General features: G+C 45.0%; 4 protein-coding genes, 3 long non-coding RNA genes, 1 other non-coding gene and 2 pseudogenes across 17 annotated transcripts; 5 read left to right on the top strand and 5 right to left on the bottom strand.

Annotated features, from left to right (window-relative positions):
- The first annotated feature begins 22,576 nt into the window (after nt 1-22,576).
- Nucleotides 22,577-26,770, top strand: SIX3 (SIX homeobox 3). The gene is made up of 2 exons (XM_004753070.3): nt 22,577-23,457; nt 25,296-26,770. Exons 1-2 carry the CDS (start codon nt 22,661-22,663, stop codon nt 25,486-25,488), a joined length of 990 nt encoding a protein of 329 aa, XP_004753127.2. The 5' UTR covers nt 22,577-22,660; the 3' UTR covers nt 25,489-26,770.
- Nucleotides 26,771-75,177: 48,407 nt separating this feature from the next.
- SIX2 (SIX homeobox 2) lies at nt 75,178-79,234 on the bottom strand. 2 transcript variants are annotated; one of them, XM_004752990.3, is made up of 2 exons: nt 78,577-79,234; nt 75,178-76,434 (listed from the first exon to the last, which is right to left on the bottom strand). In XM_004752990.3, exons 1-2 carry the CDS (start codon nt 79,140-79,142, stop codon nt 76,104-76,106), a joined length of 897 nt encoding a protein of 298 aa, XP_004753047.1. In that variant the 5' UTR covers nt 79,143-79,234; the 3' UTR covers nt 75,178-76,103. The 2 variants fall into 2 exon arrangements, with proteins under 2 accessions (XP_004753047.1, XP_004753048.1); XM_004752991.3 differs by having other exon boundaries at nt 78,583-79,234.
- Nucleotides 79,235-89,859: 10,625 nt separating this feature from the next.
- LOC101676997 lies at nt 89,860-91,960 on the top strand. Its single transcript, XR_199448.2, has 3 exons — nt 89,860-90,245; nt 91,096-91,170; nt 91,689-91,960. It is a non-coding gene; the product is annotated as an uncharacterized LOC101676997 (long non-coding RNA).
- A 68,786-nt stretch (nt 91,961-160,746) lies between these two features.
- On the bottom strand, nt 160,747-160,865 carry LOC123391409 (annotated as a pseudogene).
- Nucleotides 160,866-274,136: 113,271 nt separating this feature from the next.
- On the top strand, nt 274,137-354,088 carry LOC101676699 (annotated as a pseudogene).
- A 44,819-nt stretch (nt 354,089-398,907) lies between these two features.
- SRBD1 (S1 RNA binding domain 1) lies at nt 398,908-596,691 on the bottom strand. Of its 2 annotated transcripts, none has more exons than XM_004752992.3 (21): nt 596,635-596,691; nt 591,419-591,498; nt 587,620-587,797; nt 580,179-580,544; nt 570,906-571,072; nt 567,389-567,506; nt 565,753-565,891; nt 561,452-561,548; nt 559,912-560,047; nt 553,020-553,123; nt 548,117-548,224; nt 544,064-544,221; nt 540,283-540,373; nt 539,431-539,538; nt 490,133-490,224; nt 480,387-480,469; nt 427,895-428,001; nt 426,200-426,376; nt 422,709-422,891; nt 403,459-403,643; nt 398,908-399,798 (listed from the first exon to the last, which is right to left on the bottom strand). In XM_004752992.3, exons 1-21 carry the CDS (start codon nt 596,683-596,685, stop codon nt 399,509-399,511), a joined length of 3,018 nt encoding a protein of 1,005 aa, XP_004753049.1. In that variant the 5' UTR covers nt 596,686-596,691; the 3' UTR covers nt 398,908-399,508. The 2 variants fall into 2 exon arrangements, with proteins under 2 accessions (XP_004753049.1, XP_004753050.1); XM_004752993.3 differs by having other exon boundaries at nt 422,709-422,888.
- A 33-nt stretch (nt 596,692-596,724) lies between these two features.
- On the top strand, nt 596,725-1,114,419 carry PRKCE (protein kinase C epsilon). Of its 7 annotated transcripts, XM_013056349.2 has the most exons (18): nt 612,550-612,653; nt 612,767-612,831; nt 622,165-622,343; nt 625,104-625,323; nt 814,390-814,453; nt 938,908-939,067; nt 941,279-941,313; nt 942,491-942,576; nt 945,949-946,078; nt 962,262-962,404; nt 964,800-964,896; nt 967,550-967,746; nt 970,592-970,765; nt 1,030,254-1,030,408; nt 1,078,903-1,079,041; nt 1,084,398-1,084,586; nt 1,088,246-1,088,392; nt 1,111,217-1,114,419. In XM_013056349.2, exons 4-18 carry the CDS (start codon nt 625,129-625,131, stop codon nt 1,111,361-1,111,363), a joined length of 2,058 nt encoding a protein of 685 aa, XP_012911803.1. In that variant the 5' UTR covers nt 612,550-612,653; nt 612,767-612,831; nt 622,165-622,343; nt 625,104-625,128; the 3' UTR covers nt 1,111,364-1,114,419. The 7 variants fall into 7 exon arrangements, with proteins under 7 accessions (XP_012911802.1, XP_012911803.1, XP_012911804.1 ...); XM_013056348.2 differs by lacking the exons at nt 612,767-612,831; nt 622,165-622,343 and adding an exon at nt 596,725-596,836; XM_013056350.2 differs by lacking the exon at nt 622,165-622,343.
- LOC101677861 lies at nt 634,340-635,174 on the bottom strand. The gene is made up of 2 exons (XR_199450.3): nt 634,776-635,174; nt 634,340-634,468 (listed from the first exon to the last, which is right to left on the bottom strand). It is a non-coding gene; the product is annotated as an uncharacterized LOC101677861 (long non-coding RNA).
- Nucleotides 1,021,316-1,030,256, bottom strand: LOC123391384. 2 transcript variants are annotated; one of them, XR_006606077.1, is made up of 3 exons: nt 1,030,074-1,030,256; nt 1,028,111-1,028,222; nt 1,021,316-1,021,761 (listed from the first exon to the last, which is right to left on the bottom strand). It is a non-coding gene; the product is annotated as an uncharacterized LOC123391384 (long non-coding RNA). The 2 variants fall into 2 exon arrangements; XR_006606078.1 differs by lacking the exon at nt 1,021,316-1,021,761 and adding an exon at nt 1,024,354-1,027,848.
- LOC123391414 lies at nt 1,056,583-1,056,689 on the top strand. Its single transcript, XR_006606097.1, has one exon. It is a non-coding gene; the product is annotated as a U6 spliceosomal RNA (small nuclear RNA).
- Nucleotides 1,114,420-1,153,433: the final 39,014 nt, after the last annotated feature.

The following is a 1,153,433-nucleotide window of genomic DNA, read 5'->3' as shown; positions in this document are numbered from 1 at the left end:
ACCTGTCCCCGGCCCAGTAGATGACAGGGCTCAAATCTCATGAGGAATTATTTCTGTCTCTTTCAAAGACCCTAACAATGTCTGAGGCAGAACCAGACCCCCTGTCTGGGTGTTTGATTCCCTGACCAATAACCTCAGCTCAGCTGGTGAGCAGGGAGAATGAAGTTGAGGTTGAATTTATGCAAAAGGGGATTTCTAAGAAGAGGATGCTACAGAGGTGGGCCCTTCAGATTAAATTAGTGGCCCCTGTGAAGCCAAAAAATAAAGGTCCTAGTCCTCAAAATCTCTGATTCTGTCCCTGGGGAGACCCGTTTCCTGGATCTGAATGACCTACTCCTCTTCACTCCCTTGATCCCCCAGGCCTCCCCTGCTGACCTTCTAGGAAATGAGAAGAAGAGAAAGGCAAACAGTGTCCATAGGTTTTCAAACAGACAAACAAGGGAATCTCCCAGGGCCATGAGAGAGGGTGCCTGTTTCCTTAATCCTGTTAAATTCTTCTATGAACCATCTAAGCAACCAAAATACCAAGCCATGTGGATTTAGTCACTCAAGGAGCTTATGTTCTTCTAACCTCAAGTTCAAATGGCTTTCATGACACAGCTTCCCAAATCCCTTGCCCCTGCTTGTCTACATGTCTCACGGAGCCCTGGGAAGGAGAGTGCAATCTTTTCAACAACTCACAGTGTCCTCCCTACAGTCCCTTGAGTTCTCAATGTTTTCCCAGTTATTTCCAAATGTCCCTGAGACCTCAGGGAAGAACACAATAAATTCATTTACTTATGTGTGACAGCAACTAATAAGAGCTATCGCCTCCATCCTGTAAAACATTTTTTTTAATTAATTAATTTATTTATTTATGACAGAGAGAGATCACAAGTACGCAGAGAGGCAGGCAGAGAGAGAGGGGGAAGCAGGGGCCCCTCTGAGCAGAGAGACCAATGTGGGGCTCCATCTCAGGACCCTGAGATCGTGACCAGAGCTGAAGGCAGAGGCTTAACTTACTGAGCCACCCAGGTATCCCATATCCCGTAGAAGATTTAACCTAAAGATTCTATACCCCAGTGTGGCTCTTGTTCTTAGTTCCTAATTAGTTAGGAAATAAGGTTAGATCGTTAGACAATGTAACGTACAACATTGTCTTCTGAGGACAAGTCCCCACCCACATAAGGACTCACTCCGTCCTCTCAGTTGACTTCCAACCCAACAGAACATACAGACTCTCTCTAGGGAATTTGGACTTGGCCATTACAAAACTGAGTTGGTGGGGTCTGCTAGTCACCTTACGTGAGAATATAAAAGCTCTAGAACGGAAAGGGCCGTGGTCCACTATCCACACAAAGAAGTAGAGAATGTCAATCAGCAGAGAGGCATGAACTAAACAGAGGCAAGAGTGAATGAGGGTGAGAATGGCCACTTCCCTTCTAGTCCCAGACCTTTATGAAGCAAATACTCCTGCCATTTCGCTCTGAGTCGTCCTTAACTGAACATCACCCATCATTTTAATAATCCTATTTTGACTGGGTTTCCCGTGCTTCTCTTACTTACCAGGACACTGTGTTCTTCACAGGGCTGGGTCCTACAGAGGTGCCCAGTGATTCTTTGTGCAACATATGAGTGATGTCAGTTCATACAAATACAGAAACGGAGGCATTTGCAGATTTTTGATTGTTAGTCGATTTGATTGTTGAGCCTCTATGTGGCCAAAGACCTATACTTGTTGCAAGGGTCCCTGGGGCCTAGGAGCCAGATAAGATAGTTACTCAACCCAAGAGACAGGAGGTCAAACCAAAAGGAGAAGAAAAGCCAAGGATGATATTAAGGAAACAAAACAAAACAAAACAGGAGAGCTCAGGAGATGCTCAAACCAAGGAATCTAGAAGCAGATATCAGGCTTAAAGCTTGGATGGGGCTTTAAGGAACAGGAGTAAATCCAAAACATCTTAGTCTTTAGCAGCTGGCCAAAGATTAACTTGGCTGGCACAGTGGGTGGCAGAAGTCATTCTCCGTGGCTTCAGTTACCGCTTTCTCAATGCCTTTGACCTTCCAACATTGATTGTAAAATCCGTTGAACTGTGGACGATGTCTTCATTGGAACACATCTCAAACACATGCAAATCAACAAATTCTCCACTGACTACAGTGGGCAAAGGCCGATTCCTCCTTGCAGCACATTCCAGGGACTAGGAAAAGGTAGAACTCGAGTGAGGGAGCCACAATCAGGGGTGAGTGAGTGCCTACAGGCTACTCCCCCCGCCCCCAGAGCGGCATGGTGGTGGTGGACAGGTATGCACCCGGGGGAGGAAAATGGTGGGCTTCTTTGGTGGTGAGCTGAAGGATGACCATATACTCTGAAAAGGGATGGCTACGGAGGCAGGAGAAAGGGCTCTTCCAGCCTGATGCTTCAGACACTCTGAACCACCCCATTAGGGCCAACATTAGGAGCCAGGATTTATGATTCAGAATCAGGTGGGGGTTTTTTGTTTATTTGTTGATTTGGGAGTTTTGTTGTCATTGTTTTGTTTTGGAGGGGCATGGAGGTAGGGAGAAGTCCTGGTGATTTCAAGTCTTGGAGGAGAAGAGTAAAAGCCGTCATGGAGGAGAACGCTGAGTGTACAACTGGATTCTAAGCCTGCATGGGGCAGGGGTTGGGGGGCTGGTGTGGGGGGCACTCTATCCCACTTAATTAGAGTAACAAATTGCTCATACCTGGCATACTCTCTGAGTAGGAATGGAAGTAGCAAAAAAAAAAAAAAAAAAAAAAGGAAGAAGAATGAGAATAAAAAAAAGAATTAGCCGATATCAGATGTTTTCTGCTTGGTGTCTGCTTGCCCCGGTCTGACTGGTGTAGCTTATAATTAGTCTCTGCTTGCAGATGTGTGGTTCCAAAGACTTGTGGATTAAGGAGAAACTCTAGAATTTCTCAGGACCTGACAAGTTGTAACGTGAAGAGCTACACTTAGTCCATTAAAGATTTTTCACAGTGACATTTGAGTGCAGCCGGAGAGATCTGCCTCCTTGCCATTTATCATTTTCAGGCCACGGGTGTCGGCAAGGAGGTTACTATGAAGAACAAAACAAAATGGACTGCGTGTGTAGAGGTGAGCTGGCGAGTACTGATAAATGTGCTCCACTGAATGTCAGCAAATGTCACTTGAGAAGCCATTTGCCGCTACCATAACAGCCTCCCAAACCCAACAAAGAGTAGCAAAACCAGGCCAAACGAATGGAGCGTCTTGCTTCCGCATGAATAAGCAATCAGCCTCTCAGAAGTTACACCAGAAAGTTGTTAAACTTGATCGAAGAAGCGTTTCCACCCATACTGACGCACGCTGGAGAGTGCTACTGAGGGTTGGAGACCTCGTGAGGACATCAGCCGGTGGCTCAGGGAAGGACCCCATGACCTCTCTGTCCCAGGTGGGTGCCTTCCTTTAGTGTACAGAGAAACTTCCTTGTCTCCTGGGCCCCCCGGCGGGGTGTTTCTTGTCCCCTCCTCTTGCTGCTTCCACTGATTCCGTGGACCCCTCCCCGGCTCCTGGTCTACCCTCCCTTGCATGTGACCCAGGAGTGGCTGAAGATGTGATCTGGGTTCCAGGACGTGAGGGTGCTGTCCTCACGCCCCATGTCAAGAGAAGACCCAATGTGCCACCCTTGAGCCAGACTGTCCATTTCTTACTCAAGAAAGGGCTTTTCAGTGTGTCCTCTGGTTAGTTTGAAAATTCGAGTAATGGATTCAGGTTCTGTTTGATACTTGGTCACGGGGCCAAAACTTTACCTGCGTGTGATTTGGGATTTGGGGAAGCTAAGACCAAGTTTTCTTCAGAATGCAGCTGGGGTCGAGGCGGTCCCCTCTTCCTCCTCAGCTTGGTGAATCTCCAAGGTTGACTACGGGGAGGCAAATGGGAAAGAAGATCATATTCTCCGAAAAGCTCTCCAGGGAAATGTGAGACTAATTAAAATAAAATTCCAGTCCCTGTTCTGTTTTTAATCTCTGGGGGTTCCTCCTCCTCAGCACATACACACAGGGTCATCCAATACTTTTTTCCTCCTTTAGACCAAGAGTCTCACACAGGAGCTGGAATTTGTCTGGCCTCGTAAATACACCACACGCGCGCCCAAGCACATCGTCTGCACCAGCCGAGGTCAGTTCAGCTTTCACTGGAGGGAATCCTACAATATAGGGCTCCCGTACAAGAATCCCTTTATCGAACGTGCCTCCCAGTTTCTGCCGCTTGGTGCGCCAGTGGACAAACTTCCCACACTTCCCTCTTCACACTGTTTAGCCTGTATATGGTGGAGTTGAATACACTTTACATCCCGGACAAAAACGGGCTCTTGGAAGGGCAAGCTTCCCTCTGATGAATTTGGGGAGATGGCACATAGAGGAGAGGTGGGAGGCTGGCTCTTCTTCAGCTGCACACATCACAGAATGTTCTGGAACCCTTAGTGTTTCCCCCTTTTCAATGTGGTGCCTCCCATGGAAGGGCCTTTCTTTAGGTCTTGAGAACTCAAAAGATATCTGTTTATGAAGACTGATTTGCCCTCAACTTGTTGACTTTCCTGCTTTGTTTAGGAAGGAACAGTGGTTTGTTTTGGGGGAAAAAGGGGGAGGGACGTGGAGAAGCAGTAAAAGAAAGGCAGATTTCTGGAGCAGAAGTGGAGGTGAGGGCCAAGTGGAGGGGGAGGGAGACACAGTATGTTTTGCTCCAGACAGGAGCTCAGACTGCTTTCCCAGCTGAAACACTTTCCGAAGACCTCTCTGCTGTGCCCTCATGGGACTTGCATGTCCCAGACCCAAAGACCTCATAAAACATGAAACATAGGGGTGCCTGGGTGGCTCAGTGGGTTAAACATCTGCCTTCTGCTCAGGTCATGATCCCAGGGTCCTGGGATCAAGCTGAGCCCCGCATCAAGCTCTCTGCTCAGCAGGGAGCCTGCTTTCCCTCCTCTCTCTCTGCCTGCCTCTCTACCTACTTGTGATCTCTCTCTCTGTCAAATAAATAAGTAAAATCTTAAAAAAAAAAAATGAAACATATTCTGAAGAAAAGATAATATGGATGTCGATTTCCCCCTTTGCCAGGATTATTTATTTTTCTGGTTGTGGTAGTTTAAAATTTGTATCTTCAAGCTCCAACTATAATAAGCATCTGTTTCCAGGAGAAAAAGAAAAAAGAAAGAAAAAAAAAAACCCTGTTCATTGCTGATTAATATCACCCAAATCCTGCGATAGCTGGGGTCCAGAGCTATATGAAAACTTACCTTCCTATTGTATCTTTAAGGAACAAAACAACAAGTCCTACAGATGAGGGTAGCCATCATTGGCTCTCTCAGATGAGAAAAAGCAAAGCTAGGTTGGGTGAACCACTTTACCCATCCACTAATTAGTAACACCACCAGGTTTCCTTGTTTCTAATCCACATGCCATTTTCAGTGGACTCTGCTCCGCTCTGCATTTAAAAACCCAGCGAGCTCCCTTTCACCATTTTGCATTCCAGTATGTTTGGAAAAAATCATTAAATTGGTTCCACGAGAGAAAGGTTTGTTAAAAATAGGAGACCTCTTAGAATTTCAGGAATCCCCTCCTTGCAAGACTGTGAACAAGACTTCAGTAGAGGGAACGTTTGCCTGTAGAGAGATGTCCTCTAAGTAAGAATACTCACTCTGCTCTCAACAGGCATCATTGTAAGAGCCCTAGACCCATCCTAACTTCAGAATAAGCTCCCTCAGCCTAACTGAGGAAAAGATTCAACATTAATGGGGGAGAAAAATAAGAGAGGTTCAAGTTAACACAGCAGGCAGGCCACCCTAAAAAAGAAATGTTTTGAGGAATTTATTATCAGGCTTCTAAATAATGTCTTTCATTTAAGGAAGCACTTTTTAATGCCTATGTTATATCAGACCTGTCACTATACCTTAACTGGAAACCAATTTTGCTTATATGTCATTCTCCTCACCATTTCAAATCATCCTCAGCTTTCAAGGCTCAACTTAAGCCCCACCATTTCCAGGAAGCCGTCTGAGATTTCTCCCATGCTTCCCTCCAGTGTGCTCCCAGCCAGGACACCCATAAAACAGCATTGTTCTATGCTGTTGACCTGTGTATGTTCCTCTCCCCCAACAAGTACCAGCTCGCTGAGAAAATGGCCTCTATCTTACTTATCTCAGAGATGGTCTTCCCTAATACGCTCCTTAAAAGGGGATTTAGAGCAACTGAAAACAAGGTTATCTTTCACACACTTGAGATTTAAACCAACTTGGTTTAAATATATGAGAAACAGCGTTCTCCTCCTTGGCTATTGGTAGTAGTCAGCATTCAATGAAGGGGAAGGAGGTGGATGAGGGAGAGGTAAGAGGGTGTCCAGTTGAGATTATAGGGGCCCTTTCAGCAGTGGAGGCAAAATCAGACTGGTTAATTTGGGCTCAAAGGAGATGGTAATTGTGGAAATCTGGTGTTTGAAGGCAGGTGTCACCACCCTTTTTGATACACTTCTAAAACCGTTTTCCCCACTCTGTGTCAAATATGGCTTTAGAAACTTAAGGTTATACTCTTCATCCACATATATTGGGCTAGAAATGGGGAGAGTTCACATTTCCTTTTCTAGAACTGTCAGCACTCAGGAACCCAAGCTTCTTAGTACACGAATTTTCGTTATTTCCCTGAAGGAAAAGTAGAAATCATTGCACTATCCTTCCTTTATCAATGCTCAAGTAATCAGCGGGGAGAGAATACCCACCGCTTCCCCCAAAACAGCACAGCAAATTTTACTGTTGAAAACGAAGATTTTGCGTGGGGTTGCAAATGTTAATAAATTTTGATGGAGAGACTTTTTAAAATCAGGAATTCAGAGATGCCCTTCCTGCCTTCTAACACCTGTTGTTTTCATATAGACCTTTCAGGGAAGAACCTTTCTTAACATTTTTCTGTCTTCTTAAAGCAAAAAGTCCCCCAAAGCGGGCAGAATGCATCGCGTCCGAATTGAAAGTGAGGGTAGGAAAAGCCGGGCTGTCAGTCCCTTGGTAAGTGGGCAGAGTCCAACAATCTAGTGTGACTCTTATTTTTTTTTTCCTGTTGGGCCCTTCCAAAAAGCCTCACCTACCATAATTCGAAATAACATTTCTTATCATGCCAAATGTTTCCTTTCAGTTCCTGTAATATTTACTTGTTTCCCTACACAAGTGGGGAGGGGGGGATCTGCCTCGATTTTAAGAAGAAAAAGATCTTTAAGGTTTCTAAGTGTAACAATTGTTCAAAAGTTCTTTCCCTCTCAAATTGGCATTCAGAAAAATATATTTACATATTCACTTCCGCCGGTGTGAGAGCAGAATTGCCGCTTTTGCTCAAAAGGAAAAAAGTTTTTGAAATGACACAAATCAATATGTGCGTATTTTTAGAATTAAGACGCTTGTATTCACTGTCATGATGGGATTTCCTTCCAGGGGAATCTTCCACGGGGAAAGTACCCCGTCTAGGGAGCATTTAAAGAAATTTTAATATCCAAACAAAAGCAGTATTACCATGGCCATCCACTCCCTGGCCCAGAGGAAAAACAATTAATAATTTGCATATGCTTCTGACACAAATTAAAGACAAAGGGCCCATCACAGACTGCAATTACCACGCAGCCCTAGCCTGCATTGCCCCAGCCTGCACTCTTCTTGCTTTCAAATGAATAGCATTAAGCTCGATAACTAAAAATAGTGGTTCTGGGCCCTCTGGCCTAGTCCCACCTTAGAATTGTGTGTCCCCAGTCAGAAACATCTCTCAATCTCTCCACCAGCTTCCAGGCAAAAAGAATGTATAGTTCCAAGGGGAAAAAATATGTATATACTTTGCCCTTTTTATTTTAATGGCCAAACATTGTAATGGTAGCTAAATAGAAATTCTTGTCTGTTAATAGGTTCCTTTAGTTTGTAATAAATAGGAATGCTAATGACTAAAATTTGGTATTTGGTATGCATTAGCTTTTGTGAGCTTTTCTTTACAGTCCTCATTGACATGCAATATGGCAAGCTTCCTTTGAAACATATTTATAAAATAACTACAGTATAATTAAACCAACAAAGCCATCTTTTAAGTAAGCTTAATAGCTTGGGGTTTTTTTCACCTCAGTAAAAATTTATTTTTAAAAGAAAAATAGTTATGCCTCAATCCCACTGTATATTTTATTCTGTGCATCTAATATTTCCTTTGCATCTACAATCTATGCATATCTAATTCTTTTTGACAACTATGATTACTAATAAAGTTCTCATGAAAGATATGCTTCATAGCTTCTTCAACAAGAATAATGTTTTTTTGTTAATGGAAATTGTAACATATCTTGACAGATACAATATAGAAGATGTGCTTTTTTTCTTAATTGTTAATATTGCTGTGCTGAACACACAGGAGCAGATCAACAGATATGGCAGGTAATAATCAGAGTGGATGCTATTTTGAACAAAGTAACTAAAAATATTTTAATGATATTAAAGCAATAGATAAATAAAAGCAATTATGTTTAATTTTGCTTTCTGTGTGCGAACAATTTTTGGTTGCTGCTGCTGCTGCTGCTGCTGTTGCTGCTGCTGCTGCTGCTGCCGCCGCCGCCGCCGCCGGCAGTGTGTTGAACAGAGGAAGCTCCGGAGCGGCTCAGCCTTCTTGCAGCCGAAGGGTCCTGCGAGCCGCCCTTTCTCCACTCTAGGCGGCTTCAGCCTCCCAGGGGCGCGCAGGGCTCGGCAGCATGCTAATTCGCAAAGCGCAGTGGCTCAAGTTCACCAAGTTTTCCCCAATTTTGCAAACCATTGCTCTATCTCCAAGCCTCACGGTTTAAGACCACAAGATTTCCAAAAAGGGGAAACTCAAAAAGATCCCAGGCGCAGGACGGAAGCAACCGGAACGGGCTCTGGCCGCTTCTGCGCCTCCCGGACCCCTGCCCGCTCGCACCTGCCCCACGCGCCTCGCTCCCGTCCTTCTCTCCGAAACTCTGTCCTCTCCGCCAAGGGGCTGCCAGGCCCCCAACCCACCCACCCACCCCCCCGCGCGGAGAATAAACACAGTCGACATCACTGTTATAATCATTATTTAAAACTGTTTCCAAGGTTACAAATTACCATGCCTCGTATGCAACAGGTTCCTCCGAAGCGGTATCATTACAGATTAACTGTAATGTGCAGGATTAGAATAAAAGCATAAGGGATTAGGTAAAAGGAGGGACGCTGGAGAAAGAACGCCCGAACCCATCCCGACGAGCTGGCGGTGGAAACCGCGAAGAAGCTCGGTGTCCGGGCGCCGGGGCTCGCCGAGCTGGAGCCCGCTCCTCAGCTCCTGGGCCCCGGAGCGGTCAGGGGTGGAGGCGAGGGAAGGGCCAGGGCGGCCGGAGGCTGCGGGGCGATGCTTCCTGGGCGCCAGGGACTAGGGACGGGGCCCCTGGACTCAGGGAGGCTAGGGGCCCGGAGGCCGCAGAGGCGGAGGCGCGGGCATGCCTACGGCCCGGCGGGGGCCGCGGGCAGTGCCGCGCCCGAGACACGGTTCCACCGCCGTGCGACGCAGCCGGAGAGCAACGACGGGGACAGCACGCCCACACGGGGGTCAGCGGGCTTATCGTGTGGCTGACCCGGCCTTCAAGGTCCAGGCCTGGTGGGGCCCCTTCCGGCGTTCTCGTCTAGCCCCCACACGGCCGTCGCGCTGCTGCCGGCCTCGGGGTGGGGCCGGGGCCCGCCGGCCGCTTCGGGGCCCGGGACTTGGGCCTGGGCCGCCCGCCAAGGCCGTGCACTCCATTAGGCCACGTCCCCGATCCGCCCGCCCCCTGCCCCGGAGCTCCAGAAAGGCCCCAGAGTCCCTCGCCCCCTCGCTCTGCTTGCTGTGGGGCTGGAGCTCGCCGTGCAGCAGGACTCGGGCCGGCCTTGGGCCACGGCCTCGGGAAGCGGACGCGGCCCCGAGGGCTGTTTGCGTGTCCGCGCGGAGGGCACGGAGCTGGAAAAACAAACAGGGCGGGCGCGGAGGCTGGGGGGCTACGGGCTGGGGGCTGGAAGGAAGTGCGCAGTGTGGCAGGAGAGCCGAACAAAGCCCTCACGGGAGCCCCGTCACCCCGCGGTGACCTCGGGCCCGCCCCGCTGAGCCACCGAGCCCCAGACCCTAGCCGCCGAGCAGGCCGCGCAGCTCCACCGCCGCACGCCAGGCCTCCGGACCTCCGGGCCTCCACCGCCGCCCGAGCCCGGGCTCTCCTTGGGTCTCGCCTGCCGAGCCCGGGACCCGCCCAAGGCCTCCGAAAATCGCTGGGGCGGTGGTTAAGCCTCACCCACACCAAAGCCAAAAGTGCGTGGCATGGTGTGTGGGGGGGGGTGACTCCATACCGAGGCCCTCCATAAGGAAACGGGGTGATTCCGGGGCCTCAGGAGCCACAGCTCTGCCAGCAGCCCCAGAGGGGAGGAGCGGGCTCCCAAGTGGACCACCAAATTCGCCGAGGTTCCTGCTTCCAGTAGAAGGGCCCCGGCTGAGGAGGCTGCGGGAGGGGACTGTCGCAAACAGCTGTTCCTCATACATATTTCATTACACAATCAGATAATGCGTCCCACCACCTTCTCAATTATTCACAGATAAACATTTTCAAGACGTTTTGACATCTGTCTTAGTGCCTGCTATTAATTTAGTAATCACTGTAGTTAAAAATGTATGGGATTTTTGCCGTCGGAGCACCTCCTCTCGGGCGCGCGGGCCCAGTGTTGGGCTGCGCCTGGAAGCCTGGGCCCTCCGGGGGCGAAGACACCTTTGGAGGTGAGACGGCCTCTCTAGCGCATTGACATTGTTAATGGAAGGGATTAAAGGGGTATCTAGTTATTTTATTTTATTGCCGAAGGTGGTGGTTGTCCCCTCCCCAACCCGCATACATCACCCCCACCTTTCCCGCCCTAGACTAAGACCGGACTGCGACGTTCGGCCCTTTGCCCCGGGCAGCGGAAATGGTTAGCTTCTATCTAGACAGCGGGTTTCTGCAGAGGAAGAGGCGAGCAACTCTACTGGGCTCCCTGGGAGAGAGAGAGACAGGGAGAGAGAGAGAGAGAGAGAGAGAGAAACAGAGACGGGGTGGGGTTGGGGAGGGAGAAAAAGACAGAAACTCACACCATCACCAAGAATTGCTTACAACAACAACAACAGCAAAAAAACCCTAAAAACGCAGTGCTATCCTCTCAAGGGGTCACAAACCTAGGCGGTTTTGCCCTGAGTCCCGGGGCTCCGGCCGAACTGACCGGGGCTTTTAGGAAACACAGAGAATAAATTCGCTCCAGCGACTGTACGTGGGGCATGAGAAACCTAGCTGCTTTCCTGCTTGATTGATGAATGTTGCAATGACATTAGCTACCTACAGGCAATTTTATAAATCATACTAGCCAAGTTTGGAGGATTTTGTAGAATTAATTGGTAAGTAAGAGCAAACATCTTTAATTCTAAAATGCTGTTTGTTGTGTACTATTAGGAAGGCTCTAAAGAAACTACCCAAAGAGGGGAGAGATGCCCCCAAGGTAAAGGAGTCTGCTTCTTTGTGCCATGAATCTCAGCTACAGGGAATGGCAGTCATTCTGGGTTTGGGAAGAACTGTCTCCTCCTTATTCATTTCTCTCTCTCTGTCTTGGTCTCTCCCTGAGGTGCGTCAGCAGGTGGACTCTTACCAGGGAATAGGAAAAACAAACCTGGGGAAAGAAAAAGGTCTTGGAAGAAACTGCCCTTCCAAGGAAGATTGAGTCTAAAATAATTTCGTGATATTCACTCTTTATTATTTATAACAGCTACAAGAACAAACTCTAACTACAATTTCCAGGAATCGAGTGTATCTTTGGGAAAAATTCAAAGGACACAGTGTTTGTCCCCCAAAAGAAAGTTCTTCCCTACTCACACTCCCAAACCCCCTCCATTTCTAGGGTAACTACATTTGTTTAAAAGTGTCCTCCTGCCGTGTTTTCCAGATGGTTCATCTCTTCTTCAGGTGACAGACCTTCCTTGGCCCCTTGGAGGGTGTTCATCCGACTTGCTGGCCCAGAACGTCCTCTTTCTTCTTCTTCTTTCTTCTTTCTTTCTTCTTCTTCTTTTTTTTTTTTTTTTTTTTTTTTTTTTTTTTTTTTTTTTTTTTTTTTTGTCTAAAACAATCTTCCCAAACTTACCCTCTACTTTCAGAGACAGAGAAAGAGAGTCAGGGAGGGAAGTGAAGTGAAACGAAGGGCACCACTGCATCCAGTGCAGGAAAACCATGGTGGCTACTGTCTGGAAGGTTCACCCACACTAGGCAGGCAAACGGAGATGGAACCAAAAACAAATCTGTGCACTTGCTTGGGCCTTTCTAGGAGAGCTACTCTAGGAATCACTCCCTCCTCTTAAATCCTAACCCCCACGGACGGGGGTCCTGCCTGGGACAGGGGAGGAGGAGGTTTGAACTGCCCAATATCTCACAAAGAAAACTAGTTTAATAAAAATAATTCAGTGTTCTTTGGAGCCTTCTTTTGCAGACTTATTTTATACAAAGGGACTGGGCTGGAAGTGAACGCAGGGAAGTGTGGAGTTGAGCTAGCCTTCTTTTTAAAGACTGAATTTAGCATAAGAGTAGTGGTGGCGGGGGCAAAATCAGGGCCCTCCCAACTCAAGAACCCGATTAGGGTGCACACTGAGTGAGGTCCCTATGCTCTCTCATCCTCCCACAGCATGCAATCTCCTAAACCAATAATAATAACAACAAATAAACCATCCTGGTCCAAATCAACCTTTCCTGGATTGCCCTCTTCTGTGTGTTTCCAGACCAGCCGGGAGCAAGGGAAAAGGGTCAGCTTTGGGATGGGGGAGGTGCTCTTTATAGTCTCCTGGACTTGACCTCAAACATTTCACCCAGTCCGCTCAACAAAATCTTTCCCATGGGAGGCAACATCCCTGTAGGAGGAACCCCTTGGTTTCGAAGACTGCATCCTCCATGGGCCCTCAATATCCCCATGTGGGGCTTCCTGTGCGTATGCTCCCATGTGCCTGGGGTCACTCTCCTACGACACCGTGGCTTTTGTCAGCATCTGGACAACTGGGACATGCGCTGGAAAGATTCTGCCAGTGGACACTTCTTTTATCCTCAAATTCTGTTCTTAGTGCTCCTCTAATTCTAGCATGTGTTTTCAGGTAGGACTGCTTGTACAGTTCTTGTACAGTCAGGTGACTCAGCTTAAGCCTGGCACGTGCGACCCACTGGATCTGCATGGGACAGAGGTGTGCAAATGCAAACTCGGGGCTTTGGGTGGGATGCAAGGTTAATATGGCTTCCTAGCCCGGGGCCCTCTAGGCTTCTCTTGCATCTTCATCTGCCCAACTTCTTCACATTCCAGGAAGAGGCAGACCCTCTGACGATCCTGCACCTTGCTCCCTTCTAGAAGGGTCGAAACTTGTCTCAGTGAATTTTGGCGGAGCCACGCCAAATGGGGGTAGGGGTGGAGACGGGGTCACTAGGTCGCCTGGTGGCTCCGGGCCACACCCCACCTCCAGGCCACCAAACAGATTAAGGAGCCCCAGGATCCTGGGAAAAGTGTAGGACCCAACAGTGGAAGTCACGGGCGCCTTGTGGGAGGCAATAGGCGTGTTTGGGGGCGAAGTTCTCCAGCTAGGCCTCCCAAGAACAGCAGTATTTGTAACTGGGAACTTGCCTGGGCCCGCCCCCTCGGGCCCCTCCTCCCGCCCCCACCTCGGCGTCCTGAGCTCAGAGGGCTGCGGGAGAGCGGCCCTGCCACCCCCTAACGCTTTGGGACGACGCCATCTCTTGGAGCCCTTGGAGTGGCCTAGAGGGTTGGAGCGGGGAGAAGGGTGGCCAAGGCCGTCCTGCAACAGTCCAGCGACATACACCTCTTCTGGGAGCCACCTTGTGAGCACGCTGGCCTTCTAGTCTCGGGGGCAGGAGAAGCGCTGGCCTGGGGCAAGAGGAGATGGGGATGGGGGTGTGTGCGTGCTTGCCTGCCGCTGCAAGCGATTCTCAGATGGATTGTGCGAGGACTTGTGCCTTCCTGGAATCCTGTTGATGTATTTTCTCTTGAGCATGAGGGAGAAAGATGCGGACTTGTGTGTAACTTCAGGTCAGTTTGTTCATAAAAGGCCATTGTCAGTCCATCGTTTGGTGGATCTTTCTCTCATGCCCAGTCGCATAAAGTGAGGCCGCCTCTTCCCCACCTTCCACGCAGCCTCCCAGGCGCGGCCAAAGGTTTATGGCCCTGGGGCCCTGAGGCCTGGCGACGTGAGGCACTGAATGTGTACCCCGCGTTTTGATCCTAAAGCCCAAGGTGCCCAGGTGTTCCCTCAGGGTGAAGCTACAAAACCTAAGCGGGAAAGGGGGACTCAGAGAGCTATCCCCACACCCAGTGCAGATTGAAGTTCCAATCTCGGCAGGAGGGTTGGACCTGCAGACCTGGCATCTCACTACGGACCCAGCCGAGGATCCAGATTGGTGGCGGCGAGGGAACGGGGGATGGGGGACTTAGGTTGATCTAGGATGGAGGTGGAGATGGCAGGAGGGGAAAAAAGAAGACTGGGTGGGGTTGTAGGGTGGGCATGTGAAGTGGGGATGGAGTTGGGGCAGACTCAGATCGCGCCAGCTTTTCGCCCCGCTTTGGGGAAATGCGCCTGGCTGCGCCTCTACCACCCCCTACCCCTGGAAAATAAAGCTAATGATGTAGTAATTTAGGAGGGGTGAGGGGCTGGGCGAAGGGAGGGAGGGAGGATGGGGATCGCGCGCCCCAAGAGCGAAGGAAAGCAGCTGTGGAGGCGCTGCCCGGGGCTCAGGCTTCCCAACAGGTTAGCTAGACGGGGAATCACCCGGCATTTCGCAGGAAAGGGGGGGGAGGCTGAGCAAGAGAGGGAGAGAGCCTCAGAAGAGGACAGAGGGAGGGAGGGAAAGAGAGAGAGGAGCGAGAGCGCGCGCCGCGCGGTTTAAAAGGAGACACTTACACTTCCTAATGAATATTTATCCGCCGCTGCTTCCTGCTCCCGGCTTCCCTTACCTTTTCGCAGGTAAGATCTTCCCTGAGCCCCAGACCTGGGGGCCCTCCCAGCTCCCCCAGTCATTCTCGGGGGACGGGTGGCCGGGCGGAAGGGCTCTTGACAGCCTGGGAGGTGGGGGAGCAGGAGGGCGGCTCCGCTCGCGGCTCGGCTTGGGAGATGAGACTCGAGACCCCGCGCTTGCAAGGACTGCGTGCGTGGGCAACCTGTGTGGAGTGGGTGTGAGTGCGTGTGTGAGTGGGTAACAGAGAGAGGATGTGCGCCCGCGAGCGCGCGCGCCTCTGTTTCCCGCGCGCTCCGAGGACATTTTCCGACTTTTCACTCGGACGCCCGGAATTTCTTGCCTTTGCCTTTCTCCGCTTCCCCCTCCTCCCTTCGCTCGCCCCCTCCAACTCCCCCACCCGAGGCTGCCAAGAAGCTCTTCTTCGGGCTATTGTACAGCTGGCGCAGGCTCTCCCGGACCCGATCCCGGGTCTCCCATAAAAGAGGGTGTATAGTTGGTTTTCTGCTGAAACCCCCCACACAAAGGCCGCCGGGCCACGGGGTCCCCCGCCCCCTCCTGTCGGCCCTGCTCTTGAGATGCTCCGGCGCGTCCTCCCCTATCCAGCCTCCCCCATCCCTCCTCCCCGCTCCCGGCGCGCGCGCGCGCGCGCGCGCACGCACACACACACACACACACACACCTTGGGGTATCAGGGCCCACAACAGAGCTAAGGATGATTGGGACCTAGGGGTACTGGGTGGAGCTTCACGGGACCCGCCAGCCAGCAGTCCTGGGCTGGAACTGGGAGCCGGCGGACCCTCAAGGAGAGCGCGTCTCTCACCACCGCCGCCACCACCACCACCACCACCACCTTCCCTTCCTTCACCTGAGGAAGGAGCACAGGGAATTCGGAGGGAGAAGGGCAGGGGGAATGTGGTAGGGGAAAAGGAAGGAAGCCCGGGAGGAGGTGATGGAGGAGCAAAATTTTTAAATGGACTTACCCGGCCACCTGTTGGGAATCCATTTGGGGTCAGCCGGCTCCGCAGCTTCTCGAAGTGGACACACAAAATCAAAAGCCGAAGTTGGAAAAGGAAAATTTTTGCTCTGGCCATCCCCTGGCGCTGCCAGTCAGGCTAGTAGCCCTTGAGCTAGGGTCAGGTGGCTGTAGAGCCAAAAGCAGCTTTGCCACGTCCCCTGCCACCCCAGTTCCGCCTCATCTCTCCGCTCCGAGGTCGGGGGCTCTGAGTCCGCGGACTCGGCGCTCAGGGTCCAGCGCGGGCAGTATGGCTTAAGCCGAGACAAGCTTTCTAAGCCCTGCTCAGAAGTCAAGAGCGGCAGCGCCGCCGCTTTGGCGCGGCCTTTCATGACGCGGTCGCTCGGTATTCTTGTGCCTCGGCCTCTCTGGTCGCCCCCGGACAAAGCCACCGGAGCCCGGCCGCTCCCTTCCCGCTAAATCCCCTTCGGGGTCAATGCGCTACCAGCACCAGGCCGCGCGCTTCTCCTGCCAGCCATGTGGCTCTTAAAGAGCCGTACCACCGCCCCCTCCGTCCTGCGCGCTCCCCAGACCCCCGCCTCCCCGCCCCTCTCCTCTGGATCTAGCCCCCCACGCCGACGCCTTAGGTCCCTGCTGCCCCGACCGATGCCTGCGGACTCCTAGCCCCCTCCCTTCACCTCCTCCCCTGAGCAGTTGGTGGGCCTGGCCTTAGGGCCATAGGGCTGAGTTTTACCCCTACTTCAGGTCCCCTTTCTCTCCAACATCGTTCATTCTTCGCTTGCCGGTTCCTACCTTTGCCCTTTGCACGGATCAAGGCCCAAGGCACCGTCCTGCCCAGGGCAGAGGTGATTCCCTAAAGATCCTCAGTTTGGGCTTGAATTAGGGGGTCCTGGGATGGGAAATGGGGCGGGGCATGCCCGTTGAGCTGGGGGAAAGAAACGGACCAGGACTTAGAAGGCTCCGCTACCCCAGAGCCTCACTGGCCTTTTGGCAGAGGGTGAGGGCTGGCTGGGTGCCACTCATTCTTAGAGGTGGCCATGCTGGAATAGGGTCCTGAAGTTACCAAGCTGGCCAGCCAGCTGTGTATCTAAGGGATTGTGAGTTTGTAGTGGGGCGCATCTCCAGAAGGCCCAGAGTGTGGATCTGAGAGAAGACCGCTTCCCAAGCCCCAAAAGTAACCCTTAAAAGCCCAAGTGCTGGGTGTGTAAGGAAGGATCTTGAGGGACAACTGTCCAGTGAACTGGGCATGGGAGGAGAGAAGGAACAGAGAGGGAGTCTACTCCTTTTTCAGCCCAACTTTTAACTGTGCTCCTTAGATTTGCTGACCAATCATGTGACTTGTCCCACTGAGAAAACAGGAGGTAGCTGGTGGCTTTGGTCCCACTACCTTACATAGTCCTCCCTCCGGCCTGTTTTAGTCCCATCTTGCCCTAGCAGCCAGTGGTCCTGTACAGGGAAAGCCTGCTTAAATGTTTTTCTTTAAGCTTCCCAAGGACTGGAAGCATGATTAAAGGAGACCAGAGAAGGCTTGGTTTTCTGGGGCAGGGGACGTGGGACAAGGTAGGCGATAACACATCACTTTCCTAGTGCCAGCTGTGTTTGTTTGGGGTCTGAGATGGAGGGGCAACGATAGTTTGAGGAGTTGAGTGTGCCTACCCTTCTCAAATTCAAGCCTTAGCACACCAGTTCTGGAACTCTCAAGAGATCTCTGCAGAGAAGTAGCCCGTCTCCTAGGCTTTGGAACCCAAAGGAACTTGGGTACGGAGGAAGATGGGAAACTGAGCCTCCCCTGGACATCTGCCTCCTGCCACCCCAGCACTAGTTCAGATGCATCTTTAAGGAAATAGGGTAAATGATTTGAAATTAGCCCTCTTGGGAGAGATTGGTAGTACACTCCCTGGACTAGAACCTGAGGCCACAGGCGTCCTCCCCAGCCCCTATCACTCACAACTCCCAAGTCTCCCATCTCTCTCTCTCTCTCTCTCTCTCTCAGGGCTGGGTCTACACAGCCAACTGGGAAGCGATTGTGCCCTCTCTCCTGAGCCTGGCAGTGGGAGGTGCGGTGGCCCAAGAGAGAGCCAAACTTGTCTTGTTTGAGGATGTGGGGGGTGGAGGGGCCTACAGCGGGCGGTGGGGCTCATTAGGCAGAGTGGGGTGCCGAGAGGTGCGCAGCGCCCGCCCCGGAGGCCGCCTTTGAGCCGTCGGGGCAGCTTCATTAAGCGGCGCTAACAAGGCATACAAATGCCGGGCCCAGCAGCTTTTTTGCGATGCCGGGGCCTTAGCAGGGCGCCAAGCTAATGAGGGTCATTCAAAGGGGCTGATCAAATATTCAAATTTCTCCGCACGCCAGGAACTTTTATGTGCGGTGAAAGTTGAGGCAACTGAGCTGTGTTTACTGTCCCAGGCGACAATCGCTCGGAGCGCGGGTCCCGGGAGGCTAAGGCTGGGGGGGGGGGCAGGGAGGGAGCAGTTGTTGTTGTTGTTGTTGTTTTTCATTCAAAGGAAAGTAATCGGGGTCCTTGAAGGGCTTCGAGGCCTCCCCGCCTACGTGCTGCACTCCCCTGCGCCCTCATCGGCCGCCCACGCCAAGCGCCTCGGTTTGCAGCTTGCGGGGAGGCCCAAACCGCGAGCCCCGGGACCAGCCCCTGCCTCTTGACATCCTGGGGGCCGGAAGGGCCGTTACTTCCCCCGCCCCCCCCCCAGTACAAACCGGCCCTCCACAGCTGAGCAAGGCCCAGTGGGTGTAGCTGCTCCCGTCGGCAGGTTTGCGGACCTCTTGGCTTTCCGCATAACGCCAAGGAAGGAGTGGGTCTCTCAGGCACCTCTCGCGGCGGAGTTAGACTGCTGGGCTTGGGGCTAATTTGTAAATAAATGTCCCGTAGGTCCTAGTACGAGAAAGACACTCGCCGGCTCAAACGCCCTTTCTCCCCGCCCCACCTGTACGCAGTTCTGCCGGTTGCCCGGCCCAGGATTAAAGCAGAGACGGTGGTGGCAATTTTGTGACCTCTGCCAGTACGGGCTCCAAGTTCCAGATCCGGGAGTCTGAGCGGCCAGAGGGCAGGGGAGACTTACAGGCCCCTCGGGCTGACACGTTCATCCCAATCTCTACACTCTGAGAGACCCTAGGTGCTGGCGCCCCCCTGCGCGCTACCCCTCCAGATGTCCTGCCGGCTCAGCTCTCTGCCTACTGCCTCGGGCCCCCAGAGCGGCGGGAAAGGCTCCTGGGCCCCAGAATCCGAGGTTCTTGGGCTCCTACGCCCCTCCCCAAAGCCCAGCGCCTGGGAATTTGGGAGGGGAAGCTCTAGTGCTCCATAGCCCCCTCCCCCACACCATCAGCACTCCCAGACCCGGACCCCTCGGAGCCTGCGCTCCCAGCTCCACCAGCCATCCGCGCCGAGGACCGGCCATCCCGCCTACCCCCTCAGCCCCCCAGCTCTCGCGACTCTCAACTTACAGGCTCCCGGCGGCGGGCGTCGTGCTTCGGGCCAGAGCGGAGAAGCGCTGGCGGCCGCCGGGCCGTGAGGTGGGCTCCGTGGGCGGCGCGGGGCTCGGTTCTGCTGGAAGTGTCTTTACAGCCCGGGTCTGACCGCCCGACCCGTGGCGCCGGGCCCTGTCCCAGCGCACAAAGCTGCGCGCCTCGAAGCCGCCCTCCGTCCGGCTCTGCACTCTCGAGTCGCGGCTGCCACCCTAGCCGGCGGGGTGCGGCGTATCGGCAGGCGCCCAGGCCAAGGCTGGGGACAGGGGTGTCGCCGAGCTGAGTCGCAGCCCCACTTGCCTCAGTTCTCCTTGAGTGGTGACGGTTTTCGATTTCAGCACTTTCGGCAGAGCCCGCGGCACCTGCCCAGGCTCCCTCCGGGGCTAGCTAGGCAGCGGCGGGGAGCGGCCGAGTCGCCCCCACCCGGAGGCGGGGGTTGTGGGGACGGGGAGGGGACTGGCTGGGTTCACCCGCCCGCCCGGCGCCTGGGTCCTCGGCTCCAGGGGATGCAGTTTCGGGGTCACGAGCTGCTTTCAAAAAGTTGAACACAATATTCGGAAACCCACCCGTAGGAATTCTCCCCCCACACGCGGCACAATACCCACTCCCTCCCCTTTTTCATTCCTTCCTCCCCCGCTTCCTCCTCCTGCCCCTTCCCCCTCCCACCCTTCAGCCTATAATCCTTCCCCTACCAGAGAAAGGGATCGGGAAGAAAAGATGAAGCGTCTGTTTTTGTGTCCCAACCTTAGGGCTCTTTCTGGGCCCGCTGTGAACGACCGCCCAGAGCTTCGAAGCTGAACGGAAAAGGACCCATGGTCGGGAGCAAGCTACTTGGAGGGGAGAGATCACCCAAAGTGGGCCTTGGCGGGTCTTCCTTTTGAGCGAATATTTCCCTGCCTCAGTCATTGGGTTTCGGACCAGCGACCCTCGGCTGCCAAGGGCGGAGCAGGCGGGTAGCGGGCCTCCTCTCCCAGCCCAGAGCCTCCCGGCCAGAGTAGAGCCTCCGCGGTAGCTCGCCCTTCTCTGCACAGGAGGCAGGGCTCTGCGGGAGTCAAGGCCTAGCAGGACCTGAGCTGGGGTTTAGGAGTGGGACACTCACAGCCCCAGTCACGTTAAGTTTCCTATTTAAATTCTTTCTCAATCTCTTTCTCTCCTCCCTCATTGAGATCTCCAAAGTGGTGTGGACTCGGTGCCTCGCCCCCAGATCTGCATCGGAATGTAGAAAAGATCTTTTTTTTTTTTTTTAAAGAGTTTTGAATTCCTCAATGATTTTTCTTCTGGAAAGGCAGCTTAGGATAATTATTTCAGCTTTATTGAGGGCAGATTAGTTGAAGTCTGGACGCTGCGTTTCAATACACGTTGTACACGGGCCGACAATGTGGGCATTGTTGGCTACTGTGTGTGAACTCATTCAAAATATACACTTTTTAACACCAAACCGAGTCTTGTCTAAATATACACAGTGCTCAGGGGAAAGACGTCTCTGACCCTGACAAATCTGCGTAAATCACACTTCCATAGTTACAGAAGCCTCACAAAGGGAGGCCCGGCTAAAGATGCTGATTACATCTTCTTAAAAGCAACATACCTTAGAATAAATACCCATACCGGCCCTGGATCCGGGGGATGGTTGCAGTGGCCAGAGGGAGGGAGGGCTCTCTCTATTCTATGGGCCCTTTTGGGGTTTGTTTTAGGTTTGTCATGTTACTGTGCTTAGATAAAATAGGTTTTGTTTTTCTTTACAATATGAGCAAACACACAGTGTTCAGGCCTATCTACTTCTTTGAGGAATCCTCCAAAGTTTGAGTGTCCTTCTGGGGCTTGTAGGCAGGTCCAGAGTTCCTTGGAGGAGTAGGAGTCATGGGCTTGTCAGGGGGCTCCAGAGGGTTCCAGACTTCTCAGCTCCATGGGGGACACAGTTAAAGTCTGGGGTGGGGAACAAAGAAGTGGCTTGCTTTTTAAGATAAAAAGAAGTGTACTGTTATTTTTACTGGTATTTAAAAATACAGAGCAATAGGGGAAATCAAGGCTCCTTGACCAGGGGTAGAGTAAAGGGAAGTGGGTGAAATCCAATGCAGATGAATTGGGATAAATGTAGCCAATGGTCACACACGGAAAAGACCAGAGCAGCTTCTGACACCCTGAGTCCTGAGCTCGGGCTCTCAGGTGTTAGATGCCCCCCAAAATCCGGAATCACAGGAGCAGCAGAAAGGGTCAGCTTGTGGTGGGCCCCATGATCTCATCTCTTCTTTCTTCCTCGCCACTATTAGTGCTCACATAGGCAGAAAGAGGTAGCCCGACGTGCACACCATGTGCAAACTGTGCCTGCTTAGCCAGCCCTTGGCCTCTCCTTGAGGGCTGGCCCTCGGCCTTCCTGCCTCATGGGGAGCCTCTTACTTCCCAAGAAAATCCCCCCTTTAATTGCTCATCCCATTCACAACTCTCTGTCCATGGCCTTTTGAATTTCTGGATCAACTTCTTTGGGGAAGAGGGAAGAAGGGAGCTCAGAGACATAGAAAGAGAGGGGGGAGAGAGAGAGAAAAAAAGAAGAGAGAGATAAAGAGGGGGAAGTGCCGAGATTAAGAGTTGCAAAGATTAAAAAAAAAAATCTCTTTCTCCCCCTTCTCCCTCTCTCCTCCTCTCCCCCTCCCCCCCACTCTGGCTAAGTGGTAAAACCGTCCTTACGTTCTCGGTATTGATTGGCAGGGCTGACAGTGATTGGCAGCGGTTGCCGTGGCAACGCCACAACGACACGCCGCAGACCAATAGAAAAGCGAAACAAAATGTTTCAATGCTGCACTCACTGTGGATTTAGGGGAGATATTATGAGGCTGTTGTCATTAGGGCGATTGCTGTGGAATCGCTGAATCTTGACTCGGCGGTGGTTGGCTCTCGCTCTTCTCTCTCTCTCTCTCTCTCTCCCTCACCCTCTCCCTCTCTGTCTCGGGTTCTCTCTCTGCGCGCGCGCACCGGGCCGCTCTCCTTCCTCCCTCTCTATGTGGCTGCGCGGGTGTGTGTGTGTGTGGATGTGTGTGGGGTGTGGGTGTCCCTTACGCCCTTCCTCCTCCCCCTCCTCCTCCTCCTCCTGCTCCCCCCTCCTTTCCTTCTCCTCCTCCCCCCTCTCCTCTCCCTCCTCCTGGTCCTCATCGCCCCTCTCCTCCTCTTCCTCCCCTCTCTCTTCCTCTCCCTGAATTTTCTCCTCTCCTCTCAGGTCAGTCCATGGTATTCCGCTCCCCCCTAGACCTCTATTCCTCCCACTTCTTGTTGCCAAACTTCGCCGATCCTCATCACCGCTCCCTACTTCTGGCGAGTAGCGGCGGCGGGAACGGTGCGGGCGGCGGCGGCGGCGGCGGCGGCGGGAACTGTGCGGGAGGCGGCGGTGCTGGCGGAGCAGGCGGCGGCGGCAGCGGCGGCGGCTCCAGGGCCCCCCCGGAAGAGTTGTCCATGTTCCAGCTGCCCACCCTCAACTTCTCGCCGGAGCAGGTGGCCAGCGTCTGCGAGACGCTGGAGGAGACGGGCGACATCGAGCGGCTGGGCCGCTTCCTCTGGTCGCTGCCCGTGGCCCCCGGGGCGTGCGAGGCCATCAACAAGCACGAGTCGATCCTGCGCGCGCGCGCCGTGGTCGCCTTCCACACGGGCAACTTCCGCGACCTCTACCACATCCTGGAGAACCACAAGTTCACCAAGGAGTCCCACGGCAAGCTGCAGGCTATGTGGCTCGAGGCGCACTACCAGGAGGCCGAGAAGCTGCGCGGCCGCCCGCTTGGCCCGGTGGACAAGTACCGCGTGCGCAAGAAGTTCCCGCTGCCGCGCACCATCTGGGACGGCGAGCAGAAGACGCATTGCTTCAAGGAGCGGACTCGGAGCCTGCTGCGGGAGTGGTACCTGCAGGACCCCTACCCCAACCCCAGCAAGAAACGCGAACTGGCGCAGGCCACCGGCCTCACTCCCACACAAGTAGGCAACTGGTTTAAGAACCGGAGGCAGCGCGACCGCGCCGCGGCGGCCAAGAACAGGTCAGTGGCGGGCCCGCGGCCTGGCTGCCGTTTCTGGGGCCCGGGAGGGAGACAGGGGTTGAAATAGGGGCGAATGGGGCAGGGTGTCGATGGCTGCCGGGCGCGCGAGAAGCCGCGACCCCCTGGCCAGTTGGAGAAAGTTTCCGCTTGCCCAAACGCGCAGAAGAGGTACGGGGCAGTGGGATTCTTGACGACTTTGTCCGAGAAGGGCTTCGGGCAGGATGGAGAGAGAGAGAGAGAGAGAGAGAGTATGTGTGTGTGTGTGTGTGTTTGAGGTCCTGAGTGCCCACAGTCCCGGTCCCAGCCCTGGGAGCCCTAGCCCTGACCTGCACCCGTGCCACCTGCTCAGCCCGTCCCCAGCTCCGCAATCCTCTGGAGCCTACAGACAGGGAAGGAAGGAAAGCCGCCCTTGCCATCTGGTTCTTATTTCTATGCACTGCAAAAACCCGGGGAGGAATCCACAATGTCATGGAAAGGAAACTGAACCTGGGTCTCTGCCACAAAAGGAAAAAGGTCGGCGACCGCAGTGGAGCAGGCCTCGCCTTCAGCATTGCAAATGGGCTGCCCAGGAGCTGGACAACCAGGCTGGGAGTGGAGAGGCCTTGTGTGTGTGTGTGTGTGTGTGTGTGTACACGTGCACACAGGTGCCAGCCCTCCTGCCCCAGTCAAGGAGCACCGCCTTGGCCCACTAATTTGGGAAGCCACCAGGAGCAGGAAGAGCCTCACTGCCAGCACGTTGGCCACAAAGTCACAAAGTTGCCTGGGCTTGGCCAGTCAGCCCACTTGGGCCTGTTGGAGGTAGGGAGAAAAATAACTAGAGGAAAAGAGGAGGCAAGGGGGAAGGGAGAAAGTGGGGTGAAAGCCCTGGTAAGAAGCCTGCGTCCCTATCTGGCCTCTGAAGGCCCTGAGCCCGGTGTACCACAGGGAGCAGGGCCCCAACTGCTGACAGCTGCTAGGGGCTGGAGGTCAGGGCTGAGTTCCTGGAGTGAATGAGTGTTTGTGTTTAGGTGGTCCAGGCCTGAGCCCTGGGCCCTCTCACCTTTGCGAGCAGAGCCAGTTTTTCGCCTGAGACGGGGGAGTGCCCGGGACAGGGGGAAGCCTCCTTGTAGGAACTCAGAGACTCTAGGCCCCAGGCCGCTGATGCCTGCTGCGGCAAAGGGGCAGACGGAGACTGCTCTGCACCCCTTTCCTGCTGCTTTCTCTCCTTTCTCTGTTGCACCTCTTCCCTACTTTTTCCGCTTCCGGCTTCTACATTCTCTCTGCCCCTGCTCCTGTGCTCAGCACGGGGATCCAGAGAGCAAACCCAGAAAGCGGGTCCTACTCCGCTTGCTCACCCGCAGCTCTCGGTGTGTTCGGGGGAGCTGGGGCAGGAGCCACTGCGGAGACCGGCCTCTCCCGGGCAGCCGGTTCAGTCTGAAGAGTCCCAAGGGGCTGGGGAGGAAGGAGCACCCTGTCCCTCGCGGACTTGTGCTGTTTCGGGATGCGGCGTCCCGCGCTGTGCTCCCAGGCCTCCCCAGGCGGCCGGCCACGGGTCCTACCTCTCCTCGGCGGCCGGCTCCGAACTGGGAAGCCTTGGGAAGCTCCAGAGAGCCCCGGGGAGGAGAGACGCGAGTCAAGCGCCGCGCTGGGGGGCTCTGTGGCGTTCAATGAGCAGTCGGGGGCTTGGAGGCAGGGGAGGGGAAGGGAATGAGCGCCGGGATCCGAGTCGCGGGTGGTGGCCAAGGGCGCGCTGTGGAGGCTGGGGAGCACCGGCGGCCGCGGGCGCGGGGAGGCGGCTTGACTGAGCGGGATGGCGGAGCCGCTGTGTCAGGGCTGGTGCCGCACTCTGTCTCCCGCAGGCTTCAACACCAGGCCATCGGGCCGAGCGGCATGCGTTCGCTGGCCGAGCCCGGCTGTCCCACGCACGGCTCCGCAGAGTCGCCGTCCACGGCAGCCAGCCCCACCACCAGCGTGTCCAGCCTGACGGAGCGCGCGGACACCGGCACCTCCATCCTCTCGGTAACCTCCAGCGACTCGGAATGTGATGTATGATAGCCAAGGCCGCCCTCCTCCCCCTCCCCCTCCTTCCCCTCCTCCTCCTCCTCCTCACCCTCCTCCTCTTCCTCTTCTTCCTCCTCCATCCCCAGAACAAACCGAAATCAGGATACACAATCATACACACACACACACACACACACACACACAAGTAAACACACACTTCCACCCCAGCCAAAAATATATAAAAACCAAGAAAAATAACAAATTAAACGCAAACTATCAACAACCCCAACCACCATCTACCACCACGGCCACCCCAAAGGACCGCGACGCCAACAGACAGTTACAAACGCTGATGTTGCGGGCAGAAAACATAAAAGAGGTGACAATTGTATACTTTCTAGGACAAGCACGGCTTCTCCTTTCGGTTCCCACGGACCCGGCACCCCACCTGCATGACGATTTATTTGTATCTGGGAAAATATTCTCTCTAGTTTAAACGATTTAAAAAGAGTCGACTATACAAAAACCGACCACCACCACGACGACAAGACGACAAAAGCAAAACAGACAAAAAAGAGAAAAAATAAAATAAAACCGCCATCTCCGTTAAGAATTTGTTTAAAAAAAAAAAAAAAAGAACTCCTTGAGAGGGAAATAGCAAATGTTTCTCGCCTTTTGTTGATCGCTCTCTTTTTTCCTCTCTCGCTCTTCTTTCTTTCTCTGTTTTTAAGTCCAAGTATTGGTCAAACAAAATGCAATCTTCTGTTTTTTGTTCAGCAGACAATCATTTTCTTCGTAAGCACCTTTTTCTCTCCACTCTGTCACTGCCTGTGTGGGTACTGGTTATAAATGTGGAAAAAGAATAGTTATGACTGTAACAGATTTTTATTTTTATTTCAAAATTTTATATGAATTATGTATATCTTAATGATCGGTCATTTTCCCAGTTTGTAATATATGTGTAGAAATTGCCTGTATATGATATTTGCTTTTTCTCCTCTTCCTTTTGCATTCTCCTCCCCACCCCTTCCTGCCTCCCCACTCACCTGTCTCTTTCCTTTTCGGGGTTCCCCTCCCACTCGGTGTTCCTGGCGTCGACTTGGCAGTCAAGGCGTGGCGTGGCGGGCTGGGTTAGGAAGAGGGACCCCGTCGCTAGCGGAAGCGGAGAGTGAGACCGTAGTATTCTTATGCAAAAGCTATTTCAAGTATTTCTTAGCTGCTTTGGAGAAATCTCTCACTCCCCGTAGGGCGCTTTTACTGTTATCTTAACTGCGTGTTTATCTATATGTAAAAACTTTCTAAAGCAAATACAGTATTCTCCATTTTCTTATCACTCCCGGAGACTGGTGTTTTTGTCCGCCCCGGGGCACAGCCCGGGGTGCAGCGCCGGGCCTTCACTTCCCCTCCAACTATGCCACTGGAGCTGGGGCAGAATTTTAAGGCTGAGTAGAAGCTTTTTCCTGGAGGTGGTGAGGGTTGGGGGTGGGGGGTGGGAAGATGGGAACAGGCCCTTCGGAGGAGAACCGAAGCCAAGTCCGGAACGAAAGGCTCAGAGGGCACAGGGGGAGGGGGGCTCTGGCTGGTTTCTTCAGAAGGAGATGCCAGGCCGAGAGCTGCAGGAATTAGAGCCTGCGGCAGTCCTCGTGGGTCCTTGGGGTGTGTTTGGCATCTTCCAGTTGCTGTTGTTGTGTGTCTGTGTGACTTTTTTTTTAACAGTAAACACACAAGGTCACCAAACCAACCATCCACCTACCCAGAGCACAGCCGACAGGTTTTGTCTTCTTTTTGCAGGGTGGAGTTGGGGGCAACCGTACTCAGGGCAGGGAGGGCAGAGAGAGCAAAGGAGGAGGTAGTCTGAGGAGTTTAGGGCCCGCAGTTGGGATGAACCTTCTCCTCGCCACCGGTGTTCGCGTCTGTGTGACTCTATGACTTGCCTTATGGATCTCAATCTCTCTCCTTGAAATTTCTTCCCGACTTTTGGAATCAACAGGAATCTCTCCAGCCCCTAAGACATTTTCAGAGCTGGTTGACACTTGAAAACAAAAGCCAAAAAAAAAATCACCTTCTTTTGCTAGCCAGGTTCTCACTGGCCTCAGGCCTCCTTGTCCTGCCCAATAGCCCGCCAGTTCCCTGCGATGGTGTGACTGACCGTGCCTCTGCCACTCTGGGCCAGGCCAGCCGGAGCCCGAGGAGCCAAAGAGCTAATTTCAGAAAACTTGCCTTCACTTGAAAGTCCAATTTCCAGAGGCAGGCGGATTAGGGAGAAACGTGCATGGAATTTCACACTGGTTCCAAACTAAATTTGACTTCCGATTTCCTTTTGTCCCCATCTCCAGTCTCGCCATGGGGTTTACACAGGGCCTGGCCCGGGCGGAAAAGCCGACAGGCCCAGAGGTGCCCTGTGCGTGCAGATGGGGCCTTCTGCACCCAGGGTGAGCTTGCCTGGAGGGGAAGGTTTCTGTGTGCATCCTGCCTTAGACCCAGGGCTTTCCATGGCCTTAAGAGCTTCCAAGTTCTAAGGCCTGGCGCACAGTGTCAGATTCTGCCTGCATTCACCATCTTGGGAAACATTCCTTATGATGCCACAGTTCAGGCAACATTGACCTGGGTGGCAGGAATATGGGGAGGATGCTGCTGGCTTCTTCCCAGAAGGGGCCTCTGTTCTAGTGCACAGAATGATGCCTGGGATGACAGGCTCTGTCCCTCACCTGCATTTTAAAATATATGTTTCAGACTTGCCCCAGAACTTGGGCCTGAAATCCAAAGAAGGGGCGGCCTCAGACAGCGCTGAGGCTCCGGATGGACCTACCCAGCTGACTAACTAGAATGGATTAGGGGAAGGACAGGGTGGCCTTGCTGGCTGGTGACTCCTGGAGGGGCTTTGACTGGTGAACCAGGGAGCAGATGCCTTTTTGTCTGGGGACAGAGGACAAACTTGTGGACTTAAAAAACCTCTTTCTCACAACATACCCGAGAAAGCAAGCAAGATCGGAGTATCCAGTACCCACTCCTACCTCTCCACTGCAAAAGACAAGCCATTCAACTCCATAACAGCCTTCAGCTTTGGGAAACTAGGTTCTGCTACCTGCCTGTCTCGCTGTCACCTATCACTCTCCCTCATCTCCTGTGTTTCTGCTCGGGTCTGTACAAACATCCAAACTCAGCTCCAGGGTACTTGAAGGAGAGGTATGAGTACTTGTAATGAGTGGTGTGGATGTGCACAATTCCGAATGCTGGGTTCCCCCCATGCAGTTGAGGTCTGCATATAAAGGCATGTGTGTGTGCGTGTGTGTGTGTGTATGTGTGTGTGTGTGTGATGTTTTATATACATGGGTATATAGTGTATCAGTGTGTGTCCAGTATGTGTGCTCTTTTATATTGCCTATACGGTAGGTATTTGTGTGTGATTTGGGCAGTTGATATTTACCTAGTTCGGCAAGAAGTGGATCATGTTCAGCTATAGCGTGCTGTGTGTACAGGGCCTTTCCGTGCCGTGGACATGTGTTTTGTGGGTCTCCATTCTGGTGGGTTCCCTTGTTCTACTCAACCCACAGATACGACTCCCAGGCTACACAGCCCTAACTGACCGTTCTCTGCCTTTAAGGAATGGGGACCAGGGGGTCACAGTCCTTATTCTTTGACCAGAGGCACAGGAGAGTTGGCTCTTTGGCTTCCCCAATTCATCCTTTACCCTGATCACTGAGGATATTACATTGGATTTGACATCCGTCCCTTTAAACATGGAAGTGAGAGAAAAGAGGCCCCTTTCCAGCCCAATCTCTCCTTTTATGGGCTGCCTGCCCATTCTCTTTCTGGGTCCCTCAAAGCTCTGGCCAAGACAGTCAACATCCCAGGGGCAGTCAGGACAGAGCTCAAGGGTGAGACCTGATGGAAGTTCCTGCTGGCAGAGAAGCCAGCTCAGCCACTGAATGCTGCGGGCTGTGTCTTGGGAGAGTGTGTTCACTGGTATGTTCATTCTCATGAGCCATGTCAGGCTGGGTGATCAGGCCTCAACATTAAGCATCCACCCTCTCTGTCCAGCCCCAGGGCAGCCCATGGGTCAGCTCTCCTCCTTCTGGTGCTGCCCTGCTCTGGCACACACTACCATTCTCTGCACCCCTGCTGCACACACTCATGCCCCAGCAGGAGTGCTTGAAGTCTTCCCCTGTGTGTAGGCCTCTGTGTACCTGGACTGCCTACTCTAGGGATAAAGAGCTTGAAGAAGAGTAGCCGAACTGGGGTAGTGTCTTCATTTCTGCCTCCCTCAAAGAAAAACAATGGCAATCCAGAATTTGCATGGGAAAACTGAAGCCACGGAAAGGGAAGCAAAGCTGGAAAAATCTGTGCCAAAGTCGCTGGCGCCTAGAAGCTGCCTGCCTGAGGTTAGAAAGACCAATCTACCCCTTCTGGCCTACTCACCTCTTCTTCCTTGCACCCCTCCCCCCACTGGGAATTCTGCCCCCCCACCCCGCCCCTCTTCTTGCCCTCTTCCAATCCTGCAGAATTGACTGCCCAGCACCAACACAGTTAATTATCCCAAGTGAGACATACAGCTGATTAAAATGAAATGACCTGGAAGCTGCCGTGACATGGGGTGGGGATTGCTGGTGGATAGTAGGAGTGAAGGCAACAACAGGAGCCTGGCTGTTTCGGGGTGGGACTCAGGTTGGAGGTGGTGGGAACAGCCAGGGATGGCCAGACTTTGGATGTGAGGAGGGCTACCAGGGAGGCGAGAGGGCCAGGCCCAGGCCTAGGTGGGTCAAGTTGAGGTGGACCGTGAACCCTACTGTGGGCTGTGGCAAAGAGAGGGACTCTCTCAGCTTCTTTGGAAAGGAGAACCGACCAGCCTGGCACATTTGAGACCTAGCCCATCGCTAGGGTCACTGGAGCTCGAAGCCCAGGCTCCAACCTGTGGCGCACATTGGGTGCACTTGGCCTCCCCCAACAGGGAATGACCCCCATGTCTTCTCTGTCACCCTTTTTGTGCCTCCATGGCCATCCAGGTCCCCACCTAGGTCTTTGTTTGGCTGTCCCCTGGAGAACCAGCTGCTGCTTCGGGTTCTTTTCCAGGTCCCTCACCAATCCCCAGCCCTCCCAGGCACTGTGGATGAGATGCTGAGCCCTCTGGGGTGCGCGGGCCCCCAGGTCCTAAGGCCTGCCCAACTCCCCACCGCCCCAAGGCCTTCCAGCCCCAGCTGAGTGGAGCCTCCCCTGTCTCAGTGTGTAAGCCCGGCAGCCCTCTGGCCCAAGGAAGGGCAGGAGGAAGGCCAGGAGGAGGGGAGCAGTGCTAGCCAGCTCCAATTTCTCCGGTCAGCTGAGCACAACTTTCCATTCGAGTGTATTCATGCAGCGACTGATTGAGCTCTGCAGTAGCGGGCGGGGCTCTTCGGGGGCAGGCAGGCAGGCCCAGGCTACACCATACACTCACACCCACTCAGTCATACACAACTACATCCCTCCACTCACAGGTGATGCACACACCTCACCCCAGGCCATTTCACCGTAAACCCAATATAGGCTTTCCCTTATATACCCACTGGCCCCCAGAGCATTTTCCCAGTGCCCGCAGACCTCCTTCCTGACACAACAGAGGACCCCTTTCAGATTTCCTCTGTGCTGATTCTACATCGGTCCTCAGACGCCAACACAAGAACACACCATCCTCCCTTTCCCAGTCTCTAGGGCCGTACTCTCCAAATGCACAGATGCACATGCAAACATGCTCCATCTCACAACTGCACCCTCGACAGAGCTGTGCACACCGGACAAGAAACACAGGTCTGCATAAGACGGCATTAGCACCAATCGACATTTAGTGTGTCATCTGCTACATGTAATGGCTGGGACTCGCCAAAAGTTCGCATACAAGGAAGGGAGCAGATAAGCAATAAATACAGTCAGAGAATACAGCCACTGCCTACCCACCAAAACAAATTCAGGAGGGTACGCAGAGGAAGCCTTCAGACACATGGCATGTGAGAGCCAACCCAAAGATATAATGGAAATGTTCCCCAAAGGCTCTTCAACTCCGAAACCGCATTGCCTGACTCTAGGCACTTGGAGGCCACCCATTAGCCCAACCTCTACTCACTCTGGCACTTGTGCATGCACACACACACACACACACACACACACAAGCATGCGCACCAGGAGGCTGGGGCTCCAAAGAAGATGGGCGGAGAACTAGATAAGCACCTTCAGGGAAACATGGCTAATCTTGGAAGCAGTCAGGAAATGTGGAGGGGGGTCCTCCATTTTATAATCCACCCCCAAATGCTCAGGGACATTCTTTTTGCTGAGCAAGAAAGTAAGGGAGGATATAGAAAAGGGAAAGAAATCACAGAGAAGGGATAAAAGCAAAAGGAGAAGGAAGAGAGAAGAGAGAAGGAAGGCAGGGTTGAGACCCAAAGCAGGAAGAAAAGGAATAGGAAGGGTGGGCGAACATGGGGAGCAGCTACTTCCCGGCGTCAAACGGGGAGGACCAAGCCCAGGGACAAATTGGTCTTCCAAAAAATTGCCCCTAGGGAGCTCACTAACTGATGGAAGGTTTAGTAACCCGGAAAGTGAGCTGAGGGCTGCAAGTGTGCGAGGTGGGGGCAGAACGGCCACTCCCCTGGGGGCTTGGGGGGCACCGGCAACTTCCTCTGCCCAAAAGAGGCCAACCCAGAACGCACCCCACCCGCACTCATCAACAGCATCCCCCACCTCCCCACCCCTGCACTCCCAGAGACCCCCACAGGCGACTTCGCTCACAGGACACACACAGCCTCCCCTCCTCACAAGCACACAACGCCCCGCGCAGTAGACACTAGTCCAGCGTCCCTCTGATCAGAAAAGAGGCCGGTCTGCCCGCCTGGTGATCTCTCTCCACTTTTACAAATAAGCCATGACTCTCGCCGATTTATATACGCACTCTTTTTGGAAAAGGAAAGGGCCTTAAGCGGCAGGAGTGTAACCCTTCAGACACTGAGAACTTTACCGAGTGCGCTGGCAAGAAAGGAAGGCACAGGGAAATCTACATCTGCCTGCCTTGCCCCGCCCGGGGTTGGGTGGGGGACGTCTCTCTGCGGGAGGACGGAGATGGTAGTGGGGCTGGGGTCGTTGTAGATCTGGTAATACCGGCTCCCCTTCTCCCCTTGGAAAAGGTGAGGCTTGGGGCCAGGGAGGAGTTCTTGGATCTCTGGAGGTGAAGGCAGGAAGAGTGTGGGCGGTCCGGGAACCCAAACATGTCTCAAGCGCGGCGGCGAGGCCCAGAGGTGAGCGAGAGCCCGGGCTGCATGTGTGGGAGGCAGGCCCCTGGGGCGGGGGTCTGCGAGGATGCCGACTCGGCTCGCTGGGTGTGCGCTTCCCGCGTCCCGGCTCCGCCCCCTCTGCCTCCGCGGCGCTCTGGCGCTGGGCCTTTGTCCCCGCTTCCCTAGCTCGGACTCCGTCTTTCTTCTTTCAGGCCGCTGGGAGGCGCTGTGGCCCAAACCCCAGCCTCCCCCGGGCCGGATTCCCCGCTCCTCCGGCCGCGCGGCCTTTCCCCACCAGGGTCCCCCGCGGTGCTGGGCCGACCCGGGCGAGAGCCGGGCTGGTGCCTGGGGACGGCCTGGAGCCCTTCCAGGACAGCAATGCCTTTAGCTTGTTGGATTTTGAGATGACTATTTACCATTATAACTAATTTGCGACCATTATTAAACAGAAATTCTTAATGACTGATCGCTCTGCTAATTACGGGCGTGCGCGCCTCCTGCCTGCCCCCACCTCGTCCGGGAGGCACTGGCTCTGCGGGGCCGGGCCGGACTGCGAGAAGGACGGACCGAAGAGGATGGAATCCAGACCCCCCACTGACGTCTCTGAGCTGGCGGCCGCCCTGATGACACGCGAAGGGGAAAGCGAAGCTCAGAGAGGGCCATGACTTGGCTCCTGTCACACAGCCACACTCCCTACCTTCATACACTCGGCTACACCCGTCTGTCCGGTGCCCCCCTCCCATCTTTCTCGCTCGTGTGCTCCATGTAAGCTGCGCAAATACTTTACAAAGATCCTGTTTTTGAGCGCGCAAGATAAGGCAAATTCGAGAGAAGGGAATGGGAGGGGGCGGGAAGCGGCCGCCTCGGGCTCTGCCTGTCCGGGCCCACATTCTCGCTCGCTCGCTCCTCCACTTGCGGCTTCGCTAGCATTTGGCCCCGACCAAAACGCACCTCCCACAGGGACTGGACCCAAGGGCCGCCCTGGGCAAGGAGCCGCAGTACACGCTGGCAGGCCTCTGAAGGCTAGAAGATGAGCAGAGATTTCAGCGGGCTCTTCTCCCAGACTGGACTAAGCCCCACGTGCACTGGCAACTCTTACCAGTGCTTGGGACTCCACGGTGTGTATGTGAGAGTGAAGTGTATGTATACGTGAGCTTTGTTGAGTGTGCGGAGACTGCTGTCCGGATTCCTATGAGATACAGGAGAAATACTGACTTCATGACCTCGGACACATCCACCTGCACCTGTGCCTGAGGAGGGAGGGGACAGGGTCCAGACCAGATAGGTGCTTGGGAATAACAATACATTCAACCTAGTCCAAAAATAAGAACATAGGGAGCAGGTTAAGCCTCCCCTTCAAGTTATTCATAGTCTAGTGAACAGTCCAAGTCATCACTGAAAAACAAATCCATTGTAGTTGCATATAGAGTGTTTCTGAGAGTGGGAACTTCAAGATTCCTGTAGGAACAGGAAGGGCTTCTCAGAATGATGAACTGGATTGCCTGGAGGAGGTTCCAGGCTGGCACAGAGGGAACAAAGGCATGGAGAAGGATTGGATTCCAGAGCAGTGCAGTGTGTTAGTGCCTGGTGTCTAAGTAGGCTGGTAATGGGATCTGGGAGAGTGGGGGACTGCTCCAAGGTCAGGCAAGTTGTGTGGCCTGGAACCCATGGACACTGGGGAGCCAGATGTGGCTTTATGGAGAGGTAAAGTGGTTATATCCATGCCTCTGCTTCAGAACTTTGGGTGGAAGTTGCAGACAGGAAGGTGGGTTACAAGGCTATTTCCAAAGAGCAGGCAAGAAGTGAGGGGGGATTGAGCTAAGGCTGCAAAACCAGTTAAAGACATTCCCAAGGGGAAATGGGGAAGAACTTGACCAGCTGAAGACTTATGGGCCCCCTGATGACGTGATTTCAGAGTTTGCCTGCTTTTCATGGATCTGTGACTTGATCCCAGATCTCATCCCCTGACCCCCAGTTCCTCCAGAAGCACCATGCCCTTCAGGGTCTTCTAAGGTTCACACCTGCTCCTTGGAGGGGTCTGTCAGTGGACCCCAAGAACCAATCAGACCAGTGCACCTTCTTGGGAAACCCAGCATAGCCATGTCTCCTCCCATGTCCCCTACATTCTACTTTAGTTCCCCTGGCTGCCCAGTGACACCCTTTCTGAGTGGGCGCTGGGAGAAGGGGGGAGGGAGGGAAGTTTGAGTCTTAGGTCCCAGGCCTGAAGGGTCCTAGAGGAGTGGCGGGAGTGACCGGATGGGGATCAGCACCCTGGGTGAATGGGAGTGTGACACGCGCGAGGGGTCCCTGAGGGTCAGAGATAAAACAAGGGACCCAGGACCCGCGCGCCCCTGGCCACTGCTGGAGAGTCTTCGTCTTAGCGCGACTGGCTCTGTGCAACTTCCATGCACGCAGCCTCCTGCAAACTGTTTCTGCGTCCTCCTCGTCGCGGCCTCCCGGGAAGGGAGGCAGCCCAGCGCTGGGGTGTTCCGTTTGAGCCTTTGGGACATTAAGGAAGGCTTTTCAGGCTGCAGCAGGCAATTCCACAACGGAGGAGGCTTCGGCTCCAGAGCATCCAGGCAGCTTAGCCGTCTCGTTATTGGACGCAAACTCGGGTTTAGAAACCCGGAGAAATGGGGTGAGTTTAAGTCCAACTCGGGTTTCTCCGCGCCGAGTTCCGAGGTTCTTCCATTGCACCTCCCGGCCTTTCAGGTCTGCTCCTCGCGACCCCGGCAAGTCTGCGCGATTGGGTGTCGGCGCCCGCGCGTGTCTACTGAGGGTGTGTGGCTGGATGTGACAGGTGTCAGGGAGCAAGACCGGGAAGTCTCAGCCTCCAGACTCGCTCTCACGTCCTCGCCTGAGCTGTGAGTGGGAAAGCTCTGTTCCTGGACTTGACCCTGTCTGCAGCTGCAGAGCGAGCAGGAATGGGGGAGGGAGATCTGGATCCATTCTCCCAGGGGGTGGCACGGTAGGGGTAATGCAGAGAGGGGAGCGGGTCCGGGGATCGAGGCTCCCAGTCCCTCGAGAAGTTTCCAGACACCACGTTAGAAGCTTTTATGAGCAGGACACCAGAGAAAGGCTCCTCTTCCGCCTCCGGGAGAGCCTGGCCGAGGCACTCAGCCCTCCACGGCGTCGGAAGGGTTACCCTTCGGCTCTCTAGCTGAGCGCCCAGGCGAGAGTAAAACCAGGTCCGCGGCGGGAAGCGGCGCGCTGTGCGCCATTGGCGGGTTTTTGCTGCCACCTCGCGGCGGCGACGCGCAGCGGCCCAGTTCTCTGCGCCCCGGGCTCTGGATGTGCAGGCCGCATGCCACAGGGATTCACCCTAGGGCCCTTTCCTTTCCTGTTGGGTTTTCCCCAGCACCTCTTACCCAGGGTAGCCTCTTTCTGCTCTTAAAGGGACCTTCGATGGACCAAGCCCTGTTTTATGTTTTATACCAAAATCCACGGTCTTGCGTCTGTAGGACTTTCCATCTTGACTTGAGGGATTTGGGTTCACCTGTCTAGCTTCTACGGTTCTCTTAAACGATTTGATGCCACAGCCAACGCTTTCTTTCTCCTGCAGATGCCTCCCGGTCTCCTACAGATGGCGTGTGGGGCTCTGCTTCCACCATGGTGACCTGTGTTGGAGAAGCCATACCCACTTGGCACCTACTCTTCCCTTCCACTTAGGTGGGAAGGGGTGCTGGGTGCTGAGCTGTTTTCTTGGGCTGCTCCTGATGGTAGAGCCTTTCTCTGAACAGCATGGCCAACTTTGGCTAATGTATTGAGTAGCATGGCAAAAGGTCAGACATAAAAGGAGGCTTTGGAATCATTTTCTTTCCCATTCCGAGAGATCAGGAACCTAAGACTTAGGGTGGCTCCATCTCTGGCCTTAAGCACACAGCTAGTTAGGTGGCCTGTAACTCAGCAGAGTTCTGGACACTGATTCAAGGAGGCAGGGCTCCAATGCCAGGTGATCCCAGAAGGGTGGGTGGTGGAAGGGTGTGGGCAGGAGGAGCCTTTTCCTTTTATTCTCATAAGGGTAATTTGCGTGCCCTGTTCTCCCTTATGCAGTGTAAATACAGATCCCCACTCTCTTCTCTACAAGCCCGGAATTCTGAAAGGTTTGTTTGGGCTTGTTTGTTTGTTATACTTGCTGCCAAAACTATTTGGCAGCGAAACCTGAGCTAAACTGATGTGAAGCTATTTATAGCCCTCATTGACCCCACTTGGCAGGGATATCAGATGTTTCACTGTAGAAATATTAATGGATTACAGGTACAGCTCTGTCCCCTCTGGGGTAGTACTGAATAATGTGTACTATAAGTAGGATTGTATGTACTTCCCCTAAATCTCCAGAATTCTGAATTCCCGAACACTTCTCACCCCAAGGTTTTGGGAAAGCAAGTGGGGTCCATTGGGTTGAATGTGTATATTCTCAGGATAAAGAGAGTCATGGTGGGAGAGGAAATTGGAAGAGTTGCAATGTGAATCATGGAAGTGGAGAAACCATGAAGGGTCAAGTCCACAGGAAGGCTTCGACCAGAGTCACGGGGCCAGTGCGGCAAAGCTGGTGGCATCCCGGACAACCCAAGGGCCTGGAGTCTTGATTTCTACACACGCTGGAGAAGACAGATACATCTTGGCTCCTGGCATTAGGGGTGAGAGGAGCCTCAGAGGCATCTGGGAAAATGTATCTTTCTGGATGTCTTCCTGCCATCTACCTGGAGGACTACCCAGGCCCAGGCCCCTGTCTCCAAACGCCCTTTCTCTTCCCTGGCACATCCAAGCCGCGTGTCAGTTTCTCCTGGACATTCCATGGTGGTTTGGGCGGCTGGCTCCTAGACCAAGTTTGGTCCACCACAAACTGAGTGTGCTGTCTCATGAAGTTCCAGGTTATCTCCACCGAGGGAGGAGATCCAGGCCTCCTGCGGCGATCTGTGCCAACTCCAGCACAGCTTGGAGGGGGCTTGGAGGGGACTTGGAAGGGGCTGGGTGATGTCCATACCAGCACTGTGGTCTTATAGGTGACCCTCCAGATAGCTGTCGAATGGCTTGAGCCTGGACTCCATCCTGCCTACCCTTCTGCAACAGGAGTCAGACTTTCCAGAAGAAGATGGGCTTAAGACAGGGTAGATCCGGGGCTCCTGGGTGGCTCTGTTGTTAAGTGCCTGACTTCAGCTAAGGTCATGACTCCACGGTCCTGGGATCAAGCCCTATATCTGGCCTCCCTGCTCAGCAGGGAGCCTGCTTCTCCCTCTCTAGCTCCCCCATGGCTCCTGTTCCCCCTCTTGCTATCTCTCTCTGTCATAAATACATAAAATCTTTAAAAAGCAAAAGGGGGGGCACCTGGGTGGCTCAGTGGGTTAAGCTTCTGCCTTCTGCTCAGGTCATGATCTCAGGGTCCCGGAATCGAGCCCTGCATCGGGCTCTCTGGAGCCTGCTTCCTCCTCTCTCTCTGCCTGCCTCTCTGCCTACTTGTGATCGATCTCTCTCTTTCTCTCTCTCTCAGTCAAATAAATAAATAAACAATCTAAAAAAAAAAAAAAAAAAAAAGAAGGAAGGCATGGCAGATCAGCCTTCTCTGCTCCCTGGTTGGGGACCACCCAGGAAGCTCAGTGCTGATAGGCTGGGTGAAGACGAAGGCCTGGGATGGACAAGAGGCTGCGTCTTTCTTCTTCTCGTTCTTAGTCTTGGATGATTGGTCTGAGGGTAATACTCACAGCCTAGTCAAGGCCCTGTGGGACTATCCTTTGGCCAGTGGACAGCCCCCCACCAATAATAACAGGAACATAAAATTTTCTTTTTCACTCAAGTGGGAACTACTCCTCCGGAACTACTACTACTCCTCCTCTCCTCCTCCTCCTCCTCTTCCTCCTTCTTCTTCTTTTTAGATTTTATTTATTTATTTGATAGAGAGAGATCACAAGTAGGCAGAGAGGCAAGCAGAGAGAGAGGGAGAAGTAGGCTCCAGAGAGCCTGATGCGGGGCTCGATCCCAGGACCCTGAGATCATGACCTGAGCAGAAGGCAGAAGCTTAACCCACTGAGCCACCAGGCTCCCCCACCCCCAATTTTTAAAAAAAGATTTTATTCATTTATTTGAAAGAGAGAGAGGGCATGAGAGGGGTGAGGGTCAGAGGGAGAAGCGGACTCCCGTCTAGACGGGGAGCCCAACACAGGGCTCGATCCTGGGACTCTGGGATCATGACCTCAGCCTAAGGCAGATGCTCAAACAACTGAGCCACCCAGGCGCCCCTGGAACCCTTCTTAGATGAGGGAACAGTCAGAAGGATTGAACTGAAGGAAGAAATATTCAAGGCCTGAAAACATTTTATTTCTTAGAAAGTTGTGGCAGAAAGACGCATAACATAAAATCTACCATTTAAACCATTTTAAGTGTACAGTTAGTCTGCCATATTTAATACATTCATGATGTGCAGGCATCTCCACTGTCTAGTTCTAGAATATTCTCTTCACCCCAAAAAGAAACCTGTACCCATTAAACCCCATACACAATTGTTCCCGTGGTCCCCTTGCTCTCTCCCCCGAGCCCCTGTTAACCAGTCAGCTACTGTCTGTCTCTATAGATGAACATATTCTGGACATTCCAGACAATGAGACTCCTACTCTATGTGGCCTTAGGTATGTGACTTCTTTCACTTCGCATAGTGTTTTCAAGATTCATCCACTTTATGGCATGTCTCACACTTCATTCTTTTTATGGCCGAAAAATATCCCGTATATGAATATACCACATGTTATTTATTCATCAGTTGATGAAAGGGGGTTTCACCTCTTCTCAGGGGGTTGTTGAGATAAGGGGGGAGGACTTGCAGGTACCCCCACCTCATGCATGGGGCCACCCCAGCCTGCAGATAACCTGTATTTTAGCCTTAGAAAGAGAAGTCATCTGGGCTGAGTATACTCAGTTGTTGTAGTTTTCAGGGTCCTCCTCCCTAACACACATCCTGCACCCCTCCTTATTTCCCAGTATGTCCATTCAGGATGGTTCTAACTTGATGCTGGATGGAAAGAAGAAATTAGGATCGAACACTGCTAGGACGGGAGACAGGGTATCTGCAGGCACTTGGAGCCAGGGAGCTGGTGACTGACCGGGCTGGGGGGCGTGTTTGCTGCAGGGTCTGCCTGGAGTGGGGGAATGCTGGCTGGATGAGAGCAGGAGGTTGCATGTCCTCCTCTGTCCCGGGGCTCCCGGTGCCTTTTCCCTCTTCCATTTATCACGCGGCCAAGGGGAAGATGCAGGCTTCTTCTTCTGAGGAAAGAAGAGACTTGGTTCAAGATGCTCCAAACTTCAAAAACCAAAAAAGGTCTTTTTCAAGGACGTCTGTAATTCTGCAGAGATTAGATCTCTGACTCAGGTGCTCAACTGACCCGTAGGTTAGGGCCAGGTCTCATTCTTATTTTTTTTTTCAGGATTTATTTACATATCTGAGAGAGAGAGAAGGAGACAGTGGGGGGGTGCAGAGAAAGAGGGATAAGCAGACTCCCGCTGAGCAGGGAGTCTGACACAGGGCTTGATCCCTTGACTGCTAAGACCATGACATGAACCAAAATCAAGTGTTGGATCCTTAACCAACTGAGCCACCCAAGTTCCCCTCCTCATGATTTTTTATTGAAATACAACTGACAGATGACATTATATTAGCTTCAGGTGTACAACATGATTCAATATCTGTGCACATTGCGAAATGATCACAATACCTCTAGATAGCATCCATCGCCATGCACAGTTACAAATTGTTTTTTCTTGTGATGAGGACTTCCAGCTCTCAGTTTTTAAAAAAGATTTTGTTTATTTATTTGACAAAGAGACACAGCAAGAGAGGGAACACAGCAGGGGAAGGGATGAGCAAGGAGCCCAATGTGGGGCTGGATCCCAGGACCCCAGGGATCATGACCTGATCCAAAGTCAGACACTTAATGACTGAGCCACCCAGGTGCCCCTGCCTTATTTCTTTTAAGCATCCCAGCATCCTGGCCATATCATCTTTATCCCCATTTTACAGGTGAGGACATTGAGGGGCTGAGAGAACTGGAGAGCTTGCTGGTCTTCTCCATTGTCTGAAGTCACCTTGCAGGGGGTGGGGTGAGGAGTTCCATCACAGGCACCCGTCTCGTCCTTCTTCAGAGTCTGCTGGTGGTGGAGGCCATGGCAGGGTGTGGGGGGGTGCTCTGAGTTCTGGGGGAAAAGGGTTCTCCCTGAAGGCCTGGCTTAAGGATAATCCCATGGAACTAGCTCCTTTCCCAGAGGCTCCGTCAGAGACAAATCGTAAGAATGATGACACATCCCCTCATCCCTCCAGGGAAGGCTGGGTTCAGCGCCTGTCTGGGGCAGAACTCGCCCCTTGGCCCTGGCGCTCCCTGAGAACCCGGGCTGTGTGGTCTGCGATGTTTGCATAAGGTGTTAGAACACCACAACTTGAGTGAGGAGAGTCTGGAACTGCCCTGTTCAGGAACATCTGGGCCCCTGAGTCACAGGATTCCAGCTCAGGGACAGGGTGGGGTGGTAAGCTGAGCCCCCGAGTCATCCTGGTGGGTCTGGAGGCAGAGGCCATAGGAACTCAGCAGTTGACCCCAGGGGAGATGTGGTTTCTCAAACAGCAGCAGGAGGGACTCACTCAGGCTGCGGGAGTTACACATGGTGCAGAAAGTGCTAGACAAACATAGTGCCCTCACTGAGCTACCTTGGTCTCCAAGGAGCCATAGCCACATTCTCCCTGGCCTTCCAGGGATTTGGGTGCATGGCTTAGTTCCCCAACCACACTGCAGGCAAGGTGGTGTCGAAGGCCCCTTGGATTGCCCACAGCACCTAACACAGAGCCTGGCATGTATTGGTTGAATCAGTGAGCGAGCGAGTGAGTGAATGAGTGAGTGAGTGACAAGGTTTGGGAACCCAGGTGTTACTGGTGGGCCACAGAATTTGCCAAGAGAAACCAATAGGCCATTAGGCCCCCAGGTAGGACATGCTGAACCTGGAGATAACCCCCAAAAAGCGTGGAGGCAAGGACTCCCTGGGCAGGGCAGGATAGCCTGGAGCCAACAAGAGGATTCTCTGGAGTCAGCAACCAGACAGCCTGCAGGAGGAAGTGTTGACAGACCAGGGTGAGTGAGAGCACGGGGGGGGGGGGGGGGGGGGGTTGGGCGGGGGGGAATTGTGGGGCACCCCTGGATGGGCCGTGAAACAAGGCTTCTCTGAGGGTGCCGTGGGAGCTGGGAAGGAGAGTGGTCTGGACGTGATGGGCACTGAATTTCCCAGCCCATCTGCGCTCCGCTGCACCCAGCACGACAAAGGTTTCCTCTCCTTGCCCTTTCTGCTGTTTGCCCCTCTCCACCCACCTCTGTCCTCCTCGCAAGACGGACACTGCTTCGTCCCTGGCTGCTCTGCCAGCAACCCCCTTGAAGAGGGGTGTCCCGGGACTGGGGTGCCACCGGCTGAGACCCTTTTCCTTTTCCTCAGGGCACAAGCTGGATTCTCCTTTCAGGAGCCGGACACTTTTCCCAGGGCGCTCCTGGCAATGGCTGCCTTCCTCCCCTCTCTTTCTCCTTCTTTTCTTTTTCCCAGTCCCCACCCTCTTCATCTTCCTCTTTCCCCTTTCCCTGCCCTTCCCTCACGCGTCTTTTTGGAGAGCCCTGCCCAGCGCCCCCTCTTTCTGGGGCCTGAGTTCCCGGGGAAGGACCCCTGCAGGCAGGAGGCCCAGCGCCCTGCGCGCGTCCCTGTCCCCGTCTGCTCCCGGCCTGGCTCTGCCGCAGATGCAGACACCTCCTGCTTTGTTTCCCCGTCCTGAAGACGAGCAGCTGCGGCTCTAAGTGCCACCAGCAGGGGGTCGGGGCTGGGCTCGGCTGGGCCTGGGCGGCGGGGGGGGGGGGGGGGGAGGGGGTGGGGGTGGGGGGGCAGGTTTTCAGGAGCCGAATGAGCTAAGCCAGTGTTGCGCATTATTCCAGGAATTTTAAACACTCGTTAAAGGCTTTGCCGTGTCTCACTTCAGTACACATCATGCTCCAGTTACTGCGGGCGACTGCGGGCCATCAGCCTGGGCAGCATTTATCAATATTTTAGCACGAGAGAGGCAAATGATGTTGAAACATTGAACTATATTTCCATCTGTTCAAACCAAAATGGGACAAGCGCAGCTCAGGAAATGGAATACCTCCTCCCCAGATGCCTCGGAAGCAGCCATACCGGCCAGCCTGGCCTCTGCCCTGGCCTCAGTTTCTTCCTTACCTCTTTTCTTCCTCCGTGCCCAGGATTCATAGTTCGTGGGCAAACCTGAAGGAGCCGGGTGTTGACTAGGGGCTAGGTTTGTCCTTAGGGTGGGGATGGTGTCACCTCAAAGGACCCAAGAGTGAGACCCCTCTGGTTGGACAGGGGAGAACAAAGTGAAATGTGAGCTGTCTCTTCTGGTGTCAGGGGACATCATCTCCATCCCCTGCACTGGCTTGGCTCTGTGCAAGCAGACTCTCCCTTCTGCAGCCAGACCTGGGGATGGCGGTTAGACAGGAGAGGGAATGCACGGATCTTAGCAGGTGTATAGCCGCCGCAGAGATAATTGTTAGGCTCTCACTGTCCCTGGAATAAGATAGAATTTATTGACAGGGAAGAACCTTGAGAACTACGTGTGTTCTATTGGCTCAAAGGACCTGAGAAGTTACTCAGGTATGGAAAGCAGAGGGCGTTGTCATGGGCCCTGAGACCAAAGTCATCTCCGATTTAGTGGTTCCATGAGAGTCCATGGAGAATCTCTACCAGCTGGTCCCCCAAGAGATCGGAGATTGACAAGATTCAGGGAGTAGGGGAATTTTGACCTTTTTGTCCCTAGCCCTAAACAGATGAGGGACTGACATCCCCCCTGCTCCATTTTCCCTCACACTGTGTTTTTGCAACTTCTTCTTTTGAGGCTGTTCTTTTGAATTTGATTTTGACTGCAGAGAACTAGGAATGGGGTTGGGAAGGGCGTAGTGAGAGGTGGGTTCAGAACCTACATGCCCCAGGATTCCCTCTGCTAAGGAAGGTATTGTGGAGTGGTCTCAAACTTTAGGGCACCTACAGGAGACTCATTTAACATCTTCTTCCCCCTGGTTCCCCTGCCAGCAGCCAGGCCGATGGTAACTTGCCAGGCGGGAAAAAAGTTTCCACCTTTGTGGCCACATTAATAGAGGAGAGAGGCCTGTGTCTATCATGGGAGCTTATGGACTGCAAAAGCCAGAGAACTCATCAAGTTTATCTCTACTTCTGCTTGCAGACAGGGCGGCCCACATCCCAAAGCAGCTGGAGATGGAGAGCTTCAGAAATGGGGTCCTCTTCCTCAGTCAAGACAGGGACAGTGTGGGAAATAATCTAGTAGCATCTGAACCAAATATGCAAGTGGTAAATGGCATCACAACGTCATCCCAGAAACCTGACATCAGAGAAATCTGACATCAGAATCAGAGGCCAAGGTCATTGCTGACATTCCTGGAGAAGAAAGTCCTTTGCAGGCATTTGTGTCTCTATGAGGCCTGTGGGGAGACAGCAAAAGGCCTGGTGTTGCAGGAATCTTGGGGGCTGCCTGAATGGTATAAAGAGGTGGTCCTATTTGTATAGAAAAATGTCATGTGTTTACTCCTGTCAAGAAGTAGAGATTTTTTTTTTTTTAAAGATTTTATTTATTTGTCAGAGAGAGGGAAAGAGAGCGAGCACAGGCAGACAGAATGGCAGGCAGAGGCAGAGGGAGAAGCAGGCTCCCTGCCAAGCAAGGAGCCCGATGTGGGACTTGATCCCAGGACGCTGGGATCATGACCTGAGCCGAAGGCAGCTGCTTAACCAACTGAGCCACCCAGGCGTCCCAAGAAGTAGAGATTTTTAACCTCACTGTCTGTAAGACTCAGAATTAATGACAGCTGTGGGAAAGTCACAACCTCTCACCTTTCCCTCTCTTTCCACAGAAGATGGGGCTAGTGAGGAGGAGAGAGAAGAGGGCATTTTTAAAGATCTGTGAAGCAAGCAGGGTCATGGTGAACCCTGGTCCCAGAGGGGTCCATTCTAGTATCGTCTCACACATTGTCCTACTGAGGAACTTGGCAGGACTCTAAGGAGGATTGGTGAAAGACAGAAGGTAGAAGGAATCTGTCTGTGCACTGGCTGTGGATGACATATGTTGAGCCCAAGTTTGAAGAATTAAGACTGACGCCAAGACCTCATCCTTTTAAAAAAGCGCTTGCAGATACTAGACAGAGGGCAGAAAGTCAAGGCCAGGGGAAGACTCCCCTTAAGTGAGCACTTACTCTGCCCTGAGCACTGTCCAAGGTACTTTTTATTAATTATTTCTCACAAAGCCTCTAAGATAACTATTGTTAATCCTATCCAACTAACGAAAAAAAAAAAAAAAAAAGAAGGTCAGAGAGGTTAAATGACATGCCAGATGGCACATGCAAGGTCCCTGAGATCGTAAGTGGCACATTCCAAATTGGAACCTGAATCTGTGCCCTTCCAAGGCTCATGTTCCTTTTATACCACATGGCTCATGTAGCTTCAGTGTCAACAGCTAGGAGGGAGGGAAAAGGAGCAGACAGACGGCAGGACGGGGCTTCCTGGAAGCCAGAGGGAAGAGAGCATCACCGTGTCGGAAAATTGTGCCTGCAAGTTCCTGAGATGTGGCTGGTCCACAGCTCCGGGAGTCTGGAGTTACAGAAGAAATGACAAGAAACCAGGAGGATTTCCAAGAGGGGGAGGACAGCTGCAGAGTGAGTGTGGGTTAGCCAGAAATTAGAGGTGCCAGTTCAGAGGCCTAACCAAAAGACCATCACAGAGAGCCGAGATGGGGGATTGGTGGGCCGCCAACAGGCCTGGGGCTCAGTATGAGTGTGTGTCGGTGGCACCAACAGGGGATGAGAACACATGGTAAGGGCTGGGAAGCCACTTCCTTACTTGGTGAGACGGGCTAATGCTGTTGGATGCCAAGGTGTTTACCATCGGGACAGTGAACAAACACAAAGATTCTTTTTTTTAAATAAAGATTTTTTTTTTTTAAGTAATCTCTACACCCAACATGGAGCTTGAACTCCTACCCCCAGCTTAAGAGTCATATGCTCTACTGACTGAGCCAGCCAGTTGCTCCCGACACAAAGATTCTATAAACAGTGACTTTGCAGAACCTCATACATACATTTTTGTGTGCTTTGCTTATTGTGTGCATATCCTGCACCTGAAGGGATCCCAGGCCAGACGGTAATGAGGGATACCAGGGTTATTCCAACAACCCAATCCGCAGAAAGGACAGATAAAATGGGAACTGGAGTTTGGAGAGAGGGTTGATGGGGTTCTTTTGACTCAGAGTAGAGAGTCATGTTCTCTAGCCAGAAACCCTGGCTCACAGTGCGGATGTACGTGGAAATGAAGAAGAGGGTCTTCACTATGAGTCTGGGCCTCTGAGAACCCAAGGAAAGCTGCATGGAGGGCCCCACAGAGACTGAAAAGTGAGCTGTTCAGGTATCAGAAGTGTTGTTCAGGATTGCAGGCATCTCTAGAATCAAGGTGACATGGCTGTCCCCTTAGCAGGTAGGATTGGCCCCCTCTTTAGTTCTCTCACGAACTTCAATCATCAGGCTCTTTGTTCCTCAAGGACCAGGGTCACATGACCTGGACTTGTGACAATGTTTCAGACCTCAGAAATACATTCTGGCTCCAAAATATGAAAGGAGAAATGCCAAGTCACAATAAACACATATTTTGTTACTATTTCTGAAGTTCATTCATATTCATGAAAGATTTGAGACCGAATTTTAAACTAGAATCTCACACTTCCCAGAATTTTTCCAAATATGCCCCACACATGAATTACATGTGTGAGCGTTCCATAGACAAAATATTTTAAGCAGGAAATGATGTGAGATCGGTAACATTGTGGGTGTGTTATCATCATGTTTGTTCTGCAGCCTGGGAAGTTCTTCCAACTGGCCTGGAGGAGATTCAGCTGACGACAATGATCCCACAGTGTTCACGGAGTATCTATTATGTAGGAGACATCGTTCTAGGAACTTGGGCTGTATCAGGGGACAAAGACAGGCGAGTGTCTTTGCGTCCTCACGTTAAGGAAGATGGACCAAGAAAATAAATATTTTTATGTATGTATTAGTAACATATAGTGTGTTTGAAGGTAACAGGTCTATGGGAACAATAAAAAGTAGAACGAGGGAAGAAGAGACCCAGGAAGAGTGTGGTGGGGGCAAGTCCTGGCCAAAAGCTGGGTTGTCAGCTTAGTCTTCAGAGAGAGTGAGATGTAGGCTGACTTGCAGGAGGTGAGACAAGTAAACATCTGGAAGAAGCATGTTCCAAGAAGAGAGAAGAGCTAGACTTGAGGCCTGGAGGCATGTCGGCGGTTTCTGAGGACCCGCGAGGAGGCCACTGTGATTTGAGCAGGGAGCCTTGGGAGAGGTGGTCACAGAAGCGAGCCTGGGTGCCGTACTGGTCCGGCCAGGCCATACAGCTGTTGTGGGGAACAGTGGGAGCTCTGGGATGGTTCTGAGTAATTGGAAGGTGAGAGGTGCCATTGACTGAAACTGACAAGGCTAAAAGTGGAGCATGTTTGGGGCAGGGAAGGGGGCAGGAGCTCAGGTTAGACGTGCTGAGTCTGAGTGTTTATGACCAAGTAGAAGTTCAAGAGTGGTCTGGGGGTGGGGGCTTGGAGTTGTTGTCATATTCCATATAGCTGTTTAAGGCCATGGGGTGGGATGACCTCACCAAGAGAGAGAATGGATGGAGAAAAAGAAAGAAACAAGATGCCTTGCCCTAAGCTTTCCAACTGTTACCGCGTCAAGGATAAGAGAAAGAACCAGCCCAAGAGGCGGAGAGGGAACGAACGTGGAGATTGGAAGAAAACCAAGAGGGGGTTGTCCTGGAAATTAAAGAAGTGAATCTGGGAAGGGGGCTGTCAGAGAAGAGTATCCGGGAACATCAGGTAACACACAGGCGGGGTTCGGCAGAGATAGGCACAGTGTAAGAACTCAGCAAATGAGAGATCATTGAATTATTGTATGCGCAGTAGGATGTGAGCCCTGAAAAACAGGAGGAAGGTAGAAGGCCAGGTTGAGAAACGAGCTCTTGGTGAATCAGATCATCATTAAGAAGAGTCTACACTCGGGGCGCCTGGGTGGCTCAGTTGGTTAAGCAGCTGCCTTCGGCTCAGGTCATGATCCCAGCGTCCTGGGATCGAGTCCCACATTGGGCTCCTTGCTTGGTAGGGAGCCTGCTTCTCCCTCTGCCCTTTGCCTGCCATTCTGTCTGCCTGTGCTCGCTCTCTCTCCCTCTCTCTCTAATAAATAAATAAAATCTTTAAAAAAAAAAAAAAAAAAAGAAGAGTCTACACTCCACCAGGATCTGATGGAGATGGGTTGTTGATAAACAATCACCAGATTAAAGCAATTCTGAGAAAAATGCCCCAGGCTTGGGGATGGGGCCCTTCTGTTATCTCCAACTCCCTGCCGCTCCCCACGGTGGGGAAGAGGACACAATCCTGCTTCACATGTGGGCTCTCGAAATGATTCAAGGGACCTCTTTCGACCTTCACCACTGGCCGGGGAATTGGGTCCTCTGGCAAGCCTGCCACAGAGGTGCGAGCGAGACAGCCCTGCCCACGCTCAGATGTGACATCTTGCCAGCTGCCTGCTCCTGGCGGGCAGAGAACCCTGCTGGTTTCTCTAAACACTCAGCAGCTGGGCCAGTAACTCAGCCACAGATGCCCAGACTGGTGCCGACATGGAGGGACTGCCGAAGAAATGCAGGGCTGAGGTTCTGGGGGAGGATGGAGAAGGGTCCCGGGAGACCCACTGACTCCCCACCGAGGTCATCCCTTGAGCTCGGCTTCTGTGTTGGTCCCAGGAGCAGTGGCGCACGGGGCCATCTCAGGGACCCAGACAACTGGATACATCATCAGCCAGTTTGCTGACTGTTTCGTGAAGCTGTGTGCAGTGCCTCTCCCGTCCCCAGCTCCTAGCTAGCACGGTGGCTAGCACGGTGCCCAGTGCATGTCCCACGTGGGATGCCCACGGCCCTGGGATGCAGAATCCACTCACTGCCACCTGATCCTTAACTCTGTTGGGCAAATCTCAGTCTGATTTCCCTTCCTGGCTCTCATTCCTGAGTTCATCCGTTTGCGATGGAATCCTGTGTTTTTATTAGAGACGATTCTCAGAGGCACCTTGACAGAAAAGAGCCTAGGAGGTGATTCTGATGCGTGGCTCCATCTGGGACCCTCAGGTGTACCCACACCTTCCTGCCCACGAGTACTGATAGGTGCTTGTGCTGTGGGACAGAGGGGTTTCCCAGGAAGGACAGGCAGAGGGCTGGGGTAGAAAAAGACCAGGAAACTCCCTCTGCTCAAAAAGATCCCCTTGCCCATCTCCTCTTCAGTCTCACCATGGTCTATCATCCAAGTCTTCAGCTACCCATTGTCCTCTTAAAAAGTTCCTAAAAACAGCACTCCCTGTAGAGTTCATCCCTCCGTCCCAAAGTTGGAGGCTGTGGGAAGCAAAAATTGTCATCTTGTGCTGGCGAGGGCCGTCCTTTGGCGTCACGGGCTGCTCCCCTGCATCTGCTGAATCCCAGGAGCCGAGTCCCCTCCTTCCACCCGCGGCTCCGAAGCAATCCTCAAGACGGTGAGGGTCACATCTCCTCCTCTGCGCCATCCTCCTGCCCTGTCCCCTCCCTACTCCGGAATTAAGGGCAAAGGCACAGGGAGCCAGACTGTCTGCCCCTGCCCCACACTGTTGCCAGGAAGCGTTGAAAGCGCTCTGCAGCCCTGCCCCTTGTGCCAGGCACCAGGATGAAAGCAAACCCCAGAATGGCAGTTTGGGATTATCGAGTGCCCTGGGCCAGATAGGCTCCCTGCAAGGATTAGTGGCTTCCTGTGAAAAAGCCGCAGCCACTCCTTCAGACGAAACCTCCTCTGCTGGGGATCTCCTGCCCCCTTCCTTAATCAAGAAGCTCAGCATACAGAGGGCTACAAATCGGCAGAGGACAGCTTATCGTGGAGCACCTCTGACGATGGGGACCTTCACTACCTCCCGAGGTTCTACTGTAGGCTATCTCCTGTAAGTGGACTCCTACAGTATATGTTCTTCTGGGTCTTCTTCTGTCTGATTTCACTGAGCGTAATTTGCTCAAGGTCATCTGTGTCATAACATGGATCTGAGTTCATTCCTTTTTAAGGCCGAATAATATTCCATTGTGGGCATGCGTAGACCATGTTTTGTTTCTCCACTCACCCACCGATGAACTTGGATCATTTCCACCTTTCAGCTGTTGTGAATAATGCTGCTGTGAAAAGGGTCCTACGGCATCCGTTCAAGTCTGGAGTGTGAATTTCCATGTCGTCCAAAGAGCTTTTCACTCCGCCCCGGGATAACACACGCTATGTTCCAGTCAAATGGAGGACTGCCCCCAAAACACCATAACTTGTACTGTTTTGTATTATGTCAATCCTATCTAGGGGGTTAAAACGCATGGTGTTTTTAAGAATACCAAGTATAAGGTGAAAGAATGTTTTCACATGTGGTACTTTCACTTTGTGTGGGGTCATTGTTCTAGATTGGACTCTTGGCTACTGTGTTTGAGGCTGGGCTGTCATTTTTAGAACTGCCTTGGTGTTCTATTGCCATTTCTTATTACATTTATAGAACAATAAGAAGATACATTTAAATATATGTGCCTTGTTTTTAATTGAATAAGAACCGAAAACATGAATCCAGAAAACGGATTAAAATGGGAAAGAAAATGTGCCGTGTGCATAGCCAGTCCGGCCATGGGCTTATCCTTGATATTCTTTAAAAACACAGGAGGGTTTTTTAACTCCTTAAGGATTGACGTAATACAAATGTGCCTCACCCTCCTCTTCCTACCTCCCCCATCGGAACCTTGTCCAGGGCTCTGATGAATCACCTGACACCAGCCACGGGGTCTGGCATTTTGCAAGGGACAGTAGCTTAGCCCCAAGTGGCAAATCTGCAGGGAAGGAACTGCAGGCATCAACAATGGACACAGAGAGCTTTGGGGTGAAAAGTCTTCTCCGTGCCATGCCTTTTAGCAGCCACCGATTTTAATAGACGCAGAAGAGACAGACGAGAGGAAACGTAAGGTCTCTTACTCCGTTCTCTCTTCCCTCTTGACCTCACCAGGCTCTATGGAAGCCAGCCCGCAGCATCCCTGGACCCACCTCTGGAGACCTCTTCCTTCTCAAGTCACCTACACTGTCCCCCCAGAGCACCCTCGAAGGGGTCCACCAGCGACCCCTTGGGACTCCTCAGGACAGAGGCAGCTCCCTTTTCTCCCAGGGCAGCACCCTTTAAATATCAGAGGCCAGTACCTGGTCACCCTGAGGGTGAACATCCTGGATTTTGAAACTCTTTGTTCTAGAACTGCTGTGCCACCCCCCCACCCCCCAGCCCAGCAGCCACCAAAGGGGCCCAGTTTGCTTGGGGCTCCTCTCCTAGTCCCAGGGGCAAGTGCAGTGCTGAGGGAGGGGGAAGGAGGGCTGGAAAGACACTGTGGCTGCTGAGCACCACCTAGGTTGGGCTCTTCACCTGTATTAACCCTTTTGATCTTAGTCCCACTTCACGGATGGGGAAACTGAGGCCGGGAGAAGTTAAGGTGTTAGGACTCCGGATGGAAATCTGGGGTGAGCCCGAGCCGCTGCAATCTCACCTTTCAATGGCAGTGGCAAGGAAAGCAGCAGCAGCTCCCCATCCCCGCAATGGGGGGGGGCGGGGTATGGGGAGCAAGGGGTAGGGAAAAAGTGGTCCTTATAAACTCAGAGTTGCCCTCTGAGCTGGGCTTTGTGAGCTGGGGTGCCAGTAGGGGGAGTCGCAGGGCTTCAGAGAGAAGCTACTGGCTGTGGGGACCCTGGCCTGTGCAACCTCCACAACCTTCAGCCCTGGCTGGACTAGCCGGTCTCCCAGGCCCTTGGGGCGTTGGCTCCTCAGTGTGGCCCCTCAGGGACGCTGGAGCCAGCCGTCCTGTTTGATGCCTGGCATTTAGCTCTGTATCCGGCATGTCTGGCGTTTGTCCCTCTGAACTGGCGTGTGGCCAGGGGAGCGCCGACAAAGTCCGAGGTAAGTTCTGCACACCCGCTGAAGGAGTCCTGCCTGGGTGTGGAGGCGGAGTGGACGTCAGTGTCGTGGCCTTGGCTACCGAACCCACTAGTCAGCGGCAGAAAGGCAGAAAGAGGGGATGTGGTGGATCCCCCGGCTTCCCTTCCCTCTCCCTCCTCCCCACCCCCCCACTGATGAGTTGGGTTCCCAGGAGGACATGGAACTCCCCAATTGAGTGAAGAGGATCTGAATAAGCAGAATTGAGGCCAAAGTTTCCAGCTCAGCTCCAGTGGGCTGAAGCCGCCTCCAGTGCTCTCTGCCCCCCTCCCTTCCTTCCTGTCCTGCTTGTGGGCGGCTCCGACCTGCTGGGCCCCCTGAGGTGGGTGTGGGCCTAGGGCATGGGCCTGCAGGCCAGCCCACCCTGTTTCCCAGACTGAGATGTTCCTATGGTTGCTTTTGATTCTTTCCTACTAGACGGTCTTTTTCTCACTGACGGACCCCACCAGGGCTCAAAGCCAGTTTGGGAGGGGACCGCAAAGGGGCCACTCAGCCCAGTGTGTTTTTGGCCCCACGGCCAGTAGCTGGAGTTAAAGGACTCTTCTGAGGGGTCCCACAGGTGCTCACCAGGCCCCACAGCAGGGCTTGGGCACACTGGGGAGGGGGGTGATCAGAGTCTTGGTGGACAGTCCCTTACAGCTTTGGTTTCCTCCCTGGAGAATGAGAGCAATGATACCCACCTTGTGGGTATGACCTGAGGGCTAAATGAAAAGCAGAACACTGAGCCAGTTCTTAGTACTTAGTAGGTGCTCAATAAATAACGGTCATCATTATTGCCTTGTCTCTTATCTTCTAGCACATTCTTCTCTCAGGAGTGCCTTGGGTTTGCGGGGGAGCTGGGGTTCAAGCGCTGAGCCCCAGCTGTGGGTTCAGCTCTGATTTCTGATTTCCAATACCTGGCATGCCTATACACACACATGCATTTTTATTTATTTGTTTTTTATTTTAGTTTGTTTTTCCTCTAATCCTTTGCTGCAAGCCTGCTTCTCTCAAACAGCCCAGTTTGTTGAGTTGAACACCATCCCCCAGTGTATCTCCCCACACCCCCAGATCTCCTTTCCTTCAGCCCACCACATGCAGCTAGGGTGCGACCCATGGCTGTCCGGCTCCGGGAAGAACTAGTCACCTGCTCATCTGTACCTGGAGGGTTTTTACAGTCTTCTGAGACAGCACTGATCCCAGTAATGCTGTCTTTTTTTATGTGTAAGTCTGTCTCTCCTGTACTGAAGGCCTAGGGGTCCTGTTCTCTGTTTCTTTTTAAGGTGGGGATCAAGGATGGACGGATGGATGGGAAAGAAGCTGTGGAAGAGCTCCGTGAATCCGGGGTGTAGCAACAAACCTCCTTCTCTCAAACTTTACGAGAATCCTCCATCCTCCCCTTCTAGAACATTCAGGAAAATGGAGCATCCATCTCTCCCGCCTCCACTGAAGTGTCGATCCCAGGCACAGAAAGGAAAGGGGACTTGCTTAAGGAATCAGAGCAAATACAAGGATGAACGTGCCTGAATGCAGGACTTTGAGATGTTAATGTTACCAGTTCCTTCCAGTTCTTGAACAAAGCTCCAGTGTGTGTTTCCCTGAAGCCAGAAAGAGTGGGTGGTTTGAGACACGGGATGACGCAGAAGTAGGGGGCTTTGCTCAAAACCACAGGTTTGGGAGATTTGTCTCAACACACAAGGGAGAGGGGGAGAAACAAAACAAAACAAAACAAAACAATCAAAGCAAGTCCCAGGCAACTTCTGGCTAATAAATATGCTGGAAAGTTTTGAATTCTAGGGAAGATTAGCCACGTGAATTTTGCTTTTTGCTTTCGCAGCCAGTAAGCTGCCCTCTTCTCCAGGCCCCTGCCTCTACACCACCTCCCCCTGCACACCCACCTCTCTCCCCATGCAAACACCAACGTCACTTCTTTCGAACTTTGCCTTTGACAGGAGCTCTGAATTCTCCTTGAGGATTCCTTTCACACCACAAGAACAAAGTTTTTACTCTTTTTTCTTTTCTTTTGTCTGCCTCCCTCCCTTCCTTCATTCATTCCTTTCTCTTTTTTGGTGCTGCGGGCCCCGCCTCCCTTCCCTCTCCTCCCTGGGCAGCCTGAGTAACATTTTCAGATGTGGCGTCAAAGAGAAAAGTACAGAGGACCTCAAAGGAAATTGATCTTTTCGAAACACAGTTATCAAAATATTTTTTAACCTAGCGATATAGTAATATATGTGCTTCTCCAGTAATGGATTACATAATAAAATCTACTGGCGGGACAGAAAAACCAACCATTGGTGTTTTGAAGGAGGGATGCACACAGATGATCTTTGCAGATACTGCTAAGGCTTTAATAATTAGGATTGGAGCATATCTGATTGATCGCTTGTATTCAAAATGTAAGAAACAGCCAACTTTCAGGTAGACGTTAGTGAAGATGAAGATGTCATTTACACACACACACACACACACACACACACACACACCCTCCCGCCCCCAAAGTCAAGTAGCCCTTTCTCATCCCACCTGTTAATTTCTTGCAGGGAGGGTAGCTGCGGACTGCCCGTTTCAGAGTGGTGTTTTTCACTGGTGATGTAAATTCCCACTCCCTTCCCCAGATCCAGCAAGTCAGAGCCTCCAGGATGGGGTCAGCAAGCCTCCAAGTGGTTCCGATGTGGGCTCTGGTTGGAGAACCCTTGCCTGAGAGCTACATGGGACCTGAAGCAGAATGCACAGCCAAGATAGCCCCTTATCCCAAAGTCCTAGAGAAAGAGAGATCGCCTCTGTTTTCTCCCTCTGCTTCCTTCAGACCAAATGTTTGTGGAGGTGGACTGGTGGGATGGAGTCCGAAAACCCAGGACTCTTGTCCAGGCATAATGAACATTGTAGAGAAGCTTCCGAGACAAGGGCAGAACAAAACTCAGTTGTAGAGATTACAGCGAGGTTCCCACTCCTTTATGTACATAAAAAAATAATTGCCTTCTAATTATCTCCACAAAAGTGAGAAAACTTGCCCAGCTCATTAGCACCTTTATTAGCATTTGGAAATAATTAGATACCCTTAATAGCTTTCTAATGATCCCTAAAGGAGGGAGCCACTTTTAAGGCGTCTGCTGGCCATTACTGAGTTATTACAGAGCCTTTTAGAGCCAGTCCACACAGAAAGAGGCCTTGACAAATTCAGCCACATTGGAATGGGCTTTGGATTGCTGTGGGCTCAATTGTGTGCTGGAAAAAAGTGTGCCTTCTCTTACTGCCCATGCCTCTTCCCTCAGACTCACAGCAGCGCCCTTCCAGAAAGCTCTGGGAAGAGGCTTCTCACCACGGTGGGCTGGAAGGGAGCGCTGCTGATTTGCAGGCAGGACAATGTCAGGGGACTCCATCTTGCCTCTGGCCCCGAACTTAAAGTGACTCAGAGCATGTCCATCCATCCTAGTCTGCTTTGGGAAAGAGTGCTAGGTTTATCACGTTCTGATTCTCCAGCCCGAAAAGCACAGGGTTTGCAAAGCTGAAGGCGTTTTGATAAGCAGGGCAGTGATTTCCCATCTGGCTGGGCTGGGGCTCTCCTGCAAGTGTAGGGTCTCTGGAGGGTTGAGCTTGAGCAAAGATGTTAGGGAGAAACAGAACCGGCTCCAGGAGAGAATCTAGCCTCTGTTTCTCCAGCAGGTGGCGCCATAACTTTACCTTCGAGCCTCGAGTGCCTGGGGATCCAGCTCCGAGTTTGCAAGCCTGGGATGTGAATCACCACCTGGGACTGCCCTTTTCGGTATTTGGGGCTTTGCAGACTAAGTCCAGCGAAACTTCTTCATCCCACTGTCCCTGCAACACCCCCGATATTTCTGATTCTTTAATTGAGCCCCATAAACACACTTGTCAGAAATACTGATTGGCCTTCTAGACCAAGGGCACTGGAGGAATTTGGGCAAGCCATAATTATGCTATCACCCTCAAGTTCTGGGACTTTCCCCAAACACTTCCAGCCTCCTTCTAGAGAGATCCATTTCTAGAGCTTCTAAAATCGACTTCTATTTTCAACCTAATAAAGAGCTCTCTTGTTGGGCTGGCATATCACAGAGACTGGGGAAACAGTGAGGAGAACTTGGGCTTTAACTGCGAGCAGTCTTGGAGAAGATGAAATCCTGACCTATAAGTCATACATGGGAGCTTATATTTTTACACGTGTTTATGCCTTCTGCATGAAGTAGGGCTTCTTCTCTTTTTATAGAATCTTGGAGTTAATTCACCTAATCCAACTGCTCAGCCAATGCAGGATTCCCTCCTACAATTTAAAAACCGGCAGGGGGGGAGGATGTTTGTCGGGGAGAGAGCACTGTCCGTCTTAGTTTGCACAAGGCAGATTTCACATCCATTTCGACGCGTGGTCTGGTCCTGTGAGATGCAGAGTAAAATGACTTGCCCACGGCCTCACAGTTCCTTAGGGGAGCGATCTAGCTGGGTCACCTCCCAATCACCACTGGGCAACACCTTTCCAGCCCTCCCTGACTACTGCAGACAAGCATTCCCTCCAAGGATTGTCTGCCCTGCTCTTCCGTAGCTCTGATTTTTGAGCAACACTTCCCTTATTGCCTGGCTATCCTCTGCCGCATGACAACTGCCTCCAAATCTAGTGATTTAAAACAACCATATTTCATGTTCTTGTACCTCACAACTTTGTGTGTCAGGAATTCGCTTTGTCTGGCTGATTCTTCTGGTTCTCTGTGGCATTGACAAAGTTCAGGCGGTAGCATTTAGCTGGCTGATGAGCTGCTCAGGGGGCCTGGGGCATCTTCTCTTGTATGTCTGGCTCATTGGCAGGGGTGGCTGGAAGGCTGGTGTGGGCAATGCCTCCGTGTGCTCTAGCATGAGGCCCCTGGCCCCCAGGCAGCTGGGTTTCTTAAGTGAAGGCCCCGAGCTCCAGAAGCGAGTACTCAGTGACCAAGGTGGAAGCTTCCCGACCTTGCCTGATTAACCTCAGAAGTCACAGAATGCCCTTTCTACCATATCTGGCTGGTCAAAGTAGTCAGAGGTTTGCCAGGGGCCCTAAGGGAAGGAATTCTGCCTCTTGATGGAAGAGGTGGAAAAAAATCTGCCCCAGTGTTTTGAAACCACCACACTTACTGAATTAAATTACCGTTTCTATATCTGCCTCTCGCTCCGTGCTTACTAAATCTACTCCTTCTCTATCCAAAACCTCTTTTTTTTTTTGAGTTTCAAGTCAGCCTCCCTTGTTTGGGGAGAGACAAGGAAATAACTTTCATGTTTTTATCTATAAATTTTAAAATGATTCTATACTAATATTTCATATGTAGATTGAGGCTGGCACTCCTCTTCGGGTCAAGTTCCAGGTGAAAATATGTTACCTGATGATTATAAGGAACTCCAAGAGAAGATCAGATGGTCCCCAAAAGGAATAAAAGCCCCCCAATCATTTGTATTCCTCGTGTAACAGAAGGACTTGAATGCCAGGATGATCAGATTTAGTTTATAAAACATTAACCGGTCGGTTAAGCATCTGACTCTTGGTTTCAGTTCAGGTCATGATCTCATAGGTCATGAGACCAAGCCCCACATGGGGCTCCGTGCTCAGTGGGGAGTCTGCTTGAGCTTCTCTCCCTCTGCCCCTCCTCCCATTCACTCACTCTCTCTCTCTCTCTCTCTCAAATAAATAAATGAATATTAAAAAAAGATCCTTCCCCAAATGGTTAGGAGGTACAAAAAGATTTTGCAAATAATCGTTAGATTGAAAAACTAAACAAATAATACAAGCAGAACAATGTCTCAGAAAGCAAGGAAGGAGCCTCTTTCCAGATCTCTTCCTGGTGACCCTAGGAACTAGACTCACCCCATGAAGGCAAGGCCCATATCTTCCATGTATTTGCAAACCAGTGCTGGATATGATGACTGACACATTGTAGACTCTTTTTTTCCTTTTTTTCAAGATTTTCAAAAATCTGTTTGACAGAGAGACCGCGAGAGCAGGAACACAAGCAGGGGGAGTGGGAGAGGGAGAAGCAGGCTTCTCACGGATCAGGGAGCCCAATGTGGGGCTTGGTCCCAGGACTCTGGGATCATGACCTGAGCCAAAGGCAGATGCTTAACAACTGAGCCACCCAGGCACCCCAAAAGGGTTCCTTAGTCTTTTTTTTTTTTTTTTTAAAGATTCTATTTATTTGAAAGACAGAGGGAGCAAGAGTACAGGAGAAGGGGCAGAGGGTGAGAGGGAGAAGCAGACAACCCCACTGAGCAGGGAGCCTGACGTGGGGCTGGATCCCAGGACCCTGAGACCATGATCTGAACTGAGGGCAGACACTTAACCCATTAAGTCCCACAGGTGCCCCTGACATTGTAGACTCTTGACCGATATCGTGCAACCGAACTGCATTGAAGTCTGCACTATGCCGGTTATGGGTTAATGTCTTTGAAGAGTAATTGCCAATAAACCCCATGCTTTCGCCTTCAGCGTCCCAGCCCACAAGTTTAGGTTATTTACTTCCAGACTCCTGGTTGCTTACTTCAGTTTACGCTCCATTGCTCTGTCCACACATGCGTCTTTATGAGATCTCCCTGAACTTGTCCTTCACTCCCTAGGAGAGCAGACTGTGATCTGTCTGTCTGGAGACTTCACCGTGATCCTCCAGAGTTTTTATACAAATGAGGTAAAATACTTCGGGTACCGATCCTACAGGCCAGGAAGGGAAAAAAGTCAATTCTCTCTGGCTTCCGCTAGCTCATTACCCCACATAGTTGCTACAAAACCCTTCCAGATCTTTCCCTCTCTGCCTCTGGACTCTTCCTGAGGGCACCAGCCTGAGAAAAGCCTGACTAAAAGTAGAAACGTCTCTGGTGGCTTCCTGAGTCCCGACAAATTTATCTAGGGGTCTGAGTGGCTGAGAACTTTCTCAGCATCATTTCAATGTCAGCATGGCTCCTGCCAAAAGCAAGCATGGGGAACTTCTGCATTTGGGTGCCCAGGCTGAGTCACGACAGACCTTGTCACAGTACCCTCTGGTGGGGTCGGCACGTGCCGGGGAACTAGGAGGTGCCACTTCTCAGCTCGGTTGCCCTGGGCAACTCTGTAAATGGAAGTATGCGACTTTACTATACCTTTGTGAACCAGGAATGGTCAGACTTAATGCCACGTGTCAGAGAAATACTGAGAGGATAAATGCAAATTATATACATAGAAGGGCCATAGAGTAGATTCCAGGCAGGAAGATTATACTCTGAATTTGGAAGGGTTGTTGAAATTAGTGAGATACAACTGCATGTGCCAGAAAACCCAAGGGTTTTAAATAAAATAGGTGTTTATTTTTCTTTTACATTAATGAAGTCAAGAGTAGGAAGTCTAGGGCTGAAATAGCTTCTCTAAAGTCATATAAAATTCAGGCTTCTTTTGCTTGGCTTTTTTTTTTCTTTGAGATTTTATTTATTTATTTGTCACAGAGAGAGAGAGAGAGAGAGAGAGAGTGTGTGTGTGTGTGTGTGTGTGTGTGCAAGCAGGGGGAACAGCAGGCAGAGGGAGAAGCAGGCTCCCTACTGAACAAGGAACCTGATTCAGGACTCGATCCCAGGACCCCAGGGGTCATGACCTGAGCTGAAGGCAGACGCTTAACTGACTGAGCCACCCAGGCATCCCTTTAGCTTGACTTTCCACCGACTTTAGCATGCTGTCTCATGGTCCACGGTGGTCGGAGGGAGAAAAAGGACTCCTCTTCCTTTAAGAACACGTCCAGAAATTTGCAGAAAATACTTCCAATTGTATTGGAAGTCAGAACTCAGTCGCCCAGTACACCTGTCTGCAAGGGAGGCTGGATCATGTCATCTTTATTTTGGACAGCCATGTGACCAACCACAGATCGCAGGTTCTATTATTATGGGAAACGTGGAGACCGAATTAAGGGGGCCTTTATTGTGCTGCGGTGGGCTGGTAGAGTCCATTACCAGAAAGCAAAGGACACTTATTATCCTGCCAAGCATACAAAGCTCTAACGAGTGTGAAAAGTAACTCCTTCTTTATTTTTTCCCAGACATACTCTTGCCTCCCTCCATTGTAGAGCATAGTCCAGTTTCCCCTTGGTGGTCAGGGCAAATCGCCCAGCCGGCACAGTCATGTCTTTCTGTGCCTTTTGACTCAGAGGCATGAGAAGCCCAAAGTGGGCAGGTGGCTGTGTCAACTCCAGGTTCAACGGAATCATCACCGTGTCTCCTGGCGGAAGCCTTTCTCCTTCTGGAACTAGGACCTCTAGGCCAGCAAAGTATACTGTCATGGGAACAGGGAGCAAAATTTGTGCCTAGTGGGTCACCTGGGAGAATAGGGAGTGGTGTTCCTCTCATTTCTACCTCTTGATTCCTGGACCTTTGAATTCTGGTGATGGGAGAAACAGCACCATATATTGGAGGCTAATTCAGAGCATATGCAGCTTTCTGGAGAACCTCACTCGAGCCTTGCAAGGTATTGTCATCTAACTGGGGCTTTAACTAAATCTTCAAAAGACCATTCCACCTTTCTATCAAGCCAGCTGTCTCAGGATGGTGGGCAACCCAGTAAAACTAGTGGGTTCTTTGAGCACGGGCATGTTGCTGCACTTCTTTTGCTGTGGGGTGATTTTCTGGCTCATGGGATCTCCTCAGTTTTCTTCATTTTTTTCTTCTTTGTGTTTCTCAGATTGGATAATTTCAATTAACCTACCTTTGAGTTGGCTGATGTTTTCTTCTCCCAGCTCAAAAAATTACTTCTTGTTTAAATAAACATATTCATTTAATTATTCTTCTCAAAACGTAATTTCTATACCCAATGTGGGGCTCGAACTCACAACCCCAAGATCAAGAGCGGCGCGCTCTACCAACTGAGCCAGTCAGGTGCATCTCTTTGGTTCTTTAGGCTTGGCTTCCTTGATTACCTTGATCACATTTAAATTAGCTGACTTAAAGTTTTTGTCTAGTAAACTCAATGTCTAGGTTTTTTTCAGGGACAATTTCTTTTTTTTTTTTAAAGACTTTTTTTTTTTTTTAAGATTTTATTTATTTATTTGACAGACAGAGATCATAAGTAGGCAGAGAGGCAGGCAGAGAGAGAGAGAGAGGAGGAAGCAGGCTCCCCGCGGAGCAGAGAGCCCGACGCGGGGCTCGATCCCAGGACCCCGGGATTATGACCCGAGCCGAAGGCAGAGGCTTTAACCCACTGAGCCACCCAGGTGCCCCTTCAGGGACAATTTCTATTAACTGTTTTGTTTTGTTTTTTCCCCCCTGTGTTCAGGCTATCATTTCTTGCTTCTTTGTGTGCCCTGTAATTTTTTCTTTTTCTTTTTTTTTATTATGGCAAGATATACATAAAATTCACAATTTTAATCATTTAAAAAATTTTTAAAGATTTTATTTATTTATTCGAGAGAGAATGAGAGAGAGAGAGAGAGAGATCGTGAGAAGAGGGAGGGTCAGTGGGAGAAGCAGACTCCCTGCCAGGCAGGGAGCCCAATACGACACTCAATCCCAGGACTCCAGGATCATAAGCCAAGTCAAAGGCAGTTGCTTAACCAACTGAGCCACCCAGGTGCCCTGTAATCATTTTAAAGTGAACAATTCAGGGGCAATAAGTACATTCATAGGGTTGGGCAACAATCATCACTTTCTATGCCCAGAACTTTTATCTTCCCAAGCAGAAATTCTGTACCATCATTATTATTATTTTTTTAAAAGATTTATTTATTTATTTATTTGACAGAGAGAGATCACAAGCAGACGGAGAGGCAGGCAGAGAGGGAGAGAGAGGGAAGCAGGCTCCCTGCTGAGCAGAGAGCCCGATGCGGGACTCGATCCCAGGATCCTGAGACCATGACCTGAGCCGAAGGCAGCGGCTTAACCCACGGAGCCACCCAGGCGCCCCACCATCATTATTATTAAATGATAATTCCTCACATCCCTTTTCCACAGCCTAGTAACCTCTATTCTACTTCCTATATCTTATGAAGGTGCTTGTTCTAGACACTTACATAAGTGGAATCACACAATATTTGTCCTTTTGTGACTGTCCTTATTTCACTTAATGTAATGTTTCCAAGGTTCATCCATGCCATGGCATATATGAGAATTTCATTCTTTTTTTTTTTAAGATTTTATTTATTTATTTGACAGAGATTACAAGTAGGCAGAGAGGGAAACAGAGAGAGAAGGGGAAGCAGACTCCCCTGAGCAGAGAGCCTGACGTGGGGCTTGATCCCAGGACTCCGGAATCATGACCTAAGCCGAAGGCAGAGGCTTTAACCCACTGAGCCACCCAGTTGCCATGAGAATTTCATCCCTTTTTATGTCTTTTTAAAAAAATATTTTATCTATTTATTTGTCAGAGAGAGAGTGCATGTACATAAGCAGGGGAAGCTGCAGGCAGAGGGAGGAGCAGGCTCCAGACTGAACAAGGATCCCAATGTGGGACTCTATTCCAGGACCCTGGGATCACGACCTGAGCCGAAGGCAGCTGCTTAATTGTCTGAGCCACCCAGGCATCCTGCTTCTTATGGCTTTTTTTTTTTTTTTAAGATTTTATTTATTTGATACAGAGAGAGAGAGATCACAAGTAGGCAGAGAGAGGCAGGCAGAGAGAGAGGAGGAAGCAGGCTCTCTGCCGACAGAGAGCCTGATGCGGGGCTCGATCCCAGGATCCTGGGATTATGACCTGAGCCGAAGGCAGAGACTTTAAACCCACTGAGCCACCCAGGTGTTCCTTCTTACAGCTTTTTGAAAATGAGTACTCCATTGTACGGATATACCACATTTTTTTTTTTTTTATCTCTTCATCTATTGATGGACACCTGGATTGTTTCCCCCTTTTGGCTATTGTGAGTAATGCCACTGTGAACGTTGGTATAAAAGTATCTGTTTGAGTCTCTACTTTAAATTCTTTGGGGTCTATACTTAGGAGTAGAATGGCTGGAATACATGGTAATTCTATGTTGAATTTTTTTGAGGGACGGCCACACTGTTTTCCACAGCTGGTACACCATTGTACTCAAATGCACTCATTTCCTCATTTTACATTTTAAACTCAAACCCACCAGCAATGCACAAGGCTTCCAATTTCCCCACATCCCCACTAGGACTGCTATTTTCTGCTTGTTTGATGACAGCCATTTTAATGGGTGTGAACCTTGTAGTTTTTCATTGTTATTGTTCAAAAGTAAACATTTTAAATATTATAATATGGCAACTCTGGAAATCAGATTTTACTCCGTCTCCTGGGTTTGGTATTATTACTGTTTATTGTCCTTGTTTGCTTAGTAACTGTACCAAACAAATTTAGTAAAATCTGTATTCTTCATCATGTACAGTCACTGAAGTCTCTACTCTATTAGCTTAGTGGTGAGCTAATTTTTGGACAGGGCTTAAAAGCCCGGAACCACCAAAAAGAACCTCCTAGTCTTGGGGAGCTTGCTGGGTCAGACAGTATGCAGGAACATGCAACTCTTGATCTTGGGGTCATAAGTTCGAGCCCCATGTTAGGTGTAGAGATTACTTAAAAAAAAAAAAAAAAAAAAAACACAACTCCCAGTCTTTATGGAGACATTCAGTGTGCATGCTGGCTTGGGGCTCCAACACTCATCCAGGAAATCTGCAATTCTATCTTTTGCCTCTTGCTTATGCAGAGTCTCAGGTCAGCCAGAGGCAAATGCTTAGGGCCTTTTGGGGTCTTTCCTGAGTATGTGCATAACCCTCAGCATGGATGTACCTTTCTGGAATGCCAGGGATAGGTTGGAGCTTCTCAAAGCCCTCATTCTCCAAAGCACCTCACTCCTCAACCTTTCCTGTCAAGCTTTTGGGATGGCCAGTTCTTTGCCCCACTGTTAACCATTGGCTCAGGCAGCAGAAATTGAAACCTTTGTCTATAAATGTTTTTGGAAAAATAGATCTTGGTTGGTGGCTATAGCAGAGGGTGAGTTCCAATTAGGCGGTCAAGACGAAGACAATGTTTGAGTAGGTTTTCGAGAGAGCCACCATACAGACTAACTAAGATCAGTTTGTAAGTGGGGTCCCTTCTTTTCCCCCCTGTACTGGTACTGGAAATGCAGACTGTTAATTCCGACGCTACTGATGAGCTGAGAACTGAGGGGTGGGACCTGGGTAAGTTCAAAAAAGCCACAAAGCTTGATGTTCTTACCAAGGTTCAGTGATATTCTCGAAAGAGGGCTCCCAGGGCTGCTTCAACTTTTAGTTAGTTTTCAGAATTCTAAAAAAAATGTGCTGCTGAGGGGCGCCTGGGTGGCCTAGTTGGTTGAGTGTCTGACTCTTGGTTTTGGCTGGGGTCCTGATCTCAGGGTCACGAGACTGAACCCCACGTTGGGCCCTGTGCTCAGCTGAAGTCTGTTTGAGACTCTCTCTCCTGCTACTGCTGCCCCTTCCCCCTCTCAAATAAATAGATACATCTTTAAAATAAAAAAAAAAATGTGCTGCAGACAGCTCCTGCCAATTCTTTATGGTGTTGCTTTTCTGTAGGGGGTGGGCTGTTGGAGTTCTTTATTCTGCTATTTTCTCTGGAGACTTTTTTTTTTCCCCCTTCTAAAGCTTACTTGAAAACCCCCAGCACCCCAGCTCAGGGACAGAAGGTTCAATAACCGATCTCTAACCCGTTGTTCAGTGGAACAGTGTGAGTGCCTTCAAAGATCGATTGCCTTCTGAAGGAGCAATGCTCCTCTCCCTGCCTCCTTTCCCAATGCCTGTCTGCCAAAGATTTGAGGCTGCTCTCCACACTGACTAGATTTCCTCTGTCCCATCTATCGAGTGAGAGTCTATGGAGAGTCCTCTCTCCCTGTACTGTCAGGGAACCTGAAGTTCAGAAAGTCTTACTGACTTGCTCAAGGTTGCACAGGAAGGTGACAATAGAGGTAGACCCCCAATCTCCTGTCTCCCCACCTAGTACTCTCTCTAAGGGATGAAGCTAGAGACATGTGTGCAGGTTTCTCTGTGGGGGTGAAGCAAAATCTCATTTTCTCCTTTGTGGTTAAGTGTTGGCCTCAAATGATCTCTCCCTATTCTCCCTTCCCCTCCCCATTACCCTATTCCCACACGTCATGAAGAAAGGATTTTTTCAGGAGAGGCTGTTACTTCTCCTGACTTCCAGGGGGTAAACATTTTCACCCAAAGCACTGCTTCCAGAAAAGTCCACTCTTTTAGAGTTCTCTACTGCCTGCTGTGGTATGTCCCAGAGAATCACGTGTGTTGGACTTGGAGAGGGTGACCTTTCATTTCACAAGTGAGGACACAGATCCAGTCATCTGTCTACACTGGAGATGCCCGGTCTGGCACACCCATCACACTTATCTGGTTTGCTAATTAGGCTGTTGTGTTCCAGAGGCACCTAAAATATAGTGTGGATGGTGCTCGCCGGGGTTGGTGATGCTCTAGAACCAAGTTACACGAACTTGCAGTAACCAATAAATACCATGTTGGATCAAACACACACAAACACACACACACACACACACACACACACACACACCTCTTATTTAGTCCAGGGCATTTGCTCCAGGTTAGGGTGTGTGTGTGTATGTACAGTGCTCTCTACTCCATGTAGTCATTTTGGGACAGAGGCTAGCAATGACTGCCATCTTCAGTGCATGACTTCTAAGGTGACTCTAGTTATTGCCATTCTAGCACGTGGAAGGGGAGCATAGAGAAATACAGGTGGGAGATTTTACAGGCCAGCCCTCCAGGTGGCCCACATCATGTCTATTTATATCTCTTTGGGGAGGACCTGTTCACAAGGCCAAGCCTAATAAAAGAGGTTGATGATAAAGGCCATGTAGTGGGTCAACCAGATGTCAGGCTACAGTCCTGTTATCAATGAAGATGGATAAAAAACAATGTTCACATCCCCACTTCTAGTACTCAGCCAATGGTGGTACTCAGGAAATACTTACTGAATTAGGACAGATGAATGAGTGAATGAATAGAAAGTTGAAGGAAGGAATGAAGTAGTTCTTTTAATACATGATTACAGAAATGTTTTTGTGGCCCTCAGTATTCTGTTAGCAGTGAAAAGAGGTTGCAGCCCCGCCAGTGTTTCTCCCACGGTGCACCCTCAATCCTCACATCTCAGTGAATGCATGGGGAAATAATTTTAAATGACCCGTTATTATCAATTTCAGTCAGTGGAATTCTGGAACTACATTATATATTCGTGGGGAGGGAGGATGAAGATTACAGCTATTGGTATGAGTTTTAACTTTAAAATGAATTAGCCTCAAGTTTTAGATAACAAATTTCTTTTGTTTTTTAAAAATAACTTTTTTGTTTATACTTTGCTGCTTTTGGTTTGTTTGTTTCTTTCTTTTGCTTTTTAATTGCTTTTATAGAAACACAGAACCTCTGTAAGGGACCTTGGAGATTACTGTGTCTAATCCTTTATGAATTCAGATGCAGCGTCCCTTAATATCCGTTCTCCCATTCTTTCTCAGTAATAGAAGGACCAAATTTTAGTTGCACAATGCTGTTCTGAGCAAAATTACATTTCATATCTTTCAGACAGTACAGTGTGATCGTGTAACTAGGTTATGGCCAATGGAATGCTGTATAGCAGCTTTTAAAAATCTTTCTTAACAGACAGTGGGCAGGGGTACCTGGGGGGCTCAGTTGGTTAAGTGTCTGCCTTCGGCTCAGGTCATGATTTCAGGGTCCTGGGACAGAGCCCCACATCAGGTTCCTGTTCAGTGGGGAGTCTGCTTCTCCCTCTCCCTTTGCCTGCCTCCCCAACTAGTGCTCCTTCTGTCATAAATAAAAAGATCTATTTTTAAAAAGATTTTATTTATTTATTTAGAATGGGAGAAAGACAGAGAGCATGATCAAGGGGGCAGGGAGTGGAGAAGCAGAGGGAGAAGAAGCAGGCTCTCCACTCTCCACTGAGCAAGGAGCCCGATGTGGGGCTCAATCTCAGAACCCTGGGATCATGACCTGAGCTGAAGGCAGCTGCTTAACTAACTGAGCCACCCAGATGACCTCATAAATAAAAAATCTTTAAGAAAAAAAGAGACAGTGGGCACATGGCTTGTACCTTCTTCATTCTTTCCTCCATATTGCTGCCATCTTGGGCATGAAATTGAGGTCATGCGCAATGAAGCAACAACGTAGGAAGAGCTTGGCTTACACCAATCCTCGACTGCCTACCTAGATGCTGATGTGTGGGAGAAAGAATCTTCTTTCTTTCTTTCTTTCTTTCTTTCTTTCTTTCTTTCTTTCTTTCTTAATTTTATTTATTTATTTGACAGAGAGAGAGAGAGATCACAAGTAGGCAGAGCAGTAAGCTAAGGCAGAGAGAGAGGAAGAAGCAGGCTCCCCTGATATCATGACCTGAGCCGAAGGCAGAGGCTTAACCTACTGAGCCACCCAGGTGCCCTGAGAAAGAATCTTCTGTTATGCTTAACCACTCACGTTTTGTGTTTTTCCCCCCAATCACTTCCAGCTGAACCTTACCCTGACTAATGCACTGCACACCCGATGAGGAAACTGAGACCCAGAGAAGTGAAGTGATCTGTGGTCTGTAATAGAGGAGCCGTGTCTCCACAGGTAGTCTTCACCACAGAAAAACCAAGAAAAGCAAGACAAAAACAAAACAAAACCCCCAATCCATAACAGCAAAAGCAGCAAAAATAATACATACAGGTCCACAGAAAAAAGAAAATTTTGCGGAACACAGATCCCTCTGTTCTAAAATCACTGGGGATTGACTAACTCTTCATACAGACTCCGTGAATCATGTTCCTCGGCTTTCTTTCTGGTTGCACAGGGAGCTCCCTTCCCTGGTTTCCCCTGCAGCTGGGCTGGTCACGGGACTAAGCTCCATCCAGTGCGGTATGAGTGGAAGGGACAGATACCACTCCAGACCCGCCTCCACCCCACATGTCCCATGCCCGTCCTCCAGGCTCCTTACCCCACCAGCAACCGCATACAAAGGACTCTGAGGTTCCAAGGGAGGGTGGAACCACTCAGCAGGGGAGCCTGGGTTTATGAATCACCAGGGGAGGCCACCTGCTGTCAGTGTGTGTGTGGGTGAGAAATAATTTCACGTTTGGGCATGTATTAGTTACATCCATGCACAATACAGTCTCATCCCCCCTCTTTGCCTCACATTGGTTTGAGTTGGAAGCTACCTGTGTTGGGTAGATTTTGAGTGTGAGGCAGACTTCTGCTGACATAGCCACCAGGTACGGTGGGATTTTCAGTCTTTTATGGTCTCAAGTTTGGCGTCCAACCCATCCCAGCTGAGTGTTGTGACCCTGCCTGTTTGTGCCTCCCTGAGCCCTCCTGATTCCTGGTCTTGAGAGAGAGAGAGCACTGCCGGCCGCCCTTCCCTGAGACCCTGCCTCGGCTCCAGCCATCCTGGGCTTTTATCCTTTCTCTGAAGTCTTGTCTTTGCTTTTATTTTGTCCCTAACCCCCGCTCCACATCTCTGCTATGTAATATTATTTGCCTTCAGGCTGACTGCTTAACCTACTTCTTTAAAAAATAATAAGTAAATGATAAAGTGACTTCTTCCTGACTTCTTCATTTACACCTCTGAACTGACACGGAGGGCTAGTCTTTCAGAATAAACAGAAGTCTGGAGTCTCTTCCATGTTCTCCAGTTAAAAAGCTTACAGCCCTTTGGGGATCACCCACAAAATTCTTACATTCTGAGAAAATTTCTGGCTCAGAAATTTTAATCAAATTAACCTGTTGGTTAATTCCCTTAACCGACAGGTGCTGAGCCCAGGGAAAAAGCAAAGCTCTAGCTCTCGGCTCTGCCCACTTCCTTAGGCTTCTCTTGTGTGGAAGTTGCCTTTCCAGAGAGACCTGTTTCCAGGCATTCCTGTTAGTTCTGATTTTGAGGTACACTTGCTTTAAGTCTCTGCAGCAGCCTCTTGATCTCCATGATACATGATGGCTGCCATCTCTCTGCATCCTTCCCCCAATCCCTGGGCAACAATGGTCAGTCACCCTTTGGCCAGTTTGGTACCTGCTATCCGCCCCCCACCCAAACTAAACAAGAATCACCTCAACAAGGGAGTGTAGAGGAAAGAGCTTCTACTAATCCCGGGGCCTCAGGAAAGCACACAGAACACCTTCCTTAATCTCATGTCCTCATCTGTCAAGTGGGGATAAGAATTACTTTTGTGCCTATGTTATATAATTGAGAATATTAAATGAGAGGAAGTTTGTGGAACCAGAGACACCCTGCAGAGTGCCACATACATGCTAGGACTATCCAGACTTTTTTGCTTTTGTTTATTTTTTTAAAAAAGATTTTACTTATTTATTTGACACGAAGATCACAAGTAGGCAGAGAGAGGGGGGGAAGCAGGCTCGGCCTGAGCAGAGAACCCGATGCAGGCTCGATCCTAGGACCCTGAGATCATGACCTGAGCTGAAGGCAGAGGCTTAACGCACTGAGCCACCCAGGCGCCCCTGTTTTGCTTTTAGAACCCGTTCAGCTTCACCTTTTCTAATTCCCTCCAACCTTCCGCCTCCAGCCTACTGGGCTGAGGATCTTTCCTGGAGAGGAAAAGGGAGGAAGACATCACACTTCCGGTTCGCCTCCTTTGCTGGACTTAGCTCCACCCTCCGCGTACTCCCTTGGTCTGGCTTGGACGGCTCACCTCCCTCCTCGGTTCAGGTGTCTCTGGGTGGCCTTCCAGGGTCACCCGTGGGTCTGCCTCTCAGAAATAGTCAGTTTCATACACCCTATCTTGAAATTAACTGAATTACCGAGCTCAGGTGGAATCAGAGTGCGGACAGAGAAGGAGATGGGGGCTTCCGTGGGCCTCAGCCCCGTGGGGGAAGAGCAGGATGGGCTTGATCAGTTCTGGCCCTGAAAGGCAGTCTGGGTTCTCTGTCCCTTCTGACCTCCTCCCATCCCACCGGTAAAACCATGTTGATAAAGTGACACCTTAATACAGTACTACTGCCCCCCAGATGGAGAGCCCTGTCCCCATCAAGGGGCTAATGGGGGGGGGGATGGAAAAAGAGAAGGGCGTCCCACCCAAAACTCACGTCTCAGCCCTTAGGGTCCCCCAAACAGCTTCGCCATCCCGAGCAGAATGGCAGAGACGGGGCCAGTGTCTCAGGAGGGCAAAGAAGGAGGTAGGTAGCGGGCTGATCCCAGGGTCCCAAAGTCCCATTTTTACTACGGAGTAGCCCGCACCGGTGGAAACCCCCTCCGTGGTACGTGGTGCGCCCTATCTAGCAGACCGCAAGCGGGGGAACCTGCGCAATTATCCCCATTCTCGCGGAGAAAAACTCTCACCCGACCGCAGCAGGGCACGAGGCTGCGATCTCCCGCTGCCGCAGCTCAGTCTGGAGCCAGTCCTCGCTGTAGCTTTCTCGTCTGCCTGGCGCTGCTCGGATCCCCGCGGAGTCCCTTGCGCTTGCCTCGGCCGCCCCGGGCCCGCGCTCACCCGCAGCGGCTACCCCCGGAAGACCGTACGCTGCGGACTCGCAGACAGCAGGCTCAGATGCCAGTCCCGCCGCGGTAAGGTGCGCGACTCTGGTCAAGTTCCCGAACACGGCGTCTCAGTTTCATCTTCCAGTAATAATAGCTTCTTTGGGTGGCCGCTGGGGGAATTCAACAGAAACCCCGTGTGCAAAGTTCCTGGCGCATACTAAGCGTTCAAGAAATGGCAGTTACGACCTGTTACTCTGGGGACCACCGAGTCACCGCAGGGCTGCGTTTCCATGGCCCAGGGCAAGTTACCTGGTTAATTCTGCCTGCAGTGAGCTTTCCAGCTAGTGAGAGCGCCTGGCTGGGCACAGCAACACATGCCCTTGGGAAAGACCCCGAACGAAGGGATGGAGGGCCGTTAGCCCGGTAAGGTCCGCCACACCTGCTGCTCTTGCCTTCCGGTCTGACCTGTCCTTCTCTTCATCGGAACTCGGCCGGCTCTTATCTGACTCCCAGGCCGCAGGAGCCCGGGTGCGGTCTCGTCGGGCCTGGGTGCCCGGGACAGACAGAGGATGGCTACTGGAGATGGCACGGTAGCGCATGGTTTTGTCGCCCGCGGCGCGTCCCAAAGGTCCTGGCTCCCAGGCCTCTGCCTCACGCCCGACCGCCAGCTCAAAGGGCCAGAGGAACGCGGCTGCCCAGCCCCGCGGTCCCCAGTTCCCCTGCCCGAAGGCGCCAGAGCTTTACGTGACCCGGGACAGCGCGCGGGCTACTCGTTCCGAGAGCCGGCCGCGCGGTGCCTGGCATCCAGCGCTCTGGTGGGACTTCGGAGGCCGCGGGGCAGGCGGAGTGGCGGGAGTTTTATCCGTAGCGCACCTGTGTTGGACGCGTACACACTGCTCCGCGAGTGAAGACGCGCTAGGCGCTCTGGCTGGGCTGGGCTGCTGAGAGCTGTCGATTTAGCTTTGCCTAAAGTCTGGGCCACTAACATCCTTAAGAAGGGCTCCCTCTACGTGTCCTCCCTGTGCAAGCCTGTTGCGTTTGTGGGTCTTCCAAGCACGGGAGACTTTGGGGGCAATTAGAGGCACCTGTCGGGCTTCAGGAGGGGGCTTTCTTCAGGGACATCCGCGGGTGTTACTTCGCCTCCCTCTGTGGCTGGCGTGGCCAGAAGCAGAATTTACCTAGAAGGGGAGAAACCTCGTGGCTGGGATTGTGGGAGAACTGTAAAACTCTTCCCTTCCAGACACCCAATCTGACCCTCTCCCCTGCGATTCATCCCTGCCACCGAGAAGCCATTTCTGAGTTCCAGTTGCACAGACACCCATAAGGTTTCAAGAAGAGACTCCTGCAAGGTGGGGATGGACGCCTTGACCCCAACACCAAGACTCAAGATATTTGGGGCCCAGGCTCAGCTTCACTGTGTGGCCCCTGGCAGCAGCAACGGAGGGAACCTCCGTCCCTTCCGTACCACCCACCACCCAGCCGGCACTGACTTCACGAATCAGAACAAACTTGTGCCTGGTTGGCTTCTGCCGGGGTGAGAGGAGAGGCTGGTCCTCCTCCAACCCCAGGAGCCTTCCCTTTACCAGAGGGAGTGCACAGGCGGAAGCCTCACTGTCAGTTCCCGGGAGAGTTCTGGGGTGTGCTGCTTCACCCACCCATCTAGGTACTCAGAAACAGCCAGACTCCTGGGGCACACGTCGGCCCCATCAATGAACATCAGAGCATTTTTTTTCACCCTATTGCACCTACACACTGTCTCAGGCCTTCTTATATGTCCCAGTACACCCTCACGCACTGGGTCTCTGCTGTTTCCAGATGCCCTAGACAGCTTTGCACCCGGAAGGTACGGATGCTCCTGAACCATTGGGATGGGCAACATGAAAAAAGGAGGGGCCTCAGTCAGGAGCCGAAACCTCCTCCACCCTTCTCCACCTGCTGCTCAACACAAAAACATTCACACTGTCCTCAGCAGTATCCCAGCAAGAGGTCCCTGCGTCCTGACTCCCGAGCCCCAACTTGGTTGGTCTCTGCTTTCCCAGACACCAAAATGGTGTTTCCTACGGGGACTGGGCAAAATCCAGCCCTGTGATCCCCCTCAGATCTCCCTGGCTCTGTTTAACTTTTGCTTTCCTGGCTCGTCTTCGCCACCTTGTCCCCATATATACCCACCACTTCCTTGAGATGCACTTTTAGTGGTGGGAACAACAGGGTCTGAGCTGGGACCATGTCCCAGCCAGGACTGCTGCTGGGCGTGAGGTGAGAGGGGAAGACTGCCCAGGAGGCACAGCGAACCCTCTGGCACCCCCTTTGCGCTCAGCAGCCCTTGACTTTTATGCCCCCAAGTGGGTGAGTCAGCCAGCTGCGCAGGAAGGCTGGATGCTACCTTCTTCATTCATTTTCACCTTCCAGGGTTGCATGGGTATGGAACCTTGTGGGAACAAATGAAAGGTGGACACAGTCAGGGGAACAGGAAGGGAGGGAGACTCGTGCTTCCAGAGCTGTCCTTTATGGTCCCCAGAGCAAAACTTTTGGCTTCCAGCTGCCACTGGGGAAGGGGTGACAGGCCATTAGGAACTGTGTTTGGTGGATGCCTAGAGGGAGCAGTTGTATTCATCTGACAGCATCTGTGCAAAAGTTATGTTCAGTTGGCACACTCTGGTGGGGCCCATAGCCTCTCGCTGGGTCTAGAGGAGTGTGGAATGGAGGACTGGATTGGTATGGTTTCTGCAGTGGGTGAGTAGCTGCTAGGGTTTATTTTCAGAGCTTCTGCATAGTTTCCCGTTTAAGTAAATATTTTCGGGGTTAGCTTTCCAAGGGGGAGGGAAAGAGGGAAATTGCAACAAGTAGCCAGACTGTGCTCGAATAAAGCTCCAGGGCAGGAACCCTGCCCCCTACCGGCCAGTGAAAGCTCCTGGCAACCTCCCTCGATCCCCCTCCGGCCCCTGGAAAGAAGGTGCCACAGGTGGGATCTCTGACACTCCTCTGGCTAGAACCATCTCTTTCCCTGGGGCACAGCCGCTAAGACCTTCAAGTCCAGCTTCACCGCAAGACCATGCCCTGGCACAGCAGATCGATGGACTAGGACTGGCTGCTGGCAGGGGCACGGGTGTGAGTGTGGGTCTGCATACTACTGGGGAGAAGCATGATGTATATTTGTGTGTGTGTGTGTGTGTGTGTGAGTTTACGTGTGGAGAGGCCCATTCGGGTATGTATCTCATATATATTGGAACAACAGTGTGTTTAGGTTTTTCCTGAAGACATGTTTGTGTCTCTGAGAATGGGTTGAGAGTCTGCATGCTTGTTTTTCTCTGTGTGTGAACATATGTGTGACAGTCAGTGTGTTTCCCTGTGTGGTCACAATGTGAAAGGGTGTGTGTTTCCGGTGCTATCAGGTGCCAACAGGGCCTGGCACATAACAGCCTTTCTGTCTCAGTGACTCGAATGATGATTGCGTATGGTGGTGTCTTTGTGAAAGTTCGCACAAAGCCTGTTTCCCTGGGAGTGGGAGTGTGGAAAATAGGAGGCAGGTAAGGGTATGTGGGCTCCAGAGTCTAAGCCTGGGACTGGTGGCTCAGCTCTGGGGACTCAAGGTGATGTTTCTGGTCTCTTGAGCCTCTGCGGACCCTCAGGCAATAGACGGTTCTTCACTCTGCCGCTCAGTGAAGGTCAGACAGCTGGGGCCATGTAAGCATAGACCTGCCCCGGGGGAAGCCAAGTTACACCGGAGAGAGCAGAGCCTCCCGAAGATGAGGAGTGCGCTGCCAGGGTTGGAGTTCTTCTTGTGGTGCCCGGTGGGGCCCATGCAGAGCAGTCTGAGCCTACTGGCGATTCCCTCGACCTTCAGGCCTGCACAGAGTAAAGGCAGAGGCATAGCTCCCCAGCCCAGTGAGCCCGCCCAGCTGTCCGCGGCTGCCCGCATCTTGGCCAGAACGACTCCGCAGTACTCAGAAAAGAGGCGCTAAAGGGTCTTCAGCGAACGCTGATTTCATCAGGGAGGGAAGTCTCCAAAGAGGTCCCAGCACTCTAGGATCTCGCTGTTCGAAGAGCGCCTCATTCCCTCTTTCCCGTGGATTCCAGGAGGCATGCCTGCACCGAAACATCCTGGGCGCAGAGGAGGAACGTGTTCGGTGCCCACAGCCCGGTCATGACCCGGAGACGCTAAAGCCACAACTTCCTCCTCGAGGAGTCCTGCACAGCTTGGAATCTGGCAGGATAGGCTTCCGAGCACCGCTTAATGTGGAGGGTGAAAGGTGGACCGGGGCCCCAAAAGGGAGAGGCTGCTACAGGTTAATGTACCCATACTAGGGACCGACTGAGCACGGTGTGCGGAGGTGCCCCGTGCTCCTATTAAAAACATGCGCCCACCGGCCAGGCCTCCCCAGTCTCCTCAGGCTTCCCTTCTTGCCCCCTCCTTTCATCACAGTCCCAAAACGACCGATTTCAGAGCCTGGAGACCTTTCCTCTACATCCACACGCACCACCCGGGCTTTGCGCGGGCTCCGCAGCACTCCTTGGGGCCTGCGAACCTGCCCAGGGCATGCCATCAGGTTCTGCGGACTGCTGCCACCGCTGAGGAAGCCTACGTGGTCCGGTTTGTTCCCCAGCTCTGGCATCTCCAAACATGCATCCCTTCCTTGTTCAGCACACAGCTTCTCTTTTCTTACTCTCCTCCCGAAATGAAGAAAGAGGAGAGCGAGGGCCCTGCTCTGGTAATGGCGGGGAGAAGAGTCCCCAAGAGGAGATCACCCACCCCCTTCGTGCTTTTGAGGGAGTTTTCCCGACAGGAAAGTGGGAGGCAGGGCTTTGGGAGGGTGGGAGGAGGTTTCAGAGTTTTCGGTCCCTTCACCTTAAGGGCTGTTATGCGCCCGTGAATGGGGGAAGGCGGCTCCTGATATCTGGGGCTCCTGGGACATCGCTGCCCAGAACGGTCCACCGGGGTGTCGAGTCCCTGTAGGGAAATCAGACACTGCTGCACTCCCGGATCACGGGCCTTGTGGTATATATCCATATATATATTTATGATTTCTAATTTTATTATAAAATAAAAGCAGAAATATTTCCCGAAGAACATTCACATGAGGGCGTAACAGGGAGACGGCAAGTCCGCGGCTCGGGAGGCACACTCTGCCGGAGCACTGTGGCCCCAGCCCCGGGAGGAAGAGGAGAGAACGCGGCCGGCCTCACTGGAGAGAAACAGAGGGGCAAGCGGCAAGGGCGCCGCTCCGAGTCCCCAGCACCCCAGTCCTTTCTCTTTCGCTTAAGTTATTAGGCGCGGAGCGGACACCTGCAGCCCCACTGAACCTTGGGGAGGGCCTCTGGAGAAGGCCTGGTTCCTCTGCTCTTCCCCTGCCACGTCCACCCGGGAAAGCGAGTTAGGAGGATGCAAATAGACGTCCCGGAAGGAGGAGAAAGGCTCGGGGGTACAGATCTTGGGGCCAGGAGAGCAAGGGGCCGGCCAGAGGAGAGACAGAAAAACAGAAATAGAGAAACAAAAACATACTGAGGGGTGACAAGCCAGAAATATGGAGGGATCGGGACCAGGGAAAGCAAGAAGGGGACGGAGAGAGGACAAGAGAGAAGGAAGGGAAAGGAACTGGAAGAAAGAGCAGGGAAGGGAAAAGGATAAAAGGGATGAGAAGGTCTGGAGAGAGAATATGAGAATGTGTATAATTTATTCCCTTCCCAGGTTCAAGGCCAGATCCCAGGCCTCCAAAACGATCTCAGAAGCAACTTGTTGAAAACAAATCCCAGACGAAGGCCAAACCGAAGAGCCATCCACCCTGCCCCCGCCGGCAGTTCTGCCGGCAGTTCTGCCCGCTCAGCGAGTGGGACTTTCAGTACCTGATGGGGTCGCCGGCACAGGGCGCCCTCCCGACATTGTCTCTGCGGTCCCCAGCGCCAAGCCTGGAAGGCGAGCGCGTCGAGGCAGGCGGGGCTCTAGGAGCCCAGGTCCACGAGGTTGGCCGACATGGGGTTGAGGATGGAGTCCTGCAGGCCGTGGTGGTGCTGCAGCGGGTCCGCGCCGCCTCCGCCCGGCACGGGCACGGGTACGGCGCTGGGGCCGGGAGGGTGGCCCAGGCTGTGCAGGGACGGCAGCCCAGGGGGCGGCGGCGGGCTGAGCAGCAGAGCGGGGCTCGACGACGAGTGGTCTGGCGTCCCCGACGGCGTCTTCTCGTCCTCCGAGCTGCCTAGCACCGACTTGCCGCTGCCATTCAGCGACGCAGCCAGCGGGTTGTGGCTGTTGGAGTTGGAGTTCTCGCTGTTCTCCCTGCAAGTGCAGGAGCAAAGCGGCCGGGTCAGCGGGGAAACCGAGGCCGCTCGGCGCCACCGCGTCGCCCGGAGCCAGAGCCCGCCGCTCGCCTCCGCGCCCGAGCCGCCGGGCGCTGCCCGCGGGTGTTTTCGGTTTCTACCATTTTCTCCGCCTGGCCTGGGGCTCTCGAGCTTTCTGCCGATTCTCTTACTCGTTCAGTACAAGATTTTCTCTCTCTTGTCCTTTTCTCTGTGCCATCTCTATCCCTTCGCGTCTCTTGTTCTTAACCTCTTGAATATCTTTCCTGTTCTTTGTAGATTGCGGCCCTACCGCTCCCCCCCCCCCCCCCTTGCACTGAGTTGCTAACATTTCTTTGCCAGAGGAGAGGGGCCGCAGAGCAGGGCTCAGTAGAGTTGGGGGAGAAGGAGACAGGAAGGAAGGGAAGATGCCTGGATTTTCAGACGCTTGGCTCCCCAAACCAGAGTTGTTGAGTGGAGGTGGGGCTGGGAGAGCCAGGTGAAGTTAGAGCTCTCAAAGGCCTTCACCACTTAAGGGAAATCTCTGATTGGGGGTCAGGCTCCTGGAGCTAAGGGTCCTTTCTTTCTAGGTCCAAACTGGCAGATCTTGTGAGGGCTCTCCTTGCTGGGCCCAAGGACAGGACAAAGCCCTCAGGTTGTAGCCTTCTCCCTGGTGGCACAGTGCAAACTTCCGCTGGAAGACTGGAAGCTGGGGGCTTGGAGAGCAGCCCTTGGTGGGGGGATTGCTAATCCAGGCCTAGACTTTTCCAGCATATAGAAACTGGAGGGTTCTGCCACTCTCACCTGGGGCCTGGCCTGAGAACCTGAGTTCTTCAGGAGTCTGGATGCATGCCAGGCTGGGTAGAGGGGGACCCCAGCAAGGAGAACCCACCTCCTGCTCTGCCTTTGACTGTCAGCCCGGACCAGATCGGGAGATTTGGAATCTTGGGTCACTTTTCTCTTCACTGGCTTCCCAAGACCTTTCTTTCTGTTTTCCTGGAGGGGAACTTCCTACATGGCTGGCAATGGAGAACTTCCAACTGTACATACCCTGACCTCATTGTCTGGGAGGCCAGGATCGGCCTGAAGCTCCCCCTTCCACTTTCAGAGATCTAGTTCCGCTGTTCATCAACACCCCGCCACCCAACCCGGACCCTAATCATTTACTCTGGGCTGCACCACGCCCTATACCCCCAACCCCAGGTGTCTTGTTTTGCTGTTACACTCAGGCTGGATTTCTGTTCCCACAACCGGTTTTTCTCCCATTTCCTCCTTCGTATTTGGGGTTCACAAGAGCCACAGGCTGGCAGTCACTAGGGCCTAATGGTCAACTGTTAGGCTGGTTCAGGAAGTCCTGGTTTCCTTGAGGACAAGGCAACTCCCAGCCCTTCTTCGGCTCTCAGCTCACCCCAGAACTACCAACCTCCCGCACTGTAGGGCCTGAGGGGAGAAGAGTCAAGAGCTGGACAGGCCAGGGAAGGACTGCTGGGTCCAAGAAGGCAAGAAAAAGGGCATGTGTTTCTCTTTGCTCTCCTACAGCTGACAATTCCTCCCAGTCTTGTTCCTCTTGGTCCTTCCTATAAAGGATAAAGTCTCCCTATCAACTTCCATATCCAGACAAGGACTATTCTTGCCCAGGCCCCTCCACGTGCAGGTCACACCAGGAAAGTATTAATCCCAGTCCTGACCCCTAATCTCACTTGGGCCTAGAGCCGAGTAAGACGAACAGGAAGTGCGCAGAAGTGCCCGTGAATTCGCACAGACAGCCCCAAATCTGCAGCCCTGAGAGAGTCCCCTCTGTCCTTCTGAAGACTGTCACACCCTGCCTGCTGTGTCCCCCATTGCACAGGATCCAGCCACTGTCTTGCTTTTGCCCCAAAGTTCGCTGCCTCTCCACTTTTCTTTGCAAGCGACCAGGGAGTGAGCTGACAACCTCCCCGATCGCTTTGCCCGCTTTAGACAAATTTCTGACCTCTCGGTCTCCCACCACAAGATCTGAAGGCCGGCAGGGTCAGTCGAGGCTGCAGCTGGGAAGTGGCAGGGACCGAGTATCCCGTTTAGGCCTCTTCCCAGGGGCTGCGCAGACGCCCCGCGACCCCCACCCTGGAGCCCCGGGGGGAACTGGCGCCGAAGTTCTACTTACTCGTACCTTTCTTTGGCCTCCGCTGCCCGGTCGCGCTGCCGCCGGTTCTTGAACCAGTTGCTGACCTGCGTGGTGGTGAGGCCAGTGGCCTCGGCCAGCTCGCGCTTCTCGCGCGGTGAGGGGTAGGGGTTATGCGCGTACCACTCGCGCAGCACGCTGCGACTCTTTTCCTTGAAGCAGTAGCTGGTCTCCTCGCCGTCCCAGATGGAGCGCGGCAGCGGAAACTTGCGGCGCACGCGGTATTTGCCCACGGCGCCCAGAGGCCGGCCGCGCAGCTTCTCCGCCTCGATGTAGTGCGCCTTGAGCCACAGCTGCTGCAGCTTGGCGTGGTTGTGCGGCGAGAACTGGTGGCTCTCCAGGATCTTGTAGAGCTCGCGGAAGTTGCCGCGGTGGAAGGCCACCACCGCCTTGGCCTTGAGCACACTCTCATTCTTGTGGAGGTGCTCGCAGGCGGGCAGCGACCACAGGAAGCGGCCCAGCCGCTCGATGTTGCCGCCCTGCTGCAGCACCTCGCACACGCACGCCACTTGCTCCTGCGTGAAGCCGAAGGTTGGCAGCATGGACATGGTGCCGGCTGCGCCCCCGCCCGCCCGCGCGCGCCCTCACCGCGCTGCGCTGTCCGGCATGGGCGCCTCCCCGCCGGGCCGTCCGCGCCGAGAGGCGGGCGGGGCTGCCCCCCCCGGCCCCGCGCGGTCTCCCGGCGAACTCCGAGTCACTGCAGCCCGTCCCGGCGCCGGCCGCAGCTGCCGCGCTCCTCCGCGCCCCCGCCGCCTTCGCGCCTCGCCTGCGCCCTCGTCCAAGCCCGGGGGTAGCCCGGGGCGCCGCTCCGCATGCTCCGCGCCCGCCCGCCGCTCCCTCGCTCGTTTCTCGCTCGCTCTCCCTCCCGTCTAGCTCGCTCGCTGCTTTTTTAATAATATTATTCTAAGCGGGCATGAGGCGCGGCGGCCCGCGCCCTGATTGGTCTGGTTATCTGACCCGGGGCCTGCCCGCGCCAGACAATAGTCGGAGTCAAATTATTCGCCATGGAGACGCTGTCAGTCACTGGTAACCCGAGCCCCGGCGGGTCGGGCGGCTCCCCCCGGCCGGCTCCGCTGACAGATCGCCGGGCTCAGCGCAAAGCCGAGGGCGGCCCGAGACGCGAGCGGGAGGTGCTCCAAGAACCTGGGAGGAGGAGAGGACCGGGCGGGGGCCGGCGGCGGTGGTGATTGACGGGGCGGACGCCCAAAGAGCAAGGGAGAGGACGGGCACGGGAAGGGGGAGGCGGAGTGGAAACGCTAGGAGAAGAAAAGGGGAGGATCGAGGTGGGGAGGGAAGACGGGAGAGGAGAAGGCGGGGAACTGTTTAAGGGGGTGCTGGGAGGAAGAGGAGTGAGAAGGGTGGAGGGTACCTCGAGGGGGAAGAAACTTAGAACAGCTTTCTCGAGGCCCCACCGGGTGCCCTACCCCCACTCCAGGTCTTCAGCCTCCTCCCGGGCCTGCGTTTTGGGGATAGATTCTGCCCTGGAGCGGACCAGTAGGATGGGAGAGTTTGGACGTGCTTGGGCGCCTCTCAAAGATTTGGTTTTTCCTCCTGACAGCGCCCCGCCCCCATCCTAGGAACTCCGGACCTGGGCGGTCTTCGAGGGAAAGGGGGAGGGAGTAGGAGACAGAAGTGGAGAAGATTTGGCAGTGGCCGCAGGCGGACGCCTGAGAATCAACTTCTTGGAGGATCCCGCCTTTCCTCTTTCTCCTAACGCGGCCGGCTGCCCCGAGGTCGGTACCGCCCCAGCTCTGTGCTTTCTGCTCTTTGCCGGGCAGGGACTCACACTTAACCCTACGGGTACCACGGCCCAGGAAACGCCAGGCACTAACTTGGGGCCTTTAAGAAAAGTGACTCCTGTCTGCTGCGCCAGCAGTCTGCTCACGGGGAGGCGAGGGCATAGAGTCTAGGACGCCCGTGGCCTTCGCCGGTGGGTGGTCCGGGAGGGCAGAGTAGGCGCAAGACTTGTGTCCCACCCTCTGGCCTCTGAGCTCGGACTTGGCTTCGGGCATCTCCAGCCTGGGAACCAGATCTCCGAGCTCCGGAATAAGGGTCTTAAAAGGGGAATCCTGGTTTTTTCGTTTGTGTCTCTATAAGGGAGTGCATGGAAGCAGTGGTGCTGGTTCTCCTGGAGGAGGACATGGAAAAGTAGGTGGAAGATCTGGAATTGGAAGGCGGGGGAGAGGGGTGCTGCTGCTGTTTCTACGGTTTTGAAAAACCCGGGGCTTAGCTTCTTCCTGGACTGGTCCTTTTCATTTCGGTTTCCTGGTCTTTGCTCTGAGCTGTTGGGAGGCCGGAGTCAACTCTGCTTCCAGTTCCAGGACCCAGGCCAGCACAGAGCCTGGACTCTGCCCTCAGCTTAGAACTGTGGAACCTTTGTCTAGGCCACAAATCTCCCCCACCCCATCCTTTAAAATTTTCTCTGGAGGTTGTGCTAGGAGCACCAGATGGGCGTCCAGAACCTTGGGTTCAAGTTTTTGCTTTGCTTGGTGTCTAGGAGAAAAGTCTGAGTTTATTTCATCTCCTTAGTGAGATTTCCAGAAGTTTCCCCCTGCTTTATCAGTCTAGAAGTCCTCTGGGGGAGTTGCAGGCATGAAAGAGTGGAACCCTGGGACTCACGCTAAGACTTGCTTTTGGAGGCCTCCTGGGTGTGTGTTATGAGATCAGGGCTGTAAAAGTAGGTTCCAAGCCAGTGCTAGGGACAGCTCCCTGTAGACGTGCAGGTAGCATCTTCCGAGTGTGTCTATTGGGTGGGAGGAGCTCTGCTGCATCCAGGCCACTCTATCCCCAGTCCTGTGTGCTGCTACCCGGGATTCACACAACAGTCAGTCTTAGAGGCCTCTGGAAGACATGGCGAAGTATTTCTCCCTGGCTGCACTAATGTTCACAGTCTACCTTGCTGACCCCCAAGAATGGGCAGCCTACTCTTTCCAAGACCTCATCTTCAGCCACATGGTTAATGATAAGAAGTTGGTCCAAGCTCTCAACCATGGCCATCTTACATCTTGGCAAGGTCAGGCTGGGCTGAGGGGGAGTGGGGACCACTCACCATGTGAGTGGGCTTAGGCAGTAGATTCTTGATATAAGACTGGGCTTATGATCTGTTCCACTTCACTTTCACCCACTAGTAGATGAGGCTTGTGTGATCTTTCTTGTGTCCCTGCTGATTCTGGGGAGGGCTGGGTCTGAGAATCCTCAGCTTGAAAAGGCAAGTGAATTTTGCATCTTTAGCCCGAACTTCCACCATGAATCTACCCCTCCCTGGTCTGTTGGAACTTCAGGATTGAACTTCCCCCAGAGCTGGGTTCTGCCCTGGTCAGCTAAGGCATGTTTTCTGAAACTTCAGACTCACTGTTCTTTCCAGCTTTGCCTTTTTTGGGACCCCTGGCTGCCAAGCCCCAGAGTCACCCGTGCCAACAGCATAGCCGTGGACCTGGATAATATCATGTGCACCATGTGAAAAGTCATCACAGAGCAAGCATGGAAAACCTGGAACACCATGACCCAATGTCTGGGTGTATGTGCCTATGCCACCAGCTCTCCCCTTCCCTCCATATCGTAGGAAACTGGCTCTAGCAGGTCTGGGCTAGAACCTCTTGTTAGCAGGGACAGCTGAGTGCCTGCCCTATAAAGGTTACAAGCTCAGCTAGACTCTCCACCATCTGAAGCCCCCTCCGTGCCTTGCCCCCTTGCTGGTAGTATTTGCCACAGGACAGAGCACCTGGCAGTATTTGGGTGAGGTGAGTTAAGGCAACCTTGGCTCCAGGTTCCAGTGCTCAGAGCAGCTGCTGGAGAAGCCTTGGTTCTAACCCACCCCAATCTATCCAATCCCATATTCCTTCCATCTGAAGACATGCTGGGGAGGTCTGCACTGGTCACTTCATCAGGCACAAATAAGACAGGCTCTATGGTGGGGAAGGGGAAAACTTGTAGGTAGGTGGAAATTTGGCACTCACTGAAATGTGTTCTTTCGCCTCCAAGGTGTGCTGGAGGTCCCATGGGATCACACTTTCTGGAAGGCAGCAGTGCAGGTACATAGGTGAACTCACTGACAGACTGTCCCTGCCCCTTGCTCAGGAACAGTCTGGGGGCTTTTGTGTCTGGAACTCCCCAGAGCAAGGCCCCAGCAACCACCCCGCCCCCCCTCCCCGCCCCCACAGATGGCACCTGATGCCCAGTCCAGTGCTAGCATATTGCCCACTAACAGAACTTCTTCAGAAAGGAGAATGCAACCTCACCAGCCTCCTAGGGGCTTCCCTGACTTTGGGTTGAGGCCATTTGGGAAAGAACTGGGTGATGTAAGGAGGAGCTGCTTGAAGGCTATTTCCAACGCTAGCAGAGGAAGGAGCGAGGGGGCGGGGTGCTCGGTGTCAAAACGGAAGGCCAGAAAGGGTTTTTTAAATCTTTACTTTTTCCAGTCTTTGAAGGCTGCAGACCACCCCCCCACCCCCACCCCTTACCCTGAGTCAGGACATACTATGGCTTTGGAGCCGCCAATCCCTGGGGACCTCCCCATAGCGCAGGTCGCACCAGGTTGCGACATCTGGGACATCGCTGCCAGGGGTGGGGGTGGAGGTGGTGAGCGTCAGCGCCCCCTATTCCCGCAGCACCCTAGCTGAGACCTGGCCTCCCACATCCGCCTAGACCGCTGCGCGTTTCGTTGCAAGCGGGCAAGTGGCGCAGGGCCGGTGTGCGCTGAGGCTCCCGCGGCCTCCCTGCGGCGGGGCCCTGGGCCCTGGGGCCCCTCAGGTTGCATGGCGGCCCCGGGGTGGGGGGAGGGACCAGAGTAGTATTTGCAAAACCCGGCACTCCACGGTTTTCTGTGTTGCCCAACGTTTGGGGGCAGTCAAGGCGCAGGCATTCCACTCACATAAATCTCCATTTCAGAAAGTCACCCCCAAGGCATCCCAACCCCGGGAAAGGTTTCGCGCTGGACTCCCAGCGTTAGCCCTCCGGAAAAAGCGCGACTCGGGGCGTCACCGACGCCGCATGTGCCTGGCACAGTCACAAGCCCCCCAGGGCCGGAGTAGCAGGGTCCCTCTCTGGGCCTTTTGTTCCACACCCACGAGGCGGCCTAGAAGGCCCTCCCGAGACAACGGTTCGGAGGTCGCGGGCTCACAGGGATTCTTGTTCCAACGAAAAGAGTGAGAACTAGGGCTGGGGTCCCGTTTGGAGGCCGGCAAATCGGTGACTCAGCCCGAGAAGGCACCAGCACCGAGAAAGACCAAGCGGGACCTGAGGCGGGTACCCAGGCCCAGGGCGCTGTCCGCCCTCGGATGGCGCCCCGCCTGGCTCTCTCTGCCTTCTCTCCCCGCCCGCGGTCACGGTCAGGGCTGGAGTCCGTCCCTTCCTGCCTGCGCCACGCTCCCTCCCGGGCTGGCAGGGGAACTGGCAGGGTACGCTGGGCCCCTTCGCCGGCGGAGAGGTTGGGGTGTGGGCACGGCGGGCCGGGCATCCGGGTGGGGCGGCCAGGCTCTCGGTTTTGGGTTAAGGAAGCAGCCTAAGTCCGCCGCCTGATTTTTGTTCTTGGTTTTTTGTTTGTTTGTTTGTTTGTTTTTCTTCTTTCTTTTGTGTGGGCCCCAGAGGGCCTTTGCGTCCTTAAACCTGCCTTGGCCAAGTTTGCCCGATAGAGCCCCCAAGTGGCAGGTCCCAGAGTCAGGGTCGTTGGGTGGGTGCGCAGTAGTCCCCAGGCCTCTAGTGGAGGAGGGAGAGGGCGCCAGGAGGGCCAGTTGGTGCCTCAGTATCCACCGGCCGCCAGCACTAGCTGAACGTTTGCGCTGGCAGAGAGGCCACTAGAAGTAGGGCGCATTGGGGATGTGCGCTCCCTTGGGGTGCACTAGTTTGCCAGGGTCTGATCGCAGGACCTCTGGGGAACAGTCACTGGCTTTTAACCCTGGTATCTCCACCACTTCTACCCACCTGCGTGTCCCCCCTCCTCCGGGAATCCGGATCTGCCTTGCACACAGTGGGTGCCCAGGAAATGTTTGAATGGATGCCTGAATGACCAGTGGAATTTGACTGACAGCTGCAACTGCGGAGTACCAGGCCAGTAGAAAAAACGGCCTTTTTCCTCTTCTTTTCTCCTGTTCTTCCCTCCCAGCTCTCCTCCTCTTTGTAGGGGAAGTCTCAGAGACATTTGCGCGCTTCCTCCAACCAGAAGCACTAGGAGCCAGAGAGTCTCTGTAGGGCCACATAGAAACTGCAGACTGTACTCGCGGCTGTTAGAAATTCTTTCTAACTGCCTGTAGCATTACCAGGTTCCCTTGGGTTGCAGGAAAGAAAGTTTTCTAAGTCGAGCTGGTCTAATTTTTCTGGGGCTGCTGTCTTTAGTTGCATTTCCTTAGTTACTTTACAGAAATCCTCTGTAGGCAACGTGTAGATCAGGTTTCCTATAAGAAGTGACTGTTTTTTTTTCTTCTTTCCATTACCTGTGAGAAATTCTATCCGGGAGTAGGGATTCCTGGCTTGGCACTTCTCTCTCCTGCAGTATCTATTTTGATTAGCATTAATTACAATGCATCAACCCCACTCATCAGTGATACCCCCGCCCCCTGGCTAGTGACTGCTGTTGGCTCTCCCGATTTGGGTGGCACCTAGGCAAGAGGGCACTCTTCCCCAACCATTGGAAGCAGCCACACAGGGCTTTCCACCAAGTTCTGCATCTTTTAAAGGGAAGCTGAAAAAAGCCAGATTGTTCTTAACTTGGAAATCTAATACTTTATTTTGTTGTCTCTGTGAATTAAGGCTAAAATCCTGGGGCTGTTTCTGATCGAAGAATGTGTGCTAATTAATTTATGCACCGTGCTGTGAAAACGCTCTAATAAAGTCAGTAGAAACAAGATATAGCCCTGCTGGGGAGGGCACAGAGCTTAGGAAAACCTGTGTGCGAGGCTGTTGCAGAAGGACCAGGACAATGTCAACCTCAAATAGATGTCCTGGTAGCACTGTGGCATCGAGTTTTTGATGACAGGTGTGGCTGGCCCTCTGGCAATTACCATCTTTGTTCCAATCATTCTAGTATAGTTGCACTGTTAGTAAATGCTCACCGTTGGGGACAGTGGTGTGGGTGGAACAGAGGGCATGGGCTTTGTTGTCAGACAGAACTGGGTCCTTGGTCCAGACCCATCACTGTAGTAAATTACTCACTCTTGGAGCCTGTTTTGCTCATTTGGAAAATGAGAATAATGACCCAGGGCTTGGTGCACAATAAGCATTCAACAACAATTTCTTGTTGAATTGAATACAGTTGCATTTGGGATTAGGGATAAAGTTTACACAACATCTGGTTCACAATAGGTGCTTAATAACTAAGGCTTCTGTTACCGGGATGTGATGGGTTAGTGTGTTTGCATAATTACATACAATCGATGTTATTTCAGAAAGCACTTGTCTTAAGTGTCAAAAGGCAGATTTAATTTCCAGGTGACAAATATTATCAGACCTCTGTGGAATGGACAGAACTGGGCTAAGCACTGTGGGAAATGTTCAGAGATGTGGCTGGAGGCCCTGGAGCAGTTGGAATCCTGGAACTTGCACACAGGAGACTACCTGGATCTCTGCAGCTCACCACCTGCAGCAGCTTTGCTCGAGGGCAGGGTTTGGAGTCAGGCTATCTACTTAAACACTGCCTCCGCCCCTTAGTAACAGTGTGACCCAGTGTGACCAAAGGTAAGTCACTTAATCTTATGGAGTCAGTTTGCCAGTCCAGGGAGAATTAAAAAGTTGGTGTAACGGGGAGCCTGGGTGGCTCAGTGAGTTAAGCCTCTGCCTTTGGCTCAGGTCATGATCTCAGGGTCCTGGAATTAAGACCCACATCAGGCTCTGCTCAGCGGGGAGCCTGCTTCCTTCCTCTCTCTATGCCTGCCTCTCTGCCTACTTGTGATTTCTCTGTCAAATAAATAAAAATAAAATCTTAAAAAAAAAAAAAGTTGGCGTAAGAAACACGTTGCTCCCAGGGTTTGGGGAAGACAAGATGAACTAACTAATGTATGTGAAAAGGCTGGGTCCCTGTTTGGAGATGGACAGGAGAACTTCAGCTGCCATAATGTTTTGCATTATCTTATGATGTTTCCAGGATTTTGGTCTCATTAAGACAAGTCTCAGAAATCAAACGACAGCTGCATGCAAGTGTGACATAGCATGTTCCTATGGGGTCGAGACCAAGGCTGCTGCTTCTGTTGTTTTGTTCTCACAAAGCCTCATGAGAGCTCCACAGGCAAGTGTGGATTTTGTGTTGTGACCTTGAGTAAATGCCCACCCCTCAACTCCTTCCTCATCAGTCTTCCGGGCCCCAAGATGGAGCCTGTTATGGCTTAAAATGAAAAATAGCTTCCGCTAAGAGAGTATCCTTTATGCACAGAGCAGTATACTAGTGTATAATGGGTACCATAATCCTATGAAATGGGTATTATCAGCATTTATGGAGGAGAAGACAGGCTCAGAGGCTAAGCAACTTGACCAACTTACCATACAGATGGTAAAGAGCCTATGAAATTTCAGTCCTGGATGCCAAAACCCATAGTAAAAACCAAAACTAATTGCCGTTAGTTCCTCTCTAATGGCAACAGGATCATAATAATAGGAAGAATTTGCTGAATGCCTATTATGTGCCAGGAACTGTGGTATCTCACATAACCTCGAAACACCTCCATGAGCTAGGCGTAACTCCTAGCTCTGTTTCACAGGTGGTGACACTGAGGGGCAGCTATCAGAAAACCCGAGTACTTCCATCTGGGTCGTTTGGCTCTGACCCACTTGACTGGGACAGCTTTTTACCAAGCGCTCTCCCTTCACCCCTTAAGCCTTTCCACTCCAAGCTCAGGTTCCCTGGGCACTTCCAGCTCCCACTGGTTGAGAGGTCCTTGCAGGTGTCAGGAAGATGGTTCTAGGTTCCAGGAAGAGCCATCTCTGCCCAACTCAGATTCCAGCCCCCAGGCCATGGGGTTTGTGGCCTTCAGTCTTTGTTAGCCCTAGCGGGGCAGGAGCCCACTGTGACCAGAGCAAGCTGGATGGCAGCCTCAGTCCGCAGCTAGTAAAGTTGGGATGGACTCAGGGTCCCATTGTGCCTGGGGTGAGCTTGGGGGACTCTGGGAATTGTTTAAGTCAAGGTATTTTGGGATACAAGCCACGGAAATCCACTCAGACTAACAAGAGAAACAAAAGAATAAATTTATTATAAGGATTCAGGAGTAGCATGTGGCTTCAAGGGCAGGGAACACCACTGTCCTTAACAGGGTGAAGCCAGAAGCTGGACAGTAGTTAGAAATCAAGGCTCTTCCTCCCCCCCAGTGGCAGAGGGGTCTCTCCTCTGCTCCCCTCTGAGCATCCTTGTTTTCTCTCTGAAGAGCAGCTTGCCCTGATGCCACTCCGTTTAATACTTCCCCAGCTTTTCATTGAGCCCCTGATTCAGCCACTCAGGAGGCACTCTAAACTCTCTGTTGGAGGTTCAGAATTTGGGGTGGGGGGGGAATGGAGAGAAGGAGAGGAAGTTGGAGGGGAGAGGGAGAGAGAGAAGTGGGGAAGAGGGAGAGAGAGAGGGAAAGGCAGGGGGTGGGGGAGAGGGAATCTTATAGGCTTATCTTGGGCCCAGTGATTCCCACTGCAGTCAGGGATGTTGGGTGGGTGGGTGGGACTCTGGCCCCCTACCCAATCTGCAGGGACTGTGAACCCAGACCCGGCAGAATGAGGCGATGAGTGGACTACTGTTCTAGTCTGCTATGGAATGTAGACGTCTAGCACTTAGTACATAAGAGCCATCAAGCAGATGTTGGTTCCTTTGCTTCTCCTTCTTCCAAACTTCCCAGCGTGATGTTTTTTCAGTCCTTCAATCAAGAATCATCCAGAGCCACCAACTTAGAGCACAGATGTGACTGGGCCACTCTGTGCTTAAATTCCTCTAATGCCACCCATTCACCTCAGGATGAATTCCAGACCCCTTAGCTTGGTTTCTGAGGCCCCTTGTCATCAGACTCTGTGCCCGTATCCAGCTCATCTCGCCACACTGCCCACTTCCTACTCAAGGCTTCAGCCATCTGGAGTGATTTCCACGGACTCTTCCACTTCTGTGATATGTGTCTATCATCACCCACTTATTCCTTTATGGGAGAAGCCTAAGTCTCTGCCTCATTGAGCCTGGGCTTGGCCGCATGACCAACTTGACCAACGAAATGGGAGTGGATGAACAGAAGCCCTTAGAGACATTGCAAGTTGCCGCCAGGGCTCTCTCTTCTTCTGCCCTCATTCCCCCAGACAGGTGCCACTCTAGCTTGTGTGACAGGGTGAAAAAGAAGAGGGAGCAGAGCCCCAATTCAAAGCCGAGTCACATGTGGCCTGCTGCCTCATACTCACATGAGAACTTAATTTCTGAATTCACAGGGACAATTTCACCCTTGGTGGGTTGGTGAATATACCTCTGGTCATCCCCAAACCAGTTCTGTCTGAGAATTTAGTCATAATTGGGGGCTTGGGGGAAAAAGATTTAGCTGGTAAGAGGTAGAAGCTGGAATTGGAAAGGGCAAATACATCCAGTGACTGAGGTTTTCCCTTTCTGAATAGCAGGCGTTCTTCATTAGAAAAATTTGTATGCTCAACATGCTGCAGACTTTGTGGCTACTTAGAACGGGGCTGGAATAAGGCCATTCTTTTTTTTTTTTTTTTTTTAAGATTTTATTTGTTAATTTGACAACAGAGATCGCAAGTAGGCAGAGAAGGAGGCAGAGAGAGAGGAGGATGCAGGCCCCCTGCTGAGCAGAGAGCCCCATGTGGGGTTCGATCCCAGGACCCCGAGATCATGACCTGAGCTGAAGGCAGAGGCTTTAACCCACTGAGCCACCCAGGCGCCCCAAGGCCATTCTTAAGAAATCTGTAGTTTCTATTTTTTTTTTTTAAGATTTTATTTATTTATTTGACAGACAGAGATCACAAGTAGGCAGAGAGGCAGGCAGAGAGTGAGGAGGACACAGGCTCCCTCCTGAGCAGAGAGCCTGAGGTGGGGCTTGATCCCAGGACCCTGAGATCATGACCTGAGCCGAACCAGAGGCTATTAACCCACTGAGCCATGCACGTGCCCCTGTGGTTTCTATTTTTTTTTAATATTTTATTTGCTTATTTATTTGTTTGACAGAGACACAGCGAGAGAGGGAACACAAGCAGGGGGAGTGTGAGAGGGAGAAGCTGGCCTCCCGCTGAGCAGAGAACCCGATGTGGGGCTCGATCTCAGGACCCCGGGATCATGATCTGAGCCAAAGGCAGATACTTAACAACTGAGCCATCTAAGGGCCCTGGAATCTGTAATTTCTACTAGATTTTCCCCCCTTAGCTCATATTTAACCTGAGACTTTTCTGGAAGGTCAAATATCATCCAGATCAATACTAACAAAGCCCACCAGCAATTCAGTTCAATTCAATGTTATCCCATTCTGGCCAATGAAACAAATATACTTTTTTCCCTAAAGTACCAGTCTAAGGAGTATTCGAATTGCTTCTACTCATGTCTGACTCTGTGCTAGGCTCTGTGAGGGCGAGAAGAGAAGAGGACGCCATACTGTCTTCTAGAAGTTAATGGCCTGGTTGGGCAACAGAACCGGGCTCTGAGAAGCGATTGAAAACGGCCGGGCACAGAGGCGGAGAGAGAGAAAATATTGTATGTCCAGGTGAGCAAGGAAACCTTCTTTGAAAAGGTGGTCTTGAGAGGGGTTGGAACAACAGGGAAAAATAAGATAGAGGGCGCAAGACATGGGTGAGACAGACTAAAGTCTGGCTGAACCTTCTTGACCTACCTGGGCTCTGCCCGGGCAGGCCCCCGCGGGTTTGCGTTCATCACCTTTCTCCCTCCAGCTCCCCAAAGTGAGACAGTGAGATTTCTGGGAAAAGTCAAAATATGTAGGAATATTCAGGATCCACTGATGCACGTTTATTCTGGGTCCATCGGGTTACAGCCGGGGATGGCAAATGCAGTCTTAGGGCAGAGAAAGGACTCATGTTTGCAGTGGAGCTTGAGAACCATACAAGATGCTGAAACTATTCTGAAGAGCCGTAGCTCCCTAGCTCCAGGGCTCAGAGATCCCATTGGAAATTCGAGGAAAGCCCTCTTCCCGAGAAAATGCCCATATGCACATGCACACAGAAGGCGGCATTCTCTTGCAGGAATTCAGACCCCAGGCCTCCAGCCTTGAGCTCCCACTGGATCTGTGATGTGGGCAGCTGGAAAGACTTCTGGGCCACAGCCCAAAGCTGGGGGCCTGGTGCTTCCTGGGAGTTTCCAGCAACCCTTTTTGTGGGTCAAGGACAGAGCCTTTGTCTCCCTTCACAGCCACTAGCCTGACAAACACAAGTGGATAGAAAAATCTTTGCACTCATCCACCCAATGCCACAGCACCAGGGGCAGTGACCATGATCAAGGGCAGGTACCGTTTTAGGTAACATGGTCGATTTTCTTAAACACCAAATATTTCCCCTTTCCTATAGCTGTTCAAAATTAACTGAGTAATTTCTCCCTCACAGCCCTTGTCCATCCTTGAACACGGAAATGGCCCAGCATGCCGAAGGTGCCATATCCCAACAGGAGCTCAAAAACAGGTCTTTTTTTAAATTTATAAGTAATCGCTTTTATTGCACATTTTACTATGTTTTACTATGTGCTGACACCGAGCAAGGGGCTTTAGACTCAGCATTTCACTGATTTCCCTGACAACCCTCTGAAGCAGATACCATTATTAGGCCCATATTACAGATGGGGAGGCCAGTGCTTGGGGTTAAGTTACGGGAGGTTGAGTTACCAAAGTGGTAGAACAAGGAGTTGAACCGAGGTCGGCTGGCAAAGTCTGAGCCTGTAACCACTGGCCTGTATTGCTCCTCTGAGCAGTAGAACTCTTCAGTTAAGGTTGAGTACATTGGCTATGACTGGGTGGGAGCAGAGGGGAGGAGGGGGTCCTAAAGCCCACCCAGATGCCAGGAGGGCTAATGGGTGCCTGTTCGATGGAGCGTTGCTGTCAGGCTGGGGCCCTCTGCCCCCTCCGGGCCATTCCCCGGGACAACCTGAACCCGGCTGTGAGGCCAAGCCAGTGCAACACCACCTCACTGGTATTTTCTTTCAGCCAGGGCAGGGGCAGGAGGGAAGCCGTCCTGTTGAAGTAATTGGCTCATTCTGGAATGGAGATTCATTTCCGACTGCGCAGCAACACCCCACCCCCCTCCGCCGGGCCGACCAAGCTGGCTGATGTGTCAGAGGGAGGATATTTTCCTAAGGATGAACTGTTCTTGAATGTTTCCTGCTGCTGCACAGGTCTCCCTTTTGCAGACCCGGGACACCTCCCTCGACTGCCAAATACGTCTAAATGAAAATAAAGCCCCTCGATGCAAAACCCCAGACTTTCAGGAATGAGCTGGACATGGGGGCAGGCGTAGTGTGCTCTCCATGCCTCGCCCATGGTGGGAGCTGAGAAGTATTTAATTTGATCCGAGCTCATTTCCTTCAGGGTCTGGAGGTGTGCTGGGGACTTGGTCTGGGGTAGGAGGTCCTCAGGCTTTTGCTCACGATCCCGCCTTAAACAGTCAGTCACTCCGTGATGATGCTGACTGAGGGGGTCGGCGGGCAGCGTCCAAGTTAGCCGTGAATTTGGGAGGGAAAAAAATTGAATCTGCGTTTTCAGCAATCCCTCACTGAAATTTAGCTGTTTTTTAAAAGAATGTACGCTTCCACCAAAGCAGTGTTAGGCAATATTGATGACTTGCCCCCCAGCAGAAACCATGGATATTCTCATAGCACGTTAACATTGGTGCAGCCGTCTTGAAGCTATGGTGCTCATCTCGCCCCTGAAATTTCGGTACTTATCAGACCTGCTGCCAGATCTTGCCATTTATTTATTTATTTTTAAAGTTTTTATTTATTTATTTGTCAGAGAGAGAGCGTGCGCAAGTAGGGGGAATGACAGGCAGAGGGAGGAGCAGTTTCCCCGCTGAGCAAGGAGGCTGACTCAGAGCTCAATCCCAGAACCCCAGGATCATGACCCGGGCTGAAGACAAAGCTTAACCGACTAAGCCACCCAGGCGCCCCTAGATCTTGCCATTTAAAATGTTCCTAACGAAGCATGTATGTTACTCTATCACTTCAAAAAATTACTCTTCTAACTTTACTTCAACATAATTTGTTTTCTTTGCAATCATGCTTTATTTTATGCATTAGAAAATAGTATTCTCAGAAGGGGTGCATTTTTACGAATTCACCAGATGCCAAAGGCACAAAAACTGGTTTAAGGACCCCTGTGAAATCCGTATGTGTTAAGGGGTTTTCCTCCAGTGCAGAATTGCAGCCGTTTTGAGTAAGAGTTAACCAACCCTTTCTCTTTCACCTGCTCAGAGAAGCCCCGCCCAAACATCAGGGAGAAAGAGGAACCACCTGGGGAACCTAAGAGGTTTTATGTTTAGATCTCGACCTTTCCTTCTGTAAAATGGGGTGGCAAACCCACCAGTAGGAGGTGTTCTTTCCCCATCCCTGACTGGTCACGAGGTTGGCAGAGCTGTCCACACTTTAGGAGCTGGAATCCTCTGCATTTCCCGTGTGCCACGATGAAAATAGCTTTTTTTTTTTTTTAATTTATTTGGGATCCAAGAGGCTGAGTCACCGCTCAGCTCAGAAGAGTAGTTTTTGTTGTACAACAGCCCAAGAGGCCCATCTCCCATCCCTGCCCAGCATTCTGGGCCTCAACCCTATTCTGATTCCAAGGGGATGCCCCCAGGAAGGAGGTAGAGGAGGTGGGGCTGTAGGAAGCAGGTATGAGGAGGACAGCCCAGGTTTCAGACTTTCCTAGGGATAAGCCAAGCCAGGCACCTGCCCTGGGGCCCTCCTCCGTTTACTTTGCCCGGAGTGGGTATTACTCCTAGAGTCTCTACACATCATCTCTTGTGTGTCCAGCCACATGCTCCACTTGGTGGGACCCTGCAGGGGAAGACAGCTGCTGTCCTTGGTGACCTGGCAATGGAGCAGGAGCTGGGGGAGACGAGTCCAGCTTGCCAGATACAGCACACATCCTGCAAGAGTTTAGGCAGGTGGCGCAGGCAGGGCAGGAGGAGACGCCTGGAGTGAGAAGAGGTGCTGAAGAGAAGGGGAGGGCATTCCAGGAGGGGCTGTCTGCCCCAGCCCAGGGGCAGGAGGGGCTTTTAGTAGTAGTTGGGGTCGGGTGGGGCGCTGTGATGACATCAACCGGGATTGCAGCGAAAGACAAAAATCAGAGCGCCAGCAATGGGAGATAGGGATGAATTATAGAGGACTGGGTGACCCTTAAGTTGTTCTGAGCAGGAGAGGGGATTCTGGCTTAGATGCGGGCTTGCAGGGTGGGGCCAGACTCCAGGCCCAACTTATTCCTGCGTTATTGCTCTCCTAGCTTTCTAAGAGTAGCAACCAACCAACCGTCTGTCCATTGACCTATTAACCATCTCGCCATCCATCCATTAACTACCCATCCATCCATTTATCCATGCACTTGTTCCCTTCTCCTCTCTGCCTACCTCTTCACCTCCTCCAGGGTAGACTCCCTCACTAGGCTTGAGATCGTGCTCTCTGCTGTATTCCTGGTTTCTAGCGTAGTTCTGGGCACCTAATAGGCCCTCCATGTGTATTTTTGAACGTATTTTCTCACAGAGCATTCATCTAGCCATTTACCCTTGCACAGGATAGTTCTCCTGCAATATTGAGTCATTTGGAGAGTCCAGAATGTCCCCTCACCATTCCAACAGAGCCTCCCAGAGTCCTTTCCCCCTCTAGTTTAGCCAAGGGGCTTGACAAGCAAGAAGGGAGACTGGGTATTCGTCCCAGATCTGCAAAGGAGAGGTGGATGGCTTTGGGCACTGTCCTGCTTTGTGTTTCCTCAGCAGAGAGATGGCAAGTGTAGGCAAGGAGAGCTTTGAGATTCTTTACACTCTGACGGGCTGTGACTCTCTGACCTTAGCCCGTCCCACTGTTGGGCCAGTGAAACCACGTTAACAACTGCTCACATTCCATCCAGGGAAAGTTTTCCCGGAGTCAGTGGTTTAAGTACGTTTCTCAGCAACACAGAGCTCCCCTAGCTGAGCAGCTAGCCTTTCCTCGGCCCCAGGAAGCGGTTTTCTTCTGAATGTCCCATCATGAACACATTACCCTCCTTGTAATCGGGAGCATCCAGGAGTGCCCAGAAAGGGATTTAATTGCTCTGAGATTGCGTTACTTTCCTGATTAAGTTACTTAATAAATGACTGCATCGAGTAGCCCCAAGGAAAGCATTTCCTGAGAGGACGTAAGTCACTTTTAATTTTCAGGGCTGTGTGCTTTCCTTTTGCAGCCTGGAGTGGCTGTGCCCAGCCTGCCATCTGAGAAACATTTCTTCAAGGTGTCAAAAGGATGTGTCATGCATTTGGAATGAGGGCTAAATTAAAAGGCCACACAACCCATAGTTAGAGAAATAGTGAGATATTCCGGGCTGTTTCCAGGATAAACTATCCAGCTGGCAGTCTTTTCTTGAGCAAAAACAATGGCTAGTGGGACACTTGCCCGACATTTATATCACATAAGCACAGACACGCACACACGTCGACAAAAGCTCATACATGCAGTCAGGAAGGGACATGTAGGTCCCCCGAATTGGACATCCCAATTAGCCACATCAGTTTTGTGGCTCCACAAAGTGGGAGGATTGGTGACATGTAACTTGGTTCCTCTAGTTGTACTGAAATGGCCCTGGGACCCTTGTCTCTTTGCCTTTTGAGAGACAGAAAGGGGCTTGAGCTCTGTGATGGACCCACATAACATGTTTTATTTCTTAATTCAGGGCTGAGAGGAGAATTCAAGTGATTTAATTCAACTGCTTCCATTTCAAGATGAGGAAACCAGTGCCCGGGGAGGTCTGGGGACTTGCCCAAAGACACACAGCTAGAGAAAACCAGAGCCAGTCCAAGGACCCGGGTTTCTTGGTTTTTGTGCCATAGAACCCTGTGCTCCGAGGTTTGGGGGTATCGTTTACATCAGTGAGCAAACTGGCTGTCCCTGTCCCTTCAGCCTCCGCTCTGCCTGGAAACTGGGCTGATAGGCAACCCGTCCTCCGCCAGCCGGTGTCCTACCCTAGCCCCAGCCACACAGAAACGACACTTGTAGCTCATTCCCCTCAGATGGCCCCCCATGAACGCTGCCCCCAGAGTGCACACACCGTGTGTAGCCTCTCAGGCTCCGAAGCCGGGCTAGCCCTTTTAGCCACTGCTGTGGAAGTAGCACTGTGTGACTTCTGAGACTGGTTCGTAGATGGCCTTGGCCTCCGGGAACACACAATCTGGAGAAAGTCGCTACGGTTTGAGAAGCCTAACACTATGAGCCCGCCATGCCGTGAGGAAGCCTCGCTAGTGCCACCGGCGGGGGGGGGGCTGCATGGACACCGTTTCCCCAGCTCTTCCTACCGTCTGAGAGCCCAGGCACCAGGCACACGTATGAACAAGTGCTTTCGAACAGACGCCCAGGCTGGAGGGGGCTTCGGCTGACTACAGCTCCTGCTGCCATGGGAAGCCCACCGCAAGACAGACCACAAGGGAGCACCGTCCAGCCAAGCCGGGTCAACCCACAGAAACCACGAGAAATGAAGACACATGGTTGTTTGAAGCCATTGCATTTTGGGGGTGGTTTGTGACCCGGCCATAGATAACAGGAATGGGCACAGACGTGTTGTGGTTTCCTCCAGCTCTGCCCGGCTGCTGGTCGGGGCCGCCTTCTCTCCTTTCCCTCTGTCCCCAGTCCTCGTCTCCCTCACGCTGAAGTTCTCCCACCTCAGATAAGCCACAAGGCAAATAATTGAGAGCAGACTGCCTTGGCTACTGATTTTACCTCAGGGAGAAAACGAGTGCTTGCTGCCAACTGAGAAGTCCCAGCTGCTCACAGCGTGTTCTGAAGCTGTGGGCTCTGGAGGAGCCGCTGGCCTTGCTTCGACTTCATGCCATTAAGAGACCACTTCTAGTACCTGCCAGGAACCTTCTGGTATTTTGCAGTTCCCACTTTTGCTCTTTATCTAGCCTGGAGGGTGGTTTTTGCTTTTTATTAAAAAAATGCCACCCTTTTTTCTAATTAAGCTCTCACTGGGTGGGATAGCCCTAGGCCAGCCCTTCTAAGACAAATGAGGTGACAGGGCCAAACCCAGCTCCGGTACCAGCCCAGGAATGAGCAAACTTCCGGGAAAAGAGAAAACCACCAAGCCTTCCTGGGTCCTTTCCCAGACGCAGTAACATGCTCTGTCAACCTTTTCCTGGCCCTGTGGAGCTAAGGGGCCATCTGGGATAAACAGACCAGAAGTTGGCCTTCAGAAAGCTTGGCGGGAGGGTGGGCAAGGCTGTGTTCCAGAAAACTGGACCCAAACAAAACACAGTTTCTGGGCACCCACTGCCACCAGGTGCTGGGCAGGACACTCTCTCATTGGATATTTTAGTGAGAATTCTCTGTGATCTTAGGGCTCCTGGCCTGGTTTTTACCTCAGGCTGACTCTGGAATGTGGTGATCACTCATTCTTCCCACGGAGATCCATCACTATCTCTCTGTGATAACTTCCTCCAGAGAAATGGAGGTTCAGAGAGGCCGCTGGGCAGGAGAGCCTCGGAAGACTGAAAAGTGCCTCCCCCTGCTCCCATAGGCTGCAGGATTAGCAAACAAAAGACCAGACTCCCAGTTAAATTTGAATTTCAGATAAACCATAATACTTCATTTATCAAAGATTTTTAAAAAAATTTATTTATTTGACAGATAGAGATCACAAGTAGGCAGAGAGGCAGGCAGAGAGAGAGGAGGAAACAGGCAGGGCTCAATCCCAGGTCCTGGGATCATGACCTGAGCCGAAGGCAGAGGCTTTAACCCACTGAGCCACCCAGGCACCCCCATGAATACTTCTCTGGTATGAAGATGTCCCATGCAATATTTGGGATATAACTATGTTTTAAAAAAATTATTCATTGTTTCCTGGAAATTCATACTTAACAGAATGTTCTGTCTTTTGTCTGGGAATCTTAATCTATAGGGTTTGGGGTATTCCTCATTTGACTAAAGGAGTCTGCGCAGCGGGGAAAAATGGGGGCAAGTTACTGATTTAGGTTAGCCCGCTTGTTTGATTATTTTCCAGGCAAACCCAGGAGGAAAGTGACTCTCCAGCTCCCCAAGGAGCCAACGGTGAGAGTCAGGATTGAAATTCACCTGTGTCTTTGATCCAATGTGACCTTCTCAGTGGGACTGTTCTGATCACCTGTTAAAAACTGCACACTCTCCATTCCTGGGGATCTTCCCTGTTTGATTTTTCTCCATATTCTGTACTTCAGCTACTTTTTCTTTTATGGTCTCTCCTGGCCTGCTGGAATGTAAATGCCACAGGTTGGCAGGCATCTTACCTGTTTTGTTCACGTACATCTAGAAGCCCAGGGTCTAGAAGAGTGCCTGGCATTTAGTCGGCCCTCAGTAACTTTTGTTGAATAGATGAACAAAAGAATTCAGGACCCGTGGCTCTCGGTCAGAAGCTCTTTTCCCTGTAGCACTCGCTTTCCCAGTCATCTCTCTGTGGCCCACCAGCCCCTCCGGAGCCAGCGAATTTATGGAACATTTGCCTTTGGGGTAGTACATGTCGAGGGTGGCCTCGGGGAGGACAGCTCTGGGAGTTTTGCCTTTAAATCCCCACCACTCCCACCATCATGCTGGGTGTCAACAGCTGCTGGTGCCAGGTGGGAGGATGAGGGGACAGACCCCCAGGAGGGGAGAATGGTGGGGCTAGTGTGCAGAGGGGGCTTTCTCTGCAACGATGAGAAATTAGTCGCCTGCAGTTGCTTCCTTCTAAAAGTGCCGCCTTCTGCTGAGCCTATAGAGGCCAGAGGTTCCTGGAAAAAGGTGCGAACTAGATTAACCCAGTGTGGCAGGGTGCTTCCCTCCTCTCTGCTTGTTGCCCCCCACTGAGGGCTGGAACGGCCTTTCCCATCTCATGCTTGCAAGTCTGCTGGCCTGACAACCTCCCAGATGGAGGGCTGATCCCCACTCCAAGCCTCCTTGGCCAGATCGCCCGCCCCACGCTGCCATCTACCCCGTGGGAACTCAGTGGGCAGGGAAGCTCAATGAGAAATCAAAGAGAGATTCGTGGTCCTGTGGGGTGGCAGGGTCAGGGAAAGAAGCCCACCCCATTACGGGAGACCTATCAAAGCTCCAGTCCTTCCTTCCTGAACAGAAGGAAGAAACATTCCTTCTTTTTAGAAAAGGAATGTTAAACGGCTCTGCTGAGGCTTGGACTTTGTGAAAATAGTAGAATAGATTCGGAAGGAGATAAGAAAGAATAACAAAAGAATGTAGAACTGGGGAGCACAGGGGACCTTGGAGTTCCTCTAATCAGCCCCATTTCCGGATGAGGACATGAAGGCTGGGAGGTTGGGACGAGCCAAGTTCATTTAGAGACTTGGGAGAGTATCGGTAGGGGTGGGCCTGAGCTGGGGTCAGGTTCCTTTCCCCCTGTCTTGCCACCTGCACACATCCAGAAGTTAATGTTACTGGACAACTCTGAAAATGGGTTTCAAGGGGTCAGGTCTATTGTTTGGGGAGTTCAACTGCCCAAGAGGGGCTTAGGGTCTGCAAAATGGGGGATCTCTAAGGTTTATGGTAAAGATGTCTCAGACAGGAAGTGAAAGCAGAGCCTTGTCACAAAGGCAGCTATAGGGTGAGGGATTTACTTGCTTTTTTGCCATGACCTTGGACAGACCTTGTAAATGGATGAGATCCTTGACTTTCCAGAGATTCCATACATTACCTTGGTGAGTATGGGGCCTTGGGTGAGTTCCCAGCATGTGTGAGGGAGCTGGCATCTCACCCCATCACACTGGGGGAGAGGTAACAGAGGGCCACCCAGAAGCCCATGGATGGGGCTGGAGGATAAGAAAGGAGAAGGGACTTGTCCACGTTCCCGCAGCTAGAGATTCCTCAACGGACACAGAGCATCTCCCTTTTACTGAGTTCTGACTAATGCCAGCCACAGCGCTGAGCACATTCCATATACCAGTTCATGTACAATTCTAACAGCAATAGGAGATTGATACAATTTATTTACATGTAACAAATGAGGAAACAATGACTCAGAGAGGTCAAGTCTCTTGCCCAGAGTCACACAGCTCAGAAGCAGTAGAGGAAACATGAAAAATCTTTGCATATTCAGCTTCTGTGTACCTCTGGGGGCAGGCCAGAGAATGCCATGGTGTTTTTTCTTCAGCTGCTTAAGGACCCAGCTGTGCCTTTGCACCAGCTTTCCCAAAGTCTAGTGTCGTTGGCTTAACATGAAAACACATGTCACCTCAGATTTGCAGCCAGGGGTCCTGATTTATTTTTTTAGTGATTATGTTTATCAGTAGCTGTATTAATGTGTTCTCTGAGTGTCCAGATTACAAAGTTTATAAAGAATTGTTTCCTTAATTGAAACATGTCAGGAGACTGCAGGTGCGAGTCCGCTTATTATCTTTCCTTTCCAAATGGAAATTGACCTTAATCATGAAATCTTGATCTACATCATATTTTATGCATTACACAGAACCCCCATTTTTGACATGAAGAGCTAGGAAGGCAGGTCTGCGGTTACATAATTGTTTTTAATGTAAGGGAATCAGTTAATTAATACTTGCAAGAAAACCCAAGGTTTTTCAGGAAACTTATAATTACAATCAATTTAAGTGTACAGCTACATTAATATGGTGACAAGTCCAATAATAAAACTTAAGTGATTGCAGGCAAGTGCTGAGCAGATGTGTGAATAAGCACGCAGACTGGGTGAGTATAGGACCATATTGGAAAGTGGAGTAGAGACCGTCCACTTCTGTGCCACAACCTCCAGCCCCCAGTCTTAGTCCCCAACCTCAGCCCCCGGCCCTTAGCCTCCAGCTCCAACCCCCAGCCTCCAGCTCAGACCTCAGCCCCAGCCTCTTTTGCAGGATCCCATAGCTAGATCTTGAAATAGGCCACAGACAGATTTGCTCCCTATACGTTGATCAATACACAACACACATATTTGGAAGGGGTCTCCTTATTTTATTTATTTCCTAGCTATCAGTGAGTTATTTCTCAGCACAGAGAACATGGGCACCTCTCAAAGTGGTTAGAGTCCAAAATAGTTGGTGGGATCCCAGGACCCCACCGGAGCGGAGAAGACCACTGATCCCACCCCATTCTTCTTGGCCCTGCTGGCACCTTCCCAAGATTTTCCGAGAAATGTATCGCCTGTCAGGTGCCAGACAGGAGGAGGACACATGTTCAGGGAGCGGGGGGTGACTTTGACTCTGCTATTTTCTCATCAGTTGCATGACCTTGAGCAAGCTCACTCACCCTTTCTAATTGCCCAGTGGGGAACTGTGGCAATTTTAAAACACGTTGAGCAAACTCTTTGACACTACTGCCATTGGGAAGGGGGGGGGGGGTCTGTGTCCTTTACCCTTGCATCTGGGCCAATCTTAGTGACTCACTTGTAACCAGTAGAGTGTAGTAGAAAGTGACCTGGCATGACTTTGGAGACTCAATCAGAAAAAGCCATATAACTCTTGCCTCGTTCTTCTGGGATGCTCGCTTTGGAGCCCTGGGCCACCACGTAAGAAGTTCAACTACCCTAAGGTGGCAATAGAGTGAGGAAGAAGGCACATGTAGGTGCTCTGGCTGGCAGCCCCAGCTGAGTCTCAGTGGCCGGCCAGCACCAACCACCAGGTGATTCTAGCCTCTGGCCATGGCCCCAGACATCACGTGGCCAAGTCAGGAGTATGTTATCCTCCTTTCCTAATCTGCAGACTTGCTGGGATGGGCAAATGGAATAATATGCCAAAAAAGCCTTTTGAAAGGCTGTATAAAGAGAGCTATTATTTTTGTGGGTATTTTTATTACAGTGTTAAGTCCTATGCTAAGTTATACAGAGAGAAAATGAGGTCTCTTCTCTCAGTCTCTTCTAATGGGCAGAGAGAAGAACAAGAAACAGAAAAGAACAACAAATAATATAGAATAGGGCTAAAGAGTGAGGTGTAAGGTACAGATGAGGTGATATGGGTGTCTATAGGAGGCAGGAAAATGGTGGGGGTAAGGGAGACAAGGGCCAAGAAAGGCTTCTTGGAGGATGGGGGACTCACCTTGAAGGATGGAGAAAGTTTGGGTTGCTAGAGAGGAGGGAGGGAGGATCCGTTAGGCATGGGGAAAGCGACTGAGCAAAGACATTGATAAGGTAGTCTTGTCAAGGGGAGGGAAGGACTGGAGGCAGAGGGAACCTACCAGGAAGGACGGGATGGGGTCCAACAGGTCCACTTCATGAGGGCCTGAATCCCAGCCAGCACTCAGATTTTTGTGTTTGCTGAATCCCTCGATGTAGGAAGATGTCATGGTCCCTCTTGGTCACCTTTTCTGATATCATCATTGACCTTCTTGGCTCACAATGACCCTCCTTCTGTAAGAACTGCCTATTCTACTCCTGGGATCCTTTGTGTCTGCTCCTGCCTCTGGCCCATTGGCCACAGCTGATTGGTCTGGGGTATGCCTGACCAGGCTGAGATCTCTGATTCCTTTTCTCTAAGAGTTTTTAAGCTTTGACCAACCAAAGATGAGAGTTGGCACCAAGTGCCTTGGACAGAAGGGCCCACCAATTCCAATGCTCAGGACTCCAGCTGCCCTGCTTCCTTCCTGCCTGGGTTTCAGTCTCCATTGGATTCTGAGAGCCTTCTAGAAATCGTCTAGTAAATGCTAAGCCCTCTCCTTACTCCTGTATTTATTTACTTCTTTATTTAGCCAGCCCCGGTTGGTGTCTGGTACCAGTGACCACAAAAAACAACCCACATGAGCCGCTCCGGAAGTGTGGGCAGTAGAAAAGAGTCCAAGGCCACACAGATGACAAAGGGGGTTACGCTGATCTTTAAGTGGCCTTTTGACATCCAATGGAAGGCACTTGACCCCTGATGGCAAATTAATTTCTGGAACAGGGTCCCAGCCTTGGTGTTTGTTCATAATTTATCCAGCTCTTTACATCACTAAAGGGAGTGACGGGGCCTGGTTTGCCATATTGACTGGATCCAAGTCTGAGGGATGATGAGGTCATCCTTGGAGCCCCTAGAAGCCAGAGAAGGATGTTTCCAGACCACAGGCTGCAGCTTTACCTTAGCCATCCAGTACACGTGCTGGGCCCTCCTGTGGCGTGGGAGAGAGTGCCGATGGCTCCAGGCAACACTTCACCACAGCAGGAAATGGTTCAGGGTGTTGGATCCCAGCTGAGCATGAAGCTGGGGTTGTTGGCTCACTTGGGCATCAGGGACTGGGGTGTCTGGGAAGCGAGACTCAGAAAGAGGGTGTAATAAAATAAACCTCATGATAGATTCACCTCCCGAGGTGGGAGGACCAGGCTGGAGCAGAAGGCCCTGGTCCGTCAGCCTGAGTCATCCCTGGGCTATGCCACCCTGATCCCCCCTGTTCCTGCCTAGGTGGCCCTGGGAGCAGGGGCTGTGTTTTGAGTGCCTGAGCCCAGTAGGGCACAAACCCTTCCTCTTAACTGCCCTGGTATTTCTCAAAAGGATTTTGTAAATCTTCAGGGAGGACAAAAGGGAAGTGCACCCAGGAAATAAAAGAAACTTGGCTGGCTTCAAGAAGGCAGGGACCTTCAGCCCTGTGTCATTCCCTGGGGGATCCCAAAGGGGTATTTACTCCTTTATCCTCATCGCAAGGGTCAGGACACCCCTGCAGGCCCCTCGATGGCTTTCTTCAGCACCAGATCCCCATCCCCACCCAGAAGGGCCCTCCTGGATATTTTCGTTCTGGCCGGAACTCCCAAGGCTCCCAGAGGGACCCAGCAGGAACTGTGGCTCCTCAGGGGAAGGTCCCATCTTGCCCAACAGGAAGCAGCTCTGGTCCTGTTGGCTTTTGTTGGCCACCGTGGCAGGAGCATCTACACAACTCTTACCCATCAACAGGTCTGAAGGAGAGCATTCTCGCACAGGTTTTTACATACGCACTTTCTCAACAGGCGAGAATACTAAAATTCAAAGGAGGGGAAATGACACGCCCAGGGTCACCCGATCCATGCTGCCACCAGGATTCAATTCATGTTGCCTGGGGCCAAGGCACTGGCTCTTCATACACACAGCCCGCTGCCTCATTGTTCCAAGCCTTCTTCCTTCCTCAGATTGGCTCTCTCTGCCCCACCCCCAGAATTCACTGTCTCAAGACCGCATGACTGAAGTCACTGAGACTGCTTTGATTTACAGATGGAGGAAATGTTTACAGAAAGTGAGTGGACACTCAGTAAGTCTTGGTTCAGTTACGACAGAAAGAGTTGTTGATAATTGTAGTGATAATAATGAAACTAAATGATCCATTTTAAAGGCGGGGGGGGGAACATTTGCTGAAAGGGGATGAACAGAGCAGTGACTTAAAATTCAATGACTTTGCAGAGCCAGGGTAATCCCCCCACCCCCTTCCTGGGGTGGCCTCTCAGCTCCCATGTGAGCTCTGGCAGGAGGGATATACCTGTTCACAAGAGTGTCAGGGACAACGGGATAATTACCATGAAACATTTTTCTTCGAAGGTTCTGCAACTGAATAACTAGAAACAGGAAAGTTTTAGTGTGAGAAGCCAGGGAAACGTGGCTATAGGAATAACATTCATATTTAATTGATTTAAATGACAGCCTCAAATACAATGCGATTAAAAAAAATACAACAAACATGTGGTGGGTTTTAGAGCATCTGGGTCTGTTTAAATTGCTCTTGTTTTGCAAGATCAAGGGTATTATTGATAAAAACAAAAATCTTTGTAATCACTAAATTTAATCCAACTAACGATGATGAGAAGACCGTTGTAAACATGAAACATAACTTGGGAACTGAATCTTACATATTTTCCTCGTGGGGAAAGGCATGTTTTTGGTCATTTGCATTGGGGAAAGCAGGAGAACCAGCCAGACAGGGCCTGTGGATGCCATCAGCTGCCAGAGAGCTCCCCACAGCAGTCAGCATTCCAGAAGGATGGACCGGTCAGTCACAGCAACCCTGAGCAGCAGCGGCAGTGCCTTTCTTTGGCCTTACACAACTCTAGAAGGGAGAGAAGGAATTGTGCATTGGGTGAGGAAGCCATTGAAAATTGGTAGAAGAGGGACGTCTGGGTGGCTCTGTTGGCTGAGTGTCTGCCTTCTGCTCCGGTCAGGTCGTGATCTCAGGATTCCCTGAGATCCCTGCTCCCTGCTCATCAGGGGGTCTGCTTCTCCCTCTGCCTCCCTGACCCCTCGCTCATGCTCATTGCACTCTCTCTCTCTCAAATAAATAAATGAAATCTTTAAAAAATGGTAGAAGGAAAAAACTGTCCCCTGGGGAGAAACAATGCCCAAGAACAAAATAAAAATGAACCCGTCTATGCTTGGCTTTAGCAGTTCAAGTGTTGAGTCTAGTTTTAAGCTTTTATCCCTTCTTGATTCCTTGGGGGTACTTGTCCCACCAAGATTTCAATCTAACTAACAAATGTTTATTGACTGTGTGGTCTAGGACACCACAGTGGTCAGAAGATGACCCCTTCACCCATTTGTGTAAGGGGTGGTACATTCACATAGGAAGAGGTACTGCCCCGGAACCATCTGGGAATCTTTTCTGTCTACTCTGGGTATCAACATGGTGACAGCGACTGTTGGTCATTGCTATTGCTGCCTCACTCCTGCCTCCCATTTCACACATGCATTTTTGCCCTCACTCACGTATCAGCCCTTAATAAGACATGAACGGGATGCTTGAGACTTTACAAGCACAACAAAAGATTGAGTAGATCCAAACTTACACAGCAGAATAAACAAATACCCAGTTTATTAAACTGGTAACCCAAATACATCAACAGAAACAATAAATTCCATATCATGGACATGCACCACAGCAGCCACACTCTGATGGATAATACTATCTCCTCCAAACTTGGAACTGGTATAACTCTCGGGGGGTGGGGGATGTCTAGGCAACATTCTCCCTGGTTTTGTGTCATCCTTCAATCTGCCTCTGTGTCACAAGCTGGGGTCCATGTTGAACTGATCCTTCCTTGAATCCAAGGTAATATGTTTATTGCAAAATTTGCATATCATTGATATCCCTAATGTTCAAGTTCAGTCTTTTAGACAATATTAACTGTGCTTCTTCTGCTTGAGCTGTCTACCTTGCCACCATGAGTATCCATGAAGCACTCACTGTGGAAGGTGGCATGGCTTTCTGGATACACAAAACAGTTTAGAAATGTTTCCTAGCACAGACCTCTGTGTATCTCTTTTAAAATGTTGTCTTCTTGGGGTGCTTGGGTGGCTCAATTGGTTAGGCATATGACTCTTGGTTTCGGCACAGGTCATGATCTCAGGGTCCTGGGGTTTAGCCCCGAGTGGGCTCAGCACAGAGTCCGCTTGAGGCTCTCTCTCTCCCTCTGCACCTCCCCCTGCCTGTATGCACGCACGCTCTCTCAAATAAATAAATTTAAAAAATTAAAAACAAGAAAAATAATAAAATGTTGTCTTATGAGTAGGGGAAAAAAATCCATCAACTCCTTAGAAAAACAGAAAAAGAATATTTACAGAAATTCACAGAATAGAAGGCAAATTACAAATGTTCAAGTCTAATGAAAAGACATTTAGTCTCTCCAGTTATAAACAAGGCAAATAAAAAACAACGGCAGTTTTTACATTTTCCTCCTAGAGTAGCAAAGATGACAGAGACTGCTACTACCCCATTTGGCAAGGGGGCGGAGACACCAGACACTTCCATGCTGGGAACAGAAGAGTAAATTGACACAACATTTTGGGAAGGCAATCTGGCATTTCTATAAAAATGAGAATGTCCATACCCTTTCAACCAGAAATTACACAGATCGGAGTTTATTCTATGGAAATACACAAAGGTAGAAGCAATAGATACATTCAGTACACTATTTATAGTAGCATGAAGTTGGAAACCACTAACTGTCCATCAGTAAGGAACTGTTTAGATAAATTATGGTAGTCCAGTAACCCTCATAACGGATCACCGTGTGATAGTGTGAAAAGATCGAGTGGTCGGGAACAGCTGCATGAGATGCTGAACTGAGAAAAACAAGTTGCCCATCAGTATATACATATACTTACATCTTTTTTTCTCTTGAAAGAGAGAGTTCAAGGTGTTTTTGTATGCACAGACTGTTCTGGAAAAAAAATAGGGAGTGTTTATCTTTCAGGAGGGAGGATTTATGGCATACTTTCACTTTTTTGCTATATAGATTTTTGCCTTATTCGAATTCTTTTTTTAAACCTTTTTTTTATTTAAAGCGAGGAACGTGTTTAATTCGTAACATTAGAAAATCCGCAAATAGTGATTTTTTTTTCGCAAATACTGATTTTTTAAAAAGACTTATTTATTTATTTATTTATTTGACAGACAGAGATCACAAGCAGGCAGAGAGGCAGGCAGAGACAGAGGAAGGGAAGCAGGCTCCCTGCCAAGCAGAGAGCCCCATGCAGGGCTTGATCCCAGGACCCTGGGATCATGATCTGAGCCGAAGGCAGAGGCATTAGTCCACTGAGCCACCCAGGTGCCCCTCAGATAGTGATTTTTAAATGAAAGCCTATGGTGGCTGCAAGGAGACAAGTTTAGAGAATATTCCATCTTGGTGGGAAACGGTGGCTCCCAGCCGCTCTCACTGCCCGGAAGCCGTCTCACCTTCTCTTCCCCATCACCCCGTGGCTCCCCATCTGCTCCAAATTCATGGCACGAGATGAGATTAGTTGGTACATGCCTGCTGCCCCTGGGGTTCAGTTGCTTGAGTTCCACTATACATGAGCCTCCCTGCACGTTCCCGCCTTCCTCTGTCCCAGCTCCTTCCAACTCATCTGCTCATGTCTTCCCCTTCCTTCCCTCCCCGCCACTCCAGAGGGCAGCCCCCAGCACTCTGTCCACCCCTTCTCATTTGAGATGAGAGATGAGCCCTCTCTGAAGCTCTTATTCCCATGCTCTCCTCACCTGCACACTCTCTCCCTCCCGGCAGCCCCATGGCTCCCTCCCTGTGTTTCCCTTCCTCTCATCTCCCAGGTCCGTCCTCTTCAGCCACAGAACACTCCTATTGTCTTCCTCAGCTCTGCTTTCCTTCTCCACATTCCTAAATCTATTCTATTCCTAAATCTATTCCCTCTCCTAAGTCCCAGACCCACATTTCTTGTCGCCTGCTGGATCTCCCCTCTGTGACGTCCTCCGCTGGCCAGTGTCACATATTCGGTGTACCAGCGATGGAGCTCACTGGCTTCTCCCGACTCCCCAGGGCAGGGGAGATGAAGGCTTTCCTCCATCCTCCTAGGGTCCCTAAAATTCAACAGACAGAAACAAGTGAACAGGGGAAAAGCATACAAATTTCCTTAAATTTTAATGTGTACATGGAAACCTTTAGAAGAGAATGAATAAGTGGCCAGAGCAGGAAGTTTTTATACCTTTTAGACCAAGAAACAATGCATTTGTAAAGAATCAACAAGACAGAGGGGTTTTCTGGGGGTAGTGAAGTAACTAGGAAGGTAAGAGTTGGTTTAACGAGATGTGTTTGAACAGATTTTTTTGGCCTCAAATTCCCTGTCTCTGGAGGTAAGAACGTCTTCCTTCCTCCTGGCGCAGGGAGGGAACCTTAAATAGGAGAGTTTTGTGATCTGTTTCAGCGAAGAAGGATGAGGAGGGAGGTCAGAGTGACCTTCCTGCTTCCACCATTTTTTTTTTCAAGGTTTTCTGGCTTAAGATATTCAATACACCATGGGGCCATGTTTTGGGGTAGGTTGTCCCAAACCCACCAACGACATCTTTTTTCTTTTTTTAATTTTATTTATTCCTTTGACAGAGACAGATCAGAAGTAGGCAGAGAGGAAGGCAGAGAGAGTAGGAAGCAGGCTCCCTGCCAAGCAGAGAACCCGATGCGGGACTCGATCCCAGGACCCCGGGATCATGACCTGAGCTGAAGGCAGAGGCTTTAACTCACTGAGCCACCCAGGTGCCCCACGACATCTTTTTTCTTATGTTGATGATGTCACCCAGAATCCCAGTTTCATCGCCTGCCTTCCTCACTCCTCATATCTCTCCAGTTGTCAAGTTCTGTAAGAGCAACTTGCATATTTCTTACATTCCTCCTCTGTATCCCCAGCAAAAGAGAGCAGCCTTTCCTTAACCCGACACCTTAACCTGACCCCAACTTCCCCCAAACTCCAGAGCATTATTTTCCTTCTCTGATACACAATGCTGTGGTGTTTCGTATTGATTTAGTTTTCTGTGTTTCTCCCACCCTATGGATCACAAGCTCCTTCCAGGCCTGAGCTTTCTTTCTTTCTTTCTTTTTAAGATTTTATTTATTTATTTGACAGATGGAAATCACAGAGAAGTAGGCAGAGAGAGGAGGAAGCAGGCTCCCTGCTGAGCAGAGAGCCCGATGCGGGGCTCGATCCCAGGACCTGGGATCATGACCCAAGCTGAAGGCAGAGGCTTTAACCAACTGAGCCACCCAGGCACCCCCAGGCCTGAGCTTTCTTACTCACTTGTACCTCTGCCAGTATGGCACCTCTCACAGGGGCAGATGGTCTGTTTATATACTTGGTGGATTAACTTGAATCCCAGCCCCCAAATGCAGGGCATTGACTTTGGTTAAAGTGGTGCCTGCTATCGTCTGTGGTCTGGGGTACCCCACTAGTCCTGACTCCCAGTCTCAGGAGAGGTCTGAGGAGCAGGAAGGTGCTACTTAGTTTCCGGGCGTTGTAAGAAATGGAGACTTACTCAAGTCATCTCAAGAGAAGAAGAGATTTATCTTCAGGATGTCCATGACCTGGACCACAATGTGGTCTAGAACAGAGGGAGCTGGCACTACGTTCTTTCCCACAAGTGACCTAGTTGTCTTGTCTTACTGTGTTTTTACATCTTTGGGTGTATGTTTTCCATTCTCTGATTCTGACTCCTAATTTCTGTTCCCATGTAACTCTGGCTCATACTAGATTATCACAGCTTCTCTGATTTCTCCTTACATCATATACCTCTGTCTTAGCTTTATTGCTATTAGTATTTATGCACATCTCTTTTATACAAGACATATACACCCTTCACTTGGCATTTCTTGGTTCAAACGCCTTAGAGAGTTGGATAGGGATGGCTTACCTTTTGGGTCGGCTGTCCTTGATCAGATGTCCACCCTGTTGATTCCAATAAGCTCTTCCAGTGCTAGAAAAGTGAGAAGGGTGGGTTATTAAGGTCCAAATACACTGCTTACAGGTGACCTATAACACAGCTATCTTTTCCCAGGATAGCACAGAGTGTGTGGCAGGCTTCTGAGGCTGGGTCTGTGTGGTTTAGGGACGCCGTCCAGTGCTATCTCCAGCTGCTGCAGGGGGAATGAGAAGCTAAATGTAGGAAGGGTCAGAAAGAAGAGCTTCCTGGTTGTCCAGGACCTCAGCCCTGTTACATCACCTTCTCCTAACACATTCCCTCACCAGACATAGAGAGCGCTTCCTGGCCTGAGATGCACGAGGGTACCCAGGCTAGAAGGAAACCCACAGACAAAGCAGTCCTCCCGCTGATGTGAGGAAATGCTGTGAATTACAAGTGAGAACATCGATCTTCACTAGGAAGATCACAAGGAGAGAAAAAGGAGATAAACCCAACAGAGAACTTGATACTCAGCCAATTCAGGGGATGAAATAAGCCAGGCCCTCAGGATGCTGGAATGAGAATCTAATAAAATGGCAATTGATGTAATCAAGGGTAACTGCAGGTTTAGATGTGAGAATGAATTTAAAAGGATTGAGTATTGATTCCCCAACACTGGTACAGGGTTGACCAACAAAGAGGACACATCCTAGCCATTCGGTTTGCAGCTTGAAGTGAATTTCATAAATTCCCAATGGATTTGTCTTCTCGGCACTGCAGGAATTTTTCTCTTGCTGCGTATATGAAGATGTTGTAAAAGAAAAAAGACGACGTCACTACAGATCAACCTTTGTTCTATATTTAGAAGCCACTATAAATTCCTTTTTATGCCTTTTTTCTTTTCCCCCATTCCTTTTTCCTTTCTTCCTCCAGTATTTATGCACATCTCTTTTATACAACACATGGTATACCCAAATAGAATTGTTGTTTTCGTTTTTTTTTTCCCTCGACAGCATGAGAAAAACAAAATACAATACAAACAATGTCCGTCGTGGACAGAATGCTTACCCTGTGACAGAAACTGTTCTCTGAGCTTCACACATATCAATTCATCCTCTCAATAGCCTTAAAAGGTAGGTATTAATATTATCCTCCCTGGTAAAATGTGGAAACTGAGGCACATGTGGTTCAATAGTTTTCCAGAGATCACAGTCAGAAGGTTGGACAACAAAGCATTTGGCCTGGTTGCTAGAAGATGACAGACAAAGTTAGTGGATCACTCGAGCTGTCTCAGGATGTGGCAAGAGAGAAACTCAGTGAGCGAGGGTGGGGGCAAAAGAAAAGGAAGAGTCTGCTTGTCAGGTCGCAGGTGACCCCCTGTCCCCCGGGATAGGGGAGAATGTTTGAGGGGAAAAGAAGGACAGTGGGATAGTCTCCCACAAATGCAGCCTTAATCATTAATGTGGAGGCAGTCACTGGGGAAAGTACTAGAATGGATGTCCTGAATTTCAACCCTGTCTTTATCACTTCCTACCTGTGTCACCTTGCTCAAGTCTTTGACCCTTCCTTTCTGTAGTTTTGATCAACGGACGAGGGATTGTTTTATAATGTGAAGGACCATTCAAATATTTGATATGAAACAGCCATGGCCAGGAGGGACATATTTTGAGCAAAGGTAATTTCCATGGCAATGACCAGCCCTTGTTCTGTAGTGGATCTTGTCCTTAACCAGATCGTGTTCCCTGATCTGTCCCTTCAGGAAAGCTGAGTCCCAACCAGAATGTGGGGCGTAGAGGAGCTGCTCTGAAGAACATGCAAGAAGAGAACAACCAATGGCTTTTCTCAGCAGAATTTGCTCCAAGAACGTTACTCTCTTCCTCAGACTAGCAACTTCTAGCCCTTCACAAGAAATTAAGACAAGTCGGCTTGTGGCAAGGTAAAAGAAGCCACATATTGTAAGATCCCATATGTATGAAATGTCCAGAATAGGAAAATCCAGAGACAGAAAACAGATTAGCAATTGGGGAAGAGGATGGGGTTGCTGAGGGCGGAGGAGCAAATGGGGAGTGGGTGCTCAAGGGTATGGGGTTTCTTTCTGAGGTGATAAAAATGTTCTGGAATTAGATAGTGATGATGACACAAGCTTGTGAATATACTAAAAACCACTGAATAGTACACTTGAAAAGGGTGGGTTTTGTGGTATATGAATTAAATCCCAATTGAAAAAAGAATATGAAGGGAGGAAGCTCCCAGCAAGGTTCCCATTGCCAGGGAAGACTTCCTCTTTGCTGAAGTCTCTTTGAGTGGAAGGGAAGCCATAGGGACCCAGGGGTTCAGAGAAAGTAGCCCACTGAGGGGCCTGACTGGGGCCCATCCCAAGAGCAGAGCAGATCTCATAGACAGCAACCCCCCCCCCCCAACAGCCAGACTGAGGAGAGAGAGGCCGATGGGCCCCCGGGCTATTCCTCAATGGGCACCAGTCCCCAGAAGAAGCAACGTCAACTACCACAGAGGGGACCCAGGTGGAATTTCTGCCTTTAAAAGTGTGCCCCAGGCACTTCAGGATGGTTGCTGGGAGAGGAAGCTATATGACCCAGACTTGGTGCATATTTTGTGGTTTGGTGGGAGGGGGGCACTGTGCTCTACGTCAATGTCAGTCTGAAGTTGAAGAGTTGAAAGGCTCCCTTGACTTTCACTTGTGGCTTACCTCAAGCACATGCACACTCTCTCCTCCCTTTGGAGGAGGCCTTGGGAGAATTCTCTCTCTCTCTCTCTCTTTTTTTAAAGAAAATACAGCAAGTATTCATCTTGGTCTACAAGACCAAGGCATAGGTGCGCATGTGTGTGCGTGCACACACACACACACACACACACGGAGACAGATCACTTTATATATTTTCTTTAAGTCAGCTTAATTCCAACTCTAAGCTCCCATTTGGTGGGCTGGTAGGAAATTCAGTCACTGCTGGCTCTACCAACCACGTGGGCCTGGACAGCATCGGATCTGGGTTTATGTGGTAGCTGGAGTAGGGGAAGAGTCTCCAAAGCTTGGTGAATCAAACTCCAGGCCCCAGTGTTCCCTTGAAGTCTGGTGGCACAGGGCAGGGGTCTTGGACTCGCTTGTCTTCCCTGCTCAGGTCTTCCTAACTCCCCAGGAAGCTGCCCTGGGTTATGTGGGGTTCCCTGCTCTTGCAAGACCCACCATAGCTGGGCTTATACATCAGGTACTAAAGCCCAAGAACTTTTCAAGGGCTTGGAAAAATGTCTGATCTTTGGAAGAATGTCCATGGGCTCCAAAATACTAAAAAAGAGAAGGGCAAAATGGAAATAAAATACTTTATGTTCACAAAAATCTATTACCTTCTTCATTCATTGTTAAACTTAATATTCATGAACATTTCACTTTAATTGAAAACAGCTTATTAGGGGTGCCTGGGTGGCTCAGTGGGTTAAGCATCTGCCTTTGGCTCGGGTCATGATCTCAGGGTCCTGGGATGGAGCCCTGCATCAGGATCCTGGATCAGTGGGGAGCCTACTTCTTCCTCTCCCTCTGCCCCTCCCCCAACTCATGCACTCACTCTCTCTCAAATAAATAAAATCTTTTAAAAAAAACAAAACAGCTTTTTAGTTAGCTTCCCTCACTTTGGAAGAATTTCTGAGTACAGTAATGTTTGCTAAGTCATCCTTGGTCAGGAAAGAAGTTAACAGCACCAGGGAATAACTCAGGAATAACCAAGAAGTGGCATTCACATTATGCTAGGTTTCTTAAAGCAGGGCTTCTCTAATGTTAATGTGCCTGAGAGTCACCTTTGGGTCTAGTTAAAATGCAATTCTGGGGCACCTGGGTGGCTCAGTTGGTTAAACATCTGTCTTCGGCTCAGGTCATGATCCCGGGGTCCTGCGAGTGAATCTCTCACCGGGCTCCTTGCTCAGCGGGGAGCCTGCTTCTCCCTCTGCCTCTGTCTGCTGTTCCCTCTGTTTGTGCTCTCTCTCTCTCTCTCTCTCACAAATAAATAAATAAAATCTTAAAAAACTAAAATGTAGTTTCAATTCAGAAGGTCTAGGATGGGACCAAAATTGGGTTTTTCTAGAAAAGCTCCCATGTGGGGTAATGTATTAAGGGCTTGCAAACCACATTTTGTGCGCAAAGCTCAAAAGGCACTTTCATGGATTGCCTCTTCGAGAACTTCCAATACCCTCTGCTGACCTCAGGGTTAAGTCCCAAGTCCTTTGCCTCCATCAAGTATTGATAGGCAGAGACCGGCCCCTTTCTCCCACTGGGTCCCACTGAATTTCTGTGCAGGCGACGCTTATTCCCGTCCTTGGAAATAGCCTTTGCTCGGGCTATTTCTCTGCCTATAATGCCCTCCCTTGAGATCTCTGCTAAGCAAGATCTTTTTTTACCCTTTCGCATCCCACTCAAAGGCTGCTTCCTCCATGAAATTTGTCCCAAACTTGCCAGCCAGTATCGTTTCCTTCCTCCCCTGAATTCAGTTTTTATAATCCTCGGTTTGGCTCTGGTTATGTGCTCTCTCCTGTTATTAGCTAACTCTTTTGAAGATGTCTGTCTTCCTTCTCCGACGAGGCTGTAAGGGCCTGGCGGACGTTCCCACTTTTTCTGCAGTCTAGACTTGGCTCTGCCACTAATTAGCCACATGATCTTGGAAAAAAAAAATCACTTTATTTCTCTGGGCCTCGGGTCCCTCATTTGTAAAACGAGGAGTAAAACTAACTCAGAGACTGCTGAAAGCCTGTCTGCCTCAGACATTCCTTGTTTCCATATGGTTCTGACTGCTTTACGTTGCCTAGGACGTGGTTGACATCCAAGAACACACCTAGTGGATTTAATTAAATTGAAATTTTAAGCAACGAAAGGCTATATGTCCCCAGAGAGGTCGTGGATAAATGGCCCCAGGGCAATGCAACAAATCATGGTCGTAGGGGAGATTCCTTCTTCCTGTGCCTCCCCCACTTCTGGGAGGCCTCTCCTCTCTGTCTGGAATTTGCCATCTCTCTCAGCTCTAGGTGCTTCCCTCCTTCCATTCTTTACCAAGACCACAGAGAGAACAAAATACAGTAAGGGATGTGCCTAGGGGCATGAGATGGGGGAGGTGGAGGAGGAGGAGGAGAAGAGCAGAACATGAGGTCATAATCTGGAGGGACCAGACTTTTCAGAAATCATCTGTCACAGCAACCTAGCCACCAGAAGATGTAAATAAATTAAGATGGTAATTCCATCTCAGATTTGTGGTGCTGTGAGCAGCCCTTCTAAGCTCGGCTCTCACGGTGTGTGATGTCACCCACATGCCTTGATGGAATTAGAGCCCTAATTTATTTATGGTTGGGGATATGCTATTCCTTATGGCATTGCAATTGTTTTTATTTTATAGGCTGCTTGAAGCAATTTAATATGGTTGGGTCCCGCAGAGGATGCATACCAACAGAAACTCAACAAGTGAGAGCTGGCTGGCTAGAGACATCGAAGTCCCGGCTCCTCGTCGACAGCCCACAGCCCAGAGCCATGGAGGGCCTGCCAGAAAATGAGGCTTCAAATTTTTCATCTTCCTTGGGTGCATCTCCCTCAGGAAGCAGGAACCTCTTCGGTGTGAGAATCAGAAGCAGTCACAGTAGGGGTATTCTTCTCAGAGACCGACCTATGCCACTGTGGAAACAAAGTCCCCACGGGATCAAACAGGGTCAGAGTTTAAGAGAACAACTGCTCCACACTTGGAGAGGAAGCAGACTTGGTTTAATCTACTCCACACCAGGTATGGGGCCGTCTAGACCATCGAACAGTGTGGAATAGCGTAAGCGCTTGGAGTCAGAATCCCCGGATGCAAGTCTTGGCTTTGACGCTATCTGTGTTGTCCTGGATGAATCACTTAACTAAATCTCAGTCCTTACAGGTGAAATGGAATTATTATTTTCTGCCTCAAAAGATTGCTGAGATGACCAAATGCCAATGTAGGCAATAGGCTTGCATAGATCGTAGACAAGTGTTGCATTGATGGCAACTCCAACTTGAGGAGTGACCTAATTTGTGGCACAATCTCTCCTCTGGGAGCTCTTGAACTTTCAAGGGATCCATATCTAAGGACAAAAATGCACCTAATAATATCCTGCATCCCCTACCCTCTGACCAACAGTTTCACGGATCCTGACTGAGTCTTCTCTTGGTGGAGTATCAGGCATCAGACTTCCCCAGGCTATAATGCTGTCAGGCTTTAGATTCTCATGGGCCAGGGGTTCCTTCTTTCTTCGAACTTCTTCTCTCATTCTTCTATAGGAGTGATACATAATTATGACATAGGCTTTATTTACTTGATGGTTTTATACATTGATTTGTTCTCTTTGAGTGTATTGTAAACACTCACTGTGTCATGGAGCAAAATATTTCTTCTTTTTAGGTTCCAAGTTTCTACAATGTTCTGAAGTCTCACTTGAGGAGGAAACAGCTAGGTAGAAAAAGGAACAGTAGTTTACAGCTATATAACTTAGATAAGTATTTTTATAGTATTTAAATTCAAATTATATATTTTTTATAGTATTCAAATTCCTGTGGAACATAGCTATATCTATGTAAAGAAATAGTTTAGTGATGGACGGATGGACGGGTGGATGGAAGGAAGGAGAAGGAATGAAGGAATTTTATTCAACTGTGTGTCTGAGCACATACGGTAGTTTCTTTCTGTCTTCCTGTTTTTTTAAAAAGATTTTATTCATTTATTTGAAAGAGTGAGAGAGCGAGAGAGAGCATGAGCAGGAGTCAGGGAGAGGGAGAAATAGACTCCCCACTGATCAGGGAGCCCCACACAGTGCTTGATCCCAGGATCCTGAGATCATGACCTGAGCAGAAGGCAGACACTTAACCGACTGAGCTACCTGGGAGCCCCTGTAGTTTCTTTAACCTTTGAAATGAGGAGTTTTGACCAAATGTTTCTGGCAGTTATGTTCAGTAAGTCATATCTTATAAATCTATAGTTTATTCCATCATTGGTGAATACACAACATAGAGTTCACTGCCCATAGCAGACACTATTAATTAACCACAGTGCCATTCTTCTGTGCTCTGAACAATACCTTCCCAAATGATGTCACCGCATGAGATGAAATGCACTAGCCTCCTGGGTTTACTCATTCAATCATCAAGCTGTTGTTGAATAACCTTCATTTATTTCTACTGAAAAATTTTTATTTTCCCACTTTCCCTATCCCTTAGCTCCCTCAGTGACCATTGTCATGAGAAAAATTCTATAAGGAAAATGCAATGGATAAAATGATTTTTGGCTGAAGCCGTGAGGAGTAACATCATGGAGAAGGTATCCCTTGAAAAATTATTAAAGCAAAACACTAATAACCACTACCATTTAGCAGAGGGTCTGTTCTGTGACAAGCATTGAGTCTGTCCTTGATCTTATCAATCCTAACAATACTTCAAGTTACTTGTTATTTCAACAATCTTACAGGTGAGGAAACTGAGGGTCAGAGAAGTTAAATCACTTGCCCAGGAAGACCCAGCATTCAAGTGCCAGAGCTAGGATTCACCTTTGAAATCCATGGTTTGTAGGATTTTCATAGATAGAAATAGAGAAGACAGAGAAGGTCGCTATCAGCATCCCCCACCGTGAAAATATTTAGGTATAAATCTAACAAAGAATGTACAAGAAAACTACAAAACTCTGATGAAAGCCATCAAAGAAAGGTATCAAAGATGTCAAACCATGATGAGAGATACCTCCATCAAATAAATGGAGAGAGATTCCACGTCCATAGGAAAACACAACGGGCAACATCCCAGTTCTTCCCAACTTCATCTATAGATTTAATGCAGTCCTAATCAAAATCCCACCAAGTCATTTTGTATTTATCTACAAACTAAGTTTATATGCAGAGGCAAAAGACCCAGACTAGCCTGCACAATATTGAAAGAGATCAAAATTGAAGACTGACACTACCTGATGCCAAAACTTACTATACGGCTACAGTAACTGAGACAATGCGGTCTTGGTGAAACAGATCAATGAAGCAGAAATAGACCTACATAAAAATAGTCAACTGATCTTTGACAAAAAAGCAAAGGCAATATAATAGAGCAAAGAGAGAAAAACCAATGGTGTTGGAACAACTGGATGTCTACGTGGAAAAAAATTAATCTAGACACAGACCTTATACCTTCCATAGGTAGAAATAGAGGGGAGGGCCCAGAAGAGGGCCCCAGGAAAAAGGAGTTGGATAACTGTTTAAAACATACTGAAGCTAATATGCAGACGGGACCTGCATAATGAGATCAGTGTAAGATGAGCACACAAGGCAAATCGGCTCATTTGAAAGCAGACCCATGCATCTCAGAGCAGAGAGGGCTGCCTAAGGTCACTGAGCACTTACTTGGCCAAGGGAAAGAAGCAATGAATCCATAGGGAAACTTCTGCAGACAGGAGATTCTTGTGCTTCAATTCCTATAATCTTGCTATAGAAGGGGGCGGGCCTCAGTGCTAGGTTCATGTGCTGTGTCCTTGGGAGTGCTTGGAGGACCAGCAATGTCTGGAAGAGCAGGTTTCACGATGGGAAGAAGGGACCCTCTGCTTCATGGTTCATCGTAGAAAATACAGAGTGCAGAGGGGGTGGTGGTGGTATTTCAGTTTTAGTAATGTCATTCTCCGATCTCTGTGTTGGAGAGACAGGGGTGGGTCATGTAAGGGTCCCTGTAAAGTCCAGCTACCAAGAGGAGCAAGGGTGAGTTGGGGATGACTACGACAGGCTGAGCCAAGTCAGTGGTGGTATGGATTGTGTTCTGGAACAGAATTTCTGGAGGCAGCTGAGAACGTAGGATGGGGGTGGGGGTGGGGGAGGAATGGCAGTGCGAGACTTTGAGTGGGAACTGACTGAGGAGGACATCCCTGTTATGTCTTCTTCCAGTAGTCTGAGCAGTTAGGGAGTACTGGGAGGAGGGACTGGAGAAGTTGGAGGCCAGTTCTAAACCCAATGTTAACAGAATTTCAGGGCCTCTGGGTGAGGGGACAGAGTGAAGGGAAGGTTCACAAATGGCTTGCCACTTTGGGCATGGTGCCCTTCTTTGGGGTAGACGTGATGGCTGGTGACCTTCTTTGGGGTAGCTGAGGGTAGATAGGCTTATGTCACAATGAGAAGACTTGAGAGGATACTCGGTGAATGTGCGTTCTCACATGCAGGGTGTTCTCTCAATCCCTTACCATCCCTGGGCTTCAGTTTCTTTGTTTTTGTTTGTTTGTTTCTGTTTTTAAAAGTAGGTTGCAGGCTAGGTGGGGCTTGAACTCATGACCCTGATAACAAGACCTGAACTGAGACCAAGAGTCAGATGCTCAACCAACTAGCCACCCCGGTCCCCCGAGTTTCCTCATTTTTAATTGAGACTCTTGGAGTAGATGACTCCTTATCGTGCCTTCAAGCTATAAACCTGGTTCTTCGATGAGAAGACTCTGAAAACCCTGGCCTTCAAGGAACTTAGGGTCTAACTAAGGTGGGGCAGACGGAGTGTGCCAGTGTGAAAGGAGCCGCCTGGCAAAGGTGGAGAGGAGGGGTGGGCTCAGGCAGCCGGGCAGTGCTCGGGGTAGCTCAGAGCCGGGGGCTTGGGGCCAGGACTGAGCTAACCCAAAAGCCTCTGACTGGCTTGCGGATCAGGAACTGGTTGTGGGTGAGAATGCTTCCCATTCTCCCCATTCTCCCAGTGGGACAACCGGCCAAGGTCAGGAGCTGCCATCTCAGACCCTGTTCTTTCTCGGCTTGGTGGCTCCCCTGCCTCTTTGGGCCATGGAGATGCTAACCTGAAGGCCCTGAGAGGCAGCTCAGCCCGCATCTTGAACTCATTTTCCTGCACGAGGGGGTCTGGTTTTATGTCACAGTCCAAGGCACGTGTTTACTCAGCTTCTCGGCTCCCCAGCCCAAGGAAAGATAACTGAACTTGATGGATAACCACTAATTGGATCATTACCTTCATTTCGAAATGATTGCCCCTAGCCACCGGGGGCATTAGTGCCAAGGGGGGGCCAGGGCATGGGGCCCAATCCGGCCCACAGCAGGCTGTGGAGCAGAGGACGGCTCCATCAGCTCAGACCCCAGCAGGACCGTGACCTCGAAAGGGCTCACAGCTGTGCTCTTGCCAAACTATAACCTCCAACCATCCTCTTCCACATATCCTCCCAGACTCCTTGTGCCCAGCCGCTCAGGGTGAACCTTACTCCCATGGACGCCTCCCCTAGAGTGTGCTCCCGTCATTGTTCCCAGTGCTCCCAGGGAGCACCCATTCCCACCACCCCACCTCTCTACCCTGAGCAGCCCCTGCCCCCCACCCCAGTTCTTCCTGCGTACAACTTACCTCCCCAGATGGAGCAGAGTCCTTGAAGGCAGGTCAGCCCCTCTTCTCTCAGGCAGCCCTGGTGCTGCTGACATGGCGCTGGGCACCCAGTGGTGGCTCGTTGGCTGACAGATGTGATGGGGCAGGAGGGATGGGCCAGAAGGGAGGGCAATTGGTTCCAGCTGAGGAACGAGGGCGGCAGGCCCAGGCTGAGGGTAGCATGCCTCGATGGTGTGGGTAGGAGGGTCAGTAGCTCTGAGGGCACCCCACCCCTCTGTCCTGGTGGCTCCAACTTGGGAGCCAGGGTTTAAAAAAAAAACAAAAAACAAACAGTTTACAGAAGTAATCCCTCTGAGAATGATGAAATAAATCACCACAACTCCTGAGATGAGATACGACAGCCGTTAAAACGGCTTTGAAAAATCTGTAATGCCATAGGGAAATGTTCATACTAAATGAGTGAAGAAAACCCGACCAAGTTACAAAAGATAATGTACAAGATGATTCCATTGAAAAACTGTTGTTTAGGGGGCACCTGGGTGGCTCAGTCGTTAAGTGTCTGCCTTCGGCTCAGCTCATGATCCCAAGGTGCTGGGATCGAGCCCCGCATCAGGCTCCCTGCTTGGTGGGAAGCCTGCTTCTCCCTCTCTCACTCCCCCTGCTTGTGTTCCCTCTCTCGCTGTGTCTCTCTGTCAAATAAATAAATAAATTATATATATATATATATATATATATATATATATATATAAAGACCTGTCTTAAAAAAAAACTGTTCCGACATCCATGTAGGAGAATGGTAGTGGATGGGTGTCCTGGACCCTTCCAATGTGCCCTGCACTGTGCTGGGGGCCTCCTGGGTGCTATCTATCAACCCCGGGAGCTAGGCTCTGTTCTTCTCCCCACTGCCTATGTGGAAACGGAGGTACAGAGGGCGAGTAACTTCCTCAGCTTCCTTTCTGGGAAGCCGTTAGAACTCAGAATCTCTTAGGCTGCCTGGAGGGCCCTCACACAGGGGTCTCGGGGCCAAACGACAGCCATGCACTAGGGAGAGAAGCCGGGGGGGAAACAGCTCAGCTGTTTTCCCTGTGTCCCCACAAAAGGGGAGCTGGGGACGGGGAGGTGGACCATGGCTGCCTGGAAGGAAGAAGGGCTTCCTGATAGGTACTGGGCAGGGAGGAAGCCTGTGTCCCTGGAAGTGATTAAGAATGAGCCAGGAACCGGCTTCCTTGGACACTGGAGAGGGGACTTCATGTTGGAATGACCTCAGACACCTCGAATCCTCAGAGCCCATGAGGAGGGCCAGCCTGAGGATGGAATCCAGGGCAGTCTCTTGTCAGGTGACTGGGCAGAGAATCCAGGAGCTTGGGAGCTGCTCTTTTGCCCTTATTATGGACTAAATGTTTGTGTCTCCCCCACCTGCCAAGTTAATATGTTAAAACCTTCCCCATCAAATGGGATGGTATTAGGGGATAAGGCCTTGGGGAGGGGATTAGAACTCACTGAGGCCCTGAGGTCAAGGACCTCATTGGTGTCCTTCTTCAAGTCATGAGAGAGCTTGCTTTCTCCTTCACCTTCTCTGCTTTATGAGGAGACAAGAAAACAGCTCTGCATTCCAGAAGAGGGCCCTCTCCAAGAACCCCGCCATGCCGGCCTCCGCATCTTGGACCTCCAGCTTCCATAACTGTGAGGAAGAAATTTCTGTTGCTAAAGCCACCTGGTCTCTGGCATTTTGTCACCCACAGCAGCTGCAGCTGCCTGAGGTCCCCCTTGGGGCAGTCCCCCGTGTCCAGGCCCTCTTGCAGATTTCCCTCCGAGAGTACAGACCATGGCCTCTCCTCCTCGCTCTGTCACTGAAGCATGCATGAGCTCTGCAGACTCAAGGCCCTGGAGCCCAAGATCCAGTTTTCCAATATTCCCTACACAGGGTACCAGGGTGAGCATGGGCGGTGGAACTGAACCTTCTGGAGAAAGGCCATGGTCAGGAACAGTGTCGTCCTGCAGAGGAAGGCTGGAGGTGGGGAGACGGTATCTCTTCTTGCTTTCTGGGGTCTTCTGAGCGATTGTGTAAATCTGGACAACTCGGGCCTGGGAGGTCTGAGCCGTGTGTGAGTGGGGTAGGTGGGGGGACGCGTCACCTGACTGAGATCTTAAGAATCCACTTAGTTTTCCAGTGTCCTGACCTTTGGAAAGGACACTGGGCTGGGAAATTCAAGCTGACTTCGCCTCGTTATTTCAGAGTGGCCACTGGTGTGGATCATGGTGTTTTGCTCATCAGTCAACTCTCTTTATGGCCTGTTAATCGTGCGGGCAGCCTTGTGCACGCGGGCCTGAGTGGGTACATGTGGATGTGGGTGGGTGTGTGTTTGAGGGGCGAGCCACAAAGAGAAGGCATGGCCCTGCTGTGGGACTCAGACAGACCCAGGGGGAAACCGTTCTCAGTGAATCCAGCAGTCTGGACGCTGCTCTGCCTGGAGCCAAGGGAGATAGGGCTTGTCTGCTGGAAGAGCTGAGCATGAAGGCTTTGGACTGAAAAATCTCCAGGTCTAGCTCTCTTTTACCCTGTGTCTTAAAAAGAGGCCTTCTTTTGCATGCTCTCAGGTGTGGAAGGGTTTGCTGTGAGAACTCCTATGCCTGCTGGAGCCCTGAGCACCTGCCCCTCACCCAGCCGAGTCTCCTTCTCCAGCCCTCTTCTCTGCTTCTGTCTCCCCACTCCTCCTCATTTCATCCTATGAGGAAGACATCTCCCTTATCCCGACCTGTAAGCAGCTTTGATTTTCTTCCTGAGGGGAGGGCTTAAGGCAATAGTGCGCAGGGTCTCAGGGAGAGGGCAAGTCAGGGATGGCCCCAGAGCTCCATGCCTGGGTGGCTGTGGGTGCTGTGGGCACTGTGGGCAGGGGTAAGGGGGGGTGAGGTGAGGAGAAGGAGGAGTGATGTGCAGAGGAAGGTGAGTCAGTGTTTGCCCAGCCTGACTTTTGGCAAATTTCAATAGAACGGGTGGCAGTAAAAACCACAGTCCAAGTTCCCAGGATGCTTGACCTTTGTCACCCACCCTGGCACATCTGTCTGCACAGGTGGGTATGTGGTCTGACATCTGACTCATTCTCTATGCTTTCATGCCCCATCCTTCCCAGAAATCTGACCTCCTCCGCTGGACTTCTCTGGTTATTTTCTATTGGGCTCTGCGGGAAGCATCAGAATGTGAACGTACTCTGGGCTGTCTCGCCCAGCTGTGCTGAAAGCAGCAGAGTGAGGCTCTGGGGCCTGGCCTAGCCTCAGTTCTCTCTTCCCACTGAACACTCGCCCCCAGGTGTACATAGGACTTGTCTGGAATGCCCCCACCAGACCGGGGCTGATTCTGATGCATTCAATTGTGAGCCAGTGCTGGGCAGCACCACTTTCCAGTCGCCAGGCTGGACGCAGCCTTCCGGTGCTCTCAGCAATGCACTTAGGCCTGCCTTCCTCTGTTACAACCAAGAGAGGAACAAAACATCAGATCCAGGGGCGCCTGGGTGGCTCAGTGGGTTAAGCCTCTGCCTTCGGCTCAGGTCATGATCCCGGGGTCCTGGGATCGAGCCCCACATTGGGCTCTCTGCTCAGCAGGGAGCCTGCTTCCTCCTTTCTCTGCCTATTTGTGATCTCCGTCTGTCAAATAAATAAATAAAATCTTAAAAACAAAAACAAAAAACAAACATCAGATCCGGAGCAGCAGGCCCGCGGGAACAACCCGCAGAACTCTGTAGCTGATTCCACTGGGCCCATTGCCTCCTTGCTAGCCCAAGGCAGCTGCCCTCAAACAGGGGTTGGGGGGGGGCAGGATGCGGGGCGCGGGAGCGGGGAAAAGAGAGGACAAAAGTTCTTTCTATTTTGGGCTTAACACCTGGGACTGCAGACAATGCCAAGTGGATGGAGAAGATTTAGGAGTCATTTTGTAGGAAGCCAGTGTGTAATAAGCTTTAGATCAATGATTCAATATGCTGGAAGTCCTTGCCCACCGCCCGAGAGAGGCTTCCTAGTACACTGTAACCTGCGTCTTCCCCCTGAAACATCTTAGCTCCATGAAGCAATAAAACAGTCTGGCCTAAGTTACCGAACTTCTTTGAAGTCCTGGAGAGGCCCATAAATAAGGCAGGTACTTTGGAAGGGGGCATTCATTTGGACGGATCCCCATACAACTTTCTGAGAGCTGCCTTGATTTGTAGCTGCCTCTAAGTCAATTTCCTGGAGTTCGTAAATCTTCATTCGAGCAAAACCAACATGTCATCAATATTTATTTGATGCATTTCTTACCACTCCATAGGAAAGGAAGGAAAACAACAACAACAACAACACGTCAGCATTCTCACCCGCCACCCCGGAGCACGCCAGGGATGCGGCCGTTCCCGGGTCCTCCCAGACCATCTCATCCTGAACCATAAACGCCAGTAACAAATGTACCATTTCATGGTCCGCAAGAGTGGTAACTGTCACTGGAGAAATAAAACTGAGTTATTGTTTCCAGTTTCAAAAGAACAGCAACAAGTATTAAAAAAAAAAAAAAAAGCCCGTATGTGATCCTGTCCTCTTCCCCTCAGACACCTGCAAACATCTAATGTTTCACTGAACCCTGCCACATAAATGCATAGCTTCACTCACTAATCCATATGGCTCCAGAGACCACGGTTACATGAGAACTTAAACTGATGGGGCCAGGCAGCCCAGGGCAGCTTAATCTTTTTTAATTCAAATCGACTGAGTCCCATGTGGCCCGGAGATGATACTCTATATGCTGCAATCAGACTGACCTAGACTTCTCGTGCTCTAAATGATTAATGAAACTGCCTCGAGTTTGTTTCTATGGTGATTGGAAACCCGACCCGGACAGAGGAATCTGCCATTCACAGCGAACGGAACCGAAAGGGGCGGGGGGCATGGGGGACCCTGGCCACTGGTGGGGAAGAGAAGATGCCCGAATGTTTCACAGTCCCCTCCCTAGGCCTGCTGCTGGGCTCGGAGAGTGCAGTGAGGAAGAAAATGGCCCCATTTTCGGGGAGTTTTAACTCATCTGAACTGCAGAATTATGTACCCCTCAAAGAATTTAGGAATTCTTAAGTATTCCAAAGGCAAATGAGTGAAAAGTTGAAGAGTTGAGGGAAGATAGCATTTACCTCAACTTTGGTTTCCTAAAATCAATACATGAATCAAGACCATGAAATAAAACCATGAACTCTTCTCTCTTTTTTTTTAGATTTATTTATCCATTTGAGGGGTGGTAGGAACAGAGAGAGGGAGAGAGAGAGAGAGAGAGAGAGAATCTCAAGCAGACTCCCTGTTGGACATGAAGCCTGATGCGGGGCTCGATCCCCTGACCCCGAGACCATGACTGGAGCTGAAATCAAGAGTCTGTTGCCCAGCTGACTGAGCCCCCTAGGGGCCCCCAAATCATGAAATCTTTTGATTCTTTTCAGTGTTTTTGCCTGTGAGAGTGTTGTAAAGCCAGATGAGCAGCCTACCTCACCTGTGTATCCTCTGGTCATGCTGTTTTCCGTCTTCATTTGAAATAGGTCATAATATAAGCTTCATGCGGCGAGACTTTGCTGTCAGAACTGGCAGAGACAGGCAGGATGAGACTTTGAGGGAACTGGATGCTGCTGAAGGAGAAGTGGTGGGTCTGAATGTCCGTACCAAAGGTCCCCTGCTGCCATCCGCCCGGAAGGGCATTTTGGCCCTGCTTCAGCATGAAGTCCATCCTAGCTTTCCCACGAGAGCCCCAAACCCTGCTCAGGTGCCCCAGCCTCATGACATCCTGCGCTTTTGGAGAGGTCACATGGGAATACCAAACAGCACACCTTGCCATTTAAAAATCCAATGTTGAAATGCAGTGTGGCCATTGAGTGAGAAATAATGAGTATGAAAGTTGGTGGGGACATCATGCCCTTCTTTCTTTCTTCCCCTACTTCCCACCTACCTTTCTCCTCATGGTCCCCAGACACCAACTTAAACAGTCCCCTCCTGTAAACCTTTGATGCCCCACGTTCCCTGGCTGTTTTCCCGAATCTTCCTATTTTCTGCCATTGCTTTGCAGTTCCCTCCATTAACCCCATCTGTTGAGACCACCCTCTTTGTTGAAACCATCCCAAGCCCCAGTTCAAAAGCCATCCCAGCACATGGGCACCCTACTTCCTCAGTCGCAGGGGCTCCCTCCTTCATGCTGTGCCTTCCAGAATAGTGGTCCCAGGCTCTGCCTTGCATTTTGGGACATCTTGCTCCTGGCCGGAAAGCTTGGTGCATAGTGTGTGTTCAATCCATGTTTGTTTAATTGAATTTCGTCTTCTAAACTTACCTCTTGATCCCTGCTTCCGCTGACCACTAGCTGGGAAATTCACCCAGCCACCATGTCTATCGTCCCCCTCATGGTCCCCATTAGCTACTCCCGGATCACCAAAGGCTTTGGGGCTTTGGGGCTCTGCAAACACCCAGGAATGCTTCTGGGAAAGTAACCAAGTAACTGCTTAGATTGGTTCTGAGTCACTCTTAGGACAAGAAGCTGGAGCCGAAGTTTCTCCAAATGAAAACCTTCCCTATTGTAGGCCTGAGCCTGGTCCCACCGAGGCCGAGTGCTGTTTGAAGGTCTGTCTACCCCCTTCTGATGGTGACTCAGCCATGCTGGGGTGCACCTGTCTGGCAGTGCCCTCTTTCTGTCCTTGGCAGGGGAAGGAGAATCTGAGTGAGAATGGGCCTCAGCCATCCTCTTGCCCATGCAATTTGATGTTTTCACAGACAACCTGCTGGAGAGCAAGCCCCTGGCCTTATCTGACTCCCCTATGCGGGGGTGGGATGGGTGGGTATCAAGTGTGTCTGTTTTGTTCTCTCAAGACACAGGCGGCAACACTTGGGCACGGGGTCCTGGTGAGAAGGGAGTGGTGGGTATCCTGATGCCCAGGAACAGATATTTGGGTGAGCAGAGACAGGTGACTGCTTCTCCTGGCAAGTGAGAAACCAACCTGAATGAGTTATGTCCCGAGCCTCGCCTCCATTTCAGCAGATTGGAGATCCCACCCCAGAACTGTCCCCTGGAGTGCCCCAGCACAAAGCTCACAAAACACTGCTCTGCCATTTGTCCCTGCCTCTGCTTCATTTGTTAAATGAATGAGCTCTTAATCCCCGAGTCTATAACACTTTGCAAGGGGTAATGAAGACCTCTTCCCTGTTCCTCTTACCTCCCCTTGCCCATCGCCCTGTCTAACCAAAATGCTACTTGTTAGGGCTATGCCTATTTTTAAACCACACTTTATTTAGAAGGGTCCAGAAAAGCTCCATTGCCTCTCTTCAGAAGGCTCTTGCCTCGATGCTCCAAGCACACGGCCAGAGCCAGGCAGATGGGGTGGCCGGCCAGGCAGGAGAACCTGGGGACCGCGTCAGCCCCAGGGTGAGGAATGTGAGACGCGCAGGAGACGTGGCAAGAGGGAAGTGAAGCCATGAATATTTAGTTGAGGGAGAGAGTGGAATTCAACCCGACACCGATACATGGGAGGATTGGACTGATAGCAAAATCTAAAATTAGAAGCAGTCTATCTTGGGAGTTCAGAGCGCTGGCTCTAGAGGCAAGCTGGATTTAAAACTGAATCTCCCACTTACCAGCGGAGTGATCTTGGGCAAGTGACTTAACCTCTCTGTTGCCCCAGCTTCCTTAATCTGCGAAGTGGAGATGATAAAGTATTTCCTCCAGGGGATTGTTGTGATGAGTAAGTGAGTTCCTGCATCAGTGCCTAGCACATATACGTACTAGCTTTGGTTATGATCGAATAAAGATTGACATTATGTCCTTCCAGAGCCTGTCAGCTTCTTTCTCCTAGAGTTCCTTCTGCTGCTCTGCAAAATCCTTTTCCCTCCTTTTATTTATATATATATTTATTTACTTTTTTTTTTTTTTTTGAGGGAAGGAGGATTTATGCCATCACTCTCTAAAAAAACAAAATGCAAGACAGATATGAAATTTAAAAATTTCTGGAAGCCATGCTAAAAAGCAAACACACAAAAAATCAGGTTAAATTAATTTTACTAATATATCTCATTTAACCCAGTACATCTAAAATATTACCCTTTCAACATGTAATCAAAAAAGAAATTGTGAAAGAGACACAAATTTCCCCTCTTTTTGCGTATGAATCTCACAAATCTAATGTGTATTTTACATTTACATTACAATTCAGGCACCGGGTTGCCATCTAGAATACTTCGTTATACTTAGATGCCCATAAGCTGACAGGTGAAAAAGTAGCTTTCCACTTGCCCATGTTGCTCCAAACAGCTGGATACATTTCCAATGACTGAATTCAGTATCCATTGTTAAATTGTAGTACATTAAAATGAGATAAGGAATCCATTTTTCAGATGCACTAGTCACATTTCAAGTGTGCAAGAGGTTACAGTCCTGTAGCTACATGTGGCTGTAGCACAGTTCTAGAAGTTTCCAGAAGGAATCAAGCTTGAAGTGGTGTCTGGCTGTGTGCACCTCAGGCACAAGGAACTGAATGGGAACACAGACCGCGACATCTGAGCTTATTCCCAAGGGGAGGCGGTCGGGTGGTGTGAGGACATGGGTGTCTTAGCAATTCTGCTGATTCCTTTGAGAACCAGCACCCAATCGCTTCTCAGCCTTTTGGCTAAGATCAAGTAGAGAACCAGTACCCACCATCTACCAGCGGTGCCCTCAGTGCCATAGATGGTAAGCGCGACCTCATCAGTACGGCACATGGAAATTTACGTGTGAAATAAATGAGTGGAGAAGTTCAGTGTCCACAAGGACCCCAGCTTCTCTGTCTACAGTCCTAAGAAGACCATCTAATGCTCCAACCGCCCAGGGCCTTCCATAATGGGTGGCCCTCCACACATCCCACTGGCCAGGCCGGGTCTCTAAGCCAGGCAAGCCCTCTGCCCCTTTGCTTTCAAAATGTCTGGCTCCAGTTTCCCCACTGACTTTAGGCCTGGCCTTTCCTCCTAACTGAGTGGACAGCAAAGGCCTCCTTTGGTCTCTCTGGCTTGGGAGTTCACTTGAGAAGAAGCCACAGGGCCATGAGCTGACTCAGGGAACACATAGCAAGGCTGGGAGTTGGAGACTGGTTCATAGCTAGTTGGACCCTGAATAGGCTGTGTGACTCTGGGCAAGTCAGACTGCCTCTCTGGGCCTCTGTTTATTTATCTATCAAAAGAGCACACTAATGTTTGTACTAGCCACCTCACAGGGCTGTTGTGAGGGCTGAATGAGATAATATATAAGAAAATACCATCAAGAGTAGAAGAATGTCTTATGCAAGCACAGTGAGGTATTATTTTAAGATTTTATTAGTAAACACATACCTGTTCCGTCAGACTGTTTCAAAGAAGGAAAATGTGTTACTTGAGCACAATGTAGTATTAGTTGAACATCTTGTTAATAAGTTCAACCATCTCTGTTATTTTGTGTGATGTTCTTGAAAGATTTTTTTATCAAAAAAAGAAAAGAAAAGAAAGGAAAAGAGAATGACACATTTCACAGAATAAAACAAAGTTGGAGTTTGGGGAATCTAGCCAGACATGTTCTACCCCAGGAACAGAGGGTTCTGGAAGGGAGGACACATGAGAAGTGTTTAGAATGTGTAAAGGGATATTATGCCAGACCAGGACAGTCTATTTTTGGGGGGTCAAGGTTAGGGTGGCAGCAAGGCTGGGGCTCAAGTCAAGCCACAGCGTGGACACATGTAGGGTAAGGCTGTTGGAGATGTCCCCGAGCCCTCTGAGGGGATGAAGCAGAGGTTTTAATCCTGAGGGCTTCCATACCCAGCCCCAACTAGCTCACCCAGGCGTGAGGTACCAGAAAGAGCTAGAAGGTAACCTAGAAGGAAAGGCTGGCAGTGGGGAAGGAGCAAAAACCACCCACGAGACCAGGTAGAGGGAAGCCTCTTCCTCTCAGGGTCCTTTGTCACGCGAGGGCTGGAGTGTGCCAGGGTGTGGAGTGGGGACCTAGTGAAGTTAGATTCATGAAAATGGAATATGTCTCAAGTGGTGCCCAGAATGTCAGATGCTGCCTCTTGCACTAGCCCCTAGTTCAAGGTTATCCCCAGAGAGAACTGAGAGCACAAGGTTTGAAGTGAAGTCCTGCCTCAGGTTTGCTCAACCACCCATAAGGAGGTGGGGCAGGGGGCTCCATTCCTATCGTCTGTCTGCTCTTTTAAAGGAAAGCTGAGAGCCCCATCCCGAGGACATTCTGCATTGGGAGAGCATTCACAGTGAGCTCACCATTCACAGTGAGCAACAGATGGGCAGGACCGAAGGAAACTACCTTTGTCTTTTGGGAGTTAAGCATGTTGATTAAGGAGCCAGCTGTCTCATGTCTAAGTCCTGCCTTGCCACTTTAGTTATAGAACTAATTAACTTTGTTCTTCAGTTTCTCCATCTGTAGAATGGGATAATAGTAATACCTACCTCAAAGGCTGTTAATAAGGGAAAAATAAGTGAGTTTTGCAGAGCACTTAGAATGGTACCCATTCTGTGTTTGTCATGTAGATACTGCCTTTCTGAAGGACTACTGACAATGTGATTCGCTTTGCAGTGTCTTCAGCCTCTAGTGGGCACTCAGTAAATATCCACGGAATCAAGTAAGTGCTCTGAAGGGGAGCTCAGGAAACAGCAATACTTTGCTAAGCCATAGAGGGCGCTCCTGGAGGGGTGACGGAAGAAGTGAGCCGTGGGCAGCATGGGGAGCTCTGCAGAACCTTTGCTTTGTGAAGGGGACGCAAGACTGGGCAGTCTTCCTTGGCTCTTCTCCCACTTCTCTTATTGTTTCCCCCATGTGCTTAACGGATGTTTAAAGGTGACCAGTTTCAAGGGTTGCCCAATGATGGGCCTCTCCAGGATACTCCTGGCTGTGCGCATTGGCTCCGTCCACCTCTGGATGAATGCTGGAGAGTGGCAAAGACTGGCTGGCCAATTAGACAAAAGCTCCCTGTAGATAAGAGTCCAGAAGAACAGTCCAAAAACAGGCCAGTTCTCCCAAGGACGTGGGATTCGACGCCACACTGAGTATCTTCCCCTGCCCCTTCCCCCACCATATCTGGGGGCGTCATTGGCAACGATAGAGGGTGGGGTTAAGTAGAGGGAATGAGGGTAAACTCTCTCTGCCATCTTCCTGTGTCTAGTTAGAGCTGCCTCTAACTTCCAAGGGGCAGGGGACTCTGAAACGTCCCCTCCCCTGGCCATGCCTGCCGAGACCAACCTTCACCCCCAAGCCTGGCTCAGTGATCTGAGCTTTATTTTGATAACATGACTGGGGAGCATCGGCTCTGGGCCAGGCACTGCGCGCTTAACTCCCAGCATGCAGCATAAGGGAGCGGGGGAGGAATCTTCCAGCTCCCTAATGTCTCTGGCTGTGTGGGGAGCCATACAGGTTCCCCCCTGCCCAGTGCACCACTGGCATTCCCCTGTCCACTTGTCTCCCCAATTTCTGCCCCATTCTCCTCTTCCCTATCCTTAGCATAAGCTCTGTGATGTATTTTGGCACTGGATCTTCGCTGATTCCATTCTCCCTTCCTGGAATGACCTTCCTATGTGTATTGCTTGATATCTACCCAGATCCTACCTGTCTGTCAAGGTGCTCCTTCTCCAAGCAAACTTCCAGCCCGTGAAGTCTCATTTTCCTTACAGTCCTGGCTCTCAACGTCTGTCACCTCGGTTGGTGGTCAGCTGGGGGCTGCAGGCCCAGCGGGCAGCCAGCTGTACCTGACTTCTCACATTCATGCTTTGTCTCCCGGTGCCCCCGAGAGCCAGAGCATCTGTCTGCCATGCTTCTGTGGGTGCCCCACAGCTGCCATTTCACCCTCCCCTCCCAGCTCCCTCCAGCACCTGGGCACACAGTGGATGGTCAGGAAATACCGATAAGGGACTGATGTTGTATCCAGGAGTTCAGACTCTATTAGAAAGCTTGGGAGCCCATTCTTCGAGGCAATAATGTATCCACTCTGGGTTAGCCTTGCCTGCAGTTCAGTCCCTACATTAATGCAGGCCATCGCTGACATATCTGTGGGAAAATTAATTGCCCTGAAAGCAGCCTCAACTGAGTTTTCAGATACCCGCCTGCTCTTTCTCCTGATCTGATTGGACAAAAGGAAGGGCTTTCCTCCCTCAGTTAAGTCTTTATTCACCTATGGAACAATTTCGTTATGGAGAAAATGAATGACAATGGTCGTAATCGTAGAGAGTATCACTAACATTCGGGGATCACTTACTGTGCGCCCGACACTGTGCCAAATGTTTCCCACGTAACATTGCATTTCATTGCTACAACCCAAGCGAGCTTGACACCGGTGGGAAGCTCAAGTTCAAGGGCTCCAGTACCCCCGCTTTGGTCATGGGCGACCTGTCCACTGTTGCCAGCTGTGTGATTTTTGGCAAGTGTATTAACCAGCTATAAAACAGGGGTAATAAGAGGACCTGTCACAGGATTCTTGCCGGTGTTGGAGAGATGTGTATGCAAAGTGCTTTAAAGCACATACTCTACACTTTGAAGATCTTTTAGTGGTTATTGTTATCAGTGTCCATTTTATAGGTGGGGAAAATGAATTACAAGGTAACGAACTAGGTTGCTCCAAGTCACAGGGTTTATAAGTGATACATTAAGATTTGAGCTCCATTTAGTTTCATAATCCTAGCTTGCAATCACTATAGCCTACAATAATTACAAATGCTTTCATCATCTTTGACCCAGGCCCTGCTCTGGCCAGGTGGCAATTAGCTCACGTAAGCTTCCAAACAATTCTGTGAAAAGAACTTCTCTCTCTCTCTCTTTTTAAAAGATTTTATTTATTTATTTGCCAGAGAGAGAGAGAACAAGCGAGCACAGGTAGGCAGAGTGGCCTGCAGAGGAGAAGAGAAGCAGTCTCTCCGCCAAGCAGGGAATCCAGTGTAGGGCTCGATCCCAGGACCTTGGGATCATGACCGGAGCCAAAAGCGTCTCGCTTAACCCACTGAACCACCTAGGCGCCCCACGAATTTCTCTCTTGGGCAGAGAGAGGTCTGGGAAGAGCCGCCAGCCGGGCCAATATGTGAGGACAAGGTCTCAGAGCTTACAGAGAAGGGGGTCTTGACACCACTCAAGAGGTCAGGAAAGTCTTCCTAGAATGGAGGCTTCCCCTAAAACAGCTGTAAACTTGAAAAAAAAAACAGGATTTCTTCTTTGTTTTGTTCGCCCCTATATGCCAGCTCTCACACCATGCCTGATATACAGTAGGTGCTTAATGAGTATTTGTTGAATAGCTAGAAAGTGAGCTCTCAATTACATTCCAGGCAGAGAAAACAGGCTGTGCAAAGGCCCAGAGGTTTGAAAGAGGCAGGGGGGCGGGGAGGTGGAGGGGGAGCAGCTAAATTAGTTGAGCCTCTTCTAAACCACCGGAAGTGCTGCTATAAGGCAGGTAAAGTTCCTGCTGGGCGGGGCAGGACCAAAAGGCTTACCTGAACCCACTCCTGCTAAGCAAGGAAACAGTACTTACCCTCGGCAGGAAACACTTGGGAGTAATGAAGATAACTGTCCCTGTGCCTCTCAGGCACAGGTGGGTTGGGAACAAGGGGCCGACAGACAGGGGAGAGCCATGGGTAGGTGACAAATGAAAAACCTGTGAGTGCCCCCAGTCCCTGAGCTGAATCCTGGCTCAGCCTTCAAGGCTGCAGAGAAGGAGAAATGCACAGCTGAGACAGCCTAGGAGCCTGAATGACATCCTAGGGGTACAGCTTGAAGCAGCCCTGCATCTCTTAGTGGCCAAAAAAGCCTGGAAACCAATTTGGGTAAATAGTACTGAGTAATCAATCAGTTCATTAAAAGCACAGAACGTTTTCTAGCACCTTCTGACGTGCAAAGGCCTTTCACCTTCCTCTCTGAGCTGGGAAGGACCTCTGGGAGCCATCTTGACCTTCTCCATTTTGTAGATAAATCAGTTCTTTGTGAGAAAGCTCAAGGGCAGGGTGGGAGACTCATGTTTGCCAAACATCTTATATAGTGTGGGTGTTCTTTTTTTTTTTTTTTTTTAAGATTTTATTTATTTATCTGACAGAAAGAGAGAGAGAGAGAGAGCACAAGCAGGGGGAGGGAGAAGCAGGCTTTCCATGGAGCAGAGAACCCAATGCGGGGATCGATCCCAGGACCCTGGGACCAGGACCTGAGCCAAAGACAGATGCTTAAATCACTGAGCCATCTCCTCCTCTGACTCTTAAAGATGCAGCCCATACAACAAGAACCACCACCACTCACCACCGCCACCACCTCCAAGGGGAAGAGCCCTCTGTAAACTAACTTGGCAGGTGGTCTTAGACACACTACCTGAAACTCCCTAGGGCTCTGTTTCTTTATTTGCAAAATGGAGAAAATGGAGATGGCCCCTAAGGTCCCTTCCAGCTCCAGCTTCCTATGGTGGGTGGGGGAAGCCTAGTTAAAGAAGGTATTACCTGTTAATTATCAAATTTTTAAATTTTTTTAATCAAATTATCAAAATTATCAAATTATCAAAATTTTTTTTATTTCTTAAAATCTTTATTATACATGCTGTATTCATGGAAAACCAAGACCTCTGAAGGGACTCGGACTGGAGATACAGCACGTCTAGCTGAGCTGGCTGTCAATCTGAGTATGGGAACTGTTACACGGACACCTTCTTCCCCTTATAGGTGGCTATCATTTTCTTGATTTCAGCAATAGCTTTGCCTGGATTCAGCCCCTTGGGGCAGGTCCTGGTACAGTTCATGATGGTGTGGCAACTGTAGCTTGGCCAGGCGCTCCTCCGTGAAGTCGTCCCTCAAATCCCTCGAGGGCAATATAAAATACACTGCATAACCCAGCAATGGTGGGGACAGTTCAGAGGTGTCTCTGAAAACTGGAAAGCTCACTAGGGCAGGTGGCTTTAGAACATGACAAGGATGTGGATGTTGAGGGTCCTTGGGCTGCTCTAGCAAATCTGGGTGTCCATTTGTTTGGCCAGTATACTAAAGACAATATCTGGAAAGCACCGAGTTCCTAAAGCTGGTTTCCTACCCACTGCCAACACTCGGGATTTAGTTCTATGGACTGTGCGGCGCAGCCCCTCAGTGGGCTCCCGAACCAGCCGGGTCCGGCCGCTGGTGGACATGTGGGCTGCATTCGCTCCCCCACACTGCAGACACTTTCGGTTCCTCTAAGTAGCTTTGACAGAGCTCAGTGGTATTCCCGGATGAAAGCTGTTTTCTTTTAAAAAACAGATGTTGATGACAATAAAGTCTGAAGAGAGGACGGCAATATAAGTGGATTTTTAAATCACTTCTACTTAGAGGAATTTACAGGACATGTTTTAAAAAATATAGCCCCCTACATGATTCCTATTACTAGCTCCATTGATGAAAAGGCTGAACCATATTTGGTTCAACATCCTTAATACAAAGGGGCACCTCAAAACACATTTCCAGATGAAAAATGATGTAGATTTTTTTCCTTTTCAATTAGACTCTACTTTCTGTCAGTGGGGCTCCTCTATTACCCTTTTCTTCCTTTTTAAAAATTAAAAATATAATGCAAGTAGTCTCTTTCCATTTATGAGACAATAAAAACAGAGAAGCAAAAAGGTAAACCGATGATTATATGGTTTGTTTATTTATTTATTTAACTCTTCAAATAAATATTCATTAACATTTATTTAACTCTTTAATGTTTAACATTTATATAACTCTTGTGAAAATAGGGAACACATCAATATTAAAATTAAAAATTTAAAAGGAACAAAAAGAGAGCAAAACCTTCCCTCCCACTCTACCCTAGCCACCCTGTTCCCCTCCCCAAAGGCAGCCAGCATTAATCATTTTTTGGGTGCGTGTTACCCTTCCAGAGCTATGTTACTCATAAACAAACACACACCTGCTTATTATTTCCCCATACTCTTATACTGTTCTGTCTTTTGTTTTTTCATTTTAGTAATATATTCTGGAGATCATTCCTTTTTGTTATAGAAAGACTCTTCTTGTTCTTTTTTCAGCTGTATAGTATTTCTTCCCAATTTACTTAGTAAGTCCCCTTTGGATAGGTAGTTGGATTGTTTCCAATGTGTTGCTATTACAAAAAGTCTGGAAAAGAGTGCCTTGCTTGTATATGCATAATTTCTCACATATGCTCATATATCCATAGGATAAATTCCAAGAAATGGAAGTTGAAGGTCACAAGATAGGGACATTTGTAACTTTGATGGATTAAACTTTCAGTTTAAAATCACCTATAATCCTTTCTCCAGTGTTAGTCATGCTAACATTTTTAGGTCTATTTTTCCAGAGTCGCTCATTAAACAAGCATAGGGGTTAAGTGTTTTGCTAGCTGCTGGACATACAACACTGAACAAAACTGATTTAGAGAGCGGGGGCAGGGAGTTGGGTTAGGGGATGCACACACGTGAGGCCAAGCGACTGGTATGAATTGCTCCCTGACACTTGGGTGTGAAAGAAAGATTCTCCCCAATTCCCATCAAATCTGACTCTCAGCGCTAGCTATGCCAAGGTCTGTGCTGAGTTCAACATTAGTTGTTGGGGTCATTTCCTTTCCCATGAATTGTACCAAAATCCTGGGGTTTTTGTGGCCAGAAAATCGGAGGCGGCTCTCAAAATGCCCGGCCCACCGTCACAGTCCCTGCGGGTATCCTGCGCTGCCTGCTCCCTGCGCTGTTCCCAGCAACCCCCGTGTGGGTTCCCACCAGCCCTGGTTGCTTCAGAGCTGAGGCACCGGCTTTCCAACCTCAGAGGAAATCCTCGCCCCCACCGCATCCCGCCTCTGGGAGTTTACTCAGTTTCCTGGTGCAACCCCCTCTGCCTTGTTTTCAAAACACTAGCTTCCATTCCTTCCTTCCCTTGCCCCGTGCCCGCTGCCTCCTCAGAAACCCGCCAGCACCTGGGAGATGCGACCTTCCCAGAAGAGCCGAGACATTGGACCATGAAGGTTAAGCTGCTTTTGAGAACTGGGTAAAGGGAATCACATTTTCCTTCATGGGTTGTCTGTAACCATGGGAATAAAAACTCATATGTAAATGAGTAATCGCACTGCACAAATAAATTAATGAAAATAGAATTGCAACTATGGTGAGCTCTGTCTGGTTCCCTCCTGTATTCCCTGCATCTAGAATAGTGTCCGACACATAGTAGGTGCTCAATAAATGTTTGTTGGCTGAAAGAACTAAGTATTATGAAGCATGGGACTGGACTAAGGGATAACTCAGAGAGAGCGTTGGGGCTAGCGGTCACTGAGCTGGCCTGGGGGTCAGGGACAGTTTATCGGAGCTGGCATTTCTACCGATCCTCGAGGTTCCACGACCTGGATGGGGAGAAGACGTCCAGACCTATGGAGTAAAAGAGCATTTTCCTGGAAGTGAGCACAGAAGGAAGCCTAGAAGCCTGGGGCAGAGGTGGTACTGGAGATGACAAAGGAGGGCGGAGATCAGCCATGAAGGATCTTGTAGGATGTGGTAAGGGGTGTGGAATGAATGCCAACCGGCCCTGTGAAAGCTCTTGGAGATTTTAAGGTGGGGAATCAAGGGGTTTTTAAGAATCTCTTCACATTTTGAAGGATCTTGCATGAGTGGCTTGGAGTGGAGGTATTTAAACGGGATGGCAATCCTCCCAGCCCCACAAGAAGACATGAGTGGGGGTGCCTGGGGGCTCCGTGGGTTAAGCCTCTGCCTTCGGCTCAGGTCAAGGTCTCAGGGTCCTGGGATCAAGCCCCACACCCAGCTCTCTGCTTGGTGGGGAGCCTGCTTCCCCCCACCCCGCCCCCGCCTGCCTCTCTGCCGGCTTGTGGTCTCTTTCTCTCTCTTCTCTCTTGGTCAAATAAATAAATAAAATCTTTTTTTTAAAAAAAAGAAAACACGAGTGATGCAGGAAGGGTGGACAAGGGCGTGCAGATTTAAGATGCTGTTTAGAGATAGATTTTATAAGACACCATTATGGATAGAATGTAGGAGACGAGAGAAAGAGGAAGAGTTTAAGAAGATTCCGATGTTTTCAGCTGGGAAGTATGGTGGGCTGTGAACAATGGTGAGGAACAAGAGGATGTCTTGTGGGAAGAGACAGTGAGCCAGGCTGGATGGAATGCACACAAAGGGTTCTGTGTAGGGCTAAGAGCAGTGTCCTGGGTCTAGTCCTGTCTCTGCCAGCTCAGCTAAAGGCTCCTGGGTTTCCTCTACACTGTGCCTCCATTTCCTCATCAGGAAGGAAATAATAATAGTACCTTCCTACATTTTTACAGGGGTAAAATTGACATCATCTCTATGAAATGCTTCTAATAGCATCATCTCTATGAAATGCTTCTAATAGCATCTTTTACACGGTAAAACACCTAATAAAATTTCGCTATCTTTATCATCAACTTCTACATTGGCATTTAAAACTGATGGACAGTATTGCACTTTAGGAATAAGTCCCTTACCCAAATCTCTAGTTGGATTGTCATTCTTTTAAAAAAAAAAAATTTAGGCAGAACTTCTGGTTCTGGACTAAGATGGAAATTGGCGAACCCTCCTCCCGAAAAACTATGAAGCCGGACAAAATTGACAAAAATAACCACTTTGGTCCCCTGGAAACTCGGTAAAGGAATAACAATTTTAGAAGCTGTTATGCTTGAAAACTGCTGGTTTTAGGGTAAGGATAGTGGAAATCTGCAGTCTTCTAGCCCCGAACTGCTCCCTTCCTGCAGCTCAGTTTAAGAGAGATTTCCAGCCAGGGTGGATCAGGGATGCCAGCAGCTTCTCTATCCTGGTCGGGGACACTTCCCTGTGGGGCAGTAGGTGAAGCCACCCCCAGTGACGCTGTTGTTGGAAGAAACCCTTTCAGCCGCAGATTAGCTGAGGCGCCCGTGGTTCCACTGGCTTGAGATCGTGGGACTCGGCAAGTCTATTCCTGGCTGAGGTTGGTATCAAAAAGGGTGCCAGATCACTAGTTGTCCTGTCTCCTTTGTCATCTTCATTCTGGGACAGTTCTTCAATTTTCCCCCCAACCATGATCTTGACACCTTTGAAGAGCAATTTGTAGGATACCCTGCAATTTGGGATCAGACGAGGAATAACTACTATAAAGATGTTAAAAATTTTACAGGAAAAGATGGATACAATGAGTAAAGAATTATTTAGGGGTATTTTGGAAAAGAAATAGAAACTCTAGAACCCAATAAAAATTCTAGGACTGAGAAATAATTATCTGAAACCATTTCCTCAGATAGGATGACAAGCAGATGGGGCCTTAGGGTCTTTTAGGCGGAAGGAGCCAGATCTTTGAGGTGGGTCAATGTCAATGACTCAAACGCAAGCAGAGTGAGAAAAAAATATCTATACAAACAAATAAAACAAATCTTCAGTGACATACAGAATAATAGTCTAATGTATATGTACTGGAGTCATAGAAGAGAGACTAGGATAGAAATGTTTTAAGGAAACAATGGCCCAAATTTCTCCAATTTGATGAAAAATGTTGATATGCAGATCTAAGAAACTTACCAAAATTCAGATGGGATAAACATTGACACCCAGACACATCATGGTCAAATTGCTCAAAAATATTAAAAGAAGGTGCTCCTGGGTGGCTCAGTCGGTTAAGCGACCAACTTTTAATTTCTGCTCAGGTCATGATCTCAGGGTCATGAGATCGAGGCCTGCCTGCATTGGGTTCTGCACTGAGTGTGGAGCCTGCTTGTGATTCTCTCTCTCCTTCTCTCTCTGCCCTTCTCCCTGCTCCTGTGCGTGCACTCTCTTTCTCAAATAAATAAATAAGTAAATAAATAATTTTAAAAGGCAGAGCAAAAAAGAAAGGTCACACACATGGTTACATGAATATGAATTAGGTTTTTAAAAAATTAGAAACAAGGAAAGCCAGAAGAAAATGGAACAACATCCTTAAAGAGCTGAAAGGGGAAAAAAAAAAAAAACACCCTGTCAACCTAAATAAAGTCTTAGAGCTAGTGAAATGATGCATTCTTCAGAAATTAAGGCAAAATAAAGATATTTTCAGAGAAGCAGAAGTTGAATTTATGGCCAGCAGTCTCTCGCTATAAGTGCTTGCTAGGGGCGCCTGGGTGGCTCAGTGGGTTAAAGCTTCTGCCTTTGGCTCAGGTCATGATCCCGGGGTCCTGGTATCGAGGTTCTCTGGGATCGAGGAACCTGCATCGGGTTCTCGGCTCGGCAGGGAGCCTGCTTCCCTTCCTCTCTCTCTGCCTGCCTCTCTGCCTACTTGTGATCTCTGTCTGTCAAATTTAAAAAAAAAAAAAAAGTGCTTGCTACAAGGAGTTGCTGATATGGAAAGAAAACCGAGCCAGAGAGAAACACAAATGAACAGAAAGAAATAGAGATGACAAGCATGTGGTAAGTGGGGAAAAAAAGGACTTTTCTCCCTTTCTTTAATTTCTTTAGAATTCAGTTGACAGTTTAGAGCAAAAATAACAACAATGTATCATAGGGTTTATAACTACATACGATCTGTGGCTACAATAGTACAAAGCACAGAAGGAGCTAAAGGCAAGTATATTGTGTAGTTTTTTTACTACAGATGAAGGAACATGATGTTTGGTCTGTAAAAAGTTCAAGCTGCAGATGGCAATCCCTAGAGTAAAAACTAAAAACAGGTACAACTAAAAATCCACTGAAGGAGAGAAAATGAAATACTAAAATGTAATTTTTAAAAAGTTAGGAAACGAGGGAAAAAGGAATGAAAATGGGACAAATAGAAACAACCTATTTGGAATGGAACCTAACCTTTTAAGATAGTCATTTATCCACAATTACCTACATGCCAACAGGATCGACACCTCAGTTAAAACCCAAGTGCCTTGGGCGTGTATCTGGTTCCAATAACACTATGGTCCTTTGGTTTCTTACTCCCTTTTGCTGTTCTGATTTTAACTTTCTTTGTCCATTTGCTGGTGCTTGTGGGTTTCTTTTTCTTATTTTTGAGATAGGCCAGGTATGAATTATATTTAACTCAGAGATTCTGCACGTTTGAAAGCAAGGTAGAGAATCTGGTCCTCCGTGTGGGCAGTTTTCTTCTTAAAATTAAAAAATTTAATTCATCCTGAATTTTTTTTAAGCTAACAGGTAAGTTTCTAGTTTTAGAAATTATTATGAATCCATTGCCCTTATTTGTTAAATAATCCAGCTTTCCTCCACCGATTTGAGTAGTACCTTGATCAGAGTCTACATTATTTTTATATGTTTGGGTACATCACTGAAATTCTGTGCTGGTACCATGTCGTCTGTTTCTGTGACAGTAGTAGAGGCTAAAAATTATTTCTGCTTTACATTATTTCAGTTGTAGGGTCTGATAGGTGAAGGCTCCTATCATCACCTTTATTTTATTTTATTTTTAAAGATTTTATTTGTTTGTGTGAGACAGAGTGCACAAGCAGGGGTAGGAGAAGGCTAGGAGGGAGAGCCTGAAGTGCGTTCAATGTCATGACCCTGAGATCATGACCTGAGCTGAAATCAAGAGCTGGACACTTAACCGACTGAGCCATCCAGGAGCCCCATCATTATCTTTATTTTAACACACCTTAACTGTTCTATTTATATAAACTATAGAATAATTTTGCCAAGTTTAAATATTTTGTTTGATTTTATTTGGAATAACATTAAAGATGTAACACAATTTGTGGGAAGAACTGTTATTGAAGTGGTATTAGAATTCCCTGCACCCCGCCCCGAAACATGACAAGTTTTCCCATTTATTCAATTTATCACATTACTAACTGTAGGTAAATTTTGGAATTTTCTTTGGATGGATTCTGTATGTTTTGTCATAAGAATAATCTTCATTCACATTTAATAACTTGTTTTGCTGTAGTGAGTGAGATCTTTGTATCATATATATTTATGTACATTTACAGTTTTTCTTGTCCTGAATCTGTGTTTAATGAAATAAAATATTAAAAGCAAGTTTTGGGGATGCCTGGGGGAGGTCTAGTCGGTTAAGTGTCTGCCTTTGGCTCAGGTTATGATCTCAGGTCAAGCGCTGCGTCCAGCCTGCTTCTCCCTCTCCCTCTTCCCCGTCCCCTGCTCGTGTTTGCACTCTCTCTCTCTCAAAGAAATAAAATCTTTAAAAAAAAAAAAGTTTTTTGTTTTAAAAAGCTCATTAATGTGGTGCTGTATTCAAGTTCTTTCTCTTTTCCTTTTTCCTTCCTTCCTTCCTTCCTTCTTTCTTTTAGTGTTTTATTGGTGTATGACATACATATAGTAAAGTATATAAGTGTATTGACCTTAAGTGTTTGTCTTGATGAATTTTTATATGTATATACATATACCCAGGTGAAGATATAGAATCTTCCAGTACCCCAAAAGATTCCCTCATGTTCCTTCTCCATCAAAAAAAACCCCGAAGTAACTGCTGTTCATGTTTCTATGAACAAAGAACAGCTTAGCCTGCTTGTGAATTTAATATAAATGAAATCATGCAGTATGCACTTTATTTGGTGTCTGGGTTTTTCCACTAACATAATTCTCAAGGTTTATCACTTCGTTGTACTTGTCAGCAGTTTGTACATTTTTTTTTAAAGATTTTATTTATTTGCCAGAGATAGAGAGAGAGAGTACACACAAGCAGGCAGAGAGGCTGGCAGAGGCAGGGAGAGAAGCAGGCTCCCTGCCGAGCAAGGAGCCTGATGTGGGACTCGATCCCAGGACCTTGGGATCATCAAAGGCAGCGGCTTAACCAACTGAACCACCCAGGCATCCCAGTTTGTACATTTTTATTGCTTTGGAGTATTCCCTTCTGTATGCGTGTATGTGTACATCTATATGTGTGTATACATACACACAGATATTTATGGATACACACATATACACCACGATTTATTTATCCATTCTCCTATTGACTGGTCTTTGGGTTGTTTTTAATTTTTGGCTATTATGAAGAAGGCTATTAGGAACATTCTTGTACATGTCTTTTTGTGAACATATGTACATCTTTCTGTTGGGTGTACATCAGGTGTGGATTTGCTGAGTCATAGGATATATACTTGTGTAATTTACTAGGCACTATCAAATAATATTCAACAGTGGTTATACCATTTCACATTTCCGTCACCAATTCTCCTATGTTTTCTTCTAGAATGTCAGGGTTTTACCTTTCATATTTAAATCTGTGATCCATCTTAAATTTTTTTCCCCATTATGGCTATTCAAAGTTTCAGCACCACTTGTTGTAAAGATCATTCTTTCCCCCAACAAAGCATTGGTGCTTCCTTGTGAATCAGGTGAGCCTGTAAGAGGGTCTGTTTCTGCACTTGATTTTGTAACATCGGTCTACTTTTCTATCCTGTCACCAATGCCATTCTGTCTTAATCACTATGGCTATCCATTTCTCTAAGACTTGAAATCTGTACGGTAAATTCTCTAATTTTGTTCTTTAAGGTCGTCTGATCTATTCTAGCTCTCTGACATTTCCTTGTAAAATATAGAATCAAACTGTCAGTTTCAACAACTAATAACTTTCTGGGATTTTGAATGGGATTTCATTGAATTGATGTATCAGTTCAGGGAAAATTTATGCCTTAACAATTTTGAGTCATTCAATCTGTGAGCATGTTTTTGAAATTAACTAACTAATTGATTAATTATTTGGCCCTTTTTCAATTTCTCCCAACAATCAGTTGTGTGTTTTCAGTGTAATGGTCTTGCACAGATTTTCTTATATTTGTTTCTAAATATTTCATATTTTAATGCTTTTGTAAAGCTATAGGGTTTTAAATTTTTCCTTTTCCAATTTTTTGTGGCTCTTTTATAGAAAACATAATTTTATAAGTTGACCTTGTATTAATTCACTTATTACTTCTATTGGTTTGTTGTAGGTTCTTTTGGAATTTCTACACAGCAAATCATAACATCCGCAAATAAAGAGTTCTACTTCTTTCCCTCCACTTTTTATTTATGGACTTTTGTTTGTTTTTCCTTTCGCAAAGACTTCCAAATAATCTCTCTGTAGACTGATGGCCCTAATTCAAGTTGTAGGTCAAATGAGCCATAAAAAAGTGTCAGGACGAGGAAGACTTATTTAGAAAGGATATTGACTAATTGAATTGAAACAATGATGTGAATGCGATTTCTCTCAGACTGCTTCCGTTGATATAAAATGTTTGCATGCACAAAAATGTATGACACCCACACACAAAAAAGTCCCACATCAACAGCCACAGGTGAAATATTCATAGAAAATACAAGACAATCTTAGCTGAAGGAACATTTTTGTTAAATCACCATAAAACGTTCACGAACTGGAAAGCAGAGTTCCCAAACAAACCTTGCTTATGTCCCACTTGACCCCTTGGTCTTTTGGGACTTTTTGGAAAGCAATCTTCTCTGTATTTATCCACCAAAGGACACACAAGATAAAGGCAGGATTTCTATTTTCTGACCCTACTCTGTGCTTTGTCACTTAGGTGTTCCATAGATGTTCTTGAATGAGTGAAGGGTTAAAGCAATAAAAGAATGAATGAGTGGAATTATGGACGAGAAAAGTCAGCTCCCATCTTCAGTTATCTTTGACAATGCATCCTGGTTCAACTTTGAATTTATTTGCTATTTCGTTTGATGTTCAAATAATCTGGTTTTCCGCTTACAGTTTGGTTCCATTCAAGGAATAGTTCATCCTCAGTAGACTGTTTTCAAAGATGGCCCCAACAATCTCTCTCCCCACCACAATCCAAGGCCACTTCTCAGAGGCCGCCACTGCTCACAGTCAAAAGGTAAAGTAGGAGAAGTGGATGTTGGACTGAATTTGACTTTTTAAAAAAAACTGATTTGGGTTGTACCCTTTCGTGTGTCAACACTGCATAGTTACAGTGGTGGAAGAAATATCCCAAGTGTCGTCCAGCTTTAGTGAGCTTCAACTGGCAGCACTGGCAGAGTAAGCGAAAGCGGCTCCCCTCCAGTGATCTTCCGGCAAGTGCTTTCGCCCTCAGTCCATACCCAGTGCTCCCAGAAGTGTCTGCCTGCCCTTCACCTCTTCCTCAAACAGTTCGTTCATCTACTCGTGTCCATGTCCTCTCCATGTACAACTTCCTTAGTCCCTGGGCGACTGGGTGGCTTAGTCGGTTAAGCATCTGCCTTCAGCTGAGATCATGATCTCAGGGTCCTAGGGTCGAGCCCCACATCAGGCTCTCTGATCAGCAGGAAGTCTGCTTCTCCCTCTCCCTCTGCCCCTCCACCTGCTTGTGCACATGCACGTTCTCTCTCTCTTTCTCTGACAAATAAATAAATAAAATCTTTAAAAAACAAAAACAAAAACAAAACCAACAACTTCTTTAGTCCCTAAGTGCTTTGCAGAAAGTGGACCCTTGGAACGATATCTGCTAGACGCACAAAATAAAAGAGGAAATGAGGAGAGGGATAGACATCAAAGAGGCAACGAATGCATACTGAAGTCACAATCCTCAAGGCACAGGGTACATACGTTAAGTTACATTGGATCGCTTTCTAGTAATTATGGTTCTGGGCTTAAAATGGTTTTTAGAGAGGCATTAGAAATTCCTACTTTCGCTTAATCACTATGTTTAGTTTTCTCTCGGAAGGCACCTTATTTATTTAATGTCACAATACTAAAATCATTCCATTCTGCAATGTTCAATAAACAGAAAAAAACCCCAACATCTATATTAAATTGTTACTAACAAAGTAAACATTTCTCCCCCTGGTTTTTTTCTGAGTTGATTAAGCCCCAGTCTATTTAAAAACTGTTCCCCGAGCCTGAGAAAAGGCTCCCCTCTGAATACACAACTATTCATGGAGAATGTTTTTCCTACCACTTGATTACAATTTGGCAGTAGTTTCTGAATAATTTACAAATTTTAAATTTCTGTGCCCCAAACACACATGTGTTTGCAGCTAAACAGACTTGAAAGAATATGCAAATTGTACTTTTATGTCAAAAATGAGTGAATGCAGCTTCATGCAGGAAAAAGCTTAACTGTCACCTCATGTTTTTGTTTAGACTAATCTGTGTGCTGTCACCCCCACATCAGACTGCATCAACATTTTCTTTGGGATATTAGACGTAAATGTTTATGGCTGCAGATAGCTAGGAGGGATTGGCACTTATTAAAAACGACCCCGGGGTATTTTTTTGGGTTTCCACATAAATATCCCAGGGAAACGTTCAATCAAACAGGGTTGCCAGGTAGAGCGAAATGAGCATTGCAGCAGAGTGCTGGGGTCTCCTGGGCACCGTCAAGTGGGAGTCCCATCCAAGAATGTGGTAAGGCTGAGCCCCGAGAACCGGCTAGAGCTGGCTGCTTCTCAGTGTGGAAGATAATGCTACCGCTGACTGGAAATGTCTCTCCCTGAGGCCAGGAATCCATCCCTTCCCACAAAAAAAGCTTCACATTTTAAAGAGTCATCAAAAAACTAGATACCATATGTGGGTTTCATCCCATCTTTCGCTGTGGGGGGCCAAGCCTGGGTGTGTTCCCAAGACAGGACCGCTGCTCACAGCGCAGCTGGCTTCCTTCATGCGTTGAGGCAGGTGTCAGTCCACTGTGCCTTCAGGAAGGGCTGGAGCTGGTTTCCCAAGCTGAGGTCTGGAAACATCCATGCTTGACTCTAGAAAAAGCTGAGAACATTATTCCAGCATCTCAGACACTGAGACTGAGGGGACACGCGCCTGGTCTTCCTTGCTCGGCCAAAATGTGTCCCAAATCCACAGTGTAAAAGCTCAGTAAGTTCCCCAGATACTAACTAATGACTTGAATGGAATCACTGCCTTCCAGCTTTCCCTGAAATCTAGGGGATAACATCCGGCTCTGAACGGTCTCTTCACATCCCACACCAACAGCTGTTACCAAGGTGGAAAACAACCAGCAGACCCAATCACATTGAGCTGTTTTCAGTTCCCCTCTTACCACAGCTCTCAACAGGACTGACAGTCTTGGCCACTCCCTCCTGGAAACCCTATCTGCGGTGGGCTCCAGTGACACCACAGTCACTTGGTTTCCCCTCTATGGCTGGCTACTTGGGTCTCCTCTGCAGGTTCCTCTCTTTCTGCACCGTCTGTTGCAGCCGGCAGACCCAAAGCCACATAAAGTTCTCGGGAGGTGCCGAGGAAGCCTTTGACAAAATCCAACCCCCTTTCATGTTAAAAACACTCAACAGGGGTTCCTGGGTGGTTCAGTAGGTTAAAGCCTCTGCCTTTGGCTCAGGTTGTGATCCCAGGGTCCTGGGATAGAGCCCCACATTGGGCTCTCTGCTCAGCGGGGAGCCTGCTTCCTCCTCTCTCTCTGCCTGCCTCTCTGCCTACTTGTGATCTCTGTCTGTCAAATCAATCAATCAATCAATCAATCAATCTTAAAAAAAAAAAAAAAAACCACTCAACAGACTAGGAATAGAAGGGAACTTCCCAACACGATAAAATACTAACAGAAAGTGAACACTGATGCTGGTACCTAGAAGAGGGATGCTACCATGGCAGACACCTGAAATGAGGAAGTGGTGGAATCAGGAGATGAGCCAAGGCTGGGGGGATGTTGAAGAACGTGAAAGAAGCAGCCTAGATTGCCTAGAACAGATGGTTAGGAGGAATAGAGATGTTGATAGCCCTGCTAATGAGGACTCAAGAGGAGAGGAGAAGCAGCAGAGACAGCAAATTGCCTTAGAGGATGCCTAAATCAACACAAACAAATATGTGGGTGTTAAAGGATCCACTGTGGAAGGCTCAGAGGGAAATGAGGAATATGTTATTGCAAACTGCAAACAAAGGATTCTTGCTAGAGAGAACAGAAATTTGAGCAGAATTTTGTCCTGCAGTCATGTGGAGGGCAGGACTGGTGAATGAGGGAACTCAACCCTTAGCTCGAAATTTCCAGGCAAAGGGTTGAAGGTGTGACCTCATTTTTCTTCTGCTTATAATACAATGCAAGAGAAAAGAGATGAATGGAAGAAAGAATGGTTTTTTGTTTTGTTTCGTTTTTTTGGTTTTGGGTCTTTTGTTTTTTTGTTGTCCTAGTTGTTCTTGCTTTGAGAAAGAATTCAAGACTTAATGACTTGGGAAATTCTCCACTTACCCAGATTGCAAGACTGAAATCAAGAGATCGCTGTCAGGGAAGTGTATAATAGGGGGAAAAAAAAAAGTGGATATCTCAGCAAATAAGACAGAGTATATAATCACACAAAAGGCTCTTAGCAGTTACACGTATGACACAGATTCCTCACCCACCCACCCCAAATCATCCTGCAAAAAACAAAAATAGAGATGAGTTTATTTAGGAACAATCTGTGGTAATACCTCTTGTCTAATGAGAGAACGATAGATTCTTGATAATTTTACACCAGCACACAAACACCGCCAGCTTGGACCAAGGGGAACAGAGAGAAAACAAAATACAAGAAAGCTGTAAGATACCCCACCCCACGCTCCAAATTCTGCAGGCAGAAACAGGCTGAAGAAGCAAACCACTGAGCTGCAAACACATGTCACTTATCACAAGAAAAGAAGGTAATCTCAGGCCCAGACAGTGGAGCCATGACTCAGAGACTGGAATGGAGGACCCCAGAAAATGATTTCTAGTCCTTGAAACCCAGTGGGATTTGCCTGGCTGGATTTCTACCTATTGAGGGAACAGTGTTTCTTTTTCTTTTCCTTCTTCTCTCTTTTTGAACCAGAGTGTCTGTGTCTGTCTTACCTTTATATTTGGGGAGCATGTAACTTATATCTTTGGTTTCACTGGTCCACATGGAGAGGAACTGTGCTCCAGGATAAGTCATACTGAGTCTCACTCATACTGATGATTTAGACAATGACACTTGGAACCTTTGAACTGATGGATATAGGTGAGGTTTTGAACTTGTTGAGGGGTTGAGAATTTAAAGGATCTTAGGATGGGGTGAATGGATTCTGTGTATGGGACAGACGTGAATCTCTGTAGGTCAGATGGTAGAATGTGGTGGGCAGAATAATGGCCTCCCAAAGATATTCACATCCTATTCCATGGAATATGTGAATATGGTGCCTTATGTGGTAAGGTGACTAATGTTAAGGACCTTTAAATGGGACCTGTATATTCACGTGTATCTATAAAGTTGAGTATCTTTGCTATTGCAGTTATCCAGAGGAAGATAGGACTATGGGAAAAAGGTGAGAGATGCCATGTTGTTGGCTTTGAAAATAGAGGAAGTGGGCCATGAGCCAAGACATGTGGGTAGTCTTCAGAAGCTGGAAAAGGCAAGAAAGTCCCCCCTAGAATCTCCAGAAAGGAACACAACTCTCCGTCACCTTGGTTTTATCCCAGTGAAGCCCATATTGGACTTCTAAAGTACAAACCTGGCAGATAATAAATTTATTTTAAGCCATCAGGTTTGCCATAATTAGTTATAACAGCCATATAAAGTGAATATGGTCATCTACAAAAGGCCCCCAGCTAACATCACCTTAATGGTGAAAGACTGAATGCTTTCTTCTTAAAGTCAAGAACAAGGCAAGGATATGTACTCATGCCACTTCTACTCAACATTGTACTGGAGGTTCTAGCCTGGACAACTAGGCAGGAAAAAGAAATAAAAGGCAGCAAGATTGGAATGGAAAAAGTAAAACTAGCTTTACTCACATCTGAAATGATCTTATCAGAAATCCCAAGAAGTCCGTTAAAAAAATTATTAGCACAAATGAATACTTTAGCATGGCTTCAGTATACAAGATCAATATGCACGAATCTATTATATTCCTATAGCACTGGCAATGAGTCACCAGAAAACAAAATCAAGAAGAACAGAAGGAATAGCATGGAGGACGATAGGAGGAGGAAGGGAAAAATGAAGGGGGGAAATCAGGGGGGGAGAAGAACCATGACAAACTATGGACTCTAGGAATCAAACTGAGGGTTTCAGGGGGGAGGGGTGGAGGGTGGGTGAGCCCGACGATGGGTACTAAGGAAGGCATGGTTTGCATGGAACACCGGATGTTAAATGCAAACAATGAATCATGGAACACTACATCAAAAACTAATGATGGGGTGTTTGGTGACTAACATAATAAAAAAATTATTTAAAACCAAAACATAACAAAACACCCCAAAATTCCTTTTATTTTTTATTTTTTATTGAAGTCTAGATGACATATGATGTTTATTAGTCTCAGGTGTACAACATAGTGATTAGACAACTCTATACATTGCACAGTGCTCATCACAATAGGTGTAGTTATGACCTGTCACCATACAAAATTGTTACAATATTACTGACTATATTCCCTATGCTGTACTTCAACAATTCCATTTATAACAGCATCACAAAGAATAGAGTAATTAAGAACAAATCTAACAAATCAAGTGCCAAGACATTCACTGAAAACTACAAAGCATTGCTGAGAACAATTTGAGAAGACTTAACTAAATGGAAAGCCATCCCATTCTCATGGATTGCAAGAGTTAATACTGTTAAGAAAACAGTATTTCCCAAATGAATCTACAAAGTCAATGCAAACCCTACCCAGATCCCAGGTGCTTCTTTGCAGGTATTAATTAGTTTATCTTAAAATCCACATGGAAATTCAAGGGATCCCAACTAACTAAAAACATCTTGAAAAAGAACAAAGTTGGAGGACTCACACCTTCTAATTTCAAAACTTAACTACAAAGCTACACTAATCATGACTGTGTAGTATTGGCATAAAGATAGAAATATATATCAATGGAATAGAAATGAGAATCTGTAAATAAGCCCTTATGTTTTGGGTCAGTTGATTTTTGACAAGGGCATCAATGGGGAATGTAATCTTTTCAAGGAGCGGTGCTGAGGCAACTGTATATTCACATATAAAGGAATGAATTTGGACCCCTGCCTTCAAAACATATACAGAAGTTTACTAAAATGGATCAGAGATCTACATGGAAATGGTTTCTTAGATATGACACCCAAACCACAAATTATAAAAGAACAGCTATAAAAGAACAGGTATGTGAAGTCGAACTTCATCACAACTAGAATATTTATGCTTCCAAGAACATAACTGATAAACTGAAAAGATAATCCACACAGAATAGGAAAAAACTTTTGTACAACATATGTCTGATGAGGGACTTGTATCCAGAATTTAAAAAAATAACCAAACTCATATAACTCAATAACAAAAAGACAACCCGGTTTTAAAGTGGGCAAAATGCTAGAACAGACATTTCCCCAATGATCTACAATAGTAAATAAGCACATGAAAGAAGGTGCAAGCTTATCAGAAAAACACAAGTCAAAACCATAACGAGATGTCAGTTCAGACACGTGGTTTGGCTACAGTCTAAAAGACAGAAAATCACTGGTGAGGTTGAGGATGTGGAGAAATCAGCTTCCCTACATTGCTGGTGGAAATGTAAAATGATGTAGCTGCTTCATTTTTTTCATAAAAGCCTTTTGGCAGTTCCTCAAAAAGTTAAACAGAGGATGACCATATGACCCAGCAATTTTACACAATTCTAGGTATATAAGAGAATTGAAAACATGTTCATACAGGAACTTTTTCACACCTGCCTTATTCTTATTCATAGTAGCTAAAAAAAGGGAAACACTCCACAAGTCCATTAATTGATTAATGGAGAAACAAAATGTGGTGTATCTATTCAATGAAATATTCTTCAGCTATAAAAAGGAATAAAGTACAGATACACACTACAGCATGAGATAACCTCAAAATCATTAACCTAAGTGAAAGAAGCCAAGCACAAATAAAATGTTCGAGTAAGCAAATTCATAGAGACACAGAATGGATGGGTGGCTGTCCGTTACTGGGGGCAGGTCTGAATGGAAAATGGAGAGTCCTACTAATAAGGACAGGATTTCTTGTAATTTCTGGAATTACATAGTAGTGATGGTTGCACAACTCTGTGAAAGTATTAAAATACTGAACGGTAAACACTTTTTAAAAGTTCAATTTTAGGCATATTAATTATGTCTCAATAAAGCTCTTCTGTATTAGAAAAAAACAGCTGATGAACTTTAAGCCTTGGTCCTAAATCCTGTTCTTTTCTCTATTCATTCTAGGTGAGCTCTTCAACCACTCTGGCTTTAAATGCAGTTGAGGAATCTGTCAATCTCAAGTGTCTATCTTTGTCATGGCCCCCTCCTCGGCATTCCTCTGAATTGTCCACTTGGAAGTTTCAACAGCATCTCTAGTTTACCATGACCAAGGATCAAGTTTTGGATTCCTCTTCATCACCAATTCCTTTCTTCAGTGGTCTTTCTTCAGTGTTACCTCTTCAGAAGATGGTGCCCACAGTTACTGAGTTGGAAACAGAATTGACCTAGCTTTTCCTCCATGCCTAGCTGGTGAAGAGGAGGTCCGGTAGATGCCAGACCTTTTTTCTCAGCTCGGATCGATATTCTGTGACATTGGGTTAATATGGATGAAGACTTCAGTGTCAGCTTTATGGCTGTTAGAGTCAATAATAGAAAATGTGGCTTAATTGCACAGAGTCAGGTGATTCCCCAACATGGAACTGGAGAGACAGGTGGACTGAACATTCGTAAGCAGAACCAATTTCTGCAGTGCCCTGCTTCTGTAAAACTTAGTTCAAAGAGAAAAAGGCAAGGAGGCAGTTTCGGTGGACAGGAACCCAGAGGAGGGATTTGCCTAAGAGCGATAAACTTTGGAGTTCGTGGGTACCTTGAACATAACTGAGCCACAGAAGCAGAAGAGATTGTGAGAGGACAGCATAGAGAAAGAATAGGATTTGGGGTGAAGGTGTGAGGCCATCCACTTTTAAAGGCTGTGGAAAGGGAAACAAGCCTGTGAAGAAGACTGAGTAGCTACCAGACATAGGGTAAAGCCACTGTGGTGTCGTGGAGTCAAGGAAAGAGAGGGTTCCAGAGAGAGAGAGTTCTGTACCAATCCTCCTTGACACAGGACATTTGCATACATTGTTTTCTGTTGGAATGTTCTTCCCTACCTCTTTTTTTTTTTTAAGATTTTATTTATTTATTATATATAGAGAGAAAGAGCATGAGAACGAGCAGGAGCAGAAGGAAAAGCATAAGCAGACTGAACAGGGAGCCCGATGTGGGGCTCGATCCCAGGACCCTGAAATCATGACCTGAGCTGAAATAAAGAGTTGGGCACTCAACTGACTGAGCCACCCAGGTGCCCTTTCCCCACTTCTTTATCTGCTTAACTTTGACTCTTCTTTGGAGTCTTTATCAACACAGAATTCTCCCAGAGACGCCTTCCCCAACCCCTGATCGTTAGCCCCCAGCAAGTCTCCTCTTCCTTTATGTGTTCTCAAGGCAGGCAAGTGTCCTGTGTGACTTTTCACAATTGAGTTAGTTGAAATGGGACTAATATAAGTGTAATTGTATTAACTGAAATGTAATTAAATGCCTAGGCATCATTTCATGTCTCCATTTCCCATCCTTCCATGTTATTTCCATGACAGTCTGTTCTAGTCACCTCTCTAACCCTTTGCTCAAAAATATTGATGAATATATGGGTGAGTTAAGGAACTGAACCATTGTAAGAGTTCCATGTGGTAAGAGAGGTTTCCGGCTCACTAATGTACGGGTGTCACCTTTGGAAATAGCGGCTCTCGGTAGGAAATGCGCTGGCTTAGTACTCACATTTCCTACTACAGAAAGGTAGGGAAGAAAATGTATTTAGACTTGGAGCCTGAACTTGACTGAGTGCTCCTTCCAAGAGATTATACTGCTATGACTGTTGACCTTCCTGGAAGATTCTGAAAACCCACACCTGCACGAGGGAAGGCCTTTCATGCCTCATGAGTGCTCGGTGAATGACACTGATTACTTGGCAGTGGGGAGGTCTGTGTGCTCTTCTATAAAGATTTTATGGTGGTGACAGTACAGATGGGAGCCTTTCTCACATGTGGCAGAACAGAGGTCACCTCATGCAGCTCCCTGTCACTTGCAGCAGTAAACATTTTATGACGGTCCTGCTATCTTCCTCCACATACACCTTCTTGGCTCATTTCGGTCTCATTCTGTTCTCCCTAAAGGAGGGACCCAAAGGGAGACTGATGTCACAACCACGTATGGGGTCCTAAAAGCCCTCTTGCGTTTTGAAGTTTCCTCCTTCTCCTGGCAGAGTCCAGATTTAAATTACATGAGCCCAGTCACTCATCGGGTGTGTGCTAGGCTCCTGCCCAGACCCCATCTGGAATATCCTATATGTACTCAGTATTGGGAAGTAACAAACCTTTGAATTGGGCCACCCTCAACCATCTGTGCTCTAACGTGCCTCTGCTCATTGTTAGAATTTAACCCAATGGCCGCATAAAACCTACCGAGCCTTACAGACACATTAAAAGGTATGCTGCCAGACTCACAATTTTGTCCCCCTTCCCAAAGTTTGGTCGGGGAGGCCTGAGATGAGGGGGAGAGGCTTAGAGGAAGGTATCTTAGAGAAGGATCATTTTCTCCTCCATCAACAAGGATTGCTGGGTGTCTGGTTGGGCATGCTGTATCCTATGCATTCTGACCTTGACCTTTGCCCTTTCCCACTCTTCCAGAGCCTTGGTCATCCCACCATAGCTAACTACACGCTCTGAGTCCCATGCATTCTATGTGGTCCAACTTGCACTACTGGCGACCAATAAAAACAAGCTTAGGGGTGAGAGCACAGACACAGAGGTGAGACAGATGTGGGTCTGAGTACTGTGTGACCATGGGCAAGGTACTTAGCTTTTCTGAATTTCTGTTTCTTCACCTGGAAAACTGGAATAATAATAGTAAGCCCCTCAAGAGGTAGGTGGAGGAATCGGTTAGCTCACAAAGGCAAAGCGAGTGCCTGGAACGCGCAGGTGGACAAGTAAACATTAGCCGCCACCTCCACCAACGCCAATGCCAGCACCAGCCTCATCCTCATACTCAATATGACCATACTCATCAGTCTTATTTGCAAGGAGCAGAAGCCCATATCCAATGAGCTTAAGCCAAGAAGGAAAATAGTTTAGTTCAGTTCATTGAAAATTCTAGGCACATGCTGGATTGAATTTGCACAATGTTTTCCACACTTGATCTCTATCTCAGCCTTACCTGACTTTCCTCCATGTTGGCCTCATCCTCTGGCAGGTGGTCCAGAAGGCAACCAGGGGACTCAAGTATGCAGAGGCCCACCCTCTTCTCTTCCCACCAAAGGGCCTGTGCATATGCATGCAGACACCCCAGCCCACAGGCCCAAGCTCCATCCACAAGCCCACCTCCTGGAAAACAGCCCCTCCTTGGTGACCCCTTGACCACTGATCTGGATTCTATTTCATGGGCCCTGGAAATAGATTCAGAGCCTAGAATTCTAGAGTCCTGACTGTCAGGAGCATAGTCAAAATGTGGGGAGTGGAAAGGATATAGACCGAAGAGGAGTGTGTTCACTTGGTCCCCAGAACCATCGTCATCCCATGGGAAAGGGTGGCCTGGAGGGGTTTAAGCGGGGCTTCTGATGTGCAGGGGTCCTGGCTGATAGGTCCAAGGGAGGTATTTATTATTTATTTTTATTTTACTTATTTATTTATTATTTACTATATAGCAGATTTGTGCATGCAGTGATGGTCATGAAACAGTCTAAGAACAATTCAAGACAGGACCTGGCTGAGTGCTGCGGAGTTTCAGGGAGGAGAGACCCTGCCAGCAGGGAAAATTTCTTCCAGAAGCCGGCCTTGCGGGGTAGAAGATGAGGCTAGGACAGGACATAGGTCAGAGCTTTCCCAATGAGGACAGCAGTGTGAAGAAAGACATGGGGCCACAGCACACCATGGGTTGTGACAACAGGGTGCTTAATCTAGGGAGACAGAGAGTATGTGTATGGAGAAAAAGGGGATGGCCGATGGGGCCTGGAGGGGGCATTTACAAGAGCTAAGGGGGCTTCAGGTCCAAATCTGCTACAGTACAAGCGGGGGAGTATCTGAAGTTTTGTGAATGAGGAGGATGGTTGAAAGTGGTGCTTGAGGGGTGCCTGGGTGGCTCAGACAGTTAAGCTTCTGCCTTCAGCTCAGGACATGCCCAGGGTCCTGGGACTGAGTCCTGCATTGCAGGGGGTGGGGGGGCTGGCTCAGCGGGGAGTCTGCTTCTCCCTCTCCCTCTGCCCCTCCCCCTACACATGAACTCTCTTTCTCAAATAAATAAAATAAAATCTTTAAAAAAGAAAGGAAGGAAGGAAAGAAAGAAGGAAGGGGAAGGAAGGAAAGAAAAGAAAGGAAAAGAAAAGAAAATAGAAGAGAAGAGAGAAAAAAAGAAAAGAAGTTTGGGGCGCCTGGGTGGCTCAGAGGTTTAAGCCTCTGCCTTCGGCTCAGGTCATCCATCCTGGGATCGAGTCCCACATCCGGCTCTCTGCTCAGCGGGGAGCCTGCTTCCCCCTCTCCTTCTCTGCCTGCCTCTCTGCCTACTTATAATCTCTCTCTCTGTGTCAAATAAATTTTAAAAAGTCCTTAAAAAAAAAAAGGAAAGAAAAGAAGCTTGAGAAAGCTGGGCCTGGCAGCACTGTGCTGGTGAACCAAGGGGTCCCCCAGGGTTGAGATCCAGGCTAATGCCTGAGGAACTGGACCAGGCTTCCTGCCAGGAGGATGACCTGCCGGGAGGTGGGGGAAGAAGGGGGAAGAAGGGGAAAGGAGGGAGCTCTGATGCGTGGTCAGTGGCAGAGGCAAAGCTGGCAGAGCGACCGAGTCCTGAGTCCAGAGCTGACGTCACCAGAAGGACCAATGCCGAGGCCCGAGGGAGCCACTCACAAGCACTTCCCTAAACTGAGCTGTCGGGCCGGATCAGGTGGACGCACGTCCAGTCTTACTTGTGGTCAGGATGACCAACTTAACAGCACCAGGTGTTTGCTTTTCGATTTTGCTCCAGTTCCCTGCTGGACCAATTAAACTCCATGAGTCCGTGCGACCTGGCCTGGCTGGGGTCACTGCTTCTGGGTGTCCTGTGGGCAGAGCTGGCGCCTCAGGCTCAGGCTGACGCGTTGGTGAAGTTCCTGTGGCCAGAATTGAGGGCTTTTTCCTGGCTGCCTCTGCCGGGCGGTTTATAGGGCCCCGTCTGTGGGCCAGGAGTGAATGTGAACTGGAATGTGTTTGTAAAGGGGGCTTCCAGGCCTGGCCTGGGCCTGCCGGCTTCGCCTATGAGGAAACGGAACCGCAGGCGCCTGGCTGCCACATGACTGCAACCTTGAGCCAACAGGTCCAGGCGGGTCCTCTGGGGCCTTGGATCCCGGAGTGTGGGGCACTCGAAGGGGCCCAGGGGTGTTCCTGAGTGAGAAAAAAAAGTCAGGCAGGGCCATTTGAACCCACTCCAGCCTTTAAGTCAGGCACTGGATAATGATGAGGTATCTATCCATCAACCCCCAACTATGTATCAATCACCTGTTCCGGACCTACATTGTGATCAGTGCCACAGTGAGGTGAAGAAGAGATCCAGAGGACTTCTCAAGAGCCTAGGGGTTTGAGCTGAAGGACTTTGGTTCAAGTCCCAGTGCTACCTTTTACTGTTTATGTGGGCTTAGGAAGTCTTCTAACTGCTCTTGTCCTCAGTTTCCACATCTGTAAAATGGGCATAGAAATACAATCCATCTAAGAACATTGATATGAAAAAAAAACGAGATCACCTATAATGATATCTAATTAACTGAGAGGTATTTATTCTGATCTAATAAGTAGAGATTAATAAAAATTTCTAATTTTACAATTTAAAAAAATTTTGAAATTTAGTGAGTTGTGTGAAACATTTTCTTGCTCCTAAAGAACATGTAATTTGATTGGGGAAGTAAAAACACACACATGTGTAACAAGAATAAATATATGACACAGAGAAAATATACCACATTTTGTGAAATAGAGGGTAAGAGCCATTTTTTATTTTCTCAACTTTGGCCCAAATAAATTTGGTCGTTTTCTTCCTTTCTTGTTGCCTTGTCTCTGGAACCATTTGGTTTCCCCAGAGGCTCTTGAAGGTAGAAAATGTCTATGGTTAGAAGCCACTGTTCTCTCAGGTGAGGGGAGCTTTGTACTACAAGTTATGCATTTCAGAAGCCGTAGGGCTGGGCCTTGACCTCAGGGCTTCCAGCTCTTTCCAATCCCCTCTGCTGCCCTCCAAGCTGGCCCTCATTCCTAGCGCTGAAGATCTGGGCTCCGGCTCCTCACCCACTTCACGGCAGCCCACACCTTGCTTTCCTCCCCTGGGGGTGTCCTCGCACAGCACCACAGGGGCAGAAAACACTGTCTTTGAAAACATTAATTTTGGAGGAGAAAAAAAAGCAACTCAAAACAGTAAACCAGAGTAATGGAAATTTTCAAAAGGCAGCTGGGTGGAGGGACAGGTGAAACAGTGTTCCCCTCCTGAAGCAGGGGACCACTCCTGTCTGACCTTCGACTTTCCTGAGCCTCTGGGCTCAGCGCAAGGAGAGCTCACCACAGGCTTGGGGCTGCTCTCTGAGCAGAGTCTGACCAAAAGAGACTGGGCTGGCCCTGGGCTGGAGAGGCTGAGGCGGGCTGTGGGTGAATGTCCCATCCTGTGCTTCGGGGGAGGTGCTGGGGTCTGGGTTGGGAGCAGCAGCCCCCAGCCTCTCTTGAGCTGAGTGCTGGTGCCTGCGTCAGGCGGCCAAGAGTTCTCCTCGGTTCTGCCCCGTCCCTGTCTTGGCCGCTGCTGTGAATCCTTCATTACCCAAAATGACTTCTTTATCCAGGACCCAATCGCTGTGAAAGCTCCTATCATGAGGATGCTATTTCCACCACCCCGATTGGTAACTGGTTTTCCTAATGATGTCCCCGAGGCCCTGAAGCACCCTGGAATGCTTTCTGAATCCTCAAGGGAGGATGCGATTGTGGTCAGTCTCGTTTTTATGGGAACTGATTCTCGCTGTGTTTTTCCAAAGCATGGAGTCAAAGGCGACTCTCAGGGGAGCTGCCCAAATGTCACAGAGAAACAAAAGTCACCTGTATGCGGAAAGGCAGCAGGTCCTGGTCATGTCAGCTGCTTCTGGGCATCCCCGCCTTCATGTTGATCCACGCGTATCCGCTCTGCTCTGGTCAGACCCACGGCGCCTGTGTTTGTGGAAGGGGTCTGCAGCCCCGCCTTTGGGGTGTATCCTGCTTCCCTCCTTTGATGGTAAGGTCCTCAAGGGTGAGGACCAGCTGTCTTCCTTTATCTTCCAAACACATTCTGCTGATGACTGTGGTCACCCAGGAGCGGAGTGCGTGGGGCCACTGAGCTCCCAGTGGGGCCCGCTCTGGCCAGACCATTGCCTGTTGCCTACAGACGCCTATCATCGGCAGAAAGGCAAACCTGCCTCTCCAGCATGATGGATCCTTCCCAAATACTTTGGCCCTTTCCCTTGGAACTCGTCTGCTAGAAGGTTCTCCCTGGGAGCGGTATCCACTCCATAGTTTCTGCCTGTCCTCCTCACATGCTGCCTTAATTACCCTCTGTGCCTCCAGGGAGAGCAGTGGGTGCAGGGAATGAAGGGAATGGCAGGGCGGAGGCAGTAAGGAACCCTCTCGGTGATTCGATAGGAAGGACAGATGTGTGTGCTGCTTTCTGTAACAGATGGCCCTCAGGGGCAAGAATCCGATGTGTCCGCTTCACCTTTATATTCCCAGCACTGAGGAACGTGCTCTGCTTCCATTCAGTAAATATTTGCTGAGGGAATGAGACACAGGCTTCCCACGAGCTCAGCCCTTCCTGAGCTCTGGGGGCCTTTCAGCTTTTTTTCTCTCTATTGTTGTAGCTCTTCGGTTGTGTTCTGTTCCACCGGATACATCGCAGAAGCGTAACATCGAATGGGAGAGAAAAGTCAGTAGTAGGCGACGATGTTCCATATTAATCTATCATTTTTCCAAGTTCCAAAACAAGCCAAAATAAAGTATGCTGTTCAGAGATGGCTTGTATAGTAGCAGCCACTGCCACAATAAAGGTCAGGACAAACTTAGTGGCTTACAGACCTCCACATAGTCTTACTAAGGTATCTGAATTGCGTGGGAGCTGGCCGGTCTGGTCTGGGCTCAGTCAGGCTTGGTTCCGAGTTCAGAAGGGGTCCGGCTCTGCTCCACACATCTCTCATCCTCCTGGGACAGGTGACCCAGAGCTCTCTTCTTTTCATGGCAGAAGGCAGAGATACAAAAGGGAAAAATGGAGATGTAATGTTTCTGAAGGTTTAAGCTCAGAACTGGCATCCATCACTACCTGCAACATTCTACTGGCAAATCTAACATCATAGGGCAGGGCAATATATCCCACCTCTAATGGGGGGAACCATGAAGTTATATATCAGAGGGTATGTACAGGACCCAGAATGATAATGCAACCTACCACAAGATGTAACTAATTGGCCAAACTATTAAAAAAAAAATCAAGAGGACAATGAGCACAAATTTCTGAATAGTGATTAATTTTGGTGGGGGAGGTGGGAGCAAAGAAAGGGAGGGCATGTATTATAACCACCTCGTTGTACGATGGGGTGGTGGCTTTGCAGGCTTTATGACTACTATGTTTTATAATTTACATGCATATTATTCTGTACGTGTCCTATGTTACCTAATAAAAAAAGCAAGTTTAAACACATAAATAAAGGGTGTGGTCCACTGATAGGAGAGTTTCTGTGCTAACCTTGTATGTTGTACAATTCTAAGGTAAACAGAAGCTGAGAGCTCTCCTTGGGAAAGCGTCTGAACATTTAGGAGTAATCCTGGCAACACGGCACACAGCTTCTGTAAGAGAAATCAGCCCATGCTCATTCCGGCTGGCCCCAGCCCTATACTAGGTTCAACGGAGAAGATGAAAAGAAATGGTCTTTGCGCTTAGGGCTCTAGGAAAATTCTATTAGCAATAATCGGGCCTTGGATAAACCTCATTGGCTACGATACTGCCACTGCGCAAAGCTGACTCTAGGAAAATTCTAGAAAATAATTTGCGTTGCACTTGTGAGGTAGCACTGAGATCCCAGGCTTTGCCTCCAATCTCATTGGCCTCAAAACCCAACTGAGACACTCAGCACCTGTGTGATGTTGGGAAAGTTACTTAGTCTCCCTGACCCTGTTTCTTTACCCATGAAGGAGACAACTCTACCTCAGAGCGTTGCTATGCATCCTTGAATAAATGAGTTTTATTTGCTTTTGGATGTTAAGCAGAGAGCCTGTGTGGCACCATGAGTTGAGCAGTGGAATTCACTTTTCCAAACCTCTATCGTCTTCTATAATACGGTGATTACTCACATTTTTCTTCAAAAGGTAAGTTGGGTGATTTAAAATTAAATCTAATGAACCTGACACATACAAGGGGGATCAATAAATCCCTCCTGCTTCCAGCCTCTACTCAGGTTCTTTCTGGATTTGGCACAAAGAAGGCGGGGGAAAGAGGTCAAGTTCACAGCCAGGTGTCTTAGGAAGATTGGGTGTGGATATTAAATCCTGGTCTCCTTGGATGGAATGGGAGGGGTGTCTCAGGTGCGGGTACTGGGAGGGAGTTTGGGCCCAGGGAGGGATTATGTTTTCCATTACCCAAACATCTCTGATTTCAGCCTCCAATTTTGGGAAGCAAAATAATTTTGGCCCCCCACACAGTATCTGTCTCTGGAACTGATTATCTGCTTTGTTAAGTTCAGAGGCATTCTGATAAGGGTAATTGAATTAGGCTTCTCAGGGCTCCTAGAAGCAGGCTCGCTGCCACAGTAGGGGGTCTCTCTGTCCGGGCCCCCTCAGCTGCAGGCTGTGGTCACGGAGCGTGCTCTCCTGGGGTGCCCAGTGCCTTTGGCTTTGCCTTTGAAGATCTTTCCAGAGATGCCTCTCCACCCTGTCCATCCTCCCAAGACCCTCCATGCTTCCCTGGGGTTCTGCCCTGAATCTGTTCCCAGCCCACTTAGGAGGCCTCTGGAGGGCTGGGGAGCCTTCCCTTGAGGCAGAGGAATTTCTGGAGGTCAAGGAAAAATGTCTGCCAGGGCACAAAGGGGCAGGAGGTTAAGGTTCAAAAGAGGTTGACCTAAATTTTTCCCACTCCTTGTCCCCACAATCTTGTCAGGACTCAGCCCACCTGAAAGGACGAAAGTCCAGTTGTTTGGAAATATTGCTATGACAGCAGCCATTCAGGGTTTCAAGAATCAGCAAGCTGCAAAAGAAAATTTTATCTGAACCCCCCCAAATATGATTCAGCCCCCCACTTCTCACACTTCTCCATGGTCTCTACTCCCCTCCCCCAGGCCCTTTTTCTGACCAGACTGAGAAAATCACAGGGGTTGTCCTTCTTTCTCTCACCAGACAAGGTCCTTTGGAAACTCAGCACAGAGAGGGAGACAACGGGCCGATAGGCTGTGGAGTGAGCCCTCAGGTCTCCGATCCATGATCTGTCAGTTCCACCCCACTCCCTCAACTTCTGCCCCGACAGGCCAGCCTACCTCTCCATCTCCTCATGAGCCCATGGAGTGCCCAGAATTAGTATAAGCAAAAGGGATGCATTTTCGAGACCACTGGAAGAGATTCCAGTTCAAATGCTTACTCTGAAACTTATCATCTGTGTGATCTTTGGCAAATTAGTAACCTGGAAGGATTGGCAATAACACAGAGGTTCCTGAACTAATGAGGAACTAATGAGTTCGTACCTCAGTAATTTTTTCATAGTGTCTCTAGGCTTTAAGACACACTGAAAAGTCTCATTTCTTAAGAAGTTAGAACCAAACAACTTAAGAGGGACTTATGTCCTGACAAAGTAATAGGTATATATTGAAAGAAAAAATAATAGTTTTATTTCATTCTTAAGTAGCAACAAGTACTTATTAATGAGATGTATGCTCCTTTTGGGCACTGCCTGACTTTTCAAAACTTGGAGTCTGATTGGACCCCGTTGCCTTCATCTCCTTTTCCATGTTGATTTTCATATGGTTCTTGTTTATTTATCACAGCTGCCACCAAAGACCCAGGTATGATGTCATCCAAAGGTATGGGGCATGATCTCATGTGAAACCCGTGAACTACCTCGAGCTTATAGTTTGCACGGTGTCTAGCAGATGTTGAGTATCATTACCTTTCTCCCAAAATTTAGAATAACTCACGGTGCCCCTGAGAGTTTGCTACAGTACCCCAGAGTGGGAACCAAGGCAGTGAAGTTTGAAAAGCACCTAACATATTACAGATGCGTAAAAAAATGGTAGCTATCCTTACTTCTCTTTGAAGTTTTAAAGTGACTTTTGGTTGACTTCTGATTGTGCTGCCATGCCAGCAGACTAGATTACAATCTCACTGAAGGCTATTGTGTCCATCTAAGTATCTCCTATGACTGGTACAGAGAGTAAATGTTCAATAAGTGTTTCTTGAATAAATAGATGGATGGATGTTTTCTGGATCATCCATCTATTGGTTCAACTATACTTCCTTCCATCCATCCATCCATCCATCCATCCATTCACCTGTCTATCCATCCATCCATCTATCCATTCATTCATCCATCCATTCACCTGTCTATCCATCCATCCATCTATCCATTCATCCATCCATCCATTCACCTGTCTATCCATCCATCCATCCATCTATCCATTCATCCATCTATCCATCAATCCATCCATCCATTCACCCATTCATCTATCCATCCATCCATCTATCCATTCACCGTCTATCTATCCATCCATCCATCCATCCATCCAACCACTGAACAGTGGAAACTTGACTTTGCTGTCAGCTGAAACTGCCTCCGAACCCCTGCCTCACTCAAATGGATCATGTTGTCTCTTTTTTCCCTTCTTATCTACTTTATATTGCCTTGAAGAGCCATCATACTTTGGTCTCCAGTAATGGGATTGAGTTGTCTCTTTTTACCCTTCTTATCTACCTTATATTGCCTTGAAGAGCCATCATACTTTGGTCTCCAGTAATGGGATTATTCCTACATGTGTTTGGCCAGTTTGCTCAAAGGTCTCTGCAAATGGCTGAAGAACAGAAACAGGTCGTACAAATTCTCAGAAATTTTCTGACAAAGAATGTTTTCCACAGGGCTGAACATGAGGTAGTTGCTCAGTAAATACTTGCTAAGTGAATTATTTGTTTGATGCTATGGACCTATGCATAAACCAATGTCAACATGTTGATCAAGTTGTCCAGTGATTCATTAATTCCAAAATGGGCAGCTAGTGACCAGCCCATACATAGAAGGAAAGAAGAATTGGAGTCCGTGAGGATTTCATTGAAAAGTGGTGGACAGGATACAGAGAAGCTGAAGCAAGGAGACATTCAGGGTGGGATAGTGAAGCATAGCATTAGAAGTGACCTGAAGAAGGAAATGGGCTTGGTTCGTGAGGAGGCCAGTGAAGTAAAAGGCTTAACTGGCCGGAGAGGGCATGAGATGGAATCACACAGAATAACCATGGATAAGAAACTTCAAGGATCTGAAAGCTAGGAAGAACCATTTTAAAAGGTGAACATTTGTAGTTAAGTGAAAGATATAGAGTTGGTTGTGAGAAGGTGGTTGTCTCATATTGAATCACTTTACCTAGGAAAGAGGACGAGGGGTGGAGGGAAATTAAAATAATATGCCTTATTACAGGAGAGGTCGAAATGAAAACATTTTGCTGGGGTCTAACTGGCCATAGGTCTGATGGTTTTCTATCCACCACACAAGTAAATAGCTCAAGGGCAGGCTGCCCGCCAGCATAAACCTTTGTGTGGAAAATACTGCCAGTGTGGGTACGGAAAATGCCCTCTTGCTGACCATAATTATACAGAATGTGTGCAAATAAAAGCTGAAAGAAAACACTTTTGCAGAGGTGTATTTTTTCTGTTCTTATTTTGACAGAGTGGAAGCGAAATTCACAGACCATTTTCTCATTCTCCCGGTTGGGGTAGAATGAGCTCATGCTGTGTGGCTGGGCTGGGGGTTGGATTTCAGTGAAAGCCCCCAAACGAGTTTCTACACACAGACCTACATTTATGGGTCTTTCTGTCCTTGAGCCAGCCAGGGTTGCCTTGTTTGGCTCTGACCCACCAACAGGTTTTGTCTTATTCAGTCCAAGGAAGACAAGGGAAGTTGGGGTGCTCAAAGTGTTATCCCCACCTTTCTTTTTTTTTTTAAGCAGGCTCCAACATGGGGTTTGAACTCACAACCCTGAGATCAAGACCTGAGCTGAGATCAAGAGTCAGACACACAACCAATGGAGTCACCCAGGCACCCCCCAAGTTTTTTAAGTGATCTCTATACCCAACGTGGCGCTCGAACTCACAACTGCAAGATCAAGAGTGACACACTCTATTGACTGAGCCAGCCAGGCACCGCATCCCCATCTTTCCAGATTTACTTCAGTGGAAGTTTGACTCTTTGACTTTTTCAGGGGGCTCCCATCAGAGACGACCCCTAACTCTGAAGAGGCCCAGAGCATAACAGATACCTCCTAGAGAAACTTCTCCAAGCAGCAAGATGGCAGATTTATTTTCTCCACATTTTATATCTCCCTTCCAGAAAGTTGCCCTTTCTCTTCTTCTCTTTGATATTCTTAGGAATACTTGAGTGAAAAATCCCTCAGCGAAGAGTGGTGCTTGCCTGGTTCCATCAGAACTGGGCTCCGAAGTGTGAAGGGGCAAAGGATAGACCATGAAGAAGAGACACATTGTAGGTTTGCTGCAGAGACCCAGAAATGGATCAGGAACAGGAATGCTAGAAGGAACCAAGGCAGCTCCAGAGACCAGCCCTTTCTCTCAACATTTCTTATTCTGTCTGCCTGGCTGTTCCATTCTCCTCTCTGCTTACTCATTGTTTCTGTTACTTCACTTTGCATATGGCCCTTTGTGACTGCCAGCCACTTTCATTTGTGGCTGTTCTCTATAGGACTTCTCGTTTCTGTCCTCGATGCTAACGGGCAGTTTCTCTATGTCTTAAGAGAAATATAAATGGCCCAACTGGCCTTGATTATTTTTTTAGAGGCAGGGCCTAGGGCCCTGGACATCCCGTGGCTTGGCTGGAGATCAGACACCCACCCAGAGCTCAGTCAGCTGATGGTGGCCAATGTGACACTTAAAAGCAGAGGTTATGAGTCAGGATGGGGACAAGGCAGGCAATGATTGTCATCTCTAACAGAACAGCACTGGTGGGTAAGACTGTGGCAGGAGCTACAGGCAAAGCTTTTATCAGTTTAGCTAACATTTGTTTTACACACACAAAAAAAATTTTATGGGGAAAAAAAAGGCTATGAATACCATAGGACTGTGCTCCAGTCTAAACCATACATGTGTATTTTATCCAAGAATATCCAAATAATCTGTTAAAGAATAGAAACAGCCCACTTCAACTCTTTGGTGTCATGTTGGAAAAACAAAACAAAACAAAACAAAACATATTCCATCAGAAACAAAGAAAAATTACTCAGGGGGCACCTGGGTGGTTCAGTCAGTTAAGTGTCTGCCTTCAGCTCAGGTCATGATCCCTGGGTTCCTGGGATTGATCCCCGAGTCAGGCTCCCTCCTCAGTAAGGTATCTGCTTCTTCTGCCTCTCTCTCTCTTTCCCTGCTTGTGTTCTCTCTCTCAAAAACAAACAAACAAACAAACAAAAAACAAAAATAAACCTTAACATCTTTTTAAAAGGAGAGAAAAAGAAAACTACTCCGATATGATTTTATGAGTTGTTTGAAGAATGTTTGTCTTTTCATCAAAATCTCTTCTATCTGAGGGAGATAGGAAGAATTGGAATGTTTAGGTTATAATTCCCATTTCTCTTGAAACACAACTTCATGGTAAGACAACACTCCTCCGTCCCAACCATCCCTTGGGATGGAAAAATTCCGCCATGGCCTGTGCACACGTATTCGGTGTACTCTGGACTCTGGCAGACCCTCATGGTTACAGCAGAGGTTCTGCTCAGAGCCAAGGGATGTAGGAAAAGTTGGGTATGTCATTTAGGATTGGGTTTTGCTACCGGTCACAGACATCCAAAATACCAGTGGATCAGAAAAAGAAGTGAATTTTTCCCTCACATTAAAGTTCAGAACAACATGGTGGTTTTGTCCCACAAAATCCTTAGGAACCCTGATTCATTCTGGGTTCTCACCAGCTTTGGAGACCCCCAAGTCAATGAGTAGAGAGGATGAAAATGAGCTGGAACCAGAGATGAGAACAGTGTCAGCAAATGATTTCCATAAAAGCCTGGAAAGTAATTATTTTCAGCCTTGTGGGTCTCTGGCCCAAGTCTTCAATAAGTTGTAGGTGAAAGCAGCCACAGAAAATATGTAAATAAATGGGAGTGATCTGATTTGATCCATGGGCAGTACTATGCCAGCCCTTGGACAGTAATGGTGGAGCTGGGAAGTCTTACAGAAAACTGCACTTGGTCAAGTTTACACATGGGTCAGTGACCTCAGAACCAGGAACAGATCATAGGTCTCTTAAGTCCTAGTTCAGTGCGTAAGCCCTACCATTCAGAAATTAATTTCTGAGGGTCAACAATGTAGAAGAGAAAGCTCCTGATCCTTACTCTATGTCACAGACACTGGAAGAACAGATGTGCATATGTGGGGAGGTAGGTGTGCATGTGTGTGTATTGATAACCATGGAGAAGGATCACTATCCATCCCCATGGGATGGGGTCTCAGTTAGCATTGGTGTGCTATGTGCCATCTGGCAGCCTCCCTGGATTCTTTATCCAAGTAGATAGGCTATGGAATGCCAAATCCATCCATGCCCACCACCTCCTCAAGTTGTTCCTGCCCTAAAGGGTAGGTCATAGCTGAGGTCTTGTTCTCTCCATTAGTAGTCAGGCTGAACAGGGTAACAAATGGAAAGAAGATGCCAGACAGGTGCATGATGGGAAAGAGCAAGCCTAGCCCACTTCCCAGACTCTGAGACTCTAACCAGCCAAGCTTCTGCCACCATGCTTTTCATGATTTCTTTATGGCTGAGCCATCCAGTATGGTAGCCAGGAGCCATGTGTGGCTACTGGGCACTTAAAATGTGGCTAGCATGGCTGAAGAACTTTATTTTAAATGTATTTCATTTTGGTTCATTGAGGTTATCACTAAAAAATGGATACATAAGTTGTTAGAAAATTTTAAATCTGTTTGGAAGAGCCTACAAATGTGAACCTACCTTTTCAACTATTTTGTGAAATCTAGATACAGATAAGTATTACTGATGAAAATTTAGGATTTGAATAGGGCTTTGACATCACATGGGTGGTGAGGGTTTCATGGGTGTATGCATATGTCCAGGCTCATTGAAATGTGTACATGCTATATGTACAATTTTTGTGCATCAATGATACCTCAATGAAGCTTTAAAAAAATAAGAATAAGATCTATGCGGGTATCTCAAAGCCTTAATACAAGACAAAACTATTTAAAACATCTTATTAATAATTTGGTATTTTGATTACAACTTGAACACCTGCTTTGAATATTTTGTGTTACCTTCACCAAATTTCATTTCACCTGTTTCTTTTTACTTTTCACAGTGCGGTGACTAAAACATATGCAATGACATGCGTGGCTCATATTGTGTTATTATGGGATGGCACTGTTGTGAGGGTGCTAGCCCTACACCCACAGGGATCTACCCACTCAGTTCCTATCACCAGTTTTGTCTACATCAGGACTGGACAGCATCTCTCTGCCTGGTCTCTGATTGTTTCACACAACCGGCTTGCTTTCTTCCTTCATGGGGTGCAAGATGCTTGGGCGGTTTCGGCAGAGCCCGGGTGACAGTAGGGATGCACTCAGGACTGAGTGGAATGAGTCCTAAGTGGGCAGTGTGAAAGCTGGGACTTAGCCTTGCCATCCAGTGAATAGGGGTCGACTTTAAGCAAGTCACCTCACTGCTTTGGGCTTCAAATTCCTCACCTATAAAGTGAGAATAAAGATCAGTGTTCTCCTCTCAGAGCTACTTGAAACCCTAAGAATTGATATCTGAGGAGAGCAGGAAGCAATGGAAGTGCAATTCGAACATTAGATCATTTGTTCTTTGATCATTCTGTTCTTTCCAGCCCTTCCTTCTCTCTCCCACCCATTTAGCAAATACTGAATGCCGAAAGTCTGCTTCAGGCCTGGTTTGCACAAGGCTCACCCGGACATCACGGAGGGTCTTGTGTACCAGGCTGCACTCCATCCCCTTTCCTGCTAGGAGAATCCTGGTCATCTCAGAGGCTCCTGCCTGCTCACCTCTGTAATCACCTGGAATCACAAACACAGCCTTGGGGTCAACAGTAGTTTCCCCAATTTGGTCTGCATCATGAACCCGGTGTGAAGCCCCAAGGAAGGAATCAGCTCACACACTGCGCTTCGGGCCCACCACTACCCCTATGATGAAATGTACACAGAAACCCTCAAAATTGGTGTTAAAAGCACATAAACCTCTTGGGTTGTTGAGATTCTAAGCCAGGCGGGGTGTGTGTGTAATATCACTAAAAGCAAGTATGATGGATAAAAATGAACGATGGCCCCTTCCCAACGTAAACCGAGCTGCTCATCCCTCAGGGTTGTTTATAAATAGAGGGGAGTCCATTTGTTCGGGATCCCGGGGACAGACCGGCACTCCATTTAGATAACGACCACATTTTGCGCCCAGCCATCACTCTCCAGCTTGTGAGGTGGCGATTAATCAAACAGTGTTTTGGTTTCTCCTGATACACATCTAGTCCTTCCGGTTTAGAGTGAGCTGAAGATGGCCTCAACAGTTTACAGAACAGTTCTGGCCAGTACATTAGAAGGCGGCGAGGACGAGGGCCCTCGGAGGGTCTATCAGGCTGGACATTCCACTCGGAATTCCGAGTTGGGAGCAGCTGCAGGGGTACGGATTCCCCAACTGGAGGCCAGTGGAGGCCTGGCCCTCTAGGGCATCACAGACTTGGTACCTTCAGTCCAAGAGAGTAAATTATACTTGTCATTAAGATAGAGATACCTGGGGTTGAAGGAACACCAAAATGGGACTAATCGGAAGGCTTTATTTTTCTGATAAGGTCATTGGACACAGACCAAGGGTAGTAGAACCTCTCCCTCATCTTTCCCCCCCATCAGTGAAGAGGAAAGAGGAGCCCCAGAGTTTAGTACACTCATGCAAGATGCTCCCACCCCAACATTCACAGCCTCATGACTTCAGTCCACCTCGCAGACCCCCAGGCTTTATTCTGTCATGCCTTTGATTCCTGTTTGTATCAATCACCTCAAGAAGCCTGGGACTCCCAGATCGTACTCTACACCCTAATTCATACCTCCAGGCAGCTCCGTGAAACCCCTAATCTCAGCCTATCTCTCACTCCCCCAGGTCCCCAAGTCTCTGGGCCTTGTCCTCCACCATACGCAAAATCCCTTTCATCCTCTGCTTCTTCCTGACACGTTCTTTTTCACCCTCTTGCTCTAACCAAATGCTGGCCCACCCACCCATCGGATGGGGTCTGCTTCCTCTCCTCCATCCTTCATGCTGCTGGGTCACACTCTGATCCTCTGTACCACTTGGGGATCACTATTCTCTTTTCTAAAATGCCTGCTTTGAAGCACACACCATCAGCAGCCTAGAGAGCTTGTAATAGACTCCTGGGGCAGTTGCCTCCCAAGCCCTGGCTCACTGCAGTTTCCCACAAGCTCCAGGTATCATTTTTGGTGATTTCAACATCCATGAAGATAATCCTTCCAGCGTCCAGACTTCTCAGTTCCTTGACAACTTCCTTTCTAATACCTTGTCCTCTACCCTATCATGGACCTTTGCACCTTAGAACCTTTCCACTACCAATGACTGCCACCTTCTCACAATTTTAATTTCATCCTCCCACTCTGGGATCACCACCTGCTGACTTGGACCCCTCCTTTTAGTACTCGGCCCCAACAATCCTTTGATTCAGGGCTGCAATGTACAGTTGTGCATTTTGTGCACTGCACAAACTCCTTGGCCAAGGGGACAAGTGAGCCCTGAAATCCAGTGTGTGCTCCAAGAATGGCACTGTGTGCCCTGGCTCCTGGCTTTATTTACTCAAAGGAACGAGCAACTTTTTGTTGCATACTTGTGCAGTTGTATTATCTGAAGGGGATGTGTTTAATTTGCTGAGGATGCTCCAGCTCCAGCTCTGATTTAGCCCCACTGGGACCCCACTGGGACCTACAAGCCTTGCTTTCCCCATTGCCCATCATGCCTTCTCCTCTTTTCCCAGCTCAGATTCCATGTTCTATGATTATATTCCCTCCTCTCAACTCTCTGGCCCCTTCCCTCCTTCATTGTATCCCCAGCAAAATTCTAAGCCTTTTGAAATTAAACCCCTCATGCCTGTGCCATGCAGCCAAATATGTGTAAACACGTACATAGTTCATATTCACATTTATGAGCACTAATGTCCAGTGGGACCCTAGCTGTGCCTGCCTGGCACTCCCTTACCTCCCCGGGAGGTCCCACCACCTCAATCTGTTGTCTGTACTCAGGGAGAACCCTGCTCCCCATTTCTCTGCAAGAACACAGTCAGAAGGGAACTCCCACGTGCTCCCACCACCATATTCACTCATCTGTTCGCATCTGTCTCCTGTACTCTGCTTTTCCCCCTGTCCTGATGTGAATTGTCCCGACTCTTCTCCAAAGCCAACCCTCTCCACTGGCTCATCAGATGCCACCCCTTTTGCCAACATGGGCTTTCTGTTATTAATTCTCTCCTGCATTGTCACCTCTTTTCTCCCTCCACTGATCACTTATGACAGCATATCAACATGTTATATCTTCCATATTTTAGAAAACTGTCCTGATTCTACAACCTCCTCCAGCTGCTACACTGTTTCTCTGTTGCCTATAGTGGATCTTCTTGTTAAGATGGGACTATACCTGCTGCCTGTCCCTCCTTCCTTCTTGAACTCACTCCGGTCGGGCTTTTGCCCTCACCATCCCACCAAAACCTTCTTGTCAAAATAACCAATGGCCACCAGGGTACCTGGGTGGCTCAGTCAGTAAAGCGTCCACCTCCAGCTCAGGTCATTCTCCCGAGGTCCTGGGATCAAACCCTGCATCAGGCTCCCTGCTCAGCTGGGAGCCTGCTTCTCCCTCTGCACCCTACCTGTTTGTGTGCTCATCCCTCTCCCTCAAATAAACAATAAATAAAATCTTTTAAAAAATTATCAATGACCCTCACATTGCTAAATGCATTGGTGAGTTCTCTCCCGGTCCTCATCTTACTTGACCTATGGGAGTTTTTGACACAGATGACCATTCTTAAAATTCTCTCCTTGGCTTCTGGGACTCTACTCTGTGGTATCTCCCTTTGTGGATTGGTCACGCCCTTTCAGACTCCTCTGTGGGTTCCTTCTGCTTGGTTTTCTTCCAGCTTTAAGCTGGTTCATTCTTACCTCCTCAAACTCTGAACACTGACGGGGCTGCACACGTCTTTGGGCCTTCTCTCTTCTCTATCTACACTCTCTTGATGATCTCATCCTCTCTCATGGCTTCAATTAGCATTTCGGATTACTCTCAAATTTCTATCTCCGGCCTGAACTCTAGACTTACATATCTAGCTGCAAACACAGTAAGTATCTGTGCTTGGGTATGGGACTCAAACTTCACGTGCCCAAAGCAGAGCTCCAGATTCCACCATCCGCTTCAACATGCACACTCTCCAGGCTTTACCTCAGGTCATGGCAACCCCATCCTTCCAGTGCCTGGGCCAAAAGCCTCAGAGTCATCCTAGACCTCTGTCTCTCTTTTTCTCCACTATAAACTACCAGCAAAGTCTGTCAGCTCTGTTTTCAGAATCAGTCCAGAATCCCACCATTTTTTATCATTTCCTGTACTACCACAAAGATCCAAGTCACCATTATCCTTCACCTGATTTATTCCAGACTGATCTGAGCTTCCTCACAAAGTCATGGCTGGGTCTAAGGCGAGTGTTGGGAACCGAGATGGGGGTGGGTGTGGGGGAGATGAGAAGAAGCTGTCTCGTCTTTCACAACCTAACCCTACTGAGAGTGGGTCGTACACCAAGCACTGAGGACACGAGATGAATAAGAGTGAGTTCTTGAGCGCAAGGAGTTTACAGACCAGAAGGGGAGGCAGACAAAGGACTCCCCATGTTAGAAGCCAATGTCTATGTGCTGTCACAGAATTAAGCAGAGGGTGCAAGATGGAGTGAGACGAGGGAGGTGGACGGGGTGAACTGAGTCCGAAGGCGGAGTGGGAATTACAGTGTGGAGGAGAAAAGGGCCTGGACACCCTGAGAACTGCACGCATGCCAGGGAAAGGAGTTATGGAGGCAATTATGATGTCACCACTAACAGACCTTGGGGTGAATTCGAACTGAGTTGAAGCCCCCTCCTTGCACTTACTCGTTAAACGTGGAGGAATTACATCACCTCTCTGAACCTGTTTTGTTCTTTACAGAATGGGAATTGCTCTTCAGACTTAAGATTCCTGACAGCCAATGGCTGAAAGGCATCCAACAGATAAATATTTCAAGTAGTTAATTCAAATTGCCTCATATAGGATTTTTGAGGTACTGTGTTTTTTTTTTTTTTCAGTGTTATTCAAATAGACCCAAGCCATCTCTAGATTTTTAATAAAAGAAAAATAAAAGAAGAAATTTGGGGAGCAGGAAAGCAGGTTAATTTCCTCCACCTCTGCATAGCCTGACATCTATCTCCTCCTCATCTGTGTCTGCAATATGGAAATTCCTTGAAGCAGACCTTGAATTTGATTCTGGAGCCTAATCTGGGATTATGTCCCAGGTTATGGACTGTCCCAGGATATGGATGGGCAGGTGAGGCATATTTCCAGGTCACACTTGCTTGTACATCAGCTGGGGTGGATGGGTCCTAGAGAGAAAACAGGACGGAAATAAAGATTTCTTTTTAATTTAAAGTCTGTACCATTGAGAATAGACCATATTCACAGCTGGTTCCTGCCTTCGAGATGCTTACAACATATTCAAAGGGATAAGATTTAAACCCATGAATCTGTGAGTTTTGCCTGTGAAGTCACAGGATCTAATTAAGTATTTTGAATGCCAGGAAGGCAGGTACAGACCCCAGGAACGGGGGCCTTTGGAGGCAGGGAGGTCTCCATGGTGACTGTTGCAGTCTGAGGGGTCCCCAGTCTGCCCTCCCAATCTGACTCTGCTGGGGCAGGTGGTGTCTCCACACAATCAGCTACTTTTTTTTTTTTTTTTTTTTTTTAAAGCCATTCTAAGACTGAGACTTTCTGGAAAGGAAGTGCCAGCCAGACCCGAAAGCCATTAGGCTAGATCCACCAAAGGGCCTGCCCCACATGCTTGGAGGATTAGCGTAGGTCTTATTTAACAAGCTAATTAATGTTTTGATAATTTAACAATTTTGTATGCTTTCTGGAGGGCTTTTGAGGGGAGTGACCTTGGCAAATAAAGCCACGTTTTCTTTCGTTCTTAGAGAGATGCCTTTTCTGATCCTATTAATGAGAAACATCCTTCTGATCCGGGCTGGGCCAAGTGAGTAAGAACACGCTCTCCTGCTGTTGGGATGGGTGAGGTTCCCCAGCAGTGTGGCCAGTGCAGTGGGCAGAGAGGGCGTGGGGCGGGGCCATAGCTGTCTCCTCCACCACAGTCCCCCCTGTTTCAGCACCAGCCCTTGCTCAGGCTCGGGCTGTGTCCGCAGATGGTGTGACACTGCAAAAGGTGCCTGACGGCCTGCTGTGTGCTGTGGGGACTAGGCTCAAACTTTCTCCGGGACTCCATTTCTTCCCCTGGACGTGATCACCCTTCTCTTACCTGCCTCAGTGGGTGATAAGCCAAGTCCTGTGTCAGCAGTGTAGGAACCACTGGGAAAGCATAAATCACACCTGGGTCCAAGATTCTCTGCAAAACAAATGCAAGAAGTGTGATGAAGCAGAAGCCTTTTCTGGGATGAGGTGCCCTCCAGAGAAAGGCACAACCACCTTCCTCCTTCCAAATCTAGGCCCCGGGGTGCAGTGTGGGGAACACAGGCTCCCGAAACCCTGCTCCATCACCACCTTGTGATGGGCTCGTGAGCGTAAGTCAGGTGGCCTCCCTCTGCCACTTCCTTGATAAGTGGCCACTTTCTTACTTGCACCCTCCATAAAGCTACTGTGAGAACTGGATGATGAATCCTGGAGACAGTCCTCACTTTGTAGAATTCAAATTTCAGTTACCATCCTTGAGTTTGAGAACACCAGGCTGCAACAGCAGGGTTCATATCTCAGCTACCACACGCCCTCGCCGTGAGTAATTGCATAAAGTATAAACTTCTCTGCCAGCTCCTCAATCCACAGATCTCTGTAGAAACAGCAGAGGCACATTGTGATCAGTAGCCAACGGGATCATTTCTCTCCAAGTGTGCCAGTGACCGGTCCCTCCATACTTGTTACTCGGTTGGTGCACAGACAGCAAAGCATGTACCTGTGATGTTTCCTGTCACCCAGTGAGAAACCCATGTGATCATCAAAAGTGGGAAGTGGGCCATGAAAGATGAAAGTGCAGCCAAGAAACAAAAACAATAATGTTGGAAGTGAGATTCAAACCCAGCACAAGTGGAGTCCTAGCAAAATGGCTGGCTGTGGGAATATGGGTAGCGAAGTGAGGCGCTTCTAGACACTCAAGCAAGCAGCAGAGAATCTTAGTGAAGGCAAACTTAGTGATCCCGGTGAGGAGAGCGGTGACAACAAAAAGGATGAAGCTGTCCCAGAGGCAGTGACACCAGTAAAACACTTTATGTGAGAGGCCCTCTCGGAAACACTTCACAACACGGAAAGCATGAGAAAGAACACTGGAAGCCGATCCAAACTTGGAAAGAAGTACGACAATGTGGGAAGGCCTAGCAAAGATGCTGACCCTCTAGCATCTGTTTCATGATAATAAGAAGGCCAACACTATTGAAATTTCTCTGGATGGATAGTTTTTTTGTTTGTTTGTTTGTTTAAGATTTTTTTTTTTATTTATTTGAGAGAGAGACAGTGAGAGAGAGCATGAGAGGGGAGAAGGTCAGAGGGAGAAGCAGACTCCCCAAGGAGCCCCCATAGTGGGACTCAGATCCCAAGACTCTGGGATCATGACCTGAGCCGAAGGCAGTTGCTTAACCAACTGAGCCACCCAAGCACTCGATGGATAGGTTTTTTAAAATAAATAAAATGAGAATTCTCAAAGTTTCTAATTTAAAAAGAGAAAAAAAACATCTGATAGTGAGTGAGCCAGTGTTTGCACACACTTGGAGGAAGTGCAGAGGATGAGGGAGAAAGCAACGCAGGTAGACTCTGAGCTGGGTTTGGAGTCCAACTCAGGGCTTGATCTCACGACCGATGAGATCACAAACTGAGATGAAACCAAGAGATAGCTGCTCAACTGACTGCACCACCTAGGCACCCTAATTTTTTTTTTTTAAAGTGTGCATTGTCTCTAGAGACAATGAACCACTTTCTCTCTCTCTCTCTCTTTTTTTTTTTTTAAAGATTATTTATTTATTTATTTGACAGACAGAGATCACAAGTAGGCAGAGCAACAGGCAGAGAAAGAGAGGAGGAAGCATGCTCCCCAACGAACCGAGAATCTGATGTGGAGCTCCATCCCAGGACCCTGAGATCATGACCTGAGCCGAAGGCAGAGGCTATAGCCCACTGAGCTACCCAGTTACCCCAGTTTCTAATGTTTTAAGTGACAACGAAATGACAATGTACTAAGTAAATATCATCCTACTATTTTTTTCCACTTCAGTAAACATTTATAACTGACAATAAGAGTGTACTCATAATCTTGGGATAAATGTAAGGATCACAGAACAATGAGACTTGCTCTGGTGACTCTTCAGTTCTCTGTGCAGGGTGCCTGGGTGGCTCAGTAGGTTAAGTGTCTGACTCTTGGTTTCAGCTCAGGTCATGATCTCAGGGTTGTGAGACGGAGCCCTGCATTGAGTTCTGCACTCAGCATGGCGTCTGCTCCAGATTTTACCCCCTCCGTCTCTCTCCCTCTCTCTCTGCTCCTCTCTCTGCTCATGCTTGCATGCTCTCTCTAAAATGAATAAATAAATAAAATCTTAAGAACAAATCATTTCACAGGGCTTCAGCTTCCATTGTCCGCCTTACAATCGGCACTACTGTGCAAAGTGAGGACAGCCTCCATGTAAAGATAAATAAATGCTGATTGACGGTAGCCGCCCTTGGAATTACACCAGCTGGGGAGTTCAGGGGAGCACGGTGCTCTGACTCTTCTTCCACCCTGCAGACAGACACACCGGCTGGGGAAATTCTGAGAAAATAAGTTATAACAACCAAGAGGTAGAGGGTCCTGAGCTGGCAAACTTACCCAGAGAACTTTCTACGTGGAATAAGCAAACAACTGGTCGGTGGCCACAGGCACCATGGTTAATAAAAACAGACACATGCTCCCGGCATCTTCCAAAATACTTCTAAGATATTCGACGTTTGGTAGAATCTTCAAATCTCACACTGAATTTAACTGACATTAGGAGAGATGAAGTTTCTGGGTGGGCTCAAGAGCCTGAGCACAACTTCGCCCTCACCTATCTGTCAAGAGAAGAGGTCTGCAGTGGGAGGTAAGAGGCCCAGGGCACAGGCTGGTTCCAAACTTCCAGCTGCCTCTTGTTTCTCCAGCGAACCAGTCACTCCAAAGCCCTTTTTTACACCCAACTCCCAGCAACCTGAAGGAGTGAGGAGCGGGGTGGGGAGGCAAGGGTTGCTGATAATTTAGAAGACTGGCTCTGTGCCAGACCACCAGCGTTCAAATCTCGGATCTGCGTTCATGTATGTGAGGACTTTGGGCAAGTTACTTACCCTCTCTGTGACTCAGTTTCCTCATTTGTAAATTAAAGATAATGGTAGTGCCTTAGTCCGGGCTGCTGTGACAAAACTACCATAGTCTAGGTGGTTAAAACCACAAACACTTATTTCTTACCATTCTGGAAGCTGAGAAGTCCCAAATCCAGGCGTTAGCAGGTTCAGTGTCTGCCAAGAGCCTGCTTCTGGTTCACAGCCAGCCATTTTTGCTGTGTCCTCATAGGGTGGAAACAGGCAAGGGGCCTCTCTTCAAGCCCTTCCATGAGGGCGCTGGTCTAATCACCAGTGCTCCACCCTAATGACCATATCACCTCCCAAAGACCCCACCTCCAAATACCATCACACCGAGGGTTAGGCTTCTGCATCTGAATTTGGGGGGTGGAGGGAGACACAGACATTCAGCCCATAACGAACAGGATCTACTTCCACAGATGTCAAGTCCACAAGTGATCATCTATATTAAGTAAGCCCTTTGCACAATCTCTGGCGTCTAGTCATGGCCCTAGGAGTGTTTGTTTTATTAGAAAGCAATTAGTTAAAAGAAGAAAAGCCCCAGAAGATCCCCATTTACGCAGAAAGCTCCAGAGCGTCAGGTTTTTAGCATTATCCAAATAAAGGAATTCTATCCTTAGTTGCAATGTTCAGGGAATTTGCGTTGCTGGTATAAAGAAGTGAGTATTGAACAAATTGTCCATAACCCGGCCTCTGTGTTTCTGGAGAAACTTCGCTGTTACGCACCTCGTGGGCTGTCACTACCTCCTTGCTGAAACTGACCATTGCCCTCTGAATGAGATGCTATCGAGTAAATTCTTTATGATACGAAGGAGCTTCCCTTCATTCCTTCCCTTCATCTCCACCGACAAAGACTATAGTGGCAATTGTTTTATTTTCTAGGGGTGGCGGCGTGGAGATCCTCTCATCGGTGGCGTGTTTTTGTCAGAGGGCTGGCTGGGGTTAAGGGTTGGTCTGTGCACAGAGAAGGAGATAAGGTAATAGCATGACCTCATCTATTACATTCTGACCACCCTGTCCCCCCTGCTGAGCTCTTCCTTCTCCAATCTCTTTATTACCCCTACTCCTCTTTGGCAGTCAGCCTATAGCACAATTCTGCCCATGGTTGTCCATCCAGGTAGATGTTCCATCCCATGGGGGTAAAACGCCATCTTTCCCAGTCTTACCACTCATGCAAGGAGCTCTTGGTAGCTGTGAGTAGTGAGTACATGCCGACTAACTGAGAGCAGGGACCTCTTGTGGGAGCAGGATGGAAGCTGTTGGGCTGGGAACAAACAGTCTGGAGGGTAGGGTGAGGGCTATACACATCTGTCTCATTTTTATCCCCATCACTGGCAGTCAGGACAGTTTACTGCCTCCTGCAGGGTCTGCTGGGAGTGTGTCTTGGGTGACATAAGGGGTCTTCCAAGAAAGAAAGTTGGAAGAGGGTCTTGCATGTTCAGGACACAGTGAGAAGTGGGGGCCCCATCGCTCTGAGGACCCAGGGCAGACAGGACTGGCTTCACCATTTGCAAGGTCCAGTGCAAAATGAAAATTTGAGGCTCTTGATTCAAATATATTTTTTTAAAGATTATTTATTTATTTGACAGGCAGAGATCACAAGTAGGCAGAGAGGCAGGCAGAGGGGGAGGGGAAAGCAGGCTCCCCGCCAAGCAGAGAGCCCGATGCAGGGCTCAATCCCAGGACCCTGAGATCATGACCCAAGCCGAAGGCAGAGGCGTAATCCACTGAGCCACCCAGGCGCTCCTCTTGGTTCAAATTTTATTGAGAAAATGTTAAGACTATGGCAGCAGCGTGTTAAACTGAGTGTAGGCCGGCCCATCGAAGACCTGTACTACTCAGGTCTCATGCCACGAATCTGGCCCTATAGCAAATCCAGGAGCTCTGCCTAGTCTAGGCATGGAACATTAACTCACCGCCCCTAAACTCAATGCCCCTGGGACTTCAGGGTAAGGAAGGAAGGAACTGGACACTCCAAGCTGAGGGTAGAAATAGGGGGAAAAAAAAAAAAAAGAGGGCTGGCAAGACTAGCATATTGTGCCCTCAGGAGAGGCCCCAGCAGCCCCACAGATGGAAATGTTGAACAGAGTCTCTGTTTATCTCGCCCCGTTGTCACATAGCATGACTAAGGCCCGTCTGCAACTCTGCCCTGGCCATGCTGGGGAGGGATATGGCTGCTCCGACAATATTGACTTCTCTGTTGCCCTGGGGAGCTCTAAATTCAGAGAATGGTGGTGATTTTTTTCCAAGGGCTCCACCCTTGTGAGCGGCGTCTTTTGCCCACTGAGAGAATTCAAGAGGGGGCTGCGAGTCACCTGTGGGAGAAGACCCGGGGAGACCCACGACCTTCAACATTTTACCACGGTCGAGGACGAGGAGGAGAGGACAGTTACGCTCAGTTCGATTTGCCCTCCACCTGAGTGTTTTGTCCTTTCCCCTGAGCTCTTTCAGCTGAGGGTCCACACCTTCCCTTTCATCTCTGCCTGCTGCGTGCTTGGTCTGTGAGGACTCCGCTCGCAGAAAGGAAGGAAGCGCGTGGAAGGGCAGCGGGGCGCCCGGGCTAAGTGCACTGGCCAGCATGAGTCGGGCCAGAGTCGGGCCAGAGTCGGCCCAGGACGGAGGGTGAGGGGCTCTGCTCCTCCTGAGAGCCCTCTCATCCCCAGCTCTTCAAGGCAGAAGAGCCGACTGGAGTTCAAGTGTTGACTTTTGGCAAACACTTCAGGAGCAACGAACGCTTACTTAACAGCTTTGTGAAACTCCTCACAGAGGCACCGAGGTTTTCCTAAGGATTTAGTCTGTCGTGAGTGTGTAACACCTAAGAAAACTCTGCTTTTGAGGGTGATGTTCCAGAAAAGCCAGATAATACCAGGGAGATGGGCCTTCTGTCGGCAGCAGCCTAGCAAAGAGATGATCCTATGGCTTCATACAGATACTTCTGCTCTCTTTGCACCCGTGGCAATGCATTTCCTCCGGCATGATTTCTGTCAGATGTATCAAGCTTACATTATTGCAAAGATTGTGCAGGGTTTATATTTTATCTTAGTAAGGTGAGCCGGTATAGGTACCATAAAAGAGAAATAAAAGGAAAGTAACTTATTATAAATTAAAATATTACTATTTTGTTCTGTTTAGTACATATGTTTGTGTTATATATATTATGAAGCTACACATGTTAGGTAGGTTAATGTTGCATAATTTACGTTATGTAATTATATATTATATAGCTATAGTGTATATTCTGTTGGTTTCTTTTACTTAAAAGTAATTTAGGGCTCATTTTTTCAGTCTTCCGAATACCCAGATCCTTCTGTCCTAACTGATCTAGATACTTGATATCCTCACATGTGTGGAAGATAGTGTCTAATTCAGCTGGTGACTTCATCAGACCACTAGCCATTCTGCCTTTTTACAATGGGATGCAATCACACCACATCTTATATCAGCCAATTATCATTTGCTCTGTATCTTTGCAAATAATCTACTAATACACATTTTATTTGCAAGCAAGATCGGCTGCAAACTACTTGAAACTTTGATGAAGTTGGGCAGGTAATGGAGCACATATCTCAAAGGTGTCCATGATGATCCTTGCCTTCTCCAAGTGTCTTAACCAACTTACAGAACTGAGTAGTAAACTGAACTTCCTATAGGGCCAACCAGCATCACACTCCGCTGCTTTCTATAGCGACTTGACTTACTGATTTTCAGGCCTGGAAGAACTGGGAAATTTTCTTAAAACTAGGCATGGTATCCATGATTCCCAACTTACTCCTCTCCCTTTCTCATGACTTCCAAACTTTTTTCTCCCTGATACCTTCCTCCTCAGTTTAGAGACCTCACTTACAAGCAGATACAGTGAGATTCAGGGTGACCTCTTAAACATCAACCTTCTCTTGCTTCCTGGCTGACAGTAGCAATCCCCCGAGACAGAAACTCAAAATGGCTACCCACGCTGTGGTCATGTGACCCAGTCCTGACCAAGCAGACCCGAGCGGAAGTTGGCCGAAGGCTTCTGGGAAAGATTTTTCTCCTCAAGAGAAAAGCAAAGAGAAATGGCAGTGCCTGCCTTTGGATGTGGGGTGTGGTGAATAGGAAAATCCAGGTGTGGAAGTTCATGGAACAGAAAAATGGGGAAAGCTTATATCTTACCATCATGGCTGAGTCTCTGCGTTCACCCATCATCCTGCTTGTGTCCGACCTTTCACTTTCTTCCTATGCGAGCTAGCGAATGCCATGTTCTTAATGTTGCATCTAGTTTTGTTATGAGTTGAGAGCATCCCTTCCTAACTAATACAATTTACTAATTAACAATACATGTAATAGATGAAGAATCCTGGATCAGGTATTAGTGGGAAATTCAAAAGAAACAGAAAATGTCTTTACTTTCTTTGGAGAAATTATAATCTAGTTGACAGAAACAAAATACACCTACAAGTACAAATTGAGAATTTCTGCCCAGCACCTTGTGCCCACGTGCAAAGTACTATGGTATAAGCTAAAGGCAAATTGCAAATTTTTGCAAGATTTACTTAGATTCTCCTTTCTCAACAAAACATTTTCACACCATTAAGAGCGAACCAAAGAAAAATGGAATATAAAACATGGCTCCCCCCCGCCTTTTTTTTAAAGAATCTGCTTAGAAATTGAAATTCTGCTTAGAATTAGAAATTGCTTCCTTTGAAAGCCATATACTCTAGGGTTGTTTTGGGAACCTCTGGGACATAAAATATTTCTCAGAAACAGGAACTCACCAAAAACCCTGCAGAACGAATACTCTGCTGATGATGACTGATTTGGAATATGCAAGCAATTGCAAGCAATTTGCCTCTTTAAGAATTTATTATCAGGGGGCGCCTGGGTGGCTCAGTGGGTTAAAACCTCTGCCTTCAGCTCAGGTCATGATCCCGAGGTCCTGGGATTGAGCCCCGCATCGGGCTCTCTGCTCAGCCGGGAGCCTGCTTCCTCCTCTCTCTCTCTCTCTCTCTCTGCCTACTTGTAATCTCTGTCTGTCAAATAAATAAATAAATAAATCTTAAAAAAAAAGAAAAAGAATTTATTACCAGCAGGTTAATCTATAGCATCTAGAGGGTAAATCAGGTAGGTTTATGTTTTCTTAAGTTCGATCTGTGGCTAAGCAATTAATCTATGTTAGTGCAAATGCCAACTTGATGGTCAAAAATAATAATTGTGTGCCTTTCAGTCTTCCCAGAGGTCACTCACATCCATTAGGCATGTTTGAAGATGGTAACAGTGTGTACTTGTAGGTTTGTGTCAGGTGGCAGCAATGATGATGGCCACGGTGACTCAAACACTCAAATTTTAGTGCAAGAAGCATCCTTTGGAAGATAAGCCGGTTGGCTGGCCTTCACACATCTTCCCAGAATTACCATGAAATAAGACTACCACCTGAATCCTTCTAGAAAAGTTGTAGGGGGTCCAGCCTCTGGAGGGCACCTCTACCTCAAAGTGCCTTAGGACTTGAGAGGCCCCCCCCCCATCCTGTTGAGGAGGAAGTGAGAATAACAAGGCAAGGTTTATGGATGCTGGTACTTCTGTTGTGCTGTGCTAGAGAAACACAACTGTAAAATACAAACCAGGATGACTTCTAGAACCTTCCACAGATCTCTTTGGTGTTGCCTCAAGTGCAAGTTCCTCATCTCAACTTTCTAGCCCCTCTACCCCACCTTTAGTTCCACATGTCTCCCACAGTCCTCAGTTTCCTCTCTTTAGAGATGTCTTCTGGAGTGGGCGTGACCATTTCCGCTTCCCCACTTTTGCTGCTTGGAATGCTCTCCTGCCTCCCATTTTCCTTCTGCATCCCTCTTCTCTGCCTCTTCTTTCCTGCCTGGTACATGCCCCATCTCTTACAGGACTGTCCAGCCCACAACGAATTCTCTCTCCTTATAATAATAGTAATTCCCGTGCATTGAGCATGCAGGGTGTGCAAGAGAATTCACACTTACTATTGCTTATCCTTGCACTGCAGGTAGGTAAGTTGAGGAAATTGAGATCCTAAGTAGTTTTGAGTGTCTTTCAAGAAATGACAGAAGTCAAAAGTGGCTAAGCCTGGTTTCCTCCATCAGGGCTAGCCACATCGAGCTGTTCCCAGTCTTCCACCCTGCCCAGTTGCCTCAGCCCCAGTACCTCCCACCCATGCAGTTGTGCCTGCCGGGAGAGAGAATAAATAGAGTTTTAGCCTCCCACATGCTACATGCTCCTAGGTGATAGGCAAATACTGTGCTATGGTAGACTTTCCATGCACGGTTTCCGGGCATCCCCATCTTGGGACCTGGTACAGACTGTGCAAAGGGTATTTGGTCATGCAGCCCAAGGAGTTGGATAATTAGAGCTCTCTGCAAAGTGGTATACGGATTGTCTTGTAGATGTTCCTCGTGTCAGAGCTAAAGGACCCAGCCTACTCAGAATGGAATGAGATGAAAATCAAAGAAAGGTGGATAACATTCATCAGAGGCTGGGGAGAGGCTGCAGGACTCAAGGATTAGAGGATAAAGGGTTAAAGGGAAGAGGATTCATGGTAATCATTTGATTTCCTCAGGACAGAGAGAGGTAGCACCCCCAAAAGCTATGATCAAAGGACCTGCTGATCTTCAGTGGATCCTCAGTGATCTCTTGAAGAGCTGGGGGCCAGGTGGAATAGGCAGAAGGGGTTCATCTGTTCCCACCCTACTAGAGACTCAGAGTGAAACTCAACCTGAAAAAGAAAGGTTGTTGGGGCTTTAGTGGGTGAACTTCCCGTGAAGCAGTCTGTCTTATCCAGTGGACCATTGAGGGGTTAGCTAACTCAAAAGGAGATACACCTTTGATCAACTACTAGCAGGCTCATTAACTGGAGTAGAACTTTCATGGTAGAGAATGTACAGAGGCAAATGATTCTCATCTCTAGAGATCAAATATATTTTGTCCACTTCAGATACAATTATTTCAACTTTACTTGAACTTCTTATCTCCCTTTGTTGCCCAGGAGGGATGGCACCAACGCCTCATTCCACAGAGATATATTTTGTTCCCAGAAGAGAGGGAAGAGCTTACACAACTAATACTCCCTGAAGCTCACCAGCTGCTCCTCTAACCATTTTACCGGGTTGATTTCACTTTGTCTTCACGATGGTCCTTTGAGGTTGGCGGGGTCACTGCTGCTTTCAAATGATAGATGAGAAAACGGAAATTAAAAGGCAGTTATTTGCCCAAGATATGGCAGAGCCAGGTTCCCAAGTGGTTTAGATTCAAAAGAACATGAGTAGTTTTGTCTTATTCTTAAATTAATAGTTACTGGAAAATTTTCTAATGACCAATTTCTAATTACCATTTTTTTCCTACTTATCCAAGGTTACTGCAGAGGTATATGAAGAAAAACATAGACATCAGCCATCATGTCATTTTCACCAAGACTGGCACTGCAAAGACGTTGCCGTCTTTTCCTACAGGCCTTTATCTCTGTTGGTCTGTTTCTCTCCATCTTTACCTTGGTTTTGCTTTCCTGAGGACTAACCTGACTCTCCCCCAGAAATGCCGCTTGCAGTTTGTAGACACACTAAACTCCCTCACTGTTACTGCAGTGTCGTCTAAACCATCAGACTTAGTGTGACCTTCAGAAATGGCTGGGATTAGAAGTTACTCGGCAGGATGGGGCCCTTGTTGAGTAATATCCATGCAGGGAAATGTCCAGAGAAGTTTTTCAGGCAATGACAGTAATGCTTAGATATTTTTTAAATGTCATAGGCACTCTTTAAGTTGTAACTCAAATCCTCCCCGGCGGCTGCAGCTTGAACCCTCGGACTGCAGGGGAGACGGGACATGTGGCTTGGTTCCAGTCTGAAGGCCTCGGCTATCAACAAGAAATTCCCTCTGAGGCGGTCTCGGGCTTTTTAAGGCAGAAGCCAAGAAATGGAATCAGATGATGACATTCGATAATTTTTTTTTTTAAAGAAGCACATCCAGAACTATAACGTTCAAGACACTCTGCCTTCCCCAGGGAGTACCTTGTCCCCCCCTCCCTATGTCAGGGCCTGTAGACTTGGGGCCTAGGAGCCAAACTCTCAGGCAGAAGACGCCAGCTTTCCCTGCAGCCAATTTAATCTAGAAATGTTTGCTTGAATTACTTAGGCAGAGTTAGATTAAAGATCCTGTGACTGTTTAGTAAAAGATGCCCCATCGAGGGGCGCCTGGGTGGCTCAGTTGGTTAAGCCTCTGCCTTCAGCTCAGATCATGATCTCAAGGTCCTGGGATCAAGTTCCACATCGGGCTCTCTGCTCAGCGGGAAGCCTGCTTCCCTGCTCTCTCTCTCTGCCTGCCTCTCTGCCTACTTGTGATCTTTGTCTGTCAAATAAATAAAGTCTTTAAAAAAAAAAAAGAAAATGCCCTATCACATTAGTCATCTTTTGAGGGCTGGTGCTCAGCTCTAGATTGAGTGCTCATGGCGGCCTTCCTCCCTCACCTCACCGCGATGGCTGGCCAAGGAAGTGAGCGCACAGAAGCCGCTCCCAGTGTTTTGTTTGTTCCTGTGCTAGCTGCAGGAGGGACATTTCTGAACCCAGGTATTCCAAGGAGCTCCCTAGACAGTCTTCTCAGTGCCCTCCCTCCTGCCACAATTTACTTCATTCGATCCTTACAATTCTCTATGAGGTACTGTCACCCCATTGAGAAAGGAGGAAGCTGAACTCAGAGAGGCAGCCGAGTTTTGCCAAAGGTCCCTGAGTGAGCAAGTGGTAAAAACAGGGCTGGAAATGAGCTTTTGTGACCCCAAGCCCAGTGTGCTTGCTTGATATGACAGCTGTTTTCATTTGGCCACAATTATGGGGCTGTGGGAAAACCTGTGGCCATGCGTGTGTGTGGGAAGGGGGCCGACGGTGGCTTTGCTGGCTTCCCCCCGCGTGCCTCAGTCCCCCTGCCCACCGAGCCCGACCCAGGTGGGGCTCCACCTCATTCTTCTCTTGGAGTTCTTTTCTTCTCTCCCTGCCCCCTCACCTCCCTACCAAATACACAAAGGACCCCAGGAATAAAATGCAACAGAAAGCAAAGGTTAGAAATTGAACGCCACCCCTCCCGAAGCCAGGAAATTCCAGAGAAGGGGTTCTCATGGCAAGGGGACTTCAAGTTACATATTCTGCTGTCTGGCTAACCAGTCGTGCTATTCAGTGTGAGGCTTAAGATGGGGTCTGCCTGTGCCACGAGGCTGCCTCCGGGGCTCTCACACTCATATCGGATCGCAGGCAGGCTGTACTGCGGATTAGCTGTGAGATTTGCAAATGTATGGTTTACAATGTGGTAAGAGCCTCACAGCCCGGGAGCAGGCTCTCAGAGTGGTTCCTGCAGCCATGCTGGTGTTTGGGGGGATTTGCCCTTCAAACCTCAAGGCTGCATTAGCAGAGTTGGGGCCTACAGAGCCCTTCTCCTACAAGAAGTAGTCTAGAGTTAATTTAAAGCGATTTTCATGAGTCCTCCCTCCTCCCCACGCAACCGGATGCATTTCCCTGGGTAGAACCTTGAATGCCTCAGACGTCCAAGTAAGTTCAGAAGTCCAAATAAGGTTGTTGAATCTGAAGATTGGTCTCTATTAGAAGTGGTTTCTTAATCAGTTGTGAGCTAAGTGAGGTTCCTGTGGCCCAACTCGCTCTGGTCTGTGGGTCCCCAGTGGGTGGGCAAAGTGCCTGCTCCAAATGTTTTAGGCTGAGCCCTGACTGTCCACGGTCCTCTGGCTCCAAAGCAGGGCCTGGACCCTTCTGTAGCCCACGGCATGGCGCAGAACAGACTCTCAGTGGCCTGTAGAATGGCAGTGAGGAAACCCTAAGTGTTTCTACAAAATCCAGAGACCATGACTTCCTTCTCTGCTTCCTAAGCTGTCCCTGGTCCCAGAGACAGGCCCCAGGCCTCTACAGATCACTTCTCAAGGACCTTCCACAGTCTGTGTTTCAGCAAGGGAAGCTGAGTTCAACTCTTGAACAAAGCACCAAACTAGCTGCTTGATTTGGCCATCTATCTTGCTTTCCATCCATATCCCCTTCTCCCCTCAAGACCCCTGCCTTATTTCCTTTCTTGTCCCTTGCAGGTGCCTGGCACCCTTCCCAGGCCAGTCTGCCTTACACCGTACTCTGGGGGAGCTCTCCTCCTCCCCTCCTCTGCCCTCCTCTGAGGCCTCTCGTCAAGCTTCCTTCCAGTTAGCTGTCACTCCCAAAAAGATCTGATAAAATTGAGTAATAATGACAGACATTATTGTGTTCTCTATCCAAAAAACGTATCCAGCAAATATTCTCTCTTAACTCTCACATCAGCCTGTGATATGATTCTGTTTCCCCAGGGATGAAGGAAATAACTGTCTCTCAAGCAGGTGAAAGGATCACGCACTAAGAAGTGAAGGGATTTGAACCCAGATCTCCTCGTCCCAAATATCTGGCCCTTTCGGTTACCAGTGGCTTCTTCCTCAGCCCTGCCCTACTCGGGGTTAACGGTTGCTCGAGACTTACTCTGTTACTTCCCGCAGTAGGGTTTGTATTTTAGGGCCCAGAACATACACAAGAGGAGTAAGCCAGCATCTGAGAGAGGCTGGTGGGAGAGCCTGGGAGGGCCTTTCCGACTCCCTCCCAAGCAGACCTCAGACCCCAGAGCAGACAGCTCCCACCTGACCTGTTCGAGACAGAAATGAGTCCTGCTCATGCCAAGAGCTTCCAGGCGCTCTTTGCTGCCTAGTTCTAGAAGGCAAAGCCAGGGAAGGGAGATGTTGTCAGGGTACCATTGTGAATCATGAGCTGACACTGTAGATTCCGCAGACTCCTTTCCTCCTTTCCTCTTCTCCTTTCTGGGGATTAATTCCTTGTCCTGAGGCAGAGAGTCCGTCTTTCAAAGACTCTGGTCCTGCTGGCTGGGAGGCTCAGCCCAAACTGGGAAGCTGCTAACAACCCTATCCCAGTGCCCTGTTTCGCCTTTCCTCCCTCCCTTTCTCTGCCCCTCCCTTATTAAATATTTGTTACCTAGATTAATGAATGAATGAATGAAACTCTACCCCTCTGCTCAGGGGACTAAAGTCGTCCAGAAAACTCATTCTCACAGAGGGACTTAAGAGGTCACCTTTTGCTGAAGCAACGCACAATTTTTTAAAAAAGATTATGTATTTGAATTTGAGAGAAAGAGTAAGCATGATAGAGGGAGGAGCAGAGGGAGAGAAGCTTAAACACACTCTGCACTGAGCATGGAGCCTGACATGGGGGTGTATCTCAGAACCTTGAGATCATGACCTGAGTTGAAACCAAGAGTCAGACGTTTAACTGACTGCCTCACCCAGCCACCCCAGCAATGTGCAATTTTAAAAAAATGGATTGCCAGTGTAAACCTTAAGGCCCTATAGCTCTTGGTTGTAGAGGATAACTCACCAGAAGTCATTTTAGTTTACAAGCAAATGCGTTCAAATGAAAATTGACACAGGCTGCCTGTTGCATAATTGGACTAGATGGTTGCCCATTTGGTGCAACTGGAGAGCACTGGAAGAGCTCTTCTATCCCGAGTAGCACTCACACTGGTCTGTCTCGGTACCTGGAATTCCACCATTAGAGATGCATTACTTTGTAGTTTCAAGAGCCTTTTAGACAAGCATTGTCGACAACTTAATATGCGGTTGGTATGACACTAAAATTTCAGATACATTCATTTCTATAATGTAGTTGCATAAGATAGCATCATTATCTTAATCAAATTAAAGATCTGCACAAGATGAGATTCACATGCTTCTTATTTTCTGAAACTGGAGATACTTTGCTGACTCTGGTTCTGCCTCCCTCTTTCTCCCCATGCCCCCCTCTGCTGCCTTCGGTATTAGACATGGGCTCAGCCACACCTCCTGCTCCTTGGGGTCTTAGGCAGGTCAGAGTCTCATAGATTCCAGACCCAGAACCTAGAAGAGGAAGGGAGGTTTCCTCTTGTGTAAAAGGGGGCAAAGGTAACTTCTCTTCAGAGGGTAGCTGGGAGGACCAAGGACACAGTGTGGGCAAAGAGAATAGTTACTCGATCTGATTGTTGCCATCAGTACCGTTATTCAGGAATGAGGGACGCTCGCAAGTGTGGTGATTCTGCTCACTGCTAAAACTCTAGACCTCTACTTAGCATTCAAGAAATAGGAATGCATGGAATTTTATACACATTCGACTTCCTTCAGAAGTTACTAGCCTGACTCAAGGTACAGTTAGGTCTAGGAGCAAAGAACAGGTGTTCCCTGCCCCTGGGAGCTTTGGGTCTAATTAGGGGGAAAAAAGACTCACACTTGAGAAACACAGCAGTAACCAAAGGTGTGTGATGAAGAGTTGAAATGAGCGGAGCCCCCAACATGTTTTGCAGTTTATTCACAGATGGAAAATTCTAACACCTGGCACGGGGACTTGCCTTGGCCCCGAAAGTCTGTTTGCCCAGTGCAGTTGTTTTTAGCTCTCCAGCAGCTGCGTGCACACGGTGGGGGTGGGCGGGGGATGGGAGATGGAGCAGACCGTCCTCAGACATGGCTGCCACCATGCTCTGCCCATGCTCTGCTCCCATCCGGAGGCCTAGTTGAGCTGGGTTGGTCTTGGACCTGCTCAGAACAATAGAATGTTGTGCAGGTGACATGGAGGAACTCCCAAACGTAGGCTTTCTTAAAGGCAGGTTTTGCTTCTCCCTATCAGAAGCCGGCAGCCCTGTGAGCAGTCAGGCCATCCTAAGACCACCATGCAGGGAGAAGACCACCATGACGGGAGGAACGGCCACAGGCAGAGACAGGAAGGCCCCAGAAACAGGCATAGAGCCTTCCTTGACCTGCCAGCACAGCCCATCTAGCAGCCAAAGGCAGCCCCATGACTGACCCCAGCCCACATGACATGGAGCAGAACTGTCTGGGTGAACCCAGCTCTGCCAGAGGCATGAGACATAAGAACTTGTTGTCTTAAGTCATAGTATTTTGCAGGGGTTAGTTCCACAACGATACAAAAGTAAAAAAGGAGGGCAGGGACTGGGCAAGCGAGGCAAGAGAGGGAGAAGGGGCAGAGCCACTGCCACCAGGACTTTGCTCAAGTCTTTCCCCCTCCCTAGCTGCCTTTCTCTTTTTTGTCCAGGAAAATCCTACCATCCTTGAAGATCCCACTTAGCCCATCAACTCCAGCTGCCCTGGCCATACGCCATCCCCACCCCCCCGGCCCAATGAAGGTCCACGGCACTGGCCATTTGTCACATGCATTTTGCCACTTAGAATCCGAGCATCGCAGATGGTTAGGGCTGACTGGACTTCAGAGTGGGGTCCAGAATCGGAACCCAGAGCTCAGGGAAAGTGACTCACCCCAGCTCTCATAGTTAGCAGAGTGTGGAACATCAATACTCCAGCTCTATAGTTTTGGTTACCCAAATTTAGTAAACATCCGAGTTAAAATGGAACCAGAAGGACTCACTGAGAGTTAGCAATTGCCAAAGAGGCTTACTCCTGCTGTAAAATGAAGAGAAGGTACTCGGGCTCTGCAGCTATGAAGCTGACTTCTATAAGGCTGCAATATTGATAAGGGAAGATACTCAGAACAAGCCTCACTGGGGAGGGCAGAGTTTAAGATCAAAACAATAAAAGTTGGGGCGCCTGGGTGGCTCAGTGGGTTAAGCCTCTGCCTTCGGCTCAGGTCATGATCTCAGGGTTCTGGGATCAAGTCCCGCATTGGGCTCTCTGCTCAGCGGGGACCCTGCTTCTCCCCTCTCTCTACCTGCCTCTCTGCCTACTTGTGCTTGCTGTCAAATAAATGAATAAAATCTTAAAAAAAAACAATAAAAGTGCATCTTTGTTAGAACCTATAATCTCTGTACAGTTCTGATATCATGAATTAAGTCTCTGAATAGTAAAGTGCCTGTCTGGCCAGACCCTGACTTTGGAAAGTACACCCAAGCCCCTGCTCCCTATCCTGACTTGAGACCATTCACCTCCTTAACCTGGTTTAGAAAGTAACTCTGACTCCTTAGGGCAGTTGAGTAAAAATCATACCCGAGGCAGAGAAGAAAGAACTAAAAAGTTAACAGCGGGAATGAAACCAAAAAGAAGGATCACAAGTAAGTGTATGGTGTTAGCTTTTGTGTAACAGGTTTTAGTGTAAGTGAGCTGATGAGTTTATTATCATGAAATTATTGCCAATTTATTTTTTAAGGTGTTTAAGCAATTAGGGGAATCTGATATATTAGAATTGCAAAGACTTTAATTGCTTAAGTGTGCAAAAATGTTTACTTGCTAGGGGGAATCTAATTAGTTAAGTTGATATTCTTGACTTATTAGCTACTCGGTAGCATGTGAGTGTTTTCAAAATGTTAATTGCTTTAAAATTAGTAAATTGGATACTAAGCTAAGTATGAATCATTTATGGGATTGAAAGAAGCAAACACTTCTTCTCATCCCCCAAAGCCCCGTGGACACAGACAAGCCCTGACTTCTCCCAGAGGTTTGTGTCAGTCACGGAGCCCCCCTCCCCATCACACAGATCCTGCGTCACTCTCCGTTTCCCTCACGTGAGTTCACTCTCCATCACGGTGGTAGAGAGGCGACATCCTCTCTTCTTTCTCTTGCACCTCTCAAAGCAACCCCCAATCATCTTTACATTTTAAATTAATTGGATGGAACAGAATTGAATGGGACTTTTAATTCAATGACAGCAACCTGCCCAGTTCTGTAAAGAACTGAATTAGGCCCAGCTCTTGTCAAGAAGCCTCCCTGAGGACATGACACAAAAATGAAGGGGTTTCCAGACCCAGGGGGAAAGAGACAGAGTCAATACACCCGTTGGGAACCATTGGGAACCGACTGTGCTTCCGGATGGTGCTGGCGGGCAGGCAGGTGAGGGTAAAGCAGGATTCCTAGAAGCGGTTCTGAAAGAGGAGGTGACGGCTGGCTCCAGCCCTGTCTTAATGGATCTGTAGGAGATGAAAGATAAGACCAAGCAAAGTTGGCTAAGAAGCAAGGCTCCAACCTCTTCTTCTTGACCCCACTGCAGCCCTACCCCTTCCCTCAAGGACAGACAAGGATCAGCCCAAGGACAGCCACAGGAGGGAGACAGAGCAAAGGTCAAGGGTATAGTGAGCTTGCTTTGAAGAGCAAAACAGAGAAACTTGGGAAAGGCTGGTTTTGAAAGAAGAGATCTCAGGAGGGCTAATGCTTACAACATTCAAGGTGACAGCCAAGGGTTTATTCCAAAGACAGCAGGGAGCTGACACGAATGCTGCAGAAAGGTCTGGATGGCCAAAAGGGAAGAAAAGAGGAGTAGCGAGGACTGCACAGAGAGGACAGCTGCTGAGGGCCAAGCAGCCAGAGGCTGAGCTGGAGACGCACAGTGTCTTCAGGAGGCAGAGGCGGACCAGAAGACACACACACACACACACACACACACACACACACACGGATGGAGGAGCCCCCGTAAGAGACCGTGTGGGCAAGGGACATCTCCAGGATAAGAAGTCGATGGAGCCCCGATGGTCATCAGGGGATTCAGAGGCAGAGATGAATAAGCAAACTGCCCTCCGTGTGGGACTAGCCCGAGGTAAGGAAAAGCACTTGAGTCACTTGCATAAAGCCAGGGAAAATCTCTGTGGAAAGGTCAGGTTTTCCAGAATATTGACATTTAGAACAACACGTTGGCCCTGGGTGCCAAGGATTTCTACACCCACGGGGAGACCTTTAAAATAATCCTTTTGTGGTGGGAAAAGCTGTTCCTTTCTCTGTATAGTATGTCGCTTTGCACTTAGGGGGAAAGACAGTGAAGTGACTCACCCTAGATTTCCATCCCTGTGGAACTGGATTGTGCTGGGAGAGCCAGTAGGCATGAAAAAAGCAGCTTTCAGAAGTATTTCAAAACCATTTCCTTTGTATCTGAATGAAATCATTAGGTACTAAAGCCAACACAACCGACCGGCTGATGTGGGGAGGGCTGGGGGAGGGCAGGGACACGAATACCAAGCATGGTGGCTTGCGCTGAGCAGGGCGCAGGCGCTCAGCGTTGCTTTAAGCGTGGGGCAGACACGGTCTGCTACGTGGGCCCGTGCAGGAGATAGTGCTTTTATTTCGAGGTGAGGAACCTGGAAATGCTGGAAAAGGAACCTGGAAAGGCCCGCAGCTGTTCAGGAACTTGCCCTGCTTCCAGAAGGGCTAATGTTGTAACACAGGTCTGTCGAACCACAGCACCCCGATCACGGGATGATGGGGAGCGGTCGCCCTGGGGCCTTAGATGGGACCACAGGTGGAGGCTTCAGGCTTCAGCTAGGAATGTGACGTCCGGAACAGGAGGAAAGCGTGGCTCATCTTCATGTTGGTGGCTATTCCACTTGTTGTCTACCTGTATTTTTGTCTCCTCCCCTCTGACAGATGACAGAAGACGGGGACTGTTCTGTGAGTCTCTTGTCTCCTCCTTGGTACCTGTTAGGCTCAGAAGCTTTTCAGTGAACACGTAACTTAGGGACTAGATTTTTTTTCAGCCTGTTGCCCCACCCTCTGTAAATGAAGGGCAGTCAGACTTGCAGATTTTAAAAACGTGGTAAACAAATTTTGGAAACACCCAATGGAGCCATTTTCTAAATGCTCTACAGGTAAAGTGACTTTAATGATGCCCCCAAATTTTCTAAAACCTCTTTCAGTTTGATGTTTCGTGTGAAAGTTTAGACTAGATTTTTTTCATCAACTTTTCTGTTACATTGTCACGAATAAAATGTATATTCTGCCTATCAAAATACCTTCTGGGACTATCAGACTGTCTTCTTAGAAGTTATTTTTTGCTTTAAAGAAAAAAAAGGCTCTAGAGTTGTCCTTTAGACTTTCTATTGAAATAACATATTGACAATACAATCCTGAAAATATGTCTGAGGGGTATGAGGAGGAGAGGGACAGGAAAGAAAAGAAAAGAAAACAGACGCACACACACAGCAGCTAATCTTAATCTTCCACTGATGTGCCACTGGGGGCACAGAACTGACCCTATCGGGGTCTACAAATGGTTCAAGTACCATCAACAGGCCCATGACCTTCTGCCCAGAGTCCATTTGCTACTCTTTCCACTGTACTGACATGAATAAAGGACCACCAATCACCCTAGCTTTAACAATAACTAGAACAACATCTTCCCAGCTGAAGGAGGAACATTCTCCCGCAGGGTGCAGCCAGCTCTGAAGGCATGAGACGACAAATGTCCTCATTAGACTAGAATCGAGTCTGGGCATTGCATGGTTCAGAGGTGGGGGCGGGGGATTGGTTTCCTGAGGGAGACCGGGGTGGTGAATCAGCTATTGTCATAGGGGACTTCGGAGAAGTCCAGCATCAGGAAGGCCCCCATTTTGTGCAAACTGATCAAATGCAGATGTTTCCAAGGAGCTGACCTTATTCACCATGACTTCACTGGAGATTGAATGGCAGACAGCCGGGTAGCAGTGCAGGGAAGGCCTGTTTTGGTGAGAGCGTGTAGATGTGTATACAATCGGCAGGCTCTTGAAGACGCCGGACAAACATCTCTTCCGTTGATAAATACATGTTTTGCTTCCAAAAGGTTTTATACCAGGGAGACGTACTGAGAAAGAAATATAGTTTCGGGCTTTGCTAGGTGTCTCCCGTGTGCATCAAACTCTGGAAGAGATGAAGGGGAAAAAAGTATTAAAAATGGGTCCAACCTTCCGTCTTCCTGAAATATCAGTTTTCATATAAAACTCATCAGCTGAGCTAAGTATTAGGCTTGATCAATGGCAGGAAACTGGGGGATCAAATGCTAATAAATCAGAAACAGATACCCCCTCTTGAGCTGAAAATATATCACAAAACTGAAAACAAGGAAATCAACTGATGATTTTTTAATGCATGCACAAGGAGAAAATAAGCTTTTGGAGGGGGAGGCAGAGAGCTGCACCTTAAAAAGCAACATAGAATAAGATTCTGAAACACCCTAATCAGACTGGGACTTTCATGTAAGCAAAAGAAACAAGAAAGATCCAAATATTTAGTGAAGTCTGGATACAGAGGCGTAATCTTAAGCATTTGTGCGTGAGCAGATGGAAAGATGGCAAAGCGAACACATTAAGAACTCAGCCCACGCACCTCTGTCTTTTAAGAATGTTTCATTCTATAGTTCCATTCCCTTCTTAGTATTTTTCTCTTATTCATTTTCATTTTGTAAAGTGCGTGTTTCATTGAAACAAGGCATATATACAGGAAAACGCTCAAATCGTCAGCTCACAAATTCATGAACGGAATGAATGAATGTTCATAAAGTGAACCCACCTGTGTAACCAGTACCCAGCTTGAGAAACAGAGTGTGATCAACACCCCCAGAAGCCCCTCTTGTTTGGGGCTCCCCCGAGGGTAAATCCCAACTCTGACCTATAACATATAGATTTGGGCCGTCTGTTTTTGAGCTTTGTATTAATGGAATCGTAGAGTAGGTATTCTGCTTCTAATGCCCCACATCGTGTTTGTGTGATTCATGCACGGTGGTTAGTTCTGTATTTGTTAATATTTTAAACTGTATTGTTTTTTAACAGTACATATGTAGTCATTTCATTAATGCAGTCTTGCAGGTACAGAAACAGTTTGTTTCATTCAGTTGCCCAGTCTCCACACTCAGAAGAAAGTTCAAAAAAGTAACCAGCCCCCAGCAGAAATCACAAAGAATGCACTGCGCCGCAATAAAATTCCGAACTGACATGCCTACAATAAAAGACACATTATCACCAAAAGCTTTGAAGCCTTCATATTTGTTTTCCATATTTTTCTTAAGAAGACACATGCAATTATTTTTTTTTTCTCCTACCCACCTTAAACAAGAATCCAGAGAGTGTGGTCCTACTCTCTGAATGGAAACTGTTTGCCTCTATGAAAACAAGGAGCTAAATTAAATTAGAGGATCCTGGTATTCGGTAGGACCGAATTTCCCTTCCTTCCTACTCTCCCATTCCACAATCTATCACCTAGAGTAATTAAGACCAGGGAGGTATCATCTTCACTGGATTAACCTTAACTAAATTGTACTCATTCAACATGTGCCCTTTTGATTAGTCCGAGCAGGGCCTGCTGTCTCGGATACACCCACCTTGTAATTCTACACACTTAATTAATTTCAGATGAATAGCAGAGGGGATAAAGCTAAATTCTCTGATTAATAAACTATAAGTCCTTATGTGTGTCAGAGTAGCTCAAGGTTTTCATCTTTTCTTTATTTCTGTGCCCTGCAAAGGCGAATGGAGATTGAAACACACACACACACACACACACACACACACACAGAACTGCAATTGTGTGGGCTCGGTGAGCAGATCCCTGAACAATTTTGTCATTTTGTAAAGGGCAGACCTGAAGAGAGAAAATATTGCAGGAATTTTTTGTAAAATAGATCATTTTCTGGGAAGCAGAATTTTGAATGTCATTTTTTCATCTGAACCTAGGTCTTTAGTTTTTATTTGCACGTATTTCCTGTTTCAGGTGCATTCTCCTTTACAAAAATTCCACATAAATGCCACGCATTTTGTGTTTTTAATGCATTACTCAGAAGTAAAATACTCTGAATAGTCTAAGAACTTTTCTGAGAAATGGCTTAAAATTATGTGTTTAATCATCAAATTTAACAGCTCTCAAATATATAATAAAAATGTGTCCTCATGGGCATCTCTGATAGCAAAGAAAATTATTTTCTTATAATAAAACAGATCCTGAGGATGTTTATATGCTATAATTTATCTCATTTTAAAAGATGGCTAGAAAATTATATGATAGATTTACAGTCTAGGCTCTCCTTCAACCCAAAAATTTATATGTCTAGTTATTAGTGACTTAAACACTACTATGATTTGCATAATTATATATAAAGGGTTCTCATAAAGTAGCTTTTATGTCCTATGATTCAACTTACTGAGGTCAGTTATATTCAGGGAATTTAAATTACTAATACTTAGGGAATGTAGCCAACATAGCTGTTCGTTTCTTATACTGGTATGTAAGGAATTCTAGTTATATAAGATAAAAACACCTATCTTAGTATTCCTTATGTTATGTGTTTAATTAAGCAAGATTTTTTTTAAGGCCACTAAATTATTTTATATAAAAAATCACTTAAGAAACCATATACTCAACTCACTTATATATTCAGATGTTAGGGCTGTTCTGATTTGTTTCCTAAATTCAGTCTTTGTTCCAAAATGATTTTTAGAGAAAAAAGAAGAGAGAAAGAAACCTAAGTAATTCTGTTAGTATTTTCTACCAGTTCAGAAAATTTAACTGTCAGATTCTTATACTTCATTTTTAACTGCACCATAAATTCCTAAACTATTATATTTTCCTGCAAGTTCAAGTATTGCTCAATCATTTACCATTAAATGAGTGAGCATGGAAGATTTTACCAATCATTTTGCTAATTGTTTATTTGTGAAAATTTGCAAAATGGTGGAGCCATTTGGCTAATTGAATGGCAAATATTAAATAATTTTTGATTGATGACATGCATGCTGATAGGTACCTCCATTTTCAGGATGCGCCAGCTAAATGCCTTATCAGGTTTGTGTTATCTCCTCCATCTGAGACTGGGCACGGGGGCATTTTAACTCCTGTCAGGAAATCTTATTCTCTGCCTTCCCTAAAACCAGATCCTACATTTGACCTCTTAAAAAAAAAAAAAATAAAAATAAAAAAAATAAACAACCACAAAAGCAAGTAATTGAAGTCAGCCCACACCTGCACCATCTTCCAAAATATCCTCATATGAATGCCTAGCACATATCATTCCTGAGCATCCCGGGCGGTGGGAAAAAACAATTTATTCTCTCTAAAGAACAAAATACTGACATTGCAGTTTGTCTTCTTTGGGACCCAAGGAAAGTGGAGATATTATTCATGAAAGGGCAACTAAGCTTGGGCCTGTGATTTAGATTTGCTATACAAACAAACAACTGGTTTTGAAGGATGGCATCAGGTATTTACATAAAGGGACTTAACAGTTCTTCAGCCCGATTATGTTCTGCTGTTTATGTGACACAATCGGAAACCTTGCGAATACTGTTTTAGATGATACATCACCGGGACATTTTTACACTAGGAAAGTAACCATATTATCTGGGATTGCCAGCTGCAGGGGAAGTTGCTTAGCTACATTTTGCACTTAAAAAAAGAGAGAGAGGGAGATAAAAAGAGAGAACGTCTCCGCAAAGTATGGTATAGTGGTCACATCGCTAAAGCAATGTCATCGCTGTGTGTGTCTCGTCCTCCTGTTGGCCTCTTTGAACAGGGCTTACATCAATAAATTAAGAGTTTTTGTTTTTGCTTACAATCGGCATTTCAATGAGGACAGGTCCACAAAAAATAATTGAGGATTCGGATAGTTTTTCGATATAATTTAAAGGGATTTATCAGCCCGGCTTTGAAGAAGAGCTCCACTTTCCGCAGACCCATGGCTGTCGCCTCTCCAGCTGGTTACATGCGCCCCTGCGCCAAGCCTGGTCGCTCTGGGCCAGTTGGCGTTTCTTTGCTTCGGGGCTCGGATCGTCGTAGCCTCCTCGTCTTTTTCGTGCCTGTCTCAGAGTACGCATTTGTTTAAGGTGGTAGCATTTCTACTCGGACGGAAAGGCAAACGGAAGAGTAGGGTGCAGGTGCCGGCAAGCGACTGCGGCGGGCGGGCGGAGGCGCGGGGGGCAGCTGCGACCCGGCTGGGGCGGCGAGGCTGGGCGCACGTGGCTCTCGGGGAGACGCGGCCGGAGCGCGGTCAGTTCGTGCGCGCCGGTGCCTGCGGTACTCGCCTGGAGCCCTCGCCGCCGCGCGGGGCCCGGAGGCAGGCAGGGAAGGAGGGTCGCCCGGGGCGGGGCGGCGGCCGGCGGCCGGCGGCGGAAGGCGCGAGTGACGATCGCCGCCCCGGGGCTCCGGCGGGCGTCCTCTGCGCGGGGTCCTGCCGCGGCGGAAGGGGCGTCCAGAGGCGCGGATGGTCCGGGAGGCCCGTCGGCGGCCAGACGGGTGTCTCTCGTGTGCGGGAGGCGGTTGGGGTGTCCGGGCTGGCGGCAGGGCCGCTCGGAGGAGAAGGCCCTGCACCGGGCCTGGCGGCGCGCCCCTCCGGGCCTGCAGGTTTCCGGGGGGGGTGGGTACCGGTGCCTGCGGCGGCGGGACGCGGGGCTGACGCCTTTGGGACCCGGAGAGGTGGGAATGAGCGGGTCCCGGGGAGGTGTGGGAACCTGGCCCTGATGCCTCGTCGAGCGGCCGCCAAGAGGTCTGCTGCGGCGCCCCCGCCGCCCTCCTGGGCCGCGGGAGCGGTACCCGCCAAGACGGGCAGGAGAGGCCGGAGGGGTTTGCTCGGATCGAAAGTGCCCGGGTCGGAGAACGAGAACCGCAGGCAGGTGGCCGCGCGAACCGGGACCGGACAGAGTTTGTGGAGCCACCCCGAGTTTGGAGAGTTGGGGGCTGGTTGTGAATAAATTCGGAATCGGGCTCGGGGGCTGACCAGACACGGAAGAATGCGCCTGGCTCCGAGGTTTTTTCCCCTCGCCTTCCCCCCCCCCCCCCCTCCTCAAGCCCTTCAACTCGGAGCCTGCAGTCGGGGCTATAAGGGACACTGCGGGTCGCAGTCTGCAGAAGTGAAGCCATCCCCGCCGCCGGTCGTCCCTGGGCGGAGCCGCTCAACCTCCACCCGGACTTGGGACTGACCCCGGCTTGACCTCTCCCGCTCCAGCTCCCTCCGCCTCGGCCCGCACTCTCAGGACCGTGGCTCTCGCAGGCCCGGACGTCTCCGACTTGGCTTTTTCGTCCGGGCACCAGGCCTCCAGGCTGGGTTGGGGACGGGAAAGGTGCTTTTTCCGCGTGGGGTAAGCTGGGGAGAAGATTCATATTCTCCTTGTTGCCAGCAGGTCCGGAGCGCCTCCTGCGCGCTCGGGCCCGGCGGTGGAAGAGCGGAGCCTCCCCAGCGGGCCAAGTTCAGAATTTCCCGAGCCAGGCCCGGGAGTCGGGGCCGTTGGAGCCCCAGGCTGGCGACGAGGGTAGGTTACTCCCCAGCCACTTGAGAGAAGCAGCCAAGGAAGTTATGGACCAACGGGCTCACACCATCCCCGCACTGCCTTCAAACTCGGGGGCATCCACAGTCCCCGCGGTTACTAGGTGCGCACCCCGTTCCTCCCGGACGTGCTCCCCGCAGCCGCCGCAGGCACCCTGCGAGCTCCGCGGAGGCCCGCGGCGGTGTGCATTGGCCTGCGTGGGGAGGGCCGTGCGGGCGGAGAGGCGGCCTCGCCGGTCTCCCGCCTGTCACATCTGCACTTATTTAAAGCTCGGCTGGTGGTCCGAGATCTCTGGAATGCCAATTGCGGACCTGGCCTCCTACGGCATTTGCATTGATTAGTGAGCTGGTCATGGGGGAGGCCAAAGGCGGGGGAGGTGGGAGGCTTCGGGGAGACCGGAGGTTCACAATATTCTTCCTGACCCGGGTCCACGAGCTACCCTCCCGCCCAGCGATTCCCACCGCAGCGGATTTGCTGAGTGTTCGCGGAATAGAAAACAGAGCTTCAGGAACGTTCGATAATGTATAGAACGGGCGCTAGCCTTTTAGCACGTCCATTGGGGCCGGCCGGCATGCACCCACAACCCTACATTTCTGAAGGGCTCCAGCGCTGAATGAAGCAGAGAAGGTGGACATGTGCTGTGACCCCAGGTTCACCCCAGGCCCCACAAGTCCCTATGTGATGTCTAGGATAGGCAGCTTACTCAAAGCAGGGCTCTTAAGAAATGTTTGCGGGTACAGGTCCACAAAACCGAGATTGACCTGCCTTGCTTAAAATCCCCTACACAAAGCATAAAAAAGGCACCCTTGCCTCTGAGTCCAACACCAAGGGTATGAGGCCTGGTGCAAATTCATGGGTAAACAACAAGCTTCGTTCCAACTTTTGGGATTTCTATGGTGCTGGGGGTGGGAAAGAGGCAAGGGGAGGAAGCTTTCTAATTCTGTAAACCTAGAAAAGTTGAGTCTGATTTTGCATTTGCCTTTGGACTTGGTACAATTAAGGGTGAAAATAAGACCCCTCTGTATTTCTATTCCCCTTTGCTTTCTGTGAAGGCTTTACCCCAGAGGAAAGTTGTTTTTGTAATGTGGAAAAGAGAAACCATGTGCTGAGTCAGCAGAAGCACTGTACCAGGCTAGTTCAGTTCGATACTTCTGCTATGTGTAATGCACCCTATGTGCCTTCCTAAAAATAATGAAAAATATATTGGAATTTTCATGGTATAGAAGTGGCCACAAAACCTGTTGGCATTTCAGCGCCAGATTAAAGCTGTGTCTTCTAATACAAGAAATATGCTGGGAACACGTCTTCTAACCAAGCATTAGACCCAATCCCATTTAATGGGAGAAAACGAGAAATTTGATTCTCCAAACAACGCAAAACACCCCCCCATAGTTGTGTTGCAGAATGTTTCAACATCCCTTGCTGCTTTTGCTCTTGTGATAGACGTTCAAGGTGGCTCCAGTGGATGGAATCTGATTTTCCATTTTGAATCACTCAAAGCATTTCTCAAAAATGCATCTTTAAAAGGTCTGAAAAGCCTCCTTGCAAATCCCGTTAGAATCCCGACAAACCTGTGGATCCTGCATTCTCATTTTCGTGCAATGAGTACATGTATTTACAGAGAGTCATTTCAAATGACGCGCTCACTTCTTAAGCTGTTAGGCAACGATTTTCGACAATAATTTCTTTTAACCATCCACATCTTACCTGAATTTGCAGAACCCAAGTGTTTTTACTATTGAATGACAATCCCAATCATTGTATTTTTAGGGACAGGCTGTATTTTTGGGGATATTTCTTCATAATTTTAAAAAAAATTCTTACAGTCAAGTTGCAAAATACGTGGCTTAAAAAAAAAAAAAACTAGCAAATTGCCTCAAGAACCAGCCAAAAGCATGCCTCTTACCCTCGTCTTTTCTATCTCAAAACTTAAATGAAATTAGTGTAACTGTCACGCTTTTACTATTTAAATTCTGAAAAATATTACTGACGTCTTTTAATTGTTTCAGCGTAATGCAAAAACATCTGGATGTGAAGTGAAACCGTCAGTCTGTCACCCAGGTCCCAGATGTTTGGTGCCATGTAGACAAAACATCAGGATGAATGACTGAAAATGTTCTCCCCAATCCAGATGGTTGAGTGCCTGGTGCTTCTATAAGGAAGCATATTTTCCTTTCTCTAAACATCACATCCTACCGTATCCCACGTAAGGCATGATTTACACTCTTTCATCGGCAAAATGCTGGGCCATTTGGAGTGCATCAGAGCAATCAGTAAATGAAACTCTAAGTATATGTTTTGGGAAACACAGTCCAAGTACAAGTGTTAGTGTGTACTTGGGGTGGGGGGGGGGCGCTGGTGGCAGTGGAGCCAGAAATCGGAAGATAGGAGAGAGAGAGCCTTGTTCAATGGGATAATGACCTGACTTAAAGGACGCAGCCTCCCAAGAATCCTTCTGTGGCATCCCATAATCATAAAGAGGTGAAGCCCGGCATCCAGCAGCAGTGTGAACCAAGCTGCCTTTCGTACCATGAGATGCAGTCGGACCATGAAATGTCACTGTGTCCCTGGTGGCCCTGTCCCCCCATTATTCCTTCTCCAAGGATTATAAAGTCAAATATTATATGGCATGGCAACGTGATTAGGATTTGTGAGCATTACACAGGTGGAGATGTTCTATGTTTGAAAAGAAAGAGGTATAGTGACTATTTTAACAAGTCAAAAAACCTACCGACACGAGATTTCTCTTCCTGTGAAATATCACTACACTCTACAATTGGTAGGCATTGGAGATGGCTATGCAGAGCCACATTTTTTTCTTTGCCCCAAGTCACAGAGATTTAAAATCTTGAGCTGAGTCTGAGGTTTTCCACGACTCTTTGCCTTAACCATGTCGAGAAAGGAGAAACAGATATAGAGAGGCCTTCCACTAGAATCAGCAGATGCAATCAAACCTGGAATGAATTCCATTCTACTTATTAGCCTCACACACTCACCGGATTATAGAGGAGTGTTTAGATAATGAATGGCAATGAATGTTAAAACATCATAAAATCTGACCACTTCACAATTCCTGCAAGGAAAACATACCATTTTAAATAGACCTTCTTACAACTCAGAATCAGAGACTTGGATCATAAGACGCAGGATTCCACGCTGGCCCACGATCAGTTTTAAAAAACAGTTTACAAGGATGTTGCAGAGTTCCAGGGGTACACATATTGGGTCTTTAAGAGACTCAGGAGGCAAAAGGGAATCTTTAACACCATATAAAACAGAATCTCGGTTATTTTTCTTAATTGCTATAATTGGGATGTTTTCATGACTTTTTGGTGATTCATTTATTAGAATAATAAAATGACAGAGCAAACTGGAAGGCATTCAGAGCTCAGTCAGGCCTCCTGTCTCCCTTTATGGAGGAGAAGACTGGAGACAAAAAACAAGAAAGGACCTATCCAAGGCCACATGTTAGTCAAGGGAAGGGTCAGAACTAGAATCACCGGGCTGCAGTCATGACTCACAGAGCCCACTGCTTGTTACAGGACAAGCTGTCTTCGAAAATGCTGCCCGAACTCACAGATTTCCCGGCAGTGTCCAAGAAGCTGAAACCCCTCACTAGGGGCTGGAAACAGCTCAAGACCATTCATCGGTGTCACACAGCTAAGGACTATAAAACAAAGCCAGTTTTTTAGGCAGAGTTCTCCCATTGTCTCCATAGTAAGGCAAACTATTGCAAAAACATAGCTAATGAAACTCTGTCAACTTCAACAATCTGGCTAGTGGTCTCGATAACAACAAAGGACAGCTTAGGTTTTTAGAGAGAACTTACAACCCTCTGGAAGAATGTCGTGCACCGAATCAGCTGCCGTCTCTTTTCTTTGAAAATAACACATGCAAACAGTCAAAATAGGGAACCTTAACGGGGAGAAGGGAGGAGGAGGAGGACATGGTGGTCGTAGCCATGCCAACACCATTCCTGACCGAAGAAGACAAAGGTGTCAGTGGAAGGGTCTCCACCTGACTTACAACCGCATCAACTCACTGTTCCAGTGGTCTGTGTGACAAAATGAAAGAATGGGATGCATGGGGTAGACGGAGGGTGAGGGACGGCGGTGGGAGGGCCCCAGAAGAAATCCGCCATGTAAGGATATTTAGATAGCGACAAGAAGCATATGTCCCCAATTTTTAGGACCTGGGAATCTCACTGGTCCTTCAGGGTGTGAGCCGAGGAACTGGATTCAGAAATTAAGTAATCAAACCTCTTCCATTTTCTATTACTCAGCATCAAATGAGAACCTAAAAGCATGGCTTCTAGGAAGGGGAGACAACTCCTCTTCATGAACATTCTGGTCCAAGAAATGCTAGTAAGGATACTGATTAGGAGACAGGAGGGTCGGAGTGGGGAGTCACATGAAGACTCAGTATTGGGAGCTGTGAGAAAAGAAATAGTCATGTTTCGATTGGCCTGGAGAGAGATTCCGGTGAGCCTTCCCTACAGGCTAATCCAAGGACAGTGCCCCTGGAGAAGCAGGATCCAGCCAAAATTTGAATTGGGCAGTGGGGAAAGATAATGATGCTGGGGAGAGATGTCTGACAACCAATATTGTTCCTTTGAAATGCTTAGGGGAGCAACTAAACCAGCAAATGTTAAACCAAATAAAACCAGCATGCCCGCTTACCTCTTTAATTTACTCTCCCAAACAGATCATCATTTGGGCTATTCCCCTGAAGTCAAGCATGAAATCTATTTAGCCGGAGAGCTACCCATTTCCTCTGACCTGCGGAAGAGATGCCCTGTTCTTCCAGAATCCCCGGAATGCCAGAATCTAGAGAAAACTGCAGCCACATGCCTGGGCCCCTTGAGATCCTCCCTCCCTCACCCCCCACACCCAAGAACAGAATAACAAAGATGGAGCCGACTTTCAGCACCACCCAGCCTAGAGGCGTTGCTGCTGGTTGATCAGCATAGGTCACTGTGTGACTTGAAGTTCCTAAGGGTTTAAGAGGGTCTCTTGCCAACAAGGGTTTCTCAGCCTTTTTTTTTTTTTTTTTTGTACCTGGGACCTTTCTGGCAGTTGTGTGAAGCCTATATAGACTGCAGGTCAGAATGTTTTAAAATGCATAAACCAGGGGCACCTGGGTAGTTCAGTCAGGTGTTTGCCTTCCACTCAGGTCATAATCCCAGGATCCTGGGATCAAGCCTATACTGGGCTCCCTGCTTAGAGGGGAGTCTCCTTCTCCCTCTCCCAGTAACCCTTCCCCCTGCTCCTGCCCTCACGTGCTCTCTCTCTCTCTCAAATGGAAAAATTAAAAAAAAATGCATAAGCTATATTGAACTAAGTTTATCAGAATATTTTTTAAGAAACTAACTTGTGAGACAGTATTATATTTAACCCATTAAATGCGAGATTTACTGGTGGGTCTAATAACATCTGCCATATTGAAATAGTGATGAGTGTGACTAATCAGCTAGCATCAGCAACTCTGTGACATGAAGGTAGCTGTGATTTCTGTTGGTGACGGAGGCATGGGGAACCGCTAGTGTTGCCTTTTGTTGTCCATATTCAAAATGTAAGGAATGGTTAATTTTCACATAGAAATGAAGATGCCATTTTTTTCACGTCCGAGCTTATGGGATTCTGTTTTTACTTGATTGCGTTTCCAGATCACTTCATGTTCAAATGAAGTAGCCCTTAGAAGGAGGAAAAGGGGCAGGCTAGTAGTACATTAGAGATATGCAATATAATGGTCATTTGGCTCCATTTTGACTGAATTATATTGGGCCCCCATTTGGAGTTTAAATGTTGAGCCTATGATATTGGGTCTTGGTCTTGAGGTGAAAACTAAGTTTATAACATAATCCAGGAGAGTGGAGATCTGGAGAATTGTCCTAGAGGACACCAAAAGAAGCGTCAAAGATCACCTGCCAAAGCATTTGGGGCAGGGGTGTGACCAGAGCCAGGAAAGACTTGATGAGGATGAGTGGATCACCTCTGCTGAGGCCCAGGGTGGGGCAGTGAAATGCAGAGGGACCCAGGGAAGGAGTACTGGCTGCTGCTGGTGGGCAGAGAGACCCCAGCAGTCTGATAATCCCAACCTTCAAGACTTGTGGCTGCAGAGGAAATAAGGCCAGGCACAAGTCAGAAAAAGAGGACAATTCTGCTTATCCAACGGGGAGTAAGACTTCAGTCCCCACTGCAGGGAATCTACGGCAAGCCCGCGGAGCAGAAGGAATCTGCGGGAAGGGTAGGGGAGAGACTAGCAGATTGGGGACACAGGCCTACAACCTGAGAACTGAAGGCAGAGACAGGACCCAAAGCAGTCGGTCTGACTGCAGTCAAAGAAACAAGGGATAATGCGAACTTCATGCAATGAAAGAACTTCCATTCGTCAAAAGACATCATTAAGAGAATGAAAAGCCAAACCACAGATGAGGAGAAAAATATTCACAACATAGATCCGATGAAGGATTCATATCTAGAATACAGAAAGAATGGGGTGCCCGTGTGGCTCGGTTGTTAAGTGTCTTCCTTCGACTCAAGTTATGATCTCAGTGTCCTGGGATTGACACTAGCTCTCCCTGCTAGGCGGAGAGCCTGCTTCTTCCTCTCTCCCTCCCCTTGCCTGTGTTCCCTTTCTCACCATGTCTATCTCTGTCAAATAAATAAATAAAATCTTTTTTAAAAATAGAAGACATAAAGAATTTTTGCAAAGCAGTAAAAAAAATACCAAGCACACCAAAGTTGACAAATGTACAAAAAACTCAACAGACACTTCACAAAGGGGAATATCCAAGGGGCTAGTAAGCATGTGAAAAGATGCTCAAAGCCATTAGCCACAAAGAAAATGCAAATTAAAACTTCACTAAGAGGGCACCTGGGTGGCTCAGTGGGTTAAGCCTCTGTCTTCAGCTCAGGTCATGATCTCAGGGTCCTGGGATCAAGCCCCAAATCGGGCTCTCTGCTCAGCGGGGAGCCTGCTTCCGCCCCCCCCCCCGCCCCCCACTCTGCCTGCCTCTCTGCCTACTTGTGATCTCTGTCTGTCAAATAAATAAATAAAATCTTTAAAAAAACAAACAAACAAAAAACTCCACTAAGATACACAGACGGCAGAAGGGCCAAAATTAAAACAAAACAAAACTAACAACAAAAACTATTGACAATATCACCTGTTGGAGAGGATGTAGAACAACTAAAATCCTCATAGACAGTGGGTAGGAATGTACACTGGTTGTACCAGTTGGAAAAATTTGCAGTATTTACTAAAACAAAGCAATAATTCATACCCTAAAGACCCAGCAACTCAATTCCTAGATATAGGCCTGAGTTTGCGCGTGCCCATCAAAAGACCTCTAAGAATATAGCCTTAAGGGGTGGCCCAGTAAGTAGAACATGTGATTCTTTATCTTGGAGTCGTTAGTTCAAGCCCCATGTTGCTTGTAGAGATTACTTAAAAAATATAGCCTGGAGCACTTGGCTAGCTCAGTTAGTGGAGCGTGTGATTCTTGATCTCAGGGTTGTGGGTTCAAGCCCTGTGTTGGGTGTAGAGATTATTTAAAAATAATTTTAAAAAATCCTAAAAAAATTTGCTTTATATATTTTACATGTTTATAAATATAAATATTATATAAATTTCTATATATGTATATAGGTGTGTGTGTGCATGTGTATCAACTTCATCATAGCACCAACTTGGAAACAATTCAGACTGTAGTATATAAAATGGAATATCATAGAGCAACGAAAAAGAACCAACTATTGCTATACAGAAAGTGGCTGAATCTCACAGACACAATTAGAGCAAAAGAAGCCAGATACAAGAGAGTACACACTGCTTGATTCCATTTATGTGAAGGACAAGAACAGGCAAAACAAATCTACGGTGATAGCGGTCAGGATAGAATTTACTTTTCCGAGGGGCTATTGATTGAGAGGGGGTTGCAAGGGCACCTTCTGTGGTGCTGAATTATAAATATTATTGACTTTCTGGAAAGCGATTTGGAAATGCAATCAAGTAAAAGCAGCTGGCCATGCCATAGCTTCAGTCTTCCCAGCTCTGTGGTTTTATATTACAAAAAGATTTCACTGGGCCATATGAGCAAGAAGAGAGTGCAAGTTACAGACTGGCAGAAGATTTTTGCAATAGATACATTGACAAAGGGCTTATCTCCAGTTAAAAATGTGCAAAAGATGTGAAATGCACTGCACAAAAGAGGATAATCAAATGGCCAAGAAGTATAAGGAAAGGTGCTCAACATCATTATTCTTCAGGGAAATACACATTAAAACCACAACTTGATACTAATGTATTTCCACCAAAAGGACTGAGATTAACAAGACCGGTGGTATCAATGGTGGCCCAGGATCTCGAGCAATGGAATCTTCTATAACACCGATTGGAGCACAAAATGGGTTGACACATTTTGGAAACCAACTAGATCTACTGAAGCTTCATACATGCCTTTTAGGTTGGGGCTCTGCATGGCTGGCCCTGGGACTGAGTTAAAGAAGAACAGAAGAAGAACCGGGGATCTGGGCTAGTAAAGTCCACCGGACTTGAGAAATCCTATTCAAGTGTTTGAGTTTCTTCTTAGATTTCTAACCAAGTTCCTTACACAAAACCCCAGCATTATCATGGCTTAAATAAAGGGGAAGGGGAACTAGCAGAGCTTAGTTTGGATCAGTAAGAGAGAGGAGAGATCAGATCCACTGGTGGAAATGGTTGAGCCAGCCAGAAAACCTGGGAAGTTTCCAGGAAGCTTTAAAGAGAGTGTGTGAGTAAGGGTGGCTGCCGAGTTCTCTCTTAGGGCACCATGTGAAACGACCAAGAGAGCCACTCATCTCTTTCCACTGCTGTCCAGGAGATGGCCCTCTGCCTTCTTAGAACTCCTGCCACCTTGGGTGGTGTGGGCAACACATGCCTCCTGAGCAGAGGTCTTCCTGTCATCCTCCCTTGTGTCCCTAATAAGCCAGTGCAGTGGGAACTCAAATGAGAGTCCACATTTATTGTGAGAATCCAGCTTGGGAGGGGAGAACAAAGGGGAGGGACAATATGGGGAAGGGAACAAAGTAACCTTTGCAAAGAAGGCGACAGCCAACGGAAGCCTGAGGCCCAGCCTTCTGACTATCCTTACGTGAGCCCATCCATCAGCACACACTTCTGGCCACACACTGATGCCTCCCATGAAAACCGGTGCCAGGACGGACAGGCTCCAGAGTGACTCATAACAAATAGCAAATAGCAGGGGAAGGCCAGGGATCTAACATCTGTTCTCTGGCCCATAATTAAAACTTCTTTCCCCTAAACAATGAGGACAGTAGTTATAAGTACCAGCCTTAGTGTGTCACTGTCAGAGTGGTTTTTTTTTTCCTAGTTTGAGAATTTTCTCAGGAGACGTAACCAATGAAACAACCACCCCCAACTTCCCAGATCACATGTCGAAGTTCCAACTTATCATTACCCTTGCCCCAGCGAAATCTTTGAACAAAATATGAAGTACAAGATTACCAGCCCTCTTGCAAAAGAAGGGGTTTTTTGTTTGATTGTTTGTCTGTTTTTAGAGACACTATTAAAATGAGACCCTATTCACATGTCTTGTTCTGTTCATTTCGCTTTGAGGTTTGGGACACTGACTTTTCCAACTGTGAACTTCCATGGACATGTTTTAGACACTTACTGTATGTAGAAAGCTATTTCGCATGGAAGGGATGTGCGTAAACCCATACAATAGGATGACCTGGAAGACACTTGGTCATTAAATCTCAAGACACTATTACTCACTGATTCATTCATTCAAAGAATGATTATGGAGCCCCATCATGTGCCAGGCACCTTGTAGGTGTCAATGACGCCACGGAGAACAAAACAAGTCTCTGCCCCTCACAAGCTTATAGTCCAGTGAGGAAGGAAGGTTTTCATATTTAAAAATCGTTCCCCTCTGTATGTTTCACCCTTTCCCCAACCCCAAACTACCTGAAAAAGATAGCTGTCGAACTTAGGATCATCAGGGCTTCATAGTGGGGGGCGGGGGATCTCACTGCACCTGAGAGGGCCACTGAGCAGGGAAGAAATAAGCAAATAGTTGGAGGGGTGTGTAGTTGGCATTTCCATCCTGTTCTACGGGGCTTGGGGAGTTTGATGGACGGCAGCTATGGCATCCTCCAAACTACAAGACACGATCCTGCCAAAGAAACATAGTGTGTCTCTATGCTTCTTATTCAGTTACGAAAGGCCTTTGTCCCCCACATGGTTGAGAGTCCCCTAAGCTGAGTCCAGAGGGTAAGTGGAATCTAGGGTGAGGGGTGGGAGTTGAGGCCTCAGGATAGGCCAAGACCTTCACTGAGGTCCAGGAGAATACCATTCTAGATCTTTCTCACCTTGACTCTCTGACTGGGTCTCCATAGACAAACCAGAATTAAGAGTGAGAATTCAGCTAATATTGCTCCCTTTATTGAAAAGACAAAAAGTGATGTATTGGCTTGCTGCTGTCCAGGTTGGAAAGTATTTCCATGTGTATGATGGCATTTGTTTCTCTTAATAAGTGGGCAACACAACCCATTTTACAGATGAGAGAACTGAGGCTTCTTTCTGCAGATTAAATAATTTGCCCAATCCAGACAACTAATGAAGGGGGGTGGTGAGGATTTGAATCCATTTCTGCTGTTAGTCCTGTGTCTTTTCCACAGGCACAATATTATTATTCAAACTTGTAAAGCTGAGAGCACGGATGGGTCCTCCCTCCAAGGAACCCGAACCCCCCAAGGTGAAGGTTTGCTCCTGAACTCGGCAAATAATATCGAAGATTCTGCCAGGAAGGAATCTTGCATGTGTCAGGACACTTCCCAGGAGGGCTTGTCTCCATGTGTGCTGAAGAGAAAACAGATGTCAGGGACAGGTTCTCGGCCGCCAACGTTAACTCCATTTTATGATTCTCTTCCATGGGCCAACTGAGAAGAGAGATTCCTGCTTGCCTAACTGGGCCAGCCCAATGCACATGGAAAAGAAATCGTTATCTCCACTGGTATGGCTCAAAAGTGGTGGTCAGCAAACTTTCTGTAAAAGGCCGGAGAGTAAGTGTTTGAGGCTTTAGGGGTCACAGGTAATCGCTGTCACAACTGACAGAATGTCAAAAATGACACACACATTCACCTGTAAGCGAATGGGTGTGGCTGTGTCCCGGTCAAACTTCCAGACGCTGAAACGTGATGTTCACACGCCACAAAATATTACTCTTGTGTTGATATTTTCCAACCATTTCAAAAAGTAAACATTATTCTTAGCTTGTGGGCCATACAGAATAGAAGGTGGGCCACCTGTGGGCCAACTGTGTACCAGAACACCAAAGAGGTCTCTGGCTCCCAGCTCCCACACGTCTCAGGGATTCCAAACCGGAACTTTGTTCCTTTTGGGGTTAAACCGTACTTCTCCAGGCTTCTGTTTGAAGAAGCAGGCATTCTGACCCAGCACATTAACTTCCTAACAACCTCCTTTTCCAAGTTTATGAGCGGGGTTAGAATGTAAGCACCATGTGGGCTGGGCTTTCTGGCTTTTTTTTTTTTTTTTTTCCCGCTGCTCAGTCCATTGTTAAGAACCTAGGATGGTGAACAGCGTTGTAGAGACCCTCTGTACAAATCTTGGTTGAATGGAAGAACTTTCCCTTCCGGCCTGAGAGGTTGGGGCCACCGGAGGGACAGCAGCAGGCAGAGGGCACTGAAGGCAAAGGGGGACCTACCCACCCCTTGGGGTGACAGAGGCAGAGGTGATGAAGATAAAGCTTCAGACTTAATGATGTTCCTGCGGGCCTGGGAGGCGCCCCAGTCAGCGATGCTCCAAGAAGCCAGCAGGCTTGGAAGAGGTGGGATGCGGGGCGTGCTGGAGCCGGAGGAGCCTGGGAAGGGCGTCAGGAAAAAGCCCCAGTGGCCGCATTCGGCGCCTGGAAGAGCGGCACCAAGCCTCGGCGGCTCACTCCACCCATTCCAGTGGAGTGATGGGGTCCCTGCCAAGGAAAACATTAAGACTTGACAGATTTGGCAAGTCCCCGGGCTGTGGATTTGTGCAACGTAAAGTTAGAAGGGCCCCTTGGGAGACGGGGCAGATCTGAACAGACGGTAGGAAAGCGTGCATGGGAAGTCAGAACCTACTCCCTCGGCAGGCAAGGAAAAGGAAAGCTGAGAGAGGGAAGAAAATAAAGACCACCCCTGACACCCCCAGGAGTCACACATTTTCCTGGGTCAGACACATCATAAAGTGCTGTAGGACGGAGTGAATGCAATGGCTGTGGGGTGTGTTAGTAAAAATAACCAGAGTTCCTCACTGTGACCACAATGAAAAATATCACGCTGGAAGTTACTGGATGGAAAAGTTCTCGGAGATGAGCTGTCCCAGTGGAGGGGCTCCAGCCTTGGTTTCTCCCCTTCCGTTCTCCCCGTGTAGAGTGAATTCACAACCAGCTGTTCCCTGGCTGCCCCCAAACTGCTCTTTGTCTCTTACTTAGGGTCCACCTCGATCTGACCCGGTAATTCCCACACTTGTAACCGGGATGGACAAAATCGGTCGTTTCACCTCTGGTTAGAGAAGTCAAGCTGTGAGACCTTACAAATCACGGCACAGGAGGTGAGGTCCCCGCATCCCTAGCCCAGGAGACCCAGGATGGGGAGGAACGGATAGGACACACGGAGCTCCCCACTGGAGCTGGGGGTCTGTCCCTGCAGCTGTGGAGGTCAACATCTGGGGCCAACCAAGAATCATACAACATTAGGGAGGGCCTGTGATGAGTTGTGGGGACACATGCTGCATGTCTCTTCCTTCATGAGCCCATAGTGGCATGGAGTACTACAGAAGAGTCTGGATCGGGGTGCCTGGGTGGCTCAGTTGGTTGGACAACTGCCTTCAGCTCAGGTCATGATCCTGGAGTCCCGGGATCGAGTCCCACATCAGGCTCCCAGCTCCATGGGGAGTCTGCTTCTCCCTCTGACCTTCTCCTCGCTCATGCTCTCTCTCACTATCTCTCTCTCAAATAAATAAATAAAATCTTTAAAAAAAAAAACAAGAAGAGTCTGGATCTTATTAGCTATTTTTTAAAAAAGATTTCATTATTTATTTGAGAGAGAGAGAGAGAGCAGGAGTTAGGGGGAAGAGCAAAGGGAGGAGAAGGAGACTCCCCGCTGAGCAGGAAGCCCAACACAGGGCTAGATCCCAGGACCCTGGGATCATAACCTGAGCCAAAGGCAGATGCTTAACTGAATGAGCCACCCAGGCACCCTTGGATCTTACCAGCTTTTTGACTTGGGATGACTTACTTTACCACGTAGTAGTTTGGCTTCATCAGCTGAAAAGTGTGAGTGATACCTCCCTCAGTGCTTGTTGTGAGGATTGATTGAAATGATCTGTGTAATGTAGTTTTTCGGTATCATATACAGTATTGACTGATTTCACTTAGCACAATAACCTCTCCATCCATCCATGTTGACTCAGATGGCAAGATCTCAGTTTTTATGGCTGAGTAATATTCCATGTGTGTGTGTGTCTATGACATCTTCTTTATCCATTCATCTATCAGTGAATGCTCGGGCTGCTTCCATACCATGGCTATTGTAAATAATGCAGCAATGAACACAGGGGTGTGCGTATCATTTTGAATTAGTGTTTTTGTTTTCTTTGGCTAAATACCCAGTAGGGGAATTACTGGGTCATATGGTATTTCTATTTTTAATTTTTTTTTGAGGAGGCTTTATACTATTTTCCACTATGGCTGCACCAGTTTGCATTCCCACCAAGAGTGCACGAGGGTTCCTTTTCTTCACATCCTTGCCAATAATTGTTATTTCTTGTCTTTTTTATTCTAGCCCACTATTGTGTTTTTTTTTTTTTTCTTTTAAGTGCAGATTGGTGAAACCATGGCCAACTACGTGAAATCAGTAAAGTTTCTCCTCCCATTTTTCTGGCTTCTATGAAGAGAAGGGAGCCTCTCCAACGTCCCCTGACATCTTACTGCCTATTTCTCCAGCTCCTTTACCCATATCCCCCAGTGGAGAGGAGAGCAAGCAGGTGTCCAGTTGGGTATGGCCCAGAGTGATCCACCACCTCCATGAAATTTTCTTTAAGTCTCAGCTTTAATTTACACATTCTTGCCAATTTTATCTCTTACTCCATAACATGTTTTAGTAGATTACATCTTATTAAGTTATTCCCTCAGAATCTTTGAGTAACATTGAGCTTCCACGAAGACCAACCTTCATCCCCAACACACATCTCTGTTGGAAAATCTCAAACCAAGATCATTTCTGCCTACTGCCGGTCAGCAGGTCAGGGGAGGGAGACCCCAGGTTAGACCATCAGGGACGATTTCATGAAGCAACTCACGTGAAGCCCCGAGCTCTGACCCACTAGGAGGCAGACATGTGGAAAGAAGCAAGGTCATGAGCAGAGAGGTCTGGAGGTGAACACAAATGAAACGGTCAAGGAATCACAAAGACGTTTTGTTCCAAAACCCAGGAATTGAGCTTCTTTCTTACCTGAAAGTCACTAATCTTTGTGTCTCGTTTCAGGAAAACCTGATCCCACAGGGGCCAGATTTGCCGTCCCAAGGCCATCAGTCACCTTCAGCAAGCACGCCATTTCTTTTACTCTCCTCTCTAACTCTCTACACATTTTCCATCTGGACAGGAGGCCCCGGGCAAGCACGTTTGGCACCAGGCATTGCTCACATGCCTCCCTCAGGACTTACGGTCATTAAGAAATTTCTCATAATGAGCACTGTGGCTCCAAAGCACCCAGCTTTCCTTGCCCGTCTTTACAGTTAACCTTCAGGCTCTGCCCTCCCCCATCCCAGGTCAGGGAGCTTCTCACGGTGGGAACCGCTCTTGCTTCCCTTCCTCCTCCCCTCCTTCCTCTGGGTAACTTCCTTCCTGGAAGTGTCGATAAGGACTGCAAGCCAAGGGGAGGATGAATCATGATGTTCAATCATTCTGCTACATATAAAGCGTGAGCTGCCTCAGTGTGCTGAGCTGACTAGCATATCGCCAGAACTCTCGCATGTTTTTCTCCCAATGTTGGCTATCTTCCTCTGGGTTCAAGCGGAGACATCAAGAAGCAAAGCAAGGTACAGTTGGGGGACCTAACAATGCCTTCCTCCCACTGATGCATTTGCCACCAACTGAAGAACCCTGCTCGGGACTCACTGGTGTGGAATGGTGCTAAAGTAGGGGCCCCTTGAAGATCACCAGGTCCTTATTTTGTAATGTTGGTTCTGTATCATGGAATGACAACCCAGACCTCTGGGGCCTGGCCACAAGGAAGGCATGGCAAGAGGATATGTTTTTCTGCTTGTTTTCTTGTATTCCAAAGCAGGTAGCTGTGTCCTTACAGATGGGATCTCTCGTGGCTTCTCTTGATGAACACTCAGTGGAAGATATATTGGCTTCCAGCCAACATGTTTCGATGCTGAGCTATCTTCCAAACAGACACTGACATGGGGCATCAAAATAAGAGAACTTTTTTAATTCTACAGAGATTACTATAAGGCAGCGTGTAATGGTGTTACACACTTACCAGGGAGAAGAATTAATCCAGATATGATGCAAACTCAGCTCCCCGCCTGTAAAATGGGGATCATGCTCCTTAAATAATAGATGTGCTGTGAAACGACTTGGTAAAAGCAAACATTTGGCAAAGAGTTTAGTCCAGTGTCGATCCCGGTCATAAGCATTTACTTCTTCTCTTCGGTGCATCTTCAAATTGAAGGTGGTAAAGTGGCTTCTTGGGAGAGAAAGATGTGTACCTTTTAGGCAGTGAGGAGTCAGCTTACGAACTCCACTCTTCGTAGACGTGGCCATGGTGGGAAATACAGGGAACTCACAGGAGAACTAGGACGTGTCGTGAGAGCTGTTCCTGGCGTGCTCAGTCCACACTCTGCTTCGGAGGCTGTGGAGGAGGCCCAGTTCCCAGACTCTGCCTGGAGGTCCTTGCGGTCAGATTCTAGGCTGGAAAGAACCCGGGTACTGACACTTTCTGAGGCTCTGACTTCCTTTATCCTCCTCTGGATTGTTAACAGCAGCTCACAGTTAAAATGAGAGAAAGAGTGGCTCCAGAGGTGTCCTTAGGGCTGTGGGGAGGGACTTGGAGATGTTTAAAGAGGACGTGGGAAGAAAAGACCTCACAGAATCACTTCCCCTTGTGAGGAAGGCGGGTATCCAAAGGATGTTGCATGCATTCCTTTGGGCTTGTCCCCAGCTTGAGGCTTTCTAACACTGCCTGGGGTCCTTTCTCCACTCTGGTTAAGGCTAAGAGCCTGCCTCTCACAGAAAGAGCCAGAACTTGAAGTGGCTGTAGCCCATACCAGGATCCTGCGTCTACACGGAGGGCAAAGACCTAACCACAGCTCTGACGAGGTTTACCTTCCCAAAATGAACCGGGTAGGATTTGTTCACTATCTGTTTAGTTTTGACAAGCCGGCTGGATGTCAAGAACAAGTCGAAAGACCAATGAGGTTTCCATGAAACTGGTTTTGCTGCTTTGTTTTTGTTTTGTTTTACCACAGCAGCAAGAGGGAAGAACAACACAATTCTGTAGACTCAAAGCTCTTTGGAAGTGAGGTTACCTTCATGTAAATAGCACGTTTTTTCCAGGAAGCTAGTAAATCAATAGAATGTGTCCCAGAGGCAGGCACACAGGAGGAATGAGGTAAAAAGCCATTGGCCTGGGTCACACAGCACAAGGAGACAAGGGGAGGAGAAGTAGCTTCCACAGGAATTAGTTATCTAACCTCCAGTTCGTATTCTTTCAGGCAGCAGTGTGTATTTTTTATTTGGAACTTTTCCAAATTGGGTCTCTGAATTTCAGCCCAAGACACAGCCGTGCCAGCTTTGGAGGTCAAGCTCATGCACGTCAACTCAGGAGCTTCCTCTTGTCCAGTTCTCCTGGCCCTAGCCTTCCACTGCAGCTGTGGTGCCATGGGGACCCAGAGATGACCTGCCATGGTCTCTGCTTCTGCTCTTGCCTCCAGACTGCCAAGAAGGGCTGGAGTGCACCGCGGTGGTGCAGAGCGGCCCGGGGCCGAGCCAGGTTTCCATCTTCAGCTTGTTTCTCAGAGCTGCTCAATGCCCTATTATTCATTTCCACTTGACTTGCTCTCCCGTTTCCTGCCTGCCTCGCCTTTCCAAGCCTCACCATGCTCGCCATACCCTCCACCCCCATCCCCTGCAGTCAGCACAGGCCCCCATGGGTTCCCTCCTCAAGAGGCTGCCCGAGCTGTCGCCCAAGCTGTCACCCGCCTGGTGTTTACCTCAACATTCTCAGGTCCATCACCCCTGCTTGCTTCTGCTCTCCAAGGTCAATTCCTCCACCCCTTTCCACCTCCCCATGATCGTGCTGCCCCTGAGTTCCCTCCCAGGTCCCACTGCTGGCCCCCTACCGATTCCCCACCGAACACTGTCCGATGGCCCATCACCCAGGAAAACTTCTCACGCGTCACTGTAATGCAGCCTTAAAGCTGCTCTTGCTGCCCGGCTTCTCGCTTCCCAGCCAGACTCCCTAGACTTAGACTTTTCTCCCCAAGATAACCATTGTCTATTTATCACAAACCAAACCAGCCCACTACCTCCCACTCTGGGGTCTCCTTGAGGCCATGGAAACGTGTTCCAACTCTTGCTCTCAAGACCGTCCTCCCTGTTCTTTTCGGCGCGTCTCCTGCTTCTCTTGCTCCTCCCTCACGTTGGTGTCATTGGCATCTCTCCGTGTGAGGGGACCTCCCAGTTCTGCCTTTCTCCTGTTTTGGTCCCTCTACTGGCTCCCGGACATTGTCTCCTGAAAGTCACCACCAGGAACTCCAGTTCCACATATCCAGTTGGGACTGGAGTTTTCCTCTCTCTCTTCTCCCAGAACACTTATCCCTCAGGGTTCCATGTCTCTCTCCTAGCCAGGAGCATCTTCCCAGGCACCCTGAAGGCAGCAAAACTGACTGGCTTCTACCCACACATGGGATCGGTTGCTCCTGACCTCTGCAGGGTCCCCACTCTCCACCTCCTCTCCCAGGGAGCACTGCCCCTGCTTGCCAGCCCTCTTCCCCTCAGACCTGGGTTATTGACATCACCCTTGGTCTGCCTACCTGTCTTCCCTCCTCAGCCCGCTCCTCGATGGCTCTTAGTGGCTCATCGGGTCTATTACAAATACAGAGATGGGGGTCACATTACCTCTCCCTTCCTTACCCTCATTCAAGGCTCCAACTCCTTGAAGGGATGGCTGCAGTTTGCAAAATACTGCATGGCTCCTGTAGCCTCTTGATCATGGCTCTCAAGATGGCCCATCTTACCTTCCTGCCCCGCCCCCAACATATGCGCGCGCGCGCACGCGTGTCCTTATCGTACCCATGTTCCGTCTGGGACCATTCATCATTCTCCAGATACAGCGTTCATAGCTGCACATTGTGCTGGCTCCTTACCTTGGGACATTATCCTCCCCCACTGGAAATCTCATCTTTTAAGACTTGTCTCTTCCACGAAGGTTTCTTTTATTCCTCCTTGCACAGCTCACTGCGTCCACCTCTGAAGTCACGTAGCGCTTTCTTTGCATCTCCACCGGAGGACTGACTTCCTCCTCGAGAGGGCGGACTGTGGCATCCGTGTGCCTGCACCCTGAAAGACACAGCGACCTCACTCGCACACAGTGAGGACTGCTTACTCGCCGAAGGCGCGCGTGAATGAGCACGGAACACGTTCCCCTGCCGTCCAGGAGTAGTCCGAGTAAGCGCTTCGGGAGGTAGGCTGAGTGCTAGATGACAGGGCTCTCATAATATTTATACCTTAGCTTCGTCGGGATCCCAGCTCAGACTCAGCCGAGGGTCCGGTGAGCAGCCCTCCAGCTCCACTTGCTGTCCTTCCTTTCTTCTTTCTGGCACATGGGCCTCTCCTCTACCCCTTTACCCCAGATAAAATTAAGCCTCTTTCTCTTCCATAGGTCTACCAGAACTTTTTACCCCGTCATAGGGCCGCAGTGAAGATGTCATTGGATGTGACAACAGTCCCATACACCTTTGCTCTCTCCCCCTTCAGAGAGTTGCCCTCCTGCCAGCCAGGTACCAGTTAACTCTAAGTCTTCTTCTTTCCCCCCTTGCAGGAGGGGCTTGGTCCTGCCCATCATTCACATGGTGTTGGAGAGCTAAGTCTCTAAATCTCCTTGCCAAGGACTCCTGCAGTCAAACCTCTGATGAAATGAAAGATTTCTCTCTCCTATCACTGGCAATCAGACCTATGAAAGGGCTGGGAGAGCTCTGAGAAGCTGAGATCTTCCCTCCTGCTCCCGGGAGCCCGCAGGCACTGCCTCCTCCATCTTCCACTGCAGTAAATTCAGGGAGGCCGGACCACACAGAAGCCCTTCCCTTAAACCCTGTCTGAGCACACAGCAAGAGAAGGCCGTGCTGGGGAAGGACAGTTTGTAATTCTGGCCTGCCCTGATGGGTGAGTCAGCATTCATGTGGGCAGCCACTGGCTCCTCTCCACAGCTTGGAGGGAAAATGCTGAGTCGCACACCTTGTAGGGACCCACTCAGCCAGAGACCCATTGCACTCGATCTCCCCATAACCCAGATGACTTGTGGGCTCTGTCCACGCTTCTTCGCCTCCGATGAAGGGGCCCAGAGGGCTCCAGAGCAGCCACACCTTGGAAAGCCATCCCGCTAGTGGTCAGATGGCCTTCCAGGGAAAGGACAGGGCCAAAGGTTGTATGTCCGCTGCCAGTACCTGTGTGGGCTGGAGCACGAGCTGCAGGCTTCCTCCCTGGGCAGCTGGCAGCAGGCGGAAGTGGAGCCAGCAAAGGCCACAACTCACCATCCAGGTTTGCATTCTGGAACCTTCTTCCAAGCGCCGCCTTTGCCATGGCTGGAAGGCGTTTGCTCAGACTGAGGCCGGATATGGAATAGCCGTTCTCTATTCTCTGTGAGAAGATTTATTCACAAATAAATTTAGCAAAGGGGGAAAAGTTAAACAAGAAAATAGGAAAACAGAGGGACAGATTTTCCTGTTGAGTGATTGCCAGGGATTGAAAGGTTGAGGCAGCCAGTCCCTTTGGAGGGGACAGCTGCAACATTTCATGGTGTAAAGTCAGCGAATTTCCACCAGCTTGCCTGCCAGAGACCACAAAATGGTTTCAAACAACGGCTCACTTCATGATATTTGTGTGTGTGTGTGTGTGTGTACGCGCGCGCGCGTGTGTGTGTGTGTGTGTGTGTGTGTGTTTGAGAAAAAGGCAGAGGTGGGGGTGGGTGAACAGGGAGCTAAAAAGTGTCCTCTCTCAGCCGGCCGAGTAGGCAAGGGGCGCGGTGAGCAGATTAATGAAAATGTTTCACTGGCATGAGGGGTCTGATTTGCCTCGCTGCAAAATTGCTTGCAGATTCAAAAACAGCATGTTTCATTTCAAAGTCATTCTCTTGCCATACATTAGCACTTGTCAATGTAACCATTAAGCACAGGCAGTGCAGAAATTTAATTACAAAACCATTTATTTTATTGAAAGAAAAATAAACCCAAGCTACCTCAAATGCATTAGGTAGGTTCAAAACATGTTCAGCTGATAACACCCAAGGGTAGGGAGGCTGCTGCAGGAATAAATGCGTCTTTCATGTGCGGTGGGGACTCGATATTAGAAACAGCTGCCCAGAGGTTGCTCTTTATTTAAGTTCAATTATGAATTAAAAAACAACGGGTTTAATGAAGGGACTTTTTATATCTGAAGTTACTCGGCTGGGGTGTTCATTCTTCTCTTCCCATTTTTGCCTCTCCTTTTCAGAGTTTCAATTCAGGATGCTAAGTCGGCGAGCCCAGCTTTTTACTGAATGGGTCTCCCGCGTCCCCCCACACTGCTTCCCCACCACCACCGCCACCCCCCACCACACCTCAAGCTTGTCCTTTGTTCGCCTCATGGTGGGAGAACCAAGGTCTGTTGTATGAAAGGAAGTCACAGAAATGTGCTAAACACATCAAAAAGTCTCCAATCTGTGTCTTATTTATACCTTCTCCCCCTATCCCCCGTGTGCGTCTTCCATACACTGGAAAGCAGGCAGCACAAGGCTCTCTGATGAGATAGTAGAGTTGGGTCAGGCGGTGGGCTGATGTCATGCTGGGGCCGGCTTCTCCTTAGCACGGAAGAGCTGCCAATAATGCGTCTGTTTTACTATTCTGCCGGAGAGGGAAAGGAAAGAGTTATAACCTTAGTGGTTTGGACTGATTTGTCAATTTAAAGTGCTTTTTCTCCCCCTGTCTGAGATATCAACCCACAATTTCTTACAGACATCTCCTTATGGAGTCCGCACAGAGGAGGAATCTGGAAAGGAAAGATCCTTTAAAAAAAAAAAAAAAATTTCCCTAGCGAGAATATGAATCTCTAAGATTTCAGAGAGGCACATTTGTCTGGTTGGAAGTGGGGAGCAGGAAGCAGATAGACTCGGGGAGGGGGGTTGTTCTGCTGAAAACTCCATTTTAGCTCTTATAACAAAGCTTATGCACAGTAGCAGCATCTTGTGATGTTGTCACAGGGATGAGTTTGCCTGCCTGAGACCCAAGGAGGATGTCCTGGCCTGTTTCACAAAGGCCTCCAGACCTCTGTTGTCTCTGGAGGGTCCTCAGCTGACGTTCTGGGGGAACGGGGGCACACACTTCATTGTCCAGTTGCTCTGAGACCTGCCAAGAGGGGAGCCTGAACAGCCGCATTGTCCTGGTGGCTTGGAAATTGTACCTGTTCCCGGGCCCAGAGGAGCACTTCAGCCTCTAACACAGATGGTCAGCTCTGTTCTTGACACGTGTCCTCTGCTCCAAAGACCCAGGGAACCTGAGGCAAGAAAGACATTCAGAAACAGAGAAACTCACCACTGCAGGTAGCAAACCCTTTCCTACAGAGTTGTTTGGGGAGGCGGAAGGAGGGCAGAAGGAAACAGATAAGCATGGTGGAGGTTGGGAGGGGAGGTGGGATTCATGTTTGCATCCTAATTTATTATTAAGAGAACTGGTGTCTACACTGAGCCCTGCAAGCCAAGGAAGCCCCCGAGTAGAGTGGGCCTCCATCCTGTTACCACAAGTGCACCCAACAGAGAAAATAGAAAAAGACTACAGACATTCTTTATGGGCTCAAGAAGATGACGCTCCACTCTGACCCATCCAAGGAAAGCTACTCTAGTTCCATGACTGTGCATAAGAAAGAACAAGGGAGCATGGGGGATGGTGGGAGAAGGGTTCCAGACTAGCTAATGGAACTGTTACTGAAAGAAATTCCACTTGGGGTGTGTGCTGCAGACTTTCTAAACACTGTTTCTCGCTCAATAAAAGCACACGTCAACATTATGTCCTTCTGCGATGTCTCTCTCCCCATCCAGGAGAGACTGACTTCCAATGCTTAGGTGTGCCTTCTTCAAGTACGTGATGCATCTTGGCCTGGGTTTCAGGGAGGAGAGTTTCAAAAATGTACCCCAGATTTAGAAACTACATTGGTTTTTTAAAATAAAGCAACTCAATGGAATATTCAAGAATTCTCTTATTCTTGCTGTCTTCCGGGATAAGACGTCAACCTCTAGGGAACGAAATAGGTTTCCTCTCCAAGGAGTTAGTTGAAAAAGCAGATGGAACAAGCAAGCTCCTCAAAATCATCCTGAGGCTTAGAAGCACTAAGTAGGGGAAGTGAAATGAGCTTGTCTCCGCAGTAGCCTTCGGTGGACTATGGACATCCCAGTCCCAAAGTGTGCCCCCTAGAGTGCACCCAGAGAACAAGGGAGCTCCACACCTTACCCAAAGCATCATTTTCAAGGGGAAAGCTACTCCTTCTCCCCAAGGAGCTGCAGAACCCACAGCAAGATCACCAAAGGTCCTCCTTTCAAGTAGGCTGGTGGCAACCGGAGTTGCCCCCCTTTAGGCAGGGTTTTCTCTCTCCTCTTCTGACCCTTCACCCTCCACTCATCTCCCCCTCTGTGATACACAGTTGGTAACATGACCTTTAGCCTTCAGTTATGGCTATTTATCCACACATATTTTTTGAATATCTACTACATGCTGGGCACTCTACCAAGTGCTGGGGGGTTAATGAGCAACAAGACAGCCAAGATCCTAGCCGTTGTGTCTGTATCCCAGTGGGGGAGGTAGATATTAATAGGAGAAAAAATAGGTTAATAGATAGCAAGTGGTTATTTGTGCTTTGGAAGAAATAAATTGGGCCTCGTGACAGGTTTTAATAGGGGATGCACTTGAAGTAGGGAAGGTCTTTCTGCGTTGCTGAGAATCACACTGAACCTAATGGCCAAGAAGGAGTCAGTCACATGGGGAGTTGTGGGGAAAGTGACAATAGTGACTGAGGCCACACATAGGCAGCACAAAGTCCTGATGCCCACAAGAGCTTGCTCTGAGTAGGACCAGCCAGAAGGCCACTGTGACCGAATGTGATACATGAAGGTAGGGAGGCCGGGCATGAGGCCATGGGAAGTGGTGTGGATTCAGCATTTTAAGCGCAGTGGAAGCCAGTGAGTGGCTTTAAGCAATGCATTAACCTGTTATCGTTTGTATTTTTAAAAGATGATTGGCTCCAGGTGTGGAAAGTGGGTAGGAAGCAAGCAAATGGAATAATGGGGGAGATTTATTGGAAGGGCACCACAGGCTAGTGAGAGAAAATGGAGGCTGGAGCAGAATGATGGCCATGGGGAGTCTTCCTCTTCTTTTGCATAACGGAGATTGACTCACTTCTCAACCACTCTGAGAGTTCCTTGAGGACAGAGAGCTTGCTTTCCTCTTCCTAGGATAAAGGAGGCCACCCTTTCCTACCAGTACCTTCACATGATCTGACTCAGACAACTCCCCTGCCCCTCCTTGGAGACACGACACTCAGTTTCCTCCTTCCCCCTCCTCCCCAACTGTGGCAGCGCTTTCCCAGAACCCTTCTGCCAAGGATGTTCTAGTTCTGACAAAGCCTGACTGTTCCTGCTAATTCAAATGCCTACTGAAACGCCCGCCCTCAGAAGCCCTTCCCTGTCTCCCTGGGGCTGTGGCAGCCATCGGCACCTCTGTGCTCCCATGGCACTTTGTTCACATCTGGATTTTCGCACCTCTTAACACTGTGCTGTAAGCTCTCTGTTTGGTGTCTGTCTCCTAACCAGATCCCTGGCCCCCACTCGAGTTATGAACGTATCACAAAATCTCCATTTTTCTAGAGAGAGCTGTCAACACTGAGGATGGGCTTTGAACTTCATTGTATATGAAATCATGGTATTACATAGTTAATATTAATAAATCTTAGTATTGGGGACTTCTGTTGTACTTTAAAACCTGAGCTTTCTGTTATACTTTGAAACTCAATATGTGAAATGTTTAAATAGTAAGCAGACCTGGTTAGGAAGGCACTCTCCTCATGAATGACAAGATGAGTGACCTGGAAGATCCACTGGGAGAAATTATCCAATCTGAAGACAAAAAATGAAAAAAAAAACTGAGTAGAATTTAGGGACATGTAGGACAATATCTAAAGGTTCAGTATGAAGTTAATGGGGTCTCAGAAGGAAAGGGGAGACACAATGGGGCAGAAAATATATTTGAGAAAATACTAGCTAACCCGCCCCAAATTTGTTGAAAGATCTAAAGCATAGGGAATTGCAAACAGAATAATTGTAAATAAAATTGTATCTAGACAAATCATAATTAAATTGCTTCCAATGAAAAATAAAATGGAAATCTTGCAAGCAAGCAAAGAAAAATGACACACACATACAAGGGATATGAACTTACATTGGTAGTGGTGGTTCGAGTGGCAAATGGACTTATGCTATTTCAAGGTTTTTCTATTTTACATAAAGACATTCAGTCTTAATTCTAAGTATACTGTAAAAATCTAAGGATTTTTTGTTTTTGTAATCCCTAGATCAATCATCCAAGAAATAATGCCAAATGATATAGATAAAAATTTGCTAAGTTAAAACAAAATTTGAAAATATATTCAAACAATCCAACAGAAGGCAGGGAAACAGAAGAATTTAGAAAAGAGTGGAGTGGACATCAGAAAAGAAATAAAATGGTAGACCTAGATACAATCATATCAATAATCACATTAAGTGTTAATGAACTAAATACTCCAATCAAAAGGCAGAGTTGACCAGAATAGAGCTTTTGAAAAAGCAAGACCCAACTATATGCTGACTAGAAGAGATGAACTTTCACATCCATGTTCGTTGCAACAGTATTCAAAATAGCCAAGGTATGGGAACAACCTACATGTCCTTGAATAGATAAATGAATAAAGAAAATGTGCAAGAACAGACAATGGGATATTATTCTGTCATAAAAAGGAAGGCAATTCTGTCATTTGTTACAACACGGATGAATCTGGAAGGCATTATGCTAAGTGAAATAAGCCAGACAGAGGAAGAGAAATACTATATTGTATCGCTTGTATGTGGACTCTAAAAAGTCAATAAATTTTTTAAAAGAGATACATGTTAAGTATAATGTAATGGATCAATTAATAAAGAAGACATAATGATCACTAATGCATACATGACTGAGAATAGTGCCTTAAGATACATGAAGCAAAAACTGACAGATTAAAAAAAGAAATAGAAAAATTCACAGTCACAGTAGTATTATTTTAACACCTTCCCTGCAACTGAGAGAACCACTGGACAAAAAATTCAGTAAAGTCACAGAGGCTCTAAATAACTTTATCAACCCCTTTGCCTATTTATAGATCACATACCAACAACTTTTCAGCTTTACACGTCTACCAAAGAGACCATAGCTGGGCTATAAAACAAGTCCTAATAAAATAAAAAGGATCAAAATTATAGTAGTATGTGTCTTTGAATCACAGTGTAATTACATTAAATTATAAATCAATAAAAATAAGATGGCTAGGAAAACCCCAATATTAAATTAAACCATACTTCTAAACAACTCATGAGTGAAAGAAAAATCACAGAGAAATTAGAAAAGTGTAAAACTTAATGATCATGAAAATACAATAAAATTGGTGGGTTGTGGCTAAAGTAGGGCTTAGAGGGAATTTTATGGCTTTAAATGCTTATATCAGAAAAGAAGAAAGGTCTAAAATCAGTGACTTAAGATTCTGCCTCAAACCCAAAGTAAACCAAAGTACAACAAGGAATATAATAAATATAAGAGTAGAAATGAATGTAATAAGAAACAGGCAAGCAGTAAAGAAAATTAACAAACCCCAAAGTTGTTTCTTTGTAAAGAAGAAAAAAATATGATAAACATTGTTAGACTGATGAAGAAAAAACAGAAAACACAAATTACCATTATCAGGAATGAAAAACAGATTATCACCACAGATCTCACAGTCATTAAAAATTACAAAAAGAGATATGAGGATGTTGTGAAGAACTTTATACCAAGAATTTCTACCAATAGATGAAATGAAAAAAAATTCTTTAAAAATTTAATCATTAATATTTACAAGAGTAGAGACAGAAAACCGGAATTTTAGGCACAGGTGGTTACACTGGTAAATTCCATCAACCATTCAAGGAAGAAATAACATCACACTTGCAAAACTCTTTTGAAAAAGAGAGGAAGATAGGGTATACTTCCCAACTTGCTTTATGGTATCAGTAAATGCTAACATCAAAACCTGACAAACACATATGAAAAAGAGGCCAGCATCCCTCATGAACAGATGTAGAAATTCTTAAAAAAACTATTAGCAGATTAAACCTAATAATATATAAAAAAGAATAATACCTCATGACCAACAAGGATTTATCTAGGAATGCAAGGTTGATTTGAGAGTAAAAAAAAAAAAATCAATCATGTAATGCATCAAATTAAAAGAATTGAGGAGAGGGGTGCCTGGGCGGCTCAGTTGGTTGGGCAACTGCTTTTGGCTAGGGTTGTGGTCCCAGAGTCCTGGGATCGAGCCCCACATTGGGCTCTTTGCTCAGCGGGGAGCCTGCTTCTCCTCCTCCCTCTCCCTGCTACTCTGCCTGCTTGTGCTCTCTCTCTGTCAAATAAATAAATACAGTTAAAAAAAAAAAAAAAAGAATTGAGGAGAAAAACCATACAATCATTTGATAGATGCAGAGAAAGCAGCTGACAAAATTTAACATTTATGATGAAAACTCTCAGCATCTAGGAATAGAAAGGAACTTCCTTAATCTGATAAAAAAAAAAAAAAGGTATTTTTTTCCTTAAGATCTTAAGAGAGCCAGAGAAGATGGAGAGGGACAAGCAGACTCTGCATGGGGTACAGAGCCCAGTGTGGGGTTCAATCCCCCGACCCTGAGATCATGATCTGAGCTGAAATCAAGAGTCAGAGGCTTAACCCATTGAGCCACAAAGGTATCTCAAAAAGGTATTCTTAATAATGACATATTGAACACTTTCCCAGTAAGTTTGGAAACAGGGCAATGATGTCCAGTCCTAGCTACTGCAGTAAGGCAGGGAAAAGAAATAAAGATTTTAAAGTTCAGACAACAGAATTAAAACTGCCTCTATTTGCAGATGATATGATTTCTTATGTAGAAATTTCTTTAAGAATCTACAAAACCATTATTGGACCTAATAAGTGAGTTTAGCAAAGTCATTTGTTACAAAGTTAATATATAAAAATTAATTTTATTTTATAGACTTTAAGCAAACAATTAGAAAAGGAAATTTTAAAAAGTTCATTTATAAGAGTGACAAAACATACTTAAGAATAAATTTAACTTAAAATGTGTAAGACCTATACACTTGAAACTATACAATCTTGCAGAGAGAAATGAAAGACATAAATCTATGGAAAAATATACTGTGTTCATGGATTAGAAGAATCTATGTTGTTTTCTTCAAATTTTAGACTTTATGCAAAATTCCAGCAGGCTTGGGACTCCTGGGTAGCTCAGTTAAGCATCAGCTTTCGGCTCAGGTCATGCTCCCAGGGTCTGGATCAAGTCCCACACTGGGCTCCCTGCTCAGTGGGGAGCCTGCTTCTCCCTGGGCCTGTTGTTCCCCCTGCTTGTGATCTTTCTCTCTCTTTGACAAATAAATAAATAAATAAACAAAATCTTTTAAAAAATTCTAGCAGGCTTTTTTGGGGGTAGCAATTAATGAATCGATTATAAAATTTATATGGAAATAGAACTGACCAGATTGCCAAGAATCTGTTTAAGAAGAACAATGTTGGTGGTTTTACTGTCTGGTTTCGAGGCTTGCCGTAAAGCTACTGAAATCAGTAGTGTAGTATTGGTCAAAGGACAGACATATCAATCAATACAACACAACAGACCCACAGATAAGTTGTTGGTGATTTCTTACAAAAGTGCAAGAGTAATTTAAGGGAGAAAGGGTGGCCTTTTCAATAAATGGCACTGGAACAATTACATATCCATATGTCAAAAAGAAAAGGAGAAAGGAAGACAAAGTCAGTAAAGGAAAATAGAAAAAAGAATGAACTTCTCTTTACTCTGTACTTTGCAGCATATTCAAAACTAAAAGTGGATCCTAGACCTAAATATAAAACCTTAGAACCCTAGATTATACAACTGCTAGAAGGAAACACAGGAGAACATTTTTATGCCCTTGGCAAAGATTTCTTAGATGTAACATCAAAAACACAGTCCCTAAAAGAAAAAAGAAAAAAAAAAAGATAAATTGGATTTCATCCAAATTAAGCAGGAAATAAAGTCTCACTTTATTAATGGCTAGAAAATTGAGGCTTGCACCAGGTCACACCGCTAGCAAATGGGAGAACCTGGAAGTGAACTCACGGCAATCTGACTCCAGAATCTACATTTTTGCACACAGGATTCTAAAACAACTCCCTTGCCAAGACACGAGCGGGGAGCACAGACTTCAACAGTACAGCTGTGCCTCTGGGCTACCAGGCCAGGACAGCACCCCACAACCTTCCAGACCCCCACCCTGGACCTTGGGGAAGCCTGAGTGCTTGAGCCTCGGCAACGCTGAATGAGCTTTCAACAAACCCGGCAATGCTTCATCGCAAAAGAAAAATGTTATGACGGAGGTTAGAACCGGGCTGTCTTCCCTGAAGACGTGCTAGTTCCATCTTAATGACTTGTTATTGCTGAAAATAAAGGCCATGCACGTGACTGGTCTCACCCCAGGAGCTGTGCTGTAGAGAATTCCTTGAGGTATGAGTCCACCTCTCGGAGGCTTGTACAGGGAGGGGTGGGCAGGTTTTGGGGTTGAAATCACACAGTGTGACCCCTTGCTCACAGGAACCCCCACCCCCAACTCCGCCTCTTTCTTTCCCGCAGGGCCTAACTCAGGACTAGGCACACAGCAGATTTCAACAAATGCTCATTGCTTGAGAGAAGGTTTGTAGATGCCATTTCCACATTAGAGATTTATTTCTAGTTCTAAAGTTCAGACTTAGACCAGTGAATGATTTTCTCTGTGTTCTGTAGAACAGTACATACAAATCTCTTTATAATTCAGACTTGAATTCAGTAGATCTGGGGTGGGGGCCAAGATTCTGCATTTCTTTTCTTTGCTTTTTTAAAATTTTATTTATTTATGAGAGAGAGTGGGCCTGAGCAGGGCGGTGGCGGGGGAAGGGGTGGTGGGGGCAGAGGCAGAGGAGAAAGAGAAGCAGACTCCTTGCTGAACAAGGAACCCAAGTCAGGGCTCAATCCCAGGACATTGGGATCATGACCTGAGCCAAAGGCAGATGCTTAACCACCTAAGCCACTCAGGCGTCCCAAGATTCTGCATTTCTAATAAACTTGCAAATGATACTGATGCTGTCCACAGACCCCCTAGCAAGGCCAGAGAACGTGAACTCTCTGGAGTTTCTTTCTTCCCTTTCAACCAGGAGGGTTCAACATGAACAATGCTTTAAGATCATTTTCTCCCTGGGAAGAAAATCTTGACTCGCTTATTTCAAGTCTCTTTCTGTTTTCATTTATTTGGAAAAAAGATGGACTGAGAATATACTGTCCTTGTAGTATAGCTAGCCGGCCAGAGGGACAGCCAGGGCGGGCTCACAGCACAGTGCCCTTCAAACACATTTGGGCACAGGTACTGAAAGCTCATGTCAGCTTTGCCCGGTGAAGGGGGAAAAGCAGCCCAGTCGTGCTCTGTCCTCCTGATGAGTTTAGCTCTGGTTCAAACTGGCAAACCCCTTAGAAAAAAAGTAGTAACTCTATGTTGAGTGCCCCTGAGTGTCACTAAGCCCACTTTCCTTCTTCCCATGAGACAGATCAAAGTATGCACAGTCGCCTTTTACTCTCTCTCTCTCTCCCTCTGAGAATCCAATTAATAGAAGTTTCCCACCTTTTTGTTTATAATAAACAGACATCCTCAGGGAAGGAGCCAGCCGATCCATTTACTAATGGGTGCGCCAAATTTCATTATACCTGTACTTTATACTCAACCCAGTGCTGAGAGAGCACAGTCTCTGCCTTCAGTAGGCTTTCCGTCCTCCTAAAGAAAGAAGGCTCCCAGCTAAGTTCTAAGTGCAGGTGGTAGCTCAATTCTGGGTCATGGGGTACCTGATTTGTCTGTGGGGCGGGGAGGGACCAGTCACGGTGGCCCTGGCAGAGCTTGGCTGCACAGAAAGGGCTGGGGTGGTCTAGAGGGACAGGAACAGAACGTGAATCCAGGGAGCAGAAGCCAAGGCCAGGGAGGAAAGCTTGTAGTCGGGATAGAGGCCCGCGTGACCATGCCTGCAGGTGGTCAGCACCCAGAGTCTCTGGGGGTTCCAAGCCTCCCTGGCCTCATGCTCCTCCTACCAGTGCCCAACCAGAAGTTCTGCAAACATTTCCATCCTGAAGTCAACCAGGTTGGATATTGTGTTCGGCCACAGGGATGAAACAGCACCTTGGAATGCATGCCACGAAGGTGGAAAAACAATGTTTGAATTGTAATTCAGAGAAAGGAAGCGTGTAGGAATAATCTGGAAATTTTTCATCAGGCAGCCATTGAGGACAGCAGCCGAAACAAGTCCGTGGACTAGAGAAGTGTGAGGGACCATTTTTCACACCGCGATTCGGATCCCACTCTTACTGGGACAAGCAGAGCCCGTGATGCGGCTTGGCTGTCTTGGGTTTAAAAACCCGGGTCTGCCTCCGAGATCTGATGCTATAGCCCAGCCCTGGGCCTCTTCCTCCAACACAGCACAGTAACACCGATTCTAGTGCGCTCTTGCCATTCTTCTGCCTCTAGGCAGGCTTCAGGTCAGAGCATTGGCAAGACTGGATTTGTTGGTGATGTGTTTGTAGAATCAAGTATTTTAAGTTTGGCAGAAGGAGGGAAAGACAACACCGAGAGGGCTAGAGCATGTATACCCGGTGAGTTGCTTTACGCAGGAGTGGAGAACTATGGGATAGTGGGGCAGAGGGAGGTGAGGGTCCCTTACTGTCGGCCCCCACTCCAGGCATTAGCCCAGATCCTGAGCCAGTAAGATCGCTTTGCAAGGGTGGCTGCGCAATGAGGAAGGTCCTGGGGGTTCACAGAGACTGCAAAGGGGCAGGGCACAGCTTAGACAAGCTTGCCCTCAGGGTGATTAGAGATACAGGCCACTTGCCACCTGGGGCTTCCATTGAAGAGGGCTTTGAAATAAAATTACAAAAAAAAAAAAAAAAAAAAAAAAAAAAAAAAAATAAATTATCAGGCTCATCGTTATCAGACTCAAAAAAGACAAAAGAAAAAAAAAAAGAGGGCTTTGAGTACTTGGCTATCCAGGCATTCAGATTTAGGGGAGGAAAGATGATGACAAGATCTCGACTGCATCAACCTCCCATGAGTCCCGTTGCTTATGGGCTATGTTGCAAAGCCTTGACTAGATATTCAAGGTTGAACAGGGCCACAACCTATCTACTTCACCAAGCCACTCCCCTGCACCCACCATGAGCCCCAGGGAGGCCAGTGCTCGAGTCCTTCACACCCCCTCCATTGAAGCCCATCCTTCCCCTTCCTGTCCCTTTCCTACTCCCACCCATTCTTCAAGAGCCATGCAGCTTGCTGGCTCGACAGGCCGCCCAAAGCTCTTCTTTCTCTAGAACTGGATTACGCCAACAGTAGACCACAGGAAACCGAGTAGCAGCAAAGCACTGGGCAACTGAAAGCATCATTTGGGAAGAAGTCATGACCAGAGACTTTCTTTTAAAAGCACCCAAATCAGGGGTTCCTAAGGGGCTCAGTGGGTTAAGCCTCTGCCTTCAGCTCAGATCATGATCTCAGGGTCCTGGGATTGAGCCCCACATTGGGCTCTCTGCTCGGCGGGGAGCCTGCTTCCCCCTTTCTCTCTGCCTGCCTCTCTGCCTACTTGTGATCTCTCTCTCTCTGTCAAACGAATAAATAAAATCTTAAAAAAAAAAAAGTACCCAAATCATCACAATGGGAAAAATAGGGACTTTTTCTACTATGATTTTGTTGTTTATGGTATTTTTAAAAATTACCTGGAGGGGGCACCCTGTCAACTCTCCAGGGTTTAAGTCCCTAGATCTGTACCCAGCCTGCTCCTCTCTGACCACCGTACCCACCCATAGTCTGTCCTGTACACCAGGGCACCCAGTCTGTGTCTTCTGTATGTTTTTTTTTTTTTTAAGATTTTATTCATTTATCAGAGAGAGAGAGAGAGCGAGCACAGGCAGACAGAATGGCAGGCAGAGGCAGAGGGAGAAGCAGGCTCCCTGACGAGCAAGGAGCCCGATGCGGGACTCGATCCCAGGACGCTGGGATCATGACCTGAGCCGAAGGCAGCTGCTCAACCAACTGAGCCACCCTGGTGTCCCTTCTGTATGGTTTTGTAGCTATCTCCCATCCTACTTCCCCGTTCATCAGAAACTCCTTGTGGGTGGACACCAAGGACCCCACATGGTACAGGGGGGTGGGTGCACGGAAAGCTGTTAGTGCAGCTCCTGGCACATGGTAGATATTAATCCTAATGTGATTATTATTACTTAACTTTTTGCATCACCATAGATTAGAGATTTTTTTCTCCTGCAAAGATTAGACATTGCCAACTAATAGAAGCTCAACACATACTTGTTAAACTTCTTTGCAGTGATCTAGTACCTACTAATTTAAACAGCGTTTTCAAGAACCAGCAGAGCACAGTGGCTGGGAGCCTGGCCTGTGGAGACGTCTGAGTCCAGATCCTGGCACTTCTACTTGAGTCTGATCACCAAACCTTGGGGTCTCTGTTTCCTTGTCTAGAGTGCCCACTTGGCAGGTTTGTTAGGAGAATTAATGGGTTAATATTGCAACAGTGCCATATACACTGTGTCTGGACTCTAGTAAGCCCGTTGTAAGGATCTCACATACCAATATTACCACATGGGTAATATTGGAAAAAAATGTTTTCTAAGCAGTACCAAGAAGATTGGTGCTATTTTATTAATTTGAGAGAGGGAGTTCCCCTCTTCAGGAATACGGTTTGCAGATGAGCAATTGGCATGGGAATTACATTGAACCTCAACTCCTTCAGAGCGGGTGCAACACAGTCTTTCCTTGGCAGAACTTGCCTAGTGGTTGAACCTAAATTTATATCTTTATAATAGCTTATTCAAAGCATGCTCTCCCCTAGGGTAGCCGATGCTGTGATGTACTACCCGGACCCCTCTTCAAGACCGCTTGGAGTGCTGCCAGCCAGAGGCCCTGCCCAGAAATTGGCCCTCAGCTGAAGAAGGGCCTCAAGGACAGCCATGTGCAATGACCCATCACTGTGCAGAAGAGAGGCCCACACTCCTTGTCCCAAGTTCTAATGTCTTTGAAGGTCATCCCTGGAGCTCCCCCTGGGACTGCTAAGGTCTTAGATGAGACCGTTCTGCAGTCCACGTTTTCTCTCTGCCTGAGCCTGCTTTTCTACCTTCCCTTCCACTTCCACAGGTGTGGATCCTGAGAGCACTTCCTGATAAACATCCTGTATGCTAATCTATACCTCCGAGTCCGTTTCTGGGGAGCCTGGCCTGCAACACTTGTGAGGGCACATTCGTTCCTTCTTGTGACTTTTGATAGGACCCCTGACTTACGATTACCTGGATTCCACCTGTAACTGAAATATGAGTGTATTTGTGTCTTTCATTAGTAAAAGGTCTAAGTATTTTAAAAACTTTTTATACTTTTAAAAAAAATTATTCATTTGAGACAGAGACACACAGAGAGAGAGAGAGAGAGAGAGAGAGAGCATACTCGAGCATGAACAGGGAGAGAGGCAGAGAGAAAGGGAGAAGCAGACTCCCCGCTGAGCCAGGAGCACCATGTGGGGCTCGATCCCAGGACCTGAAAATCATGCCCTGAGCTGAAGGTAGGCGCTTAACCATCTGAGCCACCCAAGCATCCCAAAGGTTTAATTATTAATAGCAATCTCTTTGACCTTAAACATATTTCCAGTGGAACAATAAATTATACAGTCACCTCATCTGTAAACAACTCTCAGGTCCCCAGGCCCCACTGCCAGTGAGGAAAAATGAGGTCATGTTAGCATAGCCTGGATTCCCCTAGCTTGGAGAGCCTCTCAAGTGTAACTCTGGAAGCTCAGCCCCTCCCCCATCCTTCCCTGCTTCCTCCTCAGAACATCTGAGGGACTCTGGAGCCCACACAGTCTCAGCACCGCAAGCTACTGCTCAGCCACTGCTCTCAACCCTCTTCTGAGGCTGCTGGTCACACCCCAGGGCTGACAGCCCCTCCCCTCCACCTAGGAGCAGTGGCTCCCCTTGGAACTGCTGCTTTGGGGCATCAGACAGCCTCTGAGTGGTCCACCATTGTCACAAAGCCCAGATGACCCAAGGAGGCCTCACCCCTGACGAGGGTTTGAGTCTCTCCTTTGACTGTAGCTTGATGCATCTGCCCTCCCATGAAGTGAGTGAAGAAACACATTCCCTGTGTCTGGTATACTTTTTTTTTTTTTTTAGCTGAACCCCAGAGCAGAATGGCATAGGTGTTAGATGGGTGTGGTTCGTCTCCTATTGTCCACAAACTCTTCCTCCCTCAGGATCACCCACAGGCCCTCACGGTGGCTGGATCAGGTTGGAGTTGGAGAACAGCCTCCAAAATGCAACAGGAAACCCTCGACTTAGCTAATCCTAATGTTCAAGTTCTCTTCCAGAAGTTTCCTCACACTCCATGCAACTGAGGTAACCCCAGCAGATGCAGAGGAATTGTAACCTAACTCTGCATGAACCAGGTTTGTCTGCTCTGCACAGTAGCACAAGATCATAAAAACGACTGTGTACACTGCAACCCTACAAAGCCATCTTGATAATCAATGGGAGAACAATTGTTTGGTGACCTTTAAATATTTTTTGTCAAAATGAAAAGCTCTCTTACTGTTGGTTACAAATGCATGGGAAATGAAAAATTAGCAAAATTAATGTTTACCTGTTACACTGTGACTCAAAACATTAGAAACACTGAGGATTAAAGTGCTTTCTTTCTTTCTAAAAAAAAAATACAAAAGTAGTTTGAATAGCACTCACCTTCTTCCCCTCATAACATAACCTGTGCAGCCAGAACCTCTTCCATGCCTTTGTGTGCCAGCCTTTATTGGCAGTAAATTGTTCTTCTTCAGTCAACTCGTGATTGACTTTCTTGTTGTTGTGGCAACTGACTTCAATCTTCTGGTCTGAATGTTAGCGAGATGAATTAGGATTTTGAAATGTTATGGTCTTCGACTGAAAGTAGAAGAAAATATTCAAGTTCAACCTTGAGTGGCTTTAGGTTTCTACTGCAACTAAAATGGAAAGATAATGGTTTGTATTACTCATTGGACTTTTCCAGGGAGGTTAGCTCCGTAGCTTCTCACAGCTCTAGGTCTCCTCTGATCTTCCCCTGCTGTTGCCATTTGCAAGTCTATCCACACCCAATTGCACTGTCGGTGTTGTCACTTTTTGTTTCTTTGCTGTACTTCCGCACTTGTCAGTTAATCCTCTATAGAGTCTCCATTTTTGTAAAATGCCGTGTGGGTTTATCACCAGGAGGCAAGGAGGCAACACAGCCACACACTTTGCTGCCTGTGTGTGAGCTGAGTACCAGAAGCATGGTGATCAGTCACGGACAGACATCGAAAGGAGTGATAGGATCGGTCGCTTCACCATTTGTGATCTGTGGTCTGAAGCAGGCAGTGGGAGATTAAGCGGGCAGTGAAATTAGTGCTTTACGCAATGACAGTCATAAACCACGGGGACAGAAATGGGAACCGTTTTGTTGGGGATTGGTATCATATAACGAAGTCACATTAATTGAAACTTGCCCATATTTTATTTTATTTATTAACATATAATGTATTATTAGCCCCAGGGGTACAGGTCTGTGAATCCCCAGGTTTACACACTTCACAGCACTCACCATAGCACATACCTTCCCCAATGGCCATAACCCAACCACCCTCTCCCTACCCTCCTCCCCCCGGCAACCCTCAGTTTGTTTTGTGAGATTAAGGGTCTCTTATGGTTTATCTCGCTTCCGATCCCATCTTGTTTCATTTATTCTTTGAAACTTGCCCATATTTGAACCACGCAATGCAAGGGCTGTTTTATGAATGTTGTATACCAAATATTTCTGAGCACATTTATGGTACTGCCCTTCAACCACCTTGTGGTTGGATAGGGGCATGTGATTACTTCTGGCCAATGAATTGAGAGCGGAAGTTACATGGGTCACTCCCGTGCCAAAGCATTTGCTTGCCGGTCGGTATTGGCACAGCCCCTGGGAATATCTGAGAAAGTAGCTACTCTGTTAGCCACAGTCCCTGAGCAACTAAGCTGAGCAGGGGCCTCTGCTAAGATGTCATAGATACGTAGCATAAGCAATAAGCAAACCTTTGTTTTAAGCTATGGAGATCTCAGGTTGTTTGTTTCTGCAACATAACAGCCTGTTCTGATTGACAGGAAATATAATTATGAGAGGGTCTGGAAAAAGGAGGATGGGAAACTGGGCAGAAGTCAGAGCCCAGAAATTGGCAGCGAATTGTCAAAAGGGCTCCAGATTCGTGAGGGGTACAGAAAGAATCAGGGGTACGTAGTTAAAACATACTACCTTTATACGGCTAAAAATAAACAGCACAAATACAAAAAATAGGTGTATAGTTCAATAAAGAACTAAAAGGCGAACATACTTATAACCTCTACCCAAATTAAGAGGCAAGAGCAGGTCAGATGCTCCTGCCTGTGCTCCGTCCCACCAGACCTAACCCTGCCCCCGTCAGCTACCGTCCCGCCCTGTTCTATGATGACCTCCTTCCTCTCCTATGGCCTCATCACCCACTCACTCATTCTTCAACATTGAGGCTTAGTTTCATTTTTGAAATATTTTTAAGTCTCTGAATATACAGATTCCCCGCCTACCCCTTTCCACTCAGGGATTTATTTGCTGTAGAATTTATTTGTTGTCTGCAGTCTCTGTGATGCTCACGATGTGGCAGGTGTCTTCACCCGCATGGAGGGGTTTCATCCTGCCTGATGTATGCTGCCTCACTTAGCGGATGCCTCCAGGTTTAGCTTTGTGCCATCTGGAGGAGGCCTTAGGAGCTGTGTAGGGGAAAAAACTGGCAAAAAGTCTTCTTGAGATATTTACAGGAGAGCTGGTGAGACCTTGTGACTGGCAGCTTTTAAATGGATCTCCTGTAAGGAAAACGAACCCCATCCTGTACCTGTGGACGATCTCCCAGCAAGGTTCACCAGCTTCCAGGGGGAAATCGGATGGCCATGAATGCCAGGCTTTGGACTTATCTGAAGCATAAGGTTTTACACGGTGTTGATATTGTTATATTTAATTTCTTAATGCATATCATAATATCTCTGTGTCTCCTCTTCAGTATGAAAAGAAGTATGAAATAAGTATGAAAATAATGTGTAGAATTTCCAAATAAAGTAAAATTTGAAGGTACAAAAAAAGGGGAGTTATCTGTCGAGTTTCCAACAGTGTGGGTTTTGCAGCTCCTATCCCCTTATTCCCCTGACCCCGTGGTTCCTCTAAATCTCTGGTTGGATATATAGGTTGATCAAAATTGGGTGGCTTTGATTAATTTTTGTAAGACAACTACATGGGCAGTGGTGTGTTTGTTCACCAAAAGGTACATAATCATCTACAACGTGATTTTTTAATGTCGTCAACAATCATTTTTGTTCAATTCCATGTCTATCTGGGCGTTCAGAATTGGCAAAATTCCAATTCAGAACTTCCCTCCTTCTACGATCTGGTTACCTGTGGTGCAGTTCACACAGGAAAGTCTGGGTACGTCCCTTATTTTCCCCCAGGGCTCAAAGCTCTAGCATATCCAGGTAATTTGCTAAGGTTTGAATTTGGCAAAACAGTCATAAAGATGGCCTCCATCCGTCCAGCCTTCTCTCACTACGCCTTCAGTCACTAAGAGTTCACCCCAGGCTCTGTGATCCCTCTGATTTCCCCCCTGCTCCCCACCTCCTTGAAGCCCACCTTCAAGGAGGTTTTCTCCCCCTTTAGAAGATAAACTGTGGACATCACTCATCGTACAGGCGTCTGGATTTTCAGCCATCCGTCTCCAATATGTGGTCACCATCCTAGTGGGACTGAAAACAGAGAGCCCCGAGCTCAAACCCAGTTTGTGATTATGTTTGTTTGGGCCAGCAACAGTGTTTTTGCTTCTTGCATTGTTTGTTTGTTTGTTTGTTTGTTTGTCTGAAGCTGAATGAGACTACATTTGGGTAGGGGGGCATTTTCTCTCTGGTTAGCTCAGAGGATGGCACCCCCTCCTACAGAACACCTGCTCTGGTTTCGTTTTTTAAAGATTTTTATTTATTTATTTGACAGTTTGACAGAGCGATACAGAGAGAGCACAAGTAGACAGAGCAGCAGGCAGAGGGAGAGGGAGAAGCAGGCTCTCAGTTGAGCTGGGAGCCCAACAGGGTCTTGATCCCAGGATCCTGGGATCATGACCTGAGCCGAAGGCAGCTGCTTAATCGACTGAGCCATCCAGGCGCCCCTGCTCTGGTTTCTAAGTCTCAAAGATAATAGGGGCACCTGCTCAGTTGTTAAACGTCTGCCTTTGGCTCAGGTTATGATCCCAGGGTCCGGGGATCAAGCCCCACATTGGGGTCCCGGCTCAACGGGAAGCCTGTTTCTCCCTCTCCCACTCCCCCTGCTTACATTCCCTCTCTCACTGTCTCTCTCTGTCAAATAAGTAAATAAAATCTTAAAAAAAAAAAAAAAAAAAACAACTCTCGGGGGTCCTGGGTGGCTCAGTGGGTTAAAGTCTCTGCCTTCAGCTCAGGTCATGATTCCAGAGTCCTGGGATTGAGCCCCACATCGGGCTCTCTGCTCGGTGGGGAGCCTGCTTCCCCCGTCCTCTCTGCCTGCCTCTCTGCCTGCTTGTGGTCTCTGTCTGTCAAATAAATAAAATCTTAAGAATAAAACAAAAAACCTCTCAAAGATACTTGTGTTGCCACTTCTGTCTTATTGAAACCTTGAAGACAGGTGTTAGTAGCCCATTTTACAGGTGAATGAATGAAGCCCAGCTAAGTAATGAGAAGAGCTGGAGCGAGGCCTGCCTGGAGACAGACAGACAGCATGCTCTCTGGAAAGCAGACAGACAGCATTGGGAGAGCCGGCGACGGGGCCCTCCCTAACCAGCACAAACTAAAACCCACATTCTTTTTTCTTCCCTTTTACAGAGACAGCTCAAGGAAGCATGATAAAATGAGGCCTAAGATAATATTTGGGGGGGAAAGTTTATTTTTTTATGGTCTGTTTGCATTAGACCGTCGGGCGAAGAGAGGCGGTTAAAGACTTGTCCCAAATGGCCGGGCTGGAGAAGCACAAATCCAATGTCAATAGTTGGAAATACAAGTGTTTGGTTTCATTAAACTTCTTTTTAAAAAACATTTCTTCTTTCCTTCTCCTGAGGCAATCCAAGGGAAGGAGATACAGAGCCGGAAAGAGACGGAGGAGGGGGTAGCCAGCTGGGGCCAGGTGAGTCCTTGTCCAGAGGGCCTCGCTCCCCGCTGAGTGTCGTCAGCCAGCCCAGGAGGGTGTTAGCCCCGACCAGGAGTGTCCCGGAGTCGTCTGCTGGCCCGGAGGACAGCTGCTAATTGAGAGCGGGGAGCCAAAGTGTCAGCTTTTGTCCAACAGCAAACTTTTAAAAAAAACAAAACAAAACAAAAAACAGAGCAATAAGGAACAAATAGTCAAATCGGGGCCAGCACTGGGAAAAGCCACTTGAATCCTGTGTTCTCCTGTGGCCCTTTTTAGCAACAGCTGCTTCCTTTCCTTCCCCAAGGTGGAGGCCACATCAAACAGAAGAGGCCGCAGGGAGAAGAGGGCAAGTTGAGAATGTAGGATCTAGTCTCCTTGAACTTTCAGGTTAAAATCCCAGCTCTGAGCCTTATTAACTGGGTCACTTTGCAAATTCTTTGTGCCTCAATTTCCTCATCTGTAAAATGGGGAAATAATAATACCTCGTGGCTGGTGAAAGGATTAAGTGAGAAAATGACTCAGCACAGTGCCTTGCACGAAGTAAGTGTTCAGTAAAAGTTTGTTGTTACTTTACTATTTTTAGAGCTCCTTCTCTCTCTACTTTTGTCCTTCTGTTACATGCCACTTCCCAGCAGTCTCCACTGGATTTGTCTAAATAGAGAAATGCAGCCAGAAGAGTGAAAACACAGGTTCTCTTCCAAGGTATTTTGTACACGGTATACCAAGACCCTCTCTCTCAGTCGGTTTCTACACAGTCCCATGGACAGCGTGCCCTTAACCTCATCCACACACCGTAGTGGATCACCCTCTTCAGCTCCAACCCCAGATCGAGGCCCACACTGTAAAAAAAAATGTTTTCTGTTTAAAAAAAAAAAAAGTCAACCCAAGTGCATATAAGAAGATGGGAGATATACTGACCACAGAGCTGAAAAGTCGAGGAGGAGGTCTATCTTCAAGCATGTCTTGATTCAGGGTCTTGCAAGAAGCCGCTAGCACTTGATGTCATCTCTCGGTCTTGTGTCCTCTATGCTGGTGCCATTCTCAGGCAGATTTGGCACTTCCAGTGGCAAGAGGTTTGCATTGCCAAGTGAACTCCAGGTTTAAGCCCAGTGAGAAAGAAAACATTCCTCTCTCCTAACAGCTCTAGCAGATCTTATGTGTGTTCCTTGGCTGTCTTTGGGTCGCGGGTCCATCCCTGGACCAATGTTGTGGTTGGGTGACAGAGGAAGAAGTGTGGCTCTCCCACTTGTAACTCAATGGACAGTTCCTGGCTTGATGAAGGGGAGAGGGGTTCTTCCCCGAAAGAGATCAGGGTGATCTCCAAAATAAGGAAGGAACTCCAAGCCCAGCGAAGGCCCATCACATACACACACATCTTCCAAAAGCCATCTCCAACAATTCTAGCAAAATCTCTCCTCTGAACTCCTGACCCGGTTCTTCAGAGTGCCTCTGATGCTGGCAATGTCTTTTGCTGGCATCTCTGGTCAGGAGTAAGTCTTGCAACATTAGCTATTCCGTGCAACACTTCTGTATGAAAACTGTTCCTGTCCTTCATTTGGCAATGAATCTGGTGCTGTATCCTTGTTCTGCATTGCTATGTCTCTCTTACTGATCGTGAACTTCGTGTTGTATGTGTATATCTTACCTGTCCTTCAGGATAGGAAGCAAGAATGTTCTTGTCTGGCGCCTTCTGTACAGTAATTGCTTGATCAATGTTGTTTAAGAACTGAAGGGCAATTCTTCTCTTATGTCTTCTATGGGTTGAATGCCAGTAGATGCTAAACAATATTGCTGGATACCTAGATTTAGAGCGAACACCGAATGTACTTTGGACTTTGATCTGAGCGTCCCTAGAGCCCCAGCCTGCCCCCCACCCCTGTCTGGGGCTGGAGGCAGGGGGTCCTGTAGAAAGACCAGCAAAGCCCAACTCAAGGGACAGTAGAGCGCTTAAAAAACAAACAAAAAGCTGTATCTCATCTTTCATCCCTCCATGAATAGAGATTAAGGCAGGGCAGGTCTTTAGCAGGTGGATGAAACAAATCCACAAAATAAGAGAAATACCTGAAGGGTGCTGAACCAGTTTGGACACTTTGTTCTAAGCCTTTGCCATTACCTGCAATGATTACCTGGCAAAGCTCCTGGACATCCGGAGATAGCTCAGTCCTAGGCTCGAGACTCCTCTCCAGGACCCAGCTGGGGCTTGACCCCAGTGCAACCCAAGCTGAGCTCTGGGCAAGGCCCGAAGGACAGAGAGTCTCCAGGGACACTGATCAGCCCTCAGCCAAGGGAGAGGAGAGCCAGAAAGGCAGGAGGCTGAAGTGTTTCCGGTTCTCCTCAATTCTCTTTACCAGAGGGAGGGGGCCCCTGCCAGGTGGGCAGGAACTAGTGACCAGGTCAACACGGCCCCTGCCCCTCAGGAGAGCTCCAGCAGTTAACTGCCACCTGCTAGCCAACACCCCTGCCATGGGGGCTTAGGCAGATGGAGCAGGGGTGCCAGGGGCAGGGACACGGTCTTATTCTCCTTGAGCGATTGCTAGGACTTCGAGAAGACTTCAGATCCGATCCCTGTTTCATTATTTTCTAGCTTGGTGACCCCAAGCAACCTCTCCAGATCTGACTGCACTCATCTTAGAAGGGGTGAGGTTAGACAAGCCCCCTGCCTGCTGTAAGTCAGGGGACAGTCAATTCTGATGCTATGCTATCACCTGCCTCCTCTCCTCACCCACAGGCCACATCCAGAGGATGTCTGGTTTCCCAGTGGCCAGTCAAGGCCATATCTGCCCTCCAGCTTGTGCTATGGAGCAGTCGGGCAGTGCTGCCCAGCAGTGAAGGGCAGGGCTCAGGAGCCACACTGGTGTGTCAGGTCCTAGCTCGACACAACAGACCTCCCTTCTGTAAAATGGAGAGAACTCCTCTCCTGCAGAATTCTTACGAGGACTCGATGAGGTGATGTAGGCAGAAGGTCTCGGCACGGTGCCTGGCACTGGGTCAGGACAGGGTGAGGGCTGGCTCTTGGTGCCCTGAGTGCTCAGGAGCCCACAAAGCTTGAAAAATCGCCATCTGAGCTAATAAAAGGTCCAGGGTGTTGCTTCCAAAAGCCTCGTCCCACTGAAAGTTGAGCCTGGTGCAGACCTGGGGCCAGGAAGGGATGGCCTTGGCCGCTGGCTCCCTCCCTCCCACCCTCTGGCAGGTGAGAATCGGTCAGCCCCAGGGCCTGGAGATGAGAGCCCTTCCCAGCCTCCAGCTCCAGAGCGTGGTTGGCAACGTGATGCCCACACTGACCGGCCGCACCCCACCTCTGCCCTGTGGGGCCTGGCAGGCCGGATGTGGCCTCCTTTCCCAGCCGGCGCATGCCAGATGGCTTGATTACCGTGGGTGCATTTCAGGCCTCCTTGCTATTATCAGCTTCTCACTTTCAGCCGCTGGATCAGGGGCAGGATCCCTCCCTTCCTCCCTGTGCCCCATCACTGGGGGTTTGTTTTCACCGCAGCCTGGTCTGCACAGGGCAGCCACGTCCGTTCCTAACCCAGGCTTCTCCAGGCGTGTCCGCGCAGACCCACCCGGATGCTGTCCTACCTCCCCTCCACTGGAGGCCCACATCTGCCTCCCAGGATCTGTCTGGAGTGAGGCTTGACAGGTGAGGAAGGGGCTCGGTCCCAACGGTCCAGTCCAGGTCGCTTCCAGGTCACTGAAGAAAGCATCTTGCCTGGGGCGGTGACCAGCACCCTGGGGAGGATAAAAGAGGAGAAAAATATAGAGAAGGAGAAAGCCAGGGTTTACACCAGAATCAAAGGTACAGGATTTACAACATTTGCACACCGCCCCCCTGCCCTTTTTTCACACAGTGCCCCCCCCTCCCCCACCGTACCCTTCACTGTCCCCCAGAGCTGCCCTATGGCAATACCTCTGGTGGGTCCTTCCCTCCTGATCATGCCTTCCCAAATGGACCCCCGCCATACTCAGGTCAGTGCAGCAACCTTATGTGGTACGAATTCCTGAAGACAGCGTGAGGGATGGGACCTCACCTTTGAATACACAAACAAACAAAACATTCTTTCATCAGAAAGCACCAGAAGAAGTCCCTCCAGGGGGGTGGGACACTTCGGCAGCCGGGCCCTTTCTCTCCCCCAACGTGTTTATCCTCATTGCCACCATGTCACCTTGGCTGCCTGGCTCTCCTGCCCAGGTGTGGGCTGCACCCCTGTCGGCCCCCCTTTTGCAGAGCTCAGACGGGCTGGAATTCTCTAAAAATAGCTTCACAGAAAATCAACAAAGTGAACAAGAGAACACAAACGGCTGAACAACAGATAATTCTTGCCCAGTGCGGGTACTTAATCCTAAAACAACCAAAGTCCTGCCACCCCTGGGCTGGCCAGATCTCGGTTCCTCCCTGCCTACTTCCTGCACCTGCCAGAAAAGACCCTCTCAGGTAAAGCTTTCTGCCCACCCCGCTCACCACTCCCTACCAGCCAGGCAGCAGTGGGTATGAGAAAAGGCAGGTGTTCACAGTGCAGCAAGCAGCTGGCCTTGGGTCTGACCTGAGCTCAAAGGGAAGGTAGGTCCCTAGGCCCCCTAAATTGGAGTGGAATCCTGCTGGGTGAAGCAGCCCCCCATTTGGTGTGACCCCTGGAGATGGGCCCTGACTGGGGGAGGGGAGCTGGTGTGATCAGAATTGGAGCCATGGCCAAGCTCTAGACATGGTGAGAGGGCCCCTGGCTCCAGCTCTATCTCTGTGACTCTGACCATACGCCATCTTTTCTGGGGTCTCAGGGCTTCCCCAGTGCTCAAAGGAGGAAGTCGGAGGAGGGAACCTCCAATGTCTCTTCCACTTCTAGCACAGTTCCATTTTGCACTCTCCGCCTTCAGCCACCAGTTCCCAGAGAAAAACTGCAGTCGGTCAAGCTGAGTTGGGTATAGTACCTCGGGAAAGGTGTCTATTCCCAACACCGGGCTGGCAGCTAACTGTCCTGAATGTTAACCAGGTACCAGAGACCATCAGAGCCACTTTGCAGGCACGGACTCATTTCCTCCTCACACAAGACCTGAGCGAAAGGGCATTGTATCCCCATTTCGCAGATGAGGAAACTGAGGCACAGAGAGGTTAAGACCATCCCAGGGTTGTAAGCAAGAAGATGGGCTTCAGGCAATATGCTCCAGGGTCTGGGCTCTGATCCCCCACTTTTTTTTTTTTTTTTTTCCTGATCTGAGCTGAAACCAAGAATTAGATGCTCAACTGACTAAGCCACCCAGGCACCCTGTTAAAAATAACTTTGAAAAATATTGCACTGAGGGGGAGGGGCGGCTGGGTGGCTCAGTCAGTTAAGTTTCTGCCTTTGTTTCAGATCATGATCCCAGGGTCCTGGGATCGAGCAGGCTCCTGCTCACCGAGAAGCCTGCTTCTCCTTCTCCCTCGCCCCTCTCTGCCCCACTCCATGCTCCCTCTCTCTTGCGCTGTCTCTCTGTCTCTCTCTCAAGTAAATAAGTAAAATCTTCCCCCAAAATATCAGTACTAGGATGGATACCATTTATTGAGCATCTACTATACCCTTACTAGGTGCTTTACATATCACCTCATTTTATCTGTACAACACGCCTGAGGGAGGCTACGGTGCCATTCCATCTAACTTATAGGCAAGGAAACTAAGATTCTGAGGATAAATAACGCGAGGACCCACAAGTGGTATTAGAGCTGATATGTAAACCCAGGTAACACCGAAACCAAACTTGGAGAAGAGGGTAGAGAAATCTGAGAAGGCTAGAACAAGCTGGGACAAACTGGGGTGTGAGGCCGTTCACACCCCTACCTGTGCTCACCAACTTCCAAATTCTGTGTTTGCATTTCGTCATACCTCTCCTTGCATTTATGTTTTCCCCCTGTTTCGCAGCCGACCAGCAGCTTTCGGCCTCACCCTTCCACTAATATCACTACCTCTGCCTCTGTTCGTCCAAGACACCTCGCCACCCTCTGCTGTACAGGAGGACGGGCTGTCAGGATTTGGGGGAGGAGGAGGGCTCGGAGTCTGCCAGCCTAATTCTGTTCTGAGGGAGAGAGAGGCCCAGATCTCTCCTAAAGTTAACTGCCAAGCAAACAGCAACTGCTGGTCCTGCCGGGGACCTGAATGTCCCCAAAAGAACCTCAGGAAGGTTGGGTAGGCAACTCCATGGGGTGCCAGGCCTCATGGATTACTAGTTTATCCCAGTCTCAGGTGACGTCCTGTGTGAGCATGTCAGGGTAGTGAGTTTCTTTTGCTTCTTAAATCACAAAGTGTCCATTGACCCAGAAACCAAGACACTCCACTTTCGGGCCACTCAGGAAAGCCAAGCACGCCCATGTCTAGGCCACTGCACTCATGGCCAGTTGTAGCCTCCCGAGACATCAGCCTAGCCCCAAAGGTCACATGCAAGTACAAAGCGTCCTTAAAACCTCACAGGGAAGGGCTTGGGCAAAGTCACCAGATGCTACAGGTTGTGACTTGGGGCAGGGCAGGGGTGCGGGTTGGATGGATTTTCTGTGTGTGTGCCCCATGACTTGCTGTCCCTACCGCATATCCCCCAAAACATTTTCCCTGTCATTCTGTTTCCCCAGGCCCTGCAGCCAGCCACTGACCACAAATACCCAGAAGATGTCTACTGCTGAGCTGTAACTCCTTTCAGGGGACCCTGAACAGCTAACACTGCCCCAAAGAGCAAAATCCATGGGCATTCCAGACCTCAGGAAAGATTTTAAAGCAGATGAGTCTTCCCAAACACATCTTTAATCATGTCCAGGAAGGGTGGCCTCTGCCTGCTGGCCTATTTAAAAGATAGGCTTTCACATTCTTGGGAAAGTCACGATGGCCCAGAATCGCCAGAGGACTTTGGTGTCAACTCTCTAGGCCCTGACTCTTGAGTCTGCCGTGACCCAGCCATGTGACCTTTATCAATTGGAGACAGTGATGGTACCAACCTTTGGTTACTGAAGAGAATTAAATGGGATGAAGAACATTGGGTACTTTGGACACTGCTTAGTAGCAAGGTCCTGTTCAAGAAATATCAGTTGTCATTACTGCACACACAGACATTGGTAGCCAACCACAGTACCTTTTCCTAAAAACCTGACTCCTCAGACCCAGTATAGAAGAATGGGTAGCCACTACCTGCCATTGGCTATTGGCCAAGGATAGCATCTAAGACAAAATCTATTTGCCATCAGTGTCCTACCTTTTTCTTAATTGGCAAGTAGTGCACATCCCCTGTGTCTGAGCTGGGCTCTTCCCCCCCATCCCCAACTTCTCCACCCTTGTCTCCTATTGTGCCAGTACTAGGCCACCCTCCTCAAAATACACACACACATGCACTTTGGATCCAAAACGGGTCCCTGATTTCCCCACACACCATTCTAATCAACTTTATTGAGATATAATATATATATGCTATACTGTTCACTATACATTTTGAAGTGTATATTTCAGTGGCTTTTAGTATATTCAGAGCTATGCATACATCACCATGATCAATTTTACCATATCTCATTACCCCTCCAAAAAATCCATATGCCTCTTAACCATCACTTTCCAAACTCTACTTCCCTCTGTCTCTCAGTCCTAGGCATCCACTTATCTACATTTTGTCTCTATCAGTTTGCCTATTCTGGACATTTCATATAAATGGAATCATACAATATGTGGTCCTTCTCACTTAGCCTGAGTTTTTCAAGTTCCATCCACTTTGTAGCATGTGTTAGTATTTCATTTCTGTTTATGGTTGAATAATACTCCATTGTATAAATATAGCACATTTTATTTATTGATCTATCAGTTGAGGGATAGACACTGGGGTTGTTTCTGCTCTTTGATTCTTGTGAATAACACTGTTATGAACATTTATGTAGAAGTCCACATTTATGTGGACATGTATTTTCACTTCTCAAATAAATATCTAGGAGTGGAATTGTTGGGTCATATGGTATATGTTTAACCACTTGAGGAACTGCCAGAATGTTTTCCAAGACAGCTGCACTATTTTAAATTTCTACCAGCAGTGTATGAGGATTTGATTTCTTCATATCCCTGCCAACACTTGTAATTATCTATGTTTTTTTATTAAAGCTATCCTAGACAATAATAATCAGGTGTGAAATGGTATCTCATTATGGTTTTGATTTGCATTTCCTGATGAGTAATGAGGTTGAACATCTTTTTATGTGCCTATAATCATCTGTACATTTTCATTAGAGAAGTGCCTATTACGATCCTTTGCCCATTTTTAAATTGGGTTGTCTTTTTATTATTGAGTTGTAAGAGTCCTTCATATATTCTAGATACAAATCCCTTAACAGATACATGATTTATTTTCTTTTTTCTTTTTAAAGATTTTATTTATTTATTTGACACACACACACACACAGAGAGAGAGAGAGGGGGGGGGTAATACAAGCAAGGAGAGTGGGAAAGGGAGAAGCAGGTTTCCTGCTGAGCATGGAGCCCGATGTGGGGCTCGATTCCAGGACGCTGGGATCATGACCTGAATTGAAGGCAGATGCTTAATGACTGAGCCACCCAGGTGCCCCAGATACATGATTTGTAAAAAAATTTCTCCCATTCTGTGAATTGTCCTTTCACTTTCTTACTGTATTCTTTGAAATACAGAAGTTTTTAATTTTGATGCCATTTTGAGTAAATTTTGTATGTGGTATGAGGTAAGGGTTCAACTTCATTCTTAAACATGTAGATAGCCAGTGGTCCCAACACTGTTTTAAAAACAATTCTTTCCCTAATTTAATTATCTGCGTAGCCTTGTCAAAAATCATGTGGCCATAAAGTTGAGAGTTTATTTCTGGACTCTCAATTCTGTTCTATTGATCCATATGTCCATCTATAGACCAGTACCACAGTGTCCTGATCACCTTTGTAGTAAGTTTTGAAATCTGGCAATATAAATCTTCCAACTTTGTTTCTTGTTTTCAAGTTTATTTTGGATAATATGGATCCCTTCCTTTTTCATATGAATTTTAGGATCAGCTTGTCAATTTCAGCAAAGAAAACAGCTGGAATTTTGATAGGGATTATGTTGAATCAGTATATCAATCTGGGAGTGTTGCCACCTTAATAATATTATGTCTTTCAATCCATGAGCGTGGGATGCCTTTCCATTTATTTAGGTGGAAATTCTTTAGTTTCCTTCCACAATATTTTGTAGTTTTCAGAGCATAAATTTTGCCCTTCTCTTGTCAAATTTATTTCTAAGTATTTTATTTCTTTGATGTTATTATAAATGGAATTTTTTCTTTTCTTTTTTTTTAACAACTGATAATCAATTTAGGAATTTTTTTTCTTAATTGAGTTTTCAGTTTACTCATTGTTACTATATAGAAATACAATTGATGTTTGTATATTTTTCACGTATCCTGAAACTTTGTTAACTCATTAGAGCTAATAGTTTTTCATGGGTTATTTAGGGTGTTCTCTATATAAATCATGTCATCTGCTTCCTTTCCAATCTTGATGCCTTTAATTTTTTTTCTTGCCTCACTTCCCTGGCTATAATGTTTCATAAAATGTTGTATATAAGTGATAAATAGATATCCTTGTCTTGTTCTTAATCTTACAGGGTTATACTCAGTCTGTTACCATGAAGTATGTTAGGTGTCAGGATTTGTAGATGCTTTTTATTAGATTGAGGAAGTTCCCTTCTATTCCTGGTTTCTTGGGTGTTTTTAACCATAAAGAAGTTTTGAATTTTGTCAAATGCTTTTTCTCTGTCTATTGAGATGATCATAAAGTTTCAGTCCTTATTCTGTTTATGTAGTGTATTACATTAATTGATTGTCAGATGTTAAGCAACCTCATATTTCTGGGGTAAATCCTACTTGGTCATATACATAATCCTTTTTACATATTGCTGGATTCAATTTGCTAATATTTTGTTGAGGATCTTTGCATCTGTATTCCTAAGAGATATTGGTCTGTAGTTATCTTTTTTGGTCATGTCTGTGTCTGGTTTTGGTATCATGGTAACACTGGCTGCATAGAATGAGCTGAGAAGTGTTTCATCCTCTTCTGTTTTTGGAAGAGTTTGCGAAGAATTGGTATTAATTAATTTAATTGTTGGTAGAATTCACCAGGAAAGTCATCTGGTCGAGGGATTATCTTTGTGAGAAGTTTTAAAATTACTAATTCAATCTCCTTACTTGTTTTAGGCGTATTCAGATTTTCCATTCTTCTTGAGCCCATTTTGGTAGTTTGTGTCTTTCTAGGGATTTATCAATTTCAGTGAAGTCATCTACTATTCTGTCATACAGTCATTCATAATGTTATTTATAGCCTTGCATTTCTGTAAAGCCCATAATATCCATTCTTCAATTTCTGGTCTTAAGTATTCTGCGTCTTCTTTTTTTCTTGATCAGTTTAGCTAAAAAGACTTGTCTATTTTATTCACCTTCTTAAGGAGCCAACTTTTAATTTTGTTGATTTTCTCTGTTGTCTTTCTATCCTCTATTTCCTTAGCTTATGTTCTAATCATAATGGTTCCTTCCTTCTGTTTGCTTTGGCCTTAGTTTGCTCTTCTTTTTCCAGTGTTTTAAGGTGCAAGTTTGGGTTATTTATTTGAGGTCTTTCCTCTTTTTCAGTGGAAGTGCTTATAGCTATAAAATTCCCTCTAAGCACTGTTTTGGTATGCTTGTTCCATTTTACTCCTCTTAGAGTATCTTCTAATTTCCCTTGTGACTTCTTTGATCCATTGGTTATTTAATAGGGTGTTATTTAATATCTGTGTTATTTGTGACTTTCCCCAATTTTTTCTTATTATTAATTTCCAATTTCATGCTATTGAGACCAGAGAATGTATTTTGTATGATTTCCATCCTTTTAAATTTACTGAGCTTTGTTTTAAGGCCTGGATACGGTCTATCCTGGAGAATGTTCCATGTATGCTTAAGAAGAATGTGTATTCTGCTCTTGTTCAGCAAAGTTTTCTGTAGATGTCTATTACCCATGCACATTTTATCTCTTCTCATTAATTCCCGTTCCCAGAATGCCTTTCCCCTTATCTCCACAGAGCTGAAGTATATCCATTACTTAAGCCCTAGAGTAAACCTTACCTCCAATGCTGTGTAAACTGCTTTGGAAAACTGAAAATAAAGAAAACGGCTGCATTCATTATCTAATGCTGCATCACAGATTACCTCAAAACTCGGTGGCTTTAAACAACAAACATTTGTTTCTGCAGTTTCTGAAGGTCAGACATCCAGGAGCAGCATGGCTAGAAGGCTCTTAATCAGCCTCTCCTGTGAGGTGAGAGTCAAATCGTCAGCCAGGGCTACAGTCATCTGAAGGCTTGTCTGAAGGATGGTCTGCTTCTGAGATCATTCGTGCGGCTGCTGCCAGTCCTGTTTCTTACTGGCTACCAGCTAGAGAATTCAGTTTCTTGACACATGAGCCTTTCTACAACATGGCAGCTGGCTTCTCCTAGAGCAAAGTAATCTAAGAGAGAGCCAGCAAACAAAAAAGAACCACCCATGACAGAAGTCATAGTCTTTTACAAGCTAGTCTCAGAAGTGAGATTCTGCCATTTGCTTGCAACTACACAGACAAATTCTGTAATAGTGTAGCAGAGGGTTATACAAAATGTGTAAGTACTAGGACCTGGGGATCGTTTCAGGCCATTCTTGAGACTGACTGCTGGAACTTGCAAATGAATTTTTCAGAGTAGCACAACACTGATACCTAAATCCAGTAAACATGGCACACAAAATATAAAACTACTGGCCAAACTTACAAATGAAGATTGAGGCAAAATTACTAAATTAATTGTTAATAAACAGATTCATGTGGTACATTTGAAGAATGATAACCACACGTAAGTGGGATTTATTCTGGGAATGCAAAGATAGTTCAATGCTAGAAAATCTATTAATATGACTCACTATACTTGAAAACTCTAAGGAGAAAAACTGATAATTTATTACAAGCTGACAAAATATTTGAATAAAATTAAACACTCATTCTAGATTAAAGAAAAACTTAATAAAAGAAGAATAGATAAATTCTTTTTTTGGCATGATAATGTGTATCTTCCCAAAAGTCAGCATCTTACCTATCAAAGGAAAACACTAAAAGCAGTTCCATTAAAGACAGACAAAAAGACAAGAATGCCCATTACCTCACTCTTTAAAGAGCTCTGCAGATACAAGACAATTTAAGTAGGCAAGAAATTAGAATTAGGAAAGAATTTAGAGGTGTAAAATACAAAACTAAGAGGCAAAATTATCACGATCTATAGAATTATCATAATTATGATGTATAATTATCATGAACACATATCCGGAAAGCCTAAGAGAATCTACTGAGTTGCAAACAAAAGATATGGGTAATGAAGTCAGTTACAAAACTCATATGTAGTTAACAATAGCCTTTTACATATAAATATCACCCAGTTAGAAGGCACAGTGGAAGGATTTCTAACAGCAACTAAAGTATAAAATAGTCTGGAATAATTCTCAAAATGTGCAAGAAATATATGAAGAAAACTTCAATATACACGTGTAGTGACAGATGGTAATTACAATTATGGTGGTGAGCATTGTGTAATGTACAGAATTATTAAATCACTCTGCTGTACACCAAAACTAATATAGTATTGTGTGTCAACAATACTTCAGTAATAATAATTTTAAACAACAAAAAAAATGTTTAAGAAGGGGGAGGTGGGGAGGAGAACACAGGGAGAGGGAGAGAGAGAGGGAGAGAGAGAATCTTAAGCCGGCTCCCTGCCCAGCAGGGAGCCAGGTGTGAGGCTAGATCTCACGACCCTGAGATAACGACCTGAGCAAAAATTAAGAGTTGGATATTTAGCCAACTGAGCCACCCAGGTGCCCTTAAAACAAACTTTTAACATACAAAAGAGACTTGAAAAAATACAGAGCTATGCCATATTCTCAGAAAGATTCATCACTGCAAAAATGTCAATTCTCTGCTCAGTTGCTTTATAAATTCAACACCATCTCAATAAAGATGCCTACAGGACATTTTTTGTGGTAGAACTAGAAAAGCTAATTCTAAAAGTGAACAACTGAGTCTACCTATGAACACTGAAAAAAAAGAATAATGAGCAAGCTTTGTGGGGAGAATTAAGAAAGCAGGGCTCCAGGCCAAACTCTGCCCTAACAAACTGAAGGACCATTCATCATTTCTGTTGGGGCTTTGGTTTTCTCATCAGCAAAGTGATGCACCCAGGCTAGAGGGGGTCTAACCTTTCTTTCAGCTCTAGAATTTTCTGACTGATTCTGTTGTAAGACTGTTCGTTCAAATACTGCAGACTTGGATGCAGCCATGTCTCCTCCGAAAGAGTCCAGGGCGCCTAAAAAAGTGTTTGGAAAGTATGTTAATTTCTGCGTACCAGGGAAGTCCTTTGCTAAAAAGTGGCTTTATTCTTACCTTTATCCCCATGTTGTCCCTGGAATTGCTTCATAGGATTTAGTCCATTGATGTGACATCTCCATTACCTGCCCTCCTGAGGAAGTAAGTACAGTATTGGGATTTTAGGGCTGCTCCCCTCTGATCTTTTCTTAGGAGCCAGTCTGAATAAAAGAAAGGAGAAGATGGGGAGAATAGAGACTCTACAGAAAGGTGAACGACCGGAGCAAAGCAAAGAGAAAGCAGAGACACGGAACATCGGTTCCTCCTAGCCCCAGAAAGTCCATACAGCAAACTCAGAAGGCACAAGAGCCATCCTGAGAGGACAGTGGAATTAAATGAATCACTATCTTCACTGCGAAACAAATGCATTATAGACCGAGTTCATATTTATCGCTTTCAACGGAGCAGAATGATTTGCACATGGAGAAAAGGAAAGCTTCCTCTTCTCTCCTCTCCCCAGTCGGGAAAGACCTTCTGGGAAAGAGAACGTTTGAAAGAGTTTCTCAAAGGAGAGGGTGGAAGATGCTTGGCAAACTTGTTAGGGTGTGCTTTCTCCAAAATCAAGAGAAGGCAGGGAAGAGGTGGGGGTAGCAGAGAGCAGTGAGGAATCCTTCCCTTGAGAAAAAAAGGCATAGACGTGCTGGGGACAGAAGATGCTAGCCCAGGAGGGCAAGGACAGTGAAAGGCTCTGTGTGGGTTACCATAGAATGGGCAGAACGGTTCTTCCTACGGAGGGTGGTCTGATTTCCCAGTAGCAGGTCTCCGCATGGGCGTTTGGGAGGGGACACGCTGGCGGACTGGTGTAGCTCCCTTTGATATCATTGCAGGCCATCGGGAGAACAGTCTGACCATGTCTAAGTGTCCCTTATCTTGCCCCAGTGGCCAGGCTTGAATTCAGGTGAACTCAGGTGTTGACCAAACTCCTGCCAGGAGTCCAGCCCTACCCCTTGGCCTGTGTTGAACAGAAGGGAAGCCAGGGGAGAGGGTCCTTGCTGGTAAGGGGTTCATAGCTGGACAAACAAGAAATTGCATATTGGAAAGTGGTATTACTCCTAGAATTAAATATAAAAATGAGTGGAATGGCAAGCAAGTTAGGAGCTGAGGGGGAACAGGGAGGGGACAGGAGGTGGGTGGCCAGGGGGGACTTGACCGAGGAGGTGGAACTTGACCCCAGTGTGCATCTAAGAGAACAAAGTCCCTCTGCTTTCCTCCATGCCCCGGGCTATGAGGGGAACAAGACAGAGGCCCCAGGGGCGGAAGAAGTAGCTATTTTCTGGAAGCTTAGAGGTGAGGCTTTAAGTGAGAACTTTCTCTGGTCCTATCTTTCTCAGGGCTGTTTGTTTGAAAAGGGAGTAGATTTTCCTGTTACAACAGCCAAAAAACCAAAATAAATCAAGAAAGGAACTGCAAGCGGGGACCTGGAAATGAAGTTAAAATATCTAGGCTTAGTGAAGACACCACAAAATGGTTTTCTCCTCAAAGTGGTGTTCAACCTAGACTAGACTGCTCTCATGGATCTGGGGACATATTCTTCTCCCTGACAACTCCACCTACCCCGCTTCCCACCCCATTTCCTCCAAAAACCTTTTGCAGATGGTGCCTCTCCATTCCCAGAACCAGTCTGGAGCAGTGATTAAAAAGATCAGAATTCCGGGAACCACTTTTTTTTTCCCCTTCTTGGCCACCTTGGCAAATGCTTAAGCTACACAAAGATGCAGTGAATCATTTAAAAGTGACAATCAAGATGCTGGAGAGAAATTAAGAATTCCACTAGGCATGGGGCCAGTCCACCAAAAAAAAAAAAAAAAGAAAGAAAAAAGTGGTTGTTTGGGAAAAAATAGGATTCTGTGAACACTTTTAGGGAACCTTCCTGACCCATAGGTGCTCAGACCTCTGTTCCCTCCCTGGTTCTCTGCATAGTACAGGGTGGGAAGTTAGACTTTAAAGTAGGAATAATGAAAGACTGGCCTGAAGAGTCCTCTGTATGACACCCCAGATTCCACTGACAGGACATCCCATTATCTTTTCCCCATTTCTGTCTTTTTCAATTTTTCCAGATGCTTGAGAGGTTCTCCCAGGATGCCGAGGGGATAGACAAGGAGATTAAGATTAAAACAAAGAGAGAGACTGTAATAGATGTAAGACACAGATAAGAGACACCATACTTCTGAATTACAGGTGATTTGAACAAGAAACTAATCAAAGTACTGACCTAAAAAACAGTTTATATAAACGGGAAAGACTCCTGCATTCCAGATGGTATTAGTTTCCCAAGGTGGCTAGAACACATCGCCATAAATTGGGTGGCTTAAAACAACAGGGATTTTTTTTTTCCTCCCACCGTTTTGGAGGCTAAAATCAACATGTCAACAGGGCTTTCCTACAGAAGGCTCTAGGGAAGAATCTTTCCTTGCTTCTTCCAGCTTCTGGCGGCCCTGGGTGAGCCTTGACTTGTGGTAGGGTCACTCCAACCTCAGTGTTCCTCACTTGGCCTTCAACTCTGTGGTGTCTGTGGGTTCTCTCTTCACAAGGACGCCAGTCATTGGCTCTAGGGTGCCTGAAATCCAGGGTGAATTCGTTTGTAGCCAGTTGTATCTTTAAAGACCATATTTCCAAGTAAGGTCTCATTCTGACGCTCCAAATAAATGTGAATTTTGAAGGGACATTATTCAATTGACTGCACAGAAAAAATCAGTGAAGAGACTGATAAGTAGACACATATTGGCAAGAATCTAGAAATAGAAGGATGGAGGGAAAAAATATTCTACAAGTCAAATGATGAAGAATCAGACAGTCTTCTTTAAGCATCTCAACAATAGCAAGAGATGATAAAGAAAAGTGACAGCGATGCCTGGGTGGCTCAGTGGGTTAAGCCTCTGCCTTCGGCTCAGGTCATGATCTCAGGGTCCTGGGATTGAGCCCCGCATTGGGTTCTCTCCTCAGTGGGGAGCCTGCTTTCTCCTCTCTCTCTGCCTGCTTCTCTGCCTACTTGTGAACTCTGTCTGTCAAATAAATAAATAAAATCTTAAAAAAAAAAAAGAAAAATGACACATTTCCAAGATTTTAAGGGAAAGACAGTTTAATTTAGCCAAATGGTAGCTTTATCATTCACTTATGAATGCTCCAGAAAAGACATTCCTAAACGTTCTCAGGAATATCTTTCCTGAGAAAATTGCTTCAATGGAGAGGTGAAGTTTTTAAATGAGCTAAAGAATGGGTTGCTCATAATATATGGGATTATTGGTAAGCATTGAAGATGTTTAAGCATACAACTAAGTTTAAATGATTACTGTAAATATAGCTTCAAAGCATGTAATCTAAACAGCAAGTAATATTTAAGGGGAACATAAATAGTGTAGAATGTCCACAATATAATAGTGATATGTTGGTTCCTCATATCCCAGATCACACAACACACACATAGAAGAAACAGATAGGAAAAGGTAGAGAACAGTAAAAGAATGTGAGTTTTTTCATATCACACATGGCTATTCAGGATTTAAAAATAATTCTCAGTTCTGGTGTTTAGAAGAAATATGGATTCAGGTATTTTATGGTAGATTTATAATTGGTAAAATGATGTGTGTGTGTGTGTGTGTGAGAGAGAGAGAGAGACAGAGACAGAAAGAGCACGCACACAGAGCAGCTAGTTCCTTCCTCTTTGTTTTATAGGAGGTCATGCCTCACCCTCCACCCCACAGCTTTATTGAGGTATAATTGTCAATAAAATTTGTGTTTAAGGTGTACAACTTGATCTGTTATATGTATACATTCTTAAATAATCACCATATTCAAGCTGATTAACAATGCCATCAACTTACATAGTTACCATGCTCTTTTCTTTTTTCTTTCTTCCCTTCCCTTCTTTATGTGTGTGTATATGTGTGATAAGTACACTTAAGATCTACCCTCTTCATTAATTTCAAGTATATGATACAGTATTACTAACTATAGTCACCATGCTGTGCATCAGATCCCCAGAACTTATTCATCTTGCACAACTGAAACTTGGTACCACTTGACAAGTGCCTCCCCAGTTCTACCAGGAGGTTACGTCTACAGAACCTGTTCTTTGTCCCCTTTGTTACTGCAGTCCTTTTTTTTTTTTTAAGATTTTATTTATTTATTTGACACACAGAGAGAGATCACAAGTAGGCAGAGAGGCAGGTAGAGAGGGCAGGGGGTGGGGAAGCAGGCTCCCCGCTGAGCAGAGAGCCCAATGCAGGACTCAATTCCAGGACCCTGAGATCAAGACCTGAGCCGAAGGCAGAGGCTTAACCCACTGAGCCACCCAGGCGCCCGGTGCTGCAGTCCTTTCACATTCCCCTAGCCCTGCAGGCCGCCCATTTCCCCTGCCTTCATATCCAGCCTCTGCACATTCCCGTGGGCAAAAGGAGAGGGGCAGGTGAAGGAGGTCCGGACGAGGCCATGGACGTTAGGCTCTGCTCTTCGTACTTCCCCCCTCCTACTTCACCACCTAAATTGGTTGGGCTGAGCAGAGGTTGGGGCAGGAACTTCCAAGACCTTTGAAGGGACATCTGTGCTGTTTCTAATTTCTTGTTATTATCAACAATGTGATAGTGAATATCTCTATACATGTGTTTTCTTTACAACTTTTATTATTTATGTTACAGCTATGGAGTAAGGCTCTTCCTCCTTCCCCAGCAAGCAACCAGGACTCACACCTGAGTCGGAAAAAGCATGAAGTACTCTAACAGGTACCTTTGGAGATGACTCCCAGTGATGTTCGCCTGCTGGTGCACACCCTCATGAGTCTCCTCCCTGAGTGTGAGCTTGGCCTAGTGACTTGCTTCTAATCAATGGACTTCTTATGGGCAGGAGTGGGGAGTGTATTTTCCCCCATAAGATCCAGTCCTGTGCCTGGTTCTCAGTAAATGTTTGGTGAGTGACATCAGATGTGAGAGGTGAGGGACAATATGGCTTTCCTGTAGGTGTGGCCACACAGTCACTCCTTGGTTAGTCCTGTGGTCTTCGAACTGGCCATGATGTGTGGCCAGGGGTAACTTAAGACTTTCCAAAAGACATGTGGACACAAGTAGTTTTAAGGAAATCTATTTCTGGATTTTCAACCTCCACGTCTACATTTCTTAAAACAGGTCAGCCTGAGAACATCTGGTTAAGTGTCCTCCCGTGGGTTCTCCACTCCCACTTCCTCCTCACAGTCTTGCTTCACAAAAGACAAGGATTCCCTTCACCCTCCCTGAGCCTTAATTCCTATGGTACATAGTTCCTAGTTGTTTAAAACCTCCAGGTTATCAAACAAAGGGACAGATGAAGATATTTTTTATTTCCTATAGGTGACAAGCTCATGGCAAGCCTCTATGCCTTATTTTCCACTCTACCAGACACAATTCATAAGTGAGACTGTCTCCACGATGCATGTCAACATATTTATTTGAAGAAATGAAGTCTGATTTTTTCAGATTGAGTCTGATTTGGCCATTTGGTTTGACAGTGAGTTTGGGCTTAACTAATTAAGTTAAAACATGGACAAATATCCATAAATTGAATATGCTAAATATGCAGCTGTGTGTGAATGTGTGTGTATGTATGACTGTTTGTGTAAGATGATTTTTTTATTTAAAAGACTTGGTATTAGCAACATAAGTTAAAATTAACAATATTTTTTTCTTTTCTGAACACTTTCAGAGTATATTGGGTTAAACAAAGCACTTTAATGTGCAAAAGTGCAGGATGCGATCAGTTGTCCTCCATAAGTAACAGTAGAGCGTTTTTGATATACTTTCTAGCAACTGAAAAACTTGAATGAGTACAATGACCAGGAATCAATTTCCCCAGGTAGCTGATTCTCCATTCTTTGCACTCAGCTAAATTGATGGAGAATCTAATTAAGTTGTCAGCTGATAGATCATTAAAAATAATTTCTGATGATAGACTACCATGTGATTTTGGCATAAAACTGGGAAGGGGTTCAAAGAATCGAGTCTCATTGCTATGACAACTCTTTCTATTCCCATAATATTTCTGTGGACATATTTTTTCAGGTGCATCTACAAGAAAGGAAAAATAACAATGGAACTGAAGCTAAACATGTCTCATTCTAATAATAAGTAACATTTATTCAAGGATAAAGGAGCGAGCATAAAAGAAATCCTTCCCATGTCATTAAAAGATGCATTTCCAACAGAAAGGGGGTTCCTCCAAAAAATTAAAAATAGAACTCCCCTTTGATCCAGTAATTCCACTACTAGGTGTTTATCCAAATAATACAAAAACACTAATTTGGAAAGATCTATGTACCCTATGTTTATTGTAGCATTATTTACAGTAGCTGAATTATGGAAGCAGCTCAGTGTCCATCAACTGATGAATGGATAAGAAGCTGTGGCCTATATAGACAGGGGACTATTACTCAGCCATAAAAAAGAATGAAATCTTGCATTTGCAACAACATGGAGGGAGCTAAAGGGTATAATGCTAAGTGAAAGAAGTCAGTCAGAGAAAGACACATACCAAACGATTTCATTCCTATGTGGAATTTAAGAAAGAAAACAAACGAACAAAGGAACAAGAGAGACAAACCAAAACACAGACTCTTAACTACAGAGAACAAAGTGATGATTACCAGAGGGGAGGTGAGTGGGGGATGGGTGAAATAGGTGATGGGGATTAAGGTACATTTATCATGATGAGCACTGAGTAATATAGAGAATTGTTGAATCATTATATTGTACACCTGACACTAATACAACACTGTCTATTAACTGTATTGAAATTCAAATTAAAAAGATCCATGAAAGACGGTGGACTCTGAGAAACAACAAAACTCTGAGGGTTTTGGAGGAGAAGGAGGTAGGGGGTTGGGTGAGCCTGGTGGTGGGTATTAAGGAGGGCACATATTGCATGGAGCACTGGGTGTGGTGCGTAAACAATGAATTTTGGAACACTGAAAAGAAATAAAATAAAATAAAATGAAAAAATTCAAAAATAAGAAAGATCCATTTCCAGTAACACTGCATTTTTGTTAAATATTTATTAAAATTCACATTATGTTTATAGTATTTTGATCAATTTTATAATGAAAACTCTTTTAATGGAACTCTAGAAACTTTTTATTAACAGCTGGAGCTTATGATCACAGGAGATTTTTAAAGTAACTTTAATATACACACATTTTTATCGCAGAATATGATAAGCATAAAAATATATTAGGATGAAAATCTCTGGAGGAATTGGAATGAAAATGCAGATTCAAGGAGAAATAGGAACAATATGGTAAAGAAGAGCTTGTTAAGTATTTTTTAAACAGCTGATGGTGAGTATCAAATTGCTATGCTATTTATATGTCATTGGATACATTTAAAAGAATAATGTCTCAGTTTTATAACTGGCAGATTTTCAATATGCAAATATTGCACCCTTTGGGATCACTACTGAAATTTGTGAGGCAAATATTTAGCTGTCAATGCACCCATGCTGCCTCTCAGACTTGGCCTAGCCCTTCTCCTTAGCGGGAAGGATCTTCCTGTTCTGGCCAGAACAGCACAGGCATGGAGGGCCTGGGAATGGGGCGGCCTGGCCAAGTACAGGGCTCAGGAGGGGGCATGCGGTGACAGTTGGGAAATCAGAAATTTCCTATGCTGTCCTGACCCCACCAGTTTCCAGAAGCCAAGAAGAAGGATGAAGTCCCACACCTTCCCTTAGGGACTGTGGCCCCTGAGCTGAGGACAGCAACAGCCTGTGGCCATGCAGACAAACATGCAGACAAAGGATCCCCCGGACTTTTAGGCCACAGACCCCTCTGGAGCCTTCTGTCTTAATTAGCGATGCTTGGCTTCCTATGGGAAAGCAGCACCCTGCCCCACACACTTTATAGCTCACCCTTCTCCCAGCAAGCCTTGGGTAAGTACTCTGGAGAGAGAGGGGATCAAAGCTCCCAGACTGATGGAGGAGACAATTCCCACACAGAGGAAGACAGGGGATGCCAGAATCTTCCTCCCCTCATCCTCAGCTTAAAAGAGGGACTTCATGCTCTGAACTTTTTCTTTACATTCATAATTCAAGAAGATTGATGCTTTAAAGGGCCCAGGGCCTGAACTATTTATAAGGTTCCTTGAGGACCAGCAACAACAGAAGAGAACCACCTATATAAACAGCTAGGCCATCATAAAGGAGCTGAAGTGTTTGGCAAACACAATCCAGGAAGACTGCCTAAAGGAAGTGAGATATTGGAACTTTTTTTTTTTTTTTTAAGATTCATTTATTCTAGAGACAGAGAGACAAGTGGAGAGGCAGAGGCAGAGGGAGAAAGAGAATCTCAAGCAGACTCGCCACAGAGCCAGGAGCCAGACATCAGGCTCTAGCCCATGATCCTGAGATCATGACCTGAGCTGAAACCAAGAGTCAGACACTCAACCGACTGAACCACCCAGGCGCCCCTTGAAACGCCTTTTTAAAGGAGATATGGAGGCTACTAAGCAACGATTCCAATGTTTACTGCCTCCCAGAATGTTCTCCCTGTGGTGAGGGGTTGTAACACTGAAAATGCCCAATGATCCGTTAGCTGTAAAAAGTATAACCCGGCACAGCACTGAGCCTAGTTGGGTTGCCCTGGCCTGAGGACCCAACCACAGCTCATGGCCTTGCCAAAGGGGATAGCCAGGCCCGCTGCTCAGTCCTTGGGTGAGAGGGCACAGAGCAGTGGAGACCCACTGAATTTCCAGCCCAGTGTGACCAGTCCCTTCCAGGCATTCTTGGTTCCAGCCTACCCAGCCTGCCTGCCATTGCCCTATGCCTCCCTGCCCTGTGTTCTCCAGCCCAGGCCACTCCCTTCCCTTAAAGGCCCTTTGTTTGCATATCCCCTTGTCTACCTTCTACCAGCCCCAGCTCTGGGGCTCCTCCTCCAACAGTCTTCTGGGATTCCCCATCAGTTGAAGCAGCCCTTGAGCTAACTGTGTCACCCTCTGTGAGGCAGACTCTGAGACCTGCAGTTCTCTCATGAAACGGATCCCTTCCTACCTTGCATCATGGTTATTTAGATGGTATGATTTTCCCTCCCAGCCTAGGGCAAGAATTATCAGCCCCCCTCACTTCAACTCCATGAACCTGAGCTGAGTACCTCGTGGATGCCAAGGAGTGTATAGGGTGCCTTCATGAGGGAGGGACACAGAACCCTGCAGTCAAGCTTTCATGCTCCAGTAGGAGAGGAGAAGTCAAGTGCAGCTCAGAGCAATCATGTTCCATGGCCAAGTGTAGTGCTCTTTCTATAGCTTTAGCCCAGAAGGTGGCTGAGTTCCAGGTGGTTGGAAATGATTTCTCTTGAGTCAAATGCAGACCAGCTTGTGATGGTCTGGGTAGCAGTGGCTGCAAGGCAGTCCAGCAAATCCTCAGCCACTGGATATGGGCTTCTGGGGAATGGTGAGCACACCCTCCACCATGATACTTCATCGATCTGGAGGCCCGGGAGGGACTCTGGAGCTAGGATCCCTCTGGGCCCTATCTGAGCACAGGGAGAACATGTAGTTCACATCCAGTAGGTGGTTCCTAAATTTCTGAGAAGCTATTGGAAGTTCTGGATGTTCCTCCCAGAGGTGGGCAGACGCATGCATGTACTCTTTGGCACATGGTTTGAGGGGATTCACCTGCTTTTGAAAAACCCTCCATGGATCCCTGAATCAACTTTGATGTAAACAGTGGGTCCATCTGTGTGGCCATACCACCCTGAACGTGCCTGATCTCGTCTGATCTCGGAAACTAAGCAGGGCCTGGTTAGTACTTGGATGGGAAACAGTGAGTCCTTCAATGGAGTTGCTATGCAACGATGGGCAAAACCTATATACCCTCAGGGAAAGGTGCTCAGAAAATATCTGTTGAATTAATGAATGATCTTGAATTTGACCACACTAAGACCCCAAATTGTATTCACTGATCACTATTTCTTCTACTTTCTAGTAGAACCAGAGCCCACCCAGTGTTCAGGTAGAAGAGGCAGCCTTCTATGTGGTGACATATATGGGGTTCAGGGAATGTCTCGGCCATGAAGAGCGTCTCTCTCCCACAAACGGTGCCATAAACACAGCCATGGACACAGCACCCTCTGAAGCAAAGGGTCAGAGTGACTGAGCATATGGAATAGTTTTCCTCCTCCTGGGAGGAGCAAGTGGTTGAAGACAGATTTGTAGGGTGTCTCCTCCTTTGAGAAAGGGGCTCAGCAGACAAAGGTCAGGTGCATCGTTCCTGCAGAGTCTTTCCAACCTCGGCTCTGCCTCCCTCAAGGGCAATATTTCAACTACGAGGGGACCTTGAGAACTACTATTTCAAAATCAAAACACCACCCGTATGATCTGACCATTCAGAAACACAAAAATATCCTGGAAAATCTTTTGTGAGTAAGTTAATGAGAACTGCCAAGAGCACTCAGCCTCTGGAAAGTTTGGACTTACCCAAGCAGGAAAGACCTTCACAGAAGAAGTGTGGAGGAATGAGGATTTATTGGGTGTCTACTATGTGCTGGGTGGTTTCCACATATCATCTTATTTAAGCCTCACCATGTTGGGAGAAGAAAGTATCATTTTCCCCATTTACAAGTGAGGAAACAGGCAAGTGAGCCCAAAGCTACCCAGTTGGTAAGAGCCCAGATCAAACTCAGGCTGTCAGTTCTCAAAGCCCATGAGCTTCCTACTGTAGAGTAGGTCGAGGGTGTTTTGTTTTGTTTCAGGACAGAATACAAATCAGGCCTGTGATCACTTAAACTCAGAAATAAGGGCCAATCTGGAGAGATCAAAGTTGCCCTGAATTATATCAACTTTAAATTTGGAGGAGGGGCCAGAATCCCCTTATTTTCCCTGGAACAAGTTCTGGGTTTGCTTCGTGACCACGAGTACTAATCATTTTTTCTTTCTCAACATAGTACCCTGCAGACCTTAGGAGCCATGTGAAACATGAACGTGGGAAGATCTTCCACAATGGCCCAAGTCCGAGCTTCCAGAGGCTGGACAGAAGCAATGACACACAACTCTACAAGATGACAGGGTCTGTGGCCCAGCAGAATCCAAGAAGACTGATCCCTGCCTACAGGTGACGATGACCAGGGACTCACCTGTCCATATATTTCACTGTGTCAGAAAATGACTAACCTGGGAAAATACTAATTGTTGACCGCATTCACTATTTCAAAAAAAAATTTTTTTCTTTGTTGAAAGTATCTGTTTATTTTACCTCGTTGGCATTTCCTGTTGTTTCTGTGAACAAGCACACCCCATAAATGTCATTATCATTATCATCATCATAATAGCCAACATCCAGGAATTCTTTTGCAGTCTAAAAAGCATTTTCCTACAAAACTTAAAATCATGAGTATGAGTCATAACCAAGACTTCCTATGTTGAGATTAAGATAATTTTTTCCTTTGGTAATAAGCAATTTCAGGCATGTTTATTAATTTTCATTCATAGGTTTTCCTCTTCTATCTATCACAGCTATATTTAATTTTGACTAGATGTTTTTGAATACATCACTGGCCCCATTAGATAGAGAAATAGGGACCAAACAGTGTATCTACATGCAAATAAATATTTTTGTACACAGATATTCACAAACTGATGACTTTTAACGTCTATATTTCTCAGACAAAAACCATTTGGATATCATTTGAAGAAAAAACAAAAAGCCTAAAACTTTTTCCACTTAATAGAGGGCTCTGCAGAAAATATTTTTGGCACCTCAAGTTGCCTTGTTGTTAGTCAACTATTATAGGGTTTTGCTCCAGAACAATGTTCTAAAAGCTCTTTACATAAGCAGAATGGCATTCCAAAATCTCATTTTTTAAAGGCATTAGTCACCAGTGTAACAAAACACATGCTCTGTACCAATAAAATTTAATGTTCAAATAAAAAATGCTTGTTTACATGCATTTTTATATGCTGGTCTATATTAAAGAGACCATGTTTTCCTTAGGTCAGCGGACACTCCCTCCTATTTCTCTGTCTAATGAGAAGCCAACCCATCCTCTTGTCATCGCCCTCAGAGAGGAGACAGAGATCCAAGAGAGGAGGAACAGATTCAGAAGTTATGACTTTGTGATTCGAAGCCGAACGGTAGCTCTGCCTCCCCAACCAGCTGACTCAGTCTGGGTTAAGAACTGTTTCCTCAGGTGGGTCACCGTTGCAAAGAGCTGTTGTCACTCAAACCCAACAGTTGTGGACCCTGCAAGAGGGTCGGTTCCTCCTCTCTTCATCAACAATACAGAATCAGACATCAGAATCTTGTACTGTACCAAAAACGATGACAAAAGGTACAGTTTTTAAAAAACATTTCCTTTTTATTCTCAAGTCTAGAGGATCCATCCATCAATATGACTTCTCCCTAAATTCATTAACCTTTGTTTCATCCAAAATAAGTAAATCCTAGGAGGTAGGGCTATGGTGCACCTTAAGTTACTATAACTCTGTTTGATATCTTCAGGCTAAAATTTTTCCTTCAGTCTAATTTAAATTTTCTAATCAAAGTTTAGGGCCTAGCAGCATCTGATCTTTCCCTGTGTTACTGGGTTTGATGTATTTCTTTTTAAAAAATATTTTATGTATTTATTTGAGAGAGAGAGAAAGGGAGAGGGAACTCACCACTGGGTGGAGAGCCCATGGTGGGGCTCGATCCCAGGATGCTGGGATCGTGACCTGAGTCCAAGGCAGATATTTAGCCACCCAGGAGCCCCAGGGTGTGATGTATTTCTTACATGCATTCAGAATCACAAAGCATGACATTGTGAATGTAACACCACGTCATCTTAGACTTCTCTTACGTGTTTTACAACGTAAACACGAGGTATCTTGGGAGAGGGTATCACAGTTAAGGATGGAATTTCTTGTAGGTAATGCCTCCCTTTCTGGTTCTATAGACAAAAATATGTGTTGTCTAAAGGAATTCTAAATGAATTCTAGCAAGAGGTTAGATTTTTTTCAATAGCAGGTAAATGATTTATTAGTCTGATTAATTAGAAATCAACTCCCTCCCTAAATAAATAAATAAATAAACTTCATAGTAACAGAGAGAGACCAGGAAAACAGAGAAATATACCCTGAAAACTATTTTTGTGTGTGTGCAAAATAGGTAACTGCTACTACTAATTCTTCCTTTTCCTCACCTGAAAGCCTTGCAAATTCTCGACAAACTACCTCTCTGTCAGAATCCAGAAAGAGAAGGAAAAACAAAACGAAGCTGACACCATTTTTTGCCCATGATGTCATTTGCTGTCTTCCAAAGCCCATGGGTCCAATTTTGATGTCAGGGTGCGTAACTCCGCAGTGACAGGCCCAAATGTATTTGAAGAGGGAAATAACCTTTCAGCTCTGTGCAGTCATTTTCCCCACAAAGACAAATATAGCCCAGGCTGAAATCACTTAGTGTCAATCAAGGTAACCAGATCAGCTCGCCGTTAATAATGAATTTGGTCATGTGCCCCCACAGTGAGCGAAGTGTGAGATAGCCAAGCACTTCTTCCATGTGATACCCACTGGCTTCTCTGTCAGGCCACAGTTCTCTCAGCCCAGCTGGGAAGCAACAGGGTAATTTAATCTGCCACCCACTCTAATTGCCTCACTGAGAGAATTATCAGGGTTGCCAGATAGGGCTTTCAGAGCCCTGGGCTCCAGCGTGGTGGCCAGGATGTAAAGCTATGGCTGGGGCTCTCATTAAGGATGGACTCAGGTTTTGCAGGGTCTAAGGCTTATGCAACTTGGGGCCTCTCTTTAGGAAAATAATACAAACATAAAAATATAAAATTAGAAGCAGGGCCTTGCTTAGAAAGGCTCTTTTAAATGAGAGGCCCTGAAGCTTATGCTTTATTGATATAATGGTAAATCCTCCAGTTGTCATGGAAACTCAAAGACCACTGACCTCCTGTCTGTGTCCTGGATTTTGGATTGATTGACTCCAAGAAAGCATATCCTTTCTACTCGTATGTGATCAGTTGCACTTTTCCATAATCTCTTACATGGAGATGAACTATACATAATGCGATCATGGGCCATGGACCATCCCTTTACCAACCACCTCAAATGTAGGGTTGTGTTTCTGACAGATGTCAGTCACCAGTTGGTATGCTCTGGTTCTCCTCTATGATGCCAATTTTAAAGGTTAAGGATATATTTCAAATATCCTTAGTTTTCCCTAAATAATCTGCAACAAAACTTTGAAGAGGATGACCACAAACTCAATCACTAGAGACAAAAATAATAGAATAGGGGACTCAGGGAGACTTTTGAGACAGGCAGTTTTCAGGCAAACCAAAGACTGCCTGTCCTATTTAAGAATTTATAAGCAAACTAAAAGCATTATTACCACAACAGGGAAAAATCAAATGGCATTTAATCCCTCAAATGCAATGTTGTTTCCACACTTCAAAATATTGTTAAGTTAGTAGACTAGAAGAGAAAAATTATATGATTATTTCAATGAAAGCAGAAAAGTTATTTCATGATTCTTAATTCTCAACCTCAGGAAACTTTTAGCAAGTTGGAAATATGAGAAAATTTTCTTTTCTTGATAATATGAACCAGAAACCTAGAGAAAATATTATACCTAATGATGAAATAGAGAATTATTCCTATAGATATTAGGAACAAGATAAAGGATCCCTGTAGCTATTTCACATTGAACTAGAGGTCTTGGCCATAAATGACTAGGAAAAAAATAAAACATAAGGATCTGAAAGGAGGAAACAAAACTGTCAGTATTTGCAAACAACATAATTGTGTATCTAAAAAATCTAAGAGAAAAAAATAAAAATAAAAAAGTAAAAAACAAAAAATTTAAGAGAATCTGAGGTAAATGATCACAATTCAGAGTTCAGTTAGGAGGCCAAGCACAATATCAACTTACGAAAACAACAGCTTGACTATATCCTACAATAACTATTACAAAATGTCATGAAAAGATCTTATACACCAAAGTCATGAAGCTACAAAATACCCAAGAATAAACAAAAAAAGTTTCAGATCCAAATAAAAACATGATAAAATTTTACTGAAAAACATTAAAGAAAACCCAAACATATATAAAGAAAATGTTCCTGTATCTGGTTGGAAAGCCTTGGCATCTAAAGATAATTGTTCCCCCCAAATTAATCTATACATTCAGTGAAATCACCATGAAACTGCCAGTGGGATATTTCAAAGAACTTATAAACTGACTCTAAAATTCTTCTATAAGAGAAAATGTGAAAGAATACCCAAGGTAATTCTGAAAGAGAGGTTCTAGAAGAGAGAGCATGCTGTTGTGAATTTCTTAAGTCTTCCAATTGAGGGTAGGTTTGAAGATGAGTAAGAAGGACCACTCAGGTACTCACAGAGTACCCAAATTGCATGTCATTGCAATGACCTGAAAAAATGAGAGCCTGCATCAGGTAGGAGAGCTTGGAGAGCACAGCTCTTTGGTTTACCTTAATCACACTATGAGAGACAGTCTGAGGGCTGGTCTGGTCAACCAGCCAGAAATAAATTGCCAGGTGATGGGAAGTCCTGAACAGTGTTTTCTGGGGCCTATATGCCCCCAGTCAAAATGCCTCAAAACTCCAGGATGGTTTTGCAAAACCACTTTTGGTAAACCACATTAGCCAGACCTATTATCAGTTTCAGTTTCTTGCTATATTGCTATCATGCCATATTGCTGCACTGCACACAGATGAAATAATAACCAGGCACCAAACATACCTGGTTGCCTTAAAACAATATGACAGGCCAGTTGTGATGGTCATGTGGTCATTATCACTACTCATCCTACAGCCCACTGTTTGCTGGGCTACTTCAGAAATGTAAAAGAGCAGGTGCTCTCTTTCAGGACTCCTTCTGCAAAATTTCAGGCAGGTGTGTTATCTATCTACTGGGAGGAGCTGAGCAGGACAAGCCTGGCCATTGGCTAGCACAATACCAAAACATAAAGCTGCAGGAAATAAAACATTGTAATGCTAATACAAAATAGCTCTGTGGGACATAAAAGGGAATACAGAAACTGAGCCATGAATATATGGGAAGGTATTTTATGGTAAATGTGGCATTTAAAATCAATATGGAAAGAACATATTGACTATTTAAAAAATTATATTGGAGCAATTTACTAACCATTTGGGAGAAATTAATTTACAATGCTACTTTTTACTACTCAAAAAATATGTTCCAGAAGGATTAAAGAGCAAACAACATACAAAACTATAAAACCTTAGAAGAAAATCTTAAAGTATAGAGGAAAAGTGATTAGATTTAATTTTGATAAAGTTTTTTGACAATTTGACAAACTGTAAAATTCTGTTAACAAAAGTCACCATAAACATACTAAAAGAAAAGTGACAGATCATGAAAAGAATTTGCTATGTATGTAACAAAGGATTGGTATTCAAAATATATAAGGAATTCCTATAAGAAAATGACAAATAGGGGTGCCTATTGGCTCAGTTGGTTAAATGTCTGCCTCGGGCTTAGGGCATGATCCCAGGGTCCTGGGATTGAGCCTCATGTCATTGGGCTCCCTGCCAGGGAGCCTGCTTCTCCTCTCCCTCTGCTGCTCCCCCTCCTTGCACTTTCTCTTTCTCTCTCTCTCTCTCTCTCTCTCATAAGTAAATGAAAACTTAAAAAAGAAAAAGACAAACAGACCAACAGAAAAATGGGTGAAAGATAGGAACTGGCAATTCATAAAAGACAAACTACAAGTCAATACTAAACACAAAGAAATCAGCTTCGCTGCTCACCAGTATAGAATTAAACAATAATGGGAAACCACTTCCACTTTTTACTTTGAATCAACAATACTTTGATTTGTCTGTGAAAGTATATATTCCCTTAATTTTTGAAAGATATTTTCACTGGGGATGAAATTCTTCTTCACAGAGATTCTACTCCTTGCCCCCTCCAGCACTTTAAAGATTGATTCCATCATCCTCTGGCTTACACAGTTTCTGATATGAAGTCTGCAATAATTTTTAAATCTTTGTACTATGAATAGAATGTCTTTTTCCTGAGTCTGAACCTATTGATTGCTTTGTTTTTTGATAGTGTATTTTCCCCCTCCTTTTTTGTATGTTTCATAAATTTTTGTTGAAATCCAGTCATCTTGTATGTGACAGTGAAAATTGATGCAAATAGTTTTAGACCTGGAAATGAGCATGCTTTTCCCTCTGCTAGGGATTTAGTATAGGGGTTTGAGTCAATATATTCAGGAGATGCTATGTGGCAGACACTGTTGGTTGCCTTTCCAAAGGTAATCTCTTCTTTTTTCCTTGCTAAAAAATTTGAATATCAAGGGGTCCCTGGGTGGCTCAGTCAGTTAAGTTCTGTCTTTAGCTCAGGTCATGATCTTGGGGTCCTGGAATCAAGCCCTGCATCACATCAGGCTCTGTTTTTCCTTCTTGCCTCTGACCTTCCCCCCTGCTCTGCTCTCACAGGCACTCTCTCTCTCAAATGAATAAATTTAAAAAATCTTCTAAAAAATCATCCATTGACAGAATGAACAGAAGGCTCAGACCTTGCCTCTGCTTACCCGCAAAACTGTCTTCACCAATTCTCCCACCTCCTCTATGCCCACCCTGATCTTTGATTTCTTCCAGTTCCATAACTTATGTATGCAGTTCTCTCTGCTGAAACAGTCTTCCCTCTACATCCTTGCCTAGCTAATTCCTGCTTATCCTTTAAGTCTTGCTAAGGGCATTGCCTTTTCTAGGAAGCCTTTCAAAACCTTCCTGAGTATGTTTAACTGGGCCCCTTGCATTCTCCCACGGCACCCAATGCTGTCCCCTAAATAGCACTTGGCATACTGAATGGTTATGATTCCTCACTAGAATGTAAGCTCCTAAGGGCAGGGACCATGTGTGTCTTAATCACTGCAGCACTCCCACGTGGGACTCGGATCCTCACACATGGTTGGGCCACAGTAAATATGTGCTAAACAAATGAATGAAATTTAACCTCTAGAAAGGAAAATAAGGCACACACATAAAAAAAAAAACAAAAATATAAGTCCAGAATCATGATGCCACCAGCTTTGGTTTTCTTCTTTTTCAATATTCCTCTGGCTATCTGGGGTCTTTACTGGTTCCATACAAATTTTAGGATTATTTATTCCAGTTCTGTGAAAAATGTCGATGGTATTTTGATATGGATTACATTGAATGTGTAGATTGCTCTGGGTAGCATAGACATTTTAACAATATTTGTTCTTCCAATTCATAAACATGGGATGTCTTTCCATTTCTTTTGTCTTCCTCAATTTCTTTCATAAGTGTTCTGTAGTTTTTAGACTACAGATCCTTTGCCTCCTTGGTTAGGATTATTCCTAGGTATCTTATGGTTTTTGGTGCAATTGTAAATGGGATCAATTCCTTAATTTCTCTTTCTTCTGTCTAATTGTTAGTATATAGAAATGCAATTGATTTCAGAAAAGACCCCAAAAAGCCAGAGGAATGGTGAAAAAGAAAACCAAAGCTGGTGGCATCACAATTCTGGACTTCAAGCTCCATTACAAAGCTGTCATGATCATGATCATTACATGATCATTACAAAGCTGTCTTGATCATCAAGACAGTATGGTACTGGCACAGAAAGAGACACATAGATCAATAGAACAGAATAAAGCCCAGAAACTGATCTCAAGTTTGTGGTCAACTAATCTTTGACAAAGCAGGAAAGAATATCCAATGGAAAAAAGACAGTCTCTTCAACAAACAGTGTTGGGAGAATTGGACATCCATGGGCAGAAGAATGAAAATGGACCATTTTCTCACACCATACACAAAGATAAACTAAAAATGGATGAAAGACCTAAATGTGAGACAGGAGTCCATCAAAATCCTAGAGGAGAACCCAGGCAGCAACCTTTCAAACTCGACCTCAGCAACTTCTTACTAGACATGTGTCCAAAGGCAAGGAAAACAAAGTAAAAAATGAACTATTGGGACTTCATCAAGATAAAAAGGTTTTGCACAGCAAAGGAAACAGTAAAAAAACTAAAAGGCAACCTATGAAATGGGAGAAGATATTTACAAATGACATGTCAGGTAAGGGATAGTATCTAAGATCTATAAAGAAATTAACCAACTCAACACCTCCAAAACAATTCAATCAAGAAATGGGCAAAAGACATAAACAGACACTTCTCCAAAGAAGACATAGAAATGGCCAATAGGCCCATGAAAAAATGCTCAACATCGCTTGGCATCAGGGAAATACAAATCAAAACCACAATGAGATATCATTTCACACCAGTCAGAATAGCTAAAATTAAGACAGGAAACAATAAATGTTGGCAAGGATGTGGAGAAAGGTGAACACTCCTACACTATTGGTGGGAAAGCAAGCTGACACAGCCACTCTGGAAACCAGTATGGAGGTTCCTCGAGAAGTTAAAAATAGAGCTACCCTACAACCCAGCAATTGTACTATTAGGTCTTTGCTCCAAAGATACAAATGTAGTGATCTGAAGGGGCACCTGCATCCCAATGTTTATAGCAGCAATGTCCACAATAGCCAAACTATGGAAATGGCTCAGATGTCCACTGGAAGATAAATGGATAAAGAAGATATGATCTATCTATCTATGACTACACACACACACACACACACACACACACACACACACACACAATGGAACATTACTCAGCCATCAAAAAGGATGAAGTCTTACCATTTATATTGATGTGGATGGAATTGTTGGGTATCATCCTGAGTGAATAAGTCAGTCAGACAAAGACAATTATCATATGGTTTCACTCATATGTGGAATATAAGAAATAGCAAAGAGAATCATAGGGGAAGGGAGAGAAAAATGAGTGGGAAAAAATCAGAGAGGGAGACAAACCATGAGAGAATTTTAACTCTAGGAAACAAACTGAGGGTGGCTCAGGTGGGTTGCTCAGGAAGGGAGGTGGGTGGGATGCTAGGGTAACTGGGTGATGGGCATTAAGGAGGGCATGTGGTGTGCTGAGCACTGGGTGTTATTTGCAACTGATGAATCACTGAACCCAACATCTATAGCTAATGATGTACTATATGTTGGCTAATTGAATTTAAATTTAAAAAGAAATAAAAATAAAAGTTAGGTTTGCTAAATTTCAAAAAATTCCCACTAAAGTTCAAGGGATCTGAACAGGCTAACTGGGGGAAGCTTCCCAGCAGAGGTGGAAGTGAGCTGGACTTTGCAGGAATCATACCGGGGGGAGGAAGACATTTCTGGAAGGATGAAAGCCAAGGTGCCAGAAATGTGTATAGAAGTAAGCAAAGCAGCCAAGGTGGATCCAAGTTTTCAAGTGAGGTGAGTGCCAGATATAACAGACTAGATTATAGAGGGTCTTGACGGCCAGGCTAAGGGGTTTGAGCTTTATTCTGTGAGCAAAAGGGAATCCCTTAAATATTTTGAGTGGAGTTGTGGCACAGACAGAGTCAAAGTTCTGACTAGGAATCTTGAGAGAGTATGGGGTGGTTGAAGCAGGTGGGTTGGAGCTGGGATCACCCTTGAAGTAGCCATTGTGATACTCGGAAGTGTAAGTAGATGGGGGTATTTGCTTGAGGAATGATCCCTCTCCCATCATTAGCCTATGCTTTTGGACTCAAAACAGAGATTCATATATAAAGCAAATACAAAAAGCAACTTAAAAAGACCTGTAGAAAGACCAAGTCAGGCACGGTGACCCTATAGACGGGAGATCAAGAAGCAGACCCAGGGAAAGAAAGAAAGAAGGTCTCCAGGCAATACCTTTACTGAAAAAAATGAGTTCTTTTGAAGTCATCCCTTTCGACTGAGGCTGTAAAGAGAATTTTGTTCATTTTTGCAAATGCCAGTGCCCTTTGTGGTTTGTAGTGTTTTCAACTACAAGACCATTTTCCTGCTGTCACTGAAAACTGTAACATTTCTTCAGACTACAAAGTAGGGTCACAACAATACTAAAGTGGGTGAGGGTGATTTTCTCCAGAAATGCCTTTTAAGATAGGACAGGAGGAAAGATACTCAAGTAAGAGTTTTTCATCCCAAGCACTTGCACTTTAATTATGATAACAGTCTGAAAATTCCTAACACCTTTCATGTGAGGTGATCAAAAGCAATTTTATTACACTCATCATTTTTATTTATATGCGGAAAACTCTTCTGATTTCAGCAGAGGCGAGATTTATTATATACTTGCATCAAAGCTACTGAATCACACACCTGACAGAAAGTCATATTTTACCGGAAAAAAATGAAGCCTTAAAATTTTACTGTCATAAGGTTTCTAGTCCCCTCCTTGTGTTTTAGCGTTCCTGCCAAACATGCCAGGAGAGAGGGTGCCTTGAACTTTTCTGACCCTATTATGTCAAACACATCTCTCATGTGCTTCATACTTCACCTCAATTCACTGACAATCCGGTCTGAGGTTTAAGAAATTCTTCACAGGAAAAACCTCAAAACACACACTGTATCTTCCACTCACATCTGGGGTCATATATCAAAATTGCCCTCACAGATCAGCTCCTGGCTTGTTCTGACGGAAGGGAAGGGATGTCTACCCTCAGGCCTAGGAGATGGCTCTCCTGAGTGCCTGCCCTTCTCTTCTTTTTCCCTCAGGTGAAACCTCACTTCCCTATTAGGAAACCTACCCCATTTCCAGTGTTCTGAGTCCTTGGACAGATGGTCTCTGAGAGCCCACGAACCCTCCAAATAGTTCCTCAGTAGTATTCAGCCAGCTGTGCTCTGCTCCTTGGGGCCCCAGTTTGTGAAGTCAAGTTCCTTTATTACTAAGAAACATGCATAGTTTAAAATAATGAGACTCCGTTGAATCTGAACGAGTCGGGGGTGAGGCCCAGACATCAGTTCAATTTTTGAAGCAGCCCAGGGAGTCTCTTTCCCGTCTCGGGGTTCAGCTCCTGGGTCTGTGATACCCGAAAATTGAGAGCTTCTTCACACTGGCACCTTGTAGCTCTGCCCCATTACCACGCCACAAAACCAATATATTGAGTTACACTGGAAGCACCATGGCCATTGTTTGGATTACCAGGAGAAAAAGAGGAAGAGGGAAGGTATGGAGACTCAAGAACATTCAAAGAAGACAAAAAGGATGATTGGTCTGAAAGGCAAGCTCTACCATTAACAGCGCCAGGCTGAGAAAATACAAACGAAAATGACTATCAGGACGCATGAAAGGAGAAGCTCCAAACAAAAGAATGATGGTGAGAGACTCCATGAGGAGAGGTGCTGCACGTCTACTGGGCAGGGAAGGACTGTCCCCAGCTCAAGTCTTTTCCAATGGGATGAAACAAAAATGCCAAGAGAAAGCGGGCAAATGGGAAGTCCCTTTGCCCCAAAGTTCATGCCCAGGGAGAAACAGAAGTATGGAAAGTGTTTCAAACAGGAAAGAGAAACAACAAAGCATGGAAGAGGTTAGTTACTAAAGTCTGCTTTCCTGAAAATGGCTTCCTTGAAAACCCCCTAAATACGAGAGATTTTGTAAGGCCAATGGGCTTACATTGCCAAATGCCCATGCAACACATTCTGAATGGAAAGCCACCTTTCACTTGCCAATAGTTGGCGTAAAAATGAATCCCTCATCCCCGCTACGTACTACTTTGGGTGTTATTACCAAAAGGTACAGTCACCAAGATGAATTTGAGGGAGTTGGGCCATGTAACACAAGGAGGCGAGAGGATCTGGGGAAAACATGCCCGGGTACCAATGATCCTGAAAGCAATAGAGGCACAAAGGCAGCCCTGCTGGTTGGCCAGCAGTTTCCAGTAAGTAATTCCTTAGAATTACCGACGACCACAGACCAATCAGGAAAACCACCATTTCTGTGTTGGTTCTGTATACCACCAAACAGCCCGATGTTTCTACAGTCACCAACAGAACTATTTATTCTATTGTTTAAAAAAAAAAAAAAAAAGACACACCAAAAAGCCAAAGAAACCCCAAATCCATGAAAATAGCCCAGTTTTACAAATTGGTTTTCATTTTTGAGTCTGTTTAGCATCTGGATGTTCCTAAGTTTGAATAATTTTGAAAAGCAATTCTAGAAATATCATGGTTTGTTTCTGCATTAAGAAATGGGTCCTCAGGGGCGCCTGGGTGGCTCAGTGGGTTGGGCTGCTGCCTTCGGCTCAGGTCATGATCTCAGGGTCCTGGGATCGAGTTCCGCATTGGGCTCTCTGCTCAGCAGGGAGCCTGCTTCCTCCTCTCTCTCTGCCTGCCTCTCTGCCTGCTTGTGATCTCTCTCTGTCAAATAAATAAAATAAAATAAAATAAAAAGAAATGGGTCCTCAGCTAGGCTGATGCAGTGTTACTGGAAAACCAAGTACGGTTCAAACCCCCTTTTATTGTAAAGGTTAGTGCACACTTAAATACAGAACTTAGGCAGGAGATTTCCTTTCTGAGATCTTACCTGAAATCTCTTCCACTTCATTTTCCTTCATTAATCCTACGAAATGTAGCATTAACACATAGTCACATTTGTTTATAAAATATTTACACTGAAAGTACAGGAGAGAAGGCACGGGACAATAAAGAGGAGGAGTTTAGAAGAATTTGGATAAATCTTTTTACTTTTGATTCTTCCAATAAGTTGGTGAATTTGTATTTGAAACATATTTTCCTCTTAATCGTGAATAGTAACACCAACTTGGAACTGTATTCTCTACTCAAAATATATGGAAAATTGTACCAAAATGTTTGTATTTTCATACTTTAAGATGAAGGTATGAAATGGCTAAAAATTCAAGTAATTCCAGCTAAAATAGTTTTAAAAAGACTGTACTAGGAGCGCCTGGGTGGCTCAGTGGGTTAAGCCTCTGCCTTTAGCTTGGGTCACAATCTGAGGGTTCTGGGATCGAGCCCCCCATCAGGCTCCAGCTCAGTGGGGAGCCTGCTTCCCCCTCATTCTCTGCCTACTTTTGATATCTCTCTCTATCAAGTAAATGAGTAAAATCTTAAAAAAAAATAAAAATAAAAAAGACTGCGCTGATGCCCTTAAAGAGACACTTCTTTGCAGTTACTTGGATAATATAAAAAAGGTCATGTTTTAGGTTTGTAAGCAGTTCAAATCACTTTTGTAATCTGATTTATGTTTGTAGCTTTGAGCTTTAAGTTGTTCATCATATTACATTAGCCTCTAATCACATTAAAGTATTTAAATTCTTTTTTTTTTTTTCAAGTCTGTCTTGAAAGTACAAAACAAAACAAACAATAAAGCAACCCCGGTAATTTTAAACTGCAGCCAGGGTTCAGAACCCGTAGATTAGAGGATCTCTAAAGTTCTGTCATCTTTAGCATTCCACGGCTCTAGAAGGTACAGTGGATTACTAGGATACACCAGTCCCCTTTCCTTTCAAAACATGATGACTAATGCTAGAACCGCTAATAGTTTCAATTCAAAGACCTACATTCCTGATTTAGTTATTGCTGTCTAGAGCTCTGTGGTGAGTTGAAGGCATTATCTGGACTAAATGGGAAAAAAATGTATCAACCAGCAGTGTCTAGCATGAGTCATAGGGAGAGAGAGGCACTCAAGATTTCTCCTGGCCTGTCCCAATCCAAAGAAGAAACCATATAGGAAGAGATCTTAGATAAGAATGTAGATCAGGGCTATCCATAGTTTTAGGGATATACTGCTGTATAACAAAACTTTCCAAATCAAAGTGATCCAAAACAACAACTGTGGGCTCCTGTTGGTATGAATTGGACAGGGTATGGGAGAGACAGCCTATCTCATTTCCAAGCAGTGTCAAGAGAAAGGAGGTTGCCTGGGGCTGGAGGGTCAAGATGGCGTCACACTCCCATGCCTCTCCTTGGTTGGAGAGGCTGGAAAGGTCTATGGGGGTTGGCTGGTCTCCCTTCTCCAGCTGGGTCCTTACATGGTGTTTCAGAACTCTAGGACAGTGAAAGTAAAAACTCTCAGGCCCCTGAAAGGCCTCTTACAAGGCTCAGACAAGCACAGCATTGTCTCTGCAGAATTCCCTTGGTCACAGTAAGTCATAAAAGGAAATAAACTCCACCTCTTGATGGGAAACACAACACAAATGTCCAAGGAGGAAAGGAATTGTTGGCAGCCATCTTAGCAGATAATTTACCATACCCCTTTCTCGGCTCATATGATGGATCCACTTGTGTGGCTACTGGCCTAGAAATCGTATCATAAAACAGGTGAAGAAAGCAGGTCAAAATTCCTGATTATCCAATCCTAACTTACATTGTTTAAATAGTATAAATAATACCACGTGTATATTCTGCATATTCTATTCTTTAGTACATACATTTACATCACTGCCTTAGCTAATATCTAAATGTTATCAGATAGCATCATTTACTAAATTATCAGCTTCACCAGTGACTATCAGAAAAAGATAACATGGTTGCATTTTAGCCTTATAAACTCTTGAAGGGACTGTATTTTGTTGTATTTAAGAATACTATTGGGGGGAAAAAGAGAGAGAGAGGGAGGCAAACCAAGGAACAGACTCTTAACTACGGAGACCAAACCGATGGCTCCCAGAGGGGAGGCAGGTGGGGGGATGAGGGAAATAGGTGATGGGGATGAAGGAGGACACTTGTGATGAGCACTAGGTGATGTATGCAAGTATTGAATTACTATATCATACAAACAAAACTAATATTACACTGTGGAAATAAAATAAAAACTTAAAAAAAAAATTCTATTGCACATAGGAAATTAAGAACACAATAGGAAGGGAGCTGTTTCCCCAGCAGCACTCGTACCTGTAACCCAAACTGGTAGAGTCTCTTGGGTGTCAGTTTCATGATATTGTGCACAGCCATGAGATTAAGAGCAGGAAGTGGAACCAGTGGCTTAAAATCCACTTCTAGGAAATTACACCCCCCACTCCACTCTAACCTCCCCCGATCATGCCCTTAGAGCATCTGTTTCCTCCTAGAGGTAGTGTTCTGCCTTCTAAGTCTTTTGTCCCCTTCACACCATACGATCCCAAAGACTTGGCAGGATTGGGGGAGTGGGGTCTTCTTTTTTCTTTCTTTTTTTTTTTTTAATTTATTTGACATGGAGATAGAGAGAGAGATCACAAGTAAGGAGAGAGGCAGGCAGAGAGAGAGAGGGAGAAGCAGGCTCCCCACTGAGCAGAGAGCCTGATACAGGAGTTGATCCCAGGACCCTGAGATCATGACCCAAGCCAAAGGCAGAGGCTTACCCCACTGAGCCACCCAGGCGCCCCGGGGTCTTCTTTTATCTTAATTACTCTTCAAATAGAATCCAGCCCTGGGTTCTCTTCTTGAAACCATGTCAAAGAGAGTGTGGCTTGGCCCACAACTCCAAGTGGAAAAACTTATTACCAATTGAGCTTCACTTGTTTCCACGTGGTAGTTCTACTGATTAAAATTTCAAAACGACTTTCTTTGTTATTTAAACAAAAATGAGACTTGGGAAAATTTTAAAACAATAAGACAATTGAAATGAGGACCACAGGAGTAGAGTTGACATACTGCCTGTCCTTTGAAGTTTACTGGAGAAAAGTGACATGAATGATGTCATAGACATGATTACATAGACCACACCCAATCACTTATCCCACAAGTGCTTATTGAGCACTTAATATGTTCCTGATATGGTGTTAAGCACTGAGCAAATAGAAAAATAGGACTCTGTTCTGGCTGTGATATTCTGAGTAGGGAAGGCAGACCAGATATATAATCCATTACATTGAATGATATCTTTTGTAGTCTAATAATAAGAATACTAAAAATATTTTTATAGCACTTACCATGAACCAGGCATGGTTCTGTGTGCTTCAATGTATACTAATTCACTTACTCCTCAGAATAGCTCTATGATCTAGATTCTCTTATTATCCCCATTTTATAGATCAGGAAACTGAGATGCAATGGTCCTATCGATGTAGCAATGCTACCATTGTAAAGGACAGGAGGAGTTGCTCAGGTGAAGAAGGGATATTTGCAAACCTGAGGACAACCTTAGGGCTGCTGAGAATGCGGGTGGGGCTGCGGAGGGTGTGAAGGGGGGCCCCGAGTGGGGTGGGGAAGGTAGGCATCGATGGTGAAGAGCAATGCATACTGTGACCAGGAGGTCCATGTGGGGCCAGCTATCTTCCCCCCCGGTCTGCTCAGAGACTCTCCCCTAATTTGAAACCATGTCCTCACAAATGACAGGCTGGAAATTTCTAAAACGGAGGTAGAAAACAATTTTGGTTTTCAGAGTCTTTTAACACACATTGTCTTAACTATGTATATCTCGTGTTTTGCCGTGAAGAAAACAAACAAGGAGATAAATGTCACCCAGTAAATAAGTCCAGAGCCAGGCCTGTGCCAGGCCCCAAGTGTCCATTTAGCTAGTCCTGTGTCCAGAGGGTCTCAGTGACACAGAAACGATAACGGGACATTTAGGATGCTGTGACCCCATTGGAGGCAAATTCACTCACTGTGAAAATGACATTAGAGTCTCATCGTTACTGTAGTCATAACATGACCCGCAGGTCTTGGTGTCATTACCTGTAAGATAAAGGAAGTGTTAAAGACGATGTCCACAGGGCCCATCCAGCTCTATTCTTCTCCACCTCCATCACTGTCCAAATGTAGCCTCATTATTTTAGTCAACTGTTGTTTTTGGCTATCGCCGAGTGTCCAGTTCCACTCACAACAGAGCTGAGTTGACGGACTGTGTTGTCAGAGCTGGAATCCCGGCACCTGGGACACAGCCTGAGGCATGTCTGTATTCCGGCTGAGTCTCTCACTTCAGTTTAAGCTAACCTGGAAGCAGCCAGCATTTCCATGTCCCACTGTGGGATCTGCTTTGTAGCCTGAAATGAGATACGTGTCTCCCTATTAATATCCTCACACTGTCTAAATGCATTTTAAAAGCTCACTGTGTCCAGCAACCTGTGGGCCTGTTTTTGTTATTGTTGGTTGGAGTCGTGCATACCTGACCCACAAGTTCACCCCCAGTGCAGCTTTATCTGATCAGGGAAGCATGACTTGGAGAAGGCATGGGCACATTTCCTTTGCAAAGCAGACACTCCTGGATGTGTTTTTCATGCTGGATATCTGTACCCACTCGAATGGATGGCCATGGTGGTTCTCACCGGGTGGAGTGTGAGTGCCAATGAGGTTGTGGAGAGAGAAGAAGGCATTGCAAAGATGACCACATGGACTGAGTCAACTGCCCCAAGGAAAGGGACATAGGGCAGTGACCACCTTCTATTTATACAGGGCTGTTCAATTGTCAATAAGTCTTTGCATCCTCCATTCATTTGATCGCCATAGTGCCAGGGAGGTGACCAGGAAATAGATAATCCTCTCCAGTGACAGGAAGCTGAGGTTTGGTGAATGGCCAAGGTTACATGGAAGGGCATGTCTAGAACCCAAGCCTCCCACCTCCTAGTGCAGTGAGCTTTGCTCTGCACCCTGCTGCTGCAACCACTGGGATCCGAACTTGAACTTCCTGAAGGCACAGATACCCTTACTCAACAACGTATGTCTCGGGATTTGACATACAAAATCAAGAAATATTTGTTGAGTTTCTCAAGTTTTAGCTTGATTAATGAGAGAGACTGAATTTACTTGAGTAGGGACAAAAAGACTCCAAGCCCTTATGGGGCCTGCAAGACCCTCCATGATGTGGTTCCTATTGTCTTTCTGACCTCAACTCTGACTTCACCTCTTCTGCTTCCCCTAGTGCTCACCTCACTCTGGTCACTTTGGCCTCCTTGCTGTTCCTTAACTGAGCAGACACAGCTCTGCCTCAGAGCCTTTGCACTGGCCGTTCCCCTTGCCTGGAACACCCTTCCTGAGTTACCTTCATAGCTAATATCCTCACTTCCCTCAGGTCTATGTTCACACCTTACATTCTCTATGAGGCCTGCCCCAAACACCCTATGTGAACATGTAACTCAGCTCCTGCTCTAGTACTTTCAATCACTCTTACCTTGCTCTTTCTTTCATCAGCATTTTTTGCCTCTGTCACAACGTATACATTTCTTATTGTTTATGATCGTTATTTATCATCTGCCTACAGCTGATAGAATACAGACTCCAGGGAGGCAGATGTTTTTAACTCACAGATGTATCCCAAGTGCCTCTAATAGCCTCTGGCACATCGCAGATCCTCAATAGATACTATTGAATGAATGAGCGAATGGGTTTGCAGAGTTACAAATGCACTTCTATTTCATAGAGAGGTCTTCCTTCTGTAAGACCCTCTGTTCAATGGTCTACAAGATGAAGCGTGATAGAACCAACTCCTTTTGGTGACAGGATTGGCAGGGAATCTGTCCCATTACTTTCATGGAGGGGGAAAGGAGCGCCGTGACCTGAATCACTGACGGAGGATCTTTTCCACTGGGCGTGGACCTCTTGACTCTAGATGGGGTTCTTCCAAAGAGGAATAAAGGAGCAGATGGAAAAACAAAACAAAAAACCAGAAAAACATCCTTCATGGTAGATTTTCAGAGGAGCTCTTACTCTCAGAAGCAGGAAGGCATAGCACCAAGAATGCTACCTATCACAATTGTAGATATTGAGGAGTGACAGAACGTGGCCCCAGACCTACCGATGTGGCAACAAATGCAGGAGCCAGCACAGGGATTCCAAGCAGGTGGGCAGGCTCAGAGTTCAATGGGCAGGACTTCCGCTAGAGCCAGGTTCCGGGAGTGCTAAGCAGTAGGTCAGTGGCTGAAGAAAGAGAGGATTTCCCCAACGTTGTGGAATCTTAGTAAGTGTGCCAAGCCTGGGTACAGGCCAGTGATAAGGCTGGCATCAAGCCCATATACAAGCTTGTATGGAATAAGCGGGAGTCTTTGCTCCGAGGGCGGGGAGGGGGAACGTTGCGGGATCCTAGGCTGGTCACCAGGGCAAGAGCCTGAGGGAGAGGAGCCGGAGTTCAGGCAGGAGGCTAGCGCTGTGCTCAGTTACCAGATGGGCAGGATGGGTGGTTGGTAGTCTGGAGACCCTCAACATCTCCCTCTTCTTATCCCAGACCTGGTTTGGAAACTGGGGACAAGCTGGGCCAAAGCAGGGAGAACCAGAAAAAGGTGGTGTCAAACAGACCCAGCTGCAAGAGAGAGAGAGACAGAGACAGAGAGATAGAGACAGAGAGAGAAGGATTCAGGGCACAGCCGACTGAAGTGCCCAAAGGCCTATTCACAGGGAGAAGTGACTAAGTCTGGCTCCTCTTTATTTAGCAAAGTACTGAGGAGAAAGACTGCACAGGCGTTCAAGAGTCAGGGTCAAAGCCCAATATCATGGCTTTAGAGCGGGCAAGTAGTTATTATATCTAAACCTTCATTTCCTCACAAGAGTGCCAAAATAGCCGAAGGAGAGAGCGCTCAGAAAGCCCACACACCTCACGCACACCCTGAGAAGGCCCTCTCTGAAAGGACCCAGCCCCTCTCTGAAAGGACCGGCAGTCTCTGACTTGTCTACCTCGGCCTTGACCTTAGCAGGTTGGAGGAAGGGAGACTGTAGCACACCCCCGCCTCACAGCCAGGTCTCTCCCCCACCCACCTCCATCTCCAGTGCCCACCCCACCGTGTGCCCAGCCAGAGCCAGTTTATTTGAACTAAGAATTTTAATGTAAATATGCAACATCCCTTCCCCTCTCCATCCACTCAAGGGGCAGGAGCGTGTGTCCGCCCCCGTCAGCTGCAGCAAGAGTGCCCTGTGTGCAGAGATCCTATCTATGCTGAAAAGAGCAGAAATATTAGATGAGGCTAAATAAGAAAACACAGATTATTGCTGGAGACCCCTAAGGCCTACTTTGTCTGGGCAATAGTTTGTTTTACTTTTCACAGAATTTATTTTGGCTACAGCCAGATTGATGGTGATTATATCTGAAATCCCTCCCACCTATCTGTCACATAAACACTTCGTTTAATTCAGGTTTGTAAAAAGCTATGGGCCAATAGGGAGCCAGTTTTTCCGATTAATTAGCAGATGCTAATGCTGGGCACCTTGTCACATGGTCCAAAGGCTCAGAGGCTGAGGGTCTGAGAGGGAATGGCAGGCGGCCTTAGTTCCTTTCACAGGAGTTTGATCCCTTGGCCCATAAAGGAACCCAAGGAAAAGCTGGAGGCGGAAAAAAAAAAAAAAAAAAAAAAAAAAAAAAAAAAGAAGGCCACTCTCTGTCTAGCCTGGCTGAGGAGAAGGATTCCAGGCTGCAGAGTGGGCCAAAGTCACCCATCCGGGCACAGGCGAGGAGGAAGGCGGTTCATACAGATTTTGAAGTGGATACAAAATAAACCCCAGGCATCCCCAGAGTTTCTGTTGATAGCATCACTGGGTCTGACACCTCCTGGGAAGGGAAGGCCCTTAGGGACCAGTGACTGGGGAGGGAGCCCCCCCCCCCAGGCAGCCATGGGCAGGGGGGTGGTTGAGAGGGGAGGGGGGATGCGGGTCCTGGAGCCTTGGCAGCAACAGCTCAGATTCCCTGAGACCCCCAGACCGCCTGCTCCCCAGTGGCCGCGCCGGCGCTGCCAGCCCCGGGCAGGATTTCCTTCTGTCTGATGGGAGTGTGCCCCTAACAGGCTGCATATGCCTGCCAGCTGCTGCTCTCCTTCTGCCCCCGCAGCCAAGACAAGAAAAGCATTATTTCCTCTTGGCCTTCTAATCTCCGGGCCTCTCTAACTTCACAGGCCGGCTTTGGGCTCCGTTAACTCAGCGCTACTCTGGGGCGAGTTCCCCTTTGCTCAGAAAGGGCTCTTTTCTTCTCCCCCATCCCATCTGCCTTTGCCTTTGATGTGGCGTTCCCCCCCTAAGGGAGTATATAGGACTTTCAAGGGGGTGTTTGGTTCTTGGAGGCTTTATTTGCATCCGTCCTTATTCAGGAGAGCCTGTTCCCACTGAAGGATTGGGACGGCCCGGGAGGAGTCCTGGCGGTCCAAGAAAGAGAACGTTTTGAGCGTCTTCGTCTCTGGTCTCATATGTACCATCTCGTTTAATTAAAAAAAAACAAAAACAAAAAACAAACAAACAAACAAAAAACAAAAAACCAGGAGAAGAGCTATGTTTGAACCCCAATTCACAGATGTGGGATCTGGATGAACAGGAGGGAACCCAGCCAAGAAGAGGCTGAACCAACCCTAAATCCTCATCTGCCTGAATCCACGTTCTATGCCAGCCAGTGCTTTCCAGAAAGGGCTCTGGAACTGGAAGGCAGCCCTTTCACCCTCGCTTATCTCTGCTGTGTCACTCACTAGGATGACCCAGGTCATGTCCCCAGCCTGCCCTGGGCCTTAGTTCCCTTCTGTGTAGAGGAGGGGAGGGTAGCATCTCCTAGGCACTGCCTTCCGGACTGCCGGCCTCTGTCCCGCCTCCAAACAACCACAAGAACTGGGCCATCCCCAACTTTGAACCTGCCCGGGGACTGCAGGCCAAAACCCAGCTCTAGCCATATCCCATTACTAACCAAACACTTGTCTTTCTTCCTGACTGAAACTGAACGTGCCTGTTGCTTGGGGCTCTTGACCAAGAGAGCTCATTTTTAACCCTTTCACAGCAGCTGGGTTTTTTCCACAGCGCATGAAACACGAGGCACAGGTCAGTCAGACATTACTCAGCCTGGACCTCACCTGGGACCTTACCTTTCGAAAGCAGCACACGCCGTTGGCTTGGCCAGTCCCAATTTTTCACTCCTATCCCTTTTTCAAAATGTTACTTTGAAAGTGTGATTCCTATTTCACTGCCCTTTTTAAAGAACAAAGTGTGCCATTGTTTGGAGGGCAGGAAAGGAGAGGCTGGTCTGGAGGGGAGAGAGGGAGGCCACGGGAATTGGGGTCAGGGGTCACTCTTTGGCACAGGCATGCACTTTCCCCTGGGGTGGGGGGAGCTGGGGAAGTCCGGGGCCCCTGGGAAATGCCCACCCAATGAGGACGCCCCAAGTCTGCAAGGGACTCCCCATCTAACTGCTTCAAAGGGTCTTTCGAACATTAACTCCTTATTCCTCATGACTCTCCTCTCAGGACAAGACTGGAATAAGAGTTTTGTTCTCCTGCACTGATCTTTATTGGCTTCCAAGATTTTTAAAGCTCCATCTTCAGAGCCAAAAACAAAGAAAACCCAAAACAGAACAAAAGGCATCCTCAGGGGACAGTACCGTGGAGACAACCAGGATCCACATTCCAAAACTCTTGGGCTCACCCCAGCCTTGAGGATGTGAAAGTCATACTCAGGAAACACACAATACAGGCCTCCGGGCTCAGAGGCCTAATTGTTAGACTGTGTTTCCAGATGCAAGGTTCCTGCCTTCGGCGTGGGCTTTTCTATAACAAACCCACGTTAGGGTCATTCATCAGTGCATAAATATACACCTGGGAGGTGGGGGACAAGCCCCCATTTTTCTGGCTTTATAAATACGAAACTCCCATTTCTCCCATTGACATTTGCAAAAGAGTGATCGATTAGAGGGCTTTGCACCATGGAACAATTTCAAATAAACGAGTGTCGTCTGGTACATGCTATAGCTCTCCACACCCTGCAGAGGAAACAGGCCTTTCTTTCTAGACTTTTCTTTTTAGGTGGCCAACAGCAGAGACCTAAGTCCGACAGGGGTTCCAGCTTCAAGTTTTCTATTCAACGTGGTAGTTGGGGGGGGAGGGTATGCCAACTCTCAGTTCCATTTGCTACTTAGCAAATGGGGGACCTGAAAGTCCGAGACACAGAGCACAGAGGCCTCCATGAACTCCTGGGGGTCAAAGAAATGTAGGTGGCTGAGACTCACTGTTGGGTGACTTCCCAAGGTCTGTTCCTAGCCAAAGAGACCTAGGGCCACCTCTGTGGGACAAGTTGGTTGTGCAAATGGAAAGATTTGAGAGAAACACTAGCATTGTTGTCTGACCCAATCAATATATTGTCTGCATCTGATACCTGGAATGACATCATTGCAGACACCTTCCTTTGGATCAACCATTTACCTGTTTGTGACATGTGAGGGTGTGCGGAGGAGGTGGAGAGGAATTCAAAGCTGAAATAGGAAAACTGCAGCAGAGTCAATAAGGACTCAGAAAAGGCCCTGGGTTTAGATCTGAACAATAAGGGTCATCTTAAAGAAGGCAGCTCCAGGCAATGTGGGAGGAGGGTTCTAAGTCAAGAAATGGGAATAGTGTGTACGGAGCCTTCTTTGTTTTACAAGTTTGGGGTTGAAGGGAAGATGAAAAATCTCAAGTTATGGCTAGTAAAACAATAGAATGAAGGTTTTGGGGGGAACCTTCTAGGTTTCTGGGGCAGCTCACATGATATACTGTCAAGGTAGTAGGGAGCCTGGTTATTAGTTGGTTATTTATTCAGGTTCCTGGCTATTAGCTGGTGGGAGTGTTGAGCCAGTTGCTGGTACCAACTGAACCTTGCCTGGTCAGCTCTCCAGTGCCCTCCACCCTCTGAACTGCCATGATTGCTTGGGGGCTCTCCAGAACTTCTGTGACTGGCTACTCGACCTTGTCCCTACCTGTCCCAGGAGATGAGGACTGGAACCTTGAGAGCCTGGGACAGAAGGTGTGAGGAAGGACCACTGAGGGGGCCGCCACCACCCCCTGTGAGACTCACTTTCCATACCACGTAGCTGCCCAGCTCTTGCTGGACTTGTTCTCGAGCTTTGGAGAGAAGACCAACATGGTGAGGGGAGGGCTAAGTGGACCCAGTGACTGACCTGGGAGGAGAATCCAATTTCCCAGAAGGGGGCTCTCTTCTTGGAACCCCCAAGAGCTCCTGTGACAGTAAGATTGAGTGGGAGGTCTCAACAGCCTGTCAGACTGCAAGCGAGCTCTGTCCCTCCTGAGGCGGAGGGTGGGTGAGCGGGGCTGGGGGTATCAGGCTGCCATCGACACAGTAATTCCAAGCATGTGCCTACTTCTGTCAGCTCCTGAGAACTGGAAATGGCGTCAACAGAGCCAGGAGCAGGTAAGGATGGCCAGGATCCAGCACAGGGCAGAGCCACCCATGGGGACTTCTGATGCCCCAGCCCTGCCTGGCCTGTGTCACTATTGCATTTGCTCCGTGGATATGGAGACTGGTGCAGCCAGGGGGCTTTGCATCCATGGCAGAGAGAGAGGTATAGAGACCAGACCAAGGGTGAGAGACCTCATCTGACTAACAAGAGACCTTACTGTTAACTCGGTGACTTAGTTTCTCTGCTTATAACTCCTCCCTGTGCACCTCCCACTCCCTCCTCCCTACCCACCCCCTCCCACATCTTTCCCTCCTAACCCCCTCCTCATCCACACCTCTCATCCCTGTCCACCTTCTTTCCCCCCAGCCCACCCTCCCTTCCCCCTGCCCCCAGTCCTCTCTCCACCCACTCCCCCTCCTCCCACTCCCCCTCCTCCCACTCCCCCTCCTCCCACTCCCCTCCTCCCACTCCCCCTCCTCCTGTCTTCCTGGTCCCTCACCACCACACAGCTGTTTCAACCTAACTCAGGCCTCCAATGCGAACCAACCTTTGATTTGAGAAACACCGCTAATAACCACCATGGCCCCTTAAACAAATGTCATTATCCACAGACAACAGACACCAACACACATATGTAGAGATAAACACATGCATGTTCTGTCTCTCAATCATTTTAAACAAACGTTACCACAACACAGCTCAGCTATGTAGACTTTTTTTTTTTTAAATCAATATTGCCTCGAGCTAGCAAATAAGGAAGGAAATCACTGGGAAATGCATTATTCATGAGCTTGCCAGAGTGCTGATGACTGGCAGTGATAAAGGTCCCAGTGTGAGAGAGCGGCAGTCTGATAGCTTCCTATCAAGTCAATCTACCCAGCCCGCTTCCTGTTTTCGGGAGCAGGGATATCGGCTCTCATCCTTTTTCTCTTCTCCCTCATTTTAGAGAGTGGGTTCTGTGCACCTGTGGGAACTGAACTTGCCTTCTGCTCGGGTCAGGACATGTGGGGAGCAGGATGGAGCGGGTGGGGAGAGAACTGAATTCCCGCAGGGGGAGACCCGGTGGGAACGAGAGCTCTGTCCTCCGCAGTCCTTCAGCTCACACCTTCTTGTGAGCCAGAAAGAATCCTTCCCTGTTGTCAAGAATTCTAACTGGCAAAGGGAAATCATCATGGCTCAGTGACCAATACAGAGCCCTTGCCTGATGGAATTCTGGGAGAGTCTCTCAGAAGCCTCAGCACCGAGTGAGTTAGGGATGGCCTGGCCACCTCGTCCCTCAGCCTTCTCACAGAGGCAGGCTTCCAAGGGGAAGGGAGAAGGAGGAGAGAGGAAGGGCTGGTGGGGCAGGGAAGCCTGGGCCTCCCTCACAGATCCCACATTGGCCCATGGAATCACCTCGAGTGAGAGGTCCACTCCGCCTGGACTTCATGTCTCCCCACTCCATCAAGTGAGAAGTCAGGAAGCCTGCAGTGCCAGGAAGAGACTGGGATTCTTCGGAAGTGTTGCACGAGCTCAAGTGGGAGAGAGAGGGAAAACTGAAAAGGGAGGAAAAACTGTCATGTTCCAATTAAATTTCAAATGATTAACAACACAGACTCATGCATAACATATATGCACCTGAGAAATGTGTTATGGAAATGAACATAAAGTTCCAGAGAGCACTAGTTCACACACCGTCACACAGGCAGGGAGTGTGACTCCCAGAACAATAAGCGCTGAGCCCGTGTAAGACACAGAGATCCCCGGAAGAGGGTCCGATTTGTCACTTCTAGTCCTGCCGAAGCAGCTACCACCATTTTTGCTAAGCCTTTGGAGGAAAGTAAGAATCTGTTGTGTGGTACAGTTTCTTACAGGTCCCCCCACCCCACTCTCTGCCATGACTCCTAGCGGGCTGGGGGGCTGGGACTTGATAGATGTCAGGGTCCATGTCAGAAATCAATGGAAGCAGGTCCCCCAGAAGGGAGTGGGAGCAGGAACCAGGTTCAAGGTCTAGTCCCCCAGCTGCCCAGGCGGCAAGCAGAGGGAACTGGACCAGTGTCATCCTCTTTCAGTTCTGGTCAAATAGAGCTTCTGGGTGAGCAGGCCCGGTGAAGCAGCAGGAGGCCGGGCCTGAGGCAACAATTCTCAGCCATGATTCAGCTGAGGGTGAATCAGCACAAGCAGTGGAACCTCTGTTAGAAACCTCAACCCCCTCCGTGAAAAGTCTGAGTTACAGAGTCCTTTCTTTCTTAAACGTCGCTTTGATATTTTAGGTATGAAGAGGGCCTTGAATGAGGTTAACAAAAAGAGTGACAAGTAGAAATTTTGTGGTCCCACTTACCAAATAGAGACGAACAGAGCGGATTCACATGGTTGGCTGCCCACGTTCCTAAAACATGGGGACAACGGCTCTTTTAACTGAGCTATATTTCCACCTGCAATTCTATATATTCTACAATGGCAGTCACCTGAAGGAGAGACCCGGGGACTCCAAAGCACCCGGGACGACCATGGCACCCGTTGGGAAGTAGAAAGAATATCTGAAGAGCCCATAGCTTTCACAAAGCACACACACTGTACCTTTCACAAGATACATATCGTCAGCCTCTGGCCCAGCTATGGCGGCTGAGGGGCAGAGCCTGGCAGCAAGAAATACAGCAGTAACACATGATCCACTGACGGCCAAGGATGTACTATGGAAGCAGTTCCTCTGTCTGTTTTCTTTCCGGGTCATGAGTCTGGACCCGCTGAATGTGGGGACGGAGGTAACACACAACAACAAAAACAAAAATGCCCTCCTTCTTTAAGACTCCCAGGGTGTACCCCAGTGTTACAAAATAGCCTAGAATAATAGAACATAAGGACAGAACAGTTTTCCCCTCAGTATAGTCACTAACATACCAGGAATGACATGTCCAAGCTAGCCTGCTGAAGGATGAGAGGCCCTCAGTGCAGAACTGAGTCCCTCAGGTGCCCTAGATCAACCGACCTAGATCAACTGAAGGCCAGTCAACCACCAGACGTGTGTGTGAACAGCTGAAGCAACCAGTTGACTCCCACTGGACCCCAGAAGGGCGAGCAGTGCATACTTATTGTTGTATGCCTTTTAGGTTTTATGGTTGTCTGTCACGTACCATGTAGTGTTCCTGAAGCAACAGGTAGCTGGTAACATATAGTAAAAAGAATAGGGGCTTTGTAGTCTATTAGGCTTATGTTCCACTCCTACCTCTGCTCTTTTCCATCTATGCGACTCTGAGTTTGCTACACAACTTCTTCGCTTCAGCCTCCTCAACCATGGAGCAAGAGAACCTCAGAGTGTGATTATCAGGATTAAGAAAGACAGTATAGGAAAGTTCCTAAAATGTATGCGGCATGTGGTAGGTGTTGTGTAAACATTGCCTGGAGTCCTTTACCCGAATGCACTGAACCTCCATCTGAGGCTAAGCAGTCTGGTATCTTCATTTCTAGATCTGGACACTCTGGAGTCCGAGCTCACCAGGACTGCCTAGGCACAGGGGCCACCCTAATATACATATTGGTTAGTAGCACACTGCCACACTTGGTGACATAGCACAGACTTCTTTCCACTCTGCCAACGTCTGTATCAATGGTCTTCTACATCCCTTTCGAAGGTCACAGAGGAACCCATTCAGTGAGCACATCAGCATTTATTTTACCACAGGGGATTTTTCCATCATTTTTTCCTCACTGAATAAGAAGTAAATGTATATTAATACCAAGATAGATGAGGTGATAGAATTGTAAAATAGCATATAATGAACAAAAGAATAGCAAAGGGAAGACAAAGTCTTTAAAACTGACATTCAAAATAATGGCTCTGCATCATCAATGAACACTTCATGTCTCTGCAACAATTCTATTGAAGAAGCCCAGGTAATATATTCTAGAAGACTGTCTATCCTGAATGGTTAAAATAAAAGCTTCGCTGTCTACAGGAAAAAGCCACAGTTGTCTGAGAAATGTCACTTCTGAGGCGCACCAAAGCCAGACAACTCAAATTTGCCTGCAGATTCTTAAAGAGAGGGCAAAGAGGAAGCCCAGCCTTTCCAGATTTCAAGAACTCTGATTGGTGAGATCTGGTTGTTAAAAACATCAAAATCCCTGTCCCTCTAAGCCCATTTTTATTCCTGGTCCTCTCAGTCCTTAAGACAAACCGCAGCAGCTATATGGTTCCACAGGAAGGCGCCTGCCTCTCTTCAAAGGCCTCGGTGAGCTCTGGTCCCTTCCAAATGCCATTCCCCTGTCCTGTGAGCCTTCCAGTGGAAACAGTGGGTAAGTCTGCAAACAGCCGTGGCCAACTGGCCACCATTAGCAGATCCCTCGCTCCTGGAGGAAGCTATACTGGCCTTCAGCGGAAGTCCATTTCCAGTTATTACCACTAGACAAATGGCTTTTAAATTACATCCTAAAAGGCTAACAGGCCATTTGTCTTTTTAAGTAATGGCACAGAAATACCGTATTACTGCTGTTCTAGCCCTGCAAAGGGGGTCTGCCTTGCACCAGGAGTGCAGGTAGGTAGCTAGGAAAGAGGCCCAGGACACAGAAGCATTCAAGGTAGGACCGGATTTGATCCAAACAACGGGAGGCTTTTCTAGAGTCAGACGGCAGTGTGCACCCTGGCGAGACCTCGGAGGAGGCAAAGCTGAGGTGGCTTTTCCTGGAAGCTGTCCAGATAGACAGGAAGGACTGGAGCCGCACTTTGGGGATGAGAAAGGCAAGTGTTGGGACCCCTGGAGCAGAGGGAAATAAAGCTGGGCCCCAGCCGTGACCAGGCCTCCACCACTAGCCCAGTGCCTGGATTTAGCCTCACACATGCAACCTCGGGGGCCACGGACTTCTTAAAGAAGCGGCCAGGTGCCAAGACGGCCATGACAGAACCGCTCTGGCTGTAAGCTCTGCCTCTGTGCTTCCGGCCTGTCCCTCACCACACTCGGGAGATCTTAAAAACCAGGAAGCCCTACCTCCACGGGGCCAGGCGTTAACTCTGTGACATGTTATGAATAGGGAAACATTAAAGAAGGAATTCCAGCATTCCTCCCCCATGCTCTAAAGCCTTTGTTTACCTTATTAGTTGAGGCCTGTCAGTTCCCCCCGTGAGCTGACAGGTCTGGAGGGTGAAGGAAGCTGTCACCACATGGTTTCCACGCTGACAGTCTGTCTCGCCTCCGTTTCAGCACACAATCTGCCTCGAGGCACCAAGGCACGCTACATCTTTCAGACTGTGGCCTCCCCGGGGCATGGCGGGACCAGATCCCCCAGTCTGGAGCCCAGAGAGTCCCACAGAGGGGCCTCTGGGTCTGCTGAGAACAAAAAGGTTCCAGCTCTCAGGGATGAAGTTATCATCTCACACAGCCAGCCTCGCCCTGTCCCAGGGAGGAGGCACTGCTTCTGTGTGATTTCCTCCCTCCCGCTCTCACACAAGATCTCAAGTCCACTGTTTACAGTGCCCCGTGACTAACTTCATGTCCCTCAGACTGGAGCTACACACTCTTAGACACGCTCAGCATCCAATGAATAAGCATCACTCACGTTTAGGAGTGTTGATTTTACAGAGATAAAGAGTTTGAGGGGAAACCACAATTTCTGGATTGGAACAAGCACAGACACATTAAGAAATGAAAGGCAAAATTTGCATGCATTGTTTCAGATAACCCAGAAGTCCAAGATATTTAACTCTTGTGGAACGGAGCTGAGCCCTGAGGTTCTTTGGGTTTATGCTTCTACTCTGCTCTGATATTAGGGATGCTTTGGTGAAAAGTTCAAGAACAACGTAACTAGTGTAACTAACATGAAAGTTACAAAATAGTTCCCATTATCGAGTTTCCAATAAGACTAAGAAATATGTCCATGTCTCAAGTTCTTCATTTAAGCAATTATAATAAAATATTTATGTGGCAGGTTCTGTTCTAAGCATGCCATCCCTTAAATTTGGTTACCATCTAACAAAAAGAGAATCATTACTTCAGCGGCTCAAGGAGGTTAAGTAATGTGTCCAGGGTCAGGCAACTTCAAGGTCTGGAACTTCAGCGTGGTGGGACCAGGATTCAAACCCAGTTAATGCGACAACAGGCCCTTTTCTCGTAGCTATTCATCTACACCAACTACGGAATGAAAGGGTGGGATCAAGAGAACAAAGGAAAAGAAACCCTTTCTTGTGAAGACGAATCCAAGATGGCCACGTCCGCCTTAGTTTAGTCTCCTCCACTTTTTGGTAGGTGGGAATTTTGAGCTGGCTTCACTATTAGAAAGAACCAAGGTACACAAAATGGAATTCGGGAGGGATTCCTACAGTGGGCTCAGAGGACAGGAATCCCAGGGAGCTTTCTGGATCTGAAATCTACAGAAGCAATTTCTGTAGAACAGGAGTGACTTCTCAGTAGCTGCACCCACTGACCAAGAAAGCAAATGGAGGAGACAATAACCAACTGACAAACGTGGAATGTGAAAGGAGGCAGTATAGCTGGAGGGTGGACACAAGAAGAGTGCCTGCCTTCCCATGGGGTCCTCAGGGGCTCTGAGCAAAAGGGCTCTGAAGGAAGGGACACCTGGTACCAAAAGTTCATCTTCCTTCCCCATCTAAAACTATTTCTTGGCTGGAGATGCTCGCCCCAAATGCTGCCCTTTGGACCTGCTCTTACACAAAGCGTAGGAAAGGCAGGTTTGAGCCATTGAATCAAGGGAGGAAGCTGACAACCTTGCAAGAATCCAGTGGAAGAGAAGACAAAAGGTGCGGAGACTCAGTGAGAAGATGTGGGCAGCACAGGAGCGACACCTCCAAGCTCATGGGCCATCGTCTGCTATGGGTGGCAGCAAAGGCCATAGGCTAAATATCTCAGAACAGAAAGCTTTTCTTAGCATTGACCTGAAGCCTCCATTCATCCACCTGTCTCTGAATATCCCCCCACAGCCCCCCCCCCACCACCCATGGACAGTTACTGGGCTTCAGCTGCCCCGCAGCAGCTCAGGACTTGCCAAAGTATACCACTCAAGACTATGCTTCCCAAAAGACCTGCGAGGACAGGTCAAGGACGTGCAGGGGAGCTCTTCAAGATATTTAATTACTGGTATGACTTGGGCACCAACCAATCAGAGCAGGGTTTCTCACCCAAGATACCTTCATTTTGAGTCCCTTCTACTTATTAGTTTTAAATTGCAGGGTCATCACTCCGTACGGGGCAGCAGTTGCCCTTTAACTTCTTGGTGTGGATCTCCCCCACCGGTATACAGTCTCTCTCCCTGAATCCCTCCTCGCACCCCACATGCTTCTCTCAAGTCCTAGCCTCTTTCTAGAAATGGCCACCAAAGCATATGACCCACACACCACTCATTCTGACCTCTAAGTGGTCACCTAAGCTCTTCTCCCTGGGAAGTGCCCTCTCCTCCCTTCCTGGGCCACATCTCCTTGTGCTGAGCTTGGCCTGTGGGTTCCTGACTCCAATAATGCTTCCCTCTACCCCACACAGCATCTCTTCCAGCACACGTTAGTCTGGACTTGGCATGTGATGTTACGAAGCTCCACTCTTCTCTTGACACTGTCCTATGGTGTCCATTTGAGTGCTTCACCTATTAGTTCTGCCACCCCACCAGGGCTGGTTGCTCCTTGAGGGGCAGGGGGGCCAGGCTCCATGTCCATCATGTAATCCCATCATGTCCACGGGAGGACTAAACACTTTGCTGGAGTTCAACAGCCACCTAGGGAACCAAGTTCATGGGGGCCTGGATACAAGGTCTGGGCCTGACAGGGGCAGTCACCTCTATCTTAGGACCTCAGCTTCCTTATCTGTAAAAATGGGAGGTTGGACTGTGGTTCTCAATCCTAGCTTCATATTAGAGTTACATGGGAACTTAGAAAAAGGCTCAATAGCTAGGGCCTACCCCAGGGCTTCTGCTTGAACAGAGTTGGGTGGGATTGGACATCAGTTTTTGTTCCCTTTCTTAAAGCATTCCAGCTGATTCCGATGTGCAGCCAAGATGGAGAACCACTGGATTCGATCAACCAAATGGTCCCGTGCAACTCTATGGTTCCATGAACTGCAATGAATTCAATGTTATTCCAAGTGCGGTCACCTCTGAGAGAGGGTCAGGTTTAAAACTCCTGCTGACTCACAGCAGGGAGAGGCCACCAGGGGGGCTGTGGCAATAGCCACTGTCAGAGCTCAAAGCTGGTTATCTCCTGTCCCCATGGCAGGTCCTCCTCTGGGGCTGTTCTTAGGTGATACTTATGCCGAAGGACCCTTAGATGCTGAGTGAAAGGGTTAAGGCCTCCCCCAAATCCAACCCCCTTGACATATTACGTGCTCTTCAAAGTGTCAAGAAAAGTTCAGGATTGCTGTTGGCAGTTTGTGCCAAAGTTCTTGTCTGAACATATTGGATTATAAAATATGTGGCTATGACAAGCATATCTGACAGATCAGTTTGCCTCATGTTGAGATGATGTTTAGAAGAAAAGACATGTTTTTTCACTGTTGTGGTTTAGAGTTTTTTGGTTGTTTTGTGTGTTTCCTAAGTGTTTTCATTCTTTCCTCCTTCTGGAAATACGGTCCTGACTTTGAGTTGTGACATCGATTAAAAACTAAGCTAATGAAAAAGCAAAACCCACGGGAGCACATTAAATGCCACTTAGGAAAGTTGGTTCCGGCTCCTTTTCCGAGCCGCGTCTTGGACACCAAATCATCCTCAGTTACAGACCTTCACATTCTCTGGTATATAAAAGTCTTTTTGTAACTCCCCTTCATTGTAGGGCTGCATAAATGGGGCATATTCATATCCTTTCTCCCTCTCTTTCTCTCCCTCCCCCTCTCTCCCTTGCTTGTTGAAACAAGCATAGTAATTGCATTACCAGATTTCCAGGATTAACTTTGAGTTCAAGGAAAAGAGCTCAGTTTGAGCGTGTATCTGTAATTAGAGGTGGTAGAGTAATTAGCTGCACACAACTCGACTGTCTGCAAGGGGCCTAGAAGACAGGTCTATTTGTTCTGTTTCATCAAACAATTTAATCAAACAGTGAGTGCTTTGCTCACAGGCCTCACAGAACAAATATTTGCTGATTGATTGATTCATCAAACAACTGGTCAATTCAGTTAAACCAGCTTTGCTGTCCAGTAAGCCAAGGAAAGAAAAATAATTGACCTAAGTCTTTCACTTTTCAAATGGCTGCTTTGCTGCCTTACAGGAACAACGACAGCCGGGCACCCAGTGAAGGTGCTGAAACCTGCTTCTTTCTCTTCTTTTCACGTCTTTCCAAAATAAATGGCATTTAAAAATTAATAGGCTTCAAAAATAAAGCTCCGTCAGAAAACATACAAAAGACATGCATCACTTCGTCTATGCCAAGGCCCACTTCTCCCAGCAGCCTGTCTCCTTGGGGTCAAGGTGCCTCCCATCGCTGGGAGGACATGCTGCCAACATTTAGATGCAACAGGAACAACACAGGCCAGATGCTGGTGTCATCCCCATGGCCCAGAGAAACTCTGCTTTCTTTGTCACTCACTACCAGACTGTCCCGAAGGCCTAGAAACCCTGCTCTGCCCTGCTTGGCTCTACTCTGTGGGTAGAAATTCCCCGTGGGGAGTGAAGTGTTTCCACACACTTTATTTTCCATCCTGGAGCCACTGACCAGAGGAGATTCGTCTCTGTTGGGCCCAGAAGAAAGAAGTTTGCCCCACAGCAAGGCCAGGCTCCAGCTGTGCACAGAAATGCCTGCCTGGAGGCTCTGTGTGGAGGCTGAGGAAAGGCAGAGAGGCAGTTTTCCATGAAAAGCAATTTAAAGTGACATGACGTTAAAGGCCCGGAGTCCAAAAAAACGGCAAACAGCCCATCACCTGTGAGTGATCTCCTGAGCCGGGTCACATTTTTAAAAAATCCATCTCACAAATCGCCCAGTGTTTAACTTGAAGTCCATTTGTTAATTTGGTAAACACTGACATGATATTGACAAGACCCCTCTAATCCAGGCAGGAAGGAAGTATCCTGTGTCAGGCAGCTTCAGCACCCCCTCCCCCCAGTCCCTCCTCACCTGAGGGTCTGGAGGGGGTAGTGACAGTTCAGAGAGCAGGTGGAAAGCCAGTGGAGGCAGGGCTCCTTAACCCTTCATGTGCCAGGACACTGGCTTATGGGTTGAGGAGGATCTCTCAGAGCTCCCTGCTCTCTCAGCGGATAAAGCAGTTCACCATTCACAAGACACGTCTTATACTTCCTGACAAAATCTCCAGGCCTGTCCTATGAGGCGAGAAACAATCGTTAATTTTTTGGTGTCAACTTTACTGGGCCATGGTTCTCAGATATTGGGTCAAAGATTATTCTGGATGTTTCTGTGCAGGTGTCTTTTGGATGAGATTAACAATTACATCAGCAGACTTTGAGTAAACAGAGTACCCTCCATTACGCAGGTGGGCCTTGCCCAATCAGTGGAAAGACTTAATAGAGCAAACAGTGACCTCTTCTGAGCAAGAAGGAATTGTACCAGCAGAACTTCTTTGGGCTGCAACTCTTCCCTGGGTCTCCAGCCTGCAGGCCTACTCTCCAGATTTTGGATTTGAACCTGCACTAGCACATGAGCCAATTCCCTTATAACTAACAGAACTAACAGAACAGTTAGTTCTGTTTTTCTGAGGAACCCTGACTCATATATGGCAGTGTTATCAACCCCATTTTATGGATTAGGAAATAGCTTCAGTGAGAACAGGAACCAGAACTGGGCCACTGCCGTGTAAACTGGTGCCCCAGAGATAGTGTGTCAGGGCTGTGTCCTCACCTGATCTCTTCGCCAGTTAGAAATACGAAAACCCAAGGCTGGGAAAGAACCTCAGAGTCAGGGCTTTAGCCTCTGCCATCAGACAAGCATGTATCTTTATCATATCATTTCTGTTCTTGAAGATTTCTGGGTACATAATCCCACCCCCTTACCCATCTGTTCTTCCTTCATTGCTAATTAGAGCTACCTACTCTTGTAATTTAAACCCATTTCCCTTAGGGCTATCATATCATCCACATGGAGAAAATGCTGACTGTGAAGTTTAAAGCAGGAGCCCTCCGTGAACCAAAGGACAATTTAAAATAGCACATAGTGGGTGGGGCACCTGGGTGGCTCAGTCAGTTGAGTGTCCAATTCTTGGTTTCAGCTCAGGCCCTGATCTTGGCGTCGTGGGACTGAGCCCTGTGTGGGGGCTCTGCGCTCAGCAGAGTCTGCTTGTCCCTCTCCCTCTGCTCTTCCCTCCACTCTCTCTCACACACACTCTCTCAAATAGATAAAGAAATAGAGGAGAACATAGGTACTAACCTCTTTGACATCAGTCACAGCAACTTCTTTCAAGACATGTCTCCAAGGGCAAAGGAAACAAAAGTGAAAATGAACTTTTGGGACTTCATCAAGATCAAAAGTTTCTGCACAGCAAAGGAAACAGTCAACAAACCAAAGAGGCAAGCCACGGATATGGGAGAAGATATTCGCGAATGACACTACAGACAAAGGGCTGATATCCAAGACCTATAAAGAAGTCCTGAAACTCAACACACACAAAATAGATAATCACATCAAAAAAATGGGCAGAAGACATGACTTCTCCAAAGAAAACATACAATTGGCTAACAGACGCATGAAAACATGTTCATCATCATTAGCCATCAGGGAGATTCAAATCAAAACCACGTTGAGATAACTTACCACCAGTCAGAATGGCCAAAATTAACAAGACAGTAAACAAGTGTTGGAGAGGATGTGGAGAAAGGGGAACCCTCTTACACTGTTGGTGGGAATGCAAACTGGAGCAACCACTTTGGGAAACAGTATGAAGATTCTTTAAGAAACTAAAAATAGAGCTTCCTTATGACCCTGCAATTGCACTACTGGGTATTTACCCCAAAGATACAGATGGAATGAAAAGAAGGGCCATCTGTACCTCAATGTTCATAGCAGTAATGGCCACAGTCGCCAATCTGTGGAAAGAACCAAGACGGCCTTTAACAGACGAATGGATAAAGAAGATATGGTCCATATATACAATGGAATATTATGCCTCCATCAGAAAGGATGAACACCTAACTTTTGTATCAACATGGACCAGACTGGAAGAGCTTATGCTGAGTGAAATAAGTCAAGCAGAGAGAGTCAATTATCATATGGTTTCACTTACTTGTGGAGCATAAGAAATAACACGGAGGACATTGGGAGATGGAGAGAAGTGAGTTGGGGAAAATCAGAGGGGGAGACAAACCAGAGAGACTGTGGACTCTGAGAAACAAACTGAGGGTTTGGGAAGGGAAGGTAGTGGGAGGTTGGGTGAGCCTGGTGGTGGGTATTAAGGAGGGCACATACTGCATGGAGCACTGGGTGTGGTGCATAAACAATGAAAAAAATAAAATTAAATTTTTAAAAAAGAAAAAATAGGTAAATAAAATCTTCAAGAAAATAAAATAGTACATAGTTCAATGCTCAGAACACAGAAGATGCACAGAATAAACAAATCAAACAGCTGTGTTCATGGTATCCTATAAATGGGGCCTGGGCTTTGTAAACTATAGAGCACTGTGCAAATGTAAGTGACCATCCCCATGCCCAGGGCAGTGTGTGGGCCATGGTGTTGGAGAGGCCACTTGATTTCTCAGGTATAAAAGGCAGATCATGAAAACTTCAGGTCCAAGGTTGAGACCGTTCCGTGCTAAAAATTAGTTGAAGTGAGATGATATGGATCAAATACCCTGAACTTAACTACATAAATTCCAGAACCCTGACTCAAATCACTTCACCCTCCAAACCCTATTTCTTTATAGTCAATGAAATAGGCTCCCTTTCTTTTATTAATGGGAAATGTTCTGGTTGCTAGAGCCAGAAAGCAGCTCACACTAACTTAAATACACAAGGGCAGGTGCGAGGAACCTGAAGGCAAGAGCAGCGAGCCTAAGACAAGGACTGGGATCAGGAAAGGGAAAGTCATCCATAGCCTGGGCCACAGTCGTTCTTCCTCTACCAATGACTCCATTCTTGTCTCTCAGCTAACTCAGTTCATACAGTGGGGGAAAAAGCCTCCTTGTTGGTCCTAAATTTGTATTTCTTCTTTGTCCAAAAGTCTTGCCATGAAGGCCATTTCTTAATCTTCATTCCAGATTTTGGGTAAAGAATTGTAACTGTCTAGGTTTGAGCCATAGTCCTACCCACTATCCAATTAGCTGTGGCAGGGGGCCAGGGTCAGTCAGTGCGTGTCGCATGGCTGGCAGAGGATTTATGGTTCTGGACTCTGGTGACCCGTGGCTTTAGGAAAGTCACCCCCAAAACTGTCAACCACACAGTGTTCCTCCAACCACCTCAGCATCTAAATCACCTGGAAAGCTTGGAAAAAACATAGACTTCCCTACACCATAAGCTTATGTTAGCTTGGAGACCTTGGACCAGTAGTGTCCTGCTGCCAACAGCCTTGTCTGCTTTCACTAGAATGTTCCAGGAACAGGAAAGGACAATTAGTATATTCTGCAATAGGGTCTGCCCCCCTTCTATCACTACTTCCTCCCACCCCACGCAAGCAGTTCTGTGTAACTGTTTAAGGACCCTTTTTGGGAAATCACCCAAAACATTGTCAAGCAATACAGAGTAAGACACAAGGAATAACAATCTGTTATTCTGTTACAAAGCTTGTATCAGCCTTTTACTATGTATCAAATGCTTCCCCCCTTACTAAGTGCTTCCTGCCAGCGGGTCACCGGGCTAGGCTGTTTAATAAATATGACCTTCTGTCCTCACGACAATCCCATAAGGTACATGCTTTTTCTTCTCATTTGACAGATGAAGGAAGTGAAGCTCAGAGAGGTCAAGTGACATGCTCAGGGTCACTTAGCTAGCTGGTGACAGAACCACTTACTCATATGTCTGTCTCCCTCAGTTTCACTGCTAGCTGCATGAGGTCACGGAGGCCATGTACCTGCTCTCACCCTTCCCAGTATCCCCAGCACCCAACATAATGCCTGACACAGGGTGGCTGCTACATATTGTTTGGGAGGAAATGTAAAATAAATAAATGGCACCATGACTGTCTTTGATGAGGCCATTCCACGTATCCCTACCCAAGCCTCCCAACTAGACATTGTGCCTCAGCAGTCCCTGATGGCTTACAGGTAGCCTCAGCTACTGGGACAGCCAGGAATCTGGGACCGGAAGCTTCCCCTGGCTGGAAGTAGACTGTCCTTTTTGCTTAGGATGGCCAATACTTATTCTGTTCTACATGTGGTATGATTTGGGAAAATGTGCAACACAGTCTCACTTCAAGGGTGAAGATTTGTACTGCTCCTCAAAAACTTGAAAGGGACATACCCAACCCTTTCTAGTTATCCTGAGATATTTAGAGACATGTTCTGCATCTTCTGTCTGCGGGGGGGGGGGGGGTAGGGAAGGTGGGGGGGTAATCACTGGATGACAGCCCTCATGGGCCAGTCTCCTCCTCCCTTCCAGTAAGAGCACCCAGTGCTTTCTTCCCTGCTGGTGCATATCTCAGCTTAGATCCTCTTGGTGGGGGATGGGGCGGGGGAGGTGCTGACTGAAGGAAAGCCCCAGAGTGACAGTATCCTGCGTTCCTCACGTTCCTCACGCGAAACCCAGAGCCCCGAGCCTGATGCCTGGACTCTGAAACGCCTTTCCTGCCAGGGGATTATGTTCATTTGCACAGGGTCTGAGACAGAAATTCCAAAGAGATGATACTGGAAACCAAGGGCCTCTATCATAATACTATAGACAGGAAGGCTCCCGTGGCAGCCAGTAGCAAACATATTGAAGAAAGAAGGGACCCAACCCGGGTCATTTCAGATAACAAATAGAAACACTTAAACCTTGCTGGGTTTGTTAGAGACCATTGTCTCTGGTTAGCTGTTACATTTCTGCATTTATATGAAATCAAAGATCTCCCCAGATCATGTGCCCATCACAACTCAGGAGGCTGCAAAAATCAAGCGTTCCCTTTACTGGATCGCTAGTGAGCAGGAGGTTGAAGTCAGGCAAGGGCTTTCACAAAGCACAGTGGAAGGCACCTCCTTGCGTCCAGAGGCCCTGGGTTGGAGGCCTGGCTCAGCCGCTCACCGACTGAGTGACCATGGGAGAGGTGGAACCCACATTTGACCATTTTAACTGCAGTCTGTCCAAGCACCTACAGCATCCACCTTCCCCAAACCCCAATTCCAGTTCTCAGACTCCTATGCCTACCACTTCTTCAGTCAGTGAGCAAATGGGCTAAGCAGCCATCACACCTTTGAATAGTGTGGGTTCAACTGAAGACAGAAGTTCTATGAACATCTATGCCATCTATGAAATGAGCATGATAAAAACCCTGCTTGGGTTCTGAACTCATGTTGGTTCATAGTCTTGCCTGGGATTACCAGCTGTATATATTCAGCTACCTAACCTTTCTTGGCCTCAGTTTCCTCCTCCTAAAAATGGGGGTTAGCCTATGGAGAGAGTAATGAGACTGATGTTGGAATCTGTTAATTCTTGTTCTTTGTTCACTTTCCTTTTGGGACACACATTTTATTGATCTGTAAGAGCTCTTTGTATATTATAAACTTGAACCCTTCCTCATCAATGCCACATTTTTTCTTAGTCATTTGCTTGTGGCATGTAAAGGACTTAGCACAGTGACTATGATGTTGGCAGCAATTTTATTATTGAGAAGTGGCTTCTCAGTGTAATGTTCTAGAACACCATGAGCTATCATTATTTTGTTATTACCAACAGGGACAAGGCTAGATCCAAAGAAGAGAAGCTCCACCTTCCTGAAGAACTGAAACTGATTCCAGCAGGCTAGAGGGAGAGGGTAGTATGTCTAGAGCTGTGCTCAAGACCCAAAGTCTCAGGTGAGAAAGATAAATGGTGAGAGGAACCAAGAAGATCTTAAAAATGAAGAGCTCTCCTTGAATGAGATCGTTTCTCATTCCCACCCACAGCACACACACACACTACACACATGCACATACCCAAACACATATGTATGCACACATCACATGCATCTCATAGACACATGACACACAGCTCATCATATGTGCACGTACACCACCCCCCCACACACACACACGACTCTCACCTGGAGAGTCCACACTGGCTGGAATAGAAATCAGTCTGAAAAGGGCTGGGTGCTTTTGTGTGAACAAGGGTCCCACAGTGGCTTATCAAGGTGAGCCTCTGAGAACAAAAGGTAACATAAGTGCCCCCTTGAAGACATAGGACACGACATACTTTCACATCCACTCCAGGTGCCCCTTGGAGCAGCCTGTGGAGATGTTCCGGATGGGTATTTGCAGCCCCTTTCACAGAAGGAATCGAGGCTCAGAAGTTCCATGGCTTAGTAAAAGACACTTAGCAAAGGACAGAACTGGAATGAGGATCTGGGTCTCTTGATTCCTATTCATTCAACAAACATCTATTGAGACCCTACCCTGGGCCTGGCTCCAAGCTGTTGGTTAGTTCTAATACCTGGTTGCAGAAGCTTTCAGCGTTCCTCAAGCCTTTCGTGTTGACCTAATGCACCCTGAGGATCCCAGAATCAGAGTCTCGGGCTGCAGGGATCCTTGGGAAGGGTCCTGGCCAGAGTGGCACATGTCTGTGTTTTGCAAATGTACCTATGTCCTTGTGCCCAAGAAAACAGAACACTGTTGTATGAGCAACTCTTTGCTGAGAAGTTGGTCCTTGGCAATTTTAATAAAGACTGAGCTCGGGGACCACACAGAATCCTCCAGTTTATTTGATAGCAAAAAGGTTTGTGAATCTAGAAAGCACTTTTGGTTTCACTGCCCCACTTGAAAATCTTTTCACGTTTTGGGTCCTGCTAACTTGGCAAGACGGCCACGGCTTGGGTTAGGCCTAGTGGGGAGGGTGACCCAGTTCTCTGGCATGCCAAAGCAGCCAAAGCAGCGTCCCATGGCTCCATCTCACTGCCTACTTCCAGTCACCCTCCTGCCACTGGAATGGCTCAGTGACGAACGGTGATGAGGCCACAGAGGCCTGAAGTGTGCCCAGGAACCACTACAGCACAGAGCTCACAGCCCTCACAGCCTTCCCCTCCTCCTCAGCATCCTCTCCCTCTAGAACCACCCCCTTTCCCCGAAGTCTGATGAGCCTCAGCCAGAGCCATGGTAACTGAGCTCAGACACTGGATCGGATGTCTGGAGGGCCCCCGCCGTAAACTGCAGGTCACATAATTCAACTTGATCCTTTGCTCCATCCTCTACTTTATGTGCTTCGGGGGACATGGAGGCTGATGGGCAGAGAGATAAGTCCCTGCGATGGGCTGGGAGACGAGGGATTGCCCTAAAATGGAAAAGTTACTTCAAATCCAAGGAGGAGTGACTGGCTCAAGACCTTGCAGAGGGGAGAGATGGGGTGCCACCCTGGGAGCCCATCACGAGTCCCCATCAGAAAAGTTCAGCCTTTCTCTCTGCTGGCATGCCAGGCAACCTCAGAACTGTGTCAGGAGCTTTGGGACATCCCCCTTCCTCCCCCCAACAATTTTCCCATCTGTAACATGGGGAAAGTTTTCTGCCGAGAAAATATGATAAAATCCCAGTATGCATTAGTCCTTGGGAGGAAGAATCTTTGAAATGCACAAGAAGTGTATCTTCTGGGAGGCTAGAGCACCTTCAGAGAGAGGCTCAGCCGTTGGCTCTTTCTGTTTGCACAGGGAGGTCGCAGAGAGGCTCCTGATCTGGCCTAGCACTGCTGGACCCCAGGAAAGCAGGAACAAAGGGGCAGAGAGGCCAGGCCCTTCTGCCTCCCCTGCCCACACCCTCACAGCTTGGGAACCAGTCAGAGGCCCATCCTTCCAGAGGAGACCAGGAGCTTTGTGCCGCTATATGCCCTGGGGTGCCATTTGCCTGTCACACTCAAGTCTGGGCTTTTCATTTGAGCAAATCCCTCCCTCCCAGTGGTCATGGCCAGACTGGGCCGAACGGTGGGGCTGCTCTGTACCAGCATTTAGACACATTGCTAAATATTCCCAGCTGCCCAGAGGCCCCGACACTGAATTAGGTGAGACTCGGCAAAGGTTTCACCGTGCAGGTGAAGACAGCCAAAGAGCATTCCCTCGACTTTTTTCTGGTATCCACCATTTGATGAAAGACCTGTGGTTAAACCTTTATCTTCCATAAACGTTTAAAATGTGGTTACCTTGATTTCCATGTTCAATTTTCATTTTTTTTTAAAGGGGTTCCTTGTAGTAAAACATCTGATACTATGGATGTTCTGCAGAAAACAGATGTTTCTCCATGTAATAGACAGCGGCGGGCCTCTGCGTGCCCACCAGGCCTCATGCTCACACTCAGACACATGCACACGCATGTGTGTCTCATGAAAGGCTGGGCCAGGGCTGGGTCCCACTGAGGACACAAGGCCACAAGCCACAGGTCCCAGCAGCCATGGGGTCTTTGAGCCAAGAGACTAGGGAAGGAACCAAACCTGAACCATCACCAAGGGGGGGTTTCATGGTTTCTGGTTCTTCCGGGAGCATTTCCCTCCACAGTTCATTGTTCTCCCTCTCAAGGTCCTCCACACAGGCTCCCACCGAGCACCCTGGTGCTTTCCGCCTCCCCAGAGGAGAGGGGCACAATCTTTTCAAGGGCACTTGGAAGTAAGTGGGGACTCTGCGCAGTCGGCCTTTGGCAGAGTTGCCAACTAGGCTTTTCCCCATCTTTCTCCTCTTCTTTCCATATCCTAGTCTGAGCCTGCAGGAGGCCCACAGAGGCCCCAGACTCTTAGGGAAGAGCCACAGTTTTTGCTTCTTTCACCCCAAGCAAACTCCTCCCCTTGCTGGCTTGAGCCCTCAGGCATTGAGACAGCCTGGCTCACTCATTTCCCCAGGAATCGTGTTCCCTATCACCTCCTGAGACTCCCCTGGAACTAGCGGAGACACCAGAGGCTTGCTTCCTTTCCAGGGATCTCTGTGCTTTCGTTGAGACTCTGAACATTTAAGAGTTCTCAAGACCCAGAGGAATGGACTCCTTACTGTTGAATGTCTTAGGTGCTAAGAAAGCTGTTTCTGGGCAGCAGGGAACTCAGCCATGCTGGAGGGCTCCCCCTACCCCCGGGCAGTGTCTAAAGACTAGAATTTGCTGGGCATCAGGATGCCTGGCTTCCCTCAAAAGATGCCTCTCTGTCTCCTGACCCTAGAGCATCACTTCCCCTCTCTGTGCCCCAGGATCCCTGGGGGATGGTGGACTGTCCTCTCATTAAGCTCCTGTAGTTCCCATGAGTTGAAACTCTGAGCCAATGATTCTGTAAAACTATTACCCCAGAATTATCTTTACTTGTGTCCACTCCACCTCCTTCCAAATAAAGCTTGTGTAAAACATATGTAGAAATGCACGTGAGATACAAATGATATTGTAGCAAATGACTGGAAAATGAGGGGAGAAAAAGAAGACGAATCCTAGATGCTACAGAAAATCTTTGTGAAAGGGAACTGTCACTTCGCCTCTGTGTTTCCCAGATCCCAAAGCCAAGAGGATGATACCATTAGTTGCAAGACTGACAAGGTCACCAAGGTAAAAAGCAAACCATTCGTCAGAAGAATCATAGATGTTCCTGGAAGGGAGACTGCAAAGCAATTCTTGCCTGGGTTCTCCCAGGGAATCCCAAGGTATGTAGTAAACCAGAGGCTTTCATTCTGAATGACTGGGTCATTCTTTTTTTTAAACTAAAACTTAAGTCTTTTTCAAATAAAGAAATGAAACAGACAAAAAGATTTCCCTGGTTGAAGGGGAGTTCAGGGACAAGGGCTCTGTGTGGTACACAGGACGTCAAAGTAACCCATAACCTCACTCCCCAAATAGCTCTGTCAGAGGGACTGGGCACCGCGTAAGTCACTATTTCCAAACCTTGCAGATATACAAGTCCTCTGGAGGGCTTGTTAAGCACGTAAAATGGAAGGTCCTATAGCAAACCAATGACATCACAACCTCAGGGCAGGTGGGGGACAGGGTATGCTCTCCGGCCTCAGGTAATTTTAAGTCTAGGCAAGCTTTGGAAACACGGCCATAAACCAACACCACAACCATCTGGCGGAACTCGACAGTAAAAACCCATTAAAATGGCCAACCCCATCTCTGGGCACGTGGCATTTGTTTTAACCTGGGACCCCAAAAGAGAGGTCCGCTGGAAGAAAGTCAGTGTCGAGTAAGCTGTCAGCGCCCGGGGGAGCCGGGAGGGGGATGGAGAACTTCGCTGCCCTCTCTGTAGCAGCATCAGCCCTGCAGGCACACCAGCTGCCTCTTCCCACCCTACCCTCCCTGCTCCCGAGGTGAAGCAGCTCTCCTCCAGAGACACACACAAAAAAGCAGTGACAGTGCCAGGCAGGGCGGGCCACGAGGCTGTTCCCCCGTGAGACAGATGTTGGGGAAGCATGAACCTCAGGTGACCTGACGGGCCAGGGCCGTGTGCTTCATCTCCCTGGTCCCGCCCACCCTCCACATCTAAGCCAGGTCAGGCTCCCCGAAACCCTGCAGTCATCAGGTCACCTTCAGTTTGAAAAGTCCTTTCAGGACTTCCCACCAGTCATGACTTTGACTGGTGGAATCACACGACAGCTGTAAAGGCTTTGTGCTCTGGAGCCATATCAGGCTTCAAAGCCTGGTGTTCTCACTTATGACCCAAGTGCCCAGAGCAAGTCCACGAGGCAGAATATGCTAGATTGCACTGCGATAACAAACAGCCCCCAAATTTCAGTAGATTGAAACAACAGATGCTTATTCCATATTCGAGCAAAGCTGGTTACAGGTCCAGGCACCTCCCAAGGCAGTTGTCCCCCACATGGGAGCTCAACAGATCCAGGCTTTTTAAACCAGGGGCCACCCCATCTACCACAAGCTTCCTCAAACAGAACAGGGCTCTGCAGAGCCTGTACAGACTCTTCATTGCTGTGGCCCAGAAATGACACACAGCACTTCCATGCACCAAGCACTGGCCAACACTCGTAACACGGACGGGCCTCCAGTAAGAGAGTAGGGAAGGAAAATCAACCAGGTGCCAGCAGGAAACAGCCAGCTGGGTGGGAGGACTGAACATGGGTGGGGGTAATGCTGAATAGGGTGCTGGTGATGGTGGTGGGGAGCAATCCACGTAAATCTTTAGCACAGTTTCTGGCATCCAGCAAAGTGTTATTCAAGGTTGAATGTTGTAATCATTATTATCATGACCCTCCAAAGGCTGGCCTGCACCTGATCGCTTGACTTCTCTTACATTCTGGTTCTGACCAGTTTTCTTAGAAGCCAGAACCCTTTTACTAGTTTGCAACATCTTGTAGCCTCCAGGTTCAGGTTTTTATAGCTTCTCATCATGCAATTTGCATCAGTCATTGTAAGAACTCTAGATGCTTCAATGGCAGGAGGCCAAGGATGACTTATTTTCTGGTGTATGATCACACACACAACACACACTCATGCTTGTTAACGACTGCATATTCTAGATGACATTAATTCATGTTTCCTCAGTGCTGTCATCAGGGATGATGGCTCATTCAAGATCAAGGAGCAGGAGGGGACCCCTGTTGCAGAGGGAAGAGCACTCCTGGGAAATGAAAAACAACACGGGTCTAAAGCCTCAGTGTTTACATCCATAAAATGGGGCTGAGGTGTCTGCAGAGCTCACTGCGCTCTGAGAACAAGATTGGTCCCTGGGAAGGGCCATCCAGATGTAGGGCGTGATATTCTGACAGGTGCCAAGTGCTGTGGTTCGTGCCTCAGAAAATCCTCCTTAGCAGAGTCCGTGCAAATCCCAAATGCTTCTTTTCTTTCCTTCAGGTCTCTCTCTTCAGGTGTGTGTTCCTGCTAAGTCTTATTCTCTTGATTCCTGGTTCACCAACAGATTGCACAGCTCGGTATCTTCCCCCCTCCAACCTTCCTGGGGGTGGGGGTGGGGAGGGATCAGACTGTACTGGGGAGTGGGCACGGCTTCCCAGTGCTTTTCTCACTGGAGCCCCAAGCTCTGGGGAACAGCTTACTGCTGCCCTAATCATAACAAGGCTCACACCACCATTACACAACTTTAATACCAGCTTTTATGCGGGCATCTGGGGATGTGTGTGCTTATGAGCAATTTGTAATGAAAAAAAGACCGACCTGCAGCAGTCTGGGGGGAGAAGGGCCTAGAGCACCAGGCAGGGCAGGCCCCATCACAGGGGCCGCCCAGACTCTGGGGACACGGCTGCTGCCCTGGGACGTTTAAGGCACTATTTGATCTCTTGTTAAGCCCCACATGGCTTCAATTTCCATGTGTTCTGAAAGAGAATGGAATTAGAGTCAACAGATCTATTGTGTCTTTCGTAAAGATATGTTCTTAATCAGGAAGGAGATGGAGCAGGAAAGGAAACCTGTATTCACGGAAGGCCTACTATGTGCCGGGACTGGGCCAAGAACCTTGCTTCTATGCATTATCTGAAAGGATCCTCACAATATCCCCTCTGAGGTAGATTTTGTCATTATCTTTTGTAGTAAGTTGAAAAAAGAAAGAAAGAAAGAAAGAAAAAGCCACAATATTGTGCACTTTATCCCACTGAGAGGTGGATGGAAGTGAATTCTCCATCCTTCGAATCTGGAGTTGACCATCCTCTTGCCTTGGCCAGTGAGGCACTATTAGCAAACACAAAACAAGGTCTCAAAACGTACTTGCACATCAGGGCTTGCCCTCTCTCACAGCTTCGAACCATGTTACTGCTATGTGAACAAGCACAGTCAACACTCCAGGTGGGAGAGGGACCAGACAGGGCAAGACTCCAGCTATTCCGGCCACCTGGGGCCAAGGCCACAGGCCCAGGAGGGAAGTCAGCCTGTCTCTCTCAGCCACGGCAGCCCATACCTGAAGCCCAGCTAACCCAGAGAATCATGGGAAATTAGGAACTGGCTGTCTTAAGCTACCATAGTTTCAGGTAGTTTATAATTCCACAAAAGCTCCCTGACCTATCCCTCATTATGGATGCAAAGACTGAGGCTCAGAAAGGTTAAGTCATTTTTCCAATATTCCTATTTGGTAAGTGGCAGAGAGGGCTGTGAATCCCAGACTTCCATTCAGTGCCCTGAACCACCCGGGCTGCCCTGGGATCACACCAGTGTGTACAGTGACCCCTCAGAGCAGATTCTCCTGAGAAATGCTAACTTCTCCCCAACCCCCATCATTCCATTTTGAGGTGAGTTGGAAAACCTCCAGTCCAAGGGAGAATTTCTGCTTATGTGGGCTTCATTCTTCCAAAAGGCATAGCACAGACCTGAAAACTTTGCTTTCTGGGGCATTTTCATAAACAGAATCTAATTTTTCCACTGCCCCTGATTTAAGAACCATTCTATCTTTCCACCTGAAGAATATTCAAGAGGCCAGGTAGCCACTACAAGGCTCTCTCTCTATCTCATAGGCTCTGGCCTCTGGTCAGGTATCAGTGGTTTGAAAATAAACTCTTTGGTGTGTATTTTTTTATTGTGCTAAAATCTACATATCATAAAATTTACCACCTTCATCATTTCGAGTGTACAGCTCAGTGGTGTTAAATATATTCATAACGTTGTGTAACCACCTCCAGAACTCTTTTCACTGTGAAATGGGAACTCTGCCCCCATGAAACATCAACTCAGCATTCCCTCCTGCCCCCGGCCCCCCAGCAACCACCATTCTACTTTCTGACTCTACGGATGTGACTGCTCTAAGTACCTTTTAGCCGTGGAGTCATACCGTATGTCTTTTTGTGCCTGGCTTATTTCACTTAGCATAATGTCTTCAAGCATCATTCATGTTGTAGCCTGTGTCAGGATTTCCTTCCTTTTTAAGGTGGAATAATATCCTATTGTATTTCTGTATGTATCATATTCTGTGCATCCATCCATCTGTCAATGGACAATGGGGTGGCCTCTATGTTTTAGCTATTGTGAACACCAGTTTCTGTATATGGGTATACAAACATCTTGAAGATGGATCTTTGTATACATCTGGGAATCTCCTTGCACAGTGGTCCTACAAAGGGGAATCATTTTAGGTGTTTGAATCTGTCTCTTGAGCAAACTACCTTCCTATGCCAACATCATGTTCCAAGGAAGGCCTGACTGAATATGGACTTGGGGAGCCCCAGTTACAAGTCCTCTGTGCCCCAGAAGTCAGTTAACAGAACAAATCTCCCCCTGGAAGTCCTATTATGCTTGCTGGTATATTCTCAGGCTAACCCACGTACACCATTATATAGGCAAAGGATAATACACGAATTCTGGGTTCTAGGGGCAGGGCAGCCCTCTTTCCTGATGCAATATTGGTTTAAGCAGAATTACAAAACAGCCATGGTCATATTTTAGGGCTTCTGGGGACTCCTTTTCAGGTCCTGGCTTCCCCCCTTTGGCATGAGCTCTACATCCCCTCTCGCCTCCCCCACCATCAACGTTCTCCAATGCCCTAGAATTGTTCCTCTCTTCCTTCCCCAACTCCCCTCCTCCTCTCTCCTCCTTCAGCTGACCCTATTTTGTTTTTGTTTTAATGACTTCTCATCCTCCTTTTGACACCCCACGATTATCTAGAGGCACCAGCACTTTCTCACCTGTCCCTGGAAACAGCAGCAGAGAGTTTGCTGGGAGCGGCACTGACTCGTCCCTCAACAACATAATCGGATTCTAATCCCATCTGGAACTTCATATATAAGCCTTCATATCTACAATGAGGAGGGAGTTTGTGTTTTGGGGTCTTTCACTACTTAGAGGCTAAAGTCGGAACCTGTTTAAAAATAAAATGCATAAGGAGAAAGACGTCTTTTGATACAATTTATGGGAAATTGTATGGAGCTTGCAATTTATTCTTCAAAGCAACTGTGTGCCAAGAAATCAGCAGGCACTAACTGCTTTCAAGAGAAAACTGCATCTCACTGCAAACTCTTAGATTTTTAAAAACTGAGCTCCTTCCCAGCAGGGAAAACATCTAGATTCCCAGGGGCCACGGGCAATACCAGAGCCTTTTCCAGTCCAAGACAGAAGACAGGTTTTCCAGATTGCCGAGAAGCTTTAAGTGAGAAAGGATGCAGAATGGCGAGTGTGGAATGTTGCCTCTTTGTATTGCAAGGGAAATCCAGGGCCCATTAATATTAGCAAGTGATTGTTCAAAATCTCAGGTTCAAGACCACACTCAGTGTAACTTTCCAGGCCTTCTAAAATCAGGGCCTTACCAGCCTCTTTCCCCACCACTGCCCCCCTCCACACCTATTTCCAGTCCACAAAGAACTCCTCCACCTTAGAAGAACTATCTCCCCTTCCTTCACCAATTCAAACCCTCAGGCTTCAAGGACACTGCAAGGTGACTTTCTGCCTACTCCCTACAGCAGGCTCACCGGCACGGCCATGAACTCTACCCTCCAGCTGGATCTCCTCTGACTGCCTCCCTGGACTTGAAACTTTGAACAAGAGGGCTTGCCAACCACCATGACTTTTCCTTTTCCTAGCGAGTCTGGACTCCCCTATGCAAAAGACCCTGGCTTTGGGGCTCATCTGAAAGGTCAGGACTCCTCCCCAGAGGCAGCACTAATTTTGGGGGTGGCCGGCCTGGCAACTTAGTGGCCCGATCTATAAGTCCTGATAAACTGAGCAATGATGTATCAAGATGGAGAAAGATGCATTTCCTGAGCTCCCCTCGGGGCTCTGTGTCTGGGTAGCAGGAGAGGTGGAACAGGAGCCCCCAAGGGTCACTCTGAAGTCACAATGGATGGCCCTTTACTGCACTTAAAGGCATAGCAAACTCAGGGGCTCTTGTTGTACTGGAAAGCAACCTAAGTTGGAGCCGGAATGGAACTAATTTCTCAAAACCAGAGGAGAAACTGTAGCACCTGGAAGGTTCTCTGCCAGTGCCCTTTTCCACACACAGCTCCATCTCTCCTCCAAATAAAAAGGGAACGTGTATTTAAAGAGCATCCACTGGAAGCGGTTGCCAATTTTGTCAGCCTGTCTGGTGTACTTACTGTCTCTCACTGTGACCCTGCTGACACAGGAACAAGAGTCTCCCCTCCTCTTGCTCCCAATGACTGGTGGCGCACACGGTGCCAGCCCGTTCTCTTTTGCTTAGAAGACAGACACAGGCCTGCTCTCTACAGCATGACGGGGAGTCCCATCCTGGGGCGTAGTCCTCAGGAGAAGAGCAGTCACTTGGGATTTTCAAAGTGCTCATCAATGAAGGCTGATCCCGGACACCTTTGGTCAGATCCTTCTACCTACTGGCAGCTTTTAATGACCAGGTCACACCCTTACCCCCAAAAGCCCACACTTCTAGCCTCAGCCTAGGTACCGGCTCTGGGTCTTTCTGGAATTCCTCTCCACTGCAAACCTCCATAGAGAGAACCTACTGCTGAACCCAGCCTCAGGCAGGTCTGACTCCCACGGGCAGTCAAACATGAAACAGAAATGTGCATTTTTCCCTCCCAGGCACTGCCCCTGCTTCGCCTGGGGGTGAAATGGGTTGCCCTAAGGAATCTAGACCTTTAGGCTGCTCTGAGAAGGGCCACTGCAATAGACAGAAATGCCAGGTCCTGTCACTCAAACTGGTCCCAGTGCCCAGTGCCCACTGAACGGGTCTGAGCCCCAGGGAGAAGCAGCCATGCCAAGTAGGCATCAGGTTCCCAACCACATGCTTCAAATACTGAAGCTCTCCCCAAATGTGTGTGTTTCCAGGAACCTAAAAGGCCCTGGTGGGTACCTCCCTCCCTGCCCCAGATGCTAACTCCTGTCACCAAGACTGGCCTCCCCCTGACTTTCTCACCAATTCATGATCATGGGGAAATGCACAGTCTCTAGGCTACCTCAGAATAGAAAGCTTCTGTGCATCAAGGAACATAATCAACAGAAGGAAAAGGCAACCCACAGAATGGGGGAAAATATTTGCAAATCACGTATCTGATAAGCAGTTAATATCCAGAATATATAAAGAATTCCTACAACTCAACAACAACAACAAAATCCACAACCCAATTTTAAAAACAGACTAAGGATTTGAACAGATATTTCCACAAAGACAATATACAAATGGCTACTAAGCGTTTGAAAAAATGGTCAACATCGTTCATTAGGGAAAGGTAAATCAAAACCCCAAGACACTACCTCACATCCATTAGGACGGCTACTATAAACAAACCCAACCACAGAAAATAGCAAGTATTGGTGAGCATACATACAGACAGAGGGTGATAAGGATGTTTCCTCATTCCATGACTCTCCTCTTCCGCCCTCACTTCTCTCTAGTGCTATCCCCCGAGGGGTGGGAACCTGAAGCATTTCCATGCTTTCCCCTGGTGGCCCCACAGCTCCCCATTCGGAGTGTCAATTCCTAACCCCTGAGGTCCTTCCCCGTATCTTGCTAATTTCATGGTTATCCTGGGGTCCGGTGACTGTCCCGGTGCCTCTTCCCAGTCCAGCGGCAGCTGCTATAGGAGGTGAGGGAGCGTGCACTCGGGCTGAAGGTCTTCGGAAAACCGGAGGGCAGGATGGACAGTGGAGGGATCCCTCCCAGGTGCAGTTATCTCTCCTTCACCCACAACTCATCGTCTTGTGGATTAATTCCTTCAAAAACCAAAACAACAGCAAAACACCTAGGCTGGTTTTCAGGAGAGATCCATACTTCTCCTTTAACATGACTTTCACCTATTTGGGGAGAGTTAATAACCTTGGCCATGCCCAGATCTCCTGCTGGAATGCCTACCATTCTCCTTGACTGTAGACCACAGAGGGGCAGGGGTTGGGTTTGGTTACTAGTTTTGTTTTAGCTATCACTGAGAGATAAAAGCAGAGGTGGTCTGATTAAACTGGTAGGTGAGTGGGTGGTAGAAATCCCTATCCCGGAGCCCCCATTCTTTCTGGGCAGAGCCTCTAAGCAGAGTTGCCAAACTTAGCAAATGAAAATAATGGCATCCAGTTAAATTGGTATTTCAGGGCGCCTGGGTGGCTCAGTGGGTTAAGCCGCTGCCTTCGGCTCAGGTCATGATCTCAGGGTCCTGGGATCGAGTCCCGCATCGGGCTCTCTGCTCAGCAGGGAGCCTGCTTCCCCCTCTCTCTCTCTGCCTGCCTCTCCATCTACTTGTGATTTCTCTCTGTCAAATAAATAAATAAAATCTTTAAAAAAAAAATTGATATTTCAGATAAACAATGAGTGAATTTTTAGTATAATTGGTCCCAAATCTTGCACAGGACAGTCCTATTCCTGAAACCTTCCCAAGGAAGTCTGGGACTTCCCAGAGCACTGACCGAGCCCACTGTGTGGGCCATGTTGGCTTTAGGTAGGGGAATCCGCCCAGCTGACCTCTAAGATTCCTTCATCCCAAAGATTCTGTGACTTCTTATGTGCCCACACACCGAAGGGGGTGGTACGCAGAACATGGGTTGTGGTCCCTGCCTGTGAGGGGCCCCTCCTTCTCAGACCTCATCTCCCACCCAGGGCCCTGACTGTGGTATTGTCTACTCCAGCTTGGGGGCCTCAAATTCTGCACCTGGCTTCCTTTTCAGCCCCAGCACTGCCCCCCCCCCCCCAGCCAGGCATTTCCAAGTGAGCATCAATACTGGCTAATGGGTTCTGGCTTTGTCTCCTGCATCTCCACCTGCCCTCAAGTCCGGGACTTCCTCACTCATTTTCTAGAACCGTCACCTGAAACCACTGGTGAGTAGCTTGTAGCCAAGGACCTTGCTAGTCCATCAGGCTTCCGCTCGGAGTGGCACAGACCCATCTTTCCTGGCTGCAGGCAGACTTAGGCTTCCACAATGAGACTCTTCATCAGAAAAGCAAATGGGATGTCTGTTCTTAAAAGCAATGAGCCGAGATCACCACGTGAGAGAGAAAACCATGTTTAGTTTGGCTCAGGTCAGGTCTGACGGAGAGTGTGTGTGATAACCATCTCCAGGCTCCGCTGGAGGATACAGACCAAGGAGGAACGAGGAGCCAGGCAGGGGGACCCACAGAATTGGGAGATAACTGGGAGGGGAAACACAGCCTGAAATGCAGGAATGCACCCAGTCCCGGTTCCCCGGAGATGCTGAAGCAGGCTTGCAGATATAATGATAAGGAAACTGACCATAATGCTAGAGTCATCCTCCAGCCTCATCTTTTTCTTGAAAGGGAGAGAGACACCTAACAAGGAAACCATCACCATCTGTCTCTTCACAAAATGGAAGAACATAGTGCCTCATCTGTGTCGGCACAAGGCATGGTGTCCACCCAGATTGACTAAGCAATGAGGCCACAGCTAAGTAGACAAGTAAATGAAAGCAGCAGCCGTTTTAGGATCCTCTACATCTGCAGCCTCAGACTATCTAAGTTCCAAGGTCATGTCTGTTACAACCTGTGCTATGGTCTTGGACAAGTGCTTGCTTTCCTCAAAGCCCTAGTCTCCTTGTGTATACGATGGCATTAGTTAACTGTATCAGCTTCGCAGATGACAGTAAGGACTGAAGGAGATGTTAAAGGAAGGAAGTGTTAAAGGCCACGGCCTTCAGGCAGCTTACAACCCAGACCCGCACTGTCCAATATGGTAGCCACCAGCCACAGGGGGCCATGGAGCACTTGAAATGTGACTGATGAAAACTGACACAGGCTCTAAGTATGTTATAATACAATAAAAATAGTAAAAACATACTTTATGTTGAATGCATGTTGAGATAATACTATTTTGATATATTGGGACAAATAAAACATATTATTAAAATCAATTTCTTCTATTTCTTTTTACTTCTTTTAATGTGGCTACTAGAAAATCTTAAGGTGTATATGTGGCTTATATCAAATTTATTGGATAGTGCTGGTCTAAAGGGACCACAAGACATGGGCATCCACAAAATCAATGATAGTACAAGAGCCGAACAATAAAATGTCAACAAGTACAAGGCCAAGAACGGTACTCAACATTTTTGGATATTTAATTAGGCTGACAATAGCAATAATTTATTACTATGCAGATGCCAGCCAACCGTGTGTTCTGGAATGTAAACGACGTATGTGTGTGTCTCTTCTTCACATGAACATTTTGAAGTCTGAGTGTCTATCAGGACAATCCAATCCAACACCTTGTTTGTTTCCATTGAAGACTCTGAAGTCCAGAGAAAGCTGAGACTTAACCAGGATTGCATAGCCCACGAATGACCCTGTGTACCTCCCATTAGACCACAGCGGGGCTTCGGAGATTCTCAAAAACTTCTTTATAGAGATTGTCTAAACTGAGTCGCACAATAAATCTTATAAATAACAACGTATCTGCATTTGGCAGATGAGAAAACAGAGGCCCTGAGTGACTAAATGTGTATAATTAGTGGCATCTTTGAGGCCAGCACCCTGACCTTTCACCCCATGCTCCCCCCCCCCCCACATCCCCACCACCTGCCCTAGGCTCCCTCTCTAGAGCGGGAGGATGGTCTAACACGTAGCATCTGCCTTTCCTGGTGCCCCCACCACCCCTCGTTCGGGACACGCCTGTGAGCGTTCTTCAGCCTAATTCAATAAAGGAACCACACTGATCCTTTCTTCCGAAGTCCAGGGGCACTGTTTCCTCTCCACCCCAGTTCAGCTTGGGAATGTTGACTTTGGAAAACGGCACCAAGAGCACTCTGGCTGCAGTTTCCAAATCAGAAACAGCCTCCAAATCCTTACTGAGCAGAGAGTAAGAAAGCTCAGAGGGAAGAGCAGTCTGTTTAGGCTGTGAGAGCCTAGAACCTCTTCTCTGCATGGAGCCTCCAGGGATGTACGAGGTCATCACCTTTAGCTCCCATCCACAAAAACACCTTCTGTGTATTCTGGAATTTAGAGATGAATAATATAAGTCTTAGCTCCTAGTCATTCCTGGTCCAACAGAGGAGAGTCATACAAATGATCAGCTGGACCACGAGGCAGAAGGACATCCGTACAGTATGATGGGGCCCAAAATAAGGAAGCTCAGATCCAGGTAGGCTCCCTGGGGAGGTAGGGTCTAACCCAGGTCTTAGAGGATTCGAAGGACATCGTAGACAGAGAAAACAGAAATCCAAGAAAATGTCAGTGTTTGAGCACATGGGACCCTGGGGTGGCTGTTCCTTCTGGTGCTCTCCAAGGTCTCGCTGACCAAGCTTTCTCAGCACCAATAGTATCTCCATAACTCTTGGAAGCTTCATCTCCATGCCCAGTCTCATTAGATCCTCACGAGCACCCCAGAAGGTAGGCAGGGCAAATGTCATCTTATCCATCCTTCAGATCAGGGAAGGCCTGGGGAGGTTAGTGCCCTGCCTAGTATCATGCAGCAGTTAAAGGGCAGGGCCGAAGCCTTACCAAGGGTTTCCAGCTCCTCTATCTCTTTTTTGTTCCCTTCCATACAGTTCAGCAGCTGGGAACTGCAAAACTCCAAGGTTTTTCCCACCCTCCTTTGTCTTCATGGCAACTCAGTTCCTGCCAAGTTCCGCTTCTATAGCACTTTGCTTGTTTGGACCTGTCCTGCAGCTGTTTTTTCAAGGTCTTTATCCTCTCTTTCAAGGTTCTTCTTTTACGTCTTACTCTCTTTTCCTAAAGCTCTAGTAGAGTTGAGCACACAGTAATTGTTCAATGAAGACTTGCTGATTGGTTAATTGGAGGATGGGAGGATTTTCCTATAAAGGTCTTATGATACTATCATTTATAATAAAAACTCCCAACAGGTGGGACAGGAGGCATCAGAATGAAGTCTGAACAACACCACTCTCTCTACCCACACAGAGCTCCATGAGAAAGAGCCCATATACAGAAAGATTTGGTCCTTCCTGTCCACCAAGCCAATAGGACAGAGCATAAACTTAGAGGAACCCACCTTTTGTGGCCTAGAGGGTGTCCCAGTGTTCAGTCCCTGGGCTTCCCAAAGTGCCTCTTATAGTCTGAGGGTCACTGTGTGGGCCAACAGCTGAGGGTGTGGGCTGGAAGGGGAGGAGGGGTTCTTCTTCGGTAGCTATATCTGACCTCTTCCTCTTCTTGACCACAAGGCCATTCCTGCTAACTTGACTCTCTTGAATTTCCATTGAGCTACGGGTGACTTGTCCAGTGTGACACCCCAGACATGGACCAAAACCCTATTTGAGACAGGTGAGAAACTTAGATTTGGCTCACAGGTGCTCCCTGGGCCTTCTGCACACCAATGATCTGTGAAGCTGACCACAGCCCCCAAATCGGACCTAGTATTCTCTGAACTTCTTAAAGAGGCATTAGATCCCTTGCCCAGGGTCAGCAATCCTACAATCCCAAAGGCACCAGGGAGCAGTTCCCATTCCAAGCTAGACACCCCTTGTCTTTAGGTGATACCTCTCTCCAGTAATGTCTCCCAGCCAGAACTTAAATCCAGGTTCATTAAGTGCCATGGAGATGAAACTTGGCAGCTAAGAGTTCTGCCTACCCAAGTAAATTCTCTAAAGAGCCTTTGATGTAGTTTTGAGGGCTCATCCCTGACTCATTTTTAATTTTACTTGGGCCCTTAGACAACTTCCCAACATGGGTACCACCCAATTTGGAAACTTGAAGGCTGTGGCAGGCTCCAGACTTCACCTGCATTTGGGGTAGTGCTGACCCAGAAGATGGTGGAATGGCTGCTAAGGCATTCTCTGTGACAGAGGCGCCCCATTCTTACTGCCCTTCCATACTGTGAGGGAGCTGGGGCTTTGGGTTCCCCAAGAAGGCTAAGACCCTAAAGCTGCTGTGACTTCGAGATCCTTCCTAGGGGCCACCCTCTTGTGCAACTGCCAGGTCTTACAAAGCCCTGGCGTATGAAAGAGGGAGCACCAGGAGCAAAGAGAGCCAGTGCTTTTTGCCGTGGCCCGAGCCCCGTTCCCAGCAGCAAGGGGAGGGAAGAGAGAGGAGAGCCAAGCATGCTTGGTGAGAGACACCTGCTCTCCCCTCGGCAGCATACAGGTGGGCATCTCTTCTCTCCAGGGAGCTCCTGCTTCCAGGTGCCCCGGCTGGCTTTGTGGGCATACCTCTCTGCACACTGTGTACATAGTGGGTAGGCTACAGTGGCGAAGGCAGGTCTAAGCTCACCGCCTTGACTCAAAAGGGCCGCCCACATTCCAAGTTTGGCAGGACTCTGATTGGACTTCTGAATGGCTTCTGGGGCCGCTGAGGTGGGATGACAAATATGAGTGTACAACAAAACCCTGAAGGACATATGGAAACATTCTGATTTCCCCTGAACATACACGGGCCTCAGCTTGTTGGGCAGGTGGCATGATGCTTCAGAATTTCTTACAAGGGCTCAGTGCATGTGCCCCGTGAACGTAGCATGCCCCGACTTGACGACACTTGGCGCTCTGAGAGCCAAGGAGCTTATCCTGGACCTGCCACCTTCCATGGGGCCAGCTATCCCATAACTGCTCATTGAAGGCCTGCTAATGAATGCCTCCCTTGCTAAGAGGATTTGTTAGGGGCTTGCCATCCCCAGCCAGGCTCTGCTGGCCACGATGAGCACACCATGGTACCCGGGCCTGAGTCAAGGCCCTGCTCCTGTCTCCAGCAGGAAGGTGAGAGGGACATGGTGTCAAGGGTCCTATCATTTCCTTAGTAGAAGCCAAAGAACCATATTAACACCCATAAGAGAGGCGAGAGAGTACACACATCAGCTACGATGCCTTCAAGCTTCCCCCCGACAAAGCCCAGGCTGGCCCAGATGTCACACCGACCGTCTTTCTCTACAGGGCACTTGGGCTCTCCACCCACCACAGTCTGGTGTCTTCCTCAAGCCACGCCACTTCAGTCCACACTCTTCTGCATGTATGCTCTTGCATGCTCACACACACTTGCCTCCGGCGCTAGGAGAGCGAGTGTTTATATTCTTTATTGTCCTCACAGGCATTTCTGTCAAAGTTACATTTTTCTAAACTTTTATTGCAAACGAAAGAAAGGCATAAATGTGGAGTGTGGAATTACTGACACGCTCAGGATATACGAGGGACATTAAAGGCTCTGCTAGGATTTGGTGACAGCTGCCAAGAATCTTTTCTCTAATCATAAATGAGATAAGCACGAAGCAATGAAGACGACATAAAACCCCGGGCGCAGACCAGGGGCAGGTGTTTCCCCTGCCGAGGTTAATGACCCCGGGGTGAGGGGAGCTGCTGCAGACTGGGAACACGTGCAGCCCAGGACTCAGGGGGCCGGGGAGCCTCAGGGTGACTCCCTCATTCTCCACGTCCCTTCTTACCTGCAAGCCTTTTCCTGGCTGGAAGCCCTCCTTGGAAAGCATCCCCCTGGAGCTTTTTCGTCTCCTGGAATCCCTGCCAGCCTCTGAGTCTCCCAGGCTCAGCCGGACCCTCTTCCTCCTGGGACCTCTCCCCTCCACACTGTGCACCTTGCCTCCTGCTGTGCTCCTCATCTGGGTGATCTTGGAGTGCCGGGGTTGGTGGGGGGAGCTTTTCCCAGCTTCCTGGCTGGGCTTATGCTGCTATTTCACGGGGCTCTTACGAGCTACACCCTGGTGATATCTCAGTGAGCAGCGGCCACCTCCTGCCTCGAACTGTTGTTCACTTCCAAACGGGCCCTCCTTTCCTGCCAAAAGTACGCTATTTGGAAATCGGCAAGGGACATGGTATTAAGGACACACGCCACCCTGTGACTGTCCCAGTGAAGTTGCTCAGGGGAGCATAGTCAGCCTCAGAAAAGCTGTGAGGGCCACAGAGCTTAACTTAAGGCACTCAGCGCGGTGGTGCTTGTCTCCCTCCTCCCTGGCCCCACTCACTCCCATCTGCTGGTCTTCCCTTACGGCTGGAGAACCCTGGGAGGCTTGGAGAGGGGTGGGTCCAGAGGCAAGCGAGGAGGGCTGTCGTTTCCACTTCAGCCGGAAGGCAGGACAGGGAACAGACAGAGGGCTCTCGGGGGATTTGGCCCACTGCCCCTCCAAAATCAAGGGCCAGCCAGACTGAAGGGGGGTGAGCTCCTCAGCTTGCCCAGGAAGCGTGGTGGGGAACAGAGCAGCCTCTGGTCACGGAGACTGGGCGGGCTCTGTGCCCCCGTGCAGACCCACCTTAGCTGTCCTCACCTCTGCCCATGCTCCTCTGAACTCCAGCTCCAAGGTTCTCGGGGCCATCTGGACCAAGCTAAGGGTCAGGGCCCCTCATTTAAGTAGGGTTTTACGATTTGGCTGGAGCTTCCCCTAAGCTCCCAATAAACACAGGTGGAGTGTCCAAGGGTACCAATATTCAGGAGGAAGGGGCTTAATGATGGAAGCTTCTAGAAAGTGCCTGATGTCCCGGGAGCTTTCCAGGAATTGAAAAGAAGCAGAAAGGTTTCCGACAGCATTTTGCTCTATTCTCTCCAACCTCCAATGCTCTTTGGTAGGAGAAAAAAGGAGAGCAAGATTGAGGTAGATTGAGGTAGACTGAGGTAGAGTAGGCAGCCAGAGCTGAGGACATTCTGCCAAATAGTTTTTTGGTGGTTTTTTTGTTTTGTTTTGTTTTTTAGAGAGAGACAATGCATGTGTGTATGAGAGGGAGGAAGGGCAGAAGGAGAGAGAGAGAGAATCCTAAGCAGGCTCCCTGCTCAGCACAGAGCTCCACAGCAGGACTCAATCTCACAACCTGATCATGACCTAAGCTGAAATTAAGAGTCAGATGCTTAACTGACTGAGCCACCCAGGTACCCTACCAAATAGCTTTTTTTTTTTTTTAAGAAACTTTTTATTTTAGAGTAATTTTAGATTTCTAAAAGTTACAAAGATAGTAAAGTGAGTTCTTGTATCCCCTTCTCCTGATGGTAATATCTTACACAACCAGAATACCTTTGTCAAAACTAAGAAATTAACACTGGTGGGTTCCTAGTAATTAAAGTTTATGTTTCTTTTGGATTTTACCAGTTTTCCCACTAATACCATTTTTCTGTTCTAGGATACCAATGTGGCTAATAAATGTTTTTAGCAATTCAACAGATTTGTACCTCGGGTGCTGGAAAGTCATCGCTAAGAAATCATGCCTTTGAAAAGCAGAGCCTTCCTGATCTTAAGGAGCCTCGAACACAGCACACTCTGGGATGGGCCATCAGGCAGGAGTGCTCCATTATTGGTCATTTCTAGAAATCCAAAGTTCAGATAAGCAGCTGTGTCCATGGTGCGCTATGACAAGAGTCTGTGACTTCCTGGGGGAAGCTGGGTCCCCAGGGCTTCCCCCCCAAGGGAGGCACACCGCCATCCATGGGTGTGGGGTAGGGGGGCATTCCAGCCACAGTCGCCCTCCTAGGCATACACTGAGCATTGCTCTGTTTGGCCAAGGACTACATAAAGGCTGTGTGGCCCCAGATCCCCCCACCGGAATGAACCGAGAGAAGAGGACGGCACTCTGCGGTGTGAACCCATACAAGAGAGACACTTTGGGGCAGAGAAGTCCTTCTCTTTTTATTAATTTATTTTTTAAGTAGGCTCCATGCCCAGCATGGAGCCCAATGCAGGGCTTAAACTCATGACCTTGAGATCAAGACCTAAGCTGAGATCAAAGCTGGACACTTAACTGACTGAGCCACCCCAGCAAAGTGGAGTGAAGGGAGTGAAGGGAGAAGTCCTTCTTCCCTTGACTCCAGGGTTGGGCTCCTAGAGCCCCACAGGGAAAGTGCTCTCAGAGCAGTCAATGGCAGCCTCCTGGGAATAAGTATAAGGCCATCCAAGGGTCTGATGTGAAGACAGCACATGAAGCTATGTGAGCTCGAATGAGTTTTTCTTTGTTTCTGAAACAGAATGCATATGGCTCAATAACCTGGGGATAGTTTTCTTATTTATTTATTTATTTACCTTAGGCTAAAGGGTTTGGGGCTTTGTGGGCCACACTACGTTCCTACGGTTAATGAGAATCATGGACGGGTATTTACCAGTTTGTGTCAAAACCTCCCACGGACTATTTTGTTCTTTTGCAACCCCACTACAGTACCTGGTAGGGATTTCTGCCCACAGTGCATTTGAGTGAAGGGAGCTTCCCAACCGTGGTTCAACTTTAAGAGCAGGATGAGATTAGCTACTGGGAAGAAAAGGCTAAAACTCAGAGCTTTGCACCCCCCACAACCCCCGCCATCAGAGGTACAGGCACCTGTTAGATGGGGAAGCTGTGCTGGCGTCCTTGGACTGAAAGTAGGACATGAAACAGAAGGACTCAGCTACCTCTTAGATCAAGAAAATGAATTCTTGTTTGTTGTTGTTTTGATTTTGTTTTTTTCTCATCCTCCTTGAAGGAAAATGGAAAAGAGAAGGGAAAGCAAAATAAAACACCGAAAAAACAATGTTCTCTTAAACTTGAAAATAGAATGGCCAAAGCCTTTGATTCTTCAACTGCAAGTTTACAGAATGGTTCTGAGTGTTTCTCCACCTATTTGCACTGCCAGTAACAATTAATAGGGATTGTTCATAATCGCAGGACCCTTGATACTAATCCCCTCCAGTCCCTGGATGCCAGCAGGGAGGGGCTCAACTCTAAGTTTCAGACAGCATGATCCACGGAGCTGACACCCACACGGCCTCAACCTCCACACCAAATGTCCCAAGGTGGGTGGGAGACGTTCTGTACAAGTGGGCATTTGAGGCAGAGGAAATCTAAGTTTGAAGCTGGTCAAAGTCCACTCCCTACCCTGACCCCCAAGCCCAGGCTGGGCATCAGATTCACTAGGGGCCCTTTCCAAGAGGGGCAAGTCCAAGGCCCCAACCCCAGAAGTTCCTTTGGAACCCAAGGTCTGGACCCAAGGCATCTGTATATTGCAAAAGCATCTCAGTGATGGTGGTGGGTCTCCAGGGTCCCCATAGACAGCTGAACAGTAGACATCAACACCTTGCACCCCTCAGTTAGAACCACTAGATTTAACCCAGTAATGGGGTCACCTTCTACACAGAAACATATTGGTACAGGATTGAAGAAGGCTGGCAGGGTGACCCTTTGCCAGCAGGGGGACATCCTTGTCATTTTGATCCTGGGGAGGCAGGAGGGAGGATGTCAGGCCCTATCAACCAGGAGCAGCTCAAAATACTGACCTGTAGCCTATCAGTCAGTCAGCAGGGCCTTGCCCTGGAATGACTGGCCCAGAGGGTGTGGGCTCTTGAATCTTTAGAGGGAAACTAGAGATGATTTTCTTCGTTTAAAAAAAAAAAAAAATGCAAGCCTCAAAACACAATCTGCCAAAATTTAGGGAGAAAATTTTTTTAAAAAACCTTTTTGGCTTGTTCCCAATAGCCAGCCCAAAGTCTCCAACCAAGCAGCTAATTTGGTAGTGAAAGGCACCAGCCTGTTGGCCGACCGCTGGGTTCAAATCCCATGACAGCCCCTTACTGGGCGATCTCGTACAAGTCACCACTCTCTCCATCTGAGACTTGATTTCCCCATCTATAAAATGGGGGATCAAAAGAGTATGACCTTGTAGGCTCATTGTAAAGATTAAGTGAGAGAATATGTGGGAAGTGCTGAGAACAGGGCCCAGCCCTGCGGGCTGGGGAAATGTTAATTACTGTTATTACTGGGGCCATGTTCTCCCAACTGCTGCCCGTCATTCCTGGGAACCAAGCTCTGAAAAGTCAAGATCTGAGGAGCCATTTCAGAGCTCCTGAGGGCAGCATCAAAATGAAGACTCTCCCCTCTTTTAGTCCTTTGAGATTTGGGTCTTAGGGGCAGCCTGGGTTAGGAAACAGTTAGATGGGCCGGTTGAATAACTTGGGACACATTCACATGAAGGAATGTGATGTGACCATTACAAATAATGAGGGCATATGAATACATGTGGAAGGGTATGTGACATGGTGCTGAGTGAAATAAACAGGTAACAGAACAGAATGGCCCCATTTTTGCTCAAAGTATCAATGTGCAGCGTGTATGACTCACACTACACAAGTTGAGATATGTAAGAAGTATCACATGTCACTTCCTTATTTAAATCAACTCAAATCTGACTCCAAGTTTTACCCTGCTGGGCTGGCAGGAAATTCACTTTCAGGCATCCCTGGGGTTTCCTCTCCTACCCAGTGATACCTGAGAATCCAGCAGGCTAACACGGTGCCCAGAAAACAGGAGGCCGGCCTCCAGCCTCCTGTCTCTTGTGACTGTGACATCCTCATGGTCAAGCCCATAGGCCCCTCGCAGGTATGTGGTATTCACAGAAGGCGGGGGGCGGGGGTAGCTCTTCAGCAAGCCTGAGAGCTCAAGTGCCTTCAACCTTTCTCTGGGGACAGTCATTTTCCTCCAAGTGTCCTGTCCCCTCTGCAGATGCTTCCAGAACAGGTCAGGGGCTCTGCAACTTGAGGGCTATCATTCTCCGTCCCTGACCAGGGCTGGCTCTGTCTTGTTCCCTCTCCCAAGTCCCCATGCCCACCTGTCAAAATACCTACTCTTCAGGGAGCTTGGGTTTTCCTGATAGCCAGAAGGAGGGACAGCTTCTGCTTCCTCCTCCCCTGAATCTCCCCAGGCTAAGAATGCGTAGGCTTAGACTAGAGGAGGAAAGGAGCCAGAGAGAAGTCACACTGATGAACAGCACGGTAGATGACTTGACCACATGGATATGTGTGGCCAGTGTGTGCCCCAGTGTAGTTCCCTCTGGCGGGGAGGGGAGATGACGGGTGATGGGAATGCTTTCCTAATTTCTCTGTACTTGCTACAATAAATATGAATCACTGGTATGAAAAATCGTAAAGTTTGACAGAAGCATTTGGATTCATTTAGAGGCCTGGATGGCGAGTTTCTGAAACAGGAGGAAGCTAAAAGCAGGGGCAAGGGACCAGGCCCCATGAGCAAAATGAGTTTCGTCTGAGTGATTTCACCTCTCGTGCACGCTCGGAGGATTAAGTCCTTCGTGTCCACATAGAAATAGCTATATGGTGTGGGAGGCACACTCAGAGCTCTGCGGGGAGAAGTGGAGAGCTGAGCCAGCTACTCCCTGCTCCACCGCCCCCTTCCTCCTCAGGAAAGGAACCAGATTTCCCGAGAGCGTGGCCTGGGGGTGATAACTTTTGCTGTAGTGCGTAGTGCATATGGGGTGCCTGCATGTAAATTTTCCTGGCCGCCTCTCTCCCTGAGTCCCTGTTCAGTGCCCCTTCCCCGAGCTGCAGCAACCCCTCCAGATGCGTCCATGTGTTTCACTGCTTCCCCTCCCCACAAGCCTTCAGTGGGCCACAGAACAAAGAAGAGGAGCAAGAGGGGATGGGAGTCTCTCCTCCCAGTTCTGTGGATCGTAGGGTACCTGGCTTATTTGTTTTGGTGGGCTGGCCAGCTGTGAGCTGCTCAGCTTAGGGCTGTAGGATTAGGACTGTTTTCCTTTCAGGTTGGGTTCAGGGGTGAGACAAAGGATCCCAAGCTGAGGACAGCCAGGGCCTGGCTTCTGGGCTCTCATATCTCACCATTGCGGGGGATTCCAGCTCCCCCAAGTGTCGAGGAGGCTGCCTTCAGGGAGGGGCAGCTCCCTGGACAGAGGTAGCTGGTGTCACCACAGTCTGAGGACCTAAAACTCTCCCATAGCTCCTGGAGGGAAAGCCCCAAGCGCGAGGCCAAACACAGAGGAAATAGGCAGGGTGGTAGTTCCTTTCTCAGCCTCGGGCTCCCAGAACAGGCTGCTTCTTCCCTCCTCCTCCCAGCAGATTTCCTGCGTCCCCAGGACATGCAGTGTGTGGGTCCTCGAAGCCTCTTTGATCTTCAAATCCTAAAATCCACTGGAGTGCCAGGCCATAAATATATTTGCTACCACCCCTGTCACTAGCCCTCCAGAGTAACAATGTCTGTGCTTTTCATTCTGGCTTCAATAACAATGGCTAACTTCTTTTTAATGGTTCCTGTGTCTGGGCTTTTTCCCCTAACTTGATTGGAAGTTCTTTTGGGGTAGATGCCATTTTCCCACAGGACAAGGCAGAGGATAAAAAAGGACCAGGCACTCAAAACATACTCATTGTGTTAACCTGGATGGATAGGTGGATAGGTAAGTAGACAGACAGGTGGATGGATGGCAGACATCCTTCATGGAGGTTTTCCCATAACAGCAACAGTTTTTCTGCACATTCATCCAAAAATATTTACTATTCACTTACTATACATGCTAGGCATTGTTTTAGGCCCTTGGGGTTCATCAGTGAACAAAAGTAGAAAAAGAGTCTGCCTTCATAGAGCTTATATTCTATCAGGAAGAGACCTACAAACATGAAATATTAAAAAATAAGTAATTTCAGGGTATGTCAGGAAGTGATAACTACTATGGAAAATAAGTAGAACAGGATAAGGAGGGTTGGGATTTGCATGCTGGTAGGTGGTATGGAAGTCAGAGTAGGTCTCATTGAAATGGTGGGGGAGTAGGTCATGTTGCTACTTGGGAAAGGAGCATACCAGGAGAGTGAACAGACAGTGTAGTTTTACAGTGGAGGACACTTGAGGAACTGCCATATGGGCAGTGGGATGGAATGACATACATAAGAGGAAGGTAGTATGAGGTGATTTCAGAGATGTAGAGTTGAGATAGGTTGGCAGATCCTGTAGAGCCTTAGGGAAATTGGAACTATTGAAAGGTTTTGAGAAAAGAAATGGCACAATCTGATTTAAATTTTAAAGGACTTCCTCTAGCTACTATTTTGAGAATAGACTGCAGAGGCACAAAGGTGGAAGCAATTAGGAGGCTATTATAAGAATCCGGGTGAGACATTACAGAGGTTCGAAGCAGGTTGGTATCCATGGAGGTAGCAAGCCTAAGCAGTTGGAAAAATGAAGTCGCCATCAAAATGGAGATGGCTGTGCGTGGAGCAGGTTTATGAGGTATCAGTGGGCATGCGGGCAGATCAGGAGAGTATACTGAGTTGTGATATCTTTTCTAAGATATCTGCACAGAGATCCGGGTTTAAATTTGGGCATCATGAGTGATATTCAATATGCAAAGCCATGAGATCAAGTGAGATCACCAAAAGAAGCAATGTAGATAAAGAAGAGAAGGGAACCAAGGACTGAACTCCTAGGGTACATCAGCCCTAAAAGATCAAGGAGATGAGGAGGAACTACCAAAGGAGATCAAGAACGAGCAACTTGCCAGGCAGGAGGGAAACAATGCCAGTGTGCTGTTCTGAAAGTCAAGTGAAAGACATGTATCAAGGAGGAAAAAGTGGTCAACTTGCATCAAATGCAGTTGATGGACTAAATGGTCAAGACTGAGACTTGACCAGTGGGCCCCATAATATGAAAGTTGGTAAGAGCAATCTGTTGAGTAATTGGAGTGCATTTAAGAGAGAGTGAGAGGAATCCACACATTTATGGCCAATTGATCTTCAATAAGGGAGCCAAGAACACACAAGACGGAAATAAGAGTCTCTTCAATAGTTGGTGCTTGGAAAACTGGGTATCCACATGTAGAAGAATGAAATTGGGTCTTTATCTAATACCATATAGAGCAATTAACTCAAAATAAAGACTTAAATGTAAGGAAAAAATTTTTTTAAATTAAAGACTTAAATATAAGGCCTGAAACTGCAAAACTACTAGAAGAAAACATACTGGAAGACCTTCTTGGCATTGATCTTAGCAACAATGCTTTGGATCTGACACCAACGTCACGGAAAACAAAAGCAGAAATAGATAAATGCAACTACATCAAACTAATATAAATCACAAATGAGGTATCACCTCAAGCGTGTTAGAATGGCCGTCATCAAAAAGGCAAAATATAACAAGTGTTGGTGAGGATGTGGAGAAAACGAACACAGTTCGTGCACAGTTGTTGGGAATGTAAATTGGTACAGCCAATATGAAAATCATCCTCCAAAAATTAAAAGTAGAGCTACCATATGATCCAGCAATCCTATTTCTGGGTGCATATCCAAAGGAAATAAAATCAGTATCTTGAAGGGATATTTGTACTTACATGTTATTACAGCATTATTCATAAGAGTCAACATATGGGAAAACCTGTGTCTATCAAAGAATGAATTAAAGAAAATGGTATATACCAATATATATGTGTATCTCTCTACATATGTACCTCTCTCTCTCTCTCTCTGTATACACACACACACACACACACACACACACACACACGTACAATGTAATATTATTCAGCTTTAAATAGAAGGAAATCCTTCCATTTTTGACAACATGGATGAACCTGGAGGACAGTATGCTAAGTGAAATAAGCCAGACACAGAAAGAAAAATAATGCATGATCTCATTTATATGTGGAATCTACAATAGTCAAATATACATAAGTTGTGAGTAGTCTCTGATGGTTGCCAGGGGCAGGGGAAGGGGAAATGAGATATTGGTCAAAGGGTTCAAAATTTCAGTTATACAAGATGAAGAATAGATGAATGCATTGTGGAGATCTAATGCATAGCATGGTGATAATAATGAGCAGTACTGGATTGTATACTTGAAGTCTGCTGAGAGGATAGATCTTAAATCTTCTCAACACACACACAGGGACTATGTGGAGGTGATGAATCATTTACTGAACTCGACTGTGTTGATCTTTTTACAATAGATACCTATAGGAAAACATCAAGTTATATACCTTAAATAGAAACACATTTTATATCCCCATAAAGATTTGGAGGAAGTGAATTGGAGATACAAAGTTTAGACAAATTTCTGGAGAAGTTTTGCTGCAAATGGGGAGAAAATAAAAAGTTGCAGGAGAAATGGGTTCAAGAGAAGTTGTTTTTAAAATGGTTGAAAAATCAAATGCCTGGGGCGCCTGGGTGGCTCAGTGGGTTAGGCCGCTGCCTTCGGCTCAGGTCGTGATCTCAGGGTCCTGGGATCGAGTCCCGCATCGGGCTCTCTGCTCGGCAGAGAGCCTGCTTCCCTCTCTCTCTCTCTGGCTGCCTCTCTGTCTACTTGTGATTTCTCTCTGTCAAATTAATAAATAAAATCTTTAAAAAAAAAAAAGAAAAGAAAAATCAAATGCCTGTATGCATGGAAAGGATTCAGGAGAAAATGAACAATTTAGATGGAGGAGAGAAGTAGGCAATATGGCAGAACCAATGTCCTTGCATAGGCGGCAGGGATGAGATCTGGTGCACGGGGGAGAGGTTGCTCTAGAGATGTGCACAGAAAGATCATCAAGTTACAGCCAAGGAAATGGAGGACATGAGGACAGATCTAGGTCGGGGTTGGGGGAGATGTGCTGGCGGAGTCTGTGGGAGTTCTCTTCTGATTCCTTCAACTTTGTGGTAAAGAGGGAAGCAAAGTCACACTGGTGAAAGTCTTTCTGGGGCTGGAGAGAGAAGAGACAGTCACCTAGGGGAGTCAGAGAGTGAGTGGACAGGGAAGGATGGTGACCTGGCAGCAACTGAGTCCTCCCTGGAAACTGTGGGAGTGGATTTAAAGTGAGATCTGTCAGGATGGTTGTACTTTTACCTCAGACAGGCATGGAGTAAATGGGTGGGGGGGACACTTGGATTTAATTTTGGTGGTGGTTTTGCCAAGACAGTACAATGAAATGAAAGGGGCAAGGGGGTGATTATAATGATTGACCATGGAATTTAAGTTGTGTTCTAGAAAGAAGGGCTTCCTTTTAGTACGTGGAAAAGTGTGAGGTCTTTTCCTTTGCCAAGTGTGAGATATAGATGGAGAAAGTCTGAGACTCACCACTCTGGAGCCATCAGAGACTCCCTGAGGATTTAATGGAGATGACCTGCCTCCCAAACTTGCCCTCCTACTCAGCTTGCCAAGAGGTTCAAGAGAGCATGGGGGTTGGCAGCGGATCAGGGAGGTGAGGGTCCATCCTGCTTGTATGAGACTTTCTCTTAGGCTATCTGTGGGGGCACTTCAGTCACCCCCAAGACACAGCCCTCCCTGCCTCATCAGCAAGTCTTGCTTCACTGGGACCGGCCCAAACAGTCTGACCTCAGCCAGGTCTCGGCTTCTCCAACCGGACCAAAGTAGCTCCACTATCCAGATGCTTGTCCCTGTTCTCTGGCCTCCCTTCTCAAGGCTCACCTCTCCCTGCCCCATTTGTTAGCCCCAGGATGGCAGCCCCTTCTCAAGTCTTGTCCTCTGAATTCCTAGGAATTTCTGAAGCCCTGCTCCTGGTTTATAAGACCAAGTCCTCAGTTGTTCTGCCTCAGTCAGCCCCCCAACTCTTCCCTTCCCACTCTACCCAACCGGCCCCATCAAACATACAGGCGGGATCTCACTGTCCCCACCCCAACAGCCAGCCTCATTCCCACACACTCAGCCCCCGAGTTCATTGGCTCAACCTCACCAACACACCCCTGCACTGGCAGATGGTCAATCTCTAAAAATTTTATTTATTTATTTATTTATTTATTTATTTGACAGACAGAGATCACAAGTAGGCAGAGAGGCAGGCAGAGAGGGGAGAGAGGGAGAAGCAGGCTCCCGGCTAAGCAGAGAGCCTGATGTGGGGCTCGATCCCAGGACCCTGGGATCATGACCTGAGCCGAAGGCAGAGGGTTTAACCCACTGAGCCACCCAGGCGCCCCAGATGGTCAATCTCTAGTCTTGCTTCTAGAATCATGATGACAGTCGTAACAGCAGCACTACTGCCACAGTACAACTACTGAGAAAGTTTGTTTACTGCTATGTTCACATTCCCAGAAGCCAGTGCAGAGTCTCGCATATAGTAGGTACCCAGAAAATAATATCTGAGGAATAAAGAGACATATGAGTCCATGTACTAAGTGCTTACAAAGTCTTGGGGATGGCCCTGTCTTTTTTCACGTATCATCTAAGTTCCCAACAACCTCCTTCAATGCAGGACATGACAGTGTCCTAATTTAGGGATGACGAAAAGGAAGGCATTAAGGAATCACATAGTTAACAAATGGCACAAGCAGAATTAGAACCCAGTTCTGTCTTTTAAACCCACTATCTTATACAGATCAAGGCCAGTGAGTCCCCAAGGTCACCTTGTCACCCCCAAGGGCAGAATAAGATGTTACAATTGACAGCACACAGGCCAGAGCCCCTGGCATTCAATTCCCATTTCACAATGCATGGAATAAGAATGGCAGGGCCCAGGTTCCCAGAAATGCCTTGGGCTCCCCACCCCCAGCTTTGAGAATCCAGGCTGCAGCTATGACCAGCAGGCAGCCCCCTCAGGCAACTGTGCCCAGGGGTGCCTGATGACCTTCCAGAGCTCTGGCAGAGGACCCCAGAAATGATTCTTAATGGAGACCACCTTTAATCCCTTCCCTCCCATTGAGCATGTTAGACACATGGGTATGAGGTAGGATTCAGTATGAGGTAGGATATATGAGGTAGGATTCAGTATGAGGTAGGATATATGAGGTAGGATTCAGTAATTTGGCAGTCCAGATGCCAGAAATGGATGCAAAGACCACTAGTTGTTCCCAAACATTTTCTCTTTTGCTGTGTAATAGAGCTTCCAAGTTCTAGACAGGTATATTACTGCCTAGCTTGTTAGGACCATAGGATAACACCAGGTTTTTCCAGATCAGTGATTTTTAAAAACATTTTATTTATTTATTTATTTGAGAGAGAGAGAGAGAGAAAGCACCCTTGAGCAGGTGGAGGGACAGAGGGAAAGAAAGAGAGAATCTCAAAGAAACTCTGTGCTGAGTGTGGAGCCCGTCTTGGGGCTCAATCTCACAACCCTGAGATCATGACCTGAGCTGAAACCAAAAGTTGGATGCTTAACCACAAGCCACCCAGGCGCCCCTGGATCAGTGATTCTTAACCAGGGATGGTCCTAACCTCCCCACCTGAAGACATTTCTGATTGTCACAACTGGGTTATCCCACTGGCAGTGGCCCGGGGTGCTGCTAAACATCCTACAGTGCACAAAAAAGAATTACCTGGCCCAGAATGTGACGAGTGTCAAGGTTGAGACATTCTATTCTATATCATGCCCTTCAAAGGAATGTCCATGCCCTCCTCTGGTCCTTTCATCCTTTCCCCGAGGCTATAAGGTGAGCAAAACTAGCCCAACTTCCTTGGACCAAGGAATAGAAGCCAGAGGCTAGAGGGTGGGAGAGCAGGGGTCCCGGACTGCCAGCCTCCGCTATTACCATGAAAAAGAAAGAAAATCCTCTCTTGTCTAAGCCATTGTATTTGGGGTTATTTTATTATAGCAGCTGAGCCCACACCCTAACTGATGCAATGAATTTTTTTTTTTTTATTTGACAGACGGAGATCACAAGCAGGCAGAGAGGCAGGCAGAGAGAGAGAGGGAAGCAGGCTCCCCGCTGAGCAGAAAGCCCGATGTGGGGCTCGATCCCAGGACCCTGGGATCATGACCCAAGCCTAAGGCAGAGGCTTTAACCCACTGAGCCACCCAGGTGCCCCTGATGCAATGAATTTTAAGAACAGCACCTAGGCCCATGAAATAGCTCCCACTGTGACCAAGCACCAGCCTCCGCCCTTTGACTCATGCTTGTCTGAGACAGCCTCTAAGTCCAGGCTAAACAGTATTCCAACTTTGTGTAATTCCATTTAATTCCTTTTCTCCTATTCCTTCTCCCTCTCTCTGCCTCTTTCCATAACACCTTGAGGCAGGCAGAATAACGCCTCCCAAACATGTCTCCGTCCTAATCTTGTTATCTTGAATGTTGTTACATGGCAAGGGCGAGCTCAGGTTGCTAGCTTTAAGAAGGGGATCCTGGATCACCCAGGTGAGCACTGGCCCTTAGGAGTGAAAGAGGCAGTGTCAAAGTGACACGGGGAGAAAGCCCTTGAAGACAAAGGGAGGCCACAAGCCAAGGCATGTGGGTGGCCTTTAGAAGGTGGAAAGGCAAGGAAACAGATTCTCCTCTCAACCTCCAGAAGGGACACAGCCCTACTGATGCCCGATTTTAGCCCAAGGAGACCCATTTAAGGCCTTTCTAGCCTCCAGAACTATAAGATGATAAATTTACGTTGTTTCCCACACCATATGGCGATCTACTAAGCAGCCATACAAAACAAATATTCACCCTTTCTTCCCTTCTCCTTCTTCTTCACTCTGTCTCTCTTTCCAAATTGGCTTCTGGAGCTCTATTCTCTATGGAAGTTTGAGCCAGTGTGCGGCAGAGACCCAGGTCCCAGCCAGCCTGTGTCCCAGGCCTCGGAAGCTCCCACCAACAGAACAGATGGAAGGCCTGAGAGAAGAAAGGGATTGTGCTAACTGTGGCAGGGGCTGGCTTTGGCAATTCGCAGATTCAGGACTAAGTCCTTTTCCAATCCGTTTTCCAAAACATCCGTTTCATCTGCACCCAGGATCCTGCCGTAAAGCAGCCTTGCACCGCCCTTCGTGGAAGCCATGTTGTCACTAGCTTGTCCGTGTTTCCAAAGGTGCGTCTGCTTAGAGCCAAGGCGACCGCTAGGTAATAGCCACACTAACTGGGGGTGGAATTAGCCACCCTTCTAATTCCAAAGTGTTTAGCTTTGGAGCACAAAAAGTTAAACACCTTCTTGCAACACATTGTAAACATGTCAGTGTGTTTAACATGTTAACTGTCCTCTGTTCCCTTGCCCACGTGTTTAGAAAAGAAACAGGTTATGATGTTTAACTACTAAATGGATGTATGTGCTCATAGCAGCTAACACTTTTTAAACACTTGTGGATGCTTAAAATTATGATGTGTTTAAGATTTGAACACGTTTGCTTTTCTACACTCTTAATCCAATGAGTGGCTGGCTGCATTTTTTTTTTTTTTCCAAACAGCAAAGGTCTATCCACCTTGCAAAGTCCAGTCTGCAATGACGAGTTCGTAGAGCAGCCAATGGTGCTTTTTTTTTTTTTTTAAGCCTTTTCTTTCATATACAGCCCCCCTCATCAGGGGCAAAATGAAAACTAAGAGAGGGTAAATAACAGTCATTCTTTAGAGGATGTCTAGAGTCCTATTCTGTTGGGAATCTAGATGCTTCTCCTGGCAAGGACTGAGAGGCTTTACCCATTTCACTATATGGTTCTGAAAATGAAAACCAGAGAGGTTCCAGGTCCCGCCCAAGCCACACAGGGGTGTGTGGAGGAACTGACTTCTCTCCCCAGTCTGCCCAAACCAGCAGCTGGAAAAGGCACAAATTACCCCCGCACTCTTCCAAGCATGGGCTTGCCTTGTGAGAGGGCTGCTGGGGGTAGCAGCCTGCCTGCTTTCATCTGTCCCACTGGGAAGACTTTACCCCAGACATCTTGTCTGATGTCTCCAGTTTTCTTGCCACTCATCTCCCCCCCTCCGCTCGACACTGTGTGCTCACTTCTCCACACCCCACTTCTAGCCACAGCCCCTCCTGTCTGTAAGTGGCCATCAGACACCCTTTCCTAAGCAGTCTCATCTCCTGCCAATGTGTCCCTCCCTCCCTATGCTGCAGTCACCCTGGCCTTCTTTTAGTCCTTGCTGCCTTTAAATACTTTGTTCTCTCTGCATGAGAGAACATGCATTCTTTTCTTGGTCCTCTTCAACTGCCTGCTTTAGTCAACGGTACCCCAGGAAAGCTTTGCTGACTTCCCTTAGCACCTCAAGCCTGGGAACACGCCCCTTTTCAATGCTGCCCTAGCACTCTGCTTCTCCTCTCCAGCACTTGTTACCAGGCCCTGAGGTTTGCTTTCCCCACAAACCTGTGCCTCCTCCTCCTTTCCCTCCCTTCCCACTGCCATAAGCCACCGATAAGGACAGGGCCCGCTGGATCTTATTCATCCAGTACCCTCAGCACCTAACGCTAGACGTATGCTCGACTATGGTTAGCACCTAGTGAGTGTGTGCTGGGTGGCAAAATGGTCAATCTTAGAGTCAAGGGGGAAAGACTGCATCGTGAGTTGGGGGTGTAGTTTCTGACCCACTGCATCCTCTTTAATTTCTCCAACTCTCAGCCTATCTGCATATGGATGGGGAAACAGCTCCACTAAGAACTCTGCTGGGCTCCCTAGTGCCCACAGAGATGGAAACCACAAGGGGCTTGCCTTCCTTGCCTTTGAGCAGCTTGTAGTTTAGTGCACAAGATAAGACTTCTACATAAATAACCTCAATACAAGGCAAATTTGATAAAGCTTTGAGACAATTTGAAAGGACTAGGGAATACATAGAAGAACCCACTTCCATGTGAAAAGGTCTTGTGGAGGAAAGGACATGTGGGCAAACATTAGAGAGGGTAAGACTTCAATAGGCCAAAAGGTGGGGGAACCAAGAGGCAGTCTTCTCTCAGTGCAGTGACATTAGAGGCCCAGAGATGGAGAAGCCTGGAACAGACTCATGGAGGGTCCACGATCCAGCTTGGCTTCCATATAGTCCACCGAAGAGGGGATGAAACTGGAGAGGTAGACTGGAGTCGTGGCAGTCTACAACTGGGTGGCTCAGTCGGTTAAGCATCTGCCTTTGGCTCAGGTCACGATCCCAGGGTTCTGGGATTGAGTCCAGCTTCAGGCTCCCTGATCAGCGGGGAGCCTGCTTCTTCTTCTGAGCCCCCCCCCCCGCCCCCGCTTGTGTGCTCTCCCACTCTCTCTCTCTCTTTCAAATAAATAAATAAATAAAACTTTAAAAAACATTGGATTCATGGCAAGAGGACTTGCGACGTCACTCCGGAGTCTGGAATAAGCCCAAAAGGTGGCAGGGAGTTGCTGGAGGGCTGGGAGCACGGGAACACCGGTGAGAGCCACCCAAGGGGTGTGGAGCCGGCTGCCAGGCCGGGGCAGGACGATGGGCTGGGAGGCACGAATTACTTGGGAGAGCAGGCAGCGAGACAGGCGGGGAGAGGAGGAGGAGGCAGAGACCAGAGCCCAACCAGAGACAGAGCGGTGGGCTTTGGGAGCTGACTGGATGGGAGGTCGTCGAGAGGGACAGTCCGCAAGGATTTCAAGGTTTCCAGACTGGATGATCAGGAACAAGATGCCGCAATGAATAAAAAGAGAGAACGGAGGAGGGTAGGACGTGGGTGGGAGCCGGCCTTCCGCAGAATGCCACAGTTCCCTGAGCCAGGTGCCTTCTTGGGAGAGCTATTTAAGACGTTCAAAGTTTAGATAATAAAACAAACCACTCTTTTTCTGAGAACAGCGCTACCACACACGTGATTCGGTTTCTGAATCTCCGCGGATGGGGCTGCCGGCTCCAGGCACCTGTCTGCTGCTCATCTCTGGTCTGGAGGCCTGGAATTTATACCATGCAACTCGCAGATGGGAGTCACCACGGCACTTGTGAGCTCCAGGATCAGAGAGTAAAGACCGTTTTCTCAGGACTCCTGCGTGCACCGCACGATAGGCTCACTGGTGTCTGTGAATCCTCAGTTCCCCATCCCCTCGCTTGGCAGCACAAAATCTACAATTTCCAAGCCCCTTAGAGCCAGGCAGAGCCCTCTGCCCGAGGGCTGTGAGAGGAGTCACCCCTAGCCCGAGGCAGGGAAGCCCCCAGGCAAGGATTTTCCTCCTCATCTGCCTCACTGATGAAGGAGGCCGTATGGCTTGGGCATAGGTGCTCACGGACCCCTGAGCGGCTCCGTGGAGGACAAGTGCTTGGCAGAGTCGCTGGGACTAGCAACAGCAAGAAAGACCCCCAAGTGTTAAACACTGACATCTGAAAATCATGTATGGGAATGTGACCTAAACCGTATTTTTTGCTTATTTCAGTGACATTTTAGCTCTTGTGATAGACCAGGGTTGTGTTCATTTCCTACTGCTGCTGTAGCAAGTTACCACTGACTTGGTGGTTCCGCAAGGTACAAACTTATTCTCTGACAGTTCTGGAGCTCAGAAGCCCCAACACAGCTTCACTGGGTTAAAATCAACTCCTTAGCAGGACTCATTCCTTCTAAACTCTAAGGGAGAATCTTCTTCACCTTTTTAAGCTTCTAGAGGCTGCCTGCATTCCTTGGCTCATGGTCCCCTTGTCTGTCTTCAGAGTCAATGGTGTAGCATCTTTAAATCTCCCTTTCTCTCTTTTGATTTCTGCTTCTATTATCACATCTCCTTCTATAACACTGACCCTCTTGTCTCCCTCTAACTGGGACCTCTGTCCTCACACTGGCCCAGCCAGATGATTCAGAATAACTCCTATCGTAAAATTCTTAACCAACTCACATCTGCAGAATCCCTTTCACCATATAACTCGATCACAGGTTCAGGGGACTCTGTCATGGGCATCTTTGGAAGGCACATCATTCAGCCTTTGACAGTGACCCATACATAACCTGACTGATCCCTAATCCCAGTCTGGTAGGATATGGCCCACAAACAGTCTTCCCCCAGTAATATTCTTCCACATCACCTGGAGCCATGCATCTTTCCTTTTGAAACACACATAGTTCCACATATGGAAATTGATTATGGGGAAGTAATCCAAAAGAAGATAAGCTTCATGCACAACGATACTTATGAAGCATTACAGAATTTGTTATTAAAACATTGGAAACAAACAAACAAACAAAAAAAAAACATTGGAAACAGTTAAACATGCAGTATAGGGAAATGCGCCAAAAAATTCTGGAATACTTGTGTTTGAATAATGTGCAGCAATTTTAAATGTTTGTGACACATGTTGGTCACTTTGAAGCTCTTTGTAATGTTTAAAGCAAGCTGTACACTAGATAACTGTAGTTCCAAAAAAAACATGCAGGGAAGAAAATTCTGGAAATGTATATACCAAAATGTCAACTGTGGGGTTTTTTTTCTTGGAGGCCATGTATGACTTCCATTTTCTTCTTTACACCTTTTTTTTTTTTTTTTTAATTTCTTCCAAGAACAAGGACTCCTTTTGTCATCAGAAATCTATTGGTGATAACAGCAGGTCTTCGGACTGGAAAGAGCAACCTGGCAGTCGTGGAGATGACTATTAATGAGGGAAGACACTGCATCTTTTCTCTCAAGTAAGCACTAGAAGATTTGTGGCTGGATGATTCCTGATTCCGTGTGTGCTCAGACCCTACAGTGTCTCTTTTTTCTGGGTATTGGCCTTGAGAGAGCAGCTAGGATTTCTGCAGATGATACAAGGACCCACAGGGTCATCCTGAACAATGATGTACAATTTTGGAGATGTCACACCGATGGTCACCCACAGGCTTTGGTGCAGCTCAGCAAGGAGATGATCAGAAAAAAATTTACAGTGTGGATATGCAAAAGAGCCCCAAACACTCAAGCAACAGCTTTACTGCACAGGGACAGTGCTGGCCTCAGACCTCACCATCCCCAAAATAAAAGCGAGTGTTAGCCCGTATGGTAGAGCAAATGGGAAAATGGGCACATTCAGAGACAGCCGGAGGAAGCGTAAACCAGTAAAAGCCATGCTGGAAGGAGACAGGCAAACCGCAGCAAATTGCAAAAATGTCTGTGCCCTGCAGCCTGGTATTTCCATGTGAAGGAAGTGACCCTAAGGTAGAAAAAATGATCTGAATGTCCAACTTTATGAGTTCTGCATAATGGGATGTTATACAGCCATTAAATTTCATGTTTGAGACGAATAGTTAAGACAAAGAGATGATATTCATAAAATGCTAAGTTTAAAAAGTAGAATCTAAAACAGTCAATAGATAGTAATGTGATTTCTTAGCAGATGCATATATAAACAAGTAAACATATAAACAGATGCTCCTAGAAAAAAGACTGACTTGTACCAAAATCATACAATGTGATAGAATAACAGGTCATTTGCAGGGTTGGAGGGAACTTGGTATGGGGAGGTACTTATCTCGGTTTTGCAGGTTTTGTGCATTACGTGCATACTACCCTTCACATATACTTATATTCGGGGCCATCATTTCAAAGTTGATTCTACAGACGGAACCCCTGTCCTACTCCCTAGAGGAGACTCCCTTGTCCACTGGCCTTCACAGACACACCTGTGTGGACTCTCACACGGCTATGCAGTTTCTTCCAGTTCCTTCCTACTAGCACAGGACTGGTCCCCAGGGATGATTTTCAAGGCTCGGCAAGCTTTTCAAAGACGGGATTATGGTTCCTTTGGTAAAATGATGTTTTCAAATGCTTCTGAAATACGTTCACTTCTGCTCATTCCACGGACAAGAAACTACTACTACAAAAGCTCTTGCCTGTTCAAAATTTCTAAGCTCTTCCTTCACTTACAGATTGCTGGGCCTTGCCAAGAGCTCTCCGTTTAATGACAACTATCTTGAGGCCGTTTGAAACAGAGGCTTGAGTGGGAAGGCAACGTCTGTGTCCACCTAGACCACAAGGTTCCCATGGCTGTGTGGCAGAACATCTCTGGCCAGAACAATGGCTTCTCAAATGCCACTCAGCTTCTGCTTCAGTATGAGGCACAGAAGCAGCTGGCTTTTTTTCCCCTCTAAACTACCTTCCTTGGCCAGCATGGAGCCCAGTGCGGGGCCTGAACCCGTGACCCTGAGATCAAAACGGGAGCTGAGACCAAGAGTCCGGCACTCAACCAACGGAGCCTCTCAGGCACCCAGGAAGCAGTTGGCTCTTTAATGATTCTGATCCCCACTTCCACTGTGTTTTAGGGGTTTTCTTGTATTCAAGGAATTCTCTGACACCAACTTGGATGTCCTACAATTCCACTCAATTCTGACACTATCTACTGGGATAACACCAGATTTCACAGGCTGAGGGCTCAGTCCCACAAGACTGCCCCCAGTTCTGATGCCAACTGCAAGCGCAGGTTGTCCCACATGTTTCTGCCCAACTGGCTGGAAATCAGAGGTTCCCATCATCCCTCCTCGGGTTCAATTAATTTGCTAGAGCGGCTCTCGGAACTTGGGAAGCTTGTTGACTCTCTAGATCACCAGTTCGTTACAAAGGATGGCAGAAGATACAAATCAGTAGCCGGACAAAGAGACACACAGAGCAAGGTATGCAGAGAGGGCACGAAAGCTCCTCTAGGCATACCAGTCTCCCTGAGTCTCCCTGTGTTGGTTCGCCAACCTGGAACCTCTCCTGACCCTGTCCTTTCTGTGGTTGGATGAAAGTATCATTACATAGGTATGATTGATTAAATCTTAGGTCAGTGGCAATCAATTCACAGCCAGCCCCTCTCCCCTCCCCTGCGGGGAGACTGTAAATTCAACCCTCTAATCACTTGGGTGGTTCCTCTTGGGTAACCTATGGGGCATTCCCAAAGTCACCTCATTAACATAACAAAAGACACGTTATCTTTTTCAGCACCTTGGAATTCCCTGTGTCTCATGAGCTCTGCGCCAGGAACTATGATTTCTTACCATGATTCACAATATCACACTTTTTCAGCCCAGCAAGGCTCCAAAATACTGAACTCCTGGTCAGTTCCAGGCTGCAGGCAGCAGAGTGGCGCCTTATAAAGCCGTATTCCTTGCCTCTGCACACCAGCTAATGCTAGCTAGCCTGATTTGCTTTCACTCTTTGGAGATTTAGTAAAAGCAACAAGACACAACCCAACACCCATGAACAATCTGACCCCTTCTCATCCTTTCTCCTATGGCTATAGCCTCAGGCAGGACATATTCTCCCTTCTTAAGTCAGGCACAGTTTGAGCAATGGTTTTGCCACATACGGCAAGGGTCGCTCAGCAATATCCGGGTTCTCACTGACCGATACCTCAACTTCTTTTTGTGACAAGGCAGGGTCTGAAGGAAAGCATGCACATCCCAGTGAATGCTGACCTGGCTAGGTGACTCCTTCAAAGGAAGCAAGCCTTACCTGCCTGTGTACATTCTATAGACTTTGTTTTTTTTTTTTTTTTTTTAAATGCCAGCCTTCAATGTTCCTAAAGAGAGATTTTCCCCACATTTAAATGTCTTTGTCAACAGTTAGCCAGTCAAAAGTGAACGTGGGCTTAGCTGCATGAATTGTGTCACATATTAAGCTGTTTGCACACAGCAGGTAGGTCCCCCAATTCCGTGTTGGATTCTAGAGAAATGTCTGACGCTGATTTGATGGTGGGTACAGAAGCTCAACACTCAGGGTAAAGTAGAACAGTTTCCCCAGCTCCCCATTTCCCCAGTGCCTGACCAGAATGATGTTTTCCACCTATGGCTCCAAACAGGACACGGCGGTCAGGCTTGGTAACCTTGCTGGGTAACATGCTAGCTGTGTGTGTGCGTTGTCAGATCTGGGCCCACTCGCCCTTCGTCACGCCAGCCTCCCCTCACAGGTGCTGGCCCTTTCCCACTTAAGCCGCAGGGAGGAATCGGCTTGTCCAAGACAAACAAGCTTTGTGAGGCGGCAGGAGCCAGTCCCTATGACCTAAAATTCCCTTAGCACTGTTGCCTCCCTGGTCTGAGCTCGTCCCTCCTAAAAGACCAAGCGGTGGGATGGGGGAGGGGGAGGGGCAGTAAGCAAGCCACCCGTGAGGTGTGATCTGAGCAGCGACACCAAAATGCTCCCAAAGGCTCTTCAGGTGTCTCTCGCCCTTGCACACTCCACAGTCTCTTGTTCAGGTTTCTGGTCCTTTGGATGAATCTGTTACCTCCTTCAAGTACCTGTGCCCAAGCGGGAGAGCTGCTTGTGGTCTGGGGGCAGGCTGCAGCGAAGCCCCCGGCCCCTGACCCATCCTCCTCTCTCCTCCAGCCCCCTTCCCTGCTCATCCCTTTGCCCAGGTCCTACGTGTGTGGTCTCCATGTCAGCTCCTCTTTCTGGCTACACCTTCCAGATAATGGCTGTCCCTACTCAGCCCAATCCCTGCGACATTATCTGCTGTCCACTCTCGAGGAGTTAACCCGTCCATCACCAAACAGCTCCGAAGGACTGAGTGAACAGCTGCTTCCCGGAGGAAGGGGGCAGGGCGCTAGAAAACTCTGGGCGTGGATGAGGATGATGCCAGAAGTGAACTCTGCCCCCCTCACTGCGCTCTTAGCTCCAAGGGCTGCCGTGATGCTTGACCAGCTTCCCTTGCCCTTTGCCTTCTTTCTCCAGGTCCTGATCCAGAGTTCATTCTCAAGCCTGTCTCAGATTATGAGCTCCTTAAGAAGGGAGATGGGGCCACTGCCAGTGCAGGGCCAGATACAAATATCAGTTTAAAAGTGATCGAGGAAAGAAGGAGGGCCAAGGAAGAGAAAGGACAAAAGGCAAAGAGGAGGGAGAGAATTCCTTTATTCTAGCCTGTGTGCCTCTGTCCATGCTGAAACCTTGGGAGTTTGCTCTATGACCACTCTGGCCCTAGTTGCTCTCTCCCTCCCCTGGCCTCACCATCTAGCCCCCACCACCTCAGCAGAGAAGCTCCTGTGTCCCCACAATGGGGACTCACAGCTTGCTGACACTGTGGCTATTTACTGCCTGTGCATCAGCTCTGGCCGGCTAGTTGCTTCTTCTCTCAACCCCCTGTGGTGATGGACCCTTGCTGCAGTTTTGATTGATTGAGCGACAGGATGGTGAGGGGCTGAGGCACCCTGGTGGCTCCTGCAGAGGAAGGAAAAGTCCAGGGCACATTCCAACCCTGTTGGTGCCGGCTCAGCCCCTTAGTGGTGTAAAATCTCACGCCTGGAGTCCTGTGGGCTCCTGGTGCCAGCTGCAATTTTATTGGTGGTCTGTGACTTCAAAGGCCTCTCCCCCTGCACTGCTGAGATAGGGGGCTGCAGAGCAGAAGGCCTGTGCCCAGGGCACCAGGGAATTCCCCCAGATCTGGACCCATTCCCTAGCCTGCCCTGCCTTTTTCCTTTATAGTCACAAAAGTCACATTCCCGATTGACTCCATGATCATGGCAGATGGAGAGGAACTGCTCGTAGAGGAGACTGCTTTCACGGACCTGTATGCCCCAGTCTGCAGGCAAGATGCTTGTACCAAACATCTGTTCAATGGCCCAACATTCCTTCCTGCAGCAACTCCTTCAGCAATGAGCTGCGAGGCTGGGCCGTGGTCTGGGTAACCCTGGCACCCACCTGACTGTTCTGTGCCTCGTCTATCAAGGGGCAGGGCAGCGGCGGGGGTTGATACCAAGGCCTGGCTGCTTCCCCATTCTTTGGAGGCTTAGAAGAGGCCAAGTGTGGCAGAACAGGCAAAAAAGTCTCTCAGCGGCAGGGACTGCTCTGTCCACACTGCAGGTGTCCGTCTCCAGCAGTCCTGAAACTCAGTCAAGTGTTTAAGACACATGCTGGGTTTGGACCTCGACGCTGACATGTCCTGACTGTGATACCTCGGGAGAGTTATCCACCCCGTCTGTGCCTCAGTTTCCCCATAGGGATTAATTAATGCTGGTAAGACACCAGACTGGTCGCTGGCAGCTGGCGGATGGTACAACGTGCCTGCTATTCTTACTAGTGACACACAGAAGCCTCATGTGGCTTGTTTACCCCATACCAACAGGTCTGACTGTCGGTACAAGGTACAAGGTACAAGGTGGCAAGTTCCTGGTTTTCTTTCCTTCTCCCCACAACACACAAGGACACACAGACACACGCCAGCCTGGTGCAGTAGCAAGAGCAGCCCAGAGGCAATGTCCTGCTAAGTGAGGCCGGGTATAGTCCTGAAGTCCCTGCAAAGCCAGCCCCACTCATTTCTAAAGAGCGGCTAAGAATAACCTGCTTCCCGGAGTGGTAGAGAATTCACATGAAATTTAAGTAAAGCTGCCGGTCAGTGTCGGTGAAGCTCAGTGCTCGCTGCCTATGGTAGGCATGTAATGAATGTTCTAGTTCTCACAGTCGGGCTCTCGATAGCTCAAAAGACACTTGCTGGCTTGAGGCTAAAGAATCTGTTTAGACTGGGAGCTCACGGGCCCCACCCTCCACCCCAGGCCACACCTTCCAGAGTGGCCACACTTCCAAGGCACTTAGACCTTGACCAAGAGGGGTGAACCCCTTAAGGGCGAGGACTGCATCTTCTCCCTCACACTTGCCAGCAGCTGGTCCGGCTCGGTACAAACAACACAAGGTGTAAGCCCAGCAAAAGTGACCCTGGCTGTCTGAAATCCCGTTCAGGAGAAAATTATTGAGAGAAAGCTGAAGGAAGCAAAGCTGTTCTCCACCACAACCCAAGTCTTGCAGGAGATGGAAACTAACAGGGATGGAGACCTGACAGCAGAAAAATACAGACCGTTTTGAAGTCTGCCCACCTGGGAATCAAGCCACATTGAAAATCAATAAGGCACCAAGGCCGGGAGCTCGGGAGCCGACTGGATACCTGCTTGGGCCTCCTTTAAAGCAGGGAAAGCTTTGAAGTTGCAGATGACCAATAAAAATACAACTGGTATTTACAGCTTCAACTCCTCCTGCCTTTGCTTTTCACCGAGTTGCTAAAGCTGCAGCCAGTCGCGCAGGCTGGAATGTTGGCTCAGAACCACAGGGCCCATGCTGTTGACAAGGACAGTGGTTCCTGGCATGCACTGGCCAGGGATGGGTGACTAACTATAGGCACGCTGGCACCTTCCCAGGACAAACCCTGTCTTGGGTTCTGCGGAGGGAGTGGCTGAGGTCCCCGAAAACACTTTAGTAAGGTCAGCTGTGTTAGAAGCTCAGTCCTGACCAAGACCAGCCACAGGGAAGCCTTTGTTCATATGGGCTATCCACATCCCGGCTCATCTCCCGCCTCACGGTGGCCCTCTTGGGACCTCTTGTGACACCAGGAGAAGGATCCATCTGCAGAATGACTCCCTCCCTCAATGGTGGAGCCATCAAAGCAGAACAGGGTTAAGCGACTAAGACTGTTACGAAGGCAACAGAAGTCAGAGCGAAAGGGTGCTGGAGCCCTGGTTGCAGCCCAACACCGAGGCCTTCCGGTGCCGAGGCAGAGACTCTTCGTGCTGCTCTCCTTATCTGCTTGTGGCTCCCTGGAAGCTCTGCCACCCTGCTCTTCGCTCAGTACTCAGATAGCAGGTTCCCGGAGTCGGGGCTCTCGGTCTGGTCAGGGAGACAGGACTCAGAGCCGTAAAACATCCAGGAAAAAAAAGCTACGGAGCGGTCTTTGAATGGAAGATATTATATATTACAACATGGACGGGCAGCGTCAGGCCTAATGACCAAGCTGAGCTAATGTCAATAAACAGAGAACTATTAGGAAATTCATTAATCAAAGTCTTGTTTATACTCCTATTTGTCAACCCAATTATTTGTTTGACTTGTGGCCTCCCAGGTTTATTACGGTCTTTTCTGTCATCAGCAGGGCTGGGAGGCTGGAATTTCACACATAGGTAGGGACTGCACTCCTCTTAGGTATGCCGTCTTGAAGAATCAGAGCTCTCATCAGGGGCCAAGGTCTGTCTTCAGTTAACAAATAACCGTTCTTTGTAATCCAGTGGCTCACTGGACCTTAAATTAATTGATTTGCTAATCACTGTTTCCTGTTTCCAGAAGTTGACCTCTGAAGCACTCTCCTGCTGTTGGGGGAAATGTCATCAGGAAGAGAATCCAGGCTGAAAACACAAGAGCAGGGCAAACAGGAGGCAGGGTGGGGGCTCGCAGCTCTCTGAGGACACCTGGGGCTCTGCCCCACTGGATTTGGCCCTTCCAGAGCCATCTTTCACAGTCTCCCTCCCCATGCAAACCCCACCTCTATGCCTCTCCTTCCTGCTCACCTGGGTCCTACTCCCCCCTCCCGCTGCCTTTTCCTAGCCCTGGCCCAAATGTTATGCTCCTCCAAAGACCTCCCCTGACTGTCAGTGAGCTGGAAGGAGTATGCCCCACCTCTGGCTCTTGAATTCCTCAGTTCCAGAGACTGTCTCTGCTCTGTTCCCACAGCACCTTCCACATACAGCTCTGTGAGTGGTGCATTTCAGCTGGTAACCAGTGCTCAAATTCTGTAAAGACAAGCAGGCCTAATGTGTCTCACAGCTCTGCCTCCCCTCCTTGGCCCCGCCCCTTCACTAACACATAGACACACGTGCGTGTACACTCGCACATGCACACATGCAATGCTGGCCCAACAGGGGGTACTCTGCTGAGAGCAAAGGTAGCTGTTTCATTAGGGGTTTGCCTCCCCCCAGACCCTATGGTGTCACTGTGAAGGCCTTGCTCATGGGCAAACAGAGAAGGAATATCACTTTGGTAAAGAGCAACTGCCTCCCCTACTTTCATCTTCTAAGTTGAACTAATTTCTAGGGTTTCCACCTTCTCAGAGCCAGTGCTTCCTGTTTGGGAAATAAATGTCAAATGATTTCTCCATTCGAAGTGACGGATCACAGTAGGTTTCTGGGTAGCAGACAGGAGAGCCTGCCTTGTAAAAAGTAGACGTTCTTTATTACTTTGAAGGGAAAAGGGTGAAGGGGAGTGGGGAGTGGGAGGAAGGGTCGAGTTTCTCCAGAATTACTCAGAGTAATATCTGTCCTCAGCGGCCACCCTATGAATTCTGACACATCTCAAAAAGTGGGAGTCTGGAAAAAACAGTCAAAATCTCTTACCTCCGCAAAAAGCTACTGTGCAGTATGTTCCTTTGTGGTTCAGATTGTGTGTGTGTTTCAAAAAAAGAAAAACCGAACCATCTTGGAAAAATCAGAAAGCAGATGCACCCATAATTGAACTTGGCAAGGGCAACAGAAACCTTGTTATAGGTGTTACAGGCCCTCCCGTCCTAATTAATCTGGGGCGTGGAGGGGCTGTGGGTTTCTCTGCGCAGATGTGGGGGGTCAGAAACCGTGGGGGAGGCAGGAGATTTAGGAGTCCTGAGACCCTTCTGGAAACGAAGGGTCCAGGACTCTCGCCCAGCCCTGTCATGGACTCCCTTTCCTGGCTTGGGAGGCTCCTGTCCAGTCCCCCGAACTTGGCCGTCTCTGGTGGGCGCTGGGCTGTGGGGGCCACCAGCCCACCAGAGAGGGGCCGCAGCGCTGCCTGGGCCAGCCCTGCGCCGACAGCCTCGACCTGGTGGCGACTTTTACTATCCGCCATTTACCATTCTGACGGGAAAACAAATTTAAAACACCTGGAAATTTATGTCTCTGATGGGTCGAGTTGCACTGTTCCATTATATTAAATAATCCCGGCTGGGCGCTTCAAAGGCTGCTGGCCTCCGGGAGGCGGCCCCTGCGCGGGGCCTTTGTTAATAGAGCGGGCATCTTGAGCGCGCATGCACAGGCACCCGCATGGGCACCCGCACCTGAGCCCACTCCCGCACCCGCACCGCGCCCGCACCGGCTCCCGCACCTGCACCGCAACCCTGGTGGCGCCGCACCTGCGCCGGTGCCCGGACCTGTGCGGCCTGGGGCCAGAGCCACCAGCGGGGCCTGCGCTTAGCTCGCGCTTCAGAGCACCTGCCTGCGCTCGCTATTCTCGCCATCTGCACCCAACCTGGCTCTTCAAGTTGAGGATGCTTTTCTCACCCTGTGGCTCCCTAGCTCCCGGGACTCTGACCCTAGTTTCTTGCGCTGTGTAACAAGAGTTGGTGGTGGGCAGCTGTGCATGGTGACCCCCATCCTGGCTGCCGCACCCTGCCCCCAGGCATTTAACCCTCCCTGACATTTAGCAGCAAAGAGGGATTTACTCCCATAGGTCATAGAAGCTCTAAAGGTCAAGGTGGGAACGGTCCAGAGAGAAGACTGGGGGTGGGAGGAAGAACCAGAAGGCTGGCTAAGACTGGGTGGTCGGAGGGGGTCAGAAGAAGCTGTGGAAAAGGTTTAGGGGGCATATGGGACCCAACAGACCTTTTCAAGGCTGCAACAGTCAAGAGCAGCACTGATAGGGGGAGGGGAGGGTGTTTCAGCATGCTGGGACCATCCAGAAAAACGCCTTCACCTCTGATGCTGCCTGCGTGTGGGGCTCAGGGGTGAGCACTACCTGCCTAGAAGCTGGGCAGGAAGGACAGTGAGTTGTGCTCAGAGTCTGATACCAACAGATTGGCTCATGGACTTACACAAGTTCTCCCTTGGAAACTTCCAGAAAATACTAAAAAAAGGGGGGTGAAAGTGGGTTCTAAGATGTTCTTGCTTTGGGGTGAGGGCTATAAAGTTTCTCATGGTCTCTTGCTCCTTCTTCGTAGCACTACTGAGAGGACCAGAAGGGAAAGTTTCCTGAAAACACAGTTGTAACCCTAAGGGTATACAAATGAGGTCATATTATTGCAGTTGGGAACAGGGAGCTCCAGGAGGCTGGGAGCATCTTGCTGCCATAGCAGGAGAGGAACTGGGAAAAGGTACTTCCACTCCCAGCTTCTTCGCTGTCCAGTCTCCCATCCTGCAATAAGGCAGGGCCCGCTCCTTCCTTCCCAACATCCCCATATCCCTCTAGGGGTCTCTGCCAAGGCCTGGCTCCTCCCTAGCGTCCCTATTGCCATGCAGTTCGGCCACAGCACCAGGGCTTAGAGAAAATTCCAAGACTGGCTTTTCTTAGGACAGCCGAGCAGTTTACTAAAACAGGGTTGCTCACTGGTTTTCCAGCGGCTGCCACGTGGCTATAAGTCACTCATTGGCCCACATGCAGCAGAATGCTTCAAAGTTGTGAGTCCCAGACTTGGACCTGCCCTCGCCTAACTGTGGCCTCAAAGGAACATGTTCTGTCACTTCCTCAGTCTTATCACTTTGGAAATGAGGGCCCTGGGCTGCATTCTCTGCAGCTCTTATGTTCCCATCAGTGGTTCTGAACCTTGGCAGCACAGTGGAGGCATCTGAGGAACTCTGAAACCACTGCCGGGCTGCACCCTGAGAGAGTCTGATCTGATTGGGCTGGGCTGGAACCTGAGGCGAGTCTAATGTGCAGGCAAGGTTGTGAACCCCTGTGCTGGCTGCTGTGAGGATTTTATTAGGCAAACAGCAAGTCTACATGGACTGGCCCAGGGACCAGAACTCAGTAGTTCAAGAGGGAGCTCCTAGGAGGTTCATTTCCTCTCCTAGAATAAAAAGCCCTAAAGGTGATATTTTGGTCTCTTTTCAAATTATGGCACTAAAGTTTAGGCCACAGTGAGGCCACCAGTAGTTCTCTATAAGGCGGCTAAGAAGAAGTGGGCCCAATCCTGGTCTGGGTGCTGGAGGAGGTCACTGGCCACAGAAATTGTCGACTACACTCTCCCCCATGTGTCTCCTGGGCACTAGAGGATGGTAGCCAGAGAGGCTCCTCCATTGCCTTACCCAGACACCCCCCCCCATTGGAGGGGCTTCTGAACCCCCGTGCACTCAGGCAGCATCCCTGATGAGAGGTGTCACTTGTATGTGTGGTCAGTCATCCCTCGAGGCCTCGAGGGAACCTGAGAGCTTTGAACTGGTTTGTCCCACCCACAGTGCTAAGTCAGTGTTCAGAACAGGCCTGTGAGAGAATGTTGCTAGAAAGTTCCTCCTCTGTGGACCAGGAGGGGAAGGACTTGGGGAGCAGTGAAAAGTTCTCCATCAGAGGCTTTCAAAGAAATGCTATATTAACCCTTTCAAGGATACCAAATGGCAGGTGTCAGAGCTCAAAGAGGCCTCCAGGGAGCACCTGGTCCAAGCCCTCCCTACCTGCTCTTACGGCCAGGTCACCTCTGCAGGAAAAACCCACAGGAAGGGCTGGTGTGGTGTTGCCCATCAGTGCATGCTAATGAGATAGGGTCATTTCCAGTAACCCAGACTCTACAAATGGATGCAACTGATATGACTGGAAAATTTTGCTTTCTCAAGTAATAATGATAGCCTCTCCCCCTTATTGCTTGCCTTGATTCCAGTGTGGCACTGCATGGCCCCTTGAGAGAAGTAAGGCCGGTATTAATGTCCCTGTTTTCTAGGTTAGGCACCTTACATAAGCAATGCCAGGGCAAAAAAATTCTGTAAACCAGATCTCCAGAGTATCTGCCATGGTCTCATCCCCACCTCTAGCTACGATCAAGCTTACACCATTTGCTACTTCAGAAATTTTATTTGTAATTTAAATGCATATGTTGTGTTTCTAACTGTAACAGATAGAAAGTATGATCTAGAATTCTGTTTAAAGTTATGTTCCCAACATAAAAAAAAAAAAAAAGAGTGTGTGCGTCACACTCAGAATAAAGTAAGCTGCATCAAATACATCCAAATGTTAACTACAGTTATCTATGGACTGTGAGGATGTCACTGACTTTCTTTATTTTACCTTTCTATATATTTTAAGATCTTTAAAAATAAGCATGTGTTAATTTTGAATTTTAAAGCCAGATCTTTTAAAAATAGAGTTTTGTTTCCACAAACTGTGCAAGAGTAAACTTCAACCCAGCCCCCTCGCCCCCCCCCCCACTACGTCATTGTGAGTTTCAAAATGGCACCAATCCAGCTGGGAATGGCAATTACCAAGGGAGAGCCTGTGGTTTAGCACCCCAAGCAAAGCCCCACATTAATGGCTGTTAGCCATTACAATGGCCGATTTCTCAGGGATCACTCTAATTAGGATCTTCTCTATGGCTTACAACACCAGCCCTCTGACTTCAGACAAGGAGCATCTGTGGCACAGCTGGAGCAGCTGGGTTGGAAAATCAATCACTGCCCAACAACTGTGCAACTGATGGCCCATCAATCAGAAACATAAGGCGTCCGCTCCATTTATAAAACACATACATTCTCTCGCGAATCTGTAAATGTAATAAGCAGCCCCAGCACCATGGCCCTGGGAAAATGGCGGCATCCGTCCTTTCTGCCTGTAGAGAATCCCCGACGGGCACCACCAAATGAAGCACCACGACTGCAAGAGCTCCAGAAGACCCCTGTCCCAGGCCCACTACCCTTAGAGGCCCTGAGTCCTCTGGACACCCATACTCAGGGTTGGCACGGAGATTTTTATGGGCCCTGAAAGCCAGTTGTGCTAGAACTCTGCAAGAAGGCAGCATTACTTCAGGAATTTCTCAGAGGCTTTCTAAAATCGCCATTTCCTCCACCCTTTCTTTTCTGTTCTCCTTCCTCTCCTCCTTCTAACCTTCAGACGTTACAGGAGAAATGTCTTTTCCTTTGATTATGGTCAGGCGATAACCAGACCTATGGGAGTTCAACACTTAGCCACACATGAGCTGACTTCTGGGCAGAATTTACTTTCTCAGAATCCAAAAGTCTTTGCCACGAGGCCCATGTGAGACATGCCTCCCACGGTATTTCAGATTTCAGTGCTGGACTAGGAACCCCCAGAATGGCTCAGCCAGAAGTCCAAAGTTACCCCCAGGAACACTTTTCCATTATTACGATTATTTGGAGAGGAACATATTAAATGATCCTGATAGGGACGAAAGATATTGGCTGGGCTATCTTCCTACCCCGTGACACACCTCAGTGCCCTGATGCTGGAACTCGGAGATCTGGGGACCCTATTACTTGCATATGCAACATTGGGCCATTGCCTCTCAGTTCCTGGCTGGCCCTAGAAATTCCGGCCCTGACGGCTCCCAGGGCATGCTCCCTGAATCAATCCCAGGATCCTCCACCTGCTTTGGTCTAAGGAAAGGAAGGTCGAGCTGCCCTGGCCATTGCTTCAGAAGCCTTTCTTACCCTCTGCGACCAAGGGGCACATATTGGTACATGGGCAGGAGGGACCCTTTTCCCTGTTCTGAGAAACGTAATAGTGGTCTTACTACAGGGTCGGAAAACTCTGGGCAGCAGAATCAGACTGCCAAACCACATCACGCCTTGGGGTGAGCTGTGAAATGACGGGGCAAGAAGCATACAGAGAGCGGTTATTGAACATTGACATGTGCCAGATGGAAGAGTGATGGAACTTTTCTGTATGGTTCCCTGGGGAGGGATGAACCTCACTGGGAAGAAGCTAAAGGGGGACAGATTTCAGGTTGGAAAATGGGAGAACAGAGCTATGCAGAGATACAAAGGCTGCCTTGCTGGGCAGTGGCTTATCCTCTCTGGAGGTTCAAATGGGATATGGGTCTCCCTGACATTAGAGCTAGAATCACGCAGCAGGGATGCAGAGGTAAAATGTGAAGATTATTTACTTATTTATTTATTTGGGGGGCGGGGGAGAGAGAGAGAGAGAGAGAGAATGAATGAGCACAAGCGGGGGGAGGGGCAGGTGCAGAGGGAGAGGGAGAAGCAGACTCCCTGTTCAGCACAGAGCCCAACATGCGGCTCAATACCAGGACTCTGAGATCATGACCAGGCTCCACAAGATTTTTTTTTTTTTTAATTCTATTTATTTATTTGACAGAGAGATTGAGTAAGTGGGGGAAGGGGCAGAGGGAGAGAGAGAGAGAATCTGGAGCAAGCTCCATGCTCAGCATGTAGGGCTCAATCCCATGTGGAAATTGATCCCTAGGACCCTGAGATCACAGCCTGAGCCAAAATCAAGAGTCAGATGCTTAACCGACTGAGCTACCCAAGCATCCCTAGATGTGAAGTATTTTAATGATGAAGTTTCTAAAATTCTCCATGTTTTAGCCATGTTTCTCTTCTCTTACATCCTTCAAGCACTTGCTGACATGTTCCAGATCTTCTTAGCAGATGCTGTGTCCCATCCATGGGACACATGTCCCATCCGAGGACCAGAACCCACATGGAAAGACAAGAGAGTAAATAGGCAGCTCCTCAACTCTTGCAGGAGGGAGGGGCCTAAAGGTGCCCCACGGAGGCAAAAGAGCTGCATCCAGAGTCATGGTCTGAAACCAGGGGTTGGGATGGGGCTTCCCTACCTATGGAACGAGGTGGGGAAATAATTCTCAGTTCTGCTCAAGGCCCTGGTTTATTGAAGAGGCAGGGGGACCGGAGCCTCAGGACAGAAGACCTGAGCCACAGGCAACAGGTCTGGGACTAGACAGGATTCCTGGGACCCTGCTGGGAAACAAACAAACAAACAAACAAAACCCCAGCAAAATAACCTGTTAAACAAAGAGAAAGAGACAAAAAAACAAAACTCCATTCCAAACAAGCTTGCAAGCAAAATTCTAAACCCTCAGGAAAATAGAGATATAAAATAAAACTAAAATCTTGGAAATATCACTGATGAAATAAAACATTTAATAGGAGAAATTCTACATGGGATACAGTTCAAGAGAGAAGTGGGAAATTGGAAGATAGCACTAAGGTATTTGCTCAGAATTCAGCATAGACAGAAAAAAGAAAGTTTACTTAGATAAACGAAGTTTACGAGAACTTGAGGATATGCTAAGAGGTTCAAACTTGTATTTAGTAGAAGCTCCATAAAAATGGGGATTTTCGGGGCACCTGGGTGGCTCAGTGGGTTAAGCCTCTGCCTTCAGCTCAGGTCATGATCTCAGGGTCCTGGGATCAAGCCCCGCATCGGGCTCTCTGCTCAGCAGGGAGCCTCCTTCCCTTACTCTCTCTCTGCCTGCCTCTCTGCCTACTTGTGATCTCTGTCTGTCAAATAAATAAATTAAAATCTTAAAAAAAAAATGGGGATTTTCCAAAATTGAAGAGCGATGGAACGTCGTCACCGAGCACAGACCAGTGCCATCCCGCCTGCTGCACAGGAAGCAATCACATCCCTGAAGCACAGGGGAAACTGAGTCTGTCTCTTTCCTCCTGCAGGTCCCAAGTCAACAAGCGGTTTACAGAAGCTCTCAAAGAGCCATGGGAACTCTTTCTGGCATTTGCGATGACCACGGAATCCTGAACTTCTTTCTGTCACTGAAATCCCTGGTTCCCAGAGAAACGGGGCTTTGGGAGGGTACTGGGTCCCTTCTCTTGCTACTGCCAATTGTTGTTTTTCTTTACTCTGTAACCTTTGGTTGTTCCCACAGTATGTCACTCTGGAAAAAATATGGAAATGGGGCTTTCACATGTTTGAGACAGAGAGCAAGCTCCTGTTGGAAAAAATGAAATGTCCGACCTGGAGCCCCAAGGCTGAGTCAAACTTTCCACTGAATCAAGATCTCTGCTTGCAACTTAAGAGGCAAAATTAAGTTGTAATATTCCAGCAAATAGCTATAGCCATTCAGAATGCTACTCCTGGCTCCTTGGCTGGATCGCAAACCAATGCAGAGGCAAATTTAATTACCTGTCAGGAACTAAATAAAAGGTTTGCTTCATCTGATACTCCCAGTGTGTAGGACCGCTATGAAAACAAGCCTGACGCTCAATCGATTTGCTGTTTACAGAGGCCCAAAGAGGCTCCCAGACATACCAGTGGGCTGCTTGAAGCTTTTGGAAGTTCAAACATTCTTTAATGCACTTGTCCACTGTTCCCTCTTCCTAAGCTTGGCTCAAAACCACTGACCACTCCCAAGAACTCTTGCATCTATTCTTAAAAAATATCCCATAATCTTTCCTTTCAAAATGGCCCGTGAGGCAAGACCCATCCCATTATCTTGTCTACACCAGAAGGCTCATCTCTCCCAGACAGGGGCTTGTTTTCTGCAGTCGGCCTCCTATCCGTCAAGACCTCCAGGCTGCCTTTTCCTCCCAGCAGCATCGTCCATCAGTGAGTCATGGGACAAAGAGTATTTTGGCACCAAGAGACTTCGGCGAGCTGAGTTAAGTTCACATTTGTTGCTATAAACCTCAGTTTCTCCAACTACAGCATGGGGAAACCCGCCCTACAATTTCAGGGTTGTAGCAAAGCTACATGTGGGGATGGGTATTAAAAACCTGGACCAATGTATGGAGGTGTCATTTCTGACTAATACATATTGTGTTATTTTATTGCCTGGTCTTAGAGGGCCAGAGGGCAGGGAAGGAGCAATTTCTCTCTTGGTGGAAGTTGGGAATGGAGGCTGTGAGCAGCACACTGAGAACAGAAAAGGGGCTGGGCCAGACAGAGCACAGAACAGGGCCTGTGGTGTGAGCTGGGCAGGAAAGGCCACAGCTCCCCTCCAGGGCTTTGCAGAAAGACATCAACCCAAGGGCTAGTGTGACAGAGCCCACCCCATAGTGTGCTGTGCCATTATGGCTTCTGCTATTTCTTCCCCAGGAGCCTGGAGGACTTTAGGGAATGAAACGGGCTCACTGTGTCTTCCAAGGGACCTGGAAGAGAGGTGAGCCTGGAGCCACTCCAGAGAGTACAAACCTGGGTCGGGCTCCTCCACCGTGGGTCATTGGGCCAGGTGGGCAGTTTTCAGTCTAAGGGCCCCAGATTAGGTGTGAAGGCCTAGACTTAATAAGGACTGGATTAAAGCAGAAACCCGCTCTCTCCCCCCACCATCTATCCTTAAACCCTGACACCCAAGCACTTACCCCACCCAGCCCAGCTGCCAGCATCAGAGGTGCTCACGCCTCTCTCCAGACTCCTTACCACCTCTTCTCTCCCGGTCCTGTGGAGTTCCCAGACAGACCCCGGCAAGTGCGTGACACATCGTGGTTGGGACCAAAGTCTACAACACAGTCCCCTCTGCTGGCCCACCTGCCACTGGAGGGGGACGCACAGGGTTCCCCATCTTCCTGCTTTTGCCCTTGGTCTTTCACAGATCAGCTTAAAGGGCACCTCCTCTGGGAATAGCTCCTCAACCTCCCTGATTGCCAGAGAGCTCTCCCCCATCTGTCACCCTGTGCAGAGCAAATGGGCAGGCCTACCGGGCTCTCTTCAGCTGTCACACTCTACTCAGAGTAACTCCGGAGATGAGGAGGCTCAGGCCAGCTCCACAGGTCTGCAGCCGTGCCTCCCTGCCTGTCTCCACCTCCAGAGACTTACCAGCACCTGGCAGGGAATTGGGGTAGATGGATGGTGCTGGGGACCCCACTGGCCACCCAAGAAATGTCCTCCTCCCAGCACCTCAGAAGGGGCTGAGAAGAGCCTCACTCCTCACCTGGCCAGACTCGGGGAGGCCTGCTGCCCCAGCACAGCTGGCCTTTTAGCTGATGGTGGAAGAGCTAGCAGCTCTTACGGGTCATTCTACCAGGAACAGAAAAAGAAATATGCTCCCTGCCACATGTTTAATGATCTGATTATCAGGAAGGCACCACATTTCAAATTTCTCTCTGTGATGGTTTTATTTATTTATTTATTTATTATTTTTTTTTCTAGGCAGTGCTAATAAAATCTCTAACCCACGTGGCAGCCCCACTGCTCATCAACTATTAGCTGCCCTCAGGCTGCACCAGTCTGTTTATATTATAAATAAAGTCTGAAATATGCTGCTTGCTCAATGCAGGCTCCTTGGGGACCCAGCGGGGGTGGGGGGTGGGGAGTTGTGCCAGCCCCTCCCTGCTCCCTCCTACCCTTGTTGGAGGAAGGACGGCCCAACAGAGGCTTTGCCTGAGGCCAGCTCCTTTGGACGTTAACAAACCACTACAAGGATCTGCGATCCATCCCTGGAATCCCGGTTTAATTATTTAGGAAGAATGCTTTTGCTCCCCCTAAGCTCTGCGGCTCCCCAGAGCCAGCAGAATCATTGTTTAATGCTTATTATTGCCGCAGGCCCCTGGGTACGGTGTGGCAGAGACCTCATTTCAATATTTACCACTTAGATCACTTAAGGGCTGTCAGCTTTAATAACATTTTATCAATTGGATACTTATATTATTCACGGCTTCATAAAAATAACAAGACCTGCCTTGGCATTTCAATCATACCCGGGCTAATTTCAGTGACTGCTTAGGGATTTTGTTTTTATTAACACTTAGATCCAAAGTGGCTGCTTCTCTTCCTGAATGCATAGTGCCTGAGGTGGCCACTGGACAGGCTGTGGGGAGTGGGCCACACAGCTCTCTGCCCTGGGCATGTGGTCAAGGGGAGGTACATAGCCAACACACCAAGAGGCCAGGCAGAGACCCCCTCCCAGTGATGACTCACTCATGGTCAATGGGGTGGCGCAAGGCTCCATCCGTGGCAAACTGCTCTAGCCCCTCACAGTCTGGTTCCCATATCACCTCCTTCTGTCCTGCCTAGGCTGCAGCCACAGTGAATGGTCTCCTGGGCTCCACAAGGCAGCCTTCTCTTCTGCACGGCTTGGTCTGGAAAGCTTTTGCTCTGAACTTCCCAGCAGAGCTCCCTATAGCCCTCCGGGCTCACCTCCAAGGCCTCCTCTGCTTCCCAAGATCTTGGGGCGCAGGCAGTGCTTGTGGTGTATGTAGGTGACTGTGTTTCCTGGCCATACTGGTCTCCCTGCTCTGATTCCCATGTCCTTTTCTCCCACAGGGGCCAGAGTCCTGCCTTTCCTGGAACCACCAGGCTTTGCCCTTCTGGTATCTTGGAGGAGCATAGCATAAGCCTCCAGACTTTTCCTGCATTTTGTTCTCTGAGAAAAAAGTTGGCAAATCCTCCTTGTCTCAAAGGTGCTTGCTATCGCCGGTAACTGCAGGGTAACTAACTCCAGGACTCACGTTAATTGCTCACCTTGGCAACCACCCCAGAGATGTCACCCTCTGAGAGGAAATACCACTTGGGCAGTGGCTGTCCCATCTTCAGCGGCTCTTGGCTCCCATGGCTGCCTCTCCTTGCTGCTCCAGAGCCTTCTGTCCTTCTTTGGTCCCTGGTGCCCCTCAATTTTACTGCTGCGGCAGCCTCTGCCCCTTCCAGTCCATTCTCTCCACAGAGGCCACAGTCCTTTAGTGTCACTCTCCTGATTCAAGCTTGTCCGCGGAGTTTGCTGCTCTCAGAACCCGATGCAGAGTGTTCCCCTTCACATGGGCCAGTTCCTGCCCTGGCTCTCTGGCCTCCCCAGGCAACCGTTACTAGGCTCACAGTCCTCTGGCCCCTCTGGAGTTAAGAACCTCCAAGGCTTTTTCCTCGCCCAGAGCCTACAGTACACCATCAGCCCTGGAATGCCCTTCTCATTGCTCATTACATGCCTCACACGAGTCTCTGCTTTGCTGTCACCAAGAGAGACCTGCTACGATGCTCCCTCCAGCATGGGTTTCTTCTTCCAGCCCAGTCTTCCTTTCTCATGGTCCCCACTGCTACCTCCACGGAGTGATGGATCACAGCATGCAATGTTTAGTAAAACTTTTTTTTTTTAAACAAAGGTTGGTTTGATTTGCTCTATTAACTCAGAGACTATAACTAACATAGTAGCTGCTCAATAAAAATATGTTGAATCTATGGCCATTGGGGAGGGTACATACTATGGTGAATCTATGAAATGTAAAGCCTGATGATTCACAGACCTGTACCCCTGGGGCAAATAATACATTATATGTTAATGAAAATAATAAAAATATGTTGAAAGGATAGATGAATTTATCCATTCCCTTCTATCCATTCCTTTACAAGAAATTCCCCATACTTAACAACCCTCCCTCTCACATCATCTTAAGTATACAGGTAGCTAGATAAAGGGACTCTGATTCCTAGAAGCCACTCATGTTGCTGGAAAATGCCCAGACTAGTGCTCATAAGTCACAGACAGCACAGGACCAGTGGTTAGGGACACACACTCCACTTCCCAAATCTTTCTGTACCTCAGTCTGTTCATTTGTAACCTGAGGTTAATAATATCTGCCCAATATCTGGGCAATAATAAAAATGCCCAGACTAGTGCTCATGAGTCACAGACAGCACAGGACCAGTGGTTAGGGACACACACTCCACTTCCCAAATCTTTCTGTACCTCAGTCTGTTCATTTGTAACCTGAGGTTAATAATATCTGCCTCCTAGGATCACTTTGGGGGCTAAATGAATGAATATACATAAAGAGCTCAGAACAGTGCCTGGCACATAGTAAGTGCCCCATAAATGTCAACTACTCTTACTGTGAGTTCAAGGTGACCTCTATTTGCCACAGAGAAAGCTGCCTCCTCTCTCCCTTACATGTCCACACTCTTTACTGCAGCTCTCTTGGGCGACTGACTGTCATTCACTGCTGAGCCCAGCGAAGCCCATTCAGAGAAGCTCTGACTCCCTTACTTTCATAAATTGCTGTGAAAGGCCTTGGGATGAGGACAGGGTGGAGACTGGTAACTCCTTGCTGCTGGCTGACCAGGCCAATCACATTTGGGGGAACAGCCTTTCCTGCAAGAAGATGCTTTTCATTCTTGCCTACTACATACAGGTAGACTCTCTGGGTCCCCAGAGAAATGCTTATTCTTTGTGATACTCAGGGGAAGTCAGTGTCTCCCTTGGAGATAAATGGGTCAGCCAAACTACTCTCCCCATAGAAGGGCTGCCACATCTGCATGTCCCGTGGAGTGGAGGCAACTGGTGCTCCTGGAGGGATGGGAAGGGAAAGCCTGGGGCTGTTTTCTGGACATCCCATCAGGAAAATCAGAGCCTGGTCTGCCGCTCGTCTCCCACGCTGGCTAGAGTCCTCCAAACATAGGCAGCTATTCCAGAACTGCCAGGCTCCATTTGAACCCCATAAAATGTACTTGATTCCGTCAGTAAATGTGTCTATTGCTTGAAGCCTCTATTTCTTTTAGAGAGATGTTAAATGCCTCCCAGGTGGTGGAGCTGCAGGGTTCCCGTGTCTCTGGGGCGCTGTGTGTATGTGTGTGTGTGTGTGTGTGTGTGTGTTATGTGAAGTAAGACCTGTCCGTTTTGACACAGTAGGCTGTCTGGGCTCTGTCCTCCCAAATGTTCTAAATTGCAGGCGAAATTGCCCTGACAGAACCTCCCACTGGCAGACAGTGTCTTTTGTTACAGGCGGAGGTGTTGATCCTTCTCTAATCAACAGCTTAATTAGGTCTGCGGAGATGAAAGAGTCATTTTTACTTTGGGAGCTAATATTTATAGACAACCCTCTCCCCAGTCCTTGCATTGGAGGTGTTAACAACTTGAGGGCTAAATCAAATAAAAATTATAAAACTCATTTCTCCACTCTCCAGAAATCACTGGCAAACTCAGACAGAACTCTCCAGACTGTGAGCTGTCCCACAGAGCAGTTTCACTCATGGCCACGGAGCCCAGCCTAGACTTTGGCACACAGAGGGCACTCAGGAAGCATCTGTTCAATTTTGAAATGTATGACGGTGTGTGATGGTTTTCTTCTCTAGTAGGAATCTCTACAGCTTGATGGTTAAGAGCTTGGCTTTGGAGTCTGACAGACCTGGGAATAAATACGAGCAGCTGCACCACTCAGCTCTATGACCTTGAGCAAATTGTTCAACATCACTAAGCCTCAGTTTACATGGCTATAGAATGGGACAATAGGAATACCTGATTTATAGGGCTGTTACCCTTAAAGCCTAAGGCACAGTCTCAGGCACAGGGAAGCCCTTTAGTACTGGCTTCTAGGAACAGAGGTGGTGTCAGGAAAGGTAGAGGTGACAACTAGATCGCAGAGCCCCTACTTGTGCAAGAAGGTCTCCTGGTCAACTTTTAAGCTTTTAAGCTTTTAAACTTTTTAATTTTTAAGACTGTTCTATTCTGTTAAGAATGTATTAAGCTCCCTCAATAGGGAAATGAAAATCAAAACCTCAGTGAGATACCACTTAACACCCACTACAATGGTTGTAATCTTTTTTTTAAAAGGAAAATGTGTTGGCAAAGATGTAGAGAAATTGGAACACTTGTACACCGCTGGTGCGTATGTTCAACGGTACAGCCCCTGTGGAAAAGAGTTTGGCAGTTCTTCAAAAAGTTAAACATAGAGTTACCATATGATCCAGCAATTCTGTTCCTAGGTACATGCCCCAAAAAACTGAAAGCAGGGACTTGCACAGACACTTGTCTACCAGTGTTCATAGCAGCCTTATTCATAATAGTCAAAAAGTGGAAACCAGCCAAATGTCTACCACCTAACGAATGGAAAAACAAAATGAAGTAAACCTATCAATGGAATATTATTCAGCCATAAAAAAGGAACAAGATTTAGTACATGCTACAATACAGAGGAGGCTTAAAAACATTATGCTAACAAGCCAAACACAAAAAGCCATATATTGCATGATTCCATTATAGGAAATATCCAGAATAGGGATCTCTACAGAGATAGGACACAGATTAGTGTTGTTCTCGTTACTTACCTCCCCCCCACACACGTATAAGGTATAGGGAGAGACTGCTAATAGGTGTGGGTTTCTTTTTGGGTGACGGAAATGTTCCGGACTTAGTGGTGATGGTTGTATATCACAGTGAACATATAAAAGACCAGAGAACTGTACACTTTAAAATAGTGAATTTTATATTACATGAACTATATCTCAATAAACAAATGAACAAAACGATCGTATTAGGCCCCCCCGCCCATCATCACCCACTCCTGCTGCACCACATGCCAGGTCCATGTGCCCTGCGGGCAGCCACCTTCATCATCTTGTTTTCTGGGAGTAGAACCAACCAACACTTTCTAAGGTGAAGCCTCTACATTATAAAATTTTTTCTAACACTTTTAAGAATTTGCAAATCACCTTCCAACTTGTTCCCTTACACCAGCCAGGAAGACAGGTATCGTCATCACTGTTATGCAGATGTAGAAACTGACATTCAGAAATATGAGACAACTTGGCAAAGATTGCCTAGTTAGTAAATGGAACATGAGCCTACCAATTCCAACACCCTCTGTATTCCCTACCCACAATCCACAATTTGACCAACAGTGCCTTCAAATCTTCATAATAGTGAGCCACTTTCCAACAAGAATCCTGACTTCCTATGACTTCAGCCCTCCACCTTGTCTACATGGGTAGCATTCCCGACTCTGTCAGTTCCGGGCATCCATAGTGCAAACCCCACAGGTCAGAGACACAGCGTCACCCGATTCCCATTCTACCCAGGGAAGGATTTTGCCCAAAGCATGAGTCACTTATCCAGCTGCCAGGTGCTCACCCAAATGTTTTTTGACATTGACTAAGCACCTCAAAGCAACAAGCATCAGTAAGGAAATCCCTGTGTTAAGTTGCTTCTGTCTCCTTGCTGACCTGTGTAATTCCTACCCCTTTTGGAAGAAGGCTTCTTGCATAATTCCAAGTACAGAGATGAATTGGGGGTTGGGAGCATCCACACAGCGGTTCAAGAAGAAAAGGAGAGGAGTGAAGAAGTTGAGAAGAGTGAGGAAGGCTTTCTATTCCAGATTTTGGGATAGGGAGTGAGAGAAAAGGAGGGAAGAGAAACCAAGGGATAGAGTGGAGAATATGCAGAGTGTGTGGAGGGAATCCTGAAGAACCCAGGCTGCCTAGAGCGAAAAGGGCAGGATGAGGCTGGGGGAACAGAAGGGAGCCAGATTTAAAAGGCTATGGGCACCAGGGTAGGCAGGGAGGCCACAACAGCAGGCAGCAGGAGCCACTGGAACTTCTCGAATAGGGGCCTGATGAGACATCATATTAGTTTCCATGGTACACATTGTCCATATGGAAAAGCCATTAAAAGGAAAAACACCTGCTCATGGGCCTCAGCTGTAGTTTCTGTGGGTGGCCAAGAAAGGCTTTTTTAATAATCAAGTTAAAGAGTGTTTCATGAGGAATAGAGCTAAAGGAATCAAAAACTTTTGAACAAAAACCATGAGATGTTTGGGAAAGGTCATGAAATCCCAGTGCTCTCTTCTTTATTTGACTCCCCTGGCATCTCACTAGAGTAGAAGCTGACCCAGTTCAGAACTGGTCAGATTCAGTAGATACAAAGGTAATGGCCTTATCCCTCTTTGTGTAGCCACACCAAAGCATTGCTTCTTAAGGCTGAATGTGACCCTGAAGTCAGTGACGCTTACGTGTAAAGTTGAGGTTCTAAAATAGCACCCTTGCTAAACTGTTATCCAGTCTCTACTTGAATAGCCAGAGTGACAGGGCTGTCACTGAAGACTGGACAACACTCTCTGTCTTTAGAAATATCTGGCTTTTAGAAACTCTTCCCTTAGATAGAGTCAAAATCTGACTTCTTGTGAACCCCCACTCATGGAACCTATTCCACCTCTCCGGGCCACTCAGAAATACCTCATGACAGACCTTCAATGTTTTACCCACTCTTCTTTATAGTTTATAGTCTTCTCTTCTTTATAGTTCTTACATGACACCAATTTGAAGCTTGAAACCAACCTAGTCATTTTGCTCTTTTTTTTCTTACCTTTTCTTACAATTCATTTTTAGAAAAGGAAAAATTTGTTACATCCCATAGCATTGTCATGCATGGATGACAGCACCAATGGGGACCTGGGACTAGACCCCTCAAGTGGGCTCTAGCAGATTCTTGGAAGAAGTCAAGGATAACAGCAGAATGTGACATCAAATGGGTATGGAAACAGACCACACCAGCCATCAAGGAGTCAGTTCAACAGAGAGGGGCTGAAGGGAGATGTCCCCATGGGTCTAGAGATGGATGTCCAGGAACAATGATACCCTAAAAGCCAGGTAGGGAGTCAGTACTCAGGAAGCGGTATAGTGTATGGCCAAGCTTCAGGCTCAGATCCCTAGTCTTAGGAAGACTGCAGTTCTGGGAAGGCTGTCAGTACAAGGACAAAGGCACAGGGAACTGAATGCCAGATCTGGGTCTATGTGGGGGCTTGGTTTGGGCCAGGCTGCATGCCACCTGTGACTGACTGGTAGAGAGTCCAAGGATGCTGCACTGAACACGATTCTGGTTCCTTTCTGCTTGCGCAGCCTCATCTCTGCCCGTTTTGCTCTAGGCAGGCTGGGCTTCTCTGGATGCCCTCCATACGCTCTGCACCTTTTCCACTCTTCTCCTTGGGTTTTTCTCTTCCTCACTTTCTCTCACCCCCAATCCCAGCCTTCTGGAATGGAAAGATCTTCTCCCACTTCTCAGCGTCACATTCAGCCTTTACTTCTTGACCTAACCGACTGGTTGCCCCAACACCTGATTCATCTACAGTCTAAGATTCTAAGACTGCTTCCCGAAGAGTTTCATGGCTGATTACCAATGTCCCTCCAGGCACGGGAGGGAAGATTAATGACCTGAATGGCAAGGATTTCCAAACTAGCAACAAGGTCAGCTGCTAGACCTGGGGCCTGGATCAGAATGGTACTTGGGTTCTTGAGTCAAATGGTACCCAGGCTGTTGTACCAGAGCTCTTCTAACTCCTCCTGCCAAAGGGTGGGATGGACAGAGCAGACTGCGACACAGATGAACCTGTGTGGGTGTGGGTGTGGGAGAGAGAGACTGGGACAGCAGGTGGGCCTGGTCAGTCACAGCCTTCGCCACCCCCACCACCCCCGAATCAGGCCCCCTCCGAATTGTCCTGATATTCAACTTCTCAGTTTAGGTGATAAAGGTATGCAGTCAGGAAGCACTCAGCAGAAACAATTTTTATAGTGAACAGAAAGAGAATTCCATATGTTTCAGGTCAAAAAAGGGGGGGAGTGAAGTGGAGAAGGGAGATGAAATGAGGGTGAATAGTAATAGAGAGAATGACTTCTAGAAGAGTAACTGGCAACATATTTCAGACTCCTTTATGTATATTTAAAAGTCTCATATCACTACTTGGAAGGTGACCCTGCTTGAGAAGCCTGTAATAGAAACTGGTCGGGTTTTCTCTGAATGACTTAATTGTAAAAAACCCACATTCCTATGAGGCACAGGAAAGTCAGAGGAGGCCACCAGGATGGACGACGGCAAAGGAGGGCCAGTGTATCCTGAGATGTTTGGAGCCTGTCAAGACATTTGAGTAGGATTTTATGCAAATCTAATCAGCTCCAAAATCAAATCACAATTATTTAACCCATTATCACCGGCCAGAGTAATGCTGGGCACATTATTCTTACCAGCCCTCACCTTGTCAAGACAAGGAAGAAAATGCGAGTGTTTACTTTTATTATTATACATCCTGTTATGAACCCCACTGTTGTTAAGTGCATGCAGCACCTTTAACTAAAGAAACTAATTGCAAGCCACTTTCAATATCTCTTGTTTTTTAATTTAATGCCCTCAGAGAGATATAATTGGGCTGGAGGGAAGAATTTTCACTGAAGTCATGAATTTGCTATATAAATACAAACAAGAAAGAAAGCTAATACAGTAAGGGAATATGGGATTAATTTTGAAATTGTCTGATTAGTGGATTGCTGCCCATCAATAATTGCCTTATATTTTCCCAAGGCCCTCTCTTTATTAGAGTCTGGCACTGCATCTGCCCACAGCCTGTCAATCAGCCCGTGCAGCTGGGAGGGTCTGCAGAGAGACCACAATTGGAAGCCTGCTGGGGCGCCTTGTTAGACAAAGCAATATATCCCAGACGTGAAAACGCTGCCATCTTAACTCGGCTGCTAACATCTTTACACTCAATCCTCCTGTGTTGGAGTGGGACCTCGCTGTGACTAGGTCTGATTTTTTAAAAGGGAAAAGAGGAAGACACAATCGCCTCTTTACACGTTTTTTACAGGTGGGGGATCTGCTGGAGTTGGAGGTCAAACCTCCCCCCAACTCCATCCCCCACCTCACAGAGGCTGAGTTGCTCGGTAATGTCGTTAGGAAAAGCTATGCAACAGCTGGAATTTCTAAAGCAGCATCAGCGTCATGGGAGACAACTAAACACGCTTCATACACTGAAAAATTAAGAAAGATAATCAGAAGGGTTACGAGCAAGTGTGCAGATGGTAGGTTTCTAACTTAATTAATGCTTAAAATCTGGAATGTTCCTCAAGCTCCCAGAACTTTTCCTATCTATCCTCTCCAGGCCTGATGATCTCAAGCCTTAAAGACTCTTGATCAGAGAGTTGACTGAACTCACCATAAACATCTTTTCAAACCACACACACACACAAAGTTGCAGCTCTGCTAATGATATGTTTACGCCATGTCCATTTCCAGAAATATTTATGTCTCTCTATCTTGCCAGCAATCAGTCAAAATATACAAAAATGGATTTGCCTGTAAAGATGCTTCATTTGGAAGACAAAATATGATGATAATAAGACAAAGATGGCTCAGAGCAGGCTCGTTTTTGTTTTATCATCTATTGTTTTCCTTTCCTGTTTGGTAAACTGAGCATTTGTTTTAAATTGGGATTTCGTTCTTGTGAGGTAGGAGATAAAATGATCTGAAGCCAACCAAGCTCCTTGGAACACCAGGATGGGTTTATTAGCTACTGAAGTGCAATCGCCTCTCAGTGTCCAGGTCCTGGCCCTGCCCTACACCCAAGACTAATCTTGGCACTATCCTCTATTCGGCATGGTGAGCATGTGTCTGCCCCTTGGCAGGATGAGCAGCCCACTAGACACAGGTGCTGAGGTCTAAGGACAGAGCTAGACTCCATGATGCCCTGTGCACCACGAATACCAGTCCATGCTGACCATGGGAACCTTACCAAGCCATGGCTTCCCCCTCCTTCTACTTTCCATGATGGGGCTTAGTCTCAGACTTTGTCACACCTCCCTCCCTTACTTGTGTCTTCCATCCTGGGAGACCAACAGGAGCAGGGAGAGCCTGATGTTGGTGCTTGGCCTGCCCAAATCACCTGGCGTGCATACCTTGGCCCCCCAGGGCACACATTAGCAGGTGCAGAGGCTACTCTGAAAATGTATCTCTTCTTCTATTAGGTGGGAATGCAGATACAGCGTTGTGGGAATGCAGATACAGCGTTGTGGAAATTAAGGGATAGAATGTGAGTAGAAGCACTTTTGAAGCTATAGTCCCAAGCATTTTGCCAAGTAAGGGGATATTTTGTTACCAGTAACATGGAACCTTTTAATGACTCTTCATAATAGTGCTATGGAGGCAGTGGCCTTGGCCAATTGCTTTGCTTTAGAGGAGCCACCAGTTCAGGCCCCTGGAACATGATAAGCCCCCGTGGGTTTTGCTCTGCATTGTGCCATAGCAGATCCACACAAGAATGTTATACCCTGATGCCCTCCCTCGTGTTATGTTTGTGGGTTTCAATGGCCTGGCTTGAGTTTAACTTCCTGGAGGGCAAGAACCACATCTTATTCTGTATTTTGCAAATGTTCATAGTTACCTGTGAGTAAGATTAAGTGAGTGAGTGACTCAGGGATAACCAGTGGTTGGAGAGATTGCAAAGGGTGAAGTTGAATTATACAGAAAATAAGCTCTTGAAAATCAACATGTGTGAGCCCCAGCCGGACTAGCAATATCCCTTGCCCGTATTCCCCAAAGACACAGATGACAGAGAAAACTAAGAAGTCACAACATATTCATACTCTCTTGCTAAAACAACCCAAGCAGCTCTGGGTCAAATACAAAATAGAGAGATGATACTATAAGTGGGACTGAAAACCTCAGTTTGCTGCTTCTAGATCCAAACAGATGCTTGGGATCTAGAGCTCCTGCTGAAAGAAGGAGAAGGCCACCAGGGCCTGCACCAGGGGATGGGAGCCTTAGCCACCAATATATATGACTGGTTCTGGTCTGGGAGGTTCAGGAAACCAGGTGGAGGAGATGCTGCCCAAACTGCTTGACCAGGAAGGATCCACTCAGCATAGCTCTTCTTCTTCTTCTTCTTCTGCTAAGTTTATCAAGGTAGGGAGTGCTCCCTGGAGAGCTCCATGGTTCTCTCCTTGGACCTCTTCTTTTCCACATCTACACTCATTCCCTGAGTAACTCTACCCAGTCCCTTGGCCTTAATATTATCAAAGTCCTGATGACCACTGTTTACATCTCCAGACTCAACTTCTTCCTCAGCCAAATACTCACATGCCTAATAAATATCCCGCAGTTCCCATGTCCAAACACACCTCTTGATTCCTGTCTGTACCAGCTCTGCCCACACTTCTCCTCCTCTCAGTAAATAGCATGGTTCACCCAACTGCTCAGGCCCCAAATCCAGGAGTCAGCTCTGAGATCTCATTTTCCCTCATATCCCACATGCCATCCTTCAGCAAGTTCTGTGGGCTCTGTCTTCAGAAGATATCCTAAGTTTGATGACTTCTTACTACCTCAATCATTATACCAGTGTGCAAACCTGCCAACATTTGCGTGAGTTGCTACAGCCGAGTAGCGGGTCTTCTTGCTTCCATCTTGTACCCTCCACACAGCAGTCATACTGAGGTTTTAAAATCAAATCCAACCGTGTCCTCCCACCACTCAAAACCCTCTTCTGGCTTTCCCTTGTGCCTGAAAGACCCCAAATCCCTACCACAGTTGCAACGTCCTCCCTGATGCCTCATTTCCCGCCAAGCCTTCTTTGAGCTCCAGCCACTTGGGACCTCTGGCTCCGCCTTGAACCCATCACCCTGTTCTCTGCCTCCCCACCTCCTTGGTGTTCTTCTCCTGAACTTCTGCATACTGCCCTGCCTCATGTCACTCTAGCTTCCACCCAAATGTCACCTTCCAACGAGCATCTATCCTATCTAGGGATCGCGCATCCTTGTCACTTTTTTCTTCCTTTTTGCTGTGTTGGTCTTCACATTAACCACCTGTGACTCTATGTGTATCTTGTTGTTGGTATCTCCCTAAGATCCATGAGGGCAGGAATTTTGTCTCTCTTGTTTATATTCTCTCTCTAGTGCCTAAATTGTGCTTAGCACATTAAAGGTATTTAATAATATTTGCTGCATGAGTAAATCAGTGAATGGATAAATATATAAGCTATAAGCTAATGCAATGTTATTATCCTCATCATCATATGCACATTTAAATGAGACTTCACCAAAGGTCCGAGGAAACTGAAGGAAACGCTTGGTATATGGTGAGGGAACACCAGTTTTGAGGGCCGCAGAAAAGAAGGAAGAACGATCGTCAGATAAACTCATCTCACGGAGGGCCAGACTCATGCTGCAGGATGGGCCACTTTGGAAAAGGTTTGTGCGGGGGTAGGGGGTAGGAGGAAGACTTAGAAGCAGTGATGGGAATTCCCTCATTCACTTCAGTCTTCCTCACTGTTCATGCACGATGGGCACGATGGGATGTATAATTCCTATTTTTATAAGCAAACACTGCTTGGAGGCAGGAGGTAAAACCAGGTCTGTATGAAGGGAAGACCTGGTACTTTTTGGAGTATACTGGATCTCCATTCCACCCACCAACAACCATTGATCCAAGGTTCCCTTCTCCAGCTGGGGCTTACAGAATATCGCACGAGTCCACTTACATTCTGAGGTCTTTAAAAGTCTACAAACATGTGCACTAGCTTGTTTTAAAACAAATGGTATCACCCTTATTCCCCAGTGATTCTCACATCAAAATGCGGGTGGGGGCGCACAGGGGAAGGAAAGCTCTGAAGCAAAGCCACTCTCTAACCATAAGGCCAAAGCCTTGCTAGAAACATGACTGATGATGTGATAAGAGGGTGCCCATACCAAACCGAATGCAAAACAGGAATTCCAAGGTAACTGATTGTATATAGAGGACTAGGTAACTGATTGCATATTAAGAACATAGTTTCCATTTACTCACTGGGAACAGAACAATCTGTAGCATAAAAGGAGAGTAAAATTTGGCAGGGCTCACAGTGAGCCTGTGAGGAGGCATGAGTGGAGAGAATTCCTAAAGGAGATCCTAACTTAATCAATCACTTGAAGCAGGAGGCAAGAAGCTGCCTTCAGAAATAGATCAAAAGAGCTGTATTGGTCCTGGCGTGCACACACCATATCAATCTCTGGCCCCAGTGTGCAGGGCTCCAGGCATCACCTCAGAAGCGTGCCCAGAGCAGTCTGGTTTTATTTGTAAATGCACAGGAATGGCCTGAAACACAATCCCAGAGCAAAGCTGATGGGGCAGGGCCATGTGTAGTAGAAGTCAGGCCCAAATGGAAATTCCCTCAGATTTCTTTTCTTCCTGATTTCATGCCTGTGGAACATACACTAAATCCATCCTCAAACTGACAAATTAGTGGGGCCCATCTAAGAGACAGAAAAGGGCCTGAGGAAGGGAAGAGAGGCCAGGGCTGGCTTGTGCCAAGGACAGAGGACCCACCTCTCTGGCCTGTATCTGCATGAGCTGGGCTCCAGTAACCCGGGCCTGTTGCTGAGGCTCGGTGTTCACTGGGGCCACCAGCCAGCCTCTGTTCACCTAACTCTCTGCACTGAGAAGCAGATAGAGTGATCTTTTTTATTTACACAAAAGGGTCACTTTGTGGTCTACCTTGCTTTTCTCACTTTATACTACATGTTGCAGATACTTCCATGTTAACTTTGGTCCCATTAAAGAATTAAGTCCTAATACTCTGAGGTCACAGTGTATGTCACGAATTAACTTCTTTCCTTTGCATCCAGAATGATAGTAGTCATGTTCCTTAGGAGAATGGAGAAAATAGAGTCACTAGAATCACTGCATGTTTTCTGGGGTGTGGATGAGGACCCTGGCTAAGGGAGGCTAATAGAGTGTTATATTATATGGTCAACTGTAATTTAACCAGTCCCATACTGCGGGACATTTAGGTTGTCTCCCTCACTGCTCGCACTCCCCTTTTCTTCCTATTACAGGACTGCAGTGAATATCCTTTTAATGTAATTTTTTTTTTTTTTTTTGAGAGAGAGAGAGAGAGTGTGTGTGTGCACACACATAAGCAGGGAAGGGAAGATGGGTGGAGGGAGAGGGAGAATTTTTTTTTTCTTTGTTGTTGTTTTATTTTTTATAAACATATATTTTTATCCCCAGGGGTACAGGTCTGTGAATCGCCAGGTTTACATACTTCACAGCACTCACCAAAGCACATACCCTCCCCAATGTCCATAACCTCACCCCCCTTCTCCTACCACCCCCCTCCCCTCAGAAACCCTCAATTTGTTTTGTGAGATTAAGAGTCACTTATGGTTTGTCTCCCTCCCAATCCCATCTTGTTTCATTGATTCTTCTCCTACCCACTTAAGCTCCCATGTTGCATCACCACTTCCTCATATCAGGGAGATCATATGATAGTTGTCTTTCTCCACTTGACTTATTTTGCTAAGCATGATACCCTCTAGTTCCATCTACGTTGTCACAAATGGCAAGATTTCATTTCTTTTGATGGCTGCATAGTATTCCATTGTGGGAGAGGGAGAATCTTAAGCAGACTCCATGCTCAGCACAGAACCTGACATGGGGCTCCATCTTGGGTCATGACCCAAGCTGAAATCAAGAGTCAGACTGAGCCACCCAGGTGTCTCAACTTAGGGAATTCTTGTGAGTGTCTCTGTAGGATAAACTCCTAACACTCGAAGTGCTCTGCAGCTAGATTTTAAGCTCCCTAGACCAGGAAAATGTATTAATTATCTTTCTTGTTCCTTTATCTGGCATAGTCACAAAGTTGTGTGTCCAATAAGGACTTAGCAAATATTTGTTGAAATGAATTAATGAAAAGAATATGATCCATACCATGAAATTATAGAGCCCTAAGCACGAAACAGACAACAACAAAATAGTCTGCAATAAAGCAGTAAGTAAAATGGTACCGACCTGGTAGAACTGCTGCAGGAATTCCAAATGGAAGGTGGACAAACTTTGATTTTTACCCTTTTTCCTACATCTAAGTTTTCTACAGCATTGCCAACTAACGTCTCATTTTAAGGCCAGCATGGATAAGTCAGCTTTGCCTTCTTACTCCTAGAGGTAACAAACAGGAGGAAGAGAAAGATCAAAAGGTCCTGGTCAGAACTCACTCCTCTCACTGTGATTTTTGGGACACAGCTAGAACCTTGTTTCCTAGATGGGCTTGATTTGGGAACACAATTTACTAGTAATCTGACTGGCTTAATATGCTTTTGTCAAAGATGAAAGAAAATTGCTTTAATTTGGAATTTTTAGATTGTCCTCTCTAAGACAATTTGGATTGGAGCTACTTAAGGACGTACCCCACGATAACCAGAGGTTTCTAAATTCCTACTGCACCACAGTTAGGAGGATCCCAGGCTTCTCTATGGGAAGTGGGTCAAATGTTTTTGACTTTGAAGCTAGCTGGTATTTCACTAACACGATACCATCATGATCTTATTAGCATCTCAGCATAATACATAAAGGTTTATTATTGCCACTTAACAGATGGGGAAACTGAGGCATAAAGAAGTTAAGTAGGTACTTGACATCCCGTAATTCCTAAAAGGCAGATCTGGGCTTGATCCTGGGTCTTTTCATCTACCTTCTTCCTTTTGCTCTCAGGAACAGATTTGTCAGGCCCACACTTGTACTTCTCCTGGCCCTGGGAGGGGCCCTTCCATTATGTTTACATGATCATGTATTTGTGCAAAATTTGCACAAGTAAGATACTGTAGTTAAAACCAGTCTCTTCTCATTGGGACTTTCATCTCTGACTCATTCACCTAAGTGTTGGGTGGTCTTCAAGTGGTGGGGGCCATTTTTAGGAGCTGGCTAAAGGGAGTTGAATTGGGGGTATGCTTAGTTCAGTTTTGGTCAGATACATTTATATGATTCACAATAACTTTTATGTTAAGTTATTGCTGGCTGCCCTTATGCAAAATTAAACCAAACCAAACCAAATCAAACGAACAAAACCCTTAATTTTACTAAAATAATACATGCACATGGTAATAAATCAAATAATACAGGAGGCTTAGAGAAAAGTTAGATATTGCCAAAGAAGTCCTCCCCACCCATTTGAGATAAAAATTTCAATTATTTGAGGCACTCTCTTTTGATATTTATCTCCACATTTTTAAATGATATCCTAATATGCTGATTTTTTTAAGTAAGAAAACTTGTGGACTTATAAACTTTCCTTATATATTTTAAAATGACTTCTTTTTGAATAGAAAAATTTGGTTTATATATTATAAATATTAAATATCCTATTAAAATATAATTAAATATTTTATAAGACTCATCTATATCTATCTATCAAACATTATCTATTGGTTTTTAAAATTTTTATATTATTTGATAAAGCCATAGCTCTCTTAAGCCTATCCACTTCCTCTCTCCCATTTTTAAATTTTATTTATTTATTTCGGAGAGATAGAGCATGAGCAGGGAGAGGGGCAGCGGGAGACAGAGAAGCAGACTCCTCGCCGAGCAGGGAGTCTGACACCAGGCTTGAACCTGGATCATGATCTGAGCTGAAGGCAGCCACTTAACCGACTGAGCCACCCATGTGTCCCTCCCATTTTCTTTTTATAGTTATGTTTTAATTTTTGATGAAATCAAGTCAAAGTTTATATGTTACATGACAGGGATAATATTTTTGCATATTTAAGTTAATACATTTTATTTTTCCCCTTAAATAATTATTCCCAACAGAAAAGCAGGTATATGTTCACCAAAAAGACAAGTACAAGAATAAGCATAGCAAAATTATTTATAATAGCCTCCTCCTAAAGCCAACTGAAGTAAAGCCTCCTTGTAGTCAAGTGGGTACATCATGATATACTAATATAATTAAGCACTCTACATGTATGATAATGAATGGGCTACTATTACATGCAACAATGTGACTGAATCTCAGAAACACAGTGCTGAGCAAAAGAAATCAGAAACATTATAGTATATGAATCCAATTACATGACACACATGACACATGACAACAGATAAAACTAATACATTCAGTTAGAATTGAGTAGAATGGATGCCCTTGAGTGACTGTAAGAAGGTAAGAGGAGGCCTCTGAGTGCCAGTAATGTTCAATTTTTTGATTTGGGTCCTTTCAGTATGAGTATATTTGTATGTTCACTTTGGGAAATTCAATAGTTGACACACATAATTTTCTATACTTCTGTATTTTGTGTTCCATAAAAATTTGTTCTAAAAATACCATTTAAAAAGGATATTTATACCTCTATTATTAAATGATATCTTGTGTCCTCCCAACTTTTAAGGGGTTTGTTACGCTTACACTAACAACTCATGTCTTTTTCCTTCTCCTTTCAACTTTGTTACTTCATTCCCTTTTCATAATATCTTGGTTTAGATATTTACATTCTCTTCTGTAATCAAAAAACCCACATTTGTTTTAATTTTAGTTCTATAGTTAAATAAATTCAATACTTACAACCAGATTATTTTACTGTAGTTTCCTAGTTTTCTCTTAGGTAACTAAAGAATATGCCCTTATTCACACACACAGACATAGACACAGACACAGACAGACAGACACACACACACACACACAAAACAACTGTAATATTTGTTTTTATTTGGGCATATGTCTCCTCACTTCCTGATCAATTATTCTTTTTACCTGTGTTATTAGACTTATATAATTACATATTTATTTACATATATTTGTATTCTTGTTATAACTGGGATATGTTACAGATTTTAATGTAAATAATATACATAGCAACAATTATTTTAAACATTTTGTAGGTCTCCTGCTTACTGATGGTTTAATACTTTCCTTTTGCTAAGACTTTCCACAGAGTAGTTTAAATTTCATTCTTAAAAACAGAACATTTATCGAGAGAAAGAAAAGACAAGTCACAGATGGAGAAAATATTTGCAAAAGATACATCTGATAAAGGACTATTATCTAAAATAAAGAGAACATTTAAAACTCAACAATAAGAAAACAAACCACTTGATTAAAAAAAAGATCAAAGACCTTAGCAGACCTCACCAAAGAAGAAATACAGACAGCAAATAAGCACACGAAAAGATGCTCCATGTTATGTGCCATCAGGGGAATGCAGATTATAACAACGAGATACCACTACAAAACAGAAGACCAACACGACAAAAGGCTGGTCAGGACATGGAGCAACAGGAACTCTCATGTATTGCTGGTGGAAAGGTAAAATGGGATAGCACTTTGGAAGTCAGTTTGGCAGTTTCTTACCAAACTAAACGTATTCTTACCATGCAATACAGAAATCCTGCTTAGTATTTACCTAAAGGGGTTGAAAACATGTCCACATAAAAACCTGCACATGGATGTTCAGAGCAGATGTTTTTTTTTTTTTTTCTTTTGTAGTTGCCAAAACTTGGAAACAGGCAAAATGTCTTTCAGTATGAATGGATAAACTGAAACATCCAGAATGGAGTATTATTCAGCACTTAAGTGCAATGAACCATCAAGCCATGAAAAGATATGGGGGAAACTTAAATGCAAGTTACCAAGTAAAAGAAGCCAACACGAAAAGATTGCACTCCATGATTTCAACTATGTCACACTCTGGAAGAGGCAAAACTATGGAGATAGTAAAAAGATAAGTGGTTTCCAGGGATTAGAGTAGAGGGAGAGATTAATTGGTACACATAGGACTTCTAGGACAGTGAAACTACTCTGTATACCATACCAGTGTAAGCATACCAATTACACATTTGTCCAAGCCCACAGCAGGTACAGCAACACGAGTAGCTACTATAAACTATGGGCTTTGGGTGATAATAATGCATCAGAGTAGGTTCATAAGTTGTAACAAATGCACCACTCTGGTGAGGAATGTTGATAATGGGGGATGAGTGATTGCAGGAAATACATGGGAAATCTCTGTACCTTGTACTCAGTTGCACTGTGACCTAAAACTGCTCCAAAAAATAAAGTCTATAAAAAAATGGAACATCTACCTCTCTACAGGTGTAGGCTAAAATGTTCCCAAAACATCAACTAGAACATAATATCCTGAACTTTACAAAATCAACTTTATGTAATTAGGGATAATGCCTCCCTCTCAGATTTGATGTGCTTTTCTAATAATATCAAACATGTAATTATAAACATGCTCCTTTCAAGTACTAATAAATTACTAACTTATCTTTATACAACAACTGTTGAGTATCCAACTCCTTTCACCTGTCTCACTTTCCAAAGATACTTCAGGGTGTCCTACAAACAGAAATTCAGCATGATTATTCTTTGTTCCCAAAGAATGTACAAGTTTTATATTTGTATTGTTGGTTTTTAACCTCACTTTAACTGAATTAAGCTATAAAAATGGGATTTCTCTAAAAATAACAAGAATAAATCATAGTAATATTATGAGTCTTAGGCTCTTTTGTCAAAACTATTGAAAATTGAAAAATGACTTTAAAGACTAGAAACAGAACTTTTTACAAGTTGGGTGGTTTTTAATTCCTGGATTTTGATATAGTTAAGGGAGGATCAAATTACCAGTGACAGATCGCTAATAACAATTCTTGATGATTACTACACAATTTTGGCAAAAATCCTTTGAAAGGATTTCCAAGCCAGGAGTGATATTTTAGAAATAAAACTCCTTTTTCCCTCTATCAGTTACTTATGTGAGCAAGGATTCTCAGCTCTTACAGGTATAAAATCTAAAAGGAAGAAAATAATTGCTGTTAGGCCTGTCTCTGAAAATAAGTCCTACTTAAATATTTACCTGTGATTAAATGAACTAATTGAGAATCCAATTAGTATCATCCAATATCATTAAATGATAATGGGGAAGGGTCGTGGTATACATCTCAGACTTCCAGTTAAGACTCTGGAAGAGAAAGACGGAAGAACAGTATGCTCAAAAGACTGAAATCCAACTTCAAATGAGCTCATCCCAGACCAGTGTAAAGACATCTGTTCCTACTCTGCCTAGGAACAGATGACTTTACACTGGCTGCCAAATTAGGCAGGAGCCTAAAATTATATCTACTATTTCCATATATAAAATTTGGCATTCAATCAAAGGATTGCCAGACATGCCAACCAATAGAACCAATGGACCAAAACCAAGGAGTATGACAGATTTCAGAACAGACTCACAGATGATACGGATATTAGAGTTACCAGGCATGACTTTAACTATGATTAATATGTTCTAGAAAATATAGGGCAGAATGGAGACTTTCACTGAGAAGTAGAATCAATAATACTGAAAAGAGAGAGTCAGATGTAAATTCTCAAATGGAAACACATAAATTACTGAGATTAAAAGTTCAATAGGAATTAAAAACTGAATAGACATACAAGAGGATTAGTTAATTAAAAGATCATTAGAAGAGATCCAGAATAGAGGAGAAAAGGATGGTTTCATACATATATACAAATGCTAAAACTTACCAAACTGCACATAAATATGCAATTTATTGAATACCAACTATTCCTCAAGAAAGATGTATCACCTTTAATGGAGGAAAAATCAAAGTGGCATCAGATTTCTTTTCAGTAAAGTAATTTTCTAGAATAGAGCAATACTCTAAAAGTTCTCAGGGAAAAAAACTACCTTTGTTCTAGAAATCTATGCTCAACTAAGCTAGCAATCAGGTAAGCATATAGATTAATAGTTATTTTAAGACATGTAAGTCCCAAGTAATTGTATCCTATGTACACTTCCTAAAGAAAAAAATTAATAATGTATTTTAGTTAAACAAAAAAAGAAGTATGAGAAAAGGTGAAGCTTCAAGAAAGTGGAGTGTGATTTAAAAAAAAAAAAAAAAAATCCCAGGTGACAGATGAGCAGTTGACTTTGAAAACAACTACTCTCACTTGGACCCCAGCAAGGGACCTTCAAAAAGAAAGCAAATTTTTACCAAAAAAGTTAGTACAGTATACTATAGGAAAAAAGATGGACTTTTAAAAATCACAGTGAATATAATATTGCATATGTCAGAAATTATATATATACTGAAAAGGAAAAAAAGGTAATTAAAAAGCTGGAGGGGGCACTCTACAGAAAATGTGAAGCAACTAAAATATAGTATATTTTTCTCAAAGTATGAGAAAGATAATCCATTTTACATGATACCTGGAACATTCTCTTTCCAGAATTAGTGGCATAGAATTGTTTCCTTCTCTGAGGTCCCAAAGATACTATTTTACTCCACAGCTCACAGTATTGAGAGTCCATAAAAATTTAACCAATCTTTTTTTTTTCCCTAAGTTTTAGAATTGGCTTACAAACCAATAAAGCCAAAACAAAACAAAACACCCAGACACTTCATTGTAGTAACAAAGAATATAAATGCCTTAAATCTCAATGCTGTAAAAATACTGGAATGCTAACCCATGTCTGAGGGCAACAGAAAATAGAGAAAAGAAAAAATAGAGGAAAAAGGGTGAAGGAATTACAGATATCTTTTTTTTTTTACTTTACAAAGTAGCAGATCAAAATACATATAGTCTAAAGTTGGGCAAGAAATAGATGGCTGGGCGCCTGGGTGGCCCAGTGGGTTAAGCCTCTGCCTTTGGCTCAGGTCATGATCTCAGGGTCCTGGGGTAGAGCCCCACATCGGGCTCTCTGCTTGGCAGGGAGCCTGCTTCCTCTTCTATCTCTGCCTGCCTCTCTGCCTACTTGTGATCGCTCTCTCTCTCTCTCTCTCTCTCTCTCTGTCAAATAAATAAATAAATAAATCTTAAAAAAAAGAAAAGAAATAGAGGGCTTGCATATATTAAATCTTAAAAAATAATAGGAGAAGAACTAAACTAATAATAATACTATCAGCCTCACATTTCAAGATGGAAGAAATAAAGAAATCTCTGACTCTGTTATGGACTGAATGTTTGTGTCCCCCACCAAAATTCGTATGTTGACACCCATTCCTCCAGTGTGACAGAATTAGAAGGTGGGTTCTTTGGGAGGAAATAGTGTTAGTGGAGGCGCCACAAAAGGAGTAAGTGCCCTTATAAGAGTTGGAGTCTGTTTCCTCTCTCTGCTCTCTCAATGAGAAGTTGACAGTCTGCAGCCTCAAAGAGGACTCTCACCAGAACTCAATCATGATCTCAGACTTCCAGCCTCCAGAACCGTGAGAATAAACTTCTGATGTTTATAAGACACTTAGTTTATGGTATATTGTTATAGCAGCTGGAGCGAAGACAGACCCTGTCTGCTTTCTAAAACCAATCAGAAACAACAAGGGTAAAAAAATGAAATAAAAACTCTTATCTATGAGGAATCAGGCAACACTTACGATCTGAACCTTATTATTTATAAGGAAGGGCTGCCAAGTACAGTGAAAATTAGGTCAGAGAACGGGTGCCAAAAGACAATATTCATGGCTACAGATCTCAAGCAGAGGCAACCAGGCACAGTTTTCCAAGTTAGTTGTATACCCTGAGGAGCAAAAGCAATAGTTAACTTGTTTTAATGAAGGTTGACGTTTGCAAACTCATTCTAGAAATTTCCATGACTCCCTTTTGAAACTACACAGACATGACTTTCTTGCAAGAAAAATTTCTGAATGTAGGAAAACTAGGTTAATGGATGGCACTGAGGCTACCAATTCTATTCAATTAATACTGTGTAAAGTCTGAATCCATACTCACAATATACTCCACTAGACTTTATATATATGTAGGCTATTGTGAGTTAGGACTTGTTACCCTAGAAGTTGTTCAAAGCCTCTGATGTCTCTTTTGCATTTACTTTCCCCATATATGTGGTTCAGAAAGGACTGTATTTGAAAATGAGAATAACAAAAAAGGAATCAGGAATAGTTTCACAACCTTATGACTATGCTAAAAAATATCAAATTGTCCTCACAGTGGGTAGATTATAAGTGAATTATATTTCAATAAATTTTTTTTAAATTTTATTTCAATAAATTAAAAAAAAAGGAACGAGGAAACAAAACCATTGCAGGAAAAAAGACAAAAGAAGTAAGAAAACAAATTCAACATATGTCAGAAAATTGATTGTGGAATAGTTGAAAAATGTGACTGAATAACTTTTTATGGATTCAAAGAACTTAGTGAAAAAGTGGCCTCCATGAATCAAGAGTTCAAAGCACAGATACAAGGACTAAAGCAAGAAGAGATATGACAACTTTGGATAAGATAAAATTGACCTGAATGAGCTCAAGGAAAATGTAGAAAAAAAATTTATATTCTTAAACTGTTACTCAATTTCCACAGAAATGGAAATTGCAGAAAGAAGAAGAGATATTGTTGAAAACAAGCTAAAGAAATGGGATGACAAGCTTAAGAAAATCGAGTAACAGTTTAACACAGTTTAAGAATATAAATATTATTTGTAAAAAATAAAAAAAGAATTTTAAAGAATTATAGGAAAAAATCATTTATATGGAAGACAGGTAAGAAAGGGTTAATGTTCAATATGCATTCAGAAGACAAAAGAAAACACAAAAAACACTCACAGTATAATTCAAGAAAATTCTTCTGAAATAAAACAACTTGAATCTATATATTTGAATAGGCACACCATCTTCCAGGAAGAACCAACAAATATTAATCTGCACTAGAACACGCCCTAATAAAGTTACTGGACTTCAAAGATACGATGTTACAGACAGAAAATCAAATCACCTCAAGGGGAAGAGATAGAAATCAGGATGCTTCATACTTCTCTAAAGCAGTATTCAACATGAAGAAATTCGCTGTGTTCAAAATTATAAGGGATACTATGATCCAGGAATTTTATTTCCAGCCAAAGTATAGTTCAAGTATAAAGGCAACATGGAGATGATTTAAAACATACAAATACCTATAGAACACAATTCCTAGGAATCTTTCTTAAAAAAACTACTAAAAATAGCCTCAGTCAATTGAAAGACAAATGGAGAATGAAAATAATTGAGTGTCCAATTCAATAAGTTAGAAAAAGAACAACATAGCAATCTTAAGAACAAAGGCAATGAGATACTCACGAAGATAAAACAATAATTAATGAATTATAAAAGAGGAGAACTGTAGGCCAAATAAACATATCCTAGAGAATATTCCTAAAGAAAAATAAAAAGGTCAAGATTTAGTAAAGCTAGTCAAGCAATATAAATAAAAAAGGAAGAAGCACATATATAAATGTGAGGAATGACTATGGAGAAATAAGCATAGATACTTAGGAAATTAAACCGTAAAACACTATATTGTTCAGCTTTATGCAAATATATGTAATACATAATTAAGGAAATATAAATGATTAAGACTAACCCCAGAAAAGGAAGAAAATACAAATAGATTAATTTTCAGAAAATTTCACGAGTGAATTCTATCAAATCTTTAAGAAACACGTAACTCTAATATTATTTAAGTGGTTCTAGACAATTAAAATGAACATTTCCAAAATCTTTTCGTCAAGTCAGTATAACACTGAGAGTCCAATCTCTAAACATTGTAAATAAAATATTGGCCAACTGACTCTAGCACATTAATCAAATATATCATGATTAAGTAAAACTCACACCCCAAATGCAAAGATGGCTCAAATTTAAGATGACTACTATAATACAACTTAAACATATATCGAAAAAGAAATCCATATGAACATTCCTATACATGCTGAAAAGGCATCTAAAAAAATCTATCCATATAGGTAATAGATGAATAGTTTCTTAGCATGCAAAATATACATATATCATTTCAAAGGCTAGAAACCATACAGTGAAACACTGAGTCCCATTAAAATCAGAAACAAAACTAGAATGCACATTACCAGCATTATTTAACTTTGGCCAATACTAGCCAATGTTATTAGAGAAGAAAGTAAAAAATATATATATAAAATCATGAAGGAAAAGGAAGAAAACATGACTATTTGCAGATGAGATAATGCTATCGCATAAAATCCAGGAAACTCAACTTAAAAAAATCATTGTTACCAAGAGTAAGATAATTTAGGGACGCCTGGGTGGCTCAGTTGGTTAAGCAGCTGCCTTCGGCTCAGGTCATGATCCCAGCGTCCTGGGATCAAGTCCCACATTGGGCTCCTTGCTCCGCAGGGGGCCTGCTTCTCCCTCTGACTCTGCCTGCCTCTCTGTCTGCCTGTGCTCGCTCTCGCTCGCTGTCTCTCTGACAAATAAATAAATAAAATATTAAAAAAAAAAAAGAGTAAGATAATTTAGTTAGGTGGCTGAGAACTAAATTAAAACACAATTAATAGTTCTCTAATATATGAATTATTATCTAGAAAATTATTATCTAGAAAATATAACAAAAATATCCAATTCACAAAAACATAAAATACCTAGGACTAAATCGAAGAAATGTATAAGATTCACATGATGAAAATGTAGAAACACGATGAAAAGTAATTTAAAAAGATTTTAATAAACAGACATATTCTTAGTTAAGAGATGAAATATGGGGCGCCTGGGTGGCTCAGTGTGTTAAAGCCTCTGCCTTCGGCTCAGGTCATGGTCCCAGGGTCCTGGGCTCTCTGCTCAGCGGGGAGCCTGCTTCTCCGTCTCTCTCTGCCTGCCTCTCTGCCTACTTGTGATTTTTGTCTGTCAAATAAATAAATAAAATCTTAAAAAAAAAAGAGATGAAATATGATGGCAAACCTTTATAAATAAATAAGTAAATTGAACTTTCTCAAGAAAAATACCAACACCATTACTTTGGGAATAAAGCAAGGAAAGAGTAATGAAGGAGGACTAGCTCTACCCGATACTGAAAGGTATTATAAACATTATAGTAATTAAAACAGTTTGATATTTCCATCCTTCAGCCTGGAATCTCCTTGTCCCTGTCCCTCTTATCTTCCCTCAGCTCAGGCCCTTGCTCTCTCCAAAATAAATAAATAAAAATCTTTAAAAAAAAAAAAAAAAAGGGGAGTTGAGGAGCCTGGGTATCTCAGTCAGTTGAGCATCTGACTCTTGTTTTGGGCTTGGGTCGTGATCTTGGGGTCATGGGATTGAACCCAGAGTCGGCTCTGTGCTCAGTGCGGGGTCTGCCTGTCCCTCTCCCTGTGCTCCTCCCCCAGCCCATGTACTCTCTCTCTAAAAGAAATAAATGAAACCTTAAAAAAAAGAAAAAAAGTTTGGTATCAGCATATGAACAGAAAGATCTATGGAAAAAAAAATACATATACCAAAAATAGATGCAAATAAATATTGGGATTAGTTCCTGATAAAAGTTGGCATTTCAAACTAGTGGAGTAAAATGATATATTTAATGAATAGGACAAGAGGGTAGCCATCTGGAAAATATGTAATTGGATCCTCTCTTTCACTTACAACAAATTAAGCGAGATATATTAAATATTTAAAGAGAAAAATAAACATAAAGGTAAAAGGAATGATACATTTGATTTTATAAAAATTTTGATTTTATGACAAAAATTTCCAATTGTATTTTTCATTTCCAAATACCCATTTAAGTTTCTTTTATCAGACCTTCTTGATCACTTAAAAAATATTTTCTCTCCTTCTTTAAATGAATTATATTCAACCTCTTCTTTCCACACACTTATTTTGTAATCTGTGTCTAATTAATTCTAATGTGCAAAGGGTTTGAGTCATTCTGCTGTTTTTTTCCTGCTGCTTCTTACAGTGGCTTATTTCTTGTTTTATTTCCTTCTAAATTTTTGATTATGGTATCATATTCCTTGAACTTTCCTGAGAGAAATCTGCAGAGACTTGCACTCACTTCTGTAGATGCCAAGGGGCACAGTAATTTTGAACAATAGTCTCAGCTTGAGGACTTTGAGTATCACTCCAGTAGTAAGAAGCAGTTTTATTATTTTTGATAGTTTATATATTTTTTCTTCTTCTTTTTTAGTTCTAAGCATTTTCTAATTTTAACTTTGATTTCTTCTTTGATTGGTGTACTATTTAAAAGTATTCTTAAACTTACAAACATGTTTTAATTGGTTTTTGCTGCTTCAGCTACCCCTGCCAGCATACTACAAATGAATCTTCATCACTACTACCTTATTCAGGCTTGGTTACCTCTTCCTCATCCTAGAAAAACCACTATGCATGATCTGTAGCACCAATACTGTCTCTAGACTTAGGGAAGAATGCTCTCTATCCTTTGCGTATTTTTAAAAAAATTGTACGTAGAGGTGTGTCTAATCCTGATCTTAAAGAATTATTCCAGAGGAAAATTCACGGACAGAACTTAGCAAGGGTATCAGGGATGAATTCAATCACCTGGCTTCACCTGAAACAATAGAGCCCATTGAATTAGGGCAGACAAACATGCTTCCTCTGAGGACACATAATTGATTTGTTTAATTTCTGAAAGGTCATCTGCCCTGGGAACGGGAAGGGGGATTCTGCATTCCCTTCCACGGTTTGTAACCTCATCCCTGACAGCTGCAGGGACACGTGCATGGAGAAGAATCTCTCCTTCTCTTCCTTCCCCCTCCTCCCTGGCATCCACACATAACTGTGTGGCAATTTACTTTTATCACCATGTCCTACAATGAGCTTTACTTGCTAGGCATCATGTTCTCCACAGAGGCTTGGCATGGGAAAAGTCTCTCCTTCTGAGCCCCCCCAGATCAGCAGACCAGGCATTCTTCCATTTGGGGTTCATCCTTGGATTCATGTCATTTCATCAACAAGTCCTAATTAGTGTACTTATCCATATGGACTGAGTCAGTGGCTAGTCACACTGACTTAAGACATTCTCTGTTTCAGAAGGCAAAATATAAGACAACAGAGCCCAAATCAAGTCAAACCCAGATTCCCATGAACTTTACCGTAACTGCTGCAACTGCTTCCTAACTCACCTCCTAGATTTCTCTACCCCTTGCACCTCCCACAATACATATGTCTGCCAGAGTAACTGTCCTAATATTGCTTAATATGTTTAAATGTTCACCAGTCCCTTTCCCCACTTAAAATCTTCAATGGATCCTTTTTGCTTAGAAAATAAGGTACAAATGAAGAGAACCAGGAATGGTGGATAAAAAGGTTAACATAACAAACTCTATTAGATGACATTTCTTGCTTTCCTCTCTTTTATGAGGTTCTTTAATAAACATGAAATTATATAGTCATCACCATGCCAATGTATTATTGTTGGGTTTGTAACATATATAAATGTAACAATAATATAACAATAATAAGAAAAAAAAGGGGAGAGGGAATAAAGTTGTATAGGGCTAATGTCTGTATCTCACTGGGAATAATGTTAGGTAGGTTAATACCTATAATCTTATCCAGTAAGCCTACAGAATCACTAAGAAAATAATTCCAGAGACATCACAAGTAAAAAAAAAAAACAGATCAACATCTGCAATGAATACAGATGCAAAAATCCTCGACAATAAACTAGCAGACCAAATCCAGTAATATAAAAAAGGTTAATTCACTGTGCAAGTTTTCTAGAGCTTTCATGACAAAGTATCACAACATGGGTGGCTTAAACAACAAACATTTTATTATCTCACGGTTTTGGAGACTAGAAGTCTGAGATCAACGTATTGGCAGGGTTGGTGACTTCTGAGGGTGTCAAGGTAGTCTGTTCTAGGCCTCTCCTACCTTCTGGTAGTTCTTTGGTTTATGGTAGTGTAACTCCAATCTTCACATGACATTCTCCCTGTGTGCATGTCTGTGTCTAAATTTCTTCTTTTTATAAGGACATAAGTCAATTAGATTATGGGCCCATCTCAATTGAGAATGACCTAATCTTAACTACTTACATCCTCAACAGCCCTATTTGCAAATAAGATCACATTCTGAGGTACTGGGGGTTAGGACTTCAACATATGAATTTAGGGGGGACAAAACCAACCTATAACATAAAACCATGACCAAAATGAATTTACCCCAAGAATGTAAGATTGGTTTAATATTTAAAAATTAACTAATGTAGCTACCACATTAGTAGACTAAAGGACAAAACCCACACAATCATCTTAATAGATTCAGAGAAAGAATCTGAAAAAATTCAATATCCCTACTTGATGAAAATAGTAAAAAGCTAGGAATAGAAGGGAATTTCCTTAATCTGATAAGGGTCATATACAGAAAATACAAAGTTCAATCATACTAAAAAAAAAAAAAAAAAGATTTTATTCTTTGAGAGAGCGAGAGAGAGAGAGCAGGGGGAGGAGTAGAGGGAGAGGGACAAGCAGACCCTGTGCTGAGCACAGAGCCTGATGTGGGGTTTGATCCCACAGTCCTGAGATTATGACCTGAGCCAAATATCAAGAGTTGGGACACTTAATTGACTGAGCCCAGGTACCTCCTAAATCATACTCAATAATGGAAGACTAAACATAAGACAAAAATGTCCACTCTCACCACTTCCATTCAACAATGTACTGGAGGTTCTAGTCTGAAAAATTAGGCAAGAAAATTTGAGACAAGGAATTCAGAATGGAGAGAAAGTGAAACTATCCCCATGCACAGATGGCATGATCTTATATTTAGAAAATTCTAAGGAATCCACTAAAAAACTATTAAAAGTAGTAAGTGAGTTCCTTAAGTTCGCAGGATACAAATCACTACAAAATAGTCAATTGTATTTTTATACGTTGCAACAAACATTCAAAAAATGGATATAAGAAAAACAATTCCAGGGCGCCTGAGTGGCTTAGTTGGTTGAGCCTCTGCCTTCGGCTCAGGTCATGCTGTCAGGGTTCTGGGATTGAGGCCTGCGTTGGGCTCTCTGCTTGGTGGGGAGCCTGCTTCTCCTCCTTCCCCCCGCCCCCCACCACCTGCCTCTCTGCCTATTTGTGATCTCTTTCTGTCAAACAAATAAATAAAATCTTAAAAAAAAAAAAAAGAAAAGAAAAAAAAAAAGGAAAACAATTCCATTTACAACTGCATCAAAAAGAATACATACTTAGGAATAAACTCAATAAAAGAAGTATAAAATTTACACTTTGAAAACAGCAAAACACTGTTCAAAGAAATTAAAGACCTAAGTAAGTGGAAAGCCATCCCATGTTCATGGATTGGAAGCCTAAATATTGCTAAGATGGCAGTACTCCCTCAAACTAATCTACAGATTCAAAGCAATCTCTATCAAAATCTCAGCTGGCTTCTTTTCAGAAACTGGCAGGCTGATTCTAAAATCCATACACAAATGAAAGAGATCCAGAATGGCCAAAACAATCTTGAAAAATAATAGAGTTGGAAGACTCACATACCTAATTTCAAAATTATTATAAAACTACAGTATTCAAGACTGTATAGTATTGGCATAAGTACAATTATAAAGACCAATGGAATAGAATTTACCTATATATGTCTAGAGTATAGAACCCATACGTCTATGGTCAATTAATTACTGACAAAAGGAGTAAGATAATTAAATGAGGAAAGAATAGTCTTCAACAAATAATGCTAGGATGAATGACAAGCTAACTATATTAAAGCAAAATCAAATTGATCTCTACCTCATTATATATATATATACTTACTCAAAATGGATCAAAGGTATATATATAAGAGCTAAAATTATTAACTCTTAGAAGAAAACATATGTGTAAATCTTCATGACTTTGAATTAGGCAATTGTCTCTTAAATACGATACCAAAAGCACAAGAAATGAAAGAAAAAAATAAATTTGACATATATCAAAAATTTTTTCAAAGGAACTATGAAAGATGTGAAAATAAAAACCTTACAGAATGGAAGAAAGTTTTAATAAATCTTCTATCTGATAAAGGGCTTACATCAAGAATATATAAAGAACCCCTAAAACATAGAAAAACAATCTAATTAAAATGTGGTCAGAAGCTTGAACAGACATTTCTTCACAAAAGATATATAAATGCCAATATGCATATGAAAAGATGCTCAATGTTATTATCTATGAAGGAAATGCAAACTAGAACTACACTGTGAAACCATTTCACACCCACTAAGATGCTATAATAAAAAATACTGATGAACAAGTGGTGATGAGGATGTAGAACTCTGTGACAATCATTGACTTGTACCCTTTAAATGGTGAATAATATCTCAATAAAGCTGTTAGCAAAATCTAAACCCAAATAAGACCAAGGTAAAGTTTCTGAAGACAAATTTGTGATTGCAGACTATTTTCTTTGGTCTTGGCTCTATTCACTGGGGCCAACAGACTGTATTAGTGAAGAGTTGGCCAAAGCCCAAAGGAACTCTCTTCATCTCTGCCTTAAGCAATTTATTTTTAAATAACCCTTTGTCAAATTAGACATACACAGTCTGGTTTGCATATCCTCTCCTAGGGTTTTTGATGTTTTTATCTTAGGGATGGGGTGGGACATGGAGGATATGTTTTCCTCTTTGAAAGATGTGATAGGTTAAGGGCCAATTAATTGTCAGTTTTAGTTTTCTTGGCCCCTGACTCATGTCCATTTTCAACTCCAACAGCTTCCAGTATCAATCATACAGGAGCCAAACTCTCCATGAGGCACAGATTATCTCACTGTTCTGAATTTCTAATTTTCTTTCTTTAATGACAGTGCATTCTCTGGTTAGTGTTCTTAGAAGTGTAGGTGGGAGGGAAGTAATCTAAGGGAATCTTGTAAATGATGAAGAAATAGGAATTTTTTTCAGTACCTGGGTTACCCAGTGCTGCTATAAATTATGAAGCCTGCGGTGGGTAGGTGCTGGGCTGGTTTGCTTCAAAGCTGGTTAGGGATAATGGAGGTTGGGGGAAGGGACAGAGTTGTAGGCATTCACGAGCTAGTGGATCATGTAAAGAAAGTTAATCTGGAAGTACTTAGATTTTAATGCTCCAGAGGCTATACTTGTCTATGAAGCTCCCAGATTTACCCAGACTCATTGGGTGCCCCCTACCTACCATGATCCTCAGCCATTAGCTCCATAGGAAGGCTGGCTGCTACTGTGGTTACTGCTGCTTGCTGGAGAAGTAGGGATAAGGACCAGAATTCAGTGTGGCCTCTATCATATCTGTTGCAGCAGGATCCAAAGTAGCTCCAACACAAAGGTCTGACCCAACCGCATCTACTTCCTTAGTAACTATCCACAGAAGGCAACTTGGAAGCACGGGGAATCAATACCTGGTAGAATGAACTGTGACCAGTGAAAAACAGGAGACAGGAAGGAGAGAGCCGATAAACTCCTCCTTTTTCCTACCTTCCTTCTAGCCTTCCATCATCTAAGCTGCCACCATTCCATGTAGCTTCTTCAAAGACAACCTGATCACTAAGAAGTTGGCAATGTTTTCTTATGAGGCGGTAGATAACATCTTTTGCTTTCCCCCTACCTGGACTCACTGCGCCCTTTCCCTTATTCCTCCTGACCTGGGAGTGTAAACCCCAATAGAGCATGTGTACGCAAGTTTTTTCTCATGCTACTTTCTAGAGAATCTGAGCTAAGGCAGAGACCAAGGCCAAACAATGTATCTGGAAGAATCAAGGTAAATATTGGACAGCTCAGGTCTTGTGAGGATGGAGTCATAATAATATGAAGAGGTAAGGAATGAATAAAAGGGGTTGAAGTCCCAATATCATGGAGAGTGGTGGGAATGTAAAGTTGCTGTCTTTGTAGAGTTTCCAATCTGTCAAGGAAGATCTTAGTTAAATGCCGTTATCACATTTGTAAGTGTACAGTCATAAACTGTGTGTAGGAAATGAAGGAAAATTACACAGTGCAAGGAGAGCCTACAAAAGGGAATGTGATTTAGTCTGGGAGTTCAGTAAGTCTTTTCAGAGAAAATACCACCTGGGGTGACATCCAAAGGGGTGAGATGAGAGAAAAGGGAGGCTGTTCTGAGCAAAATGAATGGCACTGTGGTGAGAGGAAACATGCTCAGGTGGGGGAAGTGGGGCGGAAAGGACTTCTCCGTAGGGAAGGTGCCTCCCAGCCTCAGTTTTCGTGCTTTTAAAAAATATCTCAACCCACAATAAAGAATGTACTTTACTTCTTAACCTAGTACCAACACAAACAGACACACAGACCGATATGTGTGTGGAGCTGGAACAATACACTATGGGGTTCATCACAGAATTCTCTGCAATGATTTACATACGTATGAAGAAATGTATCAAGGTAGATATGTACGTACTAATGTGGAAAGATGTACATGCTATATTTTAAAGAGAATAGGTACAATATAAAAAATCTTATCCCGATTTATTAAAAATATTTATACATGAAGAAGTGTATGTGTAGAAACAGGTTTGAGGAAGAAGAGAAACTATAAAAGGTGGCTACTTCTCAAATTATAGGGGATTTTGTTTTCCAACTTCACTACTTCATTATTTGTACTTTTTGCAATATTTGTATTAGTTTTTCAATTGGGAAAAATAATAAAAATAAAGCTAAAAGAAAATACCTTCAGATGTTCCTTGAGGATGCCACTACAGGCCAAGTGAGGTTATTGGTTTACTCGAGATTCAGTACTCTGCTTGGGTTACCCAAGCAGCAAATTATATCAAATTTGACTCAACTGGCATATTGAGTTTTAGCTTCATGGAATTATTTTCAAATTATTATTTTGTGAAAAAAGAACTTGAACAAACTTTAGGTTTGACTTTCATTGGTGCCGCTTTCTTCTTCAATGTCAAGAGACTCAAACTTGGGAAACAGGTGGGCAAATGTTAAATGATCAAAGAACCACCACGGGGACTGGAGAAAGACATCCAAAGGAGAGTTGCTCCCTTGCAGAAAACCCCCCTAGTTACCGTGGGCCTGGCTATAAGGAGGTGAAAAGTTCCTCAGAAGCGAGAAGCTTTTAAGCTTTTGTAAGGCATTTTTTGTAAGGCTTTTGTCCACCTGCTACTTGACTGCTTTTACAAAACTCTACAACAAATCTGGAGACTTATATTTGTCCTCATTACTTAGATAAAACAAGACTCTCAAAACTTGAGACAAAATAACACTGGGCTATTCCACTGCTTTCCTTCCGTCACCCCATTTCTCCCTTCAACACTGCATCTTTAACTTCAGATCTTTCTGCTAGGATTGACCTGTCATATGAGATGGGCTATATAGCTGTGACAAATTTTCTGGTCTCCGAGAGGTTTCCCTGTAATATTTAGATTATTAATTTATTTCCATTCTTCTTGGACTAGACTTTTCTCCTTAAAAATACTGGGGTGGTGGTAGTATTATAATCCTTATTTAGATTCTTGATATGACCCAAGAGACTAGCGAATCTTTTCTGGGGGAAAGGTTTAATTACTAAAAAGGTAATTTTTGGTGCTGGCAGGATGAGAGTCTGCTTATCCTACTCTCCCTCTAAATAATAAACGCAGCCTCCACGCACAGAATCATCTTCACCATATAAAATGAGTGAGTGGGAAGAATTCTATATCTTTCTTCCTGTGGAACAGACTGCTCTGGCAATGAGCCCAGTCATTCTGAAGTTCTCCATGATCTGTTATTTAAATCCAACTCATTATGACTGATTTCGGGCAGGAAGCCAAAATGAAAAGACTGACTAAATACCTATTTTTGTTTTTTCCGTTCTGTCTCTCCTTTCCATCTCCAATTTTAGATCAAGTGCTAACTCCGAGGTCAGGGTCAGATGTATAGACACCTCAACATGAGCATTCCATTAATACAAAAGCAGGTATTCCAAAGGGTCCTGTGGCTTCAAATGATTTGGGAAGATACCATATTCTGAAGTAGATAGCAGCCGGGTTTAACTCCAAAATGCCCATGAGATTTAACATAAAATATGCTGTGTTACAGCTTAAATTCCACTCCCTGTGGCTGCAGACATCCTCAGAAGATATCATATTCATCTTTTGTCCCAGCTCCTGGCACAGGGTCTCATGCTGCGCATCCAAAAAATGTCTTCTGAATGGAACTTTGAGGGCGACAGGCCCACTGTTCTATTTTTTCTTACATTCTGCAACCATGGCTGTTCAATCACTTTGTAAAGCTCTTCTATGTTTGCTTGCAGTTCTTTGAACATTTTACTTATGTTTAAACGCATCTGGAATGTATTCTTTTGTGTAGCATGGTAATATGATTTTGCCCCACTATGAAATGCCACTTTTAATGTACATTAAACCCCCACTGATTTTGAATTCTGTTTATTCCTCCCTTCTGTTGGTCTCTTCCTGTATTAGTACCATACTGTTTAAATTATAGCAGCTTTTGACTGTACTTTAATATCTGGAAGGACAAATTCCCTCATATTTACTATTCCCTCATATTCTTCTTTTAAGGTATGTTTTGACTTTTTTCACATTATCCTTCCAAATAAGTTTAATTTTTAATTTGTGTAAATAAACATACAAATAAAAGCAAAGTTGATTAGAATGATTAGAATTATATCCAAATTAGACATATAATAATTTTTGGAAGACTGATCTTTTTACAATACCCTGTCTTCCAATCAGGAAAATGGCATACCTTAATGTTTTCTGTTTTTATTTTATATTCAGTAGTAGAGTTTCATGAATTTTCTTCATATTTATCCTATAAATTGTTTGTTTATTTCTAGATATTTTATTGTGTGTTGTTATAATAAATGGGAATCATTCATTCCATCATACTAACATGATTAAGGAAAACTGCATTTGGGGAACATTCTATATTCAACCATTCTTGTTGAACTCTTTAATATTTACTCATCGAATCAACATTTGTTGAGTACCCATTACAGGCTAGATATTTTCCTACGTACAGGGGCTTTAGTAAGGCACCACACAAATGCATATTAGGGAACACACCTTACTGTAAATCCCCCTCTGCCCCCTCAACACCTTCAATGAGTAAAGCTTTTGTTTTTCTCGCCTAATGTTAAGTCCAGAGTAGGCAATTCAGGGCTGTTGTGTGACTCTACAATGCCAAGACGGATTCAGGAACTTTCTATCTTTCTGTCCAGCAGTCACTATTCAATGTCTGTCACTGTCTGGCCCCCAACACCTCCAGCATTCTGTCCACATTCTGAGCAGGAAGGAGGGCAAGGGCAAAGGATAAAGAAAGTGTGATATCTCGGCCTGAAGTCCCCAGTGTTTCTAGTCTTTCTAAAATTGCGTCCCCTGATTTTTTACTTACACTCACTGGCCAAGACTACACCACACGGCCACAGCCATGTCCAATTAGTCATATTATGCTCTCCTCAGATCAGAATTCTTCTAGTAGAAAAGGAGGGGAGGATTCTGAATAGGCACCTGGGTAGGCCCTGCCGTAAGAGATTCCTGCCCTTCAGGAGATGTTCAAAGAATTTATACACCTTGGTAATCTTATTCAGCCTTGTGGCTGTGGGTAGTTTTATGCTGCTGACTACCGACACTTCCGGCCCAGCCCTCTCTCCGGAACATTAGGCTGAAAGAGCCTATTTGGCATCTCCACTTAGATATCTAATGAGGATCTCAAATTTAACTGGTTCTAAATCAAGTCCTTCACCAAAACCGTCCAAGACAGTCTTCTCCATCTCAGTAGATAACAATTTCATCCTTCTGGTTGCTTAGGCCCAAAACCATCCTAGACCCCTGTCTATCTCACATCTTCTATCCAATACACCAGGAAATCCTATTTGGCTCTGCCTTCATCTTCCAAATACATCCAGTATCCCACCCCATTTCATCCATTTCTACCAGTAACATTCTTGTCCTAGTCACCATTATTTTATGCCTGCATTACCGTGACAGCCTCCTAAAATCTTTACCCACATAATCATTCCTGAAGGTTCAGTTCCTTGTCTTCCTCTTTTCTAATGATCTTATCTTGGCCCACCTCTGCTACTTATTCCCGTGATCATTCCCTACTCTTTCTAATTCCCCAGCACTGCACACCAAAACCTGTCATTTCAGAGTTAAGCATCCCACTGCTGACGTCCACTTTCACCCACTGTGTCCTCTGTTATCCCCACTCTAACATTCCTCCATCAGGACCTACAATCATTAGTCCTGTACTTTTTCACTGCCTCTCATACTCCCCTTATACTCTTGCTTTTCTTCTTATGGAGTTTAAATTCCATGGTCAACAATTTCTTTGTCTACATGCCCTCAACTGCTTGCCTTTTTGTCCATTTTACTTGCTTGGCAAACCCCCAAACCTGATTAGACTCACCCTTCCAACTGTGCCCACCCAGCTGCCATGGTGGAAGAAGAATATATAAGCAAGTGCACTGATCCTATGCTTGACTGACCCTTACCCCTCAGTGGAACATTTAACACTGCCTGGAAGGCATATTCTCTTTCCCAAGGCTTTTCACTCTTTTATCCTTTCCTTTCCTTTTTCTTTCTTCTCTTACCTCCAACTTCCTTTACTCTAGATCTTTAGGCTCCTATGATGACCTTCCTTTTTATTTCAATGAGAAAAATAGAAGCGACCCGAAGAGACCCTCAATGAGCTCCCATCACATCCTCCTACCTACATCTGGGCCCATACGATCTTCTCTTGTTGACACAGACAGACTGCTTGTATTTCTATCTCAGACTAGCCACTGTGCACCAGATTCTGCCTAAACTCATTCACTCAAGGATATCATTCCAGTGACTCTTCGCTGTCTCCTGTCTCAAATTTTCCAGTTTTACTAGCTCATTTCCATTTGTATATATTATTATTTCTTCTTAAAAAATATAAGAACTCTCTCTGGACTTCATTCTCCCCTTCTAACCACTGTACTATTTCTCTTATTGCTTAACAGCCAAGCCTCTGAACAAATTGTCTATATTCGCTATCCCTAATTTAACTCCTTCCACTTTCTTTTAAACCCACTCCAAACAGGCTCTCAACCCCAACCATTCATCAGAAACAACTCTTATAAGGTCAACAAGATATCTGTCCTAGTTAACTTCTGGTTATCTTTCACATTTCAGGCAAACCCCACTGAAACATTTTCTGACATTTCTGACTAGGTAAACCTATCTACTACATGCTGTCACCATTATATTGCTCATCCTGCTTGTAATTTTATATTTGTATGTGATTTCTCGGCTAATGATTCTTTTTTCCTCAGCAGACTCTAAGTTCCATAATAGTAAGGATGATGTCTATTTTTCCATCATAATTGTATGGTCAGTACCATGCCTGGCACTCAGGAGGCCACCAGTAAATTCTGGGAGAATAAATGCTTTAATACCGTCATCCCCATTTTAAACTTGGGAAAAGGAGGCCCAGAGAAGTAAAGGCTATTAGATCAAAAGCACACTGTGGATTATCGGTAGGATAGGCACTGGGATTAATTGAACATACTGACCACCAAGCGCCATGCTACATTCTAGGGGTACAAGACGAATGAGACATGCCCCACTTTGCCCAGGCTAGACCTTATAGAGCTTCCACCATGTTTGGGCTAGAGAGGACAAAGCATACAACCTACTGCAGTATCACATTCTCCTTGTGTCTACAAGGGCTTACTACCAGGTCAACGGAGCTGCTTCCACTGCTCTGGTTCAGGTGTTCAAAGTGGCCAAGGAGAAGGCCTCTTCCCAAAGAGCATTTGTTTGACTACATATGGTGATAGATGTTAACTAGATTTATTATGGTAATTATTTTGAGATACATACAAATACTGAATCATATTGTATACCTGAAACTAATATAAAGTTACATGCCAATTATGCCTCAATTAAAAAAAAAAAAGCATTTGTTTGAAATTACATTGCAAGATTCAGAATAAGACTCTTTGGGTACATAGTACTCATCACTGATCTACATATTATGAACCAGGAAGAACACTGGAAGGAGTAGGAAGTTCAACTCCATTGTCACTTGAAGACTAGTAAGAAAGAAAGGAAAGCATTTCAGAAATGAAACTGTCAGGAAAACAAGCCTTGAGTTACACAACTCTTAAGGGAGCTACTGTATTAAAAACATCTATGTACAACCAGTTCGAAGATTCAATATTTTGAGATTAGCAAACTACCAGGCAGAACTGCTCAGTCCAATTTACCACTCTGCAAGAGACTATACTACTAAGATGATCATATGATTTATTATGAACAATGGGGCAGTTGGGGAATAAAAAGAAGTACAATACCAGGACAGTGAGTGTTTACTAGGATTGTCCCAGGCTAAAAAGCAGGACTGATCACCCTCTGTAGTAAGCATCTTCCACTCATTACACATGGAGAAAACCAGGTACTCATTTAGTCATGCAATTGACTCCATTAAGCCAATTAGCCAGAGCAGCTAGAATGGACAAGACCCAGTCCAGTGTGGGCTCTATTTAAATAGTTTTGACCCTGAATGGTCATGCTAATACTTACCATCTTCATTGAATAAAAACAGAGTTAAGAGTCACTTTATATACTTGTTTTTCTAGCCCCTTCATACCTGATCTACAGTCAATCTTTAGGAAGGCCATTTCCTTCTCCATTTGAAGTTTAGTCCTAATGCTTAAGAAAGAAAATGCCTTCTGTGCTAAGTCAAACTGAATGCCATTCTTCAAATTTCCAGAGGCTTCCCTCTTGCCCAAAGGCACAGTTGGCTTAGATGAAATTTGCATGAATATGTGCCACATCTTTAATCCTCGGTCATTCACTGAATCAACATAACAAAAACAAGGTCACTATCCACAGAACTTTATTGTAGGGATCAACATATATATACTTCTTGGAAATGTTCTGCGCCATTCACTTGATGTTTACAAAAACATCAGGACCTATCTAATTGGCATCTTTTTTATTTGCTGTCAAGAGAAAATCATGAATCAAGTCCAAAAGTCCTGATTAAAAAAATCTGTAAAAAGGGAGGGCTAACCACTGCCTGCCCTACATCAAGAAACATTGTACAATTCAAATCAAGAAAACAATTCCATACAAGTCCAGCAAGGCAAGCTGGCAAGTAGAAATCAAACGACAATCTGTTATACAAAATGCAAAAGGAGTCAAAGATGAAGTACAAAAAATAAAATTTGGGTCAGAAAATCATTACTAAATAAAACCACATGAGGATGTCTATTAGTTATTTTCTTTAAGGGGAAAAGAAATCGAGCTGTTAGTTTCCTACTTGTTCAGAAAAAAAGTAAGGAAAGTGTTTGAAATATACTTCTGATATTGAGTGAATCCTTTCTCATCTGCTACCTAGAAGTCACAAACACCTGACCTATTCTTGCCCATCTCTAGAAATGAGAAAATAAAATCAGTGTTTGAGCTTTAGTGCGACACTCATAACACCCGAATGAGGTCCAGAGTAATCCTCGATCGGGGGATGTCAATGTTGAGTACTTGGACTTCCACTCTTTCTCCAGGGCCCAGTCCAAGACTCCTTCTCTTCTTTGTTTTAGAAAGTTTTGCTTCTGTTACACTGCGTATGGGAATCAGCCCTGATTTCCCCACTCCTATATCTACAAAAATTCCAAACAGAGTAGCATTCTCGACTTTGCCTGTGAGAACTGTCCCAACCTGCAGGTCTTCCAAGCAGACTATGCTTCTCTTGAAATCAGGTTTATCAAAATCTGTAACAAAAGGGGGAAAAAAAAGACAGTGTAAATAGTAGGTACTATACTTCCTAGACACAATATACATTGGTAAATATGCTCAGACCACTAGTCAGCATTGAGAGGGGACATAAAAGGAGCTGAAATCCAGGCTTGCCTTCAGAGAAAATGATCTTAATTGGAGAAGCAGCATTCACCTGGTAGGAACAATATGAGAAAATTTACTCACTTTCTTCTCCTCAAACGCTATCTCATTAGCATGTGCAAACATTAGCACTATACATAAGGATTGAGAAGCCAAGAGTCTTATTTTCCTATTTATGAGGAGGTGATGAGAAAATATCATTGCTCAATGAATATATAAAGCCAAATCACAAACAATGAGATAGTTAAGACCTTCAAAGACAGAAAATTGGGATTTTTTTCTTCTAGTACCTGAATTCTTAAACTGTTTAAAGGTGGCAGAAAGTACATCAACATTTAGTCAAATGTAGATGAAATTAAAATGTTCTCTTCCATTTCCCCCCATGAATTTGGAATTCAGGAATCAATTTCTATCCATTTTGAATATACATGGCCAATCAAAACTCAATACATTCTTGATTATCTACGGCTCAGAAACCCAGATCAGCCAGTTCCTAATTTTCTTTCTCCTTTTTCAGTTTAATTCATTAAACATTTATTAGCTCCTGATGATCTCCTATACGGGCAATCCACTGGTGCTAGAGATACAAAGATGAAGTCACACAGATCCCTGCTCTCAAGTTCCTTACAATCCTATTTTCTTATTGGCCACAGTGTACATTTCCCTGTTCATTAACCCCAGCTTCCCCCCGCCTCAAAGTGGGTATAAAGCATACCAAGGAATCATGGCTCTAGTAAAAACAAAACAAAAATAACAACAAAAGTTTTATGAGGGGCGCCTGGGTGGTTCAGTGGGTTAAAGCCTCTGCCTTCGGCTCAGGTCATGATCCCAGGGTCCTGGGATTGAGCCCCACATCGGGCTCTCTGCTCAGTGGGGAGCCTGTTTCCCTTCCTCTCTCTGCCTGCCTCTCTGCCTACTTGTGATCTCTGTCAAATAAATAAATAAAATCTTAAAAAAAAATGTTTTATGAGGGAGAAGGGTAGTACTAACAGTCCAAATGGGGCTTTTGGGTTATCTGTGGATTCCATTTTCTCATGCTCTTCTTGGCCCCCTTTCCTAGGATTACTGAATGTTGATTCTAATAACAAAGAACATTCTATGCTTGGATCTCCTTTTACTAAGGCCTCATTTTCCCTCCACCCATCCCACTTCCTTTTCCTCCACAGCTGTTGGCTTGATCCTGATTACTTGTTAAAGCTATCCTTTACAGTTGTATTAACAACTGGCCACCTCTTGGTTCCCCTCCCCCAGTCCACCTATTCTGAAATCAAGTCCCCCCCCCCCCCCCGCAATTCACCCTTTTCCCATAAAACAAACAAACAAACAAACCCTTTTTAAATCTCAAATCTCATTTTCCTCATAAAAAAAGGAACACGCAAAAACTGGAATTGATTCTATACAATTTTCCCTGACACCAAAGTAGTAGATTCCAAAAGCAAAAAACCTGTTGTAATATTACACTAGGCAGACACTGTGTCAAAGCAAGGTGAAACTAAGTCATTGATCAGGGCAGAGGTAGATGGTCCCTGAGGTCTCACAGGCATTGTTTTTATGCTTGGAAATTCTTTTCTTTTATAGAGGTCCAGCTGCTACAGATTCCCCAAGGGTTCCTGATCAGCTGCTTAGTTTAATTTTGCATGGAAAATCAGAGTCAGGAACTACTTAACATGTTCCTGAAGACAGCCTGGGCCACTGAGAAATCAGAAAATCCTCCATGTACCAGGCAAACTTTAACACTTTGATTGCCAAGGCTACATAATCAGTCAGCTGTCACTAGGCTGCTTCTGATGAATTCAAATATAGAAACTAATAGGCAACCAGAGTGCTAATAAAATAGAATCAATTTTGTCAGAAGACAGGATGAGTTCAGTGAAAGAAAGAGGCATCAAGGAAGGAAATACTTTTGAGAAAATGAAGAAAAGGAAAGATGTAACATTTATAAATAGTAATTAAGAAACATCCAAAATACTATCTGCCTCTTCAAAAATATGACTGTTTGCCTTCCCCCTTAGGGATAGTTTTAGTATTAAAATAAAAGCTTTCAGACAGTCCAATTTTGAAAATTGTGACTTACACTAGGGCAAAGGTCAATTCCAAAGTGAGTTTAAAGAGACTTATTTGAAATTTCACTTGTCACAATGATAAACACTGCAGTAACTGGTAAGCTCAGTCCAGAGCCCAGGTGCATCTGTGTTTCTGCTCACTAAGGGCATGACAAGGTGAGGACCTCTACTTAGCAGTTGGTTGTTTAATTGAACCGTATAATCTGAATGTTGATTTTCGCTCTGAGTCTGCATTGTAACCGGGATAACGGAGCAATCAACACCAAGACAGAAAAATGATCAAGGAAACCCAGTACAGGAGGCCTGCAGCTAGATAGAGCACACTCACTCATCTTCTAATGGTATCCTAGGCATACCAGACTTATAGCCCACCCTGTTTGAGAATCATTGCTAAACAATACCCAGGGAATTCACACACAAGGGCATCAGGACCCTAAACAGAGATGGACTTGTCTACTGAAACATCCATTTTGGGTGGACCATCCTGGAGGCTCCTGTTCCCACATTTTTGTCATAGATCTTATTACACATTTTTTTCCAACTTAAAAAAAATAATTTCTGACTTACAGAAAAGTTGATAGAATAGTATAATGAACTTACTGGGTATTTGTGTTTTTTTTTTTTAACTTTATTTATTTTTTAGTAATCTCTAGCCCCATTGTGGGGCTCGAATTTACAACCCAGAGATGAAGAGTTGACTAAGCTAGCCAAGCGTCCCTTACTGGGTGTATTTTTAAACTCCTTTAAATCTTTTCACAAAGAAGCATGCCTAACCCACTCAACAGAGCCTAACTCAGCCTAAACATGGTATTCTAAAACTGACTGTGAGACTGAGACAAGTGCAGATTCATTTAAAACTCAGAGCTTCCTATTTAAATTTCCTTAGTAAATGGGTCACTTAATACCTTAAGTTCTTTTTTATTGGGCCATTGCTCTCAACAACTATGTCTGTTACACTTCCCTCATCATCTACCTACACTGAAAGCTGAGAGCTCTTTTAATTAGAAGGAAAATCAACAGAGAGATAGTATCTTATTTGTTGAATGTGTTCACTGACATAGAATCTAGGAACTTCGAAATTTGCAATTTAGGAAGAAGATTCACTTTTCAGTTTATGAACTGCATACCTTACCTTGGACTTCCGGCTCCTACAAAATAAGAAGAGCTTACAAAAGGATTATGAAAAGTGTGTGCCTCCGTGAACACAACAGCAATGTGTGAGGCATTTAGTCTAGTGTGATGGAAAATAAGCATGGGACAAGGAGTCGGGAAACCTGGCTTCTTCTATTGGCTCTGGATACTAACCAACTGCAATGACTTTGAAGACAGGGCACGATGCTTCAATTTCTGCATGTACAGAATGGATAATAATTTCAGTTTTGCCTGCAGCAGAGGTTTGTTGTGAGGGTCTCAGAAGACAATGTGGCATATGTAAATGAAAGGTGCTATTATTCAAATTTAATTATTTACCTGTTCGAAAGTCAAAGCTTTCAGGCTGGCTGAGACCATCTATGATGACTTGTAAGGTGTGAACTGTTGTTTGCAAACTTTCTGCAATTTTCTCTATTCCTTCCTTTTCAAGGAATGAATTTATTTTTTGTTCCATTTCAGGCTTTCCGATATCATGCAGTGTCCCTTTGATGAATGACAAAAACCTGCAGGGACAAAAAAACCCCAGCACTTATTAATAATAATACTACTTATTTTCCAAACTCTCTATATAGGTCACCCTAAAATTCATTAATCTCAGATCCATATATCATCAATCAACTGATCAATCAGTCTTAATTAAAAATCTACTATGTCTCATGGCATAATGAATGACCTGTCTTAGAAAAAAAGGAGGGGGATGGACTTAGGTTCTTGGGCTCTTTTCCAAAAAAGCACCTTCTCAAAATCAACATCAGAAATGCTTTACAGTGGAATGTTCATTAGAGTTTAGCATCAAACATATTTTCTAAATAAGGATACCTATGTTTATCTCATGTTTCCTAAATTTGAGTTAGGAGTATTCAAATACTTAAATTAGCTAAGATGCAAACAGTGAACTGATGATTTCAAAGTCCCGAAAAATATCCAGTAAGCACTGCCAGCTTTTTGACAAATGAAAATCTGTTATTCATGTGCCATATCACTGTTTTTTACTTTTGAATACCTATGATGACAGTTACCTGTGCAAGCATACTGTCAGCCTACTAATTCTCAAATTCCATTGACAGTCAAGCTTCACTGTGGATTAAACTTTATCAGGTATATTAAGTATTCAGAGTCCACAGGAAAAATATGGGAGGGGATATCAAAAAGAAAAAGTAACTTGCTTATAAAAATGGAAGGTGTGGAAGCAAGTAAGACCTTAATTACATAATCTTGAGATGAGTATTATTTTTATATACTATATAAATTATTGCTGCAATATTCACAAAGTAAAAAATATCTGTCTTTCTCCATTTCCCTTTGCAATGTTTACCATTTCCCTTGCTTGCTGCCTCTGAATTACTTAGCTTTGGAATTCAGTAATAAGTTAATTAAGGAAAAAAAAAGAAAGGGTTAAGCCATTTCCCCCTTCAATTTCATCTGAATATTGGGCTGTAGCTTACTTTCTTGATAGTTCTTGGCTGGGTATTTTTTGACATCATTAAGTTCCATTTCCTATGATTAATGGCACTTTAAACATGTCAACACAGTAATCAGACAGATAGTGATACTAATGCCCTCAAATCCTTTCCTCTAAGGATGTCTCTGGCACACAAGAAGGGAAAAAGGAAACTGTTGGAGGCTTGTCTGTCATCAGAACTGGGATGTATCCCATTTGGCAGGTTGCTACATTATCACAAAAGGAATGCTTTCATTTCCAGTCTTTAAGTTGTGTTCAACCAGAAGAGCCTCTTCAGTGATCATGCAGTCCTCGTCTGGCATCTGGTGGAGAATGCACTCTCATCTCTCACTCAGGGCATCCTTTTGGGTTCAAATGGACAATCTTCCTACATTTCCAACCATATATTTAGTCAAAAACCTAGATTCTCCAAAATCCCAACTAACTCTCTTGAGAATATATTTTGGTTAGTAGTCTAACAGAAGACCAAAGAATTAGTTCTTGATATCTCTTTTTATAAATGAGCTTCCGTTCAAATTGGTGGCCAGTAAGACATACAATGTATGTGTGTCCATGGCTTCCACAGCCCAACGGAGAGGCAGCCAGTGTCTGTTAGTGCTATTGGACAACCAGTAGCACATAAGGGCCCTGGTGACAGGGAACAGCTGCTGAAGCTCTGACGGGACAGATGACACATGACAACTTCTGCCACAGCCAACTTCTCTGCACAACTTTCTCAATAATGCATGCCCTGCTGAGCAGGCTGCCCTGGTATTTATCCTCTTGGCTTGATCAGTCTGCAACTAGCTATTCAACAGAATATCTTTCAAATCCTCAAGATTCTGGCTTACAATCAACTGTTAAAATGCCAAAGCATATTCATGGGCTGTAAATCTATAACTCTGCATTTCATAATTAATGAAAGTTAACTAAATGGCAGAAAATTCCCAAATCACTGTGTAAGTCTTGGCCTCAGTAACAAAAACACTGGCTCAAGAGGCTGTTTGGAGTCTTAAGGTTGTGTGTGTGTGTGTGTATGTGTGTGTGAGAGAGGGAGAGAAAGAGAGAGAGAGAGACACTAACTGCTACCAAAGTCACTTCCATATAAAGAATTCTGTTTATAGTGGTTGCAGATGTAAGAAGAAAATTGGTCTGTTTAACACGGGTGCCTATTTCATATATCATTTTCATTCTCACATACAGAAGCCTGAGGGCACTGGTAACTGAAATCGATAAAAAAGTACCAAATTGTGCTCCTAGCTAACGCTTCATATTGATCAACCCTATTTTTAAATGACTATGGAACAAAGTCAAATGCTACTTTATTTTGAAAACTTTCTTCAAGTTACAACGGGCTTACAGAAAAAGGAAAATAGCAAAAACCAAAGCGGGGTGGGACTATAAATGAATGAATTTATGTATGTATACATAAAATATGTATAAAATGAACTGGGAACAGAATTCAGATCAACCTCTACCTTCCTGGATTTCAAATATATTCAACCGTAAATGACAGGAAACAATGCTTTATACCTGGTAATCACTCAAGAAACATGCAATCTGTAAAGAGCCTAAGAAAAATTTATGCTGCATTTTCTGAATTTTGGCCCTGGAATTAAGGTTGATAAGTAACATGCAATACAGAGTTTTTTAGAATTGGGTACGTTAAATCACACTCAATATAAAATGCTTTCTGCCTCGAAAATACCATATAAAAATAAACTGCATTTTATTAAGCTTGGAACCCAGTACCTACAAGTAAGTGCTAGGCATTAGGCGAGTGCTTGACAGAGGTGTTCATTCAATCCTAACAAGAATCCTAAAAGCTGGGTGTCCTATCACACAGAAAAGGAAAATTGAGGTTCAGGGAAGTTAAATAATTGGCCCAAGGCTGCACAGCTATTTTCACGGACTACAGTTTCATGCCATACACATCAGTGTGTGTCTGTTTATAACTGCAGTTACGTCAAAATAAGTGATATGTTAGATTAAGATATAAAACACAATACTTCTGCCAACATTTCACCAACACGATTTAATGGCAGATTAGTTTTAAACAGGAGACAGCTAATACCGATAAATTCCAAAGAAATGACTATATAAATGCGTTTATGTAGACAATTCTCTCAAAAGTTGATGCATTGTTAAAGTCATAGCATCATTTTCTCCAATGTCTCTGCAGGGCTTTTTCAGCTTGCTAAGGACTGCGGCCTGAACTTCTGTTTTTATTTAATATGTAATTTCATCCATCTTACTTAAAGTTCCAAAAGTAGCATAAATGCAACAAATAAGCACATCATGTCCTTTTAGCACACATCTGCACAAAGTTAAAATACAGAACTTGCAGCAGAGATAATGCCTGTTTTTCAAGCAGAATGCTTATATAACCTAAAATCTCTGATATTTTCTACAGAAACTTGTTACTAATGCAATGCTTTTCCCCTTCGGAGAAAGTCTTTGTAAGATCCTTTCCAAAGAATATGAAATTCTCAAGCTTTGTAAGACTTCAGATATACCTATTCAGTATGGGAGCCCAGGACCGGGTTCTCTACATTAAAGTACTGTGGGACCCCACAGAGCACAGAAGAACCATAGTAATGCAAGCCCATCACTTTAAGAACAACTTACTATTAGCACGTACTTGGGCGGGGGGAGGTGCGCCCAACACACAGCAGAAAGAACCATGTTGTAAGGGCAAGGTGCCTATGGCTGGCTACCCATTCTCAACAGTTCCAAGAGAGACTTTCATACTGGCTTACTTTTATCCATTAGTTTTACTCAGTTGTAATTATATCAATAAACAAAACATTCAATGCAAGAGCAGTCATTTTATAAATAAGCAGGTACAGACAAAGCAGGTCATAATTTGTAATTCAGGGAGATGCTCAATGATCTAAAAAGAGAGCTTGTACTCTAGCGAGGAAACCCGGCCCTCTTAACTGAGAGTATAGAGTAAGTGGTGGGACACAAATGAAAGTTAATAATAATCTGTTAACACCAAAACCACAGATTCAATATGTATTTTTAAAATCTACTAGGTCTTAATATTAAAGACTAAATATAAATTCCAATGTGGCAAAAAAAGAGAGACCCATTGCTCCTTTCACACCACCTACAGGGAGCTGAATTTACACACAGGAACACACAGCAGCGCACATTTAGTTCAACTTAAAGAGAGAGTGCCGGCTTTACCACATCTGCTGTCTCAGCAGCCAAGGCAAAGGGCAGCAACGTGATTTGCACTTTAATCATCAAAGAATCTTTTCAAACTTTTAACCTCTTTGTGAAACCAAGACACTGAACTGGGCCAAAATCCTTAAAAAAAAATCTTTGCTTGTGCAAAATCTACAAGTACTGGTAAATCCATGTAGAATGCAAGGACATTTTGGAACAATGTACCATATTGCAGAAGCTGGTAGATCAGTGAAGGCAATATTTAAATGGCTTTCCTGAGAATGTAATCTACCACAGAAATTGACAGCAAGCAATTTTTCACAAGAACTTACAGCTAACTGGCTTTTGAAAACTGCAGATAAACTTTTAACAACGCAACCCTTTCAGAAAGGATAAAGGAATTTTTCTGAAAGCCTTTACAGACTTTAATGTGAGAGGGTAATTTTAAATGGGGTGCAGCTATCCAGGCAGCAGCCAGGGACATCTTTACCCACATTGGCGTGGTATCACGTGGAGGGTCTTTGGAGCCCTTCCTGCATCTGAGCACTTCCTGCATCTAAATACACCCCTGGCATCTATATATATATATATTTTTAAAGATTTTATTTATTTATTTGACAGAGACTACAAGTAGACAGACAGGCAGGCAGAGAGAGAGGAGGAAGCAGGCTCTCTGAGGAGCAGAGAGCTCAATGCGGGGCTCGATCCCAGGATCCTGAGATCATGACCTGAACCAAAGGCAGAGGCTTTAACCCACTGAGCCACCCAGGCACCCCGACTCCCCTGGCATCTAAACACACTCTTGCATTTATGAGTAGCAGGAAAACAAAACAAAACAAAACAAAAACAAAAACAAGAGGAATTGAAAGGAAGAAGCTGTCATAGATTAGGAAATGCAGTTTGTCTTCCAAAAGACTTGGTTTATAAGCATCAGACTGTTACCTGCTTCTAACTTCTGAATAACTTACTAAATGTTTCCTTCTTTTTCAAAGATCTGGTGTACATGCATAGAAACTGGATACAGCATGCATGCTGTATTAGTTGTACATAGGAGAACATACCCTTACAAAGCTGTTTTATTTTAGCAATTTAGTATAGGGAATTGGCTTTATTAAAAAAAAAAAAAAGCCAGTTACAATGTGCTTATATATTTGTACCACACAAAACATCTAAGATCAGTGAAATAATAAGCAGTGCCACAAAAAGTAAGCAGCAATGATTTAAAGAAGATTTATCCATTTATTTGGGAGAGAGAGAGAGAGAGAGAGAGAGAGCGAGCATGAGCAGGGTGAGGGGCAGAGTCAGAGAATCCTCAAACAGACCCACTGTTGAGTGCGGGGCCTGACACAAGGCTGGATCCCAGGACCCCGAGTCATGACTTGATCCAAAATCAAGAGTCAGTTACTCCCCAGGCACGCTGTAGTATTGATTTTTATGTAGTTTTTCCTATTTCAGACCCACTTGCTAGGTTATGGTACACTATGTGATGATAATTAAAACTATAATTAAAAAACCCAGGGGCATCTGGGCAGCTCAGTGGGTTAAGCCTCTGCCTTCAGCTCAGGTCAGGATCTCGAGGTCCTGGGATTGAGCCCCGCATTGGGCTCTCTGCTCAGTGGGGAGCCTGCTTCCCTCCCTCTCTCTGCCTGTCTCTCTGCCTACTTGTGATCTCTATCTCTGTCAAATAAATAAATAAAAAATATTTTTAAAAAAAACACCCCAAAAGTGTATATATATACATCGAAATGAGTATGATACATAAAAATCAGAAAACATCATGTATTGAAATGATGTGATTACTACCCTAAAAATTTCTAAAATCCTGTTTTAGGAACAGCTTTAGAAATAAATTTCTAAGCAACAAAGAAAAATATTAATTTTCTTACATTTTTAAAACAACAATACCCCCCTCCAATAAAAAGAACCAGAGAAAACCCAACAACCCTATATACTTGGCTTGGTCACCCCCCTTCCATTGAGTCTGGTTGTTTTAAACACACACATACACATACCCTTAAATGATAAAAATCTGCTAAAATATCAAGGCTCTTTCAAGGAATGTGACAAAATTGAAGCATTCTGAAGCATCTGAAAAAATAATTTAGAAAAGCATACTCAGCTTTCTTCATTAAGCATTTACTGTGGAAGAAGACTATGGAAGATGGTAACAGAGCCTGTGCCTTGAATGAGCTTATGGAGTCTTATTTTAAGCAACGACAGTATGTCAGAATAAATATTCTTCCACTTAAATCTGTTCTTTTAAGAGGTAGGATTTTATATGCAGATAAGCATACTCTCAAAGTGCTCAATGAAGATGATTTCATGTAATTATCTCAAAAATTTATTGTGGAGATATATTTGCAGATCAAGGAATCAAAACTCTGATAGATTAAATGATCTGCCCAAAGTCACACAGCTGAGACCACAAGGTTGGAGATAAGGTAAAAGCTGTCATAGATCATCTCTTCATTAACACTCCTTAACCCTTTACTTTGGGGAATATTCAGTACAGACAGAAGATTTCGATCCTAGATAAAATTTGGCACCCAGAACCACTGCCTGGGAACAATTTATTATTATTTTTCAAACCAAATTCAAAAGGAAAAAGTTTGGCTCTTTTTAAGTTACTCAGTAAGAGTTGGACAAAATTAAGTTAGTGGTTTCAAAGGCTGTAGACTCACACAGCTCAAAAACACTGTGTTTAGAATTCATATAATTTAATTTACTGGCTGTAAAGCCATAACGTGGATTAGTGCTTGTGAGTATTTGAAAGAAGAGGGCAAATAAAAAAGTGGTACTCAAAACCACTAGGCTAGATGGCAGAGCTGGAATTAAAACAACTCTGGCGCTACTAGGCTATAAAGCCTATGTATCAGAGTAAGGACTATTTTCCTTGGGAAAACAGCCTTTCTACAATGAGTTTCGTCCTGTCAAAGAATCCCCCTTTCAAGGAATTTGAAAATGCTTAACATCTGTCATTTCCATAAAACCCCTGGTTGCCTCTGAATGGGCAGAGACATTTTTATTCCATTTAAAGACTATGCAATTGAGGTCAAAGTAATTTGCCTATGGTCACACAGAAAGTTAGAAGACAGGCTAACGTTAAAATCCATAGTGAGACAGGACAGGAAAGGGAGGAGGGAGATAATGGGACACTAGATCAATACCCTACTGAGTTTCAGGCTCCAGACTGAGTGATCTAAGCCTGAAGAAGAGGAGAGAAGGAGAGGGCCAATACTCTGGAGATAAAAGAGACTGAAGCAAGCACATTGCTGTGGCTGGCTGGTAACTCCTGGCCACTCCTCCACTGGTGCTAATAGGCTGCTCCACATACGAAGCAGAGAAACCACAACATTTTCTCTAGTCCCAAGACCCTAGTGTTAATGTAATTAACAATGTTCAATGACCCAAATTATAGCCGATCACATGGTAAAACAATTTTTCTCTGGGAGACCAACAGTTGTAAACCACACCCCCCTTTTCTTTAATGGCTCAGTTTGACAGCTTCTCTGTAATCACAACAAAAATAACAGCAATAAGGGGGGCATCTGGTTGGCTCAGCTGGAAGAGCATGTGACTCTTGATCTCAGGGTCATGGGTACGAGCCCCATGTTGGGTGTAGAGATTACCTAAATAAATAAATAAATAAATAAATGAACTTGACAACACATCAGTAAGAATAATTACAGCAACAACAACAGGTTACTTTCTCCCAGGTGCTAAGAATTCTAGATACATTAATTCATGTCATCTCATGAAGTAGGTACTATTATTATCCTCACTTAACAGACAAGGAAACTGTGGTACAGAGAGGTTAAATCACTTTCCCAGCTCAAACAGGCATGATTTGAACCCAGGCAGTCTGGTATTATACTGCTTCCAGAATGAGCAAAGGGAAAGTCAGGCAGTACCTAGAATTCTTCAACTTCCTAGTTTTCTCTACCAGCCTTGCCTTGAACTTCATGGCAGGGTAGTGGGGGTTGGAACAGCATGTAAGACACGAGACATGACAGTCAGTTGCTAAGAACCCCACAGCTTAGTCAAGTGGCTAGATTCTCTTTCATCATTTTTCTCTTTTGTGAAGGCAGTTTTGAAAATATGATAAATGCTACTTCCTGGGAATTACAGTATGATGTTTTTAGGCTTTACGAATAAGAAGAAAAAAATCACCTTTATAATTTGCCCTTTTATCATCTTTATAGTTTAGGTTTGGCTTCCTTTTCATGATGCTGGGCCTCTTCCTAAAAGGCCGTCTATGGCTGTCTAATCATAGCTCTATAGGAGCTACGGAGGGGGGTAACTGACTGATAAACATGCTAAGACATCACTTACCAAAAGTCAGCAATGATTCTGCCTTAATTTTCACGTCCGAATGCTGCCAACTCTTGTGGGCAAGTCCAGAAAAATGTAAGAACTTTCAAATTTGCAAATAATTTCTTACATCTGTTTACCTAATCTTCACTTATTATATAGAATTTGTAGTTGGGTTTCTTTTCAGGCAAGCTTCCCACAAAGAAACATGTTTTTATCATTGTAGAAGTTAGCTGGCGTGCGAATGCAGAAGAAAACCGAGGTGAATTTTAGATGTGCGGAGGTGTGCTAGGTATATTCAGTAGGCTAAGTGACTTACTGCTCAGAAAAATTACAAATCACTTCAAGTCATGTGCCTTCTGGGTTGCTCCCGGTCAAAACTACGAATATCAAATCTGCGAATGTCACTGCTGTACTGCTGCTGCTGTGTTTTTCTTTTTGCTTTTTAAAAGAACAATCTAAACTCCCTGTGGTACAGCTGTTTATTAGCTGAAAGACTTCCTTCCTTGCTGGGCAGAAAGCTAAGTTTGGAAAGAGTATGACAAAACCCTGAGTACAATTCTTTTTTTTTTTTTTTTAAGATTTTATTTATTTATTTCACAGAGAGAGAGAACACAAGTAGACAGAGAGGCAGGCAGAGAGAGAGATAGAGAGAGAAGCAGACTCCCTGCTGAGCAGAGACCCCCCCCCGATGTGGGGCTCGATCCCAGGACCCTGAGATCATGACCCGAGCTGAAGGCAGAGGCTTAACCCACTGAGCCACCCAAGTGCCCCCTGAGTGCAATTCTAAAAGAAGAGTTCTGAGATGCTAAATCCTTGAACAGGAATGGGAAAGAAACAGAGGTTAAGATGTGCTCACTCATTAAAGGTCTTCAGCATGGGGCACCTGTCACTCTCTGGCTTGACTTATTGTAGCTCTATGGCAGGGAGCAAGGCAGGACCTCTACAGAGCCTCCCCAAACCCCAGCCCCAACTACTTTTAGACTATGATAGGCTGGGATCCATTTAACCATTTATCTCATCACAGAATTCTGTGTATCTATTGGCTTAATTTTACTCTTGTTTGTTTCTCTTTTTCCCAGCTTTACTGAGACACAGTTGATATATAACATTGTATAAGTTTAAGGTATACAACTAGTTGATTCCATATACTTACATAACAGCAAAATGATTACCACCATGGCAACTCATCCATCCTGTCACATAATTAGCATTTCTTTTATGTGGTGAGAACATCTAACATCTAGTCATGAACTGTCAAGTACACAGTATGTATTATAACACAGCTATAATTACCATACTGTACATGAGATCTCCAGAACTTAATGTGTAACTGAAAGTTTGTGCCCACTGACCAACTTCTGTTCTTAAAAATCTGATATGAGTTTTTAGTAAATTAAGACTAAATATTACTGGGCCTTTGTATAGACGACTCCCCCCTCCTCAAGTAAATATTTTGTCCAGTTGTATGATTATTCCTATCTTAGACCTCAATTTTAAATTCATGGCTGTTTCTGCTCTGAAAACATACTTTTCAGCATTGACTGTAAGGGTCGGAAATGGGTACATCCACAGTAATAAAGGAGACGAGAGTGCAGATACTGCCCTGTACAGCTACTGATACAAAGCATTCTTGGAACACAACTGCTTAATCCATGTCACAGTCCTGCTATACAGGCTACTAACCACTCACAGAAACTAGTCTTTTCAGTGCCTCCATAATGGCCAAAATGGAAATAACAATTAAATCCTAGTAAATGCTTTATCAAAGCGAGTGCTGGCATTTTTCAAGTTAAATCAAGAATATAACAACCTTCAAGCTTAACTATCCGAAGTGAACCAAATTCTAAATGCAGGATATTCTTTGGGACAATGCCAGGCCTCACTGTGACATGTGCAAACCTGCATTACCTGCAGCACAACACACTACCTCCTAGCACCTTAGTCAAGAGAAAGGAAAAATCACATACTTGTCTTTGACTCTCTGGATCAACCAAAATGGAATACATAGGCATGGGGGAGCAGCAACCCTTAAACTGGTTGTTTCTGGACTTCATTCTGCTGATAATATAGCATCAATTTTCCTCATAGCCCATATCATCCTACATAATGAAATCACTCACACATGAGGACATTGTGACAATTTCTAAATGATAACAGAAAATGTAAGTAATCCTCTTTCATGTTCTATCTCTGTTTTCTAGTCTGTAAAGTCTGGACACACATGTTCTGGGAAGACATAGAATTCAGTTTGGGGAGGTCTGAAAATGTCTTCAATCCCCAAGGGATTCTGAAGTACTTTTTCAACTTGTTGGATAGGAAACAGCAGAAAGGACAATCTAGATGGTCTACCAACAATTCTGCTTACGCAATTGCATTGATCTCAGCTTGTTTAGACTAAAGAAAAAAATACCTAGATTGAAATTAAGCTAGACATTTCATTTTGTGCCAAAATAGGATAAAACTTACAAATAACCATAACACAGGGCAATAATTAGTAAGTGGCCTTTGTGAAGCACAGAAGTTGTATACAGAAGAACTCATTTCCAGATGGGGTATCTTTGTAAGATTTCATGCAGGAGGTGATATTTAGGCTAGGTCTTTGAGAAGATTTTAACCAGTAGAAACAGGAAAAGAGATGTTTAAAGGGTCAGAAACAGGAAAATATGGTTCAGGTCAGGTTTGGGGAATAGTCAATAGTCCAATAAAAACAACAAACATTCATTGAGTATCTCATTATTGCCAGGCATGTTAGAAACATCATCTACTTGACCTTATAGCAATCTTTTGAGGCTGGTATATTACTATTCCCAATTTTAAGGTAAACTGAGTCTCAGATGCATAAAGTAAATTACCTAAAATAATTCAGCTGATAGAACCAATATATGAACCAGATCTATGGCACTCTAAATCTTAAGCTCTTAACTAACTCCAAAGCCTGATCTTTTAACTAGTCACAATTTAAAAAACTAGTTTGGAGCCAGATTTAAATTTAATCACAATAATCTTTCAGATTAAGGATATCATACCCTTAAAGATGGTATGTTAGCACAGAAAAGTAATAAGTTGTGTTATGTGTGCTTCCTAAGAGGAAAAAAAAAAAAAGAGTATCAGAATATGTTAGATTTGACTGTTATTCTCTATCATCACATGGCTGAAATCAGACTCTTCCCTTCCTCTGGAGAAAACATTACCTCCTCCATTAAAGGAAACTTTGCCTATTTATTTTATTAAGGGATCTGTAGGAAATGAATTCTTCACATAGAGTGTGTAGAATTTTATGCTGTTCTGCTGCAGATGTATTTCCTGAATATTGCATTAAAAGAATTTCCTTCTGTTGTTTTTCAGAATAAGGGCATGTGCATTTCAAATGAAGCAACTTGATAGTGACTACATTTGGTATCTTCTCATTTTAGAAGAGGAACTGGGTATAGGGCAGGAGTATCATATTCATCCTAGAGATGTACCCACCACTGCCAGCAGATATTTTTAAGTGAGAGAGGGTAAGGAAGAATGCAAGGCTTTTAGGAAATGTCAATGAAAACAACATACAGAATCCATATTTCAGGAGATTTGAGTGGAACATGGGATTAAGAAACCTACTATTGCTACAGATAGATTTTCCTTCAGTAATCCTTTGAAGCCATTCTGTTCCAAATCTTTTTTTTTTTTTTTTAATTTTTTTTTTTTAAAGATTTTATTTATTTATTTGTCAGAGAGAGAGCGAGCGAGAGCGAGCACAGGCAGACAGAGTGGAAGGCAGAGTCAGAGGGAGAAGCAGGCTCCCCGCGGAGCAAGGAGCCCGATGTGGGACTCGATCCCAGGACGCTGGGATCATGACCTGAGCCGAAGGCAGCTGCTTAACCAACTGAGCCACCCAGGCGTCCCTGTTCCAAATCTTTTACTTGATTACTGCCTACTTCTCTGAAAAATTCAAAGCTACCCTAAAAGCCCCTTCCTTAGATGTCTTAATATCTTTACTCATCTTGCCCCAAACTTCCCTAAGCTATTCCTCCATCCCTTGATTCTGTTTCTCTCCCCACCCTTGCTCCTCATAGGTTGCTATTAAGGACTCTTGACCTTGGCATTCTTTTGGTCTTTCTGCGTCCTACTTGCCTCACCTCTAAATGTAGCAGGTGAGAGTGAGGAGTGAAAGCTAAATGAACAAGGTCTTTTAGCTTTATAATGTTATGAATGTCTCTAGTATCTTTCATGTCTCTACTACTTCCTCCTCTGATTTTGGCCACAGAGGTATTTATTATTGCTATGGTCTCCACATTCTGTGCTTCTTCTAAGCTAAAAGCAACAACCACCCTTTATCTTCCTGGACTTCCATCACATGGCTCCTTCTTTTCACTACCAAAGTTCTCAGAAGAATTATCAGCCTCTAATTCTTATTGCTTGCTTTCCTTGTCTCTTACAGATTGGCTTCTATTTCTGCCACTCTTTTGAAATTACTCTCAGTTAATGACCCCCTGAATGTCAATGCATCTTTTAACCACTTACCCATTCTGCCATATTTGACACCATCAACTTACTGGCCTTCTTTCATAACTTTTGTTTTCATATTCTATTTTCTCTCACGTCTCTTCCTCCTCTGGCCCTCTAAATGTAGGTATCTTCAAGTTTTTGACCTTAGCCACATCTCCTCTTGTTATACATGCTTCCTTGGATGAGTGCATCCACTCACATGACTCCTTATTTCTCGCCTCCCACTGATAAGTCCAATCCTACATATCAACATGTTTAGACCAGGCCTCCCTCCTTAGTCCTAGGTCTGCCTTTCCTTTTGCCTGCAAGAGATGTTCTCATGAACATCTTAGCAACTCAAACTTCATATATCTAAAACTGAAACCTGTATGATCTTTTCTCCCTCACCTCGTAACTCCCTCTTCTCCCATCATGCTCACCAGCCCTGCACAAAAACAACAAATGAATAGAAAGGCTTGGTCTTCCTCTCTTGTCTCATAATGAATGGTTAATGGAACTACTGTTTTTCACTAACTGAGGCCAGTATTGAAAGAATTATTCACTCATATATTCACTAAACATATACCTTCACAGTGCCTGCTGTGTTCCAGGTACTCTTCCGCAACCTTGGGATACATTCGAAGATCCCTGCTCTCAGGGAGACCGACAAGATACGACCAGCTTACTATAATACATAGGTTGTAAAGTTTGATAAAGATAGTTAAGTGCTGAGGGAAAAAGAGAAAGAGCAGAGAGAGTAACGGGGATCAGAATTACCAGGCTTATTATAGGTAAGGGCATGCAAATTTCAGTAGGTTAGGCAGTGTAGACCTTGCTGACAAGGTGACACCTGAGCAGTCTTGAGGAGGTAAAGGAGGTAAAGGAGCTGGCTGAGCAGATATCTGCAGGGAAAGTGTTCCAGGAAGGGGGACCAGACAGTGTAAAGACCCTAATATGGGAGCAGGCTTGGCATGTTCACAGATGTTCAAGGAAGCCAGCATGGCTAGAGTAGAATGAAAAAGGGAGGGAAAAACAGGAGATCAGGTCAAAAGGGCATTGGAAGCTCTTACCAGGATTTGGTCTCAATTCTGAGTGAAACTGGAAGTGATAGCAGGGTTTTAGGACAAATCAAGACAACACCTGATTTATATGTTAAAAGGATCTAGTTGTCTGTTGTGCTAAGAACAGACTATCTGGCTGGGCAGTGGTAGGAGCAGGGAGACCTGTCAGACTAATTGCAGTAGTCATGATCCAGGCAGAGATGATGGTGACTGAGACTAAGAGGAATGCACAAGAGTTGAGAAGTGGGTATATTATAAAAGGGTATATTTTAAAAGGACATTCAATACAGTTCACTAAAGATTGGATGAAGGGTGTAAAAGATACTTACTGGCTATGAATGGCAAAAATAACATGAATACTAGAGACACTGTTAATGGAGGGAAGAGGGAAAAGAAAAGTTGAAAAACTAAACTTTGGTTTCTTCTATGGTAACTTCTTCCCATCCATGGCTTTGAGGACCTGCATAAGCACAAGACTCTCCAATTTATATCCTTAGCCTAGTCACTCTTCCAAACTCCAGACTCATGTACCCAACGGCCTACTTGATGGCTCAAACCTAACAGGCCTTCAGCTCGACTCCAGGTTTCTCCCCCAAACCTTGCTACAAGCATAGCCTTCCTCATCTCAGATGATGGCAGTTCATCCTTTCAGTTTCTCAGTCTAAACACTGTAAGTCATTCTTGCCCTTTCTTGACAACCCCATTGGGAAATGATGCCTCTGTCATTTGTGTTTCATGAAGGGCACCGACTACTGATTTCTATTACGGTTTTTTGAAAGTAATAGTTTCAGCCTACTTTGGTAGATTCTTTGAGAGCATGAAGTGCCTCTATTCATTTTTATATTCTTCAGGCCCTACCACAGTGTTCTATATATTCTAAGTAATAAATATAACCATTAACTATAAAATTTACAGAGTAAAAATCAAAACCATAAAGAATAGGAAAGAAGTATGGGAAATACTGAGTTGACCTCAGAGATTAGTTATCATAACAGAAGACTAATTTGCATAAAAACAAAAACAGGTGTACTTCATAAAAACTAAATATTCATATTTCAAAAACAAAATAGCATTACAAGGAGATAAAAAAGGTAAACAAGTGAGAAAAAATTCCAGCTCACACAACAAAGCACTTTAATAGTTAATAGAGAATCCTTACATGTAAATAAAACTGGTAAAATAAAACTTCAAAAAAGTAATAAAAATAGTTTAAAAAGGTAGACTTTTTAAAGAACACTAAATAACTAACTCAGGTTAAAAAATATGCCTTCAATTTTCTAAAATAGTATGTGAGGGAGAATACCATAAATACAAAAGTATAAAAACTTAATGGCTTCACATCTTGGTGTATTTCTGAGAGTGACATTATGGTAGGGGAGCATGAAAACCATTACATTCCTACTGGTTTTCTGATGTAATTAAAAGTGAACTTAACTGCAATCAGACTTCCTTTTACAGAACTGAGGTCAGACTAATGATGACCTAATCATAACCTTAATGAGCTTTACTTCCCCAGGAAGACACTTGTGTAAGACTGTATGAAATGAACTACCTATTTTGAGTGATATTGATGATGCCCATACTGAGTATGCTTTAAAGCCAGAAATGACTATCACAGCTCCAAGATAGATAATGGGGATGGTAAGTTTAATTAGATAAACTACTAGTTCTGTTGCCAGATTTAAAGGTTGGGAGTTGAACTTCATATAGACAAAATTTCCCATGAAATTGTCCATAAGCACCCTCTTTCTAAGAGACAAGGCTGCTCCAAAAGGAAAGCACAGAGAAGGGTGAAGTTATTGTAGGGCTTTTATGCCCCAAACACAGAAAGTGGCCTATGTAAAAATGGGCAGAAAAGTCCTGCTTAACAGGAGAAATTAAAGATCTCTCAAGCTCCAACACAGCTGGTGGTAATTATGAATTAGTATGTTACTTCACAATGTAGATCAAGAGCCACAAAAACTCTCAAACCCTTTGGCAGAGTAACTCCTCTTCTAGGAATCCACCATAAGGAACCACTACTAGTACTGCTATTAATAAATTACAGTTCAATCATGTGATGGCGTATTATTCAGCTTTTTAAAAAGAGATATGCAGAGGGGCGCCTGGGTGGCTCAGTGGGTTAAGCTGCTGCCTTCGGCTCAGGTCATGATCTCAGGGTCCTGGGATCGAGTCCCGCATCGGGCTCTCTGCTTAGCAGGGAGCCTGCTTCCCTCTCTCTCTCTCTCTTTGTCTGCCTCTCCATCTACTTGTGATTTCTCTCTGTCAAATAAATAAATAAAATCTTTAAAAAAAAAAAAGGAGATATGCAGAAATAAAAAATTTGTGCCTACATTAGAGAGTAAGTTGAAAAATTTATGAACTATATTAGAATATCATGAAAGCAAACAAAATGTACACTAAAAAAGACATTGAAAAAAAGGACACTGATTTGCATGTAACAAAATGCTGATTTAGTACCCAAGGAGATGTCAGTTTTTTTAAGAAGTGTATAAAATCTCTTACATGTGCAGCACATATTCATCTTCTTAAATAACTAACACTAAAAATATAATTACTATAATATGAGACCGTAATTTTTTTATATTAAAAGAATGAGAACCATGTGCTAAGACTGAGAAGAGGACAAGGATGCCCACTTTCACCACTCTTCAAAACAGTACTGAAGGTCCTAGACATTGCAATGAGTGAGAAAAAGAAATAAAAAGCATTAAGATTAAAAAAAGAAGAAGTAAAGCTTTCATCTATTTGCTGATAACTTGTTTATACAGGAAAACTTAAAGAATCTACAAACACTAGAACTAGTTAGTGAACTTAGCAAGGCTGCAAGATACAAGGTTACTATGCAAAATAAATTGTATTTTTATATATTAGAAACAAATTTTTTAAAATTCCATTTATAATAGTGTTGAAAAATATAAAATACATTTAATAAGAGATATACAAGCCCATACAGTGGAAATTCTGAAATACTTCTGAGAGAAATGAAGGACTAAAATAAGCGAAAAGATAGAAGTTCATGGTCAAAAGACTCAATAGATATTATGAAGACATCTGCTGCTTCTACAATCACTTACAGACTCAATGTAATCCCAATCATAACTCCACCAGGTTTTGTTTTTTAATGAAAATTGATAAGCTCTAAAATGCATAGGAAAATGCAAATCATCTAGAATAGAGCAATACTAAAAAAGAAACAGAGTTGGAGGACTTACACTGTTTCAAAACTTAGTGTAAGGCTACAGTAATCAAGACAGTATGAAATTGATAAACAGATGAAACAGAGCCAGAAATGGACCCACATATAGTCCCTTGATTTTCAATCATCTCCAGAGCAATGGATAGAGAAAAAAAAAAAAAAGTTGTGTTGTTTTTTAACATGGTGTCAAAAATAAGTAAATGTTCATAATGGAAAAAGAAAATGAACTTTGACCCCCTACTTCAAATCATACATGAAATGTAGCCTCACATGTAACACAGACCTTTGTAAAAGCTGATAGCATCAAGCTTTTGGGAAAAAACACTAAAAAATATATTCACGATTCGAGGTAGGCAAAAGTTTCTTAGCACAGGGAAAACAATAACTATAAAAGGAAAATATTGATAAAGTAGACACTGTCAAAATTCAAAACTTCTGCTCCTGAAAAGACACCAAATGAGAAAATAGAGAAGTAAAGAACAACTTGGGACAAAATATTTGTGAAACATACACTGACAAAAAACTAGTACCCAGAATACATTAAAAAAAAAATGCCCACAACCCAATAATAAAAAGGTAAACAACTCAATGGCTAAATGATATGAACAGAATTCATAAAAGAGGGTATATCAATGGCCAATAAGTCCATGAGAAAGTGCTCAGTGTTACCACAGAAATGCAAATTAAAGCCACAAAGAGATATTACCACAGATACACAAGAATGGCTAAAGTTAAAAAGACTAACATCAAATAATGGTGAAGATGTGAAGTAACCAGAACTCATATATTGTTGGTGAACAATATATTGTTGGTGTAAAATAGTACCACTATATTGGAGTGAAGTCTAGAAATTTATAAGAAAACTAAAACATTCACCTACCTTATGACCCAGCAAATCCTCTCCTAAGTATTTTTCCAAGAAAAATGAAAGCAAATGTCAACAACAAAAACCGTACAAGAATGTTCATAGCAGCTTTATTCATAAAAGGCAAAAATTGGAAAGAGTATAAAGGTAGTTCACTAAGGAGAATAAATTGTGGTATATTCATGCAATGAAATATTAGCCAATAAAAAGAAACAAGCTACTTATACTTGTTACAATATGGATAAAAATCTCTACACTTTATGCTAAAAGAAGTCTTACACAAGAGTACAACTGTATGGTATCATTCATATAAAGTCCTAGAAGAGGCAAACTGCTTTTGGCATAAAAAATTAGAACACACGGTTAGCTGTAGGAGGCTGGGGCAGGAATCATCTAGGCTGAGGCACAGGGGAAGTTAAAATATTCACTATTTTTAAACCCACTGTCATTTAACTCACTAAAAGTCTTAAAATATTTAGTGATGTAGCAAGATACTGTTTTTGAACTAATCAAAAAGTTTTTAATTAAATGTGGTATTAAATTTTTTAATGCCTTACATTAAATGTTTCCTTGTATGCAAAAAACCTCCCCCATGTCATTTTGTGTAATGTATGCTCATTAAAAGTACATCATTTCTTAGAGTCTAATAACTGTGCAAAGCCATATTTCTTAAGAAATCAGAGTCGGCTGTTTACTTTCAAAAGGGCTTTATCTTTAGATAAGCACAAGCTTTAAGCCAGGTGCTAGTCATTTGTGTCTCGTTAATTTCCAAAACAAACAGAGGAGAGTGCCATGCAATTTCCATTACACACACTTCACCATTAATACCAGGGTTTATTAGCTTGACACTGCTCCAGGAATAATGGTTTCATTCCTCACTGAAATAAAATAATGTGTCACATAACTCAGCAATGCGGAACTTCTGAAAAATGTTGTCATGTTAAACATGGTCATATTTTTTAAGTTTTCATTTTGCCAAAACAAAGGCCATTTGCTGTAGGGAACTCACTCTGGGCATGGAGAATTCTCACGTGGCCTCAGACTTACCTCATCGCTATGTCATACGATTCCGGGTGAATACAAGTTTGGTCCAAAGGATTTGGCTTCAGCACAACATTTACTGCAGTTTTGCACTTCTTCTTGCCCTGTTTCTCATCTGTGACCTCAACACCTGCTGAAGATGTCACAGCAACTCCCTGAACTTGACCAGCAGATTCAGCTTGCTGACTACTGTAACCATGTAAAGAGGCAAGGAGTGGGAAGGGAGGGAAGGTTGGGAAGAAAAGAAATCTTTAAAATGTGCTTATTTCTCTGACATACAACTATACACAAACAGCACCCACATCTGACCATTCGCCCCATAGAAATTATCACGTATTTATTTAAACACTGTTAATAGCGTTTCTTGTTACTTAAAGCCAAAAACATTCCTAAATGATTCAGCTGGTATAACTGGCATTCTAGGAGAGAAGAGAGAAAAACAAGGGGATGTAAATTAAATAAAAAGAAAAAGGAGAAGGAGAAAGAGAAGACGATTTCCCAGAACTGAAGAGAATTACAAGTTCTTAAATTAAAAGAACCTACTGAGTACAAAATAGGATGAATGGAAAAAGACTAAAGTTAGACACACTGTGGGACAACATTAGAATATGATTTAAGAATTAAGAGAAAAATATAAAACAGATTACTTCAAATAGAACTAGAATCAGACTGGCATAAGATTTCTCATTGTTAAACATAGATGCCAGAACACAGTGAACAGGTATCTTAAACGTTCTGAGAGAAAATGATTTTGAATCTAGAATCATATACCTCACCAAACTAGCATTCAAATAGGAGAGGAAAATTAAAATCATTTTCAGACATGGAGGACTAAAGTACAACCCATAAAATATACCCTCTCTGAAAAGAATTTCTTAAGGATATACTCCAGCAAAAACAAGTTAAAGAAAAGTGATAATGTGGGCTAAAAGAAACAGTGATGAGCCTGGAAATGATAAAAACTTATTACTGACTCATTAATTATGGAAATATATATAAAGGACAGTCTGAAACTCAAATTAAAATCCCAGGTCATCTCCTCATGGATAGAGTTGAAGGGCAGAAGGCTGGGACAAGGCCTACAGTGCTGATCTTCTCCAGGACAGAGACACCTATTAACTACAGAAGCCACTCTAAATGACACTTAAGGATAATCACCAGAAAAAGACATACAATTTGAAATCACGAAGGGGAGATTAAAAATGAGGTGGGAAAACTTGTTAGCTGAGAAATGTAACAAACAGCATAAAAGGAAATCAGAAAGCATGATGATGATTAAATATATAATAGATAAAAGATTAAGTCTAAAACCTATCAATAAATGTAATAAATGTGAAGGCACAAATATAAAATTGAACAAAACCATGAAATCCACTTGTCTATAAGAGTCATATAAAAAATTAAATGTCATAGAAAGTTTGAAAATTAAAAAAATACCAAGCATACTGAAAAGGCAAATGTAGCAACACTGCTTAAAAACAAAACAGATTTCAAAGCAAAAAACACTCAATGAGATAGCAGTAGTCCATTCTGAGTAAAGGTATGATCTATCAAGAAGATGTAACAGTCATGAATTTTCAAGTACTTCGTTATCAGTTGAAAAAACACAAGGCTTTAAAAAGAACCCAAATGTTCATCAATAGGGCACTGATTACACTAGGTTAAGGTCCATCCATAAAATAATTATTATGCAAACACTATATATAATGACATATACCTATATGTAATATGTGAAAAGAAATCTGAGATATAATACTGAAACAAATAAAGTAAGTTCCCAATAGTTGGATAGCACAATCCCTTCTGTATGCATTTTTAAATAATAAACATCCAAGTTGATCTAAGTGTCAATTTACTTTCAGAAAGCCATATATAAGAAACTATTTAGAGTGAGAGGTTGAGGTGCCCTTTACTTTTTATTTTATTCTTTTTTATACTGTGTGAATTTTCTAATCAAGTAGTCAAAAAACGTAAACTAAGAAACATGGAATTATTTTATCCTCAATTGTTTTTCATTTCTGGCATCCAGGTTTTGTTGTCTACTTAGTAAAGGCCTTCTCCCCTCCAATGTTCTGCAAAATTTATCCATGTTTTCTTCTGGTACTTTTATAGTTTCACTTCTTCTATTTAAGTCTATAATTCATTGGGGTTTTATTTAGGTATAAGATATGAAGCAGAAGTAGAGCTTCCCCTATGCATATCAAATTCCTGCCAGGTGCCATAAGGTTACTTGTTGGATAGTTAATTTTCCTCACTGTTTGAAACTTTTCCATTATCATAAACTAAATTCTGTCTATGTTTTGGTAAATTTTAGACTCTATTTTCTTCCATTTCTACATCAAAACTAAATGGTAATTTTATATTATTATTATTATCCAGCAGGGCTGGTTTTCTCTTATTAGTCTTTTGCACAATAAATATTATTTTTTCTTATTACCTTTATTATAATTTTGTAAAAAAAAAATAATATGAATGAAACAGTCCCAAAGCAAATACAAAAAAAACTATTCTTTCTAGATGCTTGAGTGGCTCAGTTGTTTAAGCAGCCAACTCCTGATTTTGGCTTAGGTCATGATCTTAGGGTCCTGGGACTGAGCTCTACATCAGGCTCTGCACTCAGAGGGGAGTCTGCTTGAGATTCTCTCTCTCTCTCCCTCTCATTCTCTCTCTCCCCCTCTGCCCTTACCTCTTCTCACTCTCTCTCTCTCTCACAGAAGTAAATAAATCATAAACAAACAAACAAACAAACAAAAACCCACACTACTCTTTCATGATGTTAAATGCTAAGAAGTTTACCCAAGTTCTTTGGTTTTGTGCTACCAGGATTAGAAATGAGAGCAAGAACTCAGTTCTTAATCTACACAAGTGATAATTATCCTTTGGTCAGTTTTCAGGGAGGAGGGATTGAGGAGGTCCAACTACACTTAGGGAAACAGCTGTCAATACAAAACAGCCACTGCAAAGTCCTCTCCTCTTGCGCAAATCCTTCCCACGTGGGATGCTCCAGTCACACAGTTTCATTTCCTGAATACACCACATTTGGTCATGCTTGGGACCCTGCACTTGTACTGTACACTCTGCCTACGATGCTTTCCTTCCATTCCCTCTGTGACGAGCTCCTTCATGTCATTCAAAATTTGGCTCAAATAACGTTTCAGTGAGTAACTTATGTAAAGCGTAATAAACTCATACTGTTCCCCAAGACAGTGTCACATCTTTCTGTTTTAATTTGTATAATTTACGACATCTGCAACTATTTATTTTACTAGTTTATTTATTGTTGGTCTCACATACTAAAATTTAACTTCATGAGAGCAGGGAATTTGTTGATTTGTTCACTGCTGGATTCCCAGTGCCTAACAAAGATCAGAGAATCAACACATGTTGAAGGAAGGAATGAACAGGCGGACACCTAGGACTGAGGACAGTGAGCAGGAGGGGCAACAGTAAGAGAGGAGGTTGATAACAGAATCCAGAGCAGACAGTTTACTAATCACCTGCAAAATGTTCGAATATAATCCTGGTTGATTCTGATGAAGCCAGCACACTGTTGGAAAGATTTTGGACCCAGACCTTTCACTTTCTTCAGCTGTTCTCGATTGATGAAGGGCCCATTTTTCTCTCGCCATTCAATAATATTTTTGGCTCGGTTGGCATTGAGTCCTGCAATGTGCCTAGAAAAAATAAATAAAACGAGTAATGTGGCAGACACAACAGTTCCAATAGTATTCAAAGAAAAGACCTCACTTGAAAAGCCAATGATATAAAACATCTGCATTACAAAAACAATTGCAATTACATACTGTCATGTGGCTCTAAGTTGTTAACCAAAAGGGAGTTAAATAATAGAGACAAAGGGGGACAGAGTTGTCCAAGGGAGACAAGGACAAGAGAGTACAGAATAATGATAAAACAGTAGCTGTCATAAAGATGCTGGTATACTAGTTAACACTGGTACAAGAAAAAGAACTGCTCCTGACAGTTCTATACTATTCACATTCCTTCTACTTCTGAATCAAGTAATAATTATGCCTATTCTTTCATTTACAAAGTGAGTTAGCAGCAAAAGTTACAATTGCTACAGTTGCATTTTACTACCCTATTTTTTTTTTTTTTAAATCAGCCTGTTCTCATTAACGTAAAGACTTGAACTACAGAAAAGTACTTCTCCATGAAGGTCATGGTTAGTATAAAAATATAAAAATTGTATTATTAGGAAGTGTGCTTGGTGTCAATTTAAAAAACTACAATTTAGGAGATTTTTAATTCTATTATTGAATTCCATATGTGAAATTATGGAATGTTGGTAGCTGTGGTAGAAAAGCAACACCTTAAAATGTAAAAGGTAGGGGCGCCTGGGTGGCTCAGTGGGTTAAAGCCTCTGTCTTCGGCTCAAGTCATGATCTCAGGGTCCTGGGATCCAGCACCCCTCCCCCCCCTCCAATAGGGCTCTTTGCTCAGCAGGGAGCCTGCTTCCTCCTCTCTCTCTGCCTGCCTCTCTGCCTACTTGTCAAGTCTGTCTGTCAAATAAATAAATAAAATTTAAAAAAAATGTAAGGGGTATTTTCTGCTATACTAGTTTCAAAGCTGAAGAGTCCAGATCTTTTTACATAGTTCCAGAATTTCATGCTGCGTCAGCAGACTTGTGTAATAATTGCAAACCTTATGAATGAAGAAAGCAGCTCTTCTATAACCACAGTAAAACAGGACTGAGTATATAAGACGTGATTATAGTATGATAAGGATTTTGATATGTGACTTGCAGAATCAAGGTAAAAATACGGTAACTACACCTTGAACCCTCAGAATTTATCTTTTGGTTCCTGCCAGCTTTGACAGAAGTGTGCATAAGACTGAACTAGTGAAAAAAACCTACTCTCATGTGGTGGGAAACAGCTCTTTTCCATGTTAACCTTATTTAAATTCTATTAGCAACACTAACGCACTCAATGGTTACCATATGTTTTTCACTTTAGATTTGTAGTATTAAAAATGATAATGTGAATTGTTACAATTCTTTTCTTAAATGATGTCTTCCCCTCAAACTGATTAGCTCAAGCAAGGTATGAACTCAAAGATTTTTTGTACTTGACAACTTTACACACGTGTCTCCTTATTTTAGCTAAATTTAAACTGAACAGTCAGTTAAACATAAGGTTCTATCATCTTCAGCCACAGAGCCCTTGTCTCACCTTAACAAAACTTCTGAACAGATGTTAATATCCACTCCCACAAAGCTGACACATTCTTCTACAACACTGTCCAGTGTTGCCTTGAGTAAAGTCTGAGATACATCGTGCTAAAAAGATAAAGATCAAATGTCAACCCATAATGAAGGACATGTAGTTTTTGGACTATTTCATTACATACCTATATTTCTGGTACCTGGCTGAGACACAGCATGGTAAATTTTTTCATTTATTCTTAAACGTATAGTTAGTATGTACTTGAGCTGAACTTAGGCAATCTGTTTTCTTACTCTCTAAATCACTCACACACCTAACTTCATTCAATACAACAGCACCAGTAATTTTTACTTTCCTAGAACTCTACGAGAGCAGTGGTTCTCAAACCTGAGCTTGCCCTCAGAATCACCTGTAGGGTTTAAAACACAGGCTGCCAGGCGCCATATCCAGAATTTCAGACTCAGTAGGTCCAGTGTGTGTGGACGTGGGCGGAGGAGTATAGGAAAGGCTGAGAATTTGCATTCTAATGACCTCTCAGGTGCTGCTGGTTCCAGGAGCACACTTTGAGACATACTGGTCTCCACGTTTCACACAGTGCCTGGCAGTGTTATCTTCACTTACATGTGTATATTATCCCTTAGTTATTCTTAAGAGGAGATAGAGTAAATTATAGTAGGAAGCAATACACCACTATACAATAAGTCTGACAGTAAACCAAATGTTTCATCACATTAAAGATACTATTACTTACAAGATGCACTGTTTTATGTGCCCCTGCTATTAAATCATGACACAATGCTTTAATTACTTGAAATTCTAATTTTTAAATATTGAAAGAATTCTTTTAGACTTACTTAGAAAGTTCTTAAATCATCTATCATGCAGAGATAAAAAGGAAATTATAAACAATCTAAACTGGTTAAGGTATTCCTAAAACTTCTTCAAATTCAGCATTCACTCTTCTGGTCTACTTTTTTTACTCAGAGTCTTCAATGTCCAAGTTTTTCATTCAGTTTTGTCCTTAATGTTCTTAAGGTCCTAGGCAACAAAGCACTTCCTGGAAGAGTAATATTCTATAGTCTCTGATATTCTATAAACTTTGATAGTGGTTCTATCTTAATCTTAACAGAAAGTATGAACAGAAGAGATTTTGGACAACAACAAAACTATTCTCTCTTTAAAGGTCCTTAAATATTTTATTGTTCACCAGTTTGTTGACTAAAACAGTGAAGGGTTTGCAGTTCAGTCATGACTCCAAGATTACCAATCAAGTCCACACAGAAACTACACCATGATTTGCCATAGGGTCAACAGCAACTCTAAGATACCATTAATTGTTAAGAAGTATCCTGATTTCAGAGATGTTAAAAATGTAGGAAAATGTGCATCTTAGAATTTATAAAAAACAGTGTTTGAAAGTAAATATTTATTGGCTGAGAAGTATCTCAAAATATACTTAGTGTTATTCATAATTCTAAAATTAAAGGTTCTCTAGTTGCTGTGAAACTACAACTATCTAGTTGTTGTGAACCCAGAAGTGAAACCGTGGGTCAGCATCCGTCTCCATTTGTCTCAAGAAAACAAGGTTAAATTTGATAACCTTAAACTCCCAGAAAGGCCATAAAGAAAATAGGGTCCCTAGGTGTTATGATTATGTTGTTATCTTTTTAAAAATTAATTATTTTTATTAACATATAATGTATTATTTGCCCCAGGGGTACAGGTCTGTGAATTGGTAGGCTTACACACTTCATAGCACTCACCATATTACATACCCTCTCCAATGTCCATAACCCAACCACCCTCTTGTTATTTTCTTTTAGTAAGAGTAAAAGTTTGCTTCCGAAAGACTGAAGGGTTCAGAAGCATTTTTGTATTTCAGAGATAACTTGGTTGGTTGTCTAGGCCACAGGTAAAAACCAAAGACATAATTTTAAAAATCCTAAAAAGCAAACATAATCATGAAAAGGATCATAAAGAAAAACCCAAGACCTTGCTGAGAATCTGATTACTTTCTCTTAAAAAGATTTTACTATTGGCAGGGTCAGTGGGGTGGTGGTAGAGAGAAACCCAAGCAGACTACACTGAGCATGGAGCCTGACATGGGGCCTGATCTCACAACCCTGAGATGAGACTTGGGCCAAAACTAAAAGTTGATTACTCAACCACCTGTGTCATCCAGATGCCCCGAGAGCCTGATTTCTTTTGAGCCACATTTAAGAAGCTGGATAGTCTTTTTTTGGTGTAAGCAGGTGAGAAGCAGCAAAATGAAAAGGGTGCTTTTAAAAATTAGAGGGAAGGAGATGGTAGACAACGAAGTAGCAAACACAATGAGAAAGACAAGAAAAATACCTGAGGAAAGAGACAGAACTACGAACAAATAGGAAAAACTAAAAGTAATAGTTGGGAGCCATTAGAATGAAGACAAATAACTTCACATACGTCAAATCACACCAGATGCTTGGGACAGTTAAGTAAGTAGTAAGCAGTCCCTGTAGCTGGACAGTATTGATTGCCTGTCCTTACCTCTAGCCTCCAGCCCTCTTTTCCTCCTTCCAACAGAAACCTGACTATGTTTCATGCATCTACCCCACCTCTGGAAGGCCATAGGATTTTAGAAGGCTGGCCCCACTCTAGCAGATAATAGTAACAGTAAAATCAGTGGTTTTCAAACTGAGAGTTCTGACCAATTAGAGGGTCATAAAGTTAATACAGTGGCTTGCCACCAGCATAAAAAAGTCACAAAAGAAATAGACCACATCAAGTATGTTGCACATATTCTCAACGTGGAATCAACAGTGCAATAAATAACACAGCCAACTGAGAGTATCATGTGAGAGGAATACACAAATTGGCCAGGAACATGTGTTTTGTTCATGGAAATCTTATTGGATCTTCTGATAAACGAAGGTCACTGACTGATGGAGAGGTTAAAGAGTAACTTCACCGATATATGAAGCAAAGCATCAAAAAAAAAAGTACGAGTTTATCATCAATGGCAAAGCTCTCATTCTTACAACCAACTTTAGTTACAAACTTTGTGTCTTTTTCAGAAAGGATGTTATTGATTGTAATATCAGCATAAGTTGACCTTAAGAATCATTATAAACTTCAGGGCACCTGAGTGGCTCACTTAGTTGAGTGTCTGACTCTTGATTTTGAGTCAGGTCATGATCTCAGGATCAAGAGATCAAACCTCGTATTGGGCTCTGCACTTAGGGAAGAGTCTGCTTTATAGTCTCTCTCTCCCTCTCCCTCTGTCCCTCCCATCCTGCTCTCTCTCTAATAAATAAATAAATGTTAAAAAAAAAATCACTGTAGACTTTGAAGAATAATGAAGCAAGCTCCTTACCAGATTTGGAAGTGTTAACTGTGACAAAAAGGAGAGAAAGTGCTAACTCTATTCAGTTTGACTTAAGGCAAATAATTTCAAATTAAAAAAAAAAACTGTAAGACTTTAAAATAAAATTAATTTTAAAATGATTTACAAATACAAAAAACAATAAATATGTTCAACCCCAGATGTACTGTTGATAATAATATTCTTGTAGAAGACAGTATAAAAACTGCAAAATTAAAAATCAAACAAAAACATTTGAAGCATCCCTACCAAAATGGCTAAAATGCAAAAGACAGAAAATACCAAGTATTGGTAAGGATGTGAAGCAACTGGAATGCTCAAAATATCAACATGATAACCGTATTTTAGGTCAGATATTTGAAGCAAGAGAAGGCAGTTTTAGGACATTTATTTTGTATAGTTCAACTATAACTTCAATAAAACTGAATCACATGTATTTATACAATGTAAAAATGCATTCTTGTTCAATACAAACTGCAAAGGAATAAAAAATGGACAATTCTTAGAAACAGAGTAACTGCCAAAAATGGGCTCAAGAAGATATAAAATCTGAAGAGACTTCTAACAAGAGATTCAACAATAACCAAAAATCTCCCAACAAAGAAGAGTCTACGACCAGATAGCTTGATGAATTCTACCACACATTTAAAAAGAACTAACACCAATCCTTCTCAAATTCTTCCAGAAAATATAAGAGAAGGTGACCCTTCCTAACTCGTTTATTGAGGCCAACATTACCCTGAGGTCAAAGCCAAACAAAGACAACATCAGGAAAGAAAGCTATAGACAAATAAATATGCCTTGTGAAGATACATACAAATATCCTCAAAAAAATACTAGCAAACAAAAATCCTATACCATATTAGAAGAGTTAAATACCACGATAACCACGATATACATGTGATGCATTCAGCATAAGTGAACTTAAGAACCACATACATTTTTTTTTTCCAGGTGAAAAACACTTTCTTTTGGCATTTTTAAACTTAAAATTGAAGTAATCTCAAATTCAAAAAAAGTTTGCAGGGAATTTTCTTAGCTTTCTTTCAAGTAAATACTTCAGTGTATGTTTCCAAAGACAAAGACATTGTCTTCCATACCACTGCAGAATAATAAAAATTTATGCGGAGAAGTTGTCATCAATGTAATATTATGTAATGTAGAGCCCGTATTCAAATTTTACCAATTGTCCCAATTCTACTCTACAGCATTTTCCCCTCCCCATCCAAAATTCAACCCAGGACCACACACTGCACTTGGTTGTCTTATCTTTCTATATTCTGTGCTGGGAAGCTTCCAATATGGTGTTTTTTTTTTTTTAATTAAAGATTTTATTTATTATTGGACAGAGAGATCACAAGGAGGCAGAGAGAGAGGAGGAAGCAGGCTCCCCGCTGAGCAGAGAGCCTGACGCAGGGCTCGATCCCAGCACCCCGGGATCACGACCCGAGCTGAAGGCAGAGGCTCAACCCACTGAGCCACCCAGGCGCCCCCCAATATGGTTCTTAATGATCCCAAGCCCTGGTATGCTGGCCCTGTATATCCTATCTCCTTGAATATAAAATTCACTCAGGAGTCTTGTCTGTATGAGTTGTTACTAAAATTATTTTACCACTCACAGTGACCTACTAATATGAAAAAGTATTTTCAGTTTTGACTCAATCAAAATTTAAAAGAATAGGCTCAACAGTGTACCATAAATGCTCATAGTCTTCATGTATTCTAGACTGGAACAAATTCATGAAACCTGTAACTATACAGGTTAAATCTAATTTTTTTAATCTAACTAAATCTAATTTTTTTTGTATTTGAAGGTTAAAAATACATTTAATTATAAATAAAATAGTATTTAACTTTGTCATGTATATGGGTATTATTTTGAGAAGTCTTTATTTTGAATTATATTTAATTATGAAAGACATAGACAAATACACAAAGATATGAGTGATGGTTGTCTTAGTCAGTATAAAATGTATTTCCTACTGTGTATCATGATCAAAAGGTATGAAAAATAATGGCCTAAGCCAATCATGGTGGTCCCATTCCATGAATTCAATGATGGCAAATGAAATACAAGGGTAAATCTGCTAGGGACTTTAGAAAAAAACCTTCCTTACTGAGAGGTTAAAAGAGTAACCTAAATATAGACCCCTGTGAAGAGCTGGATCTTTTCTTCTTCTCACTCAAATATGACTACTGAAGCCAGGGTAAGCACTGTATCAGTGACCAGGCCAGGCCTGAGGACAAAGCTGACTCACTGAAGATGGCAGGTGGCACACATGACCACAATTTATTTCTTCGTAATACTCTTGAGATTTTGTATTAGTTAGTTCTGAACTCACCCCTCCTCTGACCTCCCTGTCATGAAATGACCTTACTATTCAATAATACATTTGCTTATTGTTCAAGCCACTGAGTTGGGACTGCTGATGTTTTTTCTAACTGCAGTTGTTATTTTATCAAGTGACTCAAGGTGTAGTGGGAAGACCAAGACAATAAAAACAACCAACAATAACCTTACTACCAAAAATCCTTGAGATTTTACTGTCAGGCATTGTTATAAGGCTTTTCATATTATCTAATTTAATCCTTACAATAACTGTACAAGATGTGTATATAATATAATGTCACATCTTCACATATAAGAATTTATTCTAAGGGAATGGAAAGATATGTGCAAAGGTATGACGTGTGTGTGTGTGTGTGTACATGTGCAATCTAAAAATATACCGAGGGGACTGATACAAATAAATATGAAACAGTCACCATGTGAACTATTATTATGAAGTCATTAAAATGTATTAGTTAGGAGAGCTATTTTACCAAAATGCCCTGCAAGATAAATGGCCCCAGATAACCTATGGAGTTCAAATATTTTTTATTTCTTCTAGCAGACAGACTTATATAAGAAAAAAAATTTTTTTAAAGAATTTATTTATTTAGTTGAGAGAGAGAGGGAGGGAGGGAGAGAGCATAAGTAGGTAGAGCGGCAGGCAGAGGGAGAGGGAGAGGCAGACTCCTCAGTGAGCAGGGAGCCCAACACTGGGCTTGATCTCTGGACGTGGAGATCATGACCTGAGCCAAAGGCAGACGCTTAACTGACTAAGCCACTCAGGCATCCCTGTAAGAAAAATTTCTGCAAGAACAGTTGTGATTGGGGCGCCTGGGTGGCTCAGTGGTTTGGGCTGCTGCCTTCGGCTTGGGTCATGATCTCAGGGTCCTGGGATCGAGCCCCGCATCGGGCTCTCTGCTCCGCAGGAAGCCTGCTTCTCTCTCCCTCTCTCTCTCTTTCTGCCTGCCTCTCTGCCTACTTGTGATCTCCTTCTGTCAAATAAATAAATAAAATCTTTAAAAAAAAAAAAACAAAACAGTTGTGATCTATAATTCTGAATTTTGCCTACATTTCCCCCCAACTTTTGCTTAGGAAAGTACTAAAGAGTTAAAATCACTTTCTAAAAGTACAAATTTCCTCCTCTACCTTTAGGGGAGGAAATAATGAACAAATTTCTATGTTGTCCCCATTCTAATGTTTTTGGCATTCAAGTAGAGACACTGATTTTGTCACTCCGAAAACATTTTCTAAGCAACTGTCACATACCAGCCAGGCACTGTGCTAGCTGTGTTGGGTGTTGAGAGAATGGGAAAAAGCATATGAAGTTCATGTCTTTAAGAAGCCCAGTTTACATCTGCTGAAAGCTGAGATGGCATGCACCGCCCTCCCGGCAGTTGTGAGAAGAGGCAAGAGGACCCCAGGTCTGACTGTACTAATTGTCAAGGATTTAAAAAAAGTTAGATAACTCTGAATTTTTGGACAAGTTATCTGAATTGTATAAACAGTCTGTTTCAAATTCAAAGAAATATTGCTTGGACCATTACATTTTTACCTAAAATTTATGAGATTTTTAAAAAAGGAATATAAGCACTCATTCATGCTAGTCAGCTTTTTTGAGGTCAGAATCCACATTTTTATTACTACTCTACCACAAACTTCTGAAGAATTGCTGATTCAAACTGCTCTCCTTTCTTCTTTTTTTTTTTTTTTTTTTTTGTCCCAAGCACTAAAATTATCTCACAACTATTTTTAAAAAGTCCTTCCAGATGAAACCTTGCCTGTGGACTATAGCTTCTACAGCAATGAAACTGCACATTGCATATTCCATATTAAATTTTAAATTTATTCCTAAGTGGTTTCTCCATGAAATAGTCTTGAGTATTTTCTTTAGAAATTATCATTCACTCATGGCTCTTCCTGTCATTTACTACTGTGAAAATACAAAATGCAGTTAGAATTAAAGACACAAAAAAGTTTTACAGGGAAAGTCTAGCCAACTTCAAATAATGCAAGTTGATTTCCCTATCTTGCATCTACTCTTCTTTGACATGTGACAGTTTAAGAGACATCTAGGGGAGTGTGTGTTAGATGACCCATGAAAGAGAACTGATAGAAGAATGGAAACATTTCAGAAAACAGAAATGAAGTTTTTAAAAAGTTTAAAGTTTATTACAACCCCCTCCCCCAAAAAAACACTCCTTACAAGATTCAAACTGATCTGATAGAAAATTAACTGATTGCCGCAATAAAATTCAACACTAAAAGAACACAACAAAATTTGTAATCAACAACATCACAATGTCCATTATACATTAAAAAATAACTAGGCATACAAAAAAGCAGGCAAATATGTCCCATAACAGAATGGGGGTGGAAAATCATCAATAAATAGAAACCAACCTAGGATAAACCCTATTTTCTTGTCTGAAAATAGCAGACAAGAACTTTCATGCAGCCCCAAGATGTAAAGGAAAGATGGTCATAAATGAACAGATTGGAAACAGCAGAAGATAAATGGAAACTATAATAAATAACCAAATGGAAATTCCAGACCTGAGAACATAGTATCTGAAATGAAAAATTTACTCGATAGGTTTAACAGCAGACTGGAGATGAGCAGGAAAAAAGGGTCAGTAAATATGAAGAGAGATCAACAGAAATCATCCTGTCTGAACAACAGAGATAAAATAGAGTCGGGGGAAGCAAAGCCTTCATGACCTATGTGAAAGTATCAATACATCTCAATAATCCTTAGCCAGCAGAGCAGCATTACAAAAAGATGATAAAGGGAATTTTGTAGGCTAAGGAAAATTGATACTAGATGGTAAATATAAATATATAACTGAGTATGTTCTAATTTAACATAAAAGACATATGACCACTTAAAGCAAAAATTATAGCATACTTTGGGATGTCTACATACAAAAACAATAACACAAAGAATGAAAGGTGGTGAGGTAGTGTAATATTAACTCTAAGTAGGCTCTGAAAAGAATATAAATAATAATCGCTGCAGTAACCACTAAAAACAAAAACAAAACAGAAACAAACCACAAAACAAAACAAAAAAACTCAAGAAGTACAGGTGAAAAGTCTGTAAAAGAATTAAAATAGAAAACTAAAAATTAATTGATTTTCTTTTAAAATGAGGCAGAAAAGGAAGAAGGCTAGAAAACAGAAGAGACATATAAAATACAAATAGCAAAACTGTAAACTTTAATTCAACCATATGAATACACTAAATGTTAATGAAGTAAATGCTTCTATTAAAAGGCAAAGATTGTCAATCAAGATATAATTTATGTTGTCCACGAGAGACACACAGTAAATATAAAAAAACAAAAAGGCTGGAAGTAAAAGGATAGAAAAAAATACCATTTAAAAATTAGGACTACAAAGATTAGAGTGGCTATATTAATATTATACAAGAAAGACTTCAACACAAAATGCTTATTACCTAATTACAGAGCTTCAAAATACTTGGAGCAATTCAACTGCTAAGTGTTTATCTAAGGGATAATTTTAAGTATGTTCTCCAAACCTTGTACAAGATGTTCATAGCGGTTTTATTCATTAATAGTAATAAACAAAACAAAACAAATAGTAAACAAAACAAAACAAAAACCAAAAAAACTAGGAATAGCTCAGGTGTTCATTAATAAGAGAATGTATTAAAAATATAGTAAGTTCACATTATGGAATACTACTCTGCAACAAAACGGACAAACTACCAATACACGCAAAAACATGGTTGAATTTCACAGATGTTACTCTAACTGGAAGAACTGGGTGCAATGGACTACACACTGTTATGATTCCACTTATGTTAAATTCTAGAACAGACAAAAGTAACGTGTGGCAAAAACATCTGGGTGTGTGGGAAGAGACAGGAATAAATCTTCTGGGATGACTGAAATGTTCTACATCTTGATATATGTGGGGTGCACATATGTCAAAACTTATTGTACTGTATCACTTTGTCCTTTTCTATATATGGATTAAATCCGAAAAGAAAAGAGAACTGTAAATAAATAAAAATCCAACCTAAGTTTTTGAATCATTAAGTTGGGAACAGGGATGCCTTTAACTACAGATCTGTCTCAGGAGTCACAGCTCTGGAGCAGGTGGCAGGGATACAAAATATAGACTACTCCTGATTTTTTGTTCCTTGGAATTTGATGGTAGATGTTCTCCCCAGATTTCTCACCTCCTGAACCTAAAAGAGAATTCTTTTTTGTACAAAGTAATTTGCAAATTCAGAATCATTGTCAGCACAGCTCCAGTAGACCACATTGGAGCTTAATGACAAATGCATGTAGTTAGATGGCACAAGCTTGCTAGTTAGCTATGTATCAGTTCTCATTCCATAATTATTAATATAAAATACTGATCCTGCCTTAAAGAGTTTCCCTTGATGATTAGCATTTAAACATAATACATAACACCTTTATGAATTATAAAGCTAAAAAATGAGTCTTTGTTATCATCCTAGTCCAGTGTTAAAATTTTAATCTAGTCTGGCGTTCATTTTGTCTTCTGGTAGGTGCTCTTATGTCCCCTAGTGGATACAGGTCGATATAGTAGAGGAAAGATAAGGGCAAACTGGCTAAGTAAAGGTCCATAAATCCTAAATGCCTGCCTTGCCCACATGCTTTTCCAAACCAATGCCTCATACTACCCAATTTACCATAAAAAAAGAAAAACATTAACACATCTGAACTGGACCACACCTATCTGCCCCATGTGTGGTCACATATAAGGCCTGGGCTAAAACATAATCCTGGTTTATGACATATGCACCAACAAATGCATACCAATTAGCTAGACGTTTTGACCTGACATAATACAAAGAAATCGGCATTTCTACCATAAATCTCTATTTTTAAAGATTTATAGTTTAGTCATAAAAGCAGACTTTAGAAAAATTTGGGGTGCAAAGATTTAGCCATAAGAGAGAAATTTCCCTTCTAATAAATTAAAACCGTACATAGAAAATCTGATCTGAAACTCGTGTGTGTGTATGTGTGTGTGTGTGTGTATTAGAGAAAAAGAAAAATCTCTGTGCACAGAAATTTTGACCACCTACCATTTAAATTTTAAAATTGTTAGGGGGAACAGGAGTTAGGGATAAAAGGGGGGCATAATGCAAAATAATAAAAAAGTTCTTTTTCTTCCCCAAATTATAGAAACTAGGTTTCTTGTCAATATTTCCAGTAATAAGCTCTAAGATACATTTGTCTCCCAAGATTCACATACATAGACTCATATGTGGCCAGACGTCTAGTCATATATGAATTGGCTTTCAGTCCCTTAATACTATGGACAGTAAAATTTTCCCAGTTAGACCCAAGGCTACCACCACCAGCACAGGATCCGCATTCATGTATTTCCACAGGGGTGAAGCATTAATATGGGAAGGCAAGGTTTCTTTTTGTTTGCATGTCCCCTATCTCTGTATGACTATGGTTAAGGAGCCCAGGAGTTCCAAATGATCTGAAACAACTGCTCCACACCCAGCCTTCTGAAGTGGGAGTAAAGATAGACCTCCCTAACTTCATCCTCCACACCACTTTTATCCCCATTTCCCATTTTATTTTATTTTTTAAAGATTTATTTATTTATTTATTTGACAAACGGAGATCACAAATAGGCAGAGAAGCAGGCAAAGAGAGAGGAGGAAGCAGGCTCCCCGCAGAGCAGAGAGCCTGACATGGGGCTTGATCCCAGGACTCTGGGATCATGACCTGAGGCGAAGGTAGAGACTTTAACCCACTGAGCCACCCAGGTGCCCGTCCCATTTTATTTTTATCTAAAGTATTTCTTATCATCTACTGCACACAGGTTTGGGATATGTGTGTATGTATATGTGTGTATTATATATATACATAATACACACAAAAATAGACTCAAAATGGATGAAAGACCTCAATGTGAGACAGGAATCCATCAAAATCCTTGAGAAGAACACAGGCAGCAACCTCTCTGACCTCAGCCACAGGAACTTCTTCCTAGAAACATCACCAAAGGCAAGGGCAGCGAGGGCAAAAATGAACTACTGGGACTTCATCAAGATCAGAAGCTTTTGCACAGCAAAGGAAAGAGTCAACAAAACCAAAAGACAACTGACAGAATGGAAGAAGATATTTGCAAATGACTTAACAGATAAAGGGCTAGTATCCAAAATCTATAAAGAACTTATCAAACTCAATACCCAATGAAAAATAATCCAATCAAGAAATGGGCAGAAGACATGAAAGCCATTTCTGCAAAGAAGACATCCAAATGGCCAAGAGACACATGAAAAAGTGCTCTACATCATTGGGCATCAGGGAAATACCAATCAAAACCACTGTGAGACACCACCTCACACCAGTCAGAATGGCTAAAATTAACAAGTCGGGAAACAACAGATGCTGGTGAGGATGCAGAGAAAGGAGAACCCTCCTACACTATTGATGGGAAAGCAAGATGGTGTAGCCACTCCGGAAAACAGTACGGAGGTTCCTCAAAAAGTTGAAAATAGAACTACCCTACAACCCCGCAATTGTACTACTTGGTATTTACCCCAAAGATAGAACTGTGGTGATCTGAAGGGGCACCTGCACCCCAATGTTTATAGCAGCAATGTCTACAATAGCCAAACTATGGAAAGAGCCTAAATGTCCATCAACAGATGAATGGATAAAGAAGATGTGGTACATATATACAATGGAATACTGTGCAGCCATCAATCCCTCCCTCTCCCTGAAATCCTGCCATTTGCAACGACGTGGATGGAATTAGGAGGTATTATCCTAAGCGAAATAAGTCAGTCAGAGAGGGAGAACAATCATATGATCTCACTGATTAGAGGGATTTGAGAAACAAGACAGAAGATCACAGGGGAAGGAAGGGAAAAATGAAACAAGATGAAACTAGAGAGGGAGACAAACCTTAAGAGACTCTTGGTCTCAGGGGAAAAACTGGGGGTTGCTGGAGTGGAGGCGGGTGGGAGATGGGATGGCGGGGTGGGTATATGCTATGGTGAGTGCTGTGAATTGTGTAAGACTGATGAATCACAGACCTGTAACCCTGAAACAAATAATATGTTATAATTTAATTAAAAGAACAGAAAATATATATGTATTTCATTCACCGCTGTATCCTGGCATAGTAGGTTTTCAATCCTACTACTGTTTCAGTTTGCATTTCCTTTAACATAAAGGAACAGCCAAGAGCCAATTTCTGGCAGTTTTGCTTTTGGATTCTTCTTGCTAAAGCTGGGAATTTGGTTGAAGAAGAAGAGTCACTTAAAATAAAAGGAGATACCAGCAACAAGGGATTGCTTCAGGGCATTACAGCAGGACAAATCCAAATCCAAATTCATATTAACTGTTCTAGCAGGCACCAATCAATAGCACGCTCAGAAGCTGAAATCTGAGATGCCCTACCACTGACCTGTTAAGACTGACCATGGCCACAGGGTCCCTCACTCCAAGCCACCCAATCCTCTGGTGAGGATTTCTGGTAGGTTTCTAGGTCAAAAAGAGTTCTTGTGAATTCAGACCCTAGTCATAGATGAATCCTTGAGGCTAATAATTAGAGAGGCTTAAGTCTTTCTTTTCCTGGGAACTGAATTAAACTTAAGCTTCTGTCATTTTGAACATAAGCCAAAGTACAGCATCCTGTCATATCATAAAAGGAGACCAAAGAAATGGAGAGATTTGACCCAGAAAGCAAAGAAACTCTTAGAAAGAAAGTCCTGAGTTGCCAGCTTCCAGATCAAGGTCTGTGAGACAGTCATTGGACTCCATGGTCAATCTCAAAACCAGCATGACTAAAATGTAGTTTAGGCACCTCTTCCAGAAAGGTCAAGGAGCATACCTCCATACAGGTACATACATACCTTGATACAACTAATAAGTTTGGGGGAAGAAATACTTATGATATGAAAATGTTACATTTACACATAATCTTTTCCTTAAGGCTTAGTGCAGGATAATGGCTCATTTTCCTGAAATATCTCTGTGGGTCAGGCAAAATCAAACCCATTTGACCTAAGAATAACTGGGTCATGGACAAGGGTTAGGTCACAGAGTTAAAGAAAATACAAATTGGAGAACTCTAGAATTTAGAAGAAGGATACAGATATTACCAAGGAAAGAATTCTATGACCTAAGAACTAAACATTGGTCCTTATAGGATCAGCTATGCAAGCAGGATCAGAGCACAAATCATAGTATTCATTTCTCAAACCACTAAGGGGTTTGCTCGGGTGGAGTACATCTCAGTTTAGAACTGACAGTTTATTTTAAATAAATTTGAGTTTTAAAGTGAATTAGTAACTTACTTCCATTTAATTTAACTTGATTTATTTGAGAGAGAGAGCAAGAGAGCACAAGAGGGGGTGGGGCAAAGGGAGAGGGGGAAGCAGGCTCCCCACTGGGGCTCGAGGCCAGGACTTCCGGATCATTCCCTGAGCTGAAGACAGCTGCTTGACCGACTGAGCTTTACTCATTTACCTTTACTCCCATTTAATATGAAAGTTTTTCTGCCTTCTTTAAGTCCCTCCACTTTCTTAATATTTTAACAAAACTTCTTTCCTTCTCTCTGAGTCAGGAGTGTCTCCTGGTTCATACGAGATGGTTTACAATTAATGCATACTATTTTGAATGGAAAATTTTAAAAGGCAACCATAGTCCCTCATTCCGATGCTAAATAGTAGTAAGCTTCACTCTTTTTAAAAGTCACATTGATCCAAGTCACACTTAGGGAAAGTGACAGTTTCTCTTTAATTACTGTGGCAGACAGACCCTAAGGAGACTCCCAGCGAGATTCACCTCCAGTGTTCACTCCTTCACACCTTCCCTTGAGTGTAAGCAAGGCCTGTGACTTGCTTCCAAGTAGTGGAATATGATGGAGACGACAGGATGTCACTCATAATCAGTTAGATAACAGGGGAAAGCTGATTCTCCTAATTTCTTGATGAAGTAAGGAGTCATGTTGAAGAAGCCCATGTGGAAAGGAACCACGGGTGGCCTCTAAAACTTGAAAGTGGTCTCCAGCCAGTAGCCAGCAAAAAGCTGGAACCCTCAGTCATACAGCCAGGAAATGATTTATGCCAAAAAATTGAATGAGCTTAAAAATGAAGCTTGGAAGTACCTTGAATAGAGTCAAAGCAAGAAAATAAAAAATAAACTTTCTAATGCTCATAAAAACTTATTCCTTTGTTCATTCAATGAATGTATATTATAATGATGTACTGAGTGTCTGCTTTGTACCTGGCCTTGTTCTGATTAATGGGATTATAGCAGCCAACAGACAGGATGCACAATTAAACAAACAAATGTAAATTATAATGTGATAAATGCTATAAAGGAAATAAATAGAATAACATGATAGTCACAAGGAGTGGAGGTAGCTACTTGAGTAACTGGTAACTGATTCTTTGAAGAACTACATTAAAACTGACACTTTAAAAGAAGGAGCCAGACATGCAAAGAGCAAGGGACAGAACATTTCTAGGCCAAAAAAACAAAAGCAAAAGTACTAAGAGGGGAACACGCTACTATGCTCACAAAAGTGAAAGGAGCCAAGGGTGGCCAGGACACCATGGGGAAAAGGAAAAGCACTCAGAGATAAAGCAGACAAGGATCTGACGAGTCCCATGGTAAAGAGTCTGAATTTTATTCTTACCACAGTAGGGACAGAGACAGGATCTAATACACATTTTCAAAAAGCATGCTGTAGAAAACAGATTGAAAATAGACAGAAGTGGAAACAGGGAGTCCTGATAAGAGATTTTTCAATATACCCTGAAAGAGATGACAGCTGTCTAGCTAGAGTCAGGTGGTTGGGTGGGAAAAGAAGGATCAAGGATTTTAATAATAGTAAGTTTTTAATGAGGATAGGTTTCTGAATCTACAAACTGGGTGGATGGTGATGCCATTAATCGAAATAGGAAGGATGGCAGAGAATCATTTAATGGTTTTCTTTTAAATCTGGGGGAGGCATGGAGGGTTAGGAGACAGAGGTCAAGAGTTCTTTTCTAGACAAATCTATTAGACTTCCAAATTAAAGGTCAGGTTGGCAGATGGATATATGAAGTCTGGACCTCAGAAAAGAGATGAATGGGGAAGCATTCTAGGAATGAATATAATGAACTTGTAAAACCTGCGGTGAGAGGCAGAGTGTAGGAAGAGGATGCAGCAGCATCAAGGGATGGAAGCGGAAATGTGCCACTGGAAGGAGCTACATAAATGAAGAACTCAATGTAATTCTTTTGCAATAGCTATTTGCAAATAATTCTGAAATTCACCTAAAATATGGGAGAAGGTGATAACTACTACTACCTAGCTTATACCAAGTGTTGCCTCTGGAATCCTTTTTTTTTTTTTTTAATATAATTTTTTTTATTTTTTATAAACATATATTTTTATCCCCAGGGGTACAGGTCTGTGAATCACCAGGTTTACACACTTCACAGCACTCACCAAAACACATACCCTCCCCAATGTCCATAATACCACCCCCTTCTCCCAAACCCCCTCCCCCCAGCAACCCTCAGTTTGTTTTGTGAGATTAAGAGTCACTTATGGTTTGTCTCCCTCCCAATCCCATCTTCTTTCATTTATTCTTTTTAAGAACATACAGTAATTTTCACTGGATGAGATGCTTAACCTATTTTTTTTTTAAAGATCTGTTTGACACAGAGAGAGATCACAAGCAGGCAGAGAGGCAGGCAGAGAGGGGTGGGGGAAGCAGGCTCCCTGCTGAGCAGAGAGCCCAATGTGGAGCTCAATCCCAGGATCCTGAGACCATGACCCGAGCCGAAGGCAGAGGCTTAACCCACTGAGCCACCCAGGTGCCCCGAGATGCTTAACCTTTAATGATAGATACTCCATAAGTAAATACTCCATAAGTAAATGTCTATGACAGGGCTAACTTTTCAAGTGACAATTCATAATTTGGTGCAGTTGTTATTACCATTAAGGGGCAAAATATAAATGGTTATGGAGAAGCTATACTAAGCTGCCAAAGTTCTTCAAGATCCCTGCACAAGAAAATCTATTTTTACAGTAATAACACCAGAAAACATTTATATTGAGTGCTAATAAGTATCTGGAATTTTATAGCGCTAACTTGATTTATCTTCACAATGCTGTGCTTGTAATTACTGTTATATTATTACCTCCATTTTGTATAAGAGTAAACAGGCACAGAGTGGTTTTAGTAAGTTGCCCCAGGTCATACTGCCAGCATGCTCCTGAGTACAAATGGTCTATCTCTGGAACCCAGGCTTTTAAACACGATAGATGCCCCTCTCTTTCTTTTAAGTAAAGTAGAATCGTTTAATCTAGCAATGCTAATTTTAGCTCTCTTGCTTGGGTTGCAAAGAAAATCCAAGTACTTTACCTATTTCATTTTTTAAGGGAAAGTTTTCTAACAACCAGGAGGAACGTGGTTTTGTTTGTTTGTTTGTTTATATTTTCTATTCATTCATAAGGTTTACCAGAACTAAATATGTTTTGACAAAATAGGTATGCTTTTAAAATTCTGTATTACCCTGCTCTTACTATAAATCTTAAGTAAATGGTAACAGTGTCTATGCAATGACCAAACAACACCAACAAAAAGATTTCTGAAGAAACTATCTGCTTTGACAGGGCACTAGTCTTTTCTCTTACTTGAAACTATAATTTACTTTCTCCTGTTCCCTCTCCCTCTAATTTTTCTATCCTTCTGTCATTAAGAAGGATCAATTACAGCATTTTATTTGACATGTCTAAAATAATTATGATTTTCCACCTGACCAGTTCATCTATGAATGACAGAATTTTTTCTCAAAGGAAATCCTGACTGCTTTGGGACATTTCCGTTCCTGGTTGGTTCCTTTATAACTACAGAACTATTAAGTATGGAGGTTAGGCCATAAGTGTGCACATGTAGAGTCAGAGGAAAAGGAGTATGTCCCTTCTAACTGGCAGTTTTCTTTCTTCTCCTTTTAGGTAACTCTTAGTCCTGAAGAAGTTCTTTTCTTTTCTTTCTTTCTTTCTTTTTTTTTTTTTTTAAGATTTTCTTTACTTATTTATTTGACAGAGAGAGAGAGAGAGAGAGCACAAGCAGAGGGTACAGCAGAGAGAGAGGGGAAAGCAGGCTCCCCCCCCCCCCCCCCCGCAGGGAGCTCAATCCTATGACCCTGAGATTATGACCTGAGCCAAAGGCAGACACTTAACTAACTAAGCCACTCAGGAACTCCAGTCCCGATGAAGTTTTAATTTGTATTTTAAACAACTGCATTTTTAAAAATGGAAAATGCAAAGATTTTATGGTTACTTCCCTTTTTTGGACAAATAGTATGGGAGAGAAGAATGATGCCCAAAGATCTTCAGGACCTATACCCCCATTTCTCCTCAGTAAACTGTACTCATTATAGACTACATTCCAAAATAGAAGACCTTCTATGCCAAAAAATTCTCAACATTTTAGGGCTGGAAAGGCTTCCAGGACATCATATAATATAACCTTTCAATTCACAGATGAGGAAATCTAAACATAGAGCAACTGGCTAGAGTGACTAACATTAACATAGTCTTCGTGTGCTACTGTCTCTTCCACCATGAATAAGAAATACAACTTGAGTTTCCTCAATTTGGTCTTTCTATAGTCACATTTCAAAAGACAACAACACATTTTCCTTCATTCAGCAAACACCTGAGGGCACGAAAGAAGGCAAACTTGAAAAGTGCTAACTGAAATACAGAATGATGAAGGGCGCTGGTTCCCAAATGTCAGTTCATGTCAGACTTCAGTGGTCAGTAGCAAAATGAGGAAAAGAACAATGTCAAAGTTTTTCAACAAGATAAATTTATTCAATTTAAACAACTGCCCTTTACTATATAATTATGACACTCCTACTATTTTGGTGCTAAAATAGTCCTTTTACTTTCCCCTGTGACCAAAAAATAGATAAATAAAAATCCTGGAAATAGATGGGTCTCCCTAATCCTACTATATTAGTTAACTACTGCTGTGTAACAAATTACTCTAAAACCCAGCAGCTTAAAACAACAAACATTTAATATCTCACAGAGTTTCTAAAGGTTAGGAAACCAGAAGAAGCTTAGCTGGGTGGTTCTGGCTCTCAGGAGGGTCTCTCATGAGGCCACAGTCAAGATGTCAGCAGTGGGGCTGAAATCATCTGAAGACCTGAGTGGGCTGAAAGATGTTTTTCCAAGATGGCTTGTTCATATCACTATTGGCTGATAGCCTGAGTTCCTCAAATGTTGCTGGCCATAGGCCACAGTTACTCTTCGTATGGGTCTCTCCTAGGGCCGCTCATGACATAGAAGTAGGCTTCTTCCACAGTGAGTGATGCAAGAGATTGAAAGCATCCAAGACAGAACCATAAAGTCTTATAACTTAATCTCAGATAGGATATGCCATTACTTCTGCCATATTTTACTGGTCACCAAGACCAGCAGAATATAGAATTGAGGACCATCTTTGAGACTGGTTATCATGACCACAATTAAAAAAAAATTATTTTACTAGTCCATGAAATCAAATCTGAAAACTGATGTAGTGGAAAAGATATAAAAGTTAAAAGATCACGTTCTAGTTAGTGGTAGATAAGCTATTGAATTCCTTGCCTTCAGTTTCTTTAGAAAATAGGGGGATGGATTTGATAGTCTCTCAAATACCTTTCAGTGCTAACGTACTACAATTCTATACTAGGGATGATGATGATGATGACAACAATAAAGACAAATTTGATAATCTGCCCAAGGTCACTAGGCTAATAAATGGTAAAGCCAAAATTTGAACTCAGGCAACTTGGCCATACAGCCTATACTGTATCTTACTTAACCTTTGGAAATAAATGAAAGGCAGTGAGAAAGACTAAGCAAATCAAGTAACATCTTGCTACCTTACTCTTATGCAATACAAAAGGGAGAACACAATCTCATTCCACTTCTAAGTACTTTAGAAATACTAATCAGCTGTTTTATTATTACTGACGTAGGACAATGTAATATAATGGCCCACTTCAAGAAACCTATCTTCATAACAACTTTTAATATAATAATGCTTGGCATAATGTGAAATTTCCAATGTAAAATCAACATGCTTACTATATAGTTAGGGTATCACTTCCAGATGACTTTGGTAAAGAATATCTATAGTCAGGGAAACCTGTTCAGGCTTTGAATGGAGGTAGGGATGGTGGTGATTTTTAATCTTGGTATTTTTCTCTCCTTTATTTTTCTTTCTTTTCCCTAAGAACTACTCTAAATTTCCCTGGGAAACGTAATAATAGCTTAGTTTTTAATAAATCACTTTTTGTTAATGTTTTTCAAGAAAAAAAATACCAGTTACTAGGCATATAAGCAAAACACCATACTACAATGGCTTAATGTTTTTATCCTCCTCTTTTAAAAACACACACACATATGTAGGTATATACATACTCACTGGCATCATATTCATGGTAATATCGATTGTCTTTTCTAGATATCTTCTGAATGTACTTTTCAGTCCCACAAATAATAAAACTCTTTTGTCAGAACCAGAACCCACTGGGGAACTCCTTTGGTATCAATAAGAAACAAGGAAAAGCCAAGGCCCTGTGACTGCTCAGTGTGCAATAAAGGCAATCTTCTGGCATGAAACAAGGGCAGAAGTCAGTCAGAAAGAATGATGCAAAATTTCTTAAAAACCTTGCCAGAGAATGAACATGAAAAATAAAGGGCAAAATAACATTGTCAAATTTGCTTTCCATTTCAGAACTCAAGGCAAGACAAAAGTCATCTTGGGAATAGTAGACAATGTTTCTGTTGCTCTTAACTAACATGGTAGAAAAAACACAAGGTTCAGGCATTCAAGAGTGACAACTGTCTTTTAGACAGTTGGAAAGGGGTTGAAAAAAACATTTGTTGGAATAAATGGAATGTGCCTTGGCTTCTGTGGTCAAAATTTCTGAGACTCAACTGAAACAAGATTCTGGCTTAAGACTATATGGTTTTCATCACCCTATAAACATTAACATTATTGATGTAGATCTGTCGCTTGAAATATTTTACCCATATCCTCCACTGCAAGGAATTTTCTTTTTACCCATTCATCTCTAGTGACAAATTTGTGGCACTTACAAATTTAAAAGGCTGTCAAAATCTAATAATGAAACCTTGGGGGGAGTCATATGGGGGCACAGATCAGAAAGAACCAAAATTAATTTCAGAGGATTTACTACATAGGTTAGGGGTCACAATGAGGTGAGTTTCATTCTACAGTGTGAAATCTACAGAAGCAATACCTTTCCAGAAGTAAAGAAAAAGGAGAAAAGGAATTAGAGTTAGCTAGTGAAGCCAGAGAACAAAGTTAGAAACTCATTATAGAAATCAATGCATAGAGAGCATAGAAAACCACATATTGTCAGTGACTTGAATCTATGCCATACTTGTTTCACCAATGGTTATTCCTAAAAATCAGATATGCATTTTAACTACTGATAACTCACCCAGGAAACTATCCATCTTAACAGAAACTGAATTTAAAGACTTGAGTTCTACAACTTTTCTCTAGAAAGTGAAACAAAAATGGGAATGTAATTTAAAAAGAAAAAAAGGCCTGAGTTTTCCTCCTTGCCTAAACCTCTATGATGTATCTGCTATTAGAGACAGTTCAATGGCTAGGAACATGTTTTCCTTGAGCCTTATTATTGGGTGTCTTGAGGAAGGAAAGTCAGAAGGAAGAAGTTGCAGGCTGGGGCATTCATGCAGCAGACACAAATGAGGAAGGAGCTCATGAATCAGGTAGAACCACTACAGAGGCTCTGTTTTGGGTAGGTCAGGGACCATACTGGAGCAAGACCTGGGGCATTAATTCTAAGTCAGACTATACAACAGTTGCCTTCTATGAGAGGTAAAAATTAACATGCCAGGATTCCTGGCAGGCTGACTTCATGTAGAAAGGAGATGGTTTTCAGTACAGCACGCCATGGAAAAAGCAGCCCTGTGCTTAAGACAATCAATCCTGATAGAAATCTGAAGTGGGGAATCACATTGCTACTTCATAAGGCCCCTAACGTTGGAACTGCAAGTCCTGGGATCACAATCCCTTTTATCATGCCTGAGATGGGCCGGTGGTCCCCCAACCACAAATGTTGAGTGAGCAGAACTAGAGTGCAGATAAAAGGCTCTGCCACACCCTACCAGGACTGAATCTTTCCAAACCCTACTTACACCTAGGAGAGGCTAATTCCTCCTTAATCTGTAAAGCTAAAATCTCATGAACTAAGAAGTGAAAACCCTTTATTTATGCCTGCGTTCTCCAGTCTGAGGTCTGGCCCTTTGAAATGCTTGTGTACAGAGCCCAAATGCAAAAGGCCAGGAGCCAAGAGATGCTATTCAAAAGGCCTGGTGAGTATGCTGGTCAGGTTGTTGATTTGGTTGCTACAGACCCAGTTCAGTTTCCTAGGGCTGTCGTAACAAATTACCATAAACCAGGTAGCTTAAAACAACAGAAATTTATTCTCTCACACTCATGGAGCCTAGAAGTCTGAAATCTCAGAGGAAGAATCTGTTTCATGTCACTCTCCTGGCTTCTGGTGTTGCCCGCAATCCTTGGTATTCCTTGGCTTCCAGCTATATTCACTCCAATCTCTGTCTCATCTTCACATACCACTCTTTTTTCTCTATGTATCATAAGATGAGGGCCTATGCTAACCCAGTATGACCTCATTTTTAATTAGATCTACAAAGACCCTATTTCCAAATAAGACCACATTCTGAGGATTTGGGGTAGATATGAATTTTGAGGGGACATTACTCAACCCAGTACCTCTCCAAACTCACTACAAGCATCATCTAAATTATTTATTCCAACTATATAGCTCAATATTTATCCCACCTTCCCTCACCAAAGCAAAAAAAATAATATAAGAATCCTCACTAAGGAAACTGAAAAGACCCCAGGGAAAAAGTCTTCTGTAATGTGGCATATAGACATTCCCCAGTTTAAGAAAAAACACCTCATCTCAAGAGATCATAAGATAGAAAAGCCAGCTAATGAAATAAAGTCCATGTGCATATATCAAAGCCCTATCCAGCCTCATATGGAGATATTCTTAAATAGGAAGAAATCACCAATGCTCTTTTAGAAACTGAAAAACTCTCCATTCTAAAAAAATCAAGATAACAGAAAACCACAACATAAACAAACAAACAAAAGGCAGGAGAAATGGGGAAATCCCTCCGGTCTGCATTCTTAGGAAAATAAAAGAAAATGCTGTAGCTAAAAATATTTAAAAAAAAAAAAAAAAAAAAAAAAAAAAACAAGGACACAATACCATAAGGAAAGAATTTGAGATCAAGAGACTTTTTTTTTTTAGAAATTAAAAATAAGATTACCAAAATGAAATATTCAAAATAAAATTAGAAGATAAAGTTGAGGGGTCCCCCAGAGCAACAGCAATGACAAAAATCAGAAGCTGAAAATTTCAGGAGAAAAAGACAGATTCCACCTAAGATGTCCCTTACCTACCTTAGCAGGATTAGAGAAAACACAGGATAAGAAATCAAATGTGAGGCATGATATTTTCCCAGAGCCAAAAGTCATCTTCAGATTATGGAGGTGTTCAGCCCAATGAATGAAAAAAGACAAGCATATAAAAAAGAGATGAAAAAAAACTCCAGAGATATGAAAAACAGGTCACCCTCAAAGGAATGAGAATCAGATCATCACCAATTCTACTAGATTAAAGGAGGCAATGGAAAGGATGCAACACAATCTTGGAGGAAAAATTATTTAAATTATTTCAACTTAAAATTCTACACCCTGGGAAACTATTATTCAAATGTGAAAGTCAAATACCTTTTTGACATGCACAAACTCAGAACATCTACTTCTTACACAGTTCCAAGCAATTATCCATCAGTGGTGAAGTTCTACTTATTGCTTTTTCCTCTTTTCGAACTTCCCATGTACTCCAGTGTAATAAATGCTTGTGTTTGCTGAATGAACACCTTTCTCTGAAGAGTTTAAAGCAGAGAGCACTTCTATGTTTTTCTCTTTTTCCCAAATTATTTCCCAATAATTTGAAAATGGCAAGTCACAGTTTCTGAAAGGGATTCAGATATTAAGAGTTAATGTGACTTAACCCTTATGAGATCATTAGAAACTTTGGAAAGCATATTTGTTCAATATAAACCAATTTTCTCCCTCTAATCAGAACCCCCCCCCCTTTTTGGCCAAAAGAAAAACAAAAGGTATAAACAAAAACAAAAAAACACATACTTGACATAATAAGCATTAAGTCTATAGAACTCTGAAAGTTGTATATCAAGGTATTTAGCAGAGAGCTTTGTTTTTAGATAGTTATGGCAGGGGTTATGCAGTGTTCTGAATATGTTATACAACAGGAATTGAACAGATCAAAATTACATATTTGAAGTCAACATAATTTTATGTTAACAAATAGGTATACTATTCTTTACTAATATAGAGAATAACATTTATACCAAGTTTCCACAGCAAACACCGGTGTTTCCTCTCTTTCTTAACACAATGTACAATTATAAACTAAACAAGAATAATACAGTTTATTGTTTAATAAAAGTAGAAAGAACACTATCAAAACCATTTTCTCCTTTTATTTGTGGCATGCATAAACAAGAATGGCAATTGTTGCCAAATTCTCTCTTCAATAACATTAAGCAGCATGGTTAGATTCCCAGAGATGCTCAAGTATATTAATTATGCATACAACTTAACTACTAAGAGCACAGATTTTAGCTTCAAATCTTGGCTCTACTATTAACAGATTTTTAACCTTTGTTAACCTCGATAAAATGGAGGAAATGATAGCACATAGCCTTACAGAATGGTGAAAATTAGATTACCTGATCAATCTAAGTTTTATTATAAGCCGCACATAATAAGGGCTCAACAAATGCTAACTGCTATGATCACCATGACCATTCTCATCTGCTGGGTGAGCAAAACAAACCCAAAAACTGTAATGTACCCCATTCTACTACTGAGAGAGGTATTTGGCTTAGGTACAGAGCTGTACAAACACAACAATTGCCTCTCAGAGGCCTGGGAAGGTCATACACAAAGGTATGAATCAGGCCAGGAATATGACAGAGATAGGTAGGGGCTGATGGTATACTGGAGAGGGTGTGCCCTTTCTTAAGGGCATTCAAACTTAAAAATTATTTTAAAATTCCAGTGCTAGCCAAACAAAATCCTCTGCAGTAGAATATGGCCTATAGGTAACAGTCTTTCACTTCCTGAACTAGGACCATTATTCAAGCTCTTAAGCTAAGCCTCTGAAAGAAATCAGAAAACAGGATTCTAAGATTCCAATGTGTAACTACGATTTTTTTTTTTTTTGGTTTCTCATTTTAATAAATCTTTTTCTCCCACAGAATTAAAGTTACATGTTTTAATTATAATAAATTACAAAAGTGTACAGGTGCATAAAGGAGAAGAAAATAATATATACAGTCTTATCAGTGAGGAGCAACTGATTTTAACTTTTAGGGATTTTTTTTCCTTTTAACTTTTCCAAGGCATATTTTTCCTCTTGTAATACAAATATAAATCTAGCTTTCTGATGAATATTTGGACGTTTTATTTAAGATTCTTTGGAAACTTAATATTAAATGATTGCAAATTATTCAATTATATGGACACACTTTAGTTAATTCAGTCTTTCTAGTAATTGAACATTTTCTTTTGCTTTCTCAGTATTCAATTATAGGTATAAATTTAAGAATATGTTTATGCATCAGATTTAAAAATTAACTTGCTTCCTTAGGACATAATCACCTCACCCCAAGAATTGGTTAAAACAAAAAGGGGTATTTTAGGGTCCCTTGATACATACATACCATCAATCTGTACAATGAAATAGTTACATCAGTTGATATTCCCACAGAAGGATTGAGGAATGCCTTCTGGCTACCTGTTGGCCAACTATGAGTCTATGGGTATGTTTAACACATACGCAAACTAAGATTCTAAAACTACTTCCACATCATCAAAAGAAATTAAAATCCAGGGATAATATTAAAATTATCTTTCTAGCTTATATTTTCAACCAATATCAACCCTGACTTTCTTTCTGCTTTAGAGCTATCAGAATGAAAATTAAAACATTGTATCTTACATACAGGAACATTCTCAGAGGGCCTACAGTACAGCTCTAGCTCACATTAGGATGTGATCTGGAATGTAGACCATCTGCCTAAGGGTAAAGCAGCAGCAATATGCCAGCAACAGTTAATATAAAGCATATAATCATTCTGAGTCCCTTATTTCAATTAAACTTGCAGGAGTAGGAGCTAAGAAGGGGAAGATTAGGGCTTACGCAAAAGTGATCAGGGTCTTTAGTGATTAACTGTCTCAGTTCTCTGTCTTAAGACAGGTGAAACCAGATATCAAGTTCAGGTTTAAGAGCCCAACATAACACAAAAAATAGTGCCCTAAAATCTGGAAGTGAAATCAGAGTTTTATATTTCCTGACAGATAGCATGGGACCATACACACATGCACACACAAAACAACAACAACAAAAACCCCCACAAGGACTAGGATACTAAATTTTCTTACTTGCCGCATGAGACTGTTATATGGAAATCAAGTACAAGAACAGCTAGGCATTTGAAAAACTGAACATCATTATCACTAGATGTTATAAATTGGTGCATTTTGAAGCACTACTTTTTAGTTAGTTTAATAAGAAGATACTGAATTCCAAGTTCCTAAGGGCAAGGGATCATGTTGAGATTCCCATGGTTTATAGCACATTTGCCTTGAAACTGAAGGTACAATTATTTGTTGGGTAAATGAATAAATAATATTAGTAAACCTTATTTGTATAGTATAATATGCAAAATGGTTTTCAAATATTTTCACAGAGCAAATGAATCTGTAAGTCCTAGTAGCAACATGTCCCCAAACATTTTAGATCCGTTATAGTGGAAGAAAACAATTATTAATATTCCTAAATTTTTTGTGCTCTATAACATTAATTGTGAAATAAGTTCTTCTCAGCATATCTTAAAGCACTGTCCTCATGTATTAGATGTTTAAGGGGGTAAATAAGAGAATGACTATATATGTCAATTAAAGTGGTTACAGAACAGAAAGATGTTGGGATGAATATCCATCAAGTTAGTTTTAGAACACATAAGAAGCATCAGAGTTTTGGAGAAAAAAAGGCAAAACTACCCTATCTTGGCTGAGTAGCACTATTAAATTCAGATGCAGGGTTCTATTTAGTTTGGACAGGTCCCAGCCACAGAACAAAGTCAGTCTGTCTTAGTACCATAACTGAATTCTACAAGTTAACAGCTTTTCATGAAAAGCTGCCATTTCAAAATGTCAATCAAATCTGAGCATAAGTGGGAACTCCTGCAGAAATAACCAGCTGCAGGTTTGAAAAACATTTTTCACTGAAAGTGGAAACACAAAAGATGTTTGAACGGGATCTCTTTTCATTCCTGTAACAGTAGACGGCCATTTTCACAACATCAAGGACAGAAAACAGAAGACAAAATTGCAAATAATGTCTTGAAAGGGCTATTTGCAGGGGTGATGACTGATTCAAGTTACAAATGACAGAATTATTGGCAAATGGGAACTCATTAATATGAGATTGTTTGTTTCTCATTAACTGATCACAGTCTCAGACTATTCTTTTAATTGCACTTGAATGATTGTGCAATACAGAATGAAATGTAGCCTCAAGTTTTGACATTTGTTTTCAACCTCTTTACAGAAATTGATGACGGTGTCACCTGTCTGTATGGTGGATGAGGGGCATCCACCAATTACAGTTTATGATCAAATAAAAAAACACATTATTTCACTTTTTGGAATGTCAAAGATAATAAAAATACCATGCAATTTTGCACCTTTTCCCAAGAAAAAGTCTCTTGTAAGCAATGATATAAGGTGAAACTAAATAACAGAGCAGTAAATATGATATACTATAAGCATTTATGTGGAAAGGGAGATAATATCAGAAAATAACACTCTGCAGAAGATCCACCACCATGCTAGGTCTTCAGAGGCTTAAAATAGCATAAAGATTAATGAGAAAATAGCTTTTAAAAGTTGTTCCACAACTTGAAAGTAATGCAACACAAAAGTGTGTGAAACCAGAGCATCACAATGTGGGAAGTTTCTCTTAGGCTTATAATCAACAATTCAAAGCCTTAAAATAAGCAACTAATAATATCTGCATAAAAAATCAGTAAGCAGAGATAAAATAAATCTCACAAATCTCCCTTAATTTTTCAAAAGACGCACAATTGAAGTTCAGTTACATACACCAATCACACTCTCCATTACAAAGAAATACTCTTCATCCTAATTTGAGTAAATGAATTCAGTTTTATCAAAAGTGTTTCCAAATATGGGATGGTTAAGTCTTGGCACAATGGCTTCTTTTGCTCTACTTTTAGAACTTTTTACTTAGTACTACAGCTTTCATAGATCTTCCTAAGAGAATATCCAATATTTGGTCCCAAATGCTTTTAATTCTTGCATTTATACAGCTATATGAGGGTGTAGAGCTTGTTAAAAAAAGGGGGGGGGCATGAGTTGGTTACCAGTTGTCACCCAAAGATAACAGCTACTTTTATGGGGGAATTACAAATGCAAATGGTTAATGTGGTATAAATTGTATGCTAGATTTTAGTGAGAATGTCTAAAGCTATCACACAAGGCATTCATCTGTGTTCCCTGTTTATGGGAATGAAATATGTAGTCATTTGAAGTCCACAATATGTATACTGTGTTTGTAATAACTGCAGATTTTACAAGCACATTATTCTTTCCATTAGGATTAAAACCTCACCGAATAGCAATTTGTGAAAGAATTCTAGCAGGGCCCGGAGCCCAGAACTCTGACCTCTGATGAGATGCTTGGCAGCAACAAACTCTGGGTCTAGGCAAAACATCTGGTTTGAGTTAGACTTCCTGAAAAAATAGCCCCTGTATTGGGGAAACTGGTATTCACTCAGCTTTGTATATATATACTTTGACTGACTTCAACACTGCTATAGGAAAAAAAAAGAGAAAAAGAGAAGAAAGACTCCACTAGAATACTTGTCAATCATGACAGACTCTTTGGTGGCCCCTCTAGAATGAAACTCTCTTATTAGCTGGAATAGTCTTTCTTTCCTTACTCCATGAGAATTTATTTCCACATTATATCATGTAGAATGTACAATAACTTCAAAATAAGTCCAAGTTTATTATTAGCAAAATACAATACTTTTCTTTTAATCACTCCAGGGGGGAAATCACCAGTTAATTTTAATTTCATTCTGTTTACATATATAGAGGGGAAAAAAAACATTTTGAGCATTCCTATAAATTTGAGTAAATAGTAAAACTCAAGAAAAATAATAAATAGCTTCTAATTAGGGTTCCTTCTAAAATGATACACGTAGTAGCAATGTTTATTGGTTAAAGAGGTTCTCTGAGTTTTTGCAAATTTAATAAAAATCAGAATCTAAAAATAATTCCTCAAGTGTATATTTGAGGAATTATTATATTTTTATATAATTATTATTATATATTTATATATAATTAAATATTATTATATTTGAGGAATTATTTTTAGATTCTGAAAATTTTTATATATATATAATTTTAATAAAAATCAGAATCTAAAAATAATAATATATATATTTGTTAAATATATATATTTGTTAAAAAATATATATATATACTGAAAAAATTTTCTGGGCTAATATGCAAACACGATATGACAGTTTGGAGACAGGACATTACTTAAATACTTAAAGGTTCTCCTGCCACTTTCTTCTTCTGATTTAGTTTTGTTTATTAGGACTAAATAGGTTTAGTAGGACAAATGAGGAAATCCATTCAATTAACAACTCTCTATTTCATTTAAACCCATCAAAAGGGGACCATTAAATTATTCTGCATTCTTATATATACACGAAGTTTTCTTGAAGAAGCAGCATTCTTATATATCAGATTGAAGAAAACCCAAAACTATGAGTGGTACTTACAAAAGAAAAGAGTAGTATCTAGATAAGCTGATGTATAGCCAAAAGGACATAATATAATGTTGTATATGAAATTAAAAAAAGCATAAAAGAGGATATTCTAAGGTAGTACTACTCTTTATCTTGACTACCATTTTATTTGAGTTTCTAGTAAAAGCAAAAATGTAACCCATCCTATCCTACTGTCAATAGTGTGGTATGAGGTAATGATTGGGAGCATGATTCGCTTTAAAGGACTTGGGAAAATTTCGTTAATTTCAGGTGGAGGTAAAGTGCCATTTTACTTTCCTATGTATCCCTTTAATTTAATTATTACTACTGTGAAGTACAAACTCATTTAAATTTAGTCTTTTGAAAGAACAGTGTGGTACAGAATGCAAACTAATAGTTGTGTATCTTGTTAAATACAAACTTACTTTTTACCTAGTGGTACTGCTAAGGACTCTAAGGAATAGTAATATGTTACAAAACATCAATATCATTCTCCAACAGGTATCAGCAATCTGCAAACCACACTTGCACCATACTTTAGGAACTATTCAGGAATAAGAATGATTATTTATGCTCTGCTTACAGATTAAAAATAAAATCTTATTTGCCAAAATCAAGCATCTGCTCGAAGTTCCTCAGAATCATCACACACACACACACACGTATTTGTCTACTTGTCACAAATAGCACAAATAGTTTTTAATATCTGTCACAACTATTATTCAGGAAACTATAAACTTTGTACCATCTCCACATTATATAATTTTTAAGAAGAGCATTCATATTTCTATCACAAAGTCTTGTCATTTCTATTCTAACTCAATCAACAAAATGATCATGGAAAGTAAGATTTTGCTTCTCCTAACACTATTCCTTGAATCTATAATTCTTGTATATTTTAACATACTATGCGCACTTGCTGGCTTTGAGTAAAGGACCACGTAGCTAAAATTCAGCACTTCTTTTCCCCACACGTTTGCAACCTATTTTTGTATACACACCACACATACAACCCTCTACATTTCTTAGCTTATTGAAACTTAAATGTTTCTCCAAAACTTGACACAAAATAAAAGTTAATACAAGATGTGACAAACTCATGCCATTCAAATGTAACACTTTGAGAGAGTATATTGTGAAATATAATGCAGATTTACACTAGCTAATTTCTCTGCAAGCGCACATTTACTTTTCCACCTCAAAACAAGGATAAACTAATGCTGTTGTGTTCATTTCTGAAAGAAGGCAGAGGCATTTTTAAAAAAACTGTAAGAATGCACGCAGAATTATCATACATATTTATATGTAATCATACTGTAGGTATATGATGAGACTTAGAATAAAGTTTTTAGAATAATCATGGCCTAAACTGCCTACGTAACTTATTTTGGAAAGATTGATTTCCCTTCAATCAGACCAACAATCTGTATTCGAGTCATAGTGTAAGCATAAACGTACATGACTTGACACATGCGATTTTTTCACTTTGATGATAAAAAAGAAAGTCATTATCGTAATTCTGAAAGCCGCTCAGAGAAACTCTTTAAAGCATAGGGAAGGGGACACCTCTGTCATCCTCCTTATGAAAGAAGTAGCAAGTAAAACACTTTATTTTTTTTTCCTGATGCAGCTTTGGAATGTACAGAGTTCACTCTTATGAGAACAGATTAAAAACAAAAACAAAACAAAAAATAAAAACTAACTATAACAATGAACAGTTATAAAAAATAACAGAGGTGATTTTGTATTATAGTAGTATTTTTAAACTGGAATTAAACAGCAAATTTTCTTTCCAAAAGGTATAAAGAGCATTTCACTGCTAACCCCCTGCATTTTTGAAAGCTGTGGCCACAAAGGCACCTTTATAAAATAAGCCCCCACTTGTTAAAACTGTAACATTGCCACCATCACTAGAGTTTCACCTTAGTGACTTAAATAAATATAAATAAAGTAATAAACACTATATGTTTTATAGAGTTCTATGAACCAGAAAAAAAAAATCACCTTACAAAATAACCTCCTGGCAAATGCAAAAGAAAAGCTAAATTTCGTTTGCTCGTATTTTCTGAGTTCCCAGAATACAAGAAGGAGCTAGGGGAAACCCAACTTGTTTAACCGAAAGACTTTCGCTTATTTCATTTTCCACATTAGTCTCTATGGAAAGCAAAGGGAAAAAAAGTATAAAACAGGAAAGAACTAGAGAAAGGCAGTCATTATAATAAAAAATATTTAGGGGTTTAAAACAAGATACCTTTCATATTCTATGTTTTAAGATGACCTTGATGGAAATCTTTCTACTGACTGATACGGGATACTGAAAATAAGCTCTGTAAGAATCAGATACGATGACTGCTATTCTAGGTGGTTGAAATGTCCAGTAAGTAAGTTACCTTGTTTCACTATCCTATCAAATGAGTGATGGTAAAACTGCTTACTACTGCTGTCGGATGGCTGTGGTGTAAACTGTTTTTGTTCGTAACTGAGGAATAGAAAATATTAATGGTGACAATCGTATGAACAACTTAAAAAAAAATATTGTTTCAGACTTATCTATATACTAATGGAGATTTTGTAAAATTTGAATATAATTCTTGAGTCATCACTTGGATGATAGCAATTAACAACAACACTTATTTTAAAGGATTCCAAATTATATACAGTTGAGTCAATTTTAATTTGTTTTCATTTAAGGTCTTCTAAAGTTGAGTCCAGCATGCTGAAGAAAAATATTAAACTATGTATAACCCTGTGTCAACATATGATGCTACTGGGAATGGTAAGTGAATTAATTTTCCTTGGAAAATTAATTACTTATGACTTACAGTTGTAAAAGCAAACAACGTAACTCTGGATTAGGGCACATTCAATTTCTGTTTGTAGTAGCGATTAAATTAATTTCATATAATTCATGGTATGTAATGGAAAGCAGAACAAAAATGAAATTCTAGACAATGACTGACATAGAAAAATGTATATATTTATAAACCTGATCCAAAAATAAATGCCATGGATATTAATCACTGGATAATAAAACAGCATTTTTAATGGTTCTATAATAATGGATTTTTAGCACAGTTTTTTAAGAAAACTTGTCCAAATAGAAATGTTTGACATAGAGAAACAAAGTAGAAAACTGTAATTATATCCTGTAACATCTCTAAATCTCCCTCCTCCTCCTTCCAAAAAGGTAGTTGGAATAAAGGATTTGTACATCTTCTTTTTGTAACAATAATTTTTGTCCACATAGCTAAAATTCAATATACCATTAAGTGATTTAGGAACGAAATTCTTTTTTTTTTTTTTTTAAAGATTTAATTTATTTATTTGACAGACAGAGATCACAAGTAGGCAGAGAGGCAGGCAGAGAGAGAGAGAGAGAGGGAAGCAGGCTTCCTGCGGAGCAGAGAGCCCGATGCGGGGCTCGATCCCAGGACTCTGAGATCATGACCTGAGCCGAAGGCAGCAGCCCAAACCACTGAGCCACCCAGGCGCCCCTAGGAACGAAATTCTTAAAATTACAACTAAATTATCTTCCTAACACCCAAATAGTAAAGTGTTTCTTTACTGTGGATCATCTGTGATTCATTTGACTGAATTATCCACCTGAGTACTACTAAGACAACAGATTCTGGCTAACTAATGGAGCCCTAAGAATATATGCACAGCTGCACTTAGGAAAGTATTCATCTTTTTACTCCATCACTTCCTACCTGTTCCGATTAAGCCAGACATAATCTTTTAATTTCAGACTGCAACTTCATGGCACAGCCCATGTGTTAAAATCAAGAATTAAATCTTGCCCTGATAGTAACTGTAATTAGTTTCAAGTAGCTATATGAAATGTCATTCTCATGGTATATTAAAAACACACACAAAATCAGAACATTTCATATTCTGGTAATAATCCTAAGTACAGACTGTCACCGGCCCCCTAGTGAAATCATTGTCAGTCAAATTCCCACTGACATTTAGAATCATTGGCTGTGAGAGAGCAAGCATTTTGAAGTAAAGTAAAATGCTTCTATGACTTATACTTTTAGAAAAGAGTAGATGCAGACTTCTGGTGAAAGGTACAGTTAAGAACCCATGCAAAAAATAGAAATAAACACTTTCTGCACATAAAATATACATTTCTCCTCAAACTTTTACTTTTTATAAATTTTAAAGTATTCCTTTTTCCTAGTCATACCTTTTTTCAAAGAGGATTTACTATTCCCATATTTTGTATCTTTCAAGAGAAATATATTTATAGAGAAAGTTAATTTATGTAATATCTTTGAGATCAAAGAGAGAAAATTACTAAAAAAATACTAAAAAATATAATTTCAAACCTATCAAAGGAAGAAGAAACCGTGACATTACTTTGGAGTCTATGAAAATAAAAAAATTATGACATTACTTTGGAGTCTATGAAAATAAAAATTCGTGGTACTATAGTCTTTAAAAAGTTTTTTTTTTTTTAAAGATTTTATTTTTTTATTTGACAGACAGAGATCACAAGTAGACAGAGAGGCAGGCAGAGAGAGATAGGAGGAAGCAGGCTACCCGCTGAGCAGAGAGCCCGATGCGGGGCTCGATCCCAGGACCCTGAGATCATGACCTGAGCCGAAGGCAGCGGCTTAACCCACTGAGCCACCCAGGCGCCCCTAAAAAGTTTTTTTTAAGTAACTGCATTATGAAAAGATTAATTAAGGACAGATACTTTCATTCCAAGAGAAGCTGTGACGTAGGCATGATTAGGAGATGTTTTTGCTCTATTTCGAAGAGTAAAACTAAATGGAGCAATCGAAACTTCACCTTTCTGGCTTGTTTGCCTAAAGTACAGGTTACCCTTATTTCAAAAAGGACCTCACTCAGCAGAATCCAGATTGAAAATAGGGTCTGTTTATAAAATGTCCTAGATAGGTTCTCTTTAGGGTCGGAGGCTCATTCAGCTTTGATTCAGCTAGTAAAGTGATCCAGGAGGCCGAAACATCACCTTGGACTCTCAGAGAACTTAAACTTGACTTTATTTCCTTTCATTCCTGGCTTTAACATAGGAACAGGATTTTGAGAAGACAGAAAAAAAAAAAAAAAAAAAGAAAGAAAGAACAAACGAACAGAAGAACGAAACCATGTCCTTCTGGATCAGAAGGAAATCGATCCTGCCACCCACATCTGCGCCGCTCAACTTCACTCGTGAAAAGAACACTGAATGCTTTTCCAATTGGCAACTAAGTCTACAAGATGGGCAGGAGTTACAGAGATACTCCCCTCCTTAGAAAATACATACACAACACCCTCTACATTCCCTGAAGTTTGAAATGAATTTCAGAAGTCTCTTCAGGCATCTTTCTTTTATTACAACCCACATTCATATTTCAGTAGAATGACTACAAGGGAATCACTAATTTTTTATCTAAACTATGACGTTTTGGCAAACGTTATATAACCAACTATAAATCCACAACAAGCCTCAAATACTAAAGGGTTGGTAATTACATGATGAGAAACAGCTTGATTATGGGAGCGGCAAGGCAGGCTGTCAACAAACAAACAGCTGTTTCTTATTGACAACCCATAACTAGATCGTGCATCCCAACAAACTAAGGAGTTTGTTTCTGTTGTTGCTGTTGTGTTTGTTTTTGACTATTCCACCCTCTTCCCCTCCCACCTCCAAAATACTGAGTCAATTTAAACATTAGATGCAAACCACAACAGAAGAATCGGATACACAGGGATAACAAGTAAAGTACTATAGACTTACAAAAAAAATTCTGTAGGTAATAACTAACAGAAGTTTAAAGTGTACTTTTCATTTCAACTTCAAATGCCTATCTTTCCCTGTGCAACACGTCCTGTCATTACTATTTTTAAGAGGCAGCTCAGGCAATGGGCCTGTTTCCTCATTCCTGGATTATGACCACAGCAATGCCGCCACTCTGAACCTTTGTTCTGGAAGCTTTCCCTGCAGCTTCTTCCGGAATGAACATACTTCTATCTATAGTGTGAACTCTAAGGTCTTTGTAACTTAAAATTGAATGATTCTAGGAATACCTGCTAAGTTTATCATATGAATCAATAATAGGAATAAACAGAACTTTAACATCAAAGGCTACGCCCCCCCAAAAAACACAAAAATCCACCAATGTAATTAGAACTTGTTTTTGATGGTGCCATCATTTGAAATAAACTCACTTTCACATCTGCACCTTCAGACACTTTCACATCTTTTTTGTTTTCTTTCTTTTTTCCTTCCTTCCTTTCTTTTTTTATACACATGTGCTATTTTCCTTTAACACTCAGAAAGTATACAGGTAACCTTACTTTATTTTCCAAAAAGACAGTAAGTAAAATTATGTTCCCAAAGATGTAAGAAAATGTAGCTAAACCAAGGTAAGACCATAGCTTCCTTTGCTGCCCTGGGGCTCTGCGTTCTTCCCACCACAACATACTGAAAGGAGGAGGGGGGCCAGTGAGAATGTTCATGCAACTTCTGTTTAAGGCAGGTTCCCTCTCTGTAACTCTCAGGGAACTTTTGATTAAACACACCTTGCATTATAACTCCTCAAATACAAGGAGGAGTATTTGTCAATGAACATAGTTATATGTCCCAGGTATGACTAACCAATTTTTTTTTTTTTAAGATTTTATTCATTTATTTGACAGAGAGAAAGGGAACACAAGCAGGGGGAGAGGGACAGGGAGACACAGGCTTCCCGCTGGGCAGGGAGCTGGATACAGGGCTCAATCCCAGGACCCAAGGATCATGACCTGAGCTGAAGGCAGATGTGTAATGCTGAGCAACCCAGGCACCCCATAACCAAGTGTTTTAATCTAGAATCCAAATTTCCTTTGCAAATTTAATGATAAACATGGGATTTCTCCACAAGAGGATGTCTGCTGTCTCACTCACAACCAGTGCTCCATTTTATTTAAAATCATGCTCTTACCGTCTAGCAGATTGGGCTGGCTCTCTTCTGCATTCTGCTGCCATCAATGGGTCTGTGTTCAGTTAATGCTACTGGGGTAACATGCTCATAAATTTGTATTTTGAAAAACTCAGAGTTGCTTAAATTTGTCAACACATATCTGAGTAGGGTTCAAATCGTAAACGAGGATGGAATCACTTTTTTAAAAGCCTGGTTGTATTTCACCCCATATGAAGGGAGGGGCCCCGAGTAAGGGACTAGGGAACACTACCTCTTCAAAAAGCAGCTCACAGGAGGTTGGAAGGAAGATGAAGATAGAGGCAGAGAAGTAAAAGGACTCAGCAAGAGAAAATGCTGAGGAAGGCAGAGAAAATGGAGGGCATGCTTGGGATGAAGTTTTCTCTGCTATCCATGCTTTTAAAATACCTGCTATGCTCTGCAAGCGTTTGTGAGGGACATTTGAGGGGGGTTTGGGTAACAGACTTTTTAAAGCTAATTCCCAAGAATAATTTTAAAATTTCCATCTTTCAAAAGATAACTAAACCGTTATGAAGATAAATCCACTTTGAGCGAGTGAATGCTAGCTTAGGTGGTATCAGACCTAATGTCTCTTGGAATGTCCAAAACATAGTTTCATTCTCTTAGTGAGGAGATCTCAAAAGTTTGAGAGCCCCAACCAATGTCACTAAAATGAAGTTTTGCCTGTAATCCAATTGCTTTTAAAATTAAATTTCTCTCATAGTCTGGGGCTATGGATGATCATTACTAATCGCCGTGGCTGGAACAGTCTCCAAGTGGACACATTCTCGCCAGGCCTGACTGACTGCTCATGATGACTGAGTAATCGCCTAACCAGGGGGGCCAGTGCTCCCTCCCAGTCTCCCCTGTTTACATAAACCAAAGGCCTGGACCTCCCTCCTCTATGCTCTGTCTTTAAACTACACAAATAATGTTTCTCCTGGTCTTTGCCAACTCTCTGGGGGAGTGCTATGAAGGAATGACATAATTTTTAGAGCAAACTGAGGACTCTGAGGAAATGTGGTATGCCACTCCAAAGGACCAGAGATAAAATAGAAAACCTATTGTCATCCTTTTCATGGATCCTTGTAAGTTCCCAAATATAAAATGCTCTAATGAACTCTTACCTTTTAAATGCCTTACTGATTTCTAAGACTTTCTGTTTGTGAATGGTTGGTACATAGCACATCTGTAAAATGAAGGGGGTCTTTCAGAAATACTGCCAGGAAGATGACCTATTTTCCTCTTTCTCTCTAGGCAGGTTCACATCACCACATGATGCTGGCTGTGGCATAAATCCAAAGAAAACAAACTTTTCTTGGTCTTGCAAAGGCTGTTTATGAGTATACAGCAAGTGCTTTATACCCTGTCTCCTCATTAGATGGGCAGGTATTCTTTTGATTCCATTCCATGCGTGTACTTCTTTGAGGCATTACATCCTCATAGTCAACTCCCTCTTCCAAACAAACATCTGTCAGAGACTACTTTTCACGAGAATGACTTCCTTTTGCGCTATAGTATTCTAATATAGTATGTTGATAAACACATCTTACAAAAGGGAGGAACAATAGGTTCCTCACTTTTCCTTAACTCATCTGATACAAGGTAGTCATCCTCATTAGTTGAAGGTCTGGAATATTGATTTATTTTGTGATGCCTCCTGTGAGGTTGTGTGGGCTGCTTGAAAACCATAAAGATGCTACCAACTTCCCTAATGCCCTAACACATGGATCCCTTTCTTTTATTTTTTCCCCTTAACATGCTGGCAAGGATTGTTTGGATCATTCATATTCACTAAATGCCCAAAATAAAATAAAGGAAAAAATTTCAAGTTTAAAGTCAGACAAAAACATTATAGGAAAAAAGGAGAAAGAGAGAGAGAGAGAGAGAGAACCATTCTGTAGATAAACTTCATGCTCTGGTGTTGAAAGTTATGGTCCACAAATCAAAAAACAGCCATTTCTACAGAGTGAGGCTTTTCCACCGTTCTCTCAGTGAATCACACTGTGGTTAGCTGAAAGTGCTGTTCACATAATAAATTAACCACCTCATTTCCTTCATCACCAAAATATACACAGCACCCCCATACAGATTTGTTTTAATAAACGTAATAAAGCAAGCCCAGAGGTTATAGCTGTTATGACATAATCACACCTCTGAGATTTGAAAACACTCACTTGCACATCATGCCTCAAAAAGTCTTTGCAAGCTCCCCTCCAACAAAACCTAACTGCATTCATACCGTCTGGCCCCATTTATTCCAAATAAATAATGAAACAAAAGCCTTGTATATGGCAAGAGAAAATTCTACCTTTCAATTACATATTTGAAAGGGAAATACATCTTTTTAATAATACTATACAGTAAACAGCTTGGGGGCCGGATGTGGATTATTAAAGAAACTATATCACCAGAGTTAACAGTGCACAAAGAAGGCAGACAACTAGCCTGCTATCTCACCCAAAACCAAAGATACTTTCTCAAGTTTGCTGTTCAACAAGACAAGCAATGCTGCATTTCCTTCTGTGGAACTAAGAAACAATCTCCATTCTACACAAATCCAGGCAAATTAACTTTTCTTACCTGTAATGATATTTAAAGTTATTGAGAGTAAACCCTCCCCCTAAAAGCCTCTCAACAATAGAATTTTCCCTCAATACAGACCTTTCCCCTTAGAATTCCTTTCCACACTCACCAGAAAGAAAGACAGCGTGACACAACCATCCACAGCATAAGAGCGATCTGGGGGCAGAAATGTGCCATCAGTGAACACACGCCATAATTTAATGAGACCAGCTTTCCTACCTCTGCATCGCATCATAATCAGTTTGCAGGCAGGGTTCACTCCTATAAACCTCACAGTCCCTTCTACAGGATTATGAATTTAAGGCATCCTGTCACCGTGATAATGATGATGCCTTCCTCTTGAATTGAAATGAGACTATAATCTTACAAGTAATTTACCTGTACTATTCTTTTTTTTTTTTTTAAAGATTTTATTTATTTACTTGAGAGAGAGACAGTGAGAGAGAGCATGAACGAGGAGAAGGTCAGAGAGAGAAGCAGACTCCCCATGGAGCTGGGAGTCCAATGCGGGACTCGATCCCGGGACTCCAGGATCATGACCTGAGCCGAAGGCAGTCGTCCAACCAACTGAGCCACCCAGGCGTCCCCCTGTACTATTCTTAAAGACCACAATCAATACCTACCCCAACACACATATATGTAAAAACGAGTTCATCAATATTCCTTAGTAATATCAGATAATAGATATTCAGAATACAGTTTTTAAGTTATCAGAAGTGGTTCTCCTAATATTTACACAATTATTTCCTGTTCCTGATAGCTATAATTATCTAGCATTAATTAATTCATAATTAATCAATTTTAAATTTGGGTTTTCAAGAATTCTTTCCAATATGAACATTATTATATCATACAGTTTTTGCACTAAGAATTAGATTCTAGATTCTCTTTTATTATCCACATTAATTACACATAAATACTCAGCAAAACAGAAAGTAATCTCTCTTTGAATGTCAGAATTGAACATTTTTAGAATAATCTTATTCTACTATTTTTAGCCTGTAGACTATCCATCTGCACAATCAATATGAGACCTAACCGGTATACCAAAAACTTCCTTAGGGCTTTGTGCCAAAAAAATAAAATTACTAAGAACTTTCATAAATGTACATTTTAGTAGGTAATTTCACTTTAAAGATTCTACATCAATGAATCCCCTTGCAACAAAGGTTTTTCTTTGATTAAGATTTCACATTGTATTACTTAGAGGTCCTTAGAAAGACTAATTTTGTCACAAAGAACACTCCTCTGTAAGTGCTCTCCTTGATCTGCCTCTTTGAGAATTATCTCCACCGAGAATAGAAAATGCATCATGGAGCAAGAAAGGAATGGAGCAATAGGTGTTAAACTGAGGAACTCTGGTTCCTTTGACCATAGCAACCCTTCTTCACTTTTCAGTCATCTCACTGCAATCACTTGGCTACGCTAATGCTCTCTGCTCTGAAATTCACACTTCGCTTGAAAAGAGATTCATTTAAAAAAAAAAAAAATACTAGGAACTCACATTTCAAGTATACCCCACAAAAATTTTTAGTGAGAAGCTACAAAATTTTATGGTGTGTTCACAACAGAGTTAAAAAATACAATAAAAGAGCAACTAAACCGACACTCTACTATTCATTCACTCAGCAAATACTTACTGAGTATCTACCATGTGCCAGGTTGTGGGAGCTGCGGACACACTGGTAGAAACACCCTGTCCTCACAGAAGGGTTTACATTCCATTAGAAGAGACAGGCAGTAAACAAAATAATACAATGATTTCAGAAAATAAAAAATTCTCTGTTCTTCTGGGAGAAGGGGTATAGAACAGGAAGCTCCTACTTCACAGAAAAAGATAACTATCCAGGTTAGGGGAAGCAACCCGTCCTAGTCCTGCTCTCTTCCATCGCTTTCCAGCCATCCGCCACTCTGGGAGCTTCTTTTCGGAACTCTTATCCATTTCCTTCCTTAGGCAAGCTCTAGGCATCATCTTAGCAGGCATCTAGCCTCTGCCTCTCCAGCATCTTCAACTTCTCCCTAACTACTTCTATCTCCTTCCTATCAACATTTAAGCACATTCAAATCCTGACCTCCTTAAAAACGTCTCTTCTTTAGGGATGTGTATACACTTATCTCTGAGTGCTCATCTTTCATTCAGTCTTCAATATGCTTTTACCTGACATCTGCCTCCACCACTCCAATGAAACTATTCTCATTATGGCCACCACCACCATTTTCTAAAAACTAAACATGAAAGCCCATTTTCAGTTTTTATCCTACCTTTATCTTATCTTTGTAGTGTTTCAGAATATTGATTTTTGCTTCTTCAAATTCTCATATCCTTTAGATATTGGTATTTCCCAATTTTCCTCTTAAATTGCATATACAGTAATATGCATTCAAAATACCTGGAAATCTTGTTAAAATCAGAATCTGATTCAATAGGCCTGGGCTGGGGTCCAAGAGGCTTTCAGTAGGGTTTCTTGCTGCTACTCAGGTGTAATCCTCAGACCAACAGCATTGGTATAACCTGGGAGTTTATAAGAAACACAGAATCTCATGCTCCACCCTAGACCAACAGTACCTGAACATAATCTGCATTTTTTTTTTAAGATTTTATTTATTTATTTGACAGAGATCACAAGTAGGCAGAGAGGCAGGCAGAGAGAGAGAGGAGGAAGCAGGCTCTCCACAGAGCAGACAGCCCGACGCAGGGCTCGATCCCAGGACCCTGGGATCATGACCTGAGCAGAAGGCAGAGGCTTTAACCCACTGAGCCACCCAGGCGCCCCCATAATCTGCATTTTAACAAGACTCCAAAGGGTTTTATATGCCCATTCAAGCTTGACAGCATCCCATCCCAGAATTTATGATTCTATAAACCTGGGAAATGGGTGCAAGAATATGCATTTCTAAGAAGTTCATAGGTGATATTGATGCTGCTGGTCCAGAAACCACACTTTAAGAACCAATGGTTCTCAACATGGCCTGTACATTAGAATCACCTGCAGAATTTTAATGTGCTTGTTGATGTATGGTCCACCCTCCAAACAATTAAATGAAAATCTCTAAGGATGTGGCCTAGGCTAGTTATTTTTAAAAGCTTCCCTGCTTGATCTTAAGGTTCCTAATTTAGATAATTTAGGGGTGCATTGTGGGAGTGGTTAGTCTTGAAAAGAAAACAGGATGAATGCTAGTCATATTATGATACCGTTATTATAACATTCCTTAAACATCAATTCTACCTAAATCTGCCCGGTAAATAGTCACTAGAAAGATAATCACCCACAGTTTTGTCCTAGGCCATATCTCTGAAATGACCATTTCAAATAATAGGACCAAACAAATGATACTTCACTTTTAAAACTCGCAGAAGAAAAATCTATTATTTGTCAAATGAAAAAGACAATTGAAAGATAGTGTTAGAATTTTGTGTTAAAGAGTATTTGAGGGGTACCTGGAGGGCACAGTCGATTAAGTGTCCAACTCCTGGGTTTGGTTCAGGTGGTGATCTCAGGGTCTTGAGACTGAACTCCAAGTTGGGCTCCATGCTCAAAGTGGAGTCTGCTAAAGCTTCTCTCTCCCTCAGCCCCTCCCCACCCTTTCTCTATAAAATAAATAAATAAATCTTTTAAAAAAAGTATTTAATTTGGTGCAAAATTAGGGTCTGAAAGATGAAAATTTCAAGGACTATCACAAAGAGAAATGTACTTAATATTAAATGTGTTTTTTTTCATTTTCACTAAAAATTGAAAATAGCTTTTTTCTGACTGCATAAATCCTTACTGACACATACACGCATGCACACAAGTATAAGAAATTAAAACCAACTGAAAGCCAAAGTCCCTAAGATAAAACACCTTTAGCATTTAACTAAGGTTTCCTGCATCTTTTTATAAAACTATGATTTATTTAACAAAAAGTTATAGTGTATAAGGAACACTATGTACCCACCAAACAACTTAAGAAATAAAATATTATACATATGGTTGAAACAAAATATTATAAATATAGTTGAAACTCCTGGTATATCACTCCCAGTTTCTATTCTCCCATTCCATACCCCACCCAGGGTAACCACAATCATAAATTCCAGTGCTTATTTCTATATTCATACTATACATTATATACATATAATACATACACATATACATATGTATGTATTTGTATGTTGGTATTTACAAATAGTATACATTATTTTTCATATCTTAAAATTTTATACCAATCACATAATACTGTACATATTCTGCAACTTGCTTTCTATCTTAATATATCTTATAAGGTTTATCCATATTAATACAGATAACTCTAACTGGATAATCTTCACTCTCATATAATACTCCACTGAGTATAGTACAGTTTATTTTTCCATTTTCAGGATGATGAATACTTTCCCCAAATTTTCATTGCTATAAATAGTGCTTCAATGATTCTAATACCTTCCTGTGCACATTTGAGGAAATTTTCAAGGCTATAATATATAGCAACAGAATTGTTGACTTGAAGAGAATCCCAATCTCCCAACTCTGTTAATGTACAATTGCTCTCCAAAGACTTTGCACCAGTTTATTCTCCCGTAAGTTATATACAAGATTCCCAATGTTCCACATGGTTGCTAATATCCAAATTTTCAGACTAAGTTTTGGCAACCTGAAAGGTTTCCTATACTGGCTTCAGTTTGCATTTCCCCAGGTACTGTGAAAGTGATCATTTAAAAAATATTTTTGTCCTTTTTGACTCTGCTTCTGTCAATGGCCTGTTCATATCCCTTGCCTATTTTTCTTTTTTCCTCTTGATTTGTAGATTTTTATATATTCTGAGTCTTTTATAGGTTATATGTTTTGCAAATACCTTCTCCCAGTCTGTGGATTTTCTACATATTATTTTATGATTCAGAGATGTTTTAGATTCTAATGCAGTTAATGTTTATTAATCTTTTCCTTTTATGGTAGTAATTTAAATGTCTTGGGTAATTTTTTTAATCATCCATGATAACTACTAGTTTTAAACACTGTGAAAATAGCTTAATGTTTTAGGAATCCTAGCACTTTGTGCTGCTGTATGAAAACTAAAAGATGAACATGAGTAGAAACTGAAATTGATCTAGCTTCATTGTCCAAGGTCAATGACACACAAAAAGTAAGAAAAAAAAGATAAAGGAAATTAGATATTTCATCATTAATAAATTAAGGCATTACTGGTAAAAATTTCTTCAAATCATCATTCTGTTTCTTGTAAAGATAAATATGGTGTTATACTAGAGTGTGTGTATATATATATAAAAATGGCTTATTACACTGTTGGTGATTTCTAAGAAGCTGAGAAAACTGAAGTCCATACGTCAACAGAAGAGGCACAATTCATCCTGAAGTGTGGGAAAAAAAACCCCAAACACCCAGAATAGAGATTTTAAAACTAAGTTTAAGGAATAATTAACAAATTCTAATAGATGAGTTTATTCATACTCCCAGTCAAAGTCAATTACTTGTTTTTCAGTTACAAAAATCGTTCAGTTACAGTCACAAATGAATGAAATAATTGCAAGGTTAAGTTTGATTTTCATTTATAATACTGGCAAAGCACAGTTTCAAATACAAGTCATATGCTAGGACGTACAGTTAAGGGACAAGATTGTAAAAACACTTTGGCAAGGAACTCATCTGTGTAAGTGATGCCTGATTTTTTGAACAAATTTCCTCTATGTTTTATTTTTGTGTTTTATCTATTTAAAAAAACTGCTTTAGTGTAAGGGGGCAAAAATCCAGGTAAAAGTCATCTAAGTGACCGTCCCTGGGGAAGACTCTTCCCCATTATCCCATTCTACAATAACAAATAATTAAGGGATTAAAATATCCAAAAGGATTTAGGCAAACAATATAAAACAGAGGATTCTTACTAACTTTGATTTTTACAAATACATTTCATAATCCCTCCCTGCTACCTATAAAATAGTTTTAAAAACTTTAATAATATCACCACTGAAGAGTTGATTTTTTGTTTTTACTCATAACTGATCCCACAGAGCAGGTTGGGAAATAAGATACAAATTCCCACCTTTGAGGTTTTACCATGAAAAATTCTGCTGGGAAGATCATTTTCCTTTTACAGTGACTTCTCCATTAACCATAATAATGAGGAATAAAGATGCCCGGGATATAGAAAATACACTAAGGGTTCCAAAAACTCATTTTGGAACACCATTTCGTTCTCTAAAATCATCAAATGATCTAACAGGCAGGAAAGGAGGAAGAGGACTGTTTTGTCTTTCCTACTTTACTGTGTATGCTCATTAACAAATGGAAGTATTAATGAGCACAAAAGTACCTCAAACATGGTGCAAAAAAGAAAGAGAGCAAGTAAATCCAACTTACTTAAGTTCTGCTCTCAGGATATGACAAGGCCAAGCTAAACCACACTCCCCATGTCCCACAGAACTTGACAGAGCCAACCCTGCATCATCCTACTCTCACCCTGGAGTGTTTTCGTGGGAGCAACACCAAGCCACTTTCCAGCAAAGTCTTAGGGGTCAGTTAGGGATATGTTGTCATTCGACCACATTGGCTGCCTCTCTCTCCAGAAATTATGACAGGCATGTGTTTTTAAAATCAGGTCTCCCCATTTTCTAAGACAAGAACTGGAGTGCTGCCTTTAGCATTTTGGCTGTTATTAAACCAAAAGTATTTTAGTTTCTATTGAAATAGTAATATTATAGCTTCTATTATTTCATTTAAGTATTCAACATTATTTCTTTGAATAGCTTTCATTTTTAAAATCAACAAATGTTTGTCCAGCTACTGGAAAAATCAGAATAAATACAGTATTAAATCAGAATAAATATGAGTATTAAATTTATACCAAAAGCATTTAGAGGCCCCAACTAAAAAAGAAATTCAGTCCCACTCTGGTTATATCAAAGTCTATCATATCAAGACTTAAAATTAAATAGGACATTGATCGGGATATGGCCATGGATATGTATTTTACAATTTCTTCCTAATACATATTCACTATAGAAAGTTTGAAAAAAAAAAGTAAAAAAGGAAATAAAAAGCCCCTAATCACACCAACAAAAATATAAGTATCAGTCACTAGCCAGGTTTTTTCTTCAGTGTAAATGTATTTTTAAAACAGAAATTGGGGGACGCCTGGGTGGCTCAGTTGGTTGGACGACTGCCTTCGGCTCAGGTCATGATCCTGGAGTCCCGGGATCGAGTCCCGCATCGGGCTCCCAGCTCCGTGGGGAGTCTGCTTCTCTCTCTGACCTTCTCCTCATTCATGCTCTCTCTCACTGTCTCTCTCTCAAGTAAATAAATAAAATCTTTAAAAAAAAAAAAACAGAAATTGGTTTTATTCTGTATCAATAACTTCATCGCAATTTATAAATAAAGACATGGGGGGTATGTGCTATGGTGAGTGCTGTGAAGTGTGTAAACCTGGCGATTCACAGACCTGTACCCGTGGGGCTAATAATGCACTATATGTTTATAAAAAATTTTTAAAAATTTAAAAAAATAAAAATAAAGAAATTTCTTATGTCATTAAATCCTCCCTGAAAACCTGTGTTTTTAATGGTTGTATATTTCAACTGATGGACATACTATTCTATTATAGTTGCTTCCAATAATTTTGTTCTAACAGCAAACATGTATATCAATCTTATCAATGGTTCTTAATACTGTCTTAGAAGAGATGCCTAAAGGGAGAAATACCAGGTCAATGGCACGCACTCTTTAAAAGTACATCTTGGGGCGCCTGGGTGGCTCAGTGGGTTAAGCTGCTGCCTTCGGCTCAGGTCATGATCTCAGGGTCCTGGGATCGAGTCCCGCATCGGGCTCTCTGCTCGGCAGGGAGTCTGCTTCCTCCTCTCTCTCTCTTTGCCTGCCTCTCTGCCTACTTGTGATCTCTCTCTGTCAAATAAATAAAATCTTTTTAAAAATAAATAAATAAATAAATAGATAAAAGTACATGTTGACAGGTATTGACTATTTGCTAGATATAACAATTTATACTTCCACCAGCTGTGTATGTGAATAATCATTTCACTGTATCCTCACTTGCAGAGATGTTTATCATTTTATTATAACTTTACTCAATTGTTAGATTAAAATAATATCCCTTTGCTTAATTTGGGTTTCTTTGATAAAGAAAAATTTTTATTTTGTCTATGATAAATGGTGTCTAAATGCTCTTTATAGGTCTTTTGTAAATGTTTTATTTAAACCAACATATAATCGTAAGCAAATCAACAAGAAAACACCAAAACCTTAATAATAAAATAGATAGTGGCATACATACAGATTTGTGGCAAATAGTTTCTCTAGTTCATCCTCTGGCTTTAAATTTATATGTTAAATGACCTAGCAAACATACTCCCAGGTATATAGCCAAGAGAAATGAAAACATACATCATAAAAATTTGTATAGAATGTTCATAAATAATAGCATTATTCATAATAGCCCAAAAGTGGAAATAACTCAAACTGATGAATGGATAGACAAAATGTTGTATTATATACATACAATGAAATACAATTTGCCCATAAAAAAGAATGAAGTAATGACTTGTAATGGATGAACCTTGAAAATATGCTAACGAAAGAAGCCAGTTACAAAAGACCACATATTGTGTGATTCTATTTATATGAAATACCCAGAACAGACATATCTATAGAAACAAAGTAGATGAGTAACTGCCTAGGGCTGGGAAGGAGGGGGTGGTAGTGACTGCTTATGGACTCCGGGTTTCATTTTGGGGTGATGAAAATGTTCAAATGTTCGAAACGTCTACTATAGTCTATTAAGATTTACAAAACTTGCTCTAATTTTTTTTTAAAGATTTTATTTATTTATTTGACAAAGATCATAAGTAGGCAGAGAGGCAGGAAAAGAGAGAGATAGAGAAAGAGAAAAGCAGGCTCCCCACTGAGCAAAGAGCCTGATGTGGGGCTCAATCCCAGGACCCTGAGATCATGACCTGAGCCGAAGGCAGCATCTAAACCCAGTGAGCCACCCAGGTGCCCCTGTCTCTTGCTCTAATTTTAGAATTTTTTAAACAGCATAATTTTTGAAGCTATGTTGTTAGATAACACAGAATGTTCAGGACAATTATATCTTCTTGGGAAACTGTTATTAATATAAAATAGCCCCCCTTGACCTGTTCAATGCATTTTGCCTTAAATTCTGTTTCGTCTGATATTAGCAGTATTATGACTTTCTTTTTCATTTGTGTGGAATATTTTTCTCCAAATTTCTAATTACAAGGTTGCTTTTTGCTTTAGAAACATCTTGCATACATATACAATTTAGAGCTGTATTTTATTTTTAAAAGTATGAGATTCTGCTAACTGGTGAATTTAACCCATTCATCATATATCTATCACCTATACCTATTCCTGTCATTATGTATTTTACTTATTTACTATTCTTCCTCGTTTTCTGTGCCTTTGGTTGGGATGATGAACTTTTAATTTTTTATTCTCATGATGTGCATTAAATATCCTATTTGTGATTATTCTTCATATCTTTCAGATTATGTTTTTCTAATGAAGTATAAAGTTAATCTACATCTTAATTATTTTCCTGAAAAAGAATCTTGTATAACTTTGTTTTCTTCTGCTCTCCCATGTTAAGCTGATCTGGCCCAGACTGATATATTTAAAGATTAACATCATAGATTAAAAAAAAAAAACCACTCTGAGGCTCAACTAACATTTTACTGCACATGTGTGTACTATAAAGCTCTCTACTGTTTCTTCACCTCAATACTGTGCCTTCACGACACTCCTTTCCCTTCTTTCATCCCCACTCCCGCTTTTTTGGGGTCAGGAGTATTTTCATAAATAATTTTTTCAAAGAAGATTTGTAACATTCTAAAAAGATAGATCACTGCAGATCCAAAAATGTTTTTATTTTCTTCTCACATCAAATTGCTGAGTTGTCCAAATATAGAATTATGGGTTCGAATAACATCTTTCTCACACTTCAAAACTACTGCTTCTATCTTCTATTACTTGTTTTTACCAATAATAGGACTGCTTCTTTCCTTTGTAGGTGAACTGTTTGCTCTCTAGAAGCTTTTAGTCAGTTCTTTTTTTATCACTAGCATTCTGAAATTTCATATGAAGATGTCTGAGTGTAGATCTTTAGTTATCCTTTTATTCAATACTACCAGGCCTTTTCAAAACTTGTCTGTCTTCAGCATGAAGAAATTTCTTCCTATTATTTCTGTGATTGTAACCCTCCTCCATTCTCTTTATTTGAATTTGCTATGAGTTGAATGTTGAAGCTTTAAAATGGCCTCTGTATCATATGACATTTTATTCACACTGTCCAACTTTCTCAATTTAAGACTGTATTCTAAAGAATCTCCTAGCTCAATCATTCAATTCATTAATTTGTTTTTAAGCTGTGTCCACTCTATTTAGACCATTTGGTTTTTTCCATCTTGACAAGCAGATTTTTAAATTCTAAGACAGACTTAATTCATTTTATCTAGATTTGTTTTACATATGCAATAACCTCTCTTTTCTCTCTGTGAATATTAATTTTACTTATTTCAAAGCCTGCTGCCTATTCATTGTTATTTTTTGCTCTTTGTATTTGGTGCCTCATTTTGCTGAGAAAAGTTTTCCTCAAATGTTCTTTGATTCTTAGCAGAAGATCATTTCAGAGTCCCCAATTATCTATGTATGCTGTTTTTGTTTACCAGCATTGGAATCCATTGATGTGGGATATGATGCCAGGGGTCAGGGATGTGCCAAAAGTTTGTCTTCCTGGCACGAGACTCCTTGAACTTCCTGACAACCAAAGGATACTTGAGGGATCTCCCAGCCTCCCTCTGGTCTCTGGATTATGCCTAGTGCTTGAGCTTGGATTCACAGGGTGTGGAGGGAAGGGGTCACGGTGGGCCTAGTCGTTCCACATGCACCTCCTTCTCTAACACTACAGGTCCCCTCCCCACTACTTGAACGTGATTCTGGTTTGAGAACACTATTGTTCTGTACATTTTTTAAAAAAGATTTTATTTATTTATTGATTGATTGATTGGACAGACAGAGATCACAAGTAGGCAGAGAGGCAGGCAGAGAGAGAGAGAGAAGAGGAAGCAGGCTCCCTGCTAAGCAGAGAACCCAATGCAGGGCTCGATCCCAGGACCCTGGGATCATGACCTGAGCCAAAGGCAGAGGCTTTAAACCACTAAGCCACCCAGGTGCCCCTGATCTGTGCATTTTAAGCTGCAGCTCCATCAGGTTTTATTTTTCCATGAATGTGATTCTTTATTTTTACTATCTTTCAGGGATTCCTGAAATTTCCATCCACCAACACTTTCTTTTTTTCCCAGCTTATCAATTTACTCATATGTGTTTATTATATGGATACAAATATACATGTGCACCTTCTCTGTCATCTTAAAGAAGGTGGAATCATGGATATGCCAGTAATAGTGGTGGCAGAACTAAAGGATATCATAAGCTCAGCTTACCATATTGATCACTTTCTCAGTGTCATTATTTGCAGAAAAGTCTGTACTCCAATGTTAATATGGCTCTTCCTTTGTATCTCAGACTTGCATATCCACTTCTATTTGACATCTTTTGGATTTCTTACAGGCATCTCAACTTAACATGTCCAAAACTGAATTACTGATCTTATCCCCACCAAATCTGTTCTGTCAGGCATCATCCACATAATAGGACTCCTGGAGCAAACTCCCTTTCCTCCACTTATTACCAAGTAGGCCTTATAAAACAGATTTTACTGCTTTCCATTTCTACTGCTATTAACTTTGTCCGAGCCACCACCATCTCTCACCTGAACTAGTATAACAGCCTCTGAATTGGTCTTACTGCTTCTCTTCTTCCTTTCTACGTCATTCTTCCCAGATTAGCCAGAGCCAATGTTTAAAAATACAAATCAGATCATAACATTCCCTTGCTTAAAGCTCTTCCATTTCTTCTTACTGCTGTTGGAACGATGAACTCTTTCATGTTAAATGCTGTATCTCCAAAGAATCTGGAGGCTAAGTCTCTACTATTTACTAAAGACTTCTTTGATGCCAATAGCTTATTAGCCTGCCTTGGTTCTATGAGTTTGACTTCTCCTTTTCTTTTTTTTTGTTCTACTACCTTGCTGAAGTACTCCATAACTTCGTCTTGAATTAATACAGTTATAGTTCATCTTAACTAAAATACCTATGTAATAAAACTGTTAAATTTATACTCTTTAGATACTAGGCATTTCTACCTAGCTATATAGCTAGATCTACCCCTTCAGCAACTATCCTTCCCAAATGAACGAGTCAAGTCAAAGGTCTAGGTGCCTCTTAGTCTAATTTGCTATAAAATGTGAATACTCCCAGTTAAATTCAATATGTGACAAGTTAGTCTAGGCTTTGCCAATGTGTGAATCTGGGTAAAAATCCTAACTATTCTGGGACACAGCTTCCTTTTCTGTCAAATGAAGGGGTAGGGTTATATGATTTCTAAGATCTCTTCTATTTCTAGTGGTCACAGATTCCATGCCCTAATACATTTCTTAGAGAATAGTACAGAACCTATCATTCAAGTCCCATGAAAATTATACAGAAGATAATATTTTATTTCAGATTTTAAAAAGTCTTTCATTGAAAATAAAAATAATTCAACTTGAGGTTTCTGAAGACAAGATATCATGGATTCACTTTGCCAAGATTTAATGTTGTCCTCAACTGCCCAATGAACACACACACAACCTCAAGAACTGAAAATACAGTAATGATAATAAGCGCTACTACTACTACTACTACACAGTAACAACTGAAAGATCATACTGGATAATGAGCAAAAACTCATTATAATAATCAAATAGAAATAGGAACCAGAAAAAGAAATAAGGCACAGTAGGTACCAAAGGCTTTTTCCTGAAACATCAATAAAGATCAATATTTCATACTGGCTTACACAAAGAACCAACATACCCTCCTTGCTCCATTTCCTCTCTTTTTTTACAATAATGGTAAAGGGAGAGGCTCTCTGGATTAAGTTACTAGTCTAATCTAATGTTTTAATAGTCTTTAAATATGACTACAGTCTATTCTAAATCTTAATCCAAACCATAAACACCAAAAAAGGACAAGACAAAAAAGAAAAACTCCCCCTTCTCTAATAACATAACTCCTAACTACCTTCCCATCAACTGTGTAACCTCTGAAAATGGGAAGGTATTCCCACCGACACTTAATTACTATGCCAAGTCTGCATACTATTGATGGGTTTCACAAAGTAAATGACCCGCACTGCTTTACCTGGTACATTCCAACTCCAATGTGCTTCGGCTCGATTTTCACCAGCTCAGCTAATGGGTCTTGTACACGCCTTGCTATGGAAACTGAAAAAAACAAAATAAGTATGGCTTAATGTGAAAAACAGTATCCAAATAATAATTTAATTAGGACTTCATAATTCAAGTATTTAATTCTTTCCTTCTTCTCCCACACAAAGAAACCAACAATTTGACTAAATTGCTAAGTTTCCTTTTTTCACACAAAAGACGTGAATGTAAAATTTCAGGATTACTTTTGTTACCAGAATCTGTAGGCATTCTGGAGCACAAATAGATTGAAAGGTTAATACATCTGGAAAAAGAGATATAACACTTACTTGCTATACTTAAATAATCACCTGTTCATTCTTCAATCAGAGCATATCAGCACACCTCATACTTTAACGAACAAGTCGATATTTCACTTTTAAATAATCCTGCATTATGACATATATTTGCAAATCAAGTATGTTATTAGGGCTAGGTCCTGATAGTGATGAGTAATGGATGGAATCATACTTTACTGCAACTGGAGACCAAGTCAGTTGGCTCATGAACACACTTGTATTGCTTAGATGTCATTGTAAGAGTAACTGTGAAGTGATCTGAATCTCAGCTGCTTGTCTCTGAACACACTCACTCACAGTTCTAAATCACATCTCTTTCCTGACCATAACAATCCACGGTCAAGAGGTCTGAGTTAGCTTCCAACATCCCTTTATCTGTTGTCATGTTTTTACTTGGTCATCATTTCTCATCTTTTTCTTATGAAATGGTAACAAAATTTCATACCTAATTTAACTTATATGGTAACAAAATTTCATACCTAATTTAACTTATAAGATAGATTTAGTGGGAGAAAAGAAATTTGGTACGAATATTAAGGATACTTCTAAGGGTAGCTCTTTTTTTTTTCTTTTCCCAAGTGGTACAGTTACATTGGGTCCTTACAAACAAACAGCTTTCATTTTCTAAATGCGAGAAAGCTAGTCAGTGTCATCTTCTCACACAGAAAGTTGGATGAAATATAAACCCATTCAGTGAAAACTTTAAGGCCATCAAAGGAGATCTCATGCCTGTTCTTGTGTTATTAAACTGTTCAAGGTCTGGCAACAGACGCCACCACTTGCAAGTTACTATCGGATCCTCCTGTCACTGATTTGTACAATCTCTTCATCAGAGATAAGCTCTATGCTGAACATTCAGTTCACTGCATGGACATTCAAGTCTTTTTCAGGTATTTTATTATCACTTCTCACAAACAGTGACAATGGCAGCTTGCAAAGCCAGCTTAGAAAGCAATAAGCTGGTGTCATACAATCTGCCTATTTCCTCACTGAAGAAGATGCAGACTCCTGGCTCCAAGGCCTTCACATATATTTTCTTGTCAAACCTCACAACAGGTTAATGGGTGCAAGTGCTGCAGGTTACAGGGGAGCTGCTTCCCCCAGTAATCACATGTATAATTACACAGTGAGAGTAGATGCCACCAGGGAAACATCTGATAGTCTCTGGAAGAAAAGATCATTTTTTTATTCTAATCTTCAAAAATATAATCCAATAAGACTGATTTTCACATACAAACATTGCCAAAATACTTTCAGGTTAAAAACAAAACAAAACAAAAACACAACAACCCACAACAGGTATCCAAGTGAAAGACACAGGCATCAGAACAGTCACTGTAGGAAGGTACCAAAATTTCAAAAAACAGTTATTAATAATAGGTAAATCTCAGAGGAGTCAAGATGGTGGAGAAGTAGCAGGCTGAGACTACTTCAGCTAGCAGGAGATCAGCTAGATGGGTTATCTAAAAAGATTGCAAACACCTACAAATCCATCGGCAGATCGAAGAGAAGAAGAACAGCAATTCTAGAAACAGAAAAACAACCACTTTCTGAAAGGAAAAGAATGGAATCTGGGGCCACAAACAGAAGAGAGTGACTGGTTTTCATTTCCATTTTTAACTCTATATTTTCTATTGCAAATAACATAAATAATAGTAACAAAATCATGACATACTCTATTGAATACCAAATTAGAGAACTTTTAATGCTTTCTAAAATAATAAAATCTAATTATGTTCCTAAAAAATAAAATAAAATAAAATAATAGGTAAATCTCTCAAATCTACCCCTCCAGGAAAACCCACATTACGAAAATCTAAACTTAGAAACTGGTTAGAGCAGTTGCATAATTTGTTAAGTGTGAATAGGTTTCTCTTTTAAAAATTTTTTTAAGAATATAAAAAGACTTTAACCTATTTTCTACCTGGTTCCTCCTAATAGGTTCACTGCTAGCCTCTCCTTTGTTCATACTGATTTGCTAAATGACAGTTTCTAGATGACACATTAATTCTCCAGTAAGTCCTAAGAGCCTCTGGAGTTACGAAGCCCTCAGTAAACAACCTCTACATAGACCCTAATGTTTCTAGAATTGGTATTTTGCTTTCAGATGCTACTCACTCTACAGAACATAAAAACTCAAGCAAGCAAAGAAGAGATGGGAGATAGGAGAAAGAGGAAAATGAACATTGTTCATCTGAAGGATGTTCATTGTTCACAAAGGAGGAATCTAAACACGGTTTAAAGGAAAACTGGAAAGCTGTATGTACAGGCTTTCAAGAGAAGATGGTGCTGGCAGGATAAACAAGAAAGGAATTAATTAACAGTAATAATGGACACCCATAGGTTGAGAACGATCGGGCTGACAAAAGATTCCTGAAATTAGGATACAGATAGGTAGCTCAGGTAAAAGAAGTCTTATAGAGTGCTGATAAAGAGAACAAAGACAAAGGAAGAGTCATAGCCCAAAAGTTGAGGGCATGTGCACATTGTGAGATAGAGAAGAAAAGATGGACACAGTGAAAGAGTGTGAAACTAAACAGTGAGGAAAGTAGCAACAGAAGTAAAAAAAAAATTCTAGAAATGTTTAGCATAGTAACCATATGTCCGCAAATTTTTACTACTGTGTGGTATATATTCAAGAAAAATGAAAACATATGTCCACATAAAATTTTGTACATGAATGTTCATAGCAGCATTATTTATAACAGCCAAAAAAGTGAAAACAACCCAAATGCCCATCAGCAGATAAATGGATGAACAAAATATGGTATACCCAAATAATGGAAAATTATTTGGCAATGGGAAGGGATGAAGTGCTGATACATGCTACAGTGTGAATGAACTCTGAAAACATTATGATAGTGAAAGAAGCCAGTTACAAAAGACCACATGTTGTAATGATTCCATTTATATGAAATGTCTGCAGTAGGCAAATCCATAGAGACGGGAAGTAGATCAGTATTTATCAGGGGGTAGGGGAAGAGGGCAAGGGGGACCGACTGCTAATGGGTGCTGGGTATCTATTTGGAGTGATGAAAACGTTCTAAAATTGGATGGTGGCGATGGCTGCACATTCTGACTGTACTAAAAAACACTGACTTACACACTTTAAAAGGGCAAATTTTATGCTATTAAATTATATCTCAATGAAGCTGTTATATATTTTTTCAATGTAGTATATCCAAGCATAAGCCAATACTATTTTGCCCACATGATGTCAATATATTTCTATGTCACTGTTACTATTCACCATTGTTCAGAAAATTCTAGTCAGTACAGCTGGACAAGGAAAAAAAGATGGTTATCATTACTGAAAAGATTTGATGAGTCCGTAATCAAAGGAGCAAGACTGATACAAAGCGAAGGTCAAGCAAAGCTTTATTTCGTGCCAAGCATTGAGAATCAAACTGACTGGTCGGGGCCGTCTCTTACAGAGAGGGTAACCCCTCTCTGCCTTGCCAACTAACTTTAAAAGGGCAAAGGCCATGTGGTTGAGCCTGGCCACACACATGTGGCCAATGAGATTGTAGCACACAGAGAAAGCTGTCCAGTAATGCTAGGTCACACACAAGTGACCAATTGAATCACAATTTACCCTATAGTAGATATTTGAACTAGCCTATCACCTTGGTCAGAATTGGCGCCCAAAAGGCACCCAAAAGTGGGGCCCACACTCCTCGGTAGCTAGGGAGACAGTATGCACCCCCACTGATTGGATGTCTCCACCTGGCCTGACCCACCGTTGTATTTGGGCTCTGTTACCTGGGACTGGTTTCCTGGACTTGCTTTTAAGTAAGTCCCCTGGTGGCAGGGGTGGGCAGGGTCAGTTTAAGTTTTAATGCATAAACAACAAAATCACTGTTTAACCAGATGGCATCGATGGCATCGCTCTGGCTAAATAAGTCCTTATAGACTGAAACTAGATTACTATTTACTGATGATGTTTGACTACTTTAGAAAACCCAAACAAGTCAACTGAAAAAATACCAGAACTCAGATTTCAACTGGCTGGTTTAAAAACAGCCAGCACCTGGGTGGCTCAGTGGGTTAAAGCCTCTGCCTTTGGCTCAGGTCATGATCTCAGGGTCCTGGGATTGAGCCCTGCATCGGGCTCTCTGCTCAGCAGGGAGCCTGCTTCCTCCTCTCTCTCTCTCTCTGCCTACTTGTGATCTATCGGTCAAATAAATAAAAATCTTTAATAAATAAATTAATTAATTAAAAAAAATAAAAACACCCAGGCAATAACTGATAGAGTACCATATGCCATCAACAACCAATAAGAAAATATTGTGAAGGGCAATCCATTTACTCTGTGTGTGTGTGTGTGTGTGTGTGTGTGCTGCCTGTGAGTAATAAAGTATACAGAACTTGGATTAAGGTGACAATTTAACAGAATTTCAGTTAAATGGCTCCAAAGTATATATGAAAAAAGGAAATGCATAAGAAAAATACAATTAAAATTTAAAAAGTACAAGTGACATCACAAGCCACTGTAACTGATAGTCTTGCACGGTGGCAAAGTGAGACCAAGGAAAAGAAGACTAAAAATACACATAGGAATTTCATCTTTAATATATGGTAATCTGTTAAATGGTAATAATGTAACTCAGTGGGGAAAGGGAGACAACTAAACCACTACTGAACAAAAAGTTAAGCATTAGAGGAAAAAAATAGGTTACTTACACCCAAAGGAGGGGTGAGAGACTGAGTGCTCTCATAGGTCCGTAAGCAGAGCTACCTCCTATGGTTAGGCAGGATGTCTGGTGCACAGACCTGCACAACCACATGAAGTGACCCTGAAAGCACCACCCCCCTCATTCAAAATGTATCTTCTATCCGAAGGAGTAAAAGGGTTCTATGTGTTTTGGTCTTCAGTTCTCTGAAATATCTAGAATCTAAAAGCCATTCTAAAGCAAATAAACTTAATGCTTGAAAAACTGTACTAAACTACATTCTCCTAAGAATTTACCTTATTTTGTTATCTAGGAATATCAAAGTGAAAATTTTTATTTGTAAAGTCCCATACTCCCCTCATTTTCCCCTTCTCCTTGCCATCAGACAGCAACAGAGGCAGATAAGACTTCCCAGGGTGTTTTTTCATTCAGCAATTCCAAATAAGAATTTTTTCATTATAAAACTTAGTAAAATGTTGTTTCAATAAATGATCTTGATCCCCTAATTAATGATTTCATTTTTGAACAAGAAGCAGACTAATCTATTGGCCAGATAAAAATATTCCTTATCTTAATTGTAGTGTCAGTGGTTGTGGTAACCTGATTAGTTTAAGCTTTTCAAAATTCACAGAATTCAAGAATTCACCTAAAAAGGTGACTATTATTTTATGTCAAGTTCATTTAAGTGAATAAAATACCTTTCTTTTCTCTAAGGATGTAAAAGTTTTTCTTCCATCTATATAGTCTTTACTTCCTCCTAGTGGCTTTCGCACTACCGCCACATCTGTCTTCAACAGTGTTAAGTCTCCTCACATGATAGGTGACCCTTGACTGTCCACCAGGGCCAGGGTACCAAGAAGCTGACTGTAAGTGCTTTGCCTAAATGTGAAGTTTATCAACTGTGGGCTTCGTTATATGATGATCTGGCTCATTTCTTGTGGACCTCTGATCTTTTCATTAGTTTCATTAGGTATTTTCTCTTGTGCAGGTCAGTATTCCCCTATCTCCTGCATGGAAGATTTAGTCTTAAGATCTCTACATCAGCATGTAAATAATTATTTAATATGTCTTTTTTTCAGCAGCTATCCCCATTATTATGTATAACCTGTGTCCTCCAGCAGAGAGACTTTCTGTTTAACCCTCTCCAGAGGAAAAAGTTTCCGGTCTTCTACAAAGATGAAAGAAGGAGAGTCACTCAACTGTGTGGAACAGGAAATCTAACAATTTTGGTTTTTTTAATTTGACATAACATAAAATTAACTATTTCCAAGTGTACAATTCAGTGGCATTTATTATACTTACACTGTTGTACACACCACCACTTCTACCAAGTTCCAAAATGGTTTTAGTGCCCCAGAAGAAAACCTTGTACCCATTAAAGTAGTCCCTCTTCATTTTCCCCTCTTCCCAGTGCCTGCTTTCTCCATCTATAGGTTAGGCTTATTCTAGACATTTCATATAAATGTAACCATACAGTTTGTGGCCTTTTGTGTTTGGCTTCTTTCACTTAGCATGTTTTCAATGTTCACCTACCTTATGGCACACGTCAGTACTCATTCTTTGTTATGACTAAAAATAGTACCTCGTTGTATGGATATACCACCTTTTGTTTATCCACCCTTCCAGTGATGGACATTTGGGTTGTTTCCAGCTTTTGGCTATGTGAATAGTGCTGCTACGAGCACTGTGTACACCTATTTGAGTCCTTGTTTTCAACTCTTTTGAGTATATACTGAGGAGTGGAATTGCTGGGTTAAATGGTATTCTGTGTTTAATTGCATCCAACTGCTTTCTACATAGAACTTTCAATCAATCCTCTCACTTAGGCCTACCTGCAGCCCTCCCAAGATAATTCTAAAGGTAACTTGGTGCATGCATTTCCCAAACCTATAAGGGTTCCATGAGCATTTCAGATTAGTTCTTGGTTTTCTACAATGCTGTCTTAGTATTCAACGTTCTCAAGTTGGCTAGATCACTTATTATTCAGCCACTTGCTTTCCCATTTTAAAACGATTATTGCTGTTCTTTCCTCTCCCTTCCTTGTCCTAGTAAGTTTGTGCCTTCTTTCCATCACGCTACTGTCCCTTTTACGGAAGTTTAGAAAGGTATGTAAAGGAATACTCAATCTTCTATTTTAAATCAGAAATCCATAATAAACATTTTAATATCATCTACCTACTATTCTATCCAATTTAAATGCCTCTCCAGTATAATGAACTTATTATGGGGGACTGTAAGAATATATAAGGATAACCTCTGCTCTCAGTAAGCTGAAAAACTGGTCAAGAAGATACAGTAATATGAAGGTCATCTTCTTACATATGTTTAACACTGCATGAATGTTAAGGTTCTGTTATATTCTGCTATAGTAAACCTACAGAGGGCTGAAAAGGAAAACCCACACCCATAGGTAGGATAGGTCTCATATGAATTATAAAGTCATCCCTGCCATCAATCACTAGAAATGAAGAATTGAGTAAGACATGAACTCTAGAAAACCTAGCATGGAAACTCTGAGCTTCTTTCAATAACTGCTTCCAGGATCAGTTCTTGAAGGCTCAAAATGTCTATGTGGATGTTTTGAGTTGACAGGGATCAACATAGTCATTGCCAGGTGAAAGCAAGCTGAGACATAGCAGGAAGGCATACCTGCAGTGAATCCCAAATTGAACACACAAACAGACTTTGAAATCTGAGTAATTCGGGCCATATAATAATTCTTCTTTTTATTATCGCCTATTTTCAGACAGTCTTGTTGGAATGTTACAATCTTGTCTCACCTATAACACGTTGACAGTTATGCACCCACATAGGCCAGTGGCGAAGAGGAAACAGTAGCCCCCTTAGCAGTGGGAGGTCTGAGAGACTGCCACTCCCTAGACAATATTTCTTTCAAATGTTCTTTTGGAAGATTCCCTTTCAGTGCCAACTTGAAAGGTTCTGAATTGAATTTTAATTTATTTTTTAACAGAGAGAAAGTGGGGGAGGGGCAGAGAGAGAGGAAGAGAGAGAATCTTAAACAGGCTCCACACTCAGTATGGACCCCAACGTGGAGCTCAATCTCGGAACCCTAAGATCATGACCTGAGCCAAAAATCAAGAGTTGGACACAACTGACTGAGCCACCCAGGCACCCCTGAATTTTATCTTTTAATTTAAAAAAGTATCCTTTTATTATACAAGTATACAAGTATTATATATGCACTTATTGATTATGTGGACACTTTAAGCCTTGGTTTATAAGAATAAAACAAAATAATCCTGGTAATGCATTTGTTTGCACAATGTTTCACCTATATTAAGTGCTTTAAAAGATTAGTATTAGCAGCTCCCACTATGATTACTGTATCTCCTCCTACTAGTATTATTGCTATTGTTATTATAAGGTCAGTACCAAAAGAGCACAGGCAAGGAGGCAGAGACCACACTGTGCTGTTGTGATAGGAAAAAGCTTCACAGAAGGACCAAGATTTTGAGCTGGGATCTGAGTTTGAGAAGATGATCATTTTAGACAGAGGATATCATGGAACAAAAATCAATTCGACAATTGAAGGGAAACTACAAGCTCTTTTGAATGTAAGAAATAGGTTTTTAGCCTCAGACTAATGCAAAAATTTTCAAATATGTTATCTCCAAGTATAGATTTCAAGAACAGTCAATGAAACCTGATGAGAATATTTAAGGAAGACTTTACTTTTTTAAAGGTTTTACTTATTTGAGAGAGAGAAAGTGCATAAGAACACAAGAGGGGGTAAGGGACAGAGGGAGAAGTAGACTCCCTACTGAGCAGGAAGCCCAATGTGGGGCTCTATCTCCAGACTCCAGGATCATGACCAAAGCCAAAGGCAGATGCTTAATCAATTGAGCCACCCAGACAGCCCTTAAGGAAAAATTTTAAATGAAGAAGTCCCTTCTAAAAAAGTAGTCTAAATATCCCACTATCACAGAGAGAGATGCTCAGATTTAATAATTTGATTTTAATACAAATTACTTTCACTAGATGTATGAAAGTATCTCAATTTCTTCACACACAACATTTTAACTATTCCACAAAACAGAAACCAAAGTAACTTAATACAACTAAAATCAAAGCAGGCTGTTTTAAACATTAATGACTGCCCCATTAGCAAGATAAGAGAAACTGATCATTCGACAAATAGCAAGAAGCTGTGCGTGTTTATATATATTTAGGTTAATATATTATTTTTCAATAAAAAGCTGTAATAAATATTTTGTAGTAGTAATAAGAGATTTGGAGTATTTTATTAATTTTATTATAACACTTAAGCACCTAATTTTACTAAAGATGTTTTGGACTAATTTTTTATTATACCTTTTTTTTTTTTTTAAGATTTTATTTATTTGACAGAGAGAGAAGGAACATAAGCAGGGGGAGTGGTAGAAGAAGAAGCAGGCTCTCCACTGAGCAGGGAATATAATCTAGGCTCCATCCAGGGATGCCAGGATCATGACCTAAGCCAAAGGCAGACGCTTAATGACTGAGCCACCCAGGCACCCCTTACTATTCTCTTTAAAAACAGTATTCTTCCTCTTCTTTTCCATAATTTCAACTACTATTCCAATCAACCATTTTCTTTCTAACATGCTAATTTTTATGCATATACCTTCTAAATTTTCTTGCTTGCTAAAAATAAAAGTCCTTCAAAATATCAAAACCACACACCTTTGTGATGGCCCACAGTTTCTTACCTGCACTTCTCAAATTAGGGTCCAGCCCTGGCATCTCTTTGTTAGCTTCAGGGCTGACACTGTAGATTGAGGCCCCTGCTTCACTGACGATACTGAGAAGAAAGAAAAGGGGAAATATGATTTTCCAAACTTTCTCCCTGTCAAAGAAAATTAATGAATAAGACTGGGCATTATAAGAAAGAGAACTGCAGTGAAAAGTGCTTTCTTTATATTTCAGTGGTACCTGTAGCATATAATTTTTCATAAAGTGATCAAGTAAGGTTTGTGTTCTTCACAGAGGAAAAATCCATAACAAATTCATTGAGTTGTTTCCTGTCAGTAGTAAGGACACAGTTTATAGATGAACACAATGGACCCTTTCCCCTAATGCAAATTTTGAATTTCCAGAATATACTGAGATTCTCTTCTGTTCATAATCTCTTACTAATACTTATGACCCCCAACTGAATTAATCATTCTAAAGTATCATGGAGAACACATACATGTGAGTGGATATGTGCACATGTGGATATATAAAAAATCACTGCCATGATTATTACTCAATTATAATGAACAACCACAAATGTGAATAGGAAAGGGACCAGACAGGATATTATCCCACTTCTTTTCAGGAGGGCCTGAAATCATCCTTTTAGTAAACTTGAAGCCTTTCACTTCAGGCAGGTATTAAACCGTTATTTAATCAAAACATAACACACATGATCCTCTTCTTCTTCAGCTCCAAATACTTTTCAAACCACGGTGGGAACACTCTTTTACAGTGGACATGTATACAGTGGTTGACATCACTACTTCACTCCTTCAACATTTTTTTTAATTTTAAATTTTTTAATTTTTTTAAACATATAATATATTTTTATCCCCAGGGGTACAGGTCTGTGAATCGCCAGGCTTACACACTTCACAGCACTCACCAAAGCACATACCCTCTCCAATGTCCATAACCCCACCCCCCTTCCTCCAACCCCCCTCCCCCCAGCAACCCTCAGTTTGTTTTGTGAGATTAAGAGTCACTTATGGTTTGTCTCCCTCCCAATCCCATCTTGTTTCATTGATTCTTCTCCTACCCCCTTAAGCCCCCATGTTGCATCACCACTTCCTCATATCAGGGAGATTATATGATAGTTGTCTTTCGCCGCTTGACTTATTTTGCTAAGCATGATACGCTCTAGTTGGTATATATACACAATGGAATACTATGCAGCCATCAAAAGAAATGAAATCTTGCCATTTCCTTCAACATTTTTAAATTACAGGTGTTCTTTTTTTCAGATTTTATTTATTTCTTAGAGAAAGAGACACGTGCGAGCACATAAGTGGGGGGAGGGGCAGAGCGCGAGGGAGAAGCAGACTCCCCACTGAGCAGGGATCCAGACACAGGGCTTGATCCCAGGACCCTGAGATCACCGCTTGAGCCGAAATCAGACACTTAACCAACTAAGCCACCGAGGTGCCCCTAAGTTGGAGGTATTCTTTATGACATAATATGCAAAGGAACATTATCTACCTGAAGATACCTGTGGCTTTACCATGAGACCAGCCAGGTGTCAAGACTCAAAAGCAGAAACATATTTGTGCTTTTTAATCCACTTTTAGAAACGTCTTCCTTTCTCTGTTCCTCAATATTTACTTTAATTGTGAGACAAGTTTAGTGGGTAACTTTTAACATATTGCCTCTCTGTAACAGCTGAACACTGATAAGAAAAGTGTGAAAATAGTTTGCTACCCATCTTTGAAGAATTCTTGACTGAACTTTGACAACAATTATAAGCCATCAAACTTCAGAAGATTATTTTGGGGAATATGAAGATTTATAGCTATTTTTTGCAACCAAGTCTACTGTCCAAAATTTCCTAATAGGAAAAATGAACACTCTGTAATTGTTTACCATCATCAATACTACCATCATCGTACACAAAGAGGTAACTGAGTGCGTATTACACACAAAGTACAAAATCAACCACTTTATAGACTTTATCTCATTTAATCCTTTTATGGTGATTTTTTTTAACAGATAAGTAATATGCCCAAGGTCACTTGGCTGGTAAACTACTGAGTTGAATTTGAACCCTAATCTGCTTTAAACCTTTTTTTTTTTTCCTTAAAAGATAAATTTTAATATACAGAATAAAATCCAAGATTTTGTTTTTCACCTTCCCCAAAATTTACGGGCATGACTTCTGAATCTGACCAGGAAAGTTTATATATTTGGTCCAATACATTATTACACAAGTAGTATGATCAAGTCCGGCTTGATCAAGTTAACAGAATTTACCTTCAAAATTGGTTATTCTTATAGATAAAATTTCCAATTTTTTTCTTAGCTAAGAGTTTACTCAACTTTAGCCTCAGAACCAGATTCAAAATAAGGTATCTTCTTTGACAGCTGGTCATCATTTTAGGTTTAATCTATGCAAATTATTTAATACTTTATTGAGGATCATACAAAAACTCCACAATAAATAATGAAAAGAGTCACACTCTTAACCAGCACACACAAACAACTTCTGAATAGCTTTAAACCTCTCATTAAAATGAAAACCCATACTGTTGTGCTAAACAATAAGTGTAATAATACCTTTTTACAGAAAAACCATTTTCTTCCATTCTTATGTGTCTAAGGTAGAATCTAAAGCACCTAGAAGGCCAAATATATTCTACAGTTTCAGATATACACTTTAAAATTAAAAGGTAATTGTGCTTTTTCTCCAAAATAAGATATAGATTCTGCTTAACTTCTACTACATAATGATGAAGGAGAAAACGTAATGTCAAATAAAGCTTGAAGTGAAGAAAACTCTTGATGTGGCATAATAGGATGTTAAAACCAACACTCTAGAAGGGATTTTTCAGTTCCATTATAGTGGCAGTTTCTAATCAGAGGCCCATGATCTTCTGGGTAGGGAAAAACAGGATTAACTAAAACTGCATACAAAATACAGTATCTATGCATTTTTTTCTAGGAAACGGGATTATAGTTTTCAGTGATTACTTAAAACCCATAACCCCTCAAAAAGTTAGGAAGCACCATCACAGGGTAAGAATATTTAGTCATTGGTCATGGAAAACTGGTTTCAAACACAAATCAACAGTCAGTTTAACAAAGTTTTTTTTCTTGAAAAAACCTAGAGTATCCATGAAGTACAGGCTGGACTGATTATTAAGGGAAAGAATATTTTTAAAAATTTCACCACAGATTTATTTTCTATCATTTCAAGAAGGCTTCAAAATTGCCACTGTTAAGTAAAGGGTAATGAAGTAGTAAATAAAAACTGCAGTTAACTGTGGCTTTTGGCAGTTTGGTACCTGAGAATTTGCTGGGTGATTCACTGTCTCTTGGAAGTTATAATTCTCAATAGACTAAGGGAAACTGCTGCAAAGAAAAACACTCAGATAATAAATATTCCTCCAAATACCACACTGCCACTTCTTTTAAACAGAGGAATACAAAACAGATGTGACACACTGCACCAAAATATTTTAGATTAACGTTAATATTAAATCAATACAAAACGTAGTAAATTTCATATGCTTTAGTTATTAGATAGCATGGGTCCAATAAACAGGTCACTTCTAAGCGTAGAACAGAATGCTCCAATAATCTAAATGAACAAAAAACCCTCAACACTGATTTCTTCAATATACAACATATAAGGAGCTAAGAAGTTTATGTGGCAAGAACTAAATGAAACAAATCAAGCTGGGAGTAGTAATGATTTTTTCCAGGAGAAGTTGCAAAGAATAAGTGTTTATAATGCTCCTACCCCCATTTTCTTCATTCCCATTTGGATGTCAAAGATAGACACTCAAAAAATATGTTTTCTAAGCCACTTTCTGTTTATTGCAAGTTTCCCAATAAGCTATGGAAAAGTATTCCAATTATCTCTAATATATTTTGAGAAAAGCAAAAATGAACTTCACATAAAATTCAGACAGCTCACGATTTAATAAATATTACATTCCACAAAATGAATTTCTCTCAGGTGTAAAGAAACTGGGTGCATAATCTTAGCAATTTGATTACTTTATTTATCTTTGCCATAAACCAGACAAGATTCTGAGCAGAATTTATTATTTGGGGGGAATTTAACTGACATAGTTGTAAATGAACTGAAGGTTCAATATTATTACAGTGCTCTGAAGCCCCTTCAAATTGCTAGTGCACACAAATACTTAAATATATACATACAGTACCTCAAGTGTTAAAAATATGTAAGTAAATTTCAGAAGCTACTACCAGACTTACATTTTACTTAATATATATGTTAATGTGCTAATAGTCGATAACTGAATATGTATTTCTAAAAACACTTAATCAAATTCAGCACGATTTTAGGGTCTTTTTTTAATTAAAAAAAAAATACAAACCACACAGCCAAAACTAAAAAGTAAGTGAAATGCCCAGTATATGGATGCATATACTTTTAAATTCATTTTTAAAAATTTTAATAAAAACTCTACATTAAAAATGCTAAATTGTTATATCTCAAAAGTTAAATTCAATGGCATTACATAAACTGATCATTTATCAATATAATTTTATTTTTTGAAAATATATGTTTAAATTACAGAATTTGTAAATGTCTTCTGCCAAAACAGACTATATGTTGATGAATCTTTTAAAACCCAATTTGTTGGGGCACCTGGGTGGCTCAGTGGGTTAAGCCTCTGCCTTTGGCTCAGGTCATGATCTCAGGGTCCTGGGATCAAACCCACATCAGGCTCTCTGCTTAGCAGGGAGCCTGCTTTCCCCCCTCTCTCTCTGCCTGCCTCTCTGCCTACTTGTGATCTCTCTCTCTGTCAAATAAATAAATAAAATAAAATCTTTTTTAAAAAGTAAAAAAAGTAAAACCCAGTTTGCAAGTAGTTTTCTTATAGTGACTATTTGTTCTGACAATAAAGAGAACGGCAATTTTTCTTTTTTTTTTTGAGAATGGCAATTTCTTTTACCAAATTGAGATGGGGTCGGTGAGGACTCTTTTCATGAGACAGGAAAACCAGCCATTTGTTTTTTTAAGTTATTAGGCTAATAGTTTTCACATTCATTTACAAAGTTCCATGATGTCTTCTCTCTTCTCCCCATTTCCCAAATACAAAAGTAGCTTTGGTGTTTTCTCTTATTTTAAAATAAATCACATGCTTCCTTATGTTAACAGGAGAAATTCAATTCAAAGGTAATCTATTTAAATGAAAATGCAGTTTTTTATTAAGATATCAAAATCAGCCAAGATAGAGTGCTTAAATCAATAAAAACTGATGTGTTCTTGGGGTGCCTGGGTGGTTCAATGGGTTAAGCTTCTGCCTTCAGCTCAGGTCATGATCTCAGGGTCCTGGGATCGAGACCCACATCGGGCTTTCTGCTCAGCGGGGAGTCTGCTCCTCCTGCCCCTGCCTACTTGTGATCTCTGTCAAATAAATAAAATCTTTACAAAAACAAAAACAAAAACTGATGTGTTTTTCTTTTCAAAAGTACATTAGAGGGCGCCTGGGTGGCTCAGTGGGTTGAGCTGCTGCCTTCGGCTCAGGTCATGATCTCAGGGTCCTGGGATCGAGTCCCGCATCGGGCTCTCTGCTCAGCGGGGAGCCTGCTTCCTCCTCTCTCTCTCTCTCTCTCTCTGCCTGCCTCTCTGCCTACTTGTGATCTCTCCCTGTCAAATGGATGAATAAAATCTTTAAAAAAAAAAAAAAAAAGGCCTTTCCTAAATATTTAAAAAAAAAAAAAGTACATTAGAATTCTTCAAAATTTACTATTATGTAACAAGCTTTCTTTACTTCCTTCTGCCCACCAAAAAAATGCACTAAATAGCTACTACATTAAATGCACAATTAATTTCACTAAAGTTTTTAAAAACAATTTATCTAAAAACCATTCTTCCAAATTTTCAGACTGAGAAACATTCATACGGAGAGAGTAATGGCTTGAGCTAAGTTTCCCAACAAGTAAAAGAAAGTGCTAAAACAGCCAACAGAGACCTTGATTCTATGCTTTGCACAAGAGATAACACATTCTGAAGTATGAAAGGATGGCTGTTGTACTTTTAGGGAGTAGGAGACAAAGCCAAAACCAAACCACTGTGAAAAAAAGGGGGTCTAGGATTTAATGTTTAAAGGATAAAGCTTATTTCTAAGAAAATATCAAAACAATTTTAGGTTCTAGAATTTAGTGATGAATTGCCATTTCAGGGAGTCTCAAATGAACAGTAACTAGTTGCTTTAAAAACCAGGATAACCTGGTGATAAGGAAGCAAAGAAACAAGGAAAATCATTTGCGGTTAAAGACGTTTAAACTATAGAATTCTTTCAGATAGTAGCTTGAAAATATAAATCATGTTACAAAAACATGCATTCTTTCTGAATCAGCTATTACATTTTTAAGAATTCATACTACAGAGATCTTAAAATACACAAAAAATGAAAAAGTGCTAGTCAAGCTTTTACTGAAAGAAACTGAAAATCAAAACATCTATCATTAAAGGGTTCATTAAATGAAAACCTATACTGTCGCTAAAAATTGGTTACAAAATACTAGGTGAAAAAAACTGGTTATATGACTATGATATGAAAACAACTCTGATATTTTAAAATATAGATCTAATTAAAAGAAGAAAAGAGAAGGCTTATGTATATAATGTTAATAGTATTTAAATATTAGTTATTTCTTTAACTCTAGATTTTTTGGCAATAGCCATATGATATTTGTAAACAGAAAAAGTTTAGAAATTAAGTCTAAAATAACAATTGTTAATTGCCCAGGAAATCTGATATCACATAATGCCCAACATTTTCTTTTATTCTACCAAACTGTCTTGTATAGTAATTAAAGTTATTTTGAACTTAATCTGGGTAAACATGTCACTTGTTAGTAAAAACTTCTGAACATGGCTTCTAGATCTCAAACGATAACATTTTATATTACTAGAACATAAAAGGTGGCCAAGCAGAAAAGTCAAGAGTAAGGTCTCAGTTTGTACATACAGCCCAGATAAGAAACAAATGTATGATAAAAAATTTTATAAGAAATTACATACTATATATCCTTAAGTTTTACTCAGTCCCTGGCCTCTGAACCCACCACCTAAGTTATCCTTCATGATCGCCAAGGAAAAATCAATTCACTACCTGCAACATACAAGATGTGAGGTGACACAGCAGTATGCTAGGAAAGTGGTGTATGTGGATAAAACACTAAAAACAAAGTACGGTGAAGGAGAAAGAGAGAAGGCATACAAGCTCAAAATTTCAATGCGGCCAAGTTTATCTTTAGCTATGTAACACTAGCACCATCTGGTGGAAGACCAGTTAGAAAGAATTCAATTACCAGTTTAAAAAGAAAGAAAGAAACAAGAATTCTAAACCTTCTTTCAAAAGATGAGCATTTTTCAAAGAGAATAAGCCTAGCAATAGTACAGTAATCATACAGAGGACCATAATAAGCCTGGGGGAACTTAAAATATCTCCTAAAGGTGTATGTACTCCCAGATGCACATCTTACTCTATCTTAGCCACAGAGCAAGATTGCAACAGTACAGAATTCCCTCGGCTACCTTTCCTTCAGTGCCCCACACCACATCAGATGAAAAGAATACTTTCTGGCCACAAAGGAAACCCAAAAAAGGTAGACCCAAATTAGTGACTATGCAGCAGAACTTTAATTTGGAGTTTAAGGTTCCACAGAGCACCAGCTACCTATCTGTCCATGCTAGAAATACACCAAGAGTATTCACGAGAGACTCTGATTCTGCTCTTCAGCATCAGCCATTTATGTGCACAGTGATGCCAAGCCTCTACAGCGAACCACAGTGTGGCAAAACAGTACACTGATATCACTGTTACTGCTGGCCCTGGGCCATCCAACAACAGAGAAGACAAAAATCACTGGTATCTTCAAACACTGTTATGGGGAAAGCAAATCAACACACTGAGAGACAAAGAGGATGGAGAGCTTGACTCCTATCTGGAGGTTGGGTCCCTCCACTGAGGTAGAAGCTATTTCTAACCAAGAATGGCACCAGCAGAAATGACCGCTACTTTACACAGTAAGCATCTCTTTTAGTTTCTCTTTCCCTTCCCTTCACCTGCTTTCCTTTTAAAAAATCCCTTCTTTATTCCCTCCAACCCCACCCATCTACATTTGAGACCAATAAGAAGTTGTTGCAAGTACTGCATGGTACCACTGAGGGAGCTCAAGAAAAAGCTGCCACAGGAGCAACCAATCAAAAGGTTGGGAGCCCGAATGGTGTCAGACTATAAGCAAAAGGACAGGGCCCCTGCCTCCAAGACAAGAAAATCAGGCAAAGAGAGGAACACCAATTACAGAAGAAAGTGCTGTCTGTAGAAGTACTATAGACATTCCATGTTCATGACTGAAAAGACACAAAAACTAAGAGGGCAGGGAATAAAAGACTGGCCTGATTTTACAGTGAAAATGTCCTCTGATCAACATTTTGAAATGTATTGATCTAAAGAACATGATGTCAACCTACCAGCCAACACCCCACCCCACACCAGAAAGTATGCTTCTCCTGATTCTTACGTTTAACTCCAAAACTGTCCATTTTTTACTGCCCAATTTTTACTTATTCATATAATAACCAGTTATCTGTATTTGTTTACTCTTTTTCAAATGCAGTTCTACTCAGAAACAAATTTGAGAGTTACATAGAGAATTGTGTTGAATTTTCTTACAAAGGGAAAAATTTGCCTCATTAACTCATCTTTTCACCTTTTCTAGCTTATATACATCTATGCAAGTTTATCCACTAGTAAATGTGAAGAGTGCAGATTGTTAAGCATAGACTTTATTCTTTTATTATCCATCCAATAACGGAAGTCAGAATCGGAATTACCAATTTAGGGGATTTAATATTCTCATATTTTGCTAGTAATAAGTATTCAATAATGTAATAATGTCATACTAATTATTAAGTTTTAAGAAAGAACAATAACAAAAAAGGAGAGAAGCAAAGGAAACGAGACAATTAAAAGTAAAATAATAACAATAGGAATAATTAAAAAGACAGAGGCTGAGACTTACTTTTCCAGTGAGTAGTAGCTCAACTCTTTTTAGCCACACTAGAATAAAGTTTGGGAAACAGTAATGGTTTTTAATTTGTATTTGTGTGTGTGTTCTTAAAGATTTTATTTATTTACTTATTTGTCAGAGAGAGAAAGAGAGCACAAGCAGAGTGGCAGGCAGAGGCAGAGAGAGAAGCAGGCTCCCTGCTCAGCAAGTATATCGATGCAGGACTCGATCCCAGGACCCCGAGATCATGACCTGAGCCTAAGGCAGCAGCTTAACTGACTGAGCCACCGAGACGTCCCAAAGAAACAGCAATGGTTTATATTACATTCCCTAATACTCTTCTAAATAACACCACTGATAACCTCAGCGAACTCCGCTAATAAATGATGCACATTGATCAGCTTGATCAGCTTTCATACCTTGTCACCCATTCCTACTTTTCTCCCTTCTCATATTTGTTTCATTCCTAACCCTCCACACCCCTACTTTCCTCTGAAGTGAATTTACACCTTGACAGAAGTCATCATCGGTCCCAGCTCCCCTGTCTCTGTTAATAGAGACCCCATCTACAAACTTCATCTTATACATGCACCAGGTAGAAGCCTGGAGTAGACACAACCTTCAAAATTTCCTTTGGCCACCCAGATAATGCTTGGAGGGGAGGAGGGACAAACCTAAACATACAACTCAGGCATAAGACTACTACTCTAGATCAACAAATTTTCTAATCGTGGTTTTTGGGGTTTTTTTGTGTGTGTGTGTGAGGGGGATGTCTGGGTGGCTCAGTGGGTTAAGCCGCTGCCTTCAGCTCAGGTCATGATCCCAGGGTCTGCGATCGACTCCTGCATCGGGCTCCTTGCTCAGTGGGGAGCCTGCTTCTCTCTCCACCTCTGCCTACCAGTCTGCTTGCTTGTGCTCTCTCTCCCTCTCTCTCTCTATCGCTGACAAACAAATAAATAAAATCTTTAAAAAAAAAAAAAAGGTGTTTTTTTTAAAAAAGATTTTATTTATTTATTTGACAGACAGAGATCACAAGTAGGCAGAGAGGCAGGCAAAGAGAGAGAGAAGAGGAAGCAGGCTCCCTGCCAAGCAAAGAGCCTGATGCAGACCTCCATCCCAGGACTCTGGGATCATGACCTCAGCGGAAGGCAGAGGCTTTAACCCACTGAGCCATCCAGGTGCCCCCTAATCGTGGTTTTTAAAGTTACACTGAACAGATGGAGGGAGAGAACAAATTTCAATTCAGCTGACTACTCTGTTTACATCTTTATCTATAGTCAGATCTTTACTTTCTTAGCATCACTGCACATTTCTGGCTCTGCTATATTACACTGTGTAAATATTTAGGAGAAATAATTCCTTTCAAGGATCTAAACTTCCACTGTCGTTATGGCAAATGAACCTGTTTATGCTATGTTTGTTAAATAACAGCAAGCCTAAAAGAACACAGGAATTTACTAACATATGTGGTACACAAACATCACAATCATAAAGCTTCTTGTGGGGACATAGCAAGAACATGAAAGGCCAGTTTATTTTTATTACCATTGCCCTGTAATTTTCTTTAGCTCTACTACAACATTCCTTAATTCAAACCTTTCCTGAAGCTACAGGAACAGAGTAGAGAAATGTACACAAATTATACCTCAAACTACCCCCATCTCCACGTGACCTTCCCTGTTTCTAGAACAATGGTTCTCCAACTTGATCCTGCATCACTATCTGTTGCAGGCTGTTAAATCTCAGCGAGCTGGGCCCCACCCCCAGAGTTTCTGCTTCACTGGGGCCAAGAATTTGCATTACTAACAAATTCTCTGGTTGTGCTGATGCTGCTAGTCCTGGGACCACACTTTTTGTTTTACGGTTTTATTGAGGTATAATTTATAGTTCATAAAATTCACCCAATTTAAGTATATAATTCATTGACTTTTGGTAAATGTTATATAGCCATCACCAAAATCCAATCTCAGAACATCTCCATCACCAAGATAGTGTGTGCCCATTTACAGTTCTCATTCCTACCTCCAGCCCAGGTACCCACTTTCTATTATTCTGTCTCTATACATTCACCTCAACTGGACATTTTGCATAACTATAATAATAAAATCAGTGGTCTTCTACGTCTGGCTTCTTCACTTGTGATGTTTTTAAGATTCTTCCATGTTGAGCATCACTGTTTCCTTTTTATTGCTGAAAAGTAGTCCGTTGTTCTAGATATAGCACATTTTATTTATCTGTTCATCAGTCGATGGACTCTGGGGTTCATTACAGTTTTCTGTTATTAGAAACAACGCTGCTATAAATATCCATGTACAAATCTTTATGTTGGACACACATGTCATTTCTCTTAGGTTCCCAGGAGTAGAAATGCTAAAGTATAAATTTATGCTTAATTTCAAAAGAAACTGCCTCGTTGTAGTTTATTCATTTCCATGATGATACTTGTTAGTGTCTTTTTCAATAGCTATTCTAGTAGTTACTAAGTGGTATCTTTTTACTTATAGTTTAATTTACATTTCTTTAATTAATGATGCTGAGCATTTATTCAATGTATATGTTGGCCTTTCCTAATTTTCTTTAGTGAAATACCGATCTAAATCTGTTGCCGATTTTTAATTGGCTCATTTGCTTGCTATCGAGTCATAAGTGTTCTTTATGTATTATAAATATATATTTATAAGCATATAAATATAAGTCTTTATCAGGCACGTGATTTGCATACATCTTCTCCCAAATTTTGGTTTTCCCTGTCATTTTCTTAATTGTCTTTGGTAACAAAACAGTTTTTAATTGTGATGAAGACTGGAACTATATTTTGAGAACCACTGTTCTAAAGCTTTACAAATTCAAAAGAAATAACAAATCCTTGAAAAATGTGAAAGCTTAGTGGTTTCCCTTCTGCATAAGCAAATATAAATATTACTCATATCCACTTTCCTGTTCTATTTCCTTTTAGCAAAGCCTATTACAACTATCATCCTAAATATGCTCACCATTTTCAAGAGGAAAAGAATATTTGCAACTAACTGGCTTTAATATTATTATGGAATGGATAAATTCAGCTGCAAACAGGCCTGAGGTATCAACTGAGAAAAGTGGAGAGAATGCTAGCACGAAAGAATATGAACTTCTGAGCCAGTGTTTTCAGAATCACTGATCAGGCCTATGGATTTTAAAGCCATATTTAAAGCTCCAAGAAATATGTCTACTCTATAAAATAATGGAAACAAAGATAAATAGTGCACCATAGTAGAGGATATAGAGAAAAGAGAATTCCCTGAGATATGTATGATTTATTTTGATATTTTTTATCCTGTAAAAGGGCTAGCATTTTTTTATGTTATTATGTTAGTCACCATACAGTATATCACTAGTTTTTGATGTAGTGTTCCATGATTCATTATTTGCATATAACACACAGTGCTCCATGCAATACATGCCCTTCTTAATACCCATCACTGGCCTAACCCATCTCCCCAGCCTCCCTCTTCTCTGAAACCCTCAGTTAGTTTCTCGCAGTCCGCAGTCTCTCATGGCTCATCTCCCCTCTGATATTTTTGTCTAATTTTATAGCCTTCTTCACTAAAGATTTAAAAATAATTCACGTATCATTACGGCCCTTTTTTTGTTGAAAAGTTATTGAACTTTAAATCAACTTTAAATTAAAAGAAGCCAAAGGTGGCAACCAAAGTTCTAATCTTGTCTAGGACCATAACTTGCAATGTATTAAACATACTTCAAAAAAAAAATATCAGAAAGGTTTAATTCAGGTAGAAGCAACAGTAAGATTAGTAGTTTCTAAGGTGAAACCCAAAATACTGCATGTTTACTCCTTGATAATTATCCACATCCCCAAATGAAATCTAAAATTAAGAAGCTTACTGAACATTATTTCTACAACCATGACCTGAGCCACATACTCTGTGATTTTATGGAGAAACCTTAACAATAGGAAGGATTTAAGTTAAAAGTTTAAGTTAAAAGATGAAGAAAATCCATTTAGGTCTGCAAAAAGAGCCCTTCTTTATATAAATCAAGTTATCACAGGATGTGAAGCAAAAAGCTTTGTTCACTGTAGAACTACCAGGCTTCCAGTAAATGCTTTCAAATATTTATGTTCCAATACATGGATATTGTTGATAACATAAAAGTCATTAGTTCTCACTGCCTTCTAATTGCTGGGGATGTTTTTTTTTTGTTTTATTTATTTATTTATTTATTTTTTTTTAAAGATTTTATTTATTTATTTGATAGAGAGAAATCACAAGTAGATGGAGAGGCAGACAGAGAGAGAGAGAGGAAGCAGGCTCCCTGCTGAGCAGAGAGCCTGATGCGGGACTCGACCCCAGGACCCTGAGATCATGACCTGAGCCGAAGGCAGCGGCTTAACCCACTGAGCCACCCAGGTGCCCCACTGGGGATGTTTTTTTAATTTCTACTAACTTTCATATATTACACTACAAAGAATAAGCCCATTAGCCAATATTCATCCTCCCTTTTCCATTGAGCCACTTCAAGCTACTTCAAAGGAAGCTGTCCAAAGAGAGGCCAGAAGATAAAAGAGTTTCACAGGTGACCCACAGCCTCTGAACATGGTCTGTCTCCCCATAACTTCACTTTTAGGCATCTTCTCACCCAACTCTTTTGTTTTTTTTTTTTTTGCAGTTTAAAATACCCAGAGTCAGTAGAACTTCTCTCTCAAACTCTACCAAGTGAGGGCATCACCATCTCTGTGATGTTATGGACTTGAGATCCAACATGAAGATCAAGATAAGAGAAACAGAACAAAGAGTCTACTCAGTAGCACACAGCCAATTATGACTTATCCATACAACTGAAAGTTAAGAATAAGCAAAATAGTGTTTTAAGCCTTCATTTTTGTCTGAGTTCAGTTTCTTTCCTCAGTCATTTAGATGCCAGTCCCTATATGGAACAGAATTTTCTGTTCCATGTAATTTATTACATGTTCTTTTATTCACCGATCTTTCCTCTGGGTGGCTCAAGGTAGGAAAAAAAAAAAAAAAAAAAGAACAACCAGGGACCTCAAACAGGATGTCTTACTCCTAGCCATTTAAGACTTGACAATCATTAGTGTGTGCATACATATATGGCAATATGATCATAACAGAAGCTCATCCTTGAAGATCTGCAATTTCCTAGTGAGATTCTTAATAAAAATGAGGAATGTGGAAGAGTTCTCTGGCTGACCCTCACCATTTACCCATTGAAATCCATAAAATAATCACCAAAACCTCTGCTTACACAAATAGCAAATTAGTAACACTCCAAATAAGTATAAAGGAGAGTAAGAACACGCCAAGACATATAAACTTCTACACAAACCCCATGTGCTCTCCAAAGCTAAGAGAACTGTACCATTTCAGCAATTTATCCATGGATGAATAAATGCGTTCAGTTGATTCCTGAGAAAGGGAAGAATGATCAGTTATATATGTCCTCATCTTGTCTGCTCATCTTGACATTTTTCAGCAAGTAAAAGTTCCAAATGGCAGGTGTCAGGAGGCCTTAGCCTCACATGTGGTGCTAGAAGGCAGGAAAAGCAGCAACAGCATGTGGTCATGTCAGAGACGCACAGAAGCTGCCTAGAAAGCACATTCTGAAAAGAGCAAACCTCAGACGTGGTTAAATCAATCCAGTGCCAGATGCCGCTACTAGAACAAAGCCTCGTTGCCAAAGATTAGCTGCCCAGAGAAACATTCAACTCAAGAGTCTCACAAAAGAGAAAATAGCCGAGTGCAATGGCACCTGTCCATATCCTGTCTGTCTGATAATTTGGTCAAATGAGATCTTCCATGCAGAGAAGAAAATGACCACAGAATGCTTTGCTTACTCTACAGATGGGTATTATTTTAGCAAGGCCCTTTTCAGTTATTCTAAAGTAATAGTACAAATCTCCTGCATTTGTATAATTATAGCTTTTTGAAAGTGCTTTAAGATCTACTAACTCTAACTTTCTATAAGGGAGTCAGGATCACAAGTACCTCTTCATTTCACCTATGGAGTAAGAGAGAATCAAAGAACTCAAATTAGGCCAAGATCATCTGAAACCAAGACTTAAAAAGAAAAAGTGAGCTCCAGAACTGTTCGGCCAGACTTCTTTCTGTTTAGATATCTACTCTGTCTGTTCCTCCCTCCCAGTCATCTTTTCACAGGTTTTCCCAATACTAAGAAAGTTTTGGAACCTTTTCAAAGTTGTTTGTGAAGATCAATCAATAAGCATTTCGTTCCCAGAGTTAATGTAATTTGCATGATGGTCTCTGCTTCTTCTCAGATCTAACTCTTAAAAAACAGTAATGATTTCTGAGGAATATTCAAAGCAGGAGATGCTGGAGAAGCACACAAATACATAAATTGTTTAGGGTGGAACATTCACGATCAGGTCATCTGGTTAGATACATCAGAAACTAAACAAACTAGAATTTTCAGAGAGCAGTACACAATATAATGATATAATCCCTAAAAAAGAAAATCAATTATCATTAGAATTTTATGCTCTATTTGAATATACAAAGGGATCATTGTGCCAAAGACTGATATGTCAAAACACTAATTTGCTCCCATACCTCAAAGGACAAAGCATATAGATGAATCAGGACTTCACTTGGATTCAGGTTAGAGTTTTTTTTTTTTTCCTTCAACGTTTTTCCTTACTATGGCTACACCACTGAAATTCATTTGTTTGCCATATACTTGGGGCTGTTTCCACACTAAAACAATTCACTGGAATCTTCACTATCTCATCTTGCCTTCTAAGCAACCAACAAGTACTATTTTTCAACCGTGGGCAGTTGCTCACATAATTTCTCAATTTCATATTTTTAGATCTTATTCTGATCAATATTCAGATCTTATTCTTATGTAAAGGATAAAAGTAAATATCAGCACACATCCACATTCACATAAGGACTAAGAGTACTCTCACATATATATTTACTATTTGAAATCAAGTGTGTTAAATACAATTTAAAAATAAATTAAATAAAAGTAAAATTTTCTAAATGAACTTCCTGCTCATCATTAATCTGAAGGTTTTCATTTTTGTAAAACAAGTTATTTTGATATGATTATTTTCCATGTCTGCTATCTTTCTTCCATATACTTTGCTAACTTAATCGATTCTTTTTTTAAAATTTTTTTATTTTTTATTTCTTTTCAGCATAACAGTATTCATTGTTTTTTCACCAAACTTAATTGATTCTTAAACTTCCCAGCAACTCCAATTTTCTGCTTTCCTCACTGAAATACAGGAATTTGTTTTTTTCATTTACGTAAATACCAACCAGTCCGTGTTCACATTTGAGGTACCGCAAAGATGAGAGTTGGTAAAAACAAAGTTCCTTGTCAAGGAATGATTGCTCAAAAATCATGCAAATGGTAAACAGACACATGAAATGGACACACTGCACTAGAATCAGATCTGGCACAAATTCAACTGAAATACAAGCGAACTAAGACAAGCCATATACAGGTATCTCATAATTTTCAGTGTCATGAAAACAGTCATCAATTTCACTCCCCAAAAAAGAGTGAGCACAAACTCAGGCATTTCAATGTTAGTTGGCTAATGATGCAATCTCTTCAATTAAGCAGAAAAACAAAAGAAAAGGCTTATGAAAATCACTGACTGGTCTCTGAAACTTAAAAATAAATCCATATGCAGCCAATTATCTCTTTGGATCTCTAAAATTTTCTAATACCACTGATGGTCTCCCTGTCCAGTTTAAATACTGGGCCTTCTTTTTGGCAAATGTTTTTTATCTCAACAATCCTCGATGTTAAGAAAATCATAAGCAGAGGGTGCATGGATGGCTCAGTTGGTTGAGTAACTGCCTTCGGCTCGGGCCATGATCCTGGAGTCCAAGGATCAAGTCCCACAATGGGCTCCCTACTCAGCAGGGAGTCTGCTTCTCCAGCTGACCTCTCTCCTCTCATGCTCTCTCTCTCTCAAATAAATAAATAAAATCTTAAAAAAAAAAAAAAAGAAGAAAATCATAAGCAGGAAGAAAAGGACACTAAAACCAATAAATGAATAAACACAACCTCCTGGTCTCATCTTACCTAAAAATAATGGTATCTCCCTGATACCTTCATAAAATTTCCTGCCCCCAATTTTTAAAACCTGGCCACTAGCCATTTACATAATTTAAAAAAACACAATATACTAAAGTTGGGTTCTTCAGATGTTTAGTCATACTATAAACTACAGGTATATAATATGTACTCTTCAAAATTAAAACAATCTAAAAATAACACAAAAGAGAAGAAAGCTAAAGCTGTGTTCTTGAGATTCCCAAAGCTAAGAAAGGAAAAGAAAGTTACAGCTGTCACTTAATATGTACTTAACACCATGTGTAAAGAAAATCTGAGATATAATCTGATCCTGAAGAATTTAAACTACAGACTTCCTGATTCTCCAATGCTGGCAATCACTTCCAACAGTAACTGCACAATGGCTGAAAGAGCTTTTAAAATTATTTTATTTTCCCTAAGTTTAAGTATGAAGTCTCTATTCCAAAGTAAATTTTAAATGACTGGATGTTGTTCTAAAAATATATTTTATATCAAAGGGCTCCAATGAATTTTTTCTGTTAATTTCGTTTTCTAACTCAAACTTAGGATGACTGTTAGTTAAATTACAATCACTAAAGTAATGTTAATGTAGCACACCACATACTTGGAGTCATATTCCAACATCATTTTCATTTTAAAGTTATAAAAACAAAAACAAAAATGTTAGAATAGAAACAAACCCAAGTATATGTATGTTAATGTAACTATGACTTTTTAATTCTTAGAGGAAAATTAGATAGTACTGTTCCTTTTTTATAATTATTTTATAATTATAATTATAAATACTGGATTGCTAATATAATAAATGACTTTACTAAAAACAGATACAAAAACAATTTAAATCGTAAGTCTTTAGGAAACAAAACAAATTATACACAGAGGCATTCCTACACAGTGATATGGAAGATGTTAACTTTTTCCCCATATTTAAATGTGAGGGAAAAGAAAAAAAAAAGAAAGGAGAGAAATGGAGGGAGGGAAGGCAAGAGCATTAGATAAATGTTTTCAGGAGAGAGAGAGACAAAGAGAGTGAGTACACACATACACGTACATGACTGGCAAATTCATTAAAAAAAGGGCTTTTTTTCCCCACTAAAATATGTAGGATACAAACTAATAATGGCCTGTAAAGAAGTAACAATGTAACCAATTGACCTGAAGCAGTCTACTTTGCCAAAGCATGGACAAACTCCAGTCTCAGGGGGATATACTGGTAGTAAAATGAATGCATTTCCTCACCTGGAATAAATCACTATCCTCATGAGCAAGTTTGAGAGTATCCATTTCTAACCTTATCTGGTGGTTAAAAAACAAAACCTCACATATTAGAAACACACGCACACACAAAGAAGAAACTAAAAATCACCTTTTCCTTTTCTTCCAACCTATGGTTCCCAGGCTTAGAAACCAGGCTTCTGTCAACAGATACTTTTCAAATACCCACTCCAGTTCCAATTTGGCCCTTTAAATATTCCCCAATATACTTGGAGAAATGCAGGCTTTTCAGATAATTTTTAAGAAATAATGAGCATGCACCTTGTGTGTATGCTGTGTGTGTGCATTTTATACCTGCTTCAAGCTTGAACTTCACCATTTAAAAATGTAAATCTGCCATTACACAGACAGACACAGCAGATCACTTGTATCTGTAACCACCACTTTCAGATGCCAGGAGCAAAATTTTATTTTATTTTATTTTATTTATTTTTTCAGGAGCAAAAAAAATTTTTTTTTTTTTTAAGGAGCAAAATATTAAAGCAAATACTACTTCTGAGTTGGAAAGAGGTAGGTTATAATACAATTAAAGAATAAAGAGGCATAAAATTTACACATTTTATACCTAAATTTATTGTTCTTATGGAAAGCTGTGTTTTCATCACAAAGGTTAAGAATTTATGGCATCAGTCCCCACATTTTAATATCTGTTGGGGCGGGGGAGTCTTTCAACTGTAAGAATAATTTAGGTGAGCTCCTACGAAACCACCTGCCAAGAAGCTTGAGCTATCATATTAAATGGATCACAGTGCTTACAAAGTGCTACAGATGTTCAAAGGCATGCCCGACACCAAGTATTACAACCCTAGCAAGAGAAGACTTCAATTCAGGCACATGTCTAAGTCATTTTTCTGAATCGTTTCTTGTCAAATTAAAATGTCAAAAATTATTCTATCAAATACTGTCCCTAAGGAATGTAGGCTCAACCCAAAGAACAGCTACCAATTAGTATAGCCTGGCCTTTTAATAGGGAAAACATTTCTTTTTCTAGAGATAACTGAAATTAGCAGGGTCCAAAAAGAAAAGTTTCGTTTCAGCAGTTAGTTTAAGTGCTACTGATAGCTATAATCACATGCAGGCTGCAATTCCTTTTGAAAGGCTTTTCAAATGAACAAATACAAAGAAAAAAGAGAAACACAAGTGTTTTCCTAGTGAATGACTGCCTAGGATTACTGAGTTATAAAAAGCCAAGGTTAGAGACCCAGATATACATGAGTATTGTGAACTAACAAACCAAAGTCAAATGAAATCCTTGCTCACTCTTTTGACAAGGTCAGTGCACCCATCCCTTAGCACAATAACTGATTGAATTTCAAGTTATAGAAAGTGCTTCAGGAACATAAAATCCACCACAAATCATTTAATGTTTCTCTATTGCCTTGGATGAGCAAATAAAATCCTCTAAGGAAAATATTTCCTGTTCACTCTGTTGTTTTCCAAAAGCTGCATGTCACTCAGACTGCCTTGTGGAAATGTTCATTCGTTAGGAGTGTAAGTGTACAGATGTAATTGATGTTCTCTGGCAGCCAATCATATTGTATCTTTTTTTACCTGGAAGTCCTAATGAATTTATATAGTACAATTATCTCTAATTTACTCACAGAAGTAGAAGTCATGTTTGTCCATTAGAAAGAGCTACTGCCCATCCATGAACTTCTCCCCAAAAGTTCTAAAACTTTATTTCAAAGGACAGAAATAAAAGCAACAGGACAAACAAGCTCACAGAATGGAGCTGCTTACATGAGGCACACACTTCAGTTATCTAGGCTTACAATTTGGCAATAGTCATTGCATGACCTGTGGCTACTAAAGTAATCAAAAGGTTTGATTTTAACTGTGGCAAGAGACAATGTTAGAAGCAAAAAGCCAATGGCATATATTTCTATGTATATATATGCCTTCTGCACTTTTCACCAAAAGCTTCTTTGATTTGAAATATCAAACATTTCCCAATGTTGTTGCTTTCTAAAGTCTCCATTCCCAGAGAGTAAGTTTCTTGGCTTTGTGGCTCAAGCGATGACAAACAGATCATTTCCTATTCACTCTACTTACCTCATCATCAACAAGACTGCTAGAATCCAGTTATGTTAAGAATTATTTTCAACAGCCACCTTCAATTACAAATGTTTGACATGATCACAGACTTCCAATGCTAATCCCCTTTCAAGTTGAAATACCCACACAAGGGCCCTTTGAGACACACAGCATGGCTATTTTCTTTGCTTTGCCTTATCCTGCAAAGGAGCTGAAATACACTTGAATCTTTTCTCTTCACCCCCATCACTACCATCTATCTCTTATGCAAAGTAGCATGCGGACCCACATGCTTTTGTCAAGACTCAGGTCTTGACAAAAGGGTTTTCATGGTTAAAACACTTTTTCTAAGTATGCTTCTAAACCCGAAGGCCGTTTAAAGAAAGGGAAAAAAAAAATCTTCATGTTATTGACTCTTATCTCCCCAAGTTTTCTACCTATCTTCCTTAGTTTTCATATATATGCATGACCTGAGTATACTTAATTTCCAGAGCCCTATTGCTAACCACAATTCTGGACTTAGAAACTCTCAGACTGGTTTATTCAAAGAGAATACCCATCACTTAACCCAGATGGAAAGAAAACCTGAATCCATAAAAAATAATCCTATCAACATACTAAACTACACTTATCTGCTGAAGAGATCCTTTTAAATTTCAAAGAATAACACAATACTCTGGCACATCAAATTCAGGCATTTATGCCAAGAGCATATATCGAAGTCTCTACTATTTCCAAGTGACAATCAACCGGGCTTTGAACAAAAAGATGATGATTTTGCTTTATGTGTAGGTGGATTCACGAAAATCCACTTTTAGCCTGTATTTTCCTACGTCAATATCCATTTTAAATGTAACAAGAAAGCTCACTAGATAAAGGAACAAAAAGTAAAATTTTAATAGTGCAAAAAATTAATTGGTAAAACAACTGATCATCCCCTCCATTATGAGGTTTTAACTTGTGATTTTCTGTTTAGAATTTGCATAATTGAATTATACTTTTCTTTAAGCCTGTACCATACCTATATGAATTATGGAAACATGAACCTCTGTGTTTTACTGTTAGAAGACACAAAGGTCTGTCCCCCCTTAACCTACAGCTAGTTTAGATTCCCAAGGGAAATGGGAAGAGGTTAAAAACTTCCTTTTAAGCATGACCAACCAAGAATACAATAATCACTCACAAAGTACCCTTGGAGCACACCCCCTCAGCTAAGAGGAAGCAAAATCTGAAAGTGAAGGGAATCAAGGTATGTCACCCCCAAATTTGCCACTTTGACAGAATAATTATTTTAAGCTAAAGGAATCTGAGGAACAGCAGGTACAAGAAGGAATCTCTAACCTCCCCCACCATGAATGAAGCAGGTCATAAGACTCACATCAGAGCTGTCTTCCCTGTATCTGAGGAAAGAAACATGCTTATCTCTGAAGATGGAGGGATGCCTGGAAACCCAACACATAGGTCTTGCTAAGGTTTCACGAGTTTACTATCCTAAGTCCAATACCCTTGTTGTCCTATTTCCATTTTCATCAAACTGAGTAAGACTGAGTATAAAAACATAAAAAAGCATAAAAACTCTTTCATAAGACTGAGTATAAAAACACTCAGTCTTAAAACAATTCTTTGGGTCTTCATTCCCTTATGAGAGCTCATGAGTCACGTAAAACTTATATGAAATAAACATGCACGCTTTTCTCTGTTACTCTGTCTTAGTCAGTTTAATTTTCAGACCCAGCTAGGGACTTTATTTAAGAGAATCAAGGAAAAGTTTTCTCTCCTCAACAAAGCCAAGAAATCAACTCTACCTTCCTGGTCATGCCACTATTCTTACATAATACTTAACCCATAGCCCCAGCAAGGTCATATCCACAGGACATCACACCAAAAGTGATGGAGAGATCTTATTCTTCCCTCCGTATTCTTCATCATATAAAACTATGTGAAACCAAAGGTGATCCCTCAGTGATTACTTCCTATCAGCTGCTGAGATTTCTGGACCCAAAACTGCCAAGTTATATAACATGGGCTAGTTTACCGCCAAAAGTCCAATCCTCCTGAATGCTTTCTTAAAAAAATGACCGGTTGAAATAGTTACAACTTAGCATTGAGACCACCTTAGTTCATGCTGAATTCTAAAACATTTAAAAGTGGAAAAGGATGGGAAACCCAAGAGGTTCTATTCCACTATTGCAATAAAATACTATTCAAGGGTCCACAAAGAACAAAATCCAGCTGGCTTGTTTACTGAGTCTCATGTCCCTTCTGGAACATGAGGACTTGGATGAGGTCTTTGAGGGAATCCTGACTCCAATACTGTACAATATATGATTTGGGGAAATTAATGCTAAAAAACAGATGAAAATGGATTAATCTGAATATAAACTCAGTCTTGTTCAGAAGTTTTTTGCGATTGTTTCCATCTTTTCCAAATGAATAATCAAAGATAAAAGATTAAATTAAGAGTGTTAAAAATTGGTAAGTTTATTCCCTTAAGACAAACTTTTCAGAAACACCTACCATATTTAACTATTTTATTTATTTGAGATAGAGAGTGAGAGAGAGAGAGAGCACAAGTGAAGTGAGGGACAGAGGGAGAAGCAGACTCCCCACTGAGCAGGACTCGATCCTGGGACTCCAGGATCATGTCCTAAGCCAAAGGTTGTCACTTAACCGACTGAGCCACCCAGGCGCTTCAACACCTACTAAATTTAAACAATAAAGAGATAAAAAACATGAGTCCGGGAAATAGCATGAGATTTAAGATCAGATAACCTGGTTCTATGTCTCCATTCCACTAAGTCTTTGATCCATACTGGCCTGTAGTCCAGTTTCCTCACTGGTAAAATGCAAGTAATACTTAACAACCAGGGGCTTCCTGTTAGAAATAAGTAAGAATCAGTGTAAAGGTACATGAAAGTAGTACACAGTAGTAAACCCATGGGATAGTATTACAAAAACGTCTGAATTAAAGAATTTACTAAAATCTACTTTTTTTTCACCTGTAAGAAAAGGACATCATGACTTCAGTTAGAAATACACATTATAATATAAAATGATTCACTACAAAGTAAAAATATTTTACAAATAAAACTCCTGAAGTCAGTGTTTGAAGGCAAGTTTCCTGATTTTTGACTGAAGTAACCTTTCTTCTACGACCAATTTGAAATTCTTATGGAGAATAATTCCCAGTTCATGAAATCACATTCCACAAAGCAATGACCTACTGACAAAGCAAGTAAACAGGAATACTTTGTTGTGGTGAGGTAGCATCTTGGCTAATCAGCAATACTAAATAATACAAGTATAACTTCATAAGTAAATATGTATGAATCTCAAAAAACATGTAAGTAGTAAAATTTATGTAGCACCTCACTTATGAAAGAAAAGGAAAAAGAAAAGGTTATTTTACAGCCATACATTATTTCCTAAAATGCAAAAATACCATTCAGAAACACATCCCAACACAAATAAGTAAACTATGACTTCGTTTAGCCAGCTTCTAGGCTAAAATTAGGCAGAAAAACAATTTTCTTACATGCCTACATAATTCCTGACTGGAATGAAAACAAATGCACGTCATACTTCTGGACCCTCTACAGCAAGAATAAAATGGAATAGGGGATATTGGAACTGTCTGAGACCTTCTGGCTCCATCATTATGAAAATCAATGAACAACAGTCTGACTCAGGGTTTCCAGAGGAAATGTCTATTTTCATCACAATCTCTCAAAGTGTTCCAATTTTTAAAATCACTAACAACTTCCTTATACCTTCAAATGTTATAGCACTAACAATTTTCAAAGCATTTTCAACCCAAAACTCCATGTCTGTCTTAGATTATGAATAGCTATGACAGACCATATTCTTTACCAAGTTATCTTTATTTGGTCCTTCTATAACTGGATGTCACTCTTTCATCTTAAAAGGAATTTCCGTACCTCACAAGAAAACATACTACTGAGCAAGATGACTGAGACATTTAGAAACCAACAGTGCTTTAAACTCAATAGCAAATTTGGTGAGAATCTGGGTATAAGAGTAGATGAGATGATATCCTATGGACATGAAGTGTGGAGGCACTTCAGAATGAAATGGGACTTCTTATGAGTTACTGAGTAGTAGCACTTACAGTGCTCAACACTGTTGTGCTATAATATATATTAGTTTTCTTTAATTGTCATAACAACCCTAGTGTTATCCCATACTAACAGCTGAGGAAACAGAGGTACAGAGAGGTTGGGCAATTTGCTTATGTTTATACAACTAGTCAGTGGCAAAGTTACAATAAAAACACATAGTGTGACCTAAGGGCTCATATTCTTTTTTTTTCTTTTTTTTTTTTTTTTAAAGATTTTATTTATTTGACGAATAGAGATCACAAGTAGGCAGAGAGGCAAACAGAGAGGTGGGGGAAGGAGAAGCAAGCTCCCTGCTGAACAGAGAGCCCAATGTGAGGCTCAATCCCAGGACCCTGGGATCATGACCTGAGCCGAAGGCAGAGGCTTTAACCAACTGAGCCAACCAGGCGCACCAAGAGCCCACCCATATTCTTAACCATTGTTTTGAGCTATGTCTTATATTCAGCACAATGCAGACATCATTAATCTTTGTATTCCTGAGAGGCCAATATTATTCTAATTTTTCTAATCAGAAAACTGTAGCTCAGAATAAAGAAACTTTCCCAAAGTCAGACAGCTAGCAAGGAGCAGAGCTGAGGTTCAAGCCTGAGACTGTAGGAATGTGAAGTCTACGCCCCCAGACTTAGCACTAGAGGTCTCACGCTACTAAAAAGAAGCAGATACTCCTCCACCACCACAACCTCTCACCAATTATTGTGATACTTATTCCTCTGCCTCTGGCTCTTCTATGCAATACAGACTCTTCAAGGAATCTACTGAATATTTAACTAATTACTCACAATACTTCCCGACTTCTTTGAGCACTTGCTAGGAGACTTATTTTGATGAAGTCCAATTTATCTAATTTTTTCTTCTGTTGCTCATGCTTTTGGGGGTCATATGTAAGAGTTCTCTGCCAAATTCAAAGTCAAGAAGATCTACTCCTATGTTTTTGTCGTTGCTATGTTTTCGTCTAAGAGTTTCATAGTTCTAGCTTTTATATTCAGGTCTTTGATCCATTTTAAGTTAATATGGGTACACGCCATAAGTTAAGAGTTGAAGTTCATTCTTCTGCACATAGCTATCCAGTTGTGCCACTGCCATTTGTTGAAAAGACTATTTCCCCCACACTGAATGATCTTGGCACTCTTGACATCAGTTGGTCAGAGAAATGAACATTTATCTATGGACTCTCGGCTCTACTCCATTGATTTATAGGTCTCTCCTTATGCCACTTAGCACACTGTCTTGATGATCATTCTTTCGTACCAAATTCTGAAATCAGAAAATATGAGTCTTTCTTCCACTCTGTTCTTTTTCGAGTTGTTTTGGCTATTCAGGATCCTTTGCAATCCCATATGAATTTTAGAATTGCTTGTCAATTTCTACAAAGAAGTCAGCCAAGATTCAGATTGGGATTGCACTGAATAAGTCCATCATTTTGGGGAATACTGCCATTTTAACAGTATGTCTTCCAATCCATGAACTTGTGAGGTCTTTCCATTAATTTAGACCTTCTGAATTTTCTTTCAATGTTCTGTAGTTTTCAGAATGAGTTTTATACTTCTTTTGTTAAATTCATTGCTAGGTATTTCATTCTTCTGGATGCTATTGTAAATGGAATTTTCTTACTTCATTTTTGGATTGTTCAGGTGTAGAGAAATATAATTGCCAAGTGGCATTTGGTCTTGTATCTTGCAAACCTGCTGAACATTTTCATTAGTTGAACATTTTTTTTTTAGTATATTCTTTAGTATTTTCTACAAATAAGATCATGTCATCTCTGAACAGAGATAGTTTTAGTTCCTCTTTTCCCATCTGGATATTGTTTATTTTATTTATATTTTGCCTAACTGCCCTTGCTAGAACCCAATACAATGTTGAAAAGAAGTGGTCGGAATAGAATCCTTTTCTTGTCCTGGTTTTAGGGAAAAGTATCTAGCCTTTCATCATTAACTGTGGTGTTAGCAGTGAATTTTTTCACATGCCATTCACCTGGCTGAAGAAAGTTCTCCTAATCTTTGTTTTCTTGGTATTATTATCACAAGATGTTAGATTTTGTCAAACGCTTTTTCTGTGTCTACTGAGGTAATCATATGTATTTTTTTATTCTGTTGATATTATTTATTACATTAACTGATTTTTGATGTTTCCAACCAACCTTACATTCTTGAGATAAGTCTCTCTTGGTCATGGTGTATTGCTTTTTAGGTTGCTAGATTTGGTTTGCCAATATGTTGTTCAGAATTTTTATACTCATATTCATAACTGATACCAGTCTGCAGTTTTCTTGGTCTGGTTTTGGTATCGGGGTAATACTGGTCTCAGAGAATAAGGCCTCAGAAGTGTTCCTACGGCATTTTAGAGGAGTGTGTGAGGATTCAATATGGTTGTCTGTTCATTTTAATATGTGGTAGAATTCAGTGGTAAAGCCATCTAGACCTGGACCTGATTTTCTTTGTGGTTAGTTTTTTGTTTGGCTTTTTTCACTAATTCACCATCTTTATTTGTTATAGGTCTATTCAGATAATCTCTTTTTCCTTGAGTCATTTTTAGTAGTTTGTGTCTTTTCAGGATATGTCCATTTCATCTAAGTTATCTAATTTATAGGTATACAATTTTTCTTATTATTCCTTTAAAATAATTTTTATTTTTATAAAATTAGTACTAATGTCCTCTTTTCTATTTCTGATTTTAGTCTTCTCTTTTTTTCTGAGTCTAATTAATGACTTGTCCATGCTATCGATACTTTCTAAGAACCAACTTTTGATTTCATTGTATTTGTTTTTCTTTTCTATATTTCATCAATTTATGTTCTATTCTTTATTATTTCCTTTCTTCTTCTTTCTTATCACTTTCTCTCCCCTGGTTTTTTTTTTTTAATTTTTTTTTTTTAATTTATTTATTTGTCAGAGAGAGAGGGAGAGAGAGCGAGCACAGGCAGACAGAATGGCAGGCAGAGGCAGAGGGAGAAGCAGGCTCCCTGCCAAGCAAGGAGCCCGATATGGGACTCGATCCCAGGACGCTGGGATCATGACCTGAGCCGAAGGCAGCTGCCTAACCAACTGAGCCACCCAGGCGTCCCTCTCTCCCCTGTTTTTAGTTTGTTTTTCTTTATCCACATGACTCAGTGTCATGTGGAAGGTTTAGTTTTTTTATTTGATACTTCTTTTTCAACACAGACATTTACAGTTAGTTATAAGCTTTCCTCCCAACACTGCTTTAGCTGTATCCCATAAAGATTGGTATGTTGGGGCGCCTGGGTGGCTCAGTGGTTAGGCCGCTGCCTTCAGCTCGGGTCATGGTCTCAGGGTCCTGGGATCGAGTCCCACATCGGGCTCTCTGCTCGACGGGGAGCCTGCTTCCTCCTCTCTCTCTCTCTGCCTGCCTCTCTGCCTACTTGTGATTTCTCTCTGTCAGATAAATAAATAAAATCTTAAAAAAAAAAAAAAAAAGATTGGTATGTTGTTTTCATTTTCATTCAATGTGTCTTCTAATTTTTTTATTTATTCATAATTAATGATTTAGGATTTATAAGTTAGTATTGTTTAATTTCCATATATTTGTGAATTACCCAAATTTCTTCCTATTTTCATTCCATTGTGTTTATAGAACATACTTTGTACTGTTTGTATCCTCTTATATTTTATTTGTTTATCAGCATCACTGCTTTGAATTTTGTCTTTATTGTGGAAAAGTATCCATAACGTATTTCTAATTATTTTAACCATTGATAAATGTACAATTCAGTGGCATTAAATACATTGTTAAATGTTTAATAATCACCAGTGTCTATATCCAGAACTTCTTCATCATATCCAACCAAAACTTTATGCCCATTAAATAATAACGTGCCCTACCACCTTTCCTCCCACCCCTCCTCCTGTTAGCCTTTATTCCCTTTTTGTCTTTAATAAAGATTGCCTACTTTGAGTACCTTATGTAAGTGGAATCATGCAATATTTGTCTTGTGTCTGGCTTCTTCATGTACTTACCGGTTATTTGAATCTCTTCTTGGGAGAAATGTCTTTTCAAGTTGTTTATTCATTTTTAATTAGGATGTCTGGCTTTCTGGTACAGAGTTGCAGGAGTTCTTTACATAAAATTCTTTAGGCGGCTCTCTCTTCTGCTGCTTCTCTAGATTTCTGTAGGTTTTTGGCTGCATCCTAGTGGTAAATGTGGAGATCTTCTAGCTGTCATCAAAGATGCCAAAAAACAAAGTGCTCTTTGGCAGTCTGTGTGAACAGGTGTGAATCCACTTTCTCACAAGGCATTCTAGGCTGAAGCAGTATCTCTTCCAGATGCTGTTCAGTGAAACCAGATTCAGAGCTTGAGCAGATAGATTCCTGCAGGCATATGCCTGATTCGAACCAGCAACAGCACGTAAGTACCACTGAGGCCATAGGGTCTGTTGCTGCTTCTGCATTGCTCACTGCTGACTGCTTGATGGGCCCCCTTTGACATCTGGAAATGCTTTCTTTTGACGAGTAATTGCCTGGGTTATAATTTTCCATTCTTTTACTTTAGTCATTTCTGTGACTCGTGTTTAGATATATTTTTTTAAACACAAAGAGCAACTTTACAAGGTTGCTGCAAGGATTAAATGAGTTAATGTATCAAAGTATTTAAAAGATTGCACCACCACTATATGAGAGGCAAATTCCATCCTTCCTGAAGAAAAACACATTAAATCCAGGCATCAAAGATTCTAGAGTTAAAATTCCAGGGAAAATGAATACACAATTTTTAAAAAATCACATAATGCATGTGCCTAAGTCAGCGGAAGTGACAAAACTTGCTTTTGAACCAACAAATACACAGCTGTTGGAATTATCACAAGAAGAATATAGTGTATGTATGCTGAATATATTTAAGGAAATAACAGAGTATACAATGGAGGAGATGAAGTACAAAGAAAATGTGCTTAACCAAAGATAACCTTATAAACTCCTTAAATGGTCACCTGGAAACACAACAGGCCAGATGAAAGTTTGGTTCCTCTTTTCCTTTGGTAAATAAAGGCATTCTCTTCCCTGAGCGAACAAGACCAAAGTTTAGTTTGTAAGGGGTGGGGTGTGAGGTAAGGTGGTGGTATGAGCAAAGAGGTAGCCACATTGTACAGCCAGGGACCCTTATACCATCGTTCACTGATTACATATTATGTGCCAACCCCATTCTAAGTATTTTTAAGTGTATCACTCCACTTCACCTTCACCAAATCTTCTGGTAGATAATATTATCATTCCCACTTTTAGAGACAAAGAGACCAAAAGATTAAGTGATTTGACTATACTCAATGTAGAAGTAAAGGATGCAGCTATAATTTGAACCTGGCTCCACAGACTGTTTTCTTAACTACAGAAGTAGAAAAAGAAACCCATACAAGTTCAAAGAACAAATATTCCAATTTACCTGGCATATAAGAATTTCTGATATCTGAGAATTCCTGTTCTGAGAGGAAAGGGCATATAAGTAGAACCCACTGAAAACAGGAACCACAATCTCACTACAAATACTAGAAGCAGATCAGAGGAAGAATTAAATGAGATTACTTTGAAAAATAAAACAAAATATTGAAAATGAACTTATTTTAGCTATTATTTAATAAAATATAAATGTATAAATTATAATTTGGTGTTAATTCCTATAAGGAATGTTAACTTATATGATTCCTTAATAAATGGCATCAGTGGCATAACATAAAGAACTATGCAGACTCAGATTACAAGTGCTTGAATGATGAACACCATGCCTTGGGTTGAGAAGGGAATATTAAGAGATTATCTTGGAAATGTAGATTGAGGCCAGCTCATGAAAGGCTCACACTCTCAAAGGAAGAAGAATGGCAACAGGAGACACTGAAGGAAAGAAATAGTAGAAATATTCCAGAGTGAGAATCAACAGGATTTGATAGCAATTTGAATGGGGTATATTGCCAAATAAGAAATCAAAGATTATCAATATTGTGCCCAATGGAATTGCTAGCAAAGTAGAGGCTTATAAAAGAACAGAAAAACAAGAAGAAAAAGAGTTTTAGGAGCCAAAGCACGGAGTTAAATTTGGCTGAATGTGAGGCACCAGAGGGATACTCAAATGACTGGCAGCAAGCCACTGAAACTTGAGTCCAGATCTCTGGAGAGAACTTCAAACTAATGATGTGCATTTAGAACCCAGAGATGCAAAAGATGAAGCCCCACAAGTGGATGGAGAAATTATCAAGGAAAGAATATCTACAGAGAAGAAAAAGGGAATGAAGAAATTATTTGGAGCACTAAGTTGAAGAGCAAAGAGGTGCAAGGGTGCATTAAAAAAAAGAGTTATGACAAGTTGAAAGTAGATTATTCAAAAGAGGTGGGAGAAATAGCAACATATGAGGGTGGAGGGATGAGTGAGCCTGGTGGTGCGTTATTAAGCAGGGCACATATTGCATGGGACACTGGATGTTATATGTAAACAATGAATCTTGGAAGACTATATAAAAAACTAATGGTGTACTGCATGGTGACTAATATAACACAAAAAAAATAAAGTGTACAATAAAAAAAAAAAGAAATAGCAACATATGAAATGGAAAAAGAGTCTAGATGAGCTGGACCCAATGGTAAATGAAAACGATCACTTCTGTATAAAAACAAATAAAGGATACTGTGCTTACACTGGATTTGGGGGACAAACTTTCCTCCAAGTTATTAAATTCAACAAGACAGATATATTTTACATTTTCCCACTTAACATAAACCTGTCACTTCTCACTAAGGAAAGGTAGCCAGAAGGAGAAGATGACCAAAAAAAAAAAAAAAGCCAATAAGAAAAATGAAGAGTGGAAGGAAATCAAACCTGAAAGGTCTAAGATAATTCAGAAGTCCAACAGTTACCAGATTCCCCAGGCAGCTTTCTTATGCACTTCTCATACTCCCCTGCCAAAAACCATGAATGAGAAAAATATCAAGTCTCATCTGAAAATTTAAGCAGGGGTCTCTAACATCCTTTCAGTATCTCTACACCTGACAAAATTTATTGAAACATAAAAAAGACTAATCTCCTGGTAAAAATTTTACTTATTGGGGCACCTGGGTGGCTCAGTGGATTAAGCCTCTGCCTTTCGCTTGCATCATGATCCCAGGGTCCTGGGGTTGAGCCCCACATCAGGCTCTCTGCTCGGCGGGGAGCCTGCTTCCTCCTCTCTCTCCGCCTGCCTCTCTGCCTACTTGTGATCTCTGTCAAATAAATTAAAAAAAAATTTTTTTGAAAAAAAATTTTTTTACTTATTATTTTTCCCACCAAAGTCAAAACCACCTAAAAGTAGCATTTCATATTTAGAATGAGATACAGAATCACCTAAAGAGCCTGATAGGGAAAGCCACAGCCCAAACCACCCGATAAAAAAGTGGAGGTAAGAAAGTAAAAAGTGAATTTTTTAAAAAACATTTTTAAAAAGATTTTATTTATTTATTTGAGAGAGAGAATGAGTGAATGAGAGAGAGAGAGAGGGCACAAGTTGGGGGAGGAGCAGAGGGAGAGGGAGAAGCAGACTCCCTGCTGAGCAGGGAGCCCTACTCACAGGGCTTGATCCCAGGACCCCAAGATCACAACCTGAGCCAAAGGCAGATGCTTAACCTTATGAGCCACCCTGGCGTCCCAACCAGTGAATTTTAATTCAAAATAAGCCTAGGGCCTGGAAGAGAAGGAAATCACTGATCCTTAGAAATCAGCGCATATGATCTGAAATAGAAATGCACATGTTCAAAGTATTTCTTATACACTGAAGAGACTACAGAAGCTTCTTCACGCCTGTATCCCTCTTCAAAGTTTTAGCATTTTGGCCACACCAACATCTAAATTCAGAGCCAAGAGACATCCGCAATACATTACTTAAAATATATCAAGTGGAACTTAAAATAGCAAGTACAGCATGAGTGGAACTTAAATAGCACGTAGAACATTACAACAGCAACGGTTCCAAGATGGAACCGTGGAACTGCCTGAATGAATCCAAACCTGTTGGGAGTCGGGAGGGTAGTCTATCACACGTCCTGTGGTCCCTTATATTCCTAGATTAACAAAAATCATTCTGTTGAGAGGAAAAATAAAATGCTTTGAAGAGGAAGAGGAATTTTAGATAAACGGTAACTAAGGAAACAAAAAAGTTAGTGGAAAACATACGAATCAACCATAAACTGGTGACTCATTTGCAAGCTCAACTTGCTTATCACTAATTGATAAATTCATAATCCTTGACTCTATTGATCCTTTCAGTCAAGCCTAAGACTAATTTATAGTTAATGTTCGAATGATTAAATATACAATATTAGAGCTAATTCATATGCTTTAACTACACTGACCCCAAATTAGATAGGATACACAAAACCTCAGAATTAAGGGAAAAAAACCAAAAGGGCATGCATCACTATGCCCAACAAAGGACTCCACAGTACTCTGCCTCACGAAAGCTAAAATGCTTGTAAGACAAGACTGTGATGACCTTTTAGGCAGTATACATTTCTTTGCTTCCCAATTCCCTAGCACTATGATGAGTCATATCAAATTCTTAAAGGAACATATCTTATATGCAAAAAAAGATGCTGTTAACAGTGAAAGGGGATAAGAAAACGTGGCATGAATGGAAAGATACACATCTTCCAGCCTTCATTCTACTGATTTCCTAATATCCATCCTTCTCAATCCTCAGTCACCCTTCCTAATGCCAGGGGTTAGACATATAATGGTGCACAGCAGTGGCAGCAAGAAGTTCTGCGTTTCCTATATCAGAAAATGGGCAACATGTACCTCTTCTACTACCTTCTTAATCATAGACTCAAATGCCAAGTAAACTGCATACACTGTTCACTCCCCACAAGCTATCTTCAGGAGACCTCTGTAGCACTACATTGACAGTGAGAAATGCTGTTACCAAACTCCTCTGTGTTAGTAATACTGTTGGTTTCTACACTTTACAGGTCAAAGAGTTTAGTTCAATAAACTGCAAGATAAATTGCTAGGTTGAAATTTATTTTCCTGCCATACATGAGTAAAACATTAAGCAGGTAAGTGCAAACAAAATTACCGTTATTAAGAGAATATGCTATTTTTAAAGCACTTTAATACTACACCAATACATTTTAACAAAAACCAATTACAAAAAGTTTTTATTACAATAGATTTTAAAAGACTTCTATGAGTCAAGATTAAGTAATTGGAAAAAAGTATAAATTTGAAAGCAGATTTCATTTTCTAAAACATTCTGTGATGTCTCTTTTTCACTATTTAGATTAAGATAGTTCTGTGGTAAAGATGTTAGAAATAGACCTATGGATAATCCGTATCTGAAAAGGAAAATGCTTTTAAAACATTTTTTCTTAAGCAGAGAGAAACATCCAACACATGCTTCGGAAACAAAGAAGGAATCAGTTTCAAAACTGAGCTACAAGAATTCTACCCCCAAATATTTAGCCTAGAACAAAGACAACAGCCTCTAAAATATGCATTTACAGGAAAATAAATATTCCACAATACATATGGCAAAACTTGTCTGAGTCCAGTTTCTTTAGTTCTTAAGACTCAGTTTCCCGCATTATTATGTTTAAAAGCTTTTTCTCAGAGGGGTCAGTAAAGAATGAACAGGCTGTGAAGTTAAACAGGTAAAACAAGCTGAGTAAGACCCTGACTTTGCCATTTATGGAGTCTTTCATGGAGGTTTGATGAATTTTCTCTGGCCACCCTCTTCAATCTCCTTATAACCAAAAGGAGTGTCTCCTCAACTCTAATCGTAAGCGCCACTTTGGACTAAAGATTCCCCCACCCAAAGAAAAACACAAAACCAAACCATCTTGGGAGGAGGACAACTGAAAAAGAATATGTCTGTAACTTCTCGTTTACTCCCTTCTGTAGCTAACTATTGCCACCCAACCACTACCACGCCAGCCACCACCATAACCAGTCCCCCCACAAAAGACTTGAAACAACTGCTTTAAATCTCTTTGAGTGCAGCATGCAATAGCTTGTAAAAGGATGCAAACCAGCTGAAACATTTGACAGACAGTGTTAAATACCAGGGAATTCCTACCAACCATTTTACTTTAAAAGGTACTTTGATGTTGGCTATCTTTCATGTACCTCTTTCATGGCACATTAATAAAGAAAACGGAGCTGAAGTAAATCAAGTCCCAAGGTCACATCTAGAATTACAGCACTGTAGGTACCTGATGAAATACGGATTAATGCTGCATGAGTAGTGAATAAATAAAAGCACCTCTACCCACCAATCAGGCAAGTTTTACAAGTGCTTCTGAACTTTATTCTGCAACTAGACCTGAGACATCTTTAATCCCCCATGCCCCTGAAACCTAATTATCATAATGTGAACCCAAATGTTAGGGTCCCTTCAGAATGCAAGTGCTGTGAAGCAGAAAAGTAATGGGAATTAAGCTGAGTGTAACCTTAGAAATGTACGGATGTGGGGGAACTTGAAAGTGGTATTTCAATAAGTTAGAAGAGCATAATACAAAGATTTAGCCACATAAAATACATTAGACTCAAAAGGTTCCTCCATCAAAAACAAAAACAACGACAACGACAACAACAACAAAAAACAGATAAAAGACAAACAAGTTGGATTCAAAAACTATTCGCAAGTAAAAGTTTCTGGTCCCAGAATCTTCAAGTCCCATGCAATCAAATGAAAAGGATCTTGAAAACAAAGAATTCTAGCAATTTTGCATTCTCCTAGTGCAAATGAAATGAGAGACAGCATCACAGTGTTTCAGTACAACCCAAACTTCTCTAATTAAAACAAAACAAAACAAAAAACCCTTAAATGCTCCCAAATAATCAACTGAACTTGTTTTTTAAAATTCCGACCAAGGTCCCTTTAATGCCAAAGAAAAGAGGAAAATAAGACTCAGAATGGGCCAAGAAGTTAACAATCTCAAGGTAAAATGCATCCATTAGTAATCTGTTGATAATGTAGTATTATTCTTTACATATCTAATTTATTGAGGGACTACAACTTTAGTTAAAATACATAATATAAATACATTTATCTTGTACTCACTACATGTCTGTGTTCACTGCAACAGAGAATTCAGCATGAATCCAGATCGCTCTGCACCCTAATCACAGAGACAGTTACTTAGTGTACCAAAAGATCCACAATACAACTTTATAACATAATTCATATCTTTACCAAGTAAAGCACTTATGAAAGGTCTGTAAAAATTTATTTCATCTACTTATTTATAAACATTAGAGTATTTTTTTAAAAGATTTTATTTATTTGAGGAAGGGAGCAAAAGCAGGGACAAGGGCAGAGGGACAGGGAGAAGCAGACTCCCCACTGAGCACAAAGCCCAACACAGGGCTCATCCTAGGTTCCCGAGATGATGATCCAAGCTGAAGTCAATGCTTAACCAACTCAGGCACCCCTATAAACATTAGAATCTTAAAAATTGTTCAATGCAACTGATGTCTCTATGACAGAAAATAGTATTTACCTAACATATGTATTTTAATAACAGAACTGTGAACAGATGAAAATGGCGAATTCACAGTAATATGTTAGCTTGGAGGAGGATCTTGGAGTGAAGACTGTACATACACAAACTGGGATAGAGAAAAAATGTAAAACAATAGCTTAAAATAAGGCGTTGTTCCTTCCATTTCTAAAGGTTATCAAAAGTACTTGTAAAATCCCAGAGTTCATCACTTGTTACATTAATGCAGAACATACTATTGTTTTTAATTTACATTTTAGGTTTCTGTTATAGCAAATACACTTGTCTAAACAGAACATCTGTTTTGGTTATAATACATTGTATCTTTGGCAAGAACTTGTAATAAAACTAACAAAAACAATCACGAATCTTTATTGGATCTGGCAACAAAAACAGATTTGTAACCAAAAACCTTAAAACTAGAAATGACCATCACTGGGCTCTAGGCCAGTTCTAATCTAAGTCAATAAACAAAGATCTGCAAGAAGGGTTACAGTAAAGGGGGGTTGAGGTAACTCCTGCAGATATTTAAATTGGACTTAGAGATACAGAAACACATGGGCTACAAAACTGGTAAAAAAATATTTTATTTTGATTGAAAACTGTCAAACTGAATCTGAATCCAAATAGTATTTCAAAACCACACATACATACACACACACACACACATCCATAATTATTCATTCCTTATGCCTCCTTTCCAACATACGTCATTGAAATGGTCTATTTAAATATATATTTATAAAAGCATTCTGGCCATTTCCACAAAATGAACATAAATTTATATGGGCTATAAAATAATTTTACTTTAAAATGTATTTAATTTCATAAATATCCCAGAAAGGAAGCCTTATAAACAAGTCTAGTGTTTATGATAGTCAAAGAACTGGAAAGAGAATTACCAGCCAATAGGTGAAGGACACCAAAATCCTGGAATATCCCAGTACATTTTCTCAAGCCATCAGTGCAGAAAGAAATGAGACAAATATTCTATCACCTTAACTTGTCATTAAGCATATTATTCAAACTAATAACCAAAAAAACACTCTTAGGCTGTCCCAGGTTTCAAGGTCAATTCACAGCCTTCATCACTTCTATAAAATGGAGATAGAGGAGACAGTCTTTTGAAATATAAAGAAATTGATCTTACATGAAAAGCAGAAATTATTGCACTAGTCAAAAATAAATAATGGGGGGGCACCTGGGTGGCTCAATCAGTTGAGCGGCCAACTCTTGATTTTGATTCAGGTGATGATGTTGGGGTTCTGGGACTGAGCCCTGTGTTGGGTTCCACATTCAGCCTGGAGTTTGCTTGGGATTCTCTTTCTCTCTCTGCCCCTCCCCCTGCTCGCATGAGCATGTGTGCTCTCTCAAATAAATAAATCTTTAAAATAACTAATTAAATAATTAAATAACAGCAGCCACAACTTTTCCTCCATATACAATAATTTTAACTTCACAACATAATGAGCTTTACATAGCTAGATATATCTTAAATCACACAGCTAAGCACATTTATTAGATGGGAAGTAAATTTCTTTAAAACAAAACCAAAATATTAAGTCCAGGTGGTTCAGGAGATCTGCTACATGTTACTGTGATAGAATCCTCAATGGTCAGATTTCAAGGAAACCTTAGAAATCACCCTAACAAAATCTCTACTGAAAATTCCTTTAGCATCCAGATCTTGACTACATCACTGAATAGAATGTTAACTAATTACAGCATCTGTGGCAAGCCCCTAGAGAGCTCACACCAGACCATCAATCCAGTAGCTAATCGACATCCTTTTGGGAGTCACATAACCAAATCTGTATTTCTCTAGTTTCTGCATTCAAGTATCAAGAGACTTCAAAGTTGTACTGAGATCTAGATATGCCTACCAGTTCTCGTTTTTCTAAGCAGAAAATGAAATGGAATAAAGCCAAAAATGTTTTCTTTATAGGAAGTGTGTGCTGATTTCCAGTGGGTATGTTCTATTGCCCCTTCCTAGGTGCTCATTAACCATCCTTTTCTGATTTCATAATAATCTTGCCTGATCAAGATCACACTCAACAGTCATTTGCATCTGAATTCCCTTTTGGAACATTAAATACCATCTGCCCCTCTCCAAGCTTCCATAATTTCTTAATAATTAACCCATAGTGGCACCAAAAGTTTATTCCCAAGTCTACCCAGAACTCCAGAAAATATTTTATCTGTGCCAGAAGATGAAATGAGAAATGTAAATTCTCTTACTAATGCCCTATTTTAGTTACATTCTGGTTTTCTTTAGTGATCTTTATTCTAACTTCTTAGCCCCAAATCATTCTATCTTACCAATCGAAAGAAGAGTTAAGCACTTCCACTTTCTGATAGTCCCTGGTAAGGAGGATAACATTATGTACAAGCAGTAGGATCTCTTCCCTCACTCCTTCCTAAGATAATCATCATAAATCTTTTATGCTACACTTAACATTCGTGGGGAGGCAACAGAGGGATTCAGGCCTGATGCCTTGGTCTTCCTGTACTATTTTTGGCAGACCAATGACTCTTCTTTTACACACTCTTGGTTACTTCCTTTTTTTTTTTAAAGATTTATTTATTTTTATTTATTTATTTTTATTTTTTAACATATAATGAATTATTTGTTTCAGGGGTACTTTTTATCAGCTTTGCATTTGACCTTGTAAAATATACAACTAATTGAAATTTTGCAGCCAAAACACAAACTGATTTACTTCCCAAACTTTTTCTGATGGTAGAGCCCCTGGAAGTCAAAGTGCTCCATTTAGAACATGATGGAATATGTGAATTTTAAACCATATGATTGAATATACAGGCCTAAATCAAATACTAGATACTAGCAGGTATCAAAAAATTAAGAAAAATGTATCAGTGTAAAGTAAAAATTGTTCCAAACTTGGTTTGGCAAAGAACCATTCTTGTGTAATGTAATTTACAGCCTCCTTCTGGGGGTGGTGGTGGGGGAGCATTCTTCATAAAATGTGCCAGCTATTTTCATAGACTTTAATGGGTATAAGACTTAGCAAACCAGACACCCAAACGATCTTCTTTTCTAACATAATTATACTACATTTTCATTTTCCTACAGGATTTTGTAACCAAGCATGAATCTCTGAATTGGCCTACTGGAAGACTTTTCCTTTGCAAGAAGATTACCAAAAAACTGACATATGTAAATGAGGTGTTCAGAAAGTTTTCTTTGACATGAGGAATTTTAACTGAGAAAATTCTATCCATTAACTTTTTCAGAGAATTTTGGAAAGAATCGTAGTTCAGAATTTTAGTAATGAAGCACATTAGTCCAGCTTACATTTTCTAATGTGCTGAGGACTGCTGCCTTATTTTCTTTCCTTAAGAAGATCCTTTGCAATTTTATAGGGTAATCTGAATTACATTTCTAAGAGTATCCCAACAGTATCATTAGGGACTCCTATAATCTTACCTCTTAACTTTGCCTTTTTATTTTTATAGTATACTGTGGAGCCGAACACAGGGCTTGAACTCATGACTCTGAGATCAAGTCCTAGGCTGAGATACAGAGTCTGACATTTAACTGACTGAGCCACCCAGGTGCAGTGAGCCTCTCAACTTTGCATTTTTAAAGGTTCAAATATGGGAATTCATATAGCAATATTTTTCTAACTTTTCTATTATTGACAATAAGAAATATACTTTACATCACAATCCAGGGTACGATACATGTATATACCCAAAACCTATATTCATGGAACAATACCTAGATTTAATAACATGAGATACACTCTAGTTTTTATCCTTCTTTAATTTTTTTTTTTTTAAAGTGCTGATTGGGACCCACTACATGGATGTCATCTTCCTCCAATGGATTGCAACCCACAATGTGAAACCATGGCTCTAGAGAGCTCATATGCCATGGAAAGATAAGGGTAATGAGGACATGAATGTGGATGCGGATAAATGAGGGGCATAAACTCATCATGCTTTTCTTCAGCCTTTATACCATAACACATGGAAAGAACTCCTATCACTAAGAGATAAGAAGATGTGTTGTATCTAGATCTACCTACAACTGCACTTGTTACTTTATCTTCTTACCTTGTTTTAATTCTCTGTACAGAATTCATCACTAATTAGCATAATATATATAAACAAACACATACACTTATCTTTTCATCTATTTTCCCCACTAGGTAAAAGCTTCAAGAAGTCAAGTCAAGGGGTGCTGGGTGGCTCACTTGTTAAGTATCTGCTTTTGACTCAGGTCATGAGCCCAAGGTCCTGGGATTGAGCCCTGCGTCGGGCTCCCTGCTCAGTGGGAAGCCTGCTTCTCCCTCTCTCATTCCCCCTGCTTGTGGTCCCTCTCTCGCCGTTTCTCTCTCTGACAAATAAATAAATAAAATCTTAAAAAGAGAGAGAGAGAATAGAAGTCAAATATCTCCCAGAATAGTACTTCACCTGCCACACAGTCTGAGTGCTAACAGTACTTTGCTGACCATATGAAAGAACGTGTAATTGGATGTTTTTATTCTGGCTTAAGTCCTAAAAGGCTATTGTGCCACCAGAAGCAATCACCCAACTTCATCCTATAAAAGGGGGTGTGTGTTTGAGAAGGACAGGAGGGCCTTGGAGCCGAAAGAGAACATTTCTTCAAGAAGACTGTTGGAATGCTGTGGCATTTTTCCTGCTGCCTGAACATCTCATGTGGAGGAATGTCCCACTCACCTCACCCCATGCCAGGTAAGAGGGGCTTCCCTGGGACCAATATGTGGGTGTGACATAAGAAAGAACACAGATGTAAACACAAGCATAAAGGGAGGAGGGAGAAAAAATGGGGGGTGGGGTGAGAAATAGAAATAACAAAGGGAGAGAGCCACACTAGGGATAAGTTACTAATTCCCCTGAGAAGACAAGGATGTATGAACCAACAGGCCTGCAGGAGGCAGTGTGAGGGAGCTCTAAAGAGATTCTGTCCAAGATGAATGTGTAGCAAAATGATTCAGATAAGAGTAGTCTGCCTGGGGGTGCCTGGGTGGCACAGTGGGTTGGGGCCTCTGCCTTCTGATTGGGTCATGGTCCCAGGATCCTGGGATCAGGCTGGCATCTGGCTCTCTGCTCGGTGGGGAGCCTGCTTCCCTTTCTCTCTGCCCACTTGTGATCTCTGTCTAAAAAAAAAAAATCTAAAAAAAGAGTAGCCTGCCTGAAACCCAGGACTGAAGGAGGGTCATGGTCAACCTGAGAATCTATCTGCCAAGTCACAGGAACAATTCAAGGATCCTGTTGGGGAAGATCTCAGGAAACCAAAATAAAAACCAAGTTCTTCAAAAGTTCTTCATGGAAGAATGAATCTACAATTGCATGTAGGCCACCCAAAGGACCTTATCCTCAGACTGCAACTGTCCCCAGTGTGTAATAATACTATGGCTCCTTTTCCCTCTTCTCAACTCTGAAGACTATACTTAAAGTAATCTGGAAATTCAGCTGGTGAGTTGGGCAGAAAGAGAAGAATAACAAGGAGGGAAAAGCAAGGAAGCTAACCATGACCCTGAATGTGAGTGAAGAAGTGGAGTTTTCCTGGAATGAAACAGAACTGACACGGAAGTTAATGCACAACAAATTTGGAGCCTTGATTATTAAAGAAGGCATTTCGATTGTTGAAATGAGACTGTTCTCCAGATTAAAAGGTACTGAAAGAGCAGAGACCCTTATCACAGCCAGGGATGGAAGAACTACTCCAAGCACAATCTGAATAGGAGTGGGATAGTAAAATAAGCGGTTGTCTTCTTGCACCTTACTGAGTGAGTCTACTCATTCAATGAAACATTTATACAGGAAAAATAATGTGGAATGAATGAACACATATATAAAATATGTAAAAATGTTGAGACCATTCCCTAGTGAGATTACAAATTAATTTTATTTTCCTCTTTATATTTTCCAAGATTTTTCAAGATCTCTTTTAAGCTTCAAAAAAACAAAACAAAACCAAACAAAAAACACCTAAATTGCCAGAAAACAATGTTTCATATGTTTTAGTGCACATTCATAAAGTAAATAAAAAAGTAATTCTTAATTCAAAAGTATAAATGTAGGTGATTAAAAATAATCATTTAATTTTACCTTATGTTTTGTTTTCAATATCTGAAAACACCAAATTTTAAATTTAAAGTAGTAGGAAAAAATTGAAAATCACATGGAGGGAGGGAAAGAAAAATAGAAGATAAAGTTATGACCCTGTTTGCCAGTAATATGGAAGATCAGTTACCTGGACCTAAAATGTCGATTTTATTGAAAACAACGAGAAGTCCTAGATGTAATACATCTTATTTAAGAAGTGAGTTGGCAAGAAATAAATACTCAACCGAAAAAAAGTGAAGTGAATGTGGGAACCTTGATTTCTGAAGCTGACTTTCATTTGAGGACATCTGTTGAACCAGATGAATTTTATTTTCCATCTCACAAAGCTTCACACAAATGGAAGACTAGAAGATAAAACCCAGGGTCCACCTACGATATGGGTTAATAAAAGATTTCCCCCAACTACTCTTACACATATAAAACCCTCAAGGTAGGGCTCCTGTGTGGCTTAGTAGGTTAAGCACCCGCCTTCAGCTCAGGTCATGATCTGAGGGTTCTGGGATCGAGCCCTGCATTGGACTACCTGCCCATCAGAAACCTGCTTCTTCTCTCTCTCCTCCTGCTTGTGTTCTCTGTCTCCCTGTCAAACAAATGAAATCTTAAACAAACAAACAAACAAAATACAGGGTTAAACCCCTGGTTTAGTATCCCAAAGTATATATATCCCAAGGAGTTAAAACCCCACACAGACATACCCCAAAGGGTTAAACCCCCAGTTTAAGGGTCAAAGAGAAATAAACTCACTGCACCCTATCCCAAGGATATTGTGTTGAAAATGGACTATCTCAAACCTTGTCACAGGGGGAATCTCTGATGAAAACATGGAACCATAAGCCATCTCTCTAGTGTGCAGCCTAAATTCACACTACCTGGGTGGCCAGAAAAAACCTCAAACTGAGAATTTAATTTAAGGGATTCCAAACTCAGAGTGTCTACAGGAGCCTGAGAGAAGCCTTTTTGGAGTGTCTCACAATCAACGCAGGCCTCAATGAATTCCCACAGATAAAGTTCCATGAAAATAAGGAGTTTTCAATAAAAATTAAGTAACAGAAAAGGAAATAAAGCAGCAGAACCAGCAGTAGCAACAGAGAACAGAAACAGACTTCCAAGGATTTTCAATACTAGAATTATCACACAAACTATAAAACAGCAATGGTTGGTATGGTTAAGGAAATAAAAAATAGGTGTGAAAATTTATTCGGGAAAAGTAAAAGACCATAAGAATGAACAAGTGGATATGAAAAAACACAGAGCTTCTAGAAATGAAAAATAAAACTGAAGTTAAAAATTGAAACAGATGGCAGCTACGCATGAGAATAGCATAACGTACAGTTGTTGGATTACTATACTGTGTGCCTGAAACTAATGTAACATCATGTGTCAACAACACTAAAAAAAAAAAAAATTACAAGGATGGATGTCAATTCTCCACAAAATAAACTGTAGAGCCAATTTAATCCCAATCAAAATCCCAGCAGGACCATTTGTAGAAATTGAAAGGCTGATTCTACAGTTTATGTAGAAGCATAAGAATCCTATAATAGCCAAAACAATTTTGAAAAAGAAGAATGAAATTGAAGGACTTACACTATCTAATTTAATAACTTATTAGTGTTAAGACATACAAGATCAATTAAACAGAACAGACTCCAGAAATAAATTCACATATATATGGTCAGTTGATTTTCAATAAACAAACCAAAGCAGCTCAATGGGGAAAGGAAAATCTTTCACAAATGGTAGTGGAATAATCCAGTCATAAGCAAAAAAAGAAGTTCATACCATCTATAAAAGTTAACTTTAAATGGTTTATAGACAAATCCCATACTAAATGTGCCTGCAAATAAATATTGAAATTCAGCTGATTAGTCTGTACCCTTAGGTTTAAAACTAAAGATATATCAAAGATCGAAAATAACCAGCTGTCAAACAATAGATAACTAAAATATGGTGCTACCAAACAAGAGAATTAAAGGAGAAAAAGGAGGGAAGAAAGGAGAAGAAAGATAAGGAAGGAGAAAGGGAAAGGAGAGGAAGGGTGGAAAGGGAAGATCAGGTGGCTCTGCTGTTTACAAAACGCTACAGCTGGCAATAAAGATCTTCAGAAAGAAAGGGAAAAATCAGCATCCATTCTTTCTTCAAAACTACTCTCAAAACTAATTAACAGCTTTCTATTCTGTTTCTGTTACCTAAGCTGATTAAGGTTCTCTGGTTAATTTTTGGTTTCTTGGAGAATAAAAAAGCTTCAAAGCAATCATAACTGTAACTGAGATGATAATGAGGTTTTATGGTTTTACAGAGAAAAGTGAGAAGACTTAAAGAAAAGTTAGAGAAATAAAAACTTGAGGGAAGACTGCATTTTTAAAAAAAAGAAAACAAAAAACCTTGATATTCTTGGACATATAAGAGATTCATATTTTCTACAAAAACTAATATACTTTCTAATATTCTAGACTCAAGAATAATAAGAAACTCAAAAGCCATAAAGAAAAAGACAGATAAACCTTAAAAAAATAAAATTTAGGATTCTATACAAAATAAAGCTTGAATTTAAGCACAAAATGGAGAGAACTTCTTGCATAATCTGCAAAAATTTGTTGTAACAAATGAATCAATAATTAATATAAAAACATTTACAAAACACTTTGAACCAGACAAAAACCTCCAACAGAAAAAAAATGAGCAAAGGATACAAGACAACCACAGATACACAAAGAAGTCCAGAAATGGCCAGAGGGCATACAAAAATATATTTGACTTCACTAATAATAACAGCAAGTATATGCTAAGTGCTATTCTAAGCAATTTATAGTTATTAAACTCATTTAACCTCCACAATAGTTCTCTACAATAGATACTATTATCATCCCCTTTTACAGATGAATCTAAAATACAGAGGGTTAGGTAATTTGTCCAAGGTCATACAACTAGTTAAGAAGCAGTGCTGTTGGGATATCAATATGCAATTAAAACAAAAATGATAGAACAAACATGCACTGTAATAATACTCAAAGTCCCAGAAAAAGGAGAGTTGAGACACTGTAGATAAGAGTATTAATTGGCATAGTCATTCTGGAAGACAGCACAGCAATGTACTTCAAAAGCCCTACAAATACGCAGTTTGAAAATTAATTTTCTCAAACAAGCAATAATTCATACAACCCAGGACAATGATTACATGGGGTGGAGGCATTCCAAGGAAAAAACACACAAGAAACCTAAAAGCTAGGAACAAGGACATTCATTTTATTCTTCTTCAAACTGTATATAGAGGTTTAGATCTTAGAACTAAATAGATCTATTTAGATCTATTTCAGATCTATTTAGATCTATTTCAGATCTATTTAGATCTATTTCACACTAAAAAGTGCTTTATTTTCTTCCTTTTTATTGGGACTTTTATACACACTTGTAATATAAATATTTTTAAGTAAAGACATCCCAAATTAGCCAACATGCTGATAAGAGGGAGAAATAGCATTGAAATAATCTCAGTAATCTATTGGGTTTGGTAATTAAGCGCTTTGCAGTTCAGGAGCAGTGGTAAGTTACCTCTTAAACCTACAGCCCACTTCTTGGAACGGATTCGAAGGCAATAAAGGTATGTGCAAAGATTTAAGCACAAAAACATTCATTATAGTTTTGTGGGTAATGGTGACAATTAGAAAAAGCCAGCTGTCACACAATGAGGACTGATTAAAATAAAAGATCATAGAAGAGTTTATCTGTAGTAATTTTAGACGACTTTGTGAAGTCCATCTATTGGCATGGGAATACAGTAAGTAGGGGAAATGCTGTAAAACATGTACAGCGTGAATTTCTTTTTTTATAACACACACAATCTAGAAATATGCTCCCAAATATAACTAACAATCAAGCTAACAGAAAAGCCTATCACTTGTCTGTGTTTTCTAATCTGCAACAATAATAAGTATTATTAACACCTTTAAAGAAATAATGTTTGTCTTTTAATTTTAAAGCAAAAGATTTTCATTAGCTTCATTCTTAGGCATTCTTCACAAAGGAATTATTCTTTGAGGTTCAAACAATTCAATTAAGTTAGACTCTGGAAGAGACAACTAATCTCAAGCAACAAAATCATGATTTCTTTTTTTTTTTTAAAGATTTTATTTATTTATTTGACAGAGAGAGAGCACAAGTAGGCAAAGAGGCAGGCAGAGAGAGAGAGAGGAGGAAGCAGGCTCCCTGCTGAGCAGAGAGCCCCATGCAGGACTCGATCCCAGGACCCTGAGATCATGACCTGAGCCGAAGGCAGCGCCACCCAGGCGCCCAAAATTATGATTTCTTAAATTATATTTTCTATTAAATGATTGGTACCCTTCTGGAATAAAAGAAGAGAGAGGTCTACTGTGCACTTTACAGACATCCAGCGCCAACCCCCTTTTCCTAATATGATCAAGTCATCCGCTTGTGCTTCAATGGCAAAGCCTGCTGGTCTACATCTAACCTCAAACCCACAATCCCATACCTCTCTCACAGCACCCGTTCCCTTTTCTCATTCTCCCATCACACATCACACCTCCTCAGGTCACTCTGTTATCTAATTCATTATCCTAACGAACTAGGGCATTGGGAAGCAAAATTAATTTCTTTACTCCTATTTTCTATATTTGCCTGCTCAAACTCACCGGTATACTGCAGTTTTCAGGGCAGAAGCATGAAGTGCAGGGTCTGAATTAACAGCACAAAATTTTCCTTTACATTTGCTGCTCCCAGGTTTTTATGTGGTCTCATGTAATTCTACAGAATGCCCACAATGCTGTGATTTCTAGCAATGTTTCCGCTACCGGTATAAAGTATGCCAACCATAGTTTGAAATACAAGATGGCAAATATTAAAGAGTTCTTTTAATTCTTTCACAGTTCATTAAATAAATATGTAACTCTAACCATGTAATATTTTTATTTCAGAAATTATCATTTATCTTGGGTAAAATACAGCCTCTAATCTACCAAATGCAAATTTCTCTATCATGAAAAAAGAGAGAAAACAGTAAGTCATAGATTTACCAGAGCATTAAGCAGAGGGGAAATTTTCTATAGTTGTTCCATATTGTAATTCTGGTCAACAGCTTGAAAAGATTTATCTGGTTAAAAGTAATTTAAAGCTTAATGTTTAAGAATCTAAATTAGTAAGTATCTGTTGAGATGGACCTATAAGTACAGATGTTATGTTTAATGGGAAGGAGATAGAGATAAATAAAACATGATCCCTGGCTCAGTGGTTTAAGCTGCTGCCTTCGGCTCAGGTCATGATCTCAGGGTCCTGGGATCGAGTCCCGCATCGGGCTCTCCGCTCAGCGGGGAGCCTGCTTCCTCCTCTCTCTCTGCCTGCCTCTCTGCCTACTTGTAATCTCTCTCTGTCAAATAAATAAATAAAATCTTTAAAAAAAAAATTAAAAAAGAAGGTTTCAGTTTGGGAGAAACTAGATATACCACTCATAAGCATGTCTCAAAGGAGCTAGCCATTTCTACATTTCAATAAATTTTACCACTTCTACAAAACAAAACACTATTTTTTTACAAAAGGAAAAACCAAGACAAAAGCAGAACAAAAAATCAAGTATAATAATTTAACATGAATGGAAACAAATATTTAGATATTCAAAAAATAAAATGAATGCTTACTATGCGCCAGAGGATTGAAAATAGTGAATCATACTAGCACACTAGCACATTTAATAAATTAATATCTGAAAGTTCTATTTATAAGCACTACAGATTTATATTAGATAAATATTTATAGATATTTATATTAAATTAACATGAACAAGTTAAAAAAAAATCAGACAAGTTGCCTGAAATAAACTGAATCAGCTATATAGGGTCCTTGTACCACGTTCTCAAAAGGACTGGATGCATGTGCACAGTTTCTGGAATAGGGAAGATGCACAGTACTCCCCAGACCAACCTGAACAAGAAGAGGAAGAGTGGGGGAAAAATGCTGAGGTGGATTTTTCAATCTGGTCCTTTCCTGAACCATGGCCCTGTGGTACCTACGGCTTGTCCTGACCTCCTAAACCCCTTTGGTTACCCTGCATTTGTTTTCCTGACATCTTGATTATACTCTTGGCATATGAAACACTACACTAAATACAAATCCCTCCTCTTTCGGCCTAAAAAGAATCTTAGGATTCTTCTTCCTGTGTTGGGTTTTGTTTGTTGATCCTGTTAGTCACATACTCATCAGCTGACTTCCAGCAGCGGAAGATGGTGCTTGTGCACTCTTCCCAAGATATCAGCTATCGTAATTGTCTTCTGTTGTAGAATTAAACACTTAAGAACTTAATACTACTGTAGCTTGAAAAAGGTAAGTGTGGGGGTACCTGGGTGGCTCAATGGGTTAAGCATCTGCCTTTGCCTGGGGTCATGATCCCAGGGTTCTAAGATCAAGCCCTGTGTCCTGCTCCCTGCTCAATGGGGAGCCAGCGTCTCCCTCTCCTGCTCCCCTGCTTGTGCTCGCTCTCTCTCTCTCTCTCTCTGTCGAATAAAAAAAATAAAATCTAAAAAAAAAAAGGAAAAGAAAGAAAAGAAAAAGATAACCCTGGTTACCTGACGTCCAAAGAGAAAGTAAGGAAACGATGCTGAACAAAAGCAGAACTACTACAGATCTAGGGGTAGGACTACAGAAATGGGTCAGGCTAATCCAAAACTATTCAGAAGTTAACCGGATGTCTATATAAAATGAAAGCTTGCAATGAAGACACGAACAAGAAAGGAATATCAGAAGTGCTTTTAACTGGTAATACTTACCCTTGGCTGTCAGTTCTGAAAACCAACAATTTATAGGCTTCAGAACTTTGGAAGAAAAAAAAGCTAAGTTATCCACAGTTCTATGTACTAGTTAATAATTAATTAGAGCTCTCACACAAGGTACAGCCTAGAAACACCATGAAACCAAGTAAGCCCTAGCTTGCTATTTCTGTGTGAGTTTTCAGGATACTGAAACTCAAATTTCTCTAGGAGACAGACACTTTATGTTGTCCTACAAAGTACTTGTGAACAGCAAGAGGTGGTCTGTGGGCAAAGAAGATGCATATCATAAAAAGAGAAGAGAGAATTCATCACAGAAGGAACTGGAGAAGTTCCTTTGCCTCTCAAAGAAAACAAACATTCCTAACATCCTTACCAGTAAACAACATCCAGTGGCGCAAAGTAATTTTTCATTATCAGGTCAGCAAAGTAAGCTTCTGTTTCCCGGCAGGCAGTTCCATTTCCAATCACCACTGTGCTGCAGCTTCAAGGGATAAACAAGATAAGAAATGGAATGAGCTCAAGGCATGCTTCTAAGTCAATCAGGAGAAAATGCACAAATACTATCACAGGATGATCTTATTCTCTCATATAGCCAAGCAACATCTCCACGATCTCACAATGGAGGGACAGACTTTTGTAGAATAAAGGACAATGCCCCTACATTTGGTATGAGAGGCAACAGAGAAGTACTTTACTGTCATACCATCAAGAACAGTCAGCTTTCTTCCCATCTAGAAGGAACCAAATTTACAAATAAATAAGAAACTCTGAAGCATTCTATGCCATAATAAAGACATCATGACTGAATTATGTGATACAGTGCCAAATAATCCCTGAAGCTTCAAACTACTATCACATCCACTCCTCAGATCCAACAAAAAGGAAGGAAAGAAGGGAGGGAGGAAGGGAGGGAAGGGAGGAAGAACGGGTGTGAGAGAGAGAGAGACAAAGAGAAAGAGAGAAAGCCCAAATAAAAGAATTCAATGCTCACTTTTGCTCATATTACCACCTTTTGTTTAGTGAAGGTGGCACAGGAAGGGAGAAGCATCCCTCCAGAGTCTCCAAATGTAGAGTTCTCCAGCAATTTGCCCCAGCATTGTTTTACATGATTCCTTCTCTCTCACCAAGGCACTTCCCTTAATCCCTCCCTCCAAATTAGGAGCTTCAAAGGTATCTCTGATTGGCTGAGCCAGTGAAGTACTCAAAAAGTTACTTATTTTCATACTTGAAATTCAGCAAAAGCCTCTTTATTTTCTCTGCCTCTCGGAAGCCTTGTCCACAATGCAAGTAAACCACATCGGTATGAAGTATCTGACCTTAGAGAAAATGAAAAGAATAAGCCATTTTGTAAGAAATCACAAAACACAACACAAAGATGATTTGATTAAGTAATTTATACTAGAAAAGGGAACTCATTTGTCTTAAAAATGCAGGATGAATCATTCATATTCACTAAATCAGATTCTTCCAAACACTCTGAAATTTTGTTACTTCCAAAGTTATAAGGATACTACTTTGCTACTTATCATTATTAACTAGATTATATGCCATGATACCTAAAAGAGAAATGGTTTTTAATAACACATAACATTGAGCTAACATTTACTGAATATGTACCAAATGCCAGGCAATGTTGTAATACTATTCTATTTCTTCTTTGGGTTGTAGATACCTGCATTTCTTTCCCTGCATAAGTCTTAAGCTGCATATTTATGACTTTAGTTTTTCTCTATATTGTATTTCAGTGAAAAATAAACTCAACATTTGAGGGTAACAACCTCAAGAACAGAAATAATGAGCTAAGTGACCAACTTAGGAAGCTATGAAAAGAACAAGAGAATAATCTCAAAGAGAGCAGAAAGAAGGAATTAATGAAGTTAAAAGCAGAAATTAACAAAACAGAAAAATACATATGTAATGAAGAGGACTGGTAAAGTTTAAAGTTAAAAATCACTTAAGAAAAACATACTTTTAACAATACCAATCAAGAAAAAGAAGTTATAGATAAATAAAAAAAGATAAAACTAAATCATATTAGAAATGAAAAGAGGATACAACTAGAGCTTTAGCACAGATTAAAAAGATATAAAGAGGGGCGCCTGGGTGGCTCAGTGGGTTAAGCCGCTGCCTTCAGCTCGGGTCATGATCTCAGGGTCCTGGGATCGAGTCCCGCATCGGGCTCTCTGCTCAGCGGGGAGCCTGCTTCCCTCTCTCTCTCTCTCTACCTACCTCTCCATCTACTTGTGATCTCTCTCTGTCAAATAAATAAATAAAATCCTTAAAAAAAATAAAAAAATAAAAAGATATAAAGACAAAAAATAATAAAATTTAAAAGAAGATATAAAGGCTATTATGAATTATTTCATGTTAATTTAAATGTTGGAATGGATAAATTCTTGGAAATGTCTTACCAAATAGATTGAAGATACATACATATATATGTGGGAGTGCATACAGTATTTTTAAAAAGTCATCCTGTAAGTAATACAAATAATATCAGATCCAAATACGAACATGTATGGTATCTCAACAGATGCAGGAAAAGACACTGGCAAAATATGCTTCCCATTTACTGTAAAAATGTATAGCATAATAAAAAAAGAGCAACTAGGACAGCAAAACCAATAACCCAAGGCTATCTATAGCAAAGTAGTCCACAAAACTCAAAAGATGATCAAGTGGGAACAATGCAACTACCAAGACCTACATGCACTGGCACTTTTGTGGGAGCAAGAAGAGACAAGCAATGAAGTATCTCATAGACCAGAAAATATTAAAAGGTATTTCCCTGTAGTGTGGGAAAGATCTCTGCATACTACAATTTATAAGTCAGTAGAAAGTCTGCCCATTCAGTTTTGGAAGGATTGGAAAACTTCGCTCTCTACAAATTCATGAAGCCCAGGCAGAATATCCTTTTCAAGACAAAAACCCCAATTGAGAAATTGTTGGAAATCATATCCCCCCTGAGTAAGATAAGGATAAAATGGTAAAAGGAGAAAGAAATCCAGATAAAATGGAGAAAGCATCAGGAAAACAGATTCAAGAAAGTAGAAGGCTATCTCTTTATTCATAGAGATACTACAGTGCTTCCCCCCCAACACCAGTAATTTGGGGAAAAAAAGAAGGGACAGCTCTAGAGATATACAGCTAGAAAATCTTTTCTGACCTGGTCTTCTACCCTAAAAGCTGGGGAAAATGAATTTTATGTAAACCTAAGCAACAGAAAAGGATGACGGTCAAATTCCATATAGAATGAATATTTTTTTAAAACAGTAAGTTAAAAAAAAAAGACTAGTATGTCCTTACAGAAAGATGTGTTCACAAAATGCAGAGAAAAATTGTAACTTAAAGAATGAGCTACCAAAAAAAAAGAAAGAAAGAAAGAAAGAAAGTGAGAATAACATAAATCAGAATTAGAAAACCCCAAAAATAACATGTGAGAACTCAAAACGGAATTAGACATGAGGGTTATTTCAGGAGCACCTAGGTGGCTCAGTCAGTTAAGTATCTGCCTTCAGCCCAGGTCATGATCCCAGGGTCCTGGGATCGAGTCCCCTATCAGCCTCCCTGCTCTGTGGGAAGCCTGCTTCTCTCTCTTCCTCTGCCCCTACTCCAAGCTTGTGCTCTTTCTCATGCTCCCTCTCTCTTTCAAATAAATAAATCGTTTAAAAAAAAATCAAAGTTATTTCAGAAAGTAAAATTTAAACCAAAAGAAACTATGAACAAATAAATGTAACAGTATATATTATTGTATATAATATATATGTAATACATAATAACATATAGTAATAGTCCATAATATAATAATATAAAAATAATAAATAAGAGAACTTTAAGATAAAAATAAGGAAAATATAAAAGCTCAAAAAAATTGAAAATGATAAAGTTCATTAGAGAACTGAAATCCATTTTTTGTAGGTACCAAATGGAAATTTGAAAACTTGAAAACACTGTAATTTAAATAAGAAACTCAATGGATAACTTTAATTGCAGATCAGACATAGCAGAATAGAGGCTTAATTAATATAAAGACAAATAATATAAAATAGAACAAAAGAATGAAAAACAGAAAAAGAGGAAATTGAAAGGTCTAATATATATGTAATTGGAATTCCAGAAAGAAATACCAAGCTCTACAAATCCCAAGCAGAATTCATGTAAAAAACCCTCAGAAAACCAAACACACAACACACACACACACAAAACACACAACCACACACAGAGCTAAGCACATCATAAGAAAACCTCTGAAAATCAAAACAGAAAATCTTAGCAGCCTAAAAAGAAATCATTACCTTCAAAAGAGCAATAATAAGGTTTTTGTTTGAGTTCTCATTCTCAACAAAAAGTGTAATAGCCAGAGGGGGGAAAGAACACAAACAAAAAATGAAATGACACCTATAAGATACTGAAAATAACTGCCAGTCATGAATTCTATACCCAGCAAAAATATCCTTCATAAATGAGGGCAAATCAGAAACATTTTAGGCAAAAACTAACACAATTTCTCAACAACTGACCCCATATTAAATGTAACAGGTTAGAGGGTCAAGCAGGAAAATAATCTCAAATGTACACACAGAAATGCAGCAAGAATTGAAGGGCAATAGAAAGGGTAGATAGTAAATAAGGGGAAAAATGCTAGGCAAAACAAAAATGTCTAGTAGTTAAAATACACAGAGTTAAAATGCATCATATATAATACACTATAATAAATAGAAGTTGATGGGGAATAGTTTTTCAAGCTTGAGCCTAGTTAATCTTCAACATCTCCACTGTGACACAGGGAAAGGCACGGTATAACTGATAGTAACATGTTGAGATTTTTGATCAACAATTAAGACAAATCTGAAATATGATTTTCTAGTTCCCACACTACCGTGTGTGAGAAAACCATTTTCTGAGCCTCAAAAATTAACATTATTTCAAATCCTCACAATATGTATGATGTGAAACTTAGGACCAACCAAACAACTTTTCATTGAAGAGCTGAAAGATGTACTTACTGGTAGGAGAAATTATAGCCAATTTGCAACCATGTTTGTAACCAGGATCCACTCCCATCAAGGTGCGCCCTGGAACGGGGCTTGTTAAAAGCAGTTGACGAAGGTTCCGTCCAAACATCATTACTGATTCCTTCTCTGCATCTGATGTTAGTTTGGCTCTTTAGAAACCAAAAAATAAAAGGAAAAAGAGAAAGTATTCAGTTTTTTCATTCACCTCAAGTTTCTTCCTGCAAAGAACAGAATTCTTTCCATACACTTATTCCTCACAGGAGTAACTTTTATAACAAAATAAAGGAGAAAAGATCATATATAAAATTATACATGAAACCACAAACAATTCTGAAGCAAATCTCAGTGTGTCATACCTATATTCCTTTTCTATCTGCCCTTTATATACGAAATCTATATGCATAAATATCTGTGTATGTGAGAGAAACAGAGTATATAAAGACCTGGACATCATATAATAAGTCAAGTTAAAGTTTATTAGCTGATTAAAAATATAAACACAAGATCAGTAATAAACTATTGAATCCTAAGCAGTCTCTTCCATCAGTACTTAGCTTTACACTTTTACCTATACAAATCACAATGTCATCTTCTTACTCTGTTCAGTTCTCCACATTGAGCCCCCACCTTGTCATTGTCACAGAAATGTGACATGACCAAGGATATTAGTAATCAGTCCAGAACCATGCCTCATGCATACAATTTCCCAGGTTTTCTCCAGAGAAGTTATTAGAATTCTAATTTTAAAACTTTTTTTAGGATAAAAATATATGTCTATAAAGGAATTAAAGGCATTTAAAAACTAAATTGTAACACCATTCACTTTTTTTAAAGTATTTATATATTTAAGTAATCACTACACACAATGTGGTGCTCAAACTCAAGACTCAGAGATTAAGAGTCACACACTTTTCTGACTGAGCCAGTCAGATGCCCCTTAACACCATTCATCTTCTTAACAAAAGCTCTTAACATATTATCTCCTTAAATTCTTATGAATTTTATAAGAAGACATAAAAAGTATGTCTTCTCCCTTAGAAAAGGAAAAGACATTTACACCATGGTCACAAGAAAACTGACAGTAAAAAAACCATTCAAAGCACATTTCGTATCAGTGCTGGGGTAGAATTATCTATATATCTGAAGGCACACACAGCTAACTATGTCTGCTTTTTGTGTCTGAGTCAGTTTCTTAAGGCTTTCTCTCATCTTTTCACTTCATTCTCTCACATTCAGCCAAACAACATGAAAAATATCATGATAGGTATTTCTGAATCTTCACTTTTAACTTTATTTATAAAGCGAATGTTTGCTGTCAGTCTTCTATAAAGTACCCTGATCAGTGTGAGATACAAAGCTGAAAGACAAGATCCCTGCTCTGAACATGACTGCAGAGTGGAAGAAACAGCAAAATAATCATTTAAGTATAAACAATGGTTAAGTGCGATGCTAATGAGAACATATGGGAAGGGCATTAAACCATAAAACTCTAAAAGAGACGTCTACTCAGGTGAATCAAGAAGAGTAAGTAAGAGTTAAGCCAACAAAAGCAGGGAGAATAGAATGAAGGCATAGAGAAAATGTTGCAGGCAATGGAAGAACCATACATTAATGCCTCGTGGCTCATTATAGAAAAAGCAAGTAATTTCATATGCTAAAGTAAAAAGAAATACCAAGACATAAGGCTGTAGAGCCAAAATGAAATCAGACCACAAAAGGCTATGCATGGTCTTCTAAAGAGCTTGGATTTAATTCTAAAGACAAAGAAGAGCCACTGGAGAATTTTAAGTAGAAGAATATAAAATAATCAGACGGGAGTTTAAGGATGGCGATGTGAAAGGTGTAGTATGGCAAAACAAGACAGAAATCATCTGTGACGCTAGAACAGTAATCCAGAAAAGAAATTATCATACCCTGAATTAAAACAGTAACCACAGACATCAAAAAGCTGCAAAATTCAAGGTGTAATAAAGGATGGGAAAATAGGCAGCACTTGGTAGCTGACAACACAGAACTGATGAAAGAGGTAGGTGTGAAAAGCAACACAAGGATGAATCATCTTGTTACAGAAATAAGAAATCCAAAGTAGACTGCATAGTATATAGTCAATTGAATCAAATGTCTGCAAAATAATAGAGTCTGTATGGTTGTTTTAAGTACTCTGGTTAACAGTCATTATCTTTAGGAAGTGAAATTTTTGTGGATTTTTTTCCTTAGTGTTTTACTGATTCAATTTTTCTACATTAGGACAAATTTCTTTTTAATTAGAGAATTGAAGTAATTTTCTTTAAAGAAAAATCAATTGGGAGTTTTCTCCCTCAATTGCTGTTTAGGTAATTATAAGTATTTCTATCAAGAGACACATCTGTAGATAGTATCTGCAAACTGACTTACATACTAAAATAAGATATATTTTTTTAACTAAAGGCATTTTAGAAAAAGAGAAGAAAAGTGCTCTTGTTTGCTCACTGCTAAAAGAAGTCAAAGAAGGATTAAACATTAAACAATCCCACACCAAATCGCTTACATCAAATCACAATGAAGTCATTCCAGAGGCAGTGAAGCTCCTCAAGTCAAATGTATGCAAAACTGTAAAAAGCACCACTGGACATTATATGCTCCGCGAAAAACCAAGATAAAGAAAAATGAAAGGAAACAAAATTTTGAATAAGGTAACCTTCTCTTTTCCCTTATGAACAAAACCCCTTAGTTTTAAATTTTATGCCCCAGCACTCAAAAGCAAGAGATGTTACCCTGCGCAGACTTGAAACGAAATAGGATTTGAACAGAAACAATATTGTTAAGGGACAACTGAGCTATGAAGGATGAATCAAGAGAATGAATGACTTTGATAAAAAGAAGCCTGCCAAAGAAGCTTTGTGCCTTTTTTTTTTATAGTACCTCCTGTTGTCAATACCTCCAAAGTCAGTGGCCAAGTCCAGTAAAAGAAAAATAGGCAAACATTCTAAAAGCTGCTATCAATTCTCATAGGCTTGAAGAGATGGCTAGAAATCTAGAGTTTTCAAGTAACCCTTGCTAAAATCCGTATAAGAGAAAATGAAGAAAGTCTGGAATGCATAGAAAGGAATATATCAGCGAACGGCTAGTTTGAAGATTGACTACAAAGACAAAGGCTAGAGATAAGCAGGAAAGCGGGTTTTTGCCTCCTCAAACTTCTTTCCATCTCTTACCCTACAAAAACCCACAAGCTGCCCCTCAGCTCTTTTGCAGTTCTTCTTTGTAACTCTTAAGCCTTCCAATAGTCCATTTAGATGGTCACTTTTTTTTTAAGATTTTATTTATTTATTTGACAGACAGAGATCATAAGTAGGCAGAGAGGCAGGCAGAGAGAGAGGAGGAAGCAGGCTCCCTGCGGAGCAGAGAGCCCAATGCGGGGCTCGATCCCAGGACCCTGAGATCATGACTTGGGCAGAAGGCAGAGGCTTTAACCCACTGAGCCACCCAGGCACCCCTAGATGGTCACTTTAATCATCTCCTCTAATATGTGCTCATCGCTGCTGACAGTTATCCACCTACATAACTCCCACTTAGAATTAGAAACATATATTAGCTCTCTCTCTTCCTAGGAATAAATTCATAGTAATAAATTTATCATGTGACCCACTGAGCACATGATGAATTTCTCATGCTGTTTTGGTTCTCTTACCTCCAAAAACTGCTTCCAACTAAATTCTCCTTTAACTTCTTAGTTTATTATCCCAAGCTAAACCTCTCATCAATAAAACCATTCGTTTGTCCTGGCTGTCAAACTGCAAAACTGGTACTATAGGACTGGAAGGGGTACACATTAACTGGTCAAGATTTGAAAAGTACATTGTAATTAAGACCTCTGTTTTGTGGTTTATGCATATGAATGCCTCTACAGACTGAACTCTAAGCTTAACTATATAATTGCTTTGTGATCCTGACTGAGTTCTTTGGATGGGTTAGTGGGTCAATGAATATTTACATCAGGCTTTAATGGGTCTATTACCATAAATAATAATAAACAGTGCATAAAATTAACTACTACAAGATACGTACCTGAACTCTCTACAGAGAAGAGGATAAATAAGGCGTTTGAAAGAATCATCGAGTGAATTGTGTAAGATCTTCATTAACTCTGGCCTTGCAAAGCCACGTGGTCTCCACCTGCAAAAAAGAAAAGCCTACACTAAAACCCATGTAGTAATAATAAGAGCATGAAAGGACTCCTGGAAGAGGGGAGAGGAAGTGGAACAGAAAAGGGGGAAAAACTTTATTGAAGCCAAAGTAACGTAATCTGTGAGGAAAGACTATAATGTCTGGAAATTATTACTATGACATCTGGAGTTCTTATTTTAAAAACCTGGTAACCATAGTCACATAGAAAACATAAGGGAGGAAAAACCTTTCTTCTTCTGGGAAAAGAAGTCTCCAGACCATTATTATTAAGGGTGAAAATCTTAAGACGTAAGAAAGTCACCAGAAAACAACAAACACACTGCTATTAACTAAATTATACCCCCTAAAATTAGTATGTTGAAGCCCCAACCCCCAATGACATTATATTTGGAGATGGGGCCTTTGGGAGATAATTAGGATTAGAGGTATCCTGACAGGGCCATCATGATGGGATTAGTGCCCTTAGAAGAAAATATCAGAGACCCCACCCTCTCTCTATACCCCTCTCTGCCAGCCGGGTGAGGACACAATGAGAAGGCAGCAGTCCACACACCAAGAAAAGGGTTCTCACCAGGAACCGAATCAGCATGTATCTTGACCTTGGACTTTACGACCTCCAGAACTAGGAGTTAATAAATTTCTGTTGTTTAAGCTGCTCAGTCTATGGTATTTTGTTATGACAGCAAAGCTAAGAAAACATGTAACCTTCTTTGCCTATTCCTTGATTTCTTCCTGAATTAAAGCAAACTGAATAAAGGAGGAACTCTATTTTAACCCTTGCCTCTTGCCATTCCTTAGCGAACTCATTCTACTTCTCAGGCTGCATTGCTCTGTAACGCAGTGTATCAGAATGCATGCCGATGAATATAAATGTCGGAGAATTGAATGGTAGTGGGCACTGGATAAAGAACAGTAAGAAAAACACAAGCTAAAAAGGACAAATTTAGCCCAAGCCCTTCCATGTTTCCATCCATCTATAGCATCTCTGCCCTTGCCCTTCAACGACCCTTGATAAACCATTAATAAAATATCTATTTTATAAATCACAATAAAATAAACCATTAATATACCCTTGGGACACTGTCATCTCTCTTACTTATTTTGGGTAGGAAATAAACTAAGTTTCAGTGGACAAACACTTAAGCAACGTATCATAGTAACAACTAATTGAATCCTTGCCACAGAAGGATGTTGTTTAAGCTGCTCAGTCTATGGTTATTATCTGAGTAGAACAGTTTTTTAAATTTGTTTGAAAGTGCTTTCAGGACATACATCCTTCCACTCAAATCCCTGTTACTCCCTACTGTCACCTTCTCCCAAAAGCACGATGGTAAGGAAGGAGGAGATGATTCAGACATCCATTATTAACATTACAATTAATACCACTGTTGTTACTGTTATTGCTGTTATTATTATTAATTTGGAGAGCCCAATGTCATGAAAGACGTCCCAGAAGAAACACGTGAGATGGGTTTTAAAAAATGAATTGTGCTTTACCAAATAAGACCCAGAAAAAAAAGCATACTGGTAAGAAACCACAGCACATGGAAAAACATACAGGCATGAAAGAAAATAATGAGTCCTTTCAAGTAGATCAGTAGTTAGTAATTAGTAATCTACTTTCAAGTAGATTAGTACTGCTAGAGTATAACTGTCAGGATCAGGTGGGAGGAAGATGGGGCTAGAAAATATGGCAGTGGCCAGATCATTAAAGGTCTTATAGAGCATGGTATGGAGCTTGGCAAGTTAGGAGAGAACACAGTCCTGGGTCATGGGACAATATGCCTGAAAGATAATCCTTAGAGGCCAGAAATTTTACTTTATTTATTTATTTGACAGAGATCACAAGTAGGCAGAGAGGCAGGCGGGGGGAGCGGGGGTTGGGGGGGAGCAGGCTTTCTGCTGAGTAGAGAGCCTGATGTAGAGTTCAATCCCAGGAACTCAGCCAAAGGCAGAGGCTTAACCCACTGAGCCACCCAGGCGCCCCTGGAGTGATTTTTTAAATGTATGTATTGGATATTGGCTGGGGGTCATGCCCTTGAAGACCAAACTTAGGTTCCCCCATTGCTAGTAGGAGAAACACAGAAATCCTTAATATTGTTTGCCCAATCGTCTGGAAGCTTCAATAATTTTTCCACAAACCTAGCTCCTGCCCCCATATCTACTCTGGGTTCCTTCCAAATAATTCCCTATATTGCAGCCAGAGTGATCTTAAAATACAAACTGATCATGAACAATCCTCTGTTTAAACCCTTTACTGGCTTTTCATTACTCTTAAGAATAAAATCCTTGCCCTGTCTAGAAAATTAAGTATGATCTGATCCATGCCTACAAGTCAATCCTCATTTCTTGTTGCTTCCTGTTCGTCTCCTTCTGTCTCTGACCTACACATGCACAAAACCCAGACTACATTAGGGCTCCCTGTTACAAACTCATGAAACACTGCACTTTCTCCTTATAATACTCCTTAACTATTTGCTCAGGGTCTTCTCCATTAAACTACATTGTCACCAAGGACAAGCAACATATTTGTCCGATTTATAGGTGAATCTCCAGCATCTAGCATAAACCTGAATAAATGAATACATGAGAAAGGCAGAAAGTGGAAGAAGTAGGGACAAAGAGAGTAAAACAAAAAAGAGGAGGAGGAAGAAGAAAAGATTTGAGTATCTCTAGTCATTCAAATGTGTTTAAAAAATGAAAACAATTCCTTGTGAATGGTTCTTTGGTTCCCAGCTGGCTCTTGTTGTGTTCTTTAGTTCCCATAGAAGAGTTTCTTCAATTATCTATACATGGAGAGAAACTTCTAGAATGTAACTGAAACTTATATCACTATACCATAGTAATGTATAGCATTATAGCATAAGTCACATAATATTAACGATTCAATTGGAGGAGAACTGAATGAAATAAAATATAGATGAAAAACCATTTAAATCTCTCCAAGGAAATCATTCCTTAACATTTATTTAGTGTGAAGGTAACAGTTTAAAGCCTAAATAATAAGTCCCTTAACTACAGATTCTGATACTGTGTATTACGAACATTCATAGGAAAATAAGATAGAAGTTGTCTCCAATTTACTGTGATCTATTTACAAAAGTCATTTCTAAAAAAGAGTTTTATTCAGCAATCCCACTACTTTGTAGTAACAAGATACCACTGAAGGCTACACAATTAAATGGAATATCATTTAATTCTCTTAAATCTGTGAAAAGGTATTACTCATCACTTTGACAATAAGGAAACTGAAAGAAATTAAGTAATGTGCTCATAGTCACAAGAATAAGAAGTCATATAACTGGAATTCAAACTTAGATATATCCATTTCTGGGATTTTGTTCTTTTTATGAAACTCTTGGAACTTCATCATATTTTAAATTAAAATTATCTAATTTCTTTATACAATTGTTTAAATCTACAATTTCTTTTAGGTATTTATTTCCTTTTTATTTTTAATGAAATTTGTTTGTTTACACAAGAAATAAGCTTTCATTTAAAGAAAACTCTACAGGGGGCTATACAACAGAAAATTAAAATCTCACACAAGAGCTATGAAATAGATCATCTGTATTTTTTCAAAAATTTTCTTACACATACATATAGACCTATTTTTTGCCATTAACGAGACCATTCTATAAATACTAATTATAAACTGTCTTTTAACTTAATAAGACATATTTATATCTCAATTTTAGCTCTATCTCAACTTTCTTAAGATGGTTGCATAGAATTCCACTGAATGGATATAAAATAATTGGTTTCTATGGCTTATACAATTTATGTACTGACTAATATTGACATAGTTGTTTCACTTGATGGGTCCTTGGTTAGCATTATGTGGTCATTAAACAAGATGATCTTTTATGGAATTGGGTTTTGGCAAACTGATTTCCAATCAATTGATGAAAGAATGATATTGGACAAGAGAGCTAACTTCCAAAAAATATAGCACTTATTCCTCCCAAAGAAAAATTCATCTACCTCTTCAGAGAGCTTTCCCAGCAATCTCCCTAAATTAATGTTAAACAGAACTAACTTGTGAGAGGCATACCTCAAATCTACACATCCTAACTTCTAGGCAAGCTTTTTTACCTTTGCATCAATTTTCTCATTGGTTAAATGGCAGCTACAAATCTGCTCTACTCACTGAACAGATTATTATAAGGATCAAATACACTCTGAAAAGTTAAAACTAAAAGTTAGGAGTTCTATACAAATCTGTAGTGCTATTTTAAAATGTTCCCTTAGCAAATGAAAAGGATAATAAAGAGTTATATGTTTGGACAATTCTCTGAAATATCCAATAAACTTAATGTTTGTTTCAATCATCCTTAATGTGCAAAACTTTTTAAGTAAATTGCACCTATGTTTAGAGACTTATATTGTCATATCTAATAAATCATATTCTTGTTTCAATTATCCTTAATGATCAAAAGATTACAGATATACCATATGCACTATGTTTTTGTTAATTTAGCTTTTCATAAGAGAAAACAATCTGTATAAGGTTTGAATGGTACAAAAAAGTATTAATGTAAAAGTCCCTTTCCCGAGAGATAACCACTATTAATAATTTATTTTAATATATAATATATCCTGTTTCCTACTTAAACATACACAACATTTCTACTTTTTTAATGTAAAAAGGACACATATCCATTGTCTGTCAGCATCTATTTGTTTAACAGAATGGACAATTTCCCGTATCAGTACATATAGATCTCAGTGTAGTATGTTAGAAATGGAAAACAGAAAATTCTGTAAACCTCTATAAACAGACCTGTTTTGGATGCACCACCTGCAGAATTCATTCTTTATTCCATCAGAAATGTTGACTTTGACAGTCAGTATCTTCAAATTTTCTCCACGGTTAATTGCCAGAATCTGAATGCACACATATATAGCAAAGACTGATTATCTACTAAATAGGTAAATGATCAATTTAACCAGTCAACATTGGTGAAATAAACAGAGTGGTTATCCAGCCTACAGCTGTATCAATTTTTTATTAATTTATTTACCAAACATGTATTTAAAAATAATCATTTCTTTAAACTTTTTTCAAAAAGTCTTTTTTTTTAAATAAAATACAGGTACAAAGCCTATGACATTCACAGGAAGAGACTTTGGTGATCTAAAAATCTTTTCAGATTTGATTAATCAAAAATTTTTGATCACCCAGAGTTACAAAATTTTCTTTCTATATTTGTGAGAATATATTGCTAAGATAAGGATGCATGCAAATTCCCAAGTGGAATAATAACTACTAATTGTTGTCATTAAGCATTTACTAATTGTGAGGTCTATCTCAGCCCTTTAAATACTTATCTCATTTAACTTTCAAAGTTAACAGGGGGATATATATTATCTTCACTTTACATATTAATTTTTTTTAACTAATTTATCCCAAATAACAAAGATAACAAGTGAAATAAAAATTTAAAATCAGATCAGGTTGTCTGTCTCTTAAGCAAATGTCTTAAGATACATTAAAAGCATTCCTTTAAAGAAGCGTACATAAACCCAAAGCAAGTAGAATAAAGGAAATAATAAAGGACATAGGAAAAATTAAGAATAGAAAAACAACAAAATAATGCTAGCAAAACCAAAAATTTTCTTTGAAAATATCACAAAATTGAAAAGCCTTTCACTAAACCAAGAAAAAAGGAGGGAGCTTTCCAATTACCAAAATCAAAAATATAAGGGGCCATTACTATGGAAGTTATAGAAATAAAAAGGATCATAAGAATACTACGAATAACATGTTAAATTATATCACTTAAATAAAATGGAAAAGTTCTTAAAAAGACAGTCTGCCAAAACAGAATAAAACAGAAACAGAAAAACTGAAAAGATCTACAATAAGTAAAGAAGACTAAATTAGTAATTTAAAATTTTCCCACAAGAAAATGTCCAAGCCCAGATGTCTTCACCACAAAATTCTAGCAACCATTTAAAAAATTAACATCAATTATTCCAAAATATATCAACTCTTCCAAACTCTTCTAAAATATACCATAGAAGAAAAAGGTTCTCAACTCCATTTACCCTGATACCCAAACCAGACAAGACATTGCAAAAATGAGAACCATTCTCTCTTATGAATACAAATATCAAAATCCTCAATAAAAAAAGTAAACCAAATCCATAAATATATAAAAGGGATTACACACTAGGACTAAGAAGGACTTATTCCAGGAATAAAAGGTTGGTCTAACACCCCAAAATCAATTAACATGATATATCATACCAATAATATAAAAAAGGAAAGCCATACAATCTTCTTACACAATAGATGCAGAAAGAATATTTGACAAAATTTCAGGTTTGTTCACAACAGAAACACTCAACAAACTAGAAATAGAAAACAACTTCTTCAATGTGATAAAGATCACATATAAAAACCCCACAGATAGTATCATTATTTAATGGTGAAAGACCGAATACTTTCCCTCTAAAATAACAAGGGTCTCCTCTTGCCACTTCTATTCAACATCATACTGGAGGTGATAGCCTGGGCAATTAGACAAGAAAAAGAAATAGAAGACATCTAGATTGAAAAGAAAGAAAACTATCCCAATTTGCATATAATATGACCTTATATATGGAGAACCCTAAGGAATTCACTATAGAACTATTAGAACTAATAAAGAATTTGGCAGGATTGCAGGATAATCAATTTCTATACACTAGAAATAAGCATTCTAAAAAAACGAAAAAACAAAAATAACCTCATTTACCATAGCACCAAAAGGAGTAACATACTCAGGAATAAATGTAACAAAGGATGTGGGAAACACTCTGAAAACTACAAAACACCACTAAAAGAAATTGAAAGAATGGAAAAATATCCCAAGTTTAGCAATATCTTAAATATTGCTAAAATAGAAATACTACCACAAATAATTTACAGATTCAAAGCTCTTCTACCAAATCTCAGCTAGTTTCTTTGCAGAAATTGACAAATTCTAAGAGTCATATAGAAATTCAAGGGACCCAGATTCAATCTTGAAAAAGAAGAAAAAAGTTGAAGAACTCCTACCTTCTGATTTCAAAACTTATTACAAAGCTATAGTAATCACTACTGTGTGCCACTAGCATAAGGACAGCCACATAGATCAGCAGAATAAAATTAAGAGTTCAGAAATAAATCCATACACCTACAATCAATTGATTTTCAACAAGGATGCCAAGACAATTCATTGGGAAAAACAGTCTTTTCAATAAGCGATGCTGGGATGACTGGATAGCTATGTTCAAAAGAATAAAGCTGGACTCCTCTACATCCTCATACACAAAAATTATTCAAAACTGGTCATAGACCTTAACATAAGACATAAAGCTATTAAACTGTTAGGAAAAAATATAAGAGAAATTCTTCATGACTATGAGTTAGGTAAGACCTTACATGTAGCACTACATGCACAATCAACAAAGGAAAAAATAAATAGATTAGACTTCAATAAAATTACACATCAAAGGACACCATTAAGAAAGTAAAAAAAGAATATATAGCATGGGAGAAAAGCTTTGCAAATCATTTATCACATAAAAGAATTAGATCTAGAACAGATAAGTAACTCTTACAACTAATAAGAGCAAAGGCCTTGTCACCTCCACACAAGTAGGAATGAATATATAGTAAATGTCCAAGAAAAATTTTGTGATAATTGATGACTCTTCATGTTTTACCTTAAACCAAACAAACAAATACCTTTTCACGTCTGTATATCACTGTTTAAGTTAAAAAATTAATAGTTGTAATGATGGAAAATATCACATGAAAGGTAATGCACTCTAATTTTTTTCATTATCTTTTCTTTAAACAGTAAAATACAGATGGAAAGAAAAATTAATTTTAAAAATGTCATACTGAGGACTTCCAGGCTTGGAGAACACTGGCAATCTCTTGATTCCAAATCTCCCCCTCATCTTCCTATGAAACCTTAATAAAGAAAATAAAACAACATGGACCCACATCTTTGGTATTTCTAGAGAAAAGAACTGGATTGCCATCTGATTTCTCTTAAGAACATATAAAGCAAGGCAACAACAGACCAACATATTTAAGAAAGTTAAAGAAAGAAAGTAAAAACAAAAAATATTATACTGATCTAAGGGGTTCATGCATCAAACCATTGGAAACAACTGTGAATGTGTTAAAACTCAGAGAATACTGTACACATACATCCTCCTTGAGAAATACAGAAGAGCAGGGGTCAGTAAACTATGGTCCATGGGCCAAATCCAGTCAAACATCTGCTTGCATAAATAGAATTTAATTAAAATCTATGCGCCCTTGTTTCTGTATTATCTATGACTACTATCAGCTGCAATGGCAGTTATGTAACTGCAGCAAAAGCTAGCTGTCTCAGAAAATTTAGAATTTATTCTCTGGTCCTCTACAGCAAAGCTTGGCCAACTCCCTACTGAACTGAATAATAAGCTTCATCACAACAAGACTGGAAAGTTCTGGCAAAAGGATTAAAAGCAAGCATTTCATGTAACTGTAGGGCTAAGATTAAAATAAGGGAGGAAGCGATTTCCATTAAGAAAATACAGGTTGCAATCCGGATACCAAAGTAAACCTAAACCTAAAAACCATGAAACAAGATAAAGAAAGGCAGTTTATGCTAAAGTCACATTCTGGTCTTGGAATAGAGCAAGGACTGTTAGCACACTTTAAAGATGCTGTTAGGTATGACATCACCAACATGATAAAGAAGGGAACTCCAAAAGTCTATCCCTCTACAACAGTTAGCAAACTGACCCAAACTGTCAAAATCAACCTTTTCAGAACTCTGTGACCTAATAAAAAGCTTACAATCACCAGAGGAACTTTTAAAGAAAATTAATTTACCCATTTGCCATCCTCTACTCTGCAGATGAGCAGTGGCTCATACATTCCTAGCACAGGTTGCTAGTGCCAAAGGGAGCAACATGGACTTTATTCTCAAAAATTTGTGATTGTGTGTTTTTTTTTTTTAATAAACATATATTTTTATCCCCAGGGGTACAGGTCTGTGAATCGCCACATTTACACACTTCACAGCACTCACCAAAGCAGTGATCGTGTGTTCTGATCTATCTCATGTTTCCCTGAAGGATGGACTCAAGGGCTTGCCTTTGTTTTGCCTGTCTCAGAGTTTCCCCAGGATAGAAGCCATTCTCTTCAGTGGCATTTTTCAAAACTATTTAAAGGCAAATAAATTAGTCACAGTGTTGAGGGGTAAGGGACAACAGCAGGTTGTTACAAGGATTACAGTCAAACAGACCAAAAAACCTGGATGATAAAAAAGCTTAAATATTAGATACTTGAGGGGAAAGGGGTTTTTTAAAGTTCCTCCACAAATCAGAGAATCTTGGGAGTCTGTATGCATGCTTGGGTCTAGACACATGTTCTGAAAAGACCTTAAGCTTTCACCTTTGACTAACCTTTGGGCATCATGCAAACAGGAAGTGAAGGTTAAGGGCAAAGCTGTAAACAGCCTTGCTATACTAATGTTGAAGGATTACCCCCTACAGTCAATCTGCAAGAACTAGGAGGAATTTTTTTTGTTTTGTTTTGCCTATCTAGGCATTATGAAAATCTCTGTCAAATAACTAGTGGTCCACTAAGCTAATGGAAGAGATTTCAGTGATCACACAACAAAGAATGAAGACATTTCAAAAATAGTTTACAAGGCACTAAACAAACAACAAAATGCCCAACAGCAGCAACAACAAATACTGAGGGGGAGGATCTGATTTCAGTGTTGCCAACTTATAATATTCAAAATGTCAAGTTTTTAATATAAAATTACAAGACATGCAAAGAAACAAGAAAGTATGACGCATTTACAGGAAAAAAGAAACTAACAGAAACTATCCCTGAAGAAACTTGGGCACTGGTCTTACCAGACCACTTTATTTTATTTTATTTTATTTTTAAAGATTTTATTTATTTGATACAGAGAGAGAGATCACAAGTAGGCAGAGTGGCAGGCAGAGAAAGAGGGGGAAGCAGGCTTGCTGCTGAGCAGAGAGCCTGATGTAGGGCTCAATCCCAGGACCCTGAGATCATGATCTGAGCTGAAGGCAGAGGATTAACCCACTGAGTCATCCAGGCGCCCCTACCAGACCACTTTAAATCAACTATCTTATATATGCTCAGAGTTCAAGGAAATCACAGACAGAGACTTAAAAAAAATCAGGGGACCGTGGTCTCAACAAACAGAATATCAATAAAGAGCTGAGAATTACAAAAAGAAACAAATAGAAATTCTGAGCTGAGAACTACAATGACTAAAATGAAGAATTTACTGAAAGGTTCAGTAGTTCATTTGAGCAAGGAGAAGAAAGAATCAGCAAACCTGAAGATAGGTCAATTGAGATTATACAGTCTGAGAAGAAAAAGAAAAAAGAAAGAAAGAAAGAATGAACGAGCAAGCTCAAGAAACCTGTGGGACATTATCAAGTATACCAACATATGTATAACAGGAGACCCAGGACAGAAGAAAGAGGCAGAAGGAATATTTGAAGAAATAATGATCCAAATTTCTCAGTTTTGATAAAAAATAACCAACACATTCAAGAATCAGAATGAACCCCAAGAAGGATTAAATTCAGAGAGATCTACAGTGAGACACATTATAATCAAAATGTCAAAACCTAAAGCCAGAGAATCTGGAAAGAAGTAAGAGAAGTAATTTATCATGTGTTAGGAACTTGGTAAGTTAAATAGCTGATACTTCATCAAAACCATGGAGGCCAGAAGACAATGGGATGATAAAATCAAAGAGCTGAAAGAATAAACTGTCAACCTAGAATTCTATACCCAGAAAAAGTTCTGGGGATTGGTTGCACAACAATGTAAATATACTTAACATTACTGAACTATGTACTTAAAAATGGTTAGGACGGTAAAGTTATAAGTTAAATACATTAGCATTTTACCACAATTAAAAATAAATTCAAAAAAACAAATTTTAAGACCTTACAAATAAACACTGAGGGAGTTTGTCATTAGTAGACCAGCCCTACATGAAATGTTGCAGGAAGTCCTTCAGGTAGAAATGAAAGGACAGTAGACAGTAACTCAAAAGCATACAAAGAAATAAAGAACACTGGTAAAAATAAGTAAATGTAAAGCCAGTATTATTTTATTTTCAGTTTGTAAATCATCTTTTTCCCCCATATAACATAAAAGCCACTTTCCACATTGTAGATATAACAATAAGGAAAACAATTAGTAAACTGAAAAATGATATTAAGAGACAGAAATATAATAACTATAATTTACACAACCAAGTGAGATTTCACACTTTATTCTAAATCAGATTATCTCTAATTTGTATGTCATATGGAAAAGATCCAGTATTGAGTTCAAAGCCAAGCACAGTGAGAAGCAAAGTCTACTATGAAAGATCACCAGCCAAAATGTCAAGATATCTGAAGTGGTATATTGTCAACTCTGCTAATAATACTCAGTTTTACTAACTTTTCTGGGCCTTGAGTTCTGCAATTGCGAAATGGGAAAAATGGGACATTATACGAATTTATATGAAAAAAAAAGAAAATGGTTGCCTTACAATTTTTCAATTCCTTACTTTACTACAAGTAAAGTAATAGGGAAATCCAAAGTATCATCATTATTATTACTATCAGCATGGATAAGCAGTGTCTTTATTTACCTGATGATGCTGGATGTTTCTTATGTTGCATGAAAAATTCTGGTACAGCTGAAACTTATCAACATCCTTCTCATTTACTTTTTTTGAGGACACCTTTGCCAGAGATGATTGGATACAAATATACCTATTTTGGCACCTGTCCAGATAAACAAATATTCAAATATTAATAATATTATTATGTTATTAATAATATTATTAATATTAATTATTAATTATTAATATGTGCGTTAGTAAAGAAACACATTATATGGAAATAATGTTAGCAAAAAATTTCTGCTATTACCAAATGAGTTATTAATATGTGCGTTAGTAAAGAAACACATTATATGGAAATAATGTTAGCAAAAATTTCTGCTATTACCAAATGAGATTTTTGTTTTTAATGATGCCCAAGTATAAAAACGTACTGACCCATGAAAAGAGGACTCTGCTAGCACAGGTCCTCCATATCTCTCTCTCTATATATATATCAACCCAATCCTCCTATGCAAGGCCTAAATCAGTTCATCTGCAGTCATGTAAGAGACCAAAACTACAAATACCAGATCAATAATTCTGTTCTAGAGATCAACCTTTTCTAACCACTGAATTAGGCAGTCAGAGCCAAGTAAAAGCTAAAAAGAAGGGAAACGAGGATATGGCAGAACAGCTTCCAGGGATGGTGTATAAAACTGAAACAAAGTTTGGGAGAATAATTACTTATAAACACATTTAAACCTAGGCGATTCTCTTCCTTTCACTCATTCCTACTAGGAATTACTATTACTGAGGAAATAGGAAACTTCTCTCCCTGTATTAACAAAAACCCTGAAAAGCCACTGCGGTCAACTGATTCATCTCTACCTTTCCTCTCTGCACACCTCAGAGATGTGGAGAAATAAGAGCAAACTGCTGGCAAAGCCCTGTCTTCTCTGCTGATACACAGCTGAAAAACATATTAAAATGGGTTTTAAGATAATATCTTTTTTTAATGAGGCATAAAATCCAAAAGCCCAAGTAGGGCCTAGGTCATGAGGTTTTAATCTCTTATAAATGGACCATGATACCATGGATAAGCAGCTCTCTCCATCAGCTGAAATTCATTTTGAGGTCAGCACTTTTATCTATACCTGATATTAAACATTCTCAAGTTAACTCAATCACTTATAAATACCAGAAATGAGATATTATAATACATGTAAAGTACATACATCACAGTATGTCTAAGAAGCCTGCCACCCAGTCTAAATGGATATGACTCTCTAGCATACATCGTATAGTGCAATGGTTTTTCAACTGTTCCTCAGAGCCCTCCACTGAGGTGTGTCAGCATAAGGCGGATGAGCAGGCAGAGTTCCAGGCTCCCTGCCTAGAATTCAATTAAAGCAACTTTACTTTTATCTGTTTTACATATTAGGGTTCTGTTGCTTGAACAAAGAGTTCTGCTACCAAAAAAGGAGTCTAAAAATAAAGATTTTAATGAACACTAGTGTTAGCACTAACCATATGACCCTTAACAGCATGAGTTCACAAAGCAGAAAACTCTCTAAGAGTTACTCACAATTTTCGAATGAAGTCAAGCGTGTCTTTGTCTTTAGCAATCATGTCTGCTAAAATATGCTGCACTCCTGTTTCAATATCCTGGAGTGCTGAAAGTCCTTGAGGAGAAGGGTAAGGAGGAAAACAAAGAAAGAACTACAGATTGGTTTTTTAAGTCAATAATTAAATCATAATAAATTTATTTCAGTGGAAATAAACCCTTAAATTGAAAACCTTAAGACAGAGAAGTATCATAGCAGTGACCAGCTTACCTCTGCAAAAACATAACAAGTCTCCAAAGCAGTAACACAGGACCTTTCATACCATATAAACTAGTGGCAAAAAAATGCAGCTCTGGAGCCAGCCGCCAGGTCAAATCCTAGTTTCATCAGTTACCAAATGTGTAACTTTGGACAAATTACTTGACCTCTCTGTGCCTCAGTTTCCTATAAAAATGGAATAACAGCACCTGCTTCATGAAGTGTTTATGAAGAATAAGTGTGCTATGGGAAATATGTATTAACAGAGTCATAACCTAAGGTATACTATTTCATAACAGTTACAAAAACTACTCTTTACAAGTAATTTTGTTGATATTCTTATTTTGACTTATGAGGCATTTATTCACATTTTTAATGACCCATTTGAATTTCTCAAATCTCATGAGCACCAAACAAGAGCCATTATGTCATTCATCTTCATAGTTGAATTGTCTACCAATGGCGCATTAAGTTCTTTCCAAGTGCTTCTGGTTTGCTAATTTATAGCAGTGACTCTTGAACATTATGTCCCCTGTGATGTCAACTTATATATACACTGAGAAAGATCATTTGCATTGCTTTTTTCCCACTTCTTCTTAGTTGTTCTATATCCGTTAAAGCTTTTCTTCTCATATTAACGTTTGAAATACACAAGCACTAACTCAATATGTTTTTCTGAAAGCATAGTTTTAATGAGTAATAAATATAAAAGACAAAGGGAGTAAGAAGACAGACATATGGAGTCATTAATAAAGTGGTATGCCTTGTTGGATTTTGTTATAACTAATCCTAACTATTAAAATAACTACAATTATTTTAAAGAAACTTAACCATTAAAATTACTACAAATTCTGTTTACATTTTAAGAGAGTTTCCCTATAGGGGGATTTTCAGGAGTGAATTACCTTTGAGAGATAGAAGACTGTATATGTAAAGGACCTAGAACAGCTGTGACATATAGTAAGCAGTCAATAAATGTCTATTCTTGGGTAAGTTTCTCCTTGTATCAGGCTTCATCTCAGAAAACCAGTCACTATGCACTAATTCCTGGAGTTCCAAAGCACCTTACAGCATCATTACACAAAATTTAATAAAAACACCAGGAAATAAGTCAGAAGTAAAGATGGAATGTATCTCCAATGAGAATCATTAATGATAAAGAACAGAAAAAAGAAGTTATATATTTTATTATTATAATAAGAGACCTTTAAAAAGCCCCCATCATTTTTGGCAAATACAATTTGAAAATTTTTTATAATTAATAAACCTTATCTAATTAAAATTACGGGGTGCCTGGGTGGCTCAGTGAGTTAAAGCCTCTGCCTTCGGCTCAGGTCATGATCCCGGGGTTCTGGGATCAAGCCCCGCTTCGGGCTCTCTGCTCGGCAGGGAGCCTGCTTCCTCCTCTCTCTCTGCGTGCCTCTCTGCCTACTTGTCTATCAAATAAACTAAAACAAAACAAAACAAAAACTTTTAATTAAAATTACACTAGAGCAACATTGCTAGAGCAACATTTTGTATATTTGGGGATTTTTGTTTTGCAGAGCATTCCAGATCATTCTGATACCCACTAAAGTTCAAAACAAAACAAAAAACCACTTCTGGGGAGGTACCTTGAGCTACCTCTAGAGCAGGGGTTCCTAATGGGAGGTAGAAATGATCAGAGTCACTTGGGTAACTCATCCAAATTATATTACCTCCCTCTCAGTCCCAACTAGGAAGAGAAAGGACTGGGAAGAATCTTCTATGTTTGAATAAGCATCTTTTTCCATCACACAGAATTGATCATTGGGGCTTAAGATAGCCGAAAATAATAAGAGTTCAAAAAGTTTACAACCTCAATGAAATCAGGAGAAAATAAGGATCAAAGAAGCAGAAAATCATATCTCCTTTGTTGTAGTAAAAACTTCCCAGCCAGTTTCTTCAAAGCTCCACAACTGTAATAAAAATTGAAGGGCAAACACTTCTTTTCACTTTAATTGCAGTAAGGATACCTCTTATTCCACACAACAGAGCAATCAACTACTCCTCCTTCTAAACAACATGGAGATATTCTGAAAATTCTAGGATATAGTCCATTTGTGACATGTGTATCTTTTTGATACAGACCAAGTTCTTATTGGTCTGTGGCAAGTAAGAAGTGTCCTCCACTTCACAGTGAAAGAGCTGGTTTCTTAAACATTTCTTTGAGATATGACAGGAATGATAAAAAATATTTCTTTAGAAAACTAAGAGAATTGAGGATGATCATGAGTATGTGTATAGCCCAAGCAATGAAGGGACAGAGAAAAGAAAAAACAATCCAAACAAACTTAAAAACCAGTATCTAACTTGTTTGGAATTAATTGTAATTCTTCGACATTTATGATCAGAGTAAAGGGAGGAGGGAATAAAGTAAACAGAAAGTTCAATATATGTGCTAGTACTTCCGTAACTGCACTGAGCCCTGATGGAGCCCCATTATCAGAAGTACCACCAAGTGTCCATCACCATGTAGTTCATGAACATCACCATATACAGCCATGCCTTAAAGAGGCAGAGTTATCAAACCTACTCAGTAGGAACTCAGTATGTGTGCAAACTAAGGAAAACTTTGTACCAAAGGAGGTGGAAAGGAAAGGAAATCAATCATAAAAGAGTAAAAACAGACAATAAACCTTTGTGTATCTGATATTCTGAAAACTCCAATATTTGATTCTAAGAAAACATACTATTACTGGGCAAGAAAGTCCCCACTGTGGCTGACCTTAATGCTTGGCTTTATAGTCTCAGCCACTAGTAAAACATTAAAATTGCATCATTTGAAAATCCAATTAAAAATAGACATTAAAAAATTAAACAAACTTGAGTTTTACTCATTTCAATCCATCTCTAAATTCAATACTTCTGTGCTTTTTCTTTTAATTAATGCCATTTTCAAAACAAATATTAAGATGAGTGTATTTGTATATGAACAGACATTTGTATTTTTAGACACTCATCCTTAATCTTTTAATTGCAATCTCACATTGCTGAATAGTTTAAAATAAAAGCAGGTTATAATATGCTAGCATTCTCTACAGTGTAGTACAGAATGTGGATATTCTTATCAGATACTGCCCCCTATAGACACTTAGTTCTCCTAGCCAAAAGAATAAACAGAAGGCTAAAGAAATTAGAATGAGCATAGTACTTAGGAGAGCACCAATCTCCCCATCCATCCTATCCTGTCAGAGCACTCCTATAAAAAGCCAGTCTTTCTCAAAGAGCTCTCGCTCTAGGGCTTATTTTGTCAATAAAACCAATGTATTTTGACATGTATCAGTAGTCACTTTCCATGGGTTTCTCTTAGAAATTCTCTCTCCCCTACTCTTTCCAACTCACTTTTATTCTTGTGCACACATACACAAAAGGTTAGGAAGATACATTTCAGAAAAAGGACCCTTTACTCCTGGAGAGTAGAAATGTGGAAATAGAACTTCACTTTATAATAATTATGTCAGAATTGTTGAAATTCTTTTTAAAAAGTAGATGACTTTTATAATTAAATAAATTTTTAGAAAGAATCAAAGTTTTACAAGACAACATAGGGCATTCTTTAAAACCTTGGGAAATGAAGCAATTTCTCTAAAAAGGAAAAAAAAAGCAAGTATCTTAGAGAAAAGATTAGCAAAATTAAAAAGATTAATAAACTAGTAAAATTAAGACCTATTTTCTGTTTATTTAATAGGCAGCATAAAGAAAGTGAAAAGAAGTTACATACTGGGAGAAAAGATCTGTAATACATATAACAGAAAGACTATCTTAAAAAGTACTTATAAATTAATTTAAAAAAAGAGAAACAATACAATAAAAATGGGCAAAAGACTAGAACAGGCACTTCATCAAAAGAGGAAGCTGAATGCTGAATGGTGGCAGGAGGTATATAGGGGTTTATTTTATTAGAGCTATTTATTCCTTATGTGCTATAATACTCTTTTGTATAGTCATTACGTAATGAAACAATTTTTTTTTACATAGTTTTCAAATTAAAAAAGGAAAAAGAAAAAGAAACAAGAATAATCTCTTGAAGTAAAGCTGGTACCTTTCACATTGGGTCTAATGTAAGATAGCAGATTGAGCTCCCCTGGATTCTCAAGCAGTGTCTTGGCTGCTCCTTCTAATCCCAACTGCTTAGCTCTTTGGGCTTTTGTGCCTTTGCTCCCAGTTTTATATGGAGCTGACTAGAAGGGAAAAAAAAGTCAGAAAACATACCATATCATTCAGTTTAAAAAGCAAGTCAAAATTAAAACACAAAATTAGAAGACATGTTGAGAATGCTAAAGACATCCTTTTCTCAACTCTTTCCTCTCTCTTCAGGGATGAATTAATACTAACCAGAGACTACCAGCTATACAAAGATGGTCATTCCTTATCTGATTCTTTACACTTTTCTATTCACTTCACATTAGTCATTTGTTTGTATTCACTCACCTTAAAAACTCTGCTTGGATTATAAGGACTAGAAGGTCCTCTCCTCAACCCAAGGGAGCTTCTCTAATAGCTAATAGCCACTGACACATAATGTTTCTACTTCTTAACACACATTCACTCCTCAACTTGAGCCATTCGGCTTCTTTCCTCATACCTTGCTGAAAGCAGTATCCGAAAGCGGCACAATGATCCCCTACTTACCAAATATACATTTTTCAGTCCTTATCTTGCCAAATCTCCCACTACATTTATTTACTTAACAAATGATGATTACCTTCTTCTCAGACTCTCTTCCCTATAATCTTTCATGGTGTCATTACTCCTGATTCTCCTCCTACTTCCCTAACCATTCTTTCCACGTCTCCTTCTTCAGTTCTCCCTTCCTCCACCCACGCTTCAAAAGTTAGTGTTCCTCAATGGTCTATCCTGACTTGGTTATCCACAAACTCTCTCAGAGTGAAATCTTCCATTCTCATGGTTTTAAAGACCAATTACATGCTGAAGACCCTCACAGCGAGGCCTCCAGCTGAGCACTCTCCTTTAGGATTCTCAATTCCATAACCTATACTCCTTTGTCTCCCCACTCAACTGGGAATGCCCTGGAGACAAGAAGTCTGCCTTATTTATCTTAGCAAACCATACAAAAAATCATTTGATAGATATTTATTGAATAAGCACTTTATTGAATTAAATAATGATGGCTGATGACTTTAGCTTTCTATTTTCAGATCTTATTTAACTATAAAAAGATTGAAATCATAATATAATTAGATAGGTATTATATTAAAAGATTAAAAGAGGAGCACCTGGGTGGCTCAGTGGGTTAAGCCTCTGCCTTTGGCTCAGGTCATGATCTCAGGGTCCTGGGATCGAGCCACGCCTTGGGCACTCTGCTCAGCAGCAAGCCTGCTTCCCCTTCTCTCTTCTCTCTCTCTGCCTGCCTCTCTGCCTACTTGTAATCTCTATCTCTCAAATAAATAAATAAATTATATATATATATATATATATATATATATATATATTAAAAGGGTTCCCTGGACCCTGGGTGGCTCAGTCGTTAAGCACCTGCCTTCATCTCAGGTCATGATCCCACGGTCCTGGGACTGAACCCTGCATCAGGCTCTCTGCTTAGCAGAAAGCCTGCTTCTCCCTCTCCTACTCCTCCTGCTTGCATTCCCTCTTTTTCTGTCTGTCAAATAATAAATAAAATCTTAAAAAAAAAAAAAAAGATTAAAAGAGTTCCTTACCACATGTTCTAGTTCTTCAAAAGTTTTACAGTTCAGCAAGGCTTTTAACAAGCACTCAGACATCTTCCCCTCCTTCTTAATTTTTTGGATTGTACTATGAACCTTCTTTGCAACAGCCCTGGAAATAAAAACTTTTGTAATATACAAGACTTATGTGTCAAAACTTCCTTTTTGAGCTATCTCGAACTTACAGGAATGTTGTAGGTAAGATAAAAACATTTTTTCTCCTCCTAGCCATTTAAGAATAAGTTACCATTACCCAAATATTTTAGTGTATATTTTCTATAAACAAGAATCTCCTCTTACATAATATAGCCATCAAAATGAGGTAATGAATATAGATGTATTATTATATTCTAATCTGCAGATCTCACCCAAGTTTCACCAACTGTTTCATTAATGTCCTTGACAGCAAATTCTGTTAAGAGTGGGTTGTGTGTAATTGCCATGTGTCTATGGTCTCCTTCAAGCTGAAACAGTACCTCAGTGTCCCTTTGATTTTCAAAGCTTTGATACTTCAGATGTTACAGGCCAGTTATTTTGTAGAACGTCCTAGTTTTGAGTTTCTCTGATGTTACAGAAGTAATGCCATGTTCTTATCACTGCATCCTTTAGGGGGCAAATGGTTTTCACTTGTACATTACTAATCACCTTAGATCATCTGATAGTGTCTGTGGGTTTCTCCATCATGCAGCCACTTTATTTCTTTATAATTAAGTATTTTTTGGAAAGGTACTATAAAACTATTTTTTATCCCACTCCTTATTAAACTTTCAATTTATTTGCTGATTTATTTATATTACCACAAACTCAGGGTTTTTAATTTAATGGTTATAATCCATTATGAACACTTATTTTGATGCTCAATTATTCTGAATTTGACCAGAAGTAACCCCTCCAGGCTAGTTTCTGTGTTCTTCTGACATATCCCCATCATTCTTTGAGCACTTCCTTATTCTCTGGCACCCAATATTCCAGGCTTTTACTTTCCTTGCCCCAGCCCTGGAATCAGGTGACTAGTATATAGAAACCAAGTTATGGGTGCTAGATGTGCTCATTGCTACTGGGTATCACCACTCAGGACCAGCAAACCGAGCACCCATACCTGGTTTCAAAATACCATTCTCCAATGGAGAGAGCCAAGATTTCACAAAGAAAAGCTGATTCCAGGATCAATGCATAGGCAGGAGCAAGGGCACAGTCATACCACCACTTTATGATGATTTTGTACTATGAATACAAATCCTATTGTTATATCTAATGCCTCTCATCTTATTTTGATACCTGTTACTACTTACAGCATCTGCCTAATTGGAACTGCTAAAATGATGGGAAAAAGTTAGATGAAAATATAGATTATTAGAAATGATTGATAGGAAAAAAATCTACTTACAAAAAAGAAAAAAAAAAGATTGTCAATTAAATAGGAAGCATATGCAGTACTTAGATTACAGCCTCTGTATCTTTTACATTCCTGGTAGCCCAAGACTGTTTTCAAGGGCTGAAGCCCACCAGGGTTATTTTGACAAAAGGCCAGTGTCCTACTGGATTGCACATATGGAAGAGGAAAGACATCTTTAGAGAAAATAGGAAGCTTTTCCTACTATATATAATCAACCTTTGTTATTCACATTTTTAACAGTGACCCTCAGTAAAAAATTTTTCACCTTGCAACCTACTACACATATACATATAAATAATTTTAGATAAAGTTACAGAAACATAATATAAATATATACAATAGTTAAATAAACATATGGTAAATATTTTCAGGAAACAATATTTACTTTTACTACATAAATCACACTCTTACATTTTCTAGTCTCTAATTTTTGTTAAAGTGGTAATGACCCACTACATTAGTTTCACTGCTCCTTTACAGATAGCAATTAACAGACTGAAAATCAATACTCTAGTTATAGAAAATGTTGAGCTTAAGAAAAAAAAAAAGAGACCATATCCCATTTCCAAATCTCTGCATGGTATACAAACATCTTCCAAGACCCAGTCAATGCCCCCACTTACTCAGAGAAATATCCTCCACTAATATTTGAAGTATTTCACTACTAACAGATACCCAGGGAATGAACACTTATGAAGTGTTTTTTTTTTTTAATAGGAAAAGAAGTAATAGTAATCTTGACATAAAGCTTCTATTTGTCCCCCATACAACCAAAAATTATTAGAATACCTTTAATTTTTAAAGTAAACTATCCTTGTTTGTGATACTTTCCTCAATTTCAGGTCCCCAAATTCTCAGATTTTCTTCACTATCTTGCCTTCAACCAAACAAAGTTTACCTCACAATTCATAAACTACTGGCCTTCTACATGTGGCCTGTAGACAGTTTCACCTGGCCCTGAAAATTTTTATATAAAAACTCAGATTACTAGGTTCTTGGTGGGGTGGGCGGAGGATAGGACAAGCTGGCAAACTGTGTGAAGCCCACATGTCAGTCATCAGCTGGAGTAGATTCTTCCCCTCTTAGGATCTCTAGTTTGTATCCCTTGATGCTTTATTATACTAACTTGGGCCTGGAAGACTTAAATCTGAAACCACTTGATTAGCTAGTCATTTACTTCTGGGTTGGCTAATTGATTTTGCTTTTCAAGAAAATGTAACTCTCCACCTATTAGCATTTTAATCCTCCTGGTACTAAAAGAACTTCAACAAAAGGTATAGAAATGCTAGTGACATGCAGGTTCCTCCCACCCAAGAAGATTATTAGGCTGCTTGTAAAAAATAACTTTTAGCACTTTTAGAATGGCTTGAAGGTAAGATTCTATCCAATTTTTATCAGATCCTTGTCGTAGAGTTGAAGAACACACACATTAACAACACAGTGCTGGCATGTAGGAGACAGGCAATAAATGCATGAACAGTGAAGAATGTTTAAATAAACTCTACCGAAAAATACAGTTAATCTTTTAGTCTTTGCATGCTTATTTCTGAGTCATTACAGTAAGTCCAGAAGTATAATTTTTTAAGGGATGCTTTTCATTCTACAGCTATACAAAACTTAAAACCCACTAATACCAAATTACCATGCTCTTTAAAAGATCAGAAAAAGGAAATATACATATTTACCACCAAACTCTATACTGCCAAAAAAACCTCACCATTTAGGGACTTCATAGTATTAAGAGGACAGTTTTATATAAGCTATTGAAGATTCTGTTTCTGTTTCCTTCTTTTGCCATTACACACAACTATTTCTATGAGAGAATATGAAGGTCAAACTCTTAAGCACACACTTAAGGCAAACCTCCTTCCTGCTCATGTGTGCCCAAGCTATTCATAAATGCTCCAGCAGAGGGACTCTGTACACACCTAAAGAAGTAAAATGAACCTGACGTCTTCTGTCACAAGGCGACTACATTCAATTACAATAATTCAAGAAGACAAAACAATGGGACTGTTGAAATATGCTGTCATTCACTTCCTCACTGTTTCTCCTCACTGGCTCACAAGGCCTCTTTCCACTCATAGTAGCCTCCTCCCTTCCCAGGTTTCTTACCGGAGCTCCTCCAAGGTTTGTCGAACTTCTCTCAAGGAATCAGCATCGAGGTTATTAATAAGCTCTTTTCGATACCGTATAATGAAGGGAATTGTGTTATCATCATTAAAGAGACGAATAATGTTGGCACAAACCCAAAGTTCAATATTAGTTCTCTCAGATAAAACCTGCAAATTAAGGATACTTAGTGGTTTAAACATTTATATGATAATGTATGGTTCAAATATAATCAAATAATGTTCTTCAGTCACTTAGGAACACTTGCGGTGGTCTGAAAAAACACATACATGTACTAACAATCATAAAACCATCATTTCATTAATTCAGTAAAATCCAATCAAAGCCACTCTGTAATCATTCAAATTCTACAGGACTCAGGAAGACTCATTTTTCACCTCTCAAGATTAGCAGCAAAGATCAAGGAATTGGTAACTCATTGTGTTGACATGTGTGAACACATGACACTGTGCTGTCTCACTGCTAGTGAGAAAGCGCACTGGTATAACCTCTGCAGGAAGAACAAGTTGGCAGTATTTATCAAGATTTATAATGCATAAACTCTTTGACCCAGCAATTCCACTCTGGAACTTATCCTGGTATATTCATACTCCTAGAAAATGATACTATTTATAGTGGTATCTTTTGAAGAACCTTTTCCAGCATAATAAAAGTCAGCAAAAACCTAAGTCTATACTAGGAAACTGGTAAATAAATCATGATATGATAAGAGTAGAATGAATACCATGCAACTAATCTTATGTGAAGTGATACGGAATGACTCACGAGACCTAGGAACATGGCTTACTTTCAGAAAAGTAATGGATGAGTAAGGGTAGGAAAACTTTTCTGTATCTTTCAGTTTTCATATCATACACATATACTGCATATTTAAAATAATTAATTTTTAAAAAAGCAGATCTATAGGTTTCAGGAGAACGTACACATATGCAGAAAAGTTTACAGAAGTCAGCCTGAAGAAGAGAAAGAAGGAAAGGCAATTTCAGTAACTGATCTCAAAACCTAAGCAGATTTTTCAAGTACAGCACAAAAGACATAAATTTTATTATTATTTCAATTCTGATACCCATGATCAGCCAAAATTGGAAGGGGGAAAAAACCCCAGAAAAGTCACTAAAGAATTATCAGAATCAATTAATTAACAAAATCAAGTCAATATATAATACAGGATGAATTTCAAAACTACAGATGAAATAAGAAGCTGAAATCCAGAGATTATCAAGGGAGGGTACTCATTCTCCTGGCCATCTCAAATCCTGAGGCCCACATCTTCCCACATTTTGATGCATTAATACCACCTCTCTGATGAGTGAGAACGCCAACTTGAAATCTCCAGCCCTGGCTCTCTTCCACATGAGCTCCAGACTAATTTTGACAACTACCTGCGATATTCTCTTGAAAACATAATGGGCATCTCAAACTGGGCTTTGCAAAGTGATCTCTCTCTCAGACGTATTCCTTCTCCAGTTTTCCCCCTTATTAAGTCCAAAAAGCAATTTAAGCCACAAAACTAAGAGTTAATCCTTTTGTTTCCTTCAACTCTTAATCCGTTCTACCATAAGATCTAATTAACTCTTAACTACAAAATATTTCTGTAGTCTATTACTGTTCTTCATTTCTTCCTCCCCACACCTGTCTAGTTCAAGCCAGGATTACTCAACAGCCTGTAACTATTCTTGCACCCATTCCAATCCCATCTATTCCAGTCTCCATGAATCAATAAGAATTATCTTTTTAAAATGTATATTGGGGGGTGCTTATGTGGCTCAGTGGGTTACAACCCTTGATTTCAGCTCAGGTCATGATTTAGGATCTTGGGACTGAGCTCGGGCCCCATGCTCCCTGCCCATCGGGCTCCATGCTCAGCGGTAAGTCTGCCTAAGGTTCTGTCTTTGTCCCCCTCCCTCGCTGCCCCTCCCCCCATCCCGCCTGCACGCACACGTGTGTGCATTCTCCCAAATAAATAAATCTTAAAAAAAAAGATAAAATGTATACTGAATCATGTATAAAAGTTAAAACCTTTCAATGATTTTCCATTGCACTTAGAATCTAAACTCCTTACCATGACCCAAAAGACATCAGCCTACTGCCAAACTCATCTAATCCTCCCCTCATTAGAAGGCTGACCCAGTGAGGGTGGCCTGGGTGGCTCAGTTGGTTAAGCATCTGCCTTCAGCTCAGGTCATGATCCAGGGGTCCTGGGATTGAGCCCCACACTGAACTCTGCACAGTGGGGAGCCTGATTCTCCCTCTCCCACTGCTGCTCCCCCTGCTTGTGCTGTCAGTTAAATAAATAAAATTTTAAAAAAAGAAGAAGAAGAAGCCAGTCCCAATGACTTTCTCTTAGTTCCTAGAGCAAGCCCAGTTGTTCCTCTCTTTAGAGACCTTCTGAAGTTGCTCTCTCATCCAGAAATGCTGCTCTTGCTTGTTATTTTCCCTGACCTCTACAAAATCAGACTCATTAGTATTTTCTCAAACCTGTACCTCTTCCTATTTCTTATTCCAACTAACATCGTCTTCTACAACAGAAATTCTCAGGAATATTATGGCTATCTCCTCCAACACCACCTTCCCACTATGTATTAGCTATGCACCTTGAGAGAACTTAACCTGAACTCTACCTCCACAGCATTTTTTTCAGTATCCAACTCTTTCATATATAACAGCCAGAGTGTGGCCAGAAAGATTGGTCCAGTCAGCATGAAGCTCAAGGTTTGGGTTGAAACTCTGGACCCAGGTACAGTTTCTTCTAGAGAAACATGGTTTGTACACATAGACTCTTAAAGCTGAGAATGGCAGTACTAAGAGAATCATGGAAAGACTGCTTCAGTGCACTGATCAAACTTTTCCTGTTACAGAGGTCAAGAAATCACCTTCATTGTGTAAGCTAGTTTGAGATGGGTTTTCTCTTACGGCAACCAAAAAGCATTCTAGTCGATGTCCTCAGTATCACTGTGAGTTCCCTATCATGACCATATAAATTATCATTAAAGAAGCAAACTGATTTCTAAAATGTCTGTTCTTTCCTTTCAAATTCCCTTTCTGCTAATATCATTTTTTATTAGAACCACAGAGCAGTTCTGTTTTCCATGCTTTCCACCCAGCCTCTCCGCATTACTGCTGATTATGTTTCTAAAACACAGATATAATAAATCAGGTATTTTTTCTCTTTTTCTTCTTTTGAACAGAAGCTCCAATAACTTTTATCTACATACTGGTAAAAGTTCAACCACCGTGGCATAGTTTTAAAATATCTTCCTAAGTGTGGTTCCAAATTGCAGTGTCTTACAGGAATAAACAATCTAGAAGGGAAGGTAAATGTTAATGCAAATAAATACAAATAAAACAGGATGTGCCAGTGATACACTCTTTTCAGGGAAGAGAAAGGTCCCGCAGGGGTAATCAAGGAAGGCTTCTTACAGGGGTAGCATTTCAACTGGCCCTTGAAAGACAAGCCAGATTGTAAAAGAGATATGAAAAATGAAAATGATCAAAATGCTCAACATTTTGGAACTGTGTGATTGTTATAGAAACCCATTGGTTCCCACTATCCTAAACTACCTCAGCTATTGTTAACTGAAAGGGGCTCAAACACAGCCCAAGGTCCACATCTGGGTCATACATGGTCCTAACAAATACAGAAGCATCATATATGTTAAGGGAGTGTACGCTGCTACTTATGTAGATTTGCTCCTTGAAAGTGAAGACAACAAAACCCCATATAAGCAGTCTATACTTTGGGGCCTCCAGATCATCCAATTCCTTGTCTTAATTTAGTCAAATGTTTATTTGACACATTATATGCCAATATAGATTATATTATATGCCAATAACCATACCAAGCCAGTGAAAACAAAACGTAAAATGCCAAGTCCCTCTTTCCAAGGAGCTTACAAGCTAGAAAGAAGACAGACAAGTAGCTAAATTATATTGTGATCTGTACTCTTGCAGAAGCACATAGATTGTTTCAAGAGCACATGGGAGGTATAAACATCTAATTCTGCAGCGATGAGGCAAACAACAAAGACATAACTAAAACAGTTAAAAGCAGAGATCAAACTTTAGGGATGTGTAAAAGTAAGGCAGAGAACTACTACAGTTTTCACTTTTAAATGATTTTCATTTATTACTTTAATAACATTTGCAGTTAACTGGTAAGGAATGAGAGTAAAGTAAAAAGGAAGGCAGTCTCAAGACTTTTTTCAACCCTAACACTTAAATAAGAGAGGTACTTGTTGTGACTGTTGTTTGAAGCTAACACTTGTATAGAGCTTACTGTGTTTCATACTTTCACATATTCAGTATTAACTCAAATTATATAAGCCTAGGTTATTATTACTCCCAATTTATTGATAGAAAAACTGAGGCCCCTAAAAGTTAAGTAAATTGCCCAAAGGCCCACAAGCTACATTACCTTTTCAAAAATTTGGTTTGTGTGCAAAGCAAGATGATTTTTTTTCAGGCAAAAATGTAAGTTAGACAGTAACCTCACTCTCTTTCTGAATCCCACTGCAGATGAAACATAATGCCTTCATACTGCCCTCTGGTGTCTAAAACTTGCAACAAAATGGACTTCTTCCAAAGTGTCCTGAGATTTATTCCTCTAATCTATATTCCTATTCCCTCAGTTAAAAAAAGAAAGCATCTGAGTATCAACAAACTATAGCCTTAATCATCCTGGCAGCATCTATATTTTAAAAGAACTAAAATTAAATTAAATTCGGGGCACCTGGGTGGCTCAGTGGGTTAAAGCCTCTGCCTTCTGCTCAGGTCGTGATCCCAGGGTCCTGGGATTGAGCCCCACATTGGGCTCTCTGCTCGGCAGGGAGCCTGCTTCCCTTCCTCTCTCTCTGCCTGATTCTCTGCCTACTTGTGATCTCTGTCTGTCAAATAAATAAATAAAATCTTAAAAAAAAAAAGACAGTTAAAAAAAATTAAATTCTACTCTAATGAGTAGAACTGAGAGAACTCTCTACTCAAAATCATTCCCCAATCAGCAGTTCGACACCTCCTTTCTCAAAAGTTTCTTTTTTTTTTTTTTTAAAGATTTTATTTATTTATTTGACAGACAGAGATCACAAGTAGGCAGAGAGGCAGGCAGAGAGAGAGGAGGAAGCAGGCTCCCTGCTGAGCAGAGAGCCCCATGCGGGGCTCGATCCCAGGACCCTGGGATCATGACCTGAGCCGAAGGCAGAGGCTTTAACACACTGAGCCACCCAGGCACCCCTCTCAAAAGTTTTTGACTCCTACTGTTCTCTTTACCCATGCCTATTTATTTTATTATATTACTTACCTTATCACACACAGAATCTTCCTTAAAGACTGCAAACGGAAAAACTATGCTGTTAGAAGTTAAACGAGTGGTTAAAGGAAAGGGGACAGGAGACTGGAAAACCATATAAAGGGGATTATAGGGTGCTGATCAGGTTCTGTTTTTTCACCTGGAAGCTTGTTAACTTTGAACATTAATAAGCTATATATACTCCAAAATAGTATATATACTTCAAAGTAGAAGTATGTATACTTCAAAAATAGATTTTTGGGGGCGCCTGGGTGGCTCAGTGGGTTAAGCCACTGCCTTCGGCTCAGGTCGGGACCTCAGGGTCCTGGGATCAAGCCCTGCATCAGGCTCTCTTCTCAGCGGGGAGCCTGCTTCCCACCACTCTCTGCCTGCTGCTCTGCCTACCTGGGATCTCTCTCTCTCCATCAAATAAATAAAAAAAATCTTTTAAAAAAAATAGATTTTTGGGGGGACGTCTAAGTGGCTCAGTTGGTTAAGTGTCTGCCTTAGGCTCAGGTCATGATCCCAGAGCCTTGGATTGAGTCGCACATCATGAGGCTCCCTGCTCAGCGGGGAGCCTGCTTCTCTCTCTGCCTGCCTCTCCCCCTGCTTGTGTGCTCGCTCTCTTTCTCTGACAAATAAATAAAATCATAAAAACAAAAGATGTGTTTTAAAGCCCATAACAAATACTGGCTAAATCATAAAAACAAAAAGAGCTAATGCAATTGTTTCACTTAATCCCTCCTGGAACAAACAGGTAACCTAATGGATGGTGTGTGCTTACATGTAGAGGAGCAATGAGAAAGCCAACTCAGACACACTCACCTCCTCGCAGTCCCACTTCTTTCCCTAATTTTGTCATCCCCTGGTCTTCATCACCCACACCATTTCCCATCATCTCTTGCAAGAAATATGGCTAATAAAGAGAGTTGGGCTTGCTCTTCCTCTCTAATCTGGCAAACCTTACTAACATATGTGGCTACTCCACTCCTTACTCCCAGCCCCCTCAAAATAAAGAGACTCTAATAGCAATCACCATTTTGAAGCATTTAATTTTCTCAAAAACTGGTTGTAGCTAGTCACCTCTTCAAATTCTAAAAAAGATCACAGTATTTATATCATATTTGCATAATTATATAATGTTCTTTAATGAAAATTAGTTTCTGATTGCGACCACACATTTGCAGTTTGGGGAAAAGGGCTGAAGAATAGGTTGCCTCTGCTCAAAGGGATCTGGAAATCCCCGTTTCTGAGTTAGAAATGGACACAAAGTATGTTTACACATAAAGTCTATAAGTAACTTGAGTACTTAAGTATTGGCAATGCAGTTTTCTCTCCCCAAACAAGATGGTGATGTTCCTGAAAAAGCAGTTGAATTTTCAGAGTTGAGAAACACACCGTGAAGGGAAAAAGCAAAGGATCATGATGACATGGTGGACAGGGGATATGGGGAACTGCACACAAAATGAAGGAAACAGAAATGACATCTCCCACATGATCAATCGGTAATGATTAATAATCTCTATATAATTAATTTCCATTGACTAGCTATCTAGCTATCTTTCAGTATTTCCCCAAAGAACTTGGCCACATATTTTGTTTTGTGGCAGATAATACACATATCAAAGGCATTTCAATGAATCTAATCCTCATCCAAAGGGTCAAAGCCTTCCTGACTGTCAGACTCAGCACTAGTGACTCTCACTCTTCTCAGTCTCCTCTCCCCTACCACCTGCCACTGCTGTCAACCATGTTTGGAAGCAGGAATGCAGTGCCAAGATAAAATTATTCTCTGCTGTTTATGGAAGAATGAGAAAGGAAAGAAAAAGAAATCCACATACACCACAAGAATTGTCTGAAAAAGTAACTAAATGTTGGACAATGAAGACTGCAGCTGGTTAAACAAAAAAACCCCAATGCAAATCACACCTAAAGTTTCCCAGGCAACCCCTAAAGCCATCTAGAAAATGCTGAGCTTCCTAGTTGTCAGGGTGCCCGGGGAAGGTGGCAGCTGTAGCAGCCATTTCTCCCAACTCACAAGCAAGGAGTGCCAGATCCTAAAAGCAGTCCTGTTTGAACTGTCAAAAAATCACTTCCAATAAGGAGGAGGAGGAGAAAACAATGCTTGGAACTGAAAAGAAAGAGAAAACTGAGAAATAGCCTTCCTCGAGTCCTCACGGTTTTCCTATTTCTGGTTCAAGGCCTTTGGGAGACTTGATCACACTTTGTCCCTTCCATTCTTTGAAAGACCCCATGTCCTTGGTAATAAACTCTTTCCTGCTTAGATCATTAGAAGTAGGTTTCTATCACTTATAATTAAGAGATAATGGGCTAAGGCAAGACCATTTTCATCTCTTTCTCTGTTACACAGCTTAGGGGATGGGTGTGAAGCAAAGTGTCATAGGGTAAGCAGCCCTTAACCTTGAAGAATTTATCTCTGTATTTCAAGAGATTTCGTGGTCTCTGAAACGTTCTTCCCTCCTTCCTGCTGCCTTTCCAAGATTAGAAGCAGACTTATGTCAATAGTAGAGACATCAGCTTCTAAGTCTTAGTGAAAAGAAAAGTAAATGGGAAACATCCACCTGCCCCTGTGAGTCTGGACTAGAACTAAGCAAGGGGTCTGCCTTTCAAGAAAGCCTTCAGGTGAATCTGATGCAGGTGGTCCATGACTATTCTTTTAAAATATGTCCTTGTAAGGGATGGGGATAGGGAGAAAACAAAAAAAAGTAAAACCATGTCCTTGTGAATAAAGAAAGTAAATAAAGTGAATAAGTGAATAAAGAAAACAATGGTACAGAAAGGAGACCAATGATATACTGTTTCTCCAAGAAACTTCGGACTATTTAGTTCAGGAACAAGGATGAGAAGAAAGCTCTGAGGCAACATTCTACTCCTTAGTCAGCCAGAGAAGAGAAAAATCAAAATTAAAAGTTACCGGTGATGCTCTACTAATAGGTAACAGAAGAGACACCATGGGGGGAAAAACATTCCTCTAAAGAAAAAGGTTAACACACAGCTAATCCCAGACTGAGAAGTAGCAGCTGGAACAAGCAGAGGCCCTGGGCTCTAGAGCAGTAATTCACAGAAAGGGAAGGAGTACCCATCAGATTCACCATGATACAGACAAGAGGGAGGTCATATGCATCTCCCTGAGGGGCACTACCATAATTAAGTGTGAAATGTCTCCGGAGTATGTTGGAATAGACAGAAGTTGAGAATCACCATTTAAAAGTCACTCTTCAGGTCTTCTCTGCCATCTCTAAAGCCAAACAAGAAACTGGAAGAAATCCAAGGCAGCTCAAGTTGGAATTTAGCTAGATTTTTCCCAAGAAATTTCTAGACCCTGTTTACAGTATATTACAATATTACATTAAGAATTAGAGCTGTACTAATGGTCAATGTCCTAATCACTCACACTACTTTGATCAGGAAATACGGTCCAAGTTCAAAACAAGATCTTCACAATGAACTTATGAGGGCCTGGTCTGTTGGTGCAATATCTCTATACAGTGCATGTTCACCAAAACACCATGGCAGAAGCCCACCTTGCCTGAGGTCACAGCTCTTAGTTCAAGAGCTGATGATGATGATGAGCTATAAAATGAAACAGCATACCTAGGATAAGAACCAGTGGCCAGGGGCACCTGGGTGGCTCAGTGGGTTAAAGCCTCTGCCTTTGGCTCAGGTCATGATCCCAGGGTCCTGGGATTGAGCCCCGCATTGGGCTCTCTGCTCAGCGGGGAGCCTGCTTTCTCCTTTCTCTCTCTCTGTCTGCCTCTCTGCCTACTTGTGATCTCTGTCAAATAAATAAATAAAATCTTAAAAAAAAAAAAAAAAAGAACCAGTGGCCAAATCCTCCAGAAATCACTAGAAAAACTGAAGAGACCTGAAAATTTCCAACCTTTCCTTAGCCAGTGCCATTCTTACTCTAATCAAAAAGAAAGGAACCCCACAAACTAAATGACTGCACATACCTGTACTATGTCCCAGTTCATTTCCACCTCCTCTTTAATGCTGTTGGTATTTGCTGGAAACCTCACAGGCTGCCCCTGAGGACATGCTTCGGTCTTCACTTTCTTTAAAGGGGACTGGCCAAATGTAAAGTCATCTTCATTTTCTTCCTTCTTGCACACACTTTCCCACACCGTGCTCGTGGATGGCGTCTCTGTACTATTGGCCATGGCGGTTTCTTCATCAACTTTCAGTTTTTTGGTCCTCTGACCAGAAGATGACTGAGCTGAATTCTTCAGTTTTGTCTTTGCTGTTTTCAGAGTCTTCATGCTATCCAATTTATTTTTTCTGTCTTCCAAATCAACATCAGCAATAGCCACAGAGTTATTCTATCAAACCACAAACAGAACACATGAAAATTAAAAGATAAAAACTAAATATCCTGGAATATTATTCAGGAATAAAAAAATTACTGATACACACAATTACGTGGAAGAATCTCAAGGAAATTATGTTGAATGAGGAAAAAGGCAATTGCAAAAAGTTACATACTTTAAAATTTACATAACATTAATGATTAATGCTTTATTTACATTCCCCAAAAAATTAGTGATTACTGGAGGGTCAGAGATGGGGGTAAGGGTCCAAAAGGAGGTAGGTGTGGCTACAAAAAGGCAAATACTAGGCAGTACTAGGGATGCTTGTGGTGATGGAACCATTCTGGATGGTGGATACACATATGAATACAGGTGATAAAATTGTACAGAACTAAGCATACAGAAATACACAAATAAATGAATACAAAAAAAACTGGAGAAATTTCATAAGGTCCCTAGATTTTGTCAATGTAAATACCCTGGTTATGATAGTTTACTATAGTTTTGTAAAATGTTACGGTTGGAAGAAATTAAAGGGTATACAATCTCTGTATTATATTTTACAACTGCATGTGAATCTATAATTATCTAGAAATAAAATGTCCCATTTTTTAAAAACAAGTAAAGGATAAGTTTATGGAAGCTGGAAAAAAACAAGATTTAAAACTTGCAATCAGGGGCGCCTGGGTGGCTCAGTGGGTTAAGCCGCTGCCTTCGGCTCAGGTCATGATCTCAGGGTCCTGGGATCGAGTCCCGCATCGGGCTCTCTGCTCAGCAGGGAGCCTGCTCCCCTCCCCCTCTCTCTCTGCCAGCCTCTCTACCTACCTGTGATCTCTCTCTCTCTGTCAAATAAATAAATAAATAATCTTTAAAAAAAAAAAAAAAAAAAAAACTTGCAATCAGGGGTGCCTGGGTGGCTCAGTCGTTAAGTATCTGCCTTCAGCTCAGGTCATGATCCCAGGGTCCTGGGATCGAGCCCTGCATCAGGTTCCCCACTCAGTGGGAAGCCTGCTTCTCCCTCTCCCACTTCCCTTGCTTGCATTCCCTCTTTCACTGTCTCTCTCGCTGTCAAATAAATAAATGAATAAAATATTTTAAAAATAAAAAATAAAACTTGCAACCAAAAGTCAACCCTTTGGGGGAAAAAAGTAACACTCACATACTCAGAAAACACAGCAGGCTAATCCCGCCACCAACTCATGCAGAACGCTAGGAACAGAAAACACAGCATGACAGCAGAGTGGTGTCAGGCATTTTTTTAGGAGGAATCTACACAGTAGTCCACCTAGTGTCCAGGAGCCACTCTCTCCACCACCCCCAGCCTTCGCAATAGCTCAGGTATGAAGGAATGACAGTTGGCATTCATTTTGGCACTGGAGTGATAAATAACATAACAGACCCTACCTGCATGGAGTTTACAGTTTCACAGGCTAGCCTGTTTCTGGTTACCTAAATAGATGTCGATGGCGCCAACTCAACCAAATGAAGAATTCCCAAACTATTTTTTAGTCAAAATTCAATTTTCTCTCCTATCAAGTATTTTTCCAGAATTACTGACTACTGAAAATACTTTGAACTACAACATCCCCATCCTTAAACTCACCCACCACCACCTAACCTGGAGATGATGTACATTAGAAACCCTCTGAGTATTACATGTTTAGCTGAAACATAATGGGTAAGAACAGAGATATAAAAATAGAATGACGCATAGGTTCATAAGAGTTGATAATAACTTGATGAAATGGCTTGATACAGTAAAAGAAAGGTGCTGCAACCATAGAGGGGCAGAACAAGAGGAATTGTAAAAAAGCAAATATGATCAACATTCTTCTAAACAATGTAAGAGGAAGAGGATAGCTTAGCAAACAGACTCAGAGTATTTTGGTCGCATTGGTAAGACAGCCCTCCTGAGATGAATCCATCACACTACCTTAGATTCATGCATTTAAAACATCTGATGTCCTTGTGACAAACATAAGGCCTAGACCATAGGAGGCATTCAATAAATCCAAAAGAATGGATTTATCTAATTCTCCCAATCTGGATCCATGCTCATGGAGTAAATCTCTGATTCTTATTTAAGTGCCTACTTACTTCAGCCTCTGAGGAGAGACAATACCAGTCAGAAAAATGTCATGTCCTTGTGATTATTATATCAAATCGTTAATTATTAAATCAATTCTCTGGTTTTACACACCCCTCTTACAAGCACAGCTGAGGTAAAACCACCCACGAGAGATGTTTTGATTTCTGAAATGCTGACAAAATCATGTTGCTAACTTAGAAACCCAGTTCCATCACATACTATCTATTATCCATGAGCAAATCACTTCACATTTCTTGCTGTGGCTTTCTCATCTATAAAATCAGGATGGTAATAGCACATGCCTCGAGGGGTGGTGATGAGGATTGAGTAAGTTCACACAGCCGTAGCGTGAAGCATGTTGCCTGGCTTATAGGAAGCATGAAAACATCTGCAGATCCCACCATCAGTACCACCGCTACCGTATCTAGACTATCTTCTAGGAGAGGGAGAAGGAAGTAGACAAAGAAATGAAGAAAAAGTACAATGACCGAGAGGAAAATAAGAAAAGTCAACAATCATAAAGACACTTGAAAGGTACCCCCTCTGGAGTCTTCAGGCAAGATTTACCTAGTGTTTCTCAGTGTTGTCCTCAGGGCCTTTCAGGGGCTCTGCAAGGCCGCACTCTATTCATAATAAGGCCAAGACATGATCTGCCTTCTTTTGTTGACATTTCTCTGAGAGTACAAGAGCAATGGCACCAAGCAGTACTAGCAGTCACCGTTCCCTTCACCGCCACACTCTTAGAGTAAAACTATGTGAGTTTCACTTAACAATGCAGTTAAAAATTACTCATTTAGGGGCACCTGGCTTGCTCAGTTGGTAGAGAACATGCCTCTTGACCTCAGAGTGGTGTGTTCAAGCCCTACACTGAGCGTGGAGCCTACATTAAAATAAATTAAATAAATAAATAAATAAAAAGTATTGATTTTTATAGTTTCAGTCCTTGAAAACACACCTTTTTAATACTTCATGCTGAAATGGTGAGTACACATAGAACACTTCAGCTGCATGCGAAGGCATACAGATGTGCAGTGGTCATCTCGAACAAAAGCTTGCATGCACCCATTTCAGTTGTGAACTGAACCAGCTTCTTTTTCCAGAAAGTGGCATTTTTACTTGAAATAATGACTGACAAACTATGGTTATTCAGACTTGGGATACTTTTCCAGAAATGACCTGTGACTGTCACCTGAAGAAAACACCTGACATTTGCAACCAACAATAAATTTAAAAGTGAAAATTAGAATTTTGGAAATTGTACCCACTCTGAACTTGACAGCTTTCCAACACTGTGATGAGACTGGAGGTTATACTAATAAATGTGGTTTTTTGACACCAGGTAATGGAAGATGATAAAAATCCACAAGATCTCCATAAATCAGTGAACCGGTATTTTCCAAATGATCAATATATGTCACAAAATCATGCAGGGGTAAAAGACCCATTCAAATAACATGAACCAGTGGATTTTAATGTAGTAGAGTACAAGAAGTTCATTAACATGGTTTCAGATTTCACAATGAAACAAACTTTTAAGAAACTACCACTCACTGAGTTTTGGTACTGCATCAAATAAGCTTTTAAAATGCATCTCCCTTTTGCAAAAACATATCTGGGTGGAAGCAGGTTTTGTTTATACATTTCAGTTATATTCTAGTAAGTCAAATAAGACATTAAAGACATCTGCAAAAATGTAAACAATGTCATTCTTCTCACTAATTTTTTTTGTTTTGGGGAAAATATATACTTATTTTTCATTAAAATAAGATTTAGCTACATTAACATGTAATAGGTTTTTTAAAAAATTAATCAATATTTTAATTTCTCATTTTCAATTTTTATATGGTAAATATTAATATCTTAACCCAATAACCAAAAGTTCCTTGGGTTCCTCAGGAAGTTTTAAGAGTGTAAAGGGGTTCAAAGACCAAAAGTTTGAAAAAGGTAGATCTAAACTATTGAAAACATAAGGAAATATCTCTCTATTTTATGAAGTTTCTGAGATTTTATAGCCTGTCTCAAGTTTAGTAAGCCTCCATGAGAACATTTTTCTTCCTTATGTTCAACCTGAATCTTTGGCTGACTGAAAAATCAAAGTTCATTTTCTTCTGCCCTCACTGCTTTTTTTTTTTTTTAATCAGCCTTAACACTCCACATGGTTATTATGTAGCCTATGACTAAACCCAAGACTCCAAGAAGAATTTGACTATTCTTCTTTTTGTCATCTCTGAAAGCAAGTCAACTGTCTAAAGCAAAAAAGTGGCTCACTGTGTCTTTTCCAGTCAAATCAGTCAGCAGGCCTTGGCCCTGGCTTGTGTTGTACTGTGTGAGCTCAACAGATAACTGGAGAGGGATAAGGAGTTGAAGGGAGGCTTCTTAAAAACTAGATTTAAAAGAGCATTTTTATACTCTGTAGCAATTGAGTCACTGGAAGAAAAGTTGACGAGAGAAAAGAAAGGGAATGACTAAAGACACAGACCTTGAGCAAGAGGGGACAGCAATGACAGCCCCAGTGGTGGGACTAATCCTGGACAGGGGGATGACATTTCCTACACCGTAACAGGGCAGAAAAGGAAGGCAAATTGAGCTAGCCTGGTTGTGAAATAATGAGGAGCTTCATGAATTTTTAAACATGTAAAAGGCAATGTCATCAGCTGAAAGGGAGAGAAAGGAATTTAGAATTTTAAGAAACAAGAAAAAACTGGAAAAACAAATCCACCAGAGGAAAAAAATGGGTCTACCAGGTATTTTTAGTGTAATTTTGAGGTCTGAGATTATGAATCTAAAGGAAAACCAATTAGGTCAAGGTTGTTTCAGCAAGAGTCAGCTGCTCTGTGCTGGCAGAGCAGAGGCAATGGCTCACCCAGTGTCGGGTCTGATCAGCCATGTGTGACTGAAGGAAAGAAGGGCAAAACTGGTGAGACTAATGAAAAGTGGTTTAAATGAGAGGTTATGTAGTCAAGACTAGGTAAAGTAAGAAAAGAAAAGGGCTGACTGATGGTGATCCATAAAGCAGATCTGGGGAAGCACTACAGTCCAACGACTGGGTCATAGCCCTCAGCCCTGGCTGTCCACAGAAGTCACCTGAGGAGCTTCAAGCAAACAATACAGCTGAGACCTGGGCCCATCTCTACCCTCAGAATTCTTTTCAGATTTAAATGGTCTAGTACAGGAGCATTTTTTCAAGCTCCCCGGGTTGAGAGCTACCAAGGAGATGTGACAAGGCTATAAAAGTGTGGCTGTGATGGCACCTGAACAGTGAACAAGGAGAAAAGGAAATGGTGAGATGGTGCTCCGAACACAGGATGCTTGGAAAGGAATGACAATAGCACAGTTTCTGATGATGGCAAGATTCAGGCTGAGCTCACGAGAGGAGCGGTAAAGGCAGAGAAGAAGACACGGTCCCTGGAGATGAGGAGGTCAAAGAACCAAGGCATCAGGGAGTGCATCCCAGTGGAGGAGAAATCACCAAGAACAACAGCAGAAGGTGGCAGAGAGGAGACATGAAATGGAGCTGAGCAAAAGTCTTCAGTGTCCAGAGTGGTGAGTAGGTTGGTAAATGCCAGCAACATAGAGAGGAAGAAACTAACAATTAATTTTGTCTGTGATGTTTGTTAAGGAGGCTACTGATTCTCATTCTACCCAAAATAAGGTTTTCAATTATTTTGTTCAGTGGTGGCTACAGCAGAGCAGAGCACCAAACCTAAAGGAATAAAGTCTTCTAACATGCTCAATGTGCTTTTGCTGAGGTATAAAATGTGTGAATTTTGGCAATTCTGAAAGAAATTCTAAAAACTCCCCAGAATGTTTCTTAAGTGAAAAAGTTTCTATTCTAATTCTTTTTTTTTTTAAAGATTTTATTTATTTATTTCACAGAGAGAGATCACAAGTAGACAGAGAGGCAGGCAGAGAGAGAGAGAGAGGGAAGCAGGCTCCCTGCTGAGCAGAGAGCCCAATGCGGGACTCGATCCCAGGACCCTGAGATCATGACCTGAGCCGAAGGCAGGGGCTTAACCCATTGAGCCACCCAGGCACCCTCTAATTTTTTTTTTATACACATATAACTGAGCATCACTGGAAGGATCAAGAAATCACCATGACAAGGGTTCTTAAGCTGTACCTTCTTGAGCTATATTTTAATATTTAGAAGCTAGGCATGTGCACATTCTGCTGAAGAGAGGGTTCATAACTTTTATCAGATTCTCAAAGGTTTTATGGTCCTAATGCCAAAAACCACGGAACTAAGAGATATTTCGTAGGTTAGGCAATCAAGCTACTTTTAGGTGCAACCATACCACGCTTAATGAAAAACCTCCAAATTTTAATATCTCGTAGGTTGGGCAATCAAGCTACTTTTAGGTGCAACCATACCACGCTTAATGAAAAACCTCCAAATTTTGCCAATAATATAATAGATGTCAATACTTTCTCAGCTCTAGGTAAAGCCTGCTCACCCATTCAAGTGTGTTCAGTGAAAAGCTTGTATATAAAGATGAAGAAACAGAAGTACTGGATAACAGGAGAAAGACTGATTTAAATAAGAGCAGAGCAAGGTACAATATAATGTCCTCTACTATACACAGTAAATGTGTCCCTGAAAAGTCAAGCTTCTACAGCATATTAAAAAAGTATTATTTCAAATGTACCATGGAAGCAGTTTCTTAAAGGAATACCACAGAGAATGATTTTGGAAATGCACAACTCTTTTTATAATGCAAAAAAGCCTATAATTTATTGTTGTCGTTGTTGTGTTTTAATCCAGATTTGTACACATACAGCATTTGCTTATAGAAAAATCCATCAATATGTCAGTTGACAAATATTCTTTCCCTTCGAACACAGTCTAACGATAAATACTACTAGAGCCCATGGTAGAGAATGCCACTGCCCTGTACTTTTGTCAACTACCTATTCTGTCCCACTCTCTATAAGGAGAAAGTAGCATCACCAATTAGGAAGGCACTACAGTCTTCCCTTCACCCAACAAAAAGCACCTACCAGCTCCTCCTTAACAGCCATGCCTTCTAAGCCATCATTGATCTTAGTGGTCTTCTTTACCCGTGGCACCCTCTTTGATTTGGATTCTTTGGGAACAGGCTGCTTACGACTTCTGACGACTTTCTTTCGGGGCTCCCACGCACTATCTTCCTTGTCATCTTCTTCAGAAGCAGACGATCTAGAAGTAAATTGACAGAAAAATCTCTAGGAAAAATGAAGGTAAATGTCAAAGGCAAAAGAGACATGCTTCTTGAAAGCAAAAAAGGTAGGAGGTAGGAGGTGTTTAATACAAAATGCAGTGATGTGAGCACAGGCTATGAACAGATATAGCTAAATACTAAAACAAGAGTTGATGGAGGACCAAAGTAAAAATAGCCCCTGATATACTATGAATCACAGGTCTCTCTATTCCCCTCTCACTCACCCAGCATGTGCACGTGTGCACACACACACACATACACACACACACACACACACACACACACACATTCAAAACAGAGGAAACCATTTATTACCTTAAGCAATTTACTGTGTGGTGTCCCACCATAGTCATTGTAATGTTTGCCATTATAACAGTGAAAAGTGCTTATACAATTTCCTAAGTGGTAATCAAATTTTCTTAAAGTTACTCAAACCAATGTAAGAAATGGGAAATGGTGCTAGGAAACACCCTAAATGACATAAAAAGCCAGCACTAAGGCCCTTCCAAATGCTTCAATTTTTCGTTTTTCCCTTTCATCGAATGGATTTGTTTGCTGGTTGGATGGGATCAGGTGCAGCTGCAGTACTTTCTAACAACCCATGAATCAAACTCACAGCAACAGCAGAGGAAGAATAGTCACGTGCACTCTGGTGAAGGAACATCGTGCTCCTGCCAACCCTTTTAAATCTCTTGTCTACCCCAATGTAAAAGGTCAGTGTTGGTGGGAAGGACAACCACTTCCTTCACTAAGGCTAGTAAATAGGGATATCTGGCTTTCTGAAGGGTTCAAGTTCTGCCTGGAGGCAAAAACCTGATTAAATGACTTCTTCTAAATTACGCTCTCCTAGGTCAGGCCACTGATAGTTCTCCCCCCTGCCCCCAGGGAGTTCTCTTCAGTAGCGTAAGCAAACTAAAGCCTAAGAGTAGGCAAAAACAAACGAAATCATTTAAACTCCCATAACAGATAGCAGTGGCATTGAAAGGAAGGAGAATTAGAAAACTAAGGAAACAGAAAACCAGGATTCAGCTCATACTATCTCCAAACTAAGACTTTATTCCACCTAGTTCCCATCCAACATGCATGGGCACCAGTTTCTGATACCTGAAAGCCCTTTTGTGTCTGTCATGTGACTTTTGCAATGTAGGGGACCACTGTGAAAGTCACATGACAGACACAAAAGGGCTTTCAGGTATCAGAAAGAAAAACCCAAGAACAGGTATTATTTTATTATATATGAGGCAGTTTTAAGATAGCTGGTCATCTCCCACTAATCATACCTGACCTATTACTGGCATCTGGCCCTCACTTATAACACATCCTTCAGGGGCGCCTGGGTGGCTCAGTGGGTTAAAGCCTCTGCCTTCGGCTCGGGTCATGATCCCAGGGTCCTGGGATCGAGCCCCACATCGGGCTCTCTGCTCAGCAGGGAGCCTGCTTCCTCCTCTCTCTGACTGCCTCTCTGCCTACTTGTGATCTCTGTCTGTCAAATAAAAAAAAAAAAAAAAAAAAAAAAAAAATAAAAAAAAAAAAAAAATAACACATCCTTCACACCTTCCAGGTCTTTCCAAGGTCTTCACTCCCCTGGTTTTCCTCCTACTTCCCTGGCAGCTTCTCTAGCTCCTCCTTGTCCCTTTGCTTACTGCTCTTCCTCTCCCCAACTTTTCAATGATGGGATCCTCTAAGACTCATTCCACAGCACTCTTCTAAGCTCTCCTACTAGATGACCTTGTCTTATTTGATAGTGGAATAGAGAGGAATCTCAATTTTCTATTTCCTTCTTGACCTGAGCTCAAGACTTGTATATCTACCTTCATTGGATGCCTCACATCATCTCAAAACAGAACCCCTGATTTTACTACCCTCATACCTGATCCTCTTCCAGTCTTCCCCAAATTCCTGCCTTTCCTTCACACCCCAAATCTAATCCCAGCATATCTCGTCTTCTTTATCTTCAATATATATTCCAAATTAGACTATTTTCCCCCACTTTCACTTCTAGGACCCTAGGCTTCTACAGCAATCTCCTTAACTGACCCCCTGCTTCCATTCTTGCTCCCCTATGGTCTGTTTTCCAACAAGAAACCAGAATGATCTTTTACAAATGTAAACCAGAGCATGACACATCCCTGCCCCAAGCGTTCCGATGCCTTTCCAACCTACTGTCACCAGCTAGGTCCCAACACTTGATCCTTATTGCCCATATGCTTTGTTCTCATTTTTCCTTAAGTTCTTCTTTCCAGCTTACCTCTTAATTCAGGCAGATAAAACCCAAAACCACTCTTCAGGTGATGGCAACAGCCCTGACCAGACCTCTCACTGGCCCAGACAACTCAGACCCTTTGAGCTAAACCTCTGACTTGCACCTGCACAGATGAAGCTTGGAGCGAGCGACCCCTGGAATGACTGGCAATTACCTTTACCTCATCATAATACTAAAATCTCTGCCCAAAGAGGAGACTCAGCCTTATTTACATGACATATGATGTACATACAGGCATGATTCCTTAAGGTACACACGTGATTTGGTGCCTGCCTCTACACAGATGACAAGGCTTCCCTATTAACCCTTAACAAAAGGTACCCATTCACTCTCTTTGGAAGCTTTGAAAGCTATTCCCTATGATCTCTTTATTTGCTGCAAATAAAGTTTACTTTATGTGACAACTCCACCTGGTGTACCTGTGACTCCCCAAGGAGCAAACTCATGTTGGTTCAGTTACAGCACTTCAAATAAGACCCTAATACTCTGTCATGGCCTATTAGGTCCTGCCCATACCAATCTTATTTCCAATCACTCTCTGCCTTGGTGACTCCTGTCTGGCCACTGGTCTTACTGTTCCCTGAACACACAGAGCTTGTTCATGCCATAAGGGCTTTGCATTGCTGCTCCCTCTGCTTGGAACCCCATCCCCAGATCTTTACAAGTTGTACTTCCAAATTTCATTTAGATCTCTTGCCACATCCTCCAAAAGAACTTTCCTGAATACTATATCCAAGATGTCCCCTGCCCAGAACCACTAACCATGCTTTCTCTTGCCCTGTTTTATGTTCCTTTAGAGTCACTTATTTAACAAATATCTTCAGGGCACAAACACTACAATGCTCTAAGGCAGAGGTTCTCAACTGTCAACAATTCTGCCCCCTTGAGGACTATCTGGCCATGTCTAGAAACATTTTTGGTTGTCATAACTAGGGAGATGTGACTGGCATCTAGTTGGTGGAGACCAGGGATGCTGCTAAACATTCTGCAATGCAAAGGGCAATCTCCACAGCAAAGAATTATCTGATCAGTAGTACTGAGTTTGGGAAACCCTTCTCTGAAGCAATAGAAAACTCCCTTCTTTCATGGACCTTACATGCTAATGTATATATCATGTTACATATTTAGTTAGTTACTTTCCCTCTCCTAGTTAATACTTTAACACCAACACTGAAACAGAGCCTGAGACTCAACAAGAATTCAATAAACATTGTCTCATGAATGAATGAAATAGACACAGCATTCTTCAACCCAAATAACTTACAGTAGTGACAAAACACATTCCTCCTTAAAATATACATCATTCTCCTAACCCCATCTGAAACCAAATGCTTACAATTCAGACAAGGAAGAGAATTCATCTTTGGATACTGCAGTCTGGACCTTTACTTTTGCTCTTCTTGGCAACGATGACATCTGGAAGACACAGAACATAAAATCAGAATGATGTGAATCACTTGAACGACTGATCACTTATGTTGTCTACCAAGTTATGTGCCATTCAAAACTAATGCTCCAATAGCTCTGCTGTTTAAAAATGCCACGGGGAAAAAGAAATGAGAAGCATTCAAAACTCTGAACTCTGGCTTCCCCTCCCACACACTGCCAACTATAAGAGCAGCTAAAAGCCTTCGAATAGTTTAAGAGCCTGTTGAGTATGTACCATCTTCGGAAAAATATAAGCTCCAACAGGGTGACAATTTTTAGTTTCTTTAGAGTTATATGCTTGCATATACCACCAGTGCTATTAAATGGCTCATCAGTCAGCAAATTATAAGATCCTTTAGTAAACTGTAAGAAGTATTTCCCTACTTGTACATCTTCTCACAATATAAAAGAAAGGCTTTTCTACAAAGTTGACAGTCAAATAAACAATGTTATCGGACTACATAAGCAGCCAGATTATTCCTGAAACAAGATAATCCACTTCCTTATAGTAAAAATTACAGTATTTAAGACGTTTTTTTTTTAAATAAGACATTTGAAAATAAAAAAATAAATTAATCACAACTGTCACTAGAAAATACTTACCAAATTCAAAGGCCTAGCTTTTTAAGAAATTGAGACAAATAATCAGAGGCATTCTGTAATACAGTAAGTAAGCAAATTCACTTTAGCTAATAAATTTTATTACCTAAGAGTGTATGTCAAACCACAAAAACTACATGAGACTCTGGCATGCTTGGAACCCTTTAAAAAAGTTTCTAAACAAGTCATATGTTATAATGCCTCTGGTTCTAACTTCCACTCAGAGGAGAAAGGAATTTCTCACAGAAATACCAAAGAGTTCTCAAAAAAATAGAACATGTGCCCTCAGTTCTATAGCTCAACTCCAAGAAGTATAGAACTATTAGCCAAGAGAGCACACAGAGTAAAGCAGGAGAACAAAAGGAAAAGTGTTTCCAGGAAGCAGACAGGATAATCTTCCATCTTTTCCTTCACCCCCTCTTTGCGGCATTTTATGTTTATGTAGGTTATCCTTCCTCAAATAAGTGCTTCTAAATATTGATCATAAAGGAATGGGTAATTTTTGATTTCTGTGTCACATGTACCTTACCACAATAAAACAAAAATGCAAACAGAGAAAGTTAGTGTATGATAGGGTAGCATTTCAAATCAGGGCAGAAATAAATTATTCAACAATTGGTATTAAGAGAAAAGCTATCCCTCTGGAGGAAAACAAGTATTTAAGTACTACAGCTACACCTTGAACAAAAATATATTCCACACCAACTAATGACTTAAAATGTACAAAATAAAACTATAAAAGTACTACCAAAAATAAAGATGATCGTTCTCATAATTTGGAGTAGAGGTGGGGGAATAAGTTTTCCTGGGCATAACTCAAAAATTCAGAAGCCAAAAAGACAGATTTCACTTCATGAAAATTAAAATTCCAAGTCAGCAGTGGGAGCTTTTCAGAAGCAAACGTATTTCCTCAAAAAATAATCACAAAAAGCAGTACCTAATACCTTGGAACTATGGATGAAGGGATTAAGGGCTGATGTAAGCTACCTGAGGCAAAGAAGTATCTTTACAGGCCCTACTCTACTTCATGCTATTAAGCAAGTGCCCCAGGAAAACATCTGGAGGTTTATTGGCTGGAGAGGATAAAACAAAGTTTCTAGACTAGAGGACAGCAAGTACAGTTGTGGGCATGGGAACCATACAGACTGAATGCTAAAAATAGAGGACCCTTCCCCGCCCCCCACCCCCCAGTCCTCTTCTCCCACTAAGCTCCTAGTCAAATCCTTACCCTCCAGGGAGAATGCAAAGGCTCTTCCCTGGACAATCTGACCAGCCCCAAAATAAAAATCTGTACATACTAAGCTTCCTAACAAACAACCCAACCAAATCTTCTACTCCTATCATCCCATTCTACAATATACCTGAATTCAAAACATTCCCTTACAGACCACCATGCACCAATTCTCACTCCATACTTCATCCTTAATAGAAATGGGTTTAAAATAGGAGTAGACAAAACCTTGGCAGTCTCAAAATTTTTGATTAACCACTAAAGACTTCCCTGAAACAAATACTTCCAAATGCCCCTTAATTAGGCACCCTGGAAGCATTGCTACCATTGAAAGATGAGTAACATGTCAACTTGCCTTTTGACAAGTAGATAAATATGAGTTTGAAAAGGGAGGTGGTGGGGGGAGTGCCTGGGTGGCCCAGTCAATTCAGCTTCAGACTCTGATTTTGGCTCAGATCATGATCTCAGGGTTGTGAGATCCAGCCTTGTAGTGGGTTCTGCGCTTAAGATTCTCTCTCTCCCTCTCCCGGCTGCCTCTACCCTCCCCTCATACACGTGTATGTGTGTGTTTTTGCAAAAAAAAAAAAAAAAAAAAAAAAAGGAGGTGGGAGAAGAGAATGTGCATGAGCACATAAGTCAATTTCAGACAAATCAGTTTTAGAAAGAGTATATACAGAAACTAAGGACTAGAAATTATTTCTTAAAAACTGCCTATGCCAGGTATATTCCAGTTTAAAAACCAATGTTCTTGGGAGTGGTTTCTTCATCTCTACTCCTCCCCTGTTCCCTTTCTTTATATCATAGGATTTGTTAGATTAACAAAATTCCATCCATTTCCATGGTTTTAAATATCTGTTATCACCTACTTAATAACAATCCTAATACCTCCACCCCAAATCTTGCCTAAGATACAGATTTACATAATAAACTGTCCATACTGCCTATGAAACTATGCAAATGCCTCAAAATTACCTAAAATTTAACATATCCACAATGAAATCTTGGTAACTATTTCTTGTTTTAAAACCCATTCCTATTCATCTTTCCCATCTCTGTAAACGGCACCATCATCCACCTAAATGGATGGCTAAGCCAGAACCTTAGAAAATTTTTAACAACTTCATTTAACTATAACTGATGTACAATAAATTGTACATGCTTAAAATGTACAAAGTTGGTAAGTTCTGGCATATGTATACACATCTCCATAACCGAGATACCGAATACATCTATCATCCTCTAAAGTTTCATTTGCAAACCAAAACCTTGAAATCTTTTTCTCTTTCACCTCCCACAACTAGTCTACTAGTAAATAACATAAATTTTTCCACCAAAATACAGGTTCAATTTCTATGATCTCCAGTGTGTCTTTAGTTCCCAATATCTAATAGCCTCACTAACCATTCTCCACGTATCAACCAAAAGATCATTTAGAAAATGCTTAAAAACCATTCAATGACTTCACACTCCATTCTTCACTTAGAATCAAATCATATTTTTTACCATGGCCTTTAAAATACCCTACAGGACAAACCCCTGTCTATCTTTCTAACCACATTTACCATGTGCTGCAGCTTTTCGGCCGCAGTCACGACTTTGTTTCAGTCACTGTAATAAGCATGATTCTTTGCCATCTCAGGTTCACTCTGCCTGTTCATCAATAGGCTGGCTCTTTCTCATCTCTTAGAGCTCAATATTTCAGACCTAAAATGGGTCTCCCAGATATAATATTATTATAGGACCCTATGTACTTCCTTCATACAATACTATATAAAGCACAATCTGTAATTATCCTTGTTTATTGCCTGCATCCATGTTTACTTCATGGCAGTAAATATCATGAAGAAACCACATTTGCTTTAATCACTTCTGCATAACACAGAGCTTAGCACTTAACAGCTGCTCTATAACTATTTACTAAATGAATGTAAGAATATATACAACATGGGGCACCTGGGTGGCTCAGTGGGTTAAAGCCTCTGCCTTCGGCTCGGGTCATGATCTCGGGGTCCTGGGATCGAGCCCCGCATCAGGCTCTTTGCTGGGGAGCCTGATCCCCCCTCTCTCTCTGCTTGCCTCTCTGCCTGCTTGTGATCTCTGTCTGTCAAATAAATAAATAAAATATTTTTAAAAAAAGAAAAGAATATATACAACATGGAGTATAGAGGAGTATACATTTTCCCCCAAAAACTATTATACTGCCTAAGAGTTTAGGCAATAGCACACAGGCACTCTTTTTTTCTTTTGAAAGGGTGATGGTACAAAACATTCCAATTCTTAGTGACTTGAGATTTTTCATATTCAAAGTTGTCTTTTCTCTGCGGACACATGAGTATATGCAAAATCAGTTGCTGTGATATTACTAAGGGAGGAGGCACTAAACTAGGGCAACTAAAAATCAAGCGAAGGGGGGTTGAAGAAACCTGCAGACACATAAATATTACATTAAAATTGGGAAAACCACAATTAGAAATCTTAAGGGAAAGAGGGAACAACTTTTAAGAGGCACCTAAATAAGCTTCCCTGAGTACGAAAAGGAGTGGTGGAATGTCAGCAAACATCCATCCATAATAATCCATAATAAAAATTAAAATCCATAATCCATAATAAAAATAAATCCACTTGGAAAGAGCCTCAGAAATCAGATAGGTGTTTTTTTGTTTTTTTAATGAATTAGAAGCCTGAGATTCAGCGAGGTGCAATGGTTTACTCAAAGGGGAAACCTATGTTCTAGTTATGTATCTAGAACCCAAAGCCCCAAACAGCAAGACTAGGCTTGCTTCCCATTCCACAAACATTATATTAACAACATTCTGGCGCGTGGGAGGCTCGAGGAAAGTTGCCTAGAGAGTTCCTGTTCATTCATTCCTTTCCTGAAGTTATTCAGCGCCTCCTATATGCCAGACACACTGCTGAGGATGCCGCTGATGCGGACAAGGCCATGATGTGCTAGTGAAAAGGATGCTTCCTCCCCCATCTCTGATGACTTGAGACACAGCAACAATCTAGGTTTGCCTGGGTTTTCCCAGGTCGGCCCCTACGCGCTAAGAGCTGAAATTTGACTGAGAAGATGTGCCAGGTGACACACGGCAGCTAGGAGGAGTTTTCCGGGTGTAGGTTGGAAGATAGAGACCGCAAACCGTTAAATGTAATGAAACTTCTCACTTTAAAAAGGGATGTTATTTCCCAAATGAGCGCTCCGAATTTTTTAAATGGCCCCAGAAAGACCGGAGCCCGATCTCCCGGCTCACGCGAGCACTCAGGAACTCCGCCAAGGCGGACGCTCAGCTCACCTTCCCGCCCGGCGAGTCAGAAGGCCCGGGATTCTGTGTGTGTGACCGCATCTTCCGGTTCCCGCCGGAAGTTTTTCAAACACCGGAAGTCCCGCCTCGCTTTCTCCCTTACTCGCCGCAGAGGCGCCGGGCTACCGAAGCGGGATGGAGCCGAGCGGGACGGAGGCGGGGCTAGAGCGAAGATTCCCGTGGGAGCGCTGAGGTGGGGCCTGGCTCCAGGAGCCCGGGGCGAACTCTCTCTCCCCGGATCCGGGTGGAAGTGGGGCCGGCGGTGCTACGAATTCGGACCCGCCTCCTTGTTCTTTGTCTAAACCCACTTTACTCTCTTCGCGTCCCGCGTCTTTTTTAAATTCGGTCACTAATGTTTCTTCTCGTTACATTATTTGTAATTTGCAGTAGGAAGATGAGAAAAAAAATCAAATTTTATTCCTTCTAAAGTCAATTTTGGTTTTCGTTAATGAACTTACCTCCGGGTGTTTTAAGCGTATTTTAAAGAGCGTCTCATGATTTCCTAAGCCACGAGGTAAGGGTTTTTCTCCAGTCTATGAAAATACCCGAATCTTGCGTCTTCTGAGAAGCCCTCATACAGTCCCTGAAGTATATGCTTCCTCAATGGAAGAGTTTAACCCTAGTGTCTTCGTTGTCTTACTAAGGCCTCTCAGACAGCTCGTACTGCCAAGTACATTGATTTGAAAACCTGGTTCTCTTCGAAACTTACTAGTACACTTGGGCCAATCCCTTTTGTCTTTGAACTTGTTTTCACCCCCTCCCTTCTATCTTACCCCATACCTGATAAGGTACCCCCTTACATATTAGCAGTAAATACTCACAGAATTAATTTAATCAAGGTAAACGCAGATCCCACATACCTTACCTTGGGCAAGAATGAGAAAACCCTACCCTATTTCATTTTCAGATTTTTGGAAAGTGCTGTGGTTTGAGTCCTGATAACCCAGTGTCCTAGGTGAGCCTTGCTCCTAATCCAACATTTCTGTTTCCTTTCCCACAAAACACAAAAGTAGCTCCTGCTTTTTATTTTGAGGACTCCCCACTTGCACTCCCTAAGCCCCACTTTTTTTTTCACTAAAGTTAAAAGCTATAAAGGCCTCCCTAGCAATTCTTCTTTCCCTTTTCCTTGAATGTATTTTCTCAAAAATAGGTATTTAGTAGAAATGAAAAATGACTTGTTTTTTGGTGATGTGTTTTTTGCCAAACCCTAAACTCGGAGTTAGAGTTTTTGCCAAACCCTAAACTCACAAAAACAGACAAAAAAATTAGACTGAAAAATTAGGGAAATTTGTTGGTAGTCTAGATTCAAATTTAGTAGATGAAAATCCTGTGGATTTGGGAAGCCTGGTTGGCCTAGTCAGTAGAGCATGTGACTCTTGATGTTGGGGTTGTAACTGTGAGCCCCATATTAGGCATAAAGTTTACTTAAAATTTTTTTTAATATTTGAAGTAAAAGCAAACTGAATTTTTTTTTTTTTTTTAAGATTTGTATTTATTTAGCTGATGGAGACAGCAAAAGAGGGGACACAAGCAGGGGGAGTGGGAGAGGGAAAAGCAGGCTTCCTGCTGAGTGGTAAGCCTGATTCCAAGACCCTGGGATCTTGACTCAAGCTGAAGGCAGACACTTAACTGAGCCACCCAGACGCCCCAACAAACTGATTGTTTTAGAGTATTCTGTAGAGCAGCTTTCCAAGCCAATGACTCATTTCCATGTGTTTTTGAGTACTGAAAGACCAAGCAAGATATTGAAATGTCTTATGAGTGGGCTTTGCTACAGAGTCACCCAAAGTGAGGCTAAATTTTACTTGATGTTTGAAACAGGAAGAGAACAAGACTCTTTTTGAACAAGTCTGTTCAGCTTTATCTAAGCTTCTTGGTGAGTAAGGATCAGTTTCTGAGATTGTTCAGAGATTCTGGTGGTTTTTTTTTTTTCCCTTTCCCTTCCTAATTTGTAGTCTTATGTTGCCTTTTGAAATGGTTCCAGAAGATTTGGAGCTGCCTGCTGTAATCACAGTCTGCTCCATAATTTCTAGTTATGAAAATACTAGAGAACTCATTACAGTTCAGGATTATGGAAAGGAAACCAGGTCATAATAATAATAAGAATTTACTCTTTACCATTCACCTACTTTTGATGTTGAATTGTGCTATACAGGTTTCAGGTAGGGGATGATAAAGTTAAGGTAAATCAGTATATTACGAAATCTTTTGACATAATTTCTGCTCTGGAATTTACAAACAAGATTGGAGACTACATATAATCACAAGAGGCGGAGAGCCATACAAAACAGTCTAGAATCACGGTTAGGTTGTATATCAAAGTAGCCACAGTATAAAGTGAGGGCAGGCATAGGAGTTAAGCACTATAGTGTTGGCTCCTGACTCTTCCACCAGGGATATTTGCCTTTCAACTGGGGAAGAAAAAAGATTACTAAGCAAAAGTAAATAATCTATAAGGTTTTAGACATCAGACATCTGGGAAAAATAAAAGCTGGGGCAGAGTCCTCTAAAATTAATGCAAGTGGTGACCTACTCCAAAGACAAATTTAAGACTGTCCAGAAAACATTTCTTTGTTGGAATTTTGCAAGACACTCACTCCCACTAAAAGCTGTCAAAGGAAATTTATAATCGCTAAGTATAAACCAGGCGCCACCACAAAAACTGCCTTTTCTCTCTAGGACCGTGCCCAATCTTTTGTTTACTTTTGGATATTAAGTGCTGAATTTCAAAAAATTCATGGCTTTAGTCTGGAACAATCTGGACTCTCACCTGAGATTTGTGCAATAGTGTTTGGGAGTAATGAAACATGTTTTGGATTTGCTTGCAGGTATTTTATTGCTGCAAAACATACAACTGTTCATCTGGTATTCATTGTATGTTATCACTTTCTTGTTATTACCTGTGTTTTCAAGTCCTTTCCCTATGGGTTCTATCTTTCCAGGGACACTGTAATAGTAATAATGATAATGACTTCTATTCATGGATCATCTAATTTGTGTCAGTGTTAATGTTTTTACATGTATGTGTATTTAACTCACATATTAGCTCAATGAGATGTTGTTGTTATCCTCTTTTCATAAATAAGAGGACCATCCAAAGTCACATCAGGTATTAAACTTTAGATCTGGATTTAAACCTAGTACTCTTTTTTTTTCTTTTTTTTCGATTGATTTATTTATTTGAGAGGGAGAGAGAAAGACGGGAGGGGCAGAGGGAAAGGGGAAGAAAGAATTCTCAAGCTGACTCCCTGCTGAACTTGGAACCCAATGTGGGGCTCAATCCCAGGACCACTTGATCATGACCTGAGCTGAAACCAAGAGTCTGTCATTCTTTTTTTTTTTTTTTTTTTTTTAAGATTTTATTTCTTTGACACAGATAGACAGAGAGAGAGAGAACACAAGTAGGGGGAATGGGAGGGGAAGTGCTCAGCAGGGAGCCTGCTTGACTCCATCCAGGACTTTGGGATCATGACCTGAGCTGAAGGAATATGCTTAACCAACTGAGCCACCCAGGTGCCTCTATACCCAGTTCTCTTAAAGACATCCTATAGCACCAACTCAAAGCAAAGATCTTTACTTCCCACTGTGTTGGCTGGTGCAAGACTGAATCTATGAGATTCTCAGGAACTGTTAAACCTCTAAATAGACATAATAAGGCCCTTCACCCCCCTTGACTTCAACTAATCAAAGTTCCATGGGAACAAAAATTCTAAATATAGATGCACTATATTTTGCACCCACTAAATTGTAAGGTATTTGGATCTGAGTCTTGGGACTAAGTCTTAGTCATTTTAGTCTCCCCTTCTCCAACTTCTCCTTCCTCCCACACAGTGTCTAATAATCTTGACAAATAATAGGTACTTAATAAAACTGTAGACTAACTTGTGGCCCAAAGAATGTGCTTGGAATAGGAAAAAAAAATATCCTTCCTCATACTATGAAGGCAATCTAAAGCTCCTGCCTCAATGGATTACCATTTAAAAACTCAAGTGTACTTTTGGAAGCTCCAACATTTTGTCCCTGAGAGTCAATCACCTAACAAATATAGAGGAGTCTATTCCAGATTAGAGAATGCGCAGACTGAAACTAAGGCCTGTTTCGTGAATTTCCATATTAACCTTTCCTGTCCACTTTCTCGCTCTTAGAGGCTCTCATTCCTAACACTGAGACACATTGGCTTCAAGGAACTTCTCTCAATAATTCAGCCAGGAAATTAGAGATTTCCTGCAAAAGATGAGAGATTGGTTGAGTTCCCAAACTTGGCCTTTCCTATTACTTTTTCAGCCTAACTGGGAGCAGCAACATAATTCCAAAGTGCTCGACTAGTGGACATTGTTCTAGCCCAGAGTAAGTATGTCAGTCCTTTGTATAAAAGATAAAAGATTCAAGGGATTAAAATCCTGAATTTTGATAAAAATTGAATGGATCTTGAGGAGCTATCAGTTAAGCCTGAGAAAATTAATCATAGATTTTTCTAGGAAATAGATATTCAGGCATCATTCAAAGGGATTAGATACATTTAACTTATCTTACATGAAGTATAACTGTGGGAACAACATGTTGAATTAGAATATAAGTTCTGCTTTAGCTGAAAACGGAAATTTCCAATGTTTTATCCCACCTACTTTTTTTTAAAACAAATCCTCAAGATATTTTGTAATGAATACAATTAAAAGCAAGTTTAAGGGCGTCTGGATGGCCCAGTTGGGTAAGCAATGGCCTTTGGTTCAGGTCATGGTCCCAGAGCCCAGGGATCAAGTCCCACATCAGGCTCCCTACTCAGCAGGGAATCTGCTTCCCCCTCTGACCTTCCCCCTTGCATGCTCTCTCCTTCTCTCTCTTCTCTCTCTCTCAAATAAATAAATAAAATCTTAAAACAAATAAACAAACAAGGTTAAGGGACACCTGGGTGGCTCAGTTGGTTAAGCATCTGCCTTCAGCTCAGGTCATGATCCCGCGGTGCTGGAATCGAGTTTTGACTCAGTCTCTATGCTCAACAGGGAGCCTCCTCCTCTCTGTGTGTGCTCTTTCCCCTGCTTGTGCATGTATTGCTCTCTTTCTCATACCCATAAATAAGTAAATAAAATCGTTATTTAAAAACAGGCAAGATTAAGACAAAAAAATACCTGAATAATAGATGAAATACTTTATTGCATGGTCCACTGTTCCATTCATCACCTGCCTAGCAAATTCACTGGCTAAAAGCCTCAATCAGTTCATTCATGAGCAAATATGTTGCACAATACTCTCATGATGAGTTTCTCATTCTTAAGTAGTATCCAGGGACCCTCTCAAAGGCCCAAAATATCCATTAAACAACCTGAGATCTAAGCATAGAAGCTGCACAGGGTTCATTGGGATCCTAATGATGGCTTGGCTGGTTGGGTTGCAGGAAAGGGATAAAAGGCAGCATAATGAGTCCAAATTTATTTTGTTCCTTACATAGAGAGCCATGTCTGGAGATTAAACATCAGAACTAGGTTTTGTTTCTAACACCTTTGGTCTATCTTACAGCTTAATAAGCTGGAACTATCCTGCAAAGTACTTGCTAGAAACACTCATCCAGAACGCCTACAGAGTTCTAATACTGGAAGCTTCACACACTAACTGGAATTCAAATTCAGAAAAGCATTATGTGTCAGATCAGTTTATGTCCAAGTTTGCCTTTTTTTTAATACTGTTTTTTAATGTAATTTACATAGAGTAAAACTCAGCTATTTTATTCTGACAAACACATAGTCATGTAACCACCACCTCAGTCAAGGTATAAAACATTTCCATCACCTAAAGAAAAAAAAATGCTCCTTTGTAGTCAGTCTCCTCCCTGATGCAACCACTCATCTGTTTTCTGTCTCAATAATTTTCCCTTTCCCAGATTGTCATATAAATGGAATCATACAGTAAGTAGCCATTTGAGTCTGGTTTCTTTCACTTAAGATAATGTATTTGAGATTCGTCAATGTAATTGCATGCATCAGTAGATTTTTTTTTCTTTTTATTGCCAGTTAGCAGTCCATTGTGAATATACTGCAGTTTGTTTATCCATTCAATAGATGATGGAACTAGTTTTTTCCACCTCTTGGCTATCATTAATAATGCTGCTCTGAACATTCATGTACAGATTTTTTGTGTAAGCGTATATTTCCATTTATCTTAGGTAGATAAATAACCTAGGAACAGGATTGTTGGGTCATACAGTAAGTAAGTGTTTAGTTTTATGAGACTAATAAATTGTCTTCCAAAGTAGCTGTACCATTCTGCATTCCCACCAGTAATACATGAGAGTTACAGTTGCTCCACATCCTTGCTGGAACTTGATATTGTCAATTTTGTTTCTTTCCATCTACCCTTTAATAGGTGGGTAGGAGTATCTCATTAGAGTTTTAATTTAATGACTAATGATGTTTATTACTAATGTGTATATTTGCCACCCATATATCTTTTTTGAAGTGTCTGTTATTTGAAGTGTCATTTTGAAGTGTCTGTTATTAATATTTTGACAATTTTAATTGGATTTTTTGATTTGTGTATCATAAGAGTTCTTTATATACTGTGCATACTAGTCCTTTATCAAGTATGACACTTGGTTTTAAGAGTTGTAAGTTATCACAGGCAGTTGCCAGCATAATGGCACACAGAAAAATGATTTCTTCTCTGACCACAAAGAAAACTCTGCCATTGCCAAGTGTTCTTCAAGAAGCTAGCTAATAGATGATATCAAAACCATTAACATTTTTACATACATGCCTTTTTCTGAAACCAACATCACTGCAGACAGAAAACATTCTTTGTAGAAAAGTGACCTAATTTCACAGTGAAGTATGATCACCCTAAAAGAATGCTTTAAAATTGAGAAGCTGGTACCCACAAGCTTTTGCAAACAATGTGGAAAGTTAGCTAAGCCACAGTTCATACAGCATAACTGGGTATTTTGTTTAGACTGGACCATGTTCTGAATATAAAAACATCTAAATAGCTTACCAAGAAACTTCTTATTGGAAGTAGGTATTGAATATTATATGGGCCTTTGATAACTCTGTACCATGAGTTTTTGTCAGGAGAACCAGGTCAATAATTCCTGTAACTTTCAGGCCTGTTTCTAGGAATTATTAGCTAGGGTGTCCCAAATTTCAATGCATGCAAGAATCAGCAGCAGAGCTCCTTTTAAATGCTGATTTCTGGTCCCTAGCCTCCAAGATGCCAATTTAATTAGTTAAAGGTGGTATTTACATGTGTATGACAACACCAGGTGATTCTGATTGTTCAATGTATTACAGAAAGATTGGCCTGATTCTTATTGGGCACTTGATTTAAGAAAGTTAGAGGATTGAGCTGTAGCAGTACGGTTTCTAAATGTAGTGTTTTACTTTAAACGTGCCCTTCGAAAAGGTAAACTAGGTATTCACTATTCTTACTAGCCACACTGTACCACTACTGTGGTATAGGTTATTAATTGAAAATAGCTTTTACTTACAGATTGCTTGATATTTCTAAGATACTCTGCTAAATACTTCATATAATTTTTTTGTTTGTTTTAAAAGTAACCCTTTGAGGCAAACAGGTGATATATTTATCCCCATTTTAAGATGAAACTGAAGCTTAGAAAGTTTAATTAATCCAAAATTACAGAACACAATTAAATATATGTATTACAAATCTCAAAAGCTAAAAAATAAAGTTATATAAAATAGTTATCTACTTCAACTAAACCCGTATGTTTTAGTTATCCACTGATGCATAACAAATTATCCCCAAGATATTATTTTAGTGCTGTAAATATTTTAAATAATCTGGTAAATATACCGGATGAACTGGAGTCCAGAGAGACAGAGTCTGGATAAGCAAGAGTACATGTTCAAAGATATACTGAAAATAATGTCTGGAAAAAAAATAATGTCTGCATACCATTTCATAATATAGTAAAACTTCCAATTAGAAGATAAGTAAGTTCTAGGGATATAATGCACAGCATAATGAGTTTAGTTAACAATACTATATCATGTATTTGGAATTTACTAAGTAAGATCTTAAAAGTTTTCATTACATGGAAATGTTTTATGTTGGTTGAACAGTAAATAATCTCATTAAAAAATAATTATATAAAATTAGGTCTGTCCTAATTCTAGGAAGTGTTATATCTGTACCCTAAAACACAAACCACTGAAAATTGTTCATTTCACTACTGGACCTTTAAGCTTGCTTCACCGTGCACTAGCCTTCCTGTAACAAGAAACCACAAATGCCAATAGGAATTGATAGTAATCACCTTGGATCCTGCTCGTATCCACATCCAACCAGCACTGGCTTTGATCCCTTCTCCGTCAAGTTTGAAAGCTCTGACCCTAAAAACTGTGCTTCTATGTTAGACTTCTTGAGTTCTTTTCAAAATAGGCTTGATATCTCACCGCTGGTCTGATTATCTGTTATTCTTTGCCACCCAGGATTGCCAGGATTGAGTTTGCCTACTTGAGATTTAATACTATGTTTTGTGTGTATAAAACATTCACAGTGGTCTGAGAAGTGGATCTTTGCATTTCTAAATATCATCAACAACAGGAATGAATCAGCAATGTTGTTTTTTTTTTTTTTTTAGATTTTTATTTATTTATTTGATAGACAGAGAGAGATCACAAGTAGGCAGAGAGGCAGGCAGAGAGAGAGGGGGAAGCAGGCTCCTCGCTGAGCAGGGAGCCCGACGTGGGGCTCGATCCCAGGACCCTGAGATCATGACCTGAGCTGAAGGCAGAGGCTCAAACCATTGAGCCACTCAGGCGCCCCAGCAATGTTGTTTTAATAGCATGCATAACTGCCAACATCTTAGAGTCATTCATTGCAGTTGCTTCCTGGTTTATTTAGCAAACACTGCATATGAGCTATCATGGTAACCCAGTTGTTGCCAAGTGCACTGGTGCCAATTAAACTGTTTTCTTCTCTTTCTGAAGATATTTCTCTCCTCATTCATCTAGATGCTGCTAGATGGTTCTGCTGGAGGTCAAAGTCTAACAGAAACAGAGCATCTGATATACTTACATCTTGCCTCATGGGATAGATTTATCAGGAGAAATATCAAAGAAACAATGAGGGGAACAGCTATATTGAACTTAATTTTAACCAACAAATACCTGGTTGATGATTTACAGGTGACAAAAATCCTGGGAGAAAGGGTTGATGTTAGCTGGAGTTAATGGCTGGCCAAGCACGATACTGGACTGAGGGTGAAGAGTGGCATGTACAGTGGCATAGCCCTTTCTTCACAGTGTTCATTGGCCATTAATAGGAACAAAAACAAAGTCATGTACAAATCTGAGCAAAGTAGTGGTGTCAAGAGGACTCGTGTCCAGTTGCATTTTTTAAATCTGAATTTATTTGAACATTTTATTTGTTAGCATAATTATATGATTCAAAATCCAAAATATACAAAAAAGAATATGTAGAAATTATCACCTCTGTTCCACAGCCACTTAGTACCCATCCCTATGAGCAACTTATATTACCAGATTCTTGCACATCCTCCCAGAGGAAATTATTTATATATGCAATCTAATGAAATGATATATTTTATCAAATCTAGGATGCCATCGTTGCATACATGATGCAATTATTCTGTTTATATGTACTATATATGCTTTTTATTATATATACTATATAGTATCTTATTATAATACTACAAAATAATTTTTTAAAGCCCTGCCAATTAAACCATGTCTTATTGTCAGTTATACAATGAATTCTAATTTCAGAGACATCAAAAATGTGAAAATCTGTGCATTTTATAAACAAAAATATATGATGTTTTATTTTTTTAATTTAACACAAAAGATAGCAGCCTGTGTTTTTGATTCTGTACCATGCTTACTTCACTTAACAATACCTCTTGGAGTTTATTTTGTATCTAAGGCATTTCTTTCTCCTCTTTTATGTGGGAACACTATAGAAAGTGGTGTTTAGCCAGTATGTCCTAAGTCAGAAGGTAAAAAAGGAAGGAATAAGACACTCTAGAAAAGATCATGAAAAAGCAGCAGAGGACTGGAAACAAACAAACACCAATAACCCTAATTTTGTTCCTTTCATCCCCAAGGATAAAGATCTTCAAATTGGAAAGTGTAGAACAGATACCATGAAGAAAGACTCAAGTTTGCAGTAAAAAAGAAAAATACTAAGATGATATCTAGTCAGTTTATAGGAGTTCGAGTCTCTGAGTGTGCACAAATACAAACTACAACACTAAAACACACAGATGTTACAAAATCATACATGGGAGTCACTATGAAATATGATAGAAAGAAGAGGTGACTAAAGGTTTTTGCACAAGTGGAAAATGTAGATTATAGGAAATACAGACTGGTAAAGTTTTTCATTCATTAAAAGTTCTAAAATCCATTATTAAAAAGATGGTTTATTAGCATTTAAAAATAAAAATGTCATACTATTTTTTAAATTAAAAAAATAAAAAAGAGGTAATTAAAAAGCCCCAGAATAGGTTCACTGAAAATCTTATGCCACAGCCAGGTTGTGGCTATGGTGTGGGGGAAAGAACTAAAGAGACGCTTGCTTTGCCAGCAAACTAAATTGACTGCATCTTGTCAACAATCACGACTGTTTCACCTCTGCTCCAAGTGACCTATAAAGAGCAACAAGTATGCATTGTGTATCAACTACACTTTAAAAAGATTCTCTTATTTAAAAAAAAAAAAAAAGAAAAAGGAATAACAATCGTAATTGGGTGAAAATTGGAATTGAAATTGAATTCAAATCCTGTCTCTGACACTACGTAGTGACCTTGGGCATGTCATTTCATCTTAGTTTTCTTTCTCTAAAATAAGGAGATTACATTTATTAACTGCTAAGTTTCTTCCAGTGAATTATATTTTAACTATAACCTGGTGGTAACTATATTATATATAACTGTATATATTTTAACTATAATGTGGAGAATTTGGAAGATCTAGAGTTTGTTGATGTAAGCAAAATGTCTGATGTCTCATGAAATCTGTGGAAGTGATGAAGAATTGTGGATTATATTTCTACCTGGTTCCAATCAGATTGGCATTTCTATACCATGTGTTGATTAATAAATCAAGTAAAATCATAAAATTAGGAGAAACGCTACAAAATCATCTCATACTACTTGGGGGAAAAAAAACCAATCCCTGAAATCAGTAAAAGGAAACTTAGTAATATTGTCCTTGAACTCCTCTAACCCTTGGAGGTTCCTCAAAAATTAAATACAGAGTTGCTATAGGACCTAGCATTTCCACCCTAGATATGTACCCATGAGAAATGAAAGATGTGTTCATATAAAAACTTACACATGAATGTTCATAGCACTGTTTTGTAATCGCCGGGAAGTGAAAATGACCCAACTAACCATCAGTTGGTGAAAGGATAAGATGTAGTGTATTCAAACGATGGAATATTATTTAGCTTTTAAAAGGAATGAAGTACTGATATATACTACAATATGGCTGAACCTAGAAAACATAATCCTAGATGAAAGAAGACAGACACACAGGCCACATATTGTATGGTTCCACTTACATGGAATGTCCACTATAGGCAAATTAATACAGAGAGAAAGTAGGTTGTTGGTTGGCAGGGTATTGGAGTGGGGGCAAGGGGGAATGACTGCTAATGGGTATAGAATTTCTTTTGGCAGTGATGAAAATGTTCTGAAATTAGGTAGTGGTGACAGTTATATAATCTTGTGAATAAACTAAATATTACTGAATTGCACACTTTAAAATGATGAATCTTACATCATGTGAATTGTATCTTATTAAAAAAAAAATAGGTGGCATCTGGATGATTCAGTTGGTTAAGGTCTGACTTAGGTTTGGGTCCTGATCTCAGGGTCCTAGGATCAAGCCCTGCACTGGGCTTTTCGTTCAACAGGGAATCTCCTTCTCCCTCTCCTCCTCCCCCCCCCCCTACACGTTCTCTCTATCTATCTATCAAATAAATTCTTTTAAAAAATTAATTTGAAAGGCACTTATAGAAATTCAGTGTCAGGGGCACCTGGGTGGCTCAGTGGGTTAAGCCGCTGCCTTCGGCTCAGGTCATGATCTCAGGGTCCTGGGATCGAGCCCGGCATCGGGCTCTCTGCTCAGTGGGGAGCCTGCTTCCCTCTCTCTCTCTCTCTGCCTGCCTCTCTGCTACTTGTGATCTCTGTCTGTCAAATAAATAAATAAAATCTTAAAAAAAAAAAAATTCAGTGTCAGAGACCAGACTTCATAGTTTTATATGGTAAAAAGAAAACAGATTGTGAATTGGCTCTGATATTAATTCTGATATTAGGACATAAGACATATTATAGCTTCCCTCTGTGCTCTTTCTTGGATCACTATATCTGAGTGAAGCAAGCTGCTATGTTTTGACAACACCCAAGCAGCCCTATGGAGAGATCCACATGGTGAGGAGCTCTAGACTTTAAGAACTGAGTCCTCCTGCCAGAAAACAGAAAGAGCTTATAAGTTATGTGAATGAGCCTTCTTAGGAGTAGATTCTCCCTGTCCAGTCAAGCATTCAAATGATTGATTCATTTGGGGACTTAATGGGAGACCCAGAGCCAGAACCACCCACCTAAGCCATTCCTGGATTTCTGCCTCTTTCTTTCTGGAATGATGAAAATATTCTAGAATTACATAATGCAGTAGTGATAGTTGCACAATTTTGTGAATGTGTGAAAAATCACTGAATTGTACACTCTGAAATGATGTAAAATTACATATACTTATAACTTTAAGCAACTGAGTTTTAGGATACTTTGCTTCATGGCAATAGATGACTAAGACACATTCTTTAAAGGACACTGAACAAACCTAAATGTGACACAAGAAGGACAATCAGGAGGTCACTGGGGTGTGACACCCTGTCACATGTAGACTGCACTTGAGGTGCTTTGCTTTTGTCTGGAGTAGGAAAGTCTGAGGAGGACCTGGCTTCTGAGTGCAAATATCTTCCAGTTGGATGACATCCGCGTTATGGCTAAATAAAACATCCCTTGTCATGTCCCATCCCTCAACAACAATTCAGCATCCATCCTTGGACAAAAGTGACTTTTTGGGAACTGTGCAGTCTCACACCAAACACTAAGGAGTCTGGGAGGAATACCGCCCATACTTGTGTCAGGTAATGGACATAGAAACTTCAGTCCCAGCTGTGCACTGTGAACCAACTCCAACCCTTCTTGACCATAGTCTGGGAGCCCTGGAAAACATGTCTCAGACAATCACTCATGGATGAGATAGCCTTGTGGAAGTCCAGCTTTCCAGCGGAGAGGTTCCAGGGTACCTTTGAAGCAAAATTTAAAAATGAGTTTGGATGCCATAGTTAGTAAAGATTGGAGGAGGTGATTGCTACTTCAAATACAAAGACAGCAATGGAAAGCTTCAAGAAACATGAAAAATCAAGGAAACGTGATACCACCAGAGGGTCACAATAATCTAGTAACTGACCTCAACAACATGAAGATCTGTATTTTATCAGATAAATGAATTCAAAATAGCTGTTTTAAGGAAATCAACAAAACTAAGAGCTGGGTTTTTTTAAATGATAAACATTGATAAACCTTTAGCTAAACTAAAAGAGAAGGTTCAAATAAAATTAGAAATGAAAGAAAAGACATAACTGATACCATAGAAATAGGATCAGAGAGACTACTCTAAATAATTGTAAGTTAACAAATTGGACAACCTAGATGAAAAGAATAAATTTGTGGAAACAAACAACCTACCAAGACTGAATCACAAAGAAATAGAAAATCAGATTAGACCAATAATGAGTAAGGAAACTGAATGAGTAGTCAAAAAACCTCTCAACAAAGAAAAACCCGGAACCAGATGGTTCCCCTAGTGAATTCTACCAAACATTTAAAGAATTAATACCAATCCTTTGCGAAGTCCTCCAAACAACAGAAGAGGAGAGAATGTTTCCAAACTCATTTTACATGGCCAGAATTACCCTGATACCAAAGCCAGCTAAGAACACTACAGGAAAAGAAAACTACAGGCCAATATCCCTGATGAATATAACTGCAAGAATTCACAACAAAGTATTAGCAAACCAAGTTCAGTAGGTAATTAAAGGGATCATAAATGATCAAATGGGATTCATCCCTGGGAGGCAAGCATGGTTCAAAATATGCAAATCAATGAATGTGATTCACACCAGTGATAGAATGAAGGATAAAAATCATGTGATCATCTCAATAGATGCAGGATAAACATTTGATGAAGTTTGGCCTCCTTTTTTGATGAAAAACTCTCTATAGGGTATAAAAGCAATGTGCCCCAATATAATAAAGGCCATATACGACAATCGCACAGCTAACATTACACTCAATGGTAAAAGTTTGAAAGCCTTTCTTCTAAGGTGAGGAACAAGACAGGGGTGTGTGTCTACTACCATCACTCCATTTTAGCACAGTACCGAAAATTCTAGCCAGAACAGCTAGGCGAGAAAAAGAAATAAAAGAGCCAAATTGGAAAGGAAGAAGTAAAACTCTCTGTTTTCAGATATTGTGATTTTATATGTAGAAACTCCTAAGCTTTACCAAAAAACTGTTGGAACTAATCAACAAATTCAGTAAGGTTGCAGTATATAAAACTAACATACAGAAATCAGTTACATTTCTACTTGCTAACCACAAAATATCTGAAAAAGATACAAAGCAATCGATTTTTTTCCAGTCTGTGTAGGCAGACCTTCTCTATGTAACTCCAACAGGGAAAAAAAGGAAAGAAAGAAAGAAAGAAAGAAAGAAAGAAAGAAAGAAAGAAAGAAAGAAAGAAAGAAAGAAAGAAAGAAAGAGAGAAAGAGAGGAAGGAAGGAAGAGAGAAAGAGAGAAGAAAGAAAAAAAAAGAAAAGATATGTTTGGTTTCTTATTAAACATTTGGTAAAAGCCATAATTGACCCACATGAGAAGGGGGCCCTTTAAAGGAAGTTACCAGAAGGGTCCCAGGTGAGGCTCTGATGGCACTGTTAGAAATGTGTATGTCCTAGGTGGGAACAAAGGATATCCTCTTAGGGAAATCCAAAGTTACTTCTCCTACCAGCCACCCTCATGATATAGTATCCTATTTTAGGATACTCAGTTGCAACTTAGAGCAGACCACAGCTGAGCTGTTCTTGTCAACTGATATAAACATTTGTTCTCTCTGTATCAAACTACAAGCTGTGGAGTTCAGGATCTCTGACCAGTGCTGAATGCTGAGCAGTGGTGACAGCTAACATCCTGGTTGGACAAAGATTTTCACAGTGGTATTATGTGCATCTGCACTATCAACTTCTAGTGTTTTCATTGTGGTTTCACATAACTTCTCTCTCTTGTTTGATATCAATGCTGTGAGTAGGTGGCAGCGATGACTCTCCTCTTTTATGTGGGTGAGGACACTGAGGTTCAGAGTTGTTTAGTGATTCACTCCAAATCACACAGCTGATTAGCTGGTCAGGCAAGGACTTAGAACCTGGATCCAGTCCATATTCTAAGAGAAATGTCACAAGCAAAGCTGAACTACAGGTAAATAGATCCTGCTGGGTGGCGACCAGAGGAGTTTTTGGTAAACTTCAAAGCAAATTAAAGCAAACAAGCCAGTGAAAGAAAGACTTGTCTTAATGCATACACCCCAACCATTTTCCAGAGATAGTCTTCCACCTGCCTCTTCTGTATTAAACTTATTCATGGAAGGAACAAGTGTGGGGTTGCTTGATTTGAAAATAGGACAGTTGGACAGTTTCCTTTCTTGGAAAAGGACAAATATCTTCTAAGGATAATAGGAAGTAATGAAAAGGAAGCATGATTTCCCCCAACTGTGGCGTGCAAGAGAGAAATCAGTGATAATAACCAGGAGTTTAAATTGGTTTAAAAACTGTATTCCCATGGTAAGCTTAACCTTTTTCTCTTAAAAGCTTTGCTGGTGCTCCCTGGGAAATTCATAAGGATTGGAGGGCAAGGGGTCTCTGGCTCTGTTCCTGGTTGCATCACCCTGAAAGCTAATGGCACAGTTCAAACAGTGAGTATACCTCTTCCAGGAGACTGTGTTCTGCAGACTGAGGGAGGGTGGACTGGGAGCACTGGGGAAGTAGAATAGGAAAAATCAACAGCACTGCCTCCTTTTTCAAACAGACTTTTGGCTCACACCAGTACTAGTCACCAGACCTGGACTAAAACAAGCCCCAAAGGCCAAGGAGGTAGGCAACCAGTCTTATCTTTTCATCTCCAAGAGATCCATGATTCCAGGGAAACTGAGAAGCTCAGGTCTCCAGTGAACCACATAAAAGCTCTGTGTCATTTCATATGCAGAGTGGCATTTTCCCCTTAATTAGCCTAGTCACATTTCATCAAAGAGTTGATTGCTCCTTTCCAGAGATACTGAAGATGTTCTACTGCCTGTGGTGATAGAGGGATGGAGAAACATGAATCCAATGCTTCTTTTATTCATCGTTTGTCTCAATCTTGAGCATTTTCTTACTTCCACAGGGAGACAACAGTTTCTTGTGTAGAAAACATGGGTTTGGGAGCCAAATAGACTACAGTGAGTCTTGTTTCTATCATTCACAAGCTATGTGATCATGGGCACAGTATGTCCCCTTTAAGACTCAGTTTACCCATATATGAAACATGAATACTGCCAGTACTTACCACATATAGTTCTTGTGAAAATTGAGTAAGATCATGTATGTAAATACCTAACACAGGACCAGGCTCACAGTACTTGCACAACAAACATTGGTTCCTTTTCCCCAAACTTTTATTCCTAGCTCTTTGCCAGAATCTTCAACTATGTCAGTTACTTGGTCAGAGTCACCTGGGGGAGTGAATCTACCCAAAGTGTCCTTCTTTTTACAGAAACTTGAAGGCTCTTGGGGAGACCAGGCCCTCTGAGTTGTACCCCAGGAATGAGAAAAATTTGTATTGAACAGTCTACCATACTGTTTCATCTGGTTTCCTGGGTTGAAGGCATACATCTGAAAGACATGGTCAAAGTGAGGAGTCAGGGTTGAGATAAAATGTGTGACTAAAGGTTATGAGTGTATCTTTGAGTATGGAGCAAGGCACAGGCTAACTGGCTTTCTCAGAGTTAAAGCTGGGACTCTGAAGAAAAGCTGACCTTTGTAGAGTCAATGAACTCTTCCTTATGATCTGAAGACTTCCTTTTCTTAGTCTTTTTTTCATTTAATCATTCAGCAAGCCCATACCATTTATCTTAGTTTCCAGTGGCTGTACCATAAACTAGGAGGTTTAAAGCACCAGAAATTTTCTTCTTTCACAGTTCTGGAGGCCAGAAGTCTGAAATCAAGACGTCAATAAGGCTTTACTACCTCTAGAGACTCTAGGGAATTATCCTTCCTTTCCTCTTCCAGCTTTTGGTGGTTGTCCTCATTCTTGGCTTCCTTGGCTTATGTCCTCATCATTCCAATATCTGCCTCTGTCTTCACATCACCTTCTTCTCCATGTCAGTCTCCCTCTGCTTTACTTTTAAAGGATATTTGTCATTGAATTTAGAGCCCACCTAGATAATCTAGGATGATCTCCTCATCTCAAGATCTTTAACTTAATTATATCGGCAATGACCCCTTTTCTAGGTCACAGTCACAGCTCCAAGGATTAGATTCCAGAAATTAGGAGCTTAGTGATCCTACCTTTTGAGGGTCCACCATGAAGCCTCCTTAAACCACCCAAATCTTTATAGACCAACTGATTCATGACAACATGAGCCCAAGTATAACTCCTTTCAGGCATATTTGTATTATAAATATTTTAACCTAAAAGAAAAGAGCAATTCTTAATTTAGAAGGAAAAATAATCACTAATAGTGGTATTCGAGGTACTATCAAGGAACCGTTTCTTTCTTTTCGTCATTTTCTTCCCAGAAAGCTCCCCTACTTCTACTTCTCACTTTATAGCTTTGTATTATGTGTTCAGTCCTAAACTAATCACAGGTGAGGGATGCTTTGTATTTTCACGGTTGGCTTAGTGCCTTATAGACTGATCAGGAAGTCACTCCTAGGGCTAGGGAGGTCAGGGAGGACCCAGCCTCTGAGAAACACATAACCTTCCATCAAAAGCAAAACAAAACAGTCTCAAGAAGGAAGTAGGAGTTGGTGGAAGGTTGGTGGAAGGCAGCTACCATTCCTGTATGCTACCTCCTTTCCCACCAGCTGTAGCACTGACGCCTACCATACACAGTGCTCCACCACATGGATCATACCTAGTTGGGGGCACTTGGCTGGAAGGAAGATGCAAAAAAGCATTTGGCATTTCTGCATGTGCTATCCTGATAGCTCTGAAATGCCAGAGGCAACAGGAGTAGGCTTTTTTTGTGAATATCAGCCGGATCTTTTAAAAAATGTTCTTTCAAAAGACAGCTACCTTGTCATAAGGCAAACAGCCAAACATGTCCACTCAGTATTTTTAAATTACCAAGTTTTCAAAGCACCAGGAAACAAAGCTCTTTTCAGAGCCAACAGGTTGGCAAGAAGTTACAGGAAGAAAGACCCAAGATATTTGCCTTTAAATCAGCTTAGAAAAAAGTAATAATAAATAAGCCTGTAGACTATAGGAAGATTAGCTGTATCTTACTTAGCCTGATTTGAACCTGTGACCTGCAGGTAAAGGGTAAAACTTTTCCTTCCAGAGGAAATGTCAAAATGGCAATTTTCACAGAGCAACCCCTGCCCTTGAGTTAGCTAGGAACCTCCCTTTCTCTAGCTCTGTACTCAGGGAGCTTATATTTGCTTTTGATACAAGTTATACCTTGTGAGGGAACTGTCTTGATTGTTCCTGTTTTGTTATTACTCTTACCTTTCAAATCTACCTCAAGTAGCCTCTGGGCATCTTACCCACTGAGCAGCACTAATAAGAGTTAAGTTCAGGCAGTGGAGCACTGGAGAAAAACTACTGCCTCATTATGCAATTGTACTACCATGGGATATATTTTATCTTACTCATGCTATTATGCCAAAGACCTCCAACTGGCAGCCTACTAGAAATGTCTGCCTTGCAGATTTTTTTACTTTTTAAATGAACTGCCTACATTTAAAATTATAAAAATGAAAGAGTTGGATTCAAATATTTATTCTGTCACACTCTTTCCTCTTCTAGGACTGCAGTTACATTATATATATATATTAGGCGGTTTAAAGTTGTTCCACAGCTCAGTGATGACCTTTTCATTAAAAAGATTTTTTTCCACTCTGTTTTATTTGGATAATTTTTTTTGCTATTCTTCAGATTCACTCAGTTTTTTCTTCTGTGATGTTTAATTTGCCATTAATTTAAATGCAGTTTTTCTTCTCAGATTTTGCAGTTTATATCACTAGATCTTTGATTTGGGTCTTTTTAATACTATCTGTTTCTATTTGGACATAGGGAATTCTGTTATACTTACTTTTAATATTTTTGTCTGTTAATTCTAACATCTGTGCCAATTTTTCATCATTTCAATTGTGTCAGTTTATTTTTCTCCTCATTATGGGACACATTTTTTTTTTTAGCTTCTTTGCATATTTGGTAATTTTTCTTAAGTAGGCTCCATACCCAATGTGAACCCATGACCCCAAGATCAATTGCACTCTCAACCAAGAAAGTCAGCCAAGTATCCCGTATACCTGGTGATTTTTGATTGGATGCTAGACATTGTGAATTTTAACTCATTGCACAATGGATATTTTTATTTACCCTTAAATATTCTTAAGTCTTATTCTAGGATACAGTTAAGTTAGTTGTAAATAGTTTGATCCCATTGAGTATCCTTTTAAAATTATTAGGCAAAACTGAAGTAGTGCTCAGTCTAGGACGAGTTTTCCCTACTAATAAGGCAAGATCTTTCTTAGTATTCAATGCCCTGTGAATAATGAGGTTTCCCATTCTGGCTGTGGGAAGAGGCACTACTTCAAGCACTGGGGAGGTGCTAGATCCTCTCAGGTGGTTCTTTCCCAGGCAGGGAGTTTACCCACATATATATACTATTTGTTACTTGGGTAAAAACTTGAGGAAACCCTTTCTGTATATCTTTTCTCTAGTACATCTCACCTCTCCAATACAGCGTCATGCAATTTTTAGCCACTGTGGTCTCCTAGACTGTTAGCTGTATCTCCCCAGCTCAGCAGTCCACCAGGCTATATCTGGATTTTTTCCTCACTGAACTATGTCCTGGAAACTCTCTCACTGCATTAAGCTGAGTCAATTATAGGACTTGCTTTGTTTGTTTCCCATCTCAAAGGGATCATTCTTCATTACTACCTGACATCAAGCATCTTAAAAAAAAAATCATTGCTTCTTATATTTTATCTTTTTCATGATTGCTTTGATGGATAGATAAATCCTGGCTTGTTATTTTTAGTTGGAAGTGAAAGTTTTTCTCTTCTTAAATTTCATTATTTATTTGTATTTCACATAATGAAATAATACATGTTTAAAATTCATTAAAAAGTAAATCTACAGGGGCACTTGGGTGGCTCAGTTGGTTAAACATCTGACTCCTGATTTTGGCTCAGGTCTTGATCTTGGGGTCATGGGATTGAGCCCTGCAAAGGCTCCTCCCCAGGCTTGGGCTTGGGATTCTCTCTCCCTCTCCTGCTCCTGACCCCACTGCCTACTTGCACCATCTCTCTCTCTCTCTCTCTCTCTCAAAAAAAAAAAAAAAAAAAGAAGAAGAAGAAGTAGAAGAAAAGTGTCTATAAAAGTCAGTACTTCCAGTTCAGGAAAGATATAGCAAGTAATTTAAAAACTAGACAGAAGGCTCTGAAAAGTAAATGATAGCAGACATATGTAGGAAGGAAACCAGAACTAAATGTACTAATGACCTGACCTGGTGATGAGTTCTCTTTTTTCTTTTCTGTATCTCCTGGTCTGGATTCAAAGACCAAATCCCCAAACTATACCAACTATATCCCAAAGAAAACCTCTTTCTGGCTTGAGGTGCACAAAAGGGGACAGTTCTGAATAGCACAGCAAATTCTTTGAAAGCTGAACAGACATTGAAACATAGTCCATAGAAGACAAATTGGAATTGTACCCTGAACTTAACAGGCTTATTGCCTATTAAAATAGAGAAGTAAACAAAATATATATATTCTCCATGGGATTTAACTGAGACAAAGAATCTTATAATATTCAAAATCTCAATTTAAATGTTTTGGATCCAATTCAAAATTACTTGACTTATGAAGAATCAGAAATAGATCCATAACTAACAAAGGAAAAGACAACTGATAGACACCAATCTCTAGTGATGCACATGGAATTTTCAGACTTTAAGGGACCATTTTACCCATATTCCAGTAAGTAAGTATGAATATCCTTAAAACAAATGGAAAGACCATTAAAAAAAAAAATCTCAGCAGTGGGCTCTCTGCTCAGTAGGGAGCCTGCTTCCCTCTCTCTCTCTCTGCCTGCCTCTCTGTCTACTTGTGATCTCTCTCTGTCAAGTAAATAAATAAAATCTTAAAAAAAAAAATCTCAGCAGAGAAAAAGAAGTATTGAAATCAAGAACCAAATGGAGTTTTTAGAACTGAAAAACACAATAAACAAATTTTTAATAAACAAAATCTAGAAATCACTTGAGGGGATCAGTAGCAGAATGGGAAGGACAGAAGAGAGAATCAGTCTTGAAAACAGATTAATAGAAATTATCTGATCTTGAAAATACTCAAAGAGGCAATTTCAAGGGAAATTGGAAAATATTTTGAAACATTAGAAGACATTAGAAGATATTTTGAACTAAATTAAAATTTAAATACTCCATGTTAAAGTTTATGAACTACATTTAAAGCAATGCTGAGAGAAGTCTTTAGTACTAAATGCTTAAACTAGGTGATAAGAGAAAGAAAACTACACAAGGGTATCCCTCATGATTGCAGTTGTAAGAATCCTCAATAAAATATTAACAAATGAAATACAGCAATATGTAATAATCATAATACATCACGAATCTATACCAGGAAGATAAGGCTAGTTCATCATTAAAAATCAAATCAGTGTGGCTCACCATATTAACAGACTAAAGAAAAAGAAGTGATCATATTAATTGATGCAGAAAAAAGCATTTGACAAATTCTAACATTCATTTATGACAAAAGAAAAAATCTCAGCAACCTGGGAATAGGCACATTCTTAATAAAGTGTATCTATAAAAACCCACCTCTTCCTTAAGAATAAGAAAAAGACAAGTACATCCACTTTCATGATCCCTCTTCAATATTCTACTCTAAGTCTTAGTACAATTAAGGCTGGACAAAATAAATAAAAGGTATATATGTAAGTATTGCAAAGCAAAAAATAAAAATGTCCCTATTTGCAAATGATATGATTGCTTACCTAAGAAGGCCCAAAGGATTTGTAAAAGAGCTTCTAAAACTGATAATGGACTTTAGCAAGGTTGTAGAATACGAGATCAGCATACAAAAATCAATAGCATTTCTGTATACCAGCAATGAATTAGAGAAAAGTGAATTTTTTAAAAATATCACCTATAATAGTTCCAAAATAAGTGATAGTTAGGTATAAATCTAAGAAAACATGTGCAAGATTTATATGCTAAAAACTAAAAAACACTGATGAAAGAAATCAAAGTAGCCCTAATAAATAAAGAGAAATATAGTTTTCATAAATCAGAACACTCATGTAGTTGTGTTAATTCTCCCCAAAGAGTTGCCAGATTTAGGGGGAAAAAAAAAAATTTCAGGATGCCAAATTAAATTTGAATTTTAGATAAGCAAGGAATATTTTTTAGTATAATTAAGTTCCATGCAATATTTGGGATGTTATAATGCTAAATATTCATTTGGTTTTTTTATCTTAAGTTTAAACTTAACTGGATGTCCTGTCTATTATCTGGCAACCATGCAGGGCCTACCTGATTTTTGAGAATTAATGCAATAATAGGACTTTTTGTAGATGTAGGGAGACTGATTCTAAAATGTGAAAAGGCAAAAGACCTAGAATAACCAAAATAATTTTGGAAAAGAAAATTTGAGGACTCACACTATTCAATTTTAAAACTTAATCTATTTTTTTAAAGACTATTTATTTATTTGACAGACAGAGATCACAAGTAGGCAGAGAGGCAGGTTGGGAGAGAGAGAGGAGGAAGCAGCCTTCTTACTGAGCAGAGAGCCCCATGCGGGACCCTGAGATCATGACCTGAGCCGAAGGCAGAGTCTTAACCCACTGAGCCACTCAGGTGCCCCTAAAACATAATCTAAAAATAAGTAATCAAGATAATGTTTAGACCTAAATAAAATAGATTTATGGAGTAAAATAAGAGAGTCCAGAAATAGATAATCACAAGTATGATCAGCTGACTTTTTAAGATAGTTTGTTTTATTAAGATAAAATTCACATCTATAAAATTTACTGTTTTAATCATTTAAAGTGTACAATCCATGATCAATTGATTTTTGACAAAGGTAGGAAGACAATTCAGTGGATAAAGGATAGTCTTTTCAACAAATGAAACAACTAGACATTTGTATGCAAAAAAAAAATAAATAACCAGCCTATGCCTCAGAGTATTTTATAGAAAAATTAACCTCAAATGGGTCATAGATCTATATGTAAAATCAGAAGTGTAAATTTTATATCTAAAAATCAGAGGAGAAAAAGATTGTGACCTTGAGTTTGGCTAAGAGTTCTTAGGAATAAAAAACTGACCCATTAAAGAAAAAAAAAATGATGAATTGGACTTCATCAAAATTGAAACTTTTTTCTGCAAAAGACGTTGTTAAAAGAATTATAAACGACGAGCAAATATTAACAAATCACATATCCAACAAAGGACTTGTATCCAGAATACATAAATAAACTTCAAAACTCAACAGTAAGAGAACAACCCAGTTTAAAAAATAAGCAAAAAGTCTGAACACACTTCACCGAAAAAGACATAGCATGGCTGATAAGCACTTGAAAGATGCTCAACACCGTTAGTCATTATGAAAATGCAAATTAAAACCACAGTTAAATACCTTTATACACCTATTAGAATGACAGAATGAGAGAGGAGTGAAACAGCAGCCAAAATGCTAGTGGGAATGCACAACAGCTGGAACCCTCATACACTGCCCGTGGGAATGCATAATGATAGGGACACTCTGAAAACAATTTAGCAGTGCTTTTTTAAATTTTTTTTTTTTATTTTTATATTGGTGGTGGTGGTGGTGACAGGTGGTAGCTATAGCAGTTCTTTTTTTTTTTTTAAGATTTTATTTATATTTTTTAACAGACAGAGATCACAAGTAGGCAGAGAAGCAGGCAGAGAGAGAGGGAGGAAGCAGGCTTCTTGCTGAACAGAGAGCCCGATGTGGAGCTTGATCCCAGGACCCTGGGATCATGACCTGAGCCGAAGGCAGAGGCTTAACCCACTGAGCCACGCAGGCGCCCCAGCTATAGCAGTTCTTATAAAGTTAAGTATATATTTATAATATAATCCATCAATCCCACTCCTAGATAATTATTCTTAAGAACTGAAAACTATACAGAAATGTTTATACCAGCTTTATTTGGATTCACCAAAAAACTGGGAACACCCTAAATGCCCTTCAGTGAGTGAATGGCTAAGCAAAACATAGTATACCTTTTCAATGGGTCACTAAGTGATAAAAAGGAGCAAATTGCAGCACCTGGGTGGCTCAGTCCTTAAGCCTTTGCTTCGGCTCAGGTCATGATCCCAGGGTCCTCGGAGGGAGGCCCCAGTCAGGCTCCTTGCTCAGCAGGGAGCCTGCTTCTCCCTTGCCCTCTGCCCTCCCCCTGCTTGTGTTTCCTCTCTCGCTGTCTGTCAAATAAATAAATAAAATCTTCCAAAAAAAATCTGTGAATATATAAGAAGGAGCAAATCACTGATACACTCAACAAATGAGTGAAGCTTAAAGACATTCTGCTAAGTGAAAGCAACCAGTATCAGAAGGTTACATATTGTATGGTTCCATTTACATGATATTCTGGAAAGGGCAACACTATAGAGATGAAGACCTGATCAGTAGTCGGCAGAGCTTAGGCACCGGAGGCAATTTCACCACCAGAGGTAAAGCAAGGGAGTTCAGAGCAGCTAATGGAACTGTTCTGTGTTCTTACTGGGGTGATAGTTCTACAAATCTATATGTGTGTTAAAACTCATAGAAGTGTACATGCACACACATGTATTTCATTCATTGTAAACAAAAAGGATACATATATTGCAGATGTGTGCTCAAATGTTTAAAATGTTGAAGATGCACCATCAAAAAGTTTGAAAGTAGTTTGGAGTAGAAGTATGCCCCTCATTTTACAGTTGGAGAAACTGAGGCCAGAAAGTGAAAGTATGTTCCTTTCAAAAATGCATGAAGCAACCATAAGAGTATATTTTCTCTCGGGAGCTCTCCCTACTGCCTGACTTAAATCTCAAGCATATCCAGGCAGTTTAATTTGGCTTCTTTAATTAAGGCAGTTTCTAAATTCAGAGTTTTCTGTAACAGAATGGAATCATGGTTATATATGTGCAAGTTAAAATTGGTATGAATGAAAAACATATATATCCTATTTTGCAGAGTGTGCCATCAGCATGATCCCAGCTCCTGATGGACAGTCCTATGGCTGTTAGGGAAGATGTCTATAGGATGCCAGAGACTGCAAAACAAATAAACAAACAGATAAATTGGTGGGCGCTCTATCTAGACCACTTGAATCTGAAGCCAGGCCATGCTACCTACTAGCAGTGGGACCCCAGGTTTGGTTTTTCTCTATCTCCATTGCCATATCTGTAAATTGCACCCCAATTTTATGTACTGGTTAGAGATTTAAAACATCTCACCAGCAATTATAGTATGACATAGTACTTATACTTAACATTTTAAGATGTTAAAATGTGATTTAAAAAAAAAAAAAACAGCATGTCTTAGAATTAGAGATAGTAATGCTTATCCCACTGGATTGTTTTGGTGATTTAAAAAAAAAGGTGTTAAAATTAATGCCTGACACACAGTTCTCAATGAATAGTTGTTAACTATCATTATGATTATATTGTTGTTATTATTACCATTACTTCTGTTATTATTGTAAGAAACAAATAGTGGAACTTGCATTGTAATAAATTGTAAAACGCCCCTCCCACTCCATTCTGCCTTCTGCCTCCCCTACCACTTTGCTGTTGAATTTTCAAGCTTTGGCACATGCAAACACAGAATGTGTGGACGTTACCAGAGGAAAAAACGTGAGAAACTTTTACCACTTCTCAATTCTTGTGAGAGAAAAACCACAATGACACTCTACGTGTTGTGTTGGCAAGGTCATTTCTTGCATTGGCACATACACCGGTTCCCACGAGTTGAGGGAATCAGAGAAGGAACTTGAACTAACAGAGCAGTGTGAGTGTCAACCTGGCACTGAAGGACAGGGGACAGGAAGCTGTGTGTAAGGTGGCGGAGCCTGTGTTTCTAGATTTACCGTTTGCCAGCTGTGGCATGGGGCTTAGTGCCATCTCAGTTTCACTTTCTTCTCTGTGAGACAGAGAGAAATAATGACCACTTTACAGCCACTGAGGGGTGTACATAAATTAGAGCTCCAGTTGGGTTAATGGGCTGGAAAACTCAACCATGGCTACAAAAGGAAGCTGGTTAGCCACATGATTTCTTATTATTTGTATTTTAATGCAAGTTCTTTGAATTTGTCCTGCAGTCCTCTATCTTACTGTAGGAATGAGCAGTGTATAGGGGGATACCTCAGACCTGATCCCAGGCCATTCTGTTTTACTTTTTTTCTTTTCTTTTCCTCTTTCTTTCTTTCTTTCTTCCTTTCTTTCTTCCTTTCTTCCTTTTTCCTCCTTCCTTCCTTTATTCCTTCCTTCCTTCCTTCTCCTTTCTTATTCTTATTCTTTCTTTTCCAGAGAGGGAGAGAAAGGGGGATGGGGAACAGAGGAAGAGAGAGGCTCTTCAGCAGGCTCCATGCCCAGCGAGGAGCCCAATGTGGGGCTCGATTTCACAACCCTAAGATCATGACTTGAGCCAAAATTGGGTTCTTAACTGACTGAACCACCCAGGTACCCCTCAGAGTCATTCTTACTGGGGTGCTGGACCCCGTGCAAATTCCTTTGTGTGCTTGGACCCTTCACCCAAACCTTGTTGTTCAGGAGCTACCTGGTTCAGAGGCTCTAAGTAGCCTTGGGGGAACTGTCAGTGCTAGAGATAAAAAGGATTAAAAATGAAACATTCCTTAAGGACTGAGCATGTAAAGAAACTTCCTGAGAAGTGCTCAGTGCCAGGTACTGATACGATACCCATTGTTATTCTAGAAATTAGTTGTTACAAACTCCAGGTTCAATGGAACCAGGTTCCATTGAGGCAGGCGATATGCCCAGGATCTTATAAATGAAGCCCCTGAGCTTCCAGGCTAGATTCCGCCTCACGTGGTGCTGTGCTGAAGTGACAGGCATTTAATACCACACTCAGATTGCCCCGGTGACAGTGCTGAAGGTTCCTAATGAGAACCTCCGGTCTGCTGAGTGCTAGCTAAAGATCCTTTCTTCCTTTCATTCTTTCATTTCACACCTGTCTATTGAGAGTGTTGCCTGTGCTCTAGATCTAGAAATACCCCCAGGGAATCTGACACACAACCCTGAATCCGGAAGTTCACAGAATAATGGGAAAGACCACAAGTAGACCCAGGTTTCATGTGGCCCCAAACTTAAACAATTTGAAAACAATTTCCTCTTTAGGAAAAGGGAAATAAAATTAGCAAAAGGGTCTTGGAAGGAGCAAGGGAGGGTCCTAAAGTTTAACTTGTATTAGCTTCCTTGCAATTCTGCCTTTGGGGGAAACCAATAAGCAGACTGCTCTGACAATTATATGTATTCAGGGCTGATGGGGAAGCAGAAGAGTCTCTTAGAAGAAATGCTGTCTAAGCTATGACCCCCTTCCCCGGATGGGGCAGGGAGACCTGGCAGAGGGAATAATGGGGTATAGGATCCAGGTAAGGGAAAGAAGCTGCCATAGTTTTCAGGGAGTGAGGAGAAAAAGCATCTTTCCTCCTTCCTTCACTGCACCCCAAGGCATTGAGGTCTCTCCCACAGGGCCACATTCTAGAGGTTAACTGGACTTGTTGCAGGCAGGGTTTCTGCCTTTCCTCCCAGCTGCTTGGGAGACCTCAGGTCCCAGGAGAAGGCGTCCAGGCTTGTTGTCTGCACTCCAAGAACACAAGCTTGCATTGGGCATTTGTTGAAATCAAACAATCCAGAAAAGCTTCCTTTGTCAGAAGTTAACTTGAGGTGCAACAGGCTCCAAGCAAGAAAAGATAGGGGAAGGGGGGAAGGAGAAGTGGAGAGAGATTGACTTCTAAAATAAAATCCTTCATTGAGATTAAGAACTCGAGAGACATCTGTTCTAACCCAGAGGGGGTGAAGTTAGTATCCCCTCCAAAAGCAATCAGCAGGGTGTGCTAGTAACTCTAAGTTTCAAAGGTGATGTTCTAATACCCTTATTTCCTCTCCGTGCAGCCAGTACCCTGCCTGCTCCACCGCCATGCCAATGTACCCCCACTGGGACTCCTTCAACCCTCACAAGCCCGGGCGGAGAGTGGATGGAATGACTTGTATGTTGGAGCCCATGTCTCCAATCTGTGCACAGCTGGAGCAGCAGCCTATGTCCTGCAACGCAGTGAGGACTTGGAGGTTCACTTTCCCTGGGAAGTTCCAGAACAGTCACCACACAGAAAAGGTTGGTAATGTTGGTCATCCTAGGGAAGCCCCTTCTAGGCAACCAAGTCTGGGCTCTGCTCCTGTGTGCACTTCACCTTCTTTGATTTACTTTTTCTTCTCAGTTACCCCATTTGTAAAATGGGAATAATGATACTTGTGGTTGAGAAGGGAGCAATAAGCGGGGGAGGGTTAGATCTAAAAGTTCCCTAGGTTCGGGGTACAGAATGTTACATTTGAGGCCTCTGCCTGGTGGCTCCCTCGCCACCCCCATACTTTCACCACATACTGTGCTGCAGCCTCTCCGAGATCACCTGAAGGGAGGACCCTGACCAAGTTCAGCTGTGGGTTGAGAATGGACCTTTCTCCCAGGAAATGATAAGGGATGTCTCCTGCCATGTCACACCTGCACCAAAGATGCGAGCAACCTGGCATTGTAATGGGGGGTGGTGTGGCTGGAAGAGCAAGTCCTCTCCAGACACCTGTAGCTCAGCACACTGCTGTCTTTCTCCTGCTTCATCACCCTTCTCTTGGGCCACACCTGCACATGCGTCTTTTTTCACAGCTACAGGGTCCTTGTAGTTATTTTTCACACATCAAATGGGAAAAGAATGAGGAAAATGGAGAGGGAATCTAATTTGCACTGCTACTTAACCCAAATGGGGCATCCTACTCTCCGGCAAAGGGAGAAGGGACCAAGTAGAGGCTGCTGTTCTCTGCTCACCAAAAAGCCACGCTCTCCTCTTCTTCCTGGCTCTCGAGCAAATTATGTTTCCTTGCCTCTCTTGCGGTTACATGTGGCCACATGACAAAGTCATAGCCAACAGGATGTAGGTGACCTCACCCATAAAACCTTCCAGGCTCCATGCTCCTCCATGATTTTTTTTCTTTCTGGATGGTTCCACTGGCTCCAACCTCCAAAGTGACTGTGGAAGCCTGAAGAGACAGGGCCACCTTTTGACCTGTTAACTCACTCAATGCTCTTAGGTGAATAAGAAATTACCATCCTTTGTGTTTGAGCTTTTATACATTGGGTCATACCTGTTGGAACTGTTAGCCTACCCTAATTCATACAGAACAGAATAGCTCACAGACCTTGCCACCTCCAGGAAGCCCATGCCAATGTCTTCCTTCTTTCACCCCCATTCCTTTATCAGCTGCTACCTAATATTGCTATTTCATGGAATGTTAACTAAAATTCAGACTAGGGACTCATGTCGTCTCTATTTTGTGTCATGTCTAGCAAAGAGATGCTTATAGTCATTAGATAAATCTTCCCTTTGTGCATTTAGTGGGCAGTCCTTCTCCCAAGAATGCCCCTTCAAAGTCTTTTTCTCTGCCTCTGATAATCTTCTGCCATCCCATTTGCAATTATTTGCAGTTTCCATCTCTCTCCCTTCTTGGGGTCTTCTCTTTCCACTCCACGCCACCGTGATCTTTCCCCCCTTCAATATATTGACTGCACCTCTGGTCACAGTTTCATTGAGACAACTTTTGCATTAAATGTCTTAGCATTCTGCAGTGTAAACCATAAAATAATGGTGCATTTAAGAGATGGGCAAGGACCAAGGAAAGGAGAGAAACTGGAAAGGAGAAGTTAAGGAACAGGAAGAAAATTTTGGAGAGCTTGGATGTCATGGAAACCAAGGGGAGAGAGCATTTCAAGAAGGGAGAGGAAACAGCATCAGCTGGTGTGGTTAAGTACACTGGGGACTCCACACACGGGCTTAGCAAGGTAGAAATGATGGGTTCCCTCGATGAGCAGTGAGCTCCAGTACCTGGGCTTAGATGGGATAGAGTGTAAGAAAAGGAGATAGGGAGCATACCTAACTCTTAAGGAATTTAGGGAGGAGAAGAGGTTTGAGAGGTGGCCAGAGAGAGGTGAGGCAGGGTGTGAGATGTTTTTTAGGATGGGTGAGTCTGACTGATGGGAAAGAATGGCAGACAGGGGGAGGTTGAGGAAGAGGATGAGAGGTGGCCAGCACCAGAGTTCCTGAGAAGCAGGGCTGGGTAATGGGTCCAGGACACAGGTGGGGGCCTGGGCTGAGGGGACCCACTTCCATGATAACTAGTGGGATGGAGGAAGGGCACTCATCCTTTCTTCTTTCCTACGTGGTTGTGGGGTTAGGTGGTAGAAAGTCAAGTGAGCCCTGGGCTGATGGCTTTGGTGTTTTGTCAGAAAAGGAAACCGAGTGATCTGCTGGAAAGAGGAGCAGCCTCCGGATGGCCCCAGTTCCCTTCCACTCCCAATACTATCCATTCTAGGGGTGACAGCAGGGTTCCTCAGCCATCTCTCACAGCTCTCACCTCAGCTTCAGGGGCAGACCTGCAGTCTAACACCTCGAAAAAACAGGGGTGGGTCCCTGGGGCATTTCTGGAAATAACATTCATTCAAGTTCTAGTTTCTCTAAATCCTGGACTGCTTCTCTTTCATTGTTCTTCCTGGACCCAGCATGGATTTAACTGGAAAATAGAGGGCCTATTGTTCTGATGCAGTGATAGGAATAGAATTCATTTTGAGAAACTTAGTTGTTAGAATTTTTTTTTTTTTTAAGAAATTCAGCATCGTTTTCTCATAAGGCAGATGCTCGGTGACTGCGTTTGTCCCCTGTTCATGATGGGCATGTGGATAAAGCCAGTGGTCCCATGCCACGTGGTCTGCGCCTGGACCTATCTCCATAGCTCTCCAAGTAATCCCAGTACTCCCAGTTTTTGAAGGCCGGCTGGGCGCCTTAGCGTCCGCCAGAGGGCGCCGTTGGCTCACAGAGCCGGCCGCGGTGGCCCTAGGCCTGGGGGTGCAGCGCCGACCACAGCGCTGTCCATTAGCCCAGTGACTAAATCACTTTATTACTTCATCCCGTTAAGCGAGCCAGCCATCGCCAGGGCGCTCAACTGTGCAAGCAAGAGAGGAGCTAACAAGATTTGTGACATCTTCTTATTTCGAAGTGTCATTCTTGTGACAAGTATTTATAGAGCACAGGGTTGTACCTACTGTGTCCAGGATCCTGGAGAGTAAGTATGGAGATGAGTCATACTGTCTCTCCAAACTTAAAGACCTTTCAGGGAAGTGGCAGAATTAAGAGAAGTCCCAAATTTAAAAAAAAAAAAAAAACTGTAGTTGGGCAGAGGTCAGGGCTATGAGAAGTGAGGGGAAGTGGTGGGAGAGTTCAGGGAGGGAGATCCAGAGGTTCAGCCAGGGACATAAGGACTGGGACAGGGAGGGGTTGGGCCTTAAAAGAGAGAAGGATTTGCTACCCTGAATTACATCTTGGTTGCAAGAGAACCTGTGAATTAACTAGTTCTGGTTGTACATCTGTTATACCTAAATGATTGTTATCGGTGATGAAAAGGCAATATTCCCTGCCCTGGAGATCTAGCTCCTTAATCTTGAAAGGAAATTAGAAATAGAAATGGATTGGCCAAATATCCAGAATGGGTTAGAAATATATAACATAATCCGAACACTCAGATTTAAAAAAAAAAAAAAAAAAAACCCAAAACTAAACAAAACCAAAAAACCATGTGTATGTTTTGAGGGGGGCCACGTCTGGCTGGTTCAGTTGGTCAAGCATGTGACTCTTGATCTCAGAGTCATGAGTTTGAGCCCCACGTTTGACAGGGAGGCTATTTAAAATTAAAAATTTTTTAAAAATGGTTTCACTGAACAGTAAGATCAGTCCTGCTAATTCATCATTAACCACAGGAGCCCACAGAAACAGCTGTTACATTTGGTACAGTTATAAAACCATTCACCAAAGATACATCTAATTGGTGTTACCAGACAAGACGCAGAAATAGAGAAGTTAAGGAAGAATAAAGTTTTTTTTTGTTTTAAGGACCTTGTTTACACATATCCCCAAAACCTAAGGAAGAACTCTGTGAATATCATCGTCCCCCAAGAATTATTACAAGTCTGGAATATCCAATTGCACTGAGGCCAGTTAACTTTGGAAACAGTACATTAAAACAAACCTGATTTGATTTACAGAAATTTTGTTTCCAACATATAAAGGGTAATTGGAGTTCTTATCATTAAATGGCATTGCAATGGTTCTAGTGTAATAATGCAGGAAAATCAGTAAACTGCAACTAGGAAGCATTAAGAGTTGATTGTAGACCTCTAGCTAGTGCTTTCTTTGGGTATTGTTAAAAATTCTCTTGTGTAGCAAGTCAGTGAACTTCTCTAGCTCTCAGTTTCCTCATTTAATAGAGGAATTTAATAATAAGAAAGAATATAGGCCAGTTCATCTCCCAAATCTTGCAGCGTGTAACAAACAAGTCTTAGTTCTGCTGTGTCCAAATGCCTCCTTAGTGCTGACTTGGTTCTGAAGTCTCTTGAAGGATCTGCAGGTTCTTTGACATTAAACATAACTGAGGGAAGGGGAGAGGGGCTTAGGTGGCTGCTAGTTCTGAAACGGCTGGATTCTCAGTGTCATCTGAAGTCTTCTGCACACAGTGGCCCAGGGCCATGGGGGATCGGACAGTTTCCCTCTGACTGTGACTGTCCTTACCTCTACATTTCTATTACCCTTTCCAACTGTGCCATTTATCTGTCATTTACTGTGTGCTGCCTTGAGTCATCCTTCTGCACCTGATACCTGAGGACAGGGTCTATGGCATTCTTCATTGCTCTTCACCAAACAGTCCATACTCCTCACCTCTGCACATGGGGGAACTTCCCAGCCCCTGGTGGTGGGGAGAGAGCAGCCATGTGACTGGTTCTAGCTAACAGGTAGTGAGCAGAAGTGAACGTCATTTAGTACATCCAGTGGACTATTAGTTGCCTGACCCTCTAGAGGTTCTTTTGCTTGTTGCCCATGACCAGCTAAGTTCCAGATAGTGACTTTTCTGTTGGCCTGGATGCAGGAACAAGAATGATACTGAGCTGGGGCAGAGCTCCCAGCCAACCTGCCACAGATTTAGAGCAGCGTGAGGAGAAACCTGTTATTTTAAGACCGTGGGATTCGGAGACTGTTTATTGCAGCAGCATGACCTGGCCCAGTCCGACTAATAAGGGGTCAATGTGTGTCATCAACTTTGCTTCCCCAGTGCTCCCAATGACGTGGCACTTAATACCAACTGCTAAATAAATGACTTCCTGTCTCCCCCACTGGAGTAGGAAACATCCATATATCTATTTGTCCTCCCTAGAGCACCTGCCCAGGATTGTGAACATAGCAGGTGCTTAGCAAGACCCATGGATTAATTTGTATATTTAAAAGTCCCAAGATGCAGGGCACCTGGGTGGTTCAGTCAGTTAAGTGTCTGACTTTTGTTCAGGTCATGATCTCAGGGTCCTTGGACTGAGCCCTGCACTAGGCTCCCCGCTTAGCAGGGAGTCTGCTTGTCCCCCCCCCCTCTGCCCTTCTCCTTGCTTGTGCTCATGCTTGCGTGCACGCGTGCTCTCTCTCAAATAAATAAATAAATAAATAAATTTAAGGAAAAAAAAAAGAAGTCCCAAGATGCAGCTTAACATAACAGCCAAAGACGTGGTATGTGATGTTCCTTACCATACAGTGCTTGAGTGATTGGGATGCAGGGTCAAAGGAACTGAGAAAAGATGGGCAGTAGGCCATCTGCCTGCATCTGCCTTTAAGCTCTGTGGGGTTACCTCTGATTCTTATATCTCTTTGTAGGGTGTGAGTGAAGCTTGGTCTCTGGGTCATAGCAACAGAGTTCAGAGCAGAGTCAAGGCCAACATAAGACAGGGCAGGCCAGACATAGGCCAGCAACCAGAGGGAGGAACTAGGGTGGGGTTATAAGCGGGGCTGGGACACAGGTCGGGGGTAGGCCAAGCAGGGCCAACAGAACTCTGGAAGGTTTTCAGTGTCATTTTGTTGCTGCATATTCCATCACATAGCCCAGGTGGTTGAATTTTGTTCCACAGGGCATGTGTGGAATGGATGACAGTCCCTGACCAGGCTGACCTTTGCAGAAGCCATTAACATTCTATAAATGGCATCCACTAGCACAGCAACAAGGACATGAATATTGATATGCTAGTCTAAGGTTCTGGCACCCCATCTCTGCTTCCTTTAATCCATCACAACAATATCCACAGGCTGTTTCTTTTTGACTAGAGGAAATCATCTTTAGGCATGGATCTTCTATTGCTCCAACATCCTGTTTTGGGGGTGAATTTTCTGGGGGGGGGGGGACTGCAGAAGATTAACCTATCCATCCCTGCAAAATTGCCTTTTTAAGGTATTAACTCTAGGTATGCTGTTCCCGACCTTAGAATGATCAGTGTCTCATGAGGAAAAAATTCAAACTCATTTACAGGCTCCCCAGAGTCTTAATGATCCCACTCAACCTACCTAACCTCACCTCACCTCCTCTTCCTGCCTGCCAACATGCCAGGTCCATCTGATGGCTGACTCATCCCACACAGCTGTGCTCTTACCTACTTGTGCTCTGCATACCCTGTTCCCATTGCCTCCAGTGTCCTTCCCTCTGCTCTTTGCCTACTGGAAGGTCTAAACTGATGGGTGATGCCTTCCCAGGCAAACCCAGGCAGGGGGTGAGGCTGCCTTTGTGCTGTCACTCTCAGAGAGGCTGGAGCACCCCTACATCTGTTGTAGTACTTGATCATGTGGCCTTGGGAGCTCTTGCTCAATCAGTCCTTTTCCCCAAGAGCTTAATTTTTAAAGCACCCTCTTGGTCATCTGTTCAGTTTTGAACAATTCATTCTTCCTTTCCCTCACTCAAAGCTCACAAAATAACTAGGCAGTAGTTGGAATCCAAGGGACATCTTACTCAATGTCAATGCCAGTCTCTCTGCTGTCTTTCAGAACTGCATATAGAGGCCAAGAAGAGGATCTAGTAGGCAAAGATTATTGATTGGAATTTTACTTTTTAAACTTTCCCACCGGTAAGGGCTTGTTTTTCTTTTCGTGTGAATCTGGAAACAAGCTCACATCTGGCATCTCCTTGGTGATCCTGGAGAATACAGATTTTTGTTCAGCCAAGCCGGAGAGTAAGAAGGTGAGAGATTTATTCAGAAATAAGGATGTAATAGGAGCAGGAAATTAGGAATGTTTGCAATGTAAAGTACCAGCATTCTCCCTTTTCATTTAGATATTCATTCAGTACAACACAGGCAGTTTGGCGAGAACTCTTCATCCCCCCCACCTCCCTCACCCCTTTTTAGACTTGGAATTAAAAGGCAGGCACTTGTTGTGATGAGCACGGGGTGCTGAATGGAAGTGTTGAATCACTATATTGTACACCTGAAACTAAGATTACACTGTATGCTAATTGGAATTTAAGTAAAAACTTACAAAATTGTTAAGACCCACAAAAAAAGAAGGTGAGGTTACACTGGTCACATCTGAGAATTGCAGCCTGTTTGTTCACATGGTATAACAGACAGCCTGCTAAGAGGCAGAGGCTGTTCTCCTGTAACCATAGCTGGGTCACAAGGAAGTGGTATTGGAAGTTTGTAGGTTATTGGTTTTAAGAATACCTAACCACTGAGATGGCAGTAGACCCTATTTATTTATATATATCTGGGAAGTCTTGTCTGGGGAGAGATGGAATATGGTATCATGCAAAAAGTTCAAGTTCAGCATGCCCTTAATTCTAAACGTATTTCCTATATAACACATTGAAGAGGAGGGATTTTGGTCAATGTTTTTCAGTCTTGTGTACTTCTCTGTTTGCATGGTCATCTTACCCAGGGAAAGAGTACAGCCTAAATTCATGAAGTCCTTGCCTTTCTAGACTCCTCAACAGGGCTGGGGCTAGGGTGAGGCAAATGGAGCACTCATCTCAGGTGCAGAATTTCAGAGGTGCCAATCAAGTCAGTAACATAAGTGGTGTTTTAATAAAACATTTAAAATTATTTAAATTTTGAATATGTTCATTTTACATTAATTTTGATTTTTTAAAAAATATTGCATTAAAGTATTACTCATTTTGATTACTGTGCTCATTGGTACCCCTTAAATTTTGCCTGTCAAGTATTTCAGCTCTATTAGTGGCTCTACTTCCCAAATGAATTTTCACAAGACCTAGCCCTATTTGCCATTGCCTTTCATCACATGCCCCCTGAAGGGGGAAGCAAGTTTAATAAGAATAGAATGGTGGAAAAAATTCTGATGATCAAAGACATAAAAACTGAACAGCAGTAAGATGCCCCTCCAGCACCAGCGCTTTGTCCAACTGACTGATTCCAAAACACACCTCCAGCTTGCGGGAGTGACCATGTAGGGCATTACTTTCTTATCCTGACTTTCTGCACGCGGAAGAGCTCAGTTGTTCCCAAGACTGCATTTTAGCACTCTCTACCCAGCTGTCCCATTCGAAGGGTGGGCTGGGAGAAACGATAGGATCAGGGAGAGCAGGACCAGCAGGCCTTAGGTGAGGATCACCCCGGGATGTTTTTATCCTTTTTGCGACCTGTGTGCTGCGCTTGGTATCCAGTTGTTTCAGGGGACTGCCTCCTCCTCGCCTTTAATCCGTTTTAAGCCTTTAAGCCACAGGCTGTGATAACCTTTTCCATTGAGAAAATGTAATCAAGAGGGGGTTTTAAATTTTGGTCTACACTAACCAAACTTGCCAGATAAATACTTAGTTTATCACGATTCCTACAAAGTCCTCGACTTGGCCCGGCACGCGGGGGAGTGCCGACGTTTGCTTTTTTATACTGCGTCCTGCTCGCTCGCAGGTTGCGGGACATGACCTCTTCCCAGTCCAGTTCTACAGCCGCAGCAGCCAGGGCCGCGCCCAGGGCCTCTGCGCTCTCCGCCCCGCCCTCCCAGGTTCGCGTCCCTTGGCGCGGTGCCGTCCCTCGCCGCGCAGCCTACCCCGTCCCCGGCTCCCCGCGGAGGAAATTCTTCCCCAGCAGCCCAGGGCTCGCCTCACGTGATCAGCCGCCGCGGCTTCCAGCGAGAGTTTAAAGGTTATGGAGGAAATTAGCGCGGACGCAGTCCCTCGCCCCCCAGAAGGCGCGCCCCGGTTTTCCGCAGCTCGGACGGCCGCTGTCAGCGCGCTGATCAGAACCATGTCCCCCAAAAAGGCACAGACGAGGTCCAGAGTAAATATGAAGTCACTTTGTAAAAAATAAACAAAGACAAATAGAGCCGAGGTTCTACTAAGCTTTCACTTGTCAACAAGTTCTCGCGGCCCGAGAAGTCCAGGACGTATCCCAAAGGGAGAGAATGGCCCTAAAGTAAGGGAGGAGAGAACGAGTGTTTAAAAACTCACACACCGAGGCTCGCACGCCCCTCCCTTTCTCCCCTCCCCCACCGCGGCGGAGCAGAGCGTCTCCAGACGGAATGACGGACAGACGGGCCAATACTCCCCCGGCTGCTCTCGCCGGCCTAAGTCCGAGTGGGGTTGTGGCTGGGGGAGGGTCCCGAGTCTCCTCCCGCAGGGCGGCCCCCGCCACTCCCCCACCCCCCTGTTCTACGAGACGGTTTTGGCCGCGGAGTCCCGGGGAGCTGCGCGTTCCGCGGGTCTCCCCGTGCAGACCGGAGTCGAAGTGTCCGCAGCAAACGCATTACTGCCCGCAAAGCTGCTACTCCCGGGGGTTCCGCGCAGGTCCCCGCTCGGCTCCCCCGCCTGCCGCCGCGATCCGGCAGGCTCGCCCTCTCTGCGTCGTCCTCTCCTCGGCTCACTTTTCCCGTATTGCTCCCCCAACAGGCAAAACTTTCTATTTCCCCAAACACAGGAGCGCGCGCGCGCGTGCACACACATACACACATACACACGCGCGCACACACACCACACACACACACACACACACACACACACACACTGACGTCTTTTGCGCATTTCCTGCATTAGAGGGAGGGAGACTCGCTAGCAAACCGACCGAGGGCGAAAGACCGAGGGGGAGAGCGGGCGAGCTGGCGGGCGGGCGGGCGGGTGGCGAACGAGCGGCAGCCGAGAGCGGGGACGCGGGGAGCGCGGCGGGCGGGCGCCGGCGCCCGGGAGGTGGGGCCGCGCCGAGTCGCAGTCCCGGCCCCGCCGCCGCCGCGCTGCGCACCGCCCGGTGCCGGCCTGCGCCCCGAGCCCGAGCGGCGGCCACCCCGACTCCCGAGCCCGCGCGGATGTGAGATTCCGGGCTCCTGGCGCCTCCCGATCGCCGACCGCCGCAACCGCGCGGCTTCGCCCAAGAGGAGGCGGCTGGGCTGGCTGTGTGGCTTGTGGATTTTTTAAAAAATTTGGCTCCGAGGAGGACCATTTCCTCTCGACATGCATCCCTCCGGATAGACTGAACATCCCTCGATCCATCCCCCGCCCCGCGCGGTCGGAGGCAGGCGCTGTGTGTGCGAAGAGGATCCGGGTTGAAATCTGCGCCCCCGGTTCTCGTCCGCGCCCCGTCCCCACATCCCCCTCCCCCTCCCGGAGTCGAAATTTCCCGGGGATTATGTTTCGGAAAGGTAGGTAAGCGCCGGGTGCGGCGCCCGCCTCCCCGAAGCTCGGACCGGGAGAGCCAGCGAGGTGGCGACACAGCCCCCGCGGCTTGCAGCGAAGCCGACAGCTCGTCTCCTCTTCTGGAGGTGCTGCTGGTGGAAGGGGGGGAGAGACTTGCTCCAAACACGGACGTCCCCCAGCTCTCCCCCCCTCCCTGTTTTCCGTTAGGAACCCGACGAGGAAATACATGCACTCGCTGAGAATCGCCCGCGCCAGGGCGCAACACTACAAGGTGTAGGGACAGTGTGGGGTGGGGTGAGAGGGGACCCAGGAGTCCCCGTGGCTCAGAGTGCCAGGGCGTCGGTTCTTCATTCCTGCCCTCGGGGCGGACGGAGTGACCCCGGCCCCCACTCCCCGCCCCGACCATGGTAGTGTTCAATGGCCTTCTTAAGATCAAAATCTGCGAGGCCGTGAGCTTGAAGCCCACAGCCTGGTCGCTGCGCCATGCGGTGGGACCCCGGCCGCAGACTTTCCTTCTCGACCCCTACATCGCCCTCAACGTGGACGACTCTCGCATCGGCCAAACAGCCACCAAGCAGAAGACCAACAGCCCGGCCTGGCACGATGAGTTCGTCACTGATGTGTGCAACGGGCGCAAGATCGAGCTGGCCGTCTTCCACGATGCCCCCATCGGCTACGACGACTTCGTGGCCAACTGCACCATCCAGTTTGAGGAGCTGCTGCAGAACGGGAGCCGGCACTTCGAGGACTGGGTGAGTGGGGCGACACCTGGTCTGGCAGCCCAGCCGTGGGGTCCCAGGGAAGCACGGCCTTGGCATTAGTCATGGGGCGCCGAGACTTATTGCCATCTGGGGACTCTGTGTGGTGTGTGTGTGTCTCAGTTGCCTTGGGGAAGCATTCTCCATTTCATAGTTGAGAAGTAGGCAGTGGAGCAAGATGGGACTTGGAAAGAGGGTAAGGCCTCTGCCCCCTCCAGACAACGGGTGTGACAGGGAGCTGGCAAGCTGCGAGAGCCCCCAGCCACTGGTGCTGAAGGTTGACTGAGAAGCCGGCGCCTTCCGCAGGCGCGTGGTGGGCTGGCTGTGTGTGATTGTGTGGGGGTGGGTTCCTCCATCCTTAGAGAGGCACGTGCAGCCCTAGACTGAAGGCTTCTTCCACGTCCTGGCTTTGTCCTGCCTAACCTAGTGAGGAGCTGCTTTATTTTTCCCTCTGGGAGGAAGCTAGCTTGTTTCTATTCTGTTACATGGTGGTTAGCTCATCTTCTGACACACAGGGAGAAAAATGTGTTCTCCTCCAGGATGTCTCCTCCAGGGTCCCGGCAGCATAAGCCAAGCTTGTTTTGTCCCATGCATCGCCCATGCATCTGGAAGGAGTGTTGTATCTTAAAAAAATGGTTCTGGTTGCTACAAATTGGAAGTCAGTGCTTCGAATCCTACTTAAAGTTACAATGATTTTCCTGTGTTGATTTTCAAGGTACTGTTCAATGAAATACTACTGCTAAGTCCGACATTGAGTTCATTGAGAACACTGTCAAAATATTAGGGACTTGGAAACAGGCCTTCCTTGTCGGGGTACTATAAACCAAATGCATTCAACCTTGGCACCCAAAGAAGGATGGAGAACCAATTTTCTTTTAGCTCTTTTTGGAAGGAAGGTGTTAAATTAGGGGATGGATTTTGGTGTTTTCTGATTTGCTACATGTTTCCACCAAGAGCAGGTGTGGCTTTGGGTGCATATGTTTTCAGGGTTCTTTGGTCGACACAAAAAGAGGTATCTCATGGGGAAACAGAGGAATCCTCTACTAATGGCTGAAAAGAGACCACCTCATGATCCTCCTAGGGCCAGAAGCTGCCTATGAACCACCTTGTCATGTCACCTTACATATTTTTTAAATAGGAAATGGAGTCTTAGAGAAAAGTAGGAAAAAGCCTCTTCTCTCTGTGCTTGTGCTGTGATATAGTCTGCCCAAAACCATGGTTACAGGACTGACAGGGAAGCTCCAACAAATCATACCAAGATTTGCGGCTTACACTTTGGGAAGCCAGCAAACCTTTATGGAGAACACAGCACCATTCTATTCCATTCCATTCACCAAGGCCCCTTCCTTCTGCCTGCCTCCCACCTCCAGAGTTCCCACTCACTCCCCATTTCCTTTCCACATATGGGCTCTTTGACTCAGGAAAGTAGTGTATGTCTGAGGGGGAGCTAAAGGAATAACTAATTTCAGGGCTAGAACTTAACACCAAGAACCTGTGGTTTTGAAGTTGTTTTTGAACAGGAAGAGGATGGGAAAAAAAAAAAAAAAAACATGAGTATAGTCGTGAGGCCACGGGGCCTTCACTGTGTATGCAAATGAGGGAGATGGAGTGAGGCAGAGAGTAGGTGGGATGAACGGGAAGGCTGCTGTAGCCACAGAACACACCTCTGGTGGAGGGAGAGGTGTCTGTGTTTGTCCCGTGTTGCTTTGCTGGGGCCTGACCCAGCCCTGGGTGAATCGGGGCACCTGCCCCACGTTGGAGCACTTGCAGTGAAACATGCTGTGGGTACCAGCCTTGCCTGGTCAGTATTCTCTAAAGCGCCCAAATTCATGTTGGACTTGGCCCTAGACCAAGTGCAGAGAAGGTTTTAGTGGCAGAGAAGTGGAGTGGGTACCCAAGGTCATGCGGTATGCTCAGGGTGACTGGAAGTAGGGCCCACAATTCCAGTCACCCACAGCTTGCCTGGTGGAGAGCAGAGCCCCTGGGGCCTCCCAGTCTACTCTCCATGCAGATTCCTGTGCTATGTCCCTAATGTTTTCACTACAGTGAAATAATAATTTAAATAATTTAAAGTGCTTTCAAAATCATATCTCCTTTGTCTGATAGCAAGTGTGAATTAGGTGCAACAGGTATTGGACAGATTAAAAAAAAAAAAACAAAAAAACCCAAACCAAAAAACCTCCCAAAACCTGAGCTACAAAAAGGCCAAAGTCACGAAATGAATCAAGTAGTGGAGCTGGTTCTGTTTGCTGTGCTAGCATTGGTTTCACTGGTGGATGCTGTGGCCGGTCTGGTTCCTCCAGAAGGGGAGGTTGGTAGGGGTGCATCAGCAGAGGGGGCTGGCCCTTGGAAAGAGATAGCTTCACCGGGGCTGACTAAAGTCCCCCTTCCCATTCCTGTCAATGAGCGGACACCCACAGAATCACACCTCTGGGCAGCATTTCCTAGGCTCTGGGACTCCGTGCTCTTTACCTGGCAGTGATAAAGAGATAGACTCTCTCTTGGGTGTGGCTAGGAAACTTGGCCTGAAGTAAGGAGATGGGGACGGCCTGATACGGCCACTTCTCTCATTGAGGCAGACAGTTTCATTCAACTGCACAATGAATTCGTGTGTTCTCATCCAGTTCCTGTTTGTGCTCAGGCCCAACCAGGGAAGTTCAGCACTCCAGGTAACCCCGAGGTAAAAGAGACTGTGGGTGACCCCCAGGGGGCTTCCATTTCACTAGGGAAGTAAAACTAAGTAGATACATGTTGATAGTTAAGTAGCAGTTAGGTTCTAAATGAGTGGGACCAGTACATTACATGAGTTCAAACAAAGGAAGTGTGGTGGGAAAGTTGGAATGGGCATGAGGTGAGGGTAACAGCCTTCCACGGGCGCAGACACTGGACATAAAGGCAGAGAAGACCTGTGGCTAGGAGTGGGGAAACAGAAGGATGGCCAAAAGTGAGGGTTCCTGTCAGCAAGGAACAGGCAGGATAAAATTTCCCAAATTTAAGAATTTCATCTGAGCACCACCTGTGCTTAAAATTTTTAAACATTGGTTCTCTGATTTCCCACTCAAGGCCCGGTATACATGAAGTCACCAGTTGGGATATTGTGGTTATGGTTTTTCTTCGTTTGCATTAAAATAAACATGTGGCCTCTAAAATAAAAAGGGAGGGTGTTCATCTCAGGTGCCTCTTAACACCATTAGCGATATGGGGGCCATACTTTGGAAACACTGGAATAGGAGAAGTGTTGGAAAACCGAGGTGGGTTCTAGAATGTTTAAAAGCCAGGCTGAGATAATTATTCTCCAGATAATGAGAGACGTATCAGTTGTGATGACAAAGGGGGTTGTTTTAGAGAAAGCTCATTACAGAGAGACGGGAAGATCTCACTTACACTGAAAGCAGAATCCCATTAAACACTCTTGTTGCCGCTCATTTTTCCAGGAATGAGATATTAATGCTGCTCTGACTTGAGTGTGTGGAAGAATCCCTGGGGGGGGGGCGTTAAAAATATAAATCTGCCCACCACATTCAGAGCTTTTCATTCTGAAGTTTAGGACAAGCACTAGGAATCCTTATGCGTAACAAGCACTCCTCAAGAGAATTTGATCTTGCTTCAAGAAACACTGGAGTAGGATAGAAACTGTGGGCAGGGGAGGGCTCCAGGTAATTAAGGGATGAAGACTTCTTACACAGAAATATCCTGAGATTTTATGGTAGACCTTTGTAATTCCTTCCTCCAAGATTTATAGCCTAGTTGTGTAAAGGAGAGGTATTGGGGTTTATTAGAAGCAGAGGCCCCATGAATGCTGAATGGAGCTGCTTTGCCTTTAGGACAGATGGTGGGAGCATGGTAGATGGCAGAGAGGGTACAAGGAGCTGGCACGTGACAGCTGGCTACCCTTGCACACAGCCTGGAGTTTGCTGTGTGGTCATCTCATTAGTGTGTGTGCTGAGTCCCACTCTTCCCGGTTCCACGACTCATGCCTCCGAAGACATCCTTGGTTTGGGTCACTTCCATGCTGCACTCATAATGCAGCAGTAATGACAAAAATGTAATTTTCTGAGAGGTCCCACATATAAGGGCAGAGCTGTGAAGCCAGGCTCCTTGGATTTAAATCCTGCCTCTGTCACCAACCACACTTGTGACCTTTGGAGAGCTGTTTAACCTGTGTTCCTGTTTCCCGTTTCTTTCCCTGTAAGAAGTGGGTGATGGTAACCATATCTACTTCTAACAAATGGGGCTGTTGCGAGGATAAAAGGAGTTACTACATGGAAAGCGCACGGACCAATGCCTGACTTCAGTGAGAGCTCAGTGACTGTTTTGCTCCTACAGTTACTATTACGTCCTCTAAACCTGCCGTGGGACTGGCTTTAGAGAGGGTTCTTTATTGACTTGATTATTATACAGGATCTAAAGGAGCCAAGTTTTTGGTCATCCTTAAATTTTTTCTTTTCTGTAGGGTAGTCTCGTTTGCAAGGAATGGGGCACACTAGTGTTACCATTTCCTCTTTCCCAAATACCTCATTGACAGGTTTCTCAAAATTATCCCACCCAGCTGACCCTGTGAGATAGGCCTACACTGTTTTTGCAGAGGTAAGTCTCAGGGACCGTTATTTTTTGTTGGCCCCAGTATCCCTTGGGAAGATTGTTACACCTTTAAGGCCAAGGCCAAACCCCTGCTGGTTCTGATGCTGATGCTCTGTGGAGAGCCTGAGGAGCGCTGCTGTGGTAAAACAGGCCCCTGCTGAGTCTCACACTGAGGGTGGCTAGAGTCTGTCTTGACAGACCCTGCCTGAAGGCACTTCAGGACTTCTGTAGGGAAACTTTAGAAGATCCCTGAGGAACTTTTACTATCATCTAAATGGAGTGAGGTGGGAAGGAGCTAGAAAGAGATGTGGAAAGAAGGACTGGGAATGGCCCTAGCTCCCTTTGTGTGCACCTATCCCTTGAATTTGTCCACCAATAGCTGAGGTTCCAGGTTTTTTCCATACTCCATTCTCCATACTCTGTAATACTTACCATCTAATTAAATATGACTCCCCTTGGTACGTGATTGGTTATTTAACAACTATTCTGAGGCTTAGTTCTTGCCCCATTGCTATATTAGAAAGTCACTTGCCACTGGTGCTCTGCAGTTAAAGGGTCTTGGGTCTTCTGGGCAGTCAGACCTTGTCTCTCTGTTCTGTTTCCCCTTCTCTGTGTCTTTGACCAGCAGATTTAGTGATTATTTGAGACCCTCGGTTCCCTACCTCTTCGCTGGGCCCCTCTCTGTAAGATCTGTGGGCTCTCACTACAAGATGCATCTACCTACTCTCGAGCCAGGTGACCTAGGCTCTTTATGCCTGTTTCTTCATCTGTAAAATGGGAATATAACAGTTCTTACACTAGTTTGATAACCTCTTTTGGCTGTTGCAAGAAATAAGGGAGTCTATGTAAAGTTCTTAGCAAAGGGCCAGGCTATTGTACAGTCTAACAAATTGATTAATATTTTAAGAGTTACATGTGTGTATTCATAGTTTGAGAATCTTAAATCAGAACATATGGTCCAGTGATATTTTTCTCTTTGGTTTGTGAATGTATTTATATGAAAAGTCTCACATAGCCTAAAAATAAAGTTTATTTAGTTACACTTAACAATTGCCTTTTTGAAAATATTAGAATCTCTTAAAATGAGGTTGTTTTGAGAAGTCTAGGAATTGTGTGGCCACTGTAGCCAAAGATTAATTATTTATTGAAGCATATGACCAATTGAAAATAGGGATATTTGGGAACTGCTGTTTTGGTTTTACTGTACCAGTTTCATCTAGTTTCATGGACCTAAATGCATTCTCAAATGCTGTTGCCTCCAAATTCCCAATTTCAGCCCACATTTGATTGTGCAAGTGCATCTCAAATTCTGTTATGTCAAAAACTGTATCTCTTATGTCCCTCCTCCCCAATCTAAGCCTTCCATAGTCTTCCCCATCTCAAGAAATGGCAACTGCATCCTAATGGTTGCCGAGGCCAGAAACCACGAGAAGCTATTCTTGATGCCTGTCATTCTCACACCCCCGTATCCAGTCCAGCAACAGCATCTGTTGTCTTCAAAATAGATTCCAGATCTGATCATCTTAGCGTATTTCTGCTGACATCAGTCTGGTCTAAGACCTTATCATTTCATACCTGGATTATTTCAGCAACCTCCTCAGTGGCTCCCTGTTGCCCCAACTTCATCAGCATATGCCACTCAGCTCACACATCTCTTGATAGAAACTCACGTCTTTATACTCTAGATAAGGCCCATGGTCAGGCTCCTGTTATGACCTTCATCAGCATATGCCACTCAGCTCACACATCTCTTGATAGAAACTCACGTCTTTATACTCTAGATAAGGCCCATGGTCAGGCTCCTGTTATGACCTTTCTGGCCGTACGTCACCTGTTATTCTTTCCCTTCACTCCTTTCCCAGCCATAGTGACCCACCTTCCACCCTTCAACATATTCATCAGGTTCCTACCTCAGTCTTTTTTTTTTTTTTAAAGATTTTATTTATTTATTTGACAGAGAGAAATCACAAGTAGATGGAGAGGCAGGCAGAGAGAGAGAGAGGGAAGCAGGCTCCCCACTGAGCAGAGAGCCCGATGCCGGGCTCGATCCCAGGACCCTGAGATCATGACCTGAGCTGAAGGCAGCGGCTTAACCCACTGAGCCACCCAGGCGCCCCCTACCTCAGTCTTTGCACTGGCTATCTATCTTTCCAGAATGTTCCTTTTCTAGATACGCTTCATTGTTCAAGTCTTTATGTTCTTAGGAAGGCAAGCTTATTTAAATTTTTACACTTGGGGTGCCTGGGAGGCTCCATTGGTTAAGTGTCTACTTTCAACTCAGGTCATGATCCCAGGGTTCTGGGATTGAGCCCCAGTGGGGCTCAGTGGGGAGCCTGCTTCTCCCTCTTCCTCTGCTGCTCCCCCAGCTTGTGCTATCTCCCTCTCTCTTTGTCAAATAAATAAAATCTTTAAAAATAAAATAAAATAAAATTTCACCCTTCTCCTTGATATACTTTCCTGCTTTAGTTTTACTCTTTAGCTCTTATGTCTGTCTTCTATATTTCTCTTATTTATCTTTATTATCTGTCTCTAGCACCGGAACAGAGTTTCTATAAATGCACAGGTTTCTTTCTTTCTTTCTTTCTTTCTTTCTTTCTTTCTTTCTTTCTTTCTTTCTAAGATTTTGTTTATTTATGTGACACAGAGAGGCACAGAGAGAGCAGGGACACAAGCAGGGGGAGTGGGAGTGGAGAAGCAGGGAGCCCAATGCAGGGCTTGATCCCAGGATGCTGAGATAATGACCTGAGCTGAAGGCAGATGCTTAATGACTGAGCCACCCATGCACCCCAATACATAGGTTTTTGTTCACTGTTCTGCTCTTGGGATCCCAGAGAGTTCCTGGTCCCTTGTTGAATGAGCAAATGAATTGAAGTAAACAAGTGTGTATTCCCCTAGCACATATTATGGAAAGACCAGAGTTGTATGGGGTATCATTCCTGCCTCCAAGGAGTATGAAATCTAGCTGGGAAGAACAGTAGGCTAAGCAGTTGAAGGAATTCCCTAAACAGTTTTTCTATACAGTTGAAAGAAGTGAGGACAAAGCAGAAGAAAAGGATGTTTCATAAAAATCTGTAGGATGCCTTGAAAATGTTCTTATGGGAGAATGCATATTATATCCTTGTGGCCGTTTGCAGTAAGCTGAAGCACCTCTGTCACGTCTGGGGTCTCCAAGAGTAGGAATTGTAAACGCTCTGGATACCCAGGACCTGTGGGAGGTGCTGTGGGAAGAGGAGAAGAAAAAAGACCCGCTTGTCCTCCCTTTGCAGAGTTTAAAATCAAGTTCAAATTTTCATAAGGGCCTTAGATACAGAACCATTGGTAACTGGCAGCAACGACAAATGAAATTTTAAATTCCTGTGCCTGGACTCTGGGGCTGGAGCTCATTGAAGCATATGTAGACAAAGCTTCCAGGGCTTTCACTTAGACTAAAAGAGCTCCAGAGCAGGCCTGCAGTATTTTACATAAATAAAAGCTACACTTGGCAAAACATTATATATCTCTTCAAGTTCCTCTGGGTATATATGCTCTGGTTAAGTAATTACAATCTATTATAATGCTAATCAGCAGGATTGCACCTGTTTGAAATCTAGTTTTCTGGCTGAAACCAGAAAACAAATGCCTCTACTGTGCTGGGATTGCAAAGGGGACGGGAACACACTGTTGTCATGTCAGCTTGCCTGCCACTAAACAGAATGGCAACTCCAGACAGAATATGATTGAGCCCCATAATATCATGCCTGGGAGGAAGGGGAGAAGCACTGTTTCTTCCGGAATCCAAGCACAGAAATGAGAACCTCTCCTGCCTCACACCCTTCATCCCCTCTACTTCACCTTGAAGTCTCAGAGAGCTAGATTTTTAAACTAATGAAAAAGTCAACTTTATATGCCAGCAAAAAGTAAACTCATTGAGCTAATGACCCCAAGAGGTAGATCATATTCAAAATATAATCAAGTTCAAGACGGTTTAGGAAAATCATGACAGGTGAACCTATAATGAATTATTGAGGAAAAATATAGACTTTGATTTTGCCTATGTCCTTCTTAAGTAGATTTGTTAGTTTGTTTTCAGACTATAGTATCTCCTGATGCCAGGTATGTTGCCCCAGCCAGATATAAGTATCTTGTAAGTGGAAGTATCTTCCTCCCAATGGCTCACCAAGCAAAGTAAGAGCCACTCAGGAAGTACGTGTAGCCAGTCATTCTGTTGGTTGAATAAAAGGCTGCCTTTGCGCGTGAGTCTTGTAGAAGGTCCGGTAGGCAGCACTTTTTAATCAGACTAACTTAGATTCTGCTCTTCTAAGAAGCTCACCATCCAGGACAGTGCTGAAAAGAAAGATAGCGGCATCCACAAAAGGTTCTAACCAGTGGACAAAGTGGTTTATTCATTCATTGCTCCAGCTATCCTTTCATCTGTTTAGCAAACATTGATTGAATACCTTATATCCCAGGTGCCATGCCAGGAGCTGTTCTCATGGAGCAAAAATCTGGTAGGAGACACAATACTAATCAATAAGTAACATATTCTAGTATATAAAATTAATTAAGAAGGAGAGCTCATCAGAAGGTTCTCTCAGCCCGGGGACACCTCTTTAGAGTTGGACTGGCTGATCCTTTCCCTTCCCCAATAAATTTCCCTCCCCAATAAATTTCCCTGGGGAATTCATTGACTAAGGAGTCAGGTACCTCCTATTAATCAGTGGTGTTGGACCTTAGGTTCCACATCTGTGAAAACAGGAGGAAGCATAGATCTAGATACTCTTGTGTAAGGCCTCTGTTAACCATGATTCTGGCAGACTTAGCTGTCTGCATTTTGGGCCTTGACTTCGCTCGACCTAGCACTTGATGATATTTTATCTTTATTGTTTTCCATGAAGCTGTCTTGTATCTCTGAAAAACTGTCAGTTTCTGCTTTTTTCCCTCCTTATCTTTCTTTATTACTGTGATCAAAATCACAAGGCCATTTTTGATAGCTTGCTTCTTTACCTAGTGTTTAAGGCCCACAAAAATACATTTATTTTTTATATATTGGGGGGAGGGGCAGAGGGAGAGGAAGAGAGAAAATCTTAAGTAGGCTCCACGCTGGGTGTGGCCATGGGGTAGATTCCCCAGTGAATTCCCAGTGTTGATCTTTCACTGGGCTTGATCTCACATTCCTGAGGTCATGACCTAAGCTAAAATCAAGAGCCTGACACTTAACTGACTGAGCCACCCAGGCACCCCTACATTTATTTTTTTAACTGGATCCCTCGGCCTCTATCATTGATCCACTCGAAGGATATTCCAAAAACAAACAAGCAGCACAATTTCTGGAATGTAGAGCCAATGAATCCCTCTCCTGACGTCTCAGATGGATGATTATCTAAACCATTTTGGGCAGCTGAGAGAATCATCAATCAGCCTCCAAGGATGGAACATGTAATCGACCAGTATTTGCCAGAGTATCTTTCAAAGAGTCGGAGCCTTCTAATATTCTCAGGTTGCTGTGATCAAAGAGGTTGGGAAATGTTTCAGAGCCAAATGCACATTAGTATATTAAAGACTCCAAGATGGCCAGTACCAAAGGGACTTGTACACCTCGGTATGTGTAACCACAAATTTCCCAAACTGATTCATCATAGAGTGCTCTTATTAGTGAAAAATTATTAGCACCATAGAACTAGTGTTTTGCAGACATATTTTGAAAAACATTATAATTAGGAGAAAAAAAAAAGGAATGGACCTTCCTCAAGTGGGCCATTTGGGGATTTGAGATTAACACCCTTTTAGGAAACAGTGAAGTTGAAGAACTATGAGAATTCTCTGGAGAGGAAGAATAATGTGGGTTCTACTAGTTGGCAAAGGGTTCTTCATAAGGTTTTGAGCCAGGCCTTAAGGAATATGGAATCTGAATAGACAGTAGGAAGAAGAGCATAAAAAATATCAGGCAAGCAGTTTTTAGCATTTTGGGTAATGAGGGCAGTCAGGAAATCAGTGAGATTAAAGCAGGAATGCAGGGGTGCCTGGGTGGCTTAGTGGGTTAAAACCTCTGCTTTCGGCCCAGGTCATGATCCCAGGGTTCTGGGTTCGAGCCCCATCGGGCTCTTTGCTCAGCAGGGAACCTGCTTCCTCCTCTCTCTCCCTGCCTGCCTCTCTTGCTTACTTGTAATCTCTGCCTGTCAAATAAATAAATAAAATCTTTAAAGTAGGAATGCAGTCCAAAAATAATTGCTTTATTGAAACACACACGCACACACACAAAACAATAAGCTATCCAAAGAAAGGAACAGTGGATAGAATGGATATTCAGTCATTAATCTATCCATCCATCTCACTAGGCAGCCATTTAACAAATATATAATAAACACTTTTTATGTTCTAGGAAATTTGCTTGGGGCAAGGTGTTGAACAGAATCAGTATGATCTGTTGAACTCCTGTTATCAATGGAATCTATGCTAAGGGTTAACCCCAATCTCCCATGCTGTATTTTTCAGCTACTTTTTTGTTGTTTATCTCTTGATAGGCTGATAGGAATGAAGAAAAGCTTTGTAGCATCCTTCATGTCACTAAGTGGCGGCTTGTCTAAAGATGATGTGGGCTTTGGTGTCAGTCCTGTATTGAATTCTAGTTTTATCAGTTGTGGCTGTGTGATACTGGGGAAATTCTTTAACTCACCTGTACCACTCCCCTCATCTGTAAAATGGGAGTAATAGCTACCTTGTAGAGTTATTATAATGGCCAATGAAACATGGAAAAGTGCCCAGCTTCTAGCAACTTCTCAATAAATGGTAATATATTATTGATAATTATTTGCATTTAATATTTCTTATTTGACATAGATGAAATTGTGCTTTTGTCAGAAGATTTTATTCAGTAATGGCCAACTGAGGAGTTTTAAGCGAAACCTTTTCCAGTCCCTACTTCCCTCCCTCTCTGATATAGCTAGCAACAGGAATTCTGGGTTTGCCAGATTCCAGATGTGCAGAGCTAGAACCTCACACTTGGCCCTTCTTACGTGGCCCCTGGGGTGGGAGACACAGAGAACATGGATTACCTGTCCTGGGGCAGGCTTTGGCCCAGATAGATGGACCTATGCGATACACGGCTCCCTCTGGAATTTTTTTTTAAAGATTTTGTTTATTTATTTGACAGACAGAGATCACAAGTAGGCAGAGAGGCAGGCAGAGAGAGAGAGGAGGAAGCAGGTTACCCGCTGAGCAGAGAGCCCGAGGTGGGGCTCTCGATCCCAGGGTCCTGGATCATGACCTGAGCCAAAGTCAGAAGCTTTAACCCACTGAGCCACCCAGGAGCCCCTCCCTCTGGAATTTTTAAAAAGCAGATTCAGTATTGCATTTTAACGAGAATATCACCTTTATTTGCTTGTGGACCTGAGGTAACTGAGGTTCGAGGATTTTTTTACCTCCCATTTTACCGTGGTCCAGGTGTATATCCCATTTCTCTGGGCCAAAGCATCTGCTTTTCTTTTCCAGCCATGTGTCTCTTCTGCAAGACTGGCCGCTAACAGGATGCATGCCGATTGCTCTGTTGTTCTGGCCTGAGCGTTGGCCTGAGAGGGCAGGACTTCGCTTTTGACCAGGACATCAGAATTGCTAAGGAGTCCCATGAGTTGAAGGATAGCCAGCCTTTTAAAAAGATTGCTGTATGCTTGTAAAGAACCATACATTCCTTTGTTAATTTTCTGTTAGGACCCTTGGTTTTTAAGCTCAGATTTCATTTTAGATACTTGACCTTGAAGTCCCAGAACTGAATGTAGCGGAGAGACTCTCTGACCTTCCTGAGGGATCCATTCTCAGAACCTGCCTGTTCTTCTCCTCTCCAACCATCTGAGTCCTTTTCTTCCTTCAAAACTTTCTTCACCCAAAAGCAGGGGCTCTGGTTCTTCTACTTTGTAGATCTGTGACTTTGTGACAGTTCATTTAACCTTCTCAAACTTTTCTTTCTTTGTTTATGAAAAGGGTTAGGAACAGTCACTGTTCTTGGGTTGTAGGTTTGCCAGCAGGAATGATTAAAGTCCATGTAAATGAAGGTTTTTAGGCCTGTAAGCATTAACTCTGTGTCCTGAGTGTCTGTTGAAGTAGGTAAAAAAGTTGGTTCTGGGCACCCAAGCTCTTTGTCTGTATCCTTTGCTCCTGCAGGACTCTGTCCTATTTCCATTTGGTACCCAGAGTTGCCAGATGAAGTAGAGAATGTCCAGTTAAATTTGAACTTCAGATAAACAACAAATACTTTTCTGCTATAGGTACATCATGAATATTGCACGGGACAGACTTAATCGTTTATACTTATATATTTCCACTAACAAAGTATTCATTGTCTGGAATTCAGATTTAAATGGGCATCCTGTCTTTTCATTTGCTAGAGCTGAGCCCCAGTGTCCCCCCACCCCCTTGCAACCCTAGTAACAAAGCATTCCCAGGAAAGGATATGTTTGTCATCTCTTTGTTCCACTGAAGGCAGAGGGGGGACATTTGCAGTTGCTGTAAAATGGAAGACTTAGCCCCTTGTTAAAATAATTCCAGCATTCGCCAGAAGTAGGGAACATGTTTTTCTGATGAACAACCACTTTTACGAACCTCTAGACTCATGGAGGTGGCCTCCTGCCTTAACACTTGAAGCCCGGTCCACTCCGCTGGCCTGTTATGTGTGTCACGACCCCACAGCTTCTCCTTTTTCCCACCCTGAATCAGAGTTCAGTTCACAAGAGATGCAAGTCCCTGGCCATGACCATCTAGCTGTTTAAAAAAAAAAAAAAAAAATTTTTTTTTTTTCCATTTTAGAAGAGAAGAGCTCACTGAAGTGTCAGGTGCCTGAGTACTAATTCATGATGATAGCTTTAGGGTTCATTTTCATAGCTTTATTAGCCTGGTTCTCTGCAATCCAGGGGATTTATGTAAGAGTTGTGTAATAGCCCTAAATACCCTTTCGGGGTGCTCAGAATCCATTGTCTCCCCTACCCTCACTTATAGGTTGGAGTCCAGCCTCATCACCCCACCAGACATTTCCAGCCCTGTGTAGCTTGTTTCCTTTCCCCTCCCCCATTTTTCTGTCGAGGAGATCCTGTATCCTCCATGCTGGGAATCTTATCCATGGGAGCTTGTTTCTCTCATCTGTGTCCAGTTTTTCTGGGTGCTCTAATGCCTATATGTCCATATTCCTAGAATACTAGGAATACTGACCACTTCTCCAAGTCTCCCTCCTTCTTGGGTCTTTTTCCTAGAACTCTCCAGCCTATAGCTCTTTTGGTCCTTGGAATCCTGGTAACATTTACTATTTGCGCCCTCCATTTAAAATCATTGATGTCTTGTGTTGATGGTCGGTTACTCTCTGTTCTCTTACAGAGGCAGAAGAGGTCCCAGAGAGGAAGAACTCTTGCCACTTTGTGCCAACACTTGGCATAGTGCCTTGCAAAGAATAGATGCTTGATTGCTTAAATAAATTTTAACATTAAATTATAATAGTTTCTATTTAAATAGTTAGTGTTCTGTATATATTTGTTCTGGAGTATTCTCCTTCCTTCCATGACAGAGAAGAATGTATTCTTTAAAAAAAAAAAAACACGCACACACAGGAGCACCTGGGTGGCTCAGTCAGTTGAGGGTCTGGCTCTAGATTTTGGCTCAGGTCATGATTTCAGGGCCATAAGATCAAGCCCCGGTGTGGGGCTCAGTGCTGAGCGTGGGACCTTCTTGGGATTCTCTCTCTCTCCCTCTGCTCCTCCCTCCGCTCTCTCTTTCCAAACACACACACACACACACACACACACACACACACATCTGTATGTTATTTTAAACAGGAAAAGGCAAGGTAGGGTGCCAAAGGTGGTCTTTTATCTTTTACCTTTTTTTCAGTGTTATTTTAAAAATAAACTTTGCTTTTTTAAAGTAGTTTTGGGTTTATTAAAAAATTGAGCAGAAAGTACAGAGAGTTCCCATATACCCTCTCATTCACACAATTTCCCCATTATTACAGTTGACTCATGGAAAATGAGAGGGGTCGGGGGTGCTGACCCCTGTCAGTTGAAAATCCGGGTATAACTTTTGACTTCCAAAAACTAAACTACTAGTAGCCTGTTGTTGACTGGAAGCTTTACCAATGACATAAACGTAGATGAACACGTAACTTATATGTTACATATATATTGTATACTGTATTCTTACAGTAAAGAGTTAGAGAAAAGAAACTTATGAAGAAAATCATGGGGAAGAGAAAATATGTATTGTATTTATCCAGAAAAAAAATCTGCCTATAAGTGGACCTGCACAGTTGAAACCCATGTCATTAAAAGGTGAAGTGTATGTATATATATTTGACTTTCACAAAAAGGCGAAAAAGACACCACACCAGCTACTGCATTTTGAAGCAGGTGGCATCACGGTTAGATGTGAAGGCTTTGCACTAGAGCGATGGGTTCTAATCCTGGTGGCACCACTGAACCAGCTGGACATCCTTTTGGCAAGTTGTGTAACCCCTCTGAGCCTTCATTTCATCATCTGTAAAACGAGATCCTTAATCTCCTAATTGTGTGATTTGGAATGCTTAGAAAAGTGTTTATCACATGATAAGCACACATAAAATGTCAGCTGTTATTATCATTATCATTAGACTTCTATTGTAAAAAATAAATTTTAGATTATCTGGTTTGGGACTTACCATGTTGTCAGAGTCCATTTGGTTGGATTCTGTGGGTTGCAGGGTTGCTTGGGGTTGAGGGTTGCTTTCCATCCCAAGGGCATGACTTGGAAAGATGGTGATTCTGACTGTGAAGAGTTACATAGGGAATGACTACAATTTGCTAAGTTTGTGTTTGATGCCTGCTTTCAAGCCTTTATGGGCCCTTATACATTCACAAAGGGCTGCATTCACAATGTGCTTGTTTATTCTTGACTAATTCAGCTCCACCCTAATGAGCTGTGTGACCTCGGGGAAGAAATTTAACCTCTCTGAACTATAAAATGTGAATAGTCATATTGGCTCTGCCTACCTCATGGGGTTGCAAGACTCATTTAATACCCCTCTCCAAAATGAAACATGTGACACACGTGTAAGTAGCAATGATGAATCACTTTCAGATTTGGGGAAGAGCCAGGCACTTTCCTCCAAAGTTTGCAGTTGAGAAAACCGGGGATAGCTGGTGTCTCCTGATAGGGACTAGAATAGAACTCCGGTCTTATCTCCCCCAGTACCTGATAACACTGAACAGCATTTGGGTGTCCCAGCAAGTGTGCCTGCTCTTTCACATTGTCAGGGCTAAAAATTTAAAATTGATCTGGGGGCTTTGTTTCTAGGAAACTGGAGTCTTAGGAACCCACCCTCAGGCGCAAGAGAACACGTCTCCTTCACTTTGCTTCTTTACTCCTTCTTGGCTCTTTAAATTTTTTTTTTATCACTGCTTATCATATGACTGTGCACAGACAACCGTGAAGCCAACTATTTTAAGGGGAACAGGGAGGAAGACAGATAAGACAGTGATTCAGAAACAAGCAGGAAAATGGAGTCATGTGGTTGTCCCCTTGTGGGTGGGATGTACAGCAGTTTTGTAGACTGAGAAAGCATCCTGAGTCCCTGGAGAGTAAATGAGACCCATCAGGCGTGTGTTTGAAAGCCCTTTCCTGTGTTCAGAGAAGCTTCAGAGCCCAGCCAGAGCAGCCTTCACTGGGTTCCTGTGTGTGTGCCCACATTGGAAGCATGCTTCTTAGAGCTCTCTGGTCCGTAGGCTAGGAACCCTGCTCTGTTCCCCGGAGCTGTGCTAGGGGGCATAGAGTTTCCAAAGGAGAGATCTCCTGCCTACATTCAGGAATATAAAAAGGAGAAATGCCCCTTTGAAAAAACCTGATCATGTCAGGTTTAGAGAAGGAAGTGGATCCTGTCCTTACCTATTGGTGGAAGTATAGTAACGCCACACACCGTAAGGCTGCCATGTGCCTTTACTTTTAGGATTTGGATTTTAGGCAAATAAGCATCGTTTGACACTTTCTGAATTTAAATCAGTTACGAACTTTTAGAATTTTTATTTGCTTTTGTGGAGGATCCATTCTTTTTCCTTTTGGTGGGGAGGGGAAAGAGAAAAAGGGCATATCATGAACAGTTTTTTAAACCGTGGGTCAGGACCCATGAGCTAAAGTCATGGTGGATGAGCTAAAGTCATTAGGTGGATCTGAAACAGCAACATTATTTTATTTATTTTTTTAAAAGATTTTATTCATTTATTTAACAGAGAGAGCAGAAGCAGGGGGAGCGTAACAGGGAGAGGGGAGAAGCTGGCTCCCTGCCGAGCAATGTGCCTGATATGGGGCTCCATCCCCGGACTCTGGGGCATGACCTGAGCTGAAGGCAGACACTCAACTGACTGAGCCACCCAGGCACCCCTCAAACAGCAATTTTATAAATACGGAAGTAGAGTAGACTAGTATTGAAATGATCAGAAGGCATTGCATAGGTAAGGGTAAATATGGCTTTATAAAACTTCTGTTTCAGTTTTATTTACATGAGTATTATATAAATGATCTGTGGGTCCCAGTTAAAAAAAAAATTAAGAAACATTGGCCTAGAACACGAATTTTAATTTAACAGAACTTTAATTAGTACCACTGTGATGCGGAGACGAATGTCAAGAAGACAGGGTTCCCTGCACTCAGTAAGCTTCCAATTTGTTCACCCAAACACTTCCATAAAGGCAAACGTGTTATGATTGTCCAGGGGAAGACTGAAAAGGGCTTTGTGCAGGAGATGGCTTTTAAAGACTGAGTAGAATAGACTGACCCTGAAAAATCTGTCCAGCTCCTTCTCTGTGAACAAGTCCATATCAACATAGGATGCAGAAATGACCTGTTGAACTGACATACTTTATGTTCTCCAGGAGCTCCCCCATCTCCTGACACCCCTGCCAGTAGCATTCAGGATCAGATAGCGGTGCTTCTGGGGTCTTGGCTTGAAGCATCCTAAACCCCAGGTTGGAAAGCTTGGCCCATGCCCGGCTACTGCATGGCGGGTTCCTGGTGCTCTAGTAACCCTTCAGTCTGCACAGGGTGGCTTTGCACTTCTTAATCAGGAATGGGAGGGGGTCTTTGGAAAATAATGTGTTTTGACCTTCACCCCTCATGTTAATATCTTAATCAGACATCTCTACTTATTCTCTTAATTCTACCATATAGTTGTATGGTAAGAAGTACATGTTCTCCCTCATAACTTGACATTTCAGGACAGCAAGACTCAGGGAAGTTAAAGGAGGACTTGGCAGCTGGGGCAGATGAAGGAGCACCTGGGGTTCTTGGTTTTTAGGGTGGGGCTGTTAACTGCATACGCATGGGTACTTAGTCTCCCAAACACACTGAGTCCCGGAGGCCCAGGGCATGGTCCAGAAGGCATTAATATCAATACCAGGACACATTCAATACCATTATGTGTTTTTACATTTAAACTGTTCAGAAGGCATTCAACTGAATCAAAATTCTTTCCTGCCTTCATTTTTCCTTCCTCTTCCTTTTCTTTCTCTCTCTTTTCCTCTAAGGGATGATCAAGTGGCAGAAAGGCCTATGGAGTATATTCCCTCCAACTGAAAGAATGTAAAAAACTGATACCTAGTAACAGAGATTGGTTACATCCTCATGTAGATGGAATGAGGCCAGAACTCAAGTGATTGGATCAAAGTAAAAAAAATTCAGTAGAGACACAGAAAATAGGAACAAACAGGCTCCCTGATTCCTAGAAGGTACTTGTGGAGCAAACTCTATCACACTTGTCCAAGCCTTCATCCTCCTGCCACACTCCCATCCGTCCCATCCGGATGATCAGTCACAAGTGAACGCCAATACCATGGCCTGCAACTTTCAGTAAGGGAGGCGGATTTATTTATTTATGCTTTTTATTTAGTCTTCAGCTGTTGGCTGAGGTTAAAGCACTTTATCAGCCCACCCTTTGGGCTAACAAAAGTTGAAACTTGTCTGTTTGGTTCAGATAACCATTCACCTGTCTTTTGAGGGTTGGTCTTTACCTGTCAGAAGGATAGTAAAATCCGTGACTCTTGAGTTCAGCTCAGGGTTGTAAGATCGAGCCCCGAATGGAGCTTCATGTTCAGCAGGGAACCTGTATGAGGTTCTCTCCCCCATTCAAATAAATAAATAAAAGTCTTAAAAAATAAGAAATGCCATAATCAAGTAGATTTGGAAAACAACAATAGATTAAATGAAGGTAAACATTTATTGCAGGACTTCTCAGAGTCTTTAATATGCTAATTTCCATGAATCTCCAGGATGACAATTGAGTGAGTAGTGTTGCCAAGCTCATTTGATCATGCAACACTGTTTTGGGGAGAGAAGCTGAGGTTGGACAAATGTTGTTATAAGAATATAGGGTTGCAGAGAGAGTTCACAAGCAAGATTTTCTGAATGATATTTTAGTAGTTTATCCTTGTTCTGTCTTTAGCCAATGATATTTTTAAAGCAGTAGCAGAGATAATGTTGTAGTTTCAAGGTCGTTCATATGGAATTACAGGGACTGAGGCCAGAAGCCCCTGGTTCCTCTTCCTTCCTGAATTAGGTCAGGCTGAATATTATCCAAGTGTGGTATAATTCTAGCTCCTTCTCAGAAATTCTCTCTTTCTTGGTTGTTGCTACCAATCAACTCTATTGTGAAGGCATATTTTACTGAAAGAGTAAAATATGCATTTATTCGAAAATAAATTGCATTTATTAGAAAAGATGGTGAAAAAGCTACCTTCAAAGACCTGAGTATGGTCCCTGGGGCTGACTTGCAGCAAAAAATGGGAAGGAAGCAAGGAGACAAAGATCGATTTCATGTTTTCATGCCCTCTAGAGTCCCTCTTAGCCTGGGGCAAAGTCAAGGTTCCTGGGTTCCTCTTGCTGATAAATTCATTTACACTGAGGTGTAGACACATGATAATGAGTTTTCTAGGCCAGCATTTTAGAAGAGTATTGTAGAGGATGACATCTGGGTGACAGTTGTACCTGGAATTTTCAGATGTCGGTGACAGGTGAAGATAAGTTTTTTGGTCAAGAGGAATCTTTCAAAACCGGGCACTCACTTGAACCCAGACTGTTACTGAGACCATGCTCTATGTCAAGGGCGAGGATCATCACATAAGCCTTCAAGAGTGGGTCAGGACCCAACTCACCTATGCTGACTAGACATATTTCTAGAATACCTCCTACTGGAAGCACTTGTCTTTCCCTTCTGTGAGGGATTAGTGCTTTTCCACTTGAAAGGAAAAACAGGCCATAAATTACTGAGGAATTTTATGGGACTGTCCAAAGCACAGATTGGAAGCCAAGGAAAAATCAAACTCCAGCTTCTTTATGGAAAGTTGAATGGAAAAGAGAGATTGCTTCCTGAAAAGAAGGAGCCATTGCCGGAGGGACTGGAGAGGGTGGGGAGACTTCAGTGAGTCTGCAGAAGCTTCTCTTCTGGGGCCTTTGATGAGTTTATGACCTCATTCTGGTGAACCTGAGGACTCACTTGGTATCACTCTAGCAGGTGGTTGAATGGTTTGGGGAGTGGATGGGAAATCTTACAGATCCAAAATCTTAATTGACATTTGTCCCCAACATGGCAAAGAATTCCCCAGGTCATGTGTGTACCAGATTCCAATTGGACGCTGGTTAAATGTTGAAGAAGGAATAGAAGGCATAGAGTGGGAGTTTCTGAGGCTAACTGACCAAGGGACAAAGCAGGCAGATCCTGGAGACTGGACTTCATTATAAATTACAAACAAATGGGAACAGTCCAGAAGGCCGTATGTTGGAAAGCAAAACAGGACCAGCAAGAGAAAGTACTCTGCAGACACACAAAGCGGTTCTCCTTTCCAGAAAATGTTTCCTCCGACCAGGAAGACCTAGCGAGCCCATTGTCCTCATCTTAACCCAAGGTTTCAACTCTTTCCAGCTCTTCTTTTCCTCCCGTGGATGAGCACAGAGCTGTTCTGAAGTCTGAGCTTGGATCCCTTTATCCCTTCTTTTGCTCAGGCGTGGTCGGGGTGGTACTGTGACTGGTTTGGGGAAAATAAACCCAGTCTTTGCACTGTCATCTCTCATTTCGGAATTCGAGTGAATCTAAATGAATCATAACAGTTGCATTTAATAAATTCTTCTGGGTATTGGCTAATTTTAAACCAGTTTGACGAGTTTTTAAGGTTCATGTGGTTTGGGGAAATGCAGTGGTGCATTTCCTGGTTCGGTCACCCCTTATTTCCCTCCACTCTGGCTTCTTTCACCATGCTGGTCTATTAGCCTCCTTATCTTGCTTCATCTTAGGGTAGGAGGAGGGAGAGAAGGGGAGAGGCGGGCTGGAGGTCAGGCGAGAAAAGAGGCAGGCCTCTGATTGTTAGCACACACAGCTCAGAATTCCTTCGGGGTTGTCCTTCAGCCCATGGAGGGCCCCTGGTGTGAGTCCACCATCTACCAGGAGGCTCCATCTGGCCGGCAGGAAAGGGTGGAGGCTGGGGAGGGGGCAAATTCTGGTCGTGGATAGGAAAGTGTTTCAGCATCGTGCTGTTTTTCTTGTCTGTCCCTGTCTTCACATCAGGCACTGACACAAGAAGCTTCGCCCTGTCCACGCTCATGTTCTTTCTGCCTGGCCTCTACAGTTATGGTGGTTGATGGATGCCCGTTGTTATTTTTGAGAAGTTACTACTGAAGCGGGGAGTTCTTCTAGGGCTAGGGAAACTAGGGGGGACCCAAGATCATTCCCAGAATCATTTCCCATGTCAGGATGCCCCTCCCAGCCCTGCTTCTCTGCTGGGTGTGCAGCCCTACGGATGTGTCCTATGTCACCTGTGCAGGTCGGTTCAGCAGCTTATGCTCTGATCATCATTTGCCTCACAAGGCAAGCGTTGTGATTGAAGTGTTGCCATGAAAGAGATTTTAAAAAACCAAAACAAGTACAACAAAACCATTGAAGACATTTTAATAATATCTTCATTATTCATACGGGGCCTTTTCCTTGCTTAACACGTGCAGTTGGGCATCACATCAATGAGGACTATATTTTCACATCGAGAGGAAAACGAAGTTCAAGACCGGAGTGTGGTCAGAGAGGAGGAAGGTCAGCTTGGAATTGGTTCTGACCTACACACCAAAACCAGGAAGTGGCACCAGTAGAGGCCAATACTGGGGCCATCTGGACTCTTTGCAGGACACGCACATCGTTCCACCGCGATGAAAGGAGGTCATGATGAAGAGAGTTGTGAGGAGGTAGGCTCGGATTCTGAGGAGGGTGAATCAAGGCAGCACGTGCCCCTCTTTCTGTGGTCAGTCACCGCTGCTCATCCAAGAAGGGAGGTCTCAAGCATCTCCATCCTTTCTGGTTTTCTCCGTATTCTAGATCATTGATGCGGTCACTCAGCAAATCATTAGGAAGCCCTTGCCATGTGCCAGGCATCAAGCGAGGCCCTCGGGATGTAACTAAGAACATGATAGATACGGACCCTGACCTCAGAGGACTTACACTCAAATTGGGGAGGGGCAGATAAGCAAAGATACAATTATTATATAGTATGAAAATCGCTATGATGTATGCCATGGGGGCACTTGAGAGAGGTGTCAAACTAGATGGTGGGGTTGGGGGAGGCTTTTGAGAAGCGGCATTTAAGCAGAGAGCTGAAATGGGAAACTGAAAATAGTTTACTGTGTCTAGTGTGACAGTACTGTCAAGTGGGGTGGTGGGTGGTCGTGACTTGGAAAAGGGGAAAAGTGAGATTTAGTTTGTCAGCTGACTTCCTTCCTTCTTTCCTTCCCTCCCGCCTCCCTTCTTCTCCTCCTTCCCTCTTGCCTTCCTTTCTCCCTCTCTTACTTCCTCATTTCCTTCCTCCCTTTCTTAAGATTTAATCCTGGAATCACAAGACGCTTCTTTAAGTGCATTGCAGTTTGTGATTTTGAGCTCTATTCTGAGGGTAACAGGGGAGCCAGTAAAAAATTGTCAAGCTGAGATATAGCCTGATCAGATTTGAATTTTACCTTCCTGGAGATTGAAACTGAGATTAAAAAATTAGGGATCCGTTGTAGTGAGCCAGGTAGAGATGCTGGTGGCCTGAAGAGGGAAGTTGGTCGGGCTGATTATAGAAGGTGGGGCTGGTAGTGGATGGAATGGGAGGAGTGAGGATGGCCGGGATCTGGGATGAAGTCTAGGTTTCTGACTTGAGCAATAGGGTGGCTCTGGGAGCTATTTACTGAGATGGGCAGTTCAGAGGAGCAGGTGTCTTTATGGGTGCTTTATGGGGCACCCATAAAGACTGCTGCTTTAGATCTGCTTTGGGGAATTTCATTTCAGAATAAATAGGACTGTGTAAAGTGGGAGTGATGAGGATAATTGAAATGTGAATTAAGTGATATAAACTCTGAAGAGGTACTAGGAACTGAGATGAACGATTGGTAACTCTTCCTGCCCTTTTCTCTGCCCCTGCAATGTAAATACCAACCTCCTTTTATGAGTCTGAGAAATCTTTGAGGGTCTAATTAACCAAACTGATGCACTGATCTGGGGGAAAGCTTTGTGTCTTCGTTTTTTCAAGGCAATTTTTACCTACTTGGCTCCCTTACCTATTTCTTTTTGGTTTTCTTGGGTTATATGTGTATGTGAATACTTCATAATGAAATTTGGACTTTTTTTTTTTAAAGATTTTATTTATTTATTTATTTCAGAGACAGAGATCACAAGTCAGACAGAGATCACAAGTAGACAGAGGCAGGCAGAGAGAGAGGGGGAAGCAGGCAATCCCAGGACCCTGGGATCATGACCTGAGCCAAAGGCAGAGGCTTTAACCCACTGAGCCACCCAGGCGCCCCATGAAATTTGGACTTTTTAAAAAAAATTAATATTTGAACCATGAGAGACTATGGACTCTGGGAAACAAAGTGAGGGTTTTAGAGGGGAGGAGGATGGGGGTATGGGCTCGTCTGGTGGTGGGTATGAAGGAGGGCACATATTACATGGAGCACTGGGTGTTATATGCAAACAATGGATCTTGGAACACTGCGTCAAAAATGACGTGCATGGTGACTAACAATAATAATAATAAAAGACAAAAAAATTTTTTTAATATTCTACCTATGTTCGAATGGGTTCAGAATATACAACATAGTTCTTTTGAATTATGTGATGCCAAATGTTCTTAAAGTATTTTCTTTTAAATTAAAACATAAACCAAAGTGAAGATTTTAAAATTTATTTTGGTGTTTGTTACTAACCTGTTGTATGGTTTTGGTAACATGAGTGAGGGATCAGATTTTAAAATGTCTTCCATGTTGTTTTATTCTATAGATTGCAAATGTTTTGCAACATTTACTGCCAAATAAAAAATGCATGTGCGAGTGAAGGTGACTAGCCATTTCTAAACTTCTCTGTGGCTGTAAGGGCACGGAATTGAACTCGAGTAAATCCAAGTGTTTAGACAAGTATTAAGAGAGGAAATTTTATCAGTGAGAAGTTAGAAGGCAAACAAATCTGTATTAAGGGAAATTTGGAGGGAAGTCTTCTTTCAAAGTAACTAAATTATTTACTGTCCTGAAATTTATCCTTGGATTACCTGGAAGCTTTTTTGTTTCTCAGAGCTGAAGCTCAGCCTTGGTGGATCTGGAGATGTCATAAATACAACGTGTGTTTTAAATTTCAGAAGTCATGGGAAGCAGACTGCCTGTGTAGGCCTTTCTGAAATGTAACGCAAGTGAAATGAAGAGATACGCATTTCCATTGTTTCGGTTCTATTCTTACTGCAGCTATCTCATTATCAACAAGGTTCATCCTTGATGAGGCCTAGACAAGTGGAAAGTTTCTCATTTTGAAGTTTAGTTTTTTTTTTAATTGGTCATGCCAAAGAAAGGCTTACATTGATTTGGAAAGACAAAACATGTCATTGTTTTTTTCACTAATGCCCAACTTCTACATGGCTGACTGGATATTGTTCAAATTTTCCAAAAGAAAAAAAAAAGGAGAGAGAGAGAGAGAGAGAGAGAGAGAGAGAAACACCCTTATTTTGGATCAGAAGCCGGTCATGGAAAATTTCATCCTGAAAGGATAATTTTTCATAAATATGCAGGCAGCAAACAGCAGTGTGGCCACAATAACAGTCTGCCGCCGGACTGCCACAGACAATCTCTTGCTGTGACAGTAAACTACAGACCCACGTGTTAGGTGCAAAAGAAAAACACGGTATTGGAAGCCTCTAAGTCCCATACTGGGGGAGGCAGAAGCTCCTTCTTCCTCCTTCTTCCACCTGAATTCACATATTTTTATGGTGTGTCTACTATGCAAAAGGTGGTTTTGCTAGGGAGAATTCTGCCTTCCAAGTTCACAATTCAGTTGGGCAAATCAAGTGCACATATATTAAAATCTAAGTCTGTTTGTACTAAGTGCCAAGGACATGATGCAGGCAGGAAGCACCACAGATCTAAGAAGGTCAAGCTCAGGGTGTATGGGCTGTGATAGTTGGGAAGTCCTGCTGGGAGAAGCAGACTGTGAGGGATTGATTGAAAGATGGGGAGGGCTGGGGTTCATGTGAGATACTTAAACGAAAAAGGGACATGAGGGGCTGGGGATTGCCAAGAGCTGGTGAACATGGGGCCCTGCTGTGGGTTTGTTGATTGACTTCTGTGGGCACTATGATCTTCCTTCATCTGGGTTCCTGTCAACTGGGACAGAGGGCTGGCTCGACTTAGCTCTTCCAGGTCTGATCAGAGGACTATACGACGCCTAGAGCAAAGGGTGGGAGAAGTCTATTTTCCAAATCTAGGCTCTGCTTATTTCCCACACTTTTATTCCAAGCTGTTAGTTTGGGGAAGAGATTTAGCATCTCTTTGTATAACAGGATTTTGAGAGGGATTGTAGGAACTGTTGAGAGACATCAAAAATCAAAAGTTAACAGGAGTGTGTTGGGATGGAAGGTGAGGGGGCATGTTTCAGGCTAGCTTTGACAGACTCAACTCTGGCTGTTCTAGAAACAAGAAAAGTCACCAGACCAATCATAAGGGAATGGTTCAGTATTAGGGCTACAAAGTTCTAGAAGTTGCCAACTTTGCTGAGTTTGAATGGTGAAGGCTAGTAATCTTAGGAGGCCTAGCAGCATGAATCCTTCCTTCCAAGTTAGGAGATTCTGGTGTGTTCAGGCTGATAGAAGGGGCTCTGCATGCCTCTCTCTCCCTCACCAGAAGGGAGAATGGAGAAGACCATCCTCCCAATATCCTGAATATGTGCTAATATATGGTATGGGTGCTCTTTCTTTGGTAGTTTTATAGTGCCCAGGGTTAAACATTAAAATGGGGCTGTTGACGTGCTCAGGACATAGAAAGCCAAATTGGGAAAGTAAAAGATAAAGACAATCTGATAAACACAGCCCACTTTTGCCATTGGACAAGAACTCAGTCACTCGGAGATATACACATACACACATACCTAAGGCATCCCCCTGGCAAGTGATTTTCAGGAGAGAAGAAGAACTTTTCAAGAAGTGTACACATTACAGAGACTTTCTGACACTTATATACTTTGACTTGTGAAAATGAGTAAGAAGATGTGATTGTCTTAAGATGCTTATAATGGAAACCATGCTAATCCACATAAAACAATCGGAGTCTTGTCTTAGACACTTTAAAGTTCCTATTGGATATATTTGTTCTTCATTCAACAGACATTTATGGACTAGCTACCATGTTCCAGGCACTGTGTTAAGAGGTTGGATATTGTAAAACTTTAGGAATTTAGGTATTCCAGTTTATAGTGTTTTCTTCCTGTACTTATTATAAACTCTCTTCATTAGTCTCCTGATAAGAACTAATGATGGTTGAGTGTCTGGGGCCTTGTAGTTCTCCTAAATTTTAGCCAGGTGGGTTTTTAATTGCTGTTTGGAAATTGGTCTTATTCCATTTATCTATAAACCAAGTCATAAAGTTTTCAGAGCGCCCAAGTAGGAATTTACGCACCAAAATAGAGGCCAATTGCTTTTGGTTTTAGTGTGTTGGTTTTAGTGTTTCTACCTGTGGTTAATGCCACGTTTGACTGCTGGAACCATTTCATCTGTTACTATGTTCTAAAATGTATCTACTTCTTTTGGTGCTCCCTTACTTGGCCTGTGGATGAGGCCAGGGAGACCAGAAGCCAGGGTTATTTCTTTACAGCACAAGGGCCGTGCCCCCCCCGTGGATGGACACGCATGGGTGATACCTTTGGGGCTGGGAGAGGGGTGCGTAGCCTGCATTTGCGACAGTGGAGTGACTTGGTCCCCCGGAGCGAAATCAGCCAGCAGTCACAGCTCCTGGAGCATGTGTTGTCTGAGTCACTCAGTTGGCACCTGTTACATCCTGTGTTAGGTTATTAGTAACCTTTGCGTGCACTTGTTTCTTGTCTGTAGCATTAGTGCCCCATGGTGTGGACACACGGTTTCCTTCCCATTCAGATCCTTTCCCAGTGGGCTTTATGGGAGCCAACTTGATTTGTGTTTTAAACGGGGATGCTTGAGTTAGGAAAATATAAGTATTGTTTATTCAAACAATTATGAATGAACTACCTACTTACTTGTTAAAAAACAGATTTAGGGAGGCATCAGTTGACATATAATAACATTGAAAGTGTACAGTTTGATGAATTTGGACTTGATAACTCGATGTCTTTTTTTTTTTAAACATTCAGTGAACACTGATTTTATGTAAGTTGTCTTGGAGTGTACAGTAGGAACTTTCACAGTGACATGAGTGTGGTGGTGAGGGAGTAATTTGGCACCCAGATGACTTCCACATTGTTGCTGTCTGCCTGGGGGTGGTGCACTGCTCCTGGCATGCAGTAGGCATGTGATAAATACTTGCCACTGAAGGTCATATGTGTGCATGTATGTGTGTGTTTCTCAAGTCGTCATCTTTGTGCCTTTTAAAAAGGAATACTTCACAATTTTTATTTTTTTGATGGAGAATAGTTTTTAACACATATTTTTCCCAGCTTTATTGAGGTGTAATTGACAAAAGTGTATATATTTAAAGTGCACAACTTGATGCAAGGTATGTGTGTGTGTGTGAATGCATACATAGTGAAATTATCCCCACAATTAAATTCATTGGCAGATCCATCACTTTGTTATAAACTATAATGCCTTCAACAATATCAGGCATTTTATCCTCTTGACAAATCCAGCAATTTTCTTCCCTGAGTGGAGGAATGCTGGCTGGCTAAGTCTGGGTTAGAATCTCTGTAGAATCTCTTTCTGGATCCCTCTTTGATTTTCATAAGGGCTGAACAAGTCCTGGAAGGTAATTCAGTGCCAGGGAAGGCCAGCTGGGTTTTAACTAATTCTATTTAGTACCCCCATAGGCTGTAACAGTAACACACACACACACACACACACACACACTCACGCATGCACACACCCCACCAAGCAGTCAGCTAAGCAGCATCAGGAAACGTGAGACATCTCTCTTTGGCATCATCAAAAATGCAAAACTGTTTTCAGGCTCAGTCTCTCCAAGTCCTGGCTTTCTCAGAAATAGGGAGGAAGTGAGATAAGGAAGAGAAATACCTGAGAGGCAGAGTGCCAGGAAATATTCCTTCTAAACTGGACTCTGAGCGTGGAGCAGCAGGAAGAAAATGCTGAAGGTCTTTGCTCTCAAGTCCTTGCAGCTCTGGATGGACAGAGTGAGATGGGACATAATCGAGCCTTCCTGTTTCACGGGAGCTGGGGAAATGTTTCTTGGGAGCAATATTTTTTTTTTTTTTAAAGATTTTATTTATTTATTTGACAGACAGAGATCACAAGTAGGCAGAGAGGCAGGCAGAGAGAGAGAGGGGAGGAAGCAGGCTCCCTGATGAGCAGAGAGCCCGATGTGGGGCTCGAACCCAGGACCCTGGGATCATGACCTGAGCCGAAGACAGAGGCTTTAACCCACTGAGCCACCCAGGCACCCTCTTGGGAGCAATATTAATGGCGATTTCACAAGGTATCTTCTTATCTTGAACAAATCATTAGAGCTGGAATAGTATACTAATGCCCAAAGAATAAAGTCTAAAAAACAAATAGTCCAGAGTCTTAAGCGCTTACTCCCCTGGCCACACTCAGCAGGAATCCCATGTCTGTCTTCAGTAGTTAGTGGAGCTAACTACTGAATAATAAGCTCCTATTATTTTCTGCCTTGCCTACACATACATTTTCCATTCATGGACAGCTAAATTTGCAGCCAATTCTCAATCATTTGTGGTGCTTGGGAGACAGAGATCATGTAGGAAGCTCCATTCACAAGTTGACCCAAGGCCTTATTAGTCAGGTTGCAGTGGTCCCTGCTGTCCCAACACCATAAATGATTTCAGAGTACAACTGGCTTGGTGAGAAGCGATGCTAGAGCTCGACACAGCAGTCAAGTTCAGTGGGGGATATTGTCATTCCCTTCCTCGCCATTCAGTAAGGTGATGGTCTTTTCCCACCTCATTGAAACTGGCTCTCAGGAGCATCTGCAATCAGCTATTTAGATGCTAGTGCTACTTAAGTCAGGGGGTTCCCCTTTTCAGGAAATTTGCCTTTTGAATCTGGGTCTCCTCAGTGAGCTGAAAGGCCTGGTAAAGGACTCCCGAGGAGATGAAAAGGCAGGTGTGATTCTAAGACTGTGCTCAGAAGACCACCGTGGGCCAGCTTCAGGCTGGGTTTTCAACGTCTGGAGTTGAAGCTAGTTCAACTAGCCCCTGTGTGTTGGGACGCAGGTACACACACGAGGTGTGGTGGAATACATGAGAGGCACATGATCCACTTTACTGCCCTATTATTTAATTTAAAAAATGTTGTTTGGCCCTCCTAAATTGATTTTACCACTCACACGTGGCACATTGAGCTAGAGGGCCAGTCCTAGCTCAACACAGAACTCGATTCCATCCCAAGACCCTGAAACCACGATCTGAGCCGAAGGCAGACGCTTAATCAACTGAGCCACCCAGGTGCCCCTCTCATGTCCCTTTTTGTGGTCAGAAGATCAAGAAAGTGCTGAACCAAGACAAAGAAGAAAAGAGCCTGTCTCACCGACACACTGGTCACTGCCTCTTAGGGAATCAAGGCTTCTCTGAAGAGTAGAACTGAATTTTTGTCTGTGTAGCAAAATTAGGAAAAAGAAATGAGGAAAAAAATAAATGCTGTAAAACATGAAAATAAATCATAAACTCAAAAAAATATTTGTTGAGAACATTCCCTGTACCCCAGACTGAATCAGATGCTACCTTGTGTAAATGGCTTCTTATAGCCACCGTGGATTATAATAAATTCTCTTTAAAAAAAAAAAGAGGGGCGCCTGGGTGGCTCAGTGGGTTAAGCCGCTGCCTTCGGCTCAGGTCATGATCTCAGGATCCTGGGATCGAGTCCCGCATCGGGCTCTCTGCTCAGCGGGGAGCTTGCTTCCTCCTCTCTCTCTGCCTGCCTTTCTGCCTACTTGTGTTCTCTGTCAAATAAATAAATAAGATCTTAAAAAAAAAAAAAAAAAGATATTTGCCCATCTGCATGAATGTCCTCATTTGAATTCTGTGAATTTTCTTCACTTTTAGCTAGTCACTGAGTGTAAATTTCCTGATCATAGAGGAGACCCAACTGTTATTCAAATAATGACCATTGTGCCAGGAGGGAGTGTCAGAGAATTAATTAAAGTTAACAAAACATTTGCCAGGTTTCCTAGGGTAAGAGAAAGTTTTCTTTTCTCCTCGTGTTCTTGATAACACCATGGAAAGCATGGCATTTCTTTCATGTCAGAGGTCCTCACTCAGCAAATATTTACTGAGTGTCTGCTGTGTCCCTGACACGGAGTAGGCACGTGACCTGAAGCAGAACTGAGAAGGACAGGGGCCCTCAGGGAGCAGGCTAGAGGGAAGGGTAAGGCTGACTCCTGATAAAGCATGAGAAAATATCCTGAGCCCCCCTACGGTGGTGATTAGGATAGGTTCCACTTGGTATGTACCAGTTAGGATTAAGTGTGTCTGTATGTGACAGGAAACCTACATCAACAGTGACTTAAAGACACAAGGTTTTATTTTCTCATTGACAAGAAATCTTGATCAGAGCTGTTATGTATTCCATAAAGCTATCAGAGACCCAGGCTCCACCCACCTTTTTACTTCAGCATCGCTAGAATGTGGTCCTCATTTGCATGGTCCAAGATGGCTGCCAGACCTCCATGCATCACATAGTCATTCCAGAAGAAAGGGGAGAAGAAGGGCATACGTTCTCCCTTCTAAGAAAAGTTGAGGAAATAGAACCTTCTTTCTAGGTGGTCGTCTGTATAGCTAAAATTTAGGAGGTTCATTGCTAAGAAAGAAGGGTAGAATGGATATTGTGGTAGGCAACCAGAAGTCCCTCTCCAAGGACTGGGTATAGTGGTGTAGGAAAACTTTGCAAAGGGGGTGAGATGTGATTGAGGCTTTCATGGTCTGGGCAGTATTTGGATGAGACTGCCTGATACCCTGTACACTGGAAACCAGATTCCTCTGCTGTGGCAGATACACCAGAGTTTGTAAAAGTCCTGCTCTAGCAGTTTTGTTGCTCCTTACCCATTCATTGATCCCTGACTGCCCAGTAGCTCGATGAGGGAAGTTATAGCCTAGCGGGTTTTGGTTAGTATTGTCACTGAAAACTTTAAGTACGGGAGATTGTATAGGTATAATGTAGGAAGTCACTCACAGAAGTTTTTAGGATGGGTATTAGTTCCTTCATCGACAAAACACCCACCTAGCCCTATAAAGTGTGGCACATAAAAGGGGAGGGGGAGGCAAGCAGAATCCAGGGGGCCCTAGCTTTGGGGTTTGGGAAGGAGCAGTGGGACGGTCCTAGAGAAAAGCATTTCCTTCTTCATCATTTCCCTGCTTCTGTTTCACCCAGATCCCGGAGTAGAAATCAGCAATATGATTTTCTCCTTTTTTTTTTTTTTTCTCGTTTCTTCTAAGTGTTTGCAGAATACAGAGCTAGCAGGACTGCATGGGTTTTTAGGGGTCATGCTGCCATCAAAATAAAGTTGCCCACTGCATTTATTAAATACTGTTTTGTAGGTATTAGCTCATGCTCTTGGGCAAGAGAAACAAAGAAAGAAAGTACGCATGTAGAAAGCAAGAGGTGGAGTTATTATGTGCGTATGATATACTGTGTGTGATAGCTGAATGATATGCTATTTACTGTAAACAACAAGAGACTGCAGTAAAGTGGCTTGGCATGAAATTAATGTAGAAAAATAGCTTTAGAGAAAAATAATCAGGTAGGAAATAGAATGGAAGCATCAGCTTTATTCATGGTAAGGATAAGTGAGGATAATTAAGATAAACTAGCTCTGCCAGTTAGTATACGTTTTAAACAACATTGTATATATATTTAAGTAGTATAGTTCTGATTCCTGAATAGACAGAAAGACCTGTAGGACAGAACAGAATCTGGAGTTGGGTGCCGATGTATACAAAAACTTTGTCTTCAGATCAAGGTGGCATTTTCTATCAGTAGGGAAATAATGCATTATTCAATACATCATTTGGGACAACTGGGTTGCCATCTGGGAACAAAAATTGGATCCATACCTCACTTCTTATGGCAGCATAAATGCCAGATGGATCAAAAATTTAAATATTAAAAATAGTAGAAGAAAACAGAGAAGTTTTAAAAACCTTGTGGTAGTGTGGTCTTGCTTAGGTATAACACAAACCCTGGGAACCATAAATAAATAGATGAATATGTTAAATTTCAGAAAATTAACCCAGGGTTCATCTAGGACAGCTTCATGGACCATCACAAGTAAAGTAAAAAAACAGTGAACTTGGAATCACAAATAAAACCCAATATTCTTAATTGATTAAATGCTCTACTAAATTAATAAAAGGTCCACAACATGATGGAAAACTGGGGAATGACAAGAACAGATGATTGACAGAAAAAAGAAATAAAGTGAATCTTAAATATATAAAAATATATGCAATCTACAATTAGGTTTTTTTTTTTTTTTAAGTACCAGACTGGTAAATACGTAAAAAAGAAAATTCTCATTGAGGGTAGAGGGAGGCAGAAATTCATGTATAATGGAGCTTTAATTGGAATGCCTTTCGTAGTGGGTGTTTTGATCATCTTTATTCAAATGGGTATCATTAACTCAATAATTTCACCTCTAGGAATGTTATCCTTCAGAAATATTTATGTGTAAAGATATGTAGGAGAATATTCGTAGCAGTGTCTGCAGTCTTCATTACTCTGGGTTTCATTTTGCTCACCCATGAGGGAGAAATAATGATTCGCGTTTCCTGACACTTGAAATGGCTGGTATGAGGATATCTCAGAAACAAGCGAGGCTGCCTGAAAGAAGAAGTTGTTCTCTAAATTTAGGATATTATTCTGGTGTTTCAGAAAAAGGAAGAGTCCTAATTATAAGGTAATTGCCCTTAGGTAATTGAAATGCTGGGGCAAAGTCATCCTAGTCGTGCTAGGTTTCTGCTTGCTTCTCTACTCTGGCATTGAATGCTCAGGGGAAAAATATGCTCAGGGAGGCACTGAGGATTGGGAAGCAGTTGGAAGGATTTTGGAGGCCAGTGTGCTGGGGGTGGCTGGTGGCCTTTTTGGCACTGGGCCCCAAGAGAGGGAACCCCTGGTCGATGGGCCCCTCACCCCGTGGGGACACCCATCCTGGTCTTCTGGCATGCCTTAGGGGGGAAGTTCCCCTGGGGCCATCTTCTTGGGTTCCAGAACATGGGGAGCTCTCAGATTTGACATCACATTGACACCAGCAGTAATTAACTCAGATAATGATGTAACCTGTTACATAGGCCATCAACATAATCATAGGTAAGGAAATTGCTAAGGGAGGTCCCTGAGCAGTTGGAGGCCAGAAGGAAATATTTTCAAGTAATTAATGGATGGGCAGGTAAAGAATTTTTTTAATATTAAACAACAACAAGATAGACCCAGAATAAGACGTCATAGTTATGATTTGTGCAGGAAACAGTATATAATAGTATATAATGTTATATATAATATAATATATATAACAGAATATAATATAATGAGATTCATGGAAGTGAAAGCTTTGGTTTTAAGTTCATTTCTTTTTTAAAATGTTGTTATAAAAAACACCATGTTATATTTCCTTGTGTTTTTTTTTCCCCCTCAACCCCAAAATAAAGCCTAATAAAATAACCATTCTGGGAGTTTATAAACAGCAGTGGCTACAATTTAGCAAAATGAAGGGAATTTAACTTGGATGAATACATTATGCATAAGAAACAGAGCATCAGTCTGGGCTTTGTTAATGGCAAAAGCCTAAACCACCAAATGACTGTGTTGATTTTGTGGGTTTCTTGAAAGAGCCCAAGCATTTAGAATCTCCCTGACTTATGTAACATTTCAGCTTGCATTGGTTAAGTCAAGAAAAAAGGCCTGGGGAACAAGATTTCAAATAAAGCTTCCTGAGTCAGAGGAATGTACTCTGATTATTTGTTAGGATAATTTTATAAAGTGTACCTATAAAAAATGCATCTTGGGCCTTGTGGCAAGTGCATTAGCTGAGGAGGCTGTCATATCAGAAGGCTTCTGAAGTGACTGTACGGGGCATACTTCATTAGTCGCACACCAACGGTATAAGAGAATCAGTGTCGACCTTTTGGGGAACTCTCGTTTCAAAGCAGACAGCATGGGTCTGGCCAGAACATTGGATCACGAGGGAAAATTAACAAAATGTTGCAGGCAGGAATGAGCAGAGGTGTGCTCTGTTTACAGCAAATCCCATAAAAGAAAAGCAGGGTTAAAGAAACCTAATAAACTGGGGGATCATTTCTTTGGTTTTCACAAAGGGAGTGATTTGAGCCCAACTCTTGTAGCCAATTGAGAACAGAGTTTGACTGGAAAAAGAAATCTAGATCACAGATTCCTTGCTTTTAAGTATGTAATATCAATGAAATGATTAACATTGATGCTTTATGTAACTGGAGAGTCAATTTCAGGTAACCTTGGGCAACCAGAACATGCCCATGAATAAGGAGACACTGTGAAAGGGCAGAAACAACAGAACCGAAGGGCCAGAGGTCCAGCCTCCAGCCACCCTCAGGTCATTCTTTGGACTGTGCTCTCCTCATTGGGGAAATGAGGGCATTAGATGGTCTCAAGGTCTCTCTCCTTGTTGTAAACTGAAAATGTGTAATTTGTGCTTTATTTGTGTTGATTTGTTTATTTATAATATATATACTTTTAAGAGATTGAATACATAGACCTTGAGAGGCATTCAAACAATAAAAAGGCAGATGGTGAAAAGGTAGCCCTCCTCTTACCCCAGACCCCCAGGTGCCTCTCCAGAGGCACCCCTGTACTAGTTCCTTGTATATCCTTCCAGAAATATTCTGCAGGCATTTTATGTAGATATCTTTAGAAAATGAATGAGATAATCGGTGTACGCATCGTCCTGCTTCTTCTTTTACTGAACAGTTTCGGAAATTGTTATTATAGGCTCATATAGATCTACTTTCTGCTTCTGAAAGACTTTACAGTGTAGTAATCCACAGTTCAATAATTAGTTTAACCAGTGTCTTGATGAATAGTCGCTTTATTTTCATAGACCTTCCGTTCCCTGCAGCTTTGAATTTCTATGACTTTAACATCTTGGTTAATAAGATGTCTGAGCAGGGGAAAAAAAAAAGTTGTTACCTATCACATGTGCTGCTTCTCGTGGGATATAAAAGCACGCCTTGACCACAGTTGTGTAGGTGGACGAAGGTGAGTGATGAACCCAGGCCTTCTGTCTGTGGAGGTAGGAGATGGGGGTAGCACATCGATTCACTGCAGGGTTGGGCCTCTTGCACCATTGTTTGTACCCTTGAGAACAGCTGTTCTGCTGATGGCTGGGTCACTGGTAAAAGGTTAAATCAGATTTGAGATTAAAAACCTTGCTGCCTTTTAAAATGATAGATACAGAGGCGCCTGAGTGGCTCCCTGGGTTAAGTGTCTGCCTTCGGCTCAGGTCATGATCTTGGAGTCCTGGGATCAAGGCCTGCGTGGGGTTGCCTGCTCAGCGGGGAGCCTTGCTTCTCCCTCTGTCCCTCTCCCTGCTCACGTGCAAGTTCTGTCTCTCAAATAAATTAATTTTTAAAGAACTTAAAAAAATGATAGATACAAAAACTAATAAAATGACAGATATGTATGTATTAGAGATTATTCCTTTAAGAAAACTTAAAAAAAAACCTGGGGCTCCCAAAGAACCCCTCAAACAGAGGGTTAAGCAGGGAGCTGGAAGTAAGCGAGTTAAGAGAGTCAGGGAGGTGAGGGCAGGAGTGATGTTCCCTCTGTGTGTAGGGATCCAGTGACAAGACTAAAACACCCTTGGGGGCTGTGGAATGGGGGCGAAGGACAGGCAGGTATAGCCCTCCCAGGGCTTCGGCCACCGAGGAACAACTGAGGAGCACCATGGGCCATGTCAGCCTCCCGAGGCTGACAAAGCACCCTGTACATTTATTTTGGAAAGAATTTTATGTTTCCTATTTACCAAAAAGCTTCAGATTCGTCGTCAGTAACTTTATTGAACTTCTTTCCCTTATGACTTAGTATTCATTTTATTTAAAAATAACACACTTAGGGGAGCCTGGGTGGCTCAGTGGGTTAAGTTTCTGCCTTTAGCTCAGGTCATGATCTCAGGGTCCTGGGATCGAGCCCCGCATCGGGCTCTCTGCTCAGCGGGGAGCCTGCTTCTCCCTCTCTCTCTCTCTCTCTTGGCCTGCCTCACTGCCTACTTGTGATCTCTCTCTGCCAAATAAATAAATAAAATCTTTAAAAAAAATTTAAAAAAAAATAAAAATCACACACATAGACAGCTGCAAGGTTTTAGGATTGAAAATCTAAAGGCTGGAGCCAGACCGGAGCTGGGGACCGCTGGAAATCAGTGAGCCGTGTCTGGCAGTGGCCAGACTACACAGTTCTCCTTTCCAGCCTGTTCAGGGAAGAATGGACCATTTGCATGTTTGTGGCTGGGAGAGCAGTTCTGTTACCCCCCCCCCCCAGGTTGTGATTTCCTCACAGGAGTGGGGCTGGGCACACCTGCCGCCATTCTGCTGTGTCTCCAGAGAGACTGTGGATTCTCATGGTGACTCACGGGGAGTATTTATGGCCACCATGCTGGTAGTGACAGACAGACCTAGTGACACAGGCTGGGAGAGTGTTTCCCCTCTTTCCATTCAGAGGTGTTTCTGGAATGCCCCCAATGTGTTGGTTTTCCGTGTTCGTTCAAGGGAAAGAAAAGAGAACAACTCACCCTCTGGCTCATTTTGCCACCTTTTTCCCCACCCTGTTTGTTCCTAAAAGGCATTTGGTGTGAATGTCCACCTGGTTGAACAGAAAGCATTTCGGTGTCAGCATTGACATCGTGATAATTATGCTCTGCTTCACTTTGCATGTGAGGAGAGATACTGTCGTTATCAGCCTCTTCTCCCCACTCCCTTTTAGCGAATCTAATTTCTGCTGGCTGCTATCTGAGGTCATTAGCTTAGTGGAACAGAGCCCCGTGCTAATGAGTACAAGGTCACAGCTTTGCAAGGAAGAAGGCCTCGCTTTCCCGTAGAGGACACCTGCAGGCCCGGCCAGCTGCTATGCCGATGTTTCCATGAGGTACAGGGAGGCTGGGTGAAGAGGGTACAGGTGTTTACACTCAGCCCATCTTTCTCTTTCTGGACACGAAATGCACATCTGAGCTTTTCGTGATCATAGACCAGTAATCCTGTCTTGGGAAATGATGGTTTAAGTTATGAATATACATTTAAGACTAAGAGATTTCTCTTTGTTTTAAAAATCTGCTCTCATGGTCGAAGTTCCTTTGTGTGCATGGTTCATTTTTGTCCACAAAGTCACCAAGAAGTTATCAAGTTTCAAGAATAATGTGGATACTGAGGATCCATAAAGAGGAATCAAGACAGGATCTCCTAGGGTTGCTGTACAGAAACACCACAGAATTTATCCTCTCACAGTTCTGGAAGCTGCAAATCCCAGATCAAGGTGTTGGCAGGGCTGCACTCCCTCTGAAACCTGGCGAGGAACCCTTCCTGGCCTCTTCTAGCTTCTGGGAGCCCCAGGCGTTCCTTGGCTTGTGTCAGCAGAACTCCGGGCTCTGGCTCTGTCTTTACATGGCTGTCTTCCCTCCCACTCTGTCTTCTCTCTTCTCAGGACAACCAGTCACTGGACTGGGGCCCACCCTGATGACCTCATCTTAACTTGATTGTCTCCACAAGGGCCCTATTTCCAAATAAGGTCACATGCACAGGGATGTAGGACTTTGACCCAGGTTTTTGGTATGCAAGGTTCACTCCATAATCCCGCCTGTCCTCAGGAGGCTTCCAGTTCAGTGGGGGGAAGCTGATAGTAAGGGTGGTGAAATCGGTGTTAAAAGAAGCCTGAGTGCTGCTGGGCTATAGGAGTCCTGGGGCGGGCACGTGCACGCACACATGCACGCACACACACACATGCGCACACATGCACATATACACATGTGGGCACACATACACACACCCCCCCCCAGCCAACACCAAACATCTGTAGTATGATGCAGAATTGCTAAGTTATAAAGGTTCTTTGCAGTATTCCCTGGTGTGTCGCTGAAGGATGGGTGGATTTTAGTTACAGAGAAGTGGGCAGTGAAGGGTATCTCAAGCTGAGTGTGAGTGAAGTTATGAAAGTACACTTGCTCGGACCTGGGAGTAAAAGGCTTTTGGGAGAAATTGGAGGGAGGGATTAGAGGTCTAGAGACTGGAGACCAGTTGAGAGATTCCGCTGAGGCTGGGAGGGCTTAGGAGGGCCTCAACTTGGAAATAATGGTGGGATGGGAAGTCATGGAGAGATCATGAGGCAAGGGGGGAGGGTGAGGAATTGATGGAAGGTGGCAATGGATGGGTAGCGGGAGACGGTCAGAGGACTTCTGGTGGGGTGGGCTGGGAGGATGGTGGTGCCTTTAGACAGGGCGGGGAGCTCAGGAGGAAAACACATTTGAAAGGCAAGTAATACATTTGCTTGTCAGTGTGTTGAGTTTGAGGTAACTGTAGTTTTGGGTGCAGATGTGCAGCACAAATTTAGAAACTTGAGATTGGCATTCTGGGGGGTAGTTCCTGGTTGGGGCAACAAGGCCCATGTGATAGTTGAAACCATGGGAGCAGGTGAAGTGGACCTGAAGAGTGGCTAGAGGCCATAGGGGGAAGCAGAGGAAGGCCCAAACCTTGGGGCAAGCCCAGGACAGGAGCAGGGATAGGAGATGGTGTAGGCCGGAAAGGTGTGGGGGAGAGAGTGGAGACAGTACACCCTTTAGGGCTGCGTCCTGCTCTGGGTTAGCTGAGTAGAATGGAAGATTAGGAGACTGTCAGATCTGACAGTTGATGTTCTGTCTAAAAGGCTGATTGCGAGAAAACTCTCTCCTGCAAAGCGATTGGGGGCAGAATCCAAATTGCAAGAGGTGAGGGGATGCGCGGGAGATGTGGAAATAAGGCAGCAAAGAACAGTCTGTCACTCGTGAAAAGGGGAGAGGGGGAGACTGTCACGTCTTGGCAGGGAGAAGAGAGATGGTGGCTGTAGGGGGGTAACCTGGGGAAGCAGAGTAAAAAGAAGGAATCGTTAGTTGGGAAGATAGAAAAGAGAGGATAATTACTTGGTGAACTGTGTTCTAGAAAACGTGGCAGGCTATGGATCGATCGCAGGAAGAGAAGAAGTCTAACTGAGACTCTCCAGGGAATTTTGAGAAAAATATAAATGAGTCATTGTGTGCATGAAGTCTGAATCTTATGGAGATTTTTAATCCATGAGGATCACCCATGTGATGGGGTCCACAACCCACGTGGAAGACTGAAGAATGGACTAGTTGACCCACAGACACAGAACTTCATGATTATTGACCTCTGCTTATACCTGACTGACATGGAGGTGGAGGGCTCCCACCCCAGCTCCAGGAGTTTCCCCAGAGATTGTCCAGGTTTTCATTTTATGGCTGTTTATAAAACTAAAGGATCACTTTTACGTCTCGGGGAGGCTTTTTCTGACCCAAGAACTAAGGCCAGGTAAAATGTCTCATCTGGGAAACAAAAGTGCCATAGGAGCCTGACTTGGAAATAACTATTTTCCCTCTCTCACCATCCAGAAAAACAACTCTGTTCTTCCCTTCATTCCTACCTCTCTCTAGATCTGATAACTACATCTGTATCTAGAGAATGGGGCAGAAAAGTGAGGACAGGGTCAGGAAGCCTGGAGTGTATGACCACAGCCCTTTACCATACTCCTTGGGTACCAAAGTCATCAGTCTTACTGGTTTTGTGGTTCACAAAGGCAAGGCAAGGGCAGTATTGGCTAGAGTGGTTGAAAAGCTCTTCATGGAAGATAGGAGTGGGACTCTGAATGATGGGTAGTTTACACAGATAGTAAGAAATGCAGAAGCATGTTGGGTTGATGGCTAACACGTTGGCAGCAAGGTGGCACATCCATGAGACAATGAGAAAACTGGCCAAGTCTAGAGGGGGTTGTATCTGGGAGTGGGCTGTGATCAGGTAGGATGAATCTGGACTGTGAAGGGCTTTGAGTATAAGGCTGAAGAGTGTAGACTTTCTGAGAGAGACTGGGAGCTACTGGGAATTATAGAAAAGGAGTCACATGAGGAAGCCAGTGTTTGGGCAAGAGAATGGCCTCTCCTTTCTACTTCAGCTTGGCTGTGAAGAGCTAACCGTCTCATGTGAGATGCATTGGCCGTGTTCCCTGCCCTTGTGGAACTCACACACAGGGAGGGTGCTCTTCCTTCCTGTTTTTCCTCTTTCTGTCAGGAAGCTTCCCCCAGGAGCTGGGGTTTATCCCTCCAAACGGTGCAGAATGGGGGATATTGTACACCTTTGAGAGGAAAAACCTGCTTCTCAGTTTTTTTCTTCTTTTCTTTTTCCCTCGACATTGGTCTCTTCTCCTTAGCCTCAAAGGACCTTGGTAACATTCCTCTTCAGATTTTCCCTAAATCCACAATAAGTTTTCTGAAACCATCACCACTCACGGAAGAGAACACAGTCCCAGCTGGAGGTTGAGAGGCTGACTGCCTTCCAGTGCTTCTCTCCTTTCCTGCAGGGAGATGGTGTATGTGTTAGATAAATGCACCACCACTTAACAAAATAACTGCCCATCACAGAGCTCCTTGAAGAAATCCTAAAATAACAATAGCGGAACATGTGCCATACTTGTGGGAAGCAAGGGCTTTGTGGGGAAGCGGGTGGGGAGCAGAGAAAAGAAACAGATTTTAATGTCAGGCTGACAAGAGTTTATTATACACATCAGTGGTTAAAATAATTGCTTTTTTAGATTATGAAAAAGGCTTTCTGGGGCCCTGTTAAATATCAGCCATGGTTGCTCCCGATAGATTTGCTGGGGCCACAAGAGACACACCTTGTTGTTCCAGATCCCTGTGGGAAATTTGGCACGAGGCCCCCCTCCTTGCCCTCGCGTTTTGAATTCCGCTTGAGATGCTCTGTGTGTCTTTGCTCTCCTCTTGGCTTCTCTGATATCCTCATTTCACATCTCGGATTCGCTATTATCCTCCCCACCGTGTTCCACCTCCTCATGGCTCCTGGGGAGAGAAGCCGCCGGGCCACGTGGCAGGTGAAGGCGCCCCTTGGCATCGTCTTTTAATTTCCTTTGAAAAATTGAGAGCTTCCTGAAATAAGCAAAAGGCCTGACAGGGAGCTGCCAAGAGGGGGTGGGGGTGAGCAGAGATCTGAGGACCTGGACCTTGGTTTTCCCACCCAGCTAGAATCTTCTCACAGAAAGCTGAGAATGCTGACTGTCAGATTGTTCCACACAGTGAAATCTGGACACTGTGTGGCCTTTTGTTCCAGCGTCAGGACTTTTGTTAGATTTCTAGGCTCATCACGGAGCTTGAAAAAGCTGTAGTACCCTTGATCATGTAGGTGAGGACCCAAAAATGATTGCTCAGGAGACTGCTGGGGCCCATGATCGAGCATGTGACCACACTACCCTGGTCACAGATCTCTTCTCTTGCTGGGACCCCGAACCCCACTTCCTTTTTATTCAGGAACTCCTGTCTGCCTTGGCTTCTTTACCTGTCGAAAGGGGGTATGCTTGGTGCAGAGCTCAAGGCAAACCCTTTAATGACCACTCTTCCATTCACACTCATGGTGATACCCGGGATGGTCGTGAGATCACAGATGGATTTTTGGTCTAATACTTAGGAGGATGCCTCCACGTGAAGTGAGGTGGTCTGATGTAACTGACAAATGATTTCTCATTTCATAGCCAGTGCTCTGCCTGGGAGAGCCTGGGATCACCTCCCATGGTGAGGAAGGGGTGCTCCCTTCTGGCCTTCTCCTATCCTCCTGGCTGCTCACATTCTGCTTGGCTCTGGTCCTGATGGGTTTTATTTTGGAGATCTAGAGAACTGGTCTGGCTGACATTATTGCCTTTGCGCCCCCCTAACAATGTTTGGATTCTCTATTGATCTTGGCCAAAATATGGGTGAAAACCCATTTTCTTCTTCATTTAACCAGGACAGATGTGGACTTCTACTGTCAAAGATGAAGTAGAACAATATCAGAGTAGAAATGGCAAGCAGAACCTCCCAAAAAAGCAGAGAAGTGAGGGGCCGACATAGAACAGGCTTCTGCTCTTAACTCCGTGTGCCCTGGCTGACACCATCGCCAGCCCATCTTTTTCACTCTAGACCTGGTTACCTTACACCTTCGGTGGCTTCCTACAGGGGCCAGCTTCACCTGAAGGCCCAAGGCCCTAACCCACCTCCATTCCCAGGAGCTGACTAAAATCAGAAGTTTCCTGGTTCAGAGCCCCACCCTTCCTTTGGGGTCCAGACTGGATGGTCAGAACAGCTCAGCTGACCATCCCAATTCCTGGCAAGCTTTTTCGGTTGAGCCAGCACCCAGATATTCCTACAGGGGGGTAGAGTTTTTTCCCGGGTTCTTTGCTATTGTGCATTTGTTTTCTACATTGAAAGAAATCAAGAAGATTAGGTAAGCAGAGTGCAGCCTTTTGACAAAAGAAAGAGCCCAGGTTCCAAGAGCTGTTGAGCCCGTGTCACCTTGTACCTTATTTTCCATTTCCGGGCAGTGACGATGAGAGCGGACATCAGTCTGTGCCAGCTTTATTTTCCACAGATGCTCTGTTGGGGCCCACATGCAAATGTGATGCCTGGTTGCATGTCCAGCAGCTTCTGACCAGTGGTTAATATAGGATTTTGTGTATGATTACCTACTGCACAGATGGACATTAAACTGTTCAGATCATCAGTGGGTGAATTTGATGGAATCTTTTCCTACCGGAATCCCAAATAATATTTAGAAATCCTATTGTAGTAAAGTTAATGTCATCTGGCTTGATAGAAAACATAACTCTCCGGTTGGGGGAATTAATGGGAGGGGTGGTTTGGAGGGAGTGTCCCGGGTTACACGAGGGAGCCACAGCTCCCTAGGCATGGCGGTGGGGGGGGGAGAGGCTTGCTTTTGCTGAGCATCTCTGCTAATGGTGTGGAGCTCAGTAAACAACAAGTTAATGGACTTCCCAGATATGTGAAGTTCTGCAGCTGTTGAGCACAGGAAAAAAAAAAGATTATAAAGGAAGAGAGAAAGGAAGTGGAGAGGAAGAAGAGGGGAGGGAGGTCAGCAATGTAAGCAGGAAACGAGGATGAGGTTCAGAAGACTTTCAAATCCAAATTCTTGTATCTGGGCATTATTGAGAATGCATGTATCCTAGGAACCCATCTGGAAAAACAGCCAATCTGAGAGATCCCCAAGGGTGACCGAGGGCAGGCATGTGGCTGCGAGTGGCCTGGGTTTCTTAGGGTCTGGTGTGTGTGTAGAGGTGAACAGAACAGGCGTTCTGTAGGGACGCGTATGTGGTTACACCTGCCTTGAGAGGGTTTACATCCATGAACTTAAAAATTCACCATTAGTATGAGGGCAAAACTGAGTGTACCGCCAAGGGAGTGGTAACAAATTATGCCTTTTCAGCTTTTTTTTTTTTTAAAGATTTTATTTATTTATTTGACAGAGAGAGATCACAGGTAGGTAGAGAGACTGGCAGAGAGAGAGAGAGAGAGCGGGAAGCAGGCTCCCTGCTGAGCAGAGAGCCCGACGTGGGACTCGATCCCAGGACCCTGAGATCATGACCTGAGCCGAAGGCAGCAGCTTAACCCACTGAGCCACCCAGGCGCCCCACCTTTTCAGCTTTTTACAAGACCCTTTATAAAGTGGCCCCTGGCTCTATCTTTTTAGCTTCATCAATTTCTATTTTTACTGGACACCCTATACTATAGGCAAATGGTGTGGCTTGCTGTCCCCATAACATAGTTTTCTTTCCCTTTGCTTGGACGCTTGTGCCTTATGCCCCCCGGCACCGCCCATCCTCCTCCCTGTCTTCCTGGCCCAGACATGTCATTCCCCTGCAACCCATTTATACTCAACTCTGCTGGGGCATTTACTCCACTGCCTCCTCATTTGATTTCTTGGCTGTGTCTCTCCAGAGTTCCAGTGCTAGAGTGGAGGACAGCCATTCTTCTGCACTTCTTCCTGCTCTGTCATTTCCAGGGTCTTAGATTGTTTCATTGCCACTAGAAGAACTCTGCAGAGGCTGGCTAAATGAAGAGGTGAGTGAGATTTTAGGAGTTGTAAGGTGAAGGAGTGTCCAGATGGCCTTCCTTGATGGTGCTACCCAGAGCCCCTTGGTGGGAGGGGCTGTTGCTTGGGTGTAAGGGGCCAGTCCCCATGCTGGGTAGCTCTGGTCCTTATCTATACACAGGCCAAACTTGCTTTAGCTGCAGTGACCATTTAAAGCTGATTCCAAGGAAGCCAGCCCTGGGTTTTTTTTGTGGTTCTGGAGGATTTCAGAAGCAGAGGGGGGTGTGGTGTACAGGGTTTGGTAGGGTGTTAAAGGTATGAAATTGGCTTCTTAGGACATGATGGCTTCAAGGAGGCTGTGTTGCTTCTGCCAGCTGTTGAGGAAGGGGTGAAATGAAAGCACCTCTTAGGACCCTGGAAAGCTCTAGTGCGAATGTCACCACTTGTGTCTGGTGGGAGGGGAGACACCTGTTTCCCGCATTGATGAAGGATGAATGTGGGGTAGAGGGAGAAGGGGAAATTTAGAGGAGGAGCTGAGTGATGACTCTCTGGTTCTCAGAGTTGCCAGCCATAGGCTGGGCTGTAGGTGGGAGGCAGTGGTTGGGCCCAGACTAGGAAGGTGGAAGGTATGGGTCTCAAGGCTAATGGCTGCACTTCACTAACCAGGATGCATGGGGTTGAGCACAGTATGCTTAACCTGGGTTTTCTTTCCAAGGAAGAGAGATAGAGGCTCCCACCTGCAAACCAGGGGCTATGCTGAACATTGGGGATATAGCTGTGAACAAAGCATAGGGGTCCTCACCATGGGGGGGGGCTCTCAGACTGGTGGCCGAGGCGTCTGTCAAATAATCCTGCAACAAATGGAAAATTTCAACGTTGATGAGGGTAATGAGGGAGAGAGAGATGGTGCAGAGATCCTCAAACAGGTTGACCTGGTGTGGGAGCTCAGCGAAGGCTCCCTGGGGTCAGGATGCATGAGCCAAGATGTGAAGGAAGAAAGGCAAAGTGTGGTAAAGAAGGGAGAGAAGAGGTCTGGAGCAGAGGGGACAGCAGGAACAAGCATAGCGTTGTCAACTTTGATGGAAGACATTTACTTAAGATATTCGAGCTGGTGCTTCTGCTTGACTGAGAATAATCTAGAAAATGAAACCGAACTTTGCTTTGCCCAAGACCTTGTAGGATCTTGAGGTCATCTCATAGGTGGGTGTTAGGAGTTGAATTACATGCTCCCCTACCCCACTATAAAGACACCTTGCAGTCCTCATTGCCAGAGTCTCAGGCGATGACCTTATTTGGAAGTAAGGTCTTCTCAGATGTCATCGGTTTATACTGAAGTCATTAGGGTGGGCTCCAATCTAGTATGGTTGGCATACTTATAAAAAGGGGAAATTTGGACTCAAAGACGGACACAGGGAGAAGAAGACCCCAGGAGGATGGAGGCAATGATAGCGGTTACGAAGCCACAAGTGAAGAACACCTGGGGCTGCCTGAAGTGGGGAGAGGTGAGGCAGGATCCTCTTTTGGAGGCTTTGGAGGGGGCATGGTACTGCCTACACCTTGGTGTCAGACTCCTGGCCCCTGGAGCTGCAAAAGAATGTTTCAGTTGTGTTAAGCCACAGCATATGCGGTTGTTTGTTCCAGCAGTCGTAGGGAACCACGAGAGTGAGGAAGGAAGGCTCGTGTTGGAGATGAAAGATAATATATCTACACCTAGAACAAAGCCTGGAGCATAATAGGTGTTCAATGGATGGTGACTATTATTGGCTAATTGGGGGGGCAGGGGCAGACTCCATTTTGGTTTTTGGGGTGTATGTGTACTTGTGTGTGGTGCTTTTGTTTTTGGGAAAACTGGACATATTCAAAGGTTATATTGGGCTGTCTGATATGTATATGTAACATTGGTAGCCACTCTGTAGAGAATCACTTATGCCGTCATGATAGAAAAAAAATGCCCCCATCAGTCCACTCATGATGAGACCTCCGGCCCTTCACCAGAGGACAGCTTTAAAATGCAGTTGCAGGAGCTCCTGGGTGGCTCCGCTGGTTAAGCGTCTGACTCCCGGTTTCGGCTCAGGTCGTGATCTCAGGGTCATGAGATTGAGCCCTGCCTCAGGCTCCATGCCCCAGATTGAGCTTCATGCTCAACGTGGAGTCTGCTCGAGTTTCTCTCTCCCTCTGCCCACCCTGACCTCCCACTCTTTCTCTCTCTTTCTCAAATAAATAAATAAATAAATAAATAAATAAATAAATCTTTAATAAAAAAATAAAGTGCAGGTGCACTGGGAGGTGGGTCACAGTGACCTGCAGATTCACTAACAGGTAAATGACCGATCCTCAGATCTTCTGGGGGGCAGTTTATATCTAGAGAGGGGAGAGCACAGAGCCTACTGGGGTAATGTGACATACAGAAGAGGACATTCCAGAAGGGCTAAGGCAGTGAAGAAAGCAAGTTTTTCCCACCTAGTGCATAACCCTGGTATGACCCCAGGTGAGGGCAGGATTTTTCCTATTGGTCCAGGCTGCTTTCCATCCCCACTTAAATTCCAGGCTAATGAACAACATAAAACACCTTTTACATTGCTGTTTAAAAAAAAATTTTTTTTTTGTATTCTCAGAAACATTGATGGGTCTAGATTATTTCCTTCCTTTTTCCCTTGGTATCTGAAATTTGGGAATTTGCTTGCAGATACAAAACGAGAAACCAAATTCGAAGAGTGAACCGAAAATGGGGAGTTAACACACTGAAGCAGGAAAGCGGAGATCAACCTGGTTTAGTAGCTGGCAAGGATGCTTTGGTGATGAAGAGGCTATGGTGTCCCGTGGCCTGGCATCCGAGTCCCAGCTGCTAGACAAGTTCTTTGCCTTTTCTCAGTGTCAGTTTCCTCATCTGTTAAGAAGGGGATCTAAAGCCTGCCTCCTCAGTGGCGATCACGTGAGATAGATTCTGTGAGCTGTCCAGGCCGCTTGCTGGGTGTGTTTCCCTTGAGCTGAGGGATTCATGCCTCCTGAAGGCTGATCTCTGCGATCTAGTTCACTTTTCTTTTCCAGTTTTGTTGAGGTGCAGTTGATGAGAAATACAGATATTTAGCTGTACAATGTGATTTTTTTAAAGATGTGTGATGTAATGATTTAATATACGTAGACTCTGTGATCACGGTGAATTGATTGTGAAATGATTCCCACAATCAAGGTCATAAACACACCCATCAATTCACATGCTCACCTTTTTTTATTTCTTTTCTTGCAGCGAGAACACTTAAGAGCTACTCTCTTAGCAAATACCAAGTACAATATTAACTGTAATCGCCATGCTGTACATTAGATTCCCAGAATTCATTCATCTTTTAACTGGAAGTTTGTACACTTTGACCCACGTATTCCCCTTTTCCTCATGCCTCTGGTCGCCATAGCTCTACTCTCTGGTTCTATTAGTTGTACTTCTTTAGATTCCACATATGAGTGAGATGGTACAGTATTGGTCATTCTCTGTCTGGCTTGATGCACTTAGCATAATTTTGCCAGGTTCATCCATGTCGTTACAAAAGGCGAGATTTCCTTCTTTGTGATGTCTGAGTAGTATTCTCTGTCTAAACTCATCTTAAAAATCTATATCCTTTGACAGATACATAGGTCGTTTCTGTATCTTGACTATTTAAAGCATTTGGACTTGAATGAGCTTTAGCCAATGTTCTGTAACAGTGGTATCCAAATTATTAATATTTTTTAGTAGTAGGAAATCCCCTCCCCTTTTCTTTTTCTACAGAAAACTTTAGGGAAACCCTAACACATAAAGTAAATCTAAGGAACTCTTCTTGTTGAAGGCTGGGCAAAGACTGCCTTTTTTGTCCCATTTCCTGTCCCCATTGTCCCTTGGAAAATACCCTCAAAGGAAATGTTCAAAAATCTTACATTGAGTGTAGAAGGAGCTAGAAGGGGCTTTTATTTTTTGCCTTTAAAAAGAATTTTTTTTAGTGAATTAGTCCTTATTTTTTTTTTAAGATTTTATTTATTTATTTGACAGACAGAGATCAGAAGTAGGCAGAGAGGCAGGCAGAGGGGATGGGGGAGCAGGCTTCCCACTGAGCAGAGAGCCCAACGTGGGGCTCGATCCCAGGACCCTGGGATCATGACCTGAGCCAAAGGCAGAGGCTTTAACCCACCGAGCCACCCAGGCGCCCTCGTCCTTAGTTTTAACTACAAATCTTACAATTTAGCTGCCCTAATAAAGATGGAATGTGTTGGGCCTCAGCTTCTGTGTAATTATTTTTGCATTCCTGTTATGTACCCCCCAACCTGAGTTTGAGACCACAGTGCTATGCCCTTTCTGCTTAAATTTTATTCTCTAGCCCAGAAATACACAACTCGATGAGAAGCTCCTGGAGGGCAGAGGCATTTTATTTGGAATCTCCAGATTACTTTCTAGTAGAAAGACAGACAAAGGCCATCCATTCATAGAACAGATTCCTCTTCAGATTTTCTTTTATTGTCCTAAGTGGAAAGCTCCACTTCGTCTTATAAAAATTCTTTCCTAGAACATTTATTTTGCTTTGTTTTTAAAAAGACAATAATTGGGCTTCTGTCACATTTTTCTTTTGGGAAAAATTCTCTTCAATGATGCAGTCTGTTCACTTGCAACAAAACATTCATATTTTTTTCATGCATATGCTCACAGAAGATAAAGCTCAAATAGCTTATTTTATATTACAAGTATTAAAGTGACAAATATGTCTCCAAATATGAAATGATGGAAATCATGTAGATTTTAATTCCATCTAGATTAGGAGGCATTATTACTGAAAACATTATTATTTTGCCTGTCCGTCCATCCATCCATCCATCCATCCATCCATCCAATAACCCAGCATTCATTCAGCATTTACTTGGTGCCGGCCCAGAGCCTCATGGGTGATACATACCTGTAGAAAAAGTCCAGGGAAGTCATGGCGTGGAGCAGTGTGTAGTGTTTGAGGTTATTTACATTTTACCTCCACTTAATTTCTTTCATTGTTTTTAGGATTAAACGTAGGGGGAAAAAATCTATATGTGCCTCTTTAGACCAATATATCTGAAGGTCACTAACTGGCTTACTCTGGAGGGGTTGGTTTTCTGGTTTATAGAGTTGGTTGGTTGGTTGGTTGGTTTGTATTTTTTTTTTTTTTTAATCAATCCCTTGAATATTCCATACCTTTGGACAGTGTCCTTCCCTTTTCAGAGATGGGCCATTGGAGAGGGACAGGAAAGGAGGGGTAAGCCTTTAGTATTGCTTTTTGTTAGAAAATCCTAAAGTGACTTTCCTGTACAAAGTGTGACCTGGGGTCCTTGTGTTTTCCTGAGCCTGGCACTCTGGTGTGGTGCCATGGCCTCTTGCCAGCAGACCCTGCCATTCTGGGTCTCTCGCCTCCCTACTCGGAAGAAAGGGCATCGCCAGAGCATTTTTATAACAGTCTTGTGAGAGTACCGTGCCTGATGTGGTGTCTGCATGGGTGGATGCTTGGAAAATGCCAGTGTCTTCTTCATCCTTGGAATTTGTTGAGATAGCAAACAAGACAGTGTTTTAAGAAACTTTGATAACATGCTTCAGTGCCATATTTTAAGATTTCATTGTAACTCCTGTACTTACTATTAAAGACTATAAAATTTGGCCTAAGAAGACCAGTGGTCAAGAGGGTAGGTCTTGACTTTATCAATTCTTGTATAATGTGACCTTAAGGCCTCCTTGGCCCCTCCTTTGCTCCATTTGCCATATGTCAGATGAGAGCATGGAAGGTCTCCTCCTATCCCTGTGGCAGCTATGTGGCACGGATGAGATGTGGGGGTGGGGAGTCTATTATTTTGAGAAGTCTGAAGCTGACCATTGGACCATTGCCAAATATCATCACTATTTGGATATATCGAAATTAAATTGGAGTTCCTCATTCAGTATCTTTTTGGAAGCATAACTTTTCCTACCACCTTTCATGCAAGCCTTGCCCCTGGATCTGTGGAGACTGGCTCCATATAACCCGAGGGGCCACAACTATTGTTGTACTCTGAGGACATCATTTCATGTGGGGGTAAGCGGCAACCTTGATTTCACCTGCTTCAGACTCTAGCTGCAGAAAAATTTGGCTCAGACTTTCCAAAATAAACTCACCTTTGGGTTGAGTCCAGGAGTGGAAAATTTTAGCTGGAAGCAATGCCTTTCAGAAAACATGGAAGGGACTCCAAACCAAGGCACATGTACCCATCAGAGAAGGCTGGGTAGAGCCCCTGCAATCCCATCCCCTGCCCTTCCCCGGTATAGGTCATAGGCTCCACAGAAGGAGGGAGGCAGGACAAATCTTAGGAATCGGCTGGGTTTTTTCCACTGTCACATCAACCTCAAGGCTTTGGCTTCTGGAATGACGGGTGGGCTTGCTTTCATTTTGTGGGTTTGATAGCATTTGACTGTGTAATTATTCCTCTCAGCTGAATATCCCTGACTATCCTTTGACATAATGGTTGTATAGGTGGCTTTACCAGGCATAATTCCTATAATCCGTGGAGTGTCAAAAGAAGGTGATTATTTTCAGAAGAAATGCTGCTGACCTGATTAAGCTTCTGTCTTGCCTTGGAGCTGAGGATAATGAGTCTGTCCAGGGCAGTGGCTGGTGGGACCGGGGAGCTTTTGGAAAATGGTTCTCAGGCTTGGTGCTGAGCAGGGCTTTAGAACCCTCAGATGCATCAAATTAGATGTATGCTTCTGGAGCTCAGTTCCTGGCTTTCTCTCCTCTGTTCACTCTGTCCCGCAGGTCATTCTTGCGGATCGAGGGGTCTCTGGTCCTCCTTGAATTTTCCATCATTCGCCATCCAGAAACTGTTTCTACCAGGGATTTCACCTGGATGGAAATGAGTCCAGGTGACAATTTAGGAGTGGGGTGGGAGGAGAAGGAGCAAAGCCAGGAGGACCCTGAGTTGATGCTGGGCTAGAAGTGCCCCAAGACCGACGAGAAGGATAGTGCTTCACAGCTGCAGAGGTAGTTGGCAAGAAAAGGAAGCTGTGGAGTGAAATATTGCATGGGATTGCCCTAGACTCCCCATGGAAAATTTTTTTCCCCTTTCAGCCGAGGAACTAAATGCACAGTAATGGTAATGAGAAAATGAGGCTCTAAAAGTGCCCTGTTTCTCATCATTCTTGTCTTTCCCTCCTTTTCCCTGAATGCCGCCTGCCCCATTTCAGGCCTCAGGCCTGTGGGTTCTGTCAGGTCAGTGGGACTTGAAGCAGGAGCTGCCAAACAATCGGCAAAGGTATTTGGAAACCTGGCCTCGGCCCTAGCAGGAGTCGGACTGGAATCCAGAATGATCTTTGCTCTTGCTTCTGCTTTAAATTAATAGTTTGCAGGTGTCACAAGCTCTTCTGTCTCGTTCCGGCAGTGTCTTCTCTCTTGTTTATCCCACGATAGAATTTGGTGTTGGCTGCAGGACAGTTTGGCCTCACCACATTGAATTAAATTCCAGCAGAACGAAAATGGGAACCGCTGTCTCTTGTGTGTGTGAGAATATGAGAACACTGCAGGTAATTCATGGGGAAGAAACTTGATCATCCACAGCAAGAAGTACCTTTCATTTGGGCTGTGTCTTTTTGTTACGAGTCCTTTTCCATTCAATAGCTCTCTGAACAGGAGGATGCTGGGGTACAGGGTGGACAAGTGATGTGCTGAAGAGTCCCAAACCGAATCCGTGGTGGTAGACATGAACCTGTTCTGCCTTTCACAGGTCAAGTGGGAAACTGAGTTGTTTTTCCACTTTTACTTGGAAAATAGATCATTTCCCCCAAGGACCAGGGCCCTGGCCAACTGCAGAATTCTGTGATTTTTTTTTTTTTTTTTTTACTGTATTCCTCACACTTCCAACAGAAACCACATCGGATTCTTCAAGAGCCAGCTTCCAATGAATGTGGTCGAAGTCCCTCGTGGATCACAGTTCTTTGTTTCACGTGCAAATATTCCTTGATTAAAGCACGTGTCCCGGAACATACCCGGCCTGTGTCTGGCCTAGGCTCGTGGCTCAGTCCCCACCTCTTAAATGTGGAGGCTGCTGCCTTGCTTGCATTTGTCAAGACATTGCCCTAGCCAAGATTATAACTGTTACCAAACATCCAAATTTGTTGGCGAAGTGGGAGTTGGGGGGGGGGGGTCAGTGGATAATAACACCTTACAGTCCCATGTAAAGTGTTGTACTTTCCAGAACCATTTAAACATTGATTATCTCATTTCGAACTTCAGAACAGCTTTTATTATTTCTATTTGACAGACGGGGGAAAATAGAGACGCAGAATCTGTCACTTGCTCAAGGTCACAAAGCAAACTGATAGCTGTCCTTGCTTCTTGTTCTTCCCCCTGTGGGCCTCTTCAGGGAGCCTTTGTCTGTTCCCTGAAGTTACGGGTATTCCCATGGCTACTTTCTTGGGGCTCCTGCTGTCGAGACTGCGGTGGGGGAGGGGGAGCATTTATCCTGGGGCTTCTCATGTCTGTGGGACAGAGTTCGTGATGAAGATGAAATAAAATGCAAACGGCTCCTACTTCCTTCCCACACAGACAAGCTGAGAGTCTGCCTCTGACGTGGGAGCTGGGCACAGAGCGGGAGATGGCTCTGGCTGTTCCCTTCTCCTCGTGTTACCACCCCCACCGCCCTGTAAAGTGGCCCTGGGGATCCCAGGCGAGAGGCTCCATTAGTGACCCGAGGTGTTCCTGTGACAGGCCTCATGCCCGGCACTCCTGCACTGTAATCCCCCTCTCCTTCCCATTCAGTGGACATGCATGAGCCGACTCTGTGCTGGGCCCAGCCGTGTGTATGGAGCCCTGTGCAGTTCTTGCCCTCAGTGAGTTCTGGATCTAGTACAGTCTGTCCCTGTCACTCCTCCCTGCGTGTCACACACGTGGAAGGCCATCAGATTCCCTTGAAAGTCACCTGGGCAGAGCAGGTCGCTGACTTAATCTGGAGCTCCAGACTGGGACCATTCAGTGCCATACAGCAAAAGTAAGGTGGACTGGAGCAGAGGGCCTGTGTGTCCACCAAAGCCCATTCCAGTTTCTGGGCAAACAGCTAGATGGTACCTATCAGCTTCCTATATGGCCAGGGGTGGCCATGTGGCTAAATCTGGCCAGCTGAAGGTGGATAAAAGGGATAAGCCCATGAAAAGCTCTGGGGTGACGTGCTTTCCCCTCTTTTGGCTTGGAGCAGCCAGTTGTGGTGTCTTGGGGGTCATGAGTTGAAGGTGGCAGCGTCACAAGGAGATAAGAGCCTCAGTCTCCAAATCTTTGCTTGCAGGAGAGCCCTCCCATGTGGATGGGAGAACCCAGTTTGGGCTTGGATTGTCCTGAGCCACTGAGATTTGGGCATCTACCTATTTCCTTAATATACCAGTTTCAGGAACTATTGTTGGCTTGAGTTGGGAACCTGGAATCAGTTTGGATGAAACAAGGGACGCTGTGGGACTTCTTGAACAGCTGCTTCTGGACTAGTGCCCTGGCCGGGAGCCACCTCTGGGTACAAAAGCATAGGAGGTGAGGACCCCTAACCCCTGCTTCAGAAAGAAGAAATTGGGCCTGAGGCTTCTAGGGACTGCCAGAGCTTGGTGGCAGGTGCCACTCAGGAACACCCTGCGCTGGAGACAGTGTGGCAGCGGCTTCAAGCAGGCCGAGACCTTGACGGGTCGCCTGGGGGCTCGCAGCCTTCCTGGGGTGGGGCCAGAAGATGCCTCAGCTCCAACTGCTCTTGGCTCTCGCTCTGTTCCCCACACCAGCCAGCTATGTGACCTTGGACAAGGCCCTTCTCTGGCCCTCAGCATGATCCTTTTCCTGCTCAGTGGGTTAGGTGTGGACTCCATGATTTCAGATAACTTGGAGGGTGAATTTTGAAAGCTTTAGTACAGACCACAGTATAGGATTGTAGGAGTTTCTAGAGTTCCTGGTCCACCCCCCCCACACCCTGCATTGCAAGACCTGGGCTCTGCCGTATACAGTTGCTTTGGCACCTTGCTGAATAGTCCTTCCACTTTCCTTGGGACCCTAAATCAATAACTTCCAACTTCTAAAAAATCTAAACTCTTTAAAGGGCGCCTGGGCAGCTCAGTTGGTTGAGCATCCAAATCTTGATTTTGGCTCAGGTCATGCTCTCAGGGTCCTGGGATCAAGCCATGTGTCAGGCTCCATGCTCAGCAGGGAGTCTGCTTGAGATTATCTCTCTCCCTCTCCCCCTCACCCCCCTGGCCCCCAAAGTAAATAAATAAATCTTAAAAAAATAAAAAATCTAAACTCTTCTTAAAAGTAATAGAAGTACCTCCTCCCTAGTCCCCACCTCTGTGATCCTGGTTATTATGGAATCTTACACCATGAGATAGGAGACCTCTCCTATTTCCTTCAGCCTGTTTATCTTATTTAATAAACACATATATAGCTCTCTGTATATTAATTTATTTAATTCTTGTAACAACCTGATGAGGTAGGTGCCATCTTCGTCCTCATATAACAGCCCAGGAGATATGAAAGAACATGGCCAAGGCTCTCGGCTGGTAAGTGGTCAAGTTGGGATTTGAATGGGGAGTCTGGCTTCAGAACCCATGCCCTTGACCACTGGGATATGCAGCCTGTCCTTAGTGCTCCTTCCAGGTCTACACATCCCTCAGAACCTCTACTATGCCCTCCTGGGGGTTTTGCCCTCCTTCTTCAGAATCACTGCCTTGGATGGTCTTGTCTCAGCTGAACCCTGGTGAAATCATTTTGTAGCTCTGTTTTCTTCTGTAAAATTTCCTGCATGTTTTCCTCACTAGGAAGCCTGTCCATAGATGAATGATTCCATGGCCAGGCCCCAGGCCGGGACTCCGGGTCCCAAGAGGTGGCAGAAGGCTCTAGACATTGTGGCTCTATCATGGCCCGGAGTGTGCCCAGGCCTGGGGAGCTGCTGTCACAAGGACTCACAGCTGTTGATAACTGACATCTTGTTTTTGCCAGGACCCATCAGTGAAGCCCAGGCCCGACTGAGATACCATTGTTTTCCACCCCCTATTCCCGGCACCGAGGCGGGCAGACCCTCAACCCCCAAGGGACTAGGGCGTTTTGTTGCCCAGCTGACAGGGCCTGGGCCTGGCTTGTCTGCCAGGCTGAGCAGGGGTTCTGGGACGGGCTACTGCTTGACATTGGGTGGGACACTGCAGCCAGGCAAAAACCTATTCCGTGTGCTTGCTGGCTGCCATTCATAGCTGGCCTTCCTTCCAGGTTCCTGCCCCTCCCTGTCCACATCTGATCACACCGTTGCTCTCTTTGATGCTCCACAGTGGAGGCGCATCTGTTGATGGCCTCCAGGAAAGTCTCTCCTCCTTGGCAAGGTCTATGAGGCCCTTAGCCAGCTGGCCCTGCTGATCCCACCTAACCTTTTCAGTCCTTTCACGATCTGTCACACCTCCAGGGTCTGGGTGTGCTGTTCCCTCTGCCTGGAGTGACCCATTGCTTCTTCTCCATCCCCTGAAGGCCTTCCTTAAGTTCTAGCTCAAACATTCCCTAGTCCTTGCTCCTGCGTGTGGAGTCAGGCTGTCCTCCTCTGGGCTCCCAATCGCTGGACTCTAGGGTTGCATCCCCTGGTACTGATTTGTTTAGGAGACAGTCAGCTCCTGCAGTACACATCCCTTTCCTCGATGGCCAGGGACTGTGTGTCACTTACTTTTGTATTCACCCCCACGTCTACTTCCTTGAGCCTGGAAGCACATGTGGCACACATTAAATGCTCCAAGATTTTGAATGGATGAGTAATGATGAGAGCTACAACACTGTTGCCTTGCATCTCCAATGCACATCATGATTTTAGAACTCTCTTGCTTCTGCATTTTTATCTTCTTCCCAATCTGGAGCTGACTTGTAGCATTGTCTTAAGTAAGCGAGTTCATCTCCCTGGGCCTCAGTTTGTCCACCTGTAAAAGATCTGCCATCACAGGCACCCCAAGGACCTTGTAAAGGTGAAATGGATGCTTATTAACAATGTCTTGGGAATGTAGCTTTAGACATACAGAGGGCATCATTGTTTTGCCCATTTTGCCCTTGGACTCCAAACCAGTCGCTTTGCCAGATGGGAACAGCCAGGGGAGAGCACAAGCGTGGGGGTGGCTGGTAATGTGTATTTTTCTGTGCCCTACATAGTTATACACTGCCTGCTGGAAATGGATAGCTGTAAAGACTCTTTTTGTCCTGGGTAGCAGCAGGAGTATGCGTCCTCCTCCTGTGTTACTAATCAGCAGGTCAGGCCTCCAGGGAGCCGTCTAGTGCACAGTTGAACGCTACTGCAGGAGTGCTCAGGACAGGAACATCCAAACCAACAAAAACAGCGGGCGATTATTAATGCAAACAAAAATCATTCTTCATTTGAAGGAAGAATTCATTGCCATTTCCTAAATTAGGAACTCATGAGTTTATGGCTTGAGAAATTTAAACTAGGGGCACCTGGGTGGCAAAGTCTTTTGAGCATCCGACTCTTGATTTTGGCTCAGGTCATGATCTCAGGGCCCTGAGATTGACCCCCACATCAGGCTCCAAACTCAGTGCAATGTCTACTTGTCCCTCTCCTTCTGTTTCTCCCCCACCCCAAAAAATAGATAAATAAAATCTAACAAAAAAAATTTAAACCTACATAATAAAGAACTTGGTGAAGAAAGGGGAAGGCTGTGATATTAGTGTCCACTGTTGGTGAAGGACAAATGAAGATAAAACATCTCCCAAAAAGTGAGTCTCTCTGGACTCACTTTTGTAGACATTCCATTTATAGGTACCTGTTTTATGTTTTTCACAGAGGGACCCCTGTATTATTTACAAAAGGACTTTTATTCTGTAAAGCATGTGTTTGCAAACTTTTACAGTTTTCGATATAAGAAAATGTTTCCTCTTCCCAGTACCCCCAAAAAAGAGGAGGGCACCCAAGTAGAGTTGAGCTTAAGTTTTCCAGTGAAGAATTTGAAGAATAAATTCACTAATAATTCACTAATCACCATAGTGATTTCATAGACAGAGCATTTTAATTCAATGATTGAATAATCATTTATTGAGAGCCAGTATGCCCCAAACATTGTGCTAAGTACTGGCTGTTTAATGGTATAGGCCCTGCTCTAAGGGGACTTAGAGTAGGGGAAGGGATTGGCATGAAATAAGCCAATAGATAGGTGCACATTGTCAAAAGGGCTCTAAAGAAAAAGGGGGCTGGGATGGAGGCGAGGAGAGGAAGCCTCCTCCAGTGGCAGGTTTGAAAGGCCTGTCTGTGGAAGGGACAATTAAACTGAGAGACGGAGGGAGAGAGGGAGCCGGATATGGAAAGGGAGATAAGTGTTTGAGGCAGAGGCGGCTGTGTGTGCAAAGGCCCTGAGGTGGGCAAGGGCCTCGTGCACTCAGGAGAGAAAACAGAAGAAGTAGGGAAGACATAACTCAGAATAAGCTCAGAATGAAGGATGGCTCTTTAAATTCAGCTGGGTGAAAAACTCACAACAAGATCTGTCTTTCTGTGTTCCTTCCTTCTTCCCTGCCTCCTTTTGCTGTGGCCTCGTGTATGGTTTTCTTGGCCCAGCACTGCTTCGCCTTGAGAGGTGATGTCCTTTTTGTGCACAGAGGACAGATTGTGTGGGGAAGGGGGATCATGGCTCGACTTAGCAGATGCTTTTCCTGACTCAGAGGATGGGTCCTGAGCCTGCTGACCCTGTCCTGGAATCTCTTGGTGCTCTTGCAGTCTGATTTCTATGTTCCTCACAACCAAGGCAGACCTGAGGCGCTGGCCACCGGCCTGAGAATATTAATAACTGTCATATACTTGAGTAAGCAGGTTGCAGCCTCGCGGTCTGGGTGTTTGGGCCGAGCAGACAACCACAAGGCGGCTCACCTCATGGCTTCAGGGTTTCCAGCTTTTGCAGGTCCCTCCCCAGGCTTTGTTGTTTTCCCTGGAACAGCCTGAAACAGTTCCTGGCAGAAAAGGAGACTGGGCTTCACAGAGCTCTTCCGAAGGCAAGCAACTCAAAGATGGGAATTTAATGAATAACTCATTCACTCACTTCACAGGTATTTCTCGAGCACTGACTATATTGAGGAGTGTATGTGGCACCATCAGATAATCTTGGTGGGTATTTGGTCATCTTTTGCCATGGACAGTCCCCAGTGTATTGGTCTTACAACCTCGGCCAGGCTTAGGCTCCTAGTGAGGGAAACCTCTCTCCTCCGTAGGTTCTCACCCTTTCAACACCCACTGCCCCTTGACACCCTCATTAGATGCTAGTGAATCTTAAATTATGTTATCCACTTTGGGAACCTTGGGGAAATCAGAGTCCTTAAAGATATTGGTTGGTTCTTTTCTCAGCCCAATTTCAGCTCTGTCCCAGAGGAAATCCCTCTCCTCATGCTTTTATCCATCCACTATCCCCTCATTGTCTTGGAGCTTCTAAGGAGCAAGGGAATCCTGCCATTGTTCCCAAAGACTTGGCTTCTTCTGGAATTTTCTACAATCATCAGCCCACTGTTTCCATAGAAACAGACTAGTATATTCTAAGGAGTCAAACCCTTTCAGAAATAAAGTTTGCATGCAGTGAGGGGATAAATAAGTGAGGGAGGGGAGTGCCATGTATGTATGCCATTCTGAGAGCCTCCTGCCTCACTTGCACCACCCTGGGCCTCACAACCCAGGGAGAAATGCGTTGTTGCCATCTTGCAGAGCAGATAGCTGAGTCTTGGGAAGTAAACCACCTTACCCCAGATCGGTCAGCTTCTCAGTGGGAGAACTAGGGCTTGAGTCCAGGTCTATTGGCCTCTGGAACCTGTGTGTATACCGCCACACCAAGGTGCCATGTTTTCTGTGCTAACCTAAGTGCTCTCGTTGGTTTCTAGTGCATAATGGTGTCGGGGGGGGGGGTGTGTGATTTTTTATTTTCTCCATGTGGCCCAGGTCCTCTTGTTTCTTTCACTTCGATGTTTTTGAATGCTCCTTCGATTTTTTTCTCCCCTTCTTGCCCTCTCTCGTCACCACATAAACTACCTTTCTCTGGTGACTCAGTTATTTCCTCTTGCTCCTATTTTTGGGGCAGGATGGGGTCTCATGGTTTGGGACAGGGTGAGGAGTGTTAGCCGAGGGCAAACTAAAGTCCACAAAGTGTTGATTGTCCTCTCCTTCCTGCACCTTGCGCCTGGAGCCTGTCACCTCAGAACACCTCTGAACCCTCCCTCTGGGTAGAGGCCAGAAGGTCTCCCTTCCCAGTGCTGTGCCTCACCTCGCAATCTTAGCTGAGTGCCACCTGTCAAAATCCTGCTTTCAGTCTGTTCACCTGGAAAGTGCCTTTTGAAGCTGCAAACACTCGCTTTCCCGTTTTTTCTCTCGGTGGACTTCTCTTCTTCATCTTCAGCTGTTACCTGGGGGCCCAGGCAGAACTTGAACCCTTGGGAAGGGTTGTTTCTCCAGCTTTCGAAGGTCAGAGCTAATGCCATGGAGGTAGTCCTGTTCAAGGTCGTTGAGTGAAGGGTGGGGCTCCCACTGTGTCTGCCTCTAGCAGAGGCTAGGCCCCTTTGAAGGTGAACTGCCAGGAGGAAGGCAGAGCTTAAGCCTCTCATTTGGTCCCAGAGTGCAGCTTCTCTGGCTTGCAGATTGTTGTGTGTCTGCCTTGCTGAAACTCTCCTAGGAAGGAGAGCTGGGCTTTTGAGTTAAGGAGCAGCCCTTAGATACCAGTCACTTTGTAATCGATCAATCATCTATATGCCTAACTGTCATCCATCTGGTTTCCTCTATTTATCAGACGAGATCGGGCGCGTTCAGGGTGGTATGGCCGTAGACAGGTTTCCTCTATTTATCTACACATGGGCACATGTACTTAAACACAGAGACGTGCAAATTTGGGAGAGTTTTGCTTGCACAAGGAAACCTACTTTGGGCTCCCCGCCAAAGGATAACGCATGCTTCATGGGTATCTGCAGGTCCCAAGGAAGGGAATACATCCCTTTTATCTGAGTTCTTTAATCTGCCTTGACTTCAGGACAGAATCCTGAGGCCTCTTTCCTCATGGTTTGTGTGGTTGGTCAATGGTGATGGTGACAGTCAGCCCACTGATGTAGTCTGTGGCTAAGTCATACTCTTTGGCTTTTACCCCAGTGATGGGGACTCCTAACGGGAAGGGGCAGCTGAGGGGCCCAAGTGCCCACCGGCCTGGCTCCTTCCACAAGCTGATTCCAAGTGTTTGAGCAAATGAGAGTTAAACTGTAGCTTGGCCTCAGCTGTAGGCTCTATCTCAGGGACATTAAAAGAAGGGCTCTTGGGGCACCTGGGTGGCTCAGTCAGTTAAGTACCTGCCTTCAGCTCAGGTCATGATCCCAGAGTCCTGGGATCAAGTCCTGAATCAGGCTTTCTGCTCAGTGGGGGATTCTGCTTCTCTCTCTGCCTGCTGCTCCCCCTGCTTGTGCTCTCTCTCTCTCTCTCTCTGTTTTTCTGAAAATAAATAAAATCTTTAAATGAAAAGCTCTTTCATACTTGTGAGCAAAGATGGGCTCCAGCAGAAGCTGATGGCCACCCAACAGTCCTTTCCTGGTGTCATTCATTGTTTTGGTGAATGTACCAAGATTCCCAACCTTATAGAGCGGCACTGTGACTTCATAGGTCTTCCAGCCTCCAGTGCTGTTGGCATTTTGGGCCTGAGAACTCTGTGGCCAGGGGCTGTCCTGTGCATTGTAGGATATTTAGCCGCATCTCTGGCTTTTAATAGCCTCTCTTCCCAGTTATGACCACTAAAGATGTCTCTAGACATTACCAAACATCCCCTCAGAGAGCAAAATGCCCCTAGGTGAGAACCAGTAGGTTAGAAGGTAAGAGGGGCTCCAGCTGTTGGAGAGAGCTAACAGTAACCAGGTGCTTGCAATGGATGTATAAAGTCAGGGTTCTGGTTTTTATGAAGCTACAAGGAGAATTGGGTGTTACGAACAAATGGGGTTCTGGGGTCGGTTCGCCATTCTTTTCTGTCTCTGGAGCAGGCTCTCTAGAAGGCCTGACTCTGGTGCCAGAGTCAGAGACAGAAAAGTGAGTTTTTCAGGGCTGGCTTGGTCTAATGTGGGGTTCTAAGGAACACTAGTTGTGAGGGCTATTCATGGTTGTTCCATGAAGAAAGGGTTCTCTGGGCAAGTGAGTTTGGGAAACGAGTTAAAAAGTGAAACAGGGGGGCGCCTGGGTGGCTCAGTGGGGGTAAGCCTCTGCCTTAAGCTCGGGTCATGATCTCAGGGTCCTGGGATCGAGGCCCGCATCAAGCTCTCTGCCCAGTGGGGAGCCCCTCTTTCTCTGCCTGCCTCTCTGCCTACTTGTGATCTCTCTCTATCAAATAAATAAATAAAATCTTAAAAAAAAATAAAAAATTTTAAAACGTGAAACAAGTTTCTTTACTTCAGATCTTATCAGAACCTTTCATATGCTAATGTGGATTATAATTCTTCTAGAGAGTTGATATTCAGTGTTGCCCAATTTTATTAAGATTTGCAGACGTTTATAGACTATTCTTTCAGTTCAGAATTTGGAAAAACGGTTTATTAGCTGTAGGTAGAGGAAGCCCAAGGCATCCATCCCCACCACAAGCTACCCTCGCCTACAGGCACTGGTGGGCTAGGTAGTGTCAGTACAGGTCTTGGGACTTCCTTCTTTCTTGGCTCTCTTTGTTGGTTCTCCTCACCCCACGCTGCTCTGATCCCATTTCAATCTTTGATTTTTTTTTTTTTTTTTTTGAGATTATGTTCATGTGTTTAATCTGAGATCTAGTCTAAGTAATTGACTTTGCTTATTTTTACACTGATTCCTTATTGGGGGTTCTTCCAGTTTTATTCTCAGAGGGCAAACTCTGTTTCTTATTTTGAAGTTTTTTTCTTTTTTCTTTTTTTAAGATTTTTTAAAAAATTTATTTAACACAGAGAGGATAACAGGTAAGCAGAGAGGCAGGCAGAGGTGGGGTGGGGGGGAGGGGAAGCAGGCTCCCTGCTGAGCAGAGAGCCCTATGCAGGGCTCCATTCCAGAACCCTGAGATCATGACCTGAGCCAAAGGCAGAGGCTTAACCCACTGAGTCCCCCAGTTGGGAGAGCCCCCCCAGCTCTCCCAGGTGCCCCTTGAAGTTTTTTTCTTAAGGAGAATACCAGCAGAGGCCTTTTATCCCCAGGGTGTCCTGTGGACCATGGGAAGGACTTTTTAGGCACCCGCCTGTTTTCTTTCCATTCAGCTCATTCCCACTCTTGGGAAAGCAGTGGTGGGCACTGGGCACTCAGGGAATGTGTACTGAGTGAGTGGGTGGCTAAACTGATGGTGGGTCACATTTGAAAGACAGGGCTGGGCTTTTCTTTAACAAATAGTCCAAGGTGTGGTCCATCTGAAACATATGTGCACAGTGTATCATGTATAGCTGTAACACGCCTATGGCATGTGGATATGGCTTGGGAGAAATTTTCTCCCCCTCCTTTGCAGTCTAGATCAAACAAAACTGTGACTCCCCAGAAGACAATGAAAATATTCAGATCGCCTGTCCTGAGTTCACACACAGGGCTTGTTTGCTGCAGTGCCTTCCCAGGGATCACAGACCGAGGCAGTGGAATCCACATTCACACAGAAAAAGCATTCCTTGGCTGCTTCCTGTCTCTCTCTGATGGAGCTGTGGGCTGTCTGCCAGAGAGAGAGAGTGAGTGATGGAGAGGGGCTGGAGGGATAGAAGAACTGTGGGAAGGGGCTCTAGGTGAAGGAGATCAGCCCTCCAAGCTGGGAGCAATCACTTTCATTTGCTTCTGGGGAGCTGAGATAAAGTGATAGGGATGCTTTCTCATGTCAGCCTCTTGGTCAGTAAGAAACTGACTCCTTGAGAGGTTGGAGATGCTGACATCCCTCGTAGGGATTGGGGATACCCTTCAACCCCAGGGACGGTTGGGGAGAGACACTGGGGACCCTCTTCAATGAGCAAGAAGCTTACGATACTGTGTACTCGATGAAGCACCAGGACGGGGAGATGGCAAATTTCATGTTTGAGATAGAAATCTGTGACGCTTGGGCGGATGGAGACTTAGGTATGTCCCTGCCTATGGAAGGTCAGTAATTCCTGCTCATTGCAAGCCAGTGGCCCTCTGCCCAGGCTCATTCCCAGTGTCTGTCCTCTTAGGAGGGTACACTGTACCCTGGTGAGACTCAGACTTGTGTATTGATTCGTGCATCACTCACTCACCTGGGAAGGGCAGGAGATGGTTAGTTAAGGTCACTCCTGCCCATCATCCCAGCACAGTTGGGAAGACCGGTCAGCCTCCTGCATGCCAGCATTGTGCTTGGTGCTCAAGATTGTGAACAGCAGGGATAAAAAATATATGTTTATAAAAAATAAAAAATTAAAAAAAAAAAAAGATTGTGAACAGCAGTTTGTTCTCAGAAAAATCCCCAGTTAGGCGATGTTGCAAAAGCAAGCGATTGCCTGTGGTTCACAGAAGTCTGCCTACTCTGTTTTCGAAATAAGGAGACTGAGGCTTTGTAACTTGCCCAAGGTCAGCCGGTTAGTTAATAGGCAGAGCTGAGATTTGGACCCGTTTTCACTGTTCTACATCGCCTTGGGGAAGCAGGACACACCCACGGGAAAAGTTAAATCACAACAGGCGTTACATAACCCAGGAAAATAATACCCTGGGTGTCCCGGGGTGACATTCAATGAGGTGCCAGGTGGTACAGAAAAACGAGTCGTCAGGGGAGATAAGAGGGCCGAATTTTCAGGGCTCTGGGCGATCGGGAAGATTTAGAGGACCCTGAAGGGTGAGGAGAGGGTCTGATGGGCAGAAAGGAGCAGAGTGGTTCAGATTTAGTTCCTTAAGAAACGCAGGTGGGATGTTAGCATCTTTCTTTTTTATGACCTAGTGGTTCTCAACCTTTTGGGTTTCATGACCAAAATTTAAGTTATTTAAATTTAAATATTTTTAAATTATTGAAGACTCCACAGAGAGGTTTTTGTTTCTGTGGGCAATGCCAGTCCATAGCTAACACCTCAACGTTAGAACCAAAACATGTAAAAATTAACAATAAATTCCATCATGTGTTAACGTAAGAGCATATTTTTATGAAATACCCCTACGTTTTCCAAGACAAAAACCTTGGGAACGTGACATTGTTTTATAGTTTCACACATCTCTTTCATGCTGACATAGTAGAAGTCAGCTGGATTCTCCTATCTCCTTCTGTACTCAGCCTGTTGCCAGATCCCATGTAGTCAGGTAGCCCCTGGAAACTGTGCTCTACACTCCTGACAGGGTAAGAGTGAAAGAGACAAAATAATGAACCAGAATTGTTAGGAAAATGATTCTGACTTTGCAGACCCACAGAAAAGGCCTCAGGGACCCCCCCCCCCAGGGGTCCCTGGACTACACACTAGGAACCACTGCTATGAACCAGTAGGACTTAAACATAGGCGGGAGAGGGTGCTGAACTTGGGATGTTGGTCTTGGTGGGTTTCCCTTGGGAAGGGGGTCTTCTTCCCTTGGGAAGAAGGAAGGCAGATCGGACACTCCTCTCACTTCGGGAATGATTGTGTGTTCCATCCCTTGAGTCTGAGCATCCTAACCAGGGCTGATGCGATGGTGGTGACAGACTTGGCCTCTGCATTCGGAGCTCTCATCTCACCCTGTGTAATGTAATGAGGGCACCTCATCGCTCCCTTTCTAGAAACCCAGGAGTGCACTGTAGTAGGTTAGGGGATTACAGCATGGATTCTCCGTTGCCTGACTGTTAAGTCGGGATGAGAGCAGCCCCTGCCCTCTTGGGGCATTCAGCCCATGTGGCTTACACATGTGGTTGTTCTAGCCCTTGAGCCTCTCGGTAGCAAATGCTGTGAATCCTCCCTGTTAAAATATGAAATTGGGGAAGAGAGGCCCTGTGAGCCTGAGATTCAGCTACATGCATTTCCAAGGTAGTACTCAGAGGGTTCCTCCAGTGGAGGCCTGGGAATCTTCCAGGCCCTGAGGTTTAAGCATTAATTATGCACACAGTGATGCTTCTGGGCTTCTGGGCTCCTGTTAAGTGTTTGCTGCTTGTTGCTGCTCACTGGGCAGGTCCCGTCCTTTCTCCTAACCAGTTGGCCCTGTTGATGGTCATGATTCACCATTCCCTTCTGCCCACTGTGGGTTTTCTGCTGCTCCGGACAGCTCGCTGGTTTTGAATATAACATTCCAGCACAAGTTCTTTTGAATTTCTTCATACTGCGATGACACGGCCCATTCTTTTATTCTTTTAGGAGATCCTGCTTTTAGTTCTTGTTCTTGAGCGGCTTCCACAGTCCAGAATCTCTACTTGTGCCCCTGCTTGGCTTCAGGTTCTGGACGGCACGCTGGCATCCCCACTGCACAGTTTTGATTCTCAGGATCTATTTTTCAGTAACAAAATATTGCTGATTTAAGGAACCAGGTATGTGGTGGGAGCCTTTGACCTCTGATGGTTTTGTCTGGTTCCTGTTCCCTCAGGTGGTGGAGAGGGCCTTGTGGGGAAGCTCTGTTCGGTTTAAGATCTGGCCTTAGGGTTCTTATTAGGAGAGCTACCATTCACTGAGCCAGATTTTCTGGGTGAAGTTGGACGCCTGATGTGTGCCAGCACAGTCCCTTCTCTGCCCAAAGTGAAACTGATACTGTATGACTGGGAGTGGTTCATCTTTGTGGGCCAATGGGGCCGTCTACTCCTGAGAAGAAAATTATGTGTGCACTGAGAATGGTTTGCTTGCCTGTTTGGGGCACAGCTATTTATTCAGTGTGAGCCAAATGCGAGGTGATATGGGAGATACACTCTGGAATTCTTTTCAGGAGACTGAGATGAAAAAAAAAACAAGCAACAGAATGTTCTGTGTGCCCAGTGAGTGCGGGGCAGTAAATGCAAGTGGTTATCTCTGTCTGATGGAAGCCATCGGTGGGGGTGCAGTATTATCAGTGGAGGGTTCCAAAAGAAGAGGGGTTTGAACTTTGCCTTAAAGAATAAGAGGATTTGGACCCGGAGGGAAGGCATTCCCAGTAGCTTAGAGGATTTGACTAAGCTTTTGTGTAACATCTGTCGTCCTGTCCAGATGTGCTGGCTATCCTTTGAGCCACTGATGACTCTAGTTTCTTGCTGTGGTAGTGGTCTCTGCTTCTTGGCTCCACACTTGGGGCATGCACTTTCATGCTGCACCAGAACTCTGGGAAGCGAGGAGGGACACTGCCGAAGCTAAAGCCTTGTTGGTCTAAACTAGGCTGAGGGAGGTGGTGTATTGTGTAAACACTGCCTCTCTGTGTAAGTGTATTTTTTAAACTGTGACTTCACATCCTTTCCAAAAGCCTGTTGTAGCCCATCAAGAGACTAAGGTGATGACTGGGAAGCTATTCTTCATAAATTAAAGGTATGATCAGTTTTTATTTCAAAGGGCAGAGAATCAAGGTTAGGGCAAGGAGAAATCTCTCCTTCCTGATTTTAGGGGAACTTTAAAATAAGACCCTTATCATCTGTGTGGTACCTAGGTGGCCAGAAACTTCTCTGGAGGCTGGTCTAGCAAACAAAAGAGTAACAATATGAGCAATGACAGTTGTGGTTAACCACCTCCTTTCCCACCAGTGCCCCTCCCCCCAACTCTCCCACACCCGAACCCACTCACTCCCTCTTTGCACGAACCTGCTGTGCATGTAGCTTCCTTTGATGGTGACGAAGGTTCTATTGGGTGTCATTTTATATTACAGTTGTAATACCCCATGACATTTTAGCCTTTAGCTCTTAGTCACAGACTTCTAGAATATCCGAGGTGGAAGGAACCTTCATGACAAGCCCCTTGTTTTCAAAATGGGGAACTGAGAACTTAGGTTGCCCGAGACTCGCCCAAGTTTCACCAATTCATATTTCTCTTCAGCATCGGAGAAAATAACGACATTGCCAGTCACAGATGCCCCATGCCAAGTGTTTTACAGACATCGCCTGCTTCATTTCTTGCAACAGCTGTATAAAGTAGGTATGGGTATCCCCCCTCGTTTAAGGTCAGAGAGGCCGAGTAATGTGGTTCTTGTCAGATGTTTACAGGTAGCGGGGCAGAGATTTGAAATCAGTATGCAGATGACTATAGAGCACTGGGTCTTCACTGCTGCTGTATTTCCCAAGTGAGATTTTTCTCTCTGTTCTCACTTCTACCTTCACTTCTTACTCTCCCCTTTCCCCGGTCCCACCAGGGACCTCCCTCTCTACCGCGGCATGAAGGTAGGATTCTGACCATGGCCACCATGATGACTCAGACTCTTGGGCTCCTTCCTTTGGAGCCTTTTGGATGGTTCAGAATCCTTATCCTGGGGAATTAAAGGGGCTGAGATCACATCTCTGATACCAGGAGCCCTTGGCTACTCAGTTCGGGCAGTTAGGGCCTCAGAGGCCATAATGCTGTCCTTTCTTGTGTTGGCTTATAAGACACTGAACAAGATAGAGTAGAGAGAAAGCAGGTAGAAGGCTCTGTGAAACCCAGCCCCTAATTCAAGCAGGGGTCAGTTGTAGCATCTTTATCATGAAAGAGTATGTTCCCCAAATGGATGGCCTGGGATATGCCAGTGCAGATATGCTGGCAAGCAAGCCAGGGGGCTCCTGCCTGCAGCCCCTACCATCCCTGTCTGTGTCTGCCTTCCGTTTTTTCTTCCTACAGCAGGACCCCAGAGGATATTGCCCAAAGCCCATAAGGCTCTGATCACTGACCTCTGGTTTATGTGAATTTTTTACACAGTATGGAAGGGATCCGCAGACCCAAGAATATAGCTGTTTTTGAATCTGTCCTCAAGGTTCTAAGCCATACCAAGGCTCATCCTCCATGGAGGGTATTTTTCAAGTTTGAGCAGAAAATATCCCAAAGGGCACTGGCAATCTAAGTGATCAGCTTGCATGCTGACTCTGATGCAGGCCACAGTGGGGGCGGAGGGATGCTCGGACCCTTGGGGGCGGAGGGATGCTCGGGCCCTTTAATCCAAGGGAGAGACTGGTCTCTTCACCTCAGCCCAAGGAGAGTGGACTTAGAAATAGCTTAGGCATCCACCAAATGGGAGGCAGGGTTCTAGACCCATCTGCGATCCTATGAGAGAAACAGATCACTCTGGAGAAGATCTCTGGGTCATGAGCATATCTGGCATTTTTTTTTTTATAAAGGATATAAGGTCACATGTTTATAGTTAACAGCACTGACAAGAATGGATGCTTTTGAGTCCCTTCATTAACCTTGAATTAAAAAAGAGGAAGAAAAATGGAAAAACCACACATCAGAAGAGTAGCACTGAGAGAACAGTCATGTAGCTGAGGACACTGAGCCTGAATTGTTATTTGGGTCTTAACAGAGCACAGCATTTTTTAACAGTCAGGAGCTTTCATCACTACCAGATTGGTACCAGAGATTCTTCTCTTCTCTTCTCTTCTCTTCTCTTCTCTTCTCTTTTCTTCTCTTCCCCTTCCCCTTCTCCCTTCGCCTTCCCTTCCCTTCCCTTTCTCCTTTCCTTTTCTTTTCCCTTTCCTATCCTTTCCTTTCTCCTCTCCTTCTCTTCCCTCCCCTCCCTTCCCCTCCCCTCCCCTCTCCTTTCCTTTCTTCTCCTCTCTTCTCCTTCCCCCTTCCTTTCCTTTCTCCTCTCCTCTCCTCTTAGGAGACACTTCTCCCAAGAAACAGTTCCCATGCAAAAAAGAAATCAGCTTTGTGTGGTGTCCAGCATATCATTGGAAACACTGAGCTATTATTTGTAAAATGTTTTAAAAATAAATTTTTTATTCATGGACTGTGACAATGATATTCCCCAGATTTACCTAAGAGGAAACCAAACCCCATTTGGCATGAAACAACACATAGAGACTCTTAGTGAACGTTTCGAGGGGTAGGAAATAGAAGCGTGGAAGCAGTAGAAGCTTGGGTGCTTTTGACCCAGAAAGGACTCTTAGGCAGAAGGTAGCTGCCGGGGCAGTCTGGAGCCGGGTAAGAAAGTGAGTTTTAGGGCTACTTGATTCCTGCGATTAGTTAGCACTCTGCTTTTAAAGAAGAGGATGGTTATTGCTGTGACCGTCTGCGGAGCAAGGTCTGACTTAGCTCAGGAACAGACGATCTTCGCCTGTGATTGATTGACACATGGCATTCTTCTGTGGTTTAAGGATGGAGGCCACTCACTGAAAACATAGCCCGCCTTTTCCAGCTTACCCTCTGCCCAACATCTTCATTCACTGAGAGCAGGCCCAGTCTTTGTGGTTTTTCAGCTAATATTTTAGGGCCATCAGTTCTATGGCATACATGGGTCTGATGTAGAAATATGTGGCCTGGAATTGATACCCAAAGGGGTGTCTAAAAATGGACTATCTTAAGAGTAATAGTCTTCTTTCTGGCGATGTTTCATTTACTGAGTCCCTTCCCTTAAGTTTTTTTGTTTTTGTTTTTTAATTATGGTAAGAACACTTGACATGAGATCTACCCTCTTAACAAGTTTTTTAAGTGCCCAATACAGTGTTTTTAAGTATAGACACACAGTTTCAGAGCAGGTCTTTTGAACTTACTCATCTTGCATGCTTGAGGCCCTTTACCTGTTGAACAGCATCTCCCATCCCTGCCCCCACCGCCCTCCAGCCCCTGGCATCCACCATTCTGCTCCGTCTCGATGAGTTTGACTATTTTAGAGACCTTATTCGGTGGAAGCATGCAGTATTGGTCCTTCTGTGTCTGGAATGTTTCCCTCGGCATAATGATTGCACTCACCAGGTTCATCCATGCTGTCCCACTTGGCAGAATCTGCTTCTTTTTATCTTATTTATTTATTTTTAAAGATTTTATTTATTTATTTGACAGAGATAGACACAGCGAGAGAGGGAACAGAAGCAGGGGGAGTGGGAGAAGCAGGCTTCCCGCTGATCAGGGAGCCTGATGGGAGGCTCGATCCCAGGACTCTGGGATCATGACCTGAGCCGAAGGCAGATGCTTAACAACTGAGCCACCCAGGTGCCCTTATCTGCTTCTTTTTAAAGGGCAAATAATAATCCCTTGTGTGTGTCTTACCTTCTCTTTATCTGTTCATCAGTCCTTGGACATGTAAGTTGATCCCCCATCTTGGCTATTGGGAATAATTCAGGTTTTTGGGGTCCACCTTCATTTTGTGGATGAGAGAAGGAGTATACCACGGATCAGGGAGTAAGTGGGAGACTGAAGTCTAAAAGCAGAGGTCTTCTGAACTCCTGAAGTTTCCTTCTTGATTTGCATCTAGGATGCAAATCAAGAATTAGGAATGAGCTTCCATTCTACAGAAGCCCTGTTCTGCCCTCCACCACAGCCCTTGACATTCTACCTTTAGAAAACCTTTCCTATAACTTACACCTTTTTATGTCTAGGTTAAGATACAGATGTCCTAGAGAGGGACCATACCCTGTCCTCAGTCATTTGAACATCAGTATAAATGAAATTGATAAGCATTTGACCTGGGACAGACTGTCATTGGAGGGGACGAGAGGAGATAGGGCCCTGCACATCCCAGGGCAGACTGAGGCAACACACCGGGAGGTTGTGGACAGACATGCCTCCAGAATTCAGGGTTTTTCTGTAGGTGGCCCTGAATACCATTGTAAGTACATTCTGTCCGGACTAATAATACTGAAACCTAGGATATCTTGAGGTTCTTAGTGTGCTGATATCAATTCACAAGGCAGCTGTATGCTTCGGAGTACCTGCCAGAAAACCAGAAGATGACTAAATCATCAAATAACACTCTTGATCTTGACCCCTGTTATTCAGGCTTGTTGCCTCCGGTGATACACACTTCTTTGAAAAATGGTTTCAAGTCAGTCTATATTCTGTATGTTTGACTAATAGCTGATATGGGATAGTGGTAGTGGTGGTGGGCACAACAATAATAATATTTTATATGTCGCTTCCTCTGGGAATCCTTTATGGAGACTCCCAGTCAGGCTACATGTGGCTTTCTTTGTGCCTCTGTAGTACCTGGTTGCACGTCCGCCCATCAGCAATTAACACACTACTTGGTATCTTCCTGTTTGTTTGCTTATTTGTCTCTTTCACCATCTTTCTCAGATAGGATTCCTCAAACGGACCTCTGAAGAAAAAAATGACATGAGTGACTGTTTTCTCAGTTCTCCCCAGGATGGTTCATATCTAGTACAACTATGGACGAACAGGAGAGATATTAATTCATTGTAATTAACGGGTGCCCTAGATCAGGGTTGGCAACTTTTTGCCCCAATGGTCCAGGTAGTAAATGGTTTTTTGGCTTTGTAGGCTGTACAGTTGCTCTCAAAACAACTCAGCTCTGCTGTGGTAACACAAACACAACCAGAGACCATACAAATGGATAGATGAATACATAAATGAATGGCTGTGGTTCAGTAAAATTGTATTTACAAAAACAGGCAGTAGCTGGGATTTGGCCCCGGGGGCCGTAGTTTGCACTTGCTGTGGCTTTGGGCATTAGGTTTACTTCTCTTTCAGACCCTGTTTGAGGAAGTGCTAGATTGATGGTGGGCATGGTGAGGGCAGAGAGTCTGGCTCGCTCCCCACCATTTCCCTGGTAGCTGGCCTGTCTTGGTACATAGTAGGTGCTCAAGAAATGTTTGCGCTTTTCATTCATGCATTCATTCATTCAACCAGTATTTATTTATTTATCTATTTAAAGATTTTATTTATTTATTTGACACATAGAGATCACAACTAGGCAGAGAGGCAGGTGGGGGTGTGGGGGGGCAGGCTCCCTGCTGAGCAGAGAGCCTGATGCGGGGCTCAATCCCAGAACCCTGAGACCATGACCTTAACCGAAGGCAGAGGCTTAACCCACTGAGCCACCCAGGTGCCCCTCAACCAGTATTTATTAAGGACTTTCTCTGTTCCAGGCCTTTTAGGAGTTTGGGATGCGTGTGTACAGAAAACAAAGATCCCTGGGGCCTACAGGTTAGTAAGGGAAGATAGATAATGAATAGTAAGCAGGAGTAAAAACTAATGATGCAGTGTGTGACAAGATCAGAAAGGCTATGGAAAAAGAAATAATACCAAACAGGGTGAGGGGCATTGGAATGCTCCCTGGCAGTATAGCGGTGGGCAGATGGCTCAATTAGGTAATACTTAAGATGCGGAGCGTTGGCTTCATTGAGAGGATGGGACTTGAGCTGAGTTGAAACAAGTCATGGGGTTGGCCAAGTAGCTTCTTGAAATGGCCATTTGTCCTCCCTCTCACATCCCCATGTGTCATTCTTCTCTTTCCCACAAGTTACTGTGGTAGGTGGAGCCTGGGGTTCGGGGAGTCCAGCATGATGGACGGTCACCCTGTGGTCTTTTCCCACTCTGCTGAGTAAGGAGCCCCGCTGGGCCTGCCAGTCAGTGCCTTCTGAGAACTCTGATTTCACTTCAAGCCCGTACTTCTTGAGATAGAGCATGTCACAGATGTATAGGGTGCTCTGAGCTTCTCAGAAAAGTCTTGAGGTAGGGGAAAGGTACCATCTCCTACTTTTTCTGGGTACTGTATGGCACAATGTGGGATATGCTTTCAAGGCTGAGGAATTGGGAATTGGTTCAGAGGTTCTCAGTTTAGGCTGTTTGGGTTGGAATTCCTGCCTGATGAAAATCGTGATACTCGGACATTCAGTTCCATGTCCATAGTTGAACTCGTTTTGCATAATGATTGCAATCTAGAAAGGCAGCGCGTTCCTCTGTGCGAATGTGTGGAGTGGCCTGAGCATTGGATGTGAGCAAATGTCTGTAGGAGAAGACATGCATGGTGCAGCTCAGGAGTCAGGAAAGCTAGAGGGGACATGAGGTGCCCAGGTCTGGGGCAATAGGGCTTTTGGTCTGGGCCTCGAGCGCAGCTAGATTTTCCCTGAGCCTGGGTAGACTGATGGATGGTATGGTGCACGGACTGCTTCTTCTAGGCTTGATGCATTCATTCCCCCCAACTGCTGGGACTGTAGAGCCCAGACAGCTCCCAGTCACCCGTGTCCCCTCTTGCCCAGCCTGCTGTGCTCAGCTGAAGAGAGCCTACTTGTGCAAGGTCCCACCCCATTCCTGCGGGTAACCACATGGAATGACTGGCTTATGGAGTGAAATGGCCCTGCCCCTCACCCCAATTTGGGACAACTCTGTAAGGCCATCTTCATTGCAGAGGTCCTCTTAGGATTGCCTCAGACCCTTAGGGCTGCATGACAGCCCACCCTCTCCCCTGTCCTCCCCTGCTTTCCTCACCCCTCCCACAGGGACTGATACTCTGAGCAGTCCCCAGGAACCCAACATGTGACACAGAGCCAGGCCAGCCTCTGGTGAGAACAGTAACTGTGAGCTACAGGGGACAGACTTGAGTACATCCCTGCATATGGCCCATCGCCCCTGTGGGGTAGTTCCGGTCTCTGGCAAGGCTGTCGCCAAATCTCTCATCACTAGAGATTTGGATCTTCGAGGTAAATGTTGTCCTCCGTCCTGCAGGCTCTCCTTTGTCTTTCTCTATCCCTCCGGGATTAGCATCTCAATATGAACAAATATGTCAAAGTAATTTAGTTCTGAGGAAGAGGGATCTGAAGCAGCGGTGAGATGTGAGGCCATACAGTTTGGGACTGATGGCATAGACTTTGGATCCAGATTGTTGGGGTTCACATTTTGGCTACCTCACATACTCGCTTTGGTGACCCTGGGCAAGTGCCTTAACCTCCCTCCATCATCTGCAGAACAGTGCCCTCCTGACAAGGCTGCTTTGCAGATGAAGCAAAGTAGTTAGTACCTTGAGGGCAATTCAGGGCTGCCTGGCACATGGTGTAAGCGCTGGCTCTTAGAAGGTTCATAAGAAGAGAAAGGAGCTCAGGGAGATGGGAAGTGGCAGAAAAGTAAATTGGGGGGGGGGCACCGAGGAGGAAATAGTTCTTAGCACATGAACACTTGGTACATTTTGTCCAAAGTTGCCCATGGGCATGAATGGAAAGGCAGCCTAGGCCCTTATGCTGAGGAGTACGGAAGCAAGGACAAGAGATGCTACTCATAAAGGCCAGGGCTTGGATTCTAGAGCTGGGGGATGGGGGGACTAACACTAATTGGGCCTGGTGCTGTGCCAGGTCCTACCCTATATCGTCCCATCATCCTTACCATATCCATTTGACATATGCATTTTCATTCTTGTTTCACAGATGGGAAACTGAGGTCATGAGAGATTAAGTTGCTTGTGCAAGGCCAGAGAGCTGTTACAGGATAGGCAGGGCTGGAAGGCAGGTCTGTGTGACAACAGGGCCCATATTCTTGGGGCTAGATTCACACTGCCTCAAGCATTTTGCTTCCGTGCTGTCATGTGCCAGAGCCAGAAGAACATGGGAAGAAGCTGCTTACAGACAAGTCAATCTATCAGGCAAATCAGGTAGAGAAGCCACCTCCTCCGGGAAGCCTTCCCTGAATTCCCCGGCCCTGGAGTCTGCCCCTTGCTCTGGCTTCTCTGACGAGGCTCCTCTCACTTTCTACCAGCTGTGGTGACTCCCAGTGGAGCTGTCCTCACTCCTGTTACAGTCAAGTTTTAGGGAATGGAAAAGGCTGAACCTCTTCCCTTCTGTAACCCTGCATGTTGCCCTTCTCTGAGTATCATCCAGTAAGTGTGTAGGAAGCTTTGTGGAAAGATTAAACAAATGGGAACCCTGGACAGTGGTAATAAGTCACTGGATCCTACAGCCTCAAGTGCTTAAAAATCCGGTGGAGATAAGGTTCATTTGGTGAAGGGTAGTTAGGGGAGGCTTCGCTAGGAGGTGAGGCCCAACCCCAGTCGTGGAGAATGGGAGCACGAGGGGCCGGCGAGTAGGGCAGTGGGGAGAGGGGCACAGTCTGTAGGGGAGCTGCTGTCTTTGGGGGACACACCATCGTCGGTGGTGTGTACCTCTCCCCCTGTGTGCTGTCAGGCCCAAAGCTGGTGGCCATTGTCTCTCTCGCAGCACAGGGGCTGGGACGGCTCCCCCAAGGGAGTGTGGATGTGCCAGCCTTGCCAACTTGAGACCAAATGTTCTTCCTACACAGCTGTCTTCAAAATGAAATCCGTATGGGAGGGGGCGAGCGGGCGAGCATGAATTACCCTTGGCCCACGTCTTGGCTTGCTTACAGGCTGCCTGCTTACTTGAGCTTTCTCTCATTTTTTTAGATAAATCAGGAACTCCCCAACGCTCCCCATGGAACCATCCCCCCTCCCTGCATGAGCCTGGTAGAATCAAGGCCTGCTGGGCCTGGAACCCTCCGTGCTCTTCCTTGTACACACATTACCTGTCCATTTTTCACTCGGGGAGGCTGCGAGGCAGAACTCTAAGCAGTGTGTCTGTTTACATGGCTGGAGACTGAGGCCCAAAGCAGAGGCTGGTTCATCGAAGCCTGCGGCTCCTCCTCTTAGCTGCCCAACAGAGTCGGAGTGGCTCTCTGACTTCCCGGCTCCTTTTCTGCCTCTTTCCCAGGGTCTCTCCTTTCACCCATAACGTGTAGATGTTCCCCTGTCATCGCCATTCCTGACCCTCTTCTCGTCTGAAGCCAGAAGATGTAGAAAGTCAGGGTTGGAAGAGTCAGGTCCAACCAGGCACCCTCTGCTGTTTCTGCCCACCGTCTACTCCTGAACCGTCCACACTCTGCTCTGAGACCCTCTCTGCCCCACGGTGCTCTCTTTCCTTGCTCTGGGGCTTGAGACTCACCCCACTCACTAAGCTGTGTGTTTCCAGAGCTTCTTGGGCATCTCGACTTGGAGCTGACCCCAGCATCCTGGTTCAGCAGACTCAGGAGTGAACTTACTATCCCTCCCCTAACTTCAGCTTCCCTTCCTGAAGCTGGCCACATGGCTGTGCTTCCGGTCTCACTGCTTGCCTGCTGTGTGTCATTCCTTCCCCTTGTCCCCAGCACCTGCCTGCTGTTTCCTGACAGCCTCTTGAACCAAGGTCCTGCCTTCCTCCCCCAGCAGGTGCCTTTGACCGCCTTCCTCCTACCCAGTGGTCCTCGGCCAGCGTCTCTCACCTCCAGGCCCAGCCTATATACTCTCACCAGATGTATGGTTTTAATTACATTAATGAAACTCATTTATTAACACAGTTTTAATTATGCTATGTTCCTGCTCAAATCTTCCAGGGTTTTCTTTTTTGCTTTGAAATTAAATAATGACTTCTTACATAACAATTAGAGTCTTCTGTAACATTTGCTCAGTGTCTCTGACTTTTCATTCCTTGACACCTGTAGGTAAACTATACCTTAGCCAAAGGGCTGGTTTGCTGTTTTCTGCGTAAGCTGAGTTTTTTCTTCCTCTGTGCCTGCCTCTGCTTCTGCCTTCCCCTTCCCTGAATGCCCGTCCTTCTCTTCTCCATTGTTTGAAATCCCACTCATTCTCAAATCACATGTCTTCAAGGATCTTCTGATTTTCCCAACCAGATGTGTTTTCCCTTTCCTTGGAACTGCCTTTAGGGCAGTCTCTATCTTATTAACGCTTCTATAACCACAGACCCTGGCCTTGTACCTTGTTCTCAGTAAGTGTTGACTGAACTTACTGGATGTGAGCCTCTTGGGAAGAGTCAGCTTGAGTCTCTCAGAAGACCTGACCGATGCTGAGAGGTCTTGGTGTGTTTGGCTGTCATATGTGGCATAACAAATGCTCGCCTTTGTCCTTAGAGTTATTTGCGACTTTAGATGTGCTGGCTCTTAAAGGCACAGGCTTGGGAATCGTGTTTCCAGGACGTGAACCAGATACATTTGAACATCAAACATCTGTATAGTTTACATGGCCCTGTCATGAGTACTATTTTATGAGACCTCCAACACGTCTGAGCAATGAGGTTGCTCACGTATTCTATGCATTAAGCAAATAAAGGGACTGTATTGGTTCACGTACCAGTCCAGGGATAGATGGAACTAAAGTTGGATCAGCGTGCTCGTGTGATATCATTGCGTTGCTATCTTTGTCCCTCCAGACTGATGTCTTCTGGCTGGTCATGTTCACAGATCCGTTTTTCCCGTGTGGTGGTAGAATTGGTCACCAGCAGCTCCACGCTTGAATTCAACTAATAGTATTTTAGGAACCCACAGAATGACAAGCGACAATGTCTTTCCTGATAGCTTCAGCCGAAGTCACTGGGGCGGTCTTTCCTCAGGTTCATCACTGTGGCCGAGGAGATGTGGTACTTGATTTGGCTGTGTCTGGGCTTCATTGGACATAGAAGGAAATTATCTGCCTAAGCAAGGCAAGGTGGCTTAACCCAAGGTCACACAGCAGAGTGAACTACATGTCTTTTGACCAAAGTTCATGTTCTTTGCATTACTCTAAATTGTTCCTGGACAACCAGTGTCTTTTTATGTCTGTGTGTGTGTGAGCCCTTTTGAGTTCAGGACAGCCCTCGGCCCCCTTGCAAAGGTAGCAGATTGTATCTTTGAGGCTTATGCTTTCCTTTCTCTGGACCCTTTTGGGCCAGATGACTCAGAAAATGCCCAGTTCCTTCTAAATGTTTTTCTCCATCTTTTTAGAAACCTGATATTGAGCTCAAAAGCGTTATGCTAAGTGAATGAAACCAGACTCAAAAGACTACCTACTGTATGATACCATGTCTGTGACATTCTGGAAAAAGCAAAGCTGTAGGTTGGGAAAACAGATGCCTGGCATGGGGGGCGGGGGTGTTGTGGATGATCGACTACAAAGGGGCCTGGGGGAATTTTTTGAGGCAACAGATTGTTTCATATCTTGATTGTAGTGGCGTTTACAAGACCGCATCTATTTGTCAAAACTCACAGAACAAATACGCTAACATGGGTGAATTTTATAGCATGTCAGTTATACCGAAATAAAAACAGCAGCAGAAAGCCCTGATCTGAGATCCTGTTCAGACCCCAGTGACAACGGGATTTGTGTCTTCAAGAGCATCATGACCTCAGGTCGTGATTGAACTAAGTAGCTTTGAGATCTCACCATAATCTGATACCGAGAATGAGAAACCACCAAGTATTACAGTCATTCAGAATAATTACTCTCTTTTCCTGGGAAGTGAACAAGCCCTCCCTGAGCCAAGTGAGTCACGCCCTCCTGCTGCTGTCGCCATCTGACTGGAGCAGAGAGGCTGTGCCCCAGCTGCCCTCCCTCGGGCTGAGTCAGGGTGGAGGCTTCCGGGATTGGTGCAGAGGGCTGAGGGCATGGCACCGGTGACAGAAGCTGATGTATTGGGAAGACAGTGGGAGAGGTGGACTGCTCCCAGTGCTTAGCACTCACCCCCTCACGCCGCCTTCCTTGGCCAGCCCTGCCACCCCATACGTTCTTTGGGATGCCTTCGGGTGCCCACTGCCCCCTCCCTGCTGCACGTCCTCCTCATGTAGCACTCTCTGTCCTTGGCTCCCGGCGTCTCCCAGGGGACCGTCCTTTCTGGCTTGTCATGCCCATCTCTGAATTCCCTGTTCCTCCCCAGGCACATCTGGCTCATCCAGCTACAATCTGGGCCTTTAGCTTTTTCATTCCTGCCTGATTATTCACGTCTGCACCCACAGATGCTTTGCTTTCTCCCAGCCCCACCCTGATTCTACCTGGTCCCATCTCAGACCACAGCCGTTCAAAGGTGCGGCAGGGCAGCAAGGTGCTGTCTGATAATATACAAATTACGTAGCGGTTTCTGAAGTTTTAGCTGTCTTCTGCTCCAAGTCGCTGCTGACAGCGAAATAATAAATATTTTAGGTTGTATATATCGCATTTTCTGATTGAAAACATCTGATTAAAAATCTACATTAGCTGCAAGAGTTTTATTTATTTATTTATTTTCTGAAATAACAGGTCTGACACTTTCTGGCTTAAAGTTGCAAAGAAACACTTAAAGAGTTGTGTGATCGGAGAGTGAACCTGGGCCTTGAGACCCTTGGAGAGGAACATCTGGGTCTTGCTGGGGCAAAGAGAGGCTGGCTTTGGCAGAGAGAGAGAACGAGAGAGAGAGAGACAGAGAGCGAGCAAGCAAGGGTTCCTCTGGGGGAATCCAGCACTGTCTGGTGGAATGAGGCTGGTTCTGCTCTGACACAGCCCCTAGCTAGGGTCCACCAATCAGGTCGGAGATCTTGCCAGCCCAGCCCAGCAGATGGGCATGTGCACGTTTTGGGCCCATGCCCAGGCTGGACGGCATTGCTGACAGGCTGCGGGCTGTGGTCTCCGAGGGCAGGTTCAGGAGGGAGCACGGTGCTCATATGGCCTGGGCTGGATTAGCTGGGAAGGCTGCCAGCCTGACCGCCACTTCGGCCAGAGTGCACCAGGGCTCTGCGTCTCCAGCATAGTGCTCTCAGCTGGGCTTCAGGGAGGCCAGGGGACTCCAGGGTCCCACAGTTAGTCCACTGTAATGCTCAGACTCTGACAGCATGAGTGTGTGCCCTGGAGTGGTAGTGGAATGACAGGCTGCGGTCTGCAGGGGAGGCCTCCTGGGGCCTGCTTCCAGGGGCTCTCCACTTCCTCTCGAGGGTGGGAACTCACCTTACTCTTGACCTTGACACGTGTGTCCTAAATTACCTGTCAGAGCTATGCCGCTGATGACTTGGGCAGGCCTCTGGAGCTGCCTCCTTGAAGGGAGTGTAGACTCAGGCGCTCGAGGGATCTGAGGGGTGGAGGGGACCGCCAGCTGCCCCCTGGTGACACAGCTAAGGTTTTCTTGCTCTCAAAGAGGCAGTCTTAAATCATCCATGCAAGGGAGCATGGAACAATAGCTTGAATGTACTTCCCCTCCCCCCTTCTTCTTCTTAACACTGGCCAGGTTAAAACTTTAAGAGTTAGGATAGAGAGTCAGCCAAGGGCGACTTGGTGGAGGCCTTTCTCCTCTCCTTCTGTTTCCTATCCTCACAGACAGGTCCTGGAGCCTTCGAGGCCAGACTGATGCTTTTCTGCCTTTGAAGCTGCTCCGGAGAAAGGAACCAGGAGAAGCTGATGTCGGAAGTTAGCTCATCCCTCCCACTGAGCCAACTCTGGTTTATCTTTCAGATCCCGCCCCGCCTGGCTACATCTGTGTACATTTACTTTTTCCTCACATCCGTATTGTGGGCGTGGGTATTCCCCCTGCCCCCACTGCTGCTTTTCCAAAAGCTTGCCCCAAGCATGAGGTTTCTTAGATTCTGTTCAGTCCAGATAGTTCGAGCCAACACACCCACATTAGCAGACTCTACAGAGAGCTTGATTCCGGCCTTGGTCCCTACAGATGTTCTCTCAGCCTCTGGGCCATCAAAATAGGAAGCTGGCCTGGCCAGGGAGGGCCTGAGTGCCAGAATGACCTCATCACTGGGCCTTGATGAAGAGTTCGGAGACCTGCATGTACAGGAAGGAGCCTGACTCCTAGGAGCCAAGTTGGCTGTGGAGCTGGCTGTTGTTTTTCTTTAGATAGTGCATCTAATAAATGATGTAATGGAAAGAGGCAGAGAGCTCTGCGTTCAAATCCTGAGCCACCACTAACTCGGTAACCTTAGGTAGCTTGCTTAATGTTTCTGGGCTTAGTTCCCTCCGTGAGATGGGGATGATAATATCAGCCATGTTGTTTGGTATGAGAAATAATAGGGATGGTGCGTGTAAGTACACAGCTCAGGGTCTGTAATGCGAGAGGCTCTCAGTCAATGGTAGTGATGGTTATTAGTCCTGTCTGTCAAGGAAGGGGGGTCTGCAATTCTGCTCTCCAAAAAATTTCCTCGAGCAGGCAATGTTTTTCTCTCAATTCTGGGTACACATTAGAGTCGTACGAAGTGGTTTAAAAAATGTGCTTGCCTGATTTTTCAATTCTGGCAATCCTGATTTGTGAATTTCATGTCGTGCCCTAGACTCTGTATTTTTCAGAGTTCTCCTGGTGATTCTGATATACCTTCCACTTGAACCGGGAAGAATTAATTGGCCTGAGTAACATTTTAAACATGGCTGTGGGGGGTGGTGTGGGAGATGGAGAGGGAAGTTTTGCAGGCCAGGAGGACTGCTTTCTGAGGCCTCTGAGATGCGCCATAATAGACAGTTGTCCTTGTCTGTTTTGGGGGTTCCCGGAAACCACTGCATTCTTCCCTCAGTGGTGGACACGGGGAGCCCTGGTACACGGGTGCCCCAGTCTCACGGTGCTCTGACAGGCCCACCTTATCTCTCCCTCCAGCAGCCCCAGAACTTGTGCCTAGAATCACAGCCTTTGAGGCTTCCATTCCCATCTGCTTTGGTATGTCTACTTTTCTCATCCCTTTGGCAAATGCCCCTTCTTCCCTGATGCCCTGTCTGCTTTGTGCACTCTGTCCCCCACCCCTGGGGCAGGGGATCTGACCTCTGGATTTCAGAGAAAGCTTTGTCAATTAAACCACAAGATGTGAAGGTTTTGCTTCCCTGTGTTTGTGGTCTGCACAGATAACCACTTCCAAATGGAAGTGGGTATGGCATTAAAAAAGTTCCAACCTCACTTATAATCGTGGGCAATTTTGTTTCCTGTGGTTGATGGGGCGCCTGGGGAGGAGAGTGGGCTCTGACCACCCTTCTCAATGTGTCTCCCTGGGAAAGCATGGATGGGGACTATTCCCTTACAGCGTCCTCATTGTCTGGACAGCGCTGAGCTGTGGAAACCAGGAACCCCACAGGGTTCTGAGAATCGATGTTCCAGTTCCTATATTGTGGTTTGTCCAGCATCTAAATGCTTGTTCGCCTTGTCTCAATATGATCCCAAATCACTGTGCGAACGTCAAGAGGTGGCCTGAGAGGTCACTGTAGGTGAAGTCACGAGCTTACAGACTTTTACCAAACTGGATGTTCTTCTCTTTTCTAAATGCATATGTCGATTGTCAAGTGCCTGCCTGTGACAGTAGAAGGAAATCAGGCAGTGGATCCAAAGGAAATCAGGCAGCAATTCTATGTAGATGCCTGTTTCTCCTCGCTGAGAATTTCTCTTTCCTTCCCCTCTTCTCCCCTCTTCCTTTATATCAGCTTTTATTTGTATTTGTAGGGAAAGCGAGGCGTGCATCCAATTCCATGGTTTCAAACATGTCTTACGTTGCTGGTTCTTAAATTGTTCCTTCCTCCTGAACCCCTTCTCTAAGACTTGTGTGTCCACCTGCCTGGGCATCCGGTAGGCTTCTCACGCTCCAGATGTCCAGACCTGAGCTCCCTGTTTTCCCGCCCAGCTCTGCTCCTTTTGCAGCCTTTTCCATCATCAGGGTCGAGAGGAAAGGACTGGCACATAACTGTGCTTGATAAATATGTGCAGAATGAAGAATGAAAAGATGAGCAGTCACACCTTTATACTTTGAGTCAGGAGTGGGTGCATTCCCAACTCTGTGGCTAATGAGGTGTGCGCAGGTCTCCTACCTCCGTTTCTACCTCACTAAAATGGGGATTATGTTACTGAATCCTTAGCTGACGGCGCCAGGGCATAAGGAGAGAAGGGAGCGCTCTATCATCACAGGGCTTTGTGTCTCGGACCTTCCCCGGAACATTCAGTGTCCCCCTTTGCCTGTAGCATCCTCTGGACATTTTATGTAGCTTTTATTCGAGACCGCTTTACACATCTCTGTCCTGTCCACCCAAAGGCTTTCTCAACACGCCCCTTCTCTCTAAGGAGACCTCCTCGTTGCTTTGGGGCCACACACCGGCTCCTAGGTCTCCTCTCCAGTCCTCTCTCTCTGCAGCCTATCTCTCGAGGCCTCAGTCCTTTCTGCCCCCAGGGTCCCTCCACACCCCCACACCCCACCACTCCACAGCTGCTCTGATTACTTGCTTTTCCCATTTCTCCCATAGTCACTGGTACACTGCCTCCCTCTGCACTGGCTCGTCTCATTGCCTCGGAGATGGTAACCACTTAAGGCCAGGACATTTGTTTCTCATTCTCTTTCAGCCCTGTAGTACATAGCATGAAACAACTCTGGTTTTCAAATTAAAAAAATATTGTGGTGAAATGCACATAACATAAAAGTGGCCACTTTAACCATTCTTAAGTGTGAAGTTCAGTGGCATTAAATACATTCACGCTGCTCTAGAGTCATCACCATCCTCCAGCCACCTCTGTAATTCCTTTCATCTTGTAAAATTGAAACTCGGTACCCATCAAACAGAACTTCCCATCCTCCCCTTCCCCCAACCCCCCACAACCACTGTTCTACTTTCCATCTCTGTGAAGGTGACGACTCTCGGTACCTCAACTAAAAGGAATCGTAGAATGTTTGTCTCTGACTGACTTCTTTCACTTAGCAAAATGTCCTCAAGGTCCCATGCATGTTGGAGCCCGTGTCGGCCTTCCTTTTTAAGGCTATCTAATATTCCATTTAGGTGTGGGCATGTGTATACTGCATTTCGTTCATCCATTCCTCCATCAAAGGACACTTGGGTTGCTTCTACCTTTTGGCAATTGGGACTAATGCTGCTATGAACCTGAGTGTACAAATATTTCTTAGAGACCCTGCTTTCAGTTCTTTTGTGTATATTCCCAGAAGCAGAATTGCTGGGTCATATGGTCATTCCTTGTTGAACTTTTTGAGGAACTGCCACACTGTTTTCCATAGTGGCTACACCATTTTCCCACCAGCAATGCACATGCATTCCGATTTCTCCACACCTTTGCTGATACTTTCCTTTACTTTTTTTTTTTGTTTGTTAGTTTCCCTAATGGCTAATGAGATTGAACATCTAGTCGTGCTTTCTGGCCATTGGCATATCTCCTTTGGAGAAATGTTTGTTCAAGTCCTCTCGGGCAAAACTTCCAACAATCCTGGAAGGTATGAGGTATCACTAGTGTTTTACAGATGAGGAAACTGAGGCTCAGAGAAATGCAAAAATTTACTCAAGTTCCTCCAGCCTCAGAAGTGGCAGAACCAGGATGTGAAGCTAAGGCTGCCCGCCTGACTCTAATTGCCTCCTGCGCCTTCGGGCTGCGTGTGAGAGCGTGTGAGCAAAGCTTCACACATGTGTTGCTCATCATTCTTGTTCTCTGGATTTCATTAAAGAAACCCCTGCGACAGGCAGGCTGGCCACTGCCAGCACCCCTGACTCTGCAAAATGTGATCCCTCTCCACCTTTGGATCTTGGCTACCTGGTGTTTCTTTACCCAGCCTGTATCGGGAGGGCAGATACTCTGGCTTTTCAAACCTAGCATCTCTACTGCTTCTAGCTTCAGCCTTCTCAGAGCTGCTCATGTGCGCTGGTCAGTTAGATTCAACAGGAAGTTTGTGCTGGGATCCCCCCCCCCAATGTAGTAGACACTTCAGGGGCTAGACCCGGTAGCAGACATGACTTTAGAGCAAAGAGAGACGTTGTGCCTTTGAAAACTGAGTCAGTGGTGTAATGCAGGCTGTGAAAGCTCCAAGAACAGAGAGGGAACAGATTTTACATGTTTTCTGACCCACATGGCTGTGTGCACAGAAGAGCCCACCTGTTCAATGTCAAGCTGAACCAAACATGCTCAGGAAGGAAATATGCTACAAAACAAATTGTACAGTGTGGTCAAAGCTAAGAGGTGCCATCTTTGAATTTTGTGGGGTTTTTTGTTTGTTTGTTTGTTTGTTTCCTGGCAGCATAGGCCTGGGTTTAGTTGGGATTGAATGTCTCCCCCTGAGTGTCATCGGCATGGGGTTTGCAGCGCATGGCGTGTATTTCTGCTGTAGGATACCAACCTGGATGAATGCGTGTCATAAGTGAAGGTCACAAGGGCCCCCCCAGCCTCAGAGAGGGAGTACACAGTGCCAGGTAGAGAATGGCATTCGTACAATGTGAATTGCATATTTTAGTGCTTATAAAATTATAACCTACATAATGAGCACTTAAATGCTTTATGCATGCACTCTCAATTATTTTTTGTAAAAATCCTATGAGGCATAGGTAGTATGATCGGTGAGGCAGAGTGAATTCTCCATTGTCTCGCAACTGGCGGATGATGGATTCCTCTTTATTTCTAAAATCTCCGCTTTCAGATGCTACATTTTCCCCTCGCACACCGGAAGATAGGACATGGGTTGCAAAAAGGAGGTCAATATAAATGCCTCTTACTTCTGCCCTCTTTTCCAGAGATATTTGTAAGAGCCAAGAGCCAGTTGAAAAGATGAGTACTTTTGGGGGGAGAACATCTTTTCTATATTAAAGGAAACCTTATTTGTCTTGCAGTCCTGAGTTCTTTCAGCATGGCTGATTTTCTAGGCCCTTAAGTCCGAGTAGCAAATAATGTGTCACCTTCAACAGTTTCCTTGTCCCCACAACTAAAGTGTTGTTTGATCCTGTTACTTTTTTTTTTTTAAATTGTGGTAAAATACACACAATATAAAATGCACCATTAGTGATGTTTGGTACATTCATAGTTAGTGCAGCCTTTACCACCATCTTGTCCACCATCTTGTCCTTCCTTCCCTGAAGGAAGCCCTGTAGACATTTGGCAGCTCCTCATCATTCCTACCCCTTCTGTCTCTACAGATTTGCTGACATCAGATAGTTCACATAAACAGAAACGGACAGTATATGACCTGTGTGTGTCCTATTAATTTTGCCACTCGTCGTTCCCCCTTCCCATACCAACGTTCTCAACCTCACTGCCCCAATGGAGAGCTGTGTCCCCCAGCTGGCTATGGCTTTGGGATCTGAGAGACCACACTGGGTTAAGTGAGGTGTTGGATCTGAGAGACCACACTGGGTTAAGTGAGGTGTTGGATCTGAGAGACCACACTGGGTTAAGTGAGGTGTTCTCTCAGAGCCAGTCAAGGTTGTTGGAGGATTAAGTGAAAACGATGTGAAGGTCTATAGGTGTTTCCCTATAAAATGGGGATGTAATCGTATCTCTATGATGGGGCTATTTTGAGGATTAAATGAGGTAATACATAGAACATGGGCATTTTTTTTGATGTGTTAGTAATACACACTTGGTTTGGTGGCACGAGTTAAACCAGGCCCTACATCGTCGGCTGGGATCATCTTAGAGGCCCCTCAGTGGCCTGTCTGCCCTCAAAGCCAGGCTGGGTGTTGTCACAGGTCACTGTTGTTCACTCCTCGTCCCAGGAAATTGCCCTGACTCTCCGCTGCCTACTGCAGAGAGTTCTGGGTCTTTAGCTCTGCATTTAAGGCCCTCTGCATCTCCCCTCTTAACTTTCTGGGTTCTCTCCCCGTCCTGTTCTCTTTGTGAGAATTCCTTGCCACTGGTCTAGGCTACCCCCAGTTCTCAAAGCTACCTGGGCTGGCCAGCCTCCACACCTTTCCTCCTCTTCTTCCCTCTGTTGGAAATGACCTTATAGTTATCCTCATCTGGCAAAGCTATGCTCATTTCTTTCCCCCAGTTTCTTCATCTGTCATAGTAGTCTATACATCACAAGGTGGTTCTGAGGATTAGCTGACATGATACATGACCGAGATGACACATAGCACGTGATCCTGTTAACTGAGATAAAAAGCACACGTGTGTGGGGACATCTGGTAATTGTTTGGGATGTATTAGTGATCTTCATGTCATTATATCATTCTCTGAATACTGTCTGTACACACCTTCTCTCCCAAGGAGACTGCAAATTCCTTGAGAATAGGGTTATATCTTGTAATGTTTGTATCACCACTTGGGCCCGGATGGGGGCCCTGCATATAGAGAGTTTCTATAGTTATTTATTAAATTGAATGGAAATAAGAGCTCTTCGCAGTTATTCCCAGCCCATGCTTCCGTTAGGGAGGGACATCCCTTGAACTCAGAGCCACTTGGTGCATTTGGTCGACTTTGTTTCCTGGCCTTTTGGGATCCCACACAGCTGCCTGGGAGCCGGGGCCCCTTGTTCCTGCCCTGTGGCTTTTCACAGGGCTGCCTTGGTCAGGCCCCCTTTTGTGTGGCCAGCCCTTCCCTGCCTCCTCCCACACTTAACAACTTGCCCACTCTGTGCCCTGTTGTTCGCCCAGGTCTGTGGTGGGTAAAGGGCTAATTAGGCTAACTGATGAATGCCAGCGTGCCGAAGAGGGGCCAGCCGTATTGCAAGCCAACCGTGTGAACTTCAGTGAACATCTTCATCATTCTGACCCCAAACTACTTTCAGATGCTGTTGCTGGAGCTGGCCGGCCCCTTCCCAGGCCTCCTGGCTGTCTCCTGGACCTCCCCGTGCCTGTCTGGGCTTTGGCTTACTCCCTTCTGTGTGTGGAACACCTCTTCCAAGGGGACTTGTGGTCTGTTATCACCCTGCCTTGGACTCTGTGCTCCTCACCACTGTGTACACACACGTGCATGCTTGCACACACACACACGCATATACGTGGGTCTAGATATATACAATCTTACCTTCACGTCATGTGCTGATTTAGTTTCTGAACAGTTTCTCTAATCAGATGAAAGCAGTCAGGTCCCTGAAGGAGGGCCTTTGGCCTCTCCCATCCTCTGATCCTCCATGGCATTTAGCGCCGTGTTGTGCAGACAGAATAGGATTGATATGTACCCGATGACTTTAATTAACTTAAAAAATTACCCAAGCAGCATTAGAAATTTTTGAAAATGCAAAAATGAAAATGAAAATTTCCAGTAATCCTACCTCTGATGTTAGCACTAACAGAACCAGGTAATAGCCTATGTAACCCCCGATATTTACTGAGTGCTCGTTATGTCCTAAGCCCTTTGCTAAATATGCATCTGATATAACTCATTTATTCCCACCATGTTGCGCATGTTATTAGTATTCCCATTTTATTTTCTAAAAAGATTTTATTTCTTTATTTTGTCAGGGAGAGAGAGAGGGAGCGCGCACACAAGCAGGGGGAGAGGCAGGCAGAGGGAGAAGCAGGTTCCCTGCTGAGCAGGACTTTATCCTAGAACTCTGGGCTCATGACTTGGGCCAAAGACAAGCATGTAACCGACTGAGCCACCCAGGTGTCCCAGTATCCCCATTTTAGACTAGGAAAGTGAGGCATAAAGAAAGTGCCTTATGCAAGACCACAAGGCTTGTAAATAGAGGAAACAAATTTTAAACTCAAGCAATCTGGCTTTAGGGTCTCTACTCTTAACTCTATACTAAACTGCCTTCCCTCCTTCCCACACCCACTAACGCGCACCTCCTCCTACCTGCCTCATGTTTAATGGAACAAATCAGCACTGGGACTCAGGGAAGCTGGATTCTCTTTTCCCCCGTGCACTCTGGTTGGGAGATATTAGGACAATCACTTCACCTCTTTGAGCCTGGTTCCTTATCTATAAATCTGGGAATTGGATTCCGCAATCTCTGTTATTAAGCTAGAATGTTCTGTGATTTTTATGAATTAAACACTGAAGCAGGGAGTTGCTCTCCTGCCATGTCGGTATTCCCCTCCCACCCCTGTCCCACTCCTGCCCTGTCCCACTCCTCATTTCCGGGCCTGCAGGCATATTACCTTCCATCCTGCAGGCCAGCAGTCAGGTCACACTGACCCAAGTACCTCTCTCCACCTGGCTGTGCTTGGAAGTAGCTGCAGGCGAGGCCGCCGCTGTCAGTGGGGTTTGCTGAGCATTTGGGATTTAGTGGGTTATGTAATCCATTTACGATCCTTTTTAATAGAGTGTGCATCCTTTGAACTGCAGATGGGCGCCTGCTGTTTATGGGGCTTCCTGGAGCATAGACTTAGGGGGAGGGTCCTCAAGGTTTATGGGGCTTCTTACAGTGCATGCATTGAAATGGGGTGGGGGCTGTGTCATTTTCGGTCTTCCACCTGCCAGCTTTCTGATCAGGGCAGTCGGCGGAGGGCAGGGTTTGAGCACCGTGTGTTTACACCTTGGCTGTGTATACAACAGGTTCAGAGGAATGTCTGGTTTATCCCACACTACAGATTCAATGAGCATAAGAATCCCTGAAGGCTTGTTAGACCATAGCTTGCGGGGGGTGGGGAGGCATCCCAGAGTTTCTGATTCCGGAGGTCTGGGGTGGTGCTTGACACTTTGTGTTTCGGACAAATTCCCAGGAGATGCTGAAGCTGCTCGAGACCACACTTTGACAGCCCCTGGACCAAAGAATTGAAACTTCCCATCCCTTTAACAATGAAACCGAAACTAAACCACTTTTGGCCCTGTTTGTAGGTGAAAATGATAGACTTGTTTTCAGGTATACTGCAGAAAGAACTGAGTATCTTTTTTGATATAGATAGTTGTAATTATGACTATGGATTATTGTGGTTACCTGTGATAGGGGGTCTCCGGGACCCCCTTGAGGTTGGCCCAGGCCGTTGGAGCTGTTGGTTTGTGTTTTACATTTTTCAAGCCTTCCCTTGAGGTCAGGAGGTCAGATTCATGCTGGCTGGTGTGTCTGTAGCTTTCTTTCCTGCCTGGAGCTTTTTGATAAGCTTTCTTCTTAAAATGTTTGTACCTATAAAAGCAGAAAGAGTAGAACAATTAATTTCCCCTATACCCATCATCTGGATTGTTAACATTTTTGCTTCATTTTTTTTTGGTAGAAGTATTCTAAAGGCCATCCCAGACATCATAGCATTCCACTCCCAAATATTTCCAACTGCATCTCTAAAAAATAGACATTTCTTGCATAACCACAGGAGCATAATCACAACTAACAAATCTGACAGTAATTCCTCAGTACCATCCAATATGGAAACTGTATTCAGATTTTTCCCCAGTTGTTCCAAAAAGTCTTTCCAGTTGAATCTGGATGCAAAAAAGGTTTTATGTCTGCATTGCCTTTGATTATTAGGTACCATACCTTCAAATTTGCTACTTTGGGTCTGGGGAATCAATTGTCCGTTGGGGAGAGATGGCAGCTGCTAGCTACCCAAAGCTGATGATTTATATGTTTAAAGTGGGGGAAAACAGTTTCAAGTGAGGGTCTCTGAGGAGGATGTGCATCCACTGCAGGGACTTGGAGACATCAGTGTTGTCTGCACAGATGTTCTTGTACTTTCTTCTGTTTTCTTTGATCGGCAGAGGCAGGAGACCCGGCGTGTGACTTCTAGATCAGTGAGCTGCTTTCGTGTGGGAGTACGTATCTATGAAGATGCGTTTGGAAAGCAGCTCCGTTGCCCAGGGTTGGAAAAGGAGTTCTTGGCCCTGTGAACTCTCTTGGCTGTGGGTGTTCTGGAGTGTCTGGGACGTGTGTTTTATTCTCCTTGCTCCCTCTGTTAACAATCCATCCTCCATCCAGGCTTTCCGTAGGGAGAATGTTCCTTAGAGCTCCTGGCTCTGGGAGTTCACGGGCGCACACCTAGTCCCCTTGGGTGGCCTGGTTTCCTGCCAGAAGTATGATAAATAAATATTGATGTGCTGTGCCCGGCCCCCTCACAGCCCTGCCTCCATGCTCATTCTTCACGTAGGTGTTTCAAACATATTACAGGCTTCTAATTTGGTTTCCCCGTTGAAATCAAAGGTCCTTTGCGGCAGTTTAAATGCCACGGTGTACCCGTGGCTGGGGCTGACGTGGATTGGAGAGCAAAGCCGTCCTGCGTCACGCAGTCTCAGCTGTACCACCATATGGCCCACGATGTGGTGCTAAGAGGGGCTGCCAGCTCCTAGCTGGGCTGGGGATGGAATTGTGTGGCTGCAAAGAGGGGAGGACTTTCCTGAACAGGGACCTGATGGTCACGGGGCTTCCGGGGGCTTTCCACCACTGGCTGAAGGTTGGAGGAACAGCACTCCTGAGTGACCTGGCAAGGAAGGTCTGGAAGAGAGGGAGAGTGCTAGGCTCATGGCCACATGTCAGCCCTGTACAATCCCCTGGACCTCTTCCCTGGCCCCCTTTCAGCCCTCTGTGTACAGCTACTGTGTGCCCATCAGGGTAGCAACTACGCTATCGCCTTGTCCTTCCTCTCCTCTGTGCCAGAAGATTAGCAGAGGCAGTGATGTTGACTGTCTTGCTCTTTGGTACACAGTGGCACTGAATAAATGTGTGGTGACTATGTTACTGCAGCCCAGGAAATAGAGGGCAGGGGCGTGTCTTGGTGGTGAATTAGGTTGAGCACAGTACAGAAACAAATCAGGATGGTCCTGAACGTCATAGTCCACCTAACCCACCCAAGGTACGGGACTTCATTGGAATGTGCCCGCTGATGGCTGCTGTTTTGCTGAGAAACCCTGTCAATGTCCTGTTCCTCACCTTTTCCTGCCTGGAAAACCCCTACAAGAGGGAGCTCAAATTTCTTTCAACCATAAGCATGCTGTTTAGAAATATTTCATTTGTAACCATGTCTTATCCCTGATCTGGACTGTATCGTGTATCAGGGCAGCGTTTCTATGTGGTTTCTCTTCCCAGCCTCCTGAGCCCTGGCACTAATAACAGGAACTCAGATCCAGTTGCCCCATGAAACTCAAGGCAGCTGTGTTATGTGAGTGCTAAAGAAATGGCTGGGACAGCAGCTCTTTTTGAGTTCAGAGCAGGGAGGACTCCCTGGGCACTGGAGTCATTGGGGACACCCTCCTCCAGGAAGCTGGAAGCAATCTGCACGGTGGAGAGAACTGGGGAAGGTGGAGAGGAGGAGAAGGGAGAGGACGGAGAACAGGTTCAGTGTTGGGAAGATCAGAAGAGACTGAATCTGCACTGCTGGCTTAATAAAGGGGTGTGGCTAATTAGTTTGGACCCACTGGCTTCCGAGTGTTTACTAGACACACTGTGAACTGCCAAGAACTACACAGACTGACCACAGGGAAGGGTGGCTACAAAATTCTTAAAACATATGCTCACTCCAGTTCCTGGTGAGACTGCTGGGGATGAGTCAGGTTAAGACAGAGATAAACATTTGCTTATCAGATGGAGATCCACCCTATTTTCTAGCTTCTTGGACTTCAAAAAAGCATGTACCCAAACACCAGATACTGGGGCAGGAAGGAAGAAGAAGGTTAAGGGGCTCCTGTCTCCAGGCTCTGGCTTGTTAGCTGGAAAAGAAATACTGCCTTGGGTTGGAGAAGATGGAAATGTGCAAAGTTTCAGACTGAAAGAAGTGCCGATGGTACAGTTGCCTCGGAAAATAGTCCAGCAGTTTCTTTCAAAGTTAAACATACACCCACCACGCAGTCCAGCCATTCTGCTCTTAGATATTTACCCAAGATAAATGAAAACATATGTCCATACAAAGTCTTGTACAGGAATGTTCATAGCAGCTTTTATCTGTAAGAGCCCCAAACTGGGAAGAACTCAGACATCGGTCAAGAGATGGAGGATGAACAAATTGTGGTGTACCCACCCAATGGGATACTATTTAACAATAAAGAGGAATGAAAGGCTGACTCTCAAAATAATTGTGCTGCATGAAAAAAGCCAGATTTTAAAAAAAAATACATGCTCTAAGATTCCATTCATATGCAATCCTTGAAAACGCAGACTCATTTATGAGCCAGCTTTTGGAGCTGAAGGATTATCTCTTATTTTGATGATAGTGATGGTTTTCACAGGTGTCTAACACTGAATATATTACTGAATTTATTATTTCCTCTTTAAGTGTGTCCAAATTATTGTCTATTACTTATACCTCAACAGGTGTTAAAATTTTCAGAAATTAAAAAAAAAGAAAAAAGGAAAAAATTTTCAGAAATCAAATGCAGTTCAATACGGCAAGCCATTATGGCAAACATATTACATCCCAACCCTGAACTAGAACGAATTTGTTTCAGTGGAAAGGAGAGGAGAAAAAAAATGGACAACCTCAAAGATCTTAGGAGGGCAAGAAAGGACTACTATTTAAACCAAAGACAGTTAAGGCAAGCCTTAGTGGAAGCCAGTACTGGTGAGAAGGAAAGGCATTGCCTTTGAGGACTGGCCAGGAAAAGCTCTAGGTGGTTGTTGTGTCAGAGACGGACTTCACTGAGTAAAGACGATGTGAAAGGCAGGGAGGTATCAACTGAACGAAGCCTGAAAAAGATGTAATCGACAAGCTGTGTTGAAGGACAAGAGGGAAGCAGGTGCAGGGAAGGCCAAAGGTGAAGTCTGAGAAGGGCTGGTATCAGAAACTAAGCCTGGATGCGGAATGGATCCAGACTGCCTGGCTATGTGTCCTGGCTGCACCACTTAGAAACTGGGCAACCTTTGGACAAATTACCTAATGTCTCTATGCCTCAGTTTTTTCATCTGTAGAATGGGAATAGTGATAGTCGATACTTCATAGTGGACGTTCAATGAGTTAATGTACAAAAGGTATTTATAACAATGCCTGGTATATACTAAATGTTCAACAAATGTTATTACTGCCATCACTATCATCATCATCATCGTCTGCTATTGAGCAGGATGTTGAACGTCAGTATCATCAGGCAAGTAGTGAAAGGAAGATCTGCTTCTAGCTTGGCCCTACCACAGGGCCTTTGCTCTTGCTGGTACAACTCTGCTTGGAACACTCTTCCTTGAGATATCCACCTGGTTGTTCCCTTACACCTCTGCCATATATCAGGTCCTTTCGACCCCCCCCCACCTCCACCCCCAGAAAGGCCTTTGCTAACCACTGCTTTGAAAAATAGCAGTCCCCTCACCCCCTGCTACCTGACTTAGGTATGTGTCTGTTTGCTTTTGTCCTACCTGCCCCCTACCAGAATGCAAGCTTCAAGGCACTGTGCTTTGTCTACCGCCATATCCTCTGAGCCTGAACACTTCCTGGAATGTGGCAGATGTTCGGTAAATATTTGTTGGCTGGAGGACTTCTCAAGCTGTGTCCTGGGGTAAATCATGTAGACTCTTCAGGCCTCAGGCTCCTCACCCATGAACCTATCCAGTTCTCCCAGCCTGAAGTTGCTGTGCTTCTGAAGGGGCTGGGTGTGGAATCTCAGTGAGGGGTGATATGAGAAAGGGGCCATGGGAGAGGGCTGGGGCTCACAAGGAAAGGGAGTAACTAGAGAGGGCTTGCAGGAAGGAGGGCAGGGAGGACAGGGCCCTGGCCCACAGGAACCACATGGATGTGTGGAAATAGAAATTGCTTCCTTCTGCCTGTTCGTCGGTTCTCCATTGGGCAACAATTTGTATTTGGGCCTGTGCTTGATTTTAGGGATTCTGAGAGGAGAGCCTCCTTCCTGCCCACAAGGTACAAGCGGTCTAGGCCAGCGTTGCTTAACCCCTACTCCCGCTTTTCTGGAATAGCTTCATTATACCATACAATTCACTCATTAAAAGTGTAGAGTTCAGGGGCGCCTGGGTGGCTCAGTGGGTTAAAGCCTCTGCCTTCAGCTCAGGTCATGATCTCGGGGTCCTGGGATTGAGCCCCGCATCGGGCTCTCTGCTCGGCGGGGAGCCTGCTTCCTCCTCTCTCTCTGCCTGCCTCTCTGCCTACTTGTGATCTCTGTCAGATAAATAAATACAATCTTTAAAAAAAAAATGTAGAGTTCAGTGGGTTTTCGTATATTCACAGAGCTGTGCAAACATCACCTCAATTTTTATATCATTTGCTCACCCCTCAAAAGACAGCCTGTACCTACTGGGGAGCAATCTCTCCCCTCAGCCCCGTGGAAACCATGAATCTACTTTATGTTTCTTTGGATTTGCTGATTCTGGATATTTCATATAAATGGAATCATAAAATAGGTGGCCTTTTGCATCAGGTTTCCTTCCCATTGTGTCTTGTTTCTAAAGTTCATCCATGTTATAGTCCCTGTCAAGAGAGTTTTAGTCCTTTTCATGGTTGAATAATATTTTGTCGTGTTGGCTATGATGACACTTCTGTTTCTCAGTTCACCAGTTGATGGACTTTCGAGTTGATTCCACTTTTGGCCTATTGTGAATCATGCTGCTAGGAACATTTACATGTTTTTGTCCCTCTCCTTTTAAAACAACAACAAATTCATACTTTTTGAGACTTAAACGTGTTCTTCCCCCAACTCCTTGTTTGAAATTACAAAGTGAATTCAGGGGCACCTAGGTGGCTCAGTCAGTTAAGCCTCTGCCTTCGGCTCAGGATATGATCTCAGGGTCCTGGGATCGAGTTCCTCATCGGGCTCACTGCTCAGCAGAGAGTCTGCTTCTCCCTCTCCCTCGGCCTGCAACTCCCCCTGCTTGTGCTCTCTCTCTCTCTCTGTCAAATAGATAAATTAAAAAAAAAAAAGAAATCTAAAAACAAACCAACAAAGTGAATCCAGACACTTAAAAGGTAATTTTGAATATGATGTTCCAGACTCTCTGCTCTCCATTGGGCTCCGTGCCGTCTGTCTCCTGCCAGGGTCCTTCTGCATTGGGCATCCTGCTCGAGACACACGTGGGACACAAATATGCCAGAACAAAGCAGCGTTGGCAAATGCCAACTGAGTGGTACGTGGGGGTCATCCTTTTAATATGTCATGAGCTGTTCCATTTTGAAAAGAAGCCGACTTCAGGTTCTGTGCATAAGGAGCGCATTAGGCTGAGGGGGCGTGGAGGCTGGGAGAAGGGCTGACACATGTGTCAGAAGGCGAGCCAGCCAGATGGCTCTGATTTATCCGTGTCAGCGCAGGGCTGGGAAGGAGCCCAGGCCTGCCAGTCGCTGCCGCGGGGCTTCCAGGCAGCTCAGCCCCAGGGACGCTGGGCCTCTGCCCTCACACCTGAGATCCTTGGGGAGGCAGGGGTGGCAGCGGCCGGGAGGCTGGGAGACGCCTGCTGTTCCTCAAGTTCAGCAATTAGTGTCATCTCTTTAAGGGCAGACCTCTTAGCTCTAATCTGAAATGTCACTTACTACCCTCTTTCAGTGTAAGTATAGAAGCACCTCAGTTATGCTCTCAGGAGTAAGACAGAAATAGCTAGTCCGTGTGGGTGAGTAATCTTCTGCCAGCATTCCCAGGGATCATCCCCGCGATGGCATTATGTGCTGGTGCAAGTTTGAGTGAGTGCTCAGGCAACCCACATTTATAGTTGGGGGGAAGGGAGGCCAAGGTCTTAGGGAAACCCTGGGTAAAATTCCTCACAGTCTCTGTCCTGGGTGACCCACCAAACACCTGAAATTCTTTGGTTCCTACCATGTAACCATTGTTAGATTTTAGGGGAGGTACTAAAAAGCTCAGGACACAGCCCTTGGGTCTTAGCTTAGACACCTCTGCCCAGGTTAAGAGGATGCATTTGGAAAGTGCCACATGAAAGGGGCTGTAAGAGCTGCTAGAATTTGGTGGGGGTAGGGTGGTGTGTGGGATCACTGTGGACTGGGGCAATTAGGGAAGGTTTCCTGGAGGAGGTGGCATGTGGACAGGTGGAGACAGGAGGGATGGAATGTTTGGCTTCTACTTGATTCTCAACCTGCCTTTGTCTACTAAGGATGGACGCGCCATGCACAAGAAAGTTAACAAACATAAATAAATAATCAAAGCTCCAAAAAGGGAGAGCTGGCTAATCTCCTTGCTCTGATGGAGCACTGCATTTGTTTTTGAGCTTCTTGGCAGCCAGGACGTAATGAAAACCAGGTTCATGACATGGCTCTCTTGATCAGAAAGGGGAGGCAGAATTCTTCCTGGCACATTTTTCTCAAATTATTTTCTCATGTAGGAGTTTATGCAAAGGACACAGGGACCTAATGGCCATGGACCCGTCAGCAACAAAAGCTTTTATGAATGTGCAGGATCGAGCAGCAAGGCATGCTGCCATGAAGGTAGTTGGGCCATGGGCTGAGCTGGCAGGATCCAGTTATGTGGCTTTGGGGGCTCCGACTTAATGCGAAATGAACTTAGAATCATCAGCCAGAAGAGGAGACAGAGGAGAAATCTGTGATGGAGCCTTTCTAGGGAAAATTCATAGGGGACAGCCCCTTGGCCCTGGTGATGTCATATCCAGGGAGAGGATGGGGCCGCCCCTTCCCTCGGTCCCCACTCTCCATTGTATAATTCAGTTGTCGGGGGATCAGATCTGGTGCCAAGTGTCTGGCAGCCAGGGGCTCCAAAGAAACCCTCATCTGATTCCAGAGTCCCAGAGCTGGTCTTGTCTTTGTCCTCAGTCCCTCTTGATACCCTGTTCCTCGCTTTATGTTAATGGAGGCCTTGAAGCATACATATGCTCTCCTGTGCCTGCAAGTTTTGAGCACTTTGAAGTCTAAAGAGGGTAATTTTATTTGAATAAAGAAATCCCAGACAGGCCCAAGTGCAGAGCAGATTCGTGCTAGTGCGCTGGCTTTGTAGCTCTCCACAGCTGCGGCTTGTGGAGCAGTACTTTGCCCTCAGGGCTCTACCTGTATCAGTTGATATCATCCTCACAATTTCCAGAAGCACTTGCTGTTACCCTCTCCATTTTACCTGAGACACTGGGGCTTCTGGACATTTAGATACACTCTGAAGCCTCCAGTGTGAGGAAGATTCCAGCTCGCCTTACCTCTGGGGGTCTGGTGGAACGAGTCTTGGCTCCCTATCTACCCTTGGCCATGGATCTCTCCCTCTCTGCTCTCACACCCCTTCTCTCTGGCTGTCATCTTCTGTCTCCAGTTTGCCCTGGGCCTCTCACTAGACCTGACCTTTTGTATGAGACAGGCACTGGCCCATCTGATGTCTGATGTCCCCCGAATCACACCCTTCCTCACCCTTTCTGCTTGAGCTAGTAATGTCTGCATCCCACCAGTCCCCTCCAGCGATCATAAACAGCTGAGTCCAGGTCTCCTTGGTTTTAAAGTTTGTGTTCCCTTCAGGACCACCCAGTAAGTTCTTTAGGGGAAGGTGGTACACTACAGGTCAGGGATTAACAAGGGTCTGGACTGTCCTTCCACCTGGGTTCCCCAGGTTGGTGCTCCACTCAGCCACTCTTTAAGGGAGTGGCTGCCATGAGCCATTGCTGTTTTATCACATCAAAAGTACTTTAAAACTTTGTCAAGATGATCACTCTCATCGGTGACCAAGAGAAAGGCATTTTGTCAAGCCGACTTCTGAAGGATTTGGGATTCTTCCTACCTTTGGACCCCAGGATTAGTGTGCGTTTATTCCTATGGGGAGAGATTGCGGATCTGGGAAACGTTGCCCGATTGGTCCTTCTGTGTTGGGAAAGCTGGTGACCAGCTGAGTAACTCTTGGGTTTAGGCCGAAATTCCTGCTTTTGTCTCTGCTCTGTCTTTTGCTCCCATCTGACCTTTGTCGCTGGGACAGGACGGGATGAGCTGGGTGGCCTTAGTGCATGTTTTCAGAGGCTCAGAGGGAAGCCCCTTCAAACACCAGGGCTCTTTTTTATTCTTTGAAGATTTTAAAGGACAGTATTTTCAATGGGATCAACTTGGCCTGTTATGTTTGGCTCTCTCTGGAAGGGCTGGCCTGGGAGGCGAAGAAGGTGATGTCTAAAAGGTACATTGTGGGCAGCTTTTTCTGCAGAGCACGCATGAAGGTGTTTGCTGAGAGCATCATTTCTGCCATCAACATAAATCACTCCCATCTACTGAGTGTTCATTAAATGCTATAAGTATATTACTAATTTAATTTACACAGCAACCTAATAGATATCTATTAGCCCATTTTACAGATGAGAAAGTGGCAGAACCAGAATGGGAACCACTGTGCCGTGGGAGATCCTCAGGCTGTAAGGTCCCAAGTGCCCAAAGAGCCCTGTGAAGTAGTCCCCTCTTTGGCTTCTGGGGATCCTGGATGTGTTTGGGCTTGGGCCTGTGGATGGCAGAGGTGTTTCCCCCTCAAGTAAGGAGCCCTTGCAGTACAAAGGAATAGAGACCTGACTTGTTCAAGATTGAGCCCAGGCTTATGCCAAAGGACAGAGGCTGAAATGGTTTTAGGTCATTCTTCATCCCTATCATTTGAAGCCTGACCCAGTGCTACATGGTCAAGTGCAGAAAATGTCATGGCTTCAGCCATGTCCCATCTAATCTCTCCTGATGTCCTCTTGAGGCAACCTTGGCTCTCACTGATTTCTTCTCTTCTCGTAAAGTCTCAGCACTTGGATTCCATAATATCCAAATATAGCTAGATTCTCCAGTCTTCCTTCTTATTCCCATGTTGCTTCAGATGTTGGGGTCCAGCTCTCACTCTCTTTTCCACTGTCTTGCCCAGATTTGGGTGAGCCTTAGAGTCAGGAAGGAGCTAAAAGACCATGTAGTAAGAGATCATGTAGGCTAATATACTCCCTTTATCAGTGAGGAAGAAAGGACAGCTTTGCAGTCTCTTTCATAGTGGAGGAAAAAGTTATACACCGTTCTGGAAAGAATCTCAAACTGAAGGGAACAGATTGGGACCTTTGTGTATTATTTGTTTTGGTGGATGCTTTTGTGAATGCCTGGGATTTCTCCACTTAGAGCTGAAATCTTTTTACTTAATTAACCCCATCTCTCCCTGCCCCCCCCCCATCTTGCTTATGTTTAGGCTGTTTCTGATTTTTAGAATCAAATCACAGAATCTCTACATAAGGTAATATCAACAATTAGTGACAGTTTTACTTCTTCCTTTCCACTTTGGCTGCTTTTTATTTATTTGTCTTGCCTAGGGCTTCTAGTACTAGAATAGGAGCACTTGAATAGGAGTAGAGCGAGTGGGCATCCTTATCCTTGTCTTGTTCCTGATCTAAAGGAGATGCTTTCAGTTTTTCTCCATTGAATATAACATCAGCTGTGGTCTGCCAAAATGGTCTTTATTATGTTGAGGAATGTTCCTTCTATATCCAATCTGTTAAGGGTTTTTATCACGAAAAGATGTTATATTTTGTCAAATGCTTTTTCTGCATCTATTGAGATGATCTTGTGAATTTTATCTTCCATTTTATTGATGTGATTTGTTACATTTATTGATTTGCATATGTTGAATCATCCTTGCCGCCGCAGGGTTAAATCCCACTTGCTCATGGCATATGACCCTTTTAACATGTTCTCGAATTCAGTTTGCTAATATTTTGTTGAGAATTTTTTCATCTATATTCATCAGGGATATTGGTCAATAATTTTCTTTTCTTATGGTATCTTTATCTAGTTTTGGTACCTAAGTAAAGCTGGCTTCATAGATGGTGAGTGTTCCCACCTTCTTGATATTTTGGAAAAAAGTAGAAGGAACTTTGAGGTCATGAAATGCTATTCCTTCAGAGCAAATGCCTCAGATTGTCTTTTAAATCATTCTCGTTATTCTCCAGAAAGGCTTATGGGTACCCGCTCTTGGACTGAGGTCAGTGCTCCAATTGCAATCCCATAGAAGTTCTTGTTATTGGTGACTCTTTGGAGGAACCAAGAGTCCTTCCACCCCAAGAATAGTCTTTAATTGATTTTTTTAAAGCATATTTAATTTTATTAATTAATTTAACTTAAAATAAAATTCTCTTATTTTGAGTTTTTAAGGCAAAGTCCACTTGTGAGAATGTCGGTAGACGAAACTATTGGCCCATGTAAGTTATAATTACACAATACAAGATGGGTGAAACTTTTTTTTTTTTAAGATTTTATTTACTGATTTGTCAGCGAGAGAGAGAGAGCAAACACAGGTAGGGGGAGCGGCAGACAGAGGGAGAATCAGGCTCTCCACTGATGCGAGACTCCATGCTAGGACCCTGGGATCATGACCTGAGCCAAAGGCAGATGCATAACAGGCTGAGCCACCCAGGTGTTCCAGATGGGTAAAATTCTTATTAACTTGAGGAATTCTAACATAGGTTTTATCAAGAGCCTATAAATGAAGGCAAAAGATTTTAGTTCAAAGAAAGAGGTGATTATGGTCAGCAATAAAATCAAAAGAGGTTCTTATTTAAGGAATAACTAAGTAATTAAATAATCTGCTAACTGGTTTCTCTTGCTACCGGGGTTCAACCTCTGGGCACGATCCATAGGCACACGTATGTGTGAAATCGAGTTCTGTAGCATAAATGTGTGTAGTGGGCCAGTCATTTGAGGCTGGAGGCTGAACCCCACAAGGAAATTGGAAGGTGAATGATCTGAGATCTGAAGCTGAATGAAGCTTCAGCTTTTCTGAAGCTGGTTGACAGCAGGTCTCAACTCTCCAAATTTCTCTTTATCCAGTTCCTGTGTACTGTGAAAGTTGAGAAAAACCCAGCCGTTCATTTAGTAAGGCCAACTGAAAGTAAAGGCAGATGGTTATTTCCATGCCAAAAGGTAAAGAAAGGTAGGGGTTTATGAAGGATTTTGGAGTGGAAAGAAATTGCTGTTTGTTGTGCTGGAGATGAATTAGACTATGTTAAAAAAAATTAAAATCATATATCAACAGTATTTATCTTCCCTGCTTTTATTCTTTGAGATTTTGCTATTATATCTTGCAAAATGTTTTGACTTGGATGCCTTAGAGACTAAGGGAATGCTGGTATCTCTTGGAACTCTCTTTGCCCATCAGCAGGAGGCTTACTGAAGAATGAGCATCCTACTTGAGCTGTAAGCCTTCCTCTCTACGGCCTTGGCCTAGGGCAGTTCTAAATGTGAGACCCTCAGAACCCACCCACTGACACAGATCTTGATCTCAGCAAATGTTCAAGCCAGTGTAGAGAAGATGCTTTCCCCTTAATTTGTTCTTATGCCATGTGTAACTTTAAGAGAATTGAACATGTGCTTCTAATTAATTTTTACTTAATTCCTCTGTTTTTTTTTTTTTTTCTTCATATTTTCAAAAGAAGAGGTCACATGGCGAGGGAGTCTGGAGATTAAGGTTTCTGAAGGGGTTTTACTGACAACAAAAACATGTTTATTGAAAGGTGCAGCTAATGGCCTGAGTCTGTTGGCCGGGTTGGGTTCTCAGGTGTGACCTGTGGGGAGAATTCTGAGGAGGTACTTCATCTGAACTCCCTGACCCATCAAAGCTGCAAGGTACTGAGCTCCAAACTGACCTCGTTCTCAAACTTGACTTCTTCCCTCCAGGGCTGCCGTGCTGTGTACCAATACCTTTTGTGGTCTGCTTCCACACCGTTCTTCCACAGAAATGCTTCTACCAAGTATTTCTCTCCACAGTGTGTTCATCCTCCCTGACTTCTTTTTTTTTTTTTTTTTAAAGATCTGATCTATTTACTGACTTCTTTCTTTCTCCCCACCCTGCTCTTCATTTTCATTTAGGGGGAAAGGGCTTATGAAAAGAGATCAAGCCTCTTGGCTGAAGCTTTGATGGTGCTAGGAATAGAACTCTGGGCCGTTGACCCCCACACCCCAGGCCCAAAGATGAGACCACCCAGCAGGATTGTGGGCTGCCCCCAGAACTGCTTCCCAGAACTGAACTCTTGGCAGGGTTTGCCTCCTAGAACACAAAGCATCATTGCACGGAAGGGGATTTCCCCCCTTCTCCTACCACCCACCCTACTACCAACACCTCCAGCCAGAAAAGCCGTCTTGACCAAGTTTAGGAAAAGGGAATTCCACTTGTGAACGGGGATAGCAGAAAGAACTAAGAACTTTATTGCAATGAATTTGCTTGCAAGTCCAGAAGTTGGTTCCAGCCTGACCCCCAGCCCCTCCCTCCGGGCAGCAGCTAAGAAACTTAAAAGGGATACTGGAGATGGGAGAGATTCTTTCAGCATTCTGGCAAGCACAGCAAGCAGGTCCCTTGTGTGGCTGGCAGGTACCCAAGTTTATCTGTGTTTACGGGGATTTGCAGTGTTGAACTGCGGTGGGTTTAAGTGTGTAGGCCTGTGGACTCCATGGTCAGTTATGTTTCCTGCTCATCCAAAAATGTTAGGCCAAAATAATCAACTGGGGGAAAGAAAAGAGGAGGTTGTTTATTAATCTGAAGGACTTAGACCAACGTTCTATTCCCTTTTTGGTTCTGGGTGCTTCGGTCTATTTCGAAGGAAGAATTGAGCGAGAAGCTAATCTAGCACTTTCTCACTCGTGTGTGTGTGAGAGAGAAAGCCCTGTGGCTCAAACTCTCTTCTTTTTCTCTAGCTCAGAGACCCTCTATTTTTACTCTGAATAAGATCAGAGAAAGTCCTGGAGGATTGAGATAGAGAGCAAGGTGGAGAAACGTGGTAAGAGGAGTTTGAGAAATAAATCACATTAAGACAAAAACAAGAGCCTTGCTTTACCTGTGAACCCCCAATAGTAAATCTTTGTGGTGGAATTTTCGACCCTAGCATGGCCTAATGGATGGGGGGTATTTTTTTGTTTGAGTGAATAACATTGCCTGAGCTCTTATGTCCCATTTTCTAGGTGTCTATTCCACTTAAGTTCAAGTTCCCAACGGTGGGACAAAAGAACCAGTCTGGCTTTCTTGTGTAAATCTGGGAAAATGGTATGGCCTTTTGGTCTTTAGGTTTGCCTCCCATGGAGACTTGCTTTTTTTTTTTCTTTTCTTTGAGGGCATCTGCATAAATAATTATCACCAAAATAAGATGGAGGCAACAGTTTTCTCAAACACTCTTCTTCTGGGAGGAGGGTGGAGAGGAATTAGCCCACCTTCCTAACCCGAGATACTGATGTTCTTCGTGATTGTTTTAAAAAAAAGAACAAGAAAAAAATAAAGCCAAAAAAGAAAAGAAAAAAGAAAATACAAAGCCTACACAACGATGTCCCCTTCTAATCAACCTCTTAATAAGTAATTTCAAACATTTTCACAGTTCAGCAGTGTTTATATCAGAAATGGGTATCATCTAGGCATTGTTGTGATGCTTATCTGAAAGTCTTGGTCTTCCTTTCTCTTCTCATTCTAAGGGCATTTAGTTCGAAGGAGGGCCTGACCTCAGTTAAGTTCATATTACAGAAAGCGTTTCTACAAGAAGACTCTGGCATAATCTTGTGAATACTAGAGGCCAAACACACAGAATATTTTTATTATCCAGCACACTCAAACTAGTTTTTCTCTAATCATTGTCCTCAGTTTCTGTTATGGATCAAAGCCTTAGAAAAAGGTGCTATCACTCTCAACAGAACTCCTGTTGACTTGCTCTCCACCATGGAGTCGGTGCTGTTTGGCCCATGTCTACTGGGCTGGATCCATGAGTTGGATTCCTTACTGGACGGTTTTATTGGAGGAAAACTTAGGGCTTTATTTCAGGAGTTAAGGACCTTTCTGATCCCACCCTTCCTGGTGTCACAGGTGTTGTCTTCCCATGTAGAGCTGGGTGAACTAGAAACACTAAGGGATAAAAAACATTTGGCGGGACAGTGGATCCATGCAAAAATACAGCAAAGAGCAAAAGTTAACCTGATACCAAGCAGAGGAGTTCAAGCTCTGAGAGCTGAGTCTCCAGAAGCTTTCCAGAGAGAGGGTGTTCCTTGACAGCAGTGCCCATGTCCTGGTGAGAAGCAAAGCACTGGCCAGGTCTTGGGGATGGTTACACAAACCCAGGCGACTGAGGTCATGGAGAGGGACTCTAAGACGGCCAAGCTTTCTCACCTTTTTCACCCAGATGGTTTGCGATGACTAGACATGACCCTTAGGGAAATCTGACAATTTCATTGGTAGGGAAAAACAAAACAAAACAAAACAAAAACATCAAAACAATGAAAGAACTTCAAAAAGCAGTTATATAGCTGCATGTACATTTTGGGAGTGCTTTTACTCTTGGTCCTATTCCAGCGCGACTCTAATTATCTACAGAGACTCTGATTAACTCCGAATGACATGCTCCATGCACGAGTCCCAGGAGGATGGGTTTTGGAAGGAACAGTTGAGAGCCGTATCACGTGTCATTAGTTGGGTCCCTTCCCTCATGGCACCATCCAATTTGATTGAGAAATGAAAACATTTTAGCTTTTTTTCTTTCCTCTTTTCCTTCCTCCAAAACTTAAGGAAGTGATAGTTGGCTAGAGGGAGAGGAGGATGAGGGAGAACTAGAAGGGATAGACAGGGCTGAAAGAGAATACTGGATACATCTTTTTCTTCTTTCCTTGAGCCCCAACTGAATAATGGGCGAAACAGATAGGCAAGAGAATGGATGTGGCCATTATGCTGTCTTCCCCTGTTTGTCCACTTGCTCTGGGTCTTTCACATGCCACATAAAGGCAAACCCACGTCCACCTCTGGCTGTCTGTTCTTTCTCTGAACATCTATAGCGATCATGATCTTTTCCACATAGTTTAACACAGATTACTCCTTGGACTACTTACTCTTCCTTGCATTCAAATGTGTGTCTGCTCAGCAGTAGGGTCCTGGTGGCTGGGAGTGGACTGGGCATCCGTACATGGCTGTGTATCCAGGGCAGGGCCTCACTGCAAAGACTTACGGATCATGGGCCACATCCATCTCCTCAAATCCTGCTCCCAGTGGTTGGCAGCTCCTCGGTGATTTTGGCAGCAGAGCTGTGGGGCAAGATTTATGTTATTTGTTCCCATTTATTGGTGAACTCGGCATTGCATCCAAATTGAAAATTTTCTAATCAGATTAGCTCATTTTTAATCATCTGGAGTCTGGCCGGGTTTGCTCTGTGTGGGAGCCAGTGAGGCCCAACTGTTGCCCTGACTTCCTCCGTACACTCTTGACGAAGGTCTTTTCTACCCTCGCCCACCTCTCGCCTTGAAAACTGTGAGTCAAGCTGCGCTTCCAGGAGGTTCTCTCCTTCCTCCTCACACATACTTGGCCACTGCTGCTTTGTCTGCCCTCCCACCCCCTTTTGTTCAGTTTTATGGCTTCGCAGCCATGCTGCCTCCCCTTGGGCAGGACTGGAAGTAGTGTGTGTACCTGTGTGTACATCTACATTTGTGTATGTGCTTGCGTGTGTATCCATACACAGGTATATGTGTGTACATGCATACACACATGCACGTGGGTTTCTTTGTGTGTATCTGAGTATTGTGTGTGCACACACTCAGGCATATTTGCTGGTGAGTAGCCCATATGTAGGTTATAGGTTAACTGGAGTAGGATCTAGGGGCCCAACAAAGTGAAAAAAGAACTTTCTTCACATCCAGAGTTATAGCTTATTTCTTGCTGATGTTAAGTTTGTTTAACCTGTGATACAGAATTGTGGAGGAGTTCCGTTTCCTGAGTTTAAGTTATTTTCTCTTCAATGCGCTTTACCCATGCCTTTAGCATGCAGTTTATATTCTGTGCTCCTGTAGTTTGGTGTGCTTTGCTACTTGGGGTCATACCTAGGGTCTAGGATTGATTAACCTGTGGCTGGTTTTTTGTTTGTTTCTCTGTTTTCTTTTAAAGATTTTATCTATTTATTTGAGAGAGAGAGAGAATGGAGCGAGTGAGCATTAGACGGGGAAGGTTAGAGGAGAAGCAGATCCCGTGCTGAGCAGAGAGCCCGAGGTGGTGCGGGGCTCGATCCCAGGACTCCAGGATCACGACCTGAGCTGAAGGCAGCCGCTCAACCAGCTGAGCCACCCAGGTCCCCTAACCTGTGGTTGTTTAGCCTTCACTAAGTGCACACTTGTCTCCAAGCCCTGAAATTCCAGCGTCTTGGAGAAGACTGTGGGAGGAGGGGGGAGGAACAGATAGAAGCAAGTATACAGCCCCAATCTCCATGGCTCCTGGCTCTCTCCAGGGTGCCACAGGCACATGCATACCCCATACCCAGTCAACGGGTCACCTGCAGTCCCAGATGCCCGGCTGAATGTCGACGCACAAGCACCACAGAGGATTTGTAGTTCTGCGAGAGATAGGGCGATGAAACACTCCCCTTCTGCTGTGCTCACAGGTCTCCCATCCCCTTTCCTGGGTGGTTTTTGTGTAGAGGATAGCCAGGCATTGGCCTCGGGGTGAGCTCCAACCCACCTTGGGGTCCCAGTGGTCGACATTCTGCTGCCCTTCCCCTCCATGGAATTGCGCCTCTTCCCTGGGGTCAAGCCCCGAGCAGCCAGGCGCGAGCTGGAATTACTACACAGATGCCTCCGGAAGGTGGAAATCCTGCTTCCTCTATCTGGAAAACACAACATGGGCTGTGGCTTTTTATTTTAGGACTGTGATACCGCTCTTCTGTTTCCAGAGTAGGAGTATAACTCAAGCATTTCACAGGGAGGTAGATGGTAGTGTTTGAGTGGTATTCACCTTCACGGAGATCGAAGCATTTGAGACGCATCCTGAGAGGTTGGGTGTAGGGTGACCTTTCCTCAGTGCTGCTGAGGCTTGCTAGAGGGGTGACTGTCTTCCCAGCAGGAGGGAGATCGCTTTAGTTTCATACCTCCGCTGGAGGACCGGGCTGGCACAGCCATGGGCCCGCCCTCCCAAAACCACAAAAGCACCCTATGATTTAGGCAGGCAGTAGTTACGGTTATCTTGACTTCATAGGTGGATGATGAAATTGAGACAGTGCGAACCCCTGGGGCCAGGGCACCCTCTCTCTTGACCTGCAAGACGTCAGGGCCGGGCCCCTGCGTGGCACATTATTTCTTCCTTCCTAAAAAATCCAGCTTGCTTCTTGCCATGCGGAGACAATGAAATCCTCACCCGAGGGTGAAAAAGACCAACCATATCAAAACAAACAAGGGCTTTTTTTTTTTTTTAACACTTTTCTTAGGAAGTCATTAAGGAATTATTGAGCTGATTAATGTGGGTGGAAAATATTTAAGTTTGGTCATTGTTTAGGCTGGGCCAGTTTGGCTGCGTTAGGAATTGACTTTTAGAAACCAGCGTGCTGTTCTCTCCACGCGTCCTCGTAGCTCTGGAGTGCTCCAGGACTGGGCCAGGCACCCCCAAATCCAGCGGTGACAAGGGGCGCCAGTGTTCCGGGAGTTGAAGGACCCCCCCGCCCGGCGAATGGGGTGCAGAGGTGGGAGAAGTCAGTCATCTCGTACTCGCCCAGGCTGACAGGCTGTCCTGCCCTGAGTTGGCCAAGATGGAGGTGACCTAGGGGAATTGGAAGCTGAAGGGCAAACAAAGGGAAAGAAAGGCTCAGGAAGAAGGCGCACGAAAAGAAACAAACGGAATCTGTTTATGCAGGCTTGCATTAAGCAGATCCTTTTCCTGGCAGATGCTGCTAGCAGTGGGCTGGGGGAGAGCCTTGCAGACGGCTAATGAAAGGTTCCCTCCCCAGCGAGCACTGGACATGGGGAACCTGGCGGCCCCAGGTTGACCTCTCCCCACAGCTGCTGTCTCTTCCGAGGCGCAGGCACAAAGTGGCGTGTGCTCTGGGGCCCAGGTTTTTCCTTCTCTTGAGAGTCGCCCTTTGTGACGTGGACTAAATCCTGGCCATCTTCCCCTTCCTCCTCCTTTGTTTCTTCTTAGAAGTTTTGTTCCGGTTTTGCACTTGCCTAAGACACAGGGGAAGTGGAGTGGCTCTGTTGGGGTGATTCTGTAAGTGTGCGTGTGTTGTGGGAAGAGGGGGTTGCTGCCCACTGCCAGGGACCGTGGGCTGTGCCCCTTCTTCTCCAGAGGCCCCCAGCCCGGTCCTGCCTCTGCACAGGTCTCCCATACCTAGCACGGGCTGCTGGGGGCAGAGAGAGGGAGTGCAGCTAGAACCGTGTGTAACTCCAACTTCCTGGCCAGGCATGCTCAGTCACTGCCCTGAGGGCCAAACCACGGGCCCCTGTCCTCTGAGAGTAAGCTGGAGAGGGGTGGAAGGGCCTGGAAGGGAAGGGCTGCCCCTTGTTGCATCATTTCATTCTCTCAGCAGCTTTTGGAAATGTGGTTGTTTCCATTGGACAGAGGGGGAAACTGAGGCCCAGGGGGATTGAAGGGGCTCGTTTAACCAAGTTAAGCAGGTAGTTTGAGTATAGTAGAGTCAGAATTAGCACCAGACATGCTGGTGCCTGATTTCGTGCTTCTTCTTAAAGCCAGAGAACAAAGGAAAATCGAGGGAAGTAAAAGGAAGTGAAGGAGAAGGGGAAACTGAGAGCGGCCTGGGAAAGAGAGCGGTGAAGTGGGGAGCCAGGGGAGATTCAGGCCCTGGTGGGGGACATTCTCATAATCATCTCCAGGGGTCACTAAGCGAGGGAAATGCAGGAGTTCCTTCTTCTGTAAGTGTGATCTGGTCACCTTGCCCTGTTATTTCTCCATCACTTTCAGTAGTCAGTGGCTTTATAAGCCAGCTGGTCATCTTCTGGTCATCGTCTTGGACCCTTTGGGGACACTTGAGCTGGGAAGCAATGGGCTCTTCTGCCAGTGAGTTTGCAGCCCACGCTGGACCAACACTCTTGGGAGCGCTAAGTAAGGCAGCAAGCAGAAGGTTGACTGAAGAAATGCGTGTTGAGCGCCTGCCGTATGCTTGGCTGGATTTAGGACAGAGCCATGGTGGGGAAGGCAGTCAGGGAGGGTGTCTCAGTGAAAGAAGAGAACACTGCAGAATGTGGGTCCCCCTAGCCTGCTGTGAAAAGGCGCTGGAGACATGTGAAGTGAGCAGTGCTCCCCCCGGCCACCTGGGGCTCCCAGTGAGAGCCTTTTCACTGTGTTGAGAACCCAGCTCTCCTGAACAGTGCTGATGGCAGGTGGTCGGTGGGGTGACGCCTCTGGGCTGGATAGAATCTGAAAGGGGGGAGTGCTATTCTCAGGAAACCCAGGACCCCACCCAGTAACTTCCTCTGGCTCCTCTGGCTCTGTCCCTATGGGTTTCCTTGGGCATTGGATGCATCGACCCTGTGAGGGGCTCTTTGGGCAGGAATGCCTTACAGGTGGGATTTGCAAGGCCCCGAGTCCAGGAAGATCTACCTTGGCTCCTGGGACCTGCAGCCTGCCATCTCTGCCCTTTGATGGCTGGGATGGGTGAGCTAGCAGGGAGGCCATGCCACTGTTGACAGAGGTGCACCTGGAGAAGGGTGCCCAGGCTGCAGGGGATGGTGCAGAGAGGGGGCGGTGGGCCAAAGGAGACCTGGACTCTGCTTGCTCCTGGCCAGCTGTGCAACTTGGCTGAAGATGGCCGTGGTCACCCCTCACTCCAGCACCTCTTGGTCCAATCTTCCCAGCAGCTTATGAAGGGGTGATGTCAGTGCTCTGCTAGTGCTGGTGAGGGACCAGGAAGTTCTGGGGATGCATGGGTGCTGGGATTCCAGTCTTCCTGGCATCCAAGACCTTGCACTCTGATTAGGGCACACTGCACTGTCTCCCCACTTATTCCCCCTGGACCTCTCCTTTCTGGCATGCAAGATTAGGACATGAATGGACTGACAGGTCAGGCCCCTCTGCCACTGTTTCTTCTGGAAGTTTAGAGAGGAGGTATTGTCAAGTGGGCAGAGACCCCATCAGAAATGATGGGGAGGGGGAGAGCCAGACTGCTGGGCCACTGCTTGTCGCATGGCAGCCTCGGGCCTACCCCTTGGCTCGTTTCTCCCTTGGCTTCCTGGAGCACATGTGCCCCGCTGGGAGTGCTCTGAGTACCCCCTGGGGCTGCTATACCCAGAGCCACCAGGCCCCAAAGAAGGCACTGGGTGGAATGCCTGAGCCTCCCCACCCCCCCACCCGGCAGGCTGGGCCTGTAAGACCATCCCCGCCAAGCCCAGCTCACTAGTCAGAACCGTCTTCTGCTGTCACCCTGCAGCTGCCGCTGATGGCCACATCAGGTTAGAAATAGAAATTCCCCGCTGGGCCCCAGGGCACCTCCCCTTGGCTGCCACTCATCTGGGGGACCCACCTGTGTGCCTTGTTGGTGGGGCCTCCCTCAGATGGGCAGGGGACTGGAGGAAGCCAGGGGCTCGTCAGTCAGCCTGGGAGGTCCAGGGCGGCTGTGCTGGGGTGCCTTGGGGGACCACCCCTGTGGTCAGGGCCTGGAGCTGGCTCCCCTCCCCTCTGTCAGCAGCTGCCTGTAAGGGGATCTGCCAGTGGCCTGGCAGGGAGGCTCTCTGTACCATCTGTAACTTCCAGCCTTACTGCTGTGGAGAGGCTCCCTAAGTACATGTTAGACTGAGTCTCGAGCACAGCACAAGGCAGAACAGAGGGCTTCCTGCGGGGTCCACCTTGGCGAGGCTTCAGGGACTGTGTGCTGCTCTTTCCTCCTTTGCACCGCACTCTGCTCCCTCCCCATTTCCCCTTTCTTCTTTCCATTGTGCAAAAGCCCTCTGGGCCCCCCACCATCTTGGTTGTCTGCCTTGGAGAGGGGGCAGGGCGCTAGGACTCGGGCTGGGATGGCTGTGACCCTGCGGAGCAGGGCAAGGTGAGGAGTAGCCTTCCACCTCCCCTACCCTTCTGGGGGAACGCCCGGAAGACCCACTTCTGAATGCCCAGGAAGAGCCGCAGGCCTTGGCCGCTGGCACCGTCTCACCCTCAGGCCTGTCTCCTGCCTCCTCCTGCCTCCTGACCAGCTGGGACACCTGGTCATCCTGACCTGGCTCCCTCCTGGAGAAGGCTGCCCAGACTGCACCCGCCTAGAGCCAGCGCACCCTTTCCCGTGTGCCTCTGAGCACCGGTACTGCTCCGCCTCCTGTTCCTGGGCCAGCTCCAAGTCCAGGGTATCAGGCTGACCCGAGGAAGTACAGTGAACTGGTCCCACAGGGCGTGGTGAAGGAAGTTGTTTTTCTTAATGGTAAACAGGATAGTAAAACAACAATAGCAGTGCGGACACTTCTCAGTTATTTACAAGTGGGTTTGTCTGCATTCTGGATAATCCACAGCTTTCTCCTCGGCAGGTGGGAGGGGCTCCCAAGGGGGCTAGCGGTAAGGAAGGAATGGGGATTGCTGAGACTGTGTTAGACGCCAGACATGGTGACAGGCACCTTGCCCGCATTTGTTTATGTCCGTGATCCCCGAACCTCATCTGTCCGTGAGGACACTAAGCCTCATGGTCACATGTTTAGAAAGTGTCCTAGCCAAGCTCCTGACAGATCTGTGTCCCTCCAGGGATAGCTGTTTCTCTTCTTTCTGTCTCCCCTTACTCCCACTGTGTGTGTGTGTGCGCGCACACGCAGATGCACGGATATGTGTGCGTGTGCGTGCACGGGAATGTGCGGGCAGACACACGGACGGACAGACTCCGTGCAGACCATCCATCCTTTTGCTTTTTGCAGCGCTCATGGCATTGGAGATTTCTGAAATTCCTCCACCAGCTGGAGTTTAGTCATACTGCTAGGAGTTTTGAGGGGCATTTTTTTTTTTTTAAAGGAGAGAGAGGTGGGCGGCAGAGAGACAGAGGGAGAGGGAATCTTCAGCAGACTCCCCACTGAGTACTCCTCTCAGCCCATGAGATGACCTGTGCCCAAATCAGACGCTCCACCAACCGAGTGACTCTGATGCCCCTTTAGGGGCCTTTTCAATCCAAGTGGCCCTAGACATTTCCATATAGTTGTTGTTTCCCACTTTTTTCCTACCTGCCTAGAATATGGAAAGGGGTGCAGACTCTCTCACAGACTGGGAAATTGAGGGTCCACGGAGGACATGAATCCCGAATCTGACGCTACCTCTGCATTTCTGCCATCACGGTCTGAGCCTCCAGGTCTCCTGCCAGTATGGTGGCGAGGGCCTCCTGATGGGTCTCCCTGCCTCTGGCCTTGCTCTCTCCCTGCTGCTCCAGCCAACATAGCCTCTGGGTTATGTTACTCCTCTGCTTGCAATCCCACCGTGGATCCACATGATGGATGAAAACCAAACTCCTTATGGTATCCAGCCGGGCCCTGCCCACGTGGTCGTGCCCTAACCCCACCTGTCTGATTTCATTTTGTGTTTTTCTCCCCCATCTCATTTTGTTGGCCTTCTTGCTATTCCTAGAACAGACCAGGCGCCTTGCTTTGCTTCAGCCATTCTCTCTTCCCGGATCACTTCTGAGAGCAGAACATTTGCAGTGACCCTGCAAGGAGGGAGGCCCCGAATAGCCTACCTAAAGCCCCCAGCCTCTTCCCCCGCCCTGACCTCCCTTACCCTGCATTGCCTACTCTTTGGTCCAGCATACTCATCCCATTCTAACACATCGTCTAATTTATTTACAGCCAGCCTGCAGGGATGGTGATTTTTTTCCCTCTTTGGCTCACGGACACATCCCATGTACATAAAACAGTGCCCAGCACATAGTAGGCACCTCAGTAAATATTTGATGAATAAATCAAACCACATAGCAGGTCATCAGGGGACTCATGACTAGAACCTGGTGTTTTACTCCCAAGCCAAGGATTCCCTCCCACCAAGGTTTTTCAGTTAGAGGAAAACAATCTTGTGTTTGCAGAGAAATCCAAAGGTAACATGGGCATAGAAGGCCAGGTGCACCCATGTGTACAGTACCTGAGCTATATGCCAGGTGCTGTGTATATGTGTGAACTACCTCATGCTGTCTGTATCTGTACATCTTTCCCGAGAGGATGGTGGGGTGCAGAGAAGATAGGGTGTGCCTGTGGCCGCAGCTGATCAGAGGAGCGCAAGGCCTCCCTGGAGGGAACAGCACTGATAGCTCTTTGCCCCTGACTTTCCTGCTGGCTGCGTGGAGATCCAGACCTAACTGCTGAGCTCCCCTGGTCTGGCCCCTGCTCCCCTCTCCTAGAATCACGAGAGCTGGCCCCTGCCTTCTCTTCCTTTCCTGGAAGGCATTCAGTGGACATGACTGCATTCTTACGGGCACTTGTGAAGTCAGGTCCTGGTGCTTGCCTGGGTTCCAGCCAAAGCAAGGCAGCAGGTTGCAAAAGGTTTGCCTACTCATGGAAGGGCATGTTGGCTACTGATTTCCAGGGCCCGGGCACCACTGGGGGGCCTCCCCTCTCCAGCAAGCTTAGCCAGTGGTCCTGTGAAGGAGCCTGCAGGGGGCCATGACCAAGACCCACTTGCTGTTCTCAACTTCCTGCAGGCTCCTGCCCAGTATGTCCTTCACGCTGGTGTTTTAAGTGTGAGACCAACCAGAAACCAGTTTGGAAGCCTCCCCAGATGAGCATGTGCTCGTACATTTTAGAAGGACTCACTGTCAAGATCATGTTGTGCGCCAAGGAGATAGAATGAAAGCTGAATTCATTCTTTTTACTCAGGGAGTTTCTGTTCTACTCATATTAGATATCCTATATAAAATCACTAATATTACAGATACACAAAGCAGGAACACAAATATAATCCATGAGCTACATGCTAGGGCTGGCTCCTTCACTGGGAGTTTGGAAATGAAAGGCACTACCCATAGATGGTGTGCATAAACATTCAGAGAGTAGTGTGGATGGTATGGCAAATAGGATCGGTCTCCATGTGGAGCAAAGGGTACCACTGAACTGTAGGTTTTTGGGATGGGAGTACCATCATCTTTGAATACAAAGGCTCAGGACACACCAGGCGAGGCCCTGGGTTATCATAGGTTATACTCACTAGAAGAAGATATCCATTTTTGTCCCAATTTGCCAGAACAAGCCTTCCTGTTGGCTAATAAGAGGGCAATGATTAGGAACATTGAGCACACCTTTCAGAACATTGGGTTCCAATGAAGAGAAGGTTTGGGGAGTTTCCATGGAGACAGGAAGGCTTCACTTAGGGTCCCTGTAGTAATTTAAGGGCATTTCTCATCCCTGCCTGCTCTCAGGTACAGAGGGATCCACACTGCTTCACTTCCCTCAGCCTTGGGGCCCCATGGACTATGGAGAAAGCTAAAAGGATTATAATGAAGCCCATTTAAGATTGAACTGGTTCCTCTCGAAGCACTTGGATTGCATTGACCTCTGAGTGTTACCAGGTTTTAATTCTGCCTTCCAATATATTTATTAGGCCGCAAATTCAGCACCTCACAGGGGACAGAATAGTGAAGCGTCTGAGAAGAAACCATCTGATGGGGACCCCCCCTCAGCCTCCGGCTGTGGCCTACTTCCAACTCCCTACCCAGCCCCTTCTCCCAGAAGACATTCTTAACCACCAGGCACACCATGCTATTCGTTATTTTCTGAGCCACTGCTTTGGCATTTTCCTTGAGGTCGGGGATCAGACATCACCATTCGAATCCCCTGCAAGCTTTGGCACTTGTACTCACACATGCCCAATAAAGGCCAGCTGGCTCGAGAGGAACAGAAACTGCCGCTGCCCACTGAAGAGAATAAATAACCAGGAACTTGCAGATTATAGGACGAAGGGTGGCTTTTCTCAGGGCATGGTAGTAAACTAACCAGGCCTGGTATCTCAACCACATACTCATGCCAACTTTTCCTCAGGGGACTTGAATCTTAACTCCTGCATCAAGCTCAGTATTTTTCAGTAGGTGGTCTGTTTGCAAATTTATTTGCTTTTACTCAAGACCTGGCTGTGAGAACTGTTAATTCAGATGATCTAATCAAAACCACATATGAGGCTTTAATGATGCTTCTCTGTCCGCTGCTCCCCACCCATCATTGTATTCTGGTTGTGTTTAAAGAAGCCCAAGTGTGGTTCCAGAGCCTTGGAGGAAGCTGCTGGATGAGGCCAGCCTCAGGCGGGTGAATAACCCCCACCCCTCTGCCCCAGTCTTTTCTCACAGAAGAGTCTGGTTCTTTTCTGGACCAGAACTCTCCAAGCAAACTCCTCCCAAGAGCCCAGAATGCCAACCCTTTCTGATGATTGAGTATCTTGTCTATGAGAAAGACCTCAGTCTTAATATGAACATTTGCATTTTATTAGAACTAAGGAGCCCTTAGGAGCGGCCTGGCCCAGTGAGAGGAATACTGGATCTCACGACAGCAGGGGGTGCTGGGGGCTTCTGGCTGATGCATGCTGACTCTTTTTCTTGATCTGGGCACCAGTCACAGAGTTGCCATCACTTTGTGCACTCTTCTGGAAACCTATTCCACTTCAAAGTTAAGAAGACCAGAAAATTAAGGAAGCAAATAATAAACACAAATTCAGGACAGTGTCTCCCCCCGGGGGGTGACGGATGGCGGGCAAATGGCATCATTGGGAGACAAGGCCCTGGCAGCTTTAAGTTTCCATTATAGTCTTTAGGTAAGATATTAGATTTGTTAGAATTCTTCTTGTTATGCTTCATAATTCATATAACCCACATATTTATTATATTTGTTTATGTGTATCAAGTATGAAATAATAAGCTCTAGTAGACAGAGAGAGCAATCCTGAAGGTTCTATGGTCAAGTAGACCAGAGTTTGAATCTTGCTCCATCACTTACTGGCTATATGGGTCCTAGATGAATAACATAAACTCTCAGAACGTCCGTTTACTCATCTGGGGGCTGCAATTCACAATAATTGAGTTGACATTTGGGGTATGTATTTCAAAGCAAAGTATATGGTCTTGTCAGAGTATATGGTCTTCAGTGGGGCTGAAGCTAGTTGAAGAGGGATGGGGTGGGAGTGGGGGACGTCAGGGAAGACTTCCTGGGGAACTTGTGTGTGGACCAAGGCTAGTTTTAAGTAGGCAAATTCAGTACCTGGATTCATCTCCCCTCGTACTCAGATTCTAGTTCTCGTGGGGAAGGGGAGAGATGTGTTCCATAGAAGCAGGGATTTTTCAGAACCGCAGTGGATTTCAGAGAACATTAGGTAACCCACTCTCTCCTACCCTCTCTCCCCCTAGATTTTGGCAATGAAGAAGTGAAGCCCAAGCAATCATGTGACTTGCTCAGGCACCTCAGCTGATAAGCAAAATAACTGGGACTAGAACACATAGCCACATTTTCCCCTGTAGAGACAGACCCACGTCTAGTGCCTTACATGCTTGATATTTTATTTCACTACCAACTCTATGCAGGACTGTTATCTTTCCTTGTTTACAGATGAGGAAACTGAGGCCCAGAGGGGCTGATTAACCCCCTCAAGGTCACACAGCTCAGAGTCGAGTCAGGATTTGAACCTAGTCTGACTGCAGAGTCCCCACATTCTTAATTATTATCCTGTACTTCCTCCTACCCCAACCTCCATTTCCAGTATTTCTGCTGAACCATGATGTGCTCTCTGCCCTCATGGAGCTGTGGTCTTCCTGGAGAGAAAAGATAGTAACACAACATAACATAGCATCACTGAGAAAACTCAGCCAAGCGGAGGTTTTGCTTTGGGAGTCAGTCAGTTCATCTCTTGGACTTCCTATTCTTTATTGACAACATGGAGAAGTGTGACGGTGGGCTATAGAATGTTCTCTGAAGTCCATTGACTGGGAGGTGGGGTTCAGACCACTTGCCGCTGACTCTGTCACAGGGTAGTGTTCAGACTTTGTTCTGGGGTGTAGTTGGGTGCCAGAGGGAGGTATGGGTAGGAGAAAGAAGAAAGCATTGGTTTAGGAAAGTGGAACCTGAGAGGCTTTTATCTGCCACCTGTATTTCTCTAGAGACTGGCTTCCCGAGAGGACATGCCTGGCCACTCAGATCCACAGATTTTGTGCTCTCAGAGTCCCCCACAGAAAAACTTACTGTGATTGGTCTCATTCATGTTCCTTTTCAGATGAGGAAGGTTGAATCATGGTTTGGACTTCCAGAAAGTTCTCACTCCTTCGTTACCTCTTGGAGGTGGAACCTCCCCTTCCACCGCCATCACCCCCATTTTTATCCCCCACATCCCTGCTGGTCCCTTGCTGAGAGACAAGGGAGGGACCCTTGATGGGATCTCATCATTGGCATTACTGGATGCTCTTCGAAGCTGGAGCATTATCTCAAGCCAACTTCTATTTCAGTCATATGGGGAAATTAATACAGACATGTTTTCCTTTGTATGGGCCTTAGGAAAATGTTTGTTTTCCTCTTCGGATGGCCCTCCCCTCTATTTGCATAATGGCAAGAAAACAACACTGCCACCTAGTGGGAGTTCAGAGTGTGACCTTCAGAGCTCCTCCTCCTGACCCCACTACATTATTTCTGTTATAAATACATAAACTAATGAGCAATTGTGAGTATAGTGTTCTTCTCAGTGTGTGGAGCCAAGTGGGTGGTAAGATCTCTTTTCCATTCTCTTAAAACTTGCAGGTACAAGTGACCCTGAAACTCAGAACATTTGAGGCAGGTGCAGGGAACTCTACCTACCTTTTCTTGACTAAGTCTCACAGCAGCTCAATGAGGCAGGTACGTGTCACCCCATTTACAAATGAGGAAATCAAGGCTCAGAAAGTTAAGCAATTTGACACTTTATTGAGCACCTAGCATGCACTCAAACCATGGAAGAGGCCTCCTAGGTAGCATGTGGAGTATAATCCATTTTCCTCCAAGAGTGCACTGTCCAGACACAGTGGCAAAGCATTGTCAGGTCCTGGCCATCGTGCAGAGTGGGGAGACCCTGTGCCCTGAGGTAGGCCGGCAGGACTACCTGGATAGAGGAGGTGAGTCCAGGAGTTGGAAGGTTGTATGGGAAGAGAAGAACTGGTGGAGGAAGGCACAGAGGTGACTCAGGAATGGGGGTGTCTATGGGTCAGGAAAGGCTGCAAGCCTGGTGCCATGGTTGGAGGTCCAATATGCAGAGCCTTCCTTCGAGAGCTAGGCTGGGGGCTCCAGAGTGTCACTAGGTCCTCTTCCACGCTACATTTGTAAATTGAGAAGGAAGACATGCTTGATACAAGAAACTGAAACAATGTAGAAGTACGTAGAGTAAAAAATGAGCGTTTTCCTTCCATCCCATCCTCCATCGAGAAAAGAGAATTCATAGTTGAAAGTTTGGTGTATATGATTCCCAAAGATTTCCTATGCCTGTAAAATTACTTAGACAAATATGTCCATTCATATAGGCAGAAACACATGCATATATAGTATGAGTTATTATTTTTTTTAAAAGATTTTATTTATTTATTTGACAGAGAGAGATCTCAAGCAAGCAGAGAGGCAGACAGAGAGAGAGAGGAGGAAGCAGGCTCCCTGCTGAGCAGAGAGCCCGACGCGGGGCTCGATCCCAGGACCCTGAGATCATGACCCGAGCCGAAGGCAGCAGCTCAACCCACTGAGCCACCCAGGCGCCTCCTATAGTATGAGTTATTTTAATGAGGAATATTTTTAACTACAACTGTATAATTTCCCTGTTATAAAAAAAACTCAGAAATATATTACAGCCAGCTTTTATTTTTTTAATTATTTTTTAGAAGATTATTTATTTATTTGACAGAGAGAGGGGGAGACAGTGAGAGCAGGAACATAAGCAGGGGGATTGGAGAGGAGAAGCAGGTTTCCCGCCAAGCAGGGAGCTCGGAGACTCGATCACAGGATCCTGGGATCATGACCTGAGCTGAAGACAGACCCTTAACAACTGTGCCACCCAGGTACCCCTACAGCCAACTTTTAAAATACCTTTTATTGTTAACATTTTAAACATATATAAAATGGTCTAATAAATCCCTTCCCCCAGCTTCAACATTTGTCAATACACATGGCCAATCTTGTTTCACCTTGGCACCTCCCCATAGCTTCCTCCCAGCAATATTTTCTAAAGAAAGTTCCAGACACCATGCGCTTTGTCCTAAACATGTCTGTATCTATCTCAAAAGAACACTGAAAAAAATACAACCACAGTGCTATTATCACATTAAAAAGCATGAATTCCTTCATATCATCTAGTATGTAGTCAGTGTTCAAATTTATCTACTGTCTTATAACAGCTGATGTGTTTGAATCATGATTTCGGTGAGGCCAATATATAGCATTTGCTTGATACTTTTTAAGTCTCTTTTCCTTCAAAGGTGTTTTTTAAACTTTTTTTTTTTAAGATTTTTATTTATTTGACAGACAGAGATCACACGTAGGCAGAGAGGCAGGCAGAAAGAGAAAGAGAGGAAGCAGGCTCCCTGCTGAGCAGAGAGCCCCATGTGGGGCTCGATCCCAGGACTCTGGAATCATGACCTGAGCTGAAGGCAGAGTCTTTAACCCACTCAGCCACCCAGGTGCTCCTCCTTTAAAGATTTCTACACTCTCCTTTCCCTTTTTGTTTTTCCCATTTATTTGTTGAAGAAACTAGTCAATTGTCCTGTAAGGTTTCCCACATTCTGGAGTTTGCTGATTTGTATATAACCTCATGCTGTCTTTTAACCTGTTCCTCTGTCCCTCTATTTCCTGTAAGCCCAAGGTTAGTTCTAGTGGCTTGAGAAGAATCAGATTTGATTCCGTGGCCAAAAGTTTGAACCACTCAGGGAGGGGAATGAAATGACCAGGAACAAGAGTGGTAGCGTCAGGAAAGAGAGAGACAATTTTTCTTCCTCAGCTTCCCCAAGCAATCCTTTAGGTTTGCTCTTGGTAGATGTAGGTGGGAGACAAAGGGGAGATTGCCCCAGACCTCCATAGGGTTGGCTACAGGGACACTCAGTTGCTGGGGGGGGGGAGTCTCACATCACTAGAACCTTCCATAGGGGAGCATCTGACTCTACTGACTGGCAAGTGTCTCTCTCACATGGGAGCCCCTTGCTTTTCTCCTCTGGTGGTTTTGCACTGGCTTTCTTCCCTTCTTCCCACAAATCCTGCATCTGCATTTAAACACACACGCACACACACACCAGAAAAATGCTTTTCTCTCCCCTTCTCAACCAGGTTATCCAGATAACCCTGCTGAGCCACCAAGGACAGCTTAACTGTGTCAGCTCAGAGATAGAACAAATCTGGACAGTGTTTGCAGAAATTACTAGTGCTCTTGAAATGCTTTATGTGAGATATCAAATTCCTGCACAAAAATCACTTAACTTCAAACTTAAATGACAAGCTCTGAATCCTACCTCCTACCCCATCCAAGAAACTCATCCTCAGCCACATTTTTCTTAAATGATCATTCCCAGTTGTTCAATACCTTTGACTGGCTTCCCCTTCCCCCACCATGGGAATAAGTTGCATTTCTTAAAGATAATTTGATTGCTCTTTTCTGTGAATCAGAGACATTGGCCCAAAGCTGTCTACTTCCTGGGAACCTAGGTTGGTTTTGGAGACTGAACCTACATCCTTTCATGGAGTGAGGGTGGTGTAGTTAAACAAACCCCAGGCACACACCTAAGTGCAAATCCCCAGTCCCTACTTGGTAGCAGTGTGATGTTTGGGCAAGTCACTTAAATAATGACCCTCAGTTTCTTTATCTTTAAAATGGGCTGACAATTCCTATCCCAGGGTTGATGTGGCCATTCCAGACTGTACATGTCCAGCCTTTGGCGTATACCACATGCTTAATAAATGGTCGCCATTGTAACTGTGGAAAGGCAGAGTTGAATCTGGCCTCTAGGGAAGGGGGCATGAGAGAGACCTAAGATAGAAGGCCAGTGTTTTCAGGATAATGTATGCTTTTGTTTGACCCTCAGATTTGGGAAGGATGGTTGTTTTTTATGAACTACCCACTTTTCTTCCTCATAAGCTATAAACTAAGTAGAGATAATCAGTGCTCTGTCATACAATCTCTTGAGTGTTTTTTTTTTTTGGTTGATTGATTATATATACATATATACGCACACACACACAGAGAACTGGGCGGGGGGAGCTCAGCAAACCATCTACCCACAGTTGGCATAAGATTTCTGGCAAGTCGTCTGCCATGGTTTCTTCATATCTGAATCCCCAAAGCAGACCGAGTTGGAAACAGTTCATAAGAAACATCCCCTTCGCTGACCTACTCAGGTACTTGCTTCCTCTTTATTATTTCATTACTTTTTGTCCCGGCAAATTTGCTCTTACAGTTTCAAGATAATCAATTTATTTTCATGCGCCTTCCCCATCCAAATTGGATTACAAGTATAAATAGCAGTGCACTGGCCCCAGCGGCCAGCATGCACTCCCGGCTGGTGCTTGGCAGCCGGGGTCCTTGGGCAGGCTTGGGCTGTTTGTTTATTTTCAACTGAAGCTCTAAGTGCTGGAATGACTCCCACCTCCTTCACACACAGCCGTCTCAAAACCCCCTTTGTTCCCTGATGGCAGAGGACAAATATTCAGGGTTTTCATTCGTTGTGGTAAGAACGCCAGTTCCCTTGGCCTCATCCTGCTGGTAGCTGCCCTGTGGTTAGCCTTTTCATTTACAATTTTTTCTAAATCACTATGTGTGTTTGTGCACACATACGCTCCCACTCACCTCAGGCTGCACCCCAGAGATTTACCTTATTCTTGACGCTTTCCTTCCAGGAACAGGAAAATACCACGATATACCTTATAAGGTAAACAGGATAAGGTCCCAGGTCAGGAGTCCTGGTGACCTTTGCTGGAACTCAGCTTTTCTCTCACTCAGAATCTTCTTCTCCCTTCGTTTTCTTCCTACGTCATGTTCATTTTTGGTTGTGTCACGGTGGTTTTCTTACCATTTAATCTCACCTCCAGTGAGATGTAGAATTAACTGGGATTTAAGTTAGGCTCCACGTGCCGACCAGGAACACCGTTTTTCCTTGGTCTTCTAGATGCAGGGATTCATTGTCTCACCTGACCAGTGTTCGCAGGTGGTGTTTCTCAGAGGTGTGGTCCTTGAACCATCAGCATTAGATCTTCCAGAAAGTGAGGACTCAAGTCTGAATGTATAGTGGTGGGACCCAGGGATCTGTCATAGGAAAGTCGCAGAGGGTCGGTCTGTGTACAAATGCCATCTCTGAAGATAAGTCTATGCCCCTCATTTGTTTCTTCCTTTCTCCTTAAGGCTGACTCCGAACCTTTTCAGGATCCAACCTGCAGGCTGTTGTCTCTTTAGTTTGGTCATAAATACATTCATCCACATGTCTCTCTCTCATCTTCAATATCTTTTTGTCGATGCCGAGATAACTCCATGCTGGCCTTCAAGGAGCTCAGGGTCTGTTGAAGAGATAAGGTGTGCTCACATCAAAAAATGAGTAACTGTAGAAGGCGAGGAAGCCCAAGTGCCAATGTATGCTATAAAGTAGATTTTTATGGGACGGAGGGTTTTGGCCTTGAGTGGGGTCCTGAGGGGGGTTGGTGCAGGGTGGGAAATAGCAGGAGAGAATCCCTCAGAGGCAGCAGCATGAACAGCAGCTCACAGTGGGGATCAGGGACTCCTATGGGTGAGGAGAGGTGCTGAACTGACCCAAGAAGGAGGAAGAATTGGGTTGGTTGTGAAGGAATATGAGTCTAAGCTGCCTTTTGGGGAGCTTAAAAAATAATCAGATTAGTTGGGATTTCGGGGAGAAAATTTGGCAAATCAGTGCTATAATCAGGATCATGTTAGGATTTGCAAAGTCAGAATCCAATTTCCGAATTTGGCGTCTTCCCCTTTCGTTCGTTCAGGGTGCCTAAAACTGTAGGTGTCATTCCACTGGAGGGTCTGGAAAAAACTATAGATAAAGAGTGGTCAGGGTGTTCCAAAATGGGAAAACAAAACAAAATTTTGTGTTATGAAAATTTTCAAAGATATACAAAGGTATGACATGAGCATAAATTTTATTTCATCATGAAAAAAATCCATCCCTGTGAGGCAACAATATCAGTTCAAGACCAAAAAAAAAAGCTAATGTGTGGGGATAGAAATCAAAATGGTGGTGGCCTTTGGCAAGGGTGAGGGGGTGACTAGGAGGACAAGAGATAAGTTTCTGGGATCATGATAAGGTTCTTTCTTTTTCTGGGGGCATTGGTGATATAAGTGCGGATATGACCACTGCGCTGCATACAGTTCTATCTCAAAAAAAAAAAAAAACCAAAAAACAGCTATTCCTCCCTTTTTGCCCCTCATTTTCTTTCAGTCCTTTTGATCATGCCAAGGAGACACTGGCTGGGACCAGTGTATAATAACATCTAATACTTATTTCCCTCTCTTTCTAAAGTTGAAGCCGGCCTCAGAAGAATATTCTTTTGTCCCCATTGCATTAAAAAATAGTTGTTTATGCCCGTTGATACTAGCTCTCCTAAAAAGCACTGTAATATTTTTTCTTCAAAAATCAAATTGTCTAGGGGAAAGAGGTATAAGTGGTAAGCATGCAGAGTGGAGACTGTAAGGCGGTAGGTGGCCAGCAGAATATTCGAGAAACTGGAGTGGATGGGGAGTTACTGTTTCAGAGTGCCCCCGTGGGACAGAGGGGACGGTCTTGTCGGAAAGTGATTTGTTCTTACTCACTCAGACGTTACTGGTCGAGTCTGGCTCTGTTTTTGGGACTCATGCGGACAAAGCCCCTCAGCCAGCGGCACTGAGAGATGGTTGTGGGCCTCCAGGCATCTGGGGTGGGCTGGGGACCAGTCCAACTGGGCCGTGGAAACAGCAGATGGGAGGGGTTCAGCCTGCGCCTCCCAGCAGCACTGGGTAACTGAGAGGGCTGGCCATGCTATCTGCTGGAAGAAGACAGAGGCTCGTGAACTTGCCTTGAACCCTCCCTTATTCACCTGTTGCTGTGACCCAGTGCCTTGTAGATTCCTTTGGCCGTAGCAGGGTACAGCTAGGCCCTATGGGCCATCGTGGGCCCTCCAGGGACCCATGGCCTTCTAGAGATAACATGCCAAGAATCTTTGTTTGAGATAAATAATGCATAGGGAACATCAGTGTAGCCCTCCAGTGCTGTGTCCATGGCCTTGCTGCTTCCGGCCCTCTGCTTTCTAGGGAGCCCATACTTCCTGGGTGTCGTGGCATGCAGAATCCATCCCTGTCTCCAGGAGGCATTACACTGAAGAGACAGTTCAAGCGACAGTTGCAGTACCACCACCTCATCCACGGGTTTCCTAGAAAAGCATGCCAGCTGTGTAGTTGATGTTCCCGAACACCTTCTGCTTCTGTACAACATCGTTCCCCACAAGCCCCGCTCTCTCGGGCTGCTCCTGGGATCTCCCTTCAGCCATTTTATTTTCCAGTTCTTGTCTGTACAGAACCCGATTCACTCGGAGGGTCTGGGCCCAGCTCCCAGGGATGGAGCCAGCCTTCAGGGCACAAATGGAGTCCTCTCGGGCTCTGGTGGTTCGATGGGGGAAGGCAGAATAAATTGCATGAGAAGTTCGAGGTAGGATCGAGGTGGCAAGTGTCTGAGGGCATTATCAAACAGCAGCAAACCTTCCTAGAGGTTTACCATGTGCCGAGTGGACTCTCAGTGCCATCAGGTCCTACAGGGATGGGCAAGGTGGCCACTGTCCTGATCCCTGCTTTACTGATGTGGAAAGTGTGAGCTCAGACAGCTGGAGTCACTTGCATAAAATTACACAGGCATCAGAGAGCCAGGCTGTGAAGCCAGTGGTTCTCAACCTCACCCAAGTATGGGAATCACTTGAGGTTTTGGTTCCCATGTGGATTCCCCAGGTAGTTCCACCACAAATTAGGATCCTGGGTGCCTGGGTGGCTCATTCGGTTAAACATCGGAGTATTGACTTCAGTTCAGGTCATGATCTCAGGGTCGTGGATAGAGACCCACATCGAGCTCCACGCATGGTGGGGAATCTGCTTGAGATTCTCTCTCTCTCTCTCTCTCCTTCTGCTGCTGTCCCTTCCTCCAACTCACATTCTCTCTCTCTCTAAAATAAATAAATAAATCTTTAAAAAAAGAAAAGAAACTAGGATCCCATGGGTTCAAGAATCTGAACAATGGAAAGAAATCCTAAGTGAATCTTCCCTGCTGTGGCTTTTTGCTCCAGGGCATCTGGAAATGAGGTGTCCCCCCACACCACCCCGCCAAACCTCCACCACCCACTGGCCAGGTGGGAGAGCTCAGGCACTGATTGCAGGCTTTGCTGGGAGCACTGCTGACAGAGGCTTCTTAACTTCAGCTTGTGTCAGCTGGAATATAGCCTTGACTTAGGAGTGTGATCAAAATGGGGTTCCAGGCTCACAAGCTCAGTTAGCACACCTTGGTGGCTTTGGGGATGTGTTTGGGGATTAGAAAGACATGCAGAATAAAATATAATTGGGGGGGTAGGTGCCCATATGAAGGAGAACAGCAGATAGGGGCCCACACGAGTCATTTCCACTGGGTAACATTGGCCACAGAGTCACAGAGGGCTTAGCCTTTGGGTGGGTCTGGACAGGGGAGCCAATCATGTCTTTTCCAAGTGGTTTCCTAAGCAGGTATTTTATGGAACTTTGATGGCACTCCAGCCACCCAGTCCCATTTTATTTGTATTATATATTTGAGTTCCCTATAATATTTCATCTGGAGAAGGGAAATTTTTGAAAACAGCGGCCCTACAGGTATTAACAAAGGAGAACTGACAAACTTGCTAAGTGTTCAGGGTTCAGGCATTATTCCTCCCAGGGTTTTGCCTTTAAAAGACATGTTTGGGGGCCCAGCGCCTATGGGGCTCAGTCTCCTAAGTTTCTGACTCTTGATTTTGGCTCAGGTCCTGATCTCAGGGTGGTGAGATGGAGCCTGGTGTTGGGCTCATGCTCAGCGTGGAGCCTGCTTCTCCCTCTCCCTCGGCCCCTGGCCCTCCGTCTCTTAAAAAAAAAAGAAAAAAAAAAGTGTCCTGATGGTGGGATGTGTGGCCTCAAGAGATGATGTTCTCAGCAAGGAATTGGGCTTGGAGCCCCTGTTCAGTTGAGATACATTTAAGAGGAGGCCCACCCAGAGCAGTGAGATACCACCAGCCCAGAGGGATTCCCCTGGGACTTAGCTGCGCATGAGGTTTACCATGAAAACTCAGAATACCCTGTCTGTGCCCTGGTGCATAGAAACCCTGACGGTTAGGATTGTCCACTACCATTTGCCTCCCTCCAACCTCACTATCTTCGGCTCTTAACAGGGAGGGGGAATTCTTGTTGGTTAAACTGAAGCTTTTTGCGCTAAAATGTCTCCTGCAGAAGTCTGTGGCTACCTGGGATCTTCAGGAAATGAGTCATTCTGCATGGCTACAATTTCCAAATAGCTGAAGATTCATCCTTTGAATAGCTCTTGCTTTTTATTATTACTATTTTTGGTGGAAGTCATCACATATATTTCAGCTTCCATAACCAGGCTGAAATGAACGTAACTTGTTCTAAGAGACTCTGGGCTATTCTTAGGATTATTGGTGATGTCTTTGGTGTCCCCAGTCCTTTCATTAAAGGACCCTGACTTTAATTATTGTTTGTGCGGTGTCCATTTTCAGTTTTTCTTCCCCTTCCCTGTTAGGAGGCACTCACTGCTCACTGAATCAGGGGGCCTGTTTCTTGTAGTCTCCCTCCTTTCCACCTGTCCCCCTCACTTAACGATTTGCGTGATTCTAATCTGCTGTTGGTTTAGAAACCAGATTAATGAACTTGTTTCAACAGTGTATGAAATGAACCAAGTGCTGCACGAGGACCCTAGGGACACTCAGCTTGAAGGGGATGTCCACAGGCATCATGGCATCAAAATTAACTGTTCATTCCAGTGCCTTTTTTACTTACTTCCTTTTTAAGGTAGGCAAAGTAGAGCTGGCCTTTGGATTTTTAGAGTTGAAGAAATACACAAAGATAAATTCCCTGAGGTCGCCATCTTCATGTGTTTAAGGATAAGTCAATCACAGAAGTACACCAACCTAGACCAGTGGTCCTCAAACCCGGCTGAATTGTCAAATAATATTCAAATACCAGGACTCAGCTTCATCCCAGGCCACTTAAGTCAGAATCTTTGGGGGTGAGACCCAACATATTTTCAAATTTTAAATATTTTATACATAATATTTTAAAAATATTCTAGGATTCTGATATGCAATCTTGATTCCGAACTTCTGATTTAGATCCATCCCAAAGCACCACGCTGAAAAACTGTGTTTCTTTAAGACAGCAGGTCTTAACCGTGGCTGCCCAGGAGAACTATGGAAGAACAAGGAACAGTTTGAAAATGCCTCTGCCAGGTTTTCCTAATGAGCTATCAGGGCTGAGAACCACTGGTTTAAGGTATTTGGGCTGTAATACTGCTTTTAAAAAATCTGCATTTTCTGAGAGACTTAAATTTTTTTTTTTTTAATGTATGTGTTTCTGGAAATAATGACAACCTTTGTCTTTGGATTAACTTTAGAAATCTAACACCCTCATGGTAGCTTTTGTTCATGCTGGTAAAATGGGAGGGAAATGAGAACTTGATCTGACACCTGGACAGCACAGATTTGTCTCTGATCGTGAGAGTGGAAATCCTGAGAACAACTATGAATTATAGATCCAGCAGGAGCTCACAAAACGGCTTGTAGCAGGATCAGCTTTTTGGTGGCTGTTCGGACAGACAGCCCTGTGTAACTAGTTTTTCAGTACTGTCTACGGTGCACATTTACATTTGCAAGAATGCACAAGTACGTAAACGAGAGTACCAGCCTTCAGCCTCCCATTAAATGTGCAGCTGGATCAGGGATGCCGAAGAGGTACATCAGTGCAACAAAATTCTCTGGTGTTGCATGCAAGCAGTGGTTTAAATGAGTTTTGGGGAGGGGAAGGATCATGCGAACCTGTGGCAAGGGGCCCGGAATCTGAAAAAACTTGCCGGATGCGTGGAGAGAAACACACGTGTGTTCCGACCTCCCCGTTTTAGATTCTGAAATTCACTATTAGGGACTGTGATATATTTAGCCTTGTCACCAGAGCATAGAGCAAGTTTTCAAGGCTTGTAGAATGTATCTATTAAAATAACCTATGTGGCCAAGTAGCTGCTCACTGTAACATTTTTGTTCCACTGGAGTACAATGAGAGGAAATGGGGCTCCAGGAAGTGGCCGTTCTATCAGGGGATCCAAAGCGGCACCAGGCCACTCCAGTATTTACACACATTCTGGCCATTGTGCTTGCAACCTTGGGTAACCCTCCACTTTTTTCTGCTCCTATTTCATCTGTTGCGGACTTTGAAGGCTACCATGCTTGAGGAGGGATGTCCTAAGCTCCCAGCACTGGGGAAATTGATTTGTGGACACACTTTGTATCTCTTTCAGTGTCTTCCTTGAAGGCTTTCAAGGTTGTTGATCCTCCAGCCAAGGAGCTGACTGTATACCTTTGTCTTCTGGATGGCTGTGTGGAGTGGGGGTCAAGGGGAACAGCCACTGCTCTGGGAGACCCAAGGCCTGTACTTGATTCAAGGCCTCTATGAAGGCATCTGGGCCTCCTGAAGGGGCCAGGCCAGCATCTCCAGACCTTTTGCATATGCTCCCCATCACGCCCAGTTTTGTAGTCTATAGCCCCCTCACGTTGATGGACGAAGGAAAAGTTCCTAAATTGGCTGCAGAGACTCCTGTCTTGTCATGTGGCTGGACGAATAGGTCAAGGTGTCCTATGCTCTGCTGACCACCCCCCCACCCCCAATTCTCATCTATCAGCTCCCTGTGTGCATTTTAGATATTAGGCTTTCTAATAAAGAAAATCCTGCTACTGAAAGACTGAAATTTCCTGTTTAGAATAACAGCACACTAATGCTGGAAAAGACCCCAAGAGCTATGAATCTGGCTCTCAGGTTTTTGGTGGAGAAAGGTCACCATTGACCAGGTGGTGGTCTCACTCCTGAACCCTTTGCCCAGTGGGACCTCCACAGCAGCCCCTTCAGCCTGGTCCTATGCCCCCAGGCTCTCACTTCCATCTTTCAGGCTCCCCTCCGGGCCAATAGGAGCCACACTACACCGCCTTTCTGTAACTCCTTATTTTCTTCCCATGTCCTTTCTTTTCTTTCTTTCTTTCTGGAAGAATGGATTGATTGGTCTTGAGTAACTAAATAGAAGCCCAACTAAATACCTGCTGGATAAATCCTAACAGCTTATGCAAAGCAGTTGCACTTTTCTTAAAGACAGCCTTTTCTTAATTTGGGGGACTGTGCTACTGTATGCCCTTGCGGACATTAACGTAGCACCGATTCTTAGCCACCAGCTGTGACTCCAGAAGAGCATTCTGGTGAAGAGCATGGCCTCTGACCCCAGCCGTCTGGATGGGAATTCTGGCTCTCATACATTCACACCACAGGGCCAATCTGGATTTCAATTTTTCTCATCTGTAAAATGAGGGTAATGGTGCCTCTCCCAGAGGGCCCTGTAAGTGACTGCAGGCTCACTGCTCCGTGGGCACACAGTGAATGCTCAGTGTATGTTGAGTGTTATTGTCACTAGTCATCCCCCCCTTGCTCTCCTAAACACCAAGCTACAGAAACTACCGCCTCACCTCTATTCAACTGCTTCTGCCGGCTTGAAGACACAGGAGAGCGTGGTGGCTGGGGGGTGACTAACGTGCTAAATGGCCCAAGTTCATGTCCCACTTCTAACTGCTCACCAACCAAGTGAAACGGGGGAATTTACTTAGCCTCTCTGTGCCTTAGCTTCCTCAATTGTAAAATGGGGGGGAGTGGGTAATAATAGTTTCTCCAAGGATTGTTTTTAGGATTAAATGAACTACTGCTTATAAACATACCCATTTGGTAAACACTGATAAGTGGTAGGAGGTATCATTCATTTACCGTTCCTTGTTCCAGAATAGATTTCAAGAGGGCACAGAAGAGGTAGTCAATACACAAAATGTACTGGAAAGCTCTTTAATGACCCCAAGAGAGCGATGAGTCTTTCTAGTTATTGAATCTGGGTGACTGGGGGAAACTGTACAGGCCAGGATCCTACTGGTTCTTGGTCATTTCCTGGGCTTCTCTGCTTTTCCCCCTGACTTACTCTTTTTCTTTTGCTAGCCCATGTTCTGTGTTTGGTCACATAGTTCCGGGGGGAGGGGAGCAAGCTGAGAGAGGAAGGAGGAAGAAGAAATGACAGGTAGACTTTCCGCAGCCCTGCTCCTTGGAGACCCTGGACGCTCCAGGCGTCCAGACTCCTGTTTCTGTGCAGTGAGAACTGGCCCAGGAAGCCTCTAGCTGCAGGTTGTTTTCCTCCAGCAGTGGGGAGGTTTGTGTCAAAAAGCAGCTCTAACTGGAGGCCTGGGCTTCCTGATTTTCTCTGCGATGCTCTTGCGTTCACATCTGCGTCAACATGTGCTGAGCATTTAGCTAGTGCCAGGTGTGGGGTTCCATTTCCGCCACACTGATTAACACCAACTGCTACCCTTGATCGAGGCCATCCATGACAGCAACGATTGTTTAAATTTCCCCACGGATATGTTTGGACCCAGGATCCGGGTTCAGCCGAAACCTGTGCAGGGGCCTGTGTAGGACGAGGACAGGTTCTCACACTGATAGGAGAACAGCCTTGTTGAATAGCCAGGACAAAAAGGATGCTGAGTCATGACCATGCAATTTGCTGGGTTTTTGATATTTTGATATCAGTTCTGGTTATTGGTACATTAACAGAAAGTAATATGTTTAGAGAAAATCTGCAGCGATCCCACATCCCCACAGGCATGGGGATGCCTGAATCCAAAGAACATAAGATTGTGATCATCCCTGAAACTGCCTCGTTATCGCGGGGCTATGGCCCTGGGACCCCGGCAGGCGACCCAGGGAGACGCAGGTGGTGCAGCTTGCTGCAAATGGAATTGTTGACCAGTCAGTGCAGAATGCTTCCTCAGGAGTGTGGTGTCATTGATTTATGAATTATGGCCCTTTTAAACTCTCTGCTTGCCTCCTCAGATATCGATGTTTCAAAAAGTGATTTCTCATGTGGATCCTTTTCAGAAACACATACACATGGCCCAAGATGAGCTCTTAGGCCAGAATAAATGGGGTGTAGAGCGCTTTGGGCTGATGTTTCCTTCGAGTAATGAATTATTCAGGGACAGATTTTTGTTTTTGAGAACGGCAAATGCATTGCCAGGACAGACAGGAAGGAGTTGCCCTCTGGGTTGGGTTTCTTCTTATCTTTTAGGGAAGGACTAACCAGCCTGAATGAAGCCAGAAGCTGCATCTCCCCCGCTTGTGCCTTTTTCTAGCACTGACCACAGTGTAAACCTTTTGTGGGGTTCGAAGTGCGTGGGGAAGAAGCAGAGCATCAGTTGCTGGAAATCTCTAGGAAAGTGTGACTATCGCCCACCAACGCTATCCCGGGAGGGGACACGTGTGACTGGTCTCCGACCACTCTCAGCTCTGTCCGTTCCCTTCTGGGCATCTCTGCTTCCTGTCTTCCTCACACAGTGCCTGCTCTCGATGGATGAAGGACTGTCTTTCTCTGCTTCTACGTGATTTTAAATAATAACCGTAATTGTCACCACTGTGTTGCTCTCCTGCCATGTGCTTGGTCACCGTGACAGGTGGCACGATTTCTCCGTTAGGTCTCCTAGAGCCCTACATGGGAGCGACAGTACTGTCCCTATTTCTTTTCTTTTATTTTTTTAAAGATTTTATTTATTTATCTGACAGAGAGAGATCACAAGTAGGCAGAGAGGCAGGCAGAGAGAGAGGAGGAAGCAGGCTTCCCGCTCAGCAGAGAGCCTGACGTGGAGCTCGATTACAGGACCCTGGGATCATGACCTGAGCCAAAGACAGAGGCTTAACCCACTGAGCCACCCAGGTGCCCCCCCCCATTTCTTTTTTAAGAGGAAGAGACTGAACTTCAAAAATGTAGAAATTTTAGGAGTGCCTGGGTGGCTCAGTGGGTTAAAGCCTCTGCCTTTGGCTCAGGTCATGATCCCAGGGTCCTGGGATTGAGCCCCGCATGGGGCGCTCTGCTCAGCAGGGAGCCTGCTTCTCCCCCACCCCTCTGCCTGCCTCTCTGCCTACTTGTGATCTCTATCAAATAAATAAATAAAATCTTTTAAAAAAATGTAGAAATTTTAGGATCACACAGGCAATGGGAGCAAAAGTGATCCAGACCTGGTTTTTATTGTTGGTTTATTGTTGTTTTCCAGACACTTCGCTTGAATCTCTATGCTACCCACCCTTCTCTTCAGAGATCGTGGCTGCCAGGTGTCGGGGGAGCAGTTTCCACCGTCCTCTTCCTCTCCTCCAGGTTCCATCCCATTGGGGTTTCCAGACACTGTAGCACCCATGCCAATGAGCCAGCCCGGCCCTCGGGCCTCCCAGTTTCTGGTCTCCCTTGGCACATGTGTGTCTGTGGCTGTGGCTGTGTCTGTGTGTGCTTGTACCTGGAGTTTCTATGCTCCAGACACCTTGGCCTATACCCCTCTGACCTCAAGCTTCTTAACTCTTGCCTCTGACCTCTTCCCCTCCTGAACGTTCATGCTCTGCTCTCCCTCAGACCTTCAACACTCAAACATTTCCAGTTTGCCCAGCCTATTCCCTGCTGCTTGGCCGCACTGGCTTCCCTGCTTGGTCCAGAGATTACAGTCAGCTACTTCGGAAGCGCGGCTCTAATTTCCTCACCAGGGCTTGCTGGGGATCAGCCGCTGTGTGTCTTGCCCTTGTCGCTTCATCATCTGCAAGCCCCACCGGTGGTCAGGAGTGGAGCAGAGCTGGGCAATGCTGCAGGACCCTGTGCATTTGTCCACTGCTGATTTCTGGGGTTTTTCTGGTTTTTTGTTTGTTTTTGCATGACCTCCACTGAGGTACAACACTACTTTACTGTTTTTTCTTATCATAGAAAATTTGAAGCATTCAGAAACATTGAAAAGAATAGAGAAAGAAACACAGCTCATTTTCTCTAAGTAACTCTCCCACTATCCTCCACCCACTCACTTCCTTCTAGGCTTACTTGTGTTTCTTTGAATGGCAGTTATTCTCTACACTTCTATGCCTTTGCCTAGGCTGTTCCTTCAGGACAGAATGCCCTTCCCTGCTCTACTACTTGCCTAACTCCAGATAATTCTTTAATCTTTTCCAGCATCCCCAACCCAATGTCTGCCTCAGGTCAGTTGTTGGCTCTTGTTCATCTCTTCCAGTAGCGTTTGGTATTTGCCAAATGGAAATCATCCCTAAACTTGAACTTCTCGAGAGGAGGCAGTATCTTACCTGATACTGAATGACTTGATATAGACTGACTTGGGCAGTCTGATTCTAGCAAGGCAGCTTCACCTTTTTGGCCTCAGCTTCTCTGTGTGCTACATGGGGTCACTATAGCCTCTCCTTTACTGAGGGAGACAGTGCGTGGAAACGGGGGCAGTGCGTGGTATGCCATGGTCAGTGAGGGAGAGCCATCATTGCTAGGTATTGCGCATTTTCCCAAAGGTGCAGGTCCAGAACTGGAGAGCTAGAAAGGACTTCAAAGGTCTTGAGACTTTAAACTTTGCAGGTAAAGACATCAAAGCAGTTAAAAAATCAGTCAAGGTCAAGTAGCTCTATCTGCTATTTTTTTGAGACATAAGAGTGCAGAACGTTGCCCAGGAGAGTGCAGGATACTTTGGACAATGCAGGCTTGAGAGGAGGGGGCGTCTACTGCTCTGTGTAACTAGTCAAATGGGTATTGCTACCCTTCTTGTCCACGTGGCAAAAAATGTACCCGAACCTATTTTAGCGACATCACACAACTGGCCACTCGAGTTCAGGACCCAGGTCACCTTACTCCTTCTGAAGCATTGCTTGGTCTTCTCTGAGCCAAACCCTTAGCAAAGGCAGCTAGGTGGGTGGGGGAGAGGAGACCATGAAACCCCGAGTCCTTGCTAGAGTTACCAAAGCGGCAGTGTCCTGTCTTGGCCAGGACCATCCCGGTTTGCACCTGTGCTCCTGGGAAAATGATGTATTCCGCACCTGTTCACTCTCGTGAGCGTCCTTTCCGGAGCTTGGGGGTCAAGCCTGGTGCTTTCTTTTGTAACCTTCCAGCAAGCTGCTATTGGGCCAGACGCTTAGGTCATTTATTTACTGACTGTGCAAACCTGTTGAGCCTGGGTGGCTCTGGGAGGAGGCGGAGCCCTTCAGGAAGACAGGGAGCCTTTAAACAGGCCCTTGCCCTGATCTCTTCAGAGGATCTCATGGTGTTTTGGGGAAAGGATGGCTGTAGCTTCCACGTGCTTGGGAAGGACTGCGTTGCCCTTTAATTTTATTCTGAACCCCGTCTTTTTGAATTAGGACCACCTTGGCACCTTTGGTATTTTGCTTTAAATGTAAATGCTGCTAGGCTATGCCCCGGTAAAGGTTGAGGGTGTGGAGGCGTCCTTATAGGGCTCTGGTGTTTAGCTAGATTTTAGCTGGAGGGAGAATCCAAGTTGCCAATACAGCAAAACCGGGCGCTGGCCTTACTGAGCCCTGGATTTGTAAAACTGGGAAAGTGGGCTTATTCCCATTTCCTCATTTTATATTCCCTTGAAGAATTCTTGGGGATTCATAATGTCATAAACTCGGAGCTGGCTCCTTGGTGTCCTGGGTAAGGCCAAGTTTAATGAGGTTCCCATGACCACCTTCTTTAGTGGACTTTCTTCTCCCAGCTTGATCTTAAGGAGCGCGGCAAAGTCATTTGTTCAAATGAAGCCCCCAGCTGAAACCACAGTTCCCTTGGATTAGGCTAAATGAGATTGTAAAAGGCAGATGGGAAACCTAAAAACTCAAGAGTTATAGACTAAAACAGAGGAATAGACCTTCGTGGAGCATACATTAGGGGTTAGATTTTACTCCGTCCATTTTATAAATGTGGAAACTGAGGCTCCGCCAAATTAAGTCAGCCAGCCAGGACGTAGCAGAGCTTTGATTTGAACTTGAAAGTTTGAGCTCTTCCCGCTGAAACACGGTGCTGTTTGGGCCCATACGCGTGCCTGCCCCAACATGTATTAGACCGAGTGGAGGAGGTAATGAAGATCTGCGTACCGTGTATCTAAATATTAAAAAGTTATGTCAAGCAACCAAGTGTTAAATAAAAGATGGTCTAGTTTCCTAGCTTAACAAATAGGCCTTCAGGATGACAAAATGAAAAACCTGTGTAAAAGCAGTTTGTGATGATTAAAAATCAGCAAAATATCAAGTCCAAGTTGTACATTTGATGGAAATATTTTTCTTCCTAATTTTCATTGTTTTGATCAGTAATCAAGTCTTGAATCTTTATTAAATCAAGAATTTATAACATTCTCTTTCAGACTATAGGTAGCCCCCACAGACAAAGAAGTCTCTTTTCTTTCATTGTTTTTAGTTTTAAAAAAATGTAAGCATTTTCGGGGCACCTCATGGCTCAGGAGATTGATTAAGCATCTGACTCTTTATTTCAGCCCACATCATGATTTTGGCTCCGGTCATGATCTCAAGGCGATGAGATTGAGCCCTCCCCTCCCCTCTCTCTAAAAACAAATTAATTAATTTTTTAAAAAGTTTAAAAATAAATAAATAAATAAAAGTAAGCATTTTACTTTGTTACTGATTTTCTTTTTTAAAAGATTTTATTTATTTATTTGATAGAGATCACAATTAGGCAGAGAGGCAGAGAGAGAGTGGGGAAAGCAGGCTCCCCACTGAGCAGAGAGCCTGATGTGGGGGCCTGATCCCAGGATGCTAGGGTCATGACCTGAGCAGAAGGCAGAGGCTTTAACCCACTGAGTCACCCAGGCGCCCCCGATTTTCTTTCTTTCTTTTTTTTTTAATACTCCATTTTCTTTCCTATGTCTTTCTTTCTTTTTTTAAAAAATATTTTTTTTATTTCTTTATTTGAGAGAGAGAAAATGAGAAAGTATGAGCAGTGGGGAGAGGCAGAGAGAGGGGGACAAGCAGACTCTCCACCGAGCAGGGAGCCTGACGTGGGGCTTGATCCCAGGACCCTGAGATCATGACCTGACCCAAAGGCAGACACTTAAATGACTAAGGCACCCAGGTGCCCCTCTTTTCTGTTTCTGTTGTGATCTCAACTTATATCCATTCTTAGTGATTCAAAGCATTACACAATAAAATGAAATTATATTTAAAGTATAGAAAAATTGAAAATAATTGTTACCAAGTATGGAAATTGGGATAAATCATGAAAATTAGAAAACTAAATTGATGTTTTCCAAAAAAAATTCTTTTTCTTTTTTTAAAGATTTTATTTACTTATTTGACAGAGGGAGATAACGAGAGAGGGAACACAACCAGGGGGAGTGGGAGAGGGAGAAGCAGGCTTCCCAAAGAGCAGGAAGCTTGATGCGGGGCTCGATCCCAGGATCCTGGGATCATGAGCTGAGCCAAAAGCAAACACTTTACTGACTGAGCCACCAGGTGCCCCTCCAAAAAATTTATTCTTCTTTAAAAATATTCAAAAATGGGTGCCTGGGTGGCTCAGTGGGTTAAGCCGCTGCCTTCGGCTCAGGTCATGATCTCAGGGTCCTGGGATCGAGTCCCGCATCGGGCTCTCTGCTCAGCAGAGACCCTGCTTCCCTCTCTCTCTCTCTTTCTGCCTGCCTCTCCATTTACTTGTGATCTCTCTCTCTGTCAAAAAAAAAAAAAATATATATATATATATATATTCAAAATTATCTTGTGAAGTTAAAAGGCAAAGTGTTGATATAATTAGTGAATATTAAATTTTAAATAAAAATCCTTTATGTAAGGCCAGAACTTTAAATTTTGAAAAAATTAATGAAATCTTACTGCATGTTTCCATCAAAATAATTTTATTTTTATTTTTATTAAAATTTTTTTAAATTTAAATTCTAATTAGTTAACATACTGTGCAATATTGGTTTCTGGAGTAGAATTCAGTGATTCATCACTTACCTTCAACATCCAGTGCTCATCCCAAGTGCCCTCCTTAATCCCCATCACCCATCTTGCCCATCACCCAACCACTTCCCTCCATCAGCCCTTGGTTTGTTCTCTATTGTTAAGAGTCTTTACGGCTTATTTCCTTTTCTCCTTTCTTTTTCTCCCTTCCTGTATGTTCATCTGTCTTAAATTGCACATATTTGTGTATGGGATTTATCTTTCTCTGACTGACTTATTTCACTTTGCATAATACACTCTAGCTCCATCCGTGTCATTGCCAATGGCAAGATTTCATTCATTTTGATGGCTGAGTACTATTCCATTCTACATATATACCAGACCTTATTGAGCCATTTGTCAGTCAGTGGATGCTAAATATTTTCTTAAGACTAAAAGGATTCCCAATTTTATGACTGTAGTCCATCTAGTTGCCAATATCCAGAATCGCTATCACCTTTCTCTTGCTGTCTACACCTACATCTATGACGTAGGTCATATGAATTGGTCATATGAATTGATATTGCAAAATGTTGTTCAGCTGCCAGGTGCATCCCCTAATGCCATATGAATTCATGAGTATCCCTGAGTCAAGAACGGAAATGCAAAGAGAAGAAAGAAAGTGGTTTCTTGGCACTGCCAAGAAATAGCCTTGATTATGCAAGACTCGATTGTCTTTATGCCTGTGATCTTTAAAGAATTGCTCAATTGCTTCTTCTCTTACCTCTCTGCTTAAGCATTCAGATCACTCAGATGTCCCCACACTCCAAAGCAGGATCTGTCCCCACTGTCTGAAGCAGCACAGCCCACCCATCTTCCTGGCATTTGGATGCAGTCATCTTTGGTTTTGAGGACCTAAGATAAGAGAGATGGAGAAACATGTCCCTGGGGGCTGAATTAAGTCCACGCAAGAATAGATATTTAGGGTAATGGGTCGCCCTGGGTCTGTACTGCTCAATCACTCCATCGCAACAGAAGCATCGTGTGTTTTTTTAAATACATTGAACTATTTTGTATGTTGTGATACGCATGGTTCTCTTAGCATGGGCCCAAGGGAGGACCACTCTTGCCCAGGTCTACCGGTACTGCTCAAGCCTCAGAATCAGTTCCTTCTTGCTGAGGTAGTGGAGGGATTTATCATCAGAACGAGAGCACAGTGCAAGACCAGGGTTGTCCAGTGCAGGCAGGATCAGGAGTCAGAGTCATGTCACCAGGCCACAGCTTTGTGCGTTAAGTCCTTAGCGTCGGGGTAGCCGGACTTCTCATCCACAAGGCCAGCAGGGTCTAAGTTGGGTACTGTTCCCAAGGTGTGCCCTGGCGAGGCAGAGGATGGGTATGTGGGTAGTTCTCTCTAGGCTGGCCCCGTGGAGAGGAATCCCCCATCCCATTTGTCTGGGTTGTATAAGGCTGAGTAGATGGAAATACAGTTCTGGGGAGAGACAAGGGTGATGCAGGAGAGGTGTGCTGCCCAAGACTGGTTGGTGTGGTACAGGAAGGGCAGGAGGCAGGGATGTAAATCCACAAGACCCGGCCCCAGGTGACTACGTGAGGTGGGGGTCAGGTGTTTTCAAGAGACAGGAAGAGACAGAACAGACAAAAGTGAGTAGTCTGAGAACAGGTGAGGCCCTGGCCTGAATGACACTTCGCAGGGAGGAGAGCTTTCCTGAAGCCCCTCATTACATCAGCTACTCCAAGAGCAGACAGGTCATTTGTGTCATCAGCTGTGGTCCTGGACCAGGCCTGGAGTGGCCAGAGTTCCAGCAAACCTGCAGCACCTGGCAGGTGCCAAGGGAGGTTGGAAGAGGCGGTTGGCTAGTGAGAACTCTGGCAGCAGACAGTGAGAACCCTGACTTGGTCTTAGGTTCAAGGATAGCCTCCATTCAGCAGAAGGCCTAAGGACTGGAGAGGACAAGAGAGAGCCACCATCTTGGCAGAATGAGGCTGCTGGGCAAGGGACCAAGTCCATGCCTTAAGCCTCAGGGGGAGTTTCAAACTATGGAGTTGGAGGCAGAAGAACAAAATACAACTCCCATTATTAGACATGGGGAAGGAAGTTGGAGCAGAGCTAGTAGAGCTGGTTTCCCTCCCTTCCTTTTGCAAATATTCATGGAGTATCTCCTATGCCCCATGCACTGTGCAGGGGCCATTCACACACGAGTATGAAGGAGCTGTGGTCTCAGCTCCTCCCCCGCACCGGTGAAGAAAATCTACCATACCAGGTGGACAGAGCAGAAGATCGTCACAATACCGTGACACCAACCAGAGCAGCCATAGAGAAGAAGACCTATATCAGGGAAGAATCCTTGGCCAGTCTCAGAAGATGGGTAGAAATGAGCTGGTCAAGGGTGTCCCAGGCAAGGGGAACAGTGTGAGCAAAAGCAGGGAGGTGAGGGGTGGCACAGGAGGGTTGTGGGGACCCCTTGGCAGAAGAGATTAGGAGGTGTGATGGGGGAGGGTGTGAGGAGGGACAGCCACACCTGGGGGCCTATTTGCTGGGCTCAGGCCTTCCCCTTTGGTCACCTAGGCCGTGATGGGAGGATTGGAAGCTGAAGAGTGCCCATTTTGGTGTCTCGTTAGAGCCTGGGTTTGTTTTTGTTTTTTTTTTTAAAGATTTTTATTTATCTATTTGATAGACAGAGAGAGATCACAGGGAGGCAGAGAGGCAGGGGGAAGCAGGCTCCCCGCTGAGCAGAGAGCCCGATGTGGGGCTCGATCCCAGGACCCTGAGATCACGACCTGAGCCGAAGGCAGAGGCTTAAACCACTGCGCCACCCAGAGAGCCTGGGTTTTAAAATGAAATTGTCAGGGATATATTTGGAGAGGAGAAGACCAGGAGGGGAACCAGCGAGAGGCAGAAGGTGGACAGAACAGGGACCAGGGCTGTGTTTATTGGAACGGAGAGGGAGGACTGGAGAAATATTTCAGAGGCAGAGTCCACTGGACTTAGCTGTGAATGTTGAGGGAGGGGTGCAGTACGGGAGCTGGTGCAGAGGCGTCTGTGGAAGGCTGGTGGAGACACAGTGAGAGTGAAGGTCCCAGGGAGGATGTCCTTCTCCGATGCCTCCTGGCAGTCTCTAAGGCAAGTTGCCCCAGCTGGGGGAGGGAGGCGGTGGCGACCTGAACTGGTCAGAGAGCTGAGTCAGCTTGTACTAGCCCTGTGAGCGGGGCCCATCTGACTTCTCCGTGCCTTTCCTTTTCTGCAAAATACAGCTGTTAAAACCTCCCATCTAGGCGGAGATTTAAAAGCAAGATGGTATGTCACTGAGTCCAAGATGCACAGTTTTGTACCTTTTAATATGTCTGAATTCCAGATCGTTCTTACGATGGTAGCCTGTTATATATTTTAATTGGCAGCATTTTTTTCCCTTAGTGATAGATCAACTAATGGTCTGTCATAAAAGTGATGGCATCTTAGATTAGTTGAACGGTAATTAATGTAGGTTTTGAAAATCTCAGCAGAGGAAGACTATTGTAAATCCTTTGACAGCCTACCTCCCACTGAAGCTGAGTCTGTCTTCTGGCGTAATCTTCAAGACAACAAACAAATTAAAATGAATTAAAGCACAATTCCAAACAAATGGAGTAAACCCTGCAGGAAAGCTGCAAGGATTTGGAACTCCCCACCCAGCTCCTTTCCTGGCAGCGGATTTGATAGATCTCTAAATGCAGAAAGATCTGTGAATGCTGTGCAGGGGCTAACCTTTCCTTCTTTCCATCAAGATCCAGTTCAGTGGGTCTCAAACTTCAGTGGGTATTTCACATCATGGGACACAGAAGCTCATAACGCTCATAACGTATGTGCTCTACGGTATGGGTGATTGAAGATTCTCTAGGATAATCTCGACTATTCTCTCGGGTTTTCTTCATTACTTAGGAGCCCAGCTAACATCTGTGTATGACTTTGTTATTTCACCGTTTCCCGAGGAAGGGCTCAAGTGTTATGGGAACTGTAACCAAACTAGAGTGGGACCAGTGGACTAATTTTATGATTGCTGTTACAAGACATCACTATGTGGACAGAGGTGTATATATGTAGGTGTATATATATGTATATACATGTATATATATAAATAAATAAAATTTATAAAGATATAAAAATATAAAAGATTTTATTTATTTATTTGACAGAGACACAGCAAGAGAGGGAACATAAGCGGGGGGAGCGGGAGAGGGAGAAGCAGGCTTCCTGCTGAGCAAGAAGCCCGATTCTGGGCTCGATTCCAGGACCCTGGGATCATGACCTGAGCTGAAGGTAGATGCTTAACGACTGAGCCACCCAGGTGCCCCAGAGATGTATATATTTTTAAAGTAACAGTATGAGCATGGGGTGTTATACGCAACTAATGAATCATTGAACACTACATTAAAAACTAATGATGTACTATATGCTGGCTAATTGAACATAATAATAAAAAAGTTTGTAAAAACAAAAACAATAATAAAGTAAAAGTAAAAATGTGACTTGAAAGGTGGAAATTTCAAGGAAAAAAAAAATTTTAAATGCCTTAGACAGTGGTAGACCTCAGAGGAGTCATATTAATAACCTCGGCAAGGCCTGGGGAAAAGGGGCGATGTTTAGACACGAGAGAATAAGATTTGATCTATGCCCAGGGGTTTCATTTGTATAAGATGATGTGATCTAGTGATCCAATGTGATCAAATGGTCAGCTGTGACCATTTTGCACTGCCAAATAGGACATTTGGAATGAAGTCCCAGGATGAGAATATTGGATAGTGTTCTGGGGTTGGTGTGGAATTGGAGGAGCTGGTACTGGTCCTGAATTGTCTGGTTTCCAGTGTGTCTTCTCCTGGGGCTTTGTCCTGTGGGCACTTTCAGTGACCCTTGGGCGTGGGTTGCCATTGGAAGGTAGCTTAGGGTCCTCTCTCAGTGCTCATGTCCACTCACACAGCATTCTGCGGTGTTTTTTACTTGCACCTTCTCCTTCCCTGTTTGTCTCCCTGGGCCATGACCTCTGGAGGACAGGAAGGGGTCTTATAAGAACAGGCCCTAGCAATTAAAGATCCTCAAAGAACTTCCACTAAGCATTTGCTTGCATTACCTCATGTATCCTGTCACAGCTCTCCAGTTTTATCCAGAAAGGAATAACCTTTAGAGAGCCCGAGGGACTTGCCCAAGGTCACACAGCCGTCCAGTGCAACTTTGTTTATGCTCTTAAGCTGCCACATTTAGCCCAGTAAATTTTTGCTCAGTTGAGTTCAGGGGCTGGAGGTTGTAGTGCAGGCTTTTAGTTGCAGGAGGTGAGACGGGGTGAGACTGGGGCCCTCATCCCAAGCTTCAAAAGGAAAGTTATTTATTTATTTATTTTAGGGAGGGGGAGGGGCAAAAGAAGAGGGAGAGAGAGAGAATTCTATGCAGGCTCCACGCCCAGCACAGAGCCTGACGTGTGGCTCTATCTCACGACCCTAAAATCATGACCTGAGCTGAAATCAAGAGTCAAATGTTTAACCAACTGAGCCACCCAGGTGCCCCACAAGGAGAAAGTTCTTAATCAACATGTACATCATTGGGCAAGTAGATTCTGGAAGGGTTTTGTTCTGGGGATCCTGGCAGGTATGTCAGCCAAAGGAGCCAGTGAGTGTGTGAGAAAGCTTGAGAACCAAGGAACGCCATAGACAGTCTTCCAAGATTTGTATGTGAACAGCAGACGCCGGATACCCCGCTCAACCATTTCCATTCCTCCCTCTGCTCACGTTCACTCTCACTTCCCACTGCACCTCTGTAAGTGGGTGCCGGGGACACGGGCTGGCTGGGACAGGACTCGGGAGCCAGTTCTCTTCTCTCACTTGATTCACGGTTTACTCATTTATTCATTTCTAGTAAAATAGACATCCCATGGGATTTGCCATGTTCAACGTAGTATCCATTGTGAAGTATGCAGTTCAGGGGCCAGAAGTGTCTTCACAACACTGTGCAGTCTTCACCACTATCCATCTCCAAACTCTTCTTTGTGTCTCTATTGGACTGCTCTAGGGACTGCGTATGACTGAAATCAAATCAAATGACTGAAATCCTTTGGGGACACTTTGGGGAAAGCTCCCAACTGCCCTGGGTTCGTGCCCCTCTGCAGTCCAGCCCAGCCATTGCTGAAGTGTGGCCCCTGGACCTGCAACAGCAGGACCTGGGGGCATATTAGAAATGCAGATTCTGAGTCCCTAGCCCAGACCTCCTGAAACGGAGACCCTGGGGGCGGGCTCTGGCATCTGGCCTTTGACAAGCCACCTGGTGCACACTCAGGTTTGGGAACCACTGCTCCAGCCCCCACCACTATTTCTGCTTTCTCTACCCTGCTCCCACCTCCACTGTTTCATACAAACTCTGCTCCAGCCAGATGGTCCCCCTTTGGAAGAGGCAAGGGGCTTTTCTACCCTCACTCTCCTAAACTTCTTTCCCTTATCTAATTGGATCTTCTCCATCCTCCAAGGCTGCCCTTGGAACTCAGCTTCTTCAGACCGTTCCTGGTCTTGCCTGCCTGTAGTAGGTGCTTCCTCTCTAACCATCTGTCATCCTTGGGATCCAACCCACTCCCTGCTGCTTTTCTCATCAGTTAGCTTCTCTGGAGATTGGTCTTGTCCCCCAGGCTAGAGCTGCAGATGCCTGGCTGGCAAGGAATGAGCCTTGCAGTTCTTTCTTTTCCCATTCAGCATTCAGTGTGTGTTTTACTGTCATAAACACCAATGGTAGGCACTCAAAATATACCTATCTGAGACAAAGAACTATAGAAAATTGTCTGGGGAATACTGTTCCTGTCATCTTTGATGGTCACAATCAACACCAACCACCACAAGAAAGTGTTATTCCCTGTACGCCCGGCTTTTCACATCATTAGAGGAAACTCAACAGGTGTTGCTGGAGAACTGATTAAACAATTATGACCCCTCTCTGGCTTCCTGTTTGTGTACAGTCTGGAGAATGCCTAATTCACCAATCCCGCCTGCCCTTCCTCTGTCTCGGAGCTAGCTGGCAGGGAGCTGCCGGACTGGAGCCCCAATAGGCAGGGAGTCAGGGTGGGTGGCAAAATCACCCCTCCCCCTGGCCCGGCTGAGCTGAAGCAACTGTCAAGGCTGCCTAGGCTGTTTTGTTCTAGGTAAAATGAAGTAGATAATTTTGGGCTTGGGAACCATCTAGTCTAGTCCTGTTAGGTGGGGAATCTGAGACCCAGGGAAGGAGAGCACCTCACTCAGTCACACAGGTCATTAGGAGCTGAGCTGGAACAGAGGCTTCCCTTATTCCTTCCCTTATTCTAGCCCAGTGCCTGCTTTCAGCTTTACGTGGGATGGACACATGTACAACCAGGGTCTGGGGTCTCTTCTTTTATCTTCCCGTTGACCCACTTAAAGGCCCATCTTTCTTTCTTTCTTTTTTAAAGATTTTATTTATTTATTAGAGTGAGAGAGAGCATGAGAGGGGAGAAGGTCAGAGGGAGAAGCAGACTCTCTGCAGAGCTGGCAGACCGATGTGGAACTCGATCCCGGGACTCTGGGATCATGACCTGAGCCAAAGGCAGTGGCTTAACCAACTGAGCCACCCAGGTGCCCTTTCTTCAGGCCCATCTTTCTGTGTCACTGCTGTAGTCTGACTGAGACTCCCCAGAACCTAGCAGCAAGAGGTACTGATCTAGCCAGGTGACTTGTCCCCTCTGTGAGTTCTGTGGGTGTGAGCCTGTGGGTAGGTTCATTGAAGGGAAGGACCTTGGGGTGGGCGTATCCTGATGCTCTGCCTCTTCCTGAAACTCCACAGGCCTTGACATAGGTCCCTGTAGTGTGCTGATTGAATCTTCTCAGGAATAAGGTGGGGTATACTAATCTGTAAGTTTTGGATTAGAACCTGGGTGAGGCAGAAACTTTTGCTGATTTGTGATCTTAAAGCAGGAGGGCAGTTAAGTGTCATCCATAACTCTTTTTGGTCCTAATGACTACTTAGAATGTGACCTTGAGAAGCGTTTTGAGTAAGGGCTCTGGGGGTACAAAGCACTGTGACTGATTAATGTTGTCTGCCAAGGGAGAATCTGCAGCTGTACAAAGATGAAATCACTACATATTCTATTAGTAAAAATTTCTCTTGGAAGTTATTGCTCTGTTAGGCTTGGCTTTAATAGAAAACTCTCAGTAACAGTGACTTACACAAGAAAGACATGTGTTTTTTCTTGCACATAAAAGTCTTGGGGAAGTCTCAGGTGGGTGCAGTGCCCTAGGGTCTCAGGGATCCAGGCTCCTTCCATCGTGGGTGGTCTTGATCTTAGAGTTCAAGGTGGCACCTTCTGTGTTCTAGGCAGCAAGAATGGAAAGCAGGGTTATGAAGGGATAATTTTTTGAAAAGGTAAAATCATGCCTGTCACACAAATGTGAAATAGACACTCCATAAATAATGAGGGAACTTGTAAGATGTTACGTCTTATTCAAAGGAGAGCTAAACATCCACACATATAGGCCACCAATAATACTGAAATGAACCTATGTTAGATGGAGAATTGATCAGTATTTGCTGCAATCTCAACTTCATCTCCTTTGGACCAAATTTGCATTTTTTCCCAAATATTTTATTTGAGAGAGAGAGAGAGAGAGCATGAATTGGGGGAGAAACAGAGCGAGAGGGAGAGAGAGAATCTCAAGCAGAGTTCACACCGAGCACACAGACCATTACAGGGCTTGATCCCAGGACCCTAAGTTTATGACCTGGGCTGCAACCAAGAGTCGGATGCTTAACCAACTGAGCCAGCCAGGCACCCCCAAGTCTGCATATTTATGCACAGGGCTCATTTGCATTATGAATGCTATTCTGCTACTCCCAGGGTTGGAAGATAGCTCAAAGACAACCAAAGTCTGATAGAACACAGAAGTGTACTCTAGACAGGACACCAGTAATTATTTTGGTTCATTTCACAATTTTTCCTAACAAGTTAAAGATGAAGCAAGTAAAGGGAGTACATCTGCTTTCTCTTAAGGAAAGTTCCTAGAAATTGCCACATATGCATTTGCTTATATCCTTTGACCAGAATTTGGTCACATGGCCCCACCTAGTTGTAAGGGAGGTTGGGAAGTGCAACCTTCAATAAACTTCTCTTGTGTGGGTGAAGGGGAACACTGGACACTGAGGAAAACCAGCGGCGTCTGCCTCAGCTCTTGTCTGTAGATTTGCAGCATTGTTCTTGACAGCAAACAGAGGCAAGTAAAGGTCCATCTGATAATCTAGGCTATATCCATAAAGTGGAATTTTATATTATGCATACATTAAAAGGAGGCAGATATAGGAGCACTGATGTAGACATCTCCAAGACTGTTTGTTCAGTAAGAAAACACAGGCAGAGGAGTATGTATAACAGACCATCATCTGAGTTGGGAAAAACATGTGAAGAAGCCCATAAATGTATAGTTTCTCATGGAAAGAAACAAGAGAAAGGAGTAGAAGTTTCTGTGTAACGGGACAGAAGAGGATGCTGAGTTTTCATTATGAGGATTGTTTTTTGGTACTTTGTGAATCTGTACTATATTCATGTATGATCTTTGGTCAATAAAACAAAGGAAAAGTCACCATCATATATGGCTCAAAGGAATACTAGAATAGGTCTGAGGCTGGGGAGGGGGCAAGGTCTCTAAACGGTCACTGCAGTTTTCCTGAGTATCAGAAGAAGTGGAAGGCTTCAAGAAGAAAATGAGAGACCCCTGGAATAAAAACCGCAGGCTATTTACTGCATGTCCTTTTATGATTCTTAAATTTTGAACTGCTTAGATTTAATATTATTTAAAGCCTTAGTACTATTTAAGAATATTAATTTTTTTACCTTTTGATCCCCATCAGTACTTATTATAATCAAAATATTAAATGCATATTAAAATTATGATAGCTGTGATGATTCACACAACTGTATATTCTCTCCTACATATAAGTATCTCCCTATCTCTCTCCATATCCGTGTCTGTGTCCATATCCCTATGTTCCTGTCTATAGGATTCCACTACAGAGCAAATCTCCAGGTACTATTTATAGTCATCTCAAGTTGGGAGGGAAAGCGAACCAAGAGTTAAGAAGCCTGGGTTTTCACCTCAGCCCTGATAAGCCACGTGAATTTGAGTGTCACTCCTCCTCCCTAAAGAGGCTTATGTGCGCTGCTCTACTTACCTTACAGGAACATTGTCAGGATTCGTGATGGGTGGAGAGGTGATCTGTCAGCACCCGTGAACTATAAGGCATTATTCAAATGCAAAGGATTGGGATTACCCACTGAGAGAGAAAGTACAGATCTCAGCTATCTCCTACAGGAAATTCTATCCTGGGCAGCAGACGGGCTGTTTGAAACCTGAAAGCTGAAGGCTGAACTGTGGCGCTGGCTGCCAGAAAAACCAGTGTTCACGGCATGCTGGGGTTGGCAGGGGGGAGGCAACGGAGTGTGATGGTGAAGAACATGGACTCCCTGACTGCTGGGTGACCTCAGGCTGCTCACCTAGCCTCTCTGTGCCTCTGTGACATCTTCTGCTCCCCGGCGGGTAATAATATTAGTAGCAGCCTTCTAGGCTTGTTTTGATGATTAAACGAGTTCATAGGTATAGAAGAGTTCTAATGACAGCGCCTGGCATGTATTACACGATACCTTGGGAGGTGGTGATAATGAAAAGCAGGTTGATTTGAGAGGCATGCAAGGCGCTGGGCTGGAGGCCCGGGGCGGTTGCCCAGGGCGGTGGCCTCATGGTGGGAGTGGCAGTGGCGGGGCTGGGGGTGGGGGGGTGGGGGGGGGCGGAGGACCGAGTCAGTAGAGAAGCAGAGGCGCCGATTGTGCTGCTGGCTGCTTTTTGTGTCCTTATGCCATCTCGTGGTGGAGGGGCACCCGTGAATCCGCGCACACCAGCAACATAGTGGTTATACCCAGTGAATATTTCAGTATCGAGTGAGCTGCTCGCAGTTCCGAAGCCTCAGCAGGTTAACAAGTACCTTAAGGAGAGTCTTTAGCTTGGTTGCAAAAAACCCACGGAAGGCCATTAGAAGAACACAGCTATTGGAGATTCCATTTCTGGGGTTTCCTGACCCCGTGAGCAGCCTGGAATGAGGCTTGTTTGGGGTGGAGTTAATAAGATTTTGGCATCCAGTCCTAGGCTGCAAAACTTCGGGGAATTTGGCATTATCTCATCCAGTGTGCTAATCACCAGCCGGGAAGCCATTGCGCCTTCCTGAGGCACTTATCTAAGGCCATTCGGGAGCCCAGCTGTCTCGGAGGTCCTGGGGCAGGCTCGCAGCCTCCTCCAAGCCTGCCTCTTGCTGGCCAGCCCTGGGTCATTTTTGAAAAAGGTCCTTAAAGTGACCTTTTGGCTGCATTAGCAGGAAGGGGCTGGTGGGGTTAATGGCTGGGAGCAGATGGCGTGAAGCAGACTCAGGTGCCCACGACAAGTCTTACTCCTAAGTAGAGAGGAGAGGGAGGGACAGCCTTGTCCACCCCTTGCCTCCCAGCTGTGTGGCCAGCCCCCTGCTGAACGCATGCAAGGACAAGAAGGGACCTCAGTGACCATCTCTACACTTTCACAAGTGAGAAAATTGGGGCTCAGAGGGGTGCCAGGAGGTCACCTGGAGACATGGGCCCAGCCAGACCCAGCGCTTGGGCCTTAAGAGTCCCGGTCCCGTGGCCACGCAGTACATTACCGGGGAAGAGCAGGCGGAGCAGGATCCAAATCGTGCCCATCATGCGTTTTCCTCTGTAAAATGGGAATAACCCTGTAGGGTGTACGTCAGGAATTATTGAGATGACGTAAGGTGCCTAATGAGGCCCATAGATCGCGTGTTCCAGAATGTCTACCTTGGTTCTCCACTGTTAGGTCGTAAGTACAGCTGAGCTTATCTGTATGTTTGTGGAATCTAAACCATCAGGAGCCTGTACAGTAAACTCAAAAATGAGAATCGTCTATGTGAGTCTAACATGAATCATATAAACTGACCCTTCTCAGGGAACTCAGCCCCGTGGGTGGATGGATAATCAGAAAAGTCTCCTTTGCATTCCTTTGCCCCAGGAGATTGATTTGGAGAAAAAATTGAGACCTGGGAGGTTGTAGTGGTGCAGAGAGTAACTGCTCCCCAGCCATGATGATGAGGTGTGTGGTGGCTGCGGGCCTGAGCATGACTCCGGGGCCAGGTTGAGAAGAATCTAGAAGCTAGAACCGGAGACTGAAAGTGGCAAACTTGATGGCTTTGCGCAAATTCCGTCCACCAGAAATGATGTGGAGCCATTTTCCCACAGGGACCACAGACCTAAGTAACTGTCCCCTGGCCCTGCAGCCGAGGGCTGTCTGATGACTCCACAGAAGCACTCCCTGAGTGCAAGACGGAGATTTCTAGGCTGCAGCTGGAGCTCTGAGCCCTGCCTCTGTGCAGATCTCTGCTTTCCTTCCCTGCACTGCTGCTGGAGGCCAAGTTCACTCCTCCAGTGGGATTTTAGGAATCTTTCATGTCAAAGACCCAGAAGGCAAATAAAACCCATGGACAAAACGTGGAGTTGCATGTGGAAAGGAGGGATGGAGAATCCCGGGTCACTGCCAGTTTGAAAGGAAATGGGCAGCCCCAGTTCTCCTGGGGTTCGAGCTACTTGAGGGTATGAGCCAGGATTTTTATTCTTTCAGACTTTGGGCACATTCGGGAGGTGGCTTAGGCGCCAAAAATATTGAGTGCCACAGAGTCGCCGACATGTCCTAGCCCCACATAATGTCTTCTAGGGGCACATTAGATTCTCTGGAGGGCGCAGGGCGCCGGGTGTCGGTAGCACCTCAGCCACAGGTAGCACTTGTTGGGATGGGCCCTTAGGAAGAGAAGAGATCTGCGAAGGGGTTTCGGGGATGCCATCCCATGTCCCAGGCTCAGAGGCTGTGGTGGTGCGAATTCTCCAAAAACAGACCAACATGGCTTTGGGTTGGGTGCTCAGTTCCCTTCCGCTCTGCAGATCCTGGTTTGAAATGGCTCCAGCAGTGCTTGTTTAGAACAAGGGATTAGAGGCCCTGGCTCCTACCCTGGTTCACATAATCGAGCATCCCCCAGCCCCACGGGAGCATTCCCTGGTGGTATAATTTAGTTCCCAAGCCAGAACCTTATTACCATTAAGAAGGCACTAATCTCCTAAGAGGATTATGCAGGAAATTTGATACAGCCATTTCCCCCTTCTTTCTTCACTCTCTTTGATGGTTCAGGGTCAAGAATCTTATTCATTCATTCATTCATTTTACAATCTTGAAGCAAGAAGTGCCTTTGGTAAAATGCTGGTTCTAGAGCCAAAAGAAACCTGGGTGTTCTTTGAGCCGTCACCATAGCGGACAGGGAGGGCTTCAGAGTGTTAAGAATCCGCCCTTCTCTGCAGCTCAGGCAGTGCCTTCCTCGACTTCTCTGGCCGATCCTGCTTCTCTCTTGACCTTGTCTTATAGACTCCTGTTCTGATGGGGCATTTCATCCGCTCCCTCTAGCTTTCCAACCCTGGATACCGTGTCTTTTTCTTCCCCGGGTTCCCTCCATTTGTAGGGCCCTACCCATGGTTAGTGACTCCGAAGTCTCAATTTCTCTTCTGAAAAATGGGAGCGATAGGATCCATCCCACCCGTCCAGAGCCGGCGCCGGGATGATGGGTGTGAATGCTGGGAAGTGGACCGAGCATGCTAGCGGAGCACTGAACGAATCTGGCCGTGAAGCCAAGGTACATTCCAGGTGTAGATGGGGCTTTCATCGAACCACTTCCTCTGGTGTGTGAGGTGGATGGGAAGGATGCTTCTTGCTTTATATTTGTGTTTATTCATCTGTCCACTTACTCGCCCAGCTCCTAACAATCCCTGCTGCTGTGGTTGCCCGGCATTGCATAGACGGAGGTTTGCTGTTTGGCCTTTCCTAGTGAGTGAACGATCTCGGGATTCTGCTTTAAAAGCCCCATTTAGCTCTTCCTTGAGTCTCGGACTGACTTAAAAAAACAAATGCAAGGACAGTTTGTCCTAATATAACCAGGCTGAGTGGTATGTGTTTCTTATCCCCTGGGACTAAAAAATCGATTAGTTATTAGTTATTTTCCTTGGCGATGAGGCCCAGGTGCTCTTTCTCCAGGCTGGAGAACTCGACACCTCATCACCCTTAACACGGAGAGATGTGCTTCCCCTTCTGTGTCAGCTAGACAGAAGCAATCCAGGCTTGGCCAGACTCCAAACTTCTTGCGAAACTCCTGTCTTTTGTTTGTTTTGTTTTGTTTTCAATGAGTCTTTCTTTCCTTAGCTTTAAATTCCTGCCATTTTATTATTATAATTATTTTTCAAGTGCCAGGCCTTTGGTTTTGGAACTCTCTTGTTTCTCTTTCTTTCCTGTCTTCCATAATCCTGCTCCTGTGCCCTGGTCCCTTTCCATGCCACATCATGTCCTGTACCCCCATCCATCAGATTGTCCCTCCCTGCAAGCTGATTGCCGCTCTTACCTCCCTGGTCTTCCTCTTAACCCTCCATTTCCGTTTCCCCAATTGTTAGAGGGTGAACTGGCCCAAGGTATGAAGGAGGGTGTAGGTTCACTTCCTTTAGACATGTTATGCTTTTTTTTTTTTTTTAAGATTTTATTTATTTATTTGACACACAGAGAGAGATCACAAGCAGGCAGAGAGGCAGGCAGAGAGAGGGGAAGCAGGCTCCCCGCTGAGCAGAGAGCCTGATGAGGGCCTTGATCCCAGGACCCTGAGATCATGACCTGAGCCGAAGGCAGAGGCTTAACCCACTGAGCCACTCAGGTGCCCCTAGACGTGTTACACTTTTAAACAGAATGTTTTTAAGAACTAAGGCAACCATACTACCTAGTGTTGATGAAGATGTAAGAATTTATTCAAAGGCTGCAAGTGAGGTGTACTTGATGAGATCATTCTGGAGGCCAGTAAGGCAAAAAATATCAAGAAATTTATGCTTCTTTCAGTGTATATGTCTTGACCCAGCACTTCCATTTCTAGGTGAGAATGATCATAGATGTATATAAAGGATGTTCTTTTTAGTGCTGTTCAAAATATTGAAAAACTGCAGGGGTACCTGGGTGGCTCAGTGGGTTAAGCCTCTGCCTTCAGCTCAGGTTATGATCTCAGGGTCCTGGGATCGAGCCCCACATCGGGTTCCCTGCTCAGCGGGGAGCCTGCTTCCTCCTGTCTCTCAGCCTGCCTCTCTGCCTACTTGTGATCTTTCTCTCTCTGTGTGTGTATCAAATAAATAAATAAAATCTTAAAAAATAAGAACACAAATAAATTCTTTTAAAAAAATATTGAAAAACTGCAAAATATCACAAATGAGGGTTTGTGTAGCTATCTAAAAATAGTCATATTAGACAACTGTTTAAAACTTAACTCATCAAGGGGCTCCTGGATCGCTCAGTAGGTTAAGCATCCAACTCTTGATTTTATTTTTTGTTTTTATTTTTTAAAGTATTTTATTTATTTATTTGACAGAGAGAGAGAGAGAGAAAGCAAGCACAAGCACAGGGAGCAGCAGAGAGAGAAGGAGAGGCATTCTCCACTGAGCAGGGAACCCAACGTAGGACTCAATCCCAGGACCCTGGGATCGTGACCTGAGCTAAAGGCAGACACTTAACTGACTGAGCCACCCAGGTGCCCCAACTCTTAATTTCAGCTCAGGTCATGATCTCAGGGCCAGGAGGTGGAGCCCTGTATTTGGCTCAAAGCTGGGCATGAAGCCTGCTTGAGATTCTTTCCCTCTCCCTCTCCCTCTCCCTCTCTCTCTTTCTCACTCTCCCCCTTCCCTCCTTCTGCCTCTCTCCACCAAAAGACAATAATAAAAATAAAAAATAAAATAAAATGCTAAAAAAAACCCTTAGCTCATCAATACAATGAAAGACTATACAGTTATGATAATAGAAAAATGAAGTGAATACAATGCAAAGATTTTCAAAATATGTTAACAAAATTCGCCGGTCATATCATTATGTTTGCTTTCATGTTGTAATGGTCTCATGGACTCTATCGGGGTTTGAACCCAGGCATTGCCATTTACAAGCTTTGTGACCTCAGACATATTCCTTAACTTCTCTGTGTTTCAGTTTCCTTACCTGTAAAATGAAGCATGAACAGTATCTACTTAGGGTAGATAAGATAGATATTTTATTGATATTGTTAAATGATTAAAAACATATAAAGTGTTTACACTGTACTTGGCACATAAAAATTATTTAATATAGTTAGCTCCTAATTTTTTTTAAGATTTTATTTCTTTATTTATTAGAGAGAGAGCAGCGGGAGGGGAGGAACAGAGGGAGAGGGGAGTCCTACACAGGGTTTGATCTCATAATCCCAAATTCATGACCTGAGCCAAAACCGAGTCAGAGCCCAACTGACTGAGCCACCCAGGAGCCCCTACAATTAGCTACTGGTGTTGTTAAAAGTTGTACACACACACACACACATGTATACACACACGTATACACACACGTATACACACATACAAACAGATATGAAAACTTGGGAGGAATATATCGCAACTATGTTTGGATGGTGGGATTATGGTGGGTTTTTTTTTTTTTTTTTTTTTTGCAATTTTGTTTCTCTTCTACAATTACTCCTATGAACTTTGAAATAATAGTATTACTAAAAATCCATGGGGGTATAGAGAGTGGTGAGGTAGAGGGAGATTTCTTTAGGAGGAAATTACGGAAATGACAGACTGTCTGCAGAGTGTATGTGAGTGTGTGTGTGTGTGGAGGGGGGATTGGGTAGGAACCTGCCCCAGGGGAAGGCCCGTACCTCTGTCTTGGACCCTTCTACACCACCAGCTGCAACCCCATCCTTTTCAATGTGGCAGTGGCTAATTTCTTATTGGCATTGCAGTTTACATGCGGTAGGATTTTGCAGTCTTCTAGGTACCATCTTTCAAATATCTTCTCTTGTAAGATCCTCAGATAACCCTCAGATTCTGCCAGCAATGAGGCCCAAGTACATTTAGTGGCCTGACAGCACCCCGGAGTCTTGTGTGCTAAGGCGAGCATAGTGTTCTCTCCTCCTGTCTGCAGAGAGCCAGGAGGGGGAAGGGGCAGCTATCTCACCGCCTGCTCTCGGGGTTCTGGGCAAGCAAGAGGCAGGGTTTTATCCAGCTGTGCTAGGAACCAGACGGTGCTTAGCCTCCCTGGAATTTCTCCTTTTTAAGCCTGGAGTTGTGCAGAGTTTAAATCAGTTTGGTCTTGGGAGTACAACAGGAGAAAAGAAGGTGACACATTTATGATTCGGTGACCCACTCCCTTTTGGGGCAGGAGAAATTTCACAATCATTTTGCGCAATCAATCAGTCCAGAAGGTACAATTTAGTATCTGTCACATAGAAATTTAAGTTCTGCTTTTCTTTTTTGGCATTCGTGGGACATGTTTTTGTTACATCAAAGTGTTCGTTCCAAATATTTGGGATTCGAGGCGTAAACAAAAATCAGTCCCGCGACTTGTAGATTTCTATCTCTTTGGCTTCAGAAGATGGGAGAGACCGGCTGCCCCACATCCCCCCTTCTGGATTTGAAAGCTGACTTTCATCTGAGCCCTAAGGATAACATTTATGAGATCAATACCTCACCGGAAGTTTTAGCAAAGAAAGAATAAACTACCCCGGGTCTCAGTCATCATAACAGATGTTTGCTTAGGAAAGAGAGGACCCTGGTGGGCAAGTCTCAGAAACTATGTTATTAAATGAGAACATCTAAAGGGCTCCTCTTATACGCTGGGATTCTGCCCTCTACGCCGCTTTCATCCTCAGTTTTTCCCATCTGCCTTATCTCCTTCCCAGGCCAGGCTCTTTGAGCTGACAATTTGAATTCAGAAGAAGAAAAGACGCAAGGAGGCCCTGGCTTTGGTGGAGAATGACCGCTGAGGTTTTCCTGTGAGGAAGGGGAGACCTGTTTTTGATCTTTCCACTGTCTTGCTTTCTCTTTTGCCCTGCTTCAGCACTCTCCGTGCTTGTTTCCAAAACATGTGCAGGGATGAAAACCTACATAAACATTCCTGAATTTGCCACCAAGCGGATACAGCAGTTGGCCAGAATCTGGGGTATTGGCTGAGAGGAGAGAAAGCAAGTGAGAACCATTCACCGCGATGCCTCAAACGCTTGGATGGATATTTAATGTTTGAAATGTTGGGGGCAAAGAGTATAGTCTTCTGTGACAGGAGGACCTGTGTGAGGGGTGAGGCATTTGCTTTCCTGCCTAAGTAAAGCAAAGAACAGGAGGTAATAATAACCATAATGATGATGATGGTTATGATACATATTTACTTCTTTGGGCATGATTTCTATGCATTTTATATACATGAGCAATGCTCCAAGGAGGGAGGTGTTGTATTCGCAATTTGCAGATTGAGACTGAGGCTTGAAGGGAGTAATTGACTTGCCCAGGATCACATGGCTATGAAGTAGAGCCGGAGCCAGGAAGCCCGGGTCCTAAGGCCACCTTGTGCACACGTGGTAGGCTTTTCCTCTTGATCGAAGAACTCACCTGGCCCGGAATGCTGCCTCTCCCCAGGGGCAGTCAGGGAGAACACCGCTCTTAGGAACCCAGGTCTGTGGATCCAAGAGGACACGTTGTCCCTGCTTGTTAAGAGCCGTGGAGCTGAGTGGCTGGTCTCTGCTTCCAAGTCTGTGGTTTCAGGGACGATTCTTTTCTTCCAGCTTGCTCTCTGCCAGGCTGGCTGGTTTGTTAGCATGTGGTTTTTCATGTTCCCGGGCTGGGGGGCAAGAGTCCAGGTGATAGGAAGGCAGCACACACGTAGTCCAGATGGGGCGTGGGACGCGGGAGGTTGGAAGGTGGGGGCCGGATCTGGGTGATACCATATGGCAAAGCTGGTCCAGGAAATTGTTCACCTCGGAGCCACGAGAGCCACCAACTTAATGCTTTAAAATCCATGGTGGTGCGCTGGGAAGTGTGGAATGTAATGCAAGTCATAATTCATTTTTCCAATAAAGCTTCAGACATAGCTCTCTGGGTAAATGAAGAACAATGGTGAGACTGCCGGGAAGCAGCAACACAAGGAAGTAATTGTACCAAGATGGGCCGGAGCCGTGCCCCTGCACAGCCCAGTGCCTTCCTAATGTATGGATCAGGACTGGGTGTTTCTTTGCAAAGTAATAGTGAGTTTAGTAGGGGTTGGAAGTGATCACTGGTCTGGAGAAAGCCCATGGAACTGGAACTTGGATGCCGCACTTTCACAGAACTGCATGAGCTCAGCCAGCAGAATGAAGGAGACTGTTTTAAGGGGGTTGGACCGAAGTAGTGAATCTTCAATGGGATTTTCCAGCTGCATGTAATGGAAACCTCGTGGAGCTCCAGTTTTTCTTGGTATTACATCATTTAACAAACAGGAGTCGTCGAACACTCCCAGTACCCAGCAGTGCTCCACATGCTCCTGGTGGGGAAAGGGGCATCTCCGGGGACCATGCAAGGATGTAGGTGTGCACCTGCCTTTGTGGGGTCCCAAGATTGAGAGGAGGGCAGGTTCCAGGTGGAGAGAGATCTGAAAGTTGACTTAAATTTTGTCTGGAGTTTCGGGGCTGGGGGGGTGGAGGTTGTGGGTTTGGAAGGAACAGTCTGTGCTGAGGAAGGGAGGGTGGAGAGAGAAAGGCCTGTGATGAGGTGGGGAGGGGGGCACTGGGAATGCAGGGAGAGGGGAGTATGGCTGAAGCAGAAAGGGTGGGAGAAAGAGCCGGAGATTCCAGCTGGGGCTGAGTTTTAAAGAATGTTAAATGCCAGCAGGAGAAGCTTTGACTTGTGGCAACAGCAATGACCAAACTGAAGATCCTAACTTTGTTCTTTAGAAAACGAGGTGCCTAGGGGACTTTTCTTCTTTGAGTCTTGCTTCAGGACCCAAATGCTACTGACGTTCTCAAGCTGAAAGCTTCCTTCTCTTCATTTGTTGAGTTCTTGACTATTCCAGACACTTTGCTTTATGCATGGCTGTTGTGGATCTCCACCCTGTCCCTGCAGGGATTTACAGTGGGGGTGGCTGAGGCTCTGAGTGGTTACCCTGGGTCATGTGCACCCAGTGACAGAGGCAGGGTGACAGCCCTGGCCTTCTAGCTCTTCTGTAGGACAGCAAGCTGAAATCCCATGAGACCTAGCTCTGGCTCCCTCACTTCCAGAGAGCTTGTTTAAGTGTGGTGACAGATATCTTAACACAAGGCTACACAGAGCCAAGATGTCTGGGCCTGCAGGGTTGAGGGAGCCAAGCTTGGGATGGTGGTGGGTCAGTGGGGGGTTGGAGGGGGAGAGAGGGGCTCTGTGTTCAGGGCTTCCAAGCCCATTCGGGGATCATTCACCCTTCCAAGCTCCCCATGCCCTCTGGTGATCTCATCTACTGTAGGCACACTACTCTTTTGTAGTTTTAGAAATGGGTTGATTGATGGAAAGGAGGTATAGCAACTCAAAAATATTGTTTACATCCAGAACCACTTTGCTCAACATTGAACACTGGGAGTTGAAGTAGTTCTATCCTCTATGTCACAGGTGCTGAAGGAAGAGATGGAACTTCATAGCCTGCAATGGAAATGATAACAAATGTATTTTTTATTGTTGTAAGTAGGCTCCACACCCAACTTGGAGTTCAAACTCACAACCCTGAGCTCAAGTGTTACATGCTACACCAACGAAGCCAGCCAGGCGTCCAATAACAAATATTTTTTCAACAGCTCGTATGCATGGGGCCCTTTCCTAGGGCCCAGGGTCTGAAGGACAGAGGAAAAGGGAATATAGAGTGGATCATGCCCCTGAGAGCTTCCTGTGGAGCCTACCTGAGCACCAGCAATATAGGAGAGAGGAGAATTCCTGACAACCTAAATGATGCTCTGTACCAGAGGAGTGGCTCCATGGAGAATCCTGGAGGGGGTAGGAGGGGTCAGGCTGGGTCCCCAGTGCAGTGGACACCCGCATGTGGGGGAGAGCTCGGGCAGCATGGGGGCTCGGTGAGCCTGCCTGACGCACTGTGCACTTGCAGGGGAGAGGAACACAGGGAACCGAATGTCACCCCGTGGACAGAGAGAGGGTTGGGGAAAGAGGCATTGTGATGACAGTGTTGGACATCAGCTGGCTGGGTTTGCGCCTGGAGTGTGGACAAATGCTGGGGAGAAGACGGGGAGCTCTCAGGCTCTCAGGCCCCCTTCTGTGAGGGCTGGTGCTGGGGGTGTGGATGTAAAGAGTGAGCCCAGCAGCTTATGAAGAAGGACCTGAGGGGCTGAGTGGCCAATCGGACGTGAGGGGCCACATGTGGGAGGACCCGGAGCTGACCTTTGTGTTGTGTCGTCTTTCTGAATTCTTCATATCTGTGTCTTCAGAAGGTCTTGTGTAAGGTCAGTGTGTGTTGGTCGTCGTGAACATCAGCTGCGGTGTGTACAAGCTGCATACAGAGGTGGGAAAGCTATGTTTCTGTCATCTCTGGAGGGGAGAAAAGTAATTTTGTTGTTTGGAGGAGGGCCCGTGGTATTTTAAGAGCCCTGCTGTCCGGAGAAGGAAACCTGAGCCACCCCTGGGGGAGTGGCGCTATGGCTCTTAGGAAAATTAGAAAGCGGCCAGAATTGTGCCCCAACTTGCTGCCCCAGGAGATGGGTCAGGGAGAGTGTGCAGTGAAGGGTGCCCACCTGTGATTCCCCCATTCTGCAGGTGTTTGCTCCTTCTGCCCAGCTTTGCGTGCCCCTGAAGGACTCTGGGCAGTAGAGTAGAAGGGTCTGGTTCACTCAGGCAGCTGGGCTGTGGAGGCGGCGGAATGGGAGAATTTGGGGATGCCGTGGACCATGAGGTGTGAGTCTACATCACTGACCAAATGTGCTGTATCATCAGGGGTTAACGCTCTCTTCAGACTGACTTCTGTTTTCTCTCTTAGGAGGGTTTGCTTTTTAACCTTCTCTCTCTGTAAGGAGAGTTGCTTCTTAGCTTTTTATCTTGGCAGTGATTTTCTTCTGCAAAACATAAGCTCACATAAATAATTACCCTTATTCCTATAAGAGGTCCTGTGATTGATGTGTAATAGCCCAAAGGTAATGTTCCACCAGAGACATGAAGTTTCTCATTAGTCTTCTGGTTGGGACAGTCACTTCCCCGTAACTAACACCTGTCACCCAACACTCACCCCAATTGCCTGTGCCATGTTAGGGTGCCATGCTAGGCCTGGGGAGACAAAGGTGAATGGGAGCCTGAGGCTCCCAGAGCCCAGAGGTCTCCCTGTTGTCAAGCCCTGTGCCCCAGGAGACTCAGCGAAGAGGGAAGGGGGTTCAGCTAGGGCTTTGAGCACTGGAGTGAATTCCCAGGGCTGTGATTCTGAAGGTTGAGAAGTGGGCCTGGACACCCACAGCCTTCCCACCTCCCCAGATAGCACACTGGGGCATGCCAGGTTCTTCAGCAGGAACTTTGGTCCTCTGTTCTCTTTGGATAAAGAGAAATTGGAGTTTGTTGGAAAAGATTTCACATGGGGGCTGAGCACGGAATTCACTTGCTCAGACAGACGATTGCAAGGTTTGGATCCCATTGAATGGGGAAGCCTATTATTCCCTGATAGGTTGATAATGAAAGAATCAGAGTCACTTGACTTGTGAGGAGAAGCGATGGTGGGTTTGCTCACATTTGCCTACCGAGGTACCAGGGTGATATCACACTCTAGGAGAATCACCCACAGCTGTAAGTGTGTGGGGGCAGGGTGCTGAGAGGAAGCCAGGAGTGGGCCCTGGGAGCAACCCCCTTCCTTCTCCCTGCTTGGTTGGAGTGCCCCTTGCAAGCTTCCAAGGAAGGCACCTTCCATCTGTCCGTGACAGAGAGCCTCAGGTTGTCCATACCTGTTCCCTTGGCTGTCTTTTACTTTTCCGTTGTTCCCTGAGCACAGTCCCACCTCTGGGTGGGCATGCCCAGCCCGCCTCTGGCAGTCACAGAGACATCTGAGACGCCTGTGCTCTGGGCAGCGGGTTGTGTCCCTCGTTGGTGGAGTGCACAGCCACTGCCAGCCAGAGGTCACAGCTCCCAGCCTGCATGAGGGCTGGGCGTCTGGCTCGGCTGACACGGGCCAAGCTTTGCACTCCCAGGGAATGCTCATCATCTCGCTGGCCCTTGCTCGGCCCTGGTGGGAGGTTGGCAGCATTGTTCACACTCTGGTGGCTGCCACGGCCTCTGTCCTGCCTGATGCTGACTCTGCACATCCGGCTTTCCACAGTGACACAGCCGAGCACCGTCATGTGCAAGTTTACTGGGCTGGGTGGCGGTGAGGTAATCTCGAAGCAATCACAGAGAATCAGGGATAATTTGCAGGCTTCAGCAGGACCGTCATATTGTTAACTCAATTAGTTCCATTAATTCTCCCTAATCATCTAAGGTAAACAGACGGCCTTTGAAGTCAGGGAAAACATCTTTATGAAGAAAGGAAAGCATGAAGTGATCAACTCCTTTTTTTCTCCAAAGTGCTTAGCATTGTGAATCATGAAGGAAGCATTAAGAGAAGCAGCTGTCTACGGTATCTGCAGGAGAGGGTCAGGGGAAGGGCTTGGGGAAGCTCTCCGCAGAGGGGCGGTGATGAGGGCCCGAATGGACAACAGTGGCTTGTGATTACTCATCTCTTTGTCCCCAGCAGGGTATTGGGTTGAATCCGTTGGGTCAGGAGGTAGAAGGGTCTGAGTTAAATTCGGCACCCTGCTCTCCAGTTGAGGTCTTTAAGAAAACCTAGGTTTGGCCACGGAACACGGATCCACCTGGGATAGTGAAGTTGAGGACTTCCTCTCTCCATTCCTCTCTCCTTCCTTTCTCCTTCTCCTCCCCCTCTTCTTTTTGTCTTAGGGAGAATTTCAAACCCGTACAGAAGTGGACCAAGAAGAATAATGGGCCACCCCTACATCTACCACCTAGTTTCTTTCTTTTTTATTTTTCTTTAAAGATTTTATTTATTGATTTGACAGAGAGATCACAAGTAGGCAGAGAGGCAGGCAGAGAGAGAGGGGGAAGCAGGCTCCCTGCTGAGCAGAGAGCCTGATGCGGGGCTCGATCCCAGGACCCTGAGACCATGACCTAAGCCAAAGGCAGCGGCTTAACCCACTGAGCCACCCAGGTGCCCCTACCATCAGTTTCAACACTTATCTTGACCGATGACCACTTTTCTATTTGTTGTGTGTTGCTCAGCTGTTTCTGAATAAAGGAGCTCCTGGAATTAATTTTTTCTTTCTTTCTTTCTTTCTTTCTTTCTTTCTCTCTCTCTCTCTCTCTCTCTTTCTTTCTTTCTTTCTTTCTTTCTAAGATTGATTGATTGATTTGAGAGAGACGAGTGGTGGGGAGGGGCAGCAGGAGAGTCTTCCAGCAGACTTCCTTCTGAGCACAGAGCATGATGTGGGGCTCGGTCTCACCACCCCAAGATCATGACCTGAGCTAAAACCAACACTCAGATGCTCAACCAACTGAGCCACCCAGGCGCCCCAACCCAGAATTTCTAATAGAGATTTCTTGTCCCTTCTGTCTTAGAAGGTAAATGGGCCAACAATTTAGGCTGATAATGGAGGTCTTCTGAGCCTAGAAATCTGTGGATGGGGAGTTGGGTAGTGGGGCCTGGGAAGACAGCAGAGCCTGGGTCCATTTGGGGGCTAAATGGATGCGTGAGTAGGAGTACCTTTTCATTTTTATTTGTAATTGTTTCCATGGCTACTTCTCTTCAGCAAATCTGCCCCCTCCAGAGAACGTTTAATCCCAGAGTAATGGTTTGCCTAATAGCAGCCATGTCAGCAACAGCTTCCCTGGCCTGGGTTCCAAATCCTCTCACCTTCTCTGTTTTGCCTTAGAGCTGCCCCTGCTTGGCAGCCCCAGGGGACATCTTGGGTCGGGGCTGAGAGCCCACCTCTCGCTGTAGTGTTTTCCTGCCACAGGTCCAGGACTCGGGGTGCCCTGCTACACCCCTGCCACTGTGTCCTGACAGAAGTTTGGAGTTTGGGTGTTCAGTGGTGAAAGGAGGGACACTCAATCTGTTAGAGCAACAGCAGCAGGTGGACAGCCTTCCCAGAAACAGGAAATGCCTTGATGCTAACTACAAGCTTTATTTCTGGTTTTCTACATTTTTTCCCCCTCATCACACAAACCCCACCTTACGACAAGTGCAGCGTGTAGTTCAGCAGTGCATGAAGTCAGTGTTTAACAGGCTTAACAAAAACTGTGAGAGAGAGAGAAAGAGTTGTTTTTTATTTTTTTGTTTTTTGCCATCTCTTTTGAAGACACAGAGAAAGCTAAGAAAACCAAGGCTTTTATAAGCCACACATCTGTGATGAGTGCTTGGTGTATGCTTGGTGGTGGTGGTTTAGAGGGAAAAAGGAGGGTAGTCAAAGTTGACTCCACCCAGGGTACTGGAGGATCTTTCCAGACGTCTGGGTAGGTCCCTCCTCTTGCCAGTCTCTCCGTGTTGGAGGGCCCCTGGGATCAATTCTCATCCCTCCAGTGTCATGGCTCAAACTACAGGTCCACACCCCTAACCAAAACCCTTAGGGCCAGATTTGTTTAGGGGAAAATTTTTTTTTTTTTTTTCTGATTCTAGGAGTTTCCTAAAGTATATATGCTATGTATTACCCAGCACCCCCAGCGACTCTAGGGCAGCATTTCCTGATTGAACAAATAAATATATCTAACACACATGTATAAACATTCATACTAAATGGAGTAAGTAGAAACAATAAATAGCCTTGTGTTAACCTGGGCCAGGGGTTTGTTAAATGACGTTGGCCCAAACTTCATAAAAAGCTGAATTTTTAGAGCCTTTTGGAATTCAGGGTTGTGGGTCAGGGCTTGTGGATCTGTACCACTACTGCTAGTGACTCCCAAATCCTGACCATAAGCCTAGGCCTTTCCCTGCGTGTCTCCAGTTGTCCTTGGCCAGGAGACCTGTCTCCTGCCCAGCCTGTCCAAACCCTCCTGCCAGCACCGTCCTGCTCCAATCAGTCTCCTGCTCAGCTGACGGCAGCTCCATGTTTGCCCAGATAGCTCCACATGATCCTTGAGCCCTCTTTTTATCTCCCACCCGGCATGCAGTCTGTCAGCAATCCGCTTGGCCCTGCTGTGAGAATATCCTGGAATCTGGCCACTTTTCATCCCTACTGCTACCATCCCTTCTGGCGACCATCGTCTCCCACTTGGGTGAGGATGATAGCTCCCTAAGCCACCCTCTCACCTCCTTGTCGGTGCCTAAGGCTTGTTCTCCACCCAGCAGCCAGAGTGACCCTCCCAAGTCTGCTCTGCTCAGACTCTCCCCGGTGCCCCATCTTGCTGGGAGCCGAAGCCCACGGACTCGCGGTGCCCCATCTCTCTTACCTCATCAGCTCCAGCTGCCCTCTGGTTCCTTCAGGTATCAGAAAGGCCTTCCTCAATGAATGAACACATAGTTTAACATATCTGTTAACCCAAAACCACACTTCGAAAACTGCCTTTCTACAACCAAGGCATGAGATATTCTGAAGGAAAACCATCAAAAGCTTCAACACGTTAGAAAGGATCTATCAACCCAAACCAGGTTCCAGTTACACACACTCTGAGCAATAAACAAAGCTTGACTACTTTGAGGATAGAATTGAATGTTTTAAACCTTATTTTTCTTTGATAACTTCAAAAGGCTGAGAGTCTTTTTTTATGATTAGATAGTGGTTTATATCTTCTGTTTATTTCAAATCGTCCCATTAATTAATCAGTGATTGTAGATAGCCCAGACTGTCCTTACAAAGTAGATTTGCATTCCTAAAATTTATCTCATCTGGTCTGCAGCATAATATACATGAGATAGAACTCTTTTCTCTGGTTGTCCAAAATATATGAAAATCTAATATCCAGGATAGAAAACTGTGAATTAATGAACTATTCTGACATTTAGAGCTTGAACAGACATTTAGAGCCCTTTGCTGTGTGCTTTAGGAAATACTCTTCTAGTTCAGATATTGATGTGGGCTTCTATACATATATGTCTAATTAGTATGTCCAGCTGCATGAATCTGTTCATCTTATAAGGTCTGGGACTTCATTAAAGTGTAGAAAGTTAGAACAGAATGTATGAAGAGAATTGTTCATTTTCAGAGATGAGATAGTCTGTGCTTTCATATGTCATTTGTAAGTGTAAACTTAAATATCCATTTATTTATAGGAAAAGAAATCCAACTTAACATTCATAATACTCATTAGAGTACATGTTAAGACAGGCTGTATCCCAGAAAACTGGAAATTACACCAAACTTATTTACATCTTCTTCACCTTTTTGATGAAATTTTAAAAATTTGATGTTTTTCTTCACAATTCAGTAGAGTCAACTGATAAGTATCCAATGGAGGAAAAATTTTGACTGATTATGACATGCCTCATAAATTCTGTTTCTCTTTTTGCTTGATTTCTGTAGCAGCAGCATTTTTTATTTTAATTTTTTTTTTCTGTTTCCCAGAATGTTGAAGACAATTGGAATATATTTGGAATATATTTCAAAGAATCTCTGCCGAAACAAGATGGCAACACAGCCTAGCTAGGTGATAGGTACTGTGTGGGCACGTCATAGCAAAAATGTTTGCTTGTTACCTGATGGACAAAGTCTATGTTGTTATGAAAGTCAGTTATATGAAAGGTAGTTTGAAGGCAACAGTGGGTAAGATATAAAAATGTAGGCCTCATCACCCCCCAGAAACAGGAATACCATCATGTAGAGAAAGAGGTTTGATCAAAGAAAAGGACTTTTAGTCTAGTGTGTTCCATTTAGTTGCGCCGTGGAAGGTTTTCCTTAATATGTTTAAATTGTATATAATTAAGAATATGCCTGGTTGAGGGGTGCCTGGTCAGTTGGTTAAGCATCTGATTGTTGATCTCCACTCAGGTCATGATCACAGGGTCATGAGACGGAGCGCTGTGTTGGGCTCTGCACTGGGCATGGAGCCTGCTTAAGATTCTCTCTCTCCCTCTCCTGGCTTGTTCTTTCTCTCTCTCTCTCTCAGAAAGAAAGAAATATAATATGTCTAGTTGATTAGGACTGAGTAGTGCTATTACTCTTTGACCAGAAAATTACACTTTTAAAATAATATGTAAATTTCAAATAGTGTGTCTCTCTTTTTTTTTTAAAAGACTTTTATTTATTTATTTCACAGAAAGAGATCACAAGTAGGCAGAGAGGCAGGCAGAGAGAGAAGGGGAAGCAGGCACCCTGCTGAGCAGAGAGCCCAATGCAGGGCTCAATCCCAGGACCCTGAGATTATGACCTGAGCTGAAAGCAGAGGCCCAATCCACTGAGCCACCCGGGTGCCCAGTGTGTCTCATTTTTAACTTGCACTTTAGCTCTAGACTGAAAATCAAGATAACTAAGTTTTTTCCTTTCCCTCTTTTTTGGCTGTGGGTGATTTACTCAGATGTCTGAATAGATTGCTTAACCTCACTGTGCCTCAATTTCCTTACCTGTAAATGGCATAATGTTCTTCAAGCAACAACAAATTTACTGTTTGACTTTTTTTGTCATAAAAGTTATAGTGGGACATAGAAAAAAAAAACAAAATGCTTAAATAAGTATAGATATGCACAAAGAAAAAAACACACATTATTCTACTCTCCCCTGGATAATCGTTTTTCCCCCTTTGTGTATGTACCAAACCACACACATTTTGTTTTTGTTTTACAAAGTTGTACCATAGAATACATATTCCTTTATCATCTCATTTTCCTTTCACTTAATACCATATTTGCATATCTTTTCATGTCATTAAATATAATTGAGCAAGATCTTTTTTCATGATGGCATGATATCTAATGATTGAATATGCCACAATTTATTTAAATAGTTTGCTATTGTTAAACAATTAGTTTCTAATTTTACCCTCTTAAAAAATGCTGTAATGATCATCCTTGTTGTTAAATTGTTTTGCACATGTGTGATTTGGGATAAATTCCCAGAAGTGGAATTGCTAGGTTGAAGGATTTTTGTTACATAATGCCAAACCCCTCTCTACAAATTTTGTGCCAGTTTACACTTCATCAGCAGTGTATAAGAATGTCTGTTTTTCCTCTACTCTTACCAGCACTGGATTCTATAATTTAAGATGATATTTTTGTTTTTAGATTTTTCATTCAAGATAGTTTTGAAGCAAATATGTTTGTTTCTTTGCCTCCTCAAGACCCTGTCTAAATAGTAGACCAATAAAAAAGTGGAGGGATAAAATTCTATAACACCTAGGTAAGCAGAAAGAAGCTTCATCAAACTATTTCAGTGACTTTCTAGGGAAGAAAGTAGAGGACAGAGTGGCAGTTGATGGAACAGAATAGCGGTACTGAGGGACCACAGCCTAGAACAGGTACCGACGGGGCTGGAGCCTCACCTGGAGCCAGGCCTTTGGTAGAACCTAAACAGGGCTCCCAGTCTGGAGACTGTAGTTCCCCCGGGGGAAAGACGTGAGAGGTACAGCTGCAAACATGTGACCATCTAAAGGCCTATATGTGGAACAACTCTCACTACAGAAGGACCTGGAGCCAGATTCTGACTCACAGGGTAAAAAAACTGGATGGTTCTTTGAAAGGCTCATGGGATATTGCTTTGGGGGAGAACTGGCGAAGTTGGTGTTGGGTCCCCTCCTGTAATGCCTAGCTCCCACTCTCTCACCCCAAGACAGTTGGACTGGTATCCACAGAAATATGTTGCATCTGTAAACCTAAATAAGCAAATAAATCAAGCAAATTTTTTAAAAGGATGCTATGAGAAAGGAGAAAAGAGGAAGGTATTTCTGGAAACAAAGTAAATTATTGTTAGAAATAAAAGTTCATTGAAGAGTTGTGAGATAAAGCCCAGGAAATCTAGAATATGGACTAAGAAGATAAAAGCAAAGGAAATATGGATAACGCATAGCAAGAGACATAGGGACCAATGCTATAGGTCCAACATCTGAATACTAGGTGTTTCATAGAGAAAATGAGGAGGCCAACTGCCAAGAACAAAACAGAAGAGCCTCTTCCACAAGTTGAGTTTCAGCACAATGAATCAGAAAAGGGTAGCCTGAGACATCACTGTGAGTGTTCACTGCACTAAGATAAAAAAGGTCCTAGAATTTCCAAAGAGTGAAAACAAAGCAAACTCACCTACTAAAAAAACAGTGACATGCACTCTACTGGCAATATTTATGTTAGAAAAGTTCTGATAATGATTTGTTTTTCACTTAGAATTCTATATCCAGCCAAACTACCCGTCATGTGTGAGGACAGGCATGTCTTAGCTGGCTTACTAGGCACTCTTAATCGATATTTCAATGAGTACTTTACTGGTAAAAGCAAAGGAATAACTCAGAACAAAGAAGATGATGGATTCCAGAAATGGCAGCTACATCCAGCGGATCAGTATAATGAAGCCACAGCACTACAGCTGTGCAGTAGACCAGAGAGTAGCCAGTCTGTTAGGAAGGAGGACAGTGGAAGTTTCTAGAAGGGCAAACCCTAAGAGAAAAGGGCCCTGGGAAAACTTGATCTGAGAAACTCAACACAGGGGGAAAAATCCATTTAAATCTGATACTAGCTATAGTTTCCATTGAGTGGCATGTGGGTTGTCACATTGGACCCACAGAAAGGAAAGGATATGTAATGCCATTTAAAAGTTAGAATAGGGATGCCTGGGTGGCTCAGTTGGTTGGACGACTGCCTTCGGCTCAGGTCATGATCCTGGGGTCCCGGGATCGAGTCCCGTATTGGGCTCCCAGCTCCACGGGGAGTCTGCTTCTCTCTCTGACCTTCTCCTCACTCATGCTCTCTCTCACTGTCTCTCTCTCAAATAAATAAATAAATAAATAAGTAAAAGTTAGAGTAAATAAACACTCTCAATTTGTTTTCAGATTTTTGAAACAACATATGTGGAAAACATGGAACTCAGTTACAATCAGAGAACAGAACATCAGTATTGTCAACATTGGTGGTCTAACAGGGAAGACACAGAGGTGGGGATGGGGCTGGATGGGAGAGAGGTGTCTGAGGATGGAGAGGACTGGAAACACTAAGGTTCTCTAGTTATAATGTGGAGGGTCAAGGAATACGGTCTCTAATTGGTGAAACAAGAAATTGACGTTTTGGATTGCTCTTTTGCAGTTGCAGAGCATAGAGAAGGAACTGAGAATTGAGATGTATACTTTGTGGAGGGGGAAAGTGGAGGGAGGTGGTGAGTGCACTAAATCCTCATTGATTAGAGCAGCAAGGCAAAACAGAATATCTAAAATAAGAAATCAGGAAATGGAGGTACAAGCATTTTATTTAGGGACATGACTGTGACCACTAGCAAAACCCAAATAGAAATTGTTAAAATTGGCTCCCCCTGGGGAATAATGGGGCAGGGGACTATCGCTTCTTATTATAAGTTCCCATGCAGTTTTTTTATTTTTTAAAACTGAGCATATCATGATACCTAATTTTGTTTATATTTTAATAAACAAATAACACAAAAATACATAGCCCCAAAGCAACTTCGGTTCATTTGATAGAGAAAAGAACATTTAAAAAAATCTTACTCTTTCATGTGTATTTCTTTGCTTATTTTTTTTTTTAAAGATTTATTTATTTATTTATTTGACAGAGAGAAATCACAAGTAGATGGAGAGGCAGGCAGAGAGAGAGAGAGAGAGAGGGAAGCAGGCTCCCTGCCGAGCAGAGAGCCCGATGCGGGACTCCATCCCAGGACCCTGAGATCATGACCTGAGCCGAAGGCAGTGGCTTAACCCACTGAGCCACCCAGGCGCCCTCTTTGCTTATTTTAACTATGTGATTTCCAAGTGTCTTATGACTCTTAAATTTCTTGCTTCTGGCATTTTAATAAAGTACAACAGGAGCATGGGGTCCAGAGTTGCAGAGCCCTGCTTTAATCCAGCTTTCTGATCCTCAAGCTGTGAGAATGTGGGTAGGTTACTTAAACCCGTCAACCTCAGTTTCTCATCCCTGAAACAGGTAAGAATAAGGATATTGCGGGGCGCCTGGGTGGCTCAGTTGTTGAGCCTCTGCCTTTGGCTCAGGTCACGATCCCAGCGTCCTGGGATCGAGCCCCGAATCGGGCTCGCTGCTCAGCGAGGAGACTGCTTCTTCCTCTCCCACTCCCCCTGCTTGTGTTCCCTCTCTTGCTGTGACTCTCTCTGTCAAATGAATAAATAAAATCTTATTTAAAAAAAAGAATAAGGATATTGCCTCACACAGATAACGTGTGGAAAGTGCTCAGTAAAGGGTGTTTATTAGAGTTGTGATTATTCTTATGAACAAAACAGTCTCTCTTGAGGAGCTTGAAAGTGATGAATAACAATGATATGTCTAGGATTTTGAAGGGAGTCCAGAACTGAACATCCACCGGTCAAAGGTTCTGCTGGGTTATCATGTTAAAGAGAGAAGTTCGAAGACGATTTTCTTATTGCCCTATCCTGGGTTCCTTAGCTTGTCTTTGTTCTACATGGATCCATTCAGTTTCACTTGGAGCCTCTAGTGATTCCCTGCTTGTCCCCAGCCCTGGAGTAAGTACTTGACGAAGCCCCCCATGGAGCACTTGGCTCACAGTCTGGGCAGGAAGTAACAATACTGGCCCAACACCTTACGTTTATAGGCTGCTAGCTGTGTGCCAGGCACAGTTCCAAGTGCTACTCCATGTCATTTGATTCTCCCCACACCATGATCAGGTGCCACTGAGGTTCTCAATTTATAGATGAGGAAAGTGAAGCAAGGGCCACGCAGCTTGTAACAGGCCAAGCCTGGATTTGAACCTGGGGGGGCCAACTTTAGAGCCCCTTTCTCTTAATCCCTATAATGTACTGGGTTAGTGTAACAAATGGGAAATGTAGAATACAACACATACGTATGAATACACCCAAAGAGAGAGAGCATTGCAAAGCCAAATGTAAAATGCAGAGTGCTGACTGGCGGTGGGATAGTTTTTGCTTCAGAACACTGCGGGTAGGTGCCTGCATTTCCTGCTGCTTGCACGCTTCATCTACTCTTGGGATAAGAGTCATGCGGTGCCGTTTCCCTGAAGGGAAGCTGGGAAATCTGTACTGTTCCTGCATGAAGCTTTGTAAACCATTCCACAATTTTTTTTTAAGTTTTTTGTGTTTTTTTTTTTTTTTAAATTTGACAGATAGAGATCACAAGTAGGTAGAAAGGCAGGCAGAGAAAGAGAGGAAGGGAAGCAGGATCCCCGCCGAGCAGAGAATCCGACGCGGGGCTCAATCCCAAGACCCCGAGACCATGATCTGAGCCGAAGGCAGAGGCTTAACCCACTGAGCCACCAGGTGCCCCGATTCCACACTTCTGATAATAGGTTTGGTACCTTTGGATATTTTCTCAGTGCTGGAGAGAGAGCCTTTGTGGACACACAGACGTATTTGTTTTCAGCCACCTCTGTCTTCAGAGGGAGCCAGCTCTCTGGGTCTGTTTCTGAGCCTGCTGAAAAGAGAAAGCAGGGGGTCCCCTGGGTGGCTCAGTCAGTTAAGCATCTGCCTTCAGCTCAGGTCATGATCTTAAGGTCCTACAGAGAGTCTGCTTGTCCCTCCCTCTCCCTCTGCCCCTCCCCTCTGCATCCCCCCTTCAAATAAATAAGTAAAATAACATAAAAAGAGGAAGCAGTTACTAACTTGAGTTGACTCCATTTGTGGCCTTGGGGGGCTGGAATCTGTAACGCAGGCCTTTAGTCCAGTCAATAGTACTTTCTTTCACGTGGAGATGATGGCCACTGCTTTATTGGGCCCCACGACCTGGACACAGGGGATGGGAGAGCAATCTGTTAGCCACTTTTGAGGGGTGTTTCTTTAAGATGCATCTGGTAACCGAAGCAAGCTGCCCTCGGGGGGATTGGAGGTTAGAAATAACTGGAGAAAAAGGTATCGACTTCAATTTTGTAGCAAGATAACCCAAGAACATGATTCAAAAAAATCAGAGTGTTCAAAGAGCTTAAGTGAAGAATCAGCCTTTTTCCTGTTTTCTGGTCCCCCCATCCTGTCGTTTCCGTGTCTGGAGGCAACCCGTTTCCTGTTGATTAAGACTTCTTCTTGGGCACCTGGATGGCTTAGTGGGTTAAAGCCTCTGCCTTTGGCTCAGGTCATGATTCCAGGGTCCTGGGATTGAGCCCCGCATTGGGCTCTCTGCTCAGCAGGGAGCCTGCTTCCTCCTCTTTCTCTGCCTGCCTCTCTGCCTACTTGTGATCTCTGTCTATCAAATAAATAAATAAAGTCTTTAAAAAAAAAAAAAAAGACTTCTGGAGATCGTCTGTGTGGAGAGAGTGTGAGTGGGGGGGTGGGGGTGTATTCACGCAGGAGCCTCAAGTAACAAACACATTGCACCTTGCTTCCCCCACCCCCAACTTAATGTATCCCAGAGATCACTTCCTATCAGTCAGTACATTTCGATCTTTCCATTCTTTTTTTAGGGCTTGCCTAGCGATGTACTACACGATGTACCATAATTTATTTAAGCAGCTCCCTCTCTGTGGATATTTAGGTCCTGAAGGTCACTAAAAGGTCCTCTAGAGCATTTGGTCTAATTGTCTTGAGATACATGCACACGCAGACAGATTTAAAGAAGCCAGCAGGCTCTCAACCCTACATTTTGGATGTGTTTTTCTTGCTATTATTGTATTTTGATCACAGAAGACAGAAGAAGGTGGCTGTGCCTGTGAGTGTGTTTTGCACACGTGGGTGGATGTGTGAATGTGTGTGCCTACACAGGTAGGTGTACATTATGTTGTGTGACAGATGTACTCGAAAAACTCTGAATGAACCCTTTTATTTTTAAAACTGGAATTTGAAATTTTAAATGCCCCGAGGGTGGGAAGATGATTTGTTATTAAAGGAAACTTGTAGAGGAATCCTTCTGTGAAATGAAATGATGGCTTCTTTTTTCCCTTGTAAAAAACTACTTCATTGAGGTATAATTTACATACAATAAAGTGCATTCATTTGAAGTGTTTGGGCTTGACCGAGTCTGACAAAGGTTCTGTTTGAACCACCTGGGTGAAGACACAGAAAAGCTCCCCCAGGCCAAAGACCGCCCTCCTTGCCTCTCTGCGTTTACCTCCTCAGCCCCAGGAGACCTCGGAAATGCTCTTTGTCACTCTGGATTGGTTTTGCCTGTTCTAGAACATCACAGAAGTGGAATCGCACCTTATAGACTGTTACGTTTGGCTCCTTTCTCCTAGCATCCGTCTTGTTGCAGGTATCAGTGGTTCGTTCTTTATGGCCAAGCACAATTCTGTCCTAGGCCGGCAGCATGGTTTGCTTTTTCCTTTACCTATTGTGAGGCACTTGGGTTGTTTCCAACATTTAGCGGTTCTGAATGAAGCTGCCCGAACAGTTGTGTACAGGTTGCTGGCTTCCCAAGTGAATCATCTCCATAATTCAGTTGTGCGGACTCGGTTGAAAGTTGGGCCATTCATCCTTTGAGCCCACATGTACAATGTGTATTAAATCCCTCCCGGGTGCCGGTCAGGCAGGATTGTGCCCTGCAGAGATGTACTCTAGAGCCTGCGTCCTGTCTTTGCACTGCCGCGGAAGGGGAGAGGCAATCCTCTTCTCGCCTTACTTTGTGAAAGCAAGTGCTGTGGGACAACTTGAAATATTTAACTACCTGGGGACCCTCTGCTTTCAAACTGTGCACCCTACCAACAGGGCTAGTAGCAAACTCCTCCTCAAATGAAGTCTTTAATCAGCTGCTAGCTTCAGAAATCAGCACCCAAGACTTGGCCAGCACCATGCCTCATCGTTCTGGGTTTAGTAAGCAGGGGTGGGGAGGCTGTCTGCTGCATGAAGTTCTCTTGCTCCGTCTGGCGAGTCTTTTTCATGCCAGGCACCTCTGGGGACTGCAGTGTGACCGTGGTTCCTCCAGGGGACGATGGCTAGCAAAAAGGGGTGTGGAGGACCTGAGAAGTGGTACTCCTGCTTTGGAAAGAAACCCTGGAGTTTCTCTCCTGATGCCTCCCCCTCCACCTCCTTCTTCCTCGCTCCCCTCCCCTGCTCCAGTCAATTACCTAGGGCTTAATTGGTGCAAGACAGGCATTGCAAGCCTTTCTCCGACCTCATCCTTTCTGGATTTATCCTCTGACCCACTCCGTACCTCTAGCTTCTTTCTAGCCCTTGGGTGCCTGACAACAGAGGGGAAAGGAAGCGAAACTCAAATTGGGCATGTGTGACCTTTGTGGGCTCTTCCAAGGGGAGGTTTATCTAGAGGGTTCTGGTGGAAGTTGAGCCTATGGTGGGAAGGAAGCTTGGCTGTGAGTTTCTTAACCTCCTTTGCCTCGAGCTTGATCACCCCTGAAACACAGGAGCGCAGATATCTGCATGTCCCGTTGGCGCAGCATCACTGGGATTTCCCACTAGACAGGTGAGGTGTGGAGGAGGACTGTTGACTGAGAGGCAGCAGGAACACACAGAGAGCCAGAGCTGTTGGCATTGGATTGTCCTAGAAGGCTTCCCAAGCTGGTGAGGGCTTGAGAGATCAGAGCTCTGACAGACTCCTCTGTCCCGTGTGACCCAGGGAGCCCTGAGTGGGAATCTGGCTTAAAGTTCTTGGAGCTCCAGTTTTTCCATCTGAAAAGTAGGGAGCACTGCTGGCCTCACAGGAGATGAAATGAGCTAACACAGACTAAACCCTGGGACCAGAGCCTGAGGTGTAGCAGGGGCTCAGACACTCAGTGGCCACCCTCTGCTTCTCCTCCCCTCAGGAGCACCTCATGACCCTCTGATGACCAGGGCCATCGCCTGTTTTGCCTCTGGCTTCCCTATGGGCTGGGCATGAAACCCTCACCGCAGTGCTTTATTTGATATTCCCAACTCTGTAAAGTTGTCCTGGAATAACGTGGAATAATATCAGTTCAGGGATGGAAAATGTCTTTTTTTGTGGGGGAAAAGCTTGACAGAGTGGAAGGAACATGGGACTAAGTAGCACATTTGAAGACTTGGCTTTTTAGAAACAATGGCACCAGAAGTTAATGAAGGATTTTGTGCCCGGCATCACGCTGAGCACTTGACATAGGTGATCTCACTTAACATCACCACAGCCCAAACATCACAGAGCCTGTTATTAGCTCCATTTCATGGAGAAGCATTCTGAGGCTCAGAGAAGGTGGTCACTTGCTTTAGGCCACAGAGCCAGGAAGTTTACCCATTACCACCACATCCTGAGGCCCAAGTGCTCTGCGTGGGAGTCTCATAGAATTTTTACAACAATCCATTTCATAGACGATGAGACTGAGGCCACACACGGCTCAGGGAATGTAAATGATTGCCAGAGCTGGGATTCAGAGCTACTCTGAAGGCTGTGTTTGTCTTCCCCATTGTTCTACTGCCTTGTTCCTGGCCTACGCTGGAGGGGGTAGCCAAAGACACTAAAGCTCTAAAGAACACAGAGAGATAACAGAGATAGTAGCTGGGAAGATTCATCAAGTAAAGGTAGGCGTTTCAAGGAGATTGGGTAAATAGGGTCGCATCTGGGATAATTTGGAGGGACCCTGAGTGCAGGAGAAAGAGCTCAGACCCAACCCTGGGAATGGCTGGGGGGAGGAGGCCTGCTTTTATGTAGTGCCAGCCGCCTGCTGCTGAGGGCAATGGATGGTTGTGCAGGCCTGGGCACCTACATTGCTTCCTTATCCTTATCCTTATCGAATTTGAGGTTCGATTAATTTGACCATGAAATTGCACCCCCCTCTACCACATTTTGTACCTGATAAGCCTCCAGTCATCTGCGTTGAAGTCTGACCTCCCTACATGGATTCTCAGCACTTCCTCACTAGGCCGGCTGGGACTCCGCCAGCCCTCTGTGGCCATCTGCCCAGGCTGCAAAGCTCTTTGTTGCTTTTGGCAGGTTTAAAAGCTTAATTTCTATTTCTCTGTTTGGAAATGCAGTTCATCGGCATGGAGACAGCAGTGGGTGCTAAAATGGTTTCTGATGGCTATCTTGAACGTTAATATCCTAATACATTTTATCATCAATGACCTGTTCCCCCCTTGCCACAAGTTCTCACTCCCCTTTTGCAAAGAGAGGCTGGCCTTCAGAAAGGCCTCCCAGCCCATCTCATTCCTTTGCTCTCCGCCTCCCTGCTTTTCACAGATAGCATTGTACTTTGCCAATGAAGCCCATAGTCGTGGGAAATCTCTGAGTTGGAGGATATGAGAAATTGTTTCATTTAGCCGGCAGGGTTTAATAGAGATGATCTAATCTCTAAAAGGCATACATTATTTAAATTCCATGCTCTCGGACAAGAGGACCCCTGATATTTGTGGCAGGGACAGGATTTTGGTTTGGCTCTGTTCAGTGGAGCTGACTGTTGGTTTTCCTGTTTGTAATTTAGTGCGGGGGCTGGGTTATGCTTGTGGCAGTGGGAGGGGGTGGGGTTTCCTAGCAGTGAGGGTGCCGGAGAACATTTTCTTTAGACGGAAACTTAAAATCGCAGATTCTTGGGGTGGAAGGGATGGGGAGATGTGGAAAGTCATTGCGTGGTATCATCACCAGCTTGCTATTGGGTTCCTATTGGGTCCCCACTAAGGTGAGTGGCCCCTGGGGGGCAAGCTGGGTGGCTCAGTCGGTTAAGCAGCTGAATCTTGATTTTCACTCAGGTCATGATCTCAGGGTCCTGCGATCAAGCCCCGTGTGGGGCTCCATGCTGGGTGTGGGGCTCCATGCTGGGTGTGGAGCCTACTTAGGATTCTGTCTCTCCCTCTTCTGGGAGGGCTCCTGGGTGGCTCAGTCGGTTAAGGAAATGACTCTTGATTTCCACTCAGGTCATGATCTCAGGGTCCTGCAATCAAGCCCCGTGTGGGCTCCATGCTGGGCATGGAACCTGCTTAGGATTCTATCTCTCCCTCTTCCTCTGTCCCTTGACTCCCCTCCCTTGTGCCTGCATATGCTCTCTCTCCTCTCTCAAAAAAAAAAAAAAAAAAAAAGAGTCTCTCTCTCTCTCTTTCTCCCTACTCCTTCCCCAACGAACTCTGATTTCCCTCACTCCCTGCCCTGATGGACCACCTGCAATATCACCGAGGGGCTCTCTGTGAGGCGCTGAAGACCTCTGTTGACAGAACTAAAATTTTAAGAGAAATCTTACACACTCTCAATCACTGAAGACCAGGTCTGGAAATAAAGTGGGGCTCGTGAATATCTCAGGGAACCCGGACTGTGAGTGGCATGAGATGCCAGGAGGGACCTGGAGCATATCAGTCCCAAGGGAGTTTTTACCTCAGAGGGAGTATGTCAGGATCCTGAGAGAGCAACGTCTTGTTCCCCTCCCATGTCATTTGACTGTCATGTTAGTACAGATCACACGCCTGCCTGCCTTCCTGGGGATGGGGCCTTGGAGGGTCAAACGACCCAGAGTAGGCTCTCAGAGTTCTGAACATAAAGTCTCTTCCCCTCCCCAAAGGTTTGCTGGGTGTCTCCTAATAGACAGTGAGGTGAGCACTAGGTATACAAATGTATTCTCATTGTCTCTGCCTCGCAGAGGAGACCGACATATGGACAATATATTAGGAGCCAGGGTTCAGCTAGGCACGTGTACCGCAGGAGCACAAGGAAAGGGGTAATTAATTCTGGCTGAGAATATCTAGAACAGCTTTAGAGAGGAGGTGATCCTTGACCTCAACCTTGAATGAGAAGGAGGTATTCAGACTGACCCTTTCTCGGTAGTACTTGCTGAATGTGTTCCTGCTCTTTGCTGGGGACAATGAAAACGATAAGGAGGGGTGGTCGTTCCTGCCCCAAGAAATCCACAGCTTGCCGGGGAGACAAGCCTGGCACGTATGAGTCAATTACAGCTCTGCACAGACAGATGGGAGCGTGGAGGCGAGGATAGGCTACCCCAGGGTACTTGGTGATCTAGGGTTTCCAGAGTTACTACTCTCTCAGGGAGCACACAGTTTCTGGAAGCAGAGTTCCGACCTCACCAAAGATGTCAGCTCTAAGAGGCCCAGCCATTCTGACTTTTCCGATCAGCCTGGTTCTGTACAGAAGTAGCTAGTTGGATTTGGAGGCAGCCTGGCAGCAAGTGAGGGTGGGCGGAGAAGCTTGATGGTAAGAATGTAGTGATGTTGGCTCACTCTTTGCAACCCTGGTAGGATCTGGGGTTTGCAAAATGTGCCAACACACAACCCGAGTACGGATGCCCCTCAGGGTCCTGCGAGCACTGTGCACGTTCCCAGCCTTGGCTTATGAGATTTCTTCCACCTTAAGTGACTCCCTTTCTTCTCTTCGTGAAGTCTTCCAAGGCCGCTCTTCTACACTGATTTCAGACTTGCTGGATACTTGATCTGCGATCCTCACTTGTTCCTCATTAAGCTGGGGTCAGCATTGTTCTCTGTTTTTTCTTTTTTTAAGATTTTATTTATTTATTTATTTGTCAGAGAGAGAATGAGAGAGTGTGCGCACACATAAGCAGGCAGAGTGGCAGGCAGAGGACGAGAGAGGCAGGCTCCCTGCAGAGCAAGGAGCCCGATGAGGGACTCGATCCCAGGACCCTGCGATCATGGCCTGAGCTGAAGGCAGCGGCGTAACCGACTGTGCCATCCGGGCGTCCCTGTTCTCTGGTTTTTAACTCCCCCATGAGACTGTAGACACCTTCAGAGTGTGAATAGCATCACATGCTTTTCTTTCCTCCCCTTTTCTTTCCTCTGTGAGCAGTTTGTGTAGTCTAAGGAGCGTGGGTGTCTTTAGACAGTCTTATCATTGAAACTCAGCATTGCCACTTACCCTAAAACTTTGAGCTCAGCTTCCTTATCAGGAAAATGGCGTAACCCGGGGTTTCTCAACATTGACACTGTTGGCATTCTGGGGCTGGGTAACGAATGCTTCATGGTGGGGACCATCGTGTCTGCTGTAGGATACTTAGCAGAATCCCTAGCTTCCACCCATGGATGCCAGTGGCAGCCTTCCCTTTCCAGTCATGACGGTCGAAAACACTTCTAGATGGTTTTGTGTCCCAGAAAGGTTCCTGTAGGTTCCCATTGTCCATATGTCCATGTGTCAGGTGTCTCCTGTGCCAGGTTTCCCTTGCTGTTGAGAACCACTGGGATGACACTACCTATTGGGTCTGTATGAGACCTCCTTGTGCTGCTTCCAGAATATAGCAGACATTCCATAAATGCCCATTCACCTGCATTCCTGGTCCCCACCCGGCACCAGACACACTACAGGGGGATGAACTGAATGGAGCCGTGACTCTAGGGGCTAGCCATTTGGGGTAGAAAAGGCATGGAACTCTTCGGCTGCCCCCACAATGCACTAACCAAGCCCCTGTCATTTTCTTAATTGCAGATTGATCTGGAACCAGAAGGAAGAGTGTATGTGATCATTGATCTGTCGGGGTCGTCGGGTGAAGGTAGGAGAATGTGACCTCTCCTCGTTGTTCTCTTCCATTGGCCCTTTGTCTTCGGGTGTCTCCCTTCCCTCCTCGGCTGGGATGTATTACAGCGACATTTAATTAATTGGCACACTTAAAAGGAAAAGGTTATTTTGAAGATGCTTACGCCTGTGTACCAAAAGGGACCAGCCATCTGTTAACTTCAGTGGAGCAGAGGGAAGATTCTTGACTTATCAAGTGAGGCCAATAAAGCAGGCATTCTTGCATGGTAGTGTACAAGGCAGGCTTGGGTGGAGCAGCAGCCTCTCCCCGGAGGCTCGCGTGGGGTATGTGTGAGTGTCATGGGAAGGAAGTAAAACCAGTTGGTCTAACGGTATTCAGAAATGAAACAAATAAGGTGTCCAATTTCAGAATCTTATTTTTTTGAACTTTTATAGAAGTGTTACTTCGTTTTACAGTTTCCCACGCAGGCAAAAGCCCTACTTTTAGAGAGAAATAATGGGGTGAGGGAATGTCGGCTCCCCACTGGCCAATGAGACAGGGTGTAGATGTTGTCCACTGGTCAGATTTTCCTTCTTTCTTCTCCTTGTATCTTCTTCTCTCGATCCTGTCTTGGTGCACTTAACATCTTCAAAGGCTTGACGGGCAGTGAGGACTGAACAGTCAGAAGGGGAGGGGATTCTGGACAGTAAAACCTTGTCCACACAGAAGAGGGAGATGGTGGCAGATGTGGGCTCTAGGGAGGCTGGGAATTAGGATGGAGATTTAGTGGGGACCATCTTTCTCTGTATGCAGGAGGACAGGAAAATTGGCTTTAATGTCATGGCAGAAAGATGGGAAGACCAAGCCTGGTTCCTTTTGGCAATGAGAAAAAATGGTTGTTCGGGGCTGTGGCAGTCTTGAGGGAAAGACAGTCAGCTCCCTAAGCTCCTGGTTGGAAGACTGGGGCCTTTTCCCTCATCTCTTCTAAATGCTGGAGATCACAAGGACAGAGTCACAACACCACATGGTCTCCCCAGGGTTAGGGATGAAACTCTAGTCTACATTTCAGTAACAGGAGGAGAGATTATGTCCACATATCAGAGGAGTGGGTCAAACCGTGTGCTTAACTGGGTGCCTGATGATTTTCATTTGGCTAATATATCACGCAATTCAATTTCAACAGGTGTTCAGAATAATTCAATAATTGTGTGTATATGGGGCTTATAATAGAATCCAGTTCTCTTTGAATAGATCTCAATTATTTGGCATAGGTTTAAAACTTTAAACATCTTTCCAAAATTGGTCTTGTACATTTTCTTCTCTTTATTGCAATTACGTTTTGACGTTTCCAGCTTTCTTTCTCTACCCTCAGCTCTGAGCAGCCCAGAATAGAATCTGTTGTAGAAGATTCGGGGATTTAGCAATATTTAGTATGAAATATTTAAGATGTGCCAAAGGGCCTAAAGGAAAATAAAATGAGCACCAGTGTACCCACCACCCTGATTAAGAAATAAAGCAGCCATTAAGGTGAAACCTTGCATTGCTTTTAACAAAGCATGCGATCCCAAATTCACCAGACTTAAAAGTATTACAGCAGCCTCCTGATTATAGATATTGGTGAAACATTCAATGAGCAGAATCAGTCCCCCTTTTTCCTTACATAATCTATATGCAACAGAATAATTAATTAAAAATGCATTTCCTGTGCCAAGATGCTGCACAACCAATAGGAGGCTTGAATTATTTTTTTTTCTTTGAAAAGACTAACAACCTGGGAAATTACAGCGGACATCCTTTTTTACATTAGAGAGAAAGGATGTGGACGAATGAGTGAATAAATAAATCAGAAGCAATTGATTTTTTTCCTCTTTGCTTCTATGGCTTATTGCATGTGAATGGCCAAAGCAATTTTCACTGGACTGAATTCTTAGTGTCCTTTTTTTTTTTTTTTAATCTCTTTCATCTAGAGAAAATAGAGTTTACTTCAGAAATGCTGACACACGCCAGACCCTGGAAAGTTCTAGCATGTGTTGCTCTGAAGAAAAGGAGAACTTTTTTGCCCTTTCTTTCTTACTCTTCCCTGATTTGGGATTCTTTCTCTGGATGGTGGGAAGGAGCTGATCTTACTGTTTTCTGTTTGCATTCTGTACATCAGTTTGCCCTGTCCTGCTGATCAGACTTTGAGGGCTCCTGACGCAGGGGTTTTTGGAAGGGTTGGGAGGAGAGGAGAGGAGCCGAGGGTGAGTGAACACAATATTTGTTACATGGACTGCGTGGGAAAGATCCAGTGCAAAACCCAGTTGTCCAGGCTAGACTGTGGACATTCATAGATTCTTTACCTAAGTCCCTTTTTTTTAGTGAAAATACTTAACTGTATTCTGCAAAAGGGTGTGAAGAGAGTGGGAGTGAGGCAGGCTGATCCATTCACTCTGTCATTCTGCTGTCACGCATCCCTGCAGCTCCCCTGTCTCAAATGCTCCAGTCCCATCAATGGAAGAAAAGACATATATCATAGAAATCGCACACACTTAGAAATGCAGCAAACAATGAGGAGCCCAGAGAAAGGTGTGAGCTAAAGATCCAGTTCCAAGATGGGCCAAAGGTTTCTTTTTCTTGCGAACACACTGTGGAATGCCTTGAACATTTGTGTCTGCTAGAGCTGGGGCTAATGTGATTTCTAGCTGTCTAATAAAATTCCACTGCTCGCTTGTCCTGTGCAGCTCACCATAATGGGATTTGACTGCTGTGTGCTTTTGCTAAACCAGGCAACCTAACCCCAGATGTAAGGGGTCAGGCTTGATGACAGCTAAGGCCATTTCCGGTCATGCAGTTTTGATCTCTGGTCGAATCTGAATAGCAATCAGAGCTCAAGGCTGAAGGCTGGCTAATGTCTCTAGCAGGTAGAAGGGGTGGAAAGAAAAGGGCTCTATCTGACAGGTACTACACCAGGCGCCTTACCTACGTTACCCAAATAGCAAACCTTCCTGGAATGCTGGAGTGTGATCCTCCAGTCTTGGGAGCCTCTTAGTGTTTGCTTTTATCAGAAGCAATAGCCACGCGGTTTCCTGGTAAACGTGGCGCTCCAGGCTCACCAGATACTTAAGTCAGAGCATAATTCGCCCAGGTGACGGACGCATAAACAGCAATGTAATTCTCAAGCGTGTCAGCTGTTGTTTCCTGCAGCGCACATTAGTTAACATTTCTTCCTTTGTTGTGATGCAATTTGAACATTATTTTTATTCTTTTTTAATAACGTGACAATGCACCATTATTTGGAGGCTCCCAGAGGAGGGGCCGTCAGGGTCTGACCCAGGGATTTCTAAGCTCTTTTCCTGCCTTCCATCCTGATTAAGTGTTCACCCAGGAGAGTTTTTCAGAGTCTGAAGTGCAAAGGAGAGAACCGGAGTGGGTGTCATTGATAATGTTTGGAGGGCCAAATTGTGTCTCCAATAAAATGCAGAAGATGCAAAGTAGTTTGAAGGATGTTTTGCAACACAGGTCACAAATAAGGCAGTTAAATTGGGGCTAAGGGTTCGTAGCGGTTGCAGAAGCAGATGATAAACAGAAACTACATGCTTCTTTCTGTAGCCACATGCTGCGGACACCGCACCCCTCAGTCTCCTACCTGGGCCACCCACCCCGGGCAGATAGGGCAGGAAGAGCGCAGTCCCAGGAGTCCTGCAGTCCTGGCCTTCAGTCCCGGCTCTAACGCTTGCTAGTTCAGAGGTTCAGATTTCTCACTGGGTCAGGATCATGATCGCATCTCTGGTAGGGACCGTGCATGGTCAGATTGTTAAAAAGAACAGTGCCCTTGAATACAGGTGATGCTCAGTAGATCTCCTATGGCCTGGAGACCTGAGGGCTGCTGGTGAAGGAATAGCAGGCAAGGCTTTCCGGGAAGCAGTTTGAGGGCAGGTTTCTGACTCTGAGGCATATTAAAAACGAGGGAAGGACAGAGCAAGGTGACAGAGAGGCAGTTTATAGAATAATATCTCTATCTGGCTGGGCTATAAGATTGCTTTCTACAGAGTTCACACCTTGCCATAGTTTGGCCCCACTTTCTCTTTCTTTCTTCCCCACCCTTCCCCCAGTGAACTGTTTTCTAGAAGGACAGTCTCTATCTTGTTTGTATCCTGTGGCCCTTAATGCCAGAAACTTCTCTTTGTGGGAGCCTGGGTCTGCTCTCTCTGCTCGGTGCAGACTGAGAGCATGTGGGGCCCACACTCTCACTGGCCCTTGGCTCAAAGCCCTTCATATACTTGAAGACAGTTACTAGATCTCTCCTCTTCAGGTTTGAATTGTTCAAATCCCTTTTCCTTTCTGAAGGGGTAGTTTAGAAATTTAATTCATCTTTGCAGCTTTTTTTCTGGACTTTTTTTCAAGTTGTGTAGGCAGGCAGACAAACACGGTCAAACTTGATTGGGTTTGCTCTGAAATGGTAACATGGGTGGACCAAGTGCCTGATAGTATTACCTGTGTATGGGAAATCGTCACATTGAGAGGTCAAGTGATGTGCCCAAGGTCAAAAGGTTGACTACCTACCTTTTGAGTCTAGACCTCCAGGCGACGATCCAGGGTCCTGGTCTAAATCATGGCCCCAGTAGTGCTACTTCCCTACCTCTCTGTTTATTTTAGTTCTTTTCCTCAGATAGCAACCCCCCTTTTTTTTTACAGTGATGTGGAACTAGAGTTCTTAGCTTTGAATCCAAAAGTGACCTAGAGGGTCCCTTTCATAAACAAGCACATTTCTTTTCCATTCTCTTAGAAATGAGAACTCTCTTGGTCCCAGTTCAGGAGCTATCAGCTCCCTCTCAGGGTGTGTATCAGGCAGGTCCCTAAGTCTTGGTCTACAACTAGACCTGATTCAAACTCCAGCAGGTTAGTAATCTTTCTTCCGTGTGTCCATGGCAAGCATTGGAGTGCTGCCCTCAGTGTTGAAATAAAAAGGGGGGACTTCTGGAAACTGCTTCAGCCAATGGCTCTTTCAGTCTCTCAGATGCCCGTGCCCTGCTGATATTCCAGTTCTTGAGAAGTCTACATTATTCAATCTAATGCCTTCAGTTACCAGGTAGTTAAAGAGAACCATTTGTTCAAGGGAACAGTAGTCACCAATGCACACTAACAACTGTGCCCAGCTTAGTGCTGTCCTGGGTTTAGGGAAGAGGAAGTGGGAAGGCAAGCAGAAAATGAGAGGTGACCTTCACAAGTATATGTGGCCTTGCCTTCAAGGGAGTGTACAATACAATTAGGAATCTGAGACTCACTTAGAGGACAAAACACTGGAGAAAAGTGCAAGGCAATAGAATGCTTAATTTGGTGTTACCAGCAGTTCTCCAAATGGGACCATATTAGGGCTGGAATAACCCAGGACAGCCTCAGGGAAGAGGCAGCGTTTGGGCTGGAAAGATGAAGATAGGCAGCCTGGATTGCCAGTGAGGAGGCCATTCTGAGCAGAGGGGGATCATGTCATCACTATCAAAGGCAGCTTGGAAGCTCTTATTTTTTAGGTAAGGCTGGATAGATACCATAAATTAAATAGATATACACTGTATTCTCCAAGAGCTTCTGAACAAAGACAATTATCCATATTGTAGACAGAAATTTTATGCCATGCAAACAAGAAAATGAAATACCTTCAGTGACTAAACTGTGTTTGAAGGTTGAAGGCAGTTCTTTCTGGATATGTCTTCATGGTCAAGGCCTCTCACCCACCTTGGACCCCAAGGAGGAGGAATGTTCCAGGTCAAGTTTGGTCAAGTCTGGAATGTTGAGTAGAGCACATTCTGTAAGCATGGGGCTTAGGTGATGGGAGGGTCAAGTCCATGTACAGTCATCCCCCTGTATCTTTTTTGCCTCCTCTCTCTTTTCTCCCTCAGCAATCCGTGGAGCCCCATGATAAGCACTCCACCACTTCCAGCACCCTCTTCCTCCCCAGCCTGTCTAGCTTGTGTCCCCACAGCAAGCCCTGACACTCCCTCTTTCCCTTTGTAAGTTCTGCCCAGTCTCTGGTAAGCAGCATTGCTTGAGAAGCTAAAGAGAGCTCTCACTTTCTTGAACATGGAATTTCAAAGTCAGACGCCAGCTCCAAGATGCTGAGAGGTCACCCTCCTGTGAGGTGCCTATTTCAATGAGATCTGGTCCAGCTCACCCCATAGGCTCCCCAGACACACATGGGCATGGTGGATTCTCTAGTGGCATGTGGAGTAGAGACAGCCTCGGTGCTTGACAAGAGTGAAAATAAAATCCAGACGTTCAAAAACATTGATTTTGCGGTGTATACCCCACATCCCACCTCCAGCGCAACTACTCACCACTGATACTCAGACCCAGGGAGCAGTCCCCTTAGTCTCCAGGTTTTTGGCTCTATCTTCTGTCCTGATGGCGGAAATACTGGAAGTGACCATATGTATCAGCTGAGACAGGGGGAGTCGGCAGAAGACCAAGGGGAAAACGTAGTGAACTCCCAGTCCCCGTCAAGGGATTTATAATGGTCCAGAGAGAGAGTGCTAAAGTGCTTGATGAGAAATAAGCCAAGAAAAATCCTCATTTCCTTCCAAATAGGCCCTAGATGCACAGCAGTTCCTCTGAAATGAGTCATCCACGGTTAACAACACCAAATGCCAACCATTAGCAGATGAAAAACAGAATTGAATCCTGAGTGTTTAAAGAGCAGAGCTACCAAAACCTCCTTCCCCTGTGCCATTATGGAGCATAGATGTGTATTTGCTATTGGCTTTTGTGCCTGTTGTCCTAATGAAGTAATTGAAGAAGGAACAGTCGTGTTGAAGAAAGCAGCTTGTAGAAGGGCCGGTTTATAATAGATCCTTAGTCAAGGAGTGAGCCCCGTGTTTTCCTGGCATGGCCTCTAATTCCGTCTCTGTTGTCTTGCTATGTATCATTTCTGTGTCTTATAAGGAAGATTGTTTTGGGAAATTCATGTTTGCAGCTCAGATCATACTGGGTCAAAGTGGCCTATAATTTAATCATTTACGGTTGTTGATGTCCTTGTGATTTGGCTTAAAACAAAAGGGTATTTCCATTCATCTAACCTAATTTAGAGAGTTGTCTTTCAGGATCAACTACTTTATTCTTTTATCCAGTTGAAATTGGCCACTGCTGACAGTTTTATTGATTTTTCTTATTATCTAGCTTTGTTTTTCACAGCCAAGCGCTGAATTTACCATCTTATTGGACTGCTAACGCGGGGTCTTTTATCTTCCTCCTTCATTACAACCCTTTCGCGTGAGCTGTGGGGGGGGGGGCCTGTGAAGGTCTGGGCCTTTGTCTACATACACACAGATGAGAATCAATGTCTCTGACTCACCTATTCTCTCTCCGCTCGATCCTCTGATTCCTGCATTGGTTCGAAACATCATGTATTTGTTTATCTAAGATGTAGCAGGCCCTGGGTGTAGAGCTAATGAACTTGGCCCTTGCTCTCAGGTGTCTGTACTCCCACAGAAGGAGACAGGCAAGAGACCAGTAGGCACACAAGGTGTTTTAGCTGTTGAGTAGCTGATGGTCAAACAGGGTGCAGTGGGACCTTCGAGGAGACTCCCTTCAATGTGATGGCTCTCCCTGGAGTTGGCAGTCAATAAATGACAACCACCAGCATGTCCACAGGCTATCATCAGCACATCGTGGCAAACCTGAAAGGCATGTTTTCCTCAGTGGAAGAAACAGAGCCACTGTCCACCAAAGATGCATCCAATCAGAAGATAAAATAAAGGCAGACAAAGGCTCGATGTACTTAAAATGGAACTTTGCAGGAATGCATCTGATTTATACATTCATTCATTCAATGGATAGCTATTGGGCACCTATACCAGTTACTCTTTTCAGTTCCCGGGGCACAGAGGTGAACAATATGAATAATACAAAGCCTTATGGGCCTTACATGCTAGTGGATAGGCTTGTGCACGTGTCAGCTGTCTCTGTACAGTCTCTGGGGGAGGGAAAGGTGAATTCAGAAAGGAGGGAAACTTTCCTGTCAATGCCTGTAATCTCGTTTTTCTTTCCCCTGTATGTTTATTAACTATTAAGATATTTACTTAGAAATTAAAAAAAAAATTGGCTGGAAATATGACCACTGCCATACACACAGAGACAATGACTTGCCCATGGCTGGAGGCTATGACAGGCTCCAGAAGACCCTGCAGAGAGGAATGACCTGTCATATCCACAGAATAACATGTTTAGGACAGGGACACGAAGAGTAGTGTCCTACTTCATGCTCTGCATTGCTCCATAGACACCTCTGAATTAAAATGGGATATGCTGCAATGTAGGATATGTACGGATTCCCCCAGACTATGCCTGTCATCCAGGACTGGGTGTCTCCACCATGGCGAAGCAGGTGGCCAGGTAGCTGAACTCCCTCAGAGTGTGGAATGAATGAATGATGTGTGCAGACATTCATTCCTTGGAGCCCCTTGCCTCTGGACACTTAGCCTTGCTTCTGCTGAGATGCCCGCCCCTGTCTGAGTGTGCATTCCCACAGTGACCCCTTCTCTAACCCCCCACAGCACTCTCCAGCATGTCCTAAGCTTGGTCATGTCCACTGACCAAATGGCTTCACCAGATGGAGTGCCTCCTGCCCAGCCAAGTAGGCTTAGCTGGCTGCCAGTGGGTTATTCCCACTCTCCAGGCCCTCTATTTTGCCTGTTTCCTGACATTGAAAGTAATGGCCAGGTTTAGTTCCAACAGAGATGTTCTCTGCAGCAGGAACCCACGGCCTCTATGACTAGCCAGGTTTGAACTCTTCTGAAAGGGTCAGGAAGGGTGAACTCAGAGGAAGCTGAGTTTTCTTCTAAGTGTGTCTAGGTGTTATCGGGACTGCTTCAGAGACACCTGCACTTGAGTTCCTGCTGCATATTTACTTAATTACTTAGTTCACCAAGTGGCCAAACAGACTTATACCAAGAGCCTGTTGTGTGCCATATACCAGGTACCATGCTGAAAGCTAGAAAATCAAAGAGGAGAACGACCAAGGCCCTGCCCTCGAGGTGCTCCCAGGCTAGGGCATGTCAACAAGAAGGCACCAGCTCTCCTTGGGCCTCAGGGCCCCCATATGAGAAGGGTGTGAGGACTTAGGGCACTTTCTCATTCTGTGGTTGAGTCAAAGCCAAGAATTCACGCACAGCTAGGTACCCGAAAGGGGGCACGTGGGAGAGCACACAATTTTAAGCCAAGTCTCTGTATAGAGAGCATTTTATTTGAGTCTAAATGGATCTGTCAGGTCGGTTTTATCATCCCCATGTTACATTTGAGAAAATGGGGCTTCAGGAGATTGACTGTTGAGTCACCCGGGATCCTGAGAAAATGCGGATCCTGATTCGGTGGGCCTCAGGTAGGGTCTGCGATGCTGCGTTTCTCAGCAGCCCCCGGGGGGCGATGCCTGTGCTGCGGGTCCTTGCACGTCACTCTGAGAAGTCACTCTGAGAAGACGCTACGAGAACTGTGAGGTCTGAATCGTGCGGAGAAAGCACGGGTTTCTATTTTGCTGAAAATTCAGAGGGAACTCGACTGACCTCCCATTCCCACGTCCTGTCTCAAAGGCAGTCCTTTTGAATCCTTTTCCATCCCCCTTCTCCTGTCTTCTGGGAAGGGGGCTGAGAAGGCACTCGGTGTTCTTAGGAAAGGTGGGTAGTTCCCGGGCCTGGGTTTTTCCAGCCCTGGCTTGCATGGTCTCCGAAAGGTCAGAATGGATAGCGTCAGTATTCTGCAGCTAGGGAAAGAAGGAACCAGTTTATTCCAGGAAAACAAAAAGCAACTGGTTAGGATATTGGAGCTTTTGTTTTTGTGTTTGCTTTTCTATAAATACCCTCAAGTATTGAGTGGTGCTTGAATTTGATCCCACTGTGCTAATTTTCTCCCGGTTTCTGGGGCTTTAATTAAGATAGCTCACCCAGGGCCCTTGCTAGAACTTACCTTTATGCGTTCCTCCTCTGAGGTAGGCAGGTTGTACCTACCTTTAATGGATGGGGAAACACAGAGGGAGTTCTGGATTAGATGTTGGGTACACAGTAGGGGCATAATTTTTATTTGTTGAATAAAAGAATGCATGACTAAATGAAATAACAGGAAAGAGTGTCCCTTTCAAAGGAAACTATTGAGATAAACAAGGTGTTGGGACTGGCTTTGCTTTGGATAATCGGTTGTTTCATATTCTAGTGTACAATCATTGGGGAGTTCACGGGCGAGCGTGGGCCTGCATGTTTAAGCTTTCTGTGCCTGCTACTTATTTGGGGCTCTCTGAAGCCACCTCAGCGCCTCCATACACACCAGGTCCCCCTTATAATACCCTCTCCCCTCCCTGTTTATTCAACTACTTCTCCATTCTTTCAAAATTTGATTTCAAGTTTGGCTCCTCCTGGGGCCCTTCCCACGTCAGCCTGCCCACCCCCACCTGCTGGCTCACCGCACTGTATTCATTCCCACACTCCTCTGTGTCTTTCTGTACACCCGTGCACTTGTATGTTTGTATTGTTTCTATAACTCGAGTCCTGGCTGTGCCCTCCCACCCCAGGAAGCCACAAGCCATTTGAGGACAGAGGTTTCTGTAAAACGGGCCCAGAGCTAAGAGCCAGGACAGGACATCTGAGGCTCCTGAGTGGCCTCATGATTTGGCAGCACTGAGCCCAGGGCACCATCCCACCCTTCAGGCTACACACAGATAGATGGGAAGCAAGGGCCATCTCTGTCCTTGGAGCCTCTCGGTCCAGAGGGAAACCAGACCACCCAAACCCGGTGTGATGCTGTGTACCATAAAGACACAGAGCTATGGGAGTCTATGGGAGCCTTGATTATTGCTGGGCCTGTCTCGTGCTGGGCATGAGGTCCCCAATTAGTTACACCGAATTCAGCATGAAGCAGCTTTATGGTGAAGCATAATGGGAGAAACCCCTTCACTGACATCAGAAGCTTGGATCCTCTTCCTGGTACTGCCACTCACCAGCCAATTAAAGGTGCATGGGCCAGGGAGTGTTTCTGGCCTTTGACTCGACGGCATGCATAGCCTATGCTATGATTCAGTGAATGTTTAGGATTCCAGATCGTCAAATCAGAGGCTTTCTCAATACAGGTGTGAATCAGCAAGAAAGTTTCAAATACCTCTTTATACTTACACTGGGAAGTCAGAACGCAGTTATCCTGGGGCCAAAGCATGGGATCCTTAGCAATGGGTGAGATGTGGTGGGAATCTGAGGAATTTGAAATGTGGCCAAGTAAAGAGGGAGAATTTGTCCTGTAGCTCCTTAGGCCAGTTCTGGGACAAGAGGGGCAGAATTATAGGGAGGCAGCTTTAAGCTTGGTTTAGTGTACAGAAACAGCCTCTAGTAGACAGAGCTTTCCAGCAGTTAAATACATTTGGCCAGTGAGTAGGGAGCTCTCCATCTCTGGAGACATTCAGATACTGAATGAATATTTAAAATATTATAGAAAAAAAAATCTTCTAATGATCTTTGGTGAGATCAGAATACTTGTGACAGTTTCCATAAGTATATACAAATGGGGAATAATAAGGCAACTTTATTTTATTTTTTAAGGATTTTATTTATTTATTTGACAGAGAGAGATCACAAGTAGGCAGAAAGGCAGGCAGAGAGAGAGGAGCCAGGCAGAGAGCTTGATTCGGGACTTGATCCCAGGACCCTGGGACCATGACCTTAGCTGAAGGCAGAGGTTTACCCCACTGAGCCACCCAGGTACCCTAAGGCAACTTTGTTTTATTTAAAAACAATCCAAGGCCCACATTGTAAAAAGGTAGAGAAAAAGTGTATGAAGTAATGGGGAGAAGGAACAAGTTGGATATTAGCATTTATTTACAGAATAGTTACATTTCTTGCAAATTTAGGCAAAAATGTTTCTGTTAAAATGTGAATCTTGTTTCCAGAGACCTAGGAAAGTTCTCTATTTGAATGGATCCCAAAATGTGTCTACCCCTATTGTGAAGACTTTTTGTGAGTGGAAAAAATTTCTGGTAACATTAATATTTGCTCTTTAGTTCTCTCTCGTGTGATATGCACACAGAATTCCTTTAATTCCATTGTTGTGCATCTGTGAAGAGATCCACCTAGGGCAGAGAAGGATGGCAACAAAGACCCCTGATTTAAGGGAAACAACATGCATGCTGTGAGGTAAGGATTTTTACCTCAGACTTAGGAAGGTTTTGCATAGGAGCTACTAAGTAGGAAGAATGGAAGTTCCTTTGAGAAGAGTTTACTTGACATTTTGTCCTGAGAAATGGTTTGATTTTGAATAGATAGCTTCTCACCGTGGTGGCTAATGTGTTGGCATAAAAATTTCAATAAAGAGGGACATCTGGGTGGCTCAGTCAATCATCTGACTCTTAATTCAGGCTTGGGTTATTATCTCGGGCTTCTGAGACTGAGCCCCATATCAGGCTCTGTGCTGGGTGTGGAGCCTGCTTAAGATTCTCTCTCCCAGGGCGCCTGGGTGGCTCAGTAGGTTAAGCATCTGCCTTCAGCTCAGGTCATGATCCTAGGGCTCTGGGATCGAGTCCCACATTGGGCTTCCTAGTCAGCGGGGAGTTTTGTGCTCTCTCTGTGTCTCTCTCTGTCTAAAAAAGAAAATCTATTAAAAAAAAAAATCTCTCTCCCCCCAACCCCCTGGCCCATGTGTACATACTATCTCTGGAATTAAAAAATTGCAATAAAGAATTATTGCCTTTATGAGGTGGGACACCAGGAAGGCAGTTTACCCATCTCCCCTTAACATTGGCCTACCTTTTGTCTAATGCTTGAAATTTGATCTTCAGAGTTTTTATGTGTTTGGTGGCTTAAGCTTTTGATGCTCATTGAATATCTAACCTCTTCCTTAAAAAGAAAAGAAATAAAGGAAAGAAAGAAAGAAAAAAAAAGACTAAGTCTTATAGAAAGATTAAATCCTAAGAATTTCTTGAATTTCTTCATGCACAAAGGACCAACAGCTAGGTTTGTAGGCAGGTTCCTAAATAATTGCTCATGGTTCTAAAAAGGTAGTCTGAAGGTCAAAGAAGTGAAGGTTTGAATTACTGAGTTAATGTTCTAATGGGAGATTACATTCCAGAGAGCTAAAATATTTACAGTTGCACCAAAAAGAATAAAATAGGAAAAAACTTAACCAAGGAAATGAAAGACCTGTATTGTGAAGACTAAAAACACTGATGAAAAAACCGAACATACATAGATGGAAAGATGGTCCATGCTCATGGATTGGCAGAATTAATATTGTTAAAGTGTCCAGACTACCCAAATCAATCTGCAGGTTCAGTGCAATCAAAATACCAACAGCATTTTCACAGAACTAGAACAAATAATCCTAAAATGTGTATGGACCCACAAAAGACCCTGAAGAGCCAACACAATCTTGAGAAAGGGCTACAAAGCTGGAGATACTGTAGATACCACAATCCCAGGACTCAAGATATACTAGAAAACTGTAGTAATCAAAACAATATGGTACTGGCACAAAAATAGACACATAGATCAAGGAACAGAATAGAGAGCCCAGAAATAAACTCACGTTTTTATGGTCAATTAATCTATGACTAAGGCAAAAACATACAGTGGGTGAAGACCATCTTTTTAATACGAGGTACTGGGAAAACTGGACAGTTACATGCAAAAGAATGAAAGTGGACCACTATCTTTTCTTATACCATACACAAACATAAACTCAAAAATGGACTAAAGATGTAAATATTGAGACTGGAAACCTTAAAACTCTTAGAAGAAAACATAGGCAGTAAATTTTTTTTTTTTTTTTTTTAAGTATCAGCCGTAACAACACCTTTCTGGATATGTCAGAGAACGAAAATATATTATAAAATGCTCTCGTTGTGCCTCATTGTTTAAACACCCTCTTTGGTCATGTTTTCAACGTTCTTCCCCACTTGGTCATGGGGGCAGCCTGTCAGCCTGTTTACAGGCTGGGAGGATCCAGCTGAGTCTACATAGGGGCCTTCGCAGACCCTCAAGGATCATTTGCTGATTTGCTATATTATACTCTATTCTCTGAAGTAGGAAAGATGTATCTTACCATAAGGTCCAATATTTTTATTTTTTTCCTTACTCATTGTTTTTAATTAACAAAAAAGAGCAGGAAGCAATACAATATTCAAATAATTGCAAAATCACTTTCTTTAGACTCTAAATTCTGTGAAGGCAGAAATTGTGTCTATTTTGGTCTCTGTGTGGCCTTCATGGCCTCATACCGTGCCAGGCTATGGCAGCACTTGGGCAATATTTATTGCATGAATTAATGAGAGAAGGTGGCCAAGTAGCTTGGCAGGCAGAGAGCAGCACTGTGAAGTGTCATTGCCTACTGGTGGCCGGCGTCCGTGTGTGTTGTTTGAAAGCTCCACATATGAAAGCCAAGAGCTGCCTGTTATAGGTGGGTTTGGGGTCACCGGGGTTGTCGGCAGAGCAGCTGGAGTCTGGAAGACAGACTTCACCTGCCTAATTACAGATGTCTGTCTAGCCACTCGACCTCTCCCTGGCTGTAATTATGGCCTTTGGAGCCACCATCCTGCCAGGCCAACTAGAAACACCTAGCTTGGACTGCAGAAGGACCTAGTTTGCTTTTATTTTTAATTTTTTAGGACATACATCAAACCAGGGTGCTTCAGATTTAGCACTCACTTTACATACTGCATGAGGCCTTCACCAGGCTGTCTTGCCTTAGATGACAAAAAAGGATCATCAAGTCAGTTTTACTCTTGCTCCACTATTTTTATTCTGAAATTATATCATATTATATATCATGGGTCATCTGTACCTATGTTCCAGATTAAGAGAAGGAACATTTGGGGGTGATTTTTAGTCCCCTAGGGACTTTTTTGATCTTGCCTTCACTCTTTTGCCCCCAAAGGTAACAACTGTCCTGAATTTTGTGTTATTTTCTTGCATTTCGTTATGATTTGACCATCTGTATATATGTCTTCTCAGATAATATATTGTTTTGTTTTTTACCTACTTTTTAAGATTTATTTACATAGTATCATCCTATAGAAATTCTTTTGTGGTTCGTGCAGTTTTATATTTCTGAGATCCATCCATATTGATATGGGTGGCTGTAGTTCATTTATTTTTATTCCATTATATTAATATGTCAAAATTCATTTATCTGTCCTCTTCATGGATATCTGCATTGTTTTTAAGTTTTTGTTATTAGGGACAAAACTGTATTCTAGGGCACAGCAGCTTCTACGGTTTTGTTAGGTTATTTATGTTAGGTTATGTGTATGTTCAGCTTTACTAGATAATCATTGTTTTCCAAACTATTGTGCCAGCTGATGCTCCCACCAGACTTGTCAGCAATTTCTTTTTTTTTTTCTTGTAAAGATTTTATTTATTTATCAGAGGGGGGGGGCAGAGAGCGAGCACAGGCAGACTGAATGGCAAGCAGAGGCAGAGGGAGACCATGTCAGCAATTTATGATTGCTTTCTATCTTCATGAATGAAATGCCAATTGAATATTACCCCCACCTTAAAAGACCACCAGAGACGTGAGTCAAAGCCAATCAGCAAGGGTCGTTTATTGCAGGTTCGAACCTGGACCTCTGCGCCCGCCATTAGGGCTTGAGGAACTGAGATCTGTGTCCCTGGAAATTGGGCTATTGATAAGGTAACTTCTTTGTTTGTAAATCTCAAGGACATTTGCAAACCAAGGGAGACTCCTGTCTTGCAGGATTGTGATCTCAGCAAGTTAACCATTTATCATTTTATGGCAGTCAGGGGTGCCTGAGGAGTGCCACACATATGGAGGGGAGCGGGTGAAGGGGGGGGTGCAAGGCGCCAGCCTTTGCTTTGTCCTCAGCCAGCCTCCTGCTCCTTCAATGAATACTTGGTATTATCAGACTTGTAAATTTTTGCCAGTATGGTGGGTGATATGTCATTACGGTTTTAATTTGTATTTGTTTGATTATTAAGGATATTGAGAATCTTTTCATGTATCTACAGGTTTTTGGTCATTCCTGAAAGATATCTGTTCATTACTTTTTTTTTTAAAGATTTTATTTATTTATTTGTTGGAAAGAGAGCGCGCACACAAACAGGGGGAGCGGCAGGCAGAGGGAGAAGCAAGGAGGCCGATGCAGGACTCCATCCCACAACCCTGGGATCATGACCTCAGCCAAAGGTAGACAATTAACCAACTGAGTCACCCAGGTGTCCCTGTTCAATACTTTTTATGCATCTTTTTATTATTATTTTTTCTATTTCTTATTGCTTCAGAGACAGTTACATTTGTTGCAAATATCTTCCCCTAGTGTTTGTATTAGGCTGATATTTACAACCTCTCTGTGGTCATCAGATAAATAGAGCTCCAAAGAATGAAACTTGTGGATCTCCAACAAGTCACTTCATGTGTTTGGGCTTCTGTTTCTGCTCAATCAAGTGAGCATTCCCAGGAGTTTTTGTGCATGGAAACACATTTTGAAAGTAAAGCACCATACACATATATGGAAAGTCTAATTTTTTTCTACATTATCATACTGCCTCCATTTTTATACCATAACATATTCCCTGGGAATCTTTTTTGTTGTTGAGCTGCATTTTAAAAATTGTACTTAGTGCTTTTTGAAATTGTTATTGACATTTGGTTTACTTATTATCTATTTGTCTTTCTAGTATGTAAGCTCCAGAGGGCAAGAACTTTCTCTTACTGGTTTATCATTGCATTCCTAGCAACCTAGACTAATGTCCAGCACATAGTAGGGGCTCAAAAATCTTCGTGCAATGAATGATGGAACCAATGGTGTTCATAGCAGTCATGATATCACTGCTGTGCAATTGTCCAGATGCTGTATTTAGGATTTGCTCCCTGTTCAGATAACTTTCAAACTCCTGTAGTGTATTGTTGAGGCCAGAGATCTGGCCTTTTCCTTTCCAGGGAGGGAGGGTGGAGCCAGAGGAAGGGAATTGTGCCCTTGGGAGCTTAGAGCTCAGTTTTTAGATTTGTAGCTGGGGCCCCCCTGGTGGGCTGGCACTCCTCTGAGGGCAGATTTCTAGGGTGAGACCAGAGTTTCCCAGGCTTTTTTTTCTCTGCCCTTCTGCATGGTTGCCATCAAGTTCACTGCTTTTCCAAACCCTGTTGGCTTTTGCTTTGTTGCTATAGAAACCAGAGCTGGTAGTTTGGGGGAAATGTGTGTGCATGCGAATGCTGGGGGAGGGGTGTCGTGGAAGCTGTGGAACACCAGAGTTGGGTGAGGACATGGAGGGAGGACAGCACAGAAGTCTCTGTGAAGGCCCTGCCCACTTTGAGGGTGCTCTCCTCAGAGTGCTTTTGATTTTGAATGGTGCACCCTTGGGGAACAGGCGTCCCTTTGTAGGTCTGCAGGGCTCCCCCTGGCACTGGTCCAGCCCTTCAGCAGAACATCTGGAAAGCTCTGGCCCCTCCCAGAGCCAAAGCCACTGAGCCCTGGAGACAGAGATCAATGACCTCTTCTTGGCTGCTTCTTAACCCGTGTCCCAGACAAGTGCTTTTCTGGGAACCAGTGAGTAACGCAAATCTTTGATGCCAAGGCTTGTGTGCTGCTGCGTTGACTTTCACTTTTGATAAAATGGTGGGGGCAGAGAAAGGGTCTGGGGAGGGAGATTAGTGAGAATTTGGCTTTTCAGGAAATTAGAACCCAAGCAGAGAGTCTGCTTCCTCCTCGCTGGTTTTCTGGCTGGGAAAGCAGCAAGCTGAGCTATTACTTGATGTCAATGCTCCTTCATGCTGGGGCTGATATTAGGGGTGGGGGTGGGTTTGAGGCTAGAGACTAATTTGGTTCTGCCCCCCACAGGCAATCCTTGCAATCCCTGGGAGAGAATTCTAAAACATCACAGGATGATTTTTTCATGAACATAATTTATCACACACTGAGTTGTGCTGAAGACAGTGAAAAGAATTTATGATGTATACTAGATTGGGGTAAATATGCCATGTAATTACCTGTTCTGCAGCAGTGTTTTATAACTCGTGTGTTAGATTGCACATTTAATATTTATCACAAAAATATATGTACAATAGGAAAAATATAGAAAGAGTAGAAATGCCCTTAATTCGTTTCTCACTAAATGACCTTTTCCTACTTGGGGTCAGGTGCTCATGATCCAGTTACTTTCAGTGTCATTCAAGTAAAAGCTGTTTTTATTGCCCATGGTAGGTACTCAGTAAGTGCTATTTGAAGTGCTGGTGGGAATGCACCTGGCGTTTCCCTTGACCCAGAAATTCTCCTGCAGGTTGATCCCTCTGGCAAAGACAAATTGGTGGATTTGAAACAGCAAAATATGGGAAACAAGAGAAAGTCCTATAGCTAAGGGCCATTTCATACCTCCCAATAATGGAATAAGCAACCACTACATGTTTTTAGACTGATTTTTATATTTGAACAGGGAGAGATGTTGAAAACAAGTGGCTAAGTAAAATAAGTTGAAATAGATTATGGCATGATCCCATTCGTGCAAAAAGAAACACACACATATACAGTCTAGACTTGTGTACACACATAGAATTTGACCTCTGAAAAGTTGGAATGGGAGCAAAGGACTTTGGCTTTCCCCTATATCCTTTTAGCTCAGTGCCATTTTTGTCCCAAGCTTATATTTGTAATCTGTTCATCTGAATTTCTCATCATGGTTCCTCCTAGTATACATGACTACCTCCTCCCTCCCGTTTCCAAGTCTCATGCCCTCCCTAGCTCCCTGGAACCCCACCGCAGGTGCGGCTTGGTCTCCTTTCTCTGAAACCCCAGGGGACTGTCTCTTTGTACAGCTTAGCAGTATATCAGGCCTCTCTTAGGTGGTTCACGGGATCAGCTGCTCTTCAGCCATACTGTCAGGAGGGAAAATGGCATTGTGTACAAGAAGGCACCAAGGTGCAGCCCGAGGGGCAAGGGTCTCTCTGCCTGGCCCTCTGGGCTGTCTGTGACCCCAGAGCTGGACTCGGAGCCACTGACCTCCACGGTCCATTAGCAAGGGCTGCAGCGCTGGGAAACCTTACTGCCTCGTGCTCTTGCAGGTGTTAGGAATAAGGGCACAGTACCCCGGGCTTTGCGTGCTTGTAGGACTCAGGGCAGATAGATAATTACTAACATCCACTCAGTTCCAGCCCCCAAGGCTAGACCTATGCGCGAGTGCACCTGGGCATACACGCATGCGCAGGGAGGACTTTCTCATGCGTATGTGCATTCGTAATCACATTCGTAATCACCTGCTGAGCATCTTTCCTTGGGTTCCAAGTTCTGGAGACGCTGTGTCCTCTGCCAGCTCTGCAGAAGCTACATTGGATGCTGGAAATGCAGGTACCCTCCCACCCCAGGTCAGAGAATTGTGGCTGAGAACAAAGAGACTTCTGGTTCTGTTCTACTCCCTGGCGCCTGTAGGCACCACTACCCCGTCCCCCAGCTTGCTGGGGGTTCTGCTGGAGAAGGGAGAAGTTGGGGACAGTATATGTAGGGTTGTGGAAGAAGGCGGCCAGAACGGCAGTTTGTCCTGTTTGTGTGTGTTTGGGGTTCCTCAAAGCTGGGTGTGCGGAATTCATTTCCTGATATCTTAGCCTTCAGACTAAATACTTTGGAAGAACTTGACTCTTCAGGACAATGGAGGGTCTCAGCCACCCGCCCCCCCACACTCTATTTATAATGCCTATATAACATGGGCCTTGGTGCCTCCCACATAAAGATAGGAAAACACCCCTGCATCCTCAAGGGGCTTAATGTTAAGTTCTGGAGACACCTACCAAGGCACATGAATACTTGCAGAGGCCCAAAGTCTCCTCCACTGTGAATCTCTGCAGACCGGAGTAGTGTGTGGCCTCCCTTCCTCCTCTATGGAGTGCTCACTGGCCAGCTTTAGGGATGCAGCGATGAGTCACACACTTCTACTCGCAAGGAGCTCACGCTTTTAGTAGTGGGAATAAGCATTACAACAGTCAGCACAGTACGTGTTTGTGATTTAAGACCTCTTTCAGTTCAGGATTCCTTGAAGTTTAAAGGATGGGCTGGCCAACCCTCCCTGGCTTGGAATAGAGGCTTGCAAGCAGAGATGGGCCTTTCGTGGATGGGAGGGGACAGGTGGTCCTGGACAGCAGGCTTTGGCTGTCTAGGAGATAGGCTCTAAAGGTGGGCAATAAAGAGGAGACCGGTGTGCATGGCCGTCTTGGAGCTGTGGGAAAGGCCGCATTCTTGCATCCTAATGTGCAGTAGATGGGCCAGTCGAAAGGCCATTGAGGTTTGAAGATTGACCCTGTCACTGGCCCACCCAGACTAATACCTCCCTTTTCTGGATTCCAGTTTCCTTACCTGTAGCATGGCGGCAATGAAACTAGCCTTTCCTCACCCACATTTGCAGGGGAATGTGAATCTCTGCTTGTCATTCAGCTGGTGAGAGAATAAGCCAGGATTTGGTGTGGGGTCTGAATTGTTCTCCCCGCAAGGGAGCTGCATTCTGCTCTCCGCCTGCTTTCTGTACCAGAATAGAAGGTCCTCAGCGTCAGATCCATTGCCCTACGGGCCTTGACTCCTTTGACACTGGGTGCAAAATTTTTTGTGCATTCTGGATGCACATTTTAAGGACATAGGTCTTTACTCTAGTTTTCAGAATTCAAGACCTCAGAAAGCCTAACAGGAACTGCTCTGGAGAACGGTGTTGGGTCCTACAGTGCCACCCTGAAGGTGACCTTTCTTCTTGTTCCCCTCCCCTACCTCCCCATTTTAGGAATGAAATACTTGCTACGATAGACTCTTCTAAGCAATTATGTTTTGCTTGAAAGAAATGCAAAACACTAATAGAATTTTCAAATATAAACTTGGTTGCCTTCTCAAGGAGAATGTACGGAACACAGCCAACATGTTGAATGTCTTAGATATTTCAATGTACGTCCATCATTGGCCTGTGCTTTTCTAAGGATCCTAGGTTGCTTTGTTTTTGAATTCCTCCCTGCCACTCCTAGTTAGTTTTCTGTGTCATGAGTTACAAAGAGATACCTTAATTTGTGATAATTGTTTGTGTGGGAGCCCAAGGATGACTTCAGTTTCTCTTTTGAAGTCAGGTGCTGTTTTTATCATCATTACTTGTGGTTCAGGCAACACAGAGTCACGTTCTAGCCTCCAAAGCTGTAGGTCTTCCAACAGCATCACCAGGAGGGCTGGGGAAAGTACAAACACAGAGTGCAAGGCCTCACCCCCAGAGTTTCTGACTGTAGGTCTGAGATGAAGCTCCAGAATTTACATTCTTTTTTTTTTTTTTAAGATTTTATTTATTTATTTGAACAGAGATCACAAGTAGGCAGAGAGAAAGAGTGGAGGAAGCAGGTTCCCCACTGAGCAGAGAGCCTGATGTAGGGCTCGATCCCAGGACCCTGGGATCATGACCCGAGCTGAAGGCAGAGGCTTTAACCCACTGAGCCACCCAGGCAACCCCAGAATTTACATTCTTAACAAGTTCTCCGGCCGAGGCCGCTGGTCAGGGGACCACGCTTTGAGAACCCCTGTTTTAGAATAGTACTTCTCAAACTTCTGTGTGCCTTTAAGTCACCGAGGGAAGCTTGTTAAAATGTAAATTCTGATTCCAAAGGTCTGGGGTAGGCCCCGAGATTCTGCCTTTTTTTTTTTTTAAAGATTTTATTTATTTATTTGGCAGACAGAGATCACAAGTAGGCAGAGAGGCAGGCAGAGAGAGAGAGGTGGGGAGGAAGCAGGCTCCCTGCTGGGCAAAGAACCTGATGCGGGACTCGATCCCAGGACCCTGGGATCATGACCGAGCTGAAGGCAGCAGCTTAACCCACTGAGCCACCCAGGCGCCCCTGAGATTCTGCCTTTTTAACCAGCTTCCTGATGCTGGTCTGTGGAGTATATTTTATGTAGACAGACTTCAAAGCAGTGCCTCTCAATTTAGACTGCACATTAGAATTGCATGAAAAGTGGAAAAATGAGGAAGGAGCAAGAAGAGGGAAAGAAAAAAAACGAGTTTTCTGCCGCCTCCGACCCAGAGCAGAGTGGATTCTGGCCGTAGGTCTAGCTCCCCAGATTACTGGATATGTACTTGAGGCTGAGAACCTGGTTGTCAAGGTTGTGAAGTTGTTGAAAGTCTGTCCTCAAATGGAGTGTTACAATTTTGAGTATTCACCTAGTGATGGGTCTCTAACTGTGTTTTCACATTTGAATCATCTGGAAAGCTCTAAAAGATACCGATACATGGAGGAAATAATATGCCTGGGATTTGCTTTAAAATAATGTAATGTGTTAACTGGAACTTTAGAACTTAAAAAAAAAAAAACCTTGGGGGAGAGGTGGAAATGGGTGAGGGTATAGATTTGGGCTGTCCAATATGTAGCCCCCAGCCACCTGTAGCTTTTTTTTTTTTTTTAATCTTGTTTAAAGAGTATTTCTTCAAGGGAGAGAGAAAGCACAAGCAGGGAGAGCTGCAAAGAGCGGGAGAGCTGCTCCCGCTGAGCAGGGAGCCCGACGCAGGGCTCTATCCCTGGACCCCAGCATCATGACCTGAGCCAAAGGCAGATGCTCAACCGACTGAGCCAGTCAGGCGCCCCTGCCTGTGGCTTTTTGCATTGAAATGAAAAAATGTTTAAAAACTGATAATGCAGGATGCCTGCGTGGCTTAGTGGGTTAAAGCCTCTGCCTTCAGCTCGGTCATGATCCCAGGGTCCTGGGATCGAGTCCGGCATCAGGTTCTTTGCCCAGCAGGGAGCCTGCTTCCTCCCCACCTCTCTCTCTCTGCCTGCCTCTCTGCCTACTTGTGATCTCTGCCAAATAAATAAATAAAATCTTAAAAAAAACCACAACTGATAATGCAGTTCTACCATGACACCAGCCACCTTTCAAGCACTCTTAGTCACATGTAGCTAGCAGCTCCCATATTGGACAGCACAGATAAGGAATATTTCCATCCCTGCAGACCATTCTGTTGGGCAATGCTGGTGTGCGAAATGTGATTGGCCATGAGCTGGTAACTGTTGAGGCTGGTTGATTGTGTACCTGCGGTTCACTTTTTTCTTGTTTACTTTATACATCCTTAATTTTTTCTGTTATAAAGTGTTTTTAAAAGATGCCTGGGCTTAGGGAGTATGGCCCAAGCATCAGCAGGCTTTTGGCAGCTCTCCAGGTGATACCAAGGTTCAGCCAGGGTGGGAACCTACGGGGCTAATTGAACGGGTGGGCTTAGGAATAATGAGAGCCAGTAGTGTTTTTGACCTATGTGACCTTTGCTCCATTGCCCAGTCACTGTTTTTTCTCCCTCGTCTGGTTAATGAGGGTGGAGATAGTTATCCTGCTTTCCTCTCACATGTGTAGCAAATCTGGAGAGAGAAGAGTTGAAAAGGCTTTCAAAATTGTCAAGCACTGAATATGCCTAAGAGATTTGTTGCTTTTCCTTGTTCCACATTTCGCCACAGTGAGGCCTTGGAGTAGGGTAATATGATGAAAATCGTAAATAAAATAGTGTAAATAATATCGTAAATAAAAATAGGGGAGACCCAGTTAAATTTGAAATTTAGCTAAATTACAAATAACTTTTTAATATTTTAGTGTAAATATGTTTCATGCAATGTTTGGGACATATATATGTATATGTATATATATGAATATATATGTTTATAGATATAGATATGCTAAATGCTTATTTGTATTTTATGTGGCAACCCTGTTTGGTACTTCTTTCCCAACTATAGCCTGAAGTAGGTGGAGGCCCTGAGCTTTTCGTTTATAGCTGTGCATCCGTGGAGCTACCATTGTTTTGGGGGATTTTTCAGATTGCTATGATTTGAGGTCAGGATAACAGATTTGGAGAGTTTGCTTTTAAAATTCAGTGAAGGAATATCCATTTGTTTAGATTTTTTATTTCTTTCACCACAGGCGTACAATTTTCCTCTTATTGATCATGTGCCTATTTTGTTAGATACAGATCTGTTTATACCTGAAGGATTTTTTTGTGGGGGGGGTGCGGTGCTAATGTGTTTTTAATTTCAAATTCCAATTGTTCGTGGCTAGGATATAGGAAACCAGGTGCTTGTGTTATGTATGCAGCCTTGCTCTAATTGCCTGTGAGTTCCAGAGAGGCTTGTCAATTATTTGGGATCAGCAGTTCCCTGAGGGCAGAGTTGGGTGTAGAGGGAGTGATGAACAGGTAAAGCACAGGGGATTTTTAGGGCATTATTACTGTACTTGTGTACAGTAATAATGGACACATTCACTATATATTTGTCAAAACCCATTGAACATAACAATACAGAGTGACTCCTGAAGTAAACTGTGGAGGCTGATGTATCAGTATGGATTCATCAGTTGTAACAAATGTACCACACTAATACAGATGCAAATCCTAGAGGATTTGTGTTTCTGGGGGCAGGGGATGTTTCAGAACTTTCTTACCTGCTGTTCAATTTTTCTGTAATCCTAAAACTGCTCTGAAATCTATTTAAAAAATGATAGAGGGCTTTGGTGAAATGAAGATGCCCAGGGTCGTCATGTTTTGAGTCTAACCTCAGCTGAAAGGGTGACCTGCCTCGTTATTCGATTGTGTGACAAACCTGGATTTCTTCTTGGTGTGTAGGTTAAACATTTCATGTTTGTTTGGTTTTTTTTCTCCCTGTCTTTCAGGACTTGACTAGATATATAAGGTGCTAGCCTGTGTTTCTAGAATACAAATGAAAGAGATTCCAGTAATGATTCCAGCATTCATAAAATATCACCTTAGAATCCATGTTACAGGGACGGTGGCTAGGAAGGGAAAGAAGGAGTGGAAACCTCCATTTCCTCCCTCTGGAAATGGGGATGATAATTCTGTCTCTCCTCAGGCTGTGGTGATTAAATGAGGTGAGGCGTGTCAGGTGCCAGGCACCATGTGAGCGCTCAGTGATTACAAAGACACTGGATCTTTGAAAAGAGTAAACCCAGAGGATCAAGCGCTCTTAGGAGGAGCAGGCTTTCTGGAAGATGGTGAGTGAATGCCGTTTCCCCAGCCATGTATGGGCGAACAGTGGAGCCTGCTGACCGGGACACTGAGGAAGGGATTTCTCAGAGAGTAGAGTGTCCCCCGCCAGGGGTTCCCAAATGCTTCTTGTCTGCAGAGATTCTGGGGTGTCCTGTTCCTCTCAGAGGGACTGTCAGTTGGATGTGGAATGAGAAAGCCGAACTCCCATGAACCATGGAGATGGGGGAGACCCTCTCTGCCCCACTTCCTGCCCCTAGAGAGGATCTCATTTGGGAATGGCTCTGGCTTTGAGAGTATTTTATGCCCTCCCTGATGGGTGCAAAGGGAAGGCCCAACAGGTTCACACATAAGCCTGCAGCTGGGGCCCAGGATCTTTGTGTGAAGATGCATTTAAATGGGTAAAACCTTTTACCTGTTGGAGATTAAACACTGTGAGACCTGTGGTTAGATAATCCAGCACTGAGGAAAAAAATATAAATAATTGCTGTTGCTTTGTACTTCTCTTGATAGAAATTAAAGCTTGTTTTCTCAGCAGCAGAGCCGTTTTAAAAACGTTTTCTGAGGGGTAGTTGGGTTTTTTTTCCTGAGTCCTTGAAAGCAGGTGATTTAGAGGCCTCTCTATAGGAGATTAAATGGAATTCAGGTAAACAGCTGAAGGTTTACCTCGGATTAAGTTTTTTTTTTTTTTTTTAAAGCCATCCTAAGGGGTATTTTCCTTTGCAGAGCTGAGGGTGCAAAGCAGAGGCTTTGGAAGCTGGGTCAGGGGTGGGGAGCAGACTTCCCTGTAGTCCCCTCCTAAGAGAGTGCCCCAGGGATGGGAACAGGCCTTTTCATGCCTGCTGGAATCGTCCCCTTAGGCACTGAGATGTTTGCTGTCTGGGTCTGGGGACCAAGTGGAGAAGGAGCAACCGGGGGATGTTGGACCAGCTAGACCAGTGATCCAAATGTACTGAGCGCCAACCTCACACCAGGCACTGTGGTAGACACTCGGGCTATAATGTGGACAAAACATGAAAATCCCTGCCCTTGTGACACTTTCATCCTGGTGAAATTCTGGTGAAACTCTGGGGGAGTCAGACCACAAACACAGTAAGTGACAGTGTGTTGCTAATTGTGACTGCTAAGGAGGAAAAAAAAATGAAGAAAGGAGGATAGGACTTTTGGGGGGTGGGGACCCTGAGATGTTAGGGGATGGGGGAGACCTTTGGGTACAGTCCTAAAGGAAGCAAGGGGATGAACTCTGCAGGAATGGGAAAAGAACATTCTGGGCAGAGAGAGCAGCAAGTGAAAAGGCGCTGCATGAAAGGAAGCCAGTGTGCCTGGAGCAGAAGGAAGGAAGAAGCAAAAGGTAGGAAGCAGGGTCCGAGGTTTATGCAGGTCTTTGCCCTGAAGTAAGGGGGGGGGGGCTGGTAGGTTCTGAGCAGAGGAAAGGTGATCTGGGTTTTAACAGCATCATCCTGGCTCCTGAGACAGGCCAGCAACAGGAAGGTGGTGGCCTTGATCCGTGTGGTGGGGATGTTAAGGGGTTGGATTTTTGGATACATTTGAGCTAGTGAGTGAAGAATTTCATTGACATGTTGGAAGTTGAGGGAGAAATTAAGGGTGACCCCAAGAGTTTTGATCTGAGCAAGTGTACAGATAGAGTTGCCGTTAATGGCTATGGGGGAAACTGAGAGGGATGGGAGATATTTTGGAGCTCCACTTTGGTCCCATTTAATTTGAGATGTCCGGGAGATGTTGAGGGCAGGTTATCAAGGAGACCGCAGGATGTATGTGTGGCTCTGATGTTCAGGGGAAAGGTCTGGGCTGGAGATGGGAACTGAGGAATCATGAGCAGATATATATATAGTCTATGGAATAGAGAGCGTGACACCTGGGAACTGGGAGGGTCCTAGTGGCTGCCTGGTTCAAACTTACCATCTTGTAGAAGATGCGAAACTACGACGTAGAAGTAAAGGGTAGTACCTGGAGTTAGTTGGAAAATCTGGATTAGAACCCAAGTCTGCCAAGACCTACCACATTGTCAACCTTTTTGAGTCTTGACCCTTCCCTCTGTATAAATAAAACAGAGCACCACTCCCCTTGTCGTAGCTCTATTGGGAGGGCTAGGTGATCTAGTGGTGTGGGGTGCTGGGGAGAGGAACTGGAGCTTAAAGAGACTGTCCACATATCAAATCAAGCTACTGTGTCGGGGACTTCCTACTTCACACTCCAGACTTAGCCCAGCCTTCTGTCTTTCCAGCTCCTCCTCCTGGGTCAGACCTTTAGGGTGGTTCCTTTTCTCTGGGTCTCCTCCCTTCCCTGCCTTTTCTGGGGGTAGGAGTATATCATCAAGGGGCTGGATCTGAACTTGCTGGCTGGGCTACTCTGTAGGGTGTTGCCTAAGTTCCAGAGGGCTCCATTCCTGCTGGTGATAAACAGAGGAGGCTGTGGGGGCTTCTGTAATCACCTTGCCCTTGAACTTGAACCTGTCCTCTCACCTGCCACCCTGCTATCTTCAAAAAGTCTTCTCAGCCTGCAGTGGACTGCCAGCTCTCATATAGGCCCACCCTGTAGTAGGACAGAACCTCATGGGCCTGTTTTTCCAGTGTGTCACTTGCCTCTGAGCCAATTGCCACCCTTTTTGGGCCCCCCCTGCCTTTTACTCTCTGGTATGGGTCCTCAGAAGAGTCACGTGGCCACAAGATGTGTTCAATATCCAGCTAAGGTGCCCCACTTGTTTTATTAAGGTGTCACTTAAGGAACCCTTGCCATTGGGTTATAAATTCCTGGTGATTAAATGCAGCCGGTGGCTTGTCGTTCCAACAAGCAGCATTCCGCTGTGTACAGGGGAGGGGATTCCTGCTTTCTGCCACTGTTGACGCTGGATCTCCTAGATTTCAGAATGTGCTACTGAGCAGAAGGCACCTGGGGATATTGGGGAATTAAGTGCCTCATTCTGTCTGTCTGGTTCTGGCTTGTTTTAATTTGGGGGTGTAGCTTATGTCTATTTGGCCTTATTGCAAGCAGGTGAGAGTGTCCTGTATTTCTTATTTCAGTAGGAGGAAATGTATACATACATAAATAAAGGAATTTGTCATGAAATATGTATGCACATATGTGTGCACCTATAAATAAAGATCGAAAACCCCGAACAGGTGCATCTGATTTCCACATGTCCTCCTAGAAGCTGCAAGATTAAGCATTTGGGTTGTGTGAGGATGAGGGACTCCAGTGCACAGGCCCTCTGGGCAGCCTCTCCCCGCACACCCCCCCCACCCTGGCCATGGGACCCAGCGCGGAAATGGTACAGTAGGTCTGAGAGGAAAGAGCAACCAAATGCAGATTTGCTTGTCCATTCATAGGGAAAGGCATGCATTTGAGGCCAAGGTGCAGCCAGCAATATTTGTGGTCAAAATCTCCCAGTCCTCCTAATCTCTGTCTTGGTTAGCTTCTTCATTGATTGCCTGGAGTCACGATGGTTTAAAGCTTGCTAATTCAATGCTTACAACTCTATTAAAGACTCTTCATGTTGGAGACCAGCTCTGGGGTCGTATCATGAGGAGGATGTTGGTGTACCACAGCCCAGCTCTGGAGGGAACCAGGAGAGGGTCCACAGGCTCTGGGGAAGAAAGCTTGTGGGAAGAGACCTCTGGCATGTAGTAAGCCCTCAAGGTAGCCATCTCCAATGAAAGGGAGGTTACGTAGATGAGGGATTTGTTCATTTTGTCCTGCGTAGATGAGGAAAATAAAGAGCAGTGGGGTATAATGCAAGCTCAAGGTAAAGATTTACCCACAGTTAACCTGGCTGATTTGTGAAATAATGATCTTGCATCCCCCCCAAGTGTTCATGTAGATGTCCACTAACCTTCCATCAACACGGGGTCTAGCAATGCCTGGGAGCTTGGAGTTAATGAGTTTTCAACATGGTTGTTTTAAAAGTTGAATGACATAATGTCTTTTCCTAGTTAAAAGTGCTGAGTCTTGCATTTCCCACCATGCTAGGCAGATACCCAGTCCTCAGAAAATGCTAAATAAATAACAATTGTCCAGTGGGCAGATTTCATAATTTGAAAATTAAGCCCATTTCTGAAGACTTTGGTGACTGATGGGAATAATCTCCTATGGGGACTTGAAAATCCACTTTTGCATCCCAGATTTTGGTCCCTCCATCTGGGGAATGGGAAATAAGCCATGCTTCTCTTACCATCGCTGACTATGAGTTTTAAAAAAGAAAAAGAAAAAGAAAAAGGAAGAAATAACAGTGACCCTGAAATCAACAGCAGACTAACTGGTCCCCCTACTTTCAACCCCTCTCTTATTTCATCTTTCACAGTCATGCCTGAATGATTTTAAATGCACTGCTCATCAAATTACTCTCTAGCTTAAAATCCTTCAGCAGTCCCCTATTCCCAGCAACATGCAGATCCACATTCCTTTATGAGAATACAAGCCCTCCACCATCTGGCTCCCGGGTTTCTTCACAGGTCACCTTCAGCGTATCCTTACCTCAGAATCCATACTTAAGCCACATTAATTCCCAGATGGACCAAGTTGCTCTTAGATGGACTCGTTTTTTTATTATTTGTGCGTAAGTCTATTGTATTGCAACTTGAGATCCTAGATTGTGTCTTCTATGCTTCTTCCAATACTTTTCCACCATCTAGGATAAATTCTATGATTCTTTTCTGGCCTGCCCCTGTGTGGTATGGCCAACCCTACCTCTCTAGGCTCTATTTAGGCCCTATCTCCCTTCCATCTCTCTCTCTTCCATCTTTCCCTTCCATTTCTATTTAGAAAACTATTCTGGGTCAGGTCAACAGCTTCTGATTCTTTGTTATACCTTATCTCTTATGCTTAGCATACTGCAGGATTTTTAAAAATCCAGTCTCACAATCCTTGTCTTTTAACTAGAATATCTATATCTACTTATATTTAATGTAATTGCTGATGTATTCAGGTTTAAACCTAACATTTTATTCTTTATTCATCTACCCTTGTCTGTGTTTCTTTTTCCCCTCCTTTCTTGAATTTTTAATTAATTAATTAATTATTATTATTATTGTTCTTACCATGTTCTCCATTTACTACTCTGGAAAATGTTCTCTTTCTATTCTTTTAGTGATCAACTTGAAATTACCATGTAAAGATACTGATGCCTACTTTTCAAATTTTAATCAAACTTTTACCTTCTTTTCTGATAATAAAAAGATCTTAGAATAATTATATTTATTTTCCCTATGCTCACCTTACATGCTGTTGATACTAAAGAATTTTAATTATATTAAAGGAAAGTATAAAGAATTACAGTTCTTTTTTTTTTTTAAGATTTTATTTATTTGACAGAAAGATCACAAGCAGGCAGAGAGGCAGGCAGAGAGGGGGGCGGGAAGCAGGCTCCCTCCTGAGCAGAGAGCCCAATGTGGGGCTCAATCCCAGGACCCCGAGAACATGACCTGAGCCGAAGGCAGAGGCTTAACCCACTGAGCCACCCAGGCGCCCCTTTTATAGTTCTTGTTTTATGAAGCCAGTATTTTTGTTGATAGTGCCATATATTTACCACTTTCTTTGCCCTTTGTTCTTTCTTATACTTTAAACCTACCATTTAAGATACTTCTACCTAAAGCACATCCTTTATAAATTCCCTTACAGTTCATATTTCAGTATGCTGATGGCAAACAGTCTTAGTTTTGCTTAAAAATATTTTTCATCATCTTTATTCTTGAATGATTTTGTTGTTGTTGGTGGTGGTGGTGTAGAATTCTAGGTAGGGAGTTACTCTCTTTCAGCTCATTAAAGGTATGATTCCACTGTCTCGGATTGTTCTCATCAAGAAGTCACCTGTCAGTCTGTCACTCTTTAGAAGGTAATCTGGTTTTTGGCTTTTTTTCAGGATCCCTTTAAGATTGCTCTCCTTATTGTTGGTGGTGTACATTTTAATAGTGATGTGTCTAGGTTTGGCTTTTTATTCTTTCTTCTTGGAATCGAATTGGGTTTTAAAGTTATATATTGATATCTTTCAGAAGTTCTGGAAAATTATCAGCCTCTGTCTCTTCAGATATTCCCTCTACCATTTCCCTTTTCTCTCTGAGATCTCGAGTATATGACCTCATTTTCTCTGTGTATGCCTTCTGTTCTCTCTTCTGTATTCTCCATCTTTGTCTCTTCATGGTATACTCTGGATAATTTCATCTGATTTTTCAAGTTTTTCTTCAACTATATCTAAGTTAGTATTAAATTCTTGAGTTTGAAATTTGGTACTATATTAACTTCTCCAAATTTCTGTTTGGTTCTTTCTTAAATCTCCTAGGTCACTAGTTTTCCTCTACCTGGCACATATATTCCAAGTGGTCTTTTTAAGATCTTTTCACATTATAAGCATAGTTTATAGTCTGACAGTTCTAATACTCAAAGTATTTGTACTTCTGTTCTTACTATTGTTTTTTGTTTTTGTTTTTTTTCAGCTAGTTTTTATTCACGGTGCCCTGTGTCCTTGTGGACTCAGTTATCTTTGGTTCATTGAGTTGGTTTGTTATGGGCCTCTTATGAAGGTGCCTTCCTCTAGTGTTTGTTTCTGCTTACTGCCTGATATGCCAGTTGAAGCAAGTTTATGGTTTGAGTCTTTTGTCATATTCCATCCAGATCTAGGCTGCTATTTCTGTTTTAGTCTGTTTGGGCTACTTTAACAAAACACCATAGATTGAGTGGCTTATAAACAACAGAAATTTTTCAGAATAGTCAAATTCCCTCAGGGCAAAGTGGCTCCCTGGGTTCCTATTTTTCCTTCTGTTTCCCTAGTTCTTGGCTACTATCTAATCTATACTTTGATGCTTTAAAGAATAATTTTATCTGACTTTTAAAAAATCTGGTTGTTATTTTTAGTGGTACAGTTGGCTCACATAACCTAGTAACTAATACCAGACACTGGAGATCTCTCTTTGAAAGTCACTTCTTCAGCAGAGAATTGGCGAGGTTTAGTCTTAATTAGGTCTCCGCCATATACACTTTCATAACCCTGTTTTTATCTTCATGACCTTTATCTCCACTAACAAATTTATATTTATGATTTAAAAACCTGCTGGCTGCTGGTTGTGAGGGCAGAGCGTGCATGTGGGTCCGTGACTAACACGATGGCTGGTTCATAGCAGGCAGACCATAAATACCTGTTCTCTAGAAAAATGAGTACAGTGGAGTATTTTGTTGGTTTGTAGGGACTGGCTAGATGCAAAGGACTCTGGTCGTACAAATCTAGTTCTATCAAGATGCGTACTTTGTCACGTTTTCATAGATCAGTAAGAGAACTAGGTATTAACAGCTCAGAACAGCACTTAAAAGATTTCTGGGTGCATTTGCCTTCAGGGACTACAGCTGGCATCTGAACATGCCCACCTTCTCCTGTTATGTGCATTATCTACTGGAAGAAGCCAAACCACAGAATCAAGGCAACCCATATATAGAACATGCTGTGTTTTAATTTTGTCCTGTATATACTGAAAAACAAAGGACAAGGCACATGTGCAATCGAGGTGTACTCAGTTAAAAATCTCCATGTGTACGCATTTTAAATTGACAAAATTTCCAGCCTCATTACTATATTTTGATAACATGTAACACTGATTACCTTTAAGTGCCCAAGTCAGAAGTGCATGAATATAGCTGTCATTATTTCTGCAATTTAAGGTTTTGGGTTCCCAGTTCTAAGTAGGTCCTCAGTAAAGTGCATTAAGTAATTCTAGTCAATATCAAGCAACTCTCACATAGTGTCTATGACATGCCAAAATGGGAAGCCTAGCGAGGGGGTCAAGCTCACAACCAAAGCCAAAACCAAGACTCAGGTGTTTAACCACCTGAGCCACCCAGGTGCCCCTTACATGGCTTTTCTGAAGCTTCCCTGGGCTGTGTGCTACTGTGCACGTTAGCCAGAGACGTAGAAGGTCGGTGATAACTTGGGGACATCTGGAGCTGTTAAGTCATCCTTGTATTCTTCAATCCCAGCAGCTGTAGGAGGACCCACCCCCACAGAGTAACCCATCCGTAGCCTCTGTAGAAGCATTCTCCTGACTTCCACTGGATTTATGAATTATTTCCAGAAAAAAAAAAATGTCAAGACTGGCTGGCGAAGGGGAAAGGTGTTTCTGTGGAAAGAAAAGAAAAACATACTTTTCTTTTTTTAAGTTTAAAGATAAAATCACTACCTTACAGTGGTTTCTTCTCTTCTCACCTACTTCCTTCCCATCTCATGGAGATGTAATTAATCCTATATGGAGAGCAGACTCCAGATTTCAAGGTGGGGCTGTCAGGTTGTACACCTCTGTGTAGAAGCCATGAAGGGACACCGTGAGGGACTGCAACTTCCTTGCCTGATGGTCTCAGGCACACAGTGATCTGAGGCTGTGTGACACTTGGCAGTTTCTTCACTGAATGGGTTACCCTGTGGAGTTGGGTCTTCCTACCGCTGCTGGGATTAAAGAATCCAAGGATGATTTAGGGACTGGCATTCAACGACTCAGAAAGAATGATGTTCGGGAAATTCTCGTTGCAGGATAAAAAGACATTGAGACATTGATCACCTCCTCCCACACACATTTCCTCACCTTGCTATTTCATGGACATTTTTCTTTTCCTGAATGACCCCCAGAATTGGCCTTGTTCTCGGTGACTTCCTGAGCCCTGGGGACCTGTTCCCAAATGGTGGAGCAGGATGAAGAGGCAAGTGAATGGGAAGAGCCTGCCTTGTGAGTTAGATTTTCACGATCCTGCCCATGCCTTTGGGCCTGCCCTGAACTTTCCCTTCTCTGACTTTATGTGGCATCCCTGAGTTTGCTGCTTTCAGGGTCACTTTGGCTTCTGTCATCAGCCCTGGCAGGGCAGACCTGTGTGGAGGAAGGCAGGCTCCATTCAGCAGGATTTGGAAGTTGCTAACATTGGCCACTTCTTGGAAATATAAAGGCCTGCCATTTGTAACCCAGGCCGAGCCGGACGGAAACCACATGTCACAGGAGTGTGTGGTGATGACCAGTCACTGTGAAACTAGCTGGCTGTCTGGGCCTTAAATCTTGGCTGGTAGAAATCCTCCTCCACCTTCTCCTCCTCACATATTCACATTCATGTCTTAGTCCTGTTTTTAGGCATTCACCCTCACTGCCACAGCCAGCCATTGCCTGGTCATTGTGTGTGTTCACTGCATTTGAACCCAGCCATTTGGGGGCTACCCTAAAAGATAGCTCATGAGTAGCGTCAAGTATGGATTTTGATTTTTGTAGCAATTAACTGGACATTGAGTTTGCATTGATTGAAAGCTGCAGAGGGCATTTCAGAGAGGACACTGAGGGCTATTAGGGACAACTCTCAGCTGGCCTCAGAGTATGGGTGAGTGCCCCAGGCCCTTGACATGCTCCCAAGCTGTGGCTGGTGGCTAATGCCCTGAGGGAGCCAGGCCTCAAGTATGGAAGGTGCCTGGGGTGAGCTGCCTCTGTTTTAGGGTTTCGGATAGAGCCACGACTCTCTGCATTTGCCTTTTTGGTTGGCCCCTTCTCCTTCTCTCCTCTTCCCCTTCCTCCTCCTCCATCTCCTTGCTCCTCTGTATGAGGTTTTGCTTTTCTTGGACAAGAAGAGTTACTTTTGTACTGTACTTTTCGCGCATTTGCAACTCTTCTGCATGAATTGAAAGGGAACTTGTACTACTACAGAGCCTCTCCCATCCCTGCATGGATGGTGTCAGTCGGTATCGCAGGAGGGAGCCCTTCTCCCACGCTATCCTACTGTGGGAAGGGTAGGCAGGGCTGGCATGTCCATTCCTGCATGGCCACTGTGGGCACAGGAGGTAGGGGCTTAGCACAGGCAGCAGAGTGACTGGGAGACTGTCTCCCTAGCATCTCCCACAGAGATGCTCAGCCTCCAGCTTTGGGGAAAGGTCCTGGCAATCTCTCCTTGGATGTTGCTTCCCTAATTGTCTGTGTTCTGCAGAGCTGAAGTTTATTTATTTATTTTTTCCTTCCCACAGAGCAGCTTGGCATCTGTGAGCCCACTCCAGACCTTCTGGGGAACAGAGCTGGTTTTTGACAAATGCCCTGAGAGTGGGTGGTTCTGTGGATGGCTTATCGGCCCTTGTCTCTGCCGTGCAGAGACAAAAAGGTGTCCTTTCTAGGATACCTGTTTTTGCAAATCAAGACTGTTGTGAACCTCTGGGGGCCTGAAGCCAGCCCTATTTTAGGTGGAGGAGACAGCCTGGAGAGGTGCCTGGAATAGCTGCCAGGAAGTGGAATGAGCGGGTTTCTGGGTTCAAGACCCAGAAGTGACCTGCCCGATGTTCCCAGAGGGCCAACCAGATGCCAGTGAGGAAGGAGGTCTGGGTTCAAGTCCAGGTTCCCCCATTGAAGCCCCTGGGGCTCCGGGCAGGACATGTAGCCTTCAGCATCTCCGTTTCTTTATAGGTAAAATAGGAGCAGTCCCTGTCTCTGGAGTGTCTTGTCTTGACGCCTGTGGCAGAGTTACAGGAATAGATGGAGGCCGCGTGTGTCCTGTAAATGGATGGAATGGTACAGCTGCAGAGCACTGAGCCTTTACGGCTTCTTGGTGACAGAGTGGCACTGACACTGAGCCTTCCGGGGGTCCTTGCCTGTAGGCTCTTAAAGGAATTCTGAAACATGTGTTCATGGCTGTTTTTTCCAATTATAAAGGCATACTCTGGTTAAAAATTCAGCAGGACAGAAGGGTATACAGTGGAGAGAGGAAGATACCCCTCTCCCCCAGTCAGCTTGGTTATCCAGAGAGGACTTCGTGTTTCCTTCTTCTGTAACCTTCCAGAAACTGAGCACATGTACATGCACACAGACATGAACTTGTGTAAGTTTATAAGCTGCATCTAATCTCTCAATGATGGGCTCTGACCTTTTTTTCACCAGGATCCCAAATCATGAAAACCCTGGTCATTCCCAGAATTCTGGTTATTAGAAGCAGTGCCATAATGAGCAGAGATCTATTTCTATCTTGGTACCCCTAGATTTAAAAAAAAAAAAGAAAAAAATGCTGAGAGCTGTGCTTAGCAGCTCAACACTTTCAGAATTATCTCCTTTGCCTTTGGCAGAAAGAATCTCTCCTCAGAAAGAATTATGTTGTTAATACTGTGGTTTTCCACTGCTCCGCCCAGTTAAATTTAATCACACCATGTGACTTCCAAATAAAATGATGTGTGTGTCTGGAGGGAAGGACCTGACAAAGCTTCCCTTTTTTTAGATCCACGAGAATACAGCAAAGCTCTCTTCAGGCAGCCCTTCTGCTTGGGACACTCATGTTTGCAGCTAACTCTTCAGTGTCCTTGGAAGAAGCTGTTGCCATTCACTGGATTGTCGAAGGTGGCTGTGTGTATTTTAAAACATTGTCTTCCTACACACATACACACAAAAAAACCTGGCCAACTTCAGTTTAAAAAACAGTTCATCTGCATGAGTTCCTTTATCCCATAGATTGCATGTGGCCTGCCTGGCTCTTCGGACAGCGCTTAAGCATGCGTGCCCGGATTTCTTTGCCTGTCGTTGACCCTGTATGGAATTTAGTTCTCTGGTTCAAGCAAACACTTCAGACCTAAAGTCAATCTTCATCCTCAAGTGAAGATTTTAGGGTTAGAGCAACTCCAGCAATCTCATTTTGTAGTGTGAATATTTTCTTTTATGTTTAAAAAAAAAATCACAGATTTGCAGGGTTTTAGTGCTTTGATTTTTATGTGGCTATTTTCCAAAAACATTATGTGTAAGACCATTTAAAAAGCTAAATCTTATTTTAAATGCACTAGAGAGGCTTAAAAGAATCCTGTCAAGGCACGTGTCTTGTTTTAATGGAGGCTTTTTGGTAACGAAAAGTGCAGGCACCCAGTGTGGAGAGAATGTTGGGCCAACCCCTCTTTAAGGCCTGGATCCTTTCCTCGGGACTCTCTGATCAGTGACCTCCCCATCACCCCCTGCTTTTCGTTCCAGAGGCCTGCCTGGACCTCTTGCTGCCGACCCAGCTCTTGCTGGCAGGTCTAACCCTCACCTGTGCTGGCCCGTGGGATCTGGGCTCCACATGCTGGCTGACTTCTGTTGTGGGTCCTGGAATGCTTGGCGTGTTGATTGCAGAATGGTCCTTAGCCCCGGGAACTTCGGCAGCATGGTTCTCTGTCCCCTCCTGTCACTTGCCCCAGGTCCTAACCCGCTGCCCCTCTACACACTGAGCTTCTTTGCCTTGATCTGGCCACTGCCTCTGTCCTGCCTGTTGAACTGCTTCCTCCTGAGAGCCCCTGGCCTTGCAGCTTTGTGTTCTCTTAGAGCAGCATTGTGAGATTGTGTCCAGAGGATTGGCTCCGAGGGGTGGTGGTGTTTTAAGGTTAGCAGTGAAACAAACCTGCCATATTGATTTCCTCTTGTGTCAAAAACTGAAGAAACAGAAATGATGCTTGCTTAAAAACCAACAATAGTCACAACAAAACCCCAGGACTGTGAAGGTACAGGAAATATCACAGCCATCTTGCAGGACAGCACAAAAAGACAAGGGGCCTGAAACAATCACCCTGCAATGGGTCTCGATAGTACTGTTGAAATGAGCTTTTTTTTTTTTTTTTTTTTTTTTTTTTTTTTTTAAATCCTTGCCAGTGCTTAGCTATAATCTACAGGAAACATTGCACTTCCATGCTCTGTTTTTTTTTTTTTTTTAAATGAGTCTCCTAAAACTTTGTCTCTAAATGCCAATATGCCAAAAATTTAGGAGTATTGAAGATTTAGCAGGTATATTTAGAAGTGTAGGAAAAAGGTTCTCTTCTTGGTTATGAGTTCTGGATCCTAATAGTGATATGAATTAGTGGCAATAAATGCCATCCTTTAATAAGAATACCCTCTCCCCACCCCTTGCCCGAAGACCTTCTAGATCCCTTCTTCCTTCCTATCCCCCTATGGGGTGGAGGATGCCACTGTCCCCACTGGGCAGAACAGGGATCTGCAACTCACCGAGTCTAAACAGCACGGGCTACAGTTAGAATCTGGGTATGTTGTTCCTTCTGGTAAACTCTGCTGCCTGGGCTCTCCATGGTTTCTATCTCTGGTGGCATCCAACATCTAGTTGCTGCTCCAGAAGGGGTTTTGGCATCATTACATACTTGGGAGGCAGGCATCTGTGTTGACCTGACCCACGATGCCCGCTGGGTTGCAGAAGGCCACCTTGGCAGATTTTAAGCATTGTACCTCCCTTCAGCCATATGGGAGGCTTTCTGCCTGGATGGAATGTAGCCCGTGACTGTTGAGAATCCCACAGCCATGAAGGTGAGACTGAGAGGTTGTACCATCCTCCCTGACAGGCAGACTGGGTTGTTGATCAAGTTTTGGCTGCAGAAAGCCGAAAACACTGTAGCAAACTCAGGGAGGATTTATTGTGGGGAATGGAATGGCTCAAATTATGACGAGCTCTGAAGATACGGTTCTCAAGGTGGAAGGTTCAGGAATGAGTGTCCCAAAGCCATGCTAAGGAGCTAGACCACCAAGGAGGCTGCTGCCTCATCTACGGTGATGAAGGACCTTCTCCAGGACCACACTGGGACTGCCGTGCTTGAGGGGCTGCCTTGATGAAAACCAGGCCATACGGCTGCGATCTGCTCCTTCACACGGGTGAGTGGGTGTCCTAGTCCTGCCTCTTTATACCATAAAACTGGCCCCTGCATGCTGGAACCTCGACTAAAGCCACGGTAGAAGAACCAAGTACCTCCTGGATTTGCTTGCTGAGGAAGGAGCAGCAACCGAGAAGCATGTCCTTCCCTCCCTTTTGCTTTCCAGATTCCCCAAAAGTACATCTGAATGGCCACACTGAAACCCGGAACCTTAGCTGTAAGAGATCTGGGAAATGTGGTTCTAGCTTTCCATCTTCTACAGACAGGTGAGCACACAAGGAGGAGGGTATCATGTATGTTGAAAACCAATCCTTTATATCCCCCATGCTTGGTGATCAGTAGAAACGACCTTGATTTTCCAAGTCAACTGACAAGGACAGAATGGAGATTACAGCCATTGTGATCTGGATTATGGAATCGTCACGAATCTTTTGGGGTTGTGTGTTGACTCCAAATAACAAGCTGCAAAGAGCTAAAAGGGGCTAAGGCCACAGGTTTGTCCTCTGGCTTCTGCTCAGCTTCTCTGGGACTAAGAATCTATAGCTGCAACATCCCAAGGGGGAGTTCTAGAGAACTCTAATCTCCCTGGATGCTATTAGGGGAGACAATACATTATGGGTTCTAATCGCTGTCTTTACTCATGTGTGTGTGAACGTCTCTTTGATGACAATACAAAATGCATGTGGTCACAGGAAAGCCCCACTTTTAAAAGATGCAAAAGTAGTGTTTCCCCACATATGTGAGAAATACAGTATCAAAGAGGAAGCAAGGGAGTACCTTGGAGAGGAGGTTTATTTCCATGGAGCTGACCTTTCCAGTAACCTTGATCAGGAACATTTACCATGGAAATCATTTTCCTAAAGGGAGGACAGTGCTCTGCTCTTCAAGGACAAGCAGGAAGGAGACCTTCCCCAGTCTAGTGAAATGAGCCTGTGTGGTGGATAGAGGGAATTCTCTTAGGCGCCCAGATGGCCCGAGTGTCCTCCCCAAGGCCCTCTAAGGAGGTCGCTCTGTGATTGCTCGGGGAAGTTACAGTAATGATGTGTTCAGCAGTTGTAGGCCTCATCTCTGTGTGTTGCTGTGTAACCAAAGTAGGTGTAGTGCAGGGAGGAAATTGCACTTAAAGGTGCCAGGTGAGGGAGCTCAGCGTCTCCTATGAGCATCTTGGGTAGAGGCAGGGGGCAGTGGGGATGTGAGTGCAGGAGACCTCCGTGAGGGACAAGGTGGCTGCAGCTGAGGGCGAAGCAGAGCCTGCTTGTAAGACTCTGCCACCTGGGTGGCCCAGAGCTCAGGGATGGTGACGAGAATCAGACCAGCAGTAAATGTGGTCAGTTAGCACCCTCCCAAAATCCAGTGATGCAGAAGAGGTTAAGAGAGGACCCCTCCAGAGATTGTCTCACCTACAGTTCATCTTCAGCAGGTTCTCATTTTCCACCGTAACTTTCTCAAGCCAGTCCTCTTTGAAGTTGAAGCCTTGAAAAAACGTCTGAATGTGCCCCACTGTTTCTGGGCATGAGATGGGCTCCCATAGGAAGGCAGACGGACATGCCTTAAGTAGATTTATATGCAGATTGCCCAGGAAGGGGGAAATGGGATTTATAGGAATCAGTTAGTTTGGTGAAGCGTGGAAGTTATGTGTCTGTACAGTCAGGAGCATGTTTCTGACTCCTCACCTCTTCCCGTGTTCTGATTTCTGAGCCTGAGGTCTTGGGATGGATAGCAGTTTCCTGTGTATACAGAGGCATATCCTGGGGCCGGTTGCTTGCTCCTCCGGTCTCCGAAGGAGTGGAAGGGGGCAGGGAGCCGTGTAAGCTGCATATGGGTATAATAGCCAGGCTACCGCCTTCTGGGCTCTTTGGGCTCCAATCCCTCCATGCCGATTCCCTTCCTGAAGCACCCCACCCCACCTCCACCCCATAAGCTCTTGAATAAATGGAGGTTTTGCATTATCATTAAATCTAAGCTTTTCCTAAAAACTTGGGGCTTGCTGCTTATTATCTGTCCTGAGCAATTACTTATCCCACTGTCAGTGGAGATTTCCAGCCCCTCTCCATTCTTACTTAGCCCAGCAAGGACAGCCATTTAATTTTTATATTATTTCATCTTATAAAGTGTGTATTATGGAAAATTCCAATATTTAAAGAGAAGGATAAAATACATCCCCGTGTGCCTATTCCTAGCTTGAGCTTTCCACTCAAGCGTGGACAGTCTTGTTTAATCTCTATGTGTACCCGTTTCTTCTTTGCCCTGGATGATTCTGAAGCAAAAAAAACCATCATGAAATATATTGTTATGTTACTCTGCTAGCCACCTTCTTTCTTGATGTTTTCTTCTCCTCCATGTTTTTACAAGATTTTCTCAATGTGGCAGCACTAAGGACTTTGAATTCCCATGAGAGGCTTTTCAGATCATGCCTTGGATGAATAAATGCAATTCAGATCCCTCTGTAGGTATATTCGGAGTGCCTGCCCAGACTGCTGTGCTAGTGTGGGAGTGGGTCAGGCTCCGCCAGGCGGGGTGGAGTGAAGCCACAGATGTGGGCCCATCCCAGCCATGCCTCTAGCCCGGTCAGCCCATGGAACACTGGCTGATACAAGTGAGCATGATGGGGGGAGTGCCCGGTGAGTGTCTTCACATGAGCTAGAGAGGTTCAAGGGGACAAGAGGCTATGCCATCTGGCATTTGGGAACAAGGGCTTTGAGGAGGGGCACAGAGCACAGATTGGATTTGGTATTTTTATCAGTGTGATCCCAACTGAAGGAATTTTTTGGGAGGGGCTACTGAGTAACTTAGGAGCTCCAGGCTGGAGAACCACACTCTGCCCACCCACAAAAAGCTCAGCCCGAGGGGCTTCTCAGCCGAGAAGCGTTGCAGCTTGGTCACGGACCCTGGATGTTGGCTGTCGCAGCGGATGCCTCCTCTGGGATTGACTCCTAATCTGTCCCTGTGTCCTTGTCACCCCCTTGAGGTTCAAAGTCCAGTGGGGACCATCTGGGGGAGGTCACACATCTGAACAGTGGCTGCAACCGGGAGGGGAAGAGGAGAGTTGGCTCCTTCAGTTTCCCTGGAGACAAGGGCTCTGCCTTCCGTCAGGAAGCATGCGATGGGCAGAGGGTCCTTCTCCAAGAGAAAAGGATTTAGATGCTAAGTCTGCAGAAATAGACGTGTCCACTCTGAACATCCCTGTCCTCTTGGGCTGTTTCCTCTCCACTGTTTTCAGCACCCATGCAGGATCTTTGTTTTCCTTAAGCCATTTGCATTCGCATTCGGTGCTCCTGTATTTCTGTTCCCATGGCAACTGCCAGAGCCCAGGTGCCCCTCACCAGCAGGTTCCTCAGAGCATCTCCCATGCAAGTTGCCACTTCTAGTGTCTCCTGCCCACAGGCCTCATACTCGCTGCCACCGCTGCTTCCATCCCCACAGAACAGCATGGGGGCTCGAAAAATCTTTGCTCTCCTCCTGTTGCCTGGATGATAAAGGCTGACTCCTTACATCGGCCCTGCCTTCCACAGTTGACGTCTGGCCTCCATTTGCAGCATTTTCCCCATGATTTTGGGAACCCTCTTCCCTGGCTGAGTAGGTCCACAGATACACCCTGTGTCTTGCTGGCTCCATGCTTTGTTCACTGATTGATCTGTTGTCCAGAAGGCCTACCCCACAGCTCCCTGCCGGACAAAATCCCTGTTCCACTCAGGTTCTGCGCAGCTGCCCAGAGAGAGGCTCCTGCTTGCAGTCAGCTCCTGGGGCACACGTGTGCATTGTTCAGAGGGCCCTTTCCTGTCTCGCATCTGTCCACGTAGACCGAGGAACTCATGGAACAGCATGCTCTCTGGGTCTTCATATTTCTCTCATGTACCTGCACAGTACGGAGCACGTGGGAGCTCACTAGATTATTGATGCTTTATTTTTTCAAAGAAGGGGTGAAGAGGAGAAACATTTAGAAACAGGGAAGGTCAAATATAAAATGCAAAGGTAGAAATGCATGGTCCTAAGTTGAGGTCAGGGACGCTGGAATGGGAGGTGAGTGTGGGAAGATGGGGCGGCAGGGTATTTGCTCTGATTGTGGTACACCCTTTGGTCGTAGGCTCCCAGGGGTTCTTTGAGTGCCCACCTGGTTTAGAAGCTGCTCCAGGGGTGGCCAAGAGTCAAGCAGCAAGGTTTTCTGGAGACTTATGCATGGTTTTGTATAAATAGAGGCAAGAGTGGTGTGAGCTTAAGCAACATTGGCTGCTTAATGGCACACACAGATTTAATCGGCACACAGCCAATGGCAAGGGCTGTCCTCCCAGTTTGCACCAGCCTGGAACTTGGAGTTCCATCATTGTGCTCTTTGCAGCAGGAGAGCTCGGCAATGTGTCAGTGTCACTAATGCACCCTCCACCCCCTCAGCCCAGGCTCACTGGTGACAGATGACTTCTCAGGGGTAACATCTCCAGGCACTCAGGAAATCACTGTGACTCAGCCTGGGCCTCCTGCCCGCTTTCCCATCAGCCTTGTTCAGCTGTTCAGAGAAGTGTTGAGGGGGGCCCCCAGTTTGGGCTGACTCTTCACATCCCTCCCAAACCCTGAGGGCCATGTCCACAGCAAAGTTCAAGTAGGGAAGAATGAGAAGGAAGAGTTGGGGCAGCGAGAGTGTTTGGCTGGGCAGTGGGTAGAAACAAAAGAAAGAAGTGACCTGTGCCTCCTGAGGCTTCTGGAGAGTGGGAAATGGAAGGGAAGGGCCATGAGCATGACTGCTATCCCGGCGGGGTCAATGTGGACTCAGAGGAGAGGCTGTCCATCAGGATCAGCCTCTGTCTCCCTCATCATAGTCTGGCTCCCATCTTTCTGCTCAGGGTGTCCCCAAAAGCCCACCACTTCCTGCCTCAAGGGTCACTCCCATTCGGACACTCCTTCATCCCCTCTGCAAACACTCACTTGAATCGTGGGTCCTCTTTGTGCTCACCAGCCAGGCCAGAGCTGGTGAGCCTGGAGCCCGTTTGTGGTGTGTATGCCCTTGGGCACAGAACCCTGTGCCACACAGCCCTTGGGAGCCAACTGGCAGGGGCTTGGACTCGGGGCCATAGTCCTGCCTCTTTGCTTCCAGGTGAAGGACTTCTAACTTCAGTCTGTTCACGTGTGGAAAGGACGCACTTGTATCTCCGATAAAAGAGCTAACGTGTGCGACACCCCCCTGCATACAGTAGGTGCTCAGCACCACAGACTGTCCAAACAAGCACCCACCCCTCCTGTGTCCTGCAGCCCAGATGGGTCACCACACAGGATCAGTACACTGAAGATAATAGTTGTTCCAGAAATCCGAGTCTCTTGATGGATGGTAATAGAAGTTGTCATGACTGCTGATTTTGAAGGTTTCTTTTAGAGCTCTGACTTCAGCCTGCCAACATTCAGATCTAGAACCACTGGGGGGAGCCTGGAACTTGTCTTTCTCAGAAGGATTAAGGAAGTAGGTTGTTTGATAAAGGAAGATTAAGGGAACTAATTACTTTGCTGAGCAATGAATATCTGGTTAATGCCAGGTAGAGACCTCTTAAGAGAGGAAGTTAAGCATTCAGTAAAGGGAACAATAAAAATTAATAGGGTAAACTTAAGAGGAAAAACAGATGGAATGCCTGGAGTTAGAGTGTTCTGTGGTAACAACAGGGACCTTCTGAGGTGAGGCTGCAGGGGAGGGTGTCCGGGAGGCCAGCTTTCTGCCCCTTCCTCGGTGTGTGAGCTGGTTTCCTTGGGCCCAGGATGGATTGATGCCGGTTCTCAGAGTAGATGTGAAGACAGGGTCTGTCCGTGTGCATGAGACACTCTTCAAGTTGCCTGGCCCATGGTGGGATGATGTGCCCACTTCCCCCTAAAGCAGGGGGAAAAAACCAGGCCATTTTCAAAGTGAACTCAGTCATCTTCTCCTTGTTTCTGTCTCTGTCCTGGTAAATTTAGGAACTTAAGCACACAGAGGTGAATGTTGAGGGCATTAAGTTGTAAGGGTTTGGGTGCATGCTGAAGAGAATCCCGAGAAATAAAATTGTTGCAGCATAAGTGGTATAGATTGGGTATCTTTTCACAAACTGATTTCTGTTCTGCTTTGTTTTCAGTCGTGGTCACGCTGTGGGGTTTAGCTGTGATCCTCCAGAAGGGATACAGCGGTCGCAGCCCTAGTTCCCCAGCAGCGGAGAGCCTCTTGCTGGTGATATTCGTTTTTGGGGAGCTTCCAGAAGAAAGTGGGACTTTCTCCTAGAGCTTCTACTCTGCAGTACGAGGAGGCCAGCTGTCTCCCGGTGTTCTGATGGCATTCAACTGACATCAGACTGTGTGGGTAAATGGTGCCTGTGACCCAGATAGACAGCCATGTGGTGATTTTTAGAGTCTCCATAGGACACGAGCAAAGCCTAATTCATTCTTTACTTCTAAAGTTTGGTTAGAGAAAGAATGCTGTTCTCAGTTTATGCAAAGTGATCATGTTTTATTCATCATCTGGTAGAAGTCACTCTTCAGGCATGCAGGGTGGATGATGTAAGCTTTTCCATCTCAGCTGAGTCAGCTCTTGCCAAGCCCTTGTGCTCTGGCAGGGCCTGGGGAACTCCAGCGGAGGAGGAGGTGCTTACCATCCCAGCGGGTTAGGAAACTGGGAGCTGCCTTGGTAAGATGAGACTCAGCACAGGGGTACACAAGTGCTGTGGGGTGCCAAGGATGGAGCCGCTAAGATAGAAAGGTGGGGAGCAGGCAAGCAGTTCTGGAAGAGCCGGGGTTTGTGCCGTGCCTGAGGTTCATGGCATGAATGTAGGTCCACAAGGAAGGCCTCAGGGGTAGAGGAGCACTTGACAGAGAGTCCTGGCACTTTATGATAGCTGTCCTGGACGTGCCTGAGCTGGGTGTGTCCTTGCCCAGTGCCTGGCTCTGTTCGCTGAGCCAGGTCACACTTGCCAGTTGGTGAAGTGGCGGCAGTCCTCCCCACCCTGCCTGTCACCAGTCTTCACAGGCTGCCAGGGAGGGAATTTGAAAGTCCTGGGCTTTCTGCGGCTGAGAAGGGGCTCCAGAGCCTCTCTCCTCCTGAGGGTCTCACCACCTGTCCTCCTGCAAGGATGGTGTGACTGCCTAAATGTTTGTTTTTTCCCTCTTTACCTTCTTTTCTGTATTCTCTGTCCTTGGCTGTTGAAATACTGGATTTACATATCTGAATCAAGAAATCAGCTCTTTTAATAAATGAAACAAGATGGGATTGGGAAGGAGACAAACATAAGTGACTCTTAATCTCACAAAACAAACTGAGGGTGGCTGGGGGGAGGGGGTTGTGGGGTGGGGTTATGGACATTGGGGAGGGTATGTGCTATGGTGAGTGCTGTGAAGTGTGTAAACCTGGTGATTCACAGACTTGTACCCCTGGGGATAAAAATCTATGTTTATAAAAAATTAAAAAATTTAAAAAAAAAGAAATAGGCTCTTTTAAAATGGCAAACAGCACTGTGTACGTACTTTCCTTATAAGAGGCAAGTTGATACACCCTTATTAAAGGAGGAAAGTACCCACATATATTTATGTGAATGGATTATAGAGGAAATATCCACAGCTGGTAAATAATCCTGAGGTTTTACATACATGTTTATAAATGAGCAGAGGTCTCCCACTGTGGCCAGAGCTACATGTATAGCCTTTAAAAGCAAGGGTGTATGAGAAAAAAATGAACATAAATAACTGGATTGGTGGCATCATTAAGTGTAATATTATAGCCTTTGAAATAGCTAAAATTATATTAAACGTACACTCAAATAACTTAGCAAACTCTTCAGTTCCGTAACTAGTATGGGCACCACGATCTGTTTTATCCACCCATCTGTCCATCTGTGCATTCATTCGTCCATGTAACACTGGCCCAGACTCTATCTCCTACCTTTAGATCTCTTGTTGGACACGGATTTTTCCACAGAACACAACCTGGTAAATGCTGTTCAAGACGGTGTATCTGTGGCTCTGATGAATCAAGGCTCCTCCTCTTGGTCAGCCTGCCCATCTTGGTCCATGCCAACAGAAATAAGTCATTTGATAGTTTTTATTTCACATTTTGATTTTAAAAATCAGGGGAAAGTTTATGTAGGCCAAAGGGATGAGTGAGTAGCTAGTGTTGTAGAATATAATGCAGTTGAAGATCTTTAGGGGAAAAAAGGTGCTTTTTGGCCAAGATAACTGCCAGGTGTCTGGAGATGCAGCAGAAGATGGTGCCACAGTTCCCACAACTGCATTTGTAACTTTCATGGCAGGGATCACCTGTTTCTCCTCTCCTGGTCTGTCTTGCTAAAGGAAGAGGAGTCAAGGGGCAGTTTGGAGGGACATAGACCAGAGGAAACATTGCAAAATGGTGTATGATGAGAGCCACCCTGATACCTTTTTGTTGCTCTGCTGGACATTCCATCACTAGAGACTCTGCTCTTTGAGTTGAGAATTGGCCTTCAATGATAATGAAAACCACAGTGGTTAGCCAGGGGATGGTGAGAGGGACAGTCTGATAAACTGCTAGAAGGACCTACATTTGCCCCATCTTCTATGTAATTTGGCAGTATGTATGATGACAATCATTTAAGGACATACGTGCCTTTTCTTACCCAAGAGCGTACTTCTGTCAGTCAATGCTAAGGACTTATTTGGGCAAGTACATAAAAGGCACATGGACAGTTATCCACTGCTAATAGTCTAAATCTCCTTTTAAAAAGTTTAGATATATTTTGTATAACTGTATAATAAAATACTATTCAACTATTCCACGTACTGTTGTAATTTTATCTTTTTTGAAGATTTTATTTTCACGAGAGAACATGAGCATGGAAGTAGGGGAGGAGAGAGGGAAAGAGACAAGTAGACTCTATGCTGAGCACAGAGCCCAATACGGGGCTCATTCTCAGGACCCTGAGATCATGAACTGAGTCAAAAATCAAGAGTCAGATGCTTAACTGTCTGAGCCACTCAGGTGCCCTGTAATTTTATCTTTAATGACTTGAAATAGTATTCAGTACTGTCAAGTGATTTTTAAAAATGTAGGTTCCAAATAATATGAGCTTGTTTTTATAAGAAAAATGCATACACAATTAGGAATCATGAAACATTATACATTAAAATGATAAAGTTCATTATCTTTGAAGGAGAATATGGGTAATTTTTAAAAATGTCTTTTTTCTTGTATATACTGAGAATTCTAACATAAGCAAACATTAATGGTATAAATACAATATTTCTTAAAGGCAACCTTTCTTAAAGTATGAATACTCCTGAAGAGATAGAAAACTGTATTTGGTATGTATTTCTATACAACAAGTTACCCCCAAACTTAGCTACTTCATACAACTCACATTATCTCACAATTTCTGTGGGTCAGGAATTCAGGAGAAGCTTGGTTTTGTTGGCTCTCACTCAGGGACTCCCACAAAGTAGTCCGTCTTCTGGCTGGTACTGTAGTCATCGGAAGGCTTGGATGGGGCTGTTGGATCCGCTTCAGAAAGACTCAAGGCTGTTGGCAGGAGACCGCGGTCCCCTGCCATGTGAACCTGTCCACAGAGCTGCTTGAGTGTTCTCACAGCATGGCTTCTGGCTTCCTTCACCAAGAGTGAGCCAAGAATGAGCAAGGAGGAAGCCATAGGGGGCACTCTTATGACTTAGTCTCTGAAATCACACATCACCATTTTACTTTGTTTATTCACTAGAGGCGAGTAACTAAGTCTAGCCCGCACTCAAAGGGAGAGTAATACACTCCACCTCTTGAAGAGAGGAATATGAAAGAATTTATGGACATATTTGAAAACAACCACAAACATGTCAGACCATTTGCCATCATTAGTTAGCATGGTTAGGATTTACCCACTGGGACCCATCTTTCCTCTCAGTGGACAGTTGAGGGCAGTCCTTGAGGATGAGAGTTTTGTCTTTGAGATGAATATGTGCTTGGGTAGTGTTTAAGGAACAGGAATGCACTCACAGAAAAAGGATGGGTTTTTGGAGTCCAGACACTTGGTTCTACCACATATTCCTCACATACGTTTGGTAAATCAAGTTTCCGTTTGGTTTTCCTGTCAGGTTATGCCCTGCATCAAATAAACTAACATGGTTGAAGGCCCTAAGTAAGCCGTAGAGTAATAAAGGAAGCTGGCTGTTGCTGTCATTATCACCACTATCACGGTTATTGTTGGAAAGGGGTACTGCTGTGGGAGACGAAGGAGAAGAGCATAGAAATGGACTCAGGGTAAAGAGGGAATTGAAAACTATCCTGACCAGATTCTCGAGGGCTGGCTCCAAGGCAGGAATGGAGAAGGCCTGTCTCAACTACAAACTCAGGCTGAGGCTGTGACAGTTATGGGGACTTCTTTGAGGACCGATGTCTTGGGCCTTTACAGAACGTGAAGATCTAGTTCACAGGAAAGACAGCAAGCGGGTTAGGATGTGCCAAGAAGGCAACCTTCTCTCACCTCTGGAACCAGGAAGTCCCTAATCCTCTTAGACTTGTCATCCATTCATCTATTGCTTCAGAAAATACATATTTATGCCCAGCTGCGTATCCAACCCCCTGCTAAGGGATGGAGCGACATGGTTAGGTAGGCCACAGCCTTTTCCCTTCAGCAGGAAAGACTGATGTGCAGTCATTTTGAGTGGAAGACTGAGCCTTGGCTGGCAGCCTCATTCCCCAAGCCTGGATTTGAGTTTCAGGAAATAGTTTTCTCAGATGGCCATATTCTCTCAGAGGTCACTTAGCTCTGAAAATTTTATGTCTTTGGAAATTAAACCTTTTTCCCTCCGCTGATGTTTATAGGCTCTCAGAGTGTTGGGCAAAGATAAAGCCAGGCAATTGCATTCAGATGGCCATAATTTCCAGTCCTCCTTCCTTCCAAGTCTTGATGGCCAACACCACACAATTTACAGAGGCCTCTTCACTCTCTCCTGGAGGTGGCAAGCCTGTAGTTAGCATTGCACAGAGCAGCTCTGCCTGAGGTCCCAGTGTTGGTTGGGGCCGTTTGCAGAAAAGCCTGACACTAGTATGGGGAGAAAGGTACCCAGCAGTTGGTTCTTTTTTCTTTTACTTCCTGATATTTATAGTGTGAGTTTAAATACTCAGAAGTAATCCTGTGCTCTTAGCTCAGGCTTAAACTATGAAAATTAAAATGATTTTTGTCTAGGTGCTTGTGACTGCTGACTATGCATTAGGTGGAAAACCAAGTCCCGTTCGAAGGTTTCTCTCACTGGATCCATTACTCTGCAGCAGAAATAAGCAGGAAGTGTTGCTTCAGATGAAATGTAATTCTCAAAAAAAAGCAAAAAACAAAAAAATAAAAGAAAAAGAAAAATCTCCAGATAAGGAAAATTGGAAGCATGTGGAAAATATCCTGGTGTTCCCTCAAAAAATTAAACCTATGTGATCTCAGGGTCTTGGGATCCAGCCCCACATTGGCCTCCATACTGAGCATGGAGTCGGCTGGGGATTCTTTCCCTTCCCCTCCCCACTTCTCCCCACTTGCATGCACTCTCTCTCTCAAAAATAAATAGATAAAAATCTTTAAAAAGTTATACCTAGAACCTCCATAAGCTTCAGCAGTTCTTCTGCTGGGTGTATGCCCCAGAGAACTGAAAGCCAGAGATTGAACGGATACCTGTACACGAAAGTTCAGAGCAGCCTTATTCACAAAGCCCAAAGGTGAAAACAATTCACGTGTCCATTGGTAGATGAATGAGATGACGAGGTGTGGTATACACCTCCAGAGAAATCCTCTTCAGCCTTCTAAAGGAAGGAAATTCTGACATAGGCTACCGCACCCATGAAGCTTGAGGACATTATGCTAAGTGAAAGAAGCCAGACACAGAAGGACAAATCTTACATCATTCCAATGATATGAGGTAGCTAGAGCAGTCAAATTCAGAGAGATATAAAGTAGAACTGCGTTTGGCAGGCGTTGGGGGAAGAAGGGAGTGGGGAGTCAGTGTTTCATGGGTACAGAGTTCAGTTGGGGAAGGTGAGAAAGTTCTGGAGATGGCTGGTGATGGTGCTTGCCCAGTAATGTGAGTATGCTTAATGCTTCTGAACTGGATACTTAAAAATGTTAGAATAGGGGCAACTGGTTGGCTCAGTGGTTTAAGCCTCTGCCTTTGGCTCAGGTCATGGTCTTGGGGTCCTGGATTCGAGCCCTACATCGGGCTCTTTGCTCAGTGGGGAGCCTGCTTCCCCCCACCCCTCTCTGCCTACTTGTGATCTCTGTCAAATAAACAAATAAATCTTTTTTTAAAAAATGTTAGAATAATCCATCCTTTGTAATGTATGTTTTGCCACAATAAAATTAAACATTTTTTTTTAACACGAGTGGCTTACAAATATATGCGAATAGGCCCTGATCTCAGCACTGAGGACACAGAATTGGACCAGGCAGAGGACTTGATGGCAAGATCTTTTAGATTATTTCCTACTGAGGGGAACAGGACAGTAAACTTTTCACAAACAAGAAGGACAGTGTGGGTTCTGTAAGGGCTTTGAGAAAGAAAGATAAAATCAGGGGATTGATTTAGTGGAAAACTGGGTCACATGTGTGCATGACCTGGGTGTGCTGTAGCCAGGGAGGCCTGGGAAGGATCTGAAGGATCTGCATTTGGGCTAAGTCCTGAATGATGCCCAGCCATCTGGTCCACGAGAGCTTACTGAATGTTCTTGGACTCCATTTTACCTGAAATCTCCTTGGTATTTCTGCGATCCAGAAATTGCTACAGAATCCAAAGGCTGTTATGAATTGTGCTTGCAAAACCATATCTGTTTTGAGTATTCCTAATTGATTGCTTGAGGATTGAGATGGGGACAAACGAGGCATTCATGGTTTTGAATATTAAACTATTTCTTGCCGAATACCAAGCATTCATACCTGGTAATGTTTTCATCCAGGAAATAATATTAACTGGTTCACATATTTTTCATTTACTGTTTTCAGGAAATAAATCCAGGGAAGTTTGCCATGGGCCTTCTTGGAAAGAATTTTAGGCCGTTTAGAAAATAATTGATTTATAGAATCAGCGATTACTGATATTTTTATCACATTATCATTCAAAAGGAGATCACTCTGTTTTTTACCTTAGAAACCAAGGCTATTTATTTAAAGCTCGAGTGTGGAGTTTGAAGATTTCTTTTTTATAATTGACTCGAGATGGAAAGAAATAGGCTTCTAGGACAATGAAGTGTGTGCACAGTTGATTTGTACGATGTATTTAGAGTTCTCATTATGTGTTTTAGAGACTCCCCTGTTTTTCCTCAGATTTTTCTTTGTAAGTCAGAGTCTCAGGATAGAAGATGAGAGTCCCCGGGGGATCACGGGAACGCAGCTGAATTTAGAGGTCTGCATTGCACGGGCCTCGATTTGTGATGGAGCTCACACAGCACAACGTCTACAAAACCCTGCAGTCCAGCTAGGCACATGAGAAGAAAGAGTATAGTGACTTCAGAGGTTGAGATGGGTCATTTTGCAATCGGTTCTTTTTTCTAGAAGGACAAGATTGTCTCTGCCTTAGAACAGTGCCACGGTGTTTCCCAGGACAGAAGAACTGGGCTGTGGGTCTCATAATTCTAGGAAGTTTTGACTTATAAACTAAGTGGTGAATTGCTCCAGCTTCATGAAAATCTCTGGCCCTTTCCAGTCTGTTTTGCCTCCAGGGGTTTGGGTCAGAGTTGGCGTGTCTGCCAGGGTGTAGTGACTGATGGGAGGAGCCACAGTGCATGGCTCAGGAGACAACTCTGAGATTCATCTTTGATCTTTCATGGTGCATGAGAAAAACCAGCTCATGGCTCTTTCAGAAACACCATCCTTTTTTTTTTTTTTTTTTCTGAACTCTGCAACAGTTAGAATACAGGTGCACGAACAGACATAATTCTGTCAACAAGTGTTTACCGAAGGCTGACTGCCTGATCCACCTTGCACTAAGTGGCTGTGGTTTAGCAGGAAGAGGCTTACCCCCAGGTAGTTTCAAGTGTGGTCGAAGAGCCAAAGTATATAGAAACAAAAGAACAGAAAGTAATAGTTGATAAAATCAGGGAATTTGGATCCATGTCCTTATGGCAAGGGATTTGTGCTCCCAGTAGGTGCTGAACGAAAGCTCAGATAAGGAAGTGGTCCCTGTAGGCTGGAGAGGTATAGGGTCAGGAAGCCTGCATGGGACACATGGAGCTTGGGGAAGGCCTTGACAGAAAGCTGTGCCCAAACAGCTCTGGGAGCAGGGTGAGGAAGACTTCAGAAAAACCCAGAAGGACCCCAGACCCAGGTAGAGGATGGAAAGAAATATGAACTCAAGGGTTAGTTGTGTTGAGAAATGTTCATCTGTTTCTAGTATCCAAAGTGTTGTCTATAGGGTTAACAGGTATTAAATGGGGGGTGTGGAGTGGGCTCTGTGGTCAAGTAAGTTTGGACAGTGTCGGAATGAGTGGCTGAGGGTTTCCTTCCAGCAAGACTCCTCAGGCCTTTTCTTTGCTGACGCTCACAGCGACTTTCCCAGTTGGGCATATATAACAGGCAGTTTCCTCCTTATTTGACCACAGAACCATGTCTTCTCTCCAGGAGATTCCTGCAGGGATAGATTTCCAAAGAAATAATTGAGTTGGGGAAGTGCTAGCCTAAATGATTTTGTTTCAGTGTGTTTTTCAGTGCTAGTCGCTAGCAATAAAGTCATGTGTTCAATAGTCTGAAAGCCCAAAGGGACTGATTGGAAGGAATTTAAAGGGACTTTATTTGAAGAAACCAGTGAATAAGTCATCCTCCCAGGATGCCCAGCCCGAAGTGAAGTACCATCTCAGTTCAGAAGTTATTCCCCAGGGTAGTAATAGACCCACAACACAAGCTTTACAAAATGTTGTTTTTGTTACTGTTATTCCCCCCATTCTCTTAGAAAACCTGGGGAGGGATTTTTGAATCAACAGCATGGCCTCGCTGGAGGGGCAGAGCCCTGGGTCCCAGCAGCTGGGGCTGTGCGTGAAGGTGAAGCTCAAGGAGCTGGCAAGACTGGAGGTGGGGGTGGGGCGCCAGATAAAGCAGGGTGCCTGGTTACAGTAGAATTTCAGACCTACTCTGCATAACTTTTCAGTATAACCGTGTCCCAGATATTGCATGGGAGAGAGTGACACACAAAAATGATTCCTTGTTATCTGAAAATGAAATTTAACTAAGTATCTTATACTTTTATTTTCCAAACCCGGCACCCTCGTCCAAGGTGCTCGGGAAGCCTAGCCATGCTGGGACCAGGAAGTGACTTACAGGGTAAAGACAAGGTAATGTGGTCATATCCCAAGTTTCCAGGAGCCGGGGCCTGCCCTCCTGGACGATGTGTGACCACAACCTTAGGCCTCCTCCCTACGGTGCTTCTGCTTGGTTTGGGAGAGTGTGTATGTGAGAGGTCATAGCTTTTATTTGCCTTACATACTTTTACAAACAAGTCAATGTAAGACCCAAAATTTTACTCCCAAAAGCACAGACTGCAAAAATGCAGAAAGCTTATAGTTCCCCTAGGAAGACCCTGATTGTATGTGACCCTAGGAATCCTGAAACCAAAAGAACTATAAATGGAAGTTGGGCAGGGAGGGCTGTCCTTGGGAGGGATATGTAGGTTCTGGTGTTCCTTACCTACTGAGAAGCGGAATGTCTCCGTTCTGTGTTTAGTGGTGGGATGATTGTTACTACAGGGTTGGTCCTTACCCGTGGGCTCTGCTCAGGGATATCAGGAGGAGGAGAAAGAATCAAAGCAATCTCTCGGAGGGAAAGGTCTCCCCATGACCTACGTGTTGGCTGGACAGGCCTACCACAGCTGTACTCCCCTTCCTGATGACACCCCACCCCCCAGCTTCTCTGCCCCAGGAGCCCCACCTCTCTCTGAGCCCCACATGGGATATGCTCCTGTCAGCAGGAACTTAGGAGGAGGTTGGGGGTAGCCCTCGGGCTGTGAATGTGTGTTGGTGGCCCTGGGTAAGGAGGCAGGGGACACTGGGGCCATATACGAGGGTCAGCTGACCTTTGGACAGACACTGGCAGGGACTCCATGTCTCTCTGTGGGCTTTGTGACACACTGAATCACTGGCTATCACCAATGGTAATCACATCCCTGGTGCCTGCTATGTCCTATGGCGACGGCAGCTCCTCATTAATTCAGGGAATCTGGGGGCCGACAGTAGAACCCACTTCCATGTGGGCTGGGGAAAACCCTGGATCATGAGCAGTTTTGATTTATGGCCAAGCCCCTGGAAACTCTTGGCTTGTTCTTCAACATCCTTACACCAACCCCCCCCTCCCCCGACCAGTTTTGGAATTTGGTCAGTGGGAAGAGAGGAGGGCTCCAAAAAATTTATTCCAGAAGTCAAACCAAATCCCACGTAATGAGTCCATTAGATTCCACAATCAATATCTAGCTTCTAAACATTATGTATATTGATGAGCTGATTGCTAGGAGACTAGTACTGAGGGAATTGGAATCCACTTTTACAGGGGCCAAATTGGTTGTTGATGGGCTATAGTAGACTGTGACTTTATAATCAGCTAAAACATCCCACAGCCTAGTAAAACACAGCTTCTGTGCAGTGGAGTCCTCATGTACTTTCCTGAAAGCCTGGCAGAGCAGAGTTTGCACTGAGCCCTGTATCGTGGCCTGGGGGAGCTCTTTCTAAAGGCCAGAGCGGCTGGCCAGGGCTACAGCTGAGGCCTCTGTGGGTGTTGGGGTGACAGGCGGCTGTGGGGGTGGCAGAGTCCTGCAGTGGGGCTGGGAAGGCAGGATGCGTCCTGCAGGGCTCATGGGGAGTGGCTCTTGCCCCTTGCAGTCCAGAGCACATGTCCTCACCTGAGCTGTGATGTTCTCCAGATCATAAGCTGGGTGAGATTTCACTCCCATACTGGGAACTTGTTTCCTTTAAGGTCCTTATTCCGAAAATCTCAGTGGGAGGATGGCAATCTGTGTCTGTGTGTGTGCACACGAGTGTGCATGTGCATGGAGGAGTCTGGGGAGGGCTGCTTTCAATGAGGCGATCCGGCCTTCCTCTTCCTCCCGCCTGCCCATCCCTGGTCTGGGGCGTGCTGTGCTATCCAGTAGCATGGGGAGACCTAACATGGATTCCCCTAATTAGCTGGGCCATGGACACTTGAAGAGTCTCAAGCTCCTGGACTCGTGGGCATCTCCTGCCCACCTGGGCCCCTGCTTGGCACTGAGGTGCTGAGTCTGGGCATCTACCACGGCTCACAGTTCCGCCTGGGCCATGAACTGCCTGGCCAGGTCACTGCCAGCATTCACAGAACAGATTTCTGGAGGCAGGAAGTTGAAGGTAATTAAGTTAATTAAACCCCTTTTAGCTCTCCAGCTGCAAAATTGCTCTAAGATCCTCAGAAGGTTTAAAAATTGTGCATTTACTAAAACAAAGCCCAAACACCCACAATTAAGCCAAGGTGAGCCCTTTCCACCTGTGGTGCTATACATGGCTCAGTTGAACTTAGATGGGAAGGATGGTGCAGGCTGTCCCCTCTTTTCTCTTTTACTGGGTTCTGAACACCGGTCTGGCTGGTGTGATCTCGGCATCACACCTTGATCTTACCCTCTGCTGGGAAGTGGGGGCGACAGCCAATGCCTTGACAGGGTGATGTGCCCCTCCATGTGTCCCTTAGTTCAGGGGCAGCAGATGCAAAACCATGATGCCTTGCTGCCCGCTGTCAGGTGGCAGCTCTGGATGTTCGAGTTCCAGCAGCTTCCAAGGCACGTGGCTGAGCTAGCAAGCCCAGCAAAGACCCCAGGCCAGCACCGACTGAAACTCCTGTTGGAGACTGTCCCACCTCCACTTGACCAGGCCAGGGGTTTGCAGGGCGTCCGCCTGTTGTCCTTTCTGAGGGCTGTACTGGATTCTGCTTGTGGGTCCAGAGCCAGAGAACCTGGTGGGGGGGGCCTCAGGTGAGTGCAGGGGGCACAGAGGGGCAATCTCCCATGCCCTCCCCCCGCAGGCATTATGTGGGGAGGTGTCCTTGGCTCCAGAACAAGCCAGGGAAAGTTAAGTGTGGCAAGAGATGAAAGAAAGGAGGCCGGAGGGGGCGCCCAGTGCACGAAATTGCTCAAGAGCAAAGGTTAAATGATGGACTGTGGAAGTGATCAGATCAGCAATGGAGGAGAAAGCCCCAGAGAGGAGAACAATCAAGGTTTAAATATCACAAGCTGTCGGACTGGGAGTAGAAACGTTTTAAGTGGATTGGCAGTTGGCAAAGGGAAAAGTCAACCCCCAACGGAGCGACTTTCGGGAATTAGAGGCAGACCAATTAGATGCTGAGGAAATATTTGAATGTACTGGGTTGTGTCTGGGTTCAGAGGTCAAGAACATCTGTGAGGCCCTTCTGTGTTTGCTGAAGAGCTCCTGAGGGTAGCTCTCCTATGGAATTAAGGAAACACTGAAATTGGCTGGATTTGTCTATAACCAGGTGGTAGCCAGGGATGGAGCACATTTCTCTGGGGACTTCATGGTGGAGGCACCAAAGAGGGTATGATGGACCCATCGTGCACCTTGTGTGTTCCCACAGAGTCAGTCTTTACAACCTTTACCATTCTGTGGGCTGCCCTACCCCTGGGGAGGAGCTGCTGGCTAGGGTAGGGCAGAGGGCCCACACCTGCCACAGACCTCCTCCCCGAGCCCCAGGCACACAGGCCAGGACCTATGCCTGGAGCCACAGCATCCCTCCTCCCCTGTCTTCCATGGTGACCATGAGCAAACTCCTTGACTCTGGGTCTCTGGGCCTCACCCTACAATGGGCATATAGTAGTGCCTATTTCATGGCCCTGTTGTGCCAACTGACGGTTACATAAAATGCCGAGAATGGTACCTTCCACCTGTTATTATGAATGAAGCACCTAGTCCATAAACCATCTCCTGTTTGTCACAGTTCTCACTCCCTATAATCTCTTTCATCTTCCTCAGACCGCTAAGGTGGGGAGGAATTTTTGCCCCATTTTGGAGAGAGGGAAGGCACAAGGGCACTTTGGAGACCTTGCCAGAGTGTCAGTGGCTGGCTAGTGGACCCGTGAGGTGGAAACCAAGAACCCGAGTGCTCAACCATGTCACCTTTGGAGGAGAAGGAGTTGTGTTCGAGTCTCTCCATTTCCCCTCAGTTTCTCCATCTTGTCAATGGCCCTGGGGGCCCACTTCCCAGGCACAAGATGAACTCAAATGAATAGATGATAAAATAAGTCCTCAGTGCTGGGAAGAACTGCGTGGTGGTGAGGCAGCCAGGCCGCTGGCTGTGGGAGGTGACAGCGCCACAGGCTGCACACTGCATGGCCCGACATGGGGAAGAGGGAAACAACCCCGTGGTCTGGGCTCCGTGGCCCAGTGGTCAGCCTGCTCCCCAGTGCTAAGGAAGTGTGCCTGGAAGTGACCACTCCAGCCTCTCAAGTTCTCTGGACAGAGGCCTCATGAACTGGAAAGGCAAATTTCCCACAGCACGGGTTGTCCTGGGTGGAGAGGAGGGGAAAGCTGCACTAGGCTGAACAGCGGCACACCTTGGGTGGTGGGCCTGCCCTGTACCAAATGGTCAGGAGGCAGGCAGGTGGCAGAAGTTGACCAAACAGCTGTCCAGGAACCCTCCCTCCACCCCTTGGCTCTTGGGTATGAGAGCAATGCTTCCCAAACCTTAATGACACAGGAGGAGCCTGGGCACCATGTTACAAGGCAGGTTCTGACTCTGTGGTCCATGTGTGCCCACAGAAGCTGCCTCTCTCCCTGGCTGCCAGGCTCACCGTTGCTTCCATCTGTGGTCCTGGTCTGTGTGGTGGGGGGTAGAGGCCAAGTAGAGGCCACACTGCCACGGACTGATGTCGCTCCCATCACCATGCAACCACTTCTGTTTTCCTTCTCATGCTCACAGATTTCTCGACACCAGCCAGATGGGAACAAGACTCCGTGAGCCTAATGAAGTCCCAGGGGGCAAAGGTCCTCTCTGAGAGAGTGTTGCTCTGCTGTCCCTAAGAGGAAAGGGTTTCCCTCCGGGGTGGGCACCACCCCGGGGAGAGGGGGGCAGGCCGGCTGTGCGGCCGGCAGATTCATACCTCCTCCTTCCTCTGAGCCCCGCGGTCCTCGGCGCAGGCAGCTTGCTACTTAGCACACTGATTTCTGTGTCCAATCGATTGACCACTCTTTGTGCCACATAAAAATGCATGACTGAGTTTTGACCTTGAAGCCAGCCAGCCATGCAGGCTTCTGTCTTTCACTGTCTCTTTGAACTCAAAGAAAGGTTAGGGAGGAAAAAACAAGCCATTTTACTAAAATAATGTTGTCATTAGTAATGGGACTTCTTTGCCTTAAAGCCTACATTTATTAATAATACGATAATAGCACTCTCTTCCTTTTGTGGATTATATTATGTTTCACGAAGCACTTTCATTCCATTATCTATCTTATTTAATACTCCAACGGCCATTATGAGATGAAAGGAGATTATCTTGTTCAGGAAACTGAGGCTCGGATTGGTTTATGAGCTTGCCAGGATCACAGGGCACTGGGGGGACAGAACTGGGATGTGGGTGCATTTCATCTGGAGTGGAATTGCGTCAACAGCCTACTGATGCTCCAGGGCCCTAATTCTCCCCACCGCCTGCATCGTGCAGCCACACCAGGGAAGATTCTGTGTGGCCTGCCTGTAGCTGGGTGTCAGGACTCTTCCTGACATGATCATGGCCATATTGTTCCTCAAGTACATAGCTGAGGACACGCTGAAGTTTTATAAAGTGGTTAGAAAAGGCAAATAAACAATCAGCAAAAACAAAACCATAGAGAAGCTAGAGAATGTGTTTTAAGTTATTTGGTTGCATTCCCACTTTCTCTCAAACTTGTGTACACACACACACACACACACACACACTCTTTCTCTCTCTCTCTTTGCCTGGATTTCCTGGCATGGTGTACATTCCCCAGTGAAGCCTCTAGAAAAGCCAGGTGGCGGTCACCTGTGTGGTGCTTGCTGGACTTGTTCCTGGAACGTTTCCTCCAGGTCACCATACCTCTCTTTTTCCTTTAGGCAGGCATTTTAAGCCACTGGCCATGACAAAGGTGGGACAGACACGTGGCCAGCCACAACTTAATTTTCCCCCAACCTTCTTTAGGCTCCTGTTTCACAGGCTGCTTCCGGTTGTCATGGAGACCGTCTACTGCCTTCTCCCTCAAATAGAACTAGAATCACACTTCTCGTTATGTGCAAGGTAGGAGTGACAGGGCAGTGTTTCTGTAAGCCTCCCTTTCCAGTAAACTCAGCCCCAGCCGAGTGCCCAGGAATGTGTGAGCAGAGCCCCGAAACTCACCCTGCAGGGCACTTACAGCACAATCCCTTTTGCTTTATAAAAGTGAGAACAATCCCTTTTAAGTTCCCTTTGTAGTTAATGATTCTAGGAATGTAACTGCTAAATTGCTGTTAAAAAAAAAAAAGTCACTGTGCACAGGTAGAGAGCCTCACCATAGAGTGGTCTCTGAAGGCCACTGTCACTGGGACCCAGTTCTGGAGTTCCCATGGCTGCGTGCACTGTGCCAGGTCGGGTGACTGGGAATGAGAGGGCCTAGTGATGGGGAATCTGGAGAGTCCTCAGACAGGGATCCTGTCCCGAAAGGCTTTGCCCTCTGGTGGGAAGACCACCGTGTACCCAGTGCAGTGGGGTTCCTGCCGTGTGGAGTGGAAAGGAACCCAGAGGGCCTCTCCTGGAGGCAGGCTGCCGTTTGGATCTGAATTCTTCCACTCCTTAGTTCGGGGTCTTTGCGTGGCTTCTCTCAATCTCAGTGCCTCAGTTTCTCAGCAGGGAGCCTAGGAGTTGAAGAGCCTAACTTGGTGTCTTCTTGTAGATAGCAGGCCCTCCCTGAATGCTGGTTCCATCCCTCTTTTCCTTCCCACCTGTTAAAGGAGGGTGGGGCTATGGAGGAGGGGGAGGAGAGGTGCATGGGTGGGCGAGAACCCCGCCAAGGAAAGGGGCAGGAGCTGCAGGCGTGGACAGGGAGCAGCCTGTAGTCCCGGAGGGAGGCCAGACAGGCACACCCTGAATTCCACGGCAAAGCAGGCAACATGGAGGCCCAGGGCCAGTGTGTGCTTAGGGGAGCTGGTCAGGGGGTCGAGGATGTGCACAAGAGGCATGGGAAACAGGGCGGGAAGCGTGGCCGGTCACAAAGTAGGTGACTGTCTTCCACCTTAGCTGCTCAGATTGTCCACACCAGGGCATGGCTGCTCAAAGCTAAACAAAGACCTGGGGGCTTCTGCCTTCACCCAGGAGATCCTGACCCCTGGCATTGTCAGCCCAAAGGGGTTTTCCTAAAAATTTACTCTGACTGGAATCCAAGGAAAATGCTTATCAGGAAGCGATGGGTTCTTTAAAAAATAAAAAGTCTCAGGGGCACCTGGATGGCTCAGTGGGTTAAAGCCTCTGCCTTTGGCTCAGGTCATGGTCCCAGGGTCCTGGGATCGAGCCCTGCTTTGGGCTCTCTGCTCAGCAGGGAGCCTGCTTCCCCCTCTCTCTATGCCTGCCTCTCTGCCTGCTTGCGATCTCTGTCTGTCAAATAAATAAATAAAAATCTTGAAGAAAAAAAATAATAAATGGCTTATTAAAAAAAAAAAAGTCTGTGTCTTTTTGTCATAGGCGTCTTCCCAGCCCCGGGGCTCTGTACCCCTTTCCCGATCATGGAGTAGCTGGTGCCTGCACAGGGCTGGGGGATGGATGCGCTGCCCTCTCAGAAGGGCTGCATTGTGCATGCGGAGCAGGGCAGCGCCTGAGGCTGACGGGTGGCCAAACCCCAGATGTGGCTGGAAGCAGCTGTGACTCTGTTTGCAGCAAGGCCGTGCTCCTGGCCTGTGTGTGGTTTCAGTTCCCCTAAGGCCCGGGGGGCCAAACAGGAGATTGATTTTAGAGTATTGTTTGTAAGCCGAGACCAAAGGCAGAGGACCAATTAGAGGACCACTCAGCCTCTCTTAGTCCCTTTTCTGAGACTTTTAGGAATCTTTCAGGCCAAAGGACCCCTGGTCCGCTAATGCTATCTGGGTTCGAGGACTGAAGGCAGTGTTGTGCAAGTTCACTGGCAGGCATGCTGACAGAGAAACTAAAGGAAAATAGGGAATTTTTAGCTTGCTAGGGAACTGGGAGAATATTGTCTAAGGTTTTTGGTAACTGGATTTAAGGGAGAGCCCCCCACCCCCCCTACTGGCCTCTCACCAGTGAGGCATTGTGGGTCATAGTAGTAAGAAAAATGTTCGTGATAAAAGCAAGCATTTTCCAGCATATCCCTAATCTTGGATCCTTCCAACACTGAGAGACAGGCAAGGAAGGTTTACTCTGTGTGATAGATGAGACGAGAGGGACTTGTTCTGCCTGAAAGCCACACAGCTTCTCAGTGACAGATGGAGGCCTCATGATCCACGCGGCCCCAGCTGCAGGTCCGTGACACTGCCCTCTGAGCAGGCTCCAGGTGTAAGGAAGGTCAGAGAGGAAGGAAATCACGGACAGCCGCCACCACCACCCTGGGTCTGCTCCACCTTCAGCCGCTAGAGGAGGGTACTTTGTCTGGGAACCAAGCCTTCCTGCGAGGTGGGTGGGGGCCTGCTCTCTGGCTGGCGCCTCAGGGCTCTCTGACTGCAGACACGGAGGGTTGAGACTCAGAGCCTCAGCCTGTGTCCGGGGAGAAGGAGTCTGACAGCTCCCGGCAGTGGTGATAACTCAGGAGGCTGGCAGGGATGCTCAAGACAGGCTTTGCAGGTGACCTGCAGTGGCCTCAGGCACGCATCTTAGACACCCGTCTCCCCTGAAACCACCGCTGGAGCAGCCAGGACCCGTTCTTGGTGTGGAGGCTTCTAATGCAGAGTAGATTGCAAAGGAAAAGCTTTGAAAAGAGTCTATGACATGGAAGGTTAGGAAATGATGACATGGACTGACTTAGCTCAGGTATTGGGAAAGCGGCCACCCATACTTTTCTAGTCTGCTGTGTGGAAGCTGCCTGGGGGCCACCAGCTGACCCCTGACTAGAGCCCAGAGTGAATATCTTGATACTGTTCAAGCCCACACCTGACCGGGCCACTCGGGACACAGCAATAACATGGCAATGTTGCTGCTGTATGGGGAATGCACAGGAAGGGTGTTCAGGAAGCACTTGTCATCTGTGTCCCCTCTAACCCCTGGATTTATGGAGAAAACGGAGCCTGTGTTCACTTTGTATAAGGACAGGCCATGCGCAGACACGAAGTGGAGCTGTGTGTTCTGCTGTTTGTTGGATTAGGTGATTCTCCTCTGAGGGCTGTTTGAAGTCTGAGGCCCAGACGAATGTCTCCAGCCCACTTTAAGGACTTGAGGTGGAAGGACCTCTTTTGGTGGCAGTAGACCAGTGTTTTGTCTGCTTGTCCATTTCCTGAGCTGGGCAATTAATACATGGAGCACAGCTCTGGGCTTCTAGAGCTGTCACCTGCAGACCTTTCCCTGCCACCTACCCAGTATATGGTATAGAGTTGGAGTGGGGTCAGGGGAGCCAGATATAGAAACAGACATGTTCTAGCACAATACAGTGTGGACTTCTCATCCTGGTCATTCCAGAACTGTACTAATAATGCCGCCAGCCAAAACCTGAGCGTTTAGTCCTCCAGTCCTAGAAAAACAAAGACCCCTCCTGCTTTTTTTCTTTCTTTCTTTTTTTTTTTAAGTTCTGAGATTTTATTTGTGACCTACAAATTTAGTAGAGCTTGGTACTTTTCTTCCTAGGTAGAAATATTAGCAAAGCCAAGGGCTGTTAGTGGATGCAGTTTTCTCTCCATGTGTAGCAAAGTGTACCTTCTGGTTTCTGAAATAACTTATTGGTGACTTGAATTAGAAGTATGGGTATGGTATAAGTACTCTGAGGGCATCTGGGAGTTTACTACATAGTTGTTAAGGAGAGGATAAATCCATACTTGAATTAAAAAAATAACAATACAGGCCAGGCATAGGAAAAATGCCACAACCCCTCAAATAGCTAAGATGGGTGAACAGTAGATCTAGGGACTGAATATGGGAACACAAGGGGCAAGTGGCAAGTTCTGTTTGGCCATGTGAAGTGTTGGGTGTGTCTTGAGAACATAGAGCTGGTGGCTCTCCAGGTCTGGAGTCTAGAGGAGTGTTGCATGAAGTCACTCCAGGTGTGGGAATTGCAACATTTGGAGAATCCCAATGCCAGATGGTCAAGAACCTGTCAAAAAGCAAGAGGCTAAGGAAACCCCCAGATACTTGGACAGGCAGAGGGAAAAAATCTCACAAACATCTGGAGGGGGACTGACCAGAGGAGCAGAAAGAAAACTGGGAGGTTTTCCTGCTCCCCAAATCAAAGAGCCTTTGGGGACAAAGAGGTATGGAGTTCCAGTTAATCACAGGTGATCCAGGTGATTGCTGGGCAGCAACACCTGTGGGAACCTGGTGGCCTCAGCAAGGGCCATCTCAAAGGGAAGGTGAGGGCAGAGGCCAGTGTGCACTGAAGTCACTGGAAGGAGGGGCCAGCTAGGGAGTGGGAAATGTACAGGGAAAGTCCACTTTCAGGACTGAAAGGGGAGGAGAAAGTGTGGGTGAGAGCTTTCCATACCCACTCCCCCTAGAGGTGGGGGTTGTTATTTTCTGATTAGAGAGGGGACCAGACTCAGAGAGGTGAACTACTTTCCTCTTGTTATATTACAATTATAAACAGAAACCCCGCCCCTGCCTCCATAAATATGATCCAGTGTGGTTTCCAAAGGCATTGCACATAGAAAGGGCAGAGTAAGAATGTACTTCCCAATACACCTGGCTCTGAAGTTTAGGACCTTGCTATTCAAAGTGTGGGTCAGGGACCTGGACCATGGGCATCACTTGGGACCGGATGAGAAATGCAGATGCTCAGGCGCCAGCCCAGACCCACTCCACATCTCCTTAGCAAGAGTCAGGTGATGTGCACTCAGGGTGTGTGAGGAGCCCTGCTCTGTGCTTTTCCCTGTACCGCTTGTTAGTAATCTAAGGGTTGGGCAACAGGGACCCGGACCTATCTGGTGGTTGTGAAAGAGAAGCAAGTGGGAAAGGCATGCATTTCCCTTCTCTAAGCCCCTTGAGAAGCTGTACTCCTGTCCCTCTGATGGCCTCGAAGAGCTCCCTTCCCCCTGGGATTGCGTGCTGTGGCACCAAGCTTTTCCACGGAGCCGGGACCACTCCGGCCTCCTTCGCTGCAGGCTGATGCAGCACACTGGGGCTCTGGGCAAGTTTTGCTACATTTTTTAATTAACAGCCATTTTCTTCAAATAATAATTCAGATGCAAAGAAAGGAAACACCCTTTCAATTGCTAGTGTAATTAAGCTGTGTAGATTAGCTTGATCTTTGCTGCCTCTTCAAAGCTCTCCAAGGGAAGATAACTCCTGCATGAGGTTGGTTCAGATGTTTTGCTTCTGAAAGATTCAGAAGCAAACTGTCTACCTGTGAGGTTTTTTAATTATAGCAACCAGCTCTTTGAGGACTTGTTTTTTTAAGGAGCACTCCCTTCAGGGTTCTGCAGCCTCCCTTCTCATCTCTACCTAAAGCAACCAGACCACATGCAAAAGGCCAAGAGAATCTAACCTCCCGGTTCCTTTTTTCCGTGAACGCTCTTTTTCTCACCTTGACTTTCTATTTCTTGCTCCCTTAACGGTTATGTAGTTTAGTATTTTCTAAAGTGACCCGTAGTTGGTTGTGAAATAAATTTAGGGAGTCTTGATGAACTTAAAAAATACATATATATACATCATTGAAAATATCAAAGTACATCATATGCAGTAGGGATAACAATTGTTTTGTGAAACTTTTCTCAGTTATACAAATATGTGTGTATGCGGAGTTTCTGTGCAAAAGTACTTTCCATATAGTGGGTCATGGTCAAAAAGTATGAGAGCCACCGTTCCATTTCATTGGCTCCCTATTTATAGAATCATTGCAATCACAGAATTTTTTTTTTTAATGACCCTATTTCTAAGCCAGTTTCCACCCACTGGTTTCAGTAATCTGCATTTGAAAACATTCCCAGAGATTCCAGACATCAGCCATGTTTAGGATCTGTTGGTCTGGTTCAAACTCCCACCCAAAAGAGGATTCCCTTTTATATTATTTTTGGCAACTGATAACCACGCCTCTGGGCACCAGCATTCTCTCCCTGTTCACCAGGTACGTGTATGAAGAGCCTCACTTGCGAGAAGCTTCCCCAAGGAACAGCGCACAGCCCAGGCCTTGCGGGATGCACCTTCTTGTTAGAAACTTCTCCCGTGGGCTGATCTAAACCTGGCTGGCCTAAAGCTTTCACTCTTGTGGGCTTTTTGTCAATCCCCTGGAGCTCTACAGAGTAAATCTGTCCTGTCCTTCACAGGGACGGCCCTGCGGAGAATAAAAAGCAGCTTTTGTTTTCTCTGAAGCTTTCCTTTTATCATGTTATGCAGTGCGGGATCTCAGGGTAGCAGGAGCCTTCCTGATCCTACCTTAGCATCTTGACCTACTCTTTTGCCAAAAAAGAGAACATGGTTCACTAAACGCAGCACTAACAGTGCTCTGAGCAAGGAGATCCGCTTCTGCCAGGGCTGCTGACGTAACCCCGGGGGAGCCATCTCCTCCCTGCCTTGGTTTCCTCATTTGTCAAGTGAGGCTGCTTGGCTAAGGGACCCACTAGACAAAGTTCTAGTTCTAGCGTTAACTGGGAGGAGGGTACCTAGCTCTCAAAAACAAACACTAGTCTTATTTTCATGTTAAAATCAATGAGTTGTAATCAGATTAGGAATTTTTTTTTTAAGAGCCCATAGAATCTTTCATTGATGGCAAATTAATCAAATTGGTGGCATACATAGGAATGAAGGAATGCCATGCATAGCCGTCCAGGAACACCCAGCTCTTGGGACTACACACACAGACCCAACAGACAACGCTTTATCGGGCTTCCTTGGTCAAATTTCTCTTTTCCCTTACTGTCGGCCACTGGAAGAAAAAAGTAGCCTTTTGCTAGGATTTACCATACTGTATTTCAGACTGAAGAGATTTTTCTTCCTTCCCCTACACCAGAAGTTTTGTGGAAAATGATTTAAAGTAATGGAGGATTATGGCATGCCATTCTTTCAGCCCAATGAATGTCTTCCTGTTTGTATTTTTTTAAGGAATAGATTTTTTTTAAACAGAGTTCAGCCAGCACATCCATTGTTAGCATCTAAACACATCTCCAAGATCCATGGTATGAATTTATAAGAAAAAAGGTTTTAAATATTAATAAGATTGAGAATTGTCTGTTCTGTAGGTGTGTTCTAGAATTCCCGAAAGCGCCAGTGGACCCAAAAGCACTCAGCCCCTCATCATTAGAGAGTTAGGCTCCCCAGGGGCCTTTCTAGGAGCAAGGGCTTTCTGCCTGAAGTGTGAACAACCTAAGGGCGAACAAAAGGCGTTACAGCCTCCTAGAGATGGATGTAGATTTTTGAGTCTCGGAAAGTCTTACCAACCCACAGTCTTTTTCTGCATTTGCCCATTAGCCTAGCAGAGGGTGGGGCTGCCAGGGCCACATCATAGCCTTGTTCGGGTGTGACCGAGCCATGTGTGCCTTTGGTCTCAAGGGAGAGGTCTCAAGAGACGTGGGTGGGCTGAATCAACCCGAGAGAACCTGTCCGCCCCCCCCTGGCCCCCCCCTGCCCCCCAAACCTTTGTGGTGACTTCAGTGTCTACATCCTCTCAGAATTGTCATTAGCCAGAAAAGGAAGGACTGTTTTCCTACTCTAAGGGCACTCATCCTTTACTGTGAGAAGATGGCAGAGCTTGCAGTGGATCTGAGGCTCCCGTCAGGAGGGACCACCATGTTGAGAAGGAAGTGCAGACACAGAGAAGGACTGCCCTCGTATCTGGTGGGCTTGTGCTGGGCTTTCCCATCATGACTGATTTTTCCTTTCAAGTTTCCTAGGACGTAGTATTCTGTCAGGAGAGAGTCGTAGGTTTCTTCTGTTTGCACTGAGGAGATTTCTTACCTGAAAGAGGCGCATCTGCAGTCATAACATTTTCTGTGGGCAACTTCCACATCCTCTTTGCTTAGCCGCATAGAATGAGTCTTTGTTTAGCCGCATAGAATATCCATGATGCTCTCATCTCTTGCGGCTGTGCTTTAGGAGAGCACACGATGCGGACCCCGTTAGCTCCAGGACGGTGTCTTGTCATCCATCAGCTTTGCAGATGAACCCTCTCCTGCTAGCTGTTCCGGGGCGGGTGGATGCTTTCTCCCCAACCTGCAGGGGGAGACTGTAAGGAGTGCTTAGCTTCACCTCCCGGAGTCTGCTCTCTCAGAGGGCTTCAGTCTAACTTTTCTTCCAAATCCTGACTCCTTTGAGTTTAGTAAAGCTCTGAGCATTGTACCAAACATGTTTTCAGCGACACACATTGGAGATGAAGCCTCTACTCTTCAGCTGCCATTTTGCAAGGTCCATGGGGGATGGCATGACCAGAACCAAGGAGCGTCTGGTCTGGTTGAAGAGCTGAGGCAGAGAGGTACCTGTCGCTCTAGAAGCCCTATGTGTACAGACATGCGAACTTAGAGGACGGCTCTAGTAGATCATGTAGGGTTAAGGAGCAGAAAAAGCTTCAGACAATAGATGGAATTGCAGGAGGGAAAATCACCATAGAAATCATTTTTAGGTTTCTATAGTTCCTTTAAAACCAGATGATTCAAATTCAGCCCAAATCCCTGAAGCTTTCCTGGCTGTGTATAGTAAACCAATCTGTCCACCAGCTGGAGAGTAAAGGCACATATAGGAGTTATTTGTCATGGGCCCAGCTTATTGCCAGCTTGAGTCCTCTGTAGCAGGGCTGGCAAAGGCTGGGGGTGGGGTGGGGCATACAGGAGCCTGTGAGGGGGCCAAGGTTGGCAAGGGTGCAGTGGGGAGGCAAAGGGAAGTCTTCAGAGTCCTCCAAGTTTGTCTGTCTCGCAGAAGCCCGGAGGACGGATACTGTTATGCAGAACATTATAGAGGTAGGGCAGCGTCACAGCTCTTTTCAGGGCCCAACTTATGTTACCCTTCTCTCTTTCTCTCTCTCTCTCTCTTTTTTTTTTTTTTTTAAAGATTTATTTATTTAAGAGAGACAGCGTGTGTGCCGGAGCATGAGGACAAGAAGGCAGAGGAGTGGAGGGAGGTGCAGGGGAGATAATCTTCCCACGGACTCCCCGCTGAGTGCAGAGCCCCACTGGGGGCTCCATCCCACAACCCATAAGACCATGACCTGAGCCGAAACCAAGAGTCAAAGGCCCAACCGATGGAGCCACCCAAGTACCCCTATGCTACCCTTCCTGTCAAACAGTCCCTGTCTTCAAAGAGCTTCCCTTTAAAATAGGAGTACAGGAAGGGAATAACTGAAAAGCTAAACAAGGCAGGATCTGTGTTGGGAAAACACACACACACACATACACACACACACACACACAGAGTTCTGAGAGGAAATACTTCAGAATACTAATAGTTTTGTGTTTGGATGGTGGAGTTTTGAATAGCTTTTCTTCCACACCTTTTTAATTTGCCAGATTTTCTTTAATATCTTGTGTAGTGTTTATGATAAAGATAAAAAGGTTGCTATCGAAGCAAGTCACAGGCAGATGAAGATGCATGCTGGAGGGGGTGGTACAGGCATGCGACAGTGACAGTGAGTGGGATGGGGTCACTGTGGGCCACAGCCCCAGGGAAGGCATCTGTGCGCTGGCAGCATTGGGCTGGGATGGAGAGGGGCTTGGGGCTGCCGAAGGGTGTGGAGGGAGGAGAGTGTCAGCCACCCCAGGGACCTGGGGATGCTTGCCTGGGAAGAGCTGGCAGGATGTGGCTGTGGCCATGGTGTCCCAGCTGGGGAGGACAGCCACCCAGAAAGTGTGTCAGAGCAGTTAGGTCTTTGGCTTGATAAGGCTTATGTAAATCAGGGTTATTATACAGAAACAGCTGGTTTCACTTCAGTTTAATTGAAAACAGGAGCACCTCAGGGCGGGGAGATGGGAAGGGGGGGTAGAGGGTGGTTGGGGGGTGGACAAGGAGAAGGAGGCCTGGCCGGAGCTGGCGGGGCTGATGTAGCACCAAGAGCCTGTCTCCGGAGCGGAAGCAGAGGCAGGCAGATGCTTGTCAGCAGCAGTCTCACGTGGCAGACCAAGGTGTGGGCAGGCCAAGCTGGACACGGCACTGGCTTGGCCTCAGAGATCCTATTCCTTTCCAAAGGACGCGATCTCCAAATTACTTGGCCAGGGAGGCCACAGGAAAGCTGGTGTCTGTGAAGGTGTGTGCCTTCTACCCTCCAGTCATGCCTGATGTGCTGCCTTTCCACTGCAGGGTGTGTTTAGGGGTTTGTGGGTTTGGGGAGTTTGGGGCCCCTCCTCCTCCAGGAGAGGGCCCACGCCTCCCTTCTTGCACCCTGGGGTGCTCAGCGCTGTTGGGCTCATGCTTTGGAGAGCCCCGCAAAAAATGTGGGTTGGGAAAGCCACCAGGAGGCACAGGCCACAGGCAAGCTGAGGAAGGCAGCCTGGGAGACTGTCATTAGGAACTGCCTTTTTCTAAATCCCTGCCTCCTGTAACTTGGGGGCTGGGGAAGAGCCCAGGAAACAGCTATGGACATTTGTCACAGCACATGTGGGTTTGTTCGGAGAAACCGAAGCAGAAGGAAAGAGATGTAGGAACCTCTCCAGAAGAGGTAGACAAGACACGTGCTGAGTCCTCCCTGTTTGGGAGGGTGCTGGCACCTGTGTCGATTAGACATGGGAAGGATTTGGTGGGTGAAGGGAAGACACTGGTGAGGAGAGGAGAAAGGGACCTGGGAGCAAGAACTGGCTCGTCTCCTCCTGACACTGCCGGGTGCCCAGTGCCCCTGGGCTGGCCAGCTGATCTCAGGCTTTGGTCCCACGTGCCTGCATGGTGGTCCACGTGCTGCCCTATACCTCTTTCCTCTTCATCTCCTGCAGCCTCAAGTAGCCCCAATGGAAGGTAAGGCTTTACTCTGAGACGTTTAGGCAGGGTCTGAACAGTCTTACCTCCAGTTTGTCTCTCTGACAAGAGAACAGCTTTGTTCCTAAGGTCTCATGGATAGTGTAGAGCGACATTAACTTGAGCGTAAAATTTTAGAAGGCTAAGGAGGGGCACCAGGCTTCAAAGTTTCAGGCTTTCTAACTGGCCATTCGATAGTGAATCCCATATGGGAATGTACATGGTGCATCTGCTTTGGAAATGGGTTGCAGTCCCTCGGATGTACACATGGACTTACCATATGACCCCGCAGTTCCACTCCTAGGGATGTTCCCAAGAGAAAAGAAACCTTGTATGTCCACACAAAGACTTGTAATGGTAATGGTCATAGCAGCATTGCATATAATGGCCGAGAAGCGGAGATGAAGCAGATATCCATGAGATGTTGAATGAAAAAATGAAATATGGAATATCTGTTACAAGGGAATACTACTGAGCGGTAGAAAGGAATGAAGTATGGGTACATGCCACAGCATAGAGGAACCTGAAAATAACCTCAAAGAATCCAGACACAAAAGACCACATGTTGTAGGATTGCACTCCCGTGAAATGCCCAGAGTAGGAAAATCTGTAGAGACAGGAAGTACAGTAGTGGTTGCCTGGGCAAGGGGTGGGGAGGAGCAGGGGACTGGGGAGGGGTGATGGTTTAAGAGTTTTCTCTTTGAGGTGATGGAAGTGCTCTAAAACTGACTGGGGTGATGGTTGCACAACTCCGTGAATACACTAAAAAACCACACTGAGTTGTATAGCTTAAAGGGGTGACTTACAGTATGTGTAGTGTATCTCTATAAAGTTGTTTCAAAAAAAAAAAAAAAGAATCAAATGGTTGTTCCCACTTCCACCTCCGCCCAGCCCTGCTCAACTGAGCCCCAGAAATGAGAGGTCTGCACACTGTGGGATGGACATGGGACTCGAGGGAGGTCTGCAGATGGCGCCTGCCTAGAAATATTTACCTCAGACTTTATCACAAAAAAAAAGAAGAAGAAGAAGAAGAAGAAGAAGAAGAAGAAAAGAACAAAAAGTTATTAGACAAAGATCTTCAGTGAACCAGAGGAGACAGAAGAATGTGGGCCAAATACAGGTGTAGGGGTGGCGGGGCATATATCTTAACAGGGCAGAGTCCCTGATAGATTCCCCAAAGTTTTTGTGAACAGGAGATGTGCTGTGTGGCCTCTGAGGGAAACTGTGGCCAAAGACGAATGCGGTACAGTGGCATAAAGAGAGGTAATGGGATCCTCTGAGAAGATGGCAGAAAGGGTGGTTGTTGGCCTTCATGGAGCACTTAATACTGTGCCAGGCACTGGTCTGTATGTAGGAGTGTGTTCCTCACAACAACCCAATGACCTGCTTGCTAGTCTCATCCCCACTTTCTAGACTAGGAAACGCAAGTAGTTCAGTCACTTGCCCAAGGTCGTGCAGCTGACAAGTGAAAGACCAGGGGAAATTTGTGGCCAGAGGCCCCAGGCCTCTTGTCTCTGGCCATGGGCAGTTTCATGCAGTTACCCAGATGTACTGATGGAATGCTGTCCTTCCACACATGCCGTTCCATAGCTAAAGTGCAGCTGGGTGACACTCGGGCCATTGCCCTTCTGTCAGACCTTGGAGGGCAGACCTAGAACTGTCTTCGTTTCGGTGTCTCCTCCCAGCATGATGCCTGCTGGCTTATGTAAAGGACTCGCTACACACTCATTTGCTTTGGACTGACTTAATCTGGGGGTATGATAAATGAAGGTGGTTAGTGGATTTCTAGATTGCTTTTGATATTTGGTTCAGTAGTGGGGATAGAATGATAATTATAAATAATAGAGATCCATTTGTGCCCTTATATAGGAAAAATGAAGCTAAAATTCAAATGAGCTTACAGGCGGGTAGGTACTCTGAGATCTCAAAAAACGTACCTTTTCTGCATTGGGGGCTGTCTTCCCTTTTGGAACTTTATCTCCTTAAAGGATGTCTGGTAGTGTGTGTGAGGGGGTGCCAATGAGGTGATGTTCCTCCGGGGGGTCACACTGAAAGATCTGGGGTGGAGACGGCATGAGCGTCTCTCCATTGACATCAGCTTGTGGTTGTCTCTGTCTCTGGGGAATTGCGGTAGCCTGGATAATTAAAATCCATAGAATTGGTTCAGGACATGGACCGGTTAAGTCCTACTTCAAAGGAGCTGTCTCCAAGGACCCCTCTGGATTAGTGTAAATTGTTTTTCCTATACTTTTCATTGCCCAGCTCTTAGGCAAACAGTTAGGGAACTGGACTATGGAAGAAGAGACCCCAGTTTCTCGATTCCTTTTTCCTGCAGCTTTGCTAGGCACCTGCTCGCTAGTTCATGTTGTTTCGTACATTGGTCTCTCTCCATCCTGCCGAGCACCTCTCGGGGCATGTCTTTTGATCTGCCATAGCGTTAATACTAGGGCTCCGCAGACAGGCAAAACTTCCTTCATATACCCATTTGCTCTTCACAACAATGCTGGGGTGAACAAGGCAAGTATTTATTATCCCTCTTTTTATAGATGAGGCTTAGAAAGCACTTTTTTCCCCAGTTGCAGAGCTGGGGAGTGGTAGAGTCTGATCTCCAGCCCAGGTATCCTAGGTCCCAAATCACAGCTTGCTTTCTAATCCTGTGCTCTTGTTTCTGTCCCTCAGAGCATCTGGAAAATCTTGAGCTCTATAGCAATCTGTTAAATAATTGTTTCCTGAACCCCTGTTAGTTTTACAGTTGGGTTTAGGTGTGGTTCGGTGGAAAGGAGTTGGACTAGAGGCCCCAAAATTCTTTGAACTGGGAGAGCCACTAACCGACTCTGAGACCTTTCTGAAGCCAAGTCTTCCCCGCCCCTTTCCCCGACCCTTGCACCTTCCAGGGGTATAATGTCTAGAGAGGGAAACAGAGGAGTAAGAAGTTGAGTGTAAGGCAGTGTTTCAGAACACCCGAGAGGGTTAACTGCTCTTTCTGGAACTGTAACCTGTGCCTCATTTGGAATTTCTCCTTGAATTTCTGAAAAGTCTGCTACCCACTCACTTCCCACTGACTGTCTTCCCTAAACCTTGCCTCCTGTGCTGCCCTCACCCTAAGCCTGTGTGGCCCAGGGTGCCTGCTGCGCAGACCTGTGCTTACCAAGAGGCAAGAACTGCTCTGTAATGGAGACGCGCGCGCTGATCCTCCAGCTTGTGTTGCTAAGCAGCTGGCTTCTGGTTGCCTAGAGATTATCATGGAGTTGAGGCCACACGGTGAAAACGTGGGTATCTCATCTGGTGCTGGGACATGCTAGAGCGCCTGAGAACCACCAGACCTTTCTCTTGCTGGTCTGATTTTATGTTAAATCCCTGTGACTCGAGGGTACGTCCTTCGCACATTAGTCACTGGAAGTAATACATACATATAAGATCATGTTCCGATATCCCTGGGTTTACAGGGATCGGTGATTCTTTCTTCAGGATATAGGAGAGAAGAAAATATCACACACCTGTAAAGCAGGATAAAGGAAAGAAACAGAAATTGAGTGTTGTGCTTATAAAGGAGGGGAGGGAAATGGTGCCTTTGAATTTTCCTCATAGTGACTATTTGTATGGGGCAGGGTGGGGGTAGTAAGCCTCTCCCACTGGGGAACGTTTCAGGAAGGTTCTGTCAGAGAGAGGGTGGCACCAAAAGTCTTCGAAAATGCAGACAGTATAGGTCCCTAGACCACTGGGCTGATATTTGCCTCTTTGGGGTTTTGGTTTTGACAGTGTTCAGGTCAGGAGATAGGAGTGCGGGCTCATTTGGGAAGATCTAACCAATCACTCAGCCCATCAGTGTGCTTATGTGCCCAGAACAGTGCCTTGTGGGAAAGCTGTGAGCCCAACTCCCTGAGGCTCACAGAACAGATCACCTGAGGATCTGGCGAAGAAGTGCCAAGTGGGGAGGTTGGTAGGATTTGTGCCTCTGACCTGCAGATTGCCATTTTGACACCGTTTTAGACACTGGAAGATAAGTATAAGATGCTTGATTTCTATCCTTAGGCTAGTTGAGAAGACACATGTGAAGCAGTGTATGATTAAGTTCTGACTTGTGTTAACACAGACTTTGTGAGGTAGGGACCAGAGCAAGGAGGTCTCCCTCAGGCTTCACAGGGTTGGGAAGCCTCCACGAGGGAGGTGGGGCTGGGACTGGCCTGGGAGGACATATTTCTATGAGCAGAGGAAAGGCGGGGAGGCAGGAAAAGCCTTGTAGGCCAAGGTGAAATGGTTGGAGCTTGGATTGTAGTATTAATGTATGGGAACCTCACCAACGAGGGTCGAATGTTCTTGGGCACAACAGGCAATGTGGGAGAGGGGTTCATCGTAAGTTCTGAGAAGAGTGGCATGACTAAACCAACATTTATTTAAACATGAGTTTGTTGTCTTGGGCTCCTTGGAGACAGTGAAAAAGAGAGGGGGAAGGAGGGAGAAGTATAAGCGTGAACTCTCCCTCCACAGGCCTTCGTTCCCAATAAACAAATGGGTCCAATTCACTGATCCATACATATTCCCTGTGGAGGGAGAATCCTCTTTCTCCCATGACTTAAGTTTGTCAGCAACTTCCATGGGAACCTTTCCTTGTGGGTGGGGACGGGGAGTGGAACTGACTGTCATCCCTGGCCTGGTCGTGGCCATGTAGTCGCTAAGGAATTTGTTTCTTAATCATTTTGACAAAGGGAAACAAATATATTTTCATTTGGAGAGAGGTAAAACCAATGTGTCCACTGCCAAAAGAAAGAAATCCTTTTTGCCAATTTGAGTCTTTTTCTTTTTCTTAACCAGACAAGTTGGGTCTGAATAAGAAGATGAAGGACTGAAGGCAGAGGTGGCATGAGGAAAACAGTGGTGGTTGGGGGGCGGTTGAAAGGAATCATGCTTCACTACACACACACGGGCTGTGTGGAGACAGGAGAGCAGAGAGGTTGGAAATGTAGCCTCCTGCCCAGACTTGGACTGGGCTCTGCCACTTCCCAGCAGTGGGACCTGGGGCTAGTTATTTAACTCACCAGGGAAAATGCTAAAACTCAGCCCGCCTGCCTCATGGCATTATCCTAAATGCTTAAAGGGGAGAGCACGCATAAAGGGTTTGGAAGAGGGCTCAGCAAATAGCATGTGTTCAGTCGGTGTTCGAGATGCTGCCATTTGCTTATTGGCCCTAAACACAACACTGAGAGCCACAAGCCTGTTCATCTGTACTGGTTATGGGAAATCAATGAGAGAAGTGAGGCCGGATGCAGATTGGGTGGAGGGCAGAGGCTGCTTACCAAAGCCAGGCCTGGGCCATGCAGAAGCCACAGCAGAGCTCTGGATGCCTCACAGCTTATCCGCTGGCTGGGGTGTGGACAGCTTTGAGAACAGGAGGGCAAGGGACCAACCTGAGGTCCCACAGCCTCTAGGACTGAGCAGCCAGAAATCGTGGGTAGACTCAGTGAAGGGAATCTGAGGGAAACCAGAGAGGACCAGGGCAGGTAATGCTGGGCAAGGTGTTTTAAAGGTATCCAGGTCTGCCTCAAAGGGCAAGCTTGCAAAAGTCTTGTTTGTTTGTTTGCTTGTTTAGTTTTTATTTTAATACCCAGTGCTCATCACAAGTGCCCTCCTCAATCCCCATCACCTATTTCACCCATCCCCCCCCCCCATCTCCCTTCTGGTAACCATCAGTTTGTTCTATACAGTTAAGAGCCTGCTTCTCGGTTTGTCTCCCCCCCAACCCCGCCCTTTTGCTCATTTGTTTCTTAAATTCCACATATGAATGAAATCACATAGTATTTGTTCCTCTCTGACTTATTTCACTTACCGTAATTCTCTCTAGCTCCATCCACATGGCTGTAAATGGCAAGTTGTCATCCTTTTTATGGCCAAATAATGTCCCATTGCATCTATGTACCATGTCGTCTCTATCTGTTCATCTATTGATGGGCACTTGGGCTTCTTTTGTATCTTGGCTATTGTAAATGATGCTGCTGTAAACATAGGGGTGCGTGTATCCCTTTGAATTAGTGTTTTTGTGTTCTTCAGGTAGACACCCAGTAGTGGGATTGCTGGATCATAGGGTAGTTCTATTTATAACAGTTTGCTTTCCCACCAGGAGTATAAGAGGGTTCCCTTTCCACATCCTCGCCAACACCTGCTGTTTCTTGTGTTGTTGATTTTAGCCATTCTCATGGGTGTGAGGTTGTATCTTATTATAGTTTTGATTTGCCTTTCCCTAGTGATAAATGATGAGTAGCATCTTTTCATGTGTCTCTTGGTCATCTGGATGTCTTTGGAAAAATGTCTGTTCACGTTTTCTGCCCATTTCTCAATTGAATTGTTTTTTGGGTGTTGAGTTTTATAAGTTCTTTATATATTTTGGATACTAATCCTTTATCGGATATGTCATTTTCAAATATCTTCTTCCATTCTGTAGGTTGACTTTTAGTTTTGCTAATTGTTTCCTTCACTGTGCAGAAGCTTTTTATTTCGATTAAGTCCTGATAGTTTACTTTGGCTTTTATTTCCCTAGCTTTAGGAGACAGCTAGAAAGAAGCTGCTATTGCTGATGTCAGAGAAATTAGTGCCTGTGTTTTCTTCCAGGGCCTTTATTGTTTTCTGTCTCATATTTACGTCTTTAATCCTTTTTGAATTTATTTTTGTGAATAGTATAAGAAAGTGGTCCCATTTCATTATTTTGCAAGGGGCTATCCAGTTTTCCCAGCACCATTTATTGAAGAGACTGTTTTTTCCCCATTGGATATTCCTTCCTGCTTTGTTGAAGATTATTTCTGGGTTTTCTGTCGTGTTCCATTGATCTATTTTTTTTTTCCAGTATCATACTATTTTGATCACTATAGCTTTATAATATAACATGAAATCCAGAATTGTGATACCTCCAACTTTGCTTTTGCTTTTTCAAGATTGCTTTGTCTATTTGGAGCCTTTTGCAGTTCCATACAAATTTTAGGATTGTTTATTCTGGTTCTGTGAAAAATGCTGGTGGCATTTTGATAGGGATTGCATTAAATGTGTGGATTGCTCTGGGTAGTATAGACATTTTAACAACATTTGTCCTTCTGATTCATGAGGAGTGGAATGTCTTTCCATTTCTATGTATCCTCTTAAGTTTCTATCATCAGTCTTGTATAGTTTCTAGAGTAAAAGCTTTCACCTCTTTGGTTAGGGTTTCTCCTAGGTTTCTTATTGTCTTTGGTGTACTTGTAAATGGGATTGTTTTCTTAATTTCTCTTTCTGCTTCATTGTTGGTGTGTAGAAATGCCAGATATTTCTTCCCGTGTATCCTTGATTTTACTGGGTTTGCTTATCAGTTCTAGAAGTTTTTTGGTGGAGTCTTTCAGGTTTTTTATATAGCATGTCATATGCAAATAGTGAAAGTTTTACTTTCTTACTGCTTTGGATGCTTTCTATTTTCTTTTTTTTTCTTATAGATTTTATTTATTTTTTACAAGGATTTTATTTATTTATTTGAGAGAGGGCAAGAGCATGAGCAGGAGTAGAGGGAGACGCAGACTCCCCACTGAGCCAGGACTCGATCCCAGAACCCTGAGGTCATAAACTGAGCCAAAGGCAGATGCTTACCAACTGAGCCAACCAGGGCCCTCAAGATTTTATATGTGAGAAAGAGAAAGAGAGTGGATGAGCCAGGGGAGGGGCAGCGAGAGAAGCAGGCTTCCCCCTGAGCAGAAAGCCCAATGTGGGGCTCAATCCCAGGATCCCGGGATCCCGGGATCATGACCTGAGGCAAAGGCAGAAACTTAACTGACTGAGCCACCCAGGCACAATTACCTTTTATTTCTTTTTGGTGTCTGATTGCTATGGCTAGGACTTCCAGTTAAGAGAAGACTGTCTGGAGCCTGATGATACCAGGCCCTGAGGACTTGAGGACTACCGTTTAAGATATCCAGTTCCTTATTTCTGAGACTCCTGACTTGTACCAAAGAGTGAGGCTTCTCCCATTTCCTCTCCTACAGGCCCTGTAATCTTGCAAATTGTCCTGATACTTGTCTCACCTGATCTTTAGGCATCCTGCATTTTTATCAGTTCTTATCAGCAAGTATTTACCATGTACCTAAGATACATCAAGCTTTGCAAGGAACCTGAGGGAGAATGGTGGAGCTTAAGTTTAGGGGGCTCACTCAAGGGTCACTTAAGAGGGAGCTTACTCTTAAAAGAGCTAAGATCTGTGATGTTGATTAAAGAGGGCTTTTGTCAATCATGGTGGGGTGGAGAAACCTGGACCTAGTTCCAGCAATGGGTGCAACTGGGAGCAAGAACTTCAAGGTTTTCCATAAACAGACAGAATGATGGGGTTGCCATTCTGGCCCTGCTGCAGAGTGATGGCTCATGGGGGAGTTGTCATTCCAGGCCCGATGCAGAGGTCCCCTGAGAGTGGGGTTCACTGGGGAGTCGAGGCTACTTTAGGTGGGTGGAATCAGATTGGGAGAAATCAGCGGGGCAGAATATGAGAAGCCTTAGTACCACCTACTTTTGGTGGTTAGTTTCTAGAAGAACATTGTGCCAGTTTCTCTTACATCCTGGGAAACTGGGGACTTGAATCTCACAGACTTGTGCAGTATAAATAACTCAGAAATTTTGAGAAATGACAAGGTTAGCAGGCATGAATTTTCAGTCTGCTGCTCAGCAGCTGACTGAGTTTGCTGGAGCTTGCAGTGATATTCATGGAAACTTGGCTGGCTAATTTTGAATTCTCCTTTCTCCAGGGCCCTGGCCAAGGGTGTGTGAAGTAGAAGGGTTATCCACTCCTTGCTTTAGGGCGACTGCCATACATAACTACTTTTCTCAAGGAAAAATCTAACAGAAATAAATTTCCATATTACACAGCAAGTCAGGAAGCAGCTAGTGAATTCAATGAGTTACATGAGTGTCCACTCCTAAGAACCCTTTGTGTGTTATGGTGGTGGTGGTAGAGGGTAGGGGTGATGATGACGATGATGGTATTTATGATAGTGGAAGCAATGATAGTGGTGATGGTAGTGATCATGGTGGTAATCATTACAGTGGTAGTGATCGTGGTGATGATGAATGGTGGTGGCCATGGCAACTATGGTTGTGGAGGTAGTGATGATAGTGGCAGTAACGGTGATGGCAATCGTAGACATGATGGAAGTGATGATGATGGTGACGGTGATGACAGCAGTGGTGATTATGGAGGTGGTGATGACAGTGATACTAATGACGATGATGGAGGGGGTGGCAGTGATGTGGGGGGTAGTCATGGTGTTGAGGCGGGTGAAGAGGAAAAATTGTACTTGTGTAATACTGCTAGATCACCCAGCTCTTCCATACAGGTAGTCTTACTTGAGGCCAAACTGAAACCGTGAGGAATACAGAGGTTTTGTTATTCCCAACTGAGAAATGGAGGCTGAGATTCAGAGAATTTGTAAGTCAGAGCTGCTTTTTTTTTTTTTTTTTTTTTAAACACCAGTGTCTTTCCTGTCCTTGAATATCAAATCTATGGCTAGAAGTGTTCAGACAGAAAGGGTGGGCAGCGAGCACCAAAATGGTTTCTGGAAATAGAATTTGAGCTTAGAGGTTTGGGCTGGAAAGTAGGGCACAGGACAGGCAAAGGTGTGACAGTGTGTGTATGTGCAGCTGTGAGTGTGCGTGGTGGGGCAGGGTTGTTTTCAGAGAGGAGGGAGACTTAAAAGTAAAGACGTAATTTGTGAACTCACAAATTTAACTGGGTTTCCCTCAAATTGGAACCTAGAGAAGGGAAAGAAATTAATATTTGCTGACTCTTCTCAACATGCCAGGCCCTGTGCTTTCTATACACTTTGCAAAAATGTGCACTTTATGTACATCCAATTTCATCCTCACAACATCCTTTTTTATTTTTAATTCTTAAAAATATTTATTTACTTGAGAGAGAGAGAGGGAGAGTGAGAGAGAGCAGGAGAGGGGACAGGGTCAGAGGGAGAAGCAGACTTTCTGCTGAGCAGGGAGCCCGATGCAGGACTTGATCCCAGAACTCCAGGATCATGACCTGAGACAAAGGCAGTTGCTTAACCAACTGAGCCAACAACATCCTTTAAAAAAAAAAAAAAAAAGACGTCGTTTATTTATTTGAGAGAGCAAGAGAGTGTGAGAGAGAGCGAGCAGGAGTGGGTGGAAGGGGAATGGGCAGGAGGCAGAGGGAGAACCAGACTCCCCACTGAGTAGGGAGCCTTACCTGAGACTTGGTCCCAGGACCCTGGGATCATGACCTGAGCTAAAGGCAGAGAGACACTTAACCAACCGAGCCACCCAGGCACCCCAGTCCTTTTTGTGAAGTGGGCACTATCTTCATTTTAAACAGTGGAAACTGATGCACAGTAAGAATACAGATCTCCCCCATGGTCACCTAGGAAAGCCACAGGCCATAACTTTCTCCAGCACTCCAGTGCCTAGCCAGGACCCAGGCATGCTAAATGCCAGTCTGCAATGGTAGTCCAAAGGTATGCAGCCTGGCATAGGTTCTTGGAGTCTGCAGCTTAAGCGGGAAGGTGGTGTGGTCAGAGAGGGGAATTCACCCCAGAGCTGTAAAGCAGCAGCAGGTCCCACCTAGCCCCTCTGTGCTGGGCCCCCCTCCTGTGGTAGATTGGCATGTTTGTCTTCCCATGAAACAGGTAAATGTAGACTTGCCAACTGCTGCTGGCATATGCCAAGAAAAAAATATGCCTTTATTTCTCTTTAGCTCTAGAAAGGCTTTTCTGTAGTGACTTTGAGTCCCTGGAGACATCGACGGCGTGTCTTCTGGGCCAACTGCTGCCTGGTGCATAACCTGTAACTTGGGAGGAAGTGGGGTGGGGCGTTGAAGGATCCCAGTGGAAGCGGACTTACCGTCCATGAGCCCAGGACCTGGGGAAGGGTCTTTGGCTTTTGTACGTTCCTTTGGGCTCTAAGTTGATACCCCAGCACTAATAAACTCCTTGACTTTTAGATTTCCTCTCCGCTCTCTAGGCTCTCGTTCTAGAAGAACTGATGCCATGTCGTAACCTCTGAGAGGGAGGTGGCTTGGCCCTTGTCACCCCCCTCCCGCACACCAAGTTCTGCTTGGGACACGTTGTCATGGATTACAGTTCAGGCTCGTAGCAATAATGCTTTACATCTGAACGTGACTTTATCCCTTTCTGGACACATTCATTCTTTCATTGGCGTCCCTCTGCAACCCTCTGTCTAGAAGAGATGGTAGATATTTTTTAACACAGAGATGCTAATCTTGAGCGGGGTGATGCGTTGGTTCTAGAACAATGAGAGCTGACAGCCATGGGGCTTGGGCCAGGTTTTCTCAATCCTCCTTGATGCTTTTTCCGCCCTCCCACTGACATTACCAGTGAACACTTTTTTTTTTCCTAGAAAGGTCCACAAGTCATACCTATAGTACATGTATGACCAGAGATATGTGACTCTGCAGCTGTCAGGGCCCTTGGAGCATTTTGTCCCCGGAGGCTGCCCCCGCCACCCCATGCCCAGCTCCGTGGACGTCAGGGGGCCTGCCTGCGTTGTGCTCCTCATCCTCGTGTGCTTGCCGTAGGCGGAGCAGTTCTTCCTAACGTGTTGCAGTTCCATTCGGAATGGTGCGTTCTTTCTGCCTTCCCCTTTTAGAAGAGATGGATTTAGCTCTGGCGTGCCAAATACAAACCCTCACTTCATCTCGAGCGCGCCCTTCCCATCCACCCCTCCGCGGGCAGGCTATTTACAGACCTGTCATCCCACCACGCGGGTCAGTCCACCAGTGAAATGAAAGGAAGGAGAGGCCCCCAGCCAACGAATTTGGGCAGATGAGCCTTATATAACACGTGCTAAAAATATGCAGCTAATTGGAAGGGAAAGGCAGGAAAAAAAAAAAAAGATTGTGTTTAAGCCTTCGTCTGAGACACCAAAGAGTGATAGGGAAGCAACTCCTCCCAGCGGAAGATGCTCATATATAAATAATTTTACTCTTGTGCGTACTCTCCATTTTGTGGCTTTTAAACCATGTTTGGTTCCCTCTCATCCCCCCTGCGGAACTGAATTCGGGCAGTAAAAATCAAGTCCGAGGGAATAACAAGGCAGGGGTACAGAGAGCTACTGCCTGTCATCAGCAGAAGGAGGAAGAGTCTAGAGGGGTGGCCCGATGTTATGGTGGGAAATATTGCTCCCACTCTTCACATCTTCTGAAGCCAAAGACTCCAATTTTCAAAAGGTTCATTCTGCCTTGGAAAGCATAGAGCAGTTAGGATTTTGCTAAAACCAAAGGGAATGCTATTTTCTTCCAGCACCACCCCTGTCTGCCCCCTGGGACCCCCGGGGTCCTTGCTCTGTCCGTTTCTTCCTCCCGCATCTGTCATCACCTCTCCCTGGCGTCTGTCCCTCCGTCTGCAGCGTGCACAGTACTCCCCTCCCATGCCCTGTTGTGGGATTCGGGTTTAAGGTCTGTGTTTCCCACAGAGCGTGAGCACCCTGAGGGCAGGGCCTTGGTCTAACCCAATGGCCCAGCATGATGGCTGTTCCATGGTGAGCGCCAGATACTTGCTTTTTGAATAAATGAATGATTCAGTGAATCACTACCTGGTCAAACCACAGGGGTTGTGTTGTGGTTTCTGAAGAATAGGGTTTGAGAGATGAATGGGGGTCTCCTTGTTCAGGTCTGATGCCCGTCTCCTTTGACAGTCAAATGGCCCTTCTGTCCACTTTGCCAGCCACCTGATTACTACTGTTCCATGTGATATACACCCTACCCCCAACCGTGAAGTCATGAGGACTCCAAAGACGGCTGAACCAGATGTCATGGGGTGAATTAGAAATTGGGGATAGTTAGCATCACCGTTTGCAAAGCACAGGGGTTGATAAGTGATTTGGGGATGACCTGGTACTCTTGATCAGTTTTAAAATGTGGAAGTGAAGGTCTGGGAGGCTCAGAAAATGTGACCAAAATGTCATGGTTAGAGGATGGCAGTTCCAAGACAGTGAGTGCCTCTGGGCTCACATGGCATGCTCAGTAGGTCTTCCAAACAAACATAGGGCACATCTTCAGAGCCCAGGTTCAGAGTCCTCCCCAGACACCTCACTGCTTCTCCCTGGGAAGAAAGGGGTCATCTAGTGACCCCTTGGTGCAGGGCAGCCTCCTGCTGCCTGTGTTCCCATCCAAAGGCCAGGCTTTGGTCTCCTGAGGGCAAAGCAGTTGCAGTACTATATGCTGAGCTCTGCTGCCTTGAGGCTGGGAATGCAGCACCATCGCTCATGATTTATTCCATCTCCTTCCACTTCATGCATCTGGTGTTTGTTTGCCTTTGTCTGACTTAAAAATTTGTGTCTGTCTAGAGCTGAGTCACGCTGACAGCTCCACAACTTCCCATTGCTGGGGTGTCCTGGACGACCCCGCTTCACTCTTTCTGGACCTTGGGACTCAGGTCTTCCTTGGAGTCTGTAAGAAGGTCCGGAGTCTTCACAGTAAATTCCCCTTTGTGTTGAAGGTGCCTCTTATAGTCTCCGTCACTTACAAATGAAAGAATCTGAACTGACCTCACAGCAGAGCAGGAAAAGAGCAGACCTTCCAGGCCTCACTGTTGAGATGCAGCAACGGAGGCCCGGAGAGGGGAGGCCAGGGGCCAGTGTCTCACAGACAGGATGGGCTGGATATTCATCCCTGGACCACTGCCTGCCCCCCTGCCACCCCCCCCCACTGTCCACAGTGTTGTTTTTGAGAATCACAGTGGGGCTTTGAGATCCCAGCACTTCCAACAGTGAGAGGCTCTCAGTGGGGCCTGGACTGGGGACAGGAGAGGGATTTGATGGGAGAGAGGCCTGGAGAAGACGCTTGGAACCGTTAAGCACAGCAGTGAGGTGCACATTGGTCCTTAGAAATTTGAAGTGCTTTTTCCATCCAGCCCCTGCCCTGACTGAGGTAATCAGGCTCTTCTTGAGCTGTGGAGTCCATCAAGACTTGAACTCTGAAGTTAATAAAGAAGGCATCTGGCTCGCGAAAAGGAATGTGTGGCTGCAAAAGGGAGTCCTGGTGACGGATCAGAAAGCCTGATTGCATGATGCGCAATCTCCCGCAGCAGCCAGCTTCAGGAAGATGTGAGGAGCTGAAGGATGGAGGAGTATCCACATTCTTCTTCCTGCCTTCTCTTCCGCTTAGGGTCAGATGTGTATACAGGCTTTAGAGGAAGACAGTTACCTGCTTGCCTGTGTGCTGCTGGGCCCTTAACTGTGCCCCGAGCCCCCATTTCCTCAGCTTTACCTCCTATAATTTATCTCCTCCTCCTACCAACTGTAGGTGGTCACCACTACCTTCACTTGGAGGTTGTAAAGCCAGGGCCAAGGATATTCTATAACTTGCCCCAGATCTGTCCTGCTTCAAACCCAAAGCTTTTTGATGATTAGAAGGTTGCCCCTGGATAGATATTTTAATATTTCTAAGTTCCTGCATTAGCTGATAACACATTTAATTTATTATGTCATTATCTTCTATATTCCAGTCTTGCGGTATGTCGTTACTGACCAAGTGGCTTTGACTCTTTATAATGTGTCTGGCCCTGTGCTAGATTCTGACTTATCCCAGGGAAATGCTGCCCCACTTTCTGCTTTCAGGGAGCTTATAGTCAAGGAGAACACTCATCAAACACTTAAATTGCAAAACAAGGCACCATGTGATTAAATGCTAAGATGAATGACCTAGGTGGGAAAAGCTTTAACAACTCCTTCTGGTGTCATCAGCTCATGGACCTAACTTTTCCCCACTCCTAAAGGACTCCCTGGTGCTGAATTACACTCTAGTGGAAGCTGCCTGCATTATTTCCCTTCACCGGTGCTCCATTATGACTTCCCTTCCCCATGCTCTTGTGTTCTAAATATTCCGTAATCAAATACTTCACTCTGTGCAGGGCTGCTTCTGACTTAGTATTTTATGTCAACAGTTTTATTAAAGAAAAATGCATAGATCATAAGTGTGCAGCTCACTGTATTTTCACAAAGCAAATCCACCCTGTGATAAGCATCTAGATGAAGAAACCCATGAGCAGCCTTCTCCATGCCCCCTTCTTGTCACTGTTTCTCTTCATCCACCATTCCGACTTCCAACAGCATAGGAGAGTTTTCCTTGGTTTTGAATTTTATTTTTATTTATTTATTTGAGAGGGAAGGAGGGGGAGGAGGGGGAGAGGGAGAGGGGCAGAGAGAACCTTAAGCAGGCTCCACACCCAACACATGAGCCCCACACGGAGTTCAATCTTATGACCCTGAGATCGTGACCTGAGCTGAAATTGAGAGTTGGACACCTAACCGACTGAGCCACCTACATGCCCCACTTGGTTTTGCATTTTAAGTGAGTAGATTCATATGAGATATACTCTTTTGTGCCTGGTGTCTTTCATTCGACATCATGTCTCTGCCTTTCATCTATGCTATTGTGTGTCGCTTGTTCATTTCCTTTGCTGTAGAATTACAGGAAATATATCCGTTCAACTGTCAGTGGACTGTGGTGGTTTCCAGTTTAGGGCTAGCGTAAGTAACACTGCTGTGAACAGTCTAGTTCGTGGCTTTTGGTAAACAGGAGCCCACATTGGTGTTGCGTGCATACCTAGGACAGGATCGCTGAGTCGTAAAGTAGCAGCCTCTGGGCTTTGGTAGATCCTGCCAGTGTTCCAAATACTACGGATCCACACTCCCACCAACTGCGTCAGAGCATTCCGGTTCCTCCACAGCACTGCCAGAACTTGGTATTATCCATCTCTTTCCCACTATCGGCTCTTCGGTATGTGTGTTTCATTGTAATTTTTTTTTTTCTTATGGTAAAAAATACATAACATTCAAATTTTCCCCTAAAACTACTTTTAAGTGTACAGTTCAGGGGCATTTGGTCTATCTACATTGTTGTGCAAATATCACCACCATCTGTCCCCAGGACCTTTTTTCGTTTTTCCAAACCACTGTACTTCATGTCCATGAATTGGACTACTCTACTTTAAGTAAGTACAGTATTTATCCTTTTGTGACTGGCTTGTTTCTCATGTGTAATATTTCCAGGGCTCATTCATGTTATATAGCCTGAATCAGAATTGCCTTCTTCTTTTTTTTTTTTAAAGCTGCTACTATTTCATTGTCTATACCACATTCTGTTCATCCATTCATCTTTCCATTCTCATTCTGATTTTAATTTGCATTTGTGAACTCTGTATTTCTCTTGAGCACCTTTTTGTACGATTACTGGCTACTTGGCTATCCTCTTGTAGAAATGCCCACTTAAGTCTTTTGCCCATTTTTCTATTGGATTGGCTGCCTTTTTCTTATTGATTTATAAGACACCTATTCCCAGATATGAGTCTTTGTTGAGTGTATTAATTTAAGCTACCTTCTTCCACTCTGTGTCTTGCCTTTTCATTCCTCAAGAATATATTTGATGAATAGAAGTCCTCAATGGATATAGTATCATTTTTCAATTTCTTTTCCCCCTTACGGTTAGCACTCTTTTTGCATTTCATTTCAGAAAGGGCCACCTTCCCGAAGGTTATGATATATTCACTTGCATTCTTTCAAAGTTTTATTGTTTTACCTTTCAACTAACGTGTCTGCTTTTTTGATTGGGAGTAGTTTTTAATCCCAGGGAAACTGGGATGTTTGCAGTGCAAACCTAGAATCTGGGCAGCACCTTGGTGAAACCTGTTAGCGCAGGCCAGTGGTGACCTGCTCCAGTGACTGGTGGAAGCATGCACGGGTGTAAGTTCTTCTCGCTCAGCCATCATATTTGCTTTTTTGAAGGGTTGCATGTAAATCAGGGAATTTTGCAGTATTGTAAGAGCAGAGTGTGTGACTCTTGGGATATTTCCACCAAAGTGTAGGAGAAGTTAGGTATTCTCTTAACCCAGCTCTACTGTACAGACTTGGTAACTCTTCTCTGCTTCCCATTCTCTCTGACCGACAGATGCTCAAGGGTGCACTTGAAGCCCTCAGCTACCACGTGGCAGCTGGCTGTCTAGAACACATGCACTTGTGTCCTGACATTTCAGTTGTACAGCTATCGAGAATCACTTATATTTGTTGTTCTTAGAGTAATCACCTAACTTTGATTCAGTCTCTTTTAAACTAGTGTGATAGGAGTGTGAAAACAAAAAGTTGGTGTGAAAACTCAGGAAAGAGTTGCAGAAAAAGTGTCGGAAAGAGTGCGTAAAAAGAGGTGGCTAAGAAGATTGCTCTTGAACTGTGTGTGAGAGAGAAGCCAGTAACCTCCTGGGGTGGGGGTGGGGGGCCGGTGTGGAATGCGCAGATAATAAAGCTTTAATAGGATTCTGAATTCAGATTGCTTCATAAATATTTTGAAGTTTTTGTTCCATACTAAAGAAACAAATTAGAAATCGCAGCACAGAACATTCTTGGGGCCCTAATGTAGCTGACACATCATATTCCATGGTCTGGTCCTCAGTGTCACGGATGCAGGAACTCTGGTTTGTCACTAACCCAGGAAAAGCTGGCTCTCATCAATAATTTTCCTTATTCCTTTATGTGCCGACATACAAGAAAACACATGAGAACTACTTGAGTTTCCCACTTTCCAAAATAAAACCTACATATTTTCCATAAAAAAGAAAGAAAGAAATGGCAGATGACCCATTATCTACGAGAGACTGTGCCAAACACAGAACAGGGACATACTTTAAAGAAAAGTCCTTGGCTTTATCTTACTGTAGGCCAGTGGGTGGACATATTTTCAGATAAATGTTTAAAGTTTGAATGTGTGCTGTCAGTAAAAATATTTAAGCTATAATATCTTAGTTTTCCATGATTCTCTGCTTTAATGGACTCTTTTAAACCAAACATTGTTCTGTCCATATAGATAAGAGGAAGAGAGGAATAAATCCTTCCTCTTTCCTGGCTGACCTCAAGCTACGAACTTCTCGAGGTACTGTGTTGCCTTAAACACAACAAAAAAGACAACACTTTATATTTCAAAATTTGCATTCTAACCCATGTTTTAAAAACAAAATAAAAAACTCCCCTCCCCCGCCAAATCTTCGTAGAGAACCACAGCTTCTGTGTTAGGAATTCCGTGAGTTAGCTAAATTTTTTTGAAATAGGAGTGGGTAATTTAAATCCCGTTCTCTAATTTATCTGCTGGATCTGTGCCCCTGGGACTCATAGTGACCTTGGAGGCAGGCCCACCCATGGCCTAGATAAATCCTGGAGCGCAGGTTTGCCTGTACCTTACCGTGCCTGCTGATGCTAGGAGCTGGGGTCACTGGACTGACCCTTCTGTGTGGGCATATATGTATGTGGGAGCGAAGAAGCTCCAGCTCGTGGGTGTGGGAGAGCCTGTGTTCCACAAGCTTAGCACTGCCCTATTTGGGAGCCAGCCTGCTGCCTTGCATCTCAGGCCGGAATATCTACCCTTCGAGCAGAGCTGGCAGGCCCTGACAGTGAGCATGCCTTTCGTGGCAAGTTCACCATGGTGACAACACTGAGGAACAGGCGATGTCTTCGCACCCCCACCCCCAGCCTGCTGTCTGTCCTCCAAGGCACTTCTGGGGGGTGGGGGGGTGGTTCATTTGTTCCCAGGCAGCAGATTAGGTAGTTTTCATTTGTGAACTCTGCTTTTTAATCCAGCTCTCCTCCTGGCCACCGGTCCCTTCCCTGGCATCATAGGGTAACCACTGCTGGCGAAGGTGCTCAGAAAGTGAGGGGAGACCTTTTGGGCCGGCACCCACACGGTTTTGAAACACCCCCAAGGCAGATCACCCTGAGTCACTGGCCTGATGGCAGTGGGCCAAGCAAGGAATCACTCTCAGCAGTTCTCCGCTCCTCCTCCTCCTCCTCCAACCTCATTCCTTTCTTACTTTACAGGGCTCTAGCCAGTGGGAGGCCACAAGTCCAAGACTTAGACTCGAGTGCCCCCGTGCGGCCATGGTGGAGGCGGGAGGCGGTTTAGAAGATGCAGCCAGGTTTTCCTTACACGTGGGCGGGAGAAGGCAGCCGGCACCTACAAGCCGGCACCCTCCTTAAAGCAGACATTTTACATAATCTTTGTTGCTATTTCCTTCTTAAAATTTTTATGTCTGTTTTACACTCGTTCTTAACAAGTAAGCATCCTAGGGCTTTTTTCAGCTTGAGTTGTGAAAGAGTGACTTGGGGTGGGGTGGGGGGGCTGGATTTCCAGTAGGTGTAAGTAAGGTATGCTCCCTCTCGGTTCTGGGAGACTTCCTCCAACCCACAGCCTCTTACAGTTGCTTGTTTTTATTCAAAGGGGTGGGGATAAGAGCTAGAGCTCTGCCTTTCCACCTCACACTTTGAGGCTGTAATCAATCACAGGCGTTTGCAAACACCTGCTGCAGCTGTGCTGTTGAATCTGTAGCATCAAGACCAGGGTCTGGTTTGGACACAAGGCTTCTAGTGCTTGTACTTTGAACTCTCCAGGGAGTTTGGACCTTCTTTTATGGGTCGTCCCCCCGCAGTGTTTTGGTGGGGAGAGGAGGAAGATGCAGTCCCCAGGGAGAGAGGAAGGTGTTATCCTTTGGAAAGAATAGATTCTGCCTTCATTTGTATGTATTTCTTTAACCTCCTTTAAAATTTTTCCCTTTGTGTGTGGTTTTATAATTAAATAAAAAACCTGTTTAGGAGGATTCACAGCAGATGCTGTTGGTAGCCCAGCCAAAGCTGTATCCCTTGGCCTCCTACCAAGGTCACCCTTAGGACCACCTGTGTCTCTCTGCCAGAGGGTCGTCGTAATCCGGGATGTTCTGGAGGGACTAAACCATGATGGGCCCCACATTTTGGGTAGTTTGATTTTAGGAAAATTACTCATTAGCTATATATCCTCATTCTGATAACCACTACAATTATTGAGTGCCTACTATGTGCCTGATACTTTTTAATGATTCTATTCTAAAGGTCACACTAACCCGGAACGCAGATACTATTAATCCTTATTTTAGAGATGGAGAAATCAAGGCTCAGCAAATGGCCATAGGATCTGGGAGAAGCACTCAGGTCTTACATCACCCAAGTCCACTCACCCTTCTTATTGTCTTCTCTGTGGTGGTCTCCACTTTGCTCGCCACGGACCTCATTCAGAGGGCCCCAGCCCCCGGTCCCAGCTGTATCTCTCCCTTTCCACCTCTTCTCTCCCCTGCCCCGACTCCTTGTATGTTCTCAGGGGCCACTGTGGCCCTAGAAATGAAGGACTATGACCACACACTATCAGGGTCTGCTCAGGAGGAATCAGGAGCTCTCCCACCCCAGGGCAGGCTGAGGGGGTGGTTTCAAGCCCCTTGGAGAGGTTGTGTAAGTACAGAAGGCAGTGTAGACAGCCTGGCTGACAGGTGTGCTATGTGGCGATTCAGTGCATCTTGTGGGTTTTTGAGAACTAGGGTGACTGCATGTTAATTCTTCAAGAAAGGACTGAGTGGACAGTGAAGGTGGCACTGTTCACAATGACTCTGGAGTAACAGGCAGAATCTAGGACTTGCCCAGGCAGATCAGAACCTGCATTCTCCCTACTACTCTGTCTCCCTGAATTTTCCACCCTGCTTCCACCATCCACCTTATGGGGCCCTTTTAATGTTTCTGTCCCCATGCCCCTCGCCCCACCCGTTCTTGCAACATTGTCTATTCAGCACACTTTCTCCGGCCTCCAATTTGCTTCTTTACTAATTTATGGGTCCCTTCCCTTTTGCCTGAACGTTCCCTCTTCCTGATTATTTGACCATAAACTCATTGTGTCTCACCTTATCCAGCAACTTCTGAAACAGTAGGAACAAATATACAAATTTGCTTAAACTAGGAAAGCGCATACTTACAGACTTATGCCAGTTTTCTTTCTCGCTCCTTTACATGTCTTAACAACATTGGCCCCATTTGTGACATTTCCTCTTGTAGAGCCCCGAGGGCAGAGTCCGGTCTTCTCACCCGATGAGCCGTGGTGGGCACCGTGTTTGGAACTCACCCTGACACTCGAGCTCTCTGCCCTCGCGGAGTTCCGTGGCTGAGTCAACAGTCAGGAATCCAGCGCCGTAGGCCGATTCCCCCCTGGCCCCGACCTCATTCAACCCTGCCATCATCCCGGCGAGCTCCAGCCGGGAGCCCCGTGCGGGGTGGAGAAGGTCCTGGGCTGGCACTGTCGGACTTGCTGCCTCTCCCAGACCTCTGTACATTGTACTCTTCTGAGCCTCATTCCTATGGTCGCTGCAGAGCCTTTGGTGCAGTGATGCCTGTTAACTTGTTTTGGAAAAGTGAGATTTGATGCAAGTGTGACACATTACTAAGCATCTTGAGTTTATCTCGGCAGCACCCCAATAATGACCAAACAGAGACAGGCTTGCATAAGACCAGCACCATCAATTTCTTCAGCGTTCACCATGTCAGCTCCTAACAAGCCTTACTGTCAGGTGGTTGGGCCTTCAAGCAGGCCTTTTTTAAGCTGCTTTTTTCCATCACATTGTATCTTGCTCTCCTGTAGAGTAGCATCCGGGCACTCTCTTTGGTTGGATTGCTAAGGCTTTCAAAGAGACATTTTCAACTCCCAATGAAAGCAATGAATTAAAAAAAAAAAAAAGGTGTTTTATACTTAAGTGATTCTGACAGTAGTTAGCTAATGCACTTTTAGGCATGCTTGCTGTAAATTGTTTTGGGAATCTGCTATCATTTCTGAGATGCGGGTATAACTTGGCCCCTCACTGTGCTGAGCTGCCAGCAAGCACATTAAAAACCAAAAAACAAAAACTGTGAACACCCACCCCGCCCTGCCGCTCCATATAACCTCAGAGATTCTCTTTGCTTAATTGGCTTCATGTCTTAGAACTCATCTCTGCATCTTTCTGGCTTCTTTCTATTGCCTCTCACTTATTAGTGCCTCAAAATTGGCATCAGCAGTGCAAAGTGGAGGTTGTCCTTATGTGCAGAAAAACACAGACACCATGTCCAGTCCATCACTGGATGTTGACTTTGAGTGGCCCAGTGCTAACTCTGGGTGTGTGTGTGTGTGTGTCTCTCTCTCTCCAAGACTGTGGTGAGAAACTAGATTAGGGGCCGCTGTGGTTTGGGAGAGTGGCCTCCAAAGTGAAATTAGCACACAGCACAGGCTAGGCAAGATAAGCTACTGGCTCGGGGAGAAGACAAACGATAGACCTTCCATTTGTGTTTATTTTCTTATCTAAGAAACAAAATGATTTTACTTTAACATCTCGTGAGTAGATTGCCAGTAGTACATGTTTGTAACTTACGAAGAACATTTAGACCAAAAAATGTTTGCTGGCATTTGCAGTCAAAACTGTGGGGAGAGCTCTGGCTCGGTAGATCCAAGTAGATCCAAGGAATGGTAGAAGCTGAGAGCACACTAGTTGGAACAACAGCAAAGGTGAGTACTGATGTCCAGGGGCGTGTCCATACCCTTGTGCATGCACGCTCATGTGCTCACACTGTCTGCCCAGCATGTGTCTGTATACTCATACATGTGCCCCGTGCTTGTACCAGCAAACACACCCCATAGGTCACACCCACCTGCCATATGCCCATGACGCATACACCCTCACCTCCACTCATACCTCACAGTTACGTTCATTCAGAAAGACCTCCCACCCCTCCCCCACTCCCATACTCACAGGCCAACCCCCATACACATACACGCACCTTCAGCTTAGTAACCTACAGTGACTGCACACTTAATAGATGCCTATTCCCAAATAAATCACTTGTGTGTTAGTCCAGAGTAGGAACACATGCTCCCAAGAGCGGAAGGGGAAGCAATAGAAAGGTTAGCGTCACTTGCTGACTGATACAACCCATTCTGATGGCTGGGATCAGGCCCGGGCGTCAGAAAGTCAAGCAAACAGCATGTGCTCGCTGAAACTTAGTAGCCAAAGCGTTGTTTGCACACTCAGCAAGTATCCGGTGGATGCCATCAGTGTGGTCACCTCCAGATTAGGTGACAGGAGGACAGATGAGAGAAAAACATATGGTCCGGCCTTGAGAAATTTGGCATTTGGATTGAGAAATAATATAGACCTACATCAAATTGGGCACTGACAACTGTTTGTAACACACCAGACTGTGCTGTTCAGAGGAGGTCAGTGGGTGAACTTGGAGGAAGAAGTAGGATTTCAACTGGGCCTTGAAGGGTAGATAGCCGAATTTAAAAGGAAGAGGGAGGGGAGGGTTCAGCCAGCACAATTCCATATGTTAAGGGACCGAGAACCCACTGCAGTAAAGTCATTTATTCGGGAGTGAGTAGTGACCTGGTCCTTGGGCAGCCCAAGCACACACTGGAGATGCTTAGGGTGGATGTCGAGTGGTGTAAAGTTATCGAACTAGATAACTATGAAGGTCTGCTTGAGCCCTGCAGCTTTATGATGCCATGATAGCCTTTCCTCTGGCTGACTCTAGCTAGAAGGTGATAAACTCACTGAATGCGAGGTTGGTTGTTGGGGTCACAGACCCCTGTTGCTACTGAGGCTTACCTCTCATACACGGATTAAAACAGGAGACACAGGCAAGGCTCTGCTGCTGGTGCCCGGAGGTTTTGAGTGGGCTCTGCCTTTCCAAATAACGATCAAAGCCAACTCTTGGAAACTGAACCTGATTGCTGTTCTGAATTTGCTCCTCCTCCTTGAGGCAAGACCCCTCTGGCATGGTCCATGGAATGTGAGCACTGTGACTTAGAGAAGTGTAGGACCCTGGTATGAAAACCAAATATTTTTTCACTTCTTGTGTTCATCTGAGGCAGAACAAAAAGACACGGATTCCATTTCTACCTGTTAAATGTTGACAGAATGAATCATTGTGCTAGTTAGGTTCCAAAGATGCCAATGGAAGAAACATTTCTGGCCGAAGACAGTGCTTATCTTTAGGATAAAAACATGGTAACATTTGGTTGATGACTTCTAAATTTTATAAGTGAGAAAAAAAAAGTAACAATGTAAGTAACACTGTCTTTCCAGAGTCCATTCTAGGCTCGTGTACATTTCATGTATGCATCATGTATGGAGGAATACGCAGTCACTGTGATATGAAAGGTCCTTCTAGCTCTGGGGAGGAGAGCAGGGACGGGCAGAGGGTGTGCACTGAGTACATCACTGCTGGCCTAATAATGGGTCCTCACAGGAAAGATCAGAATGTGAATGGAATACAAATTTCCCTCTTCCCTGCGCTCTGTTACATAAGCGTGCTATTTTCTTGTTCTGCAGTTAACTCTCAGGCAAGTCATTTAATCTCCTTGAGAATCAGTTTTTTCAACAATAAAAGGCCTCAAAATGCATGTATATGTATTATAATATGCATATAATTAAATGAGCATCAGTGTCAAAATTCTGTAAACTCTAGGTTTAATTAAACATTATTTAAAAAATAAAAAACCACGTATGCTTGTGGGAAAACGTAGCAGTACCAAAGAGTACTTTAAGGAGTCAAAGTTACCTGTCCTCCCGGACCTCCCCATCCCCACTCCCCTGAGTTAGCTGGCTGCAGTTCCTCTCCTTACATACTTCAGAGAGTGATGTAAATATATATCGTTCGTCTCATCATCAATTCAGGTATCCTTTCTTGTATAATGTTTTGTAAGTTGACAGTTTTAGCCAGAGAGATCAGTTACATCTTGTGGACTAGGACATAGCAGTGAAGATTCAGGAGGATTTAAGAGCTCATTTTAGGTATTTTTCTCCTTTTGAATATTGAAGGACACAAACTCCTCTGTTGGAACACATAATTCACTTTACCTTAAGCCTGACTAACCTTCATTCATTCTTCACTTTTAAAAAAAGTGTGTTGCAAAAAAAAATTTTTTTTTTAATACATAAATAAAATTAAAAGGGATGTTACACTTACTAGGCACAGAACACTAACCCAGCCTGGGAAAGGTTAAAGGGTCTGTGACCGTCTCACCCGGAGGTGGGAGGTGGGAGCTGGACACAGGTAACTACAGTTGTATGTGTGTAAAGAGGAGTTCAGGTAGAAGCCGCAGGAATTCTGCATGGCCCTCTGGCCAGGGACTTAGTGGAAGGGCTTCTCAGGGCAGATAACATTTGAACTGGGACTCACAGATCCACTAGAGTTCAGAAATACAAGATGAAAACTAGTTTTCCTACCGAGACTAAAATCATTGAGATTACACAGACCAGAATTTCTTCTTTTCAGATCCCCCTTTGTTTTTCATAAATGTTCTCAAGTTCCACTGGCCCAGATGCCTTTGAGGAGGACACAGGAATATGAAGTTCTCACCAGCCACCAGGATATGAAAACTGTGTCAGCCAAGTCCCACTGTCTTGGCGTACACCAAGCCTCCGCTTCTGCTTTTTTGTGTCCTCTTTCCCGAGAGAGTCCCAGCTTTGCAGAAGGCACCAGACAGCCGCGGGGGAGGCTGTGTCTGTGTTAAGCAAACCTGGGAGAATCTGGGGTTACCGGCAGCCTAGATGTGAAAGTTGCTGCAGCCTGAGAAGACACCAGTGTCTGGCACACTCCCGTTGTCTTCCAGGTACGACGAAGGAGGCCGGGGGCTGGGATGTGGCTTCCTTACTCAGAGACAGATGGCAGCCGAGGCTGAGCCACGTGTGGAAAGAATCTAGGTGTCACGGGCCAATCACAGGGCTCAAATGCAGATTCTTGCCAGACTCTCCGACCCCACAGCCTCTTTAGGTGGGACCGGTTAGCTGGCGCCTCCGTTCTTCTCTCATCCAGCCTCGCTGTTCTCATTCCCTTGATACCATTCTAGGTTCTTGGTGTCGCTCTTGGTCTGCTCATCGGGGATTGCCTCAGGCACTCGGCCCTTGAGGGGAAGGTCCGTGTCTCCACGGGTGCATGTTTCTGACCTGTGAGCACGCTGTGGAAGCCTTTGAGCCAGTGCATAAGAGGCGGTTTGGAATGGAACGGCAGCTACGCTGGGAGTACCTTTGTCAAAGCTCGTCAACCCGTACATTTAGGATTTATACCTTCCACTTTATGTACATGAAATCTCAAAAAAAGAAACCCTTAAAAAATTTTTTTCAAGATTTTATTTATTTATTTGACAGGGAGCACAAGCAGGGGGAGTGGGAGAGGGAGAAGCCAGCTTCCCACGGAGCAGGGAGCCTGATGCAGGACTCGATCCCAGGACCCCGGGATCATGACCTGAGCTGAAGACAGACACTTAATGATTAATAAAAACATGGTAATATTTGGTTGATGACTTCTAAATTTTATAAGTGAGGAAAAGAAAAGGAGCCAACCCTTTAAAGTCTTTAAAAACAAAATAAAACAACCCTCACTTGTAAATCCTTGGACATTTAGTTTGGTACATTCCACCCACACCCAAAACCATTTTGCTGTGGTTACAGAGGTTGCCTTCAGGAGAGCGGAGACCCTTGTCTTCTGACTCCCAGCCTTCCCTCTCTGTGCTTTTCCTTCCCAATAATGGGTCTTCTATTTCCTGTGCCTCTTCCAACCTCCCCCTTTCTGGAGCCTTCAGCTGCCACAGGCCGCCCCCATTAGGCAAGAAAGTGACTGACATAAGCCCCGCAGCGCTAAGCGTCAGGCACGTTCCAGGCAGGTTTCAGTCTTTGAGGAAGACCTGGATAGGCCCACCCCATGGCTGTCCTCTTGTGGGCACCTGCAATGTACCCAGGCACTGTGCTCCATGCTTTCCATGAGGTGAATACTATTACTACCCCCTTTCCTGCAGAGCTCTTAAAAAGAGGCTGTATAGCCCTGTCCTACTGGTAATTGCCAGAATCTGAATCCAGGCATGTGACCCCAAAGCCAGTGCTCATTGTCTCTATTTTCATATGGTGTCTTAAGGGGAAAGAAGGACTTGCGAAGGGTAGAATGTTGGGTACTGGGGGGTGAAGACTGGGGAAGGGTGTCTCCATATCCTCCAGTGAGACCACTTACCTCTGTGTGAGACAAGCCCTCGATGGCCATGAGGATGAGCTAAAAAGTGGATTCATTTCAGTGCTCCATGGACAAGGTGTTTTATGTTTATTAATGACTAGGGCTGCCATTAATCCCCCATCTGCAAGGCCAGGATCGCTTAAGAACCTGACAGAGGCCCTCCCAGGGCCCGGGATGCTGGCTGAATATCAGCCAAGGTGACTGGAGTTTGCAGAACTGCTCTGCCAAGGAGCCAGGAGGGGCCCTGTGTCTCTTAAATCCCTGCCCGCCACCAGGCTCCTGGCCCGTGGGACCCTGGGTGCCTGTGAGTCATGCCCAACCGATCTGTGGCTGACTGTGTAATAAGGCCACTTGGCCTCTTTGCTGTCCCATTTGTTTTCTGGCTCACGTCACCTGAATCTATTGGCCATTTCAATTTTATGGAAATGAAAGGGGTTACAAATGACCCACGTCAGAGCCTTGAGACATGCTGGCTCAGCTTCTCCCAGATTTGCCGGGAAAGCAGGTGCTGCTCAAACATCTGTCCACTTGAGGGGAGAGAAGGCCAGGGCCTGGAGAGCAGAGCTGGCCAGTCCCAAAGACATCAGCTATCCAGTCCTATTCAGAGAAGAAGGTCAACCATGGTGAGAGGAGGGACAGTTACCCCGGAATGCTTAATTTTCTTGAGATCCATGCTGGTGCCCCGGGGAACCAGCCAGTTGTAAGAGGTCCTTATAGGAGTGCCATGGGGAGGGAGGAGTCATTAAAGGCCAGTGGAACAAGATTGTGGCACAGGTAGCAACCTATGTACTAGATTAGTTCTCCCCCATCTGCCTGGCTCATGGGGCTTCTGTGGAAACAAAGTCCAGATAAAAATAGTGTGAGCGCATTGTTGATCCCTTCAGGGCACTGTCCTACGGCAGAGCTTGGTTCTCAGCTCCCTCTGAAGGCCTAAGCCCTGTGAAGAGTACAGAAAGTGGCTTCGTCTCAGCTTGCAACAGCCAGGGGCCCCGAGGACCGCCCCCTGCTGGAGACCCGGCGAGCTGTCACCGCCATCCTCACAGAAACACGCCCAGGCTTCCCAGTCAGGCTTGGGTTCAGAGCCTGCTCCGTCACCTTCCCTCGTATCATTGTTTAGCCTCTTTAAGTCTTAATTTTCTCATCTGTAAAGTTAGGATAACGATGGTACTTTCCTGAGAGGTGGTTATGAGGACGAATGGGATGAGATATGACAAACCATCCATCACCATGCTTGGTGCCCAGCAGATAGTAAGTGTGGCAGGTGATGGTCATGATGAAGATGATGATGGTTTTCTTCCTCCAAGGCTTTTGAGTGGCACGATTTCTGTGATCTTCATCTCCCTTGAAGGCTCAGCCTACAGAATCAGAGACCATGTCCTCTTGGCCCTGCCACCCATGGTCCTTTCCTGGCTTGAGACCTCTGGTTGAGTAACCTGGCTGGGCAGCCAGCCTCCACTAGGCTTTCTGTAATAGAAAGCCACTCTGCCCCAGAGCAAGATCCACGCCCTAGGCTTGTGCTCCATCCAAGTCCCTCACTTTTCATGCTGTGGGCCTGCTCTTGAGCCCAGGCCTGTGCTTGGACCTGTGGCTGTGGCTGGACCTCCCTGGCAACTAGTAACCTATAGGCACCTCTGCCTCTCTTGTGCCCTGCACTCTCCTTTCCAACTCCCACCTCTTAATTGTGCTAGACAGCCTCTTGTTTCCCTTTTTCTCTACCAGACTGTACTGAGAGTTCAGCCCCTAAGGACTTCTGGTCCCCAGATCCCAGCCCCCTCTGTCTGGCCTGTCCTACCCACCAGCCAAGTCCCAGTGATGACCTGGTAGACCGAGACCCTGTGGATGTCTGTTAGCAGCCCTGAGGATGTCTGTTAGCAGCCCTGAGATCACCTATGAGCCACCAGAAGTAATCTGTGTCAGAATAGGGTAGAAAGAACGTTCTCGGAACCTCTCTCCATTGCAGCGTATTTATTGTTATCGTAAGAATAGTACCACGTAAATCATGGTCTGTCCATTCAGTGGAACATTATTTGATGTGACACTTTCAAAACAAGCCCTCTTTGGCATGTGGACACACAGAACCTCTAAAAAAATGTTGTAAATGGCGTGCCTGGGTGGCTCAGTCGGTTAAGTGCCTGCCTTTGGCTCAGGTCATGATCACAGGGTCCTGGGATCGAGCCCCACATCAGGCTCCCTGCTCAGTTGGGAGCCTGCTTCCCCCTCTGACTCCACCTGCTGCTCCCCCTGCTTGTGCTCTCACTCCCTCTCTTTCTCTGACAAATAAATAAAATCTTTTTTAAAAAATGTCGGGAATATTTCAAACAGATAGAAAAGCAATAATACTTTAGTGGCATTCAAATTACCCATAGTTAGCAAATATAAAAACTTAACATTTCTTCCAATCTTCTTCATTGGCCTTCTTAAAGAAAGAAAACCTCAAATCGAGTGGACGTCCCCTGAATGAGGGATTTCCTGCTCTTCCTCTCCCCCAGAGGTGACCACTGGGCTGAAGCTGGTATTTAGCTCATTCATAATGTTTGTTATTATTTTATATATATAAATATATTTTGTAAAATAAAAGTGTGTGTGTCCCTAATGTTTTATGAATTTGATTTCATATAAATGGTATGACGGCCTTATGTAGTTTTTGGTAACTTGCTTTTTTTAAGGGACTGTTAGTTTTCACGTGTGTACGTGGTGCGATAGGACGTCAAGAGCATCGTTTTAACTATGAGATGATCTTCATTGTAGGACAGTAGCACAGGTTTTACCAATTCACTTGATGGGGCTTTAAGTTGGTTTCGGCTTCTTCTTCTTCTTTTTTTTTTTTTTTTAAGATTTTATTTATTTATTTGACAGACAGAGATCACAAGTAGGCAGAGAGGCAGGCAGAGGGAGAGGGAGAAACAGGCTCCCTTCTGAGCAGAGAGCCCGATGGGGGCTCGATCCCAGGACCCTGGGATCATGACCTGAGCTGAAGGCAGAGGCTTAACCCACTGAGCCACCGAGGTGCCCTTGGTTTCAGATTCTTGCTGCCACAGACAATTTCAGTGAGCGTCTTTGTGTATTGCTGTCTGGGTATATTATAGCATACGGTGTGCGCAGCCCGTAGGACAGCCAGGTGGTAGGGTTGCACATCATCAGCTTACTTAGAGCTTGCTTATGTGTTCCTCCACATAGTCATGTTTGTCGGCACCCTTCCTGGCAGGATGTAAGACTTTATTTCTTTACACTCTCACCAATATCTAGTAATGCCAGGTTTTAGTTTTTGCCAACCAGCAAGTGTAACCTGGCATGCCATTATTATTTTAATCTGTATTTCTCTGAGTAACTTCAGGTGGGGGAGGCTGCTCAGGTGATCGCCTGCCTGTATGTCCCCAGAGAACATAATCTTGGCTTATTTTACTTCTTGATAGTCGGTTCTCTCCTTATTAATGGTAGAGCTTTTTGATACAAAGCGGACTACCAAATTCAAGTCTGTTATGTGTTGCAAATATCTTCCCACGGTGTCTGTGGCTTGTCATTATAATTTATTTATGGTGTCTTCTGTGCAGTTTCACATTTTAATATGGTTATATTTGGTGTGTGCTGTTTGCATTGTGTTTTAATAAATCTCTCTCTGTCTAAATGACAGAGATAGTTTCCTACTTATTTTTAAATATAAGTTTCAGTATTTTGATTTTTACACTAATTCTCTTTCTCCTCCAGCTTAACAACCTGTGGACCTGAGATCGTACTATGATCAGTTCATATTCTTATCCAGTGATCCTCATGTTTCAGATGGCTATTCTGTTCTTTGGGGCTGTTTGTCTATCCCTGAGCTCATATACATTGTTCTAATCACTTTATCCGTGAAACAGATCTCAGTGTCTGATCGAGCACACTCTCAATTTTTATTCTTACTTGTTAACTTTGTTGTTGTTGCTATTTTTGGCCATTTTTCTTCTATAAATTTTAGACTCAATGTCTCAAATTCTGTGAAAAACCTACTGGGGTTTAAATTGGAAATGCATTGATTTTTTTTTAATTACTGATTTTTTTTAAAAGGCTATAGAGCTGTTTAGGTATTTAAAATCTTTTCCTGAGTTAAAGTTAAAATGTTTTTATGGAATAAAACGTTCGCCTAAAATAAATACTTAGAAAATATGTCCCCAATTGGCATCCTAGGGAACAATAACAAAGGTTGTTTTCCACAAAATGAATTGTTGACCAAAGCCTGAGGTAATATTCAGCTTAGTTTTATGTGGCCTTTTTTTTTTTTTTTTTTTGCCTTTCATAAAATCAATGTATTTACCAAAATGTAATGCTGAGTTCTAATAGTAGGTATGAAAACATACCACTGCTTTCTAGATCAGGTAACTTATTATCCAGTAATGGACATCGACAATTCTTTGGCCTTTAGATGAGTGCATTTGATTTTCTTCCTAAAAGCTTCATCTTGAAATTTGCGGGCAGAATTATAATTATGCTCACAGAGTTCATTTTTCCTGTTTCCCGCTCTCTGATTTCGAGGGTTGCTCATAAAGATGTCACAACACATTTTCATGGGTAACTCCGGGTGGGTGAAGAGAAAATAAATAGCTTTCAAGGCCATCACCAAGGTTTATTCCTGAGGCTACTCCGGTTTCCCCAGGGACTTCCAGATGCCTGGTTTGATGATGCCCCAGGTCAAGTGTGGAATAAGAAATGCAGTAAAGGAGATTAGCACGGGCACACGGACAGCAGAGAGAGGCAGGATGGCTGCCCAGCCTCTGTGGTTCATGCTCCTGGTGGCTCTTGGGGCAGCAGTTTGGGGATAAGGAGCAGCAGTTGGAAGGTGAGGGGGAGGACCGGTGTTCCTTGAGCTCCTCGCAGTAAAGGTCCCTCGACTTGCCAGCATCAGTTCTTAGGCCTATCTTTGCCCACTGGGCAGGTCCAGATTTTATTTCTGGGCCCATGTTCACTTGGCCCCCCCAACAGAAGGCCCCAGATGGTGTCCTTCCATGTTCCCTGGCATTGTCTCTCCTTGGTTCCATTCGTGAAATATATTCGTAGCTTTTCCAGAGCTTACTCCTTACCCATGACAGGTGATCTCTCTAAGCCAGAGTTCTTCAGACATGGTCGTGCTGTCTGATGTTGCGCCAACTGCTCCCGGTTTCCCAGGGAGCAGACTGAAATAACATATTCCAGGCTCCCCTGATAGGATTGGGGCCTGGTTCGGGGATGTGACTGCACCAGCTTCCCAGGTGACCGACCAGCAGCTAGGTGTGAGAACATGAGAACCACTGGTCACGGAGGGAACAGCTTCCTGTAGACTGTGAAGGGCTGTTTCCACCCCCCGGCCATCTCTCCAATTTGCCCCTCTACCTTGCAAGTCTCTGGGTTTCCACAATTCTCCCCTCAACCCTGACTTCCTCACTGAAATTAGGTGATATTTATGGGTACCTGATCTCCACCCACTAGCCAAACCTCCTCTGGGTCCCGAAGGAGAACTCTTGTCATGGAACCACACTCTGATGTTAAGCACAAGATTTGTGCCTTGCTGTCCTTAGTTTTAAAGGTCCTGCCATCACCAGGGTGGGGCTGAACCATGCAGCATCTGACAGACTGGGGCCACAGCTGACCTCATGCAGCCCTGGGCCCTAGGGCAGATGTAGCAGGGGCCAAATACTGTTGTGCAGTGCACAGCCTACACAGTCACACGCTGTGGGCTTGGTTCTCTAACATCTCATTCTCCAAGTTAATGCCAAGCTGGATCAAAGTGCTAATAGAATGATTGTAGGGCTGTAAAATCTGACAATCTCAGATGATCCAGACTCTCCAAGGAACCCTAAATCTTGGGAGTCCAGAGCTGGAAAGGACTTCAGAAATCACCTAGTCCAATATTGCCGTCACACAGATAAATACGCTGAAGCGCAGAAGGGGAAAGGGACTCCCCCAAGGGCACACAGTAGGGCAGTAGGCCCCCAACTCAGTGATTATGCTCATTTCATTATACCACAGGGCTCCGAGGCCTTGCGAAAGTTAGCACTGTTCTGTGTATGTAAGTGGCCCAATCACAGAAGCACGCTGAAGTTTAAAGCAATAAAACACCCCTCCTCTTGCTGAAATTATTCTAAAGGAGTGTGAACTGTAACAGAAGTTATTATAAAATACCCAGAACCCCTTGTTAAGGGGTTCAAATTAAAAGAATATTAAAAAAGAAACCCACCTCTATTTTACAATTGAATTGCTGTGTTAAAATTTAGATTCACCAAACTTGAATTAAAGTATAATTATTAGCATTACCAAGAAATGTAGTCACTCTTCAAAAGCACTCACCGCAGGGCTTTTTTTACACAGCACTGAATGTATATTTAAAATTGGGTTTGATTGATGGGCATTCCACTGACACGCAGCTTTCCAGGAACACAACTTAATTGTAGGAAAAGTAAGAACACGGAGAGTGCTTTAAGTCATGCCACACAACACCCAAGTTATGTTAGACACAGTTTCTGCTTTCAAGGAGCTTATAAACTAACAAAACACAAAACACAATAGCCAACTAAAACTATAGATTATAGTATGGGGTAGGCTGAGTTCCTCCCCAAATGCTTGCTTTTTTTGGCCAGGAAGTTCAAGCCAGCTACCTCTTTTGGCATTACCCAGTGGTGGTTGAGATAACAAAATTCTCAAATTGTTGCTAGCTTTGAAATAACCCTCCATCAGTTGTTCTCAGACTTGAGCAGCTGCATTAGATAACCTGGAAGAGAGTCCGCTCGGAGGCTCCTTCCTCTCCCCCGTTACCAGGGGGCCCAGGCTGATGTCCACTGAATGCTCAGGTGACCTTGATGGAACATACCTGGGGAATTTCAGGATGAGAAGGGACTTGAAGATTCACGGCCATCCATCTGTGTAATTTTGGGGAAGCTGAGACCAAGGCAAGCAGAAAGCCTTACGTGAGGGTCACATCTGATTAGTGGCAGAGTCAAGACTTTATCCTCCATTAGTGGATTCCCAATCAAGGGTGCTTTTCATGCACTTCTCAATTAGGATAGAACATCATCTCCTTTCTTCTTCTCTCTCTCCTTCCCTCCCGCCCACTCTCCATCTTCCCTCCTTCCCGCTCCCCTGAATACCAATTCCTATTCCTTCTTCTCACTTATCCTTAGACTGCCTCCCCTGTCATACCCAAGTCTGAGTCATACCCCCAGAACGGGGAACCCAAACATTTGTGCAAGGTCATGGGCAGCTGCTGGGTCAGAAGCCACTGGCTTGGTCAATGCCCCTGTCCCTCCAGTGCATCTCCTGGTTTTTCATTGCACCACCACCGACCCTTTCCTCCGGTGCTTCTCGTACTGGCTGCACATTAGAATCCCTCGGCCAGCTTTAAAGAAGTAGCATGCCAAGTCTCCCCCCCTACCCCCAGAGCCAGTGATTCAGTCCTCTGGGTGGGCCCTAGGCACTGGCATATCTCAGTACTCTCCCAGTGAGTCTGCTGTGCAGCCTGGGTTGAGAGCTAGTGTCATGCAGTATTAGTTCTAATTATTTTTGTACCTGCTAAACCTAATTTCCCAGTTGATGCGGGCTAAGTGCAGAGGGCCTTGAGCTTTCAGGGAGGTGAATGGATTCACAAAAGCTGTCTGTTTTCCTAAGGCAGAGAAGCCTTACCGCCCTCTCCTGCAGTCTTATCTCCTGCCTGTGCCTATTAAAGGGAAATAAAGAAGATGTATTTAAACGCCATTTTTTATAGCTCCTTTGGTATTTGGAATGAAACAAATCTCCTGGTTGTGGAAATGCTGCCCTTCTCACCCGTGAAAGGACGGGGAAAGTCAGAAAACAGACCTCTCTTGGGCCAAGAAGCTCTGATCTGATTCACCAAAGTTCCCAATTTTTGGTTCCAGATTAAAAGCGCCCGGGAAGATTTAAAAACCTCCCCCATGGGCATTCCCCCAGCCCTTTAAATGGGAGCCTCTGAGAGTGGGGTAAGGCCTCCCTGTATTTTAAAGCTCCCTTTTTGTCACAGGGAGAGAGGCTGTAGGATCTCTTACTGGGAGAAGATCTGAAGCAGCTAATCCTAAACCAGGGCTCCTTGGCTTCCAGAGTGGGGACCTCCAAATGCCCAAAGGAGAAATGAGCTGCGGCAGGGAGGGCGGGGTGTCCGGCCCCAGCCCCCTCACAGGGATGGACTGCCCTCTGATAATCCCCCTCCAAGAGCTGGGCTCAATTCGCATAGCAGGTGCTCAGGAGTGCCTGAGATTTTTAGGTTCCCCTGTTAAGAGGTGCCCTTCTCCCTCAGCCACGATCTCTGATACACCCACTGCCAGTCTCTTTCCCTAGCACTCGTCCCCTGCTCGATGAGATGCTTCTAGAAACTGGTTTCTGAGACTAGAGATGCGGAGCGCTTGTTGTGCTCAGGGGCAGTGCCTCCGGGGTCTCCCTTCCTGGGGCTGTGGGGGCTGCTTTAGGGGGGGCAGTTTCAAGGCAGACAGATAAAAGAAGTCTCTGTCACTCTTCCTGGGCTATTTCTTGTCCCTCAGTGTGGAATTCTCCAGTACTCTCGTGATCCAGGGGACCGTAGGTGTCTGGGGCTGCCCGCGATGCTGGCAGCGTACTCACTTGTTGGCCCAAGGGCAGGAGCGTCACCTGGGAGCTTGGTAGGAATGCAGATGGTCAGGCTCTCACCCAGGCCTCAGGAATGAAGTTCCCTGCCACCTGTGTCTACCAGGCCTCCAAGGGTTCTGAGTGGTTTTATTTTCTACTCACTGGTAGAGTAGCATTCTTGTGTCTCTTTTATTTTATCTACCTGGCAATAATACCTAAGTCACACCTGCGAGTTAGATCTAGAAAGGACTGGCCTTTGGCAAAATTACCACTTTGGACAAGTCCTCTTCAACTCTCCAAGCCTTTTTAAGGCTCCCACTTCAAGGGGCCTTGGGGAGTACAAGCCCCGGGATTCCCAAAACGGTTCCCAAACTCATTCACACGAGTGTCTCTGTAATACTATTGGAGCGGGCCCATGTGTCTAAACCAAAGAACGATAGATAGTTTCCTTGTCACTAAAACTTCGAGTCCAGAGTTTGTACTGGTTAGAAAATTTCCAAAGAAACAGTAGTTTCCTTGCAATCAAATAATTCCTATCACTGCTGCTCTTTCTGTTTATACTTTGCCATAGAATAACCAAAAAGCAAGTAATGAAATGTAACACGAGACCCAGAGTATGATGGCAGTAACCCAGCATGATATTCATGCATCGCTGTTCCAATTAAATTGGCCTATCTAATTTAAACATAAGCATGCGTGAAAATAGAAAACATCCAGAGAGGCTACATATGAACTCAAGATGCTTAGTCAAGGACTTCTAAAGGAAAAAAGAAATGTGTAGGAATTTTTTTTTTTTTTTGAAGAAAAATAACCCAACCCCCATGTGTATGTGCTATCATGAAAAGAATCTAATATCCAGAAACAATCACATATCTAAACATACATTTTCTTGCTGCACAATTGTGGGTCCTTTAGGGATTGTGCAATTCTTTACAAATTGGAATGGATTTTATTTGCGAAAAGACGTTTTAATCACCTTATACATGAGGAGGAATTTCACAAATATTTATGATATAAGCAGATGAATTGCTGTGTGTTTAATACCACGTTAATTAATTCTCTTACTATTGTCCATGCTTTGGTTCCATTCAGTAAATGATGGTTGGAAATAAGCAATGGGCATGTTAGAGGGGAGGTTGGGGAGAAGGACACCCAGGAACTTTTAAGGGCTGCTTCTCTTTCTGAGGTCAGCGGCTGAGGAGACGATTATGAACACTGCAGCAAGCCCTCTGAAGGTGTATGATTAAATGTTCAGTGAATGGATATCGAATTGAATGGCTGTGGTAGTTCAGAGAAGAGGAGATCCCAGTGGACTGCTCTGGTAAAGAAAGGTTTTGTGGAAGATTTAGGTCTTAAAGGATGGGAAAGCTTTAGAATAGCGAGAGGAGAGAAGGAACCCTGTCCTGGGATAGAGGACTGACCTGCTTGGAAGCTCAGAGGGAGGAAAAATGTGACTTCTGTGAGGGGCAGTCAGGATGGACCTCGTTAGGCTGGTGAGAGCAGAACCAAAGCTTTCAGTTTCAAGATGGAACCAGACGGCGGAGGGGATCTGCTCCATGCCTGGTACCCCACCTCTCTCTGGACTGGAGTCTATAACCTTTCCTGCCCACCTGACTTCTCAGCCGGCAGGCTGTTCTACGTGATTTTGGCAGATGTTCATTCTAAACTGTCCTCAAGGCGGTCCTTTGGATCTCTAGTGACTCTTGACACAGGGATGAGGCTATGGTAGGTCCTCCCTCATCACCTTTTTTTACTTAAAAAAAAAAAGAAAAATTAAGGTAATATTTATAGACCATAGAATTCACCTGTTTTAGCATACATTTCTGCCATTTTTGACAAATACATGCGTTCCTGTAACCACTGCCACAATCAAAATATGGAATAGCTCCATCACCCCCAAATTCTCCTATTATCTTTCTTTTTCATAGTGCACCATAATAAAGGTATTTGATGTGCAGGGCAAGGGGGTGGGGGTTGGGGAATGACTGATGCCTTTCCAATGCCTACAGTTTCATCTTTTCCAGTATGTCGTTTGGATGGAATCATACAGTAGGTAGCCTTGCACATTTGGCTTTTTTTTTTTTTTTTCATTTACTGTGTTGCATTTGAGGTGCATTTGCTAATTGTATCAGTGATATGTTCCTCCTTGGTGCTGAGTAGAATTCCATTGTGTGTGTGTCCACCAATCTGTTTATTCCTCCCCGAGATGAGGGAACCTTTGGATTATGACCAGTGTTTGACAATTACCAATAAAGTTGCTAGAGATATTCACATATAGATTTTTGCGTAACCTGCACTTTTTATTTGAGTAAATACCTGGAAATGGGATTGCTAGCTTGTGTTTGGTGAGTGTGTTTTTGGTTTTATAAGAAATCATGAACTGTTTTCCAAAGTGGTGAAACCATTTTGTTTTCCATCCAGCAGTGTATGAAAATTCTAGTTACTTTCCATCGTCATTAGGGTATTTTCAAGTTTTATTTTATTATTATTTTAATGTTAGTCATTCTAACAGGCATGTAGTGCTTTCAGTGTGGTTGTAATTTTCATCTTCCTAAAACTGATGTTCAGCATCTTTTCATGTGTTTAATTGCCATCCATATATCTCTGTTGGTGTGGTGCCTTTCAAATCCTAGGTTATTTTTTTAATGGGCTATTTCCTTATTATCAAGTTTTGAGAATTCTTTATCTGTTCTGGCCCTAAGCACTTTCCCATACATACGATTTGCAATTATTTTTTTTTTCCAGGTTGGGGACTTGCCTTTTTATTCTCATAACAATGTCTTTTGAACAGCAGATATTACTAATTTCAGTGAAGTTCATTTTATCAGTCCTCGAGGAATTGTGCTTTTAGGGTCCTATCGAATGTTTACCTAACCCCAAGGTCGCAAAGATTTTTTTCCTCTATTTTCCTCCAGATATGTAATAGTTCTTACATTTTTGCCTATCGTCTATTTGGGGTTTATTTTTGCATGAGGTGCAGGGTGTGGATCTGTGTTTATTTTTGCATATGGATATCCAGTTGTTTCAGCAGCCCTGTTTGTTAAAAAAAACTACAGTTTCTCTGTGGAAGTGCCTTTCCACCTTTGTTGAAAATCAACTGACCCTGTATGTGTGGATTCCTCCCTGGACTCCATTCCGTTCCCCTGTTCTGTTTGTCCTTTTTTGGTTGTAGTGGCGGGAATAATGGCTTTTCTAGCTTTCTACGTTCTCAGCAAGGCCCAAACAACTCTGGAATACCTTTACGTGTAGCACTTAGAGGTGGTTCAGATACTTAAGAACTTGTCTAGACAGTTCTTAAAATGTGGTCCTAGATCAAGCAGCATCAGCCGCACTTGTGATCTTGTTAGGAATGAAATTCTCAGGGCCTCCCCTTTTTGCATTAGAAATTCTGGAGATGGTATCTAGCAGTGTATGTTTCAGGAAGCCCTCCAAGGAATTCTGATGCATGCCGACCTTTGAGAAACCGTTATTTTAGGGAGGTGGAGACATCAGAATTTAGGTCATTTAGAAGAAAATGATGATGGGATTATGTTAAGGGGCTTAATCTGGGTTCTTCTGTGTTCTGATTCAGATTTGACCAGCCCCAGTGGCCATTGTCTATCTGAAAGAGATTCTTTTTTCCCTTCCTTCCAGCCTTTAAAACATTTTTCTGAACCCCTGTGGCCATCACACTCCCTGCAGGAAATGAGGTTTCCTTTTAAGGAATGAGAGGGCATTTCTGCTATCTAGAAAGGTTTTCAAGCAAGGATAGTCAACTTCAGATAGAGTTAAGTCAGGGATCTAATAGGGGTGTACATTTTAGGTTGATAGGTTGACAGCCAGTGGAATGTTCTTGTAGTCTATGAGGGCCAAGTTTCAGGTCCTCCTCACCCCAAAATCCACTGGGGTTTTCCTGACTGCAAATAATGGGGGAGAATATTGTGCAAGCTTTTTAAAGGCCTCAGACTTCCCGACTGCAAGAGGAAGATTGTTGCCCTGTCCTTCCTGTGTTCTGGCAGCAGATGCAGGAAGAGCTGGCCTTTCAACAGATGGTTTGGAGTGGGCTGCTCGCCAGAGAGGCCAGACCAGCTCCAGAATAAAGGAAGGATGCCTTCTTAAACACCACAAGCTCCCCCCCCCTTAGGAAAATGGTTTAAAAGAGCAAAGCATATAATGTCATATCTTTATTGTAGTTCCTCTACCTTAAACACACACATTACTTTGACCTCTCACTTGTAATTTTCCAGTTATAGATTTGAACTGGGCCTTTGTTAATTGCTGTGTTTTGAGAGAAAGGATAATTTTTATTTACACAACAACAACAACAACAAAAAACCTACCCCAAACAAAAAACCCAGCAAGTTTAAATTTCCCTGTTTGTATGGAGCCTTAAGATTGAGGAGGGGACAGCTCTGGGAAAGAGAATAGACTTTGGCCAGGTGTTCCTCCTGGAAGAAAGATGGTTTGGGTCAGGTCTGGGGAACACTTGGAACTGACACTTTCTTCCTTGCTTGATTTGAGCAAATATAAACCTTTTGTTCCAGAAGGTTGTTGCCTATGTGGTGATTATATGTGTTCTTGCATCAGACCTCACATCACCTCCTGCTTTTCAAAAAGTCTGAATGACCCAACTGTAATCAGTACAAATGAGCTGAAAGTGGGGGCTCTGGCTTTTCTGTCACCCCTCTGTGCTCCCTGTGTGTGTGTTATGGTATGAGAGGGGGTTGTCTTTGTGAGTTTGCATTTCTCATAACTTTGAGAGCAGTCTGGTTTCCAGCGGCGTTCAGAACTTCTCATCAGATTCCATATTCGCTTGAAAGAAACTGGCCTCTCCCTTTCCAATCTGCTAATTATCTTTCACCTAGTCTTCAGCATTTGAGAAGGAACGTTCATTTAAAAAAAAAAAAAAACTATGAACTGCCTGTTAGAATAACATGAACAGCATGCTTGAATTTTCTTGTGTTTTTCCTAGTTTCCATGTGACAAAAAGTGGGGGTAGGCGTGGGGGGAAGTGTCCATTTCATGTTATTTAACATGCGTAGTATGGATGGAAACAATGAACTTTGGAGCCAGAGAGATCTGGGTGCAAAGCCAGGCTTTACCACTTAATAACCACATACCCTTGGGTCAGTAGCTTAGATTTTCTTAGCCCCTCATTTGTAGAGTGTAGATAATAATACCAAACCTGTAGGAATCCTTTCAAGAAGTTATTGTGTGGTAAATGGTACCTACTATTATTTTCTTTTATTTTTTTATTTTTTATAAACATATAATATATTTTTATCCCCAGGGGTATAGGTCTGTGAATCGCCAGGTTTACACACTTCACAGCACTCACCATAGCACATACCCCCCAATGTCCATAACCCCACCCCCCTTCTCCCAACCCCCCCTCCCCCAGCAACCCTCAGTTTGTTTTGTGAGATTAAGAGTCACTTACAGTTTGTCTCCCTACTATTATTTTTTAAAATTTTTTATGCAAGTATAATTATCATAGTGTTATGTTTCAAGTGTGTAATATAGTGATCCAACAGTCGTATACATTACACAGTGCTCATCATGATGCTTAGAATTTTTTTTAAATGGATTTCATATTTTGCTTTAGATGAGCCAAGTACCCAGCAGCCTTTGATGTAAACTTTCCAAAATTTCTCCCCTAACGCCACTCTGTTCAGGTGCTGCCCCCATTCATGTCCCACAATTTTCTACCTTCCCAGCTTGACATCTCCCCATAGGATTGGAGATTCACATATTACACTCATGAGGGCCCTCTCAGAGGAGGGTTTAAATCCTCAAGCTTGAAGGATAAAGCTTAACATAGCACGGTTGAAAGCCACAAGGACCATTTTGGTTTTTAGGATATCAAGTAATATCTCTGAATTCCTGGCTTCCCAGAGCCAGGTTTTAAGAAACTCACTTGTACACAGGCTCCAGGATCCATGTGAGAGTGATCTGGTATATTCTGTCCTGTTAGCATTTATTCCTCCCTCCTCTCTCTCTCCACCAGCAGGCTAAGTATGTAACACAAAGTGTAGACATAGTACCTAGTACCTAGGAGGCCCTGGGTAATTACTGATTGAGTGAATGAACAATTCTGACAAGAAAAAAAAATATTCTTCTAACGTCTACCTACATCTCTCTTGCTTGGCTCATGTTTTACCTCTTGAATTAGGTATCTATTGATGTATAACAAATTACCACAAATTTAGCAGCTTAAGACAACAGTGGACATGTGTTGCCTCCTACACTTTCTAGGGGGCAAGATTCAAGAGCAGCTTTAGCTTGGATGGTTCTGGCCCATGGTCTCTCAGGGACTGTGTGGGATGTTGGCCGGGGCTGTGTTCGCTGGAGGCCCAGCTGAGGCTGGAGGATCTGCTTCCAACATAGCTGACACCCATGGCTCATGGATCAGCGTTCCCAGTGGGAAGGACACCTCAGCTTCCCACCAGATGGATCTGGCCATAGGGTTTCTTGGGTGTCCCATTAACATGGCAACTGGCTTTGCCCCGAGTGAGTGATGCAAGAGAGAGCAAGATGGGAACTGTAATGTCTTTTATGACCTAGCCTCAGAAGACACGCTCTGCAAAATCTTTTTGGTTACACAAGTTGGCAGGTCATGTCTGTTCACTGGAGAAGGGGGCTACCCAGTGGTGTGGAATCCCTCTTGGAGATTGGCTATAATGCCTCCTACTCAGCCCTTTCTTATTTTGTCCAGAACCTGAAATTTCTTTTTACCCCTCTCTTCTAGTTGCATTTCAGTTCTTTTCCATTAGGCATCTTATGACCTACTAAGGGCTAGCCAGACTCACGAGCATTGCCGAGATATGCTTTGGCCAGGAGCAGTGCTAGTCCATCATGAGGGGTCCTTGACTCTTCTTCACATCTGTGTGTGATAGACCCTAACCTCAGCTAAACCCTTGCTACAAGGTCTCCGCTCCTGCTGAGACAAGACCCACTGTATGCAGGGCCCAGATTTCCAGACAAGGAAAGCGCCATGTTCCATACATAAAGGCACAACTCTTGGGCTGCCTTGAGGTAGTAAGGGATAGGATGGGAGCCATGTTTGTGGGAGAGGTTGGGTAAGGTTGAGCCAGGCCTACCCACTTTTTCCCCAGTGCTCTGGTTACCAAGACTACAATATGGAAGTTGCCAAGATTCAAGGCAGGGCCCATGGCTATAATATTTGCCTCTGGGGGCACTTGAGTGGCTCAGTGGGATAAACCTCTGCCTTTGGCTCAGGTCATGATCTCAGGGTCCTGGGATCAAGCCCTGCATTTGGCTCTCTGCTCAGGAGGGAGCCTGCTTCCCCCTCTCTCTGCCTGCTTCTCTGCCTACTTGTGATCTCTCTCTCTCTCTCTCTGTTAAATAAATAAAATATTTAAAAAAATATATTTGCCTCTGGACACAGATAACTGACTTACTTGAAGAATTTGATCTTCACTTGTACCTCATTAGCACTAAGACCTAAGCTAACTGGACCTCTTGTCAGCATGTGTGGCCTCAAAATACTTTCTTACGTTCAACAAATGGAAAAAAAGATTCCTCCCCTTGCCCCACTTTTCCTCTTGGCAGGTTTTGTTTTCTCTGTATGGGAGTTTATAGATATGAGGCCCAAACCTCAGTGAATGTGTCTGTTGTTTTGTAGAGTTCTTAGAAAATCATCTTTTCCCTCACAATAGTAACTGTTGTTTTCCCAGCATTCCCATGTCTCTAGGGGAGACAGCTCAAGGAGAGACAGAAGTTTCCAAGGCTCTAAGAAGCAGGAACTGGGAATTTATTGGTTTCCCTGGACTGTGGTGTCCCCTGGTTGGGGAGAGTGCCAGGAACTGGGAGGTGGGCTTGGGGCACACTGTGTGTGTGTGTGTGTGTGTGTGTGTGTGTGTGTGTGAGAGAGAGAGAGAGAGAGAGAGAGAGAGAGAGAGAGAGAGAAGGACACACCTTGAAGGAACACATGTTGGATTATGGGATGTTTTCAGTTAATAATGAAGAAGCATTATTGCTTTTGACTTGTTCATCCCTCTCTCTCCATATGCAGAGGTTTGGTCATAGTCTCAGTGGAACATAAAACTCGTAACAACAAGTTTAAGCAGGTTTTTATGAAGGCGTGGGGAAAACATCTAAGTTCTGCAAGAGCTAAGGCCATTCTAGCTGTTTCTGTAGACAGACTTGGGGCTTGTTCACCTGTGTTAAGCTTCCTAAGGTTGGTCCATCTCCCCAGCACCCCGCCCTGGGGACAGGCCTCACCTGGGATCCTAGGAGGGAGGGTGCAAGGAAGGTGAGCTCCCTTCTTGGTCAGCGTGATCCAAAGGCCCAGGGAAGGTAGAGGGTACTCACAACAAACCTGTCTACTTCCTGGGAAGGCATGAGCTTAATTGAGCCCATTACCAGGCTGGACTTGGGGACTCCACAGCTTCTTTATATCTTCCTGTATCTTCTTGCATCTTCTTTGTATCTTCTTGCTCAAGCTCCTTTGTCTTATCCTTCTTTCAGCACCTTCTCTTGTCTTCTTTTCATGTTGTAGTTCCTGAAACTCTCCTCCTCTTCCAGGTAATGTAATAAGACATGCCTACCTGGCCATCTTCATGGGACCCCTGCCTGGGACTCCAGATTACTCAGGGACAGGACATGGCTTCTCCTCTGAACTTGAACTTCGTTAGCGCTGAAAACTGAAGAAACAGCTGGGGGAGAGCAGAGTTAGTTCATGGTGGTATTTTTAGAAACCCTGCAGGCTGGAGCCCAGGATGAGGTCGCTGGGCACCACGTGGGCATTAGAGCCTATGACTTGGAGCTCACTGTGCTCGAACCTTCCCTGAGCTCTGCCTGTCACTGACCAGATGATGTGGAAGGGCTCAAATCAACAGCCCTGGATGAGTGCAGGCTTTTCCACAAATGACCCCGTAACATTTTTGGCTGGGGTCCCTGTGGCATTAGAATGCTTGTTATATATTTGAAGGAATTATGCCGGCCTTCACTGGCACTGACTCTCTCCCACTACCCACCCCCCAAAGACGACCAACTAGCACCTGGGCATGGACAGAAGCCCTGTGGAGACTTCTGCCACTATTTTCCCACAGGCCTTTTTTCATACAAGATTTTAGAAACACAATCAGTGGCCAGCGCTCAGCCTCATAGACATGAGCTCAGTGGGGGCTCAGGTGACCAGAATGCAGCGAAACCTCCTTTTCCTGGGATCTGAATCACAGGACTGTCGCTGGCCCCTGCGGGGACTCTCACCCCACCCTTGGCTGGGGCCCCACTTGGCTGATTTCCCAGGCTGGGAATGTTCTTTGAGTTTTTAGCAGGTCTGCCTGGAGGGTTTGGGTCTGTGGTTTCCTCCTGGCAAGTGGTGACTTTTCCTGGGTACCAGAGGCATGCAGTCAAGTTCCAGTGTAACTCCAATCTGTAATTTTGAATGGATACAGGAGGGAGAGAGGGAGAGAGTGAGTGAATGAATGACTGAATACAGAGGGGCAGGAGGCAAGCACATTCCCTGCTTCAATGAAATCCTCTTGCCCACTGGTTCTCTGTGTTCACGTATGTGCTCTGTATCAGAGCATGGGCTTGGGGGATTGCCCTCGCCTTTATCCCTGGGCCCCTCCCTCAGTGATGGTCACCCCACTGTCTGGCCATCACCATGTATCCCCTCACTATGCTTCTCTCCCTGTCCTATCGGTGTCTGAGTCTTTCACTCCTCCAGCGCACCAAGTGAAGTACCTTAAGTTTTATTTTAATAAGTGAACAGAATACAGGCTGTGCCATGAAGGCAGCACAGCTCCTTCCAAAATTGAAGAAGAGAGAGAGAAGAAGAGAGTTTCTAGTAAGTTTGAGATGCAAATCTTGACGGGTCCCCAGTGCTCTTCTGACTGGATTCCACACAGAATAAAACACGCAGACAGCTGCAAGCCTCAGCCCTCAGACCTCTCCATTCTCCTTGTGTGACTCTCTGGGAAGACGTAGATAGCACGGAGTAATCTCTCCCAAGGAATTAATTGCCGTTTCCTCTTTCCTGTTTTGAACAGAAATTTTCTTTATTGTGTGAGTACAGCATGGAGAACATATTCTTTGGCATCACATAAATATTTACTTCATATTTAAAACTCCTGTCATGAAGCATTTATTCTACTTGAAAATATTATAACCTATTTTCCTTGTGGCAAATAAAAATAAAAGGCATTGCTCCTTTGATTTTCAGTACCTAGTTTTTTTTTGGAGGGGGGCAGTTGGTTTTGTTTTCCTTCTATTTATCTTGCATTTTTTTCACCGGTAAGTCCATAAAATCAAGCCAGAGAATTATTGAGAGGGAAAATTACCTCCTCAGAGATGGAGTAGCAAAGGTTCTCATCCAGCTTATGTTAGGAGCTCCCTGCAAGCCATAACCACTGTTGTCTGGAATATTGTGGTAATTCTTTGCTTTGTTAGTGGAGACCTGACCATCAAGGACCAGAGAACAATAATTGAGAGAGTGGTCTCGGACCAGAGCTCGTGCTATGGGGTCTGTGCCCAGAACAGTGCCTGGTATTCAGTATCTACAGAGGAAACCATCTCTAGATAGACCATTTATGTTATACCCTTCAGAAATTTTCAGTGTGTATTTTCACTCATGTGTTTTTTGAGTATATTTATCCTTTTCTCCTTCTCATTTTATATACATACTGTACACATGTTTCTTAGTCTTCCTGTTTATTATTTCTTGGTGGATTTAGAATATCTACTTTTTCAAAACCACAGCATGAAGATCCATTCTGTGGGTGTATCATGAACTAATTGGTCCCCTTTAGCTTCCTTTGCCAAGTCCCTGGAGGAGAGCAGAGGTGGATGTGTGAAGAGGTGGGTGGGCAGCTGCAGGAGCTGACTCCCATACAGTCAGGTGCAGGTGGGACCCAGGGTGTTCTGCCATCCCTGAGAGGCAGGACCAGATGGGTCAGGTGGGACTTCCTGAGCTGGCATTTACTGTTTGTAAGTTGTAGGACCTTCAGCAAATTATTTATTTAATCTCTCAAAGTCTCGGTTTCTTTGTAAGTCAAGAATAATAACCACTGCATGGTATTAGAGCATGTGTGTGAGTTGCTTACATAGCTCATGTATTTGAAATAGTACCTCATGGGTATGTAATAGCATGCATATATAATAGAGCCTCATGGGTATGTAATAGCACCTCATGGATATGGAACAGCACCTCATATATCTACATCAGCACCTCATATATATGTAATGGTACCTCATGTGTACACAATGGTATTGCACCAATGTAAGGTGCTTGGAAAGGTACCCAGTACATGGCAGGAGCCCGATAAATTGTAACTGTTATTTTCCAGCTTCTGAATATCTCAGGTTTGACAGTTCCTTAGAGAAGAAAATACTACGACAGTTGAATGGTTTTCTTCACGTTGTGAAATTACCTTCTTTGAGGACTGGATTTCTTCTTTGCTTGGATTCTAAGAAAAGCCTTCTGAGGAGGTCCCCAGCCTTTTCTCAAATCAGTTATGTTTCTCACTGCTTTTGTTCGCAAACTGAGTCACTGTTCTATGCCTGGTCCAATCTTCCTGGCAGCTTGCCAGTCTGAAGATGGAGTCATTTTTCTAAAGCCTATAATGGATGGGGTAGAGAAAGAGGAGGCTCACTCTCTTTCGCTCACCGAGACAGGTGTGGAACATCTGGAGGCAGCTGGGCCCCTGCAGGGTGTGGCGATTAGGAGGTGTCAGAGCAGGTGTTGCAAGGTGGGGGGTTGGGGCTGTTTCACTTCCCCCAGTAAGGAGGTATCCGCTTGGCACCAGGAAGAAAGAGAAAGAAGGTACCAGCTTGGGGTTTAGGCTGAGCTGTTGCATTACCCTCTCTTGATAGATAGGAAAGTAGAAACCCAAAGAGATTGAATGATTGGGTTTGGAGGAAAGGCAACATTTGTGTCATCATCTAGTGCCTAGTTCAGCCATACTGGCAGAAAGAGGTCCAAACACAAGCCAGAAAAATTAAAGAAGAACCCACAGCATACTTGCTTATGGAAAAGACCCCTGTGTGTCCTGGACATCAAGGGTAAGTGACTGTCCTGTGGTGAGGAATAACAGCAGTACCCAGAGGCTGCTGGTTGTGCATATTGATCATCCTGGTCCAGGCTTCTGGTTCAAGGGTCTCAGGCAGGGTTGATCCTTCATCTGGCGATTCTCACTGCACATACCCTGCAAGGAAGTGCTGGCATATGCAGACGTTCATAAGCTGGACCTGTTAGAAATTCCCTGCCAGATATTTTTTTTAATAATTTTTTTATTAACTTATAATGTATTATTTGCCCCAGGGGTACAGGTCTGTGTATCATCAGGCTCACACACCTCATAGCACTCACCATAGCACACACCCTCCCCAATGTCCGTCACCCAGCCACCCTATCAATCCTCCCATCCCCCAGCAACCCTCTGTTTGCTAAGATTAAGAGTCTCTTAATCAGGGGCATCTGGGTGGCTCAGTGGGTTAAACCTCTGCCTTCGGCTCAGGTCATGATCTCAGGGTCCTGGGACCGAGCCCCACATCGGGCTCTCTGTGGGCAGGGAGCCTGATTCCTCCTCTCTCTCTGCCTGCCTCTCTGCCTACTTGTGTCAAATAAATAAATAAATAAAATACTTAAAAAAAAAAAAGTCTCTTAGAAGAGTCTTGTTCCCCATCCCATCGTGTTTCATTTTTCCCCTCCCTATCCCCCCACATCCCCCTGCCCTGGCTCTCAAATTCCTCGTGTCAGAGAGGTCATATGATATTGTCTTTCTCTGATTAACTTATTTTGCTCAGCATAATACCCTCTAGCTCCATCCACATCGTTGCAAATGACAAGATTTCGTTTCTTTTGATTCCTGCTAGATATTCTTAAACTGAAAGATACCAGACAGTGTGGAGGTGAAGGGTATCTGTCGCCTCATGCAGAGAGTGGTGTTCAGTCCTGTCAGGTCAGCTCCCCTTTTGTGCCAGAGAAGGTGAGGTGGGGTGAGGTGGGAGATGGTGAAGCAGGAAGACCTCAGTCATTGGACTGGCATAGGCTTTGGTGCCAGGAGCTGCCTCTCCCCATGTCTGTGAGGGTTCCCCTGGCTGAGATGGGGAGGACTTGGCCCAGGAAAAAGGAGCCAGGAGGGGCTGCTTCAATAGAGTCGTAACTCCAAGGTGTGGGCTCTTTCTGCTGCTTTTGCCCCCTGCGTGCAACCTTGGGGCTGTAAGATCCTCAATGTGCAAAAGCTCCTGGGAGTCTGAAGTTGACGGCCTAACGGAACCACGCAGGAGACAAGCCTGGAACATTGCTGGAGGCTGAGGTAACTGAGGATCTCCTAGTAGCTCCACCGGACAGCTCTGCTTCACTTCATGCTTTGGAGAACTCCTGTCACACTGTCTGACTAATCTTCATTTCCACAGAAAGTCTCAAAAAGGTTATCCTGCTCTTAGCAGGTCTCTCCCTGACTTGACATCATTCCTTCTGCCACGTGGCTGATGCACCCATAAAACAAAAGATCTGGAAAGGGCCCGATGGTTTCCTCTTTGGGAGGAAACCCAGCCTGCGTTTTGCCTCTGAGGATGCTGCAAAGGAAGGGTCACACCAGGTGGCCGTAGCGCGGTGCACACAGTGACGGCACTGGGCATCCTTTGCGGTGGGCTTGGGGGCAGGTCGGGGGAGCTCTTCCCTCAGTCCAGGAGCACTGGCAGCTGCAGACTGTCAAAATTGGGCCTGTCCCCCTGCCCAGTGCATGTATGTAGTGCCCTCTCCTTGTTCATACTGAGTAGCCCTCCCCCTTCCACAGCAAGAAGGATGCACAGGCACAGAGAACCTCTCTTAGAAGTCACTAAAGAGCATCAGAGCATGTTGTTTTCCAATTCTACAGACAGTATGTAAACCCATCATCCTAGCAGAGCACAATAATTCTTTTACATTACCTTCAATCTGCAAGTATGTTTTACACGGGTTTGTGCGCGTGCGCATTCTGTTTTTACCATATTGTATCCCATTTCCCCATAATCCCGCAAGGTCTTAGTTCACCATTTTTAACTTGCTATAAATGTGCTATAATTTGTCGGACCATTCTCTTAATGCACAATGGTCCAGTTACTTCTGTTTGTTGGCCAAGATAAACAGCAATGGGGGAACATCTGGAAGTTATAAGTATATAGCTTTTTGTTTCTGTGTAATTATTGACTTAGAGGGAATCCCAAAGTTAAAGGATGTGACTTTTTTTTGTGGTGTTTGCTATCATTAGAGTATTGTTTCTGGAAATGTTGCATCACATTGCATATGTATAATACGGATAATACCACTTTAAAACAAACTTGTTTACTAGGTATTCAGTGGTGGGTCAGTGGTATGTCAAGACTGCTCTTTGCATTTTAAAAATTCCCACTAAGAGCGAGTATTTTATAATTCCTATAAGTTTTACGTTCATGTAATTTACACAGGAGCCTCTAGGGATCTTGATGGATATATTTGGATTCATTGGTACCTATACCTCTGTGGTATTCTTGCCATTTGATGTGAAACTAATGGGGAGGAATGAGACAAATCTAGATTGTGGAACATTCTGTAAGACAGCATCCTCGACACTTCATAAATGTATCATAAAAAGGAAACAAGAAAGCTGTTCTAGATTGGAAAGTCTAAGGAGGTATGGCAACTAAAGGCAAAGCAAGAGCTCTAAGTAGCTTCTGAAAAAAATTTTTTAAATTATTTTTTGTTTATTTATTTGAAAGAGAATGAAAGAGATAGACTAAGTTGGGAGAGGGTCAGAGGGAGCAGCAGACTCCCCACTGAGCAGGGAGCCCAGTGCGGGACTCAATCCCGGGACTCTAGGATCATGACCTGAGCTGAAGGCAGTCGTTTAACCAACTGAGCTACCCAGGTGCCCCGCTTCTGAAAAATTTTAAAGCCACAACTGTAAAGGGCATTTGGGGGGCAGTTAGAGAAATTTGAATATGAACCATATATTAGATAATGTCATATCAGTGTTAAGTTTCTTGACTCTGATAACTTTGGTTATTAGGAGAATGCTTTTGTTCTCAGGAGATGAAGGCTGATATATTTTGGGGTAAGGTGTTACTGTGCTCACAACCTTCAAATGGTTTAGTCAAACTATGTTTGCATCATATTTTATATTATGTATTAATAATAGTATATTATAACATCATATTATAGTATTAATTATATTGTAGTTATAAAATACAGTTACGCTGATGATGTAAATAAATGTAATAATACACTATTATCCTGTATTATATAAATATAGAAATTATAGAAGTTATTCACAACATATTTAATAGATACCATATTGATTTTTATATCCACATCTATATTCATTTATAAATCTGTCACATTCACATCACACACTCACATGCACACACGTGTGTGATGCATTACCCCATAGGAACTGTATTTTAATAGAGATCCTTGACAGCAGCAGGAAATGCTGATGGGATCTGTTTCTGCTGGTGACTCCAGGCCCCAGCAGGGAGGTTCTGTGGGACTGGGGATTGCTGGGGCTCCCCTCAGGATCTAGGCATGTGGGTGACAGACACAAAGACTATCTGGCTGGACCCTTGGCTCCCCTGTCCAGAGGAATGGGTGATGGGATGATTTTCACCAACTGGGGGCCCCCTCCTCTTTTTCCTCTTGCCTGTCCTGCTGCTTGGCACATGGAGGGTGGGGAAGTCCCCATGGGTGGGGGGCATGAGGTTTACCTGTGTTTCCCTCTCCTATAGCTTACTGTTTCCCCACATCTTTGATGTCAAATCTCTCTTATTACAAGGCAGTGCACCTGTGCTCCGGAGCAGGGATTACAGAACCTTTGGGGAAGTTCAGTCAGACAATCAGACCCCACTTCAGGGGAATTATTCTTGGCTCTCTGTCTAACCTCCTCCCAGGACCCTCCCCTCAGCCCCCACCAGTAGGAAGCATCTTCTCTCTAGGCATGAGTGCTTGCAACTGGGAGGTCTTTATAAGTCCGTTAAATTAACAGGTTGCTATGTTAACATATTAAATCAAAGTAAACAGAGTTTAGACCTTTAATTTGGTTGCTGGTCATTTCTGTAAAAAGTTGAGAAATGAGGCCCTTGGGGATACCCGTAACCCCGTTCTAGCTGGGCTCCCTTGAGAAAATTAGATAGGGCTCCTCAGCAGTTTCACAGAAAATATAACTTCCCAGGATCAAAAGACTAGTAAATTTGAGGGATTTGCAAAGCAAGTTGCACCTTAAATGCATGAGGGGCTGACTTACTGTTTAAATGTGATCCATGGGACTTCTGGGTGGCTCAGTTGGTTAAGCAGCTGCCTTCGGCTCAGGTCATGATCCCAGCGTCCTGGGATCGAGTCCCACATCGGGCTCCTTGCTCAGCGGGGAGCCTGCTTCTCCCTCTGTCTCTGCCTGCCATTCTGTCTGCCTATGCTCGCTCCCCCCCTCCACTCTGATAAATAAAAAATAAATAAATAAATGTGACCCATGGTGAATCTGGTAAAGGCAGTTGGTTGAATGCTTGTCCTCTGGCCTCAGCTGCCCAGGTGTGGAGATTGGAGTCTAGATTTTTATAGATCATGTTTGTAGTAAGGAAGTGCTAGTGAATATATTTTTTTTAATTACCGTATTTTTTTTTTCTGCTTCTAAATGTGGTAGAATATTCTGGATATAGTGAAAAGTAGGCAGCAGAAGTAGAAGTCACCTGTCATTGGACAATTGAGTGTTGATGGCCAGATTTCTGTGTGTGTGTACCTGTCTCTATAGTAAAGCAGAGCTGGGACATTCTCATGAGAATCTGATCAGCTGGGCCTTGGTCCCTAGGTTGTGGCAGGGTAGAAGGTGGGATTTGCATACTCCATCTCTTTCCAGGTCAGAGACCTTTTGGAATATAAAAAGCACCCGTTCAAAAGGGGGGCCAGGGTGGCTGGGGGTGGGGAAACAGAGGGGTGGCAGGCAGACCCCCATCTAGGTCATCAGGGTCTGTGCTGGGGATCAGCATCTCTGCCTGTCTGCTTGGAGGCTTCTTCCCCCTAAAAGCCCCTACTGGGCATGTGCTCCCCATTCTTGCCTTTCTCTTCCTCTAGTGCTGTGTCCCTCCACCCCTGCTCAGTCCCCACTGACAGACACTGCCCTCAGATCCTCCAGCTGTTGGGCTCACACAGGTGCCGTTCTCACCCCAAGACTGACACTGTCATGGTGGCATGTCAGGTGTGGAGGATACTTGGGGTGGGGGGGCACGGAGCCTTCCCAGTGCATTTTAAGCTGTGCCGTGCGGGCGACCTTCCAGGGCCAGCACTAGTGCTAGGAACCAGGCGCCTCCCCTGCCCTCGGAGAAGCCAGAGGCCGCTGGCCTCTTGCATTCTAAGAGCCCCTCAGTTGAGCACTTTGGGACCTTGCTGTCGGGAGGGTAGGCTGTCGCCCAGAGCGGCATGTGGACAGTGTTAACACTGGTTTCTCCCCCACTCTCTGGGTTAGAATCTGGGCTCCACCACTTAGTAGCTGTGCTAACAGAAAGTGGTTATATAAACTTCCTATTCCTCAATTTGCTGCTGTAAAGTTTCAGTGGGCACCTGCCACGGAATAAGCCCTTAGTTAGCATTAAGTGTGACTCTTGTATTGGTCTGCTTGGGCTGCCGAAACAAAATGCTGTAGACGGAGTGGTTCCAGCAACAGAAATTTCTTGCTCCTAGTTCTGAAGGCTGAAAGTCTGAGATTAAGGTGTCAGCACAGTTGGGTGAGGGCCCCCTTCTTGCCTTGTAGACATCCATCTTCTCTCTGGGTCCTCGCAAGATAGTAAGTGAGCTCCGGTCACGTCCTCTTAACAGCATTCACCTCATCATGGGAACTTCACTGTCATGGCTGGGTCACACTGGCAGGTAGCACATCAACGTGTGAATGGGAGAGCGGGGCTCAATCATTCAGACCATAACAAGCATTGTGGTCGTTTATTAGCACCCTTGCAGGACTCTCTGAGGCTTGGGGCAGCCTCTGATGTGGACCCAAGGAAGAAGTGAGGACCGGCCTTTTGTCTTCAGTGAGGTCGTAAAGTCCGTGGTGGTGGGTCTGAGTCTTCTGGAAAACTGCTTTCCCAGTATTAGGTTTCTGTCTCCTTTTGACCTTCAGGAAAAGGTTCCTGGTTATCCTAGTCCGGAAGAAGGGGAAGGAAGAAAAGTCCGGTTTCTCTGAGCCAGGGAGCTGGGTGCAGATTCCACAGTGCCCTTGGTGTCAGCACTGTACCCCGTTTCCAGAGGGCTGGGCCCTTAGAGGCTCCGGGCAAGGATGCACTGGCTGGCTAAGGCCTGGCTGCCAAGAAGCTGTGATAAAATGTGAACCTTGAGCCTTTTGGTCCCACACCCTTGCAATGTGCAGCTGCATCCCCGGGGGGAATGGAGAAGCCACACCAGGGGCAGGACTGGGATCTGGATGAATTCGGGGGTGCCGCTGGTACAGGAAATGGCAGCCCAGTCTGGCCTTCCTGTCTCTCATGGTGCACCCTTGCTGGGGTTGAGCAGCAAGGCTCAGACCCCAGAGTCCCTCAGCCCATGGGTACTCCCGCCCATGCCGCTCCTGCTCCTGGCACTGAGAGTGGGGTAGGAGGTCTCTTCCCAGGTGTGCTAACCCTGTGTTTTCTTCTCTGCTCTTGTCCTTCCCCAGCCCCTAAAGACAATGAAGAGCGCGTGTTCAGGGAGCGCATGCGGCCCAGGAAGAGGCAGGGGGCTGTCAGGCGCAGGGTTCACCAGGTCAACGGCCACAAGTTCATGGCTACCTACCTTCGGCAGCCCACCTACTGCTCCCACTGCAGAGATTTTATCTGGTAAGGCCCTCTCTCCTGGGAACCTCTAGTGAGGCTTTCCCTGAGGTGAGACATGGGGGAGGGGGTTGCAGGAGAAGAGAAACTTTATTTTTAAAGTGCTGATGGGCTTCATTTCTTCTTCATTTTATTGCAGAAGACTTTTCTGGAAGGCTCAGTGAGTCTCTAGTACCCGGGGGGATAACTGGGAAGAATGGTGACTTTATGCTTAGGATCATATCATAGATCATGTTTAACGAGTTAAGATTTTATAACCAATAGTGGTATGTTGTGATGTATTTTTTAAAGGAGTTCTTATCTTTTAGAGACACAAGCTTAATTATTTAGAAATGAAATAATGTGATGTCTGGGATTTGTTTAAAAATGATCTGGAAGAAGGGCAGAGGGGCTAGGGGTAGAGATGAAATAAGACCAGCGGTGCATTAATCATTGTTAGAGCAGGTTGTAGGTCCCTTACATTTATCTCTTTATTTTTGTATATATCTGAATTTTCCCATGATAAAGCTTAAAAAATAATTGATTCCCAGTATCTGTAATTCAAAGCAGTTCTTAATAACTGTTACAACAGTGGTGCTACTAGGATGCCCAGCTTTCAAAGGAATGAGAGAGCAGCATTGGCTGGAGTGCTCAGGGAAGGCTTCCTGGAAGAGGTGGCATTTCTCCTTTCATGATGACTAGGATTTTGATAGGCAAAGACAGGTAGGTTATGGGCCTTTTTGGGAGATGGAGAAGGATAAGGAGCACCGGCCTTGAGTATTGGTGGGGGAATCTTAATGAATGCCTACCATGTGCCAAGTCTTTTCTTAGGCCCTGAGAATATCTAATTAAATCATCCTAGTGTCCTAGAAGCTATGTATTATTAAAGCCATTCCACTAACAACAGTACTGAGACTCAGAAAGGAAAACAAGACTAGTGTGACGTCCTCCAGCTAGGAGGTGTCAGAGACCCACTTCCACTCCTGGTGAGCCCAGCAGAAAGCTGTTCCAGACCTCCCACCAGCCTTCCTGGCAACCTCTCTGAGCTCTTGAACTTCGCCAACACACTTGGATCCTGTGGGGGGGAATAAGTGAGGCCAATCTGCCGCACAAACCAAGCAAAAGGAGCATCTGAATTAGGCTTTGAATTGCCAAGGTGTGCAGGAGTGGCTTGTCTTGTCCTTGTGGTTTTCCAGAACTAGTCACTGAGGTTGGCATGGACATCTGTGGAGGTGCAGCTCAGAGCACCCTCAGGCTGCTGGAAGCGGGAATAATGCCCCAGTCCCATCACAGAAATGTCTCACCCCCAGCGCTGCTTCCACCCTCTAACTCTGTTTTCTGTATTTCCATTACGAGTTGTGTGTTTGGAGGGAGTATGTTGTGGAAGCTGAGATGTATGGATTCAGGTCTCCTCTCGGCGTACGGTGAACACCTCTGGGTTCTAGGCTTCCCAAGGTGCGGCTCCCACTGGGCTGGAAATGGCAGATTGCTCCTTGACCAGTTGGTGGTGTCACTGAGGACAGGGCCCAGGCCAGATTGGTTGGATTGTTCTGTGTCCATGCTAACCCTAACCCTGCCCCAGGGGAGCTGACACCTGTCAGGGAAGGAACCTCTGCCATTACCCTTGACCAAGGCCCCTAACCCTGGCCACAGACCCACCTAGACCCTTTGCTGCTGGAGTGCCGAGGGAATATGCCTGTAAACTAGAACCCTCCTATATGATTACCTGCCATGTTTGACTGATCAAGATCTGCCTTGAGCAAGCAGAGTCTTTGTGGCTTTCCAGAACACTGTTGGCCTCACTGGAAAGGCTGTTGGTCTAGGAAACCAAGCCCTGATACTGACCAGGCTTTGTACCCTTTCCAAACACTGGCTCTAACCTCTGTTGCCTCCGAAGGAGTCTTTTTTTTTTTTTTTTTTTTTTAGATTTTATTTGTTTACTTAGAAGGAGCAGGAGGGTGGGGCAGAGGAAGAGGGAGAAGCAGGCCCTGTGATGAGCAGGGCTCAATACCAGGACTGCCGGATGGTGGCATGAGCAGAAGGCAGAGGCTTACCCAACTGAGCTGCCCAGGCACCCTGAAGGAGTCACTTTAAGGCTCTCTGCAAGAGGAAGTGAAATCCCGCTGCTGTCTGGATTCTAGTCTACTTGGTGCATCGTGGCTGGTGGCCAGAAAGGGGTGACGTTGTGTGGTTTTCGACCTACTAAAATTTATTAAAAGGTTGTATTCTTCTTTTCAGGGGTGTCATAGGAAAGCAGGGATACCAATGTCAAGGTAAGAGGCACTGTAGGAACTAAATGCTTGGGGGCCCTCTGGTCTGTCCAGATCAGCGACACTCCTAGGACACACATGCTGGGTTTGATGACATTTATAGGCTCTATAGGGTTTGCATGCTCCTGTTCCCTCTCTGAGAAGCAAGACCTTGTTTTCTTTTGTCCCTGCCTGGACATGGTTTCTGTATCCCATATATGGGGTGTAGAGGTATGGGAGTACCTGTGGGCACCTGTCTCCAGCTGTCCCTGGGGTCTCTGCTCCTTTCCCAGTAAGATGCAACCATTCAACACCCTTCGAAGGCCCCACCCTGCCCTGAGCTGGGCTCCGTGTACCCTGTCAGCTCCCTCCCTCCTCCCTCTCTTGCTCCCTGAAGAAGTTCCCTCACCTGCTCGATTCACTCCTATCACTCAGTGATCCTTGCTGATTCTCTCTCTACCCCCCCCTTTTTTTGTCTCTACTGTGGAATCATTAGCTCTTCAATGTTTAAGACTCCCTTGAAATCATTGCAGTTTGTTTGTTTTCAGTTCTTTGACTAAAATGCAAGATCCATCTCCTCACCCAGCCACTGGTTGACTTGGGCTCACCAGAGGACCTGAGCAGGTTCTGTCGTACACGGCCATGTCCTTGAGGTAGCATATGTGCAAATAGCTGCTTACCTCTTTGGCTGCCTCAGCTCACACTGTCCCAGGATATGGAAGAACAGGCTGTGGGCCACTGTGAAATTAACCAAAAATGTTTAAGAACTCCTGTGCCCCAAAAGACCCATTCTCCCTCAGTAGTGCTCCCTGTCACACCTGCCAACCCTGACGTGACATGGGCTGGGGCATAGGACTGCTCCGGTGCCTTTAACAGACCTGCTTCACAGAAGGAAACTGTTCCCTGACCTTGGCATATAGAAGTGAGGAAATCATTTGGTACTTCCATATCTAGAGAAAACTCCTGAGGCCCTCTGGGTGTAAGGGTGCATTCTTCTCCAGAGCTTTCAGGGAACCCTAATGGCACTGATGACACAGTATTCCTAATGACTCAGCCTTCCAGGCTTCAGCCGGGTCTTTCGTTAAGACTCGGGCACAGGAGGGGCGTGGCTCCCGGCGTCCCTCCATGGAGACCAGAATCTTGGGGTGGAAGCTTTCTACCCCCACTTGTCGCTCAGCCTTCCCATTTTTGCTGTTTGCAGTTTGCACTTGCGTGGTCCACAAGCGATGCCATGAGCTCATAATTACGAAGTGTGCTGGATTAAAGAAACAGGAAACTCCCGATGAGGTAACTATTTATAACGTTGAAATTTGGGGCTTTCTTTACTGCCACACCTCCCTTTCTTTACTGCCCCCTCAGTGGTTCCTGAGAAACTCCTTATCTCTCTCAGATCCCCTGGCTTTCTCCATTGTGTTGATCAGAGTTGAGGGAGTTGTCCACAGCCTTCCAGCAGGAGGCACGGTCTACAGAATGACCGTGGCTCAGAGTCCGTGTCATGTCCGTGGCTATTAGGGCAAGAGCCGCACAATCCCAGAGCTAAAGCCTGCGAGGAACATGTGAATTGCTTTATGTCATTATCTCTTCGGAACAGTGACGTCACTAAGTGACCTGTCACTGTCTCCACACTGCTCATAAACAGGGAGAGAGACATGACACATAAACGGGAACCTTGTCTTTCTGAGGTGATGGGGGGAACAGAAAGGAATTAACAAACCCAAGAAACCCTTAAGAGGCAGGAATAACTATAGTAATAATACCAGCCGACGTTCATGGTGTACTTACCGTGTGTCGATTTAAGTACTTCGTCATACAGTATTTAATCTCAAAACGGCCTTAATAAGAGCTATGCGATTATCTTCATTTTGCTACAGGGAGAGTGGAAGCACAGAGAGGTCATGTTAGCTTGCCCCAGATCACACAGCTAGTACGAGAAGGAGCCATGTTCACACCCAGGTCGTCTGTTCCATGGAATCTGAGCCCTTGACCGATGGACTTCATTGTCTCTTAATCTTCTAACCTAGTATCAGGTTGACTCTTAGGGAAGTTGCTGGGGGTAAGGAAGTGAGACAATTCAACAATAAAGGTGGGTTTCTCCTAACCGAGTGACTGGAAGGAGAGTATGAGTGTGAGGGTGGGTGTTATCTGTGTTCATAGCAGTGGATTTCAAAGGCCTGCTTTTAATTCTTGATGAAATAGATAAGTAAGTACTGGATACTCATAGTGCATTAGAACTGGGGGTCAAAGAGACGCTAGGTAAGTTTATAATCAGGTGGACTTATAATTTGGCTTCCAAAAGCCAAAAAGATAATTCATCCGAATGGCATCTTGGCATCAGAAACACTTCTATCTTTTATCTCCTTTTGCTTTCACACAGTCTCTGGAAAGCCGTGGGGGCATGGCCTGGATGGAACCTTCCATGTCCTGAAAGACAGGCAGCCCAGGGCACCAAAGCTGTTTGTGGGGGCTCTGCCGTCATGGTGGAAAGTGCAGGTTCTCACCACCTGGGCCTCCTGGCTCCTGTGGCAGGGTCGAGACCCAAGTATACAGTTGCACTTTTTACTTGGACAGATAAAGGAAAGGCAGGTGGCTGGCTTGCTGTCAGTCTCCCTTCTGTCCTGTGGACATCCTCTGAGCACTTCCTGCTCTGAGCCAGATACTGCGCCACATGCCACTGAACGAAGAGGAACACATGATTCCTTCCCTCCAAAACCTCCCAGGTTTCTTCCCCTGCGAGCCCTTACAGGTTTCTATAGCTTCGCCCCATCTCTTGGAGGGAAAAGTCCCCAAAGAGTCCATGCCCTACAGGTTAGAGGGCTGAGGTGGGAGATACCCCCTTGCCTCTGAGTCTGTGACCAAGTGCTTTCTGGTTGTCCTTCTTGGCCCGTTGGCAGCGAATAGACGTCACCAGTGAAGTTTGTCCCCACATGTGGCATGTGTCCCAAGGGAGAGAAGTGGCCAAGGATTGAGGATGGGGGCTGTGAGTTTCTCTGCCTTGTGGAGTTCTTGCCTGTCCCAGGGCTCACAGGGCCAGGCTCGTAGGGCATTGCGCACCCACCAGGGTTGGGGAGAGATGGGGGAGCCCTCTGCCAGGGAGCCTAAGTTTCTCTCCCTGCTTAGTGCCTGTGTGTTAGCGCCGAGGACACACCTCTCCCCGGGCTTCCAAGGGTGGGGACCGCCCAAGGCTCTCCGTGGCATCACCTTCCTTTCTTCTTCACCTTCCAGTGATTTCTTTCTCTTCTTCCCTCCCATGGCCTCTGCGTTGGTCTCACTTGCCCCCGTTTCCACGTCTTCGCGGCAGAGCAGCGTGTGCACGTGTGTACCTGTGTGTGCGCGGCTCTCATGCTTGTTTCCATAGCCTCCAGTTCTGTGGCTCGTGCTTATGCCCTGTCCTCCGCCCACCATCCTCTGATACTTTAGCATCCTGGGTGCTCCCGGCTGAACCTCCGAGTTCCTGGGCGCTCCCCCACCTCTTCACCTTTGTCTGTCACCTATATCCCTTTGTGAGCCTCTTCCTAGGACCCCCAAGTCTGTTCTCAGTGTGGGTCCACCACATCTTCAGCATTTGCAGGAAAAGAGTGGCTACAGTGATGCACGCCCTTCAGGGTGAGCAGGTTGACATAGAGGAGGAGACCCAGAAAGGCAGACCATGCCAATGACCCCTCACTTCTATGCGTCTTATCCCCTGTGCCCCCTCCCCCCACCCCCTGCAGCCCTGTGACGTTCAGTGGGACGGGGCTGCCATCCTCATTAGCCAGATCAGGAATCTGAAGCCCCAAGAAGTCTGGAAACTTCCAAGACCTCACAGGTAGTTGGTGGCAGACACAGGCCCACAGATCAGAATACACCTGCCCCCCCACCCCGGCCTTCCCCCTCCACCTTACCGCCTTCTCTTTACTCCTTTTAAATAATCCCTAAGTGGCAGCATGCTGCTGAAAAGGCCTGGGCTCTGAATTCACACTCGTGGGCCTCAGATTCTGCCTCTGCTGCTCATCAGCTTACCACCGTGCTTCTTAATCTCACACGGCCTTAATTTCCCCTGCTGGAAACTCAGGCCAACAAGGGCGCCTGCCCCGCGGGGTGCCGGTGAGGTTTAATGGTGACAGTGGTGCCTGGCCTGTATGCAGTCCCCATACCTCCGTGCCCTTGGGGCGCATGGCTCTGGGTTAGCAGGCTTCACCACAGCTACTGCCTGTCCTAACTGGAGACCTTCACTTTCCGCAGCTGTGCTGGGGCTTCAGGGTCTTTGTAGAATCCGTCTACTACCATGCAGCCAAAACGGCCTCACTGCGGCCTCCAGGCACAAAGCAACCTTGAGAAACACGGTGACATCTCGTGAACAGCCATAATGTGAGGTGCGCATTGTGTGCCATGTGCCGTGAAAGATGGAAGCCCGCTGTCTTGGGGGGACCTCACTGGGCAGTGGGCCTGGCCTCACAAGGTCCAACAGAGAGGTGGGGAGTGAGCGAAGGGTATCAGGAGCAAATGCCCCCAGAAGGTTCTCTGCACCTGGTTTCTCGCGGCAGCTTTCGGAGCCAAGCTCCCACCTGCCCCATTCGGTGGCCAGGCCTCTGGGAAAGCCGGCCTGTAGGAGCTCCAGCAGTAAGCAGGCCACCATGTGAGCGAGCCTGTTAGTGACCCTGTGTTTTGCCATCCCTGCAGGTGGGCTCTCAGCGGTTCAGCGTCAACATGCCCCACAAGTTCGGGATCCACAACTACAAGGTCCCCACCTTCTGCGACCACTGTGGGTCCTTGCTCTGGGGCCTCCTACGGCAGGGTTTGCAGTGCAAAGGTAAGGCACCCTGGGCCATGCCCTCGCTCTGCCTCCCACCCCCTCCATACTCCTGTGTCCCTTCCGTCCCCTCTTTTTCGAAAATTCTTGGTGTTCAGAGCCTCTCAGGTAAGTTCCACGTTTGGCCAGAGGATGGAGTACAAGCCCTTGTTATGGTCTCATTACTTACTGGCGGATTTGTTCAGCAATCTCTGTAGGGAGCAGCCAAGGAAACTCCACAGAAGGAATGCTAGGAGCAAGGTGTCCCTCTTCCGTCTTTAAGACCATGAGCAAGCTGGGGGAGGGGACACAAGTTGAGTCTATAAAAGTGGAGAAATAATTAAAGGAAGAGATACACTGGAGCAGAAGGGAAGCATATTTCTGGAGTTAGGCCAGGAAATAAGGAATGGATACCCTTCTGTCACAATCCGTGCTTCCAAGCTTACTCTGGGAAGGAACCATGCTAGGACACTGTCACATACAGCATCTTATTGATGCTGCACAGACCTGTTTGTACTTGATCTTATTCCCATGACCCTGAGTCTCAGAGACCAAATGACTTGTTCACATCACACGGCTGAGTAGCAGGAATAAGGTTTGAACCTTGACTCTTGAGTCTCAAGTTCCTTCCTGTTTCCTGCTGTCCCGCTCGTGAATTGCCTTCGGCTTCAATGAGATGGGAAACAGCACGTGATCAGAGGGGAAGGTGGGAACATGCTCCGGGGGTCTGGATGGAGTGCCCCGTTCCACGAGCTGGCCCAGCAGGCACGCGGAGTGTGGACGCCCATACTCTCCATGGAGCTGTCCGGCTGTGGGGTGTTCTCGCTGCAACTCGGGCGGAGGTCTACACTGAGTGTTTGCACTTGGGATTTATCCATGTCGTGGGTAGTGCTTGAAGCTGTAAAGTTCATGTCCTCCCCAGAAGGGCCTTGAGTGTGAGAAGAGAAGGTAGCGCCCTGAGGTCTGGGGGAGGAAGGGGACGGGCATCAAGGCCAAGCCTGCGCACAAGGCGGGAGGATCTCAGGAAGAGTCTTGAGGGATGGCATCGTGGAAGCCAAAGGAGTAGAGAGTATTTAAAAAAATGTTTAAGGGAAGGGCTAAGTGGTGCCAGATGCTTCCAAGAGGTCACTGAAACTAAGAAGTGGAACGCGGGGTCGGATGTAACTAGTAGGAGGTGACTAGCGACCTTGACAGGAGCTGTCTGGGTGGGATGGAAGCCAGACGGAAGACGAAGCGTTCTCTCCGAATGCTTCCTGTAATGAGGGAGAAGACCGTGGAGAACGGGAGATTAATGAGCCCGGAGGGGGAGGGGTGGGCCTGGGGGAGAAAGACGAATAACCCTTCCTCCCAGCCGGACGGAAAGCCCCGAGACCAGGCCTGGACACAGATACACCTCTTGGCATCGGGGACAGGAGGTGAGGGGACAAGAGGATCCTTTAGGTTCTGAATTGTTGAGGGCATTCTGTGCAGGGAGAGTTCCCTGGTCTTCGGAACCGGGAGATCCCTCTTGGAGTTGAGGTAAGAAGTGGGTGCGGGTGGTTTGAGAAGGGGGGTGACGGTTGGAAGTGGCTGTGTGGGGGGCTGAGGGCACCCTGACATGGGGCTAGGACGGGGTGCTGGCCGTGGACGCATCGCTGTCCTAGGTGAGCTGCCCGTTCAGACCTCCCTGTCCAATGTTCTGGAGAAGGGACCGTGACACAAAGAAGCATGGCTCACCTGAAATCCTTCTTGATGCTAAGTGACTTTAAGACAATGGAAGAGGAGGACGTAAGAGTGGGGCTAGGGGAGGAGTGAGGAGTGCTGCACCTGGGCGAGGTTGAGCGGAGCTGCGGGAAGCACACAGCCTGCTTTGGCTGGGACTCTGATAAGGCCTTGTCTGGCATTCAGTAACTGTATTAATGATTGATCTGTCTGGGGAGTCTAAAGGAAGGCACTGTCATCTCAGAAATATTGACATCTTAAAAAAGTGGCCCAGGTGCCTGGATGTTGCCGCCAGGGCCCTGGGGTCCCTGGACGACTCTGGAAGAAGGCAGGGCCCAGGATGTGTCTTCAGCTGTTTTTGGCAGGCAATGCTCGCACATCTGCTCGAGCCAAGGCGGGGGGGGGGGGTCCAGGCTACCTGTTCCCAGGAGCCCAGGGCAGGGGGCGGGGGGAGGCAGGCCCCACAGACCCTGAGGCTGTTTAGAACGTAGGGTCTCCAGCACACATTTGCAGATCTCCCTTCTCCAGTTCCTCCGTTACCACGATGGGCTCGCTTCCCCTTGCTCCTTTCCTCACCCCTCTCACTCTCCCCTGCCCCTCAGTTAATGCAGACTGTTTTTTGGTTTGGTTTTTTTAAGAGCAGCTTTAAGTCCTACAACAAAATGGAGAGAAATGTGTGGACATTTCCCATCTACCCCCTCTGCCCCATCCCCATGTGCACACAGCCTCCTCACTGCCATGTCCCCCCACCGAGAGGTCTGTGTGTTTCAGTTGCTGAACCTATATTGCTAAATTGTTACCCGGGTAACAAATTGTACACACCAGGGTTCACTCTTGGCATTGGATGTTGGGGGAGCTTGGACAGCTGTGTGAGAACAGGAGTCCTCCCTCATCCTACAGAGTGCTCCCCTGCCTCAGGTCCACCATGTTGTCTTCTCTCTTTGGATCCCTTCTCGATCTCACATCTTTTTGCCCTGCAGCCCTCGTACCCTGTGGAAAGGGTACGAGAAGAGGCCAGGGCAGGGCCTGAGTCTGCTTCTGCTGCTGTGATTGCTAAGAAACAACCGAGGATTAGAGAGCTGCCCAGGGTCCCGAAGCATCACAGGATGTTGGTGTTCCCCCCACCCCAAGGACTCTGATCTGTGCACCGTGCCTTCTCCAGCTCCAGAACCCTCCATCAACTCCCCACCTCTGTGGGGTCATGCTGCCTTGCTACCCTAGGCTGGGGCCCATCCCCTGGTCTATGGCTTTCGCTTTATTGCCCATCCCATTCCTGGAAATAGGGTCACAAGTGGTCAGTGGAACAGCTTTCTTGAGAGCTTGGGTCTATAGGGAAGGATCCACAAGACTATCTTGGTCACTCCCTCTGGGTTTGGGGGTTGTGCCCATACTTCTGAGGACCATCCCTGTGTGGACCAGGTAGGAGGTACAGAATCACCCTGTTGTATGGGAGCAAGAGTGGAGAACTGGAGAGACTGGACCGTGTGCACAAGGAGGTTACAGCCAGGGACCTCTGGGGACCCACCTGTGCCCTCTGGGCTGCCACCTCCCTGTCACCCCACGGCCCAGAGGCACCAGGCCCTGGGAGAATGCACACAGACCATTGTTGCATAACCGAGCCCCTTGGTCGAGGGTAGAAGAACACCAGCACTGAGTGAGCGGACAAAATATTTCCTTCCTGTCTTTTTACTTGGGTTTCAAGTGCCTGTTGAGTCTGAGTCTCTCTCCAAACTCGTTTGTGGGTCTGCCTGAGCCCCCCGCCCCGGCCACCCAACTACTGTTAGACCAGAAACTAGAAACTGACTCCAAACCTTCAGATACCAGCATCCATCACTAAGGCCCTGAGGCATTTGAATCATTTCTGTTTTTCATTTTTTTAACTGTGCTGCTTCTCCAACCTGACTTCACCTGCACCATGAACCTGCCTAGGCACACCCCCACTCTTTTTTGGTTTAATTGATAGCATATATTTATTCTTAGTTGTATGTAGCACATTGGACTTGTCTAGGCCCTTTTGCACTGGTGCTTTATTTTTCCACTGACTCATGGAGTCAGTCCCCCTGGAGGGACAGACACCTAAGACCTTGTGATTTTTGTTTTCTTCTCTAAAGAAGGTGAGCGATTCTACTTGCCTTATAGAGCACCTCCCCTTTCTCTTCTGCCCGTGATCCCACACTCACATCTCCAGCCCCGCTGCCACGAAGTCCTCAGCACCATTCTACTTGCCTTATAGAGCACCTCCCCTTTCTCTTCTGCCCGTGATCCCACACTCACATCTCCAGCCCCGCTGCCACGAAGTCCTCAGCACCAGGGGGCAAGTTAGCAGAAAGCCGGAGCTCTCTACACAGCTCCCAGTGTGCCCTGCGGGGGCCTGTGGAAGCCCCAATTGTTTCTCATCCCTGTGTGAGACGGGCTCCCCTGCACCAGCCTGTCTGCTTGGATTCCACCTCTGTTCCCAGGCAGGGGTAACAGAACACTGGGGAAGGGTCTGGCCTAGAGATTCCCAAAGAAGCCCCTTCTGGGCCCCCTGCCCTTCTCTGAGAGCCCGTTTTAATAACTGCCGTGATCTGAGGCTGCTTTCATGGAACTCTGAGGGCTCAGAGTATCCCTTGCTCTCCAAGAAGGGATGAGGAAGGGGTCGTTGTGTTGGAGGACCAATGACTTAGGGATTTGTGGTCCGTCAAGATCACAGGGTAGGTGTCTGGGAAGCTGTTTTGGTCCTGACTGCATGATTGCCCGTTTGGGCAGCGGTAGGGAAGTCACTCTGGCTTCCTTCTAATCTCCTGGGCTTTCTTCTAAGCTCAACTGCCCTCCTGTCTTCTGAGAACTGTAATGACAATGAAACTCCCTCCCTCCTCCCTTCTCCTCTGTCCCTCCCTCCTCCTCCCTCCCTCCCCCCACTCCTTCCTTCCTCCTCCCTCCCTTCTTCTCTGCTTTCCTCCTCCTTCCCTTCCCGTCCAGCCCGTTCCTGTCCTTCCTTCTTCCTCTCTCACTCCCTTCCTCCTTCCTTTCTCCCATCTTTCTTCCTTCCTTCTTCCTTTTTTTAAAAAAAAAAAAAAAAGTGTTTTGGATATTTAAAAAACTTTAAACACAGAAAAAAGGATTTTTATTCTCATCATTCTGAGCGTGTTAGTCCTTAATTATTTTCCTAACAACGAGGCTCCTTGTCGTAACTTCAAGTTTTGCTTGGGTTTTTAGAATGAAAAAAAAAAAAAAGAACAAATTTCAAAAAAAGAAAAAAATTCTTGCTCTGGAAGATTCTAGCAAGACTTAATTATCTCTATATAATAGATGCTGAAGTCCTTCTTCATGTTCTCTTTCTACTTCCATCCCTAGACTTAAATTCAGTGGGTCCTTCCATGGCTGTGTGGTGTACGTTTGCTTCATGGATATCTAAACTCAGTCGCTCTCTCACTCGCTCACTGTCTCTGTGTTGGGTTTCTGGTGCTGCATAACAGACTGTTCCAAAACCTAGTGGCTTAAAACCACCAGTGTTATCTCAGAGTTTCTGTCTAGATGCAGCCCAGCTGAGTGCTTCTGACTCAGGGTCTCTCATGAGCTTGTAGGCAGGCTGACAGCTGGGGCTCCAGACTCACCTGAAGCCTTGACTGGGCGAGGATCCCTTCCGATCTTGCTCATGTGACTATTGGAGCCCCAGGTCCTCGCTGGCTGTTAGCCGGGCTGGACACATCCATTCCTTGCCACATCGGCATCTGCCCAGGGCGGCTCACAATATGGTAACTGGCTTCCCTCAGAGCATGCAAACAAGAAAGTGAGTGAGGATGCTCAAAACAGAAGCCACAGTCTTTTGTAGCCTGATGTCAAAAATGACACCCCAGCACTTTTGACATTTTCTGTTCACGAGAACAGATGACTACATCTGGCACACACTCATTGGGAAACAATAACATAAGGGAACAGATGCCAGGTGGAGGTCATTGGGAACTGTCTTAGAAGCTGTCCGTGTTCCCCCTACACACACACTCACACACACACACACACACTCTTTCTCTCTCTCTCTCTCTCTCTATTACCTCCTCTGTGAGGGCTACTTTGACCACCCTTTTAACAACTCATCTCTTACCTTCCATCAGCTTCCTCTGCTTGCTTTTTCTTCCTGACAGTTACCACCTTCTAATATTATAAATTACTTCTTTTTCTTTACATCCTTCAGAATACAAAGATCCATGATGGGAAGAGGGTTTTTTCCACCCACTTAGCTCTCTGTTTCCCCAACACCTATAGCAGTGCCTCACACGCTGACTCTCAATAAATATTTGTTAATGAAATCCTCTGTACATCGCTCCGTAATCCGCTTTTCCACCAGTGTGACTTAGACTATTTCCGAGTCAGTATGTGTAGGCCTACTTTAGTCATTTTAGTGGCTGATTAGTGTCCCATGTTATGAACATTCCACGTGTGACTGCAGCATTGCCCTTTTGAGGGACACTGACTCGTTTCTGTATCCTCACTATTTTCTGCTGCTTCCCACACCCTTGTGCACGCATCCTCCTGCTTACGTGTGAGTAGTTATGGAAGAAAGGCCCCTAGAAGTCCTGAAATAATGTTAAACCTCAGTCTTTCTATGGTTGAGTCCCACGAGGAGGTAATTACATACGGGGACTTCTGTTTGTTTGTTTTTAAATAAAGTCACGTTGGCTAACTGCTTTCCCTTCTTTCACCTTGGCACTGAATTTTACATGATTGACAATGCTTGCGTAGAGAATTTAGGATTTCAGACACATCGTACCTACTGGGGTCTAGTCCGATAGTTGCCATTATGCTGCCTACGTTCAGCCGCTCCCCTCAGGGTTAGTATTCATTTAAAAGCTTGACACTCTACATTGTGCAAGGCATGGAGAACTTGGAGATAGAGCATTACTTTAACTTTCTAGAAACTTCCACTTGAGTGGTAAACATGAACAAGTTAATAATAGTCAAGCAGCCAGTCAGAAATAAGGGGGAGCAATTCATGGACAAGAGAGGCCCTCAGGACTCGGGTGGTCAGGCCAGGCTTTGGAGAGAGAGGGGGGCTTCAGATATACCATGAGGGAGGAGAAGGACCTGAACAGGAAGGAGGGCAAAAGGGAAGGCATTTTAGGTAGGCAACCAGCTGTACGTTGAGGGCATGAAAGGGCATGGGAGGCCCATGAGGGCATGGAAGGAAGAAGCAGCTCAGTGCTCAGCACTGAAATGCCACAGGAGTCCGCTTGGTTGATTTGGATTCTGTGGCAGGAACACCTGGCGATGCCAGGGGCCATGCTCCCAAGGTTGGTGGAGGGTTCTGCCAGGGTTTTCATCCAAAGAACGCTGGGCAGCAGACAGTTGACTAGTCAGTCTCTGGAAAGCTTTGAATGGTGGTTCCAGTGTAATCAGGACTCCCAGATCTCTGTCCGGTGAGATTTGGTACCCAGTGTGACCCCCAGGCAGTACCCCTCTACCCTCCCTTGTTCATCTTCCTCCCGGGACCCTACAGCCTCTCACTCCTGCCAACTTGTATGACACAGCTGTTTCATACGTACACAGCTTCCCGTTGATAATTGTTTGTCCTCCCTGTGAGCACAGCGTCGCCGACTGTGACCAGCCATGAAATCGAACCAATGCCCTGACTCATGCTCAAGGGCCAAATCAGCCCAACATAAAGAGATTTCTGCCGGACACACAGGCCTGCCTCTCCTCAGGCGTGGCTCTGTCATTGCTCTCAGAAGTTCATCTCCCTGCCTGGAAGAAATTCCCAACACTCTGACGGGCCTTAACACCATCCTCGATGTTAGCTAAGGAAAGGGTATAGACGCGGCAATAAGATCTCTCCGAAGGCCGCTAGAATGGATGATAGGAAATGTAGGTCCTGTGCTGCAGCACCGTTCAGAACGGAGCAGGAACTCAACAACCATGAGTACCTGGGTGGTAGTAGAATCATTATTCTCCTAAAAACCCTGCTCGATTTCTCCCCGGCGTGAATTATCTGGATGAAACCACTGGAAATGAACATTCGAGGCAGCCTGGACAGGGAAGCCTTCGAAAAGCCAGTATTGGCAGCCCCGGGCTAATGGCCCTTGGCCTTGGTGTTCACCAGCAATAGTGAGGTGGGAATTGGGGAAGGACAGTTTGGGTGGTTGGTTTGGCCCCCATTAATGTGAGTGAACATCCAGTTTCTTTCGGTTCCAGCAAGCACGTCCACTTTATTTTCACTGGTCTTCAGCCTCTGGGCATCACCCCCAGCCTCGGGGGGGGACCCATTATGGCTGCCGGAATTACCTCCAGTTCCCCTTCCTCAGCCAGCTTTGTTCTCATGTTTCCAGACTTTTCAAAGTACTTTCAAAGTCACTATCTTTTTTTAAATTTAACTTCAATTAGCCAACATACAGTACATCATTCGTTTCAGATGTAGTGTTCAACGATTCATCAGTTGCGTACAATGCCCAATACTCATCACATCATATGCTCTCCTTAATGCCCATCACCCAGTTACCCCATCTCCCCACCCACCTCCCTTTCCACAACCCTCAGTTTGTTTCCCAGAGTTAAGAGTCTCTCATGGTTTGTCTCGCTCTCTGATTTCTTCCCATTCAGTTTTCACTGTCTCGTGCCATCCATTTGAACACATCTTTGAGAATTTTTTATATATATTAAGAAAACTATATGGCTCTCCCAGGGAAGTGACAGAGTTTTTTAAAAATAGAAAGCAAAAATCTTTGAAGAAAAAAAAAATAGTGTTTTAAGAGTAAAAAAGTGAAGATGTCTCCCCAAACCATTTCTGTTTCTGCTGACTTGCCAGTTTAGGACAGACAGGTTTAGCATTTTAACAGCAGAGGGCGCCAGAGGCCAAATTATGTAGTTACATTGCCCTTGCTAAGAAATTGTTTACATTTTGGTTGCTTTGTTCTTGTCCTTACTGTCACCTCCTGAAGAGGCAAAAGAAAGCGTTCATGGGCCTGGTGGGCAGGGGCTGGTGAGGTAAGCTGAGCGTCAAAGGGTAGCTGCTGCTGTGGGGAGTGGGACTGGGAAGGTAGGGCAGAATCCTGGAGTGCAGGATGGGCCTGAGGATTTCCAGACATTGCTGGCAAAAATCCAGTGAACCAAGTCAGCACCTTGGCTAGGCTGTGGCTCAGCTTTCTGATATGTTTATATTGTCTGAGAAAGACTCCTCCTACCAGCACCCCTGCCCTGCCCCCTCATCTTTGGTTCTTTGGGCCTGAGCTCCATAGCTCAGCTTCCGCCTTCCAAGCCTGAGCTGGGGTGGGGGTCTGTGCTGGCCCTCCCTCCAGGCCAGTGACAGGCCAAGTGGGGCCAGAACGAGGTCCAGCCACTCTCCTTGGTTTCATTCAAAAAGTTTTGTCTGTCTGTGGGTTTTTTTTGTTGTTGTTGTTGTGTGTTTTAATAGACTTGGACTTTTAGAGAAGTTTTAGGTTCAGAGCAAAATTGAGGGGAGGGTACAGAGGTTTCCCATCTCCCCCCACCTTCACACACAGTTTCCCCCACTCTCAGCATCCCCCACCGGACAGGTACGTTTATTACAATTCGCAGACTCACACTGACCATTATTGTCACTCAGTTTATTTTAGGATTCGCTCTTGAGGTTGTACATCCCATGAGTTTGGACCAGTATATGATGCCCTGTGTTCACCATTATGGTATCATACAGAATCATTTCACTGCCCGAAAAATCATCTGCGCTCTGCTGCTTCCCCCCAATCACTGGCAACTACTGAGCCTTTTACAGTCTCCGTAGTTTTTCTTTCCCACATGTCAGACAATATGGAGGCTTTTCAGATTGGCTTCTTTAACTTGGCAATATGCATTTAAGGTCCCTCCATGTCTCTTCACAGTTCAGTAGATCATTTCTGTTTAGTGTTGAGTAAGATTCCATTGTCCAGATGTACCAGTTTATCCATTCACCTGCTGATGGTCAGCCTGGTTGTTTCCAAGTTTTGGTGATTAGGCATAGAACTGCTGTAAACATCCATGTGCAGGTTTTCATGTGAACGTAAGTTTTCAGTTCATTTGGGTAAATTCCAGGAGTCTGAGGGCTAGATTGTATGATAGGGTATGTTTAGTTTTGGAAGAAACTGCCAGACTGTCTTCCAAAGTGACTATACCATTTTGCATTCCTACTGGCAATGAATGAGAATTCCTGTTGCTTCCTACATACCTTCCCCAGCATTTGGTGTCAGTGTCTTGGATCTGGGCCATTCTTAGAAGCGTGCAGTGGTGTCTTCATTGTCGATTTAATTTGCTGCACTTCCCTTGTGACATATGATATTGGCATCTTCTCCTATCCCTGGTTGCCGTCTGTATGTCTTTGCTGAGGTTTCTGCTCAGGTTTTTGCCCATGTTTATTTGGATGGTTCATTTTCTTATTGTTGAGTTTCAAGAATTCTTTGTGTATTTTGGTTAACAGTCTGTAATCAGATGTGTATTTTGCAAATATTTTCTCCCAGTCTATGGCTTATCTTATTCTCTTGATATTGTCTTTTGCAAACCTGAAGTCTTTAATTTTAATGAAATCCAGATATCAATTCTTTCTTTCACTGATCAGGCCTTTGGGGTTGTATTTTAAAAGTCATCACCATACCTAACATCATCTAGATTTTCTTCTACCTCCTAGGAGTTTCAGAGTTTTGAATTTCATTTTTAGGTCTGTGATCCATTCATTTTTGTGAAGGGTGTAAAATCTGTGTCTAGATTCATTTGTGTGTGTGTGGATGTCTAGGTGTTCCTGCACTGTTTGTTGAAAAAAAACTATGTTTGCTCCACTGTATTGCCTTTGCTCCTCTGTTAAAGAGGGGTCGTATTATTATGGGGATCTCTTTTTGGTTCTCTATTCTGTTCCACTGATCTGCTCCTCTACTCTTTCACTAATACACACTGTCTTAATCATTATACCTATAGAGTAGGTCTTGAAGTCAGGTAGTCTCAGTCCTCCAACTTTGCTCTTTACAATATTATGTTTGCTCTTCTGGGTCTTTGCCTCTCCATGTAAACTTTGGATTCCTTTTATCATTACCCACAAGATAACTTTATGGGATTTTGATTGAGAATGCCTTGAGAAGAGTTGACATCCTAACAATACCAAGACTTCCTACCCATGAATATGGAATATCTCTCCCTTCATTTAGTTCTTTTCTGATTTCTTCCATCACAGTTTTACTCACATAGACTTTGTCCATATTTTGTTAGATTCACACCTAAGTATTTCAGGTTCTTAGGTGCTAATATAAATATCATCATATATTTAATTTCAAATTCCAGTTGTTCTTTAGTGGTCTACATGAACATGATTGAGCTTTGTATATTACCCTTATATTCTGCAACCTTGCTATAATCACTTACTGGTTTCAGATTTTTGTCAGTTCTTTGTTTTCTATATAGACAATTGTGTCATCTGTGAATAAAGGCAGTTTTATTTCCAATCGTTACACCTCTTATCTCCTTTTCTTGTCTTATTGCATAATCTAGTACTTCCAATAAAATATTGAGAAGGGGTAGCGGGAGGGGGGAGAGACTTTCCTTGTACTTAAAACTAGACAGCTTCTAGTTTTTCATCAGTAAGCATAATATTAGTTGTAGATTTATTGTAGATGTTCTTTATTAAGTTGAAGTTCTTCTGTATTTTTTGGCTGCTAAAAGATTTGAGCATGAGTGGGTGTTGGATTTTGCCAAATGTGTTTTCTGCATCTATCTATAGGTTTATGTAATTTTTCTTCTTTAGCCTGTTGATGTGAAGGATTACATTAATTGATTTTCAAATGTTGAACTTGTTTTACATACCTGAGATAGATCCTACTTGTTTATGGTTTATATTTCTTTTTATGCTGTGTTGGATTCAATTTGCTGGTCTGTTGTTGAGTTTTTTTAGGTTTATATTCATGACAGATATTGAGCCATGGTTGTCTTTTCTTGTAATGTCCCTTCTGTTTTCATCTTTTAGAAGATATTATAGAGAATTGATATAATTTCTAATTTAAATATTTGGTAAAATTCACCAGGCAACTCATCTGGGCTTGGTGTTGTCTGTGTTGGAAAGTTATTAATTATTGACTTGATTGCTTTAATACACATTGACCTTTTACATTATCTATTTCTTTTATGAGTTTTGGTAGATTGTGCCTTTCAAGAATGGTTTTCCTGTATCCTGCTAATTATGAGAAGTTGTGTTTTTATTTTCAATCAGTTGAAAATATTTTAAAATTTCTCTTAGGATTTCTTCTTTTACCCATGTGTTATTTAGCAGTGTGTTATTTAATTTCCAAGCATTTGAGGGCTTTCCAATTATGTTTTTAGTTTTGATTTCTAATTTAATTCCAGTGTGGTCTGAGAGCAGACTTTGTATGATTTTTTAAAAATTCTTTTACATTTGGTAAGGTTTGTCTTACGGCTCAGAATGTGGTCTGTCTTGGTAAGTATCGCATGTAAGCTTGAGAAGTATGTGTATTCTGCTGTTGTTGGATGAAGTAGTTGCTAGACATAGCAATCAATTTTATTCAGTTGACTGCTAATGCTATTGACTTCAACTATGCTTTTACTGATTTTCTGCCTTCTGGATCTGTTCATTTCTGATAGAGATGTGTTGATGTCTCTAAACATAACAGTGGATTCATCTGTTTCTCCTTGCAGTTCTGTTTTTGCCTCACATATTTTGATACTCTGCTGTTAGGTGCATGCACATTAAAGATTTAATGTCTTCTTTGAGAATTGACTTCATTTGCTATTCCTGATAACTTTCCTTGCTCTGAAATCTGCTCTGTCCATATTAATATAGCTACTCCTGCCTTCTTTTTATTAGTGTTAGGACAGTATATCTTTCTCCATGCCTTTGATCTCTATGTGTCTTATATTTAAAGTATGCTTCTTATAGATTAAATATAATTGGGTCCTGTTTTTTGATCCACTCTGACAATCTCTTTTAACTGGCATATAGTGGAACCTTGAACAACATGGGTTTGAACTGTGTGGGTCCACTTGTAAGTGGTTTTTTTTTTAAATGTACTATAAATGTATTTTCCTTATTTTCTTAGTAGCATTTTCTTCTCTCTAGCTTTGTTGAAAGTATACAGTACGTATTACATACAAAGTATGTCTCATCAACTGTTTATGTTATCTGTAAGACATCCAGTCAGCAGAAGGTTATTAACAGTTAGCAGGAGTGATTTTGAGGCAGTCAAATGTTATATTTGTATTTTCAACAGTGCAGGGGATCAACACCCCATTTGCTGTCTTGTTCAAAGGTCAACTGTATTTAGACTGTCAACTTTTAAAGTGATTATTGATATAATAACTACCATTTTTGCTCCTGTTTTCCATTTGACATCCTTGTTCTTTGTTCTTATTATTATTTTCCACTTTCTTCTGCTTTTTGTGTTTTCAGTTGAATATTTCATATGATTCCATTTTCTCTTCTTTTTTTTAACATATCTGTTACTTTTCTTTTTTTACTGATGTTTGTGGTTGCCCCAGAGTTTGTAGTACACATTTACAACAAATCCAAATCCACTTTCATATAACATTCTAATGCTCAGTAATTAATGCAAATACATTATAACAACAAAATAATCATAATTTCTCCCTCCCATTCCTTGTATCAGTGCTGTCATTTCACTTATGCATAAGCATCCATATTTATATACATATAAGTACACATAATTGGATATATTAGTTGCAGTTATTTTGAGAAACTTATTTGTGAGATCAGTAAAGAAGGAAGAAAGAAGTTTCATCTCCTGGAGTTTTTCTTTCTTTATGTAGATCTGAGTTTCTGACTGATAGTTTTCCTTCTCCCTGAAGAGTTTCTTTTTACTGTCAGTGAATTGTCTAAATTTTTATTTATCTAAGGGAAGTCTTTATTTCTCCCTCACTTTTTTTTTTTTTTTTTAAGATTTTATTCAGAGAGAGAGATCACAAATAGGCAGAGAGGCAGGCAGGGTTGGGGGGTAAGTAGGCCCCCGGCTGAGCAGAAAGCCCGATGTGGGGCTTGATCCCAGGACCCTGAGACCATGATCTGAGCCGAAGGCTGAGGCTTTAACCCACTGAGCCACCCAAGCGCCCCTCTCTCTCACTTTTGAAGAATAGTTTCATAGGGTACAGAATTCTACGTTGGTGGGGGGGTTTTCTCAGTACTTTATATATTTCACTCTGTTATCTTCTTGTTTGACTGGTTTCTGGGGATGAGTCAGATGCAGTTCTTATCTTTGCTCCTCTGTAGGTCAGGTATAATTTCCTTCTGGCTTTTTTCAAGATTCCTTTCCTTTATCTTTGACTTTCTGAAGTTTGTATGTGACAGGCTTAGGTGAAGTTTGTTATTATGTTTTGTTTTTATCATATGTCCTGCTTGGTATTCTCCAACCTACCTGGATCTGTGGTTTGGTGTCTGACAGTAATTTGCAGATATTCTCAGTCATTTTTGTTTCAAATATTTCTTCTGTTTATCTCTGTTTTCTTCATCTGGTGTCTCCATTATACACATTATACCTTATATAGCCCCACAGTTCTTAGATAGTCTGTTTCTTTTATTTCATGTTTTTGGTTTTTTGTTTTTTTTTTTTTTATCTTTGCTTCTGTTTTGGGAGTTTCTTTTGGCCTATCCTCAAACTCAGAGATTATTTCCTCACGTGTGTCATTCTACCAGTGAGACAAGCTATGACATTCTTGTTTTCTCTTAGTGTTTTTGATCTCTAGAATTTCCTTTTGATTCTTTCTTAGAGTTTCCATCTCTCTGCTTACATTGCCCATTTTTTCTTACGTGGTATCTACTTTATTGATAAGAGCCCTTAGTATAGGAATCAAAACTGTTTTAAATTCCTGGTCTGAGGGGAGTCTAAGTGGCTGACTCAGTTGAGCATCTGACCCTTGGTTTTGGCTCAGGTCATGATCTCAGTATTATAAGATGGAGAGATGGAGCCCCACATTGAGCTCAGTACAGAGCCTACCTGTCCCTGCCCCCCTGCCCCTCTGCCCACTCTCTTTTTCTCTCTAAAATAAATAAAATCTTTAAACCAATAAAAATAATAAATAAATAAATTCCCACTCTGATAATTCCAACATTCTTGCCCTGCTGTGTGTTTGCTTTTTAGAATGCCTTTTAACATTTTCTAGATAGCTAGACATGCTGTGCTGGGTGAAAGGAACTATTTACTATGTAGTAAATAGGCCTTTAGTAATGCATTGGTGAGGGTATGGGTGAGGGGAAACATTCTCTAGTCCTATGATAAGATCTCAGTCTTTCCATGAACCTGTGCCTCTGAACTATGACCTTTCTAAGTGACTCACAAGGGACTTTTTCCTCCCCCCTGAGGTGGGGCAGGATGGCTGATGTGGGCTAGAGTTGGATATTCTCTTCTACATGAAAGGCTATAAGGAGCTGGGGTGGGTATTTCCCTTCTCCCACATGGGACACTAAACAGGCTAGAGTAGGGTATTTTCCTCCCCTGAGGTAAAGTAGGATCTGATAAAACTACAGTAGTTTAGGCTGTGGTAAAATAGTTCCTTCTAAAAGCAGGCCTTGTTGAGAGCAGAGTATTCTGGTTTATTTCAAAATGGTTCCTTTTCCCCTCCCCCTGGCAGAAGCATAAGGGAATTTTCTCCCCTGTATTGGATGTCAAAGTCGGAGAAGCAAAACTAACACAGGTGTGGGAGGCCCCTATACTGGGTCTGCCCAGAGTTTGGACTCAGCCTTGTCCACTCTGAGACTCCAGCACTTGGCCAGCTTCAGATCCGCTCTCCCTGAGCCAACCCTGGTTCCCACAGATGTTCTTGCTGGGGAGTTTCTGCCCAGCTAGTTGTGGTTCACAGTAGCTGCCCATCTGTCTCGTTCATGTAGGGGGCAGCAGTGTGCCCTGTAACGTTACTCCTCTAGTAGATCTGAGAAGCACTTTTGATTTTTGTTAGGACCCAGCGACATTGTCTCAGCTCTTTACATGTTAGACTGGAAACCAGAACAGTTGATGTCTTCACTCTTGATGTCCTACACCGACAACTAAATGATGTGGGCAAAAAAAGATTTTCAGGCACAGCTTTTGTTCCTTCAAATCTGGATATTAGATTTGAAAGGTGGCTTGGAGGTCACCTTGTTCAATGTCCTCATGTTCAGATGAGCATCCCAGTAGGCTCAGCTGTGGGCACTGTCCTGGTAATATTCCCACATTTTAGCAAAGTAGTAGAGCACACTATATATAAGGCTCAGAATACAAATGAATGTTCTCCAAATAAACCGGTTAATTCTCATACCATGTTCTGATTCCTAGAAGGAACTAGGATATTTATCCATAAACAGTCTGTGTGGTGTTTTAGCTCTGTATGGTGTTTTGATGGATGCTGTTTTAGTTCTGTGTGATGAGATGACAGGTGATTTTTATTTTTCTCTTTTTGTCTTTTTGCGTTTTTCCAAATTCTATCAAATGAACATGTATTACTTTTACAATCAGGACCAAAAAAACAACAACAACAACAACAAGGTAACGTTTTAGGTCATGAACGTTGGAAGTCTCCTCTCCGTGTCTCCTTACAGTCTGCAAGATGAACGTTCACCGACGCTGTGAAACCAACGTGGCCCCCAACTGTGGGGTGGACGCCAGAGGAATTGCCAAAGTCCTGGCTGACCTAGGCGTCACTCCAGACAAAATCACCAACAGTGGCCAGAGGAGGAAAAAGGTAACTGGCTATTTGGAGGTGTTTCTGGAGCTCTTTGGAGGCCACCAACCCTGTGCTGGCTTCCTGAGAGCACCCCTTCTCCTCCCCAGAGTGAGGTTCCGAGATCCTTGGGTTTGAGACACAGCATGAGCTGAAAGGGAATGAAAAAAATGGTCAGGCAGGTGACATTAAAGTCTCCTTCAGTTCTAGAAGTGGAGGAAAAATGAAGCAAGTCACAGGGATTCTGTTCTTCTCCCTACTGACTCAACTCATCTTGGAGATGAGGACTTTGGAATTCCCTCTAGAAAAAGCACAACACTAGACAAGGAAGTAGGCTTATCTGGCTCCAAGACTGGCATGAAAGCAATGTCAGTGTTTGAACTTTGCCCCTAGTGTCATGGTAATGAGGATACAGGGATAAAGAGCTGGGACCACACTCTTTTCTAGGGAGCAGGCCAAGAAGATTTATGGTAGTGCCGTCCAAGGGATATTGTTAATGCCCCGCCACATGAAACAGCTGGGCCTTTCTTTGGAGACCAAAGCCCCCTGTCTTTATCCATGTTACATTCTAATGTCAGTAGGAAGAGATCCATTTGCTGAGATGCTCTTTTGGTAAGTCAGGGCCCACAGATGTACACAGAGCTCAAGGCATCCATAGCATTTCTTTTGAAGGTCCTTCCTGGCCTTGGCTTCCAGCCCAGAAATTGTAAGTCTTTAAAAGAGTAAGTTATGAGAAAATCAGAACCATGTTTACTGGGCAAGAAATCCTGGTGGGGGTTGGGGCCAGGCAGTGATCCTCATTACCTATTATCAAGCATTCTCAAGCACTTATCAGAAAAGCAAGTCTATTTCAGGGTGCATCTCAGAAGAGCCCTTTCCCTTGAATGGAGAGGTTTGGATTCTTTCCATCTTCTTAAACTCCTCCCTCTCTACCTGCCCAATAAGCAAAGCTGATTTGCAAGGGTTGGGAAAAAAGAACCCTCTTCTCCCTGGTCGCTTAGCTATGAGATTTTGTGCTTCTGGTGGCTCTTAGCTCTGTAAATCCCACGAGTGGAAATGGAGCTCAGTTGCAAGCAAAATGTCAGCACCCAAGAATGTTATGCCCCCACCAAAGCGGCAGGTTAAGCAAACACCCTGTCATGACAATGTCGGACACACACATTTATGAGCTCTAGGGAGAGCCCTTCATGGGAGAGAATGACTTTTCTCCTTGCTAGAAGGAAATTGAGACAGAATTGTAATTAATTATCATGAAACATTTAAGAGAAAACACAATACACATCCGCTCTCTCCCCCGCAATTTACACGGGCCATGATACCAATAACCAGGCATCGTCTGTCTGTCTGTCTTAGATTGGGGGGAACCTCGTGTTAAGAAGCTAACATGGAGAAATTCAGGAAGAGATGAGTTAAAGACCAGAGGATTCTGAAATTTTTATTGCTGGATCGCTTCTGGTGCAAAAGCTGGAAAAAGCCACGTGACCAAGTAGTAGCCCAGCTTCGTGTGAGAGGAAGGGAGAGAAGTGCCCTTGGTCAGAAGCTAAAAGGGCTTCTTGGCAAGAGCGTCAGGCTTGCCGGAGCGCTGCTTGTCTTCATGTTGGCCCTTGCAAGTGGTCCACTGTGCAGAGAGGACATGTGCAACCGGCTAGGAGATCAAGGGTAAAACAGAGCAGAACTGCGTGTGACCGCTTAGTCCAAACCTCTGACTTTAATGGAACTTAACATGGTGTGTCAGCATCTCACTAGACTTCACTGGGGGGTGCTGTATTAAAATTTGCCAACCAATTTCAACACATCTAAAAATATGAAGCTCAGTAAATATTTTTTATTTATTTTTTATATTTATATTTATAAATATTTATAAATTTTATTTATTTATTTATTTATATATTATTTCTACTACAGACCAGAGCCTGTGGTCTGCCTGAGCAGAGTGCCCCACACAGTATCCACATGCAGAGGCCATTAGCTAAATATAGCTGAACAAGACGATGGATAAAGGCCCAACAGGTGTTAGAGGCAAATGTCGAATTGCTTTAGGTGTAGTAACTTGTTTGGCTTGCATAGGCAAGGGAGGTTCTGATGGAAGGGGACAGGTGTGCTTGGGTAGAATGAAATTCGAACAAATTGCAGCATCTTTCTTTTTAAAGTTTTGATTTTGACTCCAGTTAGTTAACATACAGTGTAATATTAGATTCTGGTATACAGTGGAGTGACCCAACACTTGCATACACGGCCCGGCACAGTCTCTTGTCTTCCCTTTCACTGTCAAATGAAACCTGAGTCTGCTTCCAGAATGTCAGTTCAGCAAGTGCTGCTGGGTGCCGGGCTCCCTACAGCACCTCTACGCCTCCGACCTCGGGGCAGCTCCCACCCTCCCTTCTCACGTCTCCCCTCTTTCTCTCCCTCCCTCTAGCTCATTGCTGGCGCTGAGTCCCCACAGCCCACTTCTGGAAGCTCACCGTCGGAGGAAGATCGATCCAAGTCAGCACCCACCTCCCCTTGTGACCAGGGTGAGGCCCTCAGATTGGCCCTGTTACCTCTGAGCCATGTCATTGGAAGGCCGGAAGAGCCTGAGGCCTCTCCACCCTTGTTCCACCCTTGTTAACTGGAATGGAGGCCCAGGAAGGCCTTCAGACACCCTCTCCCTACTGACTCTTTAGCTGGTCTTTCTCTCTGCAAGGCTGTCTTGAGGGACAGACACTTTGAACTGCTGTGCTTGCTTTAAGCACAGGTCCAGGCCAGGGTAAGAGAGAAAGAGCACGTGATATTCTAGCTCTTTCTTTACCCTCACCTCCTTCCAGGGTGCCAGGTGTAGGAAGGTGCCCCGGGGCCTGCTCCCAGACCTGACCTTCCACCCACCATGCCACTCAGCTGAGTGCTACTTCCCTCCATCCTGACTCTGATCATCACCCCTGAAACCTGAGAACAGGGCAAGAGTTGGGGGAGAGGCGTCATCTCCTCCTGTGGCCTATGGATGGGCAGGGACAGACACAGGAAGCTGGAGAACAGAGGAAGAGGAGGGAAGAAGGCAGCTCTCGGCCCAACCCCTTCCCAAAACTCAGGTTTCCTTCCTCACATGAATGTGCTTAACGATGTTGAAGTTTCTGAATGCTCTAGGCATCCCAGAATGCTGAGGGTTTCAAACTTTCGCTTCTGGGGTCCAGATGTCCCCAGAAAGGGATTCATGCTTCTGCAGAGCAAGAGTAATCATCATTGCGTGACAAGTGGGACTTGATTTTCTGTAACCTCTTTGCGTTCATTATCTTAATCTTACGCTCACACCGACTCAGGGATGCCTCATCCCTGTCCCTGTCCCCGTGTCACAGGCTGGGAAGTGAAGATCAGAGTCTTAAAACGTTCTGTGCAAAGGTCTGGAACTAAGTCTGTGGTAAGGGTGAGATCATTCCCCTCCTGGTTTCGGGACCCCCATCTCAGAATCTGTGCCATCAAACCCTCCCTGAGGGTCATTGCTGTGACCCACCTCGGATTAGCCAGGAGTGAACAAAACAGCTGCAGGGTGTGTGTGCCCTTCCTGACGCCACAGAGCAATGGGTCTGAGTCTCTCTTCTTGCTGCTCGGATTAGCCTCCTGCATCTTTACACTCCGCTTCATTCCAAAAAAGATTCCAGTGGTCAGCTGGGGCCTCCCAACTAGTAGGTATTATCCTGCAGCCCATGTAGGTGTTTTTATGCGTCCTTTTGAGTGCTGAGACCTCCTTTGAGAGCTTCAAGGAGACAGCATTTCTGTCCCCCAGGACGAGCGAGGGGGAGCGTCATTTCTAGGCCTGGCTGCTCCCAGACCTGGCAGGTTGTAGTGCCTGTGCCTGTCTCTGCTCAGGACAGTGGTGTGGGCACCGATGGATGCAAAGACCCTCTTACCAAGACGTGGCATCGCCACAGGAAAGAGATAACACACAGTTTCTTTTCCTTCCGTTGTAATGACATTTTCTTCAAGCTTTGGAATCCCTAAACACCCAAGTTCTGTTTTCCAAAATCCGTTTCATAGTTTGCCTTGGAAACTGAGACCTTTAGCTGTTTGCTGAGACTAGAAGTTATACTTTGTAAGGAAAAAGTGCTAAGAAGTGGCTCATTTGGCAAGGCAGAGCCTGAGACTCGGGAGCCAGCTGTGCTCCCCCCCGCCCCCAACCCAGCAGATCTAAGAAAGATCCAGATTCCTTGCGCAAGCTATCATGGGCCTCCATCCTTGTGCAGGGAAGCTGAAGATCTCTTTCTGTCAAGCAACACCAGGTCTTCACGCCTCATTCTGATTCCCAGGTGTTAATAATCTGCATTCCCCTTCCATCTTCCCAGTTTTTCACAAGCATCTCTTAAAATCGGATTTTGCTTGTGGTGCCCAGTTCTGCACTGAGAGGTGTGTGTGTCTTGGTGAATAAACAGCTAACAATAAAGCTTGCTCAAACAGGAAAGGTCAAAGGGTCATCCAGTGTTATCACGGCAGGGTAGTTCAGGTCATATGCTCCGCAGGGGCACAAGACTGCCCCGTGGTTGTGAAATTGTACTGAGGAATCCCTGCCCCATCTGAGATAAATTCGTAACACGTCACTCTCGGACAGCAGTTCTTCAGGTAACGAGAAGCCCTGGCTCATTTGGCTGAATACCCTTGTGGGAGATAGGCAGTAGAGTAAACGCACCAGTGAGACCAAGTAAAGTCCTTTACAAGTCCGGGGCTCCCAGTCCTAGCTTCTGGTACAGCTGGACCACCTGTGATTACTGCGATGACAATTCTCGATCGGTCATTGCTCTCATCTTCAGAGGGAGTCTGAAGGGAGACTGTTGTCTTTGAGACTCCGCAGGGTCCCAGAGAAGGTGGGGGTTCCTGCACTATACCTGGCATAACAGAACAGGCCACTGGCCAGAGGGGGCTTGTGGAGAGAGGGCCAGGTTTCTGCGTAATCTGAAAGTCTTGGCCGTGGGGAGCTGTGTCCTCGGCCTCTTGGCCTCCCTAGGCCCTGCTATGGGCTAGGTGCCCATGAAAGCATGGGGAGCAAGTGAAGGAACCCATGGAGGGCTGCCATGCTGCATCTGCTGGTGGGCTGAGACCCTACGGTGGGAGGCCAGGGGAGTGTGGTCTGGGGCCCGCGGCCAGCTGGGAAGGGAGCCTGAGGTATGCACTAATGCAAGGTCTTGTCTCCCTTGGCCCTAGAAATAAAAGAACTTGAAAACAACATCCGGAAGGCCTTGTCTTTTGACAATCGAGGGGAGGAGCACCGGGCAGCAGGTGGTGCCGGCCAGCTGGCGAGCCCCGGCGAGAACGGCGAAGTGCGGCAGGGCCAGGCCAAGCGCCTGGGTCTGGAGGAGTTCACCTTCATCAAGGTGCTGGGCAAAGGCAGCTTTGGCAAGGTCTGTGGCATGCGCGCGTACACCCGCTGACTCTGCCCCGTGGCGTTGCCTCATCTGTCCGATCTAAGGAAGATGAGGCTGTGAACATTTCAGCCTGGTCTTGTTGCGTCTTCCTTCTTTCTTCCATGGAAACAGCCTGCGGCCAAGCAGGTGGGAGCCCGGGATCTGCTGCTGGTTAGCTGTGGGACTTCCGGCTAGTAGTCACCTAGCTTCTCCGGGACTCAGTTTTTCTCATTTGTCGAATGGGGCCACAGGCATCAAGGGAGGTTGTGGGTGGGTGGGGGGGGTGAAGGGCACCTGGAAATATTTTAATTACTTTACTTGTCTTGGCGTTTCCATTACCGGCCATGGTAGCACTGCATTTCTTCCCTCCTTCAGAGATCCATCTGAAATTTTGGCTTTAATTCAGGACCAAGACTTTGAAAATGAACTCTGGAATCCCTGCCCTCCGTGAACTACGGGCTCAGAGCAACTCTGGGCATGTATTATTTTGAAAGTTAAATGCTATTTAACTGACTTTTCTGGCATTTACTAAAGGCTGTTTATCCTGTGTGTGTGGCAAGAGAATGAGAATAATCATCTCCTGGCTTGGATTTTGCCCTTGGTGCTGTTTTCCCTCTCCTGGCCCACACGGAGACCAGCCAAGCCGTGCAGTGTGTGTGTGCCGAGTGAAGCTTTTGGGGGAATCGGGCCCCGTTCTGATGGCTCAGTGACATGGGGAGATAATCCTTGTGCATTTTAGAAGGAAGACAGGAGGGCAGAGGGCCCAGGATACTGTGGCTAACACTTCAGCTGGGATCCCTGATCATTCCCTTGCGCTCTGCACAGATGGAGTCGCTGGAAGCTGCCTTTCCACACCCTGTTCTTGGGCCCAGGCCCGTGGGCCTGGCGGCTCCCGAGTCACGTTCCCTCACGTGTCCTGGGCTCTTGAAAGCAGCAGCCTACAGATCAGCCAGCGACCTGAGCTGCAGAGCCGCTCTGCTGAAGGGAATGGCTCTGGAAGCCTCCAGGGCGTGGGCCTTCCTTCCAGCCCCTCACCTGGCCCCATCTCCTCCTGACATCTCTGTAGTGGGAAGGTAACCAGAGGAGCGTACTTAAATGCAGATGCTGAAGCAATATCATTCTTCAGCGACTGAGTCAATAAGAAACTGGCCCCAGTGCCCTGGTCCAGGTGTAACTGGGGGATGTGGGTGGGTTTAATTTTGAACAAGAGTCAAGGGAAACAGGCAGGCTCAGAGTTTCCAGATCGCCATACTGTGTAGGCAGGATGTGAACTTGGATGACTGTGGACCATTTACGTTGTTTTTTTTTGTTTGTTTTTTTATTTCACAGACATAGATCACAAGTCAGACAGAGATCACAAGTAGGCAGAGAGGCAGGAAGAGACGGGGGAAGCAGGCTCCCTGCTGAGCAGAGAGCCCGATGTGGGGCTCCATCCCAGGACCCTGAGATCATGACCTGAGCGGAAGGCAGAGGCTTTAACCCACTGAGCCACCCAGGCGCCCCCATTTAGGTTGTTTTTTAAGAAGAATCACAGGCAGCGTCTAAGCCAGCGTTAAAGATTTTGCATTACGTGTGGGAGATGAACATTCCTCAGGAAGCACCCTGAATTCCTTCTTGAAGCTTTTGAGTTACCGCTCTTGAGCCTGGCAGCTCACCCTGGAATACTGGGCTTAGGAGATCGTTGTTTAAAAGGAGGAAGACTTTTCACATTGCGGAGAAATGAGTGCAGAAATATCAAATGATAGGAAAACCTGAAGCTCAGAGAACTGGGCATGTGCTCTCTGGAGAAGGAGTCACATTCTAAGCATGAAGGCTACAGGACCACGAAGGCAGACCTGACAGATTTCGCTGCGTAAGGACAGGTGATCCTGTTTGCTGTCAAACAGAAGATCATCAAACAGGGTTAGACAAACCTTTGCAGAATGCCAAGTGTTAGTATCATTGTATACCAAACTTGCACAAATTCAAAAGCAAGTAGTATAAGATAATACATAGAACTAGACAGAGTTATCGTGAATATAAAACTGACAGTTCACACAAAAACAATTTAAGGAAAATTTTTTTTAAAAGTTCCATTGCAACTTAAAACAGTGTTGAGGTTATATTTCATACCCATTATATGAGCATAAATACTTTTTTCCCCCCAAAACACTTTTTAAGTGGAAGCCTCCAATGTGGGTACATTGCCATGAAACTAGAGCACCCCTCCATTCCCGGTGGCAGATTATTTTGTAAATCCTTTCTGAAACTCAAGAAATGTGCAAAATATTTAACCTCATAATCTACTTCTAAGAATGTCTAGCTTGAGGATATGGTCCAAAAAAAAGAAAGAAAGAAAGAAAGAAAAAAGATGACATATAAAAACATGCTCAATCTGATTTATTCCTATAATACTAAATAATTAGGTTTTACTTAATTATCTAATACAAGGTAAAGGGTTAAGTAAATTGTAATATGTTTACTTCAGCTGAGTATAGGTAACCCTGATAATGATCATGACAATGTGGATGATGAATCCTTATTAATGTGAGTTAAAAATATTATTTGTGCAGTGCTGTAATTGCATGTATGATGCATGTGCATATGAAGAATTATTTCATAGATGTGTGTTGAACCTTTTTCTTTGCATGGGCCCTATGCTAGAGATGAAACATCAATAAAGGAGTTATAGTAGCTCTATTAGGATGGGTAGTTTTTCTAAACATTTTTAATGTTATAGTGTTCAAAATGAAAGAAAAAAGAAGTTAGTTTTTAAAGCCTTTGGTATTGACTTTTGTTTTTACTTTTGATTCCTTGTGTGTGTAGATTGATGGCAGTGGTTTGCTTTTTGGATCCCTTGCAGGTCATGTTGGCAGAGCTGAAAGGCAAGGATGAAGTATATGCAGTGAAGGTCTTAAAGAAGGATGTCATCCTCCAGGATGATGACGTGGACTGCACGATGACAGAGAAGAGGATTTTGGCGCTGGCACGGAAACACCCATACTTAACCCAACTCTATTGCTGCTTTCAGACCAAGGTATGACTAAGAAGAAAATGGTGGGCCACCATCTTGGCATAGTGCTGTATAATGAGATGGCATCTTGATGTCAGATTTTTAAAAAATCAATTGTAGACCCTCTACAGTATTTTCTCATAGGCCTTGTAAAGTGGAATGGATTTTACCCTTGAAGAGATCAGGGTGTGTTGAACAGCATCGTCTTTTTTTAAGAGCATGGAATTTTCCCTTCAAGGCTGTGCTTGTGGAGGGATGAGAGGGCAGAATTCAACAATTTTTTGCAGAAGTAACTGGACAAAGCTAGTGTTTGCTCCTTGGAAAAACCAACAGGCATGGTTAGTCCTTGATCTGCTCCTAATTTTCTATTACTAGGCCAATCACTTAAGTAAGGTCCCCATTGCCTTCAGGTCGAATGAAAAAGCGTGAAGGCCACCCTAACCACTTCTGACTTGTATAATGTCCTAGGAGGCAAAGGCTGTGGACAAATGCTTACAATGCCCAAGCAAAATAGGAACAGAAGGTGGAGTTTTCAATTTACTGTGTAGGAGCCTGGGAACCAGAAGGTGGCAGTAAAGAAACGAAAATAATCTGTTAACTGCCTTATGGAGTCTGACCTATGAGTATCGTAACTGATTTTTTTAACTTAGTAAAGAAAAGAAGTGCCAACATTCTTCATGAAGCTCTTATTTTATTACCTCTTTTTGGGGAAAAAAGAAAGTTAAAGTCTTTGAGGATGACTTATAGGTCTGTAGCCCTTAGCTTCTTGAGAAGGCACAAGCAACTTTACCCAAAATTCTTCCCTGTGCCTTCCTAGAGCTTAGACAGTAAAGGGCGCCATCCTGGAGAGACGATCCCTTGCCCCTTGGCATACTCCCACCTCTACAGTCACTGCGATGACAGTCTTCCTCTTTGAATTCAACAATTTTTCATTTGCTCATTTGGCAAATTTTTACTTTAATTATATTTGATTGAATTCTTCCCATGTGCCAGGTGTGGAGATACAGTGGTAAAGCAAGGCCCAGTCCCTGAGAGTCTCTTTGGTACACTGTTTCTCAAAGGGTATTTCTCTGAACCCTCATCCCTCTAGGAACTCTTAAGCCTAAAGGACTCTATAGCCCATGGTTTAGGAAATTGCAGTCTGACTTCTTTTAGACTGTCTCAGCATACACTTGCTTATTAAAGTCCCTGAGGAGAATTACAATGGGACCAAAAAAAATTGTCTTCATTTAATCTAGTATTTCCCAATTATTTGTTCTCAAGCTCCACCCATACCACTGCTTACTTCACACTGAGAAACAATGGTCTAATGGCATTTCTCCTAACTCTCTGATCACTTAGGAGAATAAGGAACACCTTCTGAAAATCTGGAAATCCCTTTTCCAAACAAGCACAGGGCTCATCGGCAGTCCTTGTGTTGGACATGTTTTACATAATTCCCAATGTTTGTGGGTCTATGCATGTACGTGCACATATGCAGAGCCTAACATGAGAAAAACGGATCAATCATATAGTCCACGTTCTTTTCTCTACTTTTTGCACCAGTGAGAAAATCAGATTTCATAGGAGTAGAAGTCCTTTGCTCATAAGACACTGTGTTTTGGCCGAGATGGACTTGGCATCTGGTCTCTGGAACTCCCACTGCAGTGGGACCTTGTCCTGATAATCAGACTGATACTCTCTCTCCCTCTTGCCTGACCCAGAACAGTGCCTCTTCTGTGGGAGAACTTTCCCCTCTAGCCCCACCCCTAACTGGTAGTTGTCTCTTCCACTATCTGAGATAGTTTCCTGGGTAGGGAGCCACACTGATGTTTTTTCTTTGGACACATTGTCAAGAGGCCCTACGTCCTTGGGGAGCCACAGTGGAGGGTCAGCTTTCCTACACCTCTCGGTGATGAATAAGGAAATGAGTATCTTCCGTGTCAACAGTGTTCTCCTCTGTGTATTATAGAACATCAGTGCTAAGATTCCTCATTGCATGGAGCACAAATTGGTGTTGGTAACACCATGGATTTCCTTTATGGTAAAACAATAACCAAACTGACATGGAGATTAGGATCTGGGTGGCTAGAGAGTGGGGCTGGGGAGAGAAGGGATTTTAGTAGTTCAGAGATCCACTAAGTCTTTTTCTCAGGCTGATATCAGATAGCCACAGGTATAGGAGCAACTCTGTCCCACCTCGGCCATGCCACCATTGTGTGGGAAAACAACAGCACACCCCACTTTATACAACAGATATATGTTCATCTAACTTGTCAAAAGAGAATCCTATTTTAACCTCACCAAAGGACCTTAGCTTACTAATGAAAGCAGTCTTAGGAAAAATCCTTTTCTAAACCCCCACCTTCTAGAAAATGTGACTTTTCTTATGACAACCAGTAGTCATGGTTTAAAGAGTAGCTATTATTCATTCATTTGACTATGAGGTAGGTGCTGGCTCTGGGCTTATCAGCAAAAAGTGGAGGGGTTTGGTCCCTAAGTGCTAGGGAGTTTATATTCCTTCTGCAACCAACCAGCAGCAAAGAACATGGTGTGGGGTGTTCAAACAGAAGGCTCAGAGGAGGGGTGCTCTTGGGGTTTGGAGTAGGATGAGAGCTCAAGCCAGGCTTTGAGGAGGGGAGGACTGGGCCGCAGCGGGGCTGGGAGTGGGAACCAGGCTCACTCACCATAGCTCCTGTCCTGCTTTAGTTTCGCTTTTCCTGAAAAGAAAGGACGAGTCCTCCGAGTTACCCTGAACCTGGTTTCAATGAAGACTCTAATAGACGATCAAGGAATGTGAGATCTGATTGCAATCCTATTAAGATTTCTTTCCGTCTTGTTTTATTCTGATACACAAAGCAGCAAGAACCTTAAGTCGAGTTTAATTATTTTTAGGTGAGCCTTTGTTTTTTGGTGTGTAGGAAGAAAGGGCCCCCACAGAACCAAGCTTTGGGAACTTCCTGATGGTCTGCACATCGCTTCAGGCCACGTGCTACACGGCTGGTGGCCTGACAGGACTTAGATATGTGCGAGGTGTGGGTGCTTGTCTGGTGTGGCGGCCCCTGGCGATGACTGTGTACATCTGTCCGTGCCAGTCATGATGTCAAGTCATGAATCAGGTCTGGTCCCCACGGCCCCAAGGTATGGTTCAAGGGTGTTGATTTGGCCTTTTCTGTGTTGTGCCTACTTGCCATTGGCTCGTGTACTCTGATCGTTCTCCAAGGGGCCTGGAAGGAAGGAGAGCAAATGACCACCTCTGAACAAGAGCAGGGCAGGAGAGCAACAGTGGAGGGTGTTTGGGAGATGACAGTGAAATTCCTGCACCTGCGAGATCAGATGGTTGGTAGAGAGCGGAGGGGAAGACAGTCGACCCTCGGCCCACACAGGTTCGAACCGGTCCAATTACACATGGGTTATTTTCGAGACAGTACAGGACTAGAAACATATCTCCTCTGCTTCACAGTTTTCTTAGTGACATTTTCTTTCTTCTGGCTTACTATATCATAAGAATAGTACGTGAGACCTACAAAATGTGTTAATCACTTTATGTTCTCAGGAAGGCTTCTGTTCAAGAGCAGACTATTGGCAAAGTTTTGGGGGGAGTCAAAAGTTATATGGGGATTTTTGACTATGCAGGGCTTGGTGCCTCATCTGCCACATTTTTCAGGGGTCTACCATGATGTGAACCTGCTTCACTGGGCCGGGCACCCTGCTAGGCTCTACAGGTTATGGGCTCGGTCAAAGTCAGGGCTTAGGGCGAGGAGTGACTTCAGGAACTGCCTTTTTAGGCTTCTCCCTTGCCCACAGAAAGCTGGGGACGGGAGAGCTGCTGAGTGATGGGCTTGTTTTTGCTTTTGTTTTTGTTTTTGTAGTTAAAGGAAATGAAATTCTCAAGCATTTTTAGATTTTGTGTATGATTCCCTGTTGTGAAATCATCACTTCCGACTGGATCCCATAAAACTTGTCTTGAGTAATTTCATGCATGATTTTTCCTCTTTAAAAATATTAATCTCTACCTCATCATCCCCATCCCCCAGCGTTTGGCATTTCCCGCCAAGCCTGGGAAGCTCGCTTCTGGAGGGCTCTGCCTTTCTCAGCTGCTATAAAGGAAACAGAGGGCGAACTCCTGGAGAATCTCCTTTGGCCAGCCTCCCTTGCTGCCCTGGGGGAAACGCAGAATGGAAAAATCCTTAAAAAGCAACTGGAACCACTTTTCCAATGAGCTTTAATAATCTGTGTGAGTGTGGAGTGAGAACTACAGAGAAGGGGTGTTGACGGTGTAGGGAAAAATTACAGTTGCGAGGAACTCTGATGCTTACTTTGATCCTTAACTCTGCAACAGCAAACACAAAAGCAGAAAACAAAGTAAAAAATTTGGTCAATGATAGATTTTCTTTTTTTTTTGAAAGAGATGACTATGTCAGATTAGGTTGAAAAGAGCCAAGAAACCACTGAATGAAGTATGTCTCCTTAGTAAAAGCCTGTGCAGTCTGAAGCTGCCAGACGTGGAAGGTGCTGGAGGCATTTTGATTGGATCTGGTGTCTCACAAAAGTAGATTGACACGTTCGGCACCACGAGTTGGTCTGTGGGTCAGACAGCCACCTGGAAATCAAGGTGCTATCAAATCCAACTAGCAGGAGGGACAAACTTCATGCTCTTGAGGAAGGATGGGCTGAGGCCTGTGGAGGGCTGGTGGGGATTGAGAGAGAGGGAGAGCGAGAGATATAGAGAGAGAGGGAGGGAGGGGGAGAAAGAGAGAGTGAGTGTGTGTGTGTGTGTGTGTGTGTGTGTGTGGTATTTGTTGGGGGGTTGGGGAGAGGTCTGTAGGACAAGCCCCAGCCAGTCAGAGGAGATAAGAATTTCCACAATCAAGCAAGGTTTCACAGAGAAAGACCTTCAGGTCTTGAAGCCCTAGGTTACTTTCTGCCTGATGAAACAAAAGGTTATAGAGTTAATTAACATTCACATGCCCCCAGGTCAGAGACATATGCCTGTCGGCTCTTTATCTGCGATGCTGCTGCCTCTTTGCCTCTAAGGAAACCTTGCATTTGATAGGACAGGACAGTTGGTTTTAAAAATACCTTCACTTTCGTCACCCCTTGCCCCTGTTCCTAAACATCTCAGTGAGGCAAGTATGGGCACCATCTTTTTCAGATGGGAAACTGAGGCCCAGCAAGGCCTTACACTGGACTGTACTAGAATTCAGATTGGAATGGAGATTTCCTGGTGGCCCTTGCTCACATATTATTCTGTCTGGGCTCCTTCCTGCTGTTCAGATCAACTACTGCAGCTAACCTCGTCTCAGAACCCCTCTCCCCGTCTCTGCTGACACACACAGGAGAAGGGGTCTGAAGATGATAGCTCTGTTTTACCTGGACTCAGTGAGACAGGCATTAAAAAAAAAAAAAAAAAAAGCCCCCCCCCCCCAAGCTGGCAAGTGTAGCAGGATCCATTAGACCATTTCTGGAAGTGTAAGAGAGAAGCAAGGAGAAATAGGACTCGGGCACAGGAATTATGGATCCTTCTCTACTTAATGGTGTAACATCCAGACAAACCCATCGTGTGTTCAAAATATCCCATGTGTTCAAAATATCCCACGTTGAATACACCTAACCTACCAGACACAATGTCTTAGTCCTCCTGACCTTAACCGTGCTCTGGACACTCACGTTAGCCAGCGGTGGGGCAGAGTCCCCTAATACAAAGCCTCTCTCCCGGTAGACTGGTGACTGTCTCCAGTGACTGACTGAATTCTGTACTGAAGTGGGAAAACAGAATGGTTGTTTGGATCCGGATTGGTTTTAAGTGCATGGGTTGTCGGTCCTCGTAGTCCTGTGGCTGAGTGGGGACTGGGCGGGGCTCAGTGCCATTGCCCGGTTCAGAAGAGGGTACTGCATATTGCTAGCCTGGGAAAAGGGCAACATTTGAAGTATAGTTTCCACTGACTGCATATTGCTTTCAGATCATTATAAAAAATAATGATAATCCTAAATTGAACCATTGGAAGTCAGAGACCATCTGTAGGTCCAAAATGGGCTGCAGTAGGATGAGTTTCTCACCCTTGTCCACTCGGCCATCCCTTATTGAGCATCCACTGTGTGCATGCCATGGGTGTCATCGGGCCATGCACCTGCCGAGGGAGCTCATGGTGAACCAGGTAGTTGTTTCCCGACCTCATGGAACTTGAGGCCTCACTGGAACACTTTTATCATGCCACAGTGTGGAAGGAGCTGACCTGCATCTTCTGCACAGAACTCATTGCTTTGTTTTCTCTGAGAAACTGCTATCCTTGGCTCTTAAAAAAATAATATTTTATTTTTTATCACAAAGAATTTTTGTCAATTGTAGAATAATTGGAAAATTCGCCAAAGAAAAGCCCGCAGAAAATAAGAATGATTCTAATGACCAGTCGCATTTTGATGTATTTCGAGTTTAACAGTGGTTATCTGCTTCTACATCTGTATTTATAAGCTTAACGTCAGGCTCAACATGAGGAACAGTTTCACCAGGGCATATGGTGTCACGGTTCCTGCTATCACTAAAGATCCATCAATCAAAAGATTTCTGAGGTTTCTACCCTATTTAAGGGCCTCTTGTGGAAAAACGCTGCGTTTGGAAAGTGCCGGTGACCAGTCCACACGTGGCTTCATGTGGATATGATGTCAGCAATACCTGAACCAGAAGGCGCTGCCCGGGGACAGCTCTCACTTCTCTGCACAGAACTAGCTCTTTTTGCTTCTCTCTGTAATGTCAGCTTGAGTGCGAGCTGTAAGCTGTCTGCTTGATGCTGATGTAGGGCAGAAAGGTTTTACAAAGCTTCGACATTCTGCACGTGCGCATGCGTGTTTGTCTAGTAGCTACTGTGCATCACCAAGGAATGTACTTGTGCATTCTCATAAACTAGTTGCATATTCTTCTCTCTCCTTTTCTTAGAGTGGGAGAGAAGGGTACAGCAAAGGGAGAGAAAGATTCTTAAGCAGGGCCCACACGTACTGGGGAGCCCAGAGAGGGGCTCGATCTCACGACCCCGAGATCATGACCTGAGTCAAAATCCAGAGTTGGACACTTAACTGACTGAGCCACCCAGGTGCCACTATTAGCATGGTCCTCTAAGCTGTAGGTCTCAAAGTCGGTTTTATGGAGGTGCTCTGTGTGCGTGTGTGTATGTGTGCGAGCACGTGCATCTGGACTCCCAGATCCCGGGCATGCTGTGGCAAAATGGCCCTCACTCTCCTCCTTTCCTCTGTCGGGAGGAGCCCCACTTCTGACTGCCTCATACACAAGTAAGATATCGTTTGAAGAAAGAATCTCACCTAAAAACCCCATGGTTTAAAACCACTGTAAGTTCCAAGAGTCTGGAGGAAATCTTGCTGCTTTTTACCTACCCGTATGTAATCTGATGTATACAGACAGCAGCAGTGCCTGAGGCTTCCATTACAAATGTCCTTCTGTTGTTAAAATGGGCACATTCCTGAGATTTAGGTTGAGATGGACTTTTTGGAAGCAGATTTCTCTCTCGTAGTCTCTGTGAGTGCTGTCTCTAAATTGGTTGGATGAGCGAGAGACCTGTTTGGAGAAAAGAGTGCCTTGAAGCATGTTCTGTACACCACTTTGGCTCACTGAGGAAGGCTTCCCACCAGAGAGAAAGATCAAGAGAGAAAGAGAAGTAGATGGAACTTGAGCAGGATATGACCCTGCTCCGACGATGAGAAAGTTGGTGACAAGGGTCTGCTCCGTGCCAGCAGGTGCCAGTGGCAGATGGCAGGGAGCGCGACTCTTAAGTTCAAGGAGAGGAGCTACAATAGACGCCTGTCAGCAACTAAGAGTAAAGACAGGAGGTGATGAGGAGGGGAGAGGCCTCCACTGCACGAGCACCTACTCCGTGGCCGGCCTCGTGCACGAACTCACATAATAAATCTTACACAAGCTTCTTGGAGTGTGGTGCCGCCGCCATCTCTGTGGGCAGATGAGGAACAGGTTGGGGTGCTCAGCCACTCGGCCAGACTCACACAACTAGCTAGGGGCCGGAGCTGGCACTCAGACCACCCTCACATGCTGTGGGTGAGAAGGGCCTCCGGGGAGGAGGATGGGTGGTGTGGGTGCCTTGTGGGGGAGTCTCTGGGTGGAGGGGGAGGAGCAGAGCCCAGGGAGCTGCAGGGAAGGGGGTGGTTTGCAGGCACAGACTCCCAGTGTAGGGAGAGCAATGACCGTGCTGGGCAGGAGGCCCCCAGCGGGAGGGCCTGAGAAAGGTCTGTTTATGAGGAGATCCCGGCTGCGCTGTGGACTTCTTACAATGGTGGCGAGGAGTTTGGGCTTATTCTGGAGGGAAAGTTTTCCTTGGAGGTCTTATAGGAGGTGAGGATTCACAAGCACAGTGTGGCAGCTCCATGGGGCATGGGTGAAAGGGAGAAAGGGACAGCAGAGGTGCCAGAAAGAGGCTGTTTCCATAACCCCCATGCGTCCAGAGGCAGTAGGAGGTATCTTCTGAAGGCAGAACTGCCACAGGTCATTTGCTGTCTCCTGAGCATCTAAAAAGGCTGGCCCACTTGGGAAGAAAGCAGACGGCTCCATTTGATACTCTGGAAAGAAAATACGGATGGGGTAACCCTGGCCTGATGAGAAACGTGGACTTAGATCACTACCCATCAGGTTCAGTGACCAGCGCCCTTCCCAGGTGTCCTTTGCTCACAGTCGACTGGGGATACAAGGATCAAATTTAAATAAAAAGTTTCATCTTAAAATCTGACACCAGAGGTCCAGGCCCTCAAACCCATTCTCTAAACAAAGCCAGTTTCCTCAGTCGTTGACGTCAGAACTCCTGCCTCCGTCCAACACCATCTGTTGGGTTTCAGGATTTACTTTTTTTTTTTTTAAGTGTGTCTATTTTTAGATTCATATTGAATTTTGTTAGTGGACTGATGTTGTTTTCCACACGGGGCGTTCTGTAGATGCCAATCTATTGAGATTACTCAGCTTAAGCAATAGGCTTTCCTCATATAACCTGAACTCTTTGTTCTAGTGATCTCAGATGCTTCAGACAGCCCTGCTTGGCCCTTAATGCTTTGATTTTGAGATCTTGCCAAGTGGTGGGTATGTCCCATGCAGCTCTTTGCGTGTGTTTGGGCCCTGTTCATTTGTAGGGAAAATGGGATCTAGGAAAGAAGGCACTGTGAGTGAGGAAACTCTGGTTCTTGCTCTGGTTCTGCCACCAAAGCTTACTGTGGGATATTTCTCAGGGCACTGGTTGCCTCATTCATAGTAAAAGCTGGGGGAGGACACAGAGATGGAGATAGACAATGTGATCTGTAAGATTCTGAAGGTCTCTGAAACTGCGACTCACCAGGGACCATACAGACCATTCCGGACTTGCTTGTTGCTCATGTGAGTGAGAGAAAAACAAGGGTGAAATAAGTGAACCCCAGGGCTTCTATTCAAAGCTTGATTCAGTACATGCTTCCTTCTATCTTGATCAAAGGCTTTGTGTTCACAAGGCTGCCCTTCTACATTGGGGTTCCAAATTCAGACCAACTCTTTTTTTTTTTTAAATTATTTATTTATTTGAAGACAGAGATCACAAGTTGGCAGAGAGGCAGGCAGAGTGGGGGAGAAGCAGGCTCCCTGCTGAGCAGAGCCTGATGTGGGGCTCGATCCCAGACCCTGAGATCATCACCTGAGCTGAAGACAGAGGCTTAACCCACTGAGCCCCCCAGACCTACTCTTAATGACTAATGGTCTCACATCAGAAGAACTACCAGGAGGTATTACAGTTGTCCCATTCTAGCACAGTTTCTGATACACAGCAGGCACAATAAATTTTAGCTTCTGCTTATCCAGTTAGCAATTTCAATATCCTTTACAAAGACAGACCGAAAACTGGACAGAGAGATTTGTCATGCTTCGTTTGCCTATAAACATGACCTCTCCTGACCAGTTGGCCAACTGTTCATGAAACCAAGTTAAAAAACCATTGTTGGTAGATTTGAGCCCCAGGCACACTAGCTACAAGAGAAAATACGTATTACCTATCCCCTAACCTGAGCCCAGATGATTCTTGTCGATGGCTATGGCCCATTCTCTTAATTCATCTAGTCCTTCTCACAAGTATATTAGGAGGGAGAGCATCAAGTAAGAGATGACTGAAAGCCATCATTTTAGAAGTCAATGTTCAATAGAAGGTGAATGCTTTGTTTTATCCTTTTTCTTAATTATTGTCTTAATGGTAAAATTTAATACATTTAGAAGTGTAATGAGTTAATGTGCGAGGAACATGTCTTTGGTTGTGTGTCCCTAGGAGCTAAGTAGTTCATCCTTCTGACTGTCCAAGCCATAGCTTGAACTAGGTCAGTGTGAAGGTGGCTTCTGCAAATCTCCCCTGATTGCTTTGTTTCATCCACAAGATTCTAGGGAATTCTTGCTGGACCCCTTTGTCTCCTTCCTGTCACTGAGCTGGTGGGCAGAGGGGAGTCACATCCTGGGGCTCCCTCCCCAGTGTGGGAGGAAGAGGTTACTGGTTCCAGTAAAGAACATCTTGGACCCAACTGCCCTTCTGATGGTTTGTCTTTGGAGGCTGCTGTTGTTTGAGAAATGAGGGTGGGGGTCCTTTAGGTGGGCTAGTCATCACCTTCCATTTCAGGGCCGTCCTTGGCTTAATGACGACAAGCCTTGCAAAAATTTCTATAGGGCTCTTATTCCAGGTTCAGTTTCAAACAAATCTGTCGACTCATTTAGTTTCCAAGTCAACCCTCTGAGGTAGACCTCTTATCCCAAAGACAGGTCACACAGCTGGAAGTGGCAGAGCCTGGAGATATATATATATATATATATATATATATATATATATATATATATATATATTTGTTTTTTCTAGGTGTGATTGTTATATATTTAGGTGTGATTGTTCACCTTACAAAAGCAAACTCCCTTTATCAAATGTTTACCAGGTGATTCACTAGCAAACACCTTGGGTTGACGAGATCCATTTGGACTTGCCAGATGGAGGGGCTGACGTGTGGAGTCATTAAAACCATCCGCAGTTAGTCCCAGGGAAGGTCAGACACACGGAACACGGGCCATCAGCCAGAGGGGGAAGTGTCCTGCTTTGGTATAATGGTAGGCAGGCAGTATCTCTTCAATACCTGGTAATGTCTTCAGCTTAATAGCAGGTATGCTAGTGATAGGGGGAAAAAAATACAGTCCTTGTCCAGAGACTTTTTCTAGTCTGCCTAGGAGGTAAGACTAGCACAGGTGAACCAGAGAATGAAGTCTGTGCAAAAATGAATGCTGCAGAAATTATCTTAGAAAGTCCAAGAAAGAAGAGGCATGAGTGGGGTCGGGCAGCAGGCACGTTCCTGTACACGGGAGAGTCAGCCGTCTCACATGTGAAGGACTTTGTCACAGGAGGAAGAGCCCGGGGTCCCATTTCCATTAGGAGTGTGGTGGTAAGCCCATCTACGTCAACGGGATTGGCTCCGTGTGGTCATGTCATTCCGTGACAAGGAACGAACCTCGTCTGAGACCAATCTGGATGTTTATGTCATTCAGGTCCTCCCATCCAGCTGCCCTCCTCCCCCTCATCCCAACCTGCCCCGCCAGTGTTGATCTCTGCAGGTTTAAACCACATTAATAGGAGGGGAGACGAGCCTCTGGTCTTGGGAACTGGAGAGAGCCCGGCATGCTGGCACCAGGTCAATATAGGGGGGTGATGTCTTGTGTGTGCCGCAGGCAGAAACAGACTGGGTCCTTCCCAAAACTTAAAAAATGATACGTACATGCCCGTGGCTCAAAAACTGTGTGATTCCTGTGCATCTGTATCCCCAGAAGGATGAATTCTCTTCAGCTCTTTGAGCTCCTGGTTAATTCCTGATTCCCAGAGACACTAAGTTCAGTATAAAATACAGACACTCTAATGCTCCTTCCTGCTCTGTAGAAAATTATGTGAACAGTTTGCAGGATGGTGAGAGAAAAAGCCCATTCAATCCAAATGGGCATTTTTGCGGGAGGAAAAAAATAGAGGGCTTTGAGAACACCTACAGAAATTATTCAAAGGCTATAGGAAAGACATGAAACTTAAAGTCCTATTCCATAAAAAGGTGCATTTAGTCTTCATCAGTGTAAGTAAGGGCAAGAACAGGAGTGTGAACCATTGGGCAAAAACAGAAAGAAACACAGAATGTGCAAAAATATTAAGAATTTGGTACTCGACAGGGGGAAGCCTTCTTTTGGAAGAGGGTGTCATTTGGAAGGTCCAAATGCATTTCTTTGATCTTTGGATCTACCAAAAAATGGGATTTTTCTGTAAGGAAATTATATTTGAATTAGATAGATAGGTGAGGAACTAGCCATAGCATATGTGAGTATGGCAGATGATTTTCATGCAAGGGAATGGGAGTAGAATTAATAGGTTTAGTTGCTGTGTCATTGATATCATAGGGAGAATGTTCAAGGGATGCTTTCTAAGGGTGCTTTTAAAAGACAGAGTGAGGGGCGCCTGGGTGGCTCAGTGGGTTAAGCCGCTGCCTTCGGCTCAGGTCATGATCTCAGGGTCCTGGGATCGAGTCCCGCATCGGGCTCTCTGCTCAGCAGGGAGCCTGCTTCCTCCTCTCTCTCTCTCTGCCTGCCTCTCTGCCTGCTTGTGGTCTCTCTCTGTCAAATGAATAAATAAAATCTTTAAAAAAAAAAAAATAAATAAAAGACAGAGTGAGTCCCTCTTAAGAGTGGAGACCCGAGGGTGTGTGGGTGGCTCAGTCATTAAGTGGCTGCCTTTGGCTCAGGTCATGTTCCCAGGGTCCTGGGATCAAGGCCCACATCAGGCTCCCTGCTCAGCAGGAAGCCGGTTTCTCCTCTCTCGCTCCCCCTGCTTGTGTTCTCCCTCTCTCTGTGTCTCTCTCTGTCAAATAAATAAATAGATAGATAGATAGATAGATAGATAGAAAGAGTGGAGACCCGAGCTATAAGAGCTGGTGATTGAAAGAGAAGGACATGCAGACAGAAGATTCAGGTCCCGGAAAGACACATGTAGCATGTTGCATTTATAGAAAGTCCCCACACAGAAACAACAACAACAAAGAATATATTCTTCATAGAGACACACACAGTGATGAAACTATAAAGAAAAGCAAGGCAGTGGTTACCCTTACCCCTGGGGAGGAGAGGGTGAGGAGGGCTCCTGTCAGGGAGGTTTGAAGGAGCTGCTGAGGACCAGCAAACATTTTCTCTTTGTCAGGTTGCATCATGACTCAAAGGGGGCTTGTTTTATTTGGTTATTCTTTAAAATGCCTCTACTTTATATATCTTTCCATAGGTATATTTTATAATTAAAGGGGGGAAAGGGTAGAACAAGATTATGACAGTATCCAAACTACCATAGATGTTAACATTTCAAGTGGTCATATCCCCCCTCCCCCAAGAAATATTCTCCCTGTAGTAAGAGCTGAGCTGAGCTGGAGGACAATGTCTGCCTATTATCATTTTGCCACCATAGTCTTGATTTTCCTGTTGTCTTTGGCAGGGAGGTCTGTCTCAAGGACAGGAAGTGTGGCAGCTGGTCACATGGTTGGCTTAGCTGGAAGGATAAAGCACAGTCCCTGTCTCCTTCCCAAGACCAAGGCCAAGATGGGGCTGAAAGCCCAGGGTTATCCCAGGTGGAATGCTGGCCTGCCTTTAGCCCAGCCTGGGGACGCACAGTCCGAGAATTCTTAAGGGGTAGCCTAGCCGAGCCGTGCCCTTTCGGCACGCGGCTTTGATTAGGGGAGAAATCTCTCCTAGTTTCCACAACTTTGACGTTTCTCAGCATTTTTTTAAACCATGTTTTATAGCTGAGAAGAGTGGTCAAACATTTCATTTGGCACTTTATATTATGAAAACCAGAGACCTCTTTCCATTTTCCATCCACAAAATTTTGTGATAAATTAACTCTCTTTGGGTGCTGTTTACACACATGTTCTTTCTTGATTCTGACACATCTTCTGTGGAGGACATGCCCTTCCTCTGTCGCCCTCTCTTATGCCTACCACCAGTTTTCATGTAGCTTCCCTGCCTGCCATCACCAGCAGCGAACATTTACAGAGTGTTTTCTAGAATAATCGTTTTCTAGAATGTTTTCTAAAATAATAGCAGCTGGCATTTTGACAGTACTTCTAGATACCCATCATTTTTAAAAGCTCCTTGTGTATACCAATTGATGCTTGCAGAGGACGTATGAGGTAGGTCTCTGGAGATACAGGAGGACCTTTCCCCAGTAGTACACAGCCCATAAGTGGTAGAACTGGGATTCGAGCCCAGACAGTTCCCCCCTCCTTTGTGTGCTCACCACTCCACCGAGCAGCCTCAGGTCGTATGCTAACTTCATAGGTGTGATTTACTCTCACCACACTTCTGACAGCTTTCCTGTTTCCCCATTCTACAGATAAGCATACTGAGGTTCAGAATATCACTTGACGCAGTGTTGAACAGCAGAGGGAGCCACAAAAGTGGGTTGGAGATGGGACTTTGAGGATCTTGTTTATTCATTGCCTGCCCCCCTCCCACCAATTCCTTCACCCCTCCGCCCAACTCCCTGTCACTCCAGGGAGGAATACGAGTCCTCCCCGTCCCCCACCTAATTCCATGGTGAGAGACTCCTGTGACAGGAGGAAAGAGCAGATCCTGGAGCGAGGGTATGAGCAAGCCTGTTCTTGTGTTGCTAATTGCTCGAACATCATGGAAAGGAGTTTGTCTTATTATGGGTTTTTTGTGGGAAAGTTTTCCTACAATGCTGGCTGACTCCTGGGCCTCAAAGTAAACAACTACATCACTCTGTAGAGAGCGTCAGGAAAAAGGAAACTGCAAGAAAATATCAAGTCCTCAGGCTCCCTCGCTCCCTCTCTCTTTTTAAAATATAAGCGGGGGAAATGACGTTTAGGGGGATTTGCTGGGGTCCTTGTCGCAGAAAGCTTTGTGAAAAATGACCCCCTTCCCAAGCCGCGTATTTGAGCCAATGTTTCCCACACTGGGCATTCATCTCAGTGCCCTGGCTGTCATGTCAGGAGGCAAGTCCCTCCACAAAGCTTGGCTGGGAGATTCTGTAAGCCCACTGGAAAGTTAAGCACCTTCTCATTAGGGACTGGTGAAAAGTCATCATTTGCAAAACCTCTGGGTGTTTGAGGGGGGTGACCAGCTGACTGATCTCTGTGGTCATTGTATCCTTGGGGTGGGGGGAGGGGAGATGGGCAGGCTAACTTCTGTCTTCGGATCTAAGAATGTGGACCATATTCTAGGCAGGCCCCATATACTTGGAGAGGGTAAGGATGCACTCAGACACAGCAGACTTGCCAAAAAACGACCTCATTTTCTTACCAGTCCCTCAGCCATAAATCTCCTGTGGAGGCATAATGTCTGTGTCCTTTACACACCCCCACGAGGACTCTCCAGAGGGCCTTTATAGTTGTCTAGTCAGACTTCAGCATTTCCTGTCATCCCGGAGCTCCTGAGGGACAGTGGTATTGAGCAGTGGGGGTAAGAAGAGGGTCAGAAGACACAATTGTCAGAATGGCCCATGGGCTCTTCCAGCTGTGCACCCAACCTGGAGCTTCTCTCCCATCAGTGTTCCTTCTGAAAAGCAGCAGCATCTTCCGGGGGTGACTGGGGGATGTGACAAGATGTCGAGTCGCTGCTACCTTTAGGATCATTGAAATCAGGGTCTCCAAGAGTTGCTGCTAGGATGACCCTTTTCTGCAGCAGACTGTAACTGCACCCCAGCAAAAAGGAGTTGTCCCCTAAAATGACCGTACCCCCTTCCCGCTTCCTCTTACTCCGGCACGATGCGAGACAGTCCGTGTCTTCCTGTCCCACAGATTCTAGGCTCCCTGCCCTCTTTGTCATCCGCGAAATCCGTTCCTTCTCCTTGAGAATGATTTTCACTTTGTGTTCCCTTTCTGATAGATGGGATCCACTCTGGGGTGTGTATCTTGCACTTGTTCAGTCATTCGTTACCTGTAGGGCTTCCCATGTTTGAGCTGCCTCCTGGTGAATGACAGAACAAGCTGCATGTCAGTTGCATTTAGGCTTCCCCAAATGCTGGTTTGGGTAGTAACAGGAGTGACAGATTCTAATATGATGAGCACTTTGATTTTAACGTGAATCGCTCACGGGAGGAGTTTGACAAATAGATCAGAGGAGCTCGCCCACTTTGCCATGCTCTTCTGCCCCTGGCCCACACAGAACAGTGTCCTTCGCAGATCGCAGCCTGCCCTTCCTGCCAGAGTTCTGGGCACTGCCATGCGAATTTCTGCCTTTCCGCCTTCTCCCTTTGCCTTGGCCCCTTCTGTGAACCCTCTGATTCTTCTGGAATCATTAGCATTGATTAATTACTCATCACTAGCCACCCAGCACGTCCTGCGTGACTAGCTATTAGATGAGTATGCACAAGTGTCTTCTCTCCCCAAACCAACTCTAAGCATCCAAAGGCCAACACACTTTTCTACCCCTTCCTGCTTTTCTTGTGTATGTGTGTACACATGTGTGTATTTAGGAAAAGCCAGAGGAAGTGCTCAGTAAATGCTTCCTGTGTGAAGGTGGTGTGACTGCACCCAGCAAGGATGGCAGGAATTAAAATCAGCACATTGACCTGCCACTGATGGGCAGCCGCCTCCTCCCGCTTTCAGCACACAGCTGTGGACTCCTGAGCACAGCGTCCCAGCCTTTGCAGCCCCTGCGGACTGAGGGCACCTAACACAGCAGAGAACACGCAGAGCGGCCCTCATTTTGCTCAGGCATTTGGTTTTCAGAGACCTATGGTTTTGTTGATGTTTACTTTAACTTCTAGCAAAGCCCTAAGCCTTGGCTTCCTCCCCTGCAAAGCGGAGGGAACGATGCTCCCTTCAAAGGGCTGCCGTGAGAAGTGCGCGGGGCCACGTCCGACCTTTATCGCGGTGCCTGCAGGTGCATGGAGGCAGGCGGCTCCTCGGCGGCTTTGCAGAGTCCTCTGTTGGCTACTCCCCTCCATATACCTTCCCCAAACCCCTGAGCTAGGCAGGGCGGTGGATATTTTCCTTGGAGAGACGAGGAAACTGGCCCAGATCAGCGAGGGGTCTTCTCAGGGGCTCGTCATTCACGAAGAGCTGGGGCTGCAACGGAGATGTTTCTGTGATCACTCGGGGCTCCCCCTCCTGGCAGCGTGCATCTTGGGGGCACTGGGGAGAGAGCACAACCTTCGTCTGCAGAATGAGCCACAGCACCTGGCTTCTGACAACCCCTCTGCTCTTAGAATGGACGTGAGTTTGCTGGCGAGACTGGCCCTCGTTATGGTCAAGCCACTTCTTAGGCCCCAGGCGTCTGGAAACCTCTTCTCTGCTGGCCTCCAGCAGTAGGATTCATTCAAGGTTACCATGTATTTTTCTTACATCCCAGTTATCCCAGAAAGTTCCAGGAGGACTTGAGAGTTTTTATGGGCTGGGCTTGGAAAACACCCAGGCAGTGCTGGAGTCAGACTGGCTACACAGGCCGTGATTTATAGAAAACCCTGGAACCCTAGAGGCTCCTGATAGGGAGGCCAAGAGAAAGGGATGAAGTGTCTTAACCCTCTCTGTAATTTCCTCATTAAGGGTGACTCTAATTAGTCTTGGGTAGAGTTTCTCTTCCAAGTGTGTGCTTTTGGGGATATTAATGCAATTTCATGTTTTCCGGGGGAGACTTCCAAGTCTGCAACCTGCCAGTGTTTTCATCTGTGAGAAAGGAACTCCGCCAGGAATGCATCATGTACTGGAAACAGGAAAGTATGGAAAATGAAGTATCTATCCTCAGCACTGCTTCTAAAGGTCAAGGTTTCATTTATAGTCCTGGAGCCATCTAGCCGGAGGAGAAAGGCCCATTCTCCTCTGTGATCAGCGGGAACAGTGTTGAAGCGTGGCTCAGATGGCCCCCACTCATGAAGCAATGACAAGAAATCTACACATAGTATTTACAAACATTGTTCATTTCTGGGAGGGATTAGCTAGGAGAAAAGGTGAACCAAACGTTTGAGACGGACTTAGGCCTGTCACTTTGGTCTGTGGGAATGATGTCTTTCCAGCACAACATTTCGGGGAGTGGGGGGTAAGAGAAGGGTCAGGGAGCCACTCCTCATCCTTTTTTTCACTAGATGTCATGGTGGGAGACCCATTTGGTCTCCAGGGCAGAGAGCCCAGGGACCTGGACATTACCATCCAGTTATCCAAACTGGTTAGTGCCCCTCCCTATGTCAGGGTCCTCGAATACTGGCGTGGATTGTATCTCGCAGGGAGCTTGTTAAATGATAAATTATAGGTCCTGTCCCTGGGGATTTAGACTGATAGGGCTTGGGATTCACTTTTTTTTTTTTTAAATGCAGTGTGGTCTCTGACAACACTTAGAGAAACAGCACCATAGTGCCACAGCCACCTACTGTTGGGGAAGGCTGGCCTTAAAGTCAGTTGGCAGGTGACTGCCCTAGACACTGTCCCAGGTCCTGCTGGGATTTACAAGAGATTCACATGCCATGAGCCTTACTCTTGAGAGGTACATGGAAGAGAAGGAGTGGACAGGGCAGGATTGGGCAGACTCAGATGCTGGACTGCCAGAGGGCCTCCAAGAGGGCTGGAGAGTTGGGGCCTGCTGAGCAGGGGTGGTGGGGCTCCAGCTGAGCTCAGAGGACAGAAGTATCTGCCCAGGGTTCTCTGAGGGGAAAGAGAATGTTTCTGAGGAGGGGCTGCCGCTGTGAAGGCCGCCTGGAGGTGGATATTCCACCAGTGTGAAAGCACACATTTCAGTTTTGTACAAGTCATGGGCTCCGTGGCCAGTGGCTGAAGCTCACGGAAATCTGGTGACCATGGACCTGGGTTGGGTGCCAAGTTCCGGCAGAGGCCCCACCCGCCATGAGCAGGTGGGTACTTAGCCCAGACCACACTACAGATGCTGAACAACACTTTGGGCTGTCAGAGCTGTGCTCTGATCTAAAGGATATTGTGGGGCCCCATAGACTGTGGCCTCTGAGAGTTCAGACCTCAGTATTGATACCTGCCATTGCATGTAAAGTATGTTCCAGATTGTCAAAGCTCTTGCTTCTACTTGATCTTTGGGCACAATTTAAGGGAGTGTCACCTCCTTCAATGGATGAGAAGACAGATGGGGTGTTCTTGAAATCCTCTCAGTGATACGAGGTGGGATTGGGTCCCTTGCATGCGTGGGCCAGACCACCAGATTTTTTTAATTCTTTATTTAATTCTCCCTGGAGGCCAGTTTGCATGTGAGGACCAAGGCTCTTGGAGTCATTTCAGAGCTCTGCTTTGTGGGGGGAAATATCCTTTCCTGTTGCCCTTTGAGAGCTATCTAGAATCTATCTCTACGAATGACCTGTACCATCCCCCACTCCGCACCCCCACCTGCCCAGACAAGGCTATTCTCTTCCTCCTTCTTCCTCTCCTTCCTTCCTTCCTCCCTCCTGAGACGTGGTCACTCTGGGCACTATGCACCCTGTCCTTCAGTGTATGATAGCTACGTCTGTGACAGTATTTCCCACCAAACTAGACTGAAAACCTGAAGGGGAAGCACTCGATTGTACTCATATTTTTTGTCTTTTTTATGTGCTCTGGCTGTGAAGTAAAAATACCTGTCTTGCATTTAGTACCCCTTCAATGCATACTTAACTAAGTGAGTTTCATCTACCCGACGACAAGAATTACAACAGTAATGTTGATTGTTTCAGTTATCACGGCTACGCAGCAAACCACCTCAAAACTTGGTGGCTTAAAACAATGGTAAGTTGTTTCTCCTATTCTTGGGTCGGGAATTCGGACAATTTGGTTGGATGGCTCTTTTTTTTTTTTTTTAATTTTCAGCATAACAGTATTCATTATTTTTGCACCACACCCATTGCTCCATGCAATCCGTGCCCTCTCTAATACCCACCACCTGGTTCCCCCAACCTCCCACACCCCCGCCACTTCAAACCCCTCAGATTATTTTTCAGAGTCCATAGTCTTTCATGGTTCACCTCCCTTTCCAATTCTTTTGCTCCACGTGGCACTCGGCTACACTCAGTAGCTGAGTGTGGCTGGAAGTTGCCAGGAGCCTTCACTCCTCCATCCTGTAGCCTTCACACAGGGTCTCATCCCTTGGTGACCAAGTTCAAGCTTCTTGCCAACATGGTGGCTGCCTGCCCCCAGAGAGCACAAAAACAGAAACTTTCAGATCTCTTAAAATGGGGTCCAGAACTGCTATAGTTCTGGGGTCACTTCTGTGTATTCTGTTGCCCAGAGCAAGCCACAGGCCAGCCCAGGTTCAAGGGCAGGACGACAAGCTTCACTTTCCATGGGAGGAGCCATGCATCAAGGAAAGGGAGAATGAATGGGGCCATCTTCAGAAACCTTCTACCAGTCATGAAAGCAAGTAATGCTGAGCTTTCACTGTTGTTAGGTGCTAATGCTAAGTGTTTCTGTGCATTTTATTTAAATCTCATTAACAATTTCATGAAGAAATGCTAGTATCATTTCTATATTATAAATGAAGAAGCTGAGGCACGGAAAAATGAAGTAACTCTTCAAAGTTAATGGCTGTCTTTGGAGAGGAATCGACTTGAGTCAGGGAAGTCCAGTGCAGAACCCCTTCTTGGGCAAAGAGACAATCTTGGTGGAATTTGCAGGCAAGCTTGGAATTGTTTGGTGTGCATGCCTTTGTGTTCCTTGCCTTGGGAAATCAAAAAGTACAAACCACGTCTGGGAAACCAGGCTGAAACATAAAAAATGAGTAGAGACACATATGCCAGTAATGAGTTAAGCTATGTATGCCAGACAGTAAATGATAAAGGAATTTGGGAAAAGAAGGAGTGCGGGTGTCTTGAAGGAGTTAGGGAGTTGGGACTTCTGCTGGTCCTTGGCTTTGGTCCTTTGGATGATCTCCTTGTCCTTGGGGATATTGAGTGGAAGTAGCAGGAGCCGTAAGTGATGGCGGTTACTGGGCTGCCTCCATTGCTCTCTGAAGCTGGAGAGGTGGCTAGGAGCCTGTGCTTACATACTTGGTATCATGTTCTTCCTTGGTCAGAATGTCTGCCCTCCAAACTCGAAACGTTGTAGATTTCTGGCCACCAACCCTCCAAGTCAAGAAAGTGCAGACACGCTGCTTCCTTAGCACCGATCTCCCTTCCACAACTGGAGGGATTCCACAAGAGCTCAGGCTCTGCCGTCCTCACCCCCCATGGTTTTGGGGGCACTTTGAGGCCATGGGCTGTGAGAAGTAGCCTGGCCTCCTGGATTGGGGACCCCAGGCCGGCTTTACTGCGCAGCCACAGTGGGTCCTTCGGCAAGTGAGCTGACATGACCTTCCTTGGAGGGTGGTCAGGAAAATTATTCTAGCACCTCCTGGGACTGATAATCAGGAGCTTGGCTCATTATTGATGGCGTGTTCTAAGATCTGCAACTCTGGGCCCTGCTTGCTCTGTGGGCATTTGCTGACCACTTAATAGCCCTACTATGTTGGTCCTTGGAAGGGGGCCGCGTATCCGGATCTTACCCACAGAGTCCACTCCCAGAAGCAGCTCATGATCACGTGAGCTGTCCTGGAGCTGAAGGTCTTACTCGTCTCTTGCCTCAGACGGGGTCTCCTTTATGCCAGCTCAACAAAATCAGGATAACCGCTGATCTCAGGGTTTATACACAGAGAATGTTCACAGCTCCCATTGACTGCCCATCCCTCCACACACCGGCAGGCTTGTTCATAGCTCAGGCGACCAGACTTCGGGGTGTATTTGGTCCTTCTGTGGAAACATCAGAACTGAAGCTGAGCTGGAAACCCAGAGACCTCCCTGTGGCCCTAAGGACTCGAGCCCCCTTCTGCAGAGGAAATGAGGTCCAAGTCTCCTGTGTGGGCAGCACGCAGAGAGGGCTAGGTCTTGCTGTGACTAGCTCATCCCTCTCATTGAGCCTCCTTTCAGGCAGGTGCAGGCTGACTTGAAAAATTTCCCCTTGATTCCTCAGGGCTACCAGCCAGAAACTCACACGTGAACCAGATGTCAAATGAGCAACTCTTCACTTGTGAGTGTGGGTCCAACCTGGCTGGGAAGGTTGTAATGTTGGTCATAGTGTGACAGTAGGATACTCTATCTCCCCTGGCCCCTGCCTGTTCTGTCTTACCTCACACCTCCCCTCTTCAGACCAGGGGGGCCCTTGTAGCCTTGGGGAAGGAGCCTGTGAAATGAATAGACCAATAGGGGTCTGAGCCCAGAAACAGAATAACATTGTTATTTATAGCAAATATCTGTTGAGCATTTACCATATATGTACCATGCATGTGTTTCTCATACACATATGTGTATATGGCCTAGCACTGGCTAGGCAAAGAATCTATAACAATATAGAGATATTCATTCATTCAAGACCCATTTAACATGTAAGGCACTATCCTTAGTGTTGCAGATCCAGCAGTGAACAAAACAGCAGGGAATCCCTACCCTCATGGAGTTTACATTCAAGTGGAGGAAGAAGGGCAATAAACAGATTTAAAAATCCATGATGAAAGAAATGAGACCAACAAAGCAAGGCAAAGTAGAATTGGAGTGCTGGAAAAGGGTGTTTATTTGTTTGTTGCAATCTGGGGTAGTCACAGAAGCCTCTCTGGTAAATTATCACAACAGAGCAGAACCACTAAGGAAGGGGGAAAAGTGAGCCATTTACCTGGGGAAGAGTGTTCTAGACAGAAGTAACAGCTGGTGCAAAGGCCCTGGGGCAGGAGTATGCCCAGCATTTCTGAGGAACAGTGAGGAGGCTGGCATGGCTGGAACAGAGTGAGCCGAAAAGAGAGTCAGGGAGAGCAGGCACTCACCTGCCACCCTAGAAAAGAAAGAACATAATTACATAAGAATTCAGGTGACTGGGCAAAGCAGGATATGGTAAGTACATCCAGAGGGACACAGACAGCTTTAAAACACTCAGAGGAGAGAGCATCCTCTTTGGGCAAGGGGTGGTCAAGGAAGGCCTCCCACAACAGGTAGGGCTTAAGCTGACAAGAGGAAGGACAGTGAAGCCGGGGTCGGGGATGGGAGGAACCCTGAGGATGTTCCTGGCAGAGAAACACAAAGGAAGCTAGCAGATGATAAAGCTGAGCTCCAAAGTGGAGGCTGTGTTTACAGAGCCTAGATGGCAGGTAAGAACATTGTAAAAGTCCATGGAAGCCTGGCTGTCCCACATGCTGTGCTCCCAAACTGGCAGCTTGGCCCAGGCCGGTGGAGATTCCAGCTGCCCAGAGCTTCACCATCCCTGCCTTGGGTTCAACCCTGCCGTTGCTGACTCAGACTTTCCTCTCTCCCTTCCAGTGATGACTGTCCTGCAGCCAGGGCCACAAACTGGGTCCTCTCCCAGCCACGGACGCCCTCTGCAGACATAAATCTCTGAGGTCTGCAGGAATGCTCTTTTTGGCTTTCTGGAACCACTGGAATCCCACAGGAAGGGGGTGGGCAGCTATTCTTATGAAAAGTGCTGCTCTCTGAACGAAAAAGGCCTACGAGCAGTAAAGATTAAGGACCTCCAGCTCCAAGGCAGACTTCTGGGCCAGCAGTTGGTGAGACCAACCAGCTCACCTCTTTCCTTCCATCAGCAATTAGCCACGTGTGAGAAAAGCAGGCACTTTTCCCAGATGGCATAGCCAAGAGGGCTTACTCGCCAATGCCATTTTACTTAGAGACGCATTATTACATAAAACACTCGGGAGGAGTCGGAAGCTCCCCCCAGGCTAATGCTGACATCCTTGGGTTGGTAACACTATAGCCGTGTATTGTTTTACTTTGCCACTTGTCAAAAGAGGGAGAAAAATACCCATGCCATTATTCAGCCTCATAATACTACTTTTCAAGGAAACAGCCACAACTTCCAAACCTTAACTTCTGTGGGTGGGACGTGGTGGGGCTATTGTTCCTTCAACCTACAGAAACTGGTCTCGGTGATGATCCGATTACAGGCAGGATTAAGAGGCCTTTGGGGGTGGGAGGGAAAGTCTTCAACATGGCAATCTCACTCCCCCAAAGAGGAAATGACCATGGATGTCAAAGCCAGATGTCTCTGTTTTCAGCGCTGGTTGGCTTTGGACAAATTCTCGAGACTCTTCAAATCTTCGTTTTTCTCATCTTTAAGAAAGAAAAATACTGAGCAGATGTCAGCCAACACTTGTAATCATCTTGCAGCATGTTAGTGGGTCAAATCAATGGATTGTGTCCCTTCTACATTCTACATTCACAGCGTTAGGTGTTAGTTATAACCCAGTAAAGCTGGGGTGGGGGGTGGCGGGGGATGGGGATAGGGTGATAGTGACCACGTGTCAGAGCTGTTTCAGGATTTGGATGGGAAGATGTCCATGACTGTGCCCAGCGCATAATGCCAGTTTCCTTCTCGTGTCAGCTGGGGACTCGAGGGGAGTAGCTGGGTGTGGTCCTGACGAGCTGGAGGCCCTTCCTCTATATTTATCTTCTTTATAAGCCAATTATACTCTTGGTATAATTTGAGGGAAAAAAAAATCCAAGAGGCTACATAGCATTTAAAATTCTTTTCAAGAAAAAGCCTACTGGCAGCAAATGCCAAATTATTGAAGTTCCCAGACAAGGGAGTGAATGTCGGGTCTTGGCAAAGTGGGGTGGGGAATTTCTGAGTGTAAGATTTGAATAAAGAAATCTAAACTGAGGGTGGGGGGGGAAGCTTTTCTAGATCTTATCATCATACAATGAAGAGTTGTATGAAAACTGTTTGTCCCCAACACATGTTTACTTACCAATGGGCAGGATATCTTGCCGGGCAAAAGTTCAAACTCCTGTTAGCTCCCAAGCAGTGTGTCAACTTGAAATGAACTGACTTCAGAAGAAACTCGAAAAATGTTTTGACCCACAGATGCTCCTGCCTCCCCCAATGTTCCTCAATACTTGCCACTGTCCTTGGTGATAAGGGTAGAAGTGTCTGGAAAGATGAAATGAGGGCATGGTGGTTAACAGCCTCCCTCCCGAATACCTACACTCTCACACACACAACACACTTTTTCCAGATATTTCCTTGTGAGTAATGTTCTTGTTCCATTACATCAACCTTCCAGGCTTAGCCATACTTCGTAAGGATAAACAGAGCTGCTCTACCAACTCTGCAAACGGTGAAATGAGAAACAGAATATTTATTTTGATTATTTTTTTTTGAAATGCTGATTTACTTTGAATTTTTGTGCTTTTCGCTGTAGCAGCTATGAACATCTTCAATTTGGGAACCAGATCTTACTCATTGACGTTTGAAGTGCGAGCACAGTTCCCAGCTTTGAGTGCATATTCAAAAATGATCTTCAGGGGCACCCGGGTGGCTCAGTGGTTAAGCCTCTGCCTTCAGCTCAGGTCATGATGTCAGGGTCCTGGGATGGAGCCCCGCATCAGGCTCTCTGCTCAGCAGGGAACCTGCTTCCCCCCCCCCCACCTCTGTGTGCCTCTCTGCCTACTTGTGATCTCTGTCAAATAAATAAATAAAATCTTTTTAAAAAAAATGATCTTCCGGTAGATGCTATCCTCTTCTGTGGGCACCATGTTCCACTGTTAGAATGCAGTTTCCAGTGAGGGTAAGGTCATAACCCTGCCTTACATCCCACCTCTCTCTTGATTAACTGTGTGATTTTGGTCAACCTACTTAACTTCCTTGGGCTTCAGTTTCTGATTCATCTGCAAATGAAACTAGCAGTAATGAATAAGGCTAATTTTGAGGATTAAATGAGTGGCTGGAATGTGAAGTCAGCCATGATACTCTGCTATGATTTTTTATGACTGTTCTCTTCAAGCTCACCACTTCTAGCTCTCCCACCTCCTCCAGGGTCTCTCTGTGCCTCTTCCCTCCTGTGAGAGTAGTAGAGCCGTGGAGCTTGGTTACCAGTTGATGGCATCTGCCACCCCATTTCTTCTGTTGGGTTTGACTCATCAGAGCTTCAGGTCCCCACACTCATGTTCCAAACGATCACTGCCATGTAAACCTCCACCTTGGCTGTTCCTTGGACTGCTACCCACCATGTTTTTCTGGCTTCATTATGGGGTCGTGTTATGAAAAAAAAGAAAACAGGCAGCTGTCTGGCTCAGTGGGTAGAGCACTGAACTCTTTATCTCGGGGTCGTGAGTTCATGCCCCATGATGAGCATAGAGCTTACTGCAAACAAAACAAAAAAACTTAAAAAGCAAAAGGTAAAAACAATTCCACTCCCAGGTTCTAAACTGGATCTTTGGATTAGCTTTGTCTTTGTCTTCGGGAAGCCTGTTCTAGCTAATAGTCTTCAAGGTATCTTCGCTCCTATTTATTGTTTATTCGGAAAATAGTTAAGGAAGACAATATTGACATTTTCGAGATGAGGCCCTCTTAAACCTGAGTCTCTGCTTCCTAGTTTCCTGTGGCTCATGTTGGTCACTGAGCCAGGAGGAGGGTATTTGGGGTCTCACCACCATCTATCCTCATTGGGTTCTTTATCAGTCTCCGTGGCATTCTAGATTTACTCGCCCTCTACCTGGATTGATCGTAGTTGTGTCTGGGGGCTGCAGTACTTACAGGTCTGCGCTGTTTCTAGAACTGCCATGTTTTCCTCCTGAGCGTGGGACATTTGATTGGCGCTGGTTATCTCGGAAAATTTGACTTCTCAACCAGGGCGGGAAGCTTCCCAAAGGCTAGTCCTGTGTCTCGTGTATCTTTTTGTGTTCTCTGAGTCGACACAGTGTCTGGCTCCCAGTGGGGGCCCAGGGAGTCTTTAATGAAGGAGGGTGGTCACTGGGAGAAGTGGAGAGCTGGGGACATTCCAGGGAGAGGTTTCCAGGCGAAAGAGGAGCCCACAGGAAGCAGGAATTGTGAAGGGTGAGCAGCAAGCAGACTGCGTTTCAGAAGGACAGGTGACTGTGTGTGGTGGACACTGGCAACAGCGCTCTCTGCCCTGTCTTTGCAGCTAGAATCACGTGGCCCCCACCCCGCCCTCACCTTAGTCTGCTCAAAACTGTATCCCTGTGAATGGGGCCGGGAGGGTTCGAGGGAGGGGCTGACAACAACAGACTGACGACTTACAGGGACACTTTGCAGAATGACAAGAGTCCCAACCCTGGAGGCTTTTTTTTTTTCTTTTTAAACTATAAATTGGTAACAGTCTTGGGTAAGTGAGAGAGTCCACCTCTAAGTCTTCCAAGCTGGAGTTGAGAATTCTAGAGTGAACCCTAGGAAGATATGGGTAAAAATCAACGAAAGAGCTGGGTTAATGGCTAAGAATTCACAAGAAGGACTGGAGACAACTGGGACAGGCATTGCTTTCCCTTAATTGTAACCCTTGCGCTCTGAAAATTGCTGACTTCCTGGATGCTTGCAAACTGACTAATCTCATTTTCAGTGTAGTTCAGACTTCGCTCTATATCTAGGTCACAGTGAACGCGCCATATGTACCAGGAATGAGAAGTCTGCAAGCTAATTAGGGTTCTGTTTATGCTTCCAGTATTCAAAATAAATCGTACCATGTAACTGTCAACTCCTGACTTTCTGAAAATCGTATCTGTTCATGAGTAAGTGAGACGAGGTATTTGTTTCAAACCCGGGGCTGTGTTCCTCAGGTCTTCCCCGTCATGGTAAGGACTCTGTCTCAAGCAGTTCTCATATAGGTCCCAGTAGTTATGCCTGGGGACTTAAACTAACAAGTAATTACCTAACTGCATCACAAAAGCTTTTCTGTGGCTGACTTTGAGTTCTCGAAATGTCTGACTTCTATGTCACAGGTTGCAATATAATTTGATGAGCAGCCTCATCTATAAGAATCTCACTTTTATCTTTGTGTTTCATTTTTTTAAGACTTTATTTATTAGAGAGAGGGAGAATTTATTATTATTAGAGAGAGAGAATGAGAACATGTGTGAGCGAGCACAAGCCTAAGGGGCTGGCAGAGGTAGAGGAGCCCGACCTAGGGCTCTGTCTCACCACCCTAAGATCACAACCTGAGCCAAAACCAAACTTAACTGACCGTGACACCCAGGCGCTCCTGTGTTTCATTTCTTAACATGTGAATTATAACTAAGCTGACTACCACAATACCAGCCAGCTGAAAGTAGTAGGTTAGTATGAAACGAACAAGTCAGAATTGGTGAATGAGCAGTGCAGTAAGGACCCATACCTGTGGGGCTCTGTAGCATGTGGACCTCATTGAACCCTCTGGCTCACTGCACCTAGCTTCAGTGGCTGACCCGCATCCTGTCTCTCCGAGTACCCCCTTCCTGTTCACTCCCCCCACCCCAACGTCCTAGCCCCAAAAGAATAAGGTTGCGCTTTTTAAAAAAATTCTTAATAAGGGAAAGAAAGCATTTTTTAAAAAATTCTTAATAAGAGGGGCGCCTGGGTGGCTCAGTGGGTTAAAGCCTCTGCCTTCGACTCAGGTCATGATTCCAGGGTCTCTGGATCGGGCTCTCTGCTCAGCAGGGAGCCTGCTTCCTCCTCTCTCTCTGCCTGCCTCTCTGCCTACTTGTGATCTCTGTCTGTCAAATAAATAAATAAAATCTTTTTAAAAAATTCTTAATAAGAATAAGTTCTTATTAAGGGAAAGAAAACACTTTTTTCTGATTGTTTACTGCCTAGATAAGTTAGGCTTTTTCAGAAGGAACATTGGTAAGAAAGGAAAACAAACAGAAGTAAACAGGGGAGATTAGAGTCTGAGATTCTGTTCCAAATTTAAATAAGGTCTAGCCACAGAGTGGAATGGCCAGCGGGACTTAAGAGATTCCCATGCCAGCCTCTAGTTCTTCTCCCTCTGCCTCTGGAGGACCAGAGCCAGAGACGCTACCCTCCATTGCCAAAGCCCAGATATCCCCCTCTTAATCCTTCTATTTAATTCCAGCCAGTGGCCTGAGCCCTGAGTGCTATACTGTTAAATAAGCCGTGGGGTAGAGGAGGAGAGACACCTCCTCCATGGTGGGGTCTTCTGTTCATCTTGGACTATGCCAGAGCCAAGGGGTTAGGGGTCATTCCCCGAAGCCCTGCTGCAGAGACCCTCTCCTGCTTCTCCCAGTTAACCGGCGTGGTTCCTCTAACCCAACCATGGGCCTCTCCGTGCACACTCCTCCACAGACAGGCACTGCCCTAGTCAACATTTTGATTTTCAGACATCCTGTGCTGACATAGCTATGTTATGGGGAGCATTTTTAACAGAAAGAGAGCGTGGTCAAGTTTCAGAAACTGTATTGACCTCTCTGAGGCTCCTGCCTCTTCACCCCCTTCGAAAGTGGTGGTGGTTTCCTGAGAGACCCTGTTGGTTTTATGGCTTCATTCTAAGCTCCCAAGGTGACTTTCCATTCAATTTAAACATGCAAAGTGGGAAGACTTTGTGGGGCCTTCGGAAATGCATTCTTTGAAAGGTATTCCGTAAGTGGGGGATTATTACTGCTCCCTGTGCCAAAATCATGCTAAATACAACAGTTTCAGATCTGTACTTTTACTGACCCAGAGCCCTCTTTCATCACAATTATGTCCTTAATCTGTTCTAGGATCGTTGCCATAATCTTATCACTCTAATTATAGCCCCCAAAAATGTGAAATATGTTATATAACCCAGAGCTTGTTTGGACTTCTTATAGGCATGCTTATATGGCAAGAAAAACAACTTTCAGTCCAAGAGTGGAGGGTAAGAGTCATACATGCGGTAATTATTCCAATTTCCTTTTTTTTTTTAAAGTACCATTAGAAATGCCCAGTTGATATCTTTTTTGAGATACTACATGTAAGTTTTTTCAAATGAAAAGGGCCGTTGCATAGTACACCCCTACTAGGGATATGTGGGTCTGAAGGTGATGGTTCCCATAAGGCATTATGCTAAAGCACAGAAAGACCCATGAAACTTCTGACTTATCAGTAAAAAAATAAAAATACAAAGAGGTCTGGTTGTGTGTATGGGTAGTGGGGATGGGCTGTCGGTGGGAGGCACAGGGCAGGGCTCTAGGCAACTGTGATGGTCTATCTGAGAAAGTAAGGTGAATGAGGGCTTCTGTTATTTCTGATTGTTCCCCTGCTGCTTCATCATGGAACTCCAGATGGAAGGAATCAGAAGGGATTTGTCCCTATGTTCATGAGTCACTATAGCTCTTATCAATTCGTCTGAAAATGTGGGTGTTTTTATAAGTGAAAAAGGAGCCCTTCCTTTAGTCTTGCTGCAATCATCTCCTGGCAGATGCAGAATTCCAAAGGAGGCAGACCTTCCTGTGTGGAGGAGATCGTGAGCGTCTGGGCCCGTTGGCTTGGGTGTCCTGAACCCAGTAGCAAGGGGTGACATCAGGGGCTCTGTCCTCATTAGGACTTCATGCCAGCCACATTAGACCTGAAGACAAAATATACTTCTCCTGGTCACCAGTTACGTGCAGTAAATTCTGTCCCGTGCAAGAAGCATAGACTGGGCACTCTGTAAAACCCAGGTCTAGAGACTAAGAATACAAGAGAAGGGCAACGTGGTGCTTAGTGGTACAAATCTTCAGTACCTGTTGATTAAATGACTGAATGAGAAAATCTGGACTTGGTCCTTCAGGTACTGGTATTCCCTTTTAGCAAGGATAGTTCTGCTACCTGAAATAATTAAAGGGCACTTTAAGTCCCCATCACATGACACAGTTTGTTAGAGAAAGCAGGTATCAATGGGATCTGGGCCAGAATAGTCAAGGAGGGCATTCATTGAGGAGGCGGAGTGTGACATTTGTACTGTGAGATGGGCAGTGGGGGAATGCTTGGGGATCGGCCCAACTCTTTAGGGCAGGTGGAAGCAGAGAGAGATGGGGGAGGGCGGTGAAGTAGTTTCAGGGTTAGTGAACTTGGGATTGAAAAGGTGTTCCGCGTTCTCTGTTGATTTTGAGTAATAAGTGAACCTCGTTAGGATAGCCCGATTTCCAAGTACAATCTGCTGGTTAACCAGCAGCTCACGGGAGCTCACCACAAGCCTGACACTCAGACTTTTGCCTCCTTCATAGCTCAGCAAGGAAGGGCCTTGTTCAGCCTTGTTCTCTGTCACTTCTCTTGAAGTGGACTCTTCCTAGGTCAGAAGAGATGTAGCTCACATCCATGGACTATGTGAGGGAGAAATCCTGTGGCATTTGTTTTTCCTGGAGACCCAGCCCTTCCTGGCCGTATTTATCCCTCGTTAGAGGAGTTTCAGGGCGTGTGAGTCGGTTGAGCCAGATGACCTGATAGCCACGGACTCTCAATGAGCTGTGGGCTTGTCTGGTAACTCTCTGCTAAAAATTTACTAGAAAATGAGCATAGGAGGGGCGCCTGGGTGGCTCAGTCATTTAAGTGTCTTCCTTCAGCTCAGGTCATGATCCTGGGGTCCTGGAATTGAGCCCCACATCAGGCTCCCTGCTCAGGGGGGAGCCTGCTCTCCCTTTACCCCTCCCCCCTACTTGTGATCTCTCTCTCTCACAAACTGTGTCTCAAATAAATAAAATCTTAAAAATATTAAAAAAAAATAAATCTTAAAAAATATTTTAAAAAAAAATGGAAAGAAAATGAGTACAGGAATCTCCAGTTGGCTGAGGAAACCAGGCACTTGAACTTGACAAGATTTTTGTAGGGGTTGATAAACACAACATATCTGGCGATGCACGTGCTCGTTTATAGAGAGATGAAGATCCGTGGCTGGAACAAGAATAAGGCAAACAGGTGTCACGGAAGACATTTTGGGAGGCCTGGTGTCCTCTGCCCACCTAGCAGGTTGCCAAGTTCACAGCATCATGGAGTCAGTGCAAGGTCAATGCAGTGCAGTTGGCACATCCTGGGTAACTTGCCGAGTCGGAGGTCACCACAGAGCTGAGGCTGTTAAGTACATTTTAGACGCTAAATGTTTGAGAAGCTGTACATTTCACAACACTGCAGTGGATCAGGTCACGCTTGACAATGTTGGTTGTTTTACTCATTCAAAGCTTGAAATCAAACCAGTTCCCTTTCTCCCTTCTCTTATTTACTTAATGAACTCATTTATTTTTGAGTGAGAATGCTAAATGACTCAAAAGCAAAACTTGGGGGGGAAAAAATCTTTAAGAGAGAAGATATCCTGGCCCAAAAATCCCATCAAAGCATTTCCACTTTGATTGCTGACCTTTGACCTACATGCAGAAAGTTCGCTGTCAAGTACCAAGCAAATCCTGGAAAATTGAACTTTATTTCAAAATGCAATTCTCTCTCTTGGTTTCACCAAGACCAGCTGGGTAGCTCATTAATGTAAAAAGTGCTTTCAAAATTGGAAGGGCAACATACATGTTAACTATTCTCAACAGTCATAAAATCGGTGTCTTTTAATTTAACCCCCCACTTCTGCACAATGGGCAGGAACTCCACCGATTGGCCCAGCTGCCCACCACAGTAAGGTTTAGTGTTTTGCTGAGGGGCAAGTGGGGGAAAGCCAGGTCAATTAAGTACGATTTTCTGTTCTTTCTCTGACTAGCTGGGGGACTTTAGGGCAGCACCATGATGATTCCTTTGAGCCTCATTTTCCTCATCTGTGAAATGGGGACAACATTCATTACCTGCTTCATTCAGTCATTGTCCTCAGCCTTAAAGTCCTAAAGGGTGTTAGAAAAGTGGCAAAGTCCTGCCGTGTGGTTTTTTTGTGTTTTGTAGTCCCCTGTCAGTTTCCCACTTCCCGGGATTCATCACCCCCATTAGGGACCCATATGGGGTTCACCGCATTCAGCGTCTCACCAGCACCCCTCTGCCAGCACCTCACACCAAACAGATGGCTTTCTGAGCCATGGTCTCAAGCTCAGCACAGAGGTCAGTGGCAGGGGCAGGTTCACCCCGGGTTGCCATCGGCCAGGTTGTCCTTGACACTTTTGTTCCCTGACACTTGGCTTTTCTCTAGGGTGAGGCAGGTGACAGCTGCAGGTGATCTGCTCTGCATGGGGGTTTTGGTGGTGGTGAAGGAAACCAGCATTGAAAAGGGGAGCTTTTCCTTTCAGTAGGAAAGACATTGGACTTTGAACACAAAAGAGCCTGGTCAGGGACCTCAGAGCCTTTTCCAGCTGGGGAAATTGTGCTCCTCCTGCAAGATCCAACTCCGCGTGACTCTTGCCTTCTCACTTCTCCTTCCCAGAGAGAATCCACTCTCCCCCTTTCACACCTCCACAGGGCACAAGTCATGGAGTATAATAGCGGGGCCTCTATCCTCTGACTCTCCAGTGATGCCTGATGTCTGACCTGTACAGGAGGAACTCAGTAGAGATTCTAAAAACAGGTTAGTTTGGCTCTTCTTGCCGTCTAGAATCCCAAAGACCTTCCTTGACGTCACCTAATAGAGAGGTCTTGACTGTCACAGTCAGTTGGAAGGATAGGAAGAGGAGACAAGGCCCTTCTTTGCCCATCTGGACTGAGTTTGGGGCGGGAATGTCTGTCCAGGCCCATCCTTCCTGGGGCTGAGTAGAAACTCACCCTGTCCTTTGCCCTATTTAGTGTATCCAGGGTTCTCAGGGTTTCTGTGGAGAAGTTTCCCAGCCAGTGACTAGTTCTAGAATGCGCTTGGAGTATGATGGAACCCGGGGCCCCCAGATCAGTGTTACCGCGCTTCCTTCCAGTCCCGGCAATATAGGCAGCCTAGCCCTCATGGAGGCCTACACATCCCCTAAGCCTCTGTTGACTTAAAATGGTCCTAGGGAGGGCGGGATAGGGTAGCGTGTACCGTGCAAAGCCCTTTACACACATATTTTGCAATTAACTGTGAGTCCAGGTCTAGAGGAGCTGTACTGGCTTAAGCCTGAACTATTCCTGAGAAGTCCGCTGGCGGTCAAAGCTGGAAGGCCAGCTCTGAGCAGTGAGCTAATGCAAGTTTTATACCTGTCCCAGGAAGTACCTTCTGGTTTCCTTGTGGCCATGGGAAAGTACTCTGCCTTGATTCCTCAGGGGTCACCAAGGGTGGGGGGACCTCACCTCCACTTTTCTGCTATCAACTCTCCTGAGTGCCCCCTGTTCTAGAAGGCCTATCTTGATCTCCCTCATGGGTTTCCTTCTGCCCAGTTGCTCATGCTTCACCTCAGCTTAGCTCTTGAGGACAGACCATGTCCTGCTCTGCGATTCGTGTCTTGTGACTTTCCCTTCAGGACTCTATAGGCCCCTGGGGCAAAGGCCAGGCCCTTTAGCCTGTTGCTGGCTGCAAGTGCCATCATTGAGGCAGCAAAGGCTGCAGGGCAAAACCGGCCCGTGACCGATGGGAAACTTCACGCCCCAGGGTCTTGGGGCTTGGCCTTTCCTGCACGGCCTCCTGTTGCTCCCTCAACTGCCCTGTTGACAGGGCTGGCTTAGGGGAGCTCATTGCCTGGGACACACATCCCCCAATCTGTAAAGTCACTTCCCTTAAGTCATGTTTGTCTTTCACAAGAAAAGGGCTGAAGCAGGAGTTTAAGAAGCGCTGCCACTAGGGCTCCAGGCCAGGTAATCTCTGAGGAGCAGTTTTGCGATTGTTGAGTTTATGCAATTTAAGTCAACAGTCTTCCTTCTAATCCCCAAGGTGTGAGAAGCTGTCCGAGCGCTATTTGCTGGGCCTCCCTGCATGCCTATACTAGGGCACACCTAGGCCCGGGTCCTGCTCCCTGAGGGGTGTCTCATTTCTGTAATCACTCCAGGCTTAATGGCTTTCAGCTTTGGGGGTTACAGTGGAGAGAAAGCAATATTTCTGGGCTTTGGGTCTCCTTTCCTGCCTTTCTGCCTCCTCTCGGTCCTCCTTGTTCCCCTGTGAGCTGAGTGGATTACAGAATGCTAGGTGTGACCTTGAGGGTAGGTTTTCCTCTCCCTCCTTTCCCTGGCCCCTTGGTGAGGATCCAAACTGAGGGCCATTTCAGGACACTAATGCCATGGCCCAGAGAGAACATGATGTGGTGGATCTTTGGTTGTGTTTTGGTTTTTAAGATTTTATTTATTTATTAGAGAGAGAGAGAGAAAGAGCCCGAGCAGGGGAGGAGCAGAGAGAAAGGAGGAAGTCAACTCCCCTGCTAAGCAGCAAGCCCAACGCAGGACTCGATCCCAGAACCCTGGGATCATGACCTGAGCCAAAAGCAGTCACTTAACTGACTAAATCACCCAGGTCCCCCAGATCTTTGGTTGTTGTTTGTTTTGTTTTTGTTTTCCGTCTTGTCCTGGGAGTAATTTGGGGCAAGCTGGCACGTTTTGGGTGTGCCTTCTTCCATTTCTGTTTCTTTTTATCAAGCCTCACTGTTTTTCCCAGGAAAAGAAGACAAAAAACAAAACCAGTGATTTTTCTCATTGCCCGCCACGGGTGGAAGTACCTCCTGAGCTGTGGTCTGAGAAGTGCCCTAGAGGCCCCAACGCTTAATGATCCTCTTCTCTGCTCCCCTCCCTGCACTTCCGCGTCCTGTGCCCGCTGGGAGAGGAAGGGGCATGAGGGGTCTCGGTGTCATGTCAGGTAGGATGCGGCTTTCTTAGGCCAGCCGGCAAATAAACCCTGAGATTATTTGAGGTCCTCCTGCAGAAACGAAGATGATAACGAATCCTCCTTGCTCTTCCCATTCTCAAAACACCTCCAGCTGCTATCATGTGATGCTCAGGTGTGACATTCCCAGCCAGGGTACCAGGAGGGGGTGTCAGGCAAGCCGTAACAGGACTCCTTCTGTCCATAATGGGGCCAGCCCTGGGGCAGCCTGGAGTGGCGGGACCTAGGGCTTGTGGTTCCTGGTGGCAGGGAGCTTTCCTGACATCTCAGTGTCCCATACATGCTTCACTTTCTCTCTGGGCCTCTGTGGTAGAGGTTGGGATGCTATGAACAGGGCAGGTAGCTTTATCTTGCTGACACAGAGGGGGATACTGAGGGTCACTTGTGTAGCCCGAGGCTTGGCTCTACGCCTGGATGCCAGGCAGCTCCCTGGCTGTTTTCTTCCCAGCTATTCATTCAAAGGTGGCTCTATCTGATCTCTCTTGGGGAATCTGGAATCTGCTTCCTGGATCTTGTACCCTATGAAGTCATACTGCATGTCATTACTTTTTCTTTCTCTCTCTCTCTCTTTTTTTATTATTATGTTAGTCATCATACAGTAGTACATCATTAGTTTTTAATGTAGTGTCCCATGATTCATTGTTTGCGTATAACACCCAGTACTCATTGTAGTGCCTGCTCTCCTTGATACCCATCACCAGGCTGACCCACCCCACTCCCCCTCCTGTCCTAAACCCTCAGTTTGTTTCCCAGAGTCCGTAGTCTCTCCTGGTTCATCTCCATCTCTGATTTCTGCCCGCCTTTCATTTTTCCCTTCCTTCTGCTAATGTCCTCCATGCTATTCCTTATGCTCCACATATAAGTGAAACCATATGATAATTGACTCTCTCTGCCTGACTTATTTCACTCAGCATGATCTCTTCCAGTCCCTCCATGTCGATACAAATGGTGGGTATTCATCCTTTCTGATGGCTGAGGAATATTCCATTGTATATATGGACCACATCTTCTTTATCCATTCATCTGTTGAAGGGCATCTCGGCTCTTTCCGTAGCTTGGCTATTGTGGACATTGCTGCTATGAACATTGGGGTGCATGTGCCCCTTCTTTTCACTACATTTGTATCTTTGGGGTAAATACCCAGTAGTGCAGTTGCTGGGTCATAAGGTAGCTCCATTTTTAACTTTTTGAGGAATCTCCAGCCTGCATTCCCACCAACAGTGTAAGAGGGTTCCCCTTTCTCCACATCCTCTCCAACACATGTTGCTTACTGTCTTGTTAAATTTGGCCATTAATGGATGATGAACCTTTTTTTCTGTGTCTGTTGGCCATTCATATGTCTTCTTTGGAGATGTGTCATTTCTTGGGGACTGTTCCATCTCTTTGGTGTTTTACCACGTGTGCATATTGTTTTCTTTCTTTCTTTCTTAAGGCTTCACTGAAGTCAGTTGAGCAACAAGTCCCCAGGGATGATTTCTGGTGCATGGAGGGAGAGGAGAAAAGCCTTGTAATCGATGGTTTTGTCTCTTCTGCCATGATCCCCTCATCACTTCTGTAGTTGAGCGTACCTAAGGGTTGACCTCTTTCAGAAGTTGCTGTGTATGATCCTGTATGTAGAAAACATGGAGAAATACACACACATAAAGACCATACTAGATCTAGTGAAAGCAAGGAGGAAGGGCACGGGATGCAAGCTCCGTCTACGGTAATGAATTGTATCTCTGTGTACCAAGAGTGAGCAAACCAAAAGTGCAGTTAAGGAAGTTCTATTTACCATGGCATCTGGAATGATTAAATGTTCAAGCGTAAATTTAATAAAAGAAGCTAAAGACTTACAGACTAAAAAATACAAAACTTGCTTGGAAAAATTAAGGAGGAGCTAAATAAATGAAAAAACAGACCCTACCGATGGGTTAGGAAACTCGGTATTATTAAAATGGTATTTCTTCCCACCTTGGTCTACATGTTCAGCACAATTCCTATCAAAATGCCAGCATGCCTCTTTGTAGACATCGATAATCTGATCTTTAAATTCATATGGAAACTCAAAGGACTTGGATTAGCCAGAAGAATCTTGAAAAAAATCATCAGGTGAAAGATGCACACTTCTTCATGTCACAGCTTTCTCTAAAGCTACAGTAATCAAAACAGTGTGGTGCTAGCAGAAGACTGGGCCTGCGCCTCCATGGAACACAGGGGAGAGTCCAGAAATAAACCCCCGCATTTGCAGCAAACTGATTATTGGCAAGAGTGACAAGACCACTCAGTGGGGGAAAGGATCATCTTTTCAGCAAACGGAGCACGGACATTTGGAGCCTTCTCCCACACCTTCCACTAAGATCCACTTGAGGTGACTTATAAACCTAAATGTCCAACCTCTGGCTTCCTGTGCAGTCACCAGGATGAGGACATCAGAGGCTGGGGACTATGGCCAAAGAGGTACACGCAGGAGTGGAAGGTTATCCTTCTGCTGAGAACTTCAGTGATTTCACAGAAATAACTGGATGGGAGGATCAGGAGGGGAAACCTCCTGAGAGGCACTTCTCGGGGGAGGAAGCAGGAACCCTCACTGTCCTGATTGGAAGCAGACTGAGAAATTCAGACCTACTAAGGAATCTTATTATGATGCACGGGAGCTTCCTTTTTGGTGTAAAATAGCTCCTTCTTATTTCAAATGCTTTTTCTTATTTTTTATTTCCTGTGAGTAGCTCTACCTGCCCCCCTCACGCTCATAGCCCCCTGGTGAGATAAGGACAGCATTTCCATGATCTGCGTTTTAGCTTACACTTCGTGCTTGCCTTGTGTGAGGCTCTGCCCTAGGCACTTGACAGATTACACACTCGCTGGATTCTTATGCTGCTCGAGGAGGTGGGGGCTGTCCTCAGGCCCATTTTACAGATGAGGAGATTGAGGCAACTGTGGTTTGGTGACTTGCAGCTGGGAAGGTGCAGAGGGATGGGATGCTGCTGTCCCCAAATCCTCTCTTCAATGGTTAAGACAGAAATGAACAGCAGTGAGTGCATTTAGGTGTTTCTAGATTTTAGATTATTTCCTCTTGAGTGGCTATTCATTAAGAACTTTTTACTAGGTATTATGAGTAACTATTTCCTTATTTAAAAACAACAACAACAACAACAAAACCAACTCCACACAAGCATGAAGTTAGAGTTGGTCCTCCTCACACTGTCCTTCCAGTGGGTGGCAGCAGGGCTGACATTCCCTTTTCTCCTTCCTAAAAATGGCTCTCAAGCCTTTTATGTTAGTGGTGGAATTCGTGTTGTTGCTAATGAGGAAACCCAAGTATACGAAGGCACTTCCGCTCTGACCGAAAGATGGGGGCTTTGGCGCTGTCTTGATTCTTCTTGCTGCCAAAGAGATCACCTCAGCTTGGAGGCCTAGCTGGTTGATTGTGGCTTACGGCAGTCGAAGGGTGGTTGCCACAGGGAATGTGAGGCTAAAGCTGCTGGGGGCCGGCTGGCCTCTCTCCCTCCTCATGGAGCCTCCCAGCCTCTCTCTGTGGCCTCCCAGTGTGGGTTGACTTGGGCTTCCAGACAGTATGGTGGCCCCAGGGCAGGCGCGCTAGCTGAAGATTTCAAGAGAGAACATTCCAGTGAACAATGTGGGAGCTGCATTGTCATCTATCATTAACCTCAGGAGTCACATTGCATCCCGTCTGCCACAGAAGCCCACCCAGTTTCAAGGGGCACATGGAAAGAGAAATTGGCAGCAGTCTAGAAAACACACCATCTTCTTCCCACCCGGCTTCTCCTGACGGAGGACTCTTTAAAACATAGTTTATGAAGTTACTGGGGTAAAGTCTTGGGCGGTGAGTGAGGCTGAGGAGAAGAACAGAAAGATTGTCTTTTCAAGCTCTTTTTCAAATTGCTGAATGACTTGACTCTGTGACCTTGTGTTTTTGTTGTTTTGTTTGCGTTTGTGTTTTTCACTCAAGCATTTGGAAGTTCAGTGTGTTCCTCCACAAAAATGGAGACTTGGATATAGCTTCCCTGCCTCCCTGGCCAAGCTGTTGGGAGGATCAGAAGAGCAACCACTTGTGAAACCATCAGAATATAAAAATATCCCCCTTCGGATTATTCACAGCGACTTCTCTTACATTGGCCGAAACACAGAAGAGGCAAAGGCCCCTCGCTGGCCGATCGACGATGACATGCAAGAGTTCGAGTCATACCTCAAGAGTTACCTCTAACCCTGTTCCTTCTCCACAGCCCCTTCTTCGCCCTCACTTTTTGGATGAATTCGTTCCCTTCTCAGCACTTCGCTGTTGGAGCCGGAAGGGACCTCGGAGACTCTGCAGTTGAATTCCCGTGAGGGAAAGTGGCCTGCGACAGCTCACACAGATGTTAGGCCAGGCTGGAGGGACAATAATGGTTTGCAGTGTCTGTAGGGCTCAGGTGACTTCAGCTTTCTGTCCTGACAGGACACAAACACCCTGGCCTAAGTGGCCTATGGCAGGTCAGGACAAGAGGAGGTCAGCGGGCCATTTGGTCCCCCCAGCCTCTGGAAAACCGGAATAGCACTGGCTGGGATCCAGATGCCCATTGTGTGGGGATGGGATGAAATGTTTCTAAAGGAACTGGCTCATTGTTTGGGATGCTAAATATTTATCCAACCAAACCAGACTTCAACTGAAGAAGCCAAAGGGTCTGAATTTTAGATGCCACAAACCTGGCTTGGAGGGAACAGACTGTGGGGAAGGAAAGAGAAGAGTGGTTTTCAGTCAAAAATTGTGATCGAGATGTTAATTCAGGACACAGTCTGCATGGTGAGAGGAGGGTTGGGCTCTCACCAAAGCAGGACAGACCCAGGGGCTTCTCATTTTTCTAGATGTTCCTGATAGCCCGATGATTCACCAGATACCATGGGTTCGGTCATACTGAATGATTCTTTATTCTGTTACTTAAAAGCGACACTTCTACATAACATAAGATATTATGAATGCCTATTTGCCTGCACTTTAGTTGCTCCTTTGGCCAGTAAAGTTCTCTTCTGCGGCTCCTCGAGAACAGTGGCCACAGCCCATAGAGTGTGCTCCTTGTCACCCAGGGTGTTCCTTGTCATTCAGACCCTTAAGTAAGCAGCGCAGTCATAAGTGATTGGTTAGTCTGCAGCATGACCGATCCAGAATCTGACTCAGAAACATTCATCTTCAAGACCATGGGGATTCATCTTGCTTTTGTAGGGATTAGTGGTTTTGCTAATGTTCCCGAGCAGATGGATGCGAGAGGCATTCGCTCCTTTGTGGGATTCCCTACCATTCCTGTGCATGTTGACATTCTCTGAGCCCAGGGTCTGGCTCGGGCCACCTGCTCGCTACTTGATGCGCTCACTTAAAACAGTATCTAAATTAGTTTTCAAATAAATGAAAATTCAAGAGGTGTTTGAACGTTTCAGAGATGAACCAACAAGAGTGTTTCTTCCTGCTAATTTGACTTTTCCTTACTGCCTTTATGCTTCAGGTCTCATGTGTGCACTATTACCACATATGTGGGGAAAATGAAAACCTTACAAGAACTTAAATTTAAGGCCTAAAGAAAATAATAGGCGTTGAAGTAACTGAATGTGAATTATTCTGCGTTTTGTTAAAGAACAGCAGAACCTATCGTGGGCTTTGAGTTGGATGCTGTTAAGTGTCGAGAGTAGTTTTGCTGTAACCCTTCCCTAAGGAACATACCATTTCAACTTAGGAGTCCATGTTCAGCCCCCCAAAACTGAAGTTAATGATGTGAATGAGGAAGCAATTTCATGTTTGCTCAGGCTCCCTTTCACGAGTGCCGCCTGGACATAGAGAGGAGACCCTGCTCAGGGTTTCTGGATACCTGTTGTGTGAGAGACTTGGGGTGGGCGAAGCCGTGGAACATTAAGTCCCAGAGTTCTGTCACCCTGTGGGAAGCCCACATGCACCCCAGAACCGAGCCAGCCCCTGAGGTGGGGAGAAAAGCAGTGTCTGGTGTTCTCTCACAGTAGTTTCTTGAGGCAGGCCCTTCCTTTGGGGCCGCTTGGTTGCAGTGGGCTGCTGGAAGCAGGGTTCTGGAGCATTCTGTATGCTTGTAGGATGTTCAGGCCTGCTCACAATGATCGCCTCTGCATCTGTGTCCATCCCGGTGACCCAAAGAACTCTCTTGAGTCCTATCAATGTTAGAGTCAGATTTTACTATTTTTTTCTTTAATTGTGTCCTAGTCATTCTAATTTTTTCCCTATAATTTATTTAGCATTGTTCTCTCTGGTTCAGAAAAGCAGTTGTCTTTGGTTCATTTTTGTTGTGCTGAAACCAGTGGCCTGCAACAGTTGCTTTCAGGCTATTTCTAGTAATGAAAACTTTCTTTAAAATGAAACCTGCAGAGCCGCTCACTGGATGAAATTATAAAAGGGGACACACACACACACACACACACACACACACACACATACCCCCGCTTTTATCCAAGTGAGCTGGGGAACCTGGGCTGGTATCTGATGGCTGGCCCCCACGGCTCCTCCTTGGCATCTGTGGTTCCTGGAGTGTCATTTTAAATCCCCTTTTAGTTGCTGGGGAAATCAGGACAGGCAATCCATATTTTCCAGAGACTAGCATCATGCTTGCTTTCCCAAGCACCTTTTCAGCATGTAGCTGTCATTCGTGCATGAACTATGTATTTCTTGCTCTCTTCCCAGATCTAAAGCACTGCGTCAGATGCTGGTGATGTGGAAGTGACTAAGATAGACGTGGCCCCTAGCCTCTCGCTGAGGAGAGGGTTTTAGGCTTTTGGGGATGAAATCTGCCCCAGTGCCTAGGCTTGTTTGCGTGTTCTGGCCACAGGTCATGCCTGTGGGCGCTCCTGGGGCGGATGTGTCTTACCCAATCTAGTCAGCCTCTTCACGCAAAGTGCTCCCCTTAGGAAGCCATGAGAAGCCCAGCATGCCAAGAAAGTCCCGCTGTGATTCCCAAACTATCCCTGGGAATCAGAGACCAGACACAAACTATGGGGATTGAGAGGTAAATAGAAGAGCTGGGCAGAATGATGGCTGAGGTTCTCTAATGATGGCTGAGGTTCTCTGTGATGTATTAAACTTTCTGTTTTATTTTGGATCCAGCCCTCCCCTCCCTTTCCCCACTTCACCACCCCTATGCTTTTAACCAGGAGGTGAAGGATAAAACCTCAGCTTACTCATGTAGGTTTTCCTGCACTTAAAAAATGGCACACAAATATTCAAGCATGACTCTCCTTTTGCTAAGTGTATTCTTGGAAACCACAGCAGAAAGTGGAGTGGGGGAAAGCGGATCTTTTTCCTGTTCTCTGCGCATCTCGTAGTTAACTGCTTTTGCCACTAGAGGGCGCTGATAGTTGGATTGAAGGGCCGACTGGGTGGGCCTTGAACTAGGGGATGCTAAGGAAATAGCAACTGGTTATTCATTTGATTGACTGAGGGCCAGAAAGAGCAAGCTGCATTGCTGAAAGGCTTGAGGCTTAGCCAGGTGATCGAACTGGTGATATTCTAGGAGAAGAAGTTTTGGAATTACCCCTGTTTCCAGCAATGCAGTACACTTTTGTTTATGAGCAAGGTCCTGAAGTTAAACAGGGGAAAAAAAAGGACAAAAAGTCGGGGGCAGAGCTGTGCTTTTCTTTTAAAAATAGATTCATAGAAGCATGTGTTTGTTTGTTCCTACTTGGTGTTTTTGTTTTACTTCTAAAATGAGAACAGCTGAAATAATTTCAGAATTGTCCTGGACTTCGGAACAGACTCCCAGACAGTCTCTGTGGTCTGGGCCCTCAAAAACCCACCTGACAAGGGCTAAAGCCCATCCTCGGAAAAAGCTATTTGAGGCTGTGTGAAGCAGCCCGAGTTTGTTTTCCCCTGCGTTTGAAAATGTAAGCCTAGCATGCTCCCAGGACGAGAACTCGAACTGTGACCCTCTCAGGGCCGGAAGGGTTTGCAGCTTTTTTCAGACACAGCCTCATCTCCATTCTTTCTGCTGTGGTGGTCTTCACTGGCCTCTCTTCTCCTGCCTAGATTAGAGCAGCAAGCATTTTCCTATCAAACTCATTGAAGATGCAAATTATGAAATAGCCCAGAGAGAGGGTGGAGGACTCATTTCTGATGACCTGACAGAACCCCCCTTCCCCTCGGAGCCCCAGGCAGTGTTAACCACAGGAGGTTGGAGTCCTTGAGTCCTTCATTCGCTAATTTTTGCCACACAGAAGAGCAGCTGACTGCCCTTACAGTAGTCTTCCTCCTCTGACACTCCCAGAATCACCTAAATACATCTATAAATGGAGTTCACATGAATGCCAGTTAATGATGTGTTTCTGAATACTGACTCCTGGGCAGCGTAGAACGGAGGGCTCCCTCAGAAAACAGTGGTGGAGGGTGATGGGAAGGACGTTTTGGCCACAAAGGCTTCAACTGTAGCCCCAGGGATTTAGATTACCATCAGCAGCCTGCCCCAGCAGCAAAGTCTGACTGAATGCTATCTCTCTTCTAGATTAGATAGAAAGAAGAATTGGGTCTGTTGTCCTGTGAGTTGGGGGACCTGCGGTGGTGGTGGCGGGGGTTGGGATCCTCTCTCTTTGGGCTCCTTAGTATTTATTACAGGGTTTTGCTACTTTATGCTCACGCGTCCCTCTTTGCTTGTGGAAGTCCCTGGCTTGAGGAATTTATGTTCCTTTGCATGGGATTGAGGGGGTGGGAAAGGGGAGGGGGGCTATTGTTGTTGACAGTGAGTTTAAGCCTTCTACAGATGTTGCTTTTCATTTCTAGCCAGAGTACAGAGGAGAAAGTGTTGACTTTCTAACTGGCAAGACCAGACTCAAGTTATTTGACCCTTGCACGTTTTTAACCCTTCAGAATATTCTGCTCAAGTTGTTCCAGCCTTCAGAGTTAGGATCTAAAGGAGAGGATAATAATTCTCCAGGTTTCTTTTATTTATAAAGGCAGGTAAAGGAGTCGGGGGGTTGATATAATTCTTGGCTTATTCAAACTGAAAAGCCTACTCTTGAGGGAAGAGAAAGGGGGACAACAACTGCCCAAGACCTGCTCCTGGGAAGAATGCTCTGCGTCTAGCATCCAGGGGGCGGGACACGTATCTGTGAATGAACAAAGCAACGCTTCCCTGAATGTCAAGGAAAAACAGTGTTTGGGGTTTGTCATAGTTGCTAGCATACTCTTGAAATAGTTTCTCTCCCAACACGTGAATGCCGGCGCCGCTCCTTGCGAAGACTTTTCTCTGATTCCACCAGTAGACCTTCCATCTTACTGTCTGTCCAGTGAAGCGTCACCGTCAGCAAGAGGACACAACCCTCTGGGGGAAATGATGTATTGTTCTTCTCATCTGGAGAGCTGAAGATTATTTGTGTGTGAAGACCTCAGTTCAGAGAAGATCTGTCATAACTAAGTTTGGAGAAATTACTTTTCAGATTTTAGCAGACTCCCTTTTACCTTCCGATTCTAGAATCGAGACACTTCTGACAGGTCTTTGCTTTATCATAATGATCAAGATCTGATGTCACTAAAAGGGCAGAAGCATACTCAAAAAAAGAACATTTAAATATTTTCCAATTGGAAAATTACCCTGAAATACCTTTATTATATTTCTAAACCATACATGATCACAGGTGCTTTGAGTCATGCTGCTAATTCCAGGAAGGTGTTTGCACAAGTTGAGAAAGCAGAAGGGGCCAGTCGCCACATGCTGTAGCTGATGGCATTCTCTCCTTGGAAGCCAAGGGCCCCTTGCCTTATGCACATGGGGCTGCTGGAATGCCGCTCCCGAATTTGCCATTACTGTCTCTTCTGAGACTGTATTGATCCCTTCCCTGGCTCCAACCCTTTTGCAAAGACCCCCCAGCAGCCTTCCAGAAATTGCTGTTTCACACACATTCCGAAGGGCCACATGCAGAGAGCTCAGCCACCATTTTAACCTTGGCATTCCCCTTGAGTGATTAGAGGAATAGCAGGCTGGGTCCTAGAGGAAGGACATGGAAGTGGTAAGGGGCCTCAGGGACTCATGGGGAGATGAGCTAGTCCTGTACAAGATCAAGCAAGGGGGAGGTATCTATAAACTCCCTTTCCTGTGTTGTGTTGTTTCCCCTTTGTCTCTGCCTGAATACTACCCATTTGAGAACGGGCTTGGCTACAGTAACCCCAAAGAAAATACTGCGGTAGTAAGAGTCACCTACCTTTATATCCATCTTGATCTTCTTCCCTTCCTTTTCCCAAAAAAACTTATGAATGGAAGTAGATAAGCAGAGGTTGAATTGGCTAAGTCTGTCGCTTACCTCTTGATTTTCCAGTATCTGGGGGAAAGGGGCAAAAGACCACCTACTCTAACTAGAAATACTACACCTGTATTCATTGAACAACTTTCGATTACTCAGTGTATTGTATTCAGATAAACTATGAAAATAAGTGATTTCTAGGGCTCAGGGCATTGTCTGTGAACTGTTCTGCCTGTGTCTCATAAATTTTCCATTTGGATGATCAGAGCAGGGTGGAAGTTTTTTAGGCTACAGGCAGCTGTTGTCACTGGCTGACCCTGAGTTGTGAGTACATGGGAACTCTGCCCAGGGCTTCACAGCCTGGAGGAGAAGAACTAGCTCTCAGGGTTGGTGGGAGTTCCTGCTGGTTATTCTTCCTTCGGTGCCTCTGCTGTAACCAAGTTGGCAGAGTTTTATCTTATCCAAACAGAGATACACAGTGAAAGAAAACCAATTTGGGCAATTAAAATTGGTGGTAAATCTGTACTACATGGAATTTGTTCAGAAAAATGACATTATATTGCATGCTTGGATAGGAATTAGAACTGCTAACACCTTGGTGCCAAGGAGAGGTTCCTCAGAACCTTCTGAGATAAAAAGATTAGGGTAATTTTCATTAGCACAGTTGCTAAATAAATCGGGGCTGTCGAAGTACTTAACAGTTTGTGTTCTTGAGTTACATGTTTTTTGTGCTTTTGAATTGGCCATTAGCCGGCCAAGCAAGGCATTTCTTTTTACAGATAAAATTTCATTGCATTCCTGTTCAGGATGCTACAATATCATATTGGATCAAATGCCAAATGGATGGGGCATACCATATAACAAGGCCTTGTCCATCACGATAATTTGGTTCAAACAGTTCGGTCTCATGGAAAAGAATGGTATTGAAACATGTGGTCTAGAACCCTGAGGACCAGCCTGAGGTGGCCTCTGAGAGGTACCTGTGAGGTGGAGGCAAGAGGGCAGGGAGCTCTGTGCCCTCTTGCGGTCTTGCTCATCTCCACTGCACATTCAGCGGCTCTGCAGATCGAGACCTGGCCCACACGCTACAAGACGAAACACCAAGTACACGTTCAAGGGTAGACGCATCTTGGAGGTCTCCGAGAACAGAGATGGAGAATGAGCAGTGAGTGTTTCGGAGGCACACTGCCTTGTGTTTTGGTAAATGCACAGAAAATATCTGCTGAAAATGGGTGGGCATTTGTGAAATCAAGGTACCGAATGTAGAGTTAGCTGGGCAGAGCCCGAAGACTCCGAGATGCGGGAGAGCCCATCCTTATGAAGCCGGCACACTTCAAGATAGTCAGTTTTCCTCTGAGGGGGCAAACCAAGAATCTGACGTAGAGTAGAACAACAGTAAAAGTCATGTGAATCTGGAAATACACCTCTTTTCCAGGCATTTATTTAGCGTTTCCTGGCATTGGATTGTTTGTAGGTCGGTATTGCAAGAGAATGCACATTTTTTACATAATACTGTGGTTGGAAGCTGTGTTTCCTTACCAGTTCACAGATTATTTCACTAAGTAAGGAATTAGTCAGAAGGCAATTAAAAAGTCTTTTGTTTTCATTGTTCATAAGAGACTCTGGTGGTTTGCCTGCACTTGACATCATTGGTGGGCAGATCTCCCCTGTGGAATTCCTGAAAGAAGGGTCATGAACGTGTGTGAACTTTAGCTGGTCTGTACAGCATGAAGAGAAGTAATCTATTTGGGTGAGCCTCCTCCGTGATCAGCCGTCTAATATAAGCATACCCACTCTTCTACGTCCAGTGAAGGATTCAGAAAGAGGCCTTGGGAGCCACTCTGCAAACCAAGACCATAAAGCAAGGTTGAATTGGGTTGTCTGGAATCATGGTGCTCACCCACCTAGTAATTCAGATCATCTTAGCTGAGCAGAACCAAAATGATACTAATGCATTGACTGATAAGTCTAATTAATCTGTCATGATTTACTGATTGACTGTTATAGGCAAGGGATAAGTCCTGCTCTCGTGGACTGAAAAAGTGCAACTGAAGAAGTAGGCTAGAAGAAGAAAACTGAGTTAAATAACCCTTTCTGCACTAACAGAATATACCAGTGATAGAAGTTATAACATGCAGGATGTGATTAATCATCCCTTAATCTACTCTTAGGAGGTTTAAAGACTGCCATGAGTTCACCAGACCCAAGAGTTGCTGCCTTCATTGGAAAAGGCGTCGCCAAGGGGAAGGAGAGCAGGAAGTGTCTGGCACGTGGAGAGGAGGTGTGGGAAGCAGAGTTGCCTGGACGGTTCAGGAGTACTGAGAGCAAAGACTGGTTGTGAGATGAAGAGAAAGCAGCTCCAGTAGGAGGCAGCAAGAAAGATTGAAATTTAGATTACCACCAGACGGGGAAGGTCTACCACGAAGTCCTCAGAGCGCAAACCCTAGACTAGCAGGGGGGCCTGCTAGAAACGCAGACTCTCAGGTCCCAACCCGCACCCACAGACTCAGAATTTGGGGGTATGCATTCCAGGAATCTGTTTTTTAAAAAGGTGTCCCTTTGATTCCTCTGTGGGCTAAAGTTTGAAAAGCACCCCCAATCGAGAGTATGGACTTTGTTTCAAAAGTCTGTGGAGACCGTCTGAGGGCTCTGGAGTAGGGAAGTGGCACGTTGTCCAGGGAGCCAGCACACCAGGGCCTCGGGGCAGCGGTCTTCCACAGGTATGCCTCTTGAGTGTTCTCACTTATCATTCTCACTCACCTGCCCATCGCCACGTGTGCGATGAAACTGCTCCAGATTGCCAGGCATGGAACTGTGGGAGTCGAAGTCACAGAACTCCTCTTTGAAGTGGTTTCTGACGGCTGAGGGTAGGTCTCGTCTGGGTAGTGATGTGGTGCGCATCTATGGTATATTTCTATAAGTAGGGGTTTTATTGTAACATGTGTGCTTTGCAAAAAGTGACTAAAATCCACAGCAATAGCAAATACCTATATGGGGCTTTATAGTTTAAAACACAGTACGATGAACTGATTGGAACTGTGTCCATCACTGAGCCACATGCAGCCACCGAACGAAAGGAGGCCTGTGGTTGAAAAATTAGAGCAGATATTTTCCTTAACAGTTTTTTTTTTCCTAGACCAACCACCTGCCGAAGGATAAGCTATTTTAATTTTCTGTCAAGTAGCTACTTTCGAATCTAGATTCGCTAGCTGGGGAAGCCAATGCCTGTGTTTGTCTAAGTTCACACAGCCAGGAAGCAGCTGAGCTACAATTTGAACGTGGGCAGTCTGGGTCCAGAGGTGGAGCTAGGACTGTTATACCATGCAAGTGAGGGTGCGGGCAGAGAAAGCTACCAGAATGTCAAAAATTAAAAATAAAAATAAATTTAAAAAGTAACCCACTGACCAAGTATTGACAGAAAGACCTTGACTGTGGTCAAGTCATGCCACATTTCATTCAAGGTTCTCAAGCTCCCGAGTCATTTTTTTGAATCTGTTCAGGTAATGGATTTCTCCGTTTGAAAGAAACCAGCATCCTATCCAAATTAAAATTGTTGGCCCTCAGCCCGTGTGAGAGCTGCAACTCATCCTGAAATTCTCCCCTGGCTTGGTCTGTGCCGCCACCTTTCCAGGTCATTAAGAACGAAACGTTTAGGAACAGATTAAACACAGGCTGTTTGTGTTCTGCTTTTTGAGCACCCGTGCCTGTTTCATGCAGACTCCGTGGTGCTGGTCGGAGTCCGTGCCCCTAGGTTTCAGAAACAACACCTGCCGGGATTTAGCGCCTTCTTGCCATAGCACGGGCAGGCTTAAACAGTTCCTTGGAGAGGAACCTGTGCTATTACACCAAATATCGATCAGTCTATCTCACCACACTGCCTGGCATTCTGAGCGAACCTGCACAGAAGTACGGGGATCAAAGAACGTAATCATCAAAAACCCTCCTTTTGCGCTCTACCTGCCATCAAATGAAAGTATTAGTGAAGTGGTATGGAAATCCTCCTTAGGCTGCCTGCAGCCACCAGCCGTGCCACTTAGGATTTAAAACAACGCGGTTGAGTGTTCAGAATCCGCAGGATTGAGTTGTGTGCGCACGTTAGTGTATTATTTCCAAGTTGCCAGTTTCCCCCAGATTAGCACATTTTCGCTTCGGCTTTATTGAAGGAGTCAGGACATGAAAGGGGATTTAGCACCGTGGAGATGTCAACCACGCTTCCTTGCCGTCCTGGAGTGGCCGATTCGGTTCAAGGCAGCCATGCGTGTGAATCCACCAACAGGACCGTGGGACTCAAAGTCAAAAGCCAAGTGGGATTGATAGAAAGGAAAAGACAGAAGTACAGTGATGTAGCCCCAGGTGGGAACTTCAGGCCCTTGATTTAATGTCGTAGGGCCCTCACAGTTGCAAAGAACACATCATAGCCCAGTATCAGCGATACAGTAAGTGCTTTCTCGTGGAATGACTGGAACGGTGTGGATGAGCCCAGCTGGTGTTAAGTATGGCAGGGGTACAGCCAGGGGGCAGGAGACACAGCCCTGGTCACTCCAGGAGATGCCTCCTGTGGTGGAAAGCCGTGGTTTGTCATGAGAGCACGCTCTGCCGGTGAGAGTGCCAGGATGAAGGAAGGCTGGAGACCATTGGTTCAGGAATTTATGTTCTAGGATCCTTTTACCTGAGATCTGCTCAGACCTGTATCCCCTAGCCAGGAGGTGTTTTGGGGGGGGGGTGGACTTTCTTTTGTCACATTTGGTGTGATCAATCTGAATTTCCCGCTAAGCAAGTTATGTATTTTTCCCACAATCCAAGGGAAATAATGACGTCCCTTCTCCACTCAGAGTCAGCTACCTGGTATTTGCTTATCTTTAAAACTGTTACAAGAACTTTACATAATCTTTGGGGAGAAATGAAAGGTAAGAAAAGAGGGACTACAGCAATGTTGATAGCTGGTTGTAAAGTGAAGAATTCAGTCAACTGGCCAGTCATTTTATACACACACGTTTGAAGAAAGTTTCCTTGATTGCTTTTTGCCGAGTGGGCTTGGTCCTTTGCCCACTAATGGGGGTACATTCTAATCCTCCGATTGGTGAGCAGGATTCCTGGCTAAATAGACTTAAGCGAAGAAACAAAAACACAATAGCAACAGCATTAACAGGCTCAAGGGTTGACCTCACCCAGAACCATAGGCTTTTATTTACAGTGGTAGTAGGTGCGTGAGCCTCCTGGAAATCAGACCTCCAATATGACCTCTGTAGGTACTTCTTTTTGTGCTGGGCACAGGAAATAAGATGGCAGCTCAGTTTCTGGAATCAGAGCAGCAGCTACCTGGGCTGTTTCAATCCTGTATGGGCTCCGTCTCACATCTGAGCTGCACATGGAGAGACTCCGTTCTTCTTACTGAGCTGCATATGCACCAAGCCTAGACAGGAGGGGGATATACAAGAAGGGAATGTCCTGAGCCCCAGCTGTTGACACTTACAACCTATTGGAGACACAGGAGGGCTTATGTGTGGGGAACAGAGTTTGATGCAGTTAACGCACTAGATTGGGAGGACCAGCCTGAGCTCAGGGGAAGAAAACTGGTAAAGAACAAGGTTATGATGTGGGCCTTGGCTGGGTTGGGGAAATGGAATTAGGATAAGAATACTTTTATTCCTATGCTTGAAAACACTTAGAAGGAACATTCCATAGGTCCTTAACATTGGCTTCAAGCAGCTGACTACTGGTGACAGTAGGCTCCAATGAGGAGGCGATGTAATCTGATTTAGATTATCTCTTGGTATCATCAAAGACAGATTTGGCCTGTGTGGCCATCTTGACCAGATTCTGGGTGGGCAATGAGCACCGTGAAGAGCCTGGAACCTCTGTTGGGTGACCAGGCTGCTAAACCAGGCAGATGAGTGAGTGGGGTCAAGGTCCCTGATGCCTGCTGCTCTCCTGGAGCCCAGGTCACCAGCCGGGGACAGAGGATGACAGCCCAATGCCACACCCCAAGAGGGCACTTGATGGAGAAAGCAGCTGCTGGGAGAAACCAGGAGAAAGCCAGGTACTGTGAAGTGACGCTGAGGTACGAACATTGACCCTCTGAGGATGTGATGGACTGAAAGAGCCTCAGGCTCGCCACATCACTGTCCTTTTCACTGGCTGTGTTCCCCATCAAAACCCTCTTGATTCTGTCATTTTCAAAATGAGAACTAACGATAAGCTGTTACTCTACTCCCACTTGGCTTGAGACACTGCCCTTGTTCGGGGCAGGAGGTCAGTCCGGCAGTAACATCATTTACACGTAACCTATTTGGGGGCTGTTCCCTGCACACTGTCAGGTCATGTCAAAGAGCTTTCTTTCTCGGAAGAGGCTGAGGACCCTATAAAAAGAAAGTATTCTCTGATGTGCTGAAGACGAACTCTTCCCCTCACCCTAGCTTTCACACAGATGACAGTGTGTGGGGCAGGTTGGCAGAAACTCGAAGTTCTCTGAGCAGAGTGCAGCTCTGATCAGAGGCAGGAAGTGTTTATTCGAGCTGTATTGGGTGAGTCAGTTTGCTACTGCTTGCTCTAGGTCCCTTTAAACCTGGGGCATCTTGCGTATGTCAAATAATCATAGTTTTAAGCAACCGGAAACAAATACCAGATATACACAAATGATGTTCAGACCTTCCTAACCAGCAGACACTATTGCGGGATTTTTACTGTTTTGGCCAGTGCTGATTAGGTTAAGGCTTTCCCACATGAAAATGAGCATCTACCCTCTTTCCCAAAGTAAGGTGGACTCTTCCCTCTGTGGCTTCTAGGAGACCATCATAAAACACAGTCCTGTGAAAATCCACTCTGCATTTTCCCTGTTACCATTGGTGTTGGTAGAATTGGTTATTGCTTTAGGAATTTGGCTGAGATAAATCTGAACTTGGGGAAACAGCACAAGGTCATGGCCCTGGAGTGAGGCCTCTGAACAGTGGGAGGTGAAAAGAGGGAAAGGCCTATGTGAGGAAGGGCTGACGGGCGTGAAAATGGTTTTTCTAAACAACATTATTTGGCTGATAATTATTTTTGTTACCGCATAGGAAAATTATCCCCCTAAACACAGTTACTATCTACACGAGTCTCTCCTTCTCTGTTCACTGAGAGGTAAGTCTCCAGTAAGAGGAAGGATGTTTACTGGGATGAGGGCTTGCTTTCTTTGGGGGGAAATAAAATGGTTTTGGTTAAGTTTCCCAGAGTGGTTGAATCTTGCCTTTGTTTCTATCAAGGAGGCATCATAGAGAGGAGGGAGGGTTGCCTCTGGTTGGTTCGAAGATAAGGACATGCTGAGGATGGTGGAAATAGGGAAGATATGGAAGAACTTCAGGCTGCCTTCTTCTACTCCATCTTGAAGTCTGCTTCCAGAATAGCTTTGCTTCAGGTTAGCTTTAATCATACCATTTTACCACTCAGAAGGTTTCTGGGGTTCTTTGCTTCCTATGTGTGTTTTTAGAACCACCTCCTCCCTGACCCCCAACCCCACCACCACCAATCTGTCTTCTTCCTCCCTGCATCCAGAATTTATGAGCTGTTTTCCAGATAGCGAGTTTTTTTCACCTCACCCCCACCCTCCCCATCCCCACAGTGTCCTTTCCCCTTACCTCTTCCCTGGGGGCTGGTCCTGCAACTTGCCAGGACTTTCCTTTCTCTCTTGCCCACCTCCTGACCCTAATTCAGATTGGTGTCCACCAAATCTGTATATAGCAATAGCCAATTCCACCAGGACCAGTTCTATTACAGAAAATAAAATACAGAAAGGGTTTTCACATGATGGTTTCCTATCACGGTCTTCAGTAAGTGCTACGGCCTGGATGACAGACAGTTACTCTCTATTGGCGGCCCAGAAAGTAATGACCCAGACTCCCAGGTTTCACAATCTGATTCGATAGAGGAGGGTTTTGCACATAACCTCAGAACGGTTTTTTTTTTTTAAGATGTTATTATTTATTAGACAGACAGAGATCACAAGTAGGCAGAGAGGCAGGCAGAGAGAGACAGAGAAGGGGAAGCAGGCTCCCCACTGAGCAGAGAACCCTATGCGGGGCTCGATCCCTGGAGCCAAAAGCAGAGGCTTTCACCCACCGAGCCACCCAGGCGCCCCTAACCTCGGAACATTTTATGTTGCTTTTTTGTGGCTTCCCATGTTCAATTCCTACTTCTTAGACACCAAAGCCATGGCTCCTGTCATCTTTCATAACCCCCAGGGACCCGCCCCAGGGACCCACCCCAGGGCTGGGCACCAAAGAAAGACCTGTTGAACTGATAGATTAAATGATGTGGACACGGAGGGGAGCAAAGAGATGTCACAGAGGGTGAATTGAGGACCCACGATTCCCTTAGATGACGCACTGGAGAAGAGGTTCATCCCGTCCCTGGCACATCAGAGGTGGACTGTTCCAAGTCCAATCTTTTGTTGGGCACTCATGAGAAATGGACTCAAAAGCGATAGAATCTTTGCACATATAAACAGCTAGCAAATGATAGAGAATGTGCGTCCAAACAAATCCAATTGGCAGGACATGTCGTACTGCCGAGAGGAAGCCTCTGGCTATCCATCACACCTTGAAAGATGAAAGATGAAGGGAACAGTGCTCCCTTCAAAGGCAGGAAAGGTTAGCGCTCTGGGAAAACAGAGCCCAGTGGGAATTTCAAATACATGGTGTGGCCCTTCCGGCTTGTAGGTCATGATTAACTATTCTTACCCTAAATGACCATGACATATAATCCCTTTCCTAATTTCATTATTTTACTTACTAGCTCAAGACCGTAACTTTTTAGACATTCAGGTGAGATTAAGGGAGGAGGAGGTGGAATAAGGCTTTTAAAATCTTTGGTTACCTCAGAAAACATATTTGCTTACTTTACCAGGAAGTTGGGTTTGTGTTTTGTTTTGTTTTCTGCTGATGCCAAGAGGGGATTAATGAGTAGCTGCTGGTTCTGCCAGCTTTCTTTTGATTTCAGTTTATGTAATTAAGCAGTTCCCAGAATGACTTGAGGTTCTCACTCTGCATCAAAACATGCTTCTCAGATGTGTTAGGTGTGGAGGTCAGAAGGGATCCAAACTCCCTGAATGGAGGGAGGGGGAGTGAAAAACTGATCTGGCTTTAAACTTTGACACACACACACACACACACACACCAGTTTAAAAAAGGTTGATTCTACTTTGGGGCTGTGCACACCGAGGTATATTGAGTAGAAAGTAGGTTTCAATGGAAGTTCAAAATGAGCTAATGTTAGAATAACTCCAAGTGAGATTAACAATAGGAATAACACAGGGAAACCAGCCCTGGTTCACTATTGAATTTCCAGCAACTACAGCTTCGTGCCTGGTGCATGTCCAAGAACTCACACATTGGACAGGGGCACACTGGTAACCCACTGTGCGCCAGGCTCAGCTCTGGTTGCTGGAGATCCAGTAAGAAATGAACCCGACAAGAACTAACCCCTTCCCCAAGATGCTCACACAGAGCGAATGTTAGACGAGCAGATTTTTATCAAGTGTCTCCTTAGTTAGGGAGTTCCCTGCTAGTGGTAGTGGGGATGGGGGCGGGGGTTGCTGGGAAGAAACCATGTTCCTCAAGGAATGGATCATCTCACTGGGAAGTGAAGACACCCATGGAACAAAAGAACTGTTCAGAGCTGTAACTGAATACAGGGTGCCGATCCAGGCAGAGAGGCCAGAATGGGCGCTCGTCTCCAGATTCCCCAGGCAGGAGGCTCTCTGTAGCAGGCTGACTTGTCTCTGGCTCCTTCAGCAGTAGGAATTTGCGGTGGCAGAAATCAGAGTTCCCTCTGGTTCCCTTTCTCCCACGCAGCCCCCTAACCTTTTTTCATTCTTCCATCCACGTGATGATTGTTTTTTAAAGAGGATTATAGCAGCTTTTCTTTTGGGGTCAGGCTAGTTCCCTGACAGACTAATAGGGCAGAACTTCGAACACTTCCTGCCCTCATGAAACAGCTGGGGGAGAAAGACACGAGTCAGTTACACAAATCAGACCTCCTGAATGCTACAGGGGAGAACATAGCATATAATAGGGAGATTTGACTTTGTCAGAGAAGTTGGGGCCAGCTTCTTAAAAAAAAAAAAAAAAGAAAAAGAAAAAATGTGGGCTATACTGGAATCTCCAGGATGAGGAGGGATTAATCAGGGGAAGGGAGCTGGGAAACATTCCAAGCTGAGGGAACAGCACAAGGAAAGGCCTCGTGGCAAGAGGGAATTTGCTGTTGGGACAGAGGGAGCCAGGGATGGCTGGAAGGGAGAGGACTCAGAAGAAGGTAGGTGGGGTGGATCATAAGAGGCCATCAGCCATATTTAGGAGTTTTCTCTTTATTCCAAGAGTAATAGGAAACCCTTGAAAGAATAATCAGTAGAAAGAGAGAAGGGAGGGGGATAGGTTACACTCAGATTTTCATTTCAGCAGGGTAACTGCCTGTGATTTGATCATCATTTGCTGGGGGTGGGCAGTGTGAGGGGCATTAGGAAGAAAGCACTTGACAGGAGTCTAAACAGGAGGTGAGAACCGCTTGGACCAGAATGGTGGCTATGAGCTGAGCGGGCAGAGACAGAAAGAGGTAGACAAATGCAGTAGGTGCAAAATGGTACAAAAGCATGGAAGGGAGAAGCAGCAGGGCTTGGCGGCACAGGTGAGGGATGAGGGAGAGAAAGGTGCTCGCAGTCACTGTCCAGTCTCTGACTTGTACACAGGCACCCTGGACGAGGACCCGTTTGCTGCAGGCGTTAGGGGGGAAGAATTACTGTGTCCGTTTCAAACCTGTTGGGTTGAGTGCTTTTGCACCATCTAGAGGGAAATGTCCGAAACACGGTTGGATAAAGGAGTGTGCGGCTTGGAGGGGAAGTCTGGTGTGGAGGTTAATGTTCGTGGGTCACATGTGCCCAGCGAGGTGCATTAGGCTCTGTGAGGTGGAGGAGACCGCTCAGCGAGGATACAATGGGGAAGGAGGAGGGTCCCAGAGGCCGGCCCCAGGGACTCTGGTGCCTGATGGATGGAGAGAGAAGCCTGCACCAGCAGATGTGAGACCACCTGCCCAAGACATGGGTAGGAAACCAGCCCAAAAGCCAAGGGAGCCAAGTGATATTTGGAAGAGGAAGGGCTCATGGGAAAAGAGTGCTAAAAGGACAGGAAGTGAAGACTTGGTGATGGTAGTTCTCCTGCCATCGGTGATGACAGGATGAGACCACCTTCAGGGAGCATCCGTTGTGAGCCAGGCACTTTAACATTTGAGCTCATGCCCGTAAGACATCTGTAAGGCAGGTCCTCTATCAAACCGAACACAGGGAGCAGGTCATGTGCCTGAGCTCACATAGCCGGCAAGTGACAGATTTCGGTGGGAGCTCTTGTCACTCCACAGACCCTGTTCTTAAATGCTGTGTGTCTAGGGTCAGTGGAATCAAAAGCAGCCAGCGAGCAGAGAGGGGTGTGGAGAAGACAGGTTTCTTCCTCCCAAAAGCTTTGGATTCTTCCCCAAGCTGCGAAGGAAATGCGGCATCGTTGCTTCCACCCGCAAGCAACGGGTGGCTGCCCACGGGAGGGCGTCCCAGTGCTTGTCCTTAGTGCTGTGGTTCAGGAGCTCAGGGCCGTGCTCTATGCAGGAGGCAGCCGCACCTGCCCTGGGGAAGTCTTGCCCCTAGCGCCCTGGGACCACCCCCCCACCCCCCCACCTCCGCTCTTCTCAGCGGGGGGTCTGACGTCACCTGGGAACGTGTGGGAGAGGCTGCTTCTCAGACTCACCATCCTAGGTTTTCCTAATTGAAAACTCAACGGTGAGGCGCAGGATCCGTGTGCTCACTAGTCTTCGTGTGATTCCAGGGCACAAGCTTGAGAACCGTGTGCTGAGGGGATCCTTGCAAACAGAAGAAGGAAAATCTGAGTGACTTAGAGTCCATGTATCTCTCAAACACCAAATACCTCAGCAGAACGAGATGGAAGAATGGTGCTGAACCCGGGCTGTACACGGCAGGCCCACGGGGAGCTTTGCACACCCCCGAGGCCTGAGGCCCACCCTCATGAATTCTGGTCTCGTGGGGCTGGGGTCAGCCTGAGCATTCGGGTGTTGTGATGAGGATTTGCGTGGGGAATGGGTGAGGGAGGGAATGGCGAGCAAGGCAGCCTGTGTACTTTTAGGTCCAGAATCATACTCTGGGGAGAAAATGGGGCAGGCCTTGAAGGGGAAGGAAGACAAATGGAAGAAAGCCTAGACCGTAGGCCCTTTGTGAGTACTGGTATCGCCTGAATGAATCTGGAGACGCCTGGGGCAGAAGGTAGTTTGAATTCATAACAATTCTTAACAGTGGACTTACTTTCAAAGCGATGTCAACAATGAATTAAATATGCTGTCACAGCTGCTTCATGACTGAAGCAGGCTCATGATCACCTCCTCCTGCCCGCTTCACTGGACTCCGTCTATGTGTTGAGAATGTGCTCCCTCTCTGGCCTCCCCAGCATCACTGTTTTCCCTTTGCTCCATGAACCTTCCTCCCCTGCTGGCCCACTCAACCCCCGCCCTTGGCATTCTCACCCTGTCCCCAAATCCTGGGATTTGTTCCCGCCCCTGCTCCCCCGCCTCCTTGTTGTCTCAGACCCCAGCTCTGTCCAGAATCCTCCAGGGACCCCAGTTTAGAGAGCCCCCGCCCCACTTTCTCTTGACCTTTCATCTTTGAGACACTCTGCTTCTGTTTTGTTTTCTTCATTCTGCCCATTTCCCCATCTCCAGTCCTGGCTCCTAAGTTCCGCAGGGACAGTGCTGGCTTGACGTTCTTTCCCTCCCGTCTAGCACAGCGCCCCACACCTTACAGGCTTAGGAAACAGTAGTCAAGAAACCGCAAAAGGGAACTTCCATCCGTCTGCTTCACACACTGGCAGGGAGTGCAGATACAGAAGGCCCCTCCTGGATGACGTAGGAGTGTGGTTGGGTCATTTGGAGGCCGCCTTGAGGAAAGAAGCCATAGGAAATGTGGCAAGATGGGAATCCCAGTAGGAACATCCTCCAGAGTGAAGAGTGGCCCGCAGAAGGGGCACTCGCAGCCTCAAAAGCCCGTGGGACCGTGAAGTCGTTTCCCAGGGCTGTCTTCACACATTAACGCCAACTGGGGGCTTCAAACAATCTGAATCTATTCTCTCATGGTTCGAGAGACCAGAAGTCTGGAACCAGTGTCACTGGGCTGAAATCAAGGGCCTGCTCTCTCTGCAGGCCCTCGGGGGAGAGTCTCTCCTTGCCTCTTCCAGCTTCCAGTAGCCCACCATGTTCATTGGCTTGTGGCCACAACACAGTCGCTGCCTCTGTGGTCATGTTGTCTTCTTCCTGCTTCTCAAATCTCCCCCCTGCCTTTCTCTTATAAGGACACCTGTGATTGCACTGAGGACCCACCTGGGTGATCCAGAATAACTTCTCTTCTCAGGATCCCTGTTGTAATCACACCTGCAAAGTCCTTTTTTGCTGTCTCAGGTTAACACTCGCACGCGAAGGGATTAGGACACGGATGTCCTGTGGAGAGCCATTACCCAACCTAACACACATATAAAGGTAACTGGAGCCTCCAGAGGGACAGAGACTTGTCCGAGGACACACTTCAGGGTTGTCACAGAAATCAAAGACCCAGGTCTCCTTTCTGTCCGTTCAGGGCTTCCTCCGCTAAACTAAGCTGATGTTCTTAAAAGTAAAACAGAGAAAGAGATTTAAAATCACGCCTCCTACCCTAATCCGTGTGCTTTCTGGATTATCTGTCTTCTGACTTCTGTCTGGCTTGCGTGCTATCAGGATTCTGCCATCGCTGCACCTTCTTCCCCCTTGAGTTTGGGCTCAGGAGACACTCTCTGGCCTGTGTGGGCAGCAGCAGTGGAATTACCTAACTGGCATTTTCTGCTCTCCTCTCAGGACCGCCTCTTCTTCGTCATGGAGTATGTAAATGGTGGCGACCTCATGTTCCAGATTCAGCGCTCCCGAAAATTCGATGAGCCTCGTTCCCGGTTCTATGCTGCAGAGGTCACGTCAGCTCTCATGTTCCTCCACCAACATGGAGTCATCTACAGGTAGCTCTTCCCTTCTCCTGCCTCCCCGGACAGCAAAAAAAATAAGAATTCTCCAGACACTGGAACTGATTTTGGCCCCTGCCCAACCGGTCTCTTAGCAACCCGCTTTAGATTAGTTGTTTGTTCTAATTTGCTTGCAGAGGACTTTTGGGGGGCTGTTTATCACTGTGAATGTTAATATTTGAATAGCCTCAGGAGATCTGACCCACTGTTTGTGCCAGTTTGGATCGAAAGCCCAAGCACAACATTTTAAAGGCTTGGCGCCGAGTGACCTTGGAATAACCTTCATTTCTCTCTCTCCCCACCCTCATCCTTCAACCTCAGGGCATTCTCTTTACTTTTTCCTTCTGTGCCATGAACTTCCTCCCCTTTCCAACCTCTTGCCACTTCCTGAGTTTGTTTGGCTTAGTTGTCTCCAGCAGATAGAATCAGAGGAGTTGCTCAGGGGTATCTGGGTTTCTGATTCGAGGAGGAGGAGCTGGGGGGGGAGGGGGAAGGGAGCTAGACAATATCCAACAGGAAGTTCCTGCACATCAACCAGTCCCTCACTGCCGCCCTGTCCCCCTTCCAAGAAAACACAGCACACACACACACTCACACGCTTATTTTCCAGTAAGGGAGTGGGGCTATTTACGCAGGCTCTTCTATGAGGTCAGGAATTCTGGGAGGAGTAAATATTTATAGTTAGCAACAAGGACGCTAAAGTTCCTTAAGGTTTTCTCAATGACTGTCAATTTCTTGACTTGGTTTTTGCTCCCTTCCCCCGCCCCCAACCTTTTATCAATTGGGTAGAATAGCTGGCTGGTTTCAACCCAGAACTTAGTCACTAGAACCTTCCTGACCCTCTCCTGGGAGCAGTGCTCTGACTAAAGGCTCGTTGAGGGGCTCTGACCAACGCTCACCCCAGGCTTCCTTTTTACTGATGACTCTTAGTTTCCTCCAGTGTGTGTCTTCTCTGCTCAGAAGTAATCAGTGCCTCCCTGTGGCCTGCATAATAAAATCCAGACCTTTCAGCCAGCCTGGCATGGCTACCCACATCCTGCATCCCTCTGTTGGCTTCCTGTTGCTGCGTAACAAAAGACCACAGATTTACAGGCTTCAGGCAGCACCCATTTATTAGCCCCCATTCTGTGGTCCCCGAGTTCAGGCACTGTGGGCACTGGCCCTCGGCTTGGGGTCTCGCTGCTGTGATCACACACAGTGTCAGTCAGGCTGCATGCTTGTGTGAAGTTTGGGGTCCTCTTCCACACTCACGTGCCAGTAGGAAGGACTCAGCTCTTTGCAACACGTGGCTCACTTCTTTAAGGCCAGCCAGAGTGAACAGCCTTTCCCGCTTGGAGTCTCTGACTCCAGGGAAGGCTTGGATCCCTTTTCAACAGGATCAGCTGATTCAATTATGCCAACCTGAGATGGTTTCTTTCCCTTTTGTTTAGCTCAAATGATTAGGGACCTTCATTATATCCTCACAATTCCTTTGCCTGTAATGTCAAGTTATCTCCATAGATATCGCCTTTTCCACGTTGTTCTGGTTAGAGGAAGTCCCAGCTTCCCGCCTCCTCAGGGAGGGATTATGGGATTACACAGGAATTCGACTCACTGGGGCTCCGCTTAGGTTGTGTCTGCTACATCCAGGTGCACCCTTCTCTCCCTACTCCCCACAGCACCTTGTTTTGAATCTGCCAAGGTTCTCATTCTCAGCTTTTCTCAGACCCACCTGCCAGTTCCCACCTTGCCTGTACTTATGCCCTCCTAGCCGTCCTCTGGATGGCCCAGAGGCCTCATGCATTATTGCCTGCCTGCACAAAGCTTGGTCCCACCAGCCAGGGCAATTTCTCTACCACCCATGCTTCCATGCGAAGAAATTCGGGAATGAATGGGATTTGAGACTGCCGTTGCTACGCCTACCACTGTCCTCATCGTGTTAGCGTTAGGCATTGCTGTGGTTCCTTCACCGAGTTGCAGACTCCCTTAGGACCACATTTTTGGTTAAACCCCTCAGTCATCTTATTTTACGCGCTCTTCTTGTTTTCTACATGGTACATATTCAACAAGTGACTCTTGATTCCAGTTAGTTTAAATCCCTAATCTCTGCCCCAAAGCAGCTCATAAGCCCATTCAAGATACAGGAGTTGTGTGTGGGAAGAGCTCACTGCAAGGCCGTGCGCCATCCGGTGCCCATGACAGGAAGAAGGACCTCCATCCTTTGCAACATCATCGTCATTCCGTCCCTATTACAGTGAGTGCAGTCATCCAGTTTCCCGGCAGGGAGTCTGAGCTTTCCTGAAGTACCTTGTCCAAGGCCACCTCCATCAGTGGCAGACCGAGGAAGACTAAGTGACTGATCAGCAAGCTCATGCTGTACACCATGACACCTGTCACCCTGTCTTTCCAAGTCCAAGTCCAAACTCTGAGGTGTCATCCCAGAGACTCCAAAACTCATCTCCCCCCTACAGGTCTGCCTGTCCCCTTTCTGCTTCCCTCTCATCACACCTGTCGACACCAAGTTCTCTTGGCTTCTAGGAGCCACACTTCCCCTCCCCTCCTCCTCTCAACACTCCTTCCCACCACCCTGTACATTTCTCCTCAGTCTCTGTGTCCCCTGGCCTGGCTGCTGCTCCCCTCCAACCTCTATTCTCTCAATGCTGCTTTTCCCCAGGGCCTTCATCCCTCCTTCCCCTACCCTAAACACACTGCCTGAGCAATTCCAACACATGCATGCTCCTATGTGCCAGCGACCCTGCGTTACTACATCCAGCCCCCAGTTATCCCCAGAACCCAAACAAGCTCTCTCCCCCCAAACTCTCTCTCAGGAGGGACTCTCAGGGGCCTGCTGCCTCCTTCCCAGATGAGCTTACAGTCGTTCACAGACTCGAGTCTCTTACTGCCTCTCAGTTCCCTGCCCTCTTCTCCATCCTTCCCCCTGCACAACAGCCCGGCGTTCTTTCAAATCACACCACGGTCACACTCGTCCCTTTTTAGCCTCCTTCCGACTCCTTTGTGCCCCGGACCTGCCATGCACAGCTGTGTGGTCTGCACACAGCGCAGGAGCGGAGGGCAGCAGACGTGAGCAGCGGATGGCGTCTCAGCCAGCTCTGCTGCTGTGGCTGACTTCAGCCCGGGAAAGGGGTGCTTTTCCTACCCAGAGGAGGTGGCTTATTGTGTCTCTCACAAAGACACAGTCTGTGACAGTGGGGCCCTGGTGGCCCCCAGTGATCGTGTGACCCTTATCACTGTCCCCGCCAACCATGTATCCCACCCTCGAGGTGCTCCAGATTATTTGCCATTCCGTCCCTGATGCCATTCTTTTTCATTTCTCAGAGCCTTTGTACCCCTGTCCCTAGAAATCCCTTGCTCCCAATCTGGGTCTTGATCAATGAGTCGTTTCCAGTTCACGCCCCTGTTCTGACTGCCTCAGAGTCTCTGGTTTAAAGGGTATGGAGATTCCATAATACTGGAGGAGGGGAAATCGATAAGGATATTGGTGAGAAAAAAAACAGCCCTGAGTTTCTGATTGCTGAGGCTGCGTGATGTGCACATGTGGTGAAGGGGGGGTCACTGACCTATCTACTGTTGTGTGTGTTTGAAGGTTACCATAATTATATCTTTTTTTGTAAAAAAAAAAAAAAAAAAAAATGTTACCCAGGGTAACATTCTAGAGTTTTTGATTCGATAGGTCTGGAGTGGGATACAGGAATCTATATATTTTTTAAAAGTGTTCCTCAGGTGAATTTGGGGCCAGAGATGAAGAAAAATTCTATTCTGCCTCTGGGGACTGTGTCAAGCCCTGCCTGCTCATGTAAGGCTCTCCCTGACCACCCAGTTTGTCCTGGGGATCATGCCTTCCCTCTGGAACAGCCATTAGCAGGTTCTCTTTGCAAAACTTATGTTTTTACTTAAGATCCCTGTTCTGTGATTGAGAACTCCACAGCAGAGTGCTTACCTGGGGGGCCTAGAACAACAGCCTGCTTATAGTAGGTGTTCACTAAATACTTGTTCTTCTAGTCTCTGATGCTCCAGAGCCTTCCAGCCCAGTGGAACCATGCCATTCTGTCCCCGATGCCATTCTTTTTCATTTCTCGGAGCCTTTGTACCCCGTCCCTAGAAATCCCGAGCAAGTGGTTGCTCCCTCCCATTGGTGTGTACTTCTTAAAAGTCTGTATTGGAAACATTCCTAACCCCTTGACCCTAAAAGGCCCCCAGATCCTTCATAGCTCTCATTTTATGGGTTAATGAGGATGCTGGGATCTCTGTTTCCCATGTTGCTCTGTATTAGGCTGCCACAGAAGAGGGTAGAAGGCAATATGTCTGCAGCTGGTTGGTGGCGGGGACCTGTGAGTGTGTCTCCACCTCTTTGCCCCTGGCTATTCTGAAGCCCCAGCAGAGACCATGTTTTGTGCAATGCAGGGGTTTATTTGGGAGACTGGCAAGGCCAGGTTTTGGAGGAGGAAGCTGATTGCTGGAGTGGAGATGGAATTTTCGGCCTTCCTGCTGGAATTTATACACACACTAATTAACAGCTAATTGGCCAGTGTTCAAGAATGGAGGAAAGCGTCATTTCTGTGGCTGGCGGCTCAAACTTTAAGGAGAGCCCACACTGACAGGCATGGCCCTCTTTCTTCTGGTCCTCATCTGAGTCAGGTTCCAGCACCAAGCAGGTGTACTGTCGCAGGGTACCGTCTCTCTGTCTCCTACCCCGTGTTCCTGGAATCCTCTCTGTGCTATGGCAGAAGCTGGCACTGTGTCCAGCCATGCCTTAAATTTAAAAAAAAAAAAAAAAACAACTTTTTCCTCCTTTACCATCCCACCCCGCCCCCACACACAATGAGGCGTAGAGGTATTGAGAGGTAGGCCTTCCTTAAGAGCGGGTTCAGAGAACTCTCTGTTTATCTCCATCAGGGTTGCTGCCTGCCCATTTTCATCTGAGCTGCTCAGTCGGAGCAGCTGACTCTCTGAGAGCGCCCCTCTGTCTGTGCAACATGAGAGAGATGGTGTGATCCGCCTCAGACAGAGAGGACAGCCGGGGGCCCTGAGGAAGATAAGCAAAGGTTTGGCAGTCAGGAATGTATCTCTGTATTCTTTCAGAGTTCAGAAGTCAGGACCCCTGTGATGGAGGGTAGTGAAGAACGTGCCCTCGGCCACATTGGCCAAGCATCTTAACACTCCATGCCTCAGTGTCCTCACCTGTAAAATGGGAATGATAGTTGTACGTACCTATCTCATGAGTTATGGAGATTTCGTGATTTAATAGTTCCAAATAATTTTAATAGTGTGTGCCACACAGTAGGCCCTTAGTAAAGATTAACTATCTTGTTGTATCTTGATTTCTATTAAGACGGATTGAAAGAACATTGGAGATCTTTTATCTAGCCCAAGCTCCAAAACGGATTCCTAGAATCACGTCAGAAGAATGAATTCCTTTCTTCCTTCTTAGAAAATTTAATCCTCCTCCTTTTTTTTTTTTTTTAATGATAAAAGTGGTAGTCCTAAGAAAAATAAAAATGTGAGCAGCAGAGAAAAGTAAAAAGTCAGTTTCCCTTCACCAACCTTAGAACCACCCACAGTAGAACAGTGCAACGTTTTCTGGAAAATCCTTTGAGAACTCTTCTTGAGCAGGTTCCTGAACCTCTTTGTGACTGGCTTGCATTGACCTGGAGCTCAGACAATGCCTGCGTGTCTCCTGCATCCGGGACGGAGCGTGATGGCTCCAAGTCAGACAGGAGGCCGAGGTGGAGGATCAGAAAGCCAGTGGGGAATGACAAGGCATTTTCCTCCTGGAAAATGTTCATGAGTAACATCTCACGTGGTGCATAAAAATTTGGTCTTTATCTAGCACAGGGGAAGTTATGACTTCTCCCTTAATTTTTCAGAACTTTCCGTCTTCAGTGAGCTGTCACTGCCACTGCCCAACAGCCATCCTGCCCTGGGGACCTGTCATGTGCCTGGTTGCCCAAACTGGGGGTAGTAGAGAGCCCCAAGGAGAGAGGGGTCTCTCCTCTGGTCCATGCTAAATCACTCGGTACTTAAGAGGTGCTTAGGAAAGGCTTGCCTTGTTGATAATCATGTTTCTAAAAAGTCAGTAGGAATGAAGAGCCTGAAACACAGATTCAGGCAATACCTCCGAGGATCTAATGGAGCTGGATCTTCAATGCCTGTCCTCACGGGACGGGAAGACAAAGCCAAGAAGGGGTTGCTGAGGTCCGTAGCCATGCTCTGCAAGCCCGACCTCCCTGGACAATGTGATACAAACTGTAGCCTTATCTTCCTGCTAGTCAAAGAGGGAACGTGTGTGCTTAGCTTGTGGAACGACAGCCTGCCTCGATCCCTGGGATCCCCCTCCTGCCACTGACACAATTCAGCATTTCCTGACGTGGGGAAGAGCTCTACTTAAAGCCTGTGCTAACAAGGGGAAGGTCTAATATTTAGATTCCTGTCTTCTTTCCCTACCTTCTCAATTTATCTAAAGCTAATAAAAGCAGAGGAAGAGGAGGAGGAAATAGGATGATTTCTTCCTTCCCATTCTTCTATGACTTGCCTTCAGGAAGATCACTCAGGATGTTCTGGGATCTTCTCCCCCCACAGAACCTTACCTTCCACTGTCAGCAGCCCTCCAGCCATTCTAGAAAATGATATTGTGATATAACATTTCTGAAGATGTAAGGGCTGAGTGTGTAATAGGAGGCTGTCGGGAGTCTCCATCGTTAGATCAAGGAGGTCTCAGAGTGATCTAAACCAATTCCATTTTCTAGATGTGGAACTTGAAACCAAAACTGGATAGGAACTCACCCAGGTTTACCCAGCAAGGTACTATAAAGTGTAGATGTTATTTTAATCAAAGATATACATAGAGTTAAAGAGTCAAACCATTCCACAAGGAACTTAAACAATAAAAAGCTGTTTTCTGCCCTCCTTCTCACTTCCACCCAGTTTCCTCTTCCACAGAGACAACCATTTTCAGTTTTTTCAGCTGAGGCTTTTGGAACAGATCTCTGTATTTCTGACTAACATGCTGTTATTGTTACTTTTGTAAAACTCTATTTTAGGCATTATGTAGTGACTATCCACTGTGGAAGTGAGAGTTTACTTCTCTACTCCTACTCCCACTGCCCTATGACATCCATACTCCCTTCCCAACATCCCATCTTCCCTTCCTCTCAGTAGAGTTTTCTATAATTGTGGTTAAATGAATATACATCGTATGCATTATTATGACTGTGAAGTACTGTTTGGGGGCACCTGGGTGGCTCAGGCCGTTAAGCCTCTGCCTTCAGCACAGGTCATGATCTCAGGGTCCTGAGATCAAGCCCTGTGTCAGGCTCCCTGCTCCTCAGGGAGTCTGCTTCTCTCTCTCCCACTGCCCACCTCCCCCCCAACGGTTCATGTGTGCTCTCTCTCTCTCACACACATGTAAATAAATAGAATCGTTTAAAAAAAAAAAAAAGAAATACTATTTGGAACAAAGCCATGTGGTAAGCTATAATTACTTTTTCTATACCTTTTCTTTGTTTTCCCTGGAGATGATAATGATCTCTTTGCTTTCTATGTAGTTATTAGGTCAGCACAAACTCTACAAATTGTCCATGTCTCCCTGCAGGATGTTTCGGTGCAGTGGATACTCTGTCAACTTCATGTTCGTGGAAAGCTCTCTCCTGGAGCCCTCCAGCCCACTCTGTCTAAACAGTTCCCCCATGGCTGCTGCCTGACTGTCCCCATACTGCCGTCCTCACGCTTCCTTTGACCTCTTTCTTCTCTGAAAGCTCCTGTGTTTTGTATCCCACATCTCTGTCTCAATATATTCCCTTGATGTAGTGAAGCAGCCCCAGCAGTTCTTTGAGAAGGATGGGCAGTACCTTTTTTAGCCTTTCCTTTTATATGCAAAGCCATCTTTATGTCTCTCTCAAATTTGATAAAGACTTTGGCTGGGTGTAGAATTCCAGATTGAAATCCATTCTCACTCAAAATTGTTCCATTGCCTTCTAACTTCCGGTGTTGCTGTTAAGAAGTCTGAAGCTATTTCAATTCTGGATCCCATTGTACAGATCTCTCTCTTTTTTCCTGGAAGCTTGTTCATTACTTACTAATGATGTGCTGTAGGCCATTTTTCATCCATTTCACTGGGCTCCAGATAGACTTTTTCAATTTAGAAAAATCTGTCCTTCAGTTCTAGAAAATATTTCTTTCTTTAAGGATTCTTTCTGTTCTCTCTTTCTGGAGCTGTCATTTGAGTATTGGATTGGTCAACTTGGCCTTCATTGTAGGCTAATATGGCTAGCCACATAGTTGGGAAATTCCTGACTGTCAATACTTTTAGAACTTTCTTCTTAGAGTGTTCAGATTATCCTGGGAAGACTCTTCCATCATCCTGCCCAAAGGGAAAGGACTTAGCAGCCAGTACTGTAGTAGCTACATGAGGAGGCAGGCCTGGAGGGCCCCACTCCCAGGAGACATTGTCCAGAGAACTCCTCCATTTCCAGCTTTGTACCCTGGTGCCTGCCCTCTGCCCCCATCCCACCCTGTGTCCAGAGACCCACTGTTTTTCTTCACCAGAGAATAAACCTGTGGGGACCGAGAAGGGACTGTGCAGAGTAAAGAAGAGAATCTGAGTTTATAATTGCTTTTCATCCAACCATTTTTCTCTCTCCCCACCTTTATCTCCAGAAATAACTGTTACTGCAAATGTCTGCAGTTTGGTTGGGACAGAAGTTGGGAGATTCTGTAGCATAAATGTAACCGTTCTTGACTTTCCCCATTGGGGGTCCTTGATTCAGTGCTTTCTCAAGTCTTATTTTTTTTTTTTTTTTTAGATTTTGTTTATTCATTTTCTTAGAGAGTGTGTGTGCAGGAGCAGGGGGAGGAGCAGAGGGAGAGGGAAAGAATTTCAAGCCAACTCCCCACTGAGTGTGGAGCCCAATGTGGGTCTTGATTTCACGACCCTGAGATCATGACCTGAGCCAAAATCCAGAGTTAGGTGCTCAACCAACTGAACTTTCTCCACTCTCTTAAGTTATTAATCACTCATCCTTTGGCTTTCCAGCTTCCAAAATTGTGTTGCTATTGTTTCCTCTCTCCTTCTCCCCATCTTTGTGTATTTAGATCTTTTTGTGTAATTTTGGGAAGGAGAGAAAAGTAGTTGTGGCTCTTCAAGCTACTCTCTTTGTCCAGAAGTCAATAATAATAATAACAAAAACAACAACCACAGTACAGCACAGCAGTAGTGGCAACAATAACCAAGGGTAACAAGGCCCTTATTTAGCCTTTGTTATAAACCCAACGCTATTCTACACACTTTACACCTACCTATTAACTCACTTAATCATCACAGTAAGAGATTCTGCCATTGTCCATGAGATTTATGATCTCTCTGAAGAAGGAGATTCTACCAGATCCCACCTTGCTGTTGCCACTGTCAGGTCTCCCTGTCCCATTGCTGCGAGCTGCAATTTCACATGGGAAGCAAAGCTGTATATTGGAGACAGTGCTGAGCTTGGACTCCAAGAACTGTGGCCAAGTCCTGGCTCTACCTCATCTTTATTATGTCTTCCTGGGCAGAATACTTAAACTGCCCGAAAGGTAGTTTCCTCATTCCCCCATGGGATTACCCAGGACTGTTTTGAGAATCACATGAGAAAGCATTTACAGAAGTACTAAATATAGCCCTTGGCTCTTAGAAAGCTCTGTTCATATTGGTTAGATGAAGGGAAGCTAAGGTTGTTGAGTCAGAGGATGTAGTGAATTGTGTCCCCTCCAGATTCCTATGTTAAAACCCTAATCCCCAATACCTTAGATTATGGCTGTGTTTGGAGATAAGGCCTTTAAAGAGGTGAAAAGTAAAATGAGATCATGTAGGTAGACTTAATCTGATAGGACTGGTGTCCCTTTAAGAAGAGTTGATTAGGGCACACAAATGCATAGAGGGGGCCATGTAAAGACACCAGGAGAAGACCCACTTCCCAGCGGCAAAGAGAGGCCCCAGAAGAAACCCGTCCTGCCAGTACCTTAAACCGGGACTTCCAGCCTGGGAGAAATAAATTTCTGCTAAGTCATTCAGTCTGTGGTACTTTGTTATGGCAGCCATAGTAAACTAATATGGAAGTCTCAGGTTTAAGTCCCAGCATTGCCGCTTACTAACTGTGTTGCCTTGGGGAATGTCCTGATCTCCCTGAGCCCCAGTGTTCTCATCTATAAAACGGAGCTGATAATAATAAATAAAACAAGATGGCCAAGGCTGCAGTCTTGGCATACACTGAAAGATTTAAATCAGTTTATGGACACAGAAAGGCCTCTGGAAGCTGTTTGAGGCCCAGCAAGGCCTGCAGAGATCCAGGCACACAGCAGCAATGATGGTGCCATACGGCACTTGCTTGAGGGGCACAGGTTGGTGGGTATGTGACGTTATATCCCCCAAGCACATTAAAGGGCCCCGCCAGGGCAGGGCTGGATCACCATTCCAGAGAGGGGAGCCTCTTCTTGGCAGTATTCCAAGACTCTGAGCACTCGAGGAACCTGGGACAGGGCAGGCAAGTACTGATAAATGCACATGACAGTGACCAATGGGCTGAACAGATGCGGTTGCCCTGGGAAGCTGCAAGTCTGACTCTGGTGCCTGAGACTTCTTGTTGGGCTCCATTTGCATCTATCTATCTCCATGAGCTCCCCACGACATCCCCACCACCCGATCCCTTACGGGATCTGCTTCAGCAAACGTGTTGCCTTTGGAAATGTGCATTTCGGTACTGAGAATCATCCTGTCCCTGCACTGTGTCGCTTCATTGAAGGGCTGTCCTCCTGATAAAGGAAAGCTAAATGTCATCAAGAGTTCTTTCAAGACTAGTTACTTTTCTGTGGGGCCAAGTTTACTTAAACATGAGATCATCTCTACCCCAAACTATTTTTTTGCTCTGTAACCTGCCAGTAACAGCACAGGGTGAAGTCACTGGGACATGATAAAGGGGAGGGACGAGGAGAGGCAGAAATTGAGCTTGCTTGGGCTGAAAAGCCAAATTTACATTCATCTAAGGAAGTCATATTACTGCTGACCTGATCAGAAGTCAAATTCTGACTCTCATTGGCATCAGAGTCTCAGAGCAAACACGAAGTTTGGAACCAGAGGGAAATTCCTGATTAAATTTGTTTGAGGGTTTCAAACAAAGTTTGAGCTAATAGTATGTGTCAAAAAAAAAACCAAAAAAGAAGAAGAAGAAAAGAAAGAAAAATCTGATGGAGGACCTTGTCATCTATTCATCTATTTTTGTATTTCTCAAGATGCCTGTCCTAGAACTGAGAACCCAGTATGGTGGTAAAGGACTTCTGGCTTCAAGCTCTGTCTTCACTGCTCTTTAGATATATGATCTTGGGCAAGGAACTTATTTCTCTAAGCCTCAGTTTCTTCATCTGTGAAGTGGTGTTCCCTTCCTCAGAAGGATATTGAGAGAAGCAAATACACATTGACACCCATAAAGTAATTAGGACTATGTCTGATACAAAGTTAAGTCCTCCCTAAGTGTTAGCTGCTGTCATTATCGTCATAGTATTCTGTTTCACAAGTGCCTAAGTGAACCATTGGTAAGATTCACTTTGTCCATCTTGCAAATTTCACTGCAAATACATCCTGCCAGCTAGCAAACCGCTGAAAATGTCTTGTCATGTGAGAGGTTCCAAAGACGAGTCTGAGACCGTGGGATCAGCCTTAGGAAGAGGGAATCAATACCTGTTATTTTATGACTATGATTATGATTAGTTTATATTATTATTTTATGACTATTGTTTTATGGCTGTAAAACGTGCTCTAGAAGGTAGAAATCTTGGAACATGCATTAATACAATGTAGTCAACAGTTGAGCCTGAATCTTTCTGAGGAGTGGTCAGAGGAATTGGTTTCTTCAGTGTCTTTGGCTAATGATTGACCCACTAAAAATGGGAATTGTTTTAGCAAAACGTGGGGGGCTTTGCCCCATGGTAAGCAAGTGTACCCAGACATCTGAGCTGGTCCTGTGGTCTCTGTGGGCCATGTCTGAGTCCACGTTGGGCGGTGGGGGGCAGGGTGCTTCACGTGGAGGCCACTCGGGTCACACTTAATTGCCTTTGCTTCTTTCTCTGGTCATGTGGTAACAGGCTGACCATTCCTGCAGATTAATTATCATGAAACAAGGAGTTGACGCACTCTCTGGCCCAGAAGTCTGCAATCACTCTCTGTTATCTGGATAATGTCTAGACTGCTTCTACCTCTTACCCAAAGCCATCCCCAAGCTGACCCTCTTAACTCGCTTCATCTCTGCGATTTGCGCACAGTCTCTTTCTACCCCCACCCCCACTCTCCAGTGTCTCTAGTGTTTCCCCCCAGCCAGGTTCCTCCTTGAATATCTTCTTGAGCCTGCCAGGTGTCCTCATCGGCACATAGCCATACATGCTGTGCCCGTGTTGTCTCAATCCTGCACATCGACGGTCACAATAGGACTCCTCCCTTTGCCTTTTCCTGGAAGACCATACCTTCTTTTTCACTCTCTATTTTTTTCTAACTCACGTCCTTTGAGATTCAGCTTCAGCTCACTTTCCCCTGGCCCTTTTCAAGGCCATTAGTCAGTCCCCTCTTCCTCCTGTTAACATTGCATCTGTTGCCTAATAGAGTAGCATTTCTCAAATTGTATTGTAACTGCTTCTTGGTTGAAAGATCCTATAGAGAAGGCTTCCCCCAGTTACACTAAACTTCTGCTTTTGCCCCATGGCCCTTGATTTCTTGGACGACCTGTTCAAATATGTTGAGAAAACACCTCTGGAGAAGTGGGAGAATTTTCTAAACATATTTGGCCGCAGGATGAATTTTCTAACAGACTTCTTGCTGGGGCAGACCAGCATTTCCCTGGGCCCCCTTTCTGTGTGCTGTGCCCCTTCCATGAGTCTTTTTATTCTTCGGTGTCTGGTTCATGACGAACTTCCGTGGAAGGAACATGGGCCTGGGAATCAGTAGCCAGAACTCTAATAGGTGCTGCCTCAGCCATGTGACCTAGGCAGATTCTCCTTTCTGGACCTCAGTTCCCTGCGTGTAGGCAGGATTAGTTGATCTAGCCCTGTGACCCTAAAATATTGGTCTGGGAATGCCTTGAACAGAATCTGAAAATGAAACTCTGAAAAGTGTCTTCAAATGATCTCAGTGAGGCCCTGGAGGTAACTGAATCCAAACAGCGAAAGTAGCTGGTGCCCTTTGGAAGGGTTCAGAGGTGTGGCCCAGAGTGCCATGATCCCTTGGAACATGAGACTTCATCAGCAGGTGGTCCCATTCGCAGCTCTTTGAGGATCAGATCACTGTGTGAGTTCCTCTTCCTAATGTCTCCACAGTCCTTCCTCTTAATCAAAATGAATAGTTTTTCAAGGCTCTGCTGTAGCCAAGTAAAATACTTATCCCGGTAGTGAGCAAAGTTCCCTTGAGGGGCTAAAACCCACCATATGGGCAAGAAGTGGCTGAAGAATGGGGCTGCTTGCTTAGAAAGTTGTGGTCCCGTTGGGACTGAACAGCTCATGCCCACGGGTCAAAGACCTCCTCAGAAGTGGTGCATCTGTCTGATGAAATTTGCTCCCTTGGTTGAAATCTGCTAATGTAAAAGCATTCATCCAAAGGGATTTCTCTTTGGGTTTGTGCCTTTTCTTGAGAAGCAACGCCCCCCCACCCAAAAAATATCTGTTGTTTAGAGAGCACCATGCTTAAACAGATGCTCATTTATTCAGTCGGTGGTTGTCAGGACCCCTTGGTATGTCAGGTGTAGGACTTCAAGATGCCATGAAAAGGAAAAGACAAACATTCTCTGTCCTCTTGGCACTCAGGTTTGGGTGGGGATGCCAGATGATAAAACAGGAAATAACAATAAAACCTAGTAAGAATGATGATAGGGAAAGACTGGGGTACTAGGGAGCCACCTAGCAGAGATATCTCAGCTACTTGGAGAAAGTCAAAGAAGGCTTTCTGGGGGAAGTGACCTCTTCCATAGAGGCCCGATGGGATAAGGAGGAGTTGGCCAGAATGAGAGGATGTGGGAGAGGGAGCCAAGGAGCAGAAGCAGAATGTGCAAAGGCTTGGGGTCGGGGAATGCTAAATGGGCCTGTGGGTTTAAAGAATTTCCACATGCCCATATCTCAAACCAGAAAGGGAGGCCTGGTGAGCAGTGAGGCTTGAGGGAAGGCCAGGGTCACCATCCTGAGGGGCCACCGATGAACTGTGAGAAGTAATGTCACTGCCCAGGGACATGAACTGAGATTGTATGGTAAGAGGGGACCATGGAAGAGGGGCTTACTATTTAATAGAATTGCAGAGGTGGAAGCAGACTTGGAGGTCAGCTCCTCCAGTTCCGTCCCTTGTAGATGAAATAAACTGAAACAGAGGTCGTGTGACTTGTCCAAGGGCATTCTGTCTTTTGATGATGCAGGCAGAATCATGAGTTGGGGGTGTAATTCAATGCTGTGTGTTGATGAACTGGCTTTAAGCAGACAGAAATACCTAATTTGTAGCTGATTGCTGTGGTGTAAATATTGCCCATGTTGTCTATTTCAAACTACCCATGTTTAACCATCAGCTCACACAATTCTTGGTAGGTGAGCAGTCTGGTCTGTAAGAGCCAGTACGAGCCAGCAACAGTGGACCAAAGGGAAAGCTGACTCGGTGGCTCTGCCCAGCTCTTTGATCAGTGACATTTCGCTGGTGGTTTGAAATCAGTGGTGGAATTCAGCAAATGCTGCAGATCAAGGTTTGTTCCCCTGGAGAGCCGTTGTTAAACACTGACCAGAACACTGTATCTGTAGTTTGCATTGGGGAGTGATGTTCAGGTCACCTACATCCTTAACTGATTTTCTGCCCGCCAGATCTATTACTGGAAGGGGCCATTTGTCCATTTCTCCCTTCAGTTACAGTTATCTTTTTTTTCCAACAATTTTTCTGAGCTACAATTCACCCAGTGTGCAGTTCACCCACTGCAAGTATGCACATCAATGTTGTTGTTGTTGCTGTTGTTTTGTATCCCACACATCACGCACATTTCCATCACCCCAAAGAGAAGCCTCGTTCCTTTTAACCGTCATTCCCCCAGCCTCCCACCCTTCACCATTAGCCCCACACAACCACTTATCTACCTTCTTTCTCTGTAGATATTTCATATGAATAGAACCGTATAAAACACAGGTTTTTGTGACTGGCTTTCTGGATGTTTGCAAGGTCCATCCCTGTTGTAGCATGCATCGGTTCCTCATTCCTTTTTGTGGCTGGATTGAGTCTCATTGTAGGACAGAGAATGTTTTGTCTATTCATCCATCTGGCTTCAGGACCCCTGGCTTCATGGATCCACCCGCCACTATAAATATTGCTGTACCGGTCTCTGAGGGGACCCAGGTTTTCATTTAGGAATGAAAGTGCCAGGCCAAATGGCAGCCGTGTTTAACTTTGGGAAGAGCTGCCTGTTTTCCAAAGTGGCCGTGTGCTCTTACGTTCCCACCACCGACACACGGAGGTTCTGACTTCTCCACATCCTGGCCAGCACTTGTTATCAGCTGGCTTTTGGATTATCCATCTGAGCGGATGTGATGTATATCCTATTGAGGGTTTGTGTTCTCTCAGTTTTTGCCTCTAGTTTGATAGTCTGTTGTTAGGTCCATACCTGCTTGGACTTCAGATCATTTGGAAGAATTGACCCCTTTGTCATGTGTAATATGCCTCTTTATTTCTGATACTTTTCTACATTGTAAAGTCGGCATTGTCTGAAATTAACATAGGTAATCCAGCTTTCTTTTAGCTAGTGTGAGAACTACGTATTTCTTTCTCCATTTCTCTCTATTTGTTGTTTTTTAATCTACTCCAACAATCTCTGTCCTTTAATTGACATATACAAATTATTTTTCTTTGGTGTATTCAGATTATTGGCATAACTGAATTGATATCTGCCATTTTTGTAATTATTCATTATGTTTGTTCTTTGTTCCCCTCCCTTTTTCTGTTCTTTTAACTGAAAAAAACAATTGTCAATTTTAGTTTTAAGATGCATCATCAAAATTATTAAAATATGGGGGGAGGAGTGTATATTCTACAATCTATGAAACGTGGCCATAATACTCCCTTTACAAGAAGGTTGTAGGGTTTACATAGGGCCATTGACCAAAGCACTTAGCCCAGTATTTGGGTAGGCAGTGAGCACTGTATTAACCATTACCATAATTACTGTGTTGGTACTATCCAGTTACTTTGTGGACAACAGCTGACTTGGACACCCCAGTTCTGTTACTACACCACAGTTGAAAATAATTACCCTAAATACATAGGAATATAGATCCGGACTAAGTGTTTTTGTTGTTTTTTGTTTTGTTCTTTGTTTTTAAGTCACTCGTTGAGAACATGTTCTCTCAACCTGCTCTGTAGTCCACAGTTAAATATGGAACTCTGAGGTTGGACAGCCCAGCATTTGAATCCCACCAGACTGGTCACTTACAGATGTTTGACCTTGGGGAATTTCTAAGCTACTCTAAGCCTTAGTTTCCTTATTTGTCAAATGCTTATGTTAATGCTTTCCTCATAAAATGTGGTCAGGACCTCGCTAGATGTTCAAAACATATTATTATCAGTTGTCCTATCTCTTCCTCTAAACCAAGTGTTCCCTGTGCCTCAGTCTCCCTTTTTGAGCTGGAAACTCTAGGCAGGACCTGAGGAAGGCAGAAGGTATGTAGAAGGATTTAAACATTAGCAGGAGAAATGCCCTAGACCATATAGGGATGGGTCTCTCCAGCTAGACATGGCAGTGGGGAAAGGGAATGGGGCTGTTTCCTGGCATGCCTCGTGTAGGGGGTTGCCTCTCAGCCCTGGACAGGGGTAACCCTGGGGCAAGAAGAGATTCCTGGCTGATGCAGGTAACAGGGCAACAGGCCAATAACCACCCTCTCACTTCTGCCATAAAGCAGTGAATCTTGATGGAAGAGTAGCTATGGATTCGTCTCAGTCCCAGCTATTGTGGGGACAGGTGATTGCGCTTCATCTCTGCATTTTTTGCCTCAAGAATATTCTAGATACTGCTGGTTATTCATTTCTTTTTTTTTTTTTTTACTTATTTTCTTTTCTCATATGTGTATGTGTGTGTGTATATATATGTGTGTGTGTATATATGTATAAGTATATATATATTTTTTTTTCTGAATCTGTGGTTTTGGTTTAATGGGAATTAATCACTACCTCTCTGTTCATTCCCCAGACATATTTTTAATGTCTGAACAACTAGCAGGCTGGCCTTTGGAGCCAGATGAACAGGGAGACGTACATTCACAGAAAAACTCTATAGTGCTGAGCTCTGTTTCTGCTTGGCCCAGCAGTGATGGGCATGTCAAGTAGCATAGAACTAAACAGGCAGACCTAGGCCTGTCCAAGAGGGAATTTCTATGTCAGACCTAGTTTTTTGTGGTCAGAGGGCTTTGTTCATGATTTTTCCGAGTTAAGGCTGCAACCTTTTAGAAGCTGGGCATCACCTGTCCAACATAGCTAGAAACAGTATTGCCCTCCAAGAGTCTAAGGCTTTTAGAAGGATCTAAAACTCTTTCCCTCAGGAAAGCCTCTTCACTGCGTTTAATGATTCAGTGAGAATTTTGTGATATACTGACATGAATTTTAAAAATATGGTGAATTCAAATACAAGAAAAAGACAGGATCTGAAGAAAAAGGGTTTGAGGCATTAATACTGTATACTTAGGGATCCCTTTTCTTAAGATTGTGTGTTCTAGAAGATCCCAGGAAATCCCATCCCATTGACTAGGGACAGCTTCATGAAGCCTTGCAGCCTGTCCTGAGTGGCCCTCCATGTGGAGCACACTCTGGAGAGTTTCTCCATCTGGTGTCCCTCCTGACCACAGTGGAGCGTGAGCCTCAGTCACAGGCCCTGGAAGGTTATACTTGGGTAATGTGGCAGGGGAGTATTATTTTGCAAGTTATCAAGTATCCAAAGCAGAACAAAGGTTCCAAGTTCAGCTGATCACTTTAGGCTCTCACAGCCTGACCTTGTAGGCTCCCACAGAGAGGGCCTATTCCCAGATACTGCTCCCCATCCTTTCTGTGTTCCTGAGAGGTAGAAGAGGTGATTATTATTGGCAAGAACCTGAAGACCTAAGTTATTGTTGGCACAAAGAAATGGACACCTCATAAAACCCAAATCCCAAGCAAACCATGTCCACCCAGTCCGTCTTGTCCAGAGGGAATCCCCTGAGCATGGGATTGGAAGAATGCGCTAGGAAGTATGAAGAACCCAGAAGCCTCACTTCCCTGGGGATTCACAGTGTTCTCTCGTGGGCACCCTGTACAGTCGAAGGACACATCTGTGTGTACACAATATGGTATCTGGCCATTGATGAGGGATGTATCCTTGCATACAAGAAGCCAGAGTTGGGAGCTATCTGTGTGTGTGTCAGTACTTGCGTCAAGGCTACCAAGTTCTTTGTGTATGTGTGCGTGTCTGAATTATAAATCAGTGTTCTCAATGGAAATAAGATACCGAGCTATAATTAGAACCTTCTTGGAACCAAACACAGGCTCCTTTCTTTCTCTCCGTGGTTAGCGCCCCATCACAGAGGGTATCCTGGGGAGCACAGCTCAGAGAGTTCTCCCACCATTTGCTTTCTTTTCTAGTATCTTTGTATATGAGTCTGTGTTTTATTTTTTCAATGTGAGACAAAATTCCTTACTATCGGGAACCAAAGGCCTCAAGTTACAGGAGGAAAGATCTTGCTTTGTAACGTGACAGGAGCAGGAGGATTGGGGTGAGATTTCCCCAAAGGGTGAATGAGCATTTGCCCAGTGGCCTGGGATTTCAGAGAGTGGGTAGGGATGCTTGCTCCAGCTCAACATGCTTCATTTTTTTGGTCTTCCCAACTGAATTTTGAGGCCTTCGTCGGGGGTCATGACCTCTCCTCGTCTGTGGCCCTCCAAGGGGCCCAGCCTACAGCTGCGTAGGAGGTAAGCCACTGTCAGGGAGTATATCCCTGTTGACACGGGGGCACACACCTACAGATGGACAATGTCAAATAAGAGGTGCCTTTTAGAACTTGTTACAGAACAGCGTGCACACGTGGGCATGAGCTCCTTTGCAACTACAGTCCGTAAGAGAAGCTCCAGGATTCTAGCTTAAACCATCTCCATGCTGGGTAACAAGCAGCTGGGTAACTGAGACCTCAGTGTTTCAAATAAAAGAAGATGAGGGAAAATGCAGAAGGAGATTGGAGAACTTCTGGGGTAACGCCACATGGTAAGCCATACGGTGGACAGCTTGGAACGATCGTGAGCTCACAAGTCTGGGTTGACCTGAGAATGAGTTCCTCCCCACTCCCCAACTCAACCAAAACCAAGTGAGCCATGACACTGTTGGGATTTGGTCTGCGCTAATAACAGTGCTAACCCCGCAGCCGCCATGTGCTCACCACCCCAGTTGACATTTTCTGTCCCCACTTTACCCTGTGGTTAGCCAGAGACAGTAGTTTAATGATCACAAATAATGTTTTTTCTGAGAAGAATTCTAAGTGAAGCAAACAAACAAACGAAAACTCCTTGAAAGGCTGGCTAGAGAAACGTGAGGGTTAAAAACTTCCTAGACTGAAATCAGGGGAAGGAGAAAGTAGCAAAAGAGTGTGTGCTTCAACCCTGAGGTCTGCAGAGGGGAAAACCAAACCATGGATAGCACAAAGATATTTCGCTTGGAGAATCTAAAGAATTTTTTGGTGGTTTTTCTTGCTATTGTCTAAAAGGAAGCCTGCAGTAAAGAAAATTGTGGGTCAAATTTCATATGTGAAAGAACATGAAACAAAGGATCTTATCTTTAATAGCTAAGAACCCAATTTAATGTTTGAAGGAACATGAGGGGAAAAAAAACCCACAGGTGACTATCAAACATACTTAAAATTCGGTCAGATTAGCTCTTTCAGAAAGCACGCAAGGCATCAGGAGGCTGGGTATTTCTCAATTCTGCCATAAGGAAATGGACTTTTTTTTTTTTTTTTTTTTTTAGGCAAACATAAAAGAGTATGTCCAAATCCAAATGAGTATTGTCATCCCCTTTGGGGAGTCCTCCTGGGATACTTCATTCAGGGGAAGATGCTGCTTTTACTTTAAATATTTTTACACTCCCCTCTTGATTTTCCTGTGAATGGTGTCCTTCGTGACTAATGGGTTCTCCTTTAGGAGCCAACCTGAATTCTGAAAATCATTTTGCATCAAAAATAATGTGAGCATTTAATGGAAAAATCCTGATTTATCTGAGGGGTTTTGAAAGGATGCATTCTAAAATAAATTCTACGTGAGGTCCAGAAATCAAGGGAGCGGAAGCAGCAGCCTCAGTGCTCTCCACATTAACAACCAGGGATCCGACATGCCGCAACTCAGCTGGGAGATCACGTGCCTGTGAGCTGGACACACCTGGACAGGTGGGATCCTGGCACTGCATGCCCACCTGTTCTATTCCTTTCTGACCTTCAGGTTCCCCATTTAAAACCTGGGATAGGAATAATACCTACCTGATGTGACTGTTAGGATTATATATATATATATATATATATATATATATTTTAAATTTAGTTATTTATTTTTTTCAGTAATCTCTATACCCAGTGCAGGGCTTGAACTCACAACCTGGAGATCGAGAATCGTACTCTCTTCTGACTGAGCCAGCCAGGCACCCAGTGACCTTTAGGAATATTAAATGAGGTATGCTTGAAAAGGACATAGGCAAGGCATAGTGATTATTTATTGCTATTATTCTTACCTCGTGATATCTTACTGTGCAACTGGGCTCTCGGTAAGTGATCTCTGTGGGGTAGTGGATTTGTTGTGAGGTTGACGCTAAAGGTGTCCGACTTTGACCTGAAAGTATATCCATAGCTGAAGAGTGGGGTCATCTAAGGTAATCGCAGAAGGACTAGGAGAACATGTCTAATCCTCCGAAGCTCTTTCGGAATGGTATTTATTTACCTCAGAGTTCCACCTCAGCTCTCCTAGTCTGGGAAGTTGACTATTACATCAAACAATGGAATTCATGAACAATAAGATAAAATGTTAAGTAGCATGGATAATTGAAGAATAAACTGTCAGAGAGTCAAGTAACCCAATATAGAGGAAAATGTCCTTGGGACAGTTTTGTCAACCGGAGACTCCTCTGTGGCCTCGTCATTCAAAACCCATGAGATAATTTGTTTAACTTGAGCGTAGGAGGCATCACCAAGAAGAAAACCGACCTCAGAATCCACAAACAAAGGAGAATGGGTCCGTGGGCAGTTGTGGGTCAGGGTGGGGAAAGAGAAACTGCCCAAGTTTGGCCAAAGATCTTGTCACCCTTTTATGATGATCTCATATTGATCAAGAAGTCTTTCCATGGCTCTTCAGGCTCGAAAGGGAGACTAGGCACTCTGGCTACTCTGCACACACCTTGTTGACTGCGAAGCCCAGTGTGGTGCGGTATCATAAGCCAGATATTAAAAATTAGGGGAAAAGGCAGAAACACAGTGGGGGACAATTTCCATGGAAAGCCTTGAAGTAACAAAAGAGACAAGCAGAAAGTCAGTTTGGTCAGCACCGCATTGTCACCGACTTCAATAAGGACATTCCGAATGTTGTCTTGTAAGCACAGAAGGTGACGTGTAAGGACGGAGACCTTCTTAGGAATAAAACATAAGAACAAAGGTCCCTCTTGCTGGTCAAGAGTAACTATGGGACCTGGAGGCTTAGGCATTGACCTGTCCATAGCTAGGCCTGGAACACGGACCCAGGAGAGCCTGGTGTTTGACCCAAGCCTCTCTCATTTGAACAACAGGATTGAATCTCAACCTGGAACATGAGGAGCAAAACTTTGTTCTTGGGACGCAGACACTAAGCTGGATTGGGGTAAGGGGCACAGGGACGTTGAGGGCCTTGGCTTCTGGAGAAGGATCCAATGGCTTATGAAGACTTTTCTTTCACTGGTTCCTGGGAACCATGGAGTCGACACAAATTAGCAGAGCTAAGTAGGCAGATTTGTGGGTTTGGAGGCATAATTAGTACTGTTTTTCTCTAGTCTTGACCTAACTGGAGTTCACTGGGTATGTAATGGAAAAAAAACAACCAGCTTGATATAAAAATACAGGAAATGCCTGCAATCACTGCTGATTACAGTAGCAGCTTTCCTTCTGTTATTTTTGTGAAGGAGAAAAAAAAAAACACAACAGCATTTGTTAGGTTTGGTCTTGCTTTTTTTTTTTTTCCCCCTTCCCTAAGTGGTAGAAACAAAGTGGCCTATTAGTTCTTTTTAGGGCATTCTTTGCTCTAGCTAAATGATGTCACTTCATCTTTTAAGTAAGGGGTGGGGCAGAGGCTAGAAGACATTCAAATTCTTATCATAAATAAAATTCCTTTAAATACAAAATATATTCAAGTGGTTCTAAATGTGGCTGATTAGCGCTGGGGGCTCATGTTTTCTGAATTCTTCCAGTCGCTAGTCCCTCCAGGCTGTTCAGAGTGAATTTTGTTTTTAGCATAGCGCCTCTTTTTGCAGTGTGGTTTACATTAGGGCTGGAAGAGGTAGTACCATTTCCAGCGATGTCTTTTCCCAAAAACCGTCACCTCTTAGCAAGTGAAGACACTCATACAAAGAGATCTTCTGAACCAGTAGACTAAAAGACACACAATGTTCAGACAGAGAGAGCTAGATTCTTACCAGCCAGGAGCTAGCAAGGAACACCCAACCACTCTGTTCATGAGGTTCCTCTAGCGTATTTCACTTCTGGCTTGAGGATTCATAATGCCTGTGGCTGGAATTGGGTTGGAAGTTATGGTTATAATGTGTCTTTTAAAATGCCACCTGGGAACTGGTTAGATTCTCCTAGCTTCCTGTTGGTGGGTATCCCCGGGTTCTACAGACAGGTGGCCCCTTGGGCACCACCCAGAGCCACGCTTTGCCTATCGAGCCTCAAGGCTTCTCTGTTTGTAAGGCTCTGGGAATTGTTGTCATTCCAGACAATAGACTTGGGGAACTCAGCTCCCCAGCATGGAGCGCAGGGCAAAAAAATAAATAAATAATAGAATTTGGTTCTCAGGCAGCAGCACCGTTGAGGGAGAAAAGCGCTGAACTCCGTTTCAGAATGCTGTATTTGGCCATAGTTTCTTCAGCTGTCTGATGAGATTGGACCACGTGATTCTTGACTTTCCTCTGATGTGGTTCTCAGCCAGGGGTGGTTTTGCCCCCAGGGGCCAATGGGCAATGTCTGGAGACGTTTCTGGGGCTCATCTCAGGGTTGGGGGGGCGGGTTCTGCTGTGGCATCTAGCGGACGGAAGCCACAGGTGACACTATACAACCTGCGATGCCCAGGACGGCCCCCAACACAAACCATCCGGCCACTATGCCCGGTGGTGCCGAGGCTGAAACTCTCTGCCGGGCTCTCGAGTTCTGTGATGACGCAGCACTAATGGCACCAAGAAGTTGGGAGTTAACAGGTGCCTCGTTTGGGCACCCTAAAAAAATCAGATCGAGAGGCTGACAGGTTTTTGAACCCTTCTGAAGATAACAGGAAGGCATAGGGAGAGATTTCCATCTGCCATTTCATTTCTTTTTCTCCACTCTCCAAAATTCTACAAACCACCTCAGAGATCGTATTGAACTTTTTGTGGAAGAACTCCAGCCATGTTTGAAGAACCAGAGTTTTTATTTTCTATAAATATTAAACCAAGAAAAATATTTAATCTACCCATACCATAAAAACTGCAATAGTCTAAGTATGATCCTCTGTTCTTACTCATGTATTAATAGCAGTTTCCCTGCCCCAGGTGGCCCTCATTTGGTTAAATGAGCATGTGATAGGATCCTTTGGAACCGCTTGGCCCACTCCCCAACTAAAACCCCTTCTCTCCACATAAATTTTGCTTCAAATATAACAAAACCAAAAAAATTTTAAAGTCATTTTCCATCATAACTCCATCTAAGCAGAGCACCTTAACATCACCCCACCCTTTAATCTTTTATGGGAAGGTTTCTGCCAGTAATCATTTGGTGTTGTCGGGATTAAAAGGATTAAGAATACACCAGTAGACAATTTTCCCTTCCACCTCGGTGCACCCATCATAAAGTAGACTTCGTATGGTTTATGGGACCAGAGTACCTTGAACATTTTATGGCATGGGATCAGTCTGTGAAGGCGTTGCCCCTGTTCCCCGAGTCAGGTTCCACCCTGCACCCTGCTAGAGAAGTCTCTGCGTTCTAGTCTCTCTGACTCTGGGAGGCCTACTGCCTTTACTGCCTGTCTCTGACACCTGCAGTCAGTACCTGCGAATACCTGCCCAGTCTGCGGCTCAGTAGGACCCGGCACGGTGCAGGGGATGTTAGGGGATGGCTAGAAAATGGTGACTGGTTTGTTGACCAGAAATTCTAGGTTGATGGTCAGGTTCACCAATTTCAGGATGTCAGTAGAAATATTTGTGTTTGAAAACAAACCATGCCATCTCTGAGCACGTACTTTCATGGCTCCATACACCTAGATATATACCCACAATGACACTCGTGACTGTCTCTGTACAGTTGGCTCTCTCACTAAGCAGCCCTCTTCTAAAACTGGGTTTGTGGGTAATTTACATGGAGCAAGGCGGACTAAGAGGAAAATGAACACACACACAGAGAACATTAACCAAATGATTTCTTTGGTCTTATTGAGGTCTAATAGGACTCCAGTGAAGCACACAGTTCTTATATGTGAATAAACCTTTCCATGACTAGAGTGCTATATAATGCAGATCAGGGTAGACTGTTTCTAGAACCCCTACAGTCAGTACCACCTCCTGGGAGGTAACTGTTTTGGCCATGGGGAAGTTTTATATTCATTCTCTTTAAAGATGATTTTAGTGTTAAAATACCCTAAATAATGCTCATTGTCTCCCTCTGACCTTGCCTGGGTCTGGGTTCGTATGGGAAGCTCCTCACTTTGAAAACGATCAATAATATTTATTGCGGGGTTAAATTGTGTTTGACATTAAGTGTTTTCCATATATTCCCTCATTTAACTCTCAGGATTATGGCGTATGTGGTAGATAAAACTGTCTTCATTTTACAGATGAAGAAACTGAGACTTCAAGCTGCAACTTGAAGCAAAAAATCCCACAGGCAGGAAGTGGGGGATCCACGTGGGAGCGCGGCCCGGGGCACCATCCCCTGTTTTCTTTACCACCATGCCAACAGGTGTTTGCCTTCATTATACATAGAGAAGTCTGAGCAAAGCTGGATTATTTTTCATGTAAAATTGAATTTAATCCTTCCTTCTAAAGCTTGAGGGAAGATTCTAGAAACCTCTACCAGACTACCTTGCTGTGGGTCATTGCGGCAATAGTTACTGCCCATTGGGCATGGTTTATGAAGCCTCTCTCTGGGATACTATGTTTAATCTTTAAGAGGAAGGTTTACTCAAGTTCACTAGGAAAATATGCAAATACAAGGAAAGGAAGAGGCTTACAAAGGAAAACTTGAGCCCCCCACCCCTGCCCTTTTTTTTTTTTTTTTTGGTCTACACACTGCTAAAAGGAAATTCAGGGTAAAAAGATAAGCAAGTCACACATATTAATGTCTTAAACTATTGCCTCCAATTGTAGGACAGTTACTGAAAAGTAGGAGACTGTAATAAGGCTTAGTGAGATCTTGAAGATAAAGGAATTAGGGGGAAGTGTCAAAAGCACTACCCAAAAACAAGGGATTACTTATGGGGGGTTGGGGAATGAATGAATGATTTTACCCATTTACTCTTAGAATCCTTAAGAAGTCTGTATCACATGGATCAAAAGCAAATGTAATGGTTTTAAGGACATACTGTATCTTGTTCCTGCTTCCACGCTCTTTGGTGTTGGATGATAAGGCTTAGCACCTTCCCAAGCACAAAGAAATCAAATTGCCAACAATGAATGAAGGAAAGGAGTGTTTATGGGGCACGTGCTGATCTGACGGGGAAATAGACTCAAGGCACCGCCGAGTTCAAGCAACTGACGGTAGTCAGGCAATTTCAACAAGTCTGAAAAGTGATTTCAAAATGCTTGCTTATAAATGAAGAGTTGTTAGTGGTGAACAATGGACACTATTCTCATTTCTAATTATAATGGTGTTTCTGCCTCCTGAGCATCATAAGGATTATGAATAGACAACCACCTGGAGAGAATCTCCTTTTAAATACTAACCTAGTGCTCGCTTCGGCAGCACATATACTAAAATTGGAACGATACAGAGAAGATTAGCATGGCCCCTGCGCAAGGATGACACGCAAATTCGTGAAGCGTTCCATATTTAAAAAAAAAATAAATAAAAATAAATAAATAAATAAATAAATACTAACCTAGTTAACCTAGTGAGCAGATGTTAATATCATCAGGTCCCTCCTCCTCGATGAACATTACCTGGTCGGTACCCTTGACATTGCCGTGTATTCATTCACCAGTTGGAGATTCCTGCTTATGTGAAAAATGACCATGAAGACCCATGGCTCTGTGTTTATGTGAGAGCTTCTGGGTGGAAGAGATCATAGTCTTTGTACATAAAACGTCACTCATTGATCTAACTTTGATATGCTACAAATTCTTTTAAGGGCTGGGAACCAGTCTTCCAGCTCCCTGATCTTCTACATCTAGCAAAGACCTTTACCCAACCAATGTCATGAGTGACAGGATGGAGGTATTGCATGTTTATATAATGTCTGGTGGCCCTAAACAATTAAAAATATTTCTTCACAAGCAACCTCTACTGAATTGGTAAATATGGAGAGTCTTGAACCATTTATACATAGTCAAATCTTTTCTGAAAAAAAAAATTTTTTTTAAGGATATCTCACTTGAACAATCTCACTGGGGCACAAATAAGACATTTCGGTAATTATTCGCAATGGTTTGTTGCTTACTTCCACCACCAGTTGCTCTGTGTTCTCTCTCTCTGTAGCAATTTCTCAAGTTCTTCTCTGTTGGACTTTAGTCTTCTCCCTATATAAAGCTTTAGAAAACAGGAACTTAACTGCTTTCTACTTAAATCTAAATATTAGAATAAGTGTCTTTGGAAGAATATTTGGGAAAATGAACTGATGGGCAGTGCCACAGTTCATCCATTTTGGAGAACTCAATAATCCAAAATGTGTCAGAAGGGAAAAATGGGCACAGTCCCCATTATGTGGCTGACAAAGAGGATTGTTTGGTTTCTGATAGACTGTGCTCCTCTAGAAAGTTCTTTGGAACCGGTCAGTAAGTGAACACAAAATCACTTTGAGCACACATTTTTGGTAACAATGACTGGGTTTAATATAAAAGTTTGAGTTTATGGGAATCCGTTCATCTGGAACCAAGGAATCTTTTCTGAAGTTGGCACATCAGACTGGGGTTGGTTGTTGCCAAGCAGGGCTTAAAGAGGGGAAGGGAGAAGAAAAGTCAGTTTCCTACATAGGGTTCAGTCTATATCATTAGGAGGGAAATGATTTAGTCACTGACTTCATTTAGCCAAATACAACTAACTGATGGACTTTTTCCACATTTTAGTGTCTTTGATATTTCCCTTCTTCTAAGTGCATACACGCTAATAAATGAGGATGAACACACACACACACACAGAACATTAACAGTGGAGAAAAACAAATGTTCAACCTAGGACAGTGAGTCATTCATAATTCACATCAGGATTAAATAAGCATGAAAATCAGAGTCCATTCCATGCACGATTACCGCCAGGATAAAATGGAGTATGAATCAAAATCAAGTTGTACATGTCTTCATTGTGTCTAAGTGAAGTACCTGCTTAAAATGATTAAAAATTACTGAAGGAAGTTAATCTCTGCAAACAGCATGGCAGATCCAAGCAACAGGATCAAGGCTGCCAAGGCAGGGTGCTAATAACCGAGCAGGTTGGTTCTTGTAGAGAGGGTTCAGGCCATGCTGTTTGATCAGCTTGGCATCCAGGCTGTGGCACAGGCCAACAAGAAGTTTCCAGAAGAAAATTACCTAATGGATCTTTCTTTAGTCAATATTCCCAAGTGCCTGCTGTCTTGGAATCCAACCACCTTCAGCCCACAGAGATCTCTCTGAGTCTCCCCTGAGTACCTGTGCTCATTCTTAGTCAACCCACAGGGTTTTGTTTTGTTTTTGTTTTTTTTTTAAGTGCCTATTCCATCTCAGGCACCACACAGGGTCCTGTGGAGATAGAGTGGTGAACTCAACATGGTGCCTTCATCCCTTCTTCGAGCCTAGTTTGGGAGATACACCAATAAGTAGGCCATCAGACTGCACTGCATGAATGCTGTGCGAGGACAGATCTGGGTGCCTTGGGACCTCCATAGAAGGGGCCCTGAAGCTACTTGGGGAGCCTTCCTGCCAGAAGTAAGTGATGGGAGTTGGCCAAGGAAGAGAGGGAAAGAGTTTCTAGGCAGAGAGAACAATTCTGCAAAAGCCTTAATAGGTATACCTTTTATCTGACATGTATCAGTACTTAAATATGTATTTTCCATTTTCATGCCAACTTAAAAGCTTTTTCCCAGTGGAAACTCGCTTAGTATTCTCAGGTCTCCCTACAGCCCCCGGCATGTGGTAGGAGTTTGACAAATGTGAATTCCCTTCCCTCTTGTCACTCCCAGGGTTAACGCCGCCCCCGCAGCCTTCCCCAGAGCTGGCTGGCTGGGAGCAGGGAGGGCAGAGGCCAGCAGGCATCCAGCCGGGGAGAGGGCAGCCCCGAGGAGGACCGGGCAAGGGGAGCAGAGGCTCCGGAGACTGAAGATGCCTCTCTAACTCACACTTTCCCTAAGGCCTGACAGTGATGGATTTCTGTAGATGAGCTCCTTTGAAATCTGGGTAGCGTGGCTGCTGTGTAACAGCTAGCGGCTGTCTGTGCTATTTTCGGCCTCCACACCCTTGGCCTGGATGTTGAGGGCCAAAGTATGGAAAGAGCAGGGCTTGAGGGCCAGAAAGCCTGCAGACTTGGGCCTTCCCTGCTGGCTCTGTGCTTCAGCTTCGATTCTTTCTAACAGCTTCCAGGTCTGTTCTGCTCAGAATCATTGACCCGTGCCCTTAAACAATTTGTCATTGATACTTCCTTCTCAGATTGCTAAAACCCTGGACTCTTAGAATCCTCTTAATACAATGGCTCCATAGCAATGATTCCTCCAGGTTTTAATAGTGGCTTAGTGTTTTCTCTTATTTTGAAGTTGGTGTGGAAACAGCTGTGTAGGCTATTTTTAAAAAGAGAGAGAGAGAGTTCGAGCCCTACACCAGCATCTGATCCTAACCTCTCAGCTTCTGTTTGTTCGTGGGTCGTGTCAACATACGTTGTGTGACTGCTCTCTGTTCCAGGCTTCTCTTAAGGCGTGGAGACGTACTATATGGGATATTGCTTATTCTACCATTCCTGACTGCTTTTCATCATACCGGTGTCTCTTTTCTCTCAGTTCTGTGTAACTACTAGCTAATCTACAGGCACCTGTGAGTGTATGCGGCCCAGCAAGCTCTCTCCACTCTCAGAGTACACTGGTCTGGCTCCTGAGATAGTTCCAAAGTGGGAAGCCTTCAAGAGTGAGTGGCTGTCATCACAGCAGCTGGCTACCCCTGAAGAGTGAGGGATTTTTAGACTGGCCTGAGACCCGTGGCTTCATCGGGGTCTCAGTGCCCAAGAGAAGCTCTAGCTGACTTGCACAGGAAAGGAATTTGCTGGACAGTGATGGGGCAGGTCACAGATACAATGGGCAAGCTGGAAAATCAGTGAGAAACAGGCAGGGACCAAGGAGGCTGGACACAACCATGCCTCACAGACATGACCACAGCTCAGTCCCTTCACCTGCCTGCCTCTGCCTCAGAAGTCACAGGAGCACCAAACTAGCCAGACCATGATGTCCCATGTCCTTCCACAACTCACACACAGGGGTACGCCCTCCCCATCGAGTCAGCTGGTGGGACTGGGTGGGAAATAAAGTCTAGGTTAGAATAGGGGCACAGCCACTATTCTATAATTCCTAGCTCTGTTTCTTCATTCTGGTTTCCCCTTATGATGGTTGTTTACCATTGTGCTGCTCCCTTATGGTGTCGCTTGTAATGTGGTCAGTCTGGAAAAAAAAAAAAAAGGCAGCAGGCATTCAGTTCTGTTTATGGGGCAGACAGTCATTTTTGTGTAGGTGAGGGAGGAATATGAAACTAGTGGTTTCAATGATCAAGTTTGGAAATTGCTCACGAAGGAGAATTGGAACTAGTATCTGTCAAGGACGCACCTTGTGCCAGGAACTGGAATGAATTTTTACATATTATCTTATTTAAGCATCTCAGTGAACCTTTGAAATGAGTAATTGTTATCCCCATTTTACAGGTGAGATACCTGAGCCTCAGTGAGGTTATCTTACTATATTCACATATCATGAATAAGAAGTCGGAACCCGAGTAATCTCCAGACTTGTGTCTGTGAGATGCTACAGCCTCCTGCTAGGTCTCAGGCCATTTTGCGTTAGTAATCCTTAAGTGGCATCATGGAAAAGTCCCTGTTTTGGTAAATGTTTCCTAATCCTTATGCCCTTGACCTGTAACCAATTTTCCAAGGGCCCCAAATCTAGATCTCCGGTTGACCATTAAGAATAATATTGACAAGACAATGAAATGTGGTTATTGAGAAATCGGGTCTGAACCAGACCACCACCCCTCACAACCTTCTGAGCTGGATATTGGGGTGACCCTGAAGTGAGCCTCCCCAGAGGATGACCCAGCTGTCAGAAAGTACTGATCTCTCCTGGCACCTAGCCCTGGAGCAGGCACTAGGAGGGGGGCCTGGTGAGAATACGGACAGTGTAGCGGATGTGTGCTCTCCTTCAAGGAGCTTCCATCTGATTCGAAACTCCTCCAGTGCCACTAGTGCCACTGGTCTCTACCACCCAGTTTAGACCCACATAGGGGGTGTGGTTAGGAGGCTGCTCTGTGGGGTGCAATTCCTGGTCCCCACACCCCAAGCTAGCAGTAGGCTTCTAGGCAAGGCATTCTTCCTCTCCAGGCCTCAGTTTTGTCATCTGTAAGATGGGGGTGCTGGTGGTACCCATTCCAGAGAGTTTCAGGGAGACTTGAATGAGCTCACGTACATAAGGTACATGAGTAAATACTCAGCAAACACCATTCTTGAGCAGGTGGCCTGCTCCTGGTGTCATCTGTAGGTAACAGAAACTGCAACTTAGAATTCTGTCTTTTATAAGTCATCTCACAAAGGCCTGGCATTTAGAAGGTGCTCAGTAAATACTCATTACTTTGTGGGAGAGAGGAGGACGTGGGCCAGAGTTCTTTCCAGCCTAAATGTTCATAGCGCTTTCATTCCTTGACATACTGCTTAGTGTTTTATTAACTGATGTCTCTTTCCACGCTAGAATGTAAGCTCCATGAGCGCAGGGACTTTGTTTCCTCCAGGCCAAGGTCAGTACATATCACATAGTGGTTGCTTAGTAAATATCTGAAGGCATGAATTAATTTTTTTTGTTGTTCCCTAAAAAAGGAAGACAACCCAGCTAGCAACTTGTGGCTGGCCTCTTCCCTGGGACCTCCTGAGGTCTGGGCTGATGATCTCACTGTCCCATAGACCCTAGCCCGCTGTGGTTCTCACTAGAGCCCACCCACGGAAAGCTGTCCATACCTGTCCCTTGCCCCAGCTCTAGCCAACTCACCTGCAGGGCCCAGGGCACAGCTTTTCAGATTGGCAGCTGCTTAGTTTGATGTTGTAAAACTCACTGGGAATTGCTGCCATTTGGATTTATGATTTTAATTGTTTTATAGTTTATACTTGTGCCCTGCAGTGATTTTCCATTAAATCAGAACATCGGTGTTTCGAAAAAGAACAGGTATGGTTGTGGGTATTTATATCTTAACAGCTAATCTTTGGCAATGAAAACTAACAGTCATCAGCAGATTAGGAAATTAGCATTTGTTTAATTAACTTCCATGTGGGGCTGTTAATGCATGAAAATAGTGAGGGTTTTTTTTTTTTTCAGCTTGCTAAGATGATGGATTTTGCATTTGTATATTCTTAAAGCTTCAAGAGTAATTGTTAGCATCCCCATCTCTGTTAGTGTAAATGAGCAGGTAAGAATAAATTGCAAAGTTGGAAGGAGACCAACACCACCAAATATAATCTAAGAAGTCACTTCCACTTATTGATTCTATGTAAAACATACACTGTATACACATGTATTATACTATATATACATATATGAATTACATAGGTATGCATATACAAATATTTGTTACATATGTTAATACTAGGTATTTTATTACATGTATATTTTGTATATACTTAATTACATATGTGTTTTTATTACATATATGTAGTTTGTGTATAATAGGCATTATATGACTCCCCAAATCCCTCTAGGTATCATGTATATTAATCATGCTATATATTTATTACATATGTAATGTATTACACATATAACTTTATTATCTATACTGTACAATACTAGTATTACAATATTACAATTATATTTACTATATAATAAAGTACCCCTTATGAGTAATACATGAGAGAATGGGTTACCTGTTGCCTGGACCCATTCTCACACAGCATGTTACCTACTTTATTACATATAAACTTCATGGTATATACACAGAGCTCCCAGCAGCTCTGCATATATCTGTGTCTATAAGTATTAATTTGTCTCTCTATAATCAACACTATATATGTCCCATATATAATCAAACACATAGATAATGAAGTGTGTGTCACCAAACATGGAGTACAATCCCTTGAACATAGAGCCATGGGTGTACTGGGAGACGTTGAGAGCACACCCTCACAGCACCTGTTCCTGACCTTTTTAGTTGCCACTGGAGTTCAGCTCTCACCATAGCACTTGCTAAAATAAGTTCTCAAGTCATGATTTATTTCAGAATATAGTATGTAGAGAACTGAACCACCAACAAATTGCACACTTTGGTGTTGAATTTGGCCACTCCACTTGCTTTCTGGCTGAGAACCTTTCAGAGACCTCCTCGCTGTCTCTGGGCAACTGGCTTACCCCACATACTGGCTTCAATCAGAACCAAGTTGAGATATGTACCCTGTACAGGTAGAAATTGCTACTTGTCGTGCATGCTCATGGTAGCTCCAGAAGAGGAAAACTGAAAATGCTGATTCTGGGGGGTCCACCCTGCCCTGTGTGTATACCACATGCCCTCAGTACCCTTCCATGACCATGACTGTAATGAAAGAGACTATTTGAAAGCCAGATATCACTTTTCCCAAGGCAGAGATAAGTCAGCCTATATCAAGTACCTCCCCCCATCGAACATAACCTACTACTGTTTCATCCACATCTCTGGCCACACAGCCTGCTCTAGTGTGACGATAAATGCAGCTGGTGATTGCCAGCAAAGTCAGGAAATGACGGGAACTCTGAATTTTAGCCGAATGACATCAAGAAAATCCAATCCTATTCCAAGAATGGTCCGAGGGCTAAAGGAAAGGAAGCAGATGACTCAGGCAGTACTCAGAGGCCGGGTAAGCCAACAGCCACTAGAAGGGATATAAGCTCCCTCTAGCCAAGATCTGAGAAGTGGTATTAAAGCTGTGCCCCCCCCCATTCCATCTCCCCCACTAACTCTCAAGAATCTTCTCATCCATCTGTGCAGGCTCCCTGGGGGAAATTACACCTCAAGTCATAATTATGTGCCCACGTTAGCTCAGTGACACTGCAAGATTTGCAACTAATTCAAAAGACTGAAAGTTTGGGAGAAGGTGGTTTCTAACGGGAAGGAAGCAAAGAAATATCCAGAGCACAGGGACCTCCTCAGATGGAGCAGAAGAAAGGGAGGGTCAGGGAGGGCAGCCAGAAGGCAGAGGAGAGAGGGGCCCAGGGAACTGGACTCTTGTTGAGCTGGGCTCCCACTACATCCACTAGCTGGGAGGAAGAGGAGAAGCCACTAGGTCCTTCCTGGGTGGGAGATTAGACAGTTCGTGGAGACCATGGAGCTCCGCTCCGGTAGGTTTTCTCTGAACGGATCTCCTTCCTGCATGGAGACAGCTGCTGTCTTGTGCGAGGGCACATCTCCCAGCGTCACCGCAGAGTTGCTGCTTTCTTTTCTTTTTTACCCTGAGCAGAATTCTGGAATTTCTTTCCCTTCTTCCCCTTGGTAGATTTGAAGTTTACAGTTCTTTTCTTTACTAAATTTGTTCACTGGGCCAACCCTGGCACATGATACCTTCACTGATCTGGAAAGTAGTCTCTTGAAAGATATAATTAACCATCATCATCATTATTATTTCTAAATTGGAATACCTAAGCATAAAGAGAAAATACCAAATAAACATAAATAAGGGCAAATGCCTTCAAATGAGCTTCAGGTAGATATTTGGGCTTCCTTGGGCTTCCTGAGTTTCCTCTCTGGTTGTCCCATTCAACACTGAGCTTGTGCGCAGATCCGCCACAGCCGCTCCCTTTGTCCAGTGCAAACCTTCATCTGTCACTACCCAGTTGGCCTGTCCACTTAGATGCCTCCAAATCACCTCAGACACAGCATGTGCGAGCTAAGGTATCAGTCGATCCCTGCCCTCATGCCAAAGCCAGGACTTCCCTGGCGCATAGCAGCTGCCCAGGAACTATTCATCGGCTGGAGCAGTAGAGGCTGCCCATTTAATAAACTCCACCAGATTTTGTGCTTTCTAATAACAAAAAGGAGGCTCTCCTTCACCTGCCTCCTGCTCATGGACTTGTATACTCTCCCCCTCCACTGGCTGCAGGCCTGAGCCCCGGACAAATGTGTGGGTGTGAGCAGAAGCCTCTAGCAGTCCTCGGGGGCATGTGTGCACGCGTACACACGTGCGCACTCACATCTCTGATCAGCTGAAGAGCACCACACGGCCTTAAAGCAAATACCTTCTAAGGCCAAATTAAACAAATTCAAATGTGAGACTCCTTTTTTTAGAAATAATAAAATCTGTTTTCTGTCCCTTTAGAGGTCAGTCCATTTTCAGCTCCCTGGCCTCGCTTGAGGCCTCCCATGTCCTCCAAGTAACTCGGGTGACCCTCACTTTGCAGGAAGACGTGCTTTCCCTACATCTCCCTCAACTTGTCCAGTTACATTTGTGTTTCCTCAGCTCTTTATCTGGGCGGAGGTGACCCACGAGGTACCGACCCCTCTTCTAGCACGCGGCTCCTTGAACAGCTAGACGAGGAAGACCTACACTCACTGGTTGGGGCAGCATCTGGCGCTGACCTTGAAGAGTGATGTTCTGGTCCCCTGTCTGGGAATTCTGGGCATGAGGAGCTGTAGTCCACTTCCGCCAGACTCCAGGCACACCCCCAGGAAGGTTACTGTTGGTCCTTTAGCTGGAGTGGCCCTTTTTGTCATGAATGCTGGCTAGATTTTGAGCTGCAAATTGCTGGGGCCAAGAAGAAGGCAGGAGTGGCAGCCCTGGCCTTGTAAGGGCAGCATGGGTATCCTGTTCACCCCTCTAGTGTAGAATTTACCATCCCAAGCCTTCTGGCCTCTCCCTCCAGAACCCTCCTTGAGGACAGGGACTGTGTCCTCTCCCCCAGTATCCTCAAGGCCCACCACAAAAAGCAGCTCTGAGCGGCAACCCTAAGTACCGTGGAACATGACAACCAGGGCCAACAAGGCAACGGAGGCATGAGGATTTGTAATCATGCCATTAGCTGGACCATCACTGGAGTGGACTGAATACAGATCCGTCTCCTTGGGACTCTCAACCAACAGTGAGTGCAGGCACTTTGCAGGGCTCTGGGGACCATGCTGGGAACATGAAGATGCAGTCGCTGTTCCCATGGAGCTCCTGTGGGGGAAACCATTTACTTAAGGAAATAAACAAGCAGAGTCCTTACAGGTTGTTGTCATTGTTATGGAGGAAATGACTGAGGTGACTGAGATTCAGGGAAGGGTCAGGAGTAGGGGGTGGCAAGTGGCAGTGGGCTGCTTTAGGCAGGGTGACCACTGAGAGGCCTCCCTGAGGAAGAGAGGTTGAGGCATGGACCTTAATGACAAGGAGTCTGTTCTCCAGGGAGAGGGAACAGCCATGCGGCAAAGGTCTCAAGGCAGGAAAGTGCTATCAGAGATCCCTGACCCTGTGGCTCGAAAGACGGGGAGGTGGTGGCAAAAGGAGGACCAGCTCCAGAGCCCGAGCACGATTCTTGGGCCTCCGCTCTGACTGCCATGGAAGCTGCTGGGATGAGCGGAGGGGTTCTTCCAGAATATAACAGGAGAAGGGACTGAAGGGTAGAGGAGAAGGCCAGATTTCGCTGCCTTTGGTACCTTGACCTTGGTTTTAACAGTTTCTAATAATGTGTTTTAATAGTTCCATATGGTATCTGAAAGCAGTTATTCGGATCGCCTAACTGCCTGGGGCCATGATTTCCAAATTCCCCTGCCTGCTCCCTGATTTTCCCATCCTTTGACAAGTGGATATTGAGGTGCTAGGAAGGATCAGGCACGGTGGGGGGGGGGGCTTCCAGGCCCCGCCTTCACGGGTGTCCATTATGGAAGACAGACCCTCCTAGAGGGGCCTGTGCCAGGACATCGAAGCAGGAGACAGCCTCACACACTTGGGAAGCACCCAAGGCCCCCAGGCCCAGGTGTGGATTAAGAGGGGGTGTGATGAGGGAAAAGCTAGTGGAGACCCTAGAGCACCTCCCAGAGCACAGCAGGAAGCGTGTTCGCGGGGTGCCCCTGAAGAATGCGAGCAGAAGGAGAGCATCGTCTGATCTACGTTTTGTATGGAAAGGCCTGTTGGCAAAGGTTTGCTCTGGAGTGGAAAGGGAAATATTTGGTGTACAGCGGCCAGGACTACAAGTTCAGACTTCATGAGCTCCAGCTGCCTTCGCTTCCCAGGATCTCAGACGAGAAGGGTCCTTGGGGATTAGCTCATCCAGCCGTCTTTTCTCATATTTGAGGACAGCGAGCTCAGAGAAGAGACTTGCTTGAAGTCGTCACTGTCCTTGGGCCAGTCTGTGTACCGACCGAGCCCCAAAGAGCCATTTCTAAGTGCAGGTTGACGGACGGCGTGGAAAGGAATTGGGGGAAGGGAGTGTCTCAGTATAAATGTCATGTTGGTCAGAGGAGCCAGTCCCAGGTCAAGGCCTATTTCCCGTCAGTGGAGGTCAGGATATGTATCTGTGCGTGTATCAAGCATAAGAATTTGCTTTCACTACTGTGGATTTAAAAAAAAAAAAAAGTAATTAGATATAATCTCACAGTCAGATAAATTATTCTGCAGGGATTCCGAGTCTTAATGTCCAGGTACAGCCCCAGGCTGTTTCTTTTGGCTGTGAAAGGGGTACCATTTCACACCTTGGGTTTTCCAGCTATCAGTGTGGTAGCTGGAGGGCTGCTGTGTTCAGACTGGGATCCTCAGTTTGGTCAAAATAGCACTGTGTGGCTTATCAGTTACATCTTCTAACTACCTTGACATGAGTCCAAAACAGCTGTCACCCCAACAGCAACAGCCGTGCTCTCCATCCCACAGGAGGTTAAGAGTGTAGATACAATCTTTTTTTTCCTCCTCCTCAAGCAACCTAGCTAAGTGGTTCAGAGCCTGGGTTGATGTCGGGCAAAGCAACTCTGCCACTCGCCACCTGTGTATCCAGGGCCAGGGGCATAGCCCCTCGGATCCTTCTTCCTCATCTTTACAACGGAGGCGGTTAGTCCTAAGGTGTCCCCAGGCTGTTGGTGAGATTCAATGAGATAATGCATTTAAAGACTTATACTGAGCCAGCCTACAAAAGCATGTGGGGAAAAAACCAAAATGGTAGTGAACTATTTTGTCCTAAATGATTGAGCTTTTCCTTTGAAAAGACTCTGAGATTTCCCTGCAGACTGGCCCAGAGTGAAACATTACCACTGACTCTCAGGTATATCAGCGTGGCAATGGAGAATTTTGAAATCTTGGCTCTGAAGCAAACGACGTCTCTCCATTTGACAGAGCGGCATGAGGACACCTTTCCTGAGCTTTGTGCCTGTGGTGGCCCTGGGGTGATGTGGCGTTCCCGCGAGTACGAAGGGGTAGCCGCCACAGAGGGAGTGAGGAGGAAGGACAGCAGCCGGTCACCGACATTTGCCCCACTGCCAAGGGGAGTGTGCTATATTGAAGGGGAAAAATTGTCTTCTCGGGAATGTGTGGTTCAGTCTATGAAAGCAACATCTGCCCCAAGAGCCTGTGTTCCCATCTGATTAACCACAGTCATGTGCTAGCCTCCACTCTTTGTCCAAAAACAAGCAGAGTTTCTTCATAACCTCCCCCCCGAGGGCCTGCTCTCTGGTGATCCAAATACTTGGCATCCTGAGAAGTAATCTTTCTAATCTCTTATCTTCAAGTGAATGGAAGAATGTGCTGTCGTTTGCGTGGCGTGGCGTTGGGGCCTGAGTTTGGGGGAATTAGCATGCCGGAGGGATATACCATTGAGCGTACCAGGGAAATGAGGGCATTAAAAATGGAGAGGCAGAGTGAAGAAGACAGGGACATATGGGTCTTTTCCTTTGGAGTGTGTTTTCCAGTCAAGCATAAAACCATTTTTTTTCCATTGTTTCTTATCTGCGAAGGTTCCCCGGGGTGCCAACCCTTTGCTAAATGCTAGTGGTTTCCAGAAGAATTTTCTGGCCCTTATTCTTGGCGAATCTACCAAATTGGGAAAATACAATTTCACAAGTTGGAGAGGATTTTTTTTTTTTGATTTTTTATTTTTTATAAACATATATTTTTATCCCCAGGGGTATAGGTTTGTGAATCACCAGGTTTACACACTTCACAGCACTCACCAAATCAAATACCCTCCCCAATGTCCATAATCCCACCCCCTTCTCCCAAACCCCCTCCCCCCGGCAACCCTCAGTTTGTTTTGTGAGATTAAGAGTCACTTATGGTTTGTCTCCCTCCCAATCCCATCTTGTTTCATTTATTCTTCTTCTACCCACTTAAGCCTCCATGTTGCATCACCGCTTCCTCATATCAGGGAGATCATATGATAGTTGTCTTTCTCTGCTTGACTTATTTCGCTAAGCATGATACGCTCTAGTTCCATCCATGTTGTTGCAAATGGCAAGATTTCATTTCTTTTGATGGCTGCATAGTATTCCATTGTGTATATATACCACATCTTCTTGATCCATTCATCTGTTGATGGACATCTAGGTTCTTTCCATAGTTTGGCTATTGTGGACATTGCTGCTATAAACATTTGGGTGCATGTGTCCCTTTGGATCACTACATTTGTATCTTTAGGGTAAATACCCAATAGTGCAATTGCTGGGTCATAGGGCAGTTCTATTTTCAACATTTTGAGGAACCTCCATGCTGTTTTCCAGAGTGGCTGCACCAGCTTGCATTCCCACCAACAGTGTAGGAGGGTTCCCCTTTCTCCGCATCCTCGCCAGCATCTGTCATTTCCTGACTTGTTGATTTTAGCCATTCTGACTGGTGTGAGGTGATATCTCATTGTGGTTTTGATTTGTATTTCCCTGATGCCAAGTGATATGGAGCACTTTTTCATGTGTCTGTTCGCCATCTGGATGTCTTCTTTGCAGAAATGTCTGTTCATGTCTTCTGCCCATTTCTTGATTGGATTATTTGTTCTTTGGGTGTTGAGTTTGCTAAGTTCTTTATAGATTCTGGACACTAGTCCTTTATCTGATATGTCGTTTGAAAATATCTTCTCCCATTCTGTCAGTTGTCTTTTGATTTTGTTAACTGTTTCCTTTGCTGTGCAAAAGCTTTTGATCTTGATGAAATCCCAGTAGTTCATTTTTTCCCTTGCTTCCCTTGACTTTTGCGTTGTTCCTAGGAAGATGTTGCTGCGGCAGAGGTCGAAGAGGTTGCTGCCCGTGTTCTCCTCAAGGATTTTGATGGATTCCTTTCGTACATTGAGGTCCTTCATCCATTTTGAGTCTATTTTTGTGTGTGGTGTAAGGAAATGGTCCAATTTCATTTTTCTGCATGTGGCTGTCCAATTTTCCCAGCACCATTTATTGAAAAGGCTGTCTTTTTTCCATTGGACATTCTTTCCTGCTTTGTCGAAGATTAGTTGACCATAGATTCGAGGGTCTATTTCTGGGCTCTCTATTCTGTTCCATTGATCTATGTGTCTGTTTTTGTGCCAGTACCATGCTGTCTTGATGATGACAGCTTTGTAATAGAGCTTGAAGTCCGGAATTGTGATGCCACCAACGTTGGCTTTCTTTTTCAATATCCCTTTGGCTATTCGAGGTCTTTTCTGGTTCCATATAAATTTTAGAATTATTTGTTCCATTTCTTTGAAAAAGATGGATGGTACTTTGATAGGAATTGCATTAAATGTGTAGATTGCTTTAGGTAGCATAGACATTTTCACAATATTTATTCTTCCAATCCAGGAGCATGGAACATTTTTCCATTTCTTTGTGTCTTCCTCAATTTCTTTCATGAGTACTTTATAGTTTTCTGAGTATAGATTCTGTGCCTCTTTGGTTAGGTTTATTCCTAGGTATCTTATGGTTTTGGATGCAATTGTAAATGGGATTGACTCCTTAATATCTCTTTCTTCTGTCTTGCTGTTGGTGTAGAGAAATGCAACTGATTTCTGTGCATTGATTTTATATCCTGACACTTTACTGAATTCCTGTATAAGTTCTAGCAGTTTTGGAGTGGAGTCTTTTGGGTTTTCCACATATAGTATCATATCATCTGCGAAGAGTGATAATTTGACTTCTTCTTTGCCGATTTGGATGCCTTTAATTTCCTTTTGTTGTCTGATTGCTGAGGCTAGGACCTCTAGTACGATGTTGAATAGCAGTGGTGATAATGGACCAACATCCCTTCCTGATCAAAACTCTTCAAAGTGTAGGGATAGAGGGCACATACCTCAATATCATCAAAGCCATCTATGAAAAACCCACCGCAAATATCATTCTCAATGGAGAAAAACTGAAAGCTTTTCCGCTAAGGTCAGGAACACGGCAGGGATGGAGAGGATTTTTTAAGCTAAGATAGCTGAGGGGCTGAGGAGCCCAGGACTCTGCCCAGCGTCTGCTGTTCGCTGCGTGCCCTTGCTTTCTCCCCTGGGGCGCTCGTGTTCCCCTGGGTTCGAGATATCATTCCCCGGGCCCAGGGGAAAGGAGCCCGTGATTTTTCTCCCTGGGCTGGCCTAGACGTTGCAGTCTCGTTCTGTCTCTCAAGTATCCTTGGACGCTTTCGCCCCTGTGTGGTAGTTACATACGCTCTGTGGTCTTCATCCCATGGATTCTGTCTCTGTGGTTTATACACACTAGGAAGGGATAAGTATTTCTCCATTATTAAAGAGTTTTTAGGGGCCTACTGACCTGCCCCCACAGGGTACGTGCATTTTTAAGAAATGACTGTCAGAGATGCTTGGAGACTCTCAGAGACTATTAGTTACTCCTGGAGTAACTAGCATACGTCAGGCAGGCACTATGCTAGAACTGTCACATGGATTACTTCATTCAGTGATGGCAATATTATCTCCATTTTACAGATAAGGAAACTGAGTCCCAAACATATTTGGGGTTTTCTTGACTGTCTTTTGAGTTTCTGGAAGTGATCTGTATTCCCACCTCAAGGGAGCCTTTGTTATATCATTGTGCCCCTAAATCACACCTTCCCTGACTGTGACCTCTGGGCCTCTGTATTCCCCCTTCTCACCGTGAAGCCTGCCTTTTATAAGCACAAAGGAATTTGGGTCCCATCAGGAGCTAGAGATTTCCAGCTCGTGGATCTTACATTTGATCTGAAAGATGGTCTGTTGTGTGGAGTTAGCCCAGTACTGCCTCTTACCAGCCATGCAAGGGTGGGTGAGACGCTTACCTTTCCTGAGCCTTGATTTCCTGAGATGGTGAAAAAAGTGGGTTGATGGTACCAAACACCAGCAAGGCTGTTGTGTTCAGGCTTCCTGTCTGTCAGGATAAGATGGCAGAGGACACTCCAGACAGATGTACCCTTTCCTGGTAGCCTTGCTCTCAAACCCCTATTCAGCTTAATGACCCGGGCCAGACTGTCTTGGAGCCTTGATCACTATTTAAGACTCAGAGCAGTAGTTGCCCACCAGCGGTCTTTCAGGGGACGTTTAACAATGTCTAGAGCCATTTGGGGTTGTCACACTGGGGCAGTGGGGGGTGTTGATAATAGCATCTTATGTGTATAAGTCAGCATTGCTACTAAACGTCCCACAGTGCCCAGGACAGCCCCCCATGACAAGGAATTAGCTAGCTGCAAATGTCAGTCTGGCTCCAAGGTTGAGAAACCCGGGACTAGAGGGGCACTGCAGAGCCTGCTCCTTACCATCTTCCCCATAGCTCACTGGGACCTCTGGAAGCTGGGGAGAAGGGGAGTTTCCATGGAAGTTCTCCCAAGTTTTTACTTACCCAGTAAGGTAGCCTTCAGTCAGGTTCCAAGTGACAGGGGTTATGATAAAGACATTCTGCCTGGGAAAATGCCTTTGTCATAATCAGAGACCCCCCAAAATCTGAGGCTACTAAATATGCTCACTATCATCATTGTTACTCAGCCTTGTTCTTAAGGTTCTAACATAATCAGGCAAAGTAAATAAGTTACAAATGCAAACCCTGAAAGGGAGAGAGTAAAAACGATCACCAGTTACAAATGATTTGGAAAATCAACTGGAAAACACCTTTGCAAAAATAAAGAACATGCATGTAGTGGCAGGACATAAAACAGTAAGTAGAAATTAGTGACTAACATACACATGCAACCAGAGTAAGGATATGATGGAAAAGAAGATCCCCACTTACAACAGGAATTTAGAATATAAAATAACAACTTGGATTCCCCAGGAGTAGATTCAGCTGCGATGATCATATAAGCCCCAGACAACAGTGCTTTTTTTTTTTTTTTAAGAATTTTTATTTATCTATTTGACAGACAGAAATCACAAGTAGGCAGAAAGGCAGGCAGAGAGAGGAAGGGAAGCAGGGTCCCCGCTGAGGAGAGAGCCTGACCCGGGGCTCGATTCCAGGACCCCAAGATCGAGCGGAAGGCAGCGGCCCAACCCACTGAGCCACCCAGGCGCCCCCGACAACAGTGCTTTAAATAAGATACAAGTTTATTTCTTTTTCATAAGAGTGTTATCTGGAGATAAGAAGCCGGGTGACCATTTCTATGGCTTGGTCCTTTTCTTTATTGCTGAAGGTGACTACGAGGCCTCCAGGCATTATATCCTCATTCAGGCAATGAGTAGAAGGAAAGAGAAGATAAGCCTCTTTCTTTTAAGGCCTCATACAGTTGACTGGCTAGAACTTAGTTATGTAACCACACGCAGCTCTAAGGAAGGCTTTGAATTCCAGTTTAGCTACACCACTGTGTGCAGGGCTTAAAACACCAACAGCAGCAACGGTGTTCTCTTGCTAAGGAAGAAAATGAAAATGGGTATTGGACCGACCAGCAGGCTCCCATTAAATATAACAATAAATGCACAAGATCTATAGGAGAGGACCTTAAAAATGCTCCTAAAGGACACAGACAAGGCTTGAATGAATAGAAAGACAAACAATGTTATTGGATAGGAAGACTCAACATCATAAAAATTTCAATTCTTGCTGAGTTAATTTATAACTTTAGACATGTTCCCAATAAAAACATCACCAGGATTTTTTAAAAACAAGACAGATGATTGTAAAGTTCGTATGGAAAAGTAAACAAGCAAGAGTAGCCAGGAAATTTTGAAAAAGAAGAAGGGGACCAGCCCGACTGGATGTTAAAATGCATCATAAACCTACAGTAATTTCGAAAGTGTGTTATAGGTCAGCATCATTGAATCAGGAGTACAGAAGTAAGTCCAAATTCTTATGGGGAGCTGGGACCAGTATTTGAAAAAGGTGATGTTTCAGTCAAGGAAGAAAAGATGAACTATCCATCTTATGGGTTTGGAAACAAATCCTACTTCACACCTTTCATCAGGCTGAATGCCAAATACATCAATACGTTTATAAAATGAAAGCCATGGAAGTACGAGGGGAGACGTTGGGAGAATGCTTTTATAACTTTGAAATAGGTAAAGCCTTTCAAATTAAGGCATAAAATCCAAAAAACATACAATAAACCACCATAAGCAATGTCAAAAATTAAACTGGGACAAGAATTTGCAATTCTTATACCACTCAAAGTCTATTTCCTAATATAGAAAAATCTCCTTAAAAAGACGAGAAACAAATTCCATAAAGGAAAAATGGCAGTAGTACACACACACACACACACATCTGACTTGGGCTCAGGTCATGGTCTCAGGGTCCTGAGATGGAGCCCCTCATGGGGTCACCCACTCAGCAGGGAGTCTGCTTCTCCCCTGCCCTTTGCCACTCTGCCCACATGTGCTTTCTCAAATGAATAAAATCTTGAAAAAAAAATACATATATATACATATATATACTGAGATACTGCATTCCACTATCAAACTACCAGAAACTCAATCATGTACCATGTCAGGAAGGAGGCACTGTCGGTACTGCTGACAGAAGTGTAAATCCTTCAGCTCTGAGGAGGGCAGTTTGGCAACATCCCTCAAACTCCACGATCCTTTTCTAGCGTATTCAGACATTTCTTTTCTAGAAAATCTGTACAATTACCTTCATATGTTTATAAGCTTATTCACAGCAGCACTGCTCTTAATAGCACAAGATCAGAGGCAGGCTAAATGTCCTCTAGGAAATGTGACAGAGTGTTGTACAGCCATAATAAAGAATTAGGAGCCTCTTTATGTGCCAAGACAGATCTCCAATATGTATTAAGCAGAAGACATAAGGTGCAAAAGATCACATGTAGTCAGGTCCCAGTTCGTTAAAAGAGGGGACATAAATATATAGTCACACATGCTTGTTTATGCAGAAAGTATGACAAAAACAAGACACAAGGAATGAACAAAATGCAGTTGCTTATGGTGGGGGGGGAGTAGTATCTGGAGAACAAGTATAGGAGGAAGAATTTTTACTGTTTGTCCTTTTATACTCTGAGTTTTAGAACACATGAAGGTATTGTCTACTGAAAAGAATTGATTGAAGCTATTTAATAAGTAAAAGCTCATCGAATTGACTCCTATAGAGGGGAAAGGATTTTGCTGTATTTTTTCCACTATTAACAAAAATGACCCCATTCCTTAAAAAATGTCCCGGTCCTCAAAAGTACCCTGTCCTTGTATTTGAGGACTGATGGGGATTAATATCTAGGCAGAAGTCCCTCTTTGCAAAGCTATCAGTCCACAAGTTTGATGAGTACTTACTTCGTGCCTGGCTGCTGACTTGAGCACCAGGGGAACACCCATGAAGGAGAAAAGCCTACACAACCTGTCCAGCCAGCTGGGCGTCGACCCGGCAAGGCTGAGAAATGATTGTCCCTGACCTTCCCGGGGAAGATTTAGAGACCCCTCGTGAACAGGCAGCACTAAAACTCAGCAGGTGGGGGATCCTGCAGAAGGAACGGGAGGTCGAAAGTCGGAGGTCACCAGGCAGCAGTGCCGCTAAGGGGGAGGGAGAGAAAACCGAGAGGGGTCGCCCTCAGCCAGCTGGGCAGCAAGCAGAATTTCAGGGACTCCACCCTTCAGCAGCCCGCCCTTGACCCCCAAGCCCCTTGTAAGGAAGGGTGGATGTCCTCTCTCTTTTCCTCGGGCCGCAGCAAGCGTGGCCCTGGGCAGCCTCGGCTCTCTCCTCCACTGAAACTCGGACTCAGGAACTCACCGAGACAGACAGGTTTGTTCCTGGCCATAAGGGTTATTTTTCTTTTTAATGAGACTGAAGACTCCAGGAGGAATCAAGTTTTAATCGTGGCATTTCTGGTCCCCGGGGGACTTTCCAACTGAACTCATCTTCCCTGTCACCAAGGAAAGGAACATAAGTCACTGTCTCTTTCACGGGGCTTGGTTTTGTGTGGGGAGGCCGAGCTTCAGAGAAACACAAGGGAAGTTTGAGGAGGTGAGTCGTGGCAGGATTTCTGGCATCCATGGCAGAACTGTGTGAAGACACGCTTTGGCCTGAGGCCTCCCTTCCCCACAGCAGAGGGGCAGCTGCCTGTGTGCTTCCTGCAGAACATCGTTGGCCCTCGTGGGCCCCCCGCCCTTCAGCGTGGGGCAGCTTCTTCCCTCGGAGCAGAGGGGACAGGCAGCAAGGGCATGGTGTGTGCCCAGGCCTAAGGAGGGGAAGGCAAAGAGCAGAAGATGGGGAGAATAAGACGTTTCGCCTTCTCCTGCCCTGAGTGGGAACCGTGAGCTGAACAAAATGCTGAGTGGAGCTTTTGGATGGGCAGAGCTGAGGCTGGCTTGGAATCTTACAAACCTACTCCATTCATACAAAGCAGAAATGCGCCTTTCGGACAGGACTTTGAAGAAGGGAGCTTTGAGAGGTCATGCATGGGCTCGTTTCTCAAATTGGGGTTGGTGGCTCATACTGGAAAAAGTCCACCAACACAAAGGCAGGAAACTGAAGGAGTGTAGTGCACAGAGGCGGGAACACCAGCCTTTGGAGCTAGAGGGGACCAAGTTCAAGTCCCAGTGAAGTCAACCTGCTCGTCACCTTTCAGAAGTCACTTAACCTTCTTCCGGCTTCCATTTACTTGCTGCTGCCACAATCAGAGCAAAGCATGCTCTTCTGAACCTTCACTGTTGTTCAGGTCATGAATGTGGTTTGTAGCCCACAGAGGTGCTTTCCACACGTTTGTTATTGCTGTTCCTAATACACATGTTGCCATGGCAATCATCGTGCGTGTGGGCCGGGCAGCCCTAGATTAGGGAGCATGAAGGGGTTGTAATTTAGCAGGGCACACAGGTTCACTTCTCAATGACACCCACATTTGCAGGTGGACAGACAGAACCCCCGGTTCCCTCTAACTCAGTCTCCTCGCGAAGGAAGTGGGTATAACTCTATAAAGGCCTGCTACTTCCACATACTTAATCTCAACCCTTCAAACAAGCAGGAATGGGTCATCCTAATTCAATGGTCGAGGTAACGGACCAGCAAGGGGACTTCACCAGGGCCATGCCCCCCTAGGGATTAAACCCAAGGCCTCCCGTGCCCAAGTCCATGTTCTTCTCCCTTCCCTCCCACCCCAGCCAGAGCTGAGCCTTGACCACACACCGTGGCCAGCGGGGGAGGCTGGGGACCCTGGTCCCAGGGGCTCAGCTTGGTTGGGCTCACTGTTCTTTCTGTAGTTCACAAGTATCTGCTTAGAACAGCATATTTTATGAGCTTTCTCTTTTCTCAAGAAGTCCCAGCTGTAAGCGGAAACAAGGCCTTGGGTGCAAAGCAGGGAGGCCCTGAAGTGCTTCCTGCCCCACCTTTGCACTCAGGCCTGGATTCCTGATGGTGGCTGGAGTTCAAGTCCAGACGCCAGCAGGCTTGTGAGAAAGTCCCCTCTTGCTCTAGGTGCAGGGTAATGGGCCTTCTTTGCAAGACCCTCCCACCCCACCACAGCCCAGCGTGGCCGCTGAGGGACGGCCGTGATGGGGGCCTCCCTCTGACAATCTAGGTCCTTCTATGAGACAGGTGTGGGGTTTGCAGATTTGGTTGGTAGAGGGGGTTCCTACCCAGAACTTCAAATTTTATACAAGATCTTACATGGAACCCCAAACTGTAAAGCAAGAGAGCTACTCTGGCTGAAACCAGGATCCCATCCCCCACCCTGCCTGCCCATCGTCCCCCATGGTGCTCACTCGCTGCACAGAACCTCCTGGGCTCTGTAGGGCCTGGTTGTCTCCACCAGCGTGTCCTCCCTCCGGTGCCCAGACCCTTCTGCCCTCTGCCTGCTTGCCCTGTGAAGATTGATCTTGCACACAGCCTGTGCTGCCCATGCTCATACAGGCAGGTCTCTCCTTGTCCTCAGCATGAATTTCAAACTCCTCTTGCATTCTAGGCTTTTGGGTTGGTCAACATGCCTGTCTTTCCCCACCATCCACCAGGGTCCTTCACTGCCTTTGGCACCCACAGTGTGCGCTTTCCCTTCCCTCCCACCTTTTCCTGTCATGCTCTTTTTAAACCTAACCCTCTCTCCAAGCTTCTCTTGAGAATCACGTTGTCCTCATAACCCTCCCAGCGTTATGTCCTCATAACCCTCCCCCATGACACGAGAGCTCACAGAGTCAGCGCTCTGTAGGGTAGCATCTGATTCTGACGTGGTTTTAGCTGGGTCATGGATGTTAGCATGCATCACTCTTGTCCCTCCAGCTTTCCCTATGGTTCATTCAGGAAAAAAGGGGGATGACTTACTTCTTCCTCTCATATCAAACTCTAAATATATGGATTTCAGCACATAGTAGGGCTTCATCAAATAACTACTGATTTTATTAAACCACAGCAGTCTGAGACATTCCTGGTGTTACTGAAGCCCCCACCTTGGGGAGCACAGAGGCACCTCTGGGGGTTGGCCGGTGTGGGTGAGAGCCCTGGACTGAGGTGGGGGGCCAGCAGATCAAGCCTCCTCAAAGGCTTTCCTCCCTGAAGCAGATTTCCCTGAGATGTGCACATCTCTCCCACCTTAGAAAGACCCTATTGGAATGGCTGAGGCATTAATTCTGAGCCATCTCTCAGGGATTTGAAACTGGACAACATCCTTCTGGATGCAGAAGGTCACTGCAAGCTGGCTGACTTTGGGATGTGCAAGGAAGGGATTCTGAACGGCGTCACAACCACCACATTCTGCGGAACTCCTGACTACATCGCGCCTGAGGTAAGACGGTGCACAGAGGGCCACCTTCTTCTGCCAGGTCTGGGCCAAGGCTGTGACCTCATTGGCACTGAGGTCACCTAGCGGTGCTGGGGGAAAGCGCTAGAAAACCAGGAGAGATTCTAAGGGAGGAGAGAGAAGAAGAAGGGTAGAAGGCTTACCAATTTCTCCATAAGGAAATGGTAGTGATGGAGGAGATAAGGGGCCAACAGTGAGCAATGGGCCATTCCCCATGCCAGGGCAAAGCCTCGCTGGGTCTCACTCTTTCATCTCAGTCCAGAACTACCAACGAGCTAGGACCAAGAGAACTTTGTAGACTTGTACCATCGTCTTCACTTCTTAATAACCAGAATAAAGGAGCGCCATCAATAAAGGTGGCAATTAGCTTCATCAGCAGTAATGTACCTACAGTAAACCTCAGATTTATTTGCCATTTCTAGTGTAGGGGTTCTGCATGGCCGGTGCCCAGGGTCAAGCAGGAAGAGTAAAGCGTGCTTCATTGTAAATGTAGATCAGAGAAGTTCCCTGGGAACCTGACTGACGGACTGCCTTTTGGGAAGTTGTTTGCACATGTTGTTCATCATATGGTGCTTACTGGACTTGAGTTTCTCAAGCCAGTCTTGCCAAGGCTGAGAGATACCTAGTGCAGTACGATTCAGATTTAAGACGAAGTGTCTCGTAGCTGCTCAATAAAAATGGCCTCAAGGGTTCTGACCATGTAAGATGGGAAGGAGAAACCAGCCCCCCAGTAAGCACTGCCCATGGTGCACAGGTGCTCGTTGCCCATTCTGGCTGCGTTCCCTTTCCGTGGGCATTGTGTGAGCACCTGCTAGATGCAAAGCATTGTGGGAAGGAAGAATCGACCCAGCACTCCTCACTCTCCTAAAACAACTTCTGGTCTAGAGGCAGTGGCCTCTATGTTAGTGGCTAATTAAGCAGAATAAACAGATGCAAGAGACAAGATGATATCCTCAGGGATAAGGGAAGGCTTCTTGGGACACCTGGTAGATGAACTGAGTTGTGGAGAATCAACAGGATTTCCTTTGGTGGTGGCTGTGGAAAGCATTCCTGAAAACAGCCAGGGGGGTTGGGGTGGGGGCGGGGCAGCCCAGGAGGTTCCATATTCCTGGGCTCTGAATCCTTCAGGGCAGGGGCTGTGTTCCTGCATACTCCCAGGATCCAGCATACAGACCAGGTTCTTAGTTACGGTTGGTTGAGTGAGTAAATGAATGTGAACTTGAGACACTCCATTGTGAACAAAGACAAAGGGATGAGAATATTCTTGGCCTTCATTCAGGAGAGGAAAAGAGTATAGCTAGAACACCGGCATTCTTCATGCTCATAGTCAGGAATGAAATTAGGAAAGAGGACCAAGGGAAGTGGCCGTGATCCTAGAGGATCTGTAGACCCACTAAGAGTTTTCCAGGAGAGGGTGTCCGGGTCTGTCAGACCTGTCCCAGGAAGAAGACAGGCAACAGCAGTCTGCCTCAGAAGGCAGAGAGTACGGAAGGGACAGTCAAGAGACTTCACAGACCAGACAAGACATGGGCTCGAGGGGACTGGTGAGGACGATCAGTAATAGTTGAGCTCCCTTTAGAATGTTTTAACCTTCTAAGAGATCTGAAAGCAGAGATTTCAATCAGTCTTCCTTAGCAGGAACACTAGGAATTTAATCTTCCAGGAGAAATCAGTGAAAGCAAGGGCCCTCAGTTGGGACCTGCATTTTTACCATCTTCCTCATCATTCCGTCTCAGCAGAATGCCTGGTTCCAATCCTCTGTCAGCTGGTGCCAGAGTCAAAGGGTTAACAGGCCAGAGGAGTAGTTAAGGACCCAGCCCAAGACAAAACCATCACTTCACGATGAACCTAACATCCACCCAGCTCTCACAGCAGGCAGTCCATTGACAGGAGTCACAGCGAGAAGCACTGACCTCTCTGTTTATAGTGAGGTGCAGATGCCCTTCCTTCCCATTCCTTCCTCATGCCCATGGTGCACAGTCACCACCACCTGTGAATGGCGGGCAGTCCTGGTCTTCCTGCAGGCAAATTAGAGCTGATCAATATATTGCTACTTATAGCCAGGGCTACTGGGAAGATGAAATGCAATCAATGCCTCCCAATGGGTCCAGCACAGTGCCTGGCCTGCAGTGAGCACTGGGTCATTATCTTCACTGTTGCTGGTTTGGAGGTTAGGGGGGTGGGTAAGGTGGGAAAAGCACAGTCCTGAGAGTTGAGAGTCCAGGCTAGACTGGACCAATGATGCCCCCAGGCGACCTTGACCAAGTCGCCAAGTGTTTTAGACCCTCTGCTTCCTCATCTTCCAAATGAGAAGAGCACTTCCTGCCCTACCTACCTCAGCAAGCTGTTTTGAGAGTCTAATGAGATTAGAGCATGGAAATGCTTGAGAAACCATAAGCCTCTATTCAGATAGGAGGGGCCATGAGGGGCCTGTTAACCCTAAAACCACAGCCAGCTAATGAGGCTCTAGCTGTTGCCCAATGCTTCTCTTCCCACTACGCCCCCTTGGCTAGCGTCCACTGCACCCACTCTCCACACGCCCCACGCCTGCTCCCTGGGAAATGGCAGCCAGCCCTGGGTATGGCTAGCACCCTTAGGCCCGATGCTTGCCCTCCTCCCTCAGCTCTGCGCCACTGAAGGGGGTAACCACCGCACCCATGCCCTCCCATGGCGTGTGAAGCCTTGCCCTTCTCACAGCTCCACGCTGACGAGCCGGTTGAGAAGCAGAAAATTAGGGCCAAGCCCCAAAGGAATTTTATGAAAGAGGCCGCCCCAAATGGGAAGGCTCTGGAGTGGGCCTGGGGACGGGTGGGCAGGGCTGCTCTGTGGTTTCTGCAGAGCCATCCCATCTAAGCACACACAGGCCACATGGAGGTCATCCCCCCCCACCCTCTGCCACCTGTGGAGGTACAAGACCCAGATCTGCCACCTCCTGGAGGCTGGAGGGCGGCCACCCACATTCCTAGCCATCTGAACCCGGGAGAGAAGGGTGCATGCCCAGTGAGACTCGCACAGTGGACATACATGGCTGCCAGTCTCCTCAGTGCTGGAATTGGCCTGGTCGTGCTAGGGGGCTCGGAAGCATGCTGGAGCCCCCCACCCTCGCTGGCTTAGAGATGCCCAGGGGAAATAACTGACCATGAGAAAATAACTAAAATCACAGTAGTATGTGAAAGTGCCTGCAGTTCTTAGGGACAAGACAGGGTCTTAGGATGTCAGAAGATGCTAGAAAGCTGGGGGCATTCGGGAGAGTTTTCTGGAGGAGATGGGTGATAACCATGGCCTTGAAACCAGCAGGGCCTTAGTGAGCCAGGTGGGGGCCCTTGATCTCTCATGATTCAAGGAGCTACTGACTTTGGCTTTGGCTTTGGAACAGAGCAGCATTACTGGCTTCTCAGGACAGCAGAGCCTATAGCTCTGACCTTACAGATTCCATGTGTTGACTGCTGGGCTGAAAGACCCAAGATTCTCACCAGATCGCCAGCCCCCAAGAATTCAAAGTTGGCTGCATTTACTTACATTTCTTTTCATTCTGAATTCAAAGGATTCCTAAAATGCATGTTTTTACTGTTTTCAAAATGGTTCCACTGAATCCCAAGCAATCTGTAGTCTTTAGTCTCCAAAAGGGTGTTCTGGGGAGACCAGGGAAGGCCCCAGTACTCCCGTCCAGCCGCCTCTTCCCCCACCATCCTGGAATTCGAGGACCGAGCTGCAGCCTCTTTCCAGACAGGCTACCTGAGAAGTTGCTCACCTGAGGAGAAGTTACCCGCCCAAGGTGTCCGTGGAAGTCACTGTGTGTGGCCTTTGCCATTTGGGGGGAGGTCCTGGATGGACACCCCTTTAGGACATGCAGCCCAGCCATGCTAGTCCTCTGTCATCTTCACTTTTTGGAATTCTTCATAGAATTACAGAGCAGAGAGCAACCCGGAGCAGCCCTCTCTTCTGTGTTTGTGCACAGCTCCAGGCCTAATCTGGCTCTGATGGGAGGACAAAATCATTATAGGACGGGGACCTCACTTCACAAACCCTTCCTAGCAACAGGGGCAGCTCAGTGTTTATTTCTACCCTGAGCCACACCTGTCTCCTTGACCTGCTGCATACTCTCTAGACGTGGAGACCAAACCGAACGGAAGAAAACTTGGATTTCATACCAACTTCCAATTACATGGAGTTTTGTATTATGTAATAGGCTTTCAAAATCTTCTGCCTTAATTAACCTTAGGAGGTTGAGCTGAGAATCTGAGCTTCATGTGAAGAGGAAGTCAAGTGAACAGCTCAAGATCACCCAGAAAATGTAACCCCAAACTTCAGAGGGAGTAGAAACACCGTGATCAGTCTTCCGTCTCTGCCACTGTAACACATGGCCCATGCTCCCGAGAAAATAAGACCGGGGGCAATTAATTGCTTTCCAAAAGGTTCTGCAGCTTCTTTAGGTAGCATTCCTCCCAGACATTGAAATTATGACTCAGTCTGTAAAACTGCACATCGTTGTAAGGGAAGGTAATGTCTCAGAGTATCCTGCGGCCACACGTCGTGAATGCATATAACATAAATAAATTTGACTCCGCTGTCGATCAGAGGAAAAGAAGCGAGAGGGTCTGAGAGTGTTAGGGGAGAGAAATGACTGGTGACAGGCAAAGCACGCTGGCTGCTGGAGGAGATGCCTTGACTGGGGCTACTGCTATAGGGAGAAGGTTCTGCCCCTCAGTGAGGAATGCTGCAGATCAAATGAAGGGGCCTGGGCCTTCTGGAGGCCGGTACAGAAGGGATTCATCAGCAAGTTTGGTGGGAGTCGTGAGGAACATCGGGGGTGGGTCTTTTCCTGGAATGGCCAAAAGCATAGGCATCCTTTGTGATAGAACACAAAAGGATGGGAGAGGTATTAACTGTAGTTTCTTTTCCAAAAACATGGGGCTCAGGCGAATTCAAAGTTGCCACAGCTGAAAGAAGACTGGGGTTCTGCTCGCCTTCCCCCTCAGTGTGAGGTGGTCCTCGGTTGCTCCCAGTCACTTTCAGCTTGCTCGAGTTTTTATATGGTCCTCAGTGCAAGTTGGGAACTTCACCTGCTGAAACAAAGAGACGGCAGTTTATGCCCACAGAAGGACAGGTTGTCGGTGTTTACTTTGGAGCATTGGTAGTTAAGTCCCAGCATGGTGCCTTCCAAACTCAGTTTTCCCTAAATTTGCTGATTTCTGAGCCTCACTTATATGAGCTAGGCTCACACAGGGCTGGGCAGAGGGGTGAGCTGGAAATGACGACGCCATTCCCATGGCACTTGCGGCACCGGGAGGCCGTGGCAGGCGTCCTTGGCAGGCGCTGACCTTGCCTGCTTCCCCAACAGATCCTGCAGGAGTTGGAGTACGGCCCCTCCGTGGACTGGTGGGCCTTGGGGGTGCTGATGTACGAGATGATGGCTGGGCAGCCCCCCTTTGAGGCCGACAATGAGGACGACCTGTTCGAGTCCATCCTCCACGATGACGTGCTCTACCCTGTCTGGCTCAGCAAGGAGGCCGTCAGCATCCTGAAAGCAGTGAGTCCTTGCCCTCCCCCACGCTGCTGCTCCCCCTGCCCTCTCTCCCTCTTCTCCCTCTGTCCCTGTCACTCCTTGCCAGGCCAGAGGACTCCTCTCTCCCTTCCTCCCCGCCTCTTCCCCGTCCCAGCTGTGCTGTGGCTGAACGAGAGGCCTTGCAGACAGTCACTGCAGGGAGTGGAGGCACCAGTGGTCTTCTGTGGGACTGGGACACATTAGCGTCTCCTGAGAGGGAGCTCTGCGCCAACCTGTGTGCGCGTGCATTTCAGAGGGAGAGACACCAACCCAGACCGCGCGGCATCATTTCTGCCACGAGGACGCTGGGCCTTAGCTCCTTCCACTGGAGCCTGTGATGGGCAAGAGGGAGGGGGCACCGTGTGCCTGTCTCCACGATGGCATCTCGGTGGCTGAAGAGCCAATGAGAAAACAAGTGCCTGCTCAAGACCCGTGCAGCCGTGCTGATTCGGACATGACAGGGAGGCGGTCGCCAGCCCTGCAGATAATCCCGCATGTGGGAGATTCTTAGTACTTGCCCAGCACAGCTGTTTCTGCAACGTAAGCCACTTGGACCAGGGCGAGTAAGTGGCGTGCCCTGTCTGCCTTGGAGAGCTGTGGAAGGCGAGGTGGAGGGAAGGGGAGCAGAGACATTGACCCGTTGGGCTGAGGTGGGACCGAGGGGACAGCCTAAGAAACTTGGCTTCCAGCCCTAGCCTCCATCACCCAACAGAACACGGGTGGCAAAGTTCAGCACCTGCCTGGTACATCACATTCACCCGGTGTCCTGTAGCCAAGTGTCCTCTCGATAGCGATGTACTTGCCAATATTTACGTAGTTTTATGTTTTTCTTTATCAAGAAACTTTATATGACTGTCACAAATGGAAAACCAGTATCATTTACCGTAGCTAAGTTACGCAGATCATCGTAGGAAAACGACAAAAAAGACCTCACATCATTCTGTCAGTGTCTGGGAGCTCACGTGCGGCATTCTGGAAAGGGCCACATCAGAGCGTGCTGCTCTCTCCCATGGCTCTTGCTTTCTTCTCCTTCCTTTCCTCCCTCACCTCATCCATTTCTCTTTGTCTCCCTCCCCCTCCCCGTCAATAATCCAGTGACCTAATGTCTGTTGAGTGTTTCCAATGTGTGGGGCATCACGCTTCGTGCTAAGTAAGTATTGGTGAGTATAACAGCCATCGTCCAGCAGGCAGAGGTGGGCAGTAAATTAAAAATTACATCTACACACAGTCACAACTGGGACGACAGCAGAGAAGGAAGCAAAGAGAGGATGTGTATTCTTACCTCTCGTGCATACTGGTGAGCGTCAAGTATGCCCCAGGTGTTGTGTCAGGAGCCCAGCTAAGGAGAAACCTGCAGGCAGCACCCGAAGGAGCCAGAACACCAGCCCAGCCTGGGGCCTTGAACACCAGCCCAACAAACCGATGATCCCCCTGCCCGCACCCCAGCAAGGCCCTTTCAGTTTCAGACGACCCAGAGCCGTGTTTCTCAACAAGATGTGATGTTGCCCTCCCCCCCCAACCCCGGGAGATATCTGGCAATGTCTGGAAATGTTTTTGCCGTCACAACTCGGAGGGGGCCTGCCACTGGGGTCTAGTGGGTAGAGCCCAGGGATGTCGCTAAATGTCCTGCGATGCACAGGACAATTCCCACAACAGAGAAGTATCCAGTGCAAAATGTCATTAGTACAGAAGCTGAGAAACTTTGACCTACAGAGAGTCAGAAGCTAGAGGTTATGCCCGTGTCAGCTGGTTGGCAAGGGCAAAGTCTCTGAGAGCTTCTGACTCGGGAGCCGCTTCCTGAGATGTTAAAACCTGTATGTTTATCAGTAGCCCTGATACTTCCTCTCCCAGAAGTGGAAGGGCAGGAAGAGCTAAGGAAGTAAGGAAGAGTCCTTACTCCCTTGGCCTTGGAACACTTTACTTCCTCACATTGTCCCTTGATTCTTGGACCAGGCCAGGTTTTCCATGACACTGGCCACTGAGCTGTGTCTCTGAGGGCTGCTACCTACACAAAAGTGGCGCAGAACTGTAGAAACCATTTACACCGTAGAGTTACGCAGTGCGCAACCTGTGGAACAGTAAGTGCTGGTCTTAGTGCCTTCCTTCCTCAGCACTGTGCTCTCAGCCTCAGCATTCAGCCTCCTACTGAGTCATTTAAATGTACTGAGTACACAGTAGAAGTCAGGCACTGAACCAAGTACTGGGAAGATAGGACTGATTCCTATATTCTAGACCTCACCAAGGGCAAGAGAAGTTTAGGCAAATTATAATTTAAATAGATAACAAACATGAGGTCCTAGGTATCTACAGAGCAAGGAATCTGGAGAGGCTTCACAGAGGAGGCAGCATTTTGACTGGTTCTTAGAGGATACATTGGGAATGGACAGGAGCATTTGACCAGGGGAATAAAAGACACTGAAGGCCAGCCAAGGTAGACTGAGGGTTCAGACTGAGAAGTTTCTGTGTGTCCAAGTCTATGGACTTTATCCTGTGGGCGGTAGGAATCAAGAGTGTTCAAAGAGGGTAACATCTGCTGACTTCTAGACTAAGAAGGTGAAGTGTGTGTTGGTTCCATCCTACCTCAAATCTGCCCACCACCCCTTCACTCTCTTCCCTGTGGCTCTCCCAGCCGCGTAGCCACATGCTTTGGCTTTGGGGGCACCAGGCAAGAGTCCGTAGGAGACTCTCCCAGCCCAAGAAACTCTTCCCTTGCTAATGAAGCCTGAAACTAAATCAGTAAAGTTTTCTCCCTTTGGGTTATGATTTCTCCTCTTAAATTGCTTTCTTTAAATACAAACGCTCAGCCTTCCCCCTGTGAAATGTCACTTTTGTGTCTAGCACACAAGCCCGCACAACCCTCCTGACTTTCTTTCGGGTGGCTGTGGGAAGCTATCCGAGCCAGAGGTTCTTCTCACGAGATGGCAGCCAACAAATATAAAACACATCAGTGTGGTTTTTACAGACAAACATTGAGAAGCCATAAGCCTTTCCTTTTCTTGTTGGGTTTTTTGTTTTTTTTTTTTTATCAATAGATCTACATGGGTATTGTATGCTAGAGATTACAAATTCAAATTAAAAAAAGGAAAAAAAGTGAGAAGGCCCTGGGGCCACAAAAAGGAGAAGTACGAAAGGTGCCTTAAGATAATTTGCCTCAGCATGAATAGCTGCTCCTCTTTCCTCACCTCAGCAAGGACCACTGACCTCTCCGTGTAAGTGAATTTATCTGATCTTCTTCTCCCCAATGAGAAGACTCAAGAATCTGAGGAGAATCAGGGAGTTAGTAACAGCCAGAGTTCCTACTCCCAGCATGGTACCTTGTTGGCTGTTTGACCTTGACTAAGTTAATTAACCTCTCTGTGCTTCAACTACCTCACTTATAAAATAGGGACAACAGGAAACCTCAGAGGCTTGCATTTGGATGAAATGAGTTAATAATGTTTGCTATATTTAGAATGGCGGCTAGCACATAGAAAGTTCTAGAGAAGACTACAGGAGGACCCTGGGTGGGGGCAGAGCTCCCAGAAGGGGAAACAGGCTCAGGAGAGGGCGCTGAAGATGTTACCCTGGCTGACCTCCATCTTTCCCTCACAGCCTGTCCCTGACAGGCCTTTGTCACTAATTCCCTCCTGTCCTCCTCCTCACAGTTCATGACCAAGAACCCGCACAAGCGCCTGGGCTGTGTGGCATCCCAGAACGGCGAGGACGCCATCAAGCAGCACCCATTCTTCAAGGAGATCGACTGGGTGCTCCTGGAGCAGAAGAAGATCAAGCCGCCCTTCAAACCTCGAATTGTAAGTAGGGCCCAGAGCTCATTCCACACTATGGGTCAGGCCTGGGTGCGTAGAATGAGTGGTCTGAGGCACTTTCACAGCCCAAATGACAAGGGCAGGGGACATATAACACACTCCACCAAAGGAGTCTTCCAAGGCCCTAAGAGTTTGCTGTCAAAAATACATAACCTAGAGCCATATCCAAGGTAGTGATTTCCATGGGACACAGAAGACGACTTTTTAACTTTAATAGAGATCCACTGATGGTTTTCACAAATGCTACATTCTGCCTGTGGTAAAGATACAAACCAACGGGTCTGCTTTATAACTGAGTCAATTTAAAGAAACACACTAAGTGAGAGCCACAGTCCCAGTCATGATGCAGACCTAGTGCAGAGTTCGAACATAAGGCCCCAGGGCCCGACCCCCGGGGAGCTCCCGCACCTGCTCAGCCGCGCAGTGTCCCTGCCGAGCCCTCTCCAGCCCGAGCACACACCCCCAGTGCAGGTTCTCAGGCCCGTGATGCCTGTCCCAGGGGCTGCAGGGAAGGGTATTGAAGCTCAGTGGTTGGAAAACAGAATCAGAGAGCAGAAGCATGTCCTGGAGGTGACCTCCTGTTGGTGGGGAGAGGGTCTGCAGTGCCGTCCTCCGGGTGTGTGTGCTTTCCTGTGCAGGGGGCGTATCTTGAGTTGGTTGGCGTGTCGCCCGATGAGGCAATCATTTAGACTAAATATTGGGGTCACCAGCTGGCTAGTGCACTTGGAGCACAAGAGATGTGTAATATGAGGAAATTACAGGGCAGGAGACCCAGTGCAGTGGGGCTGGGGTCCCGGGTGGGAAAAACCCGAAGTCATCCAGTCAGCACTCAGCCACGCTGTCCTCTGTCAGGCGGCCCCTCCTCCCTCATTTCCAAGTACAGGAAAGACCCTCCTGTGCTTTGTGAATCATCCGCGAGGAATTCCATTCTATTCCAGGAGGTTTTCTGGGGAGCGATTACGGCTAGTACTGGAATTCTCAGAAATGTCCCAAGTAGGCAATTCTCAGCTGAAGGCATGGAGCACGCTAAGGCCAGACTAGCACATGGAAGGTTGACTGGCCCTGGACGCTCGTTCGGGTCACCGTTCCTCATCTGCTTCCTCCTCTGGTTTTGACGAGTTTCGCTGGCTGGCCGGCTGCCTGGTGTAGGCTGGATTTAGGTTCGCCTTCTCTCTTGGGTAACATCAACTCGGCCTCTGCCTGTCTCTCTCCCCCTCGGCTCTGGCGCCGGCTGTGGCTCTGGGCTGGGCGCACCGCACATGCCAGCCTTCTTGAAGGCTCCGCCCACCCCCTCACCCAGAGGGTCTGTGAGTGGTCTTCGAGGACAAGATTAACTGTGTCCTGGAAAAAAGTGAGGGGAGATAGGAAACCAGAGGTCAGGGGGAGAAGGAGGAGGAAACTAAAGACTCAGATCTGAGGGTCTAGTGTTTGTGTAGGTTTAGTCTAAGGCAATCAACCCAAGGCAAAGTGGGAAATAGGGCTAAGTAGTGAATCCAGGCCTGACCAGTGGGGTCCCTGGACAAGAGCAGGACCCATCAGCAAGGGCAGGTCTGCAGAAAGACTTACATGACTCAAAGCTAAGCTTGCAGAGAGCCAGCTGGGCTAAAGAGGCAGCCCCTCCTGGGAGTGTGGTGCCAGAGGGCAGGGCCAACCCCGGGGGACCATGAGCAGGGGATGTGAAGGGAAGAACGGGCCTGGGGTGTGGCAGAGGCAGGCATGGGAGCCTTTGCTGAGAAGCCACAGAGAAGCATGGAATTTGGGAAAATCTTGACGAGAAAAGGCCCAAAGAAGTTTTAAAGTCTGGATTCCTGGAGAAAAGCCTCTCTGTGGGGTTAACAGATGGCAGAACAGTGCTCAGATCCGGCAGACAAGAGTGTTCCAAGATTTCAGGGGCCCCGCAAAGCTCCTGTCTCCGGAAGCCCTTCCCCAAGGCCTGGCGTTCCCAGGGGTTCTTCACGCGGCCACCACCCTCCGTCTGAACGCTGAGCCAATGAAAAGGCAAACATAAGAGAAGTGACCCTTTGAGCTGTAGCTGGCTTACTCGGAGTGAGGGAAGGCCATGAAGCACAGGTGTGCCGTGTCTGTGGGCCTGAGGGATGGAGAAGGAGCCCGACACAGAGGAAGGGTCAGGGGAAGAGAGAAGAGGGACTCAGGAGGCCAACCCATGACCCAACCCACGGGTGGGCAGTGGGCAGGCCTCAGCCAGCTCGGACAGGCAAGAATGGCTAGCTGGGAGTGCAGGGGCACTGGCCGCAGAAGTCCATCCCTGCATGAGGGGGTCAAGCCCACCTGGGGTCAGGTGGGACTCCATCTCCACCCGGGGTACAAGGGACCCGTGCTTCCCTCCCTCGGGCCTCCTGTGAGCCCCCAACCTGGAACCAGAGGGCAGGACTCTGCTTGCTTGCTTTGCTCAGGGGCTCAAGTAGGCTTCCAGGGGGATGAGCATCCCCAGGGAGGGTGGCAAAGAGTAAGGACGGGCCGTCCAGGAGCTCCCAACGATGTCCAGCTGAGTCCGCGGTCCCCAAGACTGACTTCATTCTGCCTTCTCACATCACCTTCTGTGCATGTTCCTACTGGACCCCACAGACCCCCAGAATTATCCTATGCTGTGGGGAGTCAAGAGAAGGGCATTTGTCTGGCTGGTTTGAATTCTGTTTGGAAGAGAGAGAACATCTGAAAGAAGGAGAAGAAAGGGAACTTATTACGTTGCACAAGAGATGTTTCTGGTCACGTTTGGAGCTGAACACTGTTGATCTTTATAGAGCTCTCAGCTACAGATCTTTAAAGATGTGTTCAAGTTATTTAACTATCTGACCACATTTTTATCCCAGAGATTTCTCTCTGAGCAGGCTGGAAAGGTGTCCTGAGTTTGTCCCTAAGTTGAAGCTCTTTTCTGAAGAATGTTGAGGGCACTACCCTAAGTCCTCCATGGGCTTGTATACAGCAAAAATGAATTTTAAGCCAAATTAAGGCCCACCACAGTGACAAACTTACTGAGAGCCTCGCGGGACCCAGGTGGAACTCAAACATGGTTTTTATAAACCACCACCCACCTCTTACTAAGTCAGGATTAACCCTGTGGGTACGAGTAGCCAGTGGCTCGGACACCAGCAGTGGGGAAGGCTATGCTTTGTCTGCAGGGCCAGGGACCAAAGGCAGAACAGATGCCCCCCCCCACCCCATTGAGAGGTGACTGGGGAGACATGGGGGTCTGAACTATGTCCCGCAGAAGTTGTCTGCTGTTTATAGGGCAAGGGTTCCATCACAAGACAGGCTGTCCTAAGGCTGAAGGTGTCCCATAGCTTCAGGGCACATCAGATGCCTATTGAGAAGAGCTGGGAAGGAAAGATTTTGAGAGAGAGAGAAAGGAAAGCAGATTTGGAGCTTGACATTGGGAAGATGTGAACAGGATAATGGGTTGCACAGGCCTCCAGGGAGAGGGTGGGCTTCTTAAATCTTAGGGACAGGCTCCTTGAGAAAGGAGAGGACAAGTATGTGAGCAACATCACCAGCCTCGTAATTTGGTGGTGGCCTCAGGAAGACAGCGTGTGTACACTGTAGAAGGCAATGGAACCAATACACAGGACACCAGCCCCCCAGTCTCATCATGCCAGAATCCCCCAGGGCATTCAGTCAAAGACCTGGGACCCTGAGGGATCTCTGGGGTTCCTTTGTTCTGGACTAGCTCCGTTTGCTTCCTCCCCATGTCCTGTTGACATCACACTAAAATGCCACCACCCCCAGAAAGCAGCTGGGTAGAGACTACCCTGCGAAACTAGCTGGACATTCTGAACCTAAGAACGTTGGGCCAGGTTCTGCCTGTCTGATTCAGGAGGGAATTGGTTTTGTCTGGTGGGAAGTGCTGGAGGTGAGGCTGGGTGAAATCATGTCATCCAGTCCGGGCTTAAGAAGAGCCAAGACACAGTGCTGTATTTTCTAGAGCCCCTGACTCTTCCCACTCCCGCGGCATGGTTGGGGCTCCTCGACAGTGGAGCCCACAGTGGACAAGCTAAGCCCCCCTGCACACCACCCAGGCCGGCTCAGCTGAAGCCTTGGGTGCCTTGATCACCTCCACAGGGGCTGAGGATAAGGCAAGTCTCTGGGCCTGGTTTCCATCCTCTCTGTAGGAAGCCTCGCCCCTCCGAAGATCTCACCGAGATTGTCCAGATTTGTAGTTGGCCTCTGGCCTCTGGCCCAGTTCCCTGGCATACCGTGAGCGGCTGCTGTCCCCTCCAGGCCTTTGCCTTCTTGAGATGTTTTCTAGGCTGAGATTTCTGCTCCCCGGCGCCTGAGCCTCCCTGGCTAACCCCTGGCCTGATTTACCAGCTGCCATTAGTCCCACGGGGTTGCCTGCCATCATTCGGGTTTACACCCCTTTGCATTCACCCCTACGCTGGGACATTTTGCAGTGGCCCCTGCTTCAGTGTGGGGATTTCCTGTCATTCATCCCGGCAGCATTCTTCTATACTCTCTCTCCCTCCCTCCCTTTTCTTTTTCTCCTCCTCCTGCCAGCCCCCTCCCCTCCCACGGATTCAGACTTCTCACAAGTGATGTGCCATCGACGCCAGACCGAAGACTCTGTGCCATTGCATACACACATCCATCTCTGGAGGGGGCCTGCTTCAGAGCAGGGGCTCACAGGGCTGGTGGCAGGACCCTCAGCAGTGGGCGGGTGGGGGACTGGAGAAGCCAGTGGGGTGGAACCCCGACCCGTGATGCTGGAGAAAATCTCCAAGCGTAGAATCCATTTGCCCATCCCACTGGGGATTTTGTTCCAAGTGGGCAGCATCATCCAGGAGCCAGTAAACGTAGCACAGTCCGCTTTTGCGTCACTGGTGGGCTCGCCTTCTCCAGGGACCATAGCAGGCAGAAGCGATGTGTTTGGTGCTGTGGGACAGCAGCATCTGGCTGTGCGGGCCTTGGAAGTATTTTGCCGCTCCCCGCTTCTCTCCTGTGTGTTCCTCCTTTGCTCAAAAAGCATTAGGCTCTGAGATAATGGTTCCCAGGGCTCTGGCACTGGAATTGGGGGATGCCCTCAGAGGTGGGAGAGCTCTGCCTCCCCCAGACACCTACAGCTCTCCTCAGTGAAAGCCAAGGGCAATGAGGGAAATGCCGGCCGAGTAAACGTCTCTTTGTGTACGTGTTCTCTCTTTTCAAGTTTGCTTCAGTGTGAATGCCCCTCTTTAAGGTAAGGCCTCCAGAATGGGGAGTCTGTCCAGGTAGGTGAGCCCTCAGGCCCGGTGACATGGAGGCCTTTCCAACCTCATGATCCGTTTCCATCCAGCCATCTACACTGCATGGCGGGACCCTCAAGGGAGGCCCTTCCTGCATGCTCCTGCATGAGTGGGCTGTGCTGAGAGAAAACTGGGAAGTGGGCTCGAGACCCTCACAACCTCACCAACTTTGCAGCCTGAGGGAGGAGCCCCACTGAGCAGGCAAACCCTTCGCCTAAAGCTAGTCCCCTGGCCCGAAGGACCACCTGAGAGCAGGTACCACGAAGACCAAGCTCTGGGTGACTGCTAGAGCCAGTCCTCCTCCCCAACCTGGCAGGGCAGGGACGGGGCCCAGCCAGTTCCTATAGCCATCAGTTAGGACAGCCCACCTGGCCTATATCCATGCCCGAGTAAGAGCCCTGAGCCTCCAACAGGCTGCGAGCTCCCACAAAGATCCAGGACACTGCCGGGCCTGGAGGGCATGCGAAATGTCCAGGAACCCGTTTCTGGCCGTTGGCCCAGGTAGTGACATGGCACAGGACACCAGACTGGCTCTGAGCGCAGAGAGACTTGGGGCAGAATAAAAGTGCTCTCACAGGATAACCGTGGATGCCTGGGAATTCACTCCCCCACGGCAGACCCCTGGCCTCCTCGAGTGCCACCTCCTTATCCATAATGTGGGGATTAAAAATAGCCTCTCAAAATTATTCACAGGATTAGACAAAGCTGTGGATCGCTAGGAGTTTCGTGCCTCTCTCCATTCACCACAGCCCCCAACCTGGTAAAGCCCCTCCTTCTCCCCCTCATCCCGAGGTGAGGACCCAAGAGGTCAGGATGGCAGGAGGCCGCAGGGTGTGTGGAGGCCAGGATCCTGAGAGAGGATCCTGGGCTTCAGGCCGCTGATCCAGAGCGTGGGGATAGCAATGTCGACCGTGCTGAAGAGCGAGGAAGAGTGCAAAGCAAATTGTGTGAAGTGAGGACCACCGTCCTTGGGATGTAGCGAGCGTCGGGACGGTGCTGACCCTGGTGGTTCCGGAGACTCTGGGGGTCTCAGCCGAGGGGGCTGGATCTGGACCTGGCACGGTGCCCGAAGAGGCCAGGGGCCCATGTGAAGGGAAGCTGCCATCACAGGGCAGAAGGGCACATAAGGCCTGGCAGAGAGCCTTCTGGGGTTTAATTCTGGCCCCGTACCGGTCTGGGAAGCCAGGGTGGGGGGCATAGGGAGCCAAGAGATACAGCAAGGCAGAGACTCATTCTGTGCCCTTTGGGAAACCCCAAGTTTCCCTCCAAGGTCTGGCCCCCTTTTACTGTGTGAGCTGGCCAGCACCTTTACTCCCCGTACCTCCTTTCTCAGAGGGGCTGTTGCCAAGCACAGCCATGACACCCAGCCCTAAAGCGCTGGCCGTCCAAGACCCCGTGGCCATGGCTCCATGAGCACAGCAGGTTCCCAAGGACTTCTAAGCTTAACAGCCTCAGCAGAGAGTCTTTGACTCTGCACAAGGGATCTCTAGGTCTGAGAATTGTGTCTGCGGGAGCATTCCTGTGACTCAACCCGCACATCACTTTGGTACCCACACCAATCATGCCAGGGGAGGAATTCAAGCCCTGTGCTGGGCATTTCCATAAGCTCCCAAGTTTTCATTTATGCCTTCACCGCTGTTAGGTTGGGATTTGCCTTTGTGGGTTCATCACACCAGTGTATATTGAATTAAATCTCCTCCCCACTCCACTAGCACTGGAGGTAACACACAATCTACCAGGAAGCCTGTGTCTGACCAAAGGCCAGCAGGTTCTCAGAGGAGCTGCATCTTGGCAGAGAAAGCTAGAAAGCATTAGGGAGAGACAGCTACCACCGGAGAAGTGGCTTGGAGGGGGAAGGGATGGAAGGGCAGGCTTCAAAGCCGCAGTTTTCAGCAGGAATCCAGCAAGTATGTACTTTGTGCTTTTTGTGAAGGCATAGAGGGGAAGGTTGGTTGACACAGGAAGAAAAAGAATCCCCTACCATCACCTTAATGTTACTATCTTGATGAGTTCGGGCCCCAGGAGGAGCCTCTAACATGAGGTCCTTGGGGGAAGACCAGTGTGGTGTCAAATCCAGAACTTGACTTGGGGAGGGAGTTGTGGGGTTTGCCTCTTGAGGTTAGAGCACAGGGAGGAGAGACAGGGTGCAGAAGAGAGGCCTCTGCAGATGGGCCAACAGGCAGGGTCTCTGTGGGCCACGGGAGCCACTTCCCCCCTGTGTTATCATAGAAGACAGTGCCCTCCTACCTCTCTCTTGCAAAGGAGAGTCATGGGGAGAGTCTGGCAGCCCAGAGTGGAGGGCCAGTGGTCAGAGGCTGGATACTGGGCATCGAAGTAAAAGCAGAGGGAACCTCAGACCTTCCCCGTAGAGGGGCTCAGGCCTCCAGGCCTCCAGCCAGCATTTGCTCTTTGAAGGGTACAGGCACCAAGGGAAACCATGCACCCTGACAGTGAGCCCCACCCACACCAGCCTCCAAGTCCAGGACCTTGAGTCCCCAGGGGCCCCGCTGGCTGTCATGGAGGAAAGTTCTTGGAAACCCAGCTCTTCCCGCAGTTCTTGGAAACCCTCGGTACCCTATTTACTCCCCACTGTTTTTGCCAGGGCAGCAGATGGTAACAGAATTGGATTGGGCCTAAACCTGACACTCAGACGTTACTCTAGAATTCCGGGGTTTGACAAACACACATTGGGCACATGGCACATCATTATGGTTCTGATTTCAGAGCAAGGAGGCCTTCAGCGCTCCAACCCTCTGTGTGATTCTGGCTTCTTCTTTCTGGGACCTACTCCACCCTTGGAGGGGATTTCTTAGAGCTTGGAGCTTGAAAGTCAGTGGATATTTCAGGTGTGTGAGCCCTGCTAGGTGTGGAAGAAGGTCAAGAATGGCCAGGGCAGTGAGATACAATACTTGCCTGAGGTAGGGAGATGAGAAGATAAGCCTGGGCTGGGGCTTATCATCTGTGATGACTCGGGAAACAAAGCAGACCTTGACTTGGGGCTTTGGCCAGACTCCCCCTCCTCCTGGCATCTCAGCTGGTGTTTAGAAACCACAGGACTCTTGGTCCTCCTGGGGAGTCAGGGCAGATTCGGGCTACAGGTACCCAGGCACATGGGATGTGGCTGTTCCAGTAAATGATTCAGAATACAGTACCCTCGAAATGTGAGCTTCCAGAATTGAGCCCCCACCATGTACCATAGGCACTGAGCCAAGGGGAAAACACTGGACAGGCCTGGTACTGGTTATGGATACATAACAACCCCATGTCCTGTATCTGTGAGATGCGGAGCAAGTCACTGAAGTTCTCTGCTCCCTTCTGGAACATAAGGGATTCAATTAATCCCTAAAATGTCTTCTAGCCCATGAGGACAGGGATTGGAGGTTCTTTGAAATCAACTTTTTATTGTAATAAAAGTTACATAGACTAACACCTTCCCATTTAAAGCGTACATTTTGATGCCTTTTCACAACTGGGTGTGCCCGTGTTACTGCCAGCAAAGTGACTATATAGTACATCACCGCCCCAAACAGTTCCCAGGTGCCCTTTGCCCCAGGCAGTCCCTGATCTGCTTTCTCTCACCAGAGAGTAGATTAGCCTTTTCTAGACTTTTATATATACACACGGAGTCTTGCAGTAGGGGCTCTTTTGTACCTGGCTTCTTTCACTCTACATCATGCATTTGAGATTTGAGAATTATATCTTTAACTTTTTACCTTGGAAAATTTCAGACCCGGACAGCAGTAGAGAGAATCCCTATGTGTCCATCACTCAACACGGACAATTAGCCAGCTCCGGTTAATTTGTTAGGGGAGGGATTTTTATCTGTTTTGTGCGTAGCTGTATCCTCAGCATTACTGCTGGCACGTGGGAGGGGCCTGATACCTATGCATGGGGTGGGTGAGTGAATGAGTTCTGTCCATTTACAGTGTTTTCCCAGAGAATATTTCTCTGTTAGCTCCATCTCCAAATTCTCTTCTCACCTTTTACGGCCCAAGAGCTATTCCAGTTCATGCCTGGGAACGTGGGGTGCTAGGGTCCTGCATTGGGAAACCTGACATTGTTGAGCAGTGAGAGAGGTGGCTGACCTCATCCTGACTTGAGAGGCATACATTAGTGTTTACCAAAGCCAGCAGGCAGAGCAATAATAAATCACCGCCAAGAGACCTGATTTCTATCTAGAATGTTTTCATAAATATGGGGGGAAGGATGGGATTGGTGAGTGGAGGAAGAGAGCTGGTGCCAGGGCCAGGTAGAAAAGCTTCTTAGGCACCAAAAAGGTGTTTAACAGCTGTCAACAAGGACCCGGCTTTTTTGAGAAATAGATGTTATGTGCAAAAGAGGCAGAGTGGGGCCAGCTTTGCTGCCGTGGGCCTGCCCACTTTCTGCCAGAAGCGCGGGCTCTGCTGCTGCATGTCCTGCCGCGTGGGGCTGGCTCGCTGCAGAGCCCAGCTCGGGTGCTCAGGCCTCGGGCGAGCTGCGGCACGCAGGGCGCGGTCTCCTTCCTCCCATGGCTGTTTATTCCTGGATACCCGTGCTGGGTTTTCTACACATTGTCAGTCCCTTACACCCCTCCTGGGTACCCCGGGACCCTGCTTCAGGGTCTCCCCAGCAGTGGGTTGTAAAAATCTATTTAATGAGTTAAAAAAAATTAACGAAGAATAGGGTAGGGTCGGGTGGGGTGGGCTCAGGTCAGGTAGAACAGAACAAGGAGAAGATCAGGCCAGAGCACAGTCTGCGATGCAGGTCAAGTAGAGCTTGCAGAACCTTCTCTGGGGCTGGTGGGATGAGGGGAGGTGTACTAGGTTATATACAAAATGTATTTCTTACTGTTGAGCATAATAAAGCATTTTGAAGGGCTCTGCTGCTCGTCACCTCTAATGTCTAAGAAGTGACCCCCGTGAGAAGGACGGGATGGTGATTTCATGGACTGTGAGGGACACAGGGAAGAAGACAGGTGTTTGTTTGCTTGCTTGTTTGTTTGTAACACAGCAACAAGACTATTGGTGGAAGCCCTTGGACTCCAAGCTGTAGCCCTTTGCACCCACGAACACAATGAGGCCTCTCAGCAGGAGGCAGAACAGTACACCTAAGGACATGGGCCTCGAGGCCAGAACACCTGAATTCCATCCTGGCTGTGCCTTGGGGAGGCTATTGCACAATCTCCCTAATGGGGGCCATGGCAGCACCCACCTCCCCGTAGGGTGGAGGTGAGCAGGAACAAATCAGGTGGGTGAAGCACTTAGTGCAGGACCCAGGACCCGGAAAGCCTCCATCCGGGAGCTTTATGACATTTCCACGTGCAGAAATAAGTGTGCCAGCACTGTGCCAATGCTAGGAATACAAGACAGATGCCCAGTGCATTGTTCGTTAGCCCTAGTTCTGAGGAGCCCTGGAAAGGAGGCACAGAGCAGCCCAGATGGAAGAGGGAGAGCAGCCTCGGTCAAGAACAGCTCCCCAGGAAGGGGTATTTCCTTCCCTATATAGCAGCATCTGACCCTCCCTATAGTAGCAGCACAGACTCCCTGTGGCCTCAGGAATCGTTTCCGAAGTCCTTTGCATCCTCTGAGGGGGAAATGGACCCTCCTTTACTCTGATTTCTGATCTGAGAGGGTGGCGGGCTCACCTTCTGAGCGAAGCTCCTGTGCCTTGCCCTCCTCTGAGGCCTGAGCAGGATCCTTGTAATTAACCTGAAACTGGCACGTTCAGTCCTGAGCCAGGCACCACTAGTGGTAGAGGATGATGCCTGCCTCCCCCAGGAACCAGGGTTCACTTAGAGGCACCTCCAGGCCATTTATGAACTCCACGCTGAATGTCATCAGGCTCCCCAACGATGAGGACCTACTGCGAACCACGTGGCTCAGAATGACTCTTGGCCAAATGTATGCATTATGTATTTGTGACCAGATTTTCGAGTCAAATAGTCACAGTCAAAGGTGTGCCTATGTCTGGACCTCGGCAGGCCCAGGAGGGTGGCGGGCTGGAAGGGTTTTAGCAGGTAGAAGTATCCACCCTTCGGGGCTGCACAGAAATGCCTCCTTCCCTAAAGGGAATGAAGAAATGCTGTCTGTGGAGTTAAAGCTTCGATACAGAAGGCTTCGCCTGGTCTTAAAAGAACCCTCTGGAAAGAGCCTCAGATACATAGTTTGAGTCCAGGGGACTTCTCCCAGTCGTTTTCATAGGGTCGCTTCAGCCTTCCTGCTGGGCACTGAATATGCTAGTGGGGACATTTCATGCTGGTGACCGCATGGTCCGAGGGACTTTAGCCACAGGGGACATTTCAGGTCCTGAGACTGTTTCCCAGGGCTTTCTCCTCTATGTGGATTCCCCCAGAGTTATCATGCCTTGGAGAGATCCAGGCTTTGTACAAGGGGAAACTTTGAAATCTGTGCGTCTTAGCAATCAAGAATCCCAGCCCTTCAAAAATCTGAAACAGTAAATTCTCTCCGGGAAAATGTTTCCATCCGCACAACAGCCTGTACTGTATTTTATGAGGTTCACGGAGGCCAGGAAGTCCATTCCCTGCTGCAGGGCTTGGCAAACTAGCCCACAGGCTAAATCCCGCCCACTGCCTCTTCTTATGTAGCCCTTGCACTAGTAAGAATGGATTTTACATTGTTCTTCCTCTGGTTGAAGAAGAACGTTTCATGACACTCAAACATCAGATGAAGCTCAAATGTCAGTGTGCGTACATAAAGTGTTCCTGGACCACAGTGTACGGTGTGGTTGTAGCTTGTCTCTGGCTGCTGTGGGCTTCCGTGCTAGAGTGGACTGCTCGTCACAGGGACTCGAGGGCCTGCAACACCTGCATATTTACTATATGGCCGTTCCGAAGAAACTCCCCACTCCTGCTTTAGGAATAAGAACCCAAGTTAAGAGGCTTGCCTTGAAATAGTTCACTTAGGGGTGCCTGGGTGGCTCACTGGATTAAGCCTCTGCCTTCAGCTCAGGTCATGATCCCAGGGTCCTTGGAATCAGGAAGCCTGCTTTCCTCTCTCTCTCTCTCTGCCTGCCTCTGCCTACTTGTGATCTCTCTCTCTCTCTCTCCCTCTCCCTCTTCCTCTCCCTCCCTCTCTCTCTCTCTGTCAAATAAATAAATAAATAAATAAATAAATCTTTTAAAAAAAAAAAATACTTCACTTAAAATAATTGAGCTGTAGAATTTAGAGGTAGGGCAACTTTGAAAATCACCTTGGCTAGTTCCCCCACTTGACCGGGGTAAGCAGAGGATGCCGGGGAGTTGTGTCTTAGGTTTTCCTTTCCATGTTCTGTGGGTTTCTAGATGGCACTGCCTTCCAGATGAACCCAGCTTTCAGATGGTTGCTGCGAAGTTTTGTTTAAAAAGCACTGTAGCGAGTGTACAGAGTTTGGTAACAGCTTCTTTCTAGCAGGGATACCTGCCCTTCCCTGTAAGGACCTGCAGAGGGCCAGGTCTTTAGCCCCTTGTAGACCCTCGGATTCATAAACAGATTGTAAGTGGCTGCGCTCCTTGACTCACCAAAGTGTTTGCTGGGTGTGAGGGAGGAGGCTGGTGTTAGCCGGCAAGTATTTCCAAAGTAGCTCTTCAAATGGAGTTTGTAAAAATGTGTATCTTTTATAGTTTGTAAAAGTGTGTATCTTTTATAGTCTAGCAGACAATCATGAGAGGACAAGGACAGAGTGGAAATGGTTGAGTTTCAGCAGCCGATTGGACAGAACTCAGTTGTGGTGGCTCATCCGGAACGCCTGGTTCTCAGAGGGACTTGGTCCTTTTTTAAAAAATATACGTATAGAGACTGCCTGAGGCGTTAAGGAGCTTTCCTCAGAAGTGGTTTAGACAAAAGGCAGTCGCCCAGATTTTGGGAAGGAGGCATTTGGGGCCACTGCCTGCAGCTTGGGTGGCTCCTCAGCCCTGCAGGCCACAGCCAAGACACCATGCCACTATGACCCTCTCCTCTGGACCAGTGAACAGCCAAGAACCAAGTGATGCCCCATTTTTAAGTGTCGTGAAGTGAATCATTTGTGCTTAAAAAGCAAATGGGTCTTCATTTTCTTTTCCCCTAAAAGATGGAAGTAACTTTACTAGAGTAAAAGTCAAAAGCTAGAGAATGTGTGACCCCTTCACCCAGGCAACCATATTTTTTTTTTTAGTTGAATTAGTTGGCATCATCTAAAAATTAGGAGATCTCACATGAAAATGTATCTGGAGCATTTCTTGGACATTCAGAAGACCTAGAAACCCTAGTCTTATTCCTGAAACTGCTAAGGAAAAGAGGCGAGGAAGGGATCCACTGGTCCTTTACACAGAGGGGCTCAACCAGGCTGCGTGTCAGAATCACTTATGAAGCTTTAAAAAAAAAAAATACAGAGGATTTGTATTTTGTCTTTGTATTTTTTACGAAGGATTCATATTTTACAAAGCTTGAAAAAAAAAATACAGAGGATCACCCCTGGAGGGTCCAATTTATGAGGTGCAGGGCAAGGCCCAAGTGTCCATGTGGTGGCCCTTTGGGGTTTTTTTATTTTTGTTTTTTACGGGTGTTTTTGGTTTGTTTTTTTAAATATTTTATTTATTTAACAGAGAGAGAGACAGAGAGAGATCACAAGTAGGCAGAGAGGCAGGCCAAGAGAGAGGGGGAATCTGGCCGAGCAGAGAGCCAGATGCGGGGCTCGATCCCAGGACCCTGAGACCATGACCTGAGCCGAAGGCAGAGGTTTTACCCACTGAGCCACCCAGGTGCCCCTGTTTACGTTTTTATTTTAATCACCGGGGCTCGTCACTGTGAGAGCACTCCTTAATCCCCATCTCCTTTCCCCTCCCCCACCCACCTCCCCTCTGCTAATCATCAGTTTGTTCTCTATCCCTGTGTCTGCTTCTTGGTTTCTCTCTCTCTCTCTCTCTGTGCTTGGTTTGTTTTGTTTCTGAAATTCCACATATGAGTGAAATCATATGGTTTTTGTCTTTCTCTGACTGACTTATCTCGCAGAGCATAATACTCTGTAGCTCCATCCACGTTGTTGCAAATGGCAAGGTGGCATTCTTTCTTAGGTCCAGACATGCCCTCACGTGCGTACACCACCCCTTCTTTGTCCATTCACCAGTCGATGGCTGCTTGTGCCGCTTCCACATCTTGGATCTCAGTAGAGAATGCTACTGTAAACATTGGGATGGTGGGGGAGGGCATGTATCCCTTAGAATTAGCGTGTTTGTCTTCTTTGGGCAAATGCCTAGCAGTGCGATGGCTGGATCTGGATCGTAGGGTAGCTCTGTTTTTAACTTCTTGAGGAGCCTCCATCTGTCCTCCACAGTGGCTGCTCCCGTGTGCATTCCCACCAGCAGTGCAAGAGGTCTCCTTTGTCAGTTGCACTTTGTTTTTTTGGCTTTTTTTGATGCATAGGCAGGATGGAGAACACCCTGTTCACCAGTGACAAAAAGCAAGGCTATTACTTTGTCTCTCACTTTTCCCCAAAGGGAAATCTCTTATAAGTACAAGGATTAGGGCAAAAATCACTAAGAGTGAACTGAAATCTAAGGGAGGTGAGTTAAGCGCCCCAGGGGGGTGAGGGCGTGCCCGTGGCTGGGGCAGATCCTGAGCAATGGCATTGAGTCTCTGACTCAGGGCGGGGCATCACTGTTTTGCAGAGCTCCAGGCAATCCAGCATGCAGCTCCTGCTCTAGGCCCAGGGGAATTACCTGTCCTGTTACTGAAAAATCCGCTGTTTGGTAATTTGGATTCGATGGAACAGAAGAGTGATACCAAATGATGGGAGATGGGCAAACAGTCCCCCTGTATGCAAAAATACAGAACATGTGGATTGGGGATACTTGGAGTTAGTTGCTCTTAAGAGCAGGATCTGGAAGCTTCTCTAAGAAGATAGCTTGTGGACACTTAAGGGGCAAACAGTAATCACTTGGAGCCAATTAACTTCATTTCTAGACCAGTGGACCAGAGAAATGAGGCAGACGTTGTGTGTCCTTGTTCCAGCGAAGCAATTGGAAGTCTCTAATACCAGCCTCCTGAACCAGATAGAAAAAGTGACCATGGCTGGTCAGTTCATAGTGGATTTAACCAGCAATGCCACCCCCCCCCACTGCCCAAGTGTGCTGGTGGACCTGTCAGCTTTGCGAGAGGGCGGAGGTCAGAGGGCATCGAGCCTTAGCCTGCCTCACATGGCATTATCATACGCGTCTTAATGGAGTAACGGGAGGCGTGCCTGTCATGTTTTGGGATGACACAGAGCCGAAGGACAGAGCAGAGAAGATGGATGATAGAATTAGAGTTCTATTCCCACAGTACTTTAGAGTTTACATGAGCATGACTTACAGGGTGTCCTAGAACCCTCGGCAAGCGAGGTATAGTCATCATCCCTCCTGTTTTGGTCACAGACTGAGATCAGAAAAGTAAATTACAGAATCGTTATTTCTGGGGGTTTCTCGACAAGCCGGAAGTAAGTACCAAAATAAGAAGAAATCAAAGCGCAGTGCAAAGGGTCACATGTGGATTCAAAAAGTCCGTTTCAGAAGATTGGCGTTTGTGTCCGTTTCCTAGGGCTGTCTTGGCAAAGTACCACCAACTGGTGCCTTAGAACAGAAAACTGTTGTGTCACAGTCCTGGAGAGAAGTCTTTAATCTAGCTATCAGCAGGGCCATGCTTCCCCCACAACCAAGGGGATGGCAGTTGTGGGGGCAAGGGCGGGGCTTCCTCGCCCCTGTCAGCTTCTGATGGATCCAGACGTTCCTGGGCTCGTGGCAGCTTCTCTGTTTTTCAGCTGGCAATCCCCTGTGGCTCTGCATTGGGATTCCCTCTGTGCACATTGGTCTCTGTAGTCAAACTTCCCCTTCGCAAAAGGAGACCAGGTGCATTGGGTCAGGGCCCACCCTCACGACTTCAGTTTGATGACATCTGCACAGACCTTATGTCCAAATAAGGTCACATTCTGAGGAATTGAACGTATCTTTTGGGGAGACACCACTCAAGCATAATGGGGTTACGTTGGATTGAGAACACAAAGAGCATCCATGATTCATCACAGCTGCATGAGAAGTGGTAAGACGGCAGTACTAGCTTAGACACCAGTTTAACATGAGTGTTCCCACCAAGTGGAAGGTCATGCCACAGCACGTAGCATAGTTCAAACCAGAGTCCGGAATCGAGAGGTCAGCTATGGCCACCACATGCTAAGAAGGAGATGGATTTTAAAACGGCAGGGAACCACCGAGGGCTCAAAGCAGGGTAGGTGCTGGAGAAGGTCCGTGGGCAAACCAATGGGAGATGAACTCAGTACATCTTACGCTGATTTCTATAAATAAGGTTCAGAAGTCTGACCAGTGCTTGGTTAACAAAATTAAGAGGGGGAGAAAGGGATGGAGGATATGTTTGCAGAAATTTCTAGGTAAATGATTGTTAACTTGAAATTCTGTTCCAGCCCTCATTTTTGCCAGGCAAGAGATTATGCACTTACACGTTCTGTATTTCATTTACCTTCACGTGTAAGCATGTATGTATAAACGCGGACACGCATCATCTGCTATTTCGAATGTATGGTACCATGAATATATATGTGTGTGTGCAGATTCAGTTCATTGATAGTGAGCAAGCATTCTAATTATTCAAGTACTCGCTTTTCCTTTTCAAGTACTTCAAAGAGTGAAGTGGAGCTTAGACAAGACTATTGACATTTCAAAGCTAGGAGGAATCTGGGGTTTGACTGTTAAGCATGAATGTAATTCCTTCAAGCCAAGGGATACTAAGGTCTGCCATATCCCCCACTGGGCAGGGATCAGAGAGGAGACAAGGACACACAGGACCTATTCAAAGAGGCCACATGCATGGCCCAGGAAGTGCCATAGGAGCCGGGAGGGGGTGAGATTGGGTGGGGCTGCTGTCAGAGGGAGCTGGGACCTGATATGGGACCTGGACCCAAAAAAGCTGGCCTTTTGGAGACGGGGTGGCCATAGCCTGCCCCTCCCCCACCCTCCCCCTACTGGCCGTGTGTGGGTATCACGGGGACCCCTACCTCTGCTCTTGTCCTGCCAGGCAGAGGTAAAGAGCTGGGCAGGGACTTGCAGAGTGGCCACACGAAAGCCGGCTCCACGCTCCAGCTTGTGAGATTAGGGAGTTTGCTCTGTGCTTGAGAACAAAGTCATCTGTTGATCTCCTCGTAATCAGATGAAGACAGAAGCAGGACTCGCTGGCTCCTCTGAGAGCCCATGTTTGTGCCTTCAGTGCAGTCGGTGAAGGGACTGCACCAGCCAGACAGGAAGTGCACGTTCGGGCCACCCGCCCCTGTCCCTGCCAATGGCGGAGCACTGCCATAGCCCGCCGATCCCCCAGCCCTTAGCCCCTGGTGATTTAGAAGGCAGGGCCCCGGCCCCTGCACTCTGCTTCTCAGATGCAGTTTCTCAGAAGGATCTGGAGCCTCGCATAACTGTTTCCTCCCTCCCCTCCCTGCAGATACCAGAGCTGTGCCCCGCCCCCATGGTTGGCCCCAGGCCTCTCAGCTCTGAGACCTTATCTCTGAAGGGATGCCAGCGGGAATGGGAGTGTCCTTTTCCTCTAACAGCAGCCACAAGGGGTAGTGACATCAGCTCCCCTTAGCCCATCTGTCTTGATGGAATTTTCCCAAACCCTTGTTGAACCTGTTTGTGTTTGTCTCTTTGCAGTCATCAGGGAACCCCAGGGCCCCCGAGCTGACAACAGCTCACAGAGGAAGCCCCACAACCTAGGCCCAAGGCTACCTGTTTCTCTGGGCTCTAGGCCCCTCCTGAGTCACACGTTCAGCCATCTCGCCACTTTGCCCACGCTCCGCCAAATGGGAGGCCCTTCTGGGACGCCGGCTGCCAGTGGTCCTGAATCCAGAGCACTTCACTGGCTGTAGGGATAGCAGCAGCAAGAGAAATACAGTCACTCCTTTTTCAGCAGATATTTGTTGATCCCTGTTTGCCAGGCCAGGCGGTGGGCTGGGGACGGAATGGGAGTTCAACCCAGTTCTCGTGCCCAGAGCTCACAGATGAGTCGAAAGGAGGAGGATACATGCGCTCCGTGCTGTGATGAGTTAGGGTAGTTGACGGGGCACTCCTCAGAGGCATGGAAAGACAGGAAGGCTGCTTGAAGGAGGGGCCTCTAGGTCTGCAGGGGCAAGGTGAGAAACCCAGCTGGATGATGAGGACCTGCAGGCAGAAGGCAGGAATGAGAGGGGGGGTTCCAGGCAGAGGATTAGCTGCGCAAAGGCTTAGAGTCGAGGGAGGCCGGTGAGTCCAGAGAACCTCAGAGGGCAACAGGGCCCAGAAGTGGGCAGCTAGGTGGGGATGAGACCCTGAAGGGTCCTAGAAATAGAGAACTATAAGACCCTGGGGCTTTTCCCAAGAGCTACCCAGTGCCATTGGAAGAATCTCAGTTTCCAGAGAAAGCCCTGGAATGTTCAGGCAGACCCTGGCTCTGCACTGGCTTGGTATTTGGAGGCCTACCGAGAAATGTAAGTCAGTCCATTCAAGAAGCCTGTGGCATCAGTGGCAGATCACACAGACCATGTGGGTAACTGCCACACTGTACACAATGTGCCACGGCACACAGTTTGTCCAGACTTGGAGGGCACATTTCCTGGGCGCCCATTATATGTTGGGGTCTATACTGAGGCACCTAACATCTGACATCCCATTGAGTCCTCAAGGTAACCTATGGAGTGCCTGTTACTATCTCCATTTTACAGATGAGAAGACTAAGTCACAAAGAGTGATTTCACACTGTATCATATAATCAGGAAGCGCCAGGCTCAGCATAAGAGGTTAGCCAGTGCTCGCGCTCTCCTACTCCATGTTGCCCCCCTGAGTGGGGGCCAGGGATGTGGGGAGGGCTTTGTGGAGGAGATAAGGTCTGAAGAGGTCCCAGCATCACCTCTTAGATTCCGCAGTGTGGGCTGAGTCTGACATGGAGATTTTAGGAGAGGTGTATGGGATGACCAAGGGTCTAGGTAAACAGGGAGTGTCTCTGTGGGTTTGCCCATCTGAACCTTGGAGTTGAGTCTTGTGCTTGCTGAGAGAAGGAAGCAGCTTTTCAAAGAATAAAATCAGTGAGTAAAGATACAATCCCCAATCGTTTTCAAATAGGTGGATACTATGCCTGCTGTCTCCAGGCTATTAATAGGGGGTGGTATTTCCCAGAGATGCCTGCTTTAGAAAACTTCTCCAGTGTCTAAGGTTAATAGGAATTACACAAAGTGGGGGTGTTGGATTTTTGAATTGGAGATGAGTAACTGACATGCACCTAAAATGCTTCTAAGGATCTGGAAGGGCCTGGGCCAGGTTGGATAAGGGGGCGAGCGAGGCAAGTGTGTTTTTCTCTAGAGCTCTTGAAGAATGGCACAGTCACTCACATGCTACCGAGGATTCTGTGACCTCTGGAAAGCCCAGAGCCAGGCTAGATGGCTCCCCAGACTAACGTGAAATGGAGCTAGAGGATCTCTAGCTAGATCCTCTGGGAAGAACATCCCTAGCTGTGCTGACTGACCCCTGGTCCCTGGTCCACAGTCAGCGAAGGACGACACTCAGACAGCCTGTGGAATCGAGCTCCATCACCACGCTTGACTGACCTCGGGAACTGAAACCAGTTTCCATGACTAATGGCCACTCAGGTCTGAAAGGGGAAGCACAAACAGTAGCTACACAGGGAGGACCTGGGTCAGAGTAGTTCCAGAGTAGTTCCAGATTTCCCAAACTTCTCTGTACACACGTGCTTCCCCTCGGGTGTGCCCAGTGAGAGGGAGCCGGGAAAGAGAGCTCCCTGCTTCCGTCGCTACTGGAGACCCAGGCACCGCCCACGCTTGGCCATGTTACAGAAGAAGTTTTCCTCCTGCCCTCTTCCTTGCTTCTCTTCTTCGCCTGTCTTCACACCACCTCCTCTGCCACTCTCTTCTTCTACTACTCCTTCTGCCGCTCTCCATCCCTCCTGCTCCCCATCAAGGACATCTCTTGGTCATCTTCTGGGATGGTGCTAAGTGCTTCCCAAGTCACTCCTCCCTGCCCTGTTCCTCCTTGTAGACTCATTTTACCTGGCCCAGCAGACCCATACTCGGCAACCCCTTCCTCAATCCAAGTGAATCCATCCCACCTTGGACAGAGACTTTCAGAAGAGGCATCTTCACACCCTTGACTCGGGCACTGACCCTCCCCGTCACTGTGGAGATGGGCTCGGTATTCCTCTCCGAAGTTCCTGTCCTCACAGCGCCGCCCTTTCCTTTCCGCTTATAGTATACACACTGGAGGTGGAGACCCCATCGGCCTCCTGCCCAGGAGCCAGCCCCTCCTGGTAGAGGCAACTGAGCCACATCTTGGCTTCCCCATCTCAAGAGCAGCACCCACATCCTTCAGTAGCAGGTCCTGTTTCCATCCCTTGGGTTTTCTGTATCTCCCTTCTGTCTTCCCTCTAAGGTATCTGGGACGGACTGAACTATGCAGCTCAAGCCCAGAGAAAAGACCCCAAGCAGGACTGATGGGTGCTGAAATCTTTACTCCTCCCTGCTCGGTGCGGTTCTCCTGATTCTGATCTCAGCCTGGGGTGATCTGCAAACATCCTCTCCTGCCAAGTTACCCACTATCACCCCAACCTACAGCCTCCCCTGCCATGCTTGCCCACTGGCCACCCCTTCTGGTGCCATTGTAGCCCAGCAGCCTGGCCTCAGTGTCTCCCTGTGGGCTTTGATCCTTGCTCCATCTTGCCGTGTCTACAGGGTCTAGCTCTCCAGACGCTTCACGAACGCAGCATCACACAGAGACCCAGATCTGACTCTGACTCTGCTCCTAACTAGTCGGGTGACCCTGGTGAAGTCAGCAGATCTCTTTAAGCCCCACTTTGTTCATCTGTAAAATCAGGATAACAGTACCTGCCTACTCCAAGGATCAAATAAGGAAATGAATGGGAAGGTGCTTTGCTTCGTAAACTGTAAAGCCGCCTTTCCCAAACTGTGTTGCAGAGCCCTCCTCCTGAGGGAGATGTTGAGAAGCTATTCAGGAAAGAAAAAAGGTTTCATGTCAAGTTTGAAGAAGCCTGTCCTAAACGCACTGAACCCGGTTTCTTGACCCTAGGAGGTCTGAGAATCTTTAATCCGCCAGTGTACGTGGCGAACCTCCAAGAGCCGAGTGCAAAAATAGCTTTGTCTCAAAGCCCCTTCTTTCACAGACTACTTATTAACGTTTTTCAGGTCACTAGTTTCCACAGAACAAAGCTTATATTAATATTATTCCTCCTACAAATAATAATGCTAATCTTTCCACAAGATCCATTCCATCATCCAAGTCACGAATCCTGGGTAACAGCAGTCAGTCAGTGCCTAGAAGAGTACGGCAGGAGCTCCTTCAAGCTTCTGGGCATCATGCCGTGTGTTCCAGGGAAGTGGGGCCGGGGGGTCTTCACCCCCCGGACTCGCCCTCCTTGCCTCCATCCCCATGCTGGATTCTACCCCCGGCAGCTTGGTGAACCCATCGGCCCTTTCTCCGTCCTCTGTGTTCCTGCCCCACACCCCCCACCTTTGCCCCATCTCTCTCCCTGCCATGGTGACTTCTGCCCATCTCTGCCGATGCAATTGTAACTCCTTCTTCCAGCCCCAGCCAAGTCCCACCTTTTCCATGGAAGTTGTTCTGACTCTTGCAATGGGTGTTCGAGACAGGAATATTGGCTCCCAAATCAACTGGAAGTCCCAAGAGGCAGAGAGTGTGATTTACACTTGCAGATTTTTTTCTCAAACCAGGATTTGATTGCTGCCCTCCTCCTCTCCCCCATAGACCAATAAGCCCTACTTTGGGAACTTGAGCCTCCCCCAGGAACGGGTCCTTCTGAGCTGGGGAGTCATGGATGGGTTTTTTCCCAAGCTCATTCATTCAGCAGATGCTTCCTGTAGGGAACTCAAGGCTGGAGAAGACAAGACTCCTGCCTTTAAGGAGCTCTGGGTCACAACACCCACACACAACTCATTGCAAATCAGCACGTTGAGTGTAATCGTGGAAATAATGCAGGAGTGCATAATAAGGCTCTTAGTGGGTACACATAGAGATGGAGGCCGGCTTCCCAGAAGATGCCCTCCTCCCCAACCCCCACTCATTCTCCTACTTAGAGAGAGGATGTCCTATGGAGCAGACCTGGCAAGGTTAAGGAGGTCTACCTTTAGAGAAGAAAGACCACTGCAGACTCTGTGGGAAGGAGATTGGAGTCTGTTTCTGGGATCACAGGGATGGAGGTCTTGATGGAGCCAGAGGGATAGTCTAGGAGGGGAGGTATGAGATGAGAACTCTGCATCCCCCTGTCCCAGACACACATACCCTACCCCTACACGACAGTCTGTGGGAATCCCACTTCCCTGCTTTTCCGTCATCCCTTCTCACCCCCTCTTCCCTCTCACGTGGACTCATTCTTCCTCTCCAAGTCCTCTGCCACCTCCTGGTCCTGGGGCCATCCATCGTGACCTCATCGGAGCAGCCCTGGGTCTGCTCTCGGGAGCTCGCAGCCCGCTTTGGCAAGAGGCTGGTCGGTGTAATGCCCACTCCCCGCGGGGGGCCCTGGGGAGGAAGCTCAGCCTGGAGTCAGTGCTTTCTCTTTTCTTCTCGCAGAAAACCAAAAGAGACGTCAATAACTTTGACCAAGATTTTACCCGGGAAGAGCCAGTGCTCACGCTTGTGGACGAAGCCATTGTGAAGCAGATCAACCAGGAGGAATTCAAAGGCTTCTCCTACTTTGGTGAAGACCTGATGCCCTGAGAAGCCACTCCAGGGCGAGTTTGGTGATGCTTCAGGAAGGGGTGCCGAGAAGAGTCCTATGCTGGAGGCTCGAAGGCCTTGAACTGCTTCTCCTGTTTTCCAGAGCCTCAGTCCCTCATCTACCCTCTATTTATTGCGTTCCCTTATCCCAGGCGGCTCCCCCCTTGTCTCCCTGGGGACCAGAAGGCACTCCCAGTCCTTGTCTCATCAGTCATGCAGAATCTCCTGGTTTCGGTGGGCCGTGTTCGGTCTGTCAGCAAGCCTGTCTCCCCTCCTCGAGGGCTCCCGGCAGTGACACAACTTCAGTTCTTTCCCTTCAAAGAGCAGAGAGAAGAGCAAACAAGAAGCCCCTGGCTCTGCTGTTGGACAGAGGGTCCCGACGACTGTCACCTCTCAGCTCCTCTTCCTCCCCACGCCTGCCACCCTCTGCCCCTCCGTCCAGGAGAGACGGGTGCTTCTCTGGCCCCGGGGCGCCCTCATGGCATGCTGTGAAGGAGACAGCCGGCCAGATGCAGGGGTGGGCTCTCCGGGTTGGTTTGCTCTGGAATGGCTCATTCTGGCTTGCTTTGGTGTTAGCTTTGGTGCATGCCGACGTTGTGAGGCCGTGTATCTCGTGCAAGGAATCCCTCTTTGTAGAAAAAGAAATTTGATTTTTGAACTCAAGTAACATTTGAAAAACATATTAGCACATTGGCTGTCCAATTGGCTGAAAGTTATAAATTCCAATACTAACGCAGGTAGCTATTAAAGGGCTAATACACAATGAGAAACCAGCCGTCCGAGGTCCGAGGCTGACGCCGTGCCTGCTCTCATGGCGCCTGGGGGCTGGTGGAATGGAGAGGGAAGAAAACAGGTAGCGCTCCTCATTCTTCCAGATCTGCCTGAGCACAGAGGCCACCACGGTCATGGCCCAGCCCCTGAGGTTCTAGTCAAGCTCACTCCCAAACTCTCTTTGCAGTTTCGTTCTAAGCTCCCAGCACACACACTATTTATTTCCTGCAACAGAGTGTTCTTTTTTTTTTTTTTGCGCACCTCTGCGAAAATGGTAGTACTACTGTGTCGTGGTCTTTAGACATTACACGTGTAAAGTGAAATATGAAACCTCTGCTCTTGAGGCCAGCAGAAGGACGCTAAACGGGGGTCACGTGGAGGGTATCCAGAGACGAACGAGTGACTTGTTTGCAAACTGACACCCGTGTGCCGTGCCGGGGCGACTCGCACGGACCCGATTTCACGGATGCGATGTTACCTCCTGTAGATAATTGCTAACAGTGTTACGTTCTTTGATTTCCAAGGGTTCTCCGTGGCTTTGTGTACCCGTTTCCCGGCGGTCACTTGGTTATATCCCTTTTACTGAACTGATTTCGCAGGGAATGGAATCCATTCCAGCTGTTGCACGTGGATTTCCCCACTGCCCCTTAATATGTATACTTGTGAGTGGCAAAGTGGCACTAATGAAGCTTTTTGCCTTTTGTACATTTGAGATTTTTGTATATAGTGTTTGCTGCAAGGCCTGTGGAATTAATTCATTGAATTTAGAGGTATTCAACTGCTGCATGTTCAGGCATATTATAAAACTTTAGTCTATGAAAGAATAATTATAATAATGTCCAGGTGCAATATTCTGTAAACATATTGGTTCAAGTTACCGAGAGATAAGGTGTTTCTTTCTTGAGGGTGGGGAGGAGTCCTTTGTGTCGTTTATTTCATTTTGGTTTATTTCAAAAGATGTAAACATACATTAAGCTATATTAAGTCTCACATATCGTGCTCCCATGGTCTATTATGCCCAGATAGAGAAGGGGAAGGGAAAGGAACGGTTTTGATGGTGGTTTCAAAGCGTGGACGGTGACTAGCTTGAGCCCCTAGGGAGTTGGTGTCCATCTTTGCATCTGGCCCGTCATAGCCTTTGTTACTAACGATGACCTTGAGTTATCTTTCGTTTTTACTTTTTCAAAAACTCAGGTGTAATTATTATCTGTTCTTACGATAATTTCAAATATTATACTCTTATCAATTTATGTGTTTGGCGTACCAGTGCAGTGATGAGGAACAGCAGATTAACTTAATTTATCTTCGGTAACTTGACATACTGGGGAGAGAGACTATCGTCTGGAGTTGAGTACAAGCACAGAAACATCTTCATGGTGGCATCATCTCATTTTTTTAAGAAGACATGACAGTACTGCCCATCATACTCTTGCATCACTACTGCTCTGTTTTTCCTCTGCTTCCTTCGCCACGATGAACTTGGAACGGCCAAGCAAGCTCTAACTGCAATGCCAAGTGGCCTACACCAAGGCCTCGGTGGTGTTCCCTTCTCGCAGGGCTGGGGCTCTTCCCAGAGGACAGCTGGCATTTTTGCTGGAAGGTCAAACAATACATTCCACCCGGCAGCTCCAGGCAGTCATTCGCGGGGTGCCTACCCCAGAGACGCCCCCTTTCCGCCCCAGAGCTCGGCTGGCTGGGACGCCCCCTGCTTGGGGCGGGAGCTGACCAAGTTCTCAACACGGGCAGGTTCAAATCCCACATGTCGTCTATAGAAAAAAAGCTTGTGTGTTCCTTGAGCATTCTCTGTTTCCTTTCAGTTTTCACAAGGATTAGGAAGCGGACACATGGTTACATTTCTTTCTAATCTATCCAGCTCTTGAGTGGGGAAAAAAAAAAAAGCCAAAAAAATATATGAAGGATAGCTGTTCTCCTGTGTTCTCTCATTATGGACTTTGTGAAGTGAAAACATCATTTTTTTTTCCTCCAAAGGTGAAAAAAAAATGCATTCTTGCTTTAAAAAAAAAAAAAGGCTAAAAAATTACCTCTTTTTAAATTATGTGCAAAATAATTCTGGCTAAATATAAAATGTATTCAATTTTAGGGGTTTTTTGTATTGTGATGCTTTATTTGTACATTTTTTTTTCTTTTCTGGATGTAATTTTAATCTCTTGCCATTCATTAGTGTTATTTCATCGTAAACATTATTGTGCCAAATGTACTGTATTCAAAAGGATGTGAATGTGTATTGTTTCAGAACCTAATAAATACAATGGCGTTAAATCGTATTTCTGGGCTCCAGTATGTGTTTTTATCTCCTCTGTGAGGAGCAGGGTGGCACCATTGAACCTTTGTGCCCTGCGTATGCTTGAGATTCCAAATTCCAAAACCTAGACGTGGTTTCAGCTTTGCCCTTGCCCTTGGAAGATGCCTGAAGGATGCACATGACCATATTGGCTCACCCCAGCCTGGCCTCTAAGCTTCTGGGACTGCCACCGCAGGGATGGAAGGGGCCTGAGTAGATCAGACGAGGCTCTGGGCTGTCTGGGCATGGAGCAAAACCATCCCGTCTGCCCAGGAATCTTGGAAGATGGGCAAGCAAAGCAGGCAACACCCACATTCTTGTCTTTCTAGAGAAACAAACGCTGAATCTCCTTGAAGCCGAATGCCCATGCAAGCTTCGTCAGGACTCAGGTTCTGACTGGCCGTTCAGAACTCTTTGGAGTCCCAAGAAACTCCTCCTAGACTGGGAGCCCCTTGCAGTCTGGGCCTGGAGCACACGACTGACCACTGGGGCTCTGAGCGTTAGCTCGTGCCCGCCTCCACTGCACGGCCCAAGTTCGTGACCATCATGGCAGCTCCTGGGCTCTCCACCTCCTTCGCTCTGGGGCTCTGTTCTCATGTCACATTGCCAGTTCTGCAAGGCTCCTCTTCTTTCTCCAGCACAGATTTTTCAAGAATATTTAAGTACCCCGTTGAGTACACCACAAATTTCAATTCATCACAACGTTGTCTTCCGTACGAGTTGTGGACAAGATTGCAGTTTTATTATTTGTCATCCTCAGGTGAAGGAATGGCCGACCTGTCACCCTTTCAGCCCTCAAAACCGCTTCCTCATAAGCCCGCCAGTGACTGTTGGCCGTTATCCTGAAGGTACTCTCAGTCTCCCCTCAATAATGTCTCCTGCCTTCCTGGAGATGTAGCGTGGACCTCCAAACCTACCCCAACCAACAGGAAAGTTGCACATATCACATAGTTTCCTCGCTGTTTCAGGCAAGTGTCTAGGTATGTGACCAAGGAAACACAAACATCTTGCCAGCTTGTCTGATTTAAATAAAAGTCAGGAGAAATAAAAGGATCTGTTCTAGGAGGGTCAGAAGACCTCTCCAAGCATTTCACTGAATGAAATCTGACCAGCCTACATCTCCCTTGCCTAGTGGCCCAGAAGAGAGAACTCTAAAGTCTGGGAGATGAGGGAGCTCATCCTCCCAAATCTGTATACTCCACAAATCCCATGGAAGCTATAAGAAAAGTCAATCGCTGGTCAGCATCCCTGGTTTAGAACCTCTCTCCCCACCCCTGGCCACGTTTCAGAAGAGAAAGCCAGGCACTGGTTCCAGGAAGCCGCGAACACAGGTTCCTGGTGGGGCTCAGATGGTTCCAGAGCTGATTTGGGGAAGCCTGTTTGGGTGGCTGTGCCCTTGAATTGAGAACCTGCCCGTCCAACAGATTTCTCATGAAATCAATGGGCACATTGCCCCTTCTCCATCTTCTTCTACCTAAACAGAGTCAAGTGCTATGATAGCCCCAGCCTAAAGATCCCCAGGTGATAAGATGACCAAGCCACGTAACATGTGTTGTCATAACACTTGCGGTGGCAGAGATGGTGTAGAAAAAAGGCTTAGGCGCCATATTGCGAAATCTCTTACCTGAGAGTACTTTAGCCTCGGTGATGATATTACATGTAGGGTACGTTGGTTGTAAGCGGTAACTTAAGGATGGAACGGCTTTGTCAATCAGGAGTATCTCCTCCAGGGATGGACAGCAGATCGGAGAGGGTTTTTTCCAGAAGGCTGCTGCAAGTTCTTCTGCTCCCTCTTATCTCCCATCAACACCTGGAGGTTTTGTCACTAGCATGAAGGATCCCAGGAAAATATTTTCTCAAGGAAAATGATGGCTTGTTAACTAGCATGAAGAATGTTTGAAAGGTGACGTTGGCCATATTTGAGATAATAGATGGTCAAAGATATTTAAAGGCAAATCTCCACATTTAAAAACAAAAAACAACGTAAGAAATAGTCTTCTACTTCCCTAGGAATCGGGCCAGTGCAAGTTTAAATCATTGCAGCCTCACTTCACACCTGCTGGAAGGACTGCATTGAAGGCAGACATCATCAAGTTTCCTTAAGGACGAGGAACAGTTGGAACTTGTGGTGTTTCTGGTTTGAGTGTAAAATCGTATGACTACTTTGAAAAATTTTCGCTATGCAAAGTCTACTAAAGCCAAACATGAACACCCTTGGCTCAACAGAACAGTCTATCAGCCGTAGAATAAGAAATGCATTCCGCGGTATTTGCAGAATAGGACACTGGAGAGTCTTGAATGCTTTACAGCTACAGGCAACAATGCAGATGAACCTCACAGCATAACAGAGAGTTCAAGAAGCCTGGAGCAAAGGAAGGCAGACTAAAGGAAAATAATCCTTTTGTGTCAAGTCCCAAGACAGATCATCCGTGCTGCTAGAAACCAGGTTAGTGGTTGCCCTAGTGGGGAGGGGACGTCGTGACGAGGAAGGGCCACAAGAAAGGGCTTCTGGGATGCTGGCCAAGTTTTGGCTTCTGAGCTGGGAGCTGTGGAACAGCTGTGTTCACTTTGTGATTGGTCACTGAGCTGTACCCTTATGATTGGTGGGCTCTGTGTGTGTGTGTTGTATGTCAATAAAAAATTGCCCCTACACACACACACACACACACACACACACACAACTCCTAGGATGACTTTTGTCTTTCACCCTTGAGCATGGCACAGGCTGGTCCCATAAGCTACCCGTGTCCCTCTGTCGTCCTGGCAGAGCCTCGGTTACCCAACTCCCACAGCAGCCTCACCCGTGGCTGGCCCAGGGTTGCATTGGACCTGCGTGGACCTTTTCTTCAAGGCACTATTGAAAACACCCAGACTGACAGGGCTGGAACCTCATGGAACTTGCTGAACGGCCTCAAGACTCTTGATGCCTGCTTGCTAATAACATGTCCGTGTGTCTCCAGAGGTGGTCTGGGAGGTCCTCAGGGAGCAGCTAAGCCTCTCCTTCTGGCAGCCACTGAGCTCACCAAAAAGAACCCAGGGAAGTGTGTCAGAAACATTGGTTCAGGGCCTCTGCCACCAGAGGTTTGGCTTTTGTGTTTTCCACTCCTGCAGGCAGCTGTGCATTTCCAAACCAGCTTCCACATTCATCAGATGGTGATAACAAGACCTACTACCTCAAAGTCCTCTTGTGGAAGGTCAGTGAGATAAAAGGTTCCAAAGCACCGCCTCTAGAACTGTAGCTCTTCTCTCTCTTGCCCAAGGCAGTCTGCCCCTGATCAGAGCCCAGCCTGCTGCACAGGCAGCATGGCCTGGTCTGCCGATGACTGACTTTTGCTCTCCTGTCCTCGCTCTGCTTTGTTTCCTTTCATCCCCCAGTCGCCTGCCCCTGAGTCTCTGGGAGCACCTACATACCCCACCAACCTGTGAAGGACCCTCTTTGAGGCAGGAAGGGACTACAAGTGAGGACAAGGTCTTGGCACTCAGGGAAGTTCCACCAGCACAAGGTGTGATAGGCCCATGCAGGAGAGCAGCAGAAGGCAGACAAGAGAGACAGAGATCAGCCCTGTAGATGATGATTGGGAAGTCCAGAGAAGGGGGCTAGGTTTGTGTTGTCCTGGCAGGCTTCCTGGAAGAGGCCGTGGTGCGAGGGCACTGAAGGACGACGAGGCTGTAGAGATGCAAAGGGCAGAGCAGAGCAGGGCCTTCCGGGTGGCCACTCAGCTGGTTCAGGTTTGTTCGGCAGTAAGCAACCTTGCCGCGAGCATCTTCACGCCACAACTAACTAGCCGTAAGGCGATTTTGCTGTAAGAGAGAAAAATCACAAAAAACAGAAGAGAGATTTTCATTAAAAGGGACATGATAAAACATGAAAAGTGAATAGCAACATTAAAAAGACTTTATTGTGAAGTTCAAAATATTTGAATACACTCGAAATGTATAGTGTAGATTACTGGCAGTGCTGCTCAAATAACTGATTTTATTTCATGGATTGTACAAAAACACGGTTTTCACAGCCTTTCCATCACAGTATTACACTGTGTGTGTGTGCGTGCGCGCGCGCTTGTTGATTTGTCTCATTTGGCATCTCGCTTTCTCTTTCTTCACTGCAGTTTCTCCCTCTCTCTCCACTAAGAGAGGTATGCGATTCCAAGTATGAGGACGCATCTTTGTAACCGAGTGTTGTGCCGCGCTGTGAAGGCCTTCCACACTGCTGTTTGTTCTTGGTTTATGGTCACGTGCCCATTGTCAGCAGCTCTGACAATCTGTGGGAAATGTGGACTCAACACTCCAAGCTGCTGTGTAGACCATCGTGAAGGCGAAGATCTATAGAACCTAAAAAGGGGCGAATATAAAAATGGGCCCATGGTATCAATAGAGAAACAAAACCAAAGCGTCAACCAGTTGTTGTTGGGGTTTTTTTTTAATCTTTTACAGCCAAATTGTCTCATGGCCAACTGGTCATGCAGCAGAAGTGTTTGCCACAAAGATGTCTATGGCAAAGATGCTTACCACACTAGTACCAGACTCGCACTCAATCTGGGGTAGCACAGAAGGGCTGGGGTGGGGACCCGGCTTCTAGGGCAATGCAACAACATCATCTCTCAACATGAGATTACCAGGGTCACAGGAGCCCTTCAGAGCGGTTTGAAGGTCTCTGCAGGTGGGACAGTCTCTCTGAGAGTCCAGCCCTACCCTCATTAGAGGGCTGTCTTTGTGGATGGCAGGAGAGAGCAGGTATCCCCGCCCACTCTGATTCTGATCGGATCCTGTTGTTGCTGCCCGAGGACTGAGGTCAAGTCAACCTCAGTTCTGGAGGTTACTCAAATGCCGAGTAAGTTGTTCCAAACCCTACTGCTTCTCAGGCCCTCTGTGTGTGGGAGCAGGCACTGCTCTTGGGCTCTGAAGGGGTTGCCAGCTGGGCACCAACTGCAGAATCTTACCACTGACCTTCTTTGGGTCATTAAATATTTAAGTTTCACCTGCATTATCCTTCTATGTTCTGGACAGCGTGTTAGGCATTTAACATAAGTAATCCATTCAAGCCTCACAAAAATCACATGGTATGGGTAATTAATAGTTTCTATGGTAGTTAAGTCCCTTTCTCTCCCTTTTATAGTTAAGGAAACTGAAAGTCAGAAATTATATAACTCAGTCCTCACAACTTCATGCAACTGTTGTGTTCTTAAGCCCATTCTACACGTGGTTGCCAAGATTGTCATACTCAGGGACAGGTCATGTGTGCTCAGATAGGACAGATAAAGTATTTACACATGGAATCGATAATGCAGGACTGTTCGTTCTCACTTATTCCACGAGTGTTCATAGAGTCCCTACCATGTGCCAGCCATTCATCGAGACATCAGTAAGCAAAACATGAAAATTGGTGCCCTTGGAGAACTTATGTGGGGGCAGGGTCTTGATAATAAACAAGAAATATGACCATTAAGTGAATTATATAATAATGCTTAAGAAGATCAAGGCCACCCCTAACATTTGTTGTGTGTTGCTTTTTTTTGTTTTTAAGATTTCACTTATTTGACAGAGAGAGATAGCAAGAGAGGGAACAGAAGTAGGGGGAGTGGGAAAGGGAGAAGCAGGCTTCCTGCGTAGCAGGGAGCCCGATGTGGGGCTCGATCCCAGGACCCTGAGATCATGACCTGAGCCACCCAGGCACCCCCACCCCTAACATTCGAAGCAGAACTACCCATGGAGGTCTGGATTGTAGGGCTAAACTTTTTCTTTTTTTAAGTTGTAAATCAAGGTCCTGTTAAAGATGTGCTAGCCCAGTCCCTTTTGTCACCTGCATAAGCCCCCGTGACTCAGAATCACCTCCGGGGATTCTAGCTCCGGTGAGGGAATCCACTCCTGAGGGCCCCTCCACGTGGGTTCTGTTCACTGAGAGGTGAGAGTGGTGACACAAAAGACAGCAGATGAAACCAGGGCCAGGGCTGCCCTGGATGACCCTTCCCCACCTTCCCTTGCTGCCCTGCCCTCCCAGTTAGCACATCCTCTGGGGCTAAGGCCCATGGCGGGGGTGGCATTGGAAGACTAGTCCTGGCCAATACCTCCTTAAACATCATGGTCCGTGCTGATGTGTGCTTGCTGAAACAGCCCTGCCTTCCACGGCCGCCCTCCCAGATGTACATGGGGGTGATCAGTCTGTATCTTGTGTGGATGCTGGGGTGATTGTTGGCAGGGGAACAACCGAACCGGGAAAGGCCCGGCAGGGAGGGTGGGGCCGAGGGGGGAAGGTCTGTCCTCCCAGATCAAATCACCACCCAGTGAGTTAAGTGAAGAGACCCAGGAGCAGAGAGAGGAGCCGGCAGACCAGGCTGTGTCCGCGGGCGTGGAAAGGAGATGCTGGCAGAGAGTGGGGGTGGGGGGGCTCTGGGAAGGGTCAGAAGCAGCAGCTGGGAGTATTTTGGCTGTAGGGGAGCAAATTGGTTTGCTGTGGGAACACAGGGAGCTCATCCTTTTCTCGCCCAAACACCCCCGTCACTGCTGTGCTCAGCTGGAGGGAAGGAGACTGGCTTCCAGTGTGCCTGCTCAGGTCAGGCAGGCACTGTGCCCCCAAGATGTGGATTAGATCCCCAGCTTGAGAAATGGGGGCTCTGAGGCTCAGCGAGGTCAGGAAGTTGTCCAAGCCATGCAGCCAGCCCCCTGCAGATGCAGGACCTAAGCCTGCATTTGAATTTGCGTCCAGTTGGCATCCAAGACCCGGCTCTACCCATGGGGCTCCTGATATCTGCCCCGACACAGGCCTGCCTGCTTTTTGCTCCCTCCCCACCCGAGAAATGTCACCTCCTTGTGAAGAGGTATAATCGTTTGATGAAATTCCACTTGTTCTCTCAGAAAGCTTTGAATGTGAATGCAGAGGCACAGCCAGGAAACAGGGCAGAGGCCTCTGGGAATTCTTTCTCTCCTGCCCCACCCCTCCCTCTCCCCATGCCACCGCCTCCTAGCAGGGCCCTGAGAGCTGGCCCCTGAGCCCAGCAAAGCCTGCATCCTCCACCCTCAGACACCCCTCCCAGCACCAGAAAAAGAACCCCTCCCTATGGGCTATTCTAAGCAGGAAGCCAGTTTTCAGTTCACTGGAAAACAGGAAATGCCTCCAAGGGTCTGAAGTCTCTTTAGTCACCGAGCGCCCGCGCGCCCTTTGCGCAGGGTCTGCGTCCCAGACCAGCTGCTGAGCACAGCCCCAGGCGCAAGGCCACCCCGACCCCCAGCCTGGAGACAGTAAGCCTTGGTGCCACTCACAAACCCTCTGCTCTGGGCACCACAGCTAACTTCTACATCCCCCGCTCGGGACACAGGTCATTCTGGGCTAGGCGAGAGCCCTCGGGACGCCATGGATGCTACCCAAAGCAAGAGAGGCCGATTAGCCTCTCCCCAGAGACAAGACCTCACCCCAGCCGTAGGCCGACCTCTCACCCACCCCCACCTCCACACGCTGACTTCTAAACCCCGTCAGAGAGCCCCCAACAAAGCCTGACTTCCTAGTCCTTTCCTATGGTTCACTTCCTCATCCTGGCTATACATACTCACCCTCTAAACTTGACCTTGTCAGACATGAACCTCTAGTACTAACCACGGCTTCGCTTCCTCACCCTGGCCACGGACCAAATGCGAATGCTCACTAGCCTCCCTATCCATTCAGACATTTACTGAGCTTCTCCTGAGTGCTGAGTGCTGTGAGCCCAGCACAGCCTGTGGGGGGGGAGGGGGCGTGGGGGGTGCTGGTGAGGTAGGCCTCACTCATGAAGCTCTAGTCAGATTGGGGGTGAGGAGTTGGGGATGTGGGGAGGGGAGTGGGAGCCGTGTCTGAAATTCCAATGTTGTCACTGTCTCCAACTTGCCTGATGGCCTTGGGTTGGTCATGTCGCCTCCTGAGCCAGGGTCTCCATGGGTTCCTCTGCAGTGGGACGGCATGCGCAGATGGTCTCTGAGGTCCCCATCCTCCACAGCGCATGTCAATGGGGAAAGCCTGAAGCAGTCTAGGACACGAGGTGTCATTGGCATTGGCATCAGGAGAGTGTAAGAGATCAGGCACTTCTATGTGGTAGAAGAGGGTCAGGGAATCCCTCCTCTGTCTGAACACTCGTTTTTTGGTTCCATCATAGATGGTGAGTCTTGGACTAGAAACAACTAAGAGTTCTTCCTGCCCCAGGTTTTCCGTCTGCAAAAAGAGATGTGACACCAGCAGTCCAGGCTTCCTGCTATCTGTGTTTTGACCCAAATGGTAGAGGAAACAGGGAAATTTGGGATGAAGACCACCCAGGGCCCAGCACAGGAGTTTCAAGCTCATAGTTTGCCCAGAAGGCACAGGGACAGGAATGGGTAGAGTGTAGGCTGGCTGTGAGGGGAACAAACCACCCTTTAGAAACCTGCCCCTGTTGTCCCATCATTGACTGAGTTACTCAGCTCATCCCTTATGAACTGCACAGAGCCTGGAAGTCCACCATCAGAGAGTAGCAAGCTCGCATACAGGCAGTGTTCCACACCTCACATGGTGTTACCTGACCCTGGTCCCCCACGCAGACCTGCTTCCTTGACCAGCCCTCTTTCTCATATCAGCTGAGAGGGGGACACTGAAAGGAGGGCAGATACTGACCAGAAAAGTCCACAAGGGCAGGTAAAGATTAGACGGGTCTAGAGGAGCTGAGGTCTGAGGACCCCTGGGGTCTCCAAGATCTTTTCCTGGGGTGTGATCTATGAGCAGTCTGTTGCTGGGTACTCAGGCACCTCAGAACTTAGCCTCAAACCACAGACATTACCTCACAGTAACTCATAGGAAGTCAGGAGCGCAGTCATGGCTTAGCTGGAAACCTCTCCTCGGGGTCTCCCGCCAGCTTCAGTCAAAGTGGCAGCTGGGGCTGTTGTCTCATCCAACAACCCAACTAGGCGAGGGTCTGCTTCTCCCTCAATGCCGTGGTTGCAGGCAGGCCTCTGTTCATCACATGGATATCAGCCAGAAGCTTCCTTCAGTCCCTTGCTGGGTGGGCCTCTCAACAGGACAGTGACAGCTCATATCCCCCAGAGCGAGAGAGTAAGAGAGGCCCCTCAGGGTGGAAGGCACAGTCTCTGTGACGTCGTCTTCAAAGTGACATCCCATTGCTTTTGCTCTGTGTGTTCCTTAGAAACAAACCAGGTCCTGCCCACACCCAAGTGGAGGGGCTTCCACAAGGGCATGGAGAGCCAAGGGTTGGGGTCATTGGGACCAGCTGACCATGTCAGCTGCTGCCCAACAAAGAATCCACGAGGCTCTCTCTTTTCCAACATAGCTCTGTGGTACTGGATTTTCTTCCTATACTTTGCCCAGAAGAGAGTTTGTGCAGAAGCATACAGTGTCCTCATAAATAGGAATGGAAAACAATGCCGCTCTATTGATCGACATAACCCATATTAATGAAGTCTTGTTGGGGTCCTCCTAATTTGCAAGAGTATAAAAGGATCTTGAGATTAAGAATCTTGAGAATGACGGGTCTTGAAGGATAGAGCTAGGAGACGGTCCAAGGAGGGTTGCCCTGGAGGGTGCCGAAGGCATGCCAGTGAGAGACCTCCCAGTTCCCAAGTGCCTCAGAAGCCTGGATGCCCAGGAGAGAGGCAGCCAAAGCCTCCAAGTAAGTCCAAGAGCCTACAGTCTAGCTTTCACTTTCTTTACAGCTTTGCACACAAGATGTCTCTGAGTTGTGTCGTTTTGCATCCGGCTGCGTGAGTAGGTCCAGCATGCCCGCACAGCAGTTGGCATGGGCACGTGTGTGCATGAGATTGCCTGGGCAGGGCTAGGCGAGCACATGAGAAGGCTGTCGTGCGTACGCAGAGCTATGCATATGTGTGCCCGATTACGGAGCCCCTGGAAGTGTGCAGGGCCCGGCCAGTGGGTCCAGGTCATCTGCTTCAGGCCGGGGTGGCACGGGCCACCGCCTCCACGGTCGTGCCTCCTCCCTACAATGCCCCCTGCCCTCAGCCTCTGCACTCAGCATAACTCTCAAATATTTTCATCCTCTATGGGAACTTCCTGTTCAGCTTCCTGTTGTTCTTGGACTTTTCTTTTTGGTCGTGTGCGTGTGTGTGTATGTGTGTGTGTGTGTTTAAGGTTGTGATTCTTCTAATCTGCCTTTCTATTTTGCCCAGAGCAGCACTGTGGTCCCCAGGCACCTCTGAGAGGAAGAAGATATCCTGCGAACGCAGGCCAGGTCCTTGGCTGGAGTTACAGGCTCTCGGGCATTGAACAGGGGGAATCACTCCTCCTACCAGCCAGATTAACTGAGGCTTTGAAAACCCCAGTTTATTCTGTAGAAACTGTCCCGTGCAAGGGGCAGCGGGAAGGGAGAGAGACCTGAGGGGGACAGAATTTGCCACCCCAAAATATGCCTTTCTGGCATAAGGATCATTTTGAGCTGCCTGTCGGGAGAAACCGCAGACACAGGAGCAGCTCTGGAAATACGGTAGAATTTCCTTACCCTCTCGTAAGGAAATTTACATTGATCAGAGTGTCGCAGTGCCTAAGAGTGTGCTAAGTGTGCTAAGAGTATGCTAAGAAGGGACCCTCTGCCAGAGATCACTTTTTCACTGGTAGGTTTATCTGCAAACCTGGGCAAGCTTTCTTTCCTTAGACTTCCTCCTCTGCCCTTCTCTGGAGTTGTCCTCTCCCCCCTCCAGAAGCCCCAGACCCCTTCCCTTCCTTCCTTGGGAGAGTATATAAGCCTCAGTTGGCTGGTCACCTTTTGTGTTCTCCTATCTCTATGGGGCTCCTGACTGTACACACCTGTCATTAGAATTGGTCTTTTCTTGCTGTTCATCTTGTGTTAATTAAATTCATAGACCAGCCACAGAATCTAGAAATGCAGAAGGGACCATTTTTTCTTCTCTAGCAATTCTGCCCTGCACCCGCCTTTCTCCTACTACTGCTGAAGAGGTGGAAAGGGAGGACAACTAACAAAGAACGTGGGCTGTGGTCAGAGCCCAGCCTCGGCTTGGCCCAGCCAGGCCCCGGCCTCACCCCCTGGCCGGCCCCTTCCCCCACAAGGACAGTCCTTTGCACGGACTCTTACCTGAGCCCTTGGCTATCCCTCTGTTTATGCCTTCCATTTCCCAGCCACCCTCCACTGCACCAGATTCTCTCATGTTGTCATCCGAAATCCTCTGGGAAGACTTCCCTGGCACTCAGAGCTTTGTCCGAGATGCCCCCTCGCCAGAGCCACCCCCCGCCCCAGGTCTCCCTGCCCAGGCTCCCACCTCCTGCCCCTGTAGCTGGTCGAGTAAGGTTAAGCCATCCTGGAGCTGCCTGTCAGCCCTGCCTGAGGCAGAGTCCAGCGGCAAGTGACAAAAGCTAGACCAGCCTGCTTCTCTTGCCTGCCTGGAAAGGGCAACCGGTTTCCTCTGGCTGTTGGTGGCCCAAGAGGGTCCCACACACAGGAGAACCAGAACTGTCACTTCTGAATATTGTTCAAGTACAAATGGAGACGCTTGGGCTCCACCCCCTCAACTTGTAAAGTCGGATCCGAGGGCAGAGGTTTTCAAAAGTGATCCAGTACACAACCAGAGCTGTGAAATGAGGGTGTCCTGGGTTTCTCGCTACGGGACTGCCATGGTTGGTGCCCCCGAAAGTACGGGAAGACCTGAAAGGAGGACAGAGACGTGCCACGCAAGGAGAATAGATTCCGAGGTCTCAGGGTTTGGGCGCCTGCTAGGGGACACCAAGCAAGCTGCTTGCACTGGGGACATAGAGACCCTCACCCCTACCTCACCAGGTTGTTGGGTGGGAAAAAGATGCCGACAATGCCCAGGGTGGCTCCTTGTGGGGTTCAGGGCAGTACCCTAGAAGGGTGTGAAGGGAGAAACCTCTCAGCCCATCTTCAGGACCTGGGGGAGGGCTAACACCCACCGGGGCTTAGGGCCTTCACACCCTGGCCTTGGCCTGAGGGGGCTCCTTGAAACTAGTGTTCATGGGGCCCACCGGGTTGGTTCTTCGGGGCCCAGCCCAAGAAAGCACAACTCCTGAAAGCTGTTGTTTATGGGTAGACATAAAGGGACAAAACTGGTTAAACCATCTTCTGTGGACGTCACCTCTGCCCAGACACCTTTGCTTCCTGAGGCTACCTCTCTGAAGCCACTATAGTCTGAAGAGGTGCAGTTTGGCTGGAGCCTGTGACCCACACTCCTCTCCAGGAAGTTGTCCTGCCCTCACTGCTGCCTCCAACAGGAAACTTCCCTCAGGACCCACTGAGAGAACCTCCCTCAAAACCAGCTCAACTTCCACAGTCTGCCTTCATTTGAACTGATAAGGACCGCATCGCCCCTGAGCCCCAGACTGCCAACCAAGGATTCAGGATGGTAGTTCCAAATGTCTTCTCTTCTCCCACCTCTCCCCAAGACACTAGCTAATCCCCATTTACTCCAGCCATCACACATGTGCTCAAGGGTCTTCTTGCTCTGATCACTCCTGGGCCCAGCTTTATCCAGTCCCCTACTGTTCTTTCCTTCTAAAGCCTTCCCACTGGGCCTCCATCACCTCAGACCCACCCCTCCAACCTCCACCATATCCTCAGCCTGTATGCCTTAACCACCACCCCAGAAGTCTCCTGTCCCCATAGCCATCCCAGGTGGAGACTGCTTTCCCCTGGTCCAGAGTTTGGGTAGTTGTTATTCTTTCCCTCCACTAAACCCCCAAGTCTTTTTACATCTTCCTTCCAAATCCCAGCTCCTGTGAAAATGACCCCATCTCACCATACAGTCTGCACCCACTACCCCTCTATTGACCTCCCCCCTCTTCCCTCTGGCATTAAAGATTCCAATTATTGGCTCATTGTTTCCCATGCATGACCTCATTCTAAGACTGTGACATCCATGGAGCCCCAGCATCTAACACCCTGATCTCCCAGTTCTCTGCCCTCCTTGCCCCCAACTCCAACTTTCTTCCACCCCCAAATCAGCCACCCCCATCCCAATGGCCACCCCATTTCTATTCAGTCCCAGTAACTGCAGCTTCTCTGAAACTCAACCCCAATCCTCAGACTGTCTCACCACAACCTTCTAGCCTTCTAGCCAATAGGGCAGTGAGGTGTTGTATGCCCTCAAGGAAACTTCAACTTCATTGAGACTTAAAATCCGTTGAGCCCACCGCTTCTTCACCACCCATCAGCCTTCTTTTGTCTTCATAGTTCTCTTGACCTGGCTGAGAGTCCATCATCATTTTAATGACTATTCTTTCAAACACTCTTAGCTTCCTTGGGGCTTAGCGTTACTTGTCTGGCAAAATCCCAAACCTGGTTAAATACAGCAATTCCGCAGTGCCTACCCCTGAGCAGCTAAATAGTGGTTGAGAAAAATCATAAACTCTAGCTTGAAGGTTCCCCATTACCTTCATGACAACAAACCACGATAGTCATTTAACTGTTCATGGCAATCCTTGGATGGTTTCCAAATAAGTTTGCTCCCCCATTCTAAAAGATGATTAGCTAATAGCTTCCTCTCTTGCTGAACTTCTGACAACTTCTTCTCATCCCATACTTTCAGCTGGTGACTTTGCCTTATGCTTCATGGGGAAAATAAAAACCACCAGTCAAAAAATTCCTCATCCTTCCACCCCCAAATCTACTGTGGTGAGGACCACAAGAACAATTTGAATACCACCAACACTCTTGATTTGCTCTTGGTTTTAATGGGGAGTCTATAGCTTCAACATTGAGTGATTGCTAGAGGTTTGTTTTTTGGATTGTTTGGGGGATTTTTGTTTTATTTTGCTTGTTTTTCCTACATTTTTATAATCTATACTCTTGCTATAGGTTTTTGAAAGCCCTTTTCATGTTATTTTCTAATGTCAGTTTGCTATGAGATCTGGTTAGTTTGTTTTATCATGATTTAGTGCTGGATTTTATTAAATATATTTATAATCTGTATTGGCTAATATAATTTTACAGAGCATAGTGGTCCATAGACAAATGAGTGAGAAATAATTGATGTTGCAAATCACTGAGTTTTAAGGTGTTATTTGTTACATGACACTATCACGGCAAAACCTGACTAATGTACTTTATAAAACAAGATAGCTTTTCTTTTCTTTCTATTATCTGAAATAATTTGTATATTTTTCTGTTCTCTGAAATATATGTCTCTTGAGTGGTATCTCTTGAGAGTAGGAAGCTTTGGTTACTGATTCACCTTCTTTTAGTCTCATTGGTTGATTTACTTATTTTTAAAATTCTCCTCATGAGTCAATTATTACCTTTATGTTGTTCCAGAAATGTATTCATTTCACTTGAGTTCTCTCTTTTTTTTCTAATATATGCATTTATTACTATAAATCACCCTGTAAACAACACTTTCACTGCATCCCACAACATTGCTACTTATATTTTCATTGGTTCAAATATTTTTAAATTTCTTGAGATTTTTTTTCTCATGTTATTTAGAAGAGTAATGTTTAATCTGTATTTTTGGTGGTAATCTTTTTTGTTATCAACTAGTTTAATTCCCTTGTGGTCTGAGCACATACATGGTATGGTTGCTACTCTTTCAGATTTGTTAAATTGTGTTTTATGGTGCTGAACATGGTCTATCCTGGTGAATGTTCCATGTGAGAAGAATGTGTTTTCTGCCATTGGATGAAGTAGTCTACATATGTCCTTTATATCCAGTTGATCGATGGGGTTGTTGAGTTCAATTATGCCCTTGCTGATTTTCTGTCCGCTGGCTCAGTTAATTTTTAATAGAGAGGTGGCAGAATTTCCAACAATGCTAGTGGATTCCTTCATTTCTCTCTACATTTCTATTAATTTTTGCCTCTCATAGTTTGGTGTTTTCTTGTTAGTTACATACACATTAAGGATTGTTATGTCTTCTTGGAGGAAGACATTACCTCTTTATCATTATGTAATGCACTTCTTTATCCCTGATAACTTTTCTGCTCTGTCTGAACTTAATACAGCTATTCCTGCTTTCTTTTGATTAGTGTTAGCATGGTATGTTTTTCTCCATTCACTAGTTTTTAACTTATATATGTCTTTGCATTTAAGTGGGTTTCTTGTAAACAACGTATGCTTGGGTCTTTTTTTTTTTTTTTTTTAAGATTTTATTTATTTATTTGACAGAGAGAAATTACAAGTACACTGAGAGGCAGGCAGAGAGAGAGAGAAGGAAGCAGGCTCCCTGCTGAGCAGAGAGCCCGATGCGGGACTCGATCCCAGGACCCTGAGATCATGACCAGAGCCGAAGGCAGCGGCTTAACCCACTGAGCCACCCAGGCGCCCTGGGTCTTGTTTTTTATCCGCCCTGACAATCTCTTTTAATTGGCGCATTTAGATCGCTGATGTTCAAAGTAGTTATTGATATAGTTGGACTGATATCTAGCATATTTGTAACCATTTTTCTATTTGTTCTTTCTGTCTAATTTTGTCTTCCACTCACTTTCTGCCTTTTATAGTTTTCAACTGAGCAATTTGTCATTCCATTTTCTCTCCTTTCTTAGTGTATTTTTTGCCTCTTTTAGCAACTGCCCGAGTACTTGCAATATATATTTACAACTAATCTAAATCCACTTTTAAATACCACTATATTGCACACAAGTAGCATGAGAAGCATATTATAAAATTTCCCGATTTCCTCTTTCTCGTTCTTTGTGTTATTGCTGTTACTCATTTCACTCATACATAAACATACATGAGTCTTCCTTCTTCAACAGAAGCAGAAAGATATTTATAAAAAAATAAACATCTAATTACAATAAAAACATTTAACAAGTGAGGAGGAAAGAGACAGATACAATCCTACAAAGACACAAATCTCCATTTTTTTTTTAAGGATTTTATTTATTTATTTGACAGACAGAGATCCCAAATAGGCAGAGAGGCAGGCAGAGAGAGAAGAGGGGAAGTAGACTCCCTGCTGAGCAGAGAGCCCAATTTGGGGGGGGGGGTGGATGCAGGGCTCAATCCCAGGACTCTGAGATCATGACCTGAGCTGAAGGCAGAGGCTTAACCCACTGAGCAATCCAGGCACCCCTCCTTTTCTTTTTTTTTTAAACAAAAAGAAATGTATTGGTTCAGGTAGCTGGGAGGTTTGACAGGGAGATACTAACAGTAGTGGTGGCCAGATTCCAAGCCTCCAGCAGTGTCAGCAAGACACCGTCTCTTTGCTGGCTCTGGTTGGTTCTGTTGACTTCATTCTCAAGAAGGCTCTCTCCACATAGTTTGGGATGGCCACCAGCAGCTCCAGACTTCTGCCTTCTGTGGACCAAGTAATAATTCACTATGTGATGGTTGTAGCAAAGTCCTGTGATGAGTCTCATTGTTGGGCTCAGGGGAAGGAGAAAGCCTTGTCAAACCCACAGAGATGATTCCCCAGAGGAAAAGAGATATTTCACCAGAAGAAGAAATGCCGAACAAGCAAAGCAACAGATATGTAGTACAGAGAAACTTTTCAAACTTTTATTCCATGAATGAGGATTACATAGTTTACATGGCCCATGAGTTCAGAAGTAATTTAGTGGAATGGTTCTGGCTCTGAGCTCCTCATGAAGGTCAACTGGATGTTGGCCACGGCTGCAGTTCTCTTAAGACTTTCCTATAGCTGATGAATCTGTTTCCATGTTGGCTCACTGATATGACGATCAAGTTTGTGTTCTTCGTGGGTGGAAGATCTTAGTTCCTTACCATGTGAGCCTCTTCAAAGGGTGGCTTGAGGGTCTTCTTGAGATAACAGCTGGCTTTCCCCAAGAAAGTGATCCAAGAGACCAAGGAAGAGGCTAAATATGTTTAATGACTAGTTTTGGATATCACCTATCATCACTTCTGTAATATCCAACAGATCCTAAATGCCATCCCTTTCAGTCAGTCCCTTTACTGGAGGGGCTGCACCAGAACATGAACACCAGGAGATGAGGTCACTGGGAAAGGGTAAAACTAATCAAAGAAATAAAAGAAGAAAACGTCCTAAAATGAGAAGCTCATTAGATTCTAGATTAAAAGGCTCTTCAAGTTTCTAGCACAATGGATTAAAATAAACCCTCCCCAATGCATATCATGAAATTTCAGAGCACTGAAAGTCAAAACGAAGATCTCACAAGATTCTGGGAAAGAAAAAAGATGTCACATACAAACACTTAGAATGACTTCATAATTCTCAAACGCAAGTGTGTACGACAATGTAACAAAGCAGTGTTTTTAAAATTCTGATGAAAGAAATTACTTAAGTTATAGAATTTTATACCTGAGACAAACCATCAATCAAATTTTAGTGTAGAATAGAGTCACTATAGATATTCAAGTTGACAAAAATATCTCCCACACACCATTTCTCAGAAACTTTGGGAAAACAGACGATCCAGGAAACAAGAGATTCAATACAAGGAAGAGAAGAAGGAAATCCCCAAAATGATGGAGAAAAAAGTTCCAAAGACAACAGCTATGTGCCAAGTGGGCTAGTCTGAGGACTAGCTAGTGCCAAGGGGCTAGTCTGAGGACACAAGAGCAAAGACGACAGACTCGAACAGGTCAGAAGTCTCAGGAGATTATTGCATGAGGAGATTATATTGATAGAGCACCTAACATGTTGGAACACAGTGAGAGATTTACACAACTGAGAGATTGAAGTTGACCTAGTGATGAGTTCATCAAAAAGTAAGAGAATGAGAAAATAAAACAAATATCAACTCCAGAGAAAACAAAGCAGAGTGGGGAAAGGGAAAATAATCAGAGTTTATTCTATGTCTCAACTGAAACTGGCATTGACAAAGTCATGAAAAATGCAAACACAGAAGAGCAATCTAGTTAAATTCGGATGTAACTGTATTGGGAGGGCAGAAGAATGAGGAGCGTGCATGAATGAAATGCGATGGCGCAGGCTGGGGTTAAAAGAGAGCTAAATCCTTGCTTTCCACAGTGGGAAATCCCTTGATCCTATCTAGAACAACAACAACAACAAAATCAATAAATAGCTGCATAAGCATGTTACTTAGAGATGTGGAAGTAAATACCAAATGAATCAACTAAGTGGTTGGAACTGGCTGCCTCTGGGGAGCAAAAATTAATGGAGTGCATGAGGGCAGATGTGCTATATAATAAACCCTGTATAGCGACCATAATCTCCCAACTATGTTCATGTAAATTTAATCAAAATAAAGCTTAATAGAGAGCATTCTGAGAAGGTGCAAAGTAGGCAGCTCCAGGAACCAGGAATTCCCATCAGGTGCCTCTCTACTAGACAACAATAACATTGGCCGAATCTCTCTGATGTAACTGTTTTGGAACTCTGGAGTCTTTGGAAGGCTTGCCACTTCCAGGGAAAGGCTTGAACAGCGCATTGCTATTAATTTCAGTCAAGTTCAGCTCTTAGCCCTATTGCAGCCACCCATCCCCGCCCCAGCCCCATGGCAGACAGCTGTGCACACATTCCAGGAGTAGTTGGCATGAAGCATGTGGGAACAAGGGTAGGTAAAAGGGACTCTGCCCTCTCTTAGGGATCTGAGCTCTGCAGCTGATTATTGCTTCTTTCCTCAGAGGTGCAAAGAGGTGAGTGGCCTTTGTTGTTGCAAGCCCCTCCCCCTCCAGCTAAAGTCATTTCTGGGGGGATTTAAAGGGCTAACACCCCTTTTCCCCCCTCCCTTTCAATTTTTTCTTTTTCCACTTTTAGGACCCAGACACAAGAAACCAGGGTATTCAAAAGCAATTACATATATAAGGAAAGTTAGAGAGTGACCATACATGCCCAGAGAAAGGTGCAAGTTTGGAAAGGACCCGAGGAGACCTTAAGTTTACACGTCAGGCAAATCTGTGGCATGGAGAGAGTCTACAATAATTAATAAACAAACAAACAAAAATAATAATAAATTTTTTTTAAAAAAAGGAAAGGGTGAAAATCTGATTTCCAAAGTTATCACATAATTAGATTCAATGTGAAAAATTCAAATTTTTCTTTTTTTAAAGAAAAATCACAGGACATACAAAAAATAGGAAAGTATGGCCCTTCCGAAGGAAAAAAAAAATTAATCAAAAGCCACTGTTTCTGAAAAGGATCTGATGTCAGATCTACTAGACAAAGACTTTAAAACAACCAACTTAAAGATATTTGACAATCCAGAGGTATATGTGAAGAAAGTCAAGAAAACAATGTATGAACAAAATGGAAATATCAGTAAAAAGACAGAACACATAAAAAGGTTTTCATTTGGTTTGGTTTGGGTTTGGTTTGGTTTAGTTTGGTTTGGTTTGGTTTTGGTTGGGACTCAGGTGCTGGTCCCAGCATGGGACTTGGGGCTAGTCTGAGGACACAAGAGGCTTAGAACACTGTTATTGGAGTAGAGCATCAGGTTCATCTCAGAATAGGGGAACTTACTGTATGAGAAGGCTTGGAAGGCTCATCCTAAGGTACTTCTGCTTGCAGCCATGCCCACAGAGCTGCTGCCAAATGTTCTGAGAGATGAGTCGCAGATACGTGAAGTTGCGGATACCTTCAGGGATGAGTTTCCCCATCTCACATGGCCAATAGTATGATTCCTGGAAGCTGGTGACAGGAGACCCGCTTGGCGAGCACAGCCTGCCTATTGAAGTGGCAGTTATGAGGTACAGCCATTGGCCACCCTGCCTCTTCTTTGTGTTGGTACTTGACATAGACATTGCCTGCAGGGCAGTCCTTTGGGTTTTGGCTAAACTCCTTTAGCTTTTGTTTATCTGGTCATGTCTTCATTTCTCCCTTACTTCTGAAGGAGAGTTTTGCCAAATAAAAGATTCTTGGTTGACACCTGGGATGGAAACCTCCTTCATATTCAAAGAGATCAATAAATCGAGAAGGGAGAAAAGATAAAATCAAGAAAAAAATAGGCAAGGAATACAACAGAAAAAGGAATACAAACCTCAAAAGAGGCATGGATAAGTTCTTCGTGTCATTCGTAATGCAAGATATGCAAATCAGATGATGTCATGCCAAGTTTTTGTAGCATCTTGGCCGAGAAAAGAGAATTTTACACTCTTCATTAGCAAAGGTAAGGGCAGATTAGCAGGTAGGTAGGAGGGCAGATTGAGGTAGACTTGGTTGAAGACCAACTGGAAATATCTATGAAAATTCATAAGGCGCCTGCTAGTTGACTAAAGAGCTCCTCTGTAGGGCTGTGCTCCTGTAGGCACTCTGTGGTCAAAAGCACTCGTTGGAAAAACCACCAATGTCTCTCAGGACAAGACAAGCTAAACAAATAGTGATACATCCTTTTCATCGTACCTCAGTCCATTCAGGCTGCTGTAATACAATACCATAGACGGATAGCTTATAGACCACAAAAATGATCTTCACAGTTCTAGAGGCTGGAAGTCTGAGATTGAGTCTCCCACAGATTCAGTGTGAGGGGAGGGCCTGCTTCCTGGTTCAAAGTCTTCTAGGAGTCTGCCTATGGCAGAAGACGTGAGAAAGTTCTCTGGAGTCTCCTTTATAAAGGCACTCATCCCATTCACTTTTATGATCGAATCACCCCCACAAAAGGCCCACCTCCAAATACTATGGCACTGGGGATTAGGTTTCAACATATGAATTTGGTGGGGACAGAAACATCCAGACCTTGGTGTGTGGAATGTTCTGCACCATTAAGAAGAGAGACTGATCTCTGTGTGTTCATACCAAAGAGAGGACAACGTATATTAAGTTTAAAAAGAAAAAAAAAAAGGCTTCAAGCAGTGTTTGTAGCTTGAGTCCATTTGTGTGATAAATGGAGAAAAGTGGTATTTGTAACAATCTCACACCTCCTTGATAGTCATTAGAAAGTACTTGGCTCCTTTCTCTAAATAAGCTGTAAAACTAAACAACAAGGATGATTCAAAACAAAATACAGACATTCATTTGATAATGAGGCTCCCTGGGCTGCCTGCAGAGGTCACACATAATCTTTACATTTTTGTGTGAATTACAACAGCTTTGCTATTCTCATCCAGCAGCTCAATAGAAGGATAAAAGTAATACATTTGAACTGATGAAAGAAATGTATATAACATTCTGCTTTTAGATCTTTTGTCAGTTCTCCTTATTGGACTTCTCTTTTTTTAACAAGCTTTCTTTAAAAAGTATGTAATTCTTTAGCTTAACAGGGAAAAAAAAAACCCTAGAAACTAATATTCCACATTACTTTCCTCCGTTGGCCTGGAGTTTCTTGACCCAGTAAGACCTTAGCGAATTTGTCCTGGACTAGAATTCAGAAGGTCTGGGCGCCAGTCCTGACTCTACTCTTTGCTGGCTGGATGACCTTGAGTCAAACCTTCAGCCTCCCTCAGATCTTTTTCTCAGCTGTCCTGTGGGGCACAGCACCTTTCCGATCTACCCCCTGGGACCACTTTGAGGAGCAAATGAGATCTATTAACTTGTAATCTATACAGGCTGTGCAAACGGAAGGACTTTTATTCTGATAGGGGCAGATCTTCTCAAAGGTTAAACATTTCTGTTCTCTGGTTTCCCCAGAGGGCAGGCAAGCCTGGGTATTTATTTAATAAACCTTGAGTGCCTTTCTGAGCCAGGCAGCTCGCCAGGGGCTGGTGGTCCAGAGCCGAATGCGACACAGTGCTTGCTCTCAAAAAATTCAGTTCGGTAGGGGAGGCAACCTGTAACTGCAGAAAAATAGGAGAAATGCAGTAGAACCGTTACAGACAGAGTGACGGGACTCAGAGAAGGAACGCTGTCTGGTAGGGAAGGTGTCGCTGAAAACCGTGATATTTGGGTTGAGTTATAAAGAACCTGTTAGAATTTGCGGGCCAGGGACGGGGGTCGGGGTGGGGATTGAGTGGTTTTCTGGTTGAAGCCTGGAAGTGTCCAGCCCTGAATCAAGTTCTCCTGTATTTACCCACCCTTACCTGGGCTGTGTTGTAGCCGGCCACCAGAAACCTGCTCTCAGCTGCCTGTCCTATTAGAAAATATTTGTTAACAACAGGTTAGGAGTGTTTCCCTTCCAGAAATAGAAGCATTTGGGTCCAAAAAGAAAGTTGTATCCCTACATATAAAGGAATCATGATAATGTTTTCATTTTACAGCTGCTGCTAGAGAAAGTACCTGAGTACTTCCCACTGGCCACTGACTGGTGCTAGATCATTACGAATAATTACTCTTCTTCATGGGCACAGAGCTCATTTCTGGTTGGATTATCGGTGAGGAAACAGAAGGCCTGATTCACCACCAGGCTAGTTAGTAGCAGAGTGAGATACAAATGCAGGCCTTGATCTTGTACACCCATTGTTAGGCTGGTTCTCACAGCAACCCTGGGAAATGGGCAGGAAATGCACATGATCCCTGCATTTGATAGGAAATTCGGGCTGGGACAGCTTTGCAAGGGACCCCAGCTAGCCTCCTGATTCCTGGCCAGGTTAAGGCTGCTCCCTTGAGGTGAAGGTCAAGGCCTTGACAGGCAACGGGGGCCATGTTTTGGGGGCAGGGCTGTCTCCCTGGCACCTCTCAGATCTCATCTCTGGAAGCAGCTGCATGCTGAGCCCGGGTGTCAGGCCTGCCGTGGCTGGGCCTAGGACCCTGCTGCTCTGGAAAGCTATTTGGAAGGAGATACCTTTACTCTCTGCTTGTCCTCACCATGAGGTGGGTTGGACACTGTCCACCAGAGACCACTCCAGGTTGATCCTTTTCCCACCCTTGTTTAAGGACATGACAGAGATGTGGAAGAGAACTTGTTTCTCCTTGGCAGCCTTTGAGGTGATAGAGAGTAACCTCTTCTTTCATGGATTGCTTGGGTCAGTGCAGGGAGAATGGCGTCTCTGTGGGTTCACAGGGAGGGGGATGCAGTTGAAAAGCTTGAGCAATGGTTAACCAGGAGGAAGTCACATTCAAATACACATTCCTCCCCCCACCCACCCCACCCCCACCCCCCGCTTCCGCCTCCTGCTATGCATTCCTCCAAAACCCACTGAATCTTTTCTGCCTCTGTCCATCTGTCTCTCTTCTCTTTCTCCCCTAGGCCCCTACAGTGTATCTGTACCTGCTTCCTCTTCCCTCTCCCCCTCTTCTGTCTCCCTCAACCGCTCGCCCTCTCCTGCTTGTCCTTTCTGTCTTCCGTCCATATGGGTCCGCCCCTTTGCCAGCCCCATGGCAGAGCTCCACACATTTAGGATTTAGTGTTTTTACCAAAGAGATTCTGTAATCACTTCTGTTAAAAAGTAGGCAAGTTGAGCTCTTCATGTGCCAAGAAAAAAAACAAGTCATCTTAATTTAACTTTTCTTTTCAACCGTTGGCCTGTGGCTGGAGCAAAAATAGGTCTCCCTGCTTCTGGCCCTCATGCCGTCCTATCCAATCTGCAAGCCAGCCCAGTTGGCAGATATGCTGCCGGGGCCAGAATCCTGTTACCCAACTCAGGGCCACTGCCAGAGCTCCAAGCCCAGCCAGGCCTCGTAGCCAAGGCCTCCCAGGCAAGGCTCTGGATTGTCTGGAGGCCTGAGGGGCGGGGTGGGGGGGTGGAGGGCGCAGATTGGCCAAGCTTCTCCCCCTACCCCGCCTCCCTGGGCTGGGGCTGCTTAGCTACCTTCTCCCCTTCCCCTGGAAGGCTGCGGGAGGGAATGGGTCAGCTGGAGCCCAGCCCCTCTCTCTGCTTGTCATTATTCCCGGTGACACCCTGCAGCCCCAGCCAAGCTGTCAGGTTAATGCCCAGCCCAGTCCTGTTAAATTTATGGGACTAACATTTGAATGGGAATTTAGAGTTACATAATGTTCTTACCTCATAACAAGCTAGTGGAGGCAGTTTTATTGAGTCCTGATAGTGACCAAACTGAGGCTCATAGAGGTTAAATTACTCAGGTAGGCAAGGAGCTGGTACTTAAGACTGGAATTCTTTGTCTCAATATCCTCAAACGAGGCTCCAGAGTCTGCACCACTTCTCCAGGCTATCATCCTAGGGCAGACTGTACCGGGGTATACATTGTCTCTAGTGTCAAGAACAGCCACAGGCAGAAGTATGTTGGGTGTAGATGGACCTTGGACATATAAGACTGGTGTGTTCCCACTCAAGTGTGAAGTTTCTGCAGAGAGAGATGTCCCTGGGGGTAGGAAGAGGAAGGGAGTGGGTCCACTCTATCAGAACTTCACATTCAGGCATGGAACTCCCAGGAATCTGAAGATTCTAACTTTGAACCTGGCCTCCCAGGTCATTGTGAACGTGCATTTGTGGCATTAGGGGATGGAATATGTTCTACTTAATAATTAACTCAATTTATCACTTAAATATGAAGACTTATGTTGATTGGGATATCACTAGACTTCTGGGTTCTGGGGCCATACATGTTAGAGGAGGGCCTGTTGAACACCTGTTCATGGGTTTACTGGTAGTTTGGAGGTGCAAATCCCTTGCCCATTTTCTCTTGGGTCACCTCCATCATGTTTGGACATCTTTGTGCCTCAACCCTTCGGAATCTCGGTATCAGAGCTCTAGAGAGTGTCCCTCACCACCTATGGTTTCATCTTGGTCCGCCTGGGAGGTCGGTCATGCTTTGTAGTTGAAACTTTCTTGTCCTACCTGGCATTTTTCTATGTCCTGACCCAGAGCTCCCTCCTGGGCTCCGTGTCTTGGGAAGTCGTCCAAGTCAACCCGTTCCTTCTCCCAGACCTGTTCTTCTTCATGGCTTCCACACTCACTCTCCATTCCTCACCTACTTGTCACCAAGTCTTTTCTATTTTACCTCCTTGAGGTCTTTGAAGGCTGTCCATGTAGCTCTATGCCACAATGACCTCCCAGTTCTATTCAGGGCCTCTTTGCTGCAGCTGCGGACAGTCTCCTGATGGCTGTCCCTACTGTCAGTCTTGCTCTTCTCTATCCCATGCTCCACACTGCTGCCTGAGGATCTTCCTGAATAGCTCAGATATCTGCCAAGTGCCCCACTGCCCATGAACCAGAACTCCAGCTCCTCAGCCTGTCCTTCAAGGCCCTTGTTTCTTTGACATCCATTGTAAAGATCAGGTTGTCCCCTGTAGCACGCGTGGGGAGTGAGGGACAAGGAAGGTCCACGGGGAAATCAGGCAATAGCAAACTTCAAATATGTGGCAAAGCCTTCTGGCACAAACCCGGAAACGCCACCAAGAAAGACCAAGGTGGGCAACAGGCTTGGAGTTCCTGAGCTCAGAGCCTGGGCCACTTCATTACCTCCTCAGCTCTTGAACTCTGTTCGTTGCAGAAAGATGTGCCATCTTTCCCTTCTCTCTCTGCCTTTTTCCTTCTACACTCACCACCAGTGAGCTGCCTTGTTCTTCCTGTCTCTACTTCAACCCTCACAGAAAAAGAATCTCTTGACCCAATTAGTCCTGATCTCCCTTGAGCGGAGAGTTCTCATCAGACCACGTCAAGGACAAGACTCGGAGTAGGTGCCTGGCCTGATCTAGTCAGCTGAGGGCAAGGAGATGGGGTCACGAGGTGACCAGGTGGACTGGCCAGACCCCCCACTGGTGATCTGGCGAGGTTTAGCAATTTGAGAACCCACAGTGCCCTTCCCACCTTCCTCATCTTTGCTAATGCCGTTCCCCTCACCAGGTACACTCAGTCTTTATGGTTCCGACCCAGGCTACCCGCCCCTGTGTTCCCCCTCCAGGAACCCTCCTCTAAACCCGTCCAGCCAGGATGAACCCTCATTCTGGGCCCCCACCGCTAGTTGCACTGATCTCCTGCTTTTTGTGATTGTGAGTTGTTTCCTGTCGGTCTCCCCATTTGGGTTGTAAACACTATGAGAGCAGAGACTATACTAGCCATCATTTTTTGTTTTTTAAAGATTTTATTTATTTATTTATTTATTTGAGAGAGAGAGAGAGCAGGGGGAGGGGCAGATCAGAAGGGAGAGGAACAAGAAGACTCTTCACAGAGCACAGAGCCCGACGCGGGGCTGGGGCTCGATCTCATGACCCTGAAATCATGACCCGAACAGAAATCAAGGGAATCCAGGCACCCAATACTATCCATCTTTTTATAATTCAAGTGCCTCTTGCAGAGCTCTGTGCATGGAATAAGCTTCCAGTTAAACACTTGGGTGGATAAGTAATTGAATGCATGGTCTGGATAACCTGGCATAGCAGAAGACGTCAGTCACACTATTTCTTTTCTCTTAGATGCCTATCATACGTAGTTTTAAACACCAGGAACAGATTTTAAAACCCCGAGAGCTCGAAGACCCCCTGTGTCTCTCTCTGCACCAAACCCCCTCAGCCAGATCCAGGGTCCTTCCCTCTGTGCGGGTACGAAGCGATGGGAGGTGGGGAAGGCCACCTGGGAGCCTGTGGGGTGCCGGGCTCTGCGTGGAGGGCCTGCAGGGGCAGCCTGGGCTGGAGCTGCCCTGCCGCTGGGCCTGGGTGGCGTGGGAGGCGTGGGAGGCGTGGGCAGCTCCAGCATGCTCTCCCTCACGTCCTTGAAGCTTCCCCTGTCCTCTGACTCAGCTCCAGCATCTCAATTCGTGGATGAATGCCCTGGGCCCAGACAGAGAGTCGATTCAGCCCAGCAGGGTTTCTGGAGGGCTCCCAGGAAGGGGCGGCCCGGAACATGGCCAGGGGAGCAGTAAAGTTGGGGCGATGGCCAGTTCACTCCAGCTGCCGCTCAGGGCACATTTTTCTCTGTCCCCACCCCCACCCCCACCCCACATTCTTCTGGTGCCCTCAACAGTGCCCAGCTCTCCTGGGCCCACAGGAGACTGGAACCTACTTGGGAGCTCAGCTGCTACTGTCCTACACTTCCCTACCCTGTCCCTATCATTTCCCCCACATCTCAGGTTGAGTGCGAACGTGTGTGCGTGTACGATTGTGTGTGTAAGGGCATACACCCCTGACAGCAGTCGAAGCCTCTCCTCGGGGGTCCCTACCCCACCCAGGGACAGAGACACAGAGAGCTGAGAGGGAGTTAACTCCCTTATTGAGCCCAAAGAGCCCCCCACAGCTAGGCTTGGACTTCTGTTTTGATATAATTATACCTAAACTTGGCATCATTTGATAAATGAACATGCAATAAAATGTACATGCCAGTTTGTTAATTTTTTTACAATGTGGTGCAACCGCCATCCGAGTTCTAGAACATTTCCCATTTCCTCAGGAAGTTCCTTCGTGTTCCTCGTGCCTGACCTCGTGTTTCCACCGAGCCCCCGGGAGTTCAACCCGTCTGATTTATATTGCTGTAGATCAGCATTTAGGTTTAAAAAACTTATGAATCCACATCAAAGGAGACTCCATGGCATGCGTGTCCAGATGCTGCCAGGCAGTGTCCTGTTCTGAAGCTAAGGGGTCCTGGCCTCCTTGTCTTCCTCCAGGGTCCCCACTCCAGGCTCCAGGGTGGCTACATGATGACACAGCAGGGTCGACAAACAGTACAGGGACGGAACACACCCCTGGGGTCCCTATGTTTTGGGCAAGGGCCTGGGCTCACCAATGGGACTAGGGCGAAGCACTTTACCTTTTGGGCCTTGGGTTCCCTAGCGGTACACTAGGGACAGAAGTGGTCGCCCCCCAGCTGCTGGGAGGGTTGAAGCCAGTTTTGTAGCCAGCACCAATCAGCTGATGGATTAATTCAAATCGCTGCTATGTACTGAACTATCTTGGGTGCCAGATGTCACGCTAACAACTTCCTTTAACCCTCAAGGCAGGAGGCGGGTACCATTAACCCCATTTGACATGTAAGAAAGCTGGGGCTCAGAGCATTGGAAAGCCTGGTCCAAACCAAGCAGAATATACTGGAATTCAACTTTGGCAGCCACTCTAGTCTCCCACTCTTGACCCACTACAGCCTTTCCTCCCAGATGAATATATTCATTGACAAAAATGAACTATAGCTGAGAGCAGTTTGTAAACAAAGCTGTGTAATTCCAGTACGGCTTGTTGTCAAGTCCATCAACAGGTCTGAGAGCCAGAGACTTGGAGGAGCCCCCCACAGGCCTCACTCCCTAAGTCGGTCTGTCCTAATGAATTTCAGAATAATGACTGCTGCCTCTTCTCTTCAGACCCATAGACTTTTGCATTTCAGCTTCAGAGACAGGAAGTCCTTCCTCAGATCTGACTTCAGTCTTGCTTGCTGTAGTATAGCCAACACCCAGCTCACCTCTAGCTCTAAGCAGACAATAAAGGTCCTAATGAGCTTTCTGCCCTCCAGGGCACCCCAAAGTGCTAAGGCCTGAGCGGGGGCTGGTCTTCACATTCCCCCCAACTCTGAAGCATGTCAGTTCTAGGGCTTCTCTGGGAACAGAAGAATGGAAAGGCAGGATGAAAAGCATCAAAAAAGGATGTCTGAGCTGCCCCATCTGTTCTCAGCTCCCACAGTGGCCCTTGTGTCTGGCTCCTTCCACTGGGAATCCTCCCCCCTCTACAGATGTCACTCCCATGTGCTTGTGACATTTCTGCAAGGCTTGTCAAGGGAGGGTTTAGGGAGATAGGAGAGCAAAGGGTCTGGCAGAGTCTTCTGGAAGAAATGCATTGGCTTAGGGTGGGGAGAGAGGCCTGCTGGCTCACCGCTTGACCTTGGTTGGGCCAGGTCCTGGCTTCCTCCCCGGCCAGTGGAGATAATGTCACTGCTTCTCAGGAGTGCTCAGAGGCTCAGATGATACCAAGACGGGGAAACAACTTGGCAAAGCAGAAGCTGAAGTTCAGCCCAGGCGATAATCTGAGGCATACTATGATGCCAGGAAGATCTCAGACTCACCTAAGGGAGCTTGGGCCCAGTGGCCTGGCTTGCTGTCCACTGGTATAAGCTAGCTTCTCATGGATCCCTCTGTGACCAAGTGTGAGACAGAAGGACAGTCAACTTGCCCGAACCAAAAGGCCCTAGCTGGGCTGTATGTATCGGTCTGTGGGCCTCTCTGCCCCACACGTGTGTCCATCTGTGCTACAGTGTGCAGGCGGGAGCCTTCCATGACTGAGTCCCCTGTAAGCCACAGCTTGCTTCTCCGGGGATCTCTGTATGCGTGTCCCACTTCATGGGCTCCTGTGGATCTCTGTGTCTGTGGATAGGTCCATGTCATGAGCATGTTTTTTATGAAGTGGTCTAGGATTTACTGTGTCCATTGAACGGGAATAGGGTGCCTTAGTGCCCAGGGATCTCGAGGCACAATGACTGTGTTGGGGAGAGCAGGTGGGTATCTGCAGGGCTTCGAAACTCCCCTGTGGCTCCCCATTCCTCAATGTGAATGTCTTACCCTGGCGTTCAAGGTCCTCCATGCCTGGCACTCACAGACCACTCCGGCACAATTGTCACTCTTACTGGACACAGGTAGGAGAGACTGAGACTTCCTCATGCTGCGACTCTGGACTTGCCCCTTCCCCTCTGAGTCTCATTCTCTCAAATGTAAAGGGAGCCCAGGGAGTCCTTTATAAATGGACAAGCATGACACTCAAAAGAGGGATTTCTCCTACAGCCTCCTGGCCTGTGCGTTCAGAAGCCCTCAGTGCTTTTCCTCCTGCTGTTCCTACATCTCCACTCCCTGAATGCCCTCCCTTCTCTGAACAGTCAGCTCAGCCTGGCCCCGGCTTCCCCACCAAGCTCCCCTCTGTCTACAGTGACACTCGCTTCTATGAGGATCCTTGTTTGTATGTCTGTATATGTGATGTGTGTATCTTTGCACAGGCATGTGGGGCTGCCCTTTCAATACTCCTTTAGTTCACATCACAAATATTTGTTGAGCACCTACTATATGCCAGGCATAGTGCTAGATGCTGGGGAGCCAGCCAGGAACAAGGCTATCACCACTAGCCCATTGGGTAGAGTAGAAAAGGGTATCCCAGCAGGTGGATGCCCTCTCATGGGTACAGGGTGTGGTCAATAAATGATGCTTTTGCACAAAGGAAAAGGAGCCTTTTCCTCCTAAAAGACATAGCCCAAATTCAGGTCCTTGGCTTGGAAAGTGGAGGTGGGGGCTGGGCTTCAGCCCCAGCCAGGCACCCTTATGCACCAAACAACATGCATATCTCAAGACAGCGGCCCAGAAAGCCCTGACCTCCCTTGGACAGAGCACTCAAGCTCTGGGTCTGTCTGTGCCTCTCTGCACTGCTTGCATCTACTCAGCCTGCGGGAACATGTGATGTCATTGTGTACTTCTGTACACGTGTTCCTGCCTCAGGTAGATGGCTCCATACCTTTGTCGGGGAGAGGTGGGCGGACCTGTGTGGGGCCATCAGCTTGAATGTGTGTATCCACAGCACTGCCCACCACTTCCTTGCCAGCTTGCATCCTCTGGGCTGACTTCCTCTGCCTCCTTAATCATTCACGGTTCCCGACTGGACCGCATGCTCTGTGACAGCTTCCCGCAGCCCAGTAGGGCAGAGCCGAGCGGCGGGAGAGAGTTGAGCAGGGCAACGCTGGGCCCAGCCTTCTTCTTATCTGCTTCTGCTTTTTCCTGCTCTGTGCCCCTCTGGCAATTGCATAGACAGGGAAAAGCCTGGGGCCCTTACACAGGATCTGGGGTCCCTCTGCTTGGGAGTCTCGGGGAGACCGCGGCCAGATCCTTCGGCCATCCTGAAACCTCACCCACATGGAAGAAGGTGAACTTGCTTGCGCTTCGCCCCATGAGTGACCCAGTCTTGCTCCCGCCCTTTCCTGTTACTGCTGTTACTCTCGCAGCATCCTTCAAGACCGAGGGCTACCGGCCACAGCAGCGGCAGCAGCCACTGGCTAGGAAAGCTCCCTGGGCACCAGCGTGCCGGCAGCGTGGGCCGCACACACCATGGACCCTGGAGTATCCATGCGGCTGTACACGCGGCTGCTACATGAGTCTCACGGTGAAGCTGCGACACGGGTGTCCTTCTCAGCATGATTCTTGAGACGAGGAAACCAAGGTCCAGAAATGTCCAAGCGCCCTCCCAGAGTCCCACTGCCATGCTCGCCTGATGAGGACCAATGGGATTAGGCCCCCACACTCAAAGCCCCAGGTCAATGTTACTCTCCCTGCCTCAAGCCCCCGGCATCCTAGTGAGCACAGCAGCCATCTGGACTCATGCCCCCAAACGTCATCTTAAAAACAGATCCATTTTAACATTTGCACCTACCCCTCAACTAGGCTGTGTCTGAGGGTAGGGACTATCTTGTATCCCTTTGTGTCTCCATCTCCATATTCTTACAAGATAGTGATGCTAGTGGCCCCTGCCTGCAACTGTCTCTCACCCGGTCTCTCGGGCCAGAAGGTCACAGTGGCGGCTCTGTGTGCTCTCAGAAACACTGCGAGCTGGAAGAACAGTGTCCTTTGTAGGGGGGTGTTTTGGTTTGGGAAGAAGAGCCCTGGGCAGATCCAGCCCTCTGACCTGGTTATCCCAGAGGAGCTTCTGTAGCCTGAGGACAGGGACAGAGAGAACAAGTCCCTCCCTCCCTCTGGAGCTGCCATCATGTCAACCCTCCACCTCTGAACCCACAGGGTGCAGGGCTCTGAAGGCCTGGGTGGGGAGGAAGTGGGGAGGAGGACGGCCTCCCTCTCCCCGTCTCCTCTGCCCCCCCATCCCCCCACCCCCACTTCTGCAGCTGTGACACAAAACTGTGTGGTCCTTCCAGTATGTTTGGAAGTCCCATTCCCACAGAGGCTGGGACCTGGTGGAGCTGACCCCCTGAGAGCAGCCTGGCCTGAGGGTTTGGGTCCAGGAGCCACCCTGGAGGTTCCTGATAACAGCTACGGGGTCCGGGCTGGGACACCGTAGCTCGCCTGAAATCACAGTCCTCAAGTCCGAGAGGCCCAGAGGCCAGAGTCCCCACAATCAGCAGCATAGGGGGAATCTCTAAGATGTACTTCCGGCTCCGTGGATAGAGGATCTAGGTATAGCCAGTCCACTCATGCGAGGAAATGGGTAATAAATTCAGAAAGCAGCGCTGGGTCCCAGCACTGCCATGTTAGGCTCAGAAGAGCCTGGGGGTCAGAGGGTCTGGGAAGGGGATGCAGAGAGAGGAAGTGGGTTTGGCAGTTCACAAAGGAGAGTCTCAGAAGATGGGGAAGGCTATCTTGCGCAGGGAGGATCAACACGGCCAGGGTGATGGTAATGCACACACTATTCCCCAGCTCCTGGGTCTGACCTCCCTTGGCAGTAGAGGGAGGACGCCCCTTGAGCACATCAGCACCCACTCAAGACAGACCTGACAGGGGGGACGCTGCCACTTTCCAGACGTGTAAACTTGGGATTGTTATTTCCCTTCCCCGAGGCCCCATGTCCTCATCTGTAAAACACAGGTGAACACCCTTACCTATGAAGGTTGTTGGCTTTTGGTGTCCTCCTTCTTTGGAGTGAGCCAGGACTCCCAAGAGAAATGCTACTCTTTGCCCTAGTTTAAATGAGGTGGAGATTGGTACTGTTTGGATTCCCTGACTTGTGTCTACCAAAATATGTTTATTCCCATGACCTTTGCTGTGTGTCATGAGGGAAGCAGGGGGGTGGCCTTTGGAATCCATGGATCTCCCTAGAAGCACAAAGGTTGGCTCGAGGGAGATGAGATTTTGCCTTGAGATGGTCCAGGACCATGTGGACTAACTACGTGGACCCGGTGTGGCTGGGGTTGGGGGGCACTGGGGCAGGGGCATGGGGGCTGCAGCAAGGCATAAAAGGGGAGACCCAGATGAGGTCTAGACCAGCTATAGACACTTGCTGTAGATGCTGACACTTGAATGAAACTTTTGACTTGGTTAGGATGCCCAATCATGTTTTGTATGGGTAGTTTTTCTGCCTGTCCTTTGATTTTTTGTTGTTGTTGTTAGTTATTGCTGCCTAACAAACCGTGGCCAAACATAGGTCTTGAAACAACAAACACTGACTTTCACAACATTACTATGGTCTGGGGATCCTGGAATGGCTGAACTGGGTCGTTCTGGCCTTAGGTCTCTCATGAAGTCACAGTCAAAATTTTTGGCTGGGCTGTGCTGTTATCTGAAGGCTTGAGTGGGCTAGAGGACTCATTTCTACATTCTCTGCCATGCTATTGGCAGGAGGACTCAGTTCTGAGCTGGCAGTTAGCCTGAGGCCTTGGCCTTTGCCATGAGTACTGCTAGAGTATTCTCACGACAAGCGACTTGGCTTCCCTCAGAGTGAGCCATCCAAGAAGGAAAGAGTAAGGAGGAAGCTACACCGTCGTTTATGACCTAGTTTCTGATGTCATGCACCATCGCTCCGAGTCCCTGTGCATTAGAAACCAGTCCCTATAGAGGGGAGGTGGGTGGGCTTCAGGATCAAGGAATTTCTGAAAATATTTTTAAAACCATCACTGTTATGGACATTTTTCTTTCTTTTTAACAGGCAAGATTTCAAACATATGCAAAAGCAGAGAGAATAGTATAATGAACCCTCATATACCCATCATCTGGTTTCCAATGAGGAACACAGTCCAATATCTTTATCTGAGGGATAAACAACACATGATAAATTGCATGTATTTCAAGTGGACAATTCATTAAATTTTAAATATGTTTGCACCCATGGAGGCATCCCCATCCCCAAAATCCAGGTGCTGGGCATATCCATTGCCACCAAAAGTGTCCTTGTGCCTCTTTGTAATTGATCCTTGCCTCCCTGTCCACCCTACCCCTGCCCGCAGGCACCCACTGATCTGCTTCCTATCATTGTAACAGAGTTTACATCAACCAGAATATTATATAAATGAGCTCATGGAGCATGTTCCTTTTTTTGTTGTTGTTAGATTCTTTCACTCAGCCTCATTATTTTGGGATGCATCCATGTTGTTGTGTGTATCAATAGTTCATTCCTTTTTATTGCTGAATAGTATTCCATTGGAGGGATATATTATGATTTGCCTATCCATCCACCTGTTGATGGACGTCTATGTTGTTCCCAGTTTGGTACTATGACAAATAAAGCTGCTGTGAACATTCATGTACAAGTCTTTATGTATACATCTGATTTCATTTCCCTCGGGCAAATGTCTAGCAGCAGAATGACTGAGTTCTATGGTAGGGTATGTTTAACTTTTTAGGAAACCGTCCAACTTGCTTGCAAAGTGGTTGTACTATTTTACCTTCCCACCAGCAGTACATGAGAATAGTTCACATCATCACTGATACTTGATATGATCAGTATTTTTAATTTTAGGCCTCCTAAAATTAGTAGCGGCATTTCATTGTGGTTTTAATTTGCATTTCACTAAGGACTAATGAAGTTTGACATGTGCTATTTTCCATTTACATATTGTCTTTGGTAAAGTGTCAGTTGAAATTTCTTGCCCATTTTTTATTGGGTTGTTTGTCTACTTCTTACAGATTTTTTTTTTAAAGATTTTATTTATTTATTTGACAGAGAGAAATCACAAGTAGATAGAGAAGCAGGCAGAGAGAGAGAGAGGGAAGCAGGCTCCCTGCTGAGCAGAGAGCCCGATGCGGGACTCAATCCCAGGACCTGAGCCGAAGGCAGCGGCTTAACCCACTGAGCCACCCAGGTGCCCATACTTCTTACAGATTTTTGAGAGTTCTGCACATATCCTGGATTAAAGTTCTGCTTTAGAAATGTGATTGCAAATATTTTCTCCCATTCTGTGGCTTGTCTTTTCATGCTCTTACATGTCTTTTAAAGAGAAGTTCTTGGTTTTGATGAAATCCAATTTATCCCTTTGCCCTTCAAAAAAAAAAAGGAAAAAATTCCCTTCTTAAATGAAAGAAATCATACCTTTGGTGTTGGGTCTAAAAAACATCTTTGCCTGACTCAAGTTCATAAAGATTTTCTCCTGTGTTTTCTTCTTGAATTTTTGTAATAATTTCAGATTTCACATTGAGGTCTATGATCCATTTAGAATTTTAAAAATTTTATATGGTTCAAGGTAGGGTCAAAGCTCTTTTCTTTTTTTTTCCTTTCCTTCTTCTCCTTCCCTTTCCCCTTCCCCATCCCTTTCTCCTTTTCTTCCTCCCCCTCCTTCCTCCTCCTCTTCTTCTTCTCCTTCTTCTTTTGTATACATACATCCAGTTTCTCAAGCACCATTTGTTGAAAAGACTGTCCCTTCTCCACTTTTGTTGAGCCTCAATTGACCACATATCTGTGGCTTTATTTCTGGAGGCTTCAGTGTTCCAATGATTGACTTGTTTATTTTTAAACGAATACACACTATATTAATTACCATAGTTTTATAATAAGATTTTTTTCAGTTTTTTGATTGAGATAGAGTTCATAGATAATATTCACTTCTAAAGGATTACAATCCATTGGGTTTCATACATTCACCGAGTTGTGCAACCATCACTATTATCTAATTCCAGAACATTTTCATCACCCCCAAAAGAAACTCTGTACCTATTAGCAGTCCCACCCTGACCCCCCCTCAGGCCCCTAATAACAACTGATCTACTTCTGTCTCCACGAATTTACATCTAATGATATGGTCCTTCCTCACAACCAACCTCTCCTCCCTGCTCCTCACATTATGTAATAATAATCCTGGATCCCACATTCTTTGCTTCCTTGTCCTCCTTTTCATGAGTCATGCTATATCTATATAATTCCTAAAATGTTCCTTTTGAATTTTACCTATTTGCACCTTTATAAAAATGATGTCATGCTGTGCGGAAAGGATGGGGTGGGGACTTATTTTATTCACTTGCTGTTGATTTGCTGAGTTTTATTCATCTTGTCTATTTATTTGAACCCATACGCTTGAACATACCCTACTATAATTGTTCATGCTGTCTAGATGGACACTTGGATCGTTTCCAGGTTTTTGCTGTTGTGAACGGTGCTGCTCTGAATACTCTTGCACATGTTTCCTGAGTACATGTGATTGAGTGAAAATCTAGGGCATAGGTTACATTGGAAACTTAAGGAAATAATGCAAGTCTGTTTTTTCAAAATCGTTCCACCGACATGTACTCTCACGGGCAACGTACAAGAGATCGGGTGTCTGTGGATACACACACTCCAAAACTTTGTACTGTCAGCCTTCTAAAAATTGTTTGCTAATTGAATGGGTGTGAAATGGTGTTTCACTATGGTCTTGGTTTATGTTTTTCTGATCGCCAGTGATGTTGCACAACTTTTTACATGTTTATTGGGCCATATGTGCTTCCTGTGAAATTCCTTGGACCTATCTTATTTAAAATGTTTATTGTTGTTAGGGGCACCTGGGTAGCTCAGTCTGTTGAGTGGCTAACTCTTGATTTTGGCTGGGATCCAGCCCCACCTGGGGCTCCATGATCAGTGGGGAGGCTTCCAGATTCCCTCTCTCCCTCTCCCTCTGCCCCTCTTCCCACTCTCTCACTCTTTCTCTCTCTGATATAAATACATAAACCTTCTTTTTTTTTTTTTTAAAGATTTTACTTATTTATTTGACAGACAGAGATCACAAGTATGAGAGCCCGATGTGGGGCTCGATCCCAGGACCCTAGGATCATGACCTGAGCTGAAGACTTTAACCCACTGAGACTTTAACCCAATGAGCCACCCAGGCACCCTTAAATAAATCTTCTAAAAAATATTTGCTGATATATATATGATATATGATATATGATACGTGATATATGATATATATATATGATATATCAGAATATACAAATATATTCTGATACTAATCCCACTCGGTTGTGTGTGTATGGCAAATATCTCCTCCCAGTGCATAACTGGTTTTTCAAACCTTGTCAAGGTTGTCTCTTGAAAAACAAAAACTCTTTTATTTTTAATAGAGTCAAATTTGTTCATCTTTTATATTTTAACCAATGCATCTTTCTCTACCCCAAGGTATAAAAGATATTCACATATATTTTTTGTATCAAGCATATTAAAGTTCTGTTTTATTAAGTCTTTAATCCACATGTAGTCATGAAGAAGGGATCTGATTTAACCTAGTCCCTCTGGGTATTCCTTTTTTCCAGTTTCATGTAGGAACTAATCCCTTTTCCCCTTGGCTGAATGTATGCTATCTATCACGTGCCCAAGATTCACTGCATCAATCTGTTTCTGGGCTCCCTGTTGTGATGCATTGGTCAGCCTGTGCATCCCCGATCTGTGTGGGTGTGCCACACTGCCTGAACCACGAGAGCCACTAAGTAAATCCTAACATCCATAAGGTAATTCTCCTTAGCGATCATCTTCTTCAGAAGTGCTCTGGCTATTCTTGGCCCTACGCTTTCCCAAATAAATTTTAGAACTATTTTCTGAGGTTCCAAATAAAGAAATAAATAATCTCCTAATGGATTTTCAGTGGAATTACATTTATTAATTGTACATTAGTCTGATCTATAGATCAGATTAGAAAGAATTGACAACTCCATGATAATCACCTTTCCTGTCTGTAAGTATATTTTCTATTACTTGTGTTTTTAAAATGTGTCTTAATACCATTCCTCTGATCTGTGTACTCTTTTGTTACATTTATTCCTGAGTATTTCCTATTCTTTAATGTTATTGTCTATGTTACCTTCTCTTCAACTGCATTTTCTCGTTATTTGCACTGGTATAGAGAAATGCATGGACTTTTGAGTGTTGATGTCATATACAGGCAGCTTGATGAACTTTCTAGGTTTTGAGGACTTTTGTCTTTGTCTGCAGGTAGGTGTGAGTCTTTCCATGTTCTTGCTCTCCGGTTCTCTGGAGGCCCTCTTGATCTGAGGCTGTTCAGTTCTCGTTTATTCTTTAATGTCAGGAAACACACCTCTACTATTTTATAAGATGTTTACTCTTCTCCCTTTTTATTTCTGCCTCTTTCTGGTAACGTCTAATCCGGATACGAGCATTCCTACCTTTAAAATCCATGATCTCCTTAACTTTCTGCGCCTGGTTCCACTGCTTTCCCTTTTTTGTTGGAGCGTTTTTTCCATTTCGTCTTCTGATTTATGAATTCATTTCTCAGTTGTGACCATCTGGTTATTTAACCATCTATTGTGGATCTTATTTGAAACAGTATGTGTTCATAACGAATATTTCTACTTGGTGCCTTTTTAATGAGCTCTTCAAGGGGCTAGCTATTTTGGCTGGGGGCTAGTTTTCACCCATGTGTATCAGCTACTGTGTTAGACAATTACTGTGGGGGCTGGGCCAGGAAGATTCCAACTCAAGGGATGGCCAGTGAATAAACCTTGAGGTGGAGAGAGCCTCAGGCAGCAGAAAACCACAGTTCCCTACCCGTCTACCCCAGCAGGCTTGGTGCCTGAGGTCCAGGGTTCTTTCAAGGACCCATAAAAAATGTGTGATTTCTAATTCATTTTAATATAAGAAGAACAAAATGAACATAATAACAGTGTCTCTATAATAATGCATCCAGTCTGGACTATATTAATCTTTGTAATGACACAGTCCTAAAATACAATTTTTAATATATTTTAAAAAGGAAAGTTCCCCAGATCCCTTAAGGCGAGCTCTGTCCACTCCCTACCCCCACCCCCATAAAACATCACTGCTGACTCCCCAACACAACCCTGGAGTCAGGTCTGGTCTTCACCCTCCTCTCCACGCCCCAGATACAGAAGTGCTTTAGGAGGAGATGCTCCTTAGAATGTAATTCACCATCCCGGGCGGGGGTGGGGGGCGGGTGGAAGGAGATGGGATAAGCAAAGAAGCCTGTTGGTCCCCACTGGGTTTGGTCAGTTCCTCTTGAGCCCACGGCTCCCCAGCATTGCCCTAATTTCACCTCTGAGGCACCGGGAATATGGGGTTTGACTCACTGAATGGCTAGTGGAGAAGCAATGGTGGGTCACCAACAGCTCTTTCTATTTGATCCTCCCAGGGAGTTCTAGAAGCTGGAGTGCTTGCAGCCCCAGCCCCAGGCCAAAGTCACCACCCCCACACAGCAAATCAGAATAGTTCCTGTCATCATTCCTGGGGGTTCCCACAGTTTTCTATCTCACAGATCTTCTGGGTTGATCTGGGAGGAAGAAAGCCAGCACTTGTGCTCCTTAAACATGCAAATCTGACTCTGTCGCTGCCCACTGGCCAGCTGAAGAGCACTCAGGGGGTTCCCATTGGGCTTCCGATTCTTAGCTGAACTCCTTTAGGAGAAAGGAGAATCCATTACAGCCTCCACTCTTAGCCTCTTTTTAGCTCTCCTCCGTGGAGAGTTCCAAGCCTGAATGCTCTGAGTTGAGAATTGCTCCCTCCTTAGAGAGGTGGGCGGAAATGCTGTG

Source organism: Mustela putorius, unplaced genomic scaffold (genome assembly GCF_011764305.1).
Source record: "Mustela putorius furo isolate JIRA1106 unplaced genomic scaffold, ASM1176430v1.1 tig00000224_pilon_pilon_pilon, whole genome shotgun sequence".
NCBI classification, from domain to species: Eukaryota; Metazoa; Chordata; class Mammalia; order Carnivora; family Mustelidae; genus Mustela; species Mustela putorius.
The sequence above is the reverse complement of the archived record's forward strand: the minus strand, read 5'-3'. Positions and strand labels throughout refer to the sequence as shown.

Coding starts and splice junctions, on each gene's coding strand:
- SRBD1 (XM_004752992.3), bottom strand. CDS start 596,685: ATGCGGTCACACACACAGAATCCCGGGCCTTCTGACTCGCCGGGCGGG. Junction 548,225..553,019: donor AGGTGGTGCATCCAAAACAG/GTCTGTTTATAG, acceptor TCTTTTTTGCAG/GTGGAGACCACGTGGCTTTG. Junction 480,470..490,132: donor CCCTAATTTGAGAAGTGCAG/GTAAGAAACTGT, acceptor TGTTTTTTTCAG/TTTCCATAGCAAGGCGTGTA.
- PRKCE (XM_004752995.2), top strand. CDS start 636,089: ATGGTAGTGTTCAATGGCCTTCTTAAGATCAAAATCTGCGAGGCCGTG. Junction 962,405..964,799: donor GTGGCCAGAGGAGGAAAAAG/GTAACTGGCTAT, acceptor CCCTCCCTCTAG/CTCATTGCTGGCGCTGAGTC. Junction 1,088,393..1,111,216: donor CGCCCTTCAAACCTCGAATT/GTAAGTAGGGCC, acceptor TTCTTCTCGCAG/AAAACCAAAAGAGACGTCAA.
- SIX3 (XM_004753070.3), top strand. CDS start 22,661: ATGGTATTCCGCTCCCCCCTAGACCTCTATTCCTCCCACTTCTTGTTG. Junction 23,458..25,295: donor GCCGCGGCGGCCAAGAACAG/GTCAGTGGCGGG, acceptor TGTCTCCCGCAG/GCTTCAACACCAGGCCATCG.
- SIX2 (XM_004752990.3), bottom strand. CDS start 79,142: ATGTCCATGCTGCCAACCTTCGGCTTCACGCAGGAGCAAGTGGCGTGC. Junction 76,435..78,576: donor GAGGCCAAAGAAAGGTACGA/GTAAGTAGAACT, acceptor CTGCACTTGCAG/GGAGAACAGCGAGAACTCCA.